This window comes from Hyla sarda, chromosome 2, assembly GCF_029499605.1.
Source record: "Hyla sarda isolate aHylSar1 chromosome 2, aHylSar1.hap1, whole genome shotgun sequence".
NCBI classification, from domain to species: Eukaryota; Metazoa; Chordata; class Amphibia; order Anura; family Hylidae; genus Hyla; species Hyla sarda.
In genome coordinates this window covers 441732376-442885808 of record NC_079190.1, presented here as the reverse complement: position 1 = coordinate 442885808, position 1153433 = coordinate 441732376, and the positions used below count along the sequence as shown (strand labels likewise).

General features: G+C 44.4%; 19 protein-coding genes across 34 annotated transcripts; 13 read left to right on the top strand and 6 right to left on the bottom strand.

The window, feature by feature from the left end:
- Positions 1–59427: 59427 nt before the first annotated feature.
- On the bottom strand, positions 59428–110959 carry TMEM45A (transmembrane protein 45A). Of its 2 annotated transcripts, none has more exons than XM_056559296.1 (6): positions 110791–110959; positions 74625–74833; positions 70796–71008; positions 70300–70484; positions 64593–64738; positions 59428–61157 (listed from the first exon to the last, which is right to left on the bottom strand). In XM_056559296.1, the coding sequence occupies exons 1-6, from the start codon at positions 110832–110834 to the stop codon at positions 61064–61066; spliced, it is 891 nt and encodes a 296-aa protein (XP_056415271.1). In that variant the 5' UTR covers positions 110835–110959; the 3' UTR covers positions 59428–61063. The 2 variants fall into 2 exon arrangements, with proteins under 2 accessions (XP_056415271.1, XP_056415272.1); XM_056559297.1 differs by lacking the exon at positions 110791–110959 and adding an exon at positions 106565–106683.
- Positions 110960–112420: 1461 nt separating this feature from the next.
- LNP1 (leukemia NUP98 fusion partner 1) lies at positions 112421–190290 on the bottom strand. Of its 4 annotated transcripts, XM_056559298.1 has the most exons (5): positions 190017–190290; positions 178346–178606; positions 162478–162522; positions 120990–121082; positions 112421–112683 (listed from the first exon to the last, which is right to left on the bottom strand). In XM_056559298.1, the coding sequence occupies exons 1-5, from the start codon at positions 190173–190175 to the stop codon at positions 112576–112578; spliced, it is 666 nt and encodes a 221-aa protein (XP_056415273.1). In that variant the 5' UTR covers positions 190176–190290; the 3' UTR covers positions 112421–112575. The 4 variants fall into 4 exon arrangements, 1 of the variants encoding a protein (XP_056415273.1); XR_008889066.1 differs by lacking the exons at positions 162478–162522; positions 178346–178606; positions 190017–190290 and adding an exon at positions 123873–123982; XR_008889064.1 differs by lacking the exons at positions 162478–162522; positions 178346–178606; positions 190017–190290 and adding an exon at positions 122329–122707.
- Positions 190291–249257: 58967 nt separating this feature from the next.
- TOMM70 (translocase of outer mitochondrial membrane 70) lies at positions 249258–302079 on the top strand. 2 transcript variants are annotated; one of them, XR_008889063.1, is made up of 13 exons: positions 249258–249566; positions 266822–266995; positions 273166–273292; positions 277399–277508; positions 282090–282238; positions 283165–283372; positions 284321–284455; positions 284547–284654; positions 288616–288732; positions 291381–291478; positions 296390–296512; positions 296598–299473; positions 299580–302079. XR_008889063.1 is itself a non-coding variant. In XM_056559295.1 (12 exons), exons 1-12 carry the CDS (start codon positions 249339–249341, stop codon positions 296749–296751), a joined length of 1731 nt encoding a protein of 576 aa, XP_056415270.1. In that variant the 5' UTR covers positions 249258–249338; the 3' UTR covers positions 296752–302079. The 2 variants fall into 2 exon arrangements, 1 of the variants encoding a protein (XP_056415270.1); XM_056559295.1 differs by having other exon boundaries at positions 296598–302079.
- A 12156-nt stretch (positions 302080–314235) lies between these two features.
- LOC130358048 (histone H2A, sperm-like) lies at positions 314236–314699 on the bottom strand. Its single transcript, XM_056560848.1, has one exon. It carries the CDS (start codon positions 314687–314689, stop codon positions 314270–314272), a length of 420 nt encoding a protein of 139 aa, XP_056416823.1. The 5' UTR covers positions 314690–314699; the 3' UTR covers positions 314236–314269.
- Positions 314700–343861: 29162 nt separating this feature from the next.
- NIT2 (nitrilase family member 2) lies at positions 343862–382649 on the bottom strand. Its single transcript, XM_056559294.1, has 10 exons — positions 382550–382649; positions 365775–365893; positions 359826–359946; positions 358127–358215; positions 356881–356974; positions 356543–356617; positions 350509–350587; positions 349525–349623; positions 348344–348399; positions 343862–344365 (listed from the first exon to the last, which is right to left on the bottom strand). Exons 1-10 carry the CDS (start codon positions 382572–382574, stop codon positions 344280–344282), a joined length of 843 nt encoding a protein of 280 aa, XP_056415269.1. The 5' UTR covers positions 382575–382649; the 3' UTR covers positions 343862–344279.
- Positions 382650–388163: 5514 nt separating this feature from the next.
- Positions 388164–437692, bottom strand: TBC1D23 (TBC1 domain family member 23). Of its 3 annotated transcripts, none has more exons than XM_056559281.1 (19): positions 424202–424221; positions 419953–420064; positions 418551–418656; positions 413319–413523; positions 412290–412413; positions 409543–409667; positions 409408–409454; positions 408016–408119; positions 407781–407897; positions 405958–406050; positions 405695–405865; positions 404592–404634; positions 404309–404418; positions 402236–402378; positions 399438–399482; positions 396949–397037; positions 394608–394743; positions 394305–394499; positions 388164–390047 (listed from the first exon to the last, which is right to left on the bottom strand). In XM_056559281.1, coding segments are annotated over exons 1-19 (2049 nt in total). In that variant the 5' UTR covers positions 424204–424221; the 3' UTR covers positions 388164–389965. The 3 variants fall into 3 exon arrangements, with proteins under 3 accessions (XP_056415256.1, XP_056415254.1, XP_056415255.1); XM_056559279.1 differs by lacking the exon at positions 424202–424221 and adding an exon at positions 437457–437692 and having other exon boundaries at positions 388167–390047; XM_056559280.1 differs by lacking the exons at positions 399438–399482; positions 424202–424221 and adding an exon at positions 437457–437691 and having other exon boundaries at positions 388167–390047.
- A 3881-nt stretch (positions 437693–441573) lies between these two features.
- Positions 441574–801263, top strand: CMSS1 (cms1 ribosomal small subunit homolog). Of its 6 annotated transcripts, XM_056559287.1 has the most exons (12): positions 441574–441762; positions 692395–692502; positions 764617–764694; positions 780989–781089; positions 784763–784834; positions 785580–785709; positions 793696–793755; positions 794131–794233; positions 796506–796566; positions 798278–798365; positions 799183–799271; positions 801060–801263. In XM_056559287.1, exons 1-12 carry the CDS (start codon positions 441702–441704, stop codon positions 801141–801143), a joined length of 1035 nt encoding a protein of 344 aa, XP_056415262.1. In that variant the 5' UTR covers positions 441574–441701; the 3' UTR covers positions 801144–801263. The 6 variants fall into 6 exon arrangements, with proteins under 6 accessions (XP_056415262.1, XP_056415264.1, XP_056415266.1 ...); XM_056559289.1 differs by lacking the exon at positions 764617–764694 and having other exon boundaries at positions 441576–441762; XM_056559288.1 differs by lacking the exons at positions 441574–441762; positions 692395–692502 and adding an exon at positions 762175–762326.
- Positions 451012–764173, bottom strand: FILIP1L (filamin A interacting protein 1 like). 4 transcript variants are annotated; one of them, XM_056559276.1, is made up of 6 exons: positions 763684–764173; positions 620542–620815; positions 618152–618325; positions 602382–602560; positions 479173–481918; positions 451012–451365 (listed from the first exon to the last, which is right to left on the bottom strand). In XM_056559276.1, exons 2-6 carry the CDS (start codon positions 620803–620805, stop codon positions 451183–451185), a joined length of 3546 nt encoding a protein of 1181 aa, XP_056415251.1. In that variant the 5' UTR covers positions 620806–620815; positions 763684–764173; the 3' UTR covers positions 451012–451182. The 4 variants fall into 4 exon arrangements, with proteins under 4 accessions (XP_056415251.1, XP_056415250.1, XP_056415252.1 ...); XM_056559275.1 differs by lacking the exon at positions 763684–764173 and adding an exon at positions 736299–736366; XM_056559277.1 differs by lacking the exon at positions 763684–764173 and adding an exon at positions 627686–627701.
- A 23223-nt stretch (positions 801264–824486) lies between the features above and the next one.
- On the top strand, positions 824487–878590 carry LOC130357008 (cell cycle control protein 50C-like). The gene is made up of 7 exons (XM_056559285.1): positions 824487–825041; positions 828777–828887; positions 842142–842252; positions 848515–848611; positions 856009–856155; positions 860359–860568; positions 878309–878590. The coding sequence occupies exons 1-7, from the start codon at positions 824835–824837 to the stop codon at positions 878497–878499; spliced, it is 1074 nt and encodes a 357-aa protein (XP_056415260.1). The 5' UTR covers positions 824487–824834; the 3' UTR covers positions 878500–878590.
- Positions 878591–891190: 12600 nt separating this feature from the next.
- LOC130357004 (Ig-like V-type domain-containing protein FAM187A) lies at positions 891191–892638 on the top strand. The gene has a single exon (XM_056559282.1). It carries the CDS (start codon positions 891288–891290, stop codon positions 892533–892535), a length of 1248 nt encoding a protein of 415 aa, XP_056415257.1. The 5' UTR covers positions 891191–891287; the 3' UTR covers positions 892536–892638.
- Positions 892639–903190: 10552 nt separating this feature from the next.
- On the top strand, positions 903191–904642 carry LOC130357006 (Ig-like V-type domain-containing protein FAM187A). Its single transcript, XM_056559283.1, has one exon. It carries the CDS (start codon positions 903286–903288, stop codon positions 904531–904533), a length of 1248 nt encoding a protein of 415 aa, XP_056415258.1. The 5' UTR covers positions 903191–903285; the 3' UTR covers positions 904534–904642.
- An 11720-nt stretch (positions 904643–916362) lies between these two features.
- LOC130357007 (Ig-like V-type domain-containing protein FAM187A) lies at positions 916363–917844 on the top strand. The gene has a single exon (XM_056559284.1). The coding sequence runs from the start codon at positions 916461–916463 to the stop codon at positions 917706–917708; it is 1248 nt and encodes a 415-aa protein (XP_056415259.1). The 5' UTR covers positions 916363–916460; the 3' UTR covers positions 917709–917844.
- A 44119-nt stretch (positions 917845–961963) lies between these two features.
- Positions 961964–963439, top strand: LOC130358047 (Ig-like V-type domain-containing protein FAM187A). Its single transcript, XM_056560847.1, has one exon. It carries the CDS (start codon positions 962056–962058, stop codon positions 963301–963303), a length of 1248 nt encoding a protein of 415 aa, XP_056416822.1. The 5' UTR covers positions 961964–962055; the 3' UTR covers positions 963304–963439.
- A 16046-nt stretch (positions 963440–979485) lies between these two features.
- On the top strand, positions 979486–980921 carry LOC130358046 (Ig-like V-type domain-containing protein FAM187A). The gene has a single exon (XM_056560846.1). The coding sequence runs from the start codon at positions 979538–979540 to the stop codon at positions 980783–980785; it is 1248 nt and encodes a 415-aa protein (XP_056416821.1). The 5' UTR covers positions 979486–979537; the 3' UTR covers positions 980786–980921.
- Positions 980922–1023113: 42192 nt separating this feature from the next.
- Positions 1023114–1024472, top strand: LOC130358045 (Ig-like V-type domain-containing protein FAM187A). The gene has a single exon (XM_056560845.1). The coding sequence runs from the start codon at positions 1023176–1023178 to the stop codon at positions 1024421–1024423; it is 1248 nt and encodes a 415-aa protein (XP_056416820.1). The 5' UTR covers positions 1023114–1023175; the 3' UTR covers positions 1024424–1024472.
- Positions 1024473–1061435: 36963 nt separating this feature from the next.
- On the top strand, positions 1061436–1062830 carry LOC130358044 (Ig-like V-type domain-containing protein FAM187A). Its single transcript, XM_056560844.1, has one exon. It carries the CDS (start codon positions 1061534–1061536, stop codon positions 1062779–1062781), a length of 1248 nt encoding a protein of 415 aa, XP_056416819.1. The 5' UTR covers positions 1061436–1061533; the 3' UTR covers positions 1062782–1062830.
- Positions 1062831–1103108: 40278 nt separating this feature from the next.
- On the top strand, positions 1103109–1104535 carry LOC130358043 (Ig-like V-type domain-containing protein FAM187A). The gene has a single exon (XM_056560843.1). It carries the CDS (start codon positions 1103159–1103161, stop codon positions 1104404–1104406), a length of 1248 nt encoding a protein of 415 aa, XP_056416818.1. The 5' UTR covers positions 1103109–1103158; the 3' UTR covers positions 1104407–1104535.
- Positions 1104536–1138644: 34109 nt separating this feature from the next.
- Positions 1138645–1140022, top strand: LOC130356997 (Ig-like V-type domain-containing protein FAM187A). The gene has a single exon (XM_056559270.1). The coding sequence runs from the start codon at positions 1138742–1138744 to the stop codon at positions 1139987–1139989; it is 1248 nt and encodes a 415-aa protein (XP_056415245.1). The 5' UTR covers positions 1138645–1138741; the 3' UTR covers positions 1139990–1140022.
- An 11902-nt stretch (positions 1140023–1151924) lies between these two features.
- Positions 1151925–1153408, top strand: LOC130357000 (Ig-like V-type domain-containing protein FAM187A). The gene has a single exon (XM_056559272.1). It carries the CDS (start codon positions 1152025–1152027, stop codon positions 1153270–1153272), a length of 1248 nt encoding a protein of 415 aa, XP_056415247.1. The 5' UTR covers positions 1151925–1152024; the 3' UTR covers positions 1153273–1153408.
- Positions 1153409–1153433: the final 25 nt, after the last annotated feature.

The following is a 1153433-nucleotide window of genomic DNA, read 5'->3' as shown; positions in this document are numbered from 1 at the left end:
GTGGTATAGCAGCCCATGAGTGAGTGAGAGTCCCCCTCTTGTCAGCTTGTTGCACAGCCTTGAACACCCAACTCTTAGTCTAGCATTGTTTAAATATCATATCTGCTTTCTTGGGAGGGGGACTCCATTCCTCCCTCCCCTCTGATCCCACCCAGGGGTCTTCTCTCTTCCTGACCCCTTATCTGTTTGGTTATATGATGGGACCAGAGTGCATGACTTCAAAGGAGATACCAAGACAGCCAGACCCCCAATAAAATGCTATACACAAAACACAGTCTGAATGACCTCTCATCCATGTCTTGGATGATCCATCACACACAGTTATAATTTATAATACACATATAGGATTTTAATAATCGGGCCTTGAGCCTGACACCTCCCCTTAAGATGGGGACAGAGAGATCTTGCCTTTCCAGGCTGATAGATCTGTCTCCATTAACTATTTCTTTTCTTGACACCACAGGCCCTGCATTCCCAGGCAAAGATGGCACTGAAGGGGCCTAGTACCTGATTAAGCTGCCTCCTCCTTTCATCTGAGAGCTGTGGATTGATCTCCACATCCTGAAGGGATCCCTGTCTCTTAGCTTCCTCCACTAGGTCTAGTAGGGGATCACTACCCAGCCCTTCCTCTGGTGCACTGCATACACTGAGTACCACCTCCTCAGGGTCATAGTATGCCTTAAGCATATTAATGTGGTACTGTCTCTGCTTCTTACCTTTCTCATCAAGAGCAACTACATATGTGGTGGGTTCTAGGCGCTGCAGAATGGGGAAGGGACCCTCCCAGGCAGCCTGCAACTTATTCTGCCTGATGGGGTTCAGAACCATTCCCTTCTGTCCCACTTCATAGACCCGGTCCCTTGCATTGTGATCATACCAGTACTTCTGCCTGGACTGTGCTGCTGTGAGGTTGTAATATACCAGCCCAGTCAGTGCCTGCATCCTGTCCCTGAATCTCAGAACATACTCCACCACAGAAGTCTCAGGGGCATGTAGCCCCCCTTCCCATTCTTCCCTAACTAAATCTTGGGGTCCCCGCACTTTGTGACCATATAATAACTCAAAGGGTGAGAAACCTGTAGACTCTTGGGGTACCTCCATGTAAGCGAATAACAGATGGGGTAAATAGTTTTCCCAGTCTCTGCCCTCTGATTCTACAAATGTTTTTAGCATTTGTTTCAAGGTGGCATTGTTACCAGACACTCTGTCCAACCCATGTAGAGGGTTGTGATCAGTTATGACAGTAAAATCCCTGCCATACAGGTATGGCTGTAATTTTTGCAATGCCCAGACCACAGCTAGACATTCCTTCTCTATGACCACATAGGCCACTCCCAAATGTCCTGCCAGGGGGTCTCATGGGCCAACCTCAGCAGCTCTTTCCTGTACTGCCTAGGAACCACTAACAGCCTTTCTCTCTCCTGGGCCCCTAGCATGCCTTTGGAAAGGGACTCCCAGTACAAGATATCATTTTAACAATATACCCGATGCCCATCTGTGTCAACACCTGTATGTTCAGCATGTTTTCTCAGCCCTTCAAGGGAAGGGTCACTGCGCAGAGCATCCCGGAAATGCTAATTTTCCTCCCCCCCATCTTGGGGCATCAGGGAGCACATTTCCCCCAGATGAACTAGCATCTCCACCTTCCTCTCCCTCAGTTCCAGACATAAAAATGTTACAGGCATCATACACAGGGCTATCACTCCTTCCCTCCTCCTCCTTAGGCTCACAGGATTGGGACATATCACTCACTGCTCACTGGGACATCCTTACATATCACCAGGGGCACACCAACCCTTCCCCCTAGCCCATCTCCACTAGGTGTTGGCATTGGCAATGCATTTTCACCATATGTCACAATACACCCCATTTCACTTTTGGAAAACATTACTGGTTCAGTCACAGGTAAACAATTATCAATCCCCTGCACTCCCTCCCTGTTACCACATCTCGCAGTGTCTCCCAAAGTCTCGCACAGTACCTCAGAATGAACAGGGCTCTCTCCTAGCCCATCCGGTGTGCAGGTAGTGTCCTCTGGAGCATAATGACAAAGCATCCAACCCAAATCATTCCCCAGCAGAACATTAACAGGGATGTCCTCAGAGACCCCCACCTCCCGCAAACCTTTGCGTGTACCCCAATCAAGGTACACACGAGCCATGGGTACAGCAGGCCGCACACCTCCAATTCCTTTTAAAGCCATGGTTCTTCCAGGGATGATGTCCTCTGTATCCACCACTTCAGGCCGCACCAAGGTAAAGAAGGCTCCAGAATCTCGCAAACCCACTGTCACCCGGTTACCCACAGTTACACTCTGCAGGTTATCCGCTCTTTTCCCCCTGACCCAATGTGGCTCCTGTTGCTTTTGGGGATGATGGCAAGAATTTCCGGGCTGGCCTGGTGGTGCTTTGTGGTTGTGTGGCTCCCCTCCAGGTACTTGCTCCAGCCTGTGCAGATCCACGCTTTGCTGCTGGCGCCCGGTTATTGGCAAAGTCATCTCCTAGTTCGGCTGCTTCCATTGCTGTCTTGGGCTTGCGGTCCAAAATCCACTCTCTGGCTTCAAAGCTCCGTGTTTGGAGAAACTGATCCAGGACCATCAAGTCCTCCAGGGCCTCATAGGTAGTGACTTGTAGGCCCCCAGTCCATTGCCTGAATGCAGTCCTTAGCTGACCTGCATGTTGAGTGCAGCTTTCTGTGGCACTTTGTTGCAAAGTGCGAAACTTTTTCCGATAAGCCTCTGGAGTCAGATTAAAACTTTTTAGCAGGGCAGATTTTATTGCCTCATAGTCCTGGTCACTTTCAGAGGGAAGCGAAGCAAACACATCCAGAGCTTTCCCTCGCAACCGTGGGGTTGGATATCGTTCCCACTGTTCCTTAGGTAGATGGAACTGCCGGCAAACCTTTTCAAATCCCCTCAGGAACACATCCAGATCATCATCTTTCTCCAACATGGGGAAATGTTCCAAGCGGGGTTTGTGGTCTCCTTGATCCTGCACATCACTGCGTGTGGATGAAGCATCCCCTCTCAGCCTCAGAACCTCCAGTTCATGCCTTCGCTGGGCCTCTCTTTCTGCGACCTCTCTCTCTGCAGCTCGTATCTGGGCCTCTCTCTCTGCAGTTCGTATCTGTGCCTCTCTCTTCTGCAGCCCGTGCCTCTCTCTCTGCAGTTTGGTACTGGAGAAGCAGTTGGAGTTTCATATTGGCATCCACATTCCCAAGGTGTTGTAAGGCAGTCCGCATATAAGAGTCCAAGGCCTCATGTGGAGTACTGTCCTGATGTGGAGTAATGTTGTATTCCCCAGGAGATATCAGTCCTTGGATGGCAGTTCCAGCTGTAGGACTTTGTCTCATGTCACTCAGCTCTTCTGCACGGGCATCATACTCCACAAGATCAGCAATAAGTTGTTCCTTGTTCTTTCCTGCAGTAGGGATGTCCTTTTCTTGGCACATTAGCTCCAGTGCAGGCTTGGACTGCTTGCGATATGCCTCCATATTTCCAAAATGAGACAGAGGAGGTAAAACAGGAGATGGGGAGGACAGAACTGTCTTGCACTCTTTTTGTATGTCTTTTAAACCAGCACTGAGCTCTGTCTTTGGAATTTACACACAAGAATATGTATGCAATTTCTTTTTTAGTGCTAAGATTTCCTTACTGGTAAAATCCAGCAAGCACTAAAAATCTCTAAATATATCCCGACGCTGCCACCAGTTGTCACGATCACACCCTATCGGTACAGCTAAGACGCTAGAAAGAGTGTGATGGTGCAAGGGTTAAAGCCGCCAGACCTCTGGGTATCCACTACAAGTCCCAGCAAGTCACCAAATTAACCCTTAGATAAACGTGTTTTACCAGAGCTGCCTTCAGAAAGGTGAGCTCATATATTTAGAGATCAAAGACCAGAGCTGATTAATTAAACATTTAATCTGATAAAAGGTATCACAGTGCTAAATGTATAAAAATACAGGGACAAGTGACATACAGGTATAAAAATATATAAAAGAGTTTTGCAAGACAAGTTCAGAAAACAAAAATGAAGTTCTTACAGCATGATGGTATAGCAGCCCATGAGTGAGTGAGGGTCCCCCTCTTGTCAGCTTGTTGCACAGCCTTGAACACCCAACTCTTAGTCTAGCATTGTTTAAATGTCATATCTGCTTTCTTGGGAGGGAGACTCCATTCCCCCCTCCCCTCTGATCCCACCAGGGGGTCTTCTGTCTTCCTGACCCCTTTTCTGTTTGATTATATGATGGGACCAGAGTGCATGACTTCAAAGGAGATACCAAGACAGCCAGACCCCCAATAAAATGCAATACACAAAACACAGTCTGAATGACCTCTCACCCATATCTTGGATGATCCATCACACACAGTTATAATTTATAATACACATATAGGATTTTAATAATCAGGCCTTGGGCCTGACAATGACCGGCTTGGCGGTGGGTCAATAATGGTGTGGAGTGGCATTTCTTTAGGGGGCCACACAGCCCTCTATGTGCTTTCCAGAGGTAGCCTGACTGCCATTAGGCACCGAGATAAGATCATCAGACCCCTTGTGAGACCATATGCTGGTGCAGTTGGCCCTGGGTTCCTCCTAATGCAAGACAATGCTAGACCTCATGTGGCTGGAGTGTCAGCAGTTCCTGCGAGAGGAAGGCATTGATTCTATTGACTGGCCTGCCTGTTCCCCAGACCTGAATCCGTTTGAGCACATATGGGATATCATGTCTTGCTCCATCCACCAACGCCACTTTGCACCACAGACTGTCCAGGAGTTGGCAGCTGCTTTAGTCCAGGTCTGGGAGGACATTCCTCAGGAGACCATCCGCCACCTCATCAGGTGCATGCCCAGGCGTTGTAGGGAGGTCATACGGGCACGTGGAGGCCACATACACTACTGAGCATCATTTTGACTTGTTTTAAGGACATTACATTACAAAGTTGGATTAGCCTGTAGTGTGGTTTTCCACTTTGATTTTGAGTGTGACTCCATATCCAGACCTCTATGAGTTGATAAATTTGATTTCTATTGATAATTTTTGTGTGATTTTATTGTCAGCACATTCAACTATGTAAATATGAAAGTATTTCATACGATTAGTTTATTCATTCAGATTTAGGATATGTTATCTTAGTGTTCCCTTAATTTTTTTGAGCAGTGTATATCCCTTCCACAAAAAAAATGGCAAAAATCAGAATAAACAAATTAAAATAAAGTCCAAAGTATAAAAAAGTCCATTTGCCATGAAAAATACATGTATTAAATAATAAAAATGTCTTGCTATATATAATAAATATTTTGTGAATTATTTTTTTTTAAGTATAGACTCATCATAAGGGTAGGGTCACACCTAGCGTATTCACAACGTATTTGATGCTGTGGATGCACCGATGAGCATCTGCTGCTCCAAGGAGACACACCACGATCTGCGAGTCGCCCACATGCGCAGTTTACTTTCAGACATTGTGCCCGCCTAGCTCAGGGAGGAGGAGGAGCGACCGTGGTCTGTGAGTAAACTGCACATGTGCGCTACTCACATATCGTTGTGTGTCTGTTCATAGCAGTGGATTGCTGTAACAAGTAGACAGGCAGGACACCCGGGCACAGCAGGGGGCACACTCTAGGGATGGTCATCAGCGCAGTGTAAATTAAGCAGTGGCTGCACTATGTGTGACCCTACCCTAAGGGTTTGGAATTTTGCATCTTGTGAAGTTATTGAATCTTCTGTTCTTAAATTTAATCATTTTAGTGGAACATGGTAATCACTAGATCGCAAGCAAGAGAATCAAGGTTGCTGGTGTAAAGCACATTAACTCTTAAACATCAGGTTGTCATAGTCATAAAATACTGTTTAAGGGCCTATTCACACGTACAGTATTCTGCGCAGATTTGATGCGCAGGATTTCAAGCTGTGTTCAGTCTACATTGAAATCTGCAGCAGAAAATCCTGCTCATCAAATCTGCACAGAATACTGTACGTTAGAGTAGACCAGAAAGAGGTATTCCGGCTTAAGACATCTTATCCCCTATCTAAAGGATAGGGGATAAGATGTCTGATTGCGGGTGGCCCGCAGCTGGGACCCCTGCAATCTCCCTGCAGCACCCGCATTCTATGCGGGGCTGCATCTCCAGTTTTGGAAACCTCCGGTGATGTAACGCCACGCCCATTCGTGAAGTCACCTCATGCCCCCTCCATTCATGTCTATGGGGGGGGGGGGGCATGACGGCCTTTACGCCCCCATCCATAGACATGAATGGAGGGGGCGCGGTGTTACGTCATGTCTCCAGTCCCAGAAACCCGGAGATTTCCGAAACTGGAGATGCAGCCCCGCATAGAATGCGTGTGCTGTAGGGAGATCGCGGGGGTCCCAGCGGCGGGCCCCTCCGTGATCAGAAATCTTATCCCCTATGCTTTGCATAAAGATCACACAGCGAGTTATAACAAGAGAGTTATGGAACTTTTACATGGGCCGATGAATAGCTTATATAGATCAGACTGTTGAGACCCAATTAGCTCCTAGCAGGCTATAACTACCCCTCCCCCTTACTACAATAAATAATTAAATAATAACTGACACAACAACAATTTAACTTTTCCATGGGTGGGAATCGGCCACAGCTTTATTTATAAAAATACTTATATAAATAACAATTTAATTGTAACAAAGACACCGATTGGCTTCTTACCAACCCGAGAGGTGCTGCCACACCGTCCTGTGTGGAGGTCTACCCCGGGTTGACCCCGCTTTCACCGTCTTCTTACCGCCAAGCTGTGACTTACAATAAACAGAGATACAAAAAGGGAGGGAGGGAGGGCAAAACTCCGGGTCCTGGGCAGATTGAGGGGGGAAGGGAGGCACCACAGCTATAAATACCCAGGGGAGGGCCCCTGAAAGCCCGGTAAACTATTAAACCCCTGATTGGTGCACTCCTTTCCCACCCACCCATGGGACATACCACTATAGCCACTGGCAAGTTTTACAGGCGGGGGAGGGGGCTAAAAACCTTGCCTGTATATTTCTTAACCCCTTACTGCTCACCAGTCAGGGGGCAAGCTAGTTATGCACAGCTTGCCCCTCCAAGAATATTTTAAAGAGCTTATAAGATAATAGTGTCAGAAGGGCCGCACGAACAATCGCTGGATCGTTGGCCACACAGCCATCAGGGGGGTACAGCCAGTACTCCAGTAAGGGACCCGAGCTCCCAGGGAGGCCCGGGCCCCTGCTGTGCACCCCTGCATCGAGCGCAGCACAGAAAGGCTGGACTGATGGTGGGACCTTCAGCCTGAGTGAGGGCCCGCTGCTGCAGCACCACTTTCTTTTAAAATATTCAGTATGCAGCCCTTTAATGTCAGTGCAGGGGCCGAGGCTGTGGCTCTGGGAGGAGAGCAGAGAGATGCTCCTCCCCTTCCCCCCACACTCCTCTGCATGCAGGCTGCAGCCCTATTGGAGTCGGCCCATGCTTTGCTTCCTGCTCCACCGAGGATTCCGACACCCGCCCGCGCTGAGGCCACCCATCAATAAGGTAACTTTCTAGGGGGAAAGAGGGAAGAGGACAAATTGCTGTTTAGGGGTCGGTGGGTGATTTCTCAATGTTTCCTGAACAGGGTGCCCCCAGCTGTTGCAAAACTACAACTCCCAGCATGCCTTTGGCTGTCCAGGCATGTTGGGAGCTGTAATTTTGCAACAGCTGGAGGAACCCTGGTTGAGAAACACTGATCTATCTCTCTATCTATCTCCTTTCTATCTATCTCATATCTATCTATTTCATATCTATCTCATATCTATCTATCTATCTCATATCTAGCTACTGAATCTATCTCATATCAATCTATCTACTGAATCTCTCATATCTATCTATCTCATATCTATTTATCTATCTCAAATCTATCTATCTATTTATCTATCTCATATCTATCTATATATCTATCTCATATCTATCTATCTATCTCAAATCTATCTCATATCTTTCTATCTACTGAATCTATCTCATATCTATCTATCTCATATCTATCTATCTATAAATCTATCTCATATCTATCTCATATCTATCTATCTATCTCATATCTATCTACTGAATCTATCTCATATCTATCTATCTATTGAATCTATCTATCTATCTATCTATCTATCTACCTATCTCATATCTATATATCTCATATCTATCTCATATCTATCTATCTATCTCATATCTATCTATCTCATATCTATCTATCTATCTCATATCTATCTATCTCTATCTATCTACAAAAGAAAAAATATTTGCAGCACTCAAACAATGATTAACCCCTTAAGGACCGGGGGGTTTTCCGTTCTTGCAATTTCGTTTTTTGCTCCTTGCCTTTAAAAAATCATAACTCTTTCAATTTTGCACCTAAACATCCATATTATGGCTTACTTTTTGCGCCATCAATTCTACTTTGTAATGACATCAGTCATTGTGCCCAAAAATCTACGGTGAAACGGAAAAAAAATCAATGTGAGACAAAATTGAAAAAAAAAAAACGTTTTGTAACTTTTGGGGGCTTCCGTTTCTACGTAGTACATTTTCTGGTAAAAATGACACCTGATATTTATTCTGTAGGTCCATACGGTTAAAATGATACCCTACTTATATAGGTTTGCTTTTGTCGTACTTCTGGAAAAAATCATAACTTCATGCAGGAAAGTTTATACGTTTAAAATTGTCATCTTCTGACCCCTATAACTTTTTTATTTTTCCGTGTATGGGGCGGTATGAGGGCTCATTTTTTGCGCCGTGATCTGAAGTTTTTAGCGGTACCATTTTTGCATTCATAGGACTTATTGATCGCTTTTTATTTATTTTTTCATGATATAAAAAGTGACCAAAAATGCACTATTTTGGACTTTGGGATTTTTTTGCGCGCACGCCATTGACCGTGCGGTTTAATTAACGATATATTTTTATAATTCGGACATTTCCACACGCGGCGATACCATATATGTTTATTTTTATTTTTATTTACACTGTGTTTTTTTTTTATGGGAAAAGGGGGGTGATTCAAACTTTTAATAGGGAAGGGGTTAAATGATATTTATTCACTTTTTTTTTCACTTTTTTTTTTGCAGTGTAATAGCTCCCATAGAGACCTATAACACTGCACACACTGATCTTTATCACTGATCACTGGTTTCTCATAGGAAACCAGTGATCGATGATTCTGCCGCTTGACTGCTCATGCCTGGATCTCAGGTACTGAGCAGTCATTCGGCGATCGGACAGCGAGGAGGCAGGTAGGGACCCTCCCGCTGTCCTGTAAGCTGTTCGGGATGCCGCGATTTCACCGCGGCTATCCCGAACAGCCCACTGAGCTAACCGGCATGGTTTCAGTTTCACTTTAGACGCGGCGTTCAACTTTGAACGCCGCGTCTAAAGGGTTAATAGCGCGCGGCACAGCGATCAATGCCGCGCGCTATTAGCCATGGGTCCAGCCGTGGCCCCGCGTTATAGATCAGGAGTGGACACATGACGTTCCAGTACGTCATGTGTCCTTAAGGGGTTAAAGTGAAAAAAAGTGGAGCTTTATTTTATCCAAAAAGCGACGTTCCGGCCGGCTCATTCAGCCATTACCAAGCATAGTATAGACAGAAAATGCATCATATAAATATGGATAACAATCATGTGTGACAATTTACAATAAAGTGCATCAATTTGCAGAAAAGTGCAGAAATAATGTATATTATTTGGGGCATTTTCTGTCTATACTATGCTTGATAATGGCTGGGTGAGCCAACTGAAACGTTGCTTTTTGGATGAAATAAAGCTCCACTTTTTTCTTCACTTTAACCCCTTCCCACTATATGACGTATGCATACGTCATGAGCGGGCTCCCGTGATAGAACGCGGGGTCACTCCCGCGTCGCGCCATCAATGGCCGGGACCCGTGGCTAATAACGGACATCACCGATCGCGGTGATGCCCGGTTTTAACCCTTCAGACGCGGCAATCAAAGTTGATCGCCGCGTCTAAAGTGAAAGTAAACTTTGCCGGTTGACTCAGTGGAGCTGTTCGGGACCGCCGCAATGAAATCGCTGTCCGATCGCTGAATGACTGCTATGTGCCTGAGATCCAGGCAGGAGCAGTCGAGCGGCGATAACACTGATCAATGCCCGGCTATTGCCTGGCAGTGATCTGTGTAAAAGATCAGTGTGTGCAGTGTGAAAATAAAGTGTTAATAAAGATAATTTAACCCCTTCCATAATAAAAGTCAGAATCCCCCCCCCTTTTCCCAATAAAAAATAAAAAAACTGTGTAAATAAAAATAAACATATGTGGTATCGCCGCGTGCATAAATGTCCGAACTATAAAAATATAATGTTAATTAAACTGCACGATCTATCGTGTCTGCGCAAAAAAATTCCAAAGTCCAAAATAGCGTATTTTTGGTCACTTTTTATAATGGCTGAATGAGCCAGCCGGAACGTCGCTTTTTGGATAAAATAAAGCTCCACTTTTTTTCACTTTAACCCCTTAAGGACACATGACGTACTGGAACATCATGTGTCCACTCCCGATCTATAACGCGGGGCCACGGCTGGACCCGTGGCTAATAGCGCGCGGCATTGATCGCTGTGCCGCGCGCTATTTACCCTTTAGACGTGGCGTTCAAAGTGAATAAAAAGCGATCAAAAAGTCCAATCAAAACAAAAATGGTACCGATAAAAATGTCAGATCACAGCGCAAAAAGTGAGGCCTCATACATCCCCATATGCGAAAAAAAAAAAAAAGTTATAGGGGCCAGAAGATGACATTTTTAAACATATAAATTTTCCTGCATGTAGTTATGATTTTTTCCAGAAGTGCGACAAAATCAAACCTATATAAGTAGGGTATCATTTTAACTGTAAGGACCTACAGAATAAAGATAAGGTGTCATTTTTACAAAAATATGCACTGCGTAGAAACGGAAGCCCCCAAAAGTGACAAAATTGAATTTTTTCTTCAGTTTTGTCGCACAATTATTTTTTTTTCCGTTTCACGGTGGATTTTTGACTAATTTCACTGCAAAGTAGAATTGGTGATGCAAAAAATAAGCCATCATATGGATTTTTAGGTGCAAAATTGAAAGGGTTATGATTTTTAGAAGGTGATGAGGAAAAAATGAAAATGCAAAAATGGAAAATACCCTGTGTCATTAAGGGGTTAATCATTGTTTGAGTGCTGCAAGTATTTTTTCTTTTGTATCTGAAGAGTGCTGGACCAAGACTGTTTGTTTCTGTGAATTGTTGGTTTATCTATCTATCTGTCTCATATCTATCTATCTCTCTATCTCTCTAATGTCCATCTATCTATATCTATCTATATCTATGTTATATCTCAATGTTTCCTGACCAAGGGGCCTCCAGCTGTTGTAAAACTACAAATCCCAGCTTGACTTTGGCTGTCCAGGCATGCTGGGAGTTCTAGTTTTGCAACAGCTAGAGACACCACACTGATCTATCTGGAGGCATGATCTACCTAGGGACACTATCTACTGGGGGCATTACATACCTAGGGCACTTTCTATTGAGGGACCTACCTACTAAGAGCATTATCTACCTGGGGGGGCACTATCTACTGGGCACATTACCTACCTGAGAGCACTACCTACCTTGGGGCACTACCTACTGGGGCATTACCTACTGTCTACCCATTTGGGTCATTACTTACAACCTACCTGGGGGCATCACCTACAACCTACCCACTGGGGGGCATAACCTACTATCTACCTACTAGGGCATTACCGACCTAATGGAGACATCTACTTTATAGGGGGAATTCCCTATCTACCTACTGGGGCCACTATCTCAGTAAACAGGATTTGTTCAGTAACAGTATGATAGTAATATGTATAACCCCAAGATGTAACAACTAATGTAACAACTAAGGATAGGGGATAAGTGTTAGATCGGGGGGGTCCAACCACCGGGGTCCCCCGCAATCTCCCAAATGGCGCCGCAGCTCTCTGCATGAAATGAGCATTTTTGACCACCGCACAAATTTGCGGGCGACACGCTCCCTCCAGCATCTATGTGAGAGCCAGAGCGCTGCTTTCGGCAATCTCCAGCTCTGCCATAGAACTGCATGGATAGGGGATAAGTTGTTACATCCCGGAGTTATCCTTTAAACTAAAGGGCTTTTATTTTTCTCGTCCTGTGTTTTAAAATATTTTTTTCATAGACAGTGGGGAAGATAGCAGGCGGGCCACTGGGGTGGGGGCCCAGGCCTTGAGCTGTGTAAGGGGCCCAAAAATTTCTGATGGCAGCCCTGGCCACACATCCTCTATTACACAAACAGACATGTGGGCTGATCGCTGGCCCTATTACATAGAGTGATATAGGCTTATTTGTACCATAATCATTCTGTGTGATATGTCCCAGTGTATATCATGTTGAACATTTTTTTCAAAAAACATCTACAGTCATGGCCGTAAATGTTGTCACCCCTGAAGTTATTCAAGAAAATGAAGTATTTCTCACAGAAAAGGATTGCAGTAACACATGTTTTGCTATACACATGTTTATTCCATTTGCGTGTATTGGAACTAAACCAAAAAAGGGAGGAAAATAATCAAATTGGACATAATGTCACACCAAACTCCAAAAATGTGCTGGACAAAATTATTGGCACCCTTTCAAAATTGTGGAAAAATAAGATTTTTTTTGAAGCATGTGATGCTCCTTCAAACTCACATGGGGCAAGTAACAGGTGTAGGCAATATAAAAATCACACCTGAAAGCAGATAAAAAGGAGAGAAGTTCACTTAGTCTTTGCATTGTATGTCTGTGTGTGCCACACTAAGCATGGACAACAGAAAGAGGAGAAGAGAACTTTCTGAGCACTTGAGAACCAAAATTTTGTTTGAAAATTATCAACAATCTCAAGGTTACAAGTCCATCTCCAGAGATCTACTGTAGATTTGCCTTTGTCCACAGTGCGCAACATTATCAAGAAGTTTGCAACCCCTGGCACTGTAGTTAATCTCCCTGGGCATGGATGGAACAGAAAAATGTATGAAAGATGTCAACGCAAGATAGTCTGGATGGTGGACAAGCAGCCCCAAACAAGTTCCAAAGATATTCAAGCTGTCCTGCAGGCTCAGTGAGCATCAGTGTCAGTGCTAACTATCCGTTGACTTTTAAATGAAATGAAACGCTATGGCAGGAGACCCAGGAGGACCCCACTGCTGACACAGAGACATAGAAAAGCAAGACTAAATTTAGCAAAAATGAACTTGAGTAAGCCAAAATCCTTCTGGGAAAACATCTTGTGGACAGAAGAGACCAAGATAGAGCTTTTTGGTAAAGCACATCATTCTACTGTTTACCGAGGTCTACATAGTAGACATGTGCAATTCGTTCGGACGTAATTCATTTTCGTCAGAATTGTTCATATTTCGTACATTGGTATTGATCTGAATTTACGAAATATTTACATCCGAATGAATCCGAATTCATAACAAAATGAATTGTACATGCCTACGAAATTGTGAAAAACAAATTTTATTTTTGTTAAAACAAAATTTTTTTCATTTAGAAGCAAGGGACATTTAATAAAGTGTGTGTGTTTCACTCTTTTTTCTCTATTTTTTCAATGTTTTAGGTAGTACTACTACTCCCAGCATGGAACAGACTGTTTCATGCTGGGAGTAGTAGTACCTGTACTAATAGACATATCGCCCCGGTTGTCAGTCGTGACACCCGATGCGATCGTCCATAATATAGCAGAAATGCAGAGCTGCTCTATACTCTGGCCAGTGATGTGAATAGAACATCATTCATATTTTCCGCCCAGAGTGGTGATTGGTCGGATGGTTGCAGCCAATCACAGCTCTGAGAGAAATATGAATGAGTGGCCGGCCGGAGTATAGTGCAGAGATGCGGAGAGCAGGAGAAAGCCGCTCCATCTCTGCAATAGACAGGACGATCACATTGGGTGTCAGTAGTGATACTCGCTGTGATCTGTTCTTACCTGCAGGTACTACTACTCCCAACATGGAGCACACTCTGCTCCATGCTGGGAGCTGTAGTACCTGTATTAATAGACAGATCGCAGCGAATGTAACTTCTGACACCCGCTGCGACCTGTCTATTAATGCAGGTACTACAGCTCCCAGCATGGAGCAGAATGTGCTCCATGTTGGGAGTAGTAGTACCTGCAGTTAAGGAAAGATCACAGCGGATGTCACTACTGACACCCGCTGTGATCCTCCTGTATAATGTATAGATGTGGCAGCTCTTCTATGGTCCCCTGCGCTGACATTTATATACACATATTCATATATCCCACAGAGAATTGTGATTGGCTGGAACCATCTGGCCAATCACAGCTCTCTGTGGGAAATTTGAATAGGTGTATATATACGGCAGTGCAGGGGACCATAGAAGAGCGGCCGCCCGCATCTATACATTATACTGGAAGATCGCAACTGGCGATCCGTCAATTAGTACAGGTACTACTACTCTCATCATGGAACAATGTGTTCCATGCTGGGAGTAGTAGTACTGCCTAAAAAAAAAGTTTAAAACACGCACACACACACACTACATTGTTATTATTATCGGCTACATTTTTTGTGCCCTGCCCGCCCACATAAATTAATCCCTGTTTAAAAATTTATAATAAATTTCCTAAGATACAATTTTTTTCCTTCACTACTGAATCTTTTTTATTTTAGTTTTTTAATGGTACCCTATGAAATTTTATTAAAATAGGAATCTCCATCTCCAATAACCATAAAAACAAATAACGAAATCGGACGAAAACTAAAATAAAGCTAACGATATGTATAACGAATAGATCCGAAATAATGAATTCATCCAAAAGCCTAACAGTTTCCGAATGGACAAAAAAAAAATTTACGAATGCATCCGAAAGCAGAATAAAATGAATTACTGTATTCCGAAGGTTTAACAGGTTTAAAGGTTTAAAAATGTAATCCGAAAATAAAATTTTTGGTTGTGCACATGTCTACTACATAATAAAGAACACAGTACTTACAGTGAAATATGGTGGAGGTTCAATAATGTTTTGGGGTTGTTTTCTTGCCTCTGGCACTGGGTGCCTTGAATGTGTACAAGACGTCATGAAATCTGAGGATTACCAACGGATTTTGGGTCGCACTGTACAGCCCAGTATCAGAAAGCTGGATTTGCATCCGAGATCTTCCAGCAGGACAATGACCCCAAACATATGTCAATGGATGGCAACAAAGCCTGGAGAGTTCTGAAGTGGCAGCAATGAGTCCAGATCTAAATCCCATTGAACATCTGTGGAGAGATCTTGAAATTGCTGTTGGGAAAAGGTGCCTTCCAATAAGAGACCTGGAGCAGTTTGCAAAGGAAGAATGGTCCAACATTCCGGCTGAGAGGTGTAAGAAGCTTATTGATGGTTATAGGAAGCGAATGATTTCAGGTATTTTTTCCAAAGAGTGTGCAACCAAATATTAAGTAAAGGGTGCCAATAATTTTGTCCAGACCATTTTTGGAGTTTGGTGTGACATTATGTCCAATTTGCTTTTTTTCCTCCCTTTTTCAGTTCAGCTCCAATACACACAAAGGGAATAAACATGTGTATAGCAAAACATGTGTTACTGCAATCCTTTTCTGTAAAAAAAAATACTTACTTTGCTTGAAAAATTTCAGGGGTGCCAACATTTACAGCCATGACTGTATGATACTTTGGACATCATACATTAATTTAGATATATTCAATTTATTTGTGTTTGACAATCAAACATATTCCTGAAACATGTTACATTTTACTTACCTATTGTACAAAGTTCCCCTGTATAATTATCTGGACAATGGCAGCGGTTAATATTACAGATTCCACCATTTTGACACTGCAGAACACATGGTGGGGGAGGAGTTGGTGGTATGGGTGCTGTCAAAATATGAAAAACAACTATAGTTTACTGTATTAAAGCTTACTAGTTTATTCATATTGTAGGGTTTTCAGATATAGAAAAAAACATACATAAACATACATGAGCCTGGACCGGGTCTGATAAACTGAGGAGAAGGGAGGGGGATACCTGACATAACAAGGCATAATAATCAACAGCAGAGAAAACAAGGATCAGGATTCTAAATCAATCACAGCACTAATATTTACAATAGCTCATAATATATATATATATATATATATATATATATATACACATATATATATATATATATATATATATATATATATATATACACACACACACACACACATACAGTATCTCACATAAGTCCTCACCTCACATTTTTGTAAATATTTCATTGTACCTCTTCATGTGACAACACTGAAGGAATGACACTACAATGTAAAGTAGTGAGTGCACAGCCTGTATAACACTGTTTAAAGAGTACCTGTCACAAAATAAACTGTTCTAAACTATCTCAGGTTATATTCCCTAACTACTCCTAACACCCCTACAGCCCTTTAAAAAATATTCAGTGCTTTAAAAAGCTGTGTATCTTACCTTTCTTCTTGTTCACATGGAGCAATTTCCCAGTAGAACAAAGTGGGTGTTTCCCAGCAGGCATGACATCACTGAAGCCTGCTGGGGGACCACTTCCTCCCTCACATAGTTGCAGAGCTGTGATGAATAGAAGACCTCAGGCTCTGTGCATGTTTCTGTCTGTGTTGCTATCAGTGAGGCTCTCCTGCAGGTTTCAGTCTGTGCAGCTTTCTGTGAGAATCTGTGAAGCTTTCACTTTCTGTGCAGCTGTCAATCAAGCTCAGTGCAGAAAAACACTTCCTGAGTTTGGTCTCCTGCCAGGCCCAGAGGAGACCAAACTTACTGTATTAGTTGTGGCAGGGAACACAACAGAGCCACCTAGGGGCCGTTTTTTTATATTACATTTTAAACATATTTATGTTGATAATATTAAAAGCAAGTGAATGGGAAAGGGTCGGCTTATTACACAAGAATCACTATATTAAAAGTTTTATTTGGTGACAGGTACTCTTTAAAGTTGTGTCCCCTCAAAACAACTCAACACAGCCATTAATGTCTAAACCTTGGCAACAAAAGTGAGTACACCCCTAAGTGGAAATGTCCAAATTGGGCCCAAAGTTTCAATATTTTGTGTGGTCACCATGATTTTCCAGCACTGTCTTAAGCTTCTTGGGCATGGAGTCCACCAGAGCATCACAGATTGTTAATGGCGTCCTCTTCCACTCCTCCATGATGACATCACAGAGCTGGTGGATGTAAGAGACCTTTCGCTCATGCTTGGCCAGTCCATCAACTGAGAGGGAGGTCAGACTAGGGAGGAACCTACCACACATGTTGAAGGGGTATTCCAGGATTTTATTTTATTTGACTATGCTACAGGGGCAGTAAAGTTAGTGTTTTTCATAATATAGTGTCTGTACCTGTGTTTAATGTTGGTCTTGACATTCTTCCGTAATTACTGCCTCAATGTTTATTTTTAACAGCAAACAAAATGAGTGTGGTCTCATGTTTTCCCAGGTTGCAGTGCAACTCAAGACATTACATCACTAGTCAGGTGATCAGAGGGAGGCTGACCTGCTTCAATGGGTGGAGCGAACACTGGGTGGGAGGGACATCATTCTGCAAGATTTGCAGTTTTGCAACAGATGGAAGCACCCTGGTTAGAAAAAAAAACTGGTCTATTGCATTGAAGGGAGCTCATGTGTGTTTAGAAGGGTGGGGTAGCGGAAATGTGGGAAGAAGAAAAATGACCTCACACTTACAAACAAGGAATCATGGGACTTGTAGTTGGAGGGAGGGAACACCAATGGGAAATAGCCATTTCACAAACAGCTAGCCACAGTATAATGGTAATCTCACAACATAGCCATTTAGCCACAAGACAAGCGCAGATCCTTCCTAAGCATATTCATTACTGTCTGCCAGGTATGTACTAAAATCACCTTATGGTGGATAACCCCTTTAACCCCTTCCAGCAAATGGACGTTTATGAATGTCCATTTTTCCTGTAACTTAAGGCAAATGGACGATCATAAACGTCCAATACATTTTCTATCACCATGTCCGGTCATCACAGCTGTTCTGATCGTTGTCATTAGTCAGTCTGTTAGTGACTGACTAATGACAAGGACTTTCGGGGTTCCGGGATAATCGGGTCTCTGGTGACCCAATAGCCCAGAAAATAAGGCTGATCGGAGCTGTCAGAGACAGCTCCGATCATTCTGAGGGATAGGAGCGAGGTGGCAGCTGCCACCTCACTCCTATTCCCTGCCTTTGGTCGTCAGGACAAACTGACCAATGGCAGGAGGGGGGGGAGGTTAAAGTTGAAATCCCCGCTATGCCTGCCCCTGGATGTCGGGGCAGAGCGGGGGGGGAAGATGGCGGAGGGTGCCGGGACCGGCGGCAGAGGCAACAGTAAAGATCAGCGGTAAGTGATATTTACTGCTGCCTTCCAGTAGTTGCCAAACTACAACTTCCAGCAAAGGCTGTCTGGGCATGCTGGGAGTTTTAGTTTTGCAACATCTGGAGGGCCACAGTTTGGAGACCACTGTGCATTGGTGTCCAAACTGTAGCCCTTCCAGATGTTGCATAACATTGTTGTAGTTCTGTAACATCTGACCCTTCCCCCCCCCCCCCCCAGGGCACATTCACATGGGCGGTTGTCTACAGCGAGGAAAACTCGCTGTAGACCCCGCCCGTGTGAATGTACCCTAAAAACACTACACAAAATAAAGGGTAAAACACTACATATACACATACCCCTACACGTATGACACTGTTTCCAAAACGGAGCCTCCAGCTGTTGCAAGACAAGTCCCAGTATTGCCGGACAGCAATTGACTTTCCAGGCATGCTGGAAGTTTTGCAACAGCTGAAGGCACCCTGTTTGGGAAACACTGTCATAGGGTATTTTTGCTATTGGAGGCAAGTGTAATTCTTGTATCCGGGTCCATCCCATGCAAATCCCTTATTTAGTCCTCAAATGCATATGGCGCTCTCTCACTTCGGAGCCCTGTCGTATTTCAAGGCAACAGTTTATGCCCACATATGGGGTATCTCCGTACTCAGGAGAAATTGTCTAACAAAATTTGTTGGGCTTGTACTCCTTTTACCCCTTATGAAAAGTTGGGGTCTACACCAGCATGTCATTGTAAACATTTTATACATTTTTTACACGCTGGTGTTGCCCCATACTTTTCATTTTCACAAGAGGTAAAAGGAAAAAAAGACAACAAAATTGGTAAAGCAACAACAAGGCTCAGGAGTGATAGAGCACCATTCATAGAGTACATTTCAGGGGATTTGCACAGGGGTGGCTGATCGTTACAGCGGTTCTGACATAAACACAAAAAAAAACACCCACATGTGACCCCATTTTGGAAACTACACCCCTCATTGAATGTAACAAGGGGTATAGTGAGCCTTAAATTAAATTAAAATTTTCATTAAAGTTGGACATGAAAATTATGTATTTTTTCCCTAAAATGCTGGTGTTATCCCAAATTTTTCATTTTTACAAGGGGTAATAGGAAAAAAGCCCCCAAAATTTGTAACCCCATTTCTTCTGAGTAAGAACATACCCAATATGTGGATGTAAAGTGCTCTGCGGGCGAACTACAATGCTTAGAAGGGAAGGAGCGCCATTGGCTTTGGAGAGACAATGTGTCTGGAATTGAAGGTCATGCATGTTTAAAAAGTCCCCATGGTGCCAGAACAATGGACCTCCCCCCACATGTGACCCCATTTTGGAAACTACACCCCTCAAGGAATGTAATAAGGGGTGCAGTGAGCATTTACACCCCACAGGGGTCTGACAGATTCTTTAATTTTTTATTTGCACAGCCCACTGTTCCAAAGATCTATCAAAGGCCAGTCAGGTGTAAATGCTCACTACACCCCTTATTAGATTCCGTGAGGGGTGTAGTTTTTTTGTGTTTTTTTTTGCTTTTCTGGCACCATAGGAGCTTCCTAAATGTGAAATGCCCCCCAAAAACGATTTCAGAAAAACTCACTCTCCAAAATCCCATTGTCTCTCCTTCCCTTCTGAGCCCTCTACTGTGCCCGCCGAACACTTTACATACACATATGAGGTATTTCCTTACTCGAGAGAAATTGGGTTACTGCACTCCTTCTTTTCTGAGCCTTGTAATTCACCCGCAGAGCACTTTACATCCACATATGGGTATTTCCATTCTCTGAAGAAACGGGGTTACAAATTTTTGGGGGCATTTTCTCCTATTACCTCTTGTAAAAATGGTAAGTTTGGAGGAAAAAACTGCATTCCAGTGAAATGTATTTTTTTTCATTTACATATCCGACTTTAACGAAAAGTCGTCAAACACTTGTGAGGTGTTAAGGATCACTGTACCCCTTGTTACGTTCCTTGAGGGGTATAGTTTCCAAAATAGTATGCCATGTGTTTTTTATTTTTATTTTTTTATTTTTTGCTTTTCTGGCACCATAGGGGCTTCCTAAATGGGACACGCCCCTAAAAACGATTTCAGAAAAACTCACTCTCCAAAATCCCATTGTCGCTCCTTCCCTTCTGAGCCCCCTACTGTACCCGCCGAACACTTTACACCCACCTATGAGGTATTTCCTTACTCGAGAGAAATTGGGTTACAAATTTTGGGGGGATTTTTCTCCTTTTAACCCTTGTAAAAATTCAAAAACTGCGTCTACAAGAACATGTGAATGTAAAAAATGCAGATTTTGAATTTTCTCCTTCACTTTGCTGCTATTCCTGTGAAACACCTAAAGGGTTAACACACTTACTGAATGTCCTTTTGAATACTTTGAGGGTTGCAGTTTTTATAATGGGGTTATTATTAGGGATGTAAGAAAAAATAGATTCTCGCGATAATCGCGATTTTTCATTTGCCGATACAGAATCGATTCAAAATATTTTTGAATCGATTCTTTTAGGGATGTGGAATTTTTAATAAAACGCACTTTATCTTACCTGCCAACGAGCCCGCGGAGCTCCGGTACACTCCGGTACAGGTGTTCGGTCCCCGGGCTGTATTCTTCTTACTTCCTGTTAGTCCGGCACGTCACATGGAGCTTCAGCCTATCACTGGCCGCAGCGATGTCCCGCCTACGCTGGTGATAGGCTGAAGCTCCATGTGACGTGCCGGACTAACAGGAAGTAAGAAGAATACAGCCCGGGGACCGAACACCTGTACCGGAGTGTACCGGAGCTCCGGGGGCTCGTTGGCAGGTAAGATAAAGTGCGTTTTATTTTATTTTGCAGCCCGGACGGGATAACATGAGAAAAGTGAGCACCGGAGTACTAGATCGCCGCTGTCAAAGCTGACAGCGGCGTCTATTGGGATCTATGAATGCTCCCAGGTGGGCGATATATCGCGATGTATCGTCACCTAGACGGTATCGCGATATATCGCGATATATCGAATCGCCACACTGGTATCGCGATTCGAATCGAATCGCCAAATTCTTGGCGATTCACACCCCTAGTTATTATGGGGTATTTCTAATATAAAGGCCCTTCAAATCCACTTCAAACCTGAACTGGTCCATGAAAAATTCTGATTTTGAAAATGTTGTGAAAATTTGAAAATCGCTGCTGAACTTTGAAGCCCACTGATGTTTTCCAAAAGTAAAAACATGTCAACTTTATGATGCAAACATAAAGTAGACATATTGTATATGTGAATCAATATATCATTTATTTGGAATTTCTATTTTCCTTACAAGCAGAGAGTCTCAAAGTTAGAAAAATGCAAAATTTTCAAATTTTTCATGAAATTTTGGAATTTTTCACCAAGAAATGATGCAAGTATGGACGAAATTTTACCGCTATGTTAAAGTAGAATATGTCACGAAATAACAATCTTGAAATCAAATTCATAAGTAAAAGCATCTCAGAGTTATTAATGCTTAAAGTGACAGTTGTCAGATGTGCAAAAAACGCTCTGGTCCTTAAAGGGGTATTCCAGGCCAAAACTTTTTTTTATATATCAACTGGCTCCGGAAAGTTAAACAGATTTGTAAATTACTTCTATTAAAAAATATTAATCCTTCCAATAGTTATTCGCTTCTGAAGTTGAGTTGTTGTTTTCTGTCTAATTGCTCTCTGATGACTCACGTCCCAGGAGCTGTGCAGTTCCTATAGGGATATTCTCCCATCATGCACAGCTCCCGGGACGTGACATCATTATTGAGCAGTTAGACAGAAAACTTCAGAAGCTTATAACTATTGAAAGGATTAAGATTTTTTAATATAAGTAATTTACAAATCTGTTTAACTTTCCGGAGCCAGTTGATATATATATATATATATATATATATATATATATATATATATATATATATATATAAAGGTTTTGCCTGGAATACCCCTTTAAGGTGAAAATTGGCTTTGTCCTTAAGGGGACATATGTGAATTACATAGGGAAATAACAGTGTAAAATAAGTGTAGTAACACACAGTGACAGAACTGCAAGCATATGACAACCAGTAACTCTTGGAAGCAGGATCTGTACTGAGTTGCTGCATATGACAGACGCCACTAAGTGATATCCCTCATAGGCATCCATCAGTACATAATAGTAATTCATCAGGGAATCCCCCAACATTTACCTCCAAGGTCCCCCGAATGCTGCAAAAATGTAACTGTGTAACTATATTTAGTTACCATCTAAACCCACACACATATATATTGTTCAAATATCTTGAAGAATATTTTATCATATAATAAAAGACAATAAAAATAGCTTTTCCTTTCAGTTGCTAAACTCGTCCTTTCTCATTTCTAACTGTTCCAGGGACAAATGGTCGACTAGTAATATTTCCAATATGACAGGCATGGTTGTCACTCAGACTCCTGAAGGACAGATCACTACTTATGGAACGTTAGAAAAGCTATTGCTGCACATGTCCGATAGTCTCTATAGTTCTGCAGGTCAGTGATACATACCATGATAGTAATGCTGGATCAGAAACCAGGTTAGGATAGTAGCAGCAGCGGAAATAACTGCACAGGCTAAAATCCTAAATAAAGTGTTCAAACACCGGTGCATAGTGGAGAAAATGACTCAATATGAAGCTATAAACATGTCCTTTATGACTTCTTGTACTGCCGGGCTAATGTTTAAGCTACTTGTTTTTTCTTATCTGTCAAAAATGTGTCTATCATAAAACAGGCTATAGACTGCTATCATCTGGTGGTGGAAAGGCCCTGCGCACTTCCTGCTAGTGGATGCTCTAAAACATAGTAAAGGGAGGTGGAAATTGGATTCCTCTATAGATTGTACAACCTAGAAGTGTCTTCTATGCAGTCACTATTGTAATAGATCAGTGATGGCGAACCTTTTGTGCCCAAACCGTATTGCACGCCAACTTTTTTCCCCTCAAACTGCCCTCAAATAGAAATCATCCCCAGTCTATGATGTCTTCCCCCCCCCCCCCCTTATCCCCAGGCCATGCAGTATGTCCCCTTCACACACAGATATCATCCCCAGTTTGTGATGGGCCCCCCCCCCCCACCCCTTATCCCTAGTCAATTCGGTATGTCCCCTCAGGGCCGTTTGAAGGAATTTGGAGCAAAATGGACATGGAGGCCCCCCCCCCCCCCCCTTGATGTTCAAGCATGTCACGCTCTAGGGCAGGCATCATGGCGTAGTCGTGCCGGCCCTTCAATTCTGGGAGTGCGACGTGAGCGAACGTCGATACGAGGCCCCCACATTAGGTGAAGCAGTGTTCCCCCACATTAGGTGCAGCAGAGTTCTCCCCACATTAGACTGGCAGTGTTCCCCCCCATTAGGTGCAGCATAGTTTTCCCCACATTAGGTTGGCAGTGTTCCCCCCACATTAGGTGCAGCATAGTTCTCCCCACATTAGGTTAGCAGTGTTCCCCCACATTAGGTGCAGCATAGTTCTCCCCACATTAGGCTGGCTGTGTTCCCCCCACATTAGGTGCAGCATAGTTCTCCCCACATTAGGTTGGCAGTGTTTCCCCCACATTAGGTGCAGCATAGTTCTCCCCACATTAGGTTGGCAGTGTTTCCCTCACATTAGGTGCAGCATAGTTCTCCCCACATTAGGTTGGCAGTGTTCCCCCCACATTAGGTGCAGCATAGTTCTCCCCACATTAGGTTGGCAGTGTTCCCCCCACATTAGGTGCAGCATAGTTCTCGCCACATTAGGTTGGCAGCGTTCCCCCCACATTAGGTGCAGCATAGTTCTCCCCACATTAGGCTGGCAGTGTTCCCCCCAGATTAGGTGCAGCATAGTTCTCCCCACATTAGGTGCAGCAGAGTTCCCCCCACATTAGGTGCAGCAGAGTTCTCCCCACATTAGGCTGGCAGTGTTCCCCCCACATTAGGTGCAGCATAGTTCTCCCCACATTAGGTTAGCAGTGTTCCCCCCACATTAGGTGCAGCATAGTTCTCCCCACATTAGGTTGGCAGTGTTGCCCCCCACATTAGGTGCAGCATAGTTCTCCCCACATTAGGTTGGCAGTGTTCCCCCCACATTGGGTGCAGCATAGTTCTCCCCACATTAGGTTGGCAGTGTTCCCCCCACATTAGGTGCAGCATAGTTCTCCCCACATTAGGCTGGCTGTGTTCCCCCACATTAGGTGCAGCATAGTTCTCCCCAGTTCATTAGGTTAGCAGTGTTCCTCCAACATTAGATGCAGCATAGTTCTCCCCACATTAGGTTAGCAGTGTTCCCCCCACATTAGGTGCAGAATAGTTCTCCCCACGTTAGGTTGGCAGTGTTCCCCCCACATTAGGTGCAGCATAGTTCTCCCCACATTAGGCTGGCAGTGTTTCCCCCCACATTAGGTGCAGCATAGTTCTCCCTACATTAGACTGGCAGTGTTTCCTCCCCCCCCCCCCCCCCCCCATTAGGTGCAGCATAGTTTTCCCATCATTAGGCTGGCAGTGTTCCCCCCACATTAGGTGCAGCATTGTTCTCCCCACATTAGGTTAGCAGTGTTTCCCCCACATTAGGTGCAGCATAGTTCTCCCCACATTAGGCTGGCAGTGTTCCCCCCCACATTAGGTGTAGCATAGTTCTCCCCACATTAGGTTGGCAGTGTTCCCCCCACATTAGGTGCAGCATAGTTCTCCCCAAATTAAGGTGGCAGTGTTCCCCCCACATTAGGTGCAGCATAGTTCTCCTCACATTAAGTTGGCAGTGTTCCCCCCATATTAGGTGCAGCATAGTTCTCCCCACCTTAGGCTGGCAGTGTTCCCCCCACATTAGGTGCAGCATAGTTCTCCCCACATTAGGTTGGCAGTGTTCCCCCCACATTAGGTGCAGCATAATTCTCCCCACATTAGGTTGGCAGTGTTCCCCACACATTAGGTGCAGCATAGTTCTTCCCACATTAGGTTGGCAGTGTTCCCCCCACATTAGGTGCAGCAGAGTTCCCCCCACATTTGGGTGCAGCAGAGTTCCCCCCACATTAGGTGCAGCATAGTTCTCCCCACATTAGGTAGGCAGTGTTCCCCCCACATTAGGTGCAGCATAGTTCTCCCCACATTAGGTTAGCAGTGTTCCCCCCACATTAGGTGCAGCATAGTTCTCCCCACGTTAGGTTGGCAGTGTTCCCCCCACATTAGGTGCAGCATAGTTCTCCCTACATTAGGTTGGCAGTGTTCCCCCCACATTAGGTGCAGCATAGTTCTCCCCACATTAGGCTAGCAGTGTTTCCCCCCACATTAGGTGCAGCATAGTTCTCCCCACATTAGGTTGGCAGTGTTCCCCCCACATTGGGTGCAGCATAGTTCTCCCCACATTAGGTTGGCAGTGTTCCCCCCACATTAGGTGCAGCATAGTTCTCCCCACATTAGGTTGGCAGTGTTCCCCCCACATTAGGTTAGCAGTGTTCCCCCCACATTAGGTGCAGCATAGTTCTCCCACATTAGGTTGGCAGTGTTCCCCCCACATTAGGTGCAGCATAGTTCTCCCCACATTAGGTTTGCAGTGTTCCCCCCACATTAGGTGCAGCATAGTTCTCCCCACATTAGGTTGGCAGTGTTCCCCCCACATTAGGTGCAGCATAGTTCTCCCCTCATTAGGTTGGCAGTGTTCCCCCCACATTAGGTGCAGCATAGTTCTCCCCACATTAGGTTGGCAGTGTTCCCCCCACATTAGGTGCAGCATAGTTCTCCCCACATTAGGTTGGCAGTGTTCCCCCCACATTAGGTGCAGCATAGTTCTCCCCACATTAGGTTGGCAGTGTTCCCCCCACATTAGGTGCAGCATAGTTCCCCCCACATTAGGTTGGCAGTGTTCCCCCCACATTAGGTGCAGCATAGTTCTTCCCACATTAGGTTGGCAGTGTTTCCCCCACATTAGGTGCAGCATAGTTCTCCCCACATTAGGTTAGCAGTGTTCCCCCCACATTAGGTGCAGCATAGTTCTCCCCACATTAGGTTGGCAGTGTTCCCCCCACATTAGGTGCAGCATAGTTCTCCCCACATTAGGTTGGCAGTGTTCCCCCCACATTAGGTGCAGCATAGTTCTCCCCACATTAGGCTGGCTGTGTTCCCCCCACATTAGGTGCTGCATATTTCTCCCCAGTTCATTAGGTTAGCAGTGTTCCTCCCACATTAGGTGCAGCATAGTTCTCCCCACATTAGGTTAGCAGTGTTCCCCCCACATTAGATGCAGAATAGTTCTCCCCATGTTAGGTTGGCAGTGTTCCCCCCCACATTAGGTGCAGCATAGTTCTCCCCACATTAGGCTGGCAGTGTTTCCCCCACATTAGGTGCAGCATAGTTCTCCCCACATTAGACTGGCAGTGTTCCCCCCCATTAGGTGCAGCATAGTTTTCCCCCCATTAGGTTGGCAGTGTTCCCCCCACATTAGGTGCAGCATAGTTCTCCCCACATTAGGTTAGCAGTGTTCCCCCACATTAGGTGCAGCATAGTTCTCCCCACATTAGGCTGGCTGTGTTCCCCCCACATTAGGTGCAGCATAGTTCTCCCCACATTAGGTTGGCAGTGTTTCCCCCACATTAGGTGCAGCATAGTTCTCCCCACATTAGGTTGGCAGTGTTTCCCTCACATTAGGTGCAGCATAGTTCTCCCCACATTAGGTTGGCAGTGTTCCCCCCACATTAGGTGCAGCATAGTTCTCCCCACATTAGGTTGGCAGTGTTCCCCCCACATTAGGTGCAGCATAGTTCTCCCCACATTAGGCTGGCAGTGTTCCCCCCAGATTAGGTGCAGCATAGTTCTCCCCACATTAGGTGCAGCAGAGTTCCCCCCACATTAGGTGCAGCAGAGTTCTCCCCACATTAGGTTGGCAGTGTTCCCCCCACATTGGGTGCAGCATAGTTCTCCCCACATTAGGTTGGCAGTGTTCCCCCCACATTAGGTGCAGCATAGTTCTCCCCACATTAGGCTAGCTGTGTTCCCCCACATTAGGTGCAGCATAGTTCTCCCCAGTTCATTAGGTTAGCAGTGTTCCTCCAACATTAGATGCAGCATAATTCTCCCCACATTAGGTTAGCAGTGTTCCCCCCACATTAGGTGCAGAATAGTTCTCCCCACGTTAGGTTGGCAGTGTTCCCCCCACATTAGGTGCAGCATAGTTCTCCCCACATTAGGCTGGCAGTGTTTCCCCCCACATTAGGTGCAGCATAGTTCTCCCTACATTAGACTGGCAGTGTTTCCCCCCCCCCCCCCCATTAGGTGCAGCATAGTTTTCCCATCATTAGGCTGGCAGTGTTCCCCCCACATTAGGTGCAGCATTGTTCTCCCCACATTAGATTAGCAGTGTTTCCCCCACATTAGGTGCAGCATAGTTCTCCCCACATTAGGCTGGCAGTGTTCCCCCCCACATTAGGTGTAGCATAGTTCTCCCCACATTAGGTTGGCAGTGTTCCCCCCACATTAGGTGCAGCATAGTTCTCCCCAAATTAAGGTGGCAGTGTTCCCCCCACATTAGGTGCAGCATAGTTCTCCTCACATTAGGTTGGCAGTGTTCCCCCCATATTAGGTGCAGCATAGTTCTCCCCACCTTAGGCTGGCAGTGTTCCCCCCACATTAGGTGCAGCATAGTTCTCCCCACATTAGGTTGGCAGTGTTCCCCCCACATTAGGTGCAGCATAATTCTCCCCACATTAGGTTGGCAGTGTTCCCCACACATTAGGTGCAGCATAGTTCTTCCCACATTAGGTTGGCAGTGTTCCCCCCACATTAGGTGCAGCAGAGTTCCCCCCACATTTGGGTGCAGCAGAGTTCCCCCCACATTAGGTGCAGCATAGTTCTCCCCACATTAGGTTGGCAGTGTTCCCCCCACATTAGGTGCATCATAGTTCTCCCCACATTAGGTTGGCAGTGTTCACCCCACATTAGGTGCAGCATAGCTCCGCCCCCTTCTTCCTGCCCTCGTGGACAGGGACCTCATTCTGCCCTGTTGGCCTCTGGTAGGCAGGCTCTTCCTCCCCCCACTGCTGCTCCATCTGTCATGGGGAATAACGTGGGTGCCTCTGGTTCCTCTGCTGCAGGGGATTCTGAGCCTGCTGCTACTGCCCCCTCTCCACCAGAAGGGGTTCCGCCCGTTAGTCTCCCCTCTCCCCCTCCTGACCCTGTAATGACCCCTGATCCCATAGTACAGGATAGTGAGGTGGGGGTCAGTGTTCCTCCCTCTGCCCCTGCAGGGGTGCCCCCAGAGCCCCGGTCCCGCGGCAGTAGTCGCCGGCGCACTCACTCCCGTAGGAGAGGCGGCCATTCCCGTTCCTCCTCCTTTAATTCTTGTAGATATTGCCGCAGCAGGACCGTTGTTTCCGGCGATGGCAGGAGGTGTCGGCACGGGTCATCAAGGCACCACTACCGTTCCAGGCGTTCCAGATCCTCCCACTGGAGGTCCCCCTCTTCCTCCGGCAGCCGCTCCAGGAGCCCTCGGGGCCGGGAGAGTCACCCTGGGGCTCGTAGAAGATCGTCCCGGTCCTCCAGAAGGCCTTCCCGCGCGGACAGTCGGTCCGGCGCGGCCCCCTCTTCCGGCGCAGTGGCTGCTAGGGCCGGGCTCACGACGACTCCTCCGGTTCCTGTGCTGCCGTCAACCACTGGTGTGATGCCTCCTCCTCCAGCTTCGTTGACTGGTCAGTCAAATCTTGCTGGGGCTTGGGGTTTAGCGGGTGGTCCATGGGTTCTGGTTCCGGCCCTTAAGGCGTTACTGGTGCAGCTGGAGCCTGGTTCGCCGGGGGTTGTGGTTAACCCCCCGGCCACGAGGGCCTCATCTCCGCCTAGGGCTGGGGTTCACAAGGAGTCATTCTTTTGTGGGATTAGCCCCCTGGGATCGCATGTCAGCGAGGAGACCATGCAAAAAATATGGGATAATCAATATATTGACATTTGGGCTCTAGTGTCGGTTGATCAGCATACTAGCGATAGGGAGCGCAAACCGCCCACTGACATGGGTTTTGAGCGTAGGCCCCGGGTTGTCAAGTCTATCGGTAATTGTCTGCAGGCCTTTTCTGTTCTGGGTTGTATCATGGGCGAAAAGCACCCCGAGCGCTGTTCGGAACTCTTCATATACATGGATTCCGTTTATAATGCTTTCAAGTCCCACGGAGGTCAGGCGTGGTGGAAGTATGATGAGGAGTTTCGAAGGCGCTTGGCGTTACAGCCTAGTGTGGGGTGGGGTTGTAAGGCCACGGATGTCTGGCTTAGGTTAATGATGGTGCAGAAGCCTTCCCCCTTTTCAGAAGGGGCCGCTGTCCCACAGTCCAGTCAACAAGGGGCAGTGGCCGCTAGGCGACCGGGCTCATGCTGGCTTTTCAACGAGGGCCATTGCAAGTTTTACGGACTGTGCAAATTCAAGCATGAGTGCTCCTCTTGCGGGGGAGCTCATGCCGCAGTCCGTTGCCCCCGGCCTGCAAAGCCAGCATCCAAGGGCGCAGCGCCCGCTGACGGGAAAGACGCCAGTGAGCGTGGGCGCGATGTGGCCCTGGCTAGGGCTTTACCCCAACCGGTCGGAAGCTGAGCAGTTACATATTGGTTTTTTGTTTGTTTTTTTCATTCCTTTTATTTCTTCTGTTTCACCCCAGTTGTCTGACAATTTGCATTCTGCCAGGCTTTATCCGCAGGCTCTCCGTGACAAGGTTAGTAAGGAGGTAAATCTGGGCAGGATCCAAGGGCCTTATGCTTCCCCCCTTTCGAAAATTTGCGTGTTTCCCCTTTGGGTTTTGTGCCCAAGAAGGAAAGCAGTAAATTTCGATTGATTCACCATTTGTCCTATCCCAAGGACTCATCGGTTAACGACGGGATCTCCAAAGAGGAGGCATCGGTTTCCTATGTGTCTTTTGATAGGGCTGTGTTCTTGGTAAGAAAAGCAGGTTGTGGAGCTCTTATGGCTAAGTCGGACATTGAATCCGCTTTTCGGCTGTTGCCAGTACACCCGGATTGTTATAACCTTCTGGGTTGCTGTGTGGACGGTTGGTCCTATTATGACACTTGTTTGCCGATGGGTTGTTCCATTTCGTGACACTATTTCGAGATGTTCAGTACATTCTTGGAATGAGTGGTGCGATATGAAACGGGCTGTCCCTCAATCATTCACTATTTGGATGATTTTCTATTTGTTGGTCTGGGTGGGTCCCCCTGCTGTCAATTTTTGTTGGATTCTTTCTGTTCCCTGATGAGTGGTTTTGATGTCCCGCTCTCCGCCGAAAAAAGTGAGGGTCCGGTCACCACGCATTCTTTTCTGGGAATTGAAATCGACTCGGTGAGAATGGTTTTTCGTTTGCCTGCTGATAAATTGAGTAAGTTATTGGATTTGTTGGAAGGTTTCTGTTCGGTTTCCAAGGTTACCCTTCGGCAGCTCCAATCTCTCTTGGGTTTGTTAGTTTTTGCCTGTAGGATCATGCCCATGGGGCGAGTTTTTTCACGGTGGCTCTCTCTGGCCACAAGAGGAGCCAGGAGACCCGATCACCACATTCGTTTAACGTTTTCCATTAAGGCAGATTTGTTGGTGTGGCGCGAGTTTTTGCGCCGCTACAACGGTCGGACCTGTTTTCAGTCCCCCGAAGTTAGCAATATGGAGCTGTCCCTGTTCACTGATGCCGCAGGTTCTGTTGGATACGGGGCCATCCTTGGTACGGATTGGAGTGCAGAGTCTTGGCCTCGGCACTGGGTGGAGGAGGGTTTATGTCGGAATCTCACCCTCTTAGAGCTTTTCCCTATTGTGGTTGCTGTGGAGCTTTGGGGGCCTAGGCTCAGAGACAGCAAGGTGTGTTTTTGGACAGACAACATTAGTGTGGTTCACTGTATTAACGGTCTTTCCTCCTCCTCCCTCCCTGTGTTGTCCCTGTTGCGGCATTTAGTTTTACGTTGTTTAGAGTACAACATTTGGTTTAGGTCTCGACATGTTCCTGGAATTGACAATGTGCATGCTGATCTGTTATCCCATTTCCTTTTTCAGGAATTTCGCAATCTGTTTCCGGGGGCGGCCCAGGAGGGCCTGCCCTGCCCGCCACTCCTGTGGACCCTGGTATCCTGAGTTTGATGCCCTTGATTGCCTCCTCCGTGGCTCCGTCTACGTGGTCTGGTCACGGTAAGGCCTGGGATGGTTGGTTGTTGGTAGCGGGAGACAGGGATTTTGCTGGTAGCGAGAATATGCGTTTTTCCATCACGGTGGATTACCTGCTAGGTTTGCAGCATACAGGTTGTTCGGCGGCTGTTGCCAGGCGCCGTTTAAGGGGGGTGGGTTTTCATTTGAAGTTGTGGAGCTGGTTAGATTGCACTAGGCATTTTGGGCTTCAACAGGCGTTGAAAGGGTGGGATAGGAAGCAGGTGCGAAAAGATACCAGGCGCCCGGTGTCTTTCCAGTTGCTGGAGATGTTAGTGCGGGTTACTGGCGATGTTTGTTCCTCTCCCTATGAGGGGCTTTTGTTTTCCATGGCTTTTTGCTTGGCCTTTTTCGGCGCATTGCGGTTAGGCGAGTTGGTCCCCTCTTCGGCTGGGGCCCATGGGGGACTTTTGTGTGATGATGTGCTCTTGTCTAATGGAATAGTGCAGTTACGTATTAGGAGGTCCAAGACGGATCAGGTTGGGGTGGGGTGTTGGTTGAGTTTGGGGACAGTGGGGGGGGCAGTGTGCCCTGTTCTAGCGGTTTCCGAGTTTTTGAAGGTCAGGCCTCCTGGGGATAAGTTTTTAGTTCACCAGTCAGGGGCCCCTCTCAGTTTAGTTCTATTTTTAAGAAGTGTCTGGTGTTGGCAGGGGTTCCCCCGTCTGAGTTTGGGACGCATTCCTTCCGCATAGGTGCAGCCACTGAAGCAGCCAGGGCAGGCCTACCTGCCAGTGAGATTCAACGGATTGGTAGGTGGAAGTCCGGATGTTATGCGGGATATGTTCGTCCAGAATTGCTCCTCTAACACGTTTTTCTTTTCCAGGTTCTCGTTCTCCTGTGGTTCACATTGTGGGGCATTCGTATATTCACCGGGCTGCTCAACGGGCTGTCTGCCGGCCAGGTGGTAGGTCTTTGGGATTCCAGGTTGAAGTTCATTGGCGTGGGATCGGGGGTCTCCCCTGGTCTCGGATTCTTATGGAATCTTTTCAGATAGCTGGTATGTCGAGGTCACCTGTCATTTTGGTTATCCATGCTGGGGGCAATGACATCCTGTCCCTACGGGTTCCCGAGTTAATTGTCCTTATGAGAGTGGATCTTGAAAGGATAGTATCCCTTTTTTCTGAGGTTCTCATTGTGTGGTCGGAAATTGTTCCCCGGGTTACATGGCAGGGTTCTAGGGAGGCTCCTGTGGTGGAGAGAGCGAGTAGAACTATTAACTCCCGTATGGCTCGCTTTGTACTGGCCCATTCTGGTGTAGTGGTTAGGCATAGGCAGCTGGAAGGTGATAATCGTAGGTTTATGGGCCAGGATGGGGTGCACCTTAATGATATTGGCTTGGATATATTCCTGTCAGGTTTGCAGGACGGTATAGAGCAGGCCCTTTACGTTCTTGGTGGGTGTCGGAGCTCAGTGTAAGGAGGCTGAGCTCCTTCTTTGGCGGTAAAGGAGAGAAATACATGGAGAAGCGGAGGGGGAAGGCTCTTAGGCCCGGCGGCTGAGGCCGGCGGCTGGCTGTGGGGCTCCCCCTGGTTTGGCTACTTCATGGAGGTTGGACGGTTTGGTTACCATGTTAACAGTGTTATGACTAAATAAAAGCTGTGGCCGACCCCCACGTCCACCAAAGTTGTCGGAGTGTTTTTTTTATATATACAAGGTTTACATGGCAGGGGGGGGAGAATTAAGAGGTAGAGGAAGTTGGTTATTGAACACAGTCTGGGTGGTGCCGGGCCGACTAGGACTAGGGGCCACTGACTGTGGGCAGAGGTTCAGGCAGGGTAGGGTTAAAATAGGTTCCCCCCCCTCCATATTTGGTTGCTCCCAGGGCTGGTTAGCCAGTTAGAGTGGGGAGTAGGGTCACATGTGAGAAAGGGGTTAGGCTGTTCACCAAGGCATAAGTGAGGGTCCTTCCTCCCCTCAGGCCCCTTTGTACCTGTGTCCAGCAGAGAAAGGTTCCCGCCCTCCCTATTTTGATTGTTGTACGGGGTTTTTTCCCCTTTTGAATTTTGTAATTCCCCCCTTTATAAAAAAAATAAAAAATAAAGGAATGTATATATATATATATATATATATATATATATATATATAAAAAATGTTTATATAAAAATAAAAAGAAGATAATATATAAATAAGGAATTGGTGGAAAAGTCTTAACATTATCGCGCCACACCCCTACCCCTTAATTCCCTGGTTGAACTTGATGGACATATGTCTTACTAACTATGTAACTATGTAACTATATGTTGGTTTCATCTTTGATGGAATGTTTGTCTTTTGCTTGAATTAGTTAAGTCACAGCTGGCGGTAAAGGAGAGAAATACATGGAGAAGCGGAGGGGGAAGGCTCTTAGGCCCGGCGGCTGAGGCCGGCGGCTGGCTGTGGGGTTCCCCCTGGTTTGGCGACCTCATGGAGGTTGGACGGTTTGGTTACCATGTTAACAGTGTTATGACTAAATAAAAGCTGTGGCCGACCCCCACGTCCACCAAAGTTATAAGTTGTTGGAGTGTTTTTTATATATACAAGGTTTACATGGCATGGGAGGGGGGGGGAGAATTAAGAGGTAGAGGAAGTTGGTTATTGAACACAGTCTAGGTGCAGCATAGTTCTCCCCACATTAGGTTGGCAGTGTTTCACCCCACATTAGGTGCAGCATAGTTCTCCCCACATTAGGTTGGCAGTGTTTCCCCCACATTAGGTGCAGCATAGTTCTCCCCAAATTAGGTTGGCAGTGTTCCCCCCCACATTAGGTGCAGCATAGTTCTCCCCACATTAGGTTGGCAGTGTTCCCCCCACATTAAGTGCAGCATAGTTCTCCCCACATGAGGTTGGCAGTGTTCCCCCCACATTAGGTGCAGCATAGTTCTCCCCACATTAGGCTGGCCGTGTTCCCCCCACATTAGGTGCAGCATAGTTCTCCCCACATTAGGTGCAGCAGAGTTCCCCCCCACATTAGGTGCAGCAGAGTTCTCCCCACATTAGGCTGGCAGTGTTCCCCCCACATTAGGTGCAGCATAGTTCTCCCCACATTAGGCTGGCAGTGTCCCCCCCACATTAGGTGCAGCATAGTTCTCCCTTACATTAGGCTGGCAGTGTTCCCCCCACATTAGGTGTAGCATAGTTATCCCCACATTAGGCTGGCAGTGTTCCCCCCACATTAGATGCAGCATAGTTATCCCCACATTAGGCTGGCAGTGTTCCCCCCACATTAGATGCAGCATAGTTCTCCCCACATTAGGTTGGCAATGTTCCCCCCACATTAGGTAGGCAGTGTTCCCCCACATTGGGCTGGCAGTGTTCCCCCACATTAGGTAGGCAGTGTTCCCCCACTTTAGGTAGGCAGTGTTCCCCCACATTAGGTAGGCAGTGTTCCCCCACATTGGGCAGGCAGTGTTCCCTGCGTTAGGCTGGCAGTGTTCCCCCACATTAGGCTGGCAGTGTTCCCCCACATTAGGCTGGCAGTGTTCCCCCATATTAGGCTGGCAGTGTTCCCCACATTAGGTAGGCAGTGTTCCCCACATTAGGCTGGCAGTGTTCCCCCACATTAGGCTGGCAGTGTTCCCCCACATTAGGCTTGCAGTGTTCCCCCACATTAGGCTGGAAGTATTCCCCACAGTATGCCTGTGTACTGCCCCACTTCAGTCCTCTGACCACCGCTCCTCCAGACCGGCCATAGCATTAGTTCCGGGACTGGAGAAGCGGTGGTCGGAACACCGAAGATGACGTGCCGCTGGTCACTTACCAAGCTGGCCAGCGCACGCCTTCCTCCTCCTTGATGCTCCGATCTTCTGTGCCTCCATTGCTGTGGGCACACAATCGGGATGTCAGTGACGTCCCGGCGTGCGCTATGATCCGGCGGCCCCTGCGTTTTTAAACTTAACGCGGGGCCGCAGAGAGTTAACGGGAGCATCCCTGTGTCCCGAAAACATCTTTCGGGACACAGGGATGTCCTTAATAGTGGGGGGGGGGTAATTGCCCCGTCGCTACATGATGGGCAAGCACGGGCTCTGCTCGGGGTCCCTGGCCAGCTTGGGGCCCCAAGCAATTGCTTGGTTTGCCTGTCCTGTAGCGACGGGCCTGTGTCCCCTTCACACATAGATATCATCCCCAGTCTGTGATGTCCAACCCTCCCCCGACCCCTTATCCCCAGTCCATGCAGTATGTCCCCTTCACACATATTGTAAGCTGTTTCATGTTAAAAGTTTGTACTAATGCACCCTTTTTATCATACTGGGTAGCATTAAAGGAGTTCTCCAACTGAAATCTTTTATCCCCCGCTGTGCCCGGGCTGTAAAACTATACATAATAAACTTTCACTTACCTGCCTACGATCCCGCGTTGTTCCGATATCGCCGCCCGTGCTCCGGTCCCGGTCAGCTTCCTCTTCCTCCGGGTCGGTGACTTAATTCTGCGCTCAGCCTATCAGCGGCCGCGACGGGACATTGTTGCGGCCGCTGATAGGCTGAGCACAGAGTGAAGTCATCGACCCGCAGGAAGTGGAAGAGACCGGGACCGGAGAACGGGACGGCAATATCGGAACAACGGGGGATCGTATGCAGGTTAATGAAAGTTTATTATGTATAGTTTTACAGCCCGGGCACAGTGGGCGTTAAAAGTTTTAGCTAAGAGAACTCCTTTAAGGTTTCACCTGTGAGGCCGGTGCATTGCCATAGAATGAGATTTGCCATAGAATGAGATGCTCCGCCTTCATCACATCCTATTGGCTCACACTTGTCACGTGACATATTTAACCGTCACGCATCGACGCGCACGGCAGTCTCAGTTTGGCTATCACAGGGAGAGGATCTCCTCTCCCTGTTATAGCTGAAGCTGCATGGAGCCATCCGAAGGCAAATCTCATTCTATTGCAATGCATACAGACTGCGCATGGCCACCTGGTCTCCCTACGCAAATTGCGTAGGGAAGGACAACGGAGCACGCGCAATACTAACTTTAGCCCTACGCTATTTGCATAGTGCTGCACCTGCGCAGTACTACTTTACCTGCGCCCGATGCTCTACTGTATGTTCCCAGCTCCCTGAGAGTTAACAGGGGACGGGGAGAAGAGCTGCGGGCGTGGGGTGTAGTAAGCGCTCACGGTGAGGCATGCTGATGACAGCGCTATTGGGCATCAGGGTCCCGATAGCGCTGTCGATCGATAGTGCTATCGGGCATAGGGATCCCGATAGTGCTGTAGATCTATAAAACAGTAAATGTAATAAAAGAGTAAATGTATGAGCCGTATGAGCTGAGTAAATGTATGAGCTTCTGTGGCCCAATTGAATCAGCCCACAGAGCCCATGTGAGCTCCGTGCAGCTTCAGCTGAATCGGGCCACAGAGGCCATGAGAGGTCGGTGCAGCTTCAGCTATCACAGGGAGAGGAGATCCTCTCCCTGTGATAGCCAAACTGAGACTGCTGTGCGCGTCGATGCGTGGCAGTTAAATATGTGATCCAATAGGATGTGATAGAGGCGGAGCATCTCATTCTATGGCAAATCTCATTCTATGGCACTGCACCGGAAATATATTAGCCAACCAGGGTGGGGCTGGTAGCCTGTCTCTCCCCCTCCCACTGTATGTGTGCATAGTCACACTGGAGCTGACCTGGGAGCAGTCTACAAGCCGGACCTGATGCTGCCGTAATTTGGTTCCTCGTTTTGCTTATCACGCACAGGTAGGTTAGTGTTAGGTCCTGTACCATCTGAGAAACCTTGGCGTTGGTGTGCGGCCTCTGGTATGTCCTTCATATGAGGATACACTGGCTAATGTCTCAATTTTAACATCAGTTTTGAGGGTTAGTTAATGTCATTGTTTGCATCTGCCACAGTAGTGAACCTATATTGTGGTCCACAAATGCAGGACCTCTACTCCAGTTTGGGGTGCACAACTGCACTTGGGGTTGAGGAACATCTGCCATTTTTGACCACATCTGTGAATTTGTTTTATGTCTAGATTTCATGCATCCACATGTTTATCAGGTGTAGGATTCATTTGTGGTACTTGTGACCGTTTGCAGGCATCCTCCATTGTATGCATATCTGCTGGGGATCGCCCATAGCAACGGACCACAAATGCAGGAGCTCCACCCCAGCATAGAGTGCACAACTGCACTTGGGGTTGAGTATCTCTTGCCACTGCAGACCACGCAATTTTAAGCTGTTTTACCCTTCACACATAGATATCATCCCCAGTCTGTGATGTCCCCCCCCACCACCCCTTATCCCAGTCCATGCAGTATGTCCCCTTCACACATAGAAATCATTAGGCAGGGGAGATGAGAAGCTGTGTGCATCCTCTCTCCCCTGTTCTGGCTTCTGTCTGCCGTGCAGACCTGCGTCCTCCAGGAGGGGGAGATGAGGGGGCGTGGCTTTTTCTCCCGTGCAGACCTGCGTCCTCCAGGAGGGGGAGATGAGGGGGCGTGGCTTATTTCTCTCGTGCAGACCTGCGTCCTCCAGGAGGGGGAGATGAGGGGGCGTGGCTTATTTCTCCCGTGCAGACCTGCACACTCTGCTCTGGCTTGTACATCCTCTCTCCCGTCCTCCCCTCCCCTGCGTCCTCCAGGAGGGGGAGATTAGGAGGCGTGGCTTATTTCTCCCGTGCAGACCTGCACACTCTGCTCTGGCTTTGCTTCCCCCCAGCTCTAGCTTTGGAAACCTTCGGAGAGCTGAGGGGAGGAACGGTCGCAAGTCTGCACGGGTCGCATGGCGAACTATGGCCGCGTGCCCACAGAGGGGGCTCGGCGTGCCACCTGTGGCACGCGTTCCATAGGTTCGCCATCACTGTAATAGATGATGACAAGCTAAAGATACACAGTGAATCCACCTGCAGAATAGCGAGTGCAGCTCAGGAGTATAATACAGAATAGTCGTCCATCCTGTGAGTTTGGATATTGTACCCAAAGAGGGGATGCGAGTAGACCCCTTCCCTTTTCTCTTATATTATCCAGACCTCAGAGGCTACGATATTACAGTTAGACTGGTGGTATACTCACATTTAACCCTTGTAGCCAAGGAGCCCTGAAGAATGATCCCTGTAGTGTGGGTGCAGGGAGGACAAAGCGTTAAGGTTAGAGGCGGCGGCATGTTTTCCTCAGCCTTTCTCTCAGTAATGGTCCATGGCATGCTGTAATGTCACTGGGGCTTGACTCTTGTCATCTTTTACTAGACTGACTACACTACCTAGACAGGCACTGCATACTCTTTAAGAGCCTTGGCCTCTACTCTGATTGACCTGCCATTGGCCCGTTGCTGATTTAAAAACAAAAGGATGATGGCAGTGGACACCCGCTCTAGCCCATGCCCTTGGACACTGCCCATCAACCTGTTAGTTCAAGAGGCCACACCCGCATGCTTTCTGCCAGGTCAGACCCCTTACAGAGTGGGCTCTGGGCAAGTGCCCCTTGGATAAGGTGACCCTGACAGCCCCAAACACAGCAAGCTGTGTATTCTAACACCTTTCTATCATAGACAGTATAAATTATTTTGACAATTTGCGTACAGTAGCTCTTCTGTGGAATGGGACCAGATCGGCTAGACCTCACTTCCCAAGAGAAAGGCAAACAAGGTGAAAGCCAGCTCACCCCGCCCCAAACAGTAGAGCACGGATCCGGGCGCTGGACGGCACCAGCCAAATAGGAAAATGAGAGAGATCGGATCCAGCTCAATGCAGGTAAAATCGGGTTTAATCCATAGGACAAGGAAGGAACAATTTACGCGTTTCAAGCGCTGCAAGCGCTCTTAGTCATACAACAAATGCATGTTACAAGTCGGCTTAAATAAGCAGTGGGGTAATTACAGCCGGTCGCAGGTCATGTGACCGGCAGGAATTAACCCCTTACAGGTAAATGGAGGCATACAAAATATACTTCAAGTATCAAAAACGATGGATAAATACAGATATAATTAGTAACTACATAAAAGGGTAATGTCTGAAAACAACAAATGACCAATATGTAGGGAGATGGGAGAAAAATAAATGAGTAAAAAGACATAAGTTATTAAGTTTCATATTAAGAAGATATATGCCAATCATGTACATAGGCTGTAAGGAAGCTAGATGCAGGTTAACATCTTAAGGATGTATCACCAGATAGGTCCTATGTGAAAATAACATAAATATACAAATGAATCAGTATATATTAATGGACGTCTGGGGAACATGTGAGGATGTCAAGAAGTACATAGACGGTAACATAAATAAAATTATACTTAATAATGAAGAATGACATCCTGCCGTTTATTCATACCAAGAGGAACTCGTGTTGATAATTTAAGAATCCAAAAGACTTCTCGATTGAGAAGCTTTTGTTTCAAGTCACCTCCTCTCTTGGATGGGTTGACACGTTCAATGGCGGTACACTGTAAAGAAGAAAAACTACCATGATGTGCTTCAGCACAATGTCTGGACACTGCAGAGGTGTTTCTAGAATTGAAATGGGGGATGTCAGATAAATGTTTTCTCAACCGAACTTTTAATGGATTTGTGGTACAGCCGACGTACTGTAGACGGCAGGTCATGCACGACACCAGGTACACCACATACGTGGTATTACAATTAATGTACTGTTTGATTGTATAAGTGATGTTAGTGACAAATGAAGTAAAGGACCTGGTGACGTGCATTACCGAACAACAGGTGCAACGGCTGTGCCCACATCTAAATGAACCAGGGTAGGATAGCCAGGTGGGTGGAGCAGGCCTGGAGGTAGAGAAAAGACTCGGAGAGACTCTTTGGCCGATTGTGGGAGCCTTTTTGGGAACACATTTATAACCGGTTTCTTTGATACATGCATACTGGGGATCAGTCAAAATCATGGGCATGTATGTATGTATGATTTTACAAATAGTAGAAAAATCGGTACTGTAAGAAGTAGTGAAAGTCACCGGAGTTGGATTGTCATGTTTCATTTTGGGTTTGCGGGAACTGTTAAGTAGTTCCTGTCTGTTTCGACTAAAGGCAATTTTTATAGCTCTTTTAAGTGACCAATCAGGGTAGCCACGGGATTTCAGACGTGTCTGGATAGACTCTGTCTCAGTGAAGAAATCCTTGTCTGTAGAACAATTTCTGCGTGCCCGAATCATCTCACCCACCGGCAGGTTTTTTATAACGTGGGGTGGGTGACATGAGTGGGCACACAGAATGGAATTGAGAAAACATTTATCTGACATCCCCCATTTCAATTCTAGAAACACCTCTGCAGTGTCCAGACATTGTGTTGAAGCACATCATGGTAGTTTTTCTTCTTTACAGTGTACCGCCATTGAACGTGTCAACCCATCCAAGAGAGGAGGTGACTTGAAACAAAAGCTTCTCAATCGAGAAGTCTTTTGGATTCTTAAATTATCAACACGAGTTCCTCTTGGTATGAATAAACGGCAGGATGTCATTCTTCATTATTAAGTATAATTTTATTTATGTTACCGTCTATGTACTTCTTGACATCCTCACATGTTCCCCAGACGTCCATTAATATATACTGATTCATTTGTATATTTATGTTATTTTCACATAGGACCTATCTGGTGATACATCCTTAAGATGTTAACCTGCATCTAGCTTCCTTACAGCCTATGTACATGATTGGCATATATCTTCTTAATATGAAACTTAATAACTTATGTCTTTTTACTCATTTATTTTTCTCCCATCTCCCTACATATTGGTCATTTGTTGTTTTCAGACATTACCCTTTTATGTAGTTACTAATTATATCTGTATTTATCCATCGTTTTTGAAACTTGAAGTATATTTTGTATGCCTCCATTTACCTGTAAGGGGTTAATTCCTGCCGGTCACATGACCTGCGACCGGCTGTAATTACCCCACTGCTTATTTAAGCCGACTTGTAACATGCATTTGTTGTATGACTAAGAGCGCTTGCAGCGCTTGAAACGCGTAACTTGTTCCTTCCTTGTCCTATGGATTAAACCCGATTTTACCTGCATTGAGCTGGATCCGATCTCTCTCATTTTCCTATTTGGCTGGTGCCGTCCAGCTCCCGGATCCGTGCTCTACTGTTTGGGACGGGGTGAGCTGGCTTTCACCTTGTTTGCCTTTCCATTGTTTGGACTCTCCGTGCTCCCCACGCCAGCTTGCAAGACGCCCTAATTGCTACGGGCTTCACCACAGCATGTCCTCCAAAAGCACTTGCTTGCAATCTATGGAAGACCGGCAAGCACGAACCAACAGTATGTTGCAGACCCTTGATGCACTTAATCCGGACACCAAGGAGTTATTGGATCTCCGCATGCATATGTCGGATCTTGAGGCAGCACTCCTTCAAGAGACCAGGATATGGTTGGATCTATCCTCACTACAAAAGTATGTGTCTCAAAACATGATTCCTCGTGGCCTTAGATTGAAAAAATTTCCTACAACTGTCTATTCGGATTTGTTCAAGACTGAGTGGCAAGAACTTCTTTCAGATTCATCTATGAAATTCGTCAATCTGATAATCCGGCACGAGCAAATGGCCCTTGATGAGGTGAGAAACAAAATTTCCTTATTACAAAAAGATGTTGCTAAATATGCTGAACATAAGCTGTTCCAAGAGTTGGACACTCAAATTAATGATAAACTTACATTTATGGAAAAATCTAAACAGGTTAAATACCTTAGAGATGTTCAAGATTATCGGTCTAATAGTGTTTTTCCCTGGCCACAGATAACTACTCGGGCGAGTACTCCTCGTTCTATCCTAAAAAAACACTCTGCTAAGAGACGCTCTAACAAACAAAACAAGAAACGTGGCACCACCAGGGTTAACTTCAGCTCAACAGAACCAGATACCTCTGACTCTGCCTCTGATCCCGGTGAATCAGTCACTAATGAGAATACGCCCAACCAGGACCTCAAATCTGGTTCACACTCTGCGACTTCTACTTCAAAAAACGACGGGCGGGTCGGAAACACAGAGCCAGAAAGACGCAGTCCGCGCAATCACCGGGACAGAAAGAAATGAACACTATCCCTATCTACAATATTTCAGCCAAGATTCTTACCACTTCTCAGATCTCGGTTTTGTCACGGGGACTGTCTTTCTCTCCAACTACTAGATTTGATTTATTTAGAACTTTGATTGATATCAATAGGTTTGTGAGGGGTATTACCATTCGTCGTCATTTTTTCAATATGCCTAAAACAGATAACTCCACTGTACCTGATTGTGACGATACGATTAACTATGATCTTGTACCATCCCCTTCACCTAACCCTGTTGTTTCAGAACATGGATTAGCCACTAATTTTTCTTTTCAGGATATGATGTCTATCTCCACACTGGACCAGTTGTGTGATCACAGCTCCACTGCCTTGGACACAGTTCCAAAGATCACCACACGTAACTCTAATTTCTATCCTGTCATGTCCAGAACACCTGTTCTGGACATGTTTCAGGAGGCAGTCGAGCGTGATCTCACAACTTTGGCCCACACCAGAAGTCATCATGCCAACAATCTTACTCGCTTAGAACAAGCTGCTCTTGACAGCCTGTCCACGGCAGATGATCTTGTTGTGAGACAGGCTGACAAGGGGGGCGCCGTTGTTATATTAGATAAGGGACTTTACCGTCAAATCAATTTAGACATGTTATCTGATCCTAACACATACCGTGTTCTTAGATCAGACCCTACTAGCATCTTTAAACAACGGCTGGTGGAGCTTGTGGATCTTGGGAAAGAGAAGGGTTTTTTCACTTCGCGTGAAGCAGATTTTCTCATTGTTGAATACCCAATAATCCCCATTTTTCATTCTCTTCCCAAGATCCACAAGCTTTGTTTCCCCCCACCTTGTAGACCTATTGTTGCCGGCATCGGCTCTTTAAGTGAAAACCTTTGTGCCTGGATAGACTCGCTCCTCCAACCACTCATCCCTCAGATTCCGGCATACATACAGGACACTAAACATCTACTTCTCAATTTGAACCACATACCTTGGCATTCATCCTTCTCCTGGGTCTCAGCGGATGTTACATCCCTGTACTCAGTTATTCCACATCACCTTGCACTCACTGCACTCCAATGGTTCCTTTCTACTTATTCCACCTATACTCTTGATCTTCGTGAATTTCTGGGTACATGTGTTTCTTTTCTTCTTGAACACAACTTTTTTATGTTTGATGGGTGTTTCTTTCTCCAAATCACTGGCGCTTCTATGGGGGCCAAATTCTCCCCCTCTATTGCCAATATCTACATGTGTTGGTGGGAATCTATCTATCTTTTTTCTCCTTCCAATCCTTTTGCTAAACACCTCATCTGGTACGGTCGCTACATAGACGACCTCATATTTATATGGGGCCCCGGTGTGGCGACCGTGCCAGACTTCTCTTTCTACCTCAACACCAACACTCTTAATTTGCAGTTCACTGTGTCAGAACACACACACACTATTTCTTTTCTTGATGTCAATCTGAGGGGTGACAGTGCCACTGGCCAAATACAGTCCTCTACATTTCGCAAAAGCACAGCTGTTAATTCCATTCTGTGTGCCCACTCATGTCACCCACCCCACGTTATAAAAAACCTGCCGGTGGGTGAGATGATTCGGGCACGCAGAAATTGTTCTACAGACAAGGATTTCTTCACTGAGACAGAGTCTATCCAGACACGTCTGAAAGCCCGTGGCTACCCTGATTGGTCACTTAAAAGAGCTATAAAAATTGCCTTTAGTCGAAACAGACAGGAACTACTTAACAGTTCCCGCAAACCCAAAATGAAACATGACAATCCAACTCCGGTGACTTTCACTACTTCTTACAGTACCGATTTTTCTACTATTTGTAAAATCATACATACATACATGCCCATGATTTTGACTGATCCCCAGTATGCATGTATCAAAGAAACCGGTTATAAATGTGTTCCCAAAAAGGCTCCCACAATCGGCCAAAGAGTCTCTCCGAGTCTTTTCTCTACCTCCAGGCCTGCTCCACCCACCTGGCTATCCTACCCTGGTTCATTTAGATGTGGGCACAGCCGTTGCACCTGTTGTTCGGTAATGCACGTCACCAGGTCCTTTACTTCATTTGTCACTAACGTCACTTATACAATCAAACAGTACATTAATTGTAATACCACGTATGTGGTGTACCTGGTGTCGTGCATGACCTGCCGTCTACAGTACGTCGGCTGTACCACAAATCCATTAAAAGTTCGGTTGAGAAAACATTTATCTGACATCCCCCATTTCAATTCTAGAAACACCTCTGCAGTGTCCAGACATTGTGTTGAAGCACATCATGGTAGTTTTTCTTCTTTACAGTGTACCGCCATTGAACGTGTCAACCCATCCAAGAGAGGAGGTGACTTGAAACAAAAGCTTCTCAATCGAGAAGTCTTTTGGATTCTTAAATTATCAACACGAGTTCCTCTTGGTATGAATAAACGGCAGGATGTCATTCTTCATTATTAAGTATAATTTTATTTATGTTACCGTCTATGTACTTCTTGACATCCTCACATGTTCCCCAGACGTCCATTAATATATACTGATTCATTTGTATATTTATGTTATTTTCACATAGGACCTATCTGGTGATACATCCTTAAGATGTTAACCTGCATCTAGCTTCCTTACAGCCTATGTACATGATTGGCATATATCTTCTTAATATGAAACTTAATAACTTATGTCTTTTTACTCATTTATTTTTCTCCCATCTCCCTACATATTGGTCATTTGTTGTTTTCAGACATTACCCTTTTATGTAGTTACTAATTATATCTGTATTTATCCATCGTTTTTGATACTTGAAGTATATTTTGTATGCCTCCATTTACCTGTAAGGGGTTAATTCCTGCCGGTCACATGACCTGCGACCGGCTGTAATTACCCCACTGCTTATTTAAGCCGACTTGTAACATGCATTTGTTGTATGACTAAGAGCGCTTGCAGCGCTTGAAACGCGTAACTTGTTCCTTCCTTGTCCTATGGATTAAACCCGATTTTACCTGCATTGAGCTGGATCCGATCTCTCTCATTTTCACTTCCCAAGAGCATCACTAATAATTTGGTACACATGACCCGGTCTCTGGTTCACCTATTAAAAACCAGAGAGTATGCGATAACTGTCTACAAAGCCCACTACAAGTTTTGTGCGGATGCTGCTTTACTTTTTTTCTCTGCCACTGCTAAAACACATACTGGAAGTTATGACACCAAATTACCATCTGCTAGGTGCCAAGAAACTGTTTGAGCAGACGCAGAGGTGTATAATGAAGGTGCCACTGGTGTCTGGATAGTGGACAAGGAAACTAAAGGAAGCTGCTTGACTTAAAGGGGTTATCCAAGAAGAAACTTTTTTTTTATTCTGTATATCAACTGGCTTCAGAAAGTTAATCAGATTTGAAAATTAATTCTTTAAAAAAAATCTGAACCCTTTCAGTACTTATGAGCTGCTGAAGTTGAGTTGTTCTTTTCTGTTTAAGTGCTCTCTGATGACCCCTGTCTCGGGAACTGTCCAGGGTAGAAGCAAATCCCCATAGTCAGCAGAGAGCACTGTTGCCAGATAGAAAAGAACAACTCAACTTCAGCAGCTGATAATTATTGGAAGGATTAAGATTTTTTTTAATAGAAGTAATTTACAAATCTGTTTAACTTTCTAGAGCCAGTTGATATAAAAAAAAAAAAAATTCCTGGATAACCCCTTTAACAATCTTCTCTACTGATGGTCTGTCTGGGCTGCCAGAGGCTACTCGCTGTGTGTACATACCCTCACATAACCACTAGTCCTAATAGCTTGGTCAGAGCACCTAGATGGAGAGCAATACAATGAAATTACCATCCCTCTTCTCTCAGTCCAATGATGCATTCCTCACAGTCAACTGGACAAAATGTATGAGTGTGTGGCAGAGGCACGTATCAATATATAAAATCACTCAAACATGTTTAACCCCTTAAAGACCCAGCGCTTCAGTTTTTGCATTTTAGTTTTTTCCTCCTTAACTTTTAAAAATCATAACCCTTTCAATTTTTCACCAAAATATCCATATGATGGCTTATTTTTTGCACCACCAATTCTACTTTGTAATGACATCAGTCATTTTACCCAAAAATCTACGTCGAAACAAAAAAAAAAAATCATTGTGCAACAAAATTGGGAAAAAAAACGCAATTTTGTAACTTTTGGGGGCATTTGTTTCTATACAGTACATTTTTTGGAAAAAATGACACCTTCTTTTTATTTTGTAGGTCCATACGATTAAAATGATATCCTAAATATATAGATTTGATTTTGTCTTACTTCTGTAGAAAATCCTAACTACATGCACCCCTATAACTTTTTTATTTTTCCCCATATGGGGCGGTATGAGGGCTCAATTTTTGCGCCGTGATCTGAAGTTTTTATCGGTACCATTTTTGTTTTGAGCAGACTTATTGATCGCTTTTTATTAATTTCTTTATGGTATAAAAAGTGACCAAAAATACGCTATTTTGAAATTTGGAATTTTTTTTTCGTGTACGCCATTGACCGTGCGGTTTAATTAACAATATATTTTTATAGTTTGGACATTTACGCATTGACGATACCACAAATGTTTATATTTATTTTTATTTACATAGTTGTGTATTTTTTTTTTTTATGGGAAAAGGGGGGTGATTCAGATGTTTATTAGGGAAGGGGTTAAATCACATTTTTTAACACTTTATTTTCACTTTTTTTTTGCAATGTTATTGCCCCCATAGGGGACTATAACATTGCACACACTTATTTCCTACACTGATCACTGCCATGCAATAGCATGGCGTTGATCAGTGTTATCGCCGCTTGACTGCTCCTGCCTGGACAGAGCAGTCATTCAGTGATCGCACAGCGAGGAGGCAGGTAGGGATCCTCCTTATGTCCTGCAAACCGTTCGGGATGCCACGATTTCACTGCAGCGGTCCCGAACAGCACCACTGAGCTGCCGGGAAGGTTTCACTTTCATTTCAGACGCGGTGATCAACTTTGATCGCCGTGTTTGAAGGGTTAATACCGGGCATCACCACGTGACCCCACGTTATATCGCGGGAGCTGGCGCAGGATGTAAATATACGTCCTGTTTCGTTAAGGAGATAAAACTAAAGATAAATTGTATTTTTGTTATGCCAGCAAGCAAAATGTCAATAGAAAATGCCTGCATAGAAAACATCCTACCATTCCCACACGGTAACTAGTGGTTGAATGTGAGGTCTGGAAATTTGTGAACTTTAATCCCAATTTATTGCGGGCAGTAACAGCATATCATCAACCTGAAGTGTTATCTTTTAATAATTAGTAACACACGGAAACAATTGTTGCCAAATTATGCAGAGTTTAATCTTTCACTTCTGTACATTGCACAAACAGACTTACCATTGAGGAGTCATACAAAGCTGGGTGGTAATGCCTGTAAGGGTGGGTTCACACTATGGGGGGTATATTTATCAAAGGATTTATGTGTTTTTTTTCACGTAACTTTGGCGCAATACTTTGGCGCAGTGTCTTTTTGCGCCAAAGTTTGGCGCATCTTCTCCACTGTCATTTTTACAACTTTCTCAAAACCACACGGTCCTGTGTGTGATTTTAACTTTAGTCAGTAATTCATCATTTGCGCCAATCGATCTTTGGCGCAATTTTGGTGTAAATCCTGTTTTTTTGGTGCAAATCCCCACCAAGAAATTTTGCACATGGAAAACACTTACCAATGTCAGAAAATGTAAAGGCCTCAAAATACATTAAAAAATAAATTTGGTGAAAGCAGCGACGCCTCCAGGGCTGCTCAATACTATCCTGCGACATAGTTGTCTCTGAGGAACCTTCACCCTCCGCTGAGCCAGCATTGGACATGGCCGCACAGGTTCAGGAATGGTAAGCACTAAAGCAAAAATCACAGACGGCAATGTCTATAAATAGTGTCGGCCAAATTGAAATCACTGAAAGGACACTAAAACATAACTTTTATTTGTTTTTACACTAAGAGCCAGAAAATCAAAAATAATGATAGTATCAACAAAATATGTGGATTACCCAAAAATCAATGTGAATTTAAAATAATCATGGGATCGATGATTCCCAGATATATCAAGACGCGATACCAATATGACAGCAACTTTGGCTTGTCACAATAGATTTGCAATTTTAATATGCTCCACCAATCTGGAGACTTGCCATAGTTGGAGCACAAATAGTGCACTAAAGGATAGGATGGGGGATAAGGTAGGTTGGTAAGGGGGGGGGGGGGGGGAGGGCCTAGGGGGGTATTGGCCTTATAGATGAGCGGCCTCTACCTCCTTGCCCTGATAATATGTCCCTGGCACTACCCCTATGCCTAGGCGGGGTGGGAGTCCTTATAAGGACGGTCCCACGCAGGAACCTACCCCTGTGATGGCCTGTTAAAGCCCTGTCTATATCACAGAGAGGAGGCTCTCTATCTCACTAGATGGTTCTGTCTAAACTGGGTTGGATGGGAGAAGGGAAGGTGTTCTGCAATTATACTGATATCCTTCTATCATTGACCCTCAAATGTGGGACAAAGGTAATGTCCCTATCTCTGTTATTGATGTACTGTATTTAAAGGGAACCAATCATCAGATTGTACCCTATATAATGCTTGGCAAAGCATTATATAGGGTAAAATTGTTGTCCTCACCATCCCCAGGGGATGCCCCTGCCCCCAGGGATGGTGAAGATATGAAGTTATAAACTAGTCACCGCCGCCGCCGTAAGTAGTCACCTGGGCGGGGAGCTCTTCTCACCTACTCCCGTTCTTCAGCCGGCAGCGACGCCCCCTCCGCTTGATTGATGGGCAGCGTCATTGTTCCGCTCACTGAACAGACGGAGCAGAACGATGACGCTGCCCGTCAATCAAGCGGAGGGGGCGTCGCTGCCGGCCGAAGAACGGGAGTAGGTGAGAAGAGCTCCCCGCCCAGGTGACTACTTACGGAGGCGGCGGTGACTAGTTTATAACTTCATATCTTCACCATCCCTGGGGGCAGGAGCGTCCCCCGTGGATGGTGAAAATAAAGATTTTACCCTATATAACGCTTTGCCAAGCGTTATATAGGGTAAAATCTGATGATTGGTGATAAATAAACCTCTTGGAGTGTAGCTATCTTGAGTAGCCAATCATATTATATATTAAGATATTACATGTTAGTGATATTTCTTTCTATATCATATTGGATGAATCAATGAGGTCATATCCAAAAACAGTATATAAGGACGCCCACCCCGCCTAGGCATAGGGGTAGTGCCAGGGACATATTATCAGGGCAAGGAGGTAGAGGCCGCTCATCTATAAGGCCAATAACCCCCCTAGGCCCTTCCCCCCCTTACCAACCTACCTTATCCCCCATCCTATCCTTTAGTGCACTATTTGTGCTCCAACTATGGCAAGTCTCCAGATTGGTGGAGCATATTAAAATTGCAAATCTATTGTGACAAGCCAAAGTTGCTGTCACATTGGTATCGCGTCTTGATATATCTGGGAATCATCGATCCCATGATTATTTTTAATTCACGTTGATTTTTGGGTAATCACATATTTTGTTGATACTATCATTATTTTTGATTTTCTGTCTCTTAGTGTAAAAACAAATAAAAGTTATGTTTTAGTGTCCTTTCAGTGATTTTAAGCACTAAAGCAGTGGTCTCCAACCTGCGGACCTCCAGATGTTGCAAAACTACAACTCCCAGCATGCTGGGAGTTGTAGTTTTGCAACATCTGGAGGTCCGCAGATTGAAGACCACTGGTATAGGAGGTAATACTCACGTGTCCCCGCCGCTCCGGACCCGTCACCGCTGCCCTGGATGTCGCTCCATCGCTGTCGCCGCGTCCCCGTCGCTCCGGAACGTCTCTGCTGCCGGCCGGGTATCTTCGCTCTCCGTCGCCGCCATCACGTGATGACGAGGAAGGAGAGCGCCGGCCATACAGGGGATCCCTGAACGGAGAAGACACCGAGGAGGCAGGTAAGATCCCCCCCGGTGTCCTGTAAGCACTAACCCAGCTATTCAGTCGGGCTGTTCGGGACCGCCGCGGTGAGATCGCGGCGGTCCCGAACAGCCCGACTGAACAGCCGGGTTAGTGTCACTTTCCCTTCAGACGCGGCGGTCAGCTTTCATCGCCGCGTCTGAAGGGTTAATACAGGGCATCACCGCGATCGGTGATGTCCTGTATTAGCCGCGGGTCCCGGCCGTTGATGGCCGCAGGGACCGCCGCGATAGGAGTGTATTCGCCGTATAAGACGCACCGACTTTTTCCCCCCCTGGTTTGGGGAAGAAAAAGTGCGTCTTATACGGACGAAAAATACGGTATATCAGATGGTGATATTTTCATTTTCGACTTAACTGCTCTTTAAGAGTAGGGGGACAGGCAGGGCACAAGTCCTGCAGGAACACGTGGGACCTGAGTTCCTGCACTTTTTCCACAGCATGAACACCATTCCTATTCGCAGGACCAGCCCTTATCTGGAAATCTTGGGTTAGTTCCCTCACTTTATTTTCCCAGGACTTGACCCCTGGTCACAGGTGCTGTATTTTGCTGTGCACTAGTTGCTGCATATTTTCCTATCTATTGACTTTAATTGGTAGGAAAATATGCAGCAAAATAACGCCACATGTGACCCTACCCTATGGGTAAATTCAAGTAACGGATTTGTTACAGAAATATTTGCAACTGTTCCAGTCATGTTTGAAAAAGTCCATGTGGTAGACTCCAAAGCCACCCCTTTCAGATGAATAAAACTCATTTCTGCCACAATTTAATTTTCTCTAATCCTAATGCATCGAGCAGGGTTGTCCTTTATGTCATTTCTTAAATGCAGCAAAAGATCCACACTTAGGGGACAATTATGAAATCTGGCCTCACTCATCAAACTGTTGCATTTTCTTGCACAAACTATGTGTTTTTTTGCAAAAAGATGCAACTTTGTTGTGTCTCTTCTGGTTAACTGTTTAGCGCACTAAATGGCTATATTCATGCGCAATACTGTTGGAGAATAGAAACTGTATGCAATGACCTGAAGACCAACTCCTGGACACGAACCATGGGATGCCACCCATATGAGGGTGGTGAATGGTGACACTACTGCTTACTTAGCGAATAGGTCACAACTACCCTTTATCATATTTTGACTTTTTGTAATCCAGTATTTCTGTATGGTATTACATGGTTTATGAAAAAGTCCATATATTATCAGCACCACCCTTTTTCTCCCTGTTTCCCATCTATGGATAACAAGCTGATCAGTGGGGGTTTGACCACCAGGCCAGCCACCGATTCTGATAAAATGATCATAAAATCCCTGGAATAAATAAAGCGCACCGCGCCTGGATGGCATCTCTCATTCAATTTCTATAGGGGCTGCTGAAAGCTGAATTTGAAAATGTTTAACCCCTTAAGGGGCAAGCGTTTTTCCTTTTTTGCACTTTAGTTTTTTCCTCCTTACCTTTTAAAAATCATAACCCTTTCAATTTTGCACCTAAAAATCCATATAATGGCTTAATTTTTGCGCCTCCAATTCTACTTTGTAATGACATCATTGAAGAAAAAACGCCATTTTGTAAATTCTAGGGGTTTCCGTTTCTACGCAGTACATTTTTCAGTAAAAATGACACCTTGTCTTTTTTCTGTAGGTCCATATGATTAAAATGATACCCTACATATATAGGTTTGATTTTGTCGTACTTCTGGAAAAAATCATAACTACATGCACGAAAATTTATGTTTAAAATTGTCATCTTCTGACCCCTATAATTTTTTTTTTTTCGCGTACTGGGCGGTATGAGGGCGTATTTTTTGCACCGTAATCTGAAGTTTTTAGTGGTACCATTTTTATATTGATCAGACTTTTTGATCACTTTTTAATTATATAAAAAGTGACCAAAAATACGCTATTTTGGACTTTGGAATTTTTTTGCGCGTACGCCATTGACCGTCCGGTTAAATTAACTATATATTTTATAGTCCGGACATTTACGTACGTGGCGATATCACATTCTTATTTTTAGTTCGTTTTTTTTTTTATGGGAAAAGGGGGGTGAGTCAAACTTTTATTAGGGGAGGGGTTAAATGATCTTTAACCCCTTAACGACACCAGACATAAATGTACATCCTGGTGAGGTGTTGCTTAACGCACCAGCACGTACATTTACGTCCTGTACATAACCGCAAGCATGGGAGCGATGCTCGGGTCATGAGCGGCAGGTCCCGGCTGCTGATAGCAGCCAGGGATTCGCCGGTAATGGCGGACATCCGCGATCGCACAGATGTCCGCCATTAACCTCTCAGATGCCGTGATCAATACAGATCACGGCATCTGCAGCATTGCGGTCACTAAAATGGATGATCGGATCGCCCGCAGCGCTGCCGCGGCGATCCGATCATCCAGAACGGCAGACGGAGGTCCCCTCACCTGCTTCCGCTGTCTTCCATGGGTCTTCTGCTATGGTCTGCAATCGAGCAGACCAGAGCAGAAGATGACCGATGATACTGATCAGTGCTATGTCCTATGCATAGCACTGCACAGTATTAGCAATCGAATGAAGTGTAAAGTGTAAAAATAAAAGTAAAAAAAGGAAAAGAAATGTGAAAAACCCCTCCCCCAATAAAAACGTAAATTATCCCATTTTCCCTATTTCACCCCCAAAAAGATACATATTTGGTATCGCCGCGTGCATTAATAACTGAACTATTAAAATAAAATATTAATGATACCGTACGGTGAACGGTGTGAACGTAAAAAACATTTTGTTCCCAAAAAAATGTATAAAAAATGTATTAAAAGTTTTATATAAGCAAATATGGTATCAATAATATGTACAGATCACGGTGCAAAAAATGAGCCCTCATACCGCCACTTAAAAAAAAGTTATAGGTCTTCAAAATAGGGGGATTTTAAACCTACCAATTTAGTTAAACAGTTTGCGATTTTTTTTAAGCGCAACAGTAATAGAAAAGTATGTAATCATGGATATCATTTTAATTGTATGGACCCAAAGAATAAAGAACACGTCATTTTTACCATAAATTGTACAGCATGAAAACAAAACCTTCCAAAACTTGCAAAATTGCGGTTTTCTTTTTAATTTCCTCACACAAATAGTATTTTTTTGGGTTGCGCCATACATTTTATGGTAAAGTGAGTGATGGCATTACAAAGGAAAACTGGTTGCGCAAAAAACAAGCCCTCATACTAGTCTGTGGATGAAAATATTAAAGTTATGATTTTTTGAAGGCGAGGAGGAAAAAACGAAAACGTAAAAATAAACTTGTGTGTGTCCTTAAGGGGTTAATTACTTTTTTTTTTTTTTTCACTTTCTTTTGCAATGTTATAGCAAAAGACATGCATTACATTGATCTTTCATACTGTTCAATGCTATGCCATAGAACATTGATCAGTGTTTCTGCCGCTTGACTGCTCCTGCATGGATCTCAGGCAGTCATTCGGTGATCGGACAGCGAGGAGGCAGGTAGGGATCCTCCTCGTATCCTGTAAGCTATGCGGGGCGCAGAATAGCACCACTGAGCTAACTGGCAATGTTTACTTTCGTTTTAGACGCGGAGATCAAGTTTGATTGCCGTGTCTAAAGGGTTAATGCCGGACATCAGCCCGCTCGGCGATGTCCAGCATTAGTCGTGGGTTTTGGTTGCTCATAGCAACCGGGACCCACCGGGTATGATGCGCTCTCACCTGCTGAGTGCACGTCATACCTCGGGAGCCGCAGATGGACGTTATTGAATGTCCATTTGCGGCAAGGGTTTAACTTATGAAGTGTTGTGTGCAACATAATACATTTTGTGCAGCCACTGGGAAAACCACTCACTTGGTGCGGATTTGTTAAAGGACAACTGTAGTGGAACACTTTTATATCTTCCCATGCCCGGGCCTCAAAAACAAACAAAATAAACATATACATACTTTCCTACGAGCCCCGTTGGTCCGGCAGAGGCCTCACGGTCCGGCAGGGGACGCCGCAGAGCCGTCGGCGTATCACCGGCCACAGCGATGTCCCGCCTCGGCCTGTGATAGGCTGAGCCCACTATCATGTAAGAAGCTGACCAGAGCTCCTTACATGACAGTGCGCTCAGCCCATCACTGGACGGGGCGGGACATCGCTGTGGCCGGTGATACGCCGACGGCTCTGCGGCGTCCCCTGCTGGACCGTGAGGCCTCTGCCGGACCAACGGGGGCTTGTAGGAGGGTATGTATGAGTTTATTTTGTTTGTTTTTGAGGCCCGGGCACGGGAAGATATAAAAGTGTTCCACTACAGTTGTCTTTTAAAGTTTGAATCAGGTACAGATCAGGAAAAAGTGGCACGTGGTTTGTGCAAAAATTTGTGGCTTTCTGCCCAATCTGTGCCAGACTCACCATGGATGGTGGGGCTCCACACAGGAGGAGGGGCATGGTTTTGTGTGAAGGGGTCATGGCCGCCTCATGTGCTGGATTCACTACAATTTACAGCTGCTGAAATGTTGAAATGTACGCCAGCTCCGAACTGGCCGACTTTGTGTACAGGTAGACATCTATCAACCAAGCCAAGAAGAGATACGGTATAATACTAGGATAGCTTTGGCAGAAAACTAGTTCAAACTAATTCACACAGACTTTCACAATGACTCCTCCTCATATTGCACACTCTTTTATTGATAATATGAAACAATTTGGGAAAGACAATTAAACAAAGAGATACATTTCCTGAGAGAAGTTCTTGAAATAAACATTATTTCTTTTAATAGCTAAAACAGATTCATACAAACAGATCCACATTAATAGTTTTCCAGGAAATGTGCCATGTGCAGTATGAATACAACATGGGGATATGTACAAGCTTTGTGTAGGGTACGAGTAAACAATGACATTACCAACACTAACATCGGTCCATTATTAGGATATATAGTAGCAAATCTTTACACAATTGCACAATAAAAAATAGAAACTTTGTATTTACATAAGAAAACAGAACACTACGAATATACTGCATTATATCTTGTACAGGGCCACAAGGGCAAGTGCATGACTTCTATCTTTGGAATGAATCTCTTTGTCGTACATGGGGCCCTGCACCGAGTATAACACAATCCTAGTATGTTCCATTAATAATATATTATTGAGTGAAAATAACCAATTGCATCCAGACTACTGCTTAGTTATACAGGCAGATAAATAAAGGACCAGACTATGTGATATAGCCCATTGGGATTACTGCTACCCCCTCCGCCTATGTATTGGTATAAGATCCTGAAGACATTCAGGGATGGAAAATTTCAGATTTTTTTTTTTTATTAACAAAATCCATAAATCAATAAAAAATAAATTAAAAAGTCCCCAACTCTCCAACGTTATGCTTATCTATGTGTGTAAGAAAAATATGGTACAGTGCCGTACACAGCTTGTATCTGGTAAGATCTCAAATCTTCCCTTTTCTAAAGCAGAAATATTTCACTGAGCTACTAATTCTACAACATACAGCACTTATATACAGACGTGGATGAAATAGTTGCCCACGTTAAAAACAGAAAAACCCACAATGCTGCCTAAAATGATTTAAAGGGGTATTCCAGGCCAAAACTTGTTTTTATAGATCAACTGGCTCCGGAAAGTTAAACAGATTTGTAAATTACTTCTATTAAAAAATCTTAATCCTTCCAATAGTTATTAGCTTCTGAAGTTGAGTTGTTGTTTTCTGTCTAACTGCTCTCTGATGACTCACGTCCCGGGAGCTGTGCAGTTCCTATGGGGATATTCTCCCATCATGCACAGCTCCTGGGACGTGACATCATCATTGAGCAGTTAGACAGAAAACTTCAGAAGCTAATAACTATTGGAAGGATTAAGATTTTTTAATAGAAGTAACTTACAAATCTGTTTAACTTTCTGGAGCCAGTTGATATATATAAAAAAGGTTTTGCCTGGAATACCCCTTTAAAGCTGAAAAAAGGAAAAATGAATAAAGTGTACTGAAAATTATGATGCAAATGTGACAAGTCACAAAGCTTCTGGGAGAATGTCCTTTATACAGATGAGACAAAACTGGAGCTTTTTTGGCAAGTCACACGAGCTCTATGTTCATATACTCAACAATGACGTATACAAAGAAAGCTTGGTCTTAGTCACAGGTCATAGGTCCTCTGACAGGATAATGACCCGAAAATACACAGCTAAAAACACCTAAGAATGGCAAAACATTGGACTATTCTGAAGTGGCTTCTATGAGACCTGATCTGAATCCTAGTGAACATCTATGGAAGGAGCTGAAGCCTGTCGTCTGGAGAAGACACCATCACACCTGAGACATCTGGAGCAGGATCTTATGAGGAGATGGCCAAGATACCTGCAGTCTGGAGAAGACACCTTCACACCTGAGATATCTGGAATAGGATCTTATGAGGAGAGGGCCATGATACCTGCAATCTGGAGAAGACACCTTCACACCTGAGACAGCTGGAGCAGGATCTTATGAGGAGAGGGCCAAGATACCTGCAGTCTGGAGAAGACACCATCACACCTCAGATATCTGGAGCAGGATCTTATGAGGAGTGGGCCAAGATACCTGCAGTCTGGAGAAGACACCATCACACCTGAGACAGCTGGAGCAGGATCTTATGAGGAGAGGGCCAAGATACCTGCAGTCTGGAGAAGACACCTTCACACCTGAGATAGCTGGAGCAGGATCTTCTGAGGAGTGGGCCAAGATACCTGCAGTCTGGAGAAGACACCATCACACCTGAGACAGCTGGAGCAGGATCTTATGAGGAGAGGGCCAAGATACCTGCAGTCTGGAGAAGACACCTTCACACCTGAGATAGCTGGAGCAGGATCTTCTGAGGAGTGGGCCAAGATACCTGCAGTCTGGAGAAGACACCATCACACCTCAGATATCTGGAGCAGGATCTTATGAGGAGTGGGCCAAGATACCTGCAGTCTGGAGAAGACACCATCACTCCTGAGACAGCTGGAGCAGGATCTTCTGAGGAGTGGGCCAAGATACCTGCAGTCTGGAGAAGACACCATCACACCTGAGCTATCTGGAGTAGGATCTTATGAGGAGAGGGCCAAGATACCTGCAGTCTGGAGAAGACACCTTCACACCTGAGACATCTGGAGCAGGATCTTATCAGGAGAGGGCCAAGATACCTGCAGTCTGGAGAAGACACCTTCACACCTGAGACAGCTTGAGCAGGATCTTATGAAGAGAGGGCCAAGATACCTGGAGTCTGGAGAAGACACCATCACACCTGAGACAGCTGGAGCAGGATCTTATGAGGAGAGGGCCAAGATACCTGCAGTCTGGAGAAGACACCTTCACACCTGAGATAGCTGGAGCAGGATCTTCTGAGGAGTGGGCCAAGATACCTGCAGTCTGGAGAAGACACCATCACACCTGAGACAGCTGGAGCAGGATCTTATGAGGAGAGGGCCAAGATACCTGCAGTCTGGAGAAGACACCTTCACACCTGAGATAGCTGGAGCAGGATCTTCTGAGGAGTGGGCCAAGATACCTGCAGTCTGGAGAAGACACCATCACACCTCAGATATCTGGAGCAGGATCTTATGAGGAGTGGGCCAAGATACCTGCAGTCTGGAGAAGACACCATCACTCCTGAGACAGCTGGAGCAGGATCTTCTGAGGAGTGGGCCAAGATACCTGCAGTCTGGAGAAGACACCATCACACCTGAGCTATCTGGAGTAGGATCTTATGAGGAGAGGGCCAAGATACCTGCAGTCTGGAGAAGACACCTTCACACCTGAGACATCTGGAGCAGGATCTTATCAGGAGAGGGCCAAGATACCTGCAGTCTGGAGAAGACACCTTCACACCTGAGACAGCTTGAGCAGGATCTTATGAAGAGAGGGCCAAGATACCTGGAGTCTGGAGAAGACACCATCACACCTGAGATATCTGGAGTAGGATCTTATGAGGAGTGGGCCAAGATACCTACAGTCTGGAGAAGACACCATCACACCTCAGATATCTGGAGCAGGATCTTATGAGGAGAGGGCCAAGATACCTGCAGTCTGGAGAAGACACCTTCACACCTGAGACATCTGGAGCAGGATCTTATGAGGAGAGGGCCAAGATACCTGCAGTCTGGAGAAGACACCATCACACCTCAGATATCTGGAGCAGGATCTTATGAGGAGAGGGCCAAGATACATGCAGTCTGGAGAAGACACCTTCACACCTGAGACATCTGGAGCAGGATCTTATGAGGAGAGGGCCAAGATACATGCAGTCTGGAGAAGACACCATCACACCTGAGACATCTGGAGTAGGATCTTATGAGGAGAGGGCCAAGATAACTGCAGTCTGGAGAAGACACCATCACTCCTGAGATATCTGGAGTAGGATCTTATGAGGAGAGGGCCAAGATAACTGCAGTCTGGAGAAGCCACCATCACTCCTGAGCTATCTGGAGTAGGATCTTATGAGGAATGGGTAGGGTCACTGCTGGATCTGCAGCGTAAAATACGCTGCGGATACGTTACTTGTGAACCTACCCTAAAGGAAAACTGTCAGCAGTCACCCGCACTAACTGGTATTGGCTAATAATACTGGTGACGCTGATTAAAATGATGCTAACCTTTCCCAGATCCGTCTCTTTGTTCGGCCGTTATCTTAGTTTTTGTGAATATGGTAATAAGTAACAAGTGGCACGGGCAGGGTTGCGAGATTGCCTTCGGACACTGTGACGTTGCCCCGGCTAATGAATATTAATTTCCTCCCTCCACTTCTCCCCCTCCTCCCCGCTCTGCAAAGCTGTCTTCTACGCATGTGCCGCTTCCTGGGTACACCCAGAAGGGGCCTCGGCGCAGCTTCAGTCCAGCGCTGAAGAGGGGTTTGCAGAGAGGGGAGGAGGGGATGAAGCTGAGGAAGGGCAATCCCGAAGGCAAGCTCATAACCCCGCCCGTGCCACTTTTTCCTCATTACCATATTCACAAAAACTAAGATAATGGCCAAACAAAGCAACGGATCCGGGCAAAGTTAGTATCATTTTAATCAGCGTCACCCGCACTACCAGCCAGTAGCACTGGTTACTGTGGGCGACTTTGCTGATAGTTTTCCTTTAATTGTTACATTTATTTCAAGGAGCATTGTGGGTTTTCCTGTCTTTAACGGAAGGGTCCACGTCTGTATATAAGACACAATGATAACTACTGCAAATGCTAACACATAGCTATCTTGTGGAATGTTTGAGATGATGATTTTTGATTAAAATTCACTAGATCATTCAGGTCCAGTTTATATAAGAACAATAATAAATTTTAAATAAATTTAAAACTAAACACGATATGGTGAGGGAGATTTCCATGAATTGAGGCAAAGACCCCATATTATGGCTGTGTACAACCAGCTTAATACTTGTTCACACATTGCAGATTTGGTCAGTATTCTGCATCATTATTTTGATACCAAAATCGAGAGTGTCTCTTTAACATATTGAAAAACATTTTGTGTTCTCTCTTCTTAACAACCACTGCTGAATGTGGCTTCAAAATATAAATGCTAAAAACTAACCAAATCTGACAATCAAACAAGGCCTAAATATAAACAAGTATTTGCTCCCCTATTAATGTATGTTTCACACTGAATGGTACGTCATTTCCAAGCTGTAGAAACGTTACTTTAACACTTTATGGTCTGATATTCTGTACTGGTTTTCTTGCCTCTTTTGGAATTTCCCAAGAAATTTTTTTTTTCATATTTTCAGACATTTTCAGACAAAGTTCAGTGTTGCATGTGGGTTGTTAGATTTGTTGCAAAGTATGCATCGCACCAAAGAACTGTGGTGTGCAACATCAAATTTGTCAACGGATTTGTCTTTTTATATACTACTATAAGGGTACGCTCACACGTACAGGATCTGCTGCATATTTTCTGCAGCTCATTTTGCTAGCCACTGAAGTCAATGGGGGATATTTATCAAAGGATTTAGACTGTTTTTTCCTGTCTAAATATGTGCGACTTTTGTGCGACTTTTGCTCTAGAGGATTTTTAGAACATGATGCATGCTAGTCTATTTTAGACGGAAATGCATTGGAAAATGCATTGGTGCTGAATTTATCAAAAGCGACTTTTCTGCGACAAGTCGCATCGGTTGAAAGTACGCCGAAATGTCAGACCAGGTTTAAATACAGTCTAAAGCATAGATCCCAAAGTCCGTGCGCAGAATTTATCAAGAGCCGTGCGTCTTTTGATAAATTAGGCGCACAATAGACTAGCCTAACACTCTGTAATGGGTAGCAAAATCAGCTACACAAAATAAGCAGCAGATCCTGTACGTATGACAAAAAAAAATCCTCCTTATGTCTATGGAGGCACAGTAAAGGCCCTATACACCTTTATGGAAACCCTACAATGGCTCCATACAAACAGACCTATAATACATCCATGTACATGTGCTCGAATGACCCGAAACCATTTAGAGTGACAAATATACAATAATAGGGAATAAATATACCGATGGCTGGTGATAGTATGGACAGGTCTTGGTGGGTTTTGAAGGTAAACAATACATAATTGGCCACTTTATACAAAGTGTTACATGTAAATCTATAGTGTTATACAGTACATAATAAGGCTTCTTAGGACTAGCAGCAGAATTTCCTATATATCATCCTCAGAGTCTTGATCTCTCTGCTGTGACTTGAGTAATTCCATCTCCATAGACTGGGCAGATTTCAGCTTGGTATTAACCACCCTGGAAAGAATGAAGAGATCAGCGAATATACCAGAAAACACAACAGTGACAAATACAACCATCGGGAGACTAAAACCAAGTACAGACAGTCAGTAAAGTTATGAGATGGCACAGATAAAGCAGTGAGGTGCCAGAATATAGAATTTTATGGGCTACTGCATTTTTTTTATACTTACCCAGGTTGTCTACAGACCTAGAAACAAGTATTCTTTTAAATAACGCAATAGAAGAAAAGAAGACTGCACTCACCATCCAGTGAAACTTCTTTACTGTAAGTGATTAGGCATATGTACAACGTGCAAGGCAAACATTAAAGAGTAGGAGGCAGAGGTGATGACGGGACAGTACTGTTTCGCACGCTTAGCGTGCTTCCACGAGCCGACACCAGAGGTGTCGGCTCGTGGAAGCACGCTAAGCATGCGAAACAGTACTGTCCCATCATCACCTCTGCCTCCTACTCTTTAATGTTTGCCTTGCACGTTGTACATATGCCTAATCACTTACAGTAAAGAAGTTTTACTGGATGGTGAGTGCAGTCTTCTTTTCTTCTATTGCATTATTTATACTGCATTATATTGGGACTATGAACAACGGTTTCCATGTTAAAGGCAAGGTTCATAGAGGTCTATCAGCAGCTGTGAAAAGTTAACCTCCTTCATCAGTGCAAGTGCCGGTCCACTACTCTCTGGATTTCTTTAAAGGGGTTCTCCGGTGCTTAAACATCTTATCCCTTATCCAAAGGATAGGGGATAAGATGCCAGATCGCGGGAGTCCCGCCGATGAGGACCCCTGGGATCATGCATGCGGCACCCCGTTTGTAATGGCTCCGGGACTGATTACCGGCGACTACAGGGCGGGCGGCATGTGATGTCACGCTCCGCCCCTCAATGCAAGCCTACGGGAGGGGGCGTGATAGCTATCACGCCCCCTCCCGTAGGCTTGCATTGCGGGGCGGCGCGTGACATTACAAGCCAGCGCAGGCGTGACGTCACACGCCGCCCGCCCTGTAGTCGCCCGTAATCAGACCCGGAGCGAACACGCTCCGGGGACTGATTACAAACGGGGTACCGCGTGCATGATCCCGGGGGTCCCCAGCGGCGGGACTCCCGCGATCAGGCATCTTATCACCTATTCTTTGGATAGGGGATAAGATGTTTAAGCACCGGAGAACCTCTTTAAGTATTCTTTTAACATTTGCCGACTGCGAGTCATTGTCCACATAAAACAGACCTGGACCTGGCATAAAACTAAGGCTGGGCTCACATCACATTTTCTGGGCTCATTTTTGCGCTGTATGTGCTTTTACAACTGGACCTAAAACCGTGGTTGACCACAGTTTTAGGTCTGGTGAAAAAGCGCATACAGCGCAAAAATGAGCCGACCGGACTGAACGTTTCACTCCGGCCGGCTCATTGCATGGTTGGCTGAGCAACAGAACACGCCGCAAATTTTTTCTTCTATCAAGTTATTCATATATCTTTTAATGTCTAAATTTCAAGTTATATTAAATGTGAAAAAAATAGAAACTTTCTGGCTCCATATAAAGGACATAGGGGGGGGATTTATCAAATCCTGTCCAGAGGAAAAGTTGCACAGGTGCCCATAGCAACCAATCAGATCGCTTCTTTCATTTTTAACAAGGCCGATCTGATTGGTTGCTATGGGCAACTGGGCAACTTTTCCTCTGGACAGGTTTTGATAAATCTCCCCCATATAGTCTGTATTCAGTCCATAGGTGCTGTACTATGGATTCATCTAACACAGATCCCTAATGTGGCACAGAAAATTACCCCATTTGTGACCCCCTTCATACCTGGATATGTACATCTCCATGTAAACAGTAGAATATGAAGCTCACATATGTCTGCTTTGGCCTACAATAATATCAGTGTTTTCTATTATATAACCTGCCTCAACCCACAGACATCTTATCCCCTATGCAAAGGATAGGGGATAAGATGTCTGATTGCGGGGGTCCCTCCGCTGGCACCCCCCACAATCTCCATCAGCACCCGGCATTCTAAACAGTATGTTTAGAATGCTGGGTTCCCATGACGGGAGATGTGACGTCACATCACGCCCCCTCCATTCATGTCTTTGACGTCATGTCCTCCATTTATCTTTATGGGAGATCCAGGGATACAGCATTCGGCTATCTCAGGTTCTCCCATAGAGATACATGGAAGGGGCATTTTGGCCACCGCTTTGTGCGGGGGTTAACACGCTCCGTTCCAAGAGAGCCAGGGTCCCGTGCAGGAGATCTAAAACTTGTATAGGGGATACATTTTTTCTGCATGATAGTACTCCTTTAAATGAGTTGGCCAACTAATAGCATTCATTACTTTTGTGGGAATAACAGCAATAGCCAAGCTGACCTCACCAGCAGAATAGTGAGTGCAGCTCTGGAGTATAATACAGGATATAACTCAGCATCAGTACAGGATAAGTAATGTAATGTTTGTACACCAGTGTTTCCCAACCAGGGTTCCACCAGATGTTGAAAAAATACAACTCCCAGCATGCCTGGAAAGCCTCTGGCTGTCCAGGCATCCTGGGAGTTGTAGTTTTGCAACACTTGGAGGCACCCTGGTTGGAAAACACTGTTGTACACAGTGACCCCACCAGCAGAATAGTGAGTGCAGCTCTGGAGCTCACATGTATATACTGTATATCAGTGTCTTCCAACCAGGGTGCTGGGAGTTGTAGCTTTGCAACAGCTGGAGGCACCCAGGTTAGGAAACACTGCTGTATACAGTGGTACAGTGTATACAGTAGCACAACAGCAGATTGCAGGAAGAATTTATCAGATACACTCTACTCTCCTGGCTGCTCCGGGATATTTAGCTCCGCCCCCACAAGTCACATGATCATGACATCACCAAAGGTCCTCAAAGACATCACTCCCTGTTTTTTAGAGACTGCTGACCAGGACCTGAATGATGCAGGGGGAGATTTTGGGTTAAAAAAGATGGCATGTGCGGGCCCCCACTCACCGAGCAGCTCAGGATTCGGCTGAGGAGGGCGCATGTGCATCTCCCGTGCGCTCCTCTCTACCGGCCTGCCGGGACCACGTCGCACGTCATCGCTAACGTGACGTCCCGCTCTCCTTCCAGGCAGCCACTGCGCTACTTTTAAAGGGCTGATAGGTAATAAAGCAATAAGGGAAGCACATCCGTGCCTCCTTTACGGATGCGCAGTTGCGCCTGCTGAGGCGACCCACACACTGCAGCGGCTGCTGGGAACATAAGAATAAAAAAGGGGGAACACGTTTACGCCCCCTTTACAAAGGTTGCAGCTGCGCCTGAGGCGACTGCCTCTGTCGCCTCATGGCAGCTACGGCTCTGGGTGCGTCTATAGACTGTCCAGTCTAAGTATACACTGTCAAATGTGTCTATTGTTGCTCAATCTAAATACACAAGTAACAATGTTACTTACCATGAGACAACGCCATAATTCACACCAACAAGCAAGAGTGCAAAGGCGTAGTGCCAACAGTAGCACATTGTAACGAACATGATGTTACCATGATCATTCTGGCTCCACTCGGGTCCACCTCCGGGGGGATACAGCACGAATCCAATCTAAAAGGAAATTCAGAATTCAAGTTTATTATTAATCTCATTACTCATCATGGAACAATATCATACGTAATAAAAGTTATTCACATTAAAGTGTACCTGTGACATGTCCTGGAGTCTAGTCTCCAAACTATGGACCTCCAGCTGTTGCAAAACTACAACTCCCAGCATGCCCGGACAGCCAACGGCTGTCCGGGCATGCTGGGAGTTGTAGTTTTGCAACAGCTGGAGGTTGACAATTTGGAGACCACTGTCCTAGAGACATATGAAAAGGTTTGATCGATAGGGGTCAGACCCCCTACTGATCATCAGAACCAGCAGGGGGAAGCGCGCAGCTGAACAATTCTCTTTTTAACACGCTGTGGAAGATCTTCCTATAGACGTCAATGGAAGAGCGGGGGGAGGAATGCGAGGGGTTATCCAGGAAAAACTTTTTTTATATATATCAACTGGCTCCAGAAAGTTAAACAGATTTGTAAATTACTTCTATTAAAAAATCTTAATCCTTTCAGTACTTATGAGCTTCTGAAGTTAAGGTTGTTCTTTTCTGTCTAAGTCCTCTCTGATGACGCCTGTCTCGGGAACCGCCCAGTTTAGAAGCAAATCCCCATAGCAAACCTCTTCTAAACTTGGCGTTTCCCGAGACACGTGTCATCAGAGAGCACTTAGACAGAAAAGAACAACCTTAACTCCAGAAACTCATAAGTACTGAAAGGATTAAGATTTTTTAATAGAAGTAATTTACAAATCTGTTTAACTTTCTGGAGCCAGTTGATATATATTAAAAAGTTTTTGCCTGGGATACCCCTTTAACAAGTGCTTCTCCCCGCTGGTTCTAAGGATCAGTTGGGGTCTGAATCTCACACCCTGAGTGATCAAAACTTTTGAAATGTTTCTAGGACATTTGTAAAAAGTTATTTAAAGTGACAGTGCCAGTTTAAAGGAGAAGACTCGTGGTGAAAAAGTTATCCCCTTTCTTCAGGATAGGGGATAAGTTTTAGATTGCGGGGTCCGACTGCTGGGGCCCCCTGATCTCCTGTATAGAGCCCCGGCTCTCCCCGGGAGCAGTGCGTCACAACCCCCACGCCTCCTCCATAAGGCTAAGTTTCCACTTTTTTCAGTGAAAAAATGCTACGGCCAGATGTTAGCTGCAAGTCAATAGAAAAAAACGCAAAATGCCTTTTCCACTTGGCGTTTTTCAGTTTGCCTTTTTTCTTTTTTTTATCCATTTTTGCATTTTTTCACTCCTCTTTGGCCTTTTACTGCTCCTTGGTATTTTTTCAAAACGCAGCATGTTGAGACTATGGCGTTTTTTTTTTCACTGAAATTGTGGTATTTCAAGTCTATGGGAATGAAAAAACGCCAAGAAAAGCGACGTGGGTTTTAACTTTGGTGTTTTTGCAGGCGGTTTTTTTTTTTTTTGGGGACTTTAGGGATCCAAAAAAGGGATGGAGATACCTTTTTTTTTTTTTTTTTTTATTAAATTTCGTAGGGCACCATTAAAAAAAAAATACAGTAGGAAGGAAAAAATAGTATTTAACTAAATTTATATATTTTTTAGAACAGGGACCAATTTATGTGGGTGGGCAAGAACATAAAAATGTAGCTGGCAATATAAAAAATGTATAAAGGGGCCATTTAATTGTAAACATAATATATTTTTTTATAATTTATTTTGAGAAACTTTTTATTAGTAATGTATTTTAATTGTGTTTAATAAAGTGTGTATGTGTTTTTTTTTTTACTTTTGCTTCTTTATTTTTACATTATTTAGGTACTACTACTGCTCCCAGCATGGAACAGGCTGTTCCATGATGGGAGTAGTAGTACCTGTGCTAATAGACAGATCGCCCCGTGTGTCACTTCTGACACCCGTTGCGATCCTCCTATATAATAAATATTTCCCGCTGAGAGCAGTGATTGACCAGATGGTGTCAGCCAATCACTGCTTTTAGCGGCATATACGAATCTGTGATGTGAAGATAACTTAACATCACAGAAGGCAGGGGACAAGAGAAGTGTGGCCGCCCGCCCACTTCTATAGCTTATACAGGAGGATTGCAGCGGGTGTCAGGAGTGACACCCGCTGTGATATGTCCTTTACTGCAGGTACTACTGCTCCCAACATGGAGCACACTCTGTTCCATGCTGGGAGCTGTAGTACCTGCATTAATAGACAGATCGCAATGGGTGTCAGAAGTGACACCCACTGCGATCTGTCTATTAATGCAGTATTTTAGCAGCTACTGTAAATTGAATTCCAGCAGAGATCTGCTAGTAAAAAAAAAAATTGGATAAAGGGGGAACATCGTGTTCATGGCACAAGAATATTATATTAGGGAGCCTTACGTCAGATTAAACTAATTATGAGCGTCTTTAAGACAACCCCACTAATATGTTTTCTACCCTTCTGAGAGGGTATATCTAAAAAGGAGTGATCTTTAATATAACAGCCACTAGATTGTTTCCTATGACACTGATGACGACAACCATACTTACCTGTTCCTGTTCAGTGGTTCCGTTGTCTTGCTATCGTCCTCCGTATATTCCGTTTAGGGGCCGGTGTGCGCACAGGCAGAGCTTCCTGATGTCACCTCTGCTGGTTCCTGCTGCAAGTAGGCCGGGGGAAACAACCATGGCGTCAGGAAAGAAGCTCTGCCCAAGCCTCAAGCTGGCTCCGGAATGGAAGATACAAAAGGATGATAGAAGGACGACGGGACCACAGAATGGGATCAGGTAAGTATGGTTGTCATCAGTGTCACCTGCACGACACACCTGTACACTGATGACAGTTTTCCTTTAAAGAATTACCTATATTGTCTTTGTTTTTGTAATGTTGCAGATAAATGGATGGTAAAAAAAAAGGAAACACGCGTGAATGATGAGAACATAGCACATTAATTTCTAAATTCAACCAACTGACTCTTATAGACTATGGGTGCATTCACACCACGTTTTAGCCCTCCGGCTGCCAGATCCGGCAGGGAAGTTAAAAAACCGTCCGCTGCCATATCCCTGCACCACATCCAGATAATTTAAATGAGCTGGCCAGAGTCAGATTGAGCTCATTTTTGCACCATATCAGTTTTATTGCCGGACTGAAAATCATGGCATACCATGGTTTTTAGTCCAGCAACTTAACCGGATACGGTGCAAAAATTAGCCGATCGGAGTCACAATCTGACTTCCTCCAACTCATTTAAATAAATAGGATGCAACATGGGTCCGGCATCCGGATGGCTAAAACGTGGTGTTAACCCAGCCTACAAATGATAACGCAGTTCCGTTACAAAATCAAAACACAAAACAGAAATGTGAATAAAACCATTTAAATGTACAAGCAATATTTTCTAATAAATAAATAAAAATTAATTTATATAAAACTGTACACATGGAAGTAAGGATAAGCCCACACTATATATTGATCTAGAGCAGAGTTCCTAAACCTCTAGCTCTCCAGGTGCTGCAAAACTACCATCAAGTGCTGAGAGCCAAAGCCAATGATTGCTGTATATTTGATTGTGACCACATGAGGGCAGCAGAGCTGTACAATATGAAATGTGCAATTGAAAACCTAACAAGCTGCAAAACATGTATGTAAATTGGCTTAATAAATCAATTAAAAACAACTTCTGACATGTTGCTCAGATATTTCGGAAGTTGTTGATCGCACTGAGACCCGCAGCTCGCCATCGTGAGTTATTTGCCAGGGAAGAGGGTGGCAATGCCCTCTGCTCCCAAGTAGATTGGCAGATCTGGGTTTATGCTATTTTACAACTTTTTTAGGGGGTTTAGTTTTTACACATTACTCTTGACGATAATACTGACTTGTTATCTTTATTCTGTTTGTCAATAAGATTATAAAAATACCCACATTTACATAGATTTTGTACTATCCAACTACTTCTTAGAAAGTAAAACTTTTTTTTTTTTAATTGCCCTATTCTAACCTCTATAACTTTTTTATTTTTCCCTCTACAGGGCTCTCTGAGGGCTCTTTTTCTGCCATGTAGTTTTTATTGGCAGCATTTCATATACCGTGTTTCTCCGAAAATAAGCCCGGGTCTTATATTAATTTTAGTTCCAAAAAACACACTAGGGCTTATTTTCAGGGTAGGGCTTATTTATGGGGGGCTGCAGGGGTGTGGAGGATGGGGGGCTGTGGGAGGATAGGGGGGCTGTAGAAGTGTGGAGGATGGGGGGGCTGTAGCAGTGTGGAGGATGGGGGGCTGTGGGAGGATAGGGGGGCTGTAGAAGTGTGGAGGATGGGGGGGCTGTAGCAGTGTGGAGGATGGGGGGCTGTGGGAGGATGGGGGGGCTGTAGCAGTGTGGAGGATGGGGGGGCTGTAGCATTGTGGAGGATGGGGGGCTGTGGGAGGATGGGGGGCTGTAGAAGTGTGGAGGATGGGGGGGCTGTAGCAGTGTGGAGGATGGGGGGCTGTAGAAGTGTGGAGGATGGGGGGCTGTGGGAGGATGGGGGGCTGTAGCAGTGTGGAGGATGGGGGGCTGTGGGAGGATAGGGGGGCTGTAGAAGTGTGGAGGATGGGGGGGCTGTAGCAGTGTGGAGGATGGGGGGCTGTGGGAGGATGGGGGGCTGTAGCAGTGTGGAGGATGGGGGGGCTGTAGCATTGTGGAGGATGGGGGGCTGTGGGAGGATGGGGGGCTGTAGAAGTGTGGAGGATGGGGGGGCTGTAGCAGTGTGGAGGATGGGGGGCTGTAGAAGTGTGGAGGATGGGGGGCTGTGGGAGGATGGGGGGCTGTAGCAGTGTGGAGGATGGGGGGCTGTAGCAGTGTGGAGGATGGGGGGCTGTAGCAGTGTGGAGGATGCCGCACCCCCCCCCCATCTTCCACACTGCTACAGCCCCCCATCCTCCCACAGCCCCCCATCCTCCACACTGCTACAGCCCCCCATCATCCCACAGCCCCCCATCCTCCACACTGCTACAGCCCCCCCCCCCATCCTCCACACTGCTACAGCCCCCCATCCGCTGGCAGGGTTTATTTTGGGGGAAACACGGTAGCTGGGACGTATCTCATACTATTTACTATAATAAAATCTGCTTTTTTCCACCATTTATGCTATTTACCATATGAAATCAATAATATCACATTTTATTAGCTTACATTACTGTTCAGGCAATTAATCTGTCTCAGCTGAAGCACAGGCTGGGACTAAGTACAGAAAGTAAGGGTGGGACTAGCACTCTTCTGTGCTCACTCCTGAGGGGGTTACAAAACAGCCTGCAGTAACTGTATGGAGAGATCCAGCACAGTACAGCAGATGCAAGGAGGAAGTGAATGCATGGTGAGTGTGGGCGGGTTCAGTTCTTGGACACACCCCTTCATGAGCAGTGGATGTCAGAATGAGTGAGCAGCAGAATAAAGGGATTTGTTAGCCAAATACAAATGCTACACACATAAACAAGACATTTAAAGCATGCACAAGACTAATGAGTAACATATATTAGCATTATTTTTCGACAGGTTTGACAGTACTTCGACAGTACTTCTATTAATGCTTATAGTTGGAATGCTTATGTCAGAAGCTCATGGTCTTCACCTACCTGCCAGAACCAGCTGCCTTGTAGGATACACAGACTTGACCTGAACAATTCAAGTATAATGTTTCCCCGGAAGAAGACCTCCAAAAATGTGCACAGTGCTCCCCCAAAAATTGCAAATAGGAGGAGTACGTGAACGTGCATATCTAGCTCCTGTCTGCCATGTACATGGTAATAAAATAGGAATCCTGAAACAAGAACAAAGAAACAGTAAAGGGATGTTCTAAACGCTGGAGCCAGCACCGGGAGCTTGTGACGTCATAGCCCCATCGTGACCCCGCCCCTTCAATGCAAGTCTATGGGAGGGGGCGTGACGGCAGTCACGCCCCCTCCCATAGACTTGCATTGAGGGGGTGGGGCATGATGTCATGATGGGGCGGGGCTATGACATCACGAGCGCCAAGCGCCAGCTCCAGTTTGTCCCAAACGCTCAGCAGCGGAGTACCCCTTTAAGTACAAATCAAACCAAATATCACAGCCATGTAGAAGCAGAACATACCTTCCACAAAGACGGCAATCGCCAGCATCAGTCTGTCCATAGCTACAGGAACAGCCTTGGTGGTATGAGTGATGATATCTACCACCCCGGAGATGCCATAGAAGAAATACATGGTGGAGTGCTGCCAGTTCATTAGATGGCTCCACTGCTTCTCCTCATGGTTGTACAATCTGAGATGAGGCCCATCTGGTACAAACTGTTCAGCCAACATCCCTGAAAGAGAATCAATGGAGGTTCACACATCTGATAGAAATGACAAAAATAGTAACATTATAGCCCCCACCCATGTCCCATTGTGTTCTCCAGTGCTGCTGTGCATTATAACGAAATGCAGAATTGTATACAAATAGAGCTGAGCGAACTTCCAGTAATTCGATTCGTCACGAACTTCACGGCTCGGCAGTTGATGACTTTAGCCTGCATAAATTAGTTCAGCTTTCAGGTGCTCCGGTGGCTGGAGACTCTCCTAGGGCTGTATCCAACTTTCCAGCCCACTGGAGCACCTGAAAGCTGAACTAATTTATGCAGGCTAAAGTCAGCAACTGTCGAGTTGAGAAGTTCGTGACGAATCGAATTACTGGAAGTTCGCTCATCTCTATATACGAACATCCCACGGTAATGTAAGAGTAGGATATAAAGAAAGTGGAAACAGATCTCAGTGTGTGTTTGTTGTGTTTTTAAATGAATTATTCTGAACTCAGTTCATCCTTCAAAACAAAAAACACACAGGGGGTTTATCAAGACTGGAGTCCCAAACGCCGGTCTAAATAAATCCCTCGCTGTCGCAACGGCTTGCTGGATTTCTGTAGAGGTAAACTCTTCTGCAGAGATCCAAGGAACCTGTGTGCGCTCCCCGAAATCTCCAGCAAGTGTAAGAATATGTTCACACTTCGGAATGTCGGCACGGAAAATCTCAGTGCGGACATTCCGGGAACTGCGGGAATGCACCTTCTCACCTGCAAGAATGCACCTTCTCACCCGCGGAAATGCACCTTCTCACCCGCGGAAATGCACCTTCTCACCCGCGGGAATGCACCTTCTCACCCGCGGGAATGCACCTTCTCACCCGCGGGAATGCACCTTCTCACCCGCGGGAATGCGCCTTCTCCCCCGCGGGAATGCGCCTTCTCCCCCGCAGGAATGCGCCTTCTCACCCGCAGGAATGCTCCTTCTCACCCGCAGGAATGCGCCTTCTCACCCGCAGGAATGCTCCTTCTCACCCGCAGGAATGCTCCTTCTCACCCGCAGGAATGCGCCTTCTCACCCGCAGGAATGCGCCTTTTCACCCGCAGGAATGCGCCTTCTCCCCCGCAGGAATGCGCCTTCTCCCCCGCAGGAATGCGCCTTCTCATAGACAGCTATGCCAGTGTTTCCCAACCAAGTCCTCAAGGCACACCAACAGTCCAGGATTAAAATTTTTCCCTGTTTTCCCTTATTCCAATGGAGTAACTGAAAAAACCCGGAATGTTGGTGTTCCTTGAGGACTGGGTTGGGAAACACTGAGCTATGCATTCCGCGCGGAGTCCACAGACAGAATAAACAGGTTAATTCTTTCTGCAGAAGCGGAATTTGGAAACAACTGGCATCAGGTTGGCCCCATGCAGTATGAGAGAAAACACACAATCAGGTTGCATTGCTGTTTGTAACTCCATTATGTCAGTTTCTAATAGTAATTAATGGAAAAATTTTATTGCAGTACAGGAAACTACAATGTTAACAAGAGTTCGGGTGTGTTACAGCTAGAGATGAGCGAACTTACAGTAAATTTGATTCGTCACGAACTTCTCGGCTCGGCAGTTGATGCCTTATCCTGCGTAAATTAGTTCAGCTTTCCGGTGCTCCGGTGGGCTGGAAAAGGTGGATACATTCCTAGGAAAGAGTCTCCTAGGACTGTATCCACCTTTTCCAGCCCACGGGAGCACCTGAAAGCTGAACTAATTTATGCAGGAAAAGTCATCAACTGCCGAGCCGAGAAGTTTGTGACGAATCGAATTTACTGTAAGTTCGCTCATCTCTAGTTATAGCACCTGGGTGTAACGAGAGTCTCCACGCTACTCAGTATATATCCAGTCCAGCATAAATAGCACTTGTACAATAAATGTGTTCCAGGACTTTAACACTTTTACTTCCAATACTTCTTCATACAAAAGATTATTTTCATACAGGAATAGTGCACTTGAACACAATGCAAAATCCCGCAGTGCATACTCGCCAATGCGCGGTCACAGCATTACAACAGACCTCCAGCCGGAGCGCCATGTGAACATGTCCATTAGCGCTGTGAACCTTGCTTTCTTCTGAGACCAGCGTAAGAGGCTCGCCAGCCGGCTGGTGACCCTCTTACACTTTTTTCCATGTTTCCTTGGCTTCTTTATGCACATTAATACACGTTTACCTGGGGTGTCCAAACTTTTGATCCCCACTGTATCCTGTGGTGGAGAGCAGCGGATGCCATTCATTTCCATTTATTTTACATGGAAGAATGTCAGTCCGGAATTACGCCAGAATATTCCACACAGAAACTCAGCTGCAGCAGAGTCCCATTGTATTCCATGGGATTCCGCTGAACTGTTCACATGGTGAAAATTCTGATTCTGGCATCCGCAGAAAGAATAGACTTGTCCTCACGGCTTTGTTCACACGGCAAAATATTGGCAGAATGTCCAGCTGGAAAATTGGACCATTTGGAAATGCGCTGTCTTCATAGACAGCAATATATTTCAAAGCAGACTCCACATAAAGAATTGTTTTTTTCCAGCGCAAAAACACTGCAGTGTTCATAGTGCAGCAGAATCCCATTAAAAGCAATGCTGCAATGGAATCTCTGAGCAGGATTTTTTTTGCCGGATTCTGCTCAGAACTTCTGTCGCGTGAACAAGGCCTTAAAGGAGTACTCCGGTGAAAAACTTTTTTTTTATAAATCAACTGGTGCCAGAAAGTTAAACAGATTTGTAAATGACTTCTATTAAAAAATCTTTATCCTTCCTGTACTTATTAGCTGCTGAATACTACAGTGGAAATTCTTTTCTTTTTGAAACAAAGAGCTGTCTGCTGACAGCATGAGCACAGTGCTCTCTGCTGACATCTCTGTCCATTTTAGGAACTGCCCAGAACAGCATATGTTTGCTATGGGGATTTCCTTTTACTCTGGACAGTTCCTAAAATGGTCAGAGATGTCAGCAGAGAGCACTGTGCTCATGATGTCAGCAGACAGCTCTGTGTTTCAAACGGAAAATAATTTCCACTGTAGTATTCAGCTTCTAATAAGTACAGGAAGGATTAATATTTTTTAATAGAAGTAATTTACAAATCTGTTTAACTTTCTGGCACCTGTTGATTTAAAAAAAAAATAAAGTTTTTCACCGGAGTACCCCTTGAAAGGGGTACTCCGCCACCAGGTATCTCCTCCCCTATCCAAAAGATCTAGGCATCTTATTCCCTATCTGCTCAGCACCTGCATGCATGAATGGAGGGGGCGTGGAGTGATGTCACGACTGCTGCCGGAACCCAACGTTTTGGATAGGGGATAGGGGGAAAGATATTTAGCAGCAGACTACCCCTTTAACCTGCTCTTCCCTGCAACCTTTCCTTATAATAAAAGTTCCCTACCCAGACTGCATTTCTGCATCACATATCCTGGCTGTGACTGACCCATGAGAAAATGGTGCAAGTAGCAGAAAATGTATGAAAAGCTGTTCTTGGCGCATGTCCATACAGCCTTTCTATTGTTTAAGTGCAAATATATGACGACCTCAGGACTGGTCAACCTGACATTACTGAAATATTTTTACCTACAAACCTAAAGAGAAAATAGAATGGAAGCACTTACCTATCAAAGCAAAGATTGCCTTCACTGCTCCTTCTATGACTTCAACGCGCTGAAATCCAACTTTTGACCCAAAAAAGCAAATCTTCTTATTTTTCCTGCAGGCATACTTCAGCGGGTACTTCACTGACCACCAAAGACCAAATAGGAGGAAAAAGCTCCCTGGCAGTGCATGCCCTTTAAAATTTGCCATAGTTCTGGTTATTAAGTCCCTGTGAATAAAAAAAACATTAAATAAAATACAGGCTGAAATACGACTTCCACAGACAGACTGTGTAAAGAAATACTAAATCTAGAAATGGTTGATTTAAGTAAATATGAGATTAGGCTGTGGTCCATGCTGTGTTAGGGCTTTCATTAGACCCATTCGTCCTCATTCTGCTGAATAGGGAGGCCGGCATATACTGGAACGGAGGCCAATGGCCATGAATTTTAATGGTCCTAATGGAGTGAGACTCAGTTCGAGGCATATACAATAAGGTGATTTTAGTACTTACCTGCCAGACAGTAATGGACATGCTTAGGAAGGGTCAGTGCTTGTCTTGGGGCTAAATGGCTATGTTGTGAGATTACCATAACACTTTAGCTAGCTTTTTGTGAAACGGTTACTTCCTGTTGGAGTTTCCTCCCCTCAACTACAAGTCCCATGATTCCTTGGTTGGAAGTGTGAGCAGGGCTGTGGAGTCGGAGTCGAGGAGTCGGACGAAATTTTGGGTACCTGGAGTCGGAGTCGGCAAACAATGCACTGACACCGACTCCTACTAAATTTAGATTGGAAAAAAAAAAAAACGGGACCCCGGCGATCTGACATCTTATCCCCTATCCTTTGGATAGGGGATAAGATGTCTACAGGCGGAGTACCCCTTTAAACATAACTATATGATTCTACTAGGGAAATCATGTTTTATAATAAATGCCCCTTCCTGGATCCTCCCATTGTCCTATCTTCAGCAGCAGATCAGCACACAAACTGTTCAATACAGTAGACTGTTGGCTTCCCAGCCAGTAGTCCTGTGGTAATGACATGTATGTTGCCTTTCTTTCCTTCAAGGAATGTATAAAATACATTTGCTTATTAATACAGAGGAGTTGGAGTCGGGGAGTCGGAGTCGGAAGTACAAAAAGTCGGAACATTTATCTACCGACTCCACAGCCCTGAGTGTGAGGTCACTTTTCTCCCTCCCACACATCAGCCACCCCACCTATTGAAGCACACCTGAGCTCTTATGCTATGCTGTAAACAATAGATCAGTGTTTTCTAACCAGGGTGCCTCCAGCTGTTGCCAAACTACAATTCCCTGCAGAATGATCTCCCTCTCACCCAGTGGTCGCTCTACCCATTGAAGCAGACAGACCTTCTTTAAAGGAAAACTGTCAGCAATTTCGCCCACGCTAAACCCAATACATTGGGTTATAAGGTGTGTGAACAGGAGTCTGTAACATGCTCACTTACTTAGTAAAGTTTTGTTTTGGCTGAGTTTGCGTCCTCTAAAGTGTCCGCCATCCATCCCGGTTTTGCACGCAGCAGGCGGGTCCCCCGCCGGCAATCTCGCTTTGTGTTCCAGAGGCAGGCGCCTGAAGCCCACCCCCCTTGTTGCATATTAGTTTTTTGCTTCTCCACGTCCTGATGACGTGGAGTTATTCACCCCGTAAGCACAGCGCTCTTTCTGTCTTTTTTTTTTTTTACCCAGCTCTCTGTCCTGATGAGGTAAGAGCTGTGCATCCTCAGGACTGCACTGCGCCGCAAAACTGTGCAGGCGCTTGGAAGACAATGCACAGCGCTTAGGTGGCCAGATAACTCCACGCCATTAGGACGTGGAGAAGCAAAAAATGTATATTCAACAAGGGGGGCGGGCTTTGGGCGCCTGTCTCCGGAACACAAAGTAAGATTGCCGCTGGCGGGCCTGCCTGCTGTTTGCAAAACCGGGATGGATGGCGGACACTTTAGAGGACACAAACTCGGACAAAACAAAACTTTACTAAGTAAGTGAGCACGTTACAGACTCCTGTTCACACACACTATAACCCAATGTATTAGGGTTTAGCGTGGGTGAACTTGCTGACAGTTTTCCTTTAAAGGACAAGTATCATGGTAAAAAACGTATCCCCTATTCAAAGGATAGGGGACAAGTGTTAGGTCACGGGGGGTCTGAGCACTGGGGCCCCCCGCAATCTCCTGTTTGGAGCCCCGGCTTTCTTTCACAGTGGCATGTCATGGCCCCCCTGGCTGAAGCAGAGGCTGCCATACCCCCTTCATATAGCTCTATGGGAGAGTCGAACATTGCCGAATGGCTCTCCGATTGAGCTATATGGAGGGGGGCGTGGCGGCCCCCACTTCAGGCAGGGGGTGTGACGAGCCACTGTGAAGGAGAGCCGGGCCTCCAAACAGGAGATTGCGGGGGGCCCCAGTCCTTGGATGTATCAAGTACCATGATACTTGTCCTTTAAACACCTGACTCGTGATGTAATGTCTCAAGCCGGACTGCAACCTGGGAAAAGAGACAACACTCATTTTGTATGCAGTTTAAAAGTCACAGGTTGGATGCAGAATAGCTTATCATAAACCACACACCTTTATTATGGCAAAACCACAATATTGCGCAGACACAGGTGAGCGGGTGGAACAGCATTAAATAGGAAATGCCAGGCAGGAATAGTTGGAGACCCCATTAAAGACCCTTTAAACTGGCCCTTTATATTGCAGCCAGTGTATGGATGTGGTCCTTAAGGGGACGACCAGGAGCTGCAGCTATGGAGGCCGGCAAGCAAGAGGCCAGAGGAGGAACTGCAAGCCAGTCGGCATGGAGGTGGAGCAGCGATCACAGCCTGGCAGTGGTGAGTGCCATCAGATGACAACCACCAGCCTTACATAATCACTCCCTGTAATAGGGCCCTATGTGCTGCCATTGTGAAACAGAGCATCTATTAGTAACAAAAGCTAATCCATAAAGAGGAAGGTCACGCAAACTCACAGTGCAGGGCCTCTCAGTGCCTGCAGGGGTAAAAATGGCCTATCCCCAGTAGTACAACTCACTACGGAGATCCAAACTCCCTCTGGTACTGTCAGCAGAAATCTGCTCCCAATGCTATACAATTACTTAGACACATGAGACTTTGAAAATAAATTATTATCTAAAAACAGCTGTGCTTTCCTAGTGATGCAGGAAGTCTCTAATCCATACAAATTGTCTTCAAACACAGTGATCAAAGGAAAGCTGACAGATCAGAAGGAATATTCATCGGTAACTAATGGAAGCAGAATGATTAGGACCTGAGCTCCACGATTTAGCTTCTGGGCTAAACATAGATATTAATACTTTTGGGAATCTGTCAGCTGTAATTCCCATATCCAGATAACGTTGTTCCTGTTAGACTAATAGTCATGGCTCGGCTTCCAGCTGACTGCCAATCAAGCAGAGACAGGCATGTAAGGGGGAGAAAAGAGGCGTTTCAGCCCTTCAGTGGCTTGGAAACACTTCCATGACTCTTTGCATTAAAGAGTAAAATAAAATCTTTCTGTTATGGAAGCACAGACAGATATATGAAAGGCACTATGTGTCTCCTTGTCCTAACAGCTATCTAAGGCTGCATTCACAAGTTTTTGCAATATAGTTCCCGTATCAGGTTTTTGATGAAGAACAGATTCCTCAAAACCTGACTAAACGGTATCAAAACTTGTGTACAATTTTTAACCTATATATGGTTTGAAAAATGATGTCCGGTTGCATTAGTTTTTAAAGAAAAAAATGTATACGTTTTTAACTTTTCATTCCATTATGAATAAAGTTTCATTTGTTTGATTGAAATTCCAAGAAAAAAAACTGTGCAAAGTCAAAAACCGTATGGTGAAAACCAGATGGAACGGTATGCACATACGGTTCTCTACGGTTCCCACTGACTCCCATGTTAAATTAAAAAAATGCATACGGTTTCAATGCGGTGTTTCAAAAGGACCAAAAACCGTGGTATGCTACGATTTTGGGAATTGGAAAAAAGCGGACTAATCCGTACAAGATGCAAAACAAATATTGTAATTCTTCATTTTCCCTGAGGTGGCACTAAACCGATCATGCTGAAGGATGTTGCAGGGAGCAGAACCTTCTCCACGGTGTCTCCAGACTCTTCTCAGTGTGAACCTGCTTTCATCTGTGAAGAGCACAGGGCACAAGCGGCGAATTTGCCAATCTTGGTGTTCTCTGGCAAATGCCAAATCTCCTGCACGGTGTTGGACTGTAAGCACAACCCCCACCTGTGGATGTCGGGCCCTCATACCACCCTCATGGAGTCTGTTTCTGACCATTTGAGTGGACACATGCACATTTGTGGCCTGCTGGAGAACATTTTGCAGGGCTCTGGCAGTGCTCCTCCTGCTCCTCTTTGCACAAAGGCGGAGGTAGCGGTCCTGCTGCTGGGTTGTCGCCCTCCTAAGGCTTTCTCCACGTCTCCTGATGTACTGGCCTGTCTCCTGGTAGCGCCTCCATGCTCTGGACACTATGCGGACAGACACAGCAAACCTTCTTGCCACAGCTCGCATTGATGTGCCATCCTGGATGAGCTGCACTACCTGAGCCACTTGTGTGGGTTGTAGACTTCGTCTCATGCTACCGCTAGAGTGAAAGCACCACCAGCATTCAAAAGTGACCAAAACATCAGCCAGGAAGCATAGGAACTGAGAAGTGGTCAGTGGTCACCACCTGAAGAACCACTTATTTACTGGGGGTGTCTTGCTAACTGCCTATAATTTCCACCTGTTGTTTGTTCCATTTGCACAACAGCATGTGAAATTGATTGTCAATCAGTGTTGCTTCCTGAGTGGACAGTGTGATTTCACAGAAGTGGGATTGACTTGGAGTTACATTGTGTTTTTTAAATGGGCACTGTCACCAACCTTTTTTTTGGATATGTTGTAGTACTTATGTACTACAACATATCTCTAATATACTTTACATTTTTTATTTTTTTATTTATTAAAATAGTGTATTTTATATTTGAAAACCAGCCACTAGGGGTCTCCCTCCTAGTGGCCAGCTGCAGCCTGCTGTGACGTCACGACTGAATTAGGAACGATGCCGGCTGGGCAATCGGTCCTAATTCAGTCAGCCAATCAGCCTGCGCTCACTCCCTGCCTGTAAATCAGACAGGCAGGGAGTGAGCTGAGAGCACAGAGGATGCGTGCCCATTGGCTCCCTGGCCCGGAATGCCGGCCCTGCCTCCCGGCAGATGCTGCTACTGCCTCATGACCCTGCACCCCTGCATTTTGGTAACTGATTTTTGGGGTGGGGTGGGTAAAGTAGCTTGAGCGGCGGCGACGGGGGGAGGGGGACTTCGTGGGTAGAACGGGTTGCGTGGCGGAGTTCGGGGTAGCGGCCATAACAAGAGATATTGGTTTCAACACAGGGTTCCTCCAGTTGCTTCACCACTACAACTCCCAGCATGCCCTGACAGCCAATAGATATCAGGGCAAGCTGGAAGATGTAGTGGTGAAACAGATGGAGGAACCCTGTATAGATTAACTAAGGGCGGAAGTGTGCCCCCCCAGCAAGCATCAGTGACGTCGTGCCTGCTGGGGAAGTCTGCCTTATAGTGAGCACACTACCAGGCAGACAAAAAGGCTTTTTTAATATAGTTTAAAAAAAAATTTAAAGGCAGGGAGGGGGTTAGGGATAGATGGCCAATAGGCAGGGACAGAAAAAAAAAAAAAAGGATGGTGGGAGCTACTCTTTAAGTGTTCCCTTTATTATTTTGAGCAATGTCCATACACATGGCATAAATAACTAAACAAAATGCAAGTGCAGTAAAGTGCATGAAGTGCCACCGTGTAGAAATGCAGTGCCAAGCCAAAATACCAACCACAATGTCTGCCATGTTAAGAGACAACTCCAGGAATTGTCTCTTAACATGGCAGACATTGTGGTTGGTATTTTGGCTTGGCACTGCATTTCTACACGGCTGCACTTCATGCACTTTACTGCACTTGCACATTGTTTAGTTATTTATGCCATGTGTATGTGTATATATCTATCTCTCTCTCTCTATATATATACATATATATATATATTTGTGTGTGTGTGTGCGTTGTCATGTTATTGCAGCTCATTACGTGTTGATCACATCCACCTAATATATGTATCCAATACTTCCCCCATGAGAGTGTTGTGTTTTTAGTGGGTGGGAAAGGGATGCTGATGTTTTTACTTGTATTATTGTTTTTATCTAATAAAGTATCATGTTGTTTGATTATTACACTGTTATCTGTTCTATGTTTTTTGGGGGATATTTGTATGTAAAGCATTGAATGGCTAAATTTCCTTGATTATTTAATTGCCTTTTTTTGTTTGGTGATTACAGATTTATTCTATTAAAACAAATATGTTACCCCATTTCCTGTATAACTCCCTTTTTGCATTCTTCTCTTGTTTTTAAGGGTGTTTAAAGGGGTATTCCAGGATATTTTTTTTTATTTGACTATGCTACAGGGGCTGTAAAGTTAGCATAGTTCATAATATACTGTCTGTACCTGTCTCTTACGGCTGGTCTCGTATTCTTATGTGATCTTTGCTCTGGATGTGCATTTTTTAACAACATACGAAATTACTCCTGTCTCAGGTATTTCCCAGGATGCAGTGCGGCCGAGACCTGAAATCACTAGTCAAGTCTGCTTCAATGGGTGGAGCGACCACAGGGAATTAGCAACAGCCGGAGGAACACTGATTAGAAAGCACTGACCTATTTCATTGAATCTAGCTTGTTTGTTGTTCAAATGGGTGGAGTGGCTGATGTGTGGGAAGTAGGAAATTAGAATTCTGGGATTTGTAGTAAAAAAAAAAAAAAAAACTTCAACAGGAAATACTGAGGTTCACAAAAAGAAAGCCACAGTGTTATGGTAATCTCACATCATAGCCATTTAACCCAAAGACAAGAGCAGATCCTTCTTAAGCATGTCCATTACTGTCTGGCAGGTAGGTGCTAAAATCACATTATGGTGGATAATCTCTTTAAATCCCTGATAACACTTTTTGTGTGGGCCTCAAGCTTGGCTTGTGGTTACTCTACCTAGCGAGATATCCTAAAAGCATCTCTGTTGCCGTATATCCTCCACTGCTTCCACCATGGCAGCTTCAAATAGTGGGTCTGGTTGGAGGTGGAGTGGGTAGGGTCCCCCCAAACTCATTTTCTTTGGCTTTCCCCCTGCTCATAGACCTTGCTCCTTTACTGTCTTGTATACCACTTTAGAAATACTCAGCTCTTGGGAAAGACAGGCTTTAACTGTATTTGATAAACAAGCCCTTCCTATTGCTTTGAATTCTCCCAGGGTATTGGGCGTATCACGCTCCTTCTCTGTATGAATCAGGAATCTTATGGAGGATACCGGGATCAGACCCCTGGCTTCCTTTCCTGGTAAAGAGTCCCCCGGTGTGTGGCTTCATCCTGCTAGGCTCACTTGCCTCCAACAAAATCCAAGCCATCATGCCATGTGGTGCTTCTTCTATATGCCCAGTTGCTGGAGAGGAGGGAGCTGGCCACCCTGGCACTGTTCTTGTGGGAGTCAAAGAGAGGTGATGTTGGAGTCATTAGATTTTGTTTTTACTCATACAGTAGGGCAAAAAAGTATTTAGTCAGTCACCAATTGTGCACGTTCTCCCACTTAAAAAGATGAGAGAGGCCTGTAATTTTCATCATAGGTATACCTCAACTATGAGTGACATAATGGGGAAAAAATCCATAACATTATATTGTATGATTTTTTAAGAATTTATTTGCAAATTATGGTGGGAAATAAGTATTTGGTCAATAACAAAAGTTCATCTCAATACTTTGTTACATACCCTTTGTTTGCAATGACAGAGGTCAAATGTTTTCTTTAAGTCTTCACAATGTTTTCACATAATGTTGCTGGTATTTTGGCCCATTCATCCATGCAGATCTCATCTAGAGCAGTGATGTTTAGGGCTGTCGCTGGGCAACATGGACTTTCAACTCACTCCAAAGGTTTTCTATGGGGTTGAGATCTGGAGACTGGCTAGGCCACTCCAGGACCTTGAAATGCTTCTTATGAAGCCACTCCTTTGCTGAAAGACCCAGCCACGTTTCATCTTTAATGCCCTTGCTGATGGAAGGAGGTTTCCACTCAAAATCTCATGATACATGGCCTCATTCATTCTTTTCTTTACACGGATCAGTCGTCCTGGTCCCTTAGCAGAAAAACAGCCCCAAAGCATGATGTTTCCACACCTATGCTTCACAGTTCGTATGGTGTTCTTTGGATGCATCTCAGCATTCTTTCTCCTGCAAACACGACGAGTTGAGTTTTTCCCAAAAAGTTCTAGTTTGGTTACATCTGACCATATGACATTCTCCCCAAAATCTTCTGGATCATCCAAATGCTCTCTAGCAAACTTCAGACGGGCCCAGACATGTACTGGCCTAAGCAGGGGGACACATCTGGCACTTGAGTTCCTGGCGGTGTAATGTGTTACTGATGGCAGCCTTTGTTACCTTGGTCTCAGGTCTCTGCAGGTCATTCACTAGGTCCCCCCGTGAGGTTCTGGAATGTTTGCTCACCGTTCTCGTGATCATTTTGACACCACGGGGAGAAATCTTGCATGGAACCTAGATCGAGGAAGATTAGAAGTGGTCTTGTATGTCTTCCATTTTCTAATAATTGCCCCCACAGTTGATTTCTTTACACCAAGCTGCTTGCCTATTGCAGATTCAGTCTTCCCAGCCTGGTTCAGGTCTACAATTTTGTTTCTGGTGTCCTTCGACAGCTCTTTGGTCTTGGCCATAGTGGAGTTTGGAGTGTGACTGTTTGAGGTTGTGGACAGGTGTCTTTTATACTGATAACTGTTACGCCTAGCGCTCCGTGTCCCCGCTCCTCCCCGGAGCGCTCACGGCGTCTCTCTCCCTGCAGCGCCCCGGTCAGTCCCGCTGACCGAGAGCGCTGCACTGTCATGGCCGTCGGGGATGCGATTCGCACAGCGGGATGCGCCCGCTCGCGAATCGCATCCCAGGTCACTTACCCGTCCCGGTCCCCTGCTGTCATGTGCTGGCGCGCGCGGCTCCGCTCTCTAGGGCGCGCGCGCCAGCTCTCTGAGACTTAAAGGGCCAGTGCACCAATGATTGGTGCCTGGCCCAATTAGCTTAATTGGCTTCCACCTGCTCCCTGACTATATCTGCTCCCTGCCCCTGCACTCCCTTGCCGGATCTTGTTGCCTTGTGCCAGTGAAAGCGTTTAGTGTGTCCAAAGCCTGTGTTACCTGAACCCTTGCTATCCATCTTGACTACGAACCTTGCCGCCTGCCCCCGACCTTCTGCTACGTCTGACCTTGCCTCTGCCTAGTCCTTCTGTCCCACGCCTTCTCAGCAGTCAGCGAGGTAGAGCCGTTGCTAGTGGATACGACCTGGTTGCTACTGCCGCAGCAAGACCATCCCGCTTTGCGGCGGGCTCTGGTGAACACCAGTAGCCTCTTAGAACCGGTCCACTAGCACGGTCCACCCCAATCCCTCGCTGACACAGAGGATCCACTACCTGGAAGCCGAATCGTGACAGTAGATCCGGCCATGGATCCCGCTGAGGTGCCGCTGCCAAGTCTCGCTGACCTTACCACGGTGGTCGCTCAGCAATCGCAGCAAATTGCCCAACAAGGACAGCAGCTGTCGCAGTTGACCGCCACGTTACAGCAACTTCTGCCTCTGCTACAGCAGCAACCATCTCCTCCGCCAGCTCCTGCACCTCCTCCGCAGCGAGTGGCCACTCCTAGCCTCCGCTTGTCCCTGCCGGACAAATTTGATGGGGACTCTAAACTCTGCCGTGGATTTTTGTCTCAGTGTTCCCTGCATATGGAGATGTTGTCGGACTTGTTTCCTACAGAACGGTCTAAGGTGGCGTTCGTAGTAAGCCTTCTTTCAGGAAAGGCCTTGTCTTGGGCCACACCGCTCTGGGACCGCAATGATCCTGCCACAGCCACAGTCCAGTCCTTCTTCGCTGAAGTCCGGAGTGTCTTCGAGGAGCCAGCCCGAGCTTCTTCTGCCGAGACTGCCCTGTTGAACCTGGTCCAGGGTAATTCTTCAGTGGGCGAGTACGCCATCCAATTTCGTACTCTTGCTTCCGAGTTATCATGGAATAACGAGGCTCTCTGCGCGACCTTTAGAAAAGGCCTATCCAGTCGCATCAAGGATGTGCTGGCCGCACGAGAGATTCCTGCCAACCTGCAAGAACTCATCCATTTGGCTACCCGCATTGACATGCGTTTTTCTGAGCGACACCAAGAGCTCCGCCAGGAAAAAGACTTAGATCTCTGGGCACCTCTCCCACAGTATCCGTTGCAATCTACGCCTGGGCCTCCCGCCGAGGAGGCCATGCAAGTGGATCGGTCTCGCCTGACCCAGGAAGAGAGGAATCGCCGTAGGGAAGAAAATCTCTGTCTTTACTGTGCCAGTACCGAGCATTTCTTGGTGGATTGCCCTATCCGTCCTCCACGTCTGGGAAACGCACGCACGCACCCAGCTCACGTGGGTGTGGCGTCTCTTGGTTCTAAGTCTGCTTCTCCACGTCTCACGGTGCCCGTGCGGATTTCTCCTTCAGCCAACTCCTCCCTCTCTGCCGTGGCCTGCTTGGACTCTGGTGCCTCTGGGAATTTTATTTTGGAGTCGTTTGTGAATAAATTCAGCATCCCGGTGACCCGTCTCGTCAAGCCGCTCTACATTTCCGCGGTCAACGGAGTCAGATTGGATTGCACCGTGCGTTACCGCACAGAACCCCTCCTGATGTCTATTGGACCCCACCACGAAAGGATTGAGTTATTCGTCCTTCCCAACTGTACCTCTGAGGTCCTCCTCGGTCTGCCATGGCTCCGGCTTCATTCTCCCACCCTTGATTGGACCACCGGGGAGATCAAGAACTGGGACTCTGCCTGCCATAGGAAGTGCCTCTCCCCCCCTCCCAGTCCCGTCAGGCAAGCCTCAGTGCCTCCTCATGGCCCCCGTCCTGGTGACTCACTGCCCCGTGCCAGGCTTTGCCCTCCCTCCCCATTCCCACTCCTGCTGTACTGCCTGCCGTTGAGGAAACCCTCCATTCTTTCCCGGTGTCCTCATCCCAGGGGAGGCAGTTACCGGACAAAGAAAAGGGGAGACCTAAGGGGGGGGTACTGTTACGCCTAGCGCTCCGGGTCCCCACTCCTCCCTGGAGCGCTCACGGCGTCTCTCTCCCTGCAGCGCCCCGGTCAGTCCCGCTGACCGAGAGCGCTGCACTGTCATGGCCGTCGGGGATGCGATTCGCACAGCGGGACGCGCCCGCTCGCGAATCGCATCCCAGGTCACTTACCCGTCCCGGTCCCCTGCTGTCATGTGCTGGCGCGCGCGGCTCCGCTCTCTAGGGCGCGCGCGCGCCAGCTCTCTGAGACTTAAAGGGCCAGTGCACCAATCATTGGTGCCTGGCCCAATTAGCTTAATTGGCTTCCACCTGCTCCCTGACTATATCTGCTCCCTGCCCCTGCACTCCCTTGCCGGATCTTGTTGCCTTGTGCCAGTGAAAGCGTTTAGTGTGTCCAAAGCCTGTGTTACCTGAACCCTTGCTATCCATCTTGACTACGAACCTTGCCGCCTGCCCCCGACCTTCTGCTACGTCTGACCTTGCCTCTGCCTAGTCCTTCTGTCCCACGCCTTCTCAGCAGTCAGCGAGGTAGAGCCGTTGCTAGTGGATACGACCTGGTTGCTACTGCCGCAGCAAGACCATCCCGCTTTGCGGCGGGCTCTGGTGAACACCAGTAGCCTCTTAGAACCGGTCCACTAGCACGGTCCACGCCAATCCCTCGCTGACACAGAGGATCCACTACCTGGAAGCCGAATCGTGACAATAACAAGTTCAAACAGGTGCCATTAATACAGGTAACGAGTGGAGGACAGAGGAGACTCTTAAAGAAGAAGTTACAGGTCTGTGAGAGCCAGAAATCTTACTTGTTTGTAGGTGACCAAATACGTATTTTCCACCGTAATTTGCAAATAAATTCTTTAAAAATCAGACAATGTGATTTTATGGATTTTTTTCTCATTATGTCTCTCATAGTTGAGGTTTACCTATGATGAAAATTACAGGCCTCTCTTATCTTTTTAAGTTGGAGAACTTGCACAATTGGTGGCTGACTAAATACTTTTTGGCCCCGCTGTAAGTCTACCATCTCTTGCTGCAGGAATAAAAGTATAAGCTTTTGTCATTTTAATACCGAACGCCTAATAAAAATGGCAACAGATGTTTTCTCTTAACTCTGTGGATTGTTGATGATGGAGGGGGAGGTAGGTACGCACCTCCATATTTGGTGGACATTTAGTGAATGTGTAAATTAATTTCTCCGTTTCTGGTCTGCACTGAACCATCTCTACACCTGGGTAAATTGTGATAGGATGCGATGGTCTCCTCCCCCTGCTATTCTAATAGGTGCGGTATCAGTGCAGAAGAGAAGTGTACTCCTTTTTTTCCTGCAGGAGGCCAGACAAGTAACCCCCAGACATTGGAAAGTCTTCCACACCTTCCTCCCTCCTAGAGTGGCTGGCAGAACTGAACTCTATGCAACAGATGGAGACGTTGATGTCCAAACGAGTATGACATTACTCTGAAGACCATACTACTGTTAAGGAATTGGCAGTCTTTCTGAGTATGATTTAAGTGTATTGTTATTTTATTTTTAAAGGGAAGTCTTAGTGGTATAATTTGACTTCCATTCTTTTTGCATGATCATTATCCTTACTGGATTGACTATGCGGGTTCCATACTATGTTCACATGCTTTATGTATGAAGTCAGGAAACTATACAACTTAAAGTTTATGGTCGTGGCTGATAAAAATGATAGGTACTTTATAAAGAATGTTGTAGAAAAAAAACTTTACATCAAGCTGTCAATTTATTCATACATTTCCAGGAAGAATAACAAATAGATGGCACAATACAGTGACTGGCCTCAGCCCGGTTTAGCTAAGGGGCGAGGGAGCAGGGAAGCTGAGTACAGGGTTTTTTGTTTTTACTTCATCCTGGCTACATTTAGATCAAAGAAGGATTTCCCAGACAACCCCTTTAACATTTATGACATATCCATCTGTTAGATCAGAACGCATCAAAAGGAGGAGAATAATGAATAAATAGCTGAGCATCTGCTGACTGTCTTCACTATGGTCTAGGAGAGTTATAGACAAAGATGTATGTGCCAAGTGTGAACTTTGAAATTTTCTTCACGAGAAGCCCTACATGGATCAATTACTCTTTAGAGCAACAAAGGTCACCATGGAAATATATCACTGCATTGTACCTAATAGATGACTCACAGGGTTTTCATTGGAAATAGAACCTTATCTCTTGTGTCTTGTTCCTGTAAAATTATCATATTGCTTACAATGGCTTAGTACAACCAAATATTGCTTATAACGTATATACTCGAGTATAAGCCAACCCGAATATAAGCCGAGGCTAGGGCTGCGCAGTATGACCAAATGTGTGTATCACGGTATTTTTGTAACTTTTGGGGGTTCCACGGTATATAACGGTATTTCCTCCTCCTCCCCTCCCCCCCAAATTAATTATCAGCCCAGCACTGCCCCCACTGGCACTGACACTCTATACTATGCTGTATCCCTATGCCCGGGCTGCAAAAGATAAACAAAATAAACTAACGCATGTTCCTACGTCAGCCTTACGATGGAGACAGGAACGTGGGACAGCCGTCAGCCTATCACCAGCCGCAGCGATGTTCCGCCTCGGCCGGTGATAGGCTGAGCCCACTGTCATGTAAGGAGCTCTGGCCAGCTTCTTACATGACAGTGGGCTCAGCCTATCACCGACCTAGGCGGAACATTGCTGAGGCCGGTGATAGGCTGACGGCTGTCCGACGTTCCCATCCCCAAGAAGCAGGTGAGGCCGGTACCGGACCAACGGGAAGTGAGTTAAAGTTTATTTTGTTTATTTTTCGCAGCCCGGGCATAGGGATACCGCACAGTATAGAATGTCAACGCCGGCGGCCGCAACAAACAGGAGGAAGAGGAAGGCAGCGTTTGCGGGTGACATGTGAGTATTTACCCTGATGGGGACAGTGCTGGGCTGATAATTAATTGGGGGGGGGGGCAGAACAGCGCTCGCGGGTGACATGTGAGTAGTTCCCTGATGGGGACAGCGCAGCGCTGGGCTGATAATTAATTCATTCCCAAGGGGGAGAGGCCAAACCGGTATTGCGGTATGGGTTAAAATTCATATTGTGCAGCACAAAAATTTCGGTATTCGGTATGAACCGGTATACCGCCCAGCCCTAGCCGAGGCCCCTAATTTCACCCCAAAATCCTGGGAAAACATAATGACTTGGGTATAAGCCTATCCAGACCCCCCATTATCATCTCCCCTGTCATCATCCAGACCCCCCTGTCATCATCACCCCCTGTCAATATCCCCTGTCATCATCCAGACCCCCCCCCCCGTTATCATACAGACGCCCCTCTTCCATCATCATCCAGACCCCGCCCTCCATCATCATCCAGACCCCCCTTCATCATACAGATGCCCCCCCTCCATCACCCTACAGACGCCCCCCTCCATCTTCATTTCATACACTGCACCTTGTACAATACAATGAGCTGCCTGCACTGCCCATATGGAGCAAGGTACAATGGAGAACTTGTTAGGCGGCCATATACAAACAGCAGTATATCCGCCTCCTCCCACCGCCTCCAAAAACAAGGAGTTATCCAGGATTACAAAAATTTATTAATAAATACAACTGCTTCCTTTAAGAATTAACAACATTTCTGCCCTCAGTTCTTGTGTCTTGACTTCTTTGAAGTGAATGAAGCTGAACTGTAATACCACACATCACCTGAACATCAGTGTGGTGCTATTTTTGAAATAAATCAGTTATGTTATTCTAATCCTGGATAATCCCCTTTAAAAGGATACTTTGGTGGAAAACTTTTTTGGATTTCTTTTCTGTCATGACCACAGTGCTCTCTGCTGATACCTCTGTCCATGTCAGGAACTGTCCAGAGCAGGTGAAAATACACATAGCAAATCTATCCTGCTCTGGACAGTTCCTAAAATGGACAGAGGTGTCAGCACAGAGCTCTGTGGTCGTGACAGAAAAGAAATAAAAAAGAAAAGAATTTCCTCTGTAGTATACAGCCGCTAATAAGTACTGGAAGGATTAAGAATTTTTAACAAAAGTAATTTACAAATCCATTTCATTTTCTGGCACCAGTTGATTTAAAGAAAAAGTTTTCCACCAGAGTACCCCTTTAACTCCCCTCTGACTTAAATCCTGCATAGTTATATCAAGGACTGCCCCCATACACAACAAAAATAACTTACATAACTATGATTGGCAAGTTTTATAGGTATAAAGGGGTACTCCAGTGGAAATCAAATTTTTTTAAATCAACTGGTTCCAGAAAGTTTAACAGATTTGTAAATTACTTCTATTTAAAAATCTTAATCCTTTCAGTACTTAGCAGCTGCTGTATGCTCCACAGGAAGTTATTTGCCGTTTGAATTTCCTTTCTGTCGGACCACAGTACTCTCTGCTGACACCTCTGTCTATTTCAGGAACTGTCCAGAGTACAAGCAAATTCACATGCCCTTCCTGCTCTGGACAGTTCCTGATACAGTCAGAGGTGTCAGCAAAGAGCACTGTGGTCAGACAGATAAGAAATTCAAAAATAAAAGTACTTTCTCTGTAGTATACAGCAGCTGATAAATACTGGAAGGATTAAGGATTAAGATTTAATAGAAGTAATTTACAAATCTGTTTAACTTTGTGTCACCAGTGGATTTAAAAAAAAAATGTTTCCATTGGAGTACCCCTTTAAAGGGGTTATCCAGGAAAAAACTTTTTTTTATTTATCAACTGGCTGCAGAAAGTTAAACAGATTTGTAAATTACTTCTATTAAAAAAATCTTAATCCTTTCAGTAATTATGAGCTGCTGAAGTTGAGTTGTTCTTTTCTGTGCTCTCTGATTACACCTGTCTCGGGAACTGTCCAAGTAGAAGCAAATCCCCATAGCAAACCTCTTCTACTCTGTGCAGTTCCCGAGATAAGCAGAGGTGTCAGCAGAGAGCACTGTTGCCAGACAGAAAATAACAACTCAACTTCAGCAGCTGATAATTATTGAAAGGATTAAGATTTTTTTAATAGAAGTAATTTACAAATTTGTTTTCCTTTCTGGAGCCAGTTGAGATATATATATATATATATATATATATATATATATATATATATATATATATATATATATAAAAAAGGTTTTCCTGGAATACCACTTTAAACACATTTTGTGGACATTTATTTTATAGGGAACTTTGTTTATTGTAAAATTTTCTAGATATTTTATAATCTACTAGCTGAGCACCCGACATTGCCCTGTTTTTCCTTTCTGATCCGAAAATCCACAAAGGAGGAAGCTTTTGCCTTAATATCCCGTCCTCATATATTGTTGTCATATCCCAACCCCACATCCCGTCCTCATATATCAACCTCATATCCCGTCCTCATATCTCGACCTCATATCGTGACCTACTATTCCATCCTCCTATCTCGACCTCATATCCTGTCCTCCTATCCCGTACTCATATCCCGACCTCACATCCCGACCTCCTATCCCGACCTCATATCCTGTCCCCATATCCTGACCGCCTATCTTGACCTCATATCCCATCCTCATATCCCGTCCTCCTATCTTGACCTCCTATCTCGACCTCATATCCCAACCTCACATCCAGACCTCATATCCTGTTCCCGTCTTCATTACGCGACCTCATATCCCGACCTGTAATATGTGTTCCAGGTATTGAAATATCTCCAGCCGCACAGAAGTTATGTGGTAACATACATTTCCCATAGATTTGCATGGGACTTTAAACAAAAACCCTGACCCTCACAAATGGGGGTAGTTAAGGGTTAAAATTAACTATCCTATATTTTAAGTGGACATATAAGTAACATGTGACCAAATATTATTGAAATATCTCCAGCTGTTTGGAAGTTATGCAGTAACATATATTTCCCATAGACTTTTATGGGATGTTAAACAGAAACCGCGACCTGGCAAATGGGGGTGAGTAAGGGTTAAATTACCTATCCTATGTTTGTTGTTGACATATTGGAGCATTTCCTCCAGATGTGTATGTTTCAGTGTACCTTGGAGTGACATGTTTATTACGCACAAATTTATTAACTGCGTACATTTCATTTACCCGCAGAAATCTTGCGCAATGACCATATTTTAAACGCAAATATAAACCATCTTGGACTGCAAGTAGCAAGATTCTCTAAGTCATCGATTCCAAGGAGATTACTATCTTCTGCCACAAGTCAGATTATCTCTCGGATACTTAAAACCTTTCCATGTAGCTTTTAAAAACAATGCAATGTTTATGGACGCTTGTGATCACCCTTCACCCGCAGTCTGACGCCATACACCGGGATAATACTGCGGGATAATACCCCGGGTTATAGATACACCGGGATAATACACCGGGATAATACACCGGGTTATAGATACACCGGGATAATACAACGGGTTATAGATATACCAGGATAATACACCGGGATAATACAGCGGGATAATACCCCGGGTTATAGATACACCGTGATAATACAACGGGTTATAGATACACCGGGATAATACACCGGGTTATAGATATACCAGGATAATACACCGGGATAATACAGCGGGATAATACCCCGGGTTATAGATACACCGTGATAATACAACGGGTTATAGACACACCGGGATAATACACCGGGATAATACACCGGGTTATAGATACACCGGGATAATACACCGGGATAATACACCGGGTTATAGATACACCGGGATAATACACCGGGATAATACACCGGGTTATAGATACACCGGGATAATACAACGGGTTATAGATACACCGGGATAATACACCGGGTTATAGACACACCGGGATAATACACCGGGATAATACACCGGGTTATAGATACACCGGGATAATACAACGGGTTATAGATATACCAGGATAATACACAGGGATAATACACCGGGATAATACCCCGGGTTATAGATACACCGGGATAATACACCGGGTTATAGATATACCAGGATAATACACCGGGTTATAGATATACCAGGATAATACAGCGGGTTATAGATATACCAGGATAATACACCGGGTTATAGATATACCAGGATAATACACCGGGTTATAGATACACCGGGATAATACAACGGGTTATAGATACACCTGGATAATACACCGGGTTATAGATATACCAGGATAATACACCGGGTTATAGATATACCAGGATAATACAGCGGGTTATAGATATACCAGGATAATACAGCGGGATAATACACCGGGTTATAGATACACCGGGATAATACAACGGGTTATAGATACACCAGGATAATACACCGGGTTATAGATATACCAGGATAATACAGCGGGTTATATATATACCAGGATAATACACCGGGTTATAGATATACCAGGATAATACACCGGGTTATAGATATACCAGGATAATACAGCGGGATAATACCCCGGGTTATAGATACACCGGGATAATACACCGGGATAATACACCGGGTTATAGATACACCGGGATAATACAACGGGATAATACACCGGGTTATAGATACACCGGGATAATACACCGGGATAATACACCGGGTTATAGACACACCGGGATAATACAACGGGTTATAGATACACCTGGATAATACACCGGGTTATAGATATACCAGGATAATACACCGGGTTATAGATATACCAGGATAATACAGCGGGTTATAGATATACCAGGATAATACACCGGGTTATAGATATACCAGGATAATACACCGGGTTATAGATATACCAGGATAATACACCGGGTTATAGATATACCAGGATAATACAGCGGGTTATAGATATACCAGGATAATACAGCGGGTTATAGATATACCAGGATAATACACCGGGATATAGATATACCAGGATAATACAGCGGGATAATACCCCGGGTTATAGATACACCGGGATAATACACCGGGATAATACACCGGGTTATAGATACACCGGGATAATACACCGGGATAATACACCGGGTTATAGATACACCGGGATAATACAACGGGTTAAAGATATACTAGGATAATACACCGGGATAATACAGCGGGATAATACCCCGGGTTATAGATACACCGTGATAATACAACGGGTTATAGATACACCGGGATAATACACCGGGTTATAGATATACCAGGATAATACACCGGGATAATACAGCGGGATAATACCCCGGGTTATAGATACACCGTGATAATACAACGGGTTATAGACACACCGGGATAATACACCGGGATAATACACCGGGTTATAGATACACCGGGATAATACACCGGGATAATACACCGGGTTATAGATACACCGGGATAATACAACGGGTTATAGATACACCGGGATAATACACCGGGTTATAGACACACCGGGATAATACACCGGGATAATACACCGGGTTATAGATACACCGGGATAATACAACAGGTTATAGATATACCAGGATAATACACAGGGATAATACACCGGGATAATACCCCGGGTTATAGATACACCGGGATAATACACCGGGTTATAGATATACCAGGATAATACACCGGGTTATAGATATACCAGGATAATACAGCGGGTTATAGATATACCAGGATAATACACCGGGTTATAGATATACCAGGATAATACACCGGGTTATAGATACACCGGGATAATACAACGGGTTATAGATACACCTGGATAATACACCGGGTTATAGATATACCAGGATAATACACCGGGTTATAGATATACCAGGATAATACAGCGGGTTATAGATATACCAGGATAATACAGCGGGATAATACACCGGGTTATAGATACACCGGGATAATACAACGGGTTATAGATACACCAGGATAATACACCGGGTTATAGATATACCAGGATAATACAGCGGGTTATATATATACCAGGATAATACACCGGGTTATAGATATACCAGGATAATACACCGGGTTATAGATATACCAGGATAATACAGCGGGATAATACCCCGGGTTATAGATACACCGGGATAATACACCGGGATAATACACCGGGTTATAGATACACCGGGATAATACAACGGGATAATACACCGGGTTATAGATACACCGGGATAATACACCGGGATAATACACCGGGTTATAGACACACCGGGATAATACAACGGGTTATAGATACACCTGGATAATACACCGGGTTATAGATATACCAGGATAATACACCGGGTTATAGATATACCAGGATAATACAGCGGGTTATAGATATACCAGGATAATACACCGGGTTATAGATATACCAGGATAATACACCGGGTTATAGATATACCAGGATAATACACCGGGTTATAGATATACCAGGATAATACAGCGGGTTATAGATATACCAGGATAATACAGCGGGTTATAGATATACCAGGATAATACACCGGGTTATAGATATACCAGGATAATACAGCGGGATAATACCCCGGGTTATAGATACACCGGGATAATACACCGGGATAATACACCGGGTTATAGATACACCGGGATAATACAACGGGATAATACACCGGGTTATAGATACACCGGGATAATACACCGGGATAATACACCGGGATAATACACCGGGTTATAGACACACCGGGATAATACAACGGGTTATAGATACACCTGGATAATACACCGGGTTATAGATATACCAGGATAATACACCGGGTTATAGATATACCAGGATAATACAGCGGGTTATAGATATACCAGGATAATACAGCGGGTTATAGATATACCAGGATAATACACCGGGTTATAGATATACCAGGATAATACAGCGGGATAATACCCCGGGTTATAGATACACCGGGATAATACACCGGGATAATACACCGGGTTATAGATACACCGGGATAATACAACGGGATAATACACCGGGTTATAGATACACCGGGATAATACACCGGGATAATACACCGGGTTATAGACACACCGGGATAATACAACGGGTTATAGATACACCTGGATAATACACCGGGTTATAGATATACCAGGATAATACAGCGGGTTATAGATATACCAGGATAATACAGCAGGTTATAGATATACCAGGATAATACACCGGGTTATAGATATACCAGGATAATACAGCGGGATAATACCCCGGGTTATAGATACACCGGGATAATACTCCGGGATAATACACCGGGTTATAGATACACCGGGATAATACAACGGGATAATACACCGGGTTATAGATACACCGGGATAATACACCGGGATAATACACCGGGATAATACACCGGGTTATAGACACACCGGGATAATACAACGGGTTATAGATACACCTGGATAATACACCGGGTTATAGATATACCAGGATAATACAGCGGGTTATAGATATACCAGGATAATACAGCAGGTTATAGATATACCAGGATAATACACCAGGTTATAGATATACCAGGATAATACAGCGGGATAATACCCCGGGTTATAGATACACCGGGATAATACTCCGGGATAATACACCGGGTTATAGATACACCGGGATAATACAACGGGATAATACACCGGGTTATAGATACACCGGGATAATACACCGGGATAATACACCGGGATAATACACCGGGTTATAGACACACCGGGATAATACAACGGGTTATAGATACACCGGGATAATACACCGGGTTATAGATATACCAGGATAATACACCGGGTTATAGATATACCAGGATAATACAGCGGGTTATAGATATACCAGGATAATACAGCGGGTTATAGATATACCAGGATAATACACCGGGTTATAGATATACCAGGATAATACAGCGGGATAATAACCCGGGTTATAGATACACCGGGATAATACACCGGGTTATAGATACACCGGGATAATACAACGGGATAATACACCGGGTTATAGATACACCGGGATAATACACCGGGATAATACACCGGGTTATAGACACACCGGGATAATACAACGGGTTATAGATACACCGGGATAATACACCGGGTTATAGATACACCGGGATAATACAACGGGTTATAGATACACCGGGATAATACACCGGGATAATACACCGGGATATAGATACACCGGGATAATACAACGGGTTATAGATACACCGGGATAATACACCGGGTTATAGATATACCAGGATAATACACGGGGTTATAGATATACCAGGATAATACAGCGGGTTATAGATATACCAGGATAATACACCGGGTTTGTTACGCCTAGCGCTCCGGGTCCCCGCTCCTCCCCGGAGCGCTCACGGCGTCTTTCTCCCTGCAGCGCCCCGGTCAGTCCCGCTGACCGGGAGCGCTGCACTGTCATGGCCGTCGGGGATGCGATTCGCACAGCGGGACGCGCCCGCTCGCGAATCGCATCCCAGGTCACTTACCCGTCCCGGTCCCCTGCTGTCTTGTGCTGGCGCGCGCGGCTCCGCTCTCTAGGGCGCGCGCGCGCGCCAGCTCTCTGAGACTTAAAGGGCCAGTGCACCAATGATTGGTGCCTGGCCCAATTAGCTTAATTGGCTTCCATCTGCTCCCTGGCTATATCTGATCTCCTCCCTTGCACTCCCTTGCCGGATCTTGTTGCCTTGTGCCAGTGAAAGCGTTTAGTGTGTCCAAAGCCTGTGTACCTGAACTTCTGCTATCCATCCTGACTACGAACCTTGCCGCCTGCCCCCGACCTTCTGCTACGTCTGACCTTGCCTCTGCCTAGTCCTTCTGTCCCACGCCTTCTCAGCAGTCAGCGAGGTTGAGCCGTTGCTAGTGGATACGACCTGGTTGCTACTGCCGCAGCAAGACCATCCCGCTTTGCGGCGGGCTCTGGCGAAAACCAGTAGCCTCTTAGAACCGGTCCACTAGCACGGTCCACGCCAATCCCTCGCTGACACAGCGGATCCACAACCCGTAAGCCGAATCGTGACAGTAGATCCGGCCATGGATCCCGCTGAGGTGCCGCTGCCAAGTCTCGCTGACCTTCCCACGGTGGTCGCTCAGCAATCGCAGCAGATTGCCCAGCAAGGACAGCAGCTGTCGCAGTTGACCGCCATGTTACAGCAACTTCTGCCTCTGCTACAGCAGCAACCATCTCCTCCGCCAGCTCCTGCACCTCCTCCGCAGCGAGTGGCCGCTCCTAGCCTCCGCTTGTCCCTGCCGGACAAATTTGATGGGGACTCTAAACTCTGCCGTGGATTTTTGTCTCAGTGTTCCCTGCATATGGAGATGTTGTCGGACTTGTTTCCTACAGAACGGTCTAAGGTGGCGTTTGTAGTAAGCCTTCTTTCAGGAAAGGCCTTGTCTTGGGCCACACCGCTCTGGGACCGCAATGATCCTGCCACAGCCTCAGTCCAGTCCTTTTTCGCTGAAGTCCGGAGTGTCTTCGAGGAGCCAGCCCGAGCTTCTTCTGCCGAGACTGCCCTGTTGAACCTGGTCCAGGGTAATTCTTCAGTGGGCGAGTACGCCATCCAATTTCGTACTCTTGCTTCCGAGTTATCATGGAATAACGAGGCTCTCTGCGCGACCTTTAAAAAAGGCCTATCCAGTCGCATCAAGGATGTGCTGGCCGCACGAGAGATTCCTGCCAACCTGCAAGAACTCATCCATTTGGCTACCCGCATTGACATGCGTTTTTCAGAGCGACACCAAGAGCTCCGCCAGGAAAAAGACTTAGATCTCTGGGCACCTCTCCCACAGTATCCGTTGCAATCTACGCCTGGGCCTCCCGCCGAGGAGGCCATGCAAGTGGATAGGTCTCGCCTGACCCAGGAAGAGAGGAATCGCCGTAGGGAAGAAAATCTCTGTCTTTACTGTGCCAGTACCGAGCATTTCTTGGTGGATTGCCCTATCCGTCCTCCACGTCTGGGAAACGCACGCACGCACCCAGCTCACGTGGGTGTGGCGTCTCTTGGTTCCAAGTCTGCTTCTCCACGTCTCACGGTGCCCGTGCGGATTTCTCCTTCAGCCAACTCCTCCCTCTCAGCCGTGGCCTGCTTGGACTCTGGTGCCTCTGGTAATTTTATTTTGGAGTCGTTTGTGAATAAATTCAGCATCCCGGTGACCCGTCTCGTCAAGCCGCTCTACATTTCCGCGGTCAATGGAGTCAGACTGGATTGCACCGTGCGTTACCGCACAGAACCCCTCCTGATGTGTATTGGACCCCACCACGAAAGGATTGAGCTCTTCGTTCTCCCCAACTGTACCTCTGAGGTCCTCCTCGGTCTGCCATGGCTCCGGCTTCATTCTCCCACCCTTGCTTGGACCACCGGGGAGATCAAGAACTGGGACTCTGCCTGCCTTAGGAAGTGCCTCTCCCCCCCTCCCAGTCCCGTCAGGCAAGCCTCTGTGCCTCCTCATGGCTCCCGTCCTTGTGTCACCCTGCCCCGTGCCAAGCTTCACCCTCTGCCCTCCCTCCCCATTCCAACTCCTGCTGTACTGCCTGCCGTTGAGGAAACCCTCCATTCTTTCCCGGAGTCCTCATCCCAGGGGAGGCAGTTACCGGACAAAAAAAAGGGGAGACCTAAGGGGGGGGGGGGGTACTGTTACGCCTAGCGCTCCGGGTCCCCGCTCCTCCCCGGAGCGCTCACGGCGTCTTTCTCCCTGCAGCGCCCCGGTCAGTCCCGCTGACCGGGAGCGCTGCACTGTCATGGCCGTCGGGAATGCGATTCGCACAGCGGGACGCGCCCGCTCGCGAATCGCATCCCAGGTCACTTACCCGTCCCGGTCCCCTGCTGTCTTGTGCTGGCGCGCGCGGCTCCGCTCTCTAGGGCGCGCGCGCGCCAGCTCTCTGAGACTTAAAGGGCCAGTGCACCAATGATTGGTGCCTGGCCCAATTAGCTTAATTGGCTTCCATCTGCTCCCTGGCTATATCTGATCTCCTCCCTTGCACTCCCTTGCCGGATCTTGTTGCCTTGTGCCAGTGAAAGCGTTTAGTGTGTCCAAAGCCTGTGTACCTGAACTTCTGCTATCCATCTTGACTACGAACCTTGCCGCCTGCCCCCGACCTTCTGCTACGTCTGACCTTGCCTCTGCCTAGTCCTTCTGTCCCACGCCTTCTCAGCAGTCAGCGAGGTTGAGCCGTTGCTAGTGGATACGACCTGGTTGCTACTGCCGCAGCAAGACCATCCCGCTTTGCGGCGGGCTCTGGCGAAAACCAGTAGCCTCTTAGAACCGGTCCACTAGCACGGTCCACGCCAATCCCTCGCTGACACAGCGGATCCACAACCCGTAAGCCGAATCGTGACAGGGTTATAGATATACCAGGATAATACAGCGGGATAATACCCCGGGTTATAGATATACCAGGATAATACACAGGGATAATACACCGGGATAATACACCGGGTTATAGATATACCAGGATAATACACCGGGTTATAGATATACCAGGATAATACAGCGGGATAATACCCCGGGTTCTAGATATACCAGGATAATACACCTGGATAATACACCGGGATAATACACCGAGTTATAGATATACCAGAATAATACACCGGGTTATAGATATACCAGAATAATACACCGGGTTATAGATATACCAGAATAATACACCGGGTTATAGATATACCAGGATAATACAGCGGGATAATACCCCGGGTTATAGATATACCAGGATAATACACCTGGATAATACACCGGGAAAATACACCGGGTTATAGATATACCAGGATAATACACCGGGTTATAGATACACTGGGATAATACACCTGGATAATACACCGGGAAAATACACCGGGTTATAGATATACCAGGATAATACACCGGGATAATACACCGGGTTATAGATATACCAGGATAATACACCGGGATAATACACCGGGTTATAGATACACTGGGATAATACACCTGGATAATACACCGGGGATAATACACCGGGTTACAGTGCAGGTGAAATAATTCCCAGAACTGTGTAAAATTCAAACTCCCCGAGTGCAGGAGATTGCACCTGTGTAGTGTAACCATGGTGACCGTACAGATAAGAATATACCACTGTATGTGCAGGGAGGGGAAAGGAGGTACAGCTGTTAGGTATATGTATATGTGTGATTGTGTGTATGCAGCAGAGTTGAGTGTGTGTATGTAGAAGAGCCATGTGTGTGTATGCAGCAGAGTAGAGTGTGTTATGTGTGTATGTAGCAGAGTTGAGTGTGTGTATGTAGCAGGTTGAGTGTGTGAGTGTGTATATAGCAGAGCTGAGTGTAACGTAAATGTGTGTATGTAGCAGAGCTGAGTGTGTGAGTGTGCATGTAGCAGAGCTGAGTGTGTAAGTGTATGTAGCAGAGCTGAGTGTGTGAATGTGTGTATGTAGCAGAGTAGAGTGTGTGAGTGTGTGTATGTATGTATGTAGCAGAGCTGAGTGTGTGATCAAGTGTAGTGTGAGTTGTAGTGTGTGCGTGGTCATGCTTACACATAATCACACATTCAGCTCTGCTGCATACCCATGTTGCACACTAATTTCTGCTACCAGGGTGCCTCCAGCTTTTGCTAAACTGCAACTCCCAGCATGCCAAGTTTTGCAACACTTGGAGGCATTCTGGTTGGTGAACACTGATATAGAGGTAAGGGGACAGATTGTTCAGCAAAATTACATATTTATTAAACCCAGACATTCTGGGGGAGATTCTGAAAAACTGCTGTAATTTCTGTTCCAGCGATATTATTCACACCATTTTTTCACATTTTCAAAGGTCTCTTTTGCTGCTCTGAAAATATGTGAAAAATCATTTTTGCGCCACTTTTTTTTTTTTTTTGCAACAAAATATTTTTTTTCACACTGCTATCGAAAAAGAGACCCAGCTGGTCTCGAAACGCATCTAGCCTTTATACCCATAGCAATCTATAGGTATTTGCAGCATTCTATAACCCCCCTGATGCGCACGGCGCACAAACCATACTATAGACACAAGCCGATCTTCCTGGTGCGCACAGCGCACAAAACTTCAGATCCCTACACCGGCAAGCAGATCTCCTGGTGCGCATAGCACATGAAGATAATGAACACCACACCGACAAGTAGACATCCTGATGCGCACAGCGCATAGAACTTCGCATCACCACACCGACAAGCAGACCTCTCCCTCCCCTGGCTCACCGGCGCTGACGACTCGCCATCCCAAGGAACGACTAGGCGTCTGGTTCGAAAGCCGCTGTGGGTAAGTAGTGAGAGCACTGTGGGATCCCGCCAGGACAGGTAAGCCAATACTGTCCTGGAATTCCAAACTTTGTTCATTACATAAGACTTTTTGAATCTATCTAAGCTATACGGAACTTTACCCACTGGATTACAAATTGTGCAATATTGCATTCGAAATCGCTGCCTATCCTTTGGATTGCATAATATGGACTTTCTTAAAGGGGTATTCCAGGCCAAAACTTTTTTTATATATCAACTGGCTCCGGAAAGTTAAACAGATTTGTAAATTTCTTCTATTAAAAAATCTTAATCCTTCCAATAGTTATTAGCTTCTGAAGTTGAGTTGCTGTTTTCTGTCTAACTGCTTTCTGATGACTCACGTCCCGGGAGCTGTGCAGTTCCTATGGGGATATTCTCCCATCATGCACAGCTCCCGGAACGTGACATCATCATTGAGCAGTTAGACAGAAAACTTCAGAAGCTAATAACTATTGGAAGGATTAAGATTTTTTTAATAGAAGTAATTTACAAATCTGTTTAACTTTCCGGAGCCAGTTGATATATTAAAAAAAAAAGTTTTTGCCTGGAATACCCCTTTAACTTATCTGCATAATTATTTTTACAATAATTTTTATATATTATTTTATTAATTTTACATTTGTTTGTATCTATTGACACTGCTGCAAGGGCCCTGCAGGCAGTTGCCATAGACAATTACGTCAATAAATATATGTATGTTTTAATATAATACATATTGTTTCTACTTCAGTACCAAGTGTGTATACACACAATTCTTTATATACGCTCTCTCACCATTTTTTCAGAGCATACAAAAGACCAGATTTGAGGAAAGTGTTTCTCTTCTCACTTAAAATATTTTTTTTTTTGTTGCAGCCATAATGTTTATTTTATTTATTTTTTGCCAAAATTACCGAGTTTGGTGTCAAAATTGGCAATTTTTGTGCCAAAATTGTCGATTTTTGCGCCAAGTTTTACATCCAAGAAAATTCTGGTGGAAACATCTCCCGAAATATTCCATGGTTACTAGTGCCCAGACAAGCGATAACTGTACAAATAAAACACTTCTGAGCTTAAATGTGAGTGCAGGTGCAGTGACAAAGAATTTTTTTTTTTTTAATATATTTTTTTAATAACATTTTTCAATAATAATTATTTATTTTTTAAATAATTACTTGCATAACACCTTTTCCCCCCAAAAAGAATAAAAAAATCCAAAACAATAAAACTACAACCATTTTTGATGTAAACTGGACTCTCACCCCTTTGAAAATATCATGTAAAGCAGACAATATTTTTACAAAACTGACGTGAACAGTGTAACCCGCGGCACAAAGCTCTTTGAAAATGTGGTCGATACTTTTTGCAACAAAATAGTTTTTTTTTTTTGGCGCAAAATTCTTTGAGAATCTTCCCCTCTGTGTACTTTATAAAGATTTATGATTTTACTATTGTGCAGAGTTTTGTTCGGCGCACACTGCTGCTCCGGCACTTCTACCTATGTGAGCAGTGTACAGCGGGAAAATGCCACAGCTCTGTGAAGTGTGCGGTAGAGAAGGAGTGTACGGTAGAGCGAGGGGGGCGTTTCTATATTTGCACAAAATTTATCAAAGGACATGCACAACTTTAGTAAATCTTGAGCAAGAGTGTAAATCAGACAAGCAGTGTAAAGGGGTAGATCTGTGTCTACAATAGACACCTAATGATACATGTCCCCCAATGTATGTGTGTGTGTGTATGTGTATGTGTGTATGTGTGTGTGTATGTGTGTATGTATATGTGTGTGTGTATGTGTGTATGTGTGTGTGTATGTGGGTGTTTATGTATATATATGTGTATGTTCCAGCATCACGTCCAAACAGCTAAAGATATTAACAAGAAACTTGGCACTCATGTTACTTATATGTCAACAACAAACATAGGATAGGTGATTTAACCCTTACTCACCCCCATTTGCCAGGGGCGGGGTTTGTGTTTAAAGTCCCATACAAGTCTATGGGAAATATATGTTACTGCATAACTTCCAAACGGCTTGAGATATTTCGATAATACTTGGTCACATGTTACTTACATGTCCACTTAAAATATAGGATAGTTAATTTAACCCTTAACTACCCCCATTTGTAAGGGTGTTTTTTTTTGTTTAAAGTCACATGCAAATCAATGGGAAATGTATGTTCCCACATAACTTCCATACGGCTGGAGATATTTTAATACCTGGTCACATATTACGGGTTGGAATATGAGGGCGGGATGGGAGGACGGGATGGGAGGTCGGGATGGGAGGTCGGGATAGGAGGTCGGGATGGGAGGTCGGGATATGGGGTTGGGATATGAAGTCAAAAGCTTCCTCTGTTGATTTTTCTCCACAACAAGGATTAGGAAGGAAAAAACGGGCAACACCGGGTACTCAGCTAGTGTGTGTGTGTGTATGTATATATATATATATATATATATATATATATATATATATATATATATATATATAATATAAAAATGTGTGTGTATGTTCCAGCATTACGTTTAAACGGCTGAAGATATTAACATGAAACTTGGCACACATGTTACTTATATGTCAGCAACAAACATAGGATAGGTAATTTAACCCTTACCCACCCCCATTTGTCACGGGCGGACGGTTTTTGTTTATAGTCCCATACAAGTCTATGGGAAATATATGTTACTGCATAACTTCCAAACGGCTGGAGATATTTCGATAATACTTGGTCGCATGGTACTTATATGTCCACTTAAAATATAGGATAGTTAATTTAACCCTTAACTACCCCCATTTGTGAAGGTCGGGGTTTTTGTTTAAAGTCCCAAGCAAATCTATGGGAAATGTATGTTCCCACATAACTTCCGTACGGCTGGAGATATTTCAATAATACCTGGTACACATATTACTTATAAGTCAAATAAAAATATATCATAGTTAAATTAACCCCTAACCTACACCCTTATATAAAAGATGGGTTTTTGTTTCAAGTTCCATGCAGTTATATGGGACTTCCTGTACCTTACTTCACAAGCTCCTCTCTGCATCTCCTGGTGAATGTGTCAGTCCAGCTTGCAAGCCACACCCCCATCTCACAAAGACATGCCCACTGTTTAAGCCCCACCCCTTTTATTATCTACCCTTTTTGTGAATTGGTCTGGCTTGCAAATCCCGCCCAGTCCCACAAAGCCACACCCCCTTCTATTTTCAACTTACAATATCTTCATTACAAATCAGTCCCACCTGTGGACAGGATATGAGGATGGGACATAAGGACGCAATATGAGGACAGCATATGAGGATGGGATATGAGGACGGGATAGGAGGACGGGATAGGAGGACGAGATAGGAGGACGAGATAGGAGGACGGGATATGAGGTCAGGATATGGAGACGGGATATGGAGACGGGATAGGAGGACGGGATAGGAGGACGGGATAGGAGGACGGGATATGAGGACGGGATATGAGGACAGGATATAGGGACGGGATATGGCGACGGGATATGGCGACGAGATATGAGGTCAGGATATGAGGACAGGATATGAGGTCGGGATATGAGGACGGGATATGAGGACGGGATATGAGGTTGAGATAAGAGGACAAGATAGAGGTCGGGATAGGAGGTCAGGATAGGAGGACGGGATATGAGGACAGGATATAGGGACGGGATATGGCAACGAGATATGGGGTTGGGCTATGAACACAGGATACGAGGTCGGGATACGAGGACGGGATACGAGGACGGCATACGAGGACAGGATAGGAGGACGGGATAGGAGGTCGGGATAGGAGGACGGGATAGGAGGTCGGGATAGGAGGTCATGATATGAGAACAATATATGAGGACGGGATATGAAGTCAAAAGCTTCCTCCTTTGTTGATTTTCCAAGGATAAGGAAGGAAAAAACGGGCAATGCCGGGTACTCAGCTAGTTGTAATATAAATGTTTGTTTTCTAAACATTCCTTTCTCTGATAAACAGAAGAAACAGTGTTGTTTCTGTACGTGGATGCTTCCTGTAGACTAGAGTTCCCCAAAATGTGGCTCTGTAGTGGTTAAAAACTACTACTCCCATCATGCCAGGCTAGTTTTGGAACAAACTAGAGAGTCAGAGATTATGGAGCACTGTTGTAGATACATAGTAGACAGATACATGGATACATAATAGATACTTGGATACATAGCAGATACATGGATACATAGTAGATCAGTGTTTCCCAACCAGGGTGCCTCCAGCTGTTGCAAAACTACAACTCCCAGCATCTCCAGACAGCCTTCGGCTGTCTGGCCATGCTGGGGGTTGTAGTTTTGCAACAGCTGGAGACACCCTGGTTGGGAAACACTGTAGTAGATACATAGTAGACAGATACTTGAATAAATAGCAGATACTTGGATACAAAGTAGATACATTGTTACTTTGGTTACAGTAGTTGTAGAAAGTTTGCATAGTCAGCAGTGTACACATCACAGAGAGGTGGCTACCGGCATGATGTACGTGACTGAGCTCACAGCCAGCACTGACTACACAGTATATACCCATAAATCTGTATACAGGGACTACACCATACACAACTATACCTCTATACTTAATTATATAAGAACTTTACTTTTACTACTTTATAGTAAAACTATGGATCAATATCACTCATGTAAGGCAACAGGAGGTTAATGCACAAGAGTGTACATAGTATAGGAGCTTAGATACACTGTTAGCTACACCCTTAGTGTGCTGGTAAACTTAACTCACCAACTTCTGGAGCAGTGTCAGCGCCCTCCACTCCTACAATGCTGATTCCTATGGCACAGCGCGTTATACAGAGGAGTTCATTGCCTCTAACTGTACAGTACAGTAAATCAACATGATTGCCAATTGTGATTGGTGGGGAGCTGATGGGGCGGGGACACAGCTGGACCCTCTGATAGGTTGTCCCAGATGTCCTTCATATTGGCTGCATATTCCACGTGTACGGTGTGCTCCCCCTAGTGGCAGGTATTAGGTACCGCAGTCTTAAAGTATGACTAAAGCTGAGAGGCTACACTGGAAAAAGTGATGTGTGTATCGGAAGGAGTCCAGCTGATTCACATTACATAGGTAGGAAGGATGGATGGATATAGATAGATATAGATAGATTGGAGGGATGGATATGAGATAAATAGATGTAGATTAATATATGAATATATATACAGTATATATATATATATATATATATATATATATATATATATATACCATGTTTCTCCGAAAATAAGACCGGGTCTTATATTAATTTTAGTCACCAAAAACACACTAGGGCTTATTTTCAGGGTAGGGCTTATTTATTTACATGTTATGGGCGCAGCTCTGCCCCCCCAACATCCCCCCCCCCCGCGCCGGTTTATCAGCCAAGCGCTGCTCCCCACATCGGGGGACTAATCATATGCCACCCGGGAGCGTTGCTTCTCTCTCCCCCCCTGCCAAATAATTATCAGCCGCTGCGCTGTACTTTGTATTCCTGTGCCTGGGCTGCAAATATTAAAAAAATAAACTTTAACTTACCTTCGTCCTCAGTTACCGCGTTGCTAAGGATCCGGCCTCATGGTCCCTCCGCTGTTCTTGCTGCGGTCCTAGGGATGGGAACGTCACAGAGCCTTCAGCCTATCACCGGCCGCAGCGATGTCCCACCTTGGCCGATGATAGGCTGAGCCGACTCCTTACATGACAATGCACTATCATCGACAGAGGCGGGACATCGCTGCGGCCTGTGATAGGCTGAAGGCTCTGTGACGTTCCCATCCCTAGGACCGCAGCAAGAACAGCGGCGGGACCATGAGGCCGGATCCTTAGCAACGCGGTAACGGAGGACGAAGGTAAGCTAAAGTTTGTTTTTTAATATCTGCAGCCCGGGCATTGCCTAGGTCAGTGGTCTTCAACCTGCGGACCTCCAGATGTTGCAAAACTACAACTCCCAGCATGCCCGGACAGCCGTTGGCTGTCCGGGCATGCTGGGAGTTGCAGTTTTGCAACATCTGGAGGTCCGCAGGTTGAATACCACTGCCCTAGGTCTTATTTTCAGGGTAGGGCTTATATTGCAGCCCACCCCGATAATACAGCTAGGGCTTATTTTTAGGTTAGGGTGTATTTTCGGGGAATCTATATGTATTAGATAGAAACAAAAGGAAAACCACTCCCTTCAAGATAATTCAGTCCAATATAAGTTGCATGCAGAACCAGACCTGGGTAAGGGGTCCATGTATAAGCAGCAAGTAGAGATAAATCCGCAGCACACAAGTATCCATGAAGACGTGGAAATGTATTCCATCAAAACATGAATGTCATACAGCAACGTTTCAACCAGCTCTCCTGGCCTTTCTGAAGATCAAGGCTTGAGAAAAACCAGAAGAGCTGGTTGAAACATTGCTGTATGACATTCACGTTTTGATGGAATACATTTTCACGTCTTCACAGATATTTGGGTGCTGCGGATTTATCTCTACTTGCTAGATAGGAAGATAGATAGATAAGATTCATGAAAAAAATAGATAAATAGATATAGATCAGATAAGATGAGACATATTGATTGATAGATATTAGATAGATATGAGATAGATAGATATGAAAGATGGATATGACATAAATAGATGAATAGATTAGATTCATGAAAAACTAGATAAATATATATATAGATCAGATATGAGATAGATATGAGATAGATAGATACTCCAAGACAGTGATAAGCAGCATAACCCAAAGGTATAGAAGTACGGTGGGTGCCGTCAGTACAGTCCCGGTCATGGTCTGTCTTGTTAGATACAGGAAAAGCAGTTCCGCAGCACTCCAAATTTGTTCCAAATGGTGGTTTATTATCCCATAGCAGCAAGGGATACAACATTTCACCGGTCTCACAAAAGCCGGTGTGAGATTGGTGAAACGTTGCATCACTTGCTGCTATGGGATAATAAACCACCGTTTTGAACAAATTTGGAGTGCTGCGGAACTGCTTTTCCTGTATCTAGATAGATAGATATATAGATAGATAGATAGACAGACAGATAGACAGATAGATACATATTGTTGTAGGAATCCAGACTTGTAATAATACAGGCTCAGTGCGGTCTGCCAGGATAGCGAATTCGCCATAGTTGAAGAAGCACAAACAACATATTGTGATCCAACAACACAGTTTCTCCCATTAGCTTCAGGAAGAATCCCCCTTGCTAGTGAAGGTTATGTTTATTTATACCTAACAAAGGGGAGGGTTTACAAAGCCACTCCCACATACAGTACATAGCCACTCCCACATACAGTACATAGCCACGCCCATACATACAGTACATAGCCACGCCCATACATACAGTCAGCATTAGGTTACAAGGTAATGATTCAGCCTACAGAAGATATGACCCCTCCACGGGCCATCAATAACCACCACATCTCCACCTATGGTGACAAGTCGACAACACATGAATCTACACCATATCGCACAATATGAAGGCAATGTGACAACTTAATATTTCCACAACAGTATGAGATAGATATGAGATATAGATGATTAGACAATAGATTAGATAGATTAGATTAATTAGAAAGATAGCTAAATGGATAGATATAGATTAAATAGATATGTAAATCAAGACTATTTGCAGGGCTATATACCCCCAGGTAGTGTTGAGCGGCATAGGCCATATTCGAATTCGCGAATATTCGCGAATATATGGACGAATATTCGTCATATATTCGCGAATATTCGCATATTCGTTATATTCTCGTTTTATTTTCGCATATGCAAACATTCGCGTATGCGAAAATTAACATATGTGAATATTAGCATATACAAAATTAGTATACGCGAAAATTCGTATATGTGAAAATATGCATATGCTAATTTTCGCATATGCGAATTTTCGCACGCCAGTCTCACACAGTAGTATTAGAGCCTTCTTTACACCACACAGGCTGGAAGCAGAGAGGGGGGATCATTGTGATGTGAACTGTGAAAAAAAAATAAAAAAAAAGCGAATATTCGTAATTACGAATATATAGCGCTATATTCGCGAAATTCGCGAATTCGCGAATATGCGATATTCGCGAATAATATTCGAATTGCGAATATTCGTGAGCAACACTACCCCCAGGTTGTTTCTTGCTACTTGCTTTAATAAACTATAAGACTATATATGGAATGTATTACAGACTGGCATTTACATGTGCAATTCAACTATAATTCACTCCAGTTTTCTGTCAGATGTTGGGAGGCCAGAATACCCTTCCAGGCATCTTATACTGTATGTGCACCACACAGAGCGGCATCCTTGGCTCCCACAGCGCCACAAGGCCAGCTTGTGTATTTTGGCTAAAATATCTATATATATATATAACTAATACCTTATGTTTATCATGTTTTCTATGTTTTTTTCTTTTTAATAATGTGGTCTGGGCTTGTGATGCTGGGGGAGCCCTGGGCACAAGCGCTCTGTGTGGTTCACATATACGATACTGGACAGCCTGCTGGTCATTGTATGGGCGTCACTTATAGGCTTTAAGCCAGCATGGTGCACTATATATGCTATTATATGACTGGCACCCTCTGTATACCTTATCTGTGTGTAAGTACAATACTAAGCTGCTACCCTATCGTGAATAGCAGGTGTTGTTAGTAGCTGTTCAGCATTTTATACTTGTGCAACCTCCCCTATATAGCATTATGGCTGATCTACATCATGGTGGGAATAGGTTTTATACCTGCCCTTGTTTTTCTGTAATTTTAATTTGGGTCCCATGGTCAAAGACAGCTGTAAAATAAAAAGACTTGCCCTACAGCACTTCTAGGTGTGAGTCCTGTGCATGAAAATGGGACAATGGTAATAGAATAGAAATGTATTATACAGTATTAAAACTTGGTATCACAGGCTCAAAGGCTGAAAAATAAATATATATATATATATATATATATATATATATATATGATAGAAATACATTATTTATTATACACTTACCACTGGAATTGTTTTTCTGTGTCTTCCAACTGGTATCCTTCCATCTAAGGTGATGACAAGGGTTTTACCAATTGGGCCCAGGACAATGGGCTGTCTACGTGGAACATCATCTTTTATTGTTCATGTATATTTGCATAGTTCAAAGAAGAAGAAAATCAAACTGCAAACCCATTTGGTGCTGATGCCCCCACACACGTGCAGCATACATTAGATGAGAGAATGACTGTATGAACAGTCCGCCCCTTTTCTCCCTTTTTTATAATCTTGTGGCGGCTATGCAGAAGGGCATCTATCCAACCTCTTGGACCCCATATATTTCTCATAATATAATATGGTATAATATGGTATAAGTATGAAGTATCTGCATAAAATAATGTACACTCCATAGTAACCTAAACCTTAACTCACATAATAGCACCAGGCCTATTCTAGGTCTCTAAGTTCTTTATTGCACTATAAAGATGTATATGTAATGGGAAATGGTAATGGCCACACTATACCATCCAACCGGTTTGGGTCTGGGCCACTCCAGACAGCATTTACTAAGTGGCCTTTGGTTGATATCCTTTAACTTTCTCCTATAAGTGAGGGCTAGCTGCAGGAGCTACCAGGTCATCTTGGATTGATCATGGTGTGGGTGGCTCCTGAGACGGCAGGCCAAGAGACACCAGTGTGAAGCACAGAGGTCGGGCAGAGACAAGTCCTTGTACAGGCAGAGGTCTAAGGCAGGCAGTGGACTGGTGTAATAAGGTGCAGGCAGACAGGTTGGGATAGCCAGCACAGGTTTGTAGTCATCAGGGTGGGCTACACACTAGAGAAGCCACGTTGCACAAAGGAACAGGAAGAGTCAGAGTTAGAACGGCAGGTAGAAGTTAAACATTATAAGAAACAATGGGGGAGATTTATCAAAACCTGTGCAGAGGAAAAGTTGCCCAGTTGCCCATAGCAACCAATCAACTCGCTGCTTTCATTTTGTAGAGGCCTTGTTAAAAATGAAAGAAGAAATCTGATTGGTTGCCATGGGCAACTGGGTAACTTTTCCTCTGCACAGGTTTTGATAAATCTCCCCCAATATTTTTAACCAGGACTATTTGAAAATTTGTGCTTAAATGTAGATACATTGGGGAATAATTGCCATGGTGGACCTTCCCTCTAAGGCTGCTTTCACACTATAAAAATTCATCCGTAATGAACGTCCGTCATAAAAATCTTGAAAATTGGCCGTTAGAAGATCCCATTATAGTCTATGGGATTTTTCTGATAGCCGTTTTAACCCGTTATCGCCCATTATTAATAACGGCCGTTATTTTGTGACTGGCAATAGTAACGGGTGAAATAGTGCATGCGCTATTTCTTCCGTTCATTCGCCTGTCACAAAATAAAAGTTGTTATTAATAACAGGCGATAACGGGTTAAAACGGCTATCAGAAAAATCCCATAGACTATAATGGGATCTTCTAACGGCCGATTTTCAAGATTTTTATGACGGACGTTCATTACGGATGAATTTCTACAGTGTGAAAGCAGCCTTAGATCTCACTTGATGGTATTTGTTTCTATTCACTGAACAGTTTATATTTGACTTTATATTACAAATAAACACCCCAGTCTATACAGTATTTACCAAATACCTAACTTTATTTACAATGCAGCTGTACAATAAAAACTAAAGCAAAAATAAGATTCTATCATAAAAAAAGATCAACGTGCTGTACATCTGTCAGGTTTTCAGCCATTTCAGGTTCTTTGCACCTGTAGGAAAAAGGAGATTTACAACTTTGCTCTTCATGGAACTTTCATCCGAGCAGAAGATAAGAAAAAAGACTTGGATGTGATGACCTGCACCCGACACGTGGGGCACGTCTGCTTCTTGCACAGCCATTTTTCTATACACTGTAGAGGGAAACAGAATGATGTTAACCTCAATGTAAAATCTGTAGCAGAGACACCTACCATATGCCGTTTAGAATCCTAATATTTTGAGAAAGGCCTCTGGGTTATCTCAAATATGTAGGGGAGAAAGAAGACAGACAGATGCGGCGCTAATAGTGCCGGTTATCCTTGGATAACGGATGGTAGGTAGATAAGTAAAGAGCCTGCTCACCTTTTAATGTTGCGCCAATGTCAGGGGCAACGCTGATTGTAAGCCTTAAGCAGGTATCTTTTCCGTGGGTGCGCTGGGAGCAGCTGGCCGTCGGTCCCCTAAGAGACGGTGGGTACGATACTGTAGCGGGTGTGGGAGGTAGAAATCCCGGCAAGGGTCTCCTAAACCTTCCCGTGGGTCACAACTTCGGCGCTGCAGCGATACACCGGCAGGGTTAAATTAGCAATCGTAGATAGTGCAGAGGATAGTGATAACTTTTTATTGTATAATCATAAAAAGAATCAGTGGCAGATGGACAACGCGTTTCGGAGGGGCTCCCTCCTTCGTCAGGTCCGCATGCGGACCTGACGAAGGAGGGAGCCCCTCCGAAACGCGTTGTCCATCTGCCACTGATTCTTATTTGACAACGCATGCGGACCTGACGAAGGAGGGAGCCCCTCCGAAACGCGTTGTCCATCTGCCACTGATTCTTTTTTGACAACGCATGCGGACCTGACGAAGGAGGGAGCCCCTCCGAAACGCGTTGTCCATCTGCCACTGATTCTTTTTATGATTATACAATCTACGATTGCTAATTTAACCCTGCCGGTGTAGCGCTGCAGCGCCAAATTTGTGACCCATGGGAAGGTTTTGGAGACTCTTGCCGGGATTCCTACCTCCCACACCCGCTACAGTATCTGGGTTATCTCAGGCTCTGGGAATAGCATGTTAATATGTATGGTATGGTAATAATCTAATGACTGTGTATTGTCCAGCAGGTTTGTACCAAATCCTGGGGGATTCTCACCCTGCCCTGGTGGGTCGATAATGGTATGAGGCTGTTTTTCAGGAGTTGGCCTCTCATTTTCAGTGAAGGGTAATGTTAATGTATGCAAAGATATTGTTACGCCGAGCGCTCCGGGTTCCCGCTCCTCCCCGGAGCGCTCGCTACACTCTCGCTCCCGCAGCTCCCCGGTCAGATCCACTGACCGGGTGCGCTGCGATACCGCCTCCAGCCGGGATGCGATTCGCGATGCGGGTGGCGCCCGCTCGCGATGCGCACCCCGGCTCCCGTACCTGACTCGCTCTCCGTCGGTCCTGTCCCGGCATGCGCGGCCCCGCTCCCTAGGGCGCGCGCGCGCCGGGTCTCTGCGATTTAAAGGGCCACTGCGCCGCTGATTGGCGCAGTGGTTCTAATCAGTGTGTTCACCTGTGCACTCCCTATGTATACCTCACTTCCCCTGCACTCCCTCGCCGGATCTTGTTGCCATTGTGCCAGTGAAAGCGTTCCCTTGTTTGTTCCTAGCCTGTGTTCCAGACCTCCTGCCGTTGCCCCTGACTACGATCCTTGCTGCCTGCCCCGACCTTCTGCTACGTCTGACCTTGCTTCTGTCTACTCCCTTGTACCGCGCCTATCTTCAGCAGTCAGAGAGGTTGAGCCGTTGCTAGTGGATACGACCTGGTCACTACCGCCGCAGCAAGACCATCCCGCTTTGCGGCGGGCTCTGGTGAAAACCAGTAGTGACTTAGAACCGGTCCACTAGCACGGTCCACGCCAATCCCTCTCTGGCACAGAGGATCCACCTCCTGCCAGCCGGCATCGTGACAGTAGATCCGGCCATGGATCCCGCTGAAGTCCCTCTGCCAGTTGTCGCCGACCTCACCACGGTGGTCGCCCAGCAGTCACAACAGATAGCGCAACAAGGCCACCAGCTGTCTCAACTGACCGTGATGCTACAGCAGCTACTACCACAGCTTCAGCAATCATCTCCTCCGCCAGCTCCTGCACCTCCTCCGCAGCGAGTGGCCGCTTCAGGCCTACGACTATCCTTGCCGGATAAATTTGATGGGGACTCTAAATTTTGCCGTGGCTTTCTTTCTCAATGTTCCCTGCACTTGGAGATGATGTCGGACCAGTTTCCTACTGAAAGGTCTAAGGTGGCTTTCGTAGTCAGCCTTCTGTCTGGAAAAGCTCTTTCATGGGCCACACCGCTCTGGGACCGCAATGACCCCGTCACTGCCTCTGTACACTCCTTCTTCTCAGAAATTCGAAGTGTCTTTGAGGAACCTGCCCGAGCCTCTTCTGCTGAGACTGCCCTGCTGAACCTGGTCCAGGGTAATTCTTCCGTTGGCGAGTACGCCGTGCAATTCCGTACTCTTGCTTCAGAACTTTCCTGGAATAATGAGGCCCTCTGCGCGACCTTTAAAAAAGGCCTATCCAGCAACATTAAAGATGTTCTGGCCGCACGAGAAATTCCTGCTAACCTACATGAACTCATTCATCTAGCCACTCGCATTGACATGCGTTTTTCCGAAAGGCGTCAGGAGCTCCGCCAGGATATGGACTTTGTTCGCACGAGGCGTTTTTTCTCCCCGGCTCCTCTCTCCTCTGGTCCTCTGCAATCCGTTCCTGTGCCTTCCGCCGTGGAGGCTATGCAAGTTGACCGGTCTCGCCTGACACCTCAAGAGAGGACACGACGCCGCATGGAGAATCTCTGCCTGTACTGTGCTGGTACCGAACACTTCCTGAAGGATTGTCCTATCCGTCCTCCCCGCCTGGAAAGACGTACGCTGACTCCGCACAAAGGTGAAACAGTCCTTGATGTCAACTCTGCTTCTCCACGTCTTACTGTGCCTGTGCGGATATCTGCCTCTACCTTCTCCTTCTCCACTAAGGCCTTCTTGGACTCCGGATCTGCAGGAAACTTTATTTTGGCCTCTCTCATCAACAGGTTCAACATCCCAGTGACCAGTCTCGCCAGACCTCTCTACATCAATTGCGTTAACAATGAAAGATTGGACTGTGCCGTGCGTTACCGCACGGAACCCCTCCTAATGTGCATCGGACCTCACCACGAAAAAATTGAGTTTTTGGTCCTCTCCAATTGCACTTCCGAAATTCTCCTTGGACTACCCTGGCTTCAACACCATTCCCCAACCCTGGATTGGTCCACAGGGGAGATCAAGAGTTGGGGTCCCTCTTGTTTCAAGGACTGCCTTAAACCGGTTACCAGTACTCCTTGCCGTGACCCTGTGGTTCCCCCTGTAACCGGTCTCCCTAAGGTCTATATGGACTTTGCGGATGTTTTTTGCAAAAAACAAGCTGAGACTCTACCTCCTCACAGGCCTTATGACTGTCCTATTGACCTCCTCCCGGGTACTACTCCACCCCGGGGCAGAATTTATCCTCTCTCTGCCCCAGAGACTCTTGCTATGTCTGAGTACATCCAGGAAAATTTAAAAAAGGGCTTTATCCGCAAATCCTCCTCTCCTGCCGGAGCCGGATTTTTCTTTGTGTCCAAAAAAGATGGCTCCCTACGTCCTTGCATTGACTACCGCGGTCTTAATAAAATCACGGTAAAGAACCGCTACCCTCTACCTCTCATCTCTGAACTCTTTGATCGCCTCCAAGGTGCCCACATCTTTACCAAACTGGACTTAAGAGGTGCTTATAATCTCATCCGCATCAGAGAGGGGGATGAATGGAAAACGGCATTTAACACTAGAGATGGACACTTTGAGTATCTGGTCATGCCCTTTGGCCTGTGCAACGCCCCTGCCGTCTTCCAAGACTTTGTTAATCAAATTTTTCGTGATCTCTTATATTCCTGTGTTGTTGTGTATCTGGACGATATCCTGATTTTTTCTGCCAACCTAGAAGAACACCGCCAGCATGTCCGCATGGTTCTTCAGAGACTTCGTGACAATCAACTTTATGCCAAAATGGAGAAATGTCTGTTTGAATGTCAATCTCTTCCTTTCCTAGGATACTTGGTCTCTGGCCAGGGACTACAAATGGATCCAGACAAACTCTCTGCCGTCTTAGATTGGCCACGCCCCTCCGGACTCCGTGCTATCCAACGTTTTTTGGGGTTCGCCAATTATTACAGACAATTTATTCCACATTTTTCCACCATTGTGGCTCCTATCGTGGCTTTAACCAAAAAGAATGCCAATCCTAAGTCATGGCCTCCTCAAGCGGAAGACGCCTTTAAACAGCTCAAGTCTGCCTTTTCTTCAGCTCCTGTGCTCTCCAGACCTGACCCATCTAAACCCTTCCTATTGGAGGTTGATGCCTCCTCAGTAGGAGCTGGAGCGGTCCTTCTACAAAAAAATTCTTCCGGGCATGCTGTTACTTGTGGTTTTTTTTCTAAGACCTTCTCTCCGGCGGAGAGGAACTACTCCATCGGGGATCGAGAGCTACTAGCCATTAAATTAGCACTTGAGGAATGGAGGCATCTGCTGGAGGGATCAAGATTTCCAGTTATTATTTACACCGATCACAAGAACCTCTCCTATCTCCAGTCTGCCCAACGGCTGAATCCTCGCCAGGCCAGGTGGTCTCTGTTCTTTGCCCGATTTAATTTTGAAATTCACTTTCGGCCTGCCGATAAGAACATTAGGGCCGATGCTCTCTCTCGTTCCTCGGATGCCTCGGAAGTAGAGCTCTCTCCGCAACACATCATTCCTCCTGACTGCCTGATCTCCACTTCTCCAGCCTCCATCAGGCAAACTCCTCCAGGGAAGACCTTCGTCTCCCCACGCCAACGCCTCGGAATCCTCAAATGGGGTCACTCCTCCCATCTCGCAGGTCATGCGGGCATCAAGAAATCCGTGCAAACTCATCTCTCATTTCTATTGGTGGCCGACTCTGGAGACGGATGTTGTGGATTTTGTGCGAGCCTGCACTGTCTGTGCCCGGGATAAGACTCCTCGCCAGAAGCCCGCTGGTCTTCTTCATCCTCTGCCTGTTCCCGAACAGCCTTGGTCTCTGATTGGTATGGACTTTATTACAGACTTACCCTCATCCCGTGGCAACACTGTTGTTTGGGTGGTCGTTGATCGATTCTCCAAGATGGCACATTTCATCCCTCTTCCTGGTCTTCCTTCTGCGCCTCAGTTGGCAAAACAATTTTTTATACACATTTTTCGTCTTCACGGGTTGCCCACGCAGATCGTCTCGGATAGAGGCGTCCAATTCGTGTCTAAATTCTGGAGGGCTCTCTGTAAACAACTCAAGATTAAATTAAACTTTTCTTCTGCTTATCATCCTCAATCCAATGGGCAAGTAGAAAGAATTAACCAGGTCCTGGGTGATTATTTACGGCATTTTGTTTCCTCCCGCCAGGATGACTGGGCAGATCTTCTACCATGGGCCGAATTCTCGTATAACTTCAGAGTTTCTGAATCTTCTTCCAAATCCCCATTTTTCGTGGTGTACGGCCGTCACCCTCTTCCCCCCCTCCCTACTCCCTTGCCCTCTGGTGTACCCGCTGTGGATGAAATATCTCGTGATCTTTCCACCATATGGAAAGAGACCCAAAATTCTCTCTTACAGGCTTCATCACGCATGAAGAAGTTTGCTGATAAGAAAAGAAGAGCTCCCCCCATTTTTTCTCCCGGAGACAAGGTATGGCTCTCCGCTAAATATGTCCGCTTCCGTGTTCCCAGCTACAAATTGGGACCACGCTATCTTGGTCCTTTCAAAATTTTGTGCCAGATTAATCCTGTCTCTTATAAACTTCTTCTCCCTCCTTCTCTTCGTATTCCTAATGCCTTTCACGTTTCTCTTCTTAAACCACTCATCATCAACCGTTTCTCTCCTAAACTTATCTCTCCCACTCCTGTCTCTGGTTCTTCAGACATCTTTCCTGTAAAGGAGATACTGGCCTCCAAAAAGGTCAGAGGAAAAACCTTCTTTTTGGTTGACTGGGAGGGCTGTGGTCCTGAAGAGAGATGCTGGGAACCTGAGGACAATATCCTAGATAAAAATCTGGTCCTCAGGTTCTCAGGCTCCAAGAAGAGGGGGAGACCCAAGGGGGGGGGTACTGTTACGCCGAGCGCTCCGGGTTCCCGCTCCTCCCCGGAGCGCTCGCTACACTCTCGCTCCCGCAGCGCCCCGGTCAGATCCACTGACCGGGTGCGCTGCGATACCGCCTCCAGCCGGGATGCGATTCGCGATGCGGGTGGCGCCCGCTCGCGATGCGCACCCTGGCTCCCGTACCTGACTCGCTCTCCGTCGGTCCTGTCCCGGCGCGCGCGGCCCCGCTCCCTAGGGCGCGCGCGCGCCGGGTCTCTGCGATTTAAAGGGCCACTGCGCCGCTGATTGGCGCAGTGGTTCTAATCAGTGTGTTCACCTGTGCACTCCCTATGTATACCTCACTTCCCCTGCACTCCCTCGCCGGATCTTGTTGCCATTGTGCCAGTGAAAGCGTTCCCTTGTTTGTTCCTAGCCTGTGTTCCAGACCTCCTGCCGTTGCCCCTGACTACGATTCTTGCTGCCTGCCCCGACCTTCTGCTACGTCCGACCTTGCTTCTGTCTACTCCCTTGTACCGCGCCTATCTTCAGCAGTCAGAGAGGTTGAGCCGTTGCTAGTGGATACGACCTGGTCACTACCGCCGCAGCAAGACCATCCCGCTTTGCGGCGGGCTCTGGTGAAAACCAGTAGTGACTTAGAACCGGTCCACTAGCACGGTCCACGCCAATCCCTCTCTGGCACAAAGGATCCACCTCCTGCCAGCCGGCATCGTGACAGATATTTTGGACAATTGTATATTTCCACCTTTATGGGAACAGTTTAGGTTCAGCCCTTTCACTGTGCCCCAGAGCACAAAGCAAGATCCATAAATACATGTTTTAATGAGTTTATTGTGAAAAAAAATGGATTTGTTTGTAAAAAATCCTGACTACAACCCCACTGAACACCTCTGGCATGACTAGGAATGTCACTTGGGAGCCAGCATTCACAAATGTTCTGGGCACATGGGCACAAATTCCTACAGGAAAGTGTAAGGAGGGGGAGCTCCATATTAAAGCGAATGTGTCGTCAGATGTTTTTTTCAAATTTTCCATTTTACTATCTATGTTTTAAAATACTCCTGAAACCCTGCAGTTTACATTTTGGCCACTAGGCCTAAAACTAAGCTGAAATTTCCTGTTCTCACAGACAGGATAATAGATAAAAGAGGTACAGATTAGCTGTTAGTCACAGATCACCCCCCCCCCCCCCTCTTGTGGAATGACCTCTGAAAATGTCCATAGGTCCTGCTGTAAAGCATCTCTCTAAAGGCTGTTAAAAACTGATCCGACAATATGGCAGCCCCTTCTAATAAAGTCCAAAAATGTTTCAGCATCTGGTGCTAATCACTAAAATAATTTATGCACATTCGCCTTAACTCCATTTTTTTGGGAATGGGATGTCCAACAGGCTCATAAAGGCTCACATACTTTTGGCCACATAATGTATTAATAGGTATTTGTTATACTGCAGTGGATTTGGTCACAACAACAAAAGCTAAAAATAAAAAAAATCTTAGGGCCCTATTGACGATTACCGGCCAAACAGGCAGACATCACTATGTGTAAGAAAGCGCTCCCTGACAAAAAATCATTGTTTGGCAGCCGCTTTCGTCAATAGGGCCCTAAAATTTTTCATGAGTGCATATCATAGTCCCCTATGGAGACAAAAAGTGTAAAAAAAAAATAAATAAAAAAAATCTCCCTCCCCTAATAAAAAGTAGTTTTTACCCTTATTTTCCCATTTTACAAAAAAAAAGAAAAAAGTTATTTAGTATCGCTGCGCGTGCAAATGTCCAATCTATTAAAATATAATGTTTACTATCCCACATGGTAAACGGCGTAAACATAAAAAAAGATATCAAACACAAAAAATATAGATTTTTAATCACATCATATATCAGGAAAAAAAATTATCCATAGTGATCAAAAAGTCACATCAAAGCAAAAATGGTACAAAATGGGCTTCGTCCTTAAGGGGTTAATAGAGGATGTGCGGTACGACGAGTGATGGCAGCAAAGGAAGGCACATAGGCATTATTGATCCTTCACACAGGCCTCCCCCGCTCTAAGCTTGAACCTTATATTAGGCTCCGTAAAAAAAAATGCTGATATAGAAGATCACAATTTTATTTCCGTTTTCTAATCTATTGCCCTTGTGGAATTGGTGCAATAGATAGATACTAATGTATATAGTAATAATATCGCTAGTATTACAGTAGTGTTTGCTGATCTTATACTTTCACATAAATCTATACAGAAAAGTCCCTGTATATAGCAGTTAGGGAGCTGATAACTATATGTTGACCATCTCAGTACCTCCTTATGGAATCTATGGGAGCAGTGCAGTTCCCAGATGCTGTCAGTGTGAAGGTCGTCATGGCAGATGACACATGGGTCCTCATCTTCATCCTTCAGAGGAAAACAAATCATTATCAATATAATTACCATACACATTCTGCTTCTGCTCTACAAGGTCATGGACAAACAAAACAGAGATGACATGGGACGGCCTGGGGTTACAATGGTCTGGTGCTGGATGGCAGCCCAGTCCCAAATTAGTGCTGTGGAGTGTGAAAGCATTAACCATTTCATTGAGGTGTTGTGTTTATTAGTAAGTGCAAACCCAGACCCATTTATACTTTTTAGAATTTTGCATTATTTTTATAATTTTTATGTGGTTATACTAGGGTGTCATCACCAATGATGGAGGGAAAAACATTTCCCACAAGATTAAAGATAAATGTAGTAAGTGCATATTTTAATAGACCGGTGCAGAGGGGAGGGGAACTCCTGGTTGCACCTTCCTGCCCTGTCAAATAGTCGTTTCTTTTAGGCTTCTTTAGACATCTGTCGGGGAAGTCGGGGAGAATAGCGGGAAGTAAAATACATCATGCAACGATTTTTCCTACCGCTACTCCCATCAAAAAAACTATGGTGCCCGACGGACCCCATAATAGTAAATTGGATCTGTCGGGCCCCTGTTGTTTCCTGTTGTGCCCTGTCAAAAAGTGCCTGACTGACATTCTCCGAGTGGGCACAAGGGCCTAACAGGTACACTGGGGAAGATAAATACAATTTCCTGCATCAAAAATCTGGTGCAATTTGCACAAGAAAAAAAAAAACTGGCTTAGGCTGGGTTCACACTACGGTTTGTCATTACGGTTCCCGTATACGGCTGGGAGGAGGGGTGGGCGGAGCTTAATCGCGGCACCCGCACTCAGCCGTATAGGGAACCGTAGTTAATGTTTGTCTATGAGCCGACCGGAGTGAACCGCAGCCTCCGGTCGGCTGCTTTTTCGGCCGTATGCGGTTTCCCGACCGCAAGCAAAAACGTGGTCGACCACCGCGATTAAGCTCCACCCACCCCTCCTCCCAGCCATATACGGGAACCGTAATGACAGACCGTAGTGTGAACCCAGCCTTACATGACCTGTATTCATTTTTAAATGTGTTTTAGATACGTTTGCGCCTCCCTTGACAAAAGGACATGACTTACCAGAATGTGGTGTGGCTTTGCTGACAGAAAGAAGGCATGGCTTTAATCCACCGAAATGTGCCAAATTTTGTCGCCCATTTTTGGTGTTAAACTTGGATGGTACAAAGTCTAAAGATGCCCCACCGTTATAAAATAGATGGTTCTTAGTTCTAAGCTTACCCTTTTTATTTGTCTCCGCCACTGTCTAGCTCTTCTGATTAGGACCGGGATATGTTCATAGGTTTTATGAAGTAAATATTAAGGCATTTTTAATGCATTTGCGGCATGATTTTATAAAAAAAAATTTTGTAGGTAAATGCTTCAAAACATTTCAAAATGGCAAGGAACCTGTTTATGGAACCAACAAAACCACCGTAAAAATGCTCTGTAAAACAGAAATGAGCATAAAAGTAAAAAAAAAAAAAATTTTAAATAAAAAATAAAATAAGGAATAAAAAAAATGTTTACAAAATTTTAGGTTCAATTTGCTCGTAAAACATGCTTATTTATAAAACCTCAAAACACCATTAGCTAATGTGGGAAAATCACTCCCCTTTTACTCTCACATAGTTTGATAAATCTGGGCCAGAGGCCCAGATTTATCAAACTGTGTGAGAGTAAAAGTGGAGTGATTTTCCCACAGCAACCAATCACAGTTCAGCTTTCACTTTACCTCAGCTCCTTAGCTGAGCTGTGATTGGTTGCTGTGGGAAAATCCCTCCACTTTTTTCCTCACACAGTTTGGTAAATCTGGGCCAGGGCCTGAGTAAAAATAGTGTTATAGGGAGAGAATGGAGTACAACTATGTTATACAGTTCATGTCACGTAGTTTTTTCCTGGCTTTAAAGGGTAAACATTTTATCCAATATCTTCAATCTCCGGGCCGGCAGCGGCGGTGCCGAAACAGGGATGCTTGCCGCTTCCACGTTCGTGATGTCATGCCATGCCCCCTCCATTCATGTCTATGTTACTAGCCGTCACGCCTCTTCCCATAGAAGTGAATGGAGGGGGCGTGGTGGTCAGCATCGCCAGTCATCAGGCACGGAGCGGAGTTCGCTCCATGCACCAAATAACACGGGTACTGCAGCGGAGATCCTGCCGCTGGGGACCCCCGCCATCTAACATCTTATCCCCTATTCTATGGATAAGGGATAAGATGTTTACAGCTTAGTGCCCCTTTAACATATTGATAAATTTGGCATGCATGCTGGACCAAAAAATGGAAAACCTCTGTCCCTGTTCCCTATAGCTGAGGTCTAAAAATCCCATTTTGGAAATGTAATGCGGCTGACCAAGGAAAAATGGAAATGTTGCCTTTTATAATGATCAATTGTTCTATGTGATTGTTAGAAAAAGGCAAACAAAAGCATGTAAACATACAAACGATTAGTACTACACATAGAAAATATCAGGATACGGTGGAGGATTTAGACTACATCAAGGATCCCAAGCAGGGAAGTCACAAAATTAGTCAAAAGTATTTTTATCTTGTGACATTTTCTAGGAATCATCTGCAATACACATTCATACAAGATGCTTGGGGCTGACCCAGCATATAATGACAAATAAACCCCTATTGTATTTTCGGCAAATAAATTCATAATCTAGGTTTCAATCTTAAAACACAAGACTTTTGATTGTGTTTTAATTTACATAATTTTAATACTTTTGATTGTGGTGTAGTTTATGTCTAATATTATATGGTCTTAACTAATATATAATACATTTTGATAGTATACTTATCAGCAGGGCTGCCATCAGAAGGGTACAACCCATACACCTGTAAGGGACCCGGAGCTTTAGAGGCCCTGTCCTTTTTTTTTTCTTTTCTTTTTTTTAAGCGTGTCTGTCACTCAATGACTGCTGGGGGCCCGCCACTATACACTGCTCGCTGACTGATTGACTGACTACATACAGTCAGTCAATCAGTCAAAATCCTTTGAAAAGGCGGCGGGCCCCTCAAACGCTAGGTTGGCCCTACCGGGGGACCCGGGGCACATATAACGGGGTAACCAGTCTTGCCCCGTCACTAAACTGGTACTTACATCTGCCTGTGAGGACTTGCTGGCGGAGGTGCGCTCAGTGAGGGACGTCATCGCAAGTGCCGGGATGCCGACGTAATTGCAGGCAGATGTATGTAGCGCAGGCCGTGTGAGAGAGTGAGTGTGTGTATGCGTGCATGTGTGTGCGTCAGTGTGTGTGTGCGCGCGTTGGGGGGTGCTTCCAAATGTGGGGACTCTATTCTAAGCTACCTAATGTGGGGAAACTATGCTATCTAATGTGGGGAAACTATGCTACCTAATGTGGGGAATCTGTGGTACCGAATGTGGGGAAACTATGCTATCTTACCTAATGTGGGGAAACTATGCTATGATACCTACAGTGGGGATCAAAAGTTTTGGCACCCCAAGTAAAAATGTGTATTAATGTGCATAAAGAAGCCAAGGAAAGATGACAAAATCTCCAAAAGGCATCAAATTACAGATTAGACATTCTTATAATATGTCAACAAAAGTTTGATTTTATTTCCATCATTTGCACTTTCAAAATAACAAAAAACCAAAAAAATGGCGTCTGCAAAAGTTTGAGCACCCTGCAGAGTTAATATCTTGTACTGTCCCCTTTGGCAAGTATTACAGCTTGTAAACGCTTTTTGTAGCCAGCCAAAAGTCTTTCAATTCTTGTTTGAGGTATCTTTGCCCATTCTTCTTTACAAAAGTCTTCCAGTTCTTTGAGATTTCTGGGATGTCTGTCACGCACTGCTCTTTTAAGGTCTATCCATAGATTTTCAATTATGTTGAGGTCAGGAGATTATGAAGGCCATGGCAAAACCTTCAGTTTACGCCTTTTGATGTAATCCCCCGTGGATTTCGAGGTGTATTTAGGATCATTATCCATTTGTAGAAGCCATCCTCTCTTTAACTTCAGCTTTTTCACAGATGGCATAAAGTTAGCATCCAAAATTTGCTGAAATTTTATCGAATCAATTTTTCCTTCTACTCATGAGATGTTCCCTGTGCCACTGGCTGCAATAAAACCCGAAAGCATGATTGATCAACCCCATGCTTAACAGTTGGACAGAGGTTCTTTTCATTAAATTCTGTTCCCCTTCTTCTCCAAACGTACCTTTGCTCATTCCAGCCAAAAAGTTCAATTTTAACCTCATCAGTCCACAGAACTTGTTTCCAAAATGCATCAGGCTTGTCTATATGTTCATTTGCAAAGTTCAAACGCTGATTTTTGTGGTGAGGACGTAGAAGAGGTTTTCCTCTGATGACTCTTCCATGAAGACCATATTTGTACAAGTATCTCTTTATAGTGGAATAGTGTACCACAACTCCAGTGTCCGCCAGATCTTTCTGGAGGGATTGTGCAGTCAAACATGGGTTTTGAATAGTTTTTCTCACAATCCTGCGAGCTGTTCTGTCTGATATTTTTCTTGGTCTTCCAGATCTTGCTTTAACTTCCACTGTTCCTGATGACTGCCATTTCTTAATTACATTCCAAACAGAGGATATTGATATCTGAAAATGTTTTGCTATCTTCTTATAGCCTTCTCCAGCTTTGTGAGCATCTACTATTTTCAGTTTCAGATTTCTAGACAACTGCTTAGAAGAACCCATGGTGCTGATTGTTGGGGCAAGGTCTGGGCATTTAAAACCTTTGAGATTGACATCACCTGGTCTTCCCAGATGATGATTGAGAACAATCCATGACACTTGCAGGTCTCAGCTTTGCAAAGGGGGCAGTGCATGCTTTAAATTCTGCAGGGTGCCTAAACTTTTGCAGAGGCCATTTTTTTGTTTTCTGTTATTTTGAAAGTGTAAATGATGGAAATAAAATCTAACTTTATAAGAATGTCTAATCTGTAATTTGATGCCTTTTGGAGATTTTTCCATCTTTCCTTGGCTTCTTTATGCACATTAATACCAACTTTTGATCCCCACTGTAATGTGGGGAAAATGTGCTACGCTACCTAATGTGGGGAAACTATGCTATGCTACCTAATGTGGGGAAACTATGCTACCTAATGTGGGGTAACTGCTGCCTATCTAATGCAGATTAATGTGAGTTATTTGCAGTGCAATTTTATGGCATAGTATTTTTTTTTTTTGGAGGGGGGGAGTGAGGGCCCAGGCACATTCTTTGCACAAGGACCTTCTGCTGTCTGTGTCCGCCCCTGGTGCCAGGCATAAGCTGCATCTCTCTATATGGGGTGCAGCTGGTCCATCACCAACCCCCCCCCCCACTCTATTGCCCGCTCGCCGCTTTAAAAAGAAAAAAAGAAAAAGCGCAGTTCACACGGCGCTTCTTTCATCACTGCTCCTGGCCGGCAGCACTGTGTGCGCCTTTAAGACACACACAGCCGGCAGCTGGAGTGACAGGAAGGAGCCAGCAGCTTCATCCTGTCACTATAGCTCAGGCTTCCTGTGTGGCAGTGACTTAGCAAGAGGCTATCCGCACAGGAAGCAGAGAGAAGAGGAGCGACAGCAGCTGCAGGGGAACGAAGGAGAGGTGAGTGATTTTTTTTCACCATGATATGAGGGGATAATATACAGTGGGGGCAATATGAGGGGGATAATATAGAAAGGGGAGCGATATGAGGGGGATAATATAGAAAGGGGAGCATAATGAGGGGGTAATATATAAAGAGAGCAATATGAGGGGGTAATATAGAAAGAGAGCGATATGAGGGAGATAATATAGAAAGGGAGCAATATGAGGGGGTAATATAGAAAGAGAGCAATATGAGGGGGATAATATAGAAAGAGAGCAATATGAGGGGATAATATAGAAAGAGAGCAATATGAGGGGGATAATATAGAAAGGGAGCAATATGAGGGGGTAATATAGAAAGAGAGCAATATGAGGGGGATAATATAGAAAGGGAGTAATATGAGGGGGTAATATAGAAAGGGAGCAATATGAGGGGGTAATATAGAAAGAGAGCAATATGAGGGGATAATATAGAAAGAGAGCAATATGAGGGGGATAATATAGAAAGAGAGCAATATGAGGGGGATAATATAGAAAGAGAGCAATATGAGGGGATAATATAGAAAGAGAGCAATATGAGGGGATAATATAGAAAGGGAGCAATATGAGGGGGTAATATAGAAAGAGAGCAATATGAGGGGGATAATATAGAAAGAGAGCAATATGAGGGGGATAATATAGAAAGAGAGCAATATGAGGGGGATAATATAGAAAGGGAGCAATATGAGGGGGTAATATAGAAAGAGAGCAATATGAGGGGGATAATATAGAAAGGGAGCAATATGAGGGGGTAATATAGAAAGAGAGCAATATGAGGGGGATAATATAGAAAGGGAGCAATATGAGGGGGTAATATAGAAAGAGAGCAATATGAGGGGGTAATATAGAAAGAGAGCAATATGAGGGGGTAATATAGAAAGGGAGTAATATGAGGGGGTAATATAGAAAGGGAGCAATATGAGGGGGTAATATAGAAAGAGAGTAATATGAGGGGGATAATATAGAAAGGGAGCAATATGAGGGGGTAATATAGAAAGGGAGTAATATGAGGGGGTAATATAGAAAGAGAGCAATATGAGGGGGTAATATAGAAAGAGAGCAATATGAGGGGGATAATATAGAAAGGGGAGCAATATGAGGGGGTAATATAGAAAGGGAGCAATATGAGGGGGATAATATAGAAAGGGAGCAATATGAGGGGATAATATACAATGAGGGCAAAATGAGGGGGTAATATACAATGGAGGGCAATGCGAGGGGCATAATATACTATGGGATAATGTGAGGGGCATAATATACTATGGGATAATGTGAGGGGTATAATATACTATGGGGTAATGTGAGGGGTATAATATACTATGGGGTAATGTGAGGGGTATAATATACTATGGGATAATGTGAGGGGTATAATATACTATGGGATCATGTGAGGGGCATAATATACTATGGGGTAATGTGAGGGGCATAATATACTATGGGATAATGTGAGGGGCATAATATACTATGGGATAATGTGAGGGGCATAATATACTATGGGATAATGTGAGGGGCATAATAAACTATGGGATAATGTGAGGGGTATAATATACTATGGGGTAATGTGAGGGGCATAATATACTATGGGATAGTGTGAGGGGTATAATATACTATGGGGTAATGTGAGGGGCATAAAAACCTATTGCGGCAATATTTAGGCCTACTAATTTATAGGGACAATGTTGGGGCCTAATACTATACAGCTGCACAGAGGGGTATAATACTATATGAGGCAGTGTAATACATATAGGGGGTTTGTAGGGAGTTGAGGACTTGGCTGTGACGAGAATCCTACAATGTTTCTCTGGCAGATTGGTGAAGACGAGTTGTGATCGGGAGAAATCATCTGACCCAGGACAGATGGAGAAGAAAGAGAAAACTGAACGACTCCGATCATGAGAAGACGGGACCCTGTGAGTATATAACTATAATGACTTATATGGTCTGCAGCACCTGTGTACAGCTCAAATCTACTCCTATATAGGGGTTTTTGACCTTTTGTATAGTGTTTTTTATTCAATAACAATATAGCAGTGTTAGTCAGTGGTAATGGCAGTGGTAATGGTGTGGCAGAATTACTGTATTGTGGTGATGTTAGTGATACTTGTCTGTGTATAGTGGCTTTTATTTCCTTACAGTATGGTGGTATTATTTAGTCACTCTAGAACTAATATGGAGTGGCGATATTATTTTATGTTTCTAAGCCCGATACAAAGATAAAATCCAGCATGTGCTGCAGGGAGGAGAGGGGAGGGCCCAGACTACAAGCTGTGTAAGGGGCCCCAAAATGTCTAATGGCAGCCCTGCTTATCAGTAGTCCATATAACTTTAGGCGCCATTTACCTTATTTGTACTTGCTCTTTTTGGACACCGTGGGTACAGGTGTCAGTTGGTTTGCTCAGTTAGCAGTGTACAGCGAATAAGTGAGCCTTCCCTATCTCTTATATATCAATCTTGAAAGGGTACATCTGTCTCCCAGTGTTCTGAACATTTTGTTCAGAACGCTTGGAGGGGACGGGCGGCCATGACGTCACAGCGGGGCCCCCTCGTGACGCCCCCTCCAGTAATGTATATGGGAGAGGGCGTGATGACACACACGCCCCCTCCATGAGGGGTGTGGCCGTGACATCATGACCCCCGTGATCAGACATCTTATCCCTTATCTTTTGGATAGGGGATAAGATATCTAGCAGCGGAGTACCCCTTTTAAAATCGATTTATTTTTTTTAAACGATAAAACTATTCCTGAGGTGACCATGTTAGAGAAGACCAGGATATTAGTTAAAAGGGTTTGCTTTTACATTTTATGTCTAGTACGTTTAGTAGTATGTTTAGCTCAACCCCATTCAACTCAATGAACGCTAAAGTAACTTCATACAACCCCCTCTCGAGCACACAACCTTTGGCACCTTTTATACACCAATCGAACAAGATTTACCTGTTCACTCACTTCTATGTTGCTCTGGTATAAAACAATTGTGTTACGCTTAGGATAAGTTTCCACTTGGTTTTTTGTGTGCGTCTTTCTTAAAAAAAATAAACCGCCAAAACGTCCCCCATGGAGGTTTTTTTTTATTGAAGAAAAAAACGCTGCGGCCATATGTTAGCTGTAAATCAATGAGAAATCGCTAAATTCTTTTTCCTCTTTGCGTTTTCCAGTTTGGCGTTTTTTTTTTTTATCCTTTTGGCATTTTTTCACTCTTTTTTGGCCTGTTTCAGCTCCTTTGCAAAGTCGCAGCATGTTGAGCCTATGGCGTTTTTCCCCCTGAAATGATGGTGTTTTTCTCCCATAGAAGTCTATGGGGGTAAAAAAAAATGCCAAGAAAAACGACATGTGGGTTTTAACTTTGGCACTTTTTCAGGCATTTTTTATTCTTTTTTGGACTTTATCGATCCAAAAAAAGTGATGGAGATACCTTTTTTAATAAAATTTCGTAGGGTACCATTAAAAAAAATAAAAAAGATACAGTAGTGATGGAAAAAAATTGTATTTAACAAAAATTTTCTTTTTTATAACGAAATTTTTATACATTTTTAAACAGTGATCAATTTATGTGTGCGGGCAGGACACTAGAAATTTAGCCGGCAATAATAAAATGTAGTGTGTGTGTTTTTCACTTTTTTTCTTATTTTTTTTTACATTTTTTAGATAGTACTACTACTCCCAGCATGGAACACACTGTTCCATGATGAGAGCAGTGGTACCTGTACTAATTGACAGATCGCCTCGGGTGTCACTTCTGACACCCGTTGCAATCCTCCTGTATAATGTATAGATGCGGCTGGCCGCTCTTCTATGGTCCCCTGCACTGCCATATATATACACCTATTCATGTTTCCCACAGAGTGTTGTGATTGGCCAGATGGTTCAGGCCAATCGCAACTCTCTGTGGGAAATATGAATGTGTGTATATATACGGCAGTGCGGGGTACCATAGAAGAGCAACCGCCCACATCTATACATTATACAGGAGGATCACAGCAGGTGTCAGGAGTGACATCTGCTGTGATCTGTCCTTAACTGGAGGTACTACTACTCCCAACATGGAGTACACTTAATAGACAGATCGCAACAGGTGTCAGAATTGACACTCACTGCAATCTGTCTATTAATGCAGGTACTACAGTTCCCAGCATGGAGCAGAGTGTGCTCCATGTTGGGAGCAGTAGTACCTGCAGTTAAGGACAGATCACAGTGGGTGTCACTCCTGACACCCACTGCGATCGTCCTTCATCCCTGAGATGCGGAGTGGCTTTCTCCTGCGCTCGCATCTCTGCACTATACTCCGGCCGGCCACTCACTCATTCCTATTTCCTGCTGAGAGCGGGGATTGGCTGCAACCATCCGGCCAATCCCTACTCTTGGCGGAAAATATGAATTTCTATTCACATCCCTGGCCGGCCGGAGTACAGAGCAGAGATGCGAGTGCTGTATAGATCCGCTCCGCATCTCTGCTATATTATGAACGATCGCATCTAGTGTCAGGAGTGACACCCGAGGCGATCTGTCTATTAGTACTATTAATACAGGAACTACTACTCTCATCATGGAACAGTGTGTTCTATGCTGGGAGTAGTACTACTACCTAAAAAATATTTTTTTTAAATACAGAAAAAAAAAAGTGAAAAACACACACACACACTACATTTTTATTATTGTTGGCTACATTTATAGCGCTCTGCCCGCCCACATTAATTGATCCCTATTTAAAAATGTATCAAAGTTTCATTATAAAAAATAAAAATTTAGCTAAATACATTTTTTTCCATCACTACTGCATCTTTTTTTTTTCAGTACCCAACAAATTTAGAAAAAAAACGTCAAAGGGGCCAAAAATGCCATTTCCACTCAAAGCCAAAAAACGCCAGAAAAAAACGCAAGAAAAAAACACCAAACACAGGAAAATGCTACGTCACCTTCCCTAACTGACTAGAAGCTATACAAAGTAAGCCTCCTCATCACGATTCTGGGCATACCTTCTTATCTTCATAGTGTTTTCTAGTGCCAAGATAAAAGCTTTTTTGTTATTATACAAATGAGGCCCAAAGTCCCAGGGGGCATTCCTCAGTATGGCAAGAGCCCAGGTAAGTCCAGCCCATCTCCTTAATATACCGTATATACTCGAGTATAAGCCGAGGCCCCTAATTTCACCCCAAAAACCAAGGAAAAGTTATTGACTCGACTATAAGCCTAGGGTGGGAAATGCATCATCCCCCCATGTCATCATCCCCCCCAGTCATCATCCAGACCCCTGTCATTAACACCTATGTCATCATCCCCCTCGTCATCACCCCCCCTCCCCCTTCATCATTACCGCCTGTCAATCCCTTTATCAGTGGTCTTCAACCTGCGGACCTCCAGATGTTTCAAAACTACAACTCCCAGCATGCCCGGACAGCCATGGCTGTCCAGGCATGCTGGGAGTTGTAGTTTTGAAATATCTGGAGGTCCGCAGGTTGAAGACCACTGCGGCCTTCGTCATCATCCAGAATAGTCCAGGGCCGGCCCGGAGCAGAGAAGAGGGCTCCCAGTAAAGATGGACAGCCCAGAACGACTAACCTTCCCCACCGGACGGTCCCTGCAGCATAGATGGCCCGGACCATCTCACCCTTTCTTCCCACCGAGGGGAGTTGAGTGGAAAACTAAAGGGGGGTCTGGATGATGACGAAGGCCGCAGTGGTCTTCAACCTGCAGACCTCCAGATGTTTCAAAACTACAACTCCCAGCATGTCCGGACAGCCGATGGCTGTCCAGGCATGCTGGGAGTAGTAGTTTTGCAACATCTGGAGGTCCGCAGGTTGAAGACCACTGAGAAGGGATTGACAGGCGGAGAGTTCACTCGAGTATAAGCCGAGGGGGGCGTTATCAGCACGAAAAATCGTGCTGAAAAACACGGCTTCTACTTAAGTATATACAGTAAGTGGCGACTAGCCTACTTGCATTCACCTAACCTGTTTGACTAATAGCCACTATATGAAGAGGACATGGCTGTTGCCATGCTGGGGAATGCCCACTGGAGTTTTGAGCCTAATTTGTATAAAAACTAAAATCCTTACACCTTGGCAGTGGAGATAAAAAAAAAAAGGTGTGCCTGGAATGGAGATAAAGGGTTTGTTCACATGTTAAACTTGCAAAGAGTTTCCCGCAGAGGTAAATCCTCTGCCAGTTTTCTTTGCAGATTTGCAGATTGCCAATGGACCCACTGAAATGAATGGTAGTGAAACTCGCAGCAGATCTCCCTCAGCAGGAAACCCACTGCCAAAAAAGCTGTACTAACCCTAATTAGATGTGTGTTTTTGTACACCCGTTTTCCTGCTGACAGGTCCACTTAAATAGGGAATAGACCTGCTGCCATTTTCTGAGATTTTATCAGACATTAGACAACTGCCTGCGAGAATTTACAAGAGCTTCTGTGCGCCAGGGTAAAGTTTATTGACAGGTGTTTCTTGTGACTACAATATTTACTACTGGATTTTCAGTCATGGGGAAAAAATAAATAGACATGTAAAATATTAACTTTTCCTCCACAAAGTACAGATGACTTCTGGGTATCACCTTACTGCCAGAGGACTCTACTAACAAAAAGATACACCATTACAAACAAAGGGGGCCTGCTGCTAACTTGAAGCGTACCTATCATCCCAAAAAAAAAAAAAAAGTTATATGTTACTCAGTACCTCATCCTGATCATGTATATATACTTTTATATGTCTAGCTTCTGTATATCTTTTAAAATCAGATTATATCAGATCACACAGAATTTCCATCTTCTCTCAGGCAGGGGGCGTGTCCCTCTCCTGCCCTCACTGTACATGACTGAACTTCCTCACTCACTGTGTGTCACTGAGCTGTCAGCCAATCACTGCACTCTGCTCTGTAACCCTTTCCTCTCTGGTTTTATGCTGCACATGTTACACAGAGAGGAAGAAGGATTACTGGACTTTGCCTGCTGTTCTCCTTATACACTATGTAGTAGAGCCCTGCGCGGGACTGGGTTTTCAATCCTGCTCCAGCCCGCTCCCAATGATTTTTTTGTCCAATTCCATCCACTAAAATAGGAATGTACAGATACTAGGATGCAATGCTCTGCACATACTCTACATACCCCCATGTACTGCTATACATGGGGGTATGTGCAGAGCATTGCACTTTAGTGTATGTACAGAAGTGAATAGCAGTGACTGTGCACACTCAGAGGCCCTAGTCCACTGACCGATGCAATGCTTTACACATACCCCCATCTGTATAGGAATGTACACACACACTGCTATACACCTGGGGAGTATGTGTAGACTGCAGAGCATTGCACCCTAGGCCTAGGGTCTATAAAATTCATTAGGGTGCAATGCTTTGCAGTCTGCACATACCCCCCATGTGTATAGCAGTGTGTGTGTATGTACATTCCTGTACAGGTGGAGGTATATGCAGAGCATTGCATTCTGGTCTGTACTACACACTAGGATGCAATGCTCTGCACATACCCCCACCTGTACAGGAATGTACATACACACACAGCGCTATACACATGGGGGTATGTGCAGACTGCAGAGCACTGCACCCTAGGGTCTGTATAAGATGCTAGGGTGCAATGCTCTGCAGTGCACTTACCCCTATGTGAATAGCAGTGCAGACAGAGGCCCTGGCTGGGAGGATCATCGACAGAGGCAGTCACTTACATGCCCAGCCGAGGCCGCAGCACAGCACACTGTGTGTGTGAATTGTGAGTAACATTGGTGGCCGCCCTGACCTACTAGGCCGGTGGGAGAAGATGGAGTACAAAGTAAACAATCCTCCAGGGCAGGCTGAGAGCACCACCAAATGGCCGCATGGGGAGGAGATATTACTGGGAGGAGCACTGTGAGATAGTCACTGAGTCAGACTTATATTGAGGCTGCCATGGTGGTGTGGGATTTGAGCTTGACCGCCCGCCACTGCCCACAGCAGCCTTCTGACCGCCCGCACATTTTGGGTTGGGTCCTGCGGGATTCCAATCCCAATACAGGCCTCTACTATGTAGTAAAGCTAAATGACAAGCAATATGGCTGTCAGCATGTATGTTATCCAGCTTTCCCATGCAGGGATGACACTGTAACAAACCTCCTCATGTAATCTCCTTACTACTGGGGTGACACATTGTAGCAAATCTCCTCCTCATGCAATCTCCTTACTACTGGAATGACACACTGTAACAAACCTCCTTCTCATGTAATCTCCTTACTACTGGGGTGACACACTGTAACAAACCTTCTCCTCATGTCATCTCCTTACTACTGGGGTAACACACTGTAACAAACCTCCTCTTCATGTAATCTCCTTACTACTGGGGTGACACACAATAACAAACCTGCTTCTCATGTAATCTCCTTACTACTGGGGTGACACACTGTAACAAACCTCCTCCTCCCCTAAAAATATAGTTTTGGTGATAGTGGTCATTTAAGCAACACAATGTAACTCAGAGTCAATGACACTTCTGTGAAATCACATTGGCCACTTAGGAAGCAACACTGATTGACAATCAATTTCACATGCTGTTGTGCAAATGGAACAGACAACAGGTGGAAATTATAGGCAATTAGCTAGACACCCACAAGAAAGGAGTGGTTCTGCAGGTGGTGACCACAGACCACTTCCGTGTAGTGTCCAGAGCATGGAGGTGCTACCAGGAGACAGGCCAGTACATCAGGAGACATGGAGGAGGCCATAGGAGGGCAACAACCCAGCAGCAGTACCTTCTTTGTGCAAGGAGGAGCAGGAGGAGCACTGCCAGAGCCTTGAAAAATGACCTCCAGCAGGCCACAAATGTGCATGTGTCCACTCAAACGGTCAGAAACAGACTCCATGAGAGTGGTATGAGGGTCCGACGTCCACAGGTGGGGGTTGTGCTTACAGCCCAACACCGTGCAAGACGTTTGGCATTTGCCAGAGAACACCAAAATTGGCAAATTCGCCATTGGCGTCCTGTGCTCTTCACAGATGAAAGCAGGTTCACACTGGAGTCTGGAGACGCCATGGAGAACGTTCTGCTGCCTGCAACATTTTCCAGCATGACCGGTTTGGCGGTGTGTTGGCATTTCTTTGGTGGGGGGGGGGGGCGCACAGCCCTCCATGTGCTTGCCAGAGGTAGCCTGACTGCCATTAGGTACTGAGATGAGATCCTCGGACCCCTTGTCAGACCATATGCTGGTGCGGTTGGCCCTGGGTTCCTCCTAATGCAAGACAATGCTAGACCTCATGTGGCACGTTCCTGCAAGAGGAAGGCATTGATGCTATGGACTGGCCCACCCATTCCCCAGACCTGAATCCGATTGAGCACATCTGGGACATCATAAGTCCTGGTCTGGGAGGACATCCCTCAGGAGACCACCTCATCAGGAGCATGCCCAGGCATTGTAGGAGGTCATACAGGCACGTGGAGGCCGCACACACTACTGAGCCTCATTTTGACTTGTTTTAAGGACATTACATCAAACTTGGTTTTCCACTTTGATTTTGAGCGTGACTCCATATCCAGACCTCCATGGGTTAAAAATTTGATTTCCATTGATATTTTTTGTGTGATTTTGTTGTCAGCACATTCAACTATGTAAAGACAAAAGTATTTCATACGATTAATTCATTCAGATCTAGGATGTTTTATCTTAGTGTTCCCTTTATTTTTTTGAGCAGTGTATATTATTAGTTGAAACTAATTGCAAAATTCCTGCATGGCACGGCAGCTCTGTATTCCGATGCTCCCCCACTATGTATGGCACGTGCAATGCCAAACATAGAGGATGAGACACCTAAGTTGCCGTCCCTGCCGTGTACTGCAGTTGTATGCGTGCTCCAGAGAGGGATTGCAGCATACAGGAAGAAGGGCGGAAGCCGGCCCTGGCAGGCATCAGATGACGTTGCGCCCACTTCCTCCCTCAGGCTAGGATTCTACTTGGATTTTTTTCCAGCGTTTTTTCACTGAAAAAAAAACGCCAGAAAAAACGCCAGTGCATTTTCCTGCGTCTTAAAAATGTGTTGGGTACTAAAAAAAAAAAAAAAGGATGCAGTAGGGATGGGAGAAATTTTTATTTTTTATAATGAACTTTTAATTAATTTTTAATATATCTTTTTTTTACATTTTTTAGGTAGTACTACTATTCCCAGCATAGAACAGAGTGTTCCATGATGAGAGTAGTAGTAATTGTACTAATAGACAGATCGCCCAGGGTGTCAGTCGTGACACCCGATGCAGTCGTCCATAATATAGCAGCGATGCGGAGCGGCTCTATACAGCGCTCCCATCTCTGCACTATACTCCGGCCAGTGATGTGAATAGAACATCACTCATTCATATTTTCCGCCCAGAGTGGGGATTGGCCGGATGGTTGCAGCCAATCACAGCTCTCAGAAGGAAATATGAATGAGTGATGTTCTATTCACATCACTGGCCGGAGTATAGTGAAGAGATGCGAGCGCTGTACAGAGCCGCTCCACATCTCTGCAATAGAAAGGATGATAGGAGTGATATGTTAGGAGTGGACACAGTGGATGTTAGGAGTGATACCCTATGCGAACTGTCCTTAACTGCAGGTACTACTACTCCCATCATGGAGCACGCTCTGCTCCATGTTGGGAGCTGTAGTTCCTGCAGTTAAGGAAAGATCACAGCAGATGTCACTCCTGACACCCGTTGTGATCCTCCTGTATAATGTATAGATGCGGCCGCTCTTCTATGGTCCCCTGCACTGACGTATATATACACATATTCATGTTTCCTGCAGAGAGTTGTGATTGTCTGGAACCATCTGCCCAATCACAGCTCTCTGCGGGAAATATGAATAGGTGTATATATACGGCAGTGCAGGGGACCATAGAAGAGCGGCCGCATCTATACGTTATACAGGAGGATCGCAAAAGACCAAGGGCGATCTTTCAATTAGTACAGGTACTACTACTCCCATCATGGAAAAGTGTGTGTTCCATGCTGGGAGTAGTAGTACCACTTAATAAATAAAGAATAATAAGTGAAAAACACATACACACTACATTTTTATTATTGTTGGCTACATTTATAGTGCCCTGCCCGCACACATAAATTGATCCCTGTTTAAAAATGAAAAATAATTTTGTTGTAAAAAAGATAAATTTCGTAAAATAAAAATTTTTCCATCACTACTGTATCTTTTTATTATTTTAATTTTTTATATTTTTAGTGGTATCCTATGAAATTTTATTAAAAAGGGTATCTCCATCACTTTGTTGGAACGCTAACGTCGAAAAGAGAGTAAAAACCGCCTGCAAAAATGCCAACATGATGTTTTTCTTGCCATTTTTTTACTCCCATAGACTTCTATGGGAGAAAAACACCACGATTTCAGGGGAAAAAACGCCATAGGCTCAACATGCTGCGATTTAGCAAAACAGCCAAGGAGCTGAAAAACACCAAAAAAGAGTGAAAAAAATGCCAAAAGGATTTAAAAAATGCCAAACTGAAAAACGCCAAGTGGAAAAAGAATTTTGCGATTTCTCATTGATCTACAGCTAACATCTGGCCGCAGTGTTGTTTGGCCGAAAAAACGCCATGTGGCAGAATTGGCGTTTTTCCCCGGAAAAAACAAGTGGAGGGGGTTTGAATAGAATAAAAGGCAGGATTAGTATCAGGATTAGTCAGGGACAGATGCTGGAGGGATTTAGGGACAGATTGGTTTATGGTAGGTATTCTTTAACCTCTTCAGGACGCCGGGCATATGCATACGCCCTGCATCCCGAGTCCTTAAGGACGTGGGGCATATGCATACGCCCATGGGAATTCCGGTCCCCGCCGCTAGCTGGTTGGGGACCGGGATGCCTGCTGAAATCATTGAGCAGGCATCCCGGCACATCACCCAGGGGGGTCCTGAGACCCTGTCGGCGATCGCAGAAAATCGCATGTCAATTCAGACATGCGATTTTCTGCTATTCCGGGCTGATCGGGTCTCTGGTGACCCAATCACCCGGAAAATAGGGATGATCGGAGCTGTCAGTGACAGCCCCGATCATCCTGAGGGCTAGGAGTGAGGTCGCAGTGCTGCGATCTCCTCCTATCCCCTACCATTGGTCACAACTGATTCTGACCAATGGCAGCGCAGGACAGTGGGTTGCCATGGCAACCCCCGTTCTGCCCACCCCTGGATGTCGTGGGGAATGTGGGGAGAAGATGGAGGCCAGTACCTGGGGGAGAAGATGCCTGGGGACCCCCGATCCAGAGTTGTAGTTTTGCAACATCTGGAGGGTCACAGTTTGGAGCCCACTGTTACAGTGGTGCCCAAACGGTAGCCCTCCAGATGTTGCCAAACTACAACTCTCAGCATGCCTAGACTGCCCAGGCATGCTTGGAGTTGTAGTTCTGTAACATCTGTCCCTTCAGATTTTGCAATTTTCATGACATTTTTGAAAATTGCTGCTCTACTTTGAAGCCCTCAAATTTTTTCAAAAAGCAAAAATATGTCCATTTTATAAACAACATAAAGTAGAGAGCTTCAAAGTTAGAAAAATGCCAAATTTTCAAAATTTTCATGAAATTTTGGGATTTTTCACCAAAACAGGATGCAAATAACGCCGAAAATTTACCACCAAAATAAAGTAGAATATGTCACGAAAAAAACAGTCTCAGAATCAGAATATTCGGTAAAAGCATTTTCGAGTTATTAATTCGTAAAGCGACGGTGGTCAGAATTGCGAAAAAGGGCTCAGTCCTTAAGGTGAAAAAGGGCTGCGTCCTTAAGGGGTTAAGTCAAGTAAGCTGCTGTGACATCACAACTGTGTTTCCATGACATCAGAAGCTGTTATCAGTCAGGTAAAAAGCTGTGATGTCATAGACCATTCAGCTGAGTTACCTGCTTCGATCTCCCAAATATGTTCCATTCCAAGACACTGTGACATCACAACACGTGCCAGTCAGGTAAGTTAATGCGTGGAATTACAATCAGATTGCCAAAGCATCCTGGGAGATGTAGTCCCAAACATCTGCAGTGCCGAAGGTTGCCTATACCTATTCAATAAATACTATACTATATACTAGACTACCATATACTACCGTATTTTTCGCCATATAAGACGCTCCGGTATATAAGACGCACCCAATTTTAAAGGAGGAGAATCTAAAAAAAAAAAAGATTCTGAACCAGATACAATGTAAAGTATAGGACAGTGATCTTCAACCTGCGGACCTCCAAATGTTGCAAAACTACAACTCCCAGCATGCCCGGACAGCCGTTGGCTGTCCGGGCATGCTGGGAGTTGTAGTTTTCCAACATCTGGAGGTCCGCAGGTTGAAGACCACTGGTATAGGAGGTAATATTCCCGTGTCCCCGCTGCTCCGGACCCGTCACCGCTCGTCACCGCTGCCCTGGATGTCGTCCTCCATCACTGTCGCCGCGTCCCCGGGGTGTCCCCGTCACTCCGGAATGTCTCTGCTGCCCGGTATCCTCGCTCTCCGTCGTCGCCATCACGTCGCTACGTACGCCGCTCCTATTGGATGACGGGACGGCGTGCGCGACGACGTGATGACGACGGAGAGCGCCAGCCATGCAGGGGATCCCGGCACGGAGAAGTCATTCGCCGATCGGACACCGAGGAGGCAGGTAAGGTCCCTCCCGGTGTCCTGCAAGCTGTTCGGGACACCGCGATTTCACCGCGGCGGTCCCGAACAGCACGATTGAGCAGCCGGGTTAGTTTCACTTTCGCTTCAGACGCGGCGGTCAGCTTTGATCGCCGCGTCTGAAGGGTTAATACAGGGCATCACCACGATCGGTGATGTCCTGTATTAGCCGCGGGTTCCGGACTTGATGGCCGCAGGGACCGCTGCGATAGGACAGGGTTTTAATGTGCATTTGCCGTATAAGACGCACCAACTTTTCCCCCCCAGTTTTGGGGAAGAAAAAGTGCGTCTTATACGGCGAAAAATACGGTATTCTATTATTCAGGGGCTCTATTTTCCTATCCTGTGGGGCAGGGGCACCTATGTTTTTTTTTTTTAGAAGGAAAGTAGACAATAAACTACACCAATAATAGTGCCATACTGGGAACAATATAAATAATACTGCCCTAATAATATGCTACAATATATTAACATAATGGAAAAACATAGTAAACACATAATAGTGCCATACAGTGCTCATTTATTAATGCCTGAATAACGCCACTTACAATATGCCAATGGGGAATTTTACAGGCCGTAAATAGTAAGGACATCCCAAGGCATTAGCCTCTTTTTCCATGATATGATTCAGTTCTGACTATACTATATATATGACATGGTATACTTGGGTTCTGACAAAATAAATACAGCAGTACTACCAAGTGTAACCCATAACCTGCACGGTATTCTCTCCCCTAGCTGTGTGAGCACATGGAAATAAATTGTTCACATGAGTAAACCGCTCTCCGCTGACCGGAAAATGAGAACCACTGCAGCGACATTATTTGTCTGCTTACTTATCAATAGACATTAACCTGTTTATATTGCTTGCGCCTGTCTGTTTGGAAAACACTGGTTCATGTATTGAGCCGGTGTTTTCCAAACAGTGTGTCTCCAGCTGCTACAAAAGTACAACTCTCAGCATGCTTGGAGTTGTAGTTTTGCAACAGCTGGAGGAACACTGTTTGGAAAACACTTTACTACTCTGTTACTTTTGTTGCTTTTTCATGCAATATTTTCAGGGTTACATTTCCGGTTATGTCGAAATTACCATATTTTGGCAAACCTCCAGGACGCCATTATTTATATGTGGGCTTCGTCTGAGAACCTGGATATATACTGTCATGGCCATAAATGTTGGCACCCCTGAAATTTTTCAAGAAAATTAAGTAGTTCTCACAGAAAAGGATTGCAGTAACACATGTTTTGCTATACACATGTTTATTCCCTTTGTGTGTATTGGAACTAAACAAAAAAAGGTAGGGAAAAAAAGCTAATTAGACATAAATGTGCCACCAAACTCCAAAAATGGTCTGGACAAAATTATTGGCACCCTTTTAAAATTGTGGATGAATAAGAATGTTTCAAGCATGTGATGCTCCTTTAAATGGGCACTGTCACTACAACATATCTCTAATATATTGTCATTATTTTTATTTTTTTATTATCAGGGTGAAATTTACGTTTAAAAACCGGCCACTAGGGGTCACCCTCCTAGTGGCCGGCTGCAGCCTGGCGTGACGTCACGCCTGAAAAAGGACTGATTTTGGCCTGGCAATCAGTCCTTTTTCATTTAGGCTGCTCTCGCTCCCTGCCTGTCAATCAGACAGGCGGGAGCGAGCGCATTGGCTCCCTGGCCACTGGCTGGGAGGCCACTCCCGCACATGTCGTTGTCGCCGGTGTCCCTGCACGCCCGCTGCCGGACTCTGCAGGTATCAGAACGGAGGGAACGGGGTATGCGGGGCGGGGGGTTTGTGATGGAGGGAACGGGATATGCGGGCGGGCGGGGGGTGGGGGGGTTGTGATGGAGGGAACGAGGTGATGGAGGGAACGGGGTATGGGGGTTTGAAGGAGGGAATGGGCTAACGCCGTAGCGCCGCATTGCACTAACTTACAGTTTATTTACACAGGGTGCCTCCAGCTGTTTCACTACTACAACTCCCAGCATGCCCTGACAGCCAATAGATGTCAGGGCAAGCTGGGAGTTGTAGTGGTGAAACAGCTGAAGGCACCCTGTGTAGATAAACTAAGGGCGGAAGTGTTGTCCCCAGCAGGCATCAGTGACGTGGTGCCTGCTGGGGAAGTCTGCCTGGTAGCGAGCACACTGCCAGGCAGACAAAAAGTTATTTTTAATATAATAAAAGGAAAAATTTAAAGCAGGGAGGGGGTTAGGGATAGATTGGCAATAGGCAGGGACAGAAAAAAAATATAGGATGGTGGGAGCTACTCTTTAAACTCGCCTGGGGCAAGTAACAAGTGTGGGTAATATAAAAAATCACACCTGAAAGCAGATAAAAAGGAGAGAAGTTCACTTAGTATTTGCATTGTGTATCTGTGTGTGCCACACTAAGCATGGACAACAGAAAGAGGAGAAGAGAACTGTCTGAGGACTTGAGAACCAAAATTGTGAAAAAATATCAACAACCTCAAGGTTACAAGTCCATCTCCAGAGATCTAGATTTGCCTTTGTCCACAGTGCACAACATTATCAAGAAGTTTGCAACCCATGGCACTGTAGCTCATCTCCCTGGGCATGGATAGAAGAGAAAAATTGATGAAAGGTGTCAATGCAGGATAGTCCAGATGGTGGATAAGCAGCCACAAACAAGTTCCAAAGATATTAAAGCTGTCCAGCAGGCTCAGGGAGCATCAGTGTCAGCGCGAACTATCCGTCGACATTTAAATGAAATGAAACGCTATGGCAGGAGACCCAGGAGGACCCCACTGCTTACACAGAGACATAAAAAAGAAAGACTACATTTTGCCAAAATGAACATGAGTAACCAAAATCCTTCTGGGAAAATGTCTAAAGCACATCATTCTACTGTTTACCGAAAACGGAATGTGGCCTACAGAGAAATGAACAAAGTACCTACAGTGAAATATGGTGGAGGTTCAATGATGTTTTGGGGTTGTTTTGCTGCCTCTGGCACTGGGTTGAATGTGTACAAGACATCATGAAATCTGAGGATTACCAACGGATTTTGGGTCGCAATGTACAGCCCAGTGTCAGAAAGCTGGGTTTGCGTCCAAAATCTTGGGTCTTCCAGCAGGACAATGACCCCAAACATACATCAAAAATGGATAGCAACAAAGTGCTGGAGAGTTCTGAAGTGGCAGCAATGAGTCCAGATCTAAATCCCATTGAACACCTATGGAGAGATCTTAAAATTGCTGTTGGGAAAAGGCGCCCTTCCAATAAGAGAGACCTGGAGCAGTTTGCAAAGGAAGAGTGGTCCAACATTCCGGCTGAGAGGTGTAAGAAGCTTATTGATGATTATAGGAAGCTACTGATTTTAGTTATTTTTTCCAAAGGGTGTGTAACCAAATATTAGATTAAGGGTGCCAATAATTGTGTCCAGACCATTTTTGGAGTTTGGTGACATTATGTCAAATTTGCTTTTTCCCACCCTTTTTTGGTTTAGTTCAAATACACACAAAGGGAATAAACATGTGTATAGCAAAACATGTGATACTGTAATCCTTTTCTGTGAGAAATACTTAATTTTCTTGAAAAATTTCAGGGGTACCAACATTTAAGGCCATGACTGTAAATACGTGGAAAATTGCAATGCAGTTACTGGTATAACTATGAATCAAGATTTGTGCGACTGTCCCTCCAAAGCTATAGTAGGATTAACGTTAGACTTAAGATATATCAATGATCTTCTTAAACCTCACAAAATAAAGGGTTGCAAGAACATTAATCTCTCCAGGATTTATACAGTTTATACTACATTAAGGTGATTATAGAACATAAACATCTCTGATAGGGCCAAATCCTTTGAATCTATAGGACAAGCCATAATATACATAAACAGAGGGCATAAAAGTATTTCCCCCTCCCCCCGGTATCTTTTTAATCCATATGATGTATCATTAAAGGGGTATTCACGGATTTAAAAAAAATTGACACATGTTTTGAGGGTGGGAGGGGGGTGGGGGGTTTGATAAAAACAAAAAAATATAAATTACACTTACCTTCCTGGTCCCCTGAAGCTCCCCACTTGTAGCTGCTTTCAAGACGATGTGTCGGAACTGGGTCTGCACACTCAGTCAATCAATGGATGAGATGAGGCAAAGCTGAAGCCAGTGATTGGCTGAGCGGGCAGGTCCTGCTCTGACATTTCCATTGGGCCACAGCTGCAAGCGGGGAGCAGCAGGGGGCTGGAATTCACCAGGCTGGAAGTTGCAGGGGACCGGGGTAAGTGACTTTTTTAAATTCAAATAGAGAAAAAAACAGACATGATCGCACATCTACAACATGCACAGTGCTCTAAGACTGGGTTGACACTATGTTTTGGCTATATGGGGACCGGATCTGGCTGGGGGGAGTGAAAACCGGGCACTCCCGTATGCCAGCCTGACCCGGACCCCAGCTCATTCATTTGAATGAGCTGACTGGAGTCAGATAGGGACTCGTGTCAGCTCATTTTTGCGTTGTATCCGGTTTTCTGACCGGACCTAAAACCATGGTATACCACAGTTTTAGGTCCGGTCAGAAAACTGGATACGGGGCAAAAATGAGCCAACCAGAGTCACTATCCGACTCCAGTCAGCTCATTCAAATGAATGAGATGTGGGCCGGGTCTGGCTGGGATACAGGAGCGTCCAGTATTTATTCCCCCCCAGCCAGATCCGGTCTCCGTATAGCCAAAACGTAGTGTGAACCCAGTAAAAGGCTTCTCAACAAAATGTATTAAACTAACAGGTGGTTAGTGTACATGATGATCATGAAATGCAAGCCCGCTAGCCACGTCACGGCCACCTGTAAGTAGTGGGTCCCTTAGATCCCCAACATAAAATGGCACTGCACTGAGCAGCGACCACCACCGCCACAACACCAGTGCCCACAGGGGGAACTAGCCACTGACAGACTGCCAGAAAGAATAGGGCCTTTGCAGCTTCCTGACAATTAATATAGGCCTGGGCTTCTTTCTGGCAGTCTCTCAGTCTTTGACTGGAAACACATGGTAAGTGAGCTTTGTCACCTGTTCACACTGGTGCAGCACTGTGCAGTGTCCATTGCTGGTGCGGCCCAGGGTCTGGTCGGATGGCACTGGGGCTGCTCTACCAGTGGGTCATACCGTGGTGGTTGCCGCTAAGTGTGGCGCCATTTTATGCTAGGGATGTTAGGGACCAGCTAGAGAGACAGATTAAGACAAAGAACGTGTGAAAGAGTAAGAGAGATGCTCTTTCTCTACTATGGCCAAGAGATCACGATTCAAAACAATGGACCCTCCGACATTTTATGCCCTATCCTGCTGGGATCTCTGGCCTGGCACTGCAGTAATCCGTTAAACGGAGCAAACTCCGCTCTGTGCTGGATTACCACAGCTGTCACGCCCCCTCCTATAGACATAAATGGAGGACACCTGACGACCACGGCCGCCCAAAGCCCAGCACAGCTGGCATTCTGAAAATAAATGTTCTAGGTCAAATTTTGCAGGTCAAAGATCGCGGGGAGTCCCAATGGCTGGACCCCCCACGATCAGACATCTTATCCCCTATCCTTTGCATAGGGGATAAGATGTCTAGAGGTGAAGTACCCCTTTAACTCAGAAGTCACTCACTGGGTATAAGAAAGTGGGTTTTCTAAACTGGACAACCCCTTTAACCCCCCCCCCCCAGCAAACACACTAACGCCAGTTAGTAACAATAGATGTGTACATGTATTCACTGTGTGGTGACAAAGGGCACAATGTTACATAAAAACAAAATACAACCGATAGAGTTACAATATTACATACAAACATGGAAACCAACATAGAGGATAATAACATAGGGTAAAGATAATCCTGCCCACAGGGAGCTCACAATCTGGACATATACAGTAAAGGATAACACATAATATTATTGGCTAAAGGTTTGGTACAAGTCCAGAAACCTGTAGCTGGAGGTGTATCAGGTGCAGTTCCGTGTGATCAGGATTCTCCAGGGAGAGATGAAGACAACAGGATGTGAGATGAATTCAGGTAAGTCATTAGAAAGTCATTAGAATGCTTGTTAGTCATGAGGACTGACTACAGTGAAAAACAACAAGTAAAATCTAACAATTAATTCAAGTATATAATAAATAGGATATAACCACATGATCAACATCACAATAGAAAGAATAATCACCTACATTCTTTCTCTCTATGCCCATTGCTGTATGTGTATTTTAGGTATTGTCATAGAACTAATAAAATTACGTGTTTTTAATTTACTTCTTGCTCTACATAGTGGTTTTGTTTCTTTCTTCTTTGGTACTATATGACACTAAAAAGGCTAAAGACCTACTATTCACTGCCTTATAACACATGGTAGATCTAGGGAAATATCACATCCAAAGGAACTCTTACAAGACCTGAATTAGGTGTAAAGTTAACAGAGAGGGTGTGACGTGTTATAGAGGATGGATATATAGATATTAAATAAATATATATTACATAGACAAGTACTTGAAATAGATTGATAGATAGATCTTATAAATAGATACTGTAGATAAAGAGATAGACATTACATGGACAGAAAGACAGATATAACATTGACAGACAATAGGATAGATAGATAGATAATAGATAGATATATAGATGATAGATAGATAGATAGATAATAGATAGATATATAGATGATAGATAGATAGGTAGATAAATATGAAATAGGTAGATAGATAGATAGATAGATAGATAGATAGATAGATATGAGATTAGATAGATAGATATGAGAGATAGATAGATAGATAGATAGATATGAGAGATAGATAGATAGATAGATAGATAGATATGAGATAGATAGATAGATAGATAGATATGAGATAGATAGATAGATAGATAGATATGAGAGATAGATAGATAGATAGATAGATAGATATGAGATAGATAGATAGATAGATAGATAGATAACATCTGGAGACATAGGAGCATAACTTAGCATAACCTTATAGGAACACACAGGCTGTTTATAAATGGGAGCATAGAGAAAGCCTAAGTAAAGATTAAAGATGAGATATTGAAATTTAACATGCCCATTTCTTCTCTTCCTGGGAAATGGGGTAGGGGAGAGTTAGGGGCCCCCACATTGTATTTGAACTTGATGGACGTATGTCTTTTTTCCACCATACTAACTATGTATGACCACAGTTTTTCTATTGTGTATAGGGGCCTTTAGATCATGCAGTGTGAAATTCTCAAATATTTGGATGCATTTTGTTGGGATTTGGCTTATGTAATTTTATACACATTTATGAGGAGGGGGGGGGGTAAGAAGCCAAGGATGTATGGCTTTGTTGGAACAAGTGTAGACTAAAATGTAACAAAATGCACCAGACCCTTGGCACAGAATATTGGTGGTGCCCTTATAGTCAATCCCCTTTCTCCAAACCATACCCACTAGTCTTACAAGGCACATTACTGACAAAAACATAATAAATGTGGTGCATTGCATGTACACCATTTTTTGTCACAAATTGCGGCAGAAATTGGATTAATACATCTGTCATAATAGTATGTAATGAGTTCCATGTTTTTTTTTCAGTGTTGTAGAACATTGCATATTTACAGCTATAGCCAAACAGATCCACGAAAAGGGACATTTTTGCTTGGATAATAAAATAAAAAAATAAAAACCTTGTGAAATGTAGAGAAAGAAATCAGAGAGATGAAGTCATGTATTTAGTAATGTAGACACAAGATCATATAGATTGTCTGCAGCTATAAACTGTATAGATCGGCACAACCTTTGTCCTCTGTAGTCAGGAGGGAAGTCAATAAACAGTGACGCAGAACATCAGGTTTCCTTTGAAAGGTTTATTGTTGGCTTATAAGAACACAGTGACATAGATGTGAGGCACAGCATTAATGTGAACAGCATATAGTAATATATGACACAAAGCTGGAAAGGCTACTGGCAAACAATGCAATTCTCTGCTATACACATATATACTGTATGGAGATTGCGGGGTGAACAAAATGATACAATAATAGTTTTGTGAGGAAAAATTCACATGAACAGGCATTTCTTTTTATACACATTACTGTACATCAAAAGTGTCCTAAATGATCACATTCTGAATAAGGTGATAGAAAAGCATATAAAATTGCAATACCAATGCAAAATCTGCTCCTATCATTTTTCTTTTGATCCCCAGAGTGCCATTACTGGATCCCATTGTTGTCAGGTTCTGGCTTGTGCCGAATTCTCAGGATTACCACTAGATATTACAATACAAGGAATTTCACTGATGTCATATATTTAACAAACCAAGACACTTATCTTCAGACCTACTATTCTTCTTCCCTCCTAATTCAAACTCTCCTATTTCCATTAGTGCACATTCTCCAACCAATAACTTTCCTACTTATCTTAAAAAATGCTGCACGTGTGTAATGTACAGTAATGTAAGTGTAATTTCCAAGTGCCATCATTCTTTTGTAGGAGCCTTTTTAAAGGCAAACCATCAGCTCAATATCATGCTTAGAGCTCAAGTGTCAAAGTAGCTGCATTGAGCTGCAGCATGCATGCCCTCCCCCTCCCCCACCCCTCCCTGCTTGGCTTTCAGCACTGAACCTTGTATTTCAATCAATAAAGGCAGGGAGAGGATGGGGGAGGGAGGAGATGTACATTATGCATCTCAGCATGATAAAAAGCTAACAGATTCCATTTAAAGGGGTCAACTGTACCAGAAAATTAAACAAATTTATAAATTAATTCTATTTAAAAGCCTTAATACTTTCAGAACCTATCAGCTGCTATATGCTCCACAGGAAGTTCTTATCTTTTTGAATTTCCTTTTTGTCTGACCACAGTGCTCTCTGCTGACACCTCTGTTCATTTTAGGAACTGTCTGGAGCAGGATAGGTTTGCTATGGGGATTTGCTCCTACTCTGGACAGTTCTTGAAATGAACAGAGGTGTCAGCAAAGAGCACTGTTGGCAGACAGAAAGGAAATTAAAAAAGAAAAGAACTTTCTCTGGAACATACAGCAGCTGATAAGTACTGGAAGGATTAAGATTTTTAAACAGAAGTAATTTACAAATCTAGACACAAAAAGCAAAAAAAAAGTATAAGTGTTTTATACATTTACTATTGTGATAACCCTGTTCTGCTGAATAACCACTGAGTCCACTCCACAGGTTCAATATGTCTGAATTTTTATAAGAAACACATGTGGATTTATAGTATATATAGAGGAATCTTACTACCTTCCACATTACTTGTCTACTGAGGAAGGGGTCATTTTCAGCACCCTGAAACGCATCTAGGCTCTAAATTAAATCTGAATAGAGCAATACAGGAATGCACTGCCGTTTATTAAGAAGCTGTTACCAAAGAAAAGAAGGAGGCCAATTACTGCACCTGGTCTCCTAAACCAACAGCCTCACTCACCGGGCGCACCTCCAGCCTGCTGCACGCACCACGAGTATCCTGTCTGCAAAGATCCAATCGAGGGTCCTGTCACGCCGACACGGGCACATCAACAGCACAGACCCCGCTCAGAGGAGTCTCATGCCAGAGCTCCGCAACTAACAGGCTTGTGAGAACCAGCATATGAAACTCTGATCAGCAACTCTGCAATAACCGCAAGACCCGATACCATCGGCCCGTCGCAATACGGGACCAACGGCTTGAGACACGGTGAGAACCAACTTACATCTATATAGAGACTCTGGACGGTCTAAGTTACAAAGTACAAAGACTATTATTCCATTTACAAGTGATTGCCGGATTAACAGTTGCTTTCCGGATTATCGGCATTTTTTAACAAATTTGGCAGTGCCTTATACATTATAAATATATTGCCATTAGGGCCCTATGGAAGATTAATTACAACTCAATACCAGTATTGCTCTAATATATGTTTTATATTTGTGTTTTTATTTTTTAATTGTATTTTAATAAATGTACTTACATTTTGTTCAGACAAACTGTTCTCAATCTCTTTTTCATTGTGTGCCCACTAGAGCGGTACCCTTGAGGTGTGGTCAATTTTTTGAATAATTCACAAATCTGTTTAACTTTCTGGCACCACTTGATTTAAAAAAAAAAAGAAGTTTTCCAGTGGAGTACCCCTTTAAAGCTCTATTCATATTGCTACTAGAGACTCCGTTCAGAGCCTTTACTGGTTGTTATCAGATTTGATGAGAAGAAAAAACAAAGTGTGTAGTGATAACCTTTCAGTGAAAACAATAGAAACCATGATGGAATCTGACAGATTTTGGTATAAGTCATTGGGGTTTGTCGGGAAGCACTGTTATCGATCATTTATTGGGTCTGGCCCAGTCAAGGTTCCCATTATATTGAAAATCATAATGACAGTATTAACAGATCCTAATACAGAGTCCAACTAAAATTCAGCATTCATGCAGGCACTGCTAGTAGTAGCTAACTATTTAGGGATTTATACACTTCCAATGTAAAGAGTATTCACATATTAGTCATTTCTGGCATTCACATACATGGCATTTTTGGCATATAGATATGTCATAAATGTCTGAGAAATGCAAATCTCACTTCTGGAACCCAAACATATCTTCATGACAGTGGTCCCCTAAGAGGTGACCAGTATTATGAGAGGTGACCAGTATTATGAGAGGTGACCAGTATTATGAGAGGTGACCAGTATTATGAGAGGTGACCAGCATTATGAGAGGTGGCCAGCATTATGAGAGGTGACCAGTATTATGAGAGGTGACCAGTATTATGAGAGGTGACCAGTATTATGAGAGGTGACCAGTATTATGAGAGGTGACCAGTATTATGAGAGGTGACCAGCATTATGAGAGGTGACCAGTATTATGAGAGGTGGCCAGTATTATGAGAGGTGACCAGCATTATGAGAGGTGACCAGTATTATGAGAGGTGACCAGCATTATGAGAGGTGGCCAGCATTATGAGAGGTGGCCAGCATTATGAGAGGTGGCCAGCATTATGAGAGGTGGCCAGCATTATGAGAGGTGACCAGTATTATGAGAGGTGACCAGTATTATGAGAGGTGACCAGTATTATGAGAGGTGGCCAGCATTATGAGAGGTGACCAGTATTATGAGAGGTGACCAGTATTATGAGAGGTGACCAGTATTATGAGAGGTGACCAGCATTATGAGAGGTGACCAGTATTATGAGAGGTGACCAGTATTATGAGAGGTGGCCAGCATTATGAGAGGTGACCAGTATTATGAGAGGTGACCAGTATTATGAGAGGTGACCAGCATTATGAGAGGTGGCCAGCATTATGAGAGGTGGCCAGCATTATGAGAGGTGACCAGCATTATGAGAGGTGGCCAGCATTATGAGAGGTGACCAGTATTATGAGAGGTGACCAGCATTATGAGAGGTGACCAGCATTATGAGAGGTGGCCAGCATTATGAGAGGTGACCAGTATTATGAGAGGTGACCAGTATTATGAGAGGTGACCAGTATTATGAGAGGTGACCAGTATTATGAGAGGTGACCAGCATTATGAGAGGTGACCAGCATTATGAGAGGTGAACAGTATTATGAGAGGTAACCAGTATTATGAGAGGTGACCAGTATTATGAGAGGTGACCAGCATTATGAGAGGTGACCAGTAAGTATTATGAGAGGTGACCAGTAAGTATTATGAGAGGTGACCAGTATTATGAGAGGTGACCAGTATTATGAGAGGTGACCAGTATTATGAGAGGTGACCAGTATTATGAGAGGTGACCAGCATTATGAGAGGTGACCAGCATTATGAGAGGTGAACAGTATTATGAGAGGTAACCAGTATTATGAGAGGTGACCAGTATTATGAGAGGTGACCAGTAAGTATTATGAGAGGTGACCAGTAAGTATTATGAGAGGTGACCAGTATTATGAGAGGTGACCAGTATTATGAGAAGTGACCAGTATTATAGTAATTGCCAAGTTCGCTGTATTTCACTATTTACTTATCTCCCTTAGGATGAATGGGAGTTACAAAACAGTGTAGCTTGTTGTTTGGAAAAAGTAAAACTATGGGAGTTACAGAAATAGGAACACTATGAGTGTGGCTGTTATCATAATGTTGGCCACCTCTCCATCAGTCTCCACCTGCTTACGACCACCATTAGGCAGAGCTTACACAATGAACTCTATTGAGTATGTGTATGGGGTAAACTCTTTGGCTCCCCTAGTAGTGAGGTGAACCGACACATTTTCACTTTATACAGGGGATTTGGAGCTCTCTCTATATATCACAGTACCAGTCACTAGAAAGGCTTTATGAAGGCTGCACAATAAACTGGACATGGTGTTAAAAGTTGTGCACACATTTAAATGGGTACTCCGCCCCTAGACATCATATCCCTTATCCAAAGGTTATGGGATAATATGCCGATAGGGACCACTGCGATCTTGGCTGCGACACCAAAGACATCTGGTGCACAGAGCGAACTTCACTCCTCATCCATGGTGATGAGGGGCAGAGGCTTGTGACATCACGGTCATGCCCCGCTCATGATGTCATGGCCCTAACACCCCCTGCCACAGACTTACATTGAGGGGGCATGGCCGTGATGTCACAAGCAGAGCGAGGCCATGATGTCACGAGCCTCCAACGCTGAACCCGACACTCTAAACAAACAGATGCAGCAGGGAGATCGCGGGGGTCCCCAGCGATCAGACATCTTATCCCCTATCATTTATACCCTACTCCAGTTATTTTCCATAAATAAACATAAACAAGCAGACCAGTAGCAAGCTATGCCGGCATTTTCAGACTAGACCTAAAATCACAATTCTACATACTATAAATGTAACCATGATCATTTCTACACGTACAATATGCCTTAGTTTTACTACCATCATGCAAATAACAATTCTATTTTTCCCCAATGGAACCAATGGAAAATCTGTGTTACGCCGAGCGCTCCGGGTTCCCGCTCCTCCCCGGAGCGCTCGCTTCACCTCCTCCGCTGCAGCGCCCCGGTCACGTCCTCTGACCCGGGGCGCTGCGATCCTGCTGCTAGCCGGGATGCGATTCGCGATGCGGGTAGCGCCCGCTCGCGATGCGCACCCCGGCTCTCCTACCTGACTCGCTCCCCGTCTGTTCTGTCCCGGCGCGCGCGGCCCCGCTCCCTAGGGCGCGCGCGCGCCGGGTCTCTGCGATTTAAAGGGCCACTGCGCCGCTGATTGGCGCAGTGGTTCCAATTAGAGTTATCACCTGTGCACTCCCTATATTACCTCACTTCCCTTGCACTCCCTTGCCGGATCTTGTTGCCTTAGTGCCAGTGAAAGCGTTCCTTGTGTGTCCCTTGCCAGTGTTTCCAGACCTTCTGCCGTTGCCCCTGACTACGATCCTTGCTGCCTGCCCCGACCTTCTGCTACGTCCGACCTTGCTTCTGCCTACTCCCTTGTACCGCGCCTATCTTCAGCAGCCAGAGAGGTGAGCCGTTGCTAGTGGATACGACCTGGTCACTACCGCCGCAGCAAGACCATCCCGCTTTGCGGCGGGCTCTGGTGAAAACCAGTAGTGGCTTAGAACCGGTCCACTAGCACGGTCCACGCCAATCCCTCTCTGGCACAGAGGGTCCACTACCTGCCAGCCGGCATCGTGACAGTAGATCCGGCCATGGATCCCGCTGAAGTTCCTCTGCCAGTTGTCGCTGACCTCACCACGGTGGTCGCCCAGCAGTCACAACAGATTGCGCAACAAGGCCAACAGCTGTCTCAACTGACCGTTATGCTACAACAGTTGCTACCACAGCTTCAGCAGTCATCTCCTCCGCCAGCTCCTGCACCTCCTCCGCAGCGAGTGGCCGCTCCTGGGATACGCTTATCCTTGCCGGATAAGTTTGATGGGGACTCTAAGTTTTGCCGTGGCTTCCTTTCCCAATGTTCCCTGCATCTGGAGATGATGTCGGACCTGTTTCCCACTGAAAGGTCTAAGGTGGCGTTCGTAGTCAGTCTTCTGTCCGGAAAAGCCCTGTCATGGGCCACACCGCTCTGGGACCGCAATGACCCCGTCACTGCCTCAGTACACTCCTTCTTCTCGGAAATCCGAAGTGTCTTTGAGGAACCTGCCCGAGCCTCTTCTGCTGAGACTGCCCTGTTGAACCTGGTCCAGGGTAATTCTTCCGTTGGCGAGTATGCCGTACAATTCCGTACACTTGCTTCAGAATTGTCCTGGAATAATGAGGCCCTCTGCGCGACCTTCAAAAAAGGCCTATCCAGCAACATTAAAGATGTTCTGGCCGCACGAGAAATTCCTGCTAATCTACATGAACTTATTCACCTAGCCACTCGCATTGACATGCGTTTTTCTGAAAGGCGTCAGGAACTCCGCCAAGATATGGACTCTGTTCGCACGAGGCGTTTCGTCTCCTCGGCTCCTCTCTCCTCTGGTCCCCTGCAATCTGTTCCTGTGCCTCCCGCCGTGGAGGCTATGCAGGTCGACCGGTCTCGCCTGACACCTCAAGAGAGGACACGACGCCGTATGGAGAACCTCTGCCTGTACTGTGCTAGTACCGAACACTTCCTGAGGGATTGTCCTATCCGTCCTCCCCGCCTGGAAAGACGTACGCTGACTCCGCACAAAGGCGAGACAGTCCTTGATGTCTACTCTGCTTCTCCACGTCTTACTGTGCCTGTGCGGATGTCTGCTTCTGCCTTCTCCTTCTCTACAGTGGCCTTCTTGGACTCTGGTTCTGCAGGAAATTTTATTTTGGCCTCTCTCGTCAACAGGTTCAACATCCCAGTGACCAGTCTCGCCAGACCCCTCTACATCAATTGTGTAAATAATGAAAGATTGGACTGTACCATACGTTTCCGCACGGAGCCCCTTCTTATGAGCATCGGATCTCATCATGAGAGGATTGAACTTTTGGTCCTCCCCAATTGCACCTCGGAGATTCTCCTTGGACTTCCCTGGCTTCAACTTCATTCCCCAACCCTGGATTGGTCCACTGGGGAGATCAAGAGTTGGGGGTCCTCTTGTTCCAAGAACTGTCTAAAATCGGTTCCCAGTAACCCTTGCCGTAACTCTGTGGTTCCTCCAGTAACCGGTCTCCCCAAGGCCTATATGGACTTCGCGGATGTTTTCTGCAAAAAACAAGCTGAGACTCTACCTCCTCACAGGCCTTATGATTGCCCTATCGACCTCCTCCCGGGTACTACTCCACCCCGGGGCAGAATTTATCCTCTCTCTGCCCCAGAGACTCTTGCCATGTCCGAATACGTCCAGGAGAATCTAAAAAGGGGCTTTATCCGTAAATCCTCCTCTCCTGCCGGAGCCGGATTTTTCTTTGTCTCCAAAAAAGATGGCTCCCTACGTCCTTGCATTGACTACCGCGGTCTTAATAAAATCACGGTTAAGAACCGCTACCCCTTACCCCTCATCTCTGAACTCTTTGATCGCCTCCAAGGTGCCCACATCTTCACTAAATTGGACTTAAGAGGCGCCTATAACCTCATCCGCATCAGAGAGGGGGACGAGTGGAAAACGGCATTTAACACCAGAGATGGACACTTTGAGTATCTGGTCATGCCCTTTGGACTGTGCAATGCCCCTGCCGTCTTCCAAGACTTTGTCAATGAAATTTTTCGTGATCTATTATACTCCTGTGTTGTGGTATATCTGGACGATATCCTAATTTTTTCTGCCAATCTAGAGGAACACCGCCGGCATGTCCGTATGGTTCTTCAGAGACTTCGTGACAACCAACTCTATGCCAAAATTGAGAAATGTCTGTTTGAATGCCAATCTCTTCCTTTTCTAGGATATTTGGTCTCTGGCCAGGGACTACAGATGGATCCAGACAAACTCTCTGCCGTCTTAAATTGGCCACGCCCCTCCGGACTCCGTGCTATCCAACGCTTTTTGGGGTTCGCCAATTATTACAGGCAATTTATTCCACATTTTTCTACCATTGTGGCTCCTATCGTGGCTTTAACCAAGAAAAATGCTGATCCCAAGTCCTGGCCTCCTCAAGCAGAAGACTCCTTTAAACAACTCAAGTCTGCCTTTTCTTCGGCTCCCGTGCTCTCCAGACCTGACCCTTCCAAACCCTTCCTATTGGAGGTTGATGCCTCCTCAGTAGGAGCTGGAGCTGTTCTTCTACAAAAAAATCCTTCCGGGCATGCTGTCACTTGTGGTTTTTTCTCTAGGACCTTCTCTCCAGCGGAGAGGAACTACTCCATCGGGGATCGAGAACTTCTAGCCATTAAATTAGCACTTGAGGAATGGAGGCATCTGCTGGAGGGATCAAGATTTCCTGTTATTATCTACACCGACCACAAGAACCTCTCCTACCTCCAGTCGGCCCAACGGCTGAATCCTCGCCAGGCCCGGTGGTCTCTGTTCTTTGCCCGATTTAATTTTGAGATCCACTTTCGTCCTGCCGATAAGAACATTAGAGCCGATGCTCTCTCTCGTTCCTCGGATGCCTCAGAAGTTGATCTCCCTCCGCAACACATCATTCCACCTGACTGCCTGATCTCCACTTCTCCTGCCTCCATCAGACAGACTCCTCCAGGAAAGACCTTTGTTTCTCCACGCCAACGCCTCGGAATCCTCAAATGGGGTCACTCCTCCCATCTCGCAGGTCATGCGGGCATCAAGAAATCTGTGCAACTCATCTCCCGCTTCTATTGGTGGCCAACTCTGGAGACGGATGTTGGGGACTTTGTGCGAGCCTGCACTATCTGTGCCCGGGATAAGACTCCTCGCCAGAAGCCCGCTGGTTTTCTTCATCCTCTGCCTGTCCCCGAACAGCCTTGGTCTCTGATTGGTATGGATTTTATTACTGATTTACCCCCTTCCCGTGGCAACACCGTTATTTGGGTGGTCGTTGATCGATTCTCCAAAATGGCACATTTCATTCCTCTTCCTGGTCTTCCTTCTGCGCCTCAGTTGGCTAAACAATTTTTTGTACACATTTTTCGTCTTCACGGGTTGCCTACGCAGATTGTCTCGGATAGAGGGGTCCAATTCGTGTCTAAATTCTGGAGAGCTCTCTGTAAACAACTCAAGATTAAATTAAATTTTTCCTCTGCATATCATCCCCAGTCCAATGGACAAGTAGAAAGAATTAACCAGATCCTGGGTGATTATTTGCGACATTTTGTTTCCTCCCGCCAGGATGACTGGGCAGATCTCCTTCCATGGGCCGAATTCTCGTATAACTTCAGGGTCTCTGAATCTTCCTCCAAATCCCCATTTTTCGTGGTGTACGGCCGTCACCCTCTTCCCCCCCTCCCTACCCCCTTGCCCTCTGGTCTGCCCGCTGTGGATGAAATTTCTCGTGACCTTTCCATTATATGGAGGGAGACCCAAAATTCTCTCTTACAGGCTTCTTCACGCATGAAGAGGTTCGCGGATAAGAAAAGAAGAGCTCCCCCCGTTTTTTCCCCTGGAGACAAGGTATGGCTCTCCGCTAAATATGTCCGCTTCCGTGTCCCTAGCTACAAGTTGGGACCACGCTATCTTGGTCCTTTCAAAATTCTGTGTCAAATTAATCCTGTCTCTTATAAACTTCTTCTTCCTCCTTCTCTTCGTATCCCTAATGCCTTTCACGTCTCTCTTCTCAAACCACTCATCCTCAACCGTTTTTCTCCCAAATCTGTTCCTCCCACTCCTGTTTCCGGCTCCTCGGACGTCTTCTCGGTCAAGGAGATTTTGGCTGCCAAAAAGGTCAGAGGAAAAAATTTTTTTTTAGTAGACTGGGAGGGTTGTGGTCCTGAAGAGAGATCCTGGGAACCTGAGGACAACATCCTTGACAAAAGTCTGCTCCTCAGGTTCTCAGGCTCCAAGAAGAGGGGGAGACCCAAGGGGGGGGGTACTGTTACGCCGAGCGCTCCGGGTTCCCGCTCCTCCCCGGAGCGCTCGCTTCACCTCCTCCGCTGCAGCGCCCCGGTCACGTCCTCTGACCCGGGGCGCTGCGATCCTGCTGCTAGCCGGGATGCGATTCGCGATGCGGGTAGCGCCCGCTCGCGATGCGCACCCCGGCTCTCCTACCTGACTCGCTCCCCGTCTGTTCTGTCCCGGCGCGCGCGGCCCCGCTCCCTAGGGCGCGCGCGCGCCGGGTCTCTGCGATTTAAAGGGCCACTGCGCCGCTGATTGGCGCAGTGGTTCCAATTAGAGTTATCACCTGTGCACTCCCTATATTACCTCACTTCCCTTGCACTCCCTTGCCGGATCTTGTTGCCTTAGTGCCAGTGAAAGCGTTCCTTGTGTGTCCCTTGCCAGTGTTTCCAGACCTTCTGCCGTTGCCCCTGACTACGATCCTTGCTGCCTGCCCCGACCTTCTGCTACGTCCGACCTTGCTTCTGCCTACTCCCTTGTACCGCGCCTATCTTCAGCAGCCAGAGAGGTGAGCCGTTGCTAGTGGATACGACCTGGTCACTACCGCCGCAGCAAGACCATCCCGCTTTGCGGCGGGCTCTGGTGAAAACCAGTAGTGGCTTAGAACCGGTCCACTAGCACGGTCCACGCCAATCCCTCTCTGGCACAGAGGGTCCACTACCTGCCAGCCGGCATCGTGACAATCTGTAACCAAAGCCCTTCACCTACCATGTGCTATTTACAATAGTGGTGTCTTCCTTTGTGTCAAATGTGCATAAAATAAGAATAGCAGATCTATCAACAGCATCGTGTTTATGATTTCAATGAAACAACATGTTTCTCACCTGTGTAAAGTAAAAACAGGTGAAAATAACAAAAAATGTTCTAGTTATTTTGCCTGGTATATGTTACATCTGCTGTAGTACTACAGTACAGTATACAATTGCAGTGATTCAAAAGGGGCCAACTCATATTACACAGAATTAGTTGTAAACTACTATCATAAAACATTCATTTAAAAAACCTAAACATAAAACACATTTTTACATAAAGTACATTTTTGTTTTAATACAATAAGTGTATGAAACAGTAATAGAATTTGGCACAGAGAGCGTATCATTGAGAGTCCCTTTATACATGGTATAAGACATTAAATAATAATGGGCAAGTATCCTTTATTCTTATATTTCATCCTACACTGTGCATGTTTAGTAGATAAACAAACAGACATGATGACATAGGGAAGAAATCCCAGCACTCACCAAATAGATGTCATTTCTGTTGTGTATATTAACATCAGGTAGTGATACAGAATGTGTTTCGGCACAACAGGCTGTCTGAGGAATGCCGAAACATTCCATGTACCATTTCCTGATGTGAATAAACACTAGAGAAATTGCATCTATTTGGTGAGTGCTGGGATTTCTTTACATTATTTACTGGATTTGATGCCACAATGAGGACTAACACATCGCAGCAGTGATATCACTTATCTACAATGATGACATAGGGAGACATATTTGGGGTCTTTGAACTTGTAACTTAATATAATTCTAAACAGTGTTGAACCCATCTAATGCTTTTAGGTGAATTCTATAATTTAGAATCTTGCGCAGCACTTGCAATAGAGCTGCCATATCACACTAGGATATGCCATCAATGTCTGATCTCTGTGGATCTAATTGTTGTAAAACCACAATTACTATAACTCAGTGGCCAGGCTAGTCAGTCTCCTGTTGGCTCCCGTCTGCTTTTTCTGGGCAGTTGCATCGGCGGCCATCTTTGAGTATTTCTGAACAAGACCATTGGACACTCTCTGTCTTTGAGGAGGACTCTCTGTCTTTAATATCATGCTGAAGACTTTGAGTAATTTTGTGCAAGCTTCATTCATGGATTCTTATTTGTGCAAGTGTTATTTTTGCTGCAAATTATTGTGCAAATTTACATCAGTCATGAGAGCACTTACAGAATAGTAAAAATACAAAGAACAGTAAGTTATACTGAATGGTGCACAGCATCAACACGTTACACAGATATTCGTTTGCGTTACTCATGGGCTTTTATTAACACATTTTGAGCATTTCTCCATTATTTAATAGTAAAGTAGTTGTGACCTTGTATGAAAGAGCACTGTCAGTAAAGATTAATATAAATATAATCCAATGTTATATACACATACATGCTAAAATTATCAGGTTGACATATCCAGCAGTTTACCTGTAGCCTCTCTGAAAAAAACGTATTCAAAAAGGTCTTAAAAAGGCCAAAATCAGCACTTTAAAGGGGTACTCCGGTGCTTAGATATCTTATCCCTATCCAAAGGATAGGGGATAAGATGCCTGATGGTGGGGGTCCCGCTGCTGGGGACCCCCGTGATCTTGCACGCAGCACCCCAGTTAAAATCAGTCCCCGGAGCATGTTCGCTCCGGGTCTGATTACTGTCGGGGGGACTGATGCTCCAGGGACTGATTTTAACTGGGGTGCTGCATGCAAGATCACAGGGGTCCCCAGCGGCGGGACCCCCGCAATCAGGCATCTTATCCCCTATCCTTTGGATAGGGGATAAGATGTCTAAGCACCGGAGTACCCCTTTAAAGTCACATAAAGCCCAGGAGTCCCAAGAAAATTGTGTAAAGTCACACACCTTTACAGTGAAATATTTAGAACTATTTACACTGTCCAGTAATAGCTCTATTATGTGTCTGGATGACAGGACTGAGAACTTTAAAGGGGTACACTTTTTTTTTTTTTCAATCAACTGGTGCCAGAAAGTTAAACAGATTTGTAAATTACTTATATTAAAAAATCTTAATCCTTCCAGTACTTGATGCTGAATACTACAGAGGAAATTCTTTTCTTTTTGGAACACAGTACTCTCTGCTGACATCATGACCACAGTGCTCTCTGCTGACATCTCTGCCCATTTTAGGAACTGTCCAGAGCAGCATATGTTTGCTATGGGGATTCTCTCTGGACAGTTATTAAAATGGACAGAGATGTCAGCAGAGAGCACTGTGTTACAAAAATAAAAGAATTTCCTCTGTCGTATTCAGCAGCTAATAAGCACTGAAAGGATTAAGATTTTTTAATAGAAGTAATTTACAAATCTGTTTAACTTTCTGGCACCAGTTGATTTTAAAAAAAAAATTCCACTGGAGTACCCCTTTTATGTTTGTGCAGTTGAGTACTATACCACAATGACTAAGATCCACCACTACAATAGCAGAAAAAAAGCACAAAATACAGTGTCCTCATAACTCAAGTATGATCCATGTAAAAGTGCAACAACCCTAAAGGGAACGTCTATTTAGGGACAACATTTTTCTGACACAAAGCTCCAAACACCCAGAACAGACATTATGACACATAATACCATTCTGGGTATTATCAGTCACCAGTAGGGGGAGCTTACCGCATACTGTTTTATTATTACATTTAAATAGGCACTACACTTTGCATTAATCAATAGTTGAAGAAAATTTTTGAAACATTGCAATATATCTCATCAGAGAAAAAAGCTTTTTTTCTCCCATTTCCCAGCTCCTCTACTCAAAATCCCCCACCTCATTACTCAAGAACAGCTTAAAACCATCTCAAGACGGATCAGCTCCCTGACATCTCAGCTTGCAGTTGCCAGTAGAAGGGGAGGGGCTGGAGAGAGTAAAACAAAGAGACCGGGTCGCAGCCTGTATTGAGAATTATACTTCACCACAGTGTTGGAGTCCCAGCTTACACTGCTTAGTACTGCTCTATAATGTACTACATACTGCTTTTGCTGCTTCTGAGGGTGCACTATAGAGATATATGGGAGAAGGATCCACTCTTTAAATGTGTTCGGTGTATAGGAGTCATGATAGATGCATTAGGTAAAAGTGATATAATGACCAGAGATAGTGCTACTCCTCGTGTACACACACGTGGAAACTTATCCTGAAAAGATACCTAAAAGTGCAGGAACAGTTTAAGGTATAATTCACAGGCAATAATCTCTTAATTACCTCAGTGATGGCTTAAGGCAGCCAGTGTTTTACCAGTTTTTTACATTACATCTATGCATTGGGGAAACTGAGCTTAGACCAACAGAAATATAGAAATTAGTATAACATTTTAGTTTCAATGAAAAAAATGGTGTTCACGGGTGGGCATTCATGTTGTTCTGTGTGACACATGACATTATATCATAGTAATAGTACAATCTGTGTAATAGATTAATTTTAGTAAAGTTTCATCCCATTGACAAACAATGACTGTATAATATCCCAGTGTTCTGGACTCTAAGAAGCACTGTCACTTTTTTTTTCTTTGAAAAGAAAGTACATTTTTTCTTTACGGGATTGGTGGGGAATTCGGAAGGGATGGACGGCATCATCCCCTACCTTCTCTCTGCAGGACGAATGCCACCTTGGTATTGAATGCTCTCCCTAAAAAGAAACATAAAATGAGTAAAACCATTTAAATATCAGTAGAAATATAATAAATTCAAACCGTGAATGCTAGAGCAAAATTTCAAATCCGCCTTTTGGGTGATTATTTCAACCATTATTTATTCCTGATCTTTAGGAAACAGCGAAGCTGCAATAATGATGCTAGACTTGTTGGATACATGAGATACATATTTATGGACATTTATCAAGGGGTTTAGTCAGGTTTTCTTTACTATAATTGTCGCAAAATTGTCGCAACTGCGACTACACGCTTTTTCGTGCGACATTTTGACTGGAAAGCGAGAAAAGCAAGTTTTCCTAAAATTTACTATGTAGTAATAATTTTAAAATGGACTACGGGTAGTCAGGTATTTATTAACTGCGACAGTCGCAACTGCGCAAAAAAAAGTCGCAACAGCGTTAAAAATTGACTAAATTTACTCCAGCTCAAACATGGAGCAGAAAAAGCTACTACCAAAGTAAAAAAGGAAAAATTGCTTACGTGAAAGAAAATTATCAACAGGCTGAAAGCAGTTGATAAATACGTCGCACATAAGCAAAAAAAAAGAAAGGAAAAAATTACTAAAAAAAGGAATATATAAGCAAACATTGATAAATGTCCCTCATTGTGTTTATGCAACCACAATTTAACAATCCTAAAGCTGGCCAATGCACATTTAAAGGGGTACTCCAGTGAAAAACATTTTTTTTTAAATCAACTGGTGCCAGAAAGTTATACAGATTTGTAAATTACTTTTATTTAAAAATCTTAATCTTTCCAGTACATACCAGCTGCTGTATGCTCCACAGGAAGTTGTATTTCTTTATGGAGTTCTTTTCTGTCTTACCACAGTGCTGACACCTCTGTCCATGTCAGGAACTGTAAAGAGCGGGAGAGGTTTGCTATGGGGATTTGCTTGTACTCTGGACAGTTCCTGATACAGACAGAGGTGTCAGCAGAGAGCACTGTGGTCAGACAGAAAATAACTCCATAAAGAAATACAACTTCCTGTGGAGCATACAGCAGCTGGAAGTACTAGAAGGATTAAGATTTTTAAATAGAAGTCATTTACAAATCTGTATAACTTTCTGGCACCAGTTGATTTAAAAAAAAAAAAAATCCACCAGAGTACCCCTTTAACCTGTCCAGGACGCCCTGATGTCCTGGTACTTAGGGACCCAGGGCGTACTTGTACATCTTGAGTCCAGTTAACGGGGTTTAAACCATTCTTGTGAGCGGAGAATGGGTTAAGCCGTATGGGTCCTGGTTGCTACGGGCAGCCAGGACCCACGGCTAATACCGGGCACCACCGATCGGGCCGATGCCCGGCATTAACCCTTTCGACGCTGAAAAGTTGATTGTGATGTTTAAAATGAAACTAAAACTATCCCGACAGCTCAGCGGAGCTGATCGGGACTATCACGACAAAATCGATGTTCAGATCAGTTTACCGGACAACGAGAGGGTCCTCACCTGCCTCTTCATTGTCCGTTCGTCGATCTGCTGCTCCAAGCCTGCTCAGCAGGCTAGAGCAGCAGAGCACCAAGAACACTGATCAATGCTTTGCTATTGCATAGCATTGATCAGTGTAAGCAATCAAAAGATTGCATGGTATAGGCCCCAGTGGTGGCTAAAAGAAAAAAGTGTAAAAATAACAGTTAATAAAAGTGAATTAACCCCTACCCTGTTAAAGGTTAAAATCACTCCCCTTTTCCCATTTTTTAAATAAAATAATAAAAAAAGAATCTTGTATAATAGTACCACCGCGTGCATAAATGTCCGAACTATTAAAATATAAGGTTAGCTAAACCGCATTGTCGATGACGTACACATAAAAAATACTTGTAATTGTGCATTTTTGGTCACTTCATATGCCATGAAAAAATAATATAAAGCGATCAAAAAGTCCCATCAAAACAAAAATGGTACCAATAAAAGCTACAGCCCATAACACAATAAATGAGCCCTCAAATAGCCCAGTATGCGAAAAAAAAAAAGTTAAAGGGGTCAGAGGATGACAATTTTAAACATACTACTTTTGGTGCAGGTAGTTAAAAAAAAAAATGTAAGTACCGGTAGTAAAATATAATAAAACCTACATAAATTGTTACTCATTATTATTACTCACAATATACATTTGTTCTAAATATAAACATTGGGTCAGCTTCTGCCAGACTCATTTGATGGTGGATTATCTCCCCAAGAACAAGATTGGACAGTTGACGTTCACGATGTCCCATTCTCCTCATCCCTCACCTTATCTGTTGGAGCCCCAGGAGGTCAGGAGGCCCCATACATATAGGCAGACAATCAGTCCAGCAGAAATCAGGGGCTTCAGCTATCTTTTCTGTAATGTGAATTCGGCCTTGAGGAATATTCGATAACACCCAGTTGTTCTCAGCTGCGGTTTCAATAAATGGGCTTGGTTTACACTATGGAATTTCCGACCATAATTTCACTTAATGTGAAACTGTCACCAAGAATATTCTTGTGAAGCTGCACTCACCGTGCACTAGGGCTTCACAAGCATATTCTAGGCATACCTTTAGTGGCACCTTAGACTTTTTATGCTTACACAATCAGGTTTTATATTATTTCGATTTAAGAATTTCGGCCAGAAATTCCGGTGCAGGCAATGAGATTCGGCTGCATAGTGCACACTACGGATTTTTACCATACTGCCACTAAAATTCCGCTGCCAAAAGAATGAACTCATTCTTCGGGCAGAATCTGCTCCATTGACATTGCCGTCTATGGGAATGGCAACGTCTCTGTGCTCTTAGTGCCAATTGATTTAGTAAGCGCTGGCGCAACTCAGAATCTCCAGGCAAATTTTGTCTGCCTGGAAATTACAAAGTGTGAACCCAGCCTTACTCCCATGAAACGGTGAATGAGTTCTCCTTTAGCTATTAACCTGACCCAAGCCACCATGGGTGAATTTTCTAAAGCTTGCATGCCAGTTTTCTGGAGAACAAAGTCATAAATATTTGTGCAAAGCTTATTTGCGCAAAAACTTGAAAAAGTTCATCTAGTTTAGGCTGTGCGTGCCATTTTTTGGGTGGGGCTTGGCAAGAAGGGGGCAGGACCTTTCACATTTACTATAATTTACACCAGAAACTTCCATAAATGATAGCTTTAATCTATGCCAGCCCAGTGTGTGGTGCATGGACAGTCACCAATGCCCCCAAACTTTTTGTATTTTATTACACTCATTATCAATACTTCTTCACATGTTATTTCATAAACAATACACATCAGCCTTTTTTATACTAATCATCTTTATATATATATATATATATATATATATATATATATATATATATATATTCTGTACACATTTCTTTTATAGTGAGTATATTTACTTATATTACACAATTATTTTATTAGTAATGTAATATGCTGTATATTATTTACTTTTATGTTATTTCATTTATCTAGTTTGTGTAGAGTAAACATTTAGTTCAGCAATTGTACAAGCTAGACGTCTGCACCAGCCATCTGCCTTTACAGCGCCTGTGCCAACTTCTTACTCTTTATGGGTACACACTCACTTCTGCTCATTATTTTCAAGTGTCATAGGCTGGTCCCCATTTGTATAGGTAATTTGTTACCCTTATGCTGGAGATTATTCTTTTGTTATTATGCGTGCACATCTATTCGGGGTGCATCGTTTTTATATGTTACACGCTCGTCCCTGCCTTATGATGTAGACAAGCGTACTGTTCCAGCACTGCCTTGTTAATGTAACACACACTGCCTTCATCTTCATTGTCTCACCTGACAAGTACTTTTTTGATTACTTTATGGAGTATTTAAGACACGATTGCACAAGGCAACTGAACATATTGGGTTCCTGTGGAGAACATCTGTGGCACTTACAGTCGGGGGACCTTCTTTTTTTTCTAATATACATAGCTACATAGTCATAGTCATCTATTTATCTTGTTTACAACTTGTTACTTTATATTGTGCCCATAGATATACTTGCGATAGAGAATGTGATGCAGGGCAGATGGAATTACCCTAGGGGCAGATGGCATTAACCCCATGTACTCGTGACGCCAGGGCGTGGTTTATCCTCAATACCACCCGAAGGTATACCGCTGGATCCTGGGCTAGGCACGGGGGCAATAATGACTCTGATGCCAAGTTACAGACAACGGTAGCTTTACCGAGTGATAGATGGTACAGTCTATACAGTTCAGCCAGGGCCCACGGAGGTGACCAGTGACTTCAGAGACCTTAAGAGCTTGCTGGGACTTGCAGTAGATTTGGACAATTTTAGTGCAGGCCGCTCTTCCTTGACAATAAATTACTGTGACTGACTTGACTTGAGACTGACAATGCTGTGGTTGTAGCTTACTTGTAGAATTGTGGCTGCTGGACTGAGGCCTCCTATGGACACCAGACACACTATGCAGGAAAAAAAATGAAGAGACTCCTCCCAGGGCTCTTATAGGAGAGACTTAAGTCACATGGTCACTGATACCTCCTGGGTTACACTCACATGACAACTCACATGACAACTGGTGATCACATGTTAACCTCTCTTAAAGTAATAACACTTTCTAAATGCATTATACAGTGTAACACATAGAAAACAATTTATACTGGGCAGCAAGGGTACGGGGGCACAACTCCTGTACTGGGTCACCACATATTTATGATTTTATATTCATTGTGATATACACTCACTGGCCACTTTATTAGGTACACCTTGCTAGCATGGGGCTTTACCAGCCTTCAGAATTGGCATCATTCTTCACGGCATACTTCAACAAGGCGCTGGAATCATTCATCAGACATGATGGCATCACAGAGTATGAGACGATGAATGAGATGGTGTGAGCTTTGTGACATGGTGCATTATCCTGCTGGAAGTAGCCATCAGAAGATGGATACACTGATATCATAAAGGGGTGGACATGGTTAGCGATGGCTGTCAAATTTAAATGATGCTCAATTGGTATTGAGGGGCCCAAAGTCTGCCAAGAAAATGTCCCCCCACACTATTATACCACCACTAGCCTGAACCATTGATAAAAGCAGAATGGATCCATGCTTTCATGTTATGGCAAATTGTAACCCTAACATCTGAATGTCGTATCTGGAATCCAGACTCATCAGACCAGGCAACATTCATTCAGTCTTCCAATGTCCAAGCTTGGTGAGCCTATGTGAGTTGTAGCTTACTGTCCTGTTCTTAGCTGACAGGAGTGGCACCCAGTGTGGTCATCTGCTTCAATGGTAGATGTATCGTGCACTACCTTGGTTTTAATTAGTGTTTTTTTTTAGTTACTGTTGCCATTTTGTCATCTCTAGCCAGTCTGCCATTCTCATTGACCTGTGTCATAAAATAAGCCATTTTCCTCCACAAAACTGCAACTCACTTGACATTTTCTCTTTTTTTTGGGGGGGGGGGGGGGGGCATTGGTTTTGGGCAATAGATCAGCAGTTTCTAGAATACTCAGCCTGTCTGGCACCATCAACCATGCCAAATCACTTAAATCCCCTTTCTTCCCCGTTCTGATGCTAAGTTTGAACTTTAGCAAATTGTCTTGACCATATCTACATGCCTTAATGCATTCAGTTGCTGCCATGTGATTGGCTGATAAGCTATTTGTCTTAAAGGAAACCTGTCATCAGTGTCACCTGCCCTAACCTGTCGGTACAGGTGCAGGTGACACTGATGACAATGATACTTACCTGGTCCCGTTCCATGCTGTGGTTGTTCTGCAATCTTCCGCCGTATCTTCTGGGAGATTTCATCAAAGGGATTGGTTTATGGCCAGTGAGTGTATATTGTCTATTGACATGGTCATTCCTATGAAGCACTGTGGACTTCATTGAGTTTATCTTTAAAATTCTTGCATGCATATTACTAGTATATAGAACATGTGTAATACCTCACACAACCTGAGGACAGGTGTGGGGCTGTTTATGGAAGAAATTAGCTCTGTTCTTTTATTCCTGGATACCCCTTTAACCCCTTTCCGACACATGATGGATCAAGTCCGTCCTGGTGCCTCTAAGGGTGTATGAAGTGACTCCTGGCTCGAGCCCGCTACATACCCAGCAACCCCAGCTGATTTCAGCAGCTGGCTGCCGCTGCTAATAACCTTTATGCTGTAATCGCCACAGTTGGATATTAACCCTTTTGTTCACCACAGTGTCTAAAGGGACCTTTACACAGTCCTTGGGGGGGGGTCCAGTGAGGTTAAGCACCCCCGCAATGTGATCGTGGGGGAGGTGATCCAGTGTAGAGGTAACCTTGAGGGTTTACCTCTCCTTTACTGCTGTCTGTGGCTCTGTAATTCATAGAGCCTGCCTGGAGCAGGCTTTACCAATGGAGCGCAGATTACACAGATCAATGCAGTTCAACAGAACTGCATTGATTTGTATGAGGAATCTAATGATTCTAAAAATTCCCTAAGGGGAGCAATGTGTTCAGTAAAAAGTTTAATAATGGTTTAAAACACACATATTAACCCCTTCAATATTTAAAGTTTGAAACACCTCCTTTTCCTATTTTTCATATAAAAACCATGTAAACATAATAAAAATAAACATATTTGGTAACGTTGTGTGTGTAATTGTCTGAACTTTTAAAATATAACATTATTTATCCCATACGGTAAAGGGAATAAACAGAAAAAAAAAAACTAACACCAGAATTGCTTTTTTTATTTTAATTACATCATATTCCAGAAAAAAATTTCGTTAAAACTGTTCAAAAAGTCCAATCAATAGCGCAATGGTACTGATAAAAACAACAGATTATGGCGCAAAATATTAGCCCTCATTCAGACCAATATACAAAAAAATAAAAATGTTATGGGGGTCAGAAAATGGGGAAAAAAATGAATTAGTAAAACATGACGGAAACTATAAAAATGAAGGAAGTCAAAGTACAATTGGTCCCGCAAAAAACAAGCCCTCATATGGGTGTGCAGATGAAAAAATTAAATAGTTATTTCTATTAAACACATGCAGGGAGATTTATCATTGCATTTAGAGCTTTTTGCATGTACGCCTAAGCACTTTTTTGGGGACTTGTGTGGGTATGCATAAGTAGCAAGTTTTCCATTTGTAGTGGTTGTGAATTTATGAAGTGCAAATGTCACACATAGGGATAAAGAAAAGTCGGAAACCCCTCCAAAATGTCCCAAACCTAAGCACTTTAAAAAAAAGTCTCAGTGGAAGAAACATATAAAATTGTGTTTTTTTCCGCTTAATAGCGCCAAATTTATTGGTCTTCCTTAATAGTATGATAAGTGTGTCGCACAGAATCAAATCCAATGCAAAAAATAATTACCGTATTTTTCGCCCTATAGGACGCACCGGCGTATAAGACGCACCCAATTTATAGGTGCAAAATCTAAAAAAATAAAGATTCTGAACCCAACAGTGGTCTTCAACCTGCGGACCTCCAGATTTTGCAAAACTACAACTCCCAGCATGCCCGGACAGCCGTTGGCTGTCCGGGCATGCTGGGAGTTGTAGTTTTGCAACATCTGGAGGTCCGCAGATTGAAGACCACTGATATAGGAGGTAGTACTCACGTGTCCCCGCCGCTCCGGACGCGTCACCAGTGCCCTGGATGTCGCTCCATCGCTGTCTCCGTGGTGTCCCCGACGCTCCGTACTTCTTCTTCCCCGGGATCCACGCTCTCCGTCGCCGTCATCACGTCGCCGTCATCACGTCGCCGTCATCACGTCGCCGTCATCACGCCGCTACGCACACCGCTCCTATTGGATGATGGCGTGCGAGACGACGTGATGACGTCGAAGGAGAACGCAGGGGATCCCGGCACGGAGAAGACACCGAGGAGGCAGGTAAGGTCCCTCCCGGTGTCCTGTAAGCTGTTCGGGACGCCGCGATTTCACCGCGGCGGTCCCGAACAGCCCGACTGAGCAGTCGGGTTAGTTTTATTTTCCCTTCAGACGCGGCGGTCAGCTTTGATCGCCGCGTCTGAAGGGTTAAAACAGGGCATCACCGCGATCGGTGATGCCCTGTATTAGCGGCGGGTCCCGGCCATTGATGGACGCAGGTATTCGCCGTATAAGAGGCACCAACTTCCCCCCCCCCCCAGTTATGGGGAAGAAAAAGTGTGTCTTATACGGTGAAAAATACGTTACTTCAAGACTCACTTTCCAAAGACAATAATGATAAATATCCTTCATGGAGATTTTGCAAACATGGTGCAGAGAAATAGTGGAGCGGATTTTGGCTTTCATTTTTTTAGAGGCCTTTTTAAAAATTAAAGGTGGATTCTGATTGGTTGCCATGGGCAACTGCTCCACTGTTCCTCTGCACATCTTTTGATAAATCTCACCCATTGTGGCACCATCCAGGGAATGTTTTTGGGCACTATGGGGCAAATTCATCAAAACTGCCTCAAAGAAAAACGATCTTGGTTACCCGTAGCAACCAATCACAGTGTGGCTTTCTGTTTCCATAAAAACAATAAACAAAAGCTGTGTGTTATAATATATATCTTTCTAATTGCAAAATGACTGCATATGTATGTAAATTAGATGACTGGATAGATAGATCAGTGGCAAACAAATTATATTAGGAAATTGCAGTATAAATATATAAATAGTATAAATTGCAGTATAAAAGTCAACCTCCAAAGTAAGACATGATTTATTAAAAATTCTATTCTATAACACTAAATTAGGTTCTGAAGCACTAAAACAGTGCTTTCCAAACAGTGTGTCGCCAGCTGTTGCAAAACTACAACTCCCAGCATGCCCAGACAGCCATAGGCTGTCTGGGCATGCTGGGAGTTGTAGTTTTGAAACATCTGTAGAAACACTGTTTGGAAAACACTGTACTAACCTTTTTAAACTGAACAAGTAATGATAGCGCCCACTTGTGTTCACTGTACACATAGCATCTTATGTACAGTTCAGTTTTATATGCTTTATTGCGCGCACCTAGGTACACTTAACCCCTTAAGGACTCAGCCCATTTTGGCCTTAAGGACTCAGACAATTTAATTTTTACGTTTTCATTTTTTCCTCCTCGCCTTCTAAAAATCATAACTCTTTTATATTTTCATCCACAGACTAGTATGAGGGCTTGTTTTTTGCGCGACCAGTTGTCCTTTGTAATGACATCACTCATTATATCATAAAATGTATGGCGCAACCAAAAAACACTATTTTTGTGGGGAAATTAAAACGCAATTTTGCTAATTCTGAAAGGTTTCGTTTTCACGCCGTACAATTTATGGTAAAATTGACATGTGTTCTTTATTCTGAGGGTCAATACGATTAAAATGATACCCATTATTACATACTTTTATATTATTGTTGCGCTTAAAAAAAATCACAAACTTTTTAACCAAATTAGTACGTTTATAATCCCTTTATTTTGATGACCTCTAACTTTTTTATTTTTCCGTATAAGCGGCGGTATGGGGGCTCATTTTTTGCGCCATGATCTGTACTTTTTTTTGATACCACATTTGCATATAAAAAACTTTTAATTATTTTTTTATAAATTTTTTTAATAAAATGTTTTAAAAAAAGTAGGAATTTTTGACTTTTTTTTTTTTTTGTTTCGTTCACGCCGTTCACCGTACGGGATCATTAACATTTTATTTTAATATTTCGGACATTTACGCACGCGGCGATACTAAATATGTCTATAAAAAAATTTACGCTTTTTGGGGGTAAAATAGGAAAAAACGGACGTTTTACTTTTTTATTGGGGGAGGGGATTTTTCACTTTTTTTTTACTTTTACTTTTACTTTTACATTTTTTTACTTTTTTTTTTTACACTTGAATAGTGCCCATAGGGGACTATTCATAGCAATACCATGATTGCTAATACTGATCTGTTCTATGTATAGGACATAGAACAGATCAGTATTATCGGTCATCTCCTGCTCTGGTCTGCTCGATCTCAGACCAGAGCAGAAGACGTCGGGAGCCGGACGGAGGAAGGAGAGGGGACCTCCGTGCGGCGTTATGAATGATCGGATCCCCGCAGCAGCGCTGCGGGCGATCCGATCATTCATTCAAATCGCGCACTGCCGCAGATGCCGGGATCTGTATTGATCCCGGCACCTGAGGGGTTAATGGCGGACGCCCGCGAGATCGCGGGCGTCGGCCATTGCCGGCGGGTCCCTGGCTGCGATCAGCAGCCAGGATCAGCCGCGCATGACACGGGCATCGCTCCGATGCCCGCGGTTATGCACAGGACGTAAATGTACGTCCTGGTGCGTTAAGTACCACCTCACCAGGACGTACATTTACGTCCTGCGTCCTTAAGGGGTTAAAGGGGTACTCTGGTGGGAAACTTTTTTTTTTTAAATCAACTGGTGCCAGAAAGTTAAACAGATTTGTAAATTACTTCTATTAAAAAATCTTAATCCTTCCAGCACTTATTAGCTGCTGAATACTACAGGGGGAATTCTGTTCTTTTCAGAACACAGTGCTCTCTGCTGACATCTCTGTCCATTTTAAGAACTGTCCAGAGCAGCATGGGTTTGCTATGGGGATTTTCTCCTACTCTGGACAATTCTTAAAGGGGTATTCCAGGATTTTTTTTTTTTTTTTTTGACTATGCTACAGGGGCTGTAAAGTTAGTGTAGTTCATAATATAGTGTCTGTACCTGTGTGTGACGGTTTTCTCACAATTCTTCTGTGATTTTGACCCCAATATTTATTTTTATCAGCATACAAAATGACTGTTGTCTCAGATTTTTTCCAGGCTGCAATGCGGCCGAGACCTGACTCACTAGTCAGCTGATGACAGGGAGCCTGTCTGCTTCAATGGGTGGAGGGATCGCTTGGTGGGAGAGAGATCAATTTGCAACTAATACAACCACTGTAGGAACCCTGATTGAAAATAGAGTTGCTCGCGAATATTCGCAATGTGAATTTTATTCACGAATATCACATGTTCACGAATTCGCAAATATAGCACTATATATTCCCAATTACGAATATTCGTATATTTTTTTTTTTCACAGTACACATCACAGTGATCACCCCTCTCTGCTTCCAGCTTGTGTGGTGTAAAGAAGGCTCTAATATTACTGTGTGAGACTGGCGTGCAAATTTTCGCACATGTAAATTTTGGTATATGCTAATTTTCGCATATGTGAAAATAAACCGTGAATATTACATATATGCGAATTTAGCGAAGATATGACGAATATTCGTCCATATATTCGCAAAATATCTCAAATTCGAATATGGCCTATGCCGCTCAACACAGGTCTTTTGAATTAATGCAGCTCATTTATGTTTCCTTGGGTGGGGTGACTGATGTGTGGGAGGGAGGAAAATGGAATTATGGGATTTGTAGTCAAAAAAAAGAAAAGTCAAACAGGAAATACCAGTTCACAAAAAGCTCGCCACAGTGTTATGGTAATCTCACAACATAGCCATTTAGCCCCAAGACAAGCACAGATCCTTCCTAAGCATGTCCATTACTGTCTGCCAGGTACGTACTAAAACCACCTTATAGTGGAAAACCCCTTTAAAATGGACAGAGATGTCAGCAGAGAGCACTGTGCTCATGATGTCAGCAGAGAGCTCTGTCTTCCAAAAAGAAAATAATTTCCTCTGTAGTATGCAGCAGCTAATAAGTAATGGAAGGATTCAATTTACAAATCTGTTTAACTTTCTGGCACCAATTGAGTGAAAAAAAAAGTTTTCCACCAGAGTACCCCTTTAACTCTAAGACCACATTCGCATACGATTTTTTAAGATCAAAACTGCTACAATTGTATCTGTGCACAATATCATTTATTCGCACTGACTCGATTGTTTCAGAGCGTTTCCGACTTTTGATTCGGACTGGGGTTTTTCAGTCCGAGTCAGGAGTTGGAAACACTTGCAGAAATCATCCGCAGTCAGACCATGCTGACGTGCGGCATCTCATAGACAGCAATGCAGTCCGGTAGAATTCCGTCCAGAGAATGAACACGTTTATTCTTTGGGTGGTCATCTATTCCTATGGCTAAATTCCACTACACTATGCACAGAGCAGCAGAATCCGTTTTAAAACAATTCCGCTCTGCTGTGGAATTCCGCTGGCTCAATGTGTGGACGAGTCTAAATGGTAAGTGAGGCTCCTATCTGGCACATGGAAGGCCAGCAACCTACATTTCCAGTCCCAATAAACCACAGTGACCACAATATGACCACTATATGACCAAGTCAAGTGGTGAAACTTGGCCAGGTAAGTTGAAGGGCCACTATATGAGTACTGTATTATAAAACTGTGGAATGTATATGACACTGCATAGTCCACATAGCACCCATGTGGATCAATTATTTGCTCTTTATCCATTCTAGCCCATGCCAATGGTTGTCTCTCCCCCCCCCACAGGGCTTTCTTTTCTATTAGTAATTTTTTACTGCAATATCAGGGATAGATGGGAAAAAAAATTAAAATAGCAGAAAATGCCACTAAAATAATTTTAGTTGTGCCCTCATCCGTTACAGAGATGTAGATATATTTTTTTTTTACTGTGCATGTTGTGCCCCTTACAAGGTCTACAATGACTTCAATGGAGCTTGTGGCGGATTAAAGGGGTACTCCTGTGAAAAACTATTTTTTTTTTTTTTTTTCAAATCAAATGGTGACAGAAAGTTTGTAAATGAAAACAGATTTGTAAATTTAAAAAAATCTTAATCTTAACCCTTCCAGTTCTTTTCAGTCTGACCAAGGTGTTCTCTGCTGACACCTCTGTCCATGTCAGGAATGGTCCAGAGTAGGAGAGGTTTGCTATGGGGATTTTCTCCTACTCTGGACAGTTCCTGAGGCACTGTGGTCAGACATTTAAAAAGAAAAGAACTTCCTGTGAAGCATACAGCAGCTGATAGCAGCTTTTTAAATAGAAGTAATTTACAAATCTGTTTAACTTTCTGGCAACAGTTGCTTTAAAAAAAAAATTGTTTTTCACTGAAGTACCCCTTTAACATTTTTATTTCCTTAGTAACTAGGGCCCCCTGTAACTCACTGCAGAACCTACCTGAGTATGTTAGGACCCAGCAGCTCTTGCAGCACCTCCGTACCCAGTTTGCTGCTACAATACACTGGGGTCATTGAGCTCTGTGTATACAGACATTGGGATGGCATAGACAGTGGGACAGTGATAAACTATCTCTGCCTTCTCTCTTGAGGGTCTCCTACCACCTCTTCTGCAATTGCACAAATGCTATTCCACTGCAGAATTTTCCAATGATGTTCAGGAACATCCTTGCAGAGTTATTTTATGTCATTGGGGGTGTCCATAAGTGGTTAATGTGCATGCAAGTGATTTTATGAGATGGTTCCTACAAGAGATCTACTGGTCTTTGTTGTACTGGTGCAGAGAAAGATATTACTTTGGCATATGCTGGACTTACTGGATACCCAGATGTTCTGCCTCCCTTTTGGGGGGCTGTTTATTAATATTAGAGCCACAGTAAGGCTTGAAGACCACTAAGAGCCAACTGACTTTACATGGGAAGGTCATGGATGTTCAGGAATTTTCCCTTCACCATTTGCTATATATTGAAAAGTTAGGGTAGAGTCTATGGGGGGTATTTATCAAAGGATTTATGTGTCTTTTTTAACGTTACTTTGGCACAATACTTTGGCGCAGTGTCTTTTTGCGCCAAAGTTTGGCGCATCTTCTCCACTGTCATTTTTACAACTTTCTCAAAATAACACAGTCCTGTGTGTGATTTCAACTTTAGTCAGTAATTCATCATTTGCGCCAATCAATCTTTGGCGCAATTTTGGCGCAAATCCCGTTTTTTTGCCGCAAATCACCGCCAAGAAATTTTGCACTTGGAAAACACACTTAGCAATGTAAGAAAATGTAAAGGCGTCAAAATACATTAACCACTTAAGGACCAATGACGTCCTGGGACGTCATGGCACCCTGGGCCTTAAGGACCAATGACGTCACAGGACGCCATGGCGTTTTCCGGTCCCTGCCGTGCGCCGGGCAGAGATCGGAACGGCATGCCTGCTGAAATCGTTCAGCAGGCATGCCGTGCAAATGCCTACGGGGGTCCCAGGACCCCCGCATGTCGGCGATCGCAGAAAATCGCATGTCAATTCAGACATGTGATTTTCTCCTATTCCGGGCTGATCGGGTCTCTGGTGACCCGATCAGCCGGAAAATAGGGATGCTCGGCCCCAGCATCCTGCAGGGTAGGAGTGAGGTCGCAATGCTGCGATCTCCTCCCATCCCCTGCCATTGGTCAGAACTGATTCTGACCAATGGCAGAGCAGGACGGTGGGTTGCCATGGAAACCCCTCGTTCTGCCCACCCCTGGATGTCAGGCAGAACGGGGGGAGAACATGGAGGCCGGTACCTGGAGGAGAAGACTCGTGGGGCCCGGCAATCATCGCAGATATTCACCGGAGATCCCGGCTCAGGTAGAGAATCGACGGTGGGGGGTAGAAATGAAACTGAAAGTAAAGGGATTTTTACTGTGGCAACCACTAGGAAGGCCAAACTGCAACTCCCAGCATGCCCAGACAGCCAAAGGCTGTCTGGGCATTCTGGGAGTTGTAGTTTTGCAACATCTGGAGGGTCACAGTTTGGGGACCACTGTTACAGTGGTGCCCAAACTGTAGCCCTCCAGATGTTGCCAAACTACAACTCTCAGCATGCCTAGACTGCCCAGGCATGCTGGGAGTTGTAGTTCTGTAACATCTGTCCCTTCAGATTTTGCAATTTTCATGAAATTTTTGAAAATTGCTGCTCTACTTTGAAGCCCTCTAATTTTTTCAAAAAGTTAAAATATGTCCATTTTATGATGCCAACATAAAGTGGACATATTGTATTTGTGAATAAAAATAAAATTTATTTGGAATATCCATTTTCCTTACAAGCAGAGAGCTCCAAAGTTAGAAAAATGCTAAATTTTCCAAATTTTCATGAAATTTTGGAATTTTTCACAAAAAAAGGATGCAAGTAACGCTGAAAATTTACCACCAAAATAAAGTAGAATATATCACGAAAAAACTATCTCAGAATCAGAATATTCGGTAAAAGCATCTTAGAGTTATTAATGCTTAAAGTGACAGTGGTCAGATGTACAAAAAACGCTCTGGTCCTAAGGTGTAAAATGGCCTGGTCCTTAAGGGGTTAAAAAGGGCTGCTCAATACTATCCTGAGGAACCTTCACCCTCCGTTGAGCCAGCATTGGACATGGCCACACAGGTTCAGGAAAGGTAAGCACTAAAGCAGTGGTCTCCAACCTGCGGACCTCCAGATGTTGCAAAACTACAACTCCCAGCGTGCCCGGACAGCCAACGGCTGTCCAGGAATGCTGGGAATTGCAGTTTTGCAACATCTGGAGGTCCGCAGGTTGAAGACCACTGCACTAAAGTAACCAAAAAAAAACTACTCAAGTTGAAAATAAAATCCATTTCCCATGGTGGCTATAAACCCCACAAAAGAAAATAACTCATGTCGCTTGCTGATATACTGCAGGAGGGACCCCGAAATGGCCGCTCTACAGGGTAAAATACGCGTCCTCTGTGGCGGTAAGTTCTGTGTAAAAGGCGCTGTGAACAGCTGATTTCAACATTTGAGCCAAAATTATTAACAACTTGCACCAAATGATAAATTTGGTGCACGTCCACGAAAACCAAAGTGAAAAAAAAAGGGTAAAAAGAAACTGTCAACAGGCAAAATTGATAAATACCCCCCTACTTCTTTGGACATAGGGGGGCTCACCAAAATCATCACTAGAAGTAACTATATATATATATATATATATATATATATATATATATATATATATATATATACAAGATGATTCTTTATTCAAATTATTAGTACTTACCAGAGAAGTGGAGCGTTTGGTCCGGAAGCGCAGCTGCTTATCAAATGATTCTGAGAATTCTTGTATAGAATTTGATCGTTTTTTCTGTTCTTTGCTCTCAGGCACTGAAGCTTCAACTGAGAATACTTTGCTTAACTTGGTTTGGTTGTTGCTTTTGGTGTCTTTATCCCCATGAGGTTCCTTGTATCCCTTCAAATATACAGGAGATGGCGCTTTGGAAGCTGAGTGGAACCTGGCCACATGCATGGCAGAGAGCTGGGCCTGGAAAAAGAATGAAAATTCAGCCGCCATAAAATAAAGAAATTGTACTATCCATATAGGAATCAGCTGTAATCAATTCAAAATAAAATAGAAAATGATTTAATAAAAGCCCCTGGTCTCCCCCAGGCTGCTTATGCTCCATGTTTCAAATCACCCCACTAAATGTATGGCCATATTTAAACATTGGGATCCCAGAGCTCCAGTATAATTGGGGCTACAGGATCCTAAAATATGCTGGCCAAGTGTGTGCCTAATGGGCACCTTTTTAGCATAGGTTCAGCCATTAATGTTTATAGGCACGTATATGTTGGGAAGCTTTTACACACCAACAATCTGCTATTGTGTTGATTTGTCGAGCCTAAGTCCTGTTCCCACAAGTCAAGACACATTTTAGCACATATATAATGGGCAAGTGTAACCACCCAACTGCAGCCCCGAATTGACAGCATTAAAATCTGTATGGTGCTCTGCAGACAATTTATATTCAGACTGGGACACTTGGCCATAATATAGGCACAAAATTGCACCAGTAATATGCGAGTGAGAAATGAAATCAATACAAACTTATGCTGTTTTAAATAGGGATCGACCGCTATCGTTTTTTTAGGGCCGATACCGATACCGATAATCGGTGGAGGTTAGGGCCAATAGCCGATAACTTATACCGATATTCCGGTATACGTTATCGGCTATTTATCCCCCTGCGAAACCGCTGCAGATCATTGATTTAAAGCGGGCGCTTTAAATCAATGCACTGCAGTGGCTTTTGCGGTGCCATAGGCCTCCGCCGCCACCCGCTTCTCTCCCCCTGCCTGTCTGGGGGTCCTGAGACCTATCACCGCCACCGCTCCCCCGGCCGGCCTCAACAGCTGGAGGGCCTACTGCAGGTATAGTATATTATACAGGCCCCTGTCCATCCCAGAACCCTGACTCACCTTCCCAGTTGCTGCAGGGACCGTCCGCGGAGGGTGGTCCGGGCCATCCATCCTTCCTGTAGTGTCCGGCAGCATTCCGGGTGGAGGATGAACCGGTCCGGGCTGTCCTTCTTCTCCAGGGGTCCTCTTCTCCGGCGTCTATGGAGCGTACTAGGCCGGAGCCTGCCCGGAGTGGAGAAGAGGACCCCCGGAGAAGGACAGCCAGGACCGGTTCACCCTCCACCCGGAATGCTGCCGGACACTACAGGAAGGATGGATGGCCCGGACCACCCCCATTACAGGTAAGTTAAATTTAGTTTATTGACTCGGAGGGTGGGGGAGGGGCCCAACCAGTATAGCGGTATGGGCAAAAATCCATACCGTGGGAGAAAAAAAAACGGTATCCGGTTCATACCGGTATACCGCCCAGCATTACGGTGGGGGGTGCAATGCGGTGTGGTGGGTCGGGGGGGATTCGGTGCGGTCGCGGTGCGGCGGGTCGGGGGGGGCGGTCGCAGTGCGGTGGGAGCGGTGCAGGGGGCGGGGCATTATCGGCTTATCGGCAAGGTAATTGCCGATACCGATAATGCCCAAAATCGTGATTATCGGCCAATAATATCGGCCATACCGATAATCGGTCGATCCCTAGTTTTAAACTTAATTTTCTAATAGTGAAAAGGGAAATTCCTGAAAACCTTAGTAATGAATGTGTTAAATCACTGACATCAGGGAGAGATCTTGAAATAAAGTCAAGTTTTGGACAATGAAGTATGTTAGAAAATTGCTAACTTTTCATTATACAGTGATTATAGCATTTTGATCAGGGAGGGTCTGACCTCCAGAAACCCCTCCAGGTAACACAGTGAAGAGGTCAAAAGGAAAAATAGCCAGCACAACAACCTAATACACAGGTGCCCGCTGAGGGGCAAATACAAAATGTACAAAATAGAAAGTTACAACAGCACTCTTGGTCAAAAAATGGAGGCTCTTAGCGCACTTTTTGAACAAAATGTGTCCCCCCATCCACCACGGGGAGGTGGCCTCATATCGGATGGGACCCTAACAGAGAAGAGGTCAGGATTGGTTACTTGTTGGGGAAATGAATGTACTCTGAATTATAAGTGCAAATCTGTCAATTATCTTAACATTAGGCCTTCAATGTTAAAGTCCCAGAGAGCCCCTTTAAATGGATTCTGTCACTTAGAAAATTCAGTTCACTCTACCAGCACCATGTTATAAAGCAGGAGGTAGCAAATTGATATATTAATATTTTTTTTATGTACAAAGATTCAGTATGACATGTAAAATAATAATTAAAACCAGGCTTGTCTATGTTAATTCAAGGCTTAGGAATCTAGTGGACAGTCTTTATCAGTGACTAACAGTCTTCCCTCTAAAAAGTTGGACTCTGTTATCTGTCAATCTAAGTAGGACTGCACACGGGACTATTTTACCCAGAATGAGAAGATTAGCTGACAAGTTCTACAGAATCTGTTCCGACAAACCTATATCAATCTGCTCGGCTCCTTCTGCTCTATAAAGCGATGTTCGCAGACATGATTGTCTGTTTAATATGACAGGTTCACTTTAATACATTAAAGCGGCAAATACATTTTATATATACAATGCACTGCAGAAAAATAAAAACAATGCAAGTTTTCTCTTATCTATCTGCACTCAGTACCCCATTTATGACAATGTTAAAAGAACTTTAGACATTTCTACAAATTGCATGGTCATAACGTAAGTATTTAGTACCTTAGCTTTGACACTTGAGGTTTAGCTCTTCATGCCTCTTATTTCTCTTGATTATGGCTATTTCTCTGGTCTGATCAAACCAAGATTAAACTTTTTTGCCTCAACTTTAATTGTCATGTCTGGATGAAGCCAGACACTGCTCATTACGTGCCCAATACCATCCCTACAGTGAAGCATGGAGGTGGCAGCATCATGCTGTGGGGTTGTTTTTCAGTGGCTGGGATAGGGAGACTGGTCAGGGTTGAGGAAAAGCTGAATTAAGCAAAGTAAAGAGATTTTCTTAATGAAAAACTGATCCAAAGTGCTCTGACCTCAGACTGGGCTGAAGACTCACCTTCCAACAAGACAATGATCCTACGTACACAGACAAGACGAAACAGGAGCGGCTTAGGGACAACTCTGAATCTCCTTGAGTGGCCCAGCCAGAGACCTGAATTGAATCCAATTAAATATCTCTGGAGAGGAAAATGGCTTCAACGGATGATCCCCATCCAACCTGACAGAGCTTGAGAAGTTCTGCTGAGAAGAATGGCAGACAATCCACAAATTCAGGAGTGCAAACCATATGGTGGCATCATACCTAAGAAGACTGGAGGCTGTGATCGCTGCTAAATTTGCGTTAAGGGTCTTATTACTTATGGCAATACAAGATTTTAGTTTATTCTCTTCAATAAATTAGCAAAGATTAACAAAATTATTTTTTCACTTTATCATTATGGGGTATTGAGTGCAGAATGATGGGGGTGTTAGCAACATAGCCAAATGTGAACTGTGCCCCTATCGTAATAACATCTGCCCTCATCACACCCTTACAACAACTTTTGGTGTCACGAACAGGATACGGGTGTGCGCCTTATGCAAAAAGTATCCCCCCAGTCTGAACTGTGTCCAGGATTGCCGAAAATTCCCACACTGATGCAAAAAGAAATTGCACCAGAAAGTGTACAGGACTTTGTCACTGAAATCTGTTTATTGCGAGGCGCTTGTGAAATAGAGGGGGAGGTGAAGAAAAGTCTGCTATCTGCCATTGAGAACAGTAGCAAAGTTGTGCCCGCCATGTGTAAAGTATAAAAACACAAAGCAGAGGCGCTCCCTGTGGAGGATCACACGTGCTAATGCCGGACAGGGACGGGGGCACAGATGGTCTCCTACCCGCTCCGGTTGTGTACCGACATACACAACAATGGTCAGCACGTGTGGAAGCAAGGATTATTGTGTTCGTCTGCAGCCTTCCCATAAAAGCTTGTAAGATCCAGTGAACTTCGTAAAAAGTAGGGATTCTCAGGCACTGACAGGAACAAAGAGGCTTCAGGTAGGTGGGTTCAGTTATAAAAGCTTTATTCAGCCAAGATGCAATGCATTTCACTGCGCAGGCGCAGCTTCCTCAGGCATGGCAATCACAGATATAAGCAGGGTTATATACCCAAAGCATTTAACCCTTTACATACAAATTTAAACAAATACAAAAATATTTTACATAAGTACATGAAAAAGTGTATCAATACAATCACTTTCCCAACAACAATGATAAAGGGCAAACAAAAGGGATATAAATATATAGAAAATGTGTAAAAAAAAAATATATATATATATAGATAATTATAGGAGGGAGTCGCTCCAGATTTTATAGAGCAAAAGGGTTAAATGCTTTGGGTATATAACTGCTAGTCCAATGTTATGGGGAGAAGTAGCTTAAGCCAAAGGGCCCCATTAGCACAGGCATCAGGGTAGAGAGCCTATCAGCAGCCGGATCCAAAATCAATTATTTACCATCAAGCAGTTACGAGATCAAAACACCTCACCATCATTTGGTTCAATTTATCCTGGTTAAATACCCCCAAAAGACTGAGCATGTATGGATGTTATACACATTGCCACGTGGACTCTTCCCCAGTTCATCAGCCCTGTGAAGGACATTGATTCAAATGCTGCAGGAACTGTTTTTGTTGTCATCTCTAGTGGCCACTTTATATAATCCACCCTCCAGGACTGGGATCCGAGGATGGCTGTTGTTAAGAGGGGAAGTTTGTTGTGGCCCAGTACAGGAGTTGCACCCCTGTACCCTTGCTGTCCTGTCTGGCGGACTCTATTGCAGTGTCCCCTGAGTCCACCTTTCTATTGAGTATGTAAAATGGTTAATCAGTGCTTTATGTTATTCATGAAAGTGTGTTTATAATGTATATAACATTAAATTTTGTTACCATGTCTTGTAACCAGGGAAGGTGTCAGTGACCAGAAAACTTTTAGGTGACATATAGGACCTGTCCAAAGTCTCCCCCATATAAACCCTGGGAGGAGCTAGTTCAGGCTCTTTGAGTACATGCTGAGGAACAGTCAAGACCTGAGAGTGTCTGGTGTCCTGAGGAGACCCAAGGCCTGGTCACACAGCCACGCTTCCATCACCAAGTGCCCCACAGGTGAACGTAAAAGCCTGGTAAGCTACACAAGGATTGAAGTCTAGTTAGTCCTAGTCAAATCAGTAAAGTCTGTCTAAATTCAGCATTGGCCTGCAGCATTCTGTCCAAATCGACTACAAGTCCTAGCGAGCCCGCAAGTCTCTAAAATCACTGGTCACCTCCTTTGGCCGAACTGTGCTGTAAAGACTATTCCATCTGTCTGCCTCAGTAAAGTTGCCGTTGTGCCGTATCTTGGCGTCGGAGTCATCATTTGCCCTGTGCCTGGCCCAGGATCCAGCAGCCATACCTCGGGTGGTACAGAGGTTAACCATGCCTGGCATCACAAATACAAGGGGTTAATCTGCCCCTAGGGTAATAACATCTGCCCTCATCACACCCTCACCACACTATTATAAAGTTTTACGTAAAAAAGGTCTAAACATTAATTTCTCTGACAGTAGGATGGGACCTACATAAATCGGCCTCTGTTGTTGAGCTTCAGCAGTAAATGTGTATTCTGAGTGTTATTTGGTGCATTACTTTTTACAATACACAGCAAAATTCTTACCCTCATTAATCCATTGTCTGTAAAATATCTAAACCTACACTTGAGCAAAGATGTTAACCACATATTCATAGATATAATACCTGAATAAACAGTGCAGACATGGAGATTTATTAAAACCTGTCCAGAGGAAAAGTTGCTGAGTTGCCCATAGCAACCAATCAGATCGAATCTTTCATTTTTAAAGAGGTCTGTGAAAAATGAAAGGAGCGATCTGATTGGTTGCTATGGGCAACTCAGCAACTTTTGCTCTGGACAGGTTAAATATAGGAAAAAAATAGGTCTGGAATAAATCAATGGATTAATCAATAAGTGACATCACAGAGCATTCACTTACGTATGTCAGTAGTGATCTGAATACTACTAGAATAGAATATTGCTTAACCCCCTAAGGACCACAGGTTTTTCCGTTTTTGCACTTTCGTTTTTTCCTCCTCACCTTTTAAAAATGATAACCCTTTGAATTTTGCACCTAAAAATCCATATGATGGCTTATTTTTTGCACCACCAATTCTACTTTGCAGTGACATCAGTCATTTTACCCATAAATCTACGGCAAAACAGAAAAATAAATCATTGTGCGACGAAATTGAAGAAAAAACGCCATTTTGTAACTTTTGGGGGCTTCCGTTTCTACGCAGTACATTTTTCGGTAAAAATGACACCTAATCTTTATTATGTAGGTCCATATGATTACAATGATACCCTAATTATGTAGGTTTGATTTTGTCGTACTTCTGAAAAAATTCATAACTACATGCAGGAAAATTTATACGTTTAAAATTGTCATCTTCTGACCCCTATAACTTTTTATTTTTTTGCATAAGGGGCGGTATGAGGGCTCATTTTTTGCGCTGTGATCTGAAATTTATATCGGTACCATTTTTGTATTGATCAGACTTTTTGATCGCTTTTTATTAATTTTTTCATAATATAAAAAATGACCAAAATTACGCTATTTTGGAATTTGGATTTTTTTTGCCCATACGCGATTGACCCTGTGGTTTAATTAATGATATTTTTTATAGTTCGGACATTTACGCATGCGTCGATACGACATATGTTTATATTTATTTTTCTTTACATGTTTTGTTTTTTTTTAAATGGGAAAAGGGGGGTGATTTGGACTTTTATTAGGGAAAGGGTTAAATCACATTTATTAACTTTTTTTTTTACACTTGCAATGTTATAGCTCCCATAGGGGGCTATGACATTGCATACTCTGATTCCCAGCACTGTTCACTGCAAAAGCCATAGCTTTGCTTTGATTAGTGTTATCCGTGGTCATTAAGGGGTTAAACTATTTAAGAAATTTAGCAATATTAAAGATTGGTGACCATTTCAAGGTATTTTGCTAAAAAAATATCTGTTTTTATGCATAAAGGTCAGGACAAATAGAATAGCCAAACACAGGATGTCATTGATTCAAGTGAATAAAGAACATGCATGTATGACTATGGCTGCATTTGGCTTAGCTGTTTAGTGGCTTGATCACATTGGTCGCAGTAGTCACAAGTGCAACCGGGCCCCAAAATCCGACAGTACCAAGGGTCCCCCGACACATCAGGCAATTCAGTGCTGGGAACTAAACTTTATAATTTAGTCCCTTTACAAGGTCTTGTCAGATTCAAAAAGTTGAATGTGGCGTCACGTGCAACGTCTGGTACCTACAGGCTTAAAATAGCTTTTGGGTGAAAGCATGGGGGGGTGGGGGGTGGATAAAGTAACAATGTAGTGAGTGACTTTCCACGCTCAACACAGTTTTTTGGTGGACATGGAAGACAGCACTATAGAATCCTGGCTGTCTATGTTTACATGGCTGGTGTTGGGGGACGAGGAACTGCTTCTGATGCCTGCTTTAACTCCTCCCATGCAGGGCCATTTGGGAAAAAATGGTTCAAACAAGGCAGTTTCCCAGGGCCTTTATCCACAAGGGGCCTCCTGCAGCTGCTGTGTTGCACCAGAGGCAGCCTGCAACAGAGTGAACCTCACTACAGCTAATTCCTGGTGTCTGAGGTTCACTTTACATGACAGCTACTCCTAGCAGTCCTAGGCCACCTTAAAGAGAATCTGTCAGCTACGATTAATGTTCCAAACTGCTGACACTGTTAGATAGCTGTTAGGACAAGAAGACACATAGTACCTTCCATATATATATATATATATATATATATATATATATATAGAACATTCTCTCACTGCCCCTCCTATCCCCATTGATTGCTATCACAAGAGTGACATGTAAACTCATCCAAACCAGCAATGCTTGGGTTATGTAAGACATATTTGTTACTTTTGTATCCTGTACATACTTACCCAGAAGTGCCCTCATGAAACAATAGTATGATAGTAATCCGATAAATTACATTCTCTTACTTTTAAATCCAAAGTACAATAAATAGAAAGCAAGAAACGAAGAATGAACCGAGATCCTATTGGTGCTGTAAGTGGAGCACCACAAGATTTAAGATCATCCTCTTTACAGATGACACTAAACTGCGGAGTGATAGAAATACAGAATGCAATGTTTGTTCAGATGGATTTAGAACACTGGGACATGGCATCCAGTCATAATATCTCAGTGATATAGAGGCTTAATAGCACTAACAGGGAGAATGCTTTCCAGAGGAAGATTAGAGAAGTGCTGCCTGATAATATTGTCACGTTACGGGAATGTAACAAATGCACATTTTGGACCATGTATCAGGGTAATTATTACCGTATCATAAACACTAATCCCTTAAACTTCTCAGCTTCCAATCAAAGCATCATGAAACTGACTGGTGACTAAGGGACCATTGTGTCTTTTGGATAGATAAAGATTTTTATATAGGTAATACTTCATAACTGCATAAATGAAAAGCTCTACATTTTTCTAGTATACTTTACTTTCTCATCATTTTTAAGATAGCTGTCTGCTATCAGTGAAAACGGTCATGTACAGCAAGTCCGAGCATGGTCACAGCAGAGACAGGAGGCCCGGAATACCTGATAGCTGAAGTTTTATTCTACCAAAAAATACGACTAAGATGTTTTGGCAAAAAAATACCTTTCATTAACAATAGTTTATGACCTTAATACAGCAGGAGAAACTGCACATACCTCTCTTTCCAACTTGGCTACACTGTATCGGTCTGGATTCCAGGCTGTTTAGATCACAGAGCATTGCCTATAAATACTGTACTCCCTTCTTAGCAATGTACCGGTTGGATGCATCTAAATGTGAACAGGAGTATCACATATTGTTACTTATCCATTGTTCAGAACAGAATAGCTACGTGTGACCACAGCTATTGTAGCCAGCGATCCATTGGGCCACCAGAGGATTCTCCAGTTGATCAAGGCACTGGACACAATATTGGCCCACAAAGGTCATGAAGGTCCAAATCCAATTTGCAGCTCACTGAGTATTCACTCCCTTCCATATTAGTGAAGAGAAGAATGCAGCACTCACCAGTTTGCAGCTTTATTGATACAACAATCAAACAAATGGGGGAGACAATACAGACAATATGCTAAGGCCCCCAAAAAATGCATAAGCTACATGAAACGATCATTGCCTTTTCAGTGCGGCCCTGAAGTCTGTATTGTCTCTCCCGTTAATTTGATTAATTGGAACAATAAAGCTGCAAAGTGGTGAGTGCCGCGTTCTTCTCTTTATTTGTTTCCATTGTAAAAAACTGTAATATCTACATACTGAGAACCATATCGGAAAGCTAAGTATATTGTGTCCAGTCTCTCTAAGTCTTCTAATCATCTGCACTAAGCATTTGAGACTCTGTGGTGCTCTGCCAGATTTAACCCCTAGCTAATTGTTGTTCTATATTTTGGTTTCACATATAATTTCTCTTTATTCACAGTAAATTAGTAATTTACTTACTGCCCTGAAACTCTACGCGTTTTCTACCTCTGGGGTGTGTCATGTTACTTGTGATGTCATTGGAGTTATGACATCACATGCCACATAATGCAATGTTAAAGTAGAAAATTGGCACAATTTTAGAGCTGTAAGTAAATGACTAATTTGTTACAGACAGTAAGGAGAGGGTTAGCCAAAAATAAATAAATCTGACAAGATCTTTAACAGCTGGAGGGGTGGAGGTCCTTCTTTTGTTAATATAAGATTTTAGAAAAAAAAAAACAGAAGAGCTAAACATCCCAAACTTTGCTTACTTGGCTTTCACAGTGTGGAGATCGTTTTCCCTGCGCGATCCGGAACAGTCATTATGAATAGTACAATCCATGATATAAAGAATGTCACTGCTACATATTACACTATACAGCAGAGAGTCATTTTTATTCAAGTGACCAAGTGTGAAATGACAACCCTGCACAGATGCTGATGGTGTCGTGAAGCAAAAAAAAGCCGATATCATGGGAAACCCTGAAATGTATGATTTAGGGCAACTGTGAAAGGTCCACCACTGCGTCAAAATTGAGAATGTGAAGAATTTAACCAGAAACTCTTAAACGAGAATTGTTTTTAATTTCAAGATCATAATAGGAACGTGCACATACCCTAGGGTCAATAGTTAAAATCACTGTTACAAAGTAGCAATGTTACAGGATCTGTCCCCCTCTGAACAATCATTTTATGTCTAATGGGTGCCCAAAAGATAAGCTGTAATATGCCCAAACTCTGGAAGGGAGGGAGGGATATGTTGAACTTTCCATGCTGTTCCAAATTAAAATGTAAATGTCATATTTAAAAACTTTTGACATGTCACAGAGGCAGGTAAAAAGTTTTGACCAGACGGAGACTCAATGCGGAGATCCCCACCGAACATTAGAATAATTAGGGAGAAGTGCACAGTAGAACACTCCCCAGATCTCAGCGATCTCCATCCTGCAGACCCATTATAAGTATTTTGGGCTGTCCAATGAAGCAGGGAATAGATCACTGCAAGATGGGGAGTGAAGCATGCATGAGAAAAGGCTACTAGTTTTTCTAAAGGCTACTGTAGGTTATCTAAAGATCCGGCCCTCTTGTCTCTTCTGTGATCGATTTCTTCCTCTGTATTTGGACATCTGAATTGACAGTCCAGGGTTTGTTTGTTTTTTGGCCACCCCAGACTTCAGGGCCAGGGTGCAACTACAACTTTTGGCATTCCCAATTCCTGCTGTAAACTATTAATAGTAAACTCACATGCCTTATACTGAAAAGTACTTTAGAATTTTTAGATGAAAAAAGTTTCTGAATGAAAATAAAAACATTTTGAAATAAAACGATTAAAGTGTAACAGCAGTATCCATACACGGAACAGCTTCCCAGAACTGCAACATGTATGTCATGGATATAGTTGCTTGATTCACATTAGAAAGTCTAAACAGTCTTTCTCTGTTTCATAAATGTTAGAATTTTTTGGTTTCTGGAAGTACACTATTTATATTCTCATCAACTCAAGATCAGCTTCTTGAAGATTAAAGAAAACAACAACAAAAAACATAATAAGAAAGTTAATTTTTAGCATCTATCCAAACCTTAGATGACATGGTGGCACCTTTTCACACTAGTTATTCATTTTTAAATCTCTGTCTGATCTCTTCAAATGCAAACTGAAATTTAATATACATGCTATGATTTTTCGGACAATGTTTTAAGTTATATCTCCCCATGGGTGCAGGTATTTTCTCCATTCACAAACCAATTATCCATGAAAAAAGTTGACTTCTAGTAACAAAAATTGCTCTGTGATAATGTGACCTTACTCTCATGACCACTAGTTATGATCTCCTTATGTTTAATATCTGTTTTATAAAAGTTATTTTAAACATACCGGGCAAGGAAGAGATGCTCTCCTCTCTGAAAGTGCACGGGATTGCCTTTTCCTATGGTTCCTGAGGTCCTTCTCACTTTCTTCAACACCACTATGTCCCCAGAAGCTACTCATCCATTTGGCAAAGAGAATGTCATCATCGTCCTCCTCGTATTCCATGTGAGAGAGGCCCAGATCTGGGATTCTCCCACCAGTGTAGTGAAAAGCCAGGACAAGTTGTTGAGTGTTTCCGTCAACTACAGAGCAGCTATAGCTAGTGAAAGGTTTAGATCATTTCAAGCCGCCCCCTCTTAAGCTGACTTTAAGGAAGGGAAAAAAAAACAACAAAGCAGCAGTTCAAGCCACGTTTTCATATAAGCCAATCCCTTGTAATCTATTTATCAGAGGGGAAGGGAGAGGTCTTTTAATCTTTCCATTACATTGATTCCAAAGTCACACAGCCTAAAGGGTGCTAAATGCAAGCACTGTGTTGTCCAGCTCCCCTGCTGTCCATTGCATCTAGCTGTCAATAGCTGTCAGGTCTGGCAGACAAGAACATGCCTTCTAGGTACAGTATGTGCTATGATTTCAATAAGGCAGCAGCTATGAAAATTGGAATGGACATATTGACAATTGGCAGAAACTGGCAGAGTTGTTATGGAAGCTTAACAGGCGCAGAGGAGTTCTCAGTCAGGGTGACAGCTATTACCAGAGATGTGAATACAGCGGCCTGTTTCCCGCTGTATCTAGGCTGTATCTAGCCATATGTATATGAACAATAACTTGTGTTTCTGAGAGCCATCTCACAACAGGCGTGTACAACGCAATTTATAAATGTGGCTGTATTATCAATGAATGGGCCATGAATACAAGATTGGAAAGGGTCTGACTCCATGGGCCCCTGATCAGCTGTTTGAAGTGAGCACTACCTTGCACTACACTTATACTGACCTAACCCCAATCCCTTTTATTTAGTTGAGATAAGATGGAGTATGAAAGAGTAGGTAGTTAGCCTAAGAGTGTAGCATTTAGTCCAGGACCTTTTAGCAATCTAAAACCTTCGTGAACCTCTAATCAGGTTCGGACCTTTCTGTCACACTGGTAGCCAATGAATCTCATCATTTCAGGTATTCTTAATGAGGGACATTTATCACTGTTTGCTTAAGTATTCTTTTTTTTAGTAATTTTTTCCTTACTTTTTTTTTGCTTATGTGTGACTTATTTATCAACTGGTTTCAGCCTGTTGATAATTTTCTTTCACGTAAGCAATTTTTCCTTTTTTACTTTGGTAGTAGCTTTTTCTGCTCCATGTTTGAGCTGGAGTAAATTTAGTCAATTTTTAACCCTGTTGCGACTTTTTTTTGCGCAGTTGCGACTGTCGCAGTTAGTAAATACCTGACTACCCGAAGTCCATTTTAAAATTATTACTACGTAGTTAATTTTTGGAAAACTTGCTTTTCTCGCTTTCCAGTCAAAAAGTCGCACGAAAAATTGCGTAGTCGCAGTTGCGACAATTTTGCGACAATTATAGTAAAGAAAACCTGACTAAACCCGTTGATAAATGTCCATAAATATGTCAGAACACCGAAAGACTGTCAGAGGTTAACTCTGCCACAACCATACCTGTTGCTGTTTATTTCTGTTGGAACTGTGAATTGTTTAAGTATTTTGCCTCCACGTGTGAGGATAATCCGATACTGCTTAGAAAAGTGACCAATTGCACTGCATTTCTCTCTCTTTCATCTCCTGGTGACCCTGTTACATCTGCACAAATGTAACACCAAGGGCACCACAAAGTACCATCGGCTGGGCACTGTACGCGGTTGTGCCCCTTTGGAAAAATCAACCTAGGGACTAAACATATCCCTCTACTACATCTGTGCAGCCCCCCTATTACCACTGGGGTTGTGTGCAGCAGGGGTATCCTTGTGTCAGCTTTCACTCTTGCTACCGTTACTACCAATATTGCTTCTAGAGGAGCTACAGCTGGCCCAGAAACCAAGTCTGCAGTCCCCTTTCAGTATACTGCACTAACAACACCATTTGCATGTATGAAGGCCTCCCGATTTTTGGGGCCCAGTGGTAGTTGGGACTGCTGTGACACTGATAGCCCTGTCACTGATACAGCTGCCAAAATAAATTGAATGTTAAATTCAGTGATATTAATGTTACTTACTATGAAACAAGATGCAATGAAGAGCCACTTATAGGATTGAACAGAAGATATCGTTTCCCCTTCAGTCTATACTCCCATAGATTGTTCACAGTTTGCCAAAAGCATCTGGATCTGCAGGGAACGTGGTAGTAGGCAGGTCTATTAGTGCACACAGTAGTACACATAATAGGCTATGAGTGAACTGTAGATGTGTCATAATCCATATTCATAACTATATTTCATCACGGAAGTTTACCTCCATAATAAAGAATTACAGAGAGAACTGGCAGCTCATTAAACCTATGAGTGATAGTGATCCAGTCTCTTACATTCTTCCTTCTTGTTAATATAACTGTAAAAATTACAAACATTACATGACTGGGGTGGAATTTACAAGGAAGCGAGCGCCCAGAAATATTAAACAGCCGTTCTAATGCCTGACGCTCCAAAACCTTTGCCTGTACTGTAAATGTGCAGTGCATGTCTAGGTATATGCCAAAATCTTCTAAATTATATGCATAATATAGGAACTAGCATACAGTCACATACCTTGGCCATTGACTCCCACTGTAAAAAAAAACAAAAAAAAACGTGAAGTAAACTTTCTTTTGATTTGTTTCTTTTTGAAGGATGCCTTGGTATTGAGAAGGATAACTTACAATTCTTTCTGATACAGTTAGGAAAAAATTATTTAAATTCTAACCCCCCCAAACGCTTTCAGACATAAAACCACTTGCTACATAATGTGTAGGTGTCTTTCTTGTCACCAAAATAGCTTTGAGCTATCAAGAAATGGACACAATTCCACTGAAGGTGACCTTCAAGGCATTATCAGCTGATCCTTCATGTTTGGTTATTTATGAGGTAGGGCCTCCATTGTTTTTCGAGCACATCCTACAAGCTTGCAACAAGGTTTAGGTAGGTGGTATATGTAAAATTAATGTTTACATGAATGTCACAACCCAAAGTTTCCCAACAGAACGTTGTCCAAAGGATTACACTCCACTGGCTTGCCTACTGGAGGAGCAAGCTGTGTATAACTTGATTGCTCCCTGAGTGGGGGCAGCCCCAGTGAGTTTTTGGCCCTGCCATTTTTTCCTTCCCCCCCCCCCCCCCCCCTCTTTAAGTCCGGTAAGTGGTAAGTGCGATGCTCTGGGGGGAAAGGGGGGGAGTGCGGGGATGGTGGATCAGGGGACGTGGAGTTACCTAGGGTCAGGGCCAATCACCTGTGGGGCAAGTAATTCCTGTGCCACAAGTCCCCTCCCCTGTTCCTTATGGTACACTTTCCTCACTTGTCCTGCCCTCCCTCCCTGATTGCTATATTTTGCTATTTTTCTTCTTGTTTCTTTTGTCAGTTTTGGTGTCTCCTTCTCGACACCACGGCACGTGATCACAGAAGGCAAAGTGGGGTCAGTTTGGTGGCGTATCCGAACACTGGAGTCAACGTGGCTTGACCGCACAAACTCAACCTAGAACCAGTGTGCCTTAAGGTTGAGATATGTTAATTAATAATAAAAGTTGTGGCTAACACTTGCTCATTTGCCAAATGTAGGCACTTTTTGTCATATACAGGGATTAGTATGGGCTCTCGGACCAGTCTACAGACACAGAGGCCCATACACAGTCCTAGAGATTCCTTTTGTGTTCTGACACCTTTCCATCATAGCCAGCAGCAACTTTTCAGCAATTTCTCTTACAGTAGTCTCTGATCTGACTAGAAGGAATAGCCATGTCGAAAATCCCATGATCCTGCCGCTTGTTTACCAGATATCCTTTCTCTGACAACTTATGTTAGGTATTAACCACAGTGTATCAGGAGCACCCCAGTGTACACATTCAAAAGAGTCCATAAAACCCATAAGTAATAAGAACATATATCAAGTGTAGTTGGGTTTGAGCTGTAGGTTACATGTGACACAGTGTCACAATTTTGCCTTTGTACAGCCTAATAATCAGCTGGAATTCTATCACATACAGAGTGCCACATAAACTGTGATAAAAGATATGCTTGTTGGCACTTCTAATGTCTTGTCTGCTAATGGAATGCAAGGGCCTATATCAGTGTGTGACTGCCTGTGTGAATAAAACACAAGTCATGCACATAGCTTAAAATATAAGTTTACAAGGCCGTGGATAAACCTTTATCATGCTGCCTGACCTGCAAAAAACAATGGGGTAGATTTATGATTTTTTTTACTTGTTTTTGTTCAAATTTGCATGGGTTTTTTTTTTTTTTTGCAATTTTTTTGGACTTGTGTATTTTTGTTTTTGCACATTTTTTTAATTCAATATGTGATTTCTGAAGACTTGCCTACGTAGGCCACTTTACATGAAGTGGTCAAGTGGTCTGCAAACATAGACCTCTTTCAGGGCTACTTTAATAACCTGCTTTACAAAATGAGAAATGGTGTTGTGAAGTCATTTTGTTAGTTTTGGTTGACTTGGGCATTATCTATATGATAAATTATGTGCATGTGCACCAAAAAATCTGCAACAAAAGTGACTTAAAAATTATATTCAAGTGATAAATCTCCCCCAATATACTGGTGCTGCATGTAATGGGGCAGAGATAAATTCTAGACAGTATTGGAATTAAATAGGATTCAAGCATTGTAAGCCACCATTAGATAGCAATGCTGTGGTGGCGGGGTGTGTGGTGCAGGGATGATGTTGTTACCCTAGGGGCAGATGGCATTAACCCCTTGTATTCGTGACGCCTGGGCATGGTTTAGCCTATAACCACCTGAAGGTATACCGCTGGATCCTGGGCTAGGCACGGGGGCAATAAAGACTCCGACACCAGACAACGGTAGCTTTACTGAGGGTAGACATCCCTGGTAACATCTATACAGATAAGCCAGGGCCCAAGGAGGTGACCAGCGACACCGAGACCTTAAGGGTTTGCTGGGACTTCTAGTAGAACTGGACAATTTGGTGCAGGCCATGCTGACTTGACAGATGACAGGGACTGACTTGACTTGAGACTCATAAAGCTGTGATGGTGGCTGCAGGACTGGACTTTGAGGCCTCCAATACTCCAGACACACACACTAGGCGACTGCACTGGACCTCAGCTTAGCAGAAGAGCCGAGCTCAAAGAGAAAGAAACTAGTTCCACCCAGGGCTTATATGGGGGAGACTAGCAGGGAGCCCATATGTCACTCTTGGGGTACCTGGTCACTGATACCTCCTGGGTAACAATCACATGACATATCACATGGTATAACTCTTAAAGCAACATTACATTTTATAACACTTTACATAGTAAAACATATTTACAAAGGGAAAACAAGTGCAGGGGGCTTTGAAGTCATTGAAGGAGGAAGCCTGATAGGACAGCAGGAGCACGGGGTAACACCTCCCTTACTGAGCCACCACAAACTCCCCCTCATAATTAAAGTCATCCTCGACGCCCAGTCCTGGAGGGCGGAGGACTGAAGGTGGCCACTGAGGCCTAGTGACAGTTCTTGGGGAATTTATGCACAATGGGGGAGATTTATCAAAACCTGTCCAGAGGAAAAGTTGACCAGTTGCTCATAGCAACCAATCAGATTGCTTCTTTCATTTTTTACAAGGCCTATGCAAAATGAAAGAAGTGATCTGATTGGTTGCTATGGGCAACTGGGCAACTTTTCCTTTGGACAGGTTTTGATAAATCTCCCCTAATGTCCTTCCCAGGTCTGGATTACGAAACAAGATAAGGATGAGTCCATGTGGCATGGTGAATGTCCATACATGCTTTTTAACCTCTTCAGGACGTTGGGCGTATGCATACGCCCTGCATCCCAAGTCCTTAAGGGCGTATGCATACGCCCGTGGGAATTTGGGTCCCCGCCGCTAGCCAGTTGGGGACCGGACCGGTATGCCTGCTGGAATCATTCAGCATGCATCCCGGCACATCGCCGAGGGGGGTCCTCAGACCCACCCATGTCGGCGATTGCAGAAAATCACATGTCAATTCAGACATGCGATTTTCTGCTATTCTGGGCTGATCGGGTCTCTGGTGACCCGATCACCTGGAAAATAGGGATGATCGGAGCTTTCAGTGACAGCCCCGATCATCCTGAGGGATAGGAGCGAGGTCGCAGTGCTGCCATCTCCTCCTATCCCCTGCCATTGGTCAGAACTGATTCTGACCAATGGCAGCGCAGGACAGTGGGTTGCCATGGCAACCCCCCATTCTGCCCACCCCTGGATGTGGGGCAGAACAGGGGGAGAAGATGGAGGCCGGTACCTGACCAGAAGATGCGTGGGGACCGCCGATTGTCGCTGGAGACAGCAGAGATCACAGCGCAGGTAGGGAAACGATGGTGGGGTGGGGGGGGGGGGAAGGGGGCAGTAAGCGATATTTACTGTTGTCCTTCCTAGTGGGTGCCAAACTGCAACTCCCAGCATGCCCAGACAGCCAAAGGCTGGGAGATGTAGTTTTGCAACATCTGGAGGGTGGTGCCCAAACGGTAGCCCTCCAGATGTTGCCAAACTACAACTCTCAGCATGCCTAGACCACCCAGGCATGCTGGGAGTTGTAGTTCTGTAACATCTGTCCCTTCAGATTTTGCAATTTTCATGACATTTTTGAAAATTGCTGCTCTACTTTGAAGTCCTCTAATTTTTTCAAAAAGTAAAAATATGTCCATTTTATGATGCCAACATAAAGTGGACATATTGTATTTGTGAATAAAAATACAAATTTATTTGGAATATCCATTTTCCTTACAAGTAGAGAGCTTTAAAGTTAGAAAAATGCAACATTTTCAAAATTTTCATGAAATTTTTGGATTTTTCACCAAAAAAGGATGCAAGTAACGCCAAAATTTTACCACCAAAATAAAGTAGAATATGTCACGAAAAAACAATCTCAGAATCAGAATATTCGATAAAAGCGTTTTAGAGTTGTTAACGCTTAAAGTGAGGGTGGTCAGAATTGCGAAAAAGGGCTCAGTCCTTAAGGTGAAAAAGAGCTCAGTCCTTAAGGGGTTAAACTCCTATATTAGATGGTCTAAGTCCATTTAAATTTTGTAGTTCTATTTTGTTCCTTAATTCCAGTTAAATCTTGTGTTTTGTTTGTTTGGTTTGGCACGTGCTTTTAAAATATTCAGTATGCAGCCCTATGTCAGTGCAGGGGCCGGGGCTGTGGCTCTGGGAGGAGAGCAGAGAGATGCTCCTCCCCTTCACCCCACTCTCCTCTGCATGCAGGCTGCAGCCCGCGCTGAGTCCGCCCATCAATAAGGTAACTTTCTAGGGGGAAAGAGGGAAGAGGACAAATTGCTGTTTAGGGGTCAGTGGGTGATTTCTCAATGTTTCCTGAACAGGGTGCCCCCAGCTGTTGCAAAACTACAACTCGCAGCATGCCTTTGGCTGTCCAGGCATGTTGGTAGCTGTAATTTTGCAACAGCTGGAGGAACCCTGGTTGAGAAACACTGATCTATCTCTCTATCTATCTATCTCATATCTATCTATCTATCTATCTCATATCTATCTATCTCATATCTATCTATATATCTATCTCATATCGATCTATATATCTATCTCATATCTATCTATCTCATATCTATCTATCTATCTATCTCATATCTATCTATCTATCTCATATCTATCTATCTATCTATCTATCTCATATCTATCTATCTATCTCATATCTATCTATATATCTATCTCATATCTATCTATATATCTATCTCATATCTATCTATCTATCTCATATCTATCTATCCATCTATCTCATATTTATCTACTGAATCTATCTCATATTTATCTATATATCTATCTCATATCTATCTATCTATCTTATATCTATCTATCTCATATCTATCTACTGAATCTATCTCATATCTATCTATTGAATCTATCTATCTATCTATCTATCCATCTATCTCATATCTATCTATCTATCGCTATCTATCTACAAAAGAAAAAATATTTGCAGCACTCAAACAATGATTAAAGTGAAAAAAGTGGAGCTTTATTTTATCCAAAAAGCGACGTTCCGGCCGGCTCATTCAGCCATTACCAAGCATAGTATAGACAGAAAATGCATCATATAAATATGGATAACAATCATGTGTGACAATTTACAATAAAGTGCATCAATTTGCAGAAAAGTGCAGAAATAATGTATATTATTTGGGGCATTTTCTGTCTATACTATGCTTGATAATGGCTGGGTGAGCCAACCGAAACGTCGCTTTTTGGATGAAATAAAGCTCCGCTTTTTTCTTCACTTTAACCCCTTCCCACTATATGACGTATGCATACGTCATGAGCCGGCTCCCGTGATAGAACGCGGGGTCACTCCCGCATCGCGCCATCAACGGCCGGGACCCGGGGCTAATAACGGACATCACCGATCGCGGTGATGCCCGGTTTTAACCCTTCAGACGCGGCGATCAAAGTTGATCGCCGCGTCTAAAGTGAAAGTAAACTTTGCCGGTTGATTCAGTGGAGCTGTTCGGGACCGCCGCGATGAAATCGCTGTCCGATCGCTGAATGACTGCTATGTGCCTGAGATCCAGGCAGGAGCAGTCGAGCGGCGATAACACTGATCAATGCCCGGCTATTGCCTGGCAGTGATCTGTGTAAAAGATCAGTGTGTGCAGTGTGAAAATAAAGTGTTAATAAAGATCATTTAACCCCTTCTATAATAAAAGTCAGAATCACCCCCCCCCTTTTCCCAATAAAAAAAAAAAACTGTGTAAATAAAAATAAACATATATGGTATCGCCGCGTGCGTAAATGTCCGAACTATAAAAATATAATGTTAATTAAACTGCACCATCTATGGTGTGTGCGCAAAAAAATTCCAAAGTCCAAAATAGCGTATTGTTGGTCACTTTTTATACGATAAAAAAGTGAATAAAAAGCGATCAAAAAGTCCAATCAAAACAAAAATGGTACCGATAAAAACGTCAGATCACGACGGAAAAATAAAAAAGTTATAGGGGTCAGAAGAGGACATTTTTAAACATATAAATTTTCCTGCATGTAGTTATGATTTTTTCCAGAAGTACGACAAAATCTAACCTATATAAGTAGGGTATTATTTTAACTGTAAGGACCTACAGAATAAAGATAAGGTTACATTTTTTCCGGAAAATTCACAGTGAATTTTTGGTTAAAATGACTAATTTCACTGCAAAGTAGAATTGGTGATGCAAAAAATAAGCCATCATATGGATTTTTAGGTGCAAAATTGAAAGCGTTATGATTTTTAGAAGGTGATGAGGAAAAAATGAAAATGCAAAAATGGAAAATACCCTGTGTCATTAAGGGGTTAATCATTGTTTGAGTGCTGCAAGTATTTTTTCTTTTGTATCTGAAGAGTGCTGGACCAAGATGCTGCACCTTCATCTATGCATCCTGGTTGTGCTGTTTCTGTGAATTGTTGGTTTATCTATCTATCTATCTCATATCTATCTATCTATCTATCTCTCTAATGTCTATCTATCTATATCTATGTTATATCTCAATGCTTCCTGACCAAGGGGCCTCCAGCTGTTGTAAAACTACAACTCCCAGCATGACTTTGGCTGTCCAGGCATGCTGGGAGTTCTAGTTTTGCAACAGCTAGAGACACCACACTGATCTATCTGGAGGCATGATCTACCTAGGGACACTATCTACTGGGGGCATTACATACCTAGGGCAGTAGCTATTGAGGGACCTACCTACTAAGACCATTATCTACCTGGGAGGGCACTATCAACTGGGCACATTACCTACCTGGGAGCACTACCTACCTTGGAGCACTACCTACTGGGGCATTACCTACTGTCTACCCGTTTGGGTCATTACTTACAACCTACCTGGGGGCATCGCCTACAACCTACCCACTGGGGGCATAACCTACTACCTACCTACTAGGGCATTACCTACCTAATGGAGACATCTACTTTATAGGGGGAATTCCCTATCTACCTACTGGGGCCACTATCTCAGTAAACAGGATTTGTTCAGTAACAGTATGATAGTAATATGTATAACCCCGAGATGTAACAACTAATGTAACAACTAAGGATAGGGGATAAGTGTTAGATCGCAGGGGTCCAACCGCTGGGGTCCCCCGCAATCTCCGAAATGGCGCCCCAGCCCTCTGCATGAAATGAGCATTTTTGACCACCGCACAAATTTGCGGGCGACACGCTCCCTCCATGCAGCTCTATGGGAGAGCCAGAGCGCTGCTTTTGGCAATCTCCAGCTCTGCCATAGAACTGCATGGATAGGGGATAAGTTGTTACATCCCGGAGTTATCCTTTAAACTAAAGGCCTCTTATTTTTCTCATCCAGTGTTTTAAAATATTTTTTCATAGACAGTGGGGAAGATAGCAGGCGGGCCACTGGGGTGGGGGCCCAGGCCTTGAGCTGTGTTAGGGGCCCCAACATTTCTGATGGCAGCCCTGTATACATTTAGCAATTCTGTCGCTCTACATGCATTATCTAGATATCAGGTGAACACTCTGGCCAATAGAGTACCCTGTACACGTGGACAGGAGAGAAAACATTAGATAGATATGTAACTGTATATATTTAGAACTTGTGGACTGGGATGACAAATAATGTTATAGTCCTAACTTAACTATTTGCATATGTGTGGGCTACTTTTACCATATGTGAACTGACAATGTGTGATACATAACCTTACATTATGAGTTAATCTTTGTACCTTGCGGAAATTTGTCCTTGTGTCGACTGTTGGGACCTACACAACACAACTTCTTTGGGAGCCCTTGGAGCCTCTGAAGCTGCAGCTAACTCTTCCTTGACGAATTCAAGAGCGGGTATTGGTCCAGGGCTGGCGGGACCCAAAATTGCATCTGCACTGTATATGCCTGAGCCAACGGTGACAAGACTGGGACAGGTGTGGAGATTAGTGTTGGTTGAACCAGCCCCGTGGTTGGTGAGACACAGAAGATCGCAGGCTAAATTGGAGAAAACATGGGGAAATCCATGGATGGGTGGATTCCCTCGCCTGGGACATATTCCACCACAGGTCTGACAGCTGGAGGAGGTGGTGCTGGGAGCACTGGTAGATCTTCTTTCAGATATAACTTGATTCAGTTTCGGTGAACAATTTTGGTTGGGGTGTACTCCGTAGAACAGTGGACTGTGTTATTATAGATCTCCAATAGGTCGGGCAGCAGTCGGGGTCACTCTTCTTGTCTTGACACAGAGGCGGCTCGCAACATGTGGATAAAGACTTGGTTGATGCGCTCACAGAGCCCATTCCCCTGGGAGTGATAAGCAGTAGTCCGGAGTTTCTTGCAGGCATGGAAATGACACAGCTCTTGGAAGAGTTGGGCCTCGAATGCCGTTTCCCAGTCCATTAGGACAAACTCTGACTACCCAAGGGTTTGCACCCAATTGGAGTAGAACATCTGGGCCACTGTCTTGGCTGTATGATCTTTGACAGGGACAACGACAACCCATTTAGAGTAGTGATCCACCATGGTGAGAGCATAAGTGTACCCGGACCAGGTAGAAGACTACTTGACATGGTCTACAGTGACCAACTGGTGACATTACAGACAGCACATTCACTGCACCACTTCTCAATGTCGCTCCACATTCCGATCCAATAGAATCTTCCCCTGACAGTAGCTTCGGTCTTGTGGACTCCAAAGTGTCCCAACTGATTATGGTATGCGTTGAGGACCATCGCTGCATCTTCGGGGAACCAGAATCTGATGAAGTCTATGACCAGAAACCAGATCTGAAGAATTTCGGCACAACAGCCCTTTGTGCACAAACAGTCGTGTCACGATGCCGGCTGGCAGGTAGTGGATCCTCTGTGCCAGAGAGGGATTGGCGTGGACCGTGCTAGAGGATCGGTTCTAAGTCACTACTGGTTTTCACCAGAGCCCGCCGCAAAGCGGGATGGTCTTGCTGCGGCGGTAGTGACCAGGTCGTATCCCCTAGCAACGGCTCAACCTCTCTGGCTGCTGAAGATAGGCGCGGTACAAGGGAGTAGACAGAAGCAAGGTCGGACGTAGCAGAAGGTCGGGGCAGGCAGCAAGGATCGTAGTCAGGGGCAACGGCAGAAGGTCTGGAATCACAGGCAAGGAACACACAAGGAACGCTTTCACTGGCACTAGGGCAACAAGATCCGGCGAGGGAGTGAAGGGGAAGTGAGGTGATATAGGGAAGTGCACAGGTGTAAACACTAATTGGAACCACTGCACCAATCAGCGGTGCAGTGGCCCTTTAAATCGCAAAGACCCGGCGCGCGCGCGCCCTAGGGAGCGGGGCCGCGCGCGCCGGGACAGAACTGACGGGGAGCGAGTAAGGTACGGGAGCCGGGGTGCGCATCGCGAGCGGGCGCTACCCGCATCGCGAATCGCATCCCGGCCGGAGGTGGTAACGCAGCGCCCCGGGTCCGTGGAACCGACCGGGGCGCTGCAGTGAGGGAAGTGTAGCGAGCGCTCCGGGGAGGAGCGGGGACCCGGAGCGCTCGGCGTAACAGTACCCCCCCCCTTGGGTCTCCCCCTCTTCTTGGGGCCTGAGAACCTGAGGATCAGACTTTTGTCCAGGATATTGTCCTCAGGTTCCCAGGACCTCTCTTCTGGACCACAACCCTCCCAATCCACTAAAAAAAAAGTTCTTCCCCTGACCTTTTTAGAGGCCAAAATCTCTTTAACAGAGAAGATGTCCGAGGAGCCGGAAACAGGAGTGGGAGGAACAGATTTAGGAGAAAAACGGTTGAGGATGAGAGGTTTAAGAAGAGAGACGTGAAAGGCATTAGGGATACGAAGAGAAGGAGGAAGAAGAAGTTTGTAAGAGACAGGATTAATTTGACACAAAACTTTAAAAGGACCAAGATAGCGTGGTCCCAACTTATAGCTCGGGACACGGAAACGGACATATTTAGCGGAGAGCCATACCTTGTCTCCAGGGGAAAAAATGGGAGGAGCTCTTCTTTTCTTATCTGCGAATCTCTTCATGCGAGAAGAAGCCTGTAAGAGAGAATTTTGGGTCTCTTTCCATATGGTGGAAAGATCACGAGAAATTTCATCCACAGCGGGCAGACCAGAGGGCAAGGGGGTAGGGAGGGGGGGAAGAGGGTGACGGCCGTACACCACGAAAAACGGAGATTTGGAGGAAGATTCAGAGATTCTGAAATTATACGAGAATTCGGCCCAAGGTAGAAGATCTGCCCAGTCATCCTGGCGGGAGGAAACAAAATGTCGTAAATAGTCACCCAAGATCTGGTTAATTCTCTCTACTTGTCCATTGGATTGAGGATGGTATGCAGAAGAAAAATTTAATTTAATCTTGAGTTGTTTACAGAGAGCCCTCCAGAATTTAGACACAAATTGGACGCCTCTATCCGAGACGATCTGTGTAGGCAACCCGTGAAGACGAAAAATGTGTACAAAAAATTGTTTAGCCAACTGAGGCGCTGAAGGAAGACCAGGAAGAGGGATGAAATGTGCCATTTTGGAGAATCGATCAACGACCACCCAAATAACAGTGTTGCCATGGGATGGGGGTAAGTCAGTAATAAAATCCATACCAATCAGAGACCAAGGTTGTTCGGGGACAGGTAGAGGATGAAGAAAACCAGCGGGCTTCTGGCGAGGAGTCTTATCCCGGGCACAGATAGTGCAGGCTCGCACAAAGTCCACCACATCAGTCTCTAGAGTCGGCCACCAATAGAAGCGAGAGATGAGTTGCACAGATTTCTTGATGCCCGCATGACCTGCGAGATGGGAGGAGTGACCCCATTTGAGGATCCCAAGGCGTTGGCGTGGAGAAACAAAGGTCTTTCCTGGAGGAGTTTGCCTGATGGAGGCTGGAGAAGTGGAAATCAGGCAGTCAGGAGGAATGATGTGTTGAGGAGAGAGTTCAATTTCAGAGGCATCTGAGGAACGAGAGAGAGCATCGGCCCTAATGTTTTTATCAGCAGGCCGAAAGTGAATTTCAAAATTAAATCGGGCAAAGAACAGAGACCACCTGGCCTGACGAGGATTCAGCCGTTGGGCAGACTGGAGGTAGGAGAGGTTCTTGTGATCGGTGTAAATAATAACTGGAAATCTTGATCCCTCCAGCAGATGCCTCCATTCCTCAAGTGCTAATTTAATGGCTAGAAGCTCTCGATCCCCGATGGAGTAGTTCCTCTCCGCCGGAGAGAAGGTCCTGGAAAAAAAACCACAAGTAACAGCATGCCCGGAAGAGTTTTTTTGTAGAAGGACAGCTCCAGCTCCCACTGAGGAGGCATCAACCTCCAATAGGAAGGGTTTAGATGGGTCAGGTCTGGAGAGCACGGGAGCCGAAGAAAAGGCAGACTTGAGTCGTTTAAAGGCGTCTTCCGCTTGAGGAGGCCAAGACTTGGGATCGGCATTTTTTTTTGTTAAAGCCACAATAGGAGCCACAATGGTAGAAAAATGTGGAATAAATTGCCTGTAATAATTGGCGAACCCCAAAAAACGTTGGATGGCACGGAGTCCGGAGGGGCGTGGCCAATCTAAGACGGCAGAGAGTTTATCTGGGTCCATTTGTAGTCCCTGGCCAGAGACCAAGTATCCTAGAAAAGGAAGAGATTGGCATTCAAACAGACATTTCTCTATTTTGGCATAGAGTTGATTATCACGAAGTCTCTGAAGAACCATACGGACATGCTGGCGGTGTTCTTCAAGATTGGCAGAAAAAATCAGGATATCGTCCAGATATACAACAACACAGGAGTATAGTAGATCACGAAAAATTTCATTAACAAAGTCTTGGAAGACGGCAGGGGCGTTGCATAGACCAAAGGGCATGACCAGATACTCAAAGTGTCCATCTCTGGTGTTAAATGCCGTTTTCCATTCATCCCCCTCTCTGATGCGGATGAGATTATAAGCACCTCTTAAGTCCAGTTTGGTAAAAATATGGGCACCTTGGAGACGATCAAAGAGTTCAGAGATGAGGGGTAGGGGGTAGCGGTTCTTAACCGTGATTTTATTAAGACCGCGGTAGTCAATGCAAGGACGTAGAGAGCCATCTTTTTTGGACACAAAGAAAAATCCGGCTCCGGCAGGAGAGGAGGATTTACGGATAAAGCCCTTTTTTAAATTTTCTTGGACGTATTCAGACATGGCAAGAGTCTCTGGGACGGACAGAGGATAGATTCTGCCCCGGGGTGGAGTAGTGCCCGGGAGGAGGTCAATGGGACAATCATAAGGCCTGTGAGGAGGTAGAGTCTCAGCTTGTTTTTTGCAAAAAACGTCCGCAAAGTCCATATAGGCCTTAGGGAGACCGGTTACATGAGGAAGCACAGGGACACGGCAAGGTTTACTGGGAACCGGTTTTAAGCAGTCCTTGGAACAAGAGGGCCCCCAACTCTTGATCTCCCCAGTGGACCAATCCAGGATTGGGGAATGGAGTTGAAGCCAGGGAAGTCCAAGAAGGATTTCAGAAGTGCAATTGGGGAGGACCAACAGTTCAATCCTCTCGTGATGAGATCCGATGCACATTAGAAGGGGCTCCGTGCGGAAACGTATAGTACAGTCCAATCTTTCATTGTTTACACAATTGATGTAGAGGGGTCTGGCGAGACTGGTCACCGGGATGTTGAACCTGTTGACGAGAGAGGCTAAGATGAAATTTCCTGCAGATCCAGAGTCCAAGAAGGCCACAGCAGAGAAGGAGAAGGCAGAGGCAGACATCCGCACAGGCACAGTAAGACGTGGAGAAGCAGAGTAGACATCAAGGACTGTCTCACCTTTGTGCGGAGTCAGCGGACGTCTTTCCAGGCGGGGAGGACGGATAGGACAATCCTTCAGGAAGTGTTCGGTACTAGCACAGTACAGGCAGAGATTCTCCATGCGGCGTCGTGTCCTCTCTTGGGGTGTCAGGCGAGACCGGTCGACCTGCATAGCCTCCACGGCGGGAGGCACAGGAACAGATTGCAGGGGACCAGAGGAGAGAGGAGCCGGGGAGAAGAAACGCCTCGTGCGAACAGAGTCCATATCCTGGCGGAGCTCCTGACGCCGTTCGGAAAAACGCATGTCAATGCGAGTGGCAAGATGGATGAGTTCATGTAGGTTAGCAGGGATTTCTCGTGCGGCCAGAACATCTTTAATGTTGCTGGATAGGCCTTTTTTAAAGGTCGCGCAGAGTGCCTCATTATTCCAGGATAATTCTGAAGCAAGGGTACGGAACTGTACGGCATACTCGCCAACGGAAGAATTACCCTGGACCAGGTTCAACAGGGCAGTCTCAGCAGAAGAGGCTCGGGCAGGTTCCTCAAAGACACTTCGAATTTCCGAGAAGAAGGAGTGTACAGAGGCAGTGACGGGGTCATTGCGGTCCCAGAGCGGTGTGGCCCAAGCCAGGGCTTTTCCAGACAGCAGGCTGACTACGAAAGCCACCTTAGACCTTTCAGTGGGGAACTGGTCCGACATCATCTCCAAGTGTAATGAACATTGGGAAAGAAAGCCACGGCAAAACTTAGAGTCCCCATCAAATTTATCCGGCAAGGATAGTCGTATTCCAGAAGCGGCCACTCGCTGCGGAGGAGGTACAGGAGCTGGCGGAGGAGATGATTGCTGGAGCTGTGGTAGTAACTGTTGTAGCATAACAGTCAGTTGAGACAGCTGTTGGCCTTGTTGCGCAATCTGTTGTGACTGCTGGGCGACCACCGTGGTGAGGTCAGCGACAACTGGCAGAGGAACTTCAGCGGGATCCATGGCCGGATCTACTGTCACGATGCCGGCTGGCAGGTAGTGGATCCTCTGTGCCAGAGAGGGATTGGCGTGGACCGTGCTAGAGGATCGGTTCTAAGTCACTACTGGTTTTCACCAGAGCCCGCCGCAAAGCGGGATGGTCTTGCTGCGGCGGTAGTGACCAGGTCGTATCCCCTAGCAACGGCTCAACCTCTCTGGCTGCTGAAGATAGGCGCGGTACAAGGGAGTAGACAGAAGCAAGGTCGGACGTAGCAGAAGGTCGGGGCAGGCAGCAAGGATCGTAGTCAGGGGCAACGGCAGAAGGTCTGGAATCACAGGCAAGGAACACACAAGGAACGCTTTCACTGGCACTAGGGCAACAAGATCCGGCGAGGGAGTGAAGGGGAAGTGAGGTGATATAGGGAAGTGCACAGGTGTAAACACTAATTGGAACCACTGCACCAATCAGCGGTGCAGTGGCCCTTTAAATCGCAAAGACCCGGCGCGCGCGCGCCCTAGGGAGCGGGGCCGCGCGCGCCGGGACAGAACTGACGGGGAGCGAGTAAGGTACGGGAGCCGGGGTGCGCATCGCGAGCGGGCGCTACCCGCATCGCGAATCGCATCCCGGCCGGAGGTGGTAACGCAGCGCCCCGGGTCCGTGGAACCGACCGGGGCGCTGCAGTGAGGGAAGTGTAGCGAGCGCTCCGGGGAGGAGCGGGGACCCGGAGCGCTCGGCGTAACAAGTCGCTTCCTCTGATGCCATAGACGTTTCAACTTATAATTACACTGTGCCCAGCGTAGACGGGTTGGTACCTTTTTCGCCAGAAGGTAGTCCAACAGATCCCCCATAACTCGACTTTCATCTTGAAGAATCTTGCAGGTGTACAGGTCTTCTGTGACCTTTTCGGACCTGGGTTCCCCATCTATCAGGGTGGTCACAACATTCTGGTTCACGAACAGTTGATAAAATGGGGGCATCTCCACATCCTCGCAAACATCTTCGACAGGTTTTTCTTCACCGGTGGTCATCCGAGACAGTACATCGGCATTGACATTCGACTTGCCGCTTCTGTACTTGATGCTGAAATTGGCTAATCTTGAAGCCGAATGTTGTTCAATGGCACCCAACTTGGCAGTGATCAGTTGTGCCAATGGGTTATTATCTGTGTAGACAGTAAATTGCGTGGCAGCCAAGTAGTCTTTGAACTTTTCGGTCATGCCCCATACCAGCACAAGAAGTTTTAACTTGAATGAGCTGTAGTTTGCATTGTTCTTTTCTGCTCCTCGCAGGTTACAACTGGCATAGGCAACTACTCACTCTTGCCCTTCCTGGACTCGGGACAGGACTGCTCCCAGACCTTCGAAACTGGCATCATTATATAACCTGAACGGCAGACTGTAGTCTGGGTACGCCAGGATGGGTGGTTCTGTCAGCAGACATTTAAGAGCTCGGAACGCTGTCGCTTACTCTTGGGCCCATTCAACAGGTAGTTTCCCATTGTAGTTCTCCTTCGCCTTACCCTGTAGGAGAGCTGTGAGGGGTTCTGCAATCTGGGCGAAGTGGGGAATGAAGCGGCGGTAGTAGCCGGCAAGTCCCAGGAAGCTCCTGACATCTTTCACCGTGCGAGGGGTAGGCCAGTTCTTGACAACTTCCACCATTTTAGGATTGGTCTGGACTCCCTCAGCACTAACAAAATGACCCCGGTAGTGTACCTGAGGTTTGAGCAAGTGACACTTTGACGGCTTGATCTTCAGCCCATGCTTGATCAGGACTTGGAAGACGTCTGATAGATGACTGAGGTGTTCCTGGTAGGACTTGTAATACACAATGACATCGTCCAGGTACAATAGGACACTTTGAAAATTTAGATGGCCCAGGCTCCTTTCCATCAAACACTGAAACGTAGCAGGGGCACTACATAGCCCAAACGACATACTTTTAAACTCGAACAGTCCCGTTGGTGTCACGAAGGCGGTCTTCTCCCAGTCTTCCACGGCCATGGGCACTTGCCAATATCCGCTGGTTAAGTCCAGGGTGGAGAAGTAAGCAACAGACCTGAGGGCTGTGAGTGACTCCTCAATCCTTGGCAAAGGATAAGCGTCCTTATGTGTGACATTGTTCAGTTTCCTGTAGTCAACACAGAAGCGGATGGTTCCGTCTTTTTTCTTGACCAGGACAAGAGGCGCCGCCCAGGGACTCTGACTTTCTTGGATAACGTCTGCCTCTTTCATGTCGGCCAGCATCTTCTTGACAGTCTGATACATGCCTGGCGCGACTAGGCGGTGTCTTTCCTTGATAGGTGGGCTGTCGCCTGTGAGGATTCGGTGTTGGATCATGGTCTTATGCCCGAAATCTGTGGGGTGTTTGCTAAAAGCTTCAGCGTACCTTTTGGCGACATTGATGACTCCCTTGACTTGGTCCCTGGGGGTAGTGTTGTCTCCAACTTGGAGTTGTGCCCACCAGGGCTCGGGAGAACTTGTACTGGATCCTTCAGCCACTTGGGCTGCACGCTGTTGGGTCACCATATGTTCTGTTAAGATATCCTTTGACTCTATGAGATAAAACTGGGCTACAGGAGTGTATTTGGGTAACACAGAAGCAGCATCAGACAGGTTGACTAACCGGACTGGAACTCTCCCGTTGGTAACGGTGACAAAGCTTCTCGCAGCTCGAACAAGAGGGTGGTCTTCTAGTTGCAGAGGCTCCAGCAGGGCTTGATAGTCTCTATTCTTGACTCCGGGATGTGCATGACACCAGATGATAGTCTCTGTGTTGGGTTGCAAGGTCACCGACCGGATGTCTTGTACTCGAGCTCTGCAGATTTAACCTTGCTTGATGGCATACTTCCGCTCCTCTTGTAGAACTTTCAAGTTGTGCTGCACAGCCCATTGGCCTGAAGGGGACATATGGGGAAGAGAGGCATGCAAGGCATCTACTATTTCAACTAAACAGTTTTTCATAATGTTCATCCCCAGTATAAATTCATCAGACCCCTTATCTGTCACATTAGTTACAATCACTCCCTGCCCGCTAAGTACATGCTCTCCCAACTGAATGGTTGGCTTCCAGTATCCATGTCTGGTGACTGGGTGCCCATTACCTGCAACTACTCTGAAGTTAACATCCTCCAGTTCACACAATAAACTAGCATCCCAATGCTGATAGAAAACATTTTTAGGTATAGTAGACACTTGTGACCCTGTATCTATCAACGCCTCCAACGGTACACCTTCTGCAATAATTTTTATTGGCGACATAAAGTGAGAGTCCTGACTGAGGTTGTTCGGGGATTGGACCTGATGACTGTTTTCCTGAAGGCCAGTCCGCGACCTCAGGGGAAATCCGTTTAAATCCCAACACTGCATTTTCCAATGTCCTGCTATTTACAATAGGTACAAAAGGGTCTTTGAGTCCCTGAGGGTCTATTAAGCAGAGGGTTGTGGGGGTTGAAATAGCTGAGAGCAGGGGCAGGTTTTCTGGGTAGGGGCAGTTCACGGTCAGGTGGGGTGTACTGGGTGGCAAGCTCCCTAACAGCCTTAGTCAGTTGTTCAATGTCCTGTCTAACACCCTGTAAATCTGAGGCTGCAGTGACTGGCAAAGCAGGTGAAATGGGGCTGGTGATGGTATAGGTCTGGCTACCGGCCCTAATGGCTCTTGGACAGGTGGACAAGCTTCCTCTAACTCAGCCCCGTACTCAATCACTTGGATAGCCAGTCTCTTGAAAGCAGGGAATGACAAGTTGGGGTTTTGGACGGCTAACATTCGCAGCTGAGCTTTGTCCCACTTATTATGAGCCCCATCAATAAATCTGTCCATTAACACCTTGTTGCCCTGCTCGGAAGTTATGCCATCTAATTTTTGAACAGTCTCTAGGGCATTCTGTAGGGCTACGACATATGCTCTCAAGGTCTCACTTGGCTTCTGTCGCCTTTCATACAGCCGGAGACGTACCTCTGATGGAGAATGGGACTCAAATACCTGGTACTGTCCTTCAAAGATCTGCTCTACGCTTGCCTTCTCGGAGGCTGGCCAGGTGCGGACTTCCTCTAACACTGGTCCCTGTAGTTGTCCTGTGAGCAATGGACCCTGTCGATTAGGAGGGAAAGAGTAAAAGACAAACAAACTCTGGATCCTTTCTTTGAAATCCCTCAGGGTGAAGGGTTCTCCATTGTAGGTAGGGAGGACAGGGTTCCCCATGAATACTCGTGCAAAAGCTGGAACACCAGGGTTGTCGTGGTGGACTGCAGGCAGGACAAGCAACATTCCTGCCACTGGGGCAGGTGATGATCCCGCTGCTGGAGATGGAGGGGCACTGTCGCCTGGTTGATCTGGAGAGCTGGCTTCTGATATCTTGTTGAATTTTGAGTGCGCTGTCGCTTTAAAAAGAATAAGGTGCTTTCCCCTTCTCAAAGAGAGAAAAGCTAGCTCCACCCAGGGCTTATATGGGGGAGACTAGAGGGAGCCCATAGGCCACTCTTGGGGTCACCTGGTCACTGATACCTCCCGGGTAACAATCACATGACATCACATGGTATAACTCTTAAAGCAACATTACATTTTATAACATTTTACATAGTAAAACATATTTACAATGGGGAAACAAGTGCAGGGGGCCTTGGGGACACTGAAGGAGGCTGCCTCAAAGGACAGCAGGAGCACGGGGTAACACCTCCCGTACTGGGTAACCACAATACCATATGACATGCAGTAGGTTTTAGAGATATAAGATAATGTCTGTGGGCCTAAAAATGAGATTTGCAGCAGGGCCCCCACCTACCATTCTTCATTGATAATTCTGGTTTTAAGTTGTCAGAGTGATATTGAGCCCCCTTAGGTACCATGGCTCGGTACTGGCTACTGCCTCTTTCCTCCCCAAAAGCTGTAATACTGACAGCATTTGTCCTGAAGTTAGGATAAAATCATCTATACATAAGTGATGGACATTTTATATGGAACCTGACATCAGAGTTCTTTCAGAATCAGATACAAACACTCCTTTACAGATCAATATAATACTGTCCTATTGCTCAGTCACAGTGGCAGGAAGGATTTCCTTTATAAAGGTTTACCAAAGCATTGATTGGTGGGGGAATGCAAAAGAGCAGTGTGCACAGGCACTTTAAAGGGGTTATCCTCCATAAGGTGATTTTAGTACAAACCTGCCAGACAGTAATGGACATGCTTAGGAAGGATCTGCGCTTGTCTTGAGACTAAATGGCTATGTTGTGAGATTACCATAACACTGTGGCTAGCTTTTTGTGAACTGGGTATTTCCTGTTGGTGTTCGTTCTATCAAACTTTAAATCCTATAGTTACTTGTTTGTAAGTATGAGGTCACTTTCCTCCATCCCACACATCAGCCACCCTACCCATTGAAACACAGAAGAGCTACATCCATTCAAGAGACCAGTATTTTCTAACCAGGGTGCCTACAGCTGTTACAAAAATACGATTAGTTGAAGAATGATCTCTCTCCCACCCATTGAAGCAGGACAGGCTCCCTTTGCGCACCTGACTAGTAATGTCATGTCTCGGCCGCACTGCAACTTGGGAAAACCTGAGTAATTTTGTATGCTGTAAAAAATAAATATTGGGCTGAAAATAACAGAAGAATTGCAAGACTACTGTCGCACACAGGTAAAGACACTATATTATGAACTACACTAACTTTACATCCCCTGTAGCTTTGCCAAATAAAATAAATTCCTTGAATACCCCTTTAAATCTAGCAGAGTCTGGTTGGAAGCTGTGTGATGCTCTGGGCAATGTTTTGCAGGCAATGTTGTACAGACCAAGTGCACCCTTCATGGCAGCAGAGGCCGATTTTAGCAGGATAATGTGTAAGTCACCCTGCAAAATTTGTTCAGGTCTAGTTTACGGAAAGATCATGGAGCATCCAAATTCCCCAGATCTTTAAGGGGTACTCCGCTCTTTGACATCTTATCCCCTATCCAAGGGGGATAAGATGTCTGATCGCGGGGGTCCTGCAGCCACGATCTCTGTGCAGCGCCTGGCGTTCATTTAGAACACTGGGTGCGGACGGCGGCGGTTGTGACATCACAACCATGCCCCTTGTGATGCCACGCCACAAGGGGCATAGGCGTGACGTCACATTCCCCGCCACACGCTCCAGGCGTTCGGAACAAAATGTTCCGAACACTGGGGTAGCGGAGTACCCCTTTAACCCAAATGTGCCCTAGAACAAGAAATCTGATCCACAGATGCTCCACCTCAGCTAACATTTTGGTGTCAGATAGCACAGGTTCGTCAGTGGTCTTGTGGAGTCCATGCCTTGACAGGTGATATCTGTTTTGCACAAGGGGTGCCAACTTAATATTAGGCAGGTGGTTTTAATGTTATAGCTGATCAGTGTATACATGCCATGCTCGGCATCACTTCCAATATTCTTCCCCACTTCCTCTCCAATGCCTTTACATTTCTCAGAAGCTCACCTCATATAAATGAGCAATTCACACCAGACAGTACCCAAGTCATAGTGGACTTCAGTTTACAGATGTGGTGATATTTAGGGCATGTACCTTGAAGTTGTTCCTGACTACACTGGTGCTATTTGATTTCTGTGACACTGGAGTCTGGGCCTCAGCCATGTTCTGTTTATTCTATCTGGCAGACGGAGTCTATTTTTGTATGCCACTTTAAACCCATGTCTGAGAAGCATTTTATGAATGGGGAAAGTATGTACAATCCAGCAGCCCGTTTACTGCTTCACATGGATTTCTTGTAGGATGTCAATTTTGAAATACAAAACCGTCCTTGTGAAAAATAATTATATAGGCAAATTCCTAAATTTAATCTTTAAGTGATTTGGTAACCTAAAGGGGTATATACATATTAAAGGGGTTGTCTCACCTCGCTGCTTGAGTTTACCATCCAGCTCCTGATGTAGAAGCTGGAGGCAGCCAAAGCAGGGAAGCTAAGTAATTTGCTGAACACCCATTCACTCTAATGGGAGTTACGCAAATGGTGTAGCTTTGTGAGCTATGCTTTTTATGTAACTGCTGGAATTAGACAGACAAATTTGAGTGTGTGCAGTATGCAAATGGCAAGCCCTCTCATTCCAGTTGGCTGAGATGTACCTCGTAGTCAAAGCCATGGTAAATAAAGGTAGCGAGATCCTTTAATGTACACTTAAGCTCAGGGGGACCCCAGAAGGGTAGGAATTAAGGCTGTCTAACCACTAGGGCCCCCACAAAAGAGGCAATGGCAATGACCTGCACCATGCTAGGTCAGGAGAAAATTCTAAAACTATGGAGTCCCTAGCAATCACGAGTATCCCAGTAGTCAAGCCCCAATATTAATTAAAAAGGTATTGCAGTGCTGTAGAAAAAAATAATATACTTTTCAGGACCCTGGTAAAATAGAGAAATAAACTATATTTACCTACATCCAATGCCTGGTCCCACCACAGCTCTATTTCTTTTTATATTTTTCCTGGCTTCCTCTTCGGCAATTACTAACTGAGAGTCAACACAGTTGCGGTGCCAGAGCAACAAGAGCTTGAATTTCCCTGTTATCCAGTAAGTAAAGAGGTCGGCACTGTAGGTGGTGGTGCTCGTGGATATGGTAGAACAATGTAGAAATAATCACATTTTCTTCAATGCAATTTTCCTTTGCATTGCATTAAAGAATTTTAAGTGCCGTGAATTTCCAAGTTGTTTGTAAGTGTGCTCCAAGTGGAAAATTATATTTACCAGCCAAAAAATACTTATGTGGGACGCTAACTTCAGTATTCACTGGAATCTGTAAAAAAAAACTGTTGCTAATTTCTTGCTAAATATTACTCCAATTTTTATAATCATCTATGGTGTTTTTATATCGGATTGAGATCCCTGAGTGCATAGTTTATATGCATCATTATTTTAGTGTGCCCTTTTTTTTAATTACTTCTTGCTTATATTAGTAATTTATGCCACATGCAGTAATACAGGAACTAGAGATGAGCCAAACCAGTAGAAACTGAGTTTGGTCAGAACTTTGTTAAATGATCAGTTCGCCTAGAACTTGAACTTCGGGTGGTATGGCTAGGCAAAACCTGCTAAAATAACATCAGAAAGAAGACGGAGGATGGATCACATAACCTCTGGAAATCCAATTGTTCCGATCAGGAGGAAATATAGGTTGATGTAAAAGCCACTATAAAACCATATGCCTATATCTTTAGCAGCCATTTTAGAGATAGCAGATGTTAGGTGAAGATCTCTGTGAGGGATGCTAAACAGTGAACAAAACATTCAGGAGTAGGACCTCAAATATAATAATTGTAGTAAAGCAGCGGAGTGTTCTGCATCTGTTCTGTCAGTTTAATACTCTGGTGGGAAACAATTTTTTCATATCAACTGGCTCCAGACCACAGTGCTCTCTACTGCCTTCTCTGTCCATGTCAGGAACTGTCTGGAGCAGAAGATGTTTGCTATGTGGATTTGTTCCTGCTCTGGACAGTTCCTGACATTGACAGAGGTGTCAGCAGAGAGCATTGTGGTCAGACTAGAAAGGACTACACAACTTCCTCTGGAGCATACAGCAGCTGATAAGTACTGGAAGGATTAAGATTTTTAAATAGAAGTAAATTACAATTCTATTTAACTTTCTGGCACCAGTTAATTTGATTTTTTTTCCCTCTTAAGTACCCCTTTAAGTACAATGTTCTTGGAGCTCCATTTCTATTTGTCAGAGCAGAGAGCAGAGTTCTCTTGGTGTGGATGCCGAGTAATGACACATTACCCCTGCAGTGCTAACCCTGGAGAAATCAAGAGCTTCAGCATCTGAACCAGCAGTGCTCACCAGGGCAGCTTTCATGTGAGGAAGGGTTGCCCAGTAAAGGCTTTTATGCCAAAACAATGCTTTAATGCCAAAGAGATGAATCTGCAACCTGCAGTCTGTGTGCTGCAGATGGGACAAGACATAACAAAAGCAAGAGATTTCATAAGAAGATGTAATCCCATCAATACACAACAGTCCTCGATTGACATCCTGAACAGAAGCTAATCTCCCATCTCATCAGAACTAGAACACTGATAATACAGCAAAGCACAATAAAACCCATCCTAATAGAAAAGAAGGAGACGGGATTATGGATAAAGTAATATGTGATACACAGAGTTTTTATCAATGCATTTACTTACATGGGTCATAGAGTCATAGGGCGATTAATATACAGGGTTGGCCATTTATATGGATACACCTTAATAAAATGGGAATGGTTGGTGATATTAACTTCCTGTTTGTGGTACATTAGTAAATGTGAGGGGGGAAACTTTTCAAGATGGGTGGTGACCATGGCGGGCATTTTGAAGTCAGCTATTTTGAATCCAACTTTTTTTTTTTCAATAGGAAGAGGGTCATGTGACACATCAAACTTATAGGGAATTTCACAAGAAAAAATAATGATGTGCTTGGTTTTAACGTAACTTTATTCTTTCATGAGTTATTTACAAGTTTCTGACCACTTATAAAATGTGTTCAATGTGCTGCCCATTGTGTTGGATTGTCAATGCAACCCTCTTCTCCCACTCTTCACACACTGATAGCAACACCGCAGGAGAAATGCTAGCACAGGCTTCCAGTATCCATATACACTGCTATATACTACTATATACACCGCAGGAGAAATGCTAGCACAGGCTTCCAGTATCCGTAGTTTCAGGTGCTGTACATCTCGTTTCTTCACAGCATAGACAATTGCCTTCAGATGACCCCAAAGATAACAGTCTAAGGGGGTCAGATCGGGAGTAGTGATGTCGCGAACATAAAATTTTCGGTTCGCGAACGACGAACACGGACTTCCGCAAATGGCGAACTGAGCGAACCGCCATTGACTTCAATGGGCAGGCGAATTTTAAAACCCACAGGGACTTTTTCTGGCCACAATAGTGATTTAAAAGTTGTTTCAAGGGGACTAATACCTGGACTGTGGCGTGCTGGAGGGGGATCCATGGCAAAACTCCCATGGAAAATTACATAGTTGATGCAGAGTCTGGTTTTAATCCATAAAGGGCATAAATCACCTAACATTCCTAAATTCATTGGAATAACATGTTTTAGCCTCCTTTAGGCATCACATAGTTAGATCCCACTTTAGGCAGCACATTGATTCCCCCATATTAGGCAGCACATAGTTAGATCCCCCCTTTAGGCAGCACATAGTTAGAGCCCTCCTTTAGGCAGCACATAGTGGGATTTGAACCCAAGACCCCAGCGCTGCAAGTCAGCAGTGCTAACCTCTGAGCCACCATGCTACCCTTACCATACATCTAATATGCACGGTTGCTAAAATGGACAGAGATGTCAGCAGAGAGTACCAGAAAAATTAGGCATGTACACATGGCTCAAAAATTTGGTATTGTTGCAGCCGCAGCTGTAGCAGCGTCCAGAAAAATTGCGGCAGCATAAAAAGTGCAGCACCAGAGGCCAGAAAAATTAGGCATGTACACATGGCTGAAAAATAAGAACAAGCGCATATCCAAGAGTCCAGAAGACTCTATTATGCAGGACGGAGAAACACACAAAGAAATTATTTTCTAAATAAAATTTTTCATCAAATATAGAAACAGAGTTCATCCCTCTCTGTATTTTATTTTTGAAAATGTAAGTTTAAAAATCACACGCAACAAGCGTTCCTTGGTGTAATGGTTAGTACTATGGAAAATTCAAGTTTAAATTATCAGAAAGTCGAGAAGACTCTATGATGCAGGACAATGAAAATCACAGAGAAATCCTTTTCAAAATAACATTTTTCATCAACTCAAGATGAAAGCAGCGTCCAGAAAAATTGCAGCAGCAGAAAAAGTGCAGCACCAGAGGCCAGAAAAATTAGGCATGTACACATGGCTGAAAAATAAGAACAAGCGCATATCCAAGAGTCCAGGAGACTCTATAATGCAGGACGGAGAAACAGACAAAGAAATTCTTTTCTAAATAACATTTTTCATCAAATAAAGAAACAGAGTTCATCCCTCTCTGTATTTTACTTTTGAAAATTTAAGTAAAAAAATCACGCGCAACAAGCGTTCCTTTGTGTAATGGTTAGTACTCTTGAAAATTCAAGTTTAAATTATCATAAAGTCCAGAAGACTCTATAATGCAGGACAGTGAAAAACACAAAGAAATCCTTTTCAAAATAAAAGGGTCCCTCAACAGGCACGACAGCATGAAATACCCCATTTGCACAAGGTTGGATGCCGAGCTACTCATGTCCCGTTCCTCGTCCTCAGTGATGTCAGGGAAGGTATCATCTTCTTCCACCCAGCCACGTACAACACCACGGGAACCAGATAGGTGACAAGGAGCACCCTGGGATGCCTGTTGTGGTTGGTCTTCCTCCTCTTCAAAGCCACATTCCTCCTCTGACTCCTCTTCCTCACAATCCTCTTCCAGCGTTGCCGCAGGTCCAGCTAGGGTGACAAAATTTGCCCTGCAGGCAAAAAAACTGGCAACTGTGACGTGAACTGACAGTGACGACTGGTTTTATTTAACAGCCAAAAAAAGGTTTTGTTTTTTTTTTAATTTGCACAACTGTCACACCAAATGTGTTTTGCACTAGGGTGACACAATTTGCCCTGCAGGCGAAAAAACTGGCAACTGTGACGTGAACTGACAGTGACGACTGGTTTTATTTAACAGCCCAAAAAGTTTTTTTTTTTTTTTTATTTGCACAACTGTCACACCTAATGTGTTTTGCACTAGGGTGACACAATTTGCCCTGCAGGCAAAAAAACTGGCAACTGTGACGTGAACTGACAGTGACGACTGGTTTTATTTAACAGCCCAAAAAGTTTTTTTTATTTTATTTGCACAACTGTCACACCAAATGTGATTTGCACTAGTGTGACAATGAGAACAAAAGCTTGCCAGCGGAGTTCCCCTTTTAAGCAGTGGTCCCCAACCAAGGTGCCTCCAGCTGTTGCAAAACACACAGATTGATATATTTCAGCCCTTTGAATACTGTAGTAGTTAGTTGCTTTAAAGAAAAAAAGCTTGCCAGCGGAGTTCCCCTTTTATGCAGTAGTCCCCAACCAGGGTGCCTCCAGCTGTTGCAAAACACACGGACTGATATATTTCAGCCTTTTGAATACTGCAGTAGTTAGTTGCTTTAAAGAAAAAAAGCTTGCCAGTGGAGTTCCCCTTTAAGCAGTGGTCCCAAACCAGGGTGCCTCCAGCTGTTGCAAAGCAAGACACTGATATCTTTCAGCCCTTTGAATACTGTAGTAGTTAGTTGCTTGAAGGAACTTAAGTTTGATTCTGGAGTACCCCTTTTAACCAGCTGTTCCCTCCCAACCAGGGTGCCTCCAGCTGTTGCAAGACACACGGACTTGATATCTTTCAGCCATAAAAAGGGCTTTTTTAGGTGCTGTCCTTAAAGCAGATGTTAGACTAGTGCTTTAGAAGTAAACTGGACCCTGTATACACCACCTAGCAGCAACCTAGCTATCGCTTTCCCTATACAGCAGGAGCAGCTTCTCTGACCCTCCACTTCCTAAGCTTGCAGCATGCCGAATGAGGGTAAAATGGCGTCCGTCCAGGAGGTAAGAGGGTCTGGAAGGGAGGGACTGCTGCTGATTGGCTGTAATGTGTCTGCTGACTCTGACTCACAGGGTCAAAGTTTACTGCAATGTTAAAGTATAGGGGGCGGATCGAACTTCACATATGTTCGCCCGGCGATGCGAACGCGAACATGCTAAATTCGCTGGGAACTGTTCGCCAGCGAACAATTCACGACATCTCTAATCGGGAGACCTTGGGGGCCATTCAACTGGCCCACAACGACCAATCCACTTTCCAGGAAACTGTTCATCTAGGAATGCACGAACCTGACACCCATAATGTGGTGGTGCACCATCTTGCTGGAAAAACTCAGGGAACGTGCCAGCTTCAGTGCATAAAGAGGGAAACACATCATCATGTAGCAATTTCACATATCCAGTGGCCTTGAGGTTTCCATTGATGAAGAATGGCCCCACTATCTTTGTACCCCATATACCACACCATACCATCAATTTTTGTGTTCCAACAGTCTTGGAGGGATCTATCCAATGTGGGTTAGTGTCAGACCAATAGCGGTGGTTTTGTTTGTTAACTTCACCATTCACATAAAAGTTTGCCTCATCACTGAACAAAATCTTTTGCGTAAAATGAGGGTCCTGTTCCAATTTTTGTGTTGCCCATTCTGCAGCACCCGAGACTACGGATACTGGAAGCCTGTGCTAGCATTTCTCCTGCGGTGTTGCTATCAGTGTGTGAAGAGTGGGAGAAGAGGGTTGTATTGACAATCCAACACAATGGGCAGCACATTGAACACATTTTATAAGTGGTCAGAAACTTGTAAATAACACATGAAAGAATAAAAAGTTATGTTAAAACCAAGCACATCATTGCTTTTCTTGTGCAATTCCCAATAAGTTTGATGTGTCACATGACCCTCTTCCTATTGAAAAAACGAAAGTTGGATTCAAAATGGCCGATTTCAAAATGGCCGCCATGGTCACCACCCATCTTGAAAAGTTTCCCCCCTCACATATACTAATGTGCCACAAACAGGAAGTTAATATCACCAACCATTCCCATTTTATTAAGGTGTATCCACATAAATGGCCAACCCTGTAAATTACCATAAGGAGGTCACTGAGGGTTACCTTACCATTTCAGATTATAAACTGATTTAGCTGCAAGTAAAGAAAGTATTGGAGCAGGTGTTTATCAAGATAAATGATGTCTGTTGAATAGAAATGTTGTCCTATGGCTACATACACTCCAACACTTACCATGTAGAATATTTGCTATGGATTTTCCATCCAAAAGTGGATGAGATTTTTAGTTTGTAAAATGACCTGTAATATGGATTCTTAAAGAGGTATTCCAGCCCCCTAAAACATATCTCCTATCCACAGGATAAGGGGCTCCCACAATCTCCAGAACGGGGCCATGACTCTCCCAGCTGCATGAAGTGGTAGGTTGACGCGCGCTTCATGCATTATCAATGGAAGCACCGAAAAATACCATCTCAAACCAGGAAAGATACATGTAACAGGAAGACTGACCAAGGAGCAGGTCCTAAGGATGTCGAGCTGGTTTAGTTTTCCTATCATGTAAATTTATGTTACAGAATTATCACACTTTTAGAGGTGATTTTTTCCCAGAGAGTTCCATAGGAAGATACAGATTATTCATGAATCCACAAGTCCAGAATATAATATTAAGTTTAAAAAAAAAAAAACACAATACTGATCTCCCATGGGGCTACATGTGGCAATAGTTCTCTCGTTCCTCACTGGTCTCTGTACACAGGGTTCTGTGGTCCTATGTGATAAAGCGGAGGCCGGGTGTTCAGAGACAAAGGTGAGTGGAATGACTCACTGTCAGATACAAAAACTTTTATATGTTGTTACTAATAAAAAATTAAAGACCTTTTGTAATATGGTTGTTTAAAAAAAACTTAAAGGAGTGCTCCGGTGGAAAACGTATTTATTTATTTTTTTTAAATCAACTGGTGCCAGAAAGTTAAACAGATTTGTAAATTACTTCTAATAAAAATGTTTAATCCTTCCAGTACTTATTAGCTGCTGAATACTACTGAATACTACAGAAGAAGTTCTTTGGTGCTCTCTGCTGACATCACAAGCACAGTGCTCTCTGCTGACAACTCTGTCCATTTTAAGAACTGTCCAGAGTAGGAGAAAATCCCAATAGCAAACATATGCTGCTCTGGTCAGTTCCTAAAATGGACAGAGATGTCAGCAGAGGGCACTGTGCTCGTGATTCAGCAGAGAGCACTGTGTTCCAAAAAGAAAATAATTTCCTCTGTAGTATTCAGCAGCTAATAAGTACTGGAAGGATTACGATTTTTTTAATAGAAGTAATTTACAAATCTGTTTAACTTTCTGCCACCAGTTTCTGCCACCAGTTTTTTTTCCACCGAAGTACCCCTTTAATATTTATTAAAGAAAATGGATCATGAAAATCCCACCACTAGAGGTCCCCATACCTACTGGGACATTATCCAGTCCTGCAGCAGCATCAGGCTTGTCCAAGAGTCATGGACAAGAGATGACTCATGAACAAGGCTGCATGAGAAGACATACTGTTATGGATATGGATATGGATTTGAAGCAGGACATGAACCTAGAGTAGTTACTTGAAACGCATTCAAAACAATGCCAATCACCACTCACCACAAGAGAGGGACACGCCCCCTCCCACCACACACCAATCACCTCCCATCACCATAAGGGAGGTAAAAGCCCCCTTTCCTCTGAGAGGATTATTAACTCGGTGAGCTCATGAAAAGAGGTATTTTTTAAATTAATATATGTGATAGAGACATACAAATGTACATGGTCAGGATACGGTACTGAGTAACATATACATTTTTTTGTGGGATCTGACTTGTACGCTTTAAAGCTGCTATTGCATCTAGGCATGATAGGGTACCAAATGGAGCAATTCACTCCTAGTCCATAACAGGCAGAGTGAGTGTACATAGCCATGTGAAACTGTATACATTATCAGTCCATGCACACTCCTTGCTGAGCTACTGCTGCTTATGATCCCATAAATAAACCCCCTTCATTCAGCACTTGATCAAGATCTGAAGCCTTTAATAAGTGCCATCGGTTCTGCAGGGTGCTTTATTTCCTTGTAATTTTGGGAATCAGGTTTCCAATAAAGGGAACTGTGGTTGCTGAGAAAGAGGTGTCACTCTGGCTTAACTTACATTTATTTGTTTTTCTATTGGGCTCTATACAGCGTGCACCAACCTAAGAAGGAAATCCCACACCCTAGGGGATGTGTCATCAGAAAATGACCTATTGTCTAAATCAGGATTTTATAACTTTTTCTATCTATATTTTATAATAATCTTCAAATCTTGCAGTTCCCATTCTGGTAACTAGGTTCAAAACTAAGCTGAGACTTCCTATTCTGTACAGATCATTTCCCAGTAATGTCTTTCTTCTTAGGAGCATAGTGAAAGGTGACACCATTAGTGAAATATTCACCATTCACAGCAGAGATCAGCATCCCCTCCTCTATTGGTCCTGCAGTAAAGCATATCACTAAATGTTGTTAAAAAAAAAAACAGCTTAGGCAAGATGGCAGCCCCTATAAATATGTGCAATATGAATATTAAATAATATTAAATAAACAATTATAATAACAAAAAAATGTAAACAGATTTTAGTCTCTGTTTTTAATCAGGGCAAAAAAATTGCCCTAGGCTCCACTGCCCCAGTGATCGGAACATTTTGTTCCAAACGTTGGGTGTGGGCTGCGGGGGCCGTGACGTCGCGGCCAGGCCCTTTGTGACATCATGCAATGCCCCCTCAATGCTAGCCTATTGGAGGGTGTGTGGCAGCTGCTGAACATTGGGGCAGTGGAGTACCCATTAAGAAAGTACAGTAGCAAATCATGTGCCCTTGGGTGCAAGGGGGGGAAGGTGATGCCAAAAAGACCCCTGTCTTGGACGGTGTATTATAGGAGATTTGCATGTCTAGCTAGGACAAAAAACATAAATCACAGCAATACTCCCCGGGCAATCTAGAACTGATTTCATCTATATTAGAGGGTGTGAACTCATCTATGTAAAGCCATTGAATTGAATCATAAACTATATCAGCTGTATTCCTGGTGTGTGCATATTTATTCAGCAGTATACAGTAGAATAGGCGCCATCTGCATATGCTTCATATGACCGGACATGTGTGTGTTAGTGGCTTACATTAAGTGGATTGTAAATGCCGCAGCTAGTGTAAGAAGCAGAGCAGATACCTTTAAAACAATGTTACATAACTGGGCAGCTCCATAAATCTACTTAGCCTTAGCTTCAACAGGATTACATATGGCAAGGATCTCCGAAAGTGTGCATGTCATTTATACAGCGTGTACTATTTTGCAATGCTAATCTGTAACTATTGCAAAACTGCAACAATTTGTAGTAGCAATATATGTTGTTATGTTACTTATCCACAGAGCAACCACATGCAACTTGTGACTGCAATGTGTGGCTTTAAGTTGGCATACAGTTCAGATACCTGGTGGCCACATGCTTACACAGTCATCAGCTATCTTCCTAAAAAATGAAAGGATCTGGCATGTTAAGTCAGGAGACCTCCCCTAGGTGGTTGACTGGTCTTGCCAAAATTGTGACTTTAGCCAGAATTAATGGGAACCTGTCATCAGTTTCATGCTGCTTGAGCCACCGAGTCAATGGGTGATCCCCAACAGCTTCTTCACACCAGCCTTGATTGATAGATGTCTACATATACCCAAACAGGGAGAAATCTACGGGGAGAAGATTATTCATATTTTATTAACTTTACCAACCTTTTTCCTCTGTTTTCTTTCTCTACCTTTCCTAATTCCCCAAATAACCTGTTAAGAAAATAGATCACAGCATGGTGCTCCAGCAATGGACAAACAATGTCTTTATGGGGGAATATCTCAATAATGCAGCAATGTGACTTTAGAACAAATGATTAAAAGTTGCACACAATAAATCCTGGTACAAATAATACAAAATAAAATAAAAAATAAGACACCAGGATGAAAAAGCCCATTCTCCACCCACTGGATGAGCCTGCACAGGCTTTTTAAATAAAAAAAATATGTTGATACATAATCCCCTGTGAACGTAAACCCTCTGTAAGGATTCCTCCTTGGGGATAGCTCCGGGATCGTCCTGGACACTGCCACGGGACACGTTTCCATTCAATAAACCCGCAGACCCGGTTATTGATGCTAAACTGGCACCTTGCCAGCTTTATTTAGACAGGTTGCAGGGGGAAAACAAACATAACGCAGGAACAAAATAAAATCCTAGACCGTCTGGTCACAGAGTACACATATCAGCATGCCCTGTCTACTAACTGGTGAGTTACCCTCAGCCAGTTAAACATGTGTCTCCTGCAACCTGCTTCTCACAGTTCACACCACTTCTTGGACCACTCACAGCTCCAGCTGTGTGCTTCCTCAACAGGGTCCGAGTGTCTCCCCCTACAGCGACATGCTGTTTCCCAGGGAAAGCCCCAACTATTCTGTTTCTTTTTCTTTTAAGCACACTTTCCCTTCCTGATACCTCATTAATCAGGCCACAGGTGGAGCATTCTCCAGAGTTAGCAAGGGAAATACACCCTTTCCTTGCCACACTGCCACACCTCATAAAGGACCATATTGTACCTCCATATGTGTATACAGAGTATTTTATGTCATCTTATTTTGTAGACAGGAGACGGAACCCCGTACGCTGAGCCAGCTTCCTATCCATCCAGAGTCTATTTTAGAGAGACTATTTTTGAAAAGCCTGGATCATCAGTAACCAATCTGTTTGGATTTACTTATCAATTGTTATCAGCTTACCCAGTTATAATGGGAGGGGACACAATGGAAATTACGTCAGGTAAGTATACCAGACTTAGTTATGTTTTCTTATTGAAACATGAGACATATGCTCCTCACCTCAGGATCCAATCTGCTTTACAGATTAAGTTGTTAAGCAGGGACAGCACATGCAGCAAAACCTGCAAACTGTGTCTCCGTCTGGAAAACAAATACAATAGTATCCTACCTAGAAAAATAAACTGGGGTTGTCAAACATAATCTTCTAAAAACAAAAATATCTGTTTTAGTACATATGAACAAGCTTAAAAGTAAAAAGATTAAATAAAATGAATGAACAGGTGAATTCTCAGGGAATGCTTACTGTATTTTTCGCCGTATAAGATGCACTTTTTGTTCCCCAAAACTAGGTGGGAAAAGTTGGTGCATCTTGTAATGTGAATACACCCCTATCGCGGCGGTCCCTGCGGCCATCAATGGCCGGGACCCGCAGCTAATACAGGACATCACCGATCGCAGTGATGCCCTGTTTTAACCCTTCAGACATGGCGATCAAAGCTGACCGCCGTGTCTGAAGCGAAAATAACACTAACCCGGTTCAGTCGGGCTGTTCGGGACCGCCGTGGTGAAATCGCGGCGTTCCGAACAGCTTACAGGACACCGGGAGGGACCTTTCCTGCCCCCTCGGTGTCTGCTCCTTGCCGGGATCGTCTGCATGGCCGGCGCTCTCCTTCGTCGTCATCCCGTCGTTGTGCATGCCGTCCCATCATCCAATAAGAGCGGCGTGCGTAGCGACGTCATGGCGGCGACGGAGCGTGAGGATACCGGGCAGCAGAGACGTTCCGGAGCGACGGGGACACCCCGGGGACGCAGCGACAGCGATGGAGGGCGACATCCAGGGCAGCGGTAACGAGCGGTGACGGTCCAGAATGGTGGGGACACGTGAGTATTACCTCCTATTCCAGTGGTTTTCAACCTGCGGACCTCCAGATGTTGCAAAACTACAACTCCCAGCATGCCCGGACAGCCAACGGCTGTCCGGGTATGCTGGGAGTTGTAGTTTTAAAACATCTGAAGGTCCGCAGGTTGAAGATCACTATCCTATACTTTACAATGTATTTGGTTCAGAATCTTTATTTTCTAGATTTTTATCCTATAAAATTAGGTGCGTCTTATATGCCGGAGCATCTTATATGCCGAAAATTATGGTATATAAGACCCCGGGTAGGTACACCAGATGTCCTGCTACTGGTATCATGCAGCGCTGCTACATCTGTGATAGAAATTTGTCATAAAGAAGCTAGTGATATGAACACAAGATAAAGTTGTTACATGAGTTGTATTAAGTTACATGTAGAAATGTTATCATAACAAAAATGCTACTTCTCTACTGCGGAAACTAGCCTAAGGCTGACTTGGAGGGGGTTGCAGTGGAAACAGGACCGACTACTGTAGTTAAATAACACTCTGGTGTATAGAAGTTTGGAGGAAGACCCTACTGAAAGTATTGCAAAAAGTGTGAGACATACATTTGTCAACTAAGCTGTCATTATGGGGCCTATTGATAAAAATGTTGGGCAAGGCCCTGGCATGTTTACTAACATTTTATACTGTACCTAAAAAGCACAAGGATAAGGAGAAACCCCAAGGACACCCTATAGTCTCATGAATAAACTCAATACTAAAACCATTGGTGTATATGTTGATTCTTACTTGCAAAAAAATGGTCCAGATATGTGGACAACTTATCTCACAAATGTGGACAACTTATCTCACAAATGTGGACAACTTATCTCACAAAAAAAAAAGTTATAGGTTTCTCAGTACCTAATCCTGATCATGTACCTATATATTTTTTACATGTCTAGCACCTTTATTTCTCGCATAAATACCATCTATCTATTGCTCACTTGGTTTGTCATTCTGTGCTTTGGAGGGGGCGTGTCCTCACTCTGCAAGAACCAGAGTGGGTCTCTTCATCCAATCACTGCAGGCTCTGTTACTCCCTCCTCTTTGCTTACATGCTGACAGAGAAGTGCTAGTCACACCCTCCCTTTCTGGACTTTGCCCATGCCTGTGCTTCAGCATGGAATAAGATGCTGCTGCAGCCAGACAGGATTATGTTCTGGATGGTATGGGGTGTTTTTTATAAGCTGTGATTTCTATAAAAAGGAAATAAAAATTTCTTATAAAGTATATTAGGAAGGTTAATGTTTTGCCAAGATGTACAACATATAAAATGTTTTTGAATCTGACAGTGCCCATTTAAAAGACACAACAGAGTTTTCAAACGTAGAACAACAGACAAATGTATCAATGTATTTAATGTAACATATTTCTGTACTCTGGACATATGGAGCCTGTATACTAACATTCCAGTTAAAGATAGAGGTTATTAAAAAAATATATTGATATTAGATTGCCACCATACAGTCTACAGCCTACAATTACCCTGCTGCCACTGTCTTGCCCTACAGGTCCTTAAACGGGTACTCCGCCCCTAGACATCTTATCCCCTATCCAAAGGATAGGGGATAAGATGTCAGATAGCGGGGGTCCCGCCGCTGGGGACTTCTGGGATCTCGGCTGCAGCACTCACCTGTTGCGGCTTCTGGAAACGCTGGAGGCTTCGGCTCCCGACCACGGTGACATGAGATCGTGACAGCCGTCACACCCCCTCCCATAGACTTGCATTGAGGGGGTGGGGCGTGATGTCACATGGGGGCGGAGTCGTGACATCACGATCTCCCATCACCGTAGTCGTGAGGCATTAGGATGAGAGCCTCCAGCGCTGCCGTAAGCCGCAACAGGTGGGTGCTGCAGCCGAGATCCCGGGAGTCCCCAGCGGCGGGACCCCCGCGATCTGACTTCTTATCCCCTATCTTTGGATAGGGGATAAGATGTCTAGGGGTGGAGTACCCCATTAAGGGGTTAAAGGCCATTTTTTTTCACTAGTGTCTCACACATACCTCAATGCCTCATCAATGTCTACGGTATGTATTGTTTTTATAGGTGGTGGATTTTAGCACTTTAATGTTACAGATGTTCTAGGTTAATCCATTATTAAGGTTGGATCTATAAAAGGCTTGGCCACTGTGCAACACACGTCTAAAAAAGGAGGTGTGTCCTCTGAAATGTTACCTGAGACGTGTGGTACATGTCTTGGAAATGTCTTGGAAATGTTTGGGTGTAGCAGCATGACTGTAAAGTATACAGTCATGCTGCTACACCATGGTTTGAGGTGTAGGGTCTATTTGAGGGTCCATGCACGAAGTGTTGTAATGTTTGCAACTGTCTGTACATGTCTTGAAAAAGTTTTTGAAAAAATCCATATTTTGTATGTATAGAAATTTTTGGGGATAAAAATCCCTTAGAAAAAAAAATAATATGAAGGAAAAGACACGTGTAGTTCAGGGCAAAAAAGCTTCTGAAATAGGCAGATTCACCAAGCGTTTTTTCACATGTATTTTGAACAGACCACATGTGTATTCTGCACCTAAATACTTGTGTAACACATCTACAATTTACGTCTCATTGATTTCAATAGAAAATAACCACAAACGTTAACAGTATGTGTTAATGTACGCTGCGGATCTGTCCGTGTGAACGAGCCCTTAGGGTAGGGTCCCAAGCAGAATATACGTAGCTTATTTTGCTGCATATTTGCTCCTTTATATTTTCCTACCCATCGAAGTCAATGGGTAGCAAAGTCAGCTGCAGAAAATACACAGCAAAATATGCTGCAAATAGACTATTTTGAACAATACCCTAACGGTAGGGTATCCAATGTATCCAATACTCCAATATATTTTGCTATGTATTTGCTGCAGCATTTTTTTTTTTACCCATTTACTTTACATTGTAGAAGCCTGAAGGGACAGGACTGATAATATTTACATGGGACTGTACATTGTAAAAGCCTGAAGGGGTAGGACTGATCTTGTTTACATGGGACTGTATGTTGTAGGAACGTAAAGGGAAGAAAGTGATGTTATTTACATTGGACCGTATGTTGGTGGTAGGGGACAGATGCTATTTACATTGAACTAAATATTGCAGTGGAGAGGATTATTATATTCAGCAGGTACAGTGTGTGGCAGTATTATATTAAAGGGGTACTCTGGCCCTAATACATCTTATCCCCTATCCAAAGGATAGTGGATAAGATGTATGATCGCGGGGGTCTTGCTGCTGGTGACCCCCGCAATCTGTCATTCCGCAGCCACCTTTGCAAGCTCTCTGCAACGCTGGGGGCTCAGAGTGTGAAGCTTGACGACCACGAGGCCGGAGTATCGTGACGCAGTGACTCCGCCCCTGTGTGACATCATGCCCCACCCCCTCAATGCAACACCCCCCTCCCATAGACTTGCATTGAGGGGATGGGGAGGGGCATGACATCACACAGGGGCGGAGTCGTGCAGTGGGACCCCCGCGATCATACATCATATCCCCTATCCTTTGGATGGGAGATAAGATGTATTAGGCCCGGAGTACCCCTTTAATTACTGTTTTCATATAGAGGATCAAAATGCACTCACAAAGTGAGGAGCCGATGCCATCTGGGCGTTAAGTTGTGTAGAGAGAATATTTAGCTGGAAAAAGTCCTGGCGGTATGTACCAGCTGAATTAGATAAGGTATGATTATAGACAGTCACTTGTATTATTGTCACTTAGATTATAGTCACTGATATTATTGTGTATTCTCCTCACTATGTCCATCAGCTGGAGTCACTTGTAAGTTCTGTAGTAATGATGGATGAAAAAACAACTCCCAGCATAACCTTACCACTTCTTAGAAAATACTGGGAGCTGTAGTTTTAAATAGTAAAAATAACTTTAGTGCTGTCCCATTACCTGGCAATTGGTATATTTAATTACTATACTGGAAATCATTTTCTGCAACACGTTACACCACTGGCGTCCGCCACAACAGGCTAAAAAAATTATTTTTTTCCGCACCGGGTAACACAAACTCTAGCAACGCCACTGACAGAGGCCACATGTACATACAGCAGTCATATCATCCTCTAGAGAAGCCACATGCACATACAGCAGTCATATCATCCTCTAGAGAAGCCTTATGTACATACAGCAGTCATATCATCCTCTAGAGAAGCCTTATGTACATACAGCAGTCATATCATCCTCTAGAGAAGCCACATGTACATACAGCAGTCATATCATCCTCTAGAGAAGCCACATGCACATACAGCAGTCATATCATCCTCTACAGAAGCCACATGTACATACAGCAGTCATATCATCCTCTAGAGAAGCCACATGTACATACAGCAGTCATATCATCCTCTAGAGAAGCCACATGTACATACAGCAGTCATATCATCCTCTAGAGAAGCCTTATGTACATACAGCAGTCATATCATCCTCTAGAGAAGCCATATGTACATACAGCAGTCATATCGTCCTCTAGAGAAGCCACATGTACATACAGCGGTCATATCATCCTCTAGAGAAGCCTTATGTACATACAGCGGTCATATCATCCTCTACAGAAGCCACATGTACATACAGCGGTCATATCATCCTCTAGAGAAGCCACATGTACATACAGCGGTCATATCATCCTCTAGAGAAGCCACATGTACATACAGCAGTCATATCATCCTCTAGAGAAGCCACATGTACATACAGCAGTCATATCATCCTCTAGAGAAGCCTTATGTACATACAGCAGTCATATCATCCTCTAGAGAAGCCATATGTACATACAGCAGTCATATCATCCTCTAGAGAAGCCACATGTACATACAGCAGTCATATCATCCTCTAGAGAAGTCATATGTACATACAGCAATCATATCATCCTCTAGAGAAGCCACATGTACATACAGCAGTCATATCATCCTCTAGAGAAGCCACATGTACATACAGCAGTCATATCATCCTCTAGAGAAGCCTTATGTACATACAGCAGTCATATCATCCTCTAGAGAAGCCATATGTACATACAGCAGTCATATCATCCTCTAGAGAAGCCACGTGTACATACAGCGGTCATATCATCCTCTAGAGAAGCCACATGTACATACAGCAGTCATATCATCCTCTAGAGAAGCCTTATGTACATACAACGGTCATATCATCCTCTAGAGAAGCCATATGTACATACAGCAGTCATATCATCCTCTAGAGAAGCCACATGTACATACAGCGGTCATATCATCCTCTAGAGAAGCCTTATGTACATACAGCGGTCATATCATCCTCTACAGAAGCCACATGTACATACAGCGGTCATATCATCCTCTAGAGAAGCCACATGTACATACAGCGGTCATATCATCCTCTAGAGAAGCCACATGTACATACAGCAGTCATATCATCCTCTAGAGAAGCCACATGTACATACAGCAGTCATATCATCCTCTAGAGAAGCCTTATGTACATACAGCAGTCATATCATCCTCTAGAGAAGCCATATGTACATACAGCAGTCATATCATCCTCTAGAGAAGCCACATGTACATACAGCAGTCATATCATCCTCTAGAGGTCATATGTACATACAGCAATCATATCATCCTCTAGAGAAGCCACATGTACATACAGCAGTCATATCATCCTCTAGAGAAGCCACATGTACATACAGCAGTCATATCATCCTCTAGAGAAGCCTTATGTACATACAGCAGTCATATCATCCTCTAGAGAAGCCATATGTACATACAGCAGTCATATCATCCTCTAGAGAAGCCACATGTACATACAGCGGTCATATCATCCTCTAGAGAAGCCATATGTACATACAGCAGTCATATCATCCTCTAGAGAAGCCTTATGTACATACAACGGTCATATCATCCTCTAGAGAAGCCATATGTACATACAGCAGTCATATCATCCTCTAGAGAAGCCACATGTACATACAGCGGTCATATCATCCTCTAGAGAAGCCTTATGTACATACAGCGGTCATATCATCCTCTACAGAAGCCACATGTACATACAGCGGTCATATCATCCTCTAGAGAAGCCACATGTACATACAGCGGTCATATCATCCTCTAGAGAAGCCACATGTACATACAGCAGTCATATCATCCTCTAGAGAAGCCACATGTACATACAGCAGTCATATCGTCCTCTAGAGAAGCCTTATGTACATACAGCAGTCATATCATCCTCTAGAGAAGCCATATGTACATACAGCAGTCATATCATCCTCTAGAGAAGCCACATGTACATACAGCAGTCATATCATCCTCTAGAGAAGCCACATGTACATACAGCAGTCATATCATCCTCTAGAGAAGCCACATGTACATACAGCAGTCATATCATCCTCTAGAGAAGCCTTATGTACATACAGCAGTCATATCATCCTCTAGAGAAGCCACATGTACATACAGCGGTCATATCATCCTCTAGAGAAGCCACATGCACATACAGCAGTCATATCATCCTCTAGAGAAGCCACATGCACATACAGCAGTCATATCATCCTCTAGAGAAGCCTTATGTACATACAACGGTCATATCATCCTCTAGAGAAGCCATATGTACATACAGCAGTCATATCATCCTCTAGAGAAGCCACATGTACATACAGCGGTCATATCATCCTCTAGAGAAGCCTTATGTACATACAGCGGTCATATCATCCTCTACAGAAGCCACATGTACATACAGCGGTCATATCATCCTCTAGAGAAGCCACATGTACATACAGCGGTCATATCATCCTCTACAGAAGCCTTATGTACATACAGCGGTCATATCATCCTCTAGAGAAGCCATATGTACATACAGCAGTCATATCATCCTCTAGAGAACCCTTATGTACATACAGCAGTCATATCATCCTCTAGAGAACCCTTATGTACATACAGCAGTCATATCATCCTCTAGAGAAGCCATATGTACATACAGCTGTCATATCATCCTCTACAGAAGCCTTATGTACATACAGCGGTCATATCATCCTCTAGAGAAGCCTTATGTACATACAGCGGACATATCATCCTCTAGAGAAGCCACATGTACATACAGCGGTCATATCATCCTCTAGAGAAGCCATATGTACATACAGCAGTCATATCATCCTCTAGAGAAGCCTTATGTACATACAGCAGTCATATCATCCTCTATAGAAGTCATATGTACATACAGCGGTCATATCATCCTCTAGAGAAGCCACATGTACATACAGCGGTCATATCATCCTCTAGAGAAGCCTTATGTACATACAGCAGTCATATCATCCTCTATAGAAGCCTTATGTACATACAGCGGTCATATCATCCTCTAGAGAAGCCACATGTACATACAGCGGTCATATCCTCCTCTACAGAAGTCATATGTACATACAGCGGTCATATCATCCTCTAGAGAAGCCACATGTACATACAGCAGTCATATCATCCTCTAGAGAAGCCACATGTACATACAGCGGTCATATCCTCCTCTACAGAAGTCATATGTACTTACAGCGGTCATATCATCCTCTAGAGAAGTCATATGTACATACAGCAATCATCTCATCCTCTAGAGAAGCCACATGTACATAGAGCAGTCATATCATCCTCTAGAGAAGCCTTATGTACATACAGCGGTCATATCATCCTCTAGAGAAGCCATATGAACATACAGCGGTCATATCCTCCTCTACAGAAGTCATATGTACATACAGCAGTCATATCATCCTCTAGAGAAGTCATATGTACATACAGCAATCATATCATCCTCTAGAGAAGCCATATGTACATACAGCAGTCATATCATCCTCTACAGAAGTCATATGTACATACAGCGGTCATATCATCCTCTAGAGAAGTCATATGTACATACAGCAATCATATCATCCTCTAGAGAAGCCACATGTACATACAGCGGTCATATCATCCTCTAGAGAAGCCACATGTACATACAGCAGTTAAATCATCCTCTAGAGAAGCCACATGTACATACAGCGGTCATATCATCCTCTAGAGAAGCCACATGTACATACAGCGGTCATATCATCCTCTACAGAAGCCACATGTACATACAGCAGTCATATCATCCTCTAGAGAAGCCACATGTACATACAGCAGTCATATCATCCTCTAGAGAAGCCACATGTACATACAGCAGTCATATCATCCTCTAGAGAAGCAATATGTACATACAGCAGTCATATCATCCTCTACAGAAGCCACATGTACATACAGCAGTCATATCATCCTCTACAGAAGCCTTATGTACATACAGCAGTCATATCATCCTCTACAGAAGCCTTATGTACATACAGCAGTCATATCATCCTCTACAAAAGCCACATGTACATACAGCAGTCATATCATCCTCTAGAGAAGCAATATGTACATACAGCAGTCATATCATCCTCTACAGAAGCCACATGTACATACAGCAGTCATATCATCCTCTACAGAAGCCTAATGTACATACAGCAGTCATATCATCCTCTAGAGAAGCCTTATGTACATACAGCAGTCATATCATCCTCTAGAGAAGCCATATGTACATACAGCCGCCATATCATCCTCTAGAGAAGCCACATGTACATACAGCGGTCATATCATCCTCTAGAGAAGCCTTATGTACATACAGCGGTCATATCATCCTCTAGAGAAGCCATATGTACATACAGCGGTCGTATCATCCTCTACAGAAGCCTTATGTACATACAGCGGTCCTATTATCCTCTAGAGAAGCCATATGTACATAGACCAGTCAAAGAGCGGCTGCACCTAATACATCCGTGCTACAGATATAGCGCTTTCTATTGGTTGGTGCCCTATGTTTCCAGCCAGCGATTGACTGTCAGCTGACACTGGCTTGAAGTAGTATAAGCTAACAGCCAATCACTGTCTGGGATATATGATGGTATGGAGCTGGTAGCCCATTTTTGCCCCTGTCAGCTTCCATCAGGCTTTACATCAGCTTTACATGAAGAAAATGCATGCGGGCCAGAACATCTCTTAGGACATTGTCATCCATATGCCTCGGACGTGGGAAACGATGGGCCTTTTCCACAATCAGTTCCTGTGATGTAGAAGAGAACAGACATAGTTTAGTATATCTGCTGGAGCAAATGCTTTTGGGACTCCTCTTAATTTAACATTATTGCGGCAGCTGCGATCCTCGAGGTCTGCCACCTTAGCTGTTAAAGCAGCAATATTATCCTCTGCTTAATAGTGCAGATCTATGAGAGAATTGTGAGAGTTGGCAAACTCCCCAAACTTGCTTTCTATATGGTCCACCCTACCTCCTATATCTTGCAAGGTGGCTTGTAATGGGTGCACTAACTTGTGCATATTTTAGAGGAAGGTGGTTTGTAATAAGAGCAGAATATCTCTCATGGTAGTATCTGTGAGGGATTGATTTAACACAGGGATGTCTGCTAGTGGGTCACCAGCCTCAACAGTCTCATTAGCAGAGGGTTAAAGAGGTCTTACCTCCGAGCGCGGAGTTGCAAGAGAGAGCCAAAGATGCTGTTTAGCCGGGATCAAAGGAGGTGAGGTAGTAGGAGAGCAGGCCTGTACCCCCCGAGATTAGTAGGAACTGCGTGGAACAGGCTGAACCTCAAGGCCATAGCGAGCAGGAGAGGTATGTCCTGGGCTTGATGCTGGTAAGTCTGCCACAGCAAGAGGGGCATCTAATGCTGTGTATGAAGAGGATCTGCACTGCAGTGGCGATAAAGATGTTGCGCCACGGCTGTTGCAAGATGGCTGTGACTGGGCTGGAGCAGGCGTGCGATTTTGGTCAGCTGGAGGCCTTCCGGGGAATAAAGCTAAATTTAGCAGAGCAGTGACGAGCCGGCATCTTTCTCCTCACAGGTGTGGCGGCCCAGTATGGGATGGTGTGTCCCCGTACTTCTCCTGCCCTGTCAGGCAGAGTCTCTCCATGTCCCCATGGCCCCCTTTATGTGTTATCCCCTATGTACATAAGTTGTATAATAAAATTTAATGTTTCTTTAATAGCTGTTACCATGTGATTGTTACCCAGGAGGCATTAGTGATCAGGTGACCCCCCCCCCCCCCCCAAGTGACCAATGGGCTCCTTGCACAGACCCCCTATAAAACCAGGGAAGGAGCTGCAATCTTTCCCTTGGAGCTCTAAGCTCATTGCTTAGAGGTCCAGAGTGGGTCCGGAGCATTGGAGGCCTCAAGCCTAAAGTCAGCAGCCACAAGTCAGCTCAAGTAAGTAAGCTAAAGTCATCATCTTGTCAGTCCCAAGTCAGTCATCAGTCAAGTCAATTGTCTAGTCACTGCGACCTGCACTAAAGTGTCTCTACATACTTCAAGTTTCAGCTAGCCTGTGAGGTCCCCCTGTGTCACTGGTCACCTCATTGAGATATTGGCTGTACAGCATAAACTGTGTCATCTGTCTACCCTCAGTAAAACTCCCATTGTCCGTAACTTGGTGTCGGTGTCTTCACTGCCCCGTGCCTAGCCCAGGACCAGTGGTATTACATTCGGGTGGTTAAGGCTAAACCACGCCCTGGCGTCACGACAAGAAGGGGTTAATAACATCTGCCCCGAGGGTTATAAAAGCTACCCTGCATTGCACCCCGCTGACACCACAACTTTTGGTGTCACGAACAAGATATGAGTGTGCACCATATGCCACAAGTCCTTCTCCCCCCCATGTCTGAACTGTGTCCAATACTGTTTGCAAAAATCGCATGCCGGGAAGTGTACGGGACTTTGTCATTGAGAAGTGTTTTATTAGTGGCGCTTGTGAAATAGAGCGGGAGGTGAAGGAAAGACCGTTGTTTGCTGCTGTGGATTGTAATGAGTCGGTACCAAGGGTTAAATTGGTCCGGTGTTTCCCGCACACGATCGGTCACAGCACCGCACTGTCAGTCCCCAGTGGTGATGCCTCTTCAGTGTTGCGAGGAGGAACCAAAGATCTGCCCTGTGCTGCACAGGGGAAGACCACCGGCCAGACCAAAACAGGAAGTTCCCTGGGCGCAGCCATATTGGAGGTTCTGGCAGCTGCGTCCGGCTCTGCTGTCTACTACCCGGCACCCGCTGCAGCGCAGACTCTGCAAATACCTGCGGGCATCAGTATCCAGTCTCCGCATTAACCCCCTAGTCCCCAACAGTATTTTCAGGTACCTGCAAAATAGAGGGGGGGTGCCCCCCAGAGTGCTCCCCCCAGCCAAGACTAGGCTGCTGCAGCACCTCAATTAATCTTAAAGTGACAGCGCACTCAATTCTTCTTAAAGTGACAGCGCACTCACTTCATCTTAAAGTGACAGCGCACTTAATTCATCTTAAAGTGACAGCGCACTCAATTCTTCTTAAAGTGACGGAGCACTCAAAAAGTCAACCAGGCGACAGTGCCCCTTCATCTCCAGCAGCTGGATCATCTGCTGCCCCAGTGGCCGGAATGCTACCATAGTAACATAGTTCATGAGGTTGAAAAAAGACAAGAGTCCATCAAGTTCAACCTATATCCCGAATGAGTCCCTACTGAGTTGATCCAGAGGAAGGCAAAAAATCCTCATACTAGATGTAAAAATTCCTTCCCGACTCCAAATATGGCAGTCAGAATAAATCCCTGGATCAATGTTTGATCCCTATAAATCTAGTATACATAACCAGTGACGTTATTACTCTCCAAGAATGCATCCAGACCCCTTTTAAACTCCTCAGGCAGAGAATTCCACAGTCTCACTGCTCTTACAGTAAAGAAACCCCATCTGTGCTGGTGTAGAAACCTTCTTTCCTCTAAACGTAGAGGATGCCCCCTTGTTATAGATACAGTCCTGCCTACAGTCCTGCCTACAGTCCACATCAACAACCTTGGTGTTCCAGCATCAGCACCGGTATAGGGTGAACCCTGTCCTCCCTACCTAAAATGGAGACCCCTTCACCCTGAGGGATTTCAAGGAAAGGATCCAGAGTCTGTTTGTCTTTTACTCTTTCCCTCCTAATCAACAGGTGCCATTGCTTACATTACAACTACAGGGGTAAGTCTGCACCTGGCCAGCCTCAGAGAAGGCAACTGTAGAGCAGATCTTTGAAGGCCTGTACCAGGTATTTGAGTCCCATTCTCCATCAGAGGTACGTCTCCGGCTGTATGAAAGGCGACAGAAGCTAGGTGAGACTTTAAGAGCTAACGCCATAGCGTTACAGAATGCCCTAGAGACTGTACAAAAACTAGATGGTATATCTCCCGAGCATGGCAACAAGGTTTTAATGGACAGATTTATCGATGAGGCTCATAATAAGTGGGACAAAGCCCAGTTGAGAATGTTAGTAGTCCAAAACACTAATTTATCCTTCCCCGCTTTTAAGAGACTGGCTGTTCAAGTGATTGAGTCTGGGACTGAGTTAGAGGAAGTTTGTACCCCTGTCCATGAGGGGTGGTAGTTAGGCCCATACCACCACCATCACCAGCCCCTGCCCCAGTATCATCTGCTTTGCCAGTCACCACAGCCTCTGTCCTACAAAGTGTTAAGCAGTACATTGAACAGTTGACTAAGGCTGGGTTCACACTACGTTTTTCCCCATACGGGAGCGCATACGGCAGGGGGGAGCTAAAACCTCGCGCTCCCGTATGCCTTCGTATGCGCTCCCGTATGTCATTCATTTCAATGAGCCGGCCGGAGTGAAACGTTCGGTCCGGACGGCTCATTTTTGCGCCGTATGCGCTTTTACAACCGGACCTAAAACTGTGGTCAACCACGGTTTGAGGTCCGGTCGTAAAAGCGCATACGGCGCAAAAATGAGCCGACCGGACCGAACGTTTCACTCCGGCAGGCTCATTGAAATGAATGACATACGGGAGCGCATACGAAGGCATACGGGAGCGCGAGGTTTTAGCTCCCCCCTGCCGTATGCGCTCCCGTATGGGAGAAAACGTAGTGGGAACCCAGCCTAAGGCAGTGAAAGAGCTTGCCACCCGAGCCGCTCCACCTGACCGTGAACCCCCCCCCCCCCCCCCGACAGAAAACCTGCCCCTGTTCCTGCTCCCTGCAATTTCAACCCCGCAACCTCCCGCCCAATCGGTGTACAGTAGGAGGAGATGATAGATGCAGGGTCACAAGTGTCTACTATACCTAAAAATGTTTTTTATAAGCACTGGGATGCCAGTTTATTGTGTGAGCCTAATGAAGTTGACTTTAGAGTCGTGGTGAGTAACCGGCAACCAATACCCAGACATGGATATTGGGAGCCAACCATTCATTTGGGAGAGCATGTACTTAGAGGGCACGGAGTGATTGTAACTAATGTGTCAGATAAGGGATCTGATGAGTTTATATTGGGGGATGAACATTATGAAAAACTGTTTTCCTGAAATAGTAGATTCCTTGCATGCCTCTCTCCCCTACATGTCTACTTCAGGCCAGCGGGCTGCGCAGCACCACTTGAAAGTTCGACAGGCGGAGCAGAAGTTTGCCAACAAGCAAGGTGAAATCTGCGAGTACAAGACATCAGGTCGGTGACCTTGCAACCTTACACAGAGACCATCATCTGGTGCCATGCACGTCCTGGAGTAAGGAACAAGGACTATAAAGCCCTGCTGGAACCTATGTAACTGGAAGATCATCCCTTTGTCCGAGCTGTGAGAAGCCTTGTCACAGTTACCAACGGTAGAGTCCCAGTTCGGTTAGTCAATCTGTCTGATGCTGCTACTGTGTAACCTAAATACACCCCAGTCGCCCAGCTGTATCTCATAGAGTCAAGGGACATCCTAACAGAACGCAAGGTGGCCCGACAGCGTGCGGCCCAAGTGCCTGAAGGATCCGGTGCAAGTACTCCCGAGCCCTGGTGGGCGCAGCTCCAAGTAGGAGATACTATCCCAAGGGATCAAGTCAAGGGAGTCGTCAACATCACCAAAAGGTACCACAAGGCTTTTAGTAAACACCCCACAGACTTTGGACATACATCTATGATCCAACACAGAATCCTCACAGGTGACAGTCCATCTATTAAAAAAAAAGACACCGTCCGGTCGCACCAGGTATGTATCAGACTGTCAAGAAGATGCTGGCCGATATGAAAGAGGCAGACGTCATTCAAGAAAGTCAGAGTCCCTGGGCACCGCCCCTTGCTCTGGTCAAGAAAAAAGACGGAACTATCCACTTTTGTGTTGACTACAGGAAGTTGAACAGTGTCACATATAAGGACGCTTATCCTCTGCCCAGAATCGAAGAGTCTCTCACAGCCCTTGGGTCAGCTACTTACTTTGGACTATGGCCGTGGAAGACCGCCTTTGTGACCCATGGGACTGTTCGAGTTTAAAAATATGCCATTTAGACTATTTAATGCCCCTGCTACATTCCAGCAGCTGATGGAAAGGTGCCTGAGCCATCTGAATTTTCAAAGTGTCCTATTCTCCCTGGACGATCTCATTGTGTATTCCAAGTCTTATCCAAGAGCACCTCAGGCATATGTCAGACGTCTTCAAGTCCTGATCCAACATGGGTTGAAGATTAAGCCGTCGAAGTGTCATTTGCTTAAGCCCCAGGTACACTACCTTGGTCATGTCGTCAGCGCCGAGGGAGTCCAGCCCAATCCTGAAAATGTATAGGTTGTCAAAAACCACCTGTCGAAGATGAGTGGGAAGACGTGGAGATGCCCCCATTTTACCAGAAGTTCATGAATTAGAATGTTGAGACTGCCCTTGAGGATGGCGAACCCAGGTCCGAGAAGGTCCAAGAAGACCTATACACCTTGAAGACTCTACAAGACGAAAGTCAAGTCATGGGGGATCTGCTGGACTACCTCCTGATGAAAATGGTAGCAACCCATCTATGCCGGGCCCAGTGTGACTACGAGTTGAAACGTCTGTGGCAACAGAGGAAGCAACTGTTCGTGCATGAGGGACTGTTGTACCAAAATTCTTTGGGTCCGGTCTCTGGTAATTGACTTCATCAGATTCTGGTTCCCCAAAGAGATGCGGCGATGGTCCTCAACGCATATCATGATCGGGACACTTTGGAGTCCACAAGACCAAGGCTACTGTCAGGCAAAGATTTTACTGGATTGGAATGCGGAACGACATTGAGAAATGGTGCAGTGAGTGTGCAGTCTGCAACGTCACCAAGAATGTGCACAAGGACGCAAGAGCACCCCTCCACTCCATCCAGAGTGAAAGGCCTAATCAGTTGATCGCGCTAGACCATGTCAAGTTGTTTCCAACCCAGTCCGGACCGTGGAATGACCTTCGAGGCCCAACTCTTCCAAGAGCTGTGTCAGTTCCACGCCTGTAAGAAACTTTGGTCTACAGCTTACCACCCTCAAGGGAACGGGCTCCGTGAGCGCATTAATCAAGTCTTCATCCAAATATTGCGAGCAGCTTCTGTATCCAAGCATGAAGAGTGGCCTCGATTGTTGCCCGAATTGTTGGATATTTATAACAACATGGTCCATTGTTCTATACTACATGGACTCTTTGTCTTCATCCACTTACTAATTTCAGACCTGGATATGGACGTTGTTTGAAATGCCCCAAGAACTGTCTGTGGCCCCTGTGGTCATTCCGGTTCTCCGCCCTCCAGGACTGGGCGTTGAGGGTGACTTCATTAAAGAGGGGGAGTTTGTGGTTGCTCAGTACGGGATGGTGTGTCCCCGTACTTCTCCTGCCCTGTCAGGCAGAGTCTCTCCATGTCCCCACTGCCCCCTTTATGTGTTATCCCCTATGTACATAGGTTGTATAATAAAATGTACTGTTTCTTTAATAGCTGTTACCATGTGATTGTTACCCAGGAGGCACTAGTGACCAGGTGACCCCCCCAAGTGACCTATGGGCTCCTTGCACAGCCCCCCTATAAAAGCATGGGAGGGGCTGCAATCTCTCTCTCTTGGAGCTCTTAGCTCACTGCTATTCCTGCTGAGGTCCAGAGCAGTCATCTCAGAGTGTGTCCAGAGCATTGGAGGCCTTAGTCCTAAAATCTGCAGCCACAAGTCAGCTCAAGTAAGCTAAAATCATCGTCTTATCAGTCAGAAGTCAGTCATCAGTCAAGTCAATTGTCTAGTCACCGTGGCCTGCACTAAAGTGTCTCTACATACTGCAAGTCCCAGCAAGCCTGCGAGGTCCCCCTGTGTCACTGGCCACCTCCTTGGGATATTGGCTGTATTACATAGACTGTGTCATCTGTCTACCCTAAGTAAAGCTACCGTTGTCCGTAACTTGATGTTGGTGTCTTCATTGCCCCCGTGCCTAGCCCAATACCAGTGGTATTACCTTCGGGTGGTTAAGGCTAAACCACGCCCTGGCATCACGACAAGAAGGGGTTAATAACATCTGCCCCTAGGGTTATAACAGCTACCCTGCATTGCACCCTGTTGACACCACACAGGCATCTTAGGCAGCTTTAGGTACCAATGCAGAGCAGTTGCAAGCGGTGGTGAGCGTCGGAACAGTAGATTTAGCAGGCTGGAAGACGTAGCTCATTTAGCATGCGACCATGCACCACAACAGCCAGGCCCCCAATCACCGGCTGGGAACACAGGGCACCAGCCAATGAGGCTAGTTACTACCTCTAACCCCCGCAGATGGAGAAAATGTTTGTAATGTCATGTAACAGTGAGTGGTTCTGTAACCTTTGGGCCCTTTCTTTTGTGGCTCCACCCTCACATAGCAACACCCATGACTCTTCTCTGTCTATAACGCACCCCACAGTCTATATATTAATGCTAAAAAGCTACTTTGGATTTCAGCCAATCAGAGAGCAGCACCGCCCAAATAAAAGTCCCAGGAGGTAATGGTGATGACATCATATCTGTGATGTCATAATCATTCTCCACCAGAGGATAGCACTGAGTATACATAGCTGTGCACGGCCCTGTTCATTCTTCATCACAGAAGGAAGACAGAGCCAGCATCTTTGTTGTAGTGCCTTGTAAAGCAGTGTTTCCTAACCAGCGTGTCTCCATTTGTTGCAAAACTACAACTCCCAGCATGCCTGGACAGCCTTTAGCTGTCCAGGTATGCATGGAGTTGTAGTTTTGCAACAGCTGGAGGCACCCTGGTTGGCAAACACTGCTATAAAGGATAAGTACATGTGCAGGAAGAGACAGGAGGGGCCATTGCTGGACAACCTCACAGTAGGAACCCAGGAATGCAGATTCATACACATAACTGGTAAGTGTAACATTGGTGTGTCAAAAAGATGTTTGTTGCTGTTCCCTGTGCTTGATAACGCCATATACATTCCTGTAATGAACATGTTAATAATCTTTATTTTATATTTCTAACTTAGATGTAATATTTCCAGGATGTGGAGTTGCGATTCCGGAACTACACAGAGAAGTTGGATGAAGGCATAGTCCCACTAAACACACATAGACACATATACACACATACATACCATTATTTATAGAGTTAACCTCTTTTAGTATGCCCAGAGGAAGGGCAATACAGAAGCCATGGTATCCCTACAGGTTTCCTCCCCTCTGGAGGTTTTTCCTGTCCTGAGTGTTACTGTATGCTCTTTGTGAGTGATGGGAGGTTAAAGGAAAATGGTCATCTGTTCACACACACTAAACCCAATACACTGGTTATAGTGTGGGTGAAGAGGAGATCGATGAGGGGTTAATAGGTTAAATACATACCTGCATGATGGAGATCTGTCCCTTCGAAAATCTTCTTCCATCTTCTGTGAATTGTGCGCTGGAGACAGGCCCGCCGGCTTAATATGAATATTCATTGCGGCGGGTCATGTGAGCGTCTGCAACAGTCGGATAGGCGAGGGCAATAGGTGAGGTGACAAGGTTGGGGCAACCTGTTTTCTTGCCAATCCACTCTATTAGCCAGGCAGGAAACAGTTGGGAATCATGTGGGGCCCTTACTCAGGGCCAGTGCAAGGATTTTTGTCTACACAGGCAAAGGTACATTTTGGTGTCCATGACATAGCGTGGGGCAAGGCAGAATATTGTGCAAGCCCTCATTCCCCCACCCCCACGGCCTGTGCATGTAAGAGAAAGGTGATATATACAGTGTATGCATTGCTGCTCACCAGGGGTGCACACAGGATTTCCCTATTTTCCAACGGGTTGGGGTATAGAAAGAAAATACAATACCTCCACACCAGGACTACATATTACTAATGCAGTGACTAATACAGTGATACTGTTATTACATAAAAACCACTATACAGAGACCAAAAACACCACAATACTGGTTGGATCATACTAGGCTTGGGCGCGAATATTTGCATTTAAAATTTTTATCGCGAATATCGCAAATTCGCGAATATTGCGAATATATACACTACATATTCTAAATTAGGAATATTCCCTTTTTTTCGCATATGCGGTGTGCTCCGGTGATGGTCTCTTACCTGTCCTTGGGGCTACGGAGAGTCCTCTTCGGGATCCCCTGCATCGTCGGCGCTCTCCTTCGTCGTCGCCGCGCACGCCGTCCCATCATCCAATAGGAGCGGCGTGCGTAGTGACGTGATGGCGGCGATGGAGAGTGAGGATCCCGGGGAAGCAGAGCCGTCCGGAGTGTCGGGGACACCCCAGGGACGCGGCGACAGCGATGGAGGGCAGCGGTGACGGTCCGGAGCGGCAGGTACAGGTGAGTATAACTTGCTATTCTTTACATTGCACGGATCCCTCAACATACGATGGTTTCAACAAACGATGGTTTATTTGGAACGGATTACCATCGTATGTTGAGGGACCACTGTATGTGTATATATAACGAATACGCGAAATTCGCGAATATAGGACGAATATTCATCTATATATTCATGAAATATCGCGAATTCGAATATGGCCAATGCCGCTCATCACTAGTGCTAGTGCCGTAGGTAGGTAAATAGAGCAGGTATCTGTGCAGGCAGGTAGTTAGATCATGAAGGTAGGTGTGCAGGCAGATAGGTAGATAAATGTGCAGACAGGTAGGTAGATTGTTGTAAGGCAGGTGGGTAGGTGAATAAGTGAGCAGGCAGATAGATAGGTAAGTATGCAGGTAGGTAGATAGGTGTGTAGGCAGGTAGGCAGAGAGGTGTGCAGACAGGAAGGTAGATAGGTGTGCAGGGAGGTAGGTAGAGGTAGAGAGGTGTGCAGGGAGGTAGATAGGTGTGCAGGGAGGTAGGTAGTTAGGTGTACAGGCAGGCAGGTAGATCGGTGTGCAGGCAGGTAGGTAGATAGGTGTGCATACAGGTAGGTAGATAGGTGTGCAGGCACCTATGCGTGCAGGTAAGGAGATAGGTCTTCAGACAGATAGGTAGCTGCCCACTCACCTTACCTATGCTCCCACGCTGACACCAGGTGCTTCCTCCTTCAGTGCAGAACTTTTCCTCTGCTTCCCCTCTAAATGCCGCGCGTGATGACATCATCTCATTAGGTAAACAGAGTACCGCCCGTGTACAGGACAGTACAGGAGAGGGAATTCATATACCCCGTTCTTGTACAGTACTGACTGGCGAGTGTACATCCTACACATTGCCACTCATTTTATCCTCTTTGGGGCAGGGTTGGGGTGCTGCCCGTGATCCAAATTCCATACCAGTGGCTGGAGATTCAGATTTTTACACCCTCCACCGCCAGCGCCATAAGGCTGACCTCAGATTAGTGGCCCAATGGTGTTTACCCCATGAAATCCTCAGTTACTTATTTAAATGTGTTCTGTCCAGGTGCGAAACACACCTGTCTACCTAACCTGTCAGATGGATGTCACCTAACATGTCTGCTCCGGGCCCACTAGTCAGGTTTACATATGTGAAGTCTTATAATTTTTTTGTATTGCAGTATTGATTGGTAAATAAGTACTCCGGCAAAAACTAACATCCACTATCTACAGGATAGGGGATAAGTAGTTGATTACGGGGAGTTCAACCGCTGCGGCCCCCTGCGATCACCGGGACCCCAGCGCTCTCAGTCAGGAGAGCGTGTCGTCTACCGGTAGATGGTACAAGCTCCATTTATTCCTATGGGAGCGCCGATGATGCCCCAGAGCTGTACTCAGGTCATTTTCACGCTCCTATAGGAATGAATGGAGCACATGCTGGCTGTAGCATGAGCTCCTCACTGTGGAAAGGGGAATCGTATTTTCTTCACCTGAGATCTCCTTTAAATGCACTTTTATACACTGTGTCCTTAAGAGTTAACTTGCCTGTGCAGGAGGATGCTTAGGGGATCACATGACTGCTGCAGCCAATCAGGGTTCCTGCTCTGCTCCACCCAGTTCTGGCTAGACAGGGAGGAGTTTAGTTTAGTGAGTTAGTTAAGCTCAGTCAGAGCTAGAGGAAGTATCTTTGAATTACACCTGCCTCATACATCTAATGGGGACAGGTTCTCTGTCTTCTATTTTTCCTGAGAGACAGACCACCCGCTGACCAGACCTGTCCACATCAAGATAAGGCATGTCAAGTTCCAAAAGGATAACGTGATAGAAAGCCTCAGGCAACTCAGGTCCCATTAGGTCCAGTCTGGCAGATGGCCCTAACCCTGGAAATCCTGTGTTTAGAAAGTCTAGGCTGTTGGCAACTATCTCATCTGTCTCTAAACTTCTTTTTTCTTATCTGCAATCAAGCTTCCCTAAGTCAAGTCTCAGTCACTAACATCTGTCCAGACAAGTTCACACCAGGCTAAAACATAGTTATGCCAAGTAACAAGTTAGTCAAGTAGGACTAAATGTCCCATAGTGCCAAGAAGCAACTGTGATTCCTAAAGCATCATTCAGTGAACATTGCTTTAATTAATGAACTGTTCCTGTTTAACCTGCAAGATCTCTAAAATAAAGTTGAAGTAGCTTCCGTAACTTTGTATCTGTGGTCTTTATTGCCTCAGCACTTGGCCCAGGAAGCGGCTATGCTTGGAGTGTGGAGGTTAACACTACCCTGGCATCACAAACTCTAATCCAGTTAGAACACACTGCTATTACATTATACATGTGCCACCCTGTTAGTCACCACAAATACAGAAAATGTGTAAATGTAAGTAACTGGTAAGGTTGGCACCTGTTTTATTCCCAATCACCTTTTTGGGTCACGCTGGAAAGAGTTCGGTATTAGTGAGGGCCCTTACTCTTTATATTTTCTACACACTAATGGTGTTTAACCACTTAAAGGGGACTTCTCATGAGAATTTACCATGTATAACGTGTGACAACACATTATCTATGGTAAAATCTTCTTCCTCACCATCCCAGGGAGACGTTCCTGCCCGCAGAGATGGTAAAGATATGAGGTTAGAAAGTCTCCTCCTCTGGCCCCATAAGTAGTCCCCTCTGCGGGGAGCTATACTTACCTAGTCCTGCCTGCTGTGCTGTAATCACACCCCGTCCATGTGATAGAGAGTCACCTACCTAAGCAGACAGTAGAGCGCTAATGTGGGCCGTTTCTGGGCTGTCAATCATTCGGAGGAGGTGTGATTACAGCCAGATATGACAGGACTAGGTGAGTATAGCTCCCGGCCAAGGGGACTACTTATGGGGCTGGCGGGAGAGACTTTCTAACTTCATATCCTCACCATTCCTGCGGGCAGGAACGGCCCTTGGGGAAAAGGGGTGGTTGGAAGATTTTACCATACATAACGCGTTGCCACATGTTATATAAGGTGAAATCTCATGATTGGTTTCCTTTAACCTCTTAAGGACCCATGACGTATGCGTACGTCATGAGTCCCGGTCCTGCGATATAACGCGGGGTCACACGGTGACCCCGCATCATATCGCGGCGGGCCCGGCGTCATAGTGAAGCCGGGACCCGCCTCTAATAGCGCGCAGCACTGATCGCTGTGCCGCGCGCTATTAACCCTTTAGCCGCGCGCTCAAAGCTGAGCCGCGCGGCTAAAAACTAAAGTAAAAGTGCCCGGCTAGCTCAGGGAGCTGTTCGGGATCGCCGCAGTATAATCGCAGCATCCCGAACAGCTGTATAATCGCAGCATCCCGAACCTTCTCCTGTGCTGTCCGATCGCCGAATGAATGCTTCAAGCCTGAGATCCAGGCTTGAGCAATCAATCGCCGAAAACACTGATTGATCCATTCCTATGGAGATGGATCAATCAGTGTAAAAGATCAGTTAATGCAATGTTATAGCCCCCCCTATAGGGGCTATAATACTGCATAAGAAAAGTGTAAAAAAAATCATTAACCCTTTCAATTATCCCTTCCCCTAATAAAAGTTTGAATCACCCGGCATTTCCAAAAATAAAAAAAACATAATGTAAATAATAATAAAAATAAACATATGTGGTATCGCCGCGTGCGGAAATGTCCGAATTATAAAAATATACCGCTTTTTAAACCGCTCGTTCAATGGCGTATGCGCAAAAAAATCCCAAAGTCCAAAATAGCGCATTTTTGATCACTTTTTATACCACAAAAAAGTGAATAAAAAGTGATCAAAAAGTCTGATCAGAACAAAAATGGTACCGCTAAAAACTTCAGATGACGGCGCAAAAAATGAGTCCTCAAAGCGCCCTGAACACAGAAAAATAAAAAAGTTATAGGGGTCAAAATATTACCATTTTAAACGTATAAATTTTCCTGCATGTATTCATGATTTTTTTCGGAAGTGATACAAAATCAAACCTATACAAGTAGGATATCATTTTAACCGTATGGACCTACAGAATAAAGATAAAGTATCATTTTTGACAAAAAATGTACTGCATAAAAACAGAAGCCCCCAAAACTTACAAAATAGTGTTTTTTCATCAATTTTGTCGCACATTGATTTTTTTTTCCCGTTTCACCGTAGATTTTTGGGTAAAATGACTAATGTCATTACAAAGTAGAATTAGTGACGCAAAAATTAAGCCATTATGTATAATTTTAGGTGAAAACTTTTAAGAGTTATGATTTTTTTAAGTTAAGGAGGAAAAATTTTAAATGAAAAAACGGAAAAAGCCCGGGTCCTTAAGGGGTTAAAATTCTCAGTTACTTACTCAAAACCCCCTTTTTTTTTTTACATTTTTTCACAATTTTTTTCTCTACAAAAAAAAAATGAATTAGATTTTTTTTTTCAAAATATGATTTCTCACATAATAATCAACATTTATGTATAAAAAAAAACAGGTTTAGTAATTTATAAGAAAATGCTCGCATAAGAAACCTACTTTAGCATTGTAATGCCCCAATACATGGACAGTCACAGCACTCACCTTGGTACAAGCATTGCTGCCAGACAGCCGGCAGATGGCGCTGCAGGACAGTGTCCAGCGCTCCCGGAAGTAATCCCCCCACCTGCCGGCTCCCAGGCTGCACCGCGTTTCCTGTATTCCGCCTCCTTGTCTTTTCCCCGTGTCCGCAGCTCCAGGGACGGAATAATCATGGCCGCCTCCAAGCCCGTGGAGCCGCAAGGCGGACCCGGGATCCCGCACTGGAAGCTGGCCTTGGCCGTGGGGGCCCCACTGCTCCTGGGAGCCGGAGCGGTGTATCTATGGAGTAGGCACAGATCGGGAAAGAGAGACAAGCAGAGGAGGACACCGGAGGGGAGGGCGAGCCCGGTGCCCAGTGCGACCAACGCCAGCCCGGAGGCGACTCCCCAGCAGGAGATGGTAAGGACTGGGGGAGGGGAGATGAGGGTGTACGGTGTGTACGGGAGACATGTGCTGTCAATGTCACCTCCTCCATGTCTGCTCACTCTAGAATCCTATACCCGCTGCACACCCCTGACTGCCCCTATACAAGCTGCACACCCCTGACTGCCCCTATACAAGCTGCACACCCCTGACTGCCCCTATACAAGCTGCACACCCCTGACTGCCACTATACAAGCTGCACACCCCTGACTGCCCCTATACAAGCTGCACACCCCTGACTGCCCCTATACAAGCTGCACACCCCTGACTGCCCCTATACAAGCTGCACACCCCTGACTGCCCCTATACCAGCTGCACACCCCTGACTGCCCCTATACCAGCTGCACACCCCTGACTGCCCCTATACAAGCTGCACACCCCTGACTGCCACTATACAAGCTGCACACCCCTGACTGCCCCTATACAAGCTGCACACCCCTGACTGCCCCTATACAAGCTGCACACCCCTGACTGCCCCTATACAAGCTGCACACCCCTGACTGCCCCTATACCAGCTGCACACCCCTGACTGCCCCTATACCAGCTGCACACCCCTGACTGCCCCTATACAAGCTGCACACCCCTGACTGCCACTATACAAGCTGCACACCCCTGACTGCCCCTATACAAGCTGCACACCCCTGACTGCCCCTATACAAGCTGCACACCCCTGACTGCCCCTATACAAGCTGCACACCCCTGACTGCCCCTATACCCGCTGCACACCCCTGACTGCCCCTATACCCGCTGCACACCCCTGACTGCCCCTATACCCGCTGCACACCCCTGACTGCCCCTATACCCGCTGCACACCCCTGACTGCCCCTATACCCGCTGCACACCCCTGACTGCCCCTATACCCGCTGCACACCCCTGACTGCCCCTATACCCGCTGCACACCCCTGACTGCCCCTATACCCGCTGCACACCCCTGACTGCCCCTATACAAGCTGCACACCCCTGACTGCCCCTATACCCGCTGCACACCCCTGACTGCCCCTATACAAGCTGCACACCCCTGACTGCCCCTATACAAGCTGCACACCCCTGACTGCCCCTATACAAGCTGCACACCCCTGACTGCCCCTATACCCGCTGCACACCCCTGACTGCCCCTATACAAGCTGCACACCCCTGACTGCCCCTATACAAGCTGCACACCCCTGACTGCCCCTATACCCGCTGCACACCCCTGACTGCCCCTATACCCGCTGCACACCCCTGACTGCCCCTATACCCGCTGCACACCCCTGACTGCCCCTATACAAGCTGCACACCCCTGACTGCCCCTATACAAGCTGCACACCCCTGACTGCCCCTATACAAGCTGCACACCCCTGACTGCCCCTATACAAGCTGCACACCCCTGACTGCCCCTATACCCGCTGCACACCCCTGACTGCCCCTATACAAGCTGCACACCCCTGACTGCCCCTATACCAGCTGCACACCCCTGACTGCCCCTATACCAGCTGCACACCCCTGACTGCCCCTATACCAGCTGCACACCCCTGACTGCCCCTATACCAGCTGCACACCCCTGACTGCCCCTATACCAGCTGCACACCCCTGACTGCCCCTATACAAGCTGCACACCCCTGACTGCCCCTATACAAGCTGCACACCCCTGACTGCCCCTATACAAGCTGCACACCCCTGACTGCCCCTATACAAGCTGCACACCCCTGACTGCCCCTACACCCGCTGCACACCCCTGACTGCCCCTGCCCCTATACCCGCTGCACACCCCTGACTGCCCCTATACCCGCTGCACACCCCTGACTGCCCCTATACCCGCTGCACACCCCTGACTGCCCCTATACCCGCTGCACACCCCTGACTGCCCCTATACCCGCTGCACACCCCTGACTGCCCCTATACCCGCTGCACACCCCTGACTGCCCCTATACCCGCTGCACACCCCTGACTGCCCCTATACCCGCTGCACACCCCTGACTGCCCCTATACAAGCTGCACACCCCTGACTGCCCCTATACAAGCTGCACACCCCTGACTGCCCCTATACAAGCTGCACACCCCTGACTGCCCCTATACAAGCTGCACACCCCTGACTGCCCCTATACAAGCTGCACGCCCCTGACTGCCCCTATACAAGCTGCACGCCCCTGACTGCCCCTATACAAGCTGCACGCCCCTGACTGCCCCTATACAAGCTGCACGCCCCTGACTGCCCCTATACAAGCTGCACGCCCCTGACTGCCCCTATACCTGCTGCACGCCCCTGACTGCCCCTATACCCGCTGCACGCCACTGACTGCCCCTATACCCGCTGCACGCCCCTGACTGCCCCTATACCCGCTGCACGCCCCTGACTGCCCCTATACCCGCTGCACGCCCCTGACTGCCCCTATACCCGCTGCACGCCCCTGACTGCCCCTGTACCCGCTGCACGCCCCTGACTGCCCCTGTACCCGCTGCAAGCCCCTGACTGCCCCTGTACCCGCTGCACGCCCCTGACTGCCCCTGTACCCGCTGCACGCCCCTGACTGCCCCTGTACCCGCTGCACGCCCCTGACTGCCCCTGTACCCGCTGCACGCCCCTGACTGCCCCTGTACCCGCTGCACGCCCCTGACTGCCCCTGTACCCGCTGCACGCCCCTGACTGCCCCTGTACCCGCTGCACGCCCCTGACTGCCCCTGTACCCGCTGCACGCCCCTGACTGCCCCTGTACCCGCTGAACGCCCCTGACTGCCCCTGTACCCGCTGCACGCCCCTGACTGCCCCTGTACCCGCTGCACGCCCCTGACTGCCCCTGTACCCGCTGCACGCCCCTGACTGCCCCTGTACCCGCTGCACGCCCCTGACTGCCCCTGTACCCGCTGCACGCCCCTGACTGCCCCTGTACCCGCTGCACGCCCCTGACTGCCCCTGTACCCGCTGCACGCCCCTGACTGCCCCTGTACCCGCTGCACGCCCCTGACTGCCCCTGTACCCGCTGCACGCCCCTGACTGCCCCTGTACCCGTTGCACGCCCCTGACTGCCCCTGTACCCGCTGCACGCCCCTGACTGCCCCTGTACCCGCTGCACGCCCCTGACTGCCCCTGTACCCGCTGCACGCCCCTGACTGCCCCTGTACCCGCTGCACGCCCCTGACTGCCCCTGTACCCGCTGCACGCCCCTGACTGCCCCTGTACCCGCTGCACGCCCCTGACTGCCCCTGTACCCGCCGCACGCCCCTGACTGCCCCTGTACCCGCCGCACGCCCCTGACTGCCCCTGTACCCGCCGCACGCCCCTGACTGCCCCTGTACCCGCCGCACGCCCCTGACTGCCCCTGTACCCGCCGCACGCCCCTGACTGCCCCTGTACCCGCCGCACGCCCCTGACTGCCCCTGTACCCGCCGCACGCCCCTGACTGCCCCTGTACCCGCCGCACGCCCCTGACTGCCCCTGTACCCGCCGCACGCCCCTGACTGCCCCTGTACCCGCCGCACGCCCCTGACTGCCCCTGTACCCGCCGCACGCCCCTGACTGCCCCTGTACCCGCCGCACGCCCCTGACTGCCCCTGTGCCCGCCGCACGCCCCTGACTGCCCCTGTGCCCGCCGCACGCCCCTGACTGCCCCTGTGCCCGCCGCACGCCCCTGACTGCCCCTGTGCCCGCCGCACGCCCCTGACTGCCCCTGTGCCCGCCGCACGCCCCTGACTGCCCCTGTGCCCGCCGCACGCCCCTGACTGCCCCTGTGCCCGCCGCACGCCCCTGACTGCCCCTGTGCCCGCCGCACGCCCCTGACTGCCCCTGTGCCCGCCGCACGCCCCTGACTGCCCCTGTGCCCGCCGCACGCCCCTGACTGCCCCTGTGCCCGCCGCACGCCCCTGACTGCCCCTGTGCCCGCCGCACGCCCCTGACTGCCCCTGTGCCCGCCGCACGCCCCTGACTGCCCCTGTGCCCGCCGCACGCCCCTGACTGCCCCTGTGCCCGCCGCACGCCCCTGACTGCCCCTGTGCCCGCCGCACGCCCCTGACTGCCCCTGTGCCCGCCGCACGCCCCTGACTGCCCCTGTGCCCGCCGCACGCCCCTGACTGCCCCTGTGCCCGCCGCACGCCCCTGACTGCCCCTGTGCCCGCCGCACGCCCCTGACTGCCCCTGTGCCCGCCGCACGCCCCTGACTGCCCCTGTGCCCGCCGCACGCCCCTGACTGCCCCTGTGCCCGCCGCACGCCCCTGACTGCCCCTGTGCCCGCCGCACGCCCCTGACTGCCCCTGTGCCCGCCGCACGCCCCTGACTGCCCCTGTGCCCGCCGCACGCCCCTGACTGCCCCTGTGCCCGCCGCACGCCCCTGACTGCCCCTGTGCCCGCCGCACGCCCCTGACTGCCCCTGTGCCCGCCGCACGCCCCTGACTGCCCCTGTGCCCGCCGCACGCCCCTGACTGCCCCTGTGCCCGCCGCACGCCCCTGACTGCCCCTGTGCCCGCCGCACGCCCCTGACTGCCCCTGTGCCCGCCGCACGCCCCTGACTGCCCCTGTGCCCGCCGCACGCCCCTGACTGCCCCTGTGCCCGCCGCACGCCCCTGACTGCCCCTGTGCCCGCCGCACGCCCCTGACTGCCCCTGTGCCCGCCGCACGCCCCTGACTGCCCCTGTGCCCGCCGCACGCCCCTGACTGCCCCTGTGCCCGCCGCACGCCCCTGACTGCCCCTGTGCCCGCCGCACGCCCCTGACTGCCCCTGTGCCCGCCGCACGCCCCTGACTGCCCCTGTGCCCGCCGCACGCCCCTGACTGCCCCTGTGCCCGCCGCACGCCCCTGACTGCCCCTGTGCCCGCTGCACGCCCCTGACTGCCCCTGTGCCCGCTGCACGCCCCTGACTGCCCCTGTGCCCGCTGCACGCCCCTGACTGCCCCTGTGCCCGCTGCACGCCCCTGACTGCCCCTGTGCCCGCTGCACGCCCCTGACTGCCCCTGTGCCCGCTGCACGCCCCTGACTGCCCCTGTGCCCGCGGCACGCCCCTGACTGCCCCTGTGCCCGCGGCACGCCCCTGACTGCCCCTGTGCCCGCGGCACGCCCCTGACTGCCCCTGTGCCCGCGGCACGCCCCTGACTGCCCCTGTGCCCGCGGCACGCCCCTGACTGCCCCTGTGCCCGCGGCACGCCCCTGACTGCCCCTGTGCCCGCGGCACGCCCCTGACTGCCCCTGTGCCCGCGGCACGCCCCTGACTGCCCCTGTGCCCGCGGCACGCCCCTGACTGCCCCTGTGCCCGCGGCACGCCCCTGACTGCCCCTGTGCCCGCGGCACGCCCCTGACTGCCCCTGTGCCCGCGGCACGCCCCTGACTGCCCCTGTGCCCGCGGCACGCCCCTGACTGCCCCTGTGCCCGCGGCACGCCCCTGACTGCCCCTGTGCCCGCGGCACGCCCCTGACTGCCCCTGTGCCCGCGGCACGCCCCTGACTGCCCCTGTGCCCGCGGCACGCCCCTGACTGCCCCTGTGCCCGCGGCACGCCCCTGACGGTTTTTCCGTTTTTGCACTTTCGTTTTTTCCTCCTTACATTTTAAAAATCATAACCCTTTCAATTTTCCACCTAAAAATCCATATTATGGCTTATTTTTTGCGTCGCCAATTCTACTTTGCAGTGACATTAGTCATTTTACCCAAAAATTCACGGCGAAACGGAAAAAAAAATCATTGTGTGACAAAATCGAAAAAAAAACGCCATTTTATAACTTTTGGGGGCTTCCGTTTCTACGCAGTGCATATTTGGGTAAAAATGACACCTTATCATTATTCTGTAGGTCCATACGGTTAAAATGATACCCTACTTGTATAGGTTGGATTTTGTCGCACTTCTGGAAAAAATCCTAACTACATGCAGGAAAATTTATACGTTTAAAAATGTCATCTTCTGACCCCTATAACTTTTTTATTTTTCCACGTACAGGGCGGTATGAGGACTCATTTTTTGCGCCGTGATCTGAAGTTTTTATCGGTATGATTTTTATTTTGATCGGACTTTTTGATCACTTTTTATTCATTTTTTTAATGGTATAAAAAGTGACCAAAAATGCGCTTTTTGGGACTTTGGAATTTTTTTGCGCGTACGCCATTGACTGTGCGGTTTAATTAATGATATATTTTTATAGTTCGGACATTTACGCACCCGGCGATAACACATATGTTTATTATTTATTTTTTTACACTGTTTTATTTTTTTTATGGGAAAAGGGGGGGGATTCAAACTTTTATTAGGGAAAGGGTTAAATGACCTTTATTAACACTTTTTTTTCACTTTTTTTTTGCAGTGTTATAGGTCCCATAGGGACCTATAACACTGCACACACTGATCTCCTATGCTGATCACTGGCGTGTATTAACACGCCTGTGATCAGTTTTATCGGCGCTTGACTGCTCCTGCCTGGATCTCAGGCACGGAGCAGTCATTCGCCGATCGGACACCGAGGAGGCAGGTAAGGGCCCTCCCGATGTCCTGTCAGCTGTTCGGGACGCCGCGATTTCACCGCGGCCGTCCCGAACAGCCCGACTGAGCAGCCGGGTCAGTTTCACTTTAGAAGCGGCGGTCAGCTTTGATCGCCGCTTCTAAAGGGTTAACACCGCACATCGCTGCGATCGGCGATGTGTGGTATTAGCCGCGGGTCCCGGCCGTTGATGAGCGCCGGGACCGACGCGATATGATGCAGGATCGCTGCGCGATCCCGCTTCATATCGCGGGAGCTGGCGCAGGACGTAAATATACGTCCTGCGTCGTTAAGGGGTTAAAAATGCATGCGGTTAACTTTTTCCCATACTGTTCCCATCCGTTTTTTTGCCATACGGTTTTCTTTAGAAAAACGGATTGAAAACAGTGGCAAAAACCTGATGTGAACCCAGCCTAAGGCTGGGTTCCCATTACGTTTTCCCCCATACGGGAGCGCATACGGCAGGTGAGAGCTAAAAACTTGCGCTCCTGTATGTAATTAATTTCAATGAGCCGACCGCAGTGAAACGTTCGGTCCAGTCGGCTCATTTTTCCCCGCACCTAAAACTGTGGTTGGGCACGGTTTTAGGTCCGGTTGTCAAAGCGCATACAGGGCAAAAATGAGCCGACCGGACCGAACGTTTCACTACGGTCGGCTCATTGAAATTAATTACGTACAGGAGCGCATACGAAGGCATACAGGAGCGCAAGTTTTTAGCTCTCCCCTGCCGTATGCGCTCCCGTATGGGGGAAAACGTAATGGGAACCCAGCCGTACTCTAGTTTTTTTTTACCTTAAAGGAGTAGTCCAGTGGTGAACAACTTATCCCCTATCCTAAGGAGAGGGGATAAGTTTGAGATCGCGGGGGATTCGACCGCTGGGGCCCCCTGCGATCTCCTGACAGCCCGCGGGAAGGGGTGTGTCGACCCCCGCACGAAGCGGCGGCCGACACGCCCCCTTAGTACAACTCTATGGCAGAGCCGAATCGCTGCCTTCGGCAATCTCCGGCTCCTTCATAGCGATGTATTGAGGGGGCGTGTCGGCCGACGCTTCGTGCGGAGGTCGGCACCCGCTATCTGGCCGGAGAGCCTGGCCCCCGTACAGAGAGATCGCAGGGGGCCCCAGCGGACGGACCCCCCGCGATCTCAAACTTATCCCCTATCCTTAGGATAGGGGATAAGTTTTTCATCACTGGACTACCCCTTTAAGACAGCAAAAGTGATTTTTTTTTTACTTAAGGACTTTTTCATTGAAGGCTTATCTTCAATATGTGGTTTGTGGGGTTTGACACCGCTAGAGCCTGTGGAGCCAGACCCCACCAGTGGACCACCCAAACACTTAATGCTGTGCAACAACATGGTATTACTCAGAGTAAGCAGTCTGAGTATTGCAAGTAAAAGTTCCCTATGGGGACTTAAAAATTGTTAGTAAATAAGAATAAAAAAATAAATTAATTAAAACACACAGCCCATTCCCCTAATAAAAATGTAAATCGGCCCCTTTCCCATTTTTAAATTTTGGGGCAAAAAGTAAAGTCCCATGGAATTAGCCTCACCTGCACGGTTACCCTGTACCAGCAGGTACAGCACTAGCAGAGTTTTTTTTTTTTAAAACGCCGTACAAAATGCCAATTTTCCCGCACAGCGTTTTTTCTGTGAAAAAAACGCTGCGTCCAGATGTTAGCTGCAAGTCAATAGTAAACTGCAAAATGCCAGATCCACTTGGCGTTTTTCAGTTTGGTTTTTTTTTTAATTTTTTTATTTTTTTTATCCTTTTGCCATTTTTCAGCAATTTTGGGCTCAGGGGCTGGTTTTTCAAAGCGCCCAACAAAACCTAGTTTGGCGTTTTTTGCACAGAAATGGGGGCTTTTCCTCCCATAGAAGTCTATGGGAGAGCAAAAACGCCATGTTGGTTTTAACTTTGGTGTTTTTCAGGCGGTTTTTATTCTCTTTTGGACTTAAGCGATCCAAAAAAGTGATGGAGATACCTTTTTTAATAAAATTTCGTAGGGTACCATTAAAAAAAATTATAAAAAAGATGCAGTAGTGATGGAAAAAATTGTATCTAACGAAATGTATCTTTTTTTATAACAACATTTTTATAAATTTTTAAACAGGGATCAATTTATGTGTGCGGGCAGGGCACAGAAAATGTAGCCGACAATAATAAAAATGTAGTGTGTGTGTGACTTTTTTTATAATTTTTTTTACATTTTTTTAGGTAGTACTACTACTCCCAGCAATGAACACAGTTCCATGATGGGAGTAGTAGTACCTGTTCTAATAGACAGATCGCCCGTTGCGATCCTCCTGTATAATTTAAAGATGCCGTCCCTTCTATGGTCCCCTGCACTGACATATATATACATATTCATATTTCCCGTAGGGCTGTGATTGGCCAGATGGTGCCAGCCAATCACAGCTCTGTGGGAAATATGATTGTGTATATATATGTCAGTGCAGGGGACCATAGAATAGCGGCAGCCGCATCTATAAATTATACAGGAGGATCACAGCGGGTGTCAGGAGTGGCACTCGCTGCGATCTGTCTATTAATGCAGGTACTACAGCTCCCAGCATGGAGCAGAGAGTGCTCCATGTTGGGAGTAGTAGTACCCACAGTTAAAGGACAGATCACAGTGGGTATCACTCCTGACACCCGCTGTGATCGTCCTTTCTATTGCAGAGATGCGGAGCGGCTTTCTCCTGCGCTCCGCATCTCTGCACTGTACGAGGCCTGTGTGAGGTGGAAATTTGTGCCCCATGCGGACTTGCCTCCACTCCTCCCCTCAGCTCTCCAAAGATTTCCGAACTTAGAGCTGGGGGAGGGTAGAGTGAAGGCAAAGCAGGGGGAGAGAGGAGGTACATTCCCCCCACATCTCCCCTCTCCCTGCTCTGCCTTTGGAGGATGCAGGTCTGCACGGGAGAAAGAATACAGAGCAGGGGAGAGAGGATGTACACGGCTCCTCATCTCCCCTCCCCCTGCTCTGCCTGTGTTCACTGAACGGAACAGGAGGATGACAAAGTGCACAGGCTGAGGATTTATAGACTACAGGGGCTGGGGGATAAATCTCAGTGATATGAATAGAACATCACTCATTCATATTTCTCTCTGAGAGCTGTGATTGGCTACAACCATCCAGCCAATCCCCACTCTGGGGGAAAATATGAATGAATGATCTATTCACATCACTGGCCGGTACAGAGCAGAGATACGAGCGCTGTATAGAGCCGCTCCGCATCTCTGCTATTAGAGATGAGCGAACTTACAGTAAATTCAATTCGTCACAAACTTCTCGGCTCGGCAGTTGATGACTTTTCCTGCATAAATTAGTTCAGCTTTCAGGTGCTCCCGTGGGATGGAAAAGGTGGCTACAGTCCTAGGAGACTCTTTCCTTGGACTGTATCCACCTTTTCCAGCCCACCGGAGCACCTGAAAGCTGAACTAAATTTATGCAGGAAAAGTAAGCAACCGCAGAGCTGAGAAGTTCGTGACTAATCAAATTTACTGTAAGTTCGCTCATCTCTATCTTCTATATTATGGGCGATCACATCGGGTGTCGGGAGTAACACCCAGGGCGATCTGTCTATTAGTACAGCTACTACTCCAATCATGGAACAGTGTGATCCTTGCTGGGAGTAGTAGTACTACCTAAAAAATTTAAAAATAGAGAAAAAAAGTGAAGCACACACACTTTATTAAAGATTTATCAAAATTTCATTATAAAAAAAATAAAAATGTTGTTAAATTATTAATTTTTCCATCCCTACTGCATCCTTTTTTTTTTTTTTGGTACCAAACAAATTTGGAAAAAAAAACGCCAAAGGGGCCAAAAAAGGCAAATTCCACACAGGTAAAAATGCCTGAAAAAAACGCTGGGAAAACAGTGGCAGTTTTTCAGGCGTTTTTAAGCATAAAAAAACGCAGGGAAAAAACCTCAGTGGAATTCTAGCCTCAAAAAATCTCATCCAGACACTGTGATGCAGATCATTTACATTTGTAGCCTGTCCTCTTATTTTCTGTCGCACTGACTGGTTGCAGATTTTCCCCATTCAAGTCTATGCTGAAAAAAAATCCATAAGGAAAACCTAATGTTGTTTTTTTTTGGGGGGGAAAAAAGTTTAAAATAAATCCTTAAAGGGGTATTCCGGTGGAATTTTTTTTTATTTTAAATCAACTGGTGCCAGAAAGATAAACATATTTGTAATTTACTTCTATTAAAAAAAAAATCTTAATCCTTCCAGTATTAATCCTTAATCCTTCAGCTCCTGTATGAAAGTTCTTTTTTAATTTCTTTTGTCTGACCACAGTGCTCTCTGCTGACACCTCTGTCCATGTCAGGAACTGTCCAGAGCAGGAGAGGTTTGCTATGGGGATTTGCGCCTACACTGGACAGTTCCTGAGACATACAGAGGAGTCAGCAGAGAGCACTGTGGTCAGAAAGAAAAGAACTATACAAATTCCTCTGTAGCACACAGCAGCTAAGTACTAGAAGGATTAAAAAAAATTTATAGAAGTAATTTACAAATCTGTTTAACTTTCTGGCACCAGTTGATTAGAAAAAAAAAATTCCTGGGGAGTACCCCTTTAAAGGGGTACTCCGGCGCTTAGACATTTTATTCCCTATGCAAAGGATAGAGGATAAGATGCCTGTCACGCCCCCTCCCATAGGCTTGCATTGAGGGGGCGGAGCGTGATGTCACATGGGGGCGGAGGCGTGACGTCACAATGCTCCTGCCCTGTGATCGAACACGCTTCGGGGACTGATTTTAACGGGGTGCAGCGTGCAAGATCATGGGGGTCCCTAGCGGTGGGACCCCTGCAATCAGGCATCTTATCCTCTATCCTTTGGATGGGGGATAAGATGTCTAAGCGCCGGAGTACCCCTTTAATGTCTTGGTTTTGTAGACTACTATGGGAGGGGGAAAATGGCCAGAAAAATACAATGAGGTTTTAACATTGGCATTTTTTGCCGTTTTTTTTATACCTGTTCTTCAATAGGAATCCTTGAGTCACATGATGAATGAATCACATGACTTGTAACGCTATAAATGCAGGGGGGAAAAGGCCAAGACTAAAAGCCACTATTTTTAGGAAAAGGTCACAAAAACTGCATCTTGGGAGTACAAAATTAAGGGGTAGTTTTTGTGGCTTTTTTTTTATTTTTCTGGTTGAAAAAACACCAGAAATAAGTTGTGTAGAATCAGTGTGAACAGTAGATCCTTCAGTACGGAGCCGTGCTTAGGGCTTTTATGTCCTTACTGCTTTTATACACAGAAAAGCGGATCCTTTGGATCAGGGCAAATTCCACCGGGCACAGGACAGTACAGTACAAACAGCTCTCCATGTTACACAATGGGGCCTCTCCTCTTCCTAAATGAGGATTTTTTATATATTTTTTGTAATGAATTGCATCAATGTGGAAACATCAGTCAGTTCATATTTAGTGTCATTTTGTGACCATGAAATGTAGGTGTAAGTAACTTCATTTGGGACATTTTTGTCAAAAAGGGATTCTAATTTTTTTGGCTGTATATTGCTCAGAAAGCGGGAGAAATGGCTGAAAAAGTGTAGAAAATAGGCAAAAGATAAAATGAATTCTGAATGCTGTCAAGTTTGAAAGTATGAGGTTCATAAGGTTTAATTTCTCCGCTTCCGCTCAGATTCCATTATGCTTAGCTGGCAGTGAAATGTTTGCAGATTTGAGGAATGTGCGCAGAATTTGTGCAGAATTTCTTGTGTTCAATACAAAGATTTCAGGTGAAATTCGGAGTCCCAATTGACGTTAGTATTGATAGGTACAATGTTTTTGCAGAATCCGGAATGCAGAATTTCCGCAGCAGAAAGTCTGTGAACATACCCTATTAAAAACATCTTAAAGGGCAGAAGAAAAATCTCTCCTATTGTTAGGGCTTCACATTTATGTTGCTGGAGTACTGTACATAATTGCAGACCCATTGGGGCAGTGTTACGGCCTGGCTCTAATGCGGTCTATAGACTTTGTAATAGCCGGGACATCAAGATTGATGCACTTAGTAAAATGACTCTTTATTTCAAAGCTTTAATGGGCACTGTCATTAAAACTATTTTTTGGTATTGCACCCCTTTATGGTAAATAAAAAAATCTTTTTAATGTACTTTGTTTAAAAAAAATGAAGTTTTATTCGTGTTTGAAAAGCTGCCACTAGGTGTCTCACAGTAAACACTGTGCGTTCCATGTGTAGTAACTAACTAAGAATAAAGTGCCCTGGTCTCGGCCGCCCAGGGTCCTGAATGCCCCATAAGCCCACTCCGAATAGGTAAGGCCGGCAAGTTGACTCCAGCTGATGGAAGCGCCCACCCTGTTGTAAATCCCTTTATTAAAAGGACAATGAAGCAGGAAGTGGTCCATGCTTTCTACCGTGTCCCCGCACTCTTCTCGTGGACATCCCCATTCATCAGAGTTCCTGCACTTCAGGTTGTCCCTTACATATAGCTTCCCCTGAAAGCAGCGCCAGGCCAAGTCCCAAAACTTCTGGGGGATCCTTTTCATGTTCAAAAGATACAACCACACCCTCAGATCTGGAGCTGGGTAGTCTGAGTGCCAGAGGCTTCTGGAAGTGGGTCAAAAGAACCGGTTTGTCAAGGAACTGCCTTGACTGGGTCCTGATCTCCCACACTCCCAGACCCCACCGACGTATCGCCTTCAGAGTCGGGGGAGCGTAAGCCGGAAGATATCCATGGGGCATATGGAGGTCCTCCTCTCTCCCATTCCTGGAAGAAAGGCCGAAACCATTCCCTGCAGGAGATTACCCACGGAGAAGCCCTCTCTGACCAGAGGTTTGAGATGTTAGCTTTCAAGAAGGTGTTGGTTAAGAACACCACAGGATTTACCATAGATAAAACCCCTAGTCTCCTCGTGCGGTACGTAACTTCCCTCTTGACTAGGTTCAACCTGTTCCCCCATAACAGTTGGAAAAACAGGCTGTAGACCCTAGTGTAGTAAGCCTCTGGCAAGATACATACACTGCCCAGATAGATAAACAAGGGGAGCAGGTACAATTTGATCAGGTGTACCCTTTCCCTGAGGGTCATAGACCAACCCTTCCACTGGTCCACCTTCTGAGTGGCATCCTGGAGCTTACCATCCCAGTTTTTGGTGGGATAATCATCCTGGCCGAATGTGATGCCTAAGACTTTTGCTGATTCTTGGGGCCCTGGAAGGGTGTCCGGGAGATCAAACGTGGGATCCCCCCCTCCCAGCCAGAGACTCTCACACTTATCCCGGTTGATCTTAGACCCGGATGCCTCCGAGTAGCGGTCCACCTCCGACATCACCACATCGACCTCCTTTATCAAGGAGACAAAAAAAATTGACATCGTCAGCATATGCCACCCGGCTCCGCCAGACTCATACCGACTCCCGCCAATGCTCCGCTATTCGCCCTCCTAAGGAAGGGATCGATCGCGAACACATATAAGTGTACGGTTCAATCAGGTTTTCACCATACGGTTTTTGACTTTGCACAGTTTTTCTCTTGGAATTTCAATCAAACAAGTGAAACTTTATTCATGGAATGAAAAGTTAAAAACTTATGTTTTTTCTTAAAAAACTGATGCAACCGGACATCATTTTTCAAACCGTATACGGATTGAAATTTGTACACACATTTTGATACAGTTAAAGGGTACCTCTCATCAAATAAACTTCTGATATATTTTAGATTAATGAATGTTGAATAACTTTCCAATAGCATGTTAATGAAAAATATGCTTCTTTCTATTGTATTTTTCCCGATCAGTCCTGTCAGCAAGCATTTCTGACTCATGCTGGAGTCCTAAACACTCAGATCTGCCAGCCTGCTTTGTTCACAGCCAAACAACCGTGAGGCAGCATGCCTGGACTGTCTGAACATGCTGGGAATTGTAGTTTTGCAACATCTGGAGGAGTGCATTTTGTAGACCACTGCACAGTGGTCTCCAAACTGTTGCCCTCCAGATGTTGCAAAACTAAAACTCCCAGCATGCTCAGACAGTTCAGGCATGCTGGGAGTTGTAGTTCGGCAACTTCTGGCCCTTCTTATGTTGCCGAACTACAACTCCCAGCATGCCTGGACAGTCTGACAGCTGAAGTGTATGCTGAGAGTTTTATTTATGCAACAGATGGAAGTGCACGGTTTTGAGACCACTGTGTAGTGGTCACCAAACTTTTGCCCTCTAGATGTTGCAATACTACAACTCCCAGCATGTCCTCTTGGTACAGGCATGCTGGGAGTTTTAGTTAGGCAACATGTGAAGGTCCAAATGTTGTAGAACTACAACTCCAAACATGCATGGACTGTCTTGGCATGCTGGGAGTTGTAGTTGTGCAACATCTGCAGGGGCATAGTTTGTAGACCATTGCATAGTGGTTTCCAAACTGTGGCCATCCAGCTGTTGAAAACTACAACTCCCAGCATGCCCAGACAGCCTCTGATTGCCTAGGCATGCTGGGAGTTTTAGTTTTGCAACAGCTGGAGGCACCCTGGTTGGGAAACAGATTGTATATAATATATAAAAATATTTCTATAAGTACATTTAACAGATATCTAATACGCACAATTGTATGAAAAAGCAATACATACGTGTGTATATGTACTTTTATTCAAATATATATCTGTGTATATGTAATGTGTGTATGTGTGTGTGTGTATATATATATATATATATATATATATCCTGTATGTGTGTGTACCGTATTTATCGGCGTATAACACGCACTTTTTAGGCTAAAATTTTTAGCCTAAAGTCTGTGTGCGTGTTATACGCCGATACACCCCCAGGAAAGGCAGGGGGAGAGAGGCCGTCGCTGCCCGCTTCTCTCCCCCTGCCTTTCCTGGGGTCTAGAGCGCTGCTGTCGGCCCTTTTCACCCCCTGGTTATCGGCGCCGCTGCCCGCTCTGTCCCCCTGACTATCGGTGCCGGCGCCGATAGCCAGGGAGAGAGAAGCGGCGCCGACAGCCAGGGGGAGAGAAGGGGCAGCGGCACCCATTGCCTCCCCCCATCCCCGGTGGCATAATTACCTGAGTCCGGTCCGCGCTGCTCCAGGCCTCCGTTGTGCGTCCCCGGCGTCGTTGCTATGCGCTGAACAGCGCGGCGCATGACGTCAGAGTGCCGCACCGTGCATAGCAAGTAATTATGCCACCGGGGATGGGGGGAGGCAACGGGGCAGCGGCGCCGGCAATGGGTGCCGCTGCCCCTTCTCTCCCCCTGGCTGTCGGCGCCGCTTCTCTCCCCCTGGCTATCGGCGCCGGCACCGATAGTCAGGGGGACAGAACGGGCAGCGGCGCCGATAACCAGGGGGTGAAAAGGGCCGACAGCAGCGCTCTAGACCCCAGGAAAGGCAGGGGGAGAGAAGCGGGCAGCGACGGCCTCTCTCCCCCTGCCTTTCCTGGGGGTATATCGGGGTATACACGCGCACACACGCACCCTCATTTTACCATGGATATTTGGGTAAAAAACTTTTTTTACCCAAATATCCTTGGTAAAATGAGGGTGCGTGTTATAGGCCGGTGCGTGGTATACCCCGATAAATACGGTATATATACCGGTGTGTGTGTGTGTGTGTGTGTGTGTATGTATATATATCTGTCTATCATATATGCCATGTAGCAGAGTTTCGCAAAAGTATGCCTTCAGTTGTTTAATGACTCTAAAACTTCAACCCCACACATGCACAGTTGGACTTTGACTTTTTGGGAATGCTGGGAGTTGTAGTTTTGCAACAGATGGAGGCCCCCACTTTGGGAATCATTGCTATCTAGTACAGCAGGTGAAAGCAGGATGGGAATGGTTGCTTAGTAACATTCCGAGCGTTGGGGCTGGTCAGGTGACTGGGGCAGAAAATGGCAGTTAGGAGGAAGTGAGCACAGAGCGGCAGCAAAGAATGCTGGGACCTGTAGTTTAAAGACAGCGTGCGGGGAAGGGAACAAGTAGGACGGCAGAAAGGTGTATTAGAGCTGCGTACAGGAGATACAAAGGTCACAGTAGAATAATGGATGCAAGGTTAATGTCCTGTGCTGATCTGAGTTGTTTTTTTGTTGTTGTTTTTTTCCTTATTACATTCGTTGGATAACCCCTGTAACTATTGAAGGGGTATGGCTAGATTTTGTGACAATCTGTGCACATGAGATACTGATTGAGAGGATAATTCATTACAATACAGAAGCACTGCAGTGTATTTTAGCAGTGTTCTCCTAAGAGTGCATTCACACAGAGTAATTCAAGATTCATTTACTCGAGTAATTCCTCTTGAATTCTCCGCTCCAAATGAACGCTCATCTCCTCTGCCCACTGACTTTAATGTTATTTCTGCTGTCCTGTTCACACTGTGGAAATTCTGCTAGCGGAATTCCGACGCTGAATTCCGTTCCGCCTGAAAAAAGAACATCTGCGTTCTTCAAGCGGAATCCGCTAGCAGAAATCAATTGAAGTCAATGGTAAAAAAAAAATCCGCCCGACATCGTTTTCGCGGGAGATTGGCGCGAAAATGGTATGAAAACCCTTCACTTCTTTCTCCCCCATGCCTGCGCGCAATTCCGCGCAAATTGCGTGCAAATTTACCGTGAATTTCGCGCAAAAAATTTTTTTTTTCCGCCCATACATTTTTCAGCGTGAATTACTCTTCATTTACTCCGTGTGAACGCACCCCAATCCTTACGTTGCTATTGATCTGTAATCCTGTTAAAGTTACAGATGAGTGATTTTTTAATTAATATTATGGTATCATGCACAACAAATGCCTCGGTCAATGCCCACTGACGCACCTTGTGTTCTTCTCTGCAGAGCCCGCTAGAAAAAGCACAAGCTGCAAAGAACAAAGGCAACAAGTATTTTAAAGCTGGGAAATACGATCAAGCCATTCAGTGTTACACTGAAGCCATCAGCCTGTGTCCTGCGGAGAAGAAGGTCGATCTGTCCACGTTCTACCAGAACAGAGCTGCAGCCTATGAGCAGCTGGTGAGTAAAGAACTTACTTGGGGCTCCTCTTACTTTACAATGTTATGTAGCTGTAAGAGTCTATTCTCATAGTATCCTGTGCATATTTGATGTGCAGGAGTTAAAGCTGCAGAGTTTAGTGTAAACTAAATGACTGAACACAGCATCATATCTGCAGCTTCAAATCCTGCGCATCAAATATGCGCAGGATATTGTATGTGTGAGTAGACCCTTAGGGTAGGGTCTCATGTGCCATATTTTCAAGGCCCTTCAAATCCACTTCTGAAAAATTTCGATTTTGAAAATTTTGTGAAAAATTGGAACATTGCTGCTGAACTTTGAAGCCCTCTGGTGTCTTCCAAATGTAAAAACATGTCAACTTTATGATGCAAACATAAAGTAGACATATTGTATATGTGAATAATTATATAATTTATTTGGAATATCCATTTTCCTTATTAGCACAGAGCTTCAAAGTTAAGATAATGCTGCAACTATCGACAAAATTTTACCACTAACATAAAGTAGAATATGTCACAAAAATACAGTCTCGGAATCAGAATGAAAAGTAAAAGCATCTCAGAGTTATTAATGCTTAAAGTGACAGTGGTCAGATGTGCAAAAAATGGCCGGGTCCTACAGTGAAAATTGTCTGGGTCCTTAAGGGGTTAAAAGGTAAGGTGGAAAAAACAAAGTGCAAAAACAGAAAAACACTTGGTCCTTAAGGGGTTAAGCATTAATAGCTTTGGGATACTTGTACTTATGAATTTGGTTCCGAGATTGTTTTTTCATGACATATTCTACTTTAAATTATTTTATTATAATTTTATTTATTTATATAGCGCCTACAGATTCTGCAGCGCTTAAAGGGGTACTCCGCCCCTAGACATCTTATCCTTTGGATAGGGGATAAGATGTCAGATCGCCGGGGTCCCGCTGCTGGGGACCCCAAGGATCGCCGCTGCGGCACTGCGCTATCATTACTGCACAGATCGAGTTCGCTCTGCACGTAATGACGGGCGATACAGGGGCCGGAGCAGCGTGACTTCATGGCTCCGCCCCCCGTGAAGTCACGGTCCGCCCCCTCAATACAAGTCTATGGGAGTGTGTGTGGCGATCGTCACGCCCCCTGCCCATAGACTTGCATTAAGGGGGCGGGCCGTGATGTCATGAGGGGCGGAGCCATGAAGTCACGCTGCTCCGTCCCCTGTATCGCCCGTCATTACGCACAGAGCGAACTCGCTCTGTGCAGCAATGATAGCGCAGTGCCGCAGCGGCAATCCCGGGGGTCCCCAGCAGCGGGACCCCGACGATCTGACATCTTAAGGGATAGGGGATAAGATGTCTAGGGGCGGAGTACCCCCTTTAAGTTAGTGGTCATTTTTTGTCGATACTTGCATCATTTCTTGGTGAAAAATTCCAAAATTTCATGAAAAATTTAGCATTTTTTTAACTTTGAAACTCTCTGCTTGTAAGGAAAATGGATATTCCAAATAAATTATGTATTGATTCACATATACAATATGTCCACTTTATGTTTGCATCATAAAATTGACGAGTTTTTACTTTTTGAAGACATCAGAGGCTTCAAAGTATAGCAGCAATTTTTTAATATGTAGTTTTTTACTCTTTGTGTAGTGTAGTGTTTTTAGGGTACATTCACACGAAACTTGCTGTAAACCCCGCCCATGGGGGGGGGGGGCAAAACTACAACTCCCAGCATGCACTGACCGGGCATGCTGGGAGTTGTAGTTATGCAACAGCTGGAGGCAGACTGGTTGGGATTGGGAAACACTGACTTAGGTAACAGACTACCGCAGTGTTTCCGCACCACTGTCTGTTTGCTAATTCAGTGTTTCACAACCCATGTGCCTCCAGCTGTTGCAAAACTACAACTCCCAGCATGCATGGTCTGTCAGTGCATTCTGGGAGTTATAGTTTTGCAACAGCAGGAGGCACAGGGGTTGGGAAACACGGAGTCCGTCCCTGCACCATCCCCGCCATCTTCCCCCGCTCTGAAACGGACTGAACTTTCACCCCCACTTCGCTCCTATTCTTTAGGATGATCGGGGCTGTCTCTGACCGCTCCAATCATCCCTATTTTCTGGGCTATCGATCATCAGGGACCCGATCAGCCTGGAATCGCCGTACATCGCCGACGTGGGGGGGTGTCTCAGGACCCCCCAGGGGTTTGCATGGGGTGCCTGCTGAATGATTTCAGTGGCAGGGACCGAAATTCTCCCGGGCCTACAGGTACGCCCATGGTCCTTAAGTACCAGGGAGCAAGGGTGTACCTGTACGCCCTTGGTCCCCAACAGCGTAAAGATATGAAAACATGTTTTCTATGAGTGACAAGACAAGTTTTTTCTATAAGGAGAAGTCTGCATGTTGACGACATTCTGCAGATTTTGAGCATATTTTCGTACAGATTTGCTGCAGATTTAAGCCACAGTTGCCTTTTTTTGTATTGGAGATCAGTAAGGCAGGTCAGTTTGCACAGCAGATTTTTTTATGCAGCATGTTATAAGATTTTTTTTTAAATCGGATCTACTTTGCTGGTTGATGTTAATTATTTTTTTATTTTCTGTACAGAAATTCAGTGCAGCCTCAAGGGGCTGGGTACAGAATTCTCTCTAGTTATTATTGGGTTCCTACCCGTGTCCATAAGATGTTCCCTGATGTGTCTCCTCATTGTTGAAGGGGTTGTAGTCAGCAGGGGTCACTACTTCATGTTTTCTCAGAGGGTCCCCTGCTTTCCCAGTTCTGGAAAAAAAAACTGGGAATTTCTGTTTAAAGACTTTTTTACATCTGTCGGACATACTGTCAATGCTTGATAGCTTGCATTCCTGCTATGTGGAAGCGCTCGTAACCTCCTCCTATTCAGATGTGACTAGCTAAAGTACATGACCTCCAGGTCACCGCCACAACAGATCTGATCGCTGATCTGATCCGATAACAAGACGTGCTTCTATTGGTCGGCCTTCCTTGACACAGCTGATTATCAGGCCCTCATGTATACTTGAGGTTGTTCTGTCCTGGTGGTCCCCTCTCATATAGCTGTTCCCCTTCCCTTTTCTTTTCTGTTTTGGATGTTTATTGAAAGTTTAGTGGTGTTTTTTTTCTACTCTCCCTTGTGTGAGCCTTGATTTGGCCTTGGTTCCCTCGGGAACCTGCTGGGTTCCTTTTCTGTCCGTCCTCTCCTGCTGCTTTGGGACTAAACTGATTAGCTCAGAGTCAGTAGGCGGGGTATATCCTGCCAGGAGGGGCCGACTTCTTTTTGTATGCCTAGTGTCAGCCTCCTAGTGGCAGATATACCTACGGTCTCTGTGTCCCCCAATGGATCCTCCGAGAGAGAGATTTTACGGTAAGCATAAAAAAAATCTACTTTTTCATATAAGTATTTTAGAGGATCTACCTGGAGCAGCGGCAGCACCTAGAAAAATAAGGTAAACATCATTTTAAGTGTCACCCGCACTTTTGGGCGTTACCATCAGGTTATTGGGAGTGATGCTGCTGTCAGATTCTCCTTAATACCATTCATGATACGTCTTATTCACACACTTTTATTAAAATGCATAATAAGAAAGAAAAAAAAATCATATTCCAATCCTTTTATGGCAATATTTTCTGTTTCAATTATTTTCAGCAACAGTTTAACCCCTTAATGACAAAGTTGCCCTGGCACATAACGCATCAGGGTATTCCATCTATGAATCAAGTGCAGGAGCAGGGATTCCATTGATGTCCATCATTAACCTTTCAGATGCCGTGATCAATACTGATCTTGGCATCTGAAGCAGTTGCAGTGCTTGAATACACTCATTGGACTGCCCTCAGCGTGATTGTGGAGATCCAGTGAGTGAAAATGGAAGCCAGAGCTCTGCTTACCTGCTCCATGCTGCTCTGAGGAAGATATTATATAGTCTGCCCACAGAGGAAGACTATACAAGGTTGCTGAAATCCGTGACCATTGCTATGCCAATGCATAGCGCTGAACAGTAATAGCAATCCAAAGATTGCTATATGTAGTCCCCTATGGGGACTTAAAAAATTTAAAATAGAATCGTCCTTTTTTTTTCCCTTTTTGCCAAAAAGAATAAAAATAAATAGATTTGGTATCGGTGTGTGCATAAATGTCTAAATGATTAAAATATAATGTTAATGATCCTCTACAGTGCACGACGTAAGAGTTCAAAATTACAGATACTGTCTTATCACATTCCACAAAAAATGAAATAAAAATTGATTTAAAATGTATATATATTCAAAAGTAGTACCTATAAAAACTAAAGATCACTGTTAGAGATGAGCGAACTTAAAGTAAATTCGATTCGTCACAAACTTCTCGGCTCGGCAGTTGATGACTTATCCTGCGTAAATTAGTTCAGCCTTCAGGTGCTCCGGTGGGCTGGAAAAGGTGGATACATTCCTAGGAAAGAGTCTCTTAGGACTGTATCCACCTTTTCCAGCCCACCGGAGCACCTGAAGGCTGAACTAATTTATGCAGGAAAAGTCATCAACTGCCGAGCCGAGAAGTTCGTGACGAATCTAATTTACTGTAAGTTCGTTCATCTCTAATCACTGTGCAAAGAATCAGCGCTCATACAGCCCTGCAGACAGAAAAATAAAAAAGGTATAGGGGTCAGCATAGGGCAATTATAAACCTGCTTTCCATTGGTACCAATGTAATCAATAAAGCGAACATGCAATCAATAAAAATGAAAACGCACTGTGTGAAAACTATGCCCTCCCAAAACTAGAAAAATTGTTGTTTTATTTTCAATTTACTCCCACAAATATTTTTGGTTTTGTCGTACATTTTATGGTAAAATGAAAGATATTACAAAATCCAATTAGTCCCGCAAAAAACAAGCTCTTGTGAGGCTTTGCACATGGTGGAAAAAAGTTACTGGTAGAAAAATAAAAAAATTAAGTGTTCTTAAAGGGTTAACATTGATTTTTTTGCCATAAAAAAATAAATATAAATACAGAAGTTTTATATAGATTCTTCTTTTCCTGTAACGTTGAATTCTATGAAGGAATACACGCATATGAGCGGTAGTGATGCTAGTGGGCGGTTATCACACTAGTTTTACTGCAAATCACCACGTTTTTGCTTTGTGTTTATTGGAATCTTGTTTTTAATAGGTGAAACATGTTAGAAAATGGACAGTTACTGCATTGTAAAACAATGGTAAAATGCACGTGGTTCTGCCATGCAGTAATTGTGCACCTGACCTTCCTCTGCTATGCTTTAAAGCAGTGTTTCCCAACCAGGGTGCCTCCAGCTGTTAAGAAACTACAACTTCCAGCATGCCTGGACAGCCAAAGGCTGTCCAGGCATGCTGGGAGTTGCAGTTTTACAAAAGTTGGAGTCGCCCTGGTTGGAAAACACTGCTTTAAACTATTCTAAAGTTTCATTCATACACAGCAGATTTGTTGCAGATATTGCTGTAAAGCAATGTGCATTGTGCAGAAACAACCTCATTCAAATGCCTGGACGGGACTACCAGATATTTCTTGGTCCCATTCTGCAAATATGAATAGTTCTTGATGCTTTTGATAAGAGCATTTTGCATGTAATACTGGCATGTTGAGGCTCCGTCCATCTCTCCGGTTATCTTTTCCTTTCCGCTCCTTGCAATCCTGTCTGGATCAGCGTTTGGCGCTCAGCTCTCTTAAAGGTCAAGTTTTGTCTCTTTCTATTCTCTTGCAACGGCCGTTGGCTTCCAACCCTCACGTCCGCACCTTCCTGCAGGGCGTATCACATGCGGCTCTGCCATACCGCTCTTCTACCCCTCCTTGGGATCTCAACTTGGAGTTTTTGGGGAAGCTCCGTTTGAACCTCTTCGGGACTCTTCCCTTTGCGCTCTTTCCTGGAAGGTGGCCTGCCTCATCTCCATAAGGATGGTCTCTGAGCTGGCGGCTGTCTCTTGTCACTCTCCCTTCCTTGTCCTTCACCAGGACAAGGTTGTATTTCGGCCGCCTCCCTCCTTCTTGCCCAAGGTGGTCTCCTCCTTTCACATGAACGAGCAGATTGTTCTTCCTTCTGTCTGGCTCCATCCATCCGGCTGAATAGCTCCCATGATTTGCATTGGTTTAGTGTTTCAGACCTTATCAATAAAGAGCTAATATGGATAAATCTTGTAAAAGCAGTTTCATGATTTTTCCTTTTTTATTCCCTGTTTAAGCAAACCTGGAAAGAAGTGGTCCAGGACTGCACCAAAGCGGTGGAACTAAACCCCAAGTATGTGAAAGCCCTCTTCCGACGGGCAAAAGCACACGAAAGGCTGGACAACAAGAAAGAGTGCTTAGAAGGTAGGTTCATCTCTTCAGTGGTTAGCTTCTCCATGTCTTATTTGGGTTTTGGACCTGACTTGAAAAGACACACCTGAAGGTCAGGTTTACACACCCCAGTTAAAGGGGTACTCCGGTGGAAAGCAATTTATTTCAAATCAACTGGTGACAGGAAGTTAAACAGATTTGTGAACTGTTTCTATTTAAAAATCTTAATCCTTCCAGTACTTATCAGCTGCTATATGCTCCAGAGGAAGTTGAGTAGTTCTTTCCAGTCTGACCACAGTGCTCTCTGCTGACACCTCTGTCTGTGTCAGGAACTGTCCAGAGCAGGAGAGGTTTGCTATGGGGATTTTCTCCTACCCTAGATAGTTCTTGACACAGAAAGAGTTGTCGGCAGAGAGCGCTGTGGTCAGACAGAAAAGAACTACACAACTTCCTCTGGAGAATACAGCAGCAGTACTGGAAGGGTTAAGATTTTAAATAGAAGCAATTTACAAATTGATTTAACTTTCTGGAGCCAGTTGATTTAAAAAATAAAATAAAAAATAAAGATTGTAGGCTTCTGGATGCTGCCAACATTTATCCCAACATTAAATTATGTTCTTTGTCCCCAAAATATCCCCTCTGTTTTTGTGTCACCAATGCTGTGCAGTAGTAGAGAGCACACACACAACCAAATGACAAGAGTGACATGGTGAAGAGAACTTGCAGGCTCCTATGGGTAGTGTCGTTTTCTGACAGCCTGCACCTAGTTATGTTCCTATTGATTGAAAAAACTATTTACAGGTACCCTGTTGCAGGCAGATGTATGTGGTTTCCAGACATCAGTGTTAGTCAGCGACAGCACAAGGGCAGAAGCACAAGTCTTCGAATTCATGGCGTTTTAGCAGGAAATTCATCTTGACCGGGCTGATTTTAAGGTCATTGAAGGAGATTTATCAAACGTATGGCTTTTATGTGACAATTTTTTTTACTTATTTTTGCTTACATGCGACCTATTTATCAAATAGTCACACGACCTTGATAAATAAATCACACGTAAGCGAAACCCGCTCACAAATGCATTTTTTAAAGCATAAATGTTTTCCCTTATGTTAATAGCCGCAGTACTTTATCTACCCTTTATTACCAGTAGTGTTGTTAGAGAGTGACGGGGAGGGGGGGGGGCGTACCGCATCGGGTGACATCCTGACTGGCCGGCCTGGCACTAAATAGCTGCACTCAAACTATCCCGCAACAACCCATCCACCCTCCTCAGAAATTGAAATATTAAAAATATACTATGCCGCACCATGAATATCCGTACTCTGGAGGCATTTTTTGTTTAAATTTGAGCCGCATTTTGTGACTGTGGGCGGAGTCTTGAGTCGCTGCGCTGTGGCTTGAGTTTAGGTCAGGAAGGAAGATAGCGCAGCACCAACAGGCACATAAACAATAGTGAAGCCACACAAAAAAAAAAAATGGCTCGGTACGTTACCCACCCCAAAATGTGCATGAAGCTGTATTACCATGGATGGTTTTTTTTTTTGTTTTTTTTTTGTTTTATGGAAACATTTTAGTGGCACATATGGGTTATTTACGTAGTCTGTAAAAATTCTTACACATTTATTTTGTGCCTTATTCTATTTTAACACAACATTAATTTTTAAACGTAGTGGGTACACCAGCATGTACATGTCCTAAAATTAACAAGGTGCGCAGTGTATTTTCAACCTTAAAATTTATAGTTGTTATATAATAAAAAAAATTCTATAAATAACATTAATGTAGTAGCTTTGTTTCATGGTGCAGAAAAAGAACAGTTGTTAAAGTGGGTGTTAATGTCCTTTTCTGCAGACGTGTTCACTTTCTGTAAGCCAGGTAGGACCTGGAATACATATGCGACTTTTAAATGGAGATGTGACTTTTTTTCTTTATAAATAACGACTATCGCATTTAATAAATACATGACCACTACAAAGTAAAAAAAAATAAAAAATACTACGTGAGCAGATTTCAGAAATGTGCTTTGGAATAAACAATCAAAGACGCAGCATATATCAAAGTCGCACGTGACTTTTTTACGCAAAAAAATCTATGGATCTTGATAAATCTCCTTCATTGATGCTAACATTGAGGCTGGAATTCCACTGAGGATTTATTATTTTTTTTTTAGCAAAAATGTCACGTCCAGATGTTAGCTGCAAGTCAACAGTGAACTGCAAAATGCTAGATCCACTTGGTGTTTTTCAGTTTGGCATTTTTTTAATCCTTTTGGCGTTTTTTCAGCAATTTTAGGCTCAGAGGCTGGTTTTTCAATATGCCCAACAAAAGCTAGTTTGGCGTTTTTTGCACAGAAATCGTGGCGTTTTCCTCCCATAGAAGTCTATGGGAGAGCAAAAACACCAAGAAAAATGCCATGTTGGTTTTAACTTTGGCATTTTTTCAGGCGGTGTTTATTCTTTTTTGGACTTCAGCGATCCAAAAAAGTGATGGAGATACTTTTTTTATTTTTTTTTATTTCGTAGGGTATCATAAAAAAAAATAATAAAAAAGATACAGTAGTGATGGGAAAAAATTGCATTTAATGAAATTTTATCTTTTTTTATAACAAAATTTTTATAAACTTTTAAACGGGGATAAACTTGTGTGCGGGCAGGGCACAGAAAATGTAGCCGACAATAATAAAATGTAGTGTGTATTTCACTTTTTTTCTCTTTATTTTTTAGGTAGTACTACTACTCCCAGCATGGAACACACTGTTCCATGATGGGAGTAGTAGTACCTGTACTAATGGACCGCCGAGGGTCCGTCGCGATCCTCCTGTATAACGTATAGATGCGGCCGGACACTCTTCTATGGTCCCCTGCACTGCCATATATATATATACACATATTCATGTTTCCCGCAGAGAGCTGTAATTGGCCAGATGGTGCCAGCCAATCTCAACTCTCTGTGGGAAATATGAATAGGTATATTTACATCAGTGCAGGGGACCATAGAAGAGCGACCGGCCGCATCTATACATTATACAGGAGGATCACAGCGGGTGTCAGGAGTGGCACTCGCTGCGATCTGTCTATTAATGCAGGTACTACAACTCCCAGCATGAAGCAGCATGTGCTCCAGGATGAGAGTAGCAGTACCCGCAGTTAAGGACAGATCACAGTGGGTATCACTCCTCACATCCGCTGTGATCGTCCTTTCTATTGCAGAGATGTGGAGCGGCTCTATACAGCGCTCGCATCTCTGCTCTATACTCCGGCCAGTGATATGAATAGAACATCACTCATTCATATTTCCCTCTGAGAGCTGTGATTGGCTGCTACCATCTGGCCAGTCCCCACTCTGGGCGGACAATATGAATGAGTGATGTTCTATTCACATCACTGGGTACAGAGTACAGAGCAGAGATGTGAGCGCTGTATAGAGCCGCTCCGCATCGCTGCAATAGAAAGGACGATCGTATCGGGTGTCAGGAGTAACACCCGGGGCGATCTGTCTATTAGTAGGGGTACTACTACTCCCATCATGGAACAGTGTGTTTCATGCCGGGAGTAGTAGTACTACCTAAAAATTTATAGAGGGAAAGAAAGTGAAACGCGCACACACACACATTATTAAAAATTCATTAAATTTTTGTTATAAAAAATAAAAATTTTGTTATTTTTTTCCATCCCTACTGCATACTTTTTTTTTAAATTTGGAAATAAATAAAACGCCAAAGGGGCCAAAAAAGGCAAATTCCACACAAAGGTAAAAACGCAGGGAAAAACAGTGGCAGTTTTTCTGGCGTTTTTAAGCCTAAAAAACCTCAGTACAATCCTAGCCTCATGGCTTACATGAAGGGAATTATTTAGGAGACTGCCCTTCTGCTGATGATCTAGACATGGTGGTCGGTCATTTATGTTCATTTTGCATCCTCTTGAGGAGTGAGCACATATAGTCTTAATGTTGAGGAGCATTTATTTTTTATTGTTGTTTCTGATATCTCTGTATACTCAGATTTTGTCAGATTCTTCTGCCTGTGAGCAGTCAGGTGGCTGTTGTGTGCGGAGAAAAGTAAAAAGAGAAAATGAAAGTAAATGTAGGGTGAGTGAAAGCAGGACTGTGAAATGTCTGACACTTGTGTTTTGTGGTTCCAGATGTCACTGCAGTTTGTATCTTGGAAGGTTTCCAGAACCAGAACAGCATGCTGCTCGCAGATAAAGTACTTAAGCTGCTTGGGAAAGAAAAAGCCAAAGACAAATACAAGGTATTGCTGGGTAACTGTTTAATTTCCTTCCCATCATATAACTTGAAGGCAAATCACTAGGACATGTGTTCATTGAGGATCCAACTTCTTGTTTCCTCACTGTCCTGAGAATGTGGGGACCACAGAGCTACTTAAAGGGGTACTCCGGCACTTTTACATCTTATCCCCTATCCAAAGGATAGAAGATAAGATGCCTGATCGGGGGGGTCCCGCCGCTGAGTCTGATTAACGTTGATCAGTTGGACGGAGCATTGTGACGTCACGGATCCGCCCCCGTGTGACATCACGGCTCCGCCCCTCAATACAAGCCTATGGGAGGGGGTGTGACAGCTGTCACGCCCCCTCCCATAAGCTTGCATTGAGGGGGCAGAGCTGTGATGTCACACGGGGGCGGAGCTGTGACGTCACAATGCTCCGGCCCCCTGATCAACAGTAATCGGACCCAGAGCAAACATACTCAGGGGACTGATTTTAACAGGGTGTGGCGTGCAAGATCACCGGGGTCCCCAGTGGTGAGACCCCCGCGATCAGGCATCTTATCTCCTATCCTGATCCCCTATCTAAGTTTTCCCCATATACATCGCCTCTGCCATCCAACTGCAGGGAAATGAAGCCTGACCCATTCACTTGGATGAAGCTGTGCGGCAGCTCCAGTCATGTGGTCGGAGGAGGTTAAAAGGAAAAAAAAAAAAAAAAGTAAAGACCGGGCTAAACTGACTTGGAGACATCTCAATTCTCAGGATCACGGGGTCCTATCTTTATCATATGGCAAGACCTAGCAATATGCCATTATTTGATAGAAATAGGAATACCCCTTTAATTAATAATGTTGACAAATCCTGGATACCTGTATCTGTATATACAGCAGACCAGTTTTATCACCCTTCATGGACCATACTCATCAGGCTTTAACCTCTTAAGGACCCAGGACATATGGGTACGTCCTGGGTCCCGATCCTGCGATATAACACGGGGTCACCGCGGGGACCCCACATCATATCGCGGCGGGCCCGGTGTCATAGTGAAGCCGGGACCCGCCTCTAATAGCGCACGGCACTGATGGCCGTGCACTATAAACCCTTTGGCCGCGCGCTCAAAGCTGAGCCGCGCGGCTAAAAACAAAAGTAAAAGTGCCCGGCTAGCTCGGAATCGCTGCGGTATAATCGCGGCATCCCGAACAGCTGTAGCACAGGAGGAGGTCTTCTTACCTTCCTTCCTGCAGTCCGATCGCCGATTGAATGCTTCAAGCCTGAGATCCAGGCTTGAGCATTCAATCGCCGAAAACACTGATTGATCCATTCCTATGGGGATGGATCAATCAGTATAAAAGATCAGTTAATGCAATGTTATAGCCCCCCCTATAGGAGCTATAATATTGCATAAGAAAAGTGTAAAAAAATCATTAACCCTTTCAATTATCCCTTCCCCTAATAAAAGTTTGAATCACCCGGCATTTCCAAGAATAAAAAAAAAAGTGTAAATAAAAATAAACATATGTGGTATCGCCGCGTGCGGAAATGTCCGAATTATAAAAATATACCGCTTTTTAAACCGCACGTTCAATGGCGTACGCGCAAAAAAGTCCAAAATAGCGCATTTTTGAAAAAAGTGATCAAAAAGTCTGATCAGAACAAAAATGGTACCGCTAAAAACTTCAGATCACGGCGCAAAAAATGAGCCCTCATAGCGCCCTGAACACAGAAAAATAAAAAAGTTATAGGGCTCAGAAGATGACCATTTTAAACGTATAAATTTTCCTGCATGTATTCATGATTTTTTTCTGAAGTGATACAAAATCAAACCTATACAAGTAGGGTATCATTATAACCGTATGGACCTACAGAATAAAGATAAGGTATCATTTTTGCCGAAAAATGTACTGCGTAAAAACGGAAGCCACCAAAACTTACAAAATAGTGTTTTTTCATCAATTTTGTCGCACATTGATTTTTTTTCCTGTTTCACCGTAGATTTTTGGGCAAAATGACTGATGTCATTACAAAGTAGAATTTGTGATGCAAAAAATAAGTCATCATATAGAATTTTAGGTGAAAATATTAAAGTTATGATTTTTTAAAGTTAAGGAGGAAAAATTGAAAATGAAAAAATGGAAAAAGCCTGGGTCCTTAAGGGGTTAAAGGGGTTATCCAGGAAAAAACTTTTTTATATATCAACTATATCAACTGGCTCCAGGAAGTTAAACAGATTTGTAAATTACTTCTATTAAAAAATCTTAATCCTTTCAGTACTTATGAGCTTCTTAAGTTAAGGTTGTTCTTTTCTGTCTAAGTGCTCTCTGATGACACCTGTCTCGGGAAACGCCCAGTTTAGAAGAGGTTTGCTATGGGGATTTGCTTCTAAACTGTGAAACAAACAATTGATCTGGAATTCCATCTTTCATTTCATCTGTTGGATATGATAAATTGACTTACCCTGGCGGATTCTATTACTTTCATATTTCTCTATTTTAGTAGAATAATTTTCATATATTGAATTGCATTCCTTAGTGTCAGGGACCGCAATATCTTTCTGATAAGTACTAAACTTTTATGGCTTGTTGGCTTTGTCTATATTATTCAGAGGATTAGATACCAGTTTATAGGACGTATCTTATTTGAATATTGATCAATTCCAATGTTACCATATTTTTGACAGACAAGGATTAATGTGATTTCCTGTGACCTGTCAATGTCTTTATTCTTTATTTTATTTTTATTTTTTCCTCCTGATTTATTGTCTTCTGTTGAAAAATTGTAAAAATTTTACAAATAAACAGTTATATTAATTATTTAAAAAAAAGAAATCCGCTCTGTTTTTCTATTCCTGGATAACCCCTTTTTAAGGGTGGGCTTCAGGTTTCGTACACCTTGTAATAAGACTGTATAGTTTTACTCAATCTACTTTATCCCCACGTTTACATAATTAACTCTTATTGCTCTTCTGGCAGTGTAGATAAAATAGATCGAAGCTTCTTTTTACCGTCAAGCACAATGCTTTTACTGAAGTCCCCTGAGCCTCATATATTGACTTGTAATTTCTAATGCTGCGTGCTTAGGGGGGGGGAGGCTAAACCTTCTGTCTCTTATATTTATTTACTATTCACAATTGCATGTTGTATATAAGTGTCTGGGACCAGCTTTTATAGGCTGAAATGATGCTGACTAGAATATTAAAGGGATTAGTGATTTGCCTCCTATTATAGGCAATTTTATACATGTATGTAAATCGTCAATTAGGGCTGCAGCTAATGATTATTTTAATAATCGATTAGTTGTCGATTATTTTATCGGAAAAAATGTCAAAATTCCAAAAAAAAAAGGGGTTCATCTGATTCTACTTGAAAAATAATGTACAATGGCCATATTAAAAGTTTCTAGCATGTGATGTGATCAAACAGCAGCAATTTTTTTTATTTAATTTTTTTTTACGTTTAAGCCGGTTGCTGTCATTATTAATGATCCTGCACAGAACGCAGTGTAAATTTGATATTGCTGCATGGGTAACTGTCTGAACAATTAAAATAAAATGTTAATGATTAACTAATATTGTTATAGTTCAGACAGTTAGCCATGCGGCAGTATCAAATATGTAAAAATGTTATATAGCACTCCTATACACATGGGGGTATGTGCAGACTGCAGAGCATTGCACCCGACCCATGTTTGAAGTACAGACTCTGTAGTACTACAAATACTAGGGTGCAAATGCTCTGCACGCACCCCCAATGCGTAAAGCACTGTATATGTACTACATACACAACGCATGGGGGTATGTGCAGAACATTGCACCCTTGTGTCTGTAGTACAGACACTAGGATGCAATGCTCTGCACATACTACAATTTGTATATCATTTTGTATGTAGTACACACACCGCTTTACCCATGGGGGTATGTGCAGAGCATTTATTGTGTACTACAGACACAATGGTGCAATGCTCTGCACATACCCCCATGGGTAAAGCTGTGTGCACTGCACACTGTACTACAGACACAAGGGTGCAATGCTCTGCATATACTGCTATACACACAGGGGTATATGCAGAGCATTGCACCCTTGTGTCTGTAATACAGACTAGGGTGCAATGCTCTGCACATACCCCCACCTGTATAGGAATATACACATGGGGGGGTATGTTCAGGCTGCAGAGCATTGCACCCTAAGGTCAGTAGAAAACACTAGGGTGCAATGCTCTGCACATACCCCCACCTGTATAGGAATATACACATGGGGGGGTATGTTCAGGCTGCAGAGCATTGCACCCTAAGGTCAGTAGAAAACACTAGGGTGCAATGCTCTGTCTGCAGTCTGCCCTGCACATACCCCCCATATGTATAGCAGTGCAGTGCAGTGCAGACTGCAGACACACACGGACGGAGGCCCTGGGAGGATCACCGGCTGTCAGGGCCGCAGCACAGCGAGTGTGTTGTATTGGAACCTCAACCTACTATACGGGGACCCTGGAGGTGGTGGCGGACAGCGAGGCACACTGTTTGGAAAACACTGGCTAGATCCACTGTAATCTTAATTTGCTAATTTTTTTGTGTTTTTTTTTTTTTTCTTTTTTTCCCTCCTGCTTTTAGAACAGGGAGCCATTGATGCCTTCACCACAGTTCATCAAATCCTATTTCAGCTCTTTCACCGACGATATTATCTCCCAGCCCCTTCTCAAAGAAGACAAGTCGGATGAAGATAAGGATAAAGAAGGAGAGGCGGCTGTATTCAAGGAGAAGTGAGTGACTCCCTGCTAATGTCTCCATTGCTCTAAAACTGCCCATTATTGTTATTTATTAGACAAGATGAAATCCAACATGCCTGTTTCTCACTTTCACAATTTGGGTTTTCCTATACGCATTATGTTGTTGGCAAATACCGCTGCCATTGTTTCAATGTGTATGGGCAGCTTTAAAAGGTTTGTTCAATTAATAAAAAAAATAAGCACTTTCATACCCCGTTAGGAAATAATGGCTTAATAGAGGGGCCTCCCATATTCAAGATCCTTTACACGGCAGATTATCCACAATTTCTGTTCAGCAAAATTTGCTGAACGGTATTTGTGCCGAATTGTGGTTTTCTTGTTCGGCTCCATTGGGGGACACTGGAGCCATGGTATATCTTGCTGCCACAAAATAGTCATCTGCCCCTTCTGGCAGGATATACCCCGTCCACTGACTGAGCTAATCAATTTTAGCTTAGTGTCAGTAGGAGGCAGACACAGGTCTGGAGCTCTCCAGACCTGGTCTTTTTTGTTTTCTTGTTTTTCCTAGAGTATTAGATTGTTCTCTCTTTTATTTTATTTAGGTTGGGAAGACAGGAGCATGGCGTTGCCTGATCCTACACTTGTGATACCGATAATGTCCAAAATCGTGAATATCGGCCAATAATATCGTCCAAACCCATAATAGGTCGATCCCTACCCGTGACACATAGCAGGGAGAGGAGCGAGTGGCAGCATAGTCTTCTCCCGGCTCTTTCTCCTGATCGGTGTAGGTCTGAACACTTAGACACCCGCTGATCCAAACTTTTGACAGGTCATTAGGACATATCAAAAGTTTTTCCAAATGACAGATACTCTTTAAGCTTACTTACCACATATTTCTTTGTTTTGCTTTGTCAGGAAGTACGATTGCAGTCTTACTTTTTTAATTCTCTTGGTAGATCCGGTTATTTAAAAGCAAAACAATATATGGAAGAGGAAAACTACGACAAAATAATCAGTGAATGCACAAAGGAAGTGGAGGCCAAAGGCAAGTACGTGGCTGAAGCTTTACTACTGAGAGCCACTTTCTACCTTCTCATCGGAAACTCTGCTGCTGCCAAGCCCGATCTCGATCAGGTTATTAGCATGGAAGGCGCCAATGTTAAGGTAACAAATGCATTCAATTGATAAGATATTTGTAAACATTATAGACACTTACAAAAAAAAAAAAAAAAAAGGAAAGATCAGCATTTGTCCATTGCATCCTGCCAATCTGTTGCGTCATTTAGACTTTTATCTTGTAAAAATGCCAAGTCCAGGTGCAGCTGCAGGTAGCTGTAAATCGTGAATTCTCTGTGTACTAGTTGTGCGAGAAAGCAAACTTTAAAGTGGGTGTAATAGGTGTATGCTATATTACAGCAGCCACAATATTTATGGCATATTGTATTACCACCAGCAGGTTCATATGATCCTAAAGTATTAAAAGAATGTGCTTCCCATTGCTCAGCAGGTTTTGTTTTCTTTCCTACATTGTAGTTGGACGTTCCAGTTTATAGAAATCCTCAAAGGAGTTCTGTAGTGAAATATAACTTATCCCCTATCCAAAGCATAGGTGGTAAGTTATAGATCACAGGGGGTCAGACCGCTGAGACCCCCTGCAATCACCTGAACGTGGCCCTGGCAGTCTACTGGAAGGGGCCGTGCCGACCCCTGCCCAGAGCAGCAGCCCACACGCCCCCTTCATGTATCCCATAGAGATACATGGAGGGGGCGTGTCTGCCACGGCTTAGCTTGGTATTGGAGGGGCCACTTCCAGCAGACTGCCCGAGCCCCGTTCAGGTGATTGCAGGGGGTCTCAGCGGTCTGACCCCCTGTGATCTCTAACTTATCCCCTATCCTTTGGATAATAAGTTATATTTCACTGCACTACTCCTTTAAAGCAAACGTTCACCTTTCAACACGATTTTCCAATTTGCACACCAATAAAATTGACTTAAAAGTAACCTTGTATTTCTTGCACTGTAGCGATCATAGATTACACCCACTCTTAACACTGATTGGTGTATACACTTGTCCTATTCATTAAAAATATGTATTTCCTTTTTGTCTTCCTAGTTACGAGCGAATGCCCTTATCAAGCGGGGCAGCATGTACATGCAACAACAGCAGCCGATGATGTCTACTCAAGATTTCAACATGGCTGCAGATATAGACCCCCAGAATGCAGATGTTTACCACCACAGAGGGCAGGTTAGTGGCTGTGTGTTTAGCTATGAATCTAGATGTTTACTGTATACTTACATTTGGGAATATATTGTAATATTGTCTTTTTCATTTAAAGCTAAAAATCCTACTAGACCAAGTTGATGAAGCTGTTGCAGACTTTGATGAATGTATTAGATTGCGACCAGATTCTGCTCTTGCTCAAGCACAGAAATGCTTTGCATTAGTAAGTAATAAAGTATGTTGGAATCGTCAGTGTATGAAGTCTATGGTATCTTGCTCTTAATATGAATAAAGCAGGCCACATCAGGAATACTTGATATTAGCCAGAAGTATGTGCCATTAAATAATGATGCTACAAAGTGTTACTATTGTTTACAAAAACATTTTGTCATAGTGACATATCAAAAGTTTTCATCAGTCGGGGTCTGCATTCTCAGGGTCCCACCAGTGACTAGAATAAATTGGAAGATGTGCTCAGCTTGTCTCCCCATCTTCTTCTCACTGTCTCATACAGACTCTATAGACTGTCTATGGACTGCAGAATGTCTGTCTCCTGCAGCAGAAAGACAAACGCTCAGCTGAGTGCTTATTTCCATTTATTCTAGGCAGAAGAAGAGAACCAAAAACAAAGGGTGCTTCCTTGTGTAGCATTTTAGGGGTCGCATAGCTCTGTACTAACATTTTAGGGTTTTGCTGTAGGATAGGCACAACTCTATGAAAGGATTGAGGTTTGTACAGTTTGCTTCCCAGAGAATCCAGTCCACATACCCTAGGGTGCGGATATGGAGACAAGTAGAACGTAGGAGAAACAGGTGTTCTTATTGAGTGCTGCTGTCTGGATACACAAGGATTTTTAGCCACCAAAGTGGCACAGGACTTTTCAGTATATTTTAAAGATGAAGCTGGACAACTTGTTTCATCGCTCAGGTACACCTTCCTCAGGTGCAGGTCCAATGTAAAAACACTATCTGGCATCCCGACTAGCCAGGCTCATGCTGCTGTGGTGTATCTGACCGGCTATTTAGGATGCCAGTTATTGCTTTTTTGTGTGACCTAAGGGAGGCAGATCTGAGCGCCAAAGCACGTTGTACAGTTTTCTTTTTTTTAAATAAACGAAATGTCCTGTGCTACTATGGTGACAAAGAATCCTTGTGTATCAAGACATCAGTCCCTTTTTCCTCATACGTTTTTACTTTTCCCATTTATTCTAGCGATGCAGACCTTGACCAATCCAAACTGTTTACACATGTCTCTTACAAGTCTTTTTTTTTTTTTTAAATGACCGTAACACTTTAAAGGAAAACGGTCAGCCTGATTGCCCACCCTAAACCCAATACACCGGGTTATAGTGTGGGTGAACAGGAGTCCACCGAGGGGTTACTTACTTAAATATGTCCAGTAGGTCCGGAGATATGTCCTCCAGAAGATCCTCTGATAAATTCAGTGAATCACACACAGGGGTTGGGGCTTCACTCGCTCAATTTACATATTTGTCTGTGACTTCATATCCTAGTGGATATGTAAATTAAACATGTGAAGCCCCACCCCCTGCGAGTGATTCACTGAATTCAGCAGAGGATCTTCTGGAGGACATACAGTCATGGCCGTAAATGTTGGCACCCCTGAAGTTTTTCAAGAAAATGAAGTATTATTCACAGAAAAGGATTGCAGTAACACATGTTTTGCTATACACATGTTTATTCCCTTTGTGTGTATTCACACTAAACTGAAAAAAGAGAGAAAATAAGGAAATTGGACATAATGTCACTCCAAAAATGGGCGGGACAAAATTATTGGCATCCTTTCAAAATTGTGGAAAAATAAGATTCTTCCAAGCATGTGATGCGCCTTTAAACTCACCTGGGGCAAGTAACAGGTGTGGGCAATATAAAAATCACACCTGAAAGCAAATAAAAAGGAGAGAAGTTCACTTAATCTTTGCATTGTGTCTCTGTGTGTGCCACACTAAGCATGGACAAATGAAAGAGGAGAAGAGAACTGTCTGAGGACTTCAGAACCAAAATTGTTGAAAAATATCAACAATCTCAAGGTTACAAGTCCATCTCCAGAGATATAGATTTGCCTTTGTCCACAGTGCACAACATTATCAAGAGGTTTGCAACCCATGGCACTGTAGCTAATCTCCCTGGGTGTGGACGGAAGAGAAAAATTGATTAAAGGTTTTAACGCAGGATAGTATGGATGGTGAATAAGCAGCCCCAAACAAGTTCCAAAGATATTCAAGCTGTCCTGCAGGCTCAGGGAGCATCAGTGTCAGTGCAAACTGTCGACATTTAAATGAAACAAAACGCTTGGCAGGAGACCCAGGAGGACCCCACTGCTGACAAGGAGACATAAAAAAGCAAAACTACATTTTGCCAAAATGAATTTGAGTAAGCCAAAATCTTTCTGGGAAAACATCTTGTGGACAGATGAGACCAAGATAGAGCTTTTTGGTAGAGCACATCATTCTACTGTTTACCGAAAATGGAATGAGGCCTACAAAGAAAAGAACACAGTACCTACAGTGAAATATGGTGGATGTTCAATGATGTTGGGGTTGTTTTTCTGCCTCTGGCACTGGGTGCCTTGAATGTGTGCAAGACATAATGAAATCTGAGGATTATCAACGGATTTTGGGTCGCACTGTACAGCCCAGTGTCAGAAATCTGGGTTTGCGTCCAAGATCTTGGGTCTTCCAGCAGGACAATGACCCCAAACATATGTCAAAAAGCACCCAGAAATGGACGGCAACAAAGCGCTGGAGAGTTCTGAAGTGGCAGCAATGAGTCCAGATCTAAATCCCATTGAAAACCTGTGGAGAGATCTTAAAATACTGTTGGGAAAGGTGCTCTTCCAATAAGAGAGACCTGAAGCAGTTTGTAAAGGAAGAGTGGTCCAACATTCCGGCTGAGAGGTGTTGGTTGGTTATAGGAAGCGACTGACTTCAGTTATTTTTTTCCAAAGGGTGTGCAACAAAATATTACGTTAAAGGGGTAGTCCAGTGGTGAAAAACGTATCCCTTATCCTAAGGATAGGGGATAAGTTTGATATCGCGGGGAGTCCGACCGCTGGGGCCCCCTGCGATCTCTCTGTACGGGGCCAGGCTCTCCGGCCAGATAGCGGGTGTCGACCTCCGCACGAAGCGGCGGCCGACACGCCCACTCAATACATCTCTATGGCCGAGCCGGAGATTGCCGAAGGCAGCGCTTCGGCTCTGCCATAGAGTTGTATTGAGGGTGCGTGTCGGCCGCCGCTTCGTGCGGGGGTCGACACTCCCCCTTCGCGCGGGCTGTCGGGACTCCGTACAGGAGATCTCGGGGGGGGGGCCCAGCGGTCGGTCCCCCCGCGATCTGCAACTTATCCCCTATCCTTAGGATAGGGGATAAGTTGTTCACCACTGGACTACTCCTTTAAGGGTGCCAATAATTTTGTCCCGCCCATTTTTGGAGTTTGGTGTGACATTATGTCCAATTTGCTTTTTTCCCACCCTATTTTGGTTTAGTTCCAATACACACAAAGGGAATAAACATGTGTTACTGCAATCCTTTTCTGTGAGAAATACTTAATTTTCCTGAAAGATTTCAAGCGTGCCAACATGTCCGGCCATGACTGTATGTCAGGACCTACTGGACATTTAAGTAAGTGACCCCTCTTTGGACTGACAGGCTGACAGTTTTCTTTTTAAGAGATGTCTCACTCTCTATTTCTACATTATATACATTTGGTATATAGTTCACCATTTAAATAAAGGGGGCATTCCTACTACATATATAGTTTCTTATAGATTAGGGGCTGGAAATAGGTTTATTATACATTTACATTTAAACCCCTGGTCTCACTGTTTAGAGGTTATGTGGGCATGTAAATCTCATCCTCCCAAAGAAATCAGTGATGAATCCCTAGGTACATCAGTCATATAGCATTTCTTACTTTGCTACATGGTCTAAGCCTTAAGAACCAAAGAGGCTTAAAGTTTAATTCTGCAATTTCCATTCAACAAGTATTCACTTACCTCAGAACCCAACGTATTCATCATCTCAGGTGTAGATAGTTGTACATAATGGGATCATCTCGGTGGGACCTCTTTTCTGGCCTTTCAAACATATCTACAGGAAGAGAGAATGTCCATTGCAATTTCCTATGTTTTCTAAAAACTTTATTAATCTGTCTCTCCTTCCTAGTACCGTAAAGCATATACTGGTAGCAATCCGCTGCAAATCAAAGCTGCAATGAAAGGGTTTGAAGATGTGATTAAGAAATTTCCAAAGTGTGCAGAAGGCTATGCCCTTTATGCTCAGGTAAAACATCTCTAGTATTCCTCTTTTGTGTATGGTTATAAGCCATTATTCGTTATATTGTAGGGATATATAAGAATTTATGATGAGATTTCTTTTTATTTTCCTGTGGTTTTCAGGACCTAGGCCAATGTTATCCAACCTGTTGCTCTCCGAATGTTCCAGAACTGCATATTCCAGCATGTTCAAAGTCCACAGCTGTCTGGGCATGCTAGGAGTAGTAGTTTTGCAACAAGTTGGGTGACATTGACCCAGGCTGACATTGCATATTTTTTAGATTCATGCAGTGTATCTATAGAGATTTGTAGGTACCAAGAAAATAGAAAGCGGAGCACTCACCTGGTACGTGTCCTCAAGGGGTGGTTTGGTTGGTCTTCATCAAGGTGGCGGTAGATGGAACGGGGGGAGCACCGATGCCGGCCACGGTCCGTATCGCGCAAATGGGCGCTTTGTCAGGCTCATACGGACCGTGGCCGGCGTCTGAGCTCCCCCCGTTCCATCTGCCCCCTCCCTGCTGAAGACCCTGTTCGGTGACCAGCCACCCCTTGAGGACACGTACAGGGTGAGTGCTCCGCTTTCTATTTTCTTGGTACCTACACATTTGGAATAGTCTCTTTTTTGGGAAGCACCTCCTAGGGTCCTAATTGGGTTTGACATGCTCCATTTCGATTAATTGTCTGCATACTAGCCATGTTGCATCTATAGCAGAAGATTATTCAGTGGCAATTCACTTTTGCTTATTTTTCTTTTTCTGGTTGTCACATATCTATAGAGATTTCTGTATTTATATGTCTAAGGACCCACTTACATAGGGCAGATATAGGTCAATCAGGTTATTAGTCTTCTGATCTCATCCTTCTGGTTCATTTAAAAATCCTGGTTTGTCAGCTGCACGTGGCCCTGTGTAATAGAGGATGTGACGGCGACAAATATTATAAGTTAGGGGCCAAACCTGCATTCTCTTGTGCAGTTGTGCCCACACGATTGCCAGCCATGTAATAGGCTCAATAAACAAGCCTATTGATCTATTTGCCACTCGCATCAGGGAGTAGTCTGCCCATTCAATACCACTTTAAGCCAAAGATTTTTTTAAATTTATAGTAAATAAATGCACCAGAAATATCGTCAGGAGTTATAGGAAAACAGTCAGCCTGTTCACCCACACTAAACCCAATGCACTGGCTAATAGTGCGGGTGAACAGGAGTCTGACGAGGGGTCACTTACTAAAGTATTTATTTTAGCTCCAGAGATATGTCCCAACAAAGATCCCCAGTTCAATTTACATATTTAATGTCTGATTCCATGTCCTAATGACATGGAGTCGCTGGTCACGTGTACTCAGCTGCCAGGTGCTTCTACCCAGCACTGATGCATGCATGAAACTGGACTCTATAAACATGGACACTATAAATTCCTACTATGAAGTATATCCTTGTAGTCGTTCCTTTAGCTTTTGAGCACCGAGATGGGAATAGAATATTTCTGTAACACCTGTCAGCAATCTGACAATCCCCCACAGAATAAGCCACAATGACACCCACAATTCTGTTCAGCCATCTGTATGCCAGGTGTAGGATGACAGGTTTTTTGTCTTATTATATGTCATTTTATCTGTGATTTGGATTATATGAGATCTGCTGTCTCCTGGGATACAGACTCCCTCATCTCTCTGATTTCATAAGTAGGTTTTTTTTCTTCCCTTTCTCATGTATTTGCTTTACTGACACTGCTTGCAGGGAACATTCAGTTATTGCACCAGACATTGTGATCATGTCCATGGACTCCTCTTAGCTGACAAATGCTGAAGAGTACATACTTTCTTATCACATACACTCAGCAACAATAAAAAAGAAACAAAAGCATAGCACAATCTTTCGTGACATATACATTGACCACATGCTACCAGCACAATGAGAATATATTCTTGACAGTTCGGTTAAATGATAGTTGCTCCTTAACGTATCACAGAACACTTTATCAGTGGGGGCCACAAATTGCTAAAACATTGGTGCAGAAACCTTGGGCTTAGCACTGTGCTTTTTTGTTGCTGATTTGCAAGCCAAGCCAAGCAACAAGCGTGCATTGGATGGACCTTATAGATTTTCGCCAATGAAAGCCGATCAGACTCGAGCGGGAGGAAAAGTGTTGAGTTCTCAACCAAGAGCTTTCCATTTTAGCCCTCTGGGGTCTACCAGGCCTCCACCTCATTTCATCTAACTTTAAACATACCATAGTGATGTACTTTTTAAACTAACATGCTGCACAGTTTCAAAGGGTTACTCCACTGCCCCAGCATTCTGAAAATTTTGTTCCGAACTCTTGGAGAAGGTGGCAGGGGGTCGTGACGTCACGGCTACGCCCCTCGATGCCACACCACACCCCCTCAATGTAAGTCTAATGGAGTCCCATAGACTTGCATTGAGGTGGTGTGGTGTGATGTCAAGAGGGGCATGGCCGTGACGTCACGACCCCAGCCGCCCGCACACAGCGCTCTAAACGAATGATGGGTGCTGCACAGAGACCCCCGTGATCAAACATCTTATCCCCTATCCTTTAGATGGGGGATAAGATGTCTAGGGGTGGAGTACACCTTTAAGTGATGGCTTTCTAGGTGTATGATTGACAGACCCCCTGTTCCTTGTGTGTATAGGCACTAACAGACCAGCAGCAGTTTGGAAAAGCGGATGAGATGTACGACCAATGCATAGATCTGGAACCTGACAATGCCACAACATATGTTCATAAAGGGTAAGTGGTTTTTGATAATTACAGCTAGCCAAATAAAACCCTTGTAAAATGAATATATCATTGCTGAAGAGATCTGAAGGGAGAATAAGACACTTTTAATTATGATTTCCCCTTCTGGCTCTACTCCTGTTTTTTTGCTTCTGTAGGAACACTATTCGGTGAATGGATGTGTACATTAGGGTATACGGTAATGACATGTTGGGGAGTTGAGGTTTTAGACTAACTGGCAGTGAAATGCTAAAATTCACACAAACAGCTGTGGGAATTTATATATAATTTCTCATTCGGCTCCATTGGGAGACACAGGAACCATGGTATATCTTGCTGACACTAGGCAATAACAAAAGAGAAGTCGGCCCCTCCTGGCAGGATAAACCCTGCCCATTGACTGTGAGCTTATCAGTTTTAGCTTGGTGTCAGTAGGAGGCAGACACAGGTCTGGAGCTCTCCAGACCTGGTCTTTTTTTTATCATTGTTTTCTAGTTTTTCCTAGAGTATTAGATTTTTCTCTCCTTTGTTATTTTATCTAGGTTGGGGCGACAGGAGCAGGGCGCTGCCTGATCCCCCACTTGCGAGGAAAGGGCAAGGTACATCTCGCCACCGACCAACGCTAGCCTGGCTTGATGCAAAGAGGTACTAGGCTGGTTGAAGATGTCAGAGGTAAATATGCGGGAGCATTTTTCTTGTAGTCTCTGGCCCATGTTTCCAGAGATGTGGCTACTGCTTTGAAGCGGTCCTCCATGCGCCCTTCTTCCAGGGAGGCTCGTTCAACCTCCTCTGGCCGTCCCACCCGGCGCTCTCACAAGCGCCCTAGGGTCATTTATTCACCTCTTCACCTGATGGGACGGCTTCACGCTGATCTTGCTCCCTATCCCCATCTACCAGGCAGTGTCCTCCCTCCCGCGGTCGCTCCACTGGGGGCCGATCTCTGGCCCGCCGTTCCAGGCCTCCTACACCTGGATGTGGAGCTTCCACCACCCGTTCCCGGTCTCCTAGAGAACTGGTGGACTTGGATTCGCACTCGTAAGCTGAGAAGCTGCCATCGATGTCGGACATGGTGGACAGTTTGGTGTCAGCTGTCAGGGAAACCTTTCACCTACAAGACCTTGGTACTACGGACCCTGCTTCAGAAGCTTCCTTTTGGCGCACTCCCGAGGTCTTCAGTACCCCTGCGGAGTTTGATGACCTGCTGAATGCAGCTTGGAAACATCCTGAAAAACGCTTTCAGGGGTCTAAACGGCTGGGGGTTATGTTTCCATTTGCCCTGGTCTCCAAATGGACCACCCTGCCTATAGTGGACCCTCCGATCTCTCGCCTATCCAAGTCCACCACTCTTCCTCTAGCTGCTGCAGCCTGTTTCAATGATCCCGTGGACAAGCAGATTGAGAAAATGGCGAAATTAGCTTTTTTGAAGCAATAGGTTCAACCTTGCTTCCAGCCTTTGCCGCAACCTGGGTGTCCAAGGCGTCAGCCTGTGCTTCCCAACTTGGCCAAGGCGTTTTATCTGGGGCTCCTCCAGATGTCCTGGCTCTCCAGATCTCCAACACTGGTGATTATCTGTGCTCAGCACCTCCAGAGTCCGCACATTGTGCAGCCTTTGCCTTGGTCAATTTTGTTGCTATCTGCCGCTATGTGGCTGAAGGCCTGGACTGCCGATGCGGCCTCGAAGAAATCTCCACTGAGATGCCTTTTGCTGGTGGTCGTCTTTTTGGAAAACGCCTAGATGAAGTTATTTCTGAGGCTACCGGCGGTAAGAGCTCTCTGCTTCCTCAGAATAAGGTGCATTGTGCCGACAAGCCAGCGGCTTCACAGTCTTGGAATGTTCTTTCTTTGAAAGCGCGTCCCTCCTGGAAGCAGGATGAATGTTCTGGACGTTTTTCCGCCAAACCGGGAACCCGCAAAACTACCTCCGCCTGAAGGGGTGCCCCCACCCGAGTCTTCCCCTCGGGTGGTCAAAAAGTAATAAAATAACCTTTATTCAAATTTGGGTAGAGGTGAATCAAAACACACACTTAAAAACACTAACCCAATCACATCAGATTTGTAGCGTGTATTTAATTCAATATTGACAAGTCCCTATCAGCTGGCCTAGAACCAGTTGTGATAGTGCGTCTAATCTGACGTCAATGGACAGTGCTATCCACTTATAGCCATATGGAGCATACGGGTTAAGCCGTATGATGGAAGGTGTGACATAGACCCCTTAAGGGGTGAGGTGAAGATCAGTTCACTATGCTCTGTTATGGCTGGCAGTCCCAAATAATGTGGACTCGAAACCAGTCTATACGGTGTCACTTCTCAGATGGAATTATGTATAGGGACTGTCTATTGGTAACTATGCATCCCAAATACTTGTGTGTATTGGACTGTCCCTGCTGTGCACTGCAAGTCTGGTGCTTATTAGGCTTATTGTGCCCACTATTATGATTTAGTTTAGCGATACATGTTAACAGAGATCACTTCTGATGTCTAGGGGAAGCAGTTTAAAATGTCAGGCTGTCAGATCCCGGGGTCTGTCCGGGTCTTGACAGCCTGACATTTTAAACTGCTTCTCATACACATCAGAAGTGATCTCCTTCAATATGAATCTCTAAACTGTCAGTACTTCCTTATCTGGACAACCTGTTGATCAAGGCTCCGTCCTCCCAAAATCAAGAGAGTCTCAACATCACCCTTCAGACCCTGACCAGTTTCGGCTGGGTGATCAATCGGGAGAAATCCAACCTCTCTACCTCTCAGTCGCTGGTTTTTCTGGGGCTTCGTTTTGACACCGCAAGGGCTCAAGTTCTGCTTCCTCCAGACAAGTGGAGTGCTCCCTATGTGTTGGCAGGTTTTAACGATCGAAGCGAATCTCTTTGGCTTGGCGGGGGGGGGGGTTCATTTTTCAGGACCGGACGGTTTAGGGACATTGGTCACCCCAGGAAGCTCGTCTTCCCATCAATGTCCTGGAGCTTCGGGCATTTTTCTTTGTCTCCTCCACTGGGAGTCGTACCTCCGAGGTCGTCGAGTTCAGACAGACAACACCACAGCAGTGGCTTATATCAATTTGCGGGGGGCACTCTCGGCAATGGCGGAGGTGACAAGTATTCAGGTCTGGGCAAAAACAGTTTGCCCTTCCTTACCTCTTTCAATGAAAAATGTCAGGGGTGCCAACATTTACGGCCATGACTGTATGTTCTGTAGTGGTTTCAGTAAATGCAGAATCCCACCTCTAGCTTCTCAAAAGGTATTTATCTGTATAAGTGTCACTTCCGTATTATATTCTATAACATTCGGCTGCAGTTGGCAGTGCTTGCTGAGATTTTTTTAAGGCGTTTCATGTGTTGTGACACAGACGTTCAAAACTTTATTCAATAGGTTACCTAGATATAATATTGGTCATCCCGACTAGATTAGTGGTGCATCCACTCCTGGCATTCTTAGTGATCAGCTTATTGAGGGGCTATGCTGCTCAGGCAACCATTGCAACCTTTCTTTTACTGGTCTTTTCTTTTTGTAGCCATTATGCCTAGTACTACACAGAGAGCTCAGTACCATTTAACATCGAATGATACTCGTGCCTGGGTGCTGCAAAACCCTCTGTTATCTTCTCACTGGGAGCCAAACCTCCACTGACCTGATATTCATGGCCTGTCCATAGAATAGGCTATTGATCTAAAAGTCTCAGAAAACCCTTTTTTAGTGCAGATTGTGAAGTACAATTGTGTACTGCAGACAAAAAGTAGCCTACATGCATAGCTTCCCGCTGCTCCCCAGTGTCGTCAATATGAGTCTCCCAGCCTCAGTCTTCTTCCTTTTTGGAGCCTGACACATAACACTGAGCTCAGCTAATCGCTGGCTGCAGCAATGTCCCACTTTGGCTGGTGATAGGCTGAGCAACAGTGTCCTACACCAGGCCCTGCCTTCTTCCTGCTGCAATGGCCTGTTACATCACACTCGGCCTATCACCGGCCAAGGCGGGACCTTGCTACACATCAGCTTAAACAGTTAACAAGGCAGACACAAGAACCTGTTGTGTGTTTTATGCTAACTTAATCATACTGTATGCACACAGCTACTGATTTTTTCCCATCATTTTAAAAAATACCACAATTTGTGTAAGAGTACCTTCCATCATCCAAATCAACTCATTTTCTGCCTCTGCTAGCTTCCCCTCTGCATTCCTATTCCTTTGTGTGATTTTGTTGAGTATTCCCCTATTACAGTATTACAGCCATTGTCTTCTTGCTCACAGACTGTGAGCTTTGGCCGGCAGGAAGGGGCGTTACCTGGCAGGCGTGACGTAATCTGAAGCCTGCCGGGTAAAACTTTTGCCCTTCCCTTTTCTATGCTGCATTTGGGCTCAGGAGCGCGCATAGAACAGGGAGCCAATCACGGCAGGCAGGCTGTCATTCCCCTCCTCTCTGTTATGCACAGCGCAAGGCATACAGAGAAAAGGGAAATTGGAGCAGTTCTGCCTGTCGTGCACAGCCCTGACTAAACAGACCATCAGTAAGATGGCAAGTCTAAGAAACCTAAAAGTGATCTAATTATATTATAAAAATAAATCAGTAAGATGGCAGGGAGCAAGCACTGTGCAGGGCCGTGCTCATGTCCCACCCCACCCGCACTTCCGACTTGTGCCAGTCCGGCACAAGTCTGAAGCCTATGCACACAGTGCAGGGAGAGATAGAAGAGAGACCCCTATTGGTCTAAATTTCAAAACTAAAAAAAATAGGGAAAGGGATTTTTTTTTAACAGGAGATAAATTACAAACAGTAATAACTTTACGTCAAGAACAATATATCAAAAATGTTATTTCATGACAGGTACTCTTTAAGTAACAATGTGTTTGGACCCCCAAGAAGTGTGTGTGTATGTATGCATGCATATATATATAATTTTTTTTTTTTTTGCACTTTTCTTTTATAGCTTACTTCAGCTGCAATGGAAACAAGACCTTGATAAAGGCTTAGATCTCATCAGCAAAGCCATTGAGATTGATAACAAATGTGACTTTGCCTACGAGACCATGGGGACAATAGAAGTTCAAAGGTAAGCGCTGGTCCATTTTGAAGTGTTATCATTTTTTAATATGAACGGCTCTGTTGGCAACAACCATACCCTGTTTCTGTTCCAGGGGCAACTTGGACAAAGCCATTGATATGTTCAACAAAGCCATTAACCTGGCGAAGTCTGAAATGGAAATGGCCCACCTGTACTCACTATGTGATGCCGCTTATGCCCAGACAGAAGTCGCCAGGAAATATGGCTTGAAGCCTCCGACACTTTAAATGGACTCCCAGCGATGAGCAAATGTGATAGCTACAAAATATTGATCTTTTAAGACAAGTAATTTCTCTGAGGAAAGTTTTGCATCCAAAACAAAAAAAAAGTGGAATGGCGGACCCTTGTTTTTCTGCTTGTGGTGTTGTCATTCATCCCTTCTGTTAGATGTTCTTGATATTGTGGGATGAGGGTGTCTGGAATGAGTTCCTTGTCGATGTCAAGGAGAAAGGCACCACTGCATGAGAACAGGAGGACATGGTTTGCCATGCAAATAAAACTGCTGAGTTGAGTTCATTTCTGTTTTGTCAGGGAATGGGTGGATACTGTGTGAGTAATTCTTCTTAAATTAATTTTTTTTAAATATTTCTGGTACTTTTTATTTAGTTTTTTTGTTTTCTCCTTTATTGCATTACTGTTATATGTCCTTTTCCTCTTGTACATAACTGATCACACAAGACTTATTTCTTCCTTTTTATTAGTGAAAACAAACTATTCTTTTTTTAAGTTGCCGGCTGTGAGAAATAAATAAATCCTTCGCATGCACGACCTTTACACCACCCTTGGGTTAGAAGTCAGGTTTTTCTTCTAGGTTTTCAATTGGCAATTCCTTTGGAAAGAGCCACGAGAGACCCCCCAAGAGCCTGAACATGAAATGTGATTAAAAATTAGACCACAAATAAACTGACTTAAATGACGGTGTATCAGCTTTGTGTCATTGCCATCCTAGAAGAACGTATTACCAGCTGTTGGTCCTCCTAGAAGACGATACATTTATAGCTGGAAGTCTCTATTCCTCTTGTTCTTACACTGAGGGTATGTTCACACTACGGAGTGTGAACGGAATCTCCGCTCACAGAATTCCGCGAGCGTAGATTCAGCCTGGCAGCCGACGACGGCGGTAGGACCGCGCGGCACTGTGCCGTCACCATTGACGGCTATGCAGTACTCGTTTCCGTGCAAAGAATTAACATGTTCTTTCTTTGCGCTGAACAATTTCAGCGGCAGAATTGTCCGCCGCTTAAATTCCGCAGTGTGAATGGGTCTCGCAGCGGGAATTCCGTAGTGTGAACATACCCTGACAGTGTCCAATGAACGCTGACCCCACGAGACTGTAAGGAAGCACCCTACTGAACAGGAAGTATAAAACGCTGTACCTACACTGCAGTTTTTGGCATCTTTTGAGTACAATTTTTTTGGGTGCTTTACAGTTTCTTGTTTTCCTTAAAGGGGTAGGTGGGGAAAAAATGTTATACCAACTGGCTCCAGAAAGTTAAACAGGTTTGTAAATTACTTCTATTAAAAAAATCTTAATCCTTCCAGTACTTATTAGCTGATGTATGCTCCACAGGAAGTTGTATAGTTTTTTCCAGTCTGACCACAGTTCTCTCTGCTGACACCTCTGTCCATGTCAGGAACTGTCCAGAGCAGGAGAGGTTTTCTATGGGGATTTGCTTCTACTCTGGACTCTGTACCTAACATGGACAGAGGTGTCAGCAGAGAGCACTGTGGTCAGAAAAAAACTATACAACTTCCTGTGCAGCTGATAAGTACTAGAAGGATTTTTTAAATAGAAGTAATTTACAAACCTGTTTTAACTTTCTGGAGCCAGTTGATATGATAAAAAATTGTTTTCCACCGTAGTACCCCTTTAACACTCCCCAACCCACCACCTTGATTTGTGTCATTTTTCCTTCTATAGACCTATATACATTAAAAAGTTTAGGGAATAAAATGTGTGGACGAGTGTTTTTCTGGTGCTTTTTTCCCCTCTCATAGAAATCCTTAAATCACATGATCAAAAAAATCACATCACATGACCTGTAAAAAGAAGATATTTGAAAGACAATACACAGTATTTGTGGGAGAAAAGAGGCCACACAAAAAGTGAATTAAAAGGGGAAAGGGTATTTTTATTTTTTAACATTTTTTCAGGGCAAATAAACGCATGTAAAAAGTCTGAAGGAACATTGGGTTCCACACATGTTTCATTACGGCAACTGGACTCGGTTTGGTTTTCTTACTGGGGAAAAAAATATTTCTAGAAATTCTAAATTTGAAAGGTTTCTATTCTATTAAGCAGATCATACTAAAACACTGGCACTATTTTGCTCTATTTTGGAGCGCTAGGTTGTCCAGGATTAGGGAAAAAAAAAAAAGTCTGCTTCTTTTCCATGCATAGCGCCAAAAATGTACATGGTTGTGTCTGGTATCTCAGCTCAGATCCTCTAAACTTGACTGGGGAAAAACTGCATTACTGCTTTTTCTGAAGGGGAAAAGCATTTTGTTGGATTTTGTAAATACAACCCCTATAAAGTACGTCATTTAATAGATCACTGAATTCTCTTTTAAAGGGTACGTTCACACAGGCGGATTACCTGCGGAATTTCCGCAGCAGATTTTCCTACCATTGACTTCAATGGGTCTGAAGAAAAAAAACTGCCTCTATTGGGCGTTTTCTGCTGACCCATTGAAGTCAATAGTAGCAAAATCTGCTTCCGAAATTCTGCAGATAATCCACCTGTGTGAATGTACCCGAAGACCTTCTTTACACACGTTTTTTCACACTGTTTTTGTTTTCATATGAGGAAAGGAAACAAAACATTTCAAGCTATTTTTTTATTTTTATTTATTTTTTCATAGTTTGCAACATGCATTCAAATCTTGTAAGGGGGCAAATGAACAGTTTGGAGGGGGCAGCAAAAACTATTTTTTTTTTTTATGTAGTGTGTTGGTTTAGTACAGTGGTCTCCAACCTGCGGATCTCCAGATGTTGCAAAACTACAACTCCCAGCATGCTGGGAGTTGTAGTTTCGCAACATCTGGAGGTCCGCAGGTTGGAGACCACTGGTTTAGTATTTCACTATAGACTTTCACATAACGTCTCACTGAAACATTCTTGAGGGGGGGGGGGGGGGAGAGAATAAAAATTCTACAGTTGTATGAGACTTACTTCAGACTCCGTGATACACTTACACGCTCATCCAAACTCCTTATGGTCAGCTTATCTTCCCTGAGATCTAAAGGACACAACATGTCAGAAATCTATAGTGTCTGATCCTTTTTCTTCCTGACATCTGCCCCCGGAGTGAGTCGGGAGCCCCCCCCCATACATTAGATGGTTGGTGGGTAATTAATGAGGCTGAATGTGGTCAATGTCTCTCATATCAGTCTAAGGAACAGTAAGTAACGTTTCTAACATTGTGAAACTTTGCTTTTTAGTAAAACATGGATGGAGTTGGTATGAAAGGCTGGGTTGGGGGGGTCTATATAGTAGCACTTAAAAGGGGTATTCCGGGTAAAAATATTTTATCCCCTATCCAAAGGATAGGGGATAAGGTGTCTGATTGTGGGGGGCCCGCTGCTGAGACTCCCCACGATCTCCATGCAGCACCCGCATTCTATGCGGGTGCTGAATCTCCAGTTTCTGAAACCTCCAGGTTTCCGTGACTGGGGACGTGACGTCATGACATGCCCCCTCCCATAGACATGAATGGAGGGGGTGAAGCATGACGTTACGTCACGTCCCCAGACCCGGAGGTTTCCGAAACTAGAGACGTAGTCCCCGTATAGAATGCGGGTGCTGCAGGGAGATCGCGGTCAGACATCTTTGGATATGGGATAAAATGTTTTTGCCCGGAATACCCCTTTAACAGACCATAGCTATAATGTATGATGCGAGGTAGGAAATACATGAGTTTGGTGGCAATGAACATAAACTGGTCACAATAGCGCCATGGATTGTGCTACTATAATCACTATAATCATTGGATTTCCACCGGAGCAGCATAGTCCCATTGTATTCAATGTGATTCTGCACACGGCATGAAACATCTGGTGCAGAAATTCCATTTTCCGTGCCAGCAGAAAGAATAAACCTGTTCATTCTTTCTGCAGATTCCGCACAGAATGCATAGCAGTCTGAGACTGTGCGCGCATTCTTGTGCGGTCTTAGCGCCGGCAAATTATGCTAGGGCCCGCAGTCTGCGAAATATCCGCGCTGAGATTTTCTGTGCGGACATTCTGTGATGTGAGCATAGCCTTACTAAAACTCCAGGGTAAAGGTTCTTTCTGACACAAAAGTAGGGGCATCGAACAGTCCCATCAAACTTTGCTTTCTATAGAGACAGATTAAGTTGGGCTGTATTTCTGCTAGCAAGAGATGAGCGGCCATAGGGTATGTTTACATTGCTGTGCTGAATTTGCCACCAAAATTAACCCCTAATTGACAAATGGGCTTTTCTAGGCAGATTCCACCACAATAATGTACATGTTCATTACGTCAGTGGGATCAAATTCCTCATCTGAAGTCATTTCACTGAACTTCCGAAGTGTGAACTGACCCGCGGCCTCCCATTGCGAATAATAAGAGCCGTGGTGACCTTCCAAGTGTTCCAATTCCCTGGAAAAAGCTAGACTTTTCCAGGGAATTAGAGCAATTGGAAATCCAAACTACTTTTTCCCAGCTAAAATGAATCGACGGTCACTGCCTGAGATACAATTTAGGATTTTCGTACTGAAAGTTCATTGATCTCTACTGCAAACCAATAAAAGAAATCATGTTCTCCTCCATTAGTTCAAACTTTGTTAGGTGAGTGTGGAGTTGTCACCTGAAGCCATTTGTGCAGTTTATAAGGTTTGACAATATTAAAAGATGACAATTTTTGTATGGGTAATGTAGTAATATATGGGTTGTATTGATAAAGATTGATCTATAGAAAACCTTATTTCTACGTCCAGTCGGGGGGTAAAGCGCCAGCTCGTGGGGATCGTTCAGGAACTTTGACATAAGAATCAATAGGCTTCCTTCTCACGACCTCATGTTCAGCGATCACTATGACCACCTAGCACATAATAGACTAATCTTTTTATATTTCTCAATCAGTAGAACATCTCAGGTCTCAACCACCAGAACTGTCTGAGATAAGTCATCCATAGTCTTCATCCTCTTCTTCCAGTACAATTCCGAAACCTTTTCTCTGAGATAGTTTCATACCCGGAGCCCATAGTCTTACCTCGTCTAAATAAAATAAGGGCTTCTAACAAATGTTCTGCATTGTTTACAATAGAGCATTTATGCCTTCAGATAAGATCTAGAGTTTGTCGATTTTTTTATTTGCATGGCTTCTTAAATGTTTGTGCCATTCACTTCTCCCATATGTAGACACAGCATGAGCTGAATCCAGTGTGCTGCATTCCAGGTCTCAGACTCTCTGCCTGCTGTTTAAAAGTGCACTAAAGCAAATTTGTCTGTATTTTTCTTTTTGTAAATGATTCTCCTCCCCCTCACAGTTACAGAAAAAAAATCTATAACAATAAATATTACAACATAAGTGCTTGACTTGTATTGTGTTCTTTGCTTGGGAACCAGCCGTTCCTCCATTGTAAAAGATGTGTTCGGAAATTTCTGATAATGCATAATATATCAGCCCATGCACCTCTCTTGCTGCCAATACTTCATCTGTGAGAAAAACAAATCCCAACAACTTGAAATATATAGCCAAAAGTATGAGAGTGTACCCCACCAAATTGAGTTCAGTTAGGTCATCCACACCCATTGAAAACATATGCATAAGGTCAAGCACACAAGCATGTGATCTTCATAGACATACGTTGGTAGTAGTATGGGTCATACCAGAGCTCAGTGCATTGCCATACGATGCCTTGAATTTGTTGGCTCTTCCCCGGTCAACTTTAGGTGCCATCATTGTAGCGATCAGTTCAAAGCAGGGCTAGTGACTGCTAAGATATGACGAGAGATTTATCATGGTATTTAGATATTGTTTTGCTTATATTTGGCACATGAGATGTCGCACATGCACCTAAGCATTTTTTTTATTTCAACTTTTGGCTGTAAGCACAAAAAAACTACAAATATCTTACAAAAGCAAATTTCATTTTTCACTTTGCAGTGGTCAAGTTTATAAAGTGCAAATGTTGCACAAAAAAATTGCAAACCTCTCCCAAACACCTCAAATCTAAGCCATCCCAGACCTGGCTCACAAAACTGCCTTTAGAGAGCATGATTTACATTTTTCCCCACCTGGAGCCGTGATTGGTCGGTTTGTGCCAACCAATCTCGGCGGGAAATATGAGGTTACAGTGCCGTGATTTCATATTTCCCACCGGGAGGTGGGTAGCGGAGCACTGAGACTCATTGCAATTTGCAACTTTTGACATGCCTGATTGATATGTCAAAAGTTGTGTAAACAAGCATTCTGTATAGATTGCTGGTTTACTGTAAAATCATGCTGGGCAGAGCGCTGTGCACCAACCCAGCAAATAATTAGTTAGCTGTTGGTCAACTACAACCCTCATGCCCAGGCAGCCAAAGGCTTAACCTGTTGGGGACCACGGGCATATGGGTACGCCCTTGCACCCTGGTACTTAAGGACAAAGGGCGTACCTTTATTTCTATCAGCAGGCATCCCGTGCCAATGCCCAGGGGGGTCCTGAGACACCCCTGCACCCTCCCACCCCCATGTCGGCGATCACAGCATATCGCCGGTGAATTCACAGCGGCGATTCCGGGTCATACGGATCTCCGGTGACCCAGAAAATAAGGGGAATCCTGAAGGGATAGGAGTTAGGTGGCAGGGGTGCCACCCCTCCTATTCGTCAGGCAGAAGCAACCGACCAATAGCAGATGGGGGGGGGGGGTTAAAGTTCCGTTCAACCGCTCTGCCCACCCACTGTGCAGTGGTCTTTAAACTGTGGCCTTCTAGATCTTGCAAAACTAAAACTCTCAGCATGCCCAAACAGCTGTCTCGTCATCCTGGGAGTTGTAGTTGCGTACCTCCAGCTGTTGCATAACTACATCTCCCAGCATGCCATTCGGCAATCAGTACATGCTGGGAGTTGTAGTTTTGTAACAGCTGGAGGCACACTGGTTGGAAAATACTGAATTAGGTAACAGAACCTAACTGAAGGTTTTCCAACCAGTGTGCGTCCAGCTGTTGCAAAAGTACAACTCCCAGCATGCACGGTCTGTCAGTGCATGCTGGGAGTTGTAGCTTTGCAACAGCTGGAGGTTTGCCCTCCCCCCCATGTGAATGTACAGGGTACATTCACACGGGGGGGTTTACAGCAAGTTTCCTGCTTCAAGTTTGAGATGTGGCAAATTTTCCACCGCAGCGCAAACTCCTAGCGGGAAATTCACTGTAAACCCCCGCCAGTGCGAATGTACCCTAAAAAAACTACACTAACACATAATAAAGGGTAAAACACTACATATACACCCCCCTTACACTGTCCCCCCCCCCCCCAAATAAAAATGAAAACGTATCGAACGGTAGTGTTTCCAAAACGGAGCCTCCAGCTGTTGCAAAACAACTCCCAGCATTTTTGGACAGCCACTGACTGTCCAGGCATGCTGGGAGTTGTAGTTCTGTAACATCTGGCCCTTCAGATGTTGCAGAACTACAACTCCCAGCATGCCTGGACAGTCTCAGCATGCTGGGAGTTGTAGTTTTGCAACATATGGAAGGGCACTGTTTAGAGACCACTATACAGTGGTGTCCAAACTGTAGCCCTCCAGATGTCAATTCAAATCATGCCAGGACTGTCCAGGCATGCTGGGAGTTGTAGTTCGGCAACATCTGGCCCTTCAGATGTTGCCAAACTACAACTCTCAGCATGCCTGAGTATGCTTGGAGTTGAAGTTTTGCAACATCTGGAGGGCTATAGTTTGGAGACCACTACACAGTGGTCTCCAAACTATTCTCCTCCAGTTGTTGCATAACTACAACTCCCAACATGCCCTTCGGCTGTCTGGGCATGCTGGGAGTTGTAGTTTTGCAACAACTGGAGGCACCCTGGTTGGGAAACAGTCTGTTTCCTAACTCAGTGTTTCTCAACCTGTGTGCCTCCTGCTGTTGCAAAACTATAACTCCCAGCATGCACTGACAGACCATGCATGCTGAGAGTTGTAGTTTTGCAACAGCTGGAGGCAGATGGGTTGGGAAACACTGAGTTAGGAAACTGACAGTGGTGCAGAAACACTGCGGTAGTCTGTTACCTAACTCGGTGTTTCCCAATCCCAACCAGTGTGCCTCTAGCTGTCTGTCAGTGCATGCTGGGAGTTGTAGTTTTGCAACAGCTGGAGGTTTTCCTCGCTCCCCATGTGAATGTACAATACATACAGGGTACAATCACGTGGGCGGGTTTACAGCAAGTTTCCCGCTTCAAGTTTGAGATGCGGCAAACTTTCCGCTGCAGCCGCCTGTGTGAATGTACCCTAAAAACACTATACTACACTACACTAACCCTAAATAAAGAATAAAACACTACATATACACTACACCCTTACACTGTCGCCACTAAAAATATAAAACGTCTTGTACGTCAGTTTTTCCAAAACGGAGCCTCCAGCTGTTGCAAAATAACTCCCAGTATTGCCGGACAGCCATTGACTGTCCAGGCATTTTGGGAGTTTTGCAACAGCTGGAGGCACCCTGTTTGGGGAAAACTGGCGTACAGTATTTTTGGTGGAGGAGGCGGCAAGTGTAACGCTTGCATCTGGGTACACCCCTATAAAAAATCCCTAATTTAGGCCTCACATGCACATGGCGCATCTCTGTACTCGGGAGAAATTGCGCTACAAATTTTTGGTGGCTTTTTCTCCTTTTATCCCTTATGAAAAGGTAAAGTTGGGGTCTAAACCAGCATGTTAGCGTAGAAAAATAAAAAAAAATGTTACCAGGGCTGTGGAGTCTGAGTCGAGGAGTTGGAGTCGGACCAAATTTTGGGTACCTGGAGTCGGATTGGAATAAAAAAAAAAAAAGCAAGTTTAAATGTCCCAATTCACAAGTTATAATTAATGACTTCTCTACTGTAAGAATAAAGACCAATGAATGTAGTGCCTCACGTAACCGCAAAACGAACACGTTAAGTGACCGTGAAGAAGCATGCTTTTCATGTGCTTCACTATATGGCACGCAACGCACAATTAGGAGCGGCAATAATTATACTTTCCATAGTGTTGTGTTCTGCTGTTACAGGGAACCCATGGGTAACCTAGCCTCTCACTGATAAGGGATTAAGTAAATATGTTTTATGTAGGACTAGAGACACTTGTATAAGTGAAGGGAATGGAGGGTTAATAGTTCAAGAATGAAGCTGTAAACCATTGGAAAAACTGCTGCCATTCAGCTAAGGCTAAAAAACTTGTAAACTCCGATTGTTAGCTTAATGGGGTACTCCGCCCCTAGACATCTTATCTCCTATCCAAAGGATAGGGGATAAGATGTCAGATTGCTGGGGTCCCGCTGCTGGGGACCCCCGTGATCGCCACTGCGGCACCACGCTATTACTGCACAGAGAGAGTTCGCTCTGCGCGTAATGGCGGGCAATACAGGGGCCGGAGCATCGTTACGTCATGGCCCACCCCCTCAATACATGTCTATGGGAGGGGGCATGCCGATCATCACGCCCCCTGCCATAGACTTGTATTAAGGGGGCGGGCCGTGATGCCATGAGGGGTGGAACCATGACGTCACGCTGCTCCGTCCCCTGTATCGCACATCATTACGCACAGCACAAACTCGCTCTGTGCAGTAATGATAGCGGGGTGCCCCAGCAGTGGGACCCCGGCGATCTGACATTTTATCCCCTATCCTTTGGATAGGGGATAAGATGTCTAGGGGCAGAGTACCCCTTTAAACATGACTATGGGATTCTACTAGGGAAATCATGTTTTATAATAAATGCCCCTTCCTGGATCCTCCCACTGCCCTATCTTCAGCAGCAGATCAGCACACAAAAAGGAGAAGGCAGCAGCTTCTGCCCAACTACCTCTCTCTGCTAGAAGAGCTTAGAAGAACTTGGTGGAACAGCTTTTTATAAATACATTCGTATATTAATACAGAGGAGTCGGGGAGTCGGAAGTACAAAAACTGTGGAGTCGGAACATTTATCTACCGACTCCACAGCCCTGAATTTTACACTAACATGCTGGTGTTGCCTTATACTTTTCATTTTCATAAGAGGTAAAAGGGAAAAAAAAAAGACCTCCAAAATTTGTAACAATTTCTCCTGAGTACGGAAATACCCCATATGTGGGCGTAAAATGCTCTGCGGGTGCACAACAAGGCTCAGGAGTGAGAGTGAACTATGTACATTTGAGGCCTAAACTGGCAATTTGCACAGGGGTGGCTGCTGGTTACAGCGGTTCTGACATAAACACAAAAAAATAAATACCCACATGTGACCCCCATTTTGGAAACTACACCCCTCACGGAACACAACAAGGGGTATAGTGAGCCTTAACACCCCACAGGTGTCTGACAGATTTTTGGAACAGTGGTCCGTGAAAATGAAAAATGTAATTTCTCATTTGCACAGCCCACTGTTCCAAAGATCTGTCAAATGCCAGTGGGGCGTAAATGCTCAATATACCCATTGTGTAGTGGTAGGGGTGTAGTTTCCGAAATGGGAGTCACATGTGGGGGTGTCCACTGTTCTGGCACCATGGGGGCTTTGTAAACGCACATGGCCCCTGACTTCTATTCCAACCAAATACTCTCCCCAAAATTCCATTGTCCCTCCTTCCCTTCTGAGCCCTCTAGTGCACCCGCAGATCACTTTACATCCACATAGAGATATTTCCTTACTCGAGAGAAATGGGATTACAAATTTTGGGGGACATTTTAACCTATTACCCCTTGTAAAAATGAAAAATTTGGGGTAGCAGCATTTTAGTTAATAAAAATAATAATTTTCATGTCCAACTTCAATTCAAAGTCATCAAACACCTGTGGGGTGTAAAAGCTCACTGTACCCCTTGTTACGTTCCTTGAGGGGTGTAGTTTCCCAAATAGTGTGCCATGTGGGGTGTTTTTTGCTGTTCTGCAACCATAGGGGCTTCCTAAATGTGACATGCCCCGCAAAAACCATTTCAGCAAAATTCGCTCTCCAAAATCCCATTGTCGCTCCATCCTTTCTGAGCCCTCTAGTGCACCCACGGAGCACTTTACATCCACATATGAGGCATTTCCTTATTCAAAAGAAATTGGGTTTAAAATTTTGGGGGACATTTCACCTATTACCCCTTGTGAAAATGAAGAATTTGGGGTAATATCAGCATTTTAGTGAAATGTTTTTTTTTTTTTCTCGTCCAACTTTATTGAAAACTTATCAAACACCTATGGGGTGTTAAGGCTCACTGTACCATTTGTTACGTTCCTTGAGGGGTGTAGTTTCCCAAAGAGTATGTTATGTGGTGTGTTTTTTGCTGTTCTGGCACCATGTGGGCTTCCTAAATGTGACATGCCCCCAAAAACCATTTCAGCAAAATTTACTCTCCAAAATCCCATTGTCGCTCCTTCCCTTATGAGCCCTCTAGTGCACCCACAGAGCACTTTACATCCACATATGAGGTATTTCCTTACTCGAGAGAAATTGGGTTACATATTTTAGGGGCTTTTTCTCCATTTACCCCTTGTAAAAATAAAAAAATATGGGTCTACAAGAACATGTTGGTGTAAAAAAAATTTAAGATTTTGAATTTGCACCTCCACTTTGCTGCTTTCCCTGTGAAACACCTAAAGGGTTAAACTTTCTGAATGTCATTTTGAATACATTGAGGGGTGCAGTTTTTTAAAATGGGGTCCATTATGGGGTATTTCTAACAAAGACCCTCAAATTCACTTCAAAACTGAACTGGTCCCTGAAAAAAATCAGATTTTGAAATTTACTTGAAAAATTGCTGCTATACTTTGAAGCCCTCTGGTGTCTTCCAAAAGTAAAGACACTGACGTCAACTTTATGATGCAAATATAAAAGTAGACATAATGTATATGTGAATCAATACATCATTTATTTGGTATGTCTATTTTCCCTACAAGCAGAGAACTTCAAAGTTAAAAAAAATTCAAATTTTTCAAAATTTTCATGAAATTTTTGCAATTTTCACCAAGAAATGATGCAAGTATCGACGAAAATATACCACTAACAAAGTAGAATATGTCAGGAAAAAAACTCTCTGAATCAAATTCATAAGTACAAGCATCCCAGAGTTATTAATGCTTAAAGTGACAGTGCTCAAAATTGCAAATAAAAAATGCTCTGGTCCTTAAGGTCAAAATGGGCTTGGTCCCCAAGGGGTTAAATACATTTTTACACACTCCGGGCCTGTTGTTACCGGCTCTTTCTGGTACCCCAGTGGTGGTGGGGTGATAATTGGCGGGGGGAAAAAAAATGGTCATCTCCGAAGTAGCCCTTTTCATACACTGATCTGAAGTGAGAAGAAAAAAAAAAAATGGGTTGGTTTGTAGAGAAGGAGAATCATACAAAATGGTGTTCTGAAGTGTTTTTTTTTTTTTTGCTGTGTGCCAAATTTAACACCCCACCCACCCCTCAGTAATAATATAGGTCTCACAAAAGGGGGGGTTGGGGGGGGAAAAGAGTTTTCAAAGACAACCGGATAGGGCATGTGTCTGATCACGGAGGGATCCCCTTTACTGACCCAGATACTTAGCAGCCTTCTTCCAAGGTGATCAGGAGTAAGGATCATCCCCTCGGGCAGTTATTTGCGACACAGGCTGCCACTCCTGCTAGTCTCAGAAGGTGGTGGTTGAAGTACTTTGGGAACTGGTAAGTATAAGAACAGGAGCTGAGCCCCTATCCTGTAGCTAGGGGGAATCAGCTAAGTTTCCCCAGAGTACCCCTTAAGGCAACAGCTTGAGTGGTATAAAAGCAAGTCCCACTGGATTCTTGAGCAGTAGGCCGTGTTCCCTGCAGTGAAGAATCACATTTCACATCTGGCAGTCTGATGGACAAGTCTGCATTTGGCAGATACCCAGAGAATGATACCTGCAGGATTACATATTGTCTACTATAAGAAGTTGGTAGAGGATGGAGGTACAGGAACAGATTCTGGGGTTTTAGAGTGTGGAGTAGGCCCTTTATTTCCAGTGAAGGATAATGTTGATACTGGAGAATACAAAGACATTTGACAAATTGCCACAAAATAAAAGCATATAGAAAGGCCCTTTTCTGTTATTACCGCACATAGCAATGTCCATAAGACATTTGAGTTTTTTGTGAAGGCCCTTGAGTAATCAGCACAAAGAGCTGACATTCAAAATCCAGAATTACAAGATTGACAGCTTTATCACCAGAATAGGTCAGCAATCCTAGAATTAATGTGGGGGGGGGGGGGGGGGCACATTTCCAGCAGCTCTTCCACCTTTGCAAGATTTACTTCTTGGCAATGAAAGCAAAAATCAATCATCTATAGTCTGTAGACATTTAAGTTCAACTTATAACTCGACTGTTGATCCCAAAAAAAAAAAAAAATAGGGCAATTGGCATATGCCTCATGCTAGGAAGCTCAAAATATGGTGGTTAGAATAAATCCCTGCATAAAATGTCCAATTCTAGAAATCTAGTCTTGTCTAACAGATTGACCCACTAAAAAAAAGTTTCTGTGGCAGGGAGTTCCATAGTCTCGCTGCTCTTGCAGTAAATAATCTATGGTGAAACTTTCCTCTAGACGTAGAGAATGCCCCCTAGTCATGTTACCGGCCTAGTTATAAAAAGATCCCTACAAAAGGTCTCTGGACTGTCCATTCATGTATTTGTATAACCAGCCAGTGCATCAGGATACCAATACTTGTGCAACTAGGGCGAAACCCAGCTCTTACCAAATACTCCATTTAATGGCTCCACAGCAAATAGAACAGTTTAGATATTAGATAAATGTAGTATACATTTTTTTTATTTAAAAACACATTTACAATCAGAAACATTTCCACACAAAGTGTATTTACTTGTATAATATTATGGGGAGAAGTAACTATAGCCTAAGAGCCCCATTAGCAAAGGCATTCGGGTAGAAAGCCTTTGGCAGCCCAATCCCATCCAAATATCTGCTAAGCATGCAGTTGAAAGACCAAAAAGATTTCACATGTTTATTTCATAATCCTAGTTATCAATACTCTCACATGAGTGTGTAAAGGACATTAAGTGCAATGCCACATGGACTCTTCCCAAATTCATCTGTTCAACAGCCCTGTGAAGGACATTATCTCAAATTTCCCCCTGGAACTGTATCTACTGTTGCCAGGCCTCAGTGGCCACTTCGTTAGTCTGCCCTCCAGGACTGATTGCTGAGGACGGCTGTTAAGAGGGGGAGTTTGTGGTTGCCCAGTACAGGGGTTGCACCCCTGTGCCCTTGCTACCCTGTCAAGGTATTCCCTAGATAGTTAACACAGGTGGTGGTTATCTACTGTATATAAAACTTTGCTAAAAAAATAAATAAAAAATAAAAATAAAAAAGTATATGACTTGTTGTAACCAAGGAAGGTACCAGTGACCCCTCCAGAGTCTCCCACCATATAAACCCTGAGTGGAGCTAGTTCAGTCTATCTACTGAGTGGAGCAAAGTCAATTCCTGAGAATGTCTAGTGTCCTGAGGAGGCCTAAAGCCATGTTTCCTCAAGTCCACTACCCCACAGGTGAACGTCAAAACCTGGTAAGCTACAAATGGGGTGAAGTCTGTCTAGTCAGTCCCAGTCAAGTTAGTAAAGATTAATCTGTGTCAAGTCAGCGTGGTCCTGCATCAAATTGTCCAAGTCCCAGCGAGCCCTAAGGTCTCTGAAGTCACTGGTTACTAGTGTTGCTCACGAATAGTCGCAATTTGAATATTCGTCACAAATTACGAATTTTGCGATTAAAATTAAAATATTCGTCTTTTTCAAACCGTTTTAAAAACTGAGCACATTGTAGGGATCTCCTTTGACTGATAAATGCAATGCTTGTATCATGTCATTAAAGACCCAGGGATGAAACTGAGGAGAAAGGTTTATGCATTGCGAATATTCGCAATGCGAATATTCGTGGAAATTCCGCCCTACTTATGCCTGTGAGCCAATGAGAGTTCTGCAAGCACAGTTGTCAGAGCTTAGCAATGTCCCTTGCATGATGATATAGCGCGCATGCGCAGATGAGCGAAATTTCGCAATTCAAAAAGACGTCACAAATATTCGAATTTTACGAATATGGGACAAATCTTTGCGAAATATTGCGAATTCAAATATGGCATATGCCGCTCATCACTACTGGTCACCTCTGTCTCACTATAGCTGCTGTTCTTTAACTTGTCGGAGTCGTTATTTGCTGCACCCCCCCCCCCCCCCCCCCCCGCCCATGCCTAGCCCAGGATCCAGCAGTATACTTTCCGGTGATTTAGAGGTTAAACCATGCCCTGGAGTCTTGAACACAAGGGGTAATGCCATCTGCCCTCATCGCACCCTCACCACTCACTAAAACAGCACTCTTCTCAGTAATAATGCTCATTTTATTCCTCACACTAATAGTTCTCTAATGCCCACCTTTGCACTCTACTGTATTTGCACAAATTTAGAAGTTTTTAGCAAAGCCTACACCACCTAAGGACACGTGCAAGTGTGAGATGCCAGAGCACAAAGCTTAAGCCTAGCTCTGCAGCTCACTAGTTTCTATAATTGTGCATAATTTATCAAGTCTTGGCACCATTTTCATAAATTGAGAAACTAAAGTACTACACCAAGCAAACCGGGGTAAAATCTATACTACCTCACATTGATAAACATCCGCTCCCCCTGTGAATACGGCCTAAGAGCCCAATGGAGAAATCCATCCAAGGCCATAACAAACCTATCATAGGGTCCAAATTTAAGATCTATAGTGAATATTCTGTATTTAAGGGTTCACTTACACACTTAACCAGCAGCAGTTTTCCCGCAGCAGGAAATCCACAGCAAGTTACCCTACTATTCACTTGTATGGGCCCACAAACAGTGCACAATAGTGGCAAGATACTGCAGACTGCCAGCAGACCTGTTTAAATGAATGAGTGTAACTTGCAGGGAAACCTGCCACTAGTTAGAGCGTATGAACACACCCTGAAGGAGGAGAACTCCAGCAAATGTTCCTCCTTCATCTACCATGTCTGGGCTGCCCCCCCAAAAAAAAAAAAAAAAAAAAATGTGGGTTTCTTTTGAGTACAGTAACCCCCCGACCTACGATGGCCCCGACATATGATAAAAGCGATATACGATGGCCTCTCAGAGGCCATCGCATGTCGATGTCAGCATGTCGATGTCAGCATCGACATACGATGCTTTTATATGTCGGGGCCATCGCATTAACTGCTATCAGATAGCAGTTTAAGCATCCCTGGCAGGTTCGCTTACCTATTCCCGCTGCTCCGGGTCCACTTCGGGATCCTCCGGTGTCTTGCGCATCTTCTCCAGGGTCCGGGCCTTGCTTTCCGGCGTCGTTATTACGTCACTACGCACGCCGCGCCGGCGCAGCAGCGTAATAACGTCACCAGAAAGCGAGGCCCGGACCTGGCAGAAGATGCGCAAGACACCGGAGGATCGCGAAGTGGACCCAGAGCAGCGGGACAGCATCGGGAGCGGTGAGGACCTGGTCCGGAGCGACGGGGACAGGCGAGTACAGCTTCCCATACTTTACATTGCACGGATCCCTCAACATACGATTGATTCGACAAACGATGGGTCGTTTGGAACGAATTCCCATCGTATGTTGAGGGACCACTGTACTAGTACATGGGGGGGGGGGGGGGAGAAGAGAATCATGGCTCTTAGACTAAAGTTCACATTGGCATTGTGCTTGGGCCTGTATGACTGACTTTTGCCCCAAGAAGTGGACAGAGCGCAATGGACTCCACTGGGTCTTGACAGTTCTCATTGACTTGAATGGGTTAAGTTGGGAATCTGGTAATTTACCAGAAAGAAGCACATGCACTATTTTTTTCCGACAGACTTGACAGAGCTCCATATAAGTTGAGCCCAAATGGCAATGTGAACAAACCCTTAAGACCAGAAGGAAAAGCAAATAAAGCCGGCTGTGTCCTCAAGGGGTTAAAAATAAATCACACCCACACAGTCTGTTAGTGGTTCCCCATTGGTTAGGCAGCAATATGAGCTGTGTTCTTTTCTATGTCCAATGTACAGATACAAAGTAAGTGTATCTGCAATTACATCAGGAAAGTCCTAGCCTATAGAATATGTCACCACAGGTCCTGGCAGACAATGTAGAACACTGTCTATGGGCTCTGTGCAGCCTTAGGTCTATGCTTACACTACTGGATTTTGACCAAGATATGCACAAAATGCAGTAGTAAGAGTATAGACAAAGCTGTTCAGCAAACCCCCCCCCCCCTACTTTGGATAATTGCCCAGGCTACCCCCCCCCCCCCCCACTGGCCCTGCCCCCTTGTCATGTGTACCAGCCTATGTAAAAGATGATAAATAGAAAGATCTCTGGACAGTCCCATTCATACGTTTGTATAACCAGCCACTGCCTCAGGATACCAATACCCGTGCAAGCGGGGGGGGGGGGGGGGGGGGGGGGTAATTCAGGACTATAGCAAATAGAACAATTTAGAGAGTAGATAATGTTGTATAAAAATTTTAATAGAGATACAATAAAAAATCTTCTACATCAGGGAACATTTCCCCCCCCAACACGGACATAACAAGTGCTATGGTGCAAAGTCCAACATGTATTAAAGTTTGATTAAAAATCCTGAGACTCTGTAGCTTTAGGTTCTTGTGAGGACGCTCCTTTTCCAGTCTTCTTTGGCAGTAGGATTGCTTGGATATTTGGCAGGACACCTCCCTCTGCAATGGTGACCCCATCAAACAGCTTGGCCAGTTCCTCATCATTCCTGACAGCCAGTTGGATATGTCTGGGCAGGATCCTGGATTTCTTGTTGTCTCTGGCTGCGTTTCCCGCCAGCTCCAGGACCTCAGCACACAGGTATTCCAGGGTGGCAGCTAGATAGATGCTGGCTCCAGATCCAATCCTCTCAGCGTAGTTTCCCTTCCTCAGGAACCTGTGGATACGGCCTACTGGGAACTGGAGCCCTGCCTTGGAGGATCTGGAGGCCTTACCAGCTGCTGGACCTTTCTGGACCTTCTTGCCACGACCAGACATTATCAGATTATTTAGCTAATAAGTAAAATGTTTAAAGAAATTGGTTAAAACAAACAACCACACAAATATAATGAAGTTAATTCAATTGATAAAGTGTTCTGCACATCCATGACATGTGGAAGACCACTCCTTTTATTCACTGGAATATGGCCTGAGGGAGCAGTAGCAGTTCCTGAAACACAACACGTGTTCTGTACAGATATGTAACAACCTTAGATACAGTGCACAGAAGACATTGGCCCCGATTTACTAATAGTGTAGATCTTTGTGGGGTTTATATCCCTACAAGTATTTTCTTCTATGGTTTAAATGAAATATTGGCCCTCATTTACTATTGCAAACCCGAAATGTTTTGTCGGGTTGTGCGCCAGATTCTGTCACATTGCGCCAAAAATTCTGTCTGCGCCAGAATTGAAAAAATCCCAACTCTCCATTTTGACAAGAAAACCCGGAAAAGTAGCGTGGCTGCCGGGGAAGGGGGGAGGGGTCAGATCATGTGTAAAAAGAGCAAAATGTAGGGAAACCTTAGTAAATACCGTGGAAAATAAATTGTTGGGAATTAAAACCCACAAAGAAACCTACACAACACTCTTAGTAAATGTGGGCCATTATGTAGCTATATACACAATTAATCTATGGTTTTGTTTTTATACGAAGATAATTATGCTTTAAATAACCCTCTTCTGACCTTAAACACCTGTTTTTTCCATATACTGTCCTGGACCTTTTTTTTGTGCCATGTTCTATAGTTTTTAGCTGTATTTTTTGTTTTGATGGTACTTTGGATTACTTTATACATTTTTTTCCTGGTATGGGGTACTCCACTGCTCAGCATTTGGAACAAACTGTTCCGAACGCTGGAGCCGGGAGCTTGTGACGTCATAGCCCCACCCCCTCAATGCAAGTCTTTGGGAGGGGGCGTGACAGCCCCCTCCCATAGACTTGCATTGAGGAGGCGGGGGTGTGACATCATGAGGGGACAAGGCTGACGTCACAAGCTCCCGGCGCCAGCTCCAGCATTCGGAACAGTTTGTTCCAAATGCTGAGCAGCGCAGTACACCTTTATGTGACCATATTAAGTTTTTGGGTTTTTCCCCCCTCCCACATTTACACCACTGACCATGCAGTGTCATTAACATTTTAATAGTTCTGAGACCCTGACATGTGTTTTTTTTATTCACAGGTAAGCTTTAAGTTTTTTTTAAGCCTTCTCATTTTACTATTATATACTTTGAATGAGTAGTCCAGTATAACAAGACTCACCCCCTATCCACAGGACCACTGGGAGCCTCGGCTTTGAGTGGAGACAGTGTGTCGAGTACTGCATGAAGCAGTGGCAGACATGCCCCCTCCATGGATAGCTACAGGAGAGCCAGCGCACTGCACAAAGGAATCTCCTTCTCTGCTATAGAGCGGCATGTCAGCCATTGCTTCATGCGGTGGTTAACATGCTCCATTTAGGAGGGAGAGCCAGGTAACTTAATTAAAAAAATAAAGTACTAGTACCATAAACCACCACATGCACTAAACCATTTCATAGTTTTGGTGTATGTACACATGGCCACCACACAAATTAAAGATGTAGAAATATATTTTACCTACATCACCTTTAATTCCATGGTCTCTCAGACAGTAAACTTAAAGGGGTACTCCGGTGAAAACCTTTTTTTTTATTTTAAATCAACTGGTGGCAGAAAGTTAAACATATTTGTAAATTACTTCTATTAAAAAAATCTTAATCCTTTCTGTACTTATTAGCTGCTGAATACTGCAGAGGAAATTCTTTTCTTTTTGGAATTCTCTCTGCTGACGTTATTATAATAATGCTTTATTTATTGTTGTCCTTAGTAGAATTTGAACCCAAGTCCTCAGCACTGCAAGGCAGCAGTACTAACCACTGAGCCACCATGCTGCCCTTAGCATACATCTGCTATGCACGGTTGCTAAAATGGACAGAGATGTCAGCAGAGAGCACTGTGCTCGTGATGTCATCAGTGTTCCAAAAGAAAGGAATTTCCTCTGTAGCATTCAGCAGCTAATAAGTACTGGAAGGATTAAGATTTTTTAATAGAAGTAATTTACAAATATGTTTAACTTTCTGCCACCAGTTGATTTAAAAAGAAAAAAGGTTTTCACCGGAGTACCCCTTTAACCTCTTCAGGACCCATGACGTATGCATACGTCATCACACCCTGGGTCTTAAGGACCCATGACGTATGCATAAGTCATGGTCTTTTCCTGGTCTCCGCGCTCACCCGGCGGAGATCGGAAGCGGATCTCTGCTGAAATCCTTCAGCAGGGATCCAGGGCAGACGCTGAGGGGGGTCCCGGGACCCCCACATATCGGCGATCGTCACAGATCGCTTGTGAAATCACGCAAGCGATCTGCTCCGATTCCGGGTATTCAGGTCACTTGTGACCCGATGACCCGCAAAAAAAGAAGGTGATCAGCGGTGTACGATACACCGCCAATCACCTTCGGTTGCTGGGAGCGGTGACAATACTGTCACCGCCCCAGCAACGCTGCTATTGGCCGGCGATCGTCCGGCCAATAGCAGCGCGGCAGAGGAGGGGTTAACGGACCTCTCATGCAGCTTTGCGCGCTCGCTCGAGTTCAGTCAGCGGGCAGAGCTGTGTGAAGAGGACCGGGACCCCCCCCCCTATGATCCAGAGCCCCCTCACAGAAGAAGATTGCCCCCCCTAGTGCAGGGAAAGTGTGTCCCTTAGGGAAAGGTAGGTAAACTGAAAGTAAAAGTAACATAAAAGTAAAAAGCGTTGCCATGTACAACGCTTTTGTACTATCCCAGTACGCTGGCAACACAGGGACATTCCTCCAGTACCAAGAAGAAGTCCTAAGGTTCCTGATCTTTGCTGACCGGGAAAGATCAGGCCGGACTTCCCAAGGGTCTGGAGTTGTAGGCGCCAGGATCGTCCCAGGCCAACACTTTCCAGGTGTGATCCCCCACAGTGGAAAGTCGGGACGATCCCAGAAAAGATGCAGAGTGTGTCACAAGAAGGGGAGACGGAAGGACACCACGTATCAGTGTGACACTTGCCCAGATAATCCGGGCCTCTACTCAGGGAGTATCACACTTCCATGGAGCACTAAATTTTCCCTTTACATTTTAATTTTCCATAATTTGACCAATGTACAAAGTCCAGAGTACATTCCAAATTTTAACCCCCATAAACCACTAAATTGCCCAAAAAAACTGAAAGCAAAAAAAAAAAAAAAAAAAACTAATAAGACCTCTAGGGGTGTTTTTTTCAGAAATGGGTCATAGTTCACTGAGTCACTATCATCGGGGACTTTTTTTTATGGTGCCTCAAATGTGCAGCACTCTCTCTCCACCTGAGCTGGTGCGCATTTGAGGCAACAGGTTAGGGACGGCCACACACACACATCACGTTCCCAGAATGATGACTCAGAGCATAGGGTTTGGGGCGGGCATATTTTTTTTAGTTTTGGCTATGATCTGGGTCATCATTCTGGGAACATATCCTGTTTTATTATTTTATGATTTATAGTTTTCTGGCCCACTGTACCCCATATTACGGGCCTCTGTACCCCACATGTCTACCCCAGTTACGGCCCGTTGTCCCCCATAGTGTTCCCCTATTTTAGGGCTCAGTGCTCCCCCATTAATGCTCTTTGAGGGGGGGGGGGGTCCCACATCCTGGCTGCTATAATAAGCTCAAGGCCCCTGACTGACTTCCCACTCCAAGACCTGGTGTGCACCCGCGGAGCGAAAATCTTAAAAAATTAAGGTATGTCCTTACCCCAAAATTTGTAAATACATTTCTTTGGAATGTCTTTTCTGCTATTAACCCTTGTAAAAATGTAAAATTTTTGGGAAAACCCACATTTTAGTGAAATTTTTATTTTACATATGCAAAAGTCGTGAAACCCCTGTGGGGTATTAAGGCTTACTTTACCCCTTGTTACGTTCCTCAAGGGGTCTAGTTTCCAAAATGGTATGCCATGTGTTTTTTTTTGCTGTCCTGGCACCATAGGGGCTTCCCAAATGCGACATGTCCTCTCCCTCCCCCCCCCCCCCCCCCCATTTCAGCAAAGTTTGCAAATGTGACTCCTTCTCTTCTGAGCATTGTGGCGCTCCTGCAGTGCACTTGACGTCCACTTATGGGGTACCTCCATACTCAGAAGAGATGGGGTTACAAATTTTGGGGGGTATTTTCTGCTATTAACCCTTGCAAAAATGTGAAATTTGGGGGGGGAAGCACACATTTTAGTGAAAAAATATAAAAAAAATTTACATATGGAAAAGTCGTGAAACCCCTGTGGGGTATAAAGGCTCACTTAATTCCTTGTTACGTTCCTCAAGGGGTCTAGTTTCCAAAATGGTATGCCACGTGGGGTTATTTTGCTGTTCTGGCACCATAGAGGCTTCCTAAATGAGACATGCCCCCCTAGCAAAATTTGCTCTCAAAAAGCCAAATATTACTCCTCTTCTGAGCATTGTAATTCGCCCGTAGTGCACTTCAGGGGAACTTATGGGGTACCTCCATACTCAGAAGAGATGGGGTTACAAATTTTAGGGGGTATTTTCTGATATTAACCCTTTCAAAAATGTGAAATTTGGGGGGGGAAACACATTTTAGTGAAAAAAAAATTAAAAATAAAAATGTACATATGGAAGAGTCGTGAAACCCCTGTGGGGTATTAAGGCTCACTTAATTCCTTGTTATGTTCCTCAAGGGGTCTAGTTTCCAAAATGGTATGCCATGTGGGTGTTTTTGCTGTTCTGGCACCATAGGGGCTTCCTAAATGCAATATGCCCCCCAAAAACCATTTCAGAAAAACGTACTCTCCAAAATCCCCTTGTCGCTCCTTCGCTTCTGAGCCCTCTACTGCGCCCGCCGAACACTTTACATAGACGTATGAGGTATGTGCTTACTCGAGAGAAATTGGGCTACAAATATAAGTATACATTTTCTCCTTTTACCCCTTGTAAAAATTCAAAAATTGGGTCTACAAGAACATGAGAGTGTAAAAAATGAAGATTGTGAATTTTCTCCTTCACTTTGCTGCTATTCCTGTGAAACACCTAAAGGGTTAAAACACTGACTGAATGCGATTTTGAATACTTTGGGGGGTGCAGTTTTTATAATGGGGTCATTTGTGGGGTATTTCTAAGATGAAGACCCTTCAAATTCACTTCAAACCTGAACTGGTCCCTGAAAAATAGTGAGTTTTGAAATTTTGTGAAAAATTGGAAAATTGCTGCTGAACTTTGAAGCCCTCTGGTTTCTTCCAAAAGTAAAAACTCGTCAATTTTATGATGCAGACATAAAGTAGACATATTGTATATGTGAATAAAAAAAATTTTTCTTTTGAATATCCATTTTCCTTACAAGCAGAGAGCTTCAAAGTTAGAAAAATGTAAAATTTTCAAATTTTTCATAAAATTTTGGGATTTTTCACCAAGAAAGGATGCAAGTATCGACAAAAATTTACCACTGTGTTAAAGTAGAATATGTCACAAAAAAAAAAACAATCTCGGAATCAGAATGATAACTAAAAGCATTCCAGAGTTATTAATGTTTAAAGTGACAGTGGCCGGGTCCTAAGGTGTAAAATGGCTGGGTCCTTAAGGGGTTAAACTGGACAGTCTGTGGCTTGGTTCACATATAGTTTGGGCCTAGTTTTGGTTGGAGGTGGAAACACCACAAAGAATAATAAGTTATAATAGAAAGGTTTTAATATCCATTTAGAGCCACTTCTGGTTGTTATAGATACTATATGGGAACCCAGCCTAAGAATGAACCAGATTCATTAGTTATGACACAAATCCTACATAAGATAATGAAAAATAAACGACTCCTTATATTCCCACTGCCCCCATACTCACCAGGCTCTCCTCACTACACAGAGTCTGGACAGGATAGATCATATGTCTCCCTGAGGCCTTTATATCTGGTCATTTCACCTGAAACCACTCAACCAGCAATCATCTCAGTGTTTCCCAATCAGGGTGCCTCCAGCTGTTACAAAACTACAACTCCCAGCTGAAGGCTGCTGGGAGTTGTACCCTTGAGGGACCCTGGTTGGAAAAAAAAAAAAAACACTGACTCGGGTATAAGGACACTGGGGGAGATTTATCAAAACCTGTCCAGAGGAAAAGTTGCCCAGTTGCCCATAGCAACCAATCAGATCGCTTCTTTCATTTTGCCGAGGCCTTGTTAAAAATGAAAGAAGCAAGCTGATTGGTTGCTATGGGCAACTGGGCAACTTTTCCTCTGGACAGGTTTTTAAAAAATCTCCCTCACTGATCCTATACATGAGGCCAACTGCTTTTAGGGCCAGGTCCACACTGAGCTTCTATCATGGCATATCCTTTGACATCCCACCGGAAACGGGCTGCCGACGTATACTGTAGGGGACCCCATTCATTTCAATGCCCTGAACTGAGAAAGGGTATGATCACACTACGTTCCTGCTCCCGTTAAACATAGCCGTCAACATCCAGCCAAAAATTGGATGCTGCGTTTTGCTGACGTATACTGTTAATGGGCGCAGCGGACCCCATTCCCTTCTATAGCCGAACAGAGACACCTACTGACTTCTTTCTGGTCAGAAGCACTATTTCAAAAGCGCAACAGCCCCTGTCATGGGTCCTCTAAAAATAGCAGATACGTCTCAAACATAGTCACTAGGGGTGATTCTGTTCAGCCATAGAAGTGAATGGGGCCCGCTGCTCCTGTTAACAGTATAAGGCTGTGAACCACACCACGTTATTGCAATCCAGTTTCCGGTATACCTTACGGTTATGTCAGGTTTTTCCCGTACCCAAAACCATAGCCAATCACAGTCTTTGGTCCGGATGAAAAAACATATTTTTTAAAAAAAAATTTTTATTCTTTCACACATAACATACATATTATTTACACTATAATACAAAAACCGTATTGAAACGTATACGTTTTTTTTAAACTTGGGAGTCAATGGAAACCATAAAGAACCGTATGTGCATACGGTTCCATCCGGTTTTCACCATATGGTTTTTGACTTTGCACAGTTTTTTTCTTGGAATTTCAATCAAACAAGTGAAACTTTATTCATAATGGAGTGAAAAGTTAAAAATGTATTGTTTTTTTTCTTAAAAAGCGGATGCAACCGGACATCATTTTTCAAACCGTATACGGATTTTAATTTGTACTCACATTTTGATACAGTTTAGTTCTGTTTTGAAGAATCCGTTTTTTAATCAAAAACCTAATGCGGGAACTGTATTGCAAAAACGTGGTGTGAACCCAGCCTAAGTTGGCATCTTGCCGAAAATGCTTCACATGATTAATGAAGGCAGCATGACACTGTTTGCACAGCTTTCCACTTATATCTGCTATTTTAAGGCCCCATTCACACAGCAAAATATCTGCTTGGAAAATTTCTGAGCAGACATTCTGCAGGTGTCGGCACAACAAGCTGCAAGGACCATATGGAGATGTCTCTATAGTCAGCAATGCATTTCCGAAAAGAATTGAAAGTCAGTTCTTTCTGTGAAGTCCGGATCTGCCACAGAAATTCTGCCGTGTGCACGGTGCAGCCGAATCACATTAAAAACAATAGGACTCTGCTGCAACCAAATTTCCAGGCTGAATTTTCCGACAGATTCTTCTTGGAAATTCCACCGTATGAATGGGGCCTTAGTGGACTCAACAGTATGGTGTGCTACGTTTTTGAGTCCTGTTAATACCGCGTATGACAGCAGAAAGCGGCCTAAACATCATTAGGTCACTACTGGACGATTCACCGCAGTGTATGTCAGCATACCTTTCTTGATGGGATGCTGACAGATTCCTGTGACATACTGCAGTGCCAAGGGCGATCCGATCATCCATTAGAATGCCTGTACTGCCGCAGATGCAGTGATCTGTATTGATCACGGCATCTGAGGGGTTAATGGCGGACATCAGCGATCGCTCTATCATTACAGGCGGATTACAGGCGGGTCCCTGGCTGCTGATAGCATCCGGGACCTGCCATTCATGATGCGAGCACCGATCCAGTGCCCGTGTCATGTACAGGATGTAAAGCTATGTCCTGGTGCATTAAAGGGGTACTCCGGCGCTTAGACATCTTATCCCCTATCCAAAGGATAGGGGATAAGATTCCTGATCACGGGGTCCTGCCGCTGGGGACCCCCGTGATCTTGCACCCCATGTTCGCTCCGGGTCTGATTACCGGTGACCACGGGGCAGGCGGCGTGTGACGTCACGCTCCGCCCCTCAATGCAAGCCTATGGGAGGGGGCGTGACAGCTGGGCCTTCCTTCACCTGTGTGCCCTGAATAGTTAAACAATGTACATGTTATCCAATGCAATGTACATAATTGTTCTATTCCTTTAAGTACTGTTGTCATGTGATTGTAACCAAGGGAGGTACCAGTGACCATGTGACCTACAGGGTGACCTGTAGGGTGACCTGTAAGTCTACTACCCCCCAGGTCCAATTCAAAACCTGGTAAGCTACAGTCTGTCATAGTCAGTCTCAGTCAAGTCAGTCCAAGTCAATCTGTCTCAAGTTAACGTGGCCCTGCATCAAATTGTCCAAGTCCACTGTAAGTCCCAGCAAGCCCTGTGGTCTCTGAAGTCACTGGTCACCTCCTTGTGCCTAGCCAAGCTGCATAGACTGGTACATCTGTCTAACTCAGTAAATCTGCCGTTGTACCGTAACTTGGCGTCGGAGTCATTATTTGCCCCCGCGTTTAGCCCAGGATCCAGCGGTATACCTTCGGGTGGTCTAGAGTATAAACTGCGACCTGGCGTCACGAACACAAGGGGGTAATTCCATCTGCCCTCATCACACCCTCACCACACTGCCAACTGATTAAAATGTGTTGTGTCTCCTGCGTGCTCTACCAGATGCAGACCCTTCCCCTTCTCTTAACCCCTTGCCACAAAGGGACGTCCATTAACGTCCATCTGCGGCTAATGCTGTACATATGTACGGCATTGACCCTTTAGACATGGCGATCAAACTTGATCGCCGCATTTAAAACGAAAGTAAACATTGCCAGTTAGCTCAGTGGTGCTGTTCGGGAAAGCCGCGGTGAAATCGCGGCGTCCCGAACAGCTTTGCAGGACGCGAGGAGGATTCCTACTTGCCTCCTCGCTGTCCGATTGCCGAATGACTGCTCCATGCCTGAGATCCAGGCAGGAGCAGTCAAGAGGCGATAACACTGATCAATGCCATGCTATTGCATAACAGTGATCAGTGTAGGAAATAAAGTGTTAATGTAATTTAACCCCTTCCCTAATAAAAGTTTAAATCACCCTCCTTTTCCCATAAAAAAAAAACTGTGTAAATAAAAATAAAAGCATATGTGGTATAGCCACGTGCATATATGTCTGAACTATAAAAATATATTGTTAATTAAACCGCACGGTCAATGGTGTACACGTAAAAAAAATTGCCAAAATAGCTTATTTCTAGTCACCTTTTATACCATAAAAAATGAATAAAAAAGTGATTAAAAAGTCCAATCAAAACAAACATTGTACATATGAAAACTTCAGATCATGGTGCAAAAAATGAGCCTTAATACTTCCCCTTATACAGAAAAATAAAAAAGTTATAGGGGTCAGAAGAGGACATTTTTCAATGTATTAATTTTGGTACATGTAGTTACAATTTTTTTTAACATTAAAATTAAACCTATATTAATTGGGTATCCTTGCAACCATATGGACCTAAAGAATAAATATAAGGTGCAATTTTTACCGAAAACAGCACTGCGTAGAAAGGGGAGCCGCTAAAAATAACAAAATGGCTTTTTTTGTTTTTTTTAAATTTTGCCCCACAAATAATTTTTTTCAGTTTTTTTGGACTTTTGCTTCATGCAGAATCCGCACAGAATTTCTGTAGTGTGAACAGGGCCTACCCAGGACTTCTGATCCCGATAGAGATCACTTACACCTTAGTATTGAATGTCATTTAGCGTCCCCTTGGAATTTAGTGGGCGTACCGCTCTGTGCAGGCTCCTGGCTTGTCAGTCATCCTGATGTGTGAGCCAGAAGCGTGTCACAGAGCCTCACTGCACAGAGCCCTGCTTGTCCTCAGTGCACAGAGTCCTGCTTGTCCTCAGCGTACAGAGCCCCGCTTGACCTCACTGCACAGAGTCCTGCTTGTCCTCAGTGTACAGAGCCTTGCTTGTCCTCAGTGTACAGAGCCCCGCTTCTCCTCAGTGTACAGAGCCCCGCATGTCCTTAGTGTACAGAGCCCCGTTTGACCTCACTGCACAGAGTCCTGCTTGTCCTCAGTGTACAGAGCCCTGCTTGTCCTCAGTGTACAGAGCCCCGCTTGTCCTTAGTGTACAGAGCCCCGCTTGTCCTCAATGCACAGAGCCCTGCTTGACCTCACTGCAGCATCCTGCTTGTCCTCAGTGTACAGAGCCCCGCATGTCCTCAGTGTACAGAGCCCTGCTTCTCCTCAGTGTACAGAGCCCTGCTTGTCCTCAGTGTACAGAGCCCTGCTTGTCCTCAGTGAACAGAGTCCTGCTTGTCCTCAGTGTACAGAGCCCGCATGTCCTTAGTGTACAGAGCCCCTCTTGTCCTCAGTGTACAGAGCCCCGCTTGTCCTCAGTGTACAGAGCCCCGCATGTCCTTAGTGTACAGAGCCCCGTTTGACCTCACTGCACAGAGTCCTGCTTGTCCTCAGTGTACAGAGCCTGCATGTCCTTAGTGTACAGAGCCCCGCTTGTCCCCAGTGTACAGAGCCCTGCTTAGCCTCAGTGTACAGAGCCCTGCTTGTCCTCAGTGTACAGAGCCCTGCTTGTCCTCAGTGTACATAGCCCTGCTTGTCCTCAGTGTACAGAGCCCGGCTTGACCTCACTGCACAGAGTCCTGCTTGTCCTCAGTGTACAGAGCCCTGCTTGTCCTCAGTGTACAGAGCCCCGTTTGTCCTTAGTGTACAGAGCCCCGCTTGTCCTCAATGCACAGAGCCCTGCTTGACCTCACTGCAGCATCCTGCTTGTCCTCAGTGTACAGAGCCCCGCATGTCCTCAGTGTACAGAGCCCTGCTTGTCCTCAGTGTACAGAGCCCTGCTTGTCCTCAGTGAACAGAGTCCTGCTTGTCCTCAGTGTACAGAGCCCGCACGTCCTTAGTGTACAGAGCCCCTCTTGTCCTCAGTGTACAGAGCCCCGCTTGTCCTCAGTGTACAGAGCCCCGCATGTCCTTAGTGTACAGAGCCCCGTTTGACCTCACTGCACAGAGTCCTGCTTGTCCTCAGTGTACAGAGCCTGCATGTCCTTAGTGTACAGAGCCCCGCTTGTCCTCAGTGTACAGAGCCCTGCTTAGCCTCAGTGTACAGAGCCCTGCTTGTCCTCAGTGTACAGAGCCCTGCTTGTCCTCAGTGTACAGAGCCCTGCTTGTCCTCAGTGTACAGAGCCCGGCTTGACCTCACTGCAGTGTCCTACTTGTCCTCAGTGTACAGAGTCCTGCTTGTCCTCAGTGCACAGAGCCCTGCTTTTCCTCAATGTACAGAACCCTGCTTATCCTCAGTGCACAGAGCCCTGCTTGTCCTCAGTGTACAGAGCCCTGCTTGTCCTCAGTGTGCAGAGCCCTGCTTGTCCTCAGCGCACAGAGCACTGCTTGTCCACCCACACTTCCTGTATTTATTTGGTCTCCTCCCTGAGACACACAGAAAATAGCTGCAGGGACAAAAATATACACATTTTTTAACCAATGTATATTATAAATAAACATATAACTTTATTTTCTACATTATATGAAAAGTTTTTGATAATGACAGTGCTGCGATTGCAGGCTGTAATTGTGTAAAACAGCACGGCAGTACGGACCTATTCCAGATCGCTGCTCAAAACTGCCCTGACTTTTGATCTTGTGACCTGAGAGAAGTCACATGTGTAGTCAGCTGTGGAGAGAACCTGGAATGCCAGCAGGGAAAACCCTGTGAGAAGGCTGCATCCACCTGGGAATCAGAGGGTTGAGTCTAACCTCAGAGGAAGGTTCCATGCTATGGGAGAAATCTAGGGGCATGATAGCTGCTACTGTTGGATGTGTAAACAGTTGAAATCAATGGGAGGCTGCTTCAAGTGGAATTCAGAGTGTGAACGGGGCCTACCTGGGACTTCTGATCCCTGTGGAGATTCCCAAACAAGTGGATCAAGGATTCATCTGCTTGGAAATTCCGATGCAGAAGCTTCCTATTATTTTTAAAGGAATTCTTCTGCAACGTGCACACAGGAGAATTTCCTTGGCAGAAACATCTGTAGCATAAATTCAAATTCAGGAGTTTGCAGAAAGTATGAACATGTTCAGTGTTTCTGTGGAATCTACTCAGAGATGAATATCATGTTTATGGAGATGGCGCAATTCCGAGTGGTCCTATCGCCATTTGACTGAGACCAGCGCCTGCCACTGACAGGACGTTCACTGTACACAAGCCCTGAAATGCCTTTTTACTACTAAGAGAATTCCCATAGGTGACTACCCGAAATTCCTGCAGGGGATAATGCATATAGGGCAGTGATTCCCAACCGCGGTGCCGCGGCACACGTGTGTGCCGTTCGCCACTGGCCGTGGTGCCGCGGGATTTTGCTGTGATTTTATAATTTTTTTAATAAATATCCCGGCTTGCTTAAGGTACTGTACCCTTTCCACCCCTCTGTTACCCCTTCTCAACCCTGTCCAAACACCTCCGCCCCCCCCCGTCACCCGGGTCCACTGTATACCCCCCCCCCCTGTCACCCATGTCCACCCCCCTATCACCCATGTCCACCCCCCCTGTCACCCATGTCCACCCCCCCTGTCACCCATGTCCACCCCCCCTGTCACCCATGTCCACACCCCCCTGTCACCCAGTCCGCCCCCCCTCCTGTCACCCATGTTCACCCTCCTGTCATCCCTTTCACTCCCGTTCACCCCCTCCTGTCACCCATGTTCACCCCCTCCTGTCACCCATGTTCACCCCCTCCTGTCATCCCTTTCACTCCCATCCACCCTCCTGTCACCCATGTCACCCATGTTCACCCTCATCCACCCTCCTGTCACCCATGTTCACCCTCCTGTCATCCCTTTCACTCCCATCCACCCTCCTGTCACCCATGTCACCCATGTTCACCCTCATCCACCCTCCTGTCATCCCTTTCACTCCCATCCACCCTCCTGTCACCCATGTTCACCCTCCTGTCACCCATGTTCACCACCCTCCTGTCACCCCTGTTCACACCCATGTTCACCCTCCTGTCATCCCTTTCACTCCCGTTCACCCCCTCCTGTCACCCATGTTCACCCCCTCCTGTCATCCCTTTCACTCCCGTCCCCCCCCTGTCCACCCTCCTGTCACCCATGTTCACCCTCATCCACCCTCCTGTCACCCCTGTCCACCACCCTCCTGTCACCCCTGTCCACCACCCTCCTGTCATCCCTTTCACTCCCGTTCACCCCCCATCACCCATGTCCACCCCCGTCCACCCTCCTGTCATCCCTGTCACCCCCGTCCACCCTTCTGTCATCCCTCTGTCATCCATGTTCACCCTCCTGTGGACCCATGTCCACTCCTCTGCACCCCTGTCACCCATGTACGCTCCTCTATACCCCTCTGTACACTCCTCTAAACCCCTCTGTACACTCCTCTACACCCCTTTGTCACCCATGTACGCTCCTCTACACCTCTCTGTCCACTCCTCTACACCCCTGTCACCCATGTACGCTCCTCTACACCCCTCTGTTCGCTCCTCTAAACCTCTCTGTCCACTCCTCTACACCCGTCACCCATGTACGCTCCTCTACACACCCGTCACCCATGTACGCTCCTCTACACCCATCACCCATGTACACTCCTCTACACCCCTCTGTCTACTCCTCTACACCGCTGTCACCCATGTCTGCTTCTCTACACCCCTGTCACCCATGTACACTCCTCTACACCCCTCTGTCACCCATGTACACCCCTGTCACCCATGTACACTCCTCTACACCCCTGTCTGCTTCTCTACACCCCTCTGTACACTTCTCTACACCCCTGTCACCCATGTACGCTCCTCTACACACCCGTCACCCATGTACGCTCCTCTACACCCGTCACCCATGTACACTCCTCTACACCCCTGTCACCCATGTCTGCTTCTCTACACCCCTGTCACCCATGTACACTCCTCTACACCCCTCTGTCACCCATGTACACCTCTGTCACCCATGTACACTCCTCTACACCCCTGTCACCCATGTCTGCTTCTCTACACCCCTCTGTACACTCCTCTACACCCCTGTCACCCATGTACGCTCCTCTACACCCCTGTCACCCATGTACGCTCCTCTACACCCCCTCTGTCCACTCCTCTACACCCCTGTCACCCATGTCTGCTTCTCTACACCCCTCTGTACACTCCTCTACACCCCTGTCACCCATGTACGCTCCTCTACACCCCTGTCACCCATGTACGCTCCTCTACACCCCCTCTGTCCACTCCTCTACACCCCTGTCACCCATGTCTGCTTCTCTACACCCCTCTGTACACTCCTCTACACCCCTGTCATCCATGCATGCTCCTCTACACCCCTCTGTCCGCTCCTCTACACCTCTCTGTCCACTCCTCTACACCCCTGTCACCCATGTACGCTCCTCTACACCCCTGTCACCCATGTACGCTCCTCTACACCCCTCTCTCCACTCCTCTACACCCCTCTGTACACTCCTCTACACCCCCGTACGCTCCTCTGCACCCCTCTGTCTGCTCCTCTACACCTCTCTGTCCACTCCTCTACACCCCTGTTACCCATGTACACTCCTCTACACCCCTCTGTACACTCCTCTACACCCCTGTCACCCATGTACGCTCCTCTACACCCCTCTGTACACTCCTCTACACCCCTGTCACCCATGTACGCTCCTCTGCACCCCTCTGTCTGCTCCTCTACACCCCTCTGTCCACTCCTCTACACCCCTGTCACCCATGTACACTCCTCTACACCCCTGTCACCCATGTACTCTCCTCTACACCCCTGTCACCCATGTCTGCTTCTTTCCACTCCTCTACACCCCTCTGTACACTCCTCTACACCCCCTGTCCACTCCTCTACACCTCTGTCACCCATGTACTCTCCTCTACACCCCCTGTCCACTCCTCTACACCCCTGTCACCCATGTCTGCTTCTCTACACCCATGTACGCTCCTCTGCACCCCTCTGTCTGCTCCTCTACACCTCTCTGTCCACTCCTCTACACCCCTGTCACCCATGTACGCTCCTCTACACCCCTCTGTATACTCCTCTACACCCGTCACCCATGTACGCTCCTCTACACCCCTGTCACCCATGTACGCTCCTCTGCACCCCTCTGTCTGCTCCTCTACACCCCTCTGTCCACTCCTCTACACCCCTGTCACCCATGTACACTCCTCTACACCCCTGTCACCCATGTACTCTCCTCTACACCCCTGTCACCCATGTCTGCTTCTCTACACCCCTCTGTCCACTCCTCTACACCCCCTGTCCACTCCTCTACACCCCTGTCACCCATGTCTGCTTCTCTACACCCATGTACGCTCCTCTGCACCTCTCTGTCTGCTCCTCTACACCTCTCTGTCCACTCCTCTACACCCCTGTCACCCATGTACGCTCCTCTACACCCCTCTGTATACTCCTCTACACCCGTCACCCATGTACGCTCCTCTACACCCCTGTCACCCATGTACGCTTCTCTACACCCCTCTCTCCACTCCTCTACACCTCTCTGTCCACTCCTCTACACCCCTGTTACCCATGTACACTCCTCTACACCCCTCTGTACACTCCTCTACACCCCTGTCACCCATGTACGCTCCTCTACACCCCTGTCACCCATGTACGCTCCTCTGCACCCCTCTGTCTGCTCCTCTACACCCGTCACCCATGTACACTCCTCTACACCCGTCACCCATGTACTCTCCTCTACACCCCTGTCACCCATGTCTGCTTCTCTACACTCCTCTACACCCCTCTGTACACTTCTCTACACCCCCTGTCCACTCCTCTACACCCCTGCCACCCATGTCTGCTTCTCTACACCCATGTACGCTCCTCTGCACCCCTCTGTCTGCTCCTCTACACCTCTCTGTCCACTCCTCTACACCCCTGTCACCCATGTACGCTCCTCTACACCCCTCTGTATACTCCTCTACACCCGTCACCCATGTACGCTCCTCTACACCCCTGTCACCCATGTACGCTCCTCTGCACCCCTCTGTCTGCTCCTCTACACCCCTCTGTCCACTCCTCTACACCCCTGTCACCCATGTACACTCCTCTACACCCCTGTCACCCATGTACTCTCCTCTACACCCCTGTCACCCATGTCTGCTTCTCTACACTCCTCTACACCCCTCTGTCCACTCCTCTACACCCCTGTCACCCATGTCTGCTTCTCTACACCCATGTACGCTCCTCTGCACCCCTCTGTCTGCTCCTCTACACCTCTCTGTCCACTCCTCTACACCCCTGTCACCCATGTACGCTCCTCTACACCCCTCTGTATACTCCTCTACACCCGTCACCCATGTACGCTCCTCTACACCCTTGTCACCCATGTACGCTCCTCTACACCCCTCTCTCCACTCCTCTACACCCCTCTGTACACTCCTCTACACCCATGTCACCCATGTACGCTCCTCTACACCCCTGTCACCCATGTACACTCCTCTACACCCCTCTCTCCACTCCTCTACACCCCTGTCACCCATGTATGCTCCTCTACACCTCTGTCACCCATGTACGCTCCTGTACACCTCTCTGTACACTCCTCTACACCCCTGTCACCCATGTACGCTCCTCTACACCCCTCTGTCACCCATGTACACTCCTCTACACCCCTTTGTCACCCATGTATGCTCCTCTACACCCCTCTGTCCACTCCTCTACACCCCTGTCACCCATGTATGCTCCTCTACACCCCTCTGTCCACTCCTCTACACCCCTTTCACCCATGTATGCTCCTCTACACCCCTGTCACCCATGTATGCTCCTCTACACCCCTGTCACCCATGTATGCTCCTCTACACCCCTCTGTCCACTCCTCTACACCTCTGTCACCCATGTACGCTCCTGTACACCCCTCTGTACGCTCCTCTAAACCCCTTTGTCACCCATATCCACACCTCTACATCCCTCTGTCACCCATGTACACTCTTCTACACCCCTCTGTCACCCATTTAAAAAAAAGTTCGGCGCCTAATAGATTTGTTTTGCAGGTTTAACGGTGAAGAATTGTGTGTGGAAGAAATCGTGATGATGGCCCAGACCAGATGGAGAAGAGAAGACAACATTGCAAATTAGAGAAGACGTCATTGGTGAGTTGCTGTATAAAGCAGCACTTTAAACTACATACCCACTGATAAATAGATATAGTGCATTGCATTTTTTACCATTTTCCCCCTTCCTTTTTTTTTTTTTTTTTTGCTCGTCAACCTCTGTAGCGATGCCCCGCGGATTTTTTTTTTTTCGAGGTGTGCCCCGACCCGAAAAAGGTTGGGAAACACTGATATAGGGTATGGAGAGAGAAAGGGATACACACTTAATACACAGTAGTGAAAATTATTGGCTAAAATCAACTGAATGTAAAAACAAATACAATCTGGAATTCTCACAAGTTTTATTGTTTTTTTTTTTTTAAATACACAGAGGGACTGAGCAGTAAGGTACCATCATCTGACTTGATATGTCCAGGTCCTTGTTCACATGTTGCTTTAGGGCAGGGGTCCTCAAACTATGGCCCGCAGGCCACACGCGGCCCACCGAGGACATTTATCCGGCCCGCTTGGTGATTTTGCCGCCGCTGCCTAAGGACATCCCAGTGTCCACAAAGATGTTTTCGGGACACAGGGATGCCCCTGTTAACTCTCTGCGGCCCCGCGTTTACTTTAAATACGCAAGGACCGCCGGGAGGTAGCGCACGCAGGGACGTCACTCCCGAGCGCGGAGGAGCAAGCAGGACGTGCGCTGGCCAGCTTGGTAAGTGTTAGGGTGCATTCACACCACATTTTGTACATACGGATGCCGGATTCCGGTGGGGGGAGGGGCAAACCGGGCGCTCCCATACCCCGGCCTGATCAGCCCGTGACTCCATTTTCTTTAATGACCCGACCGGAGTCAAACGGTGACTCGGTAAACTACGGTTTTAACAGTCAAACCAAGAATCTTTTATTGAAAAGAATAATGATAGCAGTACAAAAGGCAAAAGATAAATAGTAAAATGCCTTTTCAGGCATAAAATCACATAATAACAGATAAAACAGAGAACATGGAGGTTACATCATCTCGTTGGTTCGCACAGAAACAAAGAACATATGCATGGAAAACAGTACAAATACAGGGCAATGGCAGGATCGGTTGTCCCAAACAGTCGCCTCAAGCACATAGAATACCTAGTAAAATTCCCCACCCCCCAGTTCAATATAGAGAAAGGCAATTCTGCATAGGTGGGCAATAAGAGGAGGCCTGCCATTCTTCCCATAATTTATCAAAATATTCCACCCTATTCTCACGAATGGCAGACAATTTTTCACAAAGCATAATAAAGTTAACTCTATCGATAACCTTCTGAAACGACAATAACGGGGATTTCCATTGGGCCGCTATATGAATCCTGGTAGCCATAAGAATGAATTGAGCCATTCGAAAGGTGCGGAATGGCATCCTACTGGGTCTGTTGCTTAAAAGACAAAAAGATGGGGAACTGGGCATGCGGTCACCAAATAAATCTACCAGGACCACATGAACCCTTCTCCACAATTGCGCTACCGTAGGGCAGCTCCACCAAATATGATGCATAGAACCAGCAGTCTGACATCCCCTGAAGCAAAGAGGAGACACCGATGGGTATAGTGTGTGCAATCTAGAAGGGATCATATAGACTCTATGTAGGATTTTAATAGATGTCTCCATCAAGGAGACCTGCCAACTACCCTTACTAATAGCCGTGCAACAAGCATGCCATTGGGGCAAAGATAGGGTCACACGGAGGTCACGTTCCCAGGCTACCATGAAGCGCTGTTTAGTATCAGTAGGGGGAGCATTTAGATGAGCATAAATGCGAGAAAGCATGCCTGGCAACGTAGGACCATAAAGCAAGGCTGCTTCATAGAATGTAGTATGTACCTGAAAGCCCTTAGGTCCCAATGAGGAGTAATATGATAGGATTTGAAGGGCCCGGAAATATTCCCCAGGCGGGAGTGTATGTATAGAGCAGAGTTGTGTTATGGTGATCAATTGTTTACCCACCAGCAGGTCAGATAATCTAGTTAGGTTAGCAGAGCGCCACCAAGAATATAAAGCAGTGGAAATGCCAGGTTGAAAAGAGGGATTAGAAAGAAAGGGGAGGAGGGGAGGTATAGGGGACTGCAGACGGAATTTGAAGCGAACCAGACGCCAAAGAGACAAGGAAAACAGAGTGATTTGCGCCAAAGAGGAGAGAAGAGCTGAGACAGGACAAGAGGACCACATCAAGGCGGAAAAAGAGTAGGGAGAAATAAGGGATGCCTCCAACCCCACCCATCTAGGGGCATTTTGCGTGGCGTGTGTGAGGGCCAATTGGGCTAGGCGAGCAGCATAGTAATATTTCAATAGGTTGGGAACCGATAGGCCACCCACCCTTTTATGATAATGCATAACAGTCTTGTTAATGCGGGGTCGTCTCCCATTCCAGATGTAATGGGAAATAGTGTGTTGAAGAGAGCATATGTCTTTTTTCACTACCGGGATGGGAAGGGAGCGGAACAAATACAGGATGCGTGGAAGAATAACCATTTTGCATACATTTATGCGACCTATCCACGAGATATGGGGTACCGTCCACTTAGTGAGATCCACTCTAATAGAGCGAAATAGTGGAGGATAGTTTGCCGCATATATAGCTTTAAGGGATGTAGTAAGAGTAACACCTAGATAGGACAGGCCTTGGGAGGAATCATGAAACCCAAAATTCAATGAAATCAATTGACGTGTCAAAGGTGGGACATTGCAATACATAACCTCCGATTTAGCCACATTCACCTTCAACCCCGACAGCCCAGCAAACCTATCCAAGAGGGTGAGTAAATTAGGTAAAGTAACTAAAGGATTCGTTAACGTCAGGAAAAGGTCATCTGCAAATAGACTAGTTTTATATTCCAGCGAACCCACCACAAGGCCCTTAATGTCAACATTGTCTCTAATAGCAACCGCCAAGGGCTCCATCACGAGCGCAAAAAGTGCCGGTGAGAGGGGGCATCCCTGGTGCGTTCCCCTCCCTATAGATATAGATGAGGGTGAAGTGGAGGGCAGCTTCAAGTAGGCCGTTGGGGCCGAATAAATGCCACGCAACATGCTAACAAAGGGACCCGAGATGCCAAATTTCGACAGTACCTGAAACAGGTAGGGCCACAAGACCGTATCAAAGGCCTTTTCTATATCTAGCACTAGGGCGACCATGGGAGTTTTAGTTACATCTGAATAGTTGATAAGGTTTAAGATCTTCCTGATATTATCTGGGGCTTGTCGGCCTGGGATAAATCCCACCTGGTCATGGTGGATAAGAGAGGGCAAATAGGAATTAAGTCTAGAAGCAAGAATAGAGGTAAGTAGTTTAGAATCGACATTAAGAAGAGAGATAGGACGATAGTTAGAGGGTAGAGTGTGGTCCTTAGAGGGTTTAGGCAACACAGTGATCAAAGCATCAAGAAATTCAGAAGGAGGTTTGGCGCCAGAAAAAAGGGAGTTGAAAAAGGAAACAAGATGAGGAATTAGCAAAGAGGAAAAGGTTTTAAAGTAGGAGGCAGAAAATCCGTCCGGGCCGGGAGACTTGCCCAATTTAAGATGGTCAATGGCCCATTCTACCTCCTCCACCGTGATGGGTCCGTTCAAGGCCTCCCGGTCCAAAGCAGATAAAGATGGGAGAGACAATTGAGAGAAAAAAGCATTGAAAGAAGCAGAATAATTAGGGGGAGAGGGAGGAGCCGAGTAGAGGTGAGAATAGAAGGAAGAAAAAGCCTCATAAATACGATCAGGGTGGGATGTGCGGACACCCGGTCTCAACTGAACACTATGTACCCGGTTAAATGAGGACGTTTTCTTAAGCATAGCCGCGAGCAACCTGTCAGGTTTGTTAGCCAACCTATAATAGGTTGCACCCGTCCACCTCAAAGCTTTCTCAACCTTAGTAGAAAGCAGGGCATCCAATTGCAACCTAGTATCCGCAATAGACTTATAAAGATAGGGGGTAGGATCCTGCTGATGGGCAAAAACCAATCTAGACAATCTGGCCTCCAAGGCCGCCTGGACTCTAGACCTATCTCGCTTAATACCCGAGGCCGTAGAGATCAGGCGTCCGCGGATGTAAGCCTTATGGGCCAACCACGTCCAATGCGGAGACGATTGTGGGGAGCTATTTAAAGAGAAGTAAGAAGCAATATCACTCTCCAATTGGGTTTTAATTCTAGGCATAGTCAATAGAGACTCGTTAAGTCTCCACCTAAATGGTAATATGAGAGTGGACATAAAATTAAAGACTGACAATACCAGATCATGGTCCGACCATGACACGGGTACATGACGAGCATAGACCAGCTTAGACACCATCGCAGCGTTGACCAAGATCCAGTCTATCCTCGTGTAGTGGCGTTGGACCGGGGAATAATAGGTATAACCTCTACTGGCACCGTTATGTTCCCTCCATGTGTCCACAAGAGAGTGCATAGCAAACAGATTGGATAATAAGCGTTGTTGAGTCCCCGACCTACGAAACTGAACCGTATTAGAACGGTCCAATTTGCCGTTATAAACAAAATTAAAATCACCTGCCCACAACAATGTCTCATAAGTCAGGGAGTCAAGAATGGAACACATATCTCTAAAGAATAAAATAGGGTTGTCGGTGGGGGCGTAAGTATTCACAAGACAGATAGTTTTCCCATACAGAGTACCTAAAATAATTAGATAACGACCTTCAGGATCACATTTCGCCTCCGTCACCTCAAGTGGAAGGGAGTTGTGCAAGAAAATAGCAACTCCTCTACACTTAGTGGTAAAGGACGCCCTGTACATTCTTACAAAGGATTTATGAATAAAACTAGGGCAACAAGTCACAGTAAAATGCGATTCTTGTATACAGACTATGTCAGGTTTGAGGCGGACATATGTATGGAAAGCCATTTTCCGTTTGTTAGGGGAGTTAAAGCCCCTAACGTTATGTGATATTATACTACACATAATGGGTAAAATTAAAAAAGCAAAATATAAAAGGAGAAGGCAAACCATCACCCACATATACTTTACAATAGGCGACGACCGATCCTGTTACACTGCCTCCATCACAAAAGAAAGGTGTAGCTGGTAAACCTCCTGAAACAAAAGAAAAGACAAAAACAAACCAAATAGAACAAATCAAAACAATACAATACTCAGGAAAGGCGGTCCAGGATATCATCTGAACCATCGTACTTCCTGTGCCCCAATCGGGACAGGTGAGGCGCAACAGTCCACATTGCGTCTAGCCAGCTAAATAGGTGACCCAAGTAAAGGCACCAGGTCAGCCCAGAGAGGAGCTAGAAAGGTAAGGACAAGGGAAGAGACGAAAAGCAGGATGAGGAAGAGAGAGAAGCAGGAGCAGTCTAAAGAGGAGAACAGGGAAATCTAGAGGGAAAAAGGTGGGGGAAAGAAAAGAAAAGAAACGTAGAGAATCAGAGTGTAGGTAAAAGGCAACAGAGACTAAGTCTCAAGTACACAAGTCCCGGGCAGCTTAGCAAAAAATAGGTGCGGATCCAACAGGTAAAGTCTCGCTGAGCAGGAGAATTCTCATATGCTTAGTAAGCATTATAAAAATAAAAAAAAAATAAAAAATGGAAAGTAAGTGAATATCCACTGTCAGGACTAGAGGCCATATTGAAAAACAAAGAAAAACTCAATCAAATCAGGGGGCAAAAAGCAATCCACAACTTGCCAATGGGGGTGTACAGGTCACTTCAAGTAGGTTGGCGTGGCTCCCGTGAGGGAGGTCGGTCCCGCTTAGCCTGCGGTGCCGGAGTCCAGGTTCTCGACGGCCGAGGCACTCTTGGAGGCAAGGGGGGATTCTCCACTAATGGTACACGGGCTTGCAGCAAAATATCCTGTGCCTCTTGCAGGGAACGCACAGTATGTAGCTTGCCTTTCAATTGGAACGAAATGGAAAATGGAAAGCCCCACTTGTATTTTATCTGCTCGCGTTGTAGTGCGAGGGTGACAGGACGGAAGTCCCTACGGCGGGCCAACGTGGATGGAGCTAGGTCCGAATATATATGCACCGAGGGAGGCATCCCAGGGAGCACCGGCAAATTACGGGTCGCAGACAGCAGGACATCGCGGACCTCGGGGTAGTGTAGCTTGAGGACGACATCCTTGGGTAAGTCAGGGCCTCTTGGCTTAGCTAAGGCACGGTGAATGCGGTCAAAACGGAGCATTTCCGGCTCCAACTGTGGGGCAAGCTCAAAAAATAAAGATGTTACCGTTTTAGAGAGGTCCACATCGGGTTCAGGGAGACCGCGTATCCGCAAATTAGCCCTCCGTGAGCGATTTTCGAGGTCCTCTAACTTGAGCTCAAAGTCCCGTAGCTGTGTTGTATGGTCATCAATGTCCCTCCTGTCCTCCTCCGCTGCGTCCGCCAGCACGTCCAGTTTGGCCTCGTTGTCTGAAACTCTCCTGCCCAAATCCTGCAGCTGGGAGGTAAAATCATCCACCGCCTTAGACAGGGCTGAGTGAAACATCTTCTTAATGCTCCGAAACATGGCCGTTGGTGTTAAGTCGGCAGGTTCTGCAGGCTCCTCCCCATCTGAAAGGCCTGCCGGAGAAGTGTCTCTCCCCGTCGCCATCTTGGATCGGGCCCCGGAGCGGAATAAGTCCGGAATTGATTGAGAGAGGACCTGAGAATTGCGGAGAGATCCCCTTCTGCCTGACCGGGGCATATTCAGGAATCGATGGGTAAGTGGATCAGCGTCTTGGAGCCGAATTTCGGCGCTAAGTGAGGCTTAAAGACGCGTGTGGCGCGGAGCTCACATCACCTACGTCCTACTCCGTGAGCCGCGCGCATGCGCCCCCCTAAACTACGGTTTTAGGTCCAGTCAGGAAACCGCATACGGGTCAAAACTGAGCTGACCGGAGTCACCGTTTGACTCTGGTCGGGTCATTAAGGTAAATGGAGTCACAGGCTGATACGGCCGGGGTACGGGAGAGCCCGGTTTGCCCCTCCCCCCACCGGATCCGACACCCGTATGTACAAAACGTGGTGTGAATGCACCCTTACCAGCGGCACATCAGCTTCGGTGCTCTGACCACCGGTCCCGGGACCTAATGCTATGGCCAAACCGGAGGAGCGGTGGTCGGAGCACTGAAGTGGGGCAGTACACAGGTATGCAGCCTCCAGCCATACACTGTATGGCTGGAGGCTGTATATCTGTGGGGGGGGAACTATACTGCCAACTAAATGTGGGGGAACTACAACCTAATGTGGGGGGGAACTATACTGCCAACCTAATGTGGGGAACTACAGCCTAATGTGGAGGAACTTACTGCCAGCCTAATGTGGGGGAACAATACTGCCAACCTAATGTGGGGGGAACTACAACCTAATGTGGGGGGAACTACATCCTAATGTGGGGGAACTATATTGCCAGCCTAATGTCGGGGAACTATACTGCCAGCCTAATGTGGGGGAACATACTGCCAGCCTAATGTGGTAGAACTATACTGTCAACCTAATGTGGGGGAACTGTGGGGGAACTATACTGCTAGCCTAATGTGGGGGAACTATACTGCCAGCCTAATGTGGGGGAACATACTGCCAGCCTAATGTGGGGGAACTATACTGACAACCTAATGTGGGGGAACTATACTGACAACCTAATGTGGGGGAACTATACTGCCAGCCTAATGTGGGGGGAGGGGAAACTACACTGCCAACCTAATGTGGGGGGAACTACAGCCTAATGTGGGGGAACTTACTGCCAGCCTAATGTGGGGGAACTATACTGACAACCTAATGTGGGGGAACTATACTGACAACCTAATGTGGGGGGATCTATACTGCCAACCTAATGTGGGGGGGGGGGGGAACTACAACCTAATGTGGGGAAATCTACAACCTAATGTGGGGGGAACTATACTGCCAACCTAATGGGGGGAACTACAACCTAATGTGGAGGAACATACTGCCAGCCTAATGTGGGGGAACTATACTGCCAGCCAAATGTGGGGGAACTATACTGCCAACCTAATGTGGGGGAACTATACTGCCAACCCTAATGTGGGGGAACTGCAACCTAATGTGGGGGGGGGGGAACTATGCTGCCTACCTAATGTGGGGGGAACTGTGCTGCATACTTAAAGGGGTAGTCCACTAATAAGATATATAAAAGTGTGCATAGGAATTTGTTCATAGTTTTTTTTTATTTTATTTTTCAACTATAGTCCGGCCCTCCAACGGAACTGGCCCCCCGTTTAAAAAGTTTGAGGACCCTGCTTTACTGTATATTACTATGGCACTATTTTACTGCGATTATGCAAATCTGTATCTTGGCAAAAATGTGTAAAAACTGCAACATGTGAACAAAGCCTGAAGGCCCTCATCATCCCAAAATATTTATTAATGGGAAACAAACAAAATTGAGGAAACGAGGGGAAAAAATCTGGAGAGATATTGGGGGAGATTTATGAAAACTTGTGCAGAGGAAGATTTGACCGGCTGCCCATGGCAACCAATCAGATCGCTTCTTTTTACTAATCAGAGGCCTTTTTTACATATTAAAGAAGCAATCTGGTCACCTTTTCACAGCTTTTTATAAATCTCCCCCACTGTGTCCACAAGTGATAGACTTTTGAAATGCAATGGTGGGGCCTATTAACATTCACTGGAGCCACAAGTTCTGCTTTTCTACTATATCCATCTATGGGGGAATAAAAACTCTATCCTGCCAAATACTCAAATACTGAGTACTCCTATGTCATTGGCTTTTTCAGATGATGTCAGAAGTAGTCATTTAACTAAAAATCAAAACTTAAAGGGATACTCCAGTGCAAAACTATTTTTTTTTTCATATCAACTGGCTCCAGAAAGTTTAACAGATTTGTAAATTACTTCTATTAAAAAATCTTATTCCTTCCAGTACTTATATGATCCAGAAGACGTTATGTTGTACTTTTCAGTCTGACCACAGTGCTCTCTGCTGACACCTCTGTCTGTTTCAGGAACCGTCCAGAGTAGGAGCCAATCCCCATAGCAAAGCTCTCCTGCTCTGGACAGTTCCTGACATGGACAGAGGTATCAGCAGAGAGCACTGTGTTCAGACTGAAAAGAACTACACAACTTCCTCTGGAGCATCCAGCAGCTGATAAGTACTGGAAGAGTTAAGATGTATTAATAGAAGTAATTTGCAAATCTGTTTAACTTATCTGTTTTCCACCGGAGTACCCCTTTAATTAAAAAGGATTAGACCCTAGTGAAGCAGAAAGACACAAAGAGAACTGGCATGTCTGTAGTGGTCTTTGTTCACACACAGCTATTGCATTGCTTGTGTGAACAGTTTTATCTTCCCTGATTAGGGAAGAGTTAATGTCTCTGGCTGTTTCAGCCCAGGCCTCTGTTAGCCAATAGCTGTTTGGGTGTGTCTATTTATAGTTAGCCCAGCATAGCCTCTGTGCTGGTTATTGAGATCTTGACCTCCTGATGTCTTGCTGCTAACTTGCTACTGCCATGTTGCTAATGGAGGCTGGGTGAAACACTTTATTTGAGCTTTTAATCTACTATATCTGTTTTACCATGCATTTTGTAGTTTCTGGTTTTAGCCATGTTTTGGCATGCTCTTAGTAGATTTTAAGCTGTGTTAGTTTGGTCGGTTTTAGGATTAGGTCTGTTCAGCTTTGTCGGTGTTCACACTGTGTCTGAGTCTAGTTGGTACCCTGTGCTCTGTATGTTATATTCTTGTTTGGTATTCTGGAGTCTATTCAGACTCATCCGGTTCTAGTTTGTATGTTCTGTGTCCCAGTGTCCTATATTTATATCCTGTTTGGTTGATCCGATCCTTTGTACGTGTTCCTGCTTGTGATAGTTCTTAGTTACTTACTTGGTTAGTTTAGTGTTTTTGGTCTCACATCTTCTGCTATCCCTTCATCTCCTGGATTCTGCTATATACTCATATCATGCCTAGTCTTGTTCATTTTTATCATGTCTACCGTTTATCTGATATCTGGTTTAGTGAACTGTTTGTGAATTCACTATATTCTGCATTGTTAGTATTTGTATTCTGTCTGGTATATCTGGATGTATAGTAGTTTCAGTTTCTGGCCTGTGACAGTCTGTTTATTATTTGTTTTTATTAGGCCCCAGCACTTTAGTTCAGGGAGGGACCGGTGCCCAGTTGTCGACTCACAGTTTAGGGTGGGTGGGTTTTAGGATCAGTTTTAGGGTTCACTCTCCCTGTCCCACGGTCGGTCCCTGACAAGAACTATTCCAGTGCACTATATGGTACCACAAAGCAATTTTTATAGGGTATTTGGCCCATCTGAAACTTAGCAACAAGGGTGTAACTCTGTTTACTTATATTTTTATAGTTTCTTGAGATCTTTACTTCTATACCATGGAAGTACTTGGGAGATACATTTAAGCAGTACCCTATAGACTTCTATTATGCCAACATTAAGTTTGTCACTTTTCACTATACTTTGTCACATGTATGATTGTATCCCTATTTTTGGAGGTAAAGGAAATTTCTGCGCACACCACTTTTCTTTACAACAAAAATTGTACGTATGGTGTTTTTTTTCCCATAGAAGTATTAGTGACATACAATGTGGCATGTGTTTACCTGTGTATATGTTTAAAATGTATACGATTAGCTTTGTTTTTGGCTGGTTTCGCAATTCTTACTTTGTTTGACATAATAAAAAAAATATAAAAAAAAGTTAACTTATATTATCGTTTAAAAATGAATGCCACAAAAATAATGTATACAATACTGGGCCTCTGTGTGTGTGGTACAGATGTGGACCCTTAGAGACACAGACCATCAATCGATCAGCTTTTAGTTATCAGTGGACTTTATTAAAAATTATTTGGCACCTGATTTCCATAACAAAATCTTGTAACAGATAAGTATACAGACTGTAGAGAAGATGCACAAACACTAGTGCATTTATGAAAAGTGCAGCGGGTGCCCACAGCGGCTAATGGGTCAGTGATGGCAAACATGTCAGTGAAAAAATAAAAATAAAATGGTTGAATCTGTGCCATTGTTTATACGGGGGGGATTACTTCTTCCCATATCCTTCCTCATACATGATACTTTGGCATTTTCCTATCCATACCATTTGCCATATATTAAACCAGAGTTAACCAACCTGCGACATTCCTGCTGATGCAAAACTACAAATCCCATATGATGGGAGTTGTAGTTATTCAACAGCTGTAAAGCCACATTGTGTTAAATCCTATTCCTCTCTAGAAGTTCTTCAGCATGAAAATACCGTATTTTTCGCCGTATAAGACGCACTTTTTCTTCCCCAAAACTGGGGGGAAAAAGTCGGTGCATCTTATACGGCCAACACACCCCTATCGCAGCGGTCCCTGCGGCAATAAACGGCCGGGACCAGCGGCTAATACAGGACATCACTGATCGCGGTGATGCCCTGTATTAACCCTTCAGACGCGGTGATCAAAGCTGACCGCCGCGTCTGAAGGGAAAGTGACACTAACCCGGCTGTTCAGTCGGGCTGTTCGGGACCGCCGCGATTTCACCGCGGTGGTCCCGATTAGCCCGACCGAATAGCCGGGTTAGTGCTTACAGGACACCGGGAGGGACCTTACCTGCCTCCTCGGTGTCTTCTCCGTTCAGGGATCCCCTGTATGGCCGGCGCTCTCCTTCCTCGTCATCACGTCGTCGCGCGTAACAACGTGATGACGGAGAACGAGGATACCCGGCCGGCAGCAGAGACGTTCAGCAGCAGGCCGGCAGCAGAGCGACGGGGACACGGCGACAGCGATGGAGCGACATCCAGGGCAGCGGTGACGGGTCCGGAGCGGCGGTGGACATGCGAGTATTACCTCCTATGCAGTGGTCTTCAATCTGCGGACCTCCAGATGTTGCAAAACTACAACTCCCAGCATGCCCGGACAGCCAACGACTGTCCGGGCATGCTGGGAGTTGTAGTTTTGCAACATCTGGAGGTCCGCAGATTGAAGACCACTATTGGGTTCAAAATCTTTAATTTTTTAGATTTTGCACCTAAAAATAGGGTGCGTCTTATACGCCGGTGCGTCCTATAGGGCAAAAAATACGGTACCACTATATAAAATACAGCAGTGTGCATAACTCCATAGGATAACATGGGCAGCATAGTCAGGATGTCCATTACACGGATACCAGTACATTCTCCTGTACATGAGCCTTTTTGAAAAAAAAAAAATGATAAAACCCGCATCAGGAAAAATATCACTATGTGAATGTGCCCCTAATTTCCACAAGTAACAGACAAATCTGCTTTTTAATCAGAAAAAATTTGATTTTATGTTCTCTATAACTCTCTGTATCACGGCGTGAACTTCCATCAGGGAAATGTGTTAAGACGGACACACAGTTCACTTCTCCTCTACACTGTAGAGATCATGGCGGCGCTGTGTGTGAATAGGTATCTGCTGTCGGATCTCTGCCAGGTACTTCAAATCTAAAAAAACACAAAAACAGGTTTATGTAATAGGATGTCAGAATTATATGTATCTAGTAACATCATCTACTGTACAGTATCTATGCAGAAGTGAAGCTCTTATTTTATTGCCATCAGGAACCACTCTTCCAATATGTCTTAACTTGAAAGCTAAGCACCGCCCCCCACAGGGTGTCACACATCCTTCCTATCGCAGCATGCCATAAAGTGGGGATGTGAATCATTATTTGCGTCAGACCAAACTGTGCACCGATCATTTACAATCTTGCCCGCTGCACAGGGCACCTACCATACCACATCTTATCTACAATACACAAGTTTGCTGTCTAGTTTATAACACACTTACATCACTTTATATGGATTTATAAAATAAGTTTCAACCAATCTTATCAAAGATTTTCAAGAGTACAAACATATTCCATATAATTGTATAAATCAATACAGAGACATAGTGATAGTACAAGTATATATTGTTAGAAACATACTATGAACGACACAAATATTAAAGTGCGATAACATGGACATGACACAAAACCATCCTGCTATAAAGTCGAGGGACAGGTATTAACTAACATAAAGTAAACCAAACAAGGTGGATGACACAAAGTTCATATAGTCACATGGGCATAAACAAGCTTATTGGAGCGACACTCGGCAATTAGCATAACAAGTACACATATGGCAAATTAATGACATCAGCACACAAGAAAATCCTTCCATTTCCCAATATCAGATTGACCCAGAGTGGTGAGTGGTATCTAGGAACTAAGATCTGAGGGGGGCTCTTTGCTGCCAGGAGTCCCATATGAGATAAGTGTGGTAGCCCTTGGGGGGTGTATGGTAGTTGGGGTGTTTCGGTAGATGAGGGGTTAAGGTTAACCCTATAGTTTGTGATGCCAGGCTGAGGGCTAGTATGCTGAGGTAATTCTCCGGCCTATCGCCGCCCTTCCCAGTAACGATAGGTGCATGCATAAAATGACTGAAGGTCCACAAGGTACTTGAACTTGGATAACTTTACTTAAATGCTTGCGGTACATCCAATGAACAGTAACCGTCTCAGGAATACAGTCTCTATCTAGTGCAATGACTGACAGTTGTTGCGGACCTTGACTTCTCATAAAAGTCTCTGAATTAGGGAATATTGCGAAGATCCGTCCGGATTTAGGGGATAGATAAGGTCCGGTGATCTTGCAGAGTGTTTAGGGATTGACACACTCACAATTTAGCAGATATCAGCCGTAGCCGCGAGGCTCAGGCCTAAACTCACTGATGACAACAGCCCCACCTGTGGACTTTGGGCCCTCATACCACCCTCATGGAGTCTGTTTTTGACCGTTTGACCGTTTCCCCCCCCCCCCCCAAAAAAAAACGCCAGAACGGCCCCCATAGCATTTTTTCATTGAAAAAAAAACCGCTGCAGCCAGATGTTAGCTGTAAATCAATGAAAAATCGCTAAATTCTTTTTTCACTTAGCGTTTTTCAGTTTGGCGTTTTTTAACTCCTTCAGGACGAAGGGCATATTCCCTATGCCCGGTCCTGGTGTTTAAGCCTGGTCGTTCCCGGGTGCTAATGATAGCCGGGACCCTGGGCTAATAGGGTGCGGCACCGATCGTTGTGCCGTGCACTACTAACCCTTCAGACGCGGCGATCAAAGTTGAAAGCCGCGTCTAAAAATGAAAGTAAACGCTTCCCGGCAGCTCAGTCGGGCTGATCGGGACATCGCGATAAAATCGCGATGTCCCGATCAGCTAGGACGCGAGCGGAGACCCCCTTACCTTGCTCCATCGGATCTGATCGGCGATGGATTGCTCCAAGCCTGAGCTACAGGCTTGAGCAATCGAGCCCCTATCTCGCTGATCCATGCAAAGCTATGGCTTTGCAGGGATCAGGGTAAAAGATCAGTGTGCAGTGTTATAGCTCCCTATGGGAGCTATAACACTGCAAAAAAATAAATAAAAACAAAACTGTAAAAAGAAAAAGAAACATATGTGGTATCACCACGTGCGGAAATGTCCGAACTATAAAAATATATCGTTAATTAAATTGCACGGTCAATGGCGTATGGGCAAAAAAATTCCAAATTCCAACATGGCGTATTTTTGGTCACTTTTTATATCATGAAAATATGAATAAAAAGTGATCAAAAAGTCCGCTAAATACAAAAATGGTACCGATAAAAACTTCAGCAAAAAATTAGCCCTCATACTGGCCCGTATGTGGAAAAATAAAAAAGTTATAGGGGTTAGAAGATGAGAATTTTTTTCCGAAGTACGACAATATCCAACCTATATAAATAGGGTATCATTTTAATCATATGGACCTACAGAATAATGATAAGGTGTAATTTTTACCGAAATATGCACTGCGTAGAAACGGAAGCCCCCAAAAGTTACAAAATTAAATTTTTTCTTCAATTTTGTTGTGGATTTTTTGGTAAAATGACTAATGTCACTGCAAAGTAGAATTGGTGGTGCAAAAAATAAGCCCTCATATGGAATTTTATGTGCAAAATTGAAAGCGTTATGACTTTTAGAAGGTGATGAGGAAAATATGAAAATGCAAAAAACGGAAAAATCCTGCGTCCTTAAGGGGTTAATCCTTTTGGTGTTTTTCCACTCTTTTTGGTGTTTTTTTTTTCAGCTCCTTGGCGGTTTTGCTAAGTAATCGTGGGAGTAAAAAAACAACATGTGGGTTATAACTTTGGCATTTTTGCAGGCGGTTTTTATTCTTTTTTGGACATTAGCGATCCAAAAAAAATTATGGAGATACCTTTTTTAATAAAATTTCGTAGGGTACTATTAAAAATAAAAAAGATACAGTAGTGATGGAAAAAATTGTATCTAACAAAATTTATCTTTTTTATAACCAAATTTTTATACATTTTTAAAACAGGGATCAATTTATGTGTGCGGACAGGGACCAAAAATTTTTTCTTTATTTTACATTTTTTTTTAGGTAGTTCACTATTTAACGAAATTTATATTTTTAGCGAAATTTTTATACATTTTTATATAGTATAAGTTAATAAAATAAATATATAGTTCATAAAGTATGTGCGTGTGTTCCACTTTTTTCTCTCTATTTTGATTTTTTTTTTAGGTAGTACTACTACTCCCAGCATGGAACAGACTGTTCCATGATGGGAGTAGTAGAACCTGTACTAATTGACAGATCTCCCCAGGTCTGTTGCAATCCTCCTGTATAATGTATAGATGCGGCCGCTCTTCTATGGTCCCCTGCACTGACGTATATATACACATATTCATATTTCCCGCAGGGCTGTGATTGGCCAGATGGTTCCAGCCAATCACAGCTCTCTGCGGGAAATATGAATATGTGTATATATATATATACGGCAGTGCAGGGGACCATAGAAGAGCGGCCGGCCGCATCTATAAATTATACAAGAGGCTCTGATTTGCCTAAGTCTTAGCGGACTCCTGTTTTCTTTTGTGAAAATCTTTAATAAAAATTACAGTTGAAAAAAAATAAAAATAATTATACAAGAGGATCACAGCCGGTGTCAGGAGTGACACCCGGGGCGATCTGTCTATTAGTACAGGTACTACCACTCCCATCATGGAACAGTCTGTTCCATGCTGGGAGTAGTAGTACTACCTAAAAAATTTTAAAAATTGAGAGAAAAAAGTGGAACACACGCACAAACTTTATGAACTATATATTTATTTTATTAACTTATACTATATAAAAATGTATAAAAATTTCGCTAAAAATATAAATTTCGTTAAATAAATTTTTTTCCATCACTACTGCATCTTTTTATTTATTTTAGCATTTTTTTGGTACCCAACAAATTTTTAAAAACTTCAAAAAGAGGCCAAAAATGCAATTTCCACTAAAAGACAAAAAACACCGGAAAAAAAGGCCACACGCTGTGGCGTTTTTCCTGGCGTTTTTTTGGGCCACAAAAAAAACAAGTAGAAACTTAGCCTAATAGGGAAGGAGCACTGTGTTTACCGATCTCTGCAGAAATGATGGTCTCGTCTGCTCCAGCCTTTGCAATGATTTCTCCCCTGCAAAAACAAATAGTAAGTATAAGACTCCACAATAACATCCCAAGCTGCTGTTCTATTACCATATGTCCTGTTAAAGCAATCTAAGATAATGGATACTTTACTAGGCTGTATTCACAGGGTGCGATTTTTCAGGATTCTTTATACTTTTTTCCTGAAATTTTTTTAAAAATCTACCCCAAAATAGTGCTAAAATAACACTGTGAATAAACTGTGGGAAACGCATCGAAAAGGACAATGTGTGAACACAGCCTTAGGGCCTCTATCTATTAACCATGTAGACAGTTGTGTCCATCATGGCTGTTACCAATAGTAAATTGCAGAACGCTCACTGCAATCAATACATGGGATGAGCACAGATTGGTTTCAGTTGGCGTCTTGTACTGCGGCTCTTCAGTGGATTACGTGTAACTCATGTGGAAAGATGACACTGCCGTCATCCGTATGACAAACTGGACTATCCCTGTAAACTAGAGACTGATGGGTTATCTAAAAGGCATGTCATACAGTAGACAAATTATCATTAGATTATTAAAAATTAGTATTAAAAATGTGCCTGCATTGAGGAATCCCTTTTGGTTAGAAAACTCCCAACATGATAGGCTGACCACCGGTTGTCCGACTGGAAGCCCCAGCAATCACCTATAATCTGGTAGAAGTACCCCTTTCATCAACTGGTGCCAAAAAGTTATACAGATTTGTAAATTACTTCTATTTAAAAATCTTAATCCTTCCAGTACTTTTCATCTGTTGTATGCTCTGGAGGAAGTTGAGTTGTTCTTTTCTGTCTGACCACAGTGCTCTCTGCTGACACCTCTGTCCATGTCAGGAATTGTGCAGAACAGAAACAAATCCCCATAGCAAACCTATCCTGCTCTGGACAGTTATTAAAACGAACAGGGGTGGCAGCAGAGAGCTCTGTGGTCAGACAGAAAAGAACTACACAACTTCCTCTGGAGCATACAGCAGCTGATAAAGGATTAAGATTTTTATACAGAAGTAATTTAAAAATCAGTTTAACTTTCTGTTACCAGTTGATTAGAAAAATTATTTTTTCCACTGGAGTACCCCTTTAAACAAAAACATATGAGGTATTTACAATATCAGACACAAAGCGGTGCTTACCATGGGCTGACCACAGTGCTGTGTCCCCAGGCTACATACGAGGCTTTATCATCTCGAGCAGGTGAGGCCGTGGCTACATAGACCTGATTATCTAAAGCCCTGGAAAGATAAAACTATGAATTTAGACAATGTAAACAACCACTATTAAACATAGCAAGATAAACCCAACATTTCAGGATCCTGTCAGTTCATTTATAGAAAAATAAAACACCATCTTGTCACTGTAAGTACTGTAAAATGAGGGTCGTTTTATGCCCAAATACACTCGATGGAGAATCCAACACATTTACTCTGCGCACACTAGTGAGGCCAGACAAACTGTGCAAAAGAGTTGTGACAGGGACCAAAACTTCACCTGTTTAAAGGGTACCTCTCATCAAAAAAACTTTTGATATATTATAGATTAATGTATGCAGAATAACTTCACAATTGCATGTTATTAAAAAATATGCTTCTTTCTATTTAATTTTCCACTTTGAAGAAATGACCACTAGGGGCCTCCCTACCAGTCCTGGCAGCAAGCATTTCAGACTCGTGCTGGAGTCCTAAACACTACGAGCTGCCAGTCTGCTTTGTTCACAAAGAAGAACACTCAGAGCTGCCAGCCTGCTTTGTTCACAGCCTGTTTGGCTGTGAGCAAAGCAGGATAGCAGCTCTGAGTGTTTAGGACTCCAGTATGAGTCAGAAATGCTTGCTGACAGGACTGATCGGGAAAAATACAATAGAAAGAAGCATATTTTTCATTAACATGATATTGGAAAGTTATTCAACATTCATTAATCTAAAATATATCAAAAGTTTATTTGATGAGAGGTACCCTTTAATATACAAGGGGCTTTATGGTCCTGTCAATTAAACAGTAATACATACACAAACTGTATTTACATTTGTCTGCTAAAGAAAATGATACTCTTATTATACCCTTATAAAATGATACACTTACAGCAGTGATGTTACGTTGATGTTTACGTCTTTCATACCTACCGAGCTCTTTGTAGTAATTCCCAATGTGCTGGACCAGTTGTCATGTTAAATGCCCCTGGGTACACCAACAACTGACAGCCTGCAGTAAATCGTTAACAATTGTTAAAGGGGTCATCCGCTTTAGAAAGCCTGTTTTTTTTTTTTTTTTTTTTTTTACAATATTATGTCATTCTGAATTAATAGAGGGGTCCTCTGTTCAGGATTTTCAACTCTTGCAGAGAGGGGAAAGTAGCTATAAAGAGTGTTTCTGGGCCTTGGAGGACCTATCCTGTCCTGCATTACACTGATATTCCATTGATAATAAACCATAACAAACACTATGTAATGCTTAGGTTTCTCAATGGTGGCGCTAAGTGAACACTTACTGCCAGATTACAGCGGTTTACTAGGTGTTCTAGCAAGGTGTTACTTAATAATCATCTTCTTGTCTAGGGACCATTCTAACTAGTAGAAACTGTCTGATGTAGATAAGTGGCAGATCAAAGGGGTACTCCGGTGGAAAACTATTTATCAACTGGTGCCAGAAAGTTAAACAGATTTGTAAATTACTTTTATTTAAAAATCTTAATGCCACCAGCACTTATCAGCTGCTGTATGCTCCACAGGAAGTTATTTTCTTTGTAATTTTTTGTTTGACCACAGTGCTCTCTGGTGACACCTCTGTCCATGTCAGGAACTATCCAGAGCAGGAGCAAATCCCCATAGCAAACCTCTCCTGCTCTGGACGGTTCCTGACATGGACAGAGGTGTCAGCGGAGAGCACTGTGGTCAGACAGAAAAGAACTACACAACTTTCTCTATATTATACAGCAGCTGATAAGTACTGGAAGGATTAAGATTTTTAAATAGAAGTAATTTACAAATCTGTTTAACTTTCTGGCACCAGTTGATTTAAAATAAAATTTTCCACAGGAGTACCCTTTAAAAAGTTTTTGCAGCTAAAATTATGTTTTGCCAGATGGGGGGGGGGGGGGAAAAACCTCAGCTGCTGACTGGCATAGCAGACAATGGCTTTCTCCAAGCAAGATCCTGGACGGTGCCCTGAGGATCAGTGTTGGGGAAAGGAGGAAAGCAGGTATTTTTTTTCTTCACCTGTCTGAACACAAACTTAAAAAAAACTGGAAAACCCCTTTAGGGCGGGGTCACACGGGGCGGAACTGCAGCGCATTTCCAAAGGCAGTCACAGAGGGACTAAAGAGCGAGCTCCCGGTGGTGACCCTGCCCGTAATCTGTCACTTCTCTTTCTTCCTCCTCATTATTTGATTAATGGAAAATTGCACAATTTTATTTTTAACAGAACAACATATATATATATATATATATATATATATGTATAAACATTCATACAATATTACATAAATTAATAATTATCTTTATCATCCTTGCCTCCCCAACCTCCCCTCCCCCTTCCTTCCCCACACCCCACCAGCCTGTTGCCCATCTTTTTAATAAGCTATAAGTTTTTATTACTTCCAATTCTCCCACTCTTTATTATTAATAAGGCTTCGTTTTTTCCCTTGATAATAGTTTTTAATTTTTTCTACTAGATTATGCCATTCTTTAACATGTGGAGATTTTGGGGCAAACCATTTCCTCAGAATCATGATCTTTAGCAAGCCCAATAGCTTGATTACTAACAGCAGTGGCAAAGTTGTAATTTATTTTAACTCCTAAATTCTCCTCTATTTTCTTAGAACCCTTTTCCCACAATGTTTGAACTTCTTTGCATCCCCATATCATGTGTATAAGATCTGCTCTCTCAATCTTACATCGGGGGCAGTTTGAGTGGGTTCTTCTCCCCATTTTAAACAGCCCATCAGGGATATAATAGTCTGTGTATCAGTTTAATTTGGGATATTTTGTGATTAGCGCTAATAGATGATTTATCTATATTTCTAAATATCTCCCACCAATCTTCCTTCTTCAACCCCCCCCCCCATTTCTTTTTCCATTTCACCTTAATTTTTTGTGTATTATTATTTGCCATACGTGTAATCAGTGTATTATAATTTTTTCCTAATCTAATCTTAAAACTTATTTGTGTATTTACTACAAGGTCACAAAATTTGTGATATCCAGTTTTCCATCTGGGATTATCTTTTTCTGCATTAAACACATTTTTAATCTGTATATATGTATATTTACATCCGCCGTCTAACATTTTGACTTCTAAGACAATCCCATGATAAGAGTTCTTTATTAAACACTAACTGTTCCACTCTAGAAATCCCATATTCCCTTATTTTATATATTTCTGGGAAGTAAACATTGCCCCATATCCTCGTGAAGTTTAAACTACCTGATACCTCAAGAAATCTTTTTGTGAATTTCCAAATGTTATTAATCATTTTAAGGAATGGAGTCTTTCCTAGCTTTACATCACACTGACCCACACCCTCTAATACTTCCCACACACAGATATTTTTCTTCTAGAAGGAACTAACAAATATATTAGTCATAACCCCCCCCCCTCTGTACATAGTATATTAATCTGCGCTGCTACGTAATAGAACTGAAAATTGGGTATCCCCATTTCCTCCCAATTTAACTGCCGCATTAATAAAATTCTGTTTAATCCTCACACGTTTGCGTCCCCATAGGAGATCATTTATTTTTCTTTCTACATCTTTGAAATACTTAATCTTAATCCAAATTGGCGCTGCTCTCAAGAAATGTAATAACATTAGTAGCAACATAATTTTACTAAGGGCTAAGCGATCAGCCATATTCAAAGGGAGTTTATTCCATATACATATTTTACTATTAATTTTCTCTAATATTGGGAGTATATTAAGTTTTGTATATTGAGTCATATTTTTTGACTGCTGATATTTATCAGCAACCATCCCAGGATATCAATTCTGACCGGCAAATCACAGCTTTTCTGCGCTGATCGGTCTCTGGTGACCCGATCGCCCAGAAAATAGGGATGATCGGAGCTGTTAGAGTGTCAGAGTGACAGCTCTGATCATCCTAAAGGATAGCAGCGAGATGGCAGGGGTGCCACCTCCTCCTATCCCCTGCGATTGGCTGGTCAGGACTGACTGGTGAATCGCAGGGCAGGACGAGTTTCAAGTTTGAGCTGCAGCAAATTTTCTGCCGCAGCTCACACTCCCAGTGGGAAACTAGATGTAAATCCCTACATTTTATTATTTACATTCCCTTTAGTTATTTATCATTTAATACCTTTTATTATCCTAACATGGTTTCATTTTGTATCACTATGTCCCCCTGTCCTCCCCTCCGCAGTGCCTCTATTATCCCTGATACGTTCCTGCCAGTAAACCAGTTTTCCTTTCTGTATTGCTAATGATAGACAGCCTTAGTCATCACACACTGGCTTACTTTGGAGCCGCTTGGCTCCGTTGCCTGGGCCTAGGGCGACTTAGGGCGTCACGTGGGAGCTGCTCACGTGATGTAACCCGGAAGCGCTGCTCTATTTAACAGCCGCCGGCACGGTCATTTGGCGTGCGCTCCCCGGCATCGTACAGGCGCTCCGTCATTGCAGAGCTCATCTCGGCACTTACCTAGTAAGTACTGCTGAACATAGTTTAATCTTAGCGGTCTGTGTAGTGTCGGTCATTCGTGACCTTACATAACTATCCCGCATGTTTTTTTTTGTTTTTAGGCAGCATTATATCACCCCTCATACAGCACTATGAGGGACATTTATCAATGTTTGCTTATGTATTTTTTTTGTTAGTAATTTTTTCCTTACTTTTTCCTTGCTTATGTGTGGCTTATTTATCAACTGGTTTCAGCCTGTTGATGATTTTCTTTCACGTAAGCAATTTTTCCTTTTTTTACTTTGGTAGTAGTTTTTTCTGCTCCATGTTTGTAAATTTAGTAAATTTTTAACCCTGTTGCGACTGTCGCAGTTAATAAATACTAGACTACCCGTAGTCCATTTTAAAATTATTACTACGTAGTTAATTTTTGGAAAACTTGCTTTTCTCGCTTTCCAGTCAAAATGTTGCACGAAAAAACGCGTAGTCGCAGTTGCGACAATTTTGCGACAATTATAGTAAAGAAAACCTGACTAAACCTGTTGATAAATGTCCATATATGTGAGTAAAGTTTTCCCTATAAGTTTATCTAGGATCTGGTAAGCATCTCATCTTTTATACTTATTGAGTGCATCTATTTGTGTTGTTTTTTTCAGGTAGGACATGGTTCTGAGATGCTGAGGATAGGGGTCCAGTGCCGTTTCCCTGTTAAATGGTATTACCCACAAGCAGGTTATCATTCCTGCCAGGGATTTATATATGCAATTTGTACCGCATAGCTGCTAATCTACTCTAAATTTACAATATTACTATTGCTGCATTTTTCTGATTGGTTCTGACACCTACATCTATTGTTGTACTTCGCTATTTTTACATCTGTATCTTGATTTACCCCTGACGAAGTTCTTTATGAATAGAAACGCGTTGGATACTTTGCTATAAAAGGGGTCTTTTGTCTGTATTATCTGGTGTACAGTAACTTATAACTGTCATGCGATAACCGGGGAGTTGCATCTCTATTCCCCTTTCAGTTGATTCCTATTTTGGTGATAGGTTCACCTTTGATACACACACCTTAGTCTTTATTATTTGGTGTGAATTTTAGTATAATTAAATTAAAAGTTATATTTTAAGGCGCCTACTTGGTTGCAATGTAAACCCCCACCCATGTGAATATACCCTAAAAACACGACATTACACTACACAAAATAAAGAGTAAAACACTACATACACACCCTTACACTGTTGCGCCCCCCCCCCCAAATAATGAAGAATTAAAGGATATCTCCGGAATGTAACAATTTATCCCCTATCCTAAGGATAGGGGATAAGTTTTCGATCGCGGGGGGTCTGACCACTGGGGATAGGGGATAAGTTGTTAAATCCCGAAGGTATCCTTTAATGCAGACAGTATATCGAAAAATCATTATACGGAGACCAATAATTATTTACTAAGCTACTGTGTCCCCATTCAGCTGTACTTAAAGGTGTACTCCGCCACTAGACATCTTATCCTCTATCCCCCTGCTGCACCCAGCGTTCGTTTAGAGCATCGGGTGCAGCGCCGGAGGCTCATGACTTCACGGCCACGCCGATTAGTGATGTCACAGCCACACACCCTCAATGCAAGTCTATGGGAGGGGGCGTGACGGCCGTCACGCCCGCTCCCATAGACTTTTATTGAGGGGGCATGGCCGTGAGGTCACAAGCTTACGCCACACATCGCCAGTCATCCGGCATGGAGCGAAGTTTGCTCCATGCACCGGATGTTTGGGGTGTCGCAGCCAAGTTCGCGGGGGTTCCCAGCGGCGGGACCCCCACAATCAGACATCTTATCCCCTATCCTTTGGATAGGGGGAAAGGATGTCTAGGGGCGGAGTACCCCTTTCACATTATTGCTCTTTGCACAATATTATTACAACTGGCTTACTTAACAGGCAGAAACAGGATTTTGCAAATAACATTGATTTAACTTAATAGACTCCTATACTGATGTATATTATGACTCTACCAACCTGCAGGGCTGGCTACCTGGAATGCTGAATGGAGATGAAAAAAATATCTAGTAAATGAGTAACCCTGATAAACCCCCATCACCTGTGTTTTTATAGTAAAGTGATCATTTCCTGCAGATATAGATATTTTCTGCAGGGGCGACATGGGGTGAACTAGACATCGAATTTTTACAAAGACGACCTAAATGAAGCTGATCTGCTGGTTGTTGCACATCTGCTTTCTCACTTGATCTAGAAAATATTCCTGCTGAAGAGACAATGGAGTATTACATGCATGGATGGGATCTCTCTTTTGGCACATGGATAGAGGAGCCACCTCTATGATGTTACACCCTGTAATACCATATGGACAGTGTCCTCAGATGTCCTCAGAAAACCCCTCGAACCTTTGTTATAGTACGTGACATATCAGATCTGCTAATATTACAAAAAAGGATAAATCGTGCATAAAATTGTTACTGCAAAGCTGAAATTATTTTTAAAATAAAAAAGGAAAATACAATGACTTCTCACCTTTCTTGGTATATATCTGGGCAAGTTCTGCAAATCTGATGTCATAGCAGATGCCTACTCCAATTTTGCAAAAGGCTGTTAAGAATATTGAGGATTAATGTTAGTTCATTAGTTGCAAAGTCAAACTGTATATTAACACACACTGCCTTTTGTACAGCTTCCATTAAAATCAACAGCTGTCTACAGATGCGTGAGCATTAACAAGGTGCAAGCATTGTTCTTTGGGTACATAATGGTCCACACCTGGATAATAGGGGTAAGGGAATGTTGTGTTCTACATAGCTTTATTCTATTCTATTATATTCTATTGTGTTCACACAATTCAGCATATAACATACGTGTATCAAACACAGAGAAGCTATCTCCAGGACTCAGCGTTTCAGACTCTTGAAAACGAATTTTCCCTGGTACATCAATATCAAACAAGTGGATCTGTGAAATAAAACACAAAGGGAGAAAGACAGACTAAGGTTGGATATTTTATTGTCTAACTATGTACAAATTAAAAACTATTTCAGGTATGTTTTTTTGCACTCTGAATTATTTCCCCGCACAATGAAACTTGAGACATACATAGTTCTTGATGCCTGCAGCTGCCACTAGGGGGAGCTCACTGTATACAGATTTGTACAGCTCCTACTGAATGTAACAGTAAAATGAGTGAGTTCCTAGACCGGCAATACATGTGGCTGATAATCTGTGGCTATGTAAAGGCGAGCAAGGGATTTGTGACATTATTCAACACAGAATGCTGGTATTGGCAAACAAGACAAGGAAATTAATTAAAAAAGAAGGTTGAAAATTGACCAATTATGCGTTTATTACATTATTCTTGCTTTCAAAAAGAGAAACATAGAGGTTCTATGGCTGCTCCTACACATATGACACATCCAGTGAGGGAGACTTACATAAAACCTAAACAAAAATTGAAAATGTCTGTATGTATCATGATGTTTAAAGGAGTAGTCCAGTAGTGAACAAGTGGTGATAAGTTGCAGATCGCGGGGGGTCCGACCGCTGGGGCCCCCGCGATCTCCTGTACGTGGCCCCGGCAGCCCGTGCAAAGGGGGCGTGTCGACACCCGCACGAAGCGGCGGCCGACACGCCCCTCAATACAACTCTATGGCAGATCCGGAGCGCTGCCTTCGGCAATCTCCGGCTCTGCCATAGCGATGTATTGAGGGGGCGTGTCAGCCGCCGCTTTGTGCGGGGGTCGACACCCGATATTTAGCCGGAGAGCCTGGCCCCCGTACAGAGAGATCGCAGGGGGCCCAAACGGTCGGACCCCCTGCGATCTCAAACTTATCCTCTATCCTTAGGATAGGGGATACGTTTTTCACCACTGGACTACCCCTTTAAAGGGGTATAACCAGGAATAAATAAAAAAACATGCATTTTTTCTTTCAAAGACCGTGCCCTGTTTGTCTCCACTTTGGGTGTGGTTTTACAACTTGGCTCCATTCACTTCTATGGAACTGAGCTGCAGAACCACACCCAACCTGGAGACAAACAGGGAGAGGTCTTTGAAAGAAAAAAGGCCTGTTTTTTGATTCTGGGAATACCCCTTTAAAGACGTTCCATTACCTTTCTGTGTTTGATCAGCAATGTGCCATCTGGTCCAAAAACTGTACAAGTGTTGTATAATTTCCCAGAATCCTCTTCTGGAATGGAGCCTTAAACAAGAATTACATTTCTAGATGTAATATTTTTAATGACAAGTTTAACACAGTCTGGCATCTTCAAGGAGAACAGGAGAACCTTAAAGATGGAAAGAAGGACACATCGTAGCCAGATGACCAAAATAAATAGCTGCTATATTATGCTATTCCACCATACAGTGCAACGTTTGGCTTTCTCAAGCACTAAGAACCTTGTAAGTTACTATTTAAAGGGGTACTCCAGGGAACTAAATCCACAGCCCATCCTTTTCCTCTCACCAACCTATTTATTTGTCTAAATATCATTCATTAGCTAAATAGAGCAGTTTCCCTCTCTCATCTGTCTCTTACATGCAGGAAGTGAGAGAAAGACGTCATAATGTGATCCTGCTTGTCTCTGGGCAAACCCCTCAGTTAGACCTAGCCCCCACCCTCCTGCAAGACAAACACCATGTGATTTCTGCCCTGTCTGGCTTCACAGCCACAACTCCCCCTCCCCTCCCTGAGTGAGGACCTTGCCAGCAGAGAAGTCTCCTCAGCTCATAACACTGCTCTTTTCCTGCTGTAGATCTTATCACTGACTGGTGCCATTAAGAGAATAGCATGATTTATTGCTGGCGGGGGGGGAGGATAGTTTTAAAGAAAAGACCTGTACAGTGTGTTTACAACAACACAGCATGCACATAGATAGTAAAGGCAATTGGCTGGCAGTCATTACACAGAGCCGCGCTGACTGCTGGGAGTTGTAGTCTGGGCTGCAAGCAAGGAAACCTATTTAGGAGTCAACTGGGGCCACAGGAGCTGGCAAAATCACAAGGATAACTACAGGGGACACAGAACAGGTATTGCGGTGGCTTTGGGGCATTTTTCTTTTTCTTATCTTCCCCGGAGAACCCCTTTAACTGGGACATTCGAGAATGAGATTCTACAGCCAGTGCTGGAAGTAATATGTGTAGAACAGAGGGGGCACTTGGCAAAGATCAAATTAAGTTCCTCCATAATGGTGCTGGGATGTGCCACCCAAGACAGTATTTGTTTCCCCCTCTAAAACGGCAAGCCAAGTAACAACCCCCTTTGCTTCCTAACAGTTTAAGGGCATGTTCACACAGCTAATAGCCACATGTTTTTTTGCCATGGAAACTGCACTGCTTTTCACAGCAAAACCATGCAGTGTCAGCTTCTGAAACCCTGCTCCCACTGACTTCAATGGAGAAACGTGCTTTATGAGCTGAAGCTCCTACTGCAATCAATGGAGCTTCAGGGCCACCCCAAACCACACTGCCTGGGGCTCACAAACAGCTGTGATGCAGCACTGCACACAGGCATGCATTATGCCAGTGTACACAGGCCCAAACAAGGTTTCTTGAGGTATGTTAATCTAAACACAGCAATGAGTCAATTCTGGGATATGAAACTTTGACTAAGGGGCCCACAGGGCAATTATCGGCCGAACAGGCTGTAACAGGGCTAGCGATCAGCCAACAAAAGAGCAAACAATCGCTTGTCGACTGATCGACTCGTTTTGAAATTGCCTGTTGGCCACACGTCTCCCAGTGTAATAGTAAAGGTCTGAACAACTGATCCAACCATTGACAGATCAGGATATCAGAAAACCGTTCTCTAACCTCCAATAAGGTAGATCCCACATTCCTTGGCTACTTCTGACAGTATCTGTGTGGACTGCCCAGGAATCTTCTCAGCATACTCCGGAAAAAATTTGGTACCGTAAGGAGAATTGAAGCACTCCTGGGAAGAAACAGAGGAAGAAAGATAGATTACTGTTTTTCATTAGCTCATGACAGCACCCCCGGAGAGGAGCTCCCAATGCAGGACAGCAAACCTGGGAACATAAAAAGGGACACGCCTCTCCACACCTCAGTTCAAAGTAAAGTACTCCAAAGGAGCCAATAAGAAATAGAAAATAATTTTCATCCTTTAAATTCATAAAGCAACATAAAAAATGATTATTATTATTATTTTTTTGGGGGGGCGGGATAAAAGAGGGGTGCTGTAATGAGCCAATGAAAAACAGATTACCCGGTAACTAATCTATCTTTACCTGATCGCTCATGACAGTACCCCTAGAGACTTAGAATAGTAACTAATCTGGGCGGGACTACCACCTGAAGGACTTTGCGTCCAAAGGAAAGATCAGAAACAGGATTTAAAGGGGTATTCCAGGAAAAAACTTTTTTTTATATATCAACTGGCTCCGGAAAGTTAAACAGATTTGTAAATTACTTCTATTAAAAAATCTTAATCCTTCCAATAGTTATTAGCTTCTGACGTTGAGTTGCTGTTTTCTGTCTAACTGCTGACTCACGTCCCAGGAGCTGTGCAGCTCCTATGGGGATATTTTCCCATCATGCACAGCTCCCGGGACGTGACATCATCATTGAGCAGTTAGACAGAAAACTTCAGAAGCTAATAACTATTGGAAGGATTAAGATTTTTTAATAGAAGTAATTTACAAATCTGTTTAACTTTCCGGAGCCAGTTGATATATAAAAAAAAAGTTTTGGCCTGGAATACCCCTTTAATTGCAACCTATAGTGTTTTAAAAAGGTATGTTTCGAGGACCATGTAGCTGCCCTACAGATCTGGTGCAAAGAGGCTTCAGCCTTCTCTGTCTAGGAGGAAGCCACTGCTCTGGTAGAGTGAGATGAAAAAAAGGAAGGTGGATCCTGATTCTTTGTTGTATAGGCTAAAGTAATTGATGTCCTGATCCATCTACCAATAGACTGTTTAGAAGCAGTTTTGACTTTATGAGGGCCAGAAAATTGGACTAAAAGATTTTCTGTAGAACGAAAGTCCTTAGTAGAGTCCAGATACTTTAGGAGGCATCTTCCGACATCAAGGTTATGGAACTTGACTTCACCTTCATGTCTCAACTCATTGCAAAAAAGAGGGAAGAATAATCTTCTGAGATTTATGAAACTCTGAGACCACTTTCGGCAGAAAAGATGGTTTCGTTCTCATTACTACTCTGTCATTTAATATCTTGGTATAAGGAGGAATGTCAGAGAGCGCTTGCAATTCTCCTACCTTCCTAGCCATGGTTATTGCCAGGGGGAAGCACATCTTGGGGGTGAGCAACTTGATGGAATAGAATCCAGAGGTTCAAATGGCGGTCCTGATAAGGCATTTAACACCAGATTCAAGTCCCAAGGGGAACGGTCGGTCTTGATAGAGGATTTAATCTTTAGAAGGCTCTCCATGTTCTTAGGTATATGGTGGATGTTAAGTCTTTCCTACTTGCAAGTAAGGTGTTTATTACTTGGTCAGATAGGCCTCTAGCTTTTAAAATTGACCTCTCAGCATCCAGGCTGTTAGATAAAGGTGAGCCGACTGAGGATGATGAACTGGTCCCTGGTACAGTAGATCCTTCCTATCCGGAAGAACCCATGGTTGTGAGACTGACATTGTCCTTAGCAGGGAAAAACCAGGGCCTCCGAGGCCAGAAGGGCGCTATCAATAGTACTAAAGCTCTGTCCTGTCTTCTCTTTTTCAAGCCCCGAGGGATAAAACGAAGAGGTGGGAACACGTACCCTCTTTCTTTTCCCCAATTCTGAGAGAAGGCATCTACTGCTGTCGGATAATCCATAGGGTTGAGAGAATAGAACCTGTGAATCTTCCGGTTGTTTTTGGAATCAAAGAGATCTATAGAGAATTTTCCAAACCTTTCCTCTATCACTGCAAATATCTCCTTGTTTAGACACCATTCGGAATAAAGAAGATGAACTCTGCTCAGGAAGTCTGCCACCTTGTTGTTTTTCCCTTTCAGGTGAACCACAGGGAGAGATGCCAACCTGGCTTATGCTAAGGAAAAAATCTGGAAGGAGAGATTTAACAAGGAGTTTGATCTTGTTCCCCAGTTTGTTTAAGTAAGCTACAGTGGTGGTGTTGTCTGAATATATCAGCACATCCTTCTCTTGAATTTGAGGAATAAACAAAGATATTGCCTGGAACACTGCATAGAGCTCTTTGTAATTTGATGTAGACTGATGCATCAGTGGAGACCATCTGCCTTAAAGGAGATGCTGGCCGCAGGAGGCACCCCAACCCCAAGGACTGGCGTCTGTAGTTATACTCACTACCGACGAGGGAGACCGAGGTACCCCTTGAGATAGGTTGTTGGGGTTCATCCACCATATCAAGGAGACCCTTGCTTTTGATGAAAGGGAACATTTTTGGTTTAGTGATGAGGGATTGCCATCCCACTTTTGAAGGATATCTGTCTGTAACATCCTGGATCTGTACTGAGCCCATTTCACTGCTACAATACAAGAAGTCATCAGACCTAGTACTGACATTGCTTCCCTGAAGGTGCATAGGTGAGACCGGAAAATAACTTCTACTCTGTCCTTGATGAGGATCTGTTTGGCTAGAGGCAGGAGAGAAAGCCGAGACATTGAATCCAGAAGGATGCCCAAGAAAACGCACAGCCTGGAAGGGGTTAAGTTTGACTTTTAGAATCAGATTCTAACCTAGATCTTTCAGTATGGAGCAAACTACTTGAATGTGCAAATTAAGGGTTTCTGAGGAGTCTGATACAATCAGTAAATCATCCAGATATGGAACTAAAAGGATGTTTTGGGTTCTTATGAAAGCTGCCACCTCCACCATCACTTTGGTAAATACCCTTGGGGCTTGAGAGACCCCAAAGGGAAGTGTTTGGTACTGAAAATGGACCCATGCTCCCTCAATAAACACCGCCACTCTTAGAAACTTTTGATGAGAGTTGTGGATCGGAGTATGGTAGTAGGCGTCTTCTAAATCTACAGAGGCCATCATGCAATTTGGAAATAGAGGGATTGTTACAGGTAAGGATACTAAGTGATTGTAATTGTGAAACCCAGACTCTTAGGGAGCGAGCGACACATGTAGAAGCTACATTGGTTCTGATAGAAGCTGTGGCCGCCTCCCAGGTTTTTTTGTTAAAGAAGTCAGCTTTTTTGTCCATTGGATCAGACAGAGTTCCTAGATCCTCAAAAGAAAAGGCGTATTTCTTAGTCATTTTAGCCACCGGGGCATCAACTAACAGGGCTCTATCCCATGACTTAGTGACTGACTCCTCAAAGGGGTACTTTCGTTTAAGGAGTTTAGGAAAAAAAGATTTCTTCTCAGAATTTTCCCATCCCTTATCAATTATGTGCTTGATACTTTTATGGAAATTCAGTGTACGGGACTTCTTGGGACCTAAGCCTTCATATAGGCGTCTTCGGCCGTGACTGTCTCTCTGCTTTCCTCAAGATTAGCCGTTATACTGATTGCTTTAAGGAGCTGATCAGTATCATCTGGAGAAAACAGCAATTTGGATTACAACTCTTCTTGCTCTTCATCAGAGGAGGAATATAGAGTAAGATTTTCCTCTTGAACACTAGGGGGACTGGAAAAAGCAGGGGTGACTACAGAGGAGGCTGAAGCACCCACATTCCCGACAATTCCTAGTCCTTTAAGGGATGAATCTATCTCCTCCCGGATCATTACTCTTAGGTTGCTAGCAATTGCAGAGGACTCCTGGGCCACGATAACGTCAATACAGGCTGCACATATAGATTTTTTTTATAGGCAGGATCTAGCAGTTTCCTACATTCTGCACATTCCTTACTACAGGATTTAGAAGGTGACTTCTTTCTACCCTACATAATAAAACAATAGCCTGACTAAGCTAGCAGAATATGGAATGAAAATGAAATTATCTCACGCAGAAGTATATCCACACCTCCGTAGGCGGGCTGGAACTACTCTTCTTGGAGCATCCACCTCCCACTGTCGAATGCTCAGACATGCTGGAGGAAGTATTTCAGCAAAAACACTGCAGGGCAACCAGGAATGGTCTGCTCAGCTGCTGCGGGCTGGTATTACTGCAGGCTGTTGGTACTGCTGGCTGCTGTACTGCTGCGGGCCTGCTGCTGGATAACCACTATGGGCTGTGAGTATTGCTGCGGGCTGGCTGCCTGTTGTTCATGGGCTCCGGACGCTGTAAGGCGCAGACAAGGGATCCAAAATGGAGAATTCCCGTGCCCCTTTTAAATGGAGCCGGAAGTGACGTTACACTGCCAGGCTGACGTTGCATCCTCCAGCGTTCTGAGCAAGCAACGCACTGGCTCCAGAGATGGGAGTGCCACTGACCCGGGGAAATGGACAGAGATGCAGGGCTATTGGGATCCTTCGCAGGACCCACAGGCAGATTCACGGTTGCTCCCCAGAGGAGACTTCTGCCGAACAGGGAGCCCCACTACCGGAGGACCTGCAGCCCCTTGTAGAGGTATGGAGACCTCATACCGGAGGACAGTAAACCTGAGGTGTGCAGAGGCGTGTCCCTTTTAATGTTCCCAGGTTTCCTGTCCTGCGGTGGGAGGTCCTCTCCAGGGGTGCTGTCATGAGCGCTCAGGTAAATGCAGGATTATTATTCCCCTCTATTCAATAGCTGAGGAGATATTTGGGGTTCTCATTCCCTACTAGGAAAAGAAGTTTGCTAGGCATGTATTTTGGCAAAACTCATGCAAGTACTCATGCAGCGAATAATGATGTAGAGAGTTCACCCTGGAGTCTTTCACAGCCTCCCATAAACAACAAGGATTGCCCAAATTCTGCCCTTCAGGTGTCCACCCTGCTCCCATAGCTGTTATTCTAAGCTAAATGTGTCAACCCTGTCCACAGGTAGAAGCTCATGACAGGTGACAGGTTCAGGTAGTGATAGATCAGCACTAGTCTCCCTAAAGCATGGATGGATAGATGCTAAGCAACAACCAGTCATTGCCTATTAAATATCTACACAAAGGGGCAGAAGAAACTGGTTGTCTGGGATTTTTAGGAAACAGGCTAGGAGTTTTAAAGGGGTATTCCGTGAAAACATTTTTTTGTTTTCATATCAACATGTTCCAGAAAGTTAAACAGATTTGTAAATTACTTCTACTAAAAAATCTTAATCCTTCCAGTGCTTATCAGCTGCTGAAGTTGAGTTGTTCTTTTCTGTCTTACAACAGTGCTCTCTGCTGACACCTCTGTGTCTCAGGAACTGTCCAGAGTAGCAACAAATCCTCATAGCAAACCTCTCCTGCTCTGGACAGTTCCTGAGACAGACAGGTGTCAGTAGAGGGCACTGTTGTCAGACAGAAAAGTGCAACTCAACTTCAGTAGCTGATAAGTACTGTAAGGATTAAGATTTTTTAATAGAAGTCATTTACAAATCTATTTGACTTTCTGGAGCCAGTTGATATGGGAAAAAAAAGTTTTTCATGGAATACCCCTTTAACTATGATGCAATAGTTCTGGAACCAGCATAAAATGTCAAACTTTAGCCACTGGTAAATTATGTAAAGTAATAGGCCCATCACTATGAGGAAACATCAGGACAGTGTTCAGGGGTCAAGTAGCTGAGGACAGGCAAGGGATAGCATCAGATAATAAAGGTAATGGGATTTAACCTATTTGTTCAGTGTCTGGTTTACGTGTTCCAAACAGAATGTGTGTAAATAAGATAAGAAATGGGTAAACTGTATTAGGAGCAGTTTCTAAATTCCTATAAAATGATCACATGACCCTGCCGTGTCCACAGGCATACCCACCGGCAGGGCCACGATCTGCGCTCCTTGCTGTGCCGCCTTCTTTATTAGCTCGGAAGCTCTTTTCAGGTTATCGGACTTCACAGAGGAGACCAGGAGCTGCACCAGGGCCAGCTTAAATTCTGTAGAAAGAAAGAAGAGGAATTAAGATTAATAATATTATTACCCCAATGTTTAAGCAGTGAACTGGTGATGCCAACCAATTTACCTGCTAGGCTCTTCTAACTGGCATGGAGCGCTGGCTTACCCATCTGCATATACTGCAGGCTACTGATCGACACACCTAACATTCTATACATGGAGATTCAAAAACAGTAAACATGGGCTAAAAAATCAGGAAGGAAATGATGACAACAAAAACTGTGTTCACAAGTTCAGGTTCTTATTGCAATTATTAAAGGGGTACTCTGCTGGGAAACATTAAAAAAAAAAATGGTGTCAGAAAGTTTAACAGATTTGTAAATTACTTTTATTAAAAAAATCTTAATCCTTCCAGTACTTATCAGCCACTGTATGCTCAACAGGAAGTTCTTTTCTTTTTAACTTTCCTTTCTGTCTGACCACAGTGCTCTCTGCTGACACCTCTGTCCATGTCAGGAAATGGCCTGAGTAGAAGCAAATCCCCAGAGCAAACCTTTCCTGCTCTGGAGAGTTCCTGACATGGACAGAGGTGTCCATGTCAGAAAAGAAATTCATGTCAGAAAAGAGCTTCCTCTGTAGTATACAGCAACTGATAAGTACTGGAAGGATTAAGACTTTTTAATAGAAGTAATTTAAAAATCTGTTTAACTTTCTGGCACCAGTTCATTTAAAAGAAAATTATTTCCAGTGGAGTACCCCTTTAAATACAAAGCCAGAAGCAAATAAATGGAGGACACATGTAAAAGGAAAGACTGAGACTTCTCAACTTCTGACTTTGTATTCTGTAACGTCAATAAAAAACCTGACTGTGTGAAAACAGCCAAAGGGTACGTTCACACGGGCGTATTTGAAAGTGGGCGGGCTCTTCTCGGCTGCCCGCAGCAGATTTTCCGTGGCGGAATTTACGTTGCGGAAAATCCGCCACAGTCCCTACTGACTTCAATGGGGCTTGCGGCGGATTTTCCGCAGCGTAGATTCCGCAGTGGAAAATCTGCTGCGGACAGCCGGGAAGAGCCCGCACACTTTCAAATACGCAGCAGGAAATCCACAAAAAAATCTGCCCATGTGAACGTACCCTAAGGGTCTATTCACAAGTATTCTGTGCAGATTTGATGCTCAGGATTTGAAGCGGTGTCCAGTCATTCAGTTTACATTGAAATCTGCAGCAGAAAATCCTGCGCATCAAATCTGTGCATCAAATCTGTGCAGAATACTGTACGTGTGAATAGACCATAAATAGCCCAAGGAGCGGGTTGGTGCGGTACCAACGGAGGGAGAGATGAGGGAGACATAGTGGAGGAGCGAGGTAGCATCAGGTGAATGTGTGGTGAAGTGGCGGCGATATGGAGGAATAGCTGTGAGGAACGGGGATGAAGGAGGCTGTGAACCATGTGGGACGCCGGGTTCCCGGAGTGGAGAGACAGGAGCGGTGAGTGGAGCTCCAGCGCATAGATGATAAACAACACCTCGGATTTGGTGCAATTGAAGTATTACAGATACTTGCTGGATCCGAATATTTACAACTGTGGGGAGACTCTGTGTGGATCAACTATTGAATCTGTAATCTAGGGGGCTGCTCTATTCTAAGTACTGCGGTGTCCCACCATCAGGGTTTCATTTTAAGCCCCAGCCTCTATGAGAATTTTTGAGCTTCAAAACTAGATCAAGGTGTATAAAAATATGCGCTACCTAAGGATCTCTCCACTAACAATTGACAAACTATTCTGCTTATCTGGCTCCCATCTTTAGAGCTGTAATTTTTAATATCCAATTCTTTTCTTTGTGTCCTAACATCTAATATAGGACATTGGCGCCTCATCATACTTATTTTTTTTTTGGGGGCTATAATACTCAACATCTATATAAGTGCTTAAAGCGCAACGGCCATGAAATCTGGGTGCAATAACCTGCACACAGCCTTTGTACTGTTTGCAGGTGGTGTGTATAGCAATGTTTTTGCGGGCTTTCATGACCCCAAAAAATGTTTTTGATCAAAGCCACTGATGGTCAGATAGGCATGGCGCGAGGTACGTGATGCCCCACCGCTGCCACGCCCACCCCCTGTATGTCAGCGCTGGCACCGCTGTGTGATTGACACACAGGTCCCAGCACATGCGCCCTTCAGCTAATCTAATGTGCGCGCCGCTGCGTGTCATTCAGCTAGCACTGCTGAGGAAGACTGCGGTGGGAGTGATCACTTGCGGGGAGTGGGCGTGGCGGCGGCGTGGCATCGCATACCTCGCACCATGCCTATCCGACTGAAAGTGGCTGTGATCAAAAGCATTTTTTGGGGTCATGAAAGCCTGAAAATATTATGTAAAAACATTGCTGTATACACCATCTGCACACAGTACAAAAGGCTGTGTGCAGGTTATTGGGCCCAGATTTCATGACCGTTGCTCTTTAAATTAACTGCTGATCTTGAATGTTTATAACCGGGGGCTGGTTTTGTTATAGGACTCTACAAAACGGATACCTCTAAGAGAACTATGGAGTCCAAATATTGGCTATTTCTTTCCTCTTTTCTTTCTTTTTTGTCCTTTTTTTGCCTTAAGGGGTACAAAAATTGTGTGAGCTAAGGCCTCTCTATCAACAACCAACAACCAAAAATATGATGCTATCCTGGACTCTACCTATAGCATTTTTTTGTACTTTAATATTCAATATCTGACTTAGGTGATCTAGTAATGTTATGAGGTTGATATTAATTGCTGTATCCTAAAATCTATAATAACTGTGGGGTTATTGTGTTAATATTTCAAGGTAACCTAGCGATAAGGTGAGGGTCAGGAGAGGGCACAGGCGATTGTTGAGTAATAAGAGTAATAACTGGTCTCTGGAAAGTAGAATAATGGGGGGTAAGAAAGGGAAAGACGATTCGGCGTCCAACCAAACTCAGAGTGATATATAAAGAAAAGTCATGGTTCTTTACCTCGGTGGAGGAGGCAAACGAAGGGCTGGAAAAAGAAGGGATCAAGAAAAAAAAATGTATACAAATATTGATGTGCAGCTATGGTGATGTGAGGGATTTGATAAGCTGGCTGGCCGGGTGATGGGCTCAAGACAGGGGAATTGTCGGAAAATGGTTTTGACAATTTTAAAAGGGGGGGGGGGGTGTTTGGGGGATTCTCTTTTATTTTTTTTCTTTCACTCAATAGATAAACATTTGCCAGGAATTATTTGTTTATTGGAGACACATTTAACAGCTGATAAAACTCAGATTTTACAGAGAAAATGGATTGCAAAGCAATTTCATTCATTACATACTTGCTACTCTAGTGTAAGTGTGTTAATACACAAAAGGCTGGAGCAGGGGTGTGGAAATTAAAAAAACGACTTGTCCAAGGGACTAAAGCGGAGCACAATCTACTTGTCCCTCAAGAAAATCCACTTGTCCTGGTAGATAAAATAATTTCAACCAAAATAGTCTGTAAATAAGGTCTTTATTAGTTTCTGCGCTTTTGTTTTTCCCTCCTCGCCCTATAATAGCCATAACACTTATTTTGCCACCTACAGACCCATATGAGGCTTGTTTTTTTGAATGCCCAAGTATACTTTGTAATGACACCTTTCATTTTTCCATAACTTATGCTCTGAAACAAAAAAAAAATTAGCAAGGTGAAATTGAAAAAAATGCTAATTTGGGAGTTTTCTTTTTTTCGCCATTCACCTTGCGGTCAAACGTACATATTTTGATACTTTAGGTCGGCCTGATTACACCAATACCAAATTTGTTCAGTTTCCATCATGTTTTAATAATAATCCCTATAACATTTTTATTTTTCCATATATTGGGCTGTATGAGGGCTAATTTTTTGGGCCATAATATGCTGTTTGTATTGGCACCATTTTGGTATTGATCAGACTTTTTGAACACTTTTTTACTGGGATATGATGTTATAAACATAAAAAACGCAATTTTGTGATTTAATACGGGATATAAAATGTTATATTTTAATAGTTCGGACAGTTAAGCACTCACTAATAACAAATATGTTTATTTTTATTATGTTTACATATTTTTATACGGAAAAGGGGGGTGATATGAACTTTTAATATGGAATGGGTTAATGGGTGTTTTTAACTTTCATTTTAAACTTATTAAACTCCACTTTTTTTTTTTTTTAGAAGGAATAATTTCGATTCCTCATATAGATCAATGCAGTTCTACTGAACTCCATTGATCTGTGTTCATTTGGTTGAACCTGCTCAACGCAGGTGATCCGCCCTGCTAGACCACCAGGGATGGTTAAAAGATCCCTTTAGACACCGCTGTCAACTTTGATCAGCCGGGGGCCGCCGAATAAGGAACGAGCTCGAGTCAGGAGCCCAATCCATACACCCTGAGCGCCGGTGTGAGGTCTGCTCCTGCGCCTCACACCGGCATTATAAAAAAAAAAAAAAAAAAGGGTGAAGTCGGTCCGGCCCTGCTTGCACGATACTGGGCTAAATCTATGAAAAATTCACCTGCCCGGTGCCCGGAACTACATGTCCCGAGCGTCAGGCGATATTTAGATATGTATTTCTGGTTTTAAACTGGTTTCATCTATGTGCCACCCTCCTTTACATCTGGAATATTTAAGGAATTATGTGGGTATACTAATGATAAAGGAGGTATCCCAATTGTGGTGATGGGTGAGATTAATGCAGTAGTTAGTGAAGAAAAAGAGCCCTAATAATGGAATAACAGTTTAAAAAAAAATTATGGAGGAATTAGGATGGGTTGATTATTGGAGAGAGAGAAACCCAGAACTTAAGGCATATTCTTGTTACAATAAATCTAAGAAAACATTGTCCCGTATTGATATGGTAACGGGGGATAAAGAGATTGTGTTCTGGATAAAAGACACAAAGTATATATCCGATCATGCCTTACTGATGTTAAAAATGATATCAAAAAGGATAAGGCAGAGAAGTGTGAGAATAGACCCCCTCTGGGTAGAGGTATGGGGAGAAGACAGTGACATCATTGGTGAATGAAATACAGGCATATTTTGAAATTAATGATGGATCAGCTTCAGAAGGTATTATCTGGGTTGCCTTTAAAGGGGTACTCCTCCCCTAGACATCTTATCCCCTATCCAAAGGATAGGGGATAAGATGTCAGATCGCCGTGGGGTCCCGCTGCTGGGAACCCCCGGGATCGTCGCCGTGGCACCTGCTATCATTACTGCACAGAGCGAGTTCGCTCTGCGCATAATGACGGGCAATACAGGGACCGGAGCATCGTTATGTCACGGCTCCGCCCTTCGTGACGTCACGGCCCGCCCCCTCAATACAAGTCTATGGGAGGGGGCGTGGCAGTCGCCACGCCCCCTGCCATAGACTTGCATTATGGGGGTGGGCCGTGATGTCACGAGGGGCGGAGCCATGATGTCACGCTGCTCAGTCCCCTGTATCGTCCGTCATTAGTAATGATAGAGGGGTGCCGCAGCGTCGATCCCGGGGGTCCTCAGCAGCGGGACCCTGGCGATCTGACATCTTATCCTCTATCCTTTGGATAGGGGATAAGATGTCTAGGGGCAGAGTACCCCTTTAAGGCGGTATTGCGAGGTATTTGGAAAGAAAAAATTGTGAGGATGAAGAGAAAGGTGAAAAAAGAAGAAGGAGAGGTTAGAAGGGAAGTGGAACAAACAGAACAGCATTTTATAGAAACAAGATCAGAAAAAGATAGAAGAGAGTGGGAGGAGGCAATATGGAGGTATAAAGAGTTATTGGCAGCAAAGGCTAAAAAAAAACTGTATTTCAGTCTGAGCAGAAAAGGTATTTAGAAGGAGGAAAGCCGGGAAGATGGTTGGCCAATTTGATAAAGATGGACTGATGATAAAAGAACAGGAAGAAAATATTAAAGGGGTACTCCTCGCCTAGACATCTTATCCCCTATCCAAAGGATAGGGGATAAGATGTCAGATCGCTGCGGTCCCGCTGCTGGGGACCCCCGGGATTGCCGCTGCGGCACCCGCTGTTATTACTGCACAGAGCGAGTTCGCTTGGCACATAATGACAGGCAGCACAGGGGCCGGAGCATCGTTACATCACGGCTTCGCCCCTCGTGACGTCACGGCCCGTCCCCTCAATACTAGTCTATGGGAGGGGGCGTGACGACCGCCATAGACTTGTATTAATGGGGCGGGCCGTGATGTCACGAGGGGCGGAGCCATGACATCACGCTGCTCTGTCCCCTGTATCGCCCGTCATTACGCACAGAGAGCGAACTCGCTCTGTGCAGTAATGATAGCGGGGTGCCGCAGCGGCAATCCCGGGGGTTCCCAGCAGCGGGACCACGGCGATCTGACATCTTATCCCCTATCCTTTGGATAGGGGATAAGATGTCTAGGGGCGGAGTAAGCTTTAAGGTCTTTTTCTGATTTCTATAAAAATATGTATACCTCGCAATTGACAATAGGACAAGAGGAAATGCAAAGATATGTTAATAAATGTGAATTCCCAAAACTAACAAAGGAAGCCGTGGAAGTGTTAGACATTGAAATTTTGGAAAGTGAGGTGTGGAAGGTGGTAAAAGAAGCACCCAGATTAAGAGCCCCAGGCCCAGATGGGCTGCCATATGAACGATATAAAAAATATGGTAACATTCTCATCCCAAAACCAATGAGATTATTTAGAAATATTTTCAAGAATGGATTTTACCCCCCTCGAGAGAGGCAGTAATAACTCTTATTTCGAAGCATGGGAAAGATGAACATGAACCTGATGCGTATAGGCCAATCTCGTTGCTAAATACACATATGAAAATACTGGCAAAGATCTTGGCAATAAGATTGGCGAAGGTAATGCCATTATTAATATCAAAGGATCATTGTGGATTTATGAGCAATAGAACAACGGCGGACAATGTGAGGAGACTGTTTGGGAATCTGCAGATCGAGGGGGGCAGAAAATCATTATTTGCAGATTATATACTCATATATTCAAAATACGCAACAGGTACTGGAGTGCATTATAGATGAAATAGGGGAGTATGGAGAAAAATCTGGATTAAGCATAAACTGGAATAAAACTGTATTGATGTCACTGGATAGACAGATAACCCATAAAGAATTAAAAATAATAGGAGAGGTAGAAACATTTAAGTATTTGGGGATAATCGTAGGACGGGGACGTTAAGAAATATCGAGAACTAAATGTATGGCCTACTTTGAGAAAGATAAAGGCAAAAATTTTAATCTGGCTAGGATTGCCACTGAGTATGGCAGATAGGATTAGTTTACTAAAGATGATTGTTTTGCCACAGATTTTGTTTGTTTTGTCCAATAGTCCGGTATGGTTGGGAGAACAAATTTTTTTAAGAAATCAAAGCCATGGAAAGAGAACTGGTCTAGAAAGGTAAAAAACCAAGAATGAAACTACTGTATTTTTCGCCTTATAAGACGCACTTTTTCTTCCCCAAAACTGGGGGGAAAAAGTCGGTGCGTCTTATACGGCGAATACACACCTATCGCGGCGGTCCCTGCGGCCATCAACGGCCAGGACCCGCGGCTAATACAGGACATCACCGATCGCAGTGATGCCCTGTATTAACCTTTCAGACGCGGCGAACGAAGCTGACCGCCGCATCTGAAGGGAAAGTGAATCTAACCCGGCTGTTCAGCCGGGATGTTCGGGACCGCCACGATTTCACCGCGGCGGTCCTGAACAGCCCGACTGAATAGCCGGGTTAGTGCTTACAGGACACCGGGAGGGACCTTACCTGCCTCCTCGGTGTCTTCTCCGTTCAGGGATCCCCTGTATGGCCGGCACTCTCCTTCCTCGTCATCACATCGTCGCGTACGTGCGTAACGACGTGATGACGGCGACGGAGAGCGAGGATACCCGGCCGGCAGCAGAGACGTTCCGGAGCGACAGGGACACGGCGACCGCGATGGAGCGACATCCAGGGCAGTGGTGACGGGTCCGGAGCGGCGGGGACACGTGAGTATTACCTCCTCCTGCAGTGGTCTTCAATCTGCGGACCTCCAGATGTTGCAAAACTACAACTCCCAGCATGCCCGGACAGCCAACGGCTGGCTGGGCATGCTGGGAGTTATAGTTTTGCAACATCTGGAGGTCCGCAGGTTGAAGACCACTATTGGGTTCAAAATCTTTTATTTTTTAGTCTTATATGCCTGTGCGTCCTATAGGGCAAAAAATACGGTAGGTTATTTATGTAAGGAATTGAAGAAAGGAGGATTAGCTATGCCCGATTTTAGATTATACTATATAGCGGCACAACAAAGATACGTAAAGAAATGGAAGGAAATGGATTCCTTTGTGAATACGATAAAGGAAAAAAAGGACATGTGTGATGATATGGCAGAATTTCTAGAATCAAAGTTGAACGGTAAGGAGCCTTTAGCAGAGATGGTGGGAAGAGTTTGGGCACAAATGAAAAAATTATGAAGGTGGAAGGATCATTAGAGTGCACAAGATTATTAAATAATATGAAGTTTAAAGAATTAGAGGAACAAGAGTGGAAGTTTTGGGATAAGTATAATTTAAAATATGTAGCACAATTTTTTGAGGGTGAAGCACTCAGATCATTTTATGACCTGAGTGCACAATATAAAATTCCAAACAATATGATGTCTTTATTTAGATATACACAATTAAAGGGGTACTCCGCCCCTAGACATCTTATCCCCTATCCAAAGGATAGGGGATAAGATGTCAGATCGCCGCGGTGCCGCTGCTGGACACCCCCGGGATCCCCGCTGCGGCACCGCGCTATCATTACAGCACAGAGCGAGTTCGCTCTGTGCGCAATGACGGGTGATACAGGGGACGGAGCCGTGTGATGTCATGGCTCCGCCCCTCGTGACATCACGGCCCGTCCCCTTAATGCAAGTCTATGGCAGGGGGCGTGACGACCGCCGCACCCTCTCCCATAGACTTGTATTGAAAGGGGCGGGCCGTGGCGTCACGAGGGGCGGAGCCGTGACGTAACGATGCTCCGGCCCCTGTATTGTGCGTCATGCAGAGTGAACTCGCTCTGTGCTGTAATGATAGCGCAGTGCCGCAGTGGGGATCCCGGGGATCCCCAGCAGCGGCACCGCGGCGATCTGATATCTTATCCCATATCCTTTGGATAGGGGATAAGATGTCTAGGGGCAGAGTACCCCTTTAAGGGAAGCAGTGAAAAAAATAGATAAGAAAAAATAATTATTCATGAGTGTATGATAATGAGAGTTTTAAAGGGGTACTCCGGTGCTTACACATCTTATCCCCTATCCAAAGGATAGGGGATAAGATGCCTGATCGCGGGAGTCTCACAGCTGGGGATCCCCGGGATCATGCACACGGCACCCCGTTTGTAATCAGTCCCCGGAGCGTGTTTGCTCCGGGTCTGATTACGGGCGACTACAGGGCCGGCGGCGTGTGACGTCATGCCCCCACCCCCGTGTGATGTCACGCTCCGCCCCTCAATGCAAGCCTACGGGAGGGGGCGTGACAGCTATCACTAGAGCTAGAGGAGCGAGAAAAATTAATAACCTGGTTAATAGGTGGAGGAAGATCGGAGGGAAAAAGGATGGATAAGATCTTAAGAGGTAAAGTGCAATTTGTATCCAGACCTTTATTGGCGAGAAAATGGATGTCTAAATAAGCCCCAAATATTGAGGAATTTTATGACACAGCACGCAAAAGAATACATTTTGAGTTTGGGTGGGCAGTTAAGGCAGGGTGTCTGCCAAAATGTCATGCAATTTGGGATAAATGGATTAAAAGGGTAAGACGGAGAGAGATTATGCCTGGTAGAAAATCTTAGATAGGAGATTAAGGGAGAGAAAAAAAAATTCAAAATGTCCCCCCCCCCCCCCCGGCCTCCCTTCTGCTTTGGGGGGGTGTTTTTTTTGGGAGGAGTAGAGGGTTGATAGGTGATTATTACTTTGTAAGGGGTGGTGCCCTGTCCAGCCAAAGATGACCCTAATGATAGATTGAAGGAATATATAGAAAATGCAAGACGGAGGAGAAATGCAATAGTAGAGAAAACTCCATTATAAGAGCAAGGAAGGGGAGGAGGTAAGGGAATAGGGAGAGGAAAGGGAGATTAAGAGGGAAGGGAAAAGAAATTCTTTTTTTTTTCTTGAGTGTATGTTGTGGGCCCTTCTACTTTTATTTAATAAAGGGCTGTATGGAAGTTTGAGATGAGAGAAAATTTCTATGCTGTTGTTTTTTCCCATTTTTTAAGCTGGTTAAGGCTGCATAATAATTTGCAAATGAAATAAGATCAAGTTAAAATAAGCAGTAGTTTCTCCACGAGTTTGTTGATTCTGGGGATAGGTAATAAACATACCAACAGTAGATCACGAGAGAGTCATGAAGGATGGTGTCATGGGAGGATAACTTCTCTTTTTGGCAAGAGGAGTAAGCTATATTAAGCAAAATATAATTATGACATATATCTTGGAAAATATTAAATGATAAAAGCAGCTGGAAAAAGGAGAAGAAGGAGAAGCCGCGGAAGAGAAAGGAGATGTTGAGGAGCGGTGTGGCAGGGTCCAAATTTTAAGGCTAGGTTCAGACTACGGAATTTCCGCCGGAATTTTCGCTTTGAAATTTCCGGCAGAAATTCTGCTTACTATAATGCATAGTGTAGTGAATGGTTTTCCGTTCACAAATTCACACTTCGGAATTTGTGAAGCGGAAAATCCGGATGAAAAATCCGCTAGAAAATTTCCACCTGGAGAAAGGGGTTGCTCTTTCTTCAGGCGGAAATCCTAGCGGAACACATAGCAGTCTATAGGAAAACTGCAGTGTCCGCGCGGTCCTTGCGCCGACTAATTCAGTCAGCGCAGGCGGAACTTGGAATCTCCGGGTGGAAATTTTCTGCCTGGAGATTCCGTAGTCTGAACCTAGCCTAAAAGAAAGTTTTTGTTCTTCCCCCTCTTTCTTTTCTCCTCTCTCTCCCTCATGGAAGCAGGAATTAAAGTGTAAAGTTGTAAGCTAAAAGAGGGGGTTTATTAATATAATGAGTTTGTATGGATGTGGGGGATAATATTTATTGTGGTTGAGGTAAAAAGGAATAATAAAATAAAATAATTTGTAACAAAAGAAGTCCGCAGACAGCACTCACAATTCAGCAGAAGTTTATTCGGGAACGCTGGACATCAACAACAAACACGCCAGGTGAGTCGACCGGTTTCGCGCTACACAGAGCGCTTACACGTGACCTAGGAGGTCACGTGTAAGCGCTCTGTGTAGCGCGAAACCGGTCGACTCACTTGGCGTGTTTGTTGTTGATGTCCAGCGTTCCCGAATAAACTTCTGCTGAATTGTGAGTGCCGTCTGCGGACTTCTTTTGTTACAATTTGTGCCTTTGCTACGGGCGGGCAGAGCACCACGCTAACAGCATAGGATCGCGCAGTGTGACTACACCCGTAAGGACCCATATTATAGTGAGTAGCCAGCAGTGCCAACTACTTTTTTTCTTTGTGTGGAATAAAATAAAATAAAGTTGTTAAAAAAAAAAAAAAAAAATTAGGAGAAAATATATTAACCATAGTTAATCTTTAGCCGACATATGAACATATTAGCCAACTATTGCTAGTAATATGTAATTATTAAATGAACTGTCTGGCCGGAGATCTGGATCAAAGTCTACTACGACTAACATTTTACCGCATTCCATCCAAGTCTGTGTTGTCCAATAGAACTCATAGGGTTATGTTCAGACACAGCAGATTTTTTGCATATAGCAGATGTGGGTTCCTTGCTAAGAGACTATAGCAAACTAAAGTACAATGATATTAATTTCTCCTAGCAGGCATCAGCAGGCATCCCGGAACATCGTCGAGGGGGATCCTGAGACACCCCCCTCCTATCCCTGCTATTGGTCGGTCAAAAGCGACCAACCCATAGCAGATCAGGGGCGGGGGAATTAAAGTTCGGTACCCCCACTCTGGCCACCCATGGTAGTCCGGGCAGAGCAGGGGAACTGTGATGTGAGTGGCGGCGGCGATCACTGTGCAGTGGTCTCTAAACTGTGGTCCCCTAGATCTTACAAAAAACTAAAACTCCCAGAATGCCCACACAGCAGTTTGCTGTCTGGGCATGCTGGGATTTGAAGTCTTGCAACATCTGGAGGGCCACAGTTTGGAGATCACTGTGTGGTGGTCTCTAAACTGTGGCACTCTAAATCTTGCAAAACTACAACTCCCTGCATGCACGAACAGCAAACGGCTGTCTCGGCATGCTGGGAGTTGTAATTGCGTGCCTCCAGCTGTTGCATAACTACAACTCTCAGCATGCCTTTCGGCGATAAATACATACTAGAAGTTGTAGTTTTGCAACAGCTGGAGGCACACTGGTTGGAAAATACTGAGTTAGGTAACAGAACCTACCAGTGTGTCTCCAGCTGTTGAAAAGGTACAACTACCAGCATGCACGGTATGTCAGTACATGCTGGGAGTTGTAGTTTTGAAACAGCTGGAGGTTTGCCCAGTAAGTTTCCTGCTTCAAGTTTGAGCTGCGGCAAATTTTCTGACGCAGCGCAAAAAACTCCTAGCGGTAAACTCACCGTAAACCCCCGCCCATGTGAATGTACTCTAAAAACACTACACTACACATAATAAAGGGTTAAACACTACATATAAACCCCCTTACACTGTCCCCAATAAAAATGAAAAACGTATCGTACGGCATTGTTTCCAAAACGGAGCCTCCAGCTGTGCTGCAAAACAACAACTCCCAGCATTTCCGGACAGCTATTGACTGTCCAGGCATGCTGGGAGTTTAGCAACAGCTGGAGGCACCCTGTTTGGGAATCACTGGCATAGAATACTCCTATGTCCAACCCTATGCAATCCCTAATTTAGTCCTCAAATGCGCATGGCGCTCTCTCACTTCGGAGCCCTGTCGTATTTCAAGGAAACAGTTTAGTGACAACTATGGGGTGTTTCCGTACTCGGGAGCAATTACGTAACAAATTTTGGGGGTCTTTTTCTCTTTTTACCCCATATGAAAAAAAAAAAAAAAAGTTTGGGTCTACACCAGCCTGTTAGTGTAAAAAAATAAAAAAATGTTACACTAAAATGCTGGTGTTGCCCCATACTGTTCATTTTCACAAGAGGTGAAAAAAAGTTTCTCCTGAGTTCGAAAATACCTCAAATATGGACGTAAAATGCTCTGCGGACGCACAACAAGGCTCAGGAGTGAGAGCACACCATGTACTGAGGCCTAAATTGGTGATTTGCGCACAGGGGTGGCTGATTTTACAGTGGTTCTGACATAAACCCCAAAAAATAAATACCCACGTGTGACCCCATTTTGGAAACTACACTCCTCACGGAAGGTAACAAGGGGGAAAGTGAGCCGTTTGACGAATTTTCGTTAAATTTGGATGGGAAAATTAAAAATTGAAATAAACATTTTCACAAAAATGCTGGTGTTACCCTAAATTTTTCATTTTCACAAGGGAGAATAGGAAAAAAAGACCCCCAAAGTTTGTAGCCCCATTTCTTCTGAGTAAGAATATACCCCATATGTGGATGTAAAGTGCTCTGCTGGCGAACTACAATGCTCAGAAGTGAAGGAGCACCATTGGGCTTTTGGAGAGAAAATTGGTCCGGAATTGAAGACCAGGTGTGTTTACAAAGCCCCCATGGTACCAGAACAATGGACCCCCACACACACACACATATGACTCAATTTTGGAAACTACACCCCTCACATAATGTAATAAGGGGTACAGTGAGCATATACGCCCCACAGGTGTCTGACAGATTTTTGGAACAGTGGTCCGTGAAAATTAAAAATGTTATTTTTTATTTGCATAGTAAACTGTTCCAAAGATCTGTAAAACGCCAGTGGGGTGTAAATGCTCACTGCACCCCTTATTAAATTCTGTGAGGGGGTGTAGTTTCCAAAATGGGGTCACATGTGGGGGGTACACTGTTCTGGCACCACGGGGGGGGGGGGCTTTGTAAACGCACATGGCCCCTGACTTTCATTACAAACAAATTCGCTCTCCAAAAGCTCAATGGCACTCCTCCTCTTCTGAGCATTGAAGTTCGCCAGCAGAGCACTTGATGTCCACATATGGGGTATTTCCATACTCAGAAGAAATGGGGTTACAAATTTTGGGGGGCATTTTCTCTTATTACCCCTTTTTTTTTCCATTTACACATCTGACTTTAATGAAAAGTCGTCAAACATCTTTGGGGTGTTAAGGCTCCCTGTACCCCTTGTTATGTTCCTTGAGGGGTGTAGTTTCCAAAATAGTATGCCATGTGGTTTTTTTTTTTTTTTGTTTGCTTTTCTGGCACCATAGGGGCTTCTTAAATGCGACATGCCCCCCCAAAAACCATTTCAGCAAAATTCACTCTCCAAAATCCCATTGTCGCTCCTTCCCTTCTGAGCCCTCTAGTGCACCCACAGAACACTTTACATCCACATGAGGTATTTTCTTACTCAAGAGAAATGGGGTTACAAATTTTTTTGGGGGGGTGGATTTATCTCCTTTTACCCCATGTAAAAATTCAACAAATTGCTCTACAAGAACATGCGAGTTTAAAAAAATTAAGATTTTGAATTTTCTCCTTCACTTTGCTGCTATTCCTGTGAAACCCCTAAAGGGTTAACACACTTACTGAATGTTATTTTGAATACTTTGAGGGGTGCAGTTTTTATAATGGGGTCATTTATGGGGTATTTCTGATACGAAGGTCCCTCAAATCCACTTCAAAACTGAACTGGCCCCTTAAAAATTTAGATTTTGAAATTTTCATGAAAAATTGGAAAATTGCTGATGAACTTTGAAGTCCTCTGATGTCTCCCAAAAGTGAAAACATGTCAATTTTATGATGTAAATATAAAGTAGACATATTGTATATGTGAATCAATATATCATTTATTTGGTATGTCCATTTTCCTTACAAGAAGAGAGTTTCAAAGTTAGAAAAATGCTACATTTTCGGATTTTTCACCAAGAAAGGATGTAAATAACGACAAAAATTTACCACTATGTTAAAGTAGAATATGTCACGAAAAAACAATCTCGGAATCAGAATGAAAGGTAAAAGCATTCCAGAGTTTGGTTTTTCCTTCCTAATCCTTGTTGTGGAGGAAAATAAACAAAGGAGGAAGCTTTTGACTTCATATCCTGTCCTCATATATTGTTGTCACATCCCAACCCCATATCCCGTCCTCATATATTGTTGTCATATGCCGACCTCCTGTCCCGACCTCCTATCCCGACCTCCTGTCCCGTCCTCATATCTCGACCTCCTTTCCCGTCCATCTATCCCGTCCCGTAATATGTGTACGAGTTATTGAAATATCTCCAGCCGTACGGAAGTTATATGGGAACATACATTTCCCATTGATTTGCATGGGACTTTAAACAAAAACCCCGACCCTCACAAATGGGGGTAGTTAAGGGTTAAATTAACTATCCTATATTTTAAGTGGACATATAAGTAACATGTGACCAAGTATTATCGAAATATCTCCAGCCATTTGGAAGTTATGCAGTAACATATATTTCCCATAGACTTGTATGGGACTTTAAACATAAACCCCGCCCCTGGCAAATGGGGGGTGAGTAAGGGTTAAATCACCTATCCTATGTTTGTTGTTGACATATAAGTAACATGTGTGCCAAGTTTCATGTTAATATCTTTAGCCGTTTGGACGTGATGGTGGAACATATATACACACATACACACACATATATACATACACACACACATACATATATATATACACACACACATACATATACACACACATACATATATACATACATATATATACACACACACGTTGAGTTTTATATATATATATATATATATATATATATATATATATATATATATAGATAGATAGATAAAGTGACAGTGGTCAGATTTGCAAAAGAGGGCTGCGTCCTTAAGGTGAAAATAAGCTGCATCCTTAATGGAGTATTGCAGCTTAAAATAATTTATCCCCTATCCAAAGGATAGGTGATACGTTATAGATCGCAGGGGGGGGTCCGAGCGCTGGGGCCCCCGGGATCTCCTGGACGGGCTGCGGCAGTCTGCAGGAAGTGAAGTTTCGTCCGCAGCAGAAAGCCACTGCAGACACGCCCCCTCCATGTATTTCTATGGGGTACATGGAGGGGGAGTGTCGGCCGCCAAGCCATGCAGGGACAGAATGCCCCCTTTCCAAAATACTGCTGCGGCCCTGTCCAGGACATCCCCGGGGGACCCCAGTGCTCAGACCCCCCGTGATCTATAACTTATCCCCTATCCTTCGGATAGGGGATAAGTTATAATGCACTACAGATCTCCTTTAAGGGGTTTAAAAAAAAAAAATTATATATATATATTTAGTATTCACACATCCCTACTTTTAGCGGATGGCATACTGGGAGTTGTAGTCGCCACTCTGTTATGTATACTATCACAAGCTTCTATCTATATTCTTCTATCTGACATAACATTCTATTAGTGTTCACCAGCTGTTGCAAAACTACAACTCCCAGCATGCACTGGCAGCCTTCGGCTGCCAGTGCATGCTGGGAGTTGTAGTTTTGCAACAGCTTGCAGATCACTATGATATGATTGTCACTGTTGCAAGTGAAGGACATGGAGAAAGAACAGTACGTAAAGCGAGCTGTCGTGCTCCCCTCCCCTCTCTCAACAACTCTGCTCCGCGGTACTTACTCTCCATGGCTCTGGCTGTCTGCATACTGCGACTCGCAGCAGCGCCAGGGACACAGTCTGTCGCTCAGCCACCGAAACCGGAAGTTAACGTGCACTTCCGGACGATCTCTGGCCAGGGATTGTGGGAAATGTAGTTCTGGTGCAAGTGTGAGAAGACTGCTCTAGGGGATTTATCACAAAACCAGACTAAAGATCAACAATAAGGAACTGTCAGATGATTCAGGAGTTATTATTGGGCCCATAGTGTTAAAATAGTAACAAAAGAAGATTTTATATATATATATATATATATATATATATATATATATATATTTATATATATCCTTTGTTTATATATATATGTCTATATATAGTTTTTGTTATGGACTCTTTAGCCAGGGGCAGTAATATGTTATGACCATCCGCTTACCATGAACATCTACATCTATATCAGCTGTTGCAAAACTACAACTCCCATCATGCACAATGAGAATTGTAGCTTTGCAACAGTTGGTGAGCCGCAGGTTAGGCAACCCCAAGATTTAGGAAATATTCACACATGGCAAATTTAGTCGCTGATATTTCTGTGGAGAAAGATACGAATGAAGTAGCATAACTCCATGCACCTGTATGGGCTGGACTTTTTAGTGGCTGAAATTTCTGCCATAACTGACCCATGTGTGAATACGTCTTAAAGGCATTTTCACAGAATTTGCATCTGGAAAATGGCGCTTGCGAATGCGCCGTACCCATAGAGAGCAATGCATTTCTGAGCGGATTCATAATAGAAGTTTCCGCTGCGAAAACAACGGGAGGCTGCTTCACTGGAATCTAGGAGTGGAATACTTCTTCCGTATTTCGCTAAAAATTCCCGTAGTGTGAATGGGGCCAAATACAGATACAAAAATGCCTCAGTATTACTCTAGTGCAGTGGTCTCCAAACTGCAGCCCTCCAGATGTTGCAAAACTACAACTCCCAGCATGCTCGGACAGCCAACGGCTGTCCGGGCATGCTGGGAGTTGTAGTTTTGCAACATCTGGAGGGCCGCAGTTTGGAGACCACTGCTCAAGTGCAGTGGACTCCAAAGTGTGACCCTTCAGATGTTGCAAACTACAACTCCCAGCATGCTCGGACAGCCCTGACATTGAAGACCACTGTGTCTAGTGTGAACCCAGCCTTAGTCAGGATTTTTCAACAGGTTAAATAGGTTGTGGATTTTCGGGATCATTTATGCGGGTATGCGGGAGGGGAGTTTGTGATGGAGGGAATGGGGTATGCGGGGGGGGGGGGGGTGATGGAGGGAGCGCAGTATGGCGCGGGGGGAGGGAGACGGAGGGGACGGGCTAGCGCCGCATGTAACTAACTAATAGTTTATCTACACAGGGTGCCTCCAGCTGTTTCAATACTATAACTCCCAGCATGCCCTGACAGTCAATAGATGTCAGGGCAAGCTGGGAGTTGTAGTGGTGAAATAGCTGGAGGCACCCTGTGTAGATGAACTAAGGGCGGAAGTGTTGTCCCCAGCAGGCATCAGTGACGTGGTGCCTGCTGGGGAAGTCTGCCTGGTAGTGAGCACACTGCCAAACAGACAAAAGGCATTTTTAATATAGTAAAAGCAGGGAGGGGATTAGAGATAGATTGGCAATATGCAGGGACAGAAAAAAAAATAGGATGGTGGGAGCTACTCTTTAAATAAAACAATAAAATTGCAATAACGCGTTTCGGAGGTTGAATCCTCCTTCTTCAGGTTGGCATGAGTATGAAGTGTTGCAACACTTCATCCTCATGCCATCTGAAGAAGGGTGATTCAACCTCCGAAACGCTTAATTGCAATTTTATTGTTTTAAGTATCAATAAAAAGATTGATGCTTTACCATTACATTTGAACTCTGCATTCTGTATGCGACCAATACGGATTCAGCGCCATCCAGTGCCTTTTTCTTCATTTCTCCAAGTAAGGGTAGGGTCACACATGTATTTTGCTGTGTATTTTGCTGCTGCATATTTTTCTACCCATTAAAGTCAATGGGTAGCAAAATCAGATGTGCATTTTGCTACTCCTTGACTGCAAAGGTTAGAAAAATATGCAACAAAATACAACATGTGACACTACCCTTAATCTGTATAGTTTAGTGTCAGAAGTACTGTATCTCTGTATAATACAGAATAGAGAAAAATATCCCTGTGATATAATGCTACGGGCCGGTAGGTGCTCACATACTCTGGGGGATATAGTATTGTTGCACAAACTGGCATATACTCACAGGCCTTTTTTCACATTTGTCTCAAGGGCTGCTGTGGTAACTTTACAGCAGTGGTCTCCAAACTGCGGCCCTCCAGATGTTGCAAAACTACAACTCCCAGCATGCTCGGACAGCCAACGGCTGTCCGAGCATGCTGGGAGTTGTAATTTTGCAACATCTGGAGGGCTGCAGTTTGGAGACCACTGCTTTACAGCAATGGAAGGTGTATCTGAATAGATTGTGCATTATGGCTGTAATTAGAGATGAGCGAACTTACAGTAAATTCGATTCGTCACGAGCTTCTCGGCTCGGCAGTTGATGACTTTTCCTGCATAAATTAGTTCAGCTTTCCGGTGCTCCGGTGGGCTGGAAAAGGTGGATACAGTCCTAGGAAAGAGTCTCCTAGGACTGTATCCACCTTTTCCAGCCCATGGGAGCACCTGAAAGCTGAACTAATTTATGCAGGATAAGTAATCAACTGCCGAGCCGAGAAGTTTGTGACAAATCGAATTTACTGTAAGTTCGCTCATCTCTAGTCACAACCATTTTATGAATGAATGGCGAAGCGCCAGATTTAAATCAGTAACATCTTACACACTACTACTGTTTACACCAAGGTCGCCATCTCGCTTTCATCTCCCCGACTACATATTTGAACAAAATAAAGTCTACACATGTTTTCCAACCCCAGTATGTTTATTTTCCTATAGCAATATGTAAAAGCTATATATTTTTTATTGCTCTGAATTTATACTCATATTAATTAATTTGATACCGGGATTGTTTTATTTACTTATGCCCATGGTCCACTGACCCTTATATGGCACCAACTTTTTTTTTTTACTATTTAACCTGTCATTTTTGTCAGTCTGTAGATACCACTTATACAATTCATTAAGTTTGTAGTGTCTCCAAAAATGCGTCTTACTTTATGTACATGTTCATTGGTATAATTTTTTTTTTTTACCCCTTTTGTTAAAGGGTACCTCTCATCAAATAAACTTTTGATATATTTTAGATTAATGAATGTTGAATAACTTTCCAATAGCATGTTAATGAAAAATATGCTTCTTTCTATTGTATTTTTCCTGTCCTGTCAGCAAGCATTTCTGACTCATGCTGGAGACCTAAACACTCAGAGCTGCCAGCCTGCTTTGTTCACAGCCAAACAGGCTGTGAACAAAGCAGGCTGGCAGCTCTGAGCGTTCTCCTTTGTGAACAAAGCAGACTGGCAGCTCGTAGTGTTTAGGACTCCAGCATGAGTCTGAAATGCTTGCTGCCAGGACTGGTAGGGAGACCCCTTGTGGTCATTTCTTCAAAGTGGAAAATTAAATAGAAAGAAGCATATTTTTTAATAACATGCAATTGTAAAGTTATTCTGCATACATTAATCTATAATATATCAAAAGTTTTTTTGATGAGAGGTACCCTTTAATAAAATATATTGATACTTTTTCTCTTTGATCCATTGTGGTCGCACAGTTTGCAGTGTGATACACTTTTTTTTTTTTTTTACTTTGCACTACGGGTTCCTTGCAGCAGGGTATCAGTTGGACCACTGCCGGCCAGCAGCCCAGGATCATCATTCTACTCTTGGAATAGGGGTGATAGGCTCGAATCCAAGTTTTATTTCAGTTGAGAGTCCACATTTGAGGGGGTCTCCAAGGGACACAATTACCGCACAGAATTACGCTGTCCCCTTCTTTTTTCGCTTTCTTCCATTTTAGCTTGGCTGTTATGACAAGGTGTTCAGCCTCATGATCTCTGTATAATCCTTGTGTAGGACCCAATCTGCCAATCAAGAACCTTGCGATCCAATGGAGTTGCTTCATGCCAATACTGTAGTCATGTAGAGAAATATGGTTTCTCTAGAAAAACAAACTGAACACAGTTCAGAATATGCATTATTCCTTCCTCAGCAGAATAATATAGTATAAAACTCTTTATACATTTTATAACATGTATATCAATAAATAGTGAATATTGTAGACTTGTCACATATTGAGGACATCACTTTGGTAAGAGCAGCATGCCGATTATCCATTGGAATGGAGGAATCTGCTGCTATAACAGCTAGCAAAATATGTGACAGAAATCCAAGGTTAGCTTGATTTTAAATCTATGTTGTGGATTCCTACACCTTTCTTGAATGTACCCAAATTAATTAGTTGAATTGAGATTTAAAAAAAGCTAAGAAACCAGTGATCTCGTTTTTATAAAGCAGACCCCCCCCCCCCTTTAATCAAACCTGAGTACATTTTTCAAAAACATTTGTTGAAAAGACCAGAAACAGAATTTATGTGTGTTCAGGATAACCTGCATGCAGATAAACGCTGCACCACATTACCGGAGAAAAGCATGCAGGGGGTGCAGTACTGCAAGAGACATCAAAGGACAGATGCTGCCAACATGGCGCCCCATCACAACAGGAGAGAGCTGGAGGAGGATTATTTCCTGCACCAGCAAATTTCATAGGAGAGGGGGAGAAAGAAGGTAAGGGTGCAGCCCATGCTGAACAAGGGGGCCGGCCTGCAGACTGCCATGTGAGGATAGCAATGATCCTGGGGACTAAAAATAAGAGGTCGGACCTCCTCCTGGGGATCAGGAATTAGATAAAAGTTTGTTTTTTTTTTCTTTGAAAGGCCACCCCCATTATAGATAACATTTCTGAATCTTAAAATCAGTCTAAAAAACAGTGTGTGAATAGAGTCAAAATTGTGGGGGGGGGGGGGGGGGGGGGGGGATGTGTAGAGGAAGAGTGGTGCAGTTGCCCACAGCAACCAGATCGCTTTTATTTTTCTGAGGCTTTTCTAAAAATGAAAGAAGTGATCTGATTGGTTGCTATGGGCAACTTTTCTTCTGCACAGGATGTGCTAAATCTCTTTGTAAGAGTCTAGTGGGTGGTCCTCCTTGGCGGCTAACAACCTTCACCATATGAATGTGCACACAGAGATAGCTATTAAGGACCACCCACTGGACTACTAAGGGCAAATTGTAATTAAACACAAGTTATACTGAATGTTTTTCCACAAAATACTATTCTCACTTATTTAGTACCTCCTGCTCTACACAATGCTGCTGGCACATCAGGCTGCACGTTCAATGTGACAGGTTCCCTATAAAGATAGCATTTATTGAAGTTTTTTTTAAATCTATTTTTATTAGGAAACTAGGGGAAATGTACCAAACCCTTTGCAGAGAATATGAAAATTACCTTTATTTATGGTTGTAAATACAAGCAAAAAGAACAGTGTGTGAACGTGACCTTTCATTGCTTGAACACGACCTTACACACAGTAAAAGATTTTTAAAAATGTATTTTATTTCGTACCATACTAAAAAAAAAAAAAAAAAAAAGGGTTTGTCCAGAAAAAGAAACAATCTTTAATAAAAGCAACTTACTAATATGTTACTAGCCAGAGTGCACAGATAGGAGCTGTCTGGCTTGTAGCTGTGATGTCCCATCACACTCTATGAATGTAGAGCTCCAGTATCTGCTCCTCCCTCCTTCCTGCCTGCTCAGGGTGAGACCAGTAATGTGAAAAGGTGGAGGTCATATTATTGCTCATTAGATTTTAAGGCAGCAGGAAGCCTCTCTCAGTCAAAGTAATTTCCATCAGAACAGGCTTATTGCTGTCCGAACTGAACAGAAGGCTTGCTGCTGCCTTAAAATCCAATGGGCAGTAATAAGAGCTATACTCTTCACATCAATGGTCTTGTTCTAAGCAGACAGGAGGGGAGGGGGGAGGAGGGACGGGAGCTCTGCTTTCAGAGAGTGTGACGTCATGTCACAGCTACAAGCCAGACAGCCCAGCTGATATGGAGAGATCTGAGCAGTATGGCTAATAACATTATATTAGTAAGTTGCTTTAATAATGAAATCGTACACAGGCTGTTTCTTTCGCTGGAAAACCCTTTTAAAAAAGGTAGAAAAAGAAAATTAGGTTGAAAATAAACAAGATCTGGACTCTCTGTGGATCTTCAACTTCAAGCAAGGAGGACAGAGGATAGAAAGAAGTACTTTGCAATAAACAAATTAAAAGGTAGTCATGTGACCGAGTTGTGACACAATAACCCCGTCATCAACAACTTTCTTAGTTGGTTTCCTTAAACATTTCTGTAATGATCATGATATATTAAAAAAAGAAAAAAAAAATCTTAAGGGTTTGCGCATTTCAGATAAGTATACAAACATTTATTAAAAGCTGCAGACAAACTACGATGCAGGTATTTTAGATGTTTTTTTCCTTAAAACATTTTATTATTCATTTACCAATTAGGTTTTTATTGAAAGCAAAATGTACATAGATAATATCTGCCATCATTCCATATGAGGACTCTATGGAAGTAAATTAGGTCCCGATACAACCTCAAAATCAACATCTGGATCATGTATTAATAAAAGAAAAGTTACTCATTCTTTAACATCCAGTCATCCAGAGAGATGCAGGCGGCTCCTATGCACTTGTTGATTTAGATGCCTGACCATGCTCGCAGCTTACGTTTCTTCCCTCCATACAATATTTTCGATGTTGAATGGGTCATCACATGCCCATTTTCAATCGTTTTTTTTTCCTTCAAAGCACATTGCACATGTTTCCCACATAGAACTTCCAAATAGAACGACTATAATACATTGAACAGACATTGTTAACTCGGTATACAGCGCTAGCCCTGTGTAAGTTAGAAACAGTCTGTTTTGGGTACAAAATGGTGCTTACAGCTTCTCAGAACACATTGTTAGTGCATTACGGTCAAAAGGAATTTGGTTTGGATGTGAATCGGCCTCTGGTGTGTAATACAGTCCTCTCTGTACACCGTCAGCTCTAAATACTGATGCAAACAAGGCTTTCTGTGCTTACCATGGCAGGTATGCTAACCTGAGTGTTATTCCTGCTGTGCAGACACAAAAATCTATTGACTTGTCTCATACCAATGCCTCCGATCCTCAGTCCCGTTACTGAACCTAAAGCCGATGCCGTCTCTGTAGCAGCTTCTCTCCTCTGCAAACAGTCGTTTTCAGTAATGTTCTTTTGTCAAAATTAACATTATACAAAAAAAAAAATACTAATGCAAAAGGAGTGTTATGAAATAGAATCCGGAAAAAAAATTAAATAAAACTATTTTATTATCTTGTCAACAAATAGAAAATGTCTTTCCTTGACATATGGGATCGGCCATGTTGGGAAGGCGTTAGCTCTCCAGGGCATCAAGGACTTTGATGATCTGTTGCTTAATGGCTTTGGTTGCGTCTCCTGCATTTGGAATTAAATACCTGGGAGGGGAGAACATACACGTGAGAAAGCAAAGTAAGAACAGATTTACATGCGGTAGAATTGTTGCAGAGATTTTTTTATACTAAAAATCTGTTGTTCTGGTGGCAAGCACGTGGATTTTTGCAAGAATTCCGGACGAACAATCGCAGAAAATTTCTGCAAGAAATCTGCCTTGCTTCTTAAAGGGGTACTCTGCTGCTCAGCGTTTGGAACAAACTGTACCGAACTCTGGAGCCGGCAGCTCGTGACGTCATAGCCCCTCCCCCTCATGACATCATGCCCCCTCCCATAGACTTGCATGACATCATGAGGGGGCGGGGCTATAACGTCATGAGCTCCCGGTGCCGGCTCCAGCGTTTAGAAGTTTGTTCCAAACACTGAGCAGCGGAGTACCCCTTTAAAGCCGACAGTTTGTTGTTAATTACCTACCTATAGATAGCTATGAACTGTCTTCAGCCTTCTGATAGCTTCTAAAAGAACTTTAGGACTCCTATCCCTGGCTGTATTACTATGGCTAAGTCACAATCAGGCTGCTATAGAGATGTGCAGGCCCTCTACTGTGTAGCCACATGCCTCCAATTAATATGTGGGCACAGTATGCTTGATCAGAGGCTGTATGTAGGGACATTTCTGTAACGCCCTTGCGGAGGATAGGTGGAGCAGTTCGGGCAAGCTGAGGGTAGTAAACCCTTTGGCAAAGTCTATAGTAGTGTCACAAATGGGTGTGTGTGTGTGTGTGTGTAACCTAAGAACAATGTTTAGCTTTACTAAAGTCTTTTTTTTTGCAAAATCCAAACAGTACAATCTCTTTATAGCACAAGTTTTTAAGTTCTAATGTATGGAGATTGGTCACAGTTCCATTTAAGGTGATTTATACTGACTGTAGGTCTCTAGATCTACTTGTAGCACTTTTGGTGTTGCTAGTGAGGTACGAGCAGTCCAGTTAGGTAATACTCTACTGTACATGGCATACGCAGCATGATTCCCTATCGCAGGGTGTATGCTAAAGCTACTTGTGACATGATAGCAATGCAGCATTTAGCCCTTTGTTGGCTTTCAGCCAAAGTAAATGTTTGCAGAAGACTCCTTGCTCAGCTATTCCCACTTATGATAAGAATATTCTCCTTATTGGAGCAGGAAGCAGAATTTTGGATATGACTGCCCTCTTGGCGTAGACCTGGGACAGCCTTGAAAGAAAACCTCCCAAATGCTGCACAGTGCCGCGACCACCACGATCCATCCCAGATGTGACTAAAGTTAGATTCTAGCGACTGGACTTGCTTGTAGCAGGCCTTAGTTTAAACAGGTTACTAACTAGGCCTAAACTTTCTCAAATGTGACATAGCAGAGAGCAGACAGGCTGGGCTAAACTTTAACCTAAGGTAGACCAGATTCTGACTGAACTGGTTCCAAACCTCTGGGGAGAGAAAGAATGACTTGGGAGACTTCTCCCTCAGGCTTTCTAGTAGTTTCTGCATAGAAACTAGCTGAGAGGAGTCATGTGAACAATGTTTGATGTATTCTTACACACACATCTTTTGCATATTTAACTCATGTAAGAAAACAAACTCTTCAGTGACCTAACAATGCTACACTTTATCATCTGGGAGATGGTACTGGAACACTGTCTAAGTGCCTGTATGACAGCAAATTATCAAATGAAGTCTATATAGCTCTCTACCAGGGACATGTATAGGCTCATTGCACAGGGCCCTGTGCTGTCCATAGCCCCACCATTCACTAAAGTGAATTCTACTTACAATAAATAGTTGTTTTAGTGGGTCTGTCACCCTAGTACACGGTACAGAGTTACATACCTCAGCTGTTAGGGCATAAGACTGCGGTTTGTAAACTTCTATTGCCCTCATTTCCTAATCCAGTAGGAGAGACCAGCCGGCCTCCTCCCCACCATGACCAGCACGAGTCACGTACAGGGTTTCATGCTAGGAGCAGGTTAGGGAGGAGGCGTGCTGCTACGACTTGGCCAGGCCCTTCTACTGGTTTAGAAAATTATGGTAATATAAGTTTACAATCTGGCAGGTTAGAAAGAAGCAGGGGGCAGACGGATGTCAATATGACTGCAGGGTCAGACTACTTTGAGGTTGCATTTAGTTACCATAGAAGCCCAGATCTGCATCGGCAATTTTTATTTTTTTTGTAATTTATTTTATTTTGTTGGTTTCTTTGGAGGGTGGCTGCTATTTGTGCTCAACTACATACATATATTGTTTCTGATAGTCTGACAACCATTGCAGTGATGTGATATTTTATCCTTCAACCACCAGATTATACAGTAAATCCGTAAAGTGACTATTTCTGTCCAAGGCTGGATTATCTGGATTTCTACACCTACAAGAGATTAGAGGACTTTGGCAGTAAATACATATGCTACTTTGCAGATTGAAAATGTAATGCCATTTTTTAACCAAAAGAATAACCATAGAACAAGAGAAATGAACAGAACAAAAGCCAATCTTTGCTACAGTTACAATGCAATCCACTAGTGATCCAGCTGCCACCCATGACTATAAATGACACAGCTTTCCATACACAGCTATAGCTTTATAGCAGTCAGGCTGCTTCCATGCATGTGTGATTCCTCTGCAAATACTGAAGGTCCCTAATTTAGCTATCAGCAGGCTGAATAATTCAGTTTATAGCTATGTATAGTCAGGTAACCAAGAATAACATGTATAAAGACGGGCACCACCATATAAAATGAAAGATGGGGTGCTATCAGTGGCTACAACAAGAATTGGGGACACAGCAGCTCCACGTGTTCCGCTGTCCTGCAAGACAGCTTCCTAAGGAAGCTGTCTTGCAGGACAGCGGAACGCGTGGAGCTGCTGTGTCCCCCCCTCTGGTTGGTGACGTAGCCCCTGGTATACATGCATATCATTTGTTAGACGGTACAGTATCAGCTGGTGGCGATAGCCACATTTGGGATTCTTATTTGAGTTATGGCATTACTTCATATTCATTTCCAGCCTTATTGATGCAGGTGGATTTCCCCCACTCTGTCTTTTCTATTCCAGGGGCCCATATCATATGCTGGTGGTTCTTTGGGTTATAATCCTCCACCATGGTTTTTGTGTTTTTAAGTGGTTTTAAATATCTGTGCTTTTGTTGTGTGATTTAATAAAGATGTATACATTTCTTTACCTTACTATTATTGTGGTGTGCATCTATCTATAGTGGCTAGCTTTCCTTTTCTTGTGGTATACAGGTAACCAAGAATAAACTGCAGGGCTTAGAATTCTCGTCACATGAACAATTCTGGTGGGATTGGTCACCATCTATTGTGTATGGAGATGTCCTGACTCTCTCGACGGCAGATGTTGGGAAAAAGAAGAATTAGGCATGTTGAATTTCAACACAACTGATCCCTTTTTCTCATGGGAGATAAGCCCCCAACAGAGGTGACTGGCAGTGACTTACTTTCCTTTCTCCATTGAGAACACATGCACACTTGGCCAAGCAGGCACGGACGAGAGAGTCATGGAAATTAGCTACATAAGCTAAGGCGTGTGGCCACTTTTAGTGTGATAACAGTAAGGCTGAGAGGTCCCCTTTAAGGGAGTATTCTTTGATGTAAGTCACTAAGTATATTTCCAAATTGTTTAATTGCTTTTAAAAACAGCACCCCACCTTTCCTCAGGTGGTGTGTGGTATTGCAACTTGGCTCTATTTACTTCAATAGAACTGAGCTGCAATATCACACAATCTGAGGATAGGTGTGGTGCTGTTTCTGGAAGAAAACTGCTCTGTTTTCCTAATCCTGTTTTATATGCTTTAAAGGGGTACTCCCACCCTAGACATCTTATCCCCTATCCAAAGGATAGGGGATAAGATGTCTGATCGCGGGGGTCCCGCCGCTGGGGACCCCCGCATTATTGCATGCGGCACCCACCTGGATTTTCCCCGAAACTGCTGGAGGGTATGAGTCGTGACTCCGGGAACGGACCCTCCAGCGGTTCCTGGGAAAATCCAGGTGGGTGCCGCATGCAATAATGCGGGGGTCCCCAGCGATCAGACATCTTATCCCCTATCCTTTGTATAGGGGATAAGATGTCTATGGTGGGAGTACCCCTTTAAAGGGATTCTGCAATCACTTTAGTGCGGCCTACACCACAAGTCATTAAAAAGCGATCAGGCAGCATTATACTGATGATAGGTTCCCTTTAAACAGAAGGTTGGTTACCTGATGAGTTGGAAGAGATAATCTATTAATGGCTATTAAATGACTTAACACTTACCTCTCCACTGCTAGTATTTCCACTCCTGAGGCACTGCTATTTCCATACTTAAATGTAATCAGCTCAGGGTGTTTTTTCTTTGATGTAATCTTGACAACAGAGCTGAGCGCCTGTCGTGACTGTATGTATGCAAATCCCTTTCTAGACTGGATCTCCCGCAAACAATACATGTGCGTTGCAGTTACTAGAAGGTCACTTTAAAAATAAAGAGGGAAACACACAGTAAGGTGCCAAAATATCTATATGTTCTTACATCACAAATGTTACTCAAGATAAAAATGTATAAAAGAGGTAATCACAGACCTGGGAAACATATGACCATTTTCTTTAACTTCATGACAGGGAAAGTGATGTTTGATGTCCGGTTTGTTTATCCAGGTCTGAATGTTAACAATTTCCTTTCGGTCATCATCAGACATGGAGGAGCTGTCAATCTCATCTGAAGGGAATGTTATAGTTATTAATGTAAAGTCTTCTAAATTATTTAAAAATCCTATTAAAGTTTTTCCATCCTCTAAAATGATGACACATCACTAAGATAGCAATTCAATATAATAGGTTTAGGGGGTGTGATCTCCAGGACCCCATAAATCAGGGGAATGAAGTGCAAGAGCCGCTGGCTTGCTACACCCAGAAGTCAGGTGTAGGGAGGCTTCAGTGGTGAAGATAGAGGGACGCGCTCACCTCCCTCGGCCGGCTCTCACGTCATAGTGACTTGAGAGTAAAGATTTTGAATAATGAAGCCGGGGGCGGGCCGTGGCCAGACTATAGATGAGGAAAGGGAGCCCGGCAAGCTGGCTCCTTGCCTCCAATGGGTGCTGGGGCGCATTAGGAATAAAGCTATTTACTACTATAACGCTGCACCTTAGGAACAGATTCAAGTAAGTGACCCCTCATTTTACAGCTGTTCGCCTGCCCCATCATCCAGTATCCTGGGTTTAGTGCGAGTGAACCAGCTGTCAGATTATCTTTAAAAGGAGTACTCCAGGATCTGAAAACTTATCCCCCCATCATAAGGTAAGGGGATAAGTGTCAGATCGTGGGGGTCAAAGGGGTTATGCAGGATTAGAAAAACACAGCTGATTTCTCCAAATACAGCAAGTACCTGTACACCCTGGTCCCATTACTGGTGTTTTAAGTGTGCTCACGAGCTGAGAGTGCTTCATACCCAGTGGGTCCCGACTGCTATCAGCAGCCAGGACCCAGGGTTAATGCTGGACATCGCTAATTAGGCAAATGACTGGCATTAACCCTCTAGAAGCCGCGATCAAAAGTTGATTGCAGTGTCTGAAACGTTAAAAAAAATGATACCGGCAGCTCATCGGAGACGATCACCTGAGAGGACGGCGGGAGGGCCCTTACCTGCCTACTGGCCATTCGATCGGTCCTCTGATGCTCCCAGCCAGCCATGGCAGGCTAGAACAGCAGAGCAGCGATGACACTGATCAATGCTGAGCCAAAGCTTTGCATTGAACAGTGTATGCAACTGAAAGATATAGCCCCTATGATGGAGACAAAAAAAAACATAAATGTGGATAAGCCCTCCCCTAATAAAAGTTTGAATCACCACCCATTTCCAATTTTTTAAAATAAAATATGGTATCAGCGCGTGCATAAATGTCTGAACTATTAAAATATAAGGTTAGTTAAACTGCACCGTCAATGGTGTACATGTAAAAAAAAAAAAAAAAAAATCCAAAATTGTGCCTTTTTGGTCACTTCATATACCATAAAAATTTTTTATAAGGAGCGATCAAAAAGCCCTATCAAAACAAAATGGTACCGATAAAAAACTACACACCACTACACCACAAACCCCACAAATAAGTGTTTTTTTGTTTTGCCACAGACTATGTTAAAAAATAAGTGATGTCATTACAAAGTACAATTGGTGACGCAAAAAAACAAGCCCTTATATGGGTCTAGAGGTGCAAAATTGAAAGTGTTATGATTTTTATAAAGGGAGGAGGGAAAAACTAAAGAGCAAAAACTAAAATTGGCCAGGTCCTTAAAGGGGTTCTCCGTTTGAAACACCTTATCCCCTACCCTTGATCTTCGGGCCGGCAGCAGCAGCGCCCGGAACACAGAAGCTAGCGAGATTGCGGGGGTCCTGAGCGGTGGGACCCTCGCCATCTAACATCTTGTCCCCCATCCTTTCGATAGGGGATGTTTCCAGAGGAGTTTTCCACCGGAGTACCCCTTTAAGGCCCAAATGGGTCCAAGTCCTTAAGGGGTTAAAGATAATAGAGCCACACTGTATTACCACACAACCTGAGGACACGTGTGGTGCTGTTTTAGAAGAAATTAGCTCTGTTTCAGTTCCTGGATAACCCATTTCATTTATAAGAACTGACATGTCATCACTCATACTCGTGACTTTCTGTACACCATGACAGTCCACACAAAGCTCTATTCACACTGATGGCTGCTCAGAGATTTTAGATATTTAGCGATACAACATCTTAACCAATGGGGTTTAATAATAGATCTCAAAATCACTTGCGGTTGAAGCTTATGGACTCCCCTAATTGGATCTAATGACATGTTGGAAGCTTATCTTAAACTGTATATTCCCTTTAAAAAAGGGACAAATAACTGTTCAACATTACAGAAAATATTTGTATTTTAAGTAATTATCTTATACCTGTGTCATATTCTTCTTCATCCCCAATACTAAATACTGGCTTTACACCCCGATATGGCTTCCCCACTCGGTCGCTGCTACTGACATGTCTGCAGGATTCAGAAAGGAAAACAATTAAATTAATTTAAAATCAGGCAAAAATCTCATGGCATGCAGGAGACATAGGCATTTCTTGTCTTTAGTGAAAACAATTCTGTTGGGTTTAGTCATAAGCATTGAAACAGCAGGTTAGGTTTCTAGTACAAAGTCCATGCAAGCACAGTTGCATGCCCGACTATTATAGGCAAAAGCAGAATATTTCAGTTGATATCTGTTGTAGCTATGAAGAATACCCACTGGCAGGACCTTGTATAATGAGAGTTATATCAAAAGCAAAAAGTAAGGTTCCTGCAGAGCCCAGATCATATGAGATGGAGCAACACATTGTTCACTCCTAGACAATCGGCTGCTTCTCTACAGACACATACTGGGAAATTAATCATAAGAACGGATGTATCTTCATATATGATCCTGGGCAGCCATGGCCAGCAGGAACCTACTTTTTGTACATAGTCCATAATTCCCTATATAATATAAATCAAATATAGTCTAGCACCTACTACCAGGTCAGCTTTAAAAAGTACAACAAAATAGAGAAACACAGCCGCACATCCACCATTTGTAATTTGATCTATTTGCTTTTCAGCATAATTTCAAAAACTAACAGGTTGTTAGTATATATTTTGATCAAAAAGTACAAGCCCACTCACCACGTCAAGGCCACCTAGTCAGAGTGGGTCCCTAACCTGGCACTGGGATAGCGATGAGCGGCGACCACCGCCTCAGACACCATGCCCACAGGGGGAATGACCCAGTGGCCAGGCAGCCCCACTGCTGCCCGACCAAGCCCCTGGCTCCGGGCCGCACCACCCCACAGACAAAGCATCACAAAAACAATGGCCGCCAAAGAAAACCACACCGGTGTGAAACCTACCATGTGCTCCCTGCCAGAGGGCTGGGAGAATGTAGGGACTTGGTAGGTATTCACATTGGTGTGGTTGCACTGCGGCGGTCATTGTTCCTGTGATGCTTTGTCTGTGGGGTGGTGTGGCCCAGAGCCAGGGGATTGGTCGGGCAGCAGTGGGTCTGCCTGGTCACTGGGGCGCTCCCTCTGTGGGCAAGGTGTTGCGATGGTGGTGGCCGGAGCCCGGCACTGCACCAATGTTGGGTTAGGGACCCACTCTAAATAGGTGGCCTTGACGTGGCATGTGGGCTTGTACTGTTTGATCAATATGTATACTAACAACCTGATAGTGTTTGAATTTATGCTGAGAAGCAAGTGGATCAAAATACAAAATGTAGATGTGCGGCTGTGTTTCTTTTCCTCTATTTTTGTTTTACTGCAGTAACAGAAATGGTGCTGCTTCTGGGAATGTAAGACCCTTATCTAATCTTGGACAACTCATTTAACAACTTCTTACTTAACAACTTAAAAGGAGAAGTGCAGTGAAAAATTGCTTATCCCCTATCCGAAGGATAGGGGTAAGTTATAGATCGCAGCGGTCCACTCAGGAGATCGCGGGGCCCCACTCAGGGGATCCTGGGGGGGGTCCGACCGCTGGGACCCCCCCTCAATCTCCTGAGCGGGGCCCCGGCAGTCTGCCGGAAGTGGCCATTCTGACCCCCGCAGAAAGCCACAGCCGACATTCCCCCTACATATATGTGGATGATATACATGGAGGAGGTGCATCGGCCGCCGCTCTGTGCAGGGGTCGGCATGCCCCCTTCCAGCAGACTGCCGGGGCCAAGTTATCTGGCACTACAGAACTCCATTAATGACAATGAAACAAACCTCTGCAAACATTGCTCTGTAAAAGAAAATTGTAGAGTAAATGGACTTCTTATGAGGACAACATGTAGATCGGCAAACATCATGGCTACCAAACCAAAGATTTATCATAAATGAATAAACTACAGCAAGCAAAAAAGCCTACAAAATATTTATAGACCGAGAGAACGTCAAATATTTTGTAGTCTTAAATGTGTACTAATGGGGAAGAACCAGTAATGTGTCCCTAATGTCAATGCCTATTGGAGATGTGGGAAAGGAAATGGTTTGCATTACCGCATCTATAATTTACTATTCTAGAGTGAAATGTTATGAAGAGAAAGCAGATTAGCTTCAGATGGAACAGAACATTAGTGCTTCGGTGCTGTTAGAGAAAAGTGGCGAGTAAATCCCTCTATACTCTTCAGTGATGGAGGGAGAAGCATCAGTGACACTTACAGCCACAGGACGGGATGGCAATTTACTGATATGAATGGGAAACAGACAAAATCTGCTTGTGCAACAATATCAAACATTAACATTATAGATTGGCGTAACAATGGAATTAAGATGGCTGCAGGGAAGGTGTGTGGCATGAGTTAGCGTGACTGATGCTTCCATAGAGTGATACACTGTGCTGAGTACAGAGGAGGTGGTGGAATCACAGCTCACTACTGCTTACCGCTCCAAACTCGCCCTCTCTGGCCAGGGAAGATTGAAAGTCATTCTATAGTGAATTGAGGCACAGGACACAAACCGAAAAGGATTATCAACAAAAGTCATGTTAGCCGACAGTACAATATGCAACTAGCGCTCCTATTAGTCACTGAATATGGAAGAAATCTGATTTTTTTTCTCCCCATCTATGAACACTGCATTCTTTTACTTACACATAGATGGAGGAAAATGCCAAGGGACCCTGTCATGTTGGATCACCAGGAATAGAAAAACGGGGCTCATTTTATTCCAAAAACAGCACCACACTTCAACAAACCTCAGGATTTGTATGGTATTACAACTTGGCTCCATGAACTTCAATAGAACTGGGCTGCAATATCACACACAATCTGAGGACAGGTGTGGTGCTGTTTTTTGGAAGAAATTAGCTCATGTTTGTTTATCCTGGATAACTTAAAAGAGGTACTCTGCTGCTCAGCGTTAGGAACAAACTGTTCCGAACGCTATAGCTTGTGACGTCATAGCCCCGCCCCCTCATCACATAGCACCGCCTCTCAATGCATGTCTATGGGAGGGGGCGTGACAGCCATCACGCCCCCTCCCATAGACTTGCATTGAGGGGGCGGGGCCGGCTCTAGTGTTAGGAACAGTTTGTTCCAAATGCTGAGCAGCGGAGTACCCCTTTAAAGTAGCGACAAACAAGCTGACTTCAGTAAAGCACGTGGCCGTTGGGAATGTTGATGAGTGGAGGCCACCCCTGCTTAAGATTGTCAAATTTGTACCAGTTACTGTGTATAGTGAGAAATATGCCACCATTGACGAGGGCGGGCAGGGGCAGCCCATGAGGGATTGTAAGAATTACATTACAAGCTTCATAATGTAGGTTCCACTAAACTAGTGCACATTAGGACTGAGGTGTCAGACTGCTGAAATAAAGTAGATCCCTTTAAAAAGGGAAAGCGACAGCCTGTTCCCCCGCACTAAACATAATACACAGGATTATAGTGAGCGTGAACCTGAGTAAAATGATGTATTACAAAAATCGGTCCAGCTATTTCTGAATTACAGGCTCCATTGCTAGTATGTAAATATGTCCCTATGTGCAATGGAGGCGCAAAAAGACTTTCCTGCCTCCTTCATTACATACCCCCACACATTTTCTGCATATACATTAATCGTCAGTCTCACAACCTAGTGACATGAGATGCCTCTGCCTTCGTGACCGCTCTGCTAAAACAGAGCGCAGGTGCAGATTCCTCCTCGTCACTCCTCACGTCCTGGTGATGTGGCGCCCATGCCCACGTAAGTGCACTATATAGCTATCCTCTTGTGGGCACAGGCTGTCATGTCAATAGAATGTGAGAGTAAAGATTTAGGATTATGCAGGTATATGGGAGTATGGAGCATATTTGCGTCATATTTGCATTCTAGCAATGGAGCCATTTTACTCAGGTTTACCTGCACTATAACCCAGTGTATTAGTGGGGGGGGGAACCAGCCATCAGTTTCTCTTTACTATCAATGGCATATTATGAGGGTCTGATTACCCTTCGTTGTTTACCAAGCACAGCGCTGCACGATCAGTACTGGCTGCACCTGATATTACAACTTCCTTCAGTTTAGTACTATTCAAGTGAATTGGGATGAGCTACAATACCAGACACTGTGAAATGTGCAGCACTCTGCCTGGTGTTGCAGCCCCTTCAAGCAAGTGATTAGTAGGGAGAATTGTGAGTTAAAGGGGTACTCCGGATAGGGGATAAGATGTCTGATCGCTGCTGGGGACCCCTGCAATCCCTCATGCAGACACCCACCTGTGGTACCTATGACGGCCCTCACGCCCCCTCCCATAGACTTGCATTGAGGGGGCGGGGCGTGATGTCACAAGGGGGCGGAGTCGTGATGTCACGATATCCCGGCCCCGTAGTCGTGACCCTTCAGACACGGAGCGAACATTGCTCTGTGCAGCTGCCACTGCTAGGTGTCTGCATGAGAGATTGCGGGGGTCCCGAGCGGCGGGACCTTTGCGATCAGACATCTTATCCAAAGGATAGGGGATAAGATGTCTTAGGGCCGGAGTATCTTTTTAAACCCAAATTGATCTAATATTGATGTTCTATTCTTGCAAAACCACAACTCCCAGCATGCATTGCCTTTGGCTGTCTGGGCATGCTAAGAGTTGCATTTTTGCAGCAGCTGGAGGCACACTGGTTGGGAAACACTGCTATACAGAATACATAAGGACACGTCTCCCAGCTATTCAAAGGAGGCCAATAAAATAAAAACAAATGCCTAAGAAGTAGAAAAGTACAAACCACTTAAACTACAACTCCTATTAGGCTGCATTCACACCTCGTTTTTTTACATTATGGGTGCCGGATCCGGCTGGGGAGGGGCAAACCGGGCTCTCCCGTACTCCAGCCAGACCAGCGCTCAAATCCATTTACTTTAATGAGCCGTTTGACTCCGGTCGGCTCATTTTTGACCCGTATGCGGTTTCCTGACCAGACCTAAAACCGTAGTATAGTACGGTTTTAGGTCCGGTCAGGAAACCACATATGCCCCAGCCGGAACAGGCAACCGTAACGTAAAAACGAGGCGTGACTGCAGCCTTACACATGGAATAACTGGTACATTATTTTTTTTTGCTAATATTTTTAATACCAGTTTCATTTTATCTGAACGAGGAAGAGGGGTGAGAATAGAGAGTAAAAATCCTATACATCTCAGAACACAAAATGGGAACCATGGAAATGTAATAGAAAACAATATATAGACAGTTCAAAGTAAATAAGTACTCACCTATCTACCGGGGTGGAAGTATTCTCAATGAAGCTGATAACTTTCTCCTTCACGTTTACAGACTTTGTTTTCAATGCCACAGTCATTTTATTAACTAAAGACTTCATCCCTTTTCCATCACTATATCCATTGGAGGCATCTCCCTAAAAAATTCATAATCCGTTGTTAACAGGGTTTTTCTATTGTAAGTTTCACTAAGTATTTGAATATCACTAGAATCGACCCCCATGATTCTAAAAAATAAAAGGGCCACAGCACTGTGGCCCCTTAACTGATTAACCCCGCCCAGCGTCAGACTGGGCACCCACATTTGCAGGGAACTAGAGGTGGCCACATTCCCTTATACGGAGATGCTAGAGTTCCTCTGTGTAAGTAAAAACTAGGAATCAGCACGGTGGTCCTAGGATCTAGAGGGCTCTAAAGATCGGACCCACACAGATCATAAAGTGATGACATTTCCTAGCAATATGACACTACCTTATAAAATGGGCAGAGGCTTTCAAAGAGTATACCATGAGTACTTAAAGGGGTACTCCAGTTATGTGTGTGTGTATATATACACACACACACACACACACACATTAAAACTAAGTTTTCTATGTTTTGTGTTTAAAAAAAAGCTGCCACTAGGTGTTTCCCTACTGGTCCAGAGCACATTTCCGCATGTCCCCTGAAGACTAGCAGAAGTCCAAACTCCGGAAATAGGGGTCTGTGTATAGCTTAGCTCGCTATCTGCCTGAATATGAAAATATGAAACAGGCGAGAGCCAGCTCCGTGCATGGACGTGCTCGGCACGACCCCGATTTGCATAGCCCCTAACCCTTGATTTACATAGCGCGCGCCCCCCACCCCCTGAGATTTTGCAACAGCTGAAGGCACGCTGGTTGCCGATTATAGATCAGTGTTTCTCATCCAGGGCGGCTCAAGCTGTTGCAAAACTACAACTCCCAGCATGCCCAATACCCTGGATTAGAAACACTGATTAATCAGCAACTAGGGTGGCTTCAGCTGTTGCAAAACTACAACTCCTGGCATGCTGGGAGTTGTAGTTTTTCAACAGCTGGAGGCACACTACCATTTATTTATTTTTTATTGTAGGGCATACAATATCTATTTTTATAATTTTTTTATATCTCACTATTTTTCTTGGGATAGAAGTGCAGTGCTAAACAGAGAGAAGGGGACTCCGGAGCAGAGCGTAGATCTGAGGGCAGAAGTCAGCACCTGGCAGGGCTTCAGATGATTTGACACCTGCCAGGGAACGCCCCCTTCCTTCCTCACAGAGCACAGAGGCAGTGAGCAGCAATACTGGAGCCAGAAATTGTATTTCTGCATGATTTTTTTGGGAGAAAAAGAGCAGGATGCTTCTCAGCATCAGTCAGGGACAGTTCTAGTAGTAAATCAGGGAGAGATTAATGACAGGTACTCGTTAAGCTCCAAACCCACGTCACTTCTTGGACACTAGGTTCCATGTAAACCATCTGGTCTGATATGCATGGCTCCTGTGGCCTCTGTCCTCTCTGGCTGCTTGATATTCTTTGCCATCCTTCTCTCCCCTTACCTACATCTCCGAGCAATTATTGCAGCTCTGCTCTGCCAGCCAGCTAACTCTCTGAGAGCAGCCCCCACCTTCCTGCTCAGAGCAGCAGAGAGAGATTGGCAAAGGCTGCACACAATTCCGAGTTCTCAGCACCAAAGAGCATGACTCGTCAGTGCAGGGCAGAAACCACATTGTCTGTGTCTCTCAGGAGGGTGGAGGCTGATTTCAGAGAGGGATGTGGACAGAGACAGAATGGATGGCTGGATGATGTAATTTCATAACTTCATGCATGTAAGTGACAACCAAAGATGGGAAACTGCCCTATATAGCTAATGAATGATATTTAGCTAATTAAATAGGTTGAGGAGAAGGAAAGGATAGGCTATGGGGTTAGTTCCCCAGAGTACCCCTTTAAAATAATAATCTAATTGCTGAATATATGACTTCACAAACTGCTTACTATAGTAGATCAAATGAATGAGGGGGTAAAGAAAAGGTTTTGGGAGGAATGGTACTGTCTCTGTTCTACTTACATCTGTATAGGGACTAATACTGCTCCGTGACCCAGATGTGCTAGCAATCCAATGCCCATAGCCATTATCCGGTCCTTCTACATTTATGTCTGCCAAATGCTGCTGCAAAACTGTATAAGAAACAAAACAAAAGCTGATTACACACAATGTAAGTACAGGCAGAAGCTAAAGTTGACATAAGAATTTATTTGATAAAATGGCCAAATTAACCAAAATAAGCATATAGAAAATACTTCATGCACAAATGAAAAAATTAAGATTACTATAGTAAACAGTAACTTACCCATAAATCCTCCTTTGGCAATACTTATGTATTCCTTGTTTTTCTGTAAAAATAGGTATAATATATCAAGTCCTTTAGTATATATAGTAAATTGCTATTTCTTAGAAAATTGGGAATATCTATATCAATTGAACAGTATATTACACTTGCAAATAAACATTTTTTAAAGATTGGTGCATGAATGGGCTTGTACCCTACAAGCAAGAACCCCAATCTGAGTAGCATATAATACCAGAATATACATACCCAAGAACAGAAAGAAATAAAGCAGCACTGTGTGTGACTGGAGTAAACTATCTTTTCATTTAGAGTGCTGTCTATGCAACACCACTAAAGGCCATATTGTTACGCCGAGCGCTCCGGGTCCCCGCTCCTCCCCGGAGCGCTCGCAGCGTTCTTTCATTCGCAGCGTCCCGGTCAGACCTGCTGACCGGGTGCGCTGCGATATTACTCCCAGCCGGGATGCGATTCGCGATGCGGGACGCGCCCGCTCACGATGCGCATCTCGGCTCCCGTACCTGACCCGTACCCCGTCTGTGTTGTCCCGACGCGCGCGGCCCCGCTCCTTAGGGCGCGCGCGCGCCGGGTCTCTGCGATTTAAAGGGCCACTGCGCCACTGATTGGCGCAGCAGGCCTAATCAGTATCCTCACCTGTGCACTCCCTACTTATACCTCACTTCCCCTGCACTCCCTCGCCAGATCTTGTTGCCATTGTGCCAGTGAAAGCGTTTCCTTGTGTGTTCCTAGCCTGTGTTCCAGACCTCCTGCCGTTGCCCCTGACTACGATCCTTGCTGCCTGCCCTGACCTTCTGCTACGTCCGACCTTGCTTTTGTCTTCTCCCTTGTACCGCGCTTATCTCAGCAGTCAGAGAGGTTGAGCCGTTGCCGGTGGATACGACCTGGTTGCTACCGCCGCTGCAAGACCATCCCGCTTTGCGGCGGGCTCTGGTGAATACCAGTAGTGACTTAGAACCGGTCCACCGACATGGTCCACGCCAATCCCTCTCTGGCACAGAGGATCCACCTCCAGCTAGCCGAATCGTGACACATATGCTCCAGTTGCATTGCTTACATTCTACTGAGATAAGCTGAAGAGAACAAACCTGCAAGAAATGGGCAAGAACCATATTCATATACATGTCTTCTTCTTCCCTACCGCTGCCCATAAAGCATAAGTGTTCTCCTCCAGCCACTGAGCCGGACTCTATGGACTGTTTCTGTGCTTCTAGAAGAGACTTCACTGACAGAGCAAATTCTCCCGGGTTCTGTAGCATCTATAACACAGATCACAAGTCACAAAATACTATGAGACAGATTGCACTATAATATAACAGTGTCAGTGCAGATAACCCATCTTTGTACATACCAAGTCAGAGTCTAAATGAAACGCTGTAGCCAGGTGCCCAGAATTGTATTGCTCTGCAGGTCGGCAATCTACCACAAAGAACCGCACTCCATCCTACAAAAGAAGATAAAACACAATGAAGTAGTATGGCAGAACAGTGGTTTATTCACGTGTTGCTACCTGTTCACTAAATAACTGAAGTTCAGAAATTGCTTGTATGACACTCTCCTTATGTGTGTTTTGCTATACCATCAATATTACTTTAAAATGGGCACTGTCAGAATCCAGAAACCTGTTTTGGTTTTTTTTGAGCCAAGGCAGGCTCAGTGCTTGCTTCAGGCATGCCCCTTCCTAAGCAGTGGATGTCAAAGTGTGTGAGCAGCAAAAACAGAGATGCTCTTAAATGGGCACTGTCACCAAATTTTTTTTGATATGTTGTAGTACTCATGTACTAAAACATACCTGACCTGTGTAACATGTAAAATTTTCTGTGAATATATATATTTTATAATTAAAAAAATAAAATTAATATACACACACACACACATATATATATGTGTGTGTGTGCATGTATCTGCTTGTGAATGTTTACCAGGTGATGCCACCATAGTTCAGATGTAGTTCTTTTTTATTGCCTTCCCTAGCTCTGCATGGGCACCTTTGTTTTGACGCTGCCAGGGTTCTTTCCAAAGTAATCCTGCCTACAGAAACTATAGATCCCATAAACCCTCCCTAAGCAGACACGGCCTCAATTTAAACTGCCTGCATGCTTTTCTATTACAAGTTGTAAGGTAGTAAGGTGTGGTTATTATTCATTGTCTTCACACACCACCCTGCTTTGCCACAGACACTAATTCTGCTGCCCATGATCCCTCGTGAGACAGGGAAGGACAAAGAAGAGCAGGGATCAGGGGGGATAACTTATGTGAAGTATGTCTCATAGTACAAAGAAGGTAAGAGGTGATATTTATATATTCTGAGTTTGGACAGAGGCGGTAAACACCAGGAGCATGGTTGGGGGACTGCAATGAAGAACGCATCATAGAAGCATCTCAGCTGCAGATAGTACTTTAGCGATTTATCCTAACTGCACCTAAACCATTTCCACATGGTTATTCTCCAAGATTAAGAGAAAACACTCTTCCTGTTACATAAAGTACTAAAAGTACTTAAAAGTACCGTATTTTTCGCTCCATAAGATGGACCTGACCACAAGACGCACCTAGGTTTTAGAGGAGGAGAACAAGAAAAAAAATATTCTGAACCAAACGGGTACTAAAATATTTAGGACCCCCTTGTGGCCAGCAGGACCCCCTTGTGGCAAGCAGGACCCCCCTCGTGGCCAGCAGAACCCCCTCGTGGCCAGCAGAACCCCCTTGTAGTTGCTTACCAGTACCGTACTTCACTACCGCTGCCCTGTTCTGCCATCCACATAATGGAGTATACGGAGGAGCATGTGACACACACGTCACTCTGCTTCCTCCGTAGCGTTACGCTGGGTGCAGGGGAGTGACGTCTGTGTCACATGCTCCTCCATAAGACTCCATTATGCGGACAGGAGAACGGGACAGCGGCAGTGGCGTGAATAAGAGAACAGGCAGCGGAGCACTTCGCCTTTCAGACCCACGAGCAGGTAAGAGCTTTGTACTTTGCACTTCTTGCTTGTCAGTAGTTCAAAATGATAAAAAGCCTGGATCCTTGGCCAAGTGACGTTTGTAAGGAAATCAGACCTTTTCTTACAACATATATTGGCAAAGGGTGTATAGATCACTTTAATTTTCTTGTATTCCCGGCCTACGCTGCAGATATACTCTACCTTTGTAGAATCAATAGCACTTACTTACCTCTTGCTGATTTGCTTGAAGAATTTCTGATACAGAAATAGCCAAACAAAGAGCCTGACTGAGATCAGAGTCGTCTTTAAGAGCAATCAGGCTGCTGCCAAACAAATTCTGGTTGTCCTGAAATAAACATACATAGGTAACTAAAACAAAAGAATTTTTGAAGGCTTGAGCCTATTGAAGATTTTGAAGTAGTCAATGTCATAAAGCATAAAAAAATAGTAACAAATGCATTTACCTTGCGAAAAGAAGCTGGAGTCTTGCTATAATAATGATTAGCTAAAGTGAACAGATCTTCTATGTCTGCTACCTCAAGATTTGTAGGTGGACTTGCAAGGAACTCTGAGAAAAAGAGAAGATATATATTAAAAATACTCCTGTTTGAATAAGCATAAGCATTTCCATTACAACCCTAGGCCCTATGGCCAGGCCTTTTTGATCTACAAATAATGGAGCTGATGGTTTCAACTCACAGACCAATAAAACTTTTTAAACAAATCTCTGACAAGTTAGCAGTTTTCCCAAACCAGGCACTGTTTAAAAGGGTACACTTCATCAATACAACCCCAAGCTGCCAATCAGATCATTGTCACCGGTCCAGCTTCAGAAACCCCCAACAAGCATGAAAAAAACGTGTCCAGAAGACAAATATATGATCCAACATGTGTAAAAAAGGGAAATGAAAAGGCTATTCCTGCTAAATCATTGTTCTATAATTACTACAGATGAGCATAATTGGTCCAGCAAATTGTTTAGGTTGCCTGGAGGTGAGCCATACAGTTTAAGCCTTGCTGCTCAGTACCTACAGGAATAACCATTTGTGACAGGAGTCCCTGCTCCTGTATGTAGTTTCCATGCAGTCCTCACTGATAGCATACCTAGGGGGTGCGACAGACAGTATGTACAGGAGCAAAGGTTCTGGTTTCCTCAGCGGTGAGGTATACAATTTAGGTCTTTCTGCTTAGAGGACGTTGTGTAAGGCCACCCAAAAGGTAAGCAGCCATCTGTATGCAAGGCTGCTTACACTTCACGTATTGGGCTAGGCGGTCTGGAGTACAAATTAAAATCACATCTGTCCAGTCCAAATTAAATTTGACAGTCAACTGGAAAGTTTCCTCCTGGAGCAAATTTTGGGACATTTAAAGATAGGAATGACATTTTTCCTAGTATAAACCTGATCTAATGTAACAGATAAGATCCTGATCACATCACATTTTGGTCCTTTGTTCATTATGTGCCTCAAGCTCAAAATCTCAGAGCATATATGGTGAACATTTCTATAGCCCTCCATCAATATGGGTTTGGCAAAACAGTGCTGATATCCGAGAACTTCGAATAGCACACTAAAAATTATTCCATACGAAGGGTACAAAAAAAAAAAAATAATAATTTTTCACTATAAAAAGGATAGGGGAGATCCTTCTGACATATAGCTCTGCCGTAAGCGCCAAACAAGATGTAAACAGAGCCAAACAACATTTGATGGCGTAAAGCACAATAATTACCAAGCAACTTCAGCATCTTATACATCCTTTACATTTCAGCCTGCCAAAGCCTATTGGCATGAGTCTATAATGTGAACACCTATTGCTCAAAATAATAAACCCTCATAGCACGCTCGCAATCTTACTTAGAAGTTCTTCTTTAGATTCCATTTCTTCTGCCAAAACAACATCCCTGAAAACACAGATAAAAGCCATTAGTGTAAGATCAATACTAATACAGAGCTTCAGCCATTCGGCTCACACCTCCCCCATGTACTTACTTTACATTGACAAGCATGATCAGCATCAAGAAGTACATTAAGAATGGATCTGCCTGCTGTAAATAACTATCCCAGATTGCCTGTGTGACTTCAACCGAGCAGTGATATGCAAAGAGGCTTCCAAACTGGAAAATAAAAACAAAGGCATTTTACTTGTGGTCTAAGTATTTCACAATATACACTGCTCAAGAAAATAAAGGGAACACTAAGATAACACATCCTTGATCTGAATGAATGAACTAATTGTATGAAATACTTTCGTCTTTACATAGTTGAATGTGCTGACAACAAAATCACCCAAAAATTATCAATGGAAATCAAAGTTATCAACCCATGGAGGTCTGGATATGGAGTCACACTCAAAATCAAAGTGGAAAACTACACTACAGGCTGATCCAACTTTGATGTAATGTCCTTATCACAAGTCATAATGAGGCTCAGTAGTGTGTGTGTGACCTCCACGTGCCCGTATGACCTCCCTACAACGCCTGGGCATGCCCCTGATGAGGTGGTGGATGGTGGTCAGAGGGATGTCCTCCCAGACCTGGACTAAAGCATCTGCCAACTCCTGGACAGTCTGTGGTGCAACGTGGCATTGGTGGATGGAGCGAGACATGATGTCCCAGATGTGCTCAGTCGGATTCAGGTCTGGGGAACGGGCGGGCCAGTCCATAGCATCAATGCCTTCCTCTTGCAGGAACTGCTGGCACACTCCAGCCACATGAGGTCTGTAATTGTCTTGCATTAGGAAAAACCAAGGGCCAACAGCATCAGCATATGGTCTCACAAGGTGTCTGAGGATCTCATCTCGGTACCTAATGGCAGTCAGACTCTCTCTGGCAAGCACATGGAGGGCTGTGCTGCCCCCCAAAAAATGCCACCCCACACCATTACTGACCCACCGCCAAACCGGTTATGCTGGAGGATGTTGCAGGCAGCAGAACGTTCTCCACGATGTCTCCAGACTCCGTCACGTCTGTCACATGTGCTCAGTGTGAACTTGCTTTCATCTGTGAAGAGCACAGGGCGCCAGTGGCGAATTTGCCAATATTTGTGTTCTCTGGCAAATGCCAAATGTCCTGCATGGTGTTGGGCTGTAAGCACAACCGACCCTGTGGATGTCGGGCCCACATACCACCCTCATGGAGTCTGTTTCTGACCATACGAGTGGACACATGCACATTTGTGGCCTGCTGGAGGTCATTTTGCAGGGCTCTGGCAGTGCTCCTCCTTGCACAAAGGTGGAGGTTGCAGTCCTGACGCTGGGTTGTTGCCCTCCTACGGCCTCCTCCACATCTCCTGATGTACTTGCCTGTCTCCTGGTAGTGCCTCCATGCTCTGGACACTATGCTGATAGACACAGCAAACCTTCTTGCCACAGCTCACATTTATGTGCCATCCTGGATGAGCTGCACTACCTGAGCCACTTGTGTGGGTTGTAGACTCCGTCTCATGCTACCACTAGAGTGAAAGCACCGCCAGCATTCAAAAGTTACAAAAACATCAGCCAGGAAGCATAGGAACTGAGAAGTGGTCTGTGGTCACCACCTGCAGAACCACTTCTTTATCGGGGGTGTCTTGCTAATTGCCTATAATTTCCACTTGTTGTCTGTTTCATTTGCACAACAGCATGTGAAATTGATTGTCAATCAGTGTTGCTTCCTGAGTGGACAGTATGATTCCACAGAAGTGTGATTGACTTGGAGTTACATTGTGTTCCCTTTATTTTTTTGAGCAGTGTAAAATCAAGAGATGGGGAGGGGGCGCAGAGTGCACTCCTAGTGAAGAGCGCTATGGTATGCGAAAAAAAAAGTGAATAACTTAGGGTCCTTACCCTTAGGTGTTGCGCTGAGGGCACAACACCTACAGTAGTGAAATTACAGGGTAGTCACCAAGGGGAAATCCCGGGGGTGACATCAGTCTGGTGTAGATACGAGCAAGGAATAGGAAGGAAAACGATTCCCTGGATGAAGGCGCTTATCCCAATGGATATGGTATATAAGTTTTATTGAAACGTGTTTCGATCCTGAACTAGGATCTTCATCAGGCATCGTTGCCTGATGAAGATCTTAATTCAGAATCAAAACACGTTGCAATAAAACTTATGTACCATATCCATTGGGATAAGCGCCTTCATCCAGGGAATCATTTTCCTTCTTATTCCTTGCACAATATAAAATCAGAAATGAGGACTTAATTTATGAAACATTGTATAAAAATTCAGGGATACTCTTATTAAAATGTATTTTTTGGCCAGAATTAGGCCACTCGACTTACATGGTACTTCTGCAGCTTGCCATGTAGCCGTTGCCATGGTCCACCCAAGAACCTGTATAGGAGATAATTGCACAGCCAGACTTAAGCAAGTTCATTCCTATAAAAGGTTCCAGGGAGAGTCATGACAACCACTGCCCAGGACCTGAGCTTGCAGGCAGACTACAGGATAGATGCATGGAGCTCCAAACTGGAGATTGTGGGGCCGTGCACCTCTATGCCAAGCAAAAGATGGATTAGCAGCTCTTACCGGACTTAAACTGTTCTAACTTGAAATAAGCTACCGTCAGGGGTGTCTAGTAGCATTTTATCTCCCTTTTCCAATTCAGAACACATGCATGCTTGGCACAGCTAAGTGTCCATGTGTATGGAGACAGTTGCGAGTAATAGGTGTTGGCTAAATTAGTTTTCGTCGGATATCTAAAGTGTATGGCCAAGTATCCTTAAACACAATAGTAACATCCAATAGTTACCCAATTTAGTGCATAATGATCTGGAGTAATTTTCTTTGTGTCCAAGAAAGAACAAAGTTCAGGCTCGTGGTACTGCAGGAGAAGCCGGAATAAATGGAAAGGTTTTCCTTTAGTGTAACAATCCCTGAATAGAAAGAAATATTTTTAAATATAAAGACTGTTTAACTGCCATAAGGAAGAACATTTGCTCCAATTAATAAGCACTGATGTTATTGACCAGAGGTTGCAATGATAAGAATCTCCATAGATGCTTCAATTTAAAGGGGCACTCCGCTGCTCAGCGTTTTGAACAAACTGCTCCGAATGCTGGACCCTGGAGCTCGTGATGTCATAGCCCCACCCCCTCAATGCAAGTCTATGGGAGGGGGCGTGATAGCTTTGAGGGGGGAGGGTGTGACGTCATGAGGGGGCGGGGCTATGATGTCACGAGCTCTCATCGCCTTTGTTCCAAACGCTGAGCAGCAGACTACCCCTTTAAAGTGTACCTTCATCATCTGTTCTAGAAAAAAAACAAACCAGCAGGCTTGCTTCGTAAGGGACTGCGATGCTTTACAGTCATTTGTTTTCACCATACAGTGTATGGGATGGCCACACATTTGTCATTTTGTCCAAAACATCGGGTTGCTAATGGAGGAGCATGCCAAGTAATGAATACTAGATGGCATTTTCATTGGTAGATATACAATCATTATATCATAGAAGGAAACATTTTTTTTCAATAAGGATATACAACAAAAGTTGGAGAAAATTATTTGGGCTACTTAATAATTGTTGCAAATGACAGGGACCATTTAAAGGGGTAATCCACTGCCTCAGCATTCGGTACCAAATGTTCCGAACGCTGAGGCAGTGGGTTAACCTGTTAAGCTCTCCAATCATGTCTTGGACCAAGAAATGTGTAAACAGATATAAGCTGTCCGGTCATAAACAGAACATAAATATATGTCCTATTCCTAAAATAACAACACATACAATATACATATAAATAATTGTTTAAATATAAACACACACCCACACATAGATATATACCTTGGAATATACTTATTCATTATTGCATAGAAGCAATTATAGAAGTCGCTCCGGGATAAGTTGAGCTCCATCAATGGTTTCAGAAGGTAAAGCCAGCTGACGTTTTCATGGTACTTGACATTACGTGATTTACAATAGAAAGTTACTATAGACTCAACATCCTGGAGAATAATCGGCTTCCTCTCTTCGGATACATCGAGCTGCTCTGAACAATCACAAATGCAAAGTGTTAATGGCTCAGATGCAACAATAATTCCATTTGTTTGAAATAAAGATAACTTAAAGGGATATTCCCAATCTAAAAAAAATAGAGTACCCTGACTTTTGACCAACCTTGTAAGGTGCCTGTTGGTAAGAGCATCCAGACAGGGACTGAACAGAGAAAATGCTATAACCCAAGTTCCCCAACAAGGGTTGGGGAACTTAGGTTATAGGGATAGGTGCAGGTCCCGGACGTGGGCCTCACATCTATATAACATTTATAGCATATCCTGTGGATTTGCCATACCATTTTAATATGGTAAGAACCCATACCTGTCACCAAATAAAAACTTTTAATATAGTGTTCTTTGTGCAATTAGCAGACACTTTCCTATTCACTTGCTTTTAAAATCATCAGCATAAATATGTTTAAAATGTAATAGAAAAAGCAGCCACTAGGTGGCTCTGTTCTGTTTCCTGCCACAATTAAGACAGTGAGTTTGGACTCCTCCCAGCCTGACAGCAGACCAAACTCAGGAAGTGTGTTTCTCTACATTGAGCTTGATTGACAGCAGCAAAGTGCCTCACTGAAAGGTGCAAAGAGCCTTACTGAAAGCTGCAAAGAGCCTCACTGAAAGGTGCAAAGACTGAAAGCTGCTACACAGAGCCTGAGGTCTTCTATTCATCACAGCACTGCGACAATGTGAAGGCGGAAGTGGTCCCCCAGCAGGCTTCAGTGATGTCATGCCTGCTGGGAAATGCCCACTTTCTCCTGCTGGGAGATTGCACCATGTGAGCAAGAATGAAGGTATGATACACAGTTGTTTTTTTTAACCCCTTAAGGACCAGGCCATTTTATACCTTAAGGACCGGCGCGTTTTTTGCAATTCTGACCACTGTCACTTTAAACATTAATAACTCTGGAATGCTTTTAGTTATCATTCTGATTCCGAGATTGTTTTTTCGTGACATATTCTACTTTAACTTCGTGGTAAAATTTTATGGTAACTTGCATCCTTTCTTGGTGAAAAATCCCAAAATTTGATGAAAAAAATGAAAATTTTGCATTTTTCTAACTTTGAAGCTCTCTGCTTGTAAGGAAAATGGATATTCAAAATATATTTTTTTGGGGTTCACATATACAATATGTCTACTTTATGTTTGCATCATAAAATTTATGAGTTTTTACTTTTGGAAGACACCATAGGGCTTCAAAGTTCAGTAGCAATTTTGAAATTTTTCACAAAATTTCAAACTCACTATTTTTCAGGGACCAGTTCAGTTTTGAAGTGGATTTGAAGGGTCTTCATATTAGAAATACCCCATAAAAGACCCCATTATAAAAACTACACCCCCTAAAGTATTCAAAAAAACATTCAGTAAGTGTATTAACCCTTTAGGTGTTTCACAGGAATAGCAGCAAAGTGAAGGAGAAAATTCAAAATCTTCATTTTTTACACTCGCATGTTCTTGTAGACCCAATTTTTGAATTTTTGCAAGGGATAAAAAGGAGAAAATTTTTACTTGTATTTGAAACCCAATTTCTCTCGAGTAAGCACATACCTCATATGTCTATGTTAATTGTTCGGTGGGCGCAGTAGAGGGCTCAGAAGGGAAGGAGCGACAAATGGTTTTTGGGGGGCATGCCGCATTTAGGAAGCCCCTATGGTGCCAGGACAGCAAAAAAAAAAAAAACACATGGCATACCATTTTGGAAACTAGACCCTTCAGGGAACGTAACAAGGGGTAAAGTGAACCTTAATACCCTACAGGTGATTCACGACTTTTGCATATGTAAAAAAAATATATATTTTTTTTTACCTAAAATGCTTGGTTTCCCAAAAATTTTACATTTTTAAAAAGGGTAATAGCGGAAAATACCCCCCAAAATTTGAAGCCCAATTTCTCCCGATTCAGAAAACACCCCATATGGGGGTGAAAAGTGCTCTGCTGGCGCACTACAGGTCTCAGAAGAGAAGGAGTAACATTTGGCTTTTTGAAAGCAAATTTTGCTCTGGGGGCATGCCGCATTTAGGAAGCCCCTATGGTGCCAGAACAGCAAAAAAAAAAAACACATGGCATACCATTTTGGAAACTAGACCCCCGGGGAACATAACAAGGGGTAATTTGAACCTTAATACCCTACAGGTGTTTCACGACTTTTGCATATGTAAAAAAATATATATTTTTTTTTACCTAAAATGCTTGTTTTCCCAAAAATTTTACATTTTTTAAAAGGGTAATAGCAGAAAATACCCCCCAAAATTTGAAGCCCAATTTCTCCCGAGTACGGCGATACCCCATATGTGGCCCTAAACTGTTGCCTTGAAATACGACAGGGCTCCAAAGTGAGAGCGCCATGCGCATTTGAGGCCTAAATTAGAGACTTGCATAGGGGTGGACATAGGGGTATTCTACGCCAGTGATTCCCAAACAGGGTGCCTCCAGCTGTTGTAAAACTCCCAGCATGCCTGGACAGTCAACGGCTATCTGGCAATACTGGGAGTAGTTGTTTTGCAACAGCTGGAGGCTCCGTTTTGGAAACAGTGGCGTACCAGACGTTTTTCATTTTTATTGGGGAGGGGGGTTGTATAGGGGTATGTGTATATGTAGCGTTTTTTACTTTTTATTTTATTTTGTGTTAGTGTTGTGTAGTGTTTTTAGGGTACAGTCGCACGGGCGGGGGTTCACAGTAGTTTCTCGCTGGCAGTTTGAGCTACGGCAGAAAATTTGACGCAGCTCAAACTTGCAGCCGGATACTTACTGTAATCCTCCGCCCATGTGAGTGTACCCTGTACGTTCACATTGGGGGGGGGAACATCCAGCTGTTGCAAAACTACAACTCCCAGCATGTACGGTCTATCAGTGCATGCTGGGAGTTGTAGTTTTGCAACCGCTGGAGGCTCCGTTTTGGAAACAGTGGCGTACCAGACGTTTTTCATTTTTATTGGGGAGGGGAGGGGGGCTGTGTAGGGGTATGTGTATATGTAGTGTTTTTTACTTTTTATTTTATTGTGTGTTAGTGTAGTGTAGTGTTTTTAGGGTACAGTCACACGGGCGGGGGGTTCACAGTAGTTTCTCGCTGGCAGTTTGAGCTGCGGCAGAAATTTTGCCGCACCACAAACTTGCAGCCGGATACTAACTGTAATCCTCCGCCCATGTGAGTGTACCCTGTACGTTCACATTGGGGGGGGGGGGGGGGGGGGGGACATCCAGCTGTTGCAAAACTACAACTCCCAGCATGTACGGTCTATCAGTGCATGCTGGGAGTTGTAGTTTTGCAACAGCTGGAGGCATACTGGTTAACAAACTCAGTGTTTTGCAACCAGTGTGCCTTCAGCTGTTGTAAAAGCTACAACCCCCAGCATGTACGGACAGCGGAAGGGCATGCTGGGTGCTGTAGTTATGCAACAGCTGGAGGCATACTACTTTGGCTGGGGATGCTGGGGATTGTAGTTATGCAACAGCTGGAGACACACTGGTTTGCTACTTAACTCAGTGTGCCTTCAGCTGTTGCAAAACTACAACTCTCAGCAGTCACCGACAGCCAACGGGCATGCTGGGAGTTGTAGTTATGCAACCACCAGATGCACCACTACAACTCCCAGCATGCACTTTAGCTGATTGTGCAAGCTGGGAGTTGTAGTTACACAACAGCTGAAGGTACACTTTTCCATAGAAAGAATGTGCCTCCAGCTGTTGCAAAACTACAAGTCCCAGCATGCCCATAAGGGCATGCTGGGAGTTGTGGTGGTCTGCCTCCTGCTGTTGCATAACTACAGCTCCCAGCATGCCCTTTTTGCATGCTGGGAGCTGTTGCTAAGCAACAGCAGGAGGCTGTCACTCACCTCCAACGATCCTCGCCGCACAGGTCAGTCCCTCGTCGTCTCCGCCGCCGCTGCTCCTGGGGCCCCGATCCCAACAGGGGCGCCAGGGATCGGGGTCCCCAGCACCCGGGGTGCACGTCCCGCACCCGCTCACGTCCTCCGGAAGAGGGGCGGATCGGGTTGCGGGAGTGACACCCGCAGCAGGCGCCCTGATTGGTCGGCCGGTAATCCGGCCGACGAATCAGGGCGATCGTGAGGTGGCACCAGTGCCACCTCACCCCTGCTGGGTCTGGCTGTTCGGGGCCGTCTCTGAGGGCCCCGATCAGCCAATAATTCCGGGTCACCGGGTCACTGGAGACCCGATTGACCCGGAATCTGCCGCAGATCGCTGGACTGAATTGTCCAGCGATCTGCGGCCATCGCCGACATGGGGGGTCATAATGACCCCCCTGGGCGATATGCCCCGATGCCTGCTGAACGATTTCAGCAGGCATCGGGGACCGGCTCCGCTCCAGATGGTTGCGGGGGGCCGGTAAAACACATGACGTTCTCATACGTCATGTGTCCTTAAGGACTCGGAAATGGAGACGTATCAGAACGTCATGTGTCCTTAAGGGGTTAAGGATGGGAGGAGTGTTAGGAGTAGTAAGGGAACATAGCCAGAGTTAGTTTAGAAATGTTTATTTGGCGACAGGTACTTTTTTAAGAAGGGTATACAGTTGAGGTTAACAGAATGGTTGCACCGCCAAAGTCTGTCAAGGATGGCTGCAGTTTAGACTTTAAAATGTGCGTGAATGCTGCTGTATACTGCTAAGTGTCGACAGAAGAAATATACACCAGACAAAAAAGTTGGTATAAAACTCTTTCTCAGCAAGAAACCCAGGAACTGTTCCCAAGAGTTCTAAGAGAATTAAGTTTCTTACCCAGAAGTACATTGGTTTTTACATTTGACAAAAAGGGGAGATTACTTATCACGTCAAAATCATTGATATATATATATTTTTTGATTGGTTATTTGAGTTTTGTGTCTGTGTATATATTAGCATATTTAAACATCCACATCTCTCTCTTGGCCAAAGTTCACTTATGCTGTCCTTTTTTTCTAGTCAATGAACTTGGTTTCCGTTATGATTTAACAATGGCTTTAGTGAATCTACACTAAACACGTGTTTGTGGATCTACTATCTGATTAAAAGATTCTTACCTATAAGATTTTGACAATCCTGATGAATGACGGCCTGCTCTGGAAGATCTAAAGAGCCGTCCCATGCTGCCAAACTGTCTCCTTTTCCTGCAACGTTTAATGCAATCTAAAGGAAAGAAGAAATAACATGACGACAGTGCTACCTCTGACACACACACTAGTTTAACACAGTCTTTTCTTTTGCCAAGGGGTTGTGTTAAAATCCACCTCTTTTTGCCCTGCACAGTCATTCTTGGAGATTTTTTTTTGTACTCACGGTAAAATCTCTTTCTCGTAGCCTTCATTGGGGGACACCTTACTGATCGGTATATTCTCTTGTCACTAGGAGGCGCTGACACTAGGAAAAAAAGTTGGCTCCTCCCTGGCAGGATATACCCACCCACTGGAAGTAAGGTAGTCAGTTTTGTCACAAAGCAGTAGGAGAAGCCAACAAAGAAAAACGTCTGAAGGACCCTAGAAAGGAATCCCGGATAAATAAAAAAACCAACAACCGGAAAAGATCATCCAGACCAAAAGTGAAGAAATGGGTGGGTGCAGTGTTTCCCAATGAAGGCTACGAGAAAGAGATTTTACAGTGAGTAAAAAATAAAAATAAAAACTTGTGTCGCTCTTCATTGGGGGACACCTATACTGCCCCAAGGATGGGAAAATCAACCACCAGAGAAAGGGAATCAGTCCAGAGACCAAACGTGTCCACAAGGCCTGTGAATGAGACCCCAGGCCAGAGATAACAGAGGCCCAGAAACTGAGCTCTCCCCCGTCCATGGAGATGGACTAAGTCGCCAAAAAAGGAACCGTCCTCTGCAAAGACCCAAGATACCCGGGATATAGGAAACAAATTCCAAGGAACACAGCAGGGAGAGCAGTGTACGCCTGAGCAGAAGGCGAGCACAGGAGGTGGAGACCAGAAAACCACAGGGGGAAAAAAAAAAAAAAAAAAAGACAGCCCAGGCGACCAGCTTATGGCCGCGCTGCATCATACCAGACTAAGATAGCGGGGCGAGAAGGGCAAGTGGGGGGCCCAGACCCAGGGTACAAACTCTGTGTCTGATCTTTCTGTTAGTAACTGCTCAGCCGGTGTACAGATTCACAAAGATTTTGCAATGTTGCCCGTTCATTTAAGGCAGTGTATTCCAACTGGGGTGCCTATAGCTGTTGCAAAACTACAACTCCCAGCATGCGCGGACACCCTTTGGCTGTTCGGGCATGCTGGGAGTTGTAGTTTTTAAACAGCTGGAGGAACCCTGGTTGGGAAACACCGATTTAAATAGGTGGGTGTCTCAGCACCAGGATCACCACGATCAAAACTTCTGACATTTTGCTATGACATGTCAGAAGTTTAGTCTTTAACATTAAATTAAATAAATAGAAAGAAAAGAAGGACCTGACATAATACTCTTACCTTCCATACTTTTGCCCTGAGGTCTGAAGGCACCAGCCGTCCTTGTATGATATTTCTTACAGTCTCCAGGTCACAGCCTCCTGCCTCAAGAGCCTCGGCTAGATCTGTCTCCCTATGAATGATAACAAAATCACATATGGATCAGAGAGATTGCTAAAGTACAAGAATGAGAAGCCAGAATAAAACATTGAAGCCTTTTTAGTGACTTAGTTGAGCTTTTATACATAGAAAAGACATCAAAAGTTCTAATTCAGTTAAAAAAAGGGATGGGATTTAAAGGGGAACTCTGCCCCTAAGACATCTTATCCCCTATCCAAAGCATACACCCTCAATGCAAGTCTATGCATAGGGGGCGGGGCGTGACGTTCAACGGGGCGGAGTCATGGCGTCTCGATACTCCAGGCCCGTGGTCGTCACACGGCAGATTCTGAGCTGGCAGCGCAAGTGCAGCTCCCCGAGATGGGTTCTGAAGGCAAAATTGTGGGACCCCCGTACCTTTGAATAGCGGATAAGATGTCTTAGGGACGGAGTACCCCTTTAAAGGGGTACTCCGGTGGAATTTTGTTTTTTTTCATACCAACTGGCTGCAGAAAGTTAAACAGATTTGTAAATTACTTCTATTAAAAAATATTTATCCTTCCAGTACTTATCAGCTGCTGTATGCTCCACAGGAAGTTAAGTTGTTCTTTTCTGTCTGACCAAAGTGATCTCTGCTGACACCTCCGTCTGTATTCCAGAGTAGAAGCAAATCCCCATAGCAAACCTCTCCTGCTCCGGACAGTTCCTGACATGGACAGAGGTGTCAGCAGAGAGCACTGTGGTCAGACTGAAAAGAACAACTTAACTTCCTGTGGAGCATACAACAGCTGATAAGTACTGGAAGGATTAAGATTTTTTAATAGAAATAATTTACAAATCTGTTTAACTTTCTTGCACCAGTTGATTTGAAAATTTCCACCGGAGTACCCCTTTAAGTTAAATTGTCAAAAGGGGCCTTTCCAGGCATTTTAGGATATTCCTTGGCTAATGTGGGTATATACATTTATGGCATATCCCCATCTTGGACATGAACCCTCTTCACGCTGGTAGGATTCCCATCACCCGAGTCATTCTCTCTATTAATTTTAATGGGAATCATATAAAACTATATACATTTTTCATACCTATCAAATCTACTTATAAAAACGGTACTATGCTGATCTCCCCAATTCTGAGTTCTCTGCCTCCAGCAATGACATATCAATACTTGTGACTGCTGTAGCAGTCATGTGCCAACTAGACATGTCACCACCGGAGGACGGGTATACAGGGATTGGCAGGAGGCCATAGGGCAAAACCACTTTAAAAGGAGGGGGTCCCCCACGATGACCAGGACGGGACCCTGGTGCTCTCAGGAAGGAGCGCGTGTCAGACCCCCCCTCCAGCTACTTAACCCCTAAATTAATATATCGGCTACTGTAATCCACTGGGGATTTTGCAGGCAAAAATCCGCATAATCTTTACTGTGTGTGAACGTAGCCCCACGAGTCATGAGAAAATAGCTGTGATATAAATGTGAAATGCTTTTCTGTCTTCAGTCAAAAAAAAGGTTATTTATTGTACAGACGTTTTCAGCATACAATTTTCTGAAGTTTAAACCTGCTCTATGGTCTGTGTCACTTTATTAATGGCTGCATCCATATTACCCTCACAGGGATATTCGATTGTAATAATAGCACCGAGAACTGGTCTAGATATAAGGAATAGCCTTCTGAGCACAACACCGGGGAATATGTCAGCAATATATACATTAGGCTGCGTTCACACGGCTGTCTAGACACATCCCTTTCTTCTCCCGTCAAAAATAAAAACAGACTTAAAAAAGACAATAACTGAAGCAAACGGCTGTTACTGTTCAGTTAATAAACCCAAAAAATATTTTTTTTTCTGAGCATGCTCAGAAGTAAAAATGGATCAAAAAACGGATTGAAAAAAAACAGATGCAAACGGATGACATTAAAGGCTCATCCGTTTTCCATAGACTTCAATGTTAAATTTACTGTATCCGTTTTCGACGGAAGAAAAAATACTCCATGTGCTGTTTTTTCTGCAGTCTAAAAAATGGAAATGAGTGCAGATGGGTACAAACGGATGTAAACTGATTGCAAAAAAAAGATCCCATTGACACAAATGGGATTTAAAAAAAATGTTTTTAATCAGTTTACAGCCTGCAAGAACGGAGCCGAAATGGGGATAAAAAAACGGGGACAGAAGGCCGTGTGACCCGACCCTAATGGGTAATAAATAAAATGGGAAATTGTAAATATTTACATGGAAGGAGAAGACGCTCCGGAACAATAATTTCTACAGTGTATTGGGGGATGGGGGGGGGGGGGGGGTAGAAGAAATCAATAGCAGCTTCAGGTGAGAAGATAAATTATTGTATTATAGACATTATCTCTTAATGTAGATGAAAGTCCACGGCCAGCAGAGCGGGATGGAGTCAGCGAATACTTCAGATGGAGGAGGAAGCAGAGGATGAATAGGACAATATCCAAAACCTGTCAATATCCCTGCACCAGATTGTTATGTGGTCAGAACTGCAGCAGATCAACAATTTATATGTGGAATTGAATGGGCACTGTCAGATACAAAGACTTTTGATATGTTGTAAAGCGTGTATAACCAATAGGTTTTGCAATTGCTTTCATTAGAACATTTTCAGTATTTCATACTAAAAAAGCCAGTCAAACAACTGCCCCCCCTGCCTGCTTGGACACATACTAGTCCTGCTGTGTCCATGCATCATCACCTATGTCATGGACACACTTCCTTGATTGACAGCTGTGAGCGCAGGGCTCATAGCTGGAGGAAAAACCCTCCCACTGTCAGCTTGTGTCCCGCTACTGTCAGTGAGGACAAGCTGGGAGTTGTAGTTTTGCTAATACTAGGGGAGATGTGAGCAGACAGTATACTGAGGGAGGGGGCGGAGACATGCACAGTGAGGCCACGCCCCCTCCCTTTGAGAGGAATTCAGACTAGTGAGATAAATTAAAAGTGTAATAAAAAAATAAATGTGCTAGACTCAAAAATTTGATGTACATGGTCAGGATTAGGTACTGAGTGATATATTAAGAAAAAAAAATAGTTGGATCTGACGGGTACACTTTAAATTCTACAGAGATTTTGTGCAATTTTTTTGCAGAGTGTGGTTGAGATTTACTGCTGTAATTTTTGCCACATGTGGGGTATATTCCACTGACGCTCAGTGCTGCGGCCAGCGATTCGTTGAGGTGTCTTCATCCAATCGCTGCAGACTGACCTGTAACCCCCTCCTCTCTGTTTTCATGCTGCAGTCTAATAGGACAGGAGTGAGCACAGAGGAGTGATAGTCCTGTCCTCGTTTCCGGGACTTTGTTCCTGCCTGTGCTTCAGCTGGGACATAGATGAAACTGCAGCCTTACAGGATTATGTTCTGGGTGGTATGAGGACCCCTAGTTTTATTTTTATTTATTTTTTTATTATGAGCCATGATTTTAATAAAAAAAAAAAAGATAAAAACTTTTTTATATTAAAAAGGCTAATGTTTTGCCAAAATTTAAAACACACAAAAAGTTTTTGAATCTGATAGTGCCCAATGAACTATTGCAACTACAGCTGCAGTTCACAGGGAAATATCCAGTTGTGTGCCATCTCGTGGCCTGTAACTGTTGCTTTAAATCCATTAGCAGCGCAAAAGTCTTCACATAGCCCAGAGCTGGCATGGCAGCCAACCGTGCAACACATGGGCCGACCAGGATGAGCGATACAGAGGATTAGTGGCCTCGAATTACAGAGTGGGATCCCAGGGAACCCCTCTTATGACATGATAAAAGGACATAGAGCAGTGTTTCCCAACCAGGGTGCCTCCAGCTGTTGCAAAACTACAACCCCCAGCATACCCGGACAGTCGAAGGCTGTCCGAGCATTCTGGGAGTTGTAGTTTTGCAACAGCTGGAGGCCCCCTGGTTGGGAAACACTGACATAGAGACAGCCGAAGGCTGTTCGGGCATTCTGGGAGTTGTAGTTTTGCAACAGCTGGAGGCCCCCTGGTTGGGAAACACTGACATGGAGACAGGGGTTCCCTATAGGACACTATAGTAAAAACCTGACGTATCTTCCTGCCACGTACGAACAGTTCCTCTGCAAAATAAAAATGGTGTCATTGCATATAACAAACTGGTTTCATGTGAAACACAGTGGACACTTTCAGTAAAAGAACACTGAATACATTTTCCACTAAGGGTAGGGTCACACTTGTATTATTGTGCTGCATATTTTCTGGAACAGATTTTTACTACCCATTGGGGGAGATTTATTAAAACCTGTCCAGAGGAAAAGTTGCTGAGTTGCCCATAGCAACCAATCAGATTGCTTCTTTCATTTTTCACAGGCCTTTTCAAAAATCAAAGCAGCGATCTGATTGGTTGCTATGGGCAACTCAGTAACTTTTCCTCTGGACAGGTTTTAATAAATCTCCCCCATTGCCTTTATTGGGTAGGGAAACACGCAGCAGCAAATACAACATGTGACCCTACCCTAAATGAGTACCGTATATACTCGAGTATAAGCTGACCCGAATATAAGCCGAGGCCCCTAATTTCACCCCAAAAACCCAGGAAAAGTTATTTACTCGACTATAAGCCTAGGGTGGGAAATACATCATTCCCCCCCACGTCATCATCCAGACCCCCGTCATCATCTCCCTCCCCCCCCTTAATCATCACCGCCTGTCAATCCCTTCAGCCATCGGCTGTCCGGCCATGCTGGGAGTTGTAGTTTTCAAACCCCTGGAGGTCCGCAGGTTGAAGACCACTGCGGCCTTCGTCATCATCCAGACCCTCATCATCATTCCTCCCCCCCCCCCCATCATCATCATCACCGCCTGTCAATCCCTTCATCAGTGGTCTTCAATCTGCGCACCTCCAAAAGTTCCAAAACTACAACTCCCAGCATGCCCGGACAGCCATTGGCTGTCCGGGCATGCTGGGAGTTGTAGTTTTGAAACCTCTGGAGGTCCGCAGGTTGAAGACCACTGAGAAGGGATTGACAGGCGGAGAGTTCACTCGAGTATAAGCCGAGGGGGGCGTTTTCAGCACAATTGTGTTCAAAAACTCGGCTTATACTCGCATATATATGGTAATAATGATAATACCGGAAGTCACCATACAAGTCAATGTACATGAGGATGGTGTGCACCTTCCTGGCCGCTCTATTACAATGAGATCATCAGAGAAGAAGAGCACACCCTGCATCACTAAGGAGCTAATCCCATAAACAAATTCAATAAAATGAGGGAGACATGCGCTGAGACGATAAATCCTCACTATATCTCAACACAAGTCCATCCCTCCACAGCAGGGTATGGATGACGTGAAGGCTGTGCGGGCATGCAGGGAAATGTAGATTTGCAACAGCTGGAGGCACCCTGGTTGGAAAACACTGATGTAGAGAGTGAGAATAATGTCTGACTGCTGTGACAGCTTCATATTTATTGACTTCTTAAGGACCACAGGTTTTTCCACTTTTGTTTTTTTCCTCATCACCTTCTAAAAATCATAACTCTCTCAATTTTGTACCTACAGACACATGAGGGCTTATTTTTTGCGCCACCAACTGTACTTTGTAATTAAATCAATAATTTTACCACAAAATTTACGGCGAACCCCCAAATATATATATATTATACATATACACACACATACATATACAGTGACCCCCCCGACCTACGATGGCCCCGACATACGATAATTTCAATTCAACATGCGATGGCCTCTCAGAGGCCATCGCATGTTGAACACAGCATCAACATACGATGATTTTGTATGTTAGGGCCATCGCATAAACGGCTATCCCATAGCATTGCATTGATCACAGTTATCGGCAGTCGATTGCTCAAGCCTGGATCTCAGGTTTGGAGCAATCAAGCACCGATCGGACAGCCGGGAGAAAGGTAAGACTCTGTTCCATGATGGGAGTAGTAGTATTACCGCAGAAGTGGATAAGATGTGGAATCCGTGAGAACATTTCCGCAAGAATTCCGCATCTGTTTAACATCTTCAGAATTCGCACCGAACTAATGCGGATGCAGAATTCATGCAGATGTGCGGATTTTCGGGCTTAAGGGTGTATTCACAGGTACAGTATCCTGTGCATATTTGATGCCTGGGATTTGAAGCTGTAGTCACTGAGTTTACACTGAAATCTGCAGCATCAGATATGTGCAGGATACTGAACATGTGGATAAACCCTAAATTGTTCAATAACATAACACCTGACGTGCCCCAAGATGGAATAACTAAGCTGTTGCGACTTTCTGTTAAGGCACATGCACCAACCTTCAGACTAAACGCAGCTTTCCTGTTACCAAGCTGTCTACCCCGCAGCGTTTTTAACACCTAGGCCAGTGTGCCTCCAGCTGTTGCAAATCTACAACTCCCAGCATGCCCGGAGAGCCAAAGCCTGCTGGAAGTTGCAGTTTTGCAACAGCTGGAGGCACACTGGTTGGGAAACACTGGCCTAGGCCATTGTGACTAGGATTGTCACCGCTCCCTGGTCTCAAAACTTGGGGCTCTCACTTTGCGCTCTCCCGTTTATTAGGTGAGGGACAATTTAAGGCAATTTGGCGCTCAGAGCAACCCAAATACATGAATACTCTCTCCAGCTAATTGCTAGAAAATGATAATGATAATACTAGCTTGTTTGGCATGTCCTAATGGTATGTCATAATCTCTATTAATATACTGATCTTTGTTAAGAATAATGTATTGATATATTAGTTGATCTGATTAGGTCACACAACCCTGCTGGGAGCTTAGGGGGAGATTTAGAAAAACCTGTGGAGAGGAAAAGTTGCTGAGTTGCCCATAGCAACCAATCAGATCGCGTAATTTTTGACAAGGCCTCTGAAAAATGAAAGAAGCAATCGGATTGGTTGCTATGGGCAACTCAGCAACATTTCCTCTGGACAGGTTTAAATATCTCTCTCCCAAATGTAGTTCTTCTTTGATTTTGCTTACTCTATTAGAACAGATGCCTTCTTACTAAATAACTGGTCCCCAATGTTTGAAAGTAATTTCACAGGGGTCTGACATTTTCTTAAAGGGGTACTCCGCTGCTCAGCGTTTGGAACAAACTGTTCCCAACGCTGGAATCGGCAGCTCGTGATGTCATAGCCCCGCCCCCTCATGATGTCACGCCCCTCCCATAGACTTGCATTGAGGGGGTGGGACATGACGTCATGAGGGGTGGGGCTATGACGTCACAAGCTCCCGGCGCCGGCTCCAGTGTTTGGAACAGTTTGTTCCAAACGCTGAGCAGCGGAGTACCCCTTTAAGCCAAGTTGGTCATGGTTTACATTTGCTGTGTTTTTAACACTGTTGCACAAAATATTTGCGCCTTTAAAACAAAGGCGCAGTTAATAAACACTCTCCACTGCATGGGCAACGGCACAGCCCTGTAACCCACAGCCAGTTTTTTCAGAAAGGCGCAAAAAAAAAAAAAAACTAAAAAATTTGCGCAAATTGCACCTTTTTACAGCCGAAAAAATTGACAGGAACAGCTTGATAAATCTCCCCCTAAGTATATATTATAATTGGCTTTCGACATTATTTGCAGTTTTACTTTCCTTTAATATGATACCAGATGGTAAATGTTATGGCACAACTTTATTCCTTATGTAAAACAATCAGATCAAAAAGGTGTTTATTATGTATATTAAAAACATCAAAAGGGCAGGAGGGAATGGCGACAAATGGCACCTTGGCACAAATGTAACCACTTATCGATAAGCAATACTTTGTATTTTGGAGCCCATTTGCACTTGAAAACTTTACTTAAATGGGCACTGTCAGATACAAAAACTTCCGATAGGTTTTGCAATTGGTTTCATTAGAAAATTTTCAGTATTTCATACTGGAAAAGCCAGTCAAACAACTGCCCCCCCCTGCCTACTTGGACACATACTAGTCCTGCTGTGTCCATGTGTCATCACCTATGTCATGGACACACTTCCTTGATTGACAGCTGTGAGCGCAGGGCTCACAGCTGGAGGAAAAACCCTCCCACTGTCAGCTTGTGTCCCGCTACTGTCAGTGAGGACAAGCTGGGAGTTGTAGTTTTGCTAATGCTAGGGGAGATGTGAGCAGACAGCATACTGAGGGAGGGGGCGGAGACCTGCACAGTGAGGCCACGCCCCCTCGCTTTGAGAGGAATTCATAGTGAGCTAAATTAAAAGTGTAAGAAAAAAAATAAATAAGGTGCTAGACACATAAAAATTAGATACACATGGTCAGGATTAGGTACTGAGTGATATAGTAAAAAAAAGATCTATATTTTGTTGGCTCTGACGGGTACGCTTTAAGCCCAGAGCTCCTGATCTGGATTTGTAATCTCTCCTGGCCGGAATGTGGTTTCCCCTTCTTTACAAGTGAATACGTGACTGAAGCGCTTCCTTTCCTAATACACAGCAGCTTCCTTTTATGAAAAGTAAATCCCGTGACGTCTTTGCGTCATTTCCCGCACATCTCTGTTTCCATCTGTATAATGGATGAACCACAATGCAGACAATAGCCGTGGCCCCAGGAGCTGTGTGACGTATACTCACCTGTCCTCTGGAGCCGATGTCCATCAGAGGTGCAACTGCATCAGCCACTATCTCCTAATACCTACTAGGACACTTGTGGTATTATTCAGGAATAGTCTGCGCCGCAGACATTTCCTCACACCTACGTCGCCCTGTGTGACAATCTGACTGACACCCATAGAGTCTGAGTCAACCTCCCGGAAACGCTGACCAAGCAGTAAGTCCACAGCCAAGAAAGGGCACAGCACTATGCGAGAATTTAGGCATTTCTCTGGCTGCCAGATCCGGTTAATTCTTCATCTTTATGACCAGCAGAAATAATGCCAGGAGGTAAAGTACAAGTTTAACACGTAGGCTCAGGTGCTGTGACCATAAAGCACGCTGTGAACACGACAGAAAGACCGCTGTGCTATACCGCAACTGTACAGTACAAGAATGGCTGAGAATATTATCACGGTCAAGGCTACATTCACACCTGCATAAGACGGACATGCGTATGTGTCCAGGGCCGGATCTGCCAATAGGCAAAATAGCGCCCTCTTGTGCTGCTCTGCATGCTGCGAGAAAATTAGTAGCTAGCATCCGAAGCCCCCGCTCACCCGAAGCACCTGCACAGCCAGAACCACTGTGTCACCCCAGTAGTAAGGAGATTACACGAGGAGGAGGTTTGTTACAGTGTGTCACCCCAGTAATAAGGTGATTACATGAGATTTGTTACAGTGTATCACCCTAGTAGTAAGGAGATTACACGAGGAGGAGGTTTGTTACAGTGTGTCACCCCAGTAGTAAGGAGATTACACGAGGAGGAGGTTTGTTACAGTGTGTCACCCCAGTAGTAAGGAGATTACATGAGGAGGTGGTTTGTTACAGTGTGTCCCCCCAGTAGTAAGGAGATTACACGAGGAGGAGGTTTGTTACGGTGTGTCACCCCAGTAGTAAGGAGATTACATGAGATTTGTTACAGTGCGTCACCCCAGTAGTAAGGAGATTACATGATGAGAAGGTTTGTTACTGTGTATCACCCTAGTAGTAAGGAGATTACATGAGGATTGGGTTTGTTACAGTGTGTCACCCCTGTAGTAAGGGAATTATGTGAGGAGGTTTGTTACAGTGTCACCCTAGTAAGGTGATTACATGATCAGGTGGATTGTTACAGTGTGTCACCCCAGTACTAAGGCGATTACATGAGGAGGAGGTTTGTTACAGTGTCATCCCAGTAGTAAGGAGATTATATAAGGAGGAGGTTTGTTACGGTGTGTTACCCCAGTAGTAAGGTGGGACGTGTCAAAGGGCGGAGTCAAAGGATCAATAGGGTGCTTCCAACTGTTGCAAAACTACAACTCCCAGCATGCTCGGACAGCCGAGGGCTGTCCATGCATGCTGGGTGTTGTAGTTTTGCAATAGCTGGAGACACACTGTTTGGAAAACACTGGCATAGGGGATAGGTAGATAATCATCAGTGGGGATCCGTCCACTGGGACCCCTACCAATCACAGGAACAGAGGTTGGCTCTCCCATAGAGAAAATTGGTGAGTGGGTGTCAATCTTGCTCCGTGCAGTAGGAGAGCTGGGGTGCCGGGCAGGAGATCGTGGGGGGTCCTCGCAATCTGATACTTATCCCCTATCCTTTAGACAGGGTAGACATTTTTCTAAGCTGGATTAGGCTGGGTTCACATCACGTTTTTTGCCATGCTGTTTTCAATCAGTTTTTCTAAAGAAAACTGTACGGCAAAAAAACATATGGAACAGTATGGGAAAAAGTAAACCGTATGCGTTTTTAAACTGTATACAGTTTTTAAAAGTGTATACAGTTCCGTCCGTTTTTATAAAAATATATATGTATGTTTTTGATAATTTTGTCCATTTTTAGTGGGAGGGGTGTTGGATAAGGACTTTAGGATGCAAATGCGCATGTGCAAAGTAAAAACCGTATACGGTTTCCCATATGGAACTGTATACATGTGTGTTTCCCATTGACGTCCATGTAAAAAAAAAAAAAAAAAAACGTATGCGGTTGCAGTACTGTTCTTAAACCGGGGTCAAAACCGTGGTTGACCACGTTTTTGTTTTCGGTTTAAAAACCGTACTGCAACCGCATACGTTTTTTTTTTTTTTTTTTTTTTTTTACATGGACGTCAATGGGAAACACACATGTATACAGTTCCATATGGGAAACCGTATACGGTTTTTACTTTGCACATGCGCATTTGCATCCTAAAGTCCTTATCCAACACCCCTCCCATTAAAAATGGACAAAATTATAAAAACGGACAGAACTGTATGCACTTTTAAAAACAGTATACAGTTTAAAACGCAAAACGGTTTACTTTTTCCCATACTGTTCCATACGTTTTTTTGCCATACGGTTTTCTTTAGAAAAACTGATTAAAAACAGCATGGCAAAAACGTGATGTGAACCCAGCCTTACCCCTTTAAAGGAATTGTGTAGGACCTGTGGCTCTCCAGCTGTTGTGAAACAAACAACTGCCTTTATATCCCGACAGCCTTCAGCTCCTGGGGAAATTTAGATGGGAACTAGAGATGAGCGAACTTTACAGTAAATTTGATTCGTCACAAACTTCTCGGCTCGGCAGTTGATGACTTTAGCCTGCATAAATTAGTTCAGCTTTCCGGTGCTCCGGTGGGCTGGAAAAGGTGGATACAGTCCTTGGAGACTCTTTCCTAGGACTGTATCCACCTTTTCCAGCCCACCGGAGCACCTGAAAGCTGAACTAATTTATGCAGGAAAAGTCATCAACTGCCGAGCCGAGAAGTTCGTGACGAATCGAATTTACTGTAAGTTCGCTCATCTCTAATGGGAACCAATAAGAGCACAACTCCCAGACTCCCACAATATTAACAAAATGCAGAAACTATAGGCCACATACTGTACAGAATAAGCTGTATTCTAGCCATATAAATGTCCTGCTGTCATCACACAGCTACGTGTCAGCACGGACAGCATTCCTGACATATTATCAGGTCTGTTTGGATTGTGTCACTTGATAAAAGCCGCCCTCTTCTACGTCACCACATGCAGTTTACAAGCCCCAGATACCTTTATCTCTAGCAGTACTAACACTAAGGCCAGTTTCACAATAGAGATACTTTCTCATTTCTGCATCCGTATTAAAGGGGTCATCCAGGGAAAAATTATTATTATTATAATTTTTTTTTTTAAATATCAATTGGCTCCAGAAAGTTAAACAGATTTATAAATTACTTCTATAAAAAAAAAAATCTAAATCCTTCCAGTAGTTATCAGCTGCTGGAGTTGAGTTGTTCTTTTCTGTCTGACCACAGTCCTCTCTGCTGACACCTCTGCTTGTCTTGAGTAGAAGCAAATCCCCATAGCAAACCTCAAATGCTTCGGACAGTTCCTGAGACAAGCAGAGGTGTCAGCAGAGAGCACTGTTGTCAGACAGAAAAGAACAACTCAACTTCAACAGCTGATATCTACTGGAAGGATTACGTTTTTTTTTTTTTTTTAATAGAAGTAATTTTTTTTAATCTGTTTAACTTTCCGGAGCAAGTTGATATAAAAAACAAAAAAATATTAAAAAAAAAAAGTTTTTTCCTGGAATATCCCTTTAATCTCAGCCTGACAGTGGGTTTATGCACAGAGCTGACAGCTGTCATCAGAAACATGTCGGGAACTTGCTGCAGCAATACAGATGTAAAAAATGTGATCACATTAAAAGTGTGTGCAACCGGCCTGAAGCTAGTCATACACAGCTGACAGGGCCCCCCTATACACATTTACAGCTCTGCCAAGTGGGGACAACAACAGGACTGTAAGTCCAACCCGTCAGATCCCTTTCGTCGGCTTGTCATAGTTTTAGTCAACAACAATTTGTCAGTGACTAAAACTAAATTATGATGACAAACTATAAATAAAATCTATCTACATTTAGTCAACTAAAGACCTGACATAATGCTAGGTGGAGAAGATCTAGGAAGAGATCCCATCAAAACTAATCTTTTTGTATGTATTCTATGTTTAAACCGCTATACCGAAAGTACGAACAGGTTAATAGCCATTTACTTCAGTGGTATAAGAGAATAAGTCCCTTTATTTAAAGGGGTTATTCACCAGAAGATGATTTTAGTACATATCTGCCAGACAGTAATGGACATGCTCAGGAAGGATCTATGCTTGTCTTGGAGCTAAATGGCTATATTGTGAGCTTACCATAATGCTGAGGCTACTTCCTGTTGAAGTTCCCTCCCTCGAACTACAAGTCCTATAATTCCTTGTTTGTAGAGTAAGGTCACTTCTCTCCCTCCCACACATCAGCCACCCACCCAGTGAAACATACCTGTGCTCCATTTAATGCAATAGATCAATGTTTTCTGATTACGGTGCCTCCAGCTATTGCAAACCTACAATTCACTGCAAAATGATCTCCCTCCACCCACTGAGGCAAAGACAGGCTCCCCCTGAACAAGTGACTAGTGATGTAATGTCTGGGGATGCAGTGCATCCTGGGAAAACCCAGACATCATTTTGTATACTGTTAAAAATAAACTGGGCCCAAAATCTGAGAATTGTGAGACCACCATGAAACACAGGTACAGACACTATATTATGTACTACACTACACTACCTGTAGCACAGTCAAATAAAAATAAAATCCTGGAATATCCCTTTAAAGTGTCCCTGTCATTAAAAAAAAAAACAAAAAAAAAAAACCTTTTCATATAATGTAGTATAATACTGTTATATGTATATTTGTAATATACATTGGTTAAATAATGTGTTTATTTTTGGGTGAAAAAATGCATTCCCTGCAGCTATTGTCTGTGTGTGAGGAGACGCAATACAGGAAGTGAGGGCAGGACAAGCAAACTCCCAAATTGCCAACCACTCTGCTGTGTGAGCCTGGAGGATGTCATAGAGACTCAGTGCACAGAGCCCCGCCTGCCCCCAGTGCACAGAGCCCCGCCTGCCCCCAGTGTACAGAGCCCCGCCTGCCCCCAGTGCACAGAGCCCCGCCTGCCCCCAGTGCACAGAGCCCCGCCTGCCCCCAGTGCACAGAGCCCCGCCTGCCCCCAGTGCACAGAGCCCCGCCTGCCCCCAGTGCACAGAGCCCCGCCTGCCCCCAGTGCACAGAGCCCCGCCTGCCCCCAGTGCACAGAGCCCCGCCTGCCCCCAGTGCACAGAGCCCCGCCTGCCCCCAGTGCACAGAGCCCCGCCTGCCCCCAGTGCACAGAGCCCCGCCTGCCCCCAGTGCACAGAGCCCCGCCTGCCCCCAGTGCACAGAGCCCCGCTTGCCCCCAGTGCACAGAGCCCCGCTTGTCCCCAGTGCACAGAGCCCTGCTTGTCCCCAGTGCACAGAGCCCTGCTTGTCTCCAGTGCACAGAGCCCTGCTTGTCTCCAGTGCACAGAGCCCTGCTTGTCTCCAGTGCACAGAGCCCTGCCTGTCCACCCACACGTCCTGTATTTGGTCTCCTCACAGAGACACAAAGACGGTAGCTGTAGGGACAAAATATACACATTTCTTTTAAACCAATGTATATTACAAATATACATATGTTATTTTCATCATTATGAAAAAGTTTCTGTTTATGACAGGTACACTTTAAGCTTTTCTTTAAAATAGTGTTTCCCAACAAGGATGCCTCCAGCTGTTGCAAAACTACAACTACCAGCATGCCCTGACAGCCTTTGGCTGTCCAGGCATGCTGAGAGATGTAGTTTTGCAACAGCTGGGGGCACTCTGTTTGGGAAACACTGGCCTACAACTTCCATTACACTTTAAGCTCATTTTTTTTTTGACCAAGTCTAATGCTAAAGTCAACTAAAATCTTATGACAGAACACGACTTGGGCTTTATTTATACTGCATTTTGCCTCTCGCTAGATGAGACCAATCGTATCCCAACGAAAATGTCCTGCTGAGATATACTGCGGCCAATCGGAATCTCATGCAGACTGGACAACGCAACAGATTGTTGGAAATCGAGCATGCGGCAACTCCAGTTACTAGGTGACTCCTATCAGGCCATAGAAATGACTGCTCTCCGTTACTGCATATGTTGGCATCTCGGTTGGGCAGAAAACCACCAGATACATCTGACGAGAAGCAAAGCACAGTATGAACAGAGCCACAAACTAAATACTGAGAGTCAGTCCCGTTCTGTTTTGTTTTTTGGCTCCAAACTGACCCCAAACAGGTCAGAGCACAATAGACACTGCCTGGTTTGGACGGATCCCACTGACTTGAAGAGGGGTCCCTCAGGATCCGTATTTTACTGGAGTATATAAAAAAAAAAAAAAAAAAAAAAAAAAGGACTTGCAGTATTTTTTTTCTCCGCTTAACTCCCGTCGGTAGGCTTTCATGTCCTCATGCCCATGTCCGGAAGTGTAGATAGTTTTCCATATTCATGACAGGGCGCGGGCAGAGTAGGAAACATTGAGGAGGCAGGGGAGCGTGGCGACAGCAGCACAATAGCAGATTAAACGGACATAACTCTGGTAATACCGGACCTATTAAAGCAAGTGACCCCTTGTTTTAAAGGGGTACTCCGGTGAAAAACTTTTTTTTCTTTAAATCAACTGGTGCCAGAAAGTTGAACAGATTTGTAAATTACTTCTATAAAAAAATCTTAATCCTTCCAGTACTTATTAGCTGCTGAATACTACAAAGGAAAGGTTTTTCTTTTTGGAACACAGAGCTCTCTGCTGACATCATGACCACAGTGCTCTCTGCTGACATCTCTGTCCATTTTAGGAACTGTCGAGAGCAGAATATGTTTGCTATGGTGATTTTCTCCTACTCTGGACAGTTCTTAAAATGGACAGAGATATCAGCAGAGAGCACTGTGGTCATGATGTCAGCAGAGAGCTCTGTGTTACAAAAAAAAAAAAGTTTTCCACCTGAGTACCCCTTTAATGTTGCTCCATCACACTATATAACCAATACATTGGTTTTAGTGCGGATGAACAGGCTGTCAGTTTCCCTTTAAAGGGGTACTCCTGTGAAAAGCAATTTATTTTTTAAAGGGGTACTCCGGAGAAAAACTTTTATTTTTAAATCAACTGGTGCCAGAAACTTGAAAAAATTTGTAAATCACTTCTATTAAAAAATCTTAATCCTTCCTGTACTTATTAGCTGCTGAATACTACAGTGGAAATTATTTTCTTTTTGAAACACAGAGCTGTCTGCTGACATCACGAGCACAGTGCTCTCTGCTGACATCTCTGTCCATTTTATGAACTGTTCAGAACATCATATGTTTGCTAAGGGGGATTACATTTTTCCCTGGACAGTTCCTAAAATGGACAGAGATGTCAGCAGAGAGCACTGTGTTTCTATCGGAAAAGAATTTCCACTGTAGTATTCAGCAGCTAATAAGTACAGGAAGGATTAAGATTTTTTAATAGAAGTAATTTACAAATCTGTTTAACTTTCTAGTTTTTCACAGGAGTACCCCTTTAAATCAACTGGTGCCAGTTAAAAAACGTAATCCTTGCAGTACTTATCAGCTGCTGTATGCTCCACAGGAAGATTTTTTTTTTCTGTCTAACCATAGTGCTCTCTACTGACACCTCTGTCCATGTCAGGAACTGTCCAGAGCAGGAGAGGTTTACTATGGGGATTTACTCCTACTCTTGACAGTTCCCCAGACAAAGAGAGGTGTCAGCAGAGAGCGCTGTGGTCAGACTGAAAAGATAAGAACTTCCTGTGGTGTATACAGCAGCTGATAAGTACTGGAAGGGTTAAGATGTTTAAATAGAAGTCATTTACAGATCTGTTTAACTTTCTGGCACCAGTTGATTAAAAAAATAAATACATTTGTTTTTCACCGGAGTACCCCTTCAATTTACCTCTGGTCTTTGACCTCTTAATATGAGCTCATCTTTCAGCTCACGTAGAACACTTTTCCAAAAGGGTTAATTTAGTGACTTGCTGGGACTAGTAACAACTACCCAGAGGTCTGGCGGCTTTAAAGGGGTATTCCAGGAAAAACTTTTATTTATATATCAACTGGCTCCAGAAAGTTAAAACAGATTTGTAAATTACTTCTATTAAAAAATCTTAATCCTTTCAGTACTTATGACCTTCTGAAGTTAAGGTTGTTCTTTTACGTCTAAGTCCTCTCTGATGACACTTGTCTCAGGAACCGCCCAGTTTAGAAGAGGTTTGCTATGGGGATTTGCTTCTAAACTGGGGGTTTCACGAGACACGTGTCATCAGAGAGGACTTAGACAGAAAAGAACAACTGCACTTCAGCAGCTCATAAGTACTGAAAGGATTAAGATTTTTTAATAGAAGTAATTTACAAATCTGTTTAACTTTCTGGAGCCAGTTGATATATAAATAAAAGTTTTTTCCTGGAATACCCCTTTAACCCTTGCACAATCACACTCTTCAGTGTCTCAGCTGGACCGATAAGGTGTGATCGTGTGACACAGGGGTCTCGGGTTCAAATAGAAAGTGAGTCCCAATGGGGACTGAGTGATAAGTTCTGGTACAGCGTCATGGAATATGTTGGTGATATATGAATTAAGTGCATAAAAGTTCTGAGACATTGAGCCAGGATTTCTTATTCTACAATACTGCGGCACTCCAGCTGTTGCAAAACTACAACTCCCAGCATGCCCTGACAGCCTTCGGCTGTCAGGGCATGCTGGGAGTTGTAGTTTTGCAACAGCTGGAGTGCCAAAGGTTGGGGAACACTGCCTATACACTCAATGGCTCAGAACTGCCAGTCCTAGACACGATGCCAGTATGTGTACCAGTCTGGGGGGCAGGGGCACACCACTAGGTGGCAGGACACTCCCTACCCCTCATGTGGCCCCAGCTTCAGCTCTCCATGTCCATCGCTCAGCTGTCCCCGCACCCTCCTCCTACCCCGGAACTATTCACACTCTCCCCAGCCCCTTTCCCCTCACTTACCAGGTGTCAGTCTCCTCTTCGTCTCCAGCTCCCGGGGAGGACAGCGGAGGGGAAGGCGAAGACAACGGAGACGATTCTCCGGGCTCAGCCATGTTTCACTGTTGACGTTCCACGTCACTCAGCCGTAAAGCGTCGGAAAGAGCAAAGCTGGGGCCTTGGAGAGAGCTGGCGCCGGCTGCTATTAGGGGAAATACGGCAGAAGAGCGAGAGAGGGGCCGTATGTGCTCGTGAACGCGCGCACTCGTGCACTGTACGGGTCCTCGGAGGGCTCATGTGGCTTATCTATTACAATATACTGATTTTGTTCACTGTGGGTGGACTATAGAGCAGCATGTCACACACTCGTCACATGTACAGACAATTTAAAGTGGTTGTGTAGGATTAGAAAAGACGTAGCTGCTTTCTTTTAGGCTTCTTTCTAGAGATGAGCGAACTTACAGTAAATTCGATTCGTCACGAACTTCTCGGCTCGGCAGTTGATGACTTATTCTGCATAAATTAGTTCAGCTTTCAGGTGCTCCCGTGGGCTGGAAAAGGTGAATACAGTCCTAGGAGACTCTTTCCTAGGACTGAATTCACCTTTTCCAGCCCACCGGAGCACCTGAAAGCTGAACTAATTTACGCAGGAAAAGTAATCAACTGCCGAGCCGAGAAGTTCGTGACGAATCGAATTTACTGTAAGTTCGCTCATCTCTAGTGAGCACTGAACCCAACTATTGTTGCAAGTCCCATATACCAGTGTTTCCCAACCAGTGTGCCTCCAGCTGTTGCAAAACTACAACTCCCAGCATGCCCGGACAGCCTTTGGCTGTCCGGGCATGCTGGGAGTTGTAGTTTTGCAACAGCTGGAGGCACATTGGTTGGGAAACACCGCCATAGGCAGTGAATGGTGCCTTGATGTAGCGTGAGCGCTGCCGCTCCATTCACTTGTCACTGTGGGTTTAGAAGCTGAATCTCTAGGGGAGACATTTATGAAAGCATTTACTCATTTTTTCTTTCATATAATTGTCGCAACTGCGCCTACGCAATTTTCTGTGCGACAATCATCCCTAAGGGCGAGAAAAGCAAGAAAATAGATTTTTGCCTATGTAAGCAAGTAGCAAGAGATTTATCAAATGCGACTGTCACTAAAAAGTCGCTAGAGTGGAAAACGTTGCTTAAATTTACTCCAGCACATTCCTGGCTAAAATGCCTTACATCCTCTAAAATGAATTGTTCTCTTTTATTAATGGTATTCTTCGTTTTTTTTTTGTAAAGTGTGTTATAACTACATGATAATTTTTTATTGCTTACTTTTGGACACTGATTGCCATAATCAACCTCTTCTACACCAGCTAATTCCAATGTTGGCTTGTTAAAACGTCATTTAAACTTCAAATTTAAAACTAAAAAGAATAATGCAAAAGGATATGGATACCGCTCTCACCAGCGCTGGAAACCTCACACACCTGTGCAGCGGACTGCCGGCACCGCCTCCGGCAACTCCTTATACTAGAAAAGAACTCCATCCGGCACCAAAGTATGGGGTAAAAGGCTTGTCTTTTATTTATTCCACAGCAGGATACATACAGATCAAGATGTCTGACGCGTTTCGCCCTTTACAGGGCTTAATCATAGAGTCTACGATTAAGCCCTGTAAAGGGCGAAACGCGTCGGACATCTTGATCTGTATGTATCCTGCTGTGGAATAAATAAAGACAAGCCTTTTACCCCATACTTTGGTGCCGGACGGAGTTCTTTTCTAGTAAAAAGAATAATGACAACAAAAAACAAATGCATATGAGAAAATTTTTTATTTACTTAAAACGCAAAAGAGCTTTGCCAGATTTCACAAAATGAGGAAAGCAAGCAAGACATATGTCTTTGGATTTGGAACTCCTCTTAGCACCTACTTGTGCCATCACAACAAAATAAAGGCACCACACTGGGTTAGGCAACGCTGGACGATTTTGAGCCCGACAAACAAGTGAGGACGGCAAAGAACCACCTCTGTAACTAACGCGAGAACAGCAGAGCTACCTCTGGCGCATACCTCACAGCTTTTGCTTACGTGGGGGGATTTTCCCGCTTTTACTTACGTGCGCCAACTTTATTAAGGCCGTGCGACAGAATAATAAATTTGTCGCATGTAAGCAAAACAGTCGTTGAAAATAAATTACTATAAATAGACTACAAAAGTTTCATAAATGTCCCCCTAGGTGATCAGATGTTATTGTTTGGAAAATTTCCTATAAATCATCATACATTGTGGGAATGCTGCAACAGCAAATCTGCAACAAGACATGCGGATCTTGGTGCAGATTTGCCGCCTATTTGTGGACGAATAGGTTACTTTTTTAGCGCCTTGAGGACGCAGCGATTATTTATTTTTGTTTTTTCCTCCTCCCATTTTAAGGCCTCATTCACTTTGCCGTTGGACTCAGCTATTCAGAGTTCCATCAGCAATCCGGCCAGAAGGACAATTTTTTTTCTCTGCTAAATTCCTGTAAAATTACCAGATCACAGACGGACCCCATGCAAGTGAATGGAGTCCGTCGTTACCCGGTAGTAGCCGTTTGCATCCGAACCGTTTTAGGGTCTGATCACCTCAAAGAAAAAAAAAAAAGGAAGCCGATCGGACCCTTGGATGCGATCTGGGTTGGGCTTGTTTTTCGTAGAACCATTCTCAGGAATCTAAAACTTTTTGACCACTACGTTTACCATCCTGCCACCGTTTTAACCTGTTAAGGACCAAGGACGTACCGGTACGTCCTGAGTCCTTTCCCTTTCTATAACGCCGCATCTAAAGTGAAAGTAAAACCATGCCGGTTAGTTCAGGGGGCTGATCGGGATGTCCGCGGCGAAATCCCGGCATCGCGAACAGCTGTGGGACACGAGGAGGGTCTCCTACTTTGCCTCCTGGTGTCCGATTGCCGAATGACTGCTCAGTGCCTGAGATCCAGGCATGAGCAGTCAAGCGGCAGAATCATTGATCACTGGTTTCCTATGAGAAACCAGTGATCAATGATAAAGATCAGTGTGTGCAGTGTTATAGGTCCCTATGGGAGCTATAACACTGCAAAAAAAAAAAGTGAATAAAAATCTTTAAACACCTCCCCTAATAAATGTTTCCCATTTCCAAAAAAAACAGTGTATAAAAAAATAAACATATGTGGTATCGCCGCGTGCGGAAATGTCAGAATTATAAAACTATATTGTTAATTAAACCGCTCGGTCAATGGCGTACGTGCAAAAAAATTCAAAAGTCCAAGATAGGGCATTTTTGGTCACTTTTTATATCATGAAAAAATGAATAAAAAGCGATCAATAAGTCCTATCAATACAAAAATGGTACCGCTAAAAACTTCAGATCACGGCGCAAAAAATGAGCCCTCATACTGCCCCATACTCAATAAAATAAAAAAGTTATAGGGGTCAGAAGATGACAATTTTAAACATATACATTTTCTTGCATGTAGTTATGATTTTTTTCAGAAGTGCGACAAAATCAAACCTATATAAGTAGGGAATCATTTTAATCGTATGGACCTACAGAATAAAGATAAGATTTCATTTTTACCGAAAAATGTACTGCGTACAAACAGAAGCCCCCAAAAGTTACAAAATTGTGTTTTTTTTTCAATTTTGTCTCACAATGATTTTTTCTTCCGTTTAGTCGTAGATTTTTGGGTAAAATGACTGACGTCATTACAAAGTAGAATTGGTGGCGCAAAAAATAAGCCATCATATGGATTTTTAGGTGCGAAATTGAAAATGTTATGATTTTTTAAAGGTAATGAGGGAAAAACTAAAGTGCAAGAACGGAAAAACCCTGGATCCTTAAGGCCATAAGCCCCTTAGTGACTGCTGTTTGTAGACGATTGGCAGTCACTAAGGGGTTAATAAATATACTCTATATATATATATATATATATATATATAACACATCAAAGATTTTATTGCATTAATGTGTTCTCTCATTAGCATACATATCATTAATAAAATATTAAATAGAACAAAATGTATAAGAATTTTATCGATCCTCTTCTCTCATGAACTATTACTGCGTTGCGTGCTAATGTCTTCTACTTACTGTGTTAATTAAGCTTGAAAAAAAAAAAAAAGTAGGGACCAATCAGTAGAGCAAAGAGGCGTGGTTTAGGTCTGGATCGAGGCTTGGATTGCTAGCCCCGCCCACACATGTGGTTCTAAGTTGAACGTGAAGTGTCGGTTATAGGCTAATTTGTCGGTGCAGCGCGGGATATCATGGCTGATGATCTGGGAGACGAGTGGTGGGAGGAGACAACCGGGGACGTCGGGGATGAAGGTAAATGTTGTCCGTCTCGTCCTGTACGGGTGATAGCGCGGGATACTATGTGCTTATATTGCTATAGATGAGAGAGGTGTTTACAGGTCACGTGAGTAGTTACCGCGTAATTTGGTGACAAGTGAACACTAAGGTACTGTAATGCACGCCAAAGAGATTTATCTTGGTAGACACGCCCCCGAATACCCAAGCCACGCCCCAACAAACACGTGTAAATAATACAGAAGTGAGATGCCGGGGTCACGTGACAGTGCCATACCGTGCACATGGACGTGAGGAGACACCGAGCATTCCACTGATCGTCACTAATAAAGAGTTCTCCTAACTGTGGTGCTCCATCCGGTACTACACCGCATCATGTTCTGACAGCTTACACCGGTACTATACCGCTCCAGTCACAGTGCCCCTAGTACTATACCACTCCAGCCACAGTGCCCCCAGTACTATACCACTCCAGCCACAGTGCCCCTAGTACTATACCACTCCATCCACAGTGCCCCCAGTACTATACCACTCCAGCCACAGTGCCCCCAGTACTATACCACTCCAGTCACAGTGCCCCCAGTACTATACCACTCCAGTCACAGTGCCCCCAGTACTATACCACTCCAGTCACAGTGCCCCCAGTACTATACCATTCCAGCCACAGTGCCCCCAGTACTATACCGCTCCAGCCACAGTGCCCCCAGTACTATACCACTCCAGCCACAGTGCCCCCAGTACTATACCGCTCCAGTCACAGTGCCCCTAGTACTATACCGCTCCAGCCACAGTGCCCCTAGTACTATACCGCTCCAGCCACAGTGCCCCTAGTACTATACCGCTCCAGCCACAGTGCCCCTAGTACTATACCACTCCAGCCACAGTGCCCCCAGTACTATACCACTCCAGCCACAGTGCCCCTAGTACTATACCACTCCATCCACAGTGCCCCTAGTACTATACCACTCCATCCACAGTGCCCCTAGTACTATACCACTCCAGCCACAGTGCCCCTAGTACTATACCACTCCAGCCACAGTGCCCCTAGTACTATACCACTCCAGCCACAGTGCCCCTAGTACTATACCGCTCCAGTCACAGTGCTCCTAGTACTATACCACTCCAGCCACAGTGCCCCCAGTACTATACCACTCCATCCACAGTGCCCCCAGTACTATACCGCTCCAGCCACAGTGCTCCTAGTACTATACCACTCCAGCCACAGTGCCCCCAGTACTATACCACTCCAGCCACAGTGCCCCTAGTACTATACCACTCCAGCCACAGTGCCCCTAGTACTATACCGCTCCAGCCACAGTGCCCCCAGTACTATACCACTCCAGCCACAGTGACCCCAGTACTATACCACTCCAGCCACAGTGACCCCAGTACTATACCACTCCAGCCACAGTGACCCCAGTACTATACCTCTCCAGCCACAGTGCCCCCAGTACTATACCACTCCAGCCACAGTGCCCCCAGTACTATACCACTCCAGTCACAGTGCCCCCAGTACTATACCACTCCAGTCACAGTGCCCCCAGTACTATACCACTCCAGTCACAATGCCCCCAATCCTATACCACACTGGCCACAGTGCCCCCAATCCTATACCGCTCCAGCCACAGTGCCCCTAGTACTATACCGCTCCAGCCACAGTGCCCCCAGTACTATACCACTCCAGCCACAGTGCCCCCAGTACTATACCACTCCAGCCACAGTGCCCCCAGTACTATACCACTCCAGCCACAGTGCCCCCAGTACTATACCACTCCAGCCACAGTGCCCCCAGTACTATACCACTCCAGCCACAGTGCCCCCAGTACTATACCACTCCAGCCACAGTGCCCCCAGTACTATACCACTCCAGCCACAGTGCCCCCAGTACTATACCACTCCAGCCACAGTGCCCCCAGTACTATACCACTCCAGCCACAGTGCCCCCAGTACTATACCACTCCAGCCACAGTGCCCCCAGTACTATACCACTCCAGTCACAGTGCCCCCAGTACTATACCACTCCAGCCACAGTGCCCCAGTCCTATACCACTCCAGCCACAGTGCCCCAGTCCTATACCACTCCAGCCACAGTGCCCCCAATCCTATACCACTCCAGCCACAGTGCCCCCAGTCCTATACCACTCCAGCCACAGTGCCCCCAGTCCTATACCACTCCAGCCACAGTGCCCCCAGTCCTATACCACTCCAGCCACAGTGCCCCCAGTCCTATACCACTCCAGCCACAGTGCCCCCAGTCCTATACCACTCCAGCCACAGTGCCCCCAGTCCTATACCACTCCAGCCACAGTGCCCCTAGTCCTATACCACTCCAGCCACAGTGCCCCCAGTCCTATACCACTCCAGTCACAGTGCCCCCAGTACTATACCACTCCAGCCACAGTGCCCCCAGTACTATACCACTCCAGCCACAGTGCCCCCAGTACTATACCACTCCAGCCACAGTGCCCCCAGTACTATACCACTCCAGCCACAGTGCCCCCAGTACTATACCACTCCAGCCACAGTGCCCCCAGTACTATACCACTCCAGCCACAGTGCCCCAGTCCTATACCACTCCAGCCACAGTGCCCCAGTCCTATACCACTCCAGCCACAGTGCCCCCAGTCCTATACCACTCCAGCCACAGTGCCCCCAGTCCTATACCACTCCAGCCACAGTGCCCCCAGTCCTATACCACTCCAGCCACAGTGCCCCCAGTCCTATACCACTCCAGCCACAGTGCCCCCAGTCCTATACCACTCCAGCCACAGTGCCCCCAGTCCTATACCACTCCAGCCACAGTGCCCCCAGTCCTATACCACTCCAGCCACAGTGCCCCTAGTCCTATACCACTCCAGTCACAGTGCCCCCAGTCCTATACCACTCCAGTCACAGTGCCCCTAGTACTTTACCACTCCAGTCACAGTGCCCCTAGTCCTATACCCCTCCAGCCACAGTGCCCCTAGTACTATACCGCTCCAGCCACAGTGCCCCCAGTACTATACCGCTCCAGCCACAGTGCCCCAGTACTATACCGCTCCAGCCACAGTGCCCCAGTAAATATACCACTCCAGTCACAGTGCCCCCAGTCCTATACCACTCCAGCCACAGTGCCCCAGTACTATACCACTCCAGCCACAGTGCCCCTAGTACTATACCACTCCAGTCACAGTGCCCCTAGTCCTCTACTGCGTCAGTTACAGTGCCCCTAGTACTATACCACTCCAGTCACAGTGCCCCCAGTCCTATACCACAGTGCCCCCAGTCCTATACCACAGTGCCCCCAGTCCTATACCACAGTGCCCCCAGTCCTACACCACAGTGCCCCCAGTCCTATACCACAGTGCCCCCAGTCCTATACCACAGTGCCCCCAGTCCAGTACTGCGTCAGCCACAGTGTTAGATTTTAGGTTCATAGTGATCTCCTGTACACCGGTGTTCACAGTACAGCACAGTGTGGTATAATGGTTTTGTGTACATCTGTTGCTACGTGTTGGATTTTTCACTATAATTGATCTGATGTGAGTTGATCACAGTACATTGCAGGTGACCTTCTGTTTGGTGCGGTGTTTTGTCATAAATGTGATAATAATTTGTATGACACCAGGGTCCGGAGATTTATCTGTGAATTGTCTGAAGAATTGAATAGTTTCATGAGGCCATAAAATAATTGGCAGTCATTTGGATGATTATGGACGGAAAGACCATGGGGGGGGAGATTTATCAAACCTGTCCAAAGGAAAAGTTGCCCATAGCAACCAATCAGATCGCTTCTTTCATTTTTAACAAGGCCTCTGCAAAATATAAGAAGCGATCTGATTGGTTGCTATGGGCAACCGGGCATCTTTTCCTCTGGACAGGTTTTTGTAAATCTCCCCCCATGCTGTTTGTTCCAGCCCTTCTTTCATAAAAATGTACCTATTTATTTATTTATCTAAATGTTTACCATACCATCGAGAACATTGTCTGAGGATTCTTTTATATTTAACTATTCGGGTACTCCAGCCCTCTTCTTCTGGAAGCACTGTAGACTTTATGGAAAACTCTCAATACATTTTTTTTTTTTACTTTTTAATCCCTACATGACCCTGTTACCTTTTATCTTTTAATTTTCTTTTACCTTGAAGTAACTTATTAGGTCTAGAATTTGTTCTAAGGATTGAATGTCTCTTTTTCAGATACAGGGCTTCATATCGACTTCACTTAGCCGTAGAATAAGATGATAGTGTTCTGTCTGCACACAGCTGCCACTAGAGGGAGCCCATTGCACATGGATTTAGGCAGTGGGCTCCTCTTAAAGCCGATTCACCCTACAGAATTGCCAAGGGGAGCAGGCCCTAATGTGGTTAAAAAACAGGAACTTTATCCCCTAAGGATAGGGGTAAGTGTCAGATTGCTGGAGGGGCCGACCATTGGGACCCCCCTCGATCTCTCGCATTGCGCCCTGGTTCTCTGCGTGAAAGGAGCAGTTTTGACTGCAGCATGAAGCTGCTCCCGACGCGCCCCCTCCATGCAGCTCTATGGCATAGCCGGAGATAGCCTAGAGCAGCACTTCAACACTCCTGTAGAGCTGCATGGAGGGGGCTTGTCAGCTGCAGCTTTGTGCGGTGGTCGACACACCCCATTCATGCAGAGAGCCAGGGTGCCGAGCGGGAGATCGCAGGGGTCCCAGTGGTCAGACCCTCCTGCGATCTGACAGTTATCCTTAGGATAGGGGATAAGTTGTTACATCACAGAGTTCTCCTTTAACCTCTTGGCGCAAATGGACGTTCTTTAACATCCATCTGCGACTTCCGAGGTATGACGCGTGCTCAGCAGGTGAGCGTGCATCATACCCGGTGGGTCCCGGTTGCTACCAGGACCCACGGCTAATGCCGGACATCGCCGATCGGGCTGATGTCCGGCATTAACCCTTTAGACGCGTGATCAAGTCTAAAACGAAAGTAAACATTGCCGGATAGCTCAGTGGTGCTGTTCGGGACCGCTGCACACAGCTTCCAGGACGCAAGGAGGATCGCCACCTGTCTCCTCGCTGTGCGATCGCCTAATGACTGCTCCGTGCCTGAGATCCAGGCAGGAGCAGTCAAGCTGCATGCAATAACACTGATCAATACCGTGCGATTGCTTAGCAGTGATCAGTGTGTGCAATGTTATAGTCCCCTATAGAAGTTAAAATAAAGGTTTCATAAATGTGATTTAACCCCTTCCCTAATTAAAGTTTGAATCACCCCTCTTTTCCCATTTAAAAAAAATTCACATATGTTGTATCGCCGCGTGCGTAAATATCCAAACTATAAAAATATATCGTTAATAAACCGCACGGTCAATGGCGTACACTTAAAAGAAATTCCAAATGCCAAAATAGCGTATTTTTGGTCACTTTTTATACCACAAAAAAATGAATAAAAAGTGATCAAAAAGTCAGATCAAAACAAAAATGGTACCGATAAAAACTTCAGATCATGGCGCAAAAATTACCCCTCATTCCGCCCCTTATATGGAAAAATGTAAATGTTATTGGGGTCAGAAGAGAACATTAACAACTTATTAATTTTGGTGCATGTAGTTATAGTTTTTTAAATTTTTTTAATAAAATCAGACCTATATAAATTGTGTATCCTTGTGATACAGAATAAATATAAGGTTACATTTTTACCGAAAACTGCACTGACCCACAAATAATTGTTTTTCTGGTTTTGCTGTAGATTTTGTAGTGAAATTATTAATGGTATTACAAAGTAAAATTGTTGGTGGAAAATTGAAAGTGTTATGATTTTTAGGAGGTGAGGCAGTAAAAACAAGTGCAAAATTGAAAAATCGCATAAGAGGGATGGGGTTAAAAAAAAAAAAATTTTTTAAAGAAAACGTTTTCCACCGGAGTACCGCTTTAACTCCTTAAGGACGTAGGGCGTACCTGTACGCCCTATGCCCGGTCCCGGTGTTTAAAACGGGGTCATGCCGTGACCCTGCATCACACCGGGTAGGTCCCGGCTGCTAATCATAGCCGGGACCCTGGGCTAACAGCGCGCGGCATCGATCGTTGTGCCGCGCGCTGTTAACCCTTCAGACGCGGCGATCAAACTTGACCGCCGTGTCTGAAAAGGAAAGTAAACGCTTCCCAGCAGCTCAGTCGGGCTGATTGGGAAATCGCGATGTCCCGATCAGCTGGGACGCAGGCGGAGGTCTCCTTACCTGACTCCGCCGCGTCCGATCATCGATTGATTGCTCCAAGCCTGAGCTACAGGCCCCTATCTGACTGATTCGTGCAAAGCTATGGCTTTGCAGGGATCAGCATAAGAGATCATTGTGTGCAGTGTTATAGGTCCCTATGGGAGCTATAGCACTGCAAAAAAAAAAAAGTGAAAAAAAAAGTTATAGCACTGCAAAAAAAAAAAAAAAAAATTTAAGGTAATTTAACCCCTTAACCCCTTCCCTAATAAAAGTTTGAATCACCCCCCTTTTCCCATAAAAAAAGTGTAAATAAAAATAAACATATGTGGAATCGCCGCGTGCGAAAATGTCCGAACTATAAAAATATACCGTTAATTAAATCGCACGGTTAATGGCGTGCGCGCAAAAAAATTCCAAAGTCCAAAATATGTATTTTTGGTCACTTTTTATATCATGAAAAAATAAATAAAAAGTGATCAAAAAGTCCAATAAATACAAAAATGGTACCAATAAAAACTTCAGAACACGGCGCAAAAAATGAGTCCTAATACCGGCCCGTACGCGGAAAAATTAAAAAGTTATAGGGGTTAGAAGATGAGAATTTTTAACATATAAATGTTCCTGCATGATTTTTTCCCGAAGTACGACAATATCCAACCTATATAAGTAGGGTATCATTTTAATCATATGGACCTACAGAATAAAGATAAGGTGTTATTTTTACCGAAAAATGCACTGCGTAGAAACGGAAGCCCCCAAAAGTTACAAAATGGCATTTTTTTCTTCAATTTTGTCGCACAATGAATTTTTTTCCGTTTCGACGTGGATTTTTGGGTAAAACGACTAATGTCACTGCAAAGTAGAATTGGTGGCGCAAAAAATAAGCCATCATATGGAATTTTATGTGCAAAATTGAAAGCGTTATGATTTTTAGAAGGTGATGAGGAAAAAATGAAAATGCAAAAACGGAAAAACCCTGCGTCCTTAAGGGGTTAATTACCTCGTGAGTTTTTCCACGAATGACCGAAATTGCTGTAAAAATGGTAAGATAGCCCAAAAATGCTGACAGTTCTGCTTTAACATAGTAATCTTCAAAGCAAGCCCTGGCAGCATCAAATCCAAGGTGGAGCACACAGCCGGCCAAGGTAATAGAAATGAGAAATAAGTCATTTTGATCTGTGACCTTTTTATAACCTAAAAGAACGGATGAAAAAAGTCTGACTGCTGTGTCTGACCCCACCAGGTAGTACGTTTATAAAGCGCTGATTTCGATTTTACTTTGAGCATAGAATGATAGACTTTTTGACTTACAATGCGCTATATATACATTTGGATTATAAATTTACAGTTACAGTTCTGTACTACTCCTTACTAGAGATGAGCGAACTTACAGTAAATTCGATTCGTCACGAACTTCTCGGCTCGGCAGTTGATGACTTATCCTGCATAAATGAGTTCAGCTTTCAGGTGCTCCGATGGGCTGGAAAAGGTGGATACAGTCCTAGGAGACTCTTTCTTAGGACTGTATCCACCTTTTCCAGCCCACAGGAGCACCTGTAGGCTGAACTAATTTACACAGGATAAGTCATCAACTGCCAAGCCGAGAAGTTTGCGACGAATCAAATTTATTGTAAGTTCGCTCATCTCTACTCCTTACCTGTGCCACGGTTGCTGCTCCTTTGGACACCAGGTGATTGCAGCTCTATTTCACTTCTTTAGGACACTGTGTGTACTGTACGGGACCCTGAAGAAGCTCCTGTCCTCTACATAGACCAGTGATTCCCAACCATGGTACCTCCCAGATGTTGCAAAACTACAACTCCCAGCATGCCCGGACAGCCGAAGGCTGTCCGGGCATGCTGGGAGTTGTAGTTTTGCAACACCTGGAGGCACCATGGTTGGGAAACACTGACATAGACAGTGATTTACAGCTCCCAGCAGCTCTTTCTGACTTTTATGTGTAAGGACTTGCTTAAATCAGTAGTCCGGCGCGCATTTTTCTTATTTTATCCGGTCCGGGCTGCAAAAAAAAAGAAATCAAACTTACTCTTACCTGCCTACGCGCCCCCGGAGTTCCGGTACACTCCGGTACAGGTGTTCGGTCGCCGGGCTGTTTGCTTCTTACTTCCTGTTAGCCCGGCACGTCACACGGAGCTCCAGCCTATCACCGGCCGAGGCGGGACATCGCTGCGGCCGGTGATAGGCTGGAGCTCCGTGTGACGTGCCGGGCTAACAGGAAGTAAGAACCAAACAGCCCGGCGACCGAACACCTGTACCGGAGCTCCGGGGGCGCGTAGGCAGGTAAGAGAAAGTTTGTTTTATTTTTTTATTTTTTTGCAGCCCGGACCGGATAAAATAAGAAAAGTGCGCGCCGGAGTACTCCTTTAATCTGTATTAGTTATCTACCAATTTTTGTTTAATCCTCCTTTTATTTCCTATTTTTGGCTTCAGAACCAGAAGTTGCTGAGTTGCCCATAGCAACCAATCAGATCGCTTCTTACATTTCTCAGAGGACTTTTCAAAAATGAAAGAAGCGATCTGATTGGTTGCTATGGGCAACTCGGCAACTTTTCCTCTGGACAATTCAAAAGATGGGAGATGCAGTGTTCAAACCCTTACAAGGGTGGGTGGGTGCCAGACCTCAAGGCAAAAAACGTTCCAAAATAGTAAAATGGAAGACGGCACTCCGGTATTGGTGTCCAAATTCAAGAAAGGGGGTTTATTGATCCCAATGCATACAAAATGATGCTACGTTTCGACTTTACAATAAGGTCTTTATCAAGCGCTTGATAAAGACCTTATTGTAAGGTCGAAACGTTGCATCATTTTGTGTGCATTGGGATCAATAAACCACCTTTCTTGAATTTGGACACCAATACCGGAGTGCCGTCTTCCATTTTACTATTTTGGAATGTTTTCATCTGGACAGGTTGTGATAAATCTCCCCCATGGTCTCAACATACAATGGTCGTCCTGGAACCAATAATATTGTAACTTTAGGGATCACCGTACTGTGTGTTTAGACCAGTGTTTCGCCTCTTCACCCTTTACAAAGAGATTTATTGACTTCACAAGCGCAATCTGGATTCCCTTTAAATGACCATTTCTTTTATTAGAAAATAAAATCCATAGAAATCACACACATACACATAAGTTGTAGCCTCCGGAAGGCAATATACAGAATGAGAGCGAATCATTTTTGTCCGAGTCTTGGATGTGGTTCAGTACAGTGTTTGACACTGCGCAGTATTCCTCCGCTCCTGGGGATCACCTCTTTGATACAAACTGGAAATTAGACACAGGTCTCAATGAATGGAATTTGTCTTTGTTCACCTGTTCACCATTTATCCCATTCCCCACTGGCTTTTTAATAGGTAGTTTGGATGTGGTCCAGACTTTTGGTTTGGGAATCCGGGTTGGCGCACTGCCATGAAATGCCTCTTCTGACACCTGTAACCGAGCGGAAAGAATATATTAGTGAAGACTGATAGGTAGAGTGTACGCTCTATGGAAGTTCTGCCTTTAGTTTTAGGTTTACTTTTAGGTCTACCTTTTCTTTGACAGGTAACAGCATTTTGTATGGTGCCAGAGGAATGACATATCTCAGGAACCAAATTGCTACATAGAAATGTTCTACACAGGACAACCTTCACCAGGGCAAGTGCACACTCAGGGGGCTCTGTCATGTACTGCACACTGAAGTGCCATGATGTACTGCAGACCACATCACACTTGTTGAATAGTACTGTACACTTACATAGTTACACAAACGGTACTATTGAAAAAAGACACATCCATCGTGTTCAACCAAGGAGGGAAGGAGATGGATGAAGGTAAGGGGATTATATATTGCCCCATATGCATTAAAGGGGTACTCCACTGCTCAGCGTTGGGAAAAAACTGTCCCGAACGCTGGAGCCGGCGCCGGGAGCTCGTGACATCATGAGGGGCCGGGGCCATGAGGTTACGAGCTTCCGCTGCCGGCTCCAGCATTCGGAACAGTTTTTTCCAAATGCTGAGCAGCGGAGTACCCCTTTAATGTCACTTTGTTCTAGGAATGCATCTATCCCAGTTTTGAAGTCCTCAACTGTTTCTGCTGGGACCAGTTCCTGAGGGAGACTATTCCATAAATTCACAGTTTCTATGGTAAAGAAGGATTGTGCCCCTGGAGACTAAACCATTTTTTCTCCAGACGGAGGGAGTGTCCCCTTTTTTTATGGGTCATGTATATACTTCCATAAGTTGATCCTTATCCCCTGTAAAACATCTCTTCTCAAGACTAAAATTTTTTTATTATTTTAATCTCTCATCATAGCTAAGATGTTCCATGCCCCTTATTAGTTTAGTTGCGCGTCTCTGCACCCTTTCCAGCTCTATAATGTCCCTTTTATGAATCGGTGCCCCAAAACTGAACAGCATATTCCAGGTGAGGCTGTACCAATGCTTTATAAAGGGGTAGTATTATGTTCCTGTCCCGCAAGTCCATGCCTCTTTTGATACGTGACAATATCTACCAGCGACTCTCCCAGTTCAAGACATATGAATGCAGGTTTTTTGTATCCAGGTATATAACTTTACATCAGAGTAATAAACATTGACCACCACTCTCTAGATATGGTCCTTAAAGGGTTATTTTTCAAATCAACTGGCTCCAGAAAGTTTAACAGATTTGTAAATTACTTCTATTAAAACATCTTAATCCTACCAGTACTTATCAGCTGCTGAAGTTTAGTTATTCTTTTCTGTCTGACCACAGTGCTCTCTGGTGACACCTCTGTCTGTCTCAGGAACTGTCCAGAGCAGGAGAGGTTTGCTATGGGGAATTGCTGCTATTCTGGACAGTTCCTGAGACAGACAGAGGTGTCACCAGAGAGCACTGTTGTCAGACTGAAAAGAACAACTCAACTTCAGCAGCTGATAAGTACTGGTAGGATTAAGTTTTTCTTTATAGAAGTTATTTACAAATCTGTTTAACTTTCTGGAGCCAGTTGATATGAAATATTTTTTTTTCCATGGAATACCCCTTTAAGACAGTTTTCAGTTCAGCTTCAAACGAAACGTTTTGAACCTACAGTAAACAGTTACATGGTTGCAAGTGTGTGTTTACTAAACACACCCTTGATTGGCATTCTATGCCATCAGCATGGCGCTCCATGCAGAGCACCACTGATAAAGTGGGCAGCCTCTACATGCGTCTGAGGCCATGTTCACACCGCAGAATTTCCATGCTAGATATTTCCGGCACGGAAATGTTGTATATGTGTCCGCAGAAAGAATGAACATGTTCATTCTTTCTGCGGACTTCGCACGGAGTGCAATGCCATCTATTCCTGTGCGGCCCTAGTGCTGGCATGTTCTTGCTGGCGCCAGCAGTTTGCGGAATGTCCGCACAGAGATTCTCTGTGCAGACATTCCATAGTGTGAACATAGCCTAAGGCCTTATGCCTGTACCTGCAGGCTGCTCTGATTACATAACTCGCAGGGCTACTCCATTTGCGTAACTTCTTTTAAAGTCAATGGGAGTTAAGCAAAATACATAACTTCCCCACTTCGGCTGCTTCTGGCATTTCCGTCCACCTCCGGCTTCCGCAAGCCTCCAAGAGATGGTCGGAAAAAGCAAGATGATGAGCTGGGACAACCCCTTTAATGGGGTTATCTGAAGATCAGCACCCATCAATGTTCGGAAACCCTATAGAGAAGGAATTAAGTTGTGGCGGTGTATGTGCACTGCAGCTTTAGTCACTCCGGGGACAAATGACCTCTGCTCCTGTGATCGGTAAGAGTTCTGACTATCGGAATCACTCTGATCAGCTTCTATTCTGTGGATAGGGCAGTGTCTTCCAACCAGGGTGCCACCAGCTATTGCAACACTACAACTTTCAGCATGCCCGGACAGCCAAAAGCTGCCCAGGTGTGCTGGAAGTTGTAGTTTTGCAACAGCTGGAGGCACCCTGGTTGGGAAACACTGGGATAAGGGGTGACTTTTTAATCTTGGGATAACCCATTCAATGACTATTAGAGTAGATATTGATAGGTGAGGCATGCTCTGACTGTAAAAAGGGGGTGACAAGAAAGGATTGTGCCAAAAAGATCACAAACAATCCATTAAACATTTTCAGGTATTTTACATTTGGACGAATCATTATTGTGTAAATTGTGGTGGTTATAAACAATAAATCCATGTCGCACAAATGCTTCTGTAGGGATAAGCATATGGAAAATAATTTACATTGTGCCTGTACAGCCCTGGTCAGACGCCATCCTGTGGGGAATATTTTTGGATTGGGCTCAGATCGTTCCCAAAGGGAATAATTGTTGTTTATATCCCTATTGATGTTCTGCCAAATGTTATCAATGCATAGTGAGGTATAAGAAATTGATAGAGACAAAGGCTATTGTTGTGCGTGGCTGACAGCAGCAGAAAGGTTCTAGTCAGCAGAAAGGTTATGCAGTTGTTACACCTCTAGGTGGCAGCATTCTCTTCTCTCCTCTTCTATTATAAATCTCCCTTTAGCTGACAGTATGTTATTATATATTAAATTTAGACCTGTGTCCTGTAATTACTTCACAAATAGAAACTTATAATAATCTGTGGCTTCACTTGTATCGCAGCGTGCACGTCCACCGTGTTTTACGCTCTCACTTATTATTGTCTATTCTATTTGCTGCCTTTAACTTTGAATCCCTGTACAGAGAATGAAGAGCATTGTACACTTTACATCAGGCACAATCCCATAGGAGGCTTCACAATACATTACCTACTGCAGGCACACATGGATGTTACGGTTAGTTTCAGTAGTGGATAATTCATCTAATACGTTGTTTTACCTTGGGAAAAACGTGCAAACTCCATACTGACAGCGTAGAACAGTTATAATAATCTCTGCCATACGTTCAGTATGTTTGTATAATCCCCCTACTGATATCTCTTTAACTTCTTATTCTAAATAACATGGTAGAGGGGTTTTACAAAACTTTTCTTTTATTGATCGCCTATCAGGATGGGCATTCAATATCTGATCAATGGGGCTCTAACCTGATACCCAACCAATCAGTAGAAGTGAATGGGAGCTGCAGTAACCCATCATGGCCACTAAGCAGTGTATGGAGCCGTCTACTTCTGGCCCTGTTTTTAGTATAGGCTGGTGATGTGGCTCTGGCAGTCAGCTGGTTGGTGGAGGTATCAGACCCACAAATTAGATGTTTATTGCCTATCCTGAAAAAAAGGCCATTGATTGCCAAAAAGTACCTGTTATGTTTTGCGCTCTGGCCACACACGCTGGCCATGAGCGCATGGTCCCGTTACCTGCTGCTGCCAGCGGGGCTGGATGCATGCGAGCCCCAGTCTGTCACTCACCTGGTGCTTCTCCTGCCCCCCCCATCTGCCTCTCTGTTCCGGCGCGTGTGTCCCCGTCCCCTAGGGCATGCGCGCGCCAGAGCCTTAAGATTTAAAGGGCCAGTGCGCTCATTAGTGTAATTCACCTGTGGCTCATTGATAAATTCCTCTACCCTCCTCACTTCCCTGCTGGATCTTTGTTGCCTTGAGCCTGAGAGAAAGCATTCCTGCTATTGCCTTGCTGTGTATCTGATCCTTTTGCTCCGTGACCTGACCTTGCTCCTTGCCGCCTGCCTACTGACAATTTGCAATGTTCCTGACTACGCTACTGTGCCGCCTGCCCTGACCTTCTGCTATCCTGACTACGAGCTGTCTTATCCCTCCTGTGCCTCACATCTCCTCAGCCGCCTGTGTGGTAGAGCCGTGCCAGGGGTAGCAACCTGGGTGCCGGTGGTCTCTAGCACAGAGTGAGTGCTGCAGACAACACTTGTGAGTGTCAATTGGTTGACCTGGCAGCCAGGGGCCTTCTGAATGTTGTTTAACTGTAATATACAGTGATCACATTGTAAAGCACTCGGGGGGGGGGGACAAAAATATGGGGACGATTTATCAAAACCTGTGCAGAAGTAAAGAAAAGTTGCTGAGTTGCCCATAGCAACCAATCAGATCACTTCTTTCATTTTTAAAAAGGCCTCTGAAAATGAAAGAAGTGATCTGATTGGTTTCTATGGGCAACTCAGCGACTTTTCCTTTAGACAGATTTTGATAAATCTCACCCCATATATATTTAGATTATAACATAATAGTTCCAGTTTCTAATATATATATATATTTTAACAAAAACTATTTAAGTTGGGTATAGCTGTAATTGTATTCAATTAGGCTGCATTCTCACCACATTTGTGGCTATACAGTAGGCCTGTGATGTACCCCATTGATTTCAATGAGATGACCGTAGTCACCTATAGACTCCTGTCAGCTAATTTCCCCAACCTATCCAGCTTTTCAACTGAAATGAAAAGCCCAGCAGACCGCGGTTTTAAGTCTGGTTCAAAACGCGGATACGGTGGGTCTATTACGGACTCCGGTCATGTCATTGAAATGAATGTGGTGCGGCAGGGATACAGCTGGAAACCATTATGCACCAAACATGGTGTGAACATGAGGTTTTTGAGAACAGCTGGAGGCACACTATGGGTGTGGTCAACAGCTGTTCTGCAGTGTAAAATACGTTGCGGATGCGTTAGGCGCGACCCTAAGCTTAAACCTCAGTTTAACCGCATAGAAACCGTATAAAAATTTAACAGTTGTCCAGGAATAGAAAAACAGTGCTATTTTCTTCCTAAAACAGCGCCACCCCGGTTCACAGGCTGTGTGTGTTATTGCAGCTCACTTCCATTGAAGCAATTGGAGACAAGTTGTAATACCACACACAACCCCAGGACAGAGGCGGCACTGATTTTGGAGGAAATTTAGTTCTGGTTTTCTATTTCTGGATAACCCCTTTAACACCCCACATCCCCCAACCAACTCTGCCGATGGAAAAAAACAAATAATAATTATCGCAGTCGTTAAGGGGTTAACAACTGGATGACTAAAGAACTACTAATAATATCTTCTTTATTCTACTAATCTATTGCATATTTTCCCGGGAAGCAGATTTTTATTTTAGCCCTCGCTCGGCCCACAATATGGCGGCGTCTGCCGTGTGTGTAGGCGACGGGTGCAATTTGAAAATTAAACAAATGTTCTAAAGGGTAAAAGCAGATCCAGCTGTTGTGGATTCATTTCTGCTTTCTGTCACATTAGCATGCTGTAACATTTTCCAGTACAGTAAAGATGGATTTGGGTCCCAGGCTGTAATGTATCTCTTTGTGGTTACTCACACATTACAGCTAGAGATTGGCATCACATGGAAAGTGTGGCGTGATGAGCAGAACCGTACCATCTCCAAACTAGCAGATGTGTCCCGGGCCCGCCATAAAGCGGTGGCCCCGCCATAATCCTCTATTGTAAGTGCTGCAAGGAAATGAGTGAAAATAAGGAGAAAAAAAACCCTCTTTCCCTCATTAGTTTGTTTTGCAGCGTTGCCATGGTGATGTAGATTTCCCATGCTTTCCGGCCTCTGGGGACTATAGCCCGGTGACCAGCAACCACACAGATCCCGGCTCTGGAGGGTGCATCTGCATGGACGGAAGTCTTATTTCACGCTGGAAAATGAGGGAATGCAGTGGAAATTGCATGCAGACATGGGAGACAGGAAAAGTACGCAATTTTTTTTTATTTTTATTTTTTTGTCTCACGGATCCAAATTCTGCATCATGCCTTTTTTATATTTACCGTATATCTATTTTTTTTCATTTTTTCCAAAAATATGCAGATGTAGTAGTAAATATTTATTCAAGTCGTAGTGTTTTGTTGACTGCAAAGAGGAATTTTATAATTAAAAGAAAATGTTATAGGAGAGGGGAAAAAAATTAAAATCTAGTAAGCTCCTTAAAGGGGTTATCCAGGAAAAAACTTTTTTTTTTATATATCAACTGGCTCCAGAAAGTTAAACAAATTTGTAAATTACTTCTATTAAAAAATCTTAATCCTTTCAGTACTTATGAGCTTCTGAAGTTTAGGTTGTTCTTTTCTGTCTAAGTGCTCTCTGATGACACGTGTCTCTGGAACCGCCCAGTTTAGAAGAGGTTTGCTATGGGGATTTGTTTATAAACTGGGCGGTTCCCAAGACTCTTGTCATCAGAGAGCACAGAAAAGAACAACCTTAACTTCAGAAGCTCATAAGTACTGAAAGGATTAAGATTTTTTTAATAGAAGTAATTTACAAATCTGTTTAACTTTCTGGAGCCAGTTGATATGTAAAAAAAAAGTTTTTCCCTGGATAACCCCTTTAAGGCAGTGTTTCCCAACCAGCCAACGGCTGTCCTGGCATGCTGGGAGTTGTAGTTTTGCAACAGCTGGAGGCACCCTGGTTGGGAGATCGTGCCTAAGACCGTGTTCACACAACAGAATTATCAAGCAGAATCTGGCATAAAGATTCTGCGACACCTTGCACACAGGGGGGAGGGGACATCTGCCGCAGAAATCTGATCCTGGTGCCGCTAGGAAATGCATTGCCGTCTATGGAGGTGGCATATTTCTGAGCAGTCCTAGGGCCAGCGTCCATTGTTAGCGAAATATCCATTGGACAATGTCCATAGTCTGCAAAAATTCCACTGTGTGAACATTAGTGGTGTGAATCGCCAATAATTTGGCGATTCGATTCGAATCGCGATACCAGGGTGGTGATTCGATATATCGCAATATATCGCGATACTGTCATGTTGGCGATATATCACGATATATCGCGATATTCCCAATTAAAAGCTTGGGAAAACTTATTCTAGCTGAGAAAGACCGCGAGAGTTGTCCTGTGAGTGCGTACGTTCTCCTTCCTGTCTGTAGTCTCGCGGTAGCAGCCTGCGAGTGGGACAGAGCTGATAACAGGTACACTGCCAACTAGTGGTCAGGAGTTTAAGTGTTATAAAAAAAAAAAGACAGACAAATAGGACTGTGACTCAGTGAGTGAAATACAGTAAATGTTAATTATAATAATTTATAAAAAAAATCGATTCTCAGAATTTTAAAATCGATTCAGTATCGCGGAACAAAAAATGGCGATAATCGCGCGAATCGATTTTTTTCTTACATCCCTAGTGAACATGGCCTTAGGGTTTTTATTTTTCTGTGATGTAGTTAGTGAAGGACACACACAAGCCTAATGTAAATCCCACAGACCACTGAGAATAGAAAATAAGCGAAAAATGGGGCTAAAACTTAATATTTATTCATCCAATTAAAAGCCACCAAATAGGAAAAAATTTGATCACCCAAAAGTGTGTAAGAGACAAAAATATACTTGACCTTAGTAGACTAGGTCGCGAAAATTCCCTTAATGACCCATTATTCATGTACTTAAAAAATATACACTACAAATAGATCAGCAATAGATGTATATCATGGTAGACAAAGCATTATAAATATTATATCATCTGCACGCGTTCCCAACGCATTTCTGTCAGCATGCTATATAGTACGCATGGGGATGTCCTCAGGGGAATCTTGTGCTCAGAAACAATAGCTCAAAGATTATTTTTATATACAAGAAGAACGGAGTGCATCAGCAGTCCGGAGGTGGGCGTATTGTTAGCTCAATATAACCATATTGGTTTCTGGCTGGACAGGGGCTAATGTTGATGTAAAGTACTAAAGCAAAACTAGATGTTAACATTGCAGTAACTACCGTATTTACATGCCACACAGGTTGTGTTCTGACCAGACTTAAGCAAAAAGAATTAATTAAAATATGGTGGCGATGCTCCTAATAGTATATCAGTAGGTACTTCATTGCAGTAGCATTGTCTTCAATATGATGTTTAGATATTAACCCCTTCAATCATGGTCCCATGTGCAGAAGCTGATAATTGCGCATTCAGGATGGGACAATATAAAGGGGGTCCCTGGATAATGTAGGCTACCCTAGACAGAATGTGGGGCATGCTGGAGACAAAGAATATTAATAATACTAGTAGATCCAATCAGCCAGGTGAGTGATGGAGAGGGTGACCAATGGAATCCTATTTAAGAGGGTCTAGTCTATTCCCTAAAAAAAAAAAAAAAATATATATATATATATACATACACAAATTTCGGGCCCTAGGCCTAAGCGGCATTGATGGATTTATTATTCGGTATGGCTGGCTTTGTAACAGGGGCCCTTAACGTTGAAGAATGGCTGACTGAAGCCAAGGAAATATTCCCTGAAAAAAAGCCATACCGGCACCCTCCCTGAAAGCTAACCCATTGTAACAAGCAATTCGCATTATAATTTTGGGAGGTCCAATGTTTTGACAACTACATAAAAAATAAAATAATACCTAGAGGACTTAGAGTCCCAGTCCTACCTGCACATAGACTCACCGGGGGTCCTAAAAAAGTGGGAGGAAGCTGCTACTACTTGCTCCCTGAGTTTTCAGAATATCCACTTAGAAGAGAAAAACAACATAGTAATTGCTGAGAAGAAACTTGGGGAGCAAAAAGAAGTGGTATTAAAATTTTAAGGGAATCCAGAGTTTAATGCTAAAAAGAGATCCAACTAAAGAACACTATAGATAGATAGATTCCAGTTTTATCTGAAATACCATTCACACTCACATTTCGTGAGAGACTTACGGGAAAACCGGGCCTACTCTGTCCTCATTAAACCACAAAGTCAGAGGGAATCAGAAACTGATATCACTACATCAGACACTGACCACTCAGACACAGACCGCTAAATTGGATGATCAGAGAGGGGACGTGGTACCAATAAGGGACAGGCTGGGGATCTAGAAACTCGAGAGGCAGAGGATGTAGAGCACTCAAAAACATGAACAACTTTGTACAATGTGGACCATCCTCCTCAGCCTCATCAGGTGCTGCCTCTTTTTTAGGGACCGAGCCGAAGGACCAGTATCAGCTACGCATTCGACAGGACCAGCCCCGATACCGCTAAAAGAGGGCGGTTCCCAACAGGTACTTAACTTGTCCCGTTTCCCCCTGACGGTGGACCAGGGACTATTCTTTGTGCCTACTACTCAAAGATAGGAGGGAGGCTCTTAACTTGGGTATTCTGCCAGAAGATTTACACCCCACTAGGGAGTTATCCTCCCTCTTGGAGATAAATGAAAGACCAAGGGAAGAGGGACCCTTTACAGACTGTAGGCCCAAAAATAAATCATTTTCTCCTATGAATGATGTATCTTGTAATGAAGTGTTTGCCGATTTGGTTAGTAGGGATTTGGGGTCCATTGTAAAATCCCATGATTCCCTACCTTCCAACTTTACTAGACGGGAGAAGGAAGCGCTGAAGTATCTTGCTCAGAACCTTGTAATTAATGACTCTGACAAAGGGGGCAATGTGGTATTGATGGACCGTGAGGCTAACATTACAATGTGTTATAGATTACTTAATACGAGATTCTGAGCTGTGATCCTACACAGGACTATACAAAAGGTACTGTTGCAAATATTGGACCGCGCCAAACTGGATTTTATTATTGATGAACGGGAATATGCCTTCCTAGCTCCCAATGCCCCCACCTTTTACGCAAAAATACATAAGGGGCTTTCACCCCTTAAGGTGAGACCTATTGTGGCGGGCAATGTGAGCATAGGCAAGAATATATGCAAAAGATCTTGCGTGATTTTGTCTTTGCGCTCCCGTCTTATACTCGCGATACGATGGACCTAATGACCAAACTGGAGGGTGTCATCGTGGAACCTGAGACCATACTCGCGAGTACAGACGTGGAAGCCTTGTACTCCTCCATACCTTATGATGTCGGCTTGAGGGCTGTTGCATATTTTCTCTATACCAGGGGCTCCTACATGCAGACACATGACCTACTCCATTTCACATTGACTCATAATTTCTTTCTATTTAAAAGAAGGTATTATCACCAACTCAGGGGCACAGCAATGGGGAGCCCTTGTGCTCCCACATATGCTAATTTGCTCCTGGGTTGGTGGGAGGCCATCATCACCTTCCAGGATGACAGGGAATATTTGTCAGAATTTGCCATCTCCTGGTCCAGATTTATAGATGACATCTTCATCCTGTGGACCAGAACAAAGGCTCAATTTCATGCTCTGCTAACATCCCTCAATTCCAATAACATCGGGTTGTATTTTACTTGTGAAACATCATTGGAAGGTCTGGCGTTCTTGGATGTTTAAAGCCACTTCCACGAACAGGCTCCTAAGGTGGGAGAGCTGCCACCTGGGTCCCCTCAAGCGGGGGGTACCAAGGGGTCAGCATCTCCGCCTTAAGAGAAATAGTTCAGACATTCAGAACTTTAGGGAGAAGGCGTCTGACTTGAGACGCAGATTCTGGGAACGAGGATATCCGGATGGAATCCTCAAACCAGCTTATCAGAAGGCATTAGAGACCCCGAGAGAAAGACTACTGTTACCCAAGCCTAGAGAGAACGAGGGACAACCCATTCGGATCAATGGGATGCTCGACAGCGAGGCTCCTCAGGTACGCAATGTCATTGGGCAGCATTGGAACATTCTAAAACTTGATCCAGATTTTGATGACGTATTGACAGCCACACCCTGGATAACTTATAACAGGGGGCGGAATCTAGCAGATACATTGACCCACAGTTACCTTACACCTAGAACAACAAGCAGAGAAACCTAGCTAAACCGGACCCCTATAATAGCGTTTTCCATGTGGTCATTCCAGGGCATGTGGCAATGTGGAGAAAACTAAGGGTCTAGTGGACTTTAGAACTAATGAGGTACATCATATTAAAAGCTTTATTAATTGTACTACTAGGTCCGTTATCTAAGGTGCCACATGCCCATGCAAAAAACGTTATGTGGAAAAAACGTTTAGAGAGCTGCGGAAAAGAATTTTGGAGCACCTTGGCGATATAAGGAACAATAGAAACACGCCAGTAGCCATTCACATAAGAGAGTACCATAGAGGGGACAGGAGGGGGCTTAAGTTCGTGGGGATTCAAAAAGTGAGTCCATCTCCACAAGGGGGGGGGGGGGGGGAGATCATAACAAGCTCCTCCTGCAGCATGAATGCAGGTAGATCTTTAACCTGCATACGACGGCACCCCATGGACTAATGGAGCAGTTGAACTTCTCACCCTTTATTTAATTACTGGAAGGGGCACCCCATAGTGTGGAAGAGGCTGTATATGCAACTTTCCCCTCCAAGTCCTACATTTTTATTTTCACAGCCGGGTTTAGGGTGACCAAGAGGTGGAGCTAGGTAGTTAGGGAGGATCCTAGTGGGCTTTTTTCTCTAGTACCACTTCTGTAGTGTTAGGGCTACTAGGGGCATATAGGAGGTATCCTGTTCACAGTACTGCCCTTTTTAGGGCATCAGTGCCGCTTAGGCCTAGGGCCCTAAATGTAGTTTTTTTCTAGGGAATAGGCTAGACCTCAAGGCCCCCGACTTTCTGCTCCCATCCCTCTTAAATAGGATTCCATTTGTCACCCTCTCCATCACTCACCTGGCTGGTTGGATCTTCTAGTATTATTAATATTCACCTTTTAATATAGTCTTTACCGACAGGCTACCACTTGGTACATAATTAATTCTTGATACCCCATTATTCTTTGTCCTCAGCATGCCCCACATTCTGTCTAGGGTAGCCTACATTATCTAGGGACCCCCTTTATATTGTCCCATCCTGAATGCGCAATTATCAGCTTCTGCACATGGGACCATGATTGAAGGGGTTAATACGGAAGTGAGGCTGTGGGCACTATGCGTCGGCTTCACCAGGAGCCAGACCTGAGCTGTAAGTATGGACCGGAGCAGTTTTGTTAGTTATAATTTTAGAGACAGTGTATAGTTAAATGACCGTGGCCCTCTCTCATAAGGACTTTCCATGCAACTTATGTGAGTATGCTATCCATAATTCACAATACTGAGAGAAGCCACTGCTAGACGGGGTAAGGGTATTTATTGTTGTCTATTATCTTGTCTTCCTTGCAGGGGCTCTATATCTTGATAATTGGATGTGCCTGCGTGGACGACCTGACAGCTACACAGGGTCACAGGGCCTGTATGTATCTAGGAATGCATATATAATTAATCCAGATGCTCTCAGTTCTTCTTGTATATAAAAATAATCTTTGAGCTATTGTTTCTGAGTACAAGGTTCCCCTGAGGACGCCCCCATGCGTACTATATAGCATGTGGACAGAAACCTGTTGGGAACACGTGCAGATGATAATATCATTTATAAGGCTTTGTCTACCATAGAATACATCTACCGCTCATCTATTTGTAGTGTATATTTTTTTAGCACATGAATAATGGCTCATTAAGTGAATTTTCGCGACCTAGTCTACTAAGGTCAAGTATATTTTTGTCTCTTACACACCTTTTGGATTATCAAATTATTTCCTATCTGGTGGCTTTTAATTGGGTGAATAAATATTACGTTTTAGCGACACCCCATTTTTCGTAAATGTGATGTGACCAAATATAAACAATTTTACATTTACGCTGTTCACCATTCGGGATCATTCACATTATATTTTACTAGTTTGGACAATACCAAATATGTTTGTGCTTTTTACATTAATTTATTTTTTGTAAAATGGGGATAAAAGGGGATGATTTAAAATTTTATTAGGGAAGATGCCTATTTATATTTTTTTTTAAATCGCTTTTTATTTTTTACTATTTTTATTTTCTATTTTCCAAGTTTTCACAGGGGACTTATTATAGCAATCTTTTGATTGCTATTACTGTTCATTGCTATGCATTAACAATACACTGCCTGCCAGGCTGCAGACTGCCGAGTCCCGTTGAATTTAACAGGATTCTGCTGCTCTGTGCACATGGTGGAATTCTTTGTACGGGGACTGCATGGAATGCATAGCCATCTATGATACTGCGCATTTCTGTGCAGTCCTAGCCCTGGCAGATTATGCCAGCGCCCCGCAGTGTCCAGAATCTCCGTGTGGACATTCCAGTGTGTGAACATAGCCTAAAGAGGTTCCCTTAAAGGGGTATTCCAGGCAAAACCTTTTTTGATATATATCAACTGGCTCCGGAAAGTTAAACAGGTTTGTAAATTACTTCTATTAAAAAATCTTAATCCTTCCAATAGTTATTAGCTTCTGAAGTTTTCTGTCTAACTGCTCAATGATGATGTCACGTCCCGGGAGCTGTGCGTGATGGGAGAATATCCCCATAGGAACTGCACAGCTCCCGGGACGTGAGTCATCAGAAAGCAGTTAGACAGAAAACAACAACTCAACTTCAGAAGCTAATAACTATTGGAAGGATTAAGATTTTTTAATAGAAGTAATTTACGGAGCCAGTTGATATATAAAAAAAAAGTTTTGGCCTGGAATACCCCTTTAAGAGCAGCACAGAGGAGTGTACAAGACATCCGTCCACTATTGTCACTCATCTGACCCCCGCGACTGCAGTGAGGGTAGTCAGATAAATGTGAACAAAGCCCCGCAACAGCTTAAAGGAGTACTCCAGCAAAAATGTTCTTATCCCCTATCCACAAGATGAGGATAAGTAGCTGATTGCGGGGGGTGGGACAGCTGGGGCCCCCTGTGATCTCCAGGACAGGACCCCGGCGCTCTCGGGGAGGAGCGCGTGTCATCTACCGATATGGCACGCACTCTATTCATTTCTATGGGAGTGCTGATGATGCCAGAGAAATTAATGGAGTGTGTACCGGCTGCAGCATGCGCTTCTCACTGAGCGCTGGGTCCTGTCCCGGTGATTCCGGGTGGGGGGGGGGGACTACTGATTTAAGCAAGTCCTTACACATAAAAGATCTGCTGGGAGCTGTAAATCACTGTCTATGTCAGTGTTTCCCAACCATGGTGCCTCCTGGTGTTGCAAAACTACAACTCCCAGCATGCCCGGACAGCCTTCGGCTGTCCGGGCATGCTGGGAGTTGTTGTTTTGCAACTTCTTGAGACACCCCTGGTTGGGAAACACTGACCTATACTATATACTACTACATAGTCCAACATGCTGGGAGTTGTAGTTTAGTTTACATTTGGGGCAGCTGCTGAACCACAGGCTGTATCAGAGCATGCTGGGAGTTGTAGTTAGTAACTAACGGCAACTCCCGAATTTAATTAAAAAAAAGTGATCAAAAAGTCCCATCAAAACAAAAATGGTATTGGTATTGAGCCCTCATACAGGCCCGTATAAGGAGAAATAAAAAAGTAATAGGGGTCAGAATAGGACAAAATTTCCCCAGCATGTGTGTATTTTGTGATGTCACGCATATACAATTAATTATGCAAATTAGCATGGCCGGTATTTTTTGGCAAGGAAGATGGCAACCCGTCCACCTAACCGTACATTGTCGTAAGCAGACGCTATGTAATTCAGTCATTTTTTTATCTTTTTCTCTTTGCATGTTCTCTACTGTGCGTATTTGTTGGGACCGGATGCTACATGGTATGAGATGGTTTACTATGCTTTCACTATAGCTATAAAACATGATAAAGCGTCTGCAGCACGTGTATATGCATGGCCGAGCTGCAGGAAAACAGTTTTCGGGGCGTGCGCCCTTGGCTGATCATTGCCAGACGGCCTCCGCTCTAGCCTCCTTGTAGACTATGATCACGTTAGTGGAAACACTGACGACCTGAACAATACTGGTGTCTAATTATCATACATTCTTCTTAGACTTCATTCCTCAGCTTCCAAGTAATGTGCTGGAAGATGTAAACTGAACGTCTGGCATGCTATGGTAATGCTATGGCTTGGCAGGGGATCAACGTAACGCGCAGCGCCTCTTCTACGCACATTTTACAGCCTCACGATGAGAGGGAACTGGACAAGAATTAATATCAAGCTCCTCATGTATGTTTCAGTGCTTCATGTATTGGCTCGGTTTCAGTTAAAGGCGTTATCCAGGAAAAAACTGGCTCCAGAAAGTTAAAAAGATTTATAAATTACTTCTATTAAAAAATCTTAATCCTTTCAAGACTTATGAGCTGCTGAAGTTGAGTTGTTCTTTTCTGTTTAAAGGGGTACTCTGGTGAAAACCTTTTTTCTTTTAAATCAACTGGTGGCAGAAAGTTAAACATATTTGTAAATTACTTCTATTAAAAAATCTTAATCCTTCCAGTACTTATTAGCTGCTGAATGCTACAGAGGAAATTCCTTTCTTTTTGGAACACAGAGCTTTGTGCTGACATCTCTGTCCATTTTAGGAACTGTCGAGAGCAGCATATGTTTGCTATGGGGATTTTCTCCTACTCTGGACAGTTCTTAAAATGGACAGAGATGTCAGCAGAGAGCACTGTGCTCGTGATGTCAGCAGAGAGCTCTGTGTTCCAAAAAGAAAGGAATTTTCTCTGTAGTATTCAGCAGCTAATAAGTACTGGAAGGATTGAGATTTTTTAATAGAAGTAATTTACAAATCTATACCAGTAACAGAGAAAAGGGGTCCGGCAACTCACAGTAAGATGCTAGCTGCTAGTCGACGAGAGGTCCGTCCATGGGGCAGGAGAGAGTGAGGGAAGCTCAGGAGGCGATTAACCGGTTGATTTTGTGCACATGCACTTCATCCGGCCTCTCTGATGAAGTGCACTAATTCTGTCCAGGCACCACTGTTATGCAGGACATTCTTTATGTATATGGACTACCACTATTTTCTTGGATATTTGTGGGACCTCTAGTATTTGAATTTATTGCATGTTTTACAGACCGTTAGGTGCCATTGCCACTATCTTTTTCTACTTTATATTAATTTACAAATCTGTTTAACTCTCTGGCACCAGTTGATTTAAAAATTAAAATAAAAAGAAAATATTTTTTTTCCCCCACCAGAGTACCCCTTTAAAGTAATGATCAGTGGGGGTTTGACCTTTTGGAGTAAAGTGGACACAGTGCTGGTATAGTTGTTTTTTTTTTTTTTAACAAGTGAGGCCACACTGAGGTTCCCTGGGTACAGGTAAGAACTTGGAAGTGGATGCAGCCTCTTTATTCTCCCAACCAGTAGGGGGTGCCCCAGATGTTGTACCCGACCAATCATGAAGTGATGGTGTATCCTAGCGATACACCATGACTTTCTGAGATGGAAATACTCCTTCAATGCCAATGCACACTGCATTTATCCAGTTGGGTGCACTTTATGTTATTAGCAATGTTATTTGCAACACTGGCGTCCTCGGTTCAAATCCCACCAAGGACAGCACCTGCATTGTGTTATGTTCTCCCTGGGTTTGCGTGGGTTTTCTCCGGGTACTCTGGTTTCCTCCCCCACTCCAAAAACATACTGATAGATTTAGATTGTAAGCCCCAATGGGAATAATGACCAATTCGATTCGTCACGAACTTCTCGGCTCGGCAGTTGATGACTCTTCCTGCATAAATTAGTTCAGCTTTCAGGTGCTCCCGTGGGCTGGAAAAGGTGGATACAGTCCTAGGGGACTCTTTCCTAGGACTGCATCCATCTTTTCCAGCCCACCGGAGCACCGGAAAGCTGAACTAATTAATGCAGGAAAAAACATCAACTGCCGAGCCGAGAAGTTTGTGACGAATCGAATTTACTGTAAGTTCGCTCATCTCTAGTAGTAATAATAATAATTAATAATAATTAGAGATGAGCGAACTTACAATAAATTCGATTCGTCACAAACTTCTCGGCTCGGCAGTTGATGACATTTCCTGCATAAATTAGTTCAGCCTTCAGGTGTTCCGGTGGGCTGGAAAAGATGGATACATTCCTAGGAAAGAGTCTCCTATGACTGTATCCACCTTTTCCAGCCCACCAGAGCACCGGAAAGCTGAACTAATTTATGCAGGAAAAGTCATCAACTGCCGAGCCGAGAAGTTCGTGACGAATCGAATTTACTGTAAGTTCGCTCATCTCTAATAATAATAATAATTATAATTATTATTTACTGCTGTCATAAAGGGCTTTATGTTTTCATTTAGAATTTTTATTTTATTTTATATAGAATAAAAGACTTTCACAAAGGATTGCGAGCCTAAAGGTAAAAGGAGGTATGTTATAAGGCAGTGTTTCCCAAGCAGTGTGCCTCCAGCTGTTGCAAGACTACAACTCCCAGCATGCTGGGAGTTGTAGTTTTGCAACAGCTGGAGGCACCCAGATTGCAAAACTTTTCTATAGGAAATAAAGCAGTGACCTTCCACCAATGTTTGTGATGAAACAAACCCCTTTATGGACCCGTAAGTACACTGCACTATACGACATAGTCCAGAAAGTATATGCATGGTTGTTCTTGTGCTTTTTTTTTTTTTTTTTTAGATATTTCTGGAAATAACCGGAACCAAATCATTTACCAGAACTGGGATAGGAATCTTTCCTTATTTTGTTACACGACCGCGTGTTTATCAGTTCTACCCAGAGGTCTCCTATCCCATACGACACGCAAATATTTACAGCTTCTAAGGATTTGTTAATATGGAACGTTAGCCGAAAACATGTTGCTAAGGAATAAATGGAATAATAATGCCACATAGGAAACAAAAAGATCATTGCAGTTCCTTCCTTCTTGCGTCACTCTGTCTGATCTTCTCTCTCCGAAGGGGAATGAGTAAAATGAATGAAATGGCTTGTGAGCGGCCCAGTGTTCTTGTCATATGATCGTGTGTTCATTTACAGATTTTATGGCCCCCGGATAATGTGGCCTATAAAAGTTTGACAATGATAGGCACCTGCCAGTGTATAGATCAGTGTTCACAAACCAGGGTGCCTCCAGCTGTTGCAAAACTACAATTCTCAGCATGCCCGGACAGCCTTCGGCTGTCCGGGCATGCTGAGAATTGTCGTTTTAAAACAGTTGGAGGCACCCCGGTTGGAAAACACTAGTATAGAGACTGCTATTGGCTAATATTTACAATATATATTCTTGAGTTGTTTGGTAAAAATGCATAAAAATATATTGCCTCATACTATACCATTCAATGTCACATAATTTCTTACTGCAGGAAATAAGCCGCTGCCAGAGATATTTGACGCTCTCTTTTTCATTGACATGAACTTGCTCTCTTAAAGGGTACCTCTCATCAAAAAAACTTTTGATATATTATAGATTAATGTATGCAGAATAACTTTACAATTGCATGTTATTAAAAAATATGCTTCTTTCTATTTAATTTTCCGCTTTGAAGAAATGACCACTAGGGGTCTCCCTACCAGTCCTGGCAGCAAGCATTTCAGACTCATGCTGGAGTCCTAAACACTACGATCTGCCAGTCTGCTTTGTTCACAAAGGAGAACGCTCAGAGCTGCCAGCCTGCTTTGTTCACAGCCTGTTTGGCTGTGAACAAAGCAGGCTGGCAGCTCTGAGTGTTTAGGACTCCAGCATGAGTCAGGAATGCTTGCTGACAGGACTGATCGGGAAAAATACAATAGAAAGAAGCATATTTTTAATTAACATGCTATTGGAAAGTTATTCAACATTCATTAATCTAAAATATATCAAAAGTTTATTTGATGAGAGGTACCCTTTAAAGAGTACCTGTCACCAAATAAAACTTTTAATATAGTGTTCTATGTGTAATTAGCAGACACTTTCCCATTCATTTGCTTTTAAAATTATCAACACAAATATGTTTAAAATGTAGTATAAAAAACATACACTAGGTGGCTCTGTTCTGTTCCCTGCCACAATTAATACAGTGAGTTTGGTCGGTCTCCTCCCTGCCTGGCAGGAGTCCAAACTCAGGAAGTGCTTCTGGCTGCACTGAGCTTGATTGACAGCTGCACAGAAAGTGAAAGCTCCAGAGATTCTCACTGAAAGCTGCAGGAGAGCCTCCCTGATGGCAACACAGACTGAAACATGCACAGAGCCTGAGGACTTCTATTCAGCACAGCTCTGCAACCATGTGAGGGTGGAAGCGGTCCCCCAGCAGGCTTCAGTGATGTCACGCTTGCTGGGAAACACCCACTTTCTCTTGCTGGGAGATTGCATTATGCGAGCAAGAATAAAGGAAAGATACACAGCTTTTTAAAGCTCAGAATTATTTTTTTTTAAGGGCTGGAGGGGTGTTAGGAGTAGTTAGGGAGCATAGCCTGAGTTAGTTTAGAACAGTTTATTTGGTGACAGGTACTTTTTAAGACTCCCATACACATTAGTAAAAGGGAGACAAACCTGTCATTTTTGACTGACTAATATGTATGGAGGCCTCCTAACTCTCCCCAGACAGATGAGGTCGGTGGGAGAGAAGGGTCTGCCATGTTGCACTTTTAGCCACTTGACATTTTTGTATTTGGGGAGGTAAGCTGCTGCCAGAGATGTCTGACAGTGGATTATTTCTCCTCTATCCATTCAGAACACACGAAAGTTCGGCCGAGCTGAGTGTTCACATGTAAGGAGGGATAAGGAGAGATAGTTGTCTGCTGAATGGATCTCTGTAGACATCTATTGACTGTATTGGCACCTTCAGCCTGGCATGTTTATGGTAGAGTTGGCAAACTAAAGCTGTAAGCCAACAGCTCTCTTGTGTAACTCCATAGTACAGAATCATAAAGTGTGCCACAGGCTTCAAGATATATGCATGCCACATTTCCTCATTTATGTTTCCAATATACCGTTAACTGGCGTTTACCCTTACTGTAGCCTGTCTAGCGGCGGCGTTTACCCTTACTGTAGCCTGTCTAGCGGCAGTGTTTACCCTTACTGTAGCCTGTCTAGCGGCAGTGTTTACCCTGACTGTAGCCTGTCTAGCGGCAGTGTTTACCCTTACTGTAGCCTGTCTAGCGGCAGTGTTTACCCTTACTGTAGCCTGTCTAGCGGCGGCGTTTACCCTTACTGTAGCCTGTCTAGCGGCGGCGTTTACCCTTACTGTAGCCTGTCTAGCGGTGGCGTTTACTCTGACTGTGGACTGTCTAGCGGCAGTGTTTACCCTGACTGTGGACTGTCTAGCGGCAGTGTTTACCCTGACTGTAGCCTGTCTAGCGGCAGTGTTTACCCTGACTGTAGCCTGTCTAGCGGCAGTGTTTACCCTGACTGTAGCCTGTCTAGCGGCAGTGTTTACCCTGACTGTAGCCTGTCTAGCGGCAGTGTTTACCCTGACTGTAGCCTGTCTAGCGGCAGTGTTTACCCTGACTGTAGCCTGTCTAGCGGCAGTGTTTACCCTGACTGTAGCCTGTCTAGCGGCAGTGTTTACCCTGACTGTAGCCTGTCTAGCGGCAGTGTTTACCCTGACTGTAGCCTGTCTAGCGGCAGTGTTTACCCTGACTGTAGCCTGTCTAGCGGCAGTGTTTACCCTGACTGTAGCCTGTCTAGCGGCAGTGTTTACCCTGACTGTAGCCTGTCTAGCGGCAGTGTTTACCCTGACTGTAGCCTGTCTAGCGGTAGTGTTTACCCTGACTGTAGCCTGTCTAGCGGCAGTGTTTACCCTGACTGTAGCCTGTCTAGCGGCAGTGTTTACCCTGACTGTAGCCTGTCTAGCGGCAGTGTTTACCCTTACTGTAGCCTGTCTAGCGGCAGTGTTTACCCTGACTGTAGCCTGTCTAGCGGCAGCGTTTACCCTGACTGTGGACTGTCTAGCGGCGGCGTTTACCCTTACTGTAGCCTGTCTAGCGGCGGCGTTTACCCTTACTGTAGCCTGTCTAGCGGTGGCGTTTACTCTGACTGTGGACTGTCTAGCGGCAGTGTTTACCCTGACTGTGGACTGTCTAGCGGCAGTGTTTACCCTGACTGTAGCCTGTCTAGCGGCAGTGTTTACCCTGACTGTAGCCTGTCTAGCGGCAGTGTTTACCCTGACTGTAGCCTGTCTAGCGGCAGTGTTTACCCTGACTGTAGCCTGTCTAGCGGCAGTGTTTACCCTGACTGTAGCCTGTCTAGCGGCAGTGTTTACCCTGACTGTAGCCTGTCTAGCGGCAGTGTTTACCCTGACTGTAGCCTGTCTAGCGGCAGTGTTTACCCTGACTGTAGCCTGTCTAGCGGCAGTGTTTACCCTCACTGTAGCCTGTCTAGCGGCAGTGTTTACCCTCACTGTAGCCTGTCTAGCGGCAGTGTTTACCCTCACTGTAGCCTGTCTAGCGGCAGTGTTTACCCTGACTGTAGCCTGTCTAGCGGCAGTGTTTACCCTGACTGTAGCCTGTCTAGCGGCAGTGTTTACCCTGACTGTAGCCTGTCTAGCGGCAGTGTTTACCCTGACTGTAGCCTGTCTAGCGGCAGTGTTTACCCTGACTGTAGCCTGTCTAGCGGCAGTGTTTACCCTGACTGTAGCCTGTCTAGCGGCAGTGTTTACCCTGACTGTAGCCTGTCTAGCGGCAGTGTTTACCCTGACTGTAGCCTGTCTAGCGGCAGTGTTTACCCTGACTGTAGCCTGTCTAGCGGCAGTGTTTACCCTGACTGTAGCCTGTCTAGCGGCAGTGTTTACCCTGACTGTAGCCTGTCTAGCGGCAGTGTTTACCCTGACTGTAGCCTGTCTAGCGGCAGTGTTTACCCTGACTGTGGCCTGTCTAGCGGCAGTGTTTACCCTGACTGTGGACTGTCTAGCGGCAGTGTTTACCCTGACTGTGGCCTGTCTAGCGGCAGTGTTTACCCTGACTGTGGACTGTCTAGCGGCAGTGTTTACCCTGACTGTGGCCTGTCTGGCGGCAGTGTTTACCCTGACTGTGGCCTGTCTGGCGGCAGTGTTTACCCTGACTGTGGCCTGTCTGGCGGCAGTGTTTACCCTGACTGTGGCCTGTCTGGCGGCAGTGTTTACCCTGACTGTGGCCTGTCTGGCGGCAGTGTTTACCCTGACTGTGGTCTGTCTAGCGGTGGCGTTTACTCTGACTGTGGACTGTCTAGCGGCAGTGTTTACCCTGACTGTGGACTGTCTAGCGGCAGTGTTTACCCTGACTGTAGCCTGTCTAGCGGCAGTGTTTACCCTTACTGTAGCCTGTCTAGCGGCAGTGTTTACCCTGACTGTAGCCTGTCTAGCGGCAGCGTTTACCCTGACTGTGGACTGTCTAGCGGCGGCGTTTACCCTTACTGTAGCCTGTCTAGCGGCGGCGTTTACCCTTACTGTAGCCTGTCTAGCGGTGGCGTTTACTCTGACTGTGGACTGTCTAGCGGCAGTGTTTACCCTGACTGTGGACTGTCTAGCGGCAGTGTTTACCCTGACTGTAGCCTGTCTAGCGGCAGTGTTTACCCTGACTGTAGCCTGTCTAGCGGCAGTGTTTACCCTGACTGTAGCCTGTCTAGCGGCAGTGTTTACCCTGACTGTAGCCTGTCTAGCGGCAGTGTTTACCCTGACTGTAGCCTGTCTAGCGGCAGTGTTTACCCTGACTGTAGCCTGTCTAGCGGCAGTGTTTACCCTGACTGTAGCCTGTCTAGCGGCAGTGTTTACCCTGACTGTAGCCTGTCTAGCGGCAGTGTTTACCCTCACTGTAGCCTGTCTAGCGGCAGTGTTTACCCTCACTGTAGCCTGTCTAGCGGCAGTGTTTACCCTGACTGTAGCCTGTCTAGCGGCAGTGTTTACCCTGACTGTAGCCTGTCTAGCGGCAGTGTTTACCCTGACTGTAGCCTGTCTAGCGGCAGTGTTTACCCTGACTGTAGCCTGTCTAGCGGCAGTGTTTACCCTGACTGTAGCCTGTCTAGCGGCAGTGTTTACCCTGACTGTAGCCTGTCTAGCGGCAGTGTTTACCCTGACTGTAGCCTGTCTAGCGGCAGTGTTTACCCTGACTGTAGCCTGTCTAGCGGCAGTGTTTACCCTCACTGTAGCCTGTCTAGCGGCAGTGTTTACCCTCACTGTAGCCTGTCTAGCGGCAGTGTTTACCCTGACTGTAGCCTGTCTAGCGGCAGTGTTTACCCTGACTGTAGCCTGTCTAGCGGCAGTGTTTACCCTGACTGTGGCCTGTCTAGCGGCAGTGTTTACCCTGACTGTGGCCTGTCTAGCGGCAGTGTTTACCCTGACTGTGGACTGTCTAGCGGCAGTGTTTACCCTGACTGTGGCCTGTCTAGCGGCAGTGTTTACCCTGACTGTGGACTGTCTGGCGGCAGTGTTTACCCTGACTGTGGCCTGTCTGGCGGCAGTGTTTACCCTGACTGTGGCCTGTCTGGCGGCAGTGTTTACCCTGACTGTGGCCTGTCTGGCGGCAGTGTTTACCCTGACTGTGGCCTGTCTGGCGGCAGTGTTTACCCTGACTGTGGCCTGTCTGGCGGCAGTGTTTACCCTGACTGTGGTCTGTCTGGCGGCAGTTTTTATGCTCACTGTGGACTGTTTGGTGGTGTGTTTACACTGAGTGTGGTCTGTCTGGTGGTATTGTTTATGCTGCCTGTGGACTGTCTGGGGGTAGTGTTTACATTGACTGTGGAAAAGTTTGTTACATTTAGGCCATGCCCCTTTTACTGCGGCCACACCCTTTTTGTTGGGCCTAGCTAAGTGTGAAAGTCATTGTAAGAATATTTTTTTTTTTTTTACCACAAATTGCACCATGATTTTGGCAGATTTCCAATAGTAAATAGTAAAAAAAAAAAAATCCTAAAATCCTTAAGCTCCAAGTGGAATTAAGACATAAATTTTTATGCCAGAAAGTTACAGTGACTCCCACGTGTTTCCTGTCTTGTCTTCAATAGCGGCTAATAGAGGATGGTTGTTATGTCTGGGATGGCGAGCAGCACAGGGGAAGGCCATCTTGTCATGTCTCTCAGTAGCTGCTCTGTCATGGAAAGTGGGAGGTAGGTTCATTCCTAGTTAGAAAGATAAATAATCTTTAATAAGAGCGCTGCACTAATATATTTGGTATAGCCCAGATGTCGGCGTGATGAGGTTATTCCACTTCTTCACCTATTGGGCTGCATCATCCGCTCCAGTTACATAAATAAATCCTCACTTTCCCCGGAGAGGCTATTTAATTGAGGTAAATTGAAGGGACCCATCGCAACACATTTCCCACCATTTTCCATATTATTTACTGCAAAGAAATGTTTGAAATTTGCCGTAATGACTCAGTTTTTCTTTGCATCCGGTGGAATATAAGTGGCTTTATACTGACTTTAGTTCTGCTGTTCTGTCCTGAAGGAACACAGTGGTGTCTCCTTACAATCGTCTCAGTGTTACATTTATAAGACACCGAAAATAATTCATAGGAAAAATACATAGAGAACAAATTCCTAAAATTATTATTTTTTTCAATTTAGCAGTGCAAGTTTTTAGGTTTGAGGAAATTCTTTATTTCCTGACGTTCAATTGCTGATCCATTTAAGCAGTAATTTTCAAAGTGTGTGCCTCCAGCTGTTTCAAAACAACCTCCAGCATACCTGCGTATGGCTGCAAACTTAAAGGGGTACTCCATTGGAAAACATCATTTTTTTTCATCAGCTGGTGCCAGAAAATTAAACAGATTTGTAAATGACTTTTATATTTAAAAATCTTACTCCTTCCAGTAATTATCAGCTGCTGTATACTCCAGAGGAAGTTCTTTTCTTTTTGAATTTCTTTTCTCCTCTCTGCTGACACCTCTGCTATGGGAATTTGCTCCTACTCTGGACAATTCCTGACATGGACAGAGGTGACAGCAGAGAGCACTGTGGTCAGACAGAAAAGAGATTCAATAAGTAAAGAACTTCCTCTGGAGTATACAGCAGCTGATAAGTACTGGAAGGATTAAGATTTTTAAATAGTAATTTACAAATCTGTTTAATTTTCTGGCACCAGTTGATAAAAAAAAAAGTTGTTTTCCACTGGAGTACTCCTTTAAGTACAGATTCCAGATAATTTTGCTCTATTTACTATAGAGCAGAAAGATCGGGAATCTTCAATGTGAACATGCCCCAACAGTGCTGTTTATGTTAATAACTTACCTTGCTATAAAATAATAAACTCCACTCAAGCAGTCTTGTGAAAGGAGTACTGCTGTACATAACATCTTATCCCCTTATCCATAGTGTCTGAATCCTCGGGGGAGGGGGAGTGGTCCTGCCCGGCTCTTCCCATGCATTGAGGGGGCATGGCGACCATGGCTGCTCCAAAGAAGAGAAGATTCGTGTTCTGAACATCGGGGTGCCGGGCAGGAGATCCTCTGGATAGGGGATAAGATGTTATGTAACGGAGTCTCCCTTTAAGTTACTGTTGGCAGCAAATAATACATGATGCACTGTTCGCTGTTGTGCTAATTCTATGGTCTAACCTGATGATCGTGTAGAAGGTAGACAATGATCACTTCCAACAGTGAAAGCATCTGTCATCACACATGGTGTTCAATGTGAAAAATAGTATCAAGAACAGCAACAAAAAAACAAACAAAAAAAAAACCCTGCAAACTAGAAAATGTTACGGTAAGTGCATTTTAAGTTAACAGAGTGGACCTACATGAGTTAGACACAGTAAAGCGTATGGCTTTGTGGCGACAGATCTTTCTATACACAGACAGCACATTGATTTTAATGGACACGATGTAATGCTTCACTTGTCCTGTGGAGGCACTGCAGAGGAAATGAACACTTGCTACAAATTGGAGCAGGTCTCTGTGGGTTTCAGTTGTGGGACACTGTGTAATTATCTTGCAGACATCTGGCAACATATTCCCCTATGACGCACACTGTCCCTATAGTGATAAATACTGGAATATTTGTTGTATTAGAAGCAAACAGATTAGTGTATAACCTGGATAGCCTTTGGCTGTCCGGGCATGCTGGGAGTTGTAGTTCTGCAGCAGCTGGAGGCATCCTGGTTGGGAAACACTGGTATAACCAGTCATGAGATTCAGGTAGATAACAGAATATGTTACAGAAAATAGCATCCTAATTCAAGTAAAATATATTGTGTGGGTCTGTGATTGACAGTCTATTGGCCATTTGTTTATAAGATATGTCAACACTGTCTTACTGCACAAGTCTGTTCAGATGCAATATTTTTACCTATTAGGATCACTTAAGGTTATTATCACAGTCAGGAGAATGATGCACTTTTCTACAGATGTCGTTCTAGTAAAATTCGTAACCGCTTCTCTTAGACAAATGTCTCGCCAACTGCAGCAAGGGCGTGCATATTCACATGTCTCTGTGGTTTCAAGCATCTTCCCTCTATTTGCTATCTTATGTGATTCCAAACATATGTGTAAATTATTTCACTTACTAAAAATGTCTCCTTACCCCAGAAAAATGCTTTAATTTCTTTGCCACTAGAAGTGAGGGTGGAGCTTAGCTAGTGTTTTTCACAGGACAGAGAGAGAGCCTGGGCTGGGAACCTATCATCTGGGAGCCTGTCTGCCTCTTCCAGAGTATCCACATTGTAACAGAAAATAAATCAAGGCTTTCTTCTCATCTCTCACACCCATAAAGTTCTGGGCAGTTGTCACTTGTGTAGCTTGTAATCCTTGTCAGAAGCAATTCACTGTTTAGACAGGGCTACTTTCATGATGTAAACTCTTCTTTGCTATTATCCCTCCCCCCTTTAGTTTGTGATTATCCTCATCATCAGTTTATCAGAGCTGCCTATATGTTGTAACTCCTTTCTTGCTGTATTGCTATTTCTGCTTTTTAATGCTCATGTAGCACTTTGCAAAGCTAGCACATCAATAAACCATTCTTCCCCATATACCATCTATAGTAGTGTACTGTAAACCATTTCCCAGCATTGTGCCATCCTGTTTAGTCTAGTGCACTCCAGCACTGTGATATGCAAGGCATAGAAAAGAGGAGTAGGTGCTGTTCTATAATTAGCCAGACAAATAAGTAAGGAAGTGCCTGTGTGAGCACTGCTGGCAAACAACCCAGCTCTGGTCCTTCCCCCTCAAATTGAGAGCCTAAAAGATAGCTGTGTACCATGAAGGGGGCTCTCAGGGGGTCATAAAAGCAGTGAAAACATTTAAACCACCTTGTGAACACTCTGAAGGGTTAATGTAATAAAACCATGCAGGTTTCTGAAATTCTTTTGAAATTCTTTGAAATAACAAGGAATTTGAATCATAATCCATAATGAAGAAAAAACAGTCAACCTCTTTGATTAGACCACCTAATATTGCATTGAAAGTAATCTCCTGGGGGGGTGGGGGGGGGGGGGTCTTCTCAAAGAGGTGGTCTTTTGGGGAAGTTTCAATATAAACAAAAATAATAATAATTTAAATAAAAATTAAATTAAACGTTTATGATTTTTTTTTTCAGTTCATTGTTTTTTAAAGACTTTACTCGCAAAATTTGTGGGAAACTTTTACATGAAATACATTCAATACAAGTGCTCAGTTTTAATACGTACTCCATACAGATATTGTAAATGTAAAAATAGAATAACAGTGTATGCACACCCTGGTAAACTAAATGAATATTAAAATAACATGGACACAGCTCTCCAGAAATGTAAGTTTAAAAAAAAAATCTTTTGTGAATCGTGCAAAAGTTGTGGAGTTTCTGGGAAGTGGGATTTGGGTTGAGGGGTGGGATCAATTTTTCGTATTACTTACTGTAATTTGTGATTGCCGTGATAGTGGAGTAGCTGTTGGGGTGATAGTAATACTGCTGGTGATATTATTTGTGGCCTTATTTGGAATCCCATTAGTCAGTGAATGTCTCTTCTCTTGCACCGGCATGATGGGACTGGTGGGTGTCCCTAGGTGAATGTGTATTTTATTGTCCTCAGTAGTTATTACACTTGACGTTGAGCTAGAACTGTTTGACCTTTGAAATTGCCAGCCAGTTTGTTTGTCAGGGGAAACTCGAAAAACTGCATGAGTTCCACCAATTTCCATAGGTTCGGGGGAAAGCACCCGGTCTGGGGAACTAGATGAACTTGTTAAAGCCAGTACCTGGATTGGGGACATTGTTCTCTCGGGTGTTATAGAACCACATGAGTCTGGGCTCCTAGGTCGTACAAAAGAAGTCATTGTAAGGGGAGGTACAACTTGCTCTGGTGTAACATAGCCATCAATTACTCTCGATTTCACAGGTGTCAAAGAACCATTTTGAATAATTGTTATTCGTTGTTTTGGAGTCCCAGTACTTGGTATAACTGCAGTACTGGTGAAGGAGTGTGGGCTTTCTGTAGTAGGGCTTGTGATTTCAAGTGTGGCTGTGTTTTGTCCATGGTCTGGTGTGACTTTGATATGTAAAGGTTGTCCTGGCGTATGTGTAAGGACCATGTCTCCTGGATGGATGTAGTTTCCATTCTGTTTCAGATGTACTTTCCCGTTTTTGGCCTGTTGTTGACCTGGTTTTGTCCATGGAGATCTTTGTTTTCTATTGTTGTTGATAGTATTTCCATTTGTGGAGTTGCCCTTATAAGTTATGTTGGACTCATCATCAGTTGTCTCATCATCCTCATTGTCACTTTCTTGATAAAGTTGTCCATTTATAACAGCTCTCTCCAATGGAACAAGACTTTTGTAGTCAGGTGGCTCATTGTAGATCGGATCTGTCTGCACCTCCTTTGAAAACACTTGAAAGTCTGAGATTCTCCGTCCATTGAGACTAGGTCTGAGGCTCTTGCTAAAGCGCCGATACCTTTCGAGTTCTTTTGAGAGATTCTCCATTTCTTTTGACAGCTCTTTGTTTCTGTTTTCTTGTTGATTGAGCTTCCTTTGGAGAACAGAGTGATCTCCCTTCAGACGACAAATATTATCTTCTGTCTTCATGTAGTCATGGATCTTCTCTTTCAGTGCTGTCACTTCTCTAGAAAGGTGGCCCGACTTTGCTTCTTCCTCCTTCAGCTTTGCAAGTAGCACCTTTTCTTGGTACAGTCCTGATTTCTCCGCTAGTTTGTAGTTTGCTAGTTCCATTTTCACAACTTCAAGTTCTTCAGAAAACATTTTGGCTTTCTGCTGCTCATTGTAATACTTTTTCTCCAGAGATTCGAACTCATCCTCTGTTTTCATGAGGTCATCCTCCATTGCTTTCATTTGCTTAAGGGTGTGTTTTAGCCTTTCAACCTCTTGCGTGAGTTCTCTAATTTTGTTGTTTTCTTGGTAGAATGCTTCTGATGGCTTACTGTCTTGTTTCATTTTGTTCTTTAGAAACTCCTTTTCAATAGATTCAAGTGACTGAAGCTTCTTTTTGAGGACAGTAACTTTCGACATTAGATCATTCCCCTTCTCTTCCTCTGCTCTTAGTTTACACTTAAGGTCTTCGTTCTCCTTTGTGATTGTGTGCATCTTCTCTTGTAATTCTGCCTTAGACTTAAGAGACTTCTTACTTTCTTCTATCAGTTTTTCTGTGATAGTGGTCACTTTGTTTTGTTCCTGCTGTAGTTGTGTATTGGCTGACTTTAGTTTCTCCTCTGTTTGCCTAATTTTGTCTGTTAGTGATTTTCTTTCCTCCACGAGCATCACGGTCAAGGTTTTTAGCTTGGTTAGATCTTCTTTTAGTATATTTTCTGTCTTTTCAAGCTTCTCTTCAATCGTTTCCAGCTCCCGTATACGAACTTTTAAACTTTCTAGCTCATTGCACAGTTGTTTGGTGGCAGCGCGCTCTTTTTCCATGGTGCATTTAATAGATTGGCATTCTTGTTTACTTTTATTAAACGCGTCTTCCAATTTTTCCAACTCATTTATTCTTTTGCTTAACTTGTCTACCTCGACTTTTAAGGTTTTACTCTGTGATGCTTCTTTTTCTAGTTTTTTGTTCAGATCTTTGCATTGTTCTTCCATTTTTATGAGCTCTTCGTCTTTGCCTTCCATCTCCAGCAGACGTTTCCTCAGCTCCTCCACTTCTGCCATGAGGCTGGAGTTTCCACATTCTCCTTTATTCATCTTCTCTCTTAGGTCATGGAGTTCATCCTCTGCTTTACGCAGTGTCTTGTTGGTTTCCTCGAGCTCATCTATTTGTCTGCTGAGCGCTGCCAGCTTCATTCGGAGTTGGCGATTCTGAGTTTCCTCACTGGTTAGTTTGGCCATCATGAATTCGTGCTCTTGAAAGAACTTACTTTCCTGAGTTTGAAGTTCTGTTTCAAGTCTGTTTGCTTTTTGCTCTTCTTCTTCTGCTTTTATTTCTGTGATGACAAGTTTATCCTGTGCTTTTTGGGCAGTTAATGTTAGCTCCTGGATCTTGGCACTTTGCTCATGTAAGTGTTCAGTCAACCTCTGTTGCTCATCGACCACAATTAGCGCAAATGACTTGAGCTTTGTGAGCTCATCGCGGAGCTTGGTTATTTTCTTGTGGTTCTCTTTCTCTTTTTTAGCTTGGTAGGTTGTTTCTTGTTCAATCAGCTTTTTTAGCCTAGAAAATAAGAGAAAATAAGCCATGAACACAAAGATCCACAACTTCAAAAGCATGTTACATTTTAAAATGAGAAAAAAAGGTACTTTGTAATGAGGATATATCAAAAACCTAAAAGTCAAATGGTCAAATAAAAAAAAAATCAGCATGTCGGCATTTTCTTTTCCCTTATTTTTTTTTACAAAATGATAGTTGGGCTCTGTTCAAACAAGCCTCCTATCTCTGTTCATAATAGAACCATCATAACGGATCATTCCTTGAACATGTCCATAAGGATCCCATGGCCACAGATTTGTCAAGGAATACCAGTAAATACCGTACTTCCTTGTATTTTCTGTATGAAATATTGTGCCATAACAAGTGTAATTACATTAACCCCTTAAGGACTGAGGGTTTTTCCGTTTTTGCACTTTCGTTTTTTCCTCCTTACCTTTAAAAAATCATAATTCTTTAATTTCGCACCTAAAAATCCACATGATGGCTTATTTTTTGCGCCACCAATTCTACTTTGTAATGACATCAGTCATTTTACCCAAAAATCTACGGCTAAACGGAAAAAAAAATCATTGTGGACAAAATTGAAGAAAAAACGCCATTTTGTAACTTTTGGGGGCTTTTTCTGTAAAAATTACACATTCTCTTTATTCAGTAGGTCCATACGATTAAAATGATACCCTACTTATATAGGTTTGATTTTGTATTACTTCTGGAAAAACTACATGCACGAAAATGTATACGTTTAAAATATGTCATCTTCTGACCCCTATAACTTTATTTTTCCGTGTACGGGGCGCTATGAGGGCTCCCTTTTTGTGCTATGATCTGAAGTTTTTAGCGGTACCATTTTTGTATTGATCGTACTTTTTGATTGCTTTTTATAAATTTTTTCATGATATAAAAAGTGACCAAAAATACGCTATTTTGGACTTTGGAATTTTAAGTGAGAACGCCGTTGACCGCAAAGTTTATTTAATGATATATTTGTTATAAAACAGGCATTTCCGCACACGGCGATACCACATGTATTTATTTTTATTTATGGGAAAAGGGGGGGGGGGGTAATTCAAACTTTTATTAGGAAAAGGGTTAAATGATCTTAACTTTTTTTCTTTTTTTTTTTTTTGCAGTGTTATAGCCCCCTCTAGTGGCTATAATTCTGCACTAACTGATCTTTTACATTGGTCATTGTTATCCTATAGGATAACCTAGATCAATGATTCTGCCGTTTGACTGCTCATGCCTGGATCTCAGGCACTGAGCAGTCAATCGGCGATCAGCGATGCAGGAGGAAGGTAAGGACCGTCCCTTTGTCTGCCAGCTGTTCGAGATGCCACTATTTTGCTGCGGCAGTCCCGAACAACCCGCTGAGCTAACCCAAAACAGTTTACTTTCACTTTAGACGCGGCGATCAACTTTGAACGCCGCGTCTAAAGGTTAAATAGCGCGCGGCACCGCGGCCAGTGCCACGTGCTATTAGCCACGGGTCTCGGCCGTTGTTAGAGGCCAGGCCCGACCCGCTATGACGTGGCCCCACGTTATAGAAAGGGAGCGGACTCGGAGCGTACAGGTACGTCCTGCGTCCTTAAGGGGTTAAAAGTAAAGGAATAGTGGGTGGCTCACTGTAGACAGCTGTCGTTCCAAAAGAGGACCATGAAGTAACAAGGCATCCTAAATGGCTATTGTCTAATAATTCTATGTTGAAAGAATTGGAGACGGGAGCGATGGATGTTGATGGATTCCTGCGCGGTATGATCTCATACACAATTATATCCTTGCTATATACTGACATTCTGAATTTAAGGCCGGCACAGACACACACCTGGACCAGGGCCAGAAGTATATCACTGCAGTGGATGTTCCAACAAATGTTCAATGCGGAACACCACGTGTCCTCTTAGATCAGACTAGGAGTCTCCTGAAAATATTATCTGTGTAATGTTCTTTGACATGAGGTTTGGTTCTATGAGGTAAAAGGTAACCTGTGGGACAGCCGATTTACATATGCGCTTCATAATACTGATCTACACAGCTGAATTCTGCACACACTCGCGAAAATGAGATACTACAAAGACCCCCTCATTGTATAACCTTGAGCTTATTAGCAGGACCCAAAAACCATATTTATGATGCCCCCAGCGGTCACGAGAAAGGGCGTCCATTGTTCCCTGTGTAAATAGATTAGCAGCGTGCATGCTCCGCCATTGATCCATTCACTCCCTGTGGCTTTTCCAAAGAAAGCCCAGCCCTTTACTTGCACTGTCCTTTTAGGGGACAAGGGAACCCCGTTCTTGTGATCAGTGTTGGGTCACAGCGGTCAGACCCTATTGATCAGCTACTTACCGTCTAAAGATGTGATAAGATTAAAGGGGTATTCCAGGCCAAAACTTTTTTTTATATATCAACTGGCTCCGGAAAGTTAAACAGATTTGTAAATTACTTCTATTAAAAAATCTTAATCCTTCCAATAGTTATTAGCTTCTGAAGTTGAGTTGTTGTTTTCTGTCTAACTGCTCTTTGATGACTCACGTCCCAGGAGCTGTGCATGATGGGAGAATATCCCCATAGGAACTGCACAGCTCCCGGGACGTGAGTCATCATTGAGCAGTTAGACAGAAAACTTCAGAAGCTAATAACTATTGGAAGGATTAAGATTTTTTTAATAGAAGTAATTTACAAATCTGTTTAACTTTCCGGAGCCAGTTGATATATATATAAAAAAAGGTTTTGCCTGGAATACCCCTTTAATCCTGTGAGAACCAGTTTTAATGTTAAGGTCACACATACTGTACGTGTATTAAAGTCAATGGGTAGCAAAATCGTCTGCGTATTTTGCTACCTATTGACTTCAATGGGTCGGAAAATATGAAGCAGCAAAAACACAACAACATGCTGCACGTGTGACCCTACCCTAAAGCAGTAATAACTGGTTAGGTGCACAGAGCGATTTATTTACTAGTAATGCTAGTTCGGTATTCCTTCAAATCCAGGTAGCTGACGGGATGTTGTATCTTTATAATGTCAATGCGAGGAATTATTTTCTAGAGTTTATCATAGTCGGCTGCCCTTAGACATGACCCTACATACTATGAAAATTCTATTCAGAATGATTTAATGCAAATATCCTTTTGCAGCAGAATCCCATTGATCTGAGTGATTATATTCTCCTGCACTGTGCACACTACAGAAGCAGAATTTCCGTAGTGTTCATGGGCCCTTAGATGAATACGTAGAGTTCATTTGGGAAACCGCACCACTCCATAACTGTTAGCCCATGTTCACATGGCAGAATTTCTGTTCCGAATTCCAGAGTGCAATCCGGCACAGAGATTCTGCTGCAGCAGAGTCCCATTGAATTCAACGTAATTCTGCTGCTCTGTGCACACGGCTGAATTTCCAAGCAGAAATGTAATTTTCCGTGTCCGTACAAACACAAATTCTTTTCTTTTTGGAACACAGAGCTCTCTACTGACATCAAGAGCACAGTGCTCTCTGCTGACATCTCTGTCCATTTTAGGAACTGTCCAGAGTAGGAGAAAATCCCCTTAGCAAACATATGCTGCTCTGGACAGTTCCTAAAATGGACAGAGGTGTCAGCAGAGAGCACTGTACTCGTGATGTCAGAAGAGAGCACTGTGTTCCAAAAAGAAAAGAATTTCCTCTGTAGTATTCAGCAGCTAATAAGTACTGGAAGGATTAAGTTTTTTAATGGAAGTAATTTACAAATCTGTTTAACTTTCTGGCACCAGTTGATTAAAAAAAAAAAAAGTTTTCCACCAGAGTACCCCTTTAAAGGGTACTTCTAATTTTTGTCATGGAGGATATTACATTTTGCAGTTGTCCGGGCATGCTGAGAGTTGTAGTTTTGCAACAGCTGGAGGCACCCTGGTTGGAAAAAACTGCTGTAGACTTTCACAGGACTTTCAACAAATGCGTCTCCAGATTACAATAGTTTTGCAGCAGGTCAAGGGATCAGAAGTGACCACGAAATTTTAATTAAGAGGTACGCTTTAAATGCTGTGGCTCAACCTAGCCTTACTGGGGGGGGTCTGATGACCTGAATACACAGCTGTCAATGGTCCAGCCAGGACTTAAAGGGGTTATCCAGGAAAAAACTTTTTTTTTATATATATATATATATATCAACTGGCTCCAGAAAGTTAAAAAGATTTGTAAATTACTTCTATAAAAAATTCTTAATCCTTTCAGTACTTATGAGCTTCTGAAGTTAAGGTTGTTCTTTTCTGTCTAAATCCTCTCTGATGACATGTGTCTCGGGAACCGCCTAGTTTAGAAGAGGTTTGCTATGGGGATTTGCTTCTAAACTGGGCGTTTCCCGAGACAGGTGTCATCAGAGAGGTCTTAGACAGAAAAGAACAACCTTAACTTCAGCAGCTCATAAGTACTGAAAGGATTAAGATTTTTTTAATAGAAGTAATTTACAAATCTGTTTAACTTTCTGGAGCCAGTTGATATATAAAAAAAAAGTTTTTTCCTGGATAACCCCTTTAAGTCTGTGATTAGAGATGAGCGAACTTACAGTAAATTGGATTCGTCACGAACTTCTCAGCTCGGCAGTTGATGACTTATCCTGCCTAAATTAGTTCAGCTTTCCGGTGCTCCGGTGGGCTGGAAAAAGTGGATACAGTCCTAGGAAAGAGTCTCCTAGGACTGTATCCACCTTTTCCAGCCCACGGGAGCACCTGAAAGCTGAACTAATTTAGGCAGGATAAGTCATCAACTGCCGAGCTGAGAAGTTCGTGACGAATCGAATTTACTGTAAGTTCGCTCATCACTATCTGTGATAATGAAATAAAAATAAAAACGTCTATAGCAGTGGTCTTCAACCTGCGGACCTCCAGATGTGGCAAAACTACAACTCCCAGCATGCCCGGACAGCCAACGGCTGTCCGGGCATGCTGGGAGTTGTAGTTTTGCCACATCTGGAGGTCTGCAGGTTGGAGACGACTGATCTATAGGATATATTCACACACATCAGATTTGTTGTAGGAATTTTTTGGGACTGCCCCATTCATTGTAGAAACTCGCGCGTGTTGCTGCCAAAACCATTCCCATTTAGATGAATGGAATTGATTTTCCACTGAAGAAATTTTCAGATGTGTGAATCTGTATTTATTGCCTTCGTGAAGCGCACACGTGTGGAGTAATATTTTATTTTTGCACCTTTTTATTCATCTAGGTACTACAGCTCTGCATATGTCTATTAGCTCAGTTCTCGGTGAATTCTATATATATATATGTAATTCTGTATATATGTAAATTGATAGAATCATTCTGCGTTCATGTAAAACTCTGTGTCTGGGACGCTCCCTGGAGGAAAAAGTGCTGACCAGATGACGGTTTCCTGGTGAAGTGGATTTTGTCAGCGGGCCAGATAATCTAATCACACTTGGATGGGGTCATGCCGATCCTGTTGTAGTGATGTCATTTCATTATGATACACATGTGGAATACAGCTATATGTGCGCCAGCGGACCACCTGCATTTCATCAGCAGTTTTCACATAGTGTGTGTGTCCTCATATTTATTTAATCTGGAAATACCCATCCTTGTAACAGATAACCCTGCAGAGCTACAAGCTTAAAGGGGTAGTCCAGTGGTGAAAAACGTATCCCCTATCCTAAGGATAGGGGATAAGTTTGATATCGCGGGGAGTCCGACCGCTGGGGCCCCCTGCGATCTCTCTGTACGGGGCCCCGGCTCTCCGGCCAGATAGCGGGTGTCGACCTCCACACGAAGCGGCGGCCGACACGCCCCCTCAATACATCTCTATGGCAGAGCCGGAGATTGCCGAAGGCAGCGCTTCGGCTCTGCCATAAAGTTGTATTGAGGGGGCGTGTCGGCCGCCTCCTCGTGCGGAGGTCGACACGCCCCCTTCCCGCGGGCTGTCGGGGCTCCGTACAGAAGATCGCAGGGGGCCCCAGCGGTCGGACCCCCGCGATCTCAAACTTATCCCCTATCCTTAGGATAGGGGATAAGTTGTTCACCACTGGGTCACCACTGGACTACTCCTTTTAAAGAGGTACTCCGGCGGAAAACATATATATATATATTTATTTTTTAATCAACTGGTGCCAGAAAGTTAAACAGATTTGTAAATTACTTCTATTAAAAAATCTTTACCCTTCCAGTACTTATTAGCAGCTGTATGTTACAGAGGAAATTCTTTTCTTTTTTAATTTCTTTTTTGCCTTGTCCACAGTGCTCTCTGCTGACACCTTATGCCCGTGTCAGGAACTGTCCAGAGCCGGAGAAAATCCCCAAAGCAAACCTATGCTGTTCTGGACAGTTCACATTCACTCCCGTGGAAAACTTTTTTTTAAATCAACTGGTGTCAGAAAGTTAAACAGATTTGTAAATTACTTCTATTAAAAAAATCTTAATCCTTCCAGTACTTTTTAGGGGCTGTATACTAAAGAGAAATCCAAAAAAGAAATGCATTTCCTCTGATGTCATGACCACAGTGCTCTCTGCTGACCTCTGCTGTCCATTTAAGGAACTGTTTAGAGCAGCATATGTTTGCTATGGGGATTTTCTCCTGTTCTGGACAGTTCCGAAAAATGGACAGCAGAGGTCAGCAGAGAGCACTGTGGTCATGACATCAGAGGAAATGCATTTCTTTTTTGGATTTCTCTTTAGTATACAGCCCCTAAAAAGTACTGGAAGGATTAAGATTTTTTTAATAGAAGGGATTTACAAATCTGTTTAACTTTCTGTTGATTTAAAAAAAAAAAAAAATAAAAAATTTCCACAGGAGTATCTCTTTTAAGGCTCGTCAGACTGGTGATCACAAACGCATAGACGCAGCTGTGCTGGAATGAAACAGATAGCGCTGTACAACTAGTGATGGTAAACGTGCATGATATGGGCAAAAAAAAAATCCTATCCACATCATGATGTGACTATTTAAACATTGAAGGTGCTGTGGAGGTCCAGAGAGTGCTGCGGCCCCTTTTTGTAGACTATCCTTGGAACATTCTTTAAAAGGAGGGGTCCTCAAATTTAAGCAAGTAAACTAGCTGCAGGAAATATTGTAAAATAAATCAAACCTTTTCTTCTCTGTTATATTCTCTGCTCCAATGCCAATGCTCTGGTGGTCCCCACTGGTGCCGCCAGTCACTGGGACCAGGAGAATGAAGACCGGAGGGGACCACCAGAGATGTAACAAATGAGAGAGGTTTATAATTTCTTTTTTATAACATTTCCTGCAGTTTAGTTTAATTTCCTATACTCTTGGACATCCTCTTTAAGAGGAATTGGTAACAAAGGGGAACTATTTTTTTTATACTCCCTCCCATGATTTTAGCTGCCCATACACATGAAATAAAAGCTGGCCAAAACAACCGGTTTGGCCAACCATCATTTAAAACTTGTACGCTGAGGAATGTTTGTGAAGGCTGTCGACAGATAGTTGTCTGCCAAAAACACGAGGTATCAGGTTGGATCCAACATGATTGGCCAAATTCGACTGATCATTTGGCACTTTGCCCAAGCTCGCTGTTAGCTTAAAAAAATAAATAAATAAATAAAACAAAAACAAAAAAACTCCCTGACCTGCCAATTTAGTCCAGGATGTTCCTACTGGGATAATTCCTATGTTGCTACCAGGATTCTTCCTACTGGGATTGAATTCTGTCCGATCAAAGCCTTATGTGTATGGGTAGCTTTGGGACAGGAATGGGTAAAGGTTGAGACCTTGATATTACTACCTACAAATACTTAACAGCATTATAATAGATCTTATACCTTTTTATATGATATTGGTTATTGCTGCATCTGTGCACATGTTCACTACAAAAAGGGTCCTTGGATTACAAGATGTCATCCATGTGAATATATAGAACACGTAAAGCTCCTTTGGTCTAAATCTCTAGACATCCAACCTTTACCCAGGGACTCCAATGGGGTCAGATGGTGGGGGTACTTCATAGTAAAAGTGTACCGGTCACTTAAAAAAAACTTTTCACATATCAGGGTCAGTCGGGTCTGAGTGGCCATTAGAATGGGTGGGGAAGAAGCGCGGACTGATCAAGACATCGTAGGTTTTTCTTCTTCGCGCGCTCCTCTTCTGGATCATTCTTGCGATTGTGTACTTGTTGGACACTGTCACTTAAAAACTTAGACATGTCCTAAACACATGTCAAAAGTTTTGATTGGTCAGGGTCTGAGTGGTCAGATCCCCACAGATTATTAGAATAGGCGGGGAGAGAAGCGCACGCTGACAATCCTATAGAGTTACATTGTAAATTTGTTTCCTTAGCGCGCTCTTCTCCTGGAATTGGAATTGGGACTCAAAAAAATCATTGGAAGTTTTGATCAGAAGGGGTCTGAGTGTTCAGACTGGGGGGGGGGGGGGGGAGTTTGACCGCTGGGACCCCCTGCAATCTCCTGCCTGGTTCTCCTCCTCCTGCACAGAGCTATGTCGTCCACCGCACAAAGTGGTGATCAACATGCCCCCTCCATGCCCCCTCCATGCATCTCTGTGGGAGAGCTGGAGATACCCGAGTACAGCGCTTCAGCTCTCCCATAGAGATGCATTGAGGGCGCGTGCTGACCCCCCGCCACGTGCTGGAGGAAAGGAGAGGCAATCTGACACTTATCCCCTATTTGAGTAGGGGGATACATTATTCTTAGGCTGGGTTCACACCACGTTTTTGCAATACAGTTCCCGTAACAGGTTTTTGATAAAAAACAGATTCCTCAAAACCGGACTAAACTGTATCAAAACTGTGTACAAATTTGAATCCATATACGGTTTGAAAAAGGATGTCCAGTTGCATCATTTTTTTAAAGAAAAAAACGTATACGTTTTAAACTTTTCACTCCATTATGAATAAAGTTTCACTTGTTTGATTGAAATTCCAAGGAAAAAACTGTGCAAAGTCTAAAACTGTATGGTAAAAACCAGATGGAACCGTACGCACATACGGTTCTGTACGGTTCCCATTGACTCCCATGTAAAAAAATAAATAAAACCTATACGTTTCAATACGGTTTTTCACCCAGACCAAAAACCGTACTAGGCGACTATTTTGGGTACGGGAACAAAAACTGACAAAACCATACAGGATGCAAAACGGACACCACCTGATGCATCGTTTGGCATACGGTTTTCAATGGAGAGTCAATGCATACGGTTTTTAATACGTTCCGTACGGTTTTCAAATTGAAAATGTATATGGGAACTGTATTGCAAAAACGCGGTATGAACCCAGCCTAAGCTGGATAACCCCATTAAAGGGGTTATCCAGGAAAAAACTTTTTTTTATATATATCAACTGGCTCCAGTACTTATGAGCTTCTGAAGTTGAGTTGTTCTATTCTGTCTAAGTGCTCTCTGATGACACGTGTCACCGGAACCGCCCAGTTTAGAAGCAAATCCCCATAGCAAACCTCTTCTACTCTGTGCAGTTCCCGAGACGAGCAGAGATGTCAGCAGAGAGCACTGTTGCCAGATAGAAAACAACAACTCAACTTCAGCAGCTGTTAATTATTGAAAGGATTAAGATTTTTTTAATAGAAGTAATTTACAAATCTGTTTAACTTTCTGGAGCCAGTTGATATATAGGAAAAAGTTTTTTCCTGGAACACCCCTTTAACTGACATTGCCCATTTAATGGGGCTGTTAACCCAGTACACCTATCCACTGGGTAGGTGCTAAACCTTACATTGCTGGAATAACCCTTAAAGCTATTTACTCCCTTTATACGGAGGTTCACACAAAGGTTTTCCAATGATAATATTCCCCTTTTATTGTTGATGTGAACTAATATTGATGAGAAGGAGCTTCTTGTTGTCACTTGTACGTGGCGAGGCGTTTGGCACGGGCACCGGCTGTTTGTACTGTGAGTAGAAAGTTTTGGTACATTGTATGTATGACATCTTGGCAGTACATTATGAACACTTATCAAATAATAAGAAGTTTGGATTTGTAGTAAAACACCTTTTGTAGGCAGGTGTGCAGACACGTATCGATTGAAGTCTCTTCCATACATAATGATAGGTGTTTTTTTTTTTTTTGTTTTTTTTTCCCCGGTGAAAAGTGCAATTTCCCTTTGTCACTATTCATATATAGATTAATAGAAAGATAGATAGTTATTTAAAGGGGTATTCCAGGTTTATATATCTTATCCCCCTATCCAAAGGATAGGGGATAAGATGTATGATCGCAGGGGTCCCGCCAGCGGCGGGACCCCTGCGATCATACATCTTATCCCCTATCCTTTGGATTGGATGTATAAACCGGGAATACCCCTTTAATAGTGATTTCCAAACTGTGGCCCTAGAGATTCAGCAAAACTACAACTTCCAGCATGCCCGCACAGCCGTTAGTTTATCAACCTCTCGAGGGTCACCGTTTGGAGACGACTAATCTATCCATTTAGACTTGAGTCGAGGGAGCAGAGCACATTTTGGTCTACCTCTATATATGGCTACCACTGGCCACTCTGGCTTGTAAAACAGTGGTCAGTTTCTTGGGCAATAAACTACGATGGTCCTTGGCCATCTGCTTTCAAAAACAGTGTTGCGCCAATGGCAGGCAACTATGTTTAAAGTTCTAAAAGTGGAATATGTAAAGTGAATGATTCTGATTATCCTCGCTTGTCACCGGTGGCTTAAAGGGGTTATCCAGGAAAAAACTTTTTTTTATATACCGTATATATATATATATATATATATATATATATATATATATATATATATAATATATATATATATCTATCTATCTCAACTGGCTCCAGAAAGTTAAACAGATTTGTAAATGACTTCTATTAAGAAATCTTAATCCTTTCAATAGTTATCAGCTGCTGAAGTTGAGTTGTTGTTTTGTGTCTGGCAACAGTGCTCTCTGCTGACATCTCTGCTTGTCTCGGGAACTGCACAGAGTAGAAGAGGTTTGCTATGGGGATTTGCTTCTAAACTGGGCGGTTCCCGAGACAGGTGTCATCAGAGAGCACTTAGACAGAAAAGAACAACTCAACTTCAGCAGCTCATAAGTACTGAAAGGATTAAGATTTTTTTAATTGAATTAATTTACAAATCTGTTTAACTTTTTGGAGCCAGTTGATATATTTAAAAAAAAAAAGTTTTTTCCTGGATAACCCCTTTAATACAATATGTTATACAACTTATTACATTTTTTTTGCCATGCCACTATCTATATTAAAGAAAAACTTAAATGTACACTGTCAGAATCAAAAACTTTTTGTATGTTGCACATTTTGGCAAAACCATTTTTTAATATACTTCCTAAAAAAAAATTGTAATGTCATTGTTATAGAAATCATGGTCTATAAAAAAGACCACTAGGGGTCCTCATACCATCCAGAACATAATCCTGTCTGACTGCAGCATCATCTTTGTCCAAGCTGGAGGACAGGCAGGAACAAAGTCTAGTAAGTGAGGGCGGGACTTACACTCTGTGCTCACTCCTGTCCTGTCTCTTGTCTGAAAACAGGGAGGAGGGGGTTACAGAGAAGCCTGCAGTGATTGGATATAGAGACCCAGCACAGCAGACTCAGGGAGGAAGTGAATGCATGGTGAGTGAAGGCAGGTTCCGTGCTGCCTCAGACACACCCCTTCCTAAGCAATTGATGTCAAAATGGGTTAGAAGCAGAACAGAGGTATTTGTGAGCCAAATACAGAAGCTAGACACATTAAAAATACATGTAAAAAATCTGCCTAATCTAGTGAGTAACATATATAATCATAACTTTTTTCTGTGATATGACAGGTATGTTTAAAATCTTTTTCTTCAGACGACTCTCATAGTAATCGGACACCTGCAGTTCAGTAGAGATCGCTTTTCAGCAATCACTTTTGTTTTAAAGATGGAGGCAAATAATACGGGATCCACCATTCACAACAGGTGATGGTCACAGCTTCCCTTCTTCCTCTACCTACACAATACAGAGCATGTCTGTAGAAGTCTTCCTACTGAGCATTTAGTGATATACTTCACATCCGCTACATTCAATTAACAGTAGCTCAGGCAAAAGCCCCCATCCCATAGTCATATACAGAAAAAAAAAAAAAAACATTCACAATAATATCCTTAATTTAGTGTAACATTTCAGAGTTTACATAAAGCTTTATTCTGCATAAAATGAATAGCTTTGCTAAAGGGATAATCCGGTGGAATATTTTTTTTTTATTTAAATCAACTGGTGCCAGAAAGTGAAACAGATTTGTAAATTACTTCCATTAAAAAATCTTAATCCTTCCAATACTTATTAGCTGCTGAATAGTACAGAGGAAATTATTTTCTTTTTAGAACACAGTGCTTTCTGCTGACATCTCTGTCCATTTTAAGAACTGTCCAGAGCAGGAGAAAATCCCCATAGCAAACCTATGCTGCTCTGGACAGTTCCTGACACGGACAGAGGTGTCAGCAGAGAGCACTGTGGACAAGACAAAAAAGAAATTCAAAAAGACTAGAATTTCCTCTGTAGCATACAGCTGCTAATAAGTACTGAAAAGATTAAGATTTTTTTTTAAATAGAAGTCACCAGTTGATTTAAAAATAAATAAATAAAAAAAAAGCTTTCCACCGGAGTACCCCTTTAATACAATGAGATTTCAGCATATATTGTACTCCAAAGCTGCATTGGTAATTCTGCTGACTTCAGAGCTGAAATCTCTCTCCGCATTCTTTTGTGACTCAATTGCACTGGAGATTTACATTCTGGGAAGTGTCGTAATACCAGGCACTGGAATTTGGAACATCTAACTCTCCGACTGCGTTACACTGAGCTGTTAAGATGTGTCTGACAAGATGTTTCCAATGATAACAAGCAGAACTGTGAATTCAGCTCTGGGTATAAAGATCTTAATATAGGTATTAAATGAAAAGTAAAATGATGCTCCGAGGTGGATGTACCCTTTACTGAATATATATATCCCACCGTATGTGGACCGTTAATGCTGCGTGTTATTGCTGTGAATCAGCAGCCATCACGTTCTTCATATTACGTGTAATTGATTCCGAAAGGCCTAATATGGATATTCCAGGAATTTCCCTGAGAGATGCCTTTTGCTACTAACTTATTTATTCAAATTTTTTGTGTTTTTTAAGCCATTTCTGTATAAATTCTGCTCAGCCTAAACTGACCGTACATGGGAATTGGGGAAATACAAATTAGAAAGTGTTTTCCTTTGTAAAGTACTTGCCAGACCATCTGAGCGGCAGCTGGTAGGGCTTTGAGGGATGTTCTGATACTCGGCCGGCTGGCCGGCTCTGCTGTGCTTTAATCTGCTTCATAGGAAACGCTTCCATTAAATGACCTAATATTGTGTATTTAGGGGAGACAGAAGTTGGGGTGTCCTTCCTCTGTATCTTCTATCTAGAAATACAGAGAGAAGGAGAGTGGGAACATTCTATACCACTCCTAGTCATAAAAGACAGTACATTAAAGGGTTACTCTGCCCCTAGACATCTTATCCACTTTCCAAAGGATAGGGGATAAGATGTCTGATCGTGGGGTCCCAGTGGCAGGACCCCTGTGATCTCTGTGCAGCACCCGTTGTTTGTTTAGAACGCTGGGTGTGGGCGGCAGGGGTAGTGGCATTACGGTCACGCCCCCTAGTGAAGTCACGCCGCACCCCCTCAATGCAAGTCTATGGGAGGGGGCGTGGCGGCTGCCACGCCCCCTCCCATAGACTTGCATTGAGGGGGTGTGGCGTGACATCACGACCCCTGCCGCTTGCTCCAAGCGTTTAGAACAAAATGTTCCAAACGCTGGGGCAGCGGAGAACCCCTTTAACTATATTTTGTATTAAAGGGAACTTGTCAGCTTGAAAATGCTATCCAATCTAATAGCATCATGTTATAGAACAGGAAGAACTGAGCAGACTGATACATAATTTTGTGGGAAAAGATCAATTAGAAGTAAGAATTTATTGATAGAAATTTCTGCTCCTTTAATGCTCCGCAGTCCAGTGGGAGGTCTTACTGTATGAGCATGAATACTCACTGATTAGCACCGCCCACTGGACTTCTAAGCTCACAGTGAGCAGGAATTTCACTCAGTAAGGCTGCATTCACACCATGTTTTTGCAATACAGTTCCTGTATACGTTTTCAATGTGAAAACTGTACGGAACCGTATTGAAAACGGTATGCATTGACTCTCCATTGAAAACCGTATGCATTGACTCTCCATTGAAAACCGTATGCATTTACTCTCCATTGAAAACCATATGCCAAAAGATGCATCCGGTTGTGTCCGTTTGGCATCCTGTACGGTTTTGTCCATTTTTTTTCCCGTACCCAAAACCTTAGTCTACCACGGTTTTTGGACCGGGTGAAAAATTGTATTAAACCGTATATGTTTTATTTTATTGTTATTTTTTTTTAACATGGGAACCGTACAGACCTGTATGTGCGTACGGTTCCATCTGATTTTCACCATACGTTTTTTGACTTTGCACAGTTATTTTTTTCTTGGAATTTCAATCAAACAAGTGAAACGTTATTCAAAATGGAGTGAAAAGTTAAAAACGTATGTTTTTTTTACGGGTGGAAATTTGTACACACGTTTTGATACAGTTTAGTCCGGTTTTGAGGAATCTGTTTTTCATCAAAAACCTGATACAAGAACTGTATTGCAAAAACGTGGTGTGAATGCAGCCTAATACGCAATCTTTTTCCACAGATTATATATATATATATATATATATATATATATATATATATATATATATATATAATCTGTCTATCGATATGCTTAGCTCCTCCCACTTTATAACATGATGCTGGCAGATCAGACTGCATGTTCATTGCATCAGGTCCCCTTTAAGATGTAGCTTTAATTACTCCCCTCATCTAAACATTGTTTCAGAAATCTCACAGGTAAGGGCTCTTTTAGACGCGCCGATCAGCTGCAGATAACCAGTGCAGATCTCTTTGATCGGTGCTCCTATACTGGCTCGATCAATCATGCAGGCAGGATTAGATTGCTGCTCCAGCAGAATCCCATTGAATATTCCGTTGCAGGAAATCTGTCACCAGTGTAACCTGTTGGTACAGACAGGTAGTGCAGGTGACACTGACGACAACGGTAATCACCTTGTCCCGTTCTCTGTGCCCCCAAATATAGCTGTAGGCCCCCAAACTGCCCCATACATAGTTGTAGGCCACCATACTGTCCCGCTTTGGTGCTCCACTGCTCCTCTGGGGACCTATTGTTATGGCTCATAGCAGTAGGTCCCTGGTCTGCAGGGCAGTGGAGCAACAAAGCTGATGGTAGTTACTGCCCACAGCTGCCCAGTGCCCGCGCTTCCCCTTTGCTGTCCTCCTGCTCCGCTCCTCGGTGCAGTGACGTCAGCCTACCATTTCTTTCAAAGTGGTCCAGATCGGTAACCAGTGTTTGTGGCTGCCATTACTGATGTTTTTTTTTCAAGTACCCCCTGGAGAACTGCTAAGTACCCCTGGGGCTACTTGTACCCCAGGATGAGAACCACTACTATAGACGGCTACTGACAGGCTGCCGCATCCCATTGAATAGACCTTGGCTTGTGTGTGGAGGGGAGGCGTGTGGCTTGCAGAAAGGAAATTTAATTGTAAGCTTCACTGGCGCAGGACCTGACGCGTGGGAGGAAATTCTTTAATTTTTCTTTATTTTTTTTTGCACAGTCTAAAATGTAGTTAAACAGAGAATGAATATTTAACATCCCCGTATTGTAGATCACCATTAAACCTTGTTATCTGCAGACAGTGGCAGGATTCCATGCTGACACAGAAGCATCACTGCCTCATATAACAGCTTGTCGCTCTCTAGGTGTTGTGGATTTGCAAGATGAAGCATGTCTAGTCAGTGATCGTAACACAGGGCGTGCGCTCTGTCTGCATGCTGGTACTTGTAGTGCTACAACTGGAGAGATACTGACTGCATGTCTTCCTTTTTCCTCATCTTTATGACACTTCACTAAACAACGTACCTCCAGCTGTTGCAAAACTACAACTCCCAGCATGCTCGGACAGCCTTCGGCTGTCCGGGCATGCTAGGAATTGTAGTTTTGCAACAGCTGGAGGCACGTTGGTAAACACTTTACTACACAAATCTTATGCACATGCCCACAATACAGCCCTGTCATTTAGACTCATGCCTCTGATTCCATACAGACCCTGTCCAATCCAGAAATGCTTAATCACGTGCTATATATACATATATATATATATATATATATATATATATATATATATACTCCACTACGTGCATTGTATCAGGTGGAGAGTTGTTCTGCTTGATATGGAAGCCCATGAAGGCCATCTGGCTCTGCGCTAGGGAGCCATGCAACTTCCACGTTCCACCATACAGGCTCCGTGTTCACGCTGCAGAATTTCCGAGTTTAATTCCGCTTTTGAAATTCCGCTTGGAAATTCCGATACAGCAGAATCTTATTGCTGTCAATTGGATTACGCTGCACGGTCCATTTTGCGGAATTTCCACTGCAGAGTTTCCGCCATTGAAATTCCGCAGCTGAAAGAATGACCTTGAGGAATCCACCTGAAATCCATTGCCATCTATGGGGACAGCAATGTAAACACGATCCGCACTTGGGGGGGGGGGGGGGGGGAGATTTATCAAAACCTGTCTAGAGGAGAAGTGTCTGAGTTGCCCATAGCAACCAATCAGATTGCTTCTTTCATTTTTCACAGGCCTTTTCAGAAATGAAAGAAGTGATCTGATTGGTTGCTGTGGGCAACTGACACTTCTCCTCTAGACAGGTTTTGATAAATCTCCCCCTTGGAGTCTGGCTGCACTTGGAATCTCTGACCGATTATTCCAGCCGACTATTAAACATTGTCAACTTAGCATAAAGCTATGTTCACACAGCGAAATGACAGCATGCCCCCGGCAGAAAACGCCAGCGTTAGGACCGCTCTGAAATGCGCTGTCTTTATAGACAATGCATTTCCCAGTGTTTTTCACAGAAAGGAGTCTGGAATCGGAATTTCCGCAGCAGAAATTCCACCATGGGCACAGTCCAGCAGAATCAATGGGATTGTGCCGCAACGGAATTTCCAAGCTGAATTTTTACACCAAGTTTCGCCGTGTGAATGAGGCCTTAAAATAAATTAATGTGCCAAAATCTGCATGGCGCCCAAAAGCATCCCATGCACAACCCCGTTCATATGCCATAAACCAAATTTGCCACGGAACTTGGCATGTCACTTAAAAAAGAAATCTGTGTTAGGGTGCGTTCACACGCTAGTAACTAGCCGGGGTGGGAAACCGGCTGCGAGTTACGCTACCATTCATTTGAATGGATCCGCGGACAGTCCGCAAATCTGACACTATTGCAGACTGTCTGTGGACCCATTTAAATCAATGGTTGCCTAAACCGCAGCAGGATTCCCACAGAGGAAAACCCGCTGCGAGTAATAGCGTGTGAATGCACCCTTACGTCGTTATTTTGGGAGGATTCGCAATGACAATGGGGCTAAGTTTTTTTTTGCATATGTGCTGCATGACCCGAGCGAAACTCTGAAAGAACCGCCGCATCGACTGTCAACATTAGACTAGTGAATCCAATGATGTACTGTCATCCCAGCATGCTGAGACATGTAGTTCTACAAGTGCTGAAAGCTACAGTATTCGGCAGGAAAAAACAAATATCCAAATTTGTCTGTACATTTTGAGGCTTAGGAAAGACTTTATCATTAACTCACATACATTCCTACGCCAGCTGGTTGCTGGAGTACATTTGCGCAAAAATTTGCACGCAAAAATATTTTTTGCACAAGTAATTAAATTCAGCACACCAATCAGTATATCTGCTAACCACGCTGGCCGGAAGCGGACATCAAGAAAAAAAGGACCAAGTCTGCGAAGACAACATAACAATAGCGCAAAAATTAGAGGATAAAAAATTCCCCCAATTTGATAGTCTATGAGCTGGATACAATGGTTCCGTGTCCTCTATAGCAATCCACAAACGAAAGCCAGTTTATGATTTTTGCAGATTAAACCTGTTTATGTATTGTAGTAGTTTTATATGAACTGTAAAGTTTTATTCAGTGTTTTTGGCTGCCTTTTGGCCCTGCGACCGGTATACTTCTATAGCTTGTCAGAGGGCCCATAGACGTGACTTGTATACACGTTACTGGTCTAAGGTAGTATAGGAAATATGTTGTGTAAGGGTTGCGTTCACACGGCCGTCTGTCCCCGTTTTCTTTATCCCCGTTTCGGTTCCGTTCTTGCAGGCTGTAAACGGATTACAAACGGTTTAAAAAAAATACCATTCTTGTCAATGGTATTTTTTTTACAATCCGTTTACATCCGTTTGTACCCGTCTGCTCTCATTTCCGTTTTTTTGATGGCAGAAAAAACTGCACATGCTGTATTTTTTCTTCCGTCAAAAAAATGGAAGAAAAATTGGATACAGTAAATTTAACCTTGAAGTCTATGGAAAACGGATGAGCTTTTAATGTCATCCATTTGCATCTGTTTTTTCAATCCGTTTCTTGATCCGTTTTTACTTCTGAGCATGCTCAGAACAAAAAAACTTTTTTTGGGGTTTATTATCTGAACAATGATGGATACAAACGGATAACATCCGTTATTGTCAGTTTTTTTTATTTTTGACAGGAGATGAACGGGACGGGTCTAGACGGCCGTGTGAACGCAGCCTTAGTCATATAAATATCAACAAAAACATTTTCCAGTAAAATATTTATTTATTCTCAACATAATAATAGAAGTGGTTCAAGACAAATAATGAACCCAAAAGCAAAGTCGCTCAATCTGCAGCCCAGGAAAGAGTCAGGTGGGGGGACTCTAATCTTATCCCTATCTGAGATGCCTGCCTGTCAAAACTGTAGGTCCCCTGTCCTTATGACCTGGGCCTACACCGGAACCGCCTAGTAGACCCCGGGCTAGGTGTGGATACGGATAATAGCTATGGTATACAGGTATGATTGGCTGCAGCAGGTAATAGCCCCTTAAAACATCAAATGTCCATACAGACGAACAGATTTGACTACATAGGAGACAATAATGTGGTAGATAAAGTAGCAATTTGTACCCGTGGGTGTTACCCAGGGGGGTGGGGGTAGCACCGTATTCATACATAAGACAAGAACAGTTGTCTGCATAGCATAACTTAGGATATCATTATGCGTATGAGTAAAACCATACACCACCAACGCGTTTCGCTCTCTGTATTACTGCAGGTAGCTCATCAGGGATTAGTAAGGAATACTTAGAAACGGGTCACCAGGGCCCCTGCACGGCAGTCGGCGTGCCTTCACTTGTATAAATAAATGATGCTGATGGCGTGCGTACAGTGGATAATCCTCACTTCGGTTATAGAAGAGGATAAGTAGTAGACGTATGGACAGTTCAGGTGAGTATCATAAGGATCTTATAGATGAGTAGCTGGGTGCTAGGAAAATCCTTACTATGGGTGTTATATCCAAGATGGAGGCAACTGGTCTGATAATTGCATCCCTGGGATGGGAGCTCGGTCCGGCTAGGTTTTCTCAGTGGATGACTAGGGAAAGGATCACACCCTGTTACGGTGGTGGGTAGCATCCGCTTAATAGGTCTGTCCGCCGTCCGCACTTTATCTACCATGTTATTGTCTCCTATGTAGTCAAATCTGTTCGTCTATACTGACATTTGATGTTTTAAGGGGCTATCACTGCTGCAGCCAATCATACCTGTATACCATATCTATTATCTGTATACCCAACCTAGCCAAGGGTCTACTAGGAGGTTCCGGTGTGGGCCCAGGTCATAAGGACAGGGGACCTACAGTTTTGACAGGCAGGCATCTCAGATAGGGATAAGATTAGAGTCCCCCACCTGACTCTTTCCTGGGCTGCAGATTGAGCGACTTTGATTTTGGGTTCATTATTTGTCTTGAACCACTTCTATTATTATGTTGAGAATAAATAAATATTTTACTGGAAAAATGTTTTTGTTGATATTTCCAGTATACTTCTAGTCACGGGATCTTTCCTTAAAGGGGTACTCCCGTGGAAAACTTTTTTTTTTTTTTTTAAATCAACTGGTGCCAGAAAGTTAAACAGATTTGTAAATTACTTCTATAATAAAAAATCTTAATCCTTCCAGTACTTTTTAGGGGCTGTATACTAAAGAAAAATCCCAAAAAGAAATGCATTTCCTGTGATGTCTTGACCACAGGGCTCTCTGCTGACCTCTGCTGTCCATTTTAGGAACTGTCCAGAGCAGGAGGAAATCCCCATAGCAAATATATGCTGCTCTGGACAGTTCCTAAAATGGACAGCAGAGGTCAGCAGAGAGCACTGTGGTCATGACATCAGAGAAATCTAAAAAGATAAACATTTCCTCTGTAGTATAGAGCCCCTAAAAGGTACTGGAAGGATTAAGATTTTTTAATAGAAGTATTTTACAAATATGTTAAACTTTCTGGCACCAGTTGATTAAAAAAAAAAGTTTTCCACGGGAGTACCCCTTTAAAGGGGTTATCCAGGAAAAAACTTTTTTATATAGATCAACTGGCTTCAGAAAGTTAAACAGATTTGTAAATGACTTCTATTAAAAAAATCTTAATCCTTTCAGTACTTATGAGCTGCTGAAGTTGAGGTGTTCTTTCCTGTCTCAGTGCTCTCTGATGACACCTGTCTCGGGAACCGCTCAGTTTAGAAGCAAATCCCTATAGAAAAACCTCTTCTACTCTTTGCAGTTCCCGAGACAAGCAGAGATGTCAGCAGAGAGCACTGTTGCCAGACAGAAAACAACAACTCAACTTCAGCAGCTGATAATTATTAAAGGATTAAGATTTTTTTTAAATAGAAGTCATTTACAAATCTGTTTAACTTTCTGGAGCCAGTTGATATATAAAAAAAAAAGAAAAAAAAAATCTTCCTGGAATACCCCTTTAAGCAGGACACAAGCCAGGAATGCAATCTCCCTGCATCACCCTGCGGATCCATTCCCAGAATAAAGGCGGCCTTATTATTCTGTGAGACAGAAGACATATATGAGCCTAGATTCACTGAATTCAGAGTATATTAGGGAATGGCCATATATGCAATTGCCTAATATACTAGCATAGTTTCTCTATGCCAATAAAGAACTCAACCTATCCATAGTACTATACTGTGAAGCTCTGACCTAACCTGCTTCTTTCCAGTTGTTGCAAAACTACAACTCCCAGCATGCCCGGACAGCCGCTGGCTGTCCGGGCATGCTGGGAGTTGTAGTTTTGCAACACCTGGAGAGCCCCAGTTTGTAGTTCACTGCTGTAGAGGTTCGTACTATTCATCCTCCCAAAATCCCCATGAATCAGGAATCCAATTATCTATGTGTGTGTGTGTGTGTGTGTATGTATGTATATATATATAATGTGTGTGAGAGCCTGGATTTGCAGTTGCCTAATATATTAGCATAGTTTATTTTTCTTATATAGAACTGAATACTATAACTATCCATAGTACTATACTGTAGAGCTGTGACTCTCTAGTTGTTGCAAAACTACAACTCCCAGCATGCCTAAAGTTGCTGGGAGAGCCACAGGTTAGAGGTCACTGCTGAAGAGGTTCGTACTCCTCATCCTTCCAATATCCCACCGTAAGGCTGGGTTCACATCACGTTTTTGCCATACTGTTTTCAATCAGTTTTTCTAAAGAAAACCGTACGGCAAAAAAACGGATGGGGACAGTATGGGGAAAAAGTAAACCGTTAATGCGTTTTTTTTTAACTGTATACTGTTTTTAAAAGTGCATACAGTTCTGTCCGTTTTTACGAAAAATAAAATAAAACATACGTTTTTGATAATTTTGTCAATTTTTAGTGGGAGGGGTGTTGGGTGGGGACTTTGGGATGCAAATGCGCATGTGCAAAGTAAAAACCGTAAACGGTTTCCCGAATGGAACTGTATACATGTGTGTTTCCTATTGACGTCCATGTTAAAAAAATAAAAAAAATAAAACGTATGTACGGTTTTTAAACGGGAGACAAAAACGTGGTCAACCACGGTTTTGACTCCGGTTAAAAAACCGTACTGCAACCCAGCCTGAGGCTGGGTTCAAATCACGTTTTGGCAATACATTTCCCGTATAGGTTTTTAATTTGAAAACCGTATGCGTTGACTCTCCATTGAAAACCGTATGCCAAAAGATACATCCGGTTGTGTCCGTTTGCCTCTTGTACAGTTTTGTCCGTTTTTTTCCCCGTTCCCAAAACCGTAGCCTTCCACGGTTTTTGGTCCAGGTGAAAAATCGTATGGAAACCGTATATGTGTTTTTTTTTGTTGTTTTTTTTTTACATGGGACCGCACATAAAGTTTCACTTGTTTGATTCAAATTCCAAGAAAAAAAAAACTGTGCGGTCTGTACGGTTCCCATATACTCCCATGTTAAAAAAAAACCACGTATACGTTTTTTCACGGTTTTTAGTCCGGGTGAAAAACCGTATGGAAACCGTACACGTGTTTTTTTTTAACATGGGAGTCAATGGGAACCGTACAGACCGCACAGTTTTTTTTTTTCTTGGAATTTCAGTCAAACAAGTGAAACTTTATTCATAATAGAGTGAAAAGTTAGAAACGTATCCTTTTTTTTTTCTTAAAAAATAGATGGAACCGGACATCATTTTTCAAACCGTATACGGGTTAAAATGTGTACACACGTTTTGATACAGATTAGTCCGGTTTTTGGATGAAAAACGATTCCTCAAAACCTGATACAGGAACTGGAAAAACGTGGTGTGAACCCAGCCTAACCCTACGGGTCCATTCACAAAATACAGACGGCCTTTTTATTGTTTGAGACAGAAGACATATAGGAGCCTGGATTTACTGCATGGGATTCCAAGTATATTGGGGTATTGCCATATATGCAGTTGCCTAATATATTAGCATAGCTTCTCATTGCCCATATTGAAGATATTGGGGGAGATTTATCAAAACCTGTGCAGAGGAAGAGTGGTGCAGTTGCCCATAGCAACCAATCAGATTGCTTCTTTCATTTTCCACAGGCCTCTTTAGAGGCCTGTGGAAAATGAAAGAAGCAATCTGATTGGTTGCTATGGGCAACTGCACCACTCTTCCTCTGCACAGGTTTTGATAAATCTCCCCCATTGAGTACTATAACTATCCATAGTACTATACTGTAGAGCTGTGACCTCCAACCTGTGGCTCTCCAGCTGTTGCAAAACTACAACTCCCAGCATGCCCATGAGTTTTTTATTCTCTCTAATCTCGAAGATGTTACGTGCCGATTGTTTTTCAGCCGGTTCCTAATCCTTCGCCACTTTTACGGGACACGCATCGCTTCTTTTATTCCGTCCTGAAGTCAATTTGTATCCGTCCAGCGTTTCTTTTTTGTTTAGTCTGGTCCAGAACAATAGCCCGGAGAAGCGCCCCCCCCCCCCCCCCCCTTCATTACGTCCGCAGTTCGCTCGTCCCCTGCCGAACGCGCAATTTCCAGGATTATTCCAGCATTACCAGAAACACATTTTTTATTTGTTTTCCTAATTCACTGCACATGGTACAGGAAGGAATCTGAACTTTTGGAGAAGGTTTGACCTTCTGTTACCGACATGGCGAGACCTTCAAAAGTGACATGCTTCAAATTTTTTTTTTTTTTTTTCGGTTTAACAAACGTTTAGCTTAAAAACATGTGACTGAAGAATGCTGAAGAATCCCCACCGGAGAATAATGTCTATCATGTCCAACAGTGTAACCTCTGTAGACATGGGGCAGGCTACATGCTGCTTCTCACCGCCAGACGCTTCAGTATTGGAGATACAGCTATACATCCCTTTCAGAGCCTACATTTGGTGTATATGGCGGATGTATTCATCGGAGGGCTAAAGGATGTGTATATATATATTTTTTTGGCCTCCATTAAGGCTGTGTATGCCCCTATATTTTTTTTAGGTGGTATGGAATGGTGTAGTGCTCTATGAAAAATGAAAAAAAAATAAAAAATTATATAATATATATATATATATATATATATATACATACATACATATAACTATATATATAAATATAACTATTTATATATAATACAGAAATTTTTAGTTGTTTAACTATATATATATATATATATATATATATATATATATATATATATATATATATATGGTATATATATATACACACATATAACTAATATATATATATATATATATATATATATATATAACTGTGGCACTCTCTGTCATGGGTATACCTGGGGGGAGTCCTCCTGATCTAAACTTCCATCACAGTATTTCCCAACCAGGGTGTCTCCAGCTGTTGCAAAGCTACAATTCTCAGCATGCTGGGAGTTGTAGTTTTGCAACAGCTGGAGGCACCCTGTTTGGGAAAACACTGGAATAGGGCATATGGGAAACAATGTTCTTCCAACACTTATCCCCCCATCCTGTGGATAGAAGATAAGTGTCAGACCACTGGGGGTTCAATTGCACCTCTAAACAGGTTGGCAAGTTGTGCATAAACACCGTTGCTCCATGTATTGTCTACGGGATCTCCGGAGCTAGTAATGTGCTATAAATGTCCAGAGCTCCCATAGACAATACATGGAGCAGTCTTTTGCATGCGTGACCCCATCGCAGGGGTCCAACTACTGGCTAGGGCAGTGTTTCCCAACCGGGGTGCCTCCAGCTGTTGCAAAACTACAACTCCCAGCATGCCCGGACAGCCGACGGCTGTCCGGGCATGCTGGGAGTTGTAGTTTTGCAACAGCTGGAGGCACCCTGGTTGGGAAAACACTGGAATAGGGCATATGGGAAACAATTTTCTTACATAATCAATGTGATCAGTGCCTACTAATGTCATCTTCTATATCACATTAATCTGATATTTAGCATAATTTATAGATTTAAAAATAATAAATAAATAAAAATCTTTTAAAAGTGTCAATTTTGGTTCATTTTGTAGCAAACTAACTTATGTCCGTGCAAGACTAGATAGTGTCCCAATAAGCCCAATGTAGAACATGCATCTTACTCTTGTATAACCCCCTAAAAACCTTACCAACACTGCATGTAATTGTAGCCTCTTATCTAGTACATATGTAGCAGAGCTGAGTTGGTCATCCAGCTATAGGTCAACCCTGCTACCAATTTATCCGAGAACACCGCTCCAGTAACAACCCTGCTCTTCCTGTACGTGACGGCTGTGTGAAGACGTAGCAGAGCCGAGTTTGTAATCTGGAGAACGAGTTGTGGCAAATGGCTGTTCGTTTGTCCGTAGGTAAACTTTAACAAAAACAAAACTTCAGAAGGGTGTATTCACACGTACGGTATTCTGCGCATATTTTATGCTGCAAATGTCATTGTACACTAAATGACTTAACACGGCATTACCTCTGCTACATCACATATGTGCAGGATACTGTACATGTGAATACATCCTAAAGGTAGGGTTAAATGTGCCGCGTTTTGCTGCGTATTTGCTGCAGGGTATTTTCCTACCCATTAAAGTCAGTGCAGAAAATACACAGCAAAATATGGCACGTGTGACCCTATCCTAAAATTCTTGGTACGCCGTAACTTTACATGGTTACATAACACGTTCAACTCTGCTACATTTGTACCAAAGCCTCTCCTTTCCCGTAGCCTGCTCTTCTTCTGTCATGTCCCTATCCAGGTGCTGCCCTTATTCTTGCGACTTTCTCTGTTCCCAGAATTAGTTGCTGCAGAAGACATTGGCGCTTCCTATAGGTGAAGCAGAGCTGAAGATGTCCTGTTACTGTCACTGTGTTTAAAATGACTCCCACAGAAGCGAAGGTAAACCTTGTTAAAGCACAAAGACAATCTGACAAACTCAGCTCTGCTATCTTTTGCAATTTTTGTACAGTATGTAAAGTAGACATTACAGCACTGTTTCCTAACGGGGGTCCCTCCAGCTGTTGGCTGTCCGGGCATGCTGGAAGTTGTAGTTTTGCAACAGCTGGAGGCACCCCCGTTGGGAAACACTGCATTACAGTGTGCCACACCAGCGAGTTGCTGCAGAATACTTTGGTGCTGCATATAGGTAAGCAGAGCTGAAGATGTCATGTTGCTGTCACTGTGTTTAAAATATCCCCTACAGAAGCAAAGGTTAAAACACTCAACAACCTGACAAACTCAGCTCTGCTAACTGTTTTGCTAGGTTTGCACAGTGTGTAATGTAGACAGAGTGTGCAGGACCAGCGAGTTGCTGCAGAATACTTTGGCGCTGCACATAGGTGAAGCAGAGCTGAAGCTGTCATGTTGGTTTCTTGGGCACAGTGTTTAAAATAATGGCTACAGAAGCAAAGGTTACACAACCACCTGACAAACTCAGCTCTGCTAACTTTTGCTAAGTTTTGCACAGTGTGTAATGTAGACATTACAGCACTGTTTCCCAACGGGGGTGCCTCCAGCTGTTGCAAAACTACAACTCCCAGCATGCCCGGACAGCCAAAGGCTGTCCGGGCATGCTGGGAGTTGTAGTTTTGCAACAGCTGGAGGCACCCCCATTGGGATAAACTGCATTACAGTGTGCCACACCAGCGAGTTGCTGCAGAATACTTTGGTGCTGCATATAGGTAAGCAGAGCTGAAGATGTCATGTTGCTGTCACTTTGTTTAAAATATCCCCTACAGAAGCAAAGGTTAAAACACTCAACAACCTGACAAACTCAGCTCTGCTAACTTTTTTGCTAGGTTTGCACAGTGTGTAATGTAGACAGAGTGTGCAGGACCAGCGAGTTGCTGCAGAATACTTTGGCGCTGCATATAGGTGAAGCAGAGCTGAAGCTGTCATGTTGGTTTCTTGGGCACAGTGTTTAAAATAATGGCTACAGAAGCCAAGGTTACACAACAACCTGACAAACTCAGCTCTGCTAAGTTGTGTGCAGTGTGTAATGTAGCCAGGGAGGCTGCGGAGCTGTATGGCAGATGTGCGGGCTCCCCTCCTCTTACCTGGGGTTGTAGAGCTGCAGAGTGGAGCCACAGCTGCTGCTGCCCCATAGAGGGACGGACGTCTTGGAGAGGCAGTTTTCTCCCAGGCATGAGATGTGAGCATTCCAATGGAAAAGGCAAACAATGAAAGATAGGCTCTCAGCGTGTCCCAAGCCTATAGAGCATGACGTCATGGGCCAGCCTTATAAGGAGCCCTGTTATACAGCTCACTACCGCTGCTGTCTGACTGGTGTTCTCCAAGGCTCAGCCAGAACTTTACAAAGTTTATTAATGTTTTCTGGCTCTGGCTGAGGTTCAAGCTTGTGTGAAATATTTCATTTGTCTCCGCAGTTCAGGGCTGAACAAGAATGTGCGGAAGGCTTGGGTTACAGCAACTCCTGCCTGCCCGCTGATAATAAACTCATTGGGAGTTATTAGCTGATCAGGGCTGCAGAACCATTTTACCCTCAAGGCGGTGTTCCCCAACCTGTGACCCTCCAGCGATTGCAAAACTACAACTCCCATCATGCCCGGATAAGCTATTATCCTTTTAAGATGGTGTTCCTCAACCTATGGCAGTCCAGTAATTGCAAAACTACAACTCCCAGCATGCCCGAACAACCTATTATCCTTTTAAGGCGGTGTTCCCCAAACTGTGACCATCCAGCGAATACAAAACTACAACTCCCATCATGCCCGGAAGACCGATTATCCTTTAAGACAGTGCTCCCAAATTTGTGACCATCAACAATTGAAAAAATACAACTCCCATCATGCCCAGACAGCTTATTATCCTTTAGGACTGTGTTCTTAAACTTATGGCAGTCCAATAATTGCAAAACTACAACTCCCATCATGCCCAGACAACCTATTCTCCTTTAAGATGGTTTTCCCCAACCTGTGACCGTCCAGCGATTGCAAAACTACAACTCCCATCATGCCCGGACAACCTATTATCCTTTAAGACAGCGCTCCCCAACCTGTAACCACCCAGCAATTGAAAAACTACAACTCCCATCATGCCCAGACAGCCTATTATCCTTTAGGACTGTGTTCTTAAACTTATGGCAGTCCAATAATTGAAAAACTACAACTCCCATCATGCCCGGACAACCTATTATCCTTTAAGACGGTGGTCCCCAACTTATGACCATCCAGCAATTGAATATCTACAACTCCCATCATGCCCAGACAGCGAATTATCCTTTAAAGTGTACCTGTCAGATCCCACAAAAAACTGTTTAATGTTACTCAGTACCTTCATCCTGATCATGTACATGGAATTTTTATGTCTCTATCATCCATATTTCACTAAAAAACATAATATAAAAGTTGCTCAGTATCTTTTCCATCTTGTCAAAGGGAGGGGGCGTGTCCTTTTCTTGCCTTCACTGTGATGACTCCTCCCCCTCCCTACAACTTTTGCAAAACTACAACTCCTAGCTTGCCCAGACATCCTTTGACTGTCCAGGCATGCTTGGAGTTGTAGTTTTGCAGCAGCTGGAGGCACATGATTGCGAAAACTCTGTGTCACAGCAGTGTTGCTGCAGGCTGTGTTCCTCCTGCAGCCTTGTCCATCAGCCATCTTGTGTCCATGACCCTTGGACACGCTTATGCTGCTGTGGGACTCATTAGTGTCCCAGGAGGTATGGGGACCCCTAGTGGTGGGGTTTTCAAAGGCAGTTTTCTTATAATAATAATAATAATAATAATAAATGTAATAACAAATATAATAAAATGTGAAAAAATTAAGAATTATATTAGAAAAACTATTGTTTTGCCAAGATTTACAACATAGAAAAAGTTTTTATATCTCCCAGTGCCCATTTAAGGCCGTGTTCCTTAACTTGCTGCAGTCCAGCAATTGACAAACTACAACTCCCATCATGCCTGGACAGCCTATTATCCTTTAAGGCAATGTTCTCCAACCTGCTGCGGTCCAGCAGTCACAGTACTACAACTCTCATGGTACCCAGAGAGCCTATTATCCTTTATGGGTATGTTCCCTAACCTGCTGCAGTCCAGAAATTGAAAAACTACAACTCCCATCATACATGGACAGCCTATTATCCTTTAAGACGATGTTCCCTAACCAGTGATTGTGAAACTACAACTTCTATCATAGCCGAATAGCGGATTATCCTTTAGGGTGGTGTTTACCAACCAATGGCTATCCAGTGATTATTGCAAAACTGCAACTCCCATCATGCCCAGACAGCCGCCGACAATCGGCGGCTGTCCGGGCATGATGGGAGTTGCAGTTTGCAAAACTACAACTCCCCTCATGCCTGGACAGCCGATTATTCTGCTGCTGTCTAGTGATTGCAAAACTACATCTCCTATCATGCTAGGACTTTGGCTGCCATGCATGATGGGAGTTGTAGTTTTGCAACACAGCCCCCGATTGGGGATCGCTCCTTTTTAAAGCTTTCTCTACTGATAGATCAAAACTTTTACTTTTTCTCCTATAGGAAAGAGTGTAAGTGGCTCCTCTGTAAAGGATGTGGATTTAAGCGCAGCGACTTTGTTTCTGCGGAGGGGGGGCTCCCGGGGGGATAGTATTTTATTTCCTGATGATGTAACTACACAACAATTCTTCAAGTGATGATGGGAAGGCCAGATGAAGTCCATTGCTCTTTTGTTAAACAATTTCAGCTTTCTTGTTCCCTCGCCGATTTAATGCAGAATGTTGAAAGACAATTCTGCTTCGTTGGTTAAAAAAAAATATATATATATATTATTTTTTTAAATTTTATTTTTATTTTCACGTACTTGTATGTTATAGGTTATAGATTACGCACAACTCGTGTTCTCGTGCACAGCTGAATGATTGTAGTAAATGTGTGTGTTATGTATATACATTAGTATCCCTGAGAAGTAGTGGTGTCCTCTCTAATATATAGTGCTTCTATTGGGCTGAAACGCGTCGGAAAAGTGGCTGTTTGGATAACAACATTTCAGGTTGTAATATGGCGCACACGGGGCTGACTTACTTTAGAACATCACAGAACAACCCATAATGTCAAATACAATCAGCCAGGACAAGCTAAAACAACAAGATAGATTTTAACAATAAATTACACCAGTTTTCTGGTGGGAATTATGGAAAGTTTAATGGGAAGCAGGAGGCAATACCCTAAACAGCAGTGGGTGCAGTACAAAAAGTTAAGTATTAGCAAATTTGTGCACGTAATAGTGCTAAAGGGGTACTTTGCCCCAGACATCTTATCCCCAATTCAAAGGATAGGGGATAATATATCTGATTACTGGGGTCCTGCCGCCGGGGACCCCCATGATCTCTGCTGCGGCTCCCCAGACATCCGGTGCACGGAGCGAACTTCGCTCCATGACGGATGACTGTCGATGTGGGGCGGAGGCTCGTGATGTCACGGTCACGCCCCCTCAATGCAAGTCACGCCCCCTTCCATAGACTTGCATTGAGGGGACGTGATCGTGACGTCACAAGCAGAGCGCAGCCGTGATGTCACGAGCCTCCGGCGCTGCACCCGAAGCTCTAAACGAATGCCGGGTGCAGCAGGGAGATCGCGGGGGTCTAGCGGCGGGACCCCCACGATCAGACATCTTATCCTCCATCAGACATCAGGTGCCGGCGTAATGAATCTGCGAGTAGGATCGCTCAGACATGTCACCAGAGAGTCAACAGTGTGCAAGAAAATCTGTTGTGGATTTTTCAGTGTAACCGTAGGGCCAGTTCACACTGAGCATTTCCAACTCTTTAGATTCTACATGTTCATTTCTATAGGGATTTGGTCCTGCTCTGGATAGTTCCTGATAGGGACAGAGGTGGCAGCAAAGAGCACTGTAGTCAGAAAAGAACTACACAACTTCCTGTGGAGCAAACAGCAGCTAAGTACTGTAAGGATTAAGATTTTTAAATAGAAGTAGTTTACAAATCTGTTTAACTTTCTGGCACCAATTGATTTAAAAACATTTTTTTTCTCCAGAGCACCCCTTTAATTTGAATGATGGACCAGATTTAGTATGGCTTGGAAGGGGTGGCTCATAATCAGCCAAAATAGCATAAAACTGCTGAATTGAGTGGATGCTGCGGAATTGCAATACCAGACCCAACCAATGGACAGAGTGGCATCAAAAATATCTAAAACCCTGGCTGGCACAGAATGGACCCTGTGATAGTGAGATACTTCATTCAGGTGTCATAGAAAGTACAGCTAAATCTAATGAATCTGTATACACGTCTTGAGGAAAACATTGCATGCCGCTGTTTTCTGCAATGTGTTATGTAAAATGGAAAAAGACTAATACAAAGTTAATAGTTAACATTGGTGTGTGGTATTCAGCGGGGAGGTTAAGCCTACATAGGAGGACAGTGACGCCAAGAGCCAGAGGTCAGACATCATGGTGAAAATATGCCCTAAACTGGATTGTACAATGCTGGAGACTGCCCTCACCCAGAGGTAACACATTGCAGCACTTTCACTGACAATAAATAAGAAGCACTAAAGGGGTACTCTGGAGGAAAAAAAGAATTCAAATCAACTGGTGCCAGAAAGTTATACAGATTTGTGAATTACTTCTATTTAAAAATCTTAATCCTTCCAGTACTTATCAGCTGCTGTATACTACAGATGAAATTGAGTAGTTCTTTCCAGTCTGACTATAGTGCTCTCTGCTGCCACCTCTGTCCGAGTCAGAAACTGTCCAGAGCAGGAAAGCTTTACTTTGTTCTTGCTTTGGACAGTTCCTGACGCAGACAGAGGTGGCAGCAGAGAACACTGTGGCCAGGCTGGAAAGAACTACACAACTTTCTCTAGAGCATTCTCTAGAGCTGATAAGTATCTGACACCATGATTTGTGAACTTTTGCCTAAATGTGACAGTTTGACACTTTTTTTTTTTTTTTTTTTATAAAAAAAATTTCTGCGATTCTGCATGTTAGTATTTATTATTATTATGATATATTTTTTTTAAGGTTTACACAGTTTACATTATCTTTTAATAGATTGGTGATGTCCGTGTGTGGCGATACCAAATATGTATAAATAGTCAATAGAGCTATTAGTGTTTAGTGCTATGCATTGGCAGAGCACTGATCAGTACTTTCATCCGTCTACTTGTATAGCCTGCCAGATAGCAGACCATACAAGAAGAACCCCTTTGAGCAGCATAAAGGCGCTAAGGGGACCTCCGGCAGCCATCTTCATCTAAAGGACCCCTGCAATAACTCACTGCAGGCGATCTGATGAGTATCCCGAAATTGCGGAACTGCTTTAGTTGCCTTCAGCATTGATCACGGCATCGAAAGGCAGACATTGTGATCACTGATAGCAGCCAGGACCAGCCGTTCATGATGTAAATGTTCGTCATGGTGCGTCAGGTACCAGGGCACCATGATGTACATTTTTGTCATGGGTCCTCTAGGGGTTAAATTACACCTGTCACATACATTTGCCACACAAACCTGCCTCCATAGCCTAGGGGGGTTAGTGTCCTCATGCCAAACATACATTCTTTTTAATGCAATCTTGTGTCTATTATCTAAAGACAAAACACATAGGGCTACTGTCAGCAGGGGAGCCCTGTGTGTCAATCAAAGTGGCGTGACATAGTGCATGGAGGTGTTGCAACCCAGGGGCACAGTGGACCTCTGCCCACACCTCTGACTATGTGGGGCAAAGCATAGACGTTATCTTTTTAGAGAATAAATTCACAAAATTGCACAAAAAAGGTTCACTCCCCACACAGAACTGCTCCTTTAGTCTGGCAGGGGTTAGTTTCCTGTTTTTGTGTGGTGAATGTATTTGACAGATGCACTTTAAAGGGGTACTCCGCTGCTCAGCGTTTGGAACAAACTGTTCCGAACGCTGGAGCTGGGAGCTTGTGACGTCATAGCCCCGCCCCCTCATTACGTCACGCCCCTCCCCCTCAATGCAAGTCTATGGGAGAGGGCGTGACAGCCGTCACGCCCCCTCCCATAGACTTGCATTGAGGGGGCTGGGCGTGACATCATAAGGGGCGGGGATATGACATGACGAGCTCCCAGCTCCAGCGTTCGGAACAGTTTGTTAAAGCTGAGTACCCCTTTAACCTTGGCATCCTTTTATAATTCCAAAGTATCCTATTTCCGTCAGGGAAGGAGGTGACACAGGTAAAAACAAGATAAATGGTGACCAGGAGTCCATGCATGAGATTGGTTTCATCATACATAATTTGTGCCCAGAATTGGTTCCTTTAACCATTCATATGTGGTCAAATAGAAAAATAAAAGGCATATATATCATGGAGGTTATTTGTCATTGGAAAGCACTGACCTTGAGCTTCCTGCTTCTCAGTCCCTTAAAAACCCACAGGGACAGGTATGGAGACGTGAGATCCCACAGATGTACCTGCTGCATTGCATCAGAACAAGTTCTACCGGTTTGCTGGGAAATGTTCTCGGCGTTGGTTATCAGCCCCGATGACATCAGACTCGTGTTCCCACTTCCCCTCTCGCTTATCTAATCGGCCACAATTTACACTCTGCTGTTTTATGAAATGTTTCTCAGATTACACTGAAGGGAAACAAACACTTGACAATATTTCATATGTTGTATTGCTGATGGTTACTATGGACCATGAAAGTAAGTGTGTCGGGGGCCCCAAGGACTAAACGTCATACACTCTATTTAAAACTATATTCATTACTTGCTGGAGAGTGTTCTTACATATGTTTTTTAATCGACAATGATGAAGGTAAAGGGCTGCACAAAGGATCAAGCAGACTTTTGCGCACCCTGCTTGCGTGATTGTTGAGCTATGTAATAGGCCCCTCGAACAAGTGTCAATCTACTGGGTCGCGCCTGTATCGTCCATAGGTCTGCCCATGTTATACCATCCTTAGTTGTGCTTAATTGACCGAAAAGTAATTCCTTATTGGGTTAGAAGAGGTGTAAGATTATCATATATTTAATAGAAAACTACTTGTTATAGAAAATGCCATTGTATGTTTAAAAATAAAAATAAAATAATGAAAGTCCCCCCTTCCCCTCCTCCCCAATTAGCCTCTGCCTGAATGTGTTGAACACCTCAGCTAGGTAAAACGGAGTCCCAGGGCTCCTACTTTCCTGATGGGTTGGGGGGTATTACATGCTGTCAAGTGGCAGCATGGATGACTCCTCCCTCCCTTCTTGACTTCCATCACTGAGCCCTTTATGTTTATCTGTTAAGAAAGGAAGGGGTGGGGGAGGGAGGAGACATGCATGCTACAGCTCAGCACTTCCTCCTTTACTCTTGAGTTCTGAGCATGGTATAGATAAAGTACCCAACTACTAGATGTGAGCATTATTGAAGGACTTCTTTAATAAATAAATTTTTTCTATTAGCGTTTCCTGAACATTCTGTTGTAAATTACCAATCGTAGCTTTTGAATATGTGATGTTTTGAAGCTTTATGTTCTGCATGCGAAGTCTATTGTGGGTTTTTTTTTTTTATTGGAATGAAAACTTTATGAGATTATAGTCTGGTGCGTAATGTTCGTCATTCCTCGAAATAACTGTAAAAATATGGCCACAAGTGCAGAAAAGACAAGGCAAACACAGCCACAATGCCTCCTACACTACTAAACAAAGCTCCGTCTCCATGGCAACTAATAATAGGTTTACTTTGTTGTTCCACTGAAAAAAACAGAAGTGTACAGTGATTTTGGTGAATGGGGAACTTCAACATTTTGTAATTAAAGAGAGCGGACAGGCACATTTATAGCCGAATTACCTTCCCACCAGAGTTACATCTGCATGAGAGGCTGCTATTGTAACAGAGTTTGCTGAATAAGTGAAAAATAGGTTTAGTTTAATGTACATATGTCTTATAGTTTTACTTTTTAAGTCAAGCTTAAAATATTATAAAAGAAAAACTTAATGTAAGAAAATATATCTGTTAATTAATGAAGGTGTGTTATTTTTCATTTTTTTTTATCTATCTATCTTATATATATAATTTATCTATCTATCTATCTCATATATATAATTTATCTATTTATCTATCTATCTATCTCATATATATAATTTATCTATCTATCTCATATATATAATTTATCTATCTATCTATCTATCTAATGCAAATAAAAACGGCACAACCAATGTCCAGAAGAAAAGGGAGATTAGGGGTGCCCGCATAGCTGGAACCTGGGTCCGTCGGTTCCTCAATCCAAACAATAGTAAATATGATGCAGCACTCCACAAGTTGCAAAGAAGGGTGGTTTTATTCCATTATGTGCATAGACAACGTTTCACCAGCCTCACGCTCTTGAAAAAGCCAGCGTGAGGCTGGTGAAACGTTGTCTATGCACATGATGGAAATAAAACCACCCTTCTTTGCATTTTGTGGAGTGCTGCATCATATTTACTATCTATCTACGGTATCTATCTATCTATCTATCTATCTAGCAACAGAAGAATGCAGCAGCACACTGCCAGCACAAGGATATAGGTGCAACATGAATATGCAGTTAAAACATGGAGAGCTATACAGCTATGGTGTAATAGATGCAAATGTGAAACTATGAAATAGTGAGGCACTTAGCTCGCAAATTTGTCTCCGCCGGCGGTCAAATAGCTTGGACCGTCCCACCGCGATAAGGTAGCCTCCTGGGACGGACCCTACACTGTGAATATGCCTCTGTGTGAACAGTTCAGTAAGCATGGCAGGATCTGGAACATCCAAGACACCTTATATACACACCTAATAGAGGTGGGTGGGGTGCAAGGCCAACATGGAGGTAGCCACTCCCCCGTATGTGCAATACAGACAAAGAATAAGTCAGCCAGCACTTTAGTTGATACCAAACTATTATATGGACCTGGCCTACAGGTGCACGCTACTAGGCTAGATATACAGCAACAGAAGAATGCAGCAGCACACTGCCAGCACAAGGATATAGGTGCAACATGAATATGCAGTTAAAACATGGAGAGCTATACAGCTATGGTGTAATAGATGCCAATGTGAAACTATGAAATAGTGAGGCACTTAGCTCGCAAATTTGTCAAATTTGCACCCCACCCACCTCTATCAGGTGTGTATATAAGGTGGCTTGGATGTTCCAGATCCTGCCATGCTTACTGAACTGTTCACACAGAGGCATATTCACAGTGTAGGGTCCGTCCCAGGAGGCTACCTTATCGCGGTGGGACGGTCCAAGCTATTTGACCGCCGGCGGAGACAAATTTGCGAGCTAAGTGCCTCACTATTTCATAGTTTCACATTTGCATCTATTACACCATAGCTGTATAGTTCTCCATGTTTTAACTGCATATTCATGTTTCATCTATATCCTTGTGCTGGCAGTGTGCTGCTGCATTCTTCTGTTGCTGTATATCTAGCCTAGCAGCGTGCACCTGTAGGCCAGGTCCATATAATAGTTTGGTATCAACTAAAGTGCTGGCTGACTTATTCTTTGTCTATCTATCTATCTATCTATCTCATATATATAATTTATATATTTATATATCTATATCCTATCTATCTATCTAAATTCTTGTAGGAGAACCGCACTCCTTGTTGGTTACGGGTGCAGGCTGGTCCAACCCAGACAGGGTCCCCAAAATGTAAGCAAAACATACAGCAGCACTCCGTGATGGATGAAATAGTGGAATTAAGCTTTATTCATCAAGTGCAATACACAACGTTTCAACCGTCTCACAAAGACCGTGAGAGAAACGTTGTGTATTGCACTTGATGAATAAAGCTTACCGGTAACTCCACTTTTTCATCCACCACGGAGTGCTGCTGCATTTTTTGCTTATCTATCTATTTCATATCTATCTATCTCATATCTATCTATCTCATATCTATCTATCTCATATCTATCTATCTATCTATCTTAGGGGTCTCACACGCTGGCTTTTAGTAAAATTCCGTCGTAGTAAAAATGTCCCACGTACCATGTACGTGGGACATTTTTGTATATTTGATCAAGAGGAAGGCAGAAAAGCCCCATGAGGTAAAAGCTAAATAAATGCCTGTTCCACCAACCCTTCTCCAAAATTTTGTAACTTATAACCTATAATATTATTGTACTCTAAAAATGCCCATTTCTGAGCAGAATCCGCTGAAACAATGAGCATGTTTACTGTTTCAGTGGATGCCAAAATCAGAATTTTTGTGGGAGATGTTCCTGCTGCAGAAATTCCGCCATCTGCACTGTGCAGCAGAATTTAATTGAAATCAATGGGACTCTCCTACAGTGAAATTTCCGAGTAAAATATCTCTGCAGAATTCCACATAGAAATGCTGCTGTGTGAACATGTCCTCATAGTCAATTCACCATGATCACTTCCTCCGATAGAGAGTTCCATAGTCTCACTGCTCTTACAGTAAAGAATCCCCTTCTGTGTTGGTGTAGAATCCACCTTTCCTCTAGATGTAGAGAATGCCCCCTTGTAGGTAAAGTCCTCAGTATTAATAAATCATGGGTGAGATCTCTGTGGTGACCCCTAAAGGGGTTCTCCGGTGGAAATATTTTATTATTTTTTTTTAAATCAACTGGTGCCAGAAATTCAAACAGATTTGTAAATTACTTCTATTAAAAAATCTTTACCCTTCCAGTACCTTTTAGCAGCTGTATGCTACAGAGGAAATTCTTTACTTTTTGAATTTCTTTTTTGTGTTGTCCACAGTGCTCTCTGCTGACACCTCTGTCCGTGTCAGGACCTGTCCAGAGCAGCATAGGTTTGCTATGGGGATTCTCTCCTGCTCTGGACAGTTCCTAAAATGGACAGCAGAGGTCAGCAGAGAGCACTGTGGCCGTGAAATCAGTGAAATCCAAAAAGAAAATAATTTTCTCTGTAGCATACAACTGCTAAAAAGTACTGGAAGGATAAAGATTTTTTTAATAGAAGTCATTTACAAATCTGTTTAACTTTATGGCACCAGTTGATTTAAAAAAGAAAAAAAATGTTTTCATCGGAGTACCCCTTTAATGTGTTTATAAATTTTTATAAGGTTATCGTTTAGCCACCTTTTAACCTGAATAACCCTAAGGCTGGGTTCACACTACGTTTTGTACTTACGGTTCCCACATACGGCTGGGAGGAGGGGGACGGGGCTTAATCGGGGCGCCCGCACTCAGCCGTATACGGGAACCGTATTTAATGCATGTCTATGAGCCGACCGTAGTGAACCACTGCCGCCGGTCGGCTTCGTTTTCGGCCGTGTGCGGTTTCCTGACTGCAGGCAAAAACGCGGTCGACCACGTTTTTGCCTGCGGTCGGCAAACCGCATACGGCCGAAAACGCAGCCGACCAGCGGCTGCGGTTCACTCCGGTCGGCTCATAGACATGCATTAAATACGGTTCCCGTATACGGCTGAGTGCGGGCGCCGCGATTAAGCCCCCCCCCCCTCCTCCCAGCCATATACGGGAACCGTAAGTACAAAACGTAGTGTGAACCTAGCCTAATTCTGATTATTGTTGTCCATCCATTCCATTACTTTGGTTGCCCTACTTTGAACCCACTTAAAGGGTTACTCCGCCCCTAGACATCTTATTCCCTATCCAAAGGATAGGGGATAAGATGTCTGATCGTGGGGGTCCCGCCACTGGGGACCTCCATGATCTCTGCTGCGGCAACCCTAGACATCTGGTGCACGGAGCGAAGTGCCGGATGACCAGCGATGCCGGGCGGAGGCTCAAAACGTCATGGTCACGCCCCGCTTCTGACATCACGACCACACCCCCTCAATGCAAGTCTATGGGAGGGGGCGTGACAACCCTCTTTCATAGACTTGCATTGAGGAGGCGTGGCTGTGATGTCACAAATGGGGGTGTGACCGTGACATCACGTGCCTCCGGTGCTGCACCCTACGCTGTAAATGAACGCTCAGACATCTTATCCTCTATCCTTTGGATGGGGGATAAGATGTCTAGGGGCGGAATACCCCTTTAAGCTCTGCTTTGTCTTGTATACTGATGCCCAAACTGTACACATTGGGGGAATACCGAAAATTTGTTTAGTGCATAACCTTGTCTGCCTACTCACCAAAATGCGCCAATATGTGTCCAACCCATGCGGGAGTCCGTGAGTCACTAGTTATTTAAAGGGGTACTCCAGTGGAAAACCTTCTTTTTTAAATCAACTGGTGCCAGAAAGTTAAACAGATTTGTAAATTACTTATATTCATATAAAAATATGTTTATCTTTTTGGATTTCTCTGATGTCACGACCACGGGGCTCTCTGCTGACCTCTGCTGTCCATTTTTGGAACTGTCCAGAGCAGGAGAAAATCCCCATAGCAAACATATGCTTCTCTGGACAGTTCCTAAAATGGACAGCAGAGGTCAGCAGAGAGCACTGTGGCCGTGACATCAGTGAAATCCAAAAAGAAAAGCATTTCCTCTGTAGTATACAGCCCCTAAAAAGTACTGGAAGGATTAAGATTTTTTAATAGAAGTAATTTACAAATCTGTTTAACTTTTTGGCACCAGTTGATTAAAAAAAATAAAATAAAAAATAAAGTTTTTTCCACGGGAGTACCCCTTTAAAAGTACACCTCCAATAAAAACGTATGGTAAGGTATTTTTAAACTGGTGCCCATCATTTTGTGGAGCAGGCATTGTATACCAAGTTTAACTTGGCAGATTAACAGCTTTGGTGCAGATGCACCAAAAATGTGCGGCATTTCTAACAATGTGCGCTGCTTTCGAATGTAGGAAACCTCAGGAAGATGTAGTCAAAAGCCAGCTATCCTCCCCCCAATATTCCATTTGGAATTTGACATGTGGTTTGTACAGTGGTAGAAGTATGTTTTTTTTGTCATGTGCCTCTATGTCCCCCATGATTTTATTTTCCTTGGCAGCAGCTGCCTGACACTGGTTGCTGCGTTTAAATTTACTGTGACGAAAACTCCTTTTCCATGTCCGTTTCCCTTGCCAGTGTTTTCCCATTTAACCATTTATCAAATATTCTTGGCATGGACCTATGACATAATAGTGGACCTATGACACTTTGCTGTGAGTGATATGATGTGTACTGCGCTGCAGAATATGTTAGCACTATAAAAGCAAATAAATACAAGTTTTCCTGCATTACAAGTGTTGCATTTGTTTCTTGTTTCTGCAGAAGGCTGTGTTTTACTAGACCTAAAGTGAGTTGATTTAAAGGGGTACTCCACTGGCCAGTGTTTGGAAGTAAACGTTCTGAACCCTGTTTTCGTGCTGCGGGGGGTTGGCCATGCCCCTCGTGACATCATGACCATGCCCCTCGTGACATCACGGCCACGCCCCTCAATGCAAGTCTATGGGAGGGGGCGTGACTGTCGTCACGCCCCCTCCCATAGACTTGCATTGAGGGGCGTGGTCGTGATGTCACGCGGGGCATGGCCAACCCCCCGCAGCATGAAAACAGCGTTTGGAATGTTTACTTCCAAACGCTGGCCAGTGGTTGACCCTTTAAATCATTTGACTTCTGGTCCCGTTACCCATTGTGCCCACGGGATGATCAGAAAACAGTCCTATATGAGGAGGAAGACTGAATATAGGGACCATAATGCTGACATTACAGTAGGAGATATCAAGTTCTGCATTCCTGCATTTTGCTTTTTTTTCCCCAAACAAATCTCTCCTGTTTCCTAGTAAATAATCTGCTCCAGATGTAAGTACCTGCTCCTCAGATGCGACCGTGGAGGAGGAGTATGATAGCGTGACACATGGAGCCTTCATCCCCGGCACAGAGTATGCCTCATGCCCACAGAGAACCATAATCCTATAATTGCCGTTTTCATTAATCTACAGAATTTTCACTCTAGGTTAAAGCCTAGATTTATAATGTAAAACCGAGAATGTATTTTGGTCTTTTTTTTTGTTTCCATTACAAATCGAGGTGACGTATTCCTGTTCTGGCTTATGTACAGTCTCTGACTTTTTTTTCCGCTGCAGCAACCTATCTTCTCTCTTTTCTTCATAGAATGTGCTTTAGAATCCAGGACTATAGTGGTACGGTGTGATTTGGGTCATAATAACGCATAATTGTGTTTTCTCTCTTTCATAACAAATTCCTCTTTATTCTGTGATTTGTAAATGTGTCTACGTTCATATATAACTATAGATGGTTGGGGAGCCAAGTCCCGTTTCCAGAACAAAAGGAATTTACTTAAGAACCCTTCAGATCTGTTCAGAAATTTCTATAAACTGGAATTACAGGCAAAGAACCATTTAAAGAAGCACTCTGGGATTTTGGGGGTCCCTTCCCCCCCATATCATGCACACGTAATATCACTAGTCATACCGCGCCATTTGCTTTATTACAATGCAGCTGCGCCTATGTGTCTTTATTATTCTAACATGGCCATGTGATCATCAGTCTGACTCCTCTGCTTAATGTCAGAGGATGTCAGTCAAGAAGAGGTCATCATCACCTACCATATCCACTACTATTAATTCCCAGATCCCTCCCCTCCCAGATTTGTATACTGCTGCTGATATGTCTGTGGGATCAGGATATATAGTAGTTCTACACCTTGCCTGAGGATGGGATGTGCTCCCACATTGCTTTATTTTTTATTTTTTTACTGCATTATTTGTTTTTGCTGTGATTTTCCCAACATTGTGGAAAAAAGTGTGATATTTTACACAAAATGGAATTTTTGCCATAATTCTTGAAAACTTGCAGTAAAAACAGCCAAAATGAAGTAAAAAAAAAAGTGGGAAAAATGCTGTAAGAATTTAACCTGTGAATACAGCCTAAATACTTCAAATCACCTCAATTATGGTTATAGGTAAATTCATTTTCCCTAAAAAATGCACTTTGAAAAGGAAAACACATCAAAACTGCACACAGCGTGAACTGCAGTTGCACCGTGTCTTCATGGGAATTGAAGACAGCATTTCAAAATCACTTTAGTGATGGCAGTACAAACCAACATGGAGCCTAACCCATGCCTGCCACATCAGCTAAAACAGGTCAGGGGGAGGCATACACAAGAACATTTACACTATTCTCTAATATAGGTATATTTTTGGGTGAAAAGATGCAGTCGATGGAGCTATTGCTTTGGGGGGAGATTTATCAAAACCTGTCCAGAGGAAAAGTTGCTGAGTTGCCCATAGCAGCCAATCAGATTGCTTCTTTCATTTTTCAGAAGCCTTTTCAAAAATGAAAGAAGCGATCTGATTGGTTGCTATGGGCAACTCAGCAACTTTTCCTCTGGGCAGGTTTTGATAAATCTCCCCCTGTGTGTCTCTTTGGAGGGACAAATATAGGAAGTGTGGGTGGGACAAGCAGGGTTCTGTGCAGGCTCCTGGTTTGTCAACCAGCCTGCTGTGTGAGCCTGAGGAATGTCACAGAGCCCCGCTTGACCTCAGTGTACAGAGCCCCGCTTGTCCTCAGTGTACAGAGCCCTGCTTGTCCTCAGTGTGCAGAGCCCTGCTTGTCCTCAGTGTGCAGAGCCCTGCTTGTCCTCAGTGTGCAGAGCCCTGCTTGTCCTCAGTGTGCAGAGCCCTGCTTGTCCTCAGTGTACAGAGCCCTGCTTGTCCTCAGTGTACAGAGCCCTGCTTGTGCTCAGTGTACAGAGCCCTGCTTGTGCTCAGTGTACAGAGCCCTGCTTGTGCTCAGTGTACAGAGCCCTGCTTGTGCTCAGTGTACAGAGCCCTGCTTGTCCTCAGTGTGCAGAGCCCTGCTTGTCCTCAGTGTGCAGAGCCCTGCTTGTCCTCAGTGTACAGAGCCCTGCTTGTCCTCAGTGTACAGAGCCCTGCTTGTCCTCAGTGTACAGAGCCCTGCTTGTCCTCAGTGTACAGGGCCCTGCTTGTCCTCAGTGTACAGGGCCCTGCTTGTCCTCAGTGTACGGAGCCCTGCTTGTCCTCAGTGTACGGAGCCCTGCTTGTCCTCTGTGCACAGAGCCCTGCTTGTCCTTGTTGTAGTTTTGCTGCAGCTGGTGGCACCCTGATTGGGAAACACTGTTCTAGAGTGTCACTTTAAGAAATGAAATACTTCTGTGACATATAACCCTGTAGGTGTTTCAAATAGTGGTTCAGTTGAATGAACAGGATTTGGCTTTCCCCATCCTGTATGAGGATCTGTGGCACCAGGCGTCCAAGTAAACCCTGGCTGCCTCCATTTCCATATCCACGGTTGTTTTGTTTTCATAAATAAACCAATTTGTACTTTCTTATTAATTCCTCAACTTTTCTCCGTCCCACTTATATGAGCCAAGCCATGAATTCTTCTCAGCGGTCGCCCCCAATGAATGACTTTTCTTGTCTTGTAGGAACGCATAGCTGAAATTGTATCAACTGTTTCTAGTGAAGGGACCACCTGCTCGCATGAACGCCAGTTCCCTTTCTGGGGAGCACATAGTAGTTGGTTGTTTTGGCAATTGTTGCACAATAAATATGAGCTCATTTATTGTTTCATATTGCAAGCTTGTTGGTGTTGCTGTATGAGATGATGTGTTCTCACCGGGGACCGCAGGTGTATGACTTCATATGTGAAGCTTTCAATCCTGATATCTGTAATTGGGTTTAACGCTGCTTCTATGACTGCATACACTTCCACGTGCAGTCTACATCATCTACAAGTGGATTCGCTTTACAGATCCATTGTATTGTTACATTGCTTCAGCTTTATAGCATTTTTAGTTAGTTGGCTAGTTTGGCCGCGAGTGTAATTCCCCTATTATTTCATGCTTGTTTAGTAATTGTACAGAAGTTGTGATATAGAGATTTAATTTCTGCCATTAAAAGTGGTTATCCTTGTTTTAGTATTTTTTTTTTTTTCTCCAAAAAGCGCCTTTAAAATAATAAACCAGCAGTTACTTACCTTTACGGTCTTGAACTGATTCACAGTTCAGGCTCCTGTTGGCACCCTTTTGGTACTTTTGGAGTGGTCGTCATGTAACCACCACAGCCGATTAAAAGTCTTGGTGGTCACGGACCGTACTCTTGGCATCATGGTTTATAATCATATAGCGTGATACCCAGAGTAGAGGCCTTGACTGCCGAGGGTGCTGATTGGTTGCTGATTGATTGGTGGGATCAGTGTTGTAACTGCTGGTTTATTATTGTAAAGCATTTGGGATTCTTTTTAAGAATAGCACAAGCATGTGCAGTCCTGCATACCTCTGAAATGGCACAAGGGGGCAATGAAATGGCACAAGGGGGTAATGAAATGGCACAGGGGTAATGGAATGGCACAGGGGGAGTAATGAAATGGTAGAAGAGGAGTAATGAAATGGTTAAGGGGTAATGAAATTATGGCACGGGGAAATTAAATGGCACAGGGGGGGGGGGGGGTTTATGTTCACACAGATCAGGTATGCTGGGGATTTTCTGCCGCAGATTTGCAAATTTAAAATTTGAAGCATAGAAGCAAAATGGATGGGATTTTTAGTTATCTCATCCACAAGCTGAGTAAAAGATCCACACAAAATCCCGGTATATATTGAGCTGTGGTACAGATTTGAAGTTTACGGCCTTTCAGTTTATGTTGTGGATTTAGTGAACATTTTCTTCATTGATTTCAAAGGGGGCAGTCAAAATCCGCAATAAATCCACCAATGTGAATATTATCCTGAAAGGGGTTTTTGTTAAAAAAAGAAGAAAAAGGAAAAAAGATCAGAGTTCAGCTCTAAAACTGCCAACAGCACTGAAAGAGATGGCCCCAATCTATAGATATATGATATAGATATATGAGAGGAACTGTAGTCTTATACCCTCATAAAAAAACATGGAAAAGTTCAGATCAGCTCACCATAAAGTCCATGTGTGGTATGCATCTGGTAATAGTCCCGGAGCTCAGATGCAAGGAGCCGCGACTCCTCGTAGCATAAAGATATAAAGACAAAGGAAAGGATCCAGCTCCCAGGTATAAAGTAATCCAGTAAAACTTAGCTTTTAATCGTGCATATTAAAACCAAAACAGGGATAGCCACGAAGTGGCAAGTGACATGATAAAAAGGAGGTGAAACGCCGACGCATTTCGAGCTGTCACTCTTAATCATGACCATGACTTAGAGCGACAGCTCGAAAAGGATCAGCGTTTCACCTCCTTTTTTATCAGTGACATGTCACTTGCCACTTCGTGGCTATCCCTGTTTTGGGTTTAATATGCATGATTAAAAGCTAAGTTTTAATGGATTGCTTTACCCGGGAGCTGGATCCTTTCCTTTGTCTTTATATCTTTGTTCTACCCTCATGGGCAACTACTGAAGCACCATCCACTCTTGCTGTGCTGAGGAGCACATAGGGAGAAACATGTAAAGGGAAAAAAAAGAGGTAATGATGCATATTTAGGAGGTAGGATTAGTGTTATACTGTTGTAATGACCCTGCAGCCTTCTTTCAGGTTTTTCGTCTGACAGCAGGTTAGGGCATCCTACTGATAGCCGCTAATAGGGGCCATTACCACAAGCATCATAGTACCTTTGAAGTCTTACTACCATTTAAAACAACTTTGAAAATTTTGCTCAGACATCTCTAAAGTTTACATCCCATCGGGTCCCACTTCTGAGACCCGCTGCAATTGCAAGTTATAAGTCAAAAGCGAAAGAGATGCACATCAGCTCACTCAGGACGGGGTGCGCGGTCCCTCTCTGGCCACAGGTACAGAAACTGGGACAATGCGGGCACTCTGTAAAACTCTTCTTTATTGCAGTTAAAAAGCAGGATACATACAAAAAGGTAAAACCACGCAGTGTATGTATCCTGCTTTTTAACTGCAATAAAGAAGAGTTTTACAGAGTCCCGGCATTGTCTCAGTTTCTGTACCTAGAAGTCAAAAGCCACCAATATGTCCGCCCTTCCTGTTATCAGTAACCGGCGTCTGCATCAAACATTGTCCAATATCTCTAGAAGTATAAGAAACCTAATCATGGGACTTTGGATCCGTCTCTAACATGCCATTTACTTCTGTTTGGACAGTCTCCGGTTGTATGATCTAACAAACATGGTAAAGTAAAGTTGTCTCATGGTGGGAACCCTGTTATGAACCTCCTCAGCCCCCGGCCAGGTCTCCAGCCGCGTGTTTATAGGGACGGGAGACTGTTGCATGCGTTCTTGTTTTCTTGCTGTGTTCTTTTTCAGGATACACTCGCATACTTTCGCCTCTTGTTGCCATAGCAATGCTCTGTGGTGGGGACTTTGTTTAAACTGGTCCAGCTTCCTATATCTTTATTATTGTATGTTGGCAGCCAAGTGTCTAGTCAAAGTAAGCTGTCCAACAGCATTAGATCATTTCCTTTGTTGCGAGCGCAGTTAATAGCTGAGTAGTTCTTTTTTTTTCTTCTCTTTCCCTCCTCATACAACATGTTTCAGGAAAGCAGCAGCGTTGTGATGTCCGGACGGTAGATTTTTACAGAGTAAGGCTTCTTTCACACTGCCGTTAGTACACAGCAGTGTGACGGCCATCGGGAGAGCCGGGCAGAATGGCAGGAGAAAAATTACTGCTTGTGTCGTCTTTTTCTGTCGCTATTATAACTGCGCCCGGCGGCCCCCATAATAGTAAATGGGATCTGCAGAGAACCGTTGTTGCCTGTTGTTTCCCATCATGAGAACTGTGGTTAAGGTCCAGAAATAAAAAAAAAAAAAAGACTTTGACGGCCGTTCTCGACAAGGAACAACGGCAGTGTGACAGCCTTCGGGAGAGCCGGGCAGAATATCGGGAGAAAAATTTCTGCCTGTGCCGTCTTTTTCTGCCGCTATTATAACTGCGTCTGGGGGCCCCATCATTAGTCCGGCCGTTTAAGTGCAGAAAAAAAAAAAAGACTTTGACGGCCGATCTCGACGAGGAGCAACGGCAGTGTGAAAGGCTGCCTTCACACCACATTTTTGCAATACAGTTCCCATATACGTTTTCAATTTGAAAACCATACGGAACTGTATTAAAAAAAACGTATGCATTGACTCCCCATTGAAAACCATATGCCAAACAATGCCTCAGATTGTATACTTTTTGCATCTTGTACGGGTTTGTCTGTTTTTTCCCCGTACCCAAGACCGTAGCCTATCACATTTTTTCGTCTGGGTGAAAAACCGTTTTGAAACCGTATACGGTTTCTTTTAACATGGGAGTCAATGGGAACCGTAGAGAACCGTATGTGCGTACGGTTCCATCCGGTTTGCACAATACAGTTTTTACATTTGCACATGCGCAGTGCACACCGAAAGTTCCACCTACCTTCTAAAACTTTCTGGGAGAGGTTTGGGAGTGGGACTTTATTCAGAATGGAATGAAAAGTTAAAAACGTATACGCCTAAAAAAAATCATATATAAAAAATAAATAAATTGATACAACCGGACATCATTTTTCAAACCGTATATGGGATAATATTGGTGCACACGTTTTGATACAGTTTAGTCCGGTTTTAAGGAATTCCTCAAAAACCTAATACGGGAACTGTATTTCAAAAACGTGGTGTGAATGCAGCCTTACTGTGATATGTGTTAAGACGACACATTCGTAGTTACATTAAAGATAAGATGGACGCTTTTAAGGCCGCACATTTTCCCACACCCCTGGTGATCATTTGTTATCTCCAGGGAAAGCCTCACCGGGACAGATATGTTCCCTACAGGTACACCAAAGTGAGTGCTGGCTCATAGGAAGGGGGTCCCTATGGACCGAGGTTGACTTCCTGGGAACAACCCCTTTGACTTCATGTGAGACGACACCAGAGAATTACTTTATAGAGAGAATTTATACAGGTTATCCAATTAGGATCTAAATAAGGTTAAGAAACAAAGTGGGACAGAAGAAAGCTCTGTTTTTTTGTTTATAAGGTTTGAGCTGCACCTAGAGTTCTTGTACTATAGGTAGTCATACACCTTCATCAGCTGTTGTCGGCTATTTCACACATCCTCCCCATACAGTTCAGTATGGCTGAGTGTGCATGTGTTCTTGATAAGAAAAGGGGAATAAGCTGCTGCCAGACAGCCTAGCTTGCTGGCTATGTTCGCACGTGACCCAGACTGTCCATTAAACATAGGGGTTTTATATATGGGCAAGGTAAAAATTGAAAAAATATCTACCCCGATCCCCTGTAGCTTCCATTCACCGCTTCCTCCTGCTTCAGATGCCGCTTTAGCCAATAGCTGACTGGAATGGGACACTACGGGGCCCAATGATTGGCTGAGATAAATTCTTTTGGAAGCAGAAAGAAGCAGTGAATGGGACTATTGTTAATCACCAAAATATAAAATAAATGTAAGATACCAGATAACCCCTCTGAGTGGGAACCTACAAGCCACCATCAAAAAGAGAGCCCTGTATGGATATGTGCAGCTTTTCTATTTATAATAGGATTGTCTTCTTGAGTTAATGCCTCTAAAAGTGCCCATACACCAGTTGCATGTTTACCCCCATTTTAGAGACATTTTGTAATGATTATAGTATAATTCTTATTAGGGATCGACCAATATCGTTTTTTTAGGGCAGATACCGATACTCTGTAGAGGTTAGGGCCAATAGCCGATAACTTATTCCGATATTCTGGTATAAGTTAACGGATATTTATCCCCCCCGGGTGACACCGCTGCAGATCATTGATTTAAAGCGGGTGCTTTAAATCAATGAACTGCAGCAGCTTTTGCGGTGCCAGAGACCTCTGCCGCCACCCGCTTATCTCCCCCTGCCTGTCCTGAGTCCTGCCCGATACCGATAACGTCCAAAATCGTGAATATGGGCTGATTATATTGGCCAAACCGATAAGCAGTCGATCCCTAATTTTTATGCTTTACTTTCCTCTATAACAGGCCCCCTTTTCCTCTCCCTATCTCTCCAGTCCCCCGATTTACAGGTGACGTCTTCTCTAACCGGAGTTGTTTACTTTTCTTTTTTTCCACTATCTGGCCTAGACAGCCATTAAGATTTCTCCCATACAAGACTTCTTCACAGAACCAGCCAAACAAACATTTTAGGCTCCTTTATGCAGTACAATACCCACTTATTTCCAAACTCCCCATGTTTATTGTCACACACAGTAATAGTACCCACTTTGCATCCCCATAAAGTTGTTGGGCCCCTTCTGTGACCCCCAAATATAGCTGTAGGCCCCCAAACATAGTTGTAGGCCACCATACTGTCCTGCTTTGGTGCTCCTCTGGTAGGTCCCCGGTCTGCAGGGCAGTGGAGCAACAAAGCTGATGGTAGTTACTGTCCACAGCAGCCCAGTGCCTGCGCTTCCCGTTTGCTGTCCTCCTGCTCCTCTTCTCGGTGCAGTGACGTCAACCTACCATTTCTTTCAAAGTGGTCCAGACCAGTAACCAGTGGCTGCCATACAATTTTTTTTTCAAGTACCCCCTGGAGAACTACTAAGTACCTGAGGGTACTTTTGTACCCCAGGTTGAGAACCACTGCCATACACCATCAATAGCTGTTAACCAAATAGCTATATGTGATATCCCAGTACAGGACATGGTCCTGTACTACCTTTAGGCCCTGTCAGGTTGAGACCCTCAGTGACCTGGGGGCTCCCCTTCAAGGTCTCCCCCCCCCCCCCTGTTGTTTCCAGAATGTTGTGTATATCACTTTAATGCCTAGACAGTTTCCTAATGTATACTTAGTACACAGGACCTGTGAGAGGTTGTCTCAAAGACCTGTAAGTCTGTCACATGTTATGTTATGCAGTCACATGATTTGTTGTCACATGTTCTCCCTGAGAGCACCAGCTTAACCTATGACCCGCAGCTTGACCATGGGGCTTTAGTCCAACCCCCCACTATAAAAAGGGGTGGCCATTACAATTCTGTCTCTTCTGCTGCAATCAGCTCATTGAGATCAAGTCTTTGCTGAGGAACAGTTAACACCAGAGGTCTCAGTGCAAGTGATCAGCATCTGGAAGACCCCAAAAGCTACAGTCATTCCAGTAAGTCTCAAGTCTATGTCTGCTGTCACTGAAACTAGTCAAGTCTAATTTCAAGTCAAGTTAATTACAAGTATATTGGTCCAGCAAGCTGCGAGGTCCTTCTGGGTCCTGGCCACCTCTCTAGGAAATCTGGCCTTAGCTGTGAAGATAATACCATCTGTCTTATACTCAGTAAAGCCTCCGTTTGACCATAACTGGTTGTGGACTCTCATTTCACTACTAGCAACTGGGATAACGGAGAAACCGGGCATGTGGTGTTCCGCAACCCTAAAACTACACTGGCGTCACGAATACTAGAGGTTAACAACATCTTGCCCCCGGGGTTAATACCATCTGATCCCACCACTCATACCGCTACAACCGTGTTCCCGCCATACACCCATGGGTCACCACATATATTTCCCGATACCCCTTACACATGAACACTCCCCTCCACAGAGCGTTCATGTGTTCAGAATGGCAGCGCCTTTTCTTCCTGTGAGCTAACGGATCAGGTGGTTCAAATCCAACATGCCTGATCCTCTCCCCCCCCCCCCCCCCCTGAATTAGTCAGTCAGGGGAGAGTCAAGAGGCCCCTGAACATATTATACAATTATCTGGTCCTGCCGTGGGTTTGGCTGCCATTTCTTCATGTCTGCTAATGTATAATGGGGCCTTAGAGGGTTATTCCAACTTAAAGGGGTACTCCTTAGCTGCTGAATACTACAGAGGAAATGGTTTTCTTTTTGGAACACAGAGCTCTCTGCTGACATCATGACCACAGTGCTCTCTGCTGACCTCTCTGTCCATTTTAGGAACTGTCCAGAGCTGGAGAAAATCCCCATAGCAAACATATGCTGCTCTGGACAGTTCCTAAAATGGACAGAGATGTCAGCAGAGAGCAATGTGGTCATGATGTCAGCAGAGAGCTCTGTGTTCCAAAAAGAAAACCATTGTGGCATACAGACCCTAAAAAGTACTGGAAAGATTAAGATTTTTTTAATAGATGTAATTTACAAATCTCCATAGAAACTCCAAGAAGGAGAGAGCACACCAGGTAGCAAACCAAATAAGTGGAAAAGGCAAACATACGATACCACGAGGTAACTGTTAGGAGCGTCCGGACTCACTTCAATATGTACTCAGCACCTGCGGGGTGCACACACTAGGTAAAGTATCAAAATATGCAGAAACAAAGAGATAGTATGCACTCACCGCTGGTAAGCTGCTATGGACTCTGAGTCCGGGATCACCACGGCATGTATGGAGACGATAAGGGGCGCTCAGAGGCTACGCCGGCTGTTTCGGACGTAGGAACGTCCTTCTTCCGGCCTTCTGCAGCTTACCAGCGGTGAGTGCATACTATCTCTTTGTTTCTGCATATAATTTACAAATCTGTTTAACTTTCTGGTACCAGTTGATATAAAAAAAATATACAAAAATTTCCATGGGAGTATCCCTTGAAAACACTTATCTTCTATCCACAGGATGGGGGGGATAATTGTCAGACCACTGGGGGTTCAATTGCACCTCTAAACAGGTTGGCAAGTTGTGCATAAACACCGTTGCTTCATTGATTGTCTACGGGATCTCCGGAGCTAGTAATGTGCTATAAATGTCCAGAGCTCCCATAGACAATACATGGAGCAGTCTTTTGCGTGCGTGACCCATTGCAGGGGTCCAACTACTGGCTAGGGCAGTGTTTCCCAACTAGGGTGCCTCCAGCTGTTGCAAAACTACAACTCCCAGCACGCCCGGACAGCCGACGGCTGTCCGGGCATGCTGGGTGGTGTAGTTTTGCAACAGCTGGAGGCACCCTGGTTGAAATAAAATACTGGGCTAGGGGATAAGTGTTTTTAGTTGGCATACCCCATTAAATCTTGTTTGATGATGTGATTCAGTAATATTCTGTCAGCAGTTTTGAGCCCTCTAAACTGCTGACAGACTTTCTATAAAATTAGGTAAACAGTGTAGAAACAGTATAAACAGTATAACAGTTTTTTTTCACGTGATGAACAGCAGGGTGATGCACTGTCAGTACTTTGCGGTAAGTTACTATTTTCCAAGGAAAAAGCAACAATGTCAGCTTGTCTATATTGTAAGATGAAAACAGGAAATGTTTTCCGATTCAGTAGAAATCCCGTACTTAATTGTTTAGAGAAGTTGTTCCAAAAACACATGTCCCAAGCAGAGAATCCATAAAAACACAGTAAATAATTTAGAAGTCTGATTGGTTGCTCTGAGCCGGCAACGTTTACAACGGTTATTCTGCCATTAATGCGCTAGTTAAGTTGCCGCAGGTATAATTCCGCCACGCTTCAAGAAGTCTCAATAAAACAAAGAGCCCATATTGTGATGTCACTCGATGTATTCTACTGGATCTGAAGTGTTTTTAATCACAAAACGCAATGTATTTTTGCTTCTCCTGCCAATACGGTTAATTTATGTATGTGTATATATATATATATATATATAATCAACTGGCTACAGAAAGTTAATCAGATTTGTAAATTACTTCTAATAAAAAATCTTAATCCTTTCAGTAGTTATGAGCTGCTGAAGTTGAGTTGTTCTTTTCTGTCTAAGTGCTCTCTGATGACACGTGTCTCGGAGTAGAAGCAAATCCCCATAGCTAACCTCTTCTACTCTGTGCAGTTCCCCAGACAAGCAGAGATGTCAGCAGAGAGCACTGTTGACAGAAAGAAAAGAACAACTCAACTTCAGCAGCTGATAATTATTGGAAGGATTAAGATTTTTTAATAGAAGTAATTTACAAATCGGTTTAACTTTCTGGAGCCAGTTGATTTATAAAAAAATTTCTTTCCTGGAATACCCCTTTAACTTCCATTAAGCTACCTGTAAGATCCTGTAAATATTCATTTTCCACAATGCACTAGTCTGTAGTAAAATGTCTTCTCACTAGCTGCAGTATTTATCATCCTCATTGGGGTTATGCATCAGATTTCGCAAATCTTATTAGGAGGGGTGAAATCTTTAAAGTGGTTCTCCACTGGAAAATATATATTTTTTTGATTCAACTGGAGCCATAAAGTTAAACAGATTTGTAAATTACTTCTATAAAAAAAAATCTTAATCCTTCAAGTACTTATCAGCTGCTGTATTCTCCACAGGAAGTTCTTTTCTTTTTGAATTTCCTTTCTGTCTGACCACTGTGCTCTCTGCTAACACCTCTGTCCATGTAAGGAACTGTCCATAGCAGGATAGGTTTCCTATGAGGATTTGCTCCTACTCTGGACAGTTCCTGATATGGACAGAGGTGTCAGCAGAGAGCACTGTGGTCAGACTGAAAAGAAATTCAAAAAGAAAAGAACTTCCTGTGGATCATACAGCAGCTGATAAGCACTGGAAGGATTAAGATTTTTAAATAGAAGTAATTTACAAATCTGTTTAACTTTCTGGCACCAGTTGATTTAAAAAAAAAATTCCCAGTGGAGTACCCCTTTAAAATTACAAAAAACATATATCTGCATGTAAAAAAAAAAAAAATAATCTACATCATGGGAACATACCGTTTCAAGTCTGTAAAGGAAAAAGAGTTATCAAGTAATATCAGAAACTTGCTGCTGGGGTTTTTTTTTGTTTGTTTTAAATATTGTTAGATTTCTTTTTTTTTTTTCTTTTTTTGGGAGTACTCCAAGTAGGCTGAATTGGGGCTTGCTGGAAGTTGTAGTTGTGCAACAGCTGGAGACACCCTGGTTGGGAAACGCTACCCTAGCCATTCCCTGCATATCCTTAGTGTGGGAAAAAAAAAGGCATTGTAGCCCATGCATAGAGACCCATTATCCATACAGTATGGATAATAGCTTTTGGCACATAATTGGGTGAGAGTCTGTACAATTGGGTAGGTTGGTAGGTAGGTTTCCACATGTAATGCCAGTTAAAAAAATTTCCCTTTGCACTTACTGCAGATGTTCTCAATGGTGACACTACAGGCGATTGGCCATTGATTTGCAGCAATGCATCCCGTGCTGCTAACTGAATGGCTTTTTTAATTTTATTTAGCATTGGCCTCTGGAACATCATGTGTGTCTTCGAAAATATATAAGTTTTATCCAGACACTGGAAAATTCCTTCTTTAGCAAAGGTTGAATGCCCTGTTGTACAAAAATATATTTTCTTTGAGATTCCACATTTTTGTTAGCTCAAACTTCAGTCATAACCACCGAAAAGAATGAGTCATTTATTCGTTGCGTTAAGGGATTATTTATTGCCTTCTTCTTACAGGGTACTGTTGTCTTAGACTGCCCAAAAATCTCAAAGACTACTTAGTCCTTTATGTATACTGTTGTCTTATTTTAAAATACTGTATAAGCTACAAGCCAATAATGTAGAGGTTCTTGTGTATGCCTTCTGCTTACCTATTTTAGCTGATGTGGAAGGCATAGTTATTCAGTGACATTGGTTCTATTTAAAGGGGTATTCCAGGAAAAAAACTTTTTTTTTTATATATCAACTGACTCCAGAAAGTTAAACAGATTTGTAAATTACTTCTATTAAAAAATCTTAACCCTTTCGGTATTTATGAGCTACTGAAGTTGAGTTGTTCCCTTCTGTCGAAGTGCTCTCTGATGACACCTGTCTCGGGAACCGCCCAGTTTAGAAGAAAATCCCCATAGCAAACCTCTTCTACTCTGTGCAGTTCCCGAGACTAGCAGAGATGTCAGCAGAGAGCACTATTGCCAGACAGAAAACAACAACTCAACTTCAGCAGCTGACAATTATTGAAAGGATTAAGATTTTTTTATAGAAGTAATTTACAAATCTGTTTAACTTTCTGGAGACAGTTGATATAAGAAAAAAAAAGTTTTTCCCTGGAATACCCCTTTAAGAACTAAATTGAATTTCTCCTGCTGGCTTTGCAGAGAGAGGGGCTGGAGTGTAATCCCTGCAATGAGACCAGTTCATCACTCGGCTAAACGTCCGCATCCAGAGACTCCTATATGGTTTGGTATCAGTTCACACTAAATACCGGCTTGATGCATTTTCTTATTCTCAGTGCTTTTTTAAAAGAAATATTGCCATGAGGAGAAAGCAATTTGACCCATTCACAATTGAGGTGCTTTAGGAAGATTTGATGTCTTCAGGATGTGTTCCCAGGCTGCTTTATTACTGCATTTGACTGGTATTTTACTGTTATTTTCCAAAATTGCTGTAAAAATGACACAGTTGCCAAATAGAATGCTCCATCACATGCAGTAATACTACCGCCAGTAGGTGGCACTGTGGAGCAAGTTTTTTCTTTCTAAGTTAATTTGCATACTTTTTCCCCCATGGACCATTGCATGACTTTTTAGACTGTACACTAGTTTAGGCACGTTACCCTCTGTGCCCCACTATCTCCCCATAGAGGCATAGGGCTATCATATGACATCCCATTTAACAGAGCACTATATGGCAAGACATGCAGTCTCTAGGGTGAACATAGCTAAAATGAACCATATGGTATATAGCAGGTCTTTCTTAAATCAGTATTAAAGGGAATAAAAATTGGACAAGGAAGAGATGGGCGATAAACCGGTCTTAGGCGATTTCATTCCTTGAGGAGCCGAGTCGTTTTTGTGAACCGATCTTTGCGTTTCTTACTACCTTTGCACATGATCTCCTCTTCCTGTGTATCTACAAGTGTTAGTATTTCAGCACTATATAAAACTTGTTTTTATCCTCTATATTTTATGGGGTGTAGAGCCTCACAGATAGCCCAGTATTGTATACACTCGCATTCTAAGTACCAACATGCTTGCTTTTAATTTCTGAGCATGTTAAAGGGGTTATCCAGGAAAAAAACTTTTTTTATATATATCAACTGGCTCCAGAAAGTTAAACAGATTTGTAAATTACTTCTATTAAAAAAAATCTTAATCCTTTCAGTACTTATGAGCTTCTGAAGTTAAGGTTGTTCTTTTCTGTCTAAGTGCTCTCTGATGACACGTGTCTCGGGAACTGCCCAGTTTAGAAGCAAATCCCGATAGCAAAACTCTTCTAAACTGGGCGGTTCCAGAGAAACGTGTCATCAGAGAGCACTTAGACAGAAAAGAACAACCTTAACTTCAGAAGCTCATAAGTACTGAAAGGATTTCGATTTTTTAATAGAAGTAATTTACAAATCTGTTTAACTTTCTGGAGCCAGTTGATACATAAAAAAAAGTTTTTTCCTGGATAACCCCTTTAAGCTATCTTCAGAGCAGTGTTTTCCAAAGAGTGTGCCTCCAGCTATTGCAAAACTACAAATCCCAGCATGCCCGGACAGCCGACGGCTGTCCGGGCATGCTGGGAGTTGTAGTTTTGTAATAGCTGGAGGCACCCTGGTTGGAAAAAACACTGGGCTAGGAGATAAGTGTTTTTAGTTGGCAAAACTACAAATGCTGGGATTTGTAGTTTTGCAACAGCTGGAAGCACACTCTTTGGAAAACACTGCTTTAGAGGGTTGCTGTGTCTCCAGAACTAAAAAGTCATAATGGTCAGATGTGAAATAATATCCGCGTGTTTTTCCAATTAAAGCTAATTTCCCTGTAAAATAGAACAAATGCCTGGAAACATACGTCCCTGAGTCATCGTCCTCTACGAAGTGTTCTAGTATTCTCTTCAGCTGCTACTGATGGTCACTATGAGGTTGTCTACGTTTTCTATACTAATAGAAGTTGGAAATAGCAAATTTACAATACGCAATATTTTAGAAGTTGAAAGGTCTTTTATCATTCTAGCAAGATACATCCCCTTGTTAGTAAAGTCCTGCCTCTGACAGCAGCACCTCTCTCCTTCAGGAGGTATCGCTGATCGTGGGCGTTCAGACATTTTTTAGCTACAGTGATCTTCCATTTCAGCTCTCTCTATTTGTAAACTGTGACATCACGTCACAGGCTCTGAATGCAGTCTGCCGTGGCCTCCCCCTCATCCTGTCAATACAGGAAGGGACCATTGATGTGAAGAGGGGAGCTGGTATTAGGTATTACTTCTTATTAGAGTTATGGCCTAGATAAGTCAGCAGAGAGGGCTTTCTGCTGCCTTATCTAATAAGGATATGTTCACACCCAAAAATGTCTGCACGGAAGATCTCTGTGTGGACATTCTGCAAACTGCTAAGACCGCTCGGAAATCGCGGTCTCCATAGACTGCTATGCATTTCCGTGCGGAGTCTGCAGAAAGAATGGGCATGTCCTTTCTTTTTGCGTACACCAGAATCTGATTTCTGCTGTGTGGACAGCGTAGAAGAATCCCATTAATGCTGCGGAATCTTTGTGCAGAAGATCCAATGTGGCTTCTGCACGGATATTCTGACATGTGAACATGGCCTTATGGTTTAACTGGCTCAGAACATGTGATCAGCTGACAAATGAGCGGTATAAAACCTGAATATGTAAGAACACTCTCCAGAAATCCTAGATGATATAAAAGAGATGAATATGTCTAAGATTAAAGAAACTATTTTCCATATCCCCTGGTAACACCCCCCCCCCCCCCCCCCCCCAACTCTGTTAGTTAAGCATTGGGACTTAAATGGGCACTGTCAGATACAAAAACTTTTTATATGTTGTACATCTTTAAACATTAACCTTTCTAATATACTTAATAAGAAAATGTTATTTCCTTTTAATAGAAATCATGGCTTATAGAATCATGGCTTTGCCCAAGCTGAAGGACAGACATGGACAAAGTCCAGTAAGTGAGGGTGGGCTAGTGCTCCTCTGTGCTCTCTCCTGTCGGATAGCACTCCTCTGTGCTCTCTGCTGTCTTATTGGACTCCTCTGTGCTCTCTCCTGTCTGTTAGGACTCCTATGTGCTCTCTCCTGTCTGATAGCACTCCTATGTGCTCTCTCCTGTCTGATAGCACTCCTCTGTGCTCTCTCCTGTCTGATAGTACTCCTCTGTGCTCTCTCCTGTCTGATAGGACTCCTCTGTGCTCTTTTCTGTCTGATAGCACTCATCTGTGCTCTTTTCTGTCTGATAGCACTCATCTGTGCTCTTTTCTGTCTGATAGCACTCATCTGTGCTCTCTCCTGTCTGATAGGACTCCTCTGTGCTCTTTTCTGTCTGATAGGACTCCTCTGTGCTCTTTTCTGTCTGATAGCACTCCTCTGTGCTCTCTCCTGTCTGATAGTACTCCTATGTGCTCTCTCCTGTCTGATAGTATTCCTCTGTGCTCTCTCCTGTCTGATAGGACATGATTTTATAAGCCATGATTTCTATAAAATGGAAATAACATTTTCTTATGAAGTAGATTAGAGAGGTTAATGTTTTGCCAAGATGTACAATATATAAAAAGTTTTTGAATCTGACAGTGTAAAGGGGTATTCCACCCATAGACATCTTATCCTCTATCTGAAGGAGGAATGCCAGGTGCTGCACGGAGATAGCGCGTGGGGTGCTGGGTCCAAGCAGCAGGACCCCTGCGATCAGACATCTTATTCCCTATCTATTGGATAGGGGATAAGATGTCTATGGGCTGAATAACCGTTTAAATTGCCCATGTATTACTTGGGCAGCCATTGAAATGATGCACCATATTACTTCTTCGAAACGTAAAGGTTATGGCCATTTCCCTTTGCAAAGTCAGAAACTGGACTTATGGGGGGAGATTGTTCAAAACCTGTCCAGATCAAAACTTGCTGAGTTGCCCATAGCAACCAATCAGATCGTTTATTTCATTTTTGAAAAGGCCTCTGAAAAATGAAAGAAGCGATCTGATTGGTTGCTATGGGCAACTCAGCAACTTTTCCTCTTGACAGGTTTTGATAAACCTCCCCCAATGGTCATCAGTAAGGTGGCTTCCATCGGATCAGGGTGAACCGAATGCTTAGAACTTCCTTTTTAAAAGGGTAATCCGGTGCCAAGCATCTTATCCCTTATCAAAAGGACCCCCACGATCTCTGGGCCAGCAGCAGCGGTGGCGGCGGCCGGATCGCGGGAGCGTGGAGCTCCCCTGTTTGTGACACCACGTCCCCTCCATTCATGTCTATGGGCTGACGTCACAAGTCCCTGGCGCTGGCTTTAAGTGTTCGGAATATTTTGTTCCAAACCCTGAGCAGCGGAGTGCCCCTTTAAGACTAACCTAGGTTGGGTTGGTACACACCACTGCTAACATATTTTTCTTCTTTATCATGGCAATAGAATGACAGCAGTGTCAGAATGGCCACAGGCGAGACACAGCAGAACCTATTGACTTTAATGTGGTCCTTCAGATTTCTATCATGGTGTCCAAGATTTCACTGGGTAAAATAGCATTTAATTGTTTCCGTTGTCTTTTTAGGATTTTCTGGCGATAAATAACTTCTACTCCCATAACTGCTAACCAATGCTATCTGACATATACTAATACTAGGATACTTCACCAAGTAACGTACAACATAGTTTTATCCAAATGACCATTTGTATTGTGTGATTTCTCTTTAAACTTGGCAATGATGGACAATGCAATTGACAGATAGGGGGAGATTTATCAAAACCTGTGCACAGGAAGAGTGGGGCAGTTGCCCATAGCAACCAATCAGCTTGCTTCTTTCCTTTTTAAAGAGGCCTGTGAAAAATGAAAGAAGCGATCTGATTGGTTGCTATGGGCAACTGGAGAACTTTTCCTCTGGACAGGTTTTGATAAATCTTCCCCATAGGGGTTTTCCTGCTGTTTTAGAGCTGGATAGAATGTCATAAAATTGGAATACATATACAGTGGTCCCTCAACATACGATGGTAATCCGTTCCAAATTAACCATCGTTTGTTGAAACCATCATATGTTGAGGGATCCGTGCAATGTAAAGTATAGGACAGTGGTCTACAACCTGCGGACCTCCAGATGTTGCAAAACTACAACACCCAGCATGCCCGGACAGCCGTTGGCTGTCCGGGCATGCTGGGTGTTGTAGTTTTGCAACATCTGGAGGTCTGCAGGTTGAAGACCACTGTTAGAGTAAGTTGTACTCACGTGTCTCAGCTGCCCGGGATGTCGCCGTCCATCGCCGTCACCACGTCCCCGGGGTGTCCCCGACGCTTCGGCAAGGCCTCTGCTTCCCCGGCATCCTCGCTCTCCGTTGCCGCCATCACGTTGCTACGCACCGCTCCTATTGGATGACAGGACGGCATGCGCAGCGACGTGATGACGACGATGGAGAGCGCTGACGATGCAGGGGATCCCGAAGAGGACGCGCCGGAGCCCTGAGGACAGGTAAGAGACATCACCGGAGCTCACGGGGCACCGTAAACGGTTATCTGGTGGCAGCTGAAGCAGTCAGCGCTGCCGGATAGCCGTTTATGCGATGGCCCCGACATAAAAAAGCATCGTATGTTGATGCTGCCTCTGAGAGGCCATCGTATGTTGAAATGATCGTATGTCGGGGCCGTCGTAGGTCGAGGGGTCACTGTACTGTATTAGTTCACTCTCTGACAATGCTCCCTGCTTGGCTTTAGGTTACACACTGCATTCAAGTGGGATGACCGTATAAAATGTGTATGTTTTTTTTTCATCTGTATGAAGCTTTGTGGTGACAAAATCTATAAGTTACAGCATTTTTTTTCTCTTTCTCCTTAGGCTGCTTTCACACTATAAAAATCATCTGTTAAAAGATCCGTTATAAACGTCCGTTAGAAAAGCTTTAAAAACGGATGTTAAACGTCCGTTACAAAATCCCATTCAAGTCTCCGGCATTTTTTTGATTATCCGTTATAGCCCGTCATGAATAACGGACGTTAGTTGTGATTGAAGAAGAAAAAACTTCACATGCACAAATTTTTCTTCCGTCACAAGAAACGGATAAATTAACGCCCATTATTTTTAACATTGAAGTCTATGGCAAACGAATGAGCCTTTATGTCATCCGTTTGCACCTGGTTTATAATATCCTATTACTTCTGAGCATGCTCAGAAGAGGTTACATTCAGCAGACTCCTGCAGTGCTGAGGGACTACTACTACTCCCATCATGGAACAGACTTGTTTCCATGAGGGAAGTATGCGGGAGTCTGCCGGTGGCTGGGGAGGCAACATTAGTGTTTGTACTACAACCCCCATCATGAAACAGACTCTGTTCAATGATTGGGGTTGTAGTACAGGGGCTGAGGGATTGATCGCATTTGGTCTCACTTCTGAGACCCAATGCGATTAGAAGTTATTAAACAGGAGCCCTGAATGGCTGGTACTGAGGAGGCATTCAGGGCTCCCGGCAGGGTTTTCAAATTGAAGCGCTGCGGTGGGGAAAGATAAATAGAATCGTTGGGGTGGGGGGTATATGTCTGGCCCCCACAGCACTTCTATATATCTTGCCTCCCGCAGCGCATTTATACGTGCCCCCCTACAGCGCATTTATACGTGCCCCCCTACAGCGCATTTATATATGTTCCCCCCGCAGTGCATTTACATATGTTCCCCCCACAGCGCTTATATATGTTCCCCTCGCATCGCTATCCTAAGCCCCCGTCAGCGCTATGAATGACAAGTATTCTTTCAGCAGCACATCGCACTGGCCAGGGGACTTATGATAGGGCTGCAGGGGGAACATATAAATGCGCTGCGTGGGGGACATATATAAATGCCTTGCGTGGGAAAGATATATAGAAACGCTATGGGGGCCATATATATTACCCCCCCCCAGGGATTCTATATATCTTTCCCCACCACAGCGCTTCTTTTTGAAAACCCCGCCGGGAGCCCTGAATGGCTCCTCAGTACTGGCCATTCAGGGCTCCCGGCAGGGAATTTAAGAATGAAAGTAAATACATCGTACATCGCAGGGGAGTGGAGCATGCTTAGAACTTCTGATCGCATGAGGTCTCAGAAGTGAGACCTGGTGTGATCAATCCCTAAGCCCCTGTACTTACAACCCCCATCATGGAACAGAGTCTGTTCCATGATGGGGGTGTAGTACAAACACTAATGTTTCTTCCCCAGCCACCTGCAGACTCCCACAGCCGGGGAATTACTACTTCCATCATGGAAACAAGTCTGTTCCATGATGGGAGTAGTAATAGCTGTGGGATTCTGTAGGCAGAGGTGTTAAAACGGCCATACATGCGGGATGTTATAACTGGTCTTAACGGATGAATATGCCCGTTATTTTGACAGACATTATTCAGCGGTTAGCACCCGTTATTTAATCCGTTATTATACATCCGTTTTTACACAGACAACAGGTGTTTAATAATGGATGAATGCTCATAGTGTGAAAGAAGCCTTAAAGAGGTACTCCGGAGAAAAAAAAGTTTTCAAATAAATTGGTGCCATAAATTGCAGATTTGTACATTTCTTCTATACAAAATTCTTAATCCTTCCAGTACTTATCAGCTGCTGTATGCTCCAGAGGAGGTTGCACAGTTCTTTTCAATCTGACTCCAAATAGAAATAGTAAGATTCAGCTCACCGTTTGCAGCATGCAGACCCAGAACGTAGTGGTATTCAACACACCCTCCAGCGGAAGCTTCGGAACAAAGACAAGGGCCGTGTTCCCAGGTGCAACAAGTAAGGAAGATATCCGGCTCCCAATACTGGATAAAAGTAAGGCTTTATTGGAACATATTAAAATCCAAAATAAGTCGACGCGTTTCGACTTGTATACAAGTCTTAGTCATGGTCATAGACCCTGACTAAGACTTGTATACAAGTTGAAATACGTCGGTGCGTTTCGTTTGTGCTTTTAGCTCACTTTCACCATTATTTTGGATTTTAATATGTTCCAATAAAGCCTTACTTTTATCCAGTCTTGGGAGCCGGATATCCTCCTTCCTCTTGCTTATTTTTCAATCTGACCACAGTGCTCTCTGCTGCCACCTTTCTCTGTGTCAGGAAGCATCTGGAGCGGGAGAGGTTTACTGTGGAGATTTGCTCCTGCTCTGGAGCGTTCCTGACACAGACCGAGGTGTCAACAGAGAGCACTGTGGTCAGACAGAAAAGAACCCTACAACTTCCTCTGGTGCATACAGCAGCTGATAAGTACTGAAAGGGTTAAGATTTTTAAATTGAATTGATTTACAGATCTGTATGACTCTCTGGCACCAGTTAATTTGAAAACTTTCCCCCTCTCTGGAGTACCCCTTTAAACAGGAGATATAGCAATGATTGTTTTCTCTTTTTATTAAGCTTTTTAACTTTAGTTGCAAAGTTGCAATATTAAACATTGAGTGCCAGTAGCAGGATAGGTATTAAGTAGCAGAAACAGAAGAGATGTTACATCTTCCAAGCTGACAAATACTCTGATTTAATCTCCCAGGAATCCTGATGATTATCCCCAAATGGTGCCACAGTGTTCTCCTATAATCTTTTAAGTCACCCAGCTATGTCTTGTATTGGTTGGGTTTATGTAACCATAGGCACTATACCTAGTTTAATGTAGCTTTTACATACTTTATGAGATGTGATGGTTATTATGTAAATTTACACTCATATGTTCTCCCCCTTGTCTCCAAATACAGTAATTGCTTAAACTGCTGCAACTACACTGAAAATTGATGATACCTCCAAAGTTTCCAATGGACAAAGTACATTTAGTCGTATTTCATGCGAAAAACAAAAGTCTAATTTAAAAACCATAAGATGATTACTTTATGGTTTATTGCTGAGATGCACACGGATGGCTTGCCATCATTTCTGGAGCAGCCCCAGGATCTGTACTTTTTGTGTTTTTTTTATTTTAATTTATTTTTTTTTTTTACTTTTGTACACTGGGTCTGGAAAGTTAATTATCGGTTATCACGGCCTCCGTTCTTGGACTGACTGCAAAAGTTATAAATGACTATTCATGTCGAAGTCCCTGTAGAGGTTTACATGGACGTTTAAGGCCTTGCAGCTGATTGGTCATCTGTAATAGTCAAAAGTGTTTTAACCTATTTGCCGCAAAAAAAATTGCTAATGATTGGTGTTATCCCAAAAAGACTAACCATGGGTACATAAAGGGGTTGTCCAGTTTAAAAAAAGGGCCACTCATGTCCATGGGCTGTTTATGATATTTATAGCTTAGACCCATCCTCTTTAGATGAACTGTAATTCTCTATTCACACTACTCGTAGTTATTTTTTTCAGATTTCATAGTAATGCCGGGTTCCCATTACATTTTCCCCCATACGGGAGGGCTAAAAACTTGCGCTCCCATATGCCTTCGTATGAGCTCCCGTATGTAATTCATTTCAATGAGCCGACCGCAGTGAAACGTTCGGTTCGGTCGGCTCATTTTTGCCCCGTATGTGCTTTTACAATCGGACCTAAAACCGTGGTCGACCACGGTTTTAGGTGCGGGGGAAAAGCGCATTCGGGGCAAAAACGAGCTGACCGGACCGAACGTTTCACTGCGGTCGGCTCATTGAAATGAATTACATACTGGAGCTCATACGAAGGCATATGGGAGCGCAAGTTTTCAGCTCTCCCGTATGAGGGAAAACGTAATGGGAACCCAGCCTAAGAAAGAGTAAAGTGCTGTCCTGCTGGTGAAAATCATGAATCTCAGCAGGCCCCATTATAAGTCAGTGGGTTGTGGTAGGCACAGTTGGTGTCCATCATTTGACAGGGCCAGCACTGGGGCAATTGTGAAGAAAAAATGGAAGATGCCAGAGGGCATGTAAGGATCAGTTGGCCCAAAGAGGAGATTGTTGGGATCCCAAAAGTTACCCCCAAACTGCTAGAACCCCCCCCCAAATCAAACACTGACCCCCCTATTATGTGGATAGGGGATAAGTGTCTAAAAAGTTCAGATCCCTGAAGTTCCCCTTTAACCAATCAAGTTTTTCTTTAGTGGTTAGCAGCTTTCTTTCATTATTGAGCCAGCTCTGCATTTTATAACTCTTTTTTTGGTTTCATTGAGATCTTAACAATGTCTCCACCCTTCCTTATGTCTGTATCATTTGATTTAAAGGGGTACTCCGCTGCTCAGCATTTGAAACAAACTTCCAGAACGCTGGAGCCGGTGTCGGGAGCTTGTGACGTCATCACCCCGCCCCCTCATGATGTCACGCCCCACCACCTCATGACATCATGCCCTGCCCCCTCAATGCAAGTCTATGGGAGGGGGCGTGACTATGTCACGCCCCCTCCCATAGACTTGCATTGAGGGGGCGGGGCTATGACATCACAAGCTCCCGGCACCAGCTGCAGCGTTCGGAAAAGTTTGTTCCAAGCGCTGAGCAGCGGTAGTACCCCTTTAAGTTCCAAATATATGCTGTCTGCAAGAAGTTGGTTATGATAGCTATGCTTGAGCCTGGAGAGCATCCAAACCCCTGTAAAGCAATACCATTCATCATAATGAAGATATTTTAGGGGGCATTGTTTAACCTTACCAAACTGCTTAATGGGGTACTCCCGTGAAAACCTTTTTTCTTTTAAATCAACTGGTGGCAGAAAGTTAAACATATTTGTAAATTACTTCTATTAAAAAAATCTTAATCCTTCCTGTACTTATTAGCTGCTGAATACTACACAGGAAATTATTTTCTTTTTGGAATGCTTTCTGATGACATCATGAGCACAGTTCTCTCTGCTGACGTTATTATAATAATAATAACGCTTTATTTATTGTTGTCCTTAGTGGGATTTGAACCAAAGTCCCTAGCACTGCAAGGCAGCAGTGCTAACCACTGAGCCACCATGCTGCCCTTAGCATACATCTGCTATGCAGGGTTACTAAAATGGACAGAGATGTCAGCAGAGAGCACTGTGCTCGTGATGTCATCAGTGTTCCAAAAAGAAAGGAATTTCCTCTGTAGCATTCAGCAGCTAATAAGTTACTGGAAGGATTAAGATTTTTTAATAGAAGTAATTTACAAATATGTTTAACTTTCTGCGTCCAGTTGATTTAAAAGAAAAAAGGTTTTCACCGGAGTACCCCTTTAATACCAGTGTAAAAGTATCCGTCGCATGGACTATCTTGAAAGTGTAACTGTATAGCTGTCAACCCATAAAGATACCTTTATCTTGTGGGCATACAGTTTTAACATCCACCCTTTTAATCTCTTATGTTTCCCTATACAGTCTGACATTGTCAACACTGATTGGACCCTGTAGGGTATGTAGAGGGACAGATTATTGACAAAGGAAATGCTAACACTTAGTAACATGTTGCCAATTTACTCAAGAGGAATAAAACAGGAATGATATAATTCTCCCAAATGATATTTATTTGGCATTGATGTAATAATTTTGTATTTATCATGCACATCAAATGTAATGAAAAGGGAAATGTCAGTAGAGATAGCAGATGCCCTGGCCCTACAAACAGAAACTATGGATGGAAATCTAACCACCTGGGAGCCTGGGAATGACCAACATGGTACATTGGGACTGGATCATTAGATCAGGTCATAACACGTGAATTGGCCCTTCCTTCCCATTTTTCTGTCCCATATAATCTCTTCCACTACAGAGGTATATACCTATTGTTCTCTCATAGAATGTGTAACAATACCTATTGTTGTTCTGTTGTAGCATTTTATGACTGTTGTAGCATTTTATGTTACTGTATTATCTTAAAATGGCTGAATACATTTTTTTTTGTAAACTTAAAGTGGTACTCCGCCCCTAGACATCTTATCCCCTATCCAAAGGGCTGTCACGCCCCCTCCCATAGACTTGCATTGAGGGACGTGATGTCACACGGGGGCGGAGTCGTGACGTCACGCTCTTCCGCTTGCTTGGTCGGGATCCGAAGCCTCCAGCGTTGCCGGAAGCCGTTGAGGTGGGTGCTGCAGCCGAGATCCCGGGGGTCCCCAGCAGCGGGACCCCTGCGATCTGACATCTTATCCCATATCCTTTGGATAGGGGATAAGATGTCTAGGGGCGGAGTACCCCTTTAAGATGGCTAGGCTGCACTAAAAACATGAAAATTTACTCCCTTGCCACAGTTCCCCGCCAGTACCATTTCGATGGGGCCCAGTCCCGCTGCTAAACCCTTTGTGGTCCCCATCTATACACAGGCAAGTGCCCGTTTAACTTCTCATTATTGCCTGGAGACCAGGAAGTGCTGAACTAAGAGACTGGACTCCATCAAAACGGCATCGGCAGAAGATCACAGCAGATTAGTACTTTTATTTTTTCAGCACGGCCACATAAAAGCAAAAATAAGTTGCTGGACAACTCCATTAATGTTGCACAAATGATTTAAATCATTTAATGTAATCTTATGGGATTTCTCTATTGGGGCTCCTTTGAGGTACACTGGTTTAGATCATAGCTGCATGGTATGGTTGAAAAAGAAATCTATAAATAAATAAAAATAATCGGTCTCTGTCTGACAAGAGAACAGGACCGTCCTCTTGTTTGGGTTGACCTGTATGAGTTTGGCACACCCGGTGTGATCTACATAGAGAAATGACATGATGGAAAAGTCCGCTCATGAAGGAAAGTGATGTCACCGCACGTTTCCTTCTTGATTTCAGCTGCAGGTGAGACCCCTGATGTTATCCGACAATAGCATTGGGAAAACCTTGTTATCTCGTGCTCCCGTCTTCCCCCAAGGGAAAAATCCATTAAATTCTAGAGACACTGGAAAAGTGTAGCCTGTATTTACCATGTGCAGCAGTTCTATGATAAATGTCATGTACAGTATATTGCTAAGATTATGGCAACACTCTTAATTTGGCTTTCCTGTTACCATAAGTCTGTCACCCACTCCCGCCCCCCTACACTTTCCATTCACCCTCTCCAACATGTGTTGCCACTTATATGCCAGGAAAGGAATCTCTGCGCTGCCCTCCTTCTTTACGATGAAATGGCAGACTGTTTGGAGCCATGGAGAACACCATTAGAATATATTCACACTTCTGTTTTCTCTTAAATCCATTGCTGCACTATTATTTCTCGTGTAACCAGAAAAATATCAAGTCCTCATGAATGCAAATGCTCAAGGGGATTCGATGGCTGTAAGTGGGGTCTGTCCAGAAAGTGCTTTACTTTAAGTAAACCCTCTTTTTTTCCTTTTAGTGTAAAAAGTTTAGTGAAGTGCATTGGGTAACACATTGCATTACAGTGCACTTCCTATGAGGCTTAGTATCATTTTACACACTCATAGCATGAATTATGGCTTTGTATTGATCTCACCGAGTGGATGACATAAGCTTGCCAATGGCATTCTTGTACAGCTGTCCAAAAAGCAAGCAAACCCCAAACTCTTAATTTCATTATATCAAGGGTGTCCTGAGGACAGAAACAGAAGTTTTGTCCTAGGAAAACTGCAATATAGAGAAATCATTAAATGGGTACTCCCCCCCCCCCCCCCCCTCGGCATCTTATCCCCTATTCACTGGTTAGGGGGTAAGATGTCTGATTGCGGGGGTCCCGCCGCGGCACCCCAGACATCCGGTGCACGGAGTGAACTTCGCTCCTTGCCGAATGACTGGCAATGCGGGGTGGAGGCTTGTGACATCACCGTCACGCACGCACGTGACTACACTGCCATGCCCCCTCAATGTAAATCTATGGGAGGGGGCGTGGTGGCCTTGCATTAAGGCGCGTGGCCGTGACATCACGAGCCTCCGGCGCTGCACCCGACGCTTTAAACGAACGCCAAGTGCAGCAGGGAGATCGGGGGGCCCTTGCGATCAGACATCCTATCCTTTGGATAGGGGATAAGATGGCTAGGGCGGAGTACCCCTTTAACTGTAGGTGTAAGATATAGCGGGATTTATATTTCTTGTTTGCATTCTTTTGTCTAGTGATTGAGATGAGATACAATACCAGACACAGCTAGTAGACAAGTTGCACTTTTCTCTGAAATGCATATAGTAGTGCACAGAAAAGAAAATTTTGGGCCAAAACCTTAGGAAGTGATTGGCCAAAGACTGAAACTGACCCAAAACTACAACTCCCAGCATGTTGTGCTGTAGAGCAGTGATCTGCAACCTGTGGCTCTGTAGCTGGTGCAGCAGTACAACCCCCAACAGGCAATGACAACTACCAGCAATACATTAGAGGCAGTAGCACAATAAAGTGCATATACTGCTATAGAACAGCCTGCAGAGCCACAGGTTGCAGATCACATGAAATAACTTTGTACATGTACTGCTGGAAACTTCATACAATATTGTCCTTTCTTTTTGAGTTTTACAGAAGGGGGTGTGGTGTGAATCATGACCAAGTGTTCTGAATATAATGTTCAGAACGCCGGGTGTTGCACGGAGATCATGGGGCCCCATAGGCCATACCCCACATTCAGACATCTTATTCCCTATCCTTTGGATAAGATGTCTAGGAGTGGAGTATCCTTTTAAGCCTTGTGCCGAGTGGTCCAGGAAGCAAAGATAGGGGATGTTCTATACAGTGCCTTAAAGGGGTATTCCAGGATTTTTTTTTATTTGACTATGCTACAGGGGCTGTAAAGTTAGTGTAGTTCATAATATAGTGTCTGTACCTGTGTGTGACGGTTTTCTCACAATTCTTCTGTGATTTTTCACCCCAATATTTATTTTTACCAGCATGCAAAATGACTGTTGTCTCAGATTGTTCCCAGGTTGTAATGCGGCTGAGACCTGACTCACTTGTCAGCTGATGACAGGGAGCCTGTCTGCTTCAATGGGTGGAGGGATAGCTTGGCAGGAGAGTGATCAATCTGCAACTAATGCAACAGCTGTAGGCACCCTGATTGAAAACCACACTGATTTGAATGGATGCAGCTCATTTATGTTTCAATGGGTGGGGTGGCTGATGTGTGGGAGGGAGAAAAATGGAATTATGGTATTTGTAGGCAAAAAAAGAAAAGTCAAACAGGAAATACCAGTTCACAAAAAGCTAGCCACAGTATAATGGTAATCTCATGACATAGCCATTTAGCCCCAAGACAAGCGCAGATCCTTCCTAGCCATGTCCATTACTGTCTGCCAGGTACGTACTAAAATCTTATGATAGATAACCATTTTAAAGAAGCACTCTGAATTTTTTTGCCCATATTATGCATCATAAGTCATACAGCCCCATTTGTTTCATTCCAGCTCATTTGCACCTATGCCTTTTATTACTCTTTCTTGGTCATGTGATCACCCATTTAACCCACAGAAAAAAATCTGTGTGCTTAGTGTATCTAAAGAAAGTCAAGTCCTGGGTCAACTGACTTCCTATGATCTACGGGATAACATCATCACCTACCTACCAGATCCCCTCCTAGAAGCTCACAAACTCCTTCCCTCCCAGATCTGTATACTGCTGCTATGTATATGGGATCAGTATACATAGAAGGTATAAACCTATCCTGAGACTGTTGTTGACACATAATTTGGAAAGCTGCATGCCCCAAGGACTTAGTTGGGGCTAATTTACATATGACATGGGACATTTTCTAAAGTTGTTTTATCCACTACCATTACGGACGACCAAGAGGACATTCAGGGATAGTAGGGAAGCAAATTTTCAGATGTATAATGTCTTGTTGGTAGTTATATAGGGTTAAACCTGATGTGAAGATCTCTAAATAATAAGCTTTCCTAACTAAATTTTCACTTTAGAATGATTGAGAACCAAAAATCGCATGCGGTATATACGACATGCAGTCATTACAGTCAGTATAACATTTAATTCTAATTTAAAGCGCCATTAACCTATGTTTGTGATCATGCATTAAAAGATTTAAGGGTTATCTGGGGAGATCAGGGAAGGTATTACCTTTCCTGGCCCCCCCATGCTCCACTTCCATGTCTGTGTGGTGGGTACTCTATCATGATCATCACATTTAGATGAAATCATGCTTACATTCGGTTGCCAATGGCCTCAATATGTTGCTAGGGTGGAAGTGGAGAACAGGGGGGGGGGGGGGGGGGGGCATGGAAAGGTAATTCCATTCAGCTCCACGGATAACCCCTTTTAAAGTGGCTGTGGCAGTGAAGCAGTTGCAAAAGGCATCCCTATCTATGGACAACATGGCACATTTGTGTGTAATTTCAGTGGGTACCATGTTATGCTTTAGTCCCCCAGTGGGGTTGCTGTAGTGGGCCTAAATACGCATTGCAAGGTTTCTATACAGATGATTGCTTATACCAGATGACTGGCGATGAGGGGCGGAGGCTCGTGACGTCAATCCCCGCTCGTGACGTCATGGCCATGCCCCCTCAATGCAAGTGTATGGGAGGGGGTATGACGTCCGTCACGCCCCCTCCCATAGACTTGCATTGAGGGTGCGTGGCCATGACATCACAAGCGGGCGTTACCGGGATGTCACGAGCCTCCGGTGCTGCACCAGACGCTCTAAACGAATGCCGGGTGCAGCAGGGAGATTGCAGGGGTCCCCAGCAGTGGGACCCCCACGATCAGACATCTTATCCCCTATCCTTGGATAGGGGATAAGATGTCTAGGGGAGGAGTACCCCTTTAAGGACAATGAACAGTTACAGTTTCTTTCCAGTATGTATCATGTTGAGAAATGGGAAGATTCCACCTCTGAAAATACAGATGTACGTGTGTGAGATTATTTACTCTATCCATCCAACCATCTATCTATCCATCCATCTTGATTTGGTCAGAGTACTATTGAAATACTGCGTTAGACGTCCCGGCATTTGAGCTCTGGTTTTCCTGGAATAATATTAAAGGCTTTTAAAATGTCATAGCTAAATGAGGTCTTGAATTGTGATACAGTGATGGGCATTGAATATGGCAAGTTCTATTCCAGGTAAATATTGGGCACTAAGTCTCTGTAACGGATACTTTCAACAAGACTTCAACAGATGTTCTTTTGTTTCTTTCCATCCCACGGTGCAAGACAAACTTGACTAAATCTTTATTTCATCATCATCATCATCATGAAAGCTTTGGAAAGGCCATTAATAAACTGGTTGAGCCAGTTACTTGTGACAGCAGTTCTGTGGATTTTGGAGAAGTAGACTTGTGTAAATGAAGTCAGACATGACAAGAGTGATCTCTGTGGAAGACTGGGAATGACATGGCAAGGCATGAATTCTGCTTCAGGAAATAGATCTGGAGTGTTTGGCTTGTGACACAATAAAGATATATTACCCGTTAAATAGAAGGCTGTAGAAACATAAATTAAATGAGTGAGACATTGGAGATGAGCTCTCTAGGGTTTTCAATAAGAAAAAAAGCCAAGACGTCTTTTATTTTGTAATTGGAGAATTGTAATTTGTGTATGGGTGCTACTTTTGGAAATTCATGACACCTAATTTTATTGTGACTCCACTCGAATGATAGTTATTAAAGTCCATCTCAAGTCAAAAATATTCAATCGGACATCTCCAATCTCCATGAAGCCTAGGAAGCCACACACGTATGATATCAGTCTGTCAAACTTAATTACCTTTTATGTATAGTGGGGGTCTCACTAACTTTGATGTTGGCAGGGTGGGGGTGGGGGGGGGGGGGGGTTGTTCATGTTGGGTTTCAATAAGCCTGATCATTCCTGTGAAGAACTGTCTATTCCTCGTAAAAAGAAATATGCACTCTTGGCTAAATCAGGAAGAAATATTGGCCAAATGAGAATGAGATGGCTGTTTGTGTATATTTATAATATGTTTTAGGGATAATCTTAAAGGGAACATGCTGCCTAAACTTAAAGTTATCAGGGCAGTGGCTTCTGCCTGCCCTTCCGGCTTTCATTCATTGATCGCTCCCTATACCAAAACATAAAGAGATTTATCAATCAAGGCTGCCGAGGGGTGCGGAGAAAATGCCAGAGACCGCCCCAATGACTCATGGATCAGGCACCATGAAACTGATGACAGGTTCCCTTTAATGTTTGTTTATTAAAGAAATGAGTTTTATTCCAGGTTCTTTCACTGGATCCGGACGTTCTTTGAAGATTAATGTGCTGCCTTACCAGGGGCTTAATCCATGCTGAGACTGGTATTTACACAGGTCTTCCTGTAAATAACTTGACTATATATATATATATATATATATATATATCTATCTATCTATCTATCTATCTATCTATCTATCTATATATATATATATATATATATATACTTATTAGATGTTCTGCTTCGTTTTCTCAGTATGAAAATGACATGGGGAAAAAGGCCATGTCGCCAGACACATTCATCACCAACCTCAATTGAAACCCATTACTCATATACAGTAAGAACGTCTCCAAAAGACCTCCCTCTAAGAAGACCACCCCCTTATCCAAACCAGATACTGTGTGGTGGCTTTTGATTGTGTGATTTGACATTGAGAAAACGGCTGAGCAATACAGTAAGTATATATTAGTAAATCTACTGTATTTATGTTGCCAACACATTTGTTGCCAACACAAGATTAGATCTAAAATGGCCAGGTCTGGAGTGGAACGATTCTCTGCAATAAATCCTTACCTTTCCTCCCAATCCTTAAGTCTTTAAAATGCTCTTCCCCAGTTAGTAATTCTTCGGTTTGGGGTTGTTGAGGTCTATTTTTCAGCCAGAGATAATTTTATTTGGCTGTAGATTGACTTAACAGAGGTATTGCCCCTGGAAGAAGTTATCACTCTTTCCTTCAGTGTTGGAGCTCTGGCCAATTTCGTCTCCATTTGCTGGATCTGTGCAGGACACGGTGGATGGATCCCCACTGATGAACTTGTTATCCTCTGTCCAGTAGATAGGGAATAACTATTTTAGATTGGACGGCGTTAAACAATAAGGCTAGGTTCATACAATGGAATTTCCAACCAGAATTCCATTTAGGAATTTCGGTCAGTTATTCTGGTGCAGCAGAGTCCTATTGCTGGCAGTGGGATTCCGCTGTGCACACTACGAAATTTCAGAACGTGCCCCCTCCAAATAGAATGGTCTTGTCCATTCTTAGGATATAACTGTGGTAATGCCTGATTCACTGACCATAATTATATCACCTGTGAAAGACTAAGGAAATCCAGAAAACATGACCTGTTAGGGGGTCTTGAGGACCGCGCTTGAGAAACACTGTTGTATGGGGACAGCAATGTCTGGGTGGTCCAATGCCGACTGCAAAATTCCGTCCGGAGCTCCTGGTGTGTAAACCTAGTCTTTACTGACCTACTTTTCACAGTAAAGAAATTTGCATTGCTTGAGTTATTACTTTTAAATGAAAACCGTAGTTTAAGTACAGATAAATATCAGGGTGGCTTGTTCTTCTTGGGTCATACATTTATTTATTTTTAATCCATTGAGTTTATGTCAGTATTAATATGCATGTTTTCTGATTTTCTTTAGTTTTTATTAAAAGTTTTGATAGATTCTGCCTTTCCTCAGTTATGTATATGTCCACCAGTCCTTCTCTTAGTTACTAGAGGCTGATAATGTTGTTCTTGTAAAGACAAATATGAATGCTTTTGTTTATTCCCACAGATTCTAGCATGTACATTCCATAATAAAGAGAGAATTTACAAGGCCTCCACTCGATCTGTTTAGAAACAATTATAGAAACTTTTTAGAAAATGTTTATAGTTCATTGTCTTAAAGATTAATGCCAAATCCTCAAAAATTTTAGTGACGAGCGATGACTCATTCCATCTCATGTCACAACAATGTGGTTTAGAAATGTTCTCTTCCCTTGAGAAGCCATTAAAACCTAAACCTGGTGCCGAGAGTGAAACTGATCAAGTGTTTTGAATTATGTTCCCAGGTTGGGCTATTCGCCAGTTCCTTATTGGAAATGGGCTCCGGCAATAGAAAACCTATAATTTACACTGACAATGCTATTGCGCAGTTTACATTTCCAGCGCCCCAATGTTAACTATACAACTAAACAAAATCCTAACTCTTTGCAAACTGTTTGTGTAACCTGAAACCGCCAAGTATATTTTTAGGCAGAACGTGTGTGCTGATGAGATATGCTTCACTGGCGCTGATGATGGATGTCTGTAGAGATCAACACTGGTTGTGCATGTGTTTGTCAGTCTCACAATGCAGTGATATTAGCAAATGGTTTATTTGGCATTATAGGATCTGTAGACGGTAATGGTTGGTTTATATCGTTAAAGACAGAATCTCATATTTTCATACTTTCATGTTGTTCTCTAAATTCAAAAAGGCAGGGAGGTTACTAGAGAAATGTTTAAAAATAGTACAGAACAAAAATCCACATCTTCACGTGCATGTTATAGGGGATGTGCGGCTGGTGGCTGCTGCATAATGCCTCCTAACCAATCCAGCGATCATTTATAGAACCCTTCCTGCACGGCGGGCCTTGAACCATGTGATAGGCTCTAGAAACATGTGCCGATCACCGAGATCGGCTCTCGTTTACAGGGCTGCTCAAGTCATCTATTATGGCCTAACTAGGCTTTTGTACTCAAATATCTATACGCGGCAGTGCCGACTGTGAGTTTTCCTTTTTCTTCTGGATGATAACTTGATTTATGCATACAGGAAAATAAAAGTTGTGTGTCTGTAAAGGAAACTTGCTAGCTAAAAGTTCTTTTATGCGAGTCATGTACATGGGTGTTGGTGAAAAACCCCTTTAAAGGGGTATTCCACTGCCCCAGCGTTCGGAACATTTTGTTTTGAACATTGGGTGCAGGCTGTGGGGATCGTGAAGTCACGGCCATGCCCCTGGTGACGCCACGCCACGCTACACCCCCTCATTGCAAGTCTATGGGAGGGGGCGTGGCGACTGCCACGCCCCCTCCCATAGACTTGCATTGAGGGGTCGTGACTTCACCAGAGGCGTGGCTGTGACATCACGGCCACCGCAGCCCACACCCAGCGTTCGCAACAAAATGTTCTGAACGCTGGGGCAGTGTAGTACCCAGGGCTCAAGTCCTGCAGGAACTCATCGGAACGGAGCAGGAATGCAGTTCCCCTTAGCAGGAGTCCTGGAGGACCAGCCCTTAAATGGGTACTCTGCCCCTAGACATCTTATCCCCTATCCAAAGAATAAGGGAAAATATGTCAGATCACGGGAGTCATGCTGCTGGGGACCCCCGCGATCTTGGCTGCGGCACCCCAGACATCCAGTGCACGGAGCGAACGTCGCTCCGTGCCAGCTGACTGGTGATGCTGGGTAGAGGCTTGTGACATCACAGTAATGCCCCCTCAATGACGGCCATCATGCCCCCTCCCATAGACTTGCATTGTAGGTCCGTAAGCGTGACTTCACGAGCCTCCGGTGCTGCACCCAACGCTCTAAACGAACGCCAAGTGCAGCAGGGAGAATGCGGGGGTCCCCAGTGGCAGGTGTCTAGTACCCCTTTAAGTGGAAATCTTGGGTGAGTTTCCACACTTTTTCCCAGGACTTGACCCCTGGTAGTACCCCTTTAAGGGCCACTTTACATAAGTCAGGCATTATTCATGCTGAAACTGTCCCGTTATTATAAAGGAGATAGTTCAGAGTCGAACATGTTAACGAGGACTCAGGATCCACTGGATAGAAGAACGCCTCTTACCAACGCTCTTCTATCTGATGCTGAAACCCGTCCAGTGACTGGTGTCCATTTTTTCTGCAGGATCTGACTGGGCAAAAAATTACAGCGTGCAGCATTTTTCGTTTGCTTATTAAACTTATTCTGCGACTAAACTCCCCAAACTGAGAACATAGCCTTATGTGTAAATTACATGTTGTCCACAAAATGTTATCTACCTGTGACAAGATCTTTTATCTGTGGGTTTATTCAGCACTCACTGAAATACATTTTTTTGTCGCAGTGAATTCTACAAGCCTCCACTCGGCATTCTTTATTGGTAGCTCTTTAATTCAATGACAATGTGTCATTTCGAGATGAAAAGGTATTTTCCTGAAAATTAGTTCACATCGAAGTATTAAACATATAATCTTCATTTAGTATCCGCCTATTCATTTTCCAGCTTATTACATTGTATCTTTGCGGTTTGAACAAGGTCCTTGATATACCCAAGACTAAGGTGTGTCATTGTTAGCGTGACTGAGCAAAAGGCTTTCCCCTTGTACATAATAACCAACTCCTGTGGTAACTTGCAGGTATTTGGCAGCCTCTCTTTTATAACCTTCACCTTTTAAATCAAATGTATTATTCCAGAACATTTTTACAGATGCACACTCTGCACTCCTGGCATGCGTGGTTTCTCTCATTTGTATTGCTATTGATAGAGTAGTTCTTGTGTTAACACTGGTGAAATGTATGTGAGCACTTTCTTGAGTGTGCTGTAAGATGTTGTGTACCAATGGGTCTACATTAGCTGAATGAATAAAAAAACTTTATTTTAAGCCATCATATTATAGTGATATCAAATCCACTATATTTAAAACAAATTTTTGCTATGGCACTCCTTATGGTAGATAAAAAAAAATCTTTGTAATGTACTTTGTTAAAAAAAAATGAAGTTTTCCATGCTTTATTTGTGTTTAAAAAATCTGCCACTAGGTGTCTCCCTACTTGTCCAGAGCATATTTCCCTTCATCTCTTGCACAGACTTTGGACTCCTGCTGGCTTGGCAGAAGTTCAAAATCAGGAAATACAGTCTGGAGTGCTGCCTTAGCCAATCAGAGCTCATGTCACACTGAACTGCTCTGGGCTGTGTGTAGCAGAGTGAGGGAGGAAGTTCTGTATGACTTCACATGATGTCACACCTGCTGGGGAATGCCCATTCCAAGTCTGTGAATCTGACTGAGACTGAGCAGAACATATAAAAATAAAGGCTGTGGGTGGTTTATCATGATGGGGTCAGTGAACTGGGAGGATTATAACATTTATCAAGATCATGAGAGGTACTCTTTTTAAATCCAAATTGTACAAAATTGAACATAACACAGAATACAGGATAATTATAATCCCTGTAGTATTCAGCATTACATGTTTTTCTTATATGCAGTTTACCTGTAGTTTCAAGAAATGTATAAAAACCTGCATGGTTGTGTTGAATTAGCCCTTCAGAGTTGTGACAATGGGATTTTAATGCATGTACTGCTGTTATAAAGCCCCTGAGAGTCTCTTCCATGCCAATAGTAAGCACGGAGGATTTTGTTCACCTCACTTCTGTGGCCAGTCATAGCATAGCACATATACCTCTCTGCCATTCCATGATATAATGCTGGTGAAAGTGCACTTTAACATGCTGCACTGTGCTCAACTGATGATACAAAATACAGCACTATAGATTATATTTATGGGGAGAAGGGGTTACTGATGCACTGAACTGCTGCTGCTAAGAAGTTACATGGAGGGGAGATCATAATGCAGCACTTTGGACATACAACAGTATTTACACTGGTATCCACACAAGGGACGGCTTCCCTGAGCTTTATAAGTGATAAGAGATGAAAGGGAAGTATTGATTTACCTTTTAGAAACCGTATGAATCCACTTTAGCTGGCTCACTTTGCAAGTACACAGCACAGGCTCTCTCACATAGCACATACTAAGCCCCACCCCACAATCTGTGTTCTGTCTTGATCTATCAGTTAATAGAGACAGATTTCTCATAACAATCAGTAGACAGCAGACTGTGGAGAAGTGAGATGTCTAGTAGCCAAGACTTTAGAATTTTTTATGGAGTAAGTATGGCTTATGATTTTTGGTAAATGTAATGATTTACAAATATGCATTCATATCACATGGAGGTAAGTTGTTTGAAACGACAGTGACCATTTTTAAAGCTGCTACCAATAATTCCCAGCCTTATATGGAAGGGGTTTTTTCTGAACTTTTTTATTGATAGCCTATCGTCAGGGTTGGGCTATTAATATCTGATCAGTGGAAGGCCCAATACATGGCGCTCTGCTGATCAGCTGTTTTCCAAAATTTCTAATTTTATATTTCTTAACCATGGCTGTGCTAAACAATAACATATAGGTTTGGAACCTTAAAATTTGTTTCGAGGACCAAAAACATCATGGGCTATGGGCTCTGTCATCTATTACATTTCAGTACATTTACTTGAATCTGGATGAGCTGCAATGCCAGACACAATGCACAGACAGAAGTGGCGCTGTTACGGGAAAAAGGTTTACATTTTATCCTAATACTACCAATTTAATCTGTAGAGTTTGCCATTGCCTAAATGTATCAATTGGTACAGCTATGCCAAGTCTTTGTGGTAGGCACCATCAAACCTTGGCCAGGTTTATTCAGACCCCATAGGTTTTGCCTGTGAAGGGCAGGCTTATAATGTATATAGCAGACACTCAGATCTAGATCCTGGCCAATGTGTGCAAAATAGACCAGTTGAATCCTGCTTTCACATTTAACCCCGAAAAAGGTGGACCTTTCCTGTTAACAAGTGACTTGGGGCTTTGGTGTGTTTCTAGCTGTAAAACATTTGGAATGAGTTATGACAAGCCTGCAGAGCTCTATTAGTGTAATGTCAACCTGGACTTATAAGTTTTCCCTTTTTCTCCCTTTACACACTTAGATTTCATATGTCGAAACCGTTCCAAAACAAATTCCAAAGTGGATGTCTTTTCGTTGGATACTCTTATTTTATATGTTTGCTTAAAACATTTTATACACTCCGGTATAACTTATAAAATACAAGCAGATGTCTCCAGAGTAACACAGCTTGTTAAATAAAGGATTAAGTCCGTTCAGAAAATATTTAAGGTTCGAAAAGATTTGACTGAATGTTCTACCCAATTGGTGGATTAGATTGGTGTACGCTAACCCGTACTGAGGAGACCTGAGGACAATATGGTCACTGTTTCTTTATGTATTTCTTCTCCTTCTTGTCATTCGGTAATGTGACATTACCATTTTATGGCATCACATTGACACCTATTGACATTCTGTGAGACAGTGCCCCCATCACAGTTACGTATTACAGTGTAATGAATGACTGTCTTTGTCCCCAAATCTTTGGATTGAACTTATGCCCCAGACTGTCAGGAAAGAGCCGTGATGAACTTGATGTTCCTATGTCGGTGAGTAGAGAGAAGCTGGGAAGCAATTTATAGCAAAAATAACCTTGAAGTAATAAATCTCCATAACATAACAATTGTCCTGTAATAAGATATTAGCAATATGTTTCGTACTTTACATATCAGAAATATAAGTCTAGATTTATCACTGTGTGTTTAGCTACACACATTTTTAAAACTAACCAACCAGGCTAAAGTTATATGTACGTGCACCTAATTTATCAAAAGTCGCATGCGGTGTGATGAATTTGTCGCACATGTGGGATTTTTGCTTTTGTGAAGTTGTAGTAAACGAGTTTTGTGAGTGAAAAGATTGCTATTATTGGTTATCAATATTCAGAGCCCTCTGCAACAAAATTTATGATATTTGGAGAAATATTGCACATGACAAATTCACAACCACTGCAAAGTCGGGGGCAAAATGGTTAAAGGGGGTACTCCACCCCTATTTTATTATCCTGTATTATATCCATTTATTTCTGTCTGTGTAACAGTTGAAGATACTTTGGATAAAAGAATTTGGATACATGCAATCCTCATCTGTTGTGCGTTCATTCATTATACATTTATTGTTGTACTCCACCCCTAGACATCTTATCCCCTATCCAAAGGATAGGGGATAAGATGTCTGATTGTGAGGGTTCCGCCCCTGGGGACCCCCATGATCTCTCCTCCAGCACCCCCGTATGTCAGCAGCACGGAGCTATGTTTGCTCCATGGCGGATGACGGGCGATACAGGGGCCGGGGTATTGTGACGTCCCCTCCCATAGACTTGCATTGTGGGGGTGGGGCATGACTTAACGAGGAGATGGGGTCGTGACATCACGATACCCCGGTCCCTGTATCACCCGTCATCAGCCACGGAGCAAACATAGCTCCGTGCTGCTGATATACCTGAGTGCTGCAGGAGAGATCGCGGGGGTCCCCAGGGGCGGAACCCCCATGATCAGACATCTTATCCCCTATCCTTTTGCATAGGGGATAAGATGTCTAGGGGCGGAGTACCCCTTTAAAGTAAGAAAGTTTGGCAAAAATCACTTAAGAACCAAAAGTCACAAAAAGTTGCAAAACCCTTGATGCCCCATATGTCTGCCTTTTTTTTTTTTTTTACACAAAAATGTTCAGTAAATTACTCCCATATTTTTTAGGAGTTTTAATTATAAAGTAGAAGCTTTTTCCTATGTCGGAAAGGAAATGAGTTTTGGTATCCAACCCCACCGGGAAGCTGTTGTATACATCTTTTGCCTCTCTTTAGTAAAGGTTTAGCTTTGTTGGTCTTCTCAGGTATTATTGACAGAGACAGGATTGGTGGTTTCCATGGTCGGATAAAATGGGATAAACAGTCTGTATATCTGAACAATAAAGACAGGGCTTCCACTATAAGCAAAAGGAATGTGATGCACTTCAATACAACTTGGAAGCACCTCAGAAGAGTTTCGGAGATACTTTACGAATACAAGTATGGAGGAGTTTTGGAAAACCATCATGGATATAAATATGGAAGGTATAGCTCTAGGACCCCACTGATCTTATCCTTTGAGAAAGGTGTACCTTAACCCTAATGGTCTATTCACACGTACAGTGTTCTGCGCAGATTTGATGCACAGGATTTCAAGTCATTCAGTTTAGGCTGCTTTCACACTGTGAAAAGTACTCGTTATATAACACCCGTTATAAAATAGCGGGCGATCGCGGGGTTAAACCGCCATTAGAAAATCCCTAACATACGTTAGAAAATCCCATTATAGTCTATGGGATTTTTCTAATAGCCGTTTTTACCCGTTATTTTGTGACGGGCGATTGAATGGAAGAAATGTCTCCCGTTACTATCTCCCAACATAAAAGGGCAGGAAGGTTAGGTGCTAATATGGTGTCTGTACCTGTGTTTGATGGCTGGTCTCGCAATTCATATGTGTTCTTTGCCCCGATTGTCATTTTTAGAAGCATACAAAATGAGTGTTGTCTCAGGCTTTTCCCAGGTTGCAGTGCGGCCCGAGACGTTATATCACTAGTCAGGTGATGAATAGGAGCTGTTTTTGTTTCAATGGGTGGAGCGACCGCTGGGTGGGAGGGAAATCATTCTCCACAGGGCTGCAGGGAATTGTAGTTGCACCACAGCACAACATGGAAAGAAGCTCAGCTGTGACTGATGTGTGGGAGGGAGAAAAGTGATCTTACTCTTACAAACAAGGGATCCTGGAACTTGTATTAGCCAACAGGAATTAGCCATTTCACAAAAACAAAGTAGCAGCTTTATGGTGGACTCACAACACAACCATTTAGCCCCCAATCATGGATCCTTCCTAAGCATGTCCATTACTGTCTGGCAGGTAAGTACTAAAGTCACCTTAAATTGGATAACCCCTTAAAGGGGTACTCCACTGCTCAGCATTTTGAACAAACTGTCCTGAATGCTGGATCCAGCGCTGGGAGCTTGTGATGTAATAGCCCCGCCCCCTCATGACGTCACACCCTGCCCCCTCAATGCAAGCCTATGGGAGGGGGCGTGACTTGCATTGAGGGTCGGGGCTATGACGTTACGAGCTCCCGGCACTGGCTCCAGCATTCGGCAGAGTATGTTCCAAACGCTGAGCAGCGGAGTACCTCTTTAAATGACCCTGAACCTTTTTCCTTTATTTTGTAATTTTTCAGTAGCTTGGGTTATTCTCAGTAACATAAAATCTTCAGCAGTCAAGATGGAAAGCGTAAAGAGCTGTATTAATGTTCTGTAGGAGTTTTCTTGCTGGATACAGTCAAAATCCTACAGTCTGGGACCTGACATAGTTGAAGTTCCGAATTGGCTAATGGTTCCAACCTGTTTAGTGTTTAAATACGAATGTCTGAACAGAGGAATGGCAGCTTAAAGGATATGTGTAGCTTTGAGCAAACTTTTGTTGGGTATAAATAGTATAATGAAATTGGGAGCAACAGATGCCATCCAATCAGTGGTTGTTACAGGAAAAGTAACTTCATACAAAAGCAATCTTTGACTTACTTTCTACAGAAATAATGCCTATGCAGGAGTGTGGAAATTAACAAAAGAAACTACTTGCCCAAGGGACTAAAACAGAGCCCAATCTACGTGTCCCTCATGACCATCCACTTGTCTCGTTCTAGAATAGCCATAACTCTTTTATTTTTCCATCTACAGACTCATATAAGGGCTTGTTTTTGCAGAACCAATTGTACTTTGTAATGACCCCTTTTATTCTTTCATAACATATGCTCCGAAGCATACCAGGCTGTATGAGGGCTCAGTTTTTGGGCCATAATCTTTATTTATTATTTTTTTCTTTCATTGGTCCATTTTGGTATTGATCTGATTTATTTTTTTTATCACTTTTTACTTTTTTCTGGGATATTATAAGAAATTGCAATTCTGGGGTGTAGTATTTTTTTTATATTTACATAATTTACCGTATGGGAGATATAATGCTATATTTTAATAGTTTGTACAATTACGCAAGCAGCGATACCAAATATGTATATTTTTATTATGTTTACTTGGTTTTTTTTTATATAGGAAAGGGGGTGGTTTGAGCTTTTAATATGGAAGAGGTTAATGTGTCTTTTAATCTTTTATTAAATATTTTTTTTTATCTTTTATGAAATTTTTATTTTTCACACTTTTTGTCCCCTTAGGGGACTTTTAGGAGGAATCATTAGATTCCTCATACAGATCAATGCAATTCTATTGAACTCCATTCATCTGTGTGCTCTGCAAACCATTGATAAAGCCTAGTTCAGCCAGACTCTATCAGTGACAGAGCCACCAACACCAGGGAGACCGAAGTAAGCCCTCCAGCTACCTTTATAGTGGATTGCGATAGCGATCGCCGCATGCTGGCTATTGGCCGTGACCCCCAGCTACTGAGAACAGCTGGGGGCTGCAGAGTATGGAGCAGGCAGGAGTAAGGAGCCCGCTCCATAAAGCCCTCTGAGCGTCGCCGCACTTGTCGGGTCTTTCAGGTCCAGCCCTGCTTGCCCAAAGCAGGGCTAAGGACCTGAAAAATTCACCTGCCCGGCACTCGGAACTGCATGTCCCGGGCATCGCTGCTATGTAATACCACTTATCTCTGTATAATCCTCAAGTTCTGACAACAGAATATGATGTTACAGATGTCAATGGAAAATTTCCCATAGATTGATAAAAATTTATCATATAATATATTAATTTATTTAATTACTAGCAGAGTACCTGGTGTTGCCAGGTCTTTCTACCTAAACCTTGTGGGACAGGAGAAAGCTACAATGATGCTCTTTTCCTCATATCTTGACCTCTTTTCCTGTCCTCCTATCCCATCCGCACTGACCTGCCTGCAGAACAGTCGGCAGGATGTTTAATAGTCAATATCTTCATCCCGACAGTAATGTGATGGGACTTTAGAGAAGAAAAAAAAAACACCCTCACAAAAGGGGGTGGTTTAGGGTTAATGTAACTATATTCTTAGTTGACATACAAGTACCATGTTTCATTGAAATATCCGTTTGGTTATGTTGAAGCATACATACACACGTTGGGTTCACTATTTAGATAGATATATATATATATATATACGAGACGGCCAATAGCACTGACCGATCACAAATGATCATGTAGTCCTAACATTTTCCATTCACACCTTCCTCGGTATGTCTATTTATGGACACTGTGAGGAGCTTTTGAGAACCTAAAATGGGAAATTGCAGAACACATAGCTAGTGCATGATGTCAGACGTAAAATGCATTGCTTTCTGCCAGGATGTAGAACTTGTAAATATAGACGCTCCTAGTAATTGTTTTCTTGCCCAATTGTCAGACCTGCAGAGTTTGGGCCTCTAGTAAGTTAGAGATGTTGACAATGATTGACCACATATGGTACTGCCCATGGACAATTGCCTGAGAACAAATCAGAATATACTGCATCACATCTGGATACATTTGACATGCAATTCATTTATTCTTAACATTCTATTTCTTGTTCTGCCTTCTAGTGTCATATCCAATAAAAAGGATTATATAATAATATCTTGTTAGTATTTGGCGTGCATTGTCCTAGTTGTGTGTCTGATTGACTCCCACTTGTCCATGGGTTGTATGTGGAATTGCAGCAAATTCTCTGCTGTCTGTTTACATAAAAGTGCTAAAAAAAAGCTCAAGTACCGAATACTGAGATTTTGTTAGTCATATCCAGTCTTGCCAGTTCTTTAATGACTTAGGTTGTGTTCACATCTGCATCGGAGGATTGGCACATTGTAAAATTGGACTCCATGACAAAAACCTGATGGACCCCCTTAATGCAACTTAAAAGGAAGGAAAGCAAGAAGTGCCCCAAAATCTCCTGGTAGATGGATGCACTGATCCTGGACCTAATAAAGCACAGTGGACCAACACCAGCAGATTACAGGGCTCCCAAATCATAGTAAGTGGGGGGTGGGGGGCTTTGGGGTTTTCATGAGCTGTAAGCTATAATCATCACAATAATGACAATTCATGGCTTGAACCATCTTGCTTTGCATGTAATGAGTCTCTCTCATATATTTGTTTCACCTTTTAAGTAGGGATCGACCGATTATCGGTCTGGCCGATATTCACGATTTTCTAAGTTATCGGTATCAGCAATTACCTTGCCGATAATGCACTTTAAATCAATGAACTGCAGTGGCTTTTGCGGTGCCAGAGACCGCCGCCCGCTTCTCTCCTCCTGCCTGTCCTGAGTCCAACCGCTGCCCGAGACCGCCGCCCGCTTCTCTCCTCCTGCATGTCCTAAGTCCAACCACCGCCGCTGCCAGAGACCGCCGCCGCCACCACCTGCTTCTCTCCCCCTGCCTGTCCTGGGGTCCTGAGTCCAACCACCGCCGCTGCCAGAGATCGCTGCCCGCTTCTCTCCCCCTGCCTGTCCTGTGGTCCTGAGTCCAACCACCGCCGCTGCCAGAGACCACTGCCGCCACCACCCGCTTCTCTCCCCCTGCCTGTCCTGAGTCCAACCACCGCCGCTGCCAGAGACCGCCGCCGCCACCACCCGCTTCTCTCCCCCTGCCTGTCCTGAGTCCAACCACCGCCGCTGCCAGAGACCGCCGCCGCCACCACCCGCTTCTCTCCCCCTGCCTGTCCTGAGTCCATCCACCGCCGCTGCCTGAGACCGCCACCCGCTTCTCTCCCCCTGCCTGTCCTGAGTCCAATCACCGCCGCTACCAGAGACCGCCGCCGGTGCTCCATTGCCTCCCCCATCCCCGGTTTTATAATTACCTGTTCCCGGGGTCCGCGCTACTTCTGGCTCCGGCGGAATCCTGAGCTGTCACTGTGCGCCGGGCCACTGACAGTGACGTCGCGTTGAGGGTGTCACTTGTCATTGCGCAGCGCAAAGCAACAGCGCAGGACACTACAGGAGGCAGAAGTAGCGCAGACCCCGGGAACAGGTAATTATAAAACCGGGGATGGGGGAGGCAATGGGGCACCGGCGGAGGTCTCTGGCAGCGGCGGCGGTTGGACTTAGGACCCCAGGACAGGCAGGGGGAGAGAAGCGGGTGGCGGAAGCGGTCTCTGACCCCGCAAAAGCCGCTGCAGTTCATTGATTTAAAGCGCCCGCAGAAACAGTTTATCAGGGTATACCCGCACACGCACCCTCATTTTACCAAGGATATTTGGGGGGGGGGATTAAAATGCACGGAATATCGGTATAATTTCTCAACTATCGGCCTGAAAGTTCACAGGTTATCGATATCGGCTATAAAAAATCTATATCTGTCAATCCATACTTTTAAGTTGCATTACTGAAATAAATTAACTTTGCACGATATTCAAATTTTTCGAGTTTTACCTGTATAGTTAGTGGGGTACGATGAGCACTTTTTGTATCAGTCATGTGAGAATTTCTTTGGCAGAGCAGAAGAATGAAAGTTAACAATGTCAGTGCAAACACAGTCTAACTGTTCGGACTCTATACATAAGTGCCAGTTTAGCCATGCTGATGTTTTTAAAGGGAAAGGAAGACACACGGTACCTTTCATATATCTGTCTGTGCTAACATGACATAAAAATGCTTTTATTCTTTGGTGCCATGTGCCCCTAAAGTTCTCGGGACTGGAATGCTTCCTTAAACCCCATCCCTGTTCCTGCTTGATTGACAATCAGCTGGAAGCCGAGTCCTGTTTCCAAATCTTTCCCGCCCCTCCATGTATACAAATTTTACAGTTGCAAGTACTAAGTTTTGGAAACAGGCTGGATTCCAGATGATTGTCAATAAAACAGTAACAGAGATTGGGAGGGGGACAGAACACAGTCTTCTCCTTATGGCCACTGGTCCCTGTCAGTAGACTGAGATCTAGAAGCTGAAAATGTAAATACCCCCCCCTGGGTTTTAGTCTCTGGATATTATTCACTTTTAGCACACAAAGTGGAAATAAAAGAGAAATTTTCACTATGAGATGCTAATGAAGTACTCAAGGTAGCAGTGTGTGGTAGCTTAAAGGGGTACTCCTTTTTCCTTTTAAATCAACTGGTGCCAGAAAGTTAAACATATTTGTAAATGACTTCTATTAAAAAATCTTAATCCTTCCTGTACTTTTTAGCTGCTGAATACTACAGAGGAAATTCTTTTCTTTTTGGAATTCTCTCTGATGACATCACGAGCACAGTGCTCTTTGCTGACGTCATAATAATAATAACTCTTTATTGATTGTTGTCCTTAGTGGGATTTGAACCCAAGGCCTCAGCACTGCAAGGCAGCAGTGCTAACCACTGAGCCACCATGCTGCCCTTAGCATACATCTGCTATGCACGGTTGCTAAAATGGACAGAGATGTCAGCAGAGAGCACTGTGGTCGTGATGTCATCAGTGTTCCAAAAAGAAAGAAATTTCCTCTGTAGCATTCAGCAGCTAATAAGTACTGGAAGGATTACACATTTTTAATAGAAGTAATTTACAAATATGTTTAAATGGGCACGGTCACCAACTTTATTTTTTATTTTGATTTAAAAGAAAAAAGGTTTTCACCGGAGTACCCCTTTAAAGTGGTACTCCGGTGGAAAACTGTTTTTTAAATCAACTGGTACCAGAAAGTTAAAACAGATTAGTAAATGACTTCTATTAAAAAATCTTAATCCTTCCAGTAGTTATTAGCTGCTGAATACTACAGAGGAAATTCTTTTCTTTTTGGAACACAGAGCTCTCTGCTGACATCTCTGTCAATTTTAGGAACTGCCCAGAGCAGCATATGTTTGCTATGGAAATTTTCTTCTACTCAGGACAGTTCTTAAAATGGATAGAGATGTCAGCAGAGAGCACTGTGGTCATGATGTCAGCAGAGAGCTCTGTGTTCCAAAAAGAAAAGAATTTCCTCTGTAGTATTCAGCAGCTAATAAGTACTGGAAGGATTAAGATTTTTTTTATAGAAGTAATTTACAAATCAGTTTAACTTTTTGGCACCAGTTGATTTAAAAAAAATAAATAAAATGTTTTCCACAGGAGTACTCCTTTAAAGGGGTACTCCGCCTCTAGACATCTTATCCCCTAACCAAAGGATAAGGGATAAGATGTCTGATCACGGGGGTTCCGTGCCAGATGACTGGCGATGTGGCCGTCACGCCCCCTCCCATAGACTTGCATTGAGGGGACATGGCCGTGACATCACAAGCCTCCTGCACTGCACCCGACGCTCTAAACGAACGCTGAGTACAGTAGGGAGATCACAGGGGTCCCCAGTGGCGGGCCCCCCCACGATCAGTCATCTTTTCCCCCCTATCCTTTGGATAGAGGATAAGATGTCTAGGGATGGAATACCCCTTTAAGTACTAAATAGAGACACAAGTATATTTAAAAAATAATGAAAATTAAAAGAAAATGTATAAAAGAAAAAGTGTGTGTATATGTATATAGCAATTATAAGCTGGTGCCGCTAACAGCCAGTAAACATTCCCTTTTTTTCTTTATATGTGTGTACGACACATAGACGATATCCCACACATTTGCTGGACACAGTTATGCAGACTGTGAGAATATTGTGTAAGACCAGACGCGGAGACTTCAGACGTTAGATAAGGGTTTCATTACTTGTCATGTACTCATTTGTATCATACCCAACTCCTAGTGCTGACATAGGCTTTATCCTAAATGTTCCTGAAAGGGATGTGAATGGAGGTGAGATTATTTCCTTTATATCCTGAGAACCTCTCCTCCTCACAATAGGAAATTGAGGGTTCTCGGTGATAAGTAGTCTTTGGCCCGGGGTTCTCATACTATGGCATACTTGATAAAATTGGAAAATAATTGCAGCACTTAAGGGTAGTTTAATTTCCCTGTCACCAGCTAACACTATTAATGCTTAAGTTGTTTGTCTAACTTAAGGAAATATGCTCCATAATTGTATCTTAATCAAGAAAAGTGATAGTTTCCTACTGGACGAACACTGTTTGTCTTATCCGCCCCTGATTAATATGTTTGCTTAACCTTTCAACCATGTAAGCAATTCTCCTTACATAGTCCAGGGCTAATAAAAAATGTCTCCATTCTACGTGTCAGATTCATGTATATCCTGTATTTGTTAGGTTCTGAATTGTAAAGCTGCGGCTCACAGATTAGTAATTTTCAGGAGCCACCTTTCAACCATAATTGAAAGATCACAATTGTGATGAGCTTCGGCCATAGTGCACGGAAGGGAAGGGTCTGTGACTTTTTTACAATGACTTCTCTTTCGGTTCGCCTACACTTCCACTCATCAGTGTCTCTTGTGCTGCCAAAACAACTCCAACCCATCCAAGCATGGACTTTATGTGACCTCTGAAGGGGTCCTGTGGTATGTGAAACCAATATTAGCAGTAGATCCCTTAAAGGGGTACTCCGGTGGAAAACTTTTTTTTTTTTTTTAAATCAACTGGTGCCAGAAAGTTAAACAGATTTGTAAATGACTTCAATTAAATAATCCTAATCCTTCCAGTACTTATTAGCTGCTGAATACTACAGAGGAAATACTTTTCTTTTTGGAACACAGAGCTCTCTGCTGACATCTCTGTCCATTTTAAAAACTGTCCAGAGTAGGAGAAAATCCCCATAGCAAACATATGCTGCTCTGGACAGTTCCTAAAATGGACAGAGATGTCAGCAGAGAGCACTGTACTAGTGATGTCAGCAGAGAGCACTGTGTTCCAAAAAGAAAAGAATTTCCTCTGTACTCTTTACTGGAAGGATTAAGATTTTTTAATAGAAGTAATTTACAAATCTGTTTTAACTTTCTGGCAGCAGTTGATTTAAAATAAATAAATAAAAAAAAGTTTTCCACCGGAGTACCCCTTTAAGTCCTGTAACTTACTAGGTAGGGATTCAATATTGTCTGTATCCATGCATGAAACAACCTGTTGATTTTAGGGATTAAAAGGGTATTTTGGTGTTGTAAAATAGATACATTGCAAGGGCTGGTAAAAAAAAAAATATATATATATATATATATATATATATAAACTTAACTAACCTCAGTTACCTGTTGCATCGCTCTTCTTCCTGCTTCCAAGTCAAGATAAGAAAGCAGGACCGGCCAGATCCTGCTCCAACCTCTCTTCTTGAAAGCAGGAAGAAGAGCTGAGCCACGGGGACAGGCAAGGGGGACTGCAGGGGAATGGGGGGTAGGTATGGTTTTTTTTGTCCCTTTTTTTTCACCAGACATAACACTGTATCATTTTTTAAGAACACCAGATCCATGGAGAGGTGTACATGAAGGGTTATGCAACATTGTTTTGGCCTTTGCTCAGGATAGCCTATCAATATTAGATCAGTGGGGTTCTTACTCCCAGCACCCCTACCGATCTGCTATTAGGAGGGGCCCCAGCGCTCATACAAGTGCTGCAGTCAGTTCTGTACTTTATAGTCACCATGCTGTTAGTATTAATATGAATATACTGGTAGATAGGCTCGGGTGACTCTTTTTCTAATGCTGCTTACAGGTCAAACTTAGTGCAGCCGCCCTGAAAATATCAGTCTGGTTGCTAATATGTTAATTCCTTGTTCAGCTCAGTGGAGGCGGCTGCTGTATGCGCTTTCTCATGCCCACTTTGGCCAATCTCACCACATCAGTGATAAATATTTATTGCTTTTTCCCTGCTTGACATTGGGAGAAAGCATTGTACATACTGCAGTGGCTGCCTTCACTGCACAGAAGAAGGAATTAACATATTAGGAACCAGATGGATATTTCTAAACGGCCGGTTAGAAGCGATAGAACCAGGGTATTGCACTAGCTACCTTTCTGTTCAGGTAAGTGTCGGTGACCCTGCTGTCAAATTCTCTTTAAGTATAAGTACAGCAGAGTTGTCCTGTTTACTTAAATGGGACAACTTTGTGGTACTCCCCCCCAACTGTGAAATAAAGCCCAGAGAGGTAATTTAAAGTGTACCTGTCAGATCCCTCAAAAAATAAAATGATAATGTTACTCAGTACCTAATCCTGACCATGCACATCTAATTTTTATGCCTCTATCACCTATATATTTGATAAATATCCCTCTTTCCATTAGTTCACAGTGTTAGAAATCCTCTCAGGGGAAGGGGGCGTGTCCCTCCTTGTGGTGGTGGGAGGTGATTGGTCTGTCTGATCATGCAGCCTTGTCCATGAGTCATAGACAAGCCTGATGCTGCAGTAAGTATAGGGAAGGTGGGATTTTCAGGAGCTGTTTTCTTGATTAAATTGTAAAAAAATAAAATAAAAAAAATAAATGAACAACCATATTACAAAAGGTCTTTAATTTTCATCAGTAACATATAAAAAGTTTTTGGATCTGACAGTGCCCATTTAATAGTAACCTTTCATACAATTGTAAAATGTTGTGCATTTCAATTATTTGCTGCTTTACCTTTTTTTTAGTTTTTTTTTTTAATGCTTTTATACTCGTTTGATTTGCTGACTGTTAAAACGAATCCTGGAACGCAGATTATGGGAAAATTATGAATTCATGCATCATCTACTGATACAGAAATATCATCTAGGCAGCTGCACGAATTTTAGGCCAATACTTGAATCCAACTACTATGACTATTTGCGTAAACATTTTATTTCCAAGCAACTTTAATATCACTGATGAAGCTGTGAGTGAGAAACCGAACCCAAACTCAATAATAATATTACAGATGAGAGATTGTTATACATAATAAACCATAATGAATAATAAAGGAGCAGTCATTAGGGATTATTCGTTGATACACGGCAGGTATTCATGGTTATGCCTTCATGTTAGCACTGATGGTAAAGAGTAGCTATTATTTGGAAAAACTCTTGACATGTCCTAATAACGAGAATAGTTTTGATCAGTGGGGGTCGAGTGTTCAGATCTCCACCGGAGGAAAAGCCAGGAAAAGTCTGCGATGCCGCATATTCCTCTGCCTTCTCTGTGTTAGGCTGGGTTCACACTACGTTTTCCCCCATACGGGAGCGCAAACGGCAGGGGGGAGCTAAAACCTCGCGCTCCCGTATGCCTTCGTATGCGCTCCCGTATGTCATTCATTTCAATGAGCCGGCCGGAGTGAAACGTTCGGTCGGCTCATTTTTGCGCCGTATGCGCTTTTACAACCGGACCTAAAACTGTGGTCAACCACGGTTTTAGGTCCGGTTGTAAAAGCGCATACGGCGCAAAAATGAGCCGACCACACCGAACGTTTCACTCCGGTCGGCTCATTGAAATGAATGACATACGGGAGCGCATACGAAGGCATACGGGAGCGCGAGGTTTTAGCTCCCCCCTGCCGTATGCGCTCCCGTATGGGGGAAAACGTAGTGTGAACCCACCCTTACACGATCAAACATGCTTCATAGATTTATATGGAGAGTTTGTCTTTATCCCCTGACACGGAGCTCGGAGAGAACGCAATGAGCACAGACTTCTCCTGGCTCATTCTCCTGATTGGTGGAGGTCTGAACACTCAGACCCCTGCCTATCAAAACTTTTGACATGTCACTAGGACTCAAGTCAAAAGTTTTTTGTTTTTTTTTAAAGGACAGTAACACTTCAAATTATTTAGGAAATATTAAAGGGGTACTCCGCTGCTCAGCATTTGGAACAAACTGTTCCGAACGCTGGAGACTGTGTCGGGAGCTCGTGACGTCATAGCCCCGCCCCCTCATGATGTCACGCCCCACCCCCTCAATGCAAGTCTATGGGAGGGGGCGTCACGAGCTCCCGGCTCCAGCGTTCGGAACAGTTTGTTCCAAACACTGAGAAGCGGAGTACCCCTTTGACTATGCTTCTTAGGGTACTGTCCCACATAGTGTATAAGCAACGTATGCTGCTGCATATTTACTACTCATTGAGATCAATGGGTAAAAAATCAGCAGGCAGAAAATACGCAGCATATTTTGCTTTGTGGGATCTTACCCTTAGAGTTTCTCTTGGGAAAAATGGGTCTGCATATTTTCTCAAGAAAGAATGCCACAATTGTCCATTGGCTGTGTCTGGTACTACAGCACAACAATCGATAAAAGCGGTACTGTTTTTCGAGAAAACAGACAATTTTTACGGCACCCTATGCTTAATGAACTTTGCATGAGCGAGTGTAAAAGCTATGAACGTTTATAAGGAGTAAGAGGTTTCTTTAGTTTGTATAAAAATTGTGAAAAATGTTAATAAAACCAACTGATTCAAAAAACAAGCAAACAAAAAAAAAACACCCATTTAATAGATCTCTATTAAAGGGGTACTCCGGTGGAAAACAATTTTTTTCAAATCAACTGGTGCCAGAAAGTTGTACAGATTTGTAAATTATTTTATAAAAAATGTTTTAATCCTAACAGTACTTATCAGCTGCTGTATACTCTAGGAAGTTGTGTAGTTCTTTTCAGTCTGACCACAGTGCTCTCTGCTGACACCTCGGTCCATGTCAGGAACTGTCCAAAGCAGGAGCCAATCCCCATAGCAAACCGCTCCTGCTCTGGACAGTTCCTGATATGGACAGAGGTGTCAGCAGAGAGCACTGTGGTCAGACAGAAATAAAATTCAAAAAGAAAACAGCATTTTCCACCGGAGTACCCCTTTAATAGAAATCTTTAAAATTGTTGCTTCTTTGTTTTTTAAAATCAGGTAGTTTTCATTGACATTTTCACAATTCATAGCTTTGACACTCGCTCATGCAAAGATTATTAAAGTTAGGGTCACATGTGCTGTATTTTTGCTGCGTATTTGCTAGGGATGCACCGAAAGGGAAACTTTGGTCCGAAACCGAAAATTTAGGCTATGCTTGGCCGAAAACCAAAACCGAAAATGCATTGCTCCGTTCCTTTTTTTTTTAATACAGTTTTTGTTACATTTTTTAAAAAAAAAATGTTGCGATGTGATATGACCAAAATCAGCAATTTTTGCTTTTGGATTTTTTTTTGTGTTTATGCCCTTCACAATGCAGGATCACAAACATAATAATAAAAAATTTGGGACAATTACACGCGTGGCGATTTTTTTAATTATTTTTTCATATTTTTTATATGGAAAACGGGAAAAGGAGGGAGATTTAAACTTTTAATATGGAAGGGGTTATAGGATGTTTTCTAAACTTTTTTTTTTTTAGGAGGAATCATTAGATTCCTCATACAGATCAATGGAGTTCCATAGAACTCCATTGATCTGTGTGATCTGTGCGAATTTGGTTGAGCCTGCTTCAGCCAGGCTCAATCAAATGAAGAGCCATAGACACCAGGAAAATAGAGGTACGGTAAGCCTTCCTGCTACCTCCACAGTGGATCGCCCCAATTCCTCCCCCCGCAATCGCTCTGCCGGGGGGGGGGGGGGGGATCCACCAGTGACCATTTACATGTCCCTTTAGACTCCGCTACCTTCAGCTGTTGCAATTCCGGGCATGCTGGGAGTTGTAGTTTTGGAACAGCTGGAGGCACCCTGGTTGGGAAACACTGACATGTTGCATGTACGAAAGCAGAGATGGACTTCTACATTTAACCTTATTATGGGTCAATGCTCTACTCTAGACAATACACATTCTAGCCTGCCTTGTCTTTTCCCACATTATTTTTAGTAATATATGTTGTAATCGGTCTTAGGGCTTGTTCTCAGAGTCAATACCCAGGAGAATATAATCTGCTTGTATTCACACGATTTTTCCAAGTGGTTTATACATAGGAGCATTTTTTGGTGCTGTTTTTAGGGAGTTTTTTTTTTAATTTTTTTAAAGGTTTGGAGCTGTTTTTTTTTTTTTTTTGCACAGTTCAGCACCAAAAACCACACCAACATGCACAAAAAAAAAAAAAAAAAAAAACTAATCAAAATAAAGCACCTAGTGGATTTTGAGATCTCCTATTGATTTCAATGGAAGAAAAGAAGTGATATGTAAGTGATATGTTTTAGGTGAAAAGAGAAAAAATGCATAAAAATAAAATAATTTTTTTTTTCCTGAGTGTTTAATTGAAATCAAAGGGAGATGGTTTGCAAGATATGGGGGCAAAACACTCGATGGAGGAGATTTATCAAAACCTGTGGAGAGAAAAAGTTGACCAGTTGCCCATAGTAACCAATCTGCTTGCTTCATTCATTTTGAAAAGGGCCTCTGAAAAATGAAATAAGCGATCTGATTGGTTGCTATGGGCAACTGGTCAACTTTTCCTCTACACCAGTGGTCTTCAACCTGCGGACCTCCAGATGTTGCAAAACTACAACTCCCAGCATGCCCGGACAGCCGTTGGCTGTCCGGGCATGCTGGGAGTTGTAGTTTTGCAACATCTGGAGGTCCGCAGGTTGAAGACCACTGCTCTACACGTTTTGATAAAATCTCCCCCCATGGTTTTCGCCTCAAAACCACACCAATTTTGCCCGTGTGAACAAGCCCTTACAAGGGATTTATTTGGAACCGTTTTCTCACGTTACTCATAAGCGTTTCAGTTTTGTCACTGATATTTTTGTGCTTTCCAAAAAGTTTGGTTTCTCATGTTGCAACTACATATTGTTCCAATTTGCTGTATTGGCATTGACTATGAATTATAGAGCAGATAGGACAACTAAGTTCTCATTGCCAAAGTTATTATCACACCCGGTCACTGCAAGCGTCTCATGACAAACCTCTGGGCTCCCCACTGAATTCCTCGTACAGCTTTCGGAGAATTCACATTGTTTCACATTCCCATAGACACGCATCGCTGTCAACGTTCGCATATCAGGATGTCACTGAATCGCGGGGAAAGAACTCTAAGCACCAAGAGCTTTGCTTGATCACAACAGGCGACTACATCATGTGCACATAGACTTAAAGGGGTATTCCAGGGAAAAAACTTTTTTATATTTATCAACTGGCTCCAGAAAGTTGAACAGATTTGTAAATGACTTCTATTAAAAAATCTTAATCCTTTCAGTACTTATGAGCTTCTGAATTTAAGGTTTCTTTTCTGTCTAGGTCCTCTCTGATGACACGTGTCTCGGGAACCACCCAGTTTAGAAGTAAATCCCCATAGCAAACCTATTCTAAACTGGGCGTTTCCCGAGACAGGTGTCATCAGAGAGGACTTAGACAGGAAAGAACAACCTTAACTTCAGAAGCTCATAAGTACTGAAAGGATTAAGATTTTTTTAATAGAAGTAATTTACAAATCTGTTTAACTTTCTGGAGCCAGTTGATATATATATATATATATAAAAAATTTTTTCCTGGAATACCCCTTTAAGGCATTAATGTTAAAGATTAAAGGAGTGATCTATAAATAAAAAATATTATAGATTGCTGGTAGAGCTATAAAAATAAGTAATACTCACTTCCCCAATCTCCTACTTTGATGCTTCTCATCCCTGCTCGTCACTTTTTCCTGTAACGTGTTATTTCCATAGGAAATGCCCAATCACTGGGCAAGATAGTGGACAACATGTCACAAAAATAAGTAAGAATCTGAGCGGGGACTCAGAGTATAGAAGCAGCAACTGCGGGGGGGGGGGGGGGGGGTTTGTGTAGGTGAGTATCGCTTATTTTTAGAGTATCCCTAGCCGCTTATAAGAAAAAATAAGTTTTATCCTCAGACAACCCCTTTTAAAGGTAAAGATTGTCACAGTTTTGGCTAAGCTTTCCTAAAAGTTACCTTCAACTGCAAAAATAAGCCAAATCCCTCTTGTAGATTTGTGTTCGATATAGTGCAGCCTGAAATGTTTCTGTAAGGCTGCTTTCACACCACGTTTTTACAATACAGTTCCCGTATCAGGTTGAAAACCGTGTTCAGTTTGAAAAATGATGTCCGGATGCATCCGTTTAAAGAAAAAAAAAATAAATAAAAAGTATAACTTTTCATTCCATTCGGTGTGCACTGCGCAGGTGCAAACTCAAAAACTGTATTGTGCAAACCGGATGGTACGGTTCCCATTGACTCCCATGTTAAAAGAACTATATGCTATTTCAATACAGCTTTTCACCCAGACAAAAAAACGTGGTAGGCTACGGTTTTGGGTACAGGAAAAAAAACAGACAGAACTGTACAAGATGCAAAAAGTACACAATCGGATGCGTTGTTTGGCATATGGTTTTCAATGGAGAGTCAATGCATACGTTTTTTAATACGGTTCCGTACGGTTTTCAAATTCAAAACATATAAGGGAACTGTATTGCAAAAGACCTGGTGTGAATGTAGTCTATGTGTAGACTTCTTTTCTATGCTTTGAGATCCTGGTGGGATGTAAGAGCTGTGACCTCTGAGCCCATCAGACCCTCCCCTTGTCCTTCTTCTCCTCCCCTCTTTTACTGAGGCAGAGGGACCGCAGTAGAGACGGGACTGTCTACTTATCCTGTTAAGCCCACTCACTCACCCATGTCATTTCATCACCTTCTGTGCCATTTCATTACCCCTTGTGCCATTTGGTCACATATTTGTGCCATTTAACCCCTTAAGGACGCAGCCCTTTTTCACCTTAAGGACTGAGCCCTTTTTCGCAATTATGACCACCGTCACTTTACGAATTAATGACGCGAAAACGCTTTTACCGAATATTCTGATTCTGAGATTGTTTTTTCGTGACATATTCTACTTTATTTTGGTGGTAAATTTTCGGCGTTAATTGCATCCTTTTTTGGTGAAAAGGGTCACCTTTCCGGGTGATAGGGTCACCAGAGACCCGATCAGCCCGGAATTGGAGAAAATAGCATGTCTGAATTGACATGCGATTTTCTCCGATCGCCGACATGGGGGGGGGGGGGGGGGTCTCAGGACCCCCCTGGGCGATGTGCCAGGGTGCCTGCTGAATGATTTCAGTAGGCATCCGGCTCCGGTCCCCAACCGGCTAGCAGTGGGGACCGGATTTCCCACGGGCGTATGGATACGCCCTCGGTCCTTAAGGACTCAGAATGCAGGGCGTATCCATACGCCCTGTGTCCTGAAGAGGTTAAAAAGTCCCTTGTGCCATTTTAGAGGTTTGCATGACTGCGCAGAAATTTGGTGTGTGTATATATATATATATATATATACGTGAGTGCAGGGGACCATAGAAGAGCGGCCGCATCTATAAGTTATACAGAAGGATCGCAACGGAACCCGGGCAATCTGTCAATTAGTACAGGAACTACTACTTCCATCATGGAAAAGCTTGTTCCATGCTGGGAGTAGTAGTACCACCTAAAAAATAAATAATAAAAAGTGAAAAACGCACACACTACATATTTATTATTGTCGGCTACATTCTAAGGTCCCTGCCCGTCCACATAAATTGATCCCTTTTTAAAGATTAATAAAAATGTTGTTATAAAAAAAGATACATTTTGTTTAATACAATTTTTTCCATCACTACTGTATCTTTTTTTATTATTATTTTTTTAATGGTACCCTACGAAATTTTATTAAAAAAAGGTATCTCCATCGCTTTTTTGGATCGCTAAAGTCCAAAACAGAATTAAAACTGCCTGAAAAAACACCGAAGTTAAAACCCACATGGCGTTTTTCTAGGCGGTTTTTCACTCCCATAGACTTATATGGGAGATAAACGTCATGATTTCAGGGGAAAAAAGGCCATAGGCTCAACATGCTGCGATTTTGCAAAACCACCAAGGAGCTGAAAAACGCCAAAAAAGAGTGAAACAACGCCAAACGGATTTAAAAAACAGCAAACTGAAAAAAGTGGACAAAGTGGAAAAAGAATTTAGCGATTTCTCATTGATTTACAGCTAACATCTGGCCGCAGCGTTTTTTGGCCGAAAAAATGCCATGCGGCAGAATTGGCATTTTTCTTGACATTCCCCTCCCCCCCCCCCAAAAAAAAACCCAAAACAAGTGGAATTCCAGCGTTAAGGAGTAATACTTTCATAATGTGATAGCATATCTTTAGGATGGTAGTGGTTAGTGGTGGGGTGTGACCTCTGGGACCTTCACCGATCTTGAGAAAGAAGTAGCCACAACATCGATGCTCCTGGCCATCCGGCTGTGGAGGGGACTGCAGTCTACCGTATTCACTTGAATGAAGATGTGCTGTAGGGCCTTTACTCTTGGGATTTGTAGGGGTCCCAGAAGTCAGACCCTTACCAGTCAAGAGGTGATGACATGTCCTTGTGATATGCCATGGTTGTATGAGTTGGGAATACTTCTTTACAGATCTTTACGTGTACTGTACATTAATTGTGTCTTAAGGAAAGCAGTTCTGTCTCTGGAGGTTTATTTTTCTGTGTTTGTGTAATTTTAAGTAATGGAACAAGTGGTTTTACACCATAGCAAACCGTGAACTTAAAATGCATTGACAGTGAGATCTGTTATGTTAAAGCTCACCAGGACGCTGTGATTGCCGTATGACATCACTAAACAAATGTCTAGTGACATCACTTGGCAAGCAACTGAGAGCGGGGTCAACATGTGAGGTCACAGTCCTGCAGGATTTTCTTTAAGTCTGAATATCCATGTTGCCAAACTGTTAGTCACTTCCTTAGATACAATATTTATATAGAGCTGGAAATGATAATATTTCATGTTTATGGTTTCTGAGGTTATTACTCTCGTATAGATTATCTTGCACATTTTCTGTGCCTGAGCTTTTGGCTTAAAGTAAATGCTCCTTATATTTCTTCTCAAGACTCATCTGGAAACGGCATAAGAGAAAATTTCCTTTTTTACATTTTAGGTATTATTTTTTATCACTGGGCTAATATGATATACCGTATATACTCGAGTATAAGCCGACCCTATTATAAGCTGAGGCCCCTAATTTTACCCCAAAAACCCAGGAAACGTTATTGACTCGACTAGAAGTCTAGGGTGGGAAATACATCATCCCCCCTGTCATCATCCCCTTGTCATCATCCCCTTGTCATCATCCCACACCCCCCCTTCATCATCACCGCCTGTCATCATCCCCCTGTCATCATCCCACACCCTCCCTTCATCATCACCACCTGTCATCATCCCACACCCTCCCTTCATCATCACCGCCTGTCATCATCCCCCTGTCATCATCTCACCCCCCCTTCATCATCACCGCCTGTCATCATCCCCTTATCATCCCACACCCCCCTTCATCATCACCGCCTGTCATCATCCCCCTGTCATCACCCCCCCTTCATCATCACTGCCTGGCATCATCCCCCTGTCATCATCTCACACCCCCCTTCATTATCACCGTCTGTCATCATCCAGTTGTCATCATCCCACACCCCCCCTTCATCATCACCACCTGTCATCATCCCCCCCCCTTTCATCATCACCGCTTGTCAATGTCTGATTTAACAGTGGTCTTCAACCTGCGGACCTCCAGATGTTCCAAAACTACAACTCCCAGCATGCCTGGACAGCCATCGGCTGTCCGGGCATGCTGGGAGTTGTAATTTTGAAACATCTGGAGGTCCGCAGGTTGAAGACCATTGCGGCCTTCGTCATCATCCAGACCCCCACCCCCTTTAGTTTTGTACTCACCTCCCCTCAGCGGGACGTTAGGGTGAGCTGGTCTGGGCCATCTATGCTGCAGGGACCGTCCGGTGGGGAGGGATAGTCGTTCCGGGCTGTCCATCTTCACTGGAGGGGCCTCTTCTCCGCGCTTTGGGCCCGGAATAGTGACGTTGCCTCGACGACGACGCAAAGGGACGTTGCTCATGTCGTCTAGGCAACGTCACTATTCCGGGGCCGTGCCCGAAGCGCGGAGAAGAGGCCCCCTCGGTGAAGATGGACAGCCCGGAACGACTATCCCTCCCCACCGGACGGTCCCTGCAGCACAGATCGCCCGGACCAGCGCATCCTAATGTCCCGCCGGGGGGAGGTGAGTACAAAACTAAAGGGGGGGGGGGGGTCTGGATGATGACGAAGGCCGCAGTGGTCTTCAACCTGCGGACCTCCAGACGTTTCAAAACTACAACTCCCAGCATGCCCACATCTGGAGGTCCGCAGGTAGAAGACCACTGAGGGCGAAGAGTTCACTCGAGTATAAGCTGAGGGGGGTGTTTTCAGCACGAAAAATCGTGCTGAAAAACTGCTTATACTAGAGTATATACGGTAGTAGTGTGATGGGTAACTTAGCAACATTTTGTCACAGTTAGATCCTTCATGTGCTGGTCAAACAGTTATCAAAGTTATGTGGATGTTTAAAGGGATGGTCTTTCCTTAGGATAGTGATCTCAGGGGTCCTAGCTCTTGGACACCGGTGATAAACACATAAAAGATGGCAATACTATGTAAGCGTAGCTTTGTCAGGTAGTTCAGCTCAGTCTTAAGATTGGGGCTGGTCGGGCACAGTAGACATGACATTACTTTAGTAGAAGCCCTTTGACACTTTAGCAACATTCTTCAAACCCTTTTCCCCACTTTTCTTGAAAAGGCCTTTATACAGTGTAATGTTACTTAAAGGGGTACTCCACTGGCCAGTAGGGATCGGCCGATATCGTTTTTTTAGGGCTGGTACCGATAATCGGTGGAGGTTAGGGCCCATAGCCGATAACTTATACCGATATTCCGGTATAAGTTATCGGCTATTTATCCCCCTGCGACACCGCTGCAGATCATTGATTTAAAGCGGGTGCTTTAAATCAATGCACTGCAGTGGCTTTTGCGGTGCCATAGGCCGCTGCCGCCACCCGCTTCTCTCCCCCTACCTGTCCGGGGGTCCTGAGACCTATCACTGCCACCGCTCCCCCCGCCGCACCGCGACTGCCGCCGCACCGCATCCACCCCCTTCTCTCCCCCTGCCTGTCCAGGGGTCCTGAGACCTATCACCGCCACCGCTCCCCCCGCCGCACCGCGACCGCTGCAGCACCGCATCCCCCCCCCCCCCCCCCGACCCGCTGCACCGCGACTGAGCCCCGCACCGCACCGGCCCCATTGCCTCCCCCATCCCCGGTTTTATAATTACCTGTTCCCGGGGTCCACTCCACATCTGGCTCCGGTGGCGTCCTCCTGAACTGTCACTGTGCGCACTGACGGTGACGTCACGTCGTGCACGTCACTTCACTCGTCATTGGGCACAGCATAACGCAGGACGCAGCAGGAGCAAGAAGTAACGTGGGCGCCGGGAACAGGTAATTATAAAACCGGGGATGGGGGAGGCAATGGGGGCGGTGCGGTGGGGGGTGCGATGCGGTGCGGTGGGTCGGGGGGGCGGGGTGGACGGTGCAGGGGGCGGCATATTTTTCTACCCATTGAAGTGAATGGGTAGAACAATTAGCTGCGTATTTTGCTACACAATGACTTTAATTGGTAGGAAAATACAGCAAATACATACCAAAATATGACGCGTGTGACCCTACCCTAATGCAGGATTTGGGGGAGATAAGAAGCTTAACAATCTAGTGTGTCTCCTGCCCAAGTCTTTATATAACTAGAAACTGAGACCCTTGGTGCTTGCAATAGACATAATAGGTTCTCATTAATTATTATTATTTAAAATAATATATATATTTATTTTATATGTGCACAATACTGCCCTATTTTATCTTCGCTGCATACAACACTACTGCTTCAGTCCACCCCATAAGCTCTCATCTTTATATAGTTACATAGTTTGTAAGGCTTAAAACAGCCTTTTGTGTACTGTATCATATGTATTGTATGAGCTCTGTTTCCTCTCTGTACAGATTTTATATCAGACTATATCTGATCTTCCTTCTGTTTACAGCCTTAGATTAAAAAAAATACATATTTCTTACGTTTTTCAGGGTACTTTCCTTATTTCTCTTTTAGGGTCTATTCACACGTACAGTATTCTGCGCAGATTTCATGCGCAGGATTTCAAGCTGTGCTCAGTTATTCTGTTTACATTAAAATCAGCAGCATAAAATCCTGCGCATCAAATCTGTGCAAAATATTGTACGTGTGAATAGACCATTAAACTCCTCATTTACTGTAGAAAAAAAAAAAACTGCTAAAATTGGCTAAAGGTAGATCTGCTCACTGAGGTGTCAAGTTTCGGCTGACATTAAAGGGGTACTCCGGCGCTTAGACATCTTATCCCTTATCCAAAGGATAGGGGATGAGATAAGATGCCTGATCGTGGGGGTCCCGCCCCCTCAATGCAAGCCTATGGGAGGGGGCGTGACATCCGTCACTCCCCCTCCCATAGGCTTGCATTGAGGGGGCGGAGCGTGACAGCACACGGGGGCGGAGCCGTGACATCACAATGCTCCTGCCCCGTGATCGACAGTAATCAGACCTGGAGCGAACATGCTCCGGGGACTGATTTTAAGGGGGTGCGGCGTGCAAGATCACGGTGGGACCCCCGCGACCAGGCATCTTATCCCCTATGCTTTGGATAGGGGATAAGATGTCTAAGCACCGGAGTACCCCTTTAAAGTCTTTAGAATAGGAATGACAGAAGCCTGATTCATTGCTCAGTGATGCTCTATAATGTCCTCCGTGCTGTTGCTGCTTGTTAATGGTAAGCCATTAGGATACCTGTTCTTTGTGTGTGGAGACATCATAGTAGCTAGTCTCTACTCATTAGCTCAGGGACAGTGAAAAATGCCATATAGAAGTGTCAGTCTATAATTTCTAGACATAGTGCTGTTCCATGTGTACAGTTTAACCTGAAAAGTCACCAGTATTTTAGATATACACAGAAAGACTATTTACTTAGGCTAGGTTCACATGGCCATTCTCTCCCGTCCCGCTATTCTCCCGTCATTGCTGCTAAACGGACCATACTAACAAACGGATGCAAAGGGATGACATTACAGGCTCATGCGTTTGCCGTAGACTTCAATTTTAAAGTTCATATATCCGTTAATAATCCGTTTTTTTTTTTGAGGGTGGAAAAAAGTACTACATGCAACATCTTTCTCTGCTAAAAATAACGGAATAGGAACCAAAGGAGTGCAAACGGGCGACACAGGATTGTAAAAAAAAATCCTATTGATATCAATGGGATCTATTTACATCAGTTTGCCAAAGGCTTGAACGGATTTGAGAATGGGCATGAATTAACGGGGACTGACGTTAATGTGAACGAGCCCTTATTCTACTACTAGGTCCTTATAAGTCAAATTCTTTGAAATAAATAACTAGTTGAGGGGACGTGGAGGCCTGCCATATCTGCTGCATTTCCTTCTCGTTAACAATGTGTTCCAGATGGGAAAGTTTGGGTGTGAGAACACACATCCACTGATGCATAGATAATGTTTTACAAGCTCTGTACAGCTTCAACATTTTTTGTTGTTGTACAGTAGCAGCTATCATACAGCATCAGGATTATCATACTGTTTTAGAGTAGTTGAAGCTTTATGGATTTGTCTTTTGTGTTATAGATAATAGTATTCAACAATGGGTCGTTATATTATGCAGTTATGTGCCTATTTAACCATATTTAATGGTTAAAGGGGTACTCCAGCACTAATACATCTTATCCTCTATCCAAAGGATAGGGAATAAGATGTATGATTGGGGGGGGGGGGTCCTGCAGTCTGTCATTGGGCACCCACCTTTGTGAGCTCTCCGCAGCGCTTGAGGCTCCAAGTGTGTAAGGTGACGACCAGGGGATTGGAGTATCGTGATGTCACAACTCCTCCCCCGTGTGACATCACGCCCCGCCCGCTCAATGCAAGTCTGATATGCCATTGGCCTCAAATGCAAACTGACCTCTTTGCCTTGTTGTGCGCCCACCAAGCACATTACCCCATATGTGGATGTATTTCCAGTCAGGAGAAAAACCCCTCCAAAATTTGTAACCCACTTTCTCCCATTTCCCCTTGTGAAAATGTAAAAATGTGGGTAACCCCAGCATTTTAGTGTAAAAAAAAATCAAATTTTTCAATTTACGGCCCACTGTTAAAAAAAAAATTTAAAAAAAAATAAAATAAAAAAAAACCTGTGAGGTGTTATTACTCACTGTACCCCTTGTTATCTTCCTTGAGGGGTGTAGATTCAAAATTGTGGTCACTTGCCGGGTTGTTTTTTTTCCAGATTTTATGTCATCGGTGCTGTCTCACTCCTAAGCCCCGTTTTGCTCCCGCATAGTGCTTTTCCACCTTATATGGGGTATTTCCTTATTCTAGAGAAATTGGGCTACAAATATTGTGGAGCTTTTTTTCTCTTAGTACTTGTGAAACAAAAAATTTTTTGTTAAAAATCTTACTTTTACGGCCCACAGTTCAAAAAACCTATGAGGTGTAAGTACTCACTGTAACCCATGTTACATTCCTGAAGGGGTGTAATTTCCAAAATGGTGTCACATGTAGGGGGTTTCTGCTGTTCTGGCTCCATGGGAAGCTTGTAAATGCACATGGCCCCGACTTCAATTCCAGTAAAAATTCTCTCTCCAAAAGTCCAATGGCACTTCTTCTGTTCTGAGACCTGTACTGCGCCCACAGAGCACTTAACGTCCACATATGGGGCGTTTTCTTAATCGGGAGAAATTGGGCTTTAAATTTTGGTGTCCATTTTCTTCTATCATCCTTTTGGAATAACACCATCATTTTAGTGTTAAAAATCTAAATGTTTTCATTTTCACTTCCAACTTCAACACATAGTCGTCAAACACCTGAGAGGTGTTAAGGCTCACTATACCCCTTGTTATGTTCCTTGAGGGTTGAGGGGTGTAGTTTCCCAAATAGTGTGCCATATGGCAGTTTTTTTTGCTGTTCTGGTACCCTGTGGACTTGTTAAATGCAACATGCCCCCCCCCCCCCCCCCCCCAAAAAAAAAAAAAAGTCTCTTCATCAAAATTCTCCTTCAAAAAGCCAAATTTTGCTCCTTGTCTTCTGAGCATTCTAGTGCACCAGCAGAGCACTTAACGTCCACATATGGGGCGTTTTCTTAATCAGGAGAAATTGGGCTTTACATTTTTGGGTCCATTTTTTCCTATTACCCCTTGTGAAAAAGAGAAATTTGCGGTAACGCCATCATTTTAGTGTTAAAAATCACATTTTAGATTTTCACATCCAACTTCAGCACAAAGTCGTCAGGTGTTAAGGCTCACTATACCCCTTGAGTTCCTTGAAGTATAGTTTCCAAAATAGTATGCCTTGTGTGGTTTTTTTAATGCTGTACTGGCACCATGGGGGCTTCCTAAATGCAACATGGCCCCCAAAAACCATGGCAGCAAAATTAGTTTAAAAAAATCACACAGTTGCTCTTTCCCTCTTGAGCCATGTTGTGAGCCTGCAGACTACTTTATGTCAACATATGAGGCATTTCTTTTTCTTGTTATTCCACTTTTAAAAATGAAAAAATAAAATGGGTCTACAAGAACATGTTAGTGTAAAATATGCAGATTTTGATTTTTCTCCTCCACTCTGCTGCTATTCTTGTGATACACCTAAAGGGTTAACAAACTTTTTGAATGTCATTTTGAATACTTTGAGGGTTTAGTTTCTATAATGGGGTAATTTATGGGGGATTTCTCACAGAAAGAAATCCACTTCAAACTTAACTGGTCCCTGAAAAATTCAGATTTTGAAATTTTCGTGAAAATTTGGAAAATTGCTGCTATACTTTGAAGCCCTCTAATGTCTTCAAAAAGTGAAAACATGTCAATTTTATGATGCCAACATAAAGTAGACATATTGTATTTGTGAATCAATATATAATTTATTTGGAATATCCATTTTCCTTACAAGCAGAGAGTATCAAAGTTAGAAAAATGCAAAAAAGGCAAAATTTTCAGAATTTTCATGCAAGTAACGACGAAAATTTACCACTATGTTAAAGTAGAATATGTTACGAAAAAACTTTCTTAGAATCAAAATAAAAGGTAAAAGCATCCTACAGTTATTAAGTGACAGTGGTCAGAATTTCAAAAAAGGGCTGAGTCCTTTAAGGTGAAAATGGGCTGTGTCCCTAAGGGGTTAAAGGAAATCTGTCATCAGTTTCACCTGCACTAACCTGAACTATTAAAGTATATGCTCAGGGGATTGATCAACCATAGTCCCGGATAGCAACAAAGGGGGAAAACAAACATTGTTCAGCTCACACCTCTAATGTGGATGGATCCTAGGATAGATGATTGCGTTGTTTTTATAGAGCAGGCCGCATCCCGTAGATAGACTAATGTTAGAAAAAACTGTTGTATCCAGCTCCAAGAGAATGGAATGTTATCTGTTTAATGGATATGCATGAAAAATTGGAAATAAAGGACAACAAACGGAGTCCTAAAAAGAGAAAAGCAAAACGCCAATACGTCATGACTTAGAGCTACATGTAGCTCGGAATGCGTTTGTGTTTCTTTTTTTATGATTCTATTCATTTTTTGTCTTTTATTTTGCATTTTTACTTTTTAATGCATGCCCTTTTTCTTGGAGGAGCTGGAGGCAATTGTCTTTCCTTACTATAGTCCCTCATAGACTATGTTCGGTCCATTAAAGTGAGTGGATACACTGAAATATATGCTGCCATAACTTTTTTTCTGGTGTCCCAACATATACCGGTAACTTATCCCTATGTAACTCATATTTCCACTTGTTATCTAGTGGTCTGCAGTCTTACCGTATATACTCAAGTATAAGCCGACCCGAATATAAGCAGAGGCCCATAATTTCACACCAAAAACCCAGGAAAAGTTATTGACTCGACTATAAGCCTAGGGTGGGAAATACATCATCTCCCCATGTCATCATTCCCCCCCTGTCATTAACACCCCTGTCATCATCACCCTGTCATTATCACCTCCGTCGTCATCACCCTGTCATCACTCCCCTGCCCCCCCTTCATCATCACCGCCTTTCAATCCCTTCTCAGTGATCTTCAACCTGCGGACCTCCCAGATGTTGCAAAACTACAACTGTTGTAGTCCAGATGTTGTAGTTTTGAAACATCTGGAGTCTGCAGGTTGAAGACCTTCGTCATCATCCAGACCCCCCCCCCCCCCCCTTTAGTTTTCTACTCACCTCCCCTCGGTGGGAAGGAAGGGTGAGCTGGTCAGGACCATCTATGCTGCAGGGACCGTCCGGTGGGGAGGGTTAGTCGTTCCGGGCTGTCCATCTTCACCGGGAGGCCCTCTTCTCCACTCCGGGCCGGCCCCGGACTAGTGACGTTGCCTTGACGATGATGCACAGGGACGTCCATGCGCAGCGGATGTACCTGCACATGAATGTCCCTATGCGTCATCATCAAGGCAATGTCACTAGTCCGGGGCCGGCCCGGAGTGGAGAAGAGGGCCTCCCGGTGAAAATGGACAGCCCGGAACGACTAACCCTCCCCACCGGATGGTCCCTGCAGCATAGATGGCCCCGATCAGCTCACCCTTCCTTCCCACTGAGGGGAGGTGAGTAGAAAACTAAAGGGGGGGTCTGGATGATGACGAAGGCCGCAGTGGTCTTCAACCTGCGGACCTCCAGATGTTTCAAAACTACAACTCCCAGCGTGCCCGGACAGCCGATGGCTGTCCGGGCATGCTGGGAGTTGTAGTTTTGCAACATCTGGAGGTGCGTAGGTTGAAGACCACTGAGAAGGGATTGACAGGCGGAGAGTTCACTTGAGTATAAGCCAAAAATCGTGCTGAAAAACTCAGCTTATACTCGAGTATATACGGTATATTTCTATTTGATCAAAGGTCCTTTCATTATATTGTCCTATTATGAAGCAGTTCTTGGCTTTATTGCTAGATGGTCCACCCCAAACCCTATTATGGCTACAATATATTGCATTACAGATCTCGAAGTTTCGATCCAGTGGACTAGTATGGAGATGTCTATTTTTTGAAAGGATGGCAGGATATATCTGAGGGATTGGTCAAGGATTTGTCTGCACAGGCTCCTTCTTTCAGACTTAAGTTTTGTAAATGACTGTTCTGAAGTGTTTCCCATCTGTTAATGAATGTGATAGTTGACGGCTCAGCAGTATTGCCCTTTGTAATTTCCTATAAGAACCTTGGCCTCTAGACTACCTGTCTGAGAAGCACTTGGTATTACACATTCCGGAGCCGTGAAGGGAAATTAGGATACTTACTCTAATTCCGTTTGCGCAGTCATGCAGGTTGAGTTATGGGTCACTGGCCATTTTTATGTTTTGGGCTGATTTGCATTCTTTTTCACAGAATTGGAAAAGAATTTGGCATAAGTTTTATTTCTCTAGAGCACTTTATTGCATTAAGGGATCGCACATGGACAAATTGTACTTGTTTTTTTCTCGTTCAGGTCCTTAGCATTGTTAACCTAGGATGAAGTGTTTATTGAAGACTGCTTTGCAAATTATGATCAGTAAAAATGGTGACAGGAAAAATGTTCCAGGTAGTAGTGAATGAAAATGCAAGTAGACAGGAATGTAATGATGCTATTTTAATGTAATCTTAAATGGGCACTGTCAGATCCCAAAAATTTTTATGTGTTGTACATCTTGGCAAAACATTAACATTTATTATATACTAGGGATCGACCGATATTGATTTTTTAGGGCCGATACCGATAAGCTGTAGACTTTCCGGCCGATAGCCGATAACTTATACCAGAATATCAGTATAAGTTATCGGCTATTTCACCACTCTTTGCCCCCCAGCCCTACAGAAGCCACTACAGATCAATGATTTAAAGCGGGCGCTTTAAATCAATGAACTGCAGTGGCTTTTTCGGGGCCAGAGACCGCCGCCTGCTTCTCTCCCCCTTCAGCTCCTGAGTTTAACCACTGCCGCTGCCCCATTGCCTCCCCATCCCCGGTTTTAAAATTACCTGTTCCGGGGGTCCGCGCTACCACCGCCGTTGCCTCCCCCGCCCAGAGACCGCCGCCTGCTTCTCTCCCCCTGCCCGTCCTGAGTTTAACCACTGCTGCCCCATCCCCGGTTCTCACTGTGCACACTGACAGTGACGTCGCATTGAGGATGTCACTCATCATTGGACAGCGCACAGCGTAACGCAGGACAGCGCAGGACACCGCAGGAGCCACAAGTAGCGCAGGCCCTGGGAACAGGTAATTATAAAACTGGGGATGGGGGAGGCAGTGGGGCAGCAGCGGCGGCGGTGTGGTGGGGGGAGCGGTGCGGGGGGCAGGGCATTATCGGCAAGGTAATTGCCGATACCGATAATGCCCAAAATTGTGATTATCGGCCGATAATATCGGCCAAACCGATAATCGGTCGATCCCTATTATATACTTTTCCTTTTATAGAAATCAAGACCACTAGGGGTCCCCATACTATCCAAAACATAATGCTATCCAGCTGAAACATCATCTTTGTCCAAGCTGAAGCACAGGCAGGGAGTAGGGATCGACCGATATCGTTTTTTTAAGGCCGATACCGATAATCGGTGGAGGTTAGGGCCGATAACCGATAACTTATACCGATATTTCGGTATAAGTTATCGGCTATTTATTCCCTTGCGACACCGCTGCAGATCATTGATTTAAAGCGGGCGCTTTAAATTAATGCACTGCAGTGGCTTTTGCGGTGCCATAGGCTGCCGCTTCTCTCCCACTGCCTGTCCGGGGGTCCTGAGTCCTGCCACCGCTCCCCCCACCGCCACACCGCACCTTGACCGCCCCCCCAACCCGCAGCACCGCACCTTGACCGCCCTCCCGACCCGCCGCACCGCACCTCAACCAAAGGCCCCCCACCCCGACCCGCCGCACCGCGACTGCCCCCGACCAGCCGCACCGCCCCGACCCCAATTACCTGTTCCCGGGGTCCACTCTACATCTGGCTCCGTTGGCGTCCTCCTGAGCTGTCACTGTGCGCACTGACGGTGACGTCACGTCGCGCAGGTCACGTCACTTGTTATTGCGCACAGCGTAATGCAGGACGCAGCAGGAGCAAGAAGTAGCGTGGGCCCCCGGGAACAGGTAATTATAAAACCGGGGATGGGGGAGGCAATGGAGCCAGGGCGGTGCGGTGGGGGGTGCGACGTGGTGTGGCGGGTCGGGGGGGGGGGGCGGTGCGGTGCAGTGGGGTCGGTGCGGGGGGCGGTGCATTAACGGCTTATCGGCAAGGTAATTGCCGATACCGATAATGCCCAAAATCGTGATTGTCGGCCGATAATATCGGCCATACCGATAATCGGTCGATCCCTATAAAATACAATAAGTGAGGGTGGGACTAGCCCTCCTCTGTACTGTCAGACTGCAGCATGAAAACAGAGAAGAGGGGTTACAGATCAGCCTACAGTGATTGGATAAAGAGACCCAGCACAGCACAGCAGACTCATGGAGGAAGTGAATGCATGGTGACTGAGGGCAGGTTCAGTGCTTTCCTTTGAATCTGCCTCTTAGTGATCAGTGGCTGTCAGAATGAGTGAGCAGCAAAAGAGAGAATACATAAGATAGACACATAAAAAGACATGTAAATAATGTACATGACCTAGTAAGTAACATATACAGTGGGGCAAAAAAGTATTTAGTCAGCCACCAATTGTACAAGTTCTCCCACTTAAAAATATGAGAGAGGCCTGTAATTTCCATCCTAGGTATACCTCAACTATGAGAGACATAATGAAAAAAAAAATCCATAAAATCACATGGTCTGATTTTTAAAGAATTTATTTGCTAATAATGGTGGAAAATAAGGATTTGGTCAATAACAAAAGTTCATCTCAATACTTTGTTATATCCCCTTTGTTGGAAATGACAGAGGTCAAATGTTTTCTGTAAGTCTTTACAAGGTTTTCACACACTTGCTGGTATTTTGGCCCATTCCTCCATGCAGATCTCCTCTAGAGCAGTGATGTTTTGGGGCTGTCGCTGGGCAACACAGACTTTCAACTCCCTCTAAAGGTTTTTTATGGGATTGAGATCTGGAGACTGGCTAGGCCACTCCAGGACCTTGAAATGCTTCTTACGAAGCCACTCCTTCATTGCCCGGGCGGTGTGCTTGGGATCATTGTCATGCTGAAAGACCCCGCCACGTTTCATCTTCAATGCCCTTGCTGATGGCACTCAAAACCTCATGATACATGGCCCCATTCATTCTTTCCTTTACACGGATCAGTTGTTCTGGTTCCTTAGCAGAAAAACAGCCCCAAAGCATGATGTTTCCACCCCCATGCTTCACAGTAGGTATGGTGTTCTTTGGATGCAACTCAACACGATGAGTTGAGTTTTTACCAAAAAGTTCTACTTTGGTTTCATCTGACCATATGACATTCTCCCAATACTCTTCTGGATCATCCAAATGCTCTCTAGCAAACTTCAGACGGGCCCGGACATGTACTGGCTTAAGCAGGGGGACACGTCTGGCACTCCATGATATGAGTCCCTGGCGGCGTAGTGTGTTACTGATGGTAGCCTTTGTTACTTTGGTTCTAGCTCTCTGCAGGTCATTCACTAGGTCCCCCCATGGGATTCTGGGATTTTTGCTCACCATTCTTGTTATAATTTTGACTCCAGGGGGTGAGATCTTGCGTGGAGCCCCAGATCGAGGTAGATTATCAGTGGTCTTGTATGTCTTCCATTTTCTAATAATTGCTCCCACAGTTGATATCTTCACAACAAGCTGCTTTCCTATAGCGTATTCAGTCTTCCCAGCCAGGTGCAGGTCTACAATTTTGTTTCTGGTGTCCTTCGACAGCTCTTTGGTCTTGGCCATAGTGGAGTTTGGAGTGTGACTGTTTGAGGTTGTGGACAGGTGTCTTTTATACTGATAACAAGTTCAAACAGGGGCCATTAATACAGGTAACGAGTGGAGGCCAGAGGGGACTCTTAACCCCTTAACCACGCAGGACGTAAATGTACGTCCTGGTGTGGTGGTACTTAACGCACCAGGACGTCCATTCACGTCCTATACATAACCGTAAGCGATGCTCGGGTCATGCGCGGCAGTTCCCGGCTGCTGATAGCAGCCAGGGACATGCCGGTAATGGTGGACATCCGTGATCGCGCGGATGTCCGCCATTAACCCCTCAGATGCCGTGATCAATACAGATCATGGCATCTGCAGCGCTGCAGTCACTAAAATGGATGATTGGATCGCCCGTAGCGCTGCTGTGGCGATCCAATCATCCAGAACGGCAAACGGAGGCCCCTCACCTGCCTCCGCTGCCTTCCATGGGTCTTCTGCTCTGGTATAAAAGAAATGTCCCTTTTTTGGGATTGTTTTTTTTCAAGACAGAAACAGCCCAAAACAATACCGTTACACTTATTATACTACTGTAAAATGAAACTACATGTTGTTTGACAAATATTTTTCCCTTTGTTTTTAGCTGGAAAAATGGTAGTTTTTTGATGCCTAAAGGGAGATTTATCAAATTCTGTGTAGGGGAAAAGTTGCCCATAGCAACCAATCAGATCGCTTCTTTCATTTTGCAGAGACCTTCTCAAAGTTTCAACTTTTCCTCTGGACAGGTTTTCATAAATCTCCCCCTAAGGGTCTATTCTCAAGTACAGTATCTTGCGCATATTTGAACCTGCAGTTTTTATGCTGTGTTCAGTCATTTAAATTGCATGGAAATCTGCTGCATAAAATCTGCTGCTTCAAATCCTGTGCATCTAATATGTGCAGAAGACTCTTAAGGGCTCGTTCACATGAGCAGATTTATTTGAGGGTTTCCCGCTGCATGTTTGAAATCGGGCAGGCTCTCTGCGGCTGTCTGCAGGAGATTTTTGACTGCAGAATTTCCGATGCGAAAAATCCGTCCTAAGCCTCAACGAAGTCAATAGGGTCTATGACCAATTTCTGCAGTGGAAATTCCCCAGCCAAAAATCTGCTGCTGATAGCCGCAGAGAGCCTGCCCCTTTTTTTAACACACATAAATCCGCTCATGTGAACAAGCCCTTAGGGTTAGTTCACACGTTCAAGATCAGCTGCATAAAATATGCAGCAGATCCTGTATGTGTGAACATATCCTTAAAGCCATGTTCACACCTGCATATTTTTGAAGCAGAAAATCTTCGGTAGAAAATAAGCACGTGTGAACGTACCCTAAAACTGACTTTTTATGCCTGAGGTCCAAAATATTGTACAAATAAGAGAAGAGTAAACATGCATTAAGGCTAAAGAAGACGGATAAAACGACTCAAAAGATTTACTGATAGTGACCTAATTTATTATCGCCATTGCGGTAACGTGTTAGAGAGGTTCTAGCTTTTTTAATCCATGTAAGATCTTTATCGTCAGGGTCTGTTTATAAAGGATGTGAATACAGATTTTCCATACTACCAGCATAAGCAAAGTTACTGTAAAATCAACACCTGCCATGGAAATCTGATTAATAGGTAAAGAACCTACCATGTAAACCTCATGTGAACATCCTAAGATAACTGATCGCTACTGGTTTTTAACTGTAGAGTAAAGTTTATTTAAATAAATTCTTAGGAAATGATCTGCGACTTTTAGCTTCTTGGATATACGTAATATATCATAATATATCGTAATATATCATAGTTTGTCCTGCACAAATAGACTTCATACATTTTTGTTATGTTACGCAGGGTTTGCACAACCTTGAAACTAAGGATCGACCGATAATCGGTTTGGCCGATATTCACGATTTTGGGCGTTATCGGTATCGGCAATTTCCTTCCCGATATTACCCCGCACCGATGCCCCCCCCCCCCCCCCAGCTAGAGACCGCCACCCCGGCCAGAGACCGCCACCGCCGCTGCCCCATTGCCTCCCCCATCCCCGGTTTTATAATTACCTGTTCCCGGGGTCCGCGCTACTTCTGGCTGCTGCGGTGTCCTGTCCTATTGCTGCGATGTCACAGTCAGTACGCACAGTGACAGCTCAGGACGCCGCCGGAGCCAGAAGTAGCGCAGACCACGGGAACAGGTAATTATAAAAACGGGGATGTGGGAGGCAATGGGGCAGCGGCGGTGGTCGGACTCAGGACCGTCAGGGGGAGAGAAGCGGGCGGTCGTGGTCTCTGGCCAGGGGATAGGCAGGGGGGGGGGGCAGCAGCGGTGGTTGGACTCAGGACCCCCGGACAGGCAGGGGGAGAGAATCGGGTGGCGGCGGCGGTCTCTGGCCCCACAAAAGCCACTGCAGTTAATTGATTTAAAGCGCCCGCTTTAAATCCTTGATCTGCAGGGGGTGGGGGGTACTGTCGTGGCGGGGATAGGGGAGGAGAGATAGCCGATAACTTATACCGGAATATCGGTATAAGTTATCAGCTATCGGCCTTAACGTTCACAGATTATCGGTATCGGCCCTTAAAAATCAATATCGGTCGATCCCTACTTGAAACGTCCTATTCTCATTAAAATAAAAATCTTTGTCTCAAACATAATACGGAAATAATAATAATAATGATGATGATAATAAGTAAAAAATAGTCTTCTGATTGATCCAGTTTGTTAACATGAAAGTATAAAAAAACCATTAACCCCCTATTACAAGATTGGTTGGTTGTATATTCAGAGTTCAGTTTGAAATGCCAATACCTAACTTTTGGGAGTTTCGTCATCGCAATTCTGCATGATGGATAATGGCGTTCTGAATACATTTATTTTGCTTTTACAGAGCCTAAGCTGAGGGGTGTAAAGGGGTACTCCGGTGAAAAAAACTTTTTTTTTTTTTTTTTCAAATCAACTGGCTCCAGAAAGAACAGATTTGTAAATGAAGTCTATTAAAAAAATCTTAATCTTTCCAGTGGTTATCAGCTGCTGAAGTTGAGTTGTTCTTTTCTGTCTGACCACAGTGCTCTCTGCCGACACCTCTGTCTATCTCAGGAATTGTCCAGAGTAGGAGCAAAGCCCCATAGCAAACCTCTCCTGTTCTGGACAGTTCCTGAGACAGACAGGTGTCACCAGAGAGCACTGTTTTTAGACAGAAAAGAACAACTCGACTTCAGCAGCTGCTAAGTACTGTTAGGATTAAGATTTTTTTTTATAGAAGTAATTTACTAATCTGTTTAACTTTCTGGAGCCAGTTGAAAAAAAATATATATATGTTTTTGACCAGACTACCCCTTTAAACACCATAGACACTTACTTATACCTTATTCTGAATGGACTCCACTGTTGCTCTATTCGTTGTCTATGGGAGTGTTTCCCAACCAGTGTGCCTCCAGCTGTTGCAAAACTACAACTTCCAGCATGCCCGGACAGCCTTCGGCTGTCCGGGCATGCTTGGAGTTGTAGTTTTGAAACAGCTGGAGGCACACTGGTTGGGAATCACCGGTCTATGGGAATGCCAAGGATAGCAAACAAGATCACGGGGGTCCCAGCAGCCAGGCTGCCCGCACTCATACACATGTTCTCCTATCTTATGGATTGAGATGTGTCTATGGCTTTACGATCTCATTATGAAAACAAGGACGTGACATTAGTAACCCTTGGTAAGTTGATAACATTTGGCCAGGATCGCCAGATTAGAACTTCTCTTCTTTCATGGCACCATTAACGGAACCCTTTTGATGCAGAACCCAATGCATCTTATGGATCCTATAAATTGAAGGTTCCCGACAGAATTTGAGAGTAAGCTGCCGTGTGAACAGAGCCTTATTTCTCACAGCATATTACATACTTTAAGGGTACGTTTACGCGTTCGTGTTTTGATGCAGATTTTCTACTACCTACCTACCTATTGATTTCAGTGGGTGAAAAAATCAGCAGCAAAATACGCACATGTGAACGTACCCCTGAAGGAGTTTTCTCAATAAAGACATTGGTGGCTTATTGTCAGGAGACTTCCCAACCCCTGCTTTTTATTCTTTTTTTTTCATTCTGGCGATCACAATGGGTCACAGTAGTCAGTCCGTCATCAGTCAGACATCCATGAGATATCTTCGCAGTATTACTATTGCACTTACTGTTAAATGTTTGCCATTGCACAAAATATAAAGCACATTAAGGGTGCGTTCACACGCTAGTAACTAGCAGCGGATTTTCCTCTGCCTAGAAACCCGCTGCGAGTTACGCTACCATTGATTTAAATGGGTCCACAGAAAGTCCGCAATAGTGTCAGATTTGGGGACTGTCCGTGGACCCATTCAAATGAATGGTAGCGTAACTCGCAGCGGGTTTCCCGCAGCGGAAAATCCGCTGCTAGTTACTAGTGTGTGAACGCACCCATAATGTAGAAAACCTAAATCGCTATCTGGCTTCTATTACGTTTGTATAACGTTATATATTAATATATTTTAATTATAGATATTATATATTTTCTATCATATTATTATTATCTTATTGTAGATATTGTTATATATTTTTTATAATATTTTATATAATTATAAAATATTTTTATTAATAAATATATATATATATATATATATATAAATTTATATATATATATGTGTGTGAATATATATATATATAAATATGTGTGTTTGTATATATATATAGAGAGATAGATAGATAGATAGATAAGGAAAAGATGATTCTGCAGCACTCCGAAATATGCGGTGGTAAACGAGAAGTTTATTCCATCAGACAAGGTGCAACGTTTCAGTCGCCAGATTCAGCCATTTTCTATCATGCTTGAAAATGTCCACAACTGGCGACCGAAACGTTGCACCTTGTATGATGGAATAAACTTCTCGTTTACCACCGCATATTTCGGAGTGCTGCAGAATCATCTTTTCCTTGTCTATAGTGCCTGGGACCGGGCCTTCATCTGCTTGCACCCTCCTGAATTCCTTACACCTTAAGAGTACTGCTCACCACAATCTTGTATCTAGATAGATAGATGGTAAATTTGAGTAGCCATATTAGTCCAGTGATGCAGATGCAAATCAAAAAATGTTGCAGTATCTTGACAGAATTTTCTAGAGACTTTTTATTGGACTAACAGAGTTTTGTAGAGACAGGCTTTCGGGATTCCTCCCTTTAAAGGGGTACTCCACTGGATAACTTTTTTTTTTTTAATTAAATCAACTGGTGCCAGAAAGTTAAACAGATTTTTAAATTACTTCTATAAAAAGATCTTAATCCTTCCAGTACTTATCAGCTGCTGTATGATCCACAGGAAGTTCTTTTCTGTGGTCAGGCAGAAAGGAAATTCGAAAAGAAAAGAACTTCCTGTGGATCATAACAGTAGCTGAGAAGTACTGGAAGGATTAAGATTTTTTTTTAATAGAAGTCATTTACAAATCTGTTTAACTTTCCGGCAGCAGTTGATTTAAAAAAAAAAAAAAAATGTTTTCCACCAGAGTACCCCTTTAACCCCTTAAGGACGCAGGACGTAAATGTACGTCCTGGTGAGGTGGTACTTAACGCACCAGGACGTACATTTACGTCCTAAGCATAACCGCGGGCATCGGAGCGATGCCCGTGTCATGCGCGGCTGATCCCGGCTGCTGATCGCAGCCAGGGACCCGCCGGTAATGGCTGACGCCCGCGATCTCGCAGGCGTCCGCCATTAACCCCTCAGGTGCCGGGATCAATACAGATCCCGGCATCTGCGGCAGTTCGCGATTTAAATGAACGATCGGATCGCCCGCATCGCTGCTGCGGGGATCCGATCATTCAGAACGCCGCACGGAGGTCCCCTCTCCTTCCTCCGTCCGGCTCCCGGCGTCTCCTGCTCTGGTCTGTGATCGAGCAGACCAGAGCAGGAGATGACCGATAATACTGATCTGTTCTATGTCCTATACATAGAACAGATCAGTATTAGCAATCATGGTATTGCTATGAATAGTCCCCTATGGGGACTATTCAAGTGTAAAAAAAAATGTAAAAAAATGTAAGAGTAAAAGTAAAAAAAAAGTGAAAAATCCCCTCCCCCAATAAAAAAGTAAAACGTCAGTTTTTTCCTATTTTACCCCCAAAAAGCGTAAAAAATTTTTTATAGACATATTTGGTATCGCCGCGTGCGTAAATGTCCGAACTATTAAAATAAAATGTTAATGATCCCGTACGGTGAACGGCGTGAACGAAAAAAAAAAAAAGGCCAAATTCCTACTTTTTTAATACATTTTATTAAAAAAAAAATTATAAAAAATGTATTAAGTTTTTTATATGCAAATGTGGTATCAAAAAAAAGTACAGATCATGGCGCAAAAAATGAGCCCCCATACCGCCACTTATACGGAAAAATAAAAAAGTTAGAGGTCATCAAAATAAAGGGATTATAAACGTACTAATTTGGTTAAAAAGTTTGTGATTTTTTTTTAAGCGCAACAATAATATAAAAGTATATAATAATGGGTATCATTTTAATCGTATTGACCCTCAGAATAAAGAACACACGTCATTTTTACCATAAATTGTACGGCGTGAAGACAAAACCTTCCAAAATTAGCAAAATTGCGTTTTTCGTTTTAATTTCCCCACAAAAATAGTGTTTTTTGGTTGCGCCATACATTTTATGATATAATGAGTGATGTCATTACAAAGGACAACTGGTCGCGCAAAAAACAAGCCCTTATACTAGTCTGTGGATGAAAATATAAAAGAGTTATGATTTTTAGAAGGCGAGGAGGAAAAAATGAAAACGTAAAAATTAAATTGTCTGAGTCCTTAAGGCCAAAATGGGCTGAGTCCTTAAGGGGTTAAGGGAGGAATCCCGAAAGCTTGTATCTACAAAACTCTGTTAGTCCAATAAAAAAGGTATTACAAGATACTGAAGCATTTTTTGATTTGCATCTATCTATCTAAATAAAAAAAATAAAAAAAAGAATATATATATATATATATTTATCGATAGATATGTATTTTATCATTATAAAATATATATATATATATATATATATATATATATATATATATATATATATATAGAACTAATATTATTATTGTAGATATATTATTATAGATGTATTATTCCATCCCAAAGGATGTTTTGTCCTTTTAGACATATACCCTTCATACGTCAATATTATTTTCCAGCTCTTAAATCATTTTTATGGCTGTAGAATTAGTGCTCTGTCTTTCCTTTATATGTAAATTATTTAGCTGCTTAGTTAAGTTTTCTTTTGTTTCTCTTGTTGCTGGGAAACCATCCTGACAGCTCTCGGCATAGAGGACCCCGCAAGATCAGGAAATGACGTTTGACACATTAACACAGATGGAAATAGCATCAATGATATATATATATATTTTTTTTATGTATCTTACTATAGGCTGTGTCCTCGTGAAAAGGTGGGTGCCTTCGGCTGTCCGGGGGTCTGGGGGTTGTAGTTTTGCAGCAGTGTAAAACACACTGTTCTCCAAGTAGTTAACCTTAAAGGGGTTATCCAGGGAAAATTTTTATATATATATATATCAACTGGCTCCAGAAAGTTAAAAGATTTGTAAATTACTTCTATTAAAAAATCTTAATCCTTTCAGTACTTATGAGTTTCTGAAGTTTAGGTTGTTCTTTTCTGTCTCTGATGACACGTGTCTCGGGAACCGCCCAGTTTAGAAGAGTTTTGCTATGGGAATTTGCTTCTAAACTGGGTGGTTCCCGAGACCCGTGTCATCAGAGATTACTTAGACAGAAAAGAACAACCCTAACTTCAGAAGCTCATAAGTACTGAAAGGATTAAGATTTTTTAATAGAAGTAATTTACAAATCTGTTTAACTTTCTGGAGGCAGTTGAAATATATATAAAAATGTTTTTTCCTGGAATACCCCTTTAAAGGGGTACTCCGGTGCTTACACATCTTATCCTCTATCCAAAGGATAGGGGATAAGATTCCTGATCGCGGGAGTCCCGCAGCTGGGGACGCCCGGGATCATGCACGCGGCACCCCGTTTGTAATCAGTCCCCGGAGCGTGCACGCTCTGGGGACTGATTACAAACGGGGTGCCCCGTGCATGATCCCGGGCGTCCCCAGCTGCGGGACTCCCGCGATCAGGCATCTTATCCCCGGAGTACCCCTTTAAATGTATTACTTAACAATTAGTTTTTGGTAAAAAAAAAAAAAAAACAATTATACCAATAGTAATAATAATAAAAATAAATAAATATTCAAAATGACCTTTCTCGTTCCTGCTCCAGTAGATTGGTAAATTCGTCACTTTTTTCCATATACTCCGTGTGTTTTCTCTTTTCATCCTCTAAGTCATACAGGGTTTGTCTTTGGGATTTCTCCACCATTAGAAGTTGCTCTAGCATTCTCTTGTGAGTTTCCTTTTGCTTTTCCACAACCTTATCCAGCTGTATAATGCAAGAAAGATTCATTAGTAATTGTCTTGTATTAGTAATAGGATTCGTGTGGATTTTGGCAACACCAAAATTAAACATTCTTCACTTAGGCCCCTTTCACACTACAGAATGACTCCGTTTTTGAAGTTCCGTCAGAAAATCGTCAGTGAAACGGCAGTTACAAAATCCTATACGGCCGTTAGAAAATCCCATTATAGTCTATGGGATTTTTCTAATAGCAGTTTTAACCCGTTATAGCCCGTTATTAATAACGGCCGTTATTTTTTGACGGAAGATAGTGACTATTTCATTAACTATTTCTCCCGTTACTATTTTCCATCACAAATTAACAGCCATTATTAATAACGGGCTATAACGGGTTAAAACGGCTATTAGAAAAATCCCATAGACTATAATGGGATATTCTAACAGCCGTATAGGATTTTGTAACTGCCGTTTTTCTGCCGATTTTCTGACGGTAATTATGTAGTGTGAAAGGGGCCTTAATGGGGAACTCCGGATGGAAAAACAATCACCCAGACCCAGAAAGTTTTATACAGATTTATAAATTACTTCTATTTTACAATCTCAATCCTTCCGGTACTTATCAGCTGCTGTATGCTCCAGTGGAAGTTGTGTAGTTCTTTCCAGTCTTCCCACAGTGCTCTCTGCTGCCACCTCTGTCTTTGTCAGGAACTCTCCAGAGAAGCAGAAGTTCACTTTGGGGATTTTTCCTGCTCTGGACAGTTCCTGACAGGGACATCGTAGTCCTTCACTGTCACATGGCACAGAGCTGGGATAAAAAGCGAATAGCTCACCTCTCCCACTGGTTCTAGAGATTAGATGGGGTCTGAACACTGAGACCCCGATCAATCAAAACTTTTGACATGTTTCTAGGATGTTTAAAGTTTGTTTTGTTATTTAAAGAGACAGTGTCCATTTACTTTTTTTTTTTAACTACTCCTCCCCAAATATTAAAATATTTGTTGCTCAGCTATTTGTTTTTTCAGCAGTTTGAGGGGAATTCATCAAGCTTTTTAGACCGTTTTTTTCTATCTAAAAAAGTTGCATCAAAAGTCTGTCACTTCTGCGACTTTTGTGTGACTTTTGCTATAGATCATATCTGAAAGTGAACTACCATGTACAGTGCTTTAGGTTAGTTTTATGCAGTGGTGATCGATTCATGATGTGCGACTTTTCTCTGAAAGCCGCAGCTACCGTCCTTTACACACTAACCTACACCAATTTACTTCAACCCTGAAAAGTACTCTAAGCGTGACTATGCTACCAGGGCTGTAAAGTTAGTGTAGTTCATAATATAGTGTCTGTACCTGTGTGTGACGGTTTTCTCACAATTCTTCTGTGATCTCCGCCCCAATATTTATTTCTAACATACAAAATTACTGTTGTCTCGGGATTTCCCAGGTTGCAGTGCATCGAGACCTAACATCACTAGTCAGGTGATCAAAGGGAGCCTGTCCTGCTTCAATGGGTGTTCTTTTTTTCTTCAATGGGAGTTCATTTTGCAACAGCTGTAGGCACCCTGATCAGGAAACACTGATGTATTGCATGGAAGGGATCACAGGTGAGTTTCTATGGGTGGGGTGGCTGATGTGTGGGAGGGAGGAAAGTGACCTCATACTTACAAGCATGGAACTATGGGATGTGTAGTTTAGAGAATAAAATTAAACAGGAAATACCCAGTTATGGCAAGTGCGTACTACTAAAATCACCTTATGGTGGATAACCCCTTTAATTCTCTGAAATACTATGGAAATCCTGAAAACAATCTGTGGGGGACCTGATACCTCTTAAAAAAGTGTATCCTGATCCAACACACCTAGCCACAACTCCACTCGTTCACACCTAGTTGAAAACTGAACAGAGTTGACCATTTCCTTGACATTTATTATAGGCTTAGGACAGGGGTGGCCAAACTGTATTTTGCAAGCTGCATTCGGCTCCTTGCTAGGTGCCATGCAGTTCCCGGCTAACCTCCAGGCCCATATTGATTAGCCACCACTGCCACTTTAAAAAAGTCCCCTACTACTTTAAGAAAGCAGCGACAGTTGGTAATCACAGCCGATTACAGCTGGTCTTTCCATTTCCAGAGAAACAGAGCAGGACTACTAATTAAGTAACTAATTGACTTTGGTGGGTGCCAACTGCTATATAAGACTGTATGGTGGTGGAGCCTACTGCTATACAGACTCTGTATGGGAGTAAGGCCTACTGCTATATGGGGGCAGCGTTGTGCCTACTGCTATAAGGGGTACTATGGGAGCCTACAGCTAAATGGGGGCACAGAGGGGGCCTAAATACTATATGGGGGCACAATGTAGGCACTTTTACTGTGTGGAGCAATGCACATGGGATGTTTAATGCAGAGAAAAATTGGAAAGCGAAAACAGTGGTGTGATTTAGAATTGTGTGGGTTGTTTAAAATGTTTTTAATATTTAATAATGAAAACAGCCCCTGAAAATGCCACCACTAGGGGTCCCCATACCAACTGAGACACTAACCAGTCCTGCAGCAGCATCAGGCTTGTCCATAAGTCATGGAGAAGAGATGGCACATGGACAAGGCTGCACGAGCAGACACATAATCACTTCTTACCACCACAAGGAAGGACACGTCCCCTTCCCCAGAGAGGATTTCTAACACTGTGAGCTAAAGAAAAGGGGTATTTTTATAAAAAAATTTTATGACATGTTATTATTATTTTTTTGTGGGATCTGACAGGTACGCTTTAATCTGTTGGGACGGAGGGCTTAGGGGTACGCCCTCGCGTCCTGGTACTTAAGGACGGAGGGCATACCAGTATGCCCTGAGTCCCGTTACCAGGGTTTAAAGCGTGCTCTCAGCAGCCAGGACCCAGGGTTACTGCCGGGCACTGCCGATTGTGCCGAGCCCGGTATTAACCCTTTAAACACCACGATCAAAGTTGATCGGGTCATCTAAAAATGAAAGTAAAATGTCCCGGAAGCTCAGCGGAGCTGATCGGGACTATCGTGACAAAATCGTGATGTCTTGATCAGCTGAGAGGACAGCAGAAGGGTACTCACATGCCTTCTCTCTGTTCGATCGGTGTTCTTCTGCTCCATGCCTGCCCAGCAGGCTGGAGCAGCAGAGCACTGATAACACTGATCAATGCTATGCTATATACATCAGTATATGCAATCAACAGATGGGAGCTATAAAAAAAAAAAAGTGTTACAAAAAAATGTTTATAAAAGTTAATTGACCCCTTCCTAATAATTTTAAACCCCCCTTTCCCATTTAAAAAAAAAATGAAATAAAATAAAAATAATCATATGAGGTACCGCCGCATGCGTAAATGTCCGAACTATTGTGTAAATGTTAGTTAAACTGCACGTTTGATGGCATACATGTAAAAAAATACCAAATTCCCAAATTGTGCATTTTTGGTTACTTCATATACCATTAAAAATTTATAGAAAGCGATCAAAACGTCCCATCAAAAATGGTACCAATAAAAATGACAGACCACAGCGCAAGAAATGAGCCCTCATATAGCCCCATATGCATAAACATAAAAAAGTTATAGGGGCCAAAACATACTAATGTTGATGCATGTAGTTATCATTTTTTAAAGTAGTAAAATAAAACCCAAATTTAAATTTTTTTTTATTTTTTTTTATTTTACCCCACAAATTAGTTTTTTTTTGTTTTGCCACAGATTATATTATAAAATAAGTGATATCATTACAAAATACAATTGGTGACACAAAAAACAAGCCCTTATATAGGTCTGTAGGTAGAAAATTGAAAGCGTTATGATTTTTAGAAGGAGAGGAAGAAAGCATGAAAGTATAAAAATGAAAATTGGCCTCAGCCTTAAGGTCAAAATTGGTTTCGTCCCCAAGGGGTTAAACATCTCATGTCTATTAAATGTAGCTTTTAAGTGAGCAAATTTGGCCACCCCTGGCCTAGGCTCTCATAGGCATATTGAGTGCCAAAACCAATGGGAGGAACAGAAGTGGGACAGTGAGGCTAAAAAAAAATTTGAAAGAAAAAATTATGAACCAGTGAAGTGGCACCTAGGTGTGGCAGATGAGGACAACTGTCATTTTTTAAATAAGTGTCAGGTCCCCGTTAGGTAAGATTTTTAGTATTGCTCTATTACTTTAGAAATGAATTACCGTATATACTCGAGTATAAGCCTAGTTTTTCAGCACGATTTTTCGTGTTGAAAACGCCCCCCTCTGCTTATACTCGGGTGAACTCTCCGCCTGTCAATCCCTTCTCAGTGGTCTTCAACCTGCGGACCTCCAGCCATCGGTTGTCCGGGCATGCTGGGAGTTGTAGTTTTGAAACATCTGGAGGTCCGCAGGTTGAAGACCACTGCGGCCTTAGTCATCATCCAGACCCCCCTTTAGTTTTCTACTCACCTCCCCTCAGTGGGAAGGAAGGGTGAGCTGTTCCGGGCCATCTATTCTGCAGGGACCGTCCGGTGGGGAGGGGTAGTCATTCCGGGCTGTCCATCTTCACTGGGAGGCCCTCTTCTCCGCTCCGGCCCGGCCCTGGACTAGTGACTTGCCTTGACGACGACACAAAGGGACGTCCGTTCCTGCGCATGAACGTCCCTGTTCGTCATCGTCAAGGCAACGTCACTAGTCCGGGGGCGGCCCGGAGCGGAGAAGAGGGCCTCCCGGTAAAGATGTACAGCCCGGATTGACTAACCCTCCCCACCGGACGACTAACCCTCCCCACAGCCGATGGCTGTCCGGGCATGCCGGGAGTTGTAGTTTTGCAACATCTGGAGGTTCGCAGGTTGAAGACCACTGATGAAGGGATTGACAGGCGGTGATGATGAATGGGGGGGTGGGGTGATGATTACAGGTGGTGATGATGACAGGTGGTGATGATGAGGGGGGGGTTTGATGACAGGGTGATGATGAAGGGGGGGATGATAACAGGGTGATGATGAAGGGGGAGGAATGATGACAGGCGATGATGATGATGGGGGTGTTAATGACGGGGGTCTGGATGATGAAAGGGGGGGTGATGTATTTCCCACCCTAGGCTTATAGTCGAGTGAATAACTTTTTTTTTTTTCTGGGTTTTTGGGGTGAAATTAGGGGCCTCGGCTTATTTTCGGGTCGACTTATACTCGAGTATATACGGATCCTTGTTAGTGTATCAGGCATTGCCACAGTTGTTCTTTCGGTGGGATGTTTTCAGAACCTGACCTGCTGGGTGTGCTTGTTGGTCAGAGTTGAGAAACAATAGAAGATATTAGCTACCATATAGTACATGGAGTGCTTTATTAGCCTTCTTATGTATGGTAGTTTTTTTACTTCTTGGTGCAGGTGTTTTATGGGTTACCTATTTTTTCGAAATAAAAAAAGACTTAGGTCCAGATTTATCAAAAATTGCTTACGGTAGAGCTCTTTTCCCACATTTATTTGGGTGGTGGGTGTGACTATCGTGCATCTTATTTATCAAGAAGGTGCAGCAGGATGATGAATTTTGCGCAGCTCTGCTGTGGTGGGAAAAGCTCTACCACATACACTTTTTCTAGACGCTTGTGAGGGAAGAAAGTAGACACTTTCCTGGGTCCTGAATTTGGCAGGTTAGGTGTTTTCACTTACTTTCACAGACCTGCCGGGACATCTTTACTTGCATTTTAGACGCTACAATCAAATTTGATTGCGATGTCTAAGGGTTTAAAGTCAGGCATCACCATGATCAGTGATGTCTGGCATTATAGATGGGTCCTGGTGGCAGATAGCGGCCAGGACCACCCAGTTATGATCCTCATAGAAGCGGAGTGGGACACTGTCGTCCACAAGAGGTTAAAGGTTGAATTGTGGAAGGTAGAAGTGATTCCCATGCCCACTGGTAGGTGGTGTAGCTTTGCGCCTAAAAAAAGTACCTTTGAGCACATAATAGCAACTTTTGACAAAAGTCGCAAATGATAAATATGTGACCACTGCATGGTCAAAAAGAAAAAGTTCTACGGGTAGGCAAAATGAGTAAAACTGTCTAAATCAAAAGATGCATAAAAGTCGCTAAATATGCTGCTTGCACCTGAACTGCGCCAAAACATAGACAAAAAAATGCTATTAAAGCAATGAGAAATCTCCCCCTTAGAGTATAGGTGTTTTAGAGAAATTTCTGATGAACTTTGTAGGGAGGTCCTGTGTAGGATTATTGTAACTATTGTATATTGTATACTATTGAATATTATGATTTCATTGACTAGACAAATGAGAATTTCGAATAATCTGCTGGGGGGTTTAATGTTTGAGAAAAGAGAACTAGTGTTAAAATAAAAACAAAGTAAATTTGTGCACAAGCCACCTTGTTGCAGAAAAATGTGCGACTTTTCCAGTATTTTGCACAAAATCTAAAGAATGTTGCACAATAATCTGAAACTTTTTTTCACACTAAAGCACCTGGTGTCAAGCATTGATAAAGTCCCCATTGTGTTTTCAAAGTAGGTTTGTTTAAATCATACTTGCCATATACTTACTAATGTCAATGAAATCGAAATATTTATTGTGTGATGTCTTTTTGCAGCCACTTATGTTGGAAAAAGTAGAATTTTTATTTTCCTAGTCTTGTTTTCATTAAATAGAGTTAGACATAGTGAATAGTGAATAGCGAACCATTTATAGTACAGAAAACACTACTGTGTATTACAAATGATCCTAAAAAGAGTTAAATATTCGCCTTTGTGAATTTGTTCTTTCTCAGGCATAGTCAGGTTTAATCACAGACCTTACTGTATGATTTCTGCCGGAATGCTAAGTATCAGCTCTTTTTAATTTACTTAAACATTAGGAGCTAATGAGATATTGGATCTCAGGTGGAAAGGAAATAGGGACATGACACAGGTCCTGGGTAATGGTGCGCTCTGTCATCTGTGTACAATAGTAAAAATCGATCGGCAAAGTATTTAGTTCTCATCCATAGCTATAAAAGAACATTTCACAGATAAGGTCAACTTATTAGGTTGAGTAATTGAATGCAATCCCGGATAGGCTGCTTAAAGGAGAACTCCGACCAAATGAAATTGCCTTTATATACAGTGGGGCAAAAAAAGTATTTAGTCAGCCAACAATTGTGCAAGTTCTCTCACTTAAAAAGAAGAGCGAGGCCTGTAATTTTCATCATAGGTAAACCTCAACTATGAGAGACATAATGAGAAAAAAAATCCATAACATTACATTGTCTGATTTTTTTAAAGAATTTATTTGCAAATCATGGTGGAAAATAAGTATTTGGTCACCTACAAACAAGCAAGATTTCTGGTTTTCACAGACCTGTAACTTTTTCAGCAGGTGAGCACGCATCATACTCGGTGGGTCCCACACCGCCCGGGCAACAAAGGAGTGGCTTCGTAAGAAGCATTTCAATGTCCTGGAGTGGCCTAGCCAGTCTCCAGATCTCAACCCCATAGAAAACCTTTGGAGGGAGTTGAAAGTCTGTATTGCCCAGTGACAGCCCCAAAACATCACTGCTCTAGAGGAGATCTGCATGGAGGAATGGGCCAAAATACCAGCATCAGTGTGTGAAAACCTTGTGAAGGCTTAAAGAAAATGTTTGACCTCTGTCATTGCAAACAAAGGGTATATAACAAAGTATTGAGATTAACTTTTGTTATTAACCAAATACTTATTTTCCACCATAACTTGCAAATAAATTCTATAAAAATCAGACAATGTGATTTTATGGATTTTTTTCTCATTATGTCTCTCATAGTTGAGGTATACATATGATGAAAATTACAGGCCTCTCTTATCTTTTTAAGTGGGAGAACCTGCACAATTAGTGGCTGACTAAATACTTTTTTTTCCCCACTGTAACTACACATGTTAATGTTATATAAGTTTGTAATGTACAAGTGTACATACCCTATTTCTCTCAGCTTCTCCTCCAGGCATGAAGTCCAGTGGTTTTTATCACTCATGATGACTGTCAGGGACCAGTTTGCTGGGTTTGGCGGCCATTTTGGGCCTGACAGTTCACTTTGCAACGTCACACTCCCTTCTCCTACGCTCAGAGAGCCAAGAGCACTTCAGTGTGCAGTGTGATTGTCCCTGATTGGCTAAGGCACACACAACTCTCGACTGTCTTTACTGCTTCTCTAACCATGTGACCAGCTCTCTCAAGGTTTAGCTTTTCTTTGCAGCTCTTTTTTAAGTTTTTATATTTACGACTATTGGCTGTATATCTCCTTTACCATTAAATTTCTACAAGTACCTGACAACAAGCTGCTCTACAAAAAGTTTTATTTTTGGCATTTTACATTGATGACCATCAGTGTATGGTCTGTGGGTGTCCAGACCCCCAGGACCTCCATTGATCAGCAGTATAAAGGGGGACTTGCTCTTGCTGAATCACCACAGCTACTTCACTGCAGTGCGAGCAATAAGGCCTCTGTCCCTGCTACCCAAAGTATTACTACTCCATAGAGGTCCAGTATTATTACAGTAGTTGCTGCTCACTTCTTCCTCCCACATTATTACATGGGACCTGGTGCAAGATTAATTGCTGTTTAGTTAACCAAAAAGGGCACCATTTACGTAATAATGTTTGGATTTTAGCGCTCTTATTTATAGGACAGCTATCATTGGAAAAACATCTCAGTCCACCCATATCTATTATTTAAAGAGCAGTATATATTGTTTATCTATTGAAGGACTTTTTCTCTGCCTCTTGAGGTTTGTGTGTATTCTTTGGCTAATTTCCACTGGAGCAAAAAAAGAGAAAAAAAAACCAAGTGACTTATTCCCATCTGTTGGTTTACACTGTGTGCAGCCTACTGCCTGGGGAGACTGACAACATGTACCTTGTGGATCCTCTTCCATAAGTGGTGGCTTTTATACAGATAGTTCCAGTGTGTTAAAGGGGTTATCCAGCCAAAGAAATCTTATCCCCTATATAAAGGATAGGACATAAGATGTCTGCTCACGGGGGGACCGCCACTGGCACCCCCGCGATCTCCGTGCAGCACCAGCATTCTATGCGGGGAAGAATCTCCAGTCTCGGAAAGCTCTTTGCTTCCGGGACTGGAGACATGACGTGACGCCACGCCCCCTCGTAACGTCTTACCACACCCCCTCCATTCATGTCTATGAGAAGGGGCGTGACGTCGTCACACCCCCTCCCATAGGCATGAATGGAGGGGGCGTGGCGTTAAGTCTCCGATTCAGGAAACAAAGGGCTTTCCGAGACTGGAGACGCAGCCCCGCATAGAATGCGGATGCTGCTCTTTGGCTGCTGGATAACCCCTTTAAATGAGTATGTAATCACTGTTTTTGGAGATTACTTGATTCTTTTCATCTTTGTTTTGGATCTGTAATGTTTATTTTTATAAATGATAAGTCACGGGGTAAAACAACCTCATGAAGTGAGGTCATTTTACTGTGACTCTCCAGAAGTTGCTGTCTATAACTCCCATCATGCACAGACAGAAGGTTATGATGAGAGATTTAGTTCTGCAACAACTGGAGAGCTACAGGTGAGGGAACATGACTGTTCACCTGAGAAGGCTCCCCTGTCCCAGGTCCCGAGGTGATCCTCTGCTCTGGCTTCTTCTAGTCATGCCTGGCCAGAGTAGAATAATGCAAGCAGCGCTAATCGCACCACTTGCATCATAGAGAACGCACTGGATGGGCAGGGAAGAGAGTGTTTCCTTGTTTCGGGCTGCACTTGGCCATTCAGTTGTATGGATTTCTTTATGAAGAGATGCGGGAAGAGTGGATGCTTCCTCAGGGAATCAGCTTGCCGTCCGGATCTGGACCGTGATCTACCACTCGAATACTCCACATATAGTTAAATCGCAACTCTGACAATGCTCTGGCTGCAGGATATCTGTTAAAATCTCCCGCCAACTTCATATTCTAAGACTAAAACATTCAGGATACAGATTAGCCTAAAGTTCCTTGCAGGTCTATCCTGATCGCCGTAGTCTTGGGCAAGTCTTTGGCTTGCACCGGTGTTATATAAAAGCAGTTTTTTTGTTCTGTCATGCGATCCAAAAAATTCAATTCAAGAAGTAATGGATTTGTCACACAATGCAGACTAGTGGCATGCAGTCGACATTATTGGCTTATTATGGGGTCCTATGGGGGTCCTTCTTGGTGTCTATAATTTTGACAGGAAGACTTGTCATCACATCTTTTTGACGGCTCTATAGATTATTCACTATTCTGGTTATATTGGCCTGACCTTATCAGCTTGTCTGAGATAAAACTGACTGGTTTCCTATAACAACCAATCACAGCTCAGCTTTCCTTTCTCAGATTGCTCTGGTAAAATTAAACCTGAGCTGTGATTGGTTTTTATGGGCAAATAGGCAGCTTTTTTGTCTTAGATTGATAAATCAGATCATATATTTGTGACTTTACCTACTGTTTTTACAGTGGTTGTCATATGAAGACAATAAGGCAAATTAGCTGTAAAATGAGCTCTTGTTCCACTGGACATAAAGGGTATTCTGAGGTTGTTTTTTTAATTCATATGTTGCAGTAGCTGGGTCGAAATAGAAATAAAAACTATAGTTACCTACCCCTGTTCCCCTCATGGCCCCCCAATCTATTTTCTTCTTCCTGCTTCCAAGGTGCTGGACCTGCACACTTAGCTAAACACCAGTCACAGTGGTGCCTGTCTGGCTAAGTAGACAGGTCCTGTACTGAGCTCTTGTTTCAGAAGCAAAAAGACAAGAGATGGGAAGGCCTGTACAAAGCCAAACAGGATCTGTGGGATCTTAGGTTAACCTCAACCTGAAAACACAGGGCAAGACAGTGGGTCTGTCTTCAGGTCAGGGCCAATCTTTATAAGGACAGATGCCAAGAGTCACGCCCCCTCCCATAGACATGAATGGAGGGGACGTGGTGTGACGTCATAAGGGGGACGTGATGGGATGTCACCAGATGTCTGTGGTTGGGATACCCCTTTAATACTTTTTTTTATTCGTATTACACTATTCATGTATTACTTTAGACATTTTAGCAGCAATTTAAATAAAGCTTAAATGGGCACTGTCAAATACAAAAACGTTTGATGTTGTAAAGCATGTAAAACCAATAGGTTTTGCAACTGCTTTCATTAGAAAATTTTCAGTATTTCATACTGAGAAAGCCAATCAAACAACTGCCCCCCCTGCCTGCTTGGACACATACTAGTGCTGCTGTGTCCATGCATCATCACCTATGTCATGGACACACTTCCTTGATTGACAGCTGTCAGCGCAGGGCTCACAGCTGGAGGAAAAATCCTCCCACTGTCATCTTGTGTCCCGCTACTGTGATTGAGGACAATCTGGGAGTTGTAGTTTTGCTAATGCTAGGGGAGATGTGAGCAGACAGCATACTGAGGGAGGGGGCGGAGACATGCACAGTGAGGCCACGCCCCCTCCATTTGAGAGGGATTCAGACTAGGGAACTAAATTAAAAGTGTAATAAAAAAATAAATAAAGGCGCTAGACACATAAAATTAGATGTCAGGATTAGGTACTGAGTGATAGATTTAAAAAAAAAATTGTTGGATCTGACGGGTACGCTTTAAGTTTTAATCATTGTTTGTGATCATTGATCAAATGAGCATTTGGTGGATTTAAAGCACTTTTACTGTTGGCTTATGTGTTTTGTTGATTTATACAATATATAAGCTATTGTTGCATTCTGATATTACTAGGGAGGGGAAGTGTGACCAAATTAGGGCTCATGGGGCTTGACTATTTCCATGTCCCAGGTGTATGGAGCTTCTTGAGTCCAGCAATATCTGTTCCATACAATATGCAGTTTTATCTTCTTGTGTTGTTTCTTTTCTATTGTTGTATTGACAGTCCTCTGCACTCTATGATAAGAAAGTGGCATCTCCCATGTGTATGTGGGTAGTCACAGTAGGCAGGACTATTGAGTCATTGAGATCACGGCTCGCGTGCCCTTTGGTATCATGATTGTTTAGGATTATGAAGTAAATTGTCAGAAATTCTTAATCAACAAATAAGCCACAATGCGTATTATTTAGAAACAAATGTAATGAAAATCAAGACAATATCCTGCTCTGCATCCAGCCAAGCGCTGACATCATGTCCTCATGTCAGAATGGATTTCTACCACATTAGGCCTACAGAGAGACATCTTTGTAAATGGCTAAAATATTAGTCTTTCCAAGTTAACATTTCAAGTTTTAATTGAAAGCAGATAGAGTTCAACGCGAAAGGTTACACTGTAACAAAAGTGCTATGTCTGAAATACGAGTGAGAGTCGGAGCTTGACTGGCAGCTATTGAAGCGCCGTTTCAAAGAAATATATTATCTGCTATTTTTCATTACTGTAAATATTATTTTTGCTCTAAAAGCTTAATAACACCTTGATTTATGCCAAGGCTGATGAATTAGAGCAATGATAGAATGAAATTTTATATTAAAGTTCTCTTCATATTGGTGGTGTAAGAACAGCAGCATGAATTTTATTCTTGTTACTTTTATGGTATAGGGTGACCCTGGCAAAGGTAAAATAAATATATGGTTTACATTAGGAGACGTATTCCTAGGGCTGCGATTACTAACATGTTGGGATATGTGACTCTTCACTTGTGTGGAACCTTACACTACATCACCTCCATGGCAAAAATACAGGGATTTTTAAGTCTGTCTTTAAGCAATTGCTCTTAACCCCTTAACGACGCAGGATGTAAATGTACGTCCTGGTGCGGTGGTACTTAACACCCCAGGACGTACATTTACATCGTCGCGTCATGCGCGGCATGGCCGGCTGCTGATAGCAGCCAGGGACCCGACGGTAATGGCGGACATCCGCGATCCCCCTTCCGCCATTAACCCTTCAGATGCCGTGATCAATACAGATCATGGCATCTGCAGCGCTGCAGTCACTAAAATGGATGATCGGATCGCCCGCAGCGCTGCCGCGGCGATTCGATCATCCAGAGAGGCAGAAGGAGGTCCCCTCAGCTGCTTCCGTTGGCTTCCACGGGTCTTCTGCTCTGGTCTGAGATCGAGCAGACCAGACCAGAGCAGAAGATGACTGATAACACTAATCAGTGCTATGCCCTATGCATAGCACTGAACAGTATTAGCAATCGAATGATTGCTATAAATAGTCCCCTATGGGGACTATTAAAGTGTAAAAATAAAAGTAAAAAAAATAAAAGTAAAAAAAATTAGAAAAATCCCCTCCCCCAATAAAAATATAAATTGTCAATTTATCCCCATTTTACCCCCAAAAAGTGTAAAAAATGTTTTTAATAAACATATTTAGTATCGCCGCATGCGTAAATATCCGAACTATTAAAATTAAGTGTTAATTATCCCGTACGGTGAACGGCGTGAATGTAAAAAAAAAAGTCCAAAATTGCTGCTTTTTTATAACATTTTATTCCAAATAAAATTGATAAAAAATTTATTTAAAGTTTTATATATGCAAATGTGGTATAAAAAAAGTACAGATCACAGCGCAAGAAATGAAAAAGTTATAGGTCAGCAAAATAGAGGGATTTTAAACGCACTCATTTGGTTAAAAAGTTAGATTTTTTTTTAAAGCTGTATAATAATAGAAAAGTATGTAATAATGGGTATCATTTTAATTGTATTGACCCACAGAATAAAGAAAACATGTCTATTCTACTGTAAAGTGTACAGCATGAAAACGAAACCTTTCATAATTTGCAAAATTGCGGTTTTCTTATCAATTTTCCTACACAAATAGTATTTTTTTGGTTGTGACATACATTTTATGGTAAAATGAGTGATGGCATTACAAAGGACAACTGGTCACGCAAAAAACAAGCCCTCATACTAGTCTGTGGATGAAAATATAAGAGCGTTTTGATTTTTAGAAGGCAAGGAGGAAAAAAGGCGCAAATGGGCTGAGTCCTTAAGAGGCTAAAGGGGTACTTCACCCCTAGACATCTTATCCCCTATCCAAATGATAGGGCATAAGATGTCTGATCACGGGGGTCCAGCCGCTGGGACCCCCACAATCTCCGGGCCGGCACCCCGGTGTTCTAAACATTATGTTCAGAATGCCGGCTTTGGGCAGCTGTGGTCGTGGCGTCATGCCATTTCTCTCTCCATTCATGTCTATGGCAGGATATACTTTGGATAGGGCATGATAGGGATAGGGATAGGGGATTAGATGTCTAGAGACGGCTTACCACTTTAATTTTTTAAGGCAGACATTTTATTAAAAATACTAATATTCTGTAGAGTCTGTTTGCCTCCAATATGGCTGTTTTTGTTGTGTGTTGAAGCCACCTTTTTTGTTTGCAAATCTCTATCAAGAATTACAGTGTTCCCTCAACTTACAATGGCCTTAGGTTACAATATTTTCAACGTATAATGGTCTTTTCTGGACCATTGTAACTTGAAAACATACAATGTTACAGACAGTCCAGATTTGCAAAACGTGTAAATGGCTTGAAGAATTGACCAATCAGAATGGGCATTCATTGGGAAATCCTCGTATTACTGAAGTGCCTGCACTGACTAGCTGTCTGGTAGCGCCTCCTACACTACAGGAAGGTGCTACATGTGCTTTACTGTCCTTTACACATGACAGGGTTAGCTGCTCCTTTGGACATCAGGTCCGGGCGCCTCCATTTTACTTTTTTGGGACACTCTTTGTTCTGTACAGAACTCTGAAGAAGGTCCCATACTCTTCATAGACAGTGATTTACAGCTTCCAGCAGCTCTTTCTTACTTTTATATGTAAGTACTTTCTTTATCTGTATTAGTAATTTACTTTTTTTTTTTTCTTTAAATCCTTGCTTTTTTCTATTTTTGGATGACATTTTGGGGCTTCAGAACCAATTACCAGGTTTCCATAGAGTTATGGTCTCAACATACAATGGTCATCCTGGAAGCAATAAATATTGTATCTTATTCTCTTAGGCTGCATTCACATCACGATTTCTCCAATTTCTCCATCCGACCTGAGTACACGATTTTTATAATTTAAAATCGTATGAAATCGTATATAAAGTCTGATCCATTGACCTCCATTAAAAAAAAGGATCCATTACACACATCCGATTTGATCCGCATCCAATTTCACACGATTTTTGTTCAGGTCTGAAATCGTGGTCAACCCCGATTTCAGACCCGAACAAAAATCGTGTGAAATCGGATGCGGATCAAATCGGATGTGTGTAATGGATCCGATTTTTTAATGGAGATCAATGGATCCGACTTTATATACGATTTCATACGATTTTAAATTATAAAAATTGTGTACTCAGGTCGGATGGAGAAGTCGTGATGTGAATGCAGCCTTATGGAGTTTTACAACCACAGCATAACTGCATATTTCTAGGATTGATCTGAGTCTTACAGCCAAAACCTCCTTTAATTGGTAATGTTACTGGTACCCCAACCTCAGCCTCATTCTTTGAAAAACCCAACACATACTTATTCTGAGTCTACCATTTTCATATTGTTTAGAAGGACACCTTTCTTGCATCTATCTTTGGAAGTCTTTAGACTCATTTGGTGTGTATGTCAGAGCTTTCATGTTGTATTAATACAACACTGCCTCTCTTAAGATGTTTTAGAGTAATAGGTGACCCTACCGTTGAAGCCCTTTATGTGATGTAACTTTACACACCTCACACATTGGCTTTTCGTAGACATCTTCTTCCCATTGTGTAGCATTCGCTTTGATTGCATCTCTCTGAAGAGCTTCCAAGACCCGTTTTGGAGTAACAAACCCATATTGGGCTTCTAGTAAAGCTAAGTCTATTTTTTCTGCCTTCAGCACGGATATAACTTCATCTCGAGCCTAGAAAAGGGAGAAAAATGTGCATGTTTATGTTGGTCTGAATAATTACAGCCCAAATTATCTTAGTTTGTACACTGTAAAAATTATGGCAGATAACAATCTTCATGGACTCAGGGTGCAAAGCAGATATCAGTTATAATAAGTGCCCTATGAGATGTGCCAACATGCTAGATAAACAGGCACCAATCTCAGTGATCGGCACTTATTTACAGAGCCTATGTCAAAGCCAGACAAATGCGCAGGCAGGGCCAGACAAACGCACGCTGGGTCGTTTCTGTGTCCCTTTGCTTCCATTGTGTGTTGGCCGCACATCTCCTATTACATGAGTGAGATGTGGGACTGAGTAACTATGGTTTTTTAACCTGTTTAACAGGAGCGATCAGCATTCATCGGTGATCACAGGCCAAATTGCACAGGGCTATAACTGCCTGTTCGGCCCAAAAGGGCCAATGGAGAGTGCTCAGGTTCTTTCCCCTGATGATGCCATTGATGACCGTTGCCTTTACAATCCACAGGGTGAGAAGTTGCCCACTTTCTTTCAACAGTAATGCCTTTTGTTGACCTTCAGTTCCTGACACTGCTGCCTATGTACGTTGAATGACCACTGGGACAGCAGCAGCCTCACACTGGGATGCAATTTCCTATATGCTGTTATTTAAGCTGAATCAGGTGAGTGATGTTCCATTTCACTTAGTAGCATACTATACCAGATAGTTATTACCCTATGGTGCTCTTTATTTATCTTTCTGCATAAACTGTCTAGGGCCAATCACTGCTGCTCAATTGTCAATGGGACATGGAACAACGGCCGACATTTTGATATGATCGTACGTATGTACTAGGGCTGCATGATATGTCATAATTGCATCACGATTTTTGCAAATTGCCAAAGGTTGTTCGGGCATGCTGGCAATTGTAGTTTTGAAATAGCTGGAGGCACCCTGGTTGGGAAACACTGTCCTAAGTAATAATAAGGGTCTGAGGGAAACATCAGAAACCTGATGCTCACCAAGCCCAGGTGCCTGTAGGTCTGCCATAGATCCCGTTCTCCTCCATGTGCTCTTGGTGTCTTCACGGTGCTCCTCACATTTAGCTGATTAAGGCCAGTGAGTGGCTGAGCAGGAAAGTCCTGTAAGTCCCATAAGGCTCCAGACTGCATGGAGGAGAACGGGATCTGCGGCGGACCTACAGGGAACCGGGCTAGGTAAACATCTGATTTTTTTATGTTTCCCCTGCCCTCTGACGCAACATTAATGGGCAGAAATGACATTGGGATGTGGACATGAAATGCGTGAGATGGGGGGAGAGATGTGACGTTGAGGGATTGACATTAAATGGGGGAACCTAAAATTGGTGTGTGGACATGAAATGGAGGTGTGGATGTGAAATCGATGGGAATGTGAAATGGGCGATGGACATGAAATGGGGAGATAGAGGTGAAATTAGGGTATAGACGTGCATGTAGGGATTGGACATGCAATGGAGGAGATTGAACATAAAATCGAGGGATTTCACTGTTTGTTTTATTATATCACAATTGCATTTCGAAATCCCAATGTTTACCTCTATAATGGCAATTGCACCTTTTTCCAAATCGTGCAGCCCTAGTATGTACAAAGGACTAATATGTTATTATCCACCTTCACCTGTATTAGCGCTACATTGAGCTTCCTTACCTCTTGAACAAAGTATAGACTTTAGATCTAACCTTGTAGACATATGAAGCTGTTACTGGGAGATTGGTTCACATGGGTAAGTTTGAAAGATCTGATGCTAGACAGGCTCTTATCCTTACATGGGTTGTTTTTAAGTCTTCACCGACCTTGGGAAATAGTAAGATTTGCTTTGGTACTTATGGACCTGCAGTAAAATGACATGAGGAGAAGCTGCTCTGATTTGGTTGCTCATATCCCTTAGCAGCGTAAAGCACTTGGATATAAATTAGGTCATTATGAAAAAAGTTAAACTGGAAATGAAGGTCACACAGTATAATAAAATAAGAACTTTACTTCCCACAGGGCAAAAAATCCTTGAACTGAACCTAATATTGTCCTCCTTGTCTGTGATGGGGAGAGGATATGCATACCATTAGCATGTAATAATGACAGCACTTTTAGATATGATTTATAAGATCAGCAGATGCTGGCAAGACAAACCCATATTTATAATCCAGATATATAGTCTGTTTATTGCGTGAAGTATGATCTACGACTTACTTGTAGCTCTCCCTCCAACACGCTAAGAAGGAACAGCAGGTCATCCCGAGAGAGGTCATCTGCCTTTCTGTTAGAGGCCTTTTGTTTCCGATCAGAATTCTTACTCCGTAGGATTGTATCCGTCTCAGAAATATAGTCTTGTTCCTTATTTCCCATGTTCCTTTTGATAGTATCAGAATCCTCACGAATACGCTGGTAGATGTTGGCTTCTCTGCAGGTCATTGTCTTGTTTGCACACTCAATGCTATTACTTTGCGGTCGCATTTTTGGAAAGCTGCAAAACAAATGAAAAATTACTCCACCCCTTATTTTACATATTTTACACAGAATCTCTTCAGTGACCATTTATGATGGCTTGGTACTCTAAGTGCAGGTGTGGTTAAATAAAGTTTAAAAAAAAATGTATACAAGCCTACCAGAAAATATTTTTTTGTTTGTTTCTTATCCCAAAATATATTTGTCTTGTTAAACATAGTGCCTCTAAAGATGTCCAGACTCCATATCCTTATGGATCACTGGTGGCCTCCGAGATTGCTTTCCAGCATTTCCACATACAGTACCAGTGGAGCAACCTAGACATTTCTGGCTGTTGGGCATCTAAGTGCCATAGGACTGCAAACCTACCATCATGGGCCATAAGTGGAGGATAGCATCTTCATCTGGGAAGAATTAACATTCAGATGGCTTTTAATTATTCTTGACCTGATGTTTATTGGTCAAAAAACTGCCCTTAATTGCCATTTGTCCACTTATTCTTCCAAGAATTACCAGTTTAAATTAAATAACAACTGGGAAATATTTGAAATTGTGAATTTTCATGTTCTACTAGCAGAGTACCTAGCATTGCCTTGCCTTTATACCTAAACCTTGTGGGAGAGGAAAAGCCACAATGACGCTCCCGTCTTCAAATCCCGCTCCCCACACTACACTAAATACTGTCAGCACCTGCTTCGGCAGGATGTTTAAAAGTCCTGAGCAATCACTGCAGCCGAGAGTAACACGATCAGAAGATCTACTGGAAGTCCCTTAGACTTGCATGGGACTTCAGGCAAAAAACATCTGCTCATAACAAATGGGGCTGGGCTAGGGTTGATTTAACTATACAATAATTTCCATTGACAATTAAATAACACATGTACAAAGTTTCATCAAAATATCTTCAGCCATTTAAGTTATGCTTGAACATATATACGTACTTACATACACATGTTGAGATATATATATATAGAGAGAGAGAGAGAGAGAGAGAGAGAGAGAGAGAGAGAGAGAGAGAGAGAGAGAGAGAGAGAGAATCATGCAGTAGAAATGACATTACATATTGTATGCCACTTTATGAAACATTTCATTGTCTGATACATAGGATCATTTGGCTGTCTAAATCCAGTATTATCTGCAAATCCCTTTTTGTATTATTTTTACAACCTTGTCTAGAATAACATAATCTTTGCTATGATGTCACCATAAATAGTTCACCTCAGGACTACTGTCATTGGTCTGTTCTCCACTCCCAAGTTCAGACTGCGATCCTAACAACAGAGCATTTATATAGGAATATTTTGTGTATGAATTAACAGTCGACCACAGACCAGCATGTCCTTAAAGTGGTTTGTTAAGGCGGAGATCAAAACAATCCACTTCTGTGTGATGATGTGGAAGCGTGTCTTCGCAATGAACTAATGTCTGCCAAGTTCACCAAAGACTGTCCATGGCCATGTAGCTGGAGTTTATTAAGTGATGGATTTGACTTGTGGCTAAAATTCCATCAGCCAATTGTTGTAAGGATGTCTGTGTGTCTGTATTTTTCTCAATAGTCTACAGATACAAACTTGCCAACACATTGAATTAGTTCCTAGTCTATTATGCTGCTGAGTTAGTTTATTATACACAATACTGTCTGATGAAAATCTATTTCTGTAAACAATAATGTCAGAGTTAGTAAATTTCAGTTACAAAAAAAAAATTGTCCTTCCCGGTCTTAAACCGTTCAACACATAGGTTTAGGTCCTTTTTTCACATCCACGATAATGGCTTTCTACTAATCCTCTTCTGCCAAACTAAAAATCAATGAATTCCTTTAAGGCCCTTTTATGATTTCTAATAGTACTTGTCAGAAGTGCCACTTATCACGTTTTCATTATAGAACACTTTTTGCCACCACTTCTCTGCCAACTTTGGCTCATGATGGGCGAATGTCTGCAAATACAGAGCATTATATTCCCAGTCTCCTTTTTCACATTACAAACCCTATCCTTCTTGTCAGATCTGTCCTGGTTTGACAAATGGATCCAACCTTAAAATAAAGTTCTTTAAATCAGAGACTGTAAACGTGTCCAATATCTAACTTTCCTTTTGTTTAGCCCACTACTTAGCCTTGGCTTCTATCTTCTCTGTATGTTTTAGGACATTCAAACAGGGTTCTGGGTCTGTATTGCACAAGGGTTTATGTCCTTGTTCCCTAGACATACTTTCTTGGACATGGATCCCCCTCAACACATGAGGTTTTCTCATTGACCTCATAGGCTCACTACCCCAATCGCAGATGACCACTTCCCACCTTCCTCCTTTATCCAACTTCTTCCTTCACAGCTCCAAGAAGTATCTCTTACGATTTACCCCAATCGCATTGGACAAGTAAGTACTTCCCTCCTTTTCTGTCCTCTAAGACCAAGTACTTATAGCTCATACTTCCTTTGATTACGCCCAATTCTGTGATTTCTAGTCCACCACTAACAGAACTTATAGTTGGTACTTGTCAACCATTGAACACATGTTATTTTTGTCTTTCTTCTGCCCCCAACATGCAGTTTAGTTTTTGCAAAAGTTGCTAATCTCCTGTACTCAGCAAGGCCCTTTGTTCTTTAGGGCCCTGGAGACTGAGCTGTACAAACAATTCACTAATGCCCAGCTGGCCAAAATCTTTTTACTTAACGCGTTAAGCAGTTATCGCCACTAAGGCTCAAGAACACAATGCCTTTCTACCTAATGTCAGTCACAGGTGGAACCCCTCGGTACCTTCTGGTGCTTTTTTCGAGTTTGGTTGATGGTTGGCTTGTCCTTCCCTGAGAGGCTACTGGTACTCTGTATTACCAATAAATTGTGTAGTCTACATATTAAAAAATCTCTAAATTTGGCTTACCTCTCCCACCACAGCATACCCAACTTATGGTAAAGCAAAACGATTAAACTCCTTAAGATGTCAGCCTAGTCAAAAACCCCTGATCCTTTTTCCAACCGTCCCCCCCCCTCCCCACATATTTAATGCACTCACTTATTGTATTCTTCTGATGTACTTTTGAGCAATTTGAATTTTGTGGGTTCCAGCACCAGGACTCCCTCTTATCACCTAAGCTGTAGACGGCAATACCAAAGTAATCTCAGAGAACCCCCATAAAACTTGTTCTTTTACATATTACTTTTCAGTTTTTCTTACAACGTTTATCTTTAGATCAATTTAAAAGCATTGAGCTATTGCTACCACTGTCCTTTATTAGGTTATTTTTACGAGATTATCTACAGGGAGGATAATGTTTCTAGCGTGAGCCTCCAATTTCCCTCAGCTACCATATAAGGTTACATTTTCTTTTTGAGCTGTATCATTCCATTTTTACAGCCTGCCTTGTTTATAATTATTTGTTTCTAAAGCCTGGCTTACAATAATTGTATTCTTCTGCCTGCGCATAACGTAGCAGTGACATCACCAACTAAAATAGTCACTCGCCTCTAATGAGGAACTCTTCTAGTTTACAATGTGAGGCTTTTTTATGGTGAACGGTTACAAAAGGTAGCCTGTGTCTGCTCACATTTCATTATTGTTCAGATTACAGGGTGTTGTCGTTCTCTGCACTAATATTCATATACGCAGTCATATTAGGACCTTAACAGATCTTTTGTAGAACTAACAAGATCTACATTAAAGTCAAGCCAAAGGTCACATTCCAGGCCAAAGCCATAGGAGGCAAGTTATTGTTCTGCAGTAAGACTGATTTCTCTGTACATGGCCAGAAATGTCTTTTTCTATGTAAAATATAGGGTTAAATGATGTGATCATGACGCCATCTATATATAATGTTGTAAACATCCTTTTAAAGGCGTGCATCTTCATGTCCTCCGCATGATTCAATGCAATTGTCTTGACAACAAGAAATACAAATAATACATAGTGTGTGTGTGTGTGTGTGTGTGTGTATATATATATATATATATATATATATATATATATATATATATAAAGCTTTGCAAAGTGAATAACCGCCATCTATTCCAATAGAATAGAATATTTTCAGATTCTTCTAGAAAAAAAAATAATAATAATTTTCGAGTGATTACCAGTGGTACGTGATTTAAGATATAATTTCAAATATGTATATACAGATTGTATACAACTTTTTTGAAATCTTTGCGATACTGGCATAAGAATCATAGATAAACCCCTTTGGGCTCACAGATGGCCTCACAAATCAAAAAAGTCACATAGAGATATGCTAGTCTTTATTAAAGGGGTACTCCACTGCCCCAGCGTCCGGAACATTTAGGTCCGAGCTCTGGGTGCGGTCTGCGAGGGTCGTAACGTCACGGCCATGCCCTCTCCTATAGACTTGCATTGAGGGGGCGTGGCCGTGACATCACGAGAGGCGTGAACGTGACGTCACAACGTCACCCAGCATTGGGAACTAAATGTTCCGGACGCAGGGGCAGTGGAATACCTCTTTAACTAGCGTAGAGCCCTTCTGCTGGATTTCTAACCATTACCGCCAGTTCCCACGGTACGTGTTCCACTCCCGCCCGCTCCTGCAACATGTTTCCAATCTCGCCTACTCTTGCAAACGTTTTGTCACAGCTTTTAGAAAAGAGTACCCGGTGCCATTTTATCACCCCCTTGTGTAATTTCATCAGTCCTGTGTGGGATTTTGTGGGATCCGCTGTATGTTATGTGACCGCCTGCAACAACCTCATTACCGCCCATGCCTGTGTGATCCCAATACCGATGCAGGGCTCTAAATGAGTATAAATCTTACATTTTGCATTCTCTTTCATAAACATAAAATACATGGTTACAATGAATAACAATGCAGGGATGTAACATAAACACCTGTGCTATCTTTTAGGCCCTGGGTGCACCTGCCTTTTCTGCCTCCCTTATAGTTATATACACAACCCTACATATGGCCATCAGGGGTGTGGAAATTAAAAAAAAAAATACTTGTCCAAGGGACTAAAGCGGAACACAATCTACTTGTCCCTCAAGAAAATCCACTTGTCCTGGTAGATAAAATAATTTCAACCAAAATAGTACGATCCCCCCCACTAGACCACCAGGGATGGATATAAGATCCCTCTAGACACTGTTGTGAACTTTAACAGCGGTGATCTAATGGTTTAATAGCGGCCACAGCGATCGCAGCATGCCGGGATATTAGCGGCGGGAGAGCTGTAGCTAGATCCTTTAACACCCGAGGCAAGCCCCCCCCCCCCCCCCATCTGACCCCAATAATTCAAATTTTTCCATATACAGGGATGAGGGTAATCTTGTGTGACATGATCTGTAGTTTTTAGCAGAACTTTTATTAGGAAAGGGGCTTATTCTCATATATACGCACTTCTTAAAATATTTTGATCACTATTTTTCAGTCCTCATAGGGACTTATACACGGACTCTTTTGTTTGGAAAACACTGAACAACGCTGTGTTACTGGTGGGGGCGGGGGGGGGGGTGTTGTGCTTCTCCAGTTTGTGTGGTGCATTTTATTTACTCTAATTTATGTGTCAGAAAATGCTGGAAGTTGCATTTAGTTACTAGATAACTACAACTCCCAGCATGCCCTGATACAGCCTATGGTTGTGTGGGTGTTGCAGCATGTTGCACTGTATAGTTAAGGTTATTGTGTAACATGCTGGGAGTTGTAGTTTTGGTTTGTGTCAGCTGCAGAGCCATAGGATGTGTCAAGGAATATTGGGAATTGCAGTTAGTAACTACAACACCCAGCATTCCCTGATGCAGCCTATGGCTCTGCAGCTGACCCGAACCAAAACTACAACTCCCAGCATGTTGCACTTTATTGTTCTACAGTTTAGGTTATGGTGCAACATGCTGGGAGTTGTAGTTTTGGTTCGGGCGTGTTTGCGTCCATCCGTGGGGCTCTTGGTCGGCGGGCGAGTATGAAGGGGGTGGGATTCTGGGGGTGCAATTTAGTGAGGGTGGCCAGAAGTCACTAAAAATAAATAAAAAAATTAGATAGCACAACTGGCAGCAGCACTTGTCAGTCCGCCCCTGAACAAAACATACATGCAAACACATATCATACATACATATATACATACACCGGCCACTGCCCCCTATATCATACATTACATACATACATCACACATATACCATACACACATCATATATACACATACACTCACACCATAAATATACAGCATACATGTGCACACATCATACATACACCTGCCACTGCCCCCTATATCATACATTACATACACAATCACAAATACACACATCATATATACACATGACACATACACCATACATATGCACACATTATACATACACCCGCCGCTGATACACCCCACATCATACGCACATCGCACATACACAGACACCATACACACATCATACATACACAGACATCATACACACATCATATATACACAGACACCATACACATACACACACATCGCACATACACAGACATCATACACACATCATATATACACAGACACCATACACACATGACACAAACACCATACATATGCACACATCATACACACATACATATATACACATGACACATACATATGCACACATCATACATACACCCGCCGCTGATACACCCCCACATCATACACACATCCACCATACACATATACACTTCATATATACACATGACACATACACCATACATATGCACACATTATACATACACCCGCCGCTGATACACCCCACATCATACACACATCGCACCTACACAGACACCATACACATACACACATGACACATACACCATACATATGCACACATCATACACACATACATATATACACATGACACATACATATGCACACATCATACATACACCCCCCCTAATCATACATAACATACATATATAACCACCCTTCCCGCCGCCTGCATGCTCGGCCTCCTCACCTGAGCCGGTGTGAGGTGAAATCCCCAGCCCGTGCAGTGCAGTCCCTCACACATGTCTTCTCCCGCTCTGTATTTTCCCCCGTGAATACTTGAAACCTCCCCGTGATAAATTAGGTCCTGTGTAGACAGAGCAGGGCGAAGGGAGAGGCTGTGTGTGGGGGAGGGAGGAGCTGTGTACGTCCTCATTCTCCCCCTGTCTTCCTGTGTTATGCAGAGCTGCGCTTTCCATCCTCTGGGAGGGCGGAGGAGGGAGCGTGGCTTAATCATCTCCTGCAGACGTGCAACGTCGGGCTCTGCCCTCGCTCCTGAGATCCCCTCACACCGGCTGGGGGGCTCTGAGCAGCGGCCCCCGGCTACTGAAGTCAGCTGGGGGCTGCCACTACCCCCTCCATACATCCTGAGCGCCGGTGTGAGGTTCAGACTTGCATCGGCTCCTGCACCTCACACCGGCATTAAAGAAAAATAAGGGGGAAGTCGGTCTGTCACTGCTAGCCCGATACAGGGCTAAATCTATGAACAATTCACCTGCCCGGCGCCCAAAACTACTTGTCCCGGGCGTCGGGCGATAGGATTTCCACATCCCTGTGGCCATTATTCTTTGTTTGATATGTGATGGTGCCCATGAACTCACAATGGGCATAGGAATTAAAACCTATACAGAAAAAGTCATACTCCTTTTTGGTGGTGGTTGGAAGATCATCCGGAGTTGACAATTCATTGTAGGATTCCGGCAATTTTATTATATTTCAGGAGAGACCAGACATCACTATGTAGCCTCAATCCTCTATTTATAAGCAGAACAAATAAAATTCTATACGAATTGTACATGACATAATTTAAGATGCGCTCCGTTATTAAAATGAAATAAATCCTTATTTAGCCAAAGGTTATGTAATACAAGCAACTAATAAACGGGTTTGATTTACGTTTGAAATATTACGATGCATTAACATTATTTAGCCTTCCCTTAAGACCAGATATTCTAACATTCGGTTCATGTGAATTTTCAATAGATTTTCCTTTTAATTCAGAACTCGTATATCATCTTGTTCCATATTCATGTCAGTAAAATGAGTTTGTATTATTACTCTATGCTCCAACCAGTGTGGAATCTCACAAATACCCAACAGATTTCTTTATCATACTGAGTTTTATGATCTGCTATGTATAAAGTGGAGTACACATCTCTATACTTGCCGCTAATGAATTCCTAATGTACAGCTGTCTAGATGGGAAATGCTCCTTTTATAGGCAGGATCAGTCTAATAGTGGAGTAGGAAAAACACAGGGATCCATCTGTTTAATGGTAGTCTGTGTCTGCTTCCCCATGGGCAAAACCCAAGTTGCTGTTGTCGTCCATGTTATTAAGACTTTCCCATACTAATATATTAATAATCTAATTATACATGACTTTTTAAAACAGTATTTCTGTCTTGGGGCTCAGCAGTGGTCATCCTTGGCAAAGAGGCTGGACATTTAGAACACCTGATAGAAATAATGGAATCACCCCATTGATATAATTATCACTGGGGAACCCCCCCCCCCCCCCCCCCCCATGCGCAATCTCCCAGCTGCCGGACCACCACGTTGCAGCCACAGGAAGTTAGATAGACTGTGGTGTGGAACGTGACTTGGGGTGGTAAGATGACGCCAGGACACCCTTAATCTACACAGTCCGAGGATAGGACAGCTTCTCCTAGGCCAGGCACAGGATAATAAATACACCGAAGATTTTCTTTAGGCTTCCTTTGAATCACCTCCCACTCCAGCTATCTCTTCTCCACACTGCAGCTCACACTGAGCTGTGCACTCACCAACACAAGACCTAAGCTGAAAAACTCCTCCCTCCCTACACTATATATATATATAGCCTAGCTAGGGGGCCTCCCATTGGGCAGTCAGGGTCACATGGTTACTCTGCATCATGCCTCCTAACAAATATCCTGTACAGTTCTTAAATATACAGTACAAAACAGTATGAATTAACAGGCAAAGATTACAATGAATATTAAAGCATCACCTCAGCAACAGGGCCTAGCACAGGCACTTGAAGCAATGTTTATCTGACAGGATGCACCGCGGTACTGGTACACCACATTTAGACATCTCAATACATCTCCTTTGGATAGGGGATAAGATGTCTGGGGGCAGAGTACCATTTTAAATGGTCACTGTCATTTACACAAACTTGTGTGGATCAATAGCACAGGCAACTGTAAGAAATAGTATATCTTACTTTGCAGTACAGTGGTCCCTCAACATACGATGGTAATCTGTTCCAAATGGACCATCGTTTGTTGAAACCATCGTATGTTGAGGGATCCGTGCAATGTAAAGTATAGGACAGTGGTCTACAACCTGCAGACCTCCAGATGTTGCAAAACTACAACACCCAACATCCGGGCATGCTGGGAGTTGTAGTTTTGCAACATCTGGAGGTCCGCAGGTTGAAGACCACTGGTATTGGAGGTTATACTCACGTGTCCCTGCGCCCGGGCCGTCACCGCTGCTCTGGACGTCGCCTTCCATCGCTGTCGCAGCGTCCCCGGGGTGTCCCCGACGCTCCGGCAAGGCCTCTTCTTCCCCGGCATCCTCGCTCTCTGTCGCCGTCACTATGCATGCAGCTCCTATTGGATGACTGGACAGCGTGCGCAGCGATGTGATGACGTTGGAGGAGAGCGCCGACGATGCAGGGGATCCTAAAGAGGATGCGCAGGAGCCCCGAGGCATATAAGTGATCGTCAGCGGACAACACGGGGCACCGTAAACGGCTATCTGGTGGCCGCTGAAGCAGTCTGCGCTGCCGGATAGCAGTTTATGCGATGGCCCCGACATACAAAAGCATTGTATGTTGATGCTGCCTTCAACATGCGATTGCCTCTGAGAGGCCATCGTATGTTGAAATGATCGTATGTCGGGGGGGGGTCACTGTATAAATACTTCTTTCTTCTCTTATCAGGCTCTTTTCTCAGCCCCCCTTGCCCCCATGCAAATTTTGTTCACTTGCAGATGAAGATGTACTTGCAGTTCACTAAGGGATTAGCTTACTTGCTGCCTATAAAGTGGGACAGGAGAGGAACAAGGATGGAGATTGAGGGAAGTGAGTGGAGTAAGCCAGAATGAAAGATAAACTGCTGCAGAGACAAAACATGAGCTTACTGTGAATATTATATCTTACTACAATGCTTGATTCATAGCTTATATTTCTTATTATTGCTCTAATATGTCCTCTATGCTTCTGCTGCTTCTCAGGGTGTACTATAAGTAGATGGTGTAGTAGTGTGCGCGCACAGTGTACGGGACTAGATATGAGTAGCCATCCAGCCATAGCTTTTTGATCTTCATAGATTTTTTCAGTGCTAGCTTTTTTTGTTATTGTGCAAATGGGGCTCAAAAGCCTTTTCCAGCACTACAAAAGTTTGAGTATGTCCAGACCATGTCCTTTTTATCTAGTGGCTTTGTATTTTACAATAAGTCAATGAAGCAAGCACAAGAACTTATTTGACCACATGTAACCATAACCTAACCCTGTGTTGGCTCTGGTGTTCCTTTGGCTTTTCTATATGTATATCGCAATTTATTAAACATATTTTGTACAGTTCTGTGAAAAACAGTGACTTGTGTTTCCACCCATTTGTTTCTCATTTTTGTCCATTTTCTATTTTGCAGGCCTATCACATTGAGTTTTCTATCCTGCTGCTTTCATGTCTTACTTGGTCTACCTCCTTTATTGCTCTGGGTTGTTGCTGTAATCTGGGTAATGTGATATGGAAAACTTTTTTTTTAATGAACTGGTGCCAGAAATTTAAACAGATTTGTATATTACTTCTATTAAAAAATCTTTATCTTTCCAGTACTTATTAGCAGCTGTATGCTACAGAGGAAATTCTTTGATTTTTTTATTTATTTTTTTGTCTTGTCCACAGTGCTCACTGCTGACACCTCTGTCCATGTCAGGAACTGTCCAGAGCAGCATAGGTTTGCTATGAGGATTTTCTCCTGCTCTTGACAGTTTCTGATGCAGGCATCAGGTGTCAGCAGAGAGCACTGTGGACAAGACAAAAAAGAAATTCAAAAAGAAAAGAATTTCCTTTGTAGCATACAGCTACTAAAATGTACTGGAAGGATAAAGATTTTTTTTATAGAAGTAATTTACAAATCAGTTAAACTCATTGGCACCAGATGATGTAAAAAAAAAAATTTGCCACTGGAGTACCCCTTTTAGTCCCACAGTGGCCCCTCTGTTACATTGTCATCTACAGTGCTGGCCACAGTCAGGACAACATCCTGTTCTTCTATCAATCTGCACAGAAGAACAGCAGGATTGTTGGATGGAATTCAAGACTCATCAAAAACTCATTAGAAATTGGCTAAATTTCTCTTTGCCAGAAAGTGAATTCCAGAGCTCCGATGATCACTATAAGCTTAGACAGCGGATTGGAGCTAAAATCTCAAGCAGAATCTTAGAAGAAAAAGTAGTGCTGTGGACTACATATATCCCGAAGATTGCCTGCTTACTACTGCCATGAAATACCCAAATACCACTATCATGAAGGGCACAATTATACCGATCGTTGTTTAAATATTACCATCCAAACAGTGGACTAGCTACATTGTAAATCCCTGGCAGCTTCCTTGATATAGATCTGTGCACCAACTGTGGGATCAAGGCTGCCATCTCTTGGTGCCCAGATAATGAGAACCAGTGTGAGAGGTCGTACACCCTAAGACCAGTCCTGAGTTACCATACCCATAAATACTTCCTCTGTTCCTTCTCTGTTAAATGTATGCTTCACTATCTGTAGGTAAACGGGCCCATTCTGCCGTGAGGTTGTCTGTCTTCGCATTTTGCTGTGTGCTACTAGAACTGGCAAGTGGGTGCTAGCAGTGAGGTATTCTCCAGCTGATATCCATGAGTTAACCATACTTAAAGACAGAGCAGGCATTGTCTGGGAAGCTTCTGTTAACAACATTTGAGACTTGTGACCGTCAGACGTGTTCATTATATTCTGTCATGCCAGGAATAAACAACTAGAAAGAGTTATGCAAGAATAACATTGCCCGCCGTTCACATTTCCTCAAGGGAGCCATAAAACTGTTTTTGTTACCTTAACGTGTGTTTAGTTTGCTAAACATGTTGGAGAACTGGCTTGTTGGGTTATCACAAGTCAGACTGGTGGTGGTCCTTAGCCGGAGATTTGTTTTTCTCTGCATCATTTCACTCTATCCATCAAACACCTGTCTTATACAGTGTAAAACAGGAATGGCCAAAATAATACAGGACTCCAGTCACGCCAAAAGATAGGGTGATGTGAGAAGAAGCAACTCTTAGAGCAAATTGTAGCAGTGTCTGTAACTGTCTAATTCATCAAAATTACATGTACCCACTGCCAAAGCAACCCCGTTCAGAGGAATGAAACAGAAATGCCACGTGTGGATGTACCCTCTGTTTTTCTTCACATAAACTGCACCACTCTCAACCATGGGTAGTTAAAGTGGTACTCCACTGGCCAGCGTTCGGAAGCTAATGTTCCGAACGCTGTTTTCACACTGCGGGGGTCGGCCATGCTCCTTTTGATGTAATGGCCATGCCCCTTCAATGCAAGTCGTCACGCCACCTCCCATAGACTTGCATTGAGGAGGTGTGGCCGTGATGTCACGAGGGGCGACTGATAAAGAAATGTTCAGTCTGTAACTTTAATGATTTGTTTATTTTAACAGTGGGAGACAGAATAACCACAAAAAAAGTAAAACCTATTTCACATTTCATCCCCTATCAATCAGCAAGATTTCTGTCTCCCAGTTACTGCTTTGAGATTAGGGGCACTCTCCTAAAGGGCGTTTGGAATCTGCTTGATTGCTTCTGTGGACAGGGGTCTTTTATAGAGGTAACAAGCTGAGATAAGGGGCACTCCCTTTTAGAGAATGCTCCTAATCTCGGCGTGTTACCTGTAAAAAGACGCCTGTCCACAGAAGCAATCAATTCCAAGCTCTCCACCATGACCAAGACCGAAGAGCTGTCCAAGGATGTCAGCGACAAGATTGTAGACCTAAAAAAGGCTGGAATGGGCTAGAAGACCATCACCGAGCAGGTTGGTGAGAAGTTTACAACAGTTGGTGCGATTATTCACAAATGGAAGAAACACAAAATATCTCTCAATGGGGGAGATTTATCAAGCTGTCTTATAGTAAAATTCTCTTTGTTGCCCATAACAACCAACCACAGTTCAGCTTTTCGTTAAGATATGTCAAGACGTTAAGATAAGTTGAACTGTGATTGTTTACTATAGGCAGCAAAGAAAATCCTATTATATGACAGCTCGATGAATCTCCCCCAATGTTCCTTTACCAATAAACCTCTGAAACTTTAGATTGACCTGTTCATGTAATTCCTAAGCATTCCCTTACAGTGTAGTGTGTTACCAATAGTTTTCTTGGTGACTATAGTCCCAGCTGCCTTGAGATCATTGACAGGATCCTCCTGTGTAGTTTTGGGCTAATTCCTCACTGATCTCATGATGATTGAAACTCCACGAGGTGAGATCTTACATGGAGCCCCCGACCGAGGGTGATAGACAGTTATTTAGTGTTTCTTCCATTTGTGAATAATCGCACCAACTGTTGTAAACTTCTCAGCTGCATGACGATGGTCTTGTAGCCCATTCCAGCCTTGTGTAGGTCTACAGTCTAGTCCCTGACATCCTTGGACAGCTCTTTGGTCTTGGCCATGGTGGAGAGTTTGTCATCTGATTATTTGTTATTGTATACAGATGTTTTTTATACAGAGAGTGATCCTAATCTTGGCATAGTTCTCTGTGGTCTTGGATTATGAATCTGTATGGAGCTATAATGTGATAGTGTGCATGATCCTTTAGTAGTTTCCTCTATTTTTAGTATTGGGTAATTTGCCTGGATAAAAAGAAATATTAATGCTATCGTTCTCTTCTACCCTCCTCAGGTCTGTAACACGACATCATTGCCTTTTTATTGTTTCTACTTAAGGCAAGAAAATTCTAGTTTGCGTGCAAAGCCAGCAAGCGTTTACCATGTCCTCGGGGCTCACTCGCTGGATCCCATTGACAAGCTCACACCACAGCTAGAAGCCAATGAAATAATACAGCGTGTAGCACATTAGATATTGATCAGAGTTTCACAGCATCTATTAGTAGACGTTAAACCCAATCACCTGTTACAATAGTTGTAGTAATCCTAACCTTAAGCACTAAAGACCAAAAAGTCACTTTGCAGTATGTAAAATACTCACAGAAAACGTAACATTCCTGCCGAGATTATATTTAATGACATAACTCATAGTAGCTCAGTGAATTCAGGTAATACTGGTTTAATGCTTATAAAAACTGCAGAAAATAATAGACCTCTATTGCTCCTAGAAATAACAGAGCTTTTCATTGTACCCGTGAATGAGGAGCCTTTCTAAAGCGGCTTATTGCATATCTCCCCATGTCCTCCAGGATCTCACATTTTAGTGGAATACATACACTAGAATTGTAACGTACAACGTTTCCTAACTTACTAACTCTAGTGTCCAACAACCCGTATTTTCCATGGGGATATAGAGTTAAAGGGGTACTCCGCCCCTAGACATCTTATCCTCTATCCAAAGGATAGGGGATAAGATTTCTGATTGCAGGGGTCCCGCAGCTGTGACCCCCGAGATCTCTGTGCAGCCCCTGACATTTGTTTAGAACGCTGGGTGTGGGTGGCGGGGGTCGTGACATCATTACATCATGCCACGCCCCCTTAATGCAAGTCTATGGGAGGGGGCGTGGTGCCCCCTCCCATAAACTTACTTGGGGTGACGTGGCGTGGCGTGACTTCACATGGAGGCGTGGCCGTGACATCACGAGCCCGCCGCTCGCTCCAAGCGTTCAGAACAAAATGTTCAGAACGCTAGGACAGCAGAGTACCCCTTTAAAACATTCTAGGCCTACAAAATCAGAAGACATTCATAGTGGGTCAGTGGGTCCCTGGTTACAATATACCCAAGTCTCTAATTTCCTTTTTCCCTAGGGCCCCTGGCTCAGCTCATTCAAACCCCTTTGTTTTCCATCGGCTCAGTCTTGGACTGTTATTGGTGGTTAAGCAGCTCTTCGTTTTCCTTTTTTTTTTTTTTTTTTTTTCAAAGTAAAGTTTATTAAAGCTTCACAAGAAAATACAGAACAATTCCGTTCCACCCAAGGAAAGTGAATAACAGCATTAACCTGATACATTCTCTGACTATTGGGGGTCAAAGTACAAATGGAGATCTAAACATGTGAAAAATACAGTGGGTCCCTAGGGATCTATGCAATAAGATAAGTGGAGGATGGTATTCTCGTGACTACATCCAACAAACGGGCAACCACTTATACCACTCTCTTGCTTCGCTGTAGAAGAGTATTGAACAGGCATAGTTAAAGGGTAGACATGGAATGCCATATTAGTCATGAAGACAGAGATGGGAGGCGGAGAGGGGGAGAAAGAGAGAGAGAGAAAGAGGAGATAAAGAGAAGTTCAGGGCTAGAGGTGAGTGAGGGAAAGACAAAGAGAGGAAGGGAAAGTCTAGAAATTAGGAGTACGTTACCTGTCAGCGCGTACGGGTTCGGGGGCGGTGACCGGGCACCAGGATGGCAGTTCTCTGTAAGAGTAAGTCAGCGGGGATGTGGAGCAGTGTCATGAGAGTGTAAGTGTAGGGTTTCAAAGTCGGGTGAGGACATAAACTCTGTCCAGGGCCTCCAGATACTAAAGAACCTATCCAAGTGGTTACGGGAGTCCGCAAGGAGTTCTTCCATACGATTGAGGTGGGAAACCTCACGAATTCCTTATTTTTTGTGACTGAATGGGAAAGGTAGTACTTTCTCTTACAGGTAGTTGAAGGTCTTTGCCTTAACTCTCAAGTCTTTTTAAAGGGGCACTCCGGTGGAAAACTATTTTTTTTTTAGAAATCAACTGGTGCCAGAAAGTTAAACAGATTAGTAAATGACTTCTATTAAAAAATCTTGGCCAAAATTCGAAACCAAAAATGCATTGCTCCACCCACTTTTTTTTAAATATAGTATTTGTAAAATTGTATTTGCAGAATATTGCAGAAAAGAGGGTGTGGTGGCTGTAGTCACCAGTCATCCAGCACAGAGTGGAGTTCGCACCAGAGATCCGTGGGGTCCCCAGCCGCGGGACTCCTGCAATCAGACATCTTTTGGTTAGGGGATAAGATATTTCCAGTGGAGTACCCCTTTAAGTAATCTGGAATTAAAAACTCCATGCTAATAATAATAAAATAAACAGCACACCCTGTACAATAAACTTGCCCCGGCCCCCTTTGGTATTTGGTGCCAACTGCGCTTCTTCTGCCAGTCTTGGAAGTAAGTTCCAAGCCACGCTCCTACTTTAACCTCACTGCCCATTTTGGCTTTTGAACACAGGAAAATTCCAATTTAGCGTTTTCGCTTTTTCCTCCTCGCATTTTTAGAGCCATAACTTTTTTTATTCCCCTCCCCCCCCCCCTATAAACCCATATGAAGTCTTGTTTTTTGCATGACAAATTGTACTTTTTAATGACACCTTTCATTTTACCATAAAATGTACAACAAAACCGGAAAATTATTATTCGTGGGGGGAAATTTAACAGAAACTTTTTGGGGGTTTTGTTTTTACGCTCTGGTTAAAATGATATCTTTAGTCTGTAGCTCAATGCGATTAAAATGATACCACATTTATATAGGTTTTCAAATATTTCAATACTTTTATAAGAAGTCAAACTTTGAGCAAAATTTGTATATTTAAAATTGTCATCTTCTGACCCCTATAACTTTTTTATTTTTCCGTATACAGGGATGTATGAAGGCTCATTTTTTTCCCTGTGATCTGTAGTTTTTGTCGGTACCATTCTTGTTTCTTGTTTTGCTTTTTTTTATTTTTTTTTTATTATATATCACTTTCAATAAATTTTTTCTAATATATGATCTGATTAAAAATCAAGATTTTGGACTTTGGTGTTTTTTTTTTATGTTTACGCCGTTCACCGTTCAGGATCATTAACATAATGTTTTTATCGATTGAACATTTCTGTACCTGGCGATATGAAATATATGGATTTATCTGAGTTTTTTTTACTCTTTTCCTATATAAAAGAGTGAGAAAATTTTATGTTTATTGGGGGAGGGGTGTATTCACTTTATAAAACTCCATTTTTTTTTTAAACCCTTTTATAGTCCCTACAGGGGACCATATATTGCAATCTTTAGATTGCAGATACTGAACAGTGCTATGCATAATCAATATTGATCATGGCATATGAGGGGTTAATGGCTGACATCAGCGTGATTGCTGATGTCTGCCATTATTGGCTTATCCCTGGCTGATGGCAGCTGGGTCCCGCGGTCTACGAGGTGAGTGCAGCTCCTACACTCGTGTCATAGCTGCGGCGGGACTCAGGGTGTGTGTCCGCCCTGCCTCCTACAGGGGTTAATGGCCATTTTCAACTGATAATACCCAAGTTAGGAACGCCTTGGCTTATAATTAAATGGGTATTCCATGATTTATTTTTTTCTATTTAATTATGCTACAGGGGCTGTAAAGTTAGTGTAGTTCATAATATAGTGTCTGTACCTGTGTTTGATGGTGGTCTCGCAATTCTTATGTGATCTTTGCCTCAATGTTTATCTTTAAAAGCATATAAAATGACTGTCATCTCAGGTTTTCCCAGGTTGCAGTGCAAACAGAGACATTACATCACTAGTCAGGTGTTCAAAGGAGCCTGTCTTTGCTTCAATGGGTGGAGTGACTGCTGGGGTGATCATTCTACAATGGAGGCACCATGGTTAGAAAACACTGGTCGATTCTTTACAGTAAACATGGAAGGCAGCACACCTGTGCTTCAGTGGGTGAGGTGGCTGATGTGTAGGAGGGAGAAAAGTGACCTCACACATGGAATCCTGGGACTGGTAGTTGGAGGGAGGGAACTCCGACAGGAAAATAGTCATTTCACAAAAATAAATCAGCAGCGTTGTAGTGGACTCAGAACACAGCCTCTTAGCTACAAGACAGGCACAGATCCTTCCTAAGCTTTTCAATACTGTCTGGCAGGTGTGTACTAAAATCACCTTATGTTGGATAACCTCTTTATGGTGTCAGCCATATTGAGGGATTGGCAAGGTTCTTATGATCCTGCATAGGCATAGATTCAAAACACAACTTTCTGGTTGCCGGAGCCACCATAGGAAGCTTAGTAGCTTATTGCATATAGTTTGGCTCAGTTCAAACACCAATGGCGCCTGATGACCCAGTTGACCTTATAATGCATTGGATTCCATTGTTTTGACAAAGAGAATAGTGCTGCATGCTGTATTTGTACCTATTAAATGTGACGGAATTACCGAGGAAGGCTTTGAATCCAGATTATTATAGATGGTTACTAAATATTTAGCGTCTATATTGATAATATCTTCTTTAATATGAAAAGCATTAAACAAAACTACTTTAAACTATTCCTTGAAACATTCCCGCAAAGCCAAGAACTAAATCCGTAGATCATTTTAGCAAAAATTATTTTTAAGACGTACGAGCTGGAGGTAACTTATGTGACTGGTTTCTTTTTTTGAACACTTAATTCTCCGCTATCGTTTTTTAGTACGCCGCAGTCTTGACATATTTTTCGCCTTGACATATTTTTCTTCTCGACGCAGATTACAATGTTTTTTCACATTTTTCTTTCTCTATGCAGACGCTAATGCCAACAGTTCAAACCATATATTTTTCAGATTAAACCATCTATTACTGATAGATAATGACAGAGCAGGAGCAGAAGGCACCAGTTAGTCTGCATTAGCTCATGGATTCTGGAGAACTTTGTAGTTGACTATAAGATTTGTGAAATTCTAGCTTTGTATGCTGACTTTTCAGCACTTCACGCCTGATGAATAGTCCACTTTACTAACTTTCTGACAGGTCACTCGCATACTGCCTGAGCGCTCCCTCTGCAGCGGCTTATTTAAAGAGCCCCAGCGTTTTATCCTATTTTGGATTCTTGGATTAGTGCTATATTATCTGGTATGATGTCATTTCTGTTAGCCAAATACGTCTGGATTTCATACAAACCTTCTTGACATTTACCAGGTGATAACCATTTTCTCCAAATTATCCTCATATTTTCAGCTGTCTGTTTTACATTACACCTCCTGTAGCTAGAGTCCACATTTGTGTGATATATGTATTGCACTGTGCATCTTTTCAGCTTGGGTGTGTTTTGCATTTGTTATCGTTTTATGGATTGGTTTCTGAATGCAGTATTTTATTAAAGATGTTTTCCGTGATTTTAAACATTAAAGGTGTACTCCGGCCCTAAGACCTCTTATCCAAAGGATAGGGGTTAAGATATCTGATCGCGGGGGTCCCGCCGCTGGGGATCTACACAATATCGTAGTCGTGACATCACAATACTCCGGCCCCGTTGTCGTGACCCGGCAGAATTGGAGGCTCCAGCGCTTTGTGCAGCTTCCACAGGTGGGTGCTGCATGCCAGATTGCGGCAGTCGCCAGCAGCGGGACACCCCCCCCCCCCCCCGCGCGATCAGACATCTTATCCTTTGGATAGGGGATAAGATGTCTTAGGGCCGGAGTACACTTTTAATGACGCATCCTTGGACCAGTGGGGGTCTGAGCTGTGTGACCCCCTTACAACATCAGCTCATTCTAGAGATCATGAGGGAGCTGAACACCCAGACCTCAACCTAAGACATGTCTAAAAATTGAAGACCCTTAAAGAGTACCTGTCACCCAAAAAAACTTTTAATATATTGTTCCTTATGTAATTGTAAGATACTTTGCTATTTACTTGCTGTTAAAATTCTCAACCTTTATATGTTTTTTTAATGTGTTTAAAAAAAATGTCCACTAGGTGGCTTTGTTCTGTTCCCTGCCGCAAGGCAAAAAGTTAGTTTGGCCTCCTCCCTGCCTGGCAGGAGACCAAACTCAGGAAGTGCATGCTGAGCATGGCTTCAGTGACGTTGCGCCTGCTGGGGAATGCCCACTTTCTCCTACCAGGAGCTCACACCATGTGAGCAAGGGAAAAGGTATCATACAGAGGTTTTTAAAGCGCTGGAAAGGGCAGGAGGGGTGTTAGGAGTAGTTAGGGAATATAATCTCAGTTAGTTTATAAAATATGGTTTGAGGACAGGTACTCTTTAAAGGAAAACTAACACCTTGTGCAGCAGCACTTAGGCTGCATTCACATCTCGTTTTGTACATACGGGTGCCGGATCCGGCTGGGGGAGGGGAAAACCGGGCGCTCCCGTACCCCAGCTGGTTCAGCCCGTAAGTCCATTTACTTCAGTGAACCGCCCGTAGCCGACCGGAGTCAAATGTGACTCCGGTCGGCTCAGTTTTGACCCGTATGCGATTTCCTGACCGGACCTCAAACCGTAGTATACTACGGTTTAGGTCCGGTCCAAAACCACATACGGGTGAAAACTGAACCGACCGGAGTCACCATTTCACTCCGGTCAGCTCATTAACGTAAATGGAGTTACGGGCTGCGCCGGCTGGGATACAGGAGCGCCCGGTTTTCCCCTCCCCCAGCCGGATCCGGCACCCGTATGTACAAAACGAGATGTGAATGCAGCCTTACCTGGGTAAAACAGCGTTATAGTGCTGGTGAACCTGATTAAAAAGAGGTAAATTTACTAAATAAGTATCTTATTAAATATATTGGTTTTACTGTAGTGTAAACCAGTAATGCTACTTTGAGCTCTGTTACAATGTTCTGGTAATGCTGTGGTAATCCTGGTACAATTTGTGTACAAAAGTTTTTAGAAATACCTACAGCTGAAAAGCCACATGTAGGAGGCCCAAAAGCCACTGGTTGTTTCCCTATAGTTATACCCCTGTGACTAGGAGTGGATCATGCGGCCAATCTAAGGCTATATTTACATGTTGGAATATCCGCACGGGAAATCTCCATGTGGACATTCTGGAGACTGCAGGACCCCACAGGAATGCACCATCTCATAGACTGCTACAGTATGTGTTCCGTGCGAACAGCGTAACAGAATCCTGTTGAATTCAATGGGACTCTGCTGAAGCGGAATCTCCGTGTGGACATTCCAACACGAAAATTTGACGTGTAAACATAGCCTAAATGTTCATAGGGAAGTCAGGAAAACCAGAGCTGTCCATAAATTCTTGTTCTTTTATTTATTTAGCTGCAGTATATGCATACTAAAAAAAAAAAAACATGTTAGCTATACGATAAAAATCAGAATGTAATAACCGCAGGCTGACCAGAAGGCAAACATGTCCATGTAAGGATGGAGGATTTGCTAGATGTCTAACTTACAACACATGCAAAGAAATGAGGACCCTGGAGACGTGTTTCTGTTTGGATTACCAGCGCTCAGTGATGTCTCTCCAGTCATGTCAGGAATTCTTCCCCTTGTGTCCGTTTCATATTTGTTGGGTACTAAGAAAAAGTGTTGTTCTTTTAGGGTGTATTCACATGGACAGTGTCCTGCTCATATTTGATGCACAGCCTTTGAAGTGAAGCTGTGTTCAGTTATTTAGTTTACATTAACCCCTTAAGGACCACGGGTTTTTCCGTTTTTGCACTTTCGTTTTTTCCTCCTCACCTTTTAAAGATTATAACCCTTTCAATTTTGCACCTAAAAATCCATATGATGGCTTATTTTTTGCGCCACCAATTCTACTTTGCAGGGACATCAGTCATTTTACCCAAAAATCTACGGTGAAACAGAAAAAAGATCATTGTGCGACCAAATTGAATCTATCTTTATTCTGTAGGTCCATACGATTAAAATGATACCCTACTTATATAGGTTTGATTTTGTCGTACTTCTGGAAAAAATCATAACTACATGCAGGAAAATGTATACGTATAAAATTGTCATCTTCTGACCCCTATAACTTTTTTATTTTACTGTGTATGGGGCGGTATGAGGCTAATTTTTTTGCGCTGTGATCTGAAGTTTTTAGCTGTACTAATTTTGTATTGATCAGACTTTTTGATCGCTTTTTATTCATTTTTTCATGATATAAAAAGTAACCAAAAATACGTTATTTTGGACTTTAGAATTTTTTTGCACGTACACCATTGAGTGTGCGGTTTAATTAATGATATATTTTTATAGTTCGGACATTTACGCATGCGGCGATACCACATATATTTATATTTATTTTTATTTACATGTTTTTTATTTTTTAATGGGAAAAGGGGGGTGATTTGGACTTTTATTAGGGAAAGCGTTAAATCACATTCATTAACTTTTTTTTACACTTTTTTTTTTTTTTTTTGCAGTGTTCTAGCTCCCATAGGGGGCTATAACACTGTACACACTGATCTTATACACTGATCACTGCAAAGCCATAGCTTTGCATTGATCAGTGTTATCAGCGGTCGAATGCTCAAGCCTGCATCTCAGGCTTGGAGCAATCAATCACCGAATGGACACGCTGGAGGAAGGTAAGAGGACCTCCGCTCGCGTCCTAGCTGATCGGGACACCGCATTTTCACTGCGGTGGTTCCGATCAGCCCCACTGAGCAGCCAGTAGCCGGGAGCTCGTTCTGCAGTCTCTCTGTGACTGCCGTTAGCACCTTCGCACAGGTTTTGATAAATCTCCCCCAATATGATTCCATGCCATTCTTTAGTTAATTATTATATTTTGCTTTCTTTTTTGACTGTATACTTTCTTTATATATAAATTAGATATTTATATCTAAATTTCAACAATTCCTAGGTTACATGTCCATCTCCAGAGATCTAGATTTGCCTTTGTCCACAGTGCGCAACATTATCAAGAAGTTTGCAACCCATGGCACTGTAGCTAATCTCCCTGGGCATGGACGTAAGAGAAAAATTGATGAAAGGTGTCAACGTAGGATAGACAGGATGGTGTATAAGCAGCCCCAAACAAATTCCAAAGATATTCAAGCTGTCCTGCAGGCTCAGGGAGCATCAGTGTCAGTGCTAACTATCCGTTGACATTTAAATGAAATGAAACACTATGGCAGGAGACCCAGGAGGACCCCACTGCTGACACAGAGACATAAAAAAGAAAGACTACATTTTGCCATAATGAACTTGAGTAACCAAAATCCTTCTGGGAAAACATCTTGTGGACAGTTGAGACCAAGATAGAGCTTTTTGGTAAAGCACATCATTCTACTGTTTACCGAAAACGGAATGAGGCCTACAAAGAAAAGAATACTGTACTACAGTGAAATATGATGGAGGTTCAATGATGTTTTGGGGTTATTTTGCTGCCTCTTGCACTGGGTGCCTTGAATGTGTACAAGACGTCATGAAATCTGAGGATTTTCAACGGATTTTGGGTCGCACTGTACAGCCCATTGTCAGAAAGCTGGGTTTTGGTCTTCCAGCAGGACAATGACCCCAAACATAGGTCAAAAAGCACCCAGAAATGGATGGTAACAAAGCGCTGGAGAGTTCTGAAGTGGCCAGAAATGAGTCCAGATCTAAATCCCATTGAACACCTGTGGAGAGATCTTAAAATTGCTGTTGGGAAAAGGCGCCTTCCAATAAGAGAGACCTGGAGCAGTTTGCAAAGGAAGAGTGGTCCAACATTCCGGCTGAGAGGTGTAAGAAGCTTATTGATGGTTATAGGAAGCAACTGATTTCAGTAATTTTTTCCAAAGGGTGTGCAACCAAATATTAAGTTAAGGGTGCCAATAATTTTGGAGTTTGGTGTGACATTATGTCCAATTTCCTTTTTTTCCTCCCTTTTTTGGTTTAGCTTCAATACACACAAAGGGTATAAACATGTGTATAGCAAAACATGTGTTACTGCAATCCTTTTCTGTGAGAAATACTTCTTTTTCTTGAAAAATTTCTGGGGTGCCAACAATTACGGCCATGACTGTATATAACTATAATTATATAGATATGGACACAAGTTCCAGTTTTTTGAAATGCAAAATATATCCTGGTAACAATATCAAAAGCCTTGAATGATAAACAGCTGTGGTGGATCCTGTTTTATAAACTTTACATTTAATATTTGCTTATATTTAACGTCACTGTTTACCGCACGCCTACAACTTTCACCATCTCACTTTTCATATTCACTTTCCTAATGGAAACATTCTGCTATTTCTTTACATAGTGATATTTGCTGTGTAAATAAATGCTGTTTCCGTTATTGCCGCGGCCTTCCATGATTAGGTTTTGCCTACACACCACTTCTGAACGTGACTTTGCTAGGACTCAACAATAATGTTTATTTTGCTCCCTGCAGAGCAAGTGGTGGCCCTTTCAAAACCACCGTGTTGACACTGCACAGAAACATGTATAGATTTTCATTATTTATGACCCAGCTTTGTATGTCACAGACTATGGATGTGAAAAGCTGTGAGCCTATGGAAGTGATTCTGGGCTTCACATTAAAGCACACTGCCCAGTTTGCAAAGAAAACTTTAACATAACATGGTGGGAAAAAAAAATGTTTTAAAATCAACTGGTGCCAGAAAGTTATACAGATTTTTGAATTACTTCTAGGTAAAAATCTTAATTCTTCCAGTACTTATCAGCTGTTGCAGCCCCAGAGGAAGTAGTGTAGTTCTTTCTTGCTCTCTGCTGCCACTTCTGTCTGTGTCAGGAACTGTCCAGAGCAGGATAGGTTTGCTTTGGGGATTTGCTTATGCTCTAGACATTTCCTGACACAGACAGAGGTGGCAGCAGAGAGCATTGGGGTAAGACTGGAAATAACTACACAACATTCTCTGGAGCATACAGCAGATGATAAGTAATTTGCAAATCTGTTTTAACTTGGCACCAATTGATCTAAAAACTATTTGTTTTCCACCGGAGTACCCCTTTAAGAGGTTACAAATCCTGTGACAAACCCCGGTGTTTAAAGCACAATGTTACGTTAAAGGGAACCCGTCTTCACTGTAATGCTGCTTAAATCACGACTCATCAGGTATGGTCCCCGGTGGCTCCTGATTGATTAAAGGGGTGCTCTGGGATAGGCAACTGATCTTGGGGGGAGGGGAGGTCCAACCACTTTGACCTCCCGCAATCACCTACACAGCACCTTTGCTCTCCTTATGCACAGAGAAGGGGTCGAACACACCCCCTTTATGCATCCCAATGGAAAAACCGTAAATACATGAGTGCTGTATTCGTGTACCTTCGGCTCTCCATAAAGATGCATAAAGGGGCCATGTAAGAGTTTGGAAACCACTGCTTTAAGGTATGGCCTCTCATATATTATCTAATATTTCATTACACTTACTGTAGGTGGAAAGTAAATTACTACGGATGTCCCGATACCATTTTTTTTATGACCAAGTAAGAGTACCGATGCTGTTTTTTTAAGTACTTGCCGATACCAATTACCAATACTTTTTTCAATGTCACATGACAATTTTTTATTTTTTTTTATTTTATATTTTCTTTAAAGAAAATAGAGGTTTTTTTTGTTTTTATAAGAGAAAGTATTTTTTTTCTTATATTAAAATATGTATTACACATTTTTTTCACTATTTTTAAGTCCGCATAGGGGACTATTACATGCAATCTGTAGATTGCATACACTGATTATTGTATAGCATAGATCAGTGTTTTCGGTGCTCCTGTACTACTGCCTGCCATGGAGGGCTGCAGTAAAGAAGCGGCAATCGGATGGCGCAGAGCACGGTTAGGGACCTCCGGCTGTCCTTTCAGCTGATAGGGACATCGCGATTTCACCGCAGTGATCCCGATCAGCATCCCTGAGCTAACCGGCAGTTAACGTCAGGAATTTTAGATGCGTCTAAATGGTTAAAGGAAATCTGCCACCAGTGTCACCTTCACTAACCTGTCGGTACCGACAGGTAGTGCAGGTGGCACTGATGACAACAGTACTTACCTTGTCCCATTTCTCTAACAGCGGGACCCAGCAGAGAACAGCAGTGGTGACGTCACTAAGCTTCGCTCATGCTCCGAGCCTGAGGCTGAAGATACCGGAGAAGATTACCGAAGAACGACTGCTTGGAACAGGACAAGGTAAGTACCGTTGTCATCAGTGTCACCTGCACTACCTGTCAGTACCGATAGGTTAGTGCAGGTGACACTGGTGACAGAATTCCTTTAATGCGGGTCCTGGCTATGACGCGCACTCAGCTGCTGAGCGTGCTGCATAGCTCGGGAATGGGCGCAGCGGGCACAGGGGAGTTGATCTGTGCGGAGAGTGCAGGTGGCTTACCGCACCTCTGTGATACCTGCCGGTGGGAGTCCCGCTGGCAGGTATAGGATTAGGTATCGGGGACATTTGCATGAGTGCTAGTCCATTTAAACGGGGGGGGGGGGGGGCGCCCGGGGGGGGGGGGGGGGGGCGCCCAAGGGACCTCTGTTCTCGTGATCATGGAGAGTCCTGTGGATAGGTGATAAGTTGTAATGTTAGGATAACCCTTTTAAGTTCGTGTACTCCAGGCCAAGATTCTGCAATATTTACTCAGGAATCATTGACTCCTAGATGATATGGCCATAATGTTTGTGGATCTGCCAGAAGTATTGTATGATACTATTTATTAATACACAAATACATTTTACAACAGTATCTACGTTATCTTTATTTTACTATTTTCTTTACATAAATTTTTTCTGAATTAAGTCAATGTCAAATATGAAGCTAGGACTGGCTTCTTTAGGTGAACCTATATATTTTTTGTTAAAAACCTTGTATAATAATGGATTAGGATTAAATGTGTTGTCCAGGTTAGGCTATATTCACATATTCAGGTGAAAAAAATAAACATGGTGGGTTTTACTAGCATTTTATGCAATATTTGATTGCAGGCTTCAAGTGATATAATGCACTTATGCCTGAGACATTCATCAAAAAATTATTATTATGATAAAATGTGCAAAAACACACTTATTTTCTCCATAATACAAAAGTTTATAGGAAGAAGAAAAAAAAAACTTTATAGCCAAAAAAATAATTTATGCCATAAAATTTGTTTATGAACTCTTAAGTGTTTTCCTATTCAATACATTTTAATAGGGGAAAAAATGAATGAAAAACACACATTTTGAGTTGTGAAATGTTTTATACACCAAAAATACACAAATAAGTAAAGAAAAAAACTATGTGCCAACATAGCCTTAGAAAAAAACATTTTCATAAGGGTATTCTGAGAGGGGAGTCTACTGATTAGGATCCTAATCTTTTGCCCAGAGTAAGGAGGCTACAACATGTGTCTTACTGTAAAGGACCTGTCTTGTGACAACCATTGATTTAAATAGGCTATGTGTAATGCTTAAATGGGCACTGCCAGAATCAAAAACTTTTTATATGTTGTACATCTTGGCAAAATACAAAAATTTCCTATATACTTTATAAAATAAAAGTTAGCTCCCTTTTATAGAAATCATGGCTTATGAAAAAAATAATAATAACTACAAGGTGTCCCCATACCTCTAGATACCTCTAGAAAATAATCCTGTCCGGCTGCAGCATCATCTTTTTCCCAGCTCAAGTACCGGCAGGGGAAAAGGGCAGGAAGTTAGGGCGGGATTATCACTTCCCTGTGCTCACTCCTGTCCTATCAGACTGCAGCATTAAAATAGAGAGGAGGGGTGACAGAGCAGCCTGTAGTGATTGGATAAAGTGACCCAGCACAGCAGACTTAGGGACACTTCCCTCGGACACTTTCCTTAGTGAGCAGCAGTACAGAGGGATTCTTTAGCCAAATAAAGAAGCTAGACACATAAAAAAAAGACATTCTAAAGAATCTGTATGACGTAGTTAGAAACATATATAGTCATTATTTTTTTTTCTATAATTTGACAGGTACACTTTAATATCTCCCTGTGCAGGTTAGTTTAACACTACCTGGCTACCCCACAGATTAAAGCCAATTGCTGGCTGTCCCATTAGAGGACACTTTGTTGTTAAATGTATCCTTGATAGAAAAGTCAATGAGCTTTAAAGGGACACTCCACTGCCCTGAAGCCTGCAACTAAATGTTCCGAACGCTTGGGCAGTGAGTGAAGTACCCCTTTAATGAAAGGTAGGCATGGTTTAAAGGGGTCATCCAAGACTAGAAACCACTCCCCGTTGGGCATGGTTCTGCAGCTCAGTTCCATTGAAGTGAATGGAGGCAAGTTGTAATACAGCACACAACCTGGGGGCAGATGTGGAGCTGTTTTTGAAAGAAATTTTCCATTCCTGGATAACCCCTTTAACTCTTTAAGGTGTAAATGGCAGTCGTCATACTTAGAGGCTGATGTAAGCACATCCACGCTCTACACCTCATGCACCGATTACCACAGCTGCCATGTTACCGTAAATGAACACATTCAAACGATTACGTTATTGAAGGTTTATTTTTAGGAAAGATTTTGGACAAGTTTGCACATTCTTATATGAGATGTCAATGACTGTTTCATATTATCATACAATATTTATTGATTCCAACTGGATTATGTCACCAAAACCTGGGTCGTATTATCTGGAAGAATTTCCGATGTTAAGAGTTGATCTTTGACATCACAGAGTTATCCCCTCAGCCCAACAAGCAGGAAATTAGCCACACTACTCAGATTTATTAATAGCACATGTGGTGTATGTTATATCCTAAGCGGCACGCCGCCGCAGCTCTTCTTCCATCCATCTCTGTGACAGTCCTTATCTGCCTGGAGGAGAAGCTATTAATGTCATTGAAGAACAATTAGGCATTTCGTATGTAGGAAGCAGCAGGTTTGCAAAAAGAAAAACGTTTAAATCGCAAATCTTCTTGTTTTTTTAAATTGTATAACTTGGCATCTCTAGTATTTGGTTTTCAGACATTGTAGAAGCTATAATACTACCTTATGGTAGGGTCACATATAGCACATCCGCAGCGGGTTTCCCACATCTGAAATTCTGCAAGCGGATTACAGTTCCACTTCAGCTCCGAGAAACCCAGTGCGGATTTGATACGTGTGACCGTACCCTAATGGTAAGTTAACACGTGCCTAGTTTGCTACAGATGTTCTGCTGATGATTTCCTTACCCATTGACTTCAATGGTTAGGAAAATCAGCAGCACAAATGTGCAGCCATGTACACACATGCGAACATACCAGGGAGGCATTTCTGACCAGAAATATTTAACAACTCGATGGGTTAAGGTCCCCATAAACTTAAAGGGGTACTCTGCCCCTATACATGTTATCCCCTATACAAAGGATAGGGGATAAGATGTCTTATCACGGGGGTCCCACTGCTAGGGACCCCCGTGATCTCCCTGCTGCACCCCGTGTTGATTAAGGGCGTGTAGCGCCAGAGGCTCATGATGTCACGTCCACGCCCTGCCCGTGATGTCACGGGGGGGGGGGGGGGGCGTGGCGGCAGTCACGCCACCTCCCATAGACTTGCATTGAGGGGGTGTGGTCATGACATCACGAGAGGGGCAAGGCCGTGACGTCACGAGCCTTCGCCCTGCATCACCAGTCATCCAGCACGGAGCGAAGTTCGCTCCGTGCACTGGATGTCTGGGGTGCCGCAGCCAAGATTGCAGGGGTCCTCAGAAGCGGGACCCCTGCGATCAGACATCTTATCCCCTATACTTTTGGATAGGGGATAAGGTGTCTAGGGGCAGAGTACCCCTTTAAATCAAAAGTCAGCCAAACCTGCTGACTTTGGTGGGATCAGTCAACTGTCTAAAATATATAGGCACCTCCAGACTCTCTTACATATGTTGTGGAAGAGAAGGATCAAGTGTGAATGATTTAATCTTCCCAAACCTTTTGTTCTTAAAAAGAAAAAACTGAGAGAACACATGGATATTCAACCTTTCCGAATGATTGTGTATAGTAAGATGAGGTGAGATAAATGTTGGCCCAACAAATGTTCAGCCAACAGCTGTTGATGGTGCATGGTCATCTTTATGTTGGATCTTATTTGAGGTGCAACAGTCCCTTAATTCAATGGGTTCCCATCCTTGGGATTCAAAAAATCGGACATGATTGGTTTTCTGTCACTGAATACAAACTGTAGTAAATATTGGGGCCCCCCATTCTTATTTTCTCTGTTGATATTTGATAAGGTACAGTTTCTTACCTTCTCACCAGTAAAAGTGGCTGCCTTATCAGACTCCATCTGTTTTGATTGAAACCGTGCACACAGAAGGAATAAAAAGCCGTCACGGTATTTTCAAATTAAAGTGTTTTTGGCTCAATGTGAGTAAGCCATAACCATGGCCGCTTTACCACTGGTTGCATAAAGACTACAGGAATGAAATCCCCATGGCATAATTAATTTCAGTGCAGTCTGCGGGAATACAGAAACCAGTGGTTAACTTGATGACATCATTACATGCCATGTCCTGGAATTGATGTAAGAACAGGTGGCAGCTCTATTGGAGTAAGGGGTGTAGGATATAACATGATACCCTGAAAATTACACTATTTCACATTAACAACTTTGCGCGTTGCATTACGTCATCACCACTCGGGACTCATTAATGAGGAAAAAATATTGCACTTGTTTACAGTATTATAAAATTTGTACATTGACTGGGACGACCACTGGGAACGGATTTACTTAGTTGTGTGCCATAGAAGCAGCTCAGACCGGCCTCATAAATGGTGCAAATCGTAGTACTTCTCCTTGGAGTGGGAATGGGCCAGATGTTCACATAACCATTCTTTCCTACAGGGGATGGAGCAATGAGCAACAAGCCGTCTTGTCTTTAGGTTGGGAATCAAGGTTGCGTAAACTTACACTAAATTGGAAGCCCAGGACTAGACGGTCTAGTGCTTGTTGCTTTATCCCTTGCAGGAGATATAGGTGGTATGATTATCTGACCTGGGGTTAGAGAACAAGGTATCATGAGCTACCCCTAAATTTGGGCCCCAATTAATTTTTTTATAACCATTACTATCCACAAGACTGTAGATGACCTGTACCGTCACTTGTTCTTTATCAAATTACAGTTAAAGGGAGGTGTCCAAGGAAAATAATGTATCACCTACCTACAGGATACATATTAAATGTATGATCATGATGTCCGTAAGGAGAAGTTTAAATGGAATAATGGACTCGTATGTCACTCCATTCATTTCTAGGGTGCCAACGGAAGCAGCCAAATGCTGGACTCTGTCAGACTCATCGACTTGTTGGGGCCCTGAGCAATCATACATTTATCACTTATTCTGCTATTACAGTAATGTTCTCTAAAAAAGAGGGCATGGTAAACATATATGTCAGGAGCATTTCCTGGCATATGTGCTGAATGTAGCACCCAAACTTGTATTAAACACTGTATTTTTGTCCGCAGACATGGTACCTAAGTAACTAATCATGCGTCTTGTCCACATAAAGGTACAAACACTACCCCCATTGTCTTTGAGATCCATAATTGAATATTAATCATTTAAGTCAGTGGGCTCAAGTTTGAGTGCCACGTTCAGCACATATGCCAGGAAATACACCTGACATATTGGTTTACTATGCCACTTTGGGCATATATATGTTTGTTTTTTTCGCTGGTATACTGCCAAATACCTTTTCCATCTACTACAAGTTTTTATGAAGAGCATTACTGTAACAGCAGCGATAAACATATGATCGCTCAGGGGCCCACCAAGTCCATGAGTCTTACCAAGTCCAGCATTTGGCGCCTTTTGTTGGCAACCTAGAATTGAATGGCGTGACAGCGTTAATACGGGACCACCACTCCATGCAAACTCCTCTTCACGGTCATCATGCACTGAGGATAAATAAGGGGCTCAAGACGCCTATTTTTGTGACTGCTGGAGGTCCCAGCTGGGGGGCGCCAGTATCTCTCTGTTTGCACCAATTTAATTATGGAAATGGCAAAAGAGAAAACTGCTTGCCCTTTTCTATGGGAGAGTATGTGTAAAAGGGTACTCTACTGAAAAACATTTTTCTTTAAATCAACTGGTGCCAGAAAGTTAAACAGATTTGTAAATTACTTCTATTTAAAAAATGTAATCCTTCCAGTACTTAGCTGCTGTATGTTCTTTTCTTTTTAAATGTATTTTCTGTCTGACCACAGTGATCTCTGCTGACACCTCTGTCCATTTAAGGAACTGTCCAGATTAGGAGCAAATCCCCATAGCAAACCTATCCAGCTCTGGACAGTTCCTGACATGGACAGAGGTGTCAGCAGAGAGCACTGTGGTCATACAGAAAAGATATTCAAATAGAAAAAAAAGAACTTCCTGTGGATCATACAGCAGCTGATAAGTACTGGAAGGAGTAAGATTTTTTAATAGAAGTAATTTACAAATCTGTTTACATTTTTTGCTCCAGTTGAGTTAAAGAAAAATGTCTTCCAGTGGAGTACCCCTTTAAGTCAGTGGTCTCAAACGGTGGCCTTTCTAGATGTTGCAAAACTTCAACTCCCAGCATGCCCGGACAGCCAACGGCTGTCCGGGCATGCTGGGAGTTGAAGTTTTGCAACATCTTGGAGGGCCACAGTTTGAGACCACTGCTTTAAAGGGGTATTACGGGCAAAAACATCTTATCCCCCACGAAAGAATAGGGGATAAGATGTCTGATCGCGGGGGGCCCGCCACTGGGACCCCCCGCGATCTCCCTGCAGCATCCCACATTCCATGCGTAGCTGCGTCTGCAGTTTCGGAAACCGCCAAGCTTCCAAGACGGGGACGTGACGTCACGCCACGCCCGCTCCATTCATGTCTATGGGAGTGGGCGTTGCGGCCGTTACGCCCCCTCCCATAGAAATGAATGAAGGGGACGTGGCGTAACGTCACGTCCCCGTCTCGGAAGCCCGGCGGTTTCCGAGACTGCAGACGCAGCTACGCATATAATGCGGGCTGCTGCCGGGAGATCGCGGGAGGTGGCCCCCCACGTTCAGACATCTTATCCCCTATCCTTTCGATAGGGGATAAGATGTTTTTGACCGGAATACCCCTTTAAGTGAAGATAAATAACTTTGAACTTTTTTTTTTTTTTTACTAATTGGTGACAGTGATTTAAGTCTTTTGCAACCTATTCGCATCTGACTGAGAATAGTTTATCTTTCCCGACTAAGCGGAATAAGACTTTGCTTCATGCGTTGGAAACATAAAGGCATAGGAACGTATTAAGCCAGTGAAAGGTTTTGCACACTTGAGTAAAAATGAATGCGTGTGACAATGGGATGTGGTTTGGTAGCGGCCTATAAATCAGACATTCCTGCCGGGTTACATCAGAGGAGCAGAGCCGTGATTAATACAAGCTGGTTGGAGAAGGATGACGTACAGGCTCAAGCAAAGTTTACCTGAGAATTATCTCCTGTACGGTTTAATGTCTTTATGAGTCATGTGCTGAGATTTTGCTTTCCTCTGTTCTTTAACATGGGCCTATCACGCTTACCTCATCCATGACATTCCTTCTCCTTAACTCTCTCTCAGCTAGGCACAGACGTTTTCCCTAAGCGATGTGATTGTAAGATGTCATTTACTATTACGCTCTCTTTGTAGTCTTCCAGACCAGATTTGGGTTGTCACTTATTTAGTATGTAGACACCTAGTAAAGGAATACTTCAATTTTTCACTCATAGGCAATGGCAATAAAGCCGAGTGATTTACTGGATTTCGTGCTTGTGTATATATAGTTCTTGTAGATTATATTTTCTACAATTTAACACTGGAAAATATTTCACTTTTTATGCTCTACTTTTTGCTTTTCTTTTGTTTGTTTTTTTCACTCTTTTAGCTACTTTAGCAGAGCACCACCTATTAGGGTATGTTCACACTGAGGAATTGGAGAGGAATTTCCACGAGTAAGGCTGGGTTCACACTACGTTTTCTCCCATACGGGAGCGCATACGGCAGGGGGGGAGCTAAAACCTCGCGCTTCCGTATGCCTTCGTATGCGCTCCCGTGTGTCATTCATTTCAATGAGCCGGCCGGAGTGAAACGTTCGGTCCGGTCGGCTCATTTTTGCGCCGTGTGCGCTTTTACGACCGGACCTCAAACCGTGGTTGACCACAGTTTTAGGTCCGGTTGTAAAAGCGCATACGGCGCAAAAATGAGCCGACCGAACGTTTCACTCCGGCCGGCTCATTGAAATGAATTACATACGGGAGCGCATACGAAGGCATACGGGAGCGCAAGGTTTTAGCTCCCCCCTGCCGTATGCGCTCCCGTATGGGAGAAAACGTAGTGTGAATCCAGCCTAATTCTGCTCGCTTTTTCCTCTCCAATTCATTCAGCAGTGAAAATCCCCATAGAGCTGTGCAGAATTTCTGCCCCTCAGTTCACACTGAGGAATTTCCTCAAGCAGAATTCTGATGAAGAAGTCTTTTCCACTTGAAGAAAGAACATGTTCTTTCTTTCAGGTGGAATCAGCGTCTTACTCCCATAGAGATCAATGTTCATTTTTTTTTTCAGTCAGAATAATTTCCATGTGGAATTGGCGTGGAAATGGCGTGGAATTCGTGCAGAATTGGCGCGGAATTTCCGCATGAAAAAAAAGAGGATAATATATATATATTATACTCCTTCTCCGCTTGAAATTTTCATTTCCGCATGTGGAATTCCGCTTGAATTCCACGCAAAATCTCTGTGAGTTCTTGTGGAAAAGTAACAATATTTTGAGGCAGAAAATTTCTGCTTGATTTCCGCCCCAATTCCTCAGTGTGAACATACCCATACCCTCATTCTCCCCTGTACCTTATACACATACTCCCCCATAGAAAAGAGCAAGCAGTTTTCTCTCTTGCCATTTCCAAAATTAAATTGGTGCACCCAGAGAGATACTGGGACCCCCCGGCTGGGACCTCCAGCAGTCACTAGAATGGGCGTCTTGAGCCCCTTATTTATCCTCAGTGCATGATGACCGTGAAGAGGAGTTTGTATGGAGTGGTGGTCCCGCATTAACTTTGTCACGCCATTCAATTCTAGGGGGCCAACAGAAGGCGCCAAATGCCGGACTTAGTAAGACTCATGGACTTGGTGGGCCCCTGAGCGATCATATGTTTATCGCTGTTGTTACAGTAATGCTCTTCAAAAAAAAGTATAGTAGATAGAAAAGGTATTTAATATATATATATATATATATATATATATATATATATGTATGTATAGAAGAAAGGAAAAGAACATAGTTAAAACATTCGTAGGTGCACACCATCAACTGGGTCTTGGTTAGAGATTCCCATACTAACATATCCATAGGAACAGACGGCAGCACACATATATATTTATGTATACCCAAAGGGGCAAATTGAACAAATATATCAGGAGTGTTTCCTGGCATATGTGCTGAACGTAGCACCCAAACTTGTATCAAAGGAGTACTCCAGGATATAAAAACGTATCCCCTAAGTTAGGGGATAAGTTTCAGATTGCAGTGGAGTCTGAACACTTGAAAGTCCCCCCCCCCCCCTCCCGCAATCTCCCATATGGGCCCTGGCTCTCTGTCTAAATAGCCTGTGTCGACCACCGCACAAAGCGCCGGCTGACTTGCCCCCTCAGTGCAGCTCTATAGCAGAGCCGGAGATTGCTGAATGCAGCGCTTTGGCTCTCCCATAGAAATGTGTTGTCAGACGCCGCTTGTGCGGTGGTCGAACATGCCCCCTTCCTGCGGACTGCCGGGGCCCCATATGGGAGATCTGACACTTATCCCCTATCTTAGCATAGGGGATACGTTTTTATATACCAAAATACTCCTTTAAACACTGTATTTTAGTCTGTAGACACTGTACCTAAGTAACTAAACACTCATCTTGTCTATATAGATTTACAAACACTACCATCATACATCATTGTATAGACTTAATATCAGTGTGTTCTTTTGCTTAACTTTAATATATACGGTAGCTACCATAGTATTTGTGAATATTAAACATAATATAAAGAAATGCAATTCTAAATGTTGTGGGATAACTTGATGTTTTTACTTGAAGAAACGTATGTTGTTTTTTTAGCCCGATTCTCACCGCATTATAGGATTAATGCTCAGATTGAGAGGTTTCGTTCACCATGAACAATAAATTCCCATGCATTTTACTATCCAATTAAGGGATAATAAACCTGGCTTGTAAATAGGGTAAATTTGACTTTTAATGAATATCCCCCACTGAGTTTATAGAGTAAACCAGAGACATGCAAAATATCTGCAGGCAGTTCTGTAGATGGAAGTTCTCAGCCCATCTTCCATTTCATTGTGAGAAAGTCTTCAACAAGCTTATATATATATATATATATATATATATATATATATATATTTTTTTTTTTTTTTACATTTGTACATATGTTTATTTAAATATTTTATTACTATTATTATTTTGAAACTAGTGGCATGGTTATTGAGCATTCTCCCTTCTCAGACTCATTGTGGTTCAATTTTGTTCTGTGCTGAAATATTCAATATTGGGAATAACCGCTTTAAGTCTGTGGTCTTCTTTGCACTGACTTAATTTTTAATTGTTGAATAGTGTGCAAAATGAAGCAACTTTCTAAATAGTCTTTATTAGAAATTTCCTACCATTTAGCTGCTAATCAGACACTGATGATAAAAAAAAAAAAAAAAAAAAAACACCATTGAATTTGTAGAAGCAAAATTAAGCAAAATGTTTAATACCTATGTTTTCTTTTTTTCTATTAGGTAGGGTCACCCACAGCACACACTCAGCATATTTCATGCTGTGCAAAATCCACTGTGCAGCTGGAAATACGCTGCATGTTCTCTATCAGCACACACACAAGGCACACACACAAGGCCTACCTGGCAGCATAGAAAGGTGTAGGCGGTATACTATTCTGTATGTATAACACAACGCCTGACTTGTGTGTTTGTGTAGTTGTGTGTATGTAGCATTCATTAAGTTCATCACTCTGGTATTTGGTGTTCAGCTACATAACAGATCAGCCCGGCTGTAATCTAGATAAACTAATCACTATCACATTTTGTATAGTAAACCAGAGTCTAAATATACCACAGTGTGACTGCAGAAAATATGTCAAAATAATGATGTTTTATGGCTGCAGAGTGCTAGGAATGAGCAGTGACATGTGGCTATCATATGACTGCCAGGCCGTGTATTAGACCCTCAGGACGTGATCTGCTGAAAAGAAACCTTGTATGCCCTAAAACCACAGTATTACTCAGGCATACAAGATTGGGGAGGCTAATGAATGAGACGTTTACTGAACCGTATTATCATTTCCTTTATGCCAATGAGAAGTGTTGCCAATGAGAAGTGTTGTAGCAAAAAACCCTTTGATGATGGCGCTGCCATCATCAAAGGGTTTTTTGCTACAACACTTCTACTTGGCTCTATCCAAGATCGGCCAGTCCAGGGTTTAGTAGCTGTTTCCACTATTGAAACCCCGTTTGGTGGGTTGTTATGCGAGTTTTACACTCGCTCCAGGTGAGCACCTACTAGCTATGGGCAACTTTTCCCCCGTTATCCTATGGTAATACACTAGGCACCTCCCCGACGGCCTCTACTTTTCTTATCCCAACAGATTTATATCAATGAGGTTTGATTGAAAGTTACTGATTAAAAACATTAGAAGTGCATCTCTTCACCCGCATATCTGTATGGAGGGAAGAACCTTTAGAATTAAGTCTTACCTATGTCTTCAAGTAAATCTGATATTTGTGATATAAGCGACAGGCACAGTCAGATGGGTGACAGCACGATGATATCAAACACGCCTTAGTGTTGAGAGGCTTGCCACAACTTTTAAAATGATGATTTTCTTCCTGGGTTTAAGTGTCAAGGAGGCAGGGCCAAGTTACTTACATGCCACAGCATCGCTTGCCTCCTAGGACCCCTTACCTGTCCTGGCTGATTGACATACAGGGAGCCAAGCACTGTCTCCAAATATTGTGCGATACTTCTGCACTTAATCAGCTCCGCCTTCTTGACACTTGGGCCCAGGGAGAAAAATATCATTTGCGGCAACCCCATCAAGACTCAATATCGCTTTCTTGTCACCTGTCTGACAGTGTCTGCAACTCATGTCATCAATATGATAGATTTTAATATACTTAGCTACATTATTGCATCACATTAACCACCATTTGCATGATGCATTTTTATACAAAAATGGGTGTACAGTTCCTAATTCATAATAAAAAGAGGTTTCCATCGTCTAGTGATTCATTGTTTATCCATTCATGTTGTTTTGTCCAGATATGTAGCTGGTACTGCAGCTCAGCTATATTCACTACAACCGATGTGCCTAAGTATTGCGGAACAGTTGCGATCCTAGGAATGGACCTCTACTGATCCCATATATATTAAGGAAGGGGTCTCAAACTGATGGCCCGCCAGATGTTGCAAAAACTTTAACTCTCAGCATGCCTGGATAGCCGTTGGTGTCTGGACATGCTGGGAGTTAAAGTTTTGCAACACTGGAGGGCTACCTGTTTGAGACCCCTGCCTTAAGGATAAGTCACTTTTTTTTTTATTGCAAGAGGTCTAGCTAAGGAAAACTTATGCAACCAGATAAAATTCACACTGCACAGCGTAAATGCTCGTTTTGCAGACAGCGCCCCTGCAGGGAAAATAAAACATTGCAGGAAACTTGTTGAGTGTGACAATCTCACACAGCTTTTATTGGACGGCTGCTATCTTCATTATCTTCAGGGACTGAGAGTTTGGAAAAAAACAAACTCTCAAAACAAGATTAAACCGATGACTGGTGAGCAGTTTTTGGTATTGGGCTCATTTTGGAACACGGATAACATGGATATACCAAATCAATTTTATATTTTTGGTAACTTTCTTCATTTTCTTCCAAAACTTGCCTTTGTTTGAGCCTTCTAAGCTGTTTATATGAACCAAAATGAAGTTGTATGAGAGCAAATGTACATTTATATCTGATGCAAGTGCTGCTGGAAACTACTTTATTTGACTTTGAGGCCGATCCAGAGATAGTTGTGTGGATCCATATTATCTTTTATAACTGTCCTCATTGTTCCCAAGACGGGGGGGGGGGACTTATTATTATCAGATGCTCAGGGGTATTATGTGATATTTGCTTAATATTCTGAACGAACTCCTAACATTTTCTTCTTTTCTTTTAGGTAAGAAATGGGGACTTGTATAGTGCTGCATTCTGGTAATGTACAATATGCTTAACTTCCTTTTATTAAACTACATTAAATGGTCACTGTAGTTTCATACAACGTCCATCCATCTGATGGCCTATGTAATGTTTAACATATTTGTTTATCACTTCATTTGCTAAAAATGATGCCTTACCCTGCCCTAAAAAAAACCTCTTAATTTCTTTACCACTAGTTGACTCGCTTCCTTGCAAAGTACTGTGAATGCCTGTTGTTAGGGGAGTTCTGTCTCTAGCAGCAGAGACTACGATGGGAAATGGGGAGTGAGGCTTAGATTGTTTTATGCTCAAGATAGAACCTGTACTGTGTACATACATCCTGTGCCTGCCTCCTTTAGGGGGTCCATACTGTGCCTGAAAAATAAATCAAAGCTACCTCATCTCTGACCATCTATAAAGCTCTGGGCAACAGCTTGTTGTAAAAACATTACTATTACTTCTATTTACACAGTGCTGCCTCCTGAATGTAGCCCTCTCATCACTTCCCTTTAGTCATCCTTATTATCAAAAGTTCTCTGCTTAGACCAGAACTGATCATAAGACGTAACTCTTTGCTGTGGTCCTCTCTGCTACTGTTCAGTCATTATCAGCAGCAGTAGTGGTTCACTGTTTAGACCAGGGCTGCTTTTGTAAAGTAACCCCCTTGCTTGCTTTAATCCTGGTGCTGTTTGTTTCCTTCCTGCTCACAAAGCACCTTGTAAATGCAGTATATCAGTAATCCTCTTCCCCACCCTTACATGCCATCAATAGTACTGTACTGTAAGTCACCCCCAACACAGTAGCAGGCTGGTCAGTCTAAGCAGAGTACTCCAGCACTTACTCTGTCATTGCACAAAAATTCTGGCATTTGGTGTTTTTACATTCATGCCAATTACCATGTTTCATTAAACTTATATTGGAATAATTTGGACATTTTTGCACGTGCTGAATTTTTTTTGTTTTTCTTTGCTTGAAGAATTGGGAAAGTGGGTAATTAGAATTTTTATTAGGGGAGATTTAAATTTTTTTTTTTTATGTTAGGCAATAATTCAATTGCTTATTCAGTTCAGTGCATTGGTATTGAATTGCATTGAATTGATTTATTGGCAATCTGCTAGGCTAAAACAGCAGATCAGTTATGGCAGGCACAGATGTCTTCAAAAGGCCTTGTGCTGCCATGACTGCGGGTCAGCTCACCTAATCATTTTTGACCAGGGTTGTTAAAAGGTTAAATACATTGATTTGTTTTGATACAGAAACACTGCATATTTTCTGCAACTGATCTGCAGCAGATTTGCATAAATTCCTCTGCATGTGAACATACCCCTAAGCTGGTCATACAAATTAGAACTAGCTGACTTCACCAGAATCTGCCAATCATCCAGAGTGTACATGGACCTTGACTCTTCTCTGAAAGCAGATGCTAAAACATATGGGCTCATGCTGACATCTTTCTCATAGATGTATGGTTAATGGGAAACGGTCATCATTTCAACCTGCAGTAACCTGTTGGTACAGGTGTGAAATGCGGGTAACACTGATGATAACAATACTCACCATAACAATACTTACCTGTCCCCGTTCCGTAGTCCCATTGGCCCGCTATCTTCCTTGTTTTTGCGGCAGGCTTGGTGTGTGGGAAGAGCATTAAGAGAACTCTGACGTCATCTCTGCTTATTCACTGACTCCAGCTGCATGCAGATTTGGGGAAGCAGCAACGGTGACGTCAGCGAGCTCCTGCAGCTTCATCCGCGCACCAAATCTGCCACTCCAACAAGGAAGATAATGGGTCAACGGGACTACGCAACAGGGACAGGTAAGTATGGTATCATCAGTGTCACCTGCACCACACACCTGTACCAACAGGTTAGTGTGGCTGAAACTGATGACAGTTTCCCTTTAATGACCAAATAAATTGTGAGGATGCCTGACAGATGTAAGATCTGCTTGCTTCGATTTTAATAAATTTTGGTTTCATGATAAATTAATTCAGATTTATACTTACAGTGGCTGGAATCATCTTACTGTAAGAAAATTGGTCTTTTTTTTTTATATAGAAATATTCTTGTAGGAAAATATTAATAATATCAATAATTATAGTAATCATTGTCATCATATCAATGCTTAAGGGGTAAGATGTCTGATCGTGGGGGTCCTGCCGCTGGGAACCCCTGTTTTTTTGGCTGCGGAACCCCAGACATCCGGTGCACGGAGCGAACTTCACTCTGTGCCGGATGACTGGCGATGCGAGACTGACGTCACGCCCCCTCCCATAGACTTGCATTGAGGGGTGTGCGGCCGTGACATCACGAGTGGGTGTGACAGGGATGTCACCAGCCTCCAGTGCTGCATCGGTTCTAAACTAACCCTGTGTGCAGCAGGGAGAACCTTTGGATAGGGGATAAGATGTCTAGGGGCAGAGTACCCCTTTAATAAACATGTGCATGTTTCCCATTGCCTGCAGTGACTAAGGATGATGTGTAGTCTATAGCTTCTTATATACTTTAAATTAATTTTTGAGCAGCTCTTTAATGTATCGCAATCAGTAGCTATATTAGGAGTATAGTATTTGTGTAGGTTTCTAAAGGTATATGGACTTGCACTAACTCGCTTATATAAAAATACAGAATACACATCATCCAAGCAATAAAAAAAGGCTTCTTATGTAAAGCATGAAAACCAGCATATGGTAACAATGAGTATTGGTTATATAAGAATATGTCATTAGATAGAAATGTGCATGCTTCATGGCAATTCCTGAAATATCCAATATATGAAAGCAAATTCTATCACTTCAAGGACTGTCAGTCTGCCACCGCTAATGCTGCCATATACAGTACACAAGCGCCAACAGTGTTAGTGGGTAGATTCCTTTTTTGTAAAAAAAAAAAAAGAAAAAAATTTGTAAAAAATAAAAAAGTAAAAAAAAAAAAAAAACCTTTTCTGGGAGCGGTCTCAGATCCCTGAAGAAGGGGAGAAGTCCCCGCAACGCGTCGAATACATTTTCTTATGTTCATTTTATATGTCTTTTTATATGTATTTGGAATAAATGTGGACTTTGCTGCTTGATAAAGAGACGTGTGAAAGTCTATAACATTAAAGAACACCGGTGGATGATGTGGAGGAACACCCTGTACCTGGAGTGAGAGCGTGGGAGATTGCGAGGTGGTTCTGTTGGAAGCTGGCCGGAATTGAGGGGGGTAAGGGACGAGTTTGTCCCCTCGGTAAAGTGCTTGGTTTTTACAGTACAAAAGGGACCTGTTGTGTGAATATCCTCCACTCTCCGATTTTTTTTTGTCTTTTCTATTTCATAAAAAATTTAAATTCTTAAAAAGTATTCAGACCCTTCACTCAGGATTTAATTGAAGCACTTTTGGCAGTGATTACAGTCTCTAGTCTTCAAGAGGATGAGGCCACAAGGTTTACACACCTGGATTTGGATGTGAGGGCGAAAACTTCAGGGGTGCAGGAATGTAGGCGCTGACCAAGAAGGGGACCAGTGAAGCCAGGTAGGTAACGAACAGTTTTAATCCAATGCGACGCGTTTCACCGCGCAAGCGTGGTGAAACGCGTCGCATTGGATTAAAACTGTTCGTTACCTACCTGGCTTCACTGGTCCCCTTCTTGGTCAGCGCCTGCACCCCTGAAGTTTTCTCCCTCGCATCTCTATCGTTTCCAGGAAGGCTGCAGACCTATTTCACTTGAACAAAACGCAGATCCTTGTTGTGTGGGAATTTGCACAACTTGGCAGGGGGAGCCTTCATTTTACCCTCCCTTCCCACACACCTATGATGCCATTGATTGTCCACAAGGGAGCGCCTGTTCTTCTTTTGTTTTACACCTGGATTTGGGGATTGTCTGCCATTTTTCTCTGCAGATCCTCTCAAGCTCTGTCAGGTTGGATGGGGACCGTCAGTGGAAGCCATTATTAAAGGGGTACTCCACTGGAAATTTTTTTGTTTTTTGTTTAAATCCACTGGTGCCAGAAAGTTAAACAGATTTGTAAATTACTTCTATTAAAAATCTTAATCCTTCCAGTACTTATCAGCTGCTGTTATGATCCACAGTAAGTTCTTTTCTTTTTGAATTTGCTCTCTGCCTGACCACAGTGCTCTCAGCTGACACCTCTGTCCATTTTAGGAACTGTCCAGAGCAGGATAGGTTTTCTATGGGGATTTGCTCCTACTCTGGACAGTTCCTAAAATGGACAGAGGTGTCAGCAGAGAGCAGCATTTTGAAATTCAAAATGAAAAGAACTTCCTGTGGATCATAGAGCAGCTGAAGTACTGGAAGATTTTTTTTTTTATATATATAACTGTTTATTTATGATTTTATCATTTAACATTTTCATAAAGACAATAACCATACACATAATAACAAATAGAAAGAGTACACTGGAAGATTTTTTTAATAGAAGTAATTTACAAATCTGTTTAACCTTCTGGCACCAGTTGATTTAAAGGGGTACTCCGGTGGTCAACGTGTTTTTCCGTTTTTGACTTACCCTATTTGTTTTGTTTCATTTCTATTCTTGTTGTTTAGCCTACTCTATTTCCGTTCTTTGTTGTCTTTTTATCCCCCACTTTGTTTTCCTATCTTTGCTTCCATTTCCTGCTTCTTGCTGTGCTGAAAACTACAAATCCCAGCATGCCACATGCCTTGCTGGTTTGGGGCGGCTCCTTTTTTGTTTGTTTTTTTGTTCCGCCCTTTACCCACCCTACTATTTTCCCGGGTCGGCCCCCTTATACACCACACACTAATATATATCAGCCCTGGTTGGGATACACTGTGATGCACACGCAAAAGGGACTACAACTCCCAGCATGTCATTCAGGAGTCTTCAGTCTGTGGTATAACACCAGCATGCTGCCTCTGTAGTCTCCTGGGGGTTGTAGTTCACCACACCTCTATAGGGCATACACCAGTGTTTCACAACCAGGGTGCCTCCATGTGTTGCAAAACTACTACTACCAGCATGCCCGGACAGCCAAAAGCTGTCTGGGCATGCTAGGAGTTGTAGTTTTGATACAGCTGAAGACACCCTGGTTGGGAAACAATGCACTTTGTTTGTAAGATACTGAATAGGCTAGGCCAGTGTTTCCCAATCAGTGTGCCTCCAGCTGTTGCAAAACTACAACTCCCAGCATGTTCAAAGGCTGTCAGAGAATGCTGGGAGTTGTAGTTTTACAACAGCTGGAGGCACCCTGGTTTGGAAACACTGGTGTAACATGATGTGTATGCTGAATAGGCTAGGACAGTGTTTCCCAACCAGTGTGCCTCCAGCTGTTGCAAAACTACAACTCCCAGCGTGTCCAAAGTCTGTCCAGGCATGCTAGGAGTTGTAGTTTTGATACAGCTGGAGGCAGACTGGTTTGTAAACACTAGCATACACACATAACAGAGACTACAACTCCCAGCATGTGTCATTCAGGACCCCCCCCCCCCCCTCCTTCACACATAGAAATTATCCCCAGTCCGAGATTTATTCCCCTGCAGTCTATACATCCCCAGCCCGTGCACTTTGTTATCCCTTCAAATAACACTTCCTATACATCTTCTCTGTCTTCTTTCAGTGCAGACCTGCGTCCTCATAAGACAAAGCAGGGGGGGAGGGGGGGAGATGTTTAGGAGCTTCTTGTTCTCATGCACACCTGTGACCACCTGGAGGGGGAGATGTGGGGGCGTGGCCTATCTCTGTCATGCACACCTGTGACCACCTGGAGGGGGAGATGAGGGGGCGTGGCCTATCTCTGTCATGCACACTTGTGACCACCTGGAGGGGGAGATGAGGGGGCGTGGCCTATCTCTGTTATGCACACTTGTGACCACCTGGAGGGGGAGATGAGGGGGCGTGGCCTATCTCTGTTATGCACACCTGTGACCACCTGGAGGGGGAGATGAGGGGGCGTGGCCTCTCTCTCTCATGCAGTTCTGAAAGAACAGGAAAAAAAAAAACCATGACATCTTGTCCACAGCCTAATCTTAACCTGTGGACAACAGTCAGAGATCCAACACAGAACTACAAAACTTCCTGGCCCACAAACAGCTAAGAAAAAAAGACACATGCTACACAAACATATAATACATGTCAATTGCAAAAAAACATAAACATTAAAAGAAGATGCAATATAGCAAAAAATCTTAACCACTGGAGTACCCCTTTAAAAAAATTTTTTTTTTCCAGTGGAGTACCCCTTTAAGGTCTCTCCAAAGATGTTTTATTGGGTTTCATGCCAGGGTTTGGACTGGGCCACTCAAGGACATTTATAGAGTCATCCCTAATCCACTTCTGTATTGTCTTGACTCTCTGTTTATAGTCATTAATCGACATTTATCATTATCTTTAGACAGTTTTGGTGTCTTAAAAAGGCACAAGCAGGGTTTATTTGCGCCTTTTTTGCACTTTTTGGCTTACACATTTCTGCTGATTTTGAGTTGCAATCCACTGTTTTTGGCAATAGACATGATATGGAAGGGTTTAATCAACTGCGCCTTTTTGTGGAAAGGTGCAAAGCCACTGAAAAGTCTCTAAACTACACCAGCCCAGACTTAGCTTAGCTTTTTGGTGTATGTGAAGAGAGAAATTTCAGAAAATGTGACCTGCACAAAATGTATCAAATGCTCTGTGACCATTTACTACATTTGGTGCTTCTACACATCACCAGCACACAAAAAAAGGTGTAGAAAAATGCTTCACTTACACCTCCAATCATAAATGCCCCCCCATTGTCTTGTCAGAAGTCTGAGGTCCAGAGCACTCTGGATCAGTCTTTCATTAAGATATCTCAGTACTTTGCTCCATTCAGCTTTCCCTAAACCGTGACCAGTCTCCCTGTCCTAGCCCCTGAAAAACACCCCCACAGCATGATCCTTCCATTTTTACTAAGGAGCGGCTTCTTTCTGGCCACTTAGCCATAAAGCCCAGATTGGTGGAGGCTGTAGTGATGGATGACCTTCTGGAAGTTTCTCCCATCTGCACACAAGATCTTGGGAGCTTAGCCAGACCATTGCCTATTGGTTTCATAGTCAACTCTCTCACGAAGACCCTTCTTCCCTGATTACTTAGTTTGATCGGGCAGACAACTCAGGAGACCACCGGGACCTGCGACAGCCTTGGATTAGCACGCGCGCCTGCTTGCACTATTGTAGCTGCAGCCTGCGTGTCAGCATGTCAGCTGACCGGCGCTCCGGAGGTGCGGTGAGTCACTTCCTAGTTATGCACCGGCAGCACTGTACATCCTTTTAAGAGCTTATTTTTATATGCACTCTCTGTGTGTATTAGTAGGGGTGTAGAATCCCTTGTATATAATACTGTTATTTGTAAATTTGTGCCCTCTATCAATGATAGTGTGTTGGAGTGTTTGGGGGCATGGCTAAACTGGTTTGACGCCATTGGGGGCTATTTAAACTAGTTTCAGAGACATGACTGGTCTCTTTGAGCTGGCTGAGGTTTGTTCTGAAGCTTGCTGTGTGTGTGTGTGCTGTATTACACTACTGCTTGAAGAGGTAAGCTCCCCCCCACCCCTCTTAAAGGGATAAATTCATATGTTTTTTGCATTGTTTTTTTATGCAGATGTCCTCTAGGGATTCTGGAGGAAGAGATACTGGTGCTAAATCCACTGCCAAATGAAAGCATTTTACATGCGGGGAGTGTGAGACTCCACTACCTGATGATAGCCTTCACTCCACCTGTCTTTCTTGTCATCCTAAGCTCTCTCTGTCTGAGTAACCTACCATACAGGACGTAGTTACATAGGTGAAAGACTTTGTTGAAGGATCCATAAAACAGATAAAGGATTCTATCCCTCCCTTGTCAAGGAAGAGAACAAGATATGGCCATTCTAATGCTGAGTCCCCTTTGGACGAGGATATTCTTACCATTGAAGAAAGGTAGAGTTCTCTGGGTTCAGATTCTTCTTCTGATGAAGAAATTACAGAGGCTGGGAAAGTGTTTTTTCCAGCCGATAACAGGGAGAAGCTCCCTCAACCGTAAGAGGACTTAAGTCCTTTAAGGTTGATAGTGTAAATTCCAGCCTTATGCAGGAGGAATGGCAAAAAGCTGAAAAGGCCCCAGTGGTCTCTAAGAGGTTTAAACTGCTATATCCATTGGAAGAATCCCAATCTAAGGATTGTGTGGCTCCACCTAAGGTGAATGTAGCGGTTGCTAAATTTTCCAAGAAAACTTTAGTACCAGCAGAAGACGGATCCAGTTTAAAAGACCTTATGGACCGCTGTGCTGAGGTGGCCCTTTAGAGAGCTAATACAGCTGCTTCCTGTCAAAGTGCTGTAGCCATAGCTTCACATGATGTCTCTCGTGCTTTAAAAGGATGGCTCAACAAGAAAGAGACTGATGTCGATGGTGGGGTACAGAGGGATGAAAATCTGGGTGTAGACTTCCTCTGTGATGCAGATAACCAACAGATAAGATTTGCTGCAAAAAACAATGGCGTTATCTGTGGCAGGTAGAAGAGATTTATGGCTTCGGCCTTGGGGGAGGGGTGAGTGAAAACCCCTCAAAATATCACCTTTGTAATCTACAATATTCTCCGGGGAAGTTATTTGGGCCAGAGTTAGATTCCCCAATGCTAGATCTTTCATCTCAGGTATGTAGGCCTTTCCGTAGACCCCCCCCCACCACCACCACCACTAGAGATAGGTCTCCAACCAGAGGTCATCAGTCCAGACCATATGGCAGAGGCAGAGGGGAAGGGTTCCGTAGAGGAGGCTCTTCTAGGGGAGCTAAATCTTCTCGTAAACAGTATTTTTGACAATTACCGGGCTCCAGTCTCTGTTCTCTGTTCCTTCACACATGGATTGCAAATAAAAGACCCTTGGGTCATCAGCATTATTCAAAGAGGCTATGCGCTTTCCTTTCTTTTTTACCCCACAGACAGGTTTATAGATCCACCAAGATTTCAAGGAACAAGAGAGAAGCTGTTAGTTGAGTCCATCATGGAGTTGATTTCCCTTACCGCCCTGGAGCCAGTCCCAGCAGAAGAAATCAGAACAGGTGTGTACTTTCCAATATTTTAAATTCCATAGCCTTCAGGCAAAGAGATAAGACTAATTATAGACCTAAGATACCTAAATCAACATTGGTAAAAAAAAAGTATTTTCGTATGGAGTCCATCAGGTCTGTCCATACCCTCTTATCAAGAGGGGATTTCATGGCAACACTCGACTTGAAGGATGCCTATTTTCATATACCAATTCTGCCAGAACACCGAAAATATCTAAGGGTTGCAGTAAGAATAAAGGGTATTCTTCATCACCTCCAGTTCAAGATGTTTCCCTTCGGTATAATGACAACACCCTTCGTTTTTACGAAGGTAGTCTCGGCAGTGGTATGCGTCCTCAGTTTAAAGGGGATCAGAGTGATCCCATATTTGGATGATTGGCTGATATGCTCTGCTCAAATGCTCGAGGAACATATAGAGGTAGCCCTAGCTCTATTAGAGCAGTTGGGATGGGTAATAAATCGAGAGAAATCAGATTTAACCCCCACCAGAATAAAGACCTTTTTGGGATTTGTCATAAATTCCCAGACTATGAAGTTACACCTCACTTCCCCAAGGAAAGGACGCATTCAAGCAGGATTTCAGTTCCTCCGGTTTCCTCTCTTGGTTTCCATCAGAACTCTAATGCGTTATTTCGGCCTTCTATCCTCATCAGTGGAGGCAGTCCCATGGGCCCTCTGGCATCTGAGACCCCTACAGCCAGAGGTACTTCAACTTTGGAACAGGTCACCTTCAGGGCTAGAATCACTTCATTGCCTCTCAGAAGCTACCAGACAATCTCTTCTGTGGTGGAACGATCTCAGAGACGGAAGGTCGCTACTGGATCCAGCCTGGACAGTATTAATCACAGACGCCTCAGGCACAGGTTGGGAAGCACATCTTCTTCAGATGACAGTGTCAGGAACATGGAGCCATACAGAAGATCAACTCTCCTCAAACATCAGAGTTAAGAGCAATCTATTATGCACTAAGACATTTCGAACCCCATCTTCTAGGGAAAGCTGTACGAGTGAGGATGGACAACATGGCCGCCATTTTTTATATAAACAAGCACTGCGGCACCAGAACAGACGTCTTACTTTCAAAAGTGGGCAGGATCTTGGCATGGGCAGAAAGGAAGATAACCGGTTATCTGCCATCCACATCAGAGGCACCCTGAATATCTTAGTGGATCATCTGAGCAGGAGCCTCACCATTCCAGGAGAATGGTCTCTAAATCCAGAGGTTTTTCAGCAGATCATGGATCGTTTGGGATTACCAGAGGTAGATCTTATCCACCAGAATGAATGCCAAGGTGGAGAAGTTTTGTTCCCTTTAGGTCACAGATTGTCCTCTGGCGATAGATGCCATGTCAATTTCGTGGTTCTAAGTTCCAACTGGCGTACATTTTTCCACCTACAGTGATGATACCGAGGGTATTGTTAAAAATCAAACAAGTGGCCTCAGTGGTGGCAGTAATCCCATTTTGTCCCAAGAGCTCTTGGTTCTCTCTACTTATGTCCATGAGCAGGGGAGTTTATTGGAATCTCCCCCTAGACCGAATAAAGATAAGGTGTCATTTTTACCGAAAAATTTACTGCGTAGAAACGGAAGCCCTCAAAATTTACAAAATTGTGTTTTTTCTTCAATTTTGTCGCACAATGATTGTTTTCCCCTTTCGCCGTAGATTTTTGGGTAAAATGACTGATGTCATTACAAAGTAGAATTGGTAGTGCAAAAAGTAAGCCATCATATGGATTTTTAGGTGCAAAATTGAAAGGGTTATGATTTTTAAAATCTAAGGAGGAAAAAACGAAAGTGTAAAAACAGAAGAACGCTTGGTCCTTAATGGGTTAAAGTACTCAATGAGCTGGGAGCAATTAAGGCAATATATACCCTAGGGGATGTGCCATTAATCATTTTTTTCAATAAAAATTCCCAGGTCCTGCAAGTTCACAGGGGAAAGTGTCAACCCATCATTGTGCTGCTGACAAGACTAAGGGAAAACAGATTAACTACTTAAATCTAATCTTGTTAACATTCAGTGCAGCAGAAATGTTCTTCTCTGGATTTGCATCTCCACTCATTCCTGTCTCTGAGCTCTACATGCAGTTCCTTACTCCTCGTGGCTTGGTTTTTGCGCTGATATGCATTGTCAGCTGTAGGACATTATATAGACAGGGCTGTGTCTTTCCCTATTATGTCTCATCTGAATTTACCACAGGTGAATCCAATAAAGGTGTAGGAACATTTCAGAGATGATCAAGAGAAATTGGAGGAGCCAGAGCGAAATTTTAGGTGTTATAGCAAAGGGTCTGAATACTAGTGTCCATGCAATTTATTATTCTTTTTTTTCTTTTTAATAAATTCAAAAAAATCTAATTTGGTTTTCCCATTATTATTATTATGGGGTATTGAGTGCAGAATGATGGAGAAAAAACAAAATTTTTTAAATTTCATTTTAGCACAAGATCGTAACATAATAACATGATATCTATCTATATGTATCTATATTTTATCTATATTTGTCCCTTATTTATCAGTAACTTAATAAAGACAACTAGGATGATGTAATTGAAGATATATATCATTGCTGAACTAAAATCTTATTACAGTAAATTTAAGTGTTTCTGGAAAATGTATTTCTGATTTCATAGAGTATTTCATCACAAATTCCCAGTGTCTGGAGACATCATTGTTACTAAGACCATGCAGTCTGCTGTAGTATGTCTCACCATTACCCTTCCTAATCTTCCTACATGATTCTGGTATTAGTGATGCTCAGTGATTCTAGTCCTTATAGAGTCAGATGAGTCGGACTAACACAGGTAATTACTAACAGACTACGCATACCTCCGACCCCGGGGCTGAAATCACACATCTGGCCCCACTAAGGTAAATGGGACGTAAAGCGTCTTTCAATTTTTACATGGTTTCATGGTGTGTCAGCTTTTACTAAATACGGGTCAAACCCGTTGACACATGTGGACGTCTCTTTTTTTATTTAGTCCTGAAGAATTCATAGACAATTTACTCTGCGTAGTATGTCGTATCTCCTTCTATGATTTTAGAATTAAACCATTATAGCAATTGAATTGTGGGACAGAATAGGATAATAGTTCTGTTTCTTTCTGTGTTTCCTTTTCCCACATTTATACATGACATTAATTGGCGTGTAAAAATATATGCAGTAAATATATGTAAAATAATAGATTCTTAGTTTTTTTCATAACTGAAATGTAGAGTTCTTCCTGTTGTAATTTTTTACCATTCTATTTGATGTCAGTGAATGGAAACATTCTTGTTTATAGCCTTGTTTATAATCTCCTGTCAGAAAGGATTACTTGAATGTACCCATGTATCAATGTTAAAGGGATACTCTGCCCTTAGACATCTTATCCCTTATCCAAAGGATAGGGGATAAGATGTCTGATCGCAGGGGTCCCCCGCAATCTCGGCTGCGACACCCCAGATATCCGGTGCATGGAGTGAACTTTGCTATATGCCAGATGACTGGCGATGCGGGGCAGAGGCTTGTGATGTCACAGGCACGCCCCGCTCATGACGTCACCCCTTACCCCCTTAAGGACCCAATCCATTTTGACCTTAAGGACCCGAGCATTTTTGCACATCTGACCACTGTCATTTTAAACATTAATAACTCTGGGATGCTTTTACCTTTCATTCTGATTCCGAGATAGTTTTTTCGTAACATATTCTACTTTATGTCAGTGGTAAATTTTTGTCGATACTTTTGTCGATACACATTTCTTGGTGGAAATATTTGAAACTCTCTGCTTAAAAGGAAAATAGACATAACAAATAAATTATATATTGATTCACATATACAATATGTCTACTTTATATTTTCATCATAAAGTTGACATGTTTTTACTTTTGGAAGACACCAGAGGGCTTCAAAGTATAGCAGCAATTTTCCAATTTTTCTCAAAATTTTCAAAATCAGAATTTTTCAGGGACCAGTTCAGTTTTGAAGTGGATTTGAAGGGCCTTCATGTAAAAAATACCCCATAAATGACCCCATTATAAAAACTACACCCCTTAAAGTATTCAAAATGACATTCAGAAAGTGTGTTAACCCTTTAGGTGTTTCACGAGAATAGCAGCAAACTGAAGGAGAAGATTAAAAATCAGAATTTTTTACACTCGCATGTTCTTGTAGACCCAGTTTTTTTTATTTTACAAGGGGTAAAAGGAGGAAAAGCCCCCCAAAATTTTTAACCCAATTTCTCTCAAGTAAGGAAATATCTCATATGTGTATGTGAAGTGTTAGGCGGACGCAGTAGAGGGCTCAGAAGGGAAGGAGAGACAATGGGATTTTGGACAGAAATGGTTTTTGGGGGGCATTTCACATTTAGAAAGCCCCTATGGTGCAAGAACAGCAGAAAACAACAACAACATGGCATACTATTTGGAAACTACACCCCTCAAGGAACGTAACAAGGGGTACAGTGAGCCTTTACACTTCACAGGTGTTTGACGACTTTTCGTTAAAGTCAGATGTGTAAATGAATACTTAAATTGTTTCACTAACATGCTGGTTTTCCCCCAAATTTTAGATTTTTACAAGGTCTAATAGGAGAAAATGCCCCCCAAAATGTGTAACCCTATCTCTTCTGAGTATGGAAATACCCCATGTGTGGATTATAAGTTCACTACGGGCGCACTACAATGCTCAGAAGAGGAGGAGTCACATTTCTATGAAAAAGTGTGCATCCAGCTGTTGCATAACTACAAACCCCAGCATGCACGGACTACCAAAGGGCATACTGGGAGTTATAGCAGTGTGCCTCCAGCTGTTGCAAAACTACAACTTCCAGCATGCCCTTTGGTAGTCTGTGCATGCTGGGGGTTGTAGTTACGCAACATCTGGATGCACACTTTTTCATAGAAATGTGACTCCTTCTCTTCTGAGCATTGTAGTGCGCCTGTAGTGAACTTGACATCCACACATGGAGTATTTCCATACTCAGAAGAGATGGGGTTACACATTTTGGGGGGCATTTTCTCCTATTAACCCTTGTAAAAATCCATCTGTGCATGCTGAGAGTTGTTGCTGTATCCTGCCGCCGGGACCACCACCGCTGCTGCCACCGGGACCACTGCCGCCGCTCCTGAGGGGACCCCCGATGACGTCTGCCTGCCCCGATTGCCGCACCGATCACCGGCCAGCAGGTCAGTTATTGGTCGGTCTTTCCGACCGATCAATCACGTGATCGTGAGGTGGCACCTGTGCCACCTCACTCGTGCTGGATAAGGGTGAATGAGGCTGTCTCGGACATCTCCATTCACCCTTTTTTTTCCGGGTCACCAGAGACCCCATTGACCCGGTATCGCAGTAAATCGCCGGTCTGAAGGACCCCCCAGGGGTTTGCATGGGGTGCCTGCTGATAGATATCAGCAGTCATCCCGGCGCGCGGCGGGGACCGAAATTCCTTATGGGCATACAGGTATGCCCTGGGTCCTTAAGGTCCCTAAGTGGTTAATTCAGCTCTATGGGAATGGGGCGTGACTTCTCATAGACTTGCATTGAGGGGGTGTGGCTGTGAAGTCACAAGCTTCCGGTGCTGCACCAGATGCTCTAAACCAAACCGAACGCCGGGTGCAGCAGGAAGATCGCACGGGTCTCCCATCTTATTCCGTATCCTTTGGAGTACCCCTTTTAAGTTAATAAGCAGTGACTTGTTTTATTAAAGAAAAAACAAGTAAGAGGGAGACTGGTACAATATATATGGACACCATTTCAGAAATAATGAATGTGGTGGAGGAAAGCCATTACATCTACAATGCCACTGTCCCGTAGGGCAGGGAATAGTGTGGCCCTGCTCTCACTCAGGACCTGCCTACTTGCAAGGCCCATATTATGTTGATTAGTGGGGGTACGATTGGTAGTACTCCAGTGATCATACACCTATCCTGTGGGTTTGTGATAACAATAAGTGTGTTTTTACTGAGAGTATTGATAGGTGTATGGGCATTTTAGAACAGTTCCACATTTCATGAAATGACTGTTTAGTGCACATCTCTGTAGACAGCCATTCAAAGTCTCACCTTCATTTAACACTGATCTTTATAGAGAGAAATGTATTGCGGTATAGCAGTAGTATTGCTTTTTATGTGTGGCATTTGGTTTGACAGCTATTATAGTAACTCCCATCCCTAAAACTGTTTATGTGCCATCTGCAATGCTTAATTCATGACTTTTGGACACTGAGGTAGCATTTATAGCTTTCATGTTGAATTAGGGAGCAATTTGTTTTCAGTAAACTATCTATTTTACTAGATATAGGCAGCCTGGTTTACATTAAATCCATATGACCCGGCGCATTAGTAGTTTGAACTGACACAATTCTGACTTCTAGTCGTGCAGCTCGAAGCTCACATAAAACATAACAATCTATCCTCCCTGTCTGCCGCACCATTTGTCTTATACTTTACTGGAGACAAGAACATTATTTACAGCTGTTCTAACTGGTATATCATTGCCTACCAGTATAATGTCCTCAAGTAAGTAATATGTATATGCAGCATTTTTAATACATGCGCAATAGATTGACCCACAACTTCACATGTAGAATAAAAGCTAGTGCATGGATATACTTTGTTTTGTAATACTCAGTCATGTTACCATAATGTTAATATTGAAGGAATAACAACTTTTAAGCACCCCAGCGGTCAGATCCCCCCCCGTGATCAGCTACTTATCCCCTATCCTGTGAATAGGGGATAAGTTCAGTTTCGCCGGGGTACTCCTTTAAGTGGAGGGGCATGAGAGGGATCTGTAACTTAGAGAACATACAGTAAATATGTCCAGACTTTCTGTGCCATGTAATCTACTACTTATGTGGAGACATAATTTAAAATATAAATTATTGTATGGAGAGGATTCAGCTCACCCCCTTGCCCACTCTGCGTCCCGGACTGGGATACTCCAATCCAGAATGAATATGCAATAACAGAAGAGTTGTCCAGCGCAGGTACAGTGCAATAACATCTTTACGTACACTGCTAAAAAAAATAAAGGGAACACTTAAACAACACAATGTAACTCCAAGTCAATCACACTTCTGTGAAATCACACTGTCCACTCAGGAAGCAACACTGATTGACAATCAATTTCACATGCTGTTGTGCAAATGGAACAGACAACAGGTGGAAATGATATGCAATTAGCAAGACACCCCCAATAAAGGAGTGTTCTGCAGGTGTTGACCACAGACCACTTCTCAGTTCCTATGCTTCCTGGCTGATGATTTGGTCACTCTTGAATGCTGGCGGCGTGGAGAACGTTCTACATAGTAACATAGTTACATAGTTCATTAGGTTGAAAAAAGACCAGAGTCAATCTAGTTCAACCTATATCCCTAATGAGTCCCTACTGAGTTGAGGGGGAAGGCAAAAAAAACCTCATACCAGAGGTAAAAATTCCTTCCCGACAAATATGGCAGTCAGAATAAATCTCTGGATCAACATGCTGTCCCTATCTAATATACATAACCATCAATATTATTATTCTCCAAAAATGCATCCAGACCCCTTTTGAACTCTTTTACAGAGTTCACCATGACCACCTGCTCCGGGAGAGAATTCCACAGTCTCGCTGCTCTTACAGTAAAGAACCCCCCCCCCCGTCTGTGGTGGTGTAGAACCTTCTTTCCTCTTAATGTAGAGGATGCCCCCTTGTTATAGATACAGTCCTGGGTATGAATAGATCATGGGAGCGATCTCTGTACTGCCCCCTGATATATTTATACATAGTTATTAGGTCGCCCCTAAGCCTCCTTTTTTCTAAACTAAATAACCCCAATTCTGATAAGCTTTCTGGGTACTGTAGTCCTCCCATTCCCCGTATTACTTTATTTGCCCGTCTTTGAACCCTCTCCAGCTCCACTATATCTTTCTTGTACACTGGTGCCCAGTACTGTACACAGTATTCTATGTGTGGTCTGACTAGTGATTTGTACAGCGGTAGAATTATTTCCTTGTTGTGGGCATATATGCCCCTATTGATGCACCCCATGATTTTATTAGCCTTGGCAGCAGCTGCCCGACACTGGTCACTACAGCTAAGTTTACTATTAACTTAGACCCCTAAGTCCTTTTCCATGTCAGTCGTCCCAAGTGTTCTCCCATTTAATATATAATCCCATCCCAGATTTTTCCTCCCCCATGTGCATTACCTTACATTTATCAGTGTTAAGCCTCATCTGCCACTTCCCAGCCCAAACCTCCAAACTATCCAGATCCATTTGTAACCGTGCACTGTCCTCTATTGTGTTTACCGCTTTTCCGAGTTGAGTATCATCTGCAAAGATTGCTACTTTTACTATTCAACCCCTCTACAAAGTCATTAATGAATATATTAAATAGAACAGGACCCAAGACTGACCCCTGTGGTAACTGTCACCCAATCAGAATAAGTACCATTAATAATCACCCTCTGTTTCCTATCACTGAGCCAGTTACTTACCCACTTACACACATTCTCCCCCAGCCCGATCCTTCTCATTTTATGCACCAATCTTTTATGTGGCACCGTATCAAATGCTTTGGAAAAATCCAGATATACGATACCCAGCGATTGCCCCAGGTCCAGTCTGGAGCTCACCTCCTCATAAAAGCTGATCAGGTTAGTTTGACAGGACCGGACTATGATATGGTGTCACACATTTATTTTTATCAATATACTCCAAAATTGCATCTCTTAGAAAACCGTCAAACAATTTACATACAACGGAGGTTAAACTAACAGGTCTGTAATTTCCAGAGTCTTACATTACTTAATTCCTTTAGAACTCAGGGGTGGATGCCATCTGGACCTGGTGATTTGTCTATTTTGATTTTTTGTAGGCGGCACTGTACTTCTTCCTGGGTTAGACAGGTGACCTGTACTGGGGAGTTTACCTTACCTCGCTGTATTTCAGAAACCTGTTTCCTTTATGAGATTCACAGGTCTCAGTCTCCCTATTTATATCAGGATAGTTAAAGTCCCCCGTTATTATCACATCATTTTGATTTGCTGCCTTGTTTATTTGCCTCAGTAATTGATCTTCTGCCTCTTCCATTATGTTTGGTGGCTTGTAACAAACCCCTACCAGATTTTTTTTTATCTCCATATATTTCTACCCATAATAACTCCACATTATCGTGTCCCTCCCATATATCCTCCCTCGATTTCACATAAAGATAAACTCCTCCCCCTTTCCGTTTTGTCCAATCCTTCTTGAATAGACTATATCCCTGTATGTTGACCACCCAGTCACAGCTATCGTCCATCCAAGTCTCTGTTATACCCACTATGTCATAATTTTCTTCAGACATCAACCACTCCAGTTCCTCTGTATAATTGGACAGACTTCTGGCATTAATCATCATGCAATTCAACGGAGTATGATTTTTCTTCCTATGAAGCCTATCCCTATTAACTGTTCTAACCCCTCCCTCCGCTCCACCCCCATGTATATTACTAAGTCCCCCCTCTCTATCTACACTATCTTCCCCCTCTACGTTGTAGGTTCCCTCCCTCCCCAGTCCCCAGTTTAAACACTCCTCCACCCTTCTAGTGCCGAACTGGAGCCACTTGTTTACCTCCCTGATCTCCCGCTGCCTCTCTGGCACCTTGGAGGTCCTTGCCTTAAGCTTGCGGCCTAATAATTTTTAAGGACACTCCACCTACCTCTTACTTTGTCATTGATGCCAATGTGTACCATGACTGCTGGGTCCTCTCCAGCCCCACCCAGCAACTTGTCAACCTGATCCGCGATGTGCCGAACTCGAGCGCCAGGAAGACAACACACTGTTCGGCGATCCAGGTCTTTGTGACAGATCGCCCTGTCTGTCCCCTAATAATAGCCTGCAACATCCTCCAGCATGACCGGTTTGGCGGTGAGTCAGTAATGGTATGGGGCGGCATTTCTTTGGGGGACTGCACAGCCCTCCATGTGCTTGCCGGAGGTAGCCTGACTGCCATTAGGTACTGAGATGAGATCCTCAGACCCCTTGTGAGACCATATGCTAATGATGTTGGCCCTGGGATCCTCCTAATGCAAGACAATGCTAGACCTCATGTGGCTGGAGTGTGTCAGCAGTTCCTGCAAGAGGAAGGCATTGATGCTATGGACTGGCCCGCCCGTTCCCCAGACCTGAATCCGATTGGGCACATCTGGGACATCATGTCTCGCTCCATCCACCAACGCCTTGTTGCACCACAGACTTGTCCACCTTATCAGGAGCATGCCCAGGCGTTGTAGGGAGGTCATAGGGGCCACGTGGAGGCCACACACACTACTGAGCCTAATTTTGACTTGTTTTAAGGACATTACATCAAAGTTGTTACAGCCTGTAGTGTGGTTTTCCACTTTGATTTTGAGTGTGACTCCATATCCAGATGTCCATGGGTTGATAAATTTGATTTCCATTGATAATTGTTGTGTTATTATGTTGTCAGCACATTCGTAAAAACGAAAGTATTTCATACGATTAGTTAATTCATTCAGATCTAGGATGTGTCATCTTAGTGTTCCCTTTATTTTTTTGAGCAGTGTATTTAGTTTTTTTCATAGTGGCTCCAGCAACATATAAGAAATATTGTGTATCTGGAATACTTTTTAAGGGTGCTCAGGACCTCCCTTCATGAGGCAGAATGGAGAGGCACTAAGATGTAGCAGCTTTAGCTCTGGAGGACTCGTGCAATCATTGTATTACATGGATGCCTATTCATGTTAATGGCCAACATGTAACATTACATTTCCCCTGCTGCAGTTGATGTAGGAAAATGAGGCAACATAAGTTTAGCTTGCACCATGGTGTTCACTTGTGACAATGTTGTTTTTTCCCCCCAGCTTTTCTGTAAGTAAATTGAAGACTAAAGATCCCAACCCTATAAGGATAGACTCTAATACATTCTTAATCTTAATTTAATTTGATGGAGCCAAAATCCCATTTAAATATTAATTTCATTTTCTATAAAGTTTGACATGAATATCATCTTGCAAATAAAATTATCCATTTACCTCTGGGAGAAGTTTAGACAATTTGATTTTATAAGCAAGTAAATTTAAGAAAGAGCAACGTGATGGTGACCAAGTTGTACTTTGTAACTGTGATCTGTAGATAATCTGTCTGTTGTCTGTATAGTAAATGATGTAATTCATACCAGACAGTGCCGTGGCCCATAGCAGACATGCATTGTTGTGCTGTAAATTAGCGTCTACTCATGCCAGGGCTTACATTTGTTACATGTTATTATCATACAGTATAAATGGATTCCATATTCCTGCACGTGATGAACGGGTGTGGGGTATTTCACATACAATATGATGTGCTACACAAGACTCCTTCTCTGGGAATGCAGAAACACTGGCTTGTGTTCTACATTTGGATAAGGCCTAGTGCTCACAGCAAAGCATTTTCGCCTTTAGAGGTAATGACTGGGAGGGATGCTCTGTGTACTTGCCAAAACTCCTTAATGTCCCCTCTAAACAGGGCTCAGGAACACATGGAATCGGAGTTCCTGCACTTTTTCCACAGCAAAAGCACTGTTCCCATTAGAAAGTGTACTGCAGGACCAGACCTTTCAGTGGAAATCTTGGGTGAGTTTCCACACTTTTTTTTACCAAGGACCCCTGCCTCTAAAGGAAATGGGCAACAGTTGAAATTGTGATTTTCTATAGCAATACATTTTATTTATTTATACTAGTTTTATAACAATTTCTTTTCATGGCAGGAGAGCATTACGCAGTGCCTATTTAAATTCGTGGCTTAGTGACCATGCAATGCAGAGCAAGTCAGGTCCTCTAGAGTAAGAGATTTGCTTTGTAGCATGAGATGGGAATCCTAAACCAAGACCCTTCTACTATTAACCCCTTTCAGACATTTGACATACTATTACATCAAGATGTTGAGAAGACTCTTTCGCATGTAAGCGGTTAAAAATTAAGACAACGTTCCTCTAGCCTCGGATTGCCAAAGGCAGTGTGTACTAAAGGAATGGTTCGGCTGCAATACAGTGGTATCATACAAAACAGTATACAAAACAGGGGTATGATACAAAAATTTAAGTGATAGCCTGTGTAAGTCACCATGTAGGACTAAATGAAAAAATATAAGTTTTTTTAAACAGTTAAAAACACAATTATAATGGAAGAAAGTAATCATAATTGGTATTGCCATGCCCAAAAAATATCTGAACCTTTAGACTTCACACACAGTGTTTTGGTACTTATTGTTATCAGTATTTTTAGCCAAAATCAAAAGTGATACAGAGAAAACTATGGAAAGATATGAAGCTTTTTCTCAGTTTTTGACTCACTCCGGGTTTTGTCTAAAAATACTGACCAAAATACGGAATGTGATTTCTCACAGAAAATAATTGCAGTAACACATGTTTTGCTATACACGTTTATTCCCTTTGTGAAGTATTGGAACTAAACCAAAAAAGGGAGGAAAAAAAAGCTAAAAGCATAATGTCACACCAAACTCCAAAAAAGGACTGGACAAAATTATTGGCACCCTTAACTTAATATTTGGTTGCACACCCTTTGGAAAAAATAACTGAAATCAGTCGCTTTCTATAACCATCAATAAGCTTCTTACACCTCTCAGCCGGAATGTTGGACTACTCTTCCTTTGCAAACTGCTCCAAGTCTCTCTAATTGGAAGGGCGTCTTTACCCAACAGTATTTTAAGAACCCTCCACAGGTGTTCAATGGGATTTTGATCTGGACTCATTGCTGCCACTTTAGAACTCTGCAACGCTTTGTTGCCATCCATTTCTGGGTGCTTTTTGACGTATGTTTGGGGTCATTGTCCTGCTGGAAGACCCATGATCTCAGATGCAAACCCAGCTCTCTGACACTGGGCTGTACAGTGTGACCCAAAATCCGTTGGTAATCCTCAGATTTCATGATGCCTTGCACACATTCAAGGCACCCAGTGCCAGAGGAAGCAAAACAACCCCAACATCATTGAACATCCATCATATTTCACTGTAGGTACTGTGTTCTTTTCTTTGTAGGCCTCATTCCATTTTCGGTAAACAGTAGAATGATGCGCTCTACCAAAAAGCTCTATCTTGATTTTATCTGTTCACAAGATGTTTTCCCAGAAGGATTTTGGCTTACTTAAGTTCATTTTGGCAAAATGTAGTCTTGCTTTTCTATGTCTCTGTGTCAGCAGTGGGGTCCTCCTGGGTCTACTGCCATAGCATTTCATTTCATTTAAATGTCGACGGATAGTTCAGGCTGACACTGATGCTCCCTGAGCCTGCAGGACAGCTGGAATATCTTTGGAACTTGTTTGGGGCTGCTTATCCACCATCTGGACTATCCTGACGCCTTTCATCAATTTTTCACTTCCGTCCACACCCAGGGAGATTAACTACAGTGCCATGGGTTGCAAACTTCTTGATAGTGTTGTGCACTGTGGACAAAGGCAAATCTAGATCTCTGGAGATGGACTTGAGGTTGTTGATATTCTTCCACAATTTTGGTTCTCAAGTCCTCAGACAGTTCTCTTTTTCTCTTTCTGTTGTCCATGCTTAGTGTGGCACACAGAGACACAATGCAAAGACTAAGTGAACTTCTTTCCTTTTTATCTGCTTTCAGGTGTGATTTTTGTATTGCCCACACTTGTTACTTGCCTCAAGTGAGTTTAAAGGAGCATCACATGCTTGAAACATTCTTATTTTTCCACAATTTTTAAAGGGTACCAATAATTTTGTCCAGCCCATTTTTGAAGTTTGGTGTGACATTATGTCCAATTAGCTTTTTTCCTCCCTTTTTTGGTTTAGTTCCAATACACAAAAAGGGAATAAACATGTTTATAGCAAAACATGTGTTACTGCAATCCTTTTCTGTGAGAAATACTTTTCTGTGAGAGATTTCAGGGGTGCCAACATTTACGGCCATGACTGTATATATATATACAGCAAAAAGAAAGAGCAATACTAGAATACCCAATTTATAGATTACCTCGATCCAGCCCAAGATGGTTTTAATAAAAAAGTACAACTCATCCCGCAAAAAACAAACATAACACAACTACATAGAAGGTTATATTGGTTTTCGTAGGATGATGCAAAGTACCAAAACATAACAAAAACTATATACATTTGATATCACTGTAGTCATACTGACCTGCGCAGTGATGTTAACATGTGGTGGTCGTGTTTACTGTGGAATAAATGCCGCAATGCCGTAGACTCTGCGGCATGCCGTAAAAATTTAGTTTTTCCATTTCACACACACACACACACACACACACATATATATATATATATATATATATATATATATATTATTATTATTATTAATATATATATATATATTTTTTTTTTATTATATGATTAAATAAAGGGCATCCCTAAAAAGTAAAATATAATCCTTATATAGTTCTCGCCCACTGACAGGAAAACTAAAAAGTTATGGGTCTTAGAAGGCAAGGTGGGGAAAAAAAAAGTCTTCACCCAAAATGCTTTGTTAATCCTGAATTCCCTAAAGAGGGGCACATTTATCATGGTATTTATTCCTTTTTTGTGTCCATAACAAAGTTGCAGCAAGCTGTACTGCGCCTTTTTGTGACTTTTCACAATTTTTACATACCACTACATTTGTGTGCACTGTAAAAGGTTTTCTGCAACGGTTATCAATTAAGCTTTTGCGACTTTTGTAAATGGGATTTTCTAAACTGGATATCACCTTTAAAACCCCTTAAGGACTCAGCCCATTTTGGCCTTAAGGACTCAGACAATTTAATTTTTACGTTTTCATTTTTTCCTCCTCGCCTTCTAAAAATCATAACTCTTTTATATTTTCATCCACAGACTAGTATGAGGGCTTGTTTTTTGCGCGACCAGTTGTCCTTTGTAATGACATCACTCATTATATCATAAAATGTATGGCGCAACCAAAAAACACTATTTTTGTGGGGAAATTAAAAACGCAATTTTGCTAATTTTGGAAGGTTTCGTTTTCACACCGTACAATTTATGGTAAAAATTATGTGTGTTCTTTATTCTGAGGGTCAATACGATTAAAATGATACCCATGATTATATACTTTTCTATTATTGTTGTGCTTAAAAAAAATCACAAACTTTTTAACCAAATTAGTACGTTTATAGTCCCTTTATTTTGATGACCTCTAACTTTTTTATTTTTCCGTATAAGCGGCGGTATGGGGGCTCATTTTTTGCGCCATGATGTGTACTTTTTTTTTATACCACATTTGCATATAAAAAACTTTGAATACATTTTTTTATAATTTTTTTTTTATAAAATGTATTTAAAAAGTAGCAATTTTGGATTTATTTTTTTCGTTCACGCCGTTCACCGTACGGGATCATTAACATTTTATTTTAATAGTTCGCACATTTACGCACGCGGCGATACCAAATATGTCTATAAAATTTATTTTTTACGCTTTTTGGGGGTAAAATAGGAAAAAACTGACGTTTTACTTTTTTATTGGGGGAGGGGATTTTTCACTTTTTTTTTTACTTTTACATTTTTTTACATTTTTTTTTTTACACTTGAATAGTCCCCATAGGGGACTATTCATAGCAATACCATGATTGCTAATACTGATCTGTTCTATGTATAGGACATAGAACAGATCAGTGTTATCGGTCATCTCCTGCTCTGGTCTGCTCGATCTCAGACCAGAGCAGGAGATGCCGGGAGCCGCACGGAGGAAGGTGAGGGGACCTCCGTGCGGCGTTATGAATGATCGGATCCCCGCAGCAGCGCTGCGGGCGATCCGATCATTCATTCAAATCGCGCACTGCCGCAGATTCCGGGATCTGTATTGATCCCGGCACCTGAGGGGTTAATGGCGGACGCCCGCGAGATTGCGGGCGTCGGCCATTGCCGGCGGGTCCCTGGCTACGATCAGCAGCCGGGATCAGCTGCGCATGACACGGGCATCGCTCCGATGCCCGCGGTTATGCACAGGACGTAAATGTACATCTTGGTGCGTTAAGTGCCACCGCACCAGGACGTACATTTGCGTCCTTAAGGGGTTAACTATAGGACTGGCAGCCATTGTAGCTCCCTCCTCTGTTGTCCTGTCAGTCTTCCTCATTCCCTAGTTATTTGAGACCTTTTAAGGCACCCTGTTACCAGTAATCTGGCTGGACCCCGCAGACATAAGCCAGCTAGCCTTAGCACTTTATTCCTTGACATTCTGATCTGTGACAGTGTTTTAGTTTCCATTACCCGGCCGCACAATTAAGGTTGTGTCAAAAAGCCATTGTAGTTTCAGGAAGCACATTTAACATGGGACTCGGGATAATTATATACGCTTAATATAATTGATTCGGTTTCGTCTACTAAATTTCCTTTTTGGCATGTATAAACATGTCTTTAGTATCAATTATCACATGTAACATTTCCGAAAGTTCATTCTCTGCCCTGAAATTCTGTTGTTTGTCCCAGGACTTAGTCCTCTAGATGCTTTCGATAGCGATAGGAATGAACAGGAAATCTCATTTTCCCTATGAATGTTTTGCTTTTAATGTTATGGAGCATATAATGCAAAGCCTAATCTTTACCTTCTTTACCACTTGGCTGGAGAATGCACAGCTGACCTTTAAAGCAAGTCTGTATGCTTCAGCCCTTGAGCACGTTGTTTCCTTTTTGGTAATTTGCTGCTTTTATGGTGCACTTACTCATCGGTTACTTTACAGGCATTTCTAGGTTTTAAAAAAGAGCATTAAAAGTTTTACAGAGATTTGTGGCCTTGCAGTTTATTTTAGTTTGAGTTATATTAATGTATTGGAGCTGTTTAGGATCCCATAGTTTTACATGAAGCTTTACCTCTGTGGGGGCAAAAATCGGCAAATTCTTTATAAAATATTTTTCAGCAGAATGACCACAGTAGCGTGAGAAATCTAAAAGTATGGCTATAATGAATTCCAATTTGTCTGTTGATCTGACAATAAAGGTTAAAGGGGTACTTCATCGAAAAATAACTTATTCCCTATTCACAGGAGATCAAATGAATGGGCCCCTGCTTTCTGAGAGGAGCGGGTGCTGGGGTCGGCACGCGCTCCATTAATTTCTATGTGAGCGCCAGAGATGCCCGAGTACAGCACTCAGGACTCTTCGGTGCTCACATAGAGAATAAATGAAGCACATGCCAACCCTAGCACCCGCTCCTCTCTGAGAGACCAGGCCCGTTCAGGTGATCGCGGGGGTCCGACTGCTGAGATAAAGCTCAGGCAATATACTGGCAATATCACTGCACATACATCTGCCAAACATCATACTATGGAACAGTTATTATTACAGGTTATTGGCTTCCTATCAGTTTGTCACCACTGTTTTGGCCCTATTATGTTTTTAATACTATTTTATAATTTATTTTTAGACACCTTTGATTCCAGGGCACCGTACATATGGTTTGATGTGAGAAGAGCTCCAGATGTATGTTCTTAAAGGGGTACTCCCGTGGAAAACTTTTTTTTTTTAAATCAACTAGTGCCAGAAAGTTAAACAGATTTGTAAATCACGTCTATTAAAAAATCTTAATCCTTCCAGTACTTTTTAGGGGCTGTATACTAAAGAGAAATCCCAAAAAGAAATGCATTTCCTCTGATGCCATGACCACAGTGCTCTCTGCTGACCACATCTGTTCATTTTAGGAACTGTCCAGAGCAGGAGAAAATCCCCATAGCAAACATATGCAGCTCTGGACAGTTCCTTAAATGGACAGCAGAGGTCAGCAGAGAGCACTGTGGTCATGACATCAGAGGAAGGATTAAGATTTTTTAATAGAAGTGATTTACAAATCTGTTTAACTTTCTGGCACCAGTTGATTTAAAAAAAAAAAAAGTTTTCCACGGGAGTACCCCTTTAAGTTCTCCATTCAGGGTCCTTTGTCAGATTGAGGCCAAAAGAGTGTCCTTTTAGTCTTCACTTTTCCAGTTGATATACTGCTAAATATGAAGTATGGAGTAACGTTATAGACTATGCTATGCAGTGGTTTTTGGTAGTGCACCATATAAGATAGGCCATAGAGAGGAGAGATGTAAATAGAAAGCACGTATACAGGCCCATCTATAGTTTAACAATAAAGTAAGATGAAGTCGGCACTACGACCCTTAGTCCTTGCTGGAGTATGCACAGAACCCCTATGGCAATGATGCACTGCTGCCGCAGCTAATTAGGAAGTCCGTACGAGCGGTGCTCAAGTCCCAAATGACAAAGCTGTTGTAGATCCAGACAAATAAGAAAGAAAGGGACGGCTACTCACTCAATTCCACGGTGTCTTTATTCAAATCCAAGGGTGCATAGGACAAACGGGCATGTTCACAACACAACCATCTATAGTTTACCAATGAACCTCAGAATGATTCAGATGTTCACCTCAGACGGCCTGTACATGTGCTTTCTTGAGCAGGAGCACTTTCCAGGCACTGCAGGATTTCAGTTGTTCACAATGTAGTGTGTTACCAATTGTATTTTTTCCTTTTTTTGTGACTATGGTCCCAGTTGCCTTGAGGTTAGTGACAAGATCGTCCTGTGTAGCTCTGGACTGATTCCTCACTGGTCTCATGATCATTGAAACTCCACAGGATGACAGATATTTTGTGTTTCTTCCATTTGTGAATATTCTCCCCAGCTGTCATAAACTTCTTACCAACCTGCTTGGTTGATGGTCTTGTAGCCCATTCCAACAACAGGTGTATTTTATACAGGTAAAAAGCTGAAATTAGAAGCACTCCTTTAAAGGGGTACTCCGGTGGAAAACTTTTTTTTTTAAATGAACTGGTGCCAGAAACCTGTTCAACAGATTTGTAAATTACTTTTAAAAATTTTAATCCTTAATCTTTCAATACTTTTTAGCAGCTGTTTGCTACAGAGGAAAATCTTTATTTTTTGAATTTCTTTTTTGTGTTGTCCACAGTGCTATCTGCTGACACCTAATGCCCATATCAGGAACTGTCCAGAGCAGGAGAAAATCCTCATAGCAAACCTATGCTGCTCTGGACATGGAGAACACTGTGGACAACACAAAAAGAAATTCAGAAAGTATAGAATTTCCTTTGTAGCATACAGCTGCTAAAAAGTACTAAAAGGATTATGATTTTTTAATACAAGTAATTTACAAATCTGTTTAACTTTCTGGCACCAGTTCATTAAAAAAAAAAAAGTTTGCCACCGGAGTACCCCTTTAACGACGCAGGACGTATATTTACGCCCTGCGCCGGCTCCCGCGATATGAAGCCGGATCGCGCCGCAATCCCGCATCATATCGCGTCGGTCCCGGCGCTCATCAACGGCCGGGACCCGCGGCTAATACCACACATCGCCGATCGCGGCGATGTGCGGTATTAATCCTTTAGAAGCGGCGGTCAAAGCTGACCGCCGCTTCTAAAGTGAAAGTGACCCGGCTGCTCAGTTGGGCTGTTCGGGACCGCCGCGGTGAAATCGCGGCGTCCCGAACAGCTGATCGGACACCGGGAGGGCCCTTACCTGCCTCCTCGGTGTCCGATCGGCGAATGACTGCTCCGTGCCTGAGATCCAGGCAGGAGCAGTCAAGCGCCGATAACACTGATCACAGGCGTGTTAATACACGCCAGTGATCAGCATAGGAGATCAGTGTGTGCAGTGTTATAGGTCCCTATGGGACCTATAACACTGCAAACAAAATGTAAAAAAAAAGTGTTAATAAAGGTCATTTAACCCCTTCCCTAATAAAAGTTTGAATCACCCCCCTTTTACCATAAAAAAAATAAAACAGTGTAAAAAAATAAAAATAAACATATGTGGTATTGCCGCGTGCGTAATTGTCCGAACTATAAAAATATATCATTAATTAAACCGCACGGTCAATGGCGTACGCGCAAAAAAATTCCAAAGTCCAAAAGACCGCATTTTTGGTCACTTTTTATACCATTAAAAAATGAATAAAAAGTGATCAAAAAGTCCGATCAAAACAAAAATCCTACCGATAAAAACTTCAGATCACGGCGCAAAAAATGAGTCCTCATACCGCCCTGTATGTGGAAAAATAAAAAAGTTATAGGGGTCAGAAGATGACATTTTTAAACGTATACATTTTCCTGCATGTAGTTATGATTTTTTCCAGAAGTGCGACAAAATCAAACCTATATAAGTAGGGTATCATTTTAACCGTATGGACCTACAGAATAATTATAAGGTGTAATTTTTACCGAAATATGCACTGCGTAGAAACGGAAGCCCCCAAAAGTTACAAAATGGCGTTTTTTCTTCGATTTTGTCGCACAATGATTTTTTTTTCCGTTTCGCCGTGCATTTTTGGGTAAAATGACTGTCACTGCAAAGTAGAATTGGCGACGCAAAAAATAAGCCATAATATGGATTTTTAGGTGGAAAATTGAAAGGGTCATGATTTTTAAAAGGTAAGGAGGAAAAAACGAAAGTGCAAAAACGGAAAAACCCTGAGTCCTTAAGGGGAGCCAGAAATCTTTTATTACCTGTATAAAAGACACCTGGGAGCCAGAAATCTTGCTTAAGAATAGGGGATCAAATACTTATTTTACTAGTAAAGGGACAGAATTTGGTGCAAGCAACATGAATTGATGAACCCTTCCCATCAGATGTCTAGCAGATGTCTAGATTTTTTGGCACACTCTGGGTTCTGTGATACTTCTGAATGGATGCTTGGACAGTAGGGCTTATCTAAGCATTGTGGCCGACCCAAATTCATCCCTTCATAGCAGCTGTCTACCTTTATGTCAGATGAAGACATTCAGCAGGACAATGCACCATGCCACAAGGGTCATATAGGTATGAATTAGTTCCAGAAACATGACACTGAGTATACCATGCTTACCCGGCCTTCCCGTCACCTCCTAAACAGAGGGAGCAGAGCAGTGACACAGGTCGTGCCCAGGGCTGTCAATCATTTCTAGGAGTGGTTACAGCCTAGAGGCAGTGACTACTATAGAAAGCTGCACCCCCCTGGGACTACTATAGGATCATTAGAATATGGCGTAGGACAAGTTTAAAAGTCACTTTCTTTGGAGAGAAAGAAGAATTAAACATGTCACAAGTTTTTTGAAGTGAAAGTTTTCCCTTAATGAGTACCTGTCACCAAATAAACTTTTCTAAACTAACTCAGGCTATGTTCCCTAACTACTCCTAACACTCCTCCCACCCTTGTCAAAAGCTCTGTGTCTTACCGTTCTTTTTGCTCACATAGCGCAATCTCCAGATGCAAGCAGGAGAAAGTGGACGTTTCCCAGCAGGTATGACATCACTGAAGCCTGCTGGGGGACAGCTTCCACCCTCACATCATTGCAGTGTTGTGATGAATAGAAGACCTCAAGATCTGTGCATCTTTCAGTGAGGCTCTTTGCAGCTTTTAATGAAGCTCTTTGCAGCTTTTAATGAAGCTCTTTGCAGCTTTTACTGAGGCTCTTTGCAGCTTTCTGTGAGGCTCTTTTCAGCTTTTACTGAGGCTCTTTGCAGCTTTTACTGAGGCTCTTTGCAGCTTTTACTGAGGCTCTTTGCAGCTTTCAGTGAGGCTGTTTGCAGCTGTCAATCAAGCTCAGTGCAGCCAGAAGCACTTCCTGGGTTTGGTCTCCTGCCAGGCCGGGAGGAGATCAAACTCACTGTATTAAATGTAGCAGGGAACAGAACAGAGCCACCTAGTGGATGTTTTTTCTCTTACATTTTAAACATATTTATGCTGATAATTTTAAAAGAAAATGAATGGGAAAGTGTCTCCTAATTACACAAGGAACACTATAGTAAAAGTTTTATTTGGTGTTAGGTACTCTATAAATGTGACTGAGCCTCCACTATTAAATGAAAATTGCTGTGCCTGGTAAATAACAGTGGTTGTTAGGCCTCATTCACATTGCAATCGGGCTCCGCTATTCAGAGTTCCGTTGGCAATCTGGGCAGAAGACTGGGAGCTTAGCGGAGATTAAAATCAGTGCAAGCACTATTTTTTTTCTCTACTAAATTCCTGCAAAATTACCGGATCACAGACGGACCCCATGCAAGTGAATGGGGTCCATCGGGACCTGATAGTATCCATTTGCATCCGACCTGTTTTAGGGTCCTAAAGGGGTACTCCACTGGCCATCGTTCAGAACATTTAGTATCGAATGCTGTGTGCATGCTGCGGGGGTCAGCCACGCCCCCTTGTGATGTCACACCACACCTCCTCAATGCAAGTCTATGGGAGGGGGCGTGACGCCCCCTCCCATAGACTTGCATTGAGGGGGCGTTTCGTGGAGTCATGAGGGACACAGCATTCAGAACTAAATGTTCCGAACGCTGGCCAGTGGAGTACCCCTTTAACGGGTTGGATGCGAACGGCAATGTGAACAAGGCCTTAGAGTTCCTCTGCCCCTCAAACAGTTTATTGTCGGACTTCCACTGATGTGATGTCGATGGCCTCTCATAGAAGACCCTTCATCTTGTCCGTCATGTTCTAGTTGGCTGCCAAGAGCATGACAATATAGTGTAAAGCACAACTTTTTCACATTGGATGCAGAGGTATCGTAAACTTAATTGAAGAATTCCTTAAAAATGAGGTCAGCATAGAGGAGATGCTGAAGACTATGATTTTCCTAAGTAGAAAGGTCTGTGTGCTTTAGGGTGTATGATAGAATGTAATGAGGATATTTCTGTAAACAGATCTGGCTTATATTACAAGTCTCAGGGATTTAAGGTTCTGCTGCAGTACAGAATGTAATTGTCAGAGCCTGTAAGAGGGATCACATAGGGGACTGGCTGCTATGTAAACCGCGGAGTCACAGGAATGTCTTATTAAGGTGTCCATATATATCCCAACACGTGTGGGAGGAAGACAACTACTATTTCCTACTACATTTCACTTTACGTTATTCTTCAAGTGATAAAAGCCTCGTGTGTGTTCTACGGGGAGACATAAGTTAAAGGGGTACTCCGGTGGAAAACTGTTTTTTTTTTTTTTTTTTTTTTTTTAAATCAACTGGTGCCAGAAAGTTAAACAGGTTTGTAAATGACTTCTATTAAAAAAATCTTAATCCTTCCAGTACTTATTAGCTGTGGAATACTACAGAGGAAATTCTTTTCTTTTTGGAACACAGAGCTCTCTGCTGACATCACGAGCACAGTGCTCTCTGCTGACATCTCTTTCCATTTTAAGAACTAAAATGGAGAAAGGACTTCCAAGGGATGAAAGGCTTTGAACAGCGCTGACCAGGAACCTGATCAGTTCCATTCAAAGCCATTCATCCCTTGGATGTCCTTTCTCCATTTTAGCTCTGTGATTGGGAAGGCTGCAGACCGGACATCATTACCCCTTCACGCTTACCATTGTTGTGTGTGGGGTCACGCAACCACCGATGGTAAGAGTTACTAGTTATTATACTAGATTACCTGAAGACGGTTTCACGCTATGAAGCGCTCTTCTATTCTCATTTTCAGAACTGTCCAGAGTAGGAGAAAATCCCCATGGCAAACATATGCTGCTCTGGACAGTTCCTAAAATGGACAGAGATGTCAGCAGAAAGCACTGTGGTCATGATGTCAGCAGAGAGCCCTGTGTTCCAAAAAGAAAATAATTTCCTATGTAGTATTCAGCAGCTAATAAGTACTGGAAGGATTAAGATTTTTTAATAGAAGTAATTTACAGTAATTTAGAAATGTTGAAGTTGTTCCATGCTTTTTTTAATGAGGATTCGTCAATAAAGCTGCAATTTCTCCAAGTGCTGGATCATCTTGTTTCTTTCCTACCATTTGGACACGAAGAGTCTGGGAGGGGATCCGTGCACAAGACCTAGCAGGTGAGCCAGACTCTTTTCAAATTTTCCTGCATGATGGGGTGGGTGACAGCACTAAAGGTCAGGGTTCTAGGGTTGGTGCCAGCACTGGAGGCCAGGCTGATGGGGTGGGTGACAGCACTAAAGGTCAGGGTTCTATGGTTGGCACCAGCACTGGGAGCCAGGCTGATGGGGTGGGTGACAGCACTAAAGGTCAGGGTTCTAGGGTTAGTGCCAGCACTGGAGGCCAGGCTGATGGGGTGGGTGACAGCACTAAAGGTCAAGGTGCTGGGGTGGGTGACAGCACTGGAGGCCAGGGTGCTAGAGTGGGTGCCATCACTGGAGGCCAGGGTGGTAGCACTGGATGCCCGGGTGCTAGGGTGGGTGCCAACACTGGAGGCCAGGGTGCTAGCACTGGATGCTAGGGTGGGTGCCAGCACTGAAAGCCTGGGTGCTAAGTATGTAGGCCTTACAAGGGTACCTCAAATTTGAAGTCCACGGCATGGTCCCAGCAACTTCATAGTCCTGAAATAAAGATAGTGGTATACAGAACTACCATAGGTGCCATGGTCTTGCATGGCAAGTCCGAGTCCGTAGGATGTCCAGCAATTCTGTATACATTTCACGTTAACAGCAGACTACAGAGTTGCCGGCAGTTTTTGCTGGGATCCTCCCACGGACCCCAAATGAGAGGTACCCTTTCAAGGGCATTTAATATGATTTGGGGTTAAGCTGTTGCTTATTTTGTTTTTATGCCGAGCTCCTTTCCTATAGGGCATTATAATTGACTGGACTCATTTACCAGTGACGTACGAGCAGCCATATTCAGCTAAATGTTTATGATAAATGGAGGCGGCTGATGACAAGATGGGCAGCTTCACAGGCCGGATTTCCTTGCATGTCTAGTTACATAAACTCTCTGTATCCACTGTAACATAGGAATCAATTAGAAAGGCAGTTTTACAGAAATCATTCTCATGACCCGTATGCCATGTAAACACTCCATTTATAGCTGGAATTTAATACGAATTTGTTTAGTGAGCATAATATATGTATGGAATCCGAATAGCTGTTTTCTTGGAAAATGTCCTCCATTTCTAAGGAATGTCAGCAAATGTTCTACCCCCCCCCCCCCCCCCCCCCCCCCAAAAAAAAAAAAAAAAAGGGCCACAGTATTTCATGTTCAGAGCATAATACTTTTTTTTAAAGGATTATGAATCTTCAGATTAACCCCTTAAGTAAAACATACCCTTCATGAACACTTTTGCCAAAACCTGCAGAAAGTGTGAGTGATACTGGCCTCTCTGGCTGATTTCTGGTAGAGAAGACATTTTCCCTGCAGTTTGCATATGTTCCTTCAGACTAAACAGTAAAGAAGTGATTCTCATTTATCACTATGTTTATTGTTCCTTTATGAGTTTTAGCAAAATTGCAGTTGTAAGTATTGCTTATCCAATGAGCTGCCACAGTTTTATGGAAGTCATCAGCTGTGGACCCCCCCCAACTGAGTGTTTCTTTTCTGTCTGACCACAGTGCTCTCTGCTGACACCTCTGTCCATTTCAGGAACTGTCCAGAGGAGAACAGGTTTGCTATGGGGATTTGCTCCTACTCTGGACAGTTCCTGACACATACAGAGGTGTCAGCAGAGAGCACTGCGGTCAGACTGGATAGAACTTCACAACCTCCTCTGTAGTATACAGCAGCTGATAAGTACTGGAAGGATTAAGATTAGTGGAGTGGATATAGTGGAGTGAACACCATCAAAATAGTGCACAAAATATAGACACTTTAAAGGGATTGTCCAGCAAACAGTTGTTTTTTTTTTTTTTATACAAGAAATGTGTCCAGGTTGTCTGATAAAATAATAAGCCTGTACTTACCTTCCTCGCTCCCCTGCAGCCTCGGTTATTATTGTGCCTAGTCCCTGCTAAATTTCACCTCTTGGTACTGCACACAATACCTCTCACTGACGCTCAGCCAAATGGAGGCAAACATGGCATTCTTTTGGACTCCTTCACCTACTATATGTCCAGAAATATGTTTTCTATAAATACTGGCAGATTTCCAGATGCGTATAGTAACCATACTGCTGATTGATGTGTCAAATGTTGGTGTGCTTGACATGTGTGTTAGTGCATTTAACAAAGCGTAGCACTGCTAAAATAAAACCATTGCACAGTAACAAGCCTTGTTGAAATATTATTACTATGCAAGAATAAACTAAGCTGAAAATGCTACCATATAAAGCCAGAATAACATTACTACCGCTAACACCATACAATTACATACATGTGCAGGTGCGTGACATTGGAAATGCACTAAATGTTGCACATAGAGTGAAGGAAAGAAGTATTTGATCCCCTGCTGATTTTGTACATTTGACACCGACAAAGAAATGATCAGTGTATAATTTTATTGGTAGGTTTATTTAAAGAGTAGCTCCCACCATCTGTTTTATGTTTTCTTCTGTCCCTACCTATTGTTAGTCTATCCCTAACCCCCTCCCTGCCTTAAAAAAAAAAAAATTTTCAGCTTACAAAGTCATCATCTTCATCTTCTTTCTTGCTGCCAGCTTCCCCAGCAGGGGCGACGTCACTGACGCCTGCTGGGCGCCGACTTCCGCCCTCACTTCATCTAGGCTACGCTCCTATCAGGAGTGCGCATAGATGATCAGCGAATAGCAGGCTGCTCCGGAGTCTCCTCCTCCCTGTTTAGCAGTGCATGTGCTACCCAGGGAGGAGGAGTATAGGAGTAGTCTGCCTATAAATAGCATATATACACCTTCCGAGACCCTGTAAAGTTGTAGTGGAGCTTTAGTGCGACACTGATAACTAGTGTGCGTGCACTGTCTCCACTTTACATGCCGGGGGCGGGGATGGGCTGCGCACGAATCTAAGCAGCCATTGCGCGCAGCCCCGGCGTTCACTGTGCTAGCTCCTGCCTGTCTGATTGACGGGCAGGGAGCGAGCGCAGCCTGAATGAATTAGGACCCATTGCCCGGCCAACATCGGTCCGAATTCAGGTGTGATGTCATGCCAGGCCGCAGCCGCCCACTAGGAGGGAGACCCCTAGTGGCCCGTTTTCAAATGTAAAATACACCATAATAATAAAAAATAAATGAAACTATATTAGAGATGTGTATCTACAATTTTGGCACTCTTTTGTTGGTGTGAACTCCACTATATTAAGGTCTCATAGCATTTTTATATGTTGAAATATATGTATGTATGTATATATATATATATATATATATATATAATTCTTCCTGTGCTGTTGCATTCTTTCACATTTTCTATTGACTTCAAGGGATACTCCAGTGGAAAACTTTTTTTTAAATCAACTAGTGCAAGAAAGTTAAAGGGGTACTCTGCCCCTAGCATCTTATCCCCTATCCGAAGTATAGGGGATAAGACGTCAGATCGCGGGGGTCCCTCCGCTGGGGACCCCCGGGATCTCCGCTGCAGCACCCCGCTATCATTACTGCACAGAGCAAACTCGCTCTGTGCATAATGACCGGCGATACAGGGCCGGAGCACCGCGACGTCACGATGCTCCGGCCCCTGTATCGCCGCCGGTCATTATGCAGAGAGCGAGTTTGCTCTTTGCAGTAATGATAGCGGGGTACTGCAGCGGAGATCTTGGGGGTCCCCTGCGGCAGGACCCCCGCGATCTGACATCTTATCCCCTATCCTTTGGATAGGGGATAAGATGCTAGGGGCGGAGTACCCCTTTAAACAGATTTGTAAATTACTTCTATTAAAAAATCTCAATCCTTCCAGTACTTATTAGCTGCTGAATACTACAGAGGAAATTCTTTTCTTTTTGGAACACAGAGCTCTCTGCTGAATCACGAGCACAGTGCTCTTTGCTGACATCTCTGTCCATTTTAAGAACTGTCCAGAGTAGGAGAAATTCCCCATAGCAAACATATGCTGCTCTGGACAGTTCCTAAAATGGACAACTATGTTCAACTATGTTCAACTTTCTTGCACCAGTTGATTTAAAGAAAAAGTTTTCCACCGAAGTACCCCTTTAACCCTTCCAGTACTTATCAGCTACTGTATGCTTCGGAGGAAGTTGAGTTGTTCTTTTCTTTCTGACCAAAGTGCTCTCTGCTGACACCTTTGTCCATGTCAGGAACTGTCTGGAGCAGGAGAGGTTTGCTATGGGCATTTGCTCCTACTCAGGACAGTTCCTGACATGGACAGAGGTGTCAGCAGAGAGCACTCTGGTCAGACAGAAAAGAACAACTCAACTTCCTGTGGAGCATACAGCAGTTGATAAGTACTGGAAGGATTAAGATTTTCCAGTAGAAGTAATTTACAAATCTGTTTAACTTTCTGGCACCAGTTGATATGAAAAAAAGTGTTTTCCACCGGAGTACCCCTTTAACTTAGTATGTTAAGTTAGATTTTCATCTAGTTTTGTTCCAGTTTGAACTGCCTGAGAATTTCACCTTTGGGCAGTGTCGCGAACTATTTCCAAGCATAACCAATCCACTTTGACACTCGATCCACTACACCTCCGTTCTCCCTCTATAATAGGATTAAATAAAATGTAATGCTCATAATTTGACTATGATAATACTTTTCTTTTAAAAAGTTATAAGCGTAAAAAATGACGACTGCCTTTTTCTTTGCAAAGAAAGGAGCCTGTTAACCTTGTGCGTTTCCCTTTGTAGCTGTATTTATGTGATGTTTTTAGCAGAAAGCTTTACTTTATTTTAATATCCTTTAAGGTTCTTATTAATATTGGGAGAGCATTACCTGAGAGGCCGCAATGTCAGCATTGGAAGGCCCGAATCGTGTCATAGCCAGTGTCTGCATAACGCTTGGAACTCGAATGTTGGCAGAAAGCAATACTAGTTTTTAGACATTATTGTTCTTGGCCTTTCTATTTGGTGTGAGGGATTTGAATAGTATGTGGTTACTTCCAAACCCTGCTTTTTACATTCTGTGTTGTGTCCGTGTTCATTCACACATTTATTGGCATATTTTTTTCCTCACGTAGAATGGCTGGTCGAGTACTCGGCTTAGTAGTAATATCCACATTTATTATGCACAAGACTTTTCTTTTCAATGGAATCCATATGCTAATAACTTGTACACACCACAATCTGGTAGGGCTCTGCCCATGTTATGTAATGAAGAGAAGGCTCTGACGTATATATGCTGCTTTGTGGCTATGTTGTCCAGATCATCCTATTGTAAAAACTGTATACTACGAGGTACACATTATTTTATTTGATGCTGTATTGAATATCAACTATGTTATTGTATACTGAAAGCAAAGGTATTCCTACACATACCTTCCCAACGTGTGAAGGAAAAAAGAACATTATTTTGCCACCTATCTAGTCAGTGAGGTCCAATTGTCATACGTGCTAGGTAACTTTCTTAGTGCAAGTCATACTCTGGGAGCATCACCTTAAAGGGGTACTCCGCCCATAGACATCTTATCCCCTATCCAAAGGGGATAAGATGTCTGATTACATGAGTCCTGTCGCTGGGGACCCCTGTGATCTCTGCTGCGGCACTGCAGACATCCAGTGCACGGAGCGAACTTCACTCCATGCGGGATGACTGGCGATGCGGGTGGAGACTCTTGACGTCACGGCCACACCCCCTCAATGCAAGTCTATGGGAGACTTAGACTTGCATTGAGGGGGCATGGCTGTGACGTCACGGGCCTCCGGCGCTGCACCCGACACTCAAAACGAACGCTGGGTGCAGCAGGGAGATCGCGGGGGTCCCCAGTGACGGGTCCCCTGCGATCAGACATCTTATCCCCTATGCTTTGGATAATGTTTTGAATTAGAATGGACCATTTGGCAGCTTATGCATATAACACCTGGACTGCAGTTTACAATTCTTTTCTGCCAATAATTTAGGCCTTGTTGTTAGCACAATCTGTTGTAATGACGGTATATGAGCACCAAATAAAAATACCGCAGATCAGTTTATCTCCTCTCTAATTCTGCAAAACGAAGGACATCGACAAAAAACAAATGGACCCCATTCAAGGTCAATAGGGCTTGTCAGCACCCTTTGGTGTCCATTGTGCGAAACAGAGTGTTCAACTCTGGTTTTTCTGGCAGAAACCAAGTCTGTGACGGAGCTCCCGAATGGACACTAGTGGGAACTTAGCCTAAACTGACTATGCACACTCACAAGAGCCTAGGAAGCTGAGATAGCAGTAAGTTGTTTGTTGTGGTTACCACATTGCAGAGCTGTCCTAGTACCTTTCTAGGAACACTGTGACCTAGACGTGAACTGTAGTTTTTATTTCCTTGAATTTGACTCATTAATCCAGCAAAATTAGATTAAAGCCGCTTCTCAATGACCACCTTATCCCCTCAATACACATGGACTGCTGAACATCTCCCCAGTATGATTGACCACTTAAAACTATTCCAACTATCATATCATCCTGTGCTCTTGTGTCACATGGTGGGAATGGAATATTGGGATTGATGGCAGTCACTTCAGAATATTCCGGTTTTATTGGAAACCTGTGAATAGAAACTTGCTGTCCAAACTGTAGGCTTCATGTTATAGACAATGAGGAGCTGAGAAAATTGATATAAAATTTAGTTCATTAATAATCTGACTAATTCTAGACATAGGAATCCATTAGACACCTCTTGCCAATGTTTGACAGTCTTGTGTGAGTGCATACATAGAAAGCTGTCAGCCAATGAGTTGGACCGCCCACTGGACTCCTAAGTCTTGAAAAAGTGGATTTTCAACAGAATTAAATACACATTCTGACTTGACAAATTCCATTCCAAGGCCTTTAAAGGGGTTATCAAATGGGAGGTTAAGGGGTTAAACCTTTTTCCTTTCCTTAAATCCAGTGTTCCGCTGGAGGTAAGGAAAGGAAAAGGGTTTAACCCCTTAACTTCTTGTTTGATAACCCCTTAAAAGGCCTTGGAATGGAAGTTATCATAGAGAAGTCTATCTGCACTGCCAACTGTTTTTTTTTTTTCTCCCTTTCATAACTATCAGTCTCTGACCTTGTAAGCACAAAGTTTAAAGGGGCAGTAGAATAGACAAATAGAGACATCCGCACCCACCGCTAGATCCGAGACTCGAAGGCTGGAAGAAGCGCACGCTGTGCGAAATTACCGGTGATCGCCTCTGAGCGTCCACGCATCTCTGCAGTCCCGGTCCACCGGCGTTTCCATATCGGAGCTTCGAGTCTCGTATCTAGCGGTGAGTTTTGATGTCTCTATTTGTCTATTCTACTGCATATTTATCATACATCATAGACTCTGTATTGGATGGTCTGTATTTGCTGCGTTGCTATTCCGTTCCAGCATAAGAATTAACCCCCGATAAGCCAGTGACTAGTGGTGCCGTCTCTGCCTCTATGCACAAGTATAAAGGTACCATACAGGATTAGAAACATTGGTGGCTTTCTGTAAAAAAAAGAGTGCTACACCTGTCCACATGTTTTTGAGGTGTTGCAGCTCAGCCCTATTCTCTGCAATGGAGCAGAGAGCCACAATACTAACCACAACCTGTGTACAAGAATAGTATTTTTTTATCCCCCTTTCTTTCTTTTTCTAATCATATGTAACCCCCTTAAATCTTCAGAGATTTCCACTACTACAGGTGTATGCATTTATGATCTAATATTTCCATCCATTCCTTTTGGCTCCGAACTGACTGTTTTAAGTTCACACTTTTGACATTTCTGACTTTTGGTATTAACGTTAGTTATTGTATCCAGGCTGATATGTAAATCATGATGCTGACGCTATGAGGACATGTTCTAGTGAAGCCGACAGTTCCACAGAGCGAGGCCTGATAGATGGAGTTGTGGAACCTCACGGTCAGAGCTTCTTACAATGGGATTACAGAATTTCACATCCAAACCTTTGATGTCTGTTTTGAGATGTTGGCGGCTGGAAGATTAATGTGCACACAGCTCTATGTGGTAATGTGATTGTATTGGAAGTCATATCCAAGCGTGTCCTTCAACATGTAGTGTATAATGCACTGACAGACATAGAACAATAGACACAGCTGGACATACCATACATCAAATATGACACATGGGGTTTTTATCATGAAGCAAAGTATCTGGTAGAAGTTACTAAGTGTTTTGATGGATCAATGCACATTTACATCCCACATTTTTGGGGGGGATTTATGAAAACCTGTGCAGCAGAAAAGTTGACCAGATGCCCATAGCAACCAATCCGATTTCTTCTTTTATTTTTATTTAATAAATTAAAGAATCAATCTGGTTGCTATGGGCAACTGGTCAATTTTTCTTCTGCACAGGTTTTGAATACATTTCCCCGTATGTCTCAGCCTTGGCGTATTGACCAATTTATCTATCTGATAAGTGGCCAGAATTTAATTTTGTAATATATTGAAATCTTATATTTCTAGATTGGTCCCAAAACACAAACTGCATGCCAGTAGCCCTAACCTATACCTTTGTAACTGTGCCTATTCAAATAGACAAAACATGGCTGATGATATGTGGATGGGGCTGTAGATGTTGGGGAAATAAAGGATCAGATATATTTTTTGTAAACATTCCTTAACAATGTTTCCTGTAGGAAATAGCTCATTCCTATCTCCCCATATGATGTAAACTCTTAAACTCTTGGCTTACTCTTGTTACAAGTCAATTGAACAGTTGTCTATGGTGTATGGCTACACATCAGGACAACCAATGTCCATATGCTCTTTTTAGGGACCACTTGAGGCCCCATTTTTGTGCCAGAAGAAACAGCTTCTCTGATGGACCCAGCACGCTCAAGAAACGGAGGAAAGTCATAGCTTCCCCTGACGATAACCTCAAATAGCCAAGAGGAAGAGGAGCCAGATAGCCCCTCTATAGATATTTTGTCCCATCGAAAACCACTGCTTTTGAGATGCTCCTCGTGGAAATCAGCTGGTTGCCCCAGGCCCCACTTATAGTGCCCCCTGTTAGACTGTAAGATTTTTTGGGGAAAAGCCATAGCTAGACAAGTGTTTTCCCTGCACTCACCACTGTATGGGAAATGTATTATTGCAGGATGGACATTCATATTAATGGTCTTCCTTCTGTTTGTGCCCCCAGAGCAGCTGACTGTTCTGACCCATAAAAGAGGATCCTGAGTACAGAACCTCCCTCTATAAGATGCCCTAGTAAGATGTATGGCATCCTATGATTGTCTTCATGAGACAACCCCTCTGACTGGATATATTGACAATAAATGATGTTGACTTGCCATAACTTGGTGTTTCGGTGAGCCTCACATCTACATTCATCTTCCTTAAATATCACTAATCTTAATAAAGTTGTGGGGGTCAAGTTTTTCTTCACGTAGATGAAATGGAATTTCAAAAGGAAAAATGCCAAAATTATTTAAAAAACACTGGAAACTTGATTCATTCCTTCACCCGCAACAAGAACTGGCAGAATACTGAGCATTCCCAGTTACAATTGTAGCAAATAACACAGCCATAGATGGTATTACATCCACGTGAGAAGGGCCAGATGTCTTCCTCTTTGGTTACCACTTAACTTATTTACATTGAAATGTCGTATTTTTCACTTTATTAGAGAATACCCCACCTATGTTAGGCTGCATTCACACCACGTTTTTGCAATACAGTTCCCATATCAGGTTTTTGATGAATAACTGATTTCTCAAAACTGGACTAAGCTGTATCAAAACATGTGTACAAATTTTTACCTGTATACGATTAAAAAAAACTATACGGTTTATAAAATGATGTCCGGTTGCATCAGTTTAAAAAAGTAATAATAATTAAAATAAGTTTTTTACTTTTCACTCCATTATGAATAAAGTTTCACTTGTTTGATTGAAATTCCAAGAAAAATAAACTTGAATAGTGAAAGCCTAATGGAACCGTACGCGTATACGATTCTGTACGGTTCCCCTTGACTCCCATGTAAAAAAAAACAAAAAACGTATACATTTCAATACAGTTTTTCACCTGGACCAAAAACCGTGGTAGGCTAGGGTTTTTGGTACGGGAAAAAATGCTGACAAAATAGTATACGATGCAAAACGGACACAACCTGATGCATCTTTTGGCATACGGTTTTCAATGGAGAGTCAATGCATACGGTTTTCAATACGGTTCCATACAGTTTTCACATTTGAAAACGTATACGGGAACTGTATTGCAAAAACATGGTGTGAATGCAGCCTTAGTCTGTGACTCTAATATATCATAATGTGTCAGCTATACTTCTGTAGAATTGCTCATATGGTTATCGTAGTTTCAACAAACTTTGTAATATATCTTATCAGAGAAAAGGGCTTGTTATCAAGCTTCTTTCCTCACTATTCACCTTTTAACTTTGATTCTCTCTAAAACAAAAAAGCTCAATTCTGTCCTAACAGCTCACTAAGGTATCAGATTACATGCTGCCCACACAATTCTATGGAAAGTAATTATTTTTAAGTTAGTAGTAGGTCAGATTTTTCAGTGCCAATTTGCAAAACCGTTTTAGGGACCAAATTGCCTTGTTGCACAAGGATGACTCTGAACTTCTTGGGTCAGGCTGCGGTTCTATGTCCTCTAAGGGATTCCTGGATCTAAAGCAGTTGTCTAATGGAGAATGACTGACCTTCGTCCTAAGACTGTGAATGTTGTAGGTGCTGTAGCACTTCTACCACTGCTTCCATAGAGGTGGAATGGCTATTGGTGGTGGTCGGGATTCACTTTTTTCTTTTTTCCTTTACACCCATATGTTGTGTAAACTACTATATACTTCCCTTCTCCTACAGAAGAGAAAATTGGAAGAAGATAAGGCTATGTTCAGACAGTGGAGTACCGGCAGAACATGCTGGCACTAGGACTGTTCAGAAACGCGCCGTCTCATAGACATGACTATTCTTTCTGCGGACGCCGGAATCTGAATTTCCGCCCCAAAAACATCTGGTGCAGAAATTCTGCCATATGAACAGTGCAGCGGAAAAATTCCACACTGACATTCCATCGTGTGAACCTTTTCTGTGCAGTGGACCCAACCAGACTGGAGGTTCTCTAAATTAGCAGTTTTGTCAAATGAAATCATAGTCCTAGCCATAGGCATAAGATAGTATTAAAGGGGTACTCCGGTGGAAAACTTTTTTTTTTTTTTTTAAATGAACTGGTGCCAGAAAGTTAAACAGATTAGTTAATTACTTCTATTAAAACATCTTAATCCTTCCAGTACTTTTTAGCAGCTGTTTGCTACAGAGCAAAATCTTTATTTTTTGAATGTTTTTTTTGTGTTGTCCACAGTGCTCTCTGCTGACACCTGATGCCCATATCAGGAACTGTCCAGAACAGGAGACAATCCCCATAGCATACCTATGCTGCTCTGGACAGTTCCTGACACGGACAGAGGTGTCACCAGAGAGCACTGTGGACAACACAAAAATTTGAAAAGTAAAGAATTTACTCTGGAGCAAACTGCTGCTAAAAAGTACTGAAAGGATTAAGATTTTTTAATAGAAGAAATTTACAAATATGTTTAACTTTCTGGCACCAGTTCATTAAAAAAAAAAAAAAAAAGTTTTCCACCGCAGAACCCCTTTAAGGCATATTTTTTTCCAACCCTGAAGATGATCACATCTATGACCATTTCCGAACTATATAAAAAGAACTCCTTATCCATAGCAACTTTTTATGTGTTATTGTAAGTATATGTGTTATTGATCTTATGGCAAACGCTTTTTAACCCATCGTACTCTGTAAAAATGTGCATATTATAGATGTTGAAAGCGATGGTTAGATAAGCTGGGTTTGTGTAAGAGTTATGCCTTTATGCTTTTAGTTTATTTAACATACATAAGATTGTCATTGTTTTATATACCGAGTTTGTTTAGAAAATCCGATTTTTATGTTTGTGGTGGCATTTGATGAACATGAAGGGTATTATCCAGTGCTATAACAAGCACAAAGCTAAGTGTCATTAAATTTGGAGATCAACACAAGTACCTAAGGCTGCCAAAGAATATGACCTCATGGCTCAAAAATCCTGACCCTGAATGTCTCATTGTCATCATAATCTGTGTTCTACTAAATAAATAAAGAGAGAGAGGTCTTTCAGGATCGTGTGTGTGTGTGTGGTAATGAAGGCTATGAGATCATACTTGAGACTATATAAACTGCTTTAAGATGGGAAAGACTAGCCAAATATTACTAAGGAGTGTATTGTGGGGCCTTAACATTCAGATTGTTTGTTATACTGATTTCTAGATAATTATAGAGCACTTTACCTTAAGATTTCTCAACAGTCCTCAAGTGCCCCGAAGACAGAAGATCTAGTGTAACGCTGCCCATTCACCTAAAGCTTGGCTATACACGTTAGCTAAGTTTTGGCTGAACTCACTGATTTCAGGACTGGCTAAAAAATAATTTAAAGAGGGTTTTCCCACCATAACAACATAACATGGGAGACCCTGGAGATAGACGAGTACAGCGCTGGGCTATCATTGGTGGTAAGGTTGCCACCGGCCGGTATTTTACCGGTACAGCCAGTATTTTGGCAATGCAATGGCCGGTATTTATCCAACCAATCCTCCAACTCCCGGAATGTTGCACCATAACTTATACCAGTGTTTCCTAACATGGGGTACCTACAGCTGTGGCAAAACTACAACTCACAGCAATGCTCGGACAGCCGTTGGCTGTCCGGGCATGCTGGGAGTTGTAGTTTTGCGACAGCTGGAGGCACGCCTGGTTGGGAAAGACTGACTGTACTATATACTACTTTATAGTCCAACATGCTGGGAATTGTACAGGGTGGGCCATTTATATGGATACACCTTAATAAAATGGGAATGGTTGGTGATATTAACTTCATGTTTGTGGCACATTAGTATATGTGGGGGGAGGGAACTTTTCAAGATGGGTGGTGACCATGGCGGCCATTTTGAAGTCAGCCATTTTGAATCCAACTTTTGTTTTTTCAATAGGAAGAGGGTCATGGGACACATCAAACTTATTGAGAATTTCACAAGAAAAACAATGATGTGCTTGGTTTTAACGTAACTTTAATCCTTTATGAGTTATTTACAAGTTTCTGACCACTTATAAAATGTGTTCAATGTGCTGCCCATTGTGTTGGATTGTCAATGCAACCCTCTTCTCCCACTCTTCACACACTGATAGCAACACCGCAGGAGAAATGCTAGCACAGGCATCCAGTATCCGTATACACCGCTATATACTACTATATACACCGCAGGAGAAATGCTAGCAAAGGCTTCCAGTATCCGTAGTTTCAGGTGCTGCAGAATGGGCAAAAGAAAAATTGGAACAGGACCCTCAGTTTACACAGAAGATTTTGTTCAGTGATGAGGAAACTTTTATGTGAATGGTGAAGTTAACAAACAAAACCACCGCTATTGGTCTGACACTAACCCACATTGGATAGATCCCTCCAAGACTATTGGAACACAAAAATTGATGGTATGGTGTGTTATATGGGGTACAATGATAGTGGGACCATTCTTCATCAATGGAAACCTCAAGGCCACTGGATATGCGAAATTGCTACATGATGATGTGTTTCCCTCTTTATGCACGGACCTGGCACGTTCCCTGAGTTTTTCCAGCAAGATGGTGACCACCACATTATGGGGGTCAGGTCCGAGCATTCCTAGATGAACAGTTTCCTGGAAAGTGGATTGGTCATCGTGGGCCAGTTGAATGGCCCCCAAGGTCTCACGATTTGACCCCCTTAGGCTTTTATCTTGGGGTCATCTGAATGCAATTGTCTATGCTGTGAAGATACGAGATGTGCAGCACCTGAAACTACGGATACTGGAAGGCTGTGCTAGCATTTCTCCTGCGGTGTTGCTATCAGTGTGTGAAGATTGGGAGAAGAGGGTTGCATTGACAATCCAACACAATGGGCAGCACATTGAACACATTTTAAGTGGTCAAAAACTTGTAAATAACTCATGAAAGAATAAAGTTACGTTAAAACCAAGCACATCATCGTTTTTCTTGTGAAATTCCCAATATGTTTGATGTGTCACATGACCCTCTTCCTATTGAAAAAAACAAAGTTAGATTCAAAATGGCCGCCATGGTCACCACCCATCTTGAAAAGTTTCCCCTCTCACATATACTAATGTGCCACAAACATGAAGTTAATATCACCAACCATTCCCATTTTATTAAGGTATATCCATATAAATGGCCCACCCTGTAGTTTACGTTTGGGGCAGCTGCTAAGCCATGGGCTGTATCAGGGCATGCTGGGAGTTGCAGTTAGAAACTAACTGTTACTCCCAAATTTAATTTAAAAAAAAGCCATCAAAAAGTCACATCGAAACAAAAATGGTATTGTTAAAAACTACAGATAGGGGCTCATAAATGAGCGCTCATACAGGCCCGTATAAGGAGAAATAAAAAAAAGTTATAAGATATAAGATGTTTCCTGTGATGTTACACATATATAATTAATTATGCAAATTAGCTCGGCCGGTATTTTTTTGCAAGAAAGGTGGCAACCTTTATTGGTGGCTGCCATAAAGAGTGCCTGCCACTCCATTCTGACATGAAACTTGATTCCCCTTTTTGAGATTATAGGGAGTCCTTTCGTTCCCCCAACCCCCATAATCAAACTTTTCTCCCCTGTGTATAGTGAATAAGTTCTGATGGGACAACCTCTTTAACCCCGAACGACAATGGACCTAAATGGACATCATGGTGCCGTGGTACTTAACGCACTATGACATACATTTAGGCTCCGCCATGACCACAAGCACCGGTCCGGTGCTCACATCATGCGCGGCAGGTCCCAGCTGCAATTAGCAGTCAGGGACCCACCGGTAAAGGCGGACATTCGCAATCGCGCGGATGTCCGCCATTAACCCCTCAGATGCCGTGATCAATACAGATCACGGCATCTGCGGCAGTATGGTACTTTAAATGGATGATCAGATCACCCACAGCGCTGCCGCAGGGATCCGTTCATCCAGCATGGCGGCCGGAGGTCCTCTCACCTGGCTACGGCCATCTCCCTGGGTCTTCTGCTCTGGTCTGAGATCGACCAGAGCAGAAGCTGTCGGATAACATTGATCAGTGCTGGGCCCTATGCCTAGCACTGAACAGTATTAGCAATCAAATGGGGACTATTAAAGTGTAAAAAAAAAGCTGAGCTCGCCTCATACCTGCATATCACATCAGCAGCCAGGACCCATGGCTAATGCCAGATATTGCCTTTCAGGCAGATGTCCGGCATTAACTCTTTAGACGTCTAAAGTGAAAGTGAAAGCTTCCCGGCAGCTCAGTCACGGTGAAAATATCCCGTTCAGCTAGGATGCATCAGGAGGGTGCCTTTCCTGCCACCTGTGTGTCCGATCGGCGAGTGATTGCTCCAAGCCTGGAATCCAGGCTTGAGCAATTGACCGCCGATAACACTGATCAATGCAATGGCATTGATCAGTGTATTAAATCAATGTACTGCATGTTATAGTCCTTGGGCTATAACACTGCAAAAAAAAAGTGAAAAAAAAGTTAAGATGATTTAACCCCTTCCCTAATAAAAGTCTAAATCACCCCCTTTTTCCCATAAAAAAAAAGTGTAAATAAAAATAAACATATGTGGTATCGCTGCATGTGTAAATGTCCAAACTATAAAAATATATAGTTAATTAAACCGCACGGTCAATGGCGTACGTGCAAAGAAAAATTCCAAAGTCCTAAATAGCGTATTTTTGGTCACTTTTTATACCATAAAAAATTAATGAAAAGCGATGAAAAAGTCTGATCAAAACAAAAATGGTACCGATAAAAACTTCAGATCATGGTGCAAAAAAACCCGCCCTGTATGCGGAAAAATAAAAAAAGTTATAGGGGTCAGAATATGACAATTTTAAACATATACATTTTCGTGCATGTAATTATGATTTTTTCCAGAAGTACGACAAAATCAAACCTATATAAGTAGGGTATCATTTTAATCGTATGGACCTACAGAATAAAGATAGTGTCATTTTTACTGAAAAATTTACTGTGTAGAAACGGAAGCCCCCAAAATTTACAAATTGGCATTTTTTCTTCGATTTTGTCTCACAAGGATTTTTTTTTTTTTTGTTTCGCCGTAGATTTCTGGGTAAAATGACTGATGTCATTACAAAGTTAAATTGGTGGAGCAAAAAATAAGCCATCATATGGATTTTTAGGTGCAAAATTGAAAGGGTTATGATTTTTAAAATGTAAGGAGGAAAAAAACAAAGTGCAAAAATGAAAAAATGCTCTGTCTTTAAGGGGTTAATGTTTATGGATTCCTCCTAACTGAGTTAAATCCGGGCAGAGAAGGGTAAGCAATAATAAAAAAAACTCATAGGGGACATTTATCATTGCTGTCTTTTGTAAGCGAGTTCTGAAGACATTTTATGCCTTAGTTTTGCTTATGTGCTACATATTCTTTATACTAACACAGGGGGTTGATAAATTTGAAGCACATAAGCAAAACACAAAAGTCTCAGTTGAGACTTTTTTTTGTGATGTTTTGAAAGTGCCTAACTCAGGCAGTTTTGTCAGCCAGGTCAGACCTGGAGTTGATTTGCGACTTTTTAAAGGGGTTTGCAACTTTTTTTTGCCTGTGTCAAACATTCGCACATCATAAGTTGATGACCATTGCAAAGTGAAAACTAAAAATTTGCTTAGGTAAGGCTGTTTGCAACTTTATGCGTATCCACGAAAGTTGCAAAAAAAGTGGGTAAGAAAAAAAGGCTCTAAACACCATGATAAATGATAAATGTCCTCATAGCAGCTTAAAGGGGTACTCCTGTGGAAACTTTCTGGCACCAGTTTTTTTTTTATCAACTGGTGCACTATAGTTAAACAGATTTGTAAATTACTTCTATTAAAAAAATCTTAATCCTTCCAGTACTTATTAGCTGCTGAATACTACAGAGGAAATTATTTTCTTTTTGGAACACACAGCTCTCTGCTGACATCATGACCACAGTGCTCTCTGCTGACATCATGACCACAGTGCTCTCTGCTGACATCTCTGTCCATTTTAAGAACTGTCCAGAGTAGGAGAAAATCCCCATAGCAAACATATTCTGTTCCTAAAATGGACAGAGATGTCAGCAGAGAGCACTGTGGTCATGATGTCAGCCGAGAGCTCTGTGTTCCAAAAAGAAAACCATTTCCCTAAAAAGTACTGAAAAGATTAAGATTTTTTAATAGAAGTAATTTACAAATCTGTTTATCTTTCTGGCACCAGTTGATTTAAAATAATAAAAAGTTTTCCACGGTAGTACCCCTTTAGTTGAAAACACCTGCAGGCTTAGGATGGATACAGCAATTGTTCGACTGACATCTACAGTTTCTAATGTGTATGCCCGGCTATAGATAGCTGAATGCTGAAGGCAGTCAGGGGAGCCCACGGGAATAGTGGGAGAAAAATTTACTGCTTACGCTATATTTTTCTCCTGCTACTCCCACTACAAAATAACGGTGCCCAAAGGATCCCATTATAGTAAATGGGATCCATCGGGACCCGTTATTTCCCATTGTGCCCTGTCCCGATAACGGCCATTAAAGGCTGGAAAAAAAAAAAGAGCCTAACGGCTGCTTAACGCCTGGGCACAACGGCAGTGTGAAAGTAGCCTAAGATAGCGTATGTCCCCCAGGAACAAAGCATTAGGCATCCTTCATTAACCCTACATCTGCTGTTGTAAGAGAGTTAGGACACCTCTGGATACACTAGATAGTTAGCCAGTCCAACAAAAATCAGTGAGTTCAGTGGAGGCCGTTTCAGATCTGCATTCCGTATATGAAATTTAGAATTAATATGAAATATTTTCATAGGCAGGTAACTAGATAAACACATGAAGCAGAAGGTCTTTCCTATAATTTAAAACCTGGCAAAATGAGGATTCCCCAACATGGTAAAAAGATTCCCTGATTTTTTACTCTTAACTCCTACAAGCGTGGACATGGCGGCTGAAAGATCCCCAGGTCACATTACCCAAAATAGTTATGGATCAGTGGCAGTGCTACTGATGTAGTAGTTTTAAATGTAGCCAAGGGCTGGTGGAAGGATGGTGGTCAAAATTCAACAGGCCAGAGGGCAAGACAACAAACCATGGTCAGAATGAATCGTAAGAATAAATAAAGTAGAATCAATCTTAAGAATAAATGTAGAGCCAGGATGGGATAAAGCTCAGACAAGAGATAAGGTATTAAATAGACTGTTGGTCCTGCTGGTATTTTGGGACCACACAAGATCCAGAACAGCTGAGCCATGTCACAAAATAGGATTGGGAGCTGGTGCAGAGGAGGAAGAAGCATTTATTGATAAACCAATGGTCATCCATTGGAACACCGCAATGGAACCAGGTGAGATGAGCAGCAATATGTAGAAATTTTAATTACCTTAATTTATCTTAAAACATATTTACTGTACTGGACCAAGAAGACCATTAACATAAGCACAAAATGAGTCAGTTACATTGCTAACCCAGAGATTGCTTCCACCAGAGAATGATCTGTTTGATCACTCCAACCTCCCTCCTAGCTTTGCCTCACCAACAACTAGGGGACAATCCACCAGTAAGGCCCACCTCATAGTTATAAAGAAGTTTACTGTCGAATATAATTTTTATGTCAAAGAAAGACTGTTCCTGTGAGAGGGTAATAGCAGAAACTGATGAATTGTGGAGGGGACTTAGTACCTGTCATGCTTTTTTAAATTTTATAATCCTCCCAGTTCACTGCCCCCATCATGATCAATTTATTATTTTTTAGTTTTCTACCTAGATATTGCTCTGTATTTTCTGCTCAGTCTCAGTCAGATTCACAGACTGGGAAGGGGCGTTCCCCCAGCAGGTGTGACAGAATCTTAAGCCATACAGGGGAGAACTTCCTCCCTCATTTTGCTACACACAGCCAACAGCAGTTCAGTATGAGATGAGCTATGATTGGTTAAGGCTGCTCACACACCCCTCAGCACTCCAGACTGCATTTCCTGATTTTGGACTTCTGCCAGGCCAGCAGGAGCCCGAAGTCTGTGCAAGAGATGGGGGGAAATGTGCTCTGGACAAGTAGGGAGACACCTAGTGGCAGCTTTTTTAAACACAAATAAAGCAAAAAAATACTTCATTTTTTTATAAACAAAGTACATTAGTAAGATTTTTTATTTACTATAAGGAGTGCAATAGCAAAAATTAGTTTTAATGACACTGCCAATTTAAGTTTCTTTTGCCATCAAAAAAGTTTGTGTCTTTACAGGCCATTGTTAGGCCGCCAGCTGCCACAGCCACCACTGGCACCTGCAATTGTGTTGCTGGGAGGACAAGTTGATGCAGCATTTTTCTGGTACTGCCTCTCGCTTCTGACATACATGTACGCCATATGTCTAGAAGGGGTTAAATCATCTGCCTAATACTGTGTTGGTGCTCCTCATTTCACCAACCCTATTGAGGAATGGATGTCTTATGACCTCTAAAGGTATCCTGTGTTATCTGGCGCTAAAATATCTGCAGCTGATCCTTTAAGTCCTGTAAGTTTTAAGGTGCATCCTCCATGGATCGGACTTGATTTACACCAAATGCTTTGAAGCAAACTTTGTTGCCAGTCACCATCTTCACCATGTTAAGTCGGCTTGGTCATATCTTGGACACTGATAGGGAATACTCTTCCCTTGATATGTGCAGGTAACACAAGCATAATATATATTTTCTTCTTTACCAAACTGATTTAGCAGATTAATGAGCTGCACATTAACAATGTCTCTTTAGAGCTGGGCAAATGTGCCTTTGTGTAAATGTTAATGTGTTTGCTGAAGAGATGTTTGAAGAAAAAAAATCCAAGTTGTTCATTTACTTATAAAATATGTAAATGTTAAGACTGCTGGTAGAATAACAGGAGCCAGGTCAGAGGCAGCGCCGACTACAAGGAATCATTCTTTCCAAATGTCCATTTATAGAAGTGTACCAAGATATTGTTGGCCATGGTATGCTAAATGTCCTGCAGCACGTCTATCTACTAAACTTAATATGTCTCTTATTATTAATGCCATTGATACTAAAATAACTTGCTTAAAGGGTTCTCTGACCATAGATATTTATGGTACATTTACATATGCTGTATCTGCTGCAGATTGGATGCTGCTGACTTAATACTGTTACGTTAATGCTGTTTAAATCAACATAAATAGTTGAATACAGCATCAAATCTGCAGGAACTTTGCTGTCGAATTGAATAAAAAAAATATTTGGTTTTAAATAACGTAGGTGTTAGTGCTAACAGTGGTTCAGGATCCTCAATGTACATCTTCCTTTTCCATCAGGCAGTGGTGGGCACACATGTAGCTGGCATCCTACTCCCTTCTATGGCTTGGCACCATAGATTGATCTTTATATGTGAATTGGTTCATTGGGTATATTGTGACTCCATAGTCTCGATTAGTATCTGGCAGTTGGGGTTCAAACAAGATCAACCTGCACATACAGAATTTTACACTAGTATAACTAGTATAAGTATAACCGACATAGATTTTGTTTTATAGACTTACAGACAACCAAGGATTCATGCACCTCTTAATACATTTGGCCAACTTAGTCCAACATAGTTTTAATTAGCAAGCTGAAAGAATGACAATGGCACTCACCGGTGATGATAGAACGGTGACTCTTTATTGGTGACAACCGGCAAATAACAGCATCGGGATGAGCATGATAGCTATTTCGTGCGCTGGGCACACTTTTTCAGAAGTGCGCCCAGTGCACAAAATAGCTATCACGCTTGTGGCGTCCCTCATCCCAATGCTGTTGTCTGCCGGTTGTCACCAATAAAGATTCACCGTTCTATCATCACCGGTGAGTGCCATCGTCATTCTTTCAGCTTGCATTCCATGCTTATTTTCTGGATTGAGCACCCGGTGGATCGTGTACAAGCCATAAGTGCTGTTTGTTTGTGAAGCGGGACTACTACGGGGGCTGTGCCGAACTCTCTAACTATTGAACCCTGCAGTAGATATCCCCCACAGTTTGTATCCTAAAAAATATTATTTTATACTCCTTCAATAGGGTATAAGATAGGGTACAGAATTCAAATTTTACTTTTTTTATGCAGTTTGAGGGAGGGAGACAAGGAAACAAAGCTGGGGAAGAGATTACAATGCCCTCCTAGGGGGTGGGATTTCTATGCCCTACCGGGAAATGGGTTTAGACTTCACTACTCGGGAAATGGATTACATTGCCCTCTTGGGGAACAGGGGTTACAGTGCCCTCCATGGAAAGGATTACAGTGCACTCCAGGAAGGTCAAGCGGCAGGAATGTTACATGCTTTAGGGATGCTGGCCATCCACGGGAGACCCATGACCAAAAAAAGATGTGAGGAAAATTACTTAAACAAATAAAAAAGTTGGGCTTTCAGATGCTTTTTATGCACCCAAACCATTAGTATTATATGTAATTCCTTAGATTTTATTTTTTATTTGGTTGGTAGGATCACCAATTTAATGGTAGTTATCATTTATACATCATTAAAAACACAGTTGGTATCAACCTGCTACCTTGTATATACTACAAGATGTTTCATATATTTGTTTAAACCTTTATGGCCGAAGCACTGCTTTATGGTGAATTTAAGTACCGTAAGTCCACCAATAGAACTGTTACCCTGTTACCACCCTAGACCACCAAAAATATTTAGGTATTAAAGGGGTTGTGCGCTGCCCTGACTTTCGGGGCTCCGCTCACAGCATCCGGAAGTTCATTACTCCGAACGCCGTGTGCGGGCTTCCGTGTTCACGGCCACCGGGTGTGACGTCACGCCCGGCCCCTCGCGACGTCTCGCCCACCCCCTCGTGACGTCTCGCCCGCCCCCTCAACGGAAGTCTATGGGAAGGGGGCGCGACCGCTGTCACTCCCCCTTCCCATAGACTTTGGTAGAGGGGGCGGGTGTGACGTCACGAGGGGGCGGGCGAGACGTCGCGAGGGGCCGGGCGTGACGTCACGCCCGGTGGCCGCGAACACTGAAGCCCGCACACAGCGTTCGGAGTAATGAACTTCCGGACGCTGTGAGCAGAGCTCCGAAAGTCAGTGCAGCGTACAACCCCTTTAAGCTTTGTGACATTAAACATCTAAGGATACTAACAATAACCCTTAAATCACCCTACATAAAAGTATTGATGGACTAAATCGAGGATGTCTGCAAAGTGAGTGTAATGGGAGGAAATTTTGCTGCTTTCCCTTGTGGTGTTAATACAAAAAATGTATTATACCATGAAGTCTCTAATTCCTAAAAGAGTCACTCTAGTCAGTGTTAGGAATCAATAACCATAAAAATGTTTTATTTCATTTATTGTCAAATAAAATTTTTGCAGCTGGACTTATCTTGCGATACACATTTTCTTTCCATGACCGCACTAGTATGTGAATTCTGTAAAATGTTTGGTAATGTTGTTGTTGGACACTTTTATTAAGGGAACATTCTGATAATATCCTGCGGGTCTTTGCTATGAGAATCCATAGTCCAGAACCCATTTACAGACAATGGACTGATGGGAACGGTATCCCGATGTCCACTGAATTAAATTCTCCTCAGCTAAAGAGGGGAAGGTTTGATCCCCACAATGACTTCATTTTGGAGAATTGATGCAAGTGTAAACAAATTCTTTTTACTGCACTAATCTTTTTCCAAATTTTTTACTTTGTTTTAATTTTTTGTATATTTATCACACTTTAATGTTCCAAATAATCAAACTACTCATTTCATCAAATATTAGACACAGATAATCCAAGTAAATACAAAATTATGTTTATAAATGATGATTTTATTTATTGAAGGGAAATCCTATTTGGCCCTATTTAAAAAATGAATTGTCCCCTTAGCTACTGTATCAACTGGTTAATCATATTCAATTGGGTCAGTGTCACTAGCCACACCCAAACATGATTCCTACCAAACCTATTGAAACTAAACATCACTTACATCAGTGGTCTCAAACTGTGGCCCTCAGATTTTGCAAAACTTCAAGACCACTGAGACCACTGACTTGCATATAACCTGTCTGGTGATGTGAAGCAGCTTGAAGGTCTCAATAAAACTGCACACGATGCCACATTAAAAAAAATGTCACAATATGAAATATTGTTCACAAATGGAGAAAAAGGGGAACAGTGAGGAGTGATTTGCCAAATTAAATTTCCCTAAGAAAAGACTCATCCAGGAGGTCAAGAAAAAAAAAAAAACAGAGGTTCTTCAGGAAAACTGCATGCATCAATTGCTTCAGTTAAAGGGTTACTCTGCCCCTAGACATCTTATCCCCTATCCAAAGGATAGGGGATAAGATGTCTGATTGCGGTGGTCCCGCCGCTGGGGACCCCCGCAATCTCTGCTTCATCACCCCAAACAACCGGTGCATGGTGACTCTGTGCCAGGTGACTAGTGATCCTGGGCGGAGGATCGTGACATCACGGTCACGCCCCTCTCGTGACATCACGTCCAAACCCCCTCAATGCAAGTCTATGGGAGGTGGCATGACGGCTGTCACGCCCCCTCCCATAGACTTGCATTGAGGGGGCTTGGCCATGACATCACGAGCCTCCAGCGCTGCACCAGTCTCTCTAAACGAATGCCGGGTGCAACAGGGAGATTGCGGGGGTCCCCTGTGGCGGGACCCTCACGATCAGACATCTTATCCCCTATGTTTTGAATAGGGGATATGATGTCTAGGGTCGGAGTGCCCCTTTAATGTTGGTGTACACTTTTCCACAATAGTAAAGAGTCTTGGCAAATGATGGCATCCATTGAAGAACAGCAAGACTAAGAAAAACACAAAGGCCCATCTTGGGTTTGTCAAAAAACATCTAAATGATCCCCAAACTTTTGGGATAATATTCTGTAGACTGTCAAAGGTGGTAGACATCGGTCCTTTTATATCTGCCATAAAGCTACCACTGCAGTTTACAACAAGAACATCCTCCCAACAATACAATATGGTGGTGGTGCTGTTGTCTGGGGCTGTTTTGTTCTGCAGGACCTGGATGTCATAATCAGGAAAACCCAAAGAACATTGTTCATCCTTATCAATTCCTGACCTAAAGCTCGAGCAGTTGGTTTACAAGGATTGTGGTTTGAAGCACACAATCCACCTCTGAATGATTGAACTCACTGCGACAGTATAGCAACCTGACCACCCAGCATGGGCTGCATCTTTCCACACTCTACAGGTGTAAATGTGTAGCTCATACTCGGAAACCCACCACTGTAGCTTAATAAAGCAATTGTGCAAAGAAGGGTGGGTCAAATTCCCCAATGATTTAAAGACTCAAGTAATGACGAACGTTTGACTGGAGTTGTTTCCGTGAAGAGTGGCGCCGCCAGATATCAGGTTAAGGGGCAACTAGCTTTTCAGATGGTGATAATAGGATTTGAATACATCTTTATCTTTAATAAATGGAATTATAATTTGACAACAACATTTTATAGGCCTTCAAAGACTGGATTTATCTTACAGTAAAATCAGTTGGATGATCTGATACATTTCAGTGTGACGAATTTTCAAAAATAGAAGAAATCAGATCAGGGGCAAATGCTTTTTCACAGCACTGTATATATTATAAGTGACTCCTGGTGCAGTTCTGGACCGTACATTAGCCTCATATAGCAGGAGGACACCGCACAATTACCGCCCTCATTCTCCCAAATCTGTGGAATGTAAGGTTCCTTTGCTATTTAGACCATGGAAAAGAGAACAATGTCCATGCAGAGATGAAATGATGAGACTAATCTAAGCACAGCTGTTCAGTTTATGCTAGAAATCCAGCCAGCCCTGGCATTGCACGCGACCGAGAGGACGAGACCAGAGTAACTCTACCTCCACTGGATGTCATCTGGGAGTTTACGTAGTGTATCCCTATGTAACGTTGAATGATTCAATTAGATTTGTTTAGTCTATTAAACTGTAATTTTATGTTACATGCTCCAGAGTCATCCAGCGCATGTGGGAACAGTGAATTGTGTGGGATTATTAATGGTGGTTTTAATTTGTTGATTTCCTGTGGTTGACCTCATAAATGTTTTAATACTTCCTATTCCATTCCTCTGATTAATTATAGGGGCAATGCAAAAAAATGGAAGAAAATCATTAGTATGGAGCTATTTACTGGGTACAAGTAGACATGGTGACTTGGATATCAGTGTTTGTCATGTAACAATGACTCATGTACATAGTCTTATTATAGATTGGTGTGGTCCCTGTAGAGTTTTTCTGTCTTGGGTTCTTACAGAAAGAAGATGATCCATGTTCTGTTGTATATGCTTCCATACTAGGTCATGTGCATGAGCCCTTACACAACTTTTAGAGTTCATTAGTTAATTTTTATTCACATTCTGCTGGGTATCAGGGACCCAAAATATACCAGGTGGCAGGATAGGCATATAACTTCCCGGGAGCGCCAGTGTCAAACCTTTTTTGCTTTGATGCATTTATAGTCCTTTTCTTTAAAGGTTTCTTCCTGTGGATGACCTCTAAAGATGGTTTCCTACAGTTTTAATGTATAAAACTACACAGGTTATCGTTTAGTGATGATCAGCATATCTGACTGGACAAGGTCATTGTATAAAAGGGCGTTGGATAACTCTATGTGTAAGGGAATCTAATAGATCTACTGTGTGTATATACTATTTATACATGGACCAGAGTACATTCATCCTTACATAGGTTACCAACTCAACAGATTTATAGTACGATAAAGTACTGTTATGGAGGAGACACCTTTTAGCATTACTCGCCAGCAGCATAGTTGGGGGAGATTAGACTTGTGGGGAATTTGCCCTGGATGCCAGGAAAGTACCAACAATCCTTTTTGCTTTGGCCAGGGTATATCGTAGTGCAGGAATATAAATCTTAACCTCTAATGTGAAAAAGCCTAGCTCAGCTCTAGTTGTGTCTAGCATTGCAGCTTGGCCCTATTGGAGTACAAGAGACTGAACTGCAATAATGCAGACTGGAGGCAGGTGGGGTGCTGTTTTGGGGGGGAAAACTGCAATGTTTTTCTAATCCTAGGCAACAGTTCTCTAAACATTGTGTTTGATAAGGCCTAAAATCTTTGCCTTCCCCTTGTACATAAGAGTTGCTCCATATCTATGTAAACTGGACATCCACGTCCATATAAAATGTGTGTTTACTGAAGACTGATAATGAATTAATGACAGAGAACATGTGACTTGGAAATATTCATTGCTCTGTCTGCCCATGAAAATATCCTTAGACTTGAGAAGCAGTTAATAAATCTGACCATGTTCCCAGACAAGCTAAAAACCTTCATAATCCAAAAAAACAACAACCCTGGAAGCATCATACCAGCACTTAACTTTCGTTTACTGCTAAAGCTGGAAAAAAATATCAAAGAAATCCAACTTTATGGCACTTACGAAGAAAAAAACACCTTCTAAAGTGGTCAGGACTGACTGACTAACATGCACATGGTGACAGGCATGCCACCACTGCTTTGCTTCTCCATTGCTTACCTCTCAACCACAGTAGGATAAAATATTGGTAAAGCACACATGGTATGAGTAAAACATATTTGCGGCCTTGTTTATTATGGCGCAGGAATAATTTATGTAGGGACGTCTGTCTCCTTTAGACATTAAAATAAGTCTGGTGGTATCGTGGACCCTTTTCAGTTTGGGAGACACAGTACCTCCATGACAACTCCAGCAGGGCGGTAAACTGAACTGCCAGAGAAAGCAATATAATCACTGTCTTAAGCATCTGAGCCTATAGTTTTTGGGGAGCTTCAACAGTCTCCTAGGGATAACTTCACTTGTGAATTACAACATTGGAGCCCTATATAAAGATTTGGAAGAAATTTAATAGACCACCCCTAATTTTTTAACTCTGCGTCTCTACATGTAGGGCAGCTATTCCATTCCAGTGTCTTGTTAAATTCCAACACAGACACAGCTCATATTACTTAATAAGGGCTCGTTCACACAAGCGGATTTCCTTTCAAACTCCCAGCGTGTTACCCTCTGCGAATTTGAAAGGGGGCAGGCTCTCCGTGGCCTGTCCGAAGCAGATTTATGCTGTTAAAAATCCGCCACAGACGCTATTGACTTCAATGGGGTGTGCAATGGATTTTTTGCAGCAGTGATTCTTCTGCTGAAAATTTCCCGCTGACAGCTTCGGAGAGCCCGCCCCCTTTCAAACTCGCAGCGAGAAACACACTGCGAGTTTGAAAGGATATCTGCTCGGGTGTATGCCCTTAGGTATTGTTTCGGTCAGTGTTTCCCAAGCGCGGACCTCAAGTACCACCAACAGGTCATGTTTTCAGGATTTCCTTAGTCTTTCACAGGTGATATAACTGTGGTGATGCCTGATTCACACTGACCATAATAATATCACCTGTGAAAGACTTAGGAAATCCAGAAAACAGGACCTGTTGGTGGTACCTCAGGACTGCACTGGGAAACGCTGGATTAGTGATTACCTGACTGAAATCTAATTTAATAGTACGTTCACACATGTATTTTGCTGCATATTTTCTGCAGCTGATTTTTTTATCTATAGGCGGCAAAATTGTCTGGAGAAAATCAGTAGCAAAATATGCACATGTGAACGCTACCCCTAACAAAAGTATAAAAACCACTGATGTGGTCATCACTATCTTCTTGCAATAGGACCTGCTGCATGGCAAAAACATTGCAAATATTACATAAAAGGTAATAGGAATTTTTTTTAAATGCATAGATAAAAACAAGCTTAAGCAACACATATTGGGGACAAGAAAGCTACTGGCAAAGGGCAAAAAGACTATCCACTGACCGAGATGACCATCAACTAATTTGAATGGCTAAAAGAATGGCAAACATCAGCTAAGTTGTGGAAAGTTAGAAAAAAACAACGAATCCATTAGAAGCAAAGAGGAGCCAGGCTGAAGTTTGTAAAAGATTGGACCATAGAGAAATGGAGTAAGATTTTCTCTTCTGATTAGTCAAGGTCTTCAGCTTTGCCCACCACCTAGTTATCTAATGCTTAGACAAGTCACAGTGTCGCACACCCTCTGTGGAAGAACATCTTACTAGTAGATCAATGCCCCATGCCACAGTACCAGTTCATTCAAGGTGTGGCTGGAGGACCACCAGATCAAGACCATATCATGGCCATCTTCAGACCAGAACTCCATTAAAAACCCATGGAATTGAATTAATAGCAAGATAAATGGTCATAAGCCATCAAACAAAGCCTAGAATTTTTGTGCCAGGAGGGTCATCAAGTTACCCATCAGCAATGTGCCAGCCTGTGGTGAGCATGCAGAAACGAATGAAAACTCTGATTAAAATCAGGGTTATTCCACCAAATATTGATTTCTTAGCTTTTCTTCAGTTAAAACAATGGTATTTGGTTGAAAAATGTATATGAATGTTTTCTTTGCATTATCCTCAAGTTTTGCTATGTCACAGTAAGCATTGTACATCCTTTCCATGGGTGTTAATAGTGAAATAACAATCAATGGCAAATGTTGTGGTCAATCCCCATTTCAAACACAGGGTGGGCTACATAAGACAGGCACATTTCTTTGGGAGAAGCCACACTGCTCCTCCTGGTCTGTGACCGGCAGATGTTGCCTGTGGTGCACATCAGTAAACACTTGAGTTGTGTGGGGGTAGCATTAGGCACGGCTGTAGATTATATGGTGACAATATTTGAGCTTTTTTTCTGGCGTGAGTTTAAGGATTTTTGTCAGTTCAGCTGAAAAATTAAGGAAACTTTGTTTTCCAAGTGTCGGCTGCGGGAAATATGTTACCGTTTTCCAAGTTGTTTTATTTATTCAGACAATTCCAGCATAAAATCTTATTTTAGTCACATACAACAGATGCTCCTATCTAAGCTGCATTGTCTACTCCTTAGGAGTGTACATTTAGCATTTCTCCAGAATGTTAGATTGCTTCCTTTATTAGATCTGAAAGTTGTTTACCAGAGATTAGAAAATATACATTTTTTTTCACAGAAATGGTGCCACACACAAGCCATGAATTGGATCGTCCTACCACTTGGATCTTAAAGGGGTACTCCGGCCCTGAGACATCTTATCCCCTATACAAAGGATAGGGAATAAGATGTCTCACAGCAGGGGGTCCCGCCGCTGGGGACCCCCGCAATCTTGTATTCGCCACCCACCTGTTTGCGCTGCACGCCGCGGTGCCAGCTCACAAACAGCCGGGTGGCGACCACGGGGGTGGAGTATCGTGACATCACGTCACGCCTCCTCCCATAGACTTGCATAGCGGGGGCTGGGGTGACGTCACACCGTGACGTCACGATACTCCGGCCCTATGGTCGCCACCCGGCTGTTTGTGAGCTGGCACCATGGCGTGCATCTCACAGGTGGGTGGTGAATACAAGATTGCGGGGGTCCCCAGCGGCGGGACCCCCGCGGCGAGACATCTTATCCCCTATCCTTTGGATAGGGTATAAGATGTCTCAGGGCCGAAATACACCTTTAAGACCAGCGGCGGATTTTAGGGTGATCTTCAGTTTTATTTTAAAGAGTACATAGCAGTCTCATGCTCCTGGACATATAGCAGTTCTTTTATGCTGACATTGAAATAGGGACTGTACTTTCAACAAAGTGTCCATCAACTTTATAAATATAACATATCAGAGAAAAATGCCTCCACAGATTTCTCCACTTACAAGGCTCCTTTACCTCCCCCCCCCCCATCATTCACTCTAAAAAGCTGCTAAATCCGTCTCCTAGATGGATTGGGTTACATGCTACCTGTAGAGGCTTATGGAGAGAGGAGGGAGAGTAGCTGGAGAGACATGAACAGACAGAAAAACTTGGAAAGGCTCTAAGGGCCTATTCACATGGTAGAATGTCCGCATGAGGAATTCCACCTCAAATTAAAGCCCATAGACTTCTATGGAATTCCGCACTCCCATTCACACTTCTCAATTTACTCTTCTGAAAAGTGTGAATGGGAGTGCGGAATCCCTTAGAAGTCTATGGGGTTTATTTTGAGGCGGAAATAATGGTAATTCTAGAAATAGTGGTAATTCTAATGTACGCTAACATGAATGCTTATCCTGCAAGTGCCGGTGTGCTTTAAAGGTGACAGTGACCCTCATTTACTTAGAAAATCGGGTTGTAAGTCTATCTTGCTTTCTTACCCGATTGCTTTTCCCCCCTGGTATTTATTATTATGTCACATCCTGTTTGTCGCACTGGGTTTTGTTGGTTTTGGTTTCCAACTCCTCTGAGTTGTCGGGAAAAAATACACAACAATTCAACAAATTCAGGTTGGAAACCTTTATAAATACGTGGGAAAGCTCAGAAATGTCGGGTTACGCCCCTTTTTCCGGTTTGGGAGAATCCACATCAGGTCCGTCGGGAAAAAATGTTGCATAGTGTCGCAGACTGGCACACGATGTCTGCGACATGTCGCAGACAAAGATGCGCCAGAATAAACCTGACAAAACAAGTCGGGTTTAGAATAGTAAATGAGGGCCAGTATCTTGGAAATTCCCCAGTTTACACTGGTTTTTATTCTAAGGTTCTCTGTTTCTTGCATAAATTTGTACTATACATAGGGCTGGCAATAGGGAGAGCAATCCCAAGACATGTTTATACATTCTTATTGATTTTAAAGTGGTTTTCTGGGAATTATTGAATAATGGCCTATCCACCCTTTTATACGCAATAAACAAAGCTGAAAGGCAAAAGCACTGACCACTGTGTATAAAGTTACCGTGGCTCTGGCAAAACAGCTGATTGGTGTAGTGACGAGTGATAGACCCCCACCGATCGGATATTAATGGCCTATTCCAAGGAAAAAGCCATCAACCAAAAAGTCTGGGAAAACCCCTTTAAATTGAATTACATGTTTCAGTAAAAACTGTGTTATATGAGTAAACACTGTTAAACACTTTAAGCAAGTATGGAATCCATGGATGTCTTCTCCACACTGTCAAAATCTTTGCCACTCTATGTCTCTCTACTGAATGTCTTGGGGGCTCCTTGGGATTGTGCCTTATTGCGATTTTTGCTCTTTTATTTTTCTTGTACTGTACCCTGTTATTTGATTTACCTTGTTTACAATGCCCTCGTTTCGGGCATCTGTGTTGTCACGTTTGAATTACTTATATTTTTGGCTTTTAATAAAGCCGTTTGAGCCGTAATTACATATTTAGGGAATTGACTGACTTTTTATTCTCATTCATTCGCCATTTGCCATTCTAGAATAGTTTTCAATGGTCTGTGTAGCCCTCAGCCTAATAGTTTTGATAAAAAACATTGTATATGGGAAGTTATTTGGGGCATGATGGAGCAGTAATATTGAAACCCCGAGTCATTTTACAGTAATGCGATTGCTATTTTTCATATCACTAGATATTAGAAGCACACATCTGAGAATCAAACATAACTCAGAATAAACCTTTTTTTCTGTAAAGCCCACAAAAGAAGGGGAAAGAAAATGACTGAAATTGTTCTATGCTTTGCCCAACAGATGGCGCCATCCATCCAAGTAATTACTGCCATACTGTACTATTAACGTAAACGCTTCCTGTGTTTTATGAGCTGTGAAACTCAACAAACCACTAATAATATATATTGTCTGAATTTCACTGCGTTTAGCTTCCAGGTCACAAACTCCTATTACTTCATTAAAATTCATTTCCAGGGACGTATTTCTACTGTTGTTTTACATATATGTTAATGGAAAGCTTCCCCATTCATAGGCCCAGATTTATCTAACTGTGTGAGAGAAAAACTACAGTGACCCCTCGACCTACGACGGCCCCGACATACGATAATTTCAACATGCGATGGTCTCTCAGAGGCCATCGCATGTTGAAGGCAGCATCAGCATACGATGCTTTTGTATGTCGGGGCCATCGCATAAACGGCTATCTGGCAGCGCAGACTGCTTCAGCTCCCACCGGATAGCCGTTTACGGTGCCCCGTGAGCTCCTGTGATGGTCACTTACCTGTCCTCGGGGCTCTGGCGCGTCCTCTTCGAGATCCTCTGCATCGTCTGCGCTCTCCATCGACGTCATCACGTCGCTGCGCACGCCGTCAGTCATCCAATAGGAGCGGCGTGCGTAGCGACGTGATGGTGATGGAGAGCGTAGCCGGGGAAGCAGAGGCCTTGCCGTAGTGTCGGGGACACCTCGGGGACGCGGCAACAGCGATGGACAGCGACCTCCCGGACAGCGGTGACGGTCCTGAGTGGCGGGGACAGGTGAGTACAACTTTCTCTAACAGTGGTCTACAACCTGCGGACCTCCAGATGTTGCAAAACTACAACACCCAGCATGCCCGGACAGCCAATGGCTGTCCGGGCATGCTGGGTGTTGTAGTTTTGCAACATCTGGAGGTCCGCAGGTTGTAGACCACTGTCCTATACTTTACATTGCACGGATCCCTCAACATACGATGGGTTCAACAAACGATGGTCCATTTGGAACAGATTAGCATCGTATGTTGAGGGACCACTGTATAGTGATTTTCCCATATCAACCAATCGCAGCTCAGCTTTCACTTTACCAGAGCCTGTTAGCTGAGCTGTGATTGGTTGCTATGGAAAAATCTCTCCACTTTTTGTCTTATGCAGTTTAATAAATCTGGGCCATAATCTTTCATAGCATATAACCAACATATGTAAAATCTATGTAAATTATATAGGAATTATCTTGTTGCTAAGTGAAAACGGACAGTGGGGGAGATTTATCAAAAACTGCAGAGGAAAAGTTGCCCAGTTTACCGTAGCAACCAATCGGATTGCTTCTTTCATTTTTCATGGGTCTCTTTAAAAATGAAAGAAGAAAGCTGATTGGTTGCTATGGGCAACTGGACAATGTTTCCCTGCACAGGTTTTGATAAAGCTGCTGTGAGCAGATATTTTTATGGTTATATTTATTAAAATGTGTATTCAGCTTGGGTTACACAGTGTCGCATCTAAGTCGTAAAATTAAAATATTTCTGCATGTATTTGGGACTTTTTTGGGGATTTTGTGATTTATGTTGAAGTCCATGTTGAAAAAGCCACGTGCAGACTGTGACCTGTGCCTACACATGGTTGGATTTTGTGACACTGTTGTGTTGCAAATCGCATCATAATCAAACTTGATGCTGTGTCACTGTGTGATATTGCAATATTCATGTTGTACAACAATAGTCGGTGTTTTCCAAACAGTATGCCAATACTATATACTATATCTAAATTGGCTTTGCTAGTACCGAATTGAACTCCCTTTTGCCTTCATTCTTTCTACATGGTACCGGAAACATTCCTCAGAGATTTTGGTCCATATGGACATAATGACATCACGCATTTCCTCTATATGGACGTGATGACATCACACAGTTCCTCCATATGGACAATAATGAGATCACACAGTTCCTCCATATGGACATAATGACATCACACATTTCCTACATATGGACATGATGACATCACACAGTTCCTCCATATGGACATGATGACATCACACACTTCCTCCATATGGACATGATGACATCACACAGTTCCTCCATATGGACATGATGACATCACACAGTTCCTCCATATGGACATGATGACATCACACAGTTCCTCCATATGGACATGATGACATCACACAGTTCCTCCATATGGACATGATGACATCACACAGTTCCTCCATATGGACATGATGACATCACACAGTTCCTCTATATAGACATGATGACATCACACAGTTCCTCCATATGGACATGATGACATCACACAGTTCCTCCATATGGACATGATGACATCACACAGTTCCTCCATATGGACATGATGACATCACACAGTTCCTCTATATAGACATGATGACATCACACAGTTCCTCTATATAGACATGATGACATCACACAGTTCCTCTATATAGACATGATGACATCACACAGTTCCTCTATATAGACATGATGAAATCACACAGTTCCTCCACATAGACATGATGACATCACACAGTTCCTCCACATAGACATGATGACATTACACAGTTCCTCCATATGGACATGATGACATCACACAGTTCCTCCATATAGACTTGATGACATCACGCAGTTCCTCCATATGGACACATACTCAGTTGGTACTAATGGACCCAAAGTGTGCCAAGAAAATGTCCCCCACACCTCACACCAGCCTGACCTGCTGATACAATACAGGATGGATTAATGCTTTTATGTTGTTTAAGCTAAATTTGGGCCCTGCCATCTGAATGTTACACCTGGTATTCAGACTGATCAACCATGCAACGTTCTTTTAGTCTTCTATATTATCCAATTTTGGGGAGCCTGCGTGAATTATAGCCTTGGTTTACTGTTATTAGCGGACAGGAGTAGCACCCGGTATGGTCTTCTGCTGCTGTAGCCCATCTTATTTAAAGGGGTTCTCCGGTGCTTAGACATCTTATACCCTATCCAAAGGATAGGGGATAAGATGCCTGATCGCGGGAGTCCCACCGCTGGGGACTCCCGGGATCATGCACGCGGCACCCCGTTTGTAATCAGTCCTTGGAGCGTGTTCGCTCTGGGACTGATTACCGACGACTACAGGGCGGGCGGCGTGTGACGTCACACCCCCGCCCCCGTGTGATGTTACACTTCGCCCCTCAATGCATTGCATTGAGGGGGCGTGGCCGTGACATCACTAGTGGGCGTGGCTGTGTCATCATGATTTTCCGGCGCTGTACTCAACGGTCTAAACGAATGCCGGGTGCAGCAGGGAGATCGTGGGGGTCTTTTAGATAGGGGAGAAGATGTCTAAATATATTAGAGAATTATTAAAATCTCTTGATCTACACTTTGATCCCGTTACAAACAGGAACCCTGGCGCTATTTGTGGCAGACTAACCGCCCATTGTCAACAGCAGAATAAGCATTGATGTGTGGTAAAAGGTGATTAAAACTTATGGGCAATAGGAAACCCCCTTCATTGCTGTATATATAAACCTCAATACATATGTACGTGTAAGTGACTAGACAGTTTATTTATTAGGGTAATGGAAAGCAAAGTGCAGAGTACAGCTCCGCAACCACAGGTCTACAGGCTGCAGAATTCTGCTTTGCTGTGAGGTTGCACATGGTCTGTGCCAGATACACAATGGTGTATGCAGTGCTTGCATTCTGGTGCCCTAGAGTTTTATTTGTGTTCATTTGTAAAATTGAAAATGTAGATCTTAAAAAGGAAATTGGTCAACAAATCGGGTCTTAAAGGGGTACTCCAGAGTAAAAAAAAAATGTTTTCAAATCAACTGGTGCGAGAAAGTTAAACACATTTGTAAATTACTTCTATTTCAAAATCTTAATCCTTCCTGTACCTATCAGCTGCTGTATGCTCCAGAGCAAGTTGTGTAGTCCTTTCCAGTCTTACCACAGTGCTCTCTGCTGACACCTCTGTCCATGTCAGGAACTGTCCAGAGTAGGAACAAATCCCTATAGTAAACCCCTCCTGCTCTGGACAGTTCCTGACATGGACAGAGGTGTCAGCAGAGAGCACTGTGGTCAGACTGGAAAGAACTACACAACGTCCTCTACTGGTAGGGTTAAGATTATTAAATTTAAGTTATTTATGAATCTGTATAAATTTCTGTCACCATTTGATTTGAAACCATTTTTTTTCTCTGGAGTACCCAATCGCGGGGGTCCGACCTCTCGGACTCCCCGCGGTCTCCATGCCAGGTACACTTTATAAGGGTTAGTGCCACTCAAGGTGAAGTTTTGTATTATATATACTGTGTTAGATGCTGCAAAATGCACAATACTCAAGCACTTGCATTACTTTATATATAAATGCACATAACATATATATATATATATATATATATATATATATATATATATCTACTTACACATAGAGACTGGGTTCATGCAGTGTTCCCACATTTCTCATTTATGCTATAACATTAAATGTGCTGACAGGCTGAAATCTTATAAAGCCCTTCCAATGGCCAGCTATATATATTCTCTATTTCCTTGCATGTGCTCTGTTTACTCCCTAGTTGCCATAGGAAGACTGAAATAGCCGTCCACTTCCATAATACCATTACCTTTAGCGCATTATTAATAGAGGCTCTTTCTCTCTTCTGTCCTTGATGATGGTTTCTGGAAAGTCATTGGCGTAGAAATCCTTTTTTAAGAAACGTCTACAGATGTCTCATTGTGCAGAACACTCAGAATATCTTACTTGAAGGAGTGCCAGGGATGGGAATATATATATATATATTATAATGTAAGCCGGTAATAAATACCGTATTTTTCGCCGTATAAGACGCACTCTTTCTTCCCCAAAACTGGGGGGAAAAGTTGGTGCGTCTTATAAGGCGAATACACACCTATCGCGGCGGCCATCAATGGCCGGGACCCGCGGCTAATACAGGACATCACCGATCGCGGTGATGCCCTGTATTAACCCTTCAGACGCGGCGATCAGAGCTGACCGCCGCGTCTGAAGCGAAAATAACACTAACCCGGCTGCTCAGTCGGGCTGTTCGGGACCGCCGCGGTGAAATCGCAGCTTACCGAACAGCTTACAGGACACCTGGAGGGACCTTACCTGCCTTCTCGGTGTCTGCTCCGTGCCGGGATCCCCTGCATGTCCGGCGCTCTCCTTCGTCGTCATCACATCGTTGCGCACGCCGTCCCGTCATCCAATAGGAGCGGCGTGCATAGCGACATCATGGCGGCGACCGAGAGCGAGGATACCAGGCAGCAGAGATGTTCCGAAGCGACGGGGACATCCCGGGGACACGGCGACAGCAATGGAGGGCGACATCCAGGGCAGCGGTGACAGGTCTGGGGACACGTGAGTATTACCTCCTATACCAGTGGTCTTCAACCTGCGGACCTCCAGATGTTGCAAAACTACAACTCCCAGCATGCCCGGACATTAGGTGCGTCTTATATGCCGAAAAATACGGTATGTCAGCGTTCCAGGTAAAGCAGTGTCTGTATTTTATAGATGATAGAACTATTTGTCATTTTCATATCAATTTGACATCTTATTTTATATCGGTGACGTATATATGCAGGAAAGATGACTGGGACCATCACTAACTTCACTTAGATCAAGTTTAGGGTGAAATCTATTAAATTTGCCTCAAAGCTAAATTATTATAAGGAGAAGAGGGGTCTTAAAGTTTCCCTTCAGGGATGGATTATCAGGAATCCTCTACTAAAGGTTTAGATTAAGGGATATACAGCGGCTACTACTTCAAAGAAGAGCCGTGGAACATGGTAAGCTTGCCCGCAGAAATAGCGTGCCAAGCTGACAGAGATCTGTTTACTTCGGTGCGTGGATTTGTTCCAACGTGTTTGTTATTTTACATGAAAGGTGTATGCACTGATAGGCCATGGGCATCAGTCTTCGTTGTTGAAAGTTATTGCAGAGGTGTAGACTGAAATCATGGGACTCAACAAAACCCAGTCTAAATAAATGGAGCACTTGCTATCTGCAGGGTCCTGTATCAGAGATCGCAAGGGGTCCGAGTTGTCCATAAACCCCCCTCGCTATCAGATACTTATCCCCTATCGTGGGCATAGGGGAGAACATTATTTTAATTGGACCATCCTTTTTATTTTATTTATTTTTTATTTTATTAATAATTTAGATTTTTTTTATTATAAGGTCTATATCCCCTGTTTCCTGTGGCCAGAGGGCATTTTCCCTGGTTGTCCAGTGGTATCCTTTGTGCCCCCAGGAGCCTGTGTAGTGAAGGGGTGGCCCAGCATACATGATCTGCCATTTTCGGCATCTCCTCTCCGCAACTATTGCAAGCCCAACAGGCGGGGTTCTTCAGGAAATGGAAGATTGTGTGTGCTTGGTCCCCTCTTCACTGGTTACTGGTTATCGGGGATATACATATTTACATGGGTAAAATCGCTATTTATTTGTGAACTTTGGACATTGGCCAACCAACTACTCAACCAATAAACAAATCGAATATATTGTTGATAACTGTTCATAGCTTTTCATAGCTGAAGATAACTCTTCATAACTTTATTGCAGACAGGTAAAACCTAACAATTGTGCAAAATTCATATGAAAACCAGTAGCTGGATGAACATGATGTGGTTTATGTGTTTCGGATCAACCTTCGTTAAAGGATCAGCTGATCTGAAACTCTTAAACTATATGATGGTTTTCTGGCTACTGGTTTTTATGTGAATGGGAGCTGACTTCACCTGAATTTCTAGTTTTTATTGATTTATGGATAATATAAGAAAGAAATACATCTGGGCATATATCTTTAAAAAAGTTGTTGTTTTAGTGGGATAGTACCTTTGAATGTTTTACCATTTAATTTAAAGGGGTAAGATTTCTCCTTGAGGAGACACCAAAACAGTGTGTGGAGATTCATAACCAATTTACACTTTACACTTACACTCCACATTCTGGAAAGAAAGGATATACAGAGCAGCTCAGTCACACCACCCTTTCAGGTAGCTTTTCCTAAACAGATTGAAATTTTTGCCAAGCCAGAAATCTCTTCAGAAAGAGAGAGTGTCCATCTGCAGACAGCGCTGTTTTGGGGTGTTGCCCCTGGTCAGTACAGAGCAGGGGATTCTGGCTTGGCTGGTGAGAGGCCTGTGGATGTGAGGGAAAGGGACCATCTCGTCCAGCTTTGATCATCATTTAATGTTCAGTGGGGTTGTTTTTGCCCTTGTGGCTAGATTGGGTTAAAAAAAAGTGCCTACCTGCCTGATGCCTCCTTGCCGGTCTCCATTTTCTGGTCCCGTATTGACACAAGGAGATTTCAGCTTGGCCAACCACTGGCTGAGGTGGGTCAGGGAAGACAACATGCCCAAACATTGTAATATGTCTACAGATCCATGCTCTACCACTGTTATGTCTACATTACACATAAAGTAATATTGCCAGTTTTATACAGAAATGGTCTTTGTTTCGTAAGTGGTAACAAAAAAAACATTGTAGGGAATGTAAAGTAATTGTAATTCCCTGTAGTATGTCCTTAACCAGTCTGCATGAGATCATTGGTGTAATCTAAGCGTGCATTACACACAGCTGGAAATGCCAATATTATTACGTTCTTCTACAATTCTGGCCCAATATGACTCTTTGTCACCTTCTCTTTAATACGGAGCCAAGGTCAGAAGTGATCACATCGCACTTTGACCTTTACTTATTTAAAGTTGTTTTGGCTTTTCTTACGTCAACACTCGGTGGTGACAATCCCAATTTTATGGGTTCTAACCTGTTCCAGGTATCTGCCCTGAGAAAAATGTCCTACAAGAGGTCATATTGCTTTCTGTGTTCCTTTAGTAAGGAAGAGAGGAGCGTTCCAAAAACACTGTTGGCTTCAATGCTTGGTTCTGAAAATAGCCCTTTGTCTCTAGAGAGAACACTCCTGCTTATATTGGTCTGGCTGTCCGGTAAAGGTCTGCTTTGGATGCCTGGTGACAGTAAATATTCTCATGACATTATTCTGACATTTTATAATTTGCCAAATTTATTTTCTAATTTTAAAGGTTTTATAACACAGGAAAAACAAATACAAGACTGGACCTTCTGTTCTTATTTATTGGTTGTTAAATCCATTATTGGGGACTTAGGCTCTCTTTTTGGCGTTACTTCCTTTGTTTATTTGCAAGATTATAGCCAAGTCTTTTTGGGTTGTTGCTTAGCAGTAGATGACAACCTCAGATCTCCATGGCCATCTTTGTAAGGGCAGGTGGTGTATACAGATGCAGCTACACGGTGTTACGTAGAGAAGATGGCTCCAGGACCTAAAAGTGTTATTTTTACAAATTCTTGGAAAGCCTGGACTGAGCACCCCAATTATTGGGATTGATGAAGGTCTACCTGGTCAGACCACCACAATTCAGATGAGAATGGCATATCTGCTTTATGCAACAAAAGTATTTTGTTAAAGGGGTACTCCGTCCCTAGACATCTTATCCCCTATCCAAAGGATAGGGGATAAAATGTCTGATCGCAGGGGTCCTACCACTGGGGACCACCTGCAATCTCAGCTGCGGCACCCCAGACATCCGGTGCACAGAGCGAACTTTGCTCTGTGCCGGATGACTGGCGATGCGGGGTGGAGGCTTGTGACTACGCGGTCACGCCTTGCTCGTGATGTCATGGCCATGCCCCCTCAATGCAAGTCTATGGTAGGGGCGTTACTGCCTCCACACCCCGGGTGCAGCAGGACCCCCGCGATCAGACATCTTATCCCCTATCCTTTGGATAGGGGATAAATGTCTAGGGACAGAGTACCCCTTTAAGCCTGTGACAATATCCATATGCAAAACATTTGCTGGCCTTTTCCACTGGATGTGGACATAGCCTAACTTTATAACATCATAATTTTAGAAATAAAAATATTTACCCAGTAGTAGGACCGGGCAACTATGACCTGAATCAAAATTGTGATTAATAAAAATGTAACCCTGATTACGATAAGTAAATGAATTTTCATGCCCCGCCCCTTTCTGCTATCGCCATTTAATTTAGGTGTTTATTATTTCTTGGTTAAAGGGGGGCTATCTAGGAAAAGGAAACCAGAAGTTCCTTAAGAAACAGCACCATACCTGTCCTCAGGTTGTGTGTGGTACTTGGCTCCATTCTCTTCAATTGAACTGAGCAGCAATACCACATACAACCTGCGGACAGGTGTGGTGCTGTTTTTGAGGAAATCAGCTCAGTTTTTTTCTTCCTGGATAACCCCTTTAGCCATATATATATATATATATATATATATATATATATATATATATATCCTGACATGCATATCCGAAAAAAATGATGTATTACACCATAAGGCCCAATTCACATAGCGCAAAACTGTTTACCAATTTTGTAGAAACATCCATACATAAAATAATATATTTCTGCAAGTTTTCCTTTGTGTGAACCCGGCCTAACGGAGAACATTTACCATTTAGGAGCCCTGGAAAGCTTGGTGCCAAAAGCTACAACATTCACAGACATGGTGACTCAGCTTTCCTGACAGGCAGATAAGCCTAGTAATGCTACAATGGGATTTTGGTAAAAATTGTAATCATGCTACAAATCAATTCAATGAATATTACCCAGTCGTATGGAATATATGTTACGGCTATATGTTTACATCATTGTCATGTATAAGAGCATGCCTAAACAATATTCTAGTATAGTACATGGATCGTGCAGCTTTCAGTTGGCACAGTCTGATACATTAGTTATATAAAGACCAATGATTAAATCTATAAATAACATGTAATAGCTTCCTATCACTGGATCAGCACTAAGGGAGCATGTGACGAAATGTGAGAAATTGACTCTAATAAGAGTTCACTTATACAGAAACAGTCTTTTTACTATGTTATTAAGCTGCTGTGATGAGACACACACAGGCTGTGATTTGTGTTCATTTTATCAAGCAGAAGTTGTATCTCCATCATTATTATAATAGTTTTTTATAGTGCCAACATATTCTGCAGCGCTGTACAGAGATTGTCATCATTCACATCAATTTTTGTCCTCATTGGGGCTCACTGGTTTCTTGTGTCAGGTCGCAGTTACTGTAGGTTCACATTTAAGGGAGCCTCTACCACTAATATTGCAGTCCAAACTCTATGAAGTTTAGAGCAAAATGAGCTGTGAAAATTGATATATATCACTATGGGAAAAGATTCATGACTATTATTGTCTGCTCCTTTTGGGCTTAGCGGTCCTAATTATGATTGACAGTTATTTTGGTATACACACTCATACCGGGAAGAGATAACACCCCAACAGGGGGTGGACCCGCTGTAACACTTATTTATTTGGCTTTAGGGCACACTTGGGAGTGACATCTTAAAGGGGTACTCCGCTGCTCAGCATTTGGAATAAAATGTTCTGAATGCTTAGAGCCAGCGCTGGGAGCTCGTGACGTCATAGCCCCGCCCCTCATGATGTAGTGCCTCACCCCCTCAATGCAAGTCTATGGGAGGGGGTGTGACACTTTATCCGGCTCCAAGATGCGGAAGCTGGACTTCTCTAAAGGTGAGATACCAGGTTGATAGGGAGATACCACAAGATTGGTCCCGGTTAAGTTTGGATAGGGGATAAGATGTCTAGGGGCGGAGTACCCCTTTAAGACTGGGTTAAAGGGATACTCCACCCACAGACATCTTATCCCTTATCCTTTCGATAGGGCAGAATACCCCTTTAATGAAGCCTGAGATCAGGACTATAGAAAATTAGTGAGTTTTATTAGTAAAACTAAGCACAGGGTCTCTGCTACAATGTCGCGGTGATTTGGTGGTGCTATAAAAGAAGTAAAAATCATGGATAAAATATAAAATTTTTTAAAATGGGTTCAAATCCCGATAATAAAAAAAATAACATACAGTAGATACTGGCACCCAATCCAAAATATCAGGATTTGACAGGACGGGGAGACCGTGCTTAGTGTGAGGGTTGTATGACGTACACTTCCATTTAGCATAATAACGGTCTACCTGACTTGTTCTTATTGGACCATGTGCATTTTTCAGGGGGGTAGAAGAGTGTAAAGAGTGGCACAGTGTCGAGGGTGAACTCAAGAGTTTTGCTTGAATTCAACATGATTTTGGTATTTTGCTGTCATCTTTTTTTATGAGAATTTACAGTTGCACCATGTCATTGAGATTCAGTCTAAATCCCTACCTGAGAAATTTTTCTTGTTGTACAGTCATCACCGTAATTGTTGGCACCCCTGAATTTTTTCAAGAAAATGAAGTATTTCTCACAGAAAAGCATTGCAGTAACACATGTTTTGCTATACACATGTTTTTTCCCTTTGTGTGTACTGGAACTAAACTAAAAAAGAGAGGGAAAAAGCAAATGGGACATAATGTCGCCAAACTCCAAAAATGGGTTGGACAAAATTATTGGCACCCTTTCAAAATTGTGGAAAAATAAGATTGTTTCAAGCATGTGATGCTCCTTTAAACTCACCTGGGGCAAGTAACAGGTGTGGACAATATAAAAATCACACCTGAAAGCAGATAAAAAGGAGAGAAGTTCACTTAGTCTTTGCATTGTGTGTGTGTGTGTGTGTGCCACACTAAGCATGGACAACAGAAAGAGGAGAAGAGAACTGTCTGAGGACTTGAGAACTAAAATTGTGGAAAAATATCAACAATCTCAAGGTTACAAGTCCATCTCCAGAGATCTACTGTAGATTTGCCTTTGTCCACAGTGCGCAACATTATCAAGAAGTTTGCAACCTTTGGCACTGTAGCTAATCTCCCTGGGCATGGATGGAAGAGAAAAATTGATGAAAGGTGTCAAAGCAGGATAGTCCAGATGATGGATAAGCAGCCCCAAACAAGTTCCAAAGATATTCAAACTGTCCTGCAGGTTCAGGGAGCATCAGTGTAAGCGCAAACTATCCGTCGACATTTAAATGACGAAAAAGACAATTAGCACTCCGCAGGCTTTCTGGGTACCCAGAAAGCCTGCGGAGTGCTAATGGCCTTTTTGAATCTCCGTTTTACACCAGAAGTGGTGCCTCTCCCTGAGGAAAATACTCGTCCCTTTTAACTAGTCGCTACAGGTCTCTCATCCTCAAGCCACGCCAGAACACCCTGCTCTGTACTGACGAGGGGCAACCAATGTCAGTACAGAACTGATCAGAGGGCAGGCTACCTTATATGGTGGTGTGATGAGAAACTTATTTGCATATATATATATATATATATATATATATATATAGTTGAGATTATACTCTAACTGTTTTTAACCATAGATGTTACCATTTATATACAGGATTACACGGCAGTGTACAGCACAGGAGTGCCCCAACCTACAGTTTAACCCACACATTACAGCATTATGCACACATACACGTCTTATCCCATAAACCAACCATACATACTCGCACTGTATTCTTATAATAGCCAAGAAACATTTAGCGATAATGAACTCCATGTCCTCTCTGTGCAATGTTTTTCACAATAGTAACACAAACAGCCTTGTTTTCCACTTCATGCAGGTTACTCCAACGCCTGGTGATATCAGAGATAATACTAATAATAATATAAGTCTCCAGAGATCTGATTACTCTGTTGTTCTCCACAAGTATGTCGGCTGGATCCCTCCTCCAGAATTAGAAAAAGAAAAGCAATTTGTTTCTAAAATAAGCTACAGAATTGTGCAAGTTCCTGGAAATGTTTGCTGTTTGACAAGTTTAAATGCCGCAGGTTTCTTTCATGCTCCGCGTGGCCAATTCTTCCAGCGGGGCTTGGTAGTCAGGTCCTGGTTCCATTACAATCGCCGAGAATAAAAACACGTTTTGTTTTGTTCTTTGTAAATAGCTGGCGAGCAGCGGGTTGTCCGAGGCCAGAATCTCTGATTAATAACAGGTTCCTTTTCCTTATGGAAACCTCTTATTTATTTTTCTTACATTCCAGAAGTCCGCTATATTTTTATTATTAATTTCTCCTTTGAGGACAAGGCCAAGCACGTTCCGACACCAAATGGGCGCAAGTACCGAGAGGCATTGAGCTAACTAGGGTGCCCAGTGAAGGTATGCTGTGCCCAGTGAAGGTTTGCTGTGCCCAGTGAAGGTTTGCTGTGCCCAGTGAAGGTTTGCTGTGCCCAGTGAAGGTTTGCTGTGCCCAGTGAAGGTTTGCTGTGCCCAGTGAAGGTTTGCTGTGCCCAGTGAAGGTTTGCTGTGCCCAGTGAAGGTTTGCTGTGCCCAGTGAAGGTTTGCTGTGCCCAATGAAGGTTTGCTGTGCCCAGTAAAGGTTTGCTGTGCCCAGTGAAGGTTTGCTGTGCCCAGTGAAGGTTTGCTGTGCCCAGTGAAGGTTTGCTGTGCCCAGTGAAGGTATGCTGTGCCCAGTGAAGGTATGCTGTGCCCAGTGAAGGTATGCTGTGCCCAGTGAAGGTATGCTGTGCCCAGTGAAGGTATGCTTTGCCCAGTGAAGGTATGCTGTGCCCAGTGAAGGTATGCTGTGCCCAGTGAAGGCATGCTGTGCCCAGTGAAGGCATGCTGTGCCCAGTGAAGGCATGCTGTGCCCAGTGAAGGCATGCTGTGCCCAGTGAAGGCATGCTGTGCCCAGTGAAGGTATGCTGTGCCCAGTGAAGGTATGCTGTGCCCAGTGACTGTATGCTGTGCCCAGTGAAGGTATGCTGTGCCCAGAGAAGGTATGGTGTGCCCAGTGAAGGTATGCTGTGCCCAGTGAAGGTATGCTGTGCCCAGTGAAGGTATGCTGTGCCCAGTGAAGGTATGCTGTGCCCAGTGAAGGTATGCTGTGCCCAGTGAAGGTATGCTGTGCCCAGAGAAGGTATGGTGTGCCCAGTGAAGGTATGGTGTGCCCAGTGAAGGTATGCTGTGCCCAGTGAAGGTATGCTGTGCCCAGTGAAGGTATGCTTTGCCCAGTGAAGGTATGCTGTGCCCAGTGAAGGTATGCTGTGCCCAGTGAAGGCATGCTGTGCCCAGTGAAGGCATGCTGTGCCCAGTGAAGGCATGCTGTGCCCAGTGAAGGCATGCTGTGCCCAGTGAAGGCATGCTGTGCCCAGTGAAGGCATGCTGTGCCCAGTGACGGTATGCTGTGCCCAGTGACGGTATGCTGTGCCCAGTGACTGTATGCTGTGCCCAGTGAAGGTATGCTGTGCCCAGAGAAGGTATGGTGTGCCCAGTGAAGGTATGCTGTGCCCAGTGAAGGTATGCTGTGCCCAGTGAAGGTATGCTGTGCCCAGTGAAGGTATGCTGTGCCCAGTGAAGGTATGCTGTGCCCAGAGAAGGTATGGTGTGCCCAGTGAAGGTATGCTGTGCCCAGTGAAGGTACGCTGTGCCCAGTGCATCATAAATCAACTGGTTGTGGAAGTCTTAAGAGATTGGCTGTACTAAAACCTACTACAATACAGATATTCAGAAACAACTTGAAGACTTTTATCAAGGTGTTTTAGTTTTTCAGTATTTTATTACCTATGAAAATGAGGAGTCGAGATCCTCCCTCTATTCGACATCCTGCAGACCTACAGTGGCCTAGAGAAGGACGGCAGGCTTTCCCTGTTATAAATGTTATCTGTATCCATGTCCTACAGATGCAGACATTGTTTAGGTGGCACTCTTGCAGAGATCAGGGGCACCAGGATAAAAATTTAGAGCCTCGTATGGGAATTGGTTTCCTGGGCAGTTAGTCATTTTGCCCCTCATCTTAACACTGACCCTGTAAAGTGTAGGCATCCCCATAAATACTGTTAATTATATAGGTAAACAGATTCCAAATAGAAGATGGGGAGAGGAGTAATATGCACCCAAAGTTCTGGTTATGCATGTTGCATGACCGAAAAAATGTCTTGTTGTATCTGAGGTACCATATGGTAAGTACTCAGAAGGCGGGACCTTCATGATAAATATCTAGAACTTTGTATACTGAATGCTGTCCCAGCCCCACCCTTCACATCTAAGTGACAGCGCCAGAGTCCAATCAGGAGGCAGAGCAGATAAGAGCGCCCGAGGGAAGTGGCCAAAATGCAGAGCTCTGGGCACTTTCTATCATGAAGAGTCCACCTCCTGGGCACTTGCAATAACATTGCCTGGAATGCTACAAGACATTTCTTTCAATCAATCGATTTTTCGATTTCAATTTGCATGACCTGTATGCTAGATATGTTTTAACTCCTCCCTGTTTTCTATATGTAATTGAGGGCTCAAAACTGCAGATGGGTTCCCTTTAAAGTGGTACTCCCTTGGAAAGCTTTTTTTTTTTTTTAAATCAACTGGTGCCAGAAAGTTAAACAGATTTGTAAATCACTTCTATTAAGAAAATCTTAATCCTTCCAGTACTTTTTAAAGGCTTTATACTAAAGAGAAATCCAAATAAGAAATGCATTTCCTCTGATGTCATAACCACAGTGCTCTCTGCTGACCTCTGCTGTCCATTTTAGGAACTGTCCAGAGCAGCATATGTTTGCTATGGGGATTTTCTCCTACTCAGGAGAGTTCCTAAAATGGACAGCAGAGGTCAGCAGAGAGCACTGTGGTTATGAAATCAGAGGAAATGCATTTCTTTTTTGGATTTCTCTTTAGTATACAGCCCCTTAAAAGTACTGGAAGGATTAAGATTTTTTTATAGAAGTGATTTACAAATCTGTTTAACTTTCTGGCACCAGTTGATTTAAAAAGAAAAAGTTTTCCACGGGAGTACCCCTTTAAGTGGTAAATCTAGCCTCTTGTATATCTTTTTTTTTTTTTTTCTATTAATAGTTTTACCTTTTTTGTATTTTTCAAAAAATGTCATGGAAGGAAACCCCAAGGTAATGTGTCCCTGGTGATGTCACCAGATGGTAACAGATTTTCGAATGCAAAAATCAGAAGGGTAAAGAAAGAAATGTATTTTCTACGGTGGACAGATTATACTTGTACCAGGGGGATCATCACTTTAATATATGTGGAGTAAAATCGGCATTGAGGCTGGTGATAGAACCCTGTGCTGGACCCCAGGGGTAGGATTTCACGAGATAATAATAGCTTTTATTCTATGTGGCACAATGCCACTGACAGTAACATCAGTTTCAGTGACCAGCTGAGGTCTGTATTATTAATCGCTGCAGATCGGAGCTTTTCCTGGTAATAACCTTCTGAAAGGGCAGAGTCACTAACACATTGCAGTCTCCACGTATCCTACGGCAGGACCGAGGCCAAAGCTACACATGCGGATTCTGAAACCATGTCAAAATAAATATAGATCTAAATTTCAGATGCTGGCAAGCTTCATACAGCAAATGGATATGATCTAAGGTCTGAGGGCTGGTTGTGGCTTCAACTCCCCATGCAACCGATTGGGGCCAAAGATCTTCTAAATCTCCAGTCTGGAGGTTGACTTATCACATAGTGTTAGTTTGTGGTTAAGCTGTATAGTAATCTAATAAAAACTTCTATTATATAGACATCTAGGGACATGAGAGTTTCTATAGGAAAGACGTGACTTGAATTCTATCCTGTATGTACACACCCATTATACGCCAGTGCTGCCTGGAGTCAGACCTCCAACTTCACGTTATTTCACAGCCCTGTTCAGGTTCATCCAGACAAGGCAGATGCTTGCCGCAGATACGGGAAGATTTTGTTACAGATTTTAATGGTAAATTGCCCTGGATTTCACCTTACACATTGAGAAGTATGAGAATGGCTGTAAGCAGTGCTGCCCTAGGCCCTCCGACAATATACCCCCCCCCCCTCCTCCCCCCTTAGACCATGTTCACATGACAGAACTTTCGAGCGGAATTTGGCAGAAGAATTCTACTCTTGTTTTCAATGGGATTCTGTTGCACCATCCATGTGGCGGAAATTTTGCCGCGGAGACAAAGAATTGATGTGAATTATTTTGGTGAAATCCGCTCGGAAATGCATTGCTGTTTATAGAGACGGTGGTCCAAGCGCCAGTATGTTCTGTCGGCGCCCACTATTTGCGCAAAACATCAGCCCGTGCTTTCTGGCCAGAGGTTCTGCAAATATTCTGAGAGGGAAAGGGAATTTTTTTTCACAAGGTCACAGAATGGCAGCAGCAGCTACACTAAAAGTAATTATTTTTCACTGAAGTGCTGCCCCACGCAACACTGCTGCCCTAGGCACAGGCCCACAGGTACCTAATGGCAATATACAGCCCTTGATATAAGATGACCAAATTGGAATATAGAGCAGTGTTTCCCAACCAGTGGGCCTCCAGCACAATATCTGTCCTAGGCAATATATAACCGTAGAGAAAGAAATGGGAAAAGACTTCCGTTCTCCACATGTATTCCCGCTTTTCCAGAAGCTTCATCAGGGGTTTATTTTCTTGCAGTGTACGTATAGGGGGAGATTTATCAAAACCTGTGCAGAGGATAACTTGCCCAGTTGCCCATAGCAACCAATCAGCTTCCTTCTTTCATTTTTAAAAAGGCCTGTGAAAAATGAAAGCAGCGATCTGATTGGTTGCTATGGGCAACTGGGCAAGTTTTCCTCTGCACAGGTTTTGATAAATCTCCCCCATAGGGTTTAAAAAAAATTCCACATCTGAACATGGCCTAAAGCAAGGCTTTTCTGTTGTCCTATTATATCTCTCAAGTGGGGGGACATTTCTGGATGGGACTGGCTAAAGGGGTATAGCAATAGAAATGGCTTATAAAGCACACGGAGTGGATTACCTCTTTCTGGTGGTGGGAAATAATATTTTGGTTATTACTTGTATTTACGTATCTTTCATAGACTTTAATAGGGTGTGACTGCGCATGCAAGGCAACATCTGCCCCTGTTGTTGGGATTGGATTCTCACCCGTCGGATTTTTATGGTATATTTAGTATAAATGTTATAAGAGTCTGTAGTGGCAGAAAAATGCTTAAACAATGTGTAAGAAATTTACCCATCAAACAAACATTTTATTAAAGAGGATTCTCATTAGCTCCTGCACCTACTTTGTGTAAAAGTTTGAAGTGTGGACCGCTTAAAGGGGTACTCCACTGCCCCAGGGTCCGGTTCGTTTAGTTCAGAACGCTGGGTGCGGGGGTCTTGACGTCACGGCCACGCCCCTTGTGACGTCACACCCCCTCAATACATGTGTACAGTACACATGAATAGGGTTTTGAAAATGCCGTCCATGTCTAGCAGAAACATTCTCCATGAAAAACATTGTATAAAGGTGTGTTCACACGGCGGACTTTGTGCGGAATGTGCGCATGGAATTTTCCACACAGACATTCCACTGGAGCAGAGTCCAATTGATTTAAATGAGATTCTGCTGCATTGTTCACACAGCAAAATTTCCGCGCCAGATGTTTCTGCTTCAGAAACTCCGATTCCGGTGTTTGTAGGAAGAATAGACATTCAGCATAAATTCCGCTGTGTGTACCGGGCCTTATGGTGTCTATTTTTAGCCAAAACCCAGGAGTGGAACTGATACAGAGTAAAATTATACTGGAAAGATTTGTAGCCTGTTTCGGAGCCACTTCCGGTTTTGGCTTAAAGGGTTACTCCGCTGCTTAAAGGGTTACTCCGCTGCTTAAAGGGTTACTCCGCGGAACAACTGTTCTGAACGATGGAGGCGGCGCCGGTAGCTTGTGACGTCATGCCCCGCCCCCTCAATGCAAGTCTATGGGAAGATGTCACGCCCCTTCCCATAGACTTGCATTGAGGGGGTGGGGTGTGATGTCAGGAGGGGGCGGGGCTGTGACATCACAAGCTCCCGGCGCCGGCTCCTGCGTTCGGAAAGGTTTGTTCCAAACGCTGAGCAGGGGAGTACCCCTTTAAAATACTGATTATGTAAAAAGTTGGAATTAATAGTTTTATATCTTAAACTATGCATATTGTACAATGTGTCAGCCTTAAAGTTTTGGCGTCTTTTATCCCGGCTTTTGCTTCACATTTTATTTGGACGGTTCTCAAGAAGGATATTGCGGTGGCATGTCTTCAGTGAAACATTAGACTGGCTTGTGGCATATCATGTTCTGGAGTCTGCAGCTCCACTCAGCACCTCTCTACCAGGAATCCCATAACCGTGCTGCTTGTTTGGGAGCGGTTGCATCAGGATGACTTTTTGACCACTGCTCCGGTGGAAACTCCTAATCATATTTCTACTGACGGAAAATTAATCACAGATGCTAAACATATACCTGAGGACCACTATAATGCGGCTGAGTAATTTCTTCAGCGCGGATGTGAGTGTGAGCCTAAAGGTTTATTATTGTATGACCCGTACAGTATGACCCGTACAGTATGACCCGTACAGTATGACCCGTACATTATGACCCGTACATTATGACCCGTACATTATGGCCCGTACATTACGACCCGTACATTACGACCCTTACATTACGACCCTTACATTACGACCCGTACAGTATGACCCGTACATTATGACCCGCACATTACGACCCGCACATTACGACCCGTACATTACGACCCGTACATTATGACCCGTACATTATGACCCGTACATTATGACCCGTACATTATGACCCGTACATTATGACCCGTACATTACGACACGTACATTATGACCGGTACATTATGACCCGCACATTATGACCCGTACATTACGACCCGCACATTATGACCCGTACATTACGACACGTACATTATGACCGGTACATTATGACCCGCACATTATGACCCGTACATTACGACCCGCACATTATGACCCGTACATTACGACACGTACATAACGACCGGTACATTATGACCGGTACATTATGACCGGTACATTATGACCCGTACATTATGACCCGCACATTATGACCCGTACAATTCGAACCCGTACATTACGACCGGTACATTACGACCGGTACATTACGACCCGTACATTACGACCCGTACATTACGACCTGCACATTACGACCCGTACATTATGACCCGTATATTATGACCCGTACATTACGACCCGTACATTACGACCCGTACATTACGACACGTACATTATGACCGGTACATTATGACCGGTACATTATGACCTGCACATTATGACCTGTACATTATAGCAGCATTTCTCTAATGGTGCATCATTATTTCCAAAATACACAACATGGTGGCACCATACAGACCTGTCAGCAAGCGTGACATGTCATCTGTGTGCAATTTTCCCATATACCTTTAAATGCACAATACACCCACTATTATTATTATGGTGTGACCTTTTAAAAAAAATTGTATTATAATTTACATTTTTTTTTTTTTTTTTTACATAATAAGGCCGAGTTTATGCTAGCATAAATCAGACAAATTTTTGTGTCCATTCAGGTCATTAGATTCGCAGTCAGGCCAGGGCTTGTGGCCATAATACAGGCACATTTTTTACTACCATGAAACCAGCCGTAGTGTGATTTGTCATGTGCAGCTATCATAGAACTTGTATACAATTTGCATTAAAATAGTGTGAAATATTTTTTAACTCCTTGTCTTTCTTAAAGGGGTACTCCTGTGGAAAACTTTTTTTTTGTAATCAACTGGTGCCAGAAAGTTAAACAGATTTGGAATTGACTTCTATTAAAAAATCTTAATACTTCCAGTACTTATTAGCTGCTGAATACTACAGAGGAAATGGTTTTCTTTTTGGAACACAGAGCTCTCTGCTGACATCACGACCACAGTGCTCTCTGCTCTCCATTTTAGGAACTGTCCAGAGCAGCATATGTTTGCTATGGGGATTTTCTCCTACTCTGGACAGTTCTTACAATGGACAGAGATGTCAGCAGAGAGCTCTGTGTTCCAAAAACAAAACCATTTCCTCTGTAGTATTCAGCAGCTAATAAGTACTGGAAGGCCTAAGATTTTTTTATAGAAGTAATTTACAAATCTGTTTAACTTTCTGGCACCAGTTGATTAAAAAAAACAAAAAAGTTTTCCACGGGAGTACCCCTTTAAGTCTTGTTCACATCACATTTATAACAAGTTGTGATAAAATTGTAATGAATATGATCTGTTTTTAAATACCAGAAAAATGTTGTATTCCCATTTGTCACATAATTTTAACCGCCCAACGTTTACTTACAAGAAGATGGAAATCTTCCGATGTCCCAACAATCCAGGAACTTATAGCAAATGTAACTACCAACTGCAAATATGAGATCACATTGGCGCACCAAAATGGTTTTGGTATAAAAAAAAAGAAACAATTGGAATGCATGGTTACATAAATTCCCTAATGTCACATGATTCCTTCTAGATACATTATCAGAATTACTTTTAGATCTTTTATTTATTTATTTATTTATTTATTTATTTTTAGTGACTAGTTTACTTTTATTGTAAGGGGAGGGGTGTGAAGGCAATCCGACCATTAAAACAATAACTACTATACCTTTAATTTAATCACATCTGATATCCTTCGCTGCAAATGTTATGACTTTTTATAGTTAATTTGTTATTATTTATATATATATGCGGTTGTATTTTATCAGCATGGAAATTTACTTATTTTATTCTATTGTATAACATATTATACTTCATAGTTTCCTTGAGCTTGATATATTATTCACCTTTTACTTTAATGTTTAATCTAAAAATGTATTGTTTATTGTATAGTGTAATGTTTGTTGTAAATTGCAATAAAAATATATATAAAAAAAAAAAAAATATATGATCTGTTTTCCCTACGTAAAAAAAATAGGCTTTAAAATTAGGATTGAGATTGTGTCCAACTACATCATAGGCTTATTTCACACTGCCGTTGCACCCCGTCAAGGACGGTCATCAAGCTCTTTTTTTTTTTCCCCCCAGAATTTGATGCCCGTCATTTCGACGAGGCGCAACGGGCAACAGTGGGTCGCGATGGACCCCACCACAGTAAATGGGGTCCGTTGGGCGCCGCTGTTTTTTCAGCAGAAGTAGTAGGAGAAAAAGATGGCACAAGCAGTATTTTTTTCTCATGCTATTCCCCCCAGGCTCCCCCGATGGCTGTCACACTGCCGTGTCCTAACAGCAGTGTGAAAGAAGCTCACAGGTGACTGAGTGTTTCCCTTGAACCCCAGTCTCCCCCCCCCCCCCCCCCCAAAAAAAAACAACAAAAAAAACAGAATTTTGGGAAATTACATAATTTGTAGACTTTGTAGACTATAAATTCAGTAAAAATGATTGCCAGTGTGACAACTTGTGAATGAGAACATGAAGCAGCACACACTATGGCAGTGGTCAGTGACCAGCGGGTGGGCTCTACTCTCCAGCACAGCTGTGTGGATGATGGACAGCTCCACCATGTACTGTTCTTGGAAAGGCAGCTAGAGGAAAGTGCTGCTCTCGGCTTTCTTGCAGCTTTATTTAGTGAACTGTACAAACTTAGCCAAGAGCTCTGACAAACCAGGACACTCTGAACTTATGCCAAGAGGCCAAAGAAACACTGGAGACTGAGGTCATTGTAGCTCAACCTGCAGTTATCTGACTGTCCCATCGTGTCTGTTCACATGTTTATATTAATCTATATGTATACTATGAGTAGAGAATAGCAAATTTCTCAAATTCTATAAAATTCCATTCTATAAAATCAGCTGTCAAATTGATTCAGTCTGAATGAATTCCATTTGAATACTTTGTGTATGACATTCTTTGATCTAAGTTTTTTTATATATATATATATATATATATTTATCTGGTGCAGGGTAGGGTTCTTAGTAGCAGCAGTGCAGTATGGAACATGATGGACAAGGCAGGAGATGTGCGGCTGTGTAGGGGTAGTAGTAGTACAGTATGGAACATGATGGACAAGGCAGGAGATGTGCGGCTGTGTAGGGGTAGTAGTAGTACAGTATGGAACATGATGGACAAGGCAGGAGATGTGCGGCTGTGTAGGGGTAGTAGTAGTACAGTATGGAACATGATGGACAAGGCAGGAGATGTGCGGCTGTGTAGGGGTAGTAGTAGTACAGTATGGAACATGATGGACAAGGCAGGAGATGTGCGGCTGTGTAGGGGTAGTAGAACAGTATGGAACATGATGGACAAGGTAGATGTGCAGCTGTGTAGGGGTAGTAGTAGTACAGTATGGAACATGATGGACAAGGTAGATGTGCAGCTGTGTAGGGGTAGTAGTAGTACAGTATGGAACATGATGGACAATGTAGATTTAAGGTTGTGTAGAGCTAGTGGTAGTAGTACAGTAAGGAACATGATGGACAAGGTAGGACATGTGCGGCAGTACAATATAGTAGTAGGTAGTAGTAGCGGCAGTACAATATGGAACACAATGGATGGCTGTATACAGTGGGGATCAAAAGTTTGGGCACCCCAGGTAAAATTTTTATTAATGTGCATAAAGAAGCAAAGGAAAGATGGAAAAATCTCCAAAAGGCATCAAATTACAGATTAGACATTCTTATAATATGTCAACAAAAGTTAGATTTTATTTCCATAATTTACACTTTCAAATTAACAGAAAACAAAAAAATGGCGTCTGCAAAAGTTTGGGCACCCTGCAGAGTTAATATCTTGTACTGCCCCCTTTGGCAAGTATTACAGCTTGTAAACGCTTTTTGTAGCCAGCCAAGAGTCTTTCAATTCTTGTTTGAGGTATCTTTGCCCATTCTTCCTTACAAAAGTCTTCCAGTTCTTTGAGATTACTGGGCTGTCTGTCACGCAATGCTCTTTTAAGGTCTATCCATAGATTTTCAATTATGTTGAGGTCAGGAGATTGTGAAGGGCATGGCAAAACCTTCAGTTTACGCCTCTTGATGTAATCCCCCGTGGATTTCGAGGTGTGTTTAGGATCGTTATCCATTTGTAGAAGCCATCCTCTCTTTAACTTCAGATTTTTCACAGATGGCATCAAGTTAGCATCCAAAATTTGCTGAAATTTTACTGAATCAATTTTTCCTTCACTCGTGAGATGTTCCCTGTGCCACTGGCTGCAATACAACCCCAAAGCATGATTGCTCCACCTCCTTGCTTAACAGTTGGACAGAAGTTCTTTTCATTAAATTCTGTTCCCCTTCTTTTCCAAACGTACCTTTGCTCATTCTGGCCTAAAAGTAAAATTTTAATCTCATCGGTCCACAGAACTTGTTTCCAAAATGCATCAGGCTTGTTTGTATGTTCATTTGCAAAGTTCAAACACTGATTTTTGTGGTGAGGATGTAGAAGAGGTTTTCTTCTGATGACTATTCCATGAAGACCATATTTGTACAAGTATCTCTTTATAGTGGAATAGTGTACCACAACTCCAGTGTCTGCCAGATCTTTCTGGAGGGATTGTGCAGTCAAACATGGGTTTTGAATAGTTTTTCTCACAATCCTGCGAGCTGTTCTCTCTGATATTTTTCTTGGTCTTCCAGATCTTGCTTTACCTTCCACTGTTCCTGATAACTGCAATATCTTAATTACATTCCGAACAGAGGATATTGACATCTGAAAACATTTTGCTTATTGCCTTCTCCAGCTTTGTGAGCGTCAACTATTTTCAGTTTCAGAGTTCTAGACAACTGCTTAGAAGAACCCATGGTGCTGATTGTTGGGACAAGGTCAGATGAGTCTGGGCTTTTAAAACCTTTGAGATTGACATCACCTGGTCTTCCCAGATGATGATTGAGAACAATCCATGACACTGGCAGGTCTCAGCTATGCATAGGAGGCAGTGCATTCTATAAATTCTGCAGGGTGCCCAAACTTTTGCAGACGCCATTTTTTGTTTTCTGTTATTTTGAAAGTGTAAATGATGGAAATAAAATCTAACTTTTGTTGACATATTATAAGAATGTCTGTAATTTGATGCCTTTTAGAGATTCTTCCATCTTTCCTTTGCTTATTTATGCACATTAATACAAATTTTTACCTGGGGTGCCCAAAATTTTGATCCCCACCGTAGGACTAATAGTAACAGCAGCAGTAGTAAAGTATAGAATATGATAGACAAAACAGGAGATATCTGACCATTTAGGGCTAATACTAGTGACCACCAGTTTTGAGAGATTCATCTGAAACTAATTTTAAAGTTTTTAGATTGGCAGAATTGTGCATTTTTTGGGAAATTCTAAACTAATGTTGGTTTGTGCCAAATCAATTTGCTAATCTCTAACAATGAGTAATAGTTGTCACTGCTTTGGAGCTAACTCAGTGTGTGCAGAGTATAGTGCAATGTTTCCCAACCTCTGGCTATCCAGCTGTTTAAAAAACTAAAATTCCCATTGTGTGATTGTCAGGCAATTCTGGGAGTTGTAGTTTTCCAACAACTGGGGAACCGCAGGATGAGGCTCACTGGTCTAGTGTATACATGCAGTCAAAGTAACCATGATAGTCAGTTGTCACACTTTTGCTTCTGTTATTCTATCAGGATATCTTAACCCCTTAACCTAAAAATCCATATGATGGCTTATTTTTTGCACCACCAATTCTACTTTGCAGTGACATCAGTCATTTTACCCAAAAATCTACGGCGAAACGGAAAAAAAAAATCATTGTGCGATGAAATTGAAGAAAAAAATGCCATTTTGTAACTTTTGGGGGCTTCCGTTTCTACGCAGTACATTTTTCAGTAAAAATGACACCTTATCTTTATTCTGTAGGTCCATACGGTTAAAATGATACCCTACTTATATAGGTTTGATTTTGTCGCACTTCTGGAAAAAAATCATAACTACAGGCAGAAAAATGTATACATTTAAAATTGTCATCTTCTGACCCCCTATAACTTTTTTCTTTTTCCGCATATGGGGCAAAATGAGGACTCATTTTTTGCGCCGTGATCTGAAGTTTTTATCGGTACCATTTTTGTATTGATCGGACTTTTTGATCGCTTTTTATTCATTTTTTCATGATATAAAAAGCGACCAAAAATACGTTATTTTGGACTTTGGAATTTTTTTGCGCGTACGCCATTGACCATGCGGTTTAATTAATGATATATTTTTATAGTTTGGACATTTACGCACGCGGCGATATGACATATGTTTATATTTATTTTTATTTACATGGTGTTTTTTTTATGAGAAAAGGGGGGTGATTTGAACTTTTATTAAGGAAAAGGTTAAATCACATTTATTAACTTTTTTTTTTTCCCATTTCTTTTTTTTGCAGTGTTATAGCTCCCATAGGGACCTATAGCACTGCACACACTGATTGCCAGCACTGTTCACTGCAAAGCCATAGCTTTGCAATGATCAGCATTATCGGCGGTCGATTGCTCAAGCCTGAATCTCAGGCTTGGAGCAATCAATCGCCGAGGGGACACGCCGGATGTAGGTAAGATGACCTCTGCTCGTGTCCCAGCTGATCGGGTCACCGCATTTTCACTGCGGTAGTCCCAATCAGCCCCGCTGAGCAGCCGGGGAAGCTTTCACTTTCGGTATAGACGCAGCGTTCAACTTTGAACGCCGCGTCTAAAGGGTTAATAGCGTCCGGCACCGCGATCGCTGCCGCGCACTATTAGCCCCGGGTCCCGGCATGCCGGGACCGACCCGATATGACGCGGGGTCACCGCGTAACCCCGCGTTATTTCGCGGGAGCCGGCCAAGGACGTAAATATACGTATTTGGTCGTTAAGGGGTTAAAGGGGTTATCCAGGAAAAAATTTTTTTTATATATCAACTGGCTCCAGAAAGTTAAACAGATTTTTAAATTACTTCTATTAAAAAATCTTAATCCTTTCAATAATTATCAGCTGCTGAAGTTGAGTTGTTGTTTTCTGTCGGACAACAGTGCTCTCTGCTGACATCTCTGCTTGTCTCGGGAACTGCACAGAGTAGAATAGGTTTGCTATGGGGATTTGCTTCTAAACTGGGCGGTTCCCGAGACAGGTGTCATCAGAGAGCACTTAGACAGTAAAGAACAACTCAACTCCAGAAGCTCATAAGTACTGAAAGGATTTTAATAGAAGTAATTTACAAATCTGTTTAACTTTCTGGAGCCAGTTGATATATATTAAAAAAAAAAAAAAAAAAAAAAGTTTTATCCTGGATAACCCCTTTAAGGATAACGTCAGCTATGTGCTGGATCTGATGATCTGGTATATCTATTATATAATAGCCAGTGTTCAGTGATCAGCTGATGTTACAGGGTCACACATAGTGTATATGCTGCATATTTGCCACTTCATATTTTTGTTCTAGCAGAGTCTATGAGAGTAATAATAAACACCAATAGGCTTTTCTAGAACTGAAATATGGAATGTCCAATACACATTATTAAATACCCATCATTAAATACGCAGCGTATTGACCCTACCCTAGAGTTGACCTGGATATCAGCTGATCACTGAACACTGGCCATAAGGGCTATTATATAATACAGTACATCAGATCCAGCACATATGGGATGACCAAGGTATATTGTGCACATGCTGGATTTGCGGTTACTCTAAAGGCCTGTTGGTTCTCTTGTTGCCTCAGTGGCCTTTTGCAGTCCGATCACAATTTGGAGATAGTGTAAGTGAAGACATTTCAGGACTGTACCCTAGCGGCTCAGATATCTGTTTAAGTAATTTGTCCTTCATGGAATGTATATATACTCTTACAGGCAGTGGTCGCTTTGTCCGGGTGATTGACATAACTAGGTATCAGCTTGCCTTTCTAGTTAATGCTGCAGTCATCTGTGACCAGGTAAACATGTAAACGGCCTGTGTAAATTCGGCTCTGTACACCGTTACATGCGTCCTTCATGTGCTGTATTCATTTTATAATGAATTTACTATTATTAGACAAAACTGGTTTAATAGGAATGGAAGGGCATGTCCACACGTGACAAAACCACACTAAATATTCCACATTAAAATCAACGTGGAATTTATTATTAGACAAAACTGGTTTAATAGGAATGGAAGGGCAAAACCACACTAAATATTCCACATTAAAATCAACGTGGAATTTATTATTAGACAAAACTGGTTTAATAGGAATGGAAGGGCAAAACCACACTAAATATTCCACATTAAAATCAACGTGGAATTTACCGTGTGGATTTTGGTGCTGATTTTGATGTGGATTTTCAGCTTGACTTTTTAATGAGTGTTTTAAAGTGGAAGCCCAAGAAAAAGTGACAGTAAAAAGTGCTGTGGTTTTTCAAACGCTGCACACTTTCTTTCACATTTCGTGTGACTGAAATGAGTGGAAGATGGTCCTTAAAGGGGTATTCTCATCCGGTACATTTATGGCATGTGGGTCAGACTTTTGGGATGTGCACCTATATCTAGAACAGGGGCTCCCTGATTTCCTCATTTGGGCCGTTAGGGCCGGCTTTTATACATAGATTGCATGGAATTTGCATGAACAGAATAGGACTGCAAGCTACTCTGTTTATATAACTCTGGGTATTATGGGAAGAAATGTAGCTAACGCTGCTATGCTGTTTACACAACTCCCATTAAAGTCAACAAGAGCAACATATCCTTTGCAAATAGCCAGCTGGCTTGGCTATTTCGGCTTTCTAATCATTCCCAGCAACCACAAGCAAGTGAGGGAACCCTTGTTCTAATGATGTGTAGGTCCCAGAGATAGGACTCCTATCTATCATGCATTTATGACTTTATGTCCTTTGGATATATCATAAATGAGCCAGATAAGAATACAGCTTTAGGGTACGTTCACACGTACAGGATCCTGTGCAGATTTGATGCGCAGGATTTGTAACTGCCGATTAGAAGCTGTGCTCAGTCATTTAGTTTACATTGAAATCTGCAGCAGAAAATCCTGCACATCAAATCGGAATACTTATGAACGTACCCTTAAAGTGTACCTGTTTTTAACATAAACTTTTTACCACGTTCGTGAAGAAAAATGTAGGCTGGCACTACTGGACCTCTATTCCTGCATGTAGTCCTATTCCAGGAAGTAGTGCAAACCAGATCTTGAAAAAAAATAAACTTTTTACCATTACCATTATATGTATATTTGTAATATACATTAGTTAAAAATGTGTATATTTTTGGCCCTACGGCTATTGCCTGTGTGTCTCTGTGAGGAGTCCAAATACAGAAAATGTGGGTGGACAAACAAGGCTCTGTGCACTGAGGACAAGCAGAGCTCTCTATTCTGAGGACAAGCAGGGCTCTGTACACTGAGGCCAAGCAGGGCTCTGTACACTGAGGCCAAGCAGGGCTCTGTACACTGAGGACAAGCTGGGCTCTGCACACTGAGAACAAGCAGAGCTCTGTACACTGAGGGCAAGCAGGGCTCTGTACACTGAGGACAAGCAGGGCTCTGTACACTGAGGACAAGCGGGGCTCTGTACACTGAGGACAAGCAGGGCTCTGTACACTGAGGACAAGCGGGGATCTGTACACTTGGGACAAGTGGGGCTCTGTACACTGAGGACATGCAGGGCTCTGTACACAGGGGACAAGCAGGGCTCTGTAAACAGGGGACAAGCAGGGCATTGTGCACTAGGGACAAGCAGGGCTCTGTACACTGAGGATAAGCAGGGCTCTGTGCACTGAGGACATGCAGGGCTCTGTACACTGAGGTAAATCAGGGCTCTGTACACTGAGGACAAGCAGGGCTCTGTACACTGAGGACAAGCAGGGCTCTATTCACTGAGGACAATCAAAGCTCTGGGTAGTGAGATCAAGCAGGGCTCTACACTGAGGACAATCAGGGCGACAAGCAGGGATCTGTACACTGTGAACAAGCAGGGCTCTATGCAGTGAGGACAAGCAGGGCTCTGTACACTGAGGATAGGCAGGGCTCTGTACACTGAGGACAAGCAGGGCTCTGTACACTGAGGACAAACAGAGCTCTGTACACTGAGGACAAGCAGGGCTCTGTACACTGAGGACAAGCGGGGCTCTGTACACTGAGGACAAGCGGGGCTCTGTACACTGAGGACAAGCGGGGCTCTGTACACTGAGGACAAGCGGGGCTCTGTACACTGAGGACAAGCGGGGCTCTGTACACTGAGGACAAGCGGGGCCCTGTACACTGAGGACAAGCGGAGCTCTGTGCACTGAGGACAAGCGGGGCTCTGTGCACTTGGGACAAGCAGGGCTCTACACTGAGGACAAGCGGGGCTCTGTACACTGAGGACAAACGGGGCTCTGTACACTTGGGACAAGCGGGGCTCTGTACACAGGGGACAAGCGAGGCTCTGTACACAGGGGACAAGCGGGGCTCTGTGCACTGGGGACAAGCGGGGCTCTGCACTGGGGACAAGCAGGGCTCTGTGCACTGGGGACAAGCAGGGCTGTGTACACTGAGGACAAGCAGGGCTCTGTACACTGAGGACAAGCAGGGCTCTGTACACTGAGGACAAGCAGGGCTCTGTACACTGAGGACAAGCAGGGCTCTGTACACTGAGGACAAGCAGGGCTCTGTACACTGAGGACAAGCAGGGCTCTGTACACTGAGGACAAGCAGGGCTCTGTACACTGAGGACAAGCAGGGCTCTGTACACTGAGGACAAGCAGGGCTCTGTACACTGAGGACAAGCAGGGCTCTGTACACTGAGGACAATCAAAGCTCTGGGTAGTGAGATCAAGCAGGGCTCTGTACACTGAGGACAATCAGGGCTCTGTACACTGAGGACAAGCAGGGATCTGTACACTGAGAACAAGCAGGGCTTTATGCAGTGAGGACAGGTAGGGCTCTGTGCAGTGAGGACAAGCAGGGCTCTGTGCAGTGAGGACAAGCAGGGCTCTGTGCAGTGAGGACAAGCAGGGCTCTGTGCAGTGAGGACAAGCAGGGCTCTGTGCAGTTAGGACAAGCAGGGCTCTGTGCAGTGAGGACAATCAGGGCTCTGTGCAGTGAGGACAAGCAGGGCTCTGTGCAGTGAGGAAAAGCAGGGCTCTGTGCAGTGAGGGCAAGCAGGGCTCTGTGCAGTGAGGGCAAGCAAGGTTCTGTGCAGTGAAGGCAGGCAGGGCTCTGTGCAGTGAGGGCAAACAGGGCTCTGTGCATTGAGGACAAGCAGAGCTCTGTGCAGTGAGGACAAGCAGGGCTCTGTGCAGTGAGGACAAGTAGGGCTCTGTGCACAAATGACAAGCAGGGCTCTGTGCAGTGAGGACAGGCAGGGCTCTGTGCAGTGAGGACAGGCAGGGCTCTGTGCACTGAGGACAAGCAGGGCTCTGTACACTGAGGACAAGCAGGACTCTGTGCAGTGATGCTGTATGACATGCTCCCTGCTCACACATCAGGATGATTGACAGTCTAGGAGCCTACACAGAGCCCTGCATGTCCTGCCCTCACTTCCTGTATTTGGACTCTTCATAGAGACACACATGTATTAGCATATTATAATAGTATATTACAAATATACATATAATAGTCTACATTAGTGATTCCCAAACGCGTCTCCCAGCGTCCCCCTCTCCTCCTGCCACGCAGTGAGTGGATGCCCTACTGGGGAGGGGAAGAACATGGAATCTGCGCCGGATTCCCCTGCCGGTGGAGTGAAGAAAAATGGCTTGCTTAAAGTAGGTACTGTACCCTTTCCAGCCTCTTCTCAACCCATGTCCACCTTGTCCAACCCCTGTCACTCATGTTCATCCGCCCCCAGTCTACCCCCTATCACCCATGTTCACCCCCCCTGTCCACCCCCCAGTCTACCCCTTGTCACCCAAGTCCTATTCACCCCTCTGTCCCTTTGTCACCTGTCACCCCTCTTTTATCCCTTGTCCACCCCCCTGTTCACTCCCCCTGTTCACTCCCCCCCCCCTCTCCCATGTCCACTTTCCTGTCATCCATGTCCACCTTGGCCACCCCTCTGTCTCCCCTGTCACCCATGTTAATCCCTCCCCCCCCAACACCCCTCTGACCACCCCCCAGTCTACCCCTCTGTCACCCATGTCCACCCCCTATTCACCCCTCTTTTACTCCTGTACACCCCTCTGTCACTCCTGTCCACCCCTTTTATCCCCTTGTCACCCCTGTCAACCCCTCTGACCCCCTGTCACCCCTGTTCACCCTCCCTGTCTCCCATGTCCACCCCCTGTCCAACCCTCTGACCCCCTGTAACCCAGTCTTCCCGTGTCTCCCATGTCGACCCTCCTGTCATCCATGTTCACATTTGCCACCCCTCTGTCACTCCTGTCCATCCCGTCACCCATGTTCACCCCCCCTGTCCACCCCTCTGACCACCCCCCAGTCTACCCCTCTGTCACCCATGTTCACCCCTCTGTCCCTTTGTCACTCCTGTCCACCCATCGCTGTCACTCCTGTCCACCCCTCTTTTACCCGTCACTCGTGTTCACCCCCCTGTCTCCCATGTCCACCTTGGCCACCCCTGTTCACCCCCCTGTCTCCCATGTCCACCTTGGCCACCCCTGTCCGTCCCCCTGTCAACCATGTTCACCCCCCTGTCCACCCCTCTGACCACCCCCCAGTCTGCACCTCTGTCACCCATGTCCACCCCCCATTCACCCCTCTGTCCCTTTGTCACCCAATTCCACCCCTATCTGTCACTTCTGTCCACCCCTTTTACCTCTTGTCCACTCCTCTGACCCCCTGTCTCCCATGTCCACCCTTCTGTCATCCTTGGCCACCCCCCTATCCACCCCTCTGTCACCCCTGTCCATCCCCCTGTCACCTATGTTCACCCCCCATTGTCCATCCCTCTGACCACATCCTTGTCACCCATGTCCACCCACTATTCACCCCTCTGTCACCCCTGTCCACCCTTTACCACCTTGTCACTCCTGTCTACCCCTGTCACCCATGTACACCCCCCTACACCCCTCTGTCACCTCCTACACCCCTCTACCACCCCCTACACCCCCTGTCACCCATGTACACTCTTCTACACCCCTCTGCCACCCATGTACACCCCTCTGTTAGAGTTGTGGCTGGGAGAAATGGTCATGACGGCCCGGAGAAGACGTCATTTGTGAGTTGCTGTATAAAGCAGCACTTCAATCAATATACCCACAGATAAATAGATATTGTGCATTGCAGCTTTTTCCTTTTTTTTTTTTTTTGGCTCGTCAACTTTGGTTGGGGTGCCCCGCAAATTTATAATTTTTTTCCCTAAGTGTGCCCCGAGCCGGAAAAGGTTGAGAAGTTTTTTTGTTAACAGGTACACGTCAAGATAAAACTTCAGTATTTTATGTTGAGCTTGGCACTGTTCCCGCATCAAAACATGTAGTGTTTACCTGTGTGAACTAGCCATATCTTCAGTCACACAGGCATACTTGGGATCCATATAGAGTGCACTTCAATGGGGGCATTAGAAAAAAAAGTCACAGCATGCTCACTACCCTAAAGGAGTATTCCAATCTTATAAAGTGATGGCATATGGCTATAATATGCCATCACTTTATGAACAATGGTGGGCCAAGCTTTGGGAACGCCTACATTCCCTGAATAGCATCACTTCCTGTCACATGGCTGTGCAGGGACCTGCCCAGCCGAATTCAGACAAAGAGAACATGTCATCATGCTGCCTGAACCAGGAGTCTTCGGGGAGTTCCCACCCATAAGTCTTGATTGATAGGTAGAGATTTATAGGAAGAGGCCTATAACATTCTTTAATTGGCCTCAACATATCCCCAACATATCCCCACACCTCTTGTTTGAATAGTTATTGTGTAATATTATGTCTGATACTTGTCTTTGTTTGTATCCAATAATTGTAAGCGCTGCAGAATCTGTAGGCACTATATAAATAAAATTATTATTATTATCAATCAAGGCTAGTGGGGCGGGAATAAGCCACTGAGGAGCATCCCAATGACCATCCTAGTGGTTCAGGCAGCATGAAATTGATGACAGGTTCCTTTTAAACAAAGCTGTTCTGAAGTTCCCCTGCACGTAGAGTGGTTGGGTGCTGCTATGCAGGGGAAGACTGTGAAGGGAATATACCACTGAATCAGCAGTCCGACCCATTCTTACTCAGAATTAGTGATGTATAGTGTAGTAATATGCCATCACTTAGAAGTGGCGATATCCCTTTCAATGAACACTGACCCACTTGTTTTTTGGAATGTGATGGATGTGAGGTTTACCCACCTTTACTGATCATTAATGGGAGGAAAACAAACGCCACATGTCTGCCTACAACAGTGGTCTCCAAACTGTGGCCCTTCAGCTGTTGCAAAACAGCTCCAAGGGCTGTATGGGCATGCTGGGAGATGTAGTTTGGCAACAGCTGGAGGTCCACAGTTTGCAGATCACTGGCCTAAAACTTCAAATATTTGTCTGAAATATCAAAAACTGTAAAATAAGAAAAAGTGTGGGGGGGGGGGGTTATCTTTGTGAGATCTAAGTTGGAATCCACATATACCTAGACTAATGGGATGTAGGTAAACGTGTGACAGGGATTTAGACACGTGAGATGTTATATCTGAACATGTGCCTATAAATTGTGACATATTTGGAAATTGGGGCATGTTTATCACTTGTTTGAGTTCACACATGGGGGAGGGTGACACGTTTAATGATTTGTGGATGTACACATGTATACTGTATTTGATTTGTGACACAGGAGTGATATGTGGGATAGTCTCACATATCTTAGACATATAGGCCCAGATTTATCAAAGAATGACTACGGTAGAGCTATTTTCCCACGTTTATTTGGGTGGTGGATGTGACTATCGTGCATCTTATTTATCAAGAAGGTGCAGCATGAGGAATTTTGCGCAGCTCTTCTGTGGTGGGAAAAGCTCAACCACATACACTTTTTTTAGAGGGAGGGAAGTAGACACTTTCCCGGGTCCTGAATTTGGCAGGTTAAGTGTTTTTACTTATTTTCACAGAGCTGCTGGGACATTTTTACTTGCATTTTAGACGCTACAATGAAATTTGATTGTGGTGTCTAAGGGGTTAAAGCTGGGTATCACCGTGAACGATGATGTCTGGCATTAGAGATGGGTCCTATTGGCAGAAAGCACCAGGACCACCCAGCTATGACCCGTGCTCTGCTCCTGAGCGCGTCATAGAAGGGGATTTGGACACTGTCGTTCACAAGAGGTTAAAGGTTGAATTGTGGAAAGTAGAAGTGATTCCCACGCCCACTGGTAGGAGGTGTAGCTTTGCACCTAAAAAATACCTTTGTGCACAAAATAGCAACTTTTGACAAAAGCTGCAAATGATGAATACGTGACCACTGCATGGTCAAAAAGAAAAAGTCCTATGGGTAGGCAAAAAGAGTGAAACTGTCTATATCAAAAGACGCATAAAAGTCGCTAAATATGCTACTTGCATCTGAACTTCGCCAAAACATAGACAAAAAAATGCTCTAAAAGCAATGATAAATCTCCCCCATTATCTTTCTTTCTTTTTCTTTATATGTTTATTTTATACTTTTCAATTATATATATATATATATATATATATAGGGGAATATGCGAAGCAACTCATTACATCACCTTTTCAGGTAATGTTGCCTGGTATCAGCTTAGCTCCTGTTAAGGAATATAAAAAGCTGATCGTGATTTTATGCCAAGCCAGACTACTCCCCAGAAGGGAAGTTTCTACCCATCTGCAGACAGCTGTTTCATGGTTTTTGCCACTCGTCAGTACAGAGCAGGGTGATCTGGCTTGGCTGGGGTAAGAGGGCTGATAGCAGCTCAGCTGGGGAGTAGTCTGGCTTGGCATAAAATCCCGATCAGCTTTTTATATTCCTTAACAGGAGCTAAGCTGATACCAGGGAACATTACCTGAAAAGGTGATGTAATTAGCTGCTTTGCATATTCCCATACCCAGAATGCCTGCGGAGTGCTTAATGGCCTTCTGAAGCTCCGTTACACCAGGAGTGGTGGCCTCGGCCTGAGGCAAATACTCACCCCCTTTTAGCTGCTCTCAGGCCTCTAACCCCAGCCAAGCCAGATCACCCTGCTCTGTACTGACGAGTGGCAAAAACCACGAAACAGCTGTCTGCAGATGGGTAGAAACTTCCCTTTTGGGGAGTAGTCTGGCTTGGCATAAAATCCCGATCAGCTTTTTAAATTCCTTAACAGGAGCTCAGCTGATACCAGGGAACACTACCTGAAAAGGTGATGTAATGAGCTGCTTTGCATATTCCCCTACCCAGAATGCCCGCGGAGTGCTTAATGGCCTTCTGAAGCTCCGTTACACCAGGAGTGGTGACCTCGCCCTGAGGTAAATACTCACCCCCTTATATATATATATATATATATATATATATATATATATATATATTATTTTTTTTTTTATCTCTATACTTGATACTTTATTACTAATATTCTTAATGTTTATCATTTTTTGCTGTCATTCACATTTTGCTGCTCTTCTCATGTCTTCTATTATATGTATATGCCCCTAGATCTAATTACCTTACCAACTATCTATTTGTTTATATGGATGTGCTGCATATATTACATGTTAACCTTTTCCCATCAATCCCACTGCTGTGCGGCTTCTAAATACAGCTGCACGCAGACGATGGTGATAGATCAGCATCCTCTTATAACGTTGGATGAATAATGCGGTGCATTGGTGCAGGGCACTATGCGTGCCAAGATCGCACTATCATTGGTCCTGATGTTTGGACCAATGATAGGTCATGGCATGATAATAGTAATGATAATGATAATAGTACAATGAGATAATGAGATCTGGGCGCAACTCACTTTCCTCACGAGATTTGGGTGCTGTGGTAATGTATTGCAAGATAACGTTAAAGTAAAATTGTCAGCTTGCTCCCCCCTGCACTAACCAGCAGTACTGACTCATAGTGCAAGTTTGATACCTAATGTGCCCGGAACCGCCCGGCCGATATTTGTTTTTCCCTATATGCTAATTAGTGCTAACTGGCACAGGCGGGGTAACTGGCACTCTGACGTCACCACGCTGGGCGGTGCTGCGGCCGGCAGCGGTGACATCAAAGTGCCAGTTAATGCCGCCCGTGCCAGTTAGACCTGTCATGACTACAGGCACGTTGGTTACGCTAGACCTGTCACGATTACAGGCACGATGGTTACGCTAGACCATCGCGCCTGTAGTCGCGACAGGTCTAGCGTAACCATCGTGCCTGTAGTCGTCACAAGTTTAGCGTAACCAACGTGCCTGTAGTCATGACAGGTTTTAACATGACCAACGTGCCTGTAGTCGTGACAGGTTCTAGCGTGATCAACGTGCCTGTAGTCATGACAGGTTAAGCATAACCAACGTGCCTGTAGTCGTGACCGGTTAAGCAGAACTGACGTGCCTGTAGTTTTGACAGATCTATAATGAACTAAACTAATGTGAACATGCTAATATCGCCATTGTGTCTATGAACATTCCAGATATGCTGGATCACAATCAAATAATGAGGCATGCACACATACCAATTAACAATGACTGCCCACAACGGCTAGCCTATGATACTAACCAACAACTTACAGACATATACCAACTGACCATAACCCTGAGTCGTGACAACTATAACCCATCCCTGACAGAAGCAATAACCATGATACATGCTGTACACGCCATGTGCACGGCCAAATAAGGACAAATGCGAAAAGCAGTAGTTAACTAAATAACTAAATGCCATGACCTACCCGGTTATGCGGGTATACAGAGATATGCTTGACTGAAATGAAGCAGCACTAAGTCCAGAGCCTGTATGAACATAATGAACATATATAGACTAGGGATGTCCCTATATCGATACTAGTATTGTTATCAGGGACGATACTCGGCATTTGCATGGTATCGGGGACTCGTTTAATGTCCCAGATACCATGTCCGATACCTGCTGGTTTGCGGCCCCGCTCCTCTTACTCGTTCTCATGATCGCATCATGGCGTCCTATGGAGGAGCATGTGACATACACGTCACTCCTCCTTCTCCCCTGTGCCCAGCATAACGCTACGGAGGAAGCAGAGTGACTTGTATGTCACATGCTCCTCCATAGGACGCCATGATGCAATCGGGAGAACACCATAGTTTAACAGGCGCTCAATAGGGTGATACCCAGAATGCTACACGTTTCATGGCTACCAGCCGCTTCCTCAGGCATATACCTGAGGAAGTGGCTGGTAGACATGAAATGTGTTGTATTTTGGGTAATAAACCTGTTTGGTCCTTGAATTGTGTGTGGGCGCTCTCTTAGTGGCCGTGCAAATTCCATCAATATTTGGAGGAATCACCACATTTGCCGTACATATAGTGGTAGAGTGCCACAAAGCCAAGAACATCAGTTCGCTAAATGTGTTTTTTTGGCTACACAACTTGTATAGTACTTGGATTCAGTGGGAAAACAGATAAATCCCATTGAAATGGGATTTACCTTTTAAAAAAAACACACATTGCAGGTCAGGGGCAATTTGTGGTAAAACCGCAGTTCCTGGCACCTGCCAACTATACCATTATGCAGCACGAAAGACCAATTCTTCACCATGTAAATGATGCAGACCTGCTGCAGTACTCATATGCATCCTCATATGCTATGGATTACACGCATCTTCTTGTTGTACATTTAAGCCCATTATGAACATATGTCACACCTCATCCACCCCATACAGTAGATGGTAACCAAGATATGGGCAAGAAAAATCAATGTATCCTGCATCTGTGCGGCTTGTCTCACATTTCATCCTCCACTCCAGCAAAGCCGTTCTGCTGATACTGGTGAGCCCCTGCAGCATGTATACATTTCACTGCTAAATCTTCCTGAAGGTTATTGCTTATTTCTTTAATTCATGTTGTATTACACTGTAATTCTTTGCTCAATAAATCTGAATTGTATATTGCAAGCAGTGTATACAATTATATATACACATATGCACACTATATTTCATATTTCACACTATTTCATGCTAAATTCCAAAATGAGGCAATGCACAAAGGTTCATATAATGCAAATAACTTGCAATACTCATCTGTTCTGCAGAGCTTGCAATCTAAATATAACCTGTTCGTTTGTACAGCGGGGTGTAAGTGCACTAGCGACCTGCAGCTGTATAGTTCAACGTTACAGAGTTTGAGTTTTTATGGAGAAAAAATAAGCAACAACTAAATCTGAGGTTTCTGGAAGTTGTAGTTCAACAGCAGGTGCTGCAGCACTGATATATAGTTATATAAATGATCATACTCTGGTATAGCTGCAGCACTGATATATAGTTATATAAATGATCATACTCTGGTATAGCTGCAGCACTGATATATAGTTATATAAATGATCATGCTCTGGTATAGCTGCAGCACTGATATATAGTTATATAAATGATCATACTCTGGTATAGCTGTAGCACTGATATATAGTTATATAAATGATCATACTCTGGTATAGCTGCAGCACTGATATATAGTTATATAAATGATCATGCTCTGGTATAGCTGCAGCACTGATATATAGTTATATAAATGATCATGCTCTGGTATAGCTGCAGCACTGATATATAGTTATATAAATGATCATACTCTGGTATAGCTGTAGCACTGATATATAGTTATATAAATGATCATACTCTGGTATAGCTGCAGCACTGATATATAGTTATATAAATGATCATGCTCTGGTATAGCTGCAGCACTGATATATAGTTATATAAATGATCATGCTCTGGTACAGCTGTAGCACTGATATATAGTTATATAAATGATCATGCTCTGGTACAGCTGTAGCACTGGTATATAGTTATATAAATGGCCATGCTCTGGTACAGCTGTAGCACTGATATATAGTTATATAAATGATCATGCTCTGGTACAGCTGTAGCACTGATATATAGTTATATAAATGATCATGCTCTGGTACAGCTGTAGCACTGATATATAGTTATATAAATGGTCATGCTCTGGTACAGATGTAGCACTGATATATAGTTATATAAATGGTCATGCTCTGGTACAGATGTAGCAGAGGTGTGTTTGTACTATGAAGACGGATGTGTTTTATCTATTAACAATAAAGTCTGTAACAGTTAAATGACACATTCAGCTCTGGTACATCTATACATTGTGATATAATAATGGGTGGACTTACCTCTATAGGAGGAGATGCCTGTTATCTTCAGATCTCTGATCAGGTGACCGAAAAGACAAATCCATATATACAGGTATTTGGCCAATTGATAGAACTGTCCGCCCGTCCTGCAGTTTTTTTTGCAATAATCCGTTTTAATTCTTTTTATTATTTCTTTTCCCCAGTATTTCTCTATTATTCCCCCTGAGCACTTATGGCATCAAAGTGTGGCAGCCAGAGCCTGGGTGAGAGCTGCATTGGAAAGTCACTAGGGCCCTCAGCTCTTCATTGGACCAGGCTCTAAATATAACCCACCCACTTATAGTTCCCTCTGTAGGCAGATGGCCCTGTCAAAAAGCTGACCTCGGTGCTTGGCCGTATCCACAGAGTCTTCCAGCCAGAAAGAGCTGCACTGTAATGGGATAAAATACAGTTAGCCATCTGTTTCTAAACAACAAACATTTCACGTCAGATCTCCATTGTTCTCCCCGGCGTGAAGTATAAAACCGTATGACGGGTAATTATAGCATCCAGAACCTTCGCACTATTAACATGCAGCGATACCTGCTCTCCTATGAATCACTTACTATGTGTTAATTTCCTTATCTTCCAGTATCTCTGCCAAGAATTTTTTGTCTGCCTGCGTTTAGTGGTTGGTTTCCTTGTGATAAATTAACCAGAGCAAAATGATAAAATAAAATGTATGTATTTTTTTTATTTTGCAGAAAGTATTATCATAATTTTTTTTTTTTTGCATGTCTTTAAAATTGGATTATGTTGTATTATCTTAATTAATTTTAAGGGAACCTGTGACCATAAAAATGCTATCTCCTCTGATTGAGACAAGATTGAGATATATCTTTGCGGGGAAAAGATTCAATATATCTATATATATATATAATATATTATATATAATCATTTACTGAATAAAATATCTGATCTTTCCTTGCCTAGGAGTCCAGTGGGCAGTCCTATCACTGAGTGGCACAATCTCTGGACTCATTAGAATAGAAAGAGCAGGGATTTTAAACAGTAAGTTACAACAAGTTATATTAAAGGGTACCTTTCATCAAAAAAACTTTTGATATATTATAGATTAATGTATGCAGAATAACTTTCCAATAGCATGTTATTAAAAAATATGCTTCTTTCTATTTAATTTTCCACTTTGAAAAAATGACCACTAGGGGTCTCCCTACCAGTCCTTTTTTATAGATTTCAGACTCATGCTGGAGTCCTAAATCTCAGACTGCAGCCGGGACACAGACAAACTCCTGGCAGGGAGCAGTGCTGAGTTTGTCTGTGTCCCGGCTGCATTTTGAGATTTAGGACTCCAGCATGAGTCTGAAATCTATAAAAAAAAAGGACTGGTAGGGAGACCCCTAGTGGTCATTTTTTCAAAGTGGAAAATTTAAATAGAAAGAAGCATATTTTTAAATAACATGCTATTGGAAAGTTATTCTGCATACATTAATCTATAATATATCAAAAGTTTTTTTGATGAAAGGTACCCTTTAAATCTATTCCCATGAAGATGGACAGTATACCACATAAGTGGAAAGGATGAAATGGCCCTCTGCTACAATGTAAAGTAGTGAGCGCATAGCCTGTATAACTGTGTATAATGTTATGTCCCCTCAAAATAACTCAACAAACAGCCAATAATGTCTAAACTTTGGCCACAAAAGTAAGTACACCTTTAAGACTCTGGTCAGCTCATTTAAAGGGGTACTCCGCTGCTCAGCTTTTGGGACAAACTGTTCCGAATGCTGGAGCCGGCACCGGGAGCTTTTGATGTCATAGCCCTGCCCCCTCATGATGTCCCGCCCCCTCAATGCAAGTCTATGGCAGGTCGTCACGCCCCCTCCCATTGACTTGCATTGAGGGGGCAAGGTGTGACGTCATGAGGGGCAGGGCTATGGCGTCACAAGCTCCCAATTCCAGAATTCCAATTTGTTCCAAATGCTGAGCAGCGAAGTACCCCTTTAAATATGGTATGTGTCGCGGGTCCAGCGTGGATACAGCAGCAGCCAGTTTTTAAATATCCCCCCTGAATCCGGCAGCTGTATGCCCAAAACCTAGTGTGATCCCTGCCTGAGTAGAAATATCCAAATTGGGCCCAAAGTGTCCATTTTGTCTGGCCACCATTTTTTTCCATTACTCCATTAGGCCTCTTGGCAATGGAGCTCACCAGAGTTTCACAGGTTGCCTCTGGAGTCCTCTCCCTCTCCTCCATGAGGACATTACAGAGCTGGAGGATGTTAGAGACCTTGTGCTCCCCAACCTTCCGGTGGAGGATGTCCCACAGATGCTCGGCAACATTTTGCTGGTAATGTCTTGGTGCCAAAACCACAGGAAGACAGTGTTTGCCATTTGGCACCTTTGGCCCTGCCAGAATAACAATACTGAGGCTGTTTTAAAATCTTCTGCTTTAGACTAATCTAAGTTTGCAGCATTTATTAATTGGATTTTATGGAAAAAAGGCGTACTCCTGTGAAAAACGTATTTTTTTTAAAAATCAACTGGTGCCAGAAAGTTATAAACAGATTTGTAAATTACTTCTATAAAAAAATCTTAATCCTTCCTGTACTCATTAGATGCTGAATACTACAGTGGAAATTCTTTTCTTTTTGAAACACAGAACTGTCTGCTTAAATCACGAGCACAGTGCTCTCTGCTGACATCTCTGTCCATTTTAGGAACTGTCCAGGGCAGCAAATGTTTGCTATGGGGATTTTCTCCAATTCTGGACAGTTCCTAAAATGGACAGAGATGTCAGCAGAGAGCACTGTGCTCGTGATGTCAGCAGAGAGCTCTGTGTTTCAAATGGAAAACAATTTCCACTGTAGTATTCAGCAGCTAATAAGTACAGAAAGGATTAAGATTTTTTAATAGAAGTAATTTACAAATCTGTTTAACTTTCTGGCACCAGTTGATTTAAAAAAAAAAAAAAAAAAAAAAAAAAAAGGTTTTCACCGGAGTACATAAAAAATGTGGTGCAAGTCACAAAAGCCTTTTTTTTTTGTTTTTTTTTTTAGCACAAAACACTAGATTTATAGTTATAGAGTTAAAGGGGTTATCCACCATAAGGTGATTTTAGTAGTACGCACCTGCCAGAACTGGGTATTTCCTGTTGAATTTTGTTCTCTAAACTACACATCCCATAGTTCCATGCTTGTAAGTATGAGGTCACTTTCCTGCCTCCCACACATCAGTCACCCCACCCATTGAAACACACCTGTGATCCCTTCAATGCAATACATCAGTGTTTTCTAAGGGTGTCTACAGCTGTTGCAAAATGAACTCTCTCCCACCCAGAGGTCATTCCACCCATTGAAGCAGGACAGACCCCTCTGATCACCTGACTAGTGATGTCAGGTCTCGATGCACTGCAACCTGGGAAATCCTGAAACATGAGTCATTTTGTATGTTGTTAGAAATAAATATTGGGGTGAAAATCACATAAGAATTGTGAGAAAACCGTCACGTACAGGTACAGACACTATATTATGAACTACACTAACTTTACAGCCCCTGCAGCATAGTCAAATAAAAACAATTCCTGGAATACCCCTTAAAGTTTTAAATATTTTCCCCATTGTGTGTGAAGCCTCTCATGCTGTTTACAATGGACCAATACGCTTTCAAATAGCAACTATATATCATATAATATCATTTAATATCCATGTCTACTAAAATTCTAAAGTCACCCCCAAAGCCAGATGAAAGTTATGCAGTCCTCTTTAGGCAACAAGGGATTATAATGATAGTACACAGCATTAAATGGTATGACCCAGTCCCTGTATTGATGATTGTGACATTATGATAGGAATGTGTTGCTAGAAACCAATATCCAACTTTAGACAAGAATCCTTCTTCTCAGTGACCTGTGACCTCTGTCCTCTGTAGGATACTAGCTTTCTTCAGCTTTGAGCTCTTTGACCTTTAGATTTGGTTATTGGTTTCTAGGAGGATGGGATTATCCTATTATATAGTATGAATATGGGGTTGTCCAGGTTTAGAAAAATGGCTGCCTGCTTCCAAAATCAGTTAGGTTGTGTCTGACACTACAGCGCAACTCCATAGCAATACCACAATCTCTGGCGCTGTGTAGGACCTTCTACAAACTAATTGTAAACTATGTCTCCCTTAAAGGGATACTCCGCCCCTAGACATCTTATCCCCTATCCAAAGGATCCCGGGATCGCCGCTGCGGCACCCCGCTATCATTACTGCACAGAGAGAGTTTGCTCTGTGCGTAATGACGGGCGATACAGGGGACGGAGCAGCGTGACGTCATTGCTCCACCCCTCGTGACATCACGGCCCGCCCTCTTAATGCAAGTCTATGGCAGGGGACATGATGACAGCCACGTCCCCTGCCATAGGCTTGCATTAAAGGCGGGCCGTGACGACAAGAGGGGAGGAGCCGTGACGTCACGCGGTTCCGTCCCCTGTATCGCCCGTCATTACGCGCAGAGAGAACTCGCTCTGTGCAGTAACGATGGCGGGGTGCCGCAGCAGCGATCCCGGGATCCTTTGGATAGGGGATAAGATGTCTAGGGGCGGAGTACCCCTTTAAGGTATGAGCCTGTATATAGACATAAAAGGGGTACTTTGGTGGAAAACTTTTTTTTTTTTAAATGAACTGGTGCCAGAAAGTTAAACAGATTTGTAAATTACTTCTATTAAAAAATCTTAATCCTTTCAGTACTTTTTAGCAGCTGTTTGCTACAGAGGAAAATCTTTATTTTTTATTATTCCTGATGCCCGTACCAGGAACTGTCCAGAGCAGGAGAAAATCCCTATAGCAAACCTATGCTGCTCTGGACAGTTCCTAACACGTACAGAGGTGTCAGCAGAGAGCACTGTGGACAACACAAAATTCAAAAAGTAAAGAATTTTTTCTGTAGCATACAGCTGCTAAAAAGTACTAAAAGGATTAAGATTTTTAATAGAAGTAATTTACAAATCTGTTTAACTTTCTGGCACCAGTTCATTAAAAAAAAAAACGTTTTCCACCAGAGTACCCCTTTAACCCTTAACAACGCAGGACGTATATTTACGCCGCGATCCCGCATCATATCATGTCGGTCCCGGCGCTCATCAACGGCCGGGACCTGTGGCTAATACCACACATCGCCGATCGCGGCGATGTGTGGTATTAACCCTTTAGAAGCGGCGGTCAAAGCTGACCGCCGCTTCGAAAGTGAAAGTGACCCGGCTGCTCAGTCGGGCTGTTCGGGACCGCCGCGGTGAAATTGCGGCGTCCCGAACAGCTGGCAGGACACCGGGAGGGCCCTTACCTGCCTCCTCGGTGTCCGATCGGCGAATGACTGCTCCGTGCCTGAGATCCAGGCAGGAGCAGTCAAGCGCCGATAACACTGATCACAGGCGTGTTAATACACGCCAGTGATCAGCATGAGAGATCAGTGTGTGCAGTGTTATAGGTCCCTGTGGGACCTATAACACTGCAAAAAAAAATGTAAAAAAAAGTGTTAATAAAGGTCGTTTAACCCCTTCCCTAATAAAAGTTTGAATCACCCCCCTTTTCCCATAAAAAAAATAAAACAGTGTAAAAAAAATTAAAATAAACATATGTGGTATCGCCGCGTGCGTAAATGTCCGAACTATAAAAATATATCATTAATTAAACCGTACGGTCAATGGTGTACGCGCAAAAAAATTCCAAAGTCAAAAAAAGCGCATTTTTGGTCACTTTTTATACCATTAAAAAATGAATAAAAAGTGATCAAAAAGTCCAATCAAAACAAAAATCATACTGATAAAAACTTCAGATCACGGCGCAAAAAATGAGTCCTCATACCGCCCTGTACGTGGAAAAATAAAAAAGTTATAGGGGTCAGAAGATTACATTTTTAAACGTATACATTTTCCTGCATGTAGTTATGATTTTCTCCAGAAGTGCGACAAAATCAAACCTATATAAGTAGGGTATCATTTTAACCGTATGGACCTACAGAATAATGATAAGGTGTAATTTTTACCGAAATATGCACTGCGTAGAAACGGAAGCCCCCAAAAGTTACAAAATGGCGTTTTTTTCTTCGATTTTGTCGCACAATTATTTTTTTTCCGTTTCGCCGTGCATTTTTGGGTAAAATGACTAATGTCACTGCAAAGTAGAATTAGCGACGCAAAAAATAAGCCATAATATGGATTTTTAGGTGGAAAATTGAAAGGGTTATGATTTTTAAAAGGTAAGGAGGAAAAAACGAAAGTGCAAAAACGGAAAAACCCTGAGTCCTTAAGGGGTTAAACACAATGCAGCCATAGCACAGACCCATATTGCAGTTGCTAATGCACAATATTCTGCTTATGGGTAGGGTCACACGTGCCATATTTTTCTACGTATTTTCCTACCCACTAAAGTCAATGGGTAGCAAAATCCGCTCCATATTATGCTATACATTGACTTCAATGGGTAGGAAAATATGCAGCATCAGCATGTGTGACCCTACCCTATAGGGAAGCATATGCTCTGTAAATCATGTTTTTCAGTATGTTTCAAGGTGCCTGCATATAAGGTACAGTTTGGGGCCATAGAACTACAAGGCAATATTTGAGACCTATGGGATACAGACCCTGAATACAAGAGTTTTCATGTGCCCCATGGTGCATTATGGTGGTCAAGTAAGAGCTGTATATTAAGTGCCAAGAAATGCCGAAAAGATCAGATTTTGTTTGTGGAAAGGTTTCCTGCTTTGCCTGGACAGTATCTTATACGCTTTCTCTATGGGACCACAGGTCGGATCTTCAGGAAACATTCACATTGGTGTAAAACGGCCCCATAGAGGAAGCGTATAAGGTACTGTCCAGGCAAAGTAGGAAAAGTTTCCACAAACAAAATTTAGTTTAGTGGTGATGCAGAATTCTAGCTGAAATAATTTGACCAAACCAAGAAATATCCCTAAAATTGTTGTTGCCCAGTCCTTGATCTCATTAGTTTAATCCGGTCCTGAAATTAAAATCTTCTTCTTGTGTCCAGACAGGATTTAAGCTACACTGTGCCTAATCTATAGCAGACTGTGACACCCTTTCTCTGCCTAAACTGTTCTCCTCATGGACTGTGTAACCTGTTGGTCGCTTTTTTTTTGTTTTATTAATTTTTTTATTTTTTTGTTTCAATTTCAATGGGAAGACAAAACTCTTATGAAATATATGTAGAAAATTATTTTAGAACTATCTAATGTATTGGTAGAAATAGGTAGGTATATGCTTTCTCTCTCTCTTTCTCTCTCGCTCTATAAATATATATATATATATATATATATATATATATATATATATATAAAACTTAATGGGGGACATGTATCATTATTTGTGTATGGTAGAAGCAGTTTACCCCTTTTCCCGAATTCTAAATTATGCGCAGAAGCGCAAAATTTATCAATCAAGCGCAATGAGCTTCATAAATTGCAGGTAAATATAGAAATCTCCTCAATCCACTCTTTGGAAAATAGAATCGATGATTTAGAGCATCTTGCTACGTTAAGTCCAAGATGGCTTATATTTGCGCAAAAAAAACAGCTCTTGCGGCAAAATTTTGGGTGTAAAGGAAAAGTACGCAGTTAATAAATCCATGTGTACTATAGATGTCACTCCAAGGTACCCTGATTCGGCCACATCTGGAGGACATGCTGCGCAATGTGCGCAAAAAAATGCGCAAAAAAAAAATACACACAAAACGGGTAAAATCTTTGATACATGTCCCCCAATGTGTGTATGTATGTGTGTGTGTTCCAGCATCACGTCCAAACGGCTAAAGATAGTAACATGAAACTTTGCACACATGTTACTTATATGTCAACAACAAACATAGGATAGGTGATGTCACGATCACACCCTATCGGTCCAGCTAAGACGCTAGAGAGAGTGTGATGGTGCAAGGGTTAAAGCCACCAGACCTCTGGGTATCCACTACTAGTCCCAGCAAGTCACCAAATTAACCCTGAGATAAACGTGTTTCCACCAGAGCTGCCTTCAGAAAGGTGAGCTCATATATTTAGAGATCAAAGACCAGAGCTGATTAATTAAACATTTAATCTGATAAAAGGTATCACAGTGCTATATATGTATAAATAAACAAATGACATACAGTTAAAAAAATATATAAAAGAGTTTAGCAAGGAAAGTTCAGAAAACAAAAGATGACGTTCTTACAGCATGATGGTATAGCAGTCCTTCAGTGAGAGTGCTGTTCTTAGGATGGTCTTGTCAGCTTGTTGCACAGCATTGAACAACCTGAGCCTAGCATTGTTAAATATTATATATCTGCCTTTTTGGAGGGAGACTCCATTCCCTCCTCCCCTATGATCCCACCAGGGGGTCTTCTCTCTTCCTGGCCCCTTATCTGGTTGATTATATGATGGGACCAGAGTGTCCCTTACATCCTGCTGCTTCAAAGGAGAGCCTCTGACTTCAAAGGAGATACAAACAAACAGCCAGACCCCCCAATAAAATGCAATACACAAAAGGACACAGCGTCTGAATGACCTCTCACCCATGTCCTGGACAATCCATCACACACAGTCATAACTTATAATACACATATAGGATTTTAATAATCAGGCCTTGGGCCTGACAGGTGATTTAACCCTTACTCACCCCCATTTGCCAGGGGCGGGGTTTATGTTTAAAGTCCTATACAAGTCAATGGGAAATATATGTTACTGCATAACTTCCAAACGGCTGGAGATATTTCGATAATACTTGGTCACATGTTACTTATATGTCCACTTAAAATATAAGATAGTTAATTCAACCCTTAACTACCCCCATTTGTGAGGGTCGGGTTTTTGTTTAAAGTCCCATGCAAATCAATGGGAAATGTATGTTCCCACATAACTTCCGTACGGCTGGAGATATTTCAATACCTGGTCACATATTACAGGTCGGGATAGGAGGTCCGGATAGGAGGTCCAGATAGGAGGACGGGATATGAGGTCGAGATAGGAGGACAACATACGAGGACAGGATAGAAGGTCGGGATAGGAGGTCCAGATAGGAAGTCGGAAAAGGAGCTCGAGATAGGAGGACGGGATATGAGGTCGGGATATGAGGACGAGATATGGGGTTGGGATATGACAACAATATATGAGGATGGGATATGAAGTCAAAAGCTTCCTCTGTTGATTTTCCTCCACAACAAGGATTAGGAAGGAAAATCCGGGCAACGCCGGGTACCCCGCTAGTATATTTTATATATGTGTATATATATATATACCGTATTTATCGGGGTATACCACGCACCGGCCTATAACACGCACCCTCATTTTACCAAGGATATTTGGGTAAAAAAAAGTTTTTTACCCAAATATCCATGGTAAAATGAGGGTGCGTGTGTGCGCGTGCATACCCCGATACACCCCCAGGAAAGGTAGGGGAGAGAGGCCATCGCTGCCCGCTTCTCTCCCCCTGCCTTTCCTGTGGTCTAGAGCCCTGCTGCCGGCCCTTCTCTCCCCCTGGCAATCGGCGCCGCTGCCCGTTCTGTCCCCCTGACTATCGGTGCCGGCGCCCCATTGCTGGCGCCGATAGCCAGGGGGAGAGAAGCGGCGCTGACAGCCAGGGGGAGAGAAGGGGCAGCGGCACCCATTGCCGGCGCCGCTGCCCCGTTGCCTCCCCCCATCCCCGGGGCATAATTTCCTGTTGCCGGGGTCGGGTCCGCGCTACTGCAGGCCTCTGGCGTGCGTCCCCTGCGTCGTTGCTATGCACGGCGCGGCGCACTGACGTCATGCGCCGCGCCGTGCAGCGCATAGCAACGGCCTCTCTCCCCTCCTGGGGGTGTATCGGCGTATAACACGCACATAGACTTTAGGCTAAAAATTTTAGCCTAAAAAGTGTGTGTTATACGCCGATAAATACGGTGTATATATATATATATATATATCCTAAATGTGTGGCCTGAATGTGAAGTAATTGGGGCCTTCTGCACGGTTAGAGGTGCTGATGTGTTCACCATCCCATCCCTTAGAAAAAGAAAAGGTCATCTCCACACGTGCGGCCATATTCTCTGTAGGTGTCAGCTCATTTTATTTCCTCCATACATGATGTACATGGTTTCGGTGGCTCTTTCTGGCCAGCACTTGACTATTTCTGATGAAGTCTTGCTGCTGGCCATAAAAAGGGCTGTCAGATGTGTTCAGATAGTCACATATATCAGCCAGTGACAGAACAGCTATTTTTTTACACAACTCCTTAATGTCCCCAGGCCGGGATGGTCGTAAGGGGCCGCATTCCTTTACAGGCCTGGCCCGGTGAAATGACGGTTTTAGATACAGGAGAGGACACTTTTAGACTCTTCTCAGAAGCCCTCGGTGTATATTTGCGTTGGTGACAGTCACTCAGCGACTTACAGTCAACTTGTAAAGTTTTATTTATTATGATGACCTTTTACTAATAAAACCGAGAAGTGGAAACTTCTTGAATGAACAGATGCTTGCACTCCGTTATAGTAACCATTATTTATAAAGCGCCAACATATTCTACAGCGCTGTACAAGCAGTAGATCGCACAAAAGTCCTTGATAAGTAATTGGAACAACTTTACAAACTATAAGCGGCCTCTGCCTATAATCTATTGTGGAAAAACCATGAATTCGGGAATAAAAAAAAAAAATCACTAAGGCTAGGGCAATACAGTGACACAAAAATATTTGTGCTGCATATCTGCATCTTGCAGTTAGATGACTGTATGACAGTGGTCTCAAACTGTGGCCCTCCAGATGTTGCAAAACATCAACTCCCAGCATGCCCGGACAGCCAACGGCTGTCCGGGCATGCTGGGAGATGATGTTTTGCAACATCTGGAGGGCCACAGTTTGAGACCACTGCTATATGACAATTGTGGTTTTAGTCTTATGATTTGCTATGAATACTGCACCTTGACATGGAGAGGCGGTCATACCTGCGTAAAGGTTGTGGGAGCTCCAGAACAAGCAGGACTGCCATATACTGTAAATGTGTAACATTATGGCATCATACCCAACCTAAATATAGATTAAAAGTAGCGTCAGACAATCTGACAGACATAGCCACATCCGCACTTGACTATTTCTGATGAAGTCTTGCTGCTGGCCATAAAATCTGCTGCAGAATTCCGCAAGTGGAATTTCCACACTGAAAAATCCGCAAGCAGATTATCTTGCTACCCTTTGTAGTCAAGGAGTTTGGCTTGTGAACTTTCCACAGCTGAAAATTTAGCAAGTGGCATTTTAGCTGTGGCAAATGCGTTGTGTATGTGCCATGTGTGACCCTGTCCTAAGGCTGAATTCACACGCATGATATCGGCGCATTTTCCTCTTGCAAATCCCACCCTGAGCGCAGGTCTAAAGCCATATTCACACGGCTGGAATTAAATGGGCACTGTCAGATACAAAAACTTTTGATATGTTGTAAAGCATGTAAAACCGATGCAATTTTCATTAGAACATTTTCAGTATTTCATACTGAAAAAGCCAGTCAAACAACTGCCCCCCTGCCTGCTTGGACACATACTAGTCCTGCTGTGTCCATGCATCCTCACCTATGTCATGGACACACTTCCTTGATTGACAGCTGTGAGCGCAGGGCTCACATCCTGAGGAAAAATCCTCCCACTGACAGCTTGTGTCCCGCTACTCTCAGTGAGGACAAGCTGGGAGTTGTAGTTTTGCTAATGCTAGGGGAGATGTGAGCAGACAGCATACTGAGGGAGGGGGCGGAGACATGCACAGTGAGGCCACGCCCCCTCCCTTTGAGAGGAATTCAGACTAGTGAGCTAAATTAAAAGTCTAATAAAAAAATAAATAAAGGTGCTAAGACCGCACAGGAATGCGCTGTCTCATAGACAGCTATGCATTCCGTGCGTTGTACGCACAAAGAATGAACAGGTGAACATGGTCAGAATTAGGTACTGAGTGATATATTTAAAAAAAGTTTTTTTTGTTGCATCTGACGGGTACGCTTTAAGCATTGGAAGTCCGCTGGAGATTCTGGAACAGCAGAGTCCCATTGATTTCAACGGAATTCTGCTGCGCTGTGCACACAGATGTTTCTGGCAGGGAAATTCCATTTTTCGTGTCTGCACAAAAATTTTACCTGTTCATTCTTTATGCGGACAACGCATGGAATGCATAGCCGTCTGAGAGCGCATTGCCGTGCGATCTTAGCGCCAGCATTTTATGACAGGGCGCCCGCACTCACCAGAATTCCGGAAGTGTGAACATAACCTAATGTCTCACAGCATCCTAGATCACCTTACAAGGAGGCAGCAGTTACTTAATAAGGCACCCATACAGTAGGTAGTTGTCAAAATAATCCTACTTTTTAACACCACTTTACCCTTGGTGTGAGGGATATTTGTTAGAAAATTTTTGTGTGACTGTCAAAATGAGTCACAAAAAGGATTTATCTTGTTCATGCTGTGACCAGTTCCTGAGGTAGACCGTTCCATAAATTCACAGTTCTCATGGTAAATAAGGCGTGTCGCCCCTTTAGACTAAACTTTTTCTTCTCCAGACGGAGGGAGTGCCCCCTCGTCCTTTGGGGGGGTTTAACCTGGAACAGTTTTTCTCCATATTTTTTGTATGGGCCATTTATATACTTATATACATTTATCATATCCCCCCTTAAACGTCTCTTCTCAAGACTAAACAATTGTAACTCCTTTAATCGCTCCTCATAGCTAAGATGTTCCATGCCCCATATTAGTTTAGTCGCTCGTCTCTGCACCCTTTCCAACTCCACAGTGTCCCTTTTATGGACAGGTGCCCAAAACTGAACAGCATATTCCATGTGTCTGTCTAGAATTGAAACCATATTTTGCTTATAATTTTTACATGGTGGTTGCTTGTTGATAAGAAAATGTTGCACCTTGTGTTTTTTTTACTTCCATGGGATGCGGCTATCTTCTGTACTGTATTACATTTGCATCTCGGCAGCTTAGCGAAGACAGCAGAAAGTGAAATGCATGTGACGGTGTTATTGCCATGAGCTGCAAGGTTATACGTTTCCCTCATTCATCACATAGATTCCTGTCCGTTATCCTATCTCTCCTCCATTCAAGGTGAACCTAGCTCTCCGCTGTCAGATGACACGTAATGAAGACTGAATGTGTTCCTCGACATTCCCGCCATACCATGCTATGTCTAATTTATGGAAAATAAACACGCTACATTGGGATGAGCTGCTTTTGCAGATATTTTGCAAATATGGAATTTTTTTAGGTAGTCCTTTAAACTACATATGCTGTGCCCTGTGTAAGAATCTCACATACACATTTTCATATACAGTGCTCCCTCAAGTTACAATATTAATTGGTTCCAGGTCGGCCATTGTATGTTGAAACCATTGTATGTTGAGACCATAACTCTATGGAAACCTGGTAATTGGTTCTAAAGGCACCAAAATGTCATCCAAAAATAGGAAAAAGTGAGAATTAAAGAAAAATAAGTAGATAACTAATATAGATAAAGCAAGTCCTTACATATAAAAGTAAGAAAGATCTACTGGGAACGGTAAATCACTGTCTAGGTCTGTGTTTCCCCAAGCAGGGAGCCTCCAGCTGTTGCAAAACTACAACTCCCAGCATGCCCGGATAGCCAAAGGCTGTCCGGGCATGCTGGGAGTTGTAGTTTTGCAACAGCTGGGGGCACCCTGCTTGGGAAGCACTGGTCTATGTAGAGGACAGAAGCTTCTTCAGGGTCCTGTACAGTACACGCAATGTCCTTAAAAAGTAACATGGAGCCGCCGTCACCTGGTGTCCAAAGGAGCAGGTAACCCCGGTAAAGGTAAAGTGTACAGAACATCTAATACCTCCCTGTACTGTAGGGGGCGCTACCAGACACCAGTCAGTGCATACACTTCAGTAATACAGGAGTTTTACCAGTGAATGCCCATTCTGATTGGTCAGTTCATTGACACGTTTCACAGATCTGGACTGTCCATAGCATTGTATGTTGAGTCTGGTTTCAAGTTACAATGGTCCAGAAAAGATCATTGTATGTTGAAACGATTGTATGTTGAGGCCATTGTAAGTTGAGGGATCACTGTATGCATTTTGCACACATCCCTAAAACTATTTCTATACAAAAAAGCTCTTTATTACAAAGTATTAGCCCTCCTGGCAGATAGGTGGCACTAGAGCTCACTTATTCTGCCAAAAAATACAATGCAATCCTCTATAAGATAGAAACTTTAGCGCTCCTCATATGATAGTATGTCCAAGATATTTAAGTTTGGACTTCTAGATATCTGCACCTGCCGAGTTGTGTTCAAGTCAAAATAACTTATCAAGACGTTATTAATAAGCTGGTGCTGCCTCTGGATCTCGGACTTCTGTCTGTATCAGCCAATTTGTAATGGAAGGAATGTAATAAAATGGTTCCAGGTATCTGGCACAATCCACCAACATAGTATATACAGATGACTGACAAGTTTTACACTTTTTCTTTATACTAGTAAATAACTGTTAGGATTCTTTTCTCCCTGTGATCAGTCAACTCCAGTCGTGTTGATTATCAGACAGATTTAATGCACATGCATCAATACAGGTGGATTATCTCCTACAAGCAGAGAAACAGCTCCGCAGAAGAAAATCATACCCCAAAATAGATTACAGCTCTTTTACCGTATATACTCGAGTATAAACCGACCCGAATATAAGCCGAGGCCCCTAATTTCACCCCAAAATCCCAGGAAAAGTTATTGACTCGAGTATAAGCCTAGGGTGGGAAATACATCATCCCCCCCCCTGTCATCATCCAGACCCCCGTCATTAACACCCTCATCATCATCACCCCCTTCATCATCGCCGCCTATCATCATCCCCCCTTCATCATTGCCGCCTGTCATCATCCCCCCTTCATCATCATCGCCTTTCATCATCCCACACCCCCCCTTCATCATCCCCTTGTCATCATCCCCTTGTCATCATCCCACACACCCCCTTCATCATCCCCTTGTCATCATCCCCTTGTCATCATCCCACACCCCCCCTTCATCATCCCCACCCCCCTTCATCATCCCCTTGTCATCATCCCACACCCCCCTTCATCATCCCCTTGTCATCATCCCACACCCCCCTTCATCATCCCCCCTTGTCATCATCCCCTTGTCATCATCTCCACCCCCCTTCATCATCCCCTTGTCATCATCCTCTTGTCATCATCCCCTTGTCATCATCCCACCTCCCCTTCATCATCCCCTTGTCATCATCCCCTTGTCATCATCCCACACCCCCCCTTCATCATGCCCTTGTCATCATCCCCTTGTCATCATCCCCACCCCCCTTGTCATCATCCTCTTGTCATCATCCTCTTGTGAACTCTCCTCCCTCAGTGGTCTTCAACCTGCGGACCTCCAGAGGTTTCAAAACTACAACTCCCAGCAAGCCCGGGTAGCCATCGGCTGTCCGGGCTTGCTGGGAGTTGTAGTTTTGAAACCTCTGGAGGTCCGCAGGTTGAAGACCACTGCGGCCTTCGACATCATCCAGCCCCCTCTCACCCCCTTTAGTTCTGTACTCACCTCCGCTCAGCGCTTGGCCGGTGCTGCAGGACTGTCCGGTGGGGAGGTCGTCCGGTGGGATAGTGGTTCCGGGCTGCTATCTTCACCGGGGACGCCTCTTCTCCGCGCTTCGGGCCCGGAATAGAGGCGTTGCCTTGACGATGACTCAGAGGAACGTTGGTAATGAACGTACCTCTGCGTCGTCGTCAAGGCAACGTGACTATTCTGGGGCCGGGCCCGAAGCGCGGAGAAGAGGCGCCTCCGGTGAAGATGGCAGCCCGGAACCACTATCCCACCGGACGACCTCCCCACCGGACAGTCCTGCAGCACCGGACCAGCGCGGAGGTGAGTACAGAACTAAAGGGGGTGAGAGGGGGCTGAATGATGTCGAAGGCCGCAGTGGTCTTCAACCTGCGGACCTCCAGAAGTTTCAAAACTACAACTCCCAGCAAGCCCGGACAGCCAATGGCTGCCCTGGCTTGCTGGGAGTTGTAGTTTTTAAACCTCTGGAGGTCCGCAGGTTGAAGACCACTGAGGGCGGAGAGTTCACTCGAGTATAAGCCGAGGGGGGGGTTTTCAGCATGAAAAAACTGAAAAACTCGGCTTATACTCGAGTATATACGGTATATGGCAACACTCTAAGTGTAAGTTCATTGGCTAAGGAAACCCCGGTGGCTCATAGTGTTAAACTTTATTACCAATCACAGGGCTCCTGTACACTTTCATAGAGCTTGTTATCCAACAAAAGCTTCATTATTTACCAAGGTCATTTGGATAGTTTTCCACCTTCTGGTGCTGGTCAGGACTAGGACAGTAGTTAATTGAAACTAGATAAAACTGGCCAATACCTTCTAAAGTTAGACATTATATACATCTATATATACATACATATATATATATATATATATATATATATATATATATATACACAGAGAACATAGATATCAAAACACAATTTTACCAACAATAACATAACATGTTTTGAGGCTAGTACTTGCCTCTTCGTCAGATGTGAATAATGGCCACACAGAAGACACTTTACATTGGGACAGTGTGTTTCTACACATGCAAATTTTCATATGTTAATTTTGCACACATCCCTAAAACAATTCTATTGAAAAAAAAAACTTTTAATCGTAAATCTGGTTGGCTATATTTTTCCTGACCAAGTGTTAGTCCTCCTGGCAGATAGGTGTCACTACAGTATCTATGAGGCTGTTTGTTTGTTTGACTATGAACCAAAACAGCAGTTATTTCCTTAAACTAGTTCCAGGCACCCTGTTGTTGCTAACATTCTCTTTTTGATTGTATCATGTCTAACCACAGTCAAACCTATGAGAAGAATATAATTAATGATTTTATTTGTGTCTTCTTTATTCCATATGACCGGCATGTATCTGACTGTATGTCACCTGACTGACTCAGGAGCCCTTTCCCAATGCTCTTTCAGCACCAGCACTCCATCTTTTTCTAAGCCACCCCCCTTATTGAAACATTGGCCCTGATTTACTACTGTAAGCCCGATAGGTAAAGGGGTGTGTCCCCAACATTTTCAAAAAATCCCAACATATTAAATATGGTTTCCACAGAAAATGTGATGGATTTGAGATGAAGAAAACCCCACAGATCAGAGCATGTGTAAAAATAAATAAATAAATATAGAGATACATTGGTAGCAAAGACCAAAACATAGTCTAGTTGTGACTACATTTGACCTGTTTCATGGCAGTATATGTTTTATTGGTCACAAAAGGGTAGTAGACTGTGCAACAGTATATATGGCTTGAATGCTTTGCCTAAGCTGTAGTTCGTGATTTCTTCTAGAACCCGTGGAGGAAGTTAAAGAGAGTGCGGAGAGTGATGAAGAACCAAAGCCAAAGAAGACCAAGAAAGCAGATCAGCCTACAAAAAAGAAAAAGAAACAGGTACTATATTGTTGTTTATACTTCAGCTTGACCAATTCAGTAGGTGGCAAATGAAAGGAGTTGCCTGGCAAAATAAAGTGTATCTGGGCTGGGGCTGAGCTAAAAAAAAAACAACAATAATACTTGCCCCAATCCCCTGCTGTATCCACCCCACGGAGCCATCTGAGCAGTCAAAGAGTATGTAGAAGTGGGCACTGCGGAATGGATGCGGCAGAGGAACAAGGCCGATGAGTATGAGCCTTTTTTTTCCCCCTTCGTTTTTTTTTCCTAGATGCACAGATGATTTCCTGATGCCGGGTCAGCGTGGGAAGGCTTAGCTGTATAATAATGTTATGAGATTGGAGCACTGTATTCTTGGATACAATGCAAGGTGTCTCTCAGTGTTCTTGTTTTGTACTAGATAGGAGTTGGCAAGTTCTAAATATGTTGAACCAATACCAGTATTGGTGGTTCATGCTGAGCTGTCCTAATTAACATTTGGTAATCAGCTCAATATTTGCTGAACGTGTTTCAGATAAGCTTCTTCCGTAGTAAAAGATATGATACTGAGGAATGAACAAGCTTTTCTGAAACGCGTTTAGGAGATATCCAGCTGATTGTCAAATAATAACAAATTTAGGGGAATTTAGCTTTTGTGTGTTATGTGAATAAGAACAAAGCCTCTCTGGGCACCGCTATAGCAATCAGGGAACACCCTTCTTTGACTAAAGACTAAGACACTGCATCTGTCCACTCCCGTTTTTCTACCTGTGTGGTGCTCAGCAACATTAAAGGATGAAGTCTCTTGGTATAAATATGCAAAAGTAGATTAAAAGTATGTGGCACTCACCATGATTTTTTAGGTCTCCTGAAGTGCCTTAGAGTGAGAAACAATCGTGCAGTAATCCGTTTGCAATGGTCAACACTTTACAATTATTCTCCTTTTACTATCTGTATAAAATATTTTACTATCTTTAATTAGTACTATTTAACATTTTTGATGTGCACTTCTATAACATAAGTGTAAAAGATTTAGAAATGTTGATGATCTAGAGGGCCGACCAATCATATATATTTAGATTCTATCTCAACACAGTGCAAAGGGTACGCACAGGTCAGAGCAATCGGCCACCTAAACAGAAGTAGGGGCATATTTTCCACCTAACCTTCTGTTAAATCCTTACATGTGCCTTACAGCTGCAAGACCTAGCTGCAGACCGCTGCTGTGATGACTCTAACCTATATAATGCATGAAATACATAAATAATACCTACAAGTGTGTCCGTGTGATTTTAGTGTCAACCCAAGCTTAGAGAGAGCAGCAGGGAGGGAGGAGTTCTATAGAGCTGAGGGTAGAACATATGTGGAGGGCAGCCCCCACAAGCTGTAGATAAGGAGGAAAGCAGATACAGGGAAGATCACATGGGCTGTTTCCAAGTGTACACTGTAGACTGCTGAACACACAGACCTGAGATCCAGCACGTATTATCGGGAGGACACACCCTTATGAGTGAAGTGTCAATATAGAAGTAGGCTGTAATTAATTTTCCAAACTCTAATATGTACACTCAAACTTAGTGTAACATTTGTAACTCTTAAGTAATCACTAACATATGTGAAAATCATTTTTAGTTAAACGTTGCCATAGCCTTTAATGCCCAAATTGACCCCTTAAAGGGGTTAAAATAGACTGTTGTTGAAGTGGAAACACTAGAATCAGAGGTATTTGTTGCCACAGAAGGCTAGAAAGCGGCGTGCAAGTAGCAGACAATCAGGGTTCCTATCACTTACACGTCCCCCAGCTCATTTTCCAGGAGGTTTATGTCTTACATCAGTCATGTGAAGGGTTGGGATTGACCCCTATCATCGGAATGTAAACGCTGATGTAATTGTGTCCGTTTTCCATCTGGATCCCTCTAGGCCAAAACCTATAATATTTTCCTACACAGAACACGGCACAGGAAACTGTTTTAACAATCTAAGCTTCAAACATACATGGAAGAGCTATTTCAGATGATGCGCCCGAGCCAGATCGGCACGCTTCCTATTACTGCCTATTAGGAAAATCCACTTACCGTATCACCAGATGTGACAGATTATAGGAAGAAAAGCCAGACTGATGTAGAGACATATTTCTTTTAGCTTCTAGTATCTTAAGTCCATGTACTTGGAGCTTATACAAAGCTTGTGGCTGTTCTGAAATGTCTCCATATAACACGATGTAGTGTCCTGAATAAAACACTGCCATTAAAGGGGTACTCCGGTGGAAAACAGTTTTTTCTTAAATCAACTGTTGCCAGAAAGTTAAACAGATTTGTAAATTAAGAAGAAAAGTGCAGAAGCCAGCCGTATGATAAACTTCACCTTTTATTGTATTCCAAGATAAAACTTAGACATAAAGACGTCTCAAATCACAAACAATAAAACCTCCTGGATAAGAAACATGGTGCGTTTCAGGTCACGTGACCCTTCATCAGATGCATGCATCTGATGAAGAGTCACGTGACCTGAAACGCGTCATGTTGCTTATCCAGGAGGTTTTATCGTTTGTGATTTGAGACGTCTTTATGTCGAAGTTTTATCTTGGAGTACAATAAAAGGGATAGTTTATCATACCGCTGGCTTCTGCACTTTTCTTCTCAAGTTGGAGGCTTCAATTTGCCGTCCGGAGGATTGGGTGAGCTGACGTTTGTTGTATCCATACAAGATTTGTAAATTACTTCTATGAAAAAATCTTAATCCTTCCAGTACTTATTAGCTGCTGAATACTACAGAGGAAATGGTTTTCTTTTTGGAACACAGTGCTCTCTGCTGACATCTCTGTCCATTTTAGGAACTGTCCAGAGCAGCATATGTTTGCTATGGGGATTTTCTCCCCTTTAAAGCTGGGGACTGTCCTGATTCATTTTCAACCAAATGTAGCATGTGCAAGGAGTTTGTATGTTCTCTTTGTGTTGGCTGGGGTTTCCACCCACAATTCGAAAACATAATGCTAGGTTACTTGGTTACCTATGGAAGTGGCCCTAGTGTATGAGATAGTGGAACAGATTGTGTGCCCCAATAGGTACTTACACTTATGGTAATCTCTGTACTGCCCTGCAGAATATCTTGCACTGCATAAGCCAGTGTTTCCCAACCAGGTTGCCTGCAGATGTTGCAAAACTACAACCCCCAGCATGCCTGGACAGCCTTTGGCTGTCCAGGCATTCTGGAAGTTGTAGTTTTGGAACACCTGTAGGCACCCTGGTTGGGAAACACTGGCGTAAGCATTAAAGAATAAGTGACTATATGTTGCAATAAAATAAATAAAAAGAAAGCTTTTTTAGGGAACGCTGTGTTATTTTGGCACAGTTTTTTTGTACCTGTGGACTTCAGTTGGCACACTTTCTTCAGTCTTGCATTGGTACATACTTTGGGCTTGTACCCTATAAGACCTTAACACTGTAGTGATGATCACGGATAATAAGTACCTCCCAACATTTGAATTTATGGAATAGTTGAAAACTGAAAACTTCACAGAATGCCTAAACTGTGGGTATATTTACATAAGTCCCACCCATTTAGATTAGTTTTGATGGACAATCTAGCGAAAATAGAACGGCATGATAGCTATATAAGCCTAAAAGTAAATTTAGCTTGTTTTCATGCAATGGACTCTTACATTTGAGTTGAAATTTCTGTTATATTTTGGTAGGTGAAGGAATGCATCTTAAGCAAACCTGAAGAAAAGGAGGAGACGGCAAAAAAATCAAGGAAGAGGAAGAAGGTACAAAACCCATGCTACCCCTGAAAGTCATGTAAAAGCAAAGATATATATATATGTGTGTGTATTGCACGTAGCACTATTCTTGTCTTTAAAGGGGTATTCCAGGAAAAAAAATTTTTTTTTTTTTATATCAGCTGGCTCCAGAAAGTTAAACAGATTTGTAAATTACTTCTATTAAAGAATCTTAATCCTTTCAATAATTATCAGCTGCTGAAGTTGAGTTGTTGTTTTCTGTCTGGCAACAGTGCTCTCTGCTGACATCTCTGCTTGTCTCGGGAACTGCACAGAGTAGAAGAGGTTTGCTATGGGGATTTGCTTCTAAACTGGGCGGTTCCCGAGGCACATGTCATCAGGGAGCACTTAGACAGAAAACAACAACTCAACTTCAGCAGCTCATAAGTACTGAAAGGATTACGTTTTTTTAATGGAAGTAATTTACAAATCTGTTTAACTTTCTGGAGCCAGTTGATATATATAAAAAAAGTATTTTCCTGGAAAACCCCTTTAAGACAACACCACACCAGGACCTGGGCAGACCCTATTGCAGGTCTGGAAGGTCAATCAGCAGCTTTTGGGAACCATCATACAATGTGCTTTGGCTCCCATTGTAAATAGAAGCCACAATGCTGATGTGGACGAAGTGTAATTCTTGGTTTTATACATACAGTAGACATAGAAAGTGCCAGTGATATTGGAGGGTTCATTCCATTGACGCACCTATTACAAATACTGTATTCTTCTCCAGAAGACAATTACTGATGTTCTTGCGGCATCTGCTCCAAAACCTGGAACTCCAGAAGATCTTCAGAATCTTATCGAGCAATACTACGGCAAGACTCGATCAGTGATTGAGATGGAGGAACTCAAGTTACCAGGTACAGCCCATCTCTCTATTACCAGACATCACTTTATTTATCTCAAGCTGCATCTTGGAGGGTAATAGTATGGTCACGTGGGGCAGATACACTGCAGATTAATTTAGCAAATCTTCAATATGTCTGCCCTTTGTGAACACTCCCTCAGTCTATTTATTATATTAAAGTGGTCTCTCAACTTACAATAGCCTCAGATTACAATATTTTTAATGTACAAAGGTCTATACCATTGTAACTTTAAACCATAGTCAACATACAATGCTACGGACAGTCCAGATCTGTGAAATGTGTCACTGGCTGCAAGATCTGACCAATCAGAATGGACATTTCACTGGTAAAACCCCTGTATTACTGAAGTGCATGCACTGACTGGTGTCTGGTAGCGCCCCCTACAGTACATGAAGGTACTACATGTTCTGTACTCTTTACCTGTGCCAGGGTTAGCTGCTCCTTTGTCTCAAAAAAGTAAAATGGAGCCACCCTTACCTGGTGTCCACTGTGTGTTCTGTACAGGCCCCTGAAGAAGCTTCTGTCCTCTACATAGACAGTGATTACAGCTCCCAGCAGATCGTTCTTACTTTTATATATAAGGACTTGCTTTATCTGTATTAGATATCTACTTATACGTGGGCATTTACAAAGAGTCGTGTGAATTTTCAACAGTTTTAGAGCCCAAATGTTGCACTGAAAGTTGGGGCCATGCACCAAATGTATCCAACCGCGCACAGGCTTTGATGAATCGCCACAGAACTACTCTACTTTAGTCTGGTTAAACGTTGCAAAGAAGTGGCGGCCGTGCGACATATGTATCAAATGTCGCACGGACCTTAATACAATTCTTGCATAGAGTTCTATAGGGCAGGGTTGACTTGCCCTGTGATAACTTCTAAATCTGTGCGAATTTTTTTTGCCACATTTCCCAAAAAAGTTGAAAGTGATAAATCAGTGACAAAGTGCACAAAGTGATCTAAAAAAGAACACTTCATGGTAATGAAATTTAAACGGACTAAATGAAATGTTGCAAAGAAAAAAAATTGCAACGGGCCAGACTGCGACACTTCAGTATAAAGCAGTATAAATGGTTTGATAAATTCCCTTCATTGTTCTTTAATCCTCACTTTTTCCTATTTTTGGATAAAATTTTCAAGGCTTCAGAACCAATTACCAGGTTTCCATAGAGTTATGGTCTCAACATACAATGGTTTCAACATACAATGGTCATCCTGGAATTAATATTGTAACTTGAGGGACCAGCATATGTTACATGAATTAAAATCCATGTAGTGATGAGAATCTCACAGTAAAGTGACAGAAGTAGCTTCGTGTAACTTGATAACTTTCCTGGAAAAGGAAATATGTATATATACCAGTGTATCCCGAGCAGATTGCCCCCAGCTGTTGCAAAACTACAACTCCCAGCATGCCCGGACAGCCAAAGGCATCATAACAGCCCTGGTGCCCTCATAACAATGCCAGCCACAGTACCTCCATTCAGAATTGTAACTTTAAAGAAGCATTTGTTTTTTTATTTTTATTTTTTGCCATTATCATGCACATTCACCATCATTAGTCGTACAGCGCCATTTGTTTCATTCCACCCCATCAGCGCCTATTCGCTTCATTACTATTATTGCAGTTGTGCACATCATGGTAAAAATGCGTCATTGTCTTTTTCTACTGCGATTTTCTAGTGTGCAAAGTGCAGTCAAAATTCACCGTACAAACGCAATCTAAAGACTTCAAATCTTCATAAAATACCTCAGTTGTGATTGTAGGTCAAATTCACTTTAGCCTCATGGCAATATTTCACTAAAAACGCACTATGAATAAGAAAATGCATCAAAAGTGACTCAACCCATGAATTCACCGACCACCTGATTAGATGACCAGGTGCAGTGATCAAACACCACACCCTTAGCCAGAGGATTCATAGGTAATGTAGGCAGCATTGTTAAGTATTTGCATCCGCTGTGGAGCCAGACCCCATGCCTGCTACATCAGCTAAAAACAGGTAAACATCATTTCCTGGAGTGCTTTTTTAAGCTCTTGGGCCCCAATGCGAAATCTGTAATAGAGACCCTCGACCTACCATGTGCTCTTTATTATATTGATGTGTTTTTATGTGGCAGAGGGGCCTTTCGGACACCCCATGCACCTGAGCTCATGTGCGACTTCTACCACTGACCCCCATAGCTGAGCTGCAGCCACTGTGCCCTATAACAGTGACAGCCGCAGAAATGAACTCTGCTATGACATGTAGTTTTTGATTTAGTTTTAGTGCCCTTTAAGACAGGCCAATGCGTATACTAATTGGGTGCCAATTAGGGCTGGGCGGTATGACCAAATCTGCGTATCACGGTATTTTTGTAACTTTCGGCGGTTCCACGGTATATAACGGTATTTACTCCCCCCCCACCCCACCCAAATTAATTATCAGCCCAGCGCTGCGCTATTCTGCCCCCCCCCAACAAAAATTAATTATCAGCCCAGTGCTGCCCCATAGGGGTAAATACTCACATTTCACCCCCTGCCCTCCTCGTGCTGTTTGTTGCCGGCGCAGACACAAGGTAAACAAAATAAACTAACGCATGTTCTGACGTCGGCCTTACGCTAGGGACGGAATGTCGGACAGCCGTCAGCCTATCACCGGCCGCAGCGATGGTCCGCCTCGGCTGCTGATAGGCTGAGCCCACTCTCGTGTAAGAAGCTCTGGGTGGCTTCTTACATGACAGTGGGCTCAGCCTATCAGCGGCCGAGGCGGAACATCGCTGCGGCCGGTGATAGGCTGACGGCTGTCCGACGTTTCATTCACTAGGAAGCAGATGAGGCCGGTACCTGACCAACGGGAGGTGAGTTATAGTTTATTTGGTTTATTTTTTGCAGCCCGGGCATAGGGATACCACACAGTATAGAGCAGTGGTCTTCAACCTGCCGACCTCCAGATGTTGCAAAACTACAACTCCCAGCATGCCCGGACAGCCAACGGCTGTCCGGGCATGCTGAGAGTTGTAGTTTTGCAACATCTGGAGGTCGGCAGGTTGAAGACCACTGGTATAGAGTGTTAGTGCCGGTGGCTGCAACAAACATGAGGATGAGGAGGGCAGCGCATGCAGGTGACACATGAGTATTTACCCCGATGGGGACAGCGCTGGGCTGATAATTAATTGGGGGGCAGAACAGCGCTCGCGGGTGACTTGTGATTAGTTCCCCTATGTGGGGACAGCGCAGCGCTGGGCTCATTCATTCATTCCCGAGGGGCCCAACCGGTATTGCGGTATGGGTTAAAATTCATATCGTGCAGCACAAAAATGTCGGTATTCGGTATGAACCGGTATACCGCCCAGCCCTAGTGCCAATCTCTTGGATCTGCACCTATCAGCGTATCTTTAAGGAGACTATTACATGGCTTGACTAACATGCAACAGGACTGTATGGTCAATTTCTGGAGCTCTGCAATCAGCCAATAAACAATGCTTTTATATGTTTGTCAGCTGACTACTGGGCCTAATACACAGGGCAATACCTGCCTCTTGGACTGTGTATAATAGGGCCCTTATTCATGAAGTCGGTCTGATAACCACACTTTCGTAGCATGTAGAGAATACAGATCCAGTAAGAGAATTCTTATGCACTAAAGACAGATCCCTTAAATAGTCATTTTCCTGGCATGTCTATTCATCCTTCACCATTACCTCACTATGGCCCAGATTTATCAAACTTTGTGAGAGAAAAACTGGAGGGATTTTCCCACAGCAACCAATCACTGCTCAACTTTCACTTTACCACAGCTTGTTATCTGAGCTGTGATTGGTTGCTGTGGAAAAATCCCTCCAGTTTTTCTCTCACAAAGTTTGATAAATCTGAGCCAATGTCTCTAGGCCTATCCTGTTTCCTTGCCAGTAACCTCAGCCATTACAATACTACCTAATGAATTGATAGGGTGTACTCCCATGAATAAATAGCGCATTAGACATGGCCGCCTCCTTCGTTCTCAGGTCACGGGTGCCCTTTAAGAGACATTCCCAGCGATTGATGTCTGCTCTGGGCCTATACTTCATCCGCAGCTTAAAAAACCACAGAAAAGGTTAAATAAAAATTGTTCACTTTTGGAAACCGCAGAGATTTCAGTGTGTGGTTGGGACATAAGTATAGGCTTCTCAAGTCCTCTCCTTGTTTGCTTGCACTTTGTCTGAACCATACGGAGAAACCTAAGGCCCAGGCGTTGGGACTTGTGATTGTTATAAATGTTGTAGGATATTTCCAGGAATAATTTCTCTCTGTTATATGATATTTCATGTATGGGCAAGATCTGTCTTCTCTTCTCAGGAAAATAAAAGGTTTCTTATCCCAGACCTGTTTATTTTTAGCCACGCTCCTTAGGGGATTGCTGATTTATTCATATGTGGGTGGTTTGCCCATACATTGACCTAGTTAGCTTGGCTGTGTCCTTGTATTGGGGTACGTGTGATGGGCCCATAGGCTGTTGTTTCCTTCTTTAGTCACTTTTCATTCACATGGGCCACCAAGGTGCGAAAACCGGTCACTCCGGACCCTTTACTCCGACACCCAGGACTCTTGCCATCAATTGTGCCTATAAAGCAAAAGTATTTTTAGACTAGGTCATCAAAAAAGTTTTAATGTTAAATATATTGGGGGGAGATTTATCAAACCCTGTCCAAAGGGAAAGTTGCTGAGTTGCCCATAGCAACCAATCAAATCACTTCTTTCATTTTTAAAGAGGCCTGAGAAAAGTGAAAGAAGCGATCTGATTGGTTGCTAGGGGCAACTCAGCAACTTTTCCTATGGACAGGTTTTGATAAATCTCCCCCGTTATTTTGTTCCACAAAAGTATTATTAAGAAACCTGTTGCATGTGACTCAAAAATGGAAAGAGCATATGAAGCCCTCAGTGGGCAAAATGAGAACAAACTAGTACTAGGTGAAAATAGTCCTGTCAATCAATAAGGGAGTAGGAACAGTAGGGCTATGTTGATGAGTCAGAACTTCCATGTGGAATGCCGCTTGGAATTCTACACGGAAATTCCGCTGCAGCGATCTCCTAAACGGGACGGAACGTTCGGTCTGGAGCATGTGTCGTCTACCTCTAGACAGCACACACAAATGGAGGATAGGCGATGAGTTAATTCTGGCTGCAGGACCCCTTTAAATGATGTAAGAGAGCAGAAGTTGATGAAAGATGGCTGCCATCAAAATATTGCACAGAGACATTATATAAAAAAAAATTACAGATTACAGAAACAGATTATAAAAAAGTGAATATGTTTTGGTATCTGTCTATATTAAGGAAAGAATGTTAAGCAGAACATTCCTATTAAATCTGGCCATCTCTGTTCTGCAAAAAGATTACTGACACTAAAATGTACAAAAATTCCTTCCGCAGTGACCACAGTCTATCGCTGGCCACAGGGGTGTCCCGTCTCATCCAATAATTGACTTAACAGGCAGGTCCTTCTCTAACATCTTTAAAAATTGTAGCCTATCCTCAGGACTATCTATCGATTTTAGATCAGTGAAAGTCCAACTACGGTATTTTCCCCCTAGCCAATCAGTTGTTTAAAGGGGCCATGGCACCCAGGTGAGTTCTGCAGCAGATTTGCTGTAGCTGATTTTCCTACCCATTGAGTACCCAATGGGCAGCAAGTTCTGTAGCAGCAAATCTGCAGCAAAAATACACTTTTGTGAATGGACCCTAAATGTTATTTTAGTTTGTCCCAATATCACCATACTATCTGTAGCAGCAGTGCAAGGTACCGCAGTGTTACACTGTTAAAGGAGTTATCCAGAAATAGAGCTAATTTCTTTGAAAACAGCACCACCCCTGTCATCAGATTGTTTGTGGTATTACAACTTGGCTCCATTCACTTCAATGGAACAGAGCTGCAATACCAAACGCAAAGGTGGTGCTTTTTTTGGGTAGAAATTAGCTCTGTTTTTCTATCCCTGGATAACCCTCTTTAAATTTAATGGACAACACTGCAGCACTTTGCACCACTGCTACGATAAATGCGCCAATACTGGGAGGAGCACATTTAAAAACTGAAGAGGCCAAACAGCTGATCTATCCTGAGGATAGAGCATCAGTTCTAAAAGCCCATATGTACCCTTTGAATAGGCACTGTAACTTTAATTATAAAAAAACACACACACACACACACTTTTGACATGTCACAGAGACACATAAAAAGTTTTGATAATTTGGGAGCTGGGTGTTCACACACCCACCAATCTTAAGATACAGCTGAGTGCTTTACTCTTCAGCTTGCTGCCTTTTCCGTCTTGCTGCAGGAGACAGACTCCATTATAAATCAGTGGGGGATGAACACCCAGACCCCAACAGATCAAACTTTTTTAAAACAAGTTTAATTGTAAGCTTGAGCTGCATACAAAATAGGATGAGAGCAAAACAATACCCTAAACAAAACAGTATACAAACATCAGAATACTTTACATACATTGAAATAAGGTATAAAACTCAAAGACCCTATTCAAAGAAGTCTTCAGAGCAGTGTAGGGAGGACATCCAACGTGTCCAAAATGTTCGGCTGAATCCTCCCTAATGGCGTTAAGTTTTTCATGAAGCATGATGGAGTTAAAACTTTTGATGTGCCTCTGTAATATGTCAAAACTTTTTTAAATTGACAAAGACACTTTAGGAAAACTAGATCTTTAATTTATGTGATATTTCCAGTCACAAGTGGTAAAAATAAGAACATAAATTATATCTATCTCCAATAAATAGCCTTTTCTAAAACCAGCTGAATGCTGTAAAAGACTACACAGACCACCAGCCCCTGTACTTGTTTCCTAGGAGCAGCTGCCTTAAGAGAGCTGAAATGGTCACATGGTTATAGAAGCAGGGAATAAAGATGGAGGTGTTTATGCATCAGCCAATCAGGGATAATAACACACTGACTGTTGCCCGGCAGTCATCATGTGTGCTAAGAACTACTGCACTTTATGCATGGGAGAAACAGGGTATCCACTCAGCAAAGATTACACTTATAAAGTACAAAGTTATATAACTTTAAAGGGTAGCTCCCACCATCCATTTTATTTTCTGTCCCTGCCTATTGCCCATCTATCCCTAACCCCCTCCCTGCCTTTACTTTTTTTTTACTATATTAAAAATGGCTTTTTGTCTGCCTGATAGTGTGCTCACTACCAGGCAGACTTCCCCAGCAGGCACAACATCACTGATGCCTGCGGGGGCCGACACTTCCGCCCTTAGTTCACTATACAGGGTTCCTCCAGCTGTTTCACCACTACAACTCTCAGCTTGCCCTGACATCTACTGGCTTTTAGGGCATGCTGTGAGTTGTAGTGGTGAAACAACTAGAGGCACCCTGTGTTGAAAACAATAACTTTGTTAGCGCCCTACCCCGAACCCCGCTCTCCCCCCCCCCCCCCCATTGAAATCAATAGTTGCCGCAGCGCTACCCCGAACCCTGCTACCCTTTGAAATCAATAGCAGTGGCAGTGCCCATTTAACACGTGCAGCAATATAAAGATAATTTCTTTGGCTGGTGTTCTCCTTTAAAGCGTACCTGTCAGATTCCACAAAAAAATTACACTACTCAGTACCTAATCCTGACCACATACATCTAATTTTTATGCCTTTATCACCTATATTTACTATATAAAAATTCCTCTTTTTCATTAGCTCACAGTGTTAGAAATCCTCTCAGGGGAAGGGGCGTGTCCCTTCCTTGTGGTGGTGGGAGGTGATTGGTGTGTCTGATCATGCAGCCTTGTCCATGAGTCATCTCTTGTCCATGACTCATGGACAAGCCTGATGCTGCTGCAAGACTGGTTAGTGTCCCAGTAGGTGTGGGGACCCCTAGTGGTGGTCAGAGAACGTGTTATGAACGCATTCATATTGTATATTAGATGTTTATAATCTTTTGTTACCAGTTTCATGTGATATAGGTGTTTTAATTGATTAAAATACCATTTCTATTATTCATAGATAATTGTTTTGCAAAAGAAAATGACCTCAGCCACACCTTATCATCATACCTGAAGGAAGGTAAGTGTGTTATGTTACTTAGGGAGGGGACAGCTCAGCAGTTACTTGGGCCTTATGCTGACTACAAATGCTATAGATATGCTATATTATTTCACATTATAATATAACACAGTTTGGATGGTTTTGGTGAACTACTGCCATCTGGTGGTGATTAGCAGTGCTGCAGCCATGTTTGATCACTGGATGGCTTGACAAAGCAGTAATTCCTTTCCTATACAAGTCGTTCTTTGTTTTTATTTATCTTTTTAAATCCATTTTTGACAACGTACTCACGGTAACCTGCTTCTCTTCCGCTTATAGTATACAGCAGATTCTTGCAAAAGTGAATTTATAATATAACACAGTTTTTTTGTTTTTTATTTGTTATTTTTGCAGTCTGCCCCAAATGGTCAAAACTATCAAAGAACCACAAAGAGAAGAAATCTATCGTCCTGCTGGTTGTGTGCAGCTCTGCCCACCGCACCCTGGAGCTTATTAAGTGAGTGTGGGACGGGGAACAATGACTTCTGTATCATTTACTTTCATATCTGGGATACAACCCTAGTATTAAACCAAATTCACAATAAACAAGGGAAATGATTACATTTTTATTGCTGCATTGTATCTAAAAAAGAATTGCAAATAACCTTGAAGACTGTAACTATTAAGATATACAGGTCTGTATAGAAGCTGTATACAGCAATGTTTTCCAAAGAGTGTGTCTCCAACTGTTGCAAGACTACAACTCCCAGCATTCTGGGAGTTGTAGTTTGGCAACAGCTGGAGGCACCCTGGTTGGGAAACACTGGATTAGATAATATTAGGGTGCAAGCAGAAAATCTATAGGACTTTATGCAGATTATGGTGTAAATATTGGTGCAGTTTTCTTTGCAGATTTGGTGTGGACTGAGAAGATAAAAAATAATTTTAAAAAAATCTGTAAAATTTGTATCTCTACCCCCTATCCTGCGATTGGACCCTGCGGTTGGCACGTGCCCTCTATTCATCTCTATGGGAGAGCAGGAGGTAACAGATACTCATGAATAGAGGAGCCGCACAGACCCCCGCTTTGTACACGAGCGGTCTGAACCCCCGCGAACAGAAAATGCTGATTTTGACTCCCAGATTGGAGTCACTGGAGTAAATCTATAAGAAATCCACATTGGCAATATAAAGTGACATCAATCTGCACCTAAGGACAATTTCTGTGCCTGTCCTGTGCTTGGAGTTGTAGTTTTGCAGCAACTGGAGACACCCTGTATGGAAAACACTGCTGTATACACAAAGAAGTAGGAGACTCGTTATCATGACTGTTTGCAACGACGCTTTACTTTGTATTTCATATATATATATATATATATATATATATATATATATATATATATATATATAGTGTTACACAGTATTTCTAGCCTCAGTAGAGGTGACTATGTACTGACCATAGATCAGCCTATGTATAAGTGCTGGAGTCCTGGGGAGGCTTCTGAGGCTTCTCACTACTGATACCTTTATTAAGAAGCATTTTGGACTGGTCATTTATTGTAGAATACATTTTCTCTTCCCTGCTATCCTTAAAGGGGTACTCTGCCCCGAGACATCTTTTTCCCTATCCAAAGGATAGGGGATAAGATGTCTGATCACGGGGGGCCTGCCGCTGGGGACCCCCACGATCTCCCTGCAGCACCCAATTCATTTAGAATGCCGGCTGCTGCATTGGAGTCTCGTGATGTAATTACCACACCTCCTTGATGCAAATCTATGGAAGGGGGCGTGGTGTGCGGTGCTGGGACCCCCGCGGTCTCCGTGCAGCACCCGACATTCGTTTAGAACACCGGCTGCTGCATCGGAGGCTCGTGACGTCATGACCACACCCCCTTAATGCAAATCTATGGCAGGGGGCGTGGTGGCCGCCGCTGAGACCCCCCCGCGATCTCTGCTGCGGCACCGCAATCATCAGGTGCACAGAGCGAATTTCATGGCCATGATATCACTGCCACAGCGCTAGTCATCAGGCACTGTGCACCTGATGACTGCAGTGCCGCAGCAGGGATCGCGGGGGGTCCCAATGGCTGGTAGGGGATAAGATGGGGATAAAATGTCAATGGGCAGAGTACCCCTTTAAAGACCTACAGAGCCAGGACCAAGTTATATGAAGGGCACATTAGCCATTGACTTGGGGATATGTCCCACTCTAATATAGGTGGAAAGGTGTCTGTACATGTGTGACTCTCTCTTCTGAAGTTGCTGGCATGGCAGTCTTCAGAACTGATAGATTTCAATGGAGAAGACCAAACACGAGTGCCTACCTATCCTAAAAGTGTTACGTTTAAGCATCCCTTTTGCTTCGACAACTCTGAATTGTACAATGCTTGACAAACAAACATGGTCCCTAAAAGGGGTTTTGTAGAACTTTAATTAATGGCGTTTTCTTAGGATAGGCCATTAATATCTGATCAATGCGGGTCTAACATCAGGCACCCCCATTGATCAGCTGTTGCCATTGCTGTGTCACCCATATACATAGTAATCGGAGCCAGAGGCAGACAGCTATACATTGTGTAGAGGCCATGCTTGAAATGAATAGGAGCTGAGCTGCAGTAACCCAGCATGACCACTACAAAATGTATTGCGCTGTGTGATTATACGGGTGTCGCAGGCTTTAGCGCTGATCAGTTATTGATCAGATATCCTGAGCATAGGTCATGAATGAAAAAGGTAATATACTAATATATAGTAGATCGTATTATTAATTCTTATCCTTATTCTTGCAGATTAATAAATGCGTTCAGAGGCGACACCAAGATCATGAAATTATTTGCAAAACACATTAAGGTATCTCTATCCTGCTGTGATTCTTTTTTATTATGTAGTATTCTGATTGCAACACAACATAAAGAAATGTTATCACTGTATAAACTGCACATGGGGAGTAAAGAGGAATAGATGTCACTCTGTAAGGCTAGGTTCACACCACAGAATGTTTAAGTGTAATTCTGCTTGGAATTTCCGGTGTAGCAAAGTTCCATTGCTGTCTATTGGATTTAAAGGCACAGTCCACACTATGGAATTTCAAGTGTCAGAGTCTCCACACCTAAAATTGGCGGTGTGTCTGAACAAATGATCTCAATTATTTATTAAGCAGAATCCATGCAGAATACATTGCCATCTCTAAGGATCGCAATGTCCACATTAATTTTCCTGTGAGAATATCCGCAGTGGGAATCTAACCTTAGAGTTCCTCTTCAAAGGGGTACTTTGGTGGGAAAAAATGTTTTTAATTCAACTGGTGCCAGAAAGTTATACAGATTTGTAAATGACTTCTATATAAACATCTTAACCCTTCCAGTACTTATCAGCTGCTGTAAGCTCCAGAGGAAGTTGTAGGGTTCTTTCCAGTCTGACAACAGTGCTCTCTGCTGACACCTCTGTCTGTGTCAGGAACTGTCCAGAGCAGGAGAAAATACCCAAGGCAAACCTCTCCTGCTCTGGACAGTTCCTGACACGGACAGAGGTGTCAGCAGAGAGCACTGTGGTCAGACTGGAAAGAACTATACAACTTCCTCTGGAGCATACAGCAGCTGATAAGTACTGGAAGGGTTAAGATGTTTATATAGAAGTAATTTATAAATCTGTATAACTTTCTGGCACCAGTTCATTTAAAAATATTTGTGTTCCACCGGAGTATCCTTTTAAAGGGGTTGTTCGGGAATAGAAAACCAGAACTAATTTCTTACAAAAACATCACCTCTCTGTCCTCAGGTTGTATGCGGTATTGCAACTTGGCTCTATTTACTTGAAAGGGGTATTCCAGGCCAAAGCTTTTTTTATATATATATCAACTGGCTGCAGAAAGTTAAACAGATTTGTAAATTACTTCTATTAAAAAATCTTAATCCTTCCAATAGTTATTAGCTTCTGAAGTTGAGTTGCTGTTTTCTGTCTAACTGCTTTCTGATGACTCACGTCCCGGGAGCTGTGCAGTTCCTATGGGGATATTCTCCCATCATGCACAGCTCCCGAGAAGTGACATCATCATTGAGCAGTTAGACAGAAAACTTCAGAAGCTAATAACTATTGGAAGGATTAATTAAGATTTTTTAATAGAAGTAATTTACAAATCTGTTTAACTTTCCGGAACCAGTTGATATATAAAAAAAAAGTTTTTGCCTGGAATACCCCTTTAATGGTACTGAGTTGCAATACCACACACAACCTGGGGATAGAGGGGTGCTGTTTTTAGTAAGAAATTAGCTCAGATTTTTTAATCCTGGATAACCCCTTAAAGGTTTATTACGGAAATTGAAAGGAAAGGGTCATATGAGATTAGAAAATATGGCTTCTTCACTACCCAGGGGTAAAGTCTCAGCCCTAATCTATATGGAAGAAATCGGCCATGTTTTCTAATTTGGTACACCCCTTTTAGCAAATAAAATACACAAATCCTTGTAGAATATCCTGAAGTTATATTCTAGTGATACAGGATATGGTCATTTAACTATACAACATCTGAAATAACATTTTGTATTTTTATACCTTATCACAGATTAAAGATCAGATAAAGTGGCTGGAAGATCATGTCGTTCACCTGGGAGTGGGGACTCCGGGGAGGATAAAATCTCTCATAGAACAAGGTGCGAATAGGTTTCTACAATATGATGGCTCCGTGTGATTTACTAAATGGATTCCAACAGCTTTACTTGGCGTCTAGTTGAATACGTTCTATTGTTCCCTCTTATCAGCCATTGCCAGCTAAACAGGAAGAGAGGATTTCCGAAAACCTCTGCCCGCGTGATCATTACTCTATGTTAGTCGGGGGCCAGGGGCTTATACAATAGGGCAGCACAGGTGGCGTCTTCTGCTTAAAGGGGTACTCCGCTGCTCGGTGTTTGTAACAAACTGTTCCGAACGCTGGAGCCAGCTCCGAGAGCTTGTGACGTCATGGCCATGCCCCCTTATGACGTCACGCCCTGCCCCCTCAATGCAAGTCTATGGGAGGGGGCGTGACACGCCCCCTCCCATAGACTTGCATTGAGGGGGCAGGGTGTGACGTCATGAGGGGGGCGGGGTTATGACGTCACAAGCTCTCGGAGCCGGCCCCAGCGGAGCCGGCAATCGCTGAGCCGCGGAGTACCCCTTTAAGAGACAAGAATCTGACCTATCACTTTTTAATTGAGATTTATGTAACAAATGTGAAAACAATCGAAGAAAGACGTGAATTCATCAGGGTGAGCCCTGTTCTCAGGGATTGTGTGTGTGTGTATATATATATATATATATATATATATATATATATATATATATATATATATATACAAAGCAACTCATCACACCACCTTATAATGGCCTTTTTTGAATCTCCATACACCAGAAGTGGTGCTCCCTAAGGAGAATACTTACCCCCTTTTCCTATGTATATACTTGTAACATTTGTCTGATTTTTGCTGATAGATGGGCTCACCTTGCAGTCCTTGAAATACCTGGTTTTAGATTGGAACTGGCGAGATCAGAAGTTGCGGAGGATGGCGGATATACCGGAGGTAAGCACTGCCGTATTTTCGTTGTATAGCGCCACCTGTTGTACAGTTTCCATCTTGTACACATGCTTGTCTCTGCCGGCTTGAGGTGTACAATCTAAATCCTCTATCTGATGGACATATTCTTCCAGAAAGTAGAAGATATAAAAAAAAGTCATTCAGGTTTTTCCCTGGACAGATTTATAGTTTTTCTTTGTCCCCAATGAGGCTCACAATATAAATTCCCTTCACACGGAGGTCATTTGGCTTCCTATGACATTGGCCCATCAGTATGTAAAGACAGAGAGAATATACAACCGCCATACGGATACGCTGCTGTTTTATGTATTTTGTATGTTAAAAATGACCAGAGTGTAAGAACAGCAGGAAAGTGCATGAGATTTTGTCCCATCTTTTGCCCCCGCTGCACAGGACAGGCACAGAAATTGTCCCAAGGTGCAGATTTATGTCACTTTATATTGCCAATGTGGATTTCTTATAGATTTACTCCAGTGACTTCAATCTGGGAGTCAAAATCTGCATTAAAGGGGTACTCCGGTGAAAACCTTTTTTCTTTTAAATCAACTGGTGGCAGAAAGTTAAACATATTTGTAAATTACTTCTATTAAAAAATCTTAACCCTTCCAGTACTTATTAGCTGCTGAATGCTACAGAGGAAATTCCTTTCTTTTGGGAACACTGATTACATCACGACCACAGTGCTCTCTGCTGACATCTCTGTCCATTTAAGCAACCATGCATAGCAGATGTATGCTAAAGGCAGCGTGGTGGCTCAGTGGTTAGCACTGCTGCCTTGCAGTGCTGGGGACTTGGGTTCAAATCCCACTAAGGACAACAATAAATAAAGCATTATTATTATTATTATAATAACGTCAGCAGAGAGAACTGTGGTCCTGATGTAATCAGAGAGCATTCCAAAAAGAAAATAATTTCCTCTGTAGTATTCAGCCGCTAATAAGTACAAGAAGGATTAAGATTTTTTTTATAGAAGTAATTTACAAATATGTTTAACTTTCTGCCACCAGATGATTTAAAGGGAAAAATGTTTTCACCGGAGTACCCCTTTAAGGGTCTATTCACACGTACAGTATTCAGCACAGATTTGATGCGCAGGATTTTCTGCTGCAGATTTCAATGTAAACTGAACACAGCTTGAAAACCTGCGCATCAAATCTGCGTAGAATACTGTACGTGTGAATAGGCCTAAGGGGGCACTGCAGTGTAAGAAAATGTATCGCCTATCCAAAGGATAAGTGTCTGATCGAGAGGGGTTCCGACCGCTCGTGTATGAAGCGGGGAGTCCGTGGGGGTCCTCTATTCATCTCTATGGGAGATCTGAAGATACGGATGAGGAGAGCCGGAGCGTCGTGCAGGATAGGGGGTACAGATAAAGGTCCGACCACAGGATAGGGGATACAGATACAGATTTTGCAGATTTTTAAATTATTTTTTATCTTCTTACTCCACACACCAATTCTTCAAAAAAAACTGCACCAATATTTGCACCACAATCTGCATAAATTGGTATAGATTTTCTGCTTGCACCCTAATATTATCTAATCCAGTGTTTCCCAACCAGGGTGCCTCCAGCTGTTGCCAAACTACAACTCCCAGCATGCCCGAACAGCCAAAGGCTGTCCGGGCATGCTGGGAGTTGTAGTTTGGCAACAGCTGGAGGCACCCTGGTTGGGAAACACTAGTTCAATCAGTGCTGACTGTGGCATTGGCTCTATATGTGTAAAATTCAGATTGTATACCTAGATACCTATACCCTTTGCTCTACTCTTGCAGGTGAAGAAGGAGATGCTTGAACTCCTCGTGTCGGGTCCCATAGCTGCCTGCCGAGAAGGATCTTTAAAGATTGGTTTATTTTAACTTTTGCATTAGAAGCAACGTTGAGCCTTTTATCCTGCACATTTCTGTTTAAACCAGTGACTTTTGTTTATTCTCTATACACATGACTAATAAAACCTGGCTTTTTGTCTTAACTTTCTGAACTCAATGTGCTACTAAGTTCTGTAAGCTAAGGAGAACTATATGGCCCTTACAGTGAGATCTGGAGAAGCAGGGGGCCTGGGCGAAGAAATGGCAGATGGAGTTTGAAGGAGTACTCCGCTGGAAAAGATTTTTCTTTAAATCAATTGGTGCCAAAAAGTTGAACAGATTTGTAAATTACTTCTATTAAAAAAATCTTAATCCTTCCAGTATTTATCAGCTGCTCTTTACTCTACTTTTTGGATTTCCTTTCTCTGTGACCACAATGCTCTCTGCTGACACCTCTGGCCATTTTAGGAACTGTCCAGAGCAGGAACAATTCCCTATAGCAAACCTCTCCTGATCTGAACAATTCCTAATGTGGACAGAGGTGTCAGCAGAGAGCACTGTGGTCAGACAGAAAGGAAATCCAAAAAGAAAAGAACTTCCTGTGAAGCAAAGAGCAGCTGGAAAGTACTGGAAGGTGTAAGATTTTGAAAAAGTAGTAATTTACAAATCTGTTTAACTTTGGCACCAGTTGATTAAAATTTTTTTTTTTCCAGCGGAGTACCCCTTTAATGTGGATAAATGAAATGTTGTGCACTCGGGCCAATGAAACAAAATGTCAAAAACAACATAGGTATAAGACAATTGTATGATAATATTGTATACTTCTAGATACTGTAAAGATGTTGCCACATTTTTGCCTCTTGAGAACGCCGTGGAGACGGCGAAACATGTAGAGGCAGCAATTTAGTGTTTTCATTTGGTGTCAGTATTGGGATATTGGGCTTCTGCAGAGCCCTGGATACTGGAGCAATGTTGCTCTGATTACTGAATTATTATCCCACCTGACACCTTATTTTTAATCATCACCTGACTGGGTTATTTTAACCCCTTAAGGACCCTTGACGTACGCCTACGTCATGACAACCTGGTAATTAAGGACCCATGACGTACGCGTACGTCATGGACAATTCCGGCCCCTGCCGCGCACCGGGCAGGGATTGGAAGCGGATGCCTGCTGAAATGCTTCAGCAGGCATCCAGGGCAAACGCCGAGGGGGGCCATGTAGTCCCCCCCATGTCGGCGATCGTCGCAAATCGCAAGGGAAATCGCCCCTGCGATCTGCGGCGATACCGCGCTGATCGGGTCTCTGACCCAACCGGCCGGTAATTTTGCATGATTCCGGTTGTCACAGACAGCCAGGACCATGCTGGAGTATAGGAGCGAGGTGGCAAGCCTGCCACCTCCTCCTATCCCCTGCGATCCGTCTGTTAGCTAACCGACCAATCGCAGGGGGGGGGGGGGGGCGGTTACTTCCTCCCGCCCTGCCCGGCCCCTGGAAGTCCGTAGAGGACTGGAGGAAGACCGTAGGACGCGGCGGGGGGTCCGGCCCCGGTACTTACCTCGTCCCTGAAGACCCGGATTCCGGCGATGAAGACGGCGGCGGCGACGACAGGTGAGTTCCTCTTCAGCCGCGGTCGGGCCCTTTACAGCAATGCACGTCACCGTAAAGCGACATGCATTGCTGTAATGGGACCCTGTATACTACAACTCCCAGCATGCCCAGACAGCCCTTGGCATCCGGGCATGCTGGGATTTGCAGTTTTGCAACATCTGGAGGTCCACAGTTTGGAGACCACTGTGCCCTTCCAGATGTTGCAAAACTACACATCCTCAGCATGCCCTTACTGTCCAGGCATGCTGGGAGTTGTAGTTCTGTAACATCTGGCCCTTCAGATGTTGCAGAACTACTACTCCCAGCATGCCTGGACAGTTTTGGCATACTGGGAGTTGTAGTTTTGCAACATCTGGAAGGGCACAGATTGGGAACCACTGTATTAGTGGTCTTCAAACTGTAGACCTCCAGATGTTGCAAAACTACAACTCCAAGCATGCTGGGAGTTGTAGTTCGGCAACATCTGGCTCTAAAGATGTTGCCGAACTACTACTTCCAGCATGCCTGAGAATGTTTGGGAGTAGTGGTTTTCCAACAACTGGAGACACACTGGTTGGGAAGCATTGTCTGTTTCCTAACTCAGTGTTTCCCAACCCGTGTGCCTCCAGCTGTTGCAAAACTAAAACTACCAGCATGCACTGATAGACTGTGCATGCTGGGAGTTGTAGTTTTGCAACAGCTGGAGGTCCCCCCCCCCTCCTGTGAATGTACAGGGTACATTCACATGGGCAGGGGGCTTACAGTGAGTATCACGCTGCAAGTTTGCAATGCAGCAAATTTTGTGCGGCAGCTCAAGCTCGCAGCGGGAAACTCGCTGTAACCCCCCGCCCATGTGACTGTACCCTAAAAACACTACACTACACTAACATAAAATAAAAAGTAAAAAACACTACATATACACATACCCCTACACAGCCTCCCTCCCTCCCCAATAAAAATGAAAAACGTCTGGTACGCCACTGTTTCCAAAATGGAGCCTCCAGCTGTTGCAAAACAACAACTCCCAGTATTGCCGGACAGCCGTTGGCTGTCCAAGCATGCTGGGAGTTTTGCAACAGCTGTAGGCACCCTGTTTGGGAATCACTGGCATAGAATACCCCTATGTCCACCCCTATGCAAATCCCTAATTCAGGCCTCAAATGCGCATGGAGCTCTCACTTTGGAGCCCTGTCGTATTTCAAGGCAACAGTTTAGGGTCACATATGGGGTATCGCCGTACTCGGGAGAAATTGCCTAACAAATTTTGGGGGGCTTTTTCTCCTTTAACCCCTTATGAAAAGGTGAAGTTTGGGTCTACACCAGCATGTTAGTGTAAAAAAATAAATTTTTTACACTAACATGCTGGTGTTGCTCTATACTTTTCATTTTGACAAGAGGTAAAAGGGAAAAAAGCCCCCCAAAATTTGTAATGCAATTTCTCCCGACTACGGAGATACCCCATATGTGGGCGCAAAGTGCTCTGGGGGCACACAACAAGGCCCAGAAGGGAGAGTGTGCATGTACATTTGAGGTGATTTGCACAGGGGTGGCTGATTGTTACAGCGGTTTTGACAAACGCAAAAAATACAAAACCCCACATGTGACCCCATTTCGGAAACTACACCCATCACAGAATGTAATGAGGGGTGCAGTAAGAATTTACCCCCCACTAGTGTCTGACAGATCTTTGGAACAGTGGGCTGTGCAAATAAAAAATTTTGTACAGCCCACTGTTCTAAAGATCTGACAGACACCAGCGGGGGTAAATGCTCACTGTACCCCTTGTTACATTCCTCAAGGGGTCTAGTTTCCAAAATGGTATGCCATGTTGGGGTTATTTTGCTGTCCAGGCACCATAGGGGCTTCCTAAATGCGACATGCCCCCCCGAGCAAAATTTGCTCTCAAAAAGCCAAATATGACTCCTTCTTTTCTGAGCATTGTAGTTCGCCCGTAGTGCACCTCAGGTCAACTTATGGGGTACCTCCATACTCAGAAGAGATGGGGTTACAAATTTTGGGGGGAATTTTCTGCTATTAACCCTTGCAAAAATGTGAAATTTGGGGGGGGGGGGAAACACACATTTTTGTGATTTTTTTTTTTTTTTTTTTTTACGTATGCAAAGTCGTGAAACCCCTGTGGAGTATTAAGGCTCACTTTATTCCTTGTTACATTCCTCAAGGGGTTTAGTTTCCAAAATGGTATGCCATGTGGGTATTTTTTGCTGTCCTGGCACCATAGGGTCTTCCTAAATGCGACATGCCCCCGAGCAAAATTTGCTCTCAAAAAGCCAAATATGACTCCTTCTCTTCTGAGCATTGTAGTTCGCCCATAGTGCTCTTCAGGTCAACTTATGGGGTACCTCCATACTCAGAAGAGATGGGGTTACAAATTTTGGGGGGTATTTTCTGCTATTAACCCTTGCAAAAATGTGAAATTTGGGGGGGGAAACACATTTTAGTGAAATTTTTTTTTTTTTTTTTTTTTACGTATGCAAAAGTCGTGAAACCCCTGTGGAGTATTAAGGCTCACTTTATTCCTTGTTACATTCCTCAAGGGTTCTAGTTTCCAAAATGGTATGCCATGTGGGTATTTTTTGCTGTCCTGGCACCATAGGGTCTTCCTAAATGCGACATGCCGCCGAGCAAAATTTGCTCTCAAAAAGCCAAATATGACTCCTCTTCTGAGCATTGTAGTTCGCCCGTAGTACACTTCAGGTCAACTTATGGGGTACCTTCATACTCAGAAGAGATGGGGTTACAAATTTTGGGGGGTATTTTCTGCTATTAACCCTTGCAAAAATGTGAAATTTTGGGGGGAAACACACATTTTAGTGAAAATATATATATATTTTTTTACATATGCAAAAGTCGTGAAACACCTGTGGGGTATTAAGGCTCACTTTATTCCTTGTTACGTTCCTCAAGGGGTCTAGTTTCTAAAATGGTATGCCATGTGTTTTTTTTTTCTGTTCTGGCACCATAGGGGCTTCCTAAATGCAACATGCCCCCCAAAAACCATTTCAGAAAAACGTACTCTCCAAAATCCCCTTGTCGCTCCTTTGATTCTGAGCCATCTACTGCGCCCGCCGAACACTTTACATAGACATATGAGGTATGTGCTTACTCGAGAGAAATTGGGCTACAAATAGAAGTATACATTTTCTCCTTTTACCCCTTGTAAAAATTCAAAAATTGGGTCTACAAGAACATGCAAGTGTAAAAAATGAAGATTGTGAATTTTCTCCTTCACTTTGCTGCTATTCCTGTGAAACACCTAAAGGGTTAAAACACTTACTGAATGTCATTTTGAATACTTTGGGGGGGGGGGGGTGCTGTTTTTATCATGGGGTCATTTGTGGGGTATTTCTAAGATGAAGACCCTTCAAATCCACTTCAAACCTGAACTGGTCCCTGAAAAATTGTGAGTTTGGAAATTTTGTGAAAAATTGGAAAATTGCTGCTGAACTTTGAAGCCCTCTGGTGTCTTCCAAAAGTAAAAACACCTCAATTTTGTGATGCAAACATAAAGTAGACATGTTGTATATGTGAATAAAAAACAAAATTATTTGGAATATCCATTTTCCTTACAAGCAGAGAGCTTCAAAGTTAGAAAAATGCAAAATTTTCAAATTTTTCATCAAATTTTGGGATTTTTCACCAAGAAAGGATGCAAGTATCGACAAAATGTTACCACTATGTTAAAGTAGAATATGTCACGAAAAAAACAATCTCGGAAGCAGAATGATAAGTAAAAGCATTCCAGAGTTATTAATGTTTAAAGTGACAGTGGTCAGATGTGCAAAAAATGGCCATATCCTAAGGTGTAAAATGGCAGGGTCCTTAAGGAGTTAATTATATACACAATAAAAGTTATATTTTAGGGGGGTACTTAATATAGGTGTTTTTGCACCCCGAGCTATGGCCTTGGGGTTAGGATTTGAATAGTGATTTTTGGCCTCTTGAGCCCCCTCTTTGGGGTCAATTTTGAGTTTTGTAAATACTGTTATAGTCATACAGTTACCATATACCAGTATATAAATAATAACAAAATCCAGACTGGTATTATCACTATACAAATGAAAAATAATCCTGCCACATCATGACCACTCACTGTCACTGCATAATGACTGAATAGTACCAACATACAGTGATCCCTCAACCTCTAATGGTCTCAGGTTACAATATTTTCATACAGTGGTCTTTTCTGGACCATTGTAACTTGAACCCAGACTCAACATACAATACAGACAGTCCAGTTCTGTGAAACGTGTCAATGGCCGGAAGAACTTACCAATAAAAATGGACATTTCACTGGTAAAACCCCTGAATTAGGCTGCATTCACACCTCGTTTTTACGTTACGGGTGCCGGATCCGGCTGGGAGAGGGGGAAACCGGGTGCTCCCGTTCCCCAGCCAGACCAGCGCTGAACTCCTTTTACTTTAATGAGCCGACCGGAGTCAAATGGTGACTCCGGTTGGCTCATTTTTGACCCGTATCCGGTTTTGTGACCGGACCTAAAACCGTAGTACACTTGAAAAAACCTTTGACATATTTTAAAGACCTGTCACAAGTTTTGATAAGTCAAATTCTTAAGTGTTCAGACCACGACTGATCGCTACAATGAGCCGGGAGAAGATTGTGCGGCTGAGTCCTTCTCTCTGTGCACATGACCGAGATAAACCCACAGACTTGTATTGTAAATTTGTCTCGGTCATGTGGCACAGTCGGGAGTGAAGGCGATTAGCGCAGACTTCTCTCGGCTCATTATGCTGATCGGTTGGAGTCTGAACACTCTGACCTTCACCAATCAAAACCTTTGTTATGTCTCTAGGACAAGTCAAACGTTTTTTCAAGTGACAGTGCCCATTTAAGAATTTGGGCTTTAATAAACAGGACCTTAGCTTCAACCCCTAAGGCTGGGATTACATGGCAGATATGGCTGCATCAGGGTTTGTGTCATCCTGTGTAAGTCATGCCAGGGGCCTGGAGCCCTCAGTGTAGGGCCACATGGGAGGCGCCTCCATCCCCTGGAGCAGTGGGAATAGGGAGGGTTAATAAATAAAAAAATAAAAAAAATGTATATGCTTATATGTTTATAATAGCGATAGGTGGTTGGATGTGATTGGTTCCTTACCCTGTATCTAGGCAGATGTTTGCTCCTGGCCAGATGTGCAGCTGGTCCTGGATTGGGCGCTGGACAACGGCGGGAAGCTCTTCTTATTTATAAATATAGGTACCCGGGATCGATTCCAGTCAGAAGTCTGCGTGTCAAGAGTGAAGAACCCGTCCGCGGCCTGTGGAAAGAAGATGGATTTGGCTGAGGTCATTCCCTCCGGTTCCGGTGCTGCCGCTCCGGCAGCGGTCGCTGTAAAGGAGCTGTATGAGCGACTGCTGCGGAGAGCGGAGGCAGCTGGTGGCGAAGATTGGCTCCAGAAATGTTTGAGCCTATCGCTTACCGGGGACGGCAGCAGCGGAGATGGCAGCAGTGCGGCATTCCAGGGAGCCGTGGAGGAGTCTGTGGAGCCGGAAGCGGAAGTCGCGGTGGCGCCGGCGGATTACGTCGGTGACGAGGGGACCGGGCTTGACGCGGTGTCGGCGCCAGCGGCCGGAAGTGTCCAGAGGCCTGTTCCGGCGGCCCAGTGGGGGAGCGCCGGTCGCAGAGGCAAGCGGACCAGCAGAAAAGGCGCTTCGCCCCAACGGGGGCTGGCGCAGGTGGCGCAGCCGGGAGAGGACAACACGGAAGACGGCGTCAGCTGGATGGACGGGGTAATGTGACTACTTTGTTTTGTCCCGCTGTTGACAGGATTGTTAGTCGCTCACCCCAAGTGTCCTCTTTGTATGCTGCAGGTCCCCATAATTTAGGGTCCCAGCAGCACCCGGTGGTTGCAACAGGTCCTCCGGCGGCTCCATCAGCTCCCACCCCCCCGGCCCGGAATGCTAGTTCAGGGTCTTCAGCATTGCGGAGGTCCACCACCCCTTTGGGGGCAAGCAGGGAGTTAGTGGCATTTCCAACACCTCCGCATCCCAGGCCTGTACCTCCGGTAGTCCCAGTGGGTGATGTTTCCTCTGAGCCGGCCATGGGTGAGTCAGTTCCCAATTCTCAGGTGGGGAATGAGTTTTTAAATGTATTGCCAGGTAGTCAATTGCTGTCTGGGGTGGCGGCATTCTTTAATATGTTGGCTGCCATTCCGGCTAGCAATACCGGGGCACGAAGGGTTAATGCTGGGCAGTCCTGTGCTGCAGCATGGGTTAATCCACCCACATCTAGTGGGGGGGATGCTATTGTGATGACCAATGTTACCTCTCATGTGTCTGATTCAGCTGTGGTTGATGTTGTTAACACTGTGGTTACTACTACTAATCAGAGTCCTGTGGTTACTAACTCTAATGTGAATTCTACGATTACTAACCCTTCTGTTTCTGAGCAGGACAATACAGCAGTCACGCCCGCTATCTCTAACATTCCTGTGATGTCCCAGTCTGTCCCCGAAGTCTGTTTGAAAGAGGCTATCACTTGTGAAGTATCACCTTTAGGTTATCATTTAGCCATGTCTGTGAAAGAAAAAATCTGGAAAGGTGAATTTGTTGATATGTTCTCGTTGCTCCCATCTTTCAAAGAGCCGGTTAAGGATAAAGTGGAGAAAGAGGAGGATAAACGGAAGGTGGTAGCAATGAAAACTTTTAATAATTGGTTGCAAGCATTTTGCATTTTTTCAGCAGTCATGGGTGAGAAATTTCCGCATAGATGTGCTTTGCTGTTCCAGCACCTGGATATTATTTTAGAAGCGTATCGTAATTTTGGTGGTTCGGCTTGGCACATCTATGATGAAATGTTTAGACAGAAGTTGTCAGTGCACCCGTCTGTTAAATGGGGACAAAAGGATGTTGGTTTATGGATTAATCTAATGATTCCACAGAGAAGTAGACAGGTGCCGGGCAGCACGCCTCCTTCCTTTCGGAAGGGAGTGTGTTTTGCTTACAACGAATCCCAATGCAAATGGCAGTCCAATTGCAAATACAAGCATGAGTGCTCCCATTGCGGGGGTACCCATTCATTGTCTAGATGTTTCAAGAAGAATTCATTGTCCGCTCAGCAGCAGCCCTCGGTCAGAGAGTCAATTTCGAAAAGCTTGGACGCCAGTGAGGGTGCAAAACATGCGTCCTTGGCTAGATCGCTACCCAGACAGAGCGAAAGCTGAATTATTATTGAATGGTTTTACTTTGGGTTTCGAAGTGCCGGAGTTCGCTGGCCAGGGCTGCTGCTGGGTGGATAATTTACGTTCAGTTAATTTAAATTCTTCGGTGGTTCAGGAGAAAATCGACAAGGAAATTAAGGAAGGTAGAGTGGAGGGGCCATTTTTGTCCCCGCCTTTTCAAAATTTTAGGTTATCTCCTTTGGGCCTGGTCCCTAAGAAGGAACCCAATTCTTTTAGACTAATTCATCATCTTTCTTATCCTATTCATGGTTCCCTGAATGACTCTGTTGATCCTGGGGCTAGTTTGGTTGAATATGCTTCTTTTGACTCTGCTTTAGTTTTGTTGCGCCAATTTGGGGTACTTTGCTCGCCAAGGCGGATATTAAGTCAGCTTTTCGGCTACTGCCGGTGTGTCCTAAGGGGTTTAATTCATTGGGTTTTCAGTTTAATGGTTATTTTTACTTTGATAAAGCGCTACCTATGGGTTTTTCCTTGTCTTGTTTTTACTTTGAAAGTTTTTCTACTTTTTTGGAATGGGTGGTTAGCTCCTCCTTCCAAGGAGGGGGGCTTTTGCATTACTTAGACGATTTTTTGTTTTTTGGTAGGCAGGGCACTAATGAGTGTTTAGATATTTTTTCTTGTTTTGTGCGCATTTCCCAGTATTTTGGTATACCTCTGGCAGAAGAGAAAACGGTTTATCCGTGTACTAGGTTAGAGTTTTTAGGTATTGTTATTGACACGGTTGACATGATTTTTTGCTTACCAGTTGAGAAAATTCAAAGAATGTTACAATTGATTAACGTTATGTTGTGTAGGAAGAAGACAACGCTTAGGGCCCTACAGAGCCTGCTTGGCTTATTGGTTTTTGCTTCGAAAGTGGTACCTATGGGTAGGGTTTTTTGTAGAAGGCTGTTTTTAGCTACCAGGGGTCTTAAATCACCTAGAGCACATATTCGCTTGTCTAAGAGTCTGAGAGAGGATTTATTGTTGTGGGCGGAATTTTTACAAGTTTTTAATGGTACTTCTGTCTGGCAACATGAGTTTGTTGAAATGGGAGCTCTTGGGGTGTTTACTGATGCAGCCAGCTCATTGGGCTTTGGGGCCTTTTTCTCTGGTCATTGGTGTGCGGAGCCTTGGCACGATTCTTGGGTTGGAGCGGGTTTGGTCAGTAACATAGTGTTGCTGGAGTTATTTCCTGTTCTAGTTTCTCTGGTTATTTGGGGTCAACATTTTAAGGATCACAGGATTATAGTTCATTCGGATAACAAAGGTGTAGTCTTCGCAGTCAACTGTTTGTCTTCTGCTTCTGACCCAGTTATTAAAGTACTTAGACACTTGGTTTTGATCTGTTTAAAATTGAACATATGGTTGAAGGCTAAATATGTTAAGGGTGTGTCCAACGTGATAGCTGATGCCTTGTCTCGCTCTCAGTTTTCCAGGTTCCGGGAGTTGGTTCCGGATGCAGATCCAGAAGGGGTAGCTTGTCCGGACCATCTTTGGGACTTGGTTTGGGACTAGCCGATCATTACCTTCGTCAATCGATTGCTCCTAAGACATGGTCGGACTATAATCGGTCTTGGAATTGTTGGTTGCAGTTTTGTGTCGACCATGGTCATGATCATTTGTCTTCGGATGGGGATTTAGCTATGGTTTTTGTGTCAAACTTGTTATCTAAGGATGTGTCTCATAGTCACTTACATAAGCAGTTGTCAGGTATTTCCTTTTTTCAGAAGTGTTTTGGGGTTAGGCCTGTGTTGTCTTTTTTCCAGGTCAAGCAAGTTTTGAAGGGTCTGAAATACGCTAAGTACAGGAAGGATGTTCGTCGTCCTATTAACTACTGCTTGTTGGAGCAGCTGTGTGCTGCTTGTTTTCAGGTTTGTTTTTCAAATTATGAAGCTCATTTGTTTTCTACGGCTTTTGTTATTGCATTCTTTGGGGCCTTTAGGATTAGTGAACTGGTGGCTCCCAACCGAGTTAGCTTGTCCCCGTTACTGTGTGCCGATGTTTTGTTGTATGAGTGTCATGTCCCTATTTATGTTTCTCGTTCAAAAACTGACAGTCTTGGTAAGGGTTGTTTCATACAATTGAATAAGGTTGAAGGTATCGCCTTTTGTCCATGGAGAACCATTTCTAATTTTCTTACTGTGCGCCCCTTGGTTTTTGAGAGTTTTCTCGTTCATTTGGATGGTTCTCCATTGACAAAGAGTCAATTTAATGGTGTTTTAAAGAAATGTTTTTGTTCCTTGGGATTGGGCAATTTTCGTTTTAGTTCTCATTCATTTAGGATAGGGGCAGCTACTGAAGCCTCTTTATGGGGTTTAGATCCGCAGGCTATTAAAGCTATTGGTAGATGGTCTTCTGACAGATATCAGAGTTATGTTCGCCCTAATTTGGTTTTGATTTAATTTTAGGTTCATCTGCAAAGGTGGTCTGGATTTTAGGCCATTCCTTTATCCGTTGGGCGGCCAATAGAGCAGCTTCGCGGGTGTATACTCTGAATTTGGGTTTTCAGGAGGAAAGTTTCAACATCTTCTGGTGCGGAGTAAGTGGTTTACAGCTCTGCCATATATGGGACATTATTCTCCAGCGCTCGGCTAGTTGGCCTTACCCTGATATCATAGTAATACATGTGTTCACTTTACCTATATAATGATATAGGTAAAGTGAACACAGCAGTGATGTTTTCTGAATTGAAGGCGCTGTTCTTGGAACTCCAGTTGGTTTGGCCTTCTTGCACGCTGTGCTTTTCTGAAATGGTTCCTCGTTTACGTTGGGCGTCCAAGGAACTTAGTTTCCTGGAGCGCATTCGAAAGAGGGTAAACAGAGGCATGGCTCGTTTTATGGTTCGGGTAGGGGGGGTTTCTTATAGACATGTGGATCTTGAAGGTTTCATCCTTGGTTTGTATCGTGATGACTTCACACATCTGTCTGATGTGGGGAATGACATTTTTAATGCAGGTCTACAGACCCTGATTGAAAAGGCCGCGGCTTTGGTGGAACATGGATAGGAGGCTATCCATGTTGTTTGGGTGTCACCCAGCTAGGCTGGGCGGACAGGTGGTAAGAATCACATTGTTGGTATTCTGGTTTTAATATTTATTAGTACCGTTTATTATTCTGTTATGTTATTGGTTTCCTTAATAAATGAGGACCGCGGCCTGATTTATCCAAATGGCGTGTTTGTGTCTTTATTCCTTAGTATTAATATTGAGTTTAATTGTTACATGTTCATTGGCTCCTGGGGTATGGAGGTTAGCCCTCCCATGCCAGGGGCCCGGAGCCCTCAGTGTAGGGCCACATGGGAGGCGCCTCCATCCCCTGGAGCAGTGGGAATAGGGAGGGTTAATAAATAAAAAAATAAATAAAATGTATATGCTTATATGTTTATAATAGCGATAGGTGGTTGGATGTGATTGGTTCCTTACCCTGTATCTAGGCAGATGTTTGCTCCTGGCCAGATGTGCAGCTGGTCCTGGATTGGGCGCTGGACAACGGCGGGAAGCTCTTCTTATTTACAAATATAGGTACCCGGGATCGATTCCAGTCAGAAGTCTGCGTGTCAAGAGTGAAGAACCCCCGCCCCCCCTCCCCTGTTTTATATGTTTCCATTGTCGCGGTCCAATTTTGTTAAGTAGGGTGTCACCCAGCTAGGCTGGGCGGACAGGTGGTAAGAATCACATTGTTGGTATTCTGGTTTTAATATTTATTAGTACCGTTTATTATTCTGTTATGTTATTGGTTTCCTTAATAAATGAGGACCGCGGCCTGATTTATCCAAATGGCGTGTTTGTGTCTTTATTCCTTAGTATTAATATTGAGTTTAATTGTTACATGTTCATTGGCTCCTGGGGTATGGAGGTTAGCCCTCCCATGTTCCATTGCAGCGAAACAAAACAAATAGGGTCATACTGGGACCTACAAGTTGCTTTGACCAGGACCCGACAGTTGCATAAAATCCATCAAACACAGGACAAAAATGGTGAGCTTTGGTGAAAATTGGCGTGTACTCCCAGCCTAAATTCTAGTTGTGGCAAGCACTTAAAGTCATAGGGGGGTATTTATGTGGTTTTTTTTTCATGTAACTTTGGCGCAATACTTTGGCTCAGTGTCTTTTTGCGCATCTTCTCCACTGTCATTTTTACAACTTTCTCAAAATGACATGGTCCTGTGTGTGATTTTAACTTTAGTCAGTAATTCATCATTTGCGCCAATCGATCTTTGGCGCAATTTTTTGCCTTTAGGGTTTTTTTTGGGCACAAATCCCGTTTTTTTGGCGCAAATCAACGCCAAGAAATTTTGCACATGGAAAACACACTTAGCAATGTCAGAAAATGTAAAGGTGTAAAAATACATTTAAAAACATTTTTTTTGTGAAAGCAGCGACGCCTCCAGGGCTGCTCAATACTATCCTGCGACATAGTTGTCTCTGAGGAACCTTTACCCTCCGCTGAGCCAGCATTGGACATGGCCGCACAGGTTCAGGAAAGGTAAGCGCTAAAGCAGTGGTCTCCAACCTGCGGACCTCCAGATGTTGCAAAACTACAACTCCCAGCATGCCCGGACAGCCAACGGCTGTCCGGGCATGCTGTGAATTGTAGTTTTGCAACATCTGGAGGTTCGCAGGTTGAAGACCACTGCACTAAAGTAACAAAAAAAAAAACTACTCAAGTTGAAAATAAAATCCATTTCCCATGGTGGCTATAAACCCCACAAAAGAAAATAACTCATGTCACTTGCTGATATACTGCAGGAGGGACTCCGAAATGGCTGCTCTACAGGGTAAAATACGCCGTCCTCTGTGGCGGTAAGTTCTGTGTAAAAGGCGCTGTGAACAGCTGATTTCAACATTTGAGCCAAAATTACTAACAACTTGCACCAAATGATAAATTTGGTGCATGTCCACGAAAACCAAAGTGAAAAAAAAAGGGTAAAAAGAAATGGTCAACAGGCAAAATTGATAAATACCCCCATATTGTATAACATATATCATTGACAGGTAATATAAACACCACTTTCCAAATGATAGGATGGAGATCAAGACCTCCAATAGTCTGGCACAACCGGATAATCTGACACTACCCCGGTCTAGATGATGACAGATGCTGGGAGATCTGCTGTATAGTAATTTAGGACTCCACATACTTTTCGTGTTAAGATTTTGGTGGTTTGCTCTAAAACCCGGAGAATTCCCTGGTCTTCAATTGTGGAACATTGCAAATCTGTAAAAATAAAGCAAGGTTTGGTTCTCTTCTGAATTAAACACCGTGAGAGAGAGTGATGGTGGGGAAGCCGAGAAACCGCAGATATTGGCTTAATGATTTGGTGAAGAAGCTGTCAGAAAAGAATCTCTGTGCTGTGAGACGGTGCCCAGCTATGACAGGAAAAAGCCAAAAGAATTTCCCTTCATCACCACAGAACTTGTGAAAATGGAGGGAAGGAGAGCTGATCAGCAAGAAATGGGAGGCTGTAAAACATGACTGAGTGTGCCCAGGGTGACACGCCGCGCTTTGCTGTATGTGTTATCGATGTGAGGTTCATAGAGACAGGGGGAAGACCACCCAGGGATTGTTGACCTCAATGTCGATGAATCACACAAGTCATCTATCTACAGATGAATGTGATGCTACATACATCATTTTTATGTCACTTTACCATACTGCTCAACCACTAAGTATGTTGTTACTTTTAGTAGATGTATTATAGCTGGCAATATGCATTTACCTATAGACAGACTCTAGAAAATCCACCACATGCGAATGGGACCTGATTAGTGAATTACAAGAACAGTTCAGTGTTAGTCAATGGAATTTTCACCATTTGCATTGAAACAAAATATATGTAAGGATCAGTACACATCGGCTAAGATTTGCTGTTTCAAATGTGTTACATTTAGGGTGCGTTCCCACAGGGCGTATACGCAGCGTATTTGACGCTGCGCAAATTTTATGGCAGCAGCGGGAAATATGCTGCGTATCCCTTGCTCACTATACACACAGGGCTTTCCGGCGGTAGCCCTATGTGTGTAGTGAGTTTTGGAGGCGGGGCCGTGTGCCGGCGTGACTGTGACGCGCGGCCCCGCCTCCAAAACTCACTACACGCATAGGGCTGCCGCCGGAAAGCCCTGTGTGTATAGTGAGCAAGGGATACGCAGCGTATTTCCCGCTGCTGCCATAAATTTTGCGCAGCGTCAAATACGCTGCGTATACGCCCTTTGGGAACGCACCCTAATTATGTATTTTCTACCGGATCTGAAAAGGTGCATGGCTTTAGGTGCACCGAAAGTATGCCACATTCTGGCGCAATATACAAGAGAGCAAATAGAGTCCATATATAGCACATTGGGGCGGTTGTACACGCAAAAGTCAGCATCATTTTTCATGACGATCTATGGAGAAATTATTATTTTTAAACCGTACTAACAAAGCAAATATAAGAAAAATGTTTTTGAAAGGTGTCTGTAGCCTACAATGGTATATGTACATGAATCATTGTTGTGGTTTACACAAAAAGGTGCAGTTTTGCTGTGGAGACAAAATAACCCCAAAAAGGCAACAGATTCAGTGATTAAAGTTGGAAATGAATGAATGAAATGAAGATACACAAATATTACTACAATGATCCAACAATGAATTATAATTTTATATAGCTGAAAAATGTTGTTGAAAACATGGAAACTAGTACTTAAAGTACAGATTAGTCATTTTAAATTTTCTAAGAGCCGAGGAACGTGCTCTCGAATCTCCCAAAGTGCAAGAAAAAGTGCAAACGCGTTACACTAAAAAAACGTGCACAAAGGATGCAGTCTATCGCAAGCCCCGTCTCCGACAGGAGAGAGGTCCCCCAACAAACCTTACCCTTCACCTCCGGACCAAAAGGTACCTGCGAGGTTCCAGGTTCGATGTCCTTTTCGCCGAAGCTACTAAGGGACCACAAATGCTCCCGGCATCCCCCTTGGCGTTAGCCAAGGTATCTGCCTGCAGAGCCATAAACGTTAGGTACCCTGCCCATGCAGGAGTACCCGGGGTTTTTGCAGGAAGGTGAAGAACCTGATGGCCACACACACCTCCCCTAGACCGCAAAGAGGGACACCCAGAAGGGCTACCGCATCCTGACAAATCCTGTGAACACACAACACGCAAAAAGTGACACAGTGAGACAAAAAGAGATAAATAAGTGAATGTGTGCAGATATACTGCCCCGACATCCGGCCGGATCTATAAAAAAATTCTCTGATCCTAGCCAGAAGGCCGGGAATAAAGAGGGGAGTGCCAAAAGGTGAAGAGATCATGGTGCCCGTGCTTCCACTCAGTGAGCCAATACTCCCAGTGAGTTTCGGCACCTCGGGGTCACCACTCCCCGAGGCACTAAAGTACCTTGGCTCTAGACCTTCTCAGCCTCATGGCGAGACCCAGAGGGATACAGGTCTTATTGGGGCAGCCGTCTAGCTGATTCCTCAGAAACAGCCCCGGAACGCCCTGGTACACCTGCCCCCTCCATGCAGCACCCATCCCCACCAGCTCCACATCGGTGTTGTGGAGACCACCGGCATGAAACTGATAAGAACAGATACTACACTTGGTCTTAGCCAAAAGATTAGTCATATACAGTAATCTGTAGCATAGTATAGGGGTTAACATCTGCCTACCTAGTGGTTGAGAGCACTGGAGGGCTTTTTGTCTGCTACCTTTTTGGTCAGGGGTAGTGAAAGGCTTAAAGGGGTACTCCGGGGGAAAACTTTTTTTGAGGAAAAAAAAGAACTGTCCAGAGTAGGAGAAAATCCCCATAGAAAACATATGCTGATGTCAGCAGAGAGCACTGTGGTCATGATGTCAGCAGAGAGCTCTGTGTTCCAAAAAGAAAATAATTTCCTCTGTAGTATTCAGCAGCTAATAAGTACTGGAAGGATTAAGATTTTTTTAATAGAAGTAATTTACAAATCTGTTTAACTTTCTGGCACCAGTTGATGAAAAAAAAAAAAAAGTTTTCCACTGGAGTACTCCTTTAAAGGGGTACTCCGCCCCTAGACATCTTATCCCCTATCCAAAGGATAGGGGATAAGATGTCAGATCGCCGGGGTCCCACTGCTGGGGACCCCGGGGATCGCTGCTGCAGCACCCCGCTATCATTACTGCACAGAGCGAGATCGCTCTGCACGTGATGAAGGGCAATACAGGGGCCGGAGCATCGTTACGTCACGGCTCCGCCCCTTGTGACATCACGGCCCGCCCCCGTCAATACAAGTCTATGGGAGGGGGCGTGGCAGTCGTCACGCCCCCTGACATAGACTTGCATTAAGGAGACGGGCCGTGATGTCATGAGGGGCGGAGCCATGACGTCACGCTGCTCCGGTCCCTGTATCGCCCGTCATTATGCACAGAGTGAACTCGCTCTGGCAGTAATGATGGCGGGGTGCCGCAGCGGCAATCCCTGTGGTCCCCAGCAGCGGGACCGTGGTGATCTAACATCTTATCCCCTATCCTTTGGATAGGGGATAAGATGCCAGGGGCGGAGTACCCCTTTAAAGCTAACTTTACTGGTTAATGGTGGAGATTTTATACCTATTTCCCTGTTGGTCTCAAGATACTCCCTATTCAAAATAATGACTTTGGAGTTTGCCTGGAGTTTTAACCCCTTAACGACGCAGGACGTATATTTACGTCCTGCGCCAGCTCCCGCGATATGAAGCGGGATCGCGCCACGATCCCGCATTATATCGCGTCGGTCCCGGCGCTAATCAACGGCCGGGACCCGCGGCTAATACCACACATCGCCGATCGCGGCGATGTGCGGTATTAACCCTTTAGAAGCGGCGGTCAAAGCTGACCGCCGCTTCTAAAGTGAAACTGAAAGTATCCCGGCTGCTCAGTCGGGTTGTTCGGGACCGCCGCGGTGAAATCGAGATTGAGATCCAGGCAGGAGCAGTCAAGCGCCGATAATGCTGATCACAGGCGTGTTAATACACGCCTGTGATCAGGATGAGAGATCAGTGTGTGCAGTGTTATAGGTTCCTATGGGACCTATAACACTGCAAAAAAAAAGTTAAAAAAAAGTGTTAATAAAGGTCATTTAACCCCTTCCCTAATAAAAGTTTGAATCACCCCCCTTTTCCCATAAAAAAAAATAAAACAGTGTAAAAAAATAAATAAATAAACATATGTGGTATCGCCGCGTGCGTAAATGTCCGAACTATAAAAATATATAATTAATTAAGCCGTACGGTCAATGACGTACACGCAAAAAAATTCCAAAGTCCAAAAAAGCGTATTTTGGTCATTTTTTATAACATTAAAAAATGAATAAAAAGTGATCAAAAAGTCCGATCAAAACAAAAATCATACCGATAAAAACTTAAGATCACGGCGCAAAAAATGAGTCCTCATACCGCCCCGTACGTGGAAAAATAAAAAAGTTATAGGGGTCAGAAGATGACATTTTTAAACGTATAAATTTTCCTGCATGTAGTTATGATTTTTTACAGAAGTGCGACAAAATCAAACCTATATAAGTAGGGTATCATTTTAACCGTATGGACCTACAGAATAATGATAAGGTGTAATTTTTACCGAAATATGCACTGCGTAGAAACGGAAGCCCCCAAAATTTACAAAATGGCGTTTTTTTTTCCGATTTTGTCGCACAATGATTTTTTTTTCCGTTTCGCCGTGCATTTTTGGGTAAAATGACTAATATCACTGCAAAGTAGAATTGGCGACGCAAAAAATAAGCCATAATATGGATTTTTAGGTGGAAAATTGAAAGGGTTATGATTTTTAAAAGGTAAGGAGGAAAAAACGAAAGTGCAAAAACGGAAAAACCCTGAGTCCTTAAGGGGTTAAAGGAAAACTGTCAGCCTGTTCACCCACACTAAACCTAAAGGGTTATAGTGTGGGTGAACAGGAGTCCAATGAGGGGTCACTTATTTATATATGTCCAGGAGGTCCTGAGACCCAGAAGATCCTCTACTAAATTCAGTGAATCATACACAGGGGGGCGGGGCTTCGCTGGCTTACTTTACATATTCATTGTCTATGACTCCACTTCACTAGGATGTGCAGTCGCAGACAATAAATATGTAAATTTAGCTGGCAAAGCCCCGCCCCTGCACTTGATCCACTGAATTGAATTTAGCATTGGATCTTCTGGGGGACATATCTCAGGACCTACTAGACATATATAAGTAAGTGACCCCTCATTGGACTCCTGTTCACACGCACGATAACATAGTGTTTAATGTGGGTGAACAGGCTGACAGTTTTTCTTTAATGTGTTTCCTGCCACTACAGCAAATTTATAGTTACCCTTTAAATTTGCCAAAAAGTTGTCCAACTCTAAAAGTGTCAATTTTTTTTACACCAGTTCTATCTTTGCTTAAATGTCCTAATAAAGTGTGTAGAACGCTATGTAAAGTGGCTTTAGATAATCTTACATGAGAAAAAGTGTAGCACATTTTACTATTCTTTTTGGCCAAACATAATAATAAATCTGATTAAAAGGAAAATTGAGGCTCAGGGTCTTGAATACTGGATAGACATTTATTAATTGTTACAAATATGTAATGTGCTCCGTGACGCACAGGGCCCTTGTGGGTTAGCGGGGACACAAAATACAATTTAATAAATTATAAAATGACATAGATAGCATAGAATACATTATAATATAAAAATATGTAATAAAATACAATCAATATAAAAGCCCCACGTCTGTGGATATTCAAGCCTGTAAGAACAAAATAGTGGCGCACGTGTCTTATGAATAGAAACGAATATGTAAAGTGCAGAATTGTACTGTTCAATGTGCTGTTTGTAGAATGAGTGGTAACAATGTAACAATTATTGCCGCTTAGAGATTCGGCCATCTCATATGGATAGCGGTGATAGTGGGCTTCAATGATGGGGACTTTCTGTGAATTTCTCCAAATCGCGTAGAATGCGCGGAGAGAATGTTCAAATTCATGGTCCTATTATGTGTGGCATATGCTGATAGAGACTCAGCCGTCTCAGAAGTTACAGCAATAATGAAATTCCAGTTTTTTTTTGAGGCTGTACATGTAATCCCCGATGCGGTCAGAGGGTATGTGGCGTCCTCATGGCTGTGGCAATGCACATAAGTACCTGGGGCTTAGCGGATGCCGTATAAGCGCAATAGCTGTATTCCAATATAGAGGCTGGATATATGTGGCATTAGTAGCGGAGCTGGACACGTTTCAAGTCCTCCATAGGACTTTTCTTCAGCAGCTTTACATATTTGAAACAATTAATTAATACATTTCTATCCAGTATTCAAGATCCTGAGCCTCAATTTTCCTTTTAATCACTTTACTTTCCGACACCGTGGGTATAGGTGCCATCTGAGTTGCTCGGATCAAGGTAACTAGCAGATAGAAGCCTCTCCTATTTTCTATATATATCAACCTGTCCAGAGGAAACATTGCTGAGTTGCCCATAGCAACCAATCGGATTGCTTCTTTCATTTTTCACAGGCCTTTTCAAAAATGAAAGAAGCGATCTGATTGGTTGCTATGGGCAACTCAGAAACTTTTCTCTTGGACAGGTTTTGATAGATCCCCCCCCCCCCCCCCCCAATCGTGCCTAAATTCTGGCTCAGCAGGCATAGTATATATATATATATATATATATAGGCCATTGACCCCCAAAGTAAAATTACACAAAAACATGAGTTTCCATGTCTTGCCAAAAGTTTTTATGGAATATCTAGGTTATTGCTGAGAATTGAATCATCTGATAAAAATGTTTATGGAGGGTTTTCTCAACAGGTTTAGGGCCTTTTTTTTGTGTGTAGAATAGTCACGGAAATGACTTTTCAGAATGCAAAATTCGTCGAAAATCTACACCAGACCTGGCTGACAAAAGTTGTACTTTTTTGGCGTAACAGGTTATAAAGTTACTGAGGAGGAATCATACAAACTGGTGTTCTGAAGTGATTTATTGTTTTCTTTTTTTTTTGCTCATGTGCGCCAAATTTATCAACCCCCTGTAATAGTAGGATAACCCTCAATAAATGATGTGGCCATTTACTTCCACACTTAGTGTCCTTCGTCTTTAATGTATCGTATTTTTCGCCCTATAGGACGCACTGGCGTATAAGACGCCCCCTATTTTTAGGTGTAAAAATTAAAAAATTAATTAAGATTTTTAACCCAATAGTGGTCTTCAATCTGCTGACCTCCAGATGTTGCAAAACTACAACTCCCAGCATGCCCGGACAGCCGTTGGCTGTCCGGGCATGCTGGGAGTTGTACTTTTGCAACATCTGGAGGTCCGCAGATTGAAGACCACTGCAGGAGGAGGTAATACTCACGTGTCCCCGCCGCTCTGGACCTGTCACCGCTGCCCTGGATGTCGCTCCATCGCTGTCGCCGTGTCCCTGTCACTCTGCTGCTGGCCAGGTATCCTCGCTCTCCGTCGCCGCCATCACGTCGTTACGCACGCCGACGCACGTACGCGACGACGAGGAAGGAGAGCGCCGGCCATACAGGGGATCCCTGAAAGGAGAAGACACCGAGGAGGCAGGTAAGGTCCCTCCCGGTGTCCTGTAAGCACTATCCCGGCTATTCAGTCGGGCTGTTCGGGACCGCCGCGGTGAAGTCGCGGCGGTCCCGAACAGCCCGACTGAACAGCCAGGTTAGTGTCACTTTCCCTTCAGACGCGGCGGTCTGCTTTGATCGCTGTGTCTGAAGGGTTAATACAGGGCATCACCGCGATTGGTGATGTCCTGTATTAGCCGCGGGTCCCGGCCATTGATGGCCGCAGGGACCACCGCGATAGGGGTGTGTATTTGCCGTATAAGACGCACCGACTTTTTCCCTCCAGTTTTGGGGAAGAAAAAGTGCGTCTTATACGGGGAAAAATACGGTGTTTACTTAGTTGTTAAAATAATATTATTGGTGCATTTATTACCGTATGTCAGTGCAGGGACATAAATACATCAATACCTAGGAACACTGATATGGTAGTTTATCACTACATTAATACCTAGGAACACTGATATGGTAGTTTATCACTACATCAATACCTAGGAACACTGATATGGTAGTTTATCACTACATCAATACCTAGGAACACTGATATGGTAGTTTATCACTACATCAATACCTAGGAACACTGATATGGTAGTTTATCACTACATTAATACCTAGGAACACTGATATGGTAGTTTATCACTACATCAATACCTAGGAACACTGATATGGTAGTTTATCACTACATCAATACCTAGGAACACTGATATGGTAATTTATCACTACATTAATACCTAGGAACACTGATATGGTAGTTTATCACTACATCAATACCTAGGAACACTGATATGGTAGTTTATCACTACATCAATACCTAGGAACACTGATATGGTAGTTTATCACTACATCAATACCTAGGAACACTGATATGGTAGTTTATCACTACATCAATACCTAGGAACACTGATATGGTAGTTTATCACTACATCAATACCTAGGAACACTGATATGGTAGTTTATCACTACATCAATACCTAGGAACACTGATATGGTAGTTTATCACTACATTAATACCTAGGAACACTGATATGGTAGTTTATCACTACATCAATACCTAGGAACACTGATGTGGTAGTTTATCACTACATCAATGCCTAGGAACACTCACTCCACACACACTACACTGCATATTAACAGCTATGCTATTCCAGTTCATTCAATGTAAATGATTTTAAAGTAAAAATAAGAATACTCCCAGCTTCCAATGAGTTTGTGCCAATAATACAACCAAATTAAATGATGCCCTATGTCATATAATTATATGTCTATCCAACCATTTCTTCGTTCTATGTTTCCTCACTGTGTTGGCCACTAGGCCAAACCAGTCACCAGTAACGCAGGCAGGCCACAAACTCCTTATACCAGTGTTTTCCAAACAGTATGTCTTCAGCTGTTGCAGAACTACAACTCCCAGCATGTCCTGACAGCTAAAGGCTGTTTTAAACATATTCACAAGTAGATCTATACCACACCATACGCCCCTTATACACTTCTAAGGGGAAAAATACGACAACGTTTTTTTTAAAATTGTAGACAATCCGTCACGGCCTCGCCCTTGTGACGTAATGCCACGCTCTCTCAATGCACGTCTATGGACTTGAGGGGGCGTGACGTGACATCACAAGGGGTGTGGCCGTGACGTCACAACCCCATAGCCCGCTCCAAGCGTTTGGAACAAAGTGTACCCCTTTTAAGGGGTACTCCGGCAATAAAAAAATTTCTATAAGATGTCTACATCTATAAAATATCTGATTGTGGAGGTCTCGCCACTGGGGACCCCCACGATCTTCGGCCCGACCACTTGGAGCTTCTGTGTTCGTGATGTCATGCTACGCCCCCTCCATTCATGTCTATGAGAGGGGGCATGGTGGCTGTAATCGCCAGTCATCTGGCACGGAGCGGAGTTCGCTCCATGCACAGATAACCAGGGTGCCGCCCCAGAGATTGCGGGGGTCCCCAGCGACGGGACCCCTGCGATTGGACACCTTCGGATAGGGGATAAGATGTTTTTTGCTGGAGTACCCCTTTAAAGTATATCTGTTAATGAAGAAAACATTTGACATGTCAACATTTTTTACTGGTCAGGGTCTGGGTGTTAAGACATATGACAAATATGAGGTGTGTGCATTTTCCTTTAAAAGTAGTGGTTTAAGGAGTGTAAGTTATGGAGCATAAATTGATATATAAAACAAACAAACCAGTAAAGCATATTGGGCAAAGTACACTGCCAAAGACTGACACCGGCTGACAAAGGGAGAGGTGATCTGATCACACAGCAGCGGAGTTAATCAGTAATTTCAGGAAGTTCTCTAGAAGATACTGAAGGCCCCACCGCCCCTCAATGGACAATGACAACTAAACAATACCCGGGAAGCCTTCTGTAAGACACAATCCTGAGGCTCCACACAACAGTATCATGGGAAAGAAGAAAAAGGAAGAAAATAAAGACGTTCCTACTTCAAAATGTCCGGATAACACCGCATTCAAACAACAGAGAATCCCCGCATGGAAGCCCACCCTAACCCCGGAGTCCGTCCTCAGCTCATTCTTTATCATTGGCCTCTTCTGCCTCGCCGTAGGAATCAGTTGGATTGTAGCAACAACTAATGTGAAAGAAATATGGGTAAGTCCATACCTGCCAAGAAGAGAACAATATAGATTAAATCTCTTTTTTTGATAATAAACAAAAACAAACATTTAATGCAGCCCAAAAAGTTGTACAATACTATACCTTCTGTATTGTTAGCGCCTTTATTTTAAGTTCTGTTTACATTTTGGTAATTTTTTTTATTTCATTTTTAATTGATTTTTTTATTTTATTGTAGAGATAGTACTTAGTTTTATCATATTTTTATGTGAGCATATTTTCTATCAAAATTACTGTTTGCTATTAGAATAGCAAAAACAGGAAATCTTATATTATTTCCAGGGGTACTTATTTTGGGTCTAGCTTTGCCTCTCACTAACTAAAAAAAAAATTATTAAAAAAACAAAAACGGAAATAATCTTTTCACTTTAAAGTTTAAAAGTTCTTTAATATGAATCATCTCCTTATTATCTTCTCATTGATAACTATTACATGTTCTGCTGATTACCCTGAACCTTTGGCCCAAGTGCTATTAAGTCATCACACTACTATTCATTCAGAAACAAAAAAACTTTCCAGAAATCATGAAATCATTTTCTCCAAGGAAATATGTATTATTTTTATGGATGTTTTTGTAGTAATGACAAATAAAAAGGAAGCTCCTATGCCCAGAGCAGAGCTGTGTACAGAGGTTGTCACATACAGTTTCATTCACCTTCTTGGTATGGAGCCGCAGTGATTCTGTGTGCTGCCGCTCCATGTTCTATTGGGGGCTTAAAGGGGTACTCTGGTGGAATTTTTTTTTTTTTTTAAATCAACTGGTGATAGAAAGTTAAACAGATTTGTAAATTACTTCTATTAAAAAAATCTTAACCCTTCCAGTACTTATCAGCTGCTATATGCGCCGCAGGAAGTTCTTTTCTTTTTGAATTTCTTTAATGTCTGACCCCAGTGCTCTCTGGTGACACCTCTGTCCATGTCAGGAACTGTCCGGAGCAATAACAAATCCCCATAGCAAACCTTTCCCTCTCTAGACAGTTCATGACATGGACAGAGGTGTCAGCAGAGAGCACTATGGTCAGACAGAAAGGTAATTCAAAAAGAAAAGAACTTCCTGTGGAGCATACAGCAGCTAATAAGTACCGGAAGGATTACGATTATTTAAGTAGAAGTAACTTACAAATCTGTACTCAAGTAGAAAACAGACATGGTGCACATCTACAATCTTGTATAATGATCTACTTGCTTCTCAGCATAATATAAAAAACTAACAGGTTGTTAGTATATACGTTTTGATCAAAAAGTACAAGCCCACTCGCCACGTCAAGGCCACCTATTTAGAGTGGGTCCCTAACGTCCCTAGCATAAAATGGCGTAGCACCGGGCGGCGACCACCACCGCCGCGACACCAGTGCCCACAGGGGGAACGACCCACCGGCAGAGCGGCCCCAATGCCACTCAAACCAGTCCATGGGTCGCACCTCCCCGCAGACACGGCGCCACGGCACACCACCACACCAGTGTGAACAGCATGTTATAGCACACTTACCATGCTCTCCCAGTCAGACTGTAGCTAACTACTACTTATATAGGGTTGGGCTGAGGGGGTGGGGAAGAGTGCAGACAACATGTTCAGCCCAACCCTATATAAGTAGTAGTTAGCTACACAAGGGCCATTTCTTTTTCTAGCAGCCACCCAGCCTGACTGGGAGAGCTTGGTAAGTGAGCTATTACACCTTGTTCACACTGGTGTGGTGCTGTGCGGCGTCCATTGCTGCCGTGGCGCTGTGTCTGTGGGGAGGTGCGACCCATAGACTGGTTTGAGTGGCATTGGGGCCGCTCTGCCAGTGGGTCGTTCCCCCCTGTGGGCACTGGTGTCGCGGCGGTGGTGGTCGCCGCCCAGTGCTACGCCATTTTATGCTAGGGACGTTAGGGACCCACTCTAAATAGGTGGCCTTGACGTGGCCAGTGGGATTGTACTTTTTGATCAAAAATGTATACTAACAACCTGTTAGTTTTTGATATTATGCTGAGAAGCAATCAGATCATTATACAAGATTGTAGATGTGCACCATGTCTGTTTTCTACACTAATTCTAACTTACAAATCTGTTTAAGTTTCTGGTACCAGTTGATTTAAAAAATAAAAATTTAAATTAAAATCCACCTCTTTAAAAAAAGTACCTCTTTAAAAGTACCTCTTTAAGGAAATAGGGAGCAAAGCTCAGTACATGGCATATGATGGAGCATGCCACTACAAAATAAAAGTATGATGAGGTACAGAAGGTTCAATATATCTCTGTTAGTGTCTACAAAGCTGTAATAGAGCATAGGGCCCAATGCGGAATGTTTTTTCTCATGACGTCCTTAAACTACTGCTAACAAGACTATATCCACTGTGGATTGAATCCTAAAAAATACCATAAAAATCATTTACATAAAATAATCTGATTGATCCAATTGGTACATGGTGTCTTTCAGTAAAGACCATGAAGAAGATCATTTCAGGAGAAAACAGTAAATCTTCAGGATGTATATTCGAGTTTTGATACTACAGGCTTCGTTCACACATTTTTTTTCTGTCTTTTGTATCAAAAATAGACTTTTTTGGCCATCTTTTTCCATTTTAAATGCAACTCAATGGAACAACTGCTGGCAATGTCCACATTGGCCCATATTTATCAATCTGCCTGAAACCAGATCCGTCTGGTTTGCTCATAACAACCAATCACAGCTTTCCTATCTTAAAGGGGTACTCCGCCCTTAGCATCTTATCCCCTATCCAAAGGATAGGGGATAAGATATCAGATCGCGGGGGTCCCACTGCTGGGGACCCCCGGGATCTCGGCTGCAGCACCCTGCTCTCATTACTGCACAGAGCAAACTCGCTCTGTGCGTAATGATGGGCAATACAGGGGCCGGAGCATCGTTATGTCATGGCTCCGCCCCCTCCTATAGACTTGCATTAAGGGGGTGAGCCGTGATGTCACGATGCTCCGGTCCCTGTATCGCCGGTCATTACGCACAGAGCAAGTTTTCTCTGTGCAGTAATGACACCGGGGTGCTGCTGCCGAGATCCCGGGGGTCACCAGCGGCGGGACCCCTGCGATCTGACATCCTATGCCCTATCCTTTAGATAGGGGATAAGATGCTAGGGGCGGAGTACCCCTTTAATGAGCTCTGGTAAAATGAAAGCTGAGCTGTGATTGGTTGTTATGGACGAAAAACTAGATATTTTTGGTTTCTGGTAGATTAATAAATCTGGCTCATTCTATTATTTAAACGGGTACTCCACTGATCAGCATTTGGAACAAACTGTTCCGAACGCTGGAGCCGGTGCCAGGAGCTCGTGACGTCATAGCCCCGCCTCCTCATGATGTCACGCCCCCTCAATGCAAGTCTATGGGAGGGGGCGTGGCGCTGTCACGCCCCCTCCCATAGACTTGCATTGAGGGGGCGGGGCACAGCGTCATGAGGGGCGTGGTTATGACGTCACAAACTCCCGCGTTCGGAACAGTTTGTTCCAAACGCTGAGCAGCGGAGTACCCCTTAAAAGCATAGCTTTGCTCCGACGGCAGGATATCGGTTTACATTTCCTGGAAACAATGATCAGGATACATATTCGCTGGAAGTCCCATGCAAGTTTAAGGGACTTCCATCTAATCCATAGTCCTGGACAAGTCTCGGGCTACAAAGTTGCCATTATTTTAGAAAACTGTGTGTGACTGTAGCCTTGTGCTGGTTGTGATACAGTATATTGTGTTGTTCACAGATAACCTATTCTGACAATTGTTCATACTGTACACAACTACGGGAAAATTCTTCAAATTCGGAAACGCCATGCAGCTGCTTCGTCCAGTTTTCTGTGAAAGAAAAGATCGAGGTAAGCAGAACTGTTATGATCAGAAGTTGGCAGCTCATATGGATTATAAAGGATCCATTGTCAGTAGAAGCTCTTGTATTTTGCGTAGACCAGTATGAACAGTAAGGGTCTATTCACACGGCAAAATTTCCAATTGCGGAATTCTGACTCAAATTAAAGGGATACTCCCGTGGAAAACTTTTTTTTTTTAAATCAACTGGTGCCAGAAAGTTAAACAGATTTGTAAATCACTTCTATTAAAAAATCTTAATCCTTCCAGTACTTTTTAGGGGCTGTATACTAAAGAGAAATCCAAAAAAGAAATGCCTTTCCTCTGATGTCATGACCACAGTGCTCTCTGCTGACCTCTGCTGTCCATTTTAGGAACTGTCTAGAGCAGCATATGTTTGCTATGAGGATTTTCTTCTGCTCTGGACAGTTCCTAAAATGGACAGCAGAGGTCAGCAGAGAGCACTGTGTTAATGACATCAGAGGAAAGGCATTTCTTTTTTGGATTTCTCTTTAGTATTCAGCCCCTAAAAAGTACTGGAAGGATTAAGATTTTTTTTTAATAGAAGTGATTTACAAATCTGTTTAAAGGGTACCTTTCATCAAAAAAACTTTTGATATATTATAGATTAATGTATTGCAGAATAACTTTCCAATAGCATGTTATAAAAAAATATTCTTCTTTCTATTTAATTTTCCACTTTGAAAAAATGACCACTAGGGGTCTCCCTACCAGTCCTTTTTTATAGATTTCAGACTCATGCTGGAGTCCTAAATCTCAGACTGCAGCCGGGACACAGACAAACTCAGCACTGCTCACTGAGCAGTGGGTAGTTTGTCTGTGTTTCAGCTGCAGTCTGAGATTTAGGACTCCAGCATGAGTCTGAAATCTATAAAAAAGGACTGGTAGGGAGACCCCTAGTGGTCATTTTTTCAAAGTGGAAAATTAAATAGAAAGAAGCATATTTTTTAATAACATGCTATTGGAAAGTTATTCTGCAATACATTAATCTATAATATATCAAAAGTTTTTTTGATGAAAGGTACCCTTTAACTTTCTGGCACCAGTTGAGTAAAAAAAATAAAATAAAGTTTTCCATGGGAGTACCCCTTTAAAGCCCATAGACTTCTATGGGATTCTGCGCTCCCATTCACACTTCTGAATTTCCACTTGCGGAAATTCAGAAGTGTGAATGGAAGTGCGGAATCCCATAAAAGTCCATGGGCTTTAATTTTAAGGCGGAATTCCTCCGCTGTGTGAATAAACCCTAAGTCCTTCTCCTCATCCTGCTCCACCTCAGATGCCAACCTCAGATGCCAACAGATTCTCTATTGTGAGGAAATGTAAGTTATCTATGAGAAGAACATCAAGGTTATTTATATGTAAGAAATGCACTGACCCACAAGTGTAGACTTTTAGGACATGTCCACCAGATGTGTAAGGAGTTGCCAGGTAAGGTCCATCCTCGGAAACCTATGGAAGGGTATCCAAGGACTGAGTGGGCAGTCCAAGAGAGCCGTATTTATCGGCATATAACACGCACTTTTAAAACTTAAATTTAAGGCAAAAAGTCTGCCTGCGTGTTATATGCCGATAAATCTTCTGGTCACTGATTAACCCCTTAACGACGCAGGACATATATTTACGTCCTGCGTCGGCTCCCGCGATATGAAGCGGGATCGCGCCGCGATCCCGCATCATATCGCGTCGGTCCGGGACCCGAGGCTAATACCACACATCGCCGATCGCGGCGATGTGCGGTATTAACCCTTTAGAAGCGGCGGTCAAAGCTGACCGCCACTTCTAAAGTGAAAGTGAAAGTGACCCGGCTGCTCAGTCGGGCTGTTCGGGACCGACGCGGTGAAATCGCGGCGTCCCGAACAGCTGACAGGACATCGGGAGCGCCCCTACCTGCCTCCTCGGTGTCCGATCGGCGAATGACTGCTCCGTGCCTGAGATCCAGGCAGGAGCAGTCAAGCGTCGATAACACTGATCACAGGCGTGTTAATACATGCCTGTGATCAGGATGAGAGATCAGTGTGTGCAGTGTTATAGGTCCCTATGGGACCTATAACACTGCAAAAAAAATGTAAAAAAAAAAGTGTTAATAAAGGTCATTTAACCCCTTCCCTAATAAAAGTTTGAATCACCCCCCTTTTCCCATAAAAAAAAATAAAACAGTGTAAAAAAAAACAAAAAAAAACATATGTGGTATCGCCGCGTGCGTAAATGTCCGAAATATAAAAATATATCATTAATTAAACCGCAAGGTCAATGGCGTACGCGCAAAAAAATTCCAAAGTCCAAAAAAGTGCATTTTGGTCACTTTTTATACCATTAAAAAATTAATAAAAAGTGATCAAAAAGTCCGATCAAAACAAAAATCATACCGATAAAAACTTCAGATCAGGGCGCAAAAAATGAGTCCTCATACCGCACTGTACATGGAAAAATAAAAAAGTTATAGGGGTCAGAAGATGACATTTTAAACGTATACATTTTCCTGCATGTAGTTATGATTTTTTCCAGAAGTGCGACAAAATCAAACCTATATAAGTAGGGTATCATTTTAACCGTATGGACCTACAGAATAATGATAAGGTGTAATTTTTACCGAAATATGCACTGCGTAGAAACGAAAGCCCCCAAAAGTTACAAAATGGCCTTTTTCTTCGATTTTGTCGCACAATGATTTTTTTTCCCGTTTCGCCGTGGATTTTTGGGTAAAATGACTAATGTCACTGCAAAGTAGAATTGGCGACGCCAAAAATAAGCAATAATATGGATTTTTAGGTGGAAAATTGAAAGGGTTATGATTTTTAGAAGGTAAGGAGGAAAGGAGTCCTTAAGGGGTTAAAGCGGCCGCAGCAGCGTCTGCTTGTTAAGTATTAACAGAATGGGCGTGGCCACTTTAAATCAGTGACCAGCGGCGTCTCCTCCCCGCACTGTCACTTGTTTTCTCCCGCACTATCCACAGGTACTGGTGTGGTGGATAGTGCGGGAGACGCTGATTAAAATGAGCCTTACCTTGTCCGGATCTGCCCTACCTTTTAATCAGCGTCTCCTGCACTATCCACCAGTTCCTGTGGATCATTCCCCCTTTCCCTGCTTTTTATAGCTTTGTTCATTTTCCTTACCTGTCTGCGTTTCGGCAGGTCAGGCGGAGGGTCTTGCGGGGTCAGTGAAGCAGATGAGTTACATCCTCTGCCGGCTTCTCTGTGCGGCATCACTCAGTCGCCGCCGAAAGGGAGTGTGACATCTGTGATTCTGCACAGAGAACCCGGGAGAGGACGTAACTCATCTGCTTCACTGACCCGGCAGCCCGCAAGACAGCCGAAGCGCAGACAAGTAAGGAAAGGGGAAGAGTGGTCTTCAACCTGTGGACCTCCAGATGTTGCAAAACTACAACTCCCAGCATGCCCGGACAGCAGTTGGCTGTCCGGGCATGCTGGGAGTTGTAGTTTTGCAACATCTGGAGGTCCGCAGGTTGAAGACCACTGGATGCCATAGGAGGAAAATGATAGGGGGATGATGAGACAGGGGGAAATGATGAGGGGGGGGGATGATGGGGGATGAGACAGGGGAAAATGATGAGGGGGGATGATGGGGGGATGAGACAGGCGAAAATTATGAGGGGGGGAATGGTGGGGGACATGATGAGACAGGGTGGGGGGAGGATGAGACAGGGTGGGGGGAGGATGAGACAGGGTGGGGGATGATGAGGGGGAATGATGAGGGACATGATGAGACAGGGTGGGGGGATGATGAGGGGGAATGATGGGGGACATGATGAGACAGGGTGGGGGGATGATGAGGGGGAATGATGAGGGACATGATGAGACAGGGTGGGGGGATGATGAGGGGGGAATGATGAGTGACATGATGAGACAGGGTGGGGGGGATGATGAGGGGGAATGATGAGGGACATGATGAGGGACATGATGAGACAGGGTGGGGGGATGATGAGGGGGGAATGATGAGGGACATGATGAGACAGGGTGGGGGATGATGAGAAAGGGTGGGGGGATGATGAGGGGGGGATGATGAGGGACATGATGAGACAGGGTGGAGGATGATGAGACAGGGTGGGGGGATGATGAGGGGGGGATGATGAGGGACATGATGAGACAGGGTGGGGACACGATGAGACAGGGTGGGGGGATGATGAGACAGGGGGAAATGATGAGGGGGGAATGATGGGGGGGACATGATGAGACAGGGGAAATTGATAGTGGGGGGAGGCACTAAAGGCTTAATGTCTGTATGGCTAGTGGTGGTCTATGACAGGGGGAAATGATGAGACATGGGGGGGATAATGAGACATGGGGGGTGGTGATGAGAGGGGTAAATGTGGCACAGGGACTGATAAAAGGGAAGGAATGATGTGGCACTGGAGGGGACGGGACAAAACTGAGGTGCAGAAGAAAACAAAGTTGGGGGGATGATGTGGCATTTAGTCCAAGTCATTTATTTTACATTTTTTTTACTTAAAGGAGTATTCCGGCGCGCACTTTTTCATTTTATCCCGTCCGGGCTGCAAAATAAAAGAAAACACACTTTCTCTTACCTGCCAACGAGCCCCCGGAGCTCCGGTACACTCCGGTACAGGTGTTCGGTCCCCGGGCTGTATTCTTCTTACTTCCTGTTAGCCCGGCACGTCACACGGAGCTTCACCCTATCACCGGCCGCAGCGATGTCCCGCCTCGGCTGGTGATAGGCTGAAGCTTCGTGTGACGTGCAGGGCTAACAGGAAGTAAGAATAATACAGCCCTGGGACCGAACACCTGTACCGGAGTGTACCGGAGCTCCGGGGGCTAGTTGGCAGTTAAGAGAAAGTGTGTTTTCTTTTATTTTGCAGCCTGGACGGGATAAAATGAAAAAAGTGCACGCCGGACTACTCCTTTAAATTTCCCTGTTAAAATGGGTGTGCGTGTTATACGCCAGTGCGTGTTTTATGCCGATAAATACTGGTATATCCTTCTTACAGAATATTTGAAGTAATAAGCAGTCCTGAACACTCTTTTGCATCCTGTGATGCATATTTACATCATGGGGAATATGTTAAAGGGGTATTCCAGGATTTTTTTTACATTGACTATAAAGTTAGTGTAGTTCATAATATAGTGTCTGAACCTGTGTGTGACGGTGGTCTCGCAATTCTTCTGTGATTCCCCCCCCCCCCCCCCAATATTAATTTTTAACAACATACAAAATTACTCAGGTATCGGGTTTTCCCAGTTCACAGTCCATCAAGACCTGACATCACTAGTCAGGTGATCAGAGGGAGTCTGTCTGCCTCAATGGGTGGAGGGACCGCTGAGTAGGAGAGAGATAATTTTGCAACAGCTGGGGGCACCCGGGTAGAAAACACTGGTCTTTTTAATGAATTAAGCTAATTTGTGTTTCATTGGGTGGGGTGGCTGATGTGTGGGAGGGAGGAAAGTGACCTCACACTTACAAGCATGGAACTATGGCATGTGTAGTTTGATAACAAAATCCAACAGGAAATCCAGCAGGTAAGTACTAAAATCACCTTATGGTGGATAACCCATTTAACCTGATATTACGTATATTTGAGTAAAAAAGGTTTAACAGTCTATGCAGTGGGTGCAGGAGTTGCGCTCACTTCACAGTCGGTGATAGATGGCTGCTATCAGCTACAAACCAAACGGATCCCATTAAAGGGGTACTACTGTGGAAAAGTTTTTTTTTTTTTTTTTTTTTATCAACTGGTGCCAGAAAGTTAAACAGATTTGTAAATTACTTCTATTAAAAAAAATCTTAATCCTTCCAGTACTTTTTAGGGGCTATATAAGAGTTATGATTTTTTAAAGTTAAGGAGGAAAAATTGAAAATGAAAAAACGGCAAAAGCCCGGGTCCTTTAAGGGGTTAAAGTCAATGGGATCTGTCAGAGTCTGTTGTGCAATGGACTGTCTGGCTCTGAATTATGGGAAGATGCTGGATTGGGAAATATTTTGTATTATGAGTGAAAAATCGATAAATTTACTTTATAATAAAAACTTGTACTGTCACATTTTATGACACATCTCGGATAACAGGTTTTACATCCTGTTAATATTTTGCATCTCATTTTCTAAAGTTCCAGATATGAAGAAGAGCTGAGAAGCAGTCAATTACAGTGGTCCCTCAACATACAATGGTAATTCGTTCCAAACGACCCATCGTTTGTCGAATCCATCGTATGTTGAGGGATCCGTGCAATGTAAAGTATAGGAAGCTGTACTTACCTGTCCCCGCCGCTCCGGACCAGGTCCTCACCGCTCCCGCTGCTGTTCCAGGGGCTCCCGATGCTGTCCCGCTGCTCCGGTGTCTTCTTCGCGATCCTCCGGTGTCTTGCGCATCTTCTGCAGGGTCCGGGCCTTGCTTTCCGGTGACGTTATTACGCTGCTGCGCCGGCGCGGCGTGCGTAGTGACGTAATAATGACGCCGGAAAGCAAGGCCCGGACCCTGGAGAAGATGCGCAAGACACCGGAGGATCGCGAAGTGGACCCGGAGCAGCGGGGATAGGTGAGCGAACCTGCTGGGGCACATTACACTGCTATCCGACAGCAGCTTAAGCATTTTGTGCTGTCGGATAGCAGTTAATGCGATGGCCCCGACATATAAAAGCATCGTATGTCGATGCTGACATCGACATGCGATGGCCTCTGAGAGGCCATCGTATGTCGATTTTATCATATGTCGGGGCCATCGTAGGTTGGGGGGTTACTGTATATAGGGCCTGGAGTCTTAGACGCAGGGACCACATGGGGGCCGCCTCCTCACCCCGGATGTTAGGGTTAATTTAATGTTTTCAGTTAAGGGTTAATGTGAGGGTTACTTCCCCTCCTTTTCCCTGTCAGCGAGGCTGTATGAAGTAGAGCTTAGTGTGATGACATCACCTGTTGCTAAGGTACTTCAGGTATCTGGGCAGAATAAAGCTAGCTGGTGATTGGTCAGTATCCCTTCGGCGGGAAGTTTCTATGTTTATAAATATACCTGCTTCTTGTGAAGGGGTGTCAGAAGCGACGTGTCAAGCACAGAAGAGGATCCCCCACCCTCCCTTCCCTTAGCTTATGCTATTTCTGTCACAGTCCTATAAAATAAAATGGGTGTCAGTAATTTTGAGCTGGATAGTTATATACTATTTTATTTATTTATAAAGGTTTGCATTTATATATTATGCATTTAAAGTTATTTATTATTGGATTATTTAAAGGGGTACTCCGGTGGAAAACTTTTTTTTTTTTTTTTTATCAACTGGTGTCAGAAAGTTAAACAGATTTGTAAATTACTTCTATTAAAAAAATCTTAATCCTTCCAGTACTTATTAGCTGCTGAATACTACAGAGGAAATTATTTTCTTTTTGGAACACAGGGCTCTCTGCTGAAATCACGAGCACAGTGCTTTCTGCTGACATCTCTGTCCATTTTAGGAACTGTCCAGAGCAGCATATGTTTGCTATGGGGATTTTCTCCTACTCTGGACAGTTCTTAAAATGTACAGAGATGTCAGCAGAGAGCACTGTGCTCGTGATTCGGCAGAGAGCTCTTGGTTCCAAAAATAAAAGAATTTCCTCTGTAGTATTCTGCAGCTAATAAGTACTGGAAGGATTAAGATTTTTTAATAGAAGTCATTTACAAGTCTGTTTAACTTTCTGGCACCTGTTGATTTAAAAAAATAAAAGTTTTCCATCGGTGTACCCCTTTAACCCCTTAACCTCTTAAGGACCAATGACGTCTTGGGACGTCATGGCACCCTGGGCCTTAAGTACCAATGACGTCCCACGACGTCATGGCGTTTCCTGGTCCCTGCCGCGCGCCGGGCAGAGATCGGAACTGGATGCCTGCTGAAATCCTTCAGCAGGCATCCAGGGCAAAGCCGAGGGGGGCATTGTAGGCCCCCCATGTCGGCGATCGCCGCAAATCGCAAGGGAAATCGCCCTTGCGATCTGCGGCGATACCGGGCTGATCGGGTCTCTGGGACCCGACCGCCCGGTAATTTTGCATGATCCCGGTTGTCACAGACAGCCAGGACCATGCTAATGTATAGGAGCGAGGTGGCAAAGCGGCCACCTCCTCCTATACCCTGCGATTCTTCGGTTAGTTAACCGACCAATCGCAGGGGGGGGGGTTACTTCCTCCCGTCCTGCCCGGCCCCTTGAAGACCGGAGGACGCGGCGGGGGACGGGGGAGTGCTGGGGACCGGCCCCGGTACTTACCTCGTCCCTGAAGACCCGGATCCCTGCGATGAAGACGGCGGCGGTGGCGACAGGTGAGTAGATCTTCAGCCGCGGTCGGGCCCTTTACAGCAATGCACGTCGCCGTAAAGCGACATGCATTGCTGTATTGGGACCCTGTATACTACAACTCCCAGCATGCCCAGACAGCCCTTGGTGTCTGGGCATGCTGGGAGTTGTAGTTTTGCAACATCTGGAGGTCCACAGTTTGGAGACCACTGTGCCCTTCCAGATGTTGTAAAACTACACATCCTCAGCATGCCCTTACTGTCCAGGCATGCTGGGAGTTGAAGTTCTGTAACATCTGGCCCTTCAGATGTTGCAGAACTACAACTCCCAGCATGCTTGGACAGTTTTGGCATACTGGTAGTTGCAGTTTTGCAACATCTGGAAGAGCACAGATTGGGAACCACTGTATTAGTGGTCTACAAACTGTAGTCCTCCAGATGTTGCAAAACTACAACTCCTAGCATGCTGGGAGTTGTAGTTCGGCAACATCTGGCTCTAAAGATGTTGCCGAACTACTACTTCCAGCATGCCTGAGAATGCTGGGAGTTGTAGTTTTGCAACAACAGGAGGCACACTGGTTGGGAAACATTGTCTGTTTCCTAACTCAGTGTTTCCCAACCCATGTGCCTCCAGCTGTTGCAAAACTATAACTACCAGCATGCACTAATAGACTGTGCATGCTGGGAGTTGTAGTTTTGCAACAGCTGGAGGTCCCCCCCCCCCCCCCCCGTGAATGTACAGGATACATTCACATGGGCAGGGGGCTTACAGTGAGTATCAGGCTGCAAGTTTGCAATGCAGTAAATTTTGCGCGGCAGGTCAAACTCGCAGTGGGAAACTCGCTGTAATCCCCCGCCCGTGTGACTGTACCCTAAAAACACTACACTACACTACACTAACACAAAATAAAATAAAAAGTAAAAAACACTAAATACACTATATACACATACCCCTACACAGCCCCCCTCCCCTCCCCAATAAAAATTAAAAACGTCTGGTACGCCACTGTTTTCAAAATGGAGCCTCCAGCTGTTGCAAAACAACAACTCCCAGTATTGCCGTACAGCCGTTGACTGTCCAGGCATGCTGGGAGTTTTGCAACAGCTGGAGGCACCCTGTTTGGGAATCACTGGCGTAGAATACCCCTATGCAAATCCCTAATTCAGGCCTCAAATGCACATGGCGCTCTCACTTTGGAGCCCTGTCGTATTTCAAGGCAACAGTTTAGGGTCACATATGGGGTATCGCCGTACTCGGGAGAAATTGCCTAACAAATTTTGGGGGGCTTTTTCTCCTTTCACCCCTTATGAAAAGGTGAAGTTGGGGTCTACACCAGCATGTTAGTGTAAACAAATACATTTTTTACACTAACATGCTGGTGTTGCACTATACTTTTCATTTTGACAAGAGGTAAAAGGGAAAAAAGCCCCCCAAAATTTGTAATGCAATTTCTCCTGACTACGGAGATACCCCATATGTGGGCGCAAAGTGCTCTGGGGGCGCACAACAAGGCCCAGAAGGGAGAGTGCGCCATGTACATTTGAGGTGATTTGCACAGGGGTGGCTGATTGTTACAGCGGTTTTGACAAACGCAAAAAAAAAAAAAAACACCACATGTGACCCCATTTCGTAAACTACACCCCTCACGGAATGTAATGAGGAGTGCAGTGAGATTTTACACCCCACTGGTGTCTGACAGATCTTTGGAACAGTGGGCTGTGCAAATAAAAAATGTTGTACAGCCCACTGTTCCAAAGATCTGACAGACACCAGTGGGGGGTAAATGCTCACTGTACCCCTTGTTACGTTCCTCAAGGGGTCTAGTTTCCAAAATGGTATGCCATGTAGGGGTTATTTTACTGTCCTGGCACCATAGGGGCTTCCTAAATCCGACATGCCCCCCGAGCAAAATTTGCTCTCAAAAAGCCAAATATGACTCCTTCTCTTCTGAGCATTGTAGTTCGCCCATAGTGCGCTTCAGGTCAACTTATGGGGTACCTCCATACTCAGAAGAGATGGCTTTACAAATTTTTGGGGGTATTTTCTGCTATTAACCCTTGCAAAAATGTGAAATTTGGGGGGGAAACACATTTTAGTGAAATGTTTTTTTTTTTTTTTTACGTATGCAAAAGTCGTGAAACCCCTGTGGGGTATTAAGGCTCACTTTATTCCTTTTTACGTTCCTCAAGGGGTCTAGTTTCCAAAATGGTATGCCATGTGGGTATTTTTTGCTGTCCTGGCACCATAGTGGCTTCCTAAATACGACATGCCCCCGAGCAAAATTTGCTCTCAAAAAGCCAAATATGACTCCTTCTCTTCTGAGCATTGTAGTGCGCCCATAGTGCACTTCAGGTCAACTTATGGGGTACCTCCATACTCAGAAGAGATGGGGTTACAAATTTTGGGGGGTATTTTCTGCTATTAACCCTTGCATAAATGTGAAATTTGGGGGGAAACACATTTTAGTGACATTTTTTAATTTTTTTTTTACATATGCAAAAGTCGTGAAACACCTGTCCGGGTATTAAGGCTCACTTTATTCCTTGTTACGTTCCTCAACGGGTCTAGTTTCCAAAATGGTATGCCATGTGTTTTTTTTCCTGTTCTGGCACCATAGGGGCTTCCTAAATGCAACATGCCCCCCAAAAACCATTTCAGAAAAACGTACTCTCCAAAATCCCCTTATCGCTCCTTCGCTTCTGAGCCCTCTATTGTGCCCGCCAAACACTTTACATAGACATATGAGGTATGCGCTTACTTAAGACACATTGGGCTACAAATATAAGTATACATTTTCTCCTTTTACCCCTTGTAAAAATTAAAAAATTGGGTCTACAAGAACATGCGAGTGTAAAAAATGGAAATTGTGAATTTTCTCCTTCACTTTGCTGCTATTACTGTGAAACACCTAAAGGGTTAAAATGCTGACTGCATGTCATTTTGAATACTTTGGGGGCTGCAGTTTTTATAATGGGGTCATTTGTGGGGTATTTCTAAGATGAAGACCCTTCAAATCCACTTCAAACCTGAACTGGTCCCTGAAAAATTTTGATTTTGGAAATTTTGTGAAAAATTGGAAAATTGCTGCTGAACTTTGAAGCCCTCTGGTGTCTTCCAAAAGTAAAAACACGTCAATTTTATGATGCAAACATAAAGTGGACATATTGTATATGTGAATAAAAAAAAATGATTTGGAATATCCATTTTCCTTACAAGCAGAGAGCTTCAAAGTTAGAAAAATGCAAAATGTTCAATTTTTTCATCAAATTTTGGAATTTTTCACTAAGAAACGATGCAAGTATCGACAAAATTTTACCATTAACATAAAGTAGAATATGTCACGAAAAAAAAATCTCGGAATCAGAATGATAGGTAAAAGCATTTCAGAGTTATTAATGTTTAAAGTGACAGTGGTCAGATGTTCAAAAAACGCTCTGGTCCTAAGGTGTAAAATGGCCTGGTCCTTAAGGGGTTAAGGACAAGGCCATTTTACACCTTAGGACCAGAGCGTTTTTTGCACATCTGACCAACGTCACTTTAAGCATTAATAACTTTAAGACGCTTTTACCGAATATTCTGATTCTGAGAATGTTTTTTCGTGACATATTGTACTTTATTTTGGTGGTAAATTTTCGGCGTTACTTGCATCCTTTTTTTGTGAAAAATTCCAAAATTTCATGAAAATTTTGAAAATGTTGCATTTCTCTAACTTTGGAGCTCTCTGCTTGTAAGGAAAATGGATATTCCAAATAAATTTTATTTTTATTCACAAATACAATATGTCCACTTTATGTTGGCATCATAAAATGGACATATTTTTACTTTTTGAAAAAATTAGAGGGCTTCAAAGTAGAGCAGCAATTTTCAAAAATGTCATGAAAATTGCAAAATCTGAAGGGACAGATGTTACAGAACTACAACTCCCAGAATGCCTGGGCAGTCTAGGCATGCTGAGAGTTGTAGTTTGGCGACATCTGGAGGGCTACAGTTTGGGCACCACTGTAACAGTGGTCCCCAAACTGTGACCCTCCAGATGTTGCAAAACTACAACTCCCAGCATGCCCAGACAGCCTTTGGCTGTCTGGGCATGCTGGGAGTTGCAGTTCAGCCTTCCTAGTGGTTGCCACAATAAAAATCACTTTACTTTCAGTTTCACTTCTCCCCCCACCGTCGATTCCCTACCTGAGCCGGGATCTCCGGTGAATATCTGCGATGATTGCCGGGCCCCACGAGTCTTCTCCTCCAGGTACCGGCCTCCATGTTCTCCCCCCGTTCTGCCTGACATCCAGGGTTGGGCAGAACGGGGGGGTTTCCATGGCAACCCACCGTCCTGCTCTGCCATTGGTCAGAATCAGTTCTGACCAATGGCAGGGGATGGGAGGAGATCGCAGCATTGCGACCTCACTCCTACCCTGCAGGATGCTGGGGCCTGTCACTGACAGGTCCGAGCATCCCTATTTTCCAGGTGATCGGGTCACCAGAGACCCGATCAGCCCGGAATAGGAGAAAATCGCATGTCTGAATTGACATGCGATTTTCTGCGATCGCCGACATGCGGGGGTCCCGGGACCCCCCCTAGGCATTTGCACGGCATGCCTGCTGAACGATTTCAGCAGGCATGCCGTTCCGATCTCTGCCCGGCACGCGGCAGGGACCGGAAAACGCCATGACGTCCTGGGACGTCATTGGTCCTTAAGTGGTTAAGAGTATGTAAATAAATAGGACCGTGGCCTTTTCAATCCACTAATTTGTCTTGCCTCATTATTTATTTGATTATTTTCCAGGGTTGGGAGGCTAGGCTCCCATGACATTGTGGATGAAAGGAATGTTATTGTTTATCTATACTGTTTATTTGCAGACATGTTGGATACCAAACCAAAGTGTATGTTTGTGAACTTATACATCAGTGTCCTATGTCAAGCGTTTTATATATATATATATATATATATATATATTCTTTTTTGTTTATTTTTTTTTTATACAGTTTTATTGTCATGTAACTTTTCATTCCACAGGGAGACGTCTTTTTTTACTACGGGCTCAGCAATTTTTTTCAGAACCATCGGAGATATGTGGCATCCAGATATGACGCCCAGTTGCTTGGAAGAAATGTAACAACTAAAGAGGTTGGTTTTTCTTAGCAAAGCATCTTATATTTTAACCCTAAGGATTTGTCCTTATTTGTCCTTGGGATTTATCCTATTATATATGGCTCCGGGGAGGTACTGATTGGGGAATTCCTGGCAATATTCAAGGGGAAACAAATATTCAATCTCAGGCGATGTTCACATTTGCATTGGAGCTTCATTCGGGGACTGAAAACAGAGCATTATTTTTAGAGACAATAGAAGAAAGATGAGACGGCACTACTGAAAGTCATATCATGCAAAATAATTAGGGAATTTCCCAAGCGGGGAGTAGTAACATCCGGAGAACAGGGGTGCAAGATGCATAGGTAAGGAAGACATCTGTGTAGAATTGGCGGAGAAGAAATTCACAGCTGCACTCACCTGTATAAAACTTCACCTTTATTTCGTCATGTCCAAAAAACAAAAGCCGGCCTGGTGGGATCGGGAGCGTAGCAGCCGAAGCTGTGCGGGTGGACGGCAAACAGCTGGTTTTGCGGGAAAAACCACTTTCTTTGGCCTCCGGCCAGAGGAAGCGTTTTTTGCCGTGAAACCAGCTGCCGGCCAGAGGAAGCGTTTTTTGCTGCGAAGCAAGCTGTTTGCCACCCACCCGCACAGCTTCGGCTGCTGCGCTCCCGATCCCACCAGGCCGGCTTTTGTTTTATGGACATGATGAAATAAAAGTGAAGTTTTATACAGGCGAGTGCAGCTGTGAATTTCTTCTCCGCCAATTTCAGAGCAGTATTTTTGTTGCCCCGTCAGATCCTGTTAAATAAATGGAATCAGCAATGGACTACCCCCTATACCCCCCCCAAACGGACAAATGTGAACCTTACTCTCCCCTGAAAGAAATATGGCTGCATTCACACCTCGTTTTTTACATACGGGTGCCGGATCCGGCTGGGGGAGGGGAAAACCGGGCGCTCCCGTACCCCAGCCGGATCAGCCCGTGACTTAATGAGCCGACCGGAGTCAAACGGTGACTCCGGTGGGCTCAGTTTTGACCCGTATGCGGTTTCCAGACCGGACCTAAAACCGTAGTATACTACGGTTTTAGGTCCGGTCCAAAACCGGATACGGGTCCAAACTGTGCCGACCGGAGTAACCGTTTGACTCCGGTCGGCTCATTAAAGTAAATGAAGTCACGGGCTGATCCAGCTGGGGTACGGGAGCGCCACGTTTTTGCCTGCGGTTGGGAAACCACATACGGCCGAAAAAGCAGCCGACCGGAGGCTGCGGTTCACTCCGGTCGGCTCATAGACATACGTTAACTACGGTTCCCGAATACAGCTGAGTGCGGGCGCCGCAATTAAGCCCCGCCCACCCCTCCTCCCAGCCGTATACGGGAACCGTAATTACAAACCGTAGTGTGAACCCAGCCTAAGGGTATGTTCACACGAGCAGATTTGCAGCATATTTTACACTGCAGATCCACTGCTGAAGGACCCTCTGTATTCTGCCTTTACATGTGCCTGCTCGGCACAGTGCGATGTGTGAGTCGCTGTGCGCATGCCCAGTATACTCGCACTTCGCGGCAGCTCTCGGCCTAGCTCATTGAGCAGGGGGAGCGGCCGCGATGTGTGCGAGTACACCGCGCATGCACGGCTACTCGCACATCGCTTCAGTTTGTCTGCTAGTAGCGGCGTACTGCCAATACGAGCAGGCACATGTGAAGGCAGAATACAGAGGGTCCTTCAGCGGCGGATCTGCAGCTAAATCCGCTGCGAAAATCCGCTCGTGTGAACGTACCCTAAGGGTGCGTTCACACGTGTGTATTTTTGCTGCAGATCTGCAGCAGATTTGCTGCTGCAGATTTTGCTGCCCATTGACTTCAATGGGATGCAAAATGTGCTAAAGCAAATCTGCAGCAGAAAATACATGTGAACGCACCCTTAGGTGTACAAGTACATGTGAACGCACCCTTAGGCCGGGTTCACACAGCAGAATTTCTGCACTGAATTCTGCATGAAAATTCTGCATGAATGTATAGCCAGTTCACTTCAATCGGAGTCCGCTGTCCCATTCACACAGCAGAATTTCTGCTGCAGGAATTTCATTGAAGTGAATTTGCTATAAATTCATGCAGAATTCAATGCATAAATTCTGCCGTGTGAAACCGGCCTCACAGTTCACTGGTCTTTCCTCCTGTCTTCGTTGCTATTGACTAGCAGTAAAACAATAATTTTTAGTCCATCCTAAAGGATTAGATTCATGACAAACTGATGAATTCTCGCGCATGCGCTGAATATGTTCACTTTGCATAGTGATTCCGAATGCTTCAGTTTAAAGGGGTACTCCGGTAGAAAACAATTTTTTTTTCAAATCAACTGATGCCAGAAAGTTAAACAGATTTGTAAATTACTTGGATTAAAAAAAATATATATATCTTAATCCTTATCCAGTACTTATCAGCTGCTGTATGCTCCACAGGAAGTTGTGTAGATCTTTTCTGTCTGATCACAGTGCACTCCGCTGACACCTCTGTCCATGTCAGGAACTGTTCAGAGCAGGAGAGGTTTCCTATGGGGATTTGCTCCTACTCTGGACAGTTCCTGACATAGACAGAGGTGGCAGCAGAGAGAGGGCAGACAGAAAAGGACTATACTACTTCCTCTGTAATACACAGCAGCTGTTAAGTATTGGAAGGAATAAGATTTTTAACTAGAAGTCATTTACAAATCTGTTTAACTTTTTGGCACCGGTTGATTTTTAGAAATAAATATTTTCGAGTAGAGTACCCCTTTAATGTGATTCTACCCAATAATTGTCCTTTACTCTGGCATAAAAACCGAATCATCCCTGAAGATAACGTGATACAGGAGATATGAGATAAGCTCAATATAATGCTGCTTATCTACACAGTAACGTTATAACAGGGTAATAAACTCAGTCTACCACACCGCTCCCCACTTCCGGGACTAGTCTACAATATTACTCACTGTTCACTACACCTACAGAACGTCTTCTCAAAAAAATCCTGTATTGTGGATAAATAATCAGAAACGATATGTAATGTGAAGATGTAGGAAATACGTATTTACAATCCATAACAAACAATATTTTGTTTTGTTTATCACCCATAGCTAGTACCATAGATATCATCTATTGACCCTATTCAGATTACAAGCAGATATAATAGCCAGTATACTGCAGTGTTTTCCAAACAGCGTGTCTCCCCCTGTTGCAAAACTACAACTCCCAGCATGCCCGGACAGCCAAAGGCTGTCCGGGCATGCTGGGAGTTGTAGTTTTGCAACAGCGGGAGACGCGCTGTTTGAAAAACACTGAAGTATACCATACAAACTCCAGTTCAGTGACCAATATACAATGTAGCTGCCATCTATTTCTATTATTAGTTTAATTATAAATTGCAAAATGATTGTGTGCTGTATTTTGTGTTATTGAGTACAGTAGTGTTTTAGGGTCCTCATACACAGTGCAGTACGGCCTCAAAAAAAAACACGAGGGGAATTGTATTTACACGGTTACTCCGGTGGAAAACTCATTTTTTTTTTTTTTTTAAAGGGGTAGTCCAGTGGTGAAAAACGTATCCCCTATCCTAAGGATAGGGGATAAGTTTGAGATCGCGGGGGGTCCGACCGCTGGGGCCCCCTGCGATCTCTCTGTACAGGGCCCCGGCTCTCCGGCCAGATAGCGGGTGTCGACCCCCGCACAAAGCGGCGGCCGACACGCCCCCTCAATACATCTCAATGGCAGAGCCGGAGATTGCCGAAGGCAGCACTTCGGCTCTGCCATAGAGTTGTATTGAGGGGGCGTGTCGGCCGCCGCTTCGTGCGGAGGTCGACACACCCCCTTCCCGCGGGCTGTCGGGGCTCCGTACAGGAGATCGCAGGGGGCCCCAGCAGTCGGAACCCCCACGATCTGCAACTTATCCCCTATCCTTAAGATAGGGGATAAGTTGTTCACCACTGACTCACCACTGGACTACTCCTTTAAATGAACTGGTGCCAGAAAGTTAAACAGATTTGTTAATTACTTCTATTAAAAAAATCTTTATCCTTCCAGTACTTATTAGCAGCTGTATGCTACAGAGGAAATTCTTTGATTTTTGACATTTTTTTTGTCTTGTCCATAGTGCTCTCTGCTGACCTCTGCTGTCCATGTCAGGAACTGTCCAGAGCAGCATAGGTTTGTTATGAGGATTTTCTCCTGCTCTGGACAGTTCCTGATAAGGGCATCAGGTGTCAGCAGAGAGCACTGTGGACAAGACAAAAAAATTAATTAAAAAAGAAAAGAATTTCCTCTGTAGCATACAGCTGCTAAAAAGTACTGGAAGGATAAAGATTTTTTTTAAAGAAGTAATTTACAAATCTGTTTAACTTTCTGGCACCAGTTGATTTAAAAAAAAAATAATGTTTCCCACCGGAGTACCTACTCCCGTGGAAAACTCTTTTTTTTTTAAATCAACTGGTGCCAGAAAGTTAAACAGATTTGTAAATTACTTCTATAAAAAAAATATCTTAATCCTCCCAGTACTTTTTAGGGGCTATATACTAGAGAGGAAACTTTAACTTTCTGGCACAAATTGATAAAAAAAAAAAAAAAAGTTTTCCACTGGAATACCCCTTTAAGGATTTGGAAGGGTACTTTTGCGGGAGTGTGCATAATTTTGTTGCAGTGTGTTTTTGCGCCTTTTCACTTGGAAGACTTTTCATAGTGGCATATCATAGAGGATTTCATGCTTATTAACATATGATCACTTATTGCGGTGATCATAATTATTTTATTATCTATTCCTTTTTTTGATGATATATACTTCTAGGAGTGTTTATTATATTTTATAGTAGCTTTATTTTTATTTTATTCTGAAGTGTATTTGTTCGTAATATATACATAATAAAGACTGGACCGACCATGAGGGCCCTGTGATTCTCCAGTTGCGGTGATTTCTGTAGCTCTATTTGTAAGGGTGCGTTCACACATGCTTATTTTCTGCTGCAGATTTGATGCTGCAGATTTTGCTGTACATTGACTACAATGTGCAGCAAAATCTGCTGAAGCAAATCTGCAGCAGATAATAAGCACCTGTGAACGCACCCTAAGGGTAAGTTCACATGAGCGGATCCACGGTGTATTTTACACTGCAGATTTGCAGGTGAAGGACCTCTGCATGGTGCCCTTACATGTGCCTGCTCAAAGCGGCAACACGCCGATACGAGCAGACACACTGCTGCGATGTGCGAGTAGCCGCGCATGCGCGGTGTACTCACACACATTGCGGCTGCTCCCCCTGCTCCATGAACTAGGCTGACAGCTGTCGCGATGTGCGAGTACACTGCGCATGTGCACGGTGACTTGCACATCTCAGTGTGTCTTCTCGTAGCGGCGTATTGCAGCTCTGAGCAGGCACATGTAAAGGCACCATGCCGCGGTTCTTCATACCCTTAGGGTATGTTCACACGGAGGATTATCTGTGTGAAATTCCCACCAGAATATTTCGCTCGGACATTCCGCTGCAGCCGAGAGTCCCATTGATTTCAGTGGAATTCTGCTGCACTGTGCACATGGTGGAAATCCCGATTCTGGCGTCCGCAGAAAGAATAGACATGTCTATTCTTTCTGCGGATTTCACTCGGAAATGCACCTCAGTCTATGAGAAGGCACATTTCCGACCGGTCCTAGCACCTGCCAGATTGTGCAAATGTGCAGAATGTTGACCCATGTTTTCCGGGATATGGAAATGTTTTTTCCGGGATTAGGATATGTTTCCTACCATGAAAACATATCCTAATAATAATATCAAATACCTACATATTAAATATCTTATGAGTTTGAGGAGTGTAGTTTTGTTTATTATTATTTACTTTTAACTCCAAGGGTATTGGAAACTGTACAGTAAACTCAGTTATTTGAAGCTTTAGTGAGCTACACCCTACTTTTGGAATTTTTATTTATTAAAAACTGCATGTGTTTTTGATGCAGAACTGCACTGTGTAAGAACCCCCATTAGGCAACATTCCCACATAAGGGTGAGCGCATGTTGCCCTAACCATGACCTTAGGCATTCACCTATGGCTGTACAATGTTGCCAGATTATTGGCAACATTATGTGGCTATTATTGAATGCATGGGGCATGATTTCGGCCTTACAGTAAATAAGTATCTGTGATGATCAGTGACCCCAGTGTAAGGATTATAGCTTTAGAATATTGATAAATGTCACTGCCATATTCGGGAAATATGGGAAATGCCTCAATTGAATTAGTATTTAATGTTATACTTTTATTAAATCATTTTACAGAGCATAGAAAAAGGTAGCTACTGTGCTCCATTCTCTGCATATAATAATGGAACCCCAATGGCTCCATGTGGGGCAATTGCCAACAGCATGTTTAATGGTAAGTACTAGAGTAGACATCATTAGTATTATTAAAGGTTATTGCATTTTTATATCTTTGGATTGTACTTATTAAGACACACAAGTATTTAATTTGTTTACTTTTGCTTCTACATCCTTCTCCGTTGCTGTATATGCTCGATCTTCTTTCTACACTTGTATACAGCTTATATAATTTTCCCCTGCAGACTGCCTTATATATGCTTTCCTCTCTTTCTCCAGCCTTTGAGAGCTGTCCTCCATTTTCATCTTGATGTGTGGTACTACCATTACTACTAGACAGCACACCTGCCTTCTTAGGGTTGGGATCTATCTTTCGCTGCCTCTATTCAATTCCTTTCTCCATCTTGTCATCTATACCTCAAAAACACCCGGATCCACCCTAGTCTTACTGTTGAAATAGTTTAAATTCTAATTGTCACCCTGAGGCTAGGTTTCCACAAATTGTTTTGGGGCAAAAACGCCAATAAAAACGCCCATTCTGCCGTTTTCGGGAAAATCTCTGCGTTTTCCTCCTATAGAAGTCTATGGGAGTGAAAAAACGCCAAGAAAAACGCAGTGTGGGTTTTAACTTTGGCGTTTTTTTTATACTTTTTTGGACTTTAGCGATCCAAAAAAGGATGGAGATACCTTTTTTATTAACATCTCGTAGGGTACCATAAAAAAAAAAAAAAAAAAAAGATACAGTAGTGATTTTTTACGAAATGCATCTATCATATAACAAAATTGTAATACATTTTTAAACAGGGATCCATTTATGTGGGCTGGCAGGGCAATAAAAATGTAGCCAACAATAATAAAAATGTAGTGTGTGTGTTTTTCACTTTTTCTTTTTTTAGAATTTTTAGGTTGTACTACTACTTCCAGCATGGAACACACACAGTTCCATGATAGGAGTAGTAGTACCTGTACTAATTGACAGATTGCTCCGGGTCCGTTGCGATCCTTCTGTATAATTTATAGATGCGGCTGGCCGCTCTTCTATGGTCCCTTCACTGATGTACATATACACCTATCCATATTTCCCGCAGAGAGCTCTGATTGGCCAGATGGTTCCAGCCAGTCACAACTCTCTGTGGGAAATATGAATAGGTGTATATATACGTCAGTGCAGGGGACCATAGAAGAGCGGCTGCCCGCATCTATATATTATACAGGAGGATCACAGAGGGTGTCAGAAGTTACACTTGCTGCGATCTGTCTATTAATGCAGGTACTACAACTCCCAGCATTGAGCAGGGTGTGCTCCATGTTGGGAGCAGTAGTACCTGCAGTAAGGGACAGATCGCAGCAAGTGTCACTCCTGACACTCACTCCTGCGATCATCCTGATGTGGATTTTGGGACTCCAAAACAGCTGATGCTGAGCAGTAGATATACATCCTATATCTACTGCTCCGCAAGAACTTACAGTGAGCCTGCAATGTGTATACAGTATACACATTGCTGGCTCACTTAACCCCTTGCTGAGCTGAGCGCTGTGCACCAGCCCAGCAAAGAAAGCGTTAACTTACACTGCTGGACAATGTAGGTCAGTGATGGCGAACTTTTTTGAGCCCGAGTGCCCAAACCGTAATGCACGCCAACTTTTTTTCCCTCAAAGTGCCAGCACAGCAATTAAATCAGAATACTGAGGTTTAAGTTTAGAAAAAACAACTCATACAGTTGCCATAACTAATTAACATCTTTTGTTTAAAAAGAAGAACACAACAACAGAGTTAAATGATCCAAACTTTTATTTTATTTTTTATTGATAGTTTATAGTTCTCCCACATTAGGTTGTAGTTCCCCAACATTAGATTGGCACCACAGTTCCCCCACATTAGGCTGGCAGTATACGTCCCCCCACATTAGGTTGTAGTTCACCCACATTAGGTTGGCAGTATAGTTACCCACATTAGGATGTCAGCATAGTTCCCCCACATTAGGTTGTAGTTCCCCCACATTAGGTTGGCAGTATAGGTCCCCCCACATTAGGTTGGCAGTATAGTTCCCCCACATTAGGTGTAGTATATGTCACGATTCGGCTTACAGGTTGTGGATCCACTGTGTCAGCGAGGGATTGGCGTGGACCGTGCCGGTGGACCGGTTCTAAGTGGCTACTGGTGTTCAACAGAGCCCGCCGCAAAGCGGGATGGTCTTGCTGCGGCGGTAGCAACCAGGTCGTATCCACTAGCAACGGCTCAACCTCGCTGACTGCTGAGATGGCGTGGGACAGAAGTACTAGGCAGAGGCAAGGTCAGACGTAGCAGAAGGTCGGGGCAGGCGGCAAGGTTCGTAGTCAATATGGATAGCAGGAGATCAGGTAACACAGGCTTGGACAACACTAAACGCTTTCACTGGCACAAGGCAACAAGATCCGGCGAGGGAGTGCAGGGGAAGTGAGGTGATATAGCCAGGGAGCAGGTGGAAGCTAATTAAGCTAATTGGGCCAGGCACCAATCATTGGTGCACTGGCCCTTTAAGTCTCAGAGAGCTGGCGCGCGCGCGCCCTAGAGAGCGGAGCCGCGCGCGCCAGCACATGACAGCCGGGGACCGGGACGGGTAAGTGACTTGGGATGCGATTCGCGAGCGGGCGCGTCCCGCTATGCGAATCGCATCCCCGCCGGCAATGTCAGTGCAGCGCTCCCGGTCAGCGGGTCTGACCGGGGCGCTGCAGGGAGAGAGACGCCGTGAGCGCTCCGGGGAGGAGCAGGGACCCGGAGCGCTCGGCGTAACAGTATAGTCAGTATAGTTCGCCCACATTAGGTGCAATATAGTTCCCCCACATTAGGTGCAGTATAGTTCCCCCACATTAGGTGCAGCATAGTTCCCCCACTTTAGGTTGTCAGTATAGTTCCCCCACATTAGGTGCAGTATAGTTCCCCCACTTTAGGTTGTCAGTACAGTTCTCCCACATTAGGTGCAGTATAGTTCCCCCACATTAGGTGCAATATAGTTCCCCCACATTAGGTGCAATATAGTTCCCCACATTAGGTGCAGTATAGTTCCCCCACATTAGGTGCAGTATAGTTCCCCCACATTAGGTGCAGTATAGTTCCCCCACATTAGGTGCAGTATAGTTCCCCCACATTAGGTGCAGTATAGTTCCCCACATTAGGTGCAGTATAGTTCATCCACATTAGGTTCAGTATAGCTCCCCCACAGACATTCAGCCTTCAGCCATATACAGTGTATGGCTGGAGGCTGTATGTCTGTGTACTGTCCCACTTCAGTGATCCATCCACCGCTCCTCCGGTCAGGGGCCACAATCTACTGCTATGGCCTATAGACCCGGGACCGGAGGAGCGGTGGTCGAAGAACTGAAGATGACGTGCATACAGGTAACTTACCATGCGCACATCCTCCTCCTCGCTGCTCCACTCCGCTCTGCTCTGCTGTTGCTATGGGCGCACGCACAGGAAGTCAGTGACGTCCCTGCGTGCGCTACCTCACGGCGGCCCCTGCATTTTTAAAGTTAACGCGGGGCTGCAGAAAGGTAACGGGGACATCCTTATGTCCTGGAAAGATCTTTCAGGACACAGGGATGTCCCGAATGGGTTGATGGCGAACTATGGCCGCGTAACCATACAGAGGAGGCTCGGTGTGCCACAGGTTCTCCAATACACTGATCTATACTGATGGCAGTCACTGATGCCCGTTCCGTCCAGAATACATTATGAAATTATCAGTCTCACCCACGGAAGCTCTCCACAGTGCTGCACCTCCATACATCTCTCTCATCCCTGTCTATCATCCTACACATTCTCTCCTCTCTGCTATTGATCTAAAACTAACATCTTCTATAATAAGAACCTCTGGTGCTAGGACCGCTCGGAAATGCGCCATCTCCATAGACAACAATGCATGTGATGTGTTTGTGTGTGATAACATTTGACTCTGATGCATGGATCTTGCATTATACATATAATATACTCTACTGTTTTAGGCATGTTCTAGGATATGGAGTGTCTCCTTGTTGTTTCATTTCCCCTCTGGGTGAAATTCCTCTAATTTTTATGTATATTGCATTGATAATTAAAGTAATTTTGTCCAATTTAAGTTTTTGTAATTACTCCAATTTTTGTATGTTTGCTGCATTTTGGGAGTTCATAGATATAGCAGTAGATTTAGAAGGTAATTAAACAGATTTGTAGAAATGTACACTCCACCTCTGGTGTCTGGTTGTACTAATCAATATTATAATCAACTATACTAATTGACAAGTAAGGGTAAAGTGGTACAGAAGTTTTCACCATGTGAAATGACGGTTCCCAAGGGGGGGGGGGGGGGGGGGGGGGGGGAGGATGTTGGGAGTTTTTGATTCACCCATCATCTCTGCACTGCAGAACATACAAGTGACTACAGCTCTGATAGGACAATGATATAGGTGACTCACAGTTATTGACATATTCTCTGTTGTCTAATTCAGCTAAATTGACTTCTTCAGGCTTAATATTCTGCACTTAAATGGGTACTCCCGTGGAAAACCTTTTTTTTTTTTTTTTTTTTTTTTTTTTTTATTAACTGGTGCCAGAAAGTTAAACAGATTTGTAAATTACTTCTATTAAATCTTAATCCTTCCAGTACTTATTAGCTGCTGAATACTACAGAGAAAAGGGTTTTCTTTTTGGAACACAGAGCTCTCTGCTGACATCTCTGTCCATTTTAAGAACTGTCCAAAGTAGGAGAAAATTACCATAGCAAACATATGCTGCTCTGGACAGTTCCTAAAATGGACAGATATGTCAGCAGAGAGCACTGTGGTCATGCACTGTTTTCCACGGGAGTTCCCATTTAACTTTGTCACTTACTATATGAAAACAATAATTAATATAATTCTACCACACACTGCACCCTCTGAATATAATACTACCACACACTGTGCACATCTGAATATAATACTACCACACACCGTACCCTTTAACTATAATACTACCACACACTGCACCCCTAAATATAATTCTGCCACACAATGCGCCCTCTGAATATAATACTGCCACAAACTGTACCCTGTAAATATAATACTGCCACACACTGTACCCTCTAAATATAATACTACCACACACTGTACCCTCTGAATATAATAATACCGCACACTGTGCCCTCTGAATATAATATTGCCACACACTGTGCCCTATGAATATGATATTACCACACACTGCGGCCTCTGAATATACTACCACACACTGCACCCTCTAAATATAATACTGCCACACACTGTACCCTCTAAATATAATACTACAACACACTGCACCCTCTGAATATAATACTGCCACACACTGTTCCCTCTGAATATAATACTATCACACACTGCACCCTCTGAATATAATACTACCACACACTGCAGCCTCTAAATATAATATTACCACGCACCCCCATTACTGTGCCATATGTCTGCATCATCACCCCCAACCCTCACATCACTGTGCACCATGGTGTCACCCCGCACCCCGGCTGCTACGCCACTGAGCAGAATCCACAGAAACATTGAGCAGTTCAATGTGTCTGCGGATGTCAGAATCAGGATTTCTGCAGCAGAAACATCTGTCATGGAAATTCCGTTGTGTGCACAGTGCAGCAGAATCCCTTGGAAATCAATGGGACGGCGGAGCAGTGGAAGTTCTGAGCCGAATATTCCCACAGAATTCTGCTCAGCAATTCCTCCATGTGAACATGGCCTGAAAATCACAATTAGTACAGCAAATACATTTTACATCTATTTACTATGGGAAACTGACGTGATGCAACCTTAGCAAACAAATTAGCTGTAAAAAATGAGTGCAAAGATGTTCATAGCCTTTAAAGGGCAGTATACTTAGAATGTGGATAGCTTTATGGCTTCAGCCCTGAAAGCTTATTTACAGTCTTATGAAAAATGATCAAAGCTCATGGGACTACTCCGTTTGCGCAACTCCCATTAAAGGGGTACTCCACTGGAATTTTTTTTTTTTTAAATGAACTGGTACCAGAAAATTTTACAGATTTCAGATTTGTAAATTACTTCTATTAAAAAAATCTTAATCCTTACAAGTATTTATCAGCTGCTGTATGATCCACAGGACGTTCTTTTCTTTCTGAATTTCCTTTCTGTCTGACCACAGTGCTCTCTGCTGACACCTCTGTCCATGTCAGGAACTGTCCAGAGTAGAAGAAAATTCCCATAGAAAACCTCTCCTGCTCTGGATAGTTCCTTAAATGGACAGTGGTGTCAGCAGAGAGCACTGTGGTCAGACAGAAAGGAAATTCAAAATGAAAAGAACTTCCTGTGGATCATAGTGATGGAAGGATAAATTTTTTTAAATGGAAGTAATTTACAAATCTGTTTAACTGTTCAGTGGGGTACTCCACTGAAAAAAAGGTTTTTCAGTGGAGTAACCCTTTAAAGTCAATGGGAGTTATGCAAATTGTGTAAGTCGCAGCCGCAAAATAGAGGGAACGAGAGACAGGTGGGAGTACCCCTTTAAATAGTAGAGAGGATAATGGAAAAGTTCTAGGTGGTTTAGGATGGTGAAGTTTTCTATGCTCTTCTTTTAGTTTGACAACCACTAAAACCAGCCTTGGCCCTGCAGTTTTCTTTTATATTTTGTATATTAAGGGTCTATTCACACATACAATAACCTGCACATATTTCATGTACAAGAATTGAAGCTGCAGATTTTATGCTGCAAAGTTCAATGTAAACTAACTGACTGAACACAACTTCAAATCTGCAGCATCAAATATGTGCAGGATACTGTACTTGTGAATACACCCTAAGGGTAGGGTCACACGCAGTGGACGCTGTAATAAATCCACCACACGGCAGGAAATACACTGCATATTCTCCTATGAGCTAACACCAGGGCTTTCCCTTCCACAGCCCTGTGTGTGCAGTAAGGTTTGGAGGCGGGTTGAGCACACTGACATAACTGTGATGCAGAGGGCCCGGCTCCAAACCTTACTGCACACACAGGGCTGTGGAAGGGAAAGCCCTGGTGTTAGCTCATAGCAGAATATGCAGCGTATTTCCTGCCGTGTAGTGGATTTATTACAGCGTTCACTGCGTGTGACCCTAACCTTACCGCGCACACAGGTTGCAGCGTATTTTGTGTCTATTCATAGCCCATATAAAGCGCATTTCCCGCTGCCCAGGGGATTTTTTGCAGCGGGAACACTTGATATGTTCTGTTTGTGACCTAACCCCAAGGATGTATTCACACGCACAGAATCCTACGCGTATTTAATGCTGCAGATCTTAAGCACCAGATTTCAATGTAAACGAAATAACTAAAAACAGTTTCAAATCTGCAGCATCAAGTTTGCGCAGAATACCGTACGTGCGAATACACCCCAAAGGGATATTCCTAACCTGTTCTGGCCATATGATGGAAATAAATCTCAGTGATTGTGAATAATCTTCTTTGTCCTTTTCTCTTAGATACAATAAGGTTGATCTATCAGCCGGAACCCACGTCCCCCGTAGTCGAAGTTCCACTTCTGAAGACTGGAAACACCTGGTGGTCTGATAAGAATGTGAGGTTCAGTAACCCCAAACCAAAAGATAACCTTGTGCAGGCTTTTGCAGGTATTGTGTATTCCCCGCATCATATTTGGAATCTAGTTTTTCCTTGGGCGTCCTCCTTCTTTGAATTCAAATGTTACATAATATTTTGCTGGCTGTAGTGATCCTGGAACATGATTTAGAGACGTTGCAGGTGGGATCTAAAAGCCATGTTTTGTGTTACCAGGTAAGATGGAGTCCAGAGAGTGCGTTGGGTTAATACTGTATTAGGCTGGGTTCACACCACGTTTTGTTAAATACGGTTCCCGTATACGGCTGGGAGGAAGGGGGGCGTGGCTTAACCCCTTAAGGACCGGGGTTTTTTCCGTTTTTGCATTTTCGTTTTTTGCTCCTTGCCTTTAAAAAATCATAACTCTTTCAATTTTGCACCTAAAAATCCATATGATGGCTTATTTTTTGCGCCACCAATTCTACTTTGTAATGACGTCAGTCATTTTGCCCAAAAATCTATGGTGAAATGGAAAAAAAAATCATTGTGCGACAAAATTGAAAAAAAAACGCAGTTTTGTAACTTTTGGGGGTTTCTACGTAGTACATTTTTCGGTAAAAATGACACCTTATCTTTATTCTGTAGGTCCATATGATTAAAATGATACCCTATTTATATAGGTTTGATTTTGTCGGACTTCTGGAAAAAATCATAACTACATGCAGGAAAATTAATCCGTTTAAAATTGTCATCTTCTGACCCCTATAACTTTTTTATTTTTCCGTTTATGGGGCGGTATGAGGGCTCATTTTTTGTGCCGTGATCTGAAGTTTTTAACGGTACCATTTTTGCATTGATAGGACTTATTGATCGCTTTTTATTCATTTTTAAATGACATAAAAAGTGACCAAAAATGAACTATTTTGGACTTTGGAATTTTTTGGCGCGCACGCCATTGACCGAGCGGTTTAATTAATGATATATTTTTATAATTCGGACATTTCCACACGCGGTGATACCATATATGTGTATTTTTATTTACACTGTTTTTTTTTTTTTTTTATTGGAAAAGGGGGGTTATTCAAACTTTTAATAGGGGAGGAGTTAAATGATCTTTCTTCACTTTTTTTTTCACTTTTTTTTGGCAGTGTTATAGGTCCCATAGGGACCTATAACACTGCACACACTGATCTTCATCATTGATCACTGGTTTCTCATAGGAAACCAGTGATCGACGATTCTGCCGCATGACTGCTCATGCCTGCATCTCAGGCACTGAGCAGTCATTCAGCGATCGGACAGCGAGGAGGCAGGTAGGGGCCCTCCCGCTGTCCTGTAAGCTGTCCGGGATGCCGCGATTTAGCCGCGGCTATCCCGAACAGCCCACTGAGCTAGCCGGCAACTTTCGCTTTTAGCCGCGCGGCTCAGCTCTGAGCGCGCGGCTAAAGGGTTAATAGTGCGCGGCGCCGCGATCGGCGCTGCACGCTATTAGAGGCGGGTCCCGGCTTCACTATGACGCCGGGCCCGCCGTGATATGATGCGGGGTTACTGTGCAACCCCGCATTATATCAGGAGAGCAGGACAAAGGACGCATCGGTACGTCCTTGGTCCTTAAGGGGTTAATCGCGGCGCTCGCACTCAGCCGTATTCGGGAACCGTATTTAATGCATGTCTGTGAGCCGACTGGAGTGAACCGCAGCCTCCGGTCGGCTTCGTTTTCGGCCGTATGCGGTTTCCCGACCGCAAGCAAAAACGTGGTCGACCAGAGGCTGCGGTTCACTCCAGTCGGCTCATAGACATGCATTAAATACGGTTCCTGAATACGGGAACCGTATTTAACAAAACGTGGTGTGAACCCAGCCTTAGCTTGCAACATATAGATACAGTTAGTCCATAACAATAGGGGAAAGCCATAGTCAATCAGTCCATGTTAGCAACAGAATGGACTAGAGCAGTGTTTCCCAACCAGGGTGCCTCCAGCTGTTGCAAAACTACAACTTCCAGCATGCCAGGACAGCCTTCGGCTGTCCGGGCATGCTGGGAGTTGTTGTTTTGCAACAGCTGGAGGCACCCTGGTTGGGAAACACTGGTGAAGAGGTAAGGTGGATACAGATCAGATTAGAGGAGTAGTCTAGTGAAATATAACTTATCCCCTATCTAAAGGATAGGGGATAAGTTATAGATTGCAGGAGGTCTGAGTGCTGGGACCCCCCGCAATCTCCTGCACGGGGCCCCGGCAATTTGCCGGAAGGGGCCGTCTGACCCCTGCAGGAAGCCCCGTTCAGGAGATCGCGGGGGGTTCCAGCGCTTGCACCCCCTGTGATCTATAACTTAAAGGATACGTTCCCACGTAGCCCAACACAGCGTATTTCAAGCTGCACAAAATCTGCAGAGCAGCACAAAATACACTGCGTCAATACACTGCGGGCCCGCGCGCTGGAGTGACTGTGACGTGCAGCCCCGTATCCAAACTTCACTGAACACACAAGGCTACCGCCGGGTAGCCCTGTGTCTATGCTGATCACAAAATACGCAGCGTATTTCTCGCTGCGCTACATAGTTTGCACAGCATGAATTATGCTGCGTTAGCGTCACGTGGGACCGTACCCTTAGAGCCAACAGTCCAGAAGACGGCAAGCAGAGCTGGATATTTGGATCAGGTAAGCTTGCAGGACATACAGGACAGGTAATATGAATAAGACAAAACTATGGCGAAGCAAGAAGACAGAAGAAGCGAGTCTTTACGAGAGGTTCTGGGAATGGGCAGATGACAGCCTGTGCCTAGGGCAGCAGTATCAAGGGGGGCAGCACTTAAGTAAGTAGAAAATAATAAATACATTAGATGTAGCTGCTGGCACCATGCTGTGGCCTGGAGAGAAACATATGTTTTCAAATCAAATGGTGGCAAAAAGTTATACTGATTTGTAAATTACTTCTATTTAAAAATCTTAATCCTTCCAGTACTTATTAGCTGCTGTATTCTGCAGAAGAAGTTGTGTAGTTCTTTCCAGTATAACCACAGTGCTCTCTGCTGACACCTCTGTCCATGTCAGGAACTGTCCGGAGCAGGAGAGGTTTGCTATGGGGATTTGCTCCTGCTCTGGACAGTTCCTGATACAGACGGAGGTATCAGCAGAGATCACTGTGTTTAGACTGGAAAGAATTACACAACTTACTGTGGAGCATACAGCAGCTGGTAAGTAGTGGAAGGATTAAGATTTTTAAGTAATTTACAGATCTGTATAACTTTCTGGCACCAGTTGATTTGAAAACATTTTTTTTTTGCCTCCTGAGTACCCTTTCATTCTTCCAGAGGAAAATACTCAGAAATGTTTATGCATGAACATGGTCGTGGAAATCCTGTTGAAATTGATTCCATCAAAACTAATGAGCAAAAAAGTGCTCGGGAAGTACCTAAGATATAACTTTTAATAGTATAATTAAAATTAGGGGACAATTGTGTATATCAAAATGTGATATGTAAAAATTTACAACTCATGGTCAGGTACAATCACCTATATGTGTTTAAAGCACTCACTGGTATTATTGGAGGCCTCCTAGCTCAGTGGTGCTAATAATACAGAATACCACCAACGCGTTTCTGCTGTCAAATTGGTGATAGTGTCATCAGGGAGGTATATTTAAACATCTACCAGACCAATAAGATGGTATATGTGCACCATAAGTTTACATCGGTGTATCACAGAGCACAAGTATACATAGGTGTATCATAAGTATTAGCATGTGGTCAGTCCTTCCTGTAAGGAGAAAAGGAGGAGAAATAGCTTTCCCTATGGCATCAATTGTGTGATGGGATCCATATTTAATGGTTATCCTGCAAAGAAAAGACTCCCCCTAAAGTATCTAGTCCACTATGCAATTTTAATCAAGCAGCCAAAAACCTAAAAGAGAAAGATATATAGATACGTAGGCCGCCAACAGATTCCACCTGCAAATGAAAGACACAAAATCGATTCCAGACAGAATTCACTCTGAATCTGAGGTAGAATACTCTTCAAATCAGCGGGGAGTTTGCCTGAATTTACTTAGTGTGATCATACCCTAAAAGTAAAAGGTTTAATTTTATTTTTATTTTATAACATTTATTGCTTTAGAAAATTTTCAGACAAATCCATTAGTACTAAAGTCCCTGGTGGTCTACAGTACAAAAACATTTTACATTCTTTACTCTAACACAGTTATCATCCCCTAAGAAAGGTTTTAGATGAGTTTTAAAACACAAGAGCAGCCAACCAACCATTTTGTTGTCTTTGCAGGAAGCGCCAGGCCACCCTATTGGCAGAAACCAGCTTCCGCTCTTGATTCTCTTGACCCCAATAACAATGGCTATATAAATGATGACTTTATCAACTGGATGAGAGTGGCAGCTTTACCGTCCTTCAGAAAACTTTATAGACGTCTGTCACGAGTAAACCAGTTCTCTGATGGCCTTCCAGCTGGAAATTACAGCTTCATCATTGAATATAGTATCCTTAAATCTGATTGAGCCTATGTGGTCATATGGATGTAATAGAAAAGGGTCGCCCACCCAGGACCCCCCTCTACGAGCCAGGATAGAGCACATCTCAATTAGAACCAGGATAGGGCACATCTCAATGAGAACCAGGATAGAGCGCATCTCTATGAGAACCAGGATAGAGCGCATCTCTATGAGAACCAGGATAGAGCACATCTCTATGAGAACCAGGATAGAGCACATCTCTATGAGAGCCAGGATAGATCACATCTCTATGAGAGCCAGAATAGAGCACATCTCTATGAGAGCCAGGATAGAGCACATCTCTATGAAAGCCAGGATAGAGCACATCTCTATGAGAGCCAGGATAGATCACATCTCTATGAGAGCCAGGATAGAGCACATCTCTATGAGAGCCAGGAAAGAGCGCATCTCTATGAAAGCCAGGATAGAGCACATCTCTATGAGAGCCAGGATAGAGCACATCTCTATGAGAGGCAGGATAGAGCACATCTCTATGAGAGCCAGGAAAGAGCGCATCTCTATGAGAGCCAGGATAGAGCACATCTCTATGAGTACCAGGATAGAGCGCATCTCATTGAGAACTAGGAAAGAGTGCATCTCTATGAGAGCCAGGATAGAGCGCTTCTCTATAAGAGCCAGGATAGAGCACATCTCTATAAGAGCCAGGATAGAGCGCATCTCTATAAGAACTAGGATAGAGCGCATCTCTATAAGAGCCAGGATAGAGTACATCTGTATGAAAGCCAGGATAGAGCGCATCTCTATGAGAGCCAGGATAGAGCGCATCTCTATGAGAACCAGGATAGAGTGCATCTCTATGAAAGCCAGGATAGAGCACATCTCTATGAGAGCCAGGATAGAGTGCATCTCTATGAGAACCAGGATAGATCACATCTCTATGAGAACCAGGATAGATCACATCTCTATGAGAACCAGGAAAGAGCGCATCTCTATGAAAGCCAGGATAGAACACATCTCTATGAGAACCAGGATAGAGCACATCTCTATGAAAACCAGGATAGAGCGCATATCATAAGAGAGCCAGGATAGAGCGCATCTCTATGAGAGCCAGGATAGAACACATCTCTATGAGAGCCAGGATAGATCACATCTCTATGAGAACCAGGATAGAGCACATCTCTATGAGAACCAGGATAGAGCACATCTCTGTGAAAGCCAGGATAGATCACATCTCTATGAGAACCAGGATAGAGCGCATCTCTATGAAAGCCAGGATAGAGCACATTTCTATGAAAGCCATGTTAGAGCGCATTTCTATGAGAGCCAGGATAGAGCACATCTCTATGAAAGCCAGGATAGAGCGCATCTCTATGAGAACCAGGATAGAGCGCTTCTCTATAAGAGCCAGGATAGAGCACATCTCTATAAGAGCCAGGATAGAGCACATCTCTATGAGAACTAGGATAGAGCGCATCTCTATAAGAGCCAGGATAGATCACATCTCTATGAAAGCCAGGATAGAGCGCATCTCTATGAGAGCCAGGATAGATCACATCTCTATGAGAACCAGGATAGAGCACATCTCTATGAGAACCAGGATAGAGCGCATCTCTATGAGAGCCAGGATAGAGCGCTTCTCTATAAGAGCCAGGATAGAGCACATCTCTATGAAAGCCAGGATAGAGCACATCTCTATGAGAACCAGGATAGAGCACATCTCTATGAAAGCCAGGATAGAGCACATCTCTATGAGAGCCAGGATAGAGCGCTTCTCTATAAGAGCCAGGATAGAGCACATCTCTATAAGAGCCAGGATAGAGCGCATCTCTATGAGAACTAGGATAGAGCGCATCTCTATAAGAGCCAGGATAGAGTACATCTCTATGAAAGCCAGGATAGAGTGCATCTCTATGAGAGCCAGGATAGAACACATCTCTATGAGAGCCAGGATAGAGCGCATCTCTATGAGAACCAGGATAGAGTGCATCTCTATGAAAGCCAGGATAGAGCGCTTCTCTATAAGAGCCAGGATAGAGCACATCTCTATGAAAGCCAGGATAGAGCACATCTCTATGAGAACCAGGATAGAGCACATCTCTATGAAAGCCAGGATAGAGCACATCTCTATGAGAGCCAGGATAGAGCGCTTCTCTATAAGAGCCAGGATAGAGCACATCTCTATAAGAGCCAGGATAGAGCGCATCTCTATGAGAACTAGGATAGAGCGCATCTCTATAAGAGCCAGGATAGAGTGCATCTCTATGAAAGCCAGGATAGAGCGCATCTCTATGAGAGCCAGGATAGAACACATCTCTATGAGAGCCAGGATAGAGCGCATCTCTATGAGAACCAGGATAGAGTGCATCTCTATGAAAGCCAGGATAGAGCACATCTCTATGAGAGCCAGGATAGAGTGCATCTCTATGAGAACCAGGAGAGATCACATCTCTATGAGAACCAGGATAGATCACATCTCTATGAGAACCAGGAAAGAGCGCATCTCTATGAAAGCCAGGATAGAACACATCTCTATGAGAACCAGGATAGAGCACATCTCTATGAAAACCAGGATAGAGCGCATCTCTATGAAAGCCAGGATAGAGCGCATCTCTGTGAAAGCCAGGATAGATCACATCTCTATGAGAATCAGGATAGAGCGCATCTCTATGAAAGCCAGGATAGAGCACATTTCTATGAAAGCCATGTTAGAGCGCATTTCTATAAGAGCCAGGATAGAGCGCATCTCTATGAGAACTAGGATAGAGCGCATCTCTATAAGAGCCAGGATAGATCACATCTCTATGAAAGCCAGGATAGAGCGCATCTCTATGAGAGCCAGGATAGATCACATCTCTATGAGAACCAGGATAGAGCACATCTCTATGAGAACCAGGATAGAGCGCATCTCTATGAAAGCCAGGATAGAGCACATCTCTATGAGAACCAGGATAGAGCACATCTCTATGAAAGCCAGGATAGAGCACATCTCTATGAGAGCCAGGATAGAGCGCTTCTCTATAAGAGCCAGGATAGAGCACATCTCTATAAGAGCCAGGATAGAGCGCATCTCTATGAGAACTAGGATAGAGCGCATCTCTATAAGAGCCAGGATAGAGTACATCTCTATGAAAGCCAGGATAGAGTGCATCTCTATGAGAGCCAGGATAGAACACATCTCTATGAGAGCCAGGATAGAGCGCATCTCTATGAGAACCAGGATAGAGTGCATCTCTATGAAAGCCAGGATAGAGCGCTTCTCTATAAGAGCCAGGATAGAGCACATCTCTATGAAAGCCAGGATAGAGCACATCTCTATGAGAACCAGGATAGAGCACATCTCTATGAAAGCCAGGATAGAGCACATCTCTATGAGAGCCAGGATAGAGCGCTTCTCTATAAGAGCCAGGATAGAGCACATCTCTATAAGAGCCAGGATAGAGCGCATCTCTATGAGAACTAGGATAGAGCGCATCTCTATAAGAGCCAGGATAGAGTACATCTCTATGAAAGCCAGGATAGAGCGCATCTCTATGAGAGCCAGGATAGAACACATCTCTATGAGAGCCAGGATAGAGCGCATCTCTATGAGAACCAGGATAGAGTGCATCTCTATGAAAGCCAGGATAGAGCACATCTCTATAAGAGCCAGGATAGAGTGCATCTCTATGAGAACCAGGATAGATCACATCTCTATGAGAACCAGGATAGATCACATCTCTATGAGAACCAGGAAAGAGCGCATCTCTATGAAAGCCAGGATAGAACACATCTCTATGAGAACCAGGATAGAGCACATCTCTATGAAAACCAGGATAGAGCGCATCTCTATGAAAGCCAGGATAGAGCGCATCTCTGTGAAAGCCAGGATAGATCACATCTCTATGAGAACCAGGATAGAGCGCATCTCTATGAAAGCCAGGATAGAGCACATTTCTATGAAAGCCATGTTAGAGCGCATTTCTATGAGAGCCAGGATAGAGCACATCTCTATGAAAGCCAGGATAGAGCACATCTCTATGAGAACCAGGATAGAGCGCTTCTCTATAAGAGCCAGGATAGAGCACATCTCTATAAGAGCCAGGATAGAGCGCATCTCTATGAGAACTAGGATAGAGCGCACCTCTATAAGAGCCAGGATAGAGTACATCTCTATGAAAGCCAGGATAGAGCGCATCTCTATGAGAGCCAGGATAGATCACATCTCTATGAGAACCAGGATAGAGCACATCTCTATGAGAACCAGGATAGAGCGCATCTCTATGAGAGCCAGGATAGAGCGCTTCTCTATAAGAGCCAGGATAGAGCACATCTCTATGAAAGCCAGGATAGAGCACATCTCTATGAGAACCAGGATAGAGCACATCTCTATGAAAGCCAGGATAGAGCACATCTCTATGAGAGCCAGGATAGAGCGCTTCTCTATAAGAGCCAGGATAGAGCACATCTCTATAAGAGCCAGGATAGAGCGCATCTCTATGAGAACTAGGATAGAGCGCATCTCTATAAGAGCCAGGATAGAGTACATCTCTATGAAAGCCAGGATAGAGCGCATCTCTATGAGAGCCAGGATAGAACACATCTCTATGAGAGCCAGGATAGAGCGCATCTCTATGAGAACCAGGAGAGAGTGCATCTCTATGAAAGCCAGGATAGAGCGCTTCTCTATAAGAGCCAGGATAGAGCACATCTCTATGAAAGCCAGGATAGAGCACATCTCTATGAGATCCAGGATAGAGCACATCTCTATGAAAGCCAGGATAGAGCACATCTCTATGAGAGCCAGGATAGAGCGCTTCTCTATAAGAGCCAGGTTAGAGCACATCTCTATAAGAGCCAGGATAGAGCGCATCTCTATGAGAACTAGGATAGAGCGCATCTCTATAAGAGCCAGGATAGAGTACATCTCTATGAAAGCCAGGATAGAGCGCATCTCTATGAGAGCCAGGATAGAGTGCATCTCTATGAGAGCCAGGATAGAGCGCATCTCTATGAGAACCAGGATAGATCACATCTCTATGAGAGCCAGGATAGAGCACATCTCTATGAGAGCCAGGATAGATCACATCTCTATGAAAGCCAGGATAGAGCACATCTCTATGAGAGCCAGGATAGAGTGCATCTCTATGAGAACCAGGATAGATCACATCTCTATGAGAACCAGGATAGATCACATCTCTATGAGAACCAGGAAAGAGCGCATCTCTATGAAAGCCAGGATAGAACACATCTCTATGAGAACCAGGATAGAGCACATCTCTATGAAAACCAGGATAGAGCGCATCTCTATGAAAGCCAGGATAGAGCGCATCTCTATGAGAGCCAGGATAGAACACATCTCTATGAGAGCCAGGATAGATCACATCTCTATGAGAACCAGGATAGATCACATCTCTATGAGAACCAGGATAGAGCGCATCTCTATGAAAGCCAGGATAGATCACATCTCTATGAGAACCAGGATAGATCACATCTCTATGAGAACCAGGATAGAGCACATCTCTATGAAAGCCAGGATAGAGCACATCTCTATGAGAACCAGGATAGAGTGCATCTCTATGAAAGCCAGGATAGAGCACATTTCTATGAAAGCCATGTTAGAGCGCATTTCTATAAGAGCCAGGATAGAGCACATCTCTATGAAAGCCAGGATAGAGCACATCTCTATGAGAACCAGGATAGAGCGCTTCTCTATGAGAACCAGGATAGAGCACATCTCTATGAGAACTAGGATAGAGCACATCTCTATGAGAACTAGCAGAAAGCGGATCTCTATGAGAGCCAAGATAGAGCACATCTCTATGAAAGCCAGGATAGAGCACATCTCTATGAGAGCCAGGATAGAGCGCATCTCTATAAGAGCCAGGATAGAGCGCATCTCTATGAAAGCCAGGATAGAGCACGTCTCTATGAGAACCAGGATAGAGCACATCTCTATGAGAACCAGGATAGAGCACATCTCTATGAGCACCAGGATAGAGCGCATCTCTATGAGAACCAGGATAGAGCACATCTCTATGAGAACCAGGATAGAGCACATCTCTATGAGAACCAGGATAGAGCACATCTCTATGAGAACAACGATAGAGAGCATCTCTATGAGAACCAGGATAGAGCGCATCTCTATGAGAACCAGGATAGAGCACATCTCTATGAGAACAAGGATAGAACATATCTCTATGAGAGCCAGGATAGAGCACATCTCTATGAAAGCCAGGATAGAGCACATCTCTATGAAAGCCAGGATAGAGCACATCTCTATGAAAGCCAGGATAGAGCACATCTCTATGAGAACCAGGATAGCGCGCTTCTCTATGAGAACCAGGATAGAGCGCATCTCTATGAGAACCAGGATAGAGCGCATCTCTATGAGAACTAGCAGAAAGCGCATCTCTATGAGAGCCAGGATAGAGCACATCTCTATGAGAACCAGGATAGAGCACATCTCTATGAGAACCAGGATAGAGCACATCTCTATGAGAACCAGGATAGAGCACATCTCTATGAGAACCAGGATAGAGTACATCTCTATGAGAACCAGGATAGAGCACATCTCTATGAGAACAACGATAGAGCGCATCTCTATGAGAACCAGGATAGAGCATATCTCTATGAGAACAAAGATAGAGCGCATCTCTATGAGAACCAGGATAGATCACATCTCTATGAGAACCAGGATAGATCACATCTCTATGAGAACCAGGATAGAGCACATCTCTATGAGAGCCAGGAAAGAGCACATCTCTATGAGAACAAGGATAGAGCACATCTCTATGAGAACCAGGATAGAGCACATCTCTATGAGAACCAGGATAGAGCGCATCTCTATGAAAGCCAGGATAGAGCAAATCTCAATGCGAATCACGATAGAGAACATTTCTATGAGAACCAGGATAGAGTGCATCTGTATGAGAACTAGGATAGAGTGCATCTCTATGAGAGCCAGGATAGAACGCATCTCTATGAGAACCAGGATAGAGCGCATCTCTATGAGAACCAGGATAGAGCACATCTCTATGAGAGCCAGGATAGAGCACATCTCTATGAGAGCCAGGATAGAGCACATCTCTATGAGAACCAGGATAGAGCACATTTCTCTGAGAGCCAGGATAGAGCGCATCTCTATGAAAGCCAGGATAGAGTGCATCTCTATGAGAACTAGGATAGAGCACATCTCTATGAGAACTAGGATGGAGTGCATCTGTATGAGAGCCTGGATAGAACGCATCTCTATGAGAACCAGGATAGAGCACATCTCTATGAGAGCCAGGATGGAGCGCATCTCTATGAGAACCAGGATAGAGCACATCTCTATGAGAACCAGGATAGAGCACGTCTCTTTGAAAGCCAGGATAGAGCGCATCTCTATGAAAGCCAGGATAGAGCACATGTCTATGAGAACCAGGATAGAGCGCAGCTCTATGAAAGCCAGGATAGAGCGCATTTCTATGAGAGCCAGGATAGAGCACATCTCTATGAGAACCAGGATAGAGCGCATCTCTATGAGAGCCAGGATAGAGCACATCTCTATGAGAACCAGGATAGAGCACATCTCTATGAGAGCCAGGATAGAGCGAATCTCTTTGAGAACCAGGATAGAGCGCATCTCTATGAGAACCAGGATAGAGCGCATCTCTATGAGAGCCAGGATAGAGCACATCTCCATGAGAACCAGGATAGAGCGCATCTCTATGAGAACCAGGATAGACCGCATCTCTGTGAGAGCCAGGATAGAGCGCATCTCTCTGATAGCCAGGATAGAGCGCATCTCTATGAGAGCCAGGATAGAGCACATCTCTATGAGAGCCAGGATAGAGCACATCTCTATGAGAACCAGAATAGAGCACATCTCTGTGAGAACCAAGATAGAGCGCATCTCTATGAGAGCCAGGATAGAGCGCATCTCTATGAGAACCAGAATAGAGCGCATCTCTTTGAGAACCAGGATAGAGTGCATTTGTATGAGTGCGAGGATAGAGTGCATTTCTATGAGAACCAGGATAGAGCGCATCTCTATGAGAGCCAGGATAGAGCACATCTCTGTGAGAACCAGGATAGAGCGCATCTCTATGAGAGCCAGGATAGAGCACATCTCTATGAAAACCAGGATAGAGCAAATCTCAATGAGAATCAGGATAGAGCACATCTCTATGAGAACCAGGATGGAGCACATCTCTATGAGAGCCAGGATAGAGCGCATCTCTATGAGAGCCAGGATAGAGCGCATCTCTATGAGAGCCAGGATAGAGCGCATCTCTATGAGAGCCAGGATAGAGCGAATCTCTTTGAGAGCCAGGATAGAGCGCATCTCTATGAGAACCAGGATAGAGCGCATCTCTATGAGAGCCAGGATAGAGCGAATCTCTTTGAGAGCCAGGATAGAGCACATCTCTGTGAGAGGCTCCGAATAAATCTTCCTGAGGACTGAAACCTTCCACCAGGGTAGTAGAAAACAGTGTCCCAACTAACACTATATACTTCAAAAAAATAGGGAAACACTCCAAAATTATAATGAAAATGTAAATCAACTTTATCAAAGTACACACAATATAAAAATATATTAAAATGACACTCACAGGAAATAAATCACGGAATATATGCAAAAAGGTAGGCCAGTGAAGAAATTAGCAGAAGAAAAGGGTATCACACCCTATATTCTACCATAGTTAAAATGTAGCAATCCTAACAGTAGGAGTACATAGGCAGAGAGGGATATAAACTCACCATAAATATTGCACAAATACATAATGAGCCTTACCAAATATACATACAATACCCCCATCTCTATGAGAGCCAGGATAGAGCGCATCTCTATGAGAACCAGGATAGAGTGCATCTGTATGAGAGCCAGGATAGAGCACGTCTCTTTGAAAGCCAGGATAGAGCACATCTCTATGAGAGCCAGGATAGAGCGCATCTCTATGAGAGCCAGGATAGAGCGCATCTCTATGAAATCCAGGATAGATCACATCTCTATGAGAACCAGGATAGAGCACATGTCTATGAAAGCCAGGATAGAGCGCATCTCTATGAGAGCCAGGATAGAGCACATCTCTATGAGAACCAGGATAGAGCGCATCTCTATGAGCACCAGGATAGAGCGCATCTCTATGAGAGCCAGAATAGAGCGCATCTCTATGAGAGCCAGGATAGATCACATCTCTATGAGAGCCAGGATAGAGCACATCTCTATGAGAACCAGGATAGAGCACATATCATAAGAGAGCCAGGATAGAGCGCATCTCTATGAGAACCAGGATAGAGCGCATCTCTATGAGAACCAGGATAGAGCAAATCTCAATTCGAATCAGGATAGAGCACATCTCTATGAGAACCAGGATAGAACACATCTCTATGAGAGCCAGGATAGAGCGCATTTTTATGAGAACCAGGATAGTGTGCATCTGTATGAGAGCCAGGATAGAGCACATCTGTTACGCCGAGCGCTCCGGGTCCCCGCTCCTCCCCGGAGCGCTCGCAGCATCCTCACATTCGCAGCACCCCGGTCAGACCTGCTGACCGGGTGCGCTGCAATATCTCTCTCAGCCGGGATGCGATTCGCGATGCGGGAGGCGCCCGCTCGCGATGCGCATCCCGGCTCCCGTACCTGACTCGTTCCCCGTCTGTCTTGTCCCGGCGCGCGCGGCCCCGCTCCTTAGGGCGCGCGCGCGCCGGGTCTCTGCAATTTAAAGGGCCACTGCGCCATTGATTGGCGCAGCAGGCTTAATCAGTGTGTTCACCTGTGCACTCCCTACTTATACCTCACTTCCCCTGCACTCCCTCGCCGGATCTTGTTGCCATTGTGCCAGTGAAAGCGTTCCTTGTGTGTTCCTAGCCTGTGTTCCAGACCTCCTGCCGTTGCCCCTGACTACGATCCTTGCTGCCTGCCCTGACCTTCTGCTACGTCCGACCTTGCTCTTGTCTACTCCCTTGTACCGCGCCTATCTTCAGCAGTCAGAGAGGTTGAGCCGTTGCTGGTGGATACGACCTGGTTGCTACCGCCGCTGCAAGACCATCCCGCTTTGCGGCGGGCTCTGGTGAATACCAGTAGCAACTTAGAACCGGTCCACCAACACGGTCCACGCCAATCCCTCTCTGGCACAGAGGATCCACCTCCAGCCAGCCGAATCGTGACAGTAGATCCGGCCATGGATCCCGCTGAAGTCCCACTGCCAGTTGTCGCCGACCTCACCACGGTGGTCGCCCAGCAGTCGCAACAGATAGCGCAACAAGGCCACCAGCTGTCTCAACTGACCGTGATGCTACAGCAGCTATTACCACAGCTCCAGCAACAATCTCCTCCGCCAGCTCCTGCACCTCCTCCGCAGCGAGTGGCCGCTTCCGGCTTACGATTATCCTTGCCGGATAAATTTGATGGGGACTCTAAGTTTTGCCGTGGCTTTCTTTCGCAATGTTCCCTGCACTTGGAGATGATGTCGGACCAGTTTCCTACTGAAAGGTCTAAGGTGGCCTTCGTAGTCAGCCTTCTGTCTGGGAAAGCTCTGTCATGGGCCACACCGCTTTGGGACCGCAATGACCCTGTCACTGCCTCTGTACACTCCTTCTTCACGGAGATCAGAAGTGTCTTTGAGGAACCTGCCCGAGCCTCTTCTGCTGAGACTGCCCTGCTGAACCTGGTCCAGGGTAATTCTTCTGTTGGCGAGTACGCCATCCAATTCCGTACTCTTGCCTCCGAATTATCCTGGAATAATGAGGCCCTCTGCGCGACCTTTAAAAAAGCCCTATCCAGCAACATTAAAGATGTGCTGGCCGCACGAGAAATTCCTGCTAACCTGCATGAACTTATTCATCTTGCCACCCGCATTGACATGCGTTTTTCCGAAAGGCGTCAGGAACTCCGCCAGGATATGGACTTTGTTCGCACGAGGCGGTTTCTCTCCCCGGCTCCTCTCTCCTCTGGTCCTCTGCAATCCGTTCCTGTGCCTCCCGCCGTGGAGGCTATGCAAGTTGACCGGTCTCGCTTGACACCTCAAGAGAGGACACGACGCCGCATGGAGAACCTATGCCTGTACTGTGCCGGTACAGAACACTTCTTGAAAGATTGTCCTATCCGTCCTCCCCGCCTGGAAAGACGTATGCTGACTCCGCACAAAGATGAGACAGTTCTTGATGTCAACTCTGCTTCTCCACGCCTTACTGTGCCTGTGCGGATATCTTCCTCTACCTTCTCCTTCTCTGCTATGGCCTTCTTGGATTCCGGATCTGCAGGAAATTTTATTTTGGCCTCTCTCATCAACAGGTTCAACATCCCGGTGACCAGTCTCGCCAGACCCCTCTACATCAATTCTGTTAACAATGAAAGATTGGACTGTACCGTGCGTTACCGCACGGAACCTCTCCTAATGTGCATCGGACCTCATCACGAAAAAATTTAATTTTTGGTCCTCTCCAACTGCACTTCTGAAATTCTTCTTGGATTACCGTGGCTTCAACGCCATTCCCCAACCCTTGATTGGTCCACAGGAGAAATCAAGAACTGGGGTACTTCTTGTCACAAGGACTGTCTTAAACCGGTTCCCAGTACTCCTTGCCGTGACCCTGTGGTTCCCCCTGTATCCGGTCTTCCTAAGGCTTATATGGACTATTCTGACGTTTTTTGCAAAAAGCAAGCTGAGACTTTGCCTCCTCACAGGCCTTATGACTGTCCTATTGACCTCCTCCCGGGTACTACTCCACCCCGGGGCAAAATCTATCCTCTGTCTGCTCCAGAGACTCTTGCCATGTCGGAGTACATCCAGGAGAATTTAAAAAAGGGGTTTATCCGCAAGTCCTCCTCTCCTGCCGGAGCTGGATTTTTTTTTGTGTCCAAAAAAGATGTCTCCCTACGTCCTTGTATTGATTACCGCGGACTTAATAAAATCAAGGTAAAAAAACGCTACCCCTTACCTCTTATCTCGGAACTCTTTGATCGCTTACAAGGGGCCCACATCTTTACCAAACTGGACTTAAGAGGTGCTTATAATCTCATCCGCATCAGGGAGGGGGACGAATGGAAGACCGCATTTAACACCAGAGATGGACACTTTGAGTATCTGGTCATGCCCTTTGGCCTATGCAACGCCCCTGCCGTCTTCCAAGACTTTGTTAATCTCCTATATTCCTGTGTTGTGGTTTATCTGGACGATATTCTGATTTTTTCTGCCAACTTAGAAGAACACCGCCAGCATGTCCGCATGGTTCTTCAGAGACTTCGGGACAATCAACTTTATGCCAAAATGGAGAAATGTCTCTTTGAATGTCAATCTCTTCCTTTCCTAGGATACTTGGTCTCTGGCCAGGGACTACAAATGGACCCAGATAAACTCTCTGCCGTCTTAGATTGGCCACGCCCCTCCGGACTCCGTGCTATCCAACGTTTTTTGGGGTTCGCCAATTATTACAGACAGTTTATTCCACACTTTTCCACTATTGTGGCTCCTATCGTGGCTTTAACCAAGAAAAATGCCAATCCCAAGTCCTGGTCCCCCCAAGCGGAAGACGCATTTAAACATCTCAAGTCTGCCTTTTCTTCCGCTCCCGTGCTCTCCAGACCTGACCCATCTAAACCCTTCCTATTGGAGGTAGATGCCTCCTCAGTGGGAGCTGGAGCTGTCCTTCTACAAAAAAATTCTTCCGGGCATGCTGTGACTTGTGTTTTTTTTTCTAGGACCTTCTCCCCGGCGGAGAGAAACTATTCCATCGGGGATCGAGAACTACTGGCCATTAAATTGGCGATTGAGGAATGGAGGCACCTGCTGGAGGGATCAAAATTTCCAGTTATCATATACACTGATCACAAGAATCTCTCCTATCTTCAGTCTGCCCAACGACTGAACCCTCGCCAGGCCAGGTGGTCGTTGTTCTTTGCCCGTTTTAACTTTGAAATTCATTTTCGCCCTGCTGACAAGAACATTAGGGCCGATGCCCTCTCTCGTTCTTCTGATGCCTCTGAAGTAGAGGTCTCTCCGCAACACATCATTCCTCCTGACTGTCTGATCTCCACTTCTCCAGCCTCCATCAGGCAAACTCCTCCAGGGAAGACCTTCGTTTCTCCACGCCAGCGTCTCGGGATTCTCAAATGGGGACACTCCTCCCACCTCGCAGGCCATGCGGGCATCAAAAAATCCTTGCAACTCATCTCTCGTTTTTATTGGTGGCCGACTCTGGAGACTGATGTTGTTGATTTTGTGCGGGCCTGTACTGTCTGTGCCCGGGATAAGACTCCTCGCCAGAAGCCTGCTGGCCTCCTTCATCCTCTGCCTGTCCCGGAACAACCTTGGTCACAGATTGGTATGGACTTTATTACGGACTTGCCCTCATCCCGTGGCAACACAGTTGTTTGGGTGGTCGTTGATCGATTTTCCAAGATGGCGCATTTTATTCCTCTTCCTGGCCTTCCTTCAGCGCCTCAGTTGGCAAAGCAATTTTTTGTACACATTTTTCGCCTTCACGGTTTGCCCACGCATATCGTCTCGGATAGAGGCGTCCAATTCGTGTCTAAATTCTGGAGGGCCCTCTGTAAACAGCTCAAGATCAAATTAAACTTCTCTTCTTCTTATCATCCCCAATCCAATGGGCAAGTAGAAAGAATTAATCAGGTCCTGGGTGACTATTTACGGCATTTTGTTTCCTCCCGCCAGGATGACTGGGCAGATCTTCTACCTTGGGCCGAATTCTCATACAACTTCAGAGTCTCCGAATCTTCTGCTAAGTCCCCATTTTTCGTGGTGTACGGCCGTCACCCTCTTCCCCCCCTCCCTACTCCCCTGCCCTCTGGTTTGCCCGCTGTGGATGAAGTGACTCGTGATCTTTCCACCATATGGAAAGAGACCCAAAATTCTCTTTTACAGGCTTCATCCCGGATGAAAAGATTTGCCGATAAGAAAAGAAGAACTCCCCCCATTTTTGCTCCCGGAGAGAAGGTATGGCTCTCCGCTAAATATGTCCGCTTTCGTGTCCCCAGTTACAAACTGGGACCACGCTATCTTGGCCCTTTCAAAGTCTTGTGCCAGATTAACCCTGTCTCTTACAAACTCCTTCTTCCTCCTTCTCTTCGTATTCCCAATGCCTTCCACGTCTCTCTCCTTAAACCACTCGTCATTAACCACTTCTCTCCCAAACTTGTTTCCCCCACTCCTGTTTCCGGTTCTTCTGACGTCTTCTCCATAATGGAGATTCTGGCCTCCAAGACTGTCAGAGGAAAAAAAAATTTTTGGGTGGATTGGGAAGGCTGTGGCCCAGAAGAGAGATCCTGGGAACCTGAGGACAACATCCTAGACAAAAGTCTTATCCTCAGGTTCTCAGGCTCCAAGAAGAGGGGGAGACCCAAGGGGGGGGGGGTACTGTTACGCCGAGCGCTCCGGGTCCCCGCTCCTCCCCGGAGCGCTCGCAGCATCCTCACATTCGCAGCGCTGCAATATCTCTCTCAGCCGGGATGCGATTCGCGATGCGGGAGGCGCCCGCTCGCGATGCGCATCCCGGCTCCCGTACCTGACTCGTTCCCCGTCTGTCTTGTCCCGGTGCGCACGGCCCTGTTCCTTAGGGCGCGCGCGCGCCGGATCTCTGCAATTTAAAGGGCCACTGCGCCATTGATTGGCGCAGCAGGCTTAATCAGTGTGTTCACCTGTGCACTCCCTACTTATACCTCACTTCCCCTGCACTCCCTCGCCGGATCTTGTTGCCATTGTGCCAGTGAAAGCGTTCCTTGTGTGTTCCTAGCCTGTGTTCCAGACCTCCTGCCGTTGCCCCTGACTACGATCCTTGCTGCCTGCCCTGACCTTCTGCTACGTCCGACCTTGCTCTTGTCTACTCCCTTGTACCGCGCCTATCTTCAGCAGTCAGAGAGGTTGAGCCGTCGCTGGTGGACACGACCTGGTTGCTACCGCCGCTGCAAGACCATCCCGCTTTGCGGCGGGCTCTGGTGAATACCAGTAGCAACTTAGAACTGGTCCACCAACACGGTCCACGCCAATCCCTCTCTGGCACAGAGGATCCACCTCCAGCCAGCCGAATCGTGACAACATCTCTATGAGAGCCAGGATAGAGCGCATCTCTATGAAAGCCAGGATAGAGCACATCTCTATGAGAACCAGGATAGAGCGCATCTCTATGAAAGCCAGGATAGAGCATATCTCTGAGAGCCAGGATATAGCACATCTCTATGAGAGCCAGGATAGAGAGCATCTCTATGAGAACCAGGATAGAGTGCATCTCTATGAGAGCCATGATAGAGCGCATCTCTATGAGAACCAGGATAGAGCACATCTCTATAAGAACGAGGATAGAGCACATCTCTATGAGAAACAGGATAGAACACATCTCTATGAGAACGAGGATAGATCACATCTCTATGAGAGCCAGGATAGAGTGCATCTCTATGAGAACCAGGATAGATCACATCTCTATGAGAACCAGGATAGAGCACATCTCTATGAGAACCAGGATAGAGCGCATCTCTATGAAAGCCAGGATAGAGCGTATCTCTGAGAGCCATGATAGAGCACATCTCTATGAGAGCCAGGATAGAGCGCATCTCTATGAGAACCAGGAAAGGGTGCATCTCTATGAGAGCCAGGATAGAGCACATCTCTATGAGAGCCAGGATAGAGCACATCTCTATGAGAGCCAGGATAGAGCGCATCTCTATGAGAACAACGATAGAGAGCATCTCTATAAGAGCCAGGATAGAACACATCTCTATGAGAGCCAGGATAGAACACATCTCTATGAAAGCCAGGATAGAGCGCATCTCTATGAGAGCCAGGATAGAGTGCATCTCTATGAGAGCCAGGATAGAGCACGTCTCTATGAGAGCCAGGATAGAGCAGATCTCTATGAGAGCCAGGATAGAGCGCATCTCTATGAGAGCCAGGATAGAGCACATCTCTATGAGAGCCAGGATAGATCACATCTCTATGAGAGCCAGGATAGAGCGTATCTGTATGAGAGCCAGGATAGAGCACATCTCTATGAGAACCAGGATAGAGCACATCTCTATGAGAGCCAGGATAGAGCACATCTCTATGAGAACCAGGATAGAGCACATCTCTATGAGAGCCAGGATAGAGCACATCTCTATGAGAGCCAGGATAGAGCACATCTCTATGAGAGCCAGGATAGAACACATCTGTATGAGAACCGGGATAGAGCACATCTCTATGAGAGTCAGGATAGAGCGCATTTCTATTAGAGCCAGGATAGAGTGCATCTCTATGAGAACCAGGATAGAGCGCATCTCTATGAGAACAAGGATAGAGCGCATCTCTATGAGAATTAGGATAGAGCGCATCTCTATGACAGCCAGGATAGAGTGCATGGGGGAGATTTATCTAAGGGTTTAGACTGGTTTTTACCGTCTAAATATGTGCAACTTTTCCGTGACTTTTGCTTTAAAGGATTATTAAAACATGATACATTCTAGTCTATTTTAGACGGAAAAATGCATTGGTGCTGAATTTATCAATAGCGACTTTTCTGTGAAAACTGTAGATCCCTAAGTCCGTGCCCAGAATTTATCAAGAGCCGTGCGACTTTTGATAAATTTGGCGCACAAAAGACCAGCCTAATGCTCTGTAGATTGGTCTATATTAATGCAGAATATAGACAGCTTTGATAAATACCGCCATGTCTTTGAGAGCAGCTCACCTTCTGGTGAATTCAAGGTATAGCCACCATGTAATACAGTTTCCTTGCTGCTGCCTGGGAAATGTCTTGCTGGTCATGAACAAAAGCAGTTGTTTTCGGAGGATGCCAGGTAACAGAATTGGAGCAGAAATTCCTCAGTGTGAACAGGGCAGCGGACAGTCTATTAAAGGGGTACTCCCGTGGAAAGCTTTTTATTTTTAAATCAACTGGTGCCAGAAAGTTAAACAGATTTGTAAATTACTTCTCTTAAAAAATCTTAATCCTTCCAGTACTTTTTAGGGGCTGTATACTACAGAGGAAATGTTTATCTTTTTGGATTTCTCTTCCACAGTGCTTTCTGCTGTTCATTTTAGGAACTGTCCAGAGCAGGAGAAAATCCCCTTAGCAAACATATGCTGCTCTGGACAGTTCCTAAAATGGACAGCAGAGGTCAGCAGAGAGCACTGTGGTCGTGACATAAGAGAAATCCAAAAAGATAAACATTTCCTCTGTAGTATATAGCCCCTAAAAGGTATTGGAAGGATTAAGATTTTTTCATAGAAGTAATTTACAAATCTGTTTAACTTTCTGGCACCAGTTGATAAAAAAAAAAAAAAAAAAAAAAGTTTTCCACAGTAGTACCCCTTTAAAGTCAATAAAACTTTCATTGTTGAATGATTTGGCGAGGAATCTAGGACAATATACTGTATGTAGATCTATTTTTTCACAGAACTAGATATTGAATTTAAATTCAAGCGTAGTCATAATTTGTATAAATTGCATCATGTATTTTTTTTCTGTGTAGCATAAATGAAGGTATATTACAAGATACTATTCTATTTTTTTTTATTTATTTCCATCAGATTTAATAAATAGAACAGCAACCAGGGTATTAAAAATTTTGCATAAGTCCGCCTAATTTATCAATGTCCACTGCCATTTGGGGATGGCAGATAAGTGGGAGTCTCCAGAACTAAGCAGTCCTATCATAGTCCTGCATCTGTTATTAGATTAGATATTCCAAAGAAATTATTGAGCTCCAAATGTTTGACTTTTAGGTGAAAAATTTAAGTTAGTGTGTAAGTAGCATTTATACATTATTGTCTAGAAAAACAGTGTATTATGATCTTAACTTGAGCCCTCAGATTTTCCTGTATCCAGGTTTGGAGGAAAAAAACACGTGATCCTGTCTACTCTCTCATGGTGCGGAGGAAGTAACATGTTTCTGGGCATCGCATACACTGTGACTGGAGCGGCCATTGTACTCACAGCATTTGCCATGCTCGCAGTACACCTGAAGAAACGGAAGCCTAAGAAGACATTTTCTGTTAGATAAATATGTTTTGCGTTATGTTAAACTGGTAGTCATCTTTTGGTATTGTATTTTATCTTTTTTTATTCTTGCTTCTTTAGAATAAAAATGTGGATTTTCACAATGACTCAAAGATCCAATCAGTACATTTGAATTATGACATATGGTTGTACTGTATTATAGACTTTTGGATGTATTACTGTACTATAATAATTCAGCCAGAATACAATATTTGGCTTTTATTGAGCCATTTGCTGTACAACAATGTTCCACTTAAAGGGGTACTCCGGTGCTTAGACATCTTATCCCCTATCCAAAGGATAGGAGATACGATGCCTGACCGCGGGAGTCCCGCCGCTGGGGGCCCCCGTGATCCTGCACGCGGCACCCCGTTTGTAATCAGTCCCCGGAGCGCGTTCGCTCCGGGTCCGATTACGGGCGATCACAGGGCGTGTGGCGTGTGATGTCACGCCTGCGCCCCCGTGTGATGTCATGCTTCGCCCCTTATTGCAAGCCTATGGGAGGGGGCATGACAGCTATCACGCCCCCTCCAGTAGGCTTGCATTGAGGGGCGGAGCGTGATGTCACACGGGGGCGCAGGCGTGACGTCACACGCCGCCCGCCCTTTGATCGCCCGTAATCAGACCCAAAGCGAACACGCTCCGGGGACTGATTACAAACGGGGTGCCGCGTGCAAGATCATGGGGGTCCCACGCGGCGGGACTCCTGCGGTCAGGCATCTTATCCCCTATCCTTTGGATAGGGGATAAGATGTCTAAGCACCGGAGTACCCCTTTAAGCAACTGATTGTCCAGACATCCCGGCCTCAAGAGGCTTTAAGAAAAAACATAAAAACTAATTATACACATCTGCCCAGATACCCAAAACCCCTGCTGCAGCCATTTCAATGGAACCCAGCCCCGCTGCACCCCCTTCTCTGTTGTGTTCACCCTACAATATTATTGTGTTCACTCTACAAAATTACTACAATACTCCTTTAACTGGCAAGACTGGGCCTACTTTTTCCTGACTATATTACCCCAATGAACTCCACTTTCCACACTAGTCTATATCTAGTAAAGGTAGTCATATACTTCCCACAACTATGTTTACCTGAAAGATATCTCTTTTGATCCCTCCAGACATATACAGTGAGGATCAAAAGTTTGGGCACCCCAGGTAAAAATTTGTATTAATGTGCATAAAGAAACCAAGGAAAGATGGAAAAATCTCCAAAAGGCATCACATTACAGATTAGACATTTTTACAATATGTCAACAAAAGTTAGATGTTATTTCCATCATTTACACTTTCAAAATAACAGAAAACAAAAAAAAAATGGCATCTGCAAAAGTTTGGGCACCCTGCAGAATTTATAGCATGCACTGCCCCCTTTGCAAAGCTGAGACCTGCCAGTGTCATGGATTGTTCTCAATCATCATCTGGGAAGACCAGGTGATGTCAATCTCAAAGGTTTTAAATGCCCAGACTCATCTGACCTTGCCCCAACAATCAGCATCATGGGTTCTTCTAAGCAGTTGTCTAGAAATCTGAAACTGAAAATAGTTGACGTTCACAAAGCAGAAGAAGGCTAAAAGAAGATAGCAAAACATTTTCAGATGTCAATATCCTCTGTTCGGAATGTAATTCAGAAATGGCAGTCATCAGGAACAGTGGAAGTTAAAGCAAGATCTGGAAGACCAAGAAAAATATCATACAGAACAGCTTGCAGGATTGTGAGAAAAACAATTCAAAACCCATGTTTGACTGCATAATCCCTCCAGAAACATCTGGCAGACACTGGAGTTGTGGTACACTATTCCACTATAAAGAGATACTTGTACAAATATATCTTCATGGAAGAGTCATCAGAAGAAAACCTCTTCTACGTCCTCACCACAAAAATCTGTATTTGAACTTTGCAAATGAACATATAGACAAGCCTGATGCATTTTGGAAACAAGTTCTGTGGACTGATGAGGTAAAAATTGAACTTTTTGGCCGGAATGAGCAAAGGTATGTTTGGAGAAGAGGAACAGAATTTAATGAAAAGAACCTCTGTCCAACTGTTAAGCATGGGGGTGGATCATTCATGCTTTGGGGTTGAATTGCAGCCAGTGGCACAGGGAACATATCACGAGTAGAAGGAAAAATGTATTCAATAAAATTTCAGCAAATTTTGGATGCTAACTTGATGCCATCTGTGAAAAAGCTGAAGTTAAAGAGAGGATGGCTTCTATAAATGGATAATGATCCTAAACACACCTCGAAATCCACGGGGGATTACATCAAGAGGCGTAAACTGAAGGTTTTACCATGACCTTCACAATCTCCTGACCTCAACATAATTGAAAATCTATAAGAGCAGTGCGTGACAGACAGCCCAGAAATCTCAAAGAGCTGGAAGACTTTTGTAAGGAAGAATGAGCAAAGATACCTCAAACAAGAATTTAAAGACTCTTGGCTGGCTACAAAAAACATTTACAAGCTGTAATACTTGCCAAAAGGGGCAGTACAAGATATTAACTCTGCAGGGTGCCCAAACTTTTGCAGACACCATTTTATTGTTTTCTTTTATTTTGAAAGTGTAAATGATGGAAATAAAATCTAACTTTTGTTGACATATTATAAGAATGTCTCATCTGTAATTTGATGCCTTTTGGAGATTTTTCCATCTTGCCTCGGCTTCTTTATGCACATTAATACAAATTTTTACCTGGGGTGCCCAAACTTTTGATCCCCACTGTACATGCCTAGCTTGCCCATGCATATGCATCTAATCTGAACAGGGCAAGGGAGAAAGCCACTGCCAGAGTACAAAATAATTCTGTACGTGTAAATCCAGTATGCCCAATTCTTCTCTACCTCTATGTCTCCTGTTGAGGGAAATGCCTGTAGGCCTCTATATAATTAAATGGTTGGTCAATTCCATGGAGAAGGTTTGGCCAATATTAATGTGCATGGTTTGCTTAAAGGGAATGTGTTATCAGAAAATGACCTAATGTTTCAAACTTTTGGAGGGAAGATTCATTAAAAAGGTGTGCAGAGGAAAAATTGACCAGTTACCCAAAGCAACCAATCAGATCGCTTCTTTAATTTTTCAGAGGCCTTTTTAAAAATGAAAAAATAAAAATGAAAAAAGTAGTCTGATTGGTTGCTATAGGCAACTGGTCAACTTTTCCTCTACATGGCTTTTCATGTATCTTTCCTTAATGTTATCAGATAGAAATTCTGATTTATTTTCTGATTTTCTATTTATTTATAGTTTAAAATAATTCTGCAATCTTGCAATTTTCATTTTTGCCACCAGGTCTAAACCTATGCTGAGATTTCCTGTTCTGTCAGTGATGATAGGAGGCTGCTGAAAAGTGGTTAGTAAAGAATTTGAGTCAATGGTGACACCAGTGTATAGATAAGACAGGATCTTCACATTAGCTGAAGCTCAGAGCTCAGCCTCCCCCTCCCTGTAAAATGACCTTTTCATCTAAATGGGACAGCTCCTGCCTATTGTTGCCTATGTCCCAGCATCCACATACGGTCAAATACAAGCAGTAGGCGGCCTCTCATGATGGACAGCATTCGTAGGAGGTAACCAAAGATTTAGGGTAGACTAACTCGTCCCCAGAGATTCACACCACGTTTTGTACATACAGGTGCTGGATCCGGTGGGGGGAGGGGCAAACCGTGCGCTCCCGTACCCCGGCCGGATCAGCCCGTGACTCCATTTACTTTAATGATCCGACCGGAGTCAAGCGGTGACTCCGGTTTGCTCAGTTTTGACCCGTATGTGGTTTTGGACCAGACCTAAAACCATTGTATACTACGGTTTTAGGTCCGGTCAGGAAACCGCATACGGGTCCGGCCGGGGTACCGGTTTGCCCCTCCCCCCACCGGATCCGGCACCTGTATGTGCAAAACGTGGTGTGAATGCACCCTTACAATTGTTTCCACAGCTTGCTGAACAGAATTGGTAAATTCTACCGGAATTCTCAGAACACAGAATTAAAAATATAAATCTGGTCTTATATTTTTGCAGAATGCGTAAAGTGGAATTTGTAATGTGAATGGGACGGCAGAATCCCATCAAAGTAAATGTATAGTAAATTTAGACGGAATTCTGCACGGAAATTCCGCCTTCTGAACATTGCTTTAGAGATGAGGCATAGACTATTGGGGAGAGACTCTCCATCATGAAATGTAGTGAAGATATGTACTCTGTTCTGGTATGTAGAGAAAAGGCAGAAGAGATAACACAAGTGAAGAGGGAACAAAGGGTGCAGTCCTCAAAGCCCCACCTACAGGATCGTGAGGAGTCGTTATTGGTTAATTTTAATTAGAGTAAAAGATCTGAGAGTTCTCAGTCTGCAGGTCCTAAAAAATAGCAAGAGTAGCATTTGCTTCCTTTTGCAGGTGAGTATTTTACTGTCCCTTATTTTCCTTTGGAGGGAGCTAGACAGGAGAGGATACTGAGTAGAAGTTATCAGTATTGTTAGCAACCAGGTTCTTGGACGGGTTGTCGTGTTTCAGTCTGACATGTGACATGTGCACCCCAAGAATGTGTACTGAATCAGAAATAGGTATCAGACTAGTGTCCAGAATATGGGGAGGCAAGCAGAAGATTAAGTATTTATGGCTCTGGCTCCCTCCAGTGGCCAGTAGGGACTGTTCTCCCAGTATGTATCAACTGCACTTCTTGGCCCCAAGATACAAGAATACTAGCTGTCTTCAGGGGCGGATCCAGAGTCTATTCTCGAGAGGGGCACTATTAGAGTATTTTGTGTTGGCGGACAGAAAATAAGGTGTTGCTTAAAGTACTTACAATATTAAATGTATCATACAGTCCTAAGCTTGTTTAAGACTCATAGGCCATGTTCACACGTCAGAATTTCCAGTGCGGAATTTGGCACAGGCATTCTGCTGTAGCAGAGTCCCGTTGAATTCAACATGATTCTGCTGCGCTGTGCTCATGGCAGAATATCCACGCCAGATGTTTCCAGCACGGAAATTCCGTTTTCTGTCTCCGCAGAAAGAATGCGCACGTTCATTCTTTCTGCAGACACCGCACGGAATGCTTAGCCATCTAGGAGACGGCTGTCTGCACAGAGATTTTCCCTGCAGATAGATAGGATATGTTTAAACAGATATATCAATATTACAAAGATCATAAGACATTTTATATATAATATATTAGAATGTTTACATAAACAGGACTACACATAGGACACGTGATCACACATTTAGTGGGAGATTTATCAAAACCTGTCCAGAGGAAACGTTGACCAGTTGCCCATAGCAACCAAGACCTTTTTACAAATGAAAGAAGCGATCTGATTGGTTGCTATGGGCAACTCAGCAACTTTTAGACTGGAAGAAAGGAGATTTTGTCTAAGGCAAAGGAAAGGGTTCTTTACACTAAGAACAATAAGGATGTGAAATCCTCTGTCTGCAGATGCGGCTTTATTAGAGTCTGTACAGACGTTTAAACAGCAACTGGAGGAATATTTGCAAAAACATAACACATAAGGGATATAGGCCCTGATTTTTTTAGCATATTGTGATGCCCGCGCTGTAGCATGTTGTGATGCCCGCGCTGTAGCATGTTGTGATGCCCGCGTTGTAGCATGTTGTGATGCCCGCGTTGTAGCATGTTGCAGAAAATTATTTCCAGTATAATAATCAAATATACCAATTGCCACAGAATGGGAAAGTGCTAAAGAAGTTTTTACCATTTAAAACTACAGCTCCCAGTATGACCTTAAGTATGTGGTAAGGTTATGCTGGGAGTTGTTGTTTCACCCATCATTACTGCAGAACTTACAAGTGACTTCAGCTCTGATAGGACATAATGAGGAGAATACAGAATGATATCAGTGATTACAGGTGACGTCTTTTCTACAGTGAGGACAATACACAATGATATCAGTGACTACAGGTGACGTCTTTTCTATAGTGAGGACAATACACAATGATATCAGTGACTACAGGTGACGTCTTCTCTATAGTGAGGAGAATACAGAATGATATCAGTCATTACAGGTGACTCCTCTATAGTGAGGAGAATACACAATGTTATCAGTGACTACAGGTGACGTCTTCTCTATAGTGAGGAGAATACACAATGATATCAGTGACAAAGGTGACGTATTCTCTATAGTGAGGAGAATACACAATGATATCAGTGATTACAGGTGACGTCTTCTCTATAGTGAGGACAATACACAATGATATCAGTGACTTCAGGTGACGTCTTCTCTATAGTGAGGAGAATACACAATGATATCAGTGACTACAAGTGATGTCTTCTCTATAGTGAGGAGAATACACAAAGATATCAGTGATTACAGGTGACGTCTTCTCTATAGTGAGGACAATACACAATGATATCAGTGACTTCAGGTGACGTCTTCTTTATAGTGAGGGGAATACACAATGATATCAGTGATTACAAGTGACGTCTTAGTTAGTTAGTTAGTATGGTTGAAAAAAGACATACGTCCATCAAGTCCAACGAGGGAATTAAAGGGAAGGGTGTAAGGGGATAAGGGGAAGGGATGTAGTTTTATAATTCTGCTTAAGCATTAATGTTATTTTGTTCCAGGAATGTATCTAACCCTGTTTTAAAGCTATTAATTGTTCCTGCTGTGACCAGTTCCTGAGGTAGACTGTTCCATAAATTCACAGTTCTTATGGTAAAGAAGGCGTGTCGCCCCTTTAGACTAAACCTTTTCTTCTCCAGACGGAGGGAGTGCCCCCTCGTCCTTTGGGGAGGTCTAACCTGGAACAGTTTTTCTCCATATTTTTTGTATGGGCCATTTATATACTTGTATACGTTTATCATATCCCCCCCTTAAATGTCTCTTCTCAAGACTAAACAATTGTAACTCCTTTAATCGCTCCTCGTAGCTAAGATTTTCCATGCCCCATATTAGTTTAAGAAAAAAAAAAAAAAAAGGTAGGGGGGCTCAGCTAGAGAAATATAAATGAACCTGGGTGCTTAACCAACATTATATAGAACCAACACTGCAACAAACCCAGAAATAATGTACAAATGGAAGCACACCAAGGATTTTCAATGAATGCAAAATATAGAAATCTTTATTAGGAGCACATGATTTACATAGCAGAAAGTGAGTGGAGTGAGAAAGTCACTCAGTGACGGAACGCGTGGAGGTTCTTCGGACCGGGCATATGAGTGACATTTGCTCCCACTTTATGCAGGCTTTGCCTCCTATCTGACCTCACTTATTCATTTCTTGCTGGCATCTTTAGCTTATTTATTTATTTTTCATATTCATTGATTGCTTGGCACTTTATTACCAGATATACCGCATGTCATTCTCTGATATCTACTGTGACACCTCTGTATATAGGTTTATCCTGTGTATTTTGCACATGTCACTTTACGGTGAGCTTGTGTGATCTAGGTCAGACGGGGGCATAGTGCACTGCAATTATTCTAATTTTGGTAGGTGAGCCACATCTTTTTAGCCCTTGTCCGGATGAGACATACACCATGTCTCATCTGTGTGGTGTGGCCCGATATGGGCCTTTTTAAGTAGTTTTAATTCATTCTTCTGTGTTTGTCATTATTTTTTTTTTCTGCTAGGTCAATCATGTGCTCCTAATAAAAATTGTTATATTTTGCATTAATTGAAAATCCTTGGTGTGCTTCCATTTGTACATTATTTCTGGGTTTGTTGCCATATTAGTTTAGTCGCACGTCTCTGCACCCTTTCCAGCGCCACAGTGTCCCTTTTATGGACAGGCGACCAAAACTGAACAGCATATTCCAGGTGAGGCCGTACCAATGCTTTATAAAGGGGGAGTATTATGTCCCTGTCCCTTGAGTCCATGCCTCTTTTTATACATGACAATATCCTGCCGGCTTTGGAAGCAGCAGCCTGACATTGCATGCTATTCTGTAGTCTGTGATCCACAAGTACACCCAGATCCTTCTCTACCAGTGACTCTGCCAGCTTAATCCCCCCTAAGACAGATGCATAACTTTACATTTATCCACATTGAACCTCATTTGCCAAGTGGATGCCCAGACACTTAGTCTATTCAAGTCATCTTGTAACTTATGCACATCCTCTATAGACTGTACTGTGCTACAAAGCTTGGTGTCATCTGCAAAGATAGAAACAGAGCTGTTAATGCCATCCTCTATATCATTGATAAATAAACTAAATAACAGCGGGCCCAGTACAGAACCTTGGGGTACACCACTAATAACCGGGGACCAATCAGAGTACGAATCATTGACCACCACTCTCTGGGTACGATCCATGAGCCAGTGTTCAATCCAGTTGCAAACTAAAGTTTCCAAACCCAAAGACCTTAACTTACCTGTCAGACGTCTATGAGGGACAGTATCAAACGCTTTAGCAAAATCCAGAAACACTATATCCACAGCCATTCCTCTGTCAAGGCTTCTACTCACCTCTTCATAAAAGCAAATTAGATTGGTTTGACAACTTCTATCCTTAGTAAACCCATGCTGGCTATCACTTATAATACAATTATCCACTATGTATTCCTGTATGTAATCCCGTATAAGTCCTTCAAACAATTTACCCACAATGCACGTTAAACTTACCGGTCTATAGTTTCCTGGGGAAGACCTAGAGCCCCTTGGCACAATACCCGACACCAGAGAATCTCTAAATATCATGAACAAGGGTACAGATATTACTGAACTTACCTCTCTAAGAACTCTTGGGTGTAGTCCATCCGGTCCTGGAGATTTGCTTACATTTACTTTACTTAACTTACCTTGTACCATCTCCACATTAAGCCAGTTCAGTACATTACATGATGTGTTACCAGCATTGACCTCTCCAATGGCAGCTCCTTCTTCCTTAATATATACAGAACTAAAGAACCCATTCAGTAGCTCCGCCTTCTCTTGATCGCCCGTGACAACCTCCCCATTATCATTATTAAGGGGTCCTACATGCTCTGTCCTTGTATTTTTTGTATTTATATATCTAAAAAAATATTTAGGATTAGTTTTGCTTTCTTTGGCCACCTGTCTCTTATTTAGAATTTTTGCTGTTTTTATTACATTTTTACAGATTTTATTAAGCTCCTTGTACTGTTTAAATGTTATAGCTGACCCATCAGATTTGAATTTTTTGAAGGCTATTTTTTTGTTGTTTATTGCTTCTCTATAGTGAGGATAATACACAATGATATCAGTGATTTCAGGTGACGTCTTCTCTATAGTGAGGAGAATACACAATGATATCAGTGATTACAGGTGACGTCTTCTCTATAGTGAGGAGAATACACAATGATATCAGTGATTACAGGTGACGTCTTCTCTATAGTGAGGAGAATACACAATGATATCAGTGACTACAGGTGACGTCTTTTCTATAGTGAGGAGAATACACAATGATATCAGTGACTACAGGAGACATCTTCTCTATAGTGAGGAGAATACACAATGATATCAGTGACTACAGGTGACGTCTTCTCTATAGTGAGAAGAATACACAATGATATCAGTGACTATAGGTGACGTCTTCTCTATAGTCTTTCCTTATCTAATTCAGATGGTACATACTGCCAGGATTTGTTCCACCTAAATGTTCACTCAGCAGAACTTGATGGTTCCTCACTATGTCAGTGGATTCTGATCCTCTATATGAAAACAATAATCATTTTAATACTGCCAAACACTGTATCCTTTGAATATAATACTGGCATACACCATACCCTCTGAATATGATAATACTACACACTGTACCCTCTGAATATAATACCGCCACACACCGTACCCTCTGTATATAAAACTGCCACACACCGTAACCTCTGAATATAAAACCGCCACACACCGTAACCTCTGAATATAAAACCGCCACGCACCGTAACCTCTGAATATATTACTACAACACACTGGACCCTCCGAATATAATACTACCACATACTGTGCTCTCTGAATATAACCTTGCCATGCACCCTCTGAAAACAATACCGTGATGTATTGTGGCCCATAAAAACTATACTACCCCAAAAACATGGGGTAGTATAGTTACATGTATAATTGTCTTGACTGTTTTTTGTGTCTAAAAATGGTGCAAAAAAGACGCAAGCAGGGTTTATTTGTGCCTTTTTTGCGCTTGAGTTGTAATCCATTGATTTTGGCAATGCACATGATATGAACGGGTTTTATGAACTGCGTCTTTTTGTTAAAAGGCGCAAAAAAGGCGCAAAGCCACTGAAAAGTCTCTAAAACTGCACCAGCCCAGACTTAGCTTTTTGGTGTATGTGAAGAGTGAAATTTTAGAAAATATGACCTGCACAAAATGTATCAAATGGTCTTCTACCTTTTAATAAATGTGGTGCTCCTACACAGAAAAATACTTCACTTACACCTACAATGGTAAATGCCAGCCTATACCTCTGTAATGCAAAACACTCTGGGGGAGATTTATCAAAACCTGTGCAAAGGAAAAGTTGCCCAGTTGCCCATAGCAACCAATCAGCTTGCTTCTTTCATTTTTAACAATGCCTCTGCAAAGTGAAAGAAGCGATCTGATTGGTTGCTATGGGCAACTGGGACACTTTTCCTTTGCACAGGTTTTTATAAATCTCCCCCTCTGTGCCCCTCACTTATAGTAATAATGCCCCATCCTGTGCCCCCACATATAATAATTATAAGCCATCCTGTTCCTCCCACATAAAAATAATGCTCTCTGTCCTGTGCCCCTCACATATAATTCCCCCTGTCCAGCCTCCTCAGGGGGCATTATATATGAGGGGCACAGGGCAGCCCCCCCCATCATGTGCCCATAAAATGCACATATAATGCCCCCCTGACATATGTCCCTGTCCTTTGCCCCTCACATATAATGCCCCATGTCCTGTGCCCCTCACATATAATACCCCCTGAGGGGGCAGGACAGGGGGCATTATATGTGAGGGGCACAGGACATGGGGTATTATATATGAGGGGCACATGACAGGGGGGCATTATATGTGAGGGGCACAGGACATGGGGCATTATATGAGAGGGGCATTATATGTGAGGGGCACATCTCAGGAGGCATTATATGTGGGGGCACATGACGGGGGCATTATATGTGGGGGGTCCATGACAGGGGGGCATTATATGTGAGGGGCACATGACAGGGGGGCATTATATGTGAGGGGCACTGGACAGGGGGTATTATAACTGATGGGCACATAACAGTGGGGTATTATAAGTAAGCGGCAAATGTCCGGGGGGCATTATATGTGCATTATATGGGAACATGACAGGGGGGCCCCTGTCATGTGCCCCCACATCTAATGCACCCTGACATGTGCCCCTCACATATAATGCCCCCCTGTCATGTGCCCCCACATATAATGCCCCCCTGACATGTGACCCTGACTTATAATGTCCACTGTCCTGTGCCCCTCACATATAATGCCCCATGTCCTGTGCCCCTAACATATAATGCCCCCTGACATGTGCCTCTCACATATAATGCCCCCTGAGGGGGCAGGGCAGGGGGCATTATATGTGAGGGGCACATGTCAGGGGGGCATTATATGTGAGGGGCACAGGACATGGGGCATTATATGTGAGGGGCACAGGACATGGGGTATTATATATGAGGGGCACATGACAGGAGGGGGGGGTCCTGTCATGTGCCCCCACATATAATTCCCCCCTGACATGTGCCCCTCACTTATAATTTGCCCCTCTCACTTATAATTTGCTCCCCCCTCCCCTTTCTCACGGCTGTCACCTTTCTCACACGCTGTGGCTGCTCCATTCCTGCAGTCAGTGAGAGCTGCGGGGACGTGATCTCTGGGCACCGGCGCGATGATGTGATGTCAACGTGCCGGCCTGCCATGATTGGCTCTCATTGACTGCAGGAATGGAGCAGCCTCGGCGTGTGATAGAAAGGTGACGGGCGTGAGAAAGGGGTGGTGGAGCGGTACAGCCGACAGCTCCCGCTCCACCATACTATAGTATAGGAGGAGGGGCAACAATCTGGGGGGGGGGCAATTGCCCTGTTGCCCCCGCCACTGGATCCGACACTGAGTTGCACTTTGTAGATTAGTGTTTCCCATCCTGTGGTTTTCTGGCTGCTCCCAGACTAAAACTCTTACTATTCCAGACACAGCACCACACCTGACGATGGGCTGTGTCTGGTATTGCAATTTTGCTCCATAAGCCTGCCATGACGCACAGTAGTTTCTATTTTTTTCTTTTTAAACTGCCCCTGCAGTGTTTAAGCCCCAAAGTGTATTCTAAAGGAATGAGAAATAAAAAGAAAGGACTTGTACTTCTCCTTCCCACTGGATCCACTGCTGGCCTTGGCTCAATAGCTGCAGTGCAGTATAAAAAAACAAAATAGAAACTGTCGTGTGTGAAGGCCGCCTTATGGTGGATTGTGCTGAACCAGACACATATAGGGGGAGATTTATCAAAACCTGTGCAAAGGAAAAGATGGCCAGATTCTCTGCAGAGGCCTTGTTAAAAATGAAAGAAGCGATCTGATTGGTTGCTATGAACAACTGGGCAACTTTTCCTCTGCACAGGTTTTGATGAATCTCCCCAATACTGTGATGCTTTTTTTGGCAGAAAGCAGCCACAATTTTTTTTAACCCTGGACAACTTTTCTAACAAAAAGGTATTGAGTAAAGCAGATCAACTCCTTAGGAGACATGCAATAGAACTTAGAATCTTAAGGAAGTGACATCATCATGACACGGTGGTGTCTCTCAGGTTATACCGATAGCAGTCAACAAATGATCCCACTTGATGCTTTATCTTGCATACGATTAGACTGCTACTCTTCTACCTGAAGATGATGCTTCGATATTGTCCTCTTCTCGCTTTTGTAGCTGCCATTTTCTTGCTTTATTTCATTCCTGCAAGCAGCTCAACCACTATTGCGAAAGATGACGACATACTCAGCTCTACAAAATGCCCGGCATACCTCCTGTTTGAAACGGCTGCTTATCTGTCTGACGTGACAATTGAACTTCCTTGCCAATGCAAGCCTGAGGAAACAAAGTACGTGGTATGGTACTACCAGAAGAAGAGCGGAGACAAGCCCATGGTCCTCACAGACTTCAAAGGTACGGTGCAACTCGATGTAGAAAATGTTCGGGACGCTTATGATACCTCTTTAAAGTTCACTATCCGGATGTTCAACCTTATTGTACATAAGGCACAAATAGAAAATTCCGGAAATTATCTATGCGGCACACAGGATGGACACTTCTTTTATGGATACAATGTTGATATTCAGGACTCCAAGGATGCCCTTGTATCTTTTGTAGAGAAAGATGGCAAGCCACAGCCACATCTGAAAAACAAATACTTTGTGGCCTTCACCACTTTTTCGGATTGGACAGTGTGTGACCGATGTGATGTCAGAGGGGAACAAAGGAGCATTGGCCTGTGCTATGTCAATAGTTCCTACCTCAACCCCAGATTTCATGCAAACAAAAATGATGTGTCTTCATGTGGCTCAGAAGCCGTTCCACTCAAATTCAAGAAATTGCTCTCCAAGCGAAGACCAGAGATCATGATCCGGAGCTGCATGACTAAATGTCATGTGCGGAAGAAGGGAGTTATGGGCATGTTGAGCACTCTGATGCACACTATAGGAAAGCTTAAAGATTACATCCCATGGATCTCTAAGGTACCAATGGAGATTCATACTCAAACAATGGGCAGCAGAATGAGTATTTCTTGTCCAGGAGTAAGGCCAGAACATGCGGTGGCCTGGGACAAAGATAATGAGCGACTTTATCTCACAGAGAATCTAATTGGTGCTAAAAAGTCTATGAGAGTCTTCATTGATCATGGAGGCCATCTGAACTTTCGCTCCATCCAGTACAGTGACGCAGGAACCTACTATTGCTGGCTGCAGGGGAAACTGACGGCCGGCTTTAAGTTGTCTGTGCAAAGAGATCCTCTGAAAAAACGTAAGTTCAGCGATCCTGATGCTATATTTGTCATGAAGAACATTTTGATAAGTATTCCAGTGCTCATCATTATCTTCATCGTCGTTCATTGTGCAAAGTTCTTTTGCTGTTGTACCTGAGCCTCCTCCTGTGTGCCGAACATTGCAGTTCAATACATGATGACGGAGTATGAGATCCATACAGAAAAGAAGATGTCTTCTATATATCTAGTGTTGCTTTGCATGTTAATATTATTAAAACTAATAAAATGCTTCCGTGTTTTTTTTTTTTTTTAATATAAGTAACAAAGTTCATGGTCTGTTTAACCCCACCAGGATCAAGGGCGTACCTGTATGCCCTCTGTGTTTCTCTTCACCACCGGTAATCTGGCGGTGAACAGAACAGGATGCCTGCCATCGAGTCAGGGCTGCCTGCCGTTACCTGCACGTGAATCAGGACTCCTGCTGGGGGTGACAATGACGGCACCCACTCCGCTCCTGTTCCAGAGGGCGAGAGAGGGTGCTGGGAGGTGACACCAGCAGAGGGGGCCCCCCAATCCCTGGCGTCAGTAGCGGTATTGCGGGCCTCAGGACCGGTGACGACGATCAACGGTGAGGAAATGACAGCAGCAATACGAGGTGAGGCCTTGCCTTCTGCTGTTGCTTAGCAACAACTCCCAGCATGCACAGCCAAAGGGCATGCTGAGAGTTTTAGTTTTGCAACAGCTGGAGGCACATAGGTTGCGAAACATTGGGTTAGGATTTATTACCTAACTCAGTGTTTTGCAACCAGTGTGCCTCCAGCTGTTGCAAAACTACAACTCCCAGCATGCATTGACAGACCATGTATGCTGGGCATTGTAGTTTTGCAACAGTTGGAGGTACACTGGTACAGAAACACTGCGGTAATCTGTTACCTTACATATTGTTTCCCAACCAGTGTGCCTCCAGCTGTTGCTTAACTACAACTCCGAGCATCCACGGTCTGTCACAGCATGCTGAGAGTTATAGTATTGCAACAGCTGGAGGCCCCCCCAATGTGACACGGGCGGGGGTTTTCAGTGAGCTTTCCACTGCAAGTTTGAGCTGCGGCAAATTTTCCACCGCAGCTCAAATTCCCAGCGGGAAACTTGCTGTGAACCCAGTTAGACCTGTTTCCAAAATGGAGCCTCCAGCTGTTGCAAAACAACAACTCCCATTATTGCCAGACAGCCATTGGGGGGCAATTTTGGGGGCCATTTCTCCTTTGAAAAGGTAAAGTTGAGGTCTACACCAGCATGTAAGTGTAAAAAAAATAAATAATTTTTTTACACTAACATGCTGGTGTTGCCCCATACGTTTCATTTTCACAAGAGGCAAAGTCAAAAAAAGCCAATCAAAATTTATAATGCAATGGAAATACCCCATATGTAGGTGTTAAAGTGCTCTGCGGGCGCACAACAGGGCTCAGGAGTGAGAGCACACCATGTCCATTTGAGGCCTAAACTGGTGATTTGCTCAGTGGTGTCAGCTGGTTACTAGTGTTGGGCACGAATATTCGCATTTCAAATTTTTATAGCGAATATGGCTAATTCACGAATTTGTGAATATTGCAAATATATTCACTATATATTAAAAATTACGAATATTCACTTTTTTCCGCTTATTCGCATATGTGAATCTTCGCATATTCCTTCTTTTCACTTGTGGGCCAATTAGAATGATGCAAATACACTTGTCAGCGGTTATCAACAACATCCCTAGCAACCAATAGTAGAGTTGCCCACCCCCTCACTGTTTTCTTCCGCAAATACACGAATATGCAAATATAACAAATATGCGAAATTCACAAATATAGGCCGGATATTCGTCTATATATTAGTGAAATATCGCGAATCCGAATATGGCCAATGCCGCTCATCACTATAAAAGAATAAGGGGGAAGAAGTTTTGTCTGCCATTTACGAAATGCCATACCTTCAGCATGTGATTTTGGAAAAATGCCTTTTAGCCTAAAAATGCCACAAAAGGGTAAAAACGTGCCAAAAGAGAAAGCAGAAAACACAATGGCCCTGATTTACTAAGAGTGGAGTGGAGGTTTTTTTGTGGGTTTTAATTCCCTACAAATTTTTTTCCCTACATTTTTCACTTTTCCCTACATTTTCCTTTTTTTACACATGCTCTGATCTGTTGGGTTTTCCTCAGCTCAAATCCACCACATTTTCTGTGGAAACCTCAGTAAGTATGTTGTGTTTTTGTGAAAATGTTGGGATCACGCCCCTTTTGGTGACCACGCCCCATTTCCCCCATGGCCACGCCCATTTTTAAAGTGGTTTTCTTAGTAAAATGGAGAGCTAGTAGGGTTTTTTCAATCCTGGCACAAATTCTGGTGCAGACAGAATTTCTGGCGCAATGCGCCAGAGTCTGGCACACAACCCGTCAACACATGTCGGGTTTGTAACAGTAAATGAGGGACAATGTGTGGCATTTCATGTCTCCCTATTGACTCCCAGCTAACATCTTGCGACAGCATTTTTAGCCCAAAAAAGTCCATACTGTTAGTATGAATATACAGTTACATACCACAAAAGGCTTCAACAAAGAACAGAAACTAATAAATGCTAAGAAAATAATACTAAACATTTATGAGACATCCCTATTTATTGAGTATTTAACATTCGGAACATTGCCAAAAACAATGATGTCCTCAAAATTCTTTTTATGGAAAAATTCAAAAAGGTTTTCATCATCATCAATTCTTGATTGAAAAAAAAAAATCCCAACAAGTGACAGGTTGCAGGTTTAATGATTGCAGAATATGCATGATAAATATCTTTACACTATTAGAAAGCAAATATCGACCAAAAATGTACATCCCAAATACTCTATTGGGCTTTAAAAATGTCATACATTAGGGAAAAAGACTATGCCCCCCCTTTTTTTTTTTTTTTAAAGATGAGAATAGTGTAAAAAAAATGTACTTGGTGTAAAAGCTTCCGAGTGTTAAGCAGGGTTCCCGCTGCAGAATTTCTGTACTGAATTCGGCAGTAAATTCTGCAGAAATTAATTGCCCATTCACTTCAATGGAATTCCTGCTGCCCAAATTATGTAGCTGTGTGAAAGGGATGGCAGAAGTCCATTGAAGTACATTGGCAATTAATTTCTGCAGAATTTTTATGCAGACTTCCGTGCAGAAATTCTCCTGTGTAGACTGCCATTGGGGGAGCCTTAAAAGTGTATTCCCCTGCAAAACCTTTTTTTTTTATATATTTTTTTTTAAATCAACTGGTGCCAGAAAGTTAAACAGATTTGTAAATTACTTTTATTTTAAAAAAAATCTTAATCCTTCCAGTACTTATCAGCTTCTGTATGCTCCACAGGAAGTCCTTTTCCTTTTGAATTTCCTTTCTGTTTGACCACAATGCTCTCTGCTGTCACCTCTGTCCATGTCAGGAACTGTCCAGAGCAAGAGAGATTTGCTATGGGGATTTGCTCCTGCTCTGGACAGTTGCTGACATGGACAGAGGTGTCAGCAGAGAGCACTGTGGTTAGGCAGAAAGGAATTCAAAAAGAAAAGAACTTCCTGTGGAGCATACAGCAGCTGATAAGTACTGGAAGGAGTAAGATTTTTTAATAAAAGTAATTTACAAATCTGTTTAACTTTCTGGCACCAGTTGATTTAACCCCTTAACCTCTTAAGGACCCAGGACGTACGGGCACGTCCCCGCACCCTGGGCCTTAAGGACCCAGGACGTCCCCGTACGTCCTGGCGTTTTCCGGTCTCTGCCGCTCGCCGGGCAGAGATCGGAACCGGATGCCTGCTGAAATCCTTCAGCAGGCATCCAGGGCAAACGCCGAGGGGGGCCATGTAGGCCCCCCATGTCGGCGATCGCCGCAAATCGCAAGGGAAATCGCCCTTGCGATCTGCGGCGATACCAGGCTGATCGGGTCTCTGGGACCCGACCGCCCGGTAATTTCGCATGATCCCGGCTGTCACAGACAGCCAGGACCATGCTAACGTATAGGAGCGAGGTGGCAAGCCTGCCACCTCCTCCTATACCCTGCGATCTGTTGGTTAGTTGACCGACCAATCGCAGGAGGGGGGGCGGTTACTTCCTCCCATCCTGCCCGGCCCCTGAAAGTCCGGAGAGGACGGGAGGAAGACCTGAGGACGCGGCAGGGGACGGGGGAGTGCTGGGGACCGGCCCCGGTACTTACCGCGTCCCCGAAGACCCGGATCCCGGCGAAGAAGATGGCGGCGGCGACAGGTGAGTATATCTTCAGCCGCGGTCGGGCCCTTTACAGCAATGCACTTTGCCGTAAAGCGACATGCATTGGTGTAATAGGACCCTGTAAACTACAACTCCCAGCATGCCCAGACAGCCCTTGGCGTCTGGGCATGCTGGGAGTTGCAGTTTTGCAACATCTGGAGGTCCACAGTTTTTGGACCACTGTGCCCTTCCAGATGTTGCAAAACTACACATCCTCAGCATGCCCTTACTGTCCAGGCATGCTGGGAGTTGTAGTTCTGTAACATCTGGCCCTTCAGATGTTGCAGAACTACAACTCCCAGCATGCCTGGACAGTTTTGGCATACTGGGAGTTGTAGTTTTGCAACATCTGGAAGGGCACAGATTGGGAACCACTGTATTAGTGGTCTGCAAACTGTAGTCCTCCAGATGTTGCAAAACTACAACTCCAAGCATGCTGGGAGTTGTAGTTCGGCAACATCTGGCTCTAAAGATGTTGCCGAACTACTACTCCCAGCATGCCTGAGAATGTTTGGGAGTTGTGGTTTTGCAACAGCTGGAGGCACACTGGTTGGGAAACATTGTTTCCTAACTCAGTGTTTCCCAACCCGTGTGCCTCCAGCTGTTGCAAAACCACAACTCCCAAACATTCTCAGGCATGCTGGGAGTAGTAGTTTTGCAACAGCTGGAGGTCCCCCCCCCCCCTGTGAATGTACAGGGTACATTCACATGGGCAGGGGGCTTACAGTGAGTATCGGGCTGCAAGTTTGCAATGCAGCAAATTTTGCGCGGCAGCTCAAACTCGCTGTAATCCCCCGCCCATGTGACTGTACCCTAAAAACACTACACTTACACAAAATAAAATAAAAAGTAAAAAACACTACACTTACACAAAATAAAATAAAAAGTAAAAAACACTACACTTACACAAAATAAAATAAAAAGTAAAAAACACTACATATACACATACTCCTAAACAGCCCCCCTCCCTCCCCAATAAAAATGAAAAACGCCTGGTACGCCACTGTTTCCAAAATGGAGCCTCCAGCTGTTGCAAAACAACAACTCCCAGTATTGCCGGACAGCCGTTGACTGTCCAGGCATGCTGGGAGTTTTGCAACAGCTGGAGGCCCCCTGTTTGGGAATCACTGGTGTAGAATACCCCTATGTCCACCCCTATGCAAATCCCTAATTCAGGCCTCAAATGCGCATGGCGCTCTCACTTTGGAGCCCTGTCGTATTTCAAGGCAACAGTTTAGGGTCACATATGGGGTATCTCCGTACTCGGAAGAAATTGACTAACAAATCTTGGGGGTCTTTTTCTCCTTTCACCTCTTATGAAAAGGTGAAGTTGGGGTCTACACCAGCATGTTAGTGTAAAAAAATAAACTTTTTACACTAACATGCTGGTGTTGCCCTATACTTTTCATTTTGACAAGAGGTAAAGGGGAAAAACGCCCCCCAAAATTTGTAACGCAATTTCTCCCGAGTACGGAGATACCCCATATGTGGGCGCAAAGTGCTCTGGGGGCGCACAACAAGGCCCAGAAGGGAGAGTGCACCATGTTCATTTGAGGTGATTTTCACAGGGGTGGCTGATTGTTACAGCGGTTTTGACAAACGCAAAAAAAACAAAACCCCACATGTGACCCCATTTCGGAAACTACACCCCTCACGGAATGTAATGAGGGGTGCAGTGAGAATTTACACCCCACTGGTGTCTGACAGATCTTTGGAAGAGTGGGCTGTGCAAATGAAAAATGTTGTACAGCCCACTGTTCCAAAGATATGACAGACACCAGTGGGGGGGGTAAATGCTCACTTTACGCCTTCTTACGTTCCTCAAGGGGTCTAGTTTCCAAAATGGTATGCCATGTGGGGGTTATTTTGCTGTCCTGGCACCATATGGGCTTCCTAAATGCGATATGCCCCCCGAGCAAAATTTGCTCTCAAAAAGCCAAATATGACTCCTTCTCTTCTGAGCATTGTAGTTTGCCCGTAGTGCGCTTCAGGTCAACTTATGGGGTACCTCCATACTCAGAAGAGATGTGGTTACAAATTTGGGGGGGTATTTTCTGCTATTAACCCTTGCAAAAATGTGAAATTTGGGGGGGAAACACACCTTTTTGTGATTTTTTTTTTTTTTTACGTATGCAAAAGTCGAGAAACCACTGTGGGGTATTAAGGCTCACTTTATTTCTTGTTACGTTCCACAAGGGGTCTAGTTTCCAAAATGGTATGCCATGTGTTTTTTTTTTGCTGTCCTGGCACCATAGGGGCTTCCTAAATGCGACATGCCCCCGAGCAAAATTTGCTCTCAAAAAGCCAAGTATGACTCCTTCTCTTCTGAGCATTGTAGTTCACCCATAGTACACCTCAGGTCAACTTATGGGGTACCTTTATACTCAGAAGAGATGGGGTTACAATGTTTGGGGGGGTATTTTCTGCTATTAACCCTTGCAAAAATGTGAAATTTGGGGGGAAACACACATTTTAGTGAAATTTTATTTTTATTTTTTTACATATGCAAAAGTCGTGAAACTCCTGTGGGGTATTAAGGCTCACTTTATTCCTTGTTACGTACCTCAAGGGGTCTAGTTTCCAAAATGGTATGCCATGTGGGGGATTTTTGCTGTTCTGGCACCATAGGGGCTTCCTAAATGCAACATGCCCCCCAAAAACTATTTAAAAAAAACGTACTCTCCAAAATCCCCTTGTCGCTTCTTCCCTTCTGAGCCCTCTACTGCGCCCGCCGAACACTTTACATAGACATATGAGGTATGTGCTTACTCAAGAGAAATTGGGCTACAAATATAAGTATACATTTTCTCCTTTTTCCCCTTGTAAAAATTCAAAAATTGGGTCTACAAGAACATGCGAGTGTAAAAAATGGAGATTGTGAATTTTCTCCTTCACTTTGCTGTTATTCCTGTGAAACACCTAAAGGGTTAAAACGCGGACTGAATGTCATTTTGAATACTTTGGGGGGTGCAGTTTTTATAATGGGGTCATTTGTGGGGTATTTCTAATATGAAGACCCTTCAAATCCCCTTCAAACCTGAACTGGTCCATGAAAAATTGTGAGTTTGGAAATTTTGTGAAAAATTGGAAAATTGCTGCTGAACTTTGAAGCCCTCTGATGTCTTCCAAAAGTAAAAACTCATCAATTTTATGATGCAAACATAAAGTGGACATATTGTATATGTGAATAAAAAAAAAATTATTTGTAATATCCATTTTTCTTACAAGCAGAGAGCTTTAAAGTTAGAAAAATGCAAAATTTTCAAATTTTTCTTAAAATTTTGGGATTTTTCACCAAGAAAGGATGCAAGTTACCACAAAAATTTACCACTATGTTAAAGTAGAATATGTCACGAAAAAACAATCTCGGAATCAGAATGATAACTAAAAGCAATCCAGAGTTATTAATGTTTAAAGTGACAGTGGTCAGATGTGCAAAAAATGGCCGGGTCCTGAGGTGTAAAATGGCTGGGTCCTTAAGGGGTTAAGGACGCAGCCCTTTTTCACCTTAAGGATTGAGCCCTTTTTCGCAATTCTGACCACCGTCACTTTACGCATTAATAACTCTAAAACACTTTTACTGAATATTCAGATTCTGAGAATGTTTTTTCGTGACATATTCTACTTTATTTTGGTGGTAAATTTTGGTCATTACTTGCATCCATTTTTGGTGAAAAATCCCCAAATTTCATGAAAATTTTGAAAATGTTGCATTTTTCTAACTTTGAAGCTCTCTGCTTGTAAGGAAAATGGATATTCCAAATAAATTAAATTTTTATTCACAAATACAATATGTCCACTTTATATGTAAAAAAAGAAAAAGAAAATGGCAGCAGCACACTTGGTCAACAAAATGGAGGCTCTTACCGCATTGTTTGATCAAAACGTGTCCCCCATCCACCACGTGGAGTGGGCCTCATATAGGATGGGACCCTAACATTCACTCACCTCAGGCTGGGCGACATGCTGGATCCACTAACAACCTAAAACCACCTCCTGTGAAATAGGGGAGGGGATGCACGGCCTGAGGTGAGTGATTGTTAGGGTCCCATCCTATATGAGGCCACCTCCACGTGGTGGATGGGGGACACGTTTTGATCAAAAAGTGCGCTAAGAGCCTCCATTTTGTTGACCAAGTGTGCTGCTGCCATTTTCTTTTTTTTACATGTCTTGTACTTGCCACAGTAGCGTGCACCCGTGTATTGGCCTAGGTGCTGACTACATTTTTGTTTCATTTTGTTTTTGCTGTGCAATGTGGGGGGAGTGGCTCCCTCTGTAGCCGTGCATCCCCTCCCCTATTTCACAGGAGGTGGTTTTAGGTTGTTAGTGGATCCAGCATGTCGCCCAGCCTGAGGTGAGTGAATGTTAGGGTCCCATCCTATATGAGGCCACCTCCACGTGGTGGATGGGGGACACGTTTTGATCAAAAAGTGCGCTAAGAGCCTCCATTTTGTTGACCAAGTGTGCTGCTGCCATTTTCTTTTTTTTTTACATGTCTTTTACTTGCCACAGTAGCGTGCACTCATGTTTTGGGCTAGGTGCTGACTACATTTTTGTTTCATTTTGTTTTTGATGTCCACTTTATATTGGCATCATAAAATGGACATATTTTTACTTTTTGAAAAAATTAGAGGGCTTCAAAGTAGAGCAGCAATTTTCCAAAATTTCATGAAACTTGCAAAATCTGAAGGGACAGATGTTACAGAACTATAACTCCCAGCATGCCTGGGCAGTCTAAGAATGCTGAGAGTTGTAGTTTGGCAACATCTGGAGGGCTACCGTTTGGGCACCACTGTAACAGTGGTCTCCAAACTGTGACCCTCCAGATTTTGCAAAACTACAACTCCCAGCATGCCCAGACAGCCTTTGGCTGTATGGGCATGCTGGGACTTTCAGTTTGGCACCCACTAGGAAAGGTAGCAGTAAATATCGCTTACTGCCCCCTTCCTTTACCCCCCCCCACCGTCGGTCAGGGCTGGATCATCATTGGTGCTCATGGAACACCTGCTCCGGGCCCCGTGCCCGCAGAGGGCCCCGTCACATTCGGGACATCCCTGCGGGCTGCTTAGTAGCGGATCGGGGCCCCCGATAGCCCGGCAGTGGCCACTTTATGATTTCAGCAGGCATCCCGGTTCGGTCCCCAACCAGCTAGCGGCGGGGACCGGAATTCCCACGGGCGTATGCATATGCCCCATGTCCTTAAGGACTCGGGATGAAGGGCATATGCATACGCCCGGCGTCCTGAAGAGGTTAAGACAGACTGGATGCCGGGCTGATAGATTTTACCAACACTGATATATTTTAGCAGACTATTAAGAAACAAAAAAGCTTTAGGACATTGATGTACAGTGGTCCCTCAACATACGATGGTAATCCATTCCAAATGGACCATCGTTTGTTGAAACCATCGTATGTTGAGGAATCCGTGCAATTTTAAGTATAGGACAGTGGTCTACAACCTGCGGACCTCCAGATGTTGCACAACTACAACAGTGACGTGATGACGACGATGAAGAGCACCGACGATGCAGGGGATCCCGATGAGGACGCGCAGGAGCCCCGAGGACAGGTAAGTGATTGTCAGCAGACCACACGGGGCACCGTAAACGGCTATCCGGTGGCAGCTGAAGCAGTCTGCGCTGCCGGATAGCCATTTATGCGATGGCCCCGACATACAAAATCATCGTATGTTGATGCTGCCTCTGAGAGGCCATCGTATGTTGAAATGATCGTATGTCGGGGCCATCGTAGGTCGGGGGGTCACTATATTTAGCTTGCAGAAGTTTGCTTAGCTCAGTGTCCCCCAACCTTTGACTCTCCAGGTGTTGGAAAACTACAACTACCTTCATTCACTGACAGCTTGGAATAGCAGTTGCACTTTGTAGATTAGTGTTTCCCATCCTGTGGTTTTCTGGCTGCTCCCAGACTAAAACTCTTACTATTCCAGACACAGCACCACACCTGACGATAGGCTGTGTCTGGTATTGCAATTTTGCTCCATAAGCCTGCCATGACGCACAGTAGTTTCTATTCTTTTCTTTTTAAACTGCCCCTGCAGTGTTTAAGCCCCAAAGTGTATTCTAAAGGAATGAGAAATAAAAAGAAAGGACTTGTACTTCTCCTTCCCACTGGATCCACTGCTGGCCTTGGCTCAATAGCTGCAGTGCAGTATAAAAAAACAAAATAGAAACTGTCGTGTGTGAAGGCCGCCTTATGGTGGATTGTGCTCAACCAGACACATATAGGGGGAGATTTATCAAAACCTGTGCAAAGGAAAAGATGGCCAGATTTTCTGCAGAGGCCTTGTTAAAAATGAAAGAAGCGATCTGATTGGTTGCTATGGGCAACTGGGCAACTTTTCCTCTGCACAGGTTTTGATGAATCTCCCCAATACTGTGATGCTTTTTTTTTGGCAGAAAGCAGCCACGATTTTTTTAACCCTGGACAACTTTTCTAACAAAAAGGTATTGAGTAAAGCAGATCAACTCCTTAGGAGACATGCAATAGAACTTAGAATCTTAAGGAAGTGACATCATCATGACACGGTGGTGTCTCTCAGGTTATACCGATAGCAGTCAACAAATGATCCCACTTGATGCTTTATCTTGCATACGATTAGACTGCTACTCTTCTACCTGAAGATGATGCTTCGATATTGTCCTCTTCTCGCTTTTGTAGCTGCCATTTTCTTGCTTTATTTCATTCCTGCAAGCAGCTCAACCACTATTGCGAAAGATGACGACATACTCAGCTCTACAAAATGCCCGGCATACCTCCTGTTTGAAACGGCTGCTTATCTGTCTGACGTGACAATTGAACTTCCTTGCCAATGCAAGCCTGAGGAAACAAAGTACGTGGTATGGTACTACCAGAAGAAGAGCGGAGACAAGCCCATGGTCCTCACAGACTTCAAAGGTACGGTGCAACTCGATGTAGAAAATGTTCGGGACGCTTATGATACCTCTTTAAAGTTCACTATCCGGATGTTCAACCTTATTGTACATAAGGCACAAATAGAAAATTCCGGAAATTATCTATGCGGCACACAGGATGGACACTTCTTTTATGGATACAATGTTGATATTCAGGACTCCAAGGATGCCCTTGTATCTTTTGTAGAGAAAGATGGCAAGCCACAGCCACATCTGAAAAACAAATACTTTGTGGCCTTCACCACTTTTTCGGATTGGACAGTGTGTGACCGATGTGATGTCAGAGGGGAACAAAGGAGCATTGGCCTGTGCTATGTCAATAGTTCCTACCTCAACCCCAGATTTCATGCAAACAAAAATGATGTGTCTTCATGTGGCTCAGAAGCCGTTCCACTCAAATTCAAGAAATTGCTCTCCAAGCGAAGACCAGAGATCCTGATCCGGAGCTGCATGACTAAATGTCATGTGCGGAAGAAGGGAGTTATGGGCATGTTGAGCACTCTGATGCACACTATAGGAAAGCTTAAAGATTACATCCCATGGATCTCTAAGGTACCAATGGAGATTCATACTCAAACAATGGGCAGCAGAATGAGTATTTCTTGTCCAGGAGTAAGGCCGGAACATGCGGTGGCCTGGGACAAAGATAATGAGCGACTTTATCTCACAGAGAATCTAATTGGTGCTAAAAAGTCTATGAGAGTCTTCATTGATCATGGAGGCCATCTGAACTTTCGCTCCATCCAGTACAGTGACGCAGGAACCTACTATTGCTGGCTGCAGGGGAAACTGACGGCCGGCTTTAAGTTGTCTGTGCAAAGAGATCCTCTGAAAAAACGTAAGTTCAGCGATCCAGATGCTATATTTGTCATGAAGAACATTTTGATAAGTATTCCAGTACTCATCATTATCTTCCTCGTCGTTCATTGTTCAAAGTTCTTTTGCTGTTGTACCTGAGCCTCCTTCTGTGTGCCGAACATTGCAGTTCAATACATGATGACGGAGTATGAGATCCATACAGAAAGGAAGAAGATGTCTTCTATATATCTAGTGTTGCTTTGCATGTTAATATTAATAAAACAAATAAAATGCTTCCGTGTTTTTTTTTATTTTTAATATAAGTAACAAAGGTCATGGTCTGTTTAACCTCACCAGGACCAAGGGCGTACCTGTATGCCCTCTGTGTTTCTCTTCACCACCGGTAATCTGGCGGTGAACGGAACACCTGCCATCGAATCAGGGCTGCCTGCCGTTACCTGCACATGAATCAGGGTTCCTGCTGGGGGTGACAATGATGGCACCCACTCCGCTCCTCTTCCAGAGGGCGAGAGCGGGTGCTGGGAGGTGATACCAGCAATGGGGCACCCCCAATCCCTGGTGTCAGTGGCGGTATTGCGGGCCTCAGAACCGGCGACGACGATCAACGGCAAGGAAATGACAGCAGCAGTAGGAGGTGAGGCCTTGCCTTCTGCTGTTGCTTAGCAACAACTCCCAGCATGCACAGCCAAAGGGCACGCTGAGAGTTTTAGTTTTGCAACAGCTGGAGGCACATAGGTTGCGAAACATTGGGTTAGGATTTGTTACCTAACTCAGTGTTTTGCAACCAGTGTGCCTCCAGCTGTTGCAAAACTACAACTCCCAGCATGCACTGACAGACCATGTATGCTGGGCATTGTAGTTTTGCAACAGCTGGAGGTACACTGGTGCAGAAACACTGCGGTAATCTGTTACCTTACATATTGTTTCCCAACCAGTGTGCCTCCAGCTGTTGCTTAACTACAACTCCGAGCATCCACGGTCTGTCACAGCATGCTGAGAGTTATAGTATTGCAACAGCTGGAGGCCCCCCCCCAATGTGACACGGGCGGGGGTTTTCAGTGAGTTTTCCACTGCAAGTTTGAGCTGCGGCAAATTTTCCGCCACAGCTCTATTTCCCAGCTGGAAACTTGCTGTGAACCCAGTTAGACCTGTTTCCAAAATGGAGCCTCCAGCTGTTGCAAAACAACAACTCCCATTATTGCCGGACAGCCATTGGGGGGCAATTTTGGGGGCCATTTCTCCTTTTACCCCTTATGAAAAGGTAAAGTTGAGGTCTACACCAGCATGTTAGTGTAAAAAAAAAAAATGTTTTTTTACACTAACATGCTGGTGTTGCCCCATACGTTTCATTTTCACAAGAGGCAAAGTTAAAAAAGCCCCTCAAAATTTGTAATGCAATGGAAATACCCCATATGTAGGTGTTAAAGTGCTCTGCGGGCGCACAACAGGGCTCAGGAGTGAGAGCACACCATGTCCATTTGAGGCCTAAACTGGTGATTTGCTCAGTGGTGTCTGCTGGTTACTAATGTTGGGCACGAATATTCGCATTTCAAATTTTTATAGCGAATATGGCAAATTCACGAATTTGTGAATATTGCGAATATATTCACTATATATTAAAAATTACGAATATTCACTTTTTTCCGCTTATTCGCATATGTGAATATTCGCATATTCCTTCTTTTCACTTGTGGGCCAATTAGAATGATGCAAATACACTTGTCAGCGGTTATCAACAACATCCCTAGCAACCAATAGTAGAGTTGCCCACCCCCTCACTGTTTTCTTCCGCAAATACACGAATATGCAAATATAACAAATACGCGAAATTCTCGAATATAGGACGAATATTCGTCTATATATTAGTGAAATATCGCGAATCCGAATATGGCCAATACCGCTCAACACTATAAAAGAATAAGGGGGAAGAAGTTTTGTCTGCCATTTACGAAATGCCATACCTTCAGCATGTGATTTTGGGAAAATGCCTTTTAGCCTAAAAATGCCACAAAAGGGTAAAAACGTGCCAAAAGAGAAAGCAGAAAACACAATGGCCTGATTTACTAAGAGTGGAGTGGAGTTTTTTTTGTGGGTTTTAATTCCCTACAAATTTTTTTCCCTACATTTTTCACTTTTCCCTACATTTTCCTTTTTTTACACATGCTCTGATCTGTTGGGTTTTCCTCAGCTCAAATCCACCACATTTTCTGTGGAAACCTCAGTAAGTATGTTGTGTTTTTGTGAAAATGTTGGGATCACGCCCCTTTTGGTGACCACGCCCCATTTCCCCCATGGCCACGCCCATTTTTAAAGGGGTTTTCTTAGTAAAATGGAGAGCTAGTAGGGTTTTTTCAATCCTGGCACAAATTCTGGTGCAGACAGAATTTCTGGCGCAATGCGCCAGAGTCTGGCACACAACCCGTCAACACATGTCGGGTTTGTAATAGTAAATGAGGGACAATGTGTGGCATTTCATGTCTCCCTATTGACTCCCAGCTTGACTAGGGGATATTATAGCTGCTATGACCCCCACCAGATCATCTATCATTTAACACCTTTAACTTAATTTTAGCTTATTCCCTCCCATAAATGACATAAGACATGTGTTGGTTAAACAAAGGCCACAGCAGCCCATTTATTAAATAACATAAATAATCAATTACAACATTGTAAACCGATGTATGAACGTCATACATAACAATATAACCTGTCCTAACATTAGGATGTCTATTAGCGCAGGAGAAGAACCTGAGGGGCACCGTTACCAGACCACAGGTGATGGGATCTTCACTTGCTCCTAGCCGTAGCTCACCTGCACAGGAGCACCATTTTGTGAAGCCCACCAACCTGAATTCCACCTTCTGGCTGGGAACCGCTCCCAGCCCACCTCCACACCATCCAACATACCATGCCCATCCACTGGTGCCTCCCCAGATTCCTCTCCTGACCCCTCCACTGTGACAAAATTAAGGGCGGGCGGGACACTTCTTCAGCCACGCAGATTGTGGCCCCCGTACAAATGCCCTCTCCTATATACCCTCCTTAACTCCTCCCTACTCCCTCACTAAAAGCCCGCGCTTCCCTAGCTCCCTCTTCTAAACTCCTCACATTTAACCCCTACCTTCCCGCATAATACCCCTGTCATGGGGCCCCTCCGTTCCCATTCTGTCCCCTCCAGGGCTTTCTTGACTAGGGGATATTATAGCTGCTATGACCCCCACCAGATCATCTATCATTTAACACCTTTAACTTAATTTTAGCTTATTCCCTCCCATAAATGACATAAGACATGTGTTGGTTAAACAAAGGCCACAGCAGCCCATTTATTAAATAACATAAATAATCAATTACAACATTGTAAACCGATGTATGAACGTCATACATAACAATATAACCTGTCCTAACATTAGGATGTCTATTAGCGCAGGAGAAGAACCTGAGGGGCACCGTTACCAGACCACAGGTGATGGGATCTTCACTTGCTCCTAGCCGTAGCTCACCTGCACAGGAGCACCATTTTGTGAAGCCCACCAACCTGAATTCCACCTTCTGGCTGGGAACCGCTCCCAGCCCACCTCCACACCATCCAACATACCATGCCCATCCACTGGTGCCTCCCCAGATTCCTCTCCTGACCCCGCCACAACGGGGACAAGTGACCCCTTACTTGTCCCCGTTCCTCCACAGCCTCAATGCCCTCTCCACCGTCTCCTTCAACTCAAGAAGCCACAAATCCATACCCATCCCATTAAGATGAATACCATCCGAGGCCACAAAATCAGCACCCCCTTCCTCCAAATCCTGGTGTCGCGCCACCAAACCACCATTCCTGGCCACGAACTTACTCACCGCCTTATTCACCTTAATCCTCGCCTTGTTGATCGCTACCACCGACCGAGCCTGCCTCCATTTCTGCCTGGCAACCATCTCGGACCACACCAGGACCAAATCCGGGAAAGAGGACCACAAACGCAACAGGTCCAGTTTAATGTCCCTGATCAAATCACGAGACCTGCGCACACCCAAATCATTCCCACCTAAATGGACCACTAAGATATCTGGGGACCGGTCCAGCTGAACAAAGAACTGGACCCTGGACAACAGTTCTGACCACCTCATGCCCCCTTTTCCCAACCAGCGAACCTGGGCCACCGAACCGTCCAATCCCAACTGTCTGCCCGCCGGCCGAACCCCTGCCCTTACTGCCCCTCGCGTCACATACGAATGGCCGACAATCCAGACAAGCCCAGCCGCTCCACCTGAAACGACAAAAGAAAAGAATACAGTACAACCCACAGGCGCAAACACACGCACATCACAACAAATGAGGACGAACGTACAGCCTATACCTCTCAGATTCCCACCTCCCAATCTGCTTGACCATTTCCGGTCCCAGGCCCCACCGAGACGCCTCGGTCGCCGCACCTATCCGGAAGGAATGAGAACTGTAGTCCTCTGCCACGAATCCCGCCGCGCGCAAACACTTACGGAAAACCCCCACAAACTGAAAACGAGACAGAAAACCCCCGTCAGCATGGACCAGCAACGGACCCACAATCCCCACCCGCAAAGCCAAAAACGCGGAGTAACAAGCCACCGGGCACATCTCCGAACTCCCCAGGCGCGCCAAACGCACCACCGCCCCCTGACCCAGCTGATCCGTCTTTGACCGCCGAACGCGGCACTGCAAAACCCCCTCCACCAAAACCACATCCGAAAAAAGAAGCCCCCCGGCCCGACAACGACTAGGAGACACCAACTCCGATATACGAAAAGCCCCAAAAAACGCCAACGCAAAAGCCAAACGGAACAAACATAGCTCATATACCGAAAAACACACCCCAGCCAATAAAGAACCCAAGCCCAACAACAACGAAAATGTCACCGGTTTGCGCAAATCCCTAGAACTAGCCCCCTGCCGCACCAAAAAAGACTTCGTCCCATCCGGCACTCCCCGGACCTTGAACCAAAAGGCCAGAGCCGCCATCCGGCGACCCAGACCCGACGGGGACACCCGCTCACAAAAAGCCCTGCCTACATAAAATAAAAGAGCCGCCTCCCATTCCGAAGGGGCGCCCGTAATGGAAAGCTGCCGAAGCAATAACTCCCAATCTGCCCACCACCGACTATAAGACTCCCACGTTGACCTGGTCACAGACCGTCCCACAAGGCCCATCGCCACAGCTAAACCAGCCTCCACAGCCACTCCGGACAAGGGATCCCCTGCTCCTCGGCCTCTGGCGCCAACTCCCGAAATCGATCCCACTGCAAACGAGAGAGAGCATCAGCGACTGAGTTAACCACCCCCGGCACATGCAAAGCGACAACATGCGAATTAAGCTCCAAACCCCGCAGCACCAGGTGACGCAGCAGCGTAACAACCGGCTGAGAATTCGCCGTCTGATTATTGATAGCCGCCGGCAAAAAACCCTCCCCATAGGCATGATCCTGCAGGCGAAATTGAGACGACCCAGTAGTGACTGGACCTCCCGCAATTGCAATTTCTTAACCCTGCATGCCCTATCGACCTCCTCTTTCAGCTCACTCAGCTTCTCATCCGGCAACCGACACTCCATCGCCACGGTATCAATAATGATCCCCAGAAACTTAACCGCCGTAGACGGGCCCTCCGTCTTGTCTGGCGCCAACGGGACGTCAAACCATGTTGCGACCCGCTCCATCTCCTGCAACAGCACCGCACAGACCCGAGACCCAGCCGGGCCCAAAAAAAGAAAGTCATCCAAGTAGTGCAACACCGAGTCCAACTGGGACTCCCGCCGCACCACCCACTCTAAAAACGAACTAAACTTTTCAAAAAATGCACACGAGATAGAACAACCCATGGGCAAACCCGCCGACCCGGAAAAGGGGATCCGAAAACCCTCCGCAAAACCCAAGCGCAACAGCTCTGCCGCCTCCCTATTTGGGTAAAGCGCGAGGAAAGGCAACATCCTTTCCACCCGCACCGGCGTCACCCCTCTTCTGGTCAGCCTCTCCCGGCTTACCCTTCCCCCGCCGGAAACAGCATGACAAACCGTGTCCCCCACCCCCGCAACCGGAACATTCGTGCTTGAACCGGCAATCCGCCCCGAACTTGCAGCTCCCTTCGTTGAACTGCCAACAAACCCCACGCCCGGCCCCCCCTGACCGCCCTGACCCCAAACCCGAACCCCCGACACCGTCCCGAAAGGACTGCGGCCCGGTCCCGCTACGAGGAGCCGCCATCAGCCGCATCCACAAACCAATATCCTTATGCTCCCAACGCAGATCCGGACGCACCGCCATGCGTTGCCGGAACTGCTCGTCGTACCGAAGCCACGCCGAGCCCCCATAAATCCGATACGCCTCCCCCACCGCATCCATGTAGCAGAAGAGACCGGAGCAGGACTCCGGCGCCCTCTCACCCACCACGCTAGCCAAAATGGCGAAGGCCTGAAGCCAATTGGAGAACGTCCGCGGTATCAGCCGATACAGCCGACGCTCCTCCTCCTCCACCTTTTCCAACCGCTTAGACTCGTCCGGCCGGACCCTGTCCAAGTTGAACTTATCCAGCGGCAGGAGCGAAAAAATGTCGACATACTCCCGCTTCCAAATTTTTTCCCGGACCTCCGCCTTGAGATGAGCGCCCAATGGGCCCTCAAAACAAACATAAATCTCCCCCCTAGCCGCATCCGCAAGTCGAACCCCTCCCCCAGAGCCCGACGCCGCCACTACCGGGGCCCCCACCGACGAGCCCGACCCAGTCTCCCCAACCGGACCCGACACCCCAGCACCCCCCCCAGCCTGCTGCACCCCCCCAGCCCCCCAAACAGGTACCGGAGACACCTGGGAACCCCCCGCCCCCAGACCACTCCCCCGCAGTAAAGCATGCAAGCCATTAAAAAACAATTGTAAATCGCCCACCCCCCCCAAAACCCCCCAGACTGGAGACAGTGGTAGACTCACCCGACCTCACCGGCTCGGAACCAGCGGCCGTAACTCCAGAAGAAGGGCGACTCCGGACATCACGGGTGACAGACACATCTTCCAAGGAAAGGACCGGGGGGACCCCGTCCGACGACTCCGCAGCAGCAGAATTCGCCCCACCAGCGGCTTGGACGGACAGTGGTGGCGACCGAACCCCGCTGACGCCAACACCCGCTACAACCCCGGAGGGGAGCAAGGGACAAGACAGCGGGTCCAGGTTCTCTGTAGATTCTCCAGCCAGCAGCAGCAGATCATCCTCACTGACCTCACTGAGAGCAGCCTCGATCTCGTCTCCTCCCAGAAGCACCGCCCCCCTGCTGGCAGCAGCAGCAGGGGACACCGCAGAACCAGCCCTCCTGCTCCCCCTGGAAGAGGAAGCAGAGGGCGCAACATGAATAACGGCCCGGGTAGCAACCAGGCCTGCAGGAGACTGCCCCCCCGACTGAGGGGCAGAGGAAACAGCAGCTCCGGATCTCCGCCGGGCCCGCCCTCCAGAGCGGGCCGCACCACACGCCGGTCCCTCACCGAAGCCCTGGGGCGCTCCGACAGCACGCCCCGCACCGCTCCTCACAACAGGCCGACCGAGGGGTGCCTGACCGGACCGCCCCCCGCCCGATGCTCCGGACCCACGGCAGGAAGCGGCCGGAGAATGACTCACCCGTCGGCGCCTGGGAATAGGGGAAGCTGCAGGTGACAGGCGCTCCGGCGGGCGAGAGCGCCGGCCGCTAGAACGGGGCCCGGACTCCCCCGCCGAAAGCACCGGAGAGGCGGTGAGGGATGGGAGCGCGTCCTCCAGCCACTGGGAGCCGCACCGGAGGACCTCATCCCGCACGCGCCGCAGAATCGCCTCCATGTCTGCCATGGCACAGGTAGGGACACTTCTTCAGCCACGCAGATTGTGGCCCCCGTACAAATGCCCTCTCCTATATACCCTCCTTAACTCCTCCCTACTCCCCTCACTAAAAGCCCGCGCTTCCCTAGCTCCCTCCCCTAAACTCCTCACATTTAACCCCTACCTTCCCGCATAATACCCCTGTCATGGGGCCCCTCCGTTCCCATTCTGTCCCCTCCAGGGCTTTCTAACATCTTGCGACAGCATTTTTAGCCCAAAAAAGTCCATACTGTTAGTATGAACATACAGTTACATACCACAAAAGGCTTGAACAAAGAACAGAAACTAATAAATGCTAAGAAAATAATACTAAACATTTATGAGACATCCCTATTTATTGAGTATTTAACATTCGGAACATTGCCAAAAACAATGATGTCCTCAAAATTCTTTTTATGGAAAAATTCAAAAAGGTTTTCATCATCATCAATTCTTGATCGAAAAAAAAAAATCCCAACAAGTGACAGGTTGCAGGTTGAATGATTGCAGAATATGCATGAAAATTATCTTTACACTATTATAAAGCAAATATTGACCAAAAATTTACATCCCAAATACTCTATTGGGCTTTAAAAATGTCATACATTAGGAAAACATCTAGACTATGCCCCCTTTTTTTTTTTTTTTTTTAAAGATGAGAATAGTGTAAAAAAATGTATTTGGTGTAAAAGCTTCCGAGTGTTAAGCAGGGTTCCCGCTGCAGAATTTCTGTACTGAATTCGGCAATAAATTCTGCAGAAATTAATTGCCCATTCACTTCAATGGAATTCCTGCAGCCCAAATTATGTAGCTGTGTGAAAGGGAATGACAGAATTCCATTGAAGTACATTGGCAATTAATTTCTGCAGAATTTTTATGCAGACTTCCGTGCAGAAATTCTCCTTTGTAGACTGCCATTGGGGGAGCCTTAAAAGTGTATTCCCCTGGAAAACCTTTTCTTTTTTAAATTTTTTTTTTTTAAATCAACTGGTGCCAGAAAGTTAAACAGATTTGTAAATTACTTTTATTAAAAAAAAATCTTAATCCTTCCAGTACTTATCAGCTTCTGTATGCTCCACAGGAAGTCCTTTTCTTTTTGAATTTCCTTTCTGTTTGACCACAATGCTCTCTGCTGTCACCTCTGTCCATGTCAGGAACTGTCCAGAGCAAGAGAGATTTGCTATGGGGATTTGCTCCTGCTCTGGACAGTTCCTGACATGGACAGAGGTGTCAGCAGAGAGCACTGTGGTTAGGCAGAAAGGAAATTCAAAAAGAAAAGAACTTCCTGTGGAGCATACAGCAGATGATAAGTACTGGAAGGAGTAAGATTTTTTAATAAAAGTAATTTACAAATCTGTTTAACTTTCTGGCACCAGTTGATTTAACCCTTTAAGGACGCAGCCCTTTTTCACCTTAAGGATTGAGCCCTTTTTCGCAATTCTGACCACCGTCACTTTACGCATTAATAACTCTAAAACACTTTTACTGAATATTCAGATTCTGAGAATGTTTTTTCGTGACATATTCTACTTTATTTTGGTGGTAAATTTTGGTCATTACTTGCATCCATTTTTGGTGAAAAATCCCAAAATTTCATGAAAATTTTGAAAATGTTGCATTTTTATAACTTTGAAGCTCTCTGCTTGTAAGGAAAATGGATATTCCAAATAAATTAAATTTTTATTCACAAATACAATATGTCCACTTTATATGTAAAAAAAGAAAAAGAAAATGGCAGCAGCACACTTGGTCAACAAAATGGAGGCTCTTAGCGCACTGTTTGATCAAAACGTGTCCCCCATCCACCACGTGGAGTGGGCATCATATAGGATGGGACCCTAACATTCACTCACCTCAGGCTGGGCGACATGCTGGATCCACTAACAACCTAAAACCACCTCCTGTGAAATAGGGGAGGGGATGCACGGCCTGAGGTGAGTGAATGTTAGGGTCCCATCCTATATGAGGCCACCTCCACGTGGTGGATGAGGGACACGTTTTGATCAAAAAATGCGCTAAGAGCCTCCATTTTGTTGACCAAGTGTGCTGCTGCCATTTTCTTTTTTTTTTACATGTCTTGTACTTGCCACAGTAGCGTGCACTCATGTTTTGGGCTAGGTGCTGACTACATTTTTGTTTCATTTTGTTTTTGATGTCCACTTTATATTGGCATCATAAAATGGACATATTTTTACTTTTTGAAAAAATTAGAGGGCTTCAAAGTAGAGCAGCAATTTTCCAAAATTTCATGAAACTTGCAAAATCTGAAGGGACAGATGTTACAGAACTACAACTCCCAGCATGCCTGGGCAGTCTAAGAATGCTGAGAGTTGTAGTTTGGCAACATCTGGAGGGCTACCGTTTGGGCACCACTGTAACAGTGGTCTCCAAACTGTAACCCTCCAGATTTTGCAAAACTACAACTCCCAGCATGCCCAGACAGCCTTTGGCCGTATGGGCATGCTGGGACTTTCAGTTTGGCACCCACTAGGAAGGGCAGCAGTAAATATCGCTTACTGCCCCCTTCCTTTACCCCCCCCACCGTCGGTCAGGGCTGGATCATCATTGGTGCTCATGGAACACCTGCTCCGGGCCCCGTGCCCGCAGAGGGCCCCGTCACATTCGGGACATCCCTGCGGGCTGCTTAGTAGCGGATCGGGGCCCCCGATAGCCCGGCAGTGGCCACTTTATGATTTTAGCAGGCATCCCGGTTCGGTCCCCAACCAGCTAGCGGCGGGGACCGGAATTCCCACGGGCGTATGCATATGCCCCATGTCCTTAAGGACTCGGGATGAAGGGCATATGCATACGCCCGGCGTCCTGAAGAGGTTAAGACAGACTGGATGCCGGGCTGATAGATTTTACCAACACTGATATATTTTATATATTTTAGCAGACTATTAAGAAACAAAAAAGCTTTAGGACATTGATGTACAGTGGTCCCTCAACATACGATGGTAATCCATTCCAAATGGACCATCGTTTGTTGAAAACATCGTATGTTGAGGAATCCGTGCAATGTTAAGTATAGGACAGTAGTCTACAACCTGCGGACCTCCAGATGTTGCACAACTACAACAGTGACGTGATGACGACGATGAAGAGCACCGACGATGCAGGGGATCCCGATGAGGACGCGCCGGAGCCCGAGGACAGGTAAGTGATCGTCAGCAGACCACACGGGGCACCGTAAACGGCTATCTGGCGGCAGCTGAAGCAGTCTGTGCTGCCGGATAGCCATTTATGCGATGGCCCCGACATACAAAAGCATCGTATGTTGATGCTGCCTCTGAGAGGCCATCTTATGTTGAAATGATCGTATGTCGGGGCCATCGTAGGTCGGGGGGGTCACTATATTTGGCTTGCAGAAGTTTGCTTAGATCAGTGTCCCCCAACCTTTGACTCTCCAGGTGTTGGAAAACTACAACTACCTTCATTCACTGACAGCTTGGAATAGCAGTTGCACTTTGTAGATTAGTGTTTCCCATCCTGTGGTTTTCTGGCTGCTCCCAGACTAAAACTCTTACTATTCCAGACACAGCACCACACCTGACCATAGGCTGTGTCTGGTATTGCAATTTTGCTCCATAAGCCTGCCATGACGCACAGTTGTTTCTATTCTTTTCTTTTTAAACTGCCCCTGCAGTGGTTAAGCCCCAAAGTGTATTCTAAAGGAATGAGAAATAAAAAGAAAGGACTTGTACTTCTCCTTCCCACTGGATCCACTGCTGGCCTTGGCTCAATAGCTGCAGTGCAGTATAAAAAAACAAAATAGAAACTGTCGTGTGTGAAGGCCGCCTTATGGTGGATTGTGCTCAACCAGACACATATAGGGGGAGATTTATCAAAACCTGTGCAAAGGAAAAGATGGCCAGATTTTCTGCAGAGGCCTTGTTAAAAATGAAAGAAGCGATCTGATTGGTTGCTATGAACAACTGGGCAACTTTTCCTCTGCACAGGTTTTGATGAATCTCCCCAATACTGTGATGCTTTTTTTGGCAGAAAGCAGCCACAATTTTTTTTAACCCTGGACAACTTTTCTAACAAAAAGGTATTGAGTAAAGCAGATCAACTCCTTAGGAGACATGCAATAGAACTTAGAATCTTAAGGAAGTGACATCATCATGACACGGTGGTGTCTCTCAGGTTATACCGATAGCAGTCAACAAATGATCCCACTTGATGCTTTATCTTGCATACGATTAGACTGCTACTCTTCTACCTGAAGATGATGCTTCGATATTGTCCTCTTCTCGCTTTTGTAGCTGCCATTTTCTTGCTTTATTTCATTCCTGCAAGCAGCTCAACCACTATTGCGAAAGATGACGACATACTCAGCTCTACAAAATGCCCGGCATACCTCCTGTTTGAAACGGCTGCTTATCTGTCTGACGTGACAATTGAACTTCCTTGCCAATGCAAGCCTGAGGAAACAAAGTACGTGGTATGGTACTACCAGAAGAAGAGCGGAGACAAGCCCATGGTCCTCACAGACTTCAAAGGTACGGTGCAACTCGATGTAGAAAATGTTCGGGACGCTTATGATACCTCTTTAAAGTTCACTATCCGGATGTTCAACCTTATTGTACATAAGGCACAAATAGAAAATTCCGGAAATTATCTATGCGGCACACAGGATGGACACTTCTTTTATGGATACAATGTTGACATTCAGGACTCCAAGGATGCCCTTGTATCTTTTGTAGAGAAAGATGGCAAACCACAGCCACATCTGAAAAACAAATACTTTGTGGCCTTCACCACTTTTTCGGATTGGACAGTGTGTGACCGATGTGATGTCAGAGGGGAACAAAGGAGCATTGGCCTGTGCTATGTCAATAGTTCCTACCTCAACCCCAGATTTCATGCAAACAAAAATGATGTGTCTTCATGTGGCTCAGAAGCCGTTCCACTCAAATTCAAGAAATTGCTCTCCAAGCGAAGACCAGAGATCATGATCCGGAGCTGCATGACTAAATGTCATGTGCGGAAGAAGGGAGTTATGGGCATGTTGAGCACTCTGATGCACACTATAGGAAAGCTTAAAGATTACATCCCATGGATCTCTAAGGTACCAATGGAGATTCATACTCAAACAATGGGCAGCAGAATGAGTATTTCTTGTCCAGGAGTAAGGCCGGAACATGCGGTGGCCTGGGACAAAGATAATGAGCGACTTTATCTCACAGAGAATCTAATTGGTGCTAAAAAGTCTATGAGAGTCTTCATTGATCATGGAGGCCATCTGAACTTTCGCTCCATCCAGTACAGTGACGCAGGAACCTACTATTGCTGGCTGCAGGGGAAACTGACGGCCGGCTTTAAGTTGTCTGTGCAAAGAGATCCTCTGAAAAAACGTAAGTTCAGCGATCCTGATGCTATATTTGTCATGAAGAACATTTTGATAAGTATTCCAGTGCTCATCATTATCTTCATCGTCGTTCATTGTGCAAAGTTCTTTTGCTGTTGTACCTGAGCCTCCTCCTGTGTGCCGAACATTGCAGTTCAATACATGATGACGGAGTATGAGATCCATACAGAAAAGAAGAAGATGTCTTCTATATATCTAGTGTTGCTTTGCATGTTAATATTAATAAAACTAATAAAATGCTTCCGTGTATTTTTTTTTTTATATAAGTAACAAAGTTCATGGTCTGTTTAACCCCACCAAGACCAAGAGCGTATCTGTATGCCCTCTGTGTTTCTCTTCACCACCGGTAATCTGGTGGTGAATGGATCAGGATGCCTGCCATCGAATCAGGGCTGCCTGCCGTTACCTGCACGTGAATAAGGACTCCTGCTGGGGGTGACAATGACGGCACCCACTCCGCTCCTCTTCCAGAGGGCGAGAGCGGGTGCTGGGAGGTGATACCAGCAGAAGGGGCCCCCCAATCCCTGGCGTCAGTAGCGGTATTGCGGGCCCCAGAACTGGCGGCGATGATCAATGGCGAGAAAATGACAGCAGCAGCAGGAGGTGAGGCCTTGCCTCCTGCTGTTGCTTAGCAACAACTCCCAGCATGCACAGCCAAAGGGCATGCTGGGAGTTGTAGTTTTGCAACAGCTGGAGGCACAACTACAACTAGCAGCATGCTTTTTGGCTGTCAGTGCACGCTGAGAGTTTTAGTTTTGCAACAGCTGGAGGCACGTAGGTTGCAAAACATTGGGTTAGGATTTGTTACCTAACTCAGTGTTTTGCAACCAGTGTGCCTCCAGCTGTTGTAAAACTACAACTCCCAACATGCACTGACAGACCATGTATGCTGGGCATTGTAGTTTTGCAAAAGCTGGAGGTACTGGGGCCGCCATCAGGGGGGTACAACCCATACACTTGTATGGGGCCCGGAGCTTCAGGAGGCCCGGACGTCCCTGGACCTTTATTTTTTTTTTACCAGCTTGTCAGTGAGTGACTGTCACTCACTGACCCCTGTCTGGGGGGGCCCGAGGACTATGGCCTGCTCTTTCTAGGGCACGGGCCCCTGAAGAAGTACGGCAGGGCCGGACAGGCCAGGGGCTGATGGGAGTCGACGTGCCCCGCGCAGCACGTCTACTCCAGTCACCTGACCTGTCCCTACGCGTTCTCCAGTCCAGCTAAAGCATCCTCCCGACAGATCCTCCCTGTGCAGTGACACTGTGACAGGAGCAACAGCTGCACAGATCTCCGGCAGGGTGGGTGAACGGGCGGGGGTGGGCGCCGGGGAGGGGGGGGTGGTTGCTCGGGTTGCTTGGGGTGTTGTTTGCAGACTACAATGGTGATGAGAGGTGCAGGGGAAGAGGTGCTTGGGGTGTTATAGGGGTGATGAGAGGTGCATGGGGAGGTTATGGGGGTGATGAGAGGTGCAGCAGGGTGTTATGGGGGTGATGGGAGGGGGGTGTTATGGAGGTGATGAGAGGGGGTGTTATGGGGGTGATGAGAGGTGCAGGGGGGTGTTCTGGGGGTGGTGAGAGATGCAGTGGGGTTATAGTAGTGATGAGGAGAGGTGCAAGGGGGGTTATAGTAGTGATGAGGAGAGGTGCAGGAGGGGTTATAGTAGTGATGAGGAGAGATGCGGGGGGTTATAGTAGGGATGAGGAGAGGTGCGGGGAGGTTATAGTAGTGATGAGGAGAGGTGCGGGGGGGTTATATTAGTGATGAGGTGAGGTGCGGGGGGGTTATAGTAGTGATGAGGAGAGATGCGGGGGGTTATAGTAGGGATGAGGAGAGGTGCGGGGAGGTTATAGTAGTGATGAGGAGAGGTGCAGGGGGGGTTATAGTAGTGATGAGGAGAGGTGCGGGGGGTTATAGTAGTGATGAGGAGAGGTGCAGGGGGGGTTATAGTAGTGATGAGGAGAGGTGCGGGGGGTTATAGTAGTGATGAGGAGAGGTGCGGGGGGTTATAGTTGTGATGAGGAAGGTTCGGGGGGATTATAGTAGTGATGAGGAGAGGTGCGGGGGGGGTTACAGTAGTGATGAGGAGAGGTGCAGGGGGGTTATAGTACTGATGAGGAGAGGTATAAGGGGGGTTATAGTAGTGATGAGGAGAGGTGCAGGGGGCGTTATAGTAGTGATGAGGAGAGGTGCGGGGGGATATAGTAGTGATGAGGAGAGGTGCAGGGGGGGTTATAGTAGTAATGAGGAGAGGTGCGTTGGGGTTATAGTAGTGATGAGGAGAGGTGCAGTGGGGGTTATAGTAGTGATGAGGAGAGGTGCGGGGGGGTTATAGTAGTGATGAGGAGAGGTGCAGGGGGGTTATAGTAGTGATGAGGAGAGGTGCAGGGGGGGTTATTGTAGTGATGAGGAGAGGGGCTGAAGGGTTATAGTAGTGGTGAGGAGAGGTGCGTGGGGGGGGGTTATAGTAATGATTAGGAGAGGTGCAGGGGGGTTATAGTAGTGATGAGGAGAGGTGCAGGGAGGTTATAGTAGTGTTGAGGAGAGGTGCGGGGGGGTTATAGTAGTGATGAGGAAAGGTGCAGGGGGGGTTATAGTAGTGATGAGGAGAGGTGGGGAGGGGTTATAGTAGTGATGAGGAGAGGTGGGGAGGGGTTATTGTAGTGATGAGGAGAGGTGCAGGGGGGGTTATAGTAGTGATGAGGAGAGGTGCAGGGGGGGTTATAGTAGTGATGAGGAGAGGTGTGGGGGGGTTATAGTAGTGATGAGGAGAGGTGCAGGGGGGGTTATAGTAGTGATGAGGAGAGCTGCAGGGGGGGCATTATAGTAGTTATTAGGAGAGCTGCAGGGGGGGTTATAGTAGTGATTAATGATGTCGCAAACATAAAATTTTCGGTTTGCGAACCGCGAACTTCCGCAAATGTTCGCGAACCGGGCGAACCGCCATTGACTTCAATGGGCAGGCGAATTTTAAAACCCACAGGGACTCTTTCTGGCCACAATAAAAGTTGTTTCAAGGGGACTAACACCTGGACTGTGGCGTACTGGAGGGGGATCCATGGAAAAACTCCCATGGGAAATTACATAGTTGATGCAGAGTCTGGTTTTAATCCATAAAGGGCATAAATCACCTATTATTCCTAAATGGTTTGGAATAACATGCTGTAGCCCCTTTTAGGCAGCACATAGTTAGATCCCCCCTTTGGGCATCACATAATTAGATCCCCCCCTTTAGGCAGCACATAGATTCCCCCATATTAGGCAGCACATAGTTAGAGCCCCCCCTTAGGCAGCACATAGGAAGAGCCTCCCTTTAGGCAGCACATAGAGCAGCACATAGATCCCCCCTTTAGGCATCACATAGTTAGATCCCCCCTTTAGGCAGCACATAGATTCCCCCATGTTAGGCAGCACATAGTTAGAGCCCCCCTTTAGGCAGCACATAGAGACCACCTTTAGGCAGCACATAGATTCCCCCATATTAAGCAGCACATAGTTAGATCCCCCTTTGGGCAGCACATAGATTCCCCATGTTAGGCAGCACATAGTTAGAGCCCCCCTTTAGGCAGCACATAGATTCCCCATATTAAGCAGCACATAGTTAGAGACTCCCTTTAGGCAGCACATAGAGCCCCCTTTAGGCAGCACATAGATTCCCACATATTAGGCAGCACATAGTTAGAGCCTCCCTTTAGGCAGCACATAGAGCCCCCTTTAGGCAGCACATATTTAGATCCCCCTTTAGGCAGCACATAGATTCCCATATATTAGGCAGCACATAGTTAGAGCCCCCCTTTAGGCAGCACTGGTTTCATTTCACAGCCAAAAAAGTTTTTTATTTTATTTTATTTGAACAGCTGTCAAACCAAATGTGATTTGCACTAGTGTGACAATGAGCAAAAAAGGTTGCCATCGGAGATCCCCTTTTAAGCAGAGGTCCCCAACCAGGGTGCCTCCAGCAGTTGCAAGACACACGGACTGAACTTATAGCCCTTTTAATACTGTAGTTAGTTGCTTGAAGGAACTTAAGTTTTACACCGGAGTACCCCTTTTAACCAGTGGCTCCCTCCCAACCAGGGTGCCTCCAGCTGTTGCAAGACACACGGACTGATATTTGAGCCCTAAAACAACTTTTTTGGGTGCTGTCCTTAAAGCAGATGTTAGACTAGTGCTTTAGGAGTAAAGTGGACCCTGAATACACCACCTAGCAGCAACCTAGCTATCGCTTTCCCCATTACAGCAGGAGCAGCTTCTCTGTCCCTCCACTTTCTAAGCCTGCAGCATGCCAAATGAAGGTAAAATGGCATCCGTGCAGGAGGTAGGAGGGTCTGGAAGGGAGGGACTGCTGCTGATTGGCTGTAATGTGTCTGCTGACTCTGACTCACAGGGTCAAAGTTTACCGCAATGTTAAAGTATAGGGGTCGAATCGAACTTCACATATGTTCGCCGGGCGATGCGAACATGCAAGTTTTGCGACATCTCTAGTAGTGATGAGGAGAGGTGCGGGGGGGGGGGGGGGTTATAGTAGTGATGAGGAGAGGTGCAGGTGGGGGTTATAGTAGTGATGAGGAGAGGTGTGAGGGGGTTATAGTAATGATGAGGAGAGGTGCAGGGTGGGTTATAGTAGTGATGAGGAGAGGTGCAGGGGGGGTTATAGTAGTGATGAGGAGAGGTCAGGGGGGGGTTATAGTAGTGATGAGGAGAGGTGCAGGGGGGGTTATAGTAGTGATGAGGAGAGGTGTAGGGGGAGTTATAGTTGTGATGAGGAGAGGTGCGGAGGATTTATAGTAGTTGTGGTGGTTGCCTTGTGGATGTGGTGGTCAGGATGTTGCTCTGCATATTATAAAGGGTTCTATTAACCCTTATCAGTCATGACGCCAGGGTGAGGGTTAAATGCTGCGTGATTTGGCCTATCGCCACCCTTCCCAAGGACGATAGGTGTTTGCAGAATAAAGAATTGTCCACAACCAGAGCTTCGCTGAAAACTTGCATCAACTTTTACTGAAGATTTTCAGTAAAATGCGAACATACAAACAGTCTTTGTAAGGCTGGGTTCACACCACGTTTTGTTAAATACGGCTCCCGTATACGGCTGGGAGGAGGGGGCGGGGCTTAATCGCGGTGCCCGCACTCAGCCGTATTCGGGAACCGTATTTAATGTATGTCTATGAGCCGACCGGAGTGTACCGCTGCCTCCGGTCGGCTTAGTTTTCGGCCGTATGCGGTTTCCCGACCGCAGGCAAAAACGTGGTCGACCACGTTTTTGCCTGCAGTCGGGAAACCGCATACGGCCCCGCCCCCCCTCCTCCCAACCGTATACGGGAACTGTATTTAAGAAAACGTGGTGTGAACCCAGCCTAACAGAGTCTATGAATAGCTTGGCTGAGATTGACCGTTGGATGGGACTTTAAGTAAGTTCTTTAGCTTGCAGGAATTTAGTATGCGCAGATCCGCTGGATATGGGGTTAAGTTTAGGTCCAGGGTCCTTGCCAGTTATTACGGAGAATTTATAAGAACTCACTGTGTAATTCAGCCGAGGCCGCAAGGCTTTGGCCTGGTAATTGTCGTTGTAAGTTGCGGAGGTCCTACCTCATTCAGTGACAGCAACCCAAGAGCAATGATGCTGCTTGCTTGGCAGCGCAGAAACAAGAAAGAGAATAATGGCCGCAGCTCCCTTATATGGGCAGGGGCTGGCCGCTTCAGTATCGGTCCACGCCATCTGTCAATCAGACTCACAAAGCATTGTAGGTATCACATGGCCTATGAACCTCCAAAGGTCCTTTGCATTAACCATAGAGTCTAAACCTCGTCACGTGACCCGCAGGTCCTGCGACGCTAGCGCAAGGTAAGTACACTTTCTATATACATTTATTTACATTTAATTATGTAATATATTAGTTATCTAAAGGGTGACTAGGGGAAGACTAGATCTGAGGACCCCACAGTTCCTAGGAACTCTGAATTTGGGGACCCCTACCAAGGTACTGTATGTAATATGGTACCAGGACACCACAAACCCCCTTACTTAAAACAAGTTGACCCCGACGCCTTTCCCCTAAGGCAGAGGAACTAGGACGAAGGCTTAAGATGAAATTATTATACATATATCCATCCTGACACATTCTTGGGACTAGCATTATCTCACTAGACATTTAGAACTCTCTATACATTTAAAGTTCTCTATACATGTTAAGAAGCTCTCTCAAGCCTCCTAGATTTTTATACAGCTCTCTATAACATTTAGTCTTAAGCTGTCTAGACACATGTGACAATAGAAAGCGTCCAGCAACAAGAAGGCAGGTAAAATCGTGCTTTATTGGAGGTACAAAAATAACAAACAGCATACATGGAGCGCAGTGCCTACGCATTTCGGGCTGGTGTGCCCTTAGTCATGGCATAAAGCATAACAACACTGTGACCTTTTTATAGCAAAAGACATTGTGGTCACATGATCGTAACTGCAGTGTGTTGGATTATCTAAAAAATACGGCATGGAATAAATTACAGGATTTGAGAAACGTTCTACATAAACATAAATGGTCTCTAATATATTAGTATAAGAATACATACAAACACCAAGTTCAAAAAAAAGAGCCGGACACGGACAGTCACAATGTGGTTAATCATACTAATGAAGGCATTATTAATGATGATACAAATGTATGTATTGATTTTAAGGCAAGACAAAACGCTCCTATTATGCTTAATTATACTTCTCTACTGACACAGCAGCAACCATATATTGTATATAGAAAAAAGAAAAAACATTTTTTACATATGTAATGCAAACAAACATGAATCCTAGGATGTAACCTAGTATGCTATATGTATCATCCAATCAGTCCACAGCCCAGGTAATAAAGGTAATTGGCCCACAGGTATCTCTCCTCTTCTTTGCTGCTCAGCAGTAATATTCAGATAAGTGTTTTTTGCTCTCTGCAAAAATTATCTCATAATTTAATTTTAGTATTCATCTACTGTCATTTATATCCAGCTAATTTCTCTTGTTTTACAAAAGATATATGCTTTCTATATCTTTGGTTATTTAATTAATTATATAATTCATTTATTTAGTTTAGGTTTTCCTTTGATACTATTGTTGCGCTCTGAACGGCTAATTCATACGCTTACCGGTTGCTATTAGCACCACTCTCCGCTCCCACACCTTCCGTCCGCATCTATTATACATTTCGTTTACTCTACAGGTTTATTAAGCATTCTTCTTATTCCCTGCGCCGCCGCCGCCGCCGCCATCTTTTGTCCGGCTCGAGCGCGTCTCTCTCTTCAAATCTCGCGATACCCGGCAGTGAGGTGATCTCCTGTCAGGGTAGAACGAGATTTCTGTCATTCTCCTCAGGACGGCAGAGAGTGTACAACGCACGGTCACTTGTTACAGTGTTTCAGCATACAATTGATACATACAATTGATATACTTCATATCCTTTTTCTTCAAAACTTCTTTTCTTTTCATTCCTAGTGTTACACTGCTATCTATTGGTAATAGTTTATATTACAGGTTTTAAAAAATTATAAGATATTTTTACTTCACTATTGACTAGCCCTATCATATATATATATATATATTGCTGTGTGTATACGCAGGTGTGTGTGTGTGTGTATACGGATATGTGTGTACGCACACATATGTATATACCCATATACAACTTTACTATTATCATTCCTCTTATTTTATAAGTGAGAATTAATTTGAATAAATTTTAGTTAATATTCAATATATATTTAATTAAGGTCCTTAATAGCATTATTTCCTTAACTTTTTTCCTCAAAGTATATTCATTTGTCATACCTTCCCTCTATTTCTTCCTAACATGTCTGAGGAAAATAAAAGCATGACTGATCCTTCACAGGATCGCATTCAAGCAATGGTGGACGCATCAGTGTCCAAATCTGTGCAAGCAGCCATTGTGACATTACAAGATACCATCACTAAATCTATGAATTTGGTACTTGCCCGTACCACCCCTCAAAATCCTTTGGATTTACCGCCCCAAACCCCATCCGACCAATATTGGTCACCTAAGGAATCAGTCGATGAACTAGCTAGAGGTTTTAAGGGACCCGGAAAGTCCAAATCGAAAAAAACGTCACCTGTCTGTAGGTCCTTATGCTAAACCTATCAGATATCCGACTGAACATATATCATCTAAATCTCTATCTAATGATTCTGCCCCTATACGGGGACCTAATCCACCTGATAATGCATCCTCTACCCTCGAAGAGGCCCATTCCTCTAAAGGAAAAAGAGTGGATTTTAGATCCAAACCAGACTCCTACAGGGACTCCACATCTGATGAGTCTGATCATTCGGACATAGAAGATGTGGATGACATCCTATATATATCTGAGGAAGGTGGCTCTGCCAATGACGACCCTGTTTTACAGGAAGACACCAATACAGGTGACTCTAATGACCCCTTTTTCGATCCCTCTTTGATATATCATCCCCGTTCGGGGGAGTGGTTACCAGAACCTAAGGTAGCCGAATATTTGGCCATGTGGGTATTCAAATCCCTAGATAAGGCATCTAGAAGCAAATTGAAGTCAGAGTGTCCTCGGCCATCCCTCCCACACAATTCCTCGGCCACCCCTGAGTTGGATCCCCTACTCAATAAATTTTTATTTAAAACAGGACAGAATCCAAAAAAGGGAATCGACCGCAGCTTCAAAGCTTGCCAGGACAAACTCATGGACTTATTAGGTCCTTTAACAAAAATCCTAAATTTAGCTGAAATAGCTACAAATTCTAACTCCCCAGTGGATACAGAAACATTAAAGGGATGGTCTCAAAGAGCGGTATGCTTATTCGGCAATGCCAATGCGGCCCTCTCTACTGAGAGAAAAAGATCTATATTAATGAAGATCGACCCACAACTAACTAATTTGGCCTCTACAGAGCCTCCTAACCCTACCAAGGGTTTATTATTCGTAGATGAGTTCATCAAAGAAATGAATAAATACGTAGGATTGTTCTCATCTTTAAGTAAAGCGCAGGTCTCAATGAAAAAGGTCTTCTCTCAGAAGATTTTTGGAAAGGCTGGAAGAAGTAGGGGCCGCTCTTCCAGCCGTCCAAACCAGTATAGACCCCATTACAGAACCCCTTATAATCCACCCCAACCCTCCTTCACTGTACCCACCCCAACACCATTTTTCCCATACAGGGGCAGACCTTGGAGATCCCGAGGACAACGAGGTTATCCATGATCCAGACCTGCTCCAGGTAAGACCTCCCCTGAATTCTTCCCCTCATATCCCATTAGGAGGGAGACTCCTACATTTTACAACAAATTGGAGTATGATTACATCAGACTCTTGGATTTTAAACACGGTCAGGGGATATCAAATAGAATTTGTTTCTCCTCCAATTCAAATGTCTCTTCCTCATCCAATCCAATTCTCCATGACGGACAGGAGCCTTATAGATTCAGAAGTCAAAGAACTTCTATCAAAAAATGCAATCATCCCGATCCCCTATCATTCTACGGGTTACCTGAGCAATCTCTTTTTAGTCAAAAAGAAAGACGGCGGTCACAGACCGGTCATCAATCTGAAATCCCTCAACAACATGGTTATATACCATCATTTCAAAATGGAGGGAATTCACCTACTAAGGGACATTCTATTGAAAGACGATTGGCTCGCAAAAATAGATCTGAAAGATGCCTATCTCACAGTCCCTATCCACCCTTCTTCCCAAACTTACCTTCAATTCATATGGAACAACCAAAGGTGGCAATTCACTTGCCTCCCATTCGGCCTATCATCAGCACTTTGGTGCTTCACAAAACTTCTCAAACCAGTGATTGCGTTACTCAGAGGTCGCGGGGTTCGCCTCATAATATATCTCGACGACATCCTCCTTATGGCCCAGTCCAAAGATCTTCTATCACTCCATATGGGTTGGACTATGTCTCTCTTAACCCAATTGGGTTTCCTCATAAACTCCAAAAAGTCAATCCTTATTCCATCTCAGGAGATCGATTTTTTGGGTTTCATGATCAATACCCAATCAACCACTCTGAGTCTTCCATCCAGGAAATTGAAGACTATCAGAAAGGAGATTCGTCAAATTCTTCGCAAGGATTTGATATCCTTGAGAACGATAGCCCACATAGTGGGTCTCCTTGCAGCCTCCATTCAGGCTATTTTTCCGGCTCCCCTCCACTACAGGGCTCTTCAACGACTAAAAATTCACCATCTGAGAGAAGGTCTAGGTTACTCAGACGAAATCCGTCTGTCTTCCGAAGCCAGAGAGGAACTTCTCTGGTGGCTATCTCACGTAGAATCCTGGAACGGAAAAGCGATTTTTCACCCGAATCCGGATTTAATTATAGAATCCGACGCGAGTCTTTCAGGTTGGGGCGCTCACTGTGGTCCCCTTTTGACCAGAGGGAAGTGGTCTCCCTCAGAATCCACTCTACATATAAATTGTCTAGAGCTCCTGGCAGGTTTCTTTGCTTTAAAGAGCTTTGCAAAGAATTCTTCCGATTGCTGCATTCTCCTTCGTATGGACAACATATCTGCTGTCCAATACATCAATCATCTGGGCGGTACGAATTCCAAAATGCTTGCAGACTTTGTCAAAGATTTTTGGCATTTTTGCTTGGACAAGAATATTGTCCTGAAAGCAGAATATCTTCCAGGGATTTCCAATTCCATAGCGGATTGGTATTCTCGTTATCTTACGGACAACAGCGATTGGAGACTCCATCCTCCAATTTTTCGCATAATCAATTCTTTATGGGGTCCGTTGCACCTGGATCTTTTTGCATCACGCCTGAACACTCAACTTCCACAATTTTTCAGTTGGCGTCCGGATCCGGAAGCCCTGGGAGTGGACGCTTTCCTCCAATCTTGGCCACGGGAGGTACTCTACGCCTTTCCACCCTTCAACCTTATCCCGCGGGTACTATTCCAGATAATGATCCAGAAAATCACCCTGGTACTAATCACCCCTCTATGGCCAACTCAATCTTGGTATCCTCAGATTTTGAATCTCCTTATCGACTTTCCTTGCATCCTACCGTCTCTCCCTCATCTTCTCTTAGATCCTCAAGGGAATTTTCATCCTCTGATCTTGTCCAACCAACTACCTCTCATAGCTTGGTTAATATCGGGTCAACCAGACCTGGTCTCCAATTTTCTCAATCAACTAGAGACATCTTGTCAGATGCCTGGGCACCGGGTACCAGAAAGGCTTACAGATCAGCCTGGGGATTATGGATTCGTTGGTGCAATCAACGGGATGTGGATCCCATACATGCATCTATTGCCGACATCTTGAATTTCCTTTCCTTTTCGTTTGACGAAGGTAAGGCTTATAGAACAATAAATCTTTACCGTTCTGCTATTTCGTCAAATCATCCTCCTATTGAATCTATCCCTATTGGGAAACATCCTTTAGTATGTCAATTACTTAAGGGCATTCGATTCAGATGCCCACCTTTACCCAAGTATTCAACAACTAATCTTATCCTCAACATGTTAATCTTATCCTCAACACGTTCACTAACTGGGAGGATAATGATACCCTCTCGCTCAAACTTTTATCTTTCAAATTGACGGTTCTCCTTTGTCTAATCTCCATTAAACGCATTTCTGACGTTCGGGCCTTAGACATTACCCGTAGACAATTCAATCCTGAAGGAGTTCTTTTTTCTATTTTTCGTCGTACTAAAACCAATCTTCATTCAGTTTTCTATCCTTCTTTCCCATTTCATGAAAAACTATGCGTTGTTCGTTGTCTTCGAGCTTACGAATCTAAAACGGAATCTCTAAGACTTTCCTCTTCATCTCAGTTACTTATTTCTTTTTGCAAGCCCCATGCTCCAGTCTCCTCATCTACTCTCGCTAGATGGGTCAGACAGACCATGCACATGGCTGGTATTGACATTACCAAATTTGGCGCTCACTCTACCAGAGGAGCGGTGTCAACTAGGATTTTTCAATCAGGAGCATCCCTTTCAGATTTATTACAAGCTGCCAACTGGTCTTCTGAATCTACTTTTAAAACCTTTTATTTCAGACCTGAATCTCATGTTTCTATGGTTTTATTATAATATTTTTCATGATTCTTCATATTTTATGTAATTTTCTTGATAATGGTTATGTTTACCTATTTATATCTAGCTTTAAACTAGCATAATAGGAGCGTTTTGTCTTGCCTTAAAATTGGGAATTTTCCTATCCATTGTGACGGAAAATTTGGATTTTAATAAAGACAAAACGCGAGTATTATCCCCCCCTGTTCATGATAAACCCATCCCTATAACTTTGTTGTTCTTATTTTCCCAACAGCTCAACAATGATTCATCACTATTTTACATCTTCAAATTCCTCCTCATTTGAAAGAAGCTTAAGGTCTACACCGGCAATACCTTTAATCATCCACCTCGCTTCTCCGAAAGTTTATTTTCTGTTCATCGATTCAGATGGTTCTTCGTGTTCAAGTTATATTCTTATTCATATTGTTCAGTTCACAGCAAAGAAGAGGAAGATACCTGTGGGCCAATTACCTTTATTACCTGGGCTGTGGACTGATTGGATGATCCATATAGCATACTAGGTTACATCCTAGGATTCATGTTTGTTTGCATTACATATGTAAAAAATGTTTTTTCTTTTTTCTATATACAATATATGGTTGCTGCTGTGTCAGTAAAGAAGTATAATTAAGCATAATACTCGCGTTTTGTCTTTATTAAAATCCAAATTTTCCGTCACAATGGATAGGAAAATTCCCAATTTTGTTGATCAAACAAATATACTTACACTAAGAGCATTGAATATTGAATCGTCTACATTTTGTGATGAGGGACAGGGTGTTACTACATCTAATAGGGATTTTTATCCCATAGCGTCATGTGGCAACCAATTTATGTCAGTGTGTTTTTTATCACTATTTTGAAACATGCTGGGGGAAAGAATGGATCCCAATGATGGACCTTTCTTGGATATCATTTTAAAGTAATCTTGTAATAAGTTATGCAACACAGTATCTTGATGTAGTATAGGTAGATTCTTTTTGATGATATTACCAATCTTATGGAATTAGATTAGATTGAAGTCAGCTCACTCCCTCCTTCTGAGCACACCTGTGCCGCGGACCCGCCGGCACCGCCCCGGCTTCACTGATACAATCCGGGTAAGAATGCAATGTCTGGCACTAGGAGTTCAGATGAAAACTTGCGTTTATTGAAGACAAGACATATTGTCACAATAGTCACTCTAATCTTATGGAATTGTTTGCTATACTGTGTAATAAAATAGGGGGGATGGGCACTATCCTCTTTTATATGTTGTTTCCTATTCCTTGTACTGTGTACTATAAGGTCCTTACTATTTAACCCCTTAAGGACCGGGGGTTTTTCAGTTTTTGCATTTTTGTTTTTTGCTCCTTGCCTTTAAAAAATCATAACTCTTTCAATTTTGCACCTAAAAATCCATATGATGGCTTATTTTTTGCGCCACCAATTCTACTTTGTAATGACGTCAGTCATTTTGCCCAAAAATCTACGGTGAAATGGGAAAAAAAATCATTGTGCGACAAAATTTAAAAAATAAAACGCTGTTTTGTAACTTTTGGGGGCTTCCGTTTCTATGTAGTACATTTTTCGGTAAAAATGACACCTGATATTTATTCTGTAGGTCCATACAATTAAAATGATACCCTACTTATATAGGTTTGATTTTGTCGTACTTCTGGAAAAAATCATAACTACATGCAGGAAAATTAATACGTTTAAAATTGTCATCTTCTGACCCCTATAACTTTTTTATTTTTCCGTGTATGGGGCGGTATGAGGACTCATTTTTTGCGCCGTGATCTGAAGTTTTTAAGGTACCATTTTTGCATTGATAGGACTTATTCATTTTTAAATGATATAAAAAGTGACCAAAAATGCACTATTTTGGACTTTGGAATTTTTTGCGCGCACGCCATTGACCGAGCGGTTTAATTAATGATATATTTTTATAATTCGGACATTTCCGCACACGGTGATACCATATATGTTTATTTTTATTTTTATTTACACTGTGTTTTTTTTTTATTGGAAAAAGGGGGGTGATTCAAACTTTTAATAGGGCAGGAGTTAAATGATCTTTATTCCCTTTTTTTTTCCACTTTTTTTTTCCAGTGTCATAGGGACCTAAAACACTGCACACACTGATCTCCTATGCTGATCACTGGTTTCTGATAAGAAACCAATGATCAACGATTCTGCCGCATGACTGCTCATGCCTGGATCTCAGGCACTGAGCAGTCATTCGGCGATCGGACAGCGAGGAGGCAGGAAGGGGCCCTCCCGCTGTCCTGTCAGCTGTTCGGGATGCCGCGATTAGCCGCGGCTATCCCGAACAGCCCGACTGGGCTAGCCGGGAACTTTCACTTTTAGCCGCGCGGCTCAGCTCTGAGCGCGCGGCTAAAGGGTTAATAGCGCGCGGCGCCGCGATCGGCGCTGCGCGCTATTAAAGGCGGGTCCCGGCTTCACTATGACGCCGGGCCTGCCGTGATATGACGCGGGGTTACTGTGTAACCCCGCGTTATATCAGAAGAGGAATGTCATAAGGGCGGTAGTGTTGGGCAAAGTTAGGTGTCAATGATCTCTATAGAGGGGAGTTTACAGGAAGGCGAGCCATGGGCTCCATATCATCACAAACTTCTCTGAGCGACCTGAGGAGTCTGCCATCAATTCCTCCATACGACAGAGGTACAGTAATTCCGTGTACCAGTCAGTCACAGTTGGGGCATGGATGAACTTCCAGCACCTGGGGATCACCGTATGGGCCGCCATTAGCATGTAATGGGCTAGGATCCTGGAGGGAGTCCTAGATGAGGTGGGGAGGATTGTCAGGAGTAATACTTTAGGATCATTAGGGTATTTTATCCCCATGACGGTCTCCATTCGGGACAGCACCACCGTCCAGAAAGAGGCAAGCACGGGGCATGACCACCATATATGGGACATCGTACCCCTCTCTCCACCGCATCGCCAGCATAGGGGAGACACTGAGGGAAACATTCTATGGAGAGTCACGGGTACCCTATACCAACGGTACAGAAGCTTAAAGTTGGTTTACTGGGCCTTACATGAGATCGAGAGCTTATGGCACTTAGTGAATGCAAAAGACCAGTCGGTTGCCGCAAAGGAAGTCTGCAGTTCTGTCTCTCAGGCTGCAACGTAGGACAGCGGATTCTGAGCTTTCTCTTCGAAGAAGAGACCATAGATTTGGGACACTGCCCTGGGGGTCGGGGAAGAGGAAGTGCAGCGCTTCTCAAAAGGGTGTAAGGGTCTGCCCAAGTTTAGAGTCATGTGTTCTGTCCGGACAAAGTGTTGAAGCTGAAGGTAATTCATGTGTCTAGCTGGGGTACGCTGAGCCTCGGGAACTAAAACATCATAAGCAAGGGGCACCGTACCATCTAGAAACCCACGTATCGGTAGGGAGGGGGGCTCTGTGATCCCAAGGAATGAAGACTCCAAGAGCCCGGAGGGAAACGGGGGTTTCCCAGGAGTTGTGTCATAGGGCCATCAGGAACAAAGAGCCGCGTCTTAGGGAGGTAACGCTGAATGGTAGTGATCAGCTCTCTAGATACCCTCGGTAGCAAGTTCACCTTTCTCCTCGAAACTGCCTCTCGAGGCAGCTAAGGCACTGAGGATATCTCCAGACCAGCTCCAGTAATTTCAATGTCCACCCAGCGCTTCGAGGAGCGGCCACCAACGAAATTGAGATGTTATTTACCGAAACGCATCTTGCTTTATATTTATTATTTTCTTTGATTTCTTATGCTGTAAGAATAAATTATTTTGCATCAATACCCACGACTTGGGTTACTTCCTTGGGAGTGCCAATGCAGCTTTTTTCTTCCAATACCTCTGCATTATTCTACGGACTCTCCTCTGGGCTCCGTCCTCACGCTGCTGGTCTGCATACCAAGCTACCATCACCGGCAAGGAACACGCTACCCCTACCTGAGTACCCACCTATACCGGATAACGACCTACACCGCACCCTCCGCTACCTCCGCTTTTTTCCTCCATTTTATTGTCTTTCAGAGTGGTCATTAAATCGTCCGAGTTTTTAAGATAGCTTGGTAGGTTTCGGACGTATGGTTGAAGTACTAGGTCGAGGTATTGTGAAATATTGCTAGTTATACTGTTTATACCGGATATAATGGGTCTTCCGGGTGGGTGTGTCTGGTCTTTATGGATTTTAGGTAAATGATAGTAAAATGCCATTTTTGGATTGGGTATCCATAAGAAATTCTTCTCTTTTTTTGTGAGTACTTGTTGCTTCAAACCCTCCTCTAGGAGGGTAGATATTTGGTTTTTAGATCCGGTAGGGGATCGTTACTTGTTCGCTGATAATATGAGATATCCCCGAGTATTTTCCAGGCTTCGGTGTTATAATCATTATAGTTCTGAATTACAACCCCTCCGCCCTTATAGGCGGGGTGAATTACAATGTCTGTATTGTCCTGTAAAGCTTTCAGTGATGCTTGTTCGTTCTTAGAAAGATATCCCTCTTTTGAGTGGGAGGGAAATTTGTCAGAGAGGGATTTGAATTCCTCAGCTACAGAGTCGCGAAAGGCCTTTAATAGGTGTCCCTGGCTCTCCACAGGGTAGAATCTGGATTTGTTCCTGATTGTGGGGTGTACCCCTATTGCTTCTGTTGTCTCAGGTTCAGTAGTTTTATTGAAGTGTTGTTAGGTAATGAAAAATGGCGTTGTAGAGTCAGTTTTCTAGTGAAGCTATGTAAATCAAGAAATAAATCAAATTTTTTTGGATGGTATTTGGGGCAGAAGGAAAGACCTTTTTGCAACAGGGATAATTCACCTTGATTAAGAATATAGTCTGACAGATTAAAGATTTTGATGGTTTGATCCTTTTTGGTGGTGTCCATATTAGGTTTCTTTAGGAGTTTCGCTTCATTTTTTCGTTGTTGTTGTTCGCTCCTAGCCGCCTAAAGAAACAAAAGAAAAAAGCGTCGAACACCATGGAAACTACACTGAAAAATGGGGCATTCAGATGCAACAACAAAAGATGTCTGTGCTGTAAAACAATAACTGACCGTGACACTTCTTTCTCAAGCTTCCATACAAGAGAAAAATGTAATATACGATTTCACCTCACTTGTCAGTCCCAATTTGTGATCTATCTAATTAACTGTTGTTGCGGGCTGCAATATGTTGGTCGCACGTCACAGAAACTGCACCTAAGGACCAACCAACACAGAGATAACATCAGAAAAGGTTACATGAAGCACAGCTTGTCACGTCACATTACTCTGAAACATAGAGATGTTGAGAACTCCTTCTCGATTACTCCCATTGATTTTATTCCCAGTCATACCACCAACCGATCAGAAGCCCTAGCAAGAAGGGAAATGTTTTGGATGTACAGGCTAGAATCACTACAACCCCATGGCTTGAATGAGGCAGTAGAATTAATATACTGAAGATGCGCCCTTTAGCTGAATATAGCCATGTCCAGAGGAACATAATTGTTATGCACTCTGTCAAACATGGCCCTTACACACACCTCTTTCAGCGCTGGGATAACACGGCATCTGAATACAAGTGGATTTAATAACACCACCATGGATACTGATATAATTTTGCGACAAATACGCAATATCTGAAATGCACCACAAACTACAATTATGGAAATCCTATAAACCGAAATACGGTTGAATTAAAAACACACCTTATTTCCAAACAAATATAACATCTATTCCCTTAAGGTGATTCTTCCAAATTTGATGTCTACTCGAAGTTAATTTTCGAATGAGAGGGGTATTCGTCCTCACCCACCGCTTGCCAACATCTGCTGTACCCCTCCCACTGATCATAATATGCGACCACTGAGTCTCCCCACCACTATCCCGGACTAGCCCACTATTGTGAGCCACCCGAAACTCCACCTGAGCTTAAAGATATATATATAGATCTTTTTGAGACTGAAAAAACATGCAGCCAAATAAGTTTTTTAATTTTGTTGTTTTTAATTTGGATTTTACTTTGGACCTGTTGTGGACTGCAAATAACCGGATTACACGGCCCCCTCTATGTATAACAACAACCTGCCAGCGCGACAATCTGTTGTCAGCCCGGGGTGAATTTGCAAACAGGACGAGTCTCCCATCTTCCGCGTGGCCAGCTGATGCCTGCTGCGCTTTTTTACTTTCCCAGAAACTATATCACCAGACCACTGAGTGCGGTTATAGTCCCAGGTGGGAGTCTAAAAATCAAATAAGTGTTTCTTCTTCTCTTTTCTGTAGTAAGATTTCTGACAGGTATCCTTTTAATTGACTTCCGATATGTGTAATAAAAAACGCAATAGAATTGTATTGTGATGTATATGAAATGTCTGCAATATGACCCGTTGTAGTAATTTTGCGGGCTTTTTCTGTATAAGAAGGGAGCCTATCCCTGACCAGCATTGGATCTGACGAAGAGGGGGTCTCCGCCCCTCGAAACGCGTTATCCCCTGTAACTACCTGCATGAATAAATACCTTTTTGCTCTATCAAATTCCTGACTTTGTGGATGTCAATTCTACACTGCTACATTGGAAAGGAGCGCTTCCCAGCACAGCTATTTTACGGATCATAGATCCCACCTTCCTTCTCTACTAACTGGACGTCCAGGACCAGCTCCCGAGACGATCAGGTGCCAGAAGCCCTTCCACTACTACGTGTTTCCCAGGGATCTGGGATCAAAGTCTACTATGGTGTTGTGTCTGTAACACAACACCCCCAGGTGAGCATACCAAAACTCTGTTCACCTATTTTATACATAACAGAATCATGGCACATTAGTGCGCTTTTTCTTTTTGTTTCTTTGTTTTCCTTTTCATATATCTGAATCTTAAGGCCCTGAAATGCCACCCCTATACTAATGGGGTAAAGACAAGTAGGAGTCACAGAAGGACGAAGCTGCTTAGCGAAAACGCGTTTGGGATTGGAGCTGAGAGGTGTTTCCAATAGGGTGCATTGGTCATGTATCTTGTAGGTATACTGCAGTAATGCTTGTGTCCTTTTTGTTCATTTGTACTATTAGAATCACGGCTATTGTTGTAGTCACAGGTTCCTTCTGTGACTCCTACTTGTCTTAGTGGCATTCCTAGGGGTGGCATTCCTGTGCCTTGGGTACATCCTATTTGTGGATGCAACTTTATTCGCATTTGTGATTCTGTTTTAGCCCAAGCCATTTTGATATTGACATTTGTCCTTATACACACCTGCACAATTATGTGATATTTTCATTATTGCTTTCACCTCCTACTCATATACTAGCCACATATATCTTTGGGTAACTAAAAGTTGTTTCTAGTCTGAACATTCTTGAGGCAACCGATAGAAGGACATGTTTTATAATAACAAAAAAAAAAGATAAATGATACCATCTCCCAAAGATTCATAAATCTTTATCAGATCTCCGTGGTCGCACCATAATCTCGGGTGGCGGAGTATTTGTTCAAAACGTTGACTGCTGTGACCCCTTCTTACTGATATCCCTTCTTACATGAGAGACACACCGATGATTTCCTGACCAGTCTACAAGATAGCAATATTGACGCGAATGTCGATCTGAGCTTAGGGGACATTGAGACCTTATACACCAGAATCCCACACAACATGAGAGTGTATGCTGTACGTTAATTCTTGAAAGTGGCAAATAAGTTGTGGTGGCCAACTGGGGTGGCGTGTAGTAAATTACAGGGTGTAATGACTGAATTTGTGACGCCAGGGTAGTATTAACCTCCACAATCCAAGGATAGTAGCCTCCTGGGCCAAGCCCTAAGGCAATATCGACCACAGATGCAGAGTTACTGAAACTTGGCTCTTCACCCCACTGCAGACTTGGTTCTGACTTGCTGGACGACCTGGTCTGCGGGATCCTGTGAAGGGTGTTGTTGCTCAGGAATAGATTAGTGCAGCAACTAGGTTCCTTAGGTCTGTCATCATGTGATGAGGTACAGATCCACGGTAGAGGTCTGAAAGTGACCTCCACTCTCCTCTGAACTAACTAGCTCCTCCCCGTCTAGCCAGGCTTGGGGGTGCAGGGCAGAAGCCCTGAAGCAGTCATGTGATCTCCTAAGCATCCTCCTGCACAGACAGGTTAACCCTTAAGAGCACAATAAAGCATAATAGTGCATTGACAGTACATTACAATATATTATACATTTAAACCTGAGCAGTGAGCCTGGAGCAGACACACTAGGTGACATCCACCTGACAGGTCAGGAAGACAGGTGTGTTCTGCACAGGGACACCACAAAGTCAGAATTTTGTAATGATATTGTGACGCAAGCCCTCAATTTTGTCCTCAAAATTATTTTTTTTTCCAATTCAACCGAACCTGGTATCAACAGTGCAATGACTGCCATGGGGACACCTGTCTCCTGCACTTTTTATTTGGCATTATTGAAAGCGAGATTAATTTATACCACTAGCAAACCCTTCAAATTATACAAAAGACTTTGTCAAATGGAGCGGGACAGAGAGCGGCTTTCAAGCAGCTCTGGAGCTGACAGCATGGGAGCGGAGGGGCACATGACAGGGGGAGGATTGACAGCGGTCAGGTCGGGGTTAATAGAGGGGTCAGGTAGGGGTTAACAGGGAGAGGGAGGCTGTTAAGGGTAGGGCTTACCTAGACAGGAAGTGGAGCATGGTGGTCAGTGCAGCGTTGCCAGGAGAAGTTGACGGACGTGCACCCAGAACTGCTGCAATGTTGTCTGATCTGGAGGAGATTTTACGGCAGGTGCGTCAGGAGGCACTGTCCCGGGGACTTGGCTGGCTGGAGGCTTAGCTGTTCGGGGCCCCCAGGGTTGCTGGGCCCTCTGGTGAGTCATGGGCTACACGGTCCAGTGTGCGGTGGTCCCGGGCCCCGGAGAGGCTGAGCCCGGAGGTAGTCCCGCGCTCGCGCCACCGCCATGGGAGCCCTCTGTGCCAGGGTCGAGTGGTGTGGAAGCCGGGAGGAATCCTGCAGGGCGGCGGCGAGCGGCGGAATCTGCAAAGGACTATGAGGCTGTTGCCAGCAGTGACGGAAGTTGGGGGAGAGCTGTGCATGTGGCCGTAGCCAGTGTGGTCGTCCCTCAGGCCGGTGGGGCTCGTCACAGGTGGGGCCCGCGGTGCCTGTGCGGTAGGTACCGCCTCGGGACGGAGGGCCACAACTGTTTGCCGCACCGCGTTCCCCAGTCCGGGTGTGGGGCGGCGGTCTCCTGGGGATTATAGCTGTGAGAGGCCTGGTGGACAGCGGGGCATGGTAGAAGCCCCACCCCTTGTGCTGCTGCAGCGGTGGATTCAGGCTCAGAGTTGTCTGGAGCCGATGGCGAAGCGGGGAGCACACCTTTGTTCCGGGAGGAAGAGGAGGCTGCTGCTGCTGTTCCCAGGAGGACTGGTCAGCCTCGCCAGCGGCCTGCGGTTCACAGTGTGAGGGTGCCGCCGGCTGCGGATGCGGGCCGCGGGGCTGCGGGCACCAGTTCTTCGCGGGTGGTTACTGCTGATTGGGATCATCAGGGATCTGCTGGAGATGCGTCTGCTAGGCCTTGAGTCGACCTCCTTCTCTTTGGGGGTTGGGGGTTTGTGGGTTGCGGGGGTTTGTTGGAGGGTTTGCAGACTTTGATGCGGGATGTGAGGCTTTTGTTAGAGGGGAAAGGGTCGCGGGCTGGGTCCCCCGTTGCGGCATGGTCGGGTGTGGGTGGTAGCGGGGCCGTCGAGTGGGTCGCCGGTCGGTCGAGTGGGTCCGTCGAGTGGGTCCCGGGGGCTTTGGGAGAGAGTGTTTTGGTAGCGGGGGCACCGGTGGCGTTTCCTGTGTCACCTCCTGTGCCGGTGGCAGCGGCTTCTGCTCTGGTTAAGAGCGGGGAGGAGGTGCGTTTGGCGGATGCGGCTCGGGGTGAGGTTTATGTATGCTTTGAGGACCCGTTGGGTGCCCATTTGAAGCCGGAGGTTAGGGAGCGCATTTGGAAGGGGGAGTATGTAGAGATTTTTTCTTTGCTCCCCTTGGAAATATTTAACCTGGACTGGGTTAAGCCGGACGAGTCGAAAAAGGAGGAGGAGGAGAGGCGTCGTTATCACCTGATTCCTCACACTTTTACGAATTGGTTGCAGGCTTTTGCTATTCTGGCGAGCGTGATAGGGGAGAAGGCGCCAGAGCACTGTTCTGGCCTCTTTTGCTATTTGGACTCTATTGGGGAGGCGTATAGGGTTTATTGCGGCACGGCTTGGCTCAGGTATGATGAGCAGTTTCGTCAGCGGAAGTTGGTTAGGGCGTCTTTGTGGTGGGACCACAAGGACATTAGCCTGTGGATGCGCCTGATGGCAGCGCCGAAAGGGAGTGGAGCTTCGCAGTCCTTTCGAGACGGGGCCGGCGGCTTCGGACTTGGGTCCAGCCAGCCGGCGGGGGCAGGAAAAGGTTGCTACTGGCAGTACAACGAGGGTCAGTGTAAGTTCACCGAGTCCTGTTGTTTTAAGCATGAGTGTTTTAAGCATGCTTGTTTTAAGCATGAGTGCGGGGGACCATAGCCTGTCCCAGTGTTTTAAGAGGGGCAATGGGCGAGGGGGTGGCGATGCTGACCAGAAGAGGGGCGATGCCAGTGATGGTGGGAAGGATGCTTCCTTACTTCGCACGGTACCCCTATAGGCAGGTGGCCCGGCTTTTGAGGGCGGGTTTTGAGGAGGGGTTCCGGATTCCGTGTTCCAGGGAGCGTCCGGAGGGGGAAGTGCGGAATTTGGTTTCGGCCCTCCGTAATCCGGAGGTGGTGCGGGAGAAATTGTTAAAGGAGGTAGGGTCGGGCAGGATGGCTGGCCCATTTCGGGACCTCCCAGTTCATGATCTGCGTTTGTCCCTTTTTGGGTTTGGTTCCAAAGAAGGAGGCGAATAAATTTCACCTTATCCACTACTTCTCGCACCTGGAGGGGGCGTCGGTGAATGAGGGCATTGATCCAGCGCTATGCGCTGTTTTATACACGTCTTTTGATAAGGCTTTGGTTTGGGTTCGGAGTTACGGGCTTGGGCGCTGCTTGCCAAAACTGACATTGAGGCGGTGTTCCGGCTACTGCTGGTCAATCTGGATAGTTTTCATTTGTTGGTGTGCTGTTGGGAAGGGGAGTTTTTTGTGGACATGTGCCTTCCGATGGGTTGCTCCATTTCTTGTGCATACTTTGAGTTTTTTGCTACGTTTTTGGAGTGGGTTGAGCGCTTGGAGTCACAGGTGGAGTCGGTTTAGCACCGATGACTTCTTAGTCATTGGTCCGAGGGGCTCAGCATTTTTTTACGCCATTTTGTTGCAAACCATGAAGAGATAGGCGGCCCGCTTTGGGGTGCCTTTGGCACCCAACAAAACGGAGGGGCCTGCTACTGAGTTGAAATTCCTGGGCATCGTTATTGACACAGTGGCTATGAAATGTCAGCTTCCGGAGGATAAGCTTGCGGATCGCTGTTGGGTCGCCTTAATTTTGCTTGTCGTATTATGCCGATGGGCCGTGTTTTTTGTCGCAATCTGGCGGCGGCCACGGCTGGGGCTTGGCGGCCTCACCATTTCATGCGCCTAATGGAGGATCTGCGGGCCGATTTGTTGAAGTGGCAGGAATTTCTGGGAGAGTATAATGGGAGGTTGGTGTGGATGGACCAGCAGGTGTCCAATTGGAACATTGAGTTGTTCACCAACGCGTCGGGCAGTAAAGGGTTTGGGCTTTCTGTCAAGGTCAGTGGTGCGTGGGTGAGTGGCCGGAGTCGTGGAGGGCATCAGGACTGGTTCATAATTTTGCGCTCTTGGAGCTGTTTCCCATTTTGGTGGCAGCTGATATATGGGGGGTATCGCCTTCGCAATCGTCGTGCAGGCGGCTAATGCGCAGACGGCGGACTCCCCTCCGGTGGCGCGGCTGTTGCGACAGCTGGTGCTGAGGGGTTTGGTTTTGAATGCGCAGTTTGTCGCTTTGCATGTGCCTGGGGTTCATAATGAAGTTGCTGACTCTCTTTCTCGTTTCCAGTGGGAGCGGTTTCGGAGGCTGGCCCCGGACGCAGAGGTTCAGGGCATTCCTTGCCCGGATCGGCTGTGGACTGTGGTGTGAGAGCTGCGCTGGCGTTGGTGCTGCGGTCAGTGAGTGAGTCAACTTGGACGAGTTATGGTCGGTGTTGGGGAGAATGGGAAGCTTTATTGTTGGAAGTTGGTGGTAAGCGGGGGCCCGGAGATTGGGAGGTGTTGGTTTTGTTTTACATAACACGGTTGTTTGGTGATCGCTGCCGCGGTGATCCGATCATCCAGCATGGCGGCCGGAGGTCCCCTCACTTTCCTCCGGCCGTCTCCCGAGGTCTTCTGTTCTGGTCTGTGATCGAGCAGACCAGAGCAGAAGATCACCGATAACACTGATCAGTGCAATGTCCTATACAGAGCACTGAACAGTATTAGCAATCAAAAGATTGCTATAAATAGTCCTCTATGGGGACTATTAAATTGTAGAAATAAAAGTAAAAAAAAAGTTAAAAATTAAAGTAAAAAAATTGAAAAACCCCCTCCCCCAATAAAAACATAAATTGTCCCATTTTCCCTATTTCACCACCAAAAAGTGTAAAAACATTTTTTAAATACATGTTTGGTATCGCCGCGTTGGAAAAGACCCCAACTATTAAAATAAAATATAAATGATACCGTATGGTGAACGGCATGAACGTAAAAAAATAAAAGGTCCAAAATAGCTGCTTTTTTATTCCAAAATTTTTTTTATTAAAAAGTGTTAAAAGTTTTCTATAAGCAAATATAGTATCAATAAAAAGTACAGATCACAGCGCAAAAAATGAGCCCCCATACCGCCGCTTATACAGAAAAATGAAAAAGTTACAGGTCTTCAAAATAGGGGGCTTTTAAACGTACTAATTTGGTTAAACAGTTAGCGATTTTTTTTAAGTGCAACAGTAATAGAAAAGTATATTATCATGGGTATCATTTTAATCGTATTGACCCAAAGAATAAAGAGCACATGTCATTTTTACCGTAAATTGTATGGCGTGAAAACGAAACCTTGCAAAAATTGCGGTTTTCTTTTTAATTTCCCCACACAAATAATATTTTTTTGGTTGTGCCATACATTTTATGGTAAAGTGAGTGATGGCATTGCAACAGACAACTGGTGGCGCAAAGAACAAGCCCTTATACTAGTCTGTGGATGAAAATATAAAAGAGTTATGATTATTTTTGAAGGTGAGGAGGAAAAAACGAAAATGTAAAAATAAAATTGTCTGCGTCCTTAAGGCCCAAATGGGCTTCGTCCTTAAGGGGTTAAGCAAGGGTAGCTGGTGCACCCAAAGTAAATACCCCTAAGGCCTACCCAGAGCAGGCACGCTCCCCTGACCCACCACCTTCCCTGGTCTTGTTTGAAGACCTGGATGACATGTCTATGCAATTACAGGGGGACAATTGTAAGTAGCTGCTGCCTAAATGACGTGATGTCACGCCACGCCCACTCCATTAATGTCTATGGGAGGGGCGTGATGGCTGTCACGCCCCCTCCCATAGACATAAATGGAGGGGCGTGGGGGGACGTTACTAGGGGGCGTGGCCATGACATAACATCCCTGTGTCGGAGGCAGCGCCCGGGACAGAATGGGGGTAGGAGTTGGACCCCTGCAATCATACATCTTATCCCCTATCCTTTGGATGTATAAAGCTGGAATACCCCTTTAAATCACACTGATTCATTTCCACATCTGCTATTCATTTATCTGCCACAAGGGGGCCACTAAGAGAAATCATTTGACTAAGGCTGGGTTCACTCCACGTTTTTGCAATACAGTTCCCATATACGTTTTAAATTTGAAAACCGTACGGAACTGTATTAAAACCGTATGCATTGACTCTCCATTGAAAACCATAAGCCAAAAAATGCATCCGGTTGTGTCCGTTTTGCATCCTGTACGGTTTTGTCAGTTTTTTTTTTCCTGTACCCAAAACCGTAGCCTACCAAGGTTTTTGTTCCGGGTGAAAAACCGTATTGAAATGTATACGTTTTTTTTTTTTAACATGGGAGTCAATGGGAACCGTACAGAACCGAATGTGCGTACGGTACCATCCGGTTTTCACCATACGGTTTTTGACTTTGCACAGTTTATTTCTTGGAATTTCAATCAAACAAGTGAAACTTTATTCATAATTGAGTGAAAAGTTAAAAACGTATAATTTTTTCCCCCCAAAAAAACGGATGCAACCGGACATCATTTTTCACACCGTATACGGATTAAAATTTGTACACATGTTTTGATAAAGTTTAGTCCGGTTTTGAGGAATCCGCTTTATTTTTATTTATTTTTTTATCAAAAACATTCAAAAACCTGATACGGGCACTGTATTGCAAAAATGTGGTGTGAACCCAGCCTAAATTAAATTGTGAATTGTTTCTAAAGATTTTACTTTTCAGTTCCCTTTGCATCTTGTGTCTTGCTACTGAGTCTCCAATTTAGTTAGAGAAGACAATTTTACTCAGCTCAGTCATCTGCAGCCAAGCAACCTGCTTATCACTGGGCAAAGACATCGGAACAGAGAAATAGCAGTGAATTTCAAAATACAGTACCACCCTGCAGATTTCGTCACCACAGAGTGGGCATTTTATTGGTAAGACCACTGTGGGTTCTTTGGACACCAGGAGAGGACGGCTGATTTGCGAACAAAAGAATCAGACACTTTGATATCCAATATACCGAAATGCTCTCTCCTGTTATTGGCAAATTATGTCCCATATACACTATAGTTGTCCAACATTTTTCTGATTTCTATGGCCACCATGGGATAAGAGACCCCCCCCACTTCCCAAACAACTAATCTAATAAATAAATGATACACATGAGACAATCTGGAATTTAAGGCCACGGCCGTTTTATTGAGGGAATAATATTTAATAAATAATTAATAAATATTCAATAAATATAACCATAAATTAAACCAAATAAATAATTAAATAAATATGACCATTGTAAACCGAGATGACAATCTCACCATAACTTCACAGAGATAACTACCTGTCCGCCCAGCAATAACTGGGCGACACCCACTTGTAAAACCATTAATGTCCACCATAGGTGACACCCTCAACGACCGTGACATAAAAAAGGGGGGGAGGGGGGGGGCAGCTGTTTCTTGATTGTAGGTTCTCTTCTGACTGACCAGAACTCCAGCTGACCTCTTCTTAAAAACATTCCAATTTCCCGCCGCTACCACAACAAACCAATCAGCAGCGGACTCTAACCTGCCCAGCAACAGCCGGCCCTGTAAGAGAATCTCAAACACCACCATAAGCATTGCTCTATTAACCATTTACTTACCATAACAAAACAGAACAAGACCAATACTAATAAATGTCCAGGGGGGGCTCATCCCATGTGGCCCTTACATTACCTTCCAGGGCTCTGTACATGGGATAAGAGACCCCCCCCCCACTTCCCAAACAACTAATCTAATAAATAAATGATACACATGAGACTATCTGGAATTTAAGGCCACGGGCGTGTTATTGAGGGAATAATATTTAATAAATAATTAATAAATATTCAATAAATATAACCATAAATTAAACCAAATAAATAATTAAATAAATATGACCATTGTAAACCGAGATGACAATCTCACCATAACTTCACAGAGATAACTACCTGTCCGCCCAGCAATAACTGGGCGACACCCATACGCATGTCACAGACATGCCCCTCCCACAACCGTGGCCTTATCTATCACAGACTGAAAATCCGCATTCAGTATGTCATTACCTATCTCTGAAAGATGAACCCCATCTAACCAATAAAGGCCTTCAACAAAGCCTTCCAACTCAGTATGTCTGAAAGAAAAACCGCCAACAAGCGGCATAAAATTCTCCATAACCTTGTTTAAACGTCTACGCATTTTCTCTAAAAAACGGATCTTTTTCTCTGACCATGACAACCTTGGAACTATTTCAGAGAAAACTAAAATAGCAGAGGGAAAAATCCTATGGAAACCACGCATAGTTTGTTTAAAACTTTTAAATAACGCGGAAGTGTTAACCTTGCCTATATCATTTCCACCCGCATGTAAAACAAGGACATCGGGAGCAGGCCAAATAGCAGACTTCTGTAAACATAAATCAAAAATAGCATCCCAATTTAAACCCCTAACACCCGCCCAAAATACACAGACCTTGTTAGAATCTAAGCCCAGGTTTAAGGTATACGGTCTGACTGAAGCCCTCATCCTAGCCCAATAAATATATGAATGTCCAACAATCCATATGATACGGATTTGGTTATCTGCAAGAGAACAAAATTAATTAATCATTAAATCAGGACGTACATACAACTTATACCGATTAGACTTCCATCTACCCAAAGTTTTAATATTATCAGGATGTAGACCTAAACCAGCTGCTTCAGTAGCAGCACCTATTCTGAATGAATGTGGGCTGATCTTCACATCACCCAAACCAATTAGTTCACAACATTTCTTGAGTATGAAATTAAATTGAAAAACAGTCATTGGTGTATAATCACTATGTACAAAGAAAGGGACAGCATTCTTAGGACGAGCTTTAATGAAGCGCTCTAGCAACAAGACAGGACATAACTTGTTACCTGGTAAGCTATTAATAACCAAATGAATACCTTTAACTATTTGGTCTGTCTTAGATTTTCTGATACATAAGTTAATGCTTACACTAACACCACGTTATGCTCCTGACAAAATGAACACCACAATTGCCAAGATTTAAAGTACTCCCTGTATGTCCTTTCAGATATAGATCTACGCAGAAAATGCCCAATTAATCCATGACAAGGTTCCACAAGTGCTCCAGACAAGGATAATCCACTCTGTCTGCCTCCGGACATAGTTGGAAGAATCTGTGAAACTGACCCGGAGATAAAGAATCAGCCACACTGTTAGTCAGCCCTTTAATATATTTTGCTTTAAGCTAAACTTTAAGTTTTAAACATATTAATACCATATGCCTCATTAACTTAACAACAGGGTCAGATTTAGATGTGAGACAATTAATTGCAAAAGAAACACCTTTGTTATCTGTATGAATGGTAATACGTTTGTTGGAAAAATGCGCACCCCAAATTACCAAAGCAACAATCACCGGAAATAGTTCTAGCAGAACAATATTAGTAGTGAATCCAGCTTCACACCACGAGATGGGCCAAGATTCAGCAGACCAACTGTTGTTAAAATAAGCTCCATAACCATACGCACCAGAAGCATCTGTAAACACACCTAAATCCACCCAATTCAATACCACAGTCTGCCAAACTGACGCACCATTAAAATAAGATAAAAACTCTGCCCAAAGAGATAGATCATCCTTCAATGTTCTGTCTAACTTAACATGACACTTAGGGGACTTCAATCCCCGAGTAGCCATATAAAGTCTCCTAGAAAATACACGCCCCATCGGAATTATTTTAGAAGCAAAAACAAATAAGCCCAACAAACTCTGCAACTCTTTTAACATGACCTTCTTCTTAGACAATAAAACCCGAATACTTTGCAACATAACTAAAACTTTGTCAACTGGCAAGGAAAACTGCATGCTTAAAGAGTCAATTTCTATACCCAAAAATATTAATTTCCTGCAAGGAAAGACTGTCTTTTCCATTGCTAAAGGAATACCAAACAAACTACAGATCCTAAAAAATGTATCCAATAACTTTGCCACCTCATTCTCCAAACCTATGAATAAAAAATCGTCTAAATAATGCAAAATTTCACCAACAACACATTCCTGCCTAACTACCCATTCCAAAAATGTAGAAAAAGCCTCAAAGTATGCTCAAGATAAAGAAAATCCCATTGGTAGTGCCTTATCAAAGTAAAATTTACCTTCAAATTGAAAGCCAAGCGAATTATAACCAGACTCCCTAATCGGGAGCAATCTAAAAGCAGATTTAATATCAGCTTTAGCCAAAACTGCGCCATGACCAACTTTCTGTAACAATAACAACGCAGTATGAAAGGATGCATATTGAACAGAGCAAGCATTGCCATCAACCTCATCATTCAATGATTCATGTTTCGGATATGATAAATGGTGTATCATCCTAAACTCACCAGGTTCTTTTTTAGGAACTATACCTAATGGAGATACACGAAAATTAGAAAAAGGAGGGGAATCAAAAGGACCCTCCACCCTCCCTTCACTAATTTCTTTAGCAATTTTCTCACGCACTAAACTCTTATGCTGAGAAACAGATATTAAATTATTAACCTGTTTACAACCCAAACCTTTAAACTCTGGAACAAAGAAACCAACTGAAAATCCCTCAATTAACATATTAGCTGTCAGCGTGTCTGGGTATTTGCTTAGATAGTGCAGCATGCTTGTGAGCCTCACTGGTGTCCAAGCTTTTGGAAAGCGCCTCTCTACTGGACGGCTGACTATGGGGTGACATAGCGACTTTTCTTGAAACATTTAGAGACTGGGTGACTACCGGTACAATGGGCACATTCATGTCTGTATCTGCAATTTACTTGCCACTTACATACCCCTTCATTAAATGCGAAACATACACCTTTGCGAAAGGAATTTGTGCCAGTGGCAGGAAAACTGCGAGGCCTCTGAGGCGCCATTAAATTAAGCCACAGCCCAACATCCTTCTGACCCCATTTCAACAGAGGGTGCACAGCAATCTTTTGCCTAAACCTTTCATCATACAGAATCCAACCGGTACCACCAAAGTTCTTATAAGCCTCTAGCACCATATCAAGATGCTGAAATAATGAGGAACATAATTGTGGTTTCTCTTCACCCATCACCGCAGCCAGAATGCAAAATGCTTGCACCCAATTACGAAATGTCTTACTCACAAATGGTTTCTTATCCTCTTTCTCCTCTTTCTTATCCATGGACTTATTTAATTGTTCTTTATTAGTAGGCAGAAGGGAAAATATATCAATATATTCCCCTTTCCATATCTTCTCTTTTACAGCCAAAGTTAAATGAAAACCTAAAGGGGACATCTCACAAGCTAAGGCTTCTTTCATACACACACCTGGGACCCCACTAGATGTTAAAGGGGGGCCTCTTTACTGCTCACACATTCACTCTGAACAGCAGCATCCTGACTGTTAACAGAAGCTACTGGTACATCACACAATCTGTGTTCAGCTATTTTCCTAACAGGTTCTGTGCTCCCAGTTTTAACAGGGGGAGTCGCCCAAGCAGCACCAACACCTTTGTTTAAATGAAAAGAATGTTCACTTGCAGGCAAGGCAGCAACCATATTGAAAAAAGCTGCCAAGCCTGCAATGATATTCTGTCCTGGTGTATCCATAGACCCCCCGGCTAAATTCAACATTCCTTTTGACAGCTGAGCAGCATTCAACTCACCAACTGAAGCCCCCTGCTCTGCCTGACTCGCCGCTGCTGCCGCCGCCACCGTCCTGCTGGGCGATGCGTTCCGGGCAGTACGGGCGGGCTTGGTTGGTTGTCTTCGTCGTCGGTGCTCTGCTGTTCCCGGCATCTAGGCCGACTGGCGCTCGCACTGGTACGGCGCAGCTGGCCTGACGCATATCCGGTGGAACCAGAACTTCCGGCGGCGACGTCATCAGAAACCGGAACTTCCGTGACGTCATCAGCTGGCTCTGCGGCTTCCGGTACGGGCGGTCTTCGGCTCACGTACTCCCGGTCCTCCGCGACGGCGCACTCCATCCCCGAAGGCTCAGCCAGCGATGGTGCTGCCACAGGAAGATCCTCCAGGCATCTCTTCAGCCAGTCTTCACCTCCGGATCCCGATTCTCTCTCCAGCAGCCGTAGGTAAAGCTCCTTCACCGCAGGTCCAGGTCCAGGAGCAGCCTCTTCTTCCCTGAGGTAATCCATAGCCAACAAAGCAGCTGTTTCTTGATTGTAGGTTCTCTTCTGACTGACCAGAACTCCAGCTGACCTCTTATAAACATTCCAATCCCGCCGCTACCATAACAAACCAATCAGCAGCGGACTCTAACCTGCCCAGCAACAGCCGGCCCTGTAAGAGAATCTCAAACACCACCATAAGCATTGCTCTATTAACCATTTACTTACCATAACAAAACAGAACAAGACCAATACTAATAAATGTCCAGGGGGGGCTCATCCCATGTGGCCCTTACATTACCTTCCAGGGCCCTGTACATTACACTTAAATAACAGCCATACAGGGCGTACCAATATGCACAGTATGGCACCCAACTATTTTATGCATTGTAAAACATCCATACAGTGCTGAAATAATACCAGCATATGGTGACTAAATATCATCACTCACTATACCATGTCTAAATAGTAATACTATAGAATTAACAAAAACTATAGATTTAGCGTATACTTTGCCATGCATGAACTGTGTGCAGATATTGTAAGCTGTACCCCTAATCTGCCTCCAGGGGGTGCACTTGTACAGTTTATCACTTCTTACTCTGCCACAAAGCCTTCCAGATTTTTTACCTACTGTTTCTGTTGCTGTCCTGGCTGTGTTTTCCTCTGAAGATATTTAGTATTTTATGTTATGTTTTATATTTGTTCAATACAGTACTTATGTACATATATGTTACAAAGTACATTGGTCCCTCAAGTTACAATATTAATTGGTTCCTGGATGACCATTGTAAGTTGAAACCATTGTATGTTGAGACCAGAACTCTATGGAAACCTGGTAATTGGTTCTAAAGCCCCAAAATGTCATCCAAAAATTGGAAAAAAAGTGAGAATTAAAGAAAAAATAAGTAGATAACTAATATAGATAAAGCAAGTCCTTACACAGGGGCGGACATATCGCCTGTGCAGCAGGTTCAGCTGCACAGGGGCCCAGCGTGTGAGGGGGCCCGCTCTCACACGCTGGGCCGGTCCTACCATCGGACCCAGTGCACAGGGCCACCATCAGGGGGTAAACCCATACACTTGTATGGGGCCCGGAGCTTCAGGGAGGCCCGGACGTCCCTGTACTTTTTTTTTTCCGGCTAGTCAGTGAGTGACTGCGACTGTCACTCACTGACTCCTGGCTGGGTACCTGTCAGAACTATGACCGGGCCTCATAGTCTGGGGGGCCCGCAGGACTATGAGGCCCGCTCTTTCTAGGGCGCAGGCCCCTTAAGAAGTACGGCAGGGCCGGACAGGCCAGGGGCTGATGGGAGTCGACGTGCCCCGCGCAGGTACGCACGTCTACTCCAGTCACCTGACCTGTCCCGGCGCGATCTCCAGTCCAGCAGCCTCCCGACGGATCCTCCCCGTGCAGTGGAACACTGTGACAGGAGCAGCAGCTGCACCGAACCCCGGCAGGGTAAGTGAACGGGGGGGGGGGGGGGGGCTATGTTGTTTGCAGACTACAATGGTGATGAGAGGTGCAGGGGAACAGGTGCTTTGAGTGTTATAGGGGTGATGAGAGGGGGGTAATGAGAGGTGCAGGGGGGTGTTATGGGGGTGATGAGAGGGGGGGTTATGGGGGTGATGAGAGGGGGGGTTATGGGGGGTAATGAGAGGTGCAGGGGGGTGTTATAGGGGTGATGAGAGGGGGGTTATGGGGGTGATGAGAGGTGCAGGGGGGTGTTATAGGGGTGATGAGAGGGGGGGTTATGGGGGTGATGAGAGATGCAGGGGGGTTATGGGGTTGATGAGAGATGCAGGGGGGTTATGGGGGTGATGAGAGATGCAGGGGGGTTATGGGGGTGATGAGAGATGCAGGGGGGGTTATGGGGGTGATGAGAGATGCAGGGGGGGTTATGGGGGTGATGAGAGATGCAGGGGGGTTATGGGGGTGATGAGAGGGGGTTATTGGGGTGATGAGAGATGCAGGGGGGGTTATGGGAGTGATGAGAGATGCAGGGGGGTTATGGGGGTGATGAGAGATGCAGGGGGTTATGGGAGTGATGAGAGATGCAAGGGGTGTTATGGGGGTGATGAGAGGTGCAGGGGGTGTTATGGGGGTGATGAGAGATGCAGGGGGTGTTATGGGAGTGATGAGAGATGCAGGGGGGTTATGGGGGTGATGAGAGATGCAGGGGGGTTATGGGAGTGATGAGAGGTGCAGGGGGTGTTATGGGGGTGATGAGAGGTGCAGGGGGTGTTATGGGGGTGATGAGAGGGGGGTGTTATGGGGTGATGAGAGGTGCAGGGGGGGTTATGGGGGTGATAAGAGGTGCAGGAGGGTGTTATGGGGGTGAAGAGAGGTGCAGGGGGGTGTTATGGGGGTGGTGAGAGATGCGGGGGGGGGGTTATAGTAGTGATGAGGAGAGGTGCAGGGGGATTATAGTAGTGATGAGGAGAGGTGTGGGGGGGTTATAGTAGTGATGAGGAGAGGTGTGGGGGGTTATAGTAGTGATGAGGAGAGGTGCGGGGGGTTATAGTAGTGATGAGGAGAGGTGCGGGGGTTATAGTAGTGATAAGGAGAGGTGCGGGGGGTTATAATAGTGATGAGGAGAGGTGCGGGGGGGTTATAGTAGGGATGAGGAGAGGTGTGGGGGGGTTATAGTAGTGATGAGAGGTGCCTGGGGGGGTTATAGTAGTGATGAGGAGAGGTGCGGGGGGGTTATAGTAGTGATGAGGAGAGGTGTGGGGGGTTATAGTAGTGATGAGGAGAGGTGCAGGGGGTTATAGTAGCGATGAGGAGAGGTGCGGGGGTGGTTATAGTAGTGTTGAGGAGAGGTTTGGCAGGGGTTATGGGGGTGATGAGGAATGATGAGGACACAGAGGATAAGAGGTATTATATTTAGTGGGTATAGTGTGTGGCAGGATTATATTTAGTGGGTACAGTGTATAGCAGTATTATATTCAGGGTACAGTGTGTGGCAGAATTATATTTAGTGAGTACAGTGTATAGCAGTATTATATTCAGGGTACAGTGTGTGGCAGTATTATATTCAGAGTACGGTGTGTGGCAGGATTATATTTAGTGGGCACAGTGTATAGCAGTATTATATTCAGGGTACAGTGTATAGCAGTATTATATTCAGGGTACGGTGTGTGGCAGGATTATATTTAGTGGGCACAGTGTATAGCAGTATTATATTCAGGGTACAGTGTATAGCATTATTATATTCAGGGTACAGTGTATAGCAGTATTATATTCAGGGTACAGTGTGTGGCAGTATTATATTCAGAGTACGGTGTGTGGCAGGATTATATTTAGTGGGCACAGTGTATAGCAGTATTATATTCAGGGTACAGTGTATAGCAGTATTATATTCAGGGTACGGTGTGTGGCAGGATTATATTTAGTGGGCACAGTGTATAGCAGTATTATATTCAGGGTACAGTGTATAGCATTATTATATTCAGGGTACAGTGTATAGCAGTATTATATTCAGGGTACAGTGTGTGGCAGTATTATATTCAGGTTACAGTGTGTGGCAGGATTATATTTAGTGGATACAGTGTATAGCAGTATTATATTTAGTGGGTACAGTGTACAGCAGTATTATATTCAGGTTACAGTGTCTGGCAGTATTATATTTAGGGTACAGTGTGGGGCAGTATTATATTTAGTAGGTACAGTGAATAGCAGTATTATATTTAGTGGGTACAGTGTATGGCAGTATTCTATTCATGGTACAGTGTGTGGCAGTATTATATTCAGGGTACAGTGTGTGGCAGTATTATATTCAGGGTACAGTGTGTGGCAGGATTATATTCAGGGTACAGTGTGTGGCAGGATTATATTCAGGGTACAGTGTGGGGCAGTATTTTATTTAGGTTACACTTTCTGGCAAGGTTATAATGATTATTGTCTTCATGCAGAGGATGAGGATCTGCTGACAAAGTGAGGAGCCAATGATGTCCGGATGTCAGACTCTGCAGAGAAGATGGAGCTGGAGGAAGACCTGGTCTCTGGACGAGATGAAGAAGAAAAGATTACAGAGAAGATATCACTTAAGTCAGAAGACGTCACTCAGGTCACTGACATCATTGTGTGTTCTTATGACTGTCCCATCAGAGCTGTAGTCACTTGTAAGTTCTGCAGTGATGATGGGTAAAACTGTGTCCAATCTGTGTCTCTTCAGCTGTTACAAAACTACAACTCCCATTGCCAGAGGCTCTTCAGACATGATGGGAGTTTTAGCTTTCCAACAGCTGGAGAACCACTTCAACCAAGGTGATCGGTGGGGGTCTCAGGCCTTGAGTTGTGTAAGGGGCCCTGAAATTTCTGATGGCAGCCCTGCCAGTGCACATATGACAGGGAAACCAGTCTTGCCCAGTCACTAAACTGCTACTTACATCTGCCCATGGGGACTTCCTGGCTGAGGTGCGTGCGGTGAGTGACGTCATCGCAAGCACCTGGACGCTGACGTCCAGCGCAGAGCGTTCGATAACGTCACTTATAGCGCGCACCTCTGCCAGGAAGTCCTCTCAGGCAGATGTAAGTAGTGCAGGCAAGGTAAGAGTGTGTGGGTGAGTGAGAGTGTGTGTGTTTGTTTGTTTGTTGGGGTTATCCTACACTACCTTATGTGGGGAATCTATGCTACCTAATGTGGGGAATATATGCTATGCTACCTAATGTGGGGAATATATGCTACGCTACCTAATGTGGGGAAATTATGCAATGCTACCTAATGTGGGGAATATATGCTACATAATGTGAGGAAACTATGCTACCTAATGTGGGGGAACTGCTGCCTACCTAATGCAGATTAATGTGAGTTGCAGTGCAATTTCATGGCATATTACTTTTTTTTTTTTGGGGGGGGGGCCCAGGCACATTCTTTGCACAGGGGCCCTCTGTTGTCTGTGTCCGCCCCTGTCCTTACATATAAACGTAAGAAAGATCTTCTGGGAGCTGTAATCACTGTATATGTCAGTGTTTTCCAAGCAGGGAGCCTCCAGCTGTTGAAAAACTACAACTCCCAGCATGACCGGACAGCCAAAGGCTGTCCGGGCATGCTGGGAGTTGTAGTTTTGCAACAGCTGGGGGCACCCTGCTTCGGAAACACTGGTCTATGCAGAGGACAGGAGCTTCTTCAGGGTCCTGTACAGTACATGCAATGTCCTAAAAAAGTAACATGGAGTCGCCCTCACCTGGTGTCCAAAGGAGCAGGTAACCCTGGTACAGGTAAAGTGTACAGAACATGTAATACCTCCCTGTACTGTAGGAGGCGCTACCAGACACCAGTCAGTGCATACACTTCAGGAATACAGGGTGTTTTACCAGTGAATGCCCATTTTAATTGGTCAGATCTTCCGGCCATTGACACATTTCACAGATCTGGACTGTCTGTACGTTGAGTCTGGTTTCAACTTACAATGGTCCAGAAAAGACCTTTGTATGTTGAAACTATTCTATGTTGAGGCCATTGTAAGTTGAGGGATCACTGTATTAGAATATCAAGTGTTACTATTGTGTAAGGCTTTCTTCACACCAGATCCGTCACATGACGTACACCATCAGCGTCCAATGTGTCCATCAAATTTCCATACGGACACCAACGGACAAAATAGCGCTGCTTGCATTGTTTGCAGAATGTGTTTTTTTTTTTTTTGCAGAGACTTCTATGGTAACCTCTAGTGCAGATGTAAAAACAGCTTAAATGGGCACTGTCATGAAATAAAAATATTGATATGTTGTAGTACTTAAGTACTACAACATATCCTTAATATACTTTAATAAAAAAAAAAAGTGATTTTAAAACAGTTTAAAATCACTTTTAAATTCGGCCACTAGAGGTCGCCCTCCTAGAGGCCGAATGCATTCGGCAGTGACGTCACTAGTGAATTTCGACTCATTGAAGTCTGGCAATGAGTCGGAATTCACTCACTGCGGTGCTCGCTCCCGCCTGTCAATCAAACAGGCGGGAGCGAGCGCTGAGAACAGAAGAAGCGCGCATTGGCTCCCCTGCTCCCTGGCCTTGCACGCCGGCCCCGCCTCCTGGCATCCCGTCGCTGCTGTCCTGGTATGTCTGGGGGGTGGGGGGGGGGGGTGTTCAGGTAGGGGGGTTCAGAGGTGTGCTAGAAAAGTCTGTTCACGTCATCGGAGTTGAGGGGAAAGAAAAAAATCCTCCATATCCTATTTTTTTCTCTCTCTCCTGAACTGGCGGTGTCCGTTGTGCTTGGACCGGTTCAGGGTCACTTCAGCGCAAAATATAAGAGCTGAACGGACCCTGAATGGGTCAAAGCACAGCAGCAGTGTGCACACAGCCTTAGGGTCTATTCACACAGGCGGAATTTGCAGAATTGCGCCTCAAATGAAAGCCCAATAGACTTTTATGGGACTCAACACTTCTGAATTTCCACACGAATTCCACACAAAATCCGCACAAGCCGGAAACCACCCAAGGAAGCGGAAGCGCAATTGGTGCGGAAATTCCACTGGTTGGGAAACACTGTATAACCCCAATTATTTATGTTCAGGATAATTTTTCATGGTATTCATAGTATTTTGTTTCCGAGCGATAAAAATGTTTTCTTTTAAAGACGTCTTATACAAAGAGACACAGGAAATGCAAGTGAAAAGAACGTGACTTTATTTTATGTAGCAAACACAAGTAAAAATACAGTGGTCCCTCAACATACGATGGTAATCCGTTCCAAATGGACCATCGTTTGTTGAAACCATCGTATGTTGAGGGATCCGTGCTATGCAAAGTATAGGACAGTGGTCTACAACCTGCCGACCTCCAGATGGTGGAAAACTACAACACCCAGCATGCCCGGACAGCCAACGGCTGTCCGGGCATGCTGGGAGTTGTAGTTTTGCAAAATCTGGAGGTCTGCAGGTTGAAGACCACTGGTATTGGAGGTTATACTCACGTGTCCCCACTTCTACAGACCGTCACCGCTGCCCTGGATGTCGCCGTCCATCGCTGTTGCTGCGTCCCCGAGGCGCCCCGACGCTCCGGCAAGGCCTCTGCTTCCCCGGCATCTTCGCTCTCTGTCGCCGCCATCACGTCGCTACGCACGCCGCTCCTTTTGGATGACGGGACGGCGTTTGCAGCGATGTGATGATGTTGGAGGAGAGCGCCAACGATGCAGGGGATCCTGAAGAGGACACGCCGGAGCCCCGAGGACAGGTAAGTGATCGTCAGCGGACCACACGGGGCATCGTAAGCAGCTATCCGGTGGCAGCTGAAGCAGTCTACACTGCCGGATAGCGGTTTATGCGATGGCCCGACATACAAAAGCATCGTATGTTGATGCTGCCTTCAACATGCGATGGCCATCGTATGTTGAAATGATCGTATGTCGGGGCCATCGTAGGTCGGGGGGGGGGGGGTCACTGTATGTTGAACATAGCTACAAGCTTCCTAATGTGTAGTCATATAGACAGTGCATGGGATATGTAAATCTCTGTTACGCCAGGTTTCCACGCTATTTTTTTCTGGTGTTTTTTTTTAGTTTTTGGACATCTGCCACTGCAGTTTTTGAGCCTGTGTGGAAAATAAAACTAGCCTTACAGATTCAGCAAAAGGAACACAACTGGGGGTGATAGACAAAAGGCAGGGGTTAATTCCATGCTCTCAGGTTCTGTAAAAAATAATTAAATAAAAATAATAAAATAAATTAGGATTATTATCAGAGGCAGAACAGATCCATTTCCTGAGGTTGGGTTGACATGGTGGCGGGGATGCGGTCAATGCGGTCAATGCGGTCAATGCGGTATGCCTTGTGGACACATCGTCTTTAAATACTCCATCCTGATCTTGCTTTTCATGCCTACTAATGGAGATGGCGGCTTATCTCTTTTGCCTAACTCCGCTCTAGCGTTTTGTATTCAGCAAGATAATAACTTTCCTTGTGGGGGGAAATGTTATACTAGCGATAAGATAATGATTGTCAGATCATAGCAGAAAACCAAACCAACACAGAATTATGGATTTATACAATTTGGTTAGCCATGCAGATAAATAGGACACTGTTTTTTTTTTTGGCAACAGATACCTGCAAATAGTAGAATGAAAAATATTGGGACTGTGGGGGGAATAAATAAACACTGAGGGACATATTCAAAAACTAGTGACTTATGATAATATAATAAATATTCTAATACCAGATTTTTGTTATCTCTGCACTAGCTATATTTTCAGGATACGGATGGATGAAGGTGTGCTGTTTGATCATTGCACCTGTTGATCCAGGGTCTACTCTGCCTATAGGTAAAATAGGCAGCCGACTGTACATAGTCGGGAACACAACCCAACAAGCAGATAAATCAGACACGATATAAACAAACAGGGCATGATATAGCGTACTAACATACAGTTCAGAAATCGGAATCAGGATAAACGGCAAATGAATAAAAAATGAACAAGACTAGATATAGAACAAGTATATAGCAGAAACCAGGGGATGAACAGATGAACTGAATGTAAAACACTAAACAGATCAGGAAACATAGAACACTGTTCACACTGGAAACATAGAAAGAACAAACTAGACTCCCCACTCCGAACATGAAGGGAAAACAATATTACCTCCAAATAGACTTCCAGCCAGTGGGCACACTCCACCGTGTGATCAGGATACTGGTCTAGAAGGAAACAGAAATACAGGGTGGGCCATCTATATGGATACACCTTAATAAAATGGGAATGGTTGGTGATATTACCTTCCTGTTTGTAGCACATTAGTATATGTGAGGGGGGGGGGAACTTTTCAAGATGGGTGGTGACCATGGTGGCCATTTTGAAGTCAGACATTTTGAATCCAACTTTAGTTTTTTTCAATAGGAAGAGGGTCATGTGACACATCAAACTTATTGGGAATTTCACAAAAAAACAATGATGTGCTTGGTTTTAATGTAACTTTATTCTTTCATGAGTTATTTACAAGTTTCTGACCACTTATAAAATGTGTTCAATGTGTTGCCCATTGTGTTGGATTGTCAATGCAACCCTCTTCTCCCACTCTTCACACACTGATAGCAACACCACAGGAGGAATGTGTTACGCCGAGCGCTCCGGGTCCCCGCTCCTCCCCGGAGCGCTCGCAACATCCTCGCATTTGCAGCGCCCCGGTCAGACCTGCTGACCGGGTGCGCTGCAATACCTCTCTCAGCCGGGATGCGATTCGCGATGCGGGAGGCATCCGCTCGCGATGCGCATCCCGGCTCCCGTACCTAACTCGCTCTCCGTCGGTCTTGTCCCGGCGCGCGGCCCCGCTCCTTAGGGCGCGCGCGCGCCGGGTCTCTGCAATTTAAAGGGCCACTGCGCCACTGATTGGCGCAGCTGGCTTAATTAGTGTGTTCACCTGTGCACTCCCTATTTATACCTCACTTCCCCTGCACTCCCTCGCCGGATCTTGTTGCCATTGTGCCAGTGAAAGCGTTTCCTTGTGTGTTCCTAGCCTGTGTTCCAGACCTCCTGCCGTTGCCCCTGACTACGATCCTTGCTGCCTGCCCTGACCTTCTGCTACGTCCGACCTTGCTCTTGTCTACTCCCTTGTACCGCGCCTATCTTCAGCAGTCAGAGAGGTTGAGCCGTTGCTGGTGGATACGACCTGGTTGCTACCGCCGCTGCAAGACCATCCCGCTTTGCGGCAGGCTCTGGTGAATACCAGTAGCAACTTAGAACCGGTCCACCAACACGGTCCACGCCAATCCCTCTCTGGCACAGAGGATCCACCTCCAGCCAGCCGAATCGTGACAGAATGCTAGCACAGGCTTCCAGTATCCGTATACACTGCTATATACTACTATATACACCGCAGGAGAAATGCTAGCACAGGCTTTCAGGCTTCGAAGAACTTCACTTTTGACACCCAGAATAATTTTTCTTGGTCCTAGTTATTCTGGTGCTGCCAGTCATTGTGCTGCTATTGCACTTAGAGGCCATGATCGTGTTATTTTTGTTATTTGCCCCAAATTTTCAAAAGGCTAAACACCCTTCTGAAAATGAGGCAAAGTTAACAAAATAAAGAGCCCTAATGACACGTCTTTGTGTGGCGTCCCGGAACAGGACTTGGTCCTGTCCCTTAGTCTAAAGTCCCCTCAGCCATAGTCCCTCCATGACAATAGGGCTCTCTTTTAGGACTAACCCCTATTCACCTCATATAAATGGTATTTAATCAAAAAATATATATGTTTAATAGGTTTTATAGGAATACCTCTGTATAGGACCTTAGAGGTCACGTGCCTGTAAATAAATTGTATTATTGTTTAAGGACCTTTGGGTCATGTGATACCCAGAGTTCACTGGGTCAGGACTGACAGGTTCTGCTGACCAATGAGCTTTGTCCCACCCCCTTGATATATAAGGGGCTGCAGCCACTAAATTCTCTCTCTTAGGCCTACTCTCTTGAGACCTGTACATGAAAGCAAGCACATCTCATCATCTAATCATCTCATCAGCATCAATTCAAGCTAGGCCTGAAGCCTAATACCTAGCAGCCACAAAAAACGTGAGTTATCCAAGCTCAGTTTACTGAATTTTGTGTGACTACTAGCAACTCAAATCTCCAAAAATAGTAGCACAGTGGCTAGCATCAAAGCTCATTGATCCCGGAGTCCCAGCAAACCTGTGAGGAAGCTGTACCACGGTTTTCTCTCTCAAAGACTGTTATGTTCCATGCCGTTGCATAAAATATACAGTAAAGTTACTTCAAGTTTACTTCATAAAACCTTTTGTGGACATTCCGTTATTTCTCCCTGCCGTTTGTGGGACGGTTGGCGGTAGGACTATTACATTGAGGAAACCTCACCCTGGCGTCATGCCAACTAAGGGTTAACACCAATGTACCCTACATTATCACCAGCACCACCCCTTCACCACATTTGACTATTTACCCAAATGTTTTTTTGTGTACAATTCTCCATGCAGAAGGAATTCTTATCGTTGCTGTGGTTTTGCTACAATGTAGTAGTCAGCCATTGGTGATTAGGACAGACTGGATGCCGGGCTGATACATTTTACCAACACTGATATATTTTATATATTTTAGCAGACTATTAAGACACAAAAAAGCTTTATGCAATTGATATACAGTGGTCCCTCAACATACGATGGTAATCCGTTCCAAATGGACCATCGTTTGTTGCAACCATCGCATGTTGAGGGATCCGTGCAATGTAAAGTATAGGACAGTGGTCTACAACCTGCGGACCTCCAGATGTTGCAAAACTGGAGTTTTGCAACATCTGGAGGTCCGCAGGTTGAAGACCACTGGTATTGGAGGTTGTACTCACCTGTCCCCGCCGCTCCAGACCATCACCGCTCGTCACCGCTGCCCTGGATGTCGCCTTCCATCGCTGTCGCCGCGTCCCCAGGGTGTCCCCGATGCGCCGGCAAGGCCTCTGCTTCCCCGGCATCCGCGCTCTCCGCCGCCGCCATCACGTTGCTACGCACCCAGCTCCTATTGGATGACGGGACGGCATGCGCAGTGACGTGATGACGACGATAAAGAGCGCCGACGATGCAGGGGATCCCGAAGAGGACAAGCCAATGCCCCGAGGACAGGTAAGTGATCGTCAGCGGACCACACAGGGCACCGTAAACTGCTATCCGGTGGCAGCTGAAGCAGTCTGTGCTGCCGGATAGCCGTTTATGCGATGGCCCCGACATAAAAAGCATCGTATCTTGATGCTGCCTCTGAGAAGCCATCATATGTTGAAATGATTGTATGTCGGGGCCATCGTAGGTCGGGGGGTCACTGTATTTAGCTTGCAGAAGTTTGCTTAGATCAGTGTCCCCCAACCTTTGACTCTCCAGGTGTTGGAAAACTACAACTACCTTCATTCACTGACAGCTTGGAATAGCAGTTGCACTTTGTAGATTAGTGTTTCCCATCCTGTGGTTTTCTGGCTGCTCCCAGACTAAGACTCTTACTATTCCAGACACAGCACCACACCTGACGATAGGCTGTGTCTGGTATTGCAATTTTGCTCCATAAGCCTGCCATGACGCACAGTAGTTTCTATTCTTTTCTTTTTAAACTGCCCCTGCAGTGTTTAAGCCCCAAAGTGTATTCTAAAGGAATGAGAAATAAAAAGAAAGGACTTGTACTTCTCCTTCCCACTGGATCCACTGCTGGCCTTGGCTCAATAGCTGCAGTGCAGTATAAAAAAACAAAATAGAAACTGTCGTGTGTGAAGGCCGCCTTATGGTGGATTGTGCTGAACCAGACACATATAGGGGGAGATTTATCAAAACCTGTGCAAAGGAAAAGATGGCCAGATTTTCTGCAGAGGCCTTGTTAAAAATGAAAGAAGCGATCTGATTGGTTTCTATGGGCAACTTGGCAACTTTTCCTCTGCACAGGTTTTGATGAATCTCCCCAATACTGTGATGCTTTTTTTTGGCAGAAAGCAGCCACGATTTTTTTTAACCCTGGACAACTTTTCTAACAAAAAGGTATTGAGTAAAGCAGATCAACTCCTTAGGAGACATGCAATAGAACTTAGAATCTTAAGGAAGTGACATCATCATGACACGGTGGTGTCTCTCAGGTTATACCGATAGCAGTCAACAAATGATCCCACTTGATGCTTTATCTTGCATACGATTAGACTGCTACTCTTCTACCTGAAGATGATGCTTCGATATTGTCCTCTTCTCGCTTTTGTAGCTGCCATTTTCTTGCTTTATTTCATTCCTGCAAGCAGCTCAACCACTATTGCGAAAGATGACGACATACTCAGCTCTACAAAATGCCCGGCATACCTCCTGTTTGAAACGGCTGCTTATCTGTCTGACGTGACAATTGAACTTCCTTGCCAATGCAAGCCTGAGGAAACAAAGTACGTGGTATGGTACTACCAGAAGAAGAGCGGAGACAAGCCCATGGTCCTCACAGACTTCAAAGGTACGGTGCAACTCGATGTAGAAAATGTTCGGGACGCTTATGATACCTCTTTAAAGTTCACTATCCGGATGTTCAACCTTATTGTACATAAGGCACAAATAGAAAATTCCGGAAATTATCTATGCGGCACACAGGATGGACACTTCTTTTATGGATACAATGTTGATATTCAGGACTCCAAGGATGCCCTTGTATCTTTTGTAGAGAAAGATGGCAAGCCACAGCCACATCTGAAAAACAAATACTTTGTGGCCTTCACCACTTTTTCGGATTGGACAGTGTGTGACCGATGTGATGTCAGAGGGGAACAAAGGAGCATTGGCCTGTGCTATGTCAATAGTTCCTACCTCAACCCCAGATTTCATGCAAACAAAAATGATGTGTCTTCATGTGGCTCAGAAGCCGTTCCACTCAAATTCAAGAAATTGCTCTCCAAGCGAAGACCAGAGATCATGATCCGGAGCTGCATGACTAAATGTCATGTGCGGAAGAAGGGAGTTATGGGCATGTTGAGCACTCTGATGCACACTATAGGAAAGCTTAAAGATTACATCCCATGGATCTCTAAGGTACCAATGGAGATTCATACTCAAACAATGGGCAGCAGAATGAGTATTTCTTGTCCAGGAGTAAGGCCGGAACATGCGGTGGCCTGGGACAAAGATAATGAGCGACTTTATCTCACAGAGAATCTAATTGGTGCTAAAAAGTCTATGAGAGTCTTCATTGATCATGGAGGCCATCTGAACTTTCGCTCCATCCAGTACAGTGACGCAGGAACCTACTATTGCTGGCTGCAGGGGAAACTGACGGCCGGCTTTAAGTTGTCTGTGCAAAGAGATCCTCTGAAAAAACGTAAGTTCAGCGATCCTGATGCTATATTTGTCATGAAGAACATTTTGATAAGTATTCCAGTGCTCATCATTATCTTCATCGTCGTTCATTGTGCAAAGTTCTTTTGCTGTTGTACCTGAGCCTCCTCCTGTGTGCCGAACATTGCAGTTCAATACATGATGACGGAGTATGAGATCCATACAGAAAGGAAGAAGATGTCTTCTATATATCTAGTGTTGCTTTGCATGTTAATATTAATAAAACGAATAAAATGCTTCCGTGTTTTATTTTTATTTTTAATATAAGTAACAAAGTTCATGGTCTGTTTAACCCCACCAGGACCAAGGGCGTACCTGTATGCCCTCTGTGTTTCTCTTCACCACCGGTAATCTGGCGGTGAACGGAACAGGATGCCTGCCATCGAATCAGGGCTGCTACCGTTACCTGCACATGAATCAGGGTTCCTGCTGGGGGTGACAATAACGGCACCCACTCCGCTCCTCTTCCAGAGGGCGAGAGCGGGTGCTGGGAGGTGATACCAGCAATGGGGCACCCCCAATCCCTGGTGTCAGTGGCGGTATTGCGGGCCTCAGAACCAGCGACGACGATCAACGGCAAGGAAATGACAGCAGCAGTAGGAGGTGAGGCCTTGCCTTCTGCTGTTGCTTAGCAACAACTCCCAGCATGCACAGCCAAAGGGCATGCTGAGAGTTTTAGTTTTGCAACAGCTGGAGGCACATAGGTTGCGAAACATTGGGTTAGGATTTGTTACCTAACTCAGTGTTTTGCAACCAGTGTGCCTCCAGCTGTTGCAAAACTACAACTCCCAGCATGCACTGACAGACCATATATGCTGGGCATTGTAGTTTTGCAACAGCTGGAGGTACACTGGTGCAGAAACACTGCGGTAATCTGTTACCTTACATATTGTTTCCCAACCAGTGTGCCTCCAGCTGTTGCTTAACTACAACTCCGAGCATCCACGGTCTGTCACAGCATGCTGAGAGTTATAGTATTGCAACAGCTGGAGGCCCCCCCCAATGTGACACGGGCGGGGGGTTTCAGTGAGTTTTCCACTGCAAGTTTGAGCTGCGTCAAATTTTCCGCCACAGCTCTAATTCCCAGCTGGAAACTTGCTGTGAACCCAGTTAGACCTGTTTCCAAAATGGAGCCTCCAGCTGTTGCAAAACAACAACTCCCATTATTGCCGGACAGCCATTGGGGGGCAATTTTGGGGGCCATTTCTCCTTTTACCCCTTATGAAAAGGTAAAGTTGAGGTCTACACCAGCATGTTAGTGTAAAAAAAAATAATTTTTTTTTACACTAACATGCTGGTGTTGCCCCATACGTTTCATTTTCACAAGAGGCAAAGTTAAAAAAGCCCCTCAAAATTTGTAATGCAATGGAAATACCCCATATGTAGGTGTTAAAGTGCTCTGCGGGCGCACAACAGGGCTCAGGAGTGAGAGCACACCATGTCCATTTGAGGCCTAAACTGGTGATTTGCTCAGTGGTGTCTACTGGTTACTAGTGTTGGGCACGAATATTCGCATTTCAAATTTTTATAGCGAATATGGCAAATTCACGAATTTGTGAATATTGCGAATATATTCACTATATATTAAAAATTACGAATATTCACATTTTTCCGCTTATTCGCATATGTGAATATTCGCATATTCCTTCTTTTCACTTGTGGGCCAATTAGAATGATGCAAATACACTTGTCAGCGGTTATCAACAACATCCCTAGCAACCAATAGTAGAGTTGCCCACCCCCTCACTGTTTTCTTCCGCAAATACACGAATATGCAAATATAACAAATACGCGAAATTCTCGAATATAGGACGAATATTCGTCTATATATTAGTGAAATATCGCGAATCCGAATATGGCCAATGCCGCTCATCACTATAAAAGAATAAGGGGGAAGAAGTTTTGTCTGCCATTTACAAAATGCCATACCTTCAGCATGTGATTTTGGGAAAATGCCTTTTAGCCTAAAAATGCCACAAAAGGCTAAAAACGTGCCAAAAGAGAAAGCAGAAAACACAATGGCCTGATTTACTAAGAGTGGAGTGTAGGTTTTTTTGTGGGTTTTAATTCCCTACAAATTTTTTTCCCTACATTTTTCACTTTTCCCTACATTTTCCTTTTTTTACACATGCTCTGATCTGTTGGGTTTTCCTCAGCTCAAATCCACCACATTTTCTGTGGAAACCTCAGTAAGTATGTTGTGTTTTTGTGAAAATGTTGGGATCACGCCCCTTTTGGTGACCACGCCCCATTTCCCCCATGGTCACGCCCATTTTTAAAGGGTTTTTCTTAGTAAAATGGAGAGCTAGTAGGGTTTTTTCAATCCTGGCACAAATTCTGGTGCAGACAGAATTTCTGGCACAATGCGCCAGAGTCTGGCACACAACCCGTCAACACATGTCGGGTTTGCAATAGTAAATGAGGGACAATGTGTGGCATTTCATGTCTCCCTATTGACTCCCAGCTAACATCTTGCGACAGCATTTTTAGCCCAAAAAAGTCCATACTGTTAGTATGAATATACAGTTACATACCAAAAAAGGCTTCAACAAAGAACAGAAACTAATAAATGCTAAGAAAATAATACTAAACATTTATGAGACATCCCTATTTATTGAGTATTTAACATTCGGAACATTGCCAAAAACAATCATGTCCTCAAAATTCTTTTTATGGAAAAATTCAAAAAGGTTTTCATCATCATCAATTCTTGATTGAAAAAAAAAAAATCCCAACAAGTGACAGGTTGCAGGTTTAATGATTGCAGAATATGCATGATAAATATCTTTACACTATTAGAAAGCAAATATCGACCAAAAATGTACATCCCAAATACTCTATTGGGCTTTAAAAATGTCATACATTAGGGAAAAAGACTATGCCCCCTTTTTTTATTTATTTTTATTTTTTTTAAAGATGAGAATAGTGTAAAAAAAATGTACTTGGTGTAAAAGCTTCCGAGTGTTAAGCAGGGTTCCCGCTGCAGAATTTCTGTACTGAATTCGGCAGTAAATTCTGCAGAAATTAATTGCCCATTCACTTCAATGGAATTCCTGCTGCCCAAATTATGTAGCTGTGTGAAAGGGATGGCAGAAGTCCATTGAAGTACATTGGCAATTAATTTCTGCAGAATTTTTATGCAGACTTCCGTGCAGAAATTCTCCTGTGTAGACTGCCATTGGGGGAGCCTTAAAAGTGTATTCCCCTGCAAAACCTTTTTTTATTTATATATATTTTTTTTTTAAATCAACTGGTGCCAGAAAGTTAAACAGATTTGTAAATTACTTTTATTAAAAAAAAAATCTTAATCCTTCCAGTACTTATCAGCTTCTGTATGCTCCACAGGAAGTCCTTTTCCTTTTGAATTTCCTTTCTGTTTGACCACAATGCTCTCTGCTGTCACCTCTGTCCATGTCAGGAACTGTCCAGAGCAAGAGAGATTTGCTATGGGGATTTGCTCCTGCTCTGGACAGTTCCTGACATGGACAGAGGTGTCAGCAGAGAGCACTGTGGTTAGGCAGAAAGGAATTCAAAAAGAAAAGAACTTCCTGTGGAGCATACAGCAGCTGATAAGTACTGGAAGGAGTAAGATTTTTTAATAAAAGTAATTTACAAATCTGTTTAACTTTCTGGCACCAGTTGATTTAACCCCTTAACCTCTTAAGGACCCAGGACGTACGGGGACGTCCCCGCACCCTGGGCCTTAAGGACCCAGGACGTCCCCGTACGTCCTGGCGTTTTCCGGTATCTGCCGCTCGCCGGTCAGAGATCGGAACCGGATGCCTGCTGAAATCCTTCAGCAGGCATCCAGGGCAAACGCCGAGGGGGGCCATGTAGGCCCCCCATGTCTGCGATCGCCGCAAATCGCAAGGGAAATCGCCCTTGCGATCTGCGGCGATACCGGGCTGATCGGGTTTCTGGGACACGACCGCCCGGTAATTTCGCATGATCCCGGCTGTCACAGACAGCCAGGACCATGCTAACGTATAGGAGCGAGGTGGCAAGCCTGCCACCTCCTCCTATACCCTGCGATCTGTCGGTTAGTTAACCGACCAATCGCAGGAGGGGGGGCGGTTACTTCCTCCCGTCCTGCCCGGCCCCTGAAAGTCCGGAGAGGACGGGAGGAAGACCTGAGGATGCGGCAGGGGACGGGGGAGTGCTGGGGACCGGCCCTGGTACTTACCTCGTCCCCGAAGACCCGGATCCCGGCGAAGAAGATGGCGGCGGCGGCGGCGACAGGTGAGTATATCTTCAGCCGCGGTCGGGCCCTTTACAGCAATGCACCTCGCAGTAAAGCGACATGCATTGCTGTAATAGGACCCTGTAAACTACAACTCCCAGCATGCCCAGACAGCCCTTGGCATCTGGGCATGCTGGGAGTTGCAGTTTTGCAACATCTGGAGGTCCACAGTTTTTGGACCACTGTGCCCTTCCAGATGTTGCAAAACTACACATCCTCAGCATGCCCTTACTGTCCAGGCATGCTGGGAGTTGTAGTTCTGTAACATCTGGCCCTTCAGATGTTGCAGAACTACAACTCCCAGCATGCTGGACAGTTTTGGCATACTGGGGGTTGTAGTTTTGCAACATCTGGAAGGGCGCAGATTGGGAACCACTGTATTAGTGGTCTGCAAACTGTAGTCCTCCAGATGTTGCAAAACTACAACTCCAAGCATGCTGGGAGTTGTAGTTCGGCAACATCTGGCTCTAAAGATGTTGCCGAACTACTACTCCCAGCATGCCTGAGAATGTTTGGGAGTTGTGGTTTTGCAACAGCTGGAGGCACACTGGTTGGGAAACATTGTTTCCTAACTCAGTGTTTCCCAACCCGTGTGCCTCCAGCTGTTGCAAAACCACAACTCCCAAACATTCTCAGGCATGCTGGGAGTAGTAGTTTTGCAACAGCTGGAGGTCCCCCCCCCCCTGTGAATGTACAGGGTACATTCACATGGGCAGGGGGCTTACAGTGAGTATCGGGCTGCAAGTTTGCAATGCAGCAAATTTTGCGCGGCAGCTCAAACTCGCTGTAATCCCCCGCCCATGTGACTGTACCCTAAAAACACTACACTTACACAAAATAAAGTAAAAAACACTACACTTACACAAAATAAAATAAAAAGTAAAAAACACTACATATACACATACCCCTACACAGCCCCCCTCCCTCCCCAATAAAAATGAAAAACGCCTGTTACGCCACTGTTTCCAAAATGGAGCCTCCAGCTGTTGCAAAACAACAACTCCCAGTATTGCCGGACAGCCGTTGACTGTCCAGGCATGCTGGGAGTTTTAGAATAATTCACAAAGAAAAAGGCGTCAAACAGGACATAAATACCACAAAGTATACTTTATTAACATGAAAAAATGACAAGACATTTAAGATAATTTAAAAGAATACATATATAATAGTAAACATGAATCCAAAGTGCTGAGAGAGAAGAACGGGGGCTATGCTTGTCTGCCAGGGAAGGAGTTAAATAAATAGTGCACAATAAGTATTGACTCCTGTGAAGTAATGAGGGAGGCTACGACTCAAAGTAAGTACGAAAAATCAAAGAGCAAATAGGGGAGCCTCAGGGAATCAATAACGTATTAAAGGTAAGACAAACCCTGAACTAAACAGAATAACAAAATACTTTACCAAGTGGAGCAAGGGGTACAATGCTACAGCCACCCGCCACCCAACGTTTCACCAATGAAGGCTTCTTCCGGGGTGTGGTCAGTAGAGTGTGGGGTATGTATATATGCAGAGACTTAGCCAATTAAAACCAAGGACTAAAACACGTGGTATAATTAAGACGTCACCCATAGATCACTGCTACCAAGCCTCGCATTCATAGCGAGGTCCGGAAGCAGATACGCCTGTCAGCGCGCATCACCTGACATCGGGAAGCCGCGCCAGAGAGCTCCACAGCGTCACGAGACAACCAAGCCTCGCTTCCAGAGCGAGGCTCGGATGTACGAGCCAATCATATATTAGGGTTGTCTCACTATCAGGTAAAGGGCCAAGCCTCGCTATCAAAGCGAGGCTTGGAGGGTACTCAGATGCGGAAATCCCTACTATTGCGAGAATTCATGACGCTAGATAGTTAATTATAGTTATATACAGGCATGATTTGTTAATCAATTCAAACATAGATATAATATATTCATTTCTATATCAAAACACCATATTATAGATTACGTATCGGGGACTAAATACAATAAATCATGATGGGTACACATTTTAGGTAAATACATAAAAAGTGCACACTTTAGGTAAGTACATATAATACTAGGGTCACATGTTATGTGGATGCAAGTGCGTATTTTTTTATTATATATAGATATTCATGCTGCTGCACTGCACAATGGCAGTACAACAACATGAAAAATCAAAGTAAAGTGCATCGCGTGCAAAAAAAAAAAAAAAAAAAAAAAAGGTAGTAAGGGGGGGGGGGGGGGGGAAAGGAAACAGATATTACAAACACAACAGTGAAAAAAAGTGCAAGTGCAAGATGAACACACAGTGCCAAGGTGAAAGTGACATGCAAAAAAGGGGGAGGGAAGGAAGAACATATGTAAATGTCTACCTAGTGAGCAGGGGGGACCATAATGTCAGTTAGTGTGTGAAAATGTGGAAAGTGGAAAAATATGAAATATAGCTTAATAATTGATGCCACTCACATAGTTAAATAGGTAAATAGGTAGCAATAAGTGTTAAATATGGTTAAAGCAAATTAATTAGAACCACAAGGGTAGTATAAGTAAACAAGGAGGGGCATAAAGAAGTGAGTGTTGATAATGAGGGGGTGGGAGTGAAGTGTGAGATGGGTGTATGAAGTGTATGATGGGATAAAAAAGGTGAGTGATGTGAGTGAGAACATGTGTATGGGATTGAAAAAACTATGTTGAAAAGTGATGAAATAATATGAAGAAAAATGAATATAATCATGCATGAAAAAACATTAGATATATAAGGTGAAAGTGAAGATGTCATATCAAGAAATATATATTTAAACAATTAAAAATTGATAATTAAAAATAAATAAATATTAAAAAATATATATATAGAGAGGATAGTGACCCTGTAGGTATACATAAAAAAATATATATTTTAGAGTTGATAAAAAAGAGAGTCCCAACATGATTCCAATAGTAGGGTCGCTCCAGCGATGGAAAAAGGCTAGAAATAGTCACGTGATGGCCATGGTTGATAAGTCTCATAACACATCTAGATAGACAATCAGATAAAAAAGAAGGAATGAATTAATAAACGAACAATTAAAACAAAATAGAAGCTGCTAAAAATCACTTAAAACCCAATAATTACACACACTAAAAAAGTCCGAGCTCAGAAACCAACCAATACTCCTCACAAAAATGGGGCATAGCTATTTACCTCATTTAAGCCGTGAGGTACAAGTGTATCCAGCCTGAAGATCCACCGCGTTTCTCTTTGTGCAACCAATTTCTTCCATTGGTCGCCTCTGATACCCACCGGAACGTGGTCGATACCTATGAATTTGAGGAGAGTGGCATCACTGTTATGTTTGAGTTTAAAGTGTCTTGGTAGAGTTTTCAAAGACTGAAAGTTTGTTTCATTGGCTGCCGTATTGATATCCAAAATATGCTCTCTGACCCGTCGGCGGAGCTCCCTGGTGGTCATGCCCACGTATAGCAATTCGCATGGGCATTGTGCAACATATACCACCCCTTTAGTTACACAGTTTATTTTCTGCCTGATTTCGTATGACTTAGTACAGGATGAATTGCGGAACACATCAGTCCGTAATATATTACTGCATGCGAGGCATTTACCACATGGGGAGCAACCGTTTTTGGGGCCCTTGGAGCCAAATAAATATGGTTGCTCAATCTCATAGTGGCTCCTCACCAAACGATCCTTCAAATTTCTATTCCGTCTATATGCAATCGCTGGTCTCGAAGGTATCATACCATTTAGTGTCTCATCCACCTGTAAAACGGGCCAGTGTTGTTCAAGTATCTGCCTAATCTCATGGCTACGAGAGTTATAGTCTAGGATGCACCTCAACTGGTTGTCAGTTGTCTTGTTGGTCCGTGTTCTATGTAGGGATGAGGCGTGATCCGTTTTTTTCGCTCTCCAGTACGCCCTTTTAATGCTCCGATTGCTATAACCCCTTTCACGGAATCTTTTCTCCAGATCACGGGCCTGCATTTCAAAGTCCTGTTCCGTGGAGCACAGGCGTCTTGCACGTAGGAATTGACCTACGGGATATTTCTGATCAGATGTGTGGGGTGGGCAGAGCTGGCGTGTAGTACGGTATTGGCTGAAGTAGATTTACGGTGTAGATTCGTCTGGATAAATCCATTGGCATCCGCCTGTATTTCGATATCCAAAAACTCAATATTAGTTTTGTTCACTTTATGTGTTAGATGGATGTTTAGGTCGTTATTATTGAGGGCATCCATGAACTGTTCCAATTCGTCAAGTGTACCCTGCCAAATAAACAGGATATCATCAATGTATCTGCCCCATGACAGTACTTTTTCAGCCAAGGGGCAGGTGTCCGACGTAAAGAGGGTCCTCTCCCACAACCCAAGGAACAAATTGGCACATGAGGGCGCACAAGCCGCCCCCATAGCCGTTCCTTGCAGTTGTAGGTAGAAGACCCCTTTAAAGATGAAGAAATTTCTCGTTAGAATAAAGGACAACAGTTCCAGAATTAGAGCACATAGGTCTCCCTCCAAGTTGCTGGACTCCAAAAAGAATTTAGTAGCTGCTATACCGTCATTATGTCTTATCGACGTGTATAGTGATTCTACATCACATGTCACAAGGTAGGAGTTATCATCTAATTGAACACCATCAAGTCTACGTAAGACATCGTTTGAATCCTTAATATAGGAAGGTAACAGTTCAACTAGGGGCTTCAAGAAAAAGTCAATCCACTTACATATTGGTTCAGTCAAGGAGTTACACCCAGACACAATAGGTCTTCCAGGAGGTATCAGCGCGTTCTTATGGATCTTCGGCAGTAGATATATTGTAGGGATGGTCGGGTATTGTATAGTTAGTCCTTGTTTCTGTTTCAAATTCAAGATATTTTCCTCCACAGCGTTGTCCAGAATATGTGCTAATTCCTGTTGATAAGACATCAGGGGGTTAAAAGTGAGTCGCTTATAGCAATTGGAATCACGTAGTTGTCTAAACATTTCCTTCTCATACATATGAGATGGCCATAAGACAACATTACCCCCCTTGTCTGATGGTTTTATAACCACGTTTTTCAAAGACCTCAATTCCTGAATAGCCTTTCGCTGGGGGTATGTTAGATTGTCACTGGCTCTTGTTTCTGCCAGGCGTCTCAAGTCCCTAGTTACCAATTTGATAAACATATCCACCTCAGGAACCAAAGTCATAGGAGGAAAGGTGACACTCTTAGGTAAAAGATAGCGCGGGTACTCACCTATTCCTAGTTGTGGCATAGGATCCTGTTCATCCAGTAATGATTGTAAGTTTAAAATAGCCTCCTGTTCTATCGTGGAACCCAACAGGTTTTCAGTGTTCGGATCAAGGTGTCTTGTGTGCAGTTTTTTGAGGATCAGGCGTCGTGCAAATAGTTGAATGTCCTTTACTGTACAGAAAAGATTAAAGTTAGCCTGAGGACAAAAAGATAGACCCAGGCTAAGCACAGATTCCTGTTCATTGGTTAAGATCACATCTGTAAGGTTAATTACCTTAAGGGACGGTCCAGGTGCTGGTGTGTCTCCTCTCTGTCTGGTAAAACGTCTTTCATTGGAGCGTTGGTTATATTCAGGTTTGCGTCGTGATTTCTTAAATTTATTGCGTTGGGAGCTAGATGAAGATGCACTTGAGGATGCTCCAATCGAGGAGATAGAGGATATTGAAGATGTTCTTACCAGGTTCGTTTGGGGGATCCTCCAGCGATATACCCGGTTTAATTGGAGATCTGTCAGGTCTCTTTGATATTTTTTCACCTTAACTGTTTCGATTTTCTCCTCCCAGTCTTTAAACCAGGAGTCCACTTCTTGGTTCCATGTCGCCAATTCTTCTGTAGATAGATCTAAGCGGATCTTTCTAGATAGTTCCTCTATCTCAGTTTCCAGAGAGGTGAGTGTTTGTATATTATGGCTTACCAATAATTCCAAAAAGGTTTTAGAGCACATGGAGCATGCCGCTTCCCACTGGTCCTTAAAATTGTCGCTGTCTATAGGAAAGGAGGGGAACACCTGAATCCTGAGTCCCCGAGGAATTAAACCTTGGGCCAAGTATTTTTCAAGAGTGGTTTTGTTCCACCATGTGCGTGAACGCCTCTGGAGGAGATGTTTTAGTTGGCGTCTGAGCTCGGATTTCTGACTGCTCTCAGCAGGATTGGATATGCCACGTGAGAAGACTGTATCGGCACGTGCCGTCCACGTGATATCACGGTTTCTAAAGTCCATGATAGAGTAGGAATAATCTGTAAAATACAGAGGAAGCAATGAGATACCCAAAGAAAAAATTCCCACACAGTAGGTCCTACGCCACAAGACATAGAATAATTCACAAAGAAAAAGGCGTCAAACAGGACATAAATACCACAAAGTATACTTTATTAACATGAAAAAATGACAAGACATTTAAGATAATTTAAAAGAATACATATATAATAGTAAACATGAATCCAAAGTGCTGAGAGAGAAGAACGGGGGCTATGCTTGTCTGCCAGGGAAGGAGTTAAATAAATAGTGCACAATAAGTATTGACTCCCGTGAAGTAATGAGGGAGGCTACGACTCAAAGTAAGTACGAAAAATCAAAGAGCAACAGCTGGGAGTTTTGCAACAGCTGGAGGCCCCCTGTTTGGGAATCACTGGTGTAGAATACCCCTATGTCACCCCTATGCAAATCCCTAATTCAGGCCTCAAATGCGCATGGCACTCTCACTTTGGAGCCCTGTCGTATTTCAAGGCAACAGTTTAGGGTCACATATGGGGTATCTCCGTACTCGGAAGAAATTGACTAACAAATCTTGGGGGTCTTTTTCTCCTTTCACCTCTTATGAAAAGGTGAAGTTGGGGTCTACACCAGCATGTTAGTGTAAAAAAATAAACTTTTTACACTAACATGCTGGTGTTGCCCTATACTTTTCATTTTGACAAGAGGTAAAGGGGAAAAACGCCCACCAAAATTTGTAACGCAATTTCTCCCGAGTACGGAGATACCCCATATGTGGGCGCAAAGTGCTCTGGGGGCGCACAACAAGGCCCAGAAGGGAGAGTGCACCATGTACATTTGAGGTGTTTTTCACAGGGGTGGCTGATTGTTACAGCGGTTTTGACAAACGCAAAAAAAAAACAAAACCCCACATGTGACCCCATTTCGGAAACTACACCCCTCACGGAATGTAATGAGGGGTGCAGTGAGAATTTACACCCCACTGGTGTCTGACAGATCTTTGGAAGAGTGGGCTGTGCAAATTAAAAATGTTGTACAGCCCACTGTTCCAAAGATATGACAGACACCAGTGGGGGGGTAAATGCTCCCTTTACGCCTTCTTACGTTCCTCAAGGGGTCTAGTTTCCAAAATGGTATGCCATGTGGGGGTTATTTTGCTGTCCTGGCACCATATGGGCTTCCTAAATGCGATATGCCCCCCGAGCAAAATTTGCTCTCAAAAAGCCAAATATGACTCCTTCTCTTCTGAGCATTGTAGTTTGCCCGTAGTGCGCTTCAGGTCAACTTATGGGGTACCTCCATACTCAGAAGAGATGTGGTTACAAATTTGGGGGGGTATTTTCTGCTATTAACCCTTGCAAAAATGTGAAATTTGGGGGGGAAACACACCTTTTAGTGATTTTTTTTTTTTTACGTATGCAAAAGTCGTGAAACCACTGTGGGGTATTAAGGCTCACTTTATTTCTTGTTACGTTCCACAAGGGGTCTAGTTTCCAAAATGGTATGCTATGTGTTTTTTTTTTGCTGTCCTGGCACCATAGGGGCTTCCTAAATGCGACATGCCCCCGAGCCAAATTTGCTCTCAAAAAGCCAAATATGACTCCTTCTCTTCTGAGCATTGTAGTTCACCCATAGTACACCTCAGGTCAACTTATGGGGTACCTTCATACTCAGAAGAGATGGGGTTACAATGTTTGGGGGGTATTTTCTGCTATTAACCCTTGCAAAAATGTGAAATTTGGGGGGAAACACACATTTTAGTGAAATTTTATTTTAATTTTTTTTTACATATGCAAAAGTCGTGAAACTCCTGTGGGGGTATTAAGGCTCACTTTATTACTTGTTACGTACCTCAAGGGGTCTAGTTTCCAAAATGGTATGCCATGTGGGGGATTTTTGCTGTTCTGGCACCATAGGGGCTTCCTAAATGCAACATGCCCCCCAAAAACCATTTTAAAAAAACGTACTCTCCAAAATCCCCTTGTCGCTTCTTCCCTTCTGAGCCCTCTACTGCGCCCGCCGAACACTTTACATAGACATATGAGGTATGTGCTTACTCGAGAGAAATTGTGCTACAAATATAAGTATACATTTTCTCCTTTTTCCCTTGTAAAAATTCTAAAATTGGGTCTACAAGAACATGCGAGTGTAAAAAATGGAGATTGTGAATTTTCTCCTTCACTTTGCTGTTATTCCTGTGAAACACCTAAAGGGTTAAAACGCGGACTGAATGTCATTTTGAATACTTTGGGGGGTGCAGTTTTTATAATGCGGTCATTTGTGGGGTATTTCTAATATGAAGACCCTTCAAATCCACTTCAAACCTGAACTGGTCCATGAAAAATTGTGAGTTTGGAAATTTTGCGAAAAATTGGAAAATTGCTGCTGAACTTTGAAGCCCTCTGATGTCTTCCAAAAGTAAAAACTCATCAATTTTATGATGCAAACATAAAGTGGACATATTGTATATGTGAATAAAAAAAAATTATTTGTAATATCCATTTTCCTTACAAGCAGAGAGCTTCAAAGTTAGAAAAATGCAAAATTTTCAAATTTTTCATAAAATTTGGGGATTTTTCACCAAGAAAGGATGCAAGTTACCACAAAAATTTACCACTATGTTAAAGTAGAATATGTCACGAAAAAACAATCTCGGAATCAGAATGATAACTAAAAGCATTCCAGAGTTATTAATGTTTAAAGTGACAGTGGTCAGATGTGCAAAAAATGGCCGGGTCCTGAGGTGTAAAATGGCTGGGTCCTTAAGGGGTTAAGGACGCAGCCCTTTTTCACCTTAAGGATTGAGCCCTTTTTCGCAATTCTGACCACCGTCACTTTACGCATTAATAACTCTAAAACACTTTTACTGAATATTCAGATTCTGAGAATGTTTTTTCCTGACATATTCTACTTTATTTTGGTGGTAAATTTTGGTCATTGCTTGCATCCATTTTTGGTGAAAAATCCCCAAATTTCATGAAAATTTTGAAAATGTTGCATTTTTCTAACTTTGAAGCTCTCTGCTTGTAAGGAAAATGGATATTCCAAATAAATAAAATTTTTATTCACAAATACAATATGTCCACTTTATATGTAAAAAAAGAAAAAGAAAATGGCAGCAGCACACTTGGTCAACAAAATGGAGGCTCTTAGCGCATTGTTTGATCAAAACGTGTCCCCCATCCACCACGTGGAGTGGGCCTCATATAGGATGGGACCCTAACATTCACTCACCTCAGGCTGGGCGACATGCTGGATCCACTAACAACCTAAAACCACCTCCTGTGAAATAGGTGAGTGAATGTTAGGGTCCCATCCTATATGAGGCCACCTCCACGTGGTGGATGGGGGACACGTTTTGATCAAAAAGTGCGCTAAGAGCCTCCATTTTGTTGACCAAGTGTGCTGCTGCCATTTTCTTTTTTTTACATGTCTTGTACTTGCCACAGTAGCGTGCACCCGTGTATTGGCCTAGGTGCTGACTACATTTTTGTTTCATTTTGTTTTTGCTGTGCAATGTGGGGGGAGTGGCTCCCTCTGTAGCCGTGCATCCCCTCCCCTATTTCACAGGAGGTGTTTTTAGGTTGTTAGTGGATCCAGCATGTCGCCCAGCCTGAGGTGAGTGAATGTTAGGGTCCCATCCTATATGAGGCCACCTCCACGTGGTGGATGGGGGACACGTTTTGATCAAAAAGTGCGCTAAGAGCCTCCATTTTGTTGACCAAGTGTGCTGCTGCCATTTTCTTTTTTTTTTACATGTCTTGTACTTGCCACAGTAGCGTGCACTCATGTTTTGGGCTAGGTGCTGACTACATTTTTGTTTCATTTTGTTTTTGATGTCCACTTTATATTGGCATCATAAAATGGACATATTTTTACTTTTTGAAAAAATTAGAGGGCTTCAAAGTAGAGCAGCAATTTTCCAAAATTTCATGAAACTTGCAAAATCTGAAGGGACAGATGTTACAGAACTACAACTCCCAGCATGCCTGGGCAGTCTAAGAATGCTGAGAGTTGTAGTTTGGCAACATCTGGAGGGCTACCGTTTGGGCACCACTGTAACAGTGGTCTCCAAACTGTGACCCTCCAGATTTTGCAAAACTACAACTCCCAGCATGCCCAGACAGCCTTTGGCTGTATGGGCATGCTGGGACTTTCAGTTTGGCACCCACTAGGAAGGGCAGCAGTAAATATCGCTTACTGCCCCCTTCCTTTACCCCCCCCCACCGTCGGTCAGGGCTGGATCATCATTGGTGCTCATGGAACACCTGCTCCGGGCCCGTGCCCGCAGAGGGCCCCGTCACATTCGGGACATCCCTGCGGGCTGCTTAGTAGCGGATCGGGGCCTCCGATAGCCCGGCAGTGGCCACTTTATGATTTCAGCAGGCATCCCGGTTCGGTCCCCAACCAGCTAGCGGCGGGGACCGGAATTCCCACGGGCGTATGCATATGCCCCATGTCCTTAAGGACTCGGGATGCAGGGCGTATGCATACGCCCGGCGTCCTGAAGAGGTTAAGACAGACTGGATGCCGGGCTGATAGATTTTACCAACACTGATATATTTTATATATTTTAGCAGACTATTAAGAAACAAAAAAGCTTTAGGACATTGATGTACAGTGGTCCCTCAACATACGATGGTAATCCATTCCAAATGGACCATCGTTTGTTGAAAACATCGTATGTTGAGGAATCCGTGCAATGTTAAGTATAGGACAGTGGTCTACAACCTGCGGACCTCCAGATGTTGCAAAACTACAACAGTGACGTGATGACGACGATGAAGAGCACCGACGATGCAGGGGATCCCGATGAGGACGCGCCGGAGCCCGAGGACAGGTAAGTGATCGTCAGCGGACCACACGGGGCACCGTAAACGGCTATCCGGCGGCAGCTGAAGCAGTCTGTGCTGCCGGATAGCCATTTATGCGATGGCCCCGACATACAAAAGCATCGTATGTTGATGCTGCCTCCGAGAGGCCATCGTATGTTGAAATGATCGTATGTCGGGGCCATCGTAGGTCGGGGGGTCACTATATTTGGCTTGCAGAAGTTTGCTTAGCTCAGTGTCCCCCAACCTTTGACTCTCCAGGTGTTGAAAAACTACAACTACCTTCATTCACTGACAGCTTGGAATAGCAGTTGCACTTTGTAGATTAGTGTTTCCCATCCTGTGGTTTTCTGGCTGCTCCCAGACTAAAACTCTTACTATTCCAGACACAGCACCACAACTGACGATGGGCTGTGTCTGGTATTGCAATTTTGCTCCATAAGCCTGCCATGACGCACAGTAGTTTCTATTCTTTTCTTTTTAAACTGCCCCTGCAGTGTTTAAGCCCCAAAGTGTATTCTAAAGGAATGAGAAATAAAAAGAAAGGACTTGTACTTCTCCTTCCCACTGGATCCACTGCTGGCCTTGGCTCAATAGCTGCAGTGCAGTATAAAAAAACAAAATAGAAACTGTCGTGTGTGAAGGCCGCCTTATGGTGGATTGTGCTCAACCAGACACATATAGGGGGAGATTTATCAAAACCTGTGCAAAGGAAAAGATGGCCAGATTTTCTGCAGAGGCCTTGTTAAAAATGAAAGAAGCGAGTTGATTGGTTGCTATGAACAACTGGGCAACTTTTCCTCTGCACAGGTTTTGATGAATCTCCCCAATACTGTGATGCTTTTTTTTGGGCAGAAAGCAGCCACGATTTTTTTTTAACCCTGGACAACTTTTCTAACAAAAAGGTATTGACTAAAGCAGATCAACTCCTTAGGAGACATGCAATAGAACTTAGAATCTTAAGGAAGTGACATCATCATGACACGGTGGTGTCTCTCAGGTTATACCGATAGCAGTCAACAAATGATCCCACTTGATGCTTTATCTTGCATACGATTAGACTGCTACTCTTCTACCTGAAGATGATGCTTCAATATTGTCCTCTTCTCGCTTTTGTAGCTGCCATTTTCTTGCTTTATTTCATTCCTGCAAGCAGCTCAACCACTATTGCGAAAGATGACGACATACTCAGCTCTACAAAATGCCCGGCATACCTCCTGTTTGAAACGGCTGCTTATCTGTCTGACGTGACAATTGAACTTCCTTGCCAATGCAAGCCTGAGGAAACAAAGTACGTGGTATGGTACTACCAGAAGAAGAGCGGAGACAAGCCCATGGTCCTCACAGACTTCAAAGGTACGGTGCAACTCGATGTAGAAAATGTTCGGGACGCTTATGATACCTCTTTAAAGTTCACTATCCGGATGTTCAACCTTATTGTACATAAGGCACAAATAGAAAATTCCGGAAATTATCTATGCGGCACACAGGATGGACACTTCTTTTATGGATACAATGTTGATATTCAGGACTCCAAGGATGCCCTTGTATCTTTTGTAGAGAAAGATGGCAAGCCACAGCCACATCTGAAAAACAAATACTTTGTGGCCTTCACCACTTTTTCAGATTGGACAGTGTGTGACCGATGTGATGTCAGAGGGGAACAAAGGAGCATTGGCCTATGCTATGTCAATAGTTCCTACCTCAACCCCAGATTTCATGCAAACAAGAATGATGTGTCTTCATGTGGCTCAGAAGCCGTTCCACTCAAATTCAAGAAATTGCTCTCCAAGCGAAGACCAGAGATCATGATCCGGAGCTGCATGACTAAATGTCATGTGCGGAAGAAGGGAGTTATGGGCATGTTGAGCACTCTGATGCACACTATAGGAAAGCTTAAAGATTACATCCCATGGATCTCTAAGGTACCAACGGAGATTCATACTCAAACAATGGGCAGCAGAATGAGTATTTCTTGTCCAGGAGTAAGGCCGGAACATGCGGTGGCCTGGGACAAAGATAATGAGCGACTTTATCTCACAGAGAATCTAATTGGTGCTAAAAAGTCTATGAGAGTCTTCATTGATCATGGAGGCCATCTGAACTTTCGCTCCATCCAGTACAGTGACGCAGGAACCTACTATTGCTGGCTGCAGGGGAAACTGACGGCCGGCTTTAAGTTGTCTGTGCAAAGAGATCCTCTGAAAAAACGTAAGTTCAGCGATCCTGATGCTATATTTGTCATGAAGAACATTTTGATAAGTATTCCAGTGCTCATCATTATCTTCCTCGTCGTTCATTGTGCAAAGTTCTTTTGCTGTTGTACCTGAGCCTCCTCCTGTGTGCCGAACATTGCAGTTCAATACATGATGACGGAGTATGAGATCCATACAGAAAAGAAGAAGATGTCTTCTATATATCTAGTGTTGCTTTGCATGTTAATATTAATAAAACTAATAAAATGCTTCCGTGTTTTTTTTTTTTTTTTTTATATAAGTAACAAAGTTCATGGTCTGTTTAACCCCACCAGGACCAAGAGCGTACCTGTATGCCCTCTGTGTTTCTCTTCACCACCGGTAATCTGGCGGTGAATGGATCAGGATGCCTGCCATCGAATCAGGGCTGCCTGCCATTACCTGCACGTGAATTAGGACTCCTGCTGGGGGTGACAATGACGGCACCCACTCCGCTCCTCTTCCAGAGGGCGAGAGCGGGTGCTGGGAGGTGATACCAGCAGAAGGGGCCCCCCAATCCCTGGCGTCAGTAGCGGTATTGCGGGCCCCAGAACTGGCGGCGATGATCAATGGCGAGAAAATGACAGCAGCAGCAGGAGGTGAGGCCTTGCCTCCTGCTGTTGCTTAGCAACAACTCCCAGCATGCACAGCCAAAGGGCATGCTGGGAGTTGTAGTTTTGCAACAGCTGGAGGCACAACTACAACTACCAGCATGCTTTTTGGCTGTCAGTGCACGCTGAGAGTTTTAGTTTTGCAACAGCTGGAGGCACGTAGGTTGCGAAACATTGGGTTAGGATTTGTTACCTAACTCAGTGTTTTGCAACCAGTGTGCCTCCAGCTGTTGTAAAACTACAACTCCCAACATGCACTGACAGACCATGTATTCTGGGCATTGTAGTTTTGCAAAAGCTGGAGGTACTGGGGCCGCCATCAGGGGGGTACAACCCATACACTTGTATGGGGCCCGGAGCTTCAGGAGGCCCGGACGTCCCTGGACCTTTATTTTTTTTTTTACCAGCTTGTCAGTGAGTGACTGTCACTCACTGACCCCTGTCTGGGGGGGCCCGAGGACTATGGCCTGCTCTTTCTAGGGCACGGGCCCCTGAAGAAGTACGGCAGGGCCGGACAGGCCAGGGGCTGATGGGAGTCGACGTGCCCCGCGCAGGCACGCACGTCTAATCCAGTCACCTGACCTGTCCCTACGTGTTCTCCAGTCCAGCTAAAGCATCCTCCCGACAGATCCTCCCTGTGCAGTGACACTGTGACAGGAGCAACAGCTGCACAGATCCCCGGCAGGGTGGGTGAACGGGCGGGGGTGGGCGCCGGGGAGGGGGGGTGGTTGCTCGGGTTGGGGTGTTGTTTGCAGACTACAATGGTGATGAGAGGTGCAGGGGAAGAGGTGCTTGGGGTGTTATAGGGGTGATGAGAGGTGCATGGGGAGGTTATGGGGGGTGATGAGAGGTGCAGCGGGGTGTTATGGGGGTGATGGGAGGGGGGTGTTATGGAGGTGATGAGAGGGGGTGTTATGGGGGTGATGAGAGGTGCAGGGGGGTGTTCTGGGGGTGGTGAGAGATGCAGTGGGGTTATAGTAGTGATGAGGAGAGGTGCAAGGGGGGTTATAGTAGTAATGAGGAGAGGTGCAGGAGGGGTTATAGTAGTGATGAGGAGAGATGCGGGGGTTATAGTAGGGATGAGGAGAGGTGCGGGGAGGTTATAGTAGTGATGAGGAGAGGTGCGGGGGGTTATATTAGTGATGAGGTGAGGTGCGGGGGGGTTATAGTAGTGATGAGGAGAGGTGCAGGGGGGTTATAGTAGTGATGAGGAGAGATGCGGGGGGTTATAGTAGGGATGAGGAGAGGTGCGGGGAGGTTATAGTAGTGATGAGGAGAGGTGCAGGGGGGGTTATAGTAGTGATGAGGAGAGGTGCGGGGGGTTATAGTAGTGATGAGGAGAGGTGCAGGGGGGGGTTATAGTAGTGATGAGGAGAGGTGCGGGGGGTTATAGTGTGATGAGGAGAGGTGCGGGGGGGGGGGGGTTATAGTTGTGATGAGGAAGGTTCGGGGGGGTTATAGTAGTGATGAGGAGAGGTGCGGGGGGGGGTTATAGTAGTGATGAGGAGAGGTGCAGGGGGGTTATAGTACTGATGAGGAGAGGTGTAGAGGGGGTTATAGTAGTGATGAGGAGAGGTGCAGGGGGCGTTATAGTAGTGATGAGGAGAGGTGCGGGGGGGATATAGTAGTGATGAGGAGAGGTGCAGGGGGGGTTATAGTAGTAATGAGGAGAGGTGCGTTGGGGTTATAGTAGTGATGAGGAGAGGTGCAGTGGGGGTTATAGTAGTGATGAGGAGAGGTGCGGGGGGGTTATAGTAGTGATGAGGAGAGGTGCAGGGGGGTTATAGTAGTGATGAGGAGAGGTGCAGGGGGGGTTATTGTAGTGATGAGGAGAGGGGCTGAAGGGTTATAGTAGTGATGAGGAGAGGTGCGTGGGGGGGGTTATAGTAATGATTAGGAGAGGTGCAGGGGGGGTTATAGTAGTGATGAGGAGAGGTGCAGGGAGGTTATAGTAGTGTTGAGGAGAGGTGCGGGGGGTTATAGTAGTGATGAGGAGAGGTGCAGGGGGGGTTATAGTAGTGATGAGGAGAGGTGGGGAGGGGTTATAGTAGTGATGAGGAGAGGTGGGGAGGGGTTATTGTAGTGATGAGGAGAGGTGCAGGGGGGGTTATAGTAGTGATGAGGAGAGGTGCAGGGGGGGTTATAGTAGTGATGAGGAGAGGTGTGGGAGGGTTATAGTAGTGATGAGGAGAGGTGCAGGGGGGGTTATAGTAGTGATGAGGAGAGGTGCAGGGGGGGCATTATAGTAGTTATTAGGAGAGGTGCAGGGGGGGTTATAGTAGTGATTAATGATGTCGCAAACATAAAATTTTCGGTTTGCGAACCGCGAGCGCGAACTTCCGCAAATGTTCGCGAACCGGGCGAACCGCCATTGACTTCAATGGGCAGGCGAATTTTAAAACCCACAGGGACTCTTTCTGGCCACAATAAAAGTTGTTTCAAGGGGACTAACACCTGGACTGTGGCGTGCTGGAGGGGGATCCATGGAAAAACTCCCATTGGAAATTACATAGTTGATGCAGAGTCTGGTTTTAATCCATAAAGGGCATAAATCACCTATTATTCCTAAATGGTTTGGAATAACATGCTGTAGCCCCTTTTAGGCAGCACATAGTTAGATCCCCCCTTTGGGCATCACATAATTAGATCCCCCCCTTTAGGCAGCACATAGATTCCCCCATATTAGGCAGCACATAGTTAGAGCCCCCCCTTAGGCAGCACATAGGAAGAGCCTCCCTTTAGGCAGCACATAGAGCAGCACATAGATCCCCCCTTTAGGCATCACATAGTTAGATCCCCCCTTTAGGCAGCACATAGATTCCCCCATGTTAGGCAGAACATAGTTAGAGCCCCCCTTTAGGCAGCACATAGAGACCACCTTTAGGCAGCACATAGATTCCCCCATATTAAGCAGCACATAGTTAGATCCCCCCTTTAGGCAGCACATAGATTCCCCCATGTTAGGCAGCACATAGTTAGAGCCCCCCTTTAGGCAGCACATAGATTCCCCATATTAAGCAGCACATAGTTAGAGCCTCCCTTTAGGCAGCACATAGAGCCCCCTTTAGGCAGCACATAGATTCCCACATATTAGGCAGCACATAGTTAGAGCCTCCCTTTAGGCAGCACATAGAGCCCCCTTTAGGCAGCACATATTTAGATCCCCCTTTAGGCAGCACATAGATTCCCATATATTAGGCAGCACATAGTTAGAGCCCCCCTTTAGGCAGCACTGGTTTCATTTCACAGCCAAAAAAGGTTTTTATTTTCTTTTATTTGAACAGCTGTCAAACCAAATGTGATTTGCACTAGTGTGACAATGAGCAAAAAAGGTTGCCATCGGAGATCCCCTTTTAAGCAGAGGTCCCCAACCAGGGTGCCTCCAGCAGTTGCAAGACACACGGACTGAACTTATAGCCCTTTTAATACTGTAGTTAGTTGCTTGAAGGAACTTAAGTTTTACACCGGAGTACCCCTTTTAACCAGTGGCTCCCTCCCAACCAGGGTGCCTCCAGCTGTTGCAAGACACACGGACTGATATTTGAGCCCTAAAACAACTTTTTTGGGTGCTGTCCTTAAAGCAGATGTTAGACTAGTGCTTTAGGAGTAAAGTGGACCCTGAATACACCACCTAGCAGCAACCTAGCTATCGCTTTCCCCATTACAGCAGGAGCAGCTTCTCTGTCCCTCCACTTTCTAAGCCTGCAGCATGCCAAATGAAGGTAAAATGGCATCCGTGCAGGAGGTAGGAGGGTCTGGAAGGGAGGGACTGCTGCTGATTCTGACTCACAGGGTCAAAGTTTACCGCAATGTTAAAGTATAGGGGTCGAATCGAACTTCACATATGTTCGCCGGGCAATGCGAACGCGAACATGCAAGTTTTGCGACATCTCTAGTAGTGATGAGGAGAGGTGCGGGGGGGGGGGGGTTATAGTAGTGATGAGGAGAGGTGCAGGTGGGGGTTATAGTAGTGATGAGGAGAGGTGTGAGGGGGTTATAGTAATGATGAGGAGAGGTGCAGGGTGGGTTATAGTAGTGATGAGGAGAGGTGCAGGGGGGGTTATAGTAGTGATGAGGAGAGGTCAGGGGGGGGTTATAGTAGTGATGAGGAGAGGTGCAGGGGGGGTTATAGTAGTGATGAGGAGAGGTGTAGGGGGAGTTATAGTTGTGATGAGGAGAGGTGCAGAGGATTTATAGTAGTTGTGGTGGTTGCCTTGTGGATGTGGTGGTCAGGATGTTGCTCTGCATATTATAAAGGGTTCTATTAACCCTTATCAGTCATGACGCCAGGGTGAGGGTTAAATGCTGCGTGATTTGGCCTATCGCCACCCTTCCCAAGGACGATAGGTCTTTGCAGAATAAAGAATTGTCCACAACCAGAGCTTCGCTGAAAACTTGCATCAACTTTTACTGAAGATTTTCAGTAACATGCGAACATACAAACAGTCTTTGTAAGGCTGGGTTCACACCACGTTTTGTTAAATACGGCTCCCGTATACGGCTGGGAGGAGGGGGCGGGGCTTAATCGCGGTGCCCGCACTCAGCCGTATTCGGGAACCGTATTTAATGTATGTCTATGAGCCGACCGGAGTGTACCGCTGCCTCCGGTCGGCTTCGTTTTCGGCCGTATGCGCTTTCCCGACCGCAGGCAAAAACGTGGTCGACCACGTTTTTGCCTGCAGTCGGGAAACCGCATACGGCCCCGCCCCCCCTCCTCCCAACCGTATACGGGAACTGTATTTAAGAAAACGTGGTGTGAACCCAGCCTAACAGAGTCTATGAATAGCTTGGCTGAGATTGACCGTTGGATGGGACTTTAAGTAAGTTCTTTAGCTTGCAGGAATTTAGTATGTGCATATCCGCTGGATATGGGGTTAAGTTTAGGTCCAGGGTCCTTGCCAGTTATTACGGAGAATTTATAAGAACTCACTGTGTAATTCAGCCGAGGCCGCAAGGCTTTGGCCTGGTAATTGTCGTTGTAAGTTGCGGAGGTCCTACCTCATTCAGTGACAGCAACCCAAGAGCAATGATGCTGCTTGCTTGGCAGCGCAGAAACAAGAGAGAGAATAATGGCCGCAGCTCCCTTATATGGGCAGGGGCTGGCCGCTTCAGTATCGGTCCACGCCATCTGTCAATCAGACTCACAAAGCATTGTAGGTATCACATGGCCTATGAACCTCCAAAGGTCCTTTGCATTAACCATAGAGTCTAAACCTCGTCACGTGACCCGCAGGTCCTGCGACGCTAGCGCAAGGTAAGTACACTTTCTATATACATTTATTTACATTTAATTATGTAATATATTAGTTATCTAAAGGGTGACTAGGGGAAGACTAGATCTGAGGACCCCACAGTTCCTAGGAACTCTGAATTTGGGGACCCCTACCAAGGTACTGTATGTAATATGGTACCAGGACACCACAAACCCCCTTACTTAAAACAAGTTGACCCCGACGCCTGTCCCCTAAGGCAGAGGAACTAGGACGAAGGCTTAAGATGAAATTATTATACATATATCCATCCTGACACATTCTTGGGACTAGCATTATCTCACTAGACATTTAGGACTCTCTATACATTTAAAGTTCTCTATACATGTTAAGAAGCTCTCTCAAGCCTCCTAGATTTTTATACAGCTCTCTATAACATTTAGTCTTAAGCTGTCTAGACACATGTGACAATAGAAAGCGTCCAGCAACAAGAAGGCAGGTAAAATCGTGCTTTATTGGAGGTACAAAAATAACAAACAGCATACATGGAGCGCAGTGCCTACGCATTTCGGGCTGGTGTGCCCTTAGTCATGGCATAAAGCATAACAACACTGTGACCTTTTTATAGCAAAAGACATTGTGGTCACATGATCGTAACTGCAGTGTGTTGGATTATCTAAAAAATACGGCATGGAATAAATTACAGGATTTGAGAAACGTTCTACATAAACATAAATGGTATGTAACATATTAGTATAAGAATACATACAAACACCAAGTTCAAAAAAAAGAGCCGGACACGGACAGTCACAATGTGGTTAATCATACTAATGAGGGCATTATTAATGATGATACAAATGTATGTATTGATTTTAAGGCAAGACAAAACGCTCCTATTATGCTTAATTATACTTCTTTATTGACACAGCAGCAACCATATATTGTATATAGAAAAAAGAAAAAACATTTTTTACATATGTAATGCAAACAAACATGAATCCTAGGATGTAACCTAGTATGCTATATGTATCATCCAATCAGTCCACAGCCCAGGTAATAAAGGTAATTGGCCCACAGGTATCTCTCCTCTTCTTTGCTGCTCAGCAGTAATATTCAGATAAGTGTTTTTTGCTCTCTGCAAAAATTATCTCATAATTTAATTTTAGTATTCATCTACTGTCATTTATATCCAGCTAATTTCTCTTGTTTTACAAAAGATATATGCTTTCTATATCTTTGGTTATTTAATTAATTATATAATTCATTTATTTAGTTTAGGTTTTCCTTTGATACTATTGTTGCGCTCTGAACGGCTAATTCATACGCTTACCGGTTGCTATTAGCACCACTCTCCGCTCCCACACCTTCCGTCCGCATCTATTATACATTTCGTTTACTCTACAGGTTTATTAAGCATTCTTCTTATTCCCTGCGCCGCCGCTGCCGCCATCTTTGGTCCGGCTCGAGCGCGTCTCTCTCTTCAAATCTCGCGATACCCGGCAGTGAGGTGATCTCCTGTCAGGGTAGAACGAGATTTCTGTCATTCTCCTCAGGACGGCAGAGAGTGTACAACGCACGGTCACTTGTTACAGTGTTTCAGCATACAATTGATACATACAATTGATATACTTCATATCCTTTTTCTTCAAAACTTCTTTTCTTTTCATTCCTAGTGTTACACTGCTATCTATTGGTAATAGTTTATATTACAGGTTTTAAAAAATTATAAGATATTTTTACCTCACTATTGACTAGCCCTATCATATATATATATTGCTGTGTGTATACGCAGGTGTGTGTGTGTGTGTATACGGACATGTGTGTACGCACACATATGTATATACCCATATACAACTTTACTATTATCATTCCTCTTATTTTATAAGTGAGAATTAATTTTAATTAATTTTAGTTAATATTCAATATATATTTAATTAAGGTCCTTAATAGCATTATTTCCTTAACTTTTTTCCTCACAGTATATTCATTTGTCATACCTTCCCTCTATTTCTTCCTAACATGTCTGAGGAAAATAAAAGCATGACTGATCCTTCACAGGATCGCATTCAAGCAATGGTGGACGCATCAGTGTCCAAATCTGTGCAAGCAGCCATTGTGACATTACAAGATACCATCACTAAATCTATGAATTTGGTACTTGCCCGTACCACCCCTCAAAATCCTTTGGATTTACCGCCCCAAACCCCATCCGACCAATATTGGTCACCTAAGGAATCAGTCGATGAACTAGCTAGAGGTTTTAAGGGACCTGGAAAGTCCAAATCGAAAAAAACGTCACCTGTCTGTAGGTCCTTATGCTAAACCTATCAGATATCCGACTGAACATATATCATCTAAATCTCTATCTAATGATTCTGCCCCTATACGGGGACCTAATCCACCTGATAATGCATCCTCTACCCTCGAAGAGGCCCATTCCTCTAAAGGAAAAAGAGTGGATTTTAGATCCAAACCAGACTCCTACAGGGACTCCACATCTGATGAGTCTGATCATTCGGACATAGAAGATGTGGATGACATCCTATATATATCTGAGGAAGGTGGCTCTGCCAATGACGACCCTGTTTTACAGGAAGACACCAATACAGGTGACTCTAATGACCCCTTTTTCGATCCCTCTTTGATATATCATCCCCGTTCGGGGGAGTGGTTACCAGAACCTAAGGTAGCCGAATATTTGGCCATGTGGGTATTCAAATCCCTAGATAAGGCATCTAGAAGCAAATTGAAGTCAGAGTGTCCTCGGCCATCCCTCCCACACAATTCCTTGGCCACCCCTGAGTTGGATCCCCTACTCAATAAATTTTTATTTAAAACAGGAAAGAATCCAAAAAAGGGAATCGACCGCAGCTTCAAAGCTTGCCAGGACAAACTCATGGACTTATTAGGTCCTTTAACAAAAATCCTAAATTTAGCTGAAATAGCTACAAATTCTAACTCCCCAGTGGATACAGAAACATTAAAGGGATGGGCTCAAAGAGCGATATGCTTATTCGGCAATGCCAATGCGGCCCTCTCTACTGAGAGAAAAAGATCTATATTAATGAAGATCGACCCACAACTAACTAATTTGGCCTCTACAGAGCCTCCTAACCCTACCAAGGGTTTATTATTCGGAGATGAGTTCATCAAAGAAATGAATAAATACGTAGGATTTTTCTCATCTTTAAGTAAAGCGCAGGTCTCAATGAAAAAGGTCTTCTCTCAGAAGATTTTTGGAAAGGCTGGAAGAGGTAGGGGCCGCTCTTCCAGCCGTCCAAACCAGTATAGACCCCATTACAGAACCCCTTATAATCCACCCCAACCCTCCTTCACTGTACCCACCCCAACACCATTTTTCCCATACAGGGGCAGACCTTGGAGATCCCGAGGACAACAAGGTTATCCACGATCCAGACCTGCTCCAGGTAAGACCTCCCCTGAATTCTTCCCCTCATATCCCATTAGGAGGGAGACTCCTACATTTTACAACAAATTGGAGTATGATTACATCAGACTCTTGGATTTTAAACACGGTCAGGGGATATCAAATAGAATTTGTTTCTCCTCCAATTCAAATTTCTCTTCCTCATCCAATCCAATTCTCCATGACGGACAGGAGCCTTATAGATTCAGAAGTCAAAGAACTTCTATCAAAAAATGCAATCATCCCGATCCCCTATCATTCTACGGGTTACCTGAGCAATCTCTTTTTAGTCAAAAAGAAAGACGGCGGTCACAGACCGGTCATCAATCTGAAATCCCTCAACAACATGGTTATATACCGTCATTTCAAAATGGAGGGAATTCACCTACTAAGGGACATTCTATTGAAAGACGATTGGCTCGCAAAAATAGATCTGAAAGATGCCTATCTCACAGTCCCTATCCACCCTTCTTCCCAAACTTACCTTCAATTCATATGGAACAACCAAAGGTGGCAATTCACTTGCCTCCCATTCGGCCTATCATCAGCACCTTGGTGCTTCACAAAACTTCTCAAACCAGTGATTGCGTTACTCAGAGGTTGCAGGGTTCGCCTCATAATATATCTCGACGACATCCTCCTTATGGCCCAGTCCAAAGATCTTCTATCACTCCATATGGGTTGGACTATGTCTCTCTTAACCCAATTGGGTTTCCTCATAAACTCCAAAAAGTCAATCCTTATTCCATCTCAGGAGATCGAATTTTTGGGTTTCATGATCAATACCCAATCAACCACTCTGAGTCTTCCATCCAGGAAATTGAAGACTATCAGAAAGGAGATTCGTCAAATTCTTCGCAAGGATTTGATATCCTTGAGAACGATAGCCCGCATAGTGGGTCTCCTTGCAGCCTCCATTCAGGCTATTTTTCCGGCTCCCCTCCACTACAGGGCTCTTCAACGACTAAAAATTCACCATCTGAGAGAAGGTCTAGGTTACTCAGACGAAATCCGTCTGTCTTCCGAAGCCAGAGAGGAACTTCTCTGGTGGCTATCTCACGTAGAATCCTGGAACGGAAAAGCGATTTTTCACCCGAATCCGGATTTAATTATAGAATCCGACGCGAGTCTTTCAGGTTGGGGCGCTCACTGTGGTCCCCTTTTGACCGGAGGGAAGTGGTCTCCCTCAGAATCCACTCTACATATAAATTGTCTAGAGCTCCTGGCAGGTTTCTTTGCTTTAAAGAGCTTTGCAAAGAATTCTTCCGATTGCTGGGCGGTACGAATTCCAAAATGCTTGCAGACTTTGTCAAAGATTTTTGGCATTTTTGCTTGGACAAGAATATTGTCCTGAAAGCAGAATATCTTCCAGGGATTTCCAATTCCATAGCAGATTGGTATTCTCGTTATCTTACGGACAACAGCGATTGGAGACTCCATCCTCCAATTTTTCGCATAATCAATTCTTTATGGGGTCCGTTGCACCTGGATCTTTTTGCATCACGCCTGAACACTCAACTTCCACAATTTTTCAGTTGGCGTCCGGATCCGGAAGCCCTGGGAGTGGACGCTTTCCTCCAATCTTGGCCACGGGAGGTACTCTACGCCTTTCCACCCTTCAACCTTATCCCGCGGGTACTATTCCAGATAATGATCCAGAAAATCACCCTGGTACTAATCACCCCTCTATGGCCAACTCAATCTTGGTATCCTCAGATTTTGAATCTCCTTATCGACTTTCCTCGCATCCTACCGTCTCTCCCTCATCTTCTCTTAGATCCTCAAGGGAATTTTCATCCTCTGATCTTGTCCAACCAACTACCTCTCATAGCTTGGTTAATATCGGGTCAACCAGACCTGGTCTCCAATTTTCTCAATCAACTAGAGACATTGTCACGATGCCGGCTGGCAGGAGGTGGATCCTCTGTGCCAGAGAGGGATTGGCGTGGACCGTGCTAGTGGACCGGTTCTAAGTCACTACTGGTTTTCACCAGAGCCCGCCGCAAAGCGGGATGGTCTTGCTGCGGCGGTAGTGACCAGGTCGTATCCACTAGCAACGGCTCAACCTCTCTGACTGCTGAAGATAGGCGCGGTACAAGGGAGTAGACAGAAGCAAGGTCGGACGTAGCAGAAGGTCGGGGGCAGGCGGCAAGGTTCGTAGTCAGGGTGGATAGCAGAAGTTCTGGTACACAGGCTTTAGACACACAAAACGCTTTCACTAGGCACAAGGGCAACAAGATCCGGCAAGGGAGTGCAAGGGAGGAGCTCAGATATAGCCAGGGAGCAGGTGGGAGCCAATTAAGCTAATTGGGCCAGGCACCAATCATTGGTGCACTGGCCCTTTAAGTCTCAGGGAGCTGGCGCGCGCGCGCCCTAGAGAGCGGAGCCGCGCGCGCCAGCACATGACAGCAGGAGACGGGAACGGGTAAGTGACCTGGGATGCGATTCGCGAGCGGGCGCGTCCCGCTGTGCGAATCGCATCCCCGACGGCCATGACAGTGCAGCGCTCCCGGTCAGCGGGACCGACCGGGGCGCTGCGGAGAGAGAGACGCCGTACGCGCTCCGGGGAGGAGCGGGGACCCGGAGCGCTAGGCGTAACAGTACCCCCCCCCTTAGGTCTCCCCTTCTCTTTGTCCGGTAACTGCCTCCCCTGGGATGAGGACACCGGGAAAGGATGGAGGGATTCCTCAACGGCAGGCAGAACAGCAGGAGTGGGAATGGAGAGGGAGGGCAGAGGGCGAGGCCTGGCACGGGGCAGTGTGACACCAGGACGAGGGCCATGAGGAGGCACCGAGGCTTGCCTGACTGGACTGGGAGGGGGGGAGAGGCACTTCTTAAGGCAGGCAGAGTCCATAACGACCTTAGGGAGACCGGATACAGGAGGAACCACAGGGTCACGGCAGGGAGTACTGGGAACCGGTTTAAGGCAGTCCTTGAAGCAAGAGGTACCCCAGCTCTTGATCTCCCCTGTGGACCAATCCAGGGTTGGGGAATGGTGTTAAAGCCAGGGTAGTCCAAGGAGAATTTCGGACGTGCAATTGGAGAGGACAAAAAACTCAATTTTTTCGTGATGATTTCCGATGCACATTAGGAGGGGCTCCGTGCGGTAACGCACGGTGCAATCCAACCTGGCTCCGTTGACCGCGGAAATGTGGAGTGGCTTGACAAGACGGGTCACCGGGATGCGGAATTTATTCACCAAGGACTCCCGAATAAAATTCCCAGAGGCACCAGAGTCCAGGCAGGCCACGGCTGAGAGGGAAGAGCTGGCTGAAGTAGAAATCCGTACAGGCACCGTGAGACGTGGAGAAGCCGACTTAGCATCAAGAGACGCCACACCCACGAGAGCTGGGTGCGAGCGTGCGTTTCCTAGACGTGGAGAACGGATAGGGCAATCCACCAAAAAATGTTCGGTACTGGCACAGTACAGACAAAGATTCTCTTCCTTACGGCGATTCCTCTCTTCCAGGGTCAGGCGAGACCGATCCACTTGCATGGCCTCCTCGGCGGGAGGCCTAGGCGCAGATTGCAATGGAGACTGTGGGAGAGGTGTCCAGAGATCTAAGTCTTTTTCCTGGCGGAGCTCTTGATGCCTCTCAGAAAAACGCATGTCAATGCGAGTGGCTAGATGAATGAGTTCATGCAGGTTAGCAGGAGTTTCTCGTGCGGCCAGAACATCTTTAATGTTGCTGGATAGGCCTTTTTTAAAGGTCGCGCAGAGGGCCTCATTATTCCAGGATAGTTCTGAAGCAAGAGTACGGAATTGTATGGCGTACTCGCCAACGGAAGAATTACCCTGGACCAGGTTCAGCAGGGCAGTCTCAGCAGAAGAGGCTCGGGCAGGTTCCTCAAAGACACTTCGAATTTCCGAGAAGAAGGAGTGTACAGAGGCAGTGACGGGGTCATTGCGGTCCCAGAGCGGTGTGGCCCATGACAGGGCTTTTCCAGACAGAAGGCTGACTACGAAAGCCACCTTAGACCTTTCAGTAGGAAACTGGTCCGACATCATCTCCAAGTGCAGGGAACATTGCGAAAGAAAGCCACGGCAAAACTTAGAGTCCCCATTAAATTTGTCCGGCAAGGACAGGCGGAGGCTAGGAGTGGCCACTCGCTGCGGAAGAGGTGCAGGAGCTGGCGGAGGAGATGGTTGTTGCTGCTGTAGCTGAGACTGAAATTGCTGTTGCTGTGACTGGAGCTGCTGTAGCTGCGACTGGAGTTGCTGTGTCATGGTGGTCAAGTACGACAGCTGGTGCTCTTGTCGGGCTTGCTGGGCGACCAGTGTAGGGAGGTCGGCGACAACTGGCAGAGGAACTTCAGCGGGATCCATGGCCGGATCTACTGTCACGATGCCGGCTGGCAGGAGGTGGATCCTCTGTGCCAGAGAGGGATTGGCGTGGACCGTGCTAGTGGACCGGTTCTAAGTCACTACTGGTTTTCACCAGAGCCCGCCGCAAAGCGGGATGGTCTTGCTGCGGCGGTAGTGACCAGGTCGTATCCACTAGCAACGGCTCAACCTCTCTGACTGCTGAAGATAGGCGCGGTACAAGGGAGTAGACAGAAGCAAGGTCGGACGTAGCAGAAGGTCGGGGGCAGGCGGCAAGGTTCGTAGTCAGGGTGGATAGCAGAAGTTCTGGTACACAGGCTTTAGACACACAAAACGCTTTCACTAGGCACAAGGGCAACAAGATCCGGCAAGGGAGTGCAAGGGAGGAGCTCAGATATAGCCAGGGAGCAGGTGGGAGCCAATTAAGCTAATTGGGCCAGGCACCAATCATTGGTGCACTGGCCCTTTAAGTCTCAGGGAGCTGGCGCGCGCGCGCCCTAGAGAGCGGAGCCGCGCGCGCCAGCACATGACAGCAGGAGACGGGAACGGGTAAGTGACCTGGGATGCGATTCGCGAGCGGGCGCGTCCCGCTGTGCGAATCGCATCCCCGACGGCCATGACAGTGCAGCGCTCCCGGTCAGCGGGACCGACCGGGGCGCTGCGGAGAGAGAGACGCCGTACGCGCTCCGGGGAGGAGCGGGGACCCGGAGCGCTAGGCGTAACAGACATCTTGTCAGATGCTGTCACGATTCGGCTTCCAGGTAGTGGATCCTCTGTGTCAGCGAGGGATTGGCGTGGACCGTGCTAGTGGACCGGTTCTAAGAGGCTACTGGTTTTCACCAGAGCCCGCCGCAAAGCGGGATGGTCTTGCTGCGGCAGTAGCAACCAGGTCGTATCCACTAGCAACGGCTCAACCTCGCTGACTGCTGAGAAGGCGTGGGACAGAAGGACTAGGCAGAGGCAAGGTCAGACGTAGCAGAAGGTCGGGGGCAGGCGGCAAGGTTCGTAGTCAGGAAGGGTAGCAGAAGTTCAGGTACACAGGCTTTGGACAACACTAAACGCTTTCACTGGCACAAGGCAACAAGATCCGGCAAGGGAGTGCAAGGGAGGAGACTAGATATAGCCAGGGAACAGGTGGGAACCAATTAAGCTAATTGGGCCAGGCACCAATCATTGGTGCACTGGCCCTTTAAGTCTCAGAGAGCTGGCGCGCGCGCGCCCTAGAGAGCGGAGCCGCGCGCGCCAGCACATGACAGCAGGGGACCGGGACGGGTAAGTGACCTGGGATGCGATTCGCGAGCGGGCGCGTCCCGCTGTGCGAATCGCATCCCCAACGGCCAAGACAGTGCAGCGCTCCCGGTCAGCGGGACTGACCGGGGCGCTGCAGGGAGAAAGACGCCGTGAGCGCTCCGGGGAGGAGCGGGGACCCGGAGCGCTAGGCGTAACAGTACCCCCCCCCTTAGGTCTCCCCTTCTCTTTGTCCGGTAACTGCCTCCCCTGGGATGAGGACACCTGGAAAGAATGGAGGGTTTCCTCAACGGCAGGCAGTACAGCAGGAGTGGGAATGGGGAGGGAGGGCAGAGGGCGAGGCCTGGCACGGAGCAGTGTGACACCAGGACGGGGACCATGGGGAGGCACAGAGGCTTGCCTGACGGGACTGGGAGGGGGGGAGAGGCACTTCCTGTGGCAGGCAGAGTCCCAATTCCTGATCTCCCCGGTGGTCCAATCAATGGTGGGGGAATGAAGCCGGAGCCAAGGCAGACCGAGGAGGACCTCAGAGGTACAGTTGGGGAGAATGAAGAACTCAATCCTCTCAAGGTGGGGTCCAATAGACATGAGGAGGGGCTCTGTGCGGTAACGCACGGTGCAGTCCAATCTGGCTCCGTTGACCGCGGAAATGTAGAGCGGCTTGACGAGACGGGTCACCGGGATGCTGAATTTATTAACAAACGACTCCAAAATAAAATTTCCAGAGGCACCGGAGTCCAAGCAGGCCACGGCTGAGAGGGAGGAGTTGGCTGAAGAAGAAATCCGCACGGGTACCGTGAGACGTGGATGAGCAGACTTGGAACCAAGAGACGCCACACCCACGTGAGCTGGGTGCGTGCGTGCGTTTCCCAGGCGTGGAGGACGGATAGGGCAATCCACCAAGAAATGCTCGGTACTGGCACAGTAAAGACAGAGATTTTCTTCCCTACGGCGATTCCTCTCTTCCTGGGTCAGGCGAGACTTATCCACTTGCATGGCCTCCTCGGCGGGAGGCCCAGGCGTAGATTGCAACGGATACTGTGGGAGAGGTGCCCAGAAATCTAAGTCTTTTTCCTGGCGGAGCTCTTGGTGTCGCTCAGAAAAACGCATGTCAATGCGGGTAGCTAGATGGATGAGTTCTTGCAGATTGGCAGGAATCTCTCGTGCGGCCAGCACATCCTTGATGCGACTGGATAGGCCTTTTTTAAAGGTCGCGCAGAGAGCCTCGTTATTCCAGGATAATTCTGAAGCAAGAGTACGGAATTGTACGGCATACTCGCCAACGGAAGAATTACCCTGGACCAGGTTCAACAGGGCAGTCTCGGCAGAAGAAGCTCGGGCTGGCTCCTCGAAGACACTCCGGAGTTCAGTGAAGAAGGCCTGGACTGTGGCTGTGGCAGGATCATTGCGGTCCCAGAGCGGTGTGGCCCAAGACAAGGCCTTTCCTGAGAGAAGGCTTACTACGAACGCCACCTTAGACCGTTCTGAAGGAAACAAGTCCGACATCATCTCCATATGCAGGGAACACTGAGACAAAAATCCACGGCAGAGTCTGGAGTCCCCATCAAATTTGTCCGGCAGGGACAAGCGGAGGCTAGGAGCGGCCACTCGCTGCGGAGGAGGTGCAGGAGCTGGCGGAGGAGATGGTTGCTGCTGTAGCAGAGGCAGAAGTTGCTGTAACGTGGCGGTCAACTGCGACAGCTGCTGTCCTTGTTGGGCAATCTGCTGCGATTGCTGAGCGACCACCGTGGTAAGGTCAGCGAGACTTGGCAGCGGCACCTCAGCGGGATCCATGGCCGGATCTACTGTCACGATTCGGCTTCCAGGTAGTGGATCCTCTGTGTCAGCGAGGGATTGGCGTGGACCGTGCTAGTGGACCGGTTCTAAGAGGCTACTGGTTTTCACCAGAGCCCGCCGCAAAGCGGGATGGTCTTGCTGCGGCAGTAGCAACCAGGTCGTATCCACTAGCAACGGCTCAACCTCGCTGACTGCTGAGAAGGCGTGGGACAGAAGGACTAGGCAGAGGCAAGGTCAGACGTAGCAGAAGGTCGGGGGCAGGCGGCAAGGTTCGTAGTCAGGAAGGGTAGCAGAAGTTCAGGTACACAGGCTTTGGACAACACTAAACGCTTTCACTGGCACAAGGCAACAAGATCCGGCAAGGGAGTGCAAGGGAGGAGACTAGATATAGCCAGGGAACAGGTGGGAACCAATTAAGCTAATTCGGCCAGGCACCAATCATTGGTGCACTGGCCCTTTAAGTCTCAGAGAGCTGGCGCGCGCGCGCCCTAGAGAGCGGAGCCGCGCGCGCCAGCACATGACAGCAGGGGACCGGGACGGGTAAGTGACCTGGGATGCGATTCGCGAGCGGGCGCGTCCCGCTGTGCGAATCGCATCCCCAACGGCCAAGACAGTGCAGCGCTCCCGGTCAGCGGGACTGACCGGGGCGCTGCAGGGAGAAAGACGCCGTGAGCGCTCCGGGGAGGAGCGGGGACCCGGAGCGCTAGGCGTAACAGATGCTTGGGCACCGGGTACCAGAAAGGCTTACAGATCAGCCTGGGGATTATGGATTCGTTGGTGCAATCAACGGGATGTGGATCCCATACATGCATCTATTGCCGACATCTTGAATTTCCTTTCCTTTTCGTTTGACGAAGGTAAGGCTTATAGAACAATAAATCTTTACCGTTCTGCTATTTCGTCAAATCATCCTCCTATTGAATCTATCCCTATTGGGAAACATCCTTTAGTATGTCAATTACTTAAGGGCATTCGATTCAGACGCCCACCTTTACCCAAGTATTCAACAACTAATCTTATCCTCAACATGTTAATCTTATCCTCAACATGTTCACTAACTGGGAGGATAATGATACCCTCTCGCTCAAACTTTTATCTTTCAAATTGACGGTTCTCCTTTGTCTAATCTCCATTAAACGCATTTCTGACGTTCGGGCCTTAGACATTACCCGTAGACAATTCAATCCTGAAGGAGTTCTTTTTCTATTTTTCGTCGTACTAAAACCAATCTTCATTCAGTTTTCTATCCTTCTTTCCCATTTCATGAAAAACTATGCGTTGTTCGTTGTCTTCGAGCTTACGAATCTAAAACGGAATCTCTAAGACTTTCCTCTTCATCTCAGTTACTTATTTCTTTTTGCAAGCCCCATGCTCCAGTCTCCTCATCTACTCTCGCTAGATGGGTCAGACAGACCATGCACATGGCTGGTATTGACATTACCAAATTTGGCGCTCACTCTACCAGAGGAGCGGTGTCAACTAGGATTTTTCAATCAGGAGCATCCCTTTCAGATTTATTACAAGCTGCCAACTGGTCTTCTGAATCTACTTTTAAAACCTTTTATTTCAGACCTGAATCTCATGTTTCTATGGTTTTATTATAATATTTTTCATGATTCTTCATATTTTATGTAATTTTCTTGATAATGGTTATGTTTACCTATTTATATCTAGCTTTAAACTAGCATAATAGGAGCGTTTTGTCTTGCCTTAAAATTGGGAATTTTCCTATCCATTGTGACGGAAAATTTGGATTTTAATAAAGACAAAACGCGAGTATTATCCCCCCCTGTTCATGATAAACCCATCCCTATAACTTTGTTGTTCTTATTTTCCCAACAGCTCAACAATGATTCATCACTATTTTACATCTTCAAATTCCTCCTCATTTGAAAGAAGCTTAAGGTCTACACCGGCAATACCTTTAATCATCCACCTCGCTTCTCCGAAAGTTTATTTTCTGTTCATCGATTCAGATGGTTCTTCGTGTTCAAGTTATATTCTTATTCATATTGTTCAGTTCACAGCAAAGAAGAGGAAGATACCTGTGGGCCAATTACCTTTATTACCTGGGCTGTGGACTGATTGGATGATCCATATAGCATACTAGGTTACATCCTAGGATTCATGTTTGTTTGCATTACATATGTAAAAAATGTTTTTTCTTTTTTCTATATACAATATATGGTTGCTGCTGTGTCAGTAAAGAAGTATAATTAAGCATAATACTCGCGTTTTGTCTTTATTAAAATCCAAATTTTCCGTCACAATGGATAGGAAAATTCCCAATTTTGTTGATCAAACAAATATACTTACACTAAGAGCATTGAATATTGAATCGTCTACATTTTATGATGAGGGACAGGGTGTTACTACATCTAATAGGGATTTTTATCCCATAGCGTCATGTGGCAACCAATTTATGTCAGTGTGTTTTTTATCACTATTTTGAAACATGCTGGGGGAAAGAATGGATCCCAATGATGGACCTTTCTTGGATACCATTTTAAAGTAATCTTGTAATAAGTTATGCAACACAGTATCTTGATGTAGTATAGGTAGATTCTTTTTGATGATATTACCAATCTTATGGAATTAGATTAGATTGAAGTCAGCTCACTCCCTCCTTCTGAGCACACCTGTGCCGCGGACCCGCCGGCACCGCCCCGGCTTCACTGATACAATCCGGGTAAGAATGCAATGTCCGGCACTAGGAGTTCAGATGAAAACTTGCGTTTATTGAAGACAAGACATATTGTCACAATAGTCACTCTAATCTTATGGAATTGTTTGCTATACTGTGTGATAAAATAGGGGGGATGGGCACTATCCTCTTTTATATGTTGTTTCCTATTCCTTGTACTGTGTACTATAAGGTCCTTACTATTTAACCCCTTAAGGATCGGGGGTTTTTCAGTTTTTGCATTTTTGTTTTTTGCTCCTTGCCTTTAAAAAATCATAACTCTTTCAATTTTGCACCTAAAAATCCATATGATGGCTTATTTTTTGCGCCACCAATTCTACTTTGTAATGACGTCAGTCATTTTGCCCAAAAATCTACGGTGAAACGGGAAAAAAAATCATTGTGCGACAAAATTAAAAAAATAAAACGCTGTTTTGTAACTTTTGGGGGCTTCCGTTTCTACGTAGTACATTTTTCGGTAAAAATGACACCTGATATTTATTCTGTAGGTCCATACAATTAAAATGATACCCTACTTATATAGGTTTGATTTTGTCGTACTTCTGGAAAAAATCATAACTACATGCAGGAAAATTAATACGTTTAAAATTGTCATCTTCTGACCCCTATAACTTTTTTATTTTTCCGTGTATGGGGCGGTATGAGGACTCATTTTTTGCGCCGTGATCTGAAGTTTTTAAGGTACCATTTTTGCATTGATAGGACTTATTCATTTTTAAATGATATAAAAAGTGACCAAAAATGCACTATTTTGGACTTTGGAATTTTTTTGCGCGCACGCCATTGACCGAGCGGTTTAATTAATGATATATTTTTATAATTCGGACATTTCCGCACACGGTGATACCATATATGTTTATTTTTATTTTTATTTACACTGTGTTTTTTTTTATTGGAAAAAGGGGGGTGATTCAAACTTTTAATAGGGCAGGAGTTAGATGATCTTTATTCCCTTTTTTTTTTCACTTTTTTTTTTCAGTGTCATAGGGACCTAAAACACTGCACACACTGATCTCCTATGCTGATCACTGGTTTCTGATAAGAAACCAGTGATCAACGATTCTGCCGCATGACTGCTCATGCCTGGATCTCAGGCACTGAGCAGTCATTCGGCGATCGGACAGCGAGGAGGCAGGAAGGGGCCCTCCCGCTGTCCTGTCAGCTGTTCGGGATGCCGCGATTAGCCGCGGCTATCCCGAACAGCCCGACTGGGCTAGCCGGGAACTTTCACTTTCACTTTTAGCCGCGATCGGCGCTGCGCGCTATTAAAGGCGGGTCCCGGCTTCACTATGACGCCGGGCCTGCCGTAATATGACGCGGGGTTACTGTGTAACCCCGCGTTATATCAGAAGAGGAATGTCATAAGGGCGGTAGTGTTGGGCAAAGTTAGGTGTCAATGATCTCTATAAAGGGGAGTTTACAGGAAGGCGAGCCATGGGCTCCATATCATCACAAACTTCTCTGAGCGACCTGAGGAGTCTGCCATCAATTCCTCCATACGACAGAGGAACAGTAATTCCGTGTACCAGTCAGTCACAGTTGGGGCATGGATGAACTTCCAGCACCTGGGGATCACCGTACGGGCCGCCATTAGCATGTAATGGGCTAGGATCCTGGAGGGAGTCGTAGATGAGGTGGGGAGGATTGTCAGGAGTAATACTTTAGGATCATTAGGGTATTTTATCCCCATGACGGTCTCCATTCGGGACAGCACCACCGTCCAGAAAGAGGCAAGCACGGGGCATGACCACCATATATGGGACATCGTACCCCTCTCTCCACCGCATCGCCAGCATAGGGGAGTCACTGAGGGAAACATTCTATGGAGAGTCACGGGTACCCTATACCAACGGTACAGAAGCTTAAAGTTGGTTTACTGGGCCTTACATGAGATCGAGAGCTTATGGCACTTAGTGAATGCAAAAGACCAGTCGGTTGCCGCAAAGGAAGTCTGCAGTTCTGTCTCTCAGGCTGCAACGTAGGACAGCGGATTCTGAGCTTTCTCTTCGAAGAAGAGACCATAGATTTGGGAAACTGCCCTGGGGGTCGGGGAAGAGGAAGTGCAGCGCTTCTCAAAAGGGTGTAAGGGTCTGCCCAAGTTTAGAGTCATGTGTTCTGTCCGGACAAAGTGTTGAAGCTGAAGGTAATTCATGTGTCTAGCTGGGGTACGCTGAGCCTCGGGAACTAAAACATCATAAGGAAGGGGCACCGTACCATCTAGAAACCCACGTATCGGTAGGGAGGGGGGCTCTGTGATCCCAAGGAATGAAGACTCCAAGAGCCCGGAGGGAAACGGGGGTTTCCCAGGAGTTGTGTCATAGGGCCATCAGGAACAAAGAGCCGCGTCTTAGGGAGGTAACGCTGTATGGTAGTGATCAGCTCTCTAGATACCCTCGGTAGCAAGTTCACCTTTCTCCTCAAAACTGCCTCTCGAGGCAGCCAAGGCACTGAGGATATCTCCAGACCAGTTCCAGTAATTTCAATGTCCACCCAGCGCTTCGAGGAGCGGCCACCAACGAAATTGAGATGTTATTTACCGAAACGCATCTTGCTTTATATTTATTATTTTCTTTGATTTCTTATGCTGTAAGAATAAATTATTTTGCATCAATACCCACGACTTGGGTTACTTCCTTGGGAGCGCCAACGCAGCTTTTTTCTTCCAATACCTCTGCATTATTCTACGGACTCTCCTCTGGGCTCCGTCCTCACGCTGCTGGTCTGCATACCAAGCTACCATCACCGGCAAGGAACACGCTACCCCTACCTGAGTACCCACCTATACCGGATAACGACCTACACCGCACCCGGCGCTACCTCCGCTTTTTTCCTCCATTTTATTGTCTTTCAGAGTGGTCATTAAATCGTCCAAGTTTTTAAGATAGCTTGGTAGGTTTCGGACGTATGGTTGAAGTACTAGGTCGAGGTATTGTGAAATATTGCTAGTTATACTGTTTATAACGGATATAATGGGTCTTCCGGGTGGGTGTGTCTGGTCTTTATGGATTTTAGGTAAATGATAGTAAAATGCCATTTTTGGATTGGGTATCCATAAGAAATTCTTCTCTTTTTTTGTGAGTACTTGTTGCTTCAAACCCTCCTCTAGGAGGGTAGATATTTGGTTTTTAGATCCGGTAGGGGATCGTTACTTGTTCGCTGATAATATGAGATATCCCCTAGTATTTTCCAGGCTTCGGTGTTATAATCATTATAGTTCTGAATTACAACCCCTCCGCCCTTATCGGCGGGGTGAATTACAATGTCTGTATTGTCCTGTAAAGCTTTCAGTGATGCTTGTTCGTTCTTAGAAAGATATCCCTCTTTTGAGTGGGAGGGAAATTTGTCAGAGAGGGATTTGAATTCCTCAGCTACAGAGTCGTGAAAGGCCTTTAATAGGTGTCCCTGGCTCTCCACAGGGTAGAATCTGGATTTGTTCCTGATTGTGGGGTGTACCCCTATTGCTTCTGTTGTCTCAGGTTCAGTAGTTTTATTGAAGTGTTGTTAGGTAATGAAAAATGGCGTTGTAGAGTCAGTTTTCTAGTGAAGCTATGTAAATCAAGAAATAAATCAAATTTTTTGGGATGGTATTTGGGGCAGAAGGAAAGACCTTTTTGCAACAGGGATAATTCACCTTGCTTAAGAATATAGTCTGACAGATTAAAGATTTTGATGGTTTGATCCTTTTTGGTGGTGTCCATATTAGGTTTCTTTAGGAGTTTCGCTTCATTTTTTCGTTGTTGTTGTTCGCTCCTAGCCGCCTAAAGAAACAAAAGAAAAAAGCGTCGAACACCATGGAAACTACACTGAAAAATGGGGCATTCAGATGCAATAACAAAAGATGTCTGTGCTGTAAAACAATAACTGACCGTGACACTTCTTTCTCAAGCTTCCATACAAGAGAAAAATGTAATATACGATTTCACCTCACTTGTCAGTCCCAATTTTTGATCTATCTAATTAACTGTTGTTGCGGGCTGCAATATGTTGGTCGCACGTCACAGAAACTGCACCTAAGGACCAACCAACACAGAGATAACATCAGAAAAGGTTACATGAAGCACAGCTTGTCACGTCACATTACTCTGAAACATAGAGATGTTGAGAACTCCTTCTCGATTACTCCCATTGATTTTATTCCCAGTCATACCACCAACCGATCAGAAGCCCTAGCAAAAAGGGAAATGTTTTGGATGTACAGGCTAGAATCACTACAACCCCATGGCTTGAATGAGGCAGTAGAATTAATATACTGAAGATGCGCCCTTTAGCTGAATATAGCCATGTCCAGAGGAACATAATTGTTATGCACTCTGTCAAACATGGCCCTTACACACACCTCTTTCAGCGCTGGGATAACACGGCATCTGAATACAAGTGGATTTAATAACACCACCATGGATACTGATATAATTTTGCGACAAATACGCAATATCTGAAATGCACCACGAACTACAATTATGGAAATCCTATAGACCGAAATACGGTTGAATTAAAAACACACCTTATTTCCAAACAAATATAACATCTATTCCCTTAAGGTGGTTCTTCCAAATTTGATGTCTACTCGAAGTTAATTTTCGAATGAGAGGGGTATTCGTCCTCACCCGCCGCTTGCCAACATCTGCTGTACCCCTCCCACTGATCATAATATGCGACCACTGAGTCTCCCCACCACTATCCCGGACTAGCCCACTATTGTGAGCCACCCGAAACTCCACCTGAGCTTAAAGATATATATATATAGATCTTTTTGAGACTGAAAAAACATGCAGCCAAATAAGTTTTTTAATTTTGTTGTTTTTAATTTGGATTTTACTTTGGACCTGTTGTGGACTGCAAATAACCGGATTACACGGCCCCCTCTATGTATAACAACAACCTGCCAGCGCGACAATCTGTTGTCAGCCCGGGGTGAATTTGCAAACAGGACGAGTCTCCCATCTTCCGCGTGGCCAGCTGATGCCTGCTGCACTTTTTTACTTTCCCAGAAACTATATCACCAGACCACTGAGTGCGGTCATAGTCCCAGGTGGGAGTCTAAAAAACAAAAAAGTGTTTCTTCTTCTCTTTTCTGTAGTAAGATTTCTGACAGGTATCCTTTTAATTGACATCCGATATGTGTAATAAAAAACGCAATAGAATTGTATTGTGATGTATATTGTTACGCCTAGCGCTCCGGGTCCCCGCTCCTCCCCGGAGCGCTCACGGCGTCTCTTTCCCTGCAGCTCCCCGGTCAGTCCCGCTGACCGGGAGCGCTGCTCTCTCATGGCCGTTGGGGATGCGATTCGCACAGCGGGACGCGCCCGCTCGCGAATCGCATCCCAGGTCACTTACCCGTTCCCGTCTCCTGCGGTCATGTGCTGGCGCGCGCGGCTCCGCTCTCTAGGGCGCGCGCGCGCCAGCTCCCTGAGACTTAAAGGGCCAGTGCACCAATGATTGGTGCCTGGCCCAATTAGCTTAATTGGTTCCCACCTGTTCCCTGCTTATATCTAGTCTCCTCCCTTGCACTCCCTTGCCGGATCTTGTTGCCTTAGTGCCAGTGAAAGCGTTTTGTGTGTTTATACCCTGTGTACCAGTACCTTTGCTATCTCCCTTGACTACGAACCTTGCCGCCTGCCCCCGACCTTCTGCTACGTCCGACCTTGCTACTGCCTACTCCCTTGTACCTCGCCTATCATCAGCAGTCAGAGAGGTTGAGCCGTTGCTAGTGGATACGACCTGGTCACTACCGCCGCAGCAAGACCATCCCGCTTTGCGGCGGGCTCTGGTGAAAACCTGTAGTGTCTTAGAACCGGTCCACTAGCACGGTCCTCGCTATCCCTCTCTGGCACAGAGGATCCACCTCCTGCCAGCCGGCATCGTGACAGTAGATCCGGCCATGGATCCCGCTGAGGTTCCCCTGCCAGTTGCCTCTGATATCACCACGGTGGTCGCCCAGCAAGCCCGACAGATCGCCCATCTAACCCACCAGATGTCAGAAATGTCCACCATTGTGCACCAACTTCAGTCGCAACTTCACCAGCAATCATCTCCTCCGCCAGCTCCTGCACCTCTTCCGCAGCGAGTGGCCACTCCTAGCCTCCGCCTGTCCTTGCCGGACAAATTTAATGGGGACTCTAAGTTTTGTCGTGGCTTCCTTTCGCAATGTTCTCTGCACTTGGAGATGATGTCGGACCTGTTTCCTACTGAAAGGTCTAAGGTGGCTTTCGTAGTCAGCCTTCTGTCTGGGAAAGCTCTGTCATGGGCCACACCGCTCTGGGACCGCAATGACCCCGTCACTGCCTCTGTTCACTCCTTCTTCTCGGAAATTCGAAGTGTCTTTGAGGAACCTGCCCGAGCCTCTTCTGCTGAGACTGCCCTGCTGAACCTGGTCCAGGGTAATTCCTCCGTTGGCGAGTACGCCATACAATTCCGTACTCTTGCTTCTGAACTTTCCTGGAATAGTGAGGCCCTCTGCGCGACCTTTAAAAAAGGCCTATCCAGCAACATTAAAGATGTTCTGGCCGCACGAGAGACTCCTGCTAGCCTGCATGAACTCATTCATCTAGCCACTCGCATTGACATGCGTTTTTCTGAGAGGCATCAAGAGCTCCGCCAGGAAAAAGACTTAGATCTCTGGCCACCTCTCCCACAGTCTCCACTGCAATCTGCGCCTAGGCCTCCCGCCGAGGAGGCCATGCAAGTGGATCGGTCTCGCCTGACCCTGGAAGAGAGGAATCGCCGTAAGGAAGAGAATCTTTGTCTGTACTGTGCCAGTACTGAACATTTTCTGGTGGAGTGCCCAATCCGTCCTCCACGTCTGGGAAACGCACGCTCACACTCAGCTCTCGTGGGTGTGGCGTCTCTTGATGCCAAGTCGGCTTCTCCACGTCTCACGGTACCTGTTCGGATTTCCACTTCAGCCAGCTCTCCCCTCTCAGCCGTGGCCTGCCTGGACTCTGGAGCTTCTGGGAATTTTATTCGGGAGTCCTTTGTGAATAAATTCCGTATTCCGGTGACCCGTCTTGTCAAGCCACTTCACATTTCCGCGGTCAACGGAGCCAGGTTGGACTGTACCATACGTTTCCGCACGGAGCCCCTTCTTATGAGCATCGGATCTCACCACGAGAGGATTGAACTTTTGGTCCTCCCCAATTGCACCTCGGAAATTCTCCTTGGACTTCCCTGGCTTCAACTTCATTCCCCAACCCTGGATTGGTCCACTGGGGAGATCAAGAGTTGGGGGTCCTCTTGTTCCAAGAACTGTCTAAAACCGGTTCCCAGTAACCCTTGCCGTAACTCTGTGGTTCCTCCTGTATCTGGTCCCCCTAAGGTCATTAAGGACTCTGCCTGCCACAGGAAATGCCCCTCCCCCCCTCCCAGTTCCATCAGGCAAGCTTCTGTGTCCCCTCATGGCCCTCGTCCTGGTGTCACACTGCCCCGTGCCAGGTCCCGCCCTCTGCCCTCTCTCCCCATTCCTACTCCTGCGGTTCTGCCTGCCGTTGAGGAATCCCTCCATCCTTTCCCGGTGTCCTCATCCCAGGGGAGGCAGTTACCCGATAAAGAGAAGGGGAGACCTAAGGGGGGGGGTACTGTTACGCCTAGCGCTCCGGGTCCCCGCTCCTCCCCGGAGCGCTCACGGCGTCTCTTTCCCTGCAGCTCCCCGGTCAGTCCCGCTGACCGGGAGCGCTGCTCTCTCATGGCCGTTGGGGATGCGATTCGCACAGCGGGACGCGCCCGCTCGCGAATCGCATCCCAGGTCACTTACCCGTTCCCGTCTCCTGCGGTCATGTGCTGGCGCGCGCGGCTCCGCTCTCTAGGGCGCGCGCGCGCCAGCTCCCTGAGACTTAAAGGGCCAGTGCACCAATGATTGGTGCCTGGCCCAATTAGCTTAATTGGTTCCCACCTGTTCCCTGCTTATATCTAGTCTCCTCCCTTGCACTCCCTTGCCGGATCTTGTTGCCTTAGTGCCAGTGAAAGCGTTTTGTGTGTTTATACCCTGTGTACCAGTACCTTTGCTATCTCCCTTGACTACGAACCTTGCCGCCTGCCCCCGACCTTCTGCTACGTCCGACCTTGCTACTGCCTACTCCCTTGTACCTCGCCTATCATCAGCAGTCAGAGAGGTTGAGCCGTTGCTAGTGGATACGACCTGGTCACTACCGCCGCAGCAAGACCATCCCGCTTTGCGGCGGGCTCTGGTGAAAACCTGTAGTGTCTTAGAACCGGTCCACTAGCACGGTCCTCGCTATCCCTCTCTGGCACAGAGGATCCACCTCCTGCCAGCCGGCATCGTGACATATATGAAATGTCTGCAATATGACCCGTTGTAGTAATTTCGCAGGCTTTTTCTGCATAAATAAGAAGGGAGCCTATCCCTGACCAGCATTGGATCTGACGAAGAGGGGGTCTCCGCCCCTCGAAACGCGTTATCCCCTGTAACTACCTGCCTGAATAAATACCTTTTTGCTCTATCAAATTCCCGACTTTGTGGATGTCAATTCTACACTGCTACTTTGGAAAGGAGCGCTTCCCAGCACCGCAATTTTACGGATCATAGATCCCACCTTCCTTCTCTACTAACTGGACGTCCAGGACCAGCTCCTGAGACGACCAGGTGCCAGCAGCCATTCCACTACTACGTGTTTCCCAGGGATCTGGGATCAAAGTCTACTATGGTGTTGTGTCTGTAACACAACACCCCCAGGTGAGCATACCAAAACTCTGTTCACCTATTTTTTACATAACAGAATCATGGCACATTAGTGCGCTTTTTCTTCTGTTTTCCTTTTCATATATCTGAATCTTAAGGCACAGAAATGCCACCCCTATACTAATGGGGTAAAGACAATTAGGAGTCACAGAAGGACGAAGCTGCTTAGCGAAAACGCGTTTGGGATTGGAGCTGAGAGGTGTTTCCAATAGGGTGCATTGGTCATGTATCTTGTAGGTATACTGCAGTAATGCTTGTGTCCTTTTTGTTCATTTGTACTATTAGAATCATGGCTATTGTTGTAGTCACAGGTTCCTTCTGTGACTCCTACTTGTCTTAGTGGCATTCCTAGGGGTGGCATTCCTGTGCCTTGGGTACATCCTATTTGTGGATGCATCTTTATTCGCATTTGTGATTCTGTTTTAGCCCAAGCCATTTTGATATTGACATTTGTCCTTATACACACCTGCACAATTATGTGATATTTTCATTATTGCTCTCACCTCCTACTCATATACTAGCCACATATATCTTTGGGTAACTAAAAGTTGTTTCTAGTCTGAACATTCTTGAGGCAACCGATAGAAGGACATGTTTTATAAAAAATAAATAAAAATAAATGATAAATGATGCCATCTCCCAAAGATTCATAAATCTTTATCAGATCTCCGTGGTCGCACCATAATCTCGGGTGGCGGAGTATTTGTTCAAAACGTTGACTGCCGTGACCCCTTCTTACTGATATTCCTTCTTACCTGAGAGACACAGATGATTTCCTGACCAGTCTACAAGATAGCAATATTGACGCAAATGTCGATCTGAGCTTAGGGGACATTGAGACCTTATACACCAGAATCCCACACAATATGAGAGTGTATGCTGTACGTTAATTCTTGAAAGTGGCAAATAAGTTGTGGTGGCCAACTGGGGTGGCGTGTAGTAAATTACAGGGTGTAATGACTGAATTTGTGACGCCAGGGTAGTATTAACCTCCACAATCCAAGGATAGTAGCCTCCTGGGCCAAGCCCTAAGGCAATATCGACCACAGATGCAGAGTTACTGAAACTTGGCTCTTCTCCCCACTGCAGACTTGGTTCTGACTTGCTGGACGACCTGGTCTGCGGGATCCTGTGAAGGGTGTTGTTGCTCAGGAATAGATTAGTGCAGCAACTAGGTTCCTTAGGTCTGTCATCATGTGATGAGGTACAGATCCACGGTAGAGGTCTGAAGGTGACCTCCACTCTCCTCTCTCCACTGAACTAACTAGCTCCTCCCCGTCTAGCCAGGCTTGGGGGTGCAGGGCAGAAGCCCTGAAGCAGTCATGTGATCTCCTAAGCATCCTCCTGCACAGACAGGTTAACCCTTAAGAGCACAATAAAGCATAATAGTGCATTGACAGTACATTACAATATATTATACATTTAAACCTGAGCAGTGAGCCTGGAGCAGACACACTAGGTGACATCCACCTGACAGGTCAGGAAGACAGGTGTGTTCTGCACAGGGACACCACAAAGTCAGAATTTTGTAATGATATTGTGACGCAAGCCCTCAATTTTGTCCTCAAAATTTTTTTTTTTCCAATTCAACCGAACCTGGTATCAACAGTGCAATGACTGCCATGGGGACACCTGTCTCCTGCACTTTTTATTTGGCATTATTGAAAGCAAGATTAATTTATACCACTAGCAAACCCTTCAAATTATACAAAAGACTTTGTCAAATGGAGCGGGACAGAGAGCGGCTTTCAAGCAGCTCTGGAGCTGACAGCATGGGAGCGGAGGGGCACATGACAGGGGGAGGATTGACAGCGGTCAGGTCGGGGTTAATAGAGGGGTCAGGTAGGGGTTAACAGGGAGAGGGAGGCTGTTAAGGGGAGGGCTTACCTAGACAGGAAGTGGAGCATGGTGGTCAGTGCAGCGTTGCCAGGAGAAGTTGACGGACGTGCACCCAGAGCTGCTGCAATGTTGTCTGATCTGGAGGAGATTTTGCGGCAGGTGCGTGAGAAGGCACTGTCCCGGGGACTTGGCTGGCTGGAGGCTCAGCTGTTCGGGGCCCCCAGGGTTGCTGGGCCCTCTGATGAGTCATGGGCTACACGGTCCAGTGTGCGGTGGTCCCGGGCCCCGGAGAGGCTGAGCCCGGAGGTAGTCCCGCGCTCGCGCCACCGCCATGGGAGCCCTCTGTGCCAGGGTCGAGTGGTGAGGAAGCCGGGAAGAATCCTGCAGGGCGGCGGCGAGCGGCGAAATCTGCAAAGGACTATGAGGCTGTTGCCAGCAGTGAAGGAAGTCGGGGGAGAGCTGTGCATGTGGCCGGAGCCAGTGTGGTCATCCCTCAGGCCGGTGGGGCTCGTCACAGGTGGGGCCCGCGGTGCCTGTGCGGTAGGTACCGCCTCGGGACGGAGGGCCACAACTGTTTGCCGCACCGCGTTCCCCAGTCCGGGTGTGGGGCGGCGGTCTCCTGGGGATTATAGCTGTGAGAGGCCTGGTTGACAGCGGGGCATGGTCGAAGCCCCACCCCTTGTGCTGCTGCAGCGGTGGATTCAGGCTCAGAGTTGTCTGGAGCCGATGGCGAAGCGGGGAGCACACCTTTGTTCCGGGAGGAAGAGGAGGCTGCTGCTGTTCCCAGGAGGACTGGTCAGCCTCGCCAGCGGCCTGCAGTTCACAGTGTGAGGGTACCGCCGGCTGCGGATGCGGGCCGCGGGGCTGCGGGCACCAGTTCTTTGCGGGTGGTTGCTGCTGATTGGGATCATCAGGGATCTGCTGGAGATGCATCTGCTAGGCCTTCTGCGCCGGTGCGCTTGGGTGAGTCGACCTCCTTCTCCGGTTTGGGGGTTGCGGGGGTTTGTTGGAGGGTTTGCAGACTTTGATGCGGGATGTGAGGCTTTTGTTAGAGGGGAAGGGGTCGCGGGCTGGGTCCCCCGTTGCGGCATGGTCGGGTGTGGGTGCTGGGGAGGTGGTAGCGGGGCCGTCGAGTGGGTCGCCGGTCGGTCGAGTGGGTCCGTCGAGTGGGTCCCGGGGGCTCTGGGAGAGAGTGTTTTGGTAGCGGGGGCACCGGTGGCGTTTCCTGTGGCACCTCCTGTGCCGGTGGCAGCGGCTTCTGCTCTGGTTAAGAGCGGGGAGGAGGTGCGTTTGGCGGATGCGGCTCGGGGTGAGGTTTATGTATGCTTTGAGGGCCTGTTGGGGGCCCATTTGAAGCCGGAGGTTAGGGAGCGCATTTGGAAGGGGGAGTACGTAGAGATTTTTTCTTTGCTCCCCTTGGAAATATTTAACCTGGACTGGGTTTAGCCGGACGAGTCGAAAAAGGAGGAGGAGGAGAGGCGTCGTTATCACCTGATTCCTCACACTTTTACGAATTGGTTGCAGGCTTTTGCTATTCTGGCGAGCGTGATAGGGGAGAAGGCGCCAGAGCACTGTTCTGGCCTCTTTTGCTATTTGGACTCTATTGGGGAGGCGTATAGGGTTTATGGCTGCACGGCTTGGCTCAGGTATGATGAGCAGTTTCGTCAGCGGAAGTTGGTTAGGGCGTCTTTGTGGTGGGACCACAAGGACATTAGCCTGTGGATGCGCCTGATGGCAGCGCCGAAAGGGAGTGGGGCTTCGCAGTCCTTTCGAGACGGGGCCGGCGGCTTCGGACTTGGGTCCAGCCAGCCGGCGGGGGCAGGAAAAGGTTGCTACTGGCAGTACAACCAGGGTCACTGTAAGTTCACCAAGTCCTGTTGTTTTAAGCATGAGTGTTTTAAGCATGCTTGTTTTAAGCATGAGTGTGGGGGACCATAGCCTGTCCCAGTGTTTTAAGAGGGGCAATGGGCGAGGGGGTGGCGATGCTGACCAGAAGAGGGGCGATGCCAGTGATGGTGGGAAGGATGCTTCCTTACTTCGCACGGTACCCCCGATGAAAATATAAAAGAGTTATGATTTTTTTGAAGGTGAGGAGGAAAAAACGAAAATGTAAAAATAAAATTGTCTGCGTCCTTAAGGCCCAAATGGGCTTCTTCCTTAAGGGGTTAAGCAAGGGCAGCTGGTGCACCCAAAGTAAATACCCCTAAGGCCTACCCAGAGCAGGCACGCTCCCCTGACCCACCACCTTCCCTGGTCTTGTTTGAAGACCTGGATGACATGTCTATGCAATTACAGGGGGACAATTGTAAGTAGCTGCTGCCTAAATGACGTGATGTCACGCCACGCCCACTCCATTAATGTCCCTGTGTCGGAGGCAGCGCCCGGGTCAGAATGGGGGTGGGAGTGGGACCCCTGCAATCATACATCTTATCCCTTATCCTTTGGATTGGCGGGACCCAAGCAGCGGGACCCCTGCAATCATACATCTTATCCCCTATCCTTTGGATGTATAAAGCTGGAATACCCCTTTAAATCACACTGATTCATTTCCACATCTGCTATTCATTTATCTGCCACAAGGGGGCCACTAAGAGAAATCATTTGACTAAGGCTGGGTTCACTCCACGTTTTTGCAATACAGTTCCCATATACGTTTTAAATTTGAAAACCGTACGGAACTGTATTAAAACCGTGTGCATTGACTCTCCATTGAAAACCATAAGCCAAAAAATGCATCCGGTTGTGTCCGTTTTGCATCCTGTACGGTTTTGTCAGTTTTTTTTTTCCTGTACCCAAAACCGTAGCCTACCAAGGTTTTTGTTCCGGGTGAAAAACCGTATTGAAATGTATATGTTTTTTTTTTTTTAACATGGGAGTCAATGGGAACCGTACAGAACCGAATGTGCGTACGGTTCCATGGTTTTCACCATACAGTTTTTGACTTAGCACAGTTTATTTCTTGGAATTTCAATCAAACAAGTGAAACTTTATTCATAATTGAGTGAAAAGTAAAAAACGTATAGTTTTTATTTCTTAAAAAGCGGATGCAACCGGACATCATTTTTCACACCGTATACGGATTAAAATTTGTACACACGTTTTGATAAAGTTTAGTCCGGTTTTGAGGAATCCGCTTTATTTTTATATATTTTTTTTTTTTTTTATCAAAAACCTGATACGGGAACTGTATTGCAAAAACGTGGTGTGAACCCAGCCTAAATTGAATTGTGAATTGTGACTAAAGATTTTAATTTTCAGTTCCCTTTGCATCTTGTGTCTTGCTACTGAGTCTCCAATTTAGTTACCGTATATACTCGAGTATAAGCCGAGTTTTTCTGCACAATTTTTCATGCTGAAAACACCCCCCTCGGCTTATACTCGAGTGAACTCTCCGCCTGTTCAGTTGTCTTCAACCTGCGGACCTCCAGATGTTGCAAAACTACAACTTCCCCCGGCTGTCCGGGCATGCTGGGAGTTGTAGTTTTGAAACATCTGGAGGTCCGCAGGTTGAAGACCACTGCGGCCTTCGTCATCATCCAGACACCCCCACCCTGATGACAGGGGGGGGGATGATGTCATGTGGGGATGATGTATTTCGCACCCTAGGCTTATAGTCGAGTCAATAACTTTTCCTTGATTTTTGGGGTGAAATTAGGGGCCTCGGCTTATATTCGGGTATATACGGTAGTGAAGACAATTTTACTAAGATCAGTCATCTGCAGCCAAGCAACCTGCTTATCACTGGGCAAAGACATCGGAACAGAGAAATAGCAGTGAATTTCAAAATACAGTACCACCCTGAAGATTTCGTCACCACAGAGTGGGCATTTTATTGGTAAGACCCCTGTGGGTTCTTTGGACACCAGGAGAGGACGGCTGATTTGCGAACAAAAGAATCAGACACTTTGATATCCAATATCCCGGACTGCTCTCTCCTGTTATTGGCAAATTACGTCCCATATACACTATAGTTGTCCAACATTTTTCTGATTTCTATGGCCACCATTACACTTAAATAACAGCCATACAGGGCGTACCAATATGCACAGTATGGCACCAAACTATTTTATGCATTGTAAAACATCCATACAGTGCTGAAATAATACCACCATATGGGGGGAGATTTATCAAAACCTGTGCAGAGGAAAAGTTGCTGAGTTGCCCATAGCAACCAATCAGATCGCTTCTTTCATTTTGCAGAGGCCTTGTTAAAAATGAAAGAAGAAATATGATTGGTTGCTATGGGCAACTGGTCAGCTTTTTCTCTGCACTGGTTTTGATAAATCTCCCCCATGGTGACTAAATATCATCACTCACTATACCATGTCTAAATAGTAATACTGTAGAAATAACAAAAACTATAGATTTAGTGTATACTTTACCATGCATGAACTGTGTGCAGATATTGTAAGCTGTACCCCTAATCTGCCTCCAGGGGGTGCACTTGTACAGCTTATCACTTCTTACTCTGCCACAAAGCCTTCCGGATGTTTTACCTGCTGTTTCTGTTGCTGTCCTGGCTGTGTTTTCCTCTGAAGATATTTAGTATTTTATGTTTATGTTTTATATTTGTTCTATACAGTACATATGTACATATATGTTACAAAGTACAGTGGTCCCTCAAGTTACAATATTAATTGGTTCTGGGATGAGCTTTGTAAGTTGAAACCATTGCATGTTGAGACCAGAACTCTATGGAAACCTGGTAATTTGTTCTAAAGCCCCAAAATGTCATCCAAAAATAGGAAAAAAAAGTTAGAATTAAAGAAAAAATTAGTAGATAACTAATATAGATAAAGCAAGTCCTTACATATAAACGTAAGAAAGATCTGCTGGGAGCTGTAAATCACTGTCTATGTCTGTGTTTTCCAAGCAGGGAGCCTCCAGCTGTTGAAAAACTACAACTCCCAGCATGCCCGGACAGCCAAAGGCTGTCCGGGCATGCTGGGAGTTGTAGTTTTGCAACAGCTGGGGGCACCCTGCTTGGGAAACACTGGTCTATGTAGGGGACCGGAGCTTCTTCAGGGTCCTGTACAGAACATGCAATGTCTTAAAAAAGTAACATGGAGTCGTCCTTACCTGGTGTCCAAAGGAGCAGGTAACCCTGGTGCAGGTAAAGTGTACAGAACATGTAATACCACCCTGTACTGTAGGGGGCGCTACCAGAAACCAGTCAGTGCATACGCTTCAGTAATACAGGGGTTTTACCAGTGAATGCCCATTTTATTGGTCAGATCATCCGGCCATTGACACATTTCACAGATCTGGATTGTCTATAGCATTGTATGTTGAGTCTGGTTTCAACTTACAATGGTCCAGAAAAGACCATTGTATGTTGAAACTATTCTATGTTGAGGCCATTGTAAGTTGAGGGATCACTGTATTAGAATATCAAGTGTTACTATTGTGTAAGGCTTTCTTCACACCAGATCCGTCACATGACGTACACCATCAGCGTCCAATGTGTCCATCAAATTTCCATACGGACACCAACAGACAAAATAGCGCTGCTTGCATTGATTACAGAATGCGTTTTTTATTTTTTTGCAGAGACTTCTATGGTAACCTCTAGTGCAGATGTAAAAACAGCTTAAATGGGCACTGTCATGAAATAAAAATATTGATATGTTGTAGTACTTAAGTGCTACAACATATCCCTAATATACTTTAATTAAAAAAAAAGTGATTTTAAAACAGTTTAAAATCAATTTTAAATTCGGCCACTAGGTGTCGCCCTCCTAGTGGCCGAATGCATTCGGCAGTGGCGTCACTAGTGAATTTCGACTCATTGCAGCCTGGCAATGAGTCGGAATTCACTCACTGCGGTGCGCGCATTGGCTCCCCTGCTCCCTGGCCTTGCACGCCGGCCCCGCCTCCTGGCATCCCGTCGCTGCTGTCCTGCCCGTCGCTGCACTGTCCTGGTATGTCTGGGGGGTGGGGGGGTGTTCGGGTAGCGGGTGTTCGGGTAGCGGGGTTCAGGGGAGGGGTAGCGGGGTTCAGGGGAGGGGTAGCGGGGTTCGGGTTGCGCCGCGGCTATGTATTGTTTTTAACACAGGGTGCCTCCAGTTTTTCCCCACTACAACTCCCAGCATGCCCTGACAGCCAATAGATGTCAGGGCAAGCTGGGAGTTGTAGAGGTGAAACAGCTGGAGGCACCCTGTGTAGATGAACTAAGGGCAGAAGTCAGCCCCAGCAGGCATCAGTGACGTGGTGCCTGCTGGGGAAGTCTGCCTGGTAGTGAGCACGCTACCAGGCAGACAAAACTGCATTTTTTATATAGTAAAAAAAAAAAAATTAGGCAGGGAGGAGGTTAGGGATAGATGGGAAATAGGCAGGGACAGAGAGGGGAAAAAAAGGGATGGTGGGAGTTACCCTTTAAGGGTCTATTCACACATACAGTATTCTGTGCAGATTTCATTCGCAGATTTGATGCGCAGGATTTTCTGCTGCAGATTTCAATGTAAACTCAATGACTGAACACAGCTTCAAATCCTGCGCATCAAATCTGCACAGAATACTGTACGTGTGAATAGATCCTTAAGGGGTACTCCACTTACATTGAAGGGGTGTGGTGTGACATCATAAGGGGCTTGGCCGTGATGTCACAACCCCCCCCACAGCCCGCACCCAGCGTTCGCAACAAAATGTTCCAAACGCTGAGGCAGTGGAGTGAGGCAGGTAGAGCAGCTGCAGGTCAGGTTCTGTTGACACAATAGAACTAATATGTTCATTTCTATGTTTTCTATTTCTTAATATTGTTAATTTGCTTCTTCTACGGCTGAGTTCACTTTAGCGTTGCGCTCCGTTCAGAGGTGCACTAGAAAAGTCTGTTCACATTACCGGAGTTGAGCGGAAAGAAAAAAAATCCTCCATATCCTATTTTTTTCTCTGTCCTGAACTGGCGGTGTCCGTTGTGCTTGGACCGGTTCAGGGTCCCTTCAGCGCAAAATATAAGAGCTGAATGGACCCTGAATGGGTCAAAGCACAGCAGCAGTGTGCACACAGCCTTAGGGTCTATTCACACAGGTGGAATTTGCAGAATTGCGCCTCAAATGAAAGCCCAATGGACTTCTATGGGATCCGCACAAGCCAGAAACCACCCAAGGAAGCAGAAGCGCAATTGGTGCGGAAATTTCGCTGGTTGGGAAACACTGTATAACCCCAATTATTTATCTTCAGGATAATTTTTCATGGTATTCATTGTATTTTGTTTCCGAGTGATAAAATTTTTTTCTTTTAAAGACGTCTTATACAAAGAGACACAGGAAATGCAAGTGAAAGAACGTGACTTTTTATTTTATTTATAACATAAGTAAAAATACAGTGGTCCCTCAACATACGATGGTAATCCGTTCCAAATGGACCATCGTTTGTTGAAACCATCATATGTTGAGGGATCCGTGCAATGTAAAGTATAGGACAGTGGTCTACAACCTGCGGACCTCCAGATGTTGCAAAACTACAAGGTGTAGTTTTGCAACATCTGGAGGTCCGCAGGTTGAAGACCACTGGTATTGGAGGTTGTACTCACCTGTCCCCGCCACTCCGGACCATCACCGCTCGTCACCACTGCCCTGGATGTCGCCGTCCATCGCTGTCACTGCGTCCCCGGGATGTCCCCGACGCTCCGGCAAGGCCTCTGCTTCCCCGGCATCCTCGCTCTCTGTCGCCGCCATCACGTCGCTATGCACGCCGCTTCTATTGGATGACGGGAAGGCGTGCAGCAACGTGATGACGTTGGAGGAGAGCGCCGATGATGCAGGGGATCCTGAAGAGGACGCGCCGGAGCCCCGAGGACAGGTAAGTGATTGTCAGCGGACCACACGGGGCATCGTAAGCAGCTATCCGGTGGTAGCTGAAGCAGTCGGCGCTGCCGGATAGCCGTTTATGTGATGGCCCCGACAAACAAAAGTATTGTATGTTGATGCTGCGTTCAACATGCGATGCCCATCGTATCTTGAATTGCTCGTATGTCGGGGCCATCGTAGGTCGGGGGGGTCACTGTATGTTGAACATAGCTACAAGCTTCCTAATGTGCAGTCATACAGACAGTGCATGGGATATGCAAATCTCTGTTACGCTAGGTTTCCACACTATTTTTTTCTGGTGTTTTTTTTAGTTTTTGGACATCTGCCACTGCAGTTTTTGAGCCTGTGTGGAAAATAAAACTAGCCTTACAGATTCAGCAAAAGGAACACAACTGGGGGTGATAGACAAAAGGCAGGGGTTAATTCCATGCTCTCAGGTTCTGTAAAAAATAATTAAATAAAAATAATAAAATAAATTAGGATTATTATCAGAGGCAGAACAGATCCATTTCCTGAGGCTGGGTTGACATGGTGGCGGGGATGCGGTCAATGCGGTCAATGCGGTCAATGCGGTATGCCTTGTGGACACATCGTCTTTAAATACTCCATCCTGATCTTGCTTTTCATGCCTACTAATGGAGATGGCGGCTTATCTCTTTTGCCTAACTCCGCTCTAGCGTTTTGTATTCAGCAAGATAATAACTTTCCTTGTGGGGGGAAATGTTATACTAGCGATAAGATAATGATTGTCAGATCATAGCAGAAAACCAAACCAACACAGAATTATGGATTTATACAATTTGGTTAGCCATGCAGATAAATAGGACACTGTTTTTTTTTTTGGCAACAAATACCTGCAAATAGTAGAATGAAAAATATTGGGACTGTGGGGGGAATAAATAAACACTGAGGGACATATTCAAAAACTAGTGACTCTTATGATAATATAATAAATAATCTAATACCAGATTTTTGTTATCTCTGCACTAGCTATATTTTCAGGATACGGATGGATGAAGGTGTGCTGTTTGATCATTGCACCTGTTGATCCAGGGTCTACTCTGCCTATAGGTAAAATAGGCAGCCGACTGTACATAGTCGGGAACACAACCCAACAACCAGATAAATCAGACACGATATAAACAAACAGGGCATGATATAGCATACTAACATACAGTTCAGAAATCGGAATCAGGATAAACGGCAAATGAATAAATGAACAAGACTAGATATAGAACAAGTATATAGCAGAAACCAGGGGATGAACAGATGAACTGAATGTAAAACACTAAACAGATCAGGAAACATAGAACACTGTTCACACTGGAAACATAGAAAGAACAAACTAGACTCCCCACTCCGAACATGAAGGGAAAACAATATTACCTCCAAATAGACTTCCAGCCAGTGGGCACACTCCACCGTGTGATCAGGATACTGGTCTAGAAGGAAACAGAAATACAGGGTGGGCCATCTATATGGATACACCTTAATAAAATGGGAATGGTTGGTGATATTAACTTCCTGTTTGTAGCACATTAGTATATGTGAGGGGGGGAACTTTTCAAGATGGATGGTGACCATGGCGGCCATTTTGAAGTCAGACATTTTGAATCCAACTTTAGTTTTTTTCAATAGGAAGAGGGTCATGTGACACATCAAACTTATTGGGAATTTCACAAAAAAACAATGATGTGCTTGGTTTTAATGTAACTTTATTCTTTCATGAGTTATTTACAAGTTTCTGACCACTTATAAAATGTGTTCAATGTGTTGCCCATTGTGTTGGATTGTCAATGCAACCCTCTTCTCCCACTCTTCACACACTGATAGCAACACCGCAGGAGAAATGCTAGCACAGGTTTCCAGTATCCGTATACACTGCTATATACTACTATATACACCGCAGGAGAAATGTTAGCACAGGCTTCCAGTATCCGTATACACTGCTATATACTACTATATACACCACAGGAGGAATGCTAGCACAGGCTTCCAGGCTTTGAAGAACTTCACTTTTGACACCCAGAATAATTTTTCTTGGTCCTAGTTCTTCTGGTGCTGCCAGTCATTGTGCTGCTATTGCACTTAGAGGCCATGAACGTGTTATTTTTGTTATTTGCCCCAAATTTTCAAAAGGCCAAACACCCTTCTGAAAATGAGGCAAAGTTAACAAAATAAAGAGCCCTAATGACACGTCTTTGTGTGGCGTCCCGGAACAGGACTTGGTCCTGTTCCTTAGTCTAAAGTCCCCTCAGCCATAGTCCCTCCATGACAATAGGGCTCTCCTTTAGGACTAACCCCTATTCACCTCATATAAATGGTATTTAATCAAAAAATATATATGTTTAATAGGTTTTATAGGAATACCTCTGTATAGGACCTTAGAGGTCACGTGCCTGTAAATAAATTGTATTATGGTTTAAGGACCTTTGGATCATGTGATACCCAGAGTTCACTGGGTCAGGACTGACAGGTTCTGCTGACCAATGAGCTTTGTCCCACCCCCTTGATATATAAGGGGCTGCAGCCACTAAATTCTCTCTCTTAGGCCTACTCTCTTGAGACCTGTACATGAAAGCAGGCCCATCTCATCATCTAATCATCTCATCAGCATCAATTCAAGCTTGGCCTGAAGCCTAATACCTAGCAGCCACAAAAAACATGAGTTATCCAAGCTCAGTTTACTGAATTTTGTGTGACTACTAGAAACTTAAATCTCCTAAAAATAGTAGCACAGTGGCTAGCATCAAAGCTCATTGATCCCGGAGTCCCAGCAAACCTGTGAGGAACCTGTACCACGGTTTTCTCTCTCAAAGACTGTTATGTTCCATGCCGTTACATAAAATATACAGTAAAGTTACTTCAAGTTTACTTCATAAAACCTTCTGTGGACATTCCGTTATTTCTCCCTGCCGTTTGTGGGACGGTTGGCGGTAGGACTATTACATTGAGGAAACCTCACCCTGGCGTCATGCCAACTAAGGGTTAACACCAATGTACCCTACATTATCACCAGCACCACCCCTTCACCACATTTGACTATTTACCCAAATGTTTTTTTGTGTACAATTCTCCATGCAGAAGGAATTCTTCTCGTTGCTGTGGTTTTGCTACAATGTAGTAGTCAGCCATTGGTGATTAGGACAGACTGGATGCCGGGCTGATACATTTTACCAACACTGATATATTTTATATATTTTAGCAGACTATTAAGACACAAAAAAGCTTTATGCAATTGATATACAGTGGTCCCTCAACATACGATGGTAATCCGTTCCAAATGGACCATCGTTTGTTGCAACCATCGCATGTTGAGGGATCCGTGCAATGTAAAGTATAGGACAGTGGTCTACAACCTGCGGACCTCCAGATGTTGCAAAACTACAACACCCAGCATGCCCGGACAGCCAAAGGCTGTCCGGGCATGCTGGGAGTTGTAGTTTTGCAACATCTGGAGGTCCGCAGGTTGAAGACCACTGGTATTGGAGGTTGTACTCACCTGTCCCCGCCACTCCAGACCATCACCGCTCGTCACCGCTGCCCTGGATGTCGCCTTCCATCGCTGTCGCTGCGTCCCCGGGGTGTCCCCGATGCTCCGGCAAGGCCTCTGCTTCCCCGGCATCCGCGCTCTCCGCCGCCGCCATCACGTCGCTACGCACCCAGCTCCTATTGGATGACGGGACGGCATGCGCAGTGACGTGATGACGACGATGAAGAGCGCCGACGATGCAGGGGATCCCGAAGAGGACAAGCCGGAGCCCCGAGGACAGGTAAGTGATCGTCAGCGGACCACACAGGGCTCCGTAAACGGCTATCCGGTGGCAGCTGAAGCAGCCTGTGCTGCTGGATAGCCGTTTATGCGATGGCCCCGACATACAAAAGCATCGTATCTTGATGCTGCCTCTGAGAGGCCATCATATGTTGAAATGATTGTATGTCGGGGCCATCGTAGGTCGGGGGGTCACTATATTTAGCTTGCAGAAGTTTGCTTTGATCAGTGTCCCCCAACCTTTGACTCTCCAGGTGTTGGAAAACTACAACTACCTTCATTCACTGACAGCTTGGAATAGAAGTTGCACTTTGTAGATTAGTGTTTCCCATCCTGTGGTTTTCTGGCTGCTCCCAGACTAAAACTCTTACTATTCCAGACACAGCACCACACCTGACGATAGGCTGTGTCTGGTATTGCAATTTTGCTCCATAAGCCTGCCATGTTTTTTTTTTTAAACTGCCCCTGCAGTGTTTAAGCCCCAAAGTGTATTCTAAAGGAATGAGAAATAAAAAGAAAGGACTTGTACTTCTCCTTCCCACTGGATCCACTGCTGGCCTTGGCTCAATAGCTGCAGTGCAGTATAAAAAAACAAAATGGAAACTGTCGTGTGTGAAGGCCGCCTTATGGTGGATTGTGCTGAACCAGACACATATAGGGGGAGATTTATCAAAACCTGTGCAAAGGAAAAGATGGCCAGATTTTCTGCAGAGGCCTTGTTAAAAATGAAAGAAGCGATCTGATTGGTTGCTATGGGCAACTTTGCAACTTTTCCTCTGCACAGGTTTTGATGAATCTCCCCAATACTGTGATGCTTTTTTTTGGGCAGAAAGCAGCCACGATTTTTATAACCCTGGACAACTTTTCTAACAAAAAGGTATTGACTAAAGCAGATCAACTCCTTAGGAGACATGCAATAGAACTTAGAATCTTAAGGAAGTGACATCATCATGACACGGTGGTGTCTCTCAGGTTATACCGATAGCAGTCAACAAATGATCCCACTTGATGCTTTATCTTGCATACGATTAGACTGCTACTCTTCTACCTGAAGATGATGCTTCGATATTGTCCTCTTCTCGCTTTTGTAGCTGCCATTTTCTTGCTTTATTTCATTCCTGCAAGCAGCTCAACCACTATTGCGAAAGATGACGACATACTCAGCTCTACAAAATGCCCAGCATACCTCCTGTTTGAAACGGCTGCTTATCTGTCTGACGTGACAATTGAACTTCCTTGCCAATGCAAGCCTGAGGAAACAAAGTACGTGGTATGGTACTACCAGAAGAAGAGCGGAGACAAGCCCATGGTCCTCACAGACTTCAAAGGTACGGTGCAACTCGATGTAGAAAATGTTCGGGACGCTTATGATACCTCTTTAAAGTTCACTATCCGGATGTTCAACCTTATTGTACATAAGGCACAAATAGAAAATTCCGGAAATTATCTATGCGGCACACAGGATGGACACTTCTTTTATGGATACAATGTTGATATTCAGGACTCCAAGGATGCCCTTGTATCTTTTGTAGAGAAAGATGGCAAGCCACAGCCACATCTGAAAAACAAATACTTTGTGGCCTTCACCACTTTTTCGGATTGGACAGTGTGTGACCGATGTGATGTCAGAGGGGAACAAAGGAGCATTGGCCTGTGCTATGTCAATAGTTCCTACCTCAACCCCAGATTTCATGCAAACAAAAATGATGTGTCTTCATGTGGCTCAGAAGCCGTTCCACTCAAATTCAAGAAATTGCTCTCCAAGCGAAGACCAGAGATCCTGATCCGGAGCTGCATGACTAAATGTCATGTGCGGAAGAAGGGAGTTATGGGCATGTTGAGCACTCTGATGCACACTATAGGAAAGCTTAAAGATTACATCCCATGGATCTCTAAGGTACCAATGGAGATTCATACTCAAACAATGGGCAGCAGAATGAGTATTTCTTGTCCAGGAGTAAGGCCGGAACATGCGGTGGCCTGGGACAAAGATAATGAGCGACTTTATCTCACAGAGAATCTAATTGGTGCTAAAAAGTCTATGAGAGTCTTCATTGATCATGGAGGCCATCTGAACTTTCGCTCCATCCAGTACAGTGACGCAGGAACCTACTATTGCTGGCTGCAGGGGAAACTGACGGCCGGCTTTAAGTTGTCTGTGCAAAGAGATCCTCTGAAAAAACGTAAGTTCAGCGATCCTGATGCTATATTTGTCATGAAGAACATTTTGATAAGTATTCCAGTGCTCATCATTATCTTCCTCGTCGTTCATTGTGCAAAGTTCTTTTGCTGTTGTACCTGAGCCTCCTCCTGTGTGCCGAACATTGCAGTTCAATACATGATGACGGAGTATGAGAAAAGAAGAAGATGTCTTCTATATATCTTGTGTTGCTTTGCATGTTAATATTAATAAAACGAATAAAATGCTTCCGTGTTTTTAAATTTTTTTTTTATATAAGTAACAAAGTTCATGGTCTGTTTAACCCCACCAGGACCAAGAGCGTACCTGTATGCCCTCTGTGTTTCTCTTCACCACCGGTAATCTGGCGGTGAACAGAACAGGATGCCTGCCATCGAATCAGGGCTGCTACCGTTACCTGCACGTGAATAAGGACTCCTGCTGGGGGTGACAATGACGGCACCCACTCCGCTCCTCTTCCGGAGGGCGAGAGAGGGTGTCGGGAGGTGACACCAGCAGAAGGGGCCCCCCAATCCCTGGCGTCAGTAGCGGTATTGCGGGCCCCAGAACTGGCGGCGATGATCAACGGCGAGAAAATGACAGCAGCAGCAGGAGGTGAGGCCTTTCCTCCTGCTGTTGCTTAGCAACAACTCCCAGCATGCACAGCCAAAGGGCATGCTGGGAGTTGTAGTTTTGCAACAGCTGGAGGCACATCTACCACTACCAGCATGCTTTTGCCTGTCAGTGCACGCTGAGAGTTTTAGTTTTGCAACAGCTGGAGGCACATAGGTTGCGAAACATTGGGTTAGGATTTGTTACCTAACTCAGTGTTTTGCAACCAGTGTGCCTCCAGCTGTTGTAAAACTACAACTCCCAACATGCACTGACAGACCATGTATGCTGGGCATTGTAGTTTTGCAAAAGCTGGAGGTACTGGGGCCGCCATCAGGGGGGTACAACCCATACACTTGTATGGGGCCCGGAGCTTCAGGAGGCCCGGACGTCCCTGGACCTTTATCTTTTTTTTTACCAGCTTGTCAGTGAGTGACTGTCACTCACTGACCCCTGTCTGGGGGGGCCCGAGGACTATGGCCTGCTCTTTCTAGGGTACGGGCCCCTGAAGAAGTACGGCAGGGCCGGACAGGCCAGGGGCTGATGGGAGTCGACGTGCCCCGCGCAGGCACGCACGTCTACTCCAGTCACCTTACCTGTCCCTACGCGTTCTCCAGTCCAGCTAAAGCATCCTCCAGACAGATCCTCCCTGTGCAGTGACACTGTGACAGGAGCAGCAGCTGCACAGATCCCCAGCAGGGTGGGTGAACGGGCGGGGGCGTGCGCCGGGGAGCGGGGGGTGGTTGCTCGGGTTGGGGTGTTGTCAGGGCCGTTTGAAGGAATTTGGGGGCCCCAAGCAAAATAGAAATGGAAGCCCCCTCCCCACCTTACGCACGCAAAAAAGATTATATATACGGGACCATATAGAGATTATATACCAGCTGTACACAGGATATATACCCCATATAAGTGTTTACAGCTACATGCAGGAACTCACAGGTCACGTCTTTTCTGATCAGCGTCGTCCTCTTTCCTTTTCTTCCCCGTCTGACTCAGACCGCCATGATATCTTCTCCAGCCAAAACTTCATCTCTCTTCATCTGCAGAACAAACATCTTAGACTCTGCATTTTTCCAGTGCTCTCCTTAACCCCTTAAGGACCCGGGCTTTTTCCGTTTTTTCATTTTCAATTTTTCCTCCTTAACTTTAAAAAATCATAACTCTTAAAAGTTTTCACCTAAAATTATATATAATGGCTTAATGTTTGCGTCACTAATTCTACTTTGTAATGACATTAGTCATTTTACCCAAAAATCTACGGTGAAACGGGAAAAAAAATCAATGTGCGACAAAATTGATGAAAAAACACTATTTTGTAAGTTTTGGGGGCTTCTATTTTTACGCAGTACATTTTTTGTCAAAAATGATACCTAATCTTTATTCTGTAGGTCCATTCGATTAAAATGATACCCTACTTGTATAGGTTTGAATTTGTATCACTTCCGAAAAAAATCATGAATACATGCAGGAAAATTTATACGTTTAAAATGGTCATCTTCTGACCCCTATAACTTTTTTATTTTTCTGTGTTCAGGGCGCTTTGAGGACTCATTTTTTGCGCCGTCATCTGAAGTTTTTAGCGGTACCATTTTTGTTCTGATCAGACTTTTTGATCACTTTTCATTAACTTTTTTGTGGTATAAAAAGTGATCAAAATGCGCTATTTTGGACTTTGGCAATTTTTTGGCGCCTGTGCCATTGAACGAGCGGTTTAAAAAGCGGTATATTTTTATAAATCGGACATTTCCGCACGCAGAGATACCACATATGTTTATTTTTATTATTATTTACATAATGTTTTTTTTATTTTTGGAAATGCCGGGTGATTTAAACTTTTATTAGGGGAAGGGATAATTGAAAGGGTTAATGATTTTTTTTTACACTTTTCTTATGCAATATTATAGCTCCTATAGGGGGCTATAACATTGCATGTACTGATCTTTTACACTGATTGATCCATCTCCATAGGAATGGATCAATCAGTGTTTTCGGCGATTGAATGCTCAAGCCTGGATCTCAGGCTTGAAGCATTCATTCGGCGATCGGACAGCACAGGAGAAGGTAAGAGACCTTCCTCCTGTGCTACAGCTGTTCGGGATGCCGCGATTATACCGCGGCGATCCCGAACAGCTCCCTGAGCTAGCCGGGCACTTTTACTTTCGTTTTTAGCCGCGCGCTCAGCTTTGAGCGCGCGGCTAAAGGGTTAATAGTGCGCGGCACAGCGATCAGTGCCACGCGCTATTAGAGGCGGGTCCCGGCTTCACTATGACGCCGGGCCCGCCGCGATATGATGCGGGGTCACCGTGTGACCCCGCGTTATATCGCAGGATCGGGACTCATGACGTATGCATTTTTTTTTTTTTTAAATCAACTGGTGCCAGAAAGTTAAACAGATTTGTAAATTACTTCTATTAAAAAATCTTAATCCTTCCTGTACTTATTAGCTGCTGAATACTACAGTGGAAATTATATTATTTTTGAAACACAGTGCTCTCTGCTGACATCTCTGTCCATTTTAGGAACTGTCCAGAACAGCATATGTTTGCTATGGGGATTTCCTTTTACTCTGGCAGTTCCTAAAATGGACAGAGATGTCAGCAGAGAGCACTGTGCTCATGATGTTAGCAGAGAGCTCTGTGTTTCAAACGGAAAAGAATTTCCATTGTAGTATTCAGCAGCTAGAAGGATTAAGATTTTTTTAATAGAAGTAATTTACAAATCTGTTTAACTTTCTGGCACCAGTTGTTAAACGGAGTACCCCTTTAACACTACACAATCTCCTCATCTATAGGCCTGTAATAATGCCCCCCTTGGTGTCCCACTCAGTAACAGAGCATGGTGCCCAACAGTCCCCAACCATGGTGCCTCCAGCTGTTGCAAAACTACAGCGCTCAGACGACCTCTGGCTTTCCGGGCATGCTGGGAGTCATAGCTTTGCACCCTGGTTGGGAAACACTGATGTAGGTAGTTAGGTAGCCAGGTACATAGCTAGTAGGGCTGCAAGATAAGGTCAAACTGTGCGATTGCAATTATGGACCTAAATATTGCAATTTCAATATTATAAACAAATAGTGAAATCCTCCCATTTCATGTCCAATTTCCCCCCATTTTACATCTATTCCCCCATTTTATATGCACCACTCATTTCACATCTTCCCCGTTTCATTTTTATCCCCCCTAATCACATTCTCCCCATTTCATTTCTATCCCCCCATGTCACATTCTCCCCTTCCTATCCCTTCCCCGTCTCATCTTCCCCCATGTCACATTGTCCCCCCATGTTAACCCCCCCCCCAAACCAGTAGACAGGAAGTACCCCCAAATTAGATCCCTAGTAGGCAGGTAGTACCCCAAGATTGACCCCCTCCCCCCAGTGGACAGGTAGTACCCTCAGATTACCCCCCCAGTAGACAGGTAGTAGCCCCATATTAGACCCCACCCCCATGGTAGGCAGGTAGTACCCCAGATTAACCCCCTCCCCCCCAGTAGGCATGAAGTACCCCCAGATAAACCCCCTCACCCCCCCCCCAGTAGGAAGGTAGTGCCCCCAGATTAACCCCTCTCCCCTCCCAGTAGAAAGGTAGTACCCACAGATTAACCCCCTCCCCCCAGTAGGCAGTACCCCCAGAAGAGGGGGTAATCTGGGGGTACTACCTTCCTACTGGGGGGGGAAGAGGGGGTTAATCTGGGGGTACTACCTGCCTACTGGGGGGGGCAGATTAACCCCCTCTCCCCCCTCAATAGGAAGGTAGTACCCCCAGATTAACCCCCTTCCCCCCCCAGACCCAGTAGGCAGGTAGATAGTAGTACTAGTACCCCTAGGAATTGAGTGCAAAACCTTCACTTTCACTCACTGTCAGAGAAGTTGCACTTACTTGCACACCTAACGCCGCGCGCAGTAATGTCGGCAGTTCGTGCACCGCCCACTGTCACGCTCTAGGGCTGGCGTCAGGACACCGGCCTCTGAATTCTGGGACTCAGCGTGATGTCAGGTGACATGGTGAGCGGCGCGCACATAGGAGGCCCGGGCCGACGGACGGTAAGCCGGAGGGGGCACAAAAAGTAGCCGGAGGCAGCGACTTCCAGTCTCTGCCTCCCTCTCCAGACAGGCTCTCGCACTGCTGGGCCGGCAGGCCGACAGGGCGAGCTGCCTGCCGAACGGGATAGCGCAAGAGGACAGGCAAACACCGGCTCTGCTCGGGGGCCCCGGGCCAGCTCGGGGCCCCAAGCAATTGCTTGGTTTGCCTGTCCTGATTCAACGGGCCTGGGTGTTGTTTGCAGACTACAATGGTGATGAGAGGTGCAGGGAAAGAGGTGCTTGGGGTGTTATAGGGGTGATGAGAGGTGCATGGGGAGGTTATGGGGGTGATGAGAGGTGCAGCGGGGTGTTATGGGGGTGATGGGAGGGGGGGTTTTATGGAGGTGATGAGAGGGGTGTTATGGGGGTGATGAGAGGTGCAGGGGGGTGTTCTGGGGGTGGTGAGAGATGCAGTGGGGTTATAGTAGTGATGAGGAGAGGTGCAGGGGGGTTATAGTAGTGATGAGGAGAGGTGCAGGAGGGGTTATAGTAGTGATGAGGAGAGGTGCAGGGAGGGTTATAGTAGTGATGAGGAGAGGTGCGGGGGGTCATAGTAGTGATGAGGAGAGGTGCGGGGGGGGTTATAGTAGTGATGAGGAGAGGTGTGGGGGGTTATAGTAGTTATGAGGAGAGGTGCAAGGGGGGTTTATAATAGTGATGAGGAGAGGTGCAGGAGGGGTTATAGTAGTGATGAGGAGAGGTGCGGGTGGTTATAGTAGTGATGAGGAGAGGTGCGGGGGGTTATATTAGTGATGAGGAGAGGTGCAGGGGGTTATAGTAGTGATGAGGAGAGGTGCAAGGGGGTTATAGTAGTGATGAGGAGAGGTGCAGGGGGGTTATAGTAGTGATGAGGAGAGGTGCAGGGGGGGTTATAGTAGTGATGAGGAGAGGTGCAGGGGGGGTTATAGTAGTGATGAGGAGAGGTGCGGGGGGGTTAAAGTAGTGATGAGGAGAGGTGCAGGGGGGTTATAGTAGTGATGAGGAGAGGTGCAGGAGGGGTTATAGTAGTGATGAGGAGAGGTGCAGGGGTAATAGTAGTGATGAGGAGAGGTGCGGGGGGATTATAGTAGTGATGAGGAGAGGTGCAGGGAGTTATATTAGTGATCAGGAGAGGTGCAAGGGGGTTATATTAGTGATCAGGAGAGGTGCGGGGGGTTATAGTAGTGATGAGGAGAGGTGCGGGGAGGTTATAGTAGTGATGAGGAGAGGTGTGGGGGGGTTATAGTAGTGATGAGGAGAGGTGCGGGGGGGTTATAGTAGTGATGAGGAGAGATGCGGGAGGTTATAGTAGTGATGAGGAGAGGTGCAAGGGGGTTATAGTAGTGATGAGGAGAGGTGCAGGGGGGTTATAGTAGTGATGAGGAGAGGTGCAGGGGGGGGGTTATAGTAGTGATGAGGAGAGGTGCAGGAGGGGTTATAGTAGTGATGAGGAGAGGTGCGGGGGGGTTATAGTAGTGATGAGGAGAGGTGCAGGGGGGTTATAGTAGTGATGAGGAGAGGTGCAGGAGGTATTATAGTAGTGATGAGGAGAGGTGCGGGGGGTTATAGTAGTGATTAGGAGAGGTGCGGGGGGGATTATAGTAGTGATCAGGAGAGGTGCAGGGGGTTATATTAGTGATCAGGAGAGGTGCAAGGGGGTTATAATAGTGATCAGGAGAGGTGCGGGGGGTTATAGTAGTGATGAGGAGAGGTGCAGGGGGGTTATAGTAGTCATAAGGAGAGATGCGGGGGGTTATAGTAGGGATGAGAAGAGGTGCGGGGAGGTTATAGTAGTGATGAGGAGAGGTGTGGGGGGTTATAGTAGTGATGAGAGGTGCGGGGGGGGTTATAGTAGTGATGAGGAGAGGTGCGGGGGGTTATAGTAGTGATGATGAGAGGTGCTGGAGGGGTTATAGTAGTGATGAGGAGAGGTGCAGGGGGTTATAGTAGTGATGAGGAGAGATGCAGGGGGTTATAGTAGGGATGAGGAGAGGTGTGGGGGGGGGGTTATAGTAGTGATGAGGAGAGGTGCAGGGGGGTTATAGTAGTGATGAGGAGAGATGTGGGGGGTTATAGTAGGGATGAGGAGAGGTGCGGGGAGGTTATAGTAGTGATGAGGAGAGGTGCAGGGGGGGTTATAGTAGTGATAAGGAGAGGTGCGGGGGGGGTTATAGTAGTGATGAGGAGAGGTGCAGAAGGGGTTATAGTAGTGATGAGGAGAGATGCGGGGGGTTATAGTAGTGATGAGGAGAGCTGCAGGGGGGGTTATAGTAGTGATGAGGAGAGGTGCGGGGGGTTAAAGTAGTGATGAGGAGAGATGTGGGGGGTTATAGTAGTGATGAGGAGAGGTGCAGGGGGGTTATAGTACTGATGAGGAGAGGTGTAGGGGGGGTTGTAGTAGTGATGAGGAGAGGTGCAGGGGGCGTTATAGTAGTGATGAGGAGAGGTGAGGGGGGGATATAGTAGTGATGAGGAGAGGTGCAGGGGGGGTTATAGTTGTAATGAGGAGAGGTGCGTTGGGGTTATAGTAGTGATGAGGAGAGGTGCGGGGGGTTATAGTAGTGATGAGGAGAGGTGCAGAGGGGGTTATAGTAGTGATGAGGAGAGGTGCAGGGGGGGTTATAGTAGTGATGAGGAGAGGTGCGGGGGGGGTTATAGTAGTGATGAGGAGAGGTGCGGGGGGGTTATGGTAGTGATGAGGAGAGGTGCAGTGGGGGTTATAGTAGTGATGAGGAGAGGTGCGGGGGGGTTATAGTAGTGATGAGGAGAGGTGCGGGGGGGGGGTTATAGTAGTGATGAGGAGAGGTGCAGGGGGGTTATAGTAGTGATGAGGAGAGGTGCAGGGGGGGTTATAGTAGTGATGAGGAGAGGTGCTGAAGGGTTATAGTAGTGATGAGGAGAGGTGCGGGGGGGGTTATAGTAATGATTAGGAGAGGTGCAGGGGGGGTTATAGTAGTGATGAGGAGAGGTGCAGGGGGGTTATAGTAGTGTTGAGGAGAGGTGCGGGGGGGTTATAGTAGTGATGAGGAGAGGTGCAGGGGGGGTTATAGTAGTGATGAGGAGAGGTGGGGAGGGGTTATAGTAGTGATGAGGAGAGGTGGGAAGGGGTTATTGTAGTGATGAGGAGAGGTGCAGGGGGGGTTATAGTAGTGATGAGGAGAGGTGGAGGGGGGGTTATAGTAGTGATGAGGAGAGGTGTGGGGGGGTTATAGTAGTGATGAGGAGAGGTGCAGGGGGGTTATAGTAGTGATGAGGAGAGGTGCAGGGGGGGTTATAGTAGTTATTAGGAGAGGTGCAGGGGGGGTTATAGTAGTGATTAGTGATGTCACAAACATAACATTTTCGGTTTGCGAACGGCGAGCGCGAACTTCCGCAAATGTTCGCGAACCGGACGAACCGCCATTGACTTCAATGGGCAGGCGAATTTTTAAACCCACAGGGACTCTTTCTGGCCACAATAAAAGTTATTTCAAGGGGACTAACACCTGGACTGTGTCGTGCTGGAGGGGGATCCATGGAAAAACTCCCATGGGAAATTACATAGTCGATGCAGAGTCTGGTTTTAATCCATAAAGGGCAGAAATCACCTATTATTCCTAAATGATTTGGAATAACATGCTTTAGCCCCTTTTAGTCAGCACATAGAGCCCCCCTTTGGGCATCACATAGTTAGATCCCCCCTTTGGGCATCACATAGTTAGATCCCCCCCTTTAGGCAGCAAATAGATTCCCCCATATTAGGCAGCACATAGTTAGAGCTCCCCCTTAGGCAGCACATAGGAAGAGCCTCCCTTTAGGCAGCACATAGAGCAGCACATAGATCCCCCTTTAGGCATCACATAGTTAGATCCCCCCTTTAGGCAGCACATAGATTCCCCCATGTTAGGCAGCACATAGTTAGAGCCCCCCTTTAGGCAGCACGTAGAGACCACCTTTAGGCAGCACATAGATTTCCCCCATATTAAGCAGCACATAGTTAGATCCCCCCTTTAGGCAGCACATAGATTCCCCCATGTTAGGCAGCACATAGTTAGAGCCCCCCTTTAGGCAGCACATAGATTCCCCATATTAAGCAGCACATAGTTAGAGCCTCCCTTTAGGCAGCACATAGAGCCCCCTTTAGGCAGCACATAGATTCCCACATATTAGGCAGCACATAGTTAGAGCCTCCCTTTAGGCAGCACATAGAGCCCCCTTTAGGCAGCACATATTTAGATCCCCCTTTAGGCAGCACATAGATTCCCATATATTAGGCAGCACATAGTTAGAGCCCCCCTTTAGGCAGCACTGGTTTCATTTCACAGCCAAAAAAGATTTTTATTTTATTTTATTTGAACAGCTGTCAAACCAAATGTGATTTGCACTAGTGTGACAATGAGCAAAAAAGGTTGCCATCGGAGTTCCCCTTTTAAGCAGAGGTCCTCAACCAGGGTGCCTCCAGCAGTTGCAAGACACATGGACTGAACTTTTAGCCCTTTTAATACTGTAGTTAGTTGCTTGAAGGAACTTAAGTTTTACACCGGAGTACCCCTTTTAACCAGTGGTTCCCTCCCAACCAGGGTGCCTCCAGCTGTTGCAAGACACACGGACTGATATTTGAGCCCTAAAACGGCTTTTTTGGGTGCTGTCCTTAAAGCAGATATTAGACTAGTGCTTTAGGAGTAAAGTGGACCCTGAATACAACACCTAGCAGCAACCTAGCTATCGCTTTCCCTATACAGCAGGAGCAGCTTCTCTGTCTCTCCACTTTCTAAGCCTGCAGCATGCCAAATGAAGGTAAAATGGCATCCGTGCAGGAGGTAGGAGGGTCTGGAAGGGAGGGACTGCTGCTGATTGGCTGTAATGTGTCTGCTGACTCTGACTCACAGGGTCAAAGTTTACCGCAATGTTAAAGTATAGGGGGCGAATCGAACTTCACATATGTTCGCCGGGCGATGCGAATGCGAACGTGCTAAGTTTTGCGACATCTCTAGTAGTGATGAGGAGAGGTGCGGGGGGGGGGGGGGGAGGTTATAGTAGTGATGAGGAGAGGTGCGGAGGGGTTATAGTAGTGATGAGGAGAGGTGCAGGTGGGGGTTATAGTAGTGATGAGGAGAGGTGTGAGGGGGTTATAGTAATGATGAGGAGAGGTGCAGGGTGGGTTAAAGTAGTGATGAGGAGAGGTGCAGGGGGGGTTATAGTAGTGATGAGGAGAGGTGCAGGGGGGGTTATAGTAGTGATGAGGAGAGGTGCAGGGGGGGTTATAGTAGTGATGAGGAGAGGTGTAGGGGGGGTTATAGTAGTGATGAGGAGAGGTACGGAGGGTTTATAGTAGTTGTGGTGGTTGCCTTGTGGATGTGGTGGTCAGGATGTTGCTCTGCAGATTATAAAGGGTTCTATTAACCCTTATCAGTCATGACGCCAGGGTGAGGGTTAATTGCTGCGTGATTTGGCCTATCGCCACCCTGCCCAAGGATGATAGGTGTTTGCAGAACAAAGAATTGTCCACAACCAGAGCTTCGCTGAAAACTTGCATCAACTTTTACTGAAGATTTTCTGTAACATGCGAACATACAAACAGTCTTTGTAAGGCTGGGTTCACACCAAGTTTTGTTAAATACGGCTCCCGTATACGGCTGGGAGGAGGGGGCGGGGCTTAATCGCGGTGCCCGCACTCAGCCGTATTCGGGAACCGTATTTAATGTATGTCTATGAGCCGACCACGTTGTTGCCTGCAGTCGGGAAACCGCATACGGCCGAAAACTAAGCCGACCGGAGGCTGTGGTTCTCTCCGGTCGGCTCATAGACATACATTAAATACGGTTCCCAAATACGGCTGAGTGCGGGCGCCGCGATTAAGCCCCGCCCCCCCTCCTCCCAACCGTATATGGGAACCTGATTTAAGAAAACGTGGTGTGAACCCAGCCTAACAGAGTCTATGAATAGCTTGGCTGAGATTGACCGTTGGATGGGACTTTAAGTAAGTTCTTTAGCTTGAAGGAATTTAGTATGCGCAGATCCGCTGGATATGGGGTTAAGTTTAGGTCCAGGGTCCTTGCCAGTAATTACGGAGAATTTATAAGAAATCACTGTGTAATTCAGCCGAGGCCGCAAGGCTTTGGCCTGGTAATTGTCGTTGTAAGTTGCGGAGGTCCTACCTCATTCAGTGACAGCAACCCAAGAGCAATGATGCTGCTTGCTTGGCAGCGCAGAAACAAGAGAGAGAATAATGGCCGCAGCTCCCTTATATGGGCAGGGGCTGGCCGCTTCAGGATCGGTCCACGCCATCTGTCAATCAGCCTCACAAAGCATTTTGGGTATCATATGGCCTATGAACCTCCAAAGGTCCTTTGCATTAACCATAGAGTCTAAACCTCGTCACGTGACCCGCAGGTCCTGGGACGCTAGCGCAAGGTAAGTACACTTTCTATATACATTTATTTACATTTAATTATGCAATATATTAGTTATCTAGACTAGGGGAAGACTAGATCTGAGGACCCCACAGTTCCTAGGAACTCTGACTTTGGGGACCCCTACCAAGGTACTGTATGTAATATGGTACCAGGACACCAAAAACTCCCTTACTTAAAACAAGTCGACCCCGACGCCCATCCCCTATGGCAGAGGAACTAGGACGAAGGCTTAAGATGAAATTATTATACATATATCCATCCTGACACATTCTTGGGACTAGCATTATCTCACTAGACATTTAGAACTCTCTGTACATTTAAAGTTCTCTATACATGTTAAGAAGCTCTCTCAAGCCTCCTAGATTTTTATACAGCTCTCTATAACATTTAGTCTTAAGCTGTCTAGACACATGTGACAATAGAAAGCGTTCAGCAACAAGAAGGCAGGTAAAATTGTGCTTTATTGGAGGTACAAAAATAACAAACAGCATACATGGAGCGCAGTGCCTACGCATTTCGGGCTGGTGTGCCCTTAGTCATGGCATAAAGCATAACAACACTGTGACCTTTTTATAGAAAAAGACATTGTGGTCACATGATCGTAACTGCAGTGTGTTGGATCATCTAAAAAATACAGCATGGAATAAATTACAGGATTTGAGAAACGTTCTACATAAACATAAATGGTCTCTAATATATTAGTATAAGAATACATACAAACACCAAGTTCAAAAAAAAGAGCCGGACACGGACAATCACAATGTGGTTAATCATACTAATGAGGGCATTATTAATGATGATACAAATGTATGTATTGATTTTGTTGATCAAAAAAATGTACTTACACTAAGAGCATTGAGTATTGAATCGTCTACATTTTGTGATGAGGGACAGGGTGTTACTACATCTAATAGGGATTTTTATCCCGTAGCGTCATGTGGCAACCAATTTATGTCAGTGTGTTTTTTATCACTATTTTGAAATATGCTGGGGGAAAGAATGGATCCCAATGATGGACCTTTCTTGGATACCATTTTAAAGTAATCTTGTAACACGTTATGCAAGACAGTATCCTGATGTAGTATAGGTAGATTCTTTTTGATGATATTACCAATCTTATGGAATTAGATTAGATTGAAGTCAGCTCACTCCCTCCTTCTGAGCACACCTGTGCCGCGGACCCGCCGGCACCGCCCCGGCTTCACTGATACAATCCGGGTAAGAATGCAATGTCCATCACCAGGAGTTCAGATGAAAACTTGCGTTTATTGAAGACAAGACATATTGTCACAATAGTCACTCTAATCTTATGGAATTGTTTGCTATACTGTGTAATAAAATAGGGGGGATGGGCACTATCCTCTTTTATATGTTGTTTCCTATTCCTTGTACTGTGTACTATAAGGTCCTGTCTATTTAAACTGGCTGCTCTGATTCTCGCCTTATTGAGTGTCTCTGGACGGTACTCTCTATCGCACAGTCTATCAAAAAGTAAATCTGATTCCCGAATGAATGTTTCCTGCTTGCTGCAATTGCATCTTAACCTGCACCATTCCCCATAGGGAATGTTACGGAGGACATGTTGCGGGTGACACGATGTTGCCTGTAGAATTGCATTTCCTGCATTCTCTTTTCTATAGAGAGCTATGACAATCTCATTATTTTCCACAGAGAAGCATACATCCAAAAAGGAGATGCTTCCCCGTGAAAAAGTGGAGGTAAAGGAAAGATTTAGATAGTTCTGATTGATATATTGGACAAAGTCCTTAAACTCTAGTTCAGATCCTCTCCACACAAAAATGAGATCGTCTATAAATCTCCCCATCCATTTGATCTGTTGTTGATATGGATTATTACTTGAAAAAATCACCTCCTCCTCCCACTGACTCATGCAGATGTTGGCAAAAGACGGGGAATATTTTGCCCCCATTGAGGCGTCCCTGGTTTGAAGAAAATACTGGTCATTAAACATAAAATAATTGTTTTTTAACAGAAATTCTGTGGCCATTAAAATAAATTCCTTCAAACCAGGGGAGTACCGACTGTATGTATCCATGTGTTTTGCCAATGCTCTTAAACCCTCTGCCCAGGGGATGGATGGATAAAGGGAAACCACATCGCATGTAGCCCACGCATAAGTGGAATCCCATTTTATACCATCCATCACATGTAGGACATGTTTTGTGTCCTTAATGTAGCTGGGTGTAATTTTTGTAAGGGGCTGTAAATAACTGTCAACCCAGTCTCCCAGTCTCTCCCCAAGAGATCCAATACCTGCCACAATAGGGCGGAGGGGAGGTGGAAAAACACCTTTATGGACCTTGGGGAGAGAGTGGAAGACTGGGGTGACCGGGTCCCTAACCATCAAATATTCCTTAATTTCATTGTCGAGGATCCCCATTTGGAGTCCCTCCTTCAGCAATCTGTTTAAAGCAACCTGGCAATTTCTGGTAGGATCCCCTTGGAGTCGTCTGTATGTGGATTGATCCGAGAGCATATCCATATTCAGTTTCTCGTACAAACCCACATCCAGAACGACAATACATCCACCCTTGTCTGAAACATGAATAATAAAATTTTTGTTATTTTTTTACTCTTGTACTGCAAATTTTTCTGCTTTGGACAGATTGGAACCATGGGCATTTTTTGCTTTTCCCCCCTCTTCCTGTAGTTTTACTAGATCCTGTTCAACTAGTTCCTGAAATCTGTCCAAGGCAGGAGGACGGGATGCTATGGGATAAAAATCCCTATTAGATGTAGTAACACCCTGTCCCTCATCACAAAATGTAGACGATTCAATATTCAATGCTCTTAGTGTAAGTATATTTTTTTGATCAACAAAATCAATACATACATGTGTATCATCATTAATAATGCCCTCATTAGTATGATTAACCACATTGTGACTGTCCGTGTCCGGCTCTTTTTTTTAACTTGGTGTTTGTATGTATTCTTATACTAATAAATTAGAGACCATTTATGTTAATGTAGAACGTTTCTCAAATCCTATGATTTATTTCATGCTGTATTTTTTAGATGATCCAACACACTGCAGTTACAATCATGTGACCACAATGTCTTTTGCTATAAAAAGGTCACAGTGTTGGTATGTTTTATGCCATGACTAAGGGCACACCAGCCCGAAACGCGTAGGGACTGCGCTCCATGTATGCTGTTTGTTATTTTTATACCTCCAATAAAGCATGATTTTACCTGCCTTCTTGGTGCTGGACGCTTTCTATTGTCTACTGTCTACACGTGGAAGGGAACGCCACCCTACCAGTTTACAGCACAGAGGTTAAAACATACCATGAAAAAATTCCTTCAAACCAGGGGAGTACCGACTGTATGCACGCCTAACTTGCCCATGCTTGTGCATCTAATCTGAACAGGGCCAGGGAGAAAGCCACTGCCAGAGTACAAAAGAATTCTGTATGTGTAAATCCAGTATGCCCAATTCTTCTCTACCTCTATGTCTCCTGTTGAGGGAAATGCCGGTAGGCCTCTATATAATTAAATGGTTGGTTGATTCCATGGAGCAGTTTTGGCCAATATTAATGTGCATGGTTTGCTTAAAAGGAATGTGTTATCAGAAAATGACCTAATGTTTCAAACTTTTGGAGGGAAGATTCATCAAAAAGGTGTGCAGAGGAAAAAATGACCAGTTACCCATAGCAACCAATCAGATCGCTTCTTTGATTTTTCAGAGGCCTTTTTAAAAATGAAAAAATAAAAATAAAAAAAGCAGTCTGATTGGTTGCTATAGGCAACTGGTCAACTTTTCCTCTACATGGCTTTTCATGAATCTCCTCTTAATGTTTCACATATTTTTAAGACATTTTTGTGATTTTTTTTTCCTGATTTTGCTATTTTTTTTTTCCTGATTTTGCTGATTTTTTTCCTGATCTATGCTGAGATTTCCTGTTCTGTCAGTGATGATAGGAGGCTGCTGAAAAGTGGTTAGTAAAGAATTTTAGTCAATGGTGACACCAGTGTATAGATAAGACAGGATCTTCACATTAGCTGAAGCTCAGAGCTCAGCCTCCCCCTCCCTGTAAAATGACCTTTTTATCTAAATGGGACAGCTCCTGCCTATTGTTGCCTATGTCCCAGCATCCACATATGGTCATATACAAGCAGAAGGCGGCCTCCAATGATGGACAGCACTTGTAGGACGTAACCAAAGATTTAGGGTAGGCCAAGTTGTCCCCAGAGATCCTCCGGTACATATGAGTTACAGTTGTTTCCACAGCTTGCTGAATAGAATTGCGAAATTCTACCGGAATTCTCAGAACACAGAATTAAAAATATAAATCTGGTCTTATATTTTTGCAGAATGCGGAAAGTGGAATTTCCGCTCTGTGAATGGAACAGCAGAATCCCATCAAAGTAAATGTATTGCAAATTTTTTTTAATATTCAAACAATGTTTTATTAAACATAAAAAGAGAAACATTCCGGACTAAGAGTATCAAGCACTGTACATCATAGTTCCATACATGAGTGTGAACAGGGTAATGCCCATCAAGATAGAATAGGGATGTAATCATTTCTACCTCACATAACAGCGACAGAGCAATATAAGTATGAGATAATGTGCCTGGTGAACAAAATACTCCATAGTCATAGAAGAAAACAAAACATCAGAAATAGATATAAGAAATGTAGATGCGAGAGTAGCAAGAGGGGAAGGGAAACAAAGAAGGGGAGGGAAAAGGATGAGAGAAGGAGTGGGGAGAGAGAGAAGAGGGAGGGATACAGACCTGCGGTCTCCCGGTCGACGCGGATGACCTCTCCGTGAACACCAGCCGTCAGCACTCGCCCACCCGAACTGCAAGCACAGCCACTGGACACCTGGCCAGGGAGGGGGGAGGTGGGGGGGGGGGGGTAGGGGAAGTCGGTCAAGGAATGTCATAAGGGCGGTAGTGTTGGGCAAAGTTAGGTGTCAATGATCTCTATAGAGGGGAGTTTACAGGAAGGCGAGCCATGGGCTCCATATCATCACAAACTTCTCTGAGCGACCTGAGGAGTCTGCCATCAATTCCTCCATACGACAGAGGAACAGTAATTCCGTGTACCCGTCAGTCACAGTTGGGGCATGGATGAACTTCCAGCACCTGGGGATCACCGTACGGGCCGCCATTAGCATGAAATGGGCTAGGATCCTGGAGGGAGTCCTAGAAGAGGTGGGGAGGATTGTCAGGAGTAATACTTTAGGATCATTAGGGTATTTTATCCCCATGACGGTCTCCATTCGGGACAGCACCACCGTCCAGAAAGAGGCAAGCATGGGGCATGACCACCATATATGGGACATCGTACCCCTCTCTCCACCGCATCGCCAGCATAGGGGAGACACTGAGGGAAACATTCTATGGAGAGTCACGGGTACCCTATACCAACGGTACAGAAGCTTAAAGTTGGTTTACTGGGCCTTACATGAGATCGAGAACTTATGGCACTTAGTGAATGCAAAAGACCGGTCGGTTGCCGCAAAGGAAGTCTGCAGTTCTGTCTCTCAGGCTGCAACGTAGGACGGCGGATTCTGAGCTTTCTCTTCGAAGAAGAGACCATAGATTTGGGACACTGCCCTGGGGGTCTGGGAAGAAGAAGTGAAGCGCTTCTCAAAAGGGTGTAAGGGTCTGCCCAAGTTTAGAGTCATGTGTTCTGTCCGGACAAAGTGTTGAAGCTGAAGGTAATTCATGTGTCTAGCCGGGGTACGCTGAGCCTCGGGAACTAAAACATCATAAGGAAGGGGCACCGTACCATCTAGAAACCCACGTATCGGTAGGGAGGGGGGCTCTGTGATCCCAAGGAATGAAGACTCCAAGAGCCCGGAGGGAAACAGGGGTTTCCCAGGAGTTGTGTCATAGGGCCATCAGGAACAAAGAGCCGTGTCTTAGGGAGGTAACGCTGAATGGTAGTGATCAGCTCTCTAGATACCCACGGTAGCAAGTTCCCCTTTCTCCTCGAAACTGCCTCTCGAGGCAGCCAAGGCACTGAGGATGTCTCCAGACCAGCTCCAGTAATTTCAATGTCCACCCAGCGCTTCGAGGAGCGGCCACCAACGAAATTGAGATGTTATTTACCGAAACGCATCTTGCTTTATATTTATTATTTTCTTTGATTTCTTATGCTGTAAGAATAAATTATTTTGCATCAATACCCACGACTTGGGTTACTTCCTTGGGAGCGCCAACGCAGCTTTTTTCTTCCAATACCTCTGCATTATTCTACGGACTCTCCTCTGAGCTCCGTCCTGAAACTGCTGGTCTGCATACCAAGCTACCATCACCGGCAAGGAACACGCTACCCCCACCTGAGTACCCACCTATACCGGATAACGACCTACACCGCACCCGGCGCTACCTCCGCTTTTTTCCTCCATTTTATTGTCTTTCAGAGTGGTCATTAAATCGTCCGAGTTTTTAAGATAGCTTGGTAGGTTTCGGACGTATGGTTGAAGTACTAGGTCGAGGTATTGTGAAATATTGCTAGTTATACTGCTTATACCGGATATAATGGGTCTTCCGGGTGGGTGTGTCTGGTCTTTATGGATTTTAGGTAAATGATAGTAAAATGCCATTTTCGGATTGGGTATCCATAAGAAATTCTTCTCTTTTTTTGTGAGTACTTGTTGCTTCAAACCCTCCTCTAGAAGGGTAGATATTTGGTTTTTAGATCCGGTAGGGGATCGTTACTTGTTCGCTGATAATATGAGATATCCCCTAGTATTTTCCAGGCTTCGGTGTTAGGCTGGGTTCACACTACGTTTTCTCCCATACGGGAGCGCATACGGCAGGAGGGAGCTAAAAGCTCGCGCTCCCGTATGTAACCGTATGCGCTCCCGTATGTCATTCATTTCAATGAGCCGACCGGAGTGAAACGTTCGGTCCGGTCGGCTCATTTTTGCGCCGTATGCGCTTTTACAACCGGACCTAAAACCGTGGTTGACCACGGTTTTAGGTCCGGTTGTAAAAGCGCATACGGCGCAAAAATGAGCCGACCGGACCGAACGTTTCACTCCGGTCGGCTCATTGAAATGAATGACATACGGGAGCGCATACGGTAACATACGGGAGCGCGAGCTTTTAGCTCCCTCCTGCCGTATGCGCTCCCGTATGGGAGAAAACGTAGTGTGAACCCAGCCTTATAATCATTATAGTTCTGAATTACAACCCCTCCGCCCTTATCGGCGGGGTGAATTACAATGTTTGTATTGTCCTGTAAAGCTTCCAGTGATGCTTGTTCGTTCTTGGAAAGATATCCCTCTTTTGAGTGGGAGGGAAATTTGTCAGAGAGGGATTTGAATTCCTCAGCTACAGAGTCATGAAAGGCCTTTAATAGGTGTCCCTGGCTCTCCACAGGGTAGAATCTGGATTTGTTCCTGATTGTGGGGTGTACCCCTATTGCTTCTGTTGTCTCAGGTTCAGTAGTTTTATTGAAGTGTTGTTAGGTAATGAAAAATGGCGTTGTAGAGTCAGTTTTCTAGTGAAGCTATGTAAATCAAGAAATAAATCAAATTTTTTTGGATGGTATTTGGGGCAGAAGGAAAGACCTTTTTGCAACAGGGATAATTCACCTTGATTAAGAATATAGTCTGAGAGATTAAAGATTTTGATGGTTTGATCCTTTTGTGGTGTCCATATTAGGTTTCTTTAGGAGTTTCGCTTCATTTTTTCGTTGTTGTTGTTCGCTCCTAGCCGCCTAAAGAAACAAAAGAAAAAAGCGTCGAACACCATGGAAACTACACTGAAAAATGGGGCATTCAGATGCAATAACAAAAGATGTCTGTGCTGTAAAACAATAACTGACCGTGACACTTCTTTCTCAAGCTTCCATACAAGAGAAAAATGTAATATACGATTTCACCTCACTTGTCAGTCCCAATTTGCGATCTATCTAATTAACTGTTGTTGCGGGCTGCAATATGTTGGTCGCACGTCACAGAAACTGCACCTAAGGACCAACCAACACAGAGATAACATCAGAAAAGGTTACATGAAGCACAGCTTGTCACGTCACATTACTCTGAAACATAGAGATGTTGAGAACTCCTTCTCGATTACTCCCATTGATTTTATTCCCAGTCATACCACCAACCGATCAGAAGCCCTAGCAAAAAGGGAAATGTTTTGGATGTACAGGCTAGAATCACTACAACCCCATGGCTTGAATGAGGCAGTAAAATTAATATACTGAAGAGGCGCCCTTTAGCTGAATATAGCCATGTCCAGAGGAACATAATTGTTATGCACTCTGTCAAACATGGCCCTTACACACACCTCTTTCAGCGCTGGGATAACACGGCATCTGAATACAAGTGGATTTAATAACACCACCATGGATACTGATATAATTTTGCGACAAATACGCAATATCTGAAATGCACCACGAACTACAATTATGGAAATCCTATAGACCGAAATACGGTTGAATTAAAAACACACCTTATTTCCAAACAAATATAACATCTATTCCCTTAAGGTGGTTCTTCCAAATTTGATGTCTACTCGAAGTTAATTTTCGAATGAGAGGGGTATTCGTGCTCACCCACCGCTTGCCAACATCTGCTGTACCCCTCCCAGTGATCATAATATGCGACCACTGAGTCTCCCCACCACTAGCCCGGACTAGCCCACTATTGTGAGCCACCCGAAACTCCACCTGAGCTTAAAGATATATATATATAGATCTTTTTGAGACTGAAAAAACATGCAGCCAAATAAGTTTTTTAATTTTGTTGTTTTTAATTTGAATTTTACTTTGGACCTGTCGTGGACTGCAAATAACCAGATTACACGGCCCCCTCTATGTCTAACAGCAACCTGCCAGCGCAACAATCTGTTGTCAGCCCGGGGTGAATTTACAAACAGGACGAGTCTCCCATCTTCCGCGTGGCCAGCTGATGCCTGCTGCGTTTTTTTACTTTCCCAGAAACTATATCACCAGACCACTAAGTGCGGTCATAGTCCCAGGTGGGAGTCTAAAAAACAAATAAGTGTTTCTTCTTCTCTTTTCTGTAGTAAGATTTCTGACAGGTATCCTTTTAATTGACTTCCGATATGTGTAATAAAAAACGCAATAGAATTGTATTGTGATGTATATGAAATGTCTGCAATATGACCCGTTGTAGTAATTTCGCGGGCTTTTCTGTATAAATAAGAAGGGAGCCTATCCCTGACCAGCATTGGATCTGACGAAGAGGGGGTCTCCGCCCCTCGAAACGCGTTATCCCCTGTAACTACCTGCATGAATAAATACCTTTTTGCTCTATCAAATTCCCGACTTTGTGGATGTCAATTCTACACTGCTACTTTGGAAAGGAGCGCTTCCCAGCACCACAATTTTATGGATCATAGATCCCACCTTCCTTCTCTACTAACTGGACGTCCAGGACCAGCTCCCGAGACGACCAGGTGCCAGCAGCCCTTCCACTACTACGTGTTTCCCAGGGATCTGGGATCAAAGTCTACTATGGTGTTGTGTCTGTAACACAACACCCCCAGGTGAGCATACCAAAACTCTGTTCACCTATTTTTTACATAACAGAATCATGGCACATTAGTGCGCTTTTTCTTCTGTTTTCCTTTTCATATATCTGAATCTTAAGGCACAGAAATGCCACCCCTATACTAATGGGGTAAAGACAATTAGGAGTCACAGAAGGACGAAGCTGCTTAGCGAAAACGCGTTTGGGATTGGAGCTGAGAGGTGTTTCCAATAGGGTGCATTGGTCATGTATCTTGTAGGTATACTGCAGTAATGCTTGTGTCCTTTTTGTTCATTTGTACTATTAGAATCATGGCTATTGTTGTAGTCACAGGTTCCTTCTGTGACTCCTACTTGTCTTAGTGGCATTCCTAGGGGTGGCATTCCTGTGCCTTGGGTACATCCTATTTGTGGATGCATCTTTATTCGCATTTGTGATTCTGTTTTAGCCCAAGCCATTTTGATATTGACATTTGTCCTTATACACACCTGCACAATTATGTGATATTTTCATTATTGCTCTCACCTCCTACTCATATACTAGCCACATATATCTTTGGGTAACTAAAAGTTGTTTCTAGTCTGAACATTCTTGAGGCAACCGGTAGAAGGACATGTTTTATTAAAAAAAAAAAAAGATAAATGATACCATCTCCCAAAGATTCATAAATCTTTATCAGATCTCCGTGGTCGCACCATAATCTCGGGTGGCGGAGTATTTGTTCAAAACGTTGACTGCCGTGACCCCTTCTTACTGATATCCCTTCTTACCTGAGAGACACAGATGATTTCCTGACCAGTCTACAAGATAGCAATATTGACGCGAATGTCGATCTGAGCTTAGGGGACATTGAGACCTTATACACCAGAATCCCACACAATATGAGAGTGTATGCTGTACGTTAATTCTTGAAAGTAGCAAATAAGTTGTGGTGGCCAACTGGGGTGGCGTGTAGTAAATTACAGGGTGTAATGACTGAATTTGTGACGCCAGGGTAGTATTAACCTCCACAATCCAAGGATAGTAGCCTCCTGGGCCAAGCCCTAAGGCAATATCGACCACAGATGCAGAGTTACTGAAACTTGGCTCTTCTCCCCACTGCAGACTTGGTTCTGACTTGCTGGGCGACCTGGTCTGCGGGATCCTGTGAAGGGTGTTGTTGCTCAGGAATAGATTAGTGCAGCAACTAGGTTCCTTAGGTCTGTCATCATGTGATGAGGTACAGATCCACGGTAGAGGTCTGAAGGTGACCTCCACTCTCCTCTCTCCACTGAACTAACTAGCTCCTCCCCGTCTAGCCAGGCTTGGGGGTGCAGGGCAGAAGCCCTGAAGCAGTCATGTGATCTCCTAAGCATCCTCCTGCACAGACAGGTTAACCCTTAAGAGCACAATAAAGCATAATAGTGCATTGACAGTACATTACAATATATTATACATTTAAACCTGAGCAGTGAGCCTGGAGCAGACACGCTAGGTGACATCCACCTGACAGGTCAGGAAGACAGGTGTGTTCTGCACAGGGACACCACAAAGTCAGAATTTTGTAATGATATTGTGACGCAAGCCCTCAATTTTGTCCTCAAATTTTTTTTTTTTCCAATTCAACCGAACCTGGTATCAACAGTGCAATGACTGCCATGGGGACACCTGTCTCCTGCACTTTTTATTTAGCATTATTGAAAGCTAGATTAATTTATACCACTAGCAAACCCTTCAAATTATACAAAAGACTTTGTGAAATGAAGCGGGACAGATAGCGGCTTTCAAGCAGCTCTGGAGCTGACAGCATGGGAGCGGAGGGGCACATGACAGGGGGAGGATTGACAGCGGTCAGGTCGGGGTTAATAGAGGGGTCAGGTAGGGGTTAACAGGAAGAGGGAGGCTGTTAAGGGGAGGGCTTACCTAGACAGGAAGTGGAGCATGGTGGTCAGTGCAGCGTTGCCAGGAGAAGTTGACGGACGTGCACCCAGAGCTGCTGCAATGTTGTCTGATCTGGAGGAGATTTTGCGGCAGGTGCGTGAGAAGGCACTGTCCCGGGGACTTGGCTGGCTGGAGGCTCAGCTGTTCGGGGCCCCCAGGGTTGCTGGGCCCTCTGATGAGTCATGGGCTACACGGTCCAGTGTGCGGTGGTCCCGGGCCCCGGAGAGGCTGAGCCCGGAGGTAGTCCCGCGCTCGCGCCACCGCCATGGGAGCCCTCTGTGCCAGGGTCGAGTGGTGAGGAAGCAGGGAGGAATCCTGCAGGGCGGCGGCGAGCGGCGAAATCTGCAAAGGACTATGAGGCTGTTGCCAGCAGTGACGGAAGTCGGGGGAGAGCTGTGCATGTGGCCGGAGCCAGTGTGGTCGTCCCTCAGGCCGGTGGGGCTCGTCACAGGTGGGGCCCGCGGTGCCTGTGCGGTAGGTACCGCCTCGGAACGGAGGGCCGCAACTGTATGCCGCACCGCGTTCCCCAGTCCGGGTGTGGGGCGGCGGTCTCCTGGGGATTATAGCTGTGAGAGGCCTGGTGGACAGCGGGGCATGGTCGAAGCCCCACCCCTTGTGCTGCTGCAGCGGTGGATTCAGGCTCAGAGTTGTCTGGAGCCGATGGCGAAGCGGGGAGCACACCTTTGTTCCGGGAGGAAGAGGAGGCTGCTGCTGTTCCCAGGAGGACTGGTCAGCCTCGCCAGCGGCCTGCAGTTCACAGTGTGAGGGTACCGCCGGCTGCGGATGCAGGCCGCGGGGCTGCGGGCACCAGTTCTTCGCGGGTGGTTGCTGCTGATTGGGATCATCAGGGATCTGCTGGAGATGCATCTGCTAGGCCTTCTGCGCCGGTGCGCTTGGGTGAGTCGACCTCCTTCTCCGGTTTGGGGGTTGCGGGGGTTTGTTGGAGGGTTTGCAGACTTTGATGCGGGATGTGAGGCTTTTGTTAGAGGGGAAGGGGTCGCGGGCTGGGTCCCCCGTTGCGGCATGGTCGGGTGTGGGTGCTGGGGAGGTGGTAGCGGGGCCGTCGAGTGGGTCGCCGGTCGGTCGAGTGGGTCCGTCGAGTGGGTCCCGGGGGCTCTGGGAGAGAGTGTTTTGGTAGCGGGGGCACCGGTGGCGTTTCCTGTGGCACCTCCTGTGCCGGTGGCAGCGGCTTCTGCTCTGGTTAAGAGCGGGGAGGAGGTGCGTTTGGCGGATGCGGCTCGGGGTGAGGTTTATGTATGCTTTGAGGGCCTGTTGGGGGCCCATTTGAAGCCAGAGGTTAGGGAGCGCATTTGGAAGGGGGAGTATGTAGAGATTTTTTCTTTGCTCCCCTTGGAAATATTTAACCTGGACTGGGTTAAGCCGGACGAGTCGAAAAAGGAGGAGGAGGAGAGGCGTCGTTATCACCTGATTCCTCACACTACGAATTGGTTGCAGGCTTTTGCTATTCTGGCGAGCGTGATAGGGGAGAAGGCGCCAGAGCACTGTTCTGGCCTCTTTTGCTATTTGGACTCTATTGGGGAGGCGTATAGGGTTTATGGCTGCACGGCTTGGCTCAGGTATGATGAGCAGTTTCGTCAGCGGAAGTTGGTTAGGGCGTCTTTGTGGTGGGACCACAAGGACATTAGCCTGTGGATGCGCCTGATGGCAGCGCCGAAAGGGAGTGGGGCTTCGCAGTCCTTTCGAGACGGGGCCGGCGGCTTCGGACTTGGGTCCAGCCAGCCGGCGGGGGCAGGAAAAGGTTGCTACTGGCAGTACAACGAGGGTCAGTGTAAGTTCACCGAGTCCTGTTGTTTTAAGCATGAGTGTTTTAAGCATGCTTGTTTTAAGCATGAGTGCGGGGGACCATAGCCTGTCCCAGTGTTTTAAGAGGGGCAATGGGCGAGGGGGTGGCGATGCTGACCAGAAGAGGGGCGATGCCAGTGATGGTGGGAAGGATGCTTCCTTACTTCGCACGGTACCCCCGATAGGCAGGTGGCCCGGCTTTTGAGGGCGGGTTTTGAGGAGGGGTTCCGAATTCCGTGTTCCGGATGGGGAAGTGCGGAATTTGGTTTCGGCCCTCCGTAATCCGGAGGTGGTGCGGGAGAAATTGTTAAAGGAGGTAGGGTCGGGCAGGATGGCTGGCCCATTTCGGGACCTCCCAGTTCATGATCTGCGTTTGTCCCTTTTTGGGTTTGGTTCCAAAGAAGGTGGCGAATAAATTTCACCTTATCCACCACTTGTTTTATACACGTCTTTTGATAAGGCTTTGGTTTGGGTTCGGAGTTACGGTCTTGGGCGCTGCTTGCCAAAACTGACATTGAGGCGTTGTTCCGGCTACTGCTGGTCCATCTGGATAGTTTTCATTTGTTGGTGTGCTGTTGGGAAGGGGAGTTTTTTGTGGACATGTGCCTTCCGATGGGTTGCTCCATTTCTTGTGCATACTTTGAGTTTTTTGCGACGTTTTTGGAGTGGGTTGAGCGCTTGGAGTCACAGGTGGAGTTGGTTTTGCACCGATGACTTCTTATTTATCGGTCCGAGGGGCTCAGCGTTTTTTTACGCCATTTTGTTGCAAACCATGAAGAGATAGGCGGCCCGCTTTGGGGTGCCTTTGGCACCCGACAAAACGGAGGGGCCTGCTACTGAGTTGAAATTCCTGGGCATCGTTATTGACACAGTGGCTATGAAATATCAGCTTCCGGAGGATAAGCTTGCGCATCGCTGTTGGGTCGCCTTAATTTTGCTTGTCGTATTATGCCGATGGGCCGTGTTTCTTGTCGCAATCTGGCGGCGGCCACGGCTGGGGCTTGGCGGCCTCACCATTTCATGCGCCTAATGGAGGATCTGCGGGCCGATTTCTTGAAGTGGCAGGAATTTCTGGGAGAGTATAATGGGAGGTTGGTGTGGATGGACCAGCAGGTGTCCAATTGGAACATTGAGTTGTTCACCAACGCGTCGGGCAGTCAAGGGTTTGGGCTTTCTGTCAAGGTCAGTGGTGCGTGGGTGAGTGGCCGGAGTCGTGGAGGGCATCAGGACTGGTTCGTAATTTGGCGCTCTTGGAGCTGTTTCCCATTTTGGTGGCAGCTGAGATATGGGGGGTATCGCCTTCGCAATCGTCGTGCAGGCGGTTAATGCGCAGACTGCGGACTCCCCTCCGGTGGCGCGGCTGGTGCTGAGGGGTTTGGTTTTGAATGCGCAGTTTGTCGCTTTGCATGTGCCTGGGGTTCATAATGAAATTGCTGACTCTCTTTCTCCTTTCCAGTGGGAGCGGTTTCGGAGGCTTGCCCCGGACGCAGAGGTTCAGGGCATTCCTTGCCAGGATCGGCTGTGGACTGTGGTGTGAGAGCTGCGCTGGAGTTGGTGCTGCGGTCAGTGAGTGAGTCAACTTGGACGAGTTATGGTCGGTGTTGGGGAGAACGGGAAGCTTTATTGTTGGAAGTTGGTGGTAAGCGGGGGCCCGGAGATTGGGAGGTGTTGGTTTTGTTTTACATAGCACGGTTGTTTGGTGATCGCTGCCGCGGTGATCCGATCATCCAGCATGGCGGCCGGAGGTCCCCTCACTTTGCTCCGGCCGTCTCCCGAGGTCTTCTGCTCTGGTCTGCGATCGAGCAGACCAGAGCAGAAGATCACCGATAAAACTGATCAGTGCAATGTCCTATACAGAGCACTGAACAGTATTAGCAATCAAAAGATTGCTATAAATAGTCCCCTATGGGGACTATTAATTGTAGAAATAAAAGTAAAAAAAAGTTAAAAATTAAAGTAAAAAAATTTGAAACCCCCCCCCCCCAATAAAAACATACCTTGTCCCATTTTCCCTATTTCACCCCCAAAAAGTGTAAAAACATTTTTTAAATACATATTTGATATCGCCGCGTGGGAAAATACCCCAACTATTAAAATGAAATGTAAATGATACCGTATGGTAAACGGCATGAACGTAAAAATAAAAAAATAAAAGTCCAAAATAGCTGCTTTTTTATTCCAAAATATTTTTTATAAAAAAGTGTTAAAAGTTTTATATAAGCAAATATGGTATCAATAAAAAGTACAGATCACAGCGCAAAAAATGAGCCCCCATACCGCCGCTTATACAGAAAAATGAAAAAGTTACAGGCCTTCAAAATAGGGGGCTTTTAAACGTACTAATTTGGTTAAACAGTTAGCGATTTTTTTAAGTGCAACAGTAATAGAAAAGTATATTATCATGGGTATCATTTTAATCGTATTGACCCAAAGAATAAAGAGCACATGTCATTTTTACCGTAAATTGTATTGCGTGAAAACGAAACCTTCCAAAAATTGCGGTTTTCTTTTTAATTTCCCCACACAAATAATATTTTTTTGGTTGTGCCATACATTTTATGGTAAAGTGAGTGATGGCATTGCAACAGACAACTGGTGGCGCAAAAAACAAGCCCTTATACTAGTCTGTGGATGAAAATATAAAAGAGTTATGATTTTTTTGAAGGTGAGGAGGAAAAAACGAAAATGTAAAAATAAAATTGTCTGCGTCCTTAAGGCCCAAATGGGCTTCATCCTTAAGGGGTTAAGCAAGGGCAGCTGGTGCACCCAAAGTAAATACCCCTAAGGCCTACCCAGAGCAGGCACGCTCCCCTGACCCACCACCTTCCCTGGTCTTGTTTGAAGACCTGGATGACATGTCTATGCAATTACAGGGGGACAATTGTAAGTAGCTGCTGCCTAAATGACGTGATGTCACACCACGCCCACTCCATTAATGTCCCTGTGTCGGAGGCAGCGCCCGGGACAGAATGGGGGTGGGAGTGGGACCCCGGCAATCATACATCTTATCCCTTATCCTTTGGATTGGCGGGACCCAAGCAGCGGGACCCCTGCAATCATACATCTTATCCCCTATCCTTTGAATGTATAAAGCTGGAATACCCCTTTAAATCACACTGATTCATTTCCACATCTGCTATTCATTTATCTGCCACAAGGGGGCCACTAAGAGAAATCATTTGACTAAGGCTGGGTTCACTCCACGTTTTTGCAATACAGTTCCCATATACGTTTTAAATTTGAAAACCGTACGGAACTGTACTAAAACCGTATGCATTGACTCTCCATTGAAAACCATAAGCCAAAAAATGCATCCGGTTGTGTCCGTTTTGCATCCTGTACGGTTTTGTCAGTTTTTTTTTTTCCTGTACCCAAAACCGTAGCCTACCAAGGTTTTAGTTCCGGGTGAAAAACCGTATTGAAATGTATATGTTTTTTTTTTTTTAACATGGGAGTCAATGGGAACCGTACAGAACCGAATGTGCGTACGGTTCCATGGTTTTCACCATACAGTTTTTGACTTAGCACAGTTTATTTCTTGGAATTTCAATCAAACAAGTGAAACTTTATTCATAATTGAGTGAAAAGTAAAAAACTTATAGTTTTTATTTCTTAAAAAACGGATGCAACCGGACATCATTTTTCACACCGTATACGGATTAAAATTTGTACACACGTTTTGATAAAGTTTAGTCCGGTTTTGAGGAATCCGCTTTATTTTTATATATATATATATTTTTTTTTTATCAAAAACCTGATACGGGAACTGTATTGCAAAAACGTGGTGTGAACCCAGCCTAAATTGAATTGTGAATTGTGACTAAAGATTTTAATTTTCAGTTCCCTTTGCATCTTGTGTCTTGCTACTGAGTCTCCAATTTAGTTACCGTATATACTCGAGTATAAGCCGAGTTTTTCTGCACAATTTTTCATGCTGAAAACACCCCCCTCGGCTTATACTCGAGTGAACTCTCCGCCTGTTCAGTTGTCTTCAACCTGCGGACCTCCAGATGTTGCAAAACTACAACTTCCCCCGGCTGTCCGGGCATGCTGGGAGTTGTAGTTTTGAAACATCTGGAGGTCCGCAGGTTGAAGACCACTGCGGCCTTCGTCATCATCCAGACACCCCCACCCTGATGACAGGGGGGGGATGATGTCATGTGGGGATGATGTATTTCGCACCCTAGGCTTATAGTCGAGTCAATAACTTTTCCTTGATTTTTGGGGTGAAATTAGGGGCCTCGGCTTATATTCGGGTATATACGGTAGTGAAGACAATTTTACTAAGATCAGTCATCTGCAGCCAAGCAACCTGCTTATCACTGGGCAAAGACATCGGAACAGAGAAATAGCAGTGAATTTCAAAATACAGTACCACCCTGAAGATTTCGTCACCACAGAGTGGGCATTTTATTGGTAAGACCCCTGTGGGTTCTTTGGACACCAGGAGAGGACGGCTGATTTGCGAACAAAAGAATCAGACACTTTGATATCCAATATCCCGGACTGCTCTCTCCTGTTATTGGCAAATTACGTCCCATATACACTATAGTTGTCCAACATTTATCTGATTTCTATGGCCACCATTACACTTAAATAACAGCCATACAGGGCGTACCAATATGCACAGTATGGCACCAAACTATTTTATGCATTGTAAAACATCCATACAGTGCTGAAATAATACCACCATATGGGGGGAGATTTATCAAAACCTGTGCAGAGGAAAAGTTGCTGAGTTGCCCATAGCAACCAATCAGATCGCTTCTTTCATTTTGCAGAGGCCTTGTTAAAAATGAAAGAAGAAATATGATTGGTTGCTATGGGCAACTGGTCAGCTTTTTCTCTGCACTGGTTTTGATAAATCTCCCCCATGGTGACTAAATATCATCACTCACTATACCATGTCTAAATAGTAATACTGTAGAAATAACAAAAACTATAGATTTAGTGTATACTTTACCATGCATGAACTGTGTGCAGATATTGTAAGCTGTACCCCTAATCTGCCTCCAGGGGGTGCACTTGTACAGTTTATCACTTCTTACTCTGCCACAAAGCCTTCCGGATGTTTTACCTGCTGTTTCTGTTGCTGTCCTGGCTGTGTTTTCCTCTGAAGATATTTAGTATTTTATGTTATGTTTTATATTTGTTCTATACAGTACATATGTACATATATGTTACAAAGTACAGTGGTCCCTCAAGTTACAATATTAATTGGTTCTGGGATGAGCTTTGTAAGTTGAAACCATTGCATGTTGAGACCAGAACTCTATGGAAACCTGGTAATTTGTTCTAAAGCCCCAAAATGTCATCCAAAAATAGGAAAAAAAAGTTAGAATTAAAGAAAAAATTAGTAGATAACTAATATAGATAAAGCAAGTCCTTACATATAAACATAAGAAAGATCTGCTGGGAGCTGTAAATCACTGTCTATGTCTGTGTTTTCCAAGCAGGGAGCCTCCAGCTGTTGAAAAACTACAACTCCCAGCATGCCCGGACAGCCAAAGGCTGTCCGGGCATGCTGGGAGTTGTAGTTTTGCAACAGCTGGGGGCACCCTGCTTGGGAAACACTGGTCTATGTAGGGGACCGGAGCTTCTTCAGGGTCCTGTACAGAACATGCAATGTCTTAAAAAAGTAACATGGAGTCGTCCTTACCTGGTGTCCAAAGGAGCAGGTAACCCTGGTGCAGGTAAAGTGTACAGAACATGTAATACCACCCTGTACTGTAGGGGGCGCTACCAGAAACCAGTCAGTGCATACGCTTCAGTAATACAGGGGTTTTACCAGTGAATGCCCATTTTATTGGTCAGATCATCCGGCCATTGACACATTTCACAGATCTGGATTGTCTATAGCATTGTATGTTGAGTCTGGTTTCAACTTACAATGGTCCAGAAAAGACCATTGTATGTTGAAACTATTCTATGTTGAGGCCATTGTAAGTTGAGGGATCACTGTATTAGAATATCAAGTGTTACTATTGTGTAAGGCTTTCTTCACACCAGATCCGTCACATGACGTACACCATCAGCGTCCAATGTGTCCATCAAATTTCCATACGGACACCAACAGACAAAATAGCGCTGCTTGCATTGATTACAGAATGCGTTTTTAATTTTTTTGCAGAGACTTCTATGGTAACCTCTAGTGCAGATGTAAAAACAGCTTAAATGGGCACTGTCATGAAATAAAAATATTGATATGTTGTAGTACTTAAGTGCTACAACATATCCCTAATATACTTTAATTAAAAAAAAAGTGATTTTAAAACAGTTTAAAATCAATTTTAAATTCAGCCACTAGGTGTCGCCCTCCTAGTGGCCGAATGCATTCGGCAGTGGCGTCACTAGTGAATTTCGACTCATTGCAGCCTGGCAATGAGTCGGAATTCACTCACTGCGGTGCGCGCATTGGCTCCCCTGCTCCCTGGCCTTGCACGCCGGCCCCGCCTCCTGGCATCCCGTCGCTGCTGTCCTGCCCGTCGCTGCACTGTCCTGGTATGTCTGGGGGGTGGGGGGGTGTTCGGGTAGCGGGTGTTCGGGTAGCGGGGTTCAGGGGAGGGGTAGCGGGGTTCGGGTTGCGCCGCGGCTATGTATTGTTTTTAACACAGGGTGCCTCCAGTTTTTCCCCACTACAACTCCCAGCATGCCCTGACAGCCAATAGATGTCAGGGCAAGCTGGGAGTTGTAGTGGTGAAACAGCTGGAGGCACCCTGTGTAGATGAACTAAGGGCAGAAGTCAGCCCCAGCAGGCATCAGTGACGTGGTGCCTGCTGGGGAAGTCTGCCTGGTAGTGAGCACGCTACCAGGCAGACAAAACTGCATTTTTTATATAGTAAAAAAAAAAAAATTAGGCAGGGAGGAGGTTAGGGATAGATGGGAAATAGGCAGGGACAGAGAGGGGAAAAAAAGGGATGGTGGGAGTTACCCTTTAAGGGTCTATTCACACATACAGTATTCTGTGCAGATTTCATTCGCAGATTTGATGCGCAGGATTTTCTGCTGCAGATTTCAATGTAAACTCAATGACTGAACACAGCTTCAAATCCTGCGCATCAAATCTGCACAGAATACTGTACGTGTGAATAGATCCTTAAGGGGTACTCCACTTACATTGAAGGGGTGTGGTGTGACATCATAAGGGGCTTGGCCGTGATGTCACAACCCCCCCCACAGCCCGCACCCAGCGTTCGCAACAAAATGTTCCAAACGCTGAGGCAGTGGAGTGAGGCAGGTAGAGCAGCTGCAGGTCAGGTTCTGTTGACACAATAGAACTAATATGTTCATTTCTATGTTTTCTATTTCCTAATATTGTTAATTTGCTTCTTCTACGGCTGAGTTCACTTTAGCGTTGCGCTCCGTTCAGAGGTGCACTAGAAAAGTCTGTTCACATTACCGGAGTTGAGCGGCAGCAGTGTGCACACAGCCTTAGGGTCTATTCACACAGGTGGAATTTGCAGAATTGCGCCTCAAATGAAAGCCCAATGGACTTCTATGGGATCCGCACAAGCCAGAAACCACCCAAGGAAGCAGAAGCGCAATTGGTGCGGAAATTTCGCTGGTTGGGAAACACTGTATAACCCCAATTATTTATCTTCAGGATAATTTTTCATGGTATTCATTGTATTTTGTTTCCGAGTGATAAAATTTTTTTCTTTTAAAGACGTCTTATACAAAGAGACACAGGAAATGCAAGTGAAAGAACGTGACTTTTTATTTTATTTATAACATAAGTAAAAATACAGTGGTCCCTCAACATACGATGGTAATCCGTTCCAAATGGACCATCGTTTGTTGAAACCATCATATGTTGAGGGATCCGTGCAATGTAAAGTATAGGACAGTGGTCTACAACCTGCGGACCTCCAGATGTTGCAAAACTACAAGGTGTAGTTTTGCAACATCTGGAGGTCCGCAGGTTGAAGACCACTGGTATTGGAGGTTGTACTCACCTGTCCCCGCCACTCCGGACCATCACCGCTCGTCACCACTGCCCTGGATGTCGCCGTCCATCGCTGTCACTGCGTCCCCGGGGTGTCCCCGACGCTCCGGCAAGGCCTCTGCTTCCCCGGCATCCTCGCTCTCTGTCGCCGCCATCACGTCGCTATGCACGCCGCTTCTATTGGATGACGGGAAGGCGTGCAGCAACGTGATGACGTTGGAGGAGAGCGCCGATGATGCAGGGGATCCTGAAGAGGACGCGCCGGAGCCCCGAGGACAGGTAAGTGATTGTCAGCGGACCACACGGGGCATCGTAAGCAGCTATCCGGTGGTAGCTGAAGCAGTCGGCGCTGCCGGATAGCCGTTTATGTGATGGCCCCGACAAACAAAAGTATTGTATGTTGATGCTGCGTTCAACATGCGATGGCCATCGTATCTTGAATTGCTCGTATGTCGGGGCCATCGTAGGTCGGGGGGGTCACTGTATGTTGAACATAGCTACAAGCTTCCTAATGTGTAGTCATACAGACAGTGCATGGGATATGCAAATCTCTGTTACGCTAGGTTTCCACACTATTTTTTTCTGGTGTTTTTTTTAGTTTTTGGACATCTGCCACTGCAGTTTTTGAGCCTGTGTGGAAAATAAAACTAGCCTTACAGATTCAGCAAAAGGAACACAACTGGGGGTGATAGACAAAAGGCAGGGGTTAATTCCATGCTCTCAGGTTCTGTAAAAAATAATTAAATAAAAATAATAAAATAAATTAGGATTATTATCAGAGGCAGAACAGATCCATTTCCTGAGGCTGGGTTGACATGGTGGCGGGGATGCGGTCAATGCGGTCAATGCGGTCAATGCGGTCAATGCGGTATGCCTTGTGGACACATCGTCTTTAAATACTCCATCCTGATCATGCTTTTCATGCCTACTAATGGAGATGGCGGCTTATCTCTTTTGCCTAACTCCGCTCTAGCGTTTTGTATTCAGCAAGATAATAACTTTCCTTGTGGGGGGAAATGTTATACTAGCGATAAGATAATGATTGTCAGATCATAGCAGAAAACCAAACCAACACAGAATTATGGATTTATACAATTTGGTTAGCCATGCAGATAAATAGGACACTGTTTTTTTTTTTGGCAACAAATACCTGCAAATAGTAGAATGAAAAATATTGGGACTGTGGGGGGAATAAATAAACACTGAGGGACATATTCAAAAACTAGTGACTCTTATGATAATATAGTAAATAATCTAATACCAGATTTTTGTTATCTCTGCACTAGCTATATTTTCAGGATACGGATGGATGAAGGTGTGCTGTTTGATCATTGCACCTGTTGATCCAGGGTCTACTCTGCCTATAGGTAAAATAGGCAGCCGACTGTACATAGTCGGGAACACAACCCAACAAGCAGATAAATCAGACACGATATAAACAAACAGGGCATGATATAGCGTACTAACATACAGTTCAGAAATCGGAATCAGGATAAACGGCAAATGAATAAATGAACAAGACTAGATATAGAACAAGTATATAGCAGAAACCAGGGGATGAACAGATGAACTGAATGTAAAACACTAAACAGATCAGGAAACATAGAATACTGTTCACACTGGAAACATAGAAAGAACAAACTAGACTCCCCACTCCGAACATGAAGGGAAAACAATATTACCTCCAAATAGACTTCCAGCCAGTGGGCACACTCCACCGTGTGATCAGGATACTGGTCTAGAAGGAAACAGAAATACAGGGTGGGCCATCTATATGGATACACCTTAATAAAATGGGAATGGTTGGTGATATTAACTTCCTGTTTGTAGCACATTAGTATATGTGAGGGGGGGAACTTTTCAAGATGGATGGTGACCATGGCGGCCATTTTGAAGTCAGACATTTTGAATCCAACTTTAGTTTTTTTCAATAGGAAGAGGGTCATGTGACACATCAAACTTATTGGGAATTTCACAAAAAAACAATGATGTGCTTGGTTTTAATGTAACTTTATTCTTTCATGAGTTATTTACAAGTTTCTGACCACCTATAAAATGTGTTCAATGTGCTGCCCATTGTGTTGGATTGTCAATGCAACCCTCTTCTCCCACTTTTCACACACTGATAGCAGGAGAAATGCTAGCACAGGCTTCCAGGCTTCGAAGAACTTCACTTTTGACACCCAGAATAATTTTTCTTGGTCCTGGTTCTTCTGGTGCTGCCAGTCATTGTGCTGCTATTGCACTTAGAGGCCATGATCGTGTTATTTTTGTTATTTGCCCCAAATTTTCAAAAGGCCAAACACCCTTCTGAAAATGAGGCAAAGTTAACAAAATAAAGAGCCCTAATGACACGTCTTTGTGTGGTGTCCCGGAACAGGACTTGGTCCTGTCCCTTAGTCTAAAGTCCCCTCAGCCAGAGCCCCTCCATGACAATAGGGCTCTCCTTTAGGACTAACCCCTAGTCACCTCATATAAATGGTATTTAATCAAAAAATATATATGTTTAATAGGTTTTATAGGAATACCTCTGTATAGGACCTTAGAGGTCACGTGCCTGTAAATAAATTGTATTATGGTTTAAGGACCTTTGGGTCATGTGATACCCAGAGTTCACTGGGTCAGGACTGACAGGTTCTGCTCACCAATGAGCTTTGTCCCACCCCCTTGATATATAAGGGGCTGCAACCACTAAATTCTCTCTCTTAAGCCTACTCTCTTGAGACCTGTACATGAAAGCAGGCCCATCTCATCATCTAATCATCTAATCATCTCATCAGCATCAATTCAAGCTAGGCCTGAAGCCTAATACCTAGCAGCCACAAAAAACGTGAGTTATCCAAGCCCAGTTTACTGAATTTTGTGTGACTACTAGCAACTCAAATCTCCTAAAAATAGTAGCACAGTGGCTAGCATCAAAGCTCATTGATCCCGGAGTCCCAGCAAACCTGTGAGGAACCTGTACCACGGTTTTCTCTCTCAAAGACTGTTATGTTCCATGCCGTTGCATAAAATATACAGTAAAGTTACTTCAAGTTTACTTCATAAAACCTTCTGTGGACATTCCGTTATTTCTCCCTGCCGTTTGTGGGACGGTTGGCGGTAGGACTATTACATTGAGGAAACCTCACCCTGGCGTCATGCCAACTAAGGGTTAACACCGATGTACCCTACATTATCACCAGCACCACCCCTTCACCACATTTGACTATTTACCCAAATGTTTTTTGTGTACAATTCTCCATGCAGAAGGAATTCTTCTAGTTGCTGTGGTTTTGCTACAATGTAGTAGTCAGCCATTGGTGATTAGGACAGACTGCATGCCGGGCTGATACATTTTACCAACACTGATATATTTTATATATTTTAGCAGACTATTAAGACACAAAAAAGCTTTATGCAATTGATATACAGTGGTCCCTCAACATACGATGGTAATCCGTTCCAAATGGACCATCGTTTGTTGCAACCATCGCATGTTGAGGGATCCGTGCAATGTAAAGTATAGGACAGTGGTCTACAACCTGCCGACCTCCAGATGTTGCAAAACTACAACACCCAGCATGCCCGGACAGCCAAAGGCTGTCCGGGCATGCTGGGAGTTGTAGTTTTGCAACATCTGGAGGTCCGCAGGTTGAAGACCACTGGTATTGGAGGTTGTACGCACCTGTCCCCGCCGCTCCAGACCATCACCGCTCGTCACCGCTGCCCTGGATGTCGCCTTCCATCGCTGTCGCCGTGTCCCCAGGGTGTCCCTGACGCTCCGGCAAGGCCTCTGCTTCCCCGGCATCCGCGCTCTCCGCCGCCGCCATCACGTCGCTACGCACCCAGCTCCTATTGGATGACGGGACGGCATGCGCAGTGACGTGATGACGACGATGAAGAGCGCCGACGATGCAGGGGATCCCGAAGAGGACAAGCCGGAGCCCCGAGGACAGGTAAGTGATCGTCAGCGGACCACACAGGGCACCGTAAACGGCTATCCGGTGGCAGCTGAAGCAGTCTGTGCTGCCGGATAGCCGTTTATGCGATGGCCCCAACATACAAAAGCATTGTATCTTGATGCTGCCTCTGAGAGGCCATCATATGTTGAAATGATTGTATGTCGGGGCCATCGTAGGTCGGGGGGTCACTGTATTTAGCTTGCAGAAGTTTGCTTAGATCAGTGTCCCCCAACCTTTGACTCTCCAGGTGTTGGAAAACTACAACTACCTTCATTCACTGACAGCTTGGAATAGCAGTTGCACTTTGTAGATTAGTGTTTCCCATCCTGTGGTTTTCTGGCTGCTCCCAGACTAAAACTCTTACTATTCCAGACACAGCACCACACCTGACGATAGGCTGTGTCTGGTATTGCAATTTTGCTCCATAAGCCTGCCATGACGCACAGTAGTTTCTATTCTTTTCTTTTTAAACTGCCCCTGCAGTGGTTAAGCCCCAAAGTGTATTCTAAAGGAATGAGAAATAAAAAGAAAGGACTTGTACTTCTCCTTCCCACTGGATCCACTGCTGGCCTTGGCTCAATAGCTGCAGTGCAGTATAAAAAAACAAAATAGAAACTGTCGTGTGTGAAGGCCGCCTTATGGTGGATTGTGCTCAACCAGACACATATAGGGGGAGATTTATCAAAACCTGTGCAAAGGAAAAGATGGCCAGATTCTCTGCAGAGGCCTTGTTAAAAATGAAAGAAGCGATCTGATTGGTTGCTATGGGCAACTGGGCAACTTTTCCTCTGCACAAGTTTTGATGAATCTCCCCAATACTGTGATGCTTTTTTTGGCAGAAAGCAGCCACGATTTTTTTTAACCCTGGACAACTTTTCTAACAAAAAGGTATTGACTAAAGCAGATCAACTCCTTAGGAGACATGCAATAGAACTTAGAATCTTAAGGAAGTGACATCATCATGACACGGTGGTGTCTCTCAGGTTATACCGATAGCAGTCAACAAATGATCCCACTTGATGCTTTATCTTGCATACGATTAGACTGCTACTCTTCTACCTGAAGATGATGCTTCGATATTGTCCTCTTCTCGCTTTTGTAGCTGCCATTTTCTTGCTTTATTTCATTCCTGCAAGCAGCTCAACCACTATTGCGAAAGATGACGACATACTCAGCTCTACAAAATGCCCGGCATACCTCCTGTTTGAAACGGCTGCTTATCTGTCTGACGTGACAATTGAACTTCCTTGCCAATGCAAGCCTGAGGAAACAAAGTACGTGGTATGGTACTACCAGAAGAAGAGCGGAGACAAGCCCATGGTCCTCACAGACTTCAAAGGTACGGTGCAACTCGATGTAGAAAATGTTCGGGACGCTTATGATACCTCTTTAAAGTTCACTATCCGGATGTTCAACCTTATTGTACATAAGGCACAAATAGAAAATTCCGGAAATTATCTATGCGGCACACAGGATGGACACTTCTTTTATGGATACAATGTTGACATTCAGGACTCCAAGGATGCCCTTGTATCTTTTGTAGAGAAAGATGGCAAGCCACAGCCACATCTGAAAAACAAATACTTTGTGGCCTTCACCACTTTTTCGGATTGGACAGTGTGTGACCGATGTGATGTCAGAGGGGAACAAAGGAGCATTGGCCTGTGCTATGTCAATAGTTCCTACCTCAACCCCAGATTTCATGCAAACAAAAATGATGTGTCTTCATGTGGCTCAGAAGCCGTTCCACTCAAATTCAAGAAATTGCTCTCCAAGCGAAGACCAGAGATCATGATCCGGAGCTGCATGACTAAATGTCATGTGCGGAAGAAGGGAGTTATGGGCATGTTGAGCACTCTGATGCACACTATAGGAAAGCTTAAAGATTACATCCCATGGATCTCTAAGGTACCAATGGAGATTCATACTCAAACAATGGGCAGCAGAATGAGTATTTCTTGTCCAGGAGTAAGGCCGGAACATGCGGTGGCCTGGGACAAAGATAATGAGCGACTTTATCTCACAGAGAATCTAATTGGTGCTAAAAAGTCTATGAGAGTCTTCATTGATCATGGAGGCCATCTGAACTTTCGCTCCATCCAGTACAGTGACGCAGGAACCTACTATTGCTGGCTGCAGGGGAAACTGACGGCCGGCTTTAAGTTGTCTGTGCAAAGAGATCCTCTGAAAAAACGTAAGTTCAGCGATCCTGATGCTATATTTGTCATGAAGAACATTTTGATAAGTATTCCAGTACTCATCATTATCTTCCTCGTCGTTCATTGTGCAAAGTTCTTTTGCTGTTGTACCTGAGCCTCCTCCTGTGTGCCGAACATTGCAGTTCAATACATGATGACGGAGTATGAGAAAAGAAGAAGATGTCTTCTATATATCTTGTGTTGCTTTGCATGTTAATATTAATAAAACGAATAAAATGCTTCCGTGTTTTTAAATTTTTTTTTATATTAGTAACAAAGTTCATGGTCTGTTTAACCCCACCAGGACCAAGAGCGTACCTGTATGCCCTCTGTGTTTCTCTTCACCACCGGTAATCTGGCGGTGAACAGAACAGGGTGCCTGCCATCGAATCAGGGCTGCTACCGTTACCTGCACGTGAATAAGGACTCCTGCTGGGGGTGACAATGACGGCACCCACTCCGCTCCTCTTCCGGAGGGCGAGAGAGGGTGTCGGGAGGTGACACCAGCAGAAGGGGCCCCCCAATCCCTGGCGTCAGTAGCGGTATTGCGGGCCCCAGAACTGGCGGCGATGATCAACGGCGAGAAAATGACAGCAGCAGCAGGAGGTGAGGCCTTTCCTCCTGCTGTTGCTTAGCAACAACTCCCAGCATGCACAGCCAAAGGGCATGCTGGGAGTTGTAGTTTTGCAACAGCTGGAGGCACATCTACCACTACCAGCATGCTTTTGCCTGTCAGTGCACGCTGAGAGTTTTAGTTTTGCAACAGCTGGAGGCACATAGGTTGCGAAACATTGGGTTAGGATTTGTTACCTAACTCAGTGTTTTGCAACCAGTGTGCCTCCAGCTGTTGTAAAACTACAACTCCCAACATGCACTGACAGACCATGTATGCTGGGCATTGTAGTTTTGCAAAAGCTGGAGGTACTGGGGCCGCCATCAGGGGGGTACAACCCATACACTTGTATGGGGCCCGGAGCTTCAGGAGGCCCGGACGTCCCTGGACCTTTATCTTTTTTTTTACCAGCTTGTCAGTGAGTGACTGTCACTCACTGACCCCTGTCTGGGGGGGCCCGCAGGACTATTGCCTGCTCTTTCTAGGGTACGGGCCCCTGAAGAAGTACGGCAGGGCCGGACAGGCCAGGGGCTGATGGGAGTCGACGTGCCCCGCGCAGGCACGCACGTCTACTCCAGTCACCTTACCTGTCCCTACGCGTTCTCCAGTCCAGCTAAAGCATCCTCCAGACAGATCCTCCCTGTGCAGTGACACTGTGACAGGAGCAGCAGCTGCACAGATCCCCAGCAGGGTGGGTGAACGGGCGGGGGCGTGCGCCGGGGAGCGGGGGGTGGTTGCTCGGGTTGGGGTGTTGTCAGGGCCGTTTGAAGGAATTTGGGGGCCCCAAGCAAAATAGAAATGGAAGCCCCCTCCCCACCTTACGCACGCAAAAAAGATTATATATACGGGACCATATAGAGATTATATACCAGCTGTACACAGGATATATACCCCATATAAGTGTTTACAGCTACATGCAGGAACTCACAGGTCACGTCTTTTCTGATCAGCGTCGTCCTCTTTCCTTTTCTTCCCCGTCTGACTCAGATCGCCATGATATCTTCTCCAGCCAAAACTTCATCTCTCTTCATCTGCAGAACAAACATCTTAGACTCTGCATTTTTCCAGTGCTCTCCTTAACCCCTTAAGGACCCGGGCTTTTTCCGTTTTTTCATTTTCAATTTTTCCTCCTTAACTTTAAAAGATCATAACTCTTAAAAGTTTTCACCTAAAATTATATATAATGGCTTAATGTTTGCGTCACTAATTCTACTTTGTAATGACATTAGTCATTTTACCCAAAAATCTACGGTGAAACGGGAAAAAAAATCAATGTGCGACAAAATTGATGAAAAAACACTATTTTGTAAGTTTTGGGGGCTTCTTTTTTTACGCAGTACATTTTTTGTCAAAAATGATACCTAATCTTTATTCTGTAGGTCCATTCGATTAAAATGATACCCTACTTGTATAGGTTTGAATTTGTATCACTTCCGAAAAAAATCATGAATACATGCAGGAAAATTTATACGTTTAAAATGGTCATCTTCTGACCCCTATAACTTTTTTATTTTTCTGTGTTCAGGGCGCTTTGAGGACTAATTTTTTGCGCCGTCATCTGAAGTTTTTAGCGATACCATTTTTGTTCTGATCAGACTTTTTGATCACTTTTCATTAACTTTTTTGTGGTATAAAAAGTGATCAAAATGCGCTATTTTGGACTTTGGCAATTTTTTGGCGCCTGTGCCATTGAACGAGCGGTTTAAAAAGCGGTATATTTTTATAAATCGGACATTTCCGCACGCAGAGATACCACATATGTTTATTTTTATTATTATTTACATAATGTTTTTTTTATTTTTGGAAATGCCGGGTGATTTAAACTTTTATTAGGGGAAGGGATAATTGAAAGGGTTAATGATTTGTTTTTTACACTTTTCTTATGCAATATTATAGCTCCTATAGGGGGCTATAACATTGCATTAACTGATCTTTTACACTGATTGATCCATCTCCATAGGAATGGATCAATCAGTGTTTTCGGCGATTGAATGCTCAAGCCTGGATCTCAGGCTTGAAGCATTCATTCGGCGATCGGACAGCACAGGAGAAGGTAAGAGACCTTCCTCCTGTGCTACAGCTGTTCGGGATGCCGCGATTATACCGCGGCGATCCCGAACAGCTCCCTGAGCTAGCCGGGCACTTTTACTTTCGTTTTTAGCCGCGCGGCTCAGCTTTGAGCGCGCGGCTAAAGGGTTAATAGTGCGCGGCACAGCGATCAGTGCCACGTGCTATTAGAGGCGGGTCCCGGCTTCACTATGACGCCGGGCCCGCCGCGATATGATGCGGGGTCACCGTGTGACCCCGCGTTATATCGCAGGATCGGGACTCATGACGTATGCATTTTTTTTTTTTTTAAATCAACTGGTGCCAGAAAGTTAAACAGATTTGTAAATTACTTCTATTAAAAAATCTTAATCCTTCCTGTACTTATTAGCTGCTGAATACTACAGTGGAAATTATATTATTTTTGAAACACAGTGCTCTCTGCTGACATCTCTGTCCATTTTAGGAACTGTCCAGAACAGCATATGTTTGCTATGGGGATTTCCTTTTACTCTGGCAGTTCCTAAAATGGACAGAGATGTCAGCAGAACACTGTGCTCATGATGTTACCAGAGAGCTCTGTGTTTCAAACGGAAAAGAATTTCCATTGTAGTATTCAGCAGCTAGAAGGATTAAGATTTTTTTAATAGAAGTAATTTACAAATCTGTTTAACTTTCTGGCACCAGTTGTTAAACGGAGTACCCCTTTAACACTACACAATCTCCTCATCTATAGGCCTGTAATAATGCCCCCCTTGGTGTCCCACTCAGTAACAGAGCATGGTGCCCAACAGTCCCCAACCATGGTGCCTCCAGCTGTTGCAAAACTACAGCGCTCAGACGACCTCTGGCTTTCCGGGCATGCTGGGAGTCATAGCTTTGCACCCTGGTTGGAAAACACTGATGTAGGTAGTTAGGTAGCCAGGTACATAGCTAGTAGGGCTGCAAGATAAGGTCAAACTGTGCGATTGCAATTATGGACCTAAATATTGCAATTTCAATATTATAAACAAATAGTGAAATCCTCACATTTCATGTCCAATTTCCCCCCATTTTACATCTATTCCCCCATTTTATATGCACCACTCATTTCACATCTTCCCCGTTTCATTTTTATCCCCCCTAATCACATTCTCCCCATTTCATTTCTATCCCCCCATGTCACATTCTCCCCTTCCTATCCCTTCCCCGTCTCATCTTCCCCCATGTCACATTGTCCCCCCATGTTAACCCCCCCCCCAAACCAGTAGACAGGAAGTACCCCCAAATTAGATCCCTAGTAGGCAGGTAGTACCCCCAGATTGACCCCCTCCCCCCAGTGGACAGGTAGTACCCTCAGATTACCCCCCCCCAGTAGACAGGTAGTAGCCCCATATTAGACCCCACCCCCATGGTAGGCAGGTAGTACCCCAGATTAACCCCCTCCCCCCCCAGTAGGCATGAAGTACCCCCAGATAAACCCCCTCACCCCCCCCCCAGTAGGAAGGTAGTGCCCCCAGATTAACCCCTCTCCCCTCCCAGTAGAAAGGTAGTACCCACAGATTAACCCCCTCCCCCCAGTAGGCAGTACCCCCAGAAGAGGGGGTAATCTGGGGGTACTACCTTCCTACTGGGGGGGGAAGAGGGGGTTAATCTGGGGGTACTACCTGCCTACTGGGGGGGGGGGGCAGATTAACCCCCTCTCCCCCCTCAATAGGAAGGTAGTACCCCCAGATTAACCCCCTTCCCCCCCCAGACCCAGTAGGCAGGTAGATAGTAGTACTAGTACCCCTAGGAATTGAGTGCAAAACCTTCACTTTCACTCACTGTCAGAGAAGTTGCACTTACTTGCACACCTAACGCCGCGCGCAGTAATGTCGGCAGTTCGTGCACCGCCCACTGTCACGCTCTAGGGCTGGCGTCAGGACACCGGCCTCTGAATTCTGGGACTCAGCGTGATGTCAGGTGACATGGTGAGCGGCGCGCACATAGGAGGCCCGGGCCGACGGACGGTAAGCCGGAGGGGGCACAAAAAGTAGCCGGAGGCAGCGACTTCCAGTCTCTGCCTCCCTCTCCAGACAGGCTCTCGCACTGCTGGGCCGGCAGGCCGACAGGGCGAGCTGCCTGCCGAACGGGATAGCGCAAGAGGACAGGCAAACACCGGCTCTGCTCGGGGGCCCCGGGCCAGCTCGGGGCCCCAAGCAATTGCTTGGTTTGCCTGTCCTGATGCAACGGGCCTGGGTGTTGTTTGCAGACTACAATGGTGATGAGAGGTGCAGGGAAAGAGGTGCTTGGGGTGTTATAGGGGTGATGAGAGGTGCATGGGGAGGTTATGGGGGTGATGAGAGGTGCAGCGGGGTGTTATGGGGGTGATGGGAGGGGGGGTTTTATGGAGGTGATGAGAGGGGTGTTATGGGGGTGATGAGAGGTGCAGGGGGGTGTTCTGGGGGTGGTGAGAGATGCAGTGGGGTTATAGTAGTGATGAGGAGAGGTGCAGGGGGGTTATAGTAGTGATGAGGAGAGGTGCAGGAGGGGTTATAGTAGTGATGAGGAGAGGTGCAGGGAGGGTTATAGTAGTGATGAGGAGAGGTGCGGGGGGTCATAGTAGTGATGAGGAGAGGTGCGGGGGGGTTATAGTAGTGATGAGGAGAGGTGTGGGGGGTTATAGTAGTTATGAGGAGAGGTGCAAGGGGGGTTTATAATAGTGATGAGGAGAGGTGCAGGAGGGGTTATAGTAGTGATGAGGAGAGGTGCGGGTGGTTATAGTAGTGATGAGGAGAGGTGCGGGGGGGTTATATTAGTGATGAGGAGAGGTGCAGGGGGTTATAGTAGTGATGAGGAGAGGTGCAAGGGGGTTATAGTAGTGATGAGGAGAGGTGCAGGGGGGTTATAGTAGTGATGAGGAGAGGTGCAGGGGGGGTTATAGTAGTGATGAGATGAGGTGCAGGGGGGGTTATAGTAGTGATGAGGAGAGGTGCGGGGGGGTTAAAGTAGTGATGAGGAGAGGTGCAGGGGGGTTATAGTAGTGATGAGGAGAGGTGCAGGAGGGGTTATAGTAGTGATGAGGAGAGGTGCAGGGGTAATAGTAGTGATGAGGAGAGGTGCGGGGGGATTATAGTAGTGATGAGGAGAGGTGCAGGGAGTTATATTAGTGATCAGGAGAGGTGCAAGGGGGTTATATTAGTGATCAGGAGAGGTGCGGGGGGTTATAGTAGTGATGAGGAGAGGTGCGGGGAGGTTATAGTAGTGATGAGGAGAGGTGTGGGGGGGTTATAGTAGTGATGAGGAGAGGTGCGGGGGGGTTATAGTAGTGATGAAGAGAGATGCGGGAGGTTATAGTAGTGATGAGGAGAGGTGCAAGGGGGTTATAGTAGTGATGAGGAGAGGTGCAGGGGGGTTATAGTAGTGATGAGGAGAGGTGCAGGGGGGGGGGGTTATAGTAGTGATGAGGAGAGGTGCAGGAGGGGTTATAGTAGTGATGAGGAGAGGTGCGGGGGGGTTATAGTAGTGATGAGGAGAGGTGCAGGGGGGTTATAGTAGTGATGAGGAGAGGTGCAGGAGGTATTATAGTAGTGATGAGGAGAGGTGCGGGGGGTTATAGTAGTGATTAGGAGAGGTGCGGGGGGGATTATAGTAGTGATCAGGAGAGGTGCAGGGGGTTATATTAGTGATCAGGAGAGGTGCAAGGGGGTTATAATAGTGATCAGGAGAGGTGCGGGGGGTTATAGTAGTGATGAGGAGAGGTGCAGGGGGGTTATAGTAGTCATAAGGAGAGATGCCGGGGGTTATAGTAGGGATGAGGAGAGGTGCGGGGAGGTTATAGTAGTGATGAGGAGAGGTGTGGGGGGGGTTGTAGTAGTGATGAGAGGTGCGGGGGGGGTTATAGTAGTGATGAGGAGAGGTGCGAGGGGTTATAGTAGTGATGATGAGAGGTGCTGGAGGGGTTATAGTAGTGATGAGGAGAGGTGCAGGGGGTTATAGTAGTGATGAGGAGAGATGCAGGGGGTTATAGTAGGGATGAGGAGAGGTGTGGGGGGGGGTTATAGTAGTGATGAGGAGAGGTGCAGGGGGGTTATAGTAGTGATGAGGAGAGATGTGGGGGGTTATAGTAGGGATGAGGAGAGGTGCGGGGAGGTTATAGTAGTGATGAGGAGAGGTGCAGGGGGGGGTTATAGTAGTGATAAGGAGAGGTGCGGGGGGGGTTATAGTAGTGATGAGGAGAGGTGCAGAAGGGGTTATAGTAGTGATGAGGAGAGGTGCGGGGGGTTATAGTAGTGATGAGGAGAGCTGCAGGGGGGGTTATAGTAGTGATGAGGAGAGGTGCGGGGGGTTATAGTAGTGATGAGGAGAGGTGCGGGGGGTTATAGTAGTGATGAGGAGAGGTGCAGGGGGGTTATAGTACTGATGAGGAGAGGTGTAGGGGGGGTTGTAGTAGTGATGAGGAGAGGTGCAGGGGGCGTTATAGTAGTGATGAGGAGAGGTGCGGGGGGGATATAGTAGTGATGAGGAGAGGTGCAGGGGGGGTTATAGTTGTAATGAGGAGAGGTGCGTTGGGGTTATAGTAGTGATGAGTAGAGGTGCGGGGGGTTATAGTAGTGATGAGGAGAGGTGCAGGGGGGGTTATAGTAGTGATGAGGAGAGGTGCAGGGGGGGTTATAGTAGTGATGAGGAGAGGTGCGGGGGGGGGGTTATAGTAGTGATGAGGAGAGGTGCGGGGGGGTTATAGTAGTGATGAGGAGAGGTGCAGTGGGGGTTATAGTAGTGATGAGGAGAGGTGCGGGGGGGTTATAGTAGTGATGAGGAGAGGTGCGGGGGGGGTTATAGTAGTGATGAGGAGAGGTGCAGGGGGGTTATAGTAGTGATGAGGAGAGGTGCAGGGGGGGTTATAGTAGTGATGAGGAGAGGTGGTGAAGGGTTATAGTAGTGATGAGGAGAGGTGCGGGGGGGGTTATAGTAATGATTAGGAGAGGTGCAGGGGGGGTTATAGTAGTGATGAGGAGAGGTGCAGGGGGGTTATAGTAGTGTTGAGGAGAGGTGCGGGGGGGTTATAGTAGTGATGAGGAGAGGTGCAGGGGGGGTTATAGTAGTGATGAGGAGAGGTGGGGAGGGGTTATAGTAGTGATGAGGAGAGGTGGGAAGGGGTTATTGTAGTGATGAGGAGAGGTGCAGGGGGGGTTATAGTAGTGATGAGGAGAGGTGGAGGGGGGGTTATAGTAGTGATGAGGAGAGGTGTGGGGGGGTTATAGTAGTGATGAGGAGAGGTGCAGGGGGGTTATAGTAGTGATGAGGAGAGGTGCAGGGGGGGTTATAGTAGTTATTAGGAGAGGTGCAGGGGGGGTTATAGTAGTGATTAGTGATGTCACAAACAACATTTTCGGTTTGCGAACGGCGAGCGCGAACTTCCGCAAATGTTCGCGAACCGGGCGAACCGCCATTGACTTCAATGGGCAGGCGAATTTTTAAACCCACAGGGACTCTTTCTGGCCACAATAAAAGTTATTTCAAGGGGACTAACACCTGGACTGTGTCGTGCTGGAGGGGGATCCATGGAAAAACTCCCATGGGAAATTACATAGTCGATGCAGAGTCTGGTTTTAATCCATAAAGGGCAGAAATCACCTATTATTCCTAAATGATTTGGAATAACATGCTTTAGCCCCTTTTAGTCAGCACATAGAGCCCCCCTTTGGGCATCACATAGTTAGATCCCCCCTTTGGGCATCACATAGTTAGATCCCCCCCTTTAGGCAGCAAATAGATTCCCCCATATTAGGCAGCACATAGTTAGAGCTCCCCCTTAGGCAGCACATAGGAAGAGCCTCCCTTTAGGCAGCACATAGAGCAGCACATAGATCCCCCTTTAGGCATCACATAGTTAGATCCCCCCTTTAGGCAGCACATAGATTCCCCCATGTTAGGCAGCACATAGTTAGAGCCCCCCTTTAGGCAGCACGTAGAGACCACCTTTAGGCAGCACATAGATTTCCCCCATATTAAGCAGCACATAGTTAGATCCCCCCTTTAGGCAGCACATAGATTCCCCCATGTTAGGCAGCACATAGTTAGAGCCCCCCTTTAGGCAGCACATAGATTCCCCATATTAAGCAGCACATAGTTAGAGCCTCCCTTTAGGCAGCACATAGAGCCCCCTTTAGGCAGCACATAGATTCCCACATATTAGGCAGCACATAGTTAGAGCCTCCCTTTAGGCAGCACATAGAGCCCCCTTTAGGCAGCACATATTTAGATCCCCCTTTAGGCAGCACATAGATTCCCATATATTAGGCAGCACATAGTTAGAGCCCCCCTTTAGGCAGCACTGGTTTCATTTCACAGCCAAAAAAGATTTTTATTTTATTTTATTTGAACAGCTGTCAAACCAAATGTGATTTGCACTAGTGTGACAATGAGCAAAAAAGGTTGCCATCGGAGTTCCCCTTTTAAGCAGAGGTCCTCAACCAGGGTGCCTCCAGCAGTTGCAAGACACATGGACTGAACTTTTAGCCCTTTTAATACTGTAGTTAGTTGCTTGAAGGAACTTAAGTTTTACACCGGAGTACCCCTTTTAACCAGTGGTTCCCTCCCAACCAGGGTGCCTCCAGCTGTTGCAAGACACACGGACTGATATTTGAGCCCTAAAACGGCTTTTTTGGGTGCTGTCCTTAAAGCAGATATTAGACTAGTGCTTTAGGAGTAAAGTGGACCCTGAATACAACACCTAGCAGCAACCTAGCTATCGCTTTCCCTATACAGCAGGAGCAGCTTCTCTGTCTCTCCACTTTCTAAGCCTGCAGCATGCCAAATGAAGGTAAAATGGCATCCGTGCAGGAGGTAGGAGGGTCTGGAAGGGAGGGACTGCTGCTGATTGGCTGTAATGTGGCTGCTGACTCTGACTCACAGGGTCAAAGTTTACCGCAATGTTAAAGTATAGGGGGCGAATCGAACTTCACATATGTTCGCCGGGCGATGCGAATGCGAACGTGCTAAGTTTTGCGACATCTCTAGTAGTGATGAGGAGAGGTGCGGGGGGGGGGGGGGGAGGTTATAGTAGTGATGAGGAGAGGTGCGGAGGGGTTATAGTAGTGATGAGGAGAGGTGCAGGTGGGGGTTATAGTAGTGATGAGGAGAGGTGTGAGGGGGTTATAGTAATGATGAGGAGAGGTGCAGGGTGGGTTAAAGTAGTGATGAGGAGAGGTGCAGGGGGGGTTATAGTAGTGATGAGGAGAGGTGCAGGGGGGGTTATAGTAGTGATGAGGAGAGGTGCAGGGGGGGTTATAGTAGTGATGAGGAGAGGTGTAGGGGGGGTTATAGTAGTGATGAGGAGAGGTACGGAGGGTTTATAGTAGTTGTGGTGGTTGCCTTGTGGATGTGGTGGTCAGGATGTTGCTCTGCAGATTATAAAGGGTTCTATTAACCCTTATCAGTCATGACGCCAGGGTGAGGGTTAATTGCTGCGTGATTTGGCCTATCGCCACCCTGCCCAAGGACGATAGGTGTTTGCAGAACAAAGAATTGTCCACAACCAGAGCTTCGCTGAAAACTTGCATCAACTTTTACTGAAGATTTTCTGTAACATGCGAACATACAAACAGTCTTTGTAAGGCTGGGTTCACACCAAGTTTTGTTAAATACGGCTCCCGTATACGGCTGGGAGGAGGGGGCGGGGCTTAATCGCGGTGCCCGCACTCAGCCGTATTCGGGAACCGTATTTAATGTATGTCTATGAGCCGACCACGTTGTTGCCTGCAGTCGGGAAACCGCATACGGCCGAAAACTAAGCCGACCGGAGGCTGTGGTTCTCTCCGGTCGGCTCATAGACATACATTAAATACGGTTCCCGAATACGGCTGAGTGCGGGCGCCGCGATTAAGCCCCGCCCCCCCTCCTCCCAACCGTATACGGGAACCGGATTTAAGAAAACGTGGTGTGAACCCAGCCTAACAGAGTCTATGAATAGCTTGGCTGAGATTGACCGTTGGATGGGACTTTAAGTAAGTTCTTTAGCTTGAAGGAATTTAGTATGCGCAGATCCGCTGGATATGGGGTTAAGTTTAGGTCCAGGGTCCTTGCCAGTAATTACGGAGAATTTATAAGAAATCACTGTGTAATTCAGCCGAGGCCGCAAGGCTTTGGCCTGGTAATTGTCGTTGTAAGTTGCGGAGGTCCTACCTCATTCAGTGACAGCAACCCAAGAGCAATGATGCTGCTTGCTTGGCAGCGCAGAAACAAGAGAGAGAATAATGGCCGCAGCTCCCTTATATGGGCAGGGGCTGGCCGCTTCAGGATCGGTCCACGCCATCTGTCAATCAGCCTCACAAAGCATTTTGGGTATCATATGGCCTATGAACCTCCAAAGGTCCTTTGCATTAACCATAGAGTCTAAACCTCGTCACGTGACCCGCAGGTCCTGGGACGCTGGCGCAAGGTAAGTACACTTTCTATATACATTTATTTACATTTAATTATGCAATATATTAGTTATCTAGACTAGGGGAAGACTAGATCTGAGGACCCCACAGTTCCTAGGAACTCTGACTTTGGGGACCCCTACCAAGGTACTGTATGTAATATGGTACCAGGACACCAAAAACTCCCTTACTTAAAACAAGTCGACCCCGACGCCTATCCCCTATGGCAGAGGAACTAGGACGAAGGCTTAAGATGAAATTATTATACATATATCCATCCTGACACATTCTTGGGACTAGCATTATCTCACTAGACATTTAGAACTCTCTGTACATTTAAAGTTCTCTATACATGTTAAGAAGCTCTCTCAAGCCTCCTAGATTTTTATACAGCTCTCTATAACATTTAGTCTTAAGCTGTCTAGACACATGTGACAATAGAAAGCGTTCAGCAACAAGAAGGCAGGTAAAATCGTGCTTTATTGGAGGTACAAAAATAACAAACAGCATACATGGAGCGCAGTGCCTACGCATTTCGGGCTGGTGTGCCCTTAGTCATGGCATAAAGCATAACAACACTGTGACCTTTTTATAGAAAAAGACATTGTGGTCACATGATCGTAACTGCAGTGTGTTGGATCATCTAAAAAATACAGCATGGAATAAATTACAGGATTTGAGAAACGTTCTACATTAACATAAATGGTCTCTAATATATTAGTATAAGAATACATACAAACACCAAGTTCAAAAAAAAGAGCCGGACACGGACAATCACAATGTGGTTAATCATACTAATGAGGGCATTATTAATGATGATACAAATGTATGTATTGGTTTTGTTGATCAAAAAAATGTACTTACACTAAGAGCATTGAGTATTGAATCGTCTACATTTTGTGATGAGGGACAGGGTGTTACTACATCTAATAGGGATTTTTATCCCGTAGCGTCATGTGGCAACCAATTTATGTCAGTGTGTTTTTTATCACTATTTTGAAATATGCTGGGGGAAAGAATGGATCCCAATGATGGACCTTTCTTGGATACCATTTTAAAGTAATCTTGTAACAAGTTATGCAAGACAGTATCCTGATGTAGTATAGGTAGATTCTTTTTGATGATATTACCAATCTTATGGAATTAGATTAGATTGAAGTCAGCTCACTCCCTCCTTCTGAGCACACCTGTGCCGCGGACCCGCCGGCACCGCCCCGGCTTCACTGATACAATCCGGGTAAGAATGCAATGTCCGGCACCAGGAGTTCAGATGAAAACTTGCGTTTATTGAAGACAAGACATATTGTCACAATAGTCACTCTAATCTTATGGAATTGTTTGCTATACTGTGTAATAAAATAGGGGGGATGGGCACTATCCTCTTTTATATGTTGTTTCCTATTCCTTGTACTGTGTACTATAAGGTCCTGTCTATTTAAACTGGCTGCTCTGATTCTCGCCTTATTGAGTGTCTCTGGACGGTACTCTCTATCGCACAGTCTATCAAAAAGTAAATCTGATTCCCGAATGAATGTTTCCTGCTTGCTGCAATTGCATCTTAACCTGCACCATTCCCCATAGGGAATGTTACGGAGGACATGTTGCGGGTGACAAGATGTTGCCTGTAGAATTGCATTTCCTGCATTCTCTTTTCTATAGAGAGCTATGACAATCTCATTATTTTCCACAGAGAAGCATACATCCAAAAAGGAGATGCTTCCCCGTGAAAAAGTGGAGGTAAAGGAAAGATTTAGATAGTTCTGATTGATATATTGGACAAAGTCCTTAAACTCTAGTTCAGATCCTCTCCACACAAAAATGAGATCGTCTATAAATCTCTCCATCCATTTGATCTGTTGTTGATATGGATTATTACTTGAAAAAATCACCTCCTCCTCCCACTGACTCATGCAGATGTTGGCAAAAGACGGGGAATATTTTGCCCCCATTGAGGCGTCCCTGGTTTGAAGAAAATACTGGTCATTAAACATAAAATAATTGTTTTTTAACAGAAATTCTGTGGCCATTAAAATAAATTCCTTCAAACCAGGGGAGTACCGACTGTATGTATCCATGTGTTTTGCCAATGCTCTTAAACCCTCTGCCCAGGGGATGGATGGATAAAGGGAAACCACATCGCATGTAGCCCACGCATAAGTGGAATCCCATTTTATACCATCCATCACATGTAGGACATGTTTTGTGTCCTTAATGTAGCTGGGTGTAATTTTTGTAAGGGGCTGTAAATAACTGTCAACCCAGTCTCCCAGTCTCTCCCCAAGAGATCCAATACCTGCCACAATAGGGTGGAGGGGAGGTGGAAAAACACCTTTATGGACCTTTCGGAGAGAGTGGAAGACTGGGGTGACCGGGTCCCTAACCATCAAATATTCCTTAATTTTATTGTCGAGGATCCCCATTTGGAGTCCCTCCTTCAGCAATCTGTTTAAAGCAACCTGGCAATTTCTGGTAGGATCCCCTTGGAGTCGTCTGTATGTGGATTGATCCGAGAGCATATCCATATTCAGTTTCTCGTACAAACCCACATCCAGAACGACAATACATCCACCCTTGTCTGAAACATGAATAATAAAATTTTTGTTATTTTTTTACTCTTGTACTGCAAATTTTTCTGCTTTGGACAGATTGGAACCATGGGCATTTTTTGCTTTTCCCCCCTCTTCCTGTAGTTTTACTAGATCCTGTTCAACTAGTTCCTGAAATCTGTCCAAGGCAGGAGGGCGGGATGCTATGGGATAAAAATCCCTATTAGATGTAGTAACACCCTGTCCCTCATCACAAAATGTAGACGATTCAATATTCAATGCTCTTAGTGTAAGTATATTTTTTTGATCAACAAAATCAATACATACATGTGTATCATCATTAATAATGCCCTCATTAGTATGATTAACCACATTGTGACTGTCCGTGTCCGGCTCTTTTTTTTAACTTGGTGTTTGTATGTATTCTTATACTAATAAATTAGAGACCATTTATGTTAATGTAGAACGTTTCTCAAATCCTATGATTTATTCCATGCTGTATTTTTTAGATGATCCAACACACTGCAGTTACAATCATGTGACCACAATGTCTTTTGCTATAAAAAGGTCACAGTGTTGGTATGTTTTATGCCATGACTAAGGGCACACCAGCCCGAAACGCGTAGGGACTGCGCTCCATGTATGCTGTTTGTTATTTTTATACCTCCAATAAAGCATGATTTTACCTGCCTTCTTGGTGCTGGACGCTTTCTATTGTCTACTGTCTACACGTGGAAGGGAACGCCACCCTACCAGTTTACAGCACAGAGGTTAAAACATACCATGAAAAAATTCCTTCAAACCAGGGGAGTACCGACTGTATGCACGCCTAACTTGCCCATGCTTGTGCATCTAATCTGAACAGGGCCAGGGAGAAAGCCACTGCCAGAGTACAAAAGAATTCTGTATGTGTAAATCCAGTATGCCCAATTCTTCTCTACCTCTATGTCTCCTGTTGAGGGAAATGCCGGTAGGCCTCTATATAATTAAATGGTTGGTTGATTCCATGGAGCAGTTTTGGCCAATATTAATGTGCATGGTTTGCTTAAAAGGAATGTGTTATCAGAAAATGACCTAATGTTTCAAACTTTTGGAGGGAAGATTCATCAAAAAGGTGTGCAGAGGAAAAAATGACCAGTTACCCATAGCAACCAATCAGATCGCTTCTTTGATTTTTCAGAGGCCTTTTTAAAAATGAAAAAATAAAAATAAAAAAAGCAGTCTGATTGGTTGCTATAGGCAACTGGTCAACTTTTCCTCTACATGGCTTTTCATGAATCTCCTCTTAATGTTTCACATATTTTTAAGACATTTTTGTGATTTTTTTTTCCTGATTTTGCTATTTTTTTTTCCTGATTTTGCTGATTTTTTTCCTGATCTATGCTGAGATTTCCTGTTCTGTCAGTGATGATAGGAGGCTGCTGAAAAGTGGTTAGTAAAGAATTTTAGTCAATGGTGACACCAGTGTATAGATAAGACAGGATCTTCACATTAGCTGAAGCTCAGAGCTCAGCCTCCCCCTCCCTGTAAAATGACCTTTTTATCTAAATGGGACAGCTCCTGCCTATTGTTGCCTATGTCCCAGCATCCACATATGGTCATATACAAGCAGAAGGCGGCCTCCAATGATGGACAGCACTTGTAGGACGTAACCAAAGATTTAGGGTAGGCCAAGTTGTCCCCAGAGATCCTCCGGTACATATGAGTTACAGTTGTTTCCACAGCTTGCTGAATAGAATTGCGAAATTCTACCGGAATTCTCAGAACACAGAATTAAAAATATAAATCTGGTCTTATATTTTTGCAGAATGCGGAAAGTGGAATTTCCGCTCTGTGAATGGAACAGCAGAATCCCATCAAAGTAAATGTATTGCAAATTTTTTTTAATATTCAAACAATGTTTTATTAAACATAAAAAGAGAAACATTCCGGACTAAGAGTATCAAGCACTGTACATCATAGTTCCATACATGAGTGTGAACAGGGTAATGCCCATCAAGATAGAATAGGGATGTAATCATTTCTACCTCACATAACAGCGACAGAGCAAAATAAGTATGAGATAATGTGCCTGGTGAACAAAATACTCCATAGTCATAGAAGAAAACAAAACATCAGAAATAGATATAAGAAATGTAGATGCGAGAGTAGCAAGAGGGGAAGGGAAACAAAGAAGGGGAGGGAAAAGGATGAGAGAAGGAGTGGGGAGAGAGAGAGAGGGAGGGATACAGACCTGCGGTCTCCCGGTCGACGCGGATGACCTCTCCGTGAACACCAGCCGTCAGCACTCGCCCACCCGAACTGCAAGCACAGCCACTGGACACCTGGCCAGGGAGGGGGGAGGTGGGGGGGGGGGGTAGGGGAAGTCGGTCAAGGAATGTCATAAGGGCGGTAGTGTTGGGCAAAGTTAGGTGTCAATGATCTCTATAGAGGGGAGTTTACAGGAAGGCGAGCCATGGGCTCCATATCATCACAAACTTCTCTGAGCGACCTGAGGAGTCTGCCATCAATTCCTCCATACGACAGAGGAACAGTAATTCCGTGTACCCGTCAGTCACAGTTGGGGCATGGATGAACTTCCAGCACCTGGGGATCACCGTACGGGCCGCCATTAGCATGAAATGGGCTAGGATCCTGGAGGGAGTCCTAGAAGAGGTGGGGAGGATTGTCAGGAGTAATACTTTAGGATCATTAGGGTATTTTATCCCCATGACGGTCTCCATTCGGGACAGCACCACCGTCCAGAAAGAGGCAAGCATGGGGCATGACCACCATATATGGGACATCGTACCCCTCTCTCCACCGCATCGCCAGCATAGGGGAGACACTGAGGGAAACATTCTATGGAGAGTCACGGGTACCCTATACCAACGGTACAGAAGCTTAAAGTTGGTTTACTGGGCCTTACATGAGATCGAGAACTTATGGCACTTAGTGAATGCAAAAGACCGGTCGGTTGCCGCAAAGGAAGTCTGCAGTTCTGTCTCTCAGGCTGCAACGTAGGACGGCGGATTCTGAGCTTTCTCTTCGAAGAAGAGACCATAGATTTGGGACACTGCCCTGGGGGTCTGGGAAGAAGAAGTGAAGCGCTTCTCAAAAGGGTGTAAGGGTCTGCCCAAGTTTAGAGTCATGTGTTCTGTCCGGACAAAGTGTTGAAGCTGAAGGTAATTCATGTGTCTAGCCGGGGTACGCTGAGCCTCGGGAACTAAAACATCATAAGGAAGGGGCACCGTACCATCTAGAAACCCACGTATCGGTAGGGAGGGGGGCTCTGTGATCCCAAGGAATGAAGACTCCAAGAGCCCGGAGGGAAACAGGGGTTTCCCAGGAGTTGTGTCATAGGGCCATCAGGAACAAAGAGCCGTGTCTTAGGGAGGTAACGCTGAATGGTAGTGATCAGCTCTCTAGATACCCACGGTAGCAAGTTCCCCTTTCTCCTCGAAACTGCCTCTCGAGGCAGCCAAGGCACTGAGGATGTCTCCAGACCAGCTCCAGTAATTTCAATGTCCACCCAGCGCTTCGAGGAGCGGCCACCAACGAAATTGAGATGTTATTTACCGAAACGCATCTTGCTTTATATTTATTATTTTCTTTGATTTCTTATGCTGTAAGAATAAATTATTTTGCATCAATACCCACGATTTGGGTTACTTCCTTGGGAGCACCAACGCAGCTTTTTTCTTCCAATACCTCTGCATTATTCTACGGACTCTCCTCTGAGCTCCGTCCTCAAACTGCTGGTCTGCATACCAAGCTACCATCACCGGCAAGGAACACGCTACCCCCACCTGAGTACCCACCTATACCGGATAACGACCTACACCGCACCCGGCGCTACCTCCGCTTTTTTCCTCCATTTTATTGTCTTTCAGAGTGGTCATTAAATCGTCCGAGTTTTTAAGATAGCTTGGTAGGTTTCGGACGTATGGTTGAAGTACTAGGTCGAGGTATTGTGAAATATTGCTAGTTATACTGCTTATACCGGATATAATGGGTCTTCCGGGTGGGTGTGTCTGGTCTTTATGGATTTTAGGTAAATGATAGTAAAATGCCATTTTCGGATTGGGTATCCATAAGAAATTCTTCTCTTTTTTTGTGAGTACTTGTTGCTTCAAACCCTCCTCTAGAAGGGTAGATATTTGGTTTTTAGATCCGGTAGGGGATCGTTACTTGTTCGCTGATAATATGAGATATCCCCTAGTATTTTCCAGGCTTCGGTGTTAGGCTGGGTTCACACTACGTTTTCTCCCATACGGGAGCGCATACGGCAGGAGGGAGCTAAAAGCTCGCGCTCCCGTATGTAACCGTATGCGCTCCCGTATGTCATTCATTTCAATGAGCCGACCGGAGTGAAACGTTCGGTCCGGTCGGCTCATTTTTGCGCCGTATGCGCTTTTACAACCGGACCTAAAACCGTGGTTGACCACGGTTTTAGGTCCGGTTGTAAAAGCGCATACGGCGCAAAAATGAGCCGACCGGACCGAACGTTTCACTCCGGTCGGCTCATTGAAATGAATGACATACGGGAGCGCATACGGTAACATACGGGAGCGCGAGCTTTTAGCTCCCTCCTGCCGTATGCGCTCCCGTATGGGAGAAAACGTAGTGTGAACCCAGCCTTATAATCATTATAGTTCTGAATTACAACCCCTCCGCCCTTATCGGCGGGGTGAATTACAATGTTTGTATTGTCCTGTAAAGCTTCCAGTGATGCTTGTTCGTTCTTGGAAAGATATCCCTCTTTTGAGTGGGAGGGAAATTTGTCAGAGAGGGATTTGAATTCCTCAGCTACAGAGTCATGAAAGGCCTTTAATAGGTGTCCCTGGCTCTCCACAGGGTAGAATCTGGATTTGTTCCTGATTGTGGGGTGTACCCCTATTGCTTCTGTTGTCTCAGGTTCAGTAGTTTTATTGAAGTGTTGTTAGGTAATGAAAAATGGCGTTGTAGAGTCAGTTTTCTAGTGAAGCTATGTAAATCAAGAAATAAATCAAATTTTTTTGGATGGTATTTGGGGCAGAAGGAAAGACCTTTTTGCAACAGGGATAATTCACCTTGATTAAGAATATAGTCTGAGAGATTAAAGATTTTGATGGTTTGATCCTTTTGTGGTGTCCATATTAGGTTTCTTTAGGAGTTTCGCTTCATTTTTTCGTTGTTGTTGTTCGCTCCTAGCCGCCTAAAGAAACAAAAGAAAAAAGCGTCGAACACCATGGAAACTACACTGAAAAATGGGGCATTCAGATGCAATAACAAAAGATGTCTGTGCTGTAAAACAATAACTGACCGTGACACTTCTTTCTCAAGCTTCCATACAAGAGAAAAATGTAATATACGATTTCACCTCACTTGTCAGTCCCAATTTGCGATCTATCTAATTAACTGTTGTTGCGGGCTGCAATATGTTGGTCGCACGTCACAGAAACTGCACCTAAGGACCAACCAACACAGAGATAACATCAGAAAAGGTTACATGAAGCACAGCTTGTCACGTCACATTACTCTGAAACATAGAGATGTTGAGAACTCCTTCTCGATTACTCCCATTGATTTTATTCCCAGTCATACCACCAACCGATCAGAAGCCCTAGCAAAAAGGGAAATGTTTTGGATGTACAGGCTAGAATCACTACAACCCCATGGCTTGAATGAGGCAGTAAAATTAATATACTGAAGAGGCGCCCTTTAGCTGAATATAGCCATGTCCAGAGGAACATAATTGTTATGCACTCTGTCAAACATGGCCCTTACACACACCTCTTTCAGCGCTGGGATAACACGGCATCTGAATACAAGTGGATTTAATAACACCACCATGGATACTGATATAATTTTGCGACAAATACGCAATATCTGAAATGCACCACGAACTACAATTATGGAAATCCTATAGACCGAAATACGGTTGAATTAAAAACACACCTTATTTCCAAACAAATATAACATCTATTCCCTTAAGGTGGTTCTTCCAAATTTGATGTCTACTCGAAGTTAATTTTCGAATGAGAGGGGTATTCGTGCTCACCCACCGCTTGCCAACATCTGCTGTACCCCTCCCAGTGATCATAATATGCGACCACTGAGTCTCCCCACCACTAGCCCGGACTAGCCCACTATTGTGAGCCACCCGAAACTCCACCTGAGCTTAAAGATATATATATATAGATCTTTTTGAGACTGAAAAAACATGCAGCCAAATAAGTTTTTTAATTTTGTTGTTTTTAATTTGAATTTTACTTTGGACCTGTCGTGGACTGCAAATAACCAGATTACACGGCCCCCTCTATGTCTAACAGCAACCTGCCAGCGCAACAATCTGTTGTCAGCCCGGGGTGAATTTACAAACAGGACGAGTCTCCCATCTTCCGCGTGGCCAGCTGATGCCTGCTGCGTTTTTTTACTTTCCCAGAAACTATATCACCAGACCACTAAGTGCGGTCATAGTCCCAGGTGGGAGTCTAAAAAACAAATAAGTGTTTCTTCTTCTCTTTTCTGTAGTAAGATTTCTGACAGGTATCCTTTTAATTGACTTCCGATATGTGTAATAAAAAACGCAATAGAATTGTATTGTGATGTATATGAAATGTCTGCAATATGACCCGTTGTAGTAATTTCGCGGGCTTTTCTGTATAAATAAGAAGGGAGCCTATCCCTGACCAGCATTGGATCTGACGAAGAGGGGGTCTCCGCCCCTCGAAACGCGTTATCCCCTGTAACTACCTGCATGAATAAATACCTTTTTGCTCTATCAAATTCCCGACTTTGTGGATGTCAATTCTACACTGCTACTTTGGAAAGGAGCGCTTCCCAGCACCGCAATTTTACGGATCATAGATCCCACCTTCCTTCTCTACTAACTGGACGTCCAGGACCAGCTCCCGAGACGACCAGGTGCCAGCAGCCCTTCCACTACTACGTGTTTCCCAGGGATCTGGGATCAAAGTCTACTATGGTGTTGTGTCTGTAACACAACACCCCCAGGTGAGCATACCAAAACTCTGTTCACCTATTTTTTACATAACAATCATGGCACATTAGTGCGCTTTTTCTTCTGTTTTCCTTTTCATATATCTGAATCTTAAGGCACAGAAATGCCACCCCTATACTAATGGGGTAAAGACAATTAGGAGTCACAGAAGGACGAAGCTGCTTAGCGAAAACGCGTTTGGGATTGGAGCTGAGAGGTGTTTCCAATAGGGTGCATTGGTCATGTATCTTGTAGGTATACTGCAGTAATGCTTGTGTCCTTTTTGTTCATTTGTACTATTAGAATCATGGCTATTGTTGTAGTCACAGGTTCCTTCTGTGACTCCTACTTGTCTTAGTGGCATTCCTAGGGGTGGCATTCCTGTGCCTTGGGTACATCCTATTTGTGGATGCATCTTTATTCGCATTTGTGATTCTGTTTTAGCCCAAGCCATTTTGATATTGACATTTGTCCTTATACACACCTGCACAATTATGTGATATTTTCATTATTGCTCTCACCTCCTACTCATATACTAGCCACATATATCTTTGGGTAACTAAAAGTTGTTTCTAGTCTGAACATTCTTGAGGCAACCGGTAGAAGGACATGTTTTATTAAAAAAAAAAAAAGATAAATGATACCATCTCCCAAAGATTCATAAATCTTTATCAGATCTCCGTGGTCGCACCATAATCTCGGGTGGCGGAGTATTTGTTCAAAACGTTGACTGCCGTGACCCCTTCTTACTGATATCCCTTCTTACCTGAGAGACACAGATGATTTCCTGACCAGTCTACAAGATAGCAATATTGACGCGAATGTCGATCTGAGCTTAGGGGACATTGAGACCTTATACACCAGAATCCCACACAATATGAGAGTGTATGCTGTACGTTAATTCTTGAAAGTAGCAAATAAGTTGTGGTGGCCAACTGGGGTGGCGTGTAGTAAATTACAGGGTGTAATGACTGAATTTGTGACGCCAGGGTAGTATTAACCTCCACAATCCAAGGATAGTAGCCTCCTGGGCCAAGCCCTAAGGCAATATCGACCACAGATGCAGAGTTACTGAAACTTGGCTCTTCTCCCCACTGCAGACTTGGTTTTGACTTGCTGGGCGACCTGGTCTGCGGGATCCTGTGAAGGGTGTTGTTGCTCAGGAATAGATTAGTGCAGCAACTAGGTTCCTTAGGTCTGTCATCATGTGATGAGGTACAGATCCACGGTAGAGGTCTGAAGGTGACCTCCACTCTCCTCTCTCCACTGAACTAACTAGCTCCTCCCCGTCTAGCCAGGCTTGGGGGTGCAGGGCAGAAGCCCTGAAGCAGTCATGTGATCTCCTAAGCATCCTCCTGCACAGACAGGTTAACCCTTAAGAGCACAATAAAGCATAATAGTGCATTGACAGTACATTACAATATATTATACATTTAAACCTGAGCAGTGAGCCTGGAGCAGACACGCTAGGTGACATCCACCTGACAGGTCAGGAAGACAGGTGTGTTCTGCACAGGGACACCACAAAGTCAGAATTTTGTAATGATATTATGACGCAAGCCCTCAATTTTGTCCTCAAATTTTTTTTTTTCCAATTCAACCGAACCTGGTATCAACAGTGCAATGACTGCCATGGGGACACCTGTCTCCTGCACTTTTTATTTAGCATTATTGAAAGCTAGATTAATTTATACCACTAGCAAACCCTTCAAATTATACAAAAGACTTTGTGAAATGAAGCGGGACAGATAGCGGCTTTCAAGCAGCTCTGGAGCTGACAGCATGGGAGCGGAGGGGCACATGACAGGGGGAGGATTGACAGCGGTCAGGTCGGGGTTAATAGAGGGGTCAGGTAGGGGTTAACAGGAAGAGGGAGGCTGTTAAGGGGAGGGCTTACCTAGACAGGAAGTGGAGCATGGTGGTCAGTGCAGCGTTGCCAGGAGAAGTTGATGGACGTGCACCCAGAGCTGCTGCAATGTTGTCTGATCTGGAGGAGATTTTGCGGCAGGTGCGTGAGAAGGCACTGTCCCGGGGACTTGGCTGGCTGGAGGCTCAGCTGTTCGGGGCCCCCAGGGTTGCTGGGCCCTCTGATGAGTCATGGGCTACACGGTCCAGTGTGCGGTGGTCCCGGGCCCCGGAGAGGCTGAGCCCGGAGGTAGTCCCGCGCTCGCGCCACCGCCATGGGAGCCCTCTGTGCCAGGGTCGAGTGGTGAGGAAGCAGGGAGGAATCCTGCAGGGCGGCGGCGAGCGGCGAAATCTGCAAAGGACTATGAGGCTGTTGCCAGCAGTGACGGAAGTCGGGGGAGAGCTGTGCATGTGGCCGGAGCCAGTGTGGTCGTCCCTCAGGCCCGTGGGGCTCGTCACAGGTGGGGCCCGCGGTGCCTGTGCGGTAGGTACCGCCTCGGAACGGAGGGCCGCAACTGTATGCCGCACCGCGTTCCCCAGTCCGGGTGTGGGGCGGCGGTCTCCTGGGGATTATAGCTGTGAGAGGCCTGGTGGACAGCGGGGCATGGTCGAAGCCCCACCCCTTGTGCTGCTGCAGCGGTGGATTCAGGCTCAGAGTTGTCTGGAGCCGATGGCGAAGCGGGGAGCACACCTTTGTTCCGGGAGGAAGAGGAGGCTGCTGCTGTTCCCAGGAGGACTGGTCAGCCTCGCCAGCGGCCTGCAATTCACAGTGTGAGGGTACCGCCGGCTGCGGATGCGGGCCGCGGGGCTGCGGGCACCAGTTCTTCGCGGGTGGTTGCTGCTGATTGGGATCATCAGGGATCTGCTGGAGATGCATCTGCTAGGCCTTCTGCGCCGGTGCGCTTGGGTGAGTCGACCTCCTTCTCCGGTTTGGGGGTTGCGGGGGTTTGTTGGAGGGTTTGCAGACTTTGATGCGGGATGTGAGGCTTTTGTTAGAGGGGAAGGGGTCGCGGGCTGGGTCCCCCGTTGCGGCATGGTCGGGTGTGGGTGCTGTGGAGGTGGTAGCGGGGCCGTCGAGTGGGTCGCCGGTCGGTCGAGTGGGTCCGTCGAGTGGGTCCCGGGGTCTCTGGGAGAGAGTGTTTTGGTAGCGGGGGCACCGGTGGCGTTTCCTGTGGCACCTCCTGTGCCGGTGGCAGCGGCTTCTGCTCTGGTTAAGAGCGGGGAGGAGGTGCGTTTGGCGGATGCGGCTCGGGGTGAGGTTTATGTATGCTTTGAGGGCCTGTTGGGTGCCCATTTGAAGCCGGAGGTTAAGGAGCGCATTTGGAAGGGGGAGTATGTAGAGATTTTTTCTTTGCTCCCCTTGGAAATATTTAACCTGGACTGGGTTAAGCCGGACGAGTCGAAAAAGGAGGAGGAGGAGAGGCATCGTTATCACCTGATTCCTCACACTTTTATGAATTGGTTGCAGGCTTTTGCTATTCTGGCGAGCGTGATAGGGGAGAAGGCGCCAGAGCACTGTTCTGGCCTCTTTTGCTATTTGGACTCTATTGGGGAGGCGTATAGGGTTTATGGCGGCACGGCTTGGCTTAGGTATGATGAGCAGTTTCGTCAGCGGAAGTTGGTGTCACGATGCCGGCTGGCAGGAGGTGGATCCTCTGTGCCAGAGAGGGATTGGCGTGGACCGTGCTAGTGGACCGGTTCTAAGTCACTACTGGTGTTCACCAGAGCCCGCCGCAAAGCGGGATGGTCTTGCTGCGGCGGTAGTGACCAGGTCGTATCCACTAGCAACGGCTCAACCTCTCTGACTGCTGAAGATAGGCACGGTACAAGGGAGTAGACAGAAGCAAGGTCGGACGTAGCAGAAGGTCGGGGCAGGCAGCAAGGATCGTAGTCAATAAGGTAATAGCAGGAGGTCAAGTACACAGTATGGACAAACACAGTAACGCTTTCACTAGGCTCTAAGGCAACAAGATCCGGCAGGGGAGTGCAGGGGCAGAGATCAGATATAGTCTGGGAGCAGGTGGAAGCCAATTAAGCTAATTGGGCCAGGCACCAATCATTGGTGCACTGGCCCTTTAAGTCTCAGGGAGCTGGCGCGCGCGCGCCCTAGAGAGCGGAGCCGCGCGCGCCAGCACATGACAGCAGGGGACGGGAACGGGTAAGTGACCTGGGATGCGATTCGCGAGCGGGCGCGTCCCGCTGTGCGAATCGCATCCCCGACGGCCATGACAGTGCAGCGCTCCCGGTCAGCGGGACCGACCGGGGCGCCTCGGAGAGAGAGACGCCGTAAGCGCTCCGGGGAGGAGCGGGGACCCGGAGCGCTAGGCGTAACAGTACCCCCCCCTTAGGTCTCCCCTTCTCTTTGTCCGGTAACTGCCTCCCCTTGGATGAGGACACCGGGAAAGAATGGAGGGATTCCTCAACGGCAGGCAGTACAGCAGGAGTGGGAATGGGGAGGGAGGGCAGAGGGCGAGGCCTGGCACGGGGCAGTGTGACACCAGGACGGGGGCCATGAGGAGGCACCGAGGCTTGCCTGACTGGACTGGGAGGGGGGGAGAGGCACTTCTTATGGCAGGCAGAGTCCATAAAGACCTTAGGGGGACTGGATACAGGGGGAACCACAGGGTCACGGCAGGGAGTACTGGGAACCGGTTTAAGGCAGTCCTTGAAACAAGAGGTACCCCAGCTCTTGATCTCCCCTGTGGACCAATCCAGGGTTGGGGAATGGTGTTGAAGCCAGGGTAGTCCAAGGAGAATTTCGGAAGTGCAATTGGAGAGGACCAAAAACTCAATTTTTTCGTGATGAGGTCCGATGCACATTAGGAGGGGCTCCGTGCGGTAACGCACGGTGCAATCCAACCTGACTCCGTTGACCGCGGAAATGTAGAGTGGCTTGACGAGACGGGTCACCGGGATGCGGAATTTATTCACCAAGGACTCCCGAATAAAATTCCCAGAGGCACCAGAGTCCAGGCAGGCCACGGCTGAGAGGGAGGAGTTGGCTGAAGGAGAAATCCGCACGGGCACCGTGAGACGTGGAGAAGCCGACTTTGAATCAAGAGACGCCACACCCACGAGAGCTGGGTGCGAGCGTGCGTTTCCCAGACGTGGAGGACGAATAGGGAAATCCACCAAGAAATGTTCGGTACTGGCACAGTACAGACAAAGATTTTCTTCCCTACGGCGATTCCTCTCCTCCTGGGTCAGGCGAGACCGATCCACTTGCATGGCCTCCTCGGCGGGAGGCCTAGGCGTAGATTGCAACGGAGACTGTGGGAGAGGTGCCCAGAGATCTAAGTCTTTTTCCTGGCGGAGCTCTTGATGTCTCTCAGAAAAACGCATGTCAATGCGAGTGGCTAGATGAATGAGTTTATGCAGGTTAGCAGGAATTTCTCGTGCGGCCAGAACATCTTTAATGTTGCTGGATAGGCCTTTTTTAAAGGTCGCGCAGAGGGCCTCATTATTCCAGGATAGTTCAGAAGCAAGAGTACGGAATTGTATGGCGTACTCGCCAACGGAAGAATTACCCTGGACCAGGTTCAGCAGGGCAGTCTCAGCAGAAGAGGCTCGGGCAGGTTCCTCAAAGACACTTCGAATTTCCGAGAAGAAGGAGTGTACAGAGGCAGTGACGGGGTCATCGCGGTCCCAGAGCGGTGTGGCCCATGACAGGGCTTTTCCAGACAGAAGGCTGACTACGAAAGCCACCTTAGACCTTTCAGTAGGAAACTGGTCCGACATCATCTCCAAGTGCAGGGAACATTGCGAAAGAAAGCCACGGCAAAACTTAGAGTCCCCATCAAATTTGTCCGGCAGGGACAAGCGGAGGCTAGGAGTGGCCACTCGCTGCGGAAGGGGTGCAGGAGCTGGCGGAGGAGATGGTTGCTGCTGTAGCAGAGGCAGAAGTTGCGACTGAAGTTGCTGCACCATGGTGGACACTTCCGACAGCTGGTGGGTTAGATGGGCGATCTGTCGGGATTGCTGGGCGACCACCGTGGTGAGATCAGAGATAGCTGGCAGGGGAACCTCAGCGGGATCCATGGCCGGATCTACTGTCACGATGCCGGCTGGCAGGAGGTGGATCCTCTGTGCCAGAGAGGGATTGGCGTGGACCGTGCTAGTGGACCGGTTCTAAGTCACTACTGGTGTTCACCAGAGCCCGCCGCAAAGCGGGATGGTCTTGCTGCGGCGGTAGTGACCAGGTCGTATCCACTAGCAACGGCTCAACCTCTCTGAATGCTGAAGATAGGCTCGGTACAAGGGAGTAGACAGAAGCAAGGTCGGACGTAGCAGAAGGTCGGGGCAGGCAGCAAGGATCGTAGTCAATAAGGTAATAGCAGGAGGTCAAGTACACAGTATGGACAAACACAGTAACGCTTTCACTAGGCTCTAAGGCAACAAGATCCGGCAGGGGAGTGCAGGGGCAGAGATCAGATATAGTCTGGGAGCAGGTGGAAGCCAATTAAGCTAATTGGGCCGGGCACCAATCATTGGTGCACTGGCCCTTTAAGTCTCAGGGAGCTGGCGCGCGCGCGCCCTAGAGAGCGGAGCCGCGCGCGCCAGCACATGACAGCAGGGGACGGGAACGGGTAAGTGACCTGGGATGCGATTCGCGAGCGGGCGCGTCCCGCTGTGCGAATCGCATCCCCGACGGCCATGACAGTGCAGCGCTCCCGGTCAGCGGGACCGACCGGGGCGCTGCGGAGAGAGAGACGCCGTAAGCGCTCCGGGGAGGAGCGGGGACCCGGAGCGCTAGGCGTAACAGTTGGTTAGGGCGTCTTTGTGGTGGAACCACAAGGACATTAGCCTGTGGATGCGCCTGATGGCAGCGCCAAAAGGGAGTGGGGCTTCGCAGTCCTTTCGAGACGGGGCCGGCGGCTTCGGACTTGGGTCCAGCCAGCCGGCGGGGGCAGGAAAAGGTTGCTACTGGCAGTACAACGAGGGTCAGTGTAAGTTCACCAAGTCCTGTTGTTTTAAGCATGAGTGTTTTAAGCATGCTTGTTTTAAGCATGAGTGCGGGGGACCATAGCCTGTCCCAGTGTTTTAAGAGGGGCAATGGGCGAGGGGGTGGCGATGCTGACCAGAAGAGGGGCGATGCCAGTGATGGTGGCAAGGATGCTTCCTTACTTCGCACGGTACCCCGATAGGCAGGTGGCCCGGCTTTTGAGGGCGGGTTTTGAGGAGGGGTTCCGGATTCCGTGTTCCGGAGGGGGAAGTGCGGAATTTGGTTTCGGCCCTCCGTAATCCGGAGGTGGTGCGGGAGAAATTGTTAAAGGAGGTAGGGTCGGGCAGGATGGCTGGCCCATTTCGGGACCTCCCAGTTCATGATCTGCGTTTGTCCCTTTTTGGGTTTGGTTCCAAAGAAGGTGGCGAATAAATTTCACCTTATCCACCACTTGTTTTATACACGTCTTTTGATAAGGCTTTGGTTTGGGTTCGGAGTTACGGGCTTGGGCGCTGCTTGCCAAAACTGACATTGAGGCGTTTTTCCGGCTACTGCTGGTCCATCTGGATAGTTTTCATTTGTTGGTGTGCTGTTGGGAAGGGGAGTTTTTTGTGGACATGTGCCTTCCGATGGGTTGCTCCATTTCTTGTGCATACTTTGAGTTTTTTGCTACATTTTTGGAGTGGGTTGAGTCACAGGTGGAGTTGGTTTTGCACCGATGACTTCTTATTCATCGGTCCGAGGGGCTCAGCGTTTTTTTACGCCATTTTGTTGCAAACCATGAAGAGATAGGCGGCCCACTTTGGGGTGCCTTTGGCATCCGACAAAACGGAGGGGCCTGCTACTGAGTTGAAATTCCTGGGCATCGTTATTGACACAGTGGCTATGAAATGTCAGCTTCCGGAGGATAAGCTTGCGGATCGCTGTTGGGTCGCCTTAATTTTGCTTGTCGTATTATGCCGATGGGCCGTGTTTCTTGTCGCAATCTGGCGGCGGCCACGGCTGGGGCTTGGCGGCCTCACCATTTCATGCGCCTAATGGAGGATCTGCGGGCCGATTTGTTGAAGTGGCAGGAATTTCTGGGAGAGTATAATGGGAGGTTGGTGTGGATGGACCAGCAGGTGTCCAATTGGAACATTGAGTTGTTCACCAACGCGTCGAGCAGTCAAGGGTTTGGGCTTTCTGTCAAGGTCAGTGGTGCGTGGGTGAGTGGCCGGAGTCGTGGAGGGCATCAGGACTGGTTCGTAATTTGGCGCTCTTGGAGCTGTTTCCCATTTTGGTGGCAGCTGAGGTATGGGGGATATCGCCTTCGCAATCGTCGTGCAGGCGGTTAATGCACAGACTGCGGACTCCCCTCCGGTGGCGCGGCTGGTGCTGAGGGGTTTGGTTTTGAATGCGCAGTTTGTCGCTTTGCATGTGCCTGGGGTTCATAATGAAATTGCTGACTCTCTTTCTCGTTTCCAGTGGGAGCGGTTTCGGAGGCTGGCCCCGGACGCAGAGGTTCAGGGCATTCCTTGCCCGGATCGGCTGTGGACTGTGATGTGAGAGCTGCGCTGGCGTTGGTGCTGCGGTCAGTGAGTAAGTCAACTTGGACGAGTTATGGTCGGTGTTGGGGAGAATGGGAAGCTTTATTGTTGGAAGTTGGTGGTAAGCGGGGGCCCGGAGATTGGGAGGTGTTGGTTTTGTTTTACATAGCACGGTTGTTTGGTGATCGCTGCCGCGGTGATCCGATCATCCAGCATGGCGGCCGGAGGTCCCCTCACTTTGCTCCGGCCGTCTCCCGAGGTATTCTGCTCTGGTCTGCGATCGAGCAGACCAGAGCAGAAGATCACCGATAAAACTGATCAGTGCAATGTCCTATACAGAGCACTGAACAGTATTAGCAATCAAAAGATTGCTATAAATAGTCCCCTATGGGGACTATTAATTGTAGAAATAAAAGTAAAAAAAAGTTAAAAATTAAAGTTAAAAAATTTGAACCCCCCCCCCAATAAAAACATAAATTGTCCCATTTTCCCTATTTCACCCCCAAAAAGTGTAAAAACATTTTTTAAATACATATTTGGTATCGCCGCGTGGGAAAATACCCCAACTATTAAAATGAAATGTAAATGATACCGTATGGTGAACGGCATGAACGTAAAAAAAAAAAATAAGGTCCAAAATAGCTGCTTTTTTATTCCAAAATATTTTTTATAAAAAAGTGTTAAAAGTTTTATATAAGCAAATATGGTATCAATAAAAAGTACTAATTTGGTTAAACAGTTAGCGATTTTTTTAAGTGCAACAGTAATAGAAAAGTATATTATCATGGGTATCATTTTAATCGTATTGACCCAAAAAATAAAGAGCACATGTCATTTTTACCGTAAATTGTATGGCGTGAAAACGAAACCTTCCAAAAATTGCGGTTTTCTTTTTAATTTCCCCACACAAATAATATTTTTTTGGTTGTGCCATACATTTTATGGTAAAGTGAGTGATGGCATTGCAACAGACAACTGGTGGCGCAAAAAACAAGCCCTTATACTAGTCTGTGGATGAAAATATAAAAGAGTTATGATTTTTTTGAAGGTGAGGAGGAAAAAACGAAAATGTAAAAATAAAATTGTCTGCGTCCTTAAGGCCCAAATGGGCTTCGTCCTTAAGGGGTTAAGCAAGGGCAGCTGGTGCACCCAAAGTAAATACCCCTAAGGCCTACCCAGAGCAGGCACGCTCCCCTGACCCCCCACCTTCCCTGGTCTTGTTTGAAGACCTGGATGACATGTCTATGCAATTACAGGGGGACAATTGTAAGTAGCTGCTGCCTAAATGACGTGATGTCACGCCACGCCCACTCCATTAATGTCCCTGTGTCGGAGGCAGCGCCCGGGACAGAATGGGGGTGGGAGTGGGACCCCTGCAATCATACATCTTATCCCTTATCCTTTGGATTGGCGGGACCCAAGCAGCGGGACCCCTGCAATCATACATCTTGTCCCCTATTCTTTGGATGTATAAAGCTGGAATACCCCTTTAAATCACACTGATTCATTTCCACATCTGCTATTCATTTATCTGCCACAAGGGGGCCACTAAGAGAAATCATTTGACTAAGGCTGGGTTCACTCCACGTTTTTGCAATACAGTTCCCATATACGTTTTAAATTTGAAAACCGTACTGAACTGTATTAAAACCGTATGCATTGACTCTCCATTGAAAACCATAAGCCAAAAAATGCATCCGGTTGTGTCCGTTTTGCATCCTGTACGGTTTTGTCAGTTTTTTTTTTTCCTGTACCCAAAACCGTAGCCTACCAAGGTTTTTGTTCCGGGTGAAAAACCGTATTGAAATGTATATGTTTTTTTTTTTTTTAACATGGGAGTCAATGGGAACCGTACAGAACCGAATGTGCGTACGGTTACATGGTTTTCACCACACAGTTTTGACTTAGCACAGTTTATTTCTTGGAATTTCAATCAAACAAGTGAAACTTTATTCATAATTGAGTGAAAAGTTAAAAACGTATAGTTTTTTTTTCTTAAAAAACGGATGCAACCGGGCATAATTTTTCACACCGTATACGGATTAAAATTTGTACACACGTTTTGATAAAGTTTAGTCTGGTTTTGAGGAATCCGCTTTATTTTTATATATATATATATATATATTTTTTTTTTTTATCAAAAACCTGATACGGGAACTGTATTGCAAAAACGTGGTGTGAACCCAGCCTAAATTGAATTGTGAATTGTGACTAAAGATTTTAATTTTCAGTTCCCTTTGCATCTTGTGTCTTGCTACTGAGTCTCCAATTTAGTTACCGTATATACTCGAGTGTAAGCCGAGTTTTTCAGCACAATTTTTCATGCTGAAAACACCCCCCTCGGCTTATACTCGAGTGAACTCTCCGCCTGTTCAGTTGTCTTCAACCTGCGGACCTCCAGATGTTGCAAAACTACAACTCCCCCCGGCTGTCCGGGCATGCTGGGAGTTGTAGTTTTGAAACATCTGGAGGTCCGCAGGTTGAAGACCACTGCGGCCTTCGTCATCATCCAGACACTCCCCCCCCTGATGACAGGGGGGGGATGATGTCATGGGGGGATGATGTATTTTGCACCCTAGGCTTATAGTCGAGTCAATAACTTTTCCTTGATTTTTGGGGTGAAATTAGGGGCCTCGGCTTATATTCGGGTCGGCTTATACTCGAGTATATACGGTAGTGAAGACAATTTTACTAAGATCAGTCATCTGCAGCCAAGCAACCTGCTTATCACTGGGCAAAGACATCGGAACAGAGAAATAGCAGTGAATTTTAAAATACAGTACTACCCTGCAGATTTCGTCACCACAGAGTGGGCATTTTAGTGGTAAGACCCCTGTGGGTTCTTTGGACACCAGGAGAGGACGGCTGATTTGAACAAAAGAATCAGACACTTTGATATCCAATATCCCGGACTGCTCTCTCCTGTTATTGGCAAATTACGTCCCATATACACTATAGTTGTCCAACATTTATCTGATTTCTATGGCCACCATTACACTTAAATAACAGCCATACAGGGCTTACCAATATGCACAGTATGGCACCAAACTATTTTATGCATTGAAAAACATCCATACAGTGCTGAAATAATACCACCATATGGGGGGAGATTTATCAAAACCTGTGCAGAGGAAAAGTTGCTGAGTTGCCCATAGCAACCAATCAGATCGCTTCTTTCATTTTGCAGAGGCCTTGTTAAAAATGAAAGAAGAAATGTGATTGGTTGCTATGGGCAACTGGTCAGCTTTTTCTCTGCACTGGTTTTGATAATTCTCCCCCATGGTGACTAAATATCATCACTATACCATGTCTAAATAGTAATACTATAGAAATTACAAAAACTATAGATTTAGTGTATACTTTGCCATGCATGAACTGTGTGCAGATATTGTAAGCTGTACCCCTAATCTGCCTCCAGGGGGTGCACTTGTACAGCTTATCACTTCTTACTCTGCCACAAAGCCTTCCGGATGTTTTACCTACTGTTTCTGTTGCTGTCCTGGCTGTGTTTTCCTCTGAAGATACTTAGTATTTTATGTTTTATATTTGTTCTATACAGTACTTATGTACATATATGTTACAAAGTACAGTGGTCCCTCAAGTTACAATATTAATTGGTTCTGGGATGAGCTTTGTAAGTTGAAACCATTGCATGTTGAGACCAGAACTTTATGGAAACCTGGTAATTTGTTCTAAAGCCCCAAAATGTCATCCAAAAATAGGAAAAAAAAGTTAGAATTAAAGAAAAAATAAGTAGATAACTAATATAGATAAAGCAAATCCTTACATATAAACATAAGAAAGATCTGCTGGGAGCTGTAAATCACTGTCTATGTCTGTGTTTTCCAAGCAGGGAGCCTCCAGCTGTTGTAGTTTTGCAACAGCTGGGGGCACCCTGCTTGGGAAACACTGGTCTATGTAGAGGACCGGAGCTTCTTCAGGGTCCTGTACAGAACATGCAATGTCCTAAAAAGTAACATGGAGTCGTCCTTACCTGGTGTCCAAAGGAGCAGGTAACCCTGGTGCAGGTAAAGTGTACAGAACATGTAATACCACCCTGTACTGTAGGGGGCGCTACCAGAAACCAGTCAGTGCATACGCTTCAGTAATACAGGGGTTTTACCAGTGAATGCCCATTTTATTGGTCAGATCATCCGGCCATTGACACATTTCACAGATCTGGATTGTCTATAGCATTGTATGTTGAGTCTGGTTTCAACTTACAATGGTCCAGAAAAGACCATTGTATGTTGAAACTATTCTATGTTGAGGCCATTGTAAGTTGAGGGATCACTGTATTAGAATATCAAGTGTTACTATTGTGTAAGGCTTTCTTCACACCAGATCCGTCACATGACGTACACCATCAGCGTCCAATGTGTCCATCAAATTTCCATACGGACACCAACAGACAAAATAGCGCTGCTTGCATTGATTACAGAATGCGTTTTTTATTTTTTTGCAGAGACTTCTATGGTAACCTCTAGTGCAGATGTAAAAACAGCTTAAATGGGCACTGTCATGAAATAAAAATATTGATATGTTGTAGTACTTAAGTGCTACAACATATCCCTAATATACTTTAATTTAAAAAAAAGTGATTTTAAAACAGTTTAAAATCAATTTTAAATTCGGCCACTAGGTGTCGCCCTCCTAGTGGCCGAATGCATTCGGCAGTGACGTCACTAGTGAATTTCGACTCATTGCAGCCTGGCAATGAGTCGGAATTCACTCACTGCGGTGCTCGCTCCCACCTGTCAATCAAACAGGCGGGAGCGAGCGCTGAGAACAGAAGAAGCGCGCATTGGCTCCCCTGCTTCCTGGCCTTGCACGCCGGCCCCTGCCTCCCGGCATCCCGTTACTGCTGTCCTGCCCGTCGCTGCACTGTCCTGGTATGTCTGGGGGGTGGGGGGGTGTTCGGGTAGCGGGTGTTCGGGTAGCGGGGTTCAGGGGAGGGGTAGCGGGGTTCAGGGGAGGGGTAGCGGGGTTCGGGTTGCGCCGCGGCTATGTATTGTTTTTAACACAGGGTGCCTCCAGTTTTTCCCCACTACAACTCCCAGCATGCCCTGACAGCCAATAGATGTCAGGGCAAGCTGGGAGTTGTAGTGGTGAAACAGCTGGAGGCACCCTGTGTAGATGAACTAAGGGCAGAAGTCAGCCCCAGCAGGCATCAGTGACGTGGTGCCTGCTGGGGAAGTATGCCTGGTAGTGAGCACGCTACCAGGCAGACAAAACTGCATTTTTTATATAGTAAAAAAAAAAATTAGGCAGGGAGGAGGTTAGGGATAGATGGGAAATAGGCAGGGACAGAGAGGGGAAAAAAAGGGATGGTGGGAGTTACCCTTTAAGGGTCTATTCACACATACAGTATTCTGTGCAGATTTCATTCGCAGATTTGATGCGCAGGATTTTCTGCTGCAGATTTCAATGTAAACTCAATGACTGAACACAGCTTCAAATCCTGCGCATCAAATCTGCACAGAATACTGTACGTGTGAATAGATCCTTAAGGGGTACTCCACTTACATTGAAGGGGTGTGGTGTGACATCATAAGGGGCTTGGCCGTGATGTCACAACCCCCCCACAGCCCGCACCCAGCGTTCGCAACAAAATGTTCCAAACGCTGAGGCAGTGGAGTGAGGCAGGTAGAGCAGCTGCAGGTCAGGTTCTGTTGACACAATAGAACTAATATGTTCATTTCTATGTTTTCTATTTCCTAATATTGTTAATTTGCTTCTTCTACGGCTGAGTTCACTTTAGCGTTGCGCTCCGTTCAGAGGTGCACTAGAAAAGTCTGTTCACATTATCGGAGTTGAGCGGCAGCAGTGTGCACACAGCCTTAGGGTCTATTCACACAGGTGGAATTTGCAGAATTGCGCCTCAAATGAAAGCCCAATGGACTTCTATGGGATCCGCACAAGCCAGAAACCACCCAAGGAAGCAGAAGCGCAATTGGTGCGGAAATTTCGCTGGTTGGGAAACACTGTATAACCCCAATTATTTATCTTCAGGATAATTTTTCATGGTATTCATAGTATTTTGTTTCCGAGTGATAAAAATGTTTTCTTTTAAAGACGTCTTATACAAAGAGACACAGGAAATGCAAGTGAAAGAACATGACTTTTTATTTTATTTATAACACAAGTAAAAATACAGTGGTCCCTCAACATACGATGGTAATCCGTTCCAAATGGACCATCGTTTGTTGAAACCATCATATGTTGAGGGATCCGTGCAATGTAAAGTATAGGACAGTGGTCTACAACCTGCCGACCTCCAGATGTTGCAAAACTACAAGGTGTAGTTTTGCAACATCTGGAGGTCCGCAGGTTGAAGACCACTGGTATTGGAGGTTGTACTCACCTGTCCCCGCCACTCCGGACCATCACCGCTCGTCACCACTGCCCTGGATGTCGCCGTCCATCGCTGTCACTGCGTCCCCGGGGTGTCCCCGACGCTCTGGCAAGGCCTCTGCTTCCCCGGCATCCTCGCTCTCTGTCGCCGCCATCACGTCGCTATGCACGCCGCTTCTATTGGATGACGGGATGGCATGCGCAGCAACGTGATGACGTTGGAGGAGAGCGCCGATGATGCAGGGGATCCCGAAGAGGACGCGCCGGAGCCCCGAGGACAGGTAAGTGATTGTCAGCGGACCACACGGGGCATCGTAAGCAGCTATCCGGTGGTAGCTGAAGCAGTCGGCGCTGCCGGCTAGCTGTTTATGCGATGGCCCCGACAAACAAAAGTATTGTATGTTGATGCTGCGTTCAACATGCGATGGCCATCGTATCTTGAATTGCTCGTATGTCGGGGCCATCGTAGGTCGGGGGGGTCACTGTATGTTGAACATAGCTACAAGCTTCCTAATGTGCAGTCATACAGACAGTGCATGGGATATGCAAATCTCTGTTACGCCAGGTTTCCACACTATTTTTTTCTGGTGTTTTTTTAGTTTTTGGACATCTGCCACTGCAGTTTTTGAGCCTTTGTGGAAAATAAAACTAGCCTTACAGATTCAGCAAAAGGAACACAACTGGGGGTGATAGACGAAGGGCAGGGGTTAATTCCATGCTCTCAGGTTCTGTAAAAAATAATTAAATAAAAATAATAAAATAAATTAGGATTATTATCAGAGGCAGAACAGATCCATTTCCTGAGGCTGGGTTGACATGGTGGCGGGGATGCGGTCAATGCGGTCAATGCGGTCAATGCGGTCAATGCGGTATGCCTTGTGGACACATTGTCTTTAAATACTCCATCCTGATCTTGCTTTTCATGCCTACTAATGGAGATGGCGGCTTATCTCTTTTGCCTAACTCCGCTCTAGCGTTTTGTATTCAGCAAGATAATAACTTTCCTTGTGGGGGGAAATGTTATAATAGCGATAAGATAATGATTATCAGATCATAGCAGAAAACCAAACCAACACAGAATTATGGATTTATACAATTTGGTTAGCCATGCAGATAAATAGGACACTGTTTTTTTTTTTTTTGGCAACAAATACCTGCAAATAGTAGAATGAAAAATATTGGGACTGTGGGGGGAATAAATAAACACTGAGGGACATATTCAAAAACTAGTGACTCTTATGATAATATAATAAATAATCTAATACCAGATTTTTGTTATCTCTGCACTAGCTATATTTTCAGGATACGGATGGATGAAGGTGTGCTGTTTGATCATTGCACCTGTTGATCCAGGGTCTACTCTGCCTATAGGTAAAATAGGCAGCCGAATGTACATAGTCGGGAACACAACCCAACAAGCAGATAAATCAGACACGATATAAACAAACAGGGCATGATATAGCGTACTAACATACAGTTCAGAAATCGGAATCAGGATAAACGGCAAATGAATAAATGAACAAGACTAGATATAGAACAAGTATATAGCAGAAACCAGGGGATGAACAGATGAACTGAATGTAAAACACTAAACAGATCAGGAAACATAGAACACTGTTCACACTGGAAACATAGAAAGAACAAACTAGACTCCCCACTCCGAACATGAAGGGAAAACAATATTACCTCCAAATATACTTCCAGCCAGTGGGCACACTCCACCGTGTGATCAGGATACTGGTCTAGAAGGAAACAGAAATACAGGGTGGGCCATCTATATGGATACACCTTAATAAAATGGGAATGGTTGGTGATATTACCTTCCTGTTTGTGGCACATTAGTATATGTGAGGAGGGAAACTTTTCAAGATGGGTGGTGACCATGGTGGCCATTTTGAAGTCAGACATTTTGAATCCAACTTTAGTTTTTTTCAATAGGAAGTGGGTCATGTGACACATCAAACTTATTGGGAATTTCACAAAAAAACAATGATGTGCTTGGTTTTAATGTAACTTTATTCTTTCATGAGTTATTTACAAGTTTCTGACCACTTATAAAATGTGTTCAATGTGCTGCCCATTGTGTTGGATTGTCAATGCAACCCTCTTCTCCCACTCTTCACACAATGATAGCAACACCGCAGGAGAAAGGCTAGCACAGGCTTCCAGTATCCGTATACACTGCTATATACTACTATATACACCGCAGGAAAAATGCTAGCACAGGCTTCCAGTATCCGTATACACTGCTATATACTACTATATACACCGCAGGAGAAATGCTAGCACAGGCTTCCAGTATCCGTATACACTGCTTTATACTACTATATACACCGCAGGAGAAATGCTAGCACAGGCTTCCAGTATCCGTATACACTGCTATATACTACTATATACACCGCAGGAGAAAGGCTAGCACAGGCTTCCAGGCTTCGAAGAACTTCACTTTTGACACCCAGAATAATTTTTCTTGGTCCTAGTTCTTCTGGTGCTGCCAGTCATTGTGCTGCTATTGCACTTAGAGGCCATGATCGTGTTATTTGTGTTAATAAAGAGCCCTAATGACACGTCTTTGTGTGGTGTCCCGGAACAGGACTTGGTCCTGTCCCTTAGTCTAAAGTCCCCTCAGCCAGAGCCCCTCTATGACAATAGGGCTCTCCTTTAGGACTAACCCCTAGTCACCTCATATAAATGGTATTTAATCAAAAAATAAATATGTTTAATAGGTTTTATAGGAATACCTCTGTATAGGACCTTAGAGGTCACGTGCCTGTAAATAAATTGTATTATGGTTTAAGGACCTTTGGGTCATGTGATACCCAGAGTTCACTGGGTCAGGACTGACAGGTTCTGCTGACCAATGAGCTTTGTCCCACCCCCTTGATATATAAGGGGCTGCAGCCACTAAATTCTCTCTTAGGCCTACTCTCTTGAGACCTGTACATGAAAGCAGGCACATCTCATCATCTAATCATCTCATCAGCATCAATTCAAGCTAGGCCTGAAGCCTAATACCTAGCAGCCACAAAAAACGTGAGTTCTCCAAGCTCAGTTTACTGAAATTTGTGTGACTACTAGAAACTTAAATCTCCTAAAAATAGTAGCACAGTGGCTAGCATCAAAGCTCATTGATCCCGGAGTCCCAGCAAACCTGTGAGGAACCTGTACCACGGTTTTCTCTCTCAAAGACTGTTATGTTCCATGCCGTTGCATAAAATATACAGTAAAGTTACTTCAAGTTTACTTCATAAAACCTTCTGTGGACATTCCGTTATGTCTTCCTGCCGTTTGTGGGACGGTTGGCGGTAGGACTATTACATTGAGGAAACCTCACCCTGGCGTTATGACAACTAAGGGTTGACACCAATGTACCCTACATTATCACCAGCACCACCCCTTCACCACATTTGACTATTTACCCAAATGTTTTTTTGTGTACAATTCTCCATGCAGAAGGAATTCTTCTCGTTGCTGTGGTTTTGCTACAATGTAGTAGTCAGTCATTGGTGATTAGGACAGACTGGATGCCGGGCTGATACATTTTACCAACACTGATATATTTTATATATTTTAGCAGACTATTAAGACACAAAAAAGCTTTATGCAATTGATATACAGATATTTCATTCCTGGTAATCCGTTCCAAATGGACCATCGTTTGTTGCAACCATCGCATGTTGAGGGATAAGTGCAATGTAAAGTATAGGACAGTGGTCTACAACCTGCCGACCTCCAGATGTTGCAAAACTACAACACCCAGCATGCCAAAGGCTGTCCGGGCATGCTGGGAGTTGTAGTTTTGCAACATCTGGAGGTCCGCAGGTTGAAGACCACTGGTATTGGAGGTTGTACTCACCTGTCCCCGCCGCTCCAGACCATCACTGCTCGTCACCGTTGCCCTGGATGTCGCCTTCCATCGCTGTCGCCGTGTCCCCGAGGTGTCCCCGATGCTCCTGCAAGGCCTCTGCTTCCCTGGCATCCGCGCTCTCCGCCGCCGCCATCACGTCGCTACGCACCCAGCTCCTATTGGATGACGGGACGGCATGCGCAGTGACGTGATGACGACGATGAAGAGCGCCGACGATGCAGGGGATCCCGAAGAGGACAAGCCAGAGCCCTGAGGACAGGTAAGTGATCGTCAGCGGACCACACAGGGCACCGTAAACAGCTATCCGGTGGCAGCTGAAGCAGTCTGTGCTGCCGGATAGCCTTTTATGCGATGGCCCCGACATACAAAAGCATCGTATCTTGATGCTGCCTTCAACATGCGATGGCCTCTGAGAGGCCATCATATGTTGAAATGATTGTATGTTGGGGCCATCGTAGGTCGGGGGGTCACTGTATTTAGCTTACAGAAGTTTGCTTAGATCAGTGTCCCCCAACCTTTGACTCTCCAGGTGTTGGAAAACTACAACTACCTTCATTCACTGACAGCTTGGAATAGCAGTTGCACTTTGTAGATTAGTGTTTCCCATCCTGTGGTTTTCTGGCTGCTCCCAGACTAAAACTCTTACTATTCCAGACACAGCACCACACCTGACGATAGGCTGTGTCTGGTATTGCAATTTTGCTCCATAAGCCTGCCATGACGCACAGTAGTTTCTATTCTTTTCTTTTTAAACTGCCCCTGCAGTGGTTAAGCCCCAAAGTGTATTCTAAAGGAATGAGAAATAAAAAGAAAGGACTTGTACTTCTCCTTCCCACTGGATCCACTGCTGGCCTTGGCTCAATAGCTGCAGTGCAGTATAAAAAAACAAAATAGAAACTGTCGTGTGTGAAGGCCGCCTTATGGTGGATTGTGCTGAACCAGACACATATAGGGGGAGATTTATCAAAACCTGTGCAAAGGAAAAGATGGCCAGATTTTCTGCAGAGGCCTTGTTAAAAATGAAAGAAGCGATCTGATTGGTTGCTATGGGCAACTTTTCCTCTGCACAGGTTTTGATGAATCTCCCCAATACTGTGATGCTTTTTTTTTGGCAGAAAGCAGCCACGATTTTTTTTAACCCTGGACAACTTTTCTAACAAAAAGGTATTGAGTAAAGCAGATCAACTCCTTAGGAGACATGCAATAGAACTTAGAATCTTAAGGAAGTGACATCATCATGACACGGTGGTGTCTCTCAGGTTATACCGATAGCAGTCAACAAATAATCCCACTTGATGCTTTATCTTGCATACGATTAGACTGCTACTCTTCTACCTGAAGATGATGCTTCGATATTGTCCTCTTCTCGCTTTTGTAGCTGCCATTTTCTTGCTTTATTTCATTCCTGCAAGCAGCTCAACCACTATTGCGAAAGATGACGACATACTCAGCTCTACAAAATGCCCGGCATACCTCCTGTTTGAAACGGCTGCTTATCTGTCTGACGTGACAATTGAACTTCCTTGCCAATGCAAGCCTGAGGAAACAAAGTACGTGGTATGGTACTACCAGAAGAAGAGCGGAGACAAGCCCATGGTCCTCACAGACTTCAAAGGTACGGTGCAACTCGATGTAGAAAATGTTCGGGACGCTTATGATACCTCTTTAAAGTTCACTATCCGGATGTTCAACCTTATTGTACATAAGGCACAAATAGAAAATTCCGGAAATTATCTATGCGGCACACAGGATGGACACTTCTTTTATGGATACAATGTTGACATTCAGGACTCCAAGGATGCCCTTGTATCTTTTGTAGAGAAAGATGGCAAGCCACAGCCACATCTGAAAAACAAATACTTTGTGGCCTTCACCACTTTTTCGGATTGGACAGTGTGTGACCGATGTGATGTCAGAGGGGAACAAAGGAGCATTGGCCTGTGCTATGTCAATAGTTCCTACCTCAACCCCAGATTTCATGCAAACAAGAATGATGTGTCTTCATGTGGCTCAGAAGCCGTTCCACTCAAATTCAAGAAATTGCTCTCCAAGCGAAGACCAGAGATCCTGATCCGGAGCTGCATGACTAAATGTCATGTGCGGAAGAAGGGAGTTATGGGCATGTTGAGCACTCTGATGCACACTATAGGAAAGCTTAAAGATTACATCCCATGGATCTCTAAGGTACCAATGGAGATTCATACTCAAACAATGGGCAGCAGAATGAGTATTTCTTGTCCAGGAGTAAGGCCAGAACATGCGGTGGCCTGGGACAAAGATAATGAGCGACTTTATCTCACAGAGAATCTAATTGGTGCTAAAAAGTCTATGAGAGTCTTCATTGATCATGGAGGCCATCTGAACTTTCGCTCTATCCAGTACAGTGACGCAGGAACCTACTATTGCTGGCTGCAGGGGAAACTGACGGCCGGCTTTAAGTTGTCTGTGCAAAGAGATCCTCTGAAAAAACGTAAGTTCAGCGATCCTGATGCTATATTTGTCATGAAGAACATTTTGATAAGTATTCCAGTGCTCATCATTATCTTCATCGTCGTTCATTGTGCAAAGTTCTTTTGCTGTTGTACCTGAGCCTCCTCCTGTGTGCCGAACATTGCAGTTCAATACATGATGACGGAATATGAGATCCATACAGAAAAGAAGAAGATGTCTTCTATATATCTAGTGTTGCTTTGCATGTTAATATTAATAAAACGAATAAAATGCTTCCGTGTTTTTTTTTTTTTTATATAAGTAACAAAGTTCATGGTCTGTTTAACCCCACCAGGACCAAGAGCGTACCTGTATGCCCTCTGTGTTTCTCTTCACCACCGGTAATCTGGCGGTGAATGGAACAGGATGCCTGCCATCGAATCAGGGCTGCCTGCCGTTACATGCACGTGAATAAGGACTCCTGCTGGGGGTGACAATGACGGCACCCACTCCGCTCCTCTTCCGGAGGGCGAGAGCGGGTGCTGGGAGGTGATACCAGCAGAAGGGGTCCCCAAATCCCTGGCGTCAGTAGCGGTATTGCGGGCCCCAGAACTGGCGGCGATGATCAACGGCGAGAAAATGACAGCAGCAGCAGGAGGTGAGGCCTTGCCTCCTGCTGTTGCTTAGCAACAACTCCCAGCATGCACAGCCAAAGGGCATGCTGGGAGTTGTAGTTTTGCAACAGCTGGAGGCACAACTACAACTACCAGCATGCTTTTTGGCTGTCAGTGCACGCTGAGAGTTTTAGTTTTGCAACAGCTGGAGGCACGTAGGTTACGAAACATTGGGTTAGGATTTGTTACCTAACTCAGTGTTTTGCAACCAGTGTGCCTCCAGCTGTTGTAAAACTACAACTCCCAACATGCACTGACAGACCATGTATGCTGGGCATTGTAGTTTTGCAAAAGCTGGAGGTACTGGGGCCGCCATCAGGGGGGTACAACCCATACACTTGTATGGGGCCCGGAGCTTCAGGAGGCCCGGACGTCCCTGGACCTTTATTTTTTTTTTACCAGCTTGTCAGTGAGTGACTGTCACTCACTGACCCCTGTCTGGGGGGGCCCGAGGACTATGGCCTGCTCTTTCTAGGGCACGGGCCCCTGAAGAAGTACGGCAGGGCTGGACAGGCCAGGGGCTGATGGGAGTCGACGTGCCCCGCGCAGGCACGCACGTCTACTCCAGTCACCTGACCTGTCCCTACGCGTTCTCCAGTCCAGCTAAAGCATCCTCCCGACAGATCCTCCCTGTGCAGTGACACTGTGACAGGAGCAGCAGCTGCACAGATCCCCAGCAGGGTGGGTGAATGGGCGGGGGCGGGCGCCGGGGAGGGGGGGGGGTGGTTGCTCGGGTTGGGGTGTTGTTTGCAGACTATAATGGTGATGAGAGGTGCAGGGGAAGAGGTGCTTGGGGTGTTATAGGGGTGATGAGAGGTGCATGGGGAGGTTATGGGGGTGATGAGAGGTGCAGCGGGGTGTTATGGGGGTGATGGGGGGGGGGGTGTTATGGAGGTGATGAGAGGGGGTGTTATGGGGGTGATGAGAGGTGCAGGGGGGTGTTCTGGGGGTGGTGAGAGATGCAGTGGGGTTATAGTAGTGATGAGGAGAGGTGCAAGGGGGGTTATAGTAGTGATGAGGAGAGGTGCAGGAGGGGTTATAGTAGTGATGAGGAGAGGTGCAGGGAGGGTTATAGTAGTGATGAGGAGAGGTGCGGGGGGTTATAGTAGTGATGAGGAGAGGTGTGGGAGGTTATAGTAGTGATGAGGAGAGGTGCGGGGGGGGTTTATAGTAGTGATGAGGAGAGGTGCAGGAGGGGTTACAGTAGGGATGAGGAGAGGTGCGAGGGGGTTATAGTAGTGATGAGGAGAGGTGCAGGGGGGTTATAGTAGTGATGAGGGGAGGTGCAGGGGGTTATAGTAGTGATGAGGAGAGGTGCAAGGGGGTTATAGTAGTGATGAAGAGAGGTGCAGGGGGGTTATAGTAGTGATGAGGAGAGGTGCAGGGGAGGTTATAGTAGTGATGAGGAGAGGTGCAGGGGGGTTATAGTAGTGATGAGGAGAGGTGCAGGAGGGGTTATAGTAGTGATGAGGAGAGGTGCGGGGGGTTATAGTAGTGATGAGGAGAGGTGCGGGGAGATTATAGTAGTGATGAGGAGAGGTGCAGGTGGTTATATTAGTGATCAGGAGAGGTGCAAGGGGGTTATATTAGTGATAAGGAGAGGTGCGGGGGCGTTATAGTAGTGATGAGGAGAGGTGCAGGGGGGTTATAGTAGTCATGAGGAGAGATGCGGGGGGTTATTGTAGGGATGAGGAGAGGTGCGGGGAGGTTATAGTAGTGATGAGGAGAGGTGCGGGGGGTTATAGTAGTGATGAGGAGAGGTGCGGGGGGGTTATAGTAGTGATGAGGAAAGGTGCGGGGGGTTATAGTAGTGATGATGAGAGGTGCTGGAGGGGTTATAGTAGTGATGAGGAGAGGTGCAGGGGGGTTATAGTAGTGATGAGGAGAGATGCGGGGGGTTATAGTAGGGATGAGGAGAGGTGCGGGGAGGTTATAGTAGTGATGAGGAAAGGTGCAGGAGGGGTTATAGTAGTGATGAGGAGAGGTGCGGGGGGGTTATATTAGTGATGAGGTGAGGTGCAGGGGGGTTATAGTAGTGATGAGGAGAGGTGCAGGGGGGTTATAGTAGTGATGAGGAGAGATGCAGGGGGTTATAGTAGGGATGAGGAGAGGTGCGGGGAGGTTATAGTAGTGATGAGGAGAGGTGCAGGGGGGGTTATAGTAGTGATGAGGAGAGGTGCGGGGGGTTATAGTAGTGATGAGGTGAGGTGCAGGGGGGGTTATAGTAGTGATGAGGAGAGGTGCGGGGGTTATAGTAGTGATGAGGAGAGGAGCGGGGGGTTATAGTTGTGATGAGGAGAGGTTCGGGGGGGTTATAATAGTGATGAGGAGAGGTGCGGGGGGTTATAGTAGTGATGAGGAGAGGTGCAGGAGGGGTTATAGTACTGATGAGGAGAGGTGTAGGGGGGGTTATAGTAGTGATGAGGAGAGGTGCAGGGGGCGTTATAGTAGTGATGAGGAGAGGTGCGGAGGGGATATAGTAGTGATGAGGAGAGGTGCAGGGGGGGTTATAGTAGTAATGAGGAGAGGTGCGTTGGGGTTATAGTAGTGATGAGGAGAGGTGCGGGGGGGTTATAGTAGTGATGAGGAGAGGTGCAGGGGGGTTATAGTAGTGATGAGGAGAGGTGCAGGAGGGGTTATAGTAGTGATGAGGAGAGGGGCTGAAGGGTTATAGTAGTGATGAGGAGAGGTGCGTGGGGGGGGTTATAGTAATGATTAGGAGAGGTGCAGGGGGGGTTATAGTAGTGATGAGGAGAGGTGCAGGGGGGTTATAGTAGTGATGAGGAGAGGTGCAGGGGGGGGTTATAGTAGTGATGAGGAGAGGTGCAGGGGGGGCGTTATAGTAGTTATTAGGAGAGGTGCAGGGGGGGTTTTAGTAGTGATTAGTGATGTCGCAAACATATATTTTTCGGTTTGTGAACGGCGAGCGCGAACTTCCGCAAATGTTCGCGAACCGGGCGAACCGCCATTGACTTCAATGGGCAGGCGAATTTTAAAACCCACAGGGACTCTTTCTGGCCACAATAAAAGTTGTTTCAAGGGGACTAACACCTGGACTGTGGCGTGCTGGAGGGGGATCCATGGAAAAACTCCCATTGGAAATTACATAGTTGATGCAGAGTCTGGTTTTAATCCATAAAGGGCATAAATCACCTATTATTCCTAAATGGTTTGGAATAACATGCTTTAGCCCCTTTTAGGCAGCACATAGAGCCCCCCTTTGGGCATCACATAGTTAGATCCCCCCTTTGGGCATCACATAGTTAGATCCCCCCCTTTAGGCAGCACATAGATTCCCCCATATTAGGCAGCACATAGTTAGAGCCCCCCCTTAGGCAGCACATAGGAAGAGCCTCCCTTTAGGCAGCACATAGAGCAGCACATAGATCCCCCTTTAGGCATCACATAGTTAGATCCCCCCTTTAGGCAGCACATAGATTCCCCCATGTTAGGCAGCACATAGTTAGAGCCCCCCTTTAGGCAGCACATAGAGACCACCTTTAGGCAGCACATAGATTCCCCCATATTAAGCAGCACATAGTTAGATCCCCCCTTTAGGCAGCACATAGATTCCCCCATGTTAGGCAGCACATAGTTAGAGCCCCCCTTTAGGCAGCACATAGATTCCCCATATTAAGCAGCACATAGTTAGAGCCTCCCTTTAGGCAGCACATAGAGCCCCCTTTAGGCAGCACATAGATTCCCACATATTAGGCAGCACATAGTTAGAGCCTCCCTTTAGGCAGCACATAGAGCCCCCTTTAGGCAGCACATATTTAGATCCCCCTTTAGGCAGCACATAGATTCCCATATATTAGGCAGCACATAGTTAGAGCCCCCCTTTAGGCAGCACTGGTTTCATTTCACAGCCAAAAAAGGTTTTTATTTTATTTTATTTGAACAGCTGTCAAACCAAATGTGATTTGCACTAGTGTGACAATGAGCAAAAAAGGTTGCCATCGGAGATCCCCTTTTAAGCAGAGGTCCCCAACCAGGGTGCCTCCAGCAGTTGCAAGACACACGGACTGAACTTATAGCCCTTTTAATACTGTAGTTAGTTGCTTGAAGGAACTTAAGTTTTACACCGGAGTACCCCTTTTAACCAGTGGCTCCCTCCCAACCAGGGTGCCTCCAGGTGTTGCAAGACACACGGACTGATATTTGAGCCCTAAAACAACTTTTTTGGGTGCTGTCCTTAAAGCAGATGTTAGACTAGTGCTTTAGGAGTAAAGTGGACCCTGAATACACCACCTAGCAGCAACCTAGCTATCGCTTTCCCCATTACAGCAGGAGCAGCTTCTCTGTCCCTCCACTTTCTAAGCCTGCAGCATGCCAAATGAAGGTAAAATGGCATCCGTGCAGGAGGTAGGAGGGTCTGGAAGGGAGGGACTGCTGCTGATTGGCTGTAATGTGTCTGCTGACTCTGACTTACAGGGTCAAAGTTTACCGCAATGTTAAAGTATAGAGGGGGAATCGAACTTCACATCGCCGCGCGATGCGAACGCGAACATGCTAAGTTTTGCGACATCTCTAGTAGTGATGAGGAGAGGTGCGGGGGGGGGGGTGGTTATAGTAGTGATGAGGAGAGGTGCGGAGGGGTTATAGTAGTGATGAGGAGAGGTGCAGGTGGGGGTTATAGTAGTGATGAGGAGAGGTGTGAGGGGGTTATAGTAATGATGAGGAGAGGTGCAGGGTGGGTTATAGTAGTGATGAGGAGAGGTGCAGGGGGGGTTATAGTAGTGATGAGGAGAGGTCAGGGGGGTTATAGTAGTGATGAGGAGAGGTGCAGGGGGGGGTTATAGTTGTGATGAGGAGAGGTGCGGAGGGTTTATAGTAGTTGTGGTGGTTGCCTTGTGGATGTGGTGGTCAGGATGTTGCTCTGCAGATTATAAAGGGTGACGCCAGGGTGAGGGTTAAATGCTGCGTGATTTGGCCTATCGCCACCCTTCCCAAGGACGATAGGTGTTTGCAGAATAAAGAATTGTCCACAACCAGAGCTTCGCTGAAAACTTGCATCAACTTTTACTGAAGATTTTCAGTAACATGCGAACATACAAACAGTCTTTGTAAGGCTGGGTTCACACCACGTTTTGTTAAATACGGCTCCCGTGTACGGCTGGGAGGAGGGGGCGGGGCTTAATCGCGGTGCCCGCACTCAGCCGTATTCGGGAACCGTATTTAATGTATGTCTATGAGCCGACCGGAGTGAACCGCTGCCTCCGGTCGGCTTCGTTTTCGGCCGTATGCGGTTTCCCGACCGCAGGCAAAAACGTGGTCGACCACGTTTTTTGCCTGCAGTCGGGAAACCGCATACGGCCCCGCCCCCCCTCCTCCCAACCGTATACGGGAACTGTATTTAAGAAAACGTTGTGTGAACCCAGCCTAACAGAGTCTATGAATAGCTTGGCTGAGATTGACCGTTGGATGGGACTTTAAGTAAGTTCTTTAGCTTGCAGGAATTTAGCATGCGCAGATCCGCTGGATATGGGGTTAAGTTTAGGTCCAGGGTCCTTGCCAGTTATTACGGAGAATTTATAAGAACTCACTGTGTAATTCAGCCGAGGCCGCAAGGCTTTGGCCTGGTAATTGTCGTTGTAAGTTGCGGAGGTCCTACCTCATTCAGTGACAGCAACCCAAGAGCAATGATGCTGCTTGCTTGGCAGCGCAGAAACAAGAGAGAGAATAATGGCCGCAGCTCCCTTATATGGGCAGGGGCTGGCCGCTTCAGGATCGGTCCACGCCATCTGTCAATCAGACTCACAAAGCATTGTGGGTATCACATGGCCTATGAACCTCCAAAGGTCCTTTGCATTAACCATAGAGTCTAAACCTCGTCACGTGACCCGCAGGTCCTGCGACGCTAGCGCAAGGTAAGTACACTTTCTATATACATTTATTTACATTTAATTATGCAATATATTAGTTATCTAAAGGGTGACTAGGGGAAGACTAGATCTGAGGACCCCACAGTTCCTAGGAACTCTGAATTTGGGGACCCCTACCAAGGTACTGTATGTAATATGGTACCAGGACACCACAAACCCCCTTACTTAAAACAAGTTGACCCCGACGCCTGTCCCCTAAGGCAGAGGAACTAGGACGAAGGCTTAAGATGAAATTATTATACATATATCCATCCTGACACATTCTTGGGACTAGCATTATCTCACTAGACATTTAGAACTCTCTATACATTTAAAGTTCTCTATACATGTTAAGAAGCTCTCTCAAGCCTCCTAGATTTTTATACAGCTCTCTATAACATTTAGTCTTAAGCTGTCTAGACACATGTGACAATAGAAAGCGTCCAGCAACAAGAAGGCAGGTAAAATCGTGCTTTATTGGAGGTACAAAAATAACAAAGAGCATACATGGAGCGCAGTGCCTACGCATTTCGGGCTGGTGTGCCCTTAGTCTTGGCATAAAGCATAACAACACTGTGACCTTTTTATAGCAAAAGACATTGTGGTCACATGATCGTAACTGCAGTGTGTTGGATCATCTAAAAAATACGGCATGGAATAAATCACAGGATTTGAGAAACGTTCTACATAAACATAAATGGTCTCTAATATATTAGTATAAGAATACATACAAACACCAAGTTCAAAAAAAAGAGCCGGACACGGACAGTCACAATGTGGTTAATCATACTAATGAGGGCATTATTAATGATGATACAAATGTATGTATTGATTTTGTTGATCAAAAATATATACTTACACTAAGAGCATTGAATATTGAATCGTCTACATTTTGTGATGAGGGACAGGGTGTTACTACATCTAATAGGGATTTTTATCCCATAGCGTCATGTTGCAACCAATTTATGTCAGTGTGTTTTTTATCACTATTTTGAAACATGCTGGGGGAAAGAATGGATCCCAATGATGGACCTTTCTTGGATACCATTTTAAAGTAATCTTGTAATAAGTTATGCAAGACAGTATCCTGATGTAGTATAGGTAGATTATTTTTGATGATATTACCAATCTTATGGAATTAGATTAGATTGAAGTCAGCTCACTCCCTCCTTCTGAGCATACCTGTGCCGCGGACCCGCCGGCACCGCCCCGGCTTCACTGATACAATCCGGGTAAGAATGCAATGTCCATCACCAGGAGTTCAGATGAAAACTTGCGTTTATTGAAGACAAGACATATTGTCACAATAGTCACTCTAATCTTATGGAATTGTTTTCTATACTGTGTAATAAAATAGGGGGGATGGGCACTATCCTCTTTTATATGTTGTTTCCTATTCCTTGTACTGTGTACTATAAGGTCCTGTCTATTTAACCCCTTAAGGACCGGGGTTTTTTCAGTTTTTGCATTTTAGTTTTTTGCTCCTTGCCTTTAAAAAATCATAACTCTTTCAATTTTGCACATAAAAATCCATATGATGGCTTATTTTTTGCGCCACCAATTCTACTTTGTAATGACGTCAGTAATTTTGCCCAAAAATCTACGGTGAAACGGGAAAAAAATCATTGTGCGACAAAATTGAAAAAAAAACCAGCTGTTTTGTAATTTTTGGGGGCTTCCGTTTCTACGTAGTACATTTTTCGGTAAAAATGACACCTGATATTTATTCTGTAGGTCCATACAATTAAAATGATACCCTACTTATATAGGTTTGATTTTGTTGTACTTCTGGAAAAAATCATAACTACATGCAGGAAAATTAATACGTTTAAAATTGTCATCTTCTGACCCCTATAACTTTTTTATTTCTCCGTGTATGGGGACTGATTTTTTGCGCCGTGATCTGAAGTTTTTAACGGTACCATTTTTGCATTGATAGGACTTATTGATCGCTTTTTATTCATTTTTAAATGATATAAAAAGTGACCAAAAATGCACTATTTTGGACTTTGGAATTTTTTTGCGCGCACGCCATTGACCGAGCGGTTTAATTAATTATATATTTTTATAATTCGGACATTTCCGCACACGGTGATACCATATATGTTTATTTTTATTTTTATTTACACTGTGTTTTTTTTTATTGGAAAAGGGGGGTGATTCAAACTTTTAATAGGGGAGGAGTTAAATGATCTTTATTCACTTTTTTCTTTCACTTTTTTTTTGCAGTGTTATAGGTCCCATAGGGACCTAAAACACTGCACACACTGATCTTCTATGCTGATCACTGGTTTCTGATAAGAAACCAGTGATCAACGATTCTGCCGCATGACTGCTTATGCCTTGATCTCAGGCACTGAGCAGTCATTCGGCGATCGGACAGCGAGGAGGCAGGAAGGGGCCCTCCCGCTGTCCTGTCAGCTGTTCGGGATGCCGCGATTAGCCGCGGCTATCCCGAACAGCCCGACTGAGCTAGCCGGGAATTTTCACTTTCACTTTTAGCCGCGCGGCTCAGCTCTGAGCGCGCGGCTAAAGGGTTAATAGTGCGCCGCGCGCTATTAGAGGCGGGTCCCGGCTTCACTATGACGCCGGGCCTGCCGTGATATGACGCGGGGTTACTGTGTAACCCCGTGTTATATCAGAAGAGCAGGGCCAAGGACGTACCGGTACGTCCTTGGTCCTTAAGGGGTTAAACTGTCTACTCTGATTCTATCTCTGGACGGTACCCTCTATCGCACAGTCTATCAAAAAGTAAATCTGATTCCCGAATGAATGTTTCCTGCTTGCTGCAATTGCATCTTAACCTGCACCATTCCCCATAGGGAATGTTACGGAGGACATGTTGCGGGTGACACGATGTTGCCTGTAGAATTGCATTTCCTGCATTCTCTTTTCTATAGAGAGCTACGACAATCTCATTATTTTCCACAGAGAAGCATACATCCAAAAAGCATACATCCATGCTTCCCCATGAAAAGTGGAGGCAAAGGAAAGATTTAGATAGTTCTGAGTGATATATTGGACAAAGTCCTTAAACTCTAGTTCAGATCCTCTCCACACAAAAATGAGATTGTCTATAAATCTCCCCATCCATTTGATCTGTTGTTGATATGGATTATTACTTGAAAAAATCACCTCCTCCTCCCACTGACTCATGTAGATGTTGGCAAAAGACGGGGAATATTTTGCCCCCATTGAGGCTCCCCTGGTTTGAAGAAAATACTGGTCATTAAACATAAAATAATTGTTTTTTAACAGTAATTCTGTGGCCATTAAAATAAATTCCTTCAAACCAGGGGAGTACCGACTGTATGTATCCATGTGTTTTGCCAATGCTCTTAAACCCTCTGCCCAGGGGATGGATGGATAAAGGGAAACCACATCGCATGTAGCCCACGCATAAGTGGAATCCCATTTTATACCATCCATCACATGTAGGACATGTTTTGTGTCCTTAATGTAGCTGGGTGTAATTTTTGTAAGGGGCTGTAAATAACTGTTAACACAGTCTCCCAGTCTCTCCCCAAGAGATCCAATACCTGCTACAATAGGGCGGAGGGGAGGTGGAAAAACCCCTTTATGGACCTTGGGGAGAGAGTGGAAGACTGGGGTGACTGGGTCCCTAACCATCAAATATTCCTTCATTTTATTGTTGAGGATCCCCATTTAGAGTCCCTCCTCCAGCAATCTGATTAAAGCAACCTGGCAATTTCTGGTAGGATCCCCTTGGAGTCGTCTGTATGTGGATTGATCCGAGAGCATATCCATATTCAGTTTCTCGTACAAACCCACATCCAGAACGACAATACATCCACCCTTGTCTGAATCATGAATAATCACATTTTTGTTATTTTTTAACTCTTGTACTGCTAATTTTTCTGCTTTGGACAGATTGGAACCATGGGCATTTTTTGCTTTTTTCACCTCTTCATGTAGTTTTACTAGATCCTGTTAAACTAGTTCCTGAAATCTGTCCAAGGCAGGAGGACGGGATGCTATGGGATAAAAATCCCTATTAGATGTAGTAACACCCTGTCCCTCATCACAAAATATAGACGATTCAATATTCAATGCTCTTAGTGTAAGTATATTTTTTTGATCAACAAAATCAATGCATACATTTGTATCATCATTAATAATGCCCTCATTAGTATGATTACCCACATTGTGACTGTCCGTGTCCGGCTCTTTTTTTTGAACTTGGTGTTTGTATGTATTCTTATACGAATATATTAGAGACCACTTATGTTTATTTAGAACGTTTCTCAAATCTTGTGATTTATTTCATGCTGTATTTTTTAGATGATCCAACACACTGCAGTTACAATCATGTGACCACAATGTCTTTTGCTATAAAAAGGTCACAGTGTTGTTATGTTTTATGCCAAGGGCACACTAGCCCGAAACGCGTAGGCACTGCGCTCCATGTATGCTGTTTGTTATTTTTGTACCTCCAATAAAGCACGATTTTACCTGCCTTCTTGGTGCTGGACGCTTTCTATTGTCTACTGTCTACACATGGAAGGGAACGCCACCCTACCGGTTTACAGCACAGAGATTAAAATATACCATGAAAAAATTCCTTCAAACCAGGGGAGTACCGACTGTATGCACGCCTAGCTTGCCCATGCTTGTGCATCTAATCTGAACAGGGCCAGGGAGAAAGCCACTGCCAAAGTACAAATGAATTCTGTATGTGTAAATCCAGTATGCCCAATTCTTCTCTACCTCTATGTCTCCTGTTGAGGGAAATGCTGGTAGGCCTCTATATAATCAAATGGTTAGTTGATTCCATGGAGCAGTTTTGGCCAATATTCATGTGCATGGTTTGCTTAAAAGGAATGTGTTATCAGAAAATGACCTAATGTTTCCAACTTTTGGAGGGAAGATTCATCAAAAAGGTGTGCAGAGGAAAAATTGACCAGTTACCCATAGCAACCAATCAGATTGCTTTTTTGATTTTTCAGAGGCCTTTTTAAAAATGAAAAAATAAAAATAAAAAAAAGCAGTCTGATTGGTTGCTATAGGCAACTGGTTAACTTTTCCTCTACATGGCTTTTCATGAATCTCCTCTTAATGTTTCACATATTTTTTTAGACATTTTTGTGATTTTTTTTCAGATTTTCTATTTATTTATAGTTTCAAATAATTCTGCAATCTTGCAGTTTTCATTTTTGCCAACAGGTCTAAAACTATGCTGAGATTTCCTGTTCTGTCAGTGATGATAGGAGGCTGCTGAAAAGTGGTTGGTAAAGAATTTGAGTCAATGGTGACAACAGTGTATAGATAAGACAGGATCTTCACATTAGCTGAAGCTCAGAGCTCAGCCTCCCCCTACCTGTAAAATGACCTTTTCATCTAAATGGGACAGCTCCTGCCTTTTGTTGCCTATGTCCCAGCATCCACATACGGTCATATACAAGCAGAAGGCAGCCTCCCATGATGGACAGCACTTGTAGGAGGTAACCAAAGATTTAGGGTAGGCCAAGTCGTCCCCAGAGATCCTTCGGTACATATGAGTGTTACGAAGAAAGTTATTTACAGTTGAGTTACAGTTGTTTCCACAGCTTGCTGAATAGAATTGCGAAATTCTACCGGAATTCTCAGAACACAGAATAAAAAATATAAATCTGGTCTTATATTTTTGCAGAATACGGAAAGCGGAATTTCCGCTGTGTGAATGGGACAGCAGAATCCCATCAAAGTAAATGTATAGCAAATTTTTTTTTAATATTCAAACAATGTTTTATTAAACATAAACAGAGAAACATTCCAGACTAAGAGTATCAAGCACTGTACATCATAGTTCCATACATGAGTGTGAACAGGGTAATGCCCATCAAGATAGCATAGGGATGTAATCATTTCTACCTCACCATAACAGCGACAGAGCAATATAAGTATGAGATAATGTGCCTGGTGAACATAATACTCCATAGCCATAGAAGAAAACAAAACATCAGAAATAGATATAAGAAAAGTAGATGCGAGAGTAGCAAGAGGGGAAGGGAAACAAAGAAGGGGAGGGAAAAGGATGAGAGAAGGAGTGGGGAGAGAGAGAAGAGGGAGGGATACAGACCTGCGGTCTCCCGGTCGATGCGGATGACCTCTCCGTGAACACCAGCCGTCAGCACTCGCCCACCCGAACTGCAAGCACAGCCACTGGACACCTGGCCAGGGAGGGGGGAGGTGGGGGGGGGTAGGGGAAGTCAGTCAAGGAATGTCATAAGGGCGGTAGTGTTGGGCAAAGTTAGGTGTGAATGATCTCTATAGAGGGGAGTTTACAGGAAGGCGAGCCATGGGCTCCATATCATCACAAACTTCTCTGAGCGACCTGAGGAGTCTGCCATCAATTCCTCCATACGACAGAGGAACAGTAATTCCGTGTACCAGTCAGTCACTGTTGGGGCATGGATGAACTTACAGCACCTGGGGATCACCGTACGGGCCACCATTAGCATGAAATGGGCTAGGATCCTGGAGGGAGTCCTAGATGAGGTGGGGAGGATTGTCAGGAGTAATACTTTAGGATCATTAGGGTATTTTATCCCCATGACGGTCTCCATTCGGGACAGCACCACCGTCCAGAAAGAGGCAAGCACGGGGCATGACCACCATATATGGGACATCGTACCCCTCTCTCCACCGCTTCGCCAGCATAGGGGAGACACTGAGGGAAACATTCTATGGAGAGTCACGGGTACCCTATACCAACGGTACAGAAGCTTAAAGTTGGTTTACTGGGCCTTACATGAGATCGAGAGCTTATGGCACTTAGTGAATGCAAAAGACCAGTCGGTTGCCGCAAAGGAAGTCTGCAGTTCTGTCTCTCAGGCTGCAACGTAGGACAGCGGATTCTGAGCTTTCTCTTTGAAGAAGAGACCATAGATTTGGGACACTGCCCTGGGGATCGGGGAAGAGGAAGTGCAGCGCTTCTCAAAAGGGTGTAAGGATCTGCCCAAGTTTAGAGTCATGTGTTCTGTCCGGACAAAGTGTTGAAGCTGAAGGTAATTCATGTGTCTAGCCGGGGTACGCTGAGCCTCGGGAACTAAAACATCATAAGGAAGGGGCACCGTACCATCTAGAAACCCACGTATCGGTAGGGAGGGGGGCTCTGTGATCCCAAGGAATGAAGACTCCAAGAGCCCGGAGGGAAACGGGGGTTTCCCAGGAGTTGTGTCATAGGGCCATCAGGAACAAAGAGCCGCGTCTTAGGGAGGTAACGCTGAATGGTAGTGATCAGCTCTCTAGATACCCTCGGTAGCAAGTTCACCTTTCTCCTCGAAACTGCCTCTCGAGGCAGCCAAGGCACTGAGGATATCTCCAGACCAGCTCCAGTAATTTCAATGTCCACCCAGCGCTTCGAGCAGCGGCCACCAACTAAATTGAGATGTTATTTACCGAAACGCATCTTGCTTTATATTTATTATTTTCTTTGATTTCTTATGCTGTAAGAATAAATTATTTTGCATCAATACCCACGACTTGGGTTACTTCCTTGGGAGCGCCAACGCAGCTTTTTCTTCCAATACCTCTGCATTATTCTACGGACTCTCCTCTGGGCTCCGTCCTCACGCTGCTGGTCTGCATACCAAGCTACCATCACCAGCAAGGAACACACTACCCCCACCTGAGTACCCACCTATACCGGATAACGACCTACACCGCACCCGGCTCTACCTCCGCTTTTTTCCTCCATTTTATTGTCTTTCAGAGTGGTCATTAAATCGTCCGAGTTTTTAAGATAGCTTTGTAGGTTTTGGACGTATGGTTGAAGTACTAGGTCGAGGTATTGTGAAATATTGCTAGTTATACTGTTTATACCGGATATAATGGGTCTTCCGGGTGGGTGTGTCTGGTCTTTATGGATTTTAGGTAAATGATAGTAAAATGCCATTTTCGGATTGGGTATCCATAAGAAATTCTTCTCTTTTTTTGTGAGTACTTGTTGCTTCAAACCCTCCTCTAGGAGGGTAGATATTTGGTTTTTAGATCCGGTAGGGGATCGTTACTTGTTCGCTGATAATATGAGATATCCCCTAGTATTTTCCAGGCTTCGGTGTTATAATCATTATAGTTCTGAATTACAACCCCTACGCCCTTATCGGCAGGGTGAATTACAATGTCTGTATTGTCCTGTAAAGCTTTCAGTGATGCTTGTTCGTTCTTAGAAAGATATCCCTCTTTTGAGTGGGAGGGAAATTTGTCAGAGAGGGATTTGAATTCCTCAGCTACAGAGTCGTGAAAGGCCTTTAATAGGTGTCCCTGGCTCTCCACAGGGTAGAATCTGGATTTGTTCCTGATTGTGGGGTGTACCCCTATTGCTTCTGTTGTCTCAGGTTCAGTAGTTTTATTGAAGTGTTGTTAGGTAATGAAAAATGGCGTTGTAGAGTCAGTTTTCTAGTGAAGCTATGTAAATCAAGAAATAAATTAAATTTTTTTGGATGGTATTTGGGGCAGAAGGAAAGACCTTTTTGCAACAGGGATAATTCACCTTGATTAAGAATATAGTCTGACAGATTAAAGATTTTGATGGTTTGATCCTTTTTGGTGGTGTCCATATTAGGTTTCTTTAGGAGTTTCGCTTCATTTTTTCGTTGTTGTTGTTCGCTCCTAGCCGCCTAAAGAAACAAAAGAAAAAAGCGTCGAACACCATGGAAACTACACTGAAAAATGGGGCATTCAGATGCAATAACAAAAGATTCTGTAGAGAAAAGAAAAGAAAGGACCGACGGACGGCGCCTCGTGTATTTACCCTCAATAGATCGGGTGGTGGGTGGGGGGGGAACCCCACGGGGCTTATAGATGGCCGCTCACCTTGAGATCTATGCAAAAAAGCATATCACCCACGATATAATCTGGGTACTGTAGTACGAGTCGCTGCTATGCCGATGGGTTGCAGGAGGAAACAAGTCGTCCTGGGAGTCAATATTAGAAGTAGAGCAGGAAAAAACCCTCAGGTATGGCGCTGCAGACTCTTGTAGACAGATGAGGCTGATGCCAAGGTAATAGGAAAGTCCTCAGCAGGACATTTTATTAAAAAAAACAATAAAATGGACAAGATTACGCGTTTCGGGGGGATCCTCCCGAAACGCGTAATCTTGTCCATTTTATTGTTTTTTTTAATAAAATGTCCTGCTGAGGACTTTCCTATTACCTTGGCATCAGCCTCATCTGTCTACAAGAGTCTGCAGCGCCATACCTGAGGGTTTTTTCCTGCTCTACTTCTAATAATAACAAAAGATGTCTGTGCTGTAAAACAATAACTGACCGTGACACTTCTTTCTCAAGCTTCCATACAAGAGAAAAATGTAATATACGATTTCACCTCACTTGTCAGTCCCAATTTGCGATCTATCTAATTAACTGTTGTTGCGGGCTGCAATATGTTGGTCGCACGTCACAGAAACTGCACCTAAGGACCAACCAACACAGAGATAACATCAGAAAAGGTTACATGAAGCACAGCTTGTCACGTCACATTACTCTGAAACATAGAGATGTTGAGAACTCCTTCTCGATTACTCCCATTGATTTTATTCCCAGTCATACCACCAACCGATCAGAAGCCCTAGCAAGAAGGGAAATGTTTTGGATGTACAGGCTAGAATCACTACAACCCCATGGCTTAATTGAGGCAGTAGAATTAATATACTGAAGAGGCGCCCATTAGCTGAATATAGCCATGTCCAGAGGAACATAATTGTTATGCACTCTGTCAAACATGGCCCTTACACACACCTCTTTCAGCGCTGGGATAACACGGCATCTGAATACAAGTGGATTTAATAACACCACCATGGATACTGATATAATTTTGCGACAAATACGCAATATCTGAAATGCACCACCGAACTACAATTATGGAAATCCTATAGACCGAAATACGGTTGAATTAAAAACACACCTTATTTCCAAACAAATATAACATCTATTCCCTTAAGGTGGTTCTTCCAAATTTGATGTCTACTCGAAGTTAATTTTCGAATGAGAGGGGTATTCGTCCTCACCCACCGCTTGCCAACATCTGCTGTACCCCTTCCAGTGATCATAATATGCGACCACTGAGTCTCCCCACCACTAGCCCGGACTAACCCACTATTGTGAGCCACCCGAAACTCCACCAGAGCTTAAAGATATATATATATATAGATCTTTTTGAGACTGAAAAAACATGCAGCCAAATAAGTTTTTTAATTTTGTTGTTTTTAATTTGAATTTACTTTGGACCTGTCGTGGACTGCAAATAACCAGATTACACGGCCCCCTCTATGTCTAACAGCAACCTGCCAGCGTGACAATCTGTTGTCAGCCCGGGGTGAAATTACAAACAGGACGAGTCTCCCATCTTCCGCGTGGCCAGCTGATGCCTGCTGCGCTTTTTTACTTTCCCAGAAACTATATCACCAGACCACTGAGTGCGGTCATAGTCCCAGGTGGGAGTCTAAAAAACAAATAAGTGTTTCTTCTTTTCTTTTCTGTAGTAAGATTTCTGACAGGTATCCTTTTAATTGACTTTCGATATGTGTAATAAAAAACGCAATAGAATTGTATTGTGATGTATATGAAATGTCTGCAATATGACCCGTTGTAGTAATTTTGCGGGCTTTTTCTGTATAAATAAGAAGGGAGCCTATCCCTGACCAGCATTGGATCTGACGAAGAGGGGGTCTCTGCCCCTCGAAACGCGTTATCCCCTGTAACTACCTGCATGAATAAATACCTTTTTGCTCTATCAAATTCCCGACTTTGTGGATGTCAATTCTACACTGCTACTTTGGAAAGGAGCGCTTCCCAGCACCGCAATTTTACGGATCATAGATCCCACCTTCCTTCTCTACTAACTGGACATCCAGGACCAGCTCCCGAGACGACCAGGTGCCAACAGCCCTTCCACTACTATGTGTTTCCCAGGGATCTGGGATCAAAGTCTACTATGGTGTTGTGTCTGTAACACAACACCCCCAGGTGAGCATACCAAAACTCTGTTCACCTATTTTTTACATAACAGAATCATGGCACATTAGTGCGCTTTTTCTTCTGTTTTCCTTTTCATATATCTGAATCTTAAGGCACAGAAATGCCACCCCTATACTAATGGGGTAAAGACAATTAGGAGTCACAGAAGGACGAAGCTGCTTAGCGAAAACGCGTTTGGGATTGGAGCTGAGAGGTGTTTCCAATAGGGTGCATTGGTCATGTATCTTGTAGGTATACTGCAGTAATGCTTGTGTCCTTTTTGTTCATTTGTAATATTAGAATCATGGCTATTTTTGTAGTCACAGGTTCCTTCTGTGACTCCTACTTGTCTTAGTGGCATTCCTAGGGGTGACATTCCTGTGCCTTGGGTACATCCTATTTGTGGATGCATCTTTATTCGCATTTGTGATTCTGTTTTAGCCCAAGCCATTTTGATATTGACATTTGTCCTTATACACACCTGCACAATTATGTGATATTTTCATTATTGCTCTCACCTCCTACTCATATACTAGCCACATATATCTTTGGGTAACTAAAAGTTGTTTCTAGTCTGAACATTCTTGAGGCAACCGGTAGAAGGACATGTTTTATAAAAAAAAAAAAATGATAAATGATACCATCTCCCAAAGATTCATAAATCTTTATCAGATCTCCGTGGTCGCACCATAATCTCGGGTGGCGGAGTATTTGTTCAAAACGTTGACTGCCGTGACCCCTTCTTACTGATATCCCTTCTTACCTGAGAGACACAGATGATTTCCTGACCAGTCTACAAGATAGCAATATTGACGCGAATGTCGATCTGAGCTTAGGGGACATTGAGACCTTATACACCAGAATCCCACACAATATGAGAGTGTATGCTGTACGTTAATTCTTGAAAGTGGCAAATAAGTTGTGGTGGCCAACTGGGGTGGCGTGTAGTAAATTACAGGGTGTAATGACTGAATTTGTGACGCCAGGGTAGTATTAACCTCCACAATCCAAGGATAGTAGCCTCCTGGGCCAAGCCCTAAGGCAAAATCGACCACAGATGCAGAGTTACTGAAACTTGGCTCTTCTCCCCACTGCAGACTTGGTTCTGACTTGCTGGACGACGTGGTCTGCGGGATCCTGTGAAGGGTGTTGTTTCTCAGGAATAGATTAGTGCAGCAACTAGGTTCCTTAGGTCTGTCATCATGTGATGAGGTACAGATCCACGGTAGAGGTCTGAAGGTGACCTCCACTCTCCTCTCTCCACTGAACTAACTAGCTCCTCCCCGTCTAGCCAGGCTTGGGGGTGCAGGGCAGAAGCCCTGAAGCAGTCATGTGATCTCCTAAGCATCCTCCTGCACAGACAGGTTAACCCTTAAGAGCACAATAAAGCATAATAGTGCATTGACAGTACATTACAATATATTATACATTTAAACCTGAGCAGTGAGCCTGGAGCAGACACGCTAGGTGACATCCACCTGACAGGTCAGGAAGACAGGTGTGTTCTGCACAGGGACACCACAAAGTCAGAATTTTGTAATGATATTGTGACGCAAGCCCTCAATTTTGTCCTCAAATTTTTTTTTTTTTCCAATTCAACCGAACCTGGTATCAACAGTGCAATGACTGCCATGGGGACACCTGTCTCCTGCACTTTTTATTTGGCATTATTGAAAGCTAGATTAATTTATACCACTAGCAAACCCTTCAAATTATACAAAAGACTTTGTGAAATGAAGCGGGACAGATAGCGGCTTTCAAGCAGCTCTGGAGTTGACAGCATGGGAGCGGAGGGGCACATGACAAGGGGAGGATTGACAGCGGTCAGGTCGGGGTTAATAGAGGGGTCAGGTAGGGGTTAACAGGAAGAGGGAGGCTGTTAAGGGGAGGGCTTACCTAGACAGGAAGTGGAGCATGGTGGTCAGTGCAGCGTTGCCAGGAAAAGTTGACGGACGTGCACCCAGAGCTGCTGCAATGTTGTCTGATCTGGAGGAGATTTTGCGGCAGGTGCGTGAGGAGGCACTGTCCCGGGGACTTGGCTGGCTGGAGGCTCAGCTGTTCGGGGCCCCCAGGGTTGCTGGGCCCTCTGATGAGTCATGGGCTACACGGTCCAGTGTGCGGTGGTCCCGGGCCCCGGAGAGGCTGAGCCCGGAGGTAGTCCCGCGCTCGCGCCACCACCATGGGAGCCCTCTGTGCCAGGGTCGAGTGGTGAGGAAGCCGGGAGGAATCCTGCAGGGCGGCGGCGAGCGGCGAAATCTGCAAAGGACTATGAGGCTGTTGCCAGCAGTGACGGAAGTCGGGGGAGAGCTGTGCATGTGGCCGGAGCCAGTGTGGTCGTCCCTCAGGCCGGTGGGGCTCGTCACAGGTGGGGCCCGCGGTGCTTGTGCGGTAGGTACCGCCTCGGGACGGAGGGCCACAACTGTTTGCCGCACCGCGTTCCCCAGTCCGGGTGTGGGGCGGCGGTCTCCTGGGGATTATAGCTGTGAGAGGCCTGGTGGACAGCGGGTGCATGGTCGAAGCCCCACCCCTTGTGCTGCTGCAGCGGTGGATTCAGGCTCAGAGTTGTCTGGAGCCGATGGCGAAGCGGGGAGCACACCTTTGTTCCGGGAGGAAGAGGAGGCTGCTGCTGTTCCCAGGAGGACTGGTCAGCCTCGCCAGCGGCCTGCAGTTCACAGTGTGAGGGTACCGCCGGCTGCGGATGCGGGCCGCGGGGCTGCGGGCACCAGTTCTTCGCGGGTGGTTGCTGCTGATTGGGATCATCAGGGATCTGCTGGAGATGCATCTGCTAGGCCTTCTGCGCCGGTGCGCTTGGGTGAGTCGACCTCCTTCTCCGGTTTGGGGGTTGCGGGGGTTTGTTGGAGGGTTTGCAGACTTTGATGCGGGATGTGAGGCTTTTGTTAGAGGGGAAGGGGTCGCGGGCTGGGTCCCCCGTTGCGGCATGGCCGGGTGTGGGTGCTGGGGAGGTGGTAGCGGGGCCGTCGAGTGGGTCGCCGGTCGGTCGAGTGGGTCCGTCGAGTGGGTCCCGGGGGCTCTGGGAGAGAGTGTTTTGGTAGCGGGGGCACCGGTGGCGTTTCCTGTGGCACCTCCTGTGCCGGTGGCAGCGGCTTCTGCTCTGGTTAAGAGCGGGGAGGAGCTGCGTTTGGCGGATGCGGCTCGGGGTGAGGTTTATGTATGCTTTGAGGGCCTGTTGGGTGCCCATTTGAAGCCGGAGGTTAGGGAGCGCATTTGGAAGGGGGAGTATGTAGAGATTTTTTCTTTGCTCCCCTTGGAAATATTTTACCTGGACTGGGTTAAGCCGGACGAGTCGAAAAAGGAGGAGGAGGAGAGGCGTCGTTATCACCTGATTCCTCACACTACGAATTGGTTGCAAGCTTTTGCTATTCTGGCGAGCGTGATAGGGGAGAAGGCACCAGAGCACTGTTCTGGCCTCTTTTTCTATTTGGACTCTATTGGGGAGGCGTATAGGGTTTATGGCTGCACGGCTTGGCTCAGGTATGATGAGCAGTTTTGTCAGAGGAAGTTGGTTAGGGCGTCTTTGTAGTGGGACCACAAGGACATTAGCCTGTGGATGCGCCTGATGGCAGCGCCGAAAGGAAGTGGGGCTTCGCAGTCCTTTCGAGACGGGGCCGGCGGCTTCGGACTTGGGTCCAGCCAGCCGGCGGGGGCAGGAAAAGGTTGCTACTGGCAGTACAACCAGGGTCAGTGTAAGTTCACCAAGTCCTGTTGTTTTAAGCATGAGTGTTTTAAGCATGCTTGTTTTAAGCATGAGTGCGGGGGACCATAGCCTGTCCCAGTGTTTTAAGAGGGGCAATGGGCGAGGGGGTGGCGATGCTGACCAGAAGAGGGGCGATGCCAGTGATGGTGGGAAGGATGCTTCCTTACTTCGCACAGTACCCCCGATAGGCAGGTGGCCCGGCTTTTGAGGGCGGGTTTTGAGGAGGGGTTCCGGATTCCGTGTTCCGGAGGGGGAAGTGCGGAATTTGGTTTCGGCCCTCCGTAATCCGGAGGTGGTGCGGGAGAAATTGTTAAAGGAGGTAGGGTCGGGCAGGACTGATGGCCCATTTCGGGACCTCCCAATTCATGATCTGCGTTTGTCCCTTTTTGGGTTTGGTTCCAAAGAAGGTGGCGAATAAATTTCACCTTATCCACCACTTGTTTTATACACGTCTTTTGATAAGGCTTTGGTTTGGGTTCGGAGTTACGGGCTTGGGCGCTGCTTGCCAAAACTGACATTGAGGCGTTGTTCCGGCTACTGCTGGTCCATCTGGATAGTTTTCATTTGTTGGTGTGCTGTTGGGAAGGGGAGTTTTTTGTGGACATGTGCCTTCTGATGGGTTGCTCCATTTCTTGTGCATACTTTGAGTTTTTTGCTACGTTTTTGGAGTGGGTTGAGCGCTTGGAGTCACAGGTGGAGTTGGTTTTGCACCGATGACTTCTTATTTATCGGTCCGAGGGGCTCAGCGTTTTTTTACGCCATTTTGTTGCAAACCATGAAGAGATAGGCGGCCCGCTTTGGGGTGCCTTTGGCACCCGACAAAACGGAGGGGCCTGCTACTGAGTTGAAATTCCTGGGCATCGTTATTGACACAGTGGCTATGAAATGTCAGCTTCCGGAGGATAAGCTTGCGGATCGCTGTTGGGTCGCCTTAATTTTGCTTGTCGTATTATGCCGATGGGCCGTGTTTCTTGTTGCAATCTGGCGGCGGCCACGGCTGGGGCTTGGCGGCCTCACCATTTCATGCGCCTAATGGAGGATCTGCGGGCCGATTTGTTGAAGTGGCAGGAATTTCTGGGAGAGTATAATGGAAGGTTGGTGTGGATGGACCAGCAGGTGTCCAATTGGAACATTGAGTTGTTCACCAACACGTCGGGCAGTCAAGGGTTTGGGCTTTCTGTCAAGGTCAGTGGTGCGTGGGTGAGTGGCCGGAGTCGTGGAGGGCATCAGGACTGGTTCGTAATTTGGCGCTCTTGGAGCTGTTTCCCATTTTGGTGGCAGCTGAGATATGGGGGGTATCGCCTTCGCAATCGTCGTGCAGGCGGTTAATGCGCAGACTGCGGACTCCCCTCCGGTGGCGCGGCTGGTGCTGAGGGGTTTGGTTTTGAATGCGCAGTTTGTCACTTTGCATGTGCCTGGGGTTCATAATGAAATTGCTGACTCTCTTTCTCGTTTCCAGTGGGAGCGGTTTCGGAGGCTGGCCCCGGACGCAGAGGTTCAGGGCATTCCTTGCCTGGATCGGCTGTGGACTGTGGTGTGAGAGCTGCGCTGGCGTTGGTGCTGCGGTCAGTGAGTGAGTCAACTTGGACGAGTTATGGTCGGTGTTGGGGAGAATGGGAAGCTTTATTGTTGGAAGTTGGTGGTAAGCGGGGGCCCGGAGATTGTGAGGTGTTGGTTTTGTTTTACATAGCACGGTTGTTTGGTGATCGCTGCCGCCGTGATCCGATCATCCAGCATGGCGGACGGAGGTCCCCTCACTTTGCTCCGGCCGTCTCCCGAGGTCTTCTGCTCTGGTCTGCGATCGAGCAGACCAGGGCAGAAGATCACCGATAAAACTGATCAGTGCAATGACCTATACAGAGCACTGAACAGTATTAGCAATCAAAAGATTGCTATAAATAGTCCCCTATGGGGACTATTAATTGTAGAAATAAAAGTAAAAAAAAGTTAAAAATTAAAGTAAAAAAATTTGAACCCCCCCCCCCCAATAAAAACATAAATTGTCCCATTTTCCCTATTTCACCCCCAAAAAGTGTAAAAACATTTTTTAAATACATATTTGGTATCGCCGCGTGGGAAAATACCCCAACTATTAAAATGAAATGTAAATTGTACCGTATGGTAAACGGCATGAACGTAAAAAAAAAAAAAAAAGGTCCAAAATAGCTGCTTTTTTATTCCAAAATATTTTTTAGAAAAAAGTGTTAAAAGTTTTATATAAGCAAATATGGTATCAATAAAAAGTACAGATCACAGCGCAAAAAATGAGCCCCCATACCGCCGCTTATACAGAAAAATGAAAAAGTTACAGGCCTTCAAAATAGGGGGCTTTTAAACGTACTAATTTGGTTAAACAGTTAGCGATTTTTTTAAGTGCAACAGTAATAGAAAAGTATATTATCATGGGTATCATTTTAATCGTATTGACCCAAAGAATAAAGAGCACATGTCATTTTTACCGTAAATTGTATTGCGTGAAAACGAAACCTTCCAAAAATTGCGGTTTTCTTTTTAATTTCCCCACACAAATAATATTTTTTTGGTTGTGCCATACATTTTATGGTAAAGTGAGTGATGGCATTGCAACAGACAACTGGTGGCGCAAAAAACAAGCCCTTATACTAGTCTGTGGATGAAAATATAAAAGAGTTATGATTTTTTTGAAGGTGAGGAGGAAAAAACGAAAATGTAAAAATAAAATTGTCTGCGTCCTTAAGGCCCAAATGGGCTTCGTCCTTAAGGGGTTAAGCAAGGGCAGCTGGTGCACCCAAAGTAAATACCCCTAAGGCCTACCCAGAGCAGGCACGCTCCCCTGACCCACCACCTTCCCTGGTCTTGTTTGAAGACCTGGATGACATGTCTATGCAATTACAGGGGGACAATTGTAAGTAGCTGCTGCCTAAATGACGTGATGTCACGCCACGCCCACTCCATTAATGTCCCTGTGTCGGAGGCAGCGCCCGGGACAGAATGGGGGTGGGAGTGGGACCCCTGCAATCATACATCTTATTCCTTATCCTTTGGATTGGCGGGACCCAAGCAGCGGGACCCCTGCAATCATACATCTTATCCCCTATCCTTTGGATGTATAAAGCTGGAATACCCCTTTAAATCACACTGATTCATTTCCACATCTGCTATTCATTTATCTGCCACAAGGGGGCCACTAAGAGAAATCATTTGACTAAGGCTGGGTTCACTCCACGTTTTTGCAATACAGTTCCCATATACGTTTTAAATTTGAAAACCGTACGGAACTGTATTAAAACCGTATGCATTGACTCTCCATTGAAAACCATAAGCCAAAAAATGCATCCGGTTGTGTCCGTTTTGCATCCTGTACGGTTTTGTCAGTTTTTTTTTTCCTGTACCCAAAACCGTAGCCTACCAAGGTTTTTGTTCCGGGTGAAAAACCGTATTGAAATGTATATGTTTTTTTTTTTTTTAACATGGGAGTCAATGGGAACCGTACAGAACCGAATGTGCGTACGGTTCCATGGTTTTCACCATACAGTTTTTGACTTAGCACAGTTTATTTCTTGGAATTTCAATCAAACAAGTGAAACTTTATTCATAATTGAGTGTAAAGTTAAAAACGTATAGTTTTTTTTTCTTAAAAAACGGATGCAACCGGACATCATTTTTCACACCGTATACGGATTAAAATTTGTACACACGTTTTGATAAAGTTTAGTCCGGTTTTGAGGAATCCTCTTTATTTTTATATATATATTTTTTTTATCAAAAACCTGATACGGGAACTGTATTGCAAAAACGTGGTGTGAACCCAGCCTAAATTGAATTGTGAATTGTGACTAAAGATTTTAATTTTCAGTTCCCTTTGCATCTTGTGTCTTGCTACTGAGTCTCCAATTTAGTTACCGTATATACTCGAGTATAAGCCAAGTTTTTCAGCACAATTTTTCATGCTGAAAACACCCCCCTCGGCTTATACTCAAGTGAACTCTCCGCCTGTTCAGTTGTCTTCAACCTGCGGACCTCCAGATGTTGCAAAACTACAACTCCCCCCGGCTGTCCGGGCATGCTGGGAGTTGTAGTTTTGAAACATCTGGAGGTCCGCAGGTTGAAGACCACTGCGGCCTTCGTCATCATCCAGACACCCCCCCCCTGATGACAGGGGGGGGATGATGTCATGGGGGGATGATGTATTTCGCACCCTAGGCTTATAGTCAAGTCAATAACTTTTCCTTGATTTTTGGGGTGAAATTAGGGGCCTCGGCTTATATTCGGGTCGGCTTATACTCGAGTATATATGGTAGTGAAGACAATTTTACTAAGATCAGTCATCTGCAGCCAAGCAACCTGCTTATCACTGGGCAAAGACATCGGAACAGAGAAACAGCAGTGAATTTCAAAATACAGTACCACCCTGCAGATTTCGTCACCACAGAGTGGGCATTTTATTGGTAAGACCCCTGTGGGTTCTTTGGACACCAGGAGAGGACGGCTGATTTGCGAACAAAAGAATCAGACACTTTGATATCCAATATCCCGGACTGCTCTCTCCTGTTATTGGCAAATTACGTCCCATATACACTATAGTTGTCCAACATTTATCTGATTTCTATGGCCACCATTACACTTAAATAACAGCCATACAGGGCGTACCAATATGCACAGTATGGCACCAAACTATTTTATGCATTGTAAAACATCCATACAGTGCTGAAATAATACCACCATATGGGGGGAGATTTATCAAAACCTGTGCAGAGGAAAAGTTGCTGAGTTGCCCATAGCAACCAATCAGATCGCTTCTTTCATTTTGCAGAGGCCTTGTTAAAAATGAAAGAAGAAATGTGATTGGTTGCTATGGGCAACTGGTCAGCTTTTTCTCTGCACTGGTTTTGATAAATCTCCCCCATGGTGACTAAATATCATCACTATACCATGTCTAAATAGTAATACTATAGAAATAACAAAAACTATAGATTTAGCGTATACTTTGCCATGCATGAACTGTGTGCAGATATTGTAAGCTGTACCCCTAATCTGCCTCCAGGGGGTGCACTTGTACAGCTTATCACTTCTTACTCTGCCACAAAGCCTTCCGGATGTTTTACCTACTGTTTCTGTTGCTGTCCTGGCTGTGTTTTCCTCTGAAGATATTTAGTATTTTATGTTATGTTTTATATTTGTTCTATACAGTACTTATGTACATATATGTTACAAAGTACAGTGGTCCCTCAAGTTACAATATTACTTGGTTCTGGGATGAGCTTTGTAAGTTGAAACCATTGCATGTTGAGACCAGAACTCTATGGAAACCTGGTAATTTGTTCTAAAGCCCCAAAATGTCATCCAAAAATAGGAAAAAAAAGTTAGAATTAAAGAAAAAATTAGTAGATAACTAATATAGATAAAGCAAGTCCTTACATATAAACGTAAGAAAGATCTGCTGGGAGCTGTAAATCACTGTCTATGTCTGTGTTTTCCAAGCAGGGAGCCTCCAGCTGTTGAAAAACTACAACTCCCAGCATGCCCGGACAGCCAAAGGCTGTCCGGGAATGCTGGGAGTTGTAGTTTTGCAACAGCTGGGGGCACCCTGCTTGGGAAACACTGGTCTATGTAGAGGACCGGAGCTTCTTGAGGGTCCTGTACAGTACATGCAATGTCCTAAAAAAGTAACATGAAGTCGCCCTCACCTGGTGTCCAAAGGAGCAGGTAACCCTGGTGCAGGTAAAGTGTACAGAACATGTAATACCACCCTGTACTGTAGGGGGCGCTACCAGAAACCAGTCAGTGCATACGCTTCAGTAATACAGGGGTTTTACCAGTGAATGCCCATTTTATTGGTCAGATCATCCGGCCATTGACACATTTCACAGATCTGGATTGTCTATAGCATTGTATGTTGAGTCTGGTTTCAACTTACAATGGTCCAGAAAAGACCATTGTATGTTGAAACTATTCTATGTTGAGGCCATTGTAAGTTGAGGGATCACTGTATTAGAATATCAAGTGTTACTATTGTGTAAGGCTTTCTTCACACCAGATCCGTCACATGACGTACACCATCAGCGTCCAATGTGTCCATCAAATTTCCATCAGAGTGTTATTTTAACGGACAAAATAGCGCTGCTTGCATTGAATACAGAATTCGTTTTTTTATTTTTTTGCAGAGACTTCTATGGTAACCTCTAGTGCAGATGTAAAAACAGCTTAAATGGGCACTGTCATGAAATAAAAATATTGATATGTTGTAGTACTTAAGTGCTACAACATATCTCTAATATACTTTAATTTAAAAAAAAAAAGTGATTTTAAAACAGTTTAAAATCAATTTTAAATTCGGCCACTAGGTGTCGCCCTCCTAGTGGCCGAATGCATTCGGCAGTGACGTCACTAGTGAATTTCGACTCATTGCAGCCTGGCAATGAGTCGGAATTCACTCACTGCGGTGCTCGCTCCCGCCTGTCAATCAAACAGGCGGGAGCGAGCGCTGAGAACAGAAGAAGCGCGCATTGGCTCCCCTGCTCCCTGGCCTTGCACGCCAGCCCCGCCTCCTGGCATCCCGTCGCTGCTGTCCTGCCCGTCGCTGCACTGTCCTGGTATGTCTGGGGGGTGGGGGGGTGTTCGGGTAGCGGGTGTTCGGGTAGCGGGGTTCAGGGGAGGGGTAGCGGGGTTCAGGGGAGGGGTAGCGGGATTCGGGTTGCGCCGCGGCTATGTATTGTTTTTAACACAGGGTGCCTCCAGTTTTTCCCCACTACAACTCCCAGCATGCCCTGACAGCCAATAGATGACAGGGCAAGCTGGGAGTTGTAGTGGTGAAACAGCTGGAGGCACCCTGTGTAGATGAACTAAGGGCAGAAGTCAGCCCCAGCAGGCATCAGTGACGTGGTGCCTGCTGGGGAAGTCTGCCTGGTAGTGAGCACGCTACCAGGCAGACAAAACTGCATTTTTTATATAGTAAAAAAAAAATTAGGCAGGGAGGAGGTTAGGGATAGATGGGAAATAGGCAGGGACAGAGAGGGGAAAAAAAGGGATGGTGGGAGTTACCCTTTAAGGGTCTATTCACACGTACAGTATTCTGTGCAGATTTCATTCGCAGATTTGATGCGCAGGATTTTCTGCTGGAGATTTCAATGTAAACTCAATGACTGAACACAGCTTCAAATCCTGCGCATCAAATCTGCACAGAATACTGTACGTGTGAATAGATCCTTAAGGGGTACTCCACTTACATTGAAGGGGTGTGGTGTGACATCATAAGGGGCTTGGCCGTGATGTCACAACCCCCCCACAGCCCGCACCCAGCGTTCGCAACAAAATGTTCCAAACGCTGAGGCAGTGGAGTGAGGCAGGTAGAGCAGCTGCAGGTCAGGTTCTGTTGACACAATAGAACTAATATGTTCATTTCTATGTTTTCTATTTCCTAATATTGTTAATTTGCTTCTTCTACGGCTGAGTTCACTTTAGCGTTGCGCTCCGTTCAGAGGTGCACTAGAAAAGTCTGTTCACATTACCGGAGTTGAGCGGAAAGAAAAAAAATCCTCCATATCCTATTTTTTTCTCTGTCCTGAACTGGCGGTGTCCGTTGTGCTTGGACCGGTTCAGGGTCCCTTCAGCGCAAAATATAAGAGCTGAACGGACCCTGAATGGGTCAAAGCACAGCAGCAGTGTGCACACAGCCTTAGGGTCTATTCACACAGGTGGAATTTGCAGAATTGCGCCTCAAATGAAAGCCCAATGGACTTCTATGGGATCCGCACAAGCCAGAAACCACCCAAGGAAGCAGAAGCGCAATTGGTGCGGAAATTTCGCTGGTTGGGAAACACTGTATAACCCCAATTATTTATGTTGAGGATAATTTTTCATGGTATTCATTGTATTTTGTTTCCGAGTGATAAAAATGTTTTCTGTTAAAGACGTCTTATACAAAGAGACACAGGAAATGCAAGTGAAAGAACATGACTTTTTATTTTATGTAGCAAACACAAGTAAAAATACAGTGGTCCCTCAACATACGATGGTAATCCGTTCCAAATGGACCATCGTTTGTTGAAACCATCGTATGTTGAGGGATCCGTGCAATGTAAAGTATAGGACAGTGGTCTACAACCTGCCGACCTCCAGATGTTGCAAAACTACAACACCCAGCATGCCCGGACAGCCAACGGCTGTCCGGGCATGCTGGGAGTTGTAGTTTTGCAACATCTGGAGGTCCGCAGGTTGAAGACCACTGGTATTGGAGGTTGTACTCACCTGCCCCCGCCACTCCGGACCATCACCGCTCGTCACCACTGCCCTGGATGTCGCCGTCCATCGCTGTCACTGCGTCCCCGGGGTGTCCCCGACGCTCCGGCAAGGCCTCTGATTCCCCGGCATCCTCGCTCTCTGTCGCCGCCATCACGTCGCTACGCACGCCGCTTCTATTGGATGACGGGAAGGCGTGCGCAGCAACGTGATGACGTTGGAGGAGAGCGCCAATGATGCAGGGGATCCCGAAGAGGACGCGCCAGAGCCCCGAGGACAGGTAAGTGATTGTCAGCGGACCACACGGGGCATCGTAAGCAGCTATGCGGTGGTAGCTGAAGCAGTCTGCGCTGCCGGATAGCCGTTTATGCGATGGCCCCGACAAACAAAAGTATTGTATGTTGATGCTGCCTTCAACATGCGATGGCCATCGTATCTTGAATTGCTCGTATGTCGGGGCCATCGTAGGTCGGGGGGGTCACTGTGTGTTGAACATAGCTACAAGCTTCCTAATGTGCAGTCATACAGACAGTGCATGGGATATTTAAATCTCTGTTACGCCAGGTTTCCACGCTATTTTTTTCTGGTGTTTTTTTTAGTTTTTGGACATCTGCCACTGCAGTTTTTGAGCCTGTGTGGAAAATAAAACTAGCCTTACAGATTCAGCAAAAGGAACACAACTGGGGGTGATACACAAAGGGCAGGGGTTAATTCCATGCTCTCAGGTTCTGTAAAAAATAATTAAATAAAAACAATAAAATAAATTAGGATTATTATCAGAGGCAGAACAGATCCATTTCCTGAGGCTGGGTTGACATGGTGGCGGGGATGCGGTCAATGCGGTCAATGCGGTCAATGCGGTATGCCTTGTGGACACATCGTCTTTAAATACTCCATCCTGATCTTGCTTTTCATGCCTACTAATGGAGATGGCGGCTTATCTCTTTTGCCTAACTCCGCTCTAGCGTTTTGTATTCAGCAAGATAATAACTTTCCTTGTGGGGGGAAATGTTATACTAGCGATAAGATAATGATTGTCAGATCATAGCAGAAAACCAAACCAACACAGAATTATGGATTTATACAATTTGGTTAGCCATGCAGATAAATAGGACACTGTTTTTTTTTTGCCAACAAATACCTGCAAATAGTAGAATGAAAAATATTGGGACTGTGGGGGGAATAAATAAACACTGAGGGACATATTCAAAAACTAGTGACTCTTATGATAATATAATAAATAATCTAATACCAGATTTTTGTTATCTCTGCACTAGCTATATTTTCAGGATACGGATGGATGAAGGTGTGCTGTTTGATCATTGCACCTGTTGATCCAGGGTCTACTCTGCCTATAGGTAAAATAGGCAGCCGACTGTACATAGTCGGGAACACAACCCAACAAGCAGATAAATCAGACACGATATAAACAAACAGGGCATGATATAGCGTACTAACATACAGTTCAGAAATCGGAATCAGGATAAACGGCAAATGAATAAATGAACAAGACTAGATATAGAACAAGTATATAGCAGAAACCAGCGGATGAACAGATGAACTGAATGTAAAACACTAAACAGATCAGGAAACATAGAACACTGTTCACACTGGAAACATAGAAAGAACAAACTAGACTCCCCACTCCGAACATGAAGGGAAAACAATATTACCTCCAAATAGACTTCCAGCCAGTGGGCACACTCCATCGTGTGATCAGGATACTGGTCTAGAAGGAAACAGAAATACAGGGTGGGCCATTTATATGGATACACCTTAATAAAATGGGAATGGTTGGTGATATTAACTTCCTGTTTGTGGCACATTAGTATATGTGAGGAGGGAAACTTTCCAAGATTGGTGGTGACCATGGTGGCCATTTTGAAGTCGGCCATTTTGAATCCAACCTTTGTTTTTTCAATAGGAAGAGGGTCATGTGACACATCAAATTTATTGGGAATTTGACAAGAAAAACAATAATGTGCTTGGTTTTAACGTAACTTTATTCTTTCATGAGTTAATTACAAGTTTCTGACCACTTATAAAATGTGTTCAATGTGCTGCCCATTGTGTTGGATTGTCAATGCAACCCTCTTCTCCCACTCTTCACACACTGATAGCAACACCACAGGAGAAATGCTAGCACAGGCTTCCAGTATCCGTATACACTGCTATATACTACTATATACACCGCAGGAGAAATGCTAGCACAGGCTTCCAGGCTTCAAAGAACTTCACTTCTGACACCCAGAATTCTTTTCCTTGGTCCTGGTTCTGCTGGTGCTGCCAGTCATTGTGCTGCTATTGCACTTAGAGGCCATGATCGTGTTATTTTTGTTATTTGCCCCAAATTTTCAAAAGGCCAAACACCCTTCTGAAAATGAGGCAAAGTTAACAAAATAAAGAGCCCTAATGACAAGTCTTTGTGTGGCGTCCTGGAACAGGACTTGGTCCTGTCCCTTAGTCTAAAGTCCCCTCAGCCATAGTCCCTCCATGACAATAGGGCTCTCCTTTAGGACTAACCCCTAGTCACCTCATATAAATGGTATTTAATCAAAAAATATATATGTTTAATAGGTTTTATAGGAATACCTCTGTATAGGACCTTAGAGGTCACGTGCCTGTAAATAAATTGTATTATGGTTTAAGGACCTTTGGGTCATGTGATACCCAGAGTTCACTGGGTCAGGACTGACAGGTTCTGCTGACCAATGAGCTTTGTCCCACCCCCTTGATATATAAGGGGCTGCAGCCACTAAATTCTCTCTCTTAGGCCTACTCTCTTGAGACCTGTACATGAAAGCAGGCCCATCTCATCATCTAATCATCTCATCAGCATCAATTCAAGCTAGGCCTGAAGCCTAATACCTAGCAGCCACAAAAAACGTGAGTTATCCAAGCTCAGTTTACTGAATTTTGTGTGACTACTAGAAACTTAAATCTCCTAAAAATAGTAGCACAGTGGCTAGCATCAAAGCTCATTGATCCCGGAGTCCCAGCAAACCTGTGAGGAACCTGTACCACGGTTTTCTCTCTCAAAGACTGTTATGTTCCATGCCGTTGCATAAAATATACAGTAAAGTTACTTCAAGTTTACTTCATAAAACCTTCTGTGGACATTCCGTTATTTCTCCCTGCCGTTTGTGGGACGGTTGGCGGTAGGACTATTACATTGAGGAAACCTCACCCTGGCGTCATGCCAACTAAGGGTTAACACCAATGTACCCTACATTATCACCAGCACATCCCTGTCACCACATTTGACTATTTACCCAAATGTTTTTTGTGTACAATTCTCCATGCAGAAGGAATTCTTCTCGTTGCTGTGGTTTTGCTACAATGTAGTAGTCAGCCATTGGTGATTAGGACAGACTGGATGCCGGGCTGATACATTTTACCAACACTGATATATTTTATATATTTTATCAGACTATTAAGACACAAAAAAGCTTTATGCAATTGATATACAGTGGTCCCTCAACATACGATGGTAATCCGTTCCAAATGGACCATCGTTTGTTGCAACCATCGCATGTTGAGGGATCCGTGCAATGTAAAGTATAGGACAGTGGTCTACAACCTGCGGACCTCCAGATGTTGCAAAACTACAACACCCAGCATGCCCGGACAGCCAAAGGCTGTCCGGGCATGCTGGGAGTTGTAGTTTTGCAACATCTGGAGGTCCGCAGGTTGAAGACCACTGGTATTGGAGGTTGTACTCACCTGTCCCCGCCGCTCCAGACCATCACCGCTCGTCACCGCTGCCCTGGATGTCGCCTTCCATCGCTGTCGCCGCGTCCCCAGGGTGTCCCCGATGCTCCGGCAAGGCCTCTGCTTCCCCGACATCCGCGCTCTCCGCTGCCGCCATCACGTCGTTACGCACCCAGCTCCTATTGGATGACGGGACGGCATGCGCAGTGACGTGATGACGACGATGAAGAGCGCCGACGATGCAGGGGATCCCGAAGAGGACAACCCGGAGCCCCGAGGACAGGTAAGTGATCGTCAGCGGACCACACAGGGCACCGTAAACGGCTATCCGGTGGCAGCTGAAGCAGTCTGCGCTGCCGGATAGCCATTTATGCGATGGCCCCGACATACAAAAGCATCGTATCTTGATGCTGCCTCTGAGAGGCCATCGTATGTTGAAATGATCGTATGTCGGGGCCATCGTAGGTCGGGGGGTCACTATATTTGGCTTGCAGAAGTTTGCTTAGATCAGTGTCCCCCAACCTTTGACTCTCCAGGTGTTGGAAAACTACAACTACCTTCATTCACTGACAGCTTGGAATAGCAGTTGCACTTTGTAGATTAGTGTTTCCCATCCTGTGGTTTTCTGGCTGCTCCCAGACTAAAACTCTTACTATTCCAGACACAGCACCACACCTGACGATGGGCTGTGTCTGGTATTGCAATTTTGCTCCATAAGCCTGCCATGACGCACAGTAGTTTCTATTCTTTTCTTTTTAAACTGCCCCTGCAGTGTTTAAGCCCCAAAGTGTATTCTAAAGGAATGAGAAATAAAAAGAAAGGACTTGTACTTCTCCTTCCCACTGGATCCACTGCTGGCCTTGGCTCAATAGCTGCAGTGCAGTATAAAAAAACAAAATAGAAACTGTCGTGTGTGAAGGCCGCCTTATGGTGGATTGTGCTGAACCAGACACATATAGGGGGAGATTTATCAAAACCTGTGCAAAGGAAAAGATGGCCAGATTTTCTGCAGAGGCCTTGTTAAAAATGAAAGAAGCGATCTGATTGGTTGCTATGGGCAACTGGGCAACTTTTCCTCTGCACAGGTTTTGATGAATCTCCCCAATACTGTGATGCTTTTTTTTGGCAGAAAGCAGCCACGATTTTTTTAACCCTGGACAACTTTTCTAACAAAAAGGTATTGACTAAAGCAGATCAACTCCTTAGGAGACATGCAATAGAACTTAGAATCTTAAGGAAGTGACATCATCATGACACGGTGGTGTCTCTCAGGTTATACCGATAGCAGTCAACAAATGATCCCACTTGATGCTTTATCTTGCATACGATTAGACTGCTACTCTTCTACCTGAAGATGATGCTTCGATATTGTCCTCTTCTCGCTTTTGTAGCTGCCATTTTCTTGCTTTATTTCATTCCTGCAAGCAGCTCAACCACTATTGCGAAAGATGACGACATACTCAGCTCTACAAAATGCCCGGCATACCTCCTGTTTGAAACGGCTGCTTATCTGTCTGACGTGACAATTGAACTTCCTTGCCAATGCAAGCCTGAGGAAACAAAGTACGTGGTATGGTACTACCAGAAGAAGAGCGGAGACAAGCCCATGGTCCTCACAGACTTCAAAGGTACGGTGCAACTCGATGTAGAAAATGTTCGGGACGCTTATGATACCTCTTTAAAGTTCACTATCCGGATGTTCAACCTTATTGTACATAAGGCACAAATAGAAAATTCCGGAAATTATCTATGCGGCACACAGGATGGACACTTCTTTTATGGATACAATGTTGATATTCAGGACTCCAAGGATGCCCTTGTATCTTTTGTAGAGAAAGATGGCAAGCCACAGCCACATCTGAAAAACAAATACTTTGTAGCCTTCACCACTTTTTCGGATTGGACAGTGTGTGACCGATGTGATGTCAGAGGGGAACAAAGGAGCATTGGCCTGTGCTATGTCAATAGTTCCTACCTCAACCCCAGATTTCATGCAAACAAGAATGATGTGTCTTCATGTGGCTCAGAAGCTGTTCCACTCAAATTCAAGAAATTGCTCTCCAAGCGAAGACCAGAGATCCTGATCCGGAGCTGCATGACTAAATGTCATGTGCGGAAGAAGGGAGTTATGGGCATGTTGAGCACTCTGATGCACACTATAGGAAAGCTTAAAGATTACATCCCATGGATCTCTAAGGTACCAATGGAGATTCATACTCAAACAATGGGCAGCAGAATGAGTATTTCTTGTCCAGGAGTAAGGCCGGAACATGCGGTGGCCTGGGACAAAGATAATGAGCGACTTTATCTCACAGAGAATCTAATTGGTGCTAAAAAGTCTATGAGAGTCTTCATTGATCATGGAGGCCATCTGAACTTTCGCTCCATCCAGTACAGTGACGCAGGAACCTACTATTGCTGGCTGCAGGGGAAACTGACGGCCGGCTTTAAGTTGTCTGTGCAAAGAGATCCTCTGAAAAAACGTAAGTTCAGCGATCCAGATGCTATATTTGTCATGAAGAACATTTTGATAAGTATTCCAGTACTCATCATTATCTTCATCGTCGTTCATTGTGCAAAGTTCTTTTGCTGTTGTACCTGAGCCTCCTCCTGTGTGCCGAACATTGCAGTTCAATACATGATGACGGAGTATGAGATCCATACAGAAAGGAAGAAGATGTCTTCTATATATCTAGTGTTGCTTTGCATGTTAATATTAATAAAACGAATAAAATGCTTCCGTGTTTTATTTTATTTTTAATATAAGTAACAAAGTTCATGGTCTGTTTAACCCCACCAGGACCAAGGGCGTACCTGTATGCCCTCTGTGTTTCTCTTCACCACCGGTAATCTGGCGGTGAACGGAACAGGATGCCTTCCATCGAATCAGGGCTGCCTGCCGTTACCTGCACATGAATCAGGGTTCCTGTTGGGGGTGACAATGACGGCACCCACTCCGCTCCTCTTCCAGAGGGCGAGAGCGGGTGCTGGGAGGTGATACCAGCAATGGGGCACCCCCAATCCCTGGTGTCAGTGGCGGTATTGCGGGCCTCAGAACCGGCGACGACGATCAACGGCAAGGAAATGACAGCAGCAGTAGGAGGTGAGGCCTTGCCTTCTGCTGTTGCTTAGCAACAACTCCCAGCATGCACAGCCAAAGGGCACGCTGAGAGTTTTAGTTTTGCAACAGCTGGAGGCACATAGGTTGCGAAACATTGGGTTAGGATTTGTTACCTAACTCAGTGTTTTGCAACCAGTGTGCCTCCAGCTGTTGCAAAACTACAACTCCCAGCATGCACTGATAGACCATGTATGCTGGGCATTGTAGTTTTGCAACAGCTGGAGGTACACTGGTGCAGAAACACTGCGGTAATCTGTTACCTTACATATTGTTTCCCAACCAGTGTGCCTCCAGCTGTTGCTTAACTACAACTCCGAGCATCCACGGTCTGTCACAGCATGCTGAGAGTTATAGTATTGCAACAGCTGGAGGCCCCCCCAATGTGACACGGGCGGGGGTTTTCAGTGAGTTTTCCACTGCAAGTTTGAGCTGCGGCAAATTTTCCGCCACAGCTCTAATTCCCAGCTGGAAACTTGCTGTGAACCCAGTTAGACCTGTTTCCAAAATGGAGCCTCCAGCTGTTGCAAAACAACAACTCCCATTATTGCCGGACAGCCATTGGGGGGCAATTTTGGGGGCCATTTCTCCTTTTACCCCTTATGAAAAGGTAAAGTTGAGGTCTACACCAGCATGTTAGTGTAAAAAAAAAAAATGTTTTTTTACACTAACATGCTGGTGTTGCCCCATACGTTTCATTTTCACAAGAGGCAAAGTTAAAAAAGCCCCTCAAAATTTGTAATGCAATGGAAATACCCCATATGTAGGTGTTAAAGTGCTCTGCGGGCGCACAACAGGGCTCAGGAGTGAGAGCACACCATGTCCATTTGAGGCCTAAACTGGTGATTTGCTCAGTGGTGTCTGCTGGTTACTAGTGTTGGGCACGAATATTCGCATTTCAAATTTTTATAGCGAATATGGCAAATTCACGAATTTGTGAATATTGCGAATATATTCACTATATATAAAAAATTACGAATATTAACTTTTTTCCGCTTATTCGCATATGTGAATATTCGCATATTCCTTCTTTTCACTTGTGGGCCAATTAGAATGATGCAAATACACTTGTCAGCGGTTATCAACAACATCCCTAGCAACCAATAGTAGAGTTGCCCACCCCCTCACTGTTTTCTTCCGCAAATACACGAATATGCAAATATAACAAATACGCGAAATTCTCGAATATAGGACGAATATTCGTCTATATATTAGTGAAATATCGCGAATCCGAATATGGCCAATACCGCTCAACACTATAAAAGAATAAGGGGGAAGAAGTTTTGTCTGCCATTTACGAAATGCCATACCTTCAGCATGTGATTTTGGGAAAATGCCTTTTAGCCTAAAAATGCCACAAAAGGGTAAAAACGTGCCAAAAGAGAAAGCAGAAAACACAATGGCCTGATTTACTAAGAGTGGAGTGGAGGTTTTTTTGTGGGTTTTAATTCCCTACAAATTTTTTTCCCTACATTTTTCACTTTTCCCTACATTTTCCTTTTTTTACACATGCTCTGATCTGTTGGGTTTTCCTCAGCTCAAATCCACCACATTTTCTGTGGAAACCTCAGTAAGTATGTTGTGTTTTTGTGAAAATGTTGGGATCACGCCCCTTTTGGTGACCACGCCCCATTTCCCCCATGGCCATGCCCATTTTTAAAGGGGTTTTCTTAGTAAAATGGAGAGCTAGTAGGGTTTTTTCAATCCTGGCACAAATTCTGGTGCAGACAGAATTTCTGGCGCAATGCGCCAGAGTCTGGCTCACAACCCGTCAACACATGTCGGGTTTGTAATAGTAAATGAGGGACAATGTGTGGCATTTCATGTCTCCCTATTGACTCCCAGGTTGACTAGGGGATATTATAGCTGCTATGACCCCCACCAGATCATCTATCATTTAACACCTTTAACTTAATTTTAGCTTATTCCCTCCCATAAATGACATAAGACATGTGTTGGTTAAGCAAAGGCCACAGCAGCCCATTTATTAAATAACATAAATAATCAATTACAACATTGTAAACCGATGTATGAACGTCATACATAACAATATAACCTGTCCTAACATTAGGATGTCTATTAGCGCAGGAGAAGAACCTGAGGGGCACCGTTACCAGACCACAGGTGATGGGATCTTCACTTGCTCCTAGCCGTAGCTCACCTGCACAGGAGCACCATTTTGTGAAGCCCACCAACCTGAATTCCACCTTCTGGCTGGGAACCGCTCCCAGCCCACCTCCACACCATCCAACATACCATGCCCATCCACTGGTGCCTCCCCAGATTCCTCTCCTGACCCCGCCACAACGGGGACAAGTGACCCCTTACTTGTCCCCGTTCCTCCACAGCCTCAATGCCCTCTCCACCGTCTCCTTCAACTCAAGAAGCCACAAATCCATACCCATCCCATTAAGATGAATACCATCCGAGGCCACAAAATCCGCACCCCCTTCCTCCAAATCCCGGTGTCGCGCCACCAAACCACCATTCCTGGCCACGAACTTACTCACCGCCTTATTCACCTTAATCCTCGCCTTGTTGATCGCTACCACCGACCGAGCCTGCCTCCATTTCTGCCTGGCAACCATCTCGGACCACACCAGGACCAAATCTGGAAAGAGGACCACAAACGCAACAGGTCCAGTTTAATGTCCCTGATCAAATCACGAGACCTGCGCACACCCAAATCATTCCCACCTAAATGGACCACTAAGATATCTGGGGACCGGTCCAGCTGAACAAAGAACTGGACCCTGGACAACAGTTCTGACCACCTCATGCCCCCTTTTCCCAACCAGCGAACCTGGGCCACCGAACCGTCCAATCCCAACTGTCTGCCCGCCGGCCGAACCCCTGCCCTTACTGCCCCTCGCGTCACATACGAATGGCCGACAATCCAGACAAGCCCAGTCGCTCCACCTGAAACGACAAAAGAAAAGAATACAGTACAACCCACAGGCGCAAACACACGCACATCACAACAAATGAGGACGAACGTACAGCCTATACCTCTCAGATTCCCACCTCCCAATCTGCTTGACCATTTCCGGTCCCAGGCCCCACCGAGACGCCTCGGTCGCCGCACCTATCCGGAAGGAATGAGAACTGTAGTCCTCTGCCACGAATCCCGCCGCGCGCAAACACTTACGGAAAACCCCCACAAACTGAAAACGAGACAGAAAACCCCCGTCAGCATGGACCAGCAACGGACCCACAATCCCCACCCGCAAAGCCAAAAACGCGGAGTAACAAGCCACCGGGCACATCTCCGAACTCCCCAGGCGCGCCAAACGCACCACCGCCCCCCGACCCAGCTGATCCGTCTTTGACCGCCGAACGCGGCACTGCAAAACCCCCTCCACCAAAACCACATCCGAAAAAAGAAGCCCCCCGGCCCGACAACGACTAGGAGACACCAACTCCGATATACGAAAAGCCCCAAAAAACGCCAACGCAAAAGCCAAACGGAACAAACATAGCTCATATACCGAAAAACACACCCCAGCCAATAAAGAACCCAAGCGCAACAACAACGAAAATGTCACCGGTTTGCGCAAATCCCTAGAACTAGCCCCCTTACGAAACCCCCGCACCGCCTGCCGCACCAAAAAAGACTTCGTCCCATCCGGCACTCCCCGGACCTTGAACCAAAAGGCCAGAGCCGCCATCCGGCGACCCAGACCCGACGGGGACACCCGCTCACAAAAAGCCCTGCCTACATAAAATAAAAGAGCCGCCTCCCATTCCGAAGGGGCGCCCGTAATGGAAAGCTGCCAAAGCAATAACTCCCAATCTGCCCACCACCGACTATAAGACTCCCACGTTGACCTGGTCACAGACCGTCCCACAAGGCCCATCGCCACAGCTAAACCAGCCTCCACAGCCACTCCGGACAAGGGATCCCCTGCTCCTCGGCCTCCGGCGCCAACTCCCGAAATCGATCCCACTGCAAACGAGAGAGAGCATCAGCGACTGAGTTAACCACCCCCGGCACATGCAAAGCGACAACATGCGAATTAAGCTCCAAACCCCGCAGCACCAGGTGACGCAGCAGCGTAACAACCGGCGGAGAATTCGCCGTCTGATTATTGATAGCCTGTACCACCCTCCTATTGCGAAACAAGTCCCCCCACACCTCCAGCGCCACCACAATCGGAAACAATTCAAGCAAAGCCAAGTTCCGCGTCAAACCCGCCACCCGCCAGACCTCCGGCCACTGACCCACACACCATTGACCCTGCAAATAGGCCCCAAAACCGCAACCGCCCGCCGCGTCGGTAAACAACTCCAAATCCCAATTAGAAACCGGGCAACCCATCACCACTGACCGACCGTTGTACCTGCCCAAAAAATCCTGCCAAACCCGCAAGTCCGCCCTCAAGTCTGCCGACAACCTGACATAGTGGGTAGGCCGCGAAACCCCCGCAGTAGCCGCCGCAAGCCGCCGGCAAAAAACCCTCCCCATAGGCATGATCCTGCAGGCGAAATTGAGACGACCCAGTAGTGACTGGACCTCCCGCAATTGCAATTTCTTAACCCTGCATGCCCTATCGACCTCCTCTTTCAGCTCACTCAGCTTCTCATCCGGCAACCGACACTCCATCGCCACGGTATCAATAATGATCCCCAGAAACTTAACCGCCGTAGACGGGCCCTCCGTCTTGTCTGGCGCCAACGGGACGCCAAACCATGTTGCGACCCGCTCCATCTCCTGCAACAGCACCGCACAGACCCGAGACCCAGCCGGGCCCAAAAAAAGAAAGTCATCCAAGTAGTGCAACACCGAGTCCAACTGGGACTCCCGCCGCACCACCCACTCTAAAAACGAACTAAACTTTTCAAAAAATGCACACGAGATAGAACAACCCATGGGCAAACAAAGGTCAACGAAAAAACTATCACCTAAGCAACAACCCAACAAGTAAAAACTGTCAGGATGAACAGGCAGCAGGCGAAAAGCTGCCTCTATGTCAGTTTTCGCCAATAAAGCCCCCTGCCCAAAACGCCGCACCCACACCAACGCAGCGTCGAAAGAAGTGTACGACACCGCACACAAAACCGGGTCAATGCCGTCATTCACCGATCCCCCTTCAGGATGGGAGAGATGGTGAATGAGGCGAAACTTGCCAGGCTCTTTTTTGGGCACTAGGCCCAAAGGCGACACCCGCAATCCCTCAATAGGAGAGCCAGCAAAGGGACCAGCCATCCTCCCCAGCTCCACCTCGTGCAAAAGCTTTTCTTCCACCAGCTCCGGACGGGCCCGTGCCGAAACCAAATTCCGCACCTGCCCCCCCGAACCCGCCGACCCGGAAAAGGGGATCCGAAAACCCTCCGCAAAACCCAAGCGCAACAGCTCTGCCGCCTCCCTATTTGGGTAAAGCGCGAGGAAAGGCAACATCCTTTCCACCCGCATCGGCGCCACCCCTCTTCTGGTCAGCCTCTCCCGGCTTACCCTTCCCCCGCCGGAAACAGCGTGACAAACCGTGTCCCCCACCCCCGCAACCGGAACATTCGTGCTTGAACCGGCAATCCGCCCCGAACTTGCAGCTCCCTTCGTTGAACTGCCAACAAACCCCACGCCCGGCCCCCCCTGACCGCCCTGACCCCAAACCCGAACCCCCGACACCGTCCCGAAAGGACTGCGGCCCGGTCCCGCTACGAGGAGCCGCCATCAGCCGCATCCACAAACCGATATCCTTATGCTCCCAACGCAGATCCGGACGCACCGCCATGCGTTGCCGGAACTGCTCGTCGTACCGAAGCCACGCCGAGCCCCCATAAATCCGATACGCCTCCCCCACCGCATCCATGTAGCAGAAGAGACCGGAGCAGGACTCCGGCGCCCTCTCACCCACCACGCCAGCCAAAATGGCGAAGGCCTGCCCTGAAGCCAATTGGAGAACGTCCGCGGTATCAGCCGATACCGCCGACGCTCCTCCTCCTCCACCTTTTCCAACCGCTTAGACTCGTCCGGCCGGACCCTGTCCAAGTTGAACTTATCCAGCGGCAGGAGCGAAAAAATGTCGACATACTCCAAATTTTTTCCCGGACCTCCGCCTTGAGATGAGCGCCCAATGGGCCCTCAAAACAAACATAAATCTACCCCCTAGCCGCATCCGCAAGTCGAACCCCTCCCCAGAGCCCGACGCCGCCACTACCGGGGCCCCCACCGACGAGCCCGACCCAGTCCCCCCAACCGGACCCGACACCCCAGCACCCCCCCCAGCCTGCTGCACCCCCCCCCCCAGCCCCCCAAACAGGTACCGGAGACACCTGGGAACCCCCCGCCCCCAGACCACTCCCCCGCAGTAAAGCATGCAAGCCATTAAAAAACAATTGTAAATCGCCCACCCCCCCCCCCCCAAAACCCCCCAGACTGGAGACAGTGGTAGACTCACCCGACCTCACCGGCTCGGAACCAGCGGCCGTAACTCCAGAAGAAGGGCGACTCCGGACATCACGGGTGACAGACACATCTTCCAAGGAAAGGACCGGGGGGACCCCGTCCGACGACTCCGCAGCAGCAGAATTCGCCCCACCAGCGGCTTGGACGGACAGTGGTGGCGACCGAACCCCGCTGACGCCAACACCCGCTACAACCCCGGAGGGGAGCAGGGGACAAGACAGCGGGTCCAGGGTCTCTGTAGATTCTCCAGCCAGCAGCAGCAGATCATCCTCACTGACCTCACTGAGAGCAGCCTCGATCTCGTCTCCTCCCAGAAGCACCGCCCCCCTGCCGGCAGCAGCAGCAGGGGACACCGCAGAACCAGCCCTCCTGCTCCCCCTGGAAGAGGAAGCAGAGGGCGCAACATGAATAACGGCCCGGGTAGCAACCAGGCCTGCAGGAGACTGCCCCCCCGACTGAGGGGCAGAGGAAACAGCAGCTCCGGATCTCCGCCGGGCCCGCCCTCCAGAGCGGGCCGCACCACGCGCCGGTCCCTCACCGAAGCCCTGGGGCGCGCCGACAGCACGCCCCGCACCGCTCCTCACAACAGGCCGACCGAGGGGTGCCTGACCGGACCGCCCCCCGCCCGACGCTCCGGACCCACGGCAGGAAGCGGCCGGAGAAGGACTCACCCGTCGGTGCCTGGGAATAGGGGAAGCTGCAGGTGACAGGTGCTCCGGCGGGCGAGAGCGCCGGCCGCTAGAACGGGGCCCGGACTCCCCCGCCGAAAGCACCGGAGAGGCGGTGAGGGATGGGAGCGCATCCTCCAGCCACTGGGAGCCGCACCGGAGGACCTCATCCCGCACGCGCCGCAGAATCGCCTCCATGTCTGCCATGGCACAGGTAGGGACACTTCTTCAGCCACGCAGATTGTGGCCCCCGTACAAATGCCCTCTCCTATATACCCTCCTTAACTCCTCCCTACTCCCTCACTAAAAGCCCGCGCTTCCCTAGCTCCCTCCTCTAAACTCCTCTCATTTAACCCCTACCTTCCCGCATAATACCCCTGTCATGGGGCCCCTCCGTTCCCATTCTGTCCCCTCCAGGGCTTTCTAACATCTTGCGACAGCATTTTTAGCCCAAAAAAGTCCATACTGTTCGTATGAACATACAGTTACATACCACAAAAGGCTTGAACAAAGAACAGAAACTAATAAATGCTAAGAAAATAATACTAAACATTTATGAGACATCCCTATTTATTGAGTATTTAACATTCGGAACATTGCCAAAAACAATGATGTCCTCAAAATTCTTTTTATGGAAAAATTCAAAAAGGTTTTCATCATCATCAATTCTTGATTGAAAAAAAAAAATCCCAACAAGTGACAGGTTGCAGGTTGAATGACTGCAGAATATGCATGATAATTATCTTTACACTATTATAAAGCAAATATTGACCAAAAATTTACATCCCAAATACTCTATTGGGCTTTAAAAATGTCATACATTAGGAAAACATCTAGACTATGCCCCCCCTTTTTTTTTTTTTTTTAAAGATGAGAATAGTGTAAAAAAATGTATTTGGTGTAAAAGCTTCCGAGTGTTAAGCAGGGTTCCCGCTGCAGAATTTCTGTACTGAATTCGGCAGTAAATTCTGCAGAAATTAATTGCCCATTCACTTCAATGGAATTCCTGCAGCCCAAATTATGTAGCTGTGTGAAAGGGATGGCAGAATTCCATTGAAGTACATTGGCAATTAATTTCTGCAGAATTTTTATGCAGACTTCCGTGCAGAAATTCTCCTTTGTAGACTGCCATTGGGGGAGCCTTAAAAGTGTATTCCCCTGGAAAACCTTTTCTTTTTAAAAAATTTTTTTTTTTAAATCAACTGGTGCCAGAAAGTTAAACAGATTTGTAAATTACTTTTATTAAAAAAAAATCTTAATCCTTCCAGTACTTATCAGCTTCTGTATGCTCCACAGGAAGTCCTTTTCTTTTTGAATTTCCTTTCTGTTTGACCACAATGCTCTCTGCTGTCACCTCTGTCCATGTCAGGAACTGTCCAGAGCAAGAGAGATTTGCTATGGGGATTTGCTCCTGCTCTGGACAATTCCTGACATGGACAGAGGTGTCAGCAGAGAGCACTGTGGTTAGGCAGAAAGGAAATTCAAAAAGAAAAGAACTTCCTGTGGAACATACAGCAGATGATAAGTACTGGAAGGAGTAAGATTTTTTAATAAAAGTAATTTACAAATCTGTTTAACTTTCTGGCACCAGTTGATTTAACCCTTTAAGGACGCAGCCCTTTTTCACCTTAAGGATTGAGCCCTTTTTCGCAATTCTGACCACCATCACTTTACGCATTAATAACTCTAAAACACTTTTACTGAATATTCAGATTCTGAGAATGTTTTTTCGTGACATATTCTACTTTATTTTGGTGGTAAATTTTGGTCATTACTTGCATCCATTTTTGGTGAAAAATTCCAAAATTTCATGAAAATTTTGAAAATGTTGCATTTTTATAACTTTGAAGCTCTCTGCTTGTAAGGAAAATGGATATTCCAAATAAATAAAATTTTTATTCACAAATACAATATGTCCACTTTATATGTAAAAGAAGAAAAAGAAAATGGCAGCAGCACACTTGGTCAACAAAATGGAGGCTCTTAGCGCACTGTTTGATCAAAACGTGTCCCCCATCCACCACGTGGAGTGGGCCTCATATAGGATGGGACCCTAACATTCACTCACCTCAGGCTGGGCGACATGCTGGATCCACTAACAACCTAAAACCACCTCCTGTGAAATAGGGGAGGGGATGCACGGCCTGAGGTGAGTGAATGTTAGGGTCCCATCCTATATGAGGCCACCTCCACGTGGTGGATGAGGGACACGTTTTGATCAAAAAATGCGCTAAGAGCCTCCATTTTGTTGACCAAGTGTGCTGCTGCCATTTTCTTTTTTTTTTACATGTCTTGTACTTGCCACAGTAGCGTGCACTCATGTTTTGGGCTAGGTGCTGACTACATTTTTGTTTCATTTTGTTTTTGATGTCCACTTTATATTGGCATCATAAAATGGACATATTTTTACTTTTTGAAAAAATTAGAGGGCTTCAAAGTAGAGCAGCAATTTTCCAAAATTTCATGAAACTTGCAAAATCTGAAGGGACAGATGTTAAAGAACTACAACTCCCAGCATGCCTGGGCAGTCTAAGAATGCTGAGAGTTGTAGTTTGGCAACATCTGGAGGGCTACCGTTTGGGCACCACTGTAACAGTGGTCTCCAAACTGTAACCCTCCAGATTTTGCAAAACTACAACTCCCAGCATGCCCAGACAGCCTTTGGCTGTATGGGCATGCTGGGACTTTCAGTTTGGCACCCACTAGGAAGGGCAGCAGTAAATATCCCTTACTGCCCCCTTCCTTTACCCCCCCCCCCACCGTCGGTCAGGGCTGGATCATCATTGGTGCTCATGGAACACCTGCTCCGGGCCCCGTGCCCGCAGAGGGCCCCGTCACATTCGGGACATCCCTGCGGGCTGCTTAGTAGCGGATCGGGGCCCCCGATAGCCCGGCAGTGGCCACTTTATGATTTCAGCAGGCATCCCGGTTCGGTCCCCAACCAGCTAGCGGCGGGGACTGGAATTCCCACGGGCGTATGCATATGCCCCATGTCCTTAAGGACTCGGGATGCAGGGCGTATGCATACGCCCGGCGTCCTGAAGAGGTTAAGACAGACTGGATGCCGGGCTGATAGATTTTACCAACACTGATATATTTTATATATTTTAGCAGACTATTAAGAAACAAAAAAGCTTTAGGACATTGATGTACAGTGGTCCCTCAACATACAATGGTAATCCATTCCAAATGGACCATCGTTTGTTGAAAACATCGTATGTTGAGGAATCCGTGCAATGTTAAGTATAGGACAGTGGTCTACAACCTGCGGACCTCCAGATGTTGCACAACTACAACAGTGACGTGATGACGATGATGAAGAGCACCGACGATGCAGGGGATCCCGATGAGGACGCGCCGGAGCCCGAGGACAGGTAAGTGATCGTCAGCAGACCACACGGGGCACCGTAAACGGCTATCTGGCGGCAGCTGAAGCAGTCTGTGCTGCCGGATAGCCATTTATGCGATGGCCCCGACATACAAAAGCATCGTATGTTGATGCTGCCTCTGAGAGGCCATCGTATGTTGAAATGATCGTATGTCGGGGCCATCGTAGGTCGGGGGGTCACTATATTTGGCTTGCAGAAGTTTGCTTAGATCAGTGTCCCCCAACCTTTGACTCTCCAGGTGTTGGAAAACTACAACTACCTTCATTCACTGACAGCTTGGAATAGCAGTTGCACTTTGTAGATTTGCGTTTCCCATCCTGTGGTTTTCTGGCTGCTCCCAGACTAAAACTCTTACTATTCCAGACACAGCACCACACCTGACGATGGGCTGTGTCTGGTATTGCAATTTTGCTCCATAAGCCTGCCATGACGCACAGTAGTTTCTATTCTTTTCTTTTTAAACTGCCCCTGCAGTGGTTAAGCCCCAAAGTGTATTCTAAAGGAATGAGAAATAAAAAGAAAGGACTTGTACTTCTCCATCCCACTGGATCCACTGCTGGCCTTGGCTCAATAGCTGCAGTGCAGTATAAAAAAACAAAATAGAAACTGTCGTGTGTGAAGGCCGCCTTATGGTGGATTGTGCTGAACCAGACACATATAGGGGGAGATTTATCAAAACCTGTGCAAAGGAAAAGATGGACAGATTTTCTGCAGAGGCCTTGTTAAAAATGAAAGAAGCGATCTGATTGGTTGCTATGGGCAACTTGGCAACTTTTCCTCTGCACAGGTTTTGATGAATCTCCCCAATACTGTGATGCTTTTTTTTGGCAAAAAGCAGCCACGATTTTTTTAACCCTGGACAACTTTGCTAACAAAAAGGTATTGAGTAAAGCAGATCAACTCCTTAGGAGACATGCAATAGAACTTAGAATCTTAAGGAAGTGACATCATCATGACACGGTGGTGTCTCTCAGGTTATACCGATAGCAGTCAACAAATGATCCCACTTGATGCTTTATCTTGCATACGATTAGACTGCTACTCTTCTACCTGAAGATGATGCTTCGATATTGTCCTCTTCTCGCTTTTGTAGCTGCCATTTTCTTGCTTTATTTCATTCCTGCAAGCAGCTCAACCACTATTGCGAAAGATGACGACATACTCAGCTCTACAAAATGCCCGGCATACCTCCTGTTTGAAACGGCTGCTTATCTGTCTGACGTGACAATTGAACTTCCTTGCCAATGCAAGCCTGAGGAAACAAAGTACGTGGTATGGTACTACCAGAAGAAGAGCGGAGACAAGCCCATGGTCCTCACAGACTTCAAAGGTACGGTGCAACTCGATGTAGAAAATGTTCGGGACGCTTATGATACCTCTTTAAAGTTCACTATCCGGATGTTCAACCTTATTGTACATAAGGCACAAATAGAAAATTCCGGAAATTATCTATGCGGCACACAGGATGGACACTTCTTTTATGGATACAATGTTGATATTCAGGACTCCAAGGATGCCCTTGTATCTTTTGTAGAGAAAGATGGCAAGCCACAGCCACATCTGAAAAACAAATACTTTGTAGCCTTCACCACTTTTTCGGATTGGACAGTGTGTGACCGATGTGATGTCAGAGGGGAACAAAGGAGCATTGGCCTGTGCTATGTCAATAGTTCCTACCTCAACCCCAGATTTCATGCAAACAAGAATGATGTGTCTTCATGTGGCTCAGAAGCTGTTCCACTCAAATTCAAGAAATTGCTCTCCAAGCGAAGACCAGAGATCCTGATCCGGAGCTGCATGACTAAATGTCATGTGCGGAAGAAGGGAGTTATGGGCATGTTGAGCACTCTGATGCACACTATAGGAAAGCTTAAAGATTACATCCCATGGATCTCTAAGGTACCAATGGAGATTCATACTCAAACAATGGGCAGCAGAATGAGTATTTCTTGTCCAGGAGTAAGGCCAGAACATGCGGTGGCCTGGGACAAAGATAATGAGCGACTTTATCTCACAGAGAATCTAATTGGTGCTAAAAAGTCTATGAGAGTCTTCATTGATCATGGAGGCCATCTGAACTTTCGCTCCATCCAGTACAGTGACGCAGGAACCTACTATTGCTGGCTGCAGGGGAAACTGACGGCCGGCTTTAAGTTGTCTGTGCAAAGAGATCCTCTGAAAAAACGTAAGTTCAGCGATCCTGATGCTATATTTGTCATGAAGAACATTTTGATAAGTATTCCAGTGCTCATCATTATCTTCCTCGTCGTTCATTGTGCAAAGTTCTTTTGCTGTTGTACCTGAGCCTCCTCCTGTGTGCCGAACATTGCAGTTCAATACATGATGACGGAGTATGAGATCCATACAGAAAAGAAGAAGATGTCTTCTATATATCTAGTGTTGCTTTGCATGTTAATATTAATAAAACGAATAAAATGCTTCCGTGTTTTAAATTTTTTTTTTAT

Coding starts and splice junctions, on each gene's coding strand:
- TMEM45A (XM_056559296.1), bottom strand. CDS start 110,834: ATGGAAGGATACCAGTTGGAAGACACAGAAAAACAATTCCAGTG. Junction 74,834..110,790: donor ACAGAAAAACAATTCCAGTG/GTAAGTGTATAA, acceptor TTTTATTCACAG/GGACTTAATAACCAGAACTA. Junction 61,158..64,592: donor AATTATGGCGTTGTCTCATG/GTAAGTAACATT, acceptor CATTCTTTCCAG/GGTGGTTAATACCAAGCTGA.
- LNP1 (XM_056559298.1), bottom strand. CDS start 190,175: ATGGAATACGAGGAGGACGATGATGACATTCTCTTTGCCAAATGGATG. Junction 178,607..190,016: donor GAGCATCTCTTCCTTGCCCG/GTATGTTTAAAA, acceptor TTCTTTTTCCAG/GCCCAGCTCTCTGCCATGCA. Junction 162,523..178,345: donor CCAAACGCTCCACTTCTCTG/GTAAGTACTAAT, acceptor GTTTCTTTTTAG/GGAGAGCATTCAATACCAAG.
- TOMM70 (XM_056559295.1), top strand. CDS start 249,339: ATGGCCGCCTCCAAGCCCGTGGAGCCGCAAGGCGGACCCGGGATCCCG. Junction 282,239..283,164: donor GCGGCTGTATTCAAGGAGAA/GTGAGTGACTCC, acceptor TTCTCTTGGTAG/ATCCGGTTATTTAAAAGCAA. Junction 284,456..284,546: donor TTTACCACCACAGAGGGCAG/GTTAGTGGCTGT, acceptor TTTCATTTAAAG/CTAAAAATCCTACTAGACCA.
- LOC130358048 (XM_056560848.1), bottom strand. CDS start 314,689: ATGTCTGGTCGTGGCAAGAAGGTCCAGAAAGGTCCAGCAGCTGGTAAG.
- NIT2 (XM_056559294.1), bottom strand. CDS start 382,574: ATGCAGACAGCCAGAGCCATGGAGA. Junction 348,400..349,524: donor AGCACTGTGGTCAGCCCATG/GTAAGCACCGCT, acceptor TTGTTTTTGCAG/GGGAGAAATCATTGCAAAGG. Junction 344,366..348,343: donor CATCATTTCTGCAGAGATCG/GTAAACACAGTG, acceptor GTGTTTTTTTAG/ATTTGAAGTACCTGGCAGAG.
- TBC1D23 (XM_056559279.1), bottom strand. CDS start 437,548: ATGGCTGAGCCCGGAGAATCGTCTCCGTTGTCTTCGCCTTCCCCTCCG. Junction 407,898..408,015: donor CTCCAGCTTCTTTTCGCAAG/GTAAATGCATTT, acceptor TGTTTATTTCAG/GACAACCAGAATTTGTTTGG. Junction 406,051..407,780: donor TTCAAGCAAATCAGCAAGAG/GTAAGTAAGTGC, acceptor CTTCTTTTGTAG/GATGGAGTGCGGTTCTTTGT.
- CMSS1 (XM_056559287.1), top strand. CDS start 441,702: ATGGCTGATGATCTGGGAGACGAGTGGTGGGAGGAGACAACCGGGGAC. Junction 781,090..784,762: donor CAAAAAAGAAAAAGAAACAG/GTACTATATTGT, acceptor ATATTTTGGTAG/GTGAAGGAATGCATCTTAAG. Junction 784,835..785,579: donor AATCAAGGAAGAGGAAGAAG/GTACAAAACCCA, acceptor ATTCTTCTCCAG/AAGACAATTACTGATGTTCT.
- FILIP1L (XM_056559275.1), bottom strand. CDS start 736,351: ATGGAGTTCATTATCGCTAAATGTTTCTTGGCTATTATAAGAATACAG. Junction 620,816..736,298: donor ATTATAAGAATACAGTGCGA/GTATGTATGGTT, acceptor TTTGTTTTGCAG/CTTTCCAAAAATGCGACCGC. Junction 618,326..620,541: donor TGTTGGAGGGAGAGCTACAA/GTAAGTCGTAGA, acceptor TCCCTTTTCTAG/GCTCGAGATGAAGTTATATC.
- LOC130357008 (XM_056559285.1), top strand. CDS start 824,835: ATGGGAAAGAAGAAAAAGGAAGAAAATAAAGACGTTCCTACTTCAAAA. Junction 825,042..828,776: donor CTAATGTGAAAGAAATATGG/GTAAGTCCATAC, acceptor TGTTGTTCACAG/ATAACCTATTCTGACAATTG. Junction 828,888..842,141: donor CTGTGAAAGAAAAGATCGAG/GTAAGCAGAACT, acceptor TTCATTCCACAG/GGAGACGTCTTTTTTTACTA.
- LOC130357004 (XM_056559282.1), top strand. CDS start 891,288: ATGATGCTTCGATATTGTCCTCTTCTCGCTTTTGTAGCTGCCATTTTC.
- LOC130357006 (XM_056559283.1), top strand. CDS start 903,286: ATGATGCTTCGATATTGTCCTCTTCTCGCTTTTGTAGCTGCCATTTTC.
- LOC130357007 (XM_056559284.1), top strand. CDS start 916,461: ATGATGCTTCGATATTGTCCTCTTCTCGCTTTTGTAGCTGCCATTTTC.
- LOC130358047 (XM_056560847.1), top strand. CDS start 962,056: ATGATGCTTCGATATTGTCCTCTTCTCGCTTTTGTAGCTGCCATTTTC.
- LOC130358046 (XM_056560846.1), top strand. CDS start 979,538: ATGATGCTTCAATATTGTCCTCTTCTCGCTTTTGTAGCTGCCATTTTC.
- LOC130358045 (XM_056560845.1), top strand. CDS start 1,023,176: ATGATGCTTCGATATTGTCCTCTTCTCGCTTTTGTAGCTGCCATTTTC.
- LOC130358044 (XM_056560844.1), top strand. CDS start 1,061,534: ATGATGCTTCGATATTGTCCTCTTCTCGCTTTTGTAGCTGCCATTTTC.
- LOC130358043 (XM_056560843.1), top strand. CDS start 1,103,159: ATGATGCTTCGATATTGTCCTCTTCTCGCTTTTGTAGCTGCCATTTTC.
- LOC130356997 (XM_056559270.1), top strand. CDS start 1,138,742: ATGATGCTTCGATATTGTCCTCTTCTCGCTTTTGTAGCTGCCATTTTC.
- LOC130357000 (XM_056559272.1), top strand. CDS start 1,152,025: ATGATGCTTCGATATTGTCCTCTTCTCGCTTTTGTAGCTGCCATTTTC.